The sequence below is a fragment of the Gopherus flavomarginatus genome, chromosome 1 (assembly GCF_025201925.1).
Source record: "Gopherus flavomarginatus isolate rGopFla2 chromosome 1, rGopFla2.mat.asm, whole genome shotgun sequence".
In the NCBI taxonomy this organism is placed as follows: Eukaryota; Metazoa; Chordata; order Testudines; family Testudinidae; genus Gopherus; species Gopherus flavomarginatus.
The window spans coordinates 132,625,542-133,778,974 of record NC_066617.1 but is presented as its reverse complement, the minus strand read 5'-3'; the positions used below and the strand labels follow the sequence as shown (position 1 = coordinate 133,778,974).

Below are 1,153,433 nucleotides of genomic sequence, written 5' to 3'. Positions count from 1 at the left end.
CAGACAGTGCTAAGGTGGTGTGGGGCGGGAGGAAGAGGAGGCATAGATCAATCTCCTCCTTAAGTCGTGCAGATATGTCTGAAGGGCAATTTCTTTGCCTTTGCAGTGAATTACATAGCATGAATGTGTGGATTTCCAAAATAGTTTCCCAAAGAAGAAGAACTCCCCCTGAAATGGTTTTATCCCCGTCCACCCAGCCCCTGGAACAGTATTTAAGTCAAACACTGTAGCTAACACCATTAGAAAAAGTCCTTGTGCTACTCTAGAGAATATTTTAAAAACTGAACCCATATGTAAGCAATCATGAGTAGCTAACTAAATAATGACAAATGCTTTCTATCTTGAACTGCTGGTCACCCGAACACACTTGGGTCCTGATACAACTTACAAAGCTGTAGAAAGGTAACAGTAGAAAATAGAATAGGTTTGATGTATTCACTATTTCACCAAATTTGCAGAACATTTTTACCATTGTGTGCACTGCACTCTTTTATTCAGTTTCTCTCCCTTTCACTCCATGTGTCTCTTCAGAGATTACTTACACCAACCACTTCACAGTGGTTGTCATTTGCAGTCAGCCTTCCTAATGATTTCCAGTTAGACTAGTCAGACCTTATAATCCAAGCAAAAACATCTCCTTAAAAGGCAAACACCGAAAAGCCACTTCCCACTCTTCTCCACAGAAAGAGGGACAGATTGAGACAAAAAAATAGAAAAGTGGGTGGGGGGAGAGAGAGAGAGAGAGGTAATGACATTTGCAACTGAACACGAGACTTGTCCCTTTATCTAAAAGACAGATTCTAAATTAAAGAAAACCCTCAAAACCTCATTGTTAAGAAATTCTTTGACATTCTTCTTCATTTTTCAGATAACTTCACATGTTCCAGTGCTAGAGTCCAAGCCAATAGACAGGGCTGGTAGAGGGGCATAGCCAAACCTACTTCTAAGATTTTCAGAAATACAGCGCTACACATTTGGGGCTGTTCTACCCCAGACAGAATGCACCATTTCACTTGTCCAGTGAATTCTGTCAACTGCGTAGATCAGAATGTTCTAAAGTCTTCTAATGAGAGTCAGTTTGGGAATAAATGATTACTGGTAAGAGGTGGTGAATGAGAATGTGCCACTGGTAGATATTCATTATAATAGTGCCCATTATACAAGGTACTTACTACCACTACTGCTAAAAGTAAACACTCAAAACTGGACTCTGCCATGAAGCCTGAGTCAACAAGCTGTGTGCAAAGAACCTACCACAGGCCAAGGAGGAATGGAATCCTCCCCCGCTACCCGGCACCAGGCTCCATGCCCACTTCTACAATTGTGGGCAAGATTGTGGTCCGAGCACTCTTCCTATGAATGGAATTTGGTTAGAGGAGCCACATAATAGTAGATTCATTCCCCATATCTCCACCCAGCCTACAATATCCCAGACAAACTACTATGGAGAAAGCACTTCTCCACAGTGGCTGAGGGCATGGAATCCCCCCTCTATGACCTTTCCACAACCTGCCTTGCCCACCCGGCAGAACTGCCTCAGTTTCAGTGTATCTGGGGCCTTCTAGAAAGATATTGGTTACGTTGCTCCTGCGAGCAGCAAAAAACGGACATTGTTGTGAGGCTATGGGAAAACCTAACTTCACATATTCACAATGTGCCTTAAGATTGATCCATTACAGGAATGGAATGGTAACTATGCCCACAAACAAAATTGGACAAGTTCCTTAGTCTTTGGAACCCTATTATCTCTGTTATCTGAAGAAATGTCTAATATCAAATTAAGATAAAGCAAAATGTTACTCTATCCAGGTTCTTCCCTCTTCGTCATTGTATGGGTTTTCACTTTACAGTATTCATTTAGCCTGATTTTCTTTCATTCATTCTGCTCTAGCTCTTTCCTTTCACCCCTTTCCTCATTAATTTTCTCCTGTCCCCTTCCATCCTCTGAGCTCTGTGTAGCTCAAAAGCTTGTCTCTTTCATCAACAGAAGTTGGTCCAATAAAAGATATTGCCTCCCCCTCCCCCCCCAAATATCCTGCTGCCAACATGGCTACAGCAACTCTAAACAAAAGGTCATTTAAGTGTGTCACAGTTCCTGAGGTAACTGCATCTCTGACTCCTTTGTGGCCTCCTTGAGGGCACCCCCAGTCAGATTTCAAGGCTCAATCAATTACCTTACTTGGTGCAGGAACTCATGGTCCTCTCCCACTAGACTGAGAAATTAAACTGCCATTCCTCCTGCCCTTTGCTGTGGTCATGTTAGCAAGTTTGAAATTACTTCAGCACTTGCGGTCTTGTTATCTCCCAGGACCTATGAAAAGGGTTTATCAGTAACCAGCCAGCTTTTACACAACAAAGCAATGATGTAGAACAAAAGCACTACAGAGAGAATGGCTTGAACACAAATATATGCCTGTTTTACAAGGTGTCAATCATCTTCTATAGAGACCCTGATAGGTGTCAAAGTCCTTCAAACCAAGGGTTTGTCCCATTTGGTTACAATTTCAGGACAGTTCTTGGATCCAGTGAGTGGGACCCCGCCTCCATATTACACAGGCCACTTTATATACCCTCAGTTCCTTGTCTGCAGCCCCTGCCCATGAACCTGGTCAAGACCAGAATGCAATTCCCCTCAAGGTGGTACTTCCTTCTGCAAATTTGTTCATCTGTCTAGAGATTTGCAGTAATTACCTCCTTATGATATTAGTTCCTGGTAGTTCATCCTTGCTTAGTGACTTCCCCTTAGTCACTGCATTTCTAGTCTTATTTCAAGAATGGAATTAACGCCTTTCACAACTGGTGAGTAACAATACAAAGTGGAAGGGGAAACTGAGTCACACATTCTTTCATAAAAATAAATCAGACATTTCCCAGTTCTCCACAAATTGTTTCCTCATTTAGCCTGAATAGAAAGTGGCTTTTATGCTCACCAGCTTCAACAAGTTGTCTCCCATCCCCAGCATAACAATAACTTTCACAACGGCATTAAAACCAGTTACCTAGAGCCTCATCTGCTGAGGCACCTTATGTTTGTCATTCTCTAGCAGAGGAGGCAGCCAAAATGTGTGTGTGTCATGCAGTTAATTTTTGAAGCATCTTATTCTCTTGATTTCAATTGTGAATTAGCAAATGTGGAGAAAAAGGCTCAGTCCACTCCAAATGTGTGTTAGATTACACCTTTTGCCCATTCCAAGTGGGTCCTGGCTATGTTACAGGCCATTTCTTTCTCTGTGCATTGTCTTCACAACTGAAATCATACTTGCACCTAGTTTAGTCATTTATACTTGTGCAATGTAGGAGTAAAATACTTCTAAATCACAATAGTAGCATTTTACATTCAGTTTGCACAAGTATAAATGACTACACAGTGAACAAGAAAGTGGAAAACAAGGGGTGCTGGGGGTGGGAGGTGTTAACTCTAGAATTCACTTGTCCCATTGGTCTGATGTAGCATGAATGTGCTAAGCTTAAGGACCTCATCTCCTCATTCAGACTTTTGCTTGAGGGAGATAAAGGAGTAGGATGGGGAAAGGGCATGACTGTAGGTGAGTAATATGTAGATGTTTGACATACATCAACTAGTTTCTTAGAACATTTTTGCTTGTATATTGGACGACCTCTGAGAAGTCTGGCAATAGAAACTTTTTATATATAAAAAAATACATAGTATGTTATTAATAGGTGAAATGGACTGAGGCATTCCATTAATTGTTAAAGTGTTATTTAGAAAAAATAAACTTCAAACATTATGTTTAACTTTTCCTCGCTGGACAGTTACAATGTTATTGATTCAGCCATGTTTAATATCTTCATAAAGATATCTTTTGTATAGTACTGTTCAAAGGTCTTGAGGTTTACACACTGTACAAAGGGAGTAACCATCTTAAGACAGGAAATCTTTGTAGGAATATATAATATGAAAGGAAATTTTTCTTAGTTATGTCCTGCAAAGTCCCATGTAATCTACTGCACTATATAAATATTTTATAATCAAATTGTATTAATGTGTTTATGTTAAAAAAAAAAAGCTGTAACGGTGTGTCCATTTGTGCAAGCAGTAGAAGGTCATGTAAGGTATCCTGATAACGTGTTGCTCATTAATGAAGAAAAGCCTCAGAATTTCAGCTAAGGAATTTCCTCCATCCTTTGGAATCTGCTCTTTCCTTAGTTGTAGAATGAATGTGAGGGATCATTAAAATCTTGTGCGTGTGTATACACACAGCGAGAGAGCAAATACTGACTACTCACTAAGAGAAATATATATCTTGATCCAATTCCAATGGATTCAATGAAGATACGCTCATTGAATACAATAGGGGTTGGATTGGGCATTTAATCATTTAAATCCAATACTATAAATATTATCTGTGTTCAGATCTCAACTATTTAAGGATTCCAGAAGAGAAAGACAGGTTTAATTTGATAATTAGATATCTATGTTGTACACAAATATGCAATTAATATACATTTCTTTCTCAGCAGGTTATTGGAGAGTATAGCTTTAATTTAGAAACACAGCCATGCTTAGAGATTGATAGGGATAAAAAAAAACCTGCCAATGGTATCTAATTTGAGCACAACATACTCAATGCCTTGGACTTCAGTGTTCAAATTTCTCTCCTCCACACACAATATTAATTCAGCGTACAGCTTGACATTCCCATCAAGCGAGACAATCAGAATTTGGATTTGATTCAGTGCCCTAAAACCTGACATCCTAACATATTAATACTATTATCATGGCTCCATTTTAATGATAAATAACAGTTTCTAGACACAACATTAGCATTTTGTTTGCATGAACTCCCTTTCTCCTGAATCTGAGCAACATTATAAGACCATACATTCTCTGTTTAATGTGACTTGCCAAGAATGTGAACATCATTTGGGCTACAAGCTTAGTTACATCAGCACTGAGGCATAAAGTGATTTTCCCATTTACTTTAAAAATTTGGAAGTTATATAAGGCTTTTTAGATTAATTTTAATTGATTGTTTCTAGTTAGTAGGTTTGAGTCTCAATAACTTATATTTCATAATGGATAAATTGAGAAGTCTTCTGCCCCTGGAGATATCAAACTAATTCATATGGAAGATAGTCGCTGATCATACAACAATTTTCCTGTGTGTCCTGGAGAAAGACACTGAAATGTAATGAGGCTAGTGTTACTGGCCATTAGAAATGATAGAAACATAGGATCTGCATACTGGATCAGACTAATAGTCCATCTACTCTAGTATCCTGTCTCTGCCAGTGACATGTGCCAGATGTTTCAGAGGAAGGTACAAGAAACTGCATAGTAGACACTTATGGAATAACTTGCACATAGTGGAAATTTATTTAATCCCTCAGCCTGTTAGGCCCTGATCCAGCAATGTAGTTAAGCACATGCTGAACTTCACACTGGAGTGGTTCCATTGTCTTTATATGAATGACACATTCTGACTTGCTTAAGGCACTTATTGATTGACTTGTGCCCTTAAACATGGCTGGTTATATACTTTCTAGTTTTTTAATCCTATCAAATATAACTTTCTCATTAATCATATAAACAGATAACAGGGTAAAAACAAGCTTAAGCTCCTGACCTCATTGCTACAAGGTAGCAATGAGTTCCACAGCTAATTAAATATTGTGTAAAAAAAAAAAAGCATTTTTTAAAAATGTTTTCCTTAATCATAGTATTAAATCTTGACCCCAACAGATCTCATTAGCCAGCCCATTACATGAAACCAGAAGAGATTTTTACTCCAGTCAGATCTTTACCTAGAAAGTTTCAGTTACAGTTGCTAAAATATTTTGTTGTGACAATTACGTCTAGTGGAGGTAAAATCAGCAATCCAAACATCAAATCCTCCAGAGCAGCTGAAATCTAAACAATCAAACATATTGAATCATATGAATTAACAGTACTCTTGCTGCAATTAAATAAATAGCCAGAGAGGTCTGCTGCACTTTTATATGTTCACTTGAAATTCAGGAACAGACAGTGACCAGTACACAAACAACAATATCAAATGTGATTAATAACCAGCTGCATCAAATGGTAAAATAATAAAAAACAGAAGAACTGGAAATAAGTTATTTGTTATTAGAGAGACAACGTGGGTGTAGTAATAGCTTTTACTAGACCAACTGCTGTTGGTGAAAGAGACAAGCTTTTGAGCTACACAGAGCTCTTCAGGTCATGTTACTCACGCCTGGTAAATTGCAGGGCCACCCAGAGGATTCCGGGGGGACTGAGGAAAAGCAATTTCGGGGGCTCTTTCCATAAGAAAAGTTGCAATACTATAGAATACTATATTCTCATGGGGGCCCTTGCAGGACCTGGAGCAAATTGCGCTCCCTGGGCAGCCCTGGTAAATTGTCACCCATCTCTAATTTAATTCTAACAAATAAAATAAAAGTTTTCACCAAAGTCCATCTTTTATATGATATAGGGAAAAGAAACGGTCTCACTGTGCTTAAAGGATAGATTAAAAGGCCCCATGCTATCTTTTTCTAAAGCCCTGCTGTATTGAGCTTTAGATTAGTAACTACAGGGTATATCTCCACTGTATGTTTTATTTGACAGAAATAGAAAGAATATTGCTTTTGCATAAGTCTTGTTCCCAGAAGGCTTAAATCTGTACTATTTATGAACATTTTTAATTCCTTCTTTATTTCCAACTGAGGTTTTTCCTCATTCACTCGGATTTATTTCCTCGTAACCTGCTTTATATCATAGCACCGAAGCACAGGCATAGAGAAATCAAATTAAAAACCAACTTTCTCTTCCAGATTTAATGTAACACATTGCTTTTTTTAATCCCCTACGAGGATGCAGAACCCATTCTTCCTCATGATGCACAAAAATTGCATTTTTAAAATCAAATCAACAACTGTAGGTGGGGGGAAAGCAAAACTGTGCATAATGCAAAAAGCTGCTCTGTTCATATGCGTGAAAGGGCCTGATGAGAGTGAGATGAATTATTTGTAACGCATAATTTATTCAAGGCTGAAAGTAAGTTGGACTATATGCCCATGCACAGGTGCATAAACCTCCCCTTACATCCCTAACCAGATTAGCTGGGCTGGATGTTGTGGGTGGTGTTGATAGCAGCCTTGGGGAAGACGAATGCCTCAGCATGAGTCTTGACTTGTTCGTGGTCTCCCATGTTTGCAGGGGGAGCTACTCTTGACTAGCCTGGGCAAGGGGCAATCGGTGCCGGGAGGGTCCATTGCCAGCAGAGCACTGTGCACCAAGGCTGATGTGCTGGGTGCCAAGTCGGAATGTGGCTCTGATGCAGGACACAGGGCAGCCTCTGTCAACAGGGCTTTCAATCATATATCCTGGTCTTTGGGAGTGTGTGGTCTGAAACTCTTACAAATCCGGTACCTGTCTTTAACATGCGCCTCTTCCAGACACTTAAGACAGCTCGTGTGTTGGTCACTACCCAGCATGGGTTTTTGGCAGGCAGCTCACAGCTTAAACCCCGGGGACTGGGACATGCCCCGTCCCTGGGATTAAGTTCCCAATGAGACCTCAACTAACAGTAGAACTAAACACTAGACTAATTGACTATAACTATTTACAGGTAGAACTGTGAGAGTCCAGAACAGAGAACCAAGGGGAGATTGCAAGAGCAAGGAGTGTTCAGCAGCCATCACGGGTGATAAGGAGGAACTGAGAGGGTGCAGGGCCAGCAGTGCCTCATATACCAGCTCATGAGCATGGGATTCCAGAGGGTGCCAGAGCCAGCCTTACAGATATCACTAAGGGAAAAATCTCTAGCAGCCATGCATATGACACGGAATCAACATGAGTAAGCACTCGCAAAAGAATCTCCATTCTATAAAAACATGAATTGTCACATTTTTGCTGACATGTTGCAGTTTGTTGGTTATTTGGATCTGTCTTTATATTTTATCTGACAAAAACATGCTAGTCATTTGTATAAAAGAAAATTTAGAAAGGGATAAAGATTTCATACTATTTCTATAATAAACACCTATTTTATCTATCAGTTATTATTTTATAGGACTTAGAGTATGCTACGGCTTTCACAGGAAACAAAGAAAGGCATTGTGTCCGCAATCCTGCAATGGTATTTTTGCCGAAGGATACCGACATTCATAAATATTATCATTCCCCCATTGATGCTGTAATTCTAATTTTATGTCCTAGGTCACAGAACTTCTAGTTTTGAGATCTGGAAAGAATAGGAGTTTAGATCCTATTCTCTGTTTTGTTTTGAAATGTTTTTGCCTAGAATATTTTGTCTCAACCACCTGATTTGGACAATTTTTTCTTCTCTCCCTTTACTTTATATAAAGTATACACACTGAAGCCCATATATAAAATATAGGGAGAAACAAAACAATAGACTGCGTAAAATTCTGGCTCCACTGAAGGCAATGGCAAAACTCCCATTAACATCAATGGGGTCCCACTAGTAGCTGAAATCCCGTGCTGTTGCATGGATTTGGCAGTTGGGCAAAGTAATACACCACCTGTGCAGATTCCCTCATACAAAAAGTGAAACTATTGCATGCAAATTCACTACAAAGTGAAGGTGGGGATTCGTTGTGTTACCTCTGATATCACAATGGTCTTGGACTCTTGGCATGACATAGATAAATGCCGTACTGTAGCTGTACACTGCATGGGTATAATTCTTAAAAACTTGAACAGTAACAGACCATGAAACCCAGTGATGGTTGAACCTGCTGATATTCTAAACAAAAGTTCTCTACAATGCTTGTAGCTGTTTCTATTGCATCACACTAACTCAGACATTCTAGGCTTCAGAGTGACAAATTTGGAACCTTATTACTTAGATTATACACACACACAGAGCTGGACCTCATTTATTATTAACTATTATTATTTGTATTATCATAGCACTATGGAGCCTCAGTCACAGATGAGGACCCATTTGTGCTAGGTGCTGTACAAACAGAACAAAAAGACAATCCATGCACCAAAGAGCTTACAACCTAAGACAAGAGACAGCAGATGTGTACAGACAGCCCAACAGGGAGTGCAAGGAAATGATGAGTCAGTATTGGTTAGCAGGATAGGCAGTGGTCTCACCACACCAGCAGCATAGCTACTGGCATAGTTTTTGTGGGAGTCATGGCAAAGGAGAGTTTTAAATCTAAGGACTGGTATGTTCCTAACTAAGATTTGGTTGTTAAGGAGATCTGTAGAACCCTGCATACAAGAAGGGGTTTCATAGCAGAAAGAAGCACTTCTACAACTATACACTAGAGTCTTCCAAGAGCTATTTCTACTTCAGACCTCAAATCTGCCACTGTTTCAGGACTGAATACTAATCACTCTGCAGCAGTGTAGATTTGGGAGGTGGCAGTGGGTGTAGTTCCTTTTACATATAGGAGAAAGAACAGAACACTTCGCTGGAAGATTGATTTTAAAAGAAAATGGTGTCTGTCTGAAGATGATCAGAAGCTTGGAATGGTGGAACTAGTTCCACTGGAGATTACTTTGCTCAATGGACAAAAAGCAGGTAATCAAAAGTAAATGGCAATTTTCATATGGCTGTGCAGTTTTTCAAGTGCATAGCATCACCGTCATACAGTAACCTGTGATGTCAAATTGTCCACAAAATTGAGGATATTTTCACCCTTCTTTCTTGTTAGGATGGTCATAATCCTGATGCTACAGCAGTGTTGTTGGTTTTTCAGGCATTCTAAACTATCTTTCAGTTGCTGCACAACGTTAAAGTTCTTGAATTCCTTATTATTTTAGTTCAAACTTTGCCATTTAACCAAATGATATGAAGTAACCTCTAAATCATGTTGATGGAAAATGGTCATAGGAAATTTAATAAAGCACAAACTTTATTAGATTATATCTTTTAAGGCTGGAATATTAATGGATCACACATAACTAGCAATAAATGTCTTCCTTTTCTAACACAGATTTCAGGCACTGCCATAGTTCTTAATATCTTGTCAGGCAAAACCAGAGCACATATTAGAATAAGTGCTGTTTTGTTGCAAGTATTAACAGAGCAGAACTATCTGGAACCTTGCTAATCTTTTCATCCTTTTATATCATTGCAAAATGGCATAATCACACTAGATCATATATTATTACAACAGAATTATTTAAAAGCAAACCTTATCCATCATTTGTAAGGATAAAAGGCAGATAAAATTTTATGTTGTGTTAAGTAAATTGTGTAATTTTTACTAAGACATCTACCGACTTTTGTTTATTTTTTGTGGTTTCTTCTGCAGACAGGATTTTTGTGGTTTTGTCTATGAAGAATTAGGATTGCTAATAAGAAGCCACAGGAATTAGATTTCTCAAAGTAAGAGTTCATTATAATTTCTATCAAGCAGCATCTTGTTTTGTGATCTACAGCAGATATGGCAAAGACAGTTATAACTGTGGCCCCCCTGGTTCCACATGTGAGTTAAGTAACATATGCATAAATGACTGTAGGATCAGGGCCAATACTTTTTAGTATGTGTCACAGGGTGCTCTACTTACCGCAGGATAGCACCTCCCCCTGGTGGTTCTGGGAATTAGCTCTGCAAGGCAGGCACCCCTTCCTGCAGTTGCACTCCATCTCTCTGTAGCCCCTTTCTTGCTTCAGGAGCTGCTGTGGCCTCTTCATGACACAGCCCTCTTTCCAGGTCACTCAGCCGTGTCCCCTTCCAGGGTAGTCTTTTAAAGTCTCTTGCCACAAAAAGCATCAGGCAGAGGTTGGTAGGGGAACCCACAATCACCTCTATTCCGATTTCCAGTTCAGGCCCTGTTGTGAACAGTTAAGGTCTGCATCAACACCACTTTACTACTCTCACACCAGACTTCTTCTGACCGTGTTCTTTTTCCCCTTCCTTTCTCCCGTATCTCAGGAAGGGGGGACTGCTAGCTTCCTCCTTGCTGTCTTCCTATAGTATGTCCAGACTTCTAGCTTTATAGAGGCTCTGCCTGTTCCCTCACAGGTGAGTTTCCTTTTAATTAGCTTCCTCCAGTCTAGATCTCCTCTCTTTACAGCATAACTGGTTGATTGGGACCACTTGGCCTAATTGAGCTTTTGCAGTGTAGAGAGTATGCCAGTTAATTTTCAGGACTGAACTATTTCTTCCTATGTATAAATCTTTGTGGTTGTATTCAGATTGATTGGCTTTAGGTGGTTATGGCTGAGCACAACTTATTACGGCTGTTCTTTGAGAAAAGGAAAAAGAAAACGAGAAAAAGTTGTAGTTACCCTATTTTTTGTGTGCAGGATGAGAAATTCTATTATTTTGTCCAATCAACTCTAGTTCAATCAATGATCTATATAGACAATTCTGGAGTTAACTGCATACACTGCATACAACTATTGTGTTTTGGGTAACCAACGGGATACATCTGGTAAATGCTTGGAAACAGATTCTGCACACTTTTCCTTTTTTAAATTAGGGCAAAAAGATAGTAGTCACTAAAGCTAGACTTTTTTCTATTAGAAAAATAAGACTATTAATCTGCATCAAAAAAGCATGAAAGAACATAAGTAAAGATCAAAGACATCTGCCAATACAGTGCAGTTCCATCTGATATGTCTAGTGATAACCTTAGAAGAGGTGATTGCATCTGTAGGTAAATTTTTGAATTAACAAAAATTCTCTATGTAAATTCTTTAAAAATTATTAAAGGACTGACATGTCAAAAATATACAGAAGAGTTGGTGCCAGCTACAAAAACTTGAGAACAACAAACTGTAAGTGATGATAATGCAGCTAACAAACTTATCTGAATGCATAAACAATAATGGCAACTTAAAAGCTGAATAAAATTAAGCCTACATTAAGGCTTGAACATCCAATAGGCAACCTCCTATTGTAAGTGACCACATAAAGCATTCTTAGGGCTTCCATTATATTTTTCAGTCTTTAATTGAAAAACAACACTACCAGATAGTCAATTTTTGCTAGTACTTTGTGTTGACACAGAAAACCTATTTCACTCTATTAATATTTGTATTGTGCCACTGTTGCCGGAAGATTTTAATCCAATTATGCTATACCAATGATGTCATTTTTAATTAAAAACCTTAATTGTTAATTTAGCTAAATCAGTAACTGAGGTTGTAGTCCGCCCTAAAGGAATTGCCAGGGAAGCAAGCTAGCCTTGCTGACCCTTGAAAGGACATAGATACAGCCCGCTGACCAAAAAATAGATGAACAAGCAATAAATCTTCAAAAACAAAAACTATTTTATTTAGAAGTGAGTAGTTACAATAAAATAATAGAAATAGATAGCAGAATGGTTACAGTTAAGAAGGGAATGAAGTGGTGCAACAAATGAAAAACACACTAATACAATAACAATATTTGCTAATTCTATAGCATATATCAATATAACAATATCTCAATTAAACATTCAATACTAAATATTTAATACTAAACAGTAAGCGCTGGCCGGACGGTTACTAGCTGGGTAAGGGAATAGCTCATTCAGACCACAGACACCCAGCTTTATTTACAAACAAAACCCATACACTCCTGGATAGTAAATACAAAGCCTTTCTTAAAATCCCTCTGAAACCGTCTTTGGTCCTTCTGATCTGTCAAAATTAGAGAGCTTTGTCCGCTGTTGCTGATGAAGAGCCGCTGATTGCTGTAGTAGTTACTGCTGGTCACTCCTGAGGTGAGGCAGTCCTTAGGTAGGAGAGACAGAAGCCCATTTAGATACTGTGGTGGCCCCCTTCTGGCTGAGTAGCAGAAACAGCTATTGCTCAGGGAAATCCTAAAATCCTTGGGCTGCAGCTGATCAAGCAGCTGTTTTTCAGGCAGCTTCTTCTTTGCAGGGTTCTGCTGATGCTGCTACTGTTACCTCTTAAGCATCTTCTCATTCTCAGGTGTCTTGCAGATTCTTCCGTCTTCCAGGTCGCCAATCCCACTACAGGGTTTCACCTGTTGGCTGTCACTCTTATACAGGGGTGAAAGTAATTAAAGACTTACCTGTACTGGTGCCTGGCTCCAGGCCCTGGAAAGGGGAGGGGCCTTGGGTGGAAGGTGCGGGGCAGGGGGTCAGCCTTCCCCAACCAGCCCTTCCAAGCTGCCTGGCCTTTGCCGCCTGGGGCAGCAATTTAAAGGGCCTGGGGCTCCAGCCACTGCCACGATAGATCTTTCAGAGATTAGCATATGCTAAATTGGCCCCACCCTCTCACGTGTACCTACATGTGACAAGCAGTTCCATATATTCCTATGGGCTACAGTGTAGCTCTATGGGATTTTGCTGAGTCATTCCCCACAGGAAATGGTGCAATACTATGTCTCTATTGCATCACCCAGAAATGATGCAATACTGTCTCCAGATTGCATCATTCCTATGGGTTCCTATGTATTGCTATGGGGTTTCTCAGCTGACCTGTGTGTGATCCTTAGAGCTATCAATCAAAATTCCCTATTGGAAGTGGAATTTTACCACTGCATCAAGGCATCATGGGAAGTCCCTTCCAACCCTGATATTCTATGAAGTGTAATTATTACATCATAGGTAATGAACCCCTTTTTTCCTTAAAATGGAATCTTCCCCTGGAAATGGAACTTTCCATTATATTACCATTAATGGAGTCTTTCATTACATTCCCCTATAGCTGTCATAACTGGATTTTCTAATTTAATTTCTATCTAATTAAAGCCTTATTTTTAAAACTAATTACTAGTCTAAGCATCCTAATGGGTCCTGACACTACTACCACACTTCTTATACCCAATTACACAAATTATAATTTTTCTGATTTTTAAACCCCTCTCCCAAGTTTTTTCTGCAAACCTTCATTTAAGGTAGATTTGAAACACTGAGGCAAAATCTCTCACTATACCACAAAGGACATAGAAAATAACAGAAATTAGTTAAATACCATTATGTCGTATGTTGTATATTAATTAAATTGTTACCTAGGGAATAAATGTTGATGCATACATGGCGAGCTAGAGAAGTGAAGAATGAGCATGGAATGAGAAACAAGATGGCTACTATTGTTTCTATCACGTTTTCAACTGTTTACCAGAATCTCAGTGAACATTATTATCTTAGCATTAGATACACCGATTAGCTATCTTCATGTTTAAAACATTTTAATAAAAGCTGTGGAAAAATGAAATTTTGATCTAACATATCAAAACTAAGAAAATAGATAGATACGTAGGTTGTCCATTCCCGAACTGATTTTTTTTTCTGATTATACAGAAATCTATATGCATCTCTACCTATAAACAATTTCTTTGTCTTGTTGAATATCATCAACCATATTTCTGGATATTCAGCCTGGCTGTAGAGTGTATCATAAAAAGTTTTGAGGTTAAATATGGTCTATGAATTTAAATACATATTATATACTAATTAGATCAATCTTTTACTTTACATGACAAATAACATTTAGGGGCTAAAACATCCATAACTGTATTGTACTCATGGTTTGCTTTATCTTTTCTGATTTTAAAATAAGTAGTAGAGAACTGGGGCCAAATTGAAGAAGTATTCTAAAAGGATAAATATAAAAAGAGAGTCACTGCTGAGAACGTGACAAGATCTTCATAGGAAAAATGATACATAAAATAGAAATAACTATACATAAAGAGTAGCATTTTTCCTCCACCCTATAATTAATTTCCACCATATGAACTCACTTATTTCCCTTGTTGTTTATAATAGCAGACATCAGATATCCCTTCAATATTAATAACAACAGATGGGTCTTTAGTGCTTGCTTATGCTTAACAAAGCCAAATAATTATAGCAGTGGTCCCTAAACTGAGAGGTGCAGTCCCCGAGGGGACACAGAGGAGCATTTGGGGGTGCGGCGGGGCATGGACCAGTTCCCCTAGGGGGAGAAGGAATGCCACCTACCCACAAGCCCAGCTCCACCCCCCAGGTCAGTTCTGTCTTTAGCCTCAGCTCCACCCCAACCCCCAGTTCATCCCCCAACTCCGCCTTCAGTCCAAGCTCCTCTGCTGAGCCAACTGTGCAGTAATGGAGGAGAGGTGCAGACAGATTCCGTTACTGTTAAGGGGGGGGGTGTCAAGGTTCCTCCCCCACTCTGAACTTTAGGGTACAGATATGGGGACCTGCATGGACATTTCTAACCTTAATTAGTAGCTTAGATCTGGTAACACTGCCACCATCCAGAAATTTCAGTGTCTGGAACACTTCCTGTCCCCCCAAAACCTTCCCCTCCCTGGACAGCCTTGAGAGGCTTTTTCACCAAGTTCCTGGTGAACACCGACCCAACCCCTTGGATCTTAACACAAGGAGAATTTAACCATCCCCCCCCCTCTCTTCCCCCACCAATTCCTGGTGAGTTCAGATCCAATCCCCTTGGATCTTAAAACAAAGAAAAATCAATCAGGTTCTTAAAAAGAAAGCCTTTAATTAAAGAAAGAAAGGTAAAAATCATTTCTGTAAAATCAGGATGGAAAATACTTTACAAGGTAATCAGATTCATATAGCCCAGAGGAACCCCCTCTAGCCTTAGGTTCAAAGTTACAGCAAACAGAGGTAAAATCCTCTCAGCAAAAAGGAACATTTACAAGTTGAGAAAACAAAAATAAGACTAACACGCCTTGCCTGGCTGTTACTTACAAGTTTGAAACATGAGAGACTGATTCAGAAAGATTTGGAGAGCCTGGATTGACGTCTGGTCCCTCTTAGTCCCAAGAGCGAACAACCCCCAAAACAAAGAACACAAACAAAAGACTTCCCTCCACCAAGATCTGAAAGTATCTTGTCCCCCTATTGGTCCTCTGGTCAGGTGTCAACCAGGTTTACTGAGCTTCTTAACCCTTTAAAGGTATAAGAGACATTAACCCTTAACTATCTGTTTATGACAGGGGGCATAACAGGAAAAGTGTGGGCACCACTGAAATACAGTAATATTTAAGCACTAATTTGGAGAGCTAATCATGAATAACCACAATTGAATTTTTGTTACTTATCTAGAAGTATCTCCTGTACCACACATCAATTTATTAATTTAGTACATTGAAATCTGCTGAATTTACCAGAGAATGGGTTTTGGTATTATCAATCAGACTTTTGTGTTTTACCAGGCAGTTCTCTATTTGCACAGCATCTAACTACTGATGACATAATAAAATGATCTGGTGGTCCCTTCTGGCCTTAAACTCTATGACCCAATGGAATATTGGATTTATTGATGCACAGACATAATGGACCATATTCTGATCAGTTCAAATCAAGGGTCATTCCACTTAAGTCAGTGGAGTTGCACCACCGTAAAATTGGTGAGATCAAAATCAGGCCCCATAATTCTATGACAATGTTATGTTAGGCCCATTTGTTCCCATTGGACTCACATGGTATTTTCAGTGATAATTTGCCATGCTTCTCAGTACATATTTTCATTTGGTTGGAGCTACACTTTAAACCTCCTTCTGGTATTCACATGAGTACTACTGATGTTAATGGTACTACTGATGTTAACGTGAGCAAAATCTTTTATAACATATTTTCAAGTTATATTTGGTTGCAGTTACATTTCAAAGTATTATGGTGAATGAGACTATATGGTGAACATTGCCTACTATGGTTTGGATCAGGTTCTATATGTTTAAAATTTAGCATTACACATTCAGAACTTAATGACTCAGTTACATGTCCCTTTAAAGGAACAAACCAACAGCTGGCTTTTATTTCCTTGAAGTTACAATTAGTTCTGATGAAACTGAGACACTAAACAACTCCTTTAAATTTTGTAACTTTCAAGGATAAAATGATATCATTACAGGTATCTCTTCTCACTTCACATTTTGACCCTTTCATCTAACTAGTGAAATGGCAATTGCAGAAATATGCTTAATCATGATCTTTTTGGATTCCCATGCCTAATGCTAATCACTGAAGTGCCAAACATCTTCTAAAAAGTATCTCAGGCTAAAATGCTTGTTATGAAAACAAGAAAATATGACCCCTACTGTTCTGAGAGTGGACAAGCAGGGAAGGAGCTCAAATATATGTGATTTTCAAGACATCATTAGATGCTCAGAGGTCCATGGAATGGAAATACAGAGATGAGGCACATAAGTACTTAGACATATAGAGCAACAGATCACACCTTTGTATATATTTCCATATATGTTGTTAGCCAACTCATATTCACATGAAAGGGAACGTAATTTATACCTCGCCAATTTGCAAAAGGTATTATAGAGGACAAGCTGGTAATTGAAAAGGGTGGTCTATATACAATTTTTGTACCACTTTAACTATATTGGCTTGAAACTGGCATAGTTAAAACAGTACAACCGCCTAATGTGGATACCAATTCAGCTTAAATCTTGTACATTAAAGGAAATAAACTATGCTGGTATGAGGCATCTTTATACTGGTATTACTACATTCAGAGTAAAGATTGTACCGATTTAACTATTTTGGTAAAAAAAAAAAACCCAAAAAACAGAAACAACTAGTCAGTACAAAAATTGTATGTAGAGATTAAAGGTCTAAGGTCTGATCCAAAACCCATTGAATTTAGTGAGAATTTTTGTATTGACTAATTAACAATTGCATTGTTTTTTTCTTTTTGTGTTAGAGTGAAGGTATTTCTCTCATTTCCACATTACCTCCATAATAAGCACTAACACCATCATGAGACAGTATTGTCTTAATTTGCATGTACACTTCTACCCTGCTCTAATGCGGTCGTGGGGAACCAAAAATCCCTACCGTGTTATAGCTGAAACCCCATTATATCGGGGTAGGGGCGGCAGGGCTCCGGCGGTGATTTAAAGAGTTCCGGGCTCCAGCTGCTGAGGGCTCCAGCGGGATTTAACGGGTCTGGGGCTCCCCGCAGCAGCCGGAGCCCCGGACCCTTTAAAGCACCACCAGAGCCACGCTGCTACCGCGTTATATGTGAACCCATGTTATATCAGGTCACGTTATAGCGGAGTAGAGGTGTATATTCTATTGGGCACATTCATGCTCTTCTTCACCATCTTTACTCGCCTATCTGTATTCATCTATGGATCTAAACTCCTCTTTGGCTACAAGAATCTTGGCTGAAGGGACATTAAAGACACTAATGTGAGTGAAATTATAATAAAGTACAACTTTTTGAAGGTGATTTGTAGTGTTTGTTATGAACATTAAAAATGTTTGCAAGGTTGAAAATAATAGACAGCTCTCCTCACTATTGGCCTGTCACCTCAATGGCTGAGCAGTGTTGGCTCCTGGGACCTGGGTCCCTTCCCCTCTCACTCCCCCACATACAGAGGAAGCAAATGGAACTGTGCTGAAGGACTGGAGTCAAGACGGCAGCAGAAGGCTGCACCCTGTGAGTACTGACCACCCCACCCCCTGCCAGACAAAGCTTTCAGCTGACCACACCAGCCCTTCAGTGCGGCCCAGTTCGCTTCCTGTGAGAAAAATTCCTAGGTCTTGAAAAAGCCCAAATTTGGGTGAAAAAAATTGGTAAAACCCAAATACTGGCGTTTTTCATTAAGCCGGGATTTTGGGGGAGGCGGGAGGGAAATTGGTAAATAACCATAACCAAGAGCGTTAAGTTTGAGAAATAATCAAAGCCCTCAGTTCCACAGCAATCTGTGCTGAGTTACCGATAACGGGTTCAGCTCAATAAATGATCCAAAGCAGTGCGGACTGACGCATGTTCGTTTTCATCACCTGAGTCAGATGCCACCAGCAGAAAGTTGATTTTCTTTTTTGGTGGTTCGGGTTCTGTACTTTGTGCATTGTAGTGTTGCTCTTTTAAGATTACAGAAAGCATGATCCATACCTTGTCTGTCTCAGATTTTGGAAGGCCTTTAGATTCTTAAACCTTGGGTCTAGTGCTGTAGCTATCTTTAGAAATCTCACATTGGTACCTTCTTTGTTTTGTCAAATCTGCAGTGAAAAGTGTTCTTAAAAAGAAGAACATGTGCTGGGTCATCATCCGAGACCACTATAATATGAAATATATGGCAGAATGCAGGTAAAACAGAGCAGGAGACATACAGTTCTCCTCCAACGAGTGTATTCACAAATTTAACTAACACATTATTTTTTAACGATTGTCATCAGCATGGAAGCATCTCCTCTAGACTGGTGGCTGAAGCGTGAAGGGGCATACAAATGTTTAGCTTCTCTGGGACGTAAATATCTTACAATGCTGGCAACAAAATTGCCATGCGAATGTCTGTTCTCACTTTCAGGTGACATTGTAAACAAGAAGAGGGCAGCATTATCTCCTGCAAATGTAAACAAACTTGTTTGCCTTAGTGATTGGCTGAACAAGAAGTAGGACTGAATGGATTTGTAGGCTCTAAAGTTTGACACAGTTTTATTTTTGAATGCAGTTATTTTTTGTACATAATTCTACATTTGTAAATTCAACTTTCATGACAAAGAGATTGCACTACAGTACTTGTATTAGTTGAATTGAAAAATACTATTTCTTTTGTTTTTTACAGTGCAAATATTTGTCATCAAAAATAAATATAAAGTGAGGACTGTACACTTTGTATTTTGTGTTGTAATTGAAATCAATACATGTGAAAATGTAGAAAACATCCAAAATATTTAAATAAATGGTATTCTATTATTGTTTAATAGAGCAATTAATCACGTGATTAATCACGACTAATTTTTTTATTCGCTTGACAGCCCCAAAAAGCGTAAATTAAACATGCTATGTGACATTCTCATTGACGCATGTGAAATATAGGTGTGAAAATCATGTTAGTGAGAAGAACTGCACCACTTTATCACCACATAGGGACTGTCTGAAGGATCTGCTTGCTGAGCAGCTGCACAGGACTCCCTGCACTTTGGGAGGAAAGTTTTCTGTGTTAGCCCTGCATATGTCCAGTATGGAAGAGGAGCTGCAGATCTGCATTTATAGAAACCAATGGTCCCAATATCCTGGCCCTGTGTTGGGTGAAATAATATTAGTCAGAAGTAATTTTAAATAAAATGTTTTCCAGAAAATTGTGTTCTAAAATAGTTTATAACATGGTTAACTGATTTATGCTAGCCAAAGAAGCCAGTGTAGAACCTATTAGTGCTTTCTGGGAAGAGAAAGGTTTGAAAATAGTTCCAGCTAGCATATTTCCCTTCTATTCTAGATAAGGGTGGCCTCCAGGGTAGTTATCTAGGCCCAGTGCATTTTGGGGGTGGGGGGTGGGGCATGGAGAACAAGCTTGCAGTGCTACTCCCTTTGTAACATCTGTTCAGCAACTGATCAGGATATTTCAGTTTCCATTTCTATCAAATCTTTCACCTTTCAACAAGCACTGAAAACACTTAAAAAACCCAACCCAGTGTTTTATTGTTGAAAAACTAACAATGGATATAGTGACTGCACATAACTTTAACTGGGAGTACTAATAAAATTAATTCAATTCTATTTATATATATATATATATATATATATATATATATATATATATATATATATATATATATATATATATATATATATATATATATATATAAAAATTATGGATAAATATTCAGAAATATTTCATTTTCTTTGCTCTCACCAATAGCAGTTACTCTTCTCATACTTTTTCCTGCATTTTAAAATAGAGGATGGTCTCTGAAAAGCATATGAAGATCATGTTTTGTTATACTTTAAGTTATCTGATAACCATGCTGTAATCTCAATATTTCTGTAACCTGTAAAAGGAAGGTTTCAGTCAAAATATGAACTTCAATGCAGTAAAAATGAGTAGTGAAAGAATCTGAAATACAAATTAAAAAAAATATATCCCACAATGGGCCTAATTCTTCATTGGGATGGAATCATACCAGGAACTGATTTGGTCCAATAACTTCTCTAAATTAGCACTGAAATAATCATTTCAGTGTTATTTGCGGTTATTTTCCTTTTCCTTCTGAGAAATGTTAATTATAAAATATCCCCCAAACCAAAAACGTAAATCAGCAGCAATCTCTATATTTATCATTAATTACAAGGAATACCAATCATCAGGCTTATGACTTACAAGTATATGCCATAAGGAAAATATGGATTTGTTTTAATGCACAACTATCTTAACTGGAAATTTGGGGAAAAACATAGAAAAGCAGTGAAACTTCATCAAACTTTAATATTTCTATAAACCTTACATACATTTATATTTCAGAGAGTGGATATGCCTCATATGTCACCGGCTAGTTGTATTAAACTGTGTGAAATATTGGCCTGTTGGAAAATTTGAATACACTTCCTCCTGAAGATAAATTTTTCTAGAAATAAATCATATAGACTCAATTAGTAAATGTTTTAAATTTCTGAACATTTTTAAAATAAAAAAAAAGTGAAATACACAATCCTGTACAAATGTTTTGCACTATATACATTACTATATATTTTAGTTGTATACTAAATCAAAATAAAGAAAGCTCAATTTTCTGAAGTTGACATAAAAATTCTTTCCCCTCCCCCCCCAAAATCATGTTCCCAAAATGTCACTATGCCAGTGTTGAGAAAACAGTATTAATGTAGCCTCAGAATTCTTTCATATTGTTTTAAGACCAGGAAATTGTCAGATACAGGAATTTCTTGCACAAAATCTAGGCATGCACTGAAAAATCAAATAGTTAAATACTGGGGTTTTGACACTGGTTTGCAGTGATTTTTTTTAAACATGCTATTTTTAGTTTTTCTTTATCCTCACAGCAAGCATCAGGGGCGACTCTAGGGTTTTTGCTGCCTCAAGCAGGCTGACTTCGGCAGTTTGCCTGTGGAGGGAAGCCTGCCTGCCGCCCTTGCTGCGCCAGCAGAGCGCCCCCCCGCGGCTTGCCACCCCAAGCACGCACTTGGCGTGCTGGGGCCTGGAGCCGCCCCTGGCAAGCATACATATCTGTCCACTGTTAAGCTAGTTTATGACAATACTTGATGGTTTATGACAATACTTAAGCTGAACTCTGCCATTGGGCCTTAGCCTAAGCTGTTGTTGGCATAGCTCTACTGAACTCAATGGAGTCCCATCCTTTTTGATTCCAAGAGAGTGAGCTGAATCATGTAGACATATATAGTATTAAGAATACTTGCATTGTATTTATTACCCTTTTCTGACTATTACAAAAGAGAAGGTTAAGGGGTGACTTGATTACTATGTGAAATTATTTACATGGGGAAGAAATGTCTAATAATGGGCTCTTCAATCTAGCAGAGAAAGGTTTAACACAGTGGTCTCCAACCTTTTTCGTCTTGCGGGCGCCAGACGATGAGCCACGGGGGACCATGGCAGTGGATGAGCATCTGCCAAAATGACGCCGACAAACAGCGTCACTCAGAGGCATCTCCGCTGAAATATCGCAGAAAATCACGGTATTTTGGCAATGGCACCTCTGGATGTCAGTGGATGCTTGTCTGCTGGCCACTGCGCGGGCGCACACAGACTACCCGGCGGGCGCCACGGTGCCTGTGGCCACCACGTTCGGGACCCCTGGTTTAACATGATCCAGTGCATAGGTGCTGACTTCTAGTTTTCCCTGGGAGTGTTCCACCCCGAGAGCCCAACCTCCACTTAGTCTCTTCTTCCAATGCCCCACCTTCACTTTGTCTTTTCCTGCCCCTGCTCCACCCCCTCCCCGAGGTCCCTACAGCTCGCTGCTCTCCACCTTTCTCCAAGCCTCTTCCTGAGCTGCCAAACAGCTATTTGGCTGCAGCCGCTGATCAACTGTTTGGGAGTGCCCCAGATTAGTTCATTGGAGCATCCACGGGGTTGGCACCTATGATCCAATGGCTGTAACTGAAGCTACACAAATTCAGACTGGAAATAAGGTGTAAATTTTTAATGGTGAGAGAAAATAACCATTGGAACAATTTACCAAGGTTTATGGAGGATTCTCCATCACTGACAATTTTAAAATCAAGATTGTATGCTTTTCTAAAACATATGCTCTAAGACAGGGGTTGGCAACCTTTCAGAAGTGGTGTGCCGAGTCTTCATTTATTCACTCTAATTTGAGGTTTCGCGTGCCAGTAATACATTTTAACGTTTTTAGAATGTCTCTTTCTATAAGTCTATAATATATAACTAAACTGTTGTTATATGTAAAGTAAATAAGTTTTTTTTAAATTTTAAGAAGCTTCATTCAAAATTAAATTAAAATGCAGAGCCCCCCAGACCGGTGGCTAGGACCCGGGCAGTGTGAATGCCAGTGAAAATCAGCTCGCGTGCCACCTTCAGCATGCGTGCCATAGGTTGCCTACGCCTGCTCTAGGAATTATTTTTGGGAAATTCTATGGCTTGTGTTATACAGGAGATCAGACCAGATGATCATAATGGTCCCTTCTGGCCTTGGAATCTGAATCTTTTCCCCACTTTTCTATCTTTATTCTGCCATCTATGTACAATGAACATAACGTGACACTTACACAATGACCTCAGCAGAAATTGTCAGTATTTGAGCCATTATTCCAAACGTATAACTTAGGAACAGTAACAGGATATTCTCTTGAGAACAGTTTTAGTTTTTCCTCATACTACAAAATTCAGAAACTCGCTCTAAACTTGCAATTTTTTAAAATGCAATCCATGTCAAAACATCTTATGACAAGTACAGCAGGCTTGCTAAGCAATTTTATAAAGCCAAGCTGTTGTGTCAATGGGAAAGAGTTTATCTGATATAGATTAACCCCTCTGTGCACTTACTTTGATTTCTGCTCCTGGGAGAGTTGTGCATTAGTATTATCCAGAGTTCTGCGAAGTTCTCGATTTAGTCGCTGTTGATGCCGCTCAAAAAGAAGTTGTGCTCTGGCAGCCTGTATACGTTGCCTGTCCCACTCTGCATTTCTTTGCCGTTCTTCCTCCTGCAGCCTCTGGAGGAATAAAAGAAATGTTTGCTCTCTCTTCACAGTCACAGATAAAACAATATTTAAATAGCCTTATTAGCAAATTCACTCACGTGATGAACCCATTTGTCTTTATCAGGCTTGATTCATCCCTGCTATGGCAGAAGGATGAACATTGCACCCTCCTCCACCAGCAGTAGCTGATGTGTCCTGGAGGAAATTCAACCCCAGGGGAAGGCAGGCAGTGGTTTCATTATGCCTTCCCCTAGGGGGTTATACTATAATGCAGTCAGAGCTCTCTATGGGAGACCCACTAAAGGATGGTATCTGAGAAGATTCACTAAACTGGTGCAAATCTGGTCAGACTGGCCATGTTCTCTTCATGGCCAGTGCTATCTACATTTGAGGTCGTGCTGGAAGCTCAGTGTCTCTTTGTAGAAAGGGGGTTGCAGTGTAGTTGTAGTACTGTGAACTTCCTCCTCCAGAAGGATTTCAGAGTAAATCAAGCCCATTATCTGTTGTCTTGGCGTAATTTTTGACTCAGAAACTTCCTTCTCCTCCAATACATCCTATATTTACAAATTTGTCTATCACTACCTCCAATCATATTCCCTTGTGCATCACAGCCTTGATACCACCTTTTAGACCAGTGGTCCCCAACCTTTTTGTGGCCAGTAGCACATTCATGTTTTCAGAAGAGTGTGGCGGGTGCCAAAAATTTTTCAAGGCTTATTTTGTATTTGTACATTAAATAATATGAAAATCATCATATTCAATATTACATAATATATTAATCCAGAGAGAAGAGAGAAGCCGGACAGAGAACACTGGCGCCCATAGCCTGCAGCCCCGGAGTTCTCTGTCCCCAGCAGGCGTGGGGCTGCAGCTTGTCTCCCCTGCTGGGCACTAGGCAGTCCCCACGCCTGCTGGGAACAGAGAACACCGTGCCTGCAGTCTGAGTTCTCTGTCCCCGTCAGGCACGGGGCCACGGCCTCTCTCCCCTGCTGGGCACTAGGCAAGCGCACATAAATGCCCCGGCGGGCATTATGGCGCCCACAGGCACCACATTGGGGACCACTGTTTTAGACAGATTCAGAAGAGGCAGCTCTACACTGTGTATATCTATCAATCAAAATTAAACTGCTTTTGGTGTCTGTGAAAAGACATAACACAGTTGTTCAGGACCAGTGAAACTTAAAAAATTAAGTTAAATTAAAGATGGACAACTTCTTGTCATATTAACTAGCTCCTTTATTATGAACATTAACACGCTGGTATGAAACACAGCTCTTGGAATTTAAAATAATTTATCTATTGACAGATCAGTCTCTAAAAAATTACATGCAGAACACTATATTAAAAGAACATTATTCAGGTTGCAATGTCAAGCACTCAAAAGTTATGATATGCCAGAACTAAGATTGCTTTTGAACCTTAACTTGCCCCCTTATGTATATGAATTAGGATAGTATGTGATTATGTAATTAAAGATGATTTTTTTTCTGAAGGACTCCTTTTTCATTCAGTGCACAAAATGGATAGTGATCACTTAGTTAGCAGCAATTTCAATATTTTCTCCTCTTTTGTTCACTGTATGGCCACATGCCCCATTTACTGCAAGCTATTTAAACCCTTCTCTGAAAAGAGAATTATTCATTTTCTCATGGGCTTTCCGCTGGCATTCTGGCTTTCCTCCCTACCCTGCCCACATTCCCCCATCAGTTTACAGTCCCAGTCTCCTTGTCCAAAATTCCTAGTTTCTCTATATCCCTCCAGCTTCTTATCAGATCCAGTGTTTCCATCCCCTCACCTGGCTATCAGTCCTCTCCACCATTTCCTTCACCAATAACCAATTCCAGCCTCCTCTCCTGCCCCCACTTGTAGTGTCCTTCCTGAGTCTCCCCTGGTTCTCAGTCCCAGCCTCAATTGTCTTGCCCAGATTGTCCCAGTCTTTCACCCTCAGCTCCCGGTCCCTTTTCCAGCCCCCAGTCACAGGTTTACTCTCTCTCACTCTCCAGTCCCAATCTCACCAGGTTTCTTGTTCCAATGTACTAATTTCTCTCCCCTCCAGTCTGGCTCTTGTCCTTTTGCATTCTAATTAGACAGCTTACTACTCCATGCTTCCTTGATGCCAGCAGGACAGTTATTAAAAGCACAGGAGAGTCAGACTCCTTGAATTCAATCTAGTACAAGGCCCTACTCTAGCCCAGAACATCTGGGAACAGCAATTCCAAGGAGAGGCCAGCCCCTAGAGCCCTCGGCTGAAACTTGCTCAGTCACAATGTGGTGCTGGTGCATATGCAGTCTGATCAGCACTAGGAGTTGTGAGGGGACAAAGCATGTTCAGAAAGAATGGAATCTTCACAGATTTTAACTGTTAAAGATTTTTCAAAGACTTATAACTCAGCCAAATGTGGGTGGATTTTTCACAGGAACAGCAAAAGGAACATCCCTGACACAAAAAATATCCCTGCCAAATTTCAAGTCCCCGCTATACAGCATGGGGGTACTAGAGCTTCTCAAAGAAAATGTTGTCAGAATTTAACATGGCAAAACGTACTTTTCTCTAGCCTTGTTCTCGAAAATGTCTCAACCATTTTGGCTGAACTTTTCCAGACAAATTCATCCTTAAGAAGACGTGTTGCATGGAAAAATTCAGCCCAATCAGTTGAAGTCTGGCTGTTATAAAGCTGTAAGCTACTGAAAACAGGATCTTATAATGGGAAGCATCAAGCCACTTTAATAATTGGCAGTGCTATCAGCCCTGCCTATAATACTACTCCAGCTAATAATACAGATAAGCAAATGTGTTTGAATACCAGTTTCTCCAGAACTTGTTGCTGTTGAGTGTAACGTATTGCCATCAGCTGATCCTGGTTCATTCCTTTCCATCGATCAGTAATCACACGATGTCGCCCAAAAGAACTGGCTGCTTGTTCTGGGTTTTCAGAAAGCAAGTCTCCTCGAAGGATGTTAGAAATTTCAGCCACATTATCTTCTTCTTCCTGACGCTTTTCTAGCATTTTTCTTTCTGTAAATTCTGCAGCCTTAAAAAAAAAGTGGATATGGGAGGAGAAAGCTGAGACTATTTTCTTTAAAAAGAAAATTTTGATTTAATACTGTGAGAAAGTTAGTGAATCAATCATCCTATCATTGAATTTTCTTTCCAAACTGCATATGATTGTCAATAACATCGTATAAGTGCATTATGTTCATGTGGATTAAGAATGCTGAAAATCTGAAGGGATGTCCCCTTATTGCTTTCATAGCTTGGACTAAAAGCAGTTTGGAGAACTAGCTGTATGTTGTAAAACAAATACCAGAATTACGTCAAAATTTATTCTACATTTAGTCACAGATAGAACAAACAGTCAAGCATACCAACATGGACTTGTTAGTCAGATGTCAGACATCACATGGAAGAAAACAGACTAAAATTCACAATTCTCAGTTACTAGTTCAAACATCCTAAATACATATTCCAAACAAAAATTATACAGATTTCATGATTAAGCACTCAAAAAAATCAGGAAATGCCAACATTAAGTTTGCTGTGCTCCCTGGTGTAAATGCATTACAATACAGTCTTCAAGTACATGAACACATGCTAATACTACAAATATATTCAAATTATATGTCCTATGCAAATCACTCAACTCTGGCATGGCTACTATCACACTCCTATCACTATTGCTCCCCAAAACTCCTTAGCCACATGCTGACTACAAACATGCTACTCTCAAAATTTGTTTCCTCACTACCGTATCAGCCCACATAACTTCAGACATTAAATATGACTTAATTTTGAAGGAGCCGCTCTTAATTGGGGAAGAAAGTAGGATAAGATTTTTTTATGGGAAGGAGATAGCAGGAAGACTAAAGTTAAATGGAGTGACACAGTGGACAGCGTTCGAAGCTCAGTTGGACTTCTTTGTTCTAGACAGTTCTCTCAGAGGACAAAGGCAAAAAGAAGAAAGGGCAATATAGTAACTTGAGAGAGCTTCCTGTTAATTCAATAATTACCACATCCTAGGCTAATAAAGTCTGAGACTGAACAGAAACAGTTTAGTGATAGGCCTTGAAGTATATATAGGATTGTTATTACCTCAAACAGCAAACAACCTCAAATGATCACTGACATTAAAGCCCGTATAGCTCAATGCAGAAGAAATATTTGAAAAGGAAAGCACTGAAACTGAAATAACAGGAGAATGTGCTCATTCTGTTTTCATAAAATATATAGCTTGTACTTACTTAATTTTTCTTTCCCAGAATATTAATAACGAATAGTTTACATGTACTGTGCAAAGTATACAATAAGAAATATCACACAGAATATTTGTAAATGAAGTAATAAAAAAGTATCTGACTCACTCTTATTTTAGAATTAGAATTATAAAACTATTTAACAAATTATAGTTTTAACTTAGGTCTGTAAAAACATATTTTTAATCTAAAAATGTAAACTCCTTTGTGATGGGGTGTTTATCCCACACAGGTTGTAAAAGGATTAATATAGGCCTCATAGACCAATTAACCAGCCTGTGTGCACCTGGAGGGTGAGCCAGGACTAATTGGAAATAAAGCCCAACTGGGGTAGAGAAGAGTTTTGGACCTATAAAGAACTGGGTGGGCCCTGCTGGGGGAGAACCAGAAGAGAAAAGATAGGAGATGCCCTTGCTCTGGGAAGCAGCCTGCAAAGAAGGCTGAGATGGAGAAAGAGCAGATACTCTTCTCCAGGGATGAACTGGAAGCCTGAGTAAGATGGAGACCCTGATGAACTGGAGCCTGTGGGAAACCCTGAGTAAGGAGAGGAGTGTGCCTTGGATCAGGAGACTGACTGAACCATGGAGAAGCAGCAGCAGAGGGACTTCTTCACCAAGGTGATTGCCTGCTGAGTTGGTTATATTATTTTATTTATATATATATATATATATAGAGAGAGAGAGAGAGAGAGAGAGTTGGATTTTGATAAAGGACATTGTGGCTCTGAAAGATGAGGGAAATTGAAGCAAAAGTTGTTGTAGTGCCACAGCCAGCCAGGAGGGGACATCATGGTGCAGCAATTTCGCCACATCCGGATAAGACACTATACCTTATTTTAGCTCAAGAAAAGAATTTCCACTTTTAGAGATTAAAATAAATCAAGCAAATCAAATTCAAAATGGCAGCAGAGCTGAACTTTAGACACATCAGCCACTAGCTCTGCCATCTCTATGTGCAGGGATTAAGGGCCAACTCCTAGTCCCGCTGAAGTCAATAGCAATGGAAGTTTTGCCACAGGCTTTATTGTGACCAGGATTTTGCCCAAAATCTACTCCCTTGAAGAGTTTTCCCAGAAGTCAGTAGCTTTTTATTTCAGGAATAAAGGATTATACATTTCCAAGAAAACAGAAAAACAAAAAACTTTTCAACCTAATGACCTTTATGAACAATTATCTAAAATATGATTTGTGTACCTGATGGGCATCTGTTCTTTTTAATTAAATAAATAATAGCCTCACTTTAGTGAGCACTTAAAATAAATAATATTTTATAGAAGGGATACTTTGGATGGAGTCTACTTATCACCTGTGATGTCCTGACCCTTTAAATATTTGAGCACTCTCCCCTCCCCACTGCAAAAGCATGTTATTATTAGTTTCCATTTTGCAGCTAGAACAGTAAAGGGAGCACAGCTTGACAGTTGTGTGTTCATCAGCTTCCTCTATGTCTGTATCTAACTCCTTTGCTGGGTCCAAAAATACAACATTGGCAGCAAGGACCTTCTATCCCAACAAGTGTCCAGTGCTTCCATTGCCTGAATAAAACAACAACAAGAAAAAGTAAGCAAAGAATAAGAGTTTGAAAAAGGGGACAACATTCACCTAGAGGCACAGGGTGACAGCTTGCTGTTTTTGCTTCTGGGACAGTGTGAATCAGCCAGCTAGAGAGGAGGAATTAGGCAAATAAAGATACAACCCTAGATAAGAGTACTGCAATTACTGCTGGAACTGTTTAGAGCAGTGATAGGGAAGCAGCTATCTTTGTTGATCAGGTGCAAGCAGGCAGAGAGAAATTGCTGAGCCTGCACTGAGAGTCTACAGCCAGCAGCAGAGGGAGCCCAGTCCAGCCAAAGGAAGAATTCTGCATTTTGCAGTATAAGCATACAGCCAACAGAGGGTGATCCAGTGAGGATAGTGCACAGTTAAAAAAAGAGAGAATTTCCCTGTGGAAGAGACTTCCAGGCAGGGCCGGCTCTAGCAATTTCGCTGCCCCAAGCACGGCGGCACGCTACGGGGGGCACTCTGCCGCTCGCCGGTCCCGTGGCTCCGGTGGACCTCCCGCAGGCATTCCTGCGGAGGGTCCAATGGTCCCGCGGCTCCGGTGGAGCTGCCGCAAGCGTGTCTGCGGGAGGTCCACTGGAGCTGCGGGACCAGCAGACCGTCCGCAGGCACGCCTGCAGCAGGTCCACCGGAACCGCCTGCCGCCCTCCCAGCAACCGGCAGAGTGCCCCCTGCAGCGTGCCGCCCCAAGCATGTGCTTGGCGCGCTGGGGCCTGGAGCCGGCCCTGCTTCCAGGAGCCATAAAATTCAAAATGAGAGCAGTGAAATGGCACCTTTTGTGGGCAATGTTGATGAATTTGACAACATCCGTGACTCATGGGTCGTGTACCTCGATGTTTTGAGTAATTTGTAACCTGCAGCACCATTCCTGACGGACAGAGAGTTTCAACCTTGCTGACAATAATGGGAAAAAAGGCATATGAACTGCTGCATAACCTATTATCTCCAACTGTTCTCAGAACTTCCACATACACTGCAATTACAGCAGCAATGCACAAATATTTTTCTCCTATCCCACTGATTGCAGAACAATATCGATTTCATCAGTGAAATGGAGAGTTGTAGCACACAGTTTACTGTTGCTCTAAGGAAGTTGTCAGAGTACTGTCAGTTTGGACAAACATTAAGTGATGCCCTGCGTGACCTTTCGATTATGCAATGACCAGGTCCAGGAGAAGTACCGACTGTGTTGTGCTTATATTCAAGAAGGCTGTTGAAGTAGCAGTTGCCACGGAGACCTTAAGGAAGAATTCTTTGGAATTTAGTGTGAACTGGAAAATTACCTCCTACATCAGCAAGACAGAGGATCATGGGAATGTAAGGATTTTCCACGTGCCCATGGTGCATGAACTACTCATGCTGAACAGGATTGCTGGGCACGCCAGGTTATTTGCAGAAAATGCCAGAAGAAAGGACACATTACTGTGACCTACTGCACAGTTCAGCAACAAAGGATAACTGTACATCCAAGGAGATACCTCTGAAGGATGAACCTAAAAAAGGATGGAAGCTGGGAATTCATAATATGGAAAAAGGTACGAGCGCTAATGGCACCGATCAAGAACCAACACTACATGTGTTATTGCAAGCTGGAGTCAGACATGACCTCTGGATCACACTCTCGATTGAAGAAATTCCTACAAGAATGGAGTTTGATACTGGAGCTGCCATCTTACTGATCTCTGCCTCTGTCTTTCACTGGACATTGCTACAAGTTCCTCTGGAAGAAATCTCCAAGGTTCTGAAGACTTATATCAGCAAAAAGTTAGTCCCAAAAGGGGTACTTCAGGTGAAAGTTCGACTGATTGTCTATCTAGTTGTTTTATCCTTGTATGTGATTGAAAGAAAGTATCCACCAATTATTTGGCAGACCTTGGCTTGAGAAGCTCAAGGTGAATTGGACAGAAATTAAGGCAATCACAAAATCACCCCAAAATCGTCAAGAAATACAAGTTTTTATTCAAACAAAATAATAAGTGCTTAGTACCAGATATTATTGCGCTGAGGGTGCTGCCTTATGAATTTGTTGAGAACTTTGACTGCTCCCAACAAAGGGCTAAAAGGAATGCATCAGAGATGTTACTGAAGGCCTTGTGACAGTCTTGCAAAGGACCTAGAGTGACTTGGATAGATTGCTGAGGATATACCAGAATCCAGAATTACTGTTTCCATCACTGTCACAAATGCAGGTGGGGAAAATCACAAGCCTTGCTTGGAGTCAGTGGCTTTGATAACAGCTATCTGGAGAGCTACTGGTTCCCTCTCAACAACACCTGGCTTGGCTTCTGCAGAGGATATGCGTCATCCAATAAGTCAAAGCTCAGTACTCCTGACTTCAAGCATCAAGCTCATTTTAAGTCCTCTGGGCCAGCCTTAGGCAAATGTTACAGGAGGCCTGGTCTACACTACGATTTTAGGTCGAATTTAGCAGAGTTACCTTGATTTAAGCCTGGACCCGTCCACACGACAAAGCCCTTTTTTTCAAATTAAAGGGCTCTTTAAATCGATTTCTTTACTCCACCTCTGACGAGGGGATTAGTGCTGAAATCGGCCTTGCCGGGTTGAGTTTGGGGTAGTGTGGATGCAATTTGACGGTAATGGCCTCTGGGAGCTATCCCAGAGTGCTCCATTGTGACCGCTATGGACAGCGCTCTCAACTCAGATGCATTGGCCAGGTAGACAGGAAAATGCTCGCAAACTTTTGAATTTCATTTCCTGTTTGGAAGCGTGGTGAGCTGATCAGCACAGGTGGCCATGCAGAGCTCATGCAGATCTCATCATCATGATGGGCACATTGCTGGTACATTTCTTGTTTTGATCCATCCATCCATCTTTTACATCTTTGGCTGGCAGCAGACAGTGCAGTATGACTGCTAGCCACCGTCAGCTCCTGGGTGCTTGGCAGAAGATGGGAATGACCTGGCTGAGTCACTCCCACGTCTGCCCAGGTGCCCCTGACCATTCTCACTGAGGTCGGTTAAAAGAGTACCCAGGAATATGACAATGACGGTTACCAATCGTAATGCAACGTCTGCAGCCAAAAGGCAATGAGCTGCTGCTGTGTAGAAATGCGGTCCAACGTCTGCCAGAACCCAGGAGACGTACAGTGACAATGAGCTGAGCGGGCTCTATGTTTGCCATGGTATGGCATCTGCTCAGATAACCCAGGAAAAAATGCGCAAAATGATTGTCTGCCATTGCTTTCACAGAGGGAGCGGGGGTGGGGGGGCTGACAACATGTACCCAGAACTACCCACGACACTTTTTTTGCCCCATCAGGCATTGGGATCTCAATCCAGAATCCCAATGGGCGGCAGAGACTGCAGGAACTGTGGGATAGCTACTCACAGCTACCCAGAGTACAACGCTCCGGAAGTTGACGCTAGCCTCAGTACTGTGGAGGCAGTCCGCCGGCTTAATGCACTTAGAGCATTTTCTGTGGGGACACACATAATTGACTGTATAAAAACGATTTCTAAAAAAACACCTTCTATAAATTTGACCTAATTTTGTAATGTAGACATACCCGGAGTCTCCTTGGAGTGCCTTGAGCAGGACTTAGGCCTTGTCTACATACCAACTTGCACCAGTTTAGTTAAACCAATGCAATCCCCTATGTGGACATTTTATTTTGGTCTATGAGTGATTTATTTTGGTTTAGCTAAAACGTGTTTGTACTAAATACACTAAACCAAAATAAATCTGGCTTAACCAAAATTAGCATGTCCACATAGCATTTTTAACTAAATCAGTTTAAAATAACACCATTAGATAAACTGGTGTAACTCTGTATCTTGACAAGCCAATAGAAGCATTTTCCACTCTTTCTTAGATCCCAGGGTGACATATCGTCCTTAACTTCCCAGTTAACTCCAAAGCAGACAATGCAATGGATTGGTTGTCCATCACAGACCTAGTCTTGCTGGGAGGACATGGTTAGAAGCCACTGAGTGGTTTCCTTCTTCCTTAGGACCACAAAAGATTGATGTTCTGCAAAGAACATAGCGCAAAACAAGAAAGAAAAGCAGTGAGGTTGAGTTGAAAAGATGGTATATCAGGGTACCAAAGTGAATTGCTGGAGCACCACATAGAGGCACTGAAGCAGGCATTGAAGAATGTATAAAAACTAACACCAAAAGTGCCAAGGTATGTTCCAGAAACATGCAAAACACAAGTACTGAAGTGCCACAAACAGAGGTTCTGGAACACTAAAACAGGCACCAAGTGCCAACAAACATTGGCACCAAAGTGCAAGGCAAGCATCAAGCACCCACAAACTGGCACTGAGCAGACATGAAAGTGTTGCAGACAGAGGCAACAAAGTGCCAAGGCAGGTGGTGAAGTACCACAAAGGAGCGTAAGAGCCAAAGTGCTGCAGCTGAGCACTGACCAAAGAGCCTCAGGCAAATGATCTCACAAAACTAAGGTAAAAGACATTTGGACCTGCCTGAAAGACCTGGATGCGGAAAGGATATCTGATGCATTATGAGCATGTCACTGAGACTGGTAGGAGCTGAAACTGAAGAGATGCAGCTCCTACATGGAGTTTCTTTGCTGACTGAAATCAAGAAGGAACCGACTGGAAAGTACCAAAGATAATGGTTAAGTTCAGCAGTGGCCTATCCTACTACTGCTGCCTGAGGAACCAAAACTCTTCAAGAGTTTGGGAAGTTCCAAGTGCCTCATGATAACAAGATAAGATCTAGGAGTGAGAATCTTGACAGAGGAGAAATCTATATCTGTACAGGCTATTATTTTAAGAAAAGTTTCTCTTATCTTTATTAGCTACCTAACCTGGAGTAGAGAGCCATTATCTGATTATACAGCAATGTAGGTGAGACCAACTTCTTAATAAGGGCAAAGAATAATGAAACAAAGATCATTATTAATTGGGTAAAGAGATTTGCTTGTACAATTATTTAATAACGGTCATTTTTTTTAATTCAGCCCCAGTTTGGGGCTCTTTTAAAGTAAGATCATAAACTAATGATCATAATTATTCCCTTTTAGGGGAAAAAAAGATGGCAGCAGAGAAATAAAGAGAAAGAAGTGTGTTGACAGTGAAAAGAGGACCAAAGGAAAGCCAGACAGCTGCATAAGAGGCTAAGAAAGGAATAAAAGGCTAGAGAAGGAAGAGAGATGAGTTGAGAAAATGGGAGAGGTCTAGGGTTTTGGAAGGGCACCACAAAAAAGATTACCCCAGAGGGAATTTTGTTTATTATTCTGATTCTTCCAAAAATGATGACCATATAACCATATCTTGGTTGTTTTGAGTGCAAATTGTTATTTGTTCCATTGCTACCAGGCTCACCAAATCAGAGTACAGTTCTTGGAAGCTGGATGTATTTGGAATGTCCCCTGTTGTAGAATTTAGATGTCTGACCACGAGCAGAGCTCTACGCAACCAAAAATTCAGAGGATTTCCGTTTCCATGACAGATTGATTAGACCTAGCATGGCCTGGCCAGCCTGAAATTCACCTTGATGAGGAAAAAGAAATTGGCTCAAATATTTATCTCTGTCCAGAAGAAAATAGATGAAAAGGCAGTCCCACAGCATGTGGTACAAGTTAGTGCCTGCAGCATTGCAGTACCAGCATTTGTCAGATGTGGCTGCTCCAGACCTGAAAAGTCTGGATGGAATCCAGTGCATCCTCCAAAGGATTTTCTGCTAGATCAATCTTAACCTCAATTCTAGTCAGAAATGCTGCATATTGGAACAAATCTGATTCCATGGAATGTTGGTAATGGAAATGCACAGCATGTTCCCAGTCACTGCTGATTGCCAATTTGCCTGATAGGCAGAAGATATAACTTTTTCAGAAAGCTCCAGAAGCCAGGGAGGTCTGATGCTGCAGAGGCATCTGGCTCAAACTGGTGTTGCAGAGCACAGTTAAATTAAAGGTATTGACATTCCTTCTTTGGGTCCAGTTGAAATTTCCCCGTAAGGCGAGGAAAAAGCAGGAAGTAATTGCTTTCAGATAAGTAGTTTATGCTCATCCCTTTTTTAATCCAATCAGGCTATAGGACGGATTTATAGTCAATTAAAATTTTGGAGTTACCTGAATCTAAATGTGATGATGGATGACATTTAAACTTAGAAGCAACCAGATACCAGGCTTTCCTAATGGTCAAAACTGTGACCATCTTCTCCCTAAGGACACAGCAGAAGTCCAAGTTTAGGGATCACTGTAGTGGTGGGTTTCCTCCTCTGTATACAGCCAGGCTGGAGAAGCCTGGTGTTGTATAGAGAGCTCGGGGAGGGCGCAGGTCAGCCATTGTGTCACTTGGCTCAAGATTAAGGATACACAGTAACACATAAGGTTGGGAAGACCAAAGTCTCCTGATGGACAGGCAGCTGCATTTTTCAAAGAATAATTTGGCTTTTGTTCCCTATACCCCACAATAGAGTCTTAAAAATTTTATTAACTCCGGGGAAAAAAACACAGCAGAGGGAATATAAAGTGGCAAGGAGCTTAGATCAAATAGAAGTCTTGAGAGGACATTCATCTTTAATATTTTTAACTCTATCCCAAAGTGATAGAGGAAGGCTTGCCATCTATATAAATCCAAAGCTATGTGTGTGATTAGACTGAAATTAATTTTGACTACTTATTTCATGTTCCTAGGAAAGAAGACTCCCAAGAACCCAATTTCTGGCTGCGGCCAGAGAAAAGTATTATCTAAAAGGGTAACATTATGCACCCCTCAAGAGGTAATGAAAGCCTGTGACTTGTGCTTGTTAACTTTGCACCCTGAGATTTTCCCAGACAATTCAAGAGTTTATAAATCATCATCATACAAGCATATTTTCATCCCCTTTGACCCTATTTTTATATTCCGGATACCTGGATGTGCTCTAATTTGTATTGCCATTTATAAGGCCACACAGTCCTTTACAATAAGGCTCCTTTACACCACTCTGGCAATGCAAAGGAGACTTAAAATTGTTTACACCTGTTTTATACTCCTGGGGGGTTCACTAAGAACAATGGGAACAATTCACTAAGCAGGCAGGCTGCTACATTCTGCTTTGTCTAAGTGGACAGAACCTGTCCCATGCCTATCTTCCCAGAAATACCCCAAAGCCCTGCCCCTCTACTCTGAGTGTGCCGCAATAGTGAGCGATAGGGACAGAGTGTCTCACTCACATGCACGACTGCCCAGTCCTCCTGTTCCAGTGGTGATGTGTATTTTTACTGGCTGCACCCAAACCAACCTGGCTGCACTGCTAGGGAGGGGTGTGTGACCGCTCTTGTGGTTTCCCTTTGCTTCCCTTTCAGAAGTCATTTTTTTGCAGGGAAGCCATGAATTCTGTGCATGCGCTGTGATGCAAAAATTCCTCCAGGAGTAATATATATATTGTTAAAGGTTAATGTAATTGAGCATTTCCTGTCTTTGCGGTATTCTGTTAATTCAGAGATCAAAAGGAAATCTTAACATTTGAATGAACTGCAAATATAGTGATTTCACTATCTCGATTTCTCTTTGAAGTATATAATAAATCACCGTCAAATGGTGGAAAACAGGCAATTGCTTTATGTTAATCCTTGTAGCTAATTACTGGTGATGCTTCAGAAATAGGTCTCCTTCAGAGTCTCGATGATTGCCTATTGTTTGCCTAAGAACTCCAAGGTGTCAAGAGAAGACCTGGAATTGTATAAAAAACCCTTGGGTCATGATCCTTTTTCTCTCAGATCTGCTTGATACTTTATGCATAAAACTGAGATCTCCAGTCCTACCTGGATCACCCTGGAAATGAACATTCGACTGAATCTATGGACTAATTCTAAGAACTCTTTGCAACTCCAAAGCTCACCATCTCAACTATGAAACTAATCTCAGAACAGTACTTATGTCTGTATGTATACTGATCTTTTAATCAATATACTCTTTTCTTTTTAATACATTTTAGTTCCGTTAATAAGAATCGGCTGTAAGCATCTATTTGGGTAAGATCTGAAATATTCATTAACTTGGGAGGTAATGTGTCCAAGCCTTTGGGATTGGTAGAACTTTTATATAATGAATAAGATTTTCCGTAATCCTCATCATATTTGATTTAAGTGTCTGGGTGGAAGTCCAAGGCTGGGTTACTATAAGGGGACTGTTTGGCTTCTGTGCAACCAGTAAGGTATTGTAGAAGCTGTTTTTTGCTGGCTTGATAGAATATTGAAATATCTACCAGCTTTGGGGATTGTCTGCCCCATTCTTTACAGTTTACCCTAATTGAATAACCTCAGTGTGCCCCCCCCCACCCCAGGACACTGGTCACAAAGACATTTAGATGGAGAAGAGAAGCTAGAGTGGCTAGAGGTTAAGTAGGTAAGAGAGTTAAGAGGAGGTAGGATGGGGAGTTGTAAAATAAGGCAAAGGTGTGAAAGACCAATGCTCTCAAGTCAGAGTGGGATAAAAGCTCAGGAAGTTAGAGGGGTAATCTGAATGGACACATCCTCTCTGTTCCACATCAAATGCAATATATATGAATATGCCCTGTCCTCCCCCTTGGTGCTTCTCCACACAAAAGGCAGGAGATAAGGGGGGGAAAGAATGTACATTGCTGAATACATTTTAAATAAGGTTTCTGGGCTAAATGCACGTAACTATGCATCAGAGGCTAGAGTCCTACCAGACATATATCTGCTTGTGGATCCACTGGAAAAATGAGGGATGAGAAACAAACTACTTTACCACCTCCTATATACAGGTAGGTCCAAAATCCCAGTGCCTGGCTCTCCAATGGCCAGCTCTTTAAAAACACATAGGAAGTGAAATAATGCCCTCATCCCTGTGCATGTTACCCAATATCAACATCTGCAATTTAAATTGAATACTTTACCAATATGCTGTTCTTAAAATCATTAAGTAAGGCAACCCTTCCCACACCCCATTCTTCTGCCTTCTGGAAGCACAAAACCAATGGAGAAAAAAGTCCATAACCATTATTACAAATAGAGTCAGGAGATCTGGACTGACAGATGAGCAACTGCAATTCGTATAGTTTGTTAAGCAAAGCAATCAACCTGATATTTCAAAGAGTGAATATGATATAGTTACTGTCTCCACTGGAGCCAGGTTGGTCTGGATTCTTGCTCAGTGGGATGTGTTGTGCTGATTTGAGTCTATGAATGTCTGATTGTTCCGCCTGGCTTTAAATATGAGTATGATGGAGAATATGAGAGGTACAGAGCTGAGGTGGGCACTCCTCTGGATCCCTTCACTTCTGACAACAACAACCACCCAGCATCACAAGTGTTGAATAGCAAATCCCATGGCAATGTAATTTTGGTCTATAGAAAAACCATATAATGTAGTTCTCTGCTTCTCCCAGTTTAGAGAAACTAAGTCCCTGGCTATCCACCTTGATCTTAAAAAGAGCTTGGAAGGTTATAAAATAGGTCAGTCCTTTCTCCTTGGCCTGCTTCCTTGACGTATTTAATAGGGCTCTTTTTTCAATTACCTCCTAGCCGAAGTAGGGAAATATCACTATTCTATGCCTTTTCCAGCTCAGGTTTCCTTTTTCACAGTTTTTTTTTTTTTTTTTTAAGAATGGATTCTTTCACATTGTGTTTTTAGAAAATTTAATATAAAATGCTTGGGCTTGGAATTAGTCAAGGGTTTGGGGTTTAGGAGCGGTGGGCCCTTTCTATATTCAGCTGTGTCTGAGTATAAGGAAAGAATTTCAAGTAGTGTCTTACACAAAAGTTCTACAGATCTTTTTCCATATCCTCAGCGTATCGAACCACCTTCAAATTATTTCTTCTGGACTGGCCTTACAGGTCAATTCTATCTTTCAGCTTTTGGATCAGACACAGTTGGTCTGCACTGATCATAACAGAGTTCATATTGTCTTCTAAGGTAGACATTCTAATTTCTGCCTCCCTGATCCTCGAGATTATCCCCTGCAAACTGACCTGGTGTGCTGCAGTTATGATTTTAATTTCAGAGATATTCTCTGATACAGTGGTTCTCAAACTTTTGTATTGGTGACCCCTTTCACAGAGCACACGTCTGAGTGTGATCTCCCTTAGAAATTAAAAACACTTTTAAAATATATTTAACACCATTATAAATGCTGGAGGAAAAGCGGGTTTTGGGGTGGAGGCTGACAGTTCATGACCCACCATGTAATAACCTCCCTACCCCCTGAGGGGTCCCAACCTTCAGTTTGAGAACCCCTGCCCTGATATTTTCATAAGCAGGATCTGTTCTTCAGCTATCTGCTTTATCATATTGCAGACTTGCTCCAGGCCGACTGTAGACTTGCTCCTTCTTGAATGGTGCTATGCTGCCCTGCACAGGGCTATCAGAAACGCTCTGATTCTTCACAATTTCTGGTGGGTCTGGGGAGTTCAAAACCAGATCCATCTGCTACTATGATGTTAAAAAGCAGGATGAGCCATGCAGACAGACAAAAAACTGTGGTGTTAATACAGTGAATGTTGACAGATTTTAGTGAGACTGAGCAAAAGCTCCAGATCTAGGCAGACATTTTCCCCTGGTGGCTCCTGGAAGCTGGCAGAGGATATCTTTAGAGAAGTGCATAAAACATATTTTCTGATTACTAAAATAACATTGGAACTCAATTGCTGACAAATCTTTGCAGCAACATCATATACTTTGTTATATGTCTTTAAAAAAATGTTGCTCAATTCCTTCCTCTTTATAACCAATAGTAATTTACCTGGGTTCTATTAAAATCCTTGGTAGCTGCACAAACAGCTTGTCTGGTTTCTACTTCTTTTCTTTGTAGTTCCATAGCCTTTTGATCTAGGTCTATCCTGTTCTTGTCATGGAGATCCTCTAAATTAGATTAAAACAGAATATAGTTGATCATCCATGCATATGTAATTGTCATTTTAAAATAGTTGTTAGCTGATGAACTATTCACATAATATTAAACAGAAAGCTACCTCATGTATCCCTTTCCAAATTCCATGGCTAAGGTTTGTCATCATAGAATGTTTGATGAGTCAGATTAACATATCAAGCAATCTAGGTTAGAAATGTAAAAAAGGAAGCAAACTTTATTTAATACTTGTTTGTTCAAAACTTGTTTGGACATTGTTTTTTTAAAAATATTGTAACTATCCCCAGAAAACACTTTTTTTCAGGACAGAAACTAAAAAATAAATCAGAGCTTCATTTTATCTACTGTAACATTAGTATAAAAGCATAACAAGTACCTTGACTTCATTGAATCAAACATTCAAAATACACAAGCTTTTTTTAAACCACTCAGTCTCTCCATTTCAGGTGTATAGGGGAAAAGAAGATTAGAAATTCATGGGATCATCATAAGTTCTCAATACAGATACTTTGGGTAAGTCTACACTACGGGATAATTCCAATTTTACATAAACCGGTTTTATAAAACAGATTGTATAAAGTCGAGTGCACGCGGCCACACTAAGCACATTAATTCGGCGGTGTGCGTCCATGGTCCGAGGCTAGCGTCGATTTCCAGAGCGTTGCACTGTGGGTAATTATTCTGTAGATATCCCATAGTTCCCGCAGTCTCCCCCGCCCCTTAGAATTCTCGGTTGAGAGCCCAGTGGCTGATGGGGCAAAAATCATTGTCGTGGGTGGTTCTGGGTAAATGTCATCAGTCATTCCTTCCTCCGGGAAAGCAACGGCAGACAATCATTTCGCGCCCTTTTTCCCTGGATTGTCCTGGCAGACGCCATAGCATGGCAACTATGGAGCCCGTTCAGCTTTGTATATTAAAAAAAAAAAAAAAAAGTCACCGTATGTGTACTGGATGCCGCGGACAGAGGCGATACTCCAGCACTACACAGCAGCATTCATTTGCTTTTGCATGATAGCAGAGATGGTTACCCGTCATTCTGTACTGGCTGCTGCCAGGGTAATTTGGCAATGAGATGATGGTTATCTGTCCTTTTGTGCTGTCTGCTGCTATCATGGGTGCCCCGGCTGAGGTCAGCCGGGGGCGCAAAAGAAAAACTGGGAATGACTCCCTGAGTCAATCCCTCCTTTATGGTTTCTAAAAATAGAGCCAGTCCTGCCTAGAATTTGGGGCAAGTGTACTAGAGAAGCAGTGTATCAGAGAGTACAGCTGCTCCGTGTCAGATCCTGCAGAAATGATGAGCTGCATGCTATTCATGGAGGGTGCCCCTGCAACAACCCCACCCGTTGCGTCCCTCCTCCCCCAAACTTCCTGGGCTATCATGGCAGTGTCCCCCCCATTTGTGTCATGAAGTTATAAAGAATGCAGGAATAAGAAACAGTGACTTGTTAGTGAGATAAAATGAGGGGGAGGCAGCCTCCCAGTGCTATGACAGTCCAGGCAGGACATTAAGCAGTGCGAAGGAGAGGAGCCCAGCATCCTGCTGCTATGATAGTCCAGGCAGTACAGAATCATTTCTTTACACAGGAAAGGGAAGGGGCTGATGGAGCTCAGCCCCCAGTTGCTATGATGAGGATGGTTACCAGCCATTCTGTCCCATCTACTGGGAATGACCAGGAATCATTCCTATTTTTACACAGGCGCCCCCAGCCGACCTCACCTGAGGCAAGCCAGGAGCACTCACGGGCTGATACTGACAACAGATATCAGTCATATTGTACCGTCTGCCACCAGGGAGGGGAGAGGAGCGGATACTGCTCTTCACTGCTGCAGCATCGCGTCTACCAGCAGCATTCAGTAGATGTAGGGTGACGTTGAAAGAAGTCAAGAAACGATTTCTTTCCCTTTTCTTTCACGTGGGGGGGGAGGGAGTAAATTGACGAGCTATTCCCTGAACCACGCCGGATAATGTGTTTGAACATATAGGCATTGGGAGCTCAGCCAAGAATGCAAATACTTTTCGGGGACTGCTGTGGACTGTGGGATAGCTGGAGTCCTCAGTACCCCTTCCCTCCCTCCACGAGCGTCCATTTGAGTCTCTGGCTTCCCGTTACGCTTGTCACGCAGCACTGTGTAGCCTGTAGATTTTTTTTCAAACGCTTTGGCATTTCGTTTTCTGTAACGGAGCTCTGATGGAACAGATTTGTCTCCCCATACAGCGGTCAGATCCAGTATCTCCCGTACGGTCCATGCTGGAGCTCTTTTTGGATTTGGGACTGCATTACCACCCGTGCTGATCAGAGCTCCACGCTGGGCAAACAGGAAATGAAAATCAAAATTTCGAGGGGCTTTTCCTGTTTACTTGGCCACCTGCATCTGAGCTGAGACTGCTGTCCAGAGTGGTCACAGTGGTGCACTGTGGGATAGCGCCCGGAGGCCAATACCGTCGATTTGCGGCCACACTAACCCTAATCCGATATGGTAATACCGATTTTAGCGATACTCCTCTCGTTGGGGAAGAGTACAGAAAACGATATAAAGAGCTCTTTATATCGATATAACGGGCCTCGTAGTGTGGACGGGTACAGCGTTAAATCGGTTTAACACTGCTAAAATCGGTTTAAACGTGTAGTGTAGACTAGGCCTTTAACTGAAACATTAAAACAAGTTCATTTTTGTCATTCTTTCAGAGGATGTCTATATGAAATTGAAATTCCAACAGCATTTTATGAAATGAGTATTGAATACAAAGAAATTTTCCTATATCACAGACCATCATAATGCGCTATTCTACAGTTTTGCAAATTATTCAGTTTTGCAAATTGTAAAAAAACAAAACAAAACAAAACAAAAAGCATGAAAATCAAACTTCTACCTTTGTTTGTTACCTGCAAATTTCTGGTCTGCTAATGCATTCTTCCAGTCTCTCTGTTGCTGTAGAGACCATTCTCTTGACTGCTCCTTTTGAAATTTCACCCTCTGATCATGGTTTAAATCTTCTCCTAGAAACTTCTGCAAGCCAGATACAGTACATCGAGGGTCACTGTCAGAGAGGCGAGCAGGAGTATCCTTCTTCAGGGACTGTGGGTCAGACAAATCAAACTCACGCCGAGTTTCTGGCTTCTGAAAATTCTGTTGAAACTCAGTGAGAGCTTTGTTTAGATTTTTGATGTCCTGTTTCTGCCGTTCTTCTAACATACAGATGATCTTGTCATTTTGCTTCATTTCACCAGCTACAAAAAGATTATAAAGAAGGTGAAACTGCGAGATTCAAAATGTACAGGGAGTTGTAAAAAATGGAGAATGTGATCTTGAAAAAAGACTAGAAAATAAATTTTTAAACTACTAGACTTAAGTCATTTAGAAGGTCAAAGCTGGCAAATGATTTTTCTAAGCTGATAGTGCTATTCAATTATAAAACTTCTCAATTTTTAAGAATCACCTTTGGCACCAGAAACTTGCTGGAAAATATAATAAAAAAAATACATAAAATAAAGACAGAAGGTAAGACTACTAATAAAATTAGATAGGTTTATTTTTTCACATTTTGTGTAGCATATCAATACTAGGTACTGTAGAGCAATTCCTCAGCATCTACTACTAATTTGCAGTAGTGACTGAAATACAGTTACATGTTAGGAACACAAGAAACTATAAAAAAATAACAAACCAAGAGCTCTAAAATGATGTACCACCAATGATATAGCTTGGAAAAAATACTAGCAAACATCATAGAGGGGCATTCCAACCATGGTGAGCCATGGTGCGGCCTAGAGGTCAGAGGATGTGATCAGCATAATTATGTGTGTATGCCCTGACTCAGCAATGGCTCCTACTCACAACCTTGGCTTAGATTATTCATGTTTCTATCAAAAAATAATCTATATACAGATGGCTGTCCATAATGAGCACCTCTAGGAGTAAAGAGTTATTGCACTAATGCGCTTAAGTGGCACAGGTTCTATTAATATTAGCAAAACTGTACAGCCTTCCCCAAGTAAATTGATAAGTACTTTACACCACACCCCCAAATCAGATTAATTAAAATACACTTTCCTAATGGCATGTAGCATATACGTGATGTAATATAAAAAAAAAATCCAAACATAAAGAGTGGGCTAAACCCTGAAGACTTTATTGATAGAAAAACTCCCATGGACTTTAGCGGAAGTTTCACCTAAGTAAGTTCGGCAATATTTACCCAGTGTAGAAAAAAAAAAAATCTTTTCCCCCTCAAGTGAAGACAGATGTTGTTTCAAGGGTGATATACAAAAATAAATAGGATAAACTTTCTATGTCTGAATTAAGAGGGAAAAACATAATCAGTAATGTGCTCACATATGGACAAGATTTATGAAATTAATTTATATTTAGAAACTAAATGTGGGATGAAGGAAATACAAATTTGCTCAGATAACTATCATCATTTTAGTGCATATGTCTCTTTATTTGCTAATACAGCGGTAGGTGATTCCTACAGCATAGGTTTTCAAAATGAGTGCCTATTATGAGGATCCTAAGTCTGATCCTTTAAAGAATTATGCATAATTAAGGCTAAGATTTTGTTACACATATTTTTAGTAGAAATCATGGACAGGTCACGGGCAATAAAGAATAATTCATGGGAGTCCGTGACCTATCTGTGACTTTTACGAAAAATATGCATGACAAAATGGGAAGCTGCGAGGTCCCCACACTACCCCAGGGGTCTGGCTGGGAGCTGCAGGGCCCCCCTCTACCCGTGACTCTGAGCTGCTGGGCACCCATTGCCCACAGCAACCAGGAACTATGGGGCACACCTGCCGCCCACAGCGGCTGGGAGCTGCCGGACACTCCCTTCCATGCCCCCAGTGGCTGGGAGCTCGGGGCCTCGCAGTTCCCAGCCACCAAGGGAAATGGGGGGACCCTGCAGCTCCCAGGCGCTGTGGGCTCAAGTCACGGAGATCTTTGGAAGTCACAGATTCTGTGACTTCCATGACAAAATTGTAGCCCTATGCATAAGCTTAGCTTTACGCACAGGGTTCATTGGGACTACTGATATGTTTTAAGTTAAACTGATTTTCAAAAGGGCTGAAAATACAACAGTTCCCATTGCCTTCTACTCCTGGGGAAATTCTGCACCAAAAAATTAAAAATTCTAAACATAACATTTTAAAATCCTGCAAAATTCTACATATTTTATTTGTCAAAATAACAAAATACAATCACACCAGTTTCAATTATTCTGGTAACTTTTTTCAAAATACCTGTCAGCAAGTATGTCTGTAATAATACAGACAATGAAAAAGATTCACAAAATGTTTTTTGTCAAATAGATTCCTTACTAGGCATATAAATACAAAATTTTGTGTAATTCATTTAAACTACAATACAGAATTGTGCCGCCTTCCCCTTCCCCCCTCCCCCCAAAAAAACAAACACTGCAAAGGCTTGGGGATGTCAGGGGTAATGGAGGGGCTGAGGGAAAGGGAAGGAGCCTGTGAGTGAACCTGGAGGGTTGCTGGGTGTGGGTGGGATATGGAACAGGTTTTTGGAGGGGGCAGGGAAGAATTGTTAGGGAGCCTCCCCAATTCAGACTCTGGCTGACCCCTGGCCTCTCCCATTCAGTCAGGCACATTTTCCCCTGTCCCCATGTGTCCCTGCACCCTCTCCTCCAACCCCCATGTGCCCCTGCACCCCCTTGTCCCGTGTCTCTGTGTCCCCACTTAGGCACACCCCTTCCCCCATGTGGCCCTGCACTTCTTCCCCCTGTGGCCCCACTCAGCCACCCTCTTCCCCATGTATTCCTGCATTCCCTCCCCCTGTCCCCATGTGGCCCCGCACCCCCTCCCCCATCCCCATGTGGCCCCGTACCCCCACTAAGCCATCCCCATCCCATCTCTATGTGGCACTTCACCCCTTCCCCCTTTCCCTATGTGGCCCTATGCTCTCACTCAGCCACTCCCCTTCCCCCATGTGTTCCTGAATTCCCTTCCCCTGTCCCCATGTGGCCCTGCATCACTTCTGCCCTGTTCCCATGTCTCTGTGCCCCCACTCAGCCACTCTCCTTCTCCCATGTATCCCTGCACCCCTCCCCCATCCCTATGTAGCTCTGCATCTCCATTCCCATTCAGCCCCTGCCCCAGTGTGTCCTCCCCAAATAGCCCTTATGAACCCCAGTTTGTGTCCCTCACAGCAGCCCCATGTGCCCTACGCTGTCTGCCCCCTCAAATCCCCTGTCTCCTGACCTGGCCACACTGGCACTGTGAAGAAGGCATCTTCTTCCCTTCCCTATCACAGCTAGGGGTTGCTTGGGAGTGGCTGCTCTGTTCTAGCGCCACAGTGGCCCCTGGTAGGCAAAAGGCATAACTGCAGCAACTTTCTGGCAGAAGAAATTGACTGTGGGGAAAAACGTTATTCGCAGCACATGAACGATGGGCATGCAGAGCTGCACAGAATTCCCCCAGGAGTAGTCTTCAGGCCACTTACAGAGGTGCCTAACTTTTGGTACCAATTTTTAACATCTTGGCCTACATTTCCATGGCAGCAAATACTCAGGAAAAGACTGGTGGAAACATTTAAAAGGGAGAAAATGGTGAGAAAAGATTGCAAAACAGAGTACAAATGTTTACATATACTAATATAAAATTGTATTATTTATATAGGAATAAATATACCAATTGTATCATGTTGTGCTTTCTCATTTGCCTCTTGAATCTTCTTATCATTGATTTGAGTATCCAAAGCATCCTTATCAACCTATTATAATGAAAAAAATTAAGCTCTGTAAAAATTTATTTATTCTATTGAAAATATTTACCAGCGTTAGTCCAACCTTGTATATTAAAATGTCCACTCGAGCCAGAAATGAATGTATTTGCCTTGCAAAATTATAATTCTAGACAGCTGTGAATTACGTTATTGCCAGTTAAATGGCTTTAATGGTAAATTGCAGGCACTTTACTATTTAAAGTATGTGGCTGGAAAAAGAAAATCCAACAATAATATTCCTGTTTGTTCATTTCATTCTAATAGCAACAAGTATATTCTTATTCCAAAACGAAATAACATTACAAGGTTAGGTTGAGCTCCAATACATTAGATGAAATGTTCCTTCCACTGTAGAAGGCATTCCTACTTAATTTACTTATCTTTCATCCATTTACATGTATTAAATAGTCGTAAAGGTTTTTGACACTCATATAAGAGTTATAATAGTTTTCAGTTGTAAAACGTTTGTGCACTTCTGTAAAATGTACCATTTAGCCCAAACATCTGTTGGAGGCGGAGATGTCAATAAAAGGGAATTTTCAACCTTCACAGTGTGAAGCATGGTGTCTGGTGTTTTCATCATGCAACTGGGGTTCTGTCCCTGACTCTTCCACAGATTTTCTGTGTGACCTTGGCCAAGTGACTTAATCTCTTTTTGTATCTATAAAGGTGGGATAATAATCCTTAATTGTCTTGGTAAAGCACTTTTAGATCCTTGAATGAAAAATGCAAAGTATTAATTACTCTGTATTTGGATTAAGCAAGTGCCCTCAAAACAGATCACAGTAGAAAAGACATATGGTGCCATGCTGCCTAGGATTGATGACTATGCTGATTAGGCGAAGAAACAAAGTCTGATCTTATGATGTATGAAAGCAGCAGCACATAAATAAAGTTCAAAACCATGCAGTACTGGATTCTAAACATAAACTAAGTTATGAGGAAATATTTGGTTAATAAAGTTCTTCACAATGTCAGTAACAAGTTAAAGAAAAATTAAACATGCTTCCTTTGGTAGATTCTACGCATAAAATGGACAGATAAAGACTAGACAGATTACACAAATTTTGAACTACTGTATAGCTCATCCTGACTCTGCTTACATCTGGAGGTGAATTATGGCAAGTGTGCAAAAGAATTTCAGAGGCGGATTGTGTTTGCACAGGCACACCCACTCCCCCTAGCATAGCCCATGGCAGCCTAAAATGGCTGCTTTCACAGCTGTGGGATCCCCAATTTCTTAGTTATTGGAGCAGGCGGAATAAAGTGGTGTCACCCTGATTAAGTAAATGAGGAACTACAAAACTGTTTTATGATCGAGGGTTTCACTATCAACTAAATAACACTTGCTAGACAAGGGACATGGATTCCAAAACCCAGTGAATTGAGAGAGGCTGGGGACAAGTATCTATACCTGGTGGTGCAGGTGCCTTGTGTGAGCCAGAAACACCAGTTCCACCTACTCCTCTCTCCACTGTGGAATATCAGATTTGATTTTTGATTCCCTTAAGAATCTAGATTCAGGTTACTGAGCTGAACTCACTTTGGGCTAATGGTACACTAGCACTGGGGCTCCCCTACTGTGAGCTGAAATCACTAAAGAGCTGGAATTGCTGAGCTGAGATCACTGAGTACTGTGCTAACTGGTGGGGGAGCCTGAAGTTATACTGCGGAGCAGAGCAGCTGGCAGAGTGCAGTGGAGCAGTTTGTGGAGCCATGGAGTGAGTGGAGCCGAGTAGTTTGTGGGGGCAGCTGGAATGGATCATGGGACAGCTGGTGGAGCGGAGCAGCTGGCAGAGCGGAGCAGCTGTGGGACGGGTGGAGCGGACCACGGAGCGGACGGAGCCGAGCAGTTTGCGGGGACAGCTGGAGCGGATCATGGTACAGCTGGTGGAGCAGAGCAGCTGGTGAAGCAGAGCTGAGCGGAGCATTTTGTAAGGATGGCTGGAGGAGCAGAGTGGAGTGTCTGGTAGAACGGAGCAGTTCGTGGAGAAGACGGAAGCAGAACCCCACGGAAAGGGAGGGCAGTTGGCCCTGGACCACAAGGTGCCCCTTTCTAGCCAGGCTGTGGGGGGGGGGCGACCTCTGCAGATAGACTCTTGAACTCTGGGGCTGCACTGACCCAGGACAGAGACTTTTTGATTGTGGGACTGTGGGTGATCTTTGGGTTGCTGGACTCTAGGGACATTTGGGGTATTGGACTTTGGAGTCTTGGGGTGATTTGGGGGTTGCTGGACTCAAGAGCCCAGGGAAAAGGACACGGCCCAATTTCCTGGGGTGGGTCTTTGCTCACGGTTTGGTCTATGAACTCTAGTTGAGGTATTTTCCCAATTTAATGCTTGTTGTTTATCTCATGTAATTAAACCTTTTCTGCTACACTGAGACTCTGTGCTTGCGAGAGGGGAAGTATTGCCTCTTCGAGGTGCCCAGGGGTGTGTGTAAAATTTTCCCAGGTCACTGGGTGGGGGCTTGAGCTGGTTTTGCATTACATTGTAGAGAAGGGACCCCTATGTATTGAACCCAGCCCTTGCTGCTATCAATTCAGTCTGGCAGAAGGGTTACATATAGAGAGAGACAAATACTTACCTCACAGAGCTGGAAGGTCATCTAGTCCAGTCCCCTGCCTTCACTAGCAGGACTAAGGGCTGATTTTTGCCCCAGATCCCTAAGGGACCCCCTCAAGGATTGAAATCACAACACTAGGTTTAGCAGGCCAATGCTCAAACCACTGAGCTATCCCTCCCAGCTGGGGAGGTACAGGACCATCCCCTGCACAGCTGCTCTGGGGAGGAGGGAGACCAGACCCACCTCCAGGTGCCTCTCCCTGCTGCAGGACACTCTGGGATTGGGTAGCAGCCCCAGAGGTTCCTGCAGCTGGAGGAGACTTGTGGAGTTGGGCCCAATCTTCCCTGTGCTGCTGGGAGTGCCCCAGCAAATGGGGCTCCTGGCTCCAGCTGGGCTGGGGAGAGACAGGACTTGTCTATTGCCTGCACAGCTGTTCAGGGTGAGGTGGGGTGAGGAGGGAGATCAGACCCATCTACCCCTGTGGGAGCCTACTGCAGCTGCAGGAAGCTCTGTGGGTATTGCCTTCAGAGCTAGACTCTGAAGGCAGCACAGAAGTGAGGGCATCCCATAGCCCCCTACTACAGCTTTGTAACACCCCCTCGCCTTTTGGGTTAGGATCCTCAGGGTTACAACACTGTGAATTACCAATTTTCAAATCCTGCAGCTGTGAAATTGATCATAATGAACCGTGAATTTGGTAGGAACCTACCTATAGTATATCTGAGGCTCTCAAGGGACTACAAACATAATTTAGCCTCATTGCACCTCTGTAAGTTAGTGAAGTCCCCTCAACAAAAAACAAACTGGAAGATCCACATAACTGATTTTCAGTTGTTGATACCTTGTGCAGTTATTTACAGCAGTGCTGCTACTATTCTGATTTTGTAGTGTCTTACATCCACCTTCCAGTTGCTCTGCACTAGTGTAAATGACTACTTAAGGCAGGGGTGGTCAGCCTATGGCTCTTCAGAAGTTAATATGTGGCTCCTTGTATAGACATTGACTCTGGGGCTGGAGTTACAGGCACCAACTTTCCAATGCACCGGAAGGTGAGGGGAGCGCTCGCTGCTCAAGCCCTGGCTCTGCCACAGGCCCTGCCCCCACTCCACCCCTTCCCTTGGGCCTGCCATGCCCTTGCTCTTCTCCCCCCTCCCAAACCTCCTGCATGCCACAAAACAGCTGATTGGGAGGTGCTGAGAGGGAGTGGGAGGTGCTGATTGGCAAGGCTGCCAGTGGGTGAGAAGTGCTGGGGGGGGAGCTGATGGGGGGCTGCTGATGTATTACTATGGCTCCTTGGTAATGTACATTGGTAAATTTTGGTTCCTTCTCAGGCTCAGGTTGGCCACCCCTGATTTATGGTGCAGGGCAGTGGGCAATCAAGCCCTATAGACACAAAGGTATGTTTGCAATAGGGAAAGGCTTCAGCAGCTCCTGACTACCTCACTCTTAATGTACAGCCTTTCGCTGATCTGAATAGCTATGCAGCTACTCACCGCAGTGCAGACACCACCTGCTTGTCGCTGTGGCCTGGAGCTACCTACCCCCTACAAGCCTCCACAAGTGGTGTGAGTAGTGTAAATGCAACCTAAATATATACCCACACAGGGCCTGATCCGGTTTCCACCAAAGAAAGCTGAAGTTTTGTCCTTGGTTTCAAGGGAAGCAGGATGGGCTACACATGTAAGAACTGCAGAGGTAATCTTCCAACACTGGAAATACTGAGAGGCTGTCTAAATCGGAGTGCCTTCTAAATATGAGGCCACCCAGCATGCCTCGGTGCTTCCCCGCCTATTAACGGGGGCAAAGGCACTCACCTTTGTAAAGCGCTTTCAGCCCCTAGGACAAGAACCGCACCACTGTCACTCCTGCACTTGTGGCCCCGCCTTTGAGCCCCGATGCACGATCATTAATTTAATCGATCCCCATAGAAGTCGGCACCCAACAGTCCCGTGAGCGGGCTGGGGGGGGGGGATTGAGCCAGTCCGCCTGCCCCCCTAGACTGCGCCACGAGGCGGCAGCTCCCCTGGAAGGCGCATCCCGCTGGCCGTCCCCGCCGCCCGCTTACCCCGATGGTCCTGACTCGGGCGTTGAAGATGCGGCTCTGCCTGTGCAGCTCGTGCTGCCGCCTCTGCTCCAGCGCGGCCGCCTCGGCCAGGTCCCGCTGCAGGCCCAGCTTGCGCATGGTGCCCGCGGGGGGCGAGGTCTCACCAAGGCAGAACCACGAACGATGCTCTCCCGGGGCCCTTATTCCCCGGCCCGGGCTGGCGCCGGGCGATGTCAACAGAGCGGGTTGCTAAGGGAACGAGCCCCCTGATTTCCGCGTCGGGTCTCTCCCCGCTTGGCTCCGCCTCCCTGGTCCAGCTCCCCTCAGAAATCTCGCGAGACAAGCCGTCCTTTCCCGCGGGAACTAGCATGAGGCAGCTTCGCCTTGGTGTCTCGCGCTGTGTGAAGCCGCCGGTTGCGTGAGGGAGGCGCGCGGCGCGGAAACTGCGCGTGACACCCGCTCGTCCCCTGCGCGCGCACACCCACAAGCGCACTCACATAACCCAACTACTAAGGGGAGGGGAGTTTCACACGTTAGAGGCCGCTGCCCGCTCTGGGGTCCCGGCTCGCCCCTCCCCGCGAGGATGGGTTACCTGAAGCTGCTGCTGCTGGAGAACTTCAAGTCATGGCGGGGGCGGCAGAGCATCGGCCCCTTCATGAGATTCAACTGCATTATTGGGCCCAACGGATCAGGTAGGTCAGGGCAGGCCACACCTGAGGGGGTGGTGGCTGCAGCTGCCCTGATCCCACTGGCAAAATGCCAACTGTCCTGCTGGCCCTGGTGTAACCGCAGTGTCGCAAACCCCAGTGTGGACACAGCACTTGGGGTCTGAAGTCAGGGAGGCGCTAAAGAGGCCCAGCCCCACTGTCTACCCAGCTGGTTTTAGCGACTGTAGCCTGAGCGCCGCAAGCTGGAGTTCGTCACACTGGGTTCACGCTTCCTGCTGCATGCTATGTAGACATACGTAAAGCAGGTCTGGTCTGGCTGTGTGGTGGTATCAGGCAGCACAGAGTGTCTCCCCTCTAGCAGAAAGGGCCAAATCAGGGCCTCATCTTCACTGCTGACAGGAGCGTGTTTATCTTGGGGTGACTAATGTGCAAGCTCTCCTGCTGTCAAATCCTAGTGCAGGCAAGGCTTTACCAGCCCCTAGACTAAGTGATGAGGTCAATCTGGTTTTGGGGTGCTGCTCTTGCCCTGATACCTCAGGGCAAACAACAAGGGTCTTGTCTTCCCTGGGTCTTTTACCACAAGATAATGATTGTGTTTGGTCATCTCTCTGGGGGGAAACAAAACAAAACCTTTCAAAGCAGTGAAGACAAAGCCTAAGGTAGTTGTTACTGAACCCAGCTTGAACTCGCCTACTTTTTCTACTCAAAACAAAAAAACGTGCTTACAGTGGTGTAAATTTCCCTATGAATAATAGTAATAACTAATAATAGTGTAGACAGTGCAGTGTACACACAGCCTTATAAACCCTCTCCAGTTGGCACTGTTGGGAATCACAGCATGGACCAAGCCCTGATGGCTGCATCTGTTCTTGTTTTGATCACATTTGGAGCAAGTTTATCTAAAATGACAGTAAAAACGTGTCCAGGCATTATTTTGCATCCCCTACCAAAACTCAACAATGGGAGATTTTTTTTCATAAACTTGTCTAGAAAAAGCAGTAGATGCTGTAACAAAGCTTATCCAAGAAGGGAGAGACTTGTCCAGTGGTTACTGCAGGGGCCTAGGATTTTATATTTTTCATTGCTTTAATTTAACTTAATTTTTGACTGTTAGTGGATCACTCCTACCCTGTCTCCCACTGGTTCTAATGTTCAAAATATTGAATGAAGTTTTTCAGATACTCATCCAGTTAAATCAGCATAAGTTACATGAATCAGTAGCCAGAAGAAACTCTGATGCTGTGTAATCCCCAACATTCAGTTTAAGAATGTTCTTATTTTTTCCCTCTTCTGATATTTTGGGAGTGGGGAGGAGGGCAAGAGAGAGGAAGATACAGTGTAATGTTGAAGTAGTGATTCTGGGAGACCAGGAAAATGAGGATGCTATCAGGAATGACAGATAAGAGAGGATGAGTGGAGAAAAGTTTTGGTGGAAAGATAATGTACTAATTATTAGAAATATTAGCAGAAAAATTATTCATAATAGTGTAAGGAAATATGAAAAAGATATTCTTTGGAATTCAAGAATCTGTAAGAAAGAGTTCTAAATGCATTATGGAATATTTCAGTACCACTGTCAATGACTGTAGTATGTAGGAAGCAACTGATATTGTCAAGCAAACTGAAGTAAAGGGGAAGATTAGACATGTTTAGATAAAGGGTGTATAGACCTGGATATATCATAAACTAATTATGGAATTCAGTGGTGAAACACTTTATTATAATTAAACTGTTGCAGGCATTGATACCATCTGTTGGTTGTAAATTACTTTCAAACATATAAACCTCTTCTACAATTTTATTTTAAATAAATGTTTCTTAAATGCATACATAGGTTCTGGAAGACAACAAAACTGAGATTGAAATAAAAGATTAGAAATAAGTAGTCAGCTAAGTATGTTCATACCTATACAACTCTAAAAAATTAATGTTTTTGCTCATTTTAAAGGAAAATCAAACATAATGGATGCCCTTAGTTTTGTAATGGGTGAAAGAACAGCAAATTTAAGAGTGAAAAGTGTTCAAGAACTTATTCATGGAGCACACGTTGGAAAGCCATTTTCCTCTACTGCAAGTGTGAAAATAGTGTATTGTGAAGAGAATGGAGAAGAGAAAACATTTTCAAGAATTATTCGAGGTAAGTAGTAGGTTCCCCCGCCACCCAGATATTTTCTGTGCTTGATATAGAAAACTTCCAGTGGACTATATTTATTTTTAAATCTTAAATATATAATAATCTGATGGTACAACATGGACTAGTGAATCCTTTGGAATTAAGCCAATTTTTATAGTACCGGTCATCATAGCCAGGTGCTGTAATTATAAGGATGAAAACAGTAATACAGTAGAAGAGTTAATCAGATGCTAAACGAAATACATGTTATGCTCCCTGCTGTAATGATTGCCCAACTGTGGCTCTTGAGAGTTTATCAAAGGAAGTGAGTTCCATGGGGCAGTTCACTGTGAAAGCCATCTGATGGACACAATCCTAGATTCTCTATGCTGTTTAGGCTCCTGACTTCCATTGACATCGGTGGGAGTTAGATGCCTAGATACCTTTGCGGATTTGAGCCAGGGTTTACAACATTGGAAGCACTCCCAAGGCTAATCCTAATTACTTTTAGGTGAGGTATAGGATTGGTAGCTGTATCTAATGGTCACTGATCATTCCAGTCTTTGAAAGTTAACACCTTGAATTCCACATGGAAAAGAAAAGGAATCCAATGCAGAGACCTGAGCAAAGGAGATGCAACTGCCCCACACCACTCAGGAGGAGAGCAGCTGCATTCTGCTCTAGCTCCAGTGCCCGGGTGGACTTCAGGGGTAGTCCTGAGTATGTTATGGTAGTCAAGATCGGTATTAATAGGTGTGGCTAATGCTGTAATGTCCACATCAGAGAATAATGGCTGCATTCTGGATATCATAGAATCACAGAAATATAGGGGTAGAAGGGACCTTGAGAGGTCATCTAGTCCACCCTCCATTTTGAAGCAGGGTTACCTAGACCATGTCTAAGCTGTTCTTAAAAGCCTCCAAAGATGGGGATTCCACAACTTCTCTTGATAACCTGTTCCAATACTTTGTTAGCCAGATAAGTCTTTCATAATATCTAATGTAAACTTCTTTGCTATAGCTTAAGATAACTACTAGTTGTCCTCCCTTCAATGGGGAGGGATAGCTCAGTGGCTTGAGCATTGGCCTGCTAAACCCAGGGTTGTAAGTTCAATCCTTGAGGGGGCCATTTAGGGATTTGGAGCAAAAATCTGTCTGGGGACTTGTCCTGCTTTGAGCAGGGCGTTGGACTAGATGACCTCTTGAGGTCCCTTTCAACCCTGATATTCCATGACATGGGCAGTTGATTATTGTTCTCTTTAGAACAGCTCTTAAAACATTTAGAGACTGTTATCCTGTCCCCTGTTGGTTGTCTTTTCTTAAGACTAAACATGCCAAGTATTCTTAACCCTTTCCTCATAATTCAGGTTTTCTAGAGTGTTGATGATTTTTTTTTATTCTTCTCTAAACTCTCTCCAGTCTGTCCATATTTTTCCTTAAGTGAAATAGAACACGGTACTCCAGCTGAGGGCCTCACCAATTCTGAGTAGACTGGAACAGTTACCTCCCGTGTACAACACTCCTGTTAATACACCAAAGAATTATATTAGCCTTTTTTTTGCAACTGTATCACATTGGCTCATATTTACTGTGGCCAACTATAACCCCCTTTCAGTAGTAGTACTACCTAGCCAGTTATTCCCCATTTTGTAAGGTCCATTTAATTTTTTCCTTCCTAAATTAAGTACTTTGCATTTGTCTTTATTGAATTTTATCTTGTTGGTTTCAGACTAATACTCTGATTTGTCATAGTCACTTTGAATTCTTATCCTGTCCTCCAAAGTACTTTCAACCCTTCCCAACTTGGTGTCATCAGCAAATTTTATAAGCATACTCTTCACGCCGTTAATCCAAGTAATGAATAAAAATATTGAATATTACCAGAACAGACCCCTGCAGGACTCCATTAGATCCAACCTCCCAGTTTGACAGTGAACCATTGATACTCTTTGAGTATAGTTTTTCAACCAGTTGTGCATCCATTTTATAGCAATTTCATATAGACCACTTTCTCCTAGTTTGCTTATGAGACTGTCAAGGGGGGGCAGTGTCAAAAATCAAGATGTATCATGTTTACTGCTTCCTCCCCTCCTATGCATTTGGCTAGTAACTCAAAGATAATCTCTAATGGTTCTGTGATTGCTTCAGCTGGTTCTTCAGGTACCCTAGGGTGAACTTTGTCAGGTCCTAACAACTTGAATACATCTAATTTAGCTAAATCTATTTTTTTTCCTGTTCTGGCTGGCATTCCTTCCATTTTGTTATTTAATCATGTTAAGCATCCAATGACAATTAACCTTCTTAGTGTAGACTGAATTAAAACAGGCATTAACTACCTGTGTCATGGGGTAGTCAGTTAGTAGCTCTCCTTCCCCGCTGTATCTATTTACAACTTCTTACTGCCTTTTTATGTGCTTTGCTAGGTGTAAGTCACTTTGTGTTGTAGCCTTTCTAATTTTGTACCTGCATGCTGGTACTAGTCTTCTGTACTCATCCATAGCAATTTGTTCATGTTTCCTCCTTTTTGTAGGATTCCTTTTTGATTTTCCAGGTCATTTAAGAGCTCCTGATGCAGCCCATTTGGCCTTTTGTTGTTCTTCCTGTCTTTGTTTCCCATTGGGTTAGTTTGCTGTTGTGCCTTTAATATTATCTCAAGAAGCTGCCAACTCTCCTGAACTCCTTTTCCCCTTATCATTTTTTCCCATGGAACCTTACCTACCCGTTCTCCAAGTTTAATATCTGTTGTTTTTTTTTTTTCAGTCTCTTTTTTCCTTATTTTGCTGCCCTCACTTTTTCCTTTCTTTCAGATCTTGAAATGTATCATTTTACGATTACTGTCAGTTCTCTTCCACTTGTTAGTCAATACCAAGCCTAAAATGGCTGCTGTTCTCCTCTACCCCAGGAAACAAAAGATTCTCCCCCAACACATTCCAAGAACATATTGGACGTTTTGTGTTTTTGTCATATTACTTTTCCACCAGATATCTGGGTAGTTAAAATCCACCACTACTAACAGGTCTTATGTTTTGGATATTTCTGTTCTAGAAATATTTATCATAGAAATGCCTCATCCGCCACTCCTCCTGTTTTGGTTGTCGATCGCAGACCCTTACCCTGATATCAACTTTGTTTTTTCCCCTGCCCCTGTCTTTTATCTTCACCTAGAGACTTTCACATGGTTTGTCACTCACCTCCTTCTGGATCTCAGAAGAAGTGTAGACATTCTTGATGCACAAAAGGGGGAACAGGTGAACTGATTAGATAAAGTGTCACATGCACAACATAAATTAATAGTTCAAATATTTGGTTACATGACACTTTAATTTTATTGTTTCTTCCTTTATTAGGTAGTTCTTCTGAGTTTCTTTTCAATGATAAAGCTGTTAGCCGATCGGTTTACACAGGAGAGCTTGAAAAAATAGGCATAATTGTCAAAGCAAGGAACTGCATGGTTTTTCAGGTAAGCATTTAAGGTACTTCATAGCCTCCCAAAGCTTGAGTGCAGATTGGGAGTGCTGTAAAGGTAACATTGGGAGTGCTGTAAAGGTAACATGCTTGATCCATGGGACTAGACGGTTAATGCTGCTCCCTGGTCAGCCAAACAGGTAAGTGGTCCTGCATGAATAATAGCAGTCTTGTCCTAGCCTAAGAAGTTTAGGCCATAAAATGGGAATTGCAAGGTTTCTGTGTGTGTTGGGCAATAGAGGGTGTGGAAGGGAGGTAGGAGGAAGCATTATTCATCATGGGAAACCCAGTAATTTCTGTGCTTCAGTTTATAAGTTGAAAAAGGTCTTCACGTTTTGGATTTAAAAACAAATGAACCTAAAATTGGCTAACTACCTTATTTCTGGAGCCAAAATAATTTTTGTCTCAAGTTATAATAAATATGTGGATGGAAAATCTTGTTAGGACATCTAGTTTCTCTTTGACAAGCATGGTTTTTCCTTAAATATATTTTCCAAAGTTCTTTGTTTTGTCTAATGTGTATTAATCTTCTTAAAGTGTGAACTTTACTGCTTTTGAAAGGTGCCATTGTGATGCCTTCTGGTTTATTGTCAGACATCTGGCTACCACCTGTCCTTAAGCAGGAGGAAGCCTTGTCTGTGCCTGCTAGAGGTCAGCGCCCCAACTCTACCAGCCATGAACAATGCAAGCATTCCCCTCTAGGACTTGCAAGCCCTATTGTTCTCTGCAGGCTGGCAATAGGCATGATCCAACTCTCAAGCCCTCTGAGCATCTCCCTAGAGTGTCCAGGCCCAGTCCACTGGGCGCTCACACTGTTCACAGGTTTGCTGCTTCCGAAGAAACAGGGCACTCTCGCTTACCAGTTCTACCTCAGATTTCCACTCCTCTTAACAGACAGCACTTATACTTGACTTCACTATAAATAAATTTAACAAAGCATAGAGATTCCAATAATAACCAGTAGAAGTATTGGAAACAAATCATTACATTTATCAACAAAATCAAAACACACTTTCTAGAGCAGTGGTCTTGATCGCGCACCCCATTAGTAATAATTCTTGAGCACGCACCCCCTGCCGCGCCATTTTTGTCAAAGCACTCAGAAAAAAAATAATAATAAAAAAAAGTCGCTCAAACTCCTGCCCGAACTGCTGAAGCACCAAAAAACAAGTGTTCCTCCTGCTGTGCACCCCCAAGGATCCTCTAGCACACCCCACTTTGGAGACCACTGTTCTAGAGTATAGGCTTAATTATAAGACATGAGAGTTGAGAGTATCTTCTTAGAGTATTGCTCATGCAAAATCCTTGCAGGGTTTTACAACTAGGGTTAGCTGTGACCCTCCTTTCAAGAGACAGCTGTGCTGTCGGCTTGCCTCCTGGGTAAAGGATCCTGTGTGTTTCCTTATATCCCCAGCTATACCCTAACGGTCCTTTGTCTTTAGTAGTAAGCAGGCCATCATTATCCTGTGAATTTCCTTTCTGTAGATTTCACAATCACGTCTTTTGCCTGTGGTTCAGTATGCAAAAAAGGCATACGTTATGAGGCATGCAATATAAAAATGGCCAGACTAGAAGACAGGTGTCTGCTGTCTTCTGTCCAAAAGGAACACTTCTGAGGTACGTCACCTTCTGATGACTTGCCTTAACTCCAAGACCGTAAGAACATACCGTATATACTTGTTCATAAGCCAGTTCATTTATAAGCCTACTCTCCCTCCCCCCCAAGATGGATAAGTAAAAATGGAAAAAAATTTGACCCATTCATAAGCCGGCCCCATAATTCAGGGGTCAGCAAACTTTGGCTCCTGGGCCATCAGAATAAGCCGCTAGTGGGCCGGGATGGTTTGTTTACCTTGAGCGTCCGCAGGCATGGAGGTAAACCTAAGTAAACAAAGTGTCCCGGTGCGCCAGCTGCTTATCCTGATGGGCCGGGACAGCAATTGGTGGCGAAATGTGTTTTTTTTTGGGGGGGGGGGTTGAGGGGGGGAGAGGGAAGCTGGGGGGTCAGGGGAGTAACCCCTGTGACCACCCCCAGCATGACCCTGGATCCTCTCCCCCTCCCATCCCTTCCTACCTTATCTGGGGAGGGCCAGGGGAGGATGTCTCTGGCCTGGCTGGAGCTGCTTCGACCCACTGGGCAGCGTGACTGCAGCCTGCTCTGGCAGGCCATACCGGGTGGCATGGCCGCAGCATGTTCTAGCAGGCTGGACTAGGTGGTGTGGCCACAGCGTGCTCTAGTGGGCCGGGCAGCATGGCCATAGCTTGCTCTGGGGGGCGGGGCCGAGTGGCACGTCAGCAGCCTGCCAGCCCCAGAGCTGCAGCTTCTTTGGAGGGTGGGGGGAGAGCAGCGTGGCCAGAAATGGAGAGACTCTGGCCCCACCTCTTCCCTTCTGGCTCTGCTGGCTGTGCTGCCTCTCCTGGCTCCCTCTGTTGGGGGAGGAGGTATGTCCCACTTCTCCCTCTCTATACCCATTCATAAGCTGACCACCTTCTCTGGTGCTTCCCTTTTTTACTAAAAAAAAAAAATTTGGCTTGTGAATGAGTGTATATGATTTTTAGTATAAAATCCTTAAATATTATCTGTACATACATTTTGCAGTGAGTGTGATAACCAGTGGGCTTCTGCCTCTTGGTAGAGACTCACATGCCATGCTTCAGTGAACTATTATGCATATATCCAACCCAGGGGATCCCTGTGCACTCTGCAAGTTGTCACCAAGAGGTCCCTGGGTTACAGCCACTTATTTGACATCACTAGAGACCAAAATCTTTTATTTATGAAGAAGGTGCCTCACAATATGACCTTCGCCACACAGTATTTGGGCTCACATTAATGAGCCCAAATACTCCTCTGAAGAACCACTTCCGAGGTCAACATTCATTTTTCTTATCTGTTCAGTTATTGGGCTATCTATTGAGACTACCAGTAAGGATGCTAATGGTGATAGTGTGTTTTTGTGAGTTGGAGGTGTATATCTACTGGGAAATAGAGTAAAATCATATAGACTATCACCATCTGTGAGTAACCACTCTTGGTAAATAGGGAACTATGGTGGATTTGAATTAGTGACATGCAGACGAAAGACTATATCCCATTTGTTAATAGTCTGTTATTGAGTCCTGCAATCCATTTAATTTAACCAGATGTTAAATTAACCCCTAAACAATTTTAGAAAAGCATATTATCTTAAAACAACTGAAACTTACTTTGGGATTTGAATTCTTAGTCCTTATCTGCCTCACAAATCTGTTTAAAATACTAGCCTCCTGTTTAATTTTTTTGCAAACTGTATTTGGCAGTTAAGTATTATTAGTTTTATTACTTCTAATTAGATGTCGGGATTAAAAATCTCTTCTAATTTAGCATTCCTTTAAATATCGATAATACATATCAAAAACAGTAATATCACAGTTACAGAATAAATATATACAGTACTTAATTTTCAAGCTTCACTAACTTGTCTGCTTTAAAAAAATTATCAAAATAGGGAAGGAACTGAATCTACATTTCATAAACTCTCATAGAAAAATTTCATTTGAAAAGCTTCCTCCAGTCCCATAACATAATGGGTGTTGGGATAAATATAACGCTGTACTTTGTATCAGTGATAACACTTCCTGACTGGAGTCTTGGTTTCCCACATTTTAATCTTTAGTATGGAAAAAATTTTGGATGAATTATGTAAGTTGTATGTTCTTAATTCATGAGGTTTGTTTTGTAATTTCTGATTGACTTTTTGCTGCCAGTACTACATGATTCCACAACTTTCGCTTTTTCATACATGGTGTCTCAGTGTCCAATTTAGGTTCAGTGGACTTTCAAGTCTCTGTGATTGGGAGGCTGTTGAATCTAGTGAAATATCATTTAAGTGATATCTTGATTTTAAGAAACTGAATAGCACAATATTGCTGGCAATTTCAGATTCCCTTTTTGTACAGTACAGTGATCTGCAGTGCTATGATTCTCAGTACTACATCTTTGAAACTCTATTCTAGGGAGCAGTAGAGTCAATTGCAATGAAGAAGCCCAAGGAAAGAACCCAGCTTTTTGAACAGATTAGTAATTCATGGGAGTTTGCTGAGGAATATGAGAAAAAGAAGAAGAAAATGCAACAGGCAGAGGGGGATGCGCAGTTTAATTATAACAAGAAAAAACATGTGGCAGTAGAACGCAAGCATGCAAAGTTAGAGAAAGAGGAGGTAATTCCAAAAATAACATAAAGGAGGTTTTCATATTTAAGAAAGCATACAGCATAGTGGTTGATCCTGCAAACTCTATTAGTGTAGTGTGAGTTTATAGGATCAGAACCTTAGTAAAAGTACATAGAGCTTGGGTCAAACACTTCTAATACATTTAAAATAAATACATTTTCCTTGTTTTCTGTGGAAAGTGATGGTTCTTCAAAAGTGTTTTTTGGTAAATGCTTTTCCACATAATCTGATTAATTTGTATAATCTGAAATATATAACCAAAAACAAAAATCAGCAAGGAAGATACTATGTTTTCCTGTGGAACAGGATTAATAGTTAAGTGTCTTTTGCCAATATACATCAGTAGTATGTCATTTCTGTATTTCTGCCCTTTTTGTACAGTCACTATGTGATGCAGTAATGGTACTTACTGGGCAGAATGTTTAAAAATGGAAGCATAAACTTTGCATCCAAAAATACTTTCTCAGAAGTTCAGTCCTGCAATTTACCAAACAATCATAGTGAGCTTTGTTCCGGAGATGTGAAACTTATTGAAACGAAGCTAAATGTCTACATTCTTCTATTCCCTGGAGAGTGCAGTGACCCTCTCTTGTGAAGTTTGTTGCCTGAGTGCATGCCAGAGAGGAATAAAAGCAGTTATGATTTACTATTTGGTGGCATTCGTAATAATCAACAGGAAATGGAGTTGAATATAATAGTTTCTAAGTATACTAGGTTCAGTAGTCATAAATATGTTTTAATGAAATAAATGACAATGTATTCTGCATGAGTGGCAATTCTTACAGTAACTACTGCATTATATGGCTGAGGTTTTTTTGTGATTGGCGCACTTTGCTGGAATCCTAGTCACCAGTACGTTAGCTCATTTTACTCTGGACCTGAGATTAGACTGCTAGTGATGAAAAATTATTTTTAAAGCCGCAAATAAAAAATTGCTGTTTTTAGGCAGAGCGTTACCAGATGCTGCTTAAAGAGTTGAAAGAAAACAGGATACAGCTGCAACTTTTCCGACTTTATCACAATGAGAAAAAAATTGACTTTTTGAACAACAAATTGGATGAAAAGAACATGGATGTGAATACCAAGAAAGACTCTCTTTCTTCTGCTGAAGACACATTTAAAGCTAAGAAAAAAGTGCTTGGAATATTAAATAGAGACCAACAACAAATGGAAAAAGAAATGAAGTAAGTTTTCCTGTGATGAGACTGAACTAAGATTTTGAGAGTTAGTCTGCATTCTAAGTTACTCTTCAAAGTGTATTTCCTGATCAAGAGAGTGGGTGAAATTCTGACCCCACTGAAGTCAGTGGGAGATTTCTAAAATAATAATCACTGTGTTACAGAATAAATATATAATGCTTAATTTTTCAGCCACTTTATTTGTCACTATTTTCAGTAAAACATTTTACCTGTTCACTATAACATTGTAGGTATGGTATAGCATTGTACTTGATGTTTAAACCACTATTTTCAGTTATCAAAATATGACTTTTGGACTGAAACATCTCATACTTGGTCCCCACCTAAAATGTGATAGTTTTTTTTTTTAATCAATCTTGTTCCAGGCTGCATTTCTTGTTTCCCTGAAACATAAAGTTGACAAAAATGCATCTTTTTTTTCCCCCTAAAGAACCCTAGAAGCATCATTGAATCAGAAAAGGCCCCAATATATTAAAGCAAAGGAGAACACTTCTCACCAAATCAAGAAAGTAGATATGGCTAAGAAATCCTTAAAAGATAATGAGAAACGCCTTGCTAAACAAGAGCAAAACATAAAAGAATTGGACACTGAGCTGACTGATGTTGAGAGAAGTTGGAGCGCATTTGAAAAGAAGGTTGAAGAGGAGATGTTACAGAGAAGAGCAGATGTTGAGTTGGAAGCAAGTCAAGTAAGTTGTGGAGGGGAAGTACTAGACTGAGTGAAATCCTGGCTCTGTTAAAGCTAATGGGAGTTTGCCATTGACTTCAGTGGGGCCATGATTTCACCCATTGTTTTCAAAGAGTGGTTACAAATCCAATTTGACTTAGACTAAATTGCAAGGAAAAAGAGCTATTTGTCCAGTAGGATGAGGCGAAATGGTGATCTTGCCTTTATTTTACATCTCTTACAAGTTTATCCTGGAAGCCAACAGACATAAAATCTATGTCAATTTGCGCATAAAAATATGTGATACCTGTATTTCTTCTATATGGAGAAATAAATTGTAACGTCTCCCTCAGTTTATTTTTAGCTTACAGTGTGAGCTGTTGGAGTTTGCTAAGTGGTCACAGTTAGCCCAGAATATGATTAGCAACACCATGATTGGGCCTCTTTCCTAGAAGGACAAAATGAGGCTCTACTGACAAGATTTTTCTTTAATGTTCTTGAGACTCCTTGGGCTGCAAGTAAAATAGCTCTGCCAACATGTGCCTGAGCTTTAATATAGTTTTTTAACCAGCAAACAGCTGGAATGAATTAAACATTTTTTTATTGCACTGATTAAATGATTTAAGGAGGACAGTTCAAGCCTCCCAGAAGTTCTAGAGAGAGAACAGTTTTGAGGAGTAAACTTAAGACAGAGGGGTTTCAAATTTAACCTTTTAAGATGGTTGGAGGTGGTGTATTACTTCTCTCTAATGTGTGAATCATATCCTTTCCAAAGCAATAATCAAAGCCTCTCTTCTAGGCAAATGAGTGAAGTTCCAGTGCACAACAGTGAGAGTAGGATTTAGGGGAGCCTAGTCAAGGCATGTGCAGCACCTGTCTGTTTTAAACCCAATCTCCATGGGGTTCCTTGTGACCTAGGGCTGTGGTTTTTACTGGGAGCACAAACAGTACATGTGAGGATAGGTTAGTAAAAATGGAGCAGCTCTTTTGCTGTCAAGGGGCTATGAGGTGGTGTGAGGAAGGAGATCTTTACCAAAACAACTTCCCAACTGCTACAGATAAGACCAGTTCACAGTTCTGATATAAAGCTCTTTCAGGAAGACATCCCTGCATAATTTTCCAGTTAGTTCACATCGAGACAACTATTTCTGCAACCATTAGACCTAGAAACTTTTTTCATTATTTTTTTTATTATACATTAAATTCTGCATAACCTGATGGGTAAATTTCCTTCCTATTATCCCTGTAGTTTGAGGTAACCCTGTAAAGTATACCCCAGAGAAGTGAGTGGAGGAGTTGCAACTCCTCATTACTGTAGACATTTGTCAACCTTAGGCATAATTTAAAGGGTTGCCCCAAACCTAAACCCTTCTGTATACCTCTACAAATTTTCTCCTTGGAGGCTTCCCACATATCAAAATAACTGTTGTTTTTAAGAATAATTCCTTTACTTTTGGGCCACTCGGCATCTGGATGATGTCTTGGTCCTCTCCTTTTTTCAGAAATGTTTATGGAAGCTTTAGTTTGCCTAATTACTTATTTAAAACAAAAGTCTAAACTAGACTGTAGGCAAAAAAACAGGAGAATAAAGTTTGAAGTTGTATCTTTCATGGCATCTGATTGCCAATACTTGACTCCATAACTGGATAGTAATTTACAATCTGTAGTTTGGTAGGGTGGTTAATTTGCTAGTCAAGCACATAATGCAGTGAAAATTTCCCTTTATGTTTAAGGGCGGGAGTAATATTTGAATCTGTTTGTACAGCTGGATCGGTATAAAGAGCTGAAAGAACTAGCGAGAAAGAAAGTAGCTACATTGACCCAGCAACTAGAAAAACTGCAGTGGGAGCAAAAAGCAGATCTAGAAAGGATGACATTTGATGAGAGGAAGCAAAAAGAAATTGAGGTACTGAGATGGAATTTAATTTTATTGAGGAATAGAAACCCTGTCTCTTGTTGTCTGTCTAATACATGTTCTTCTCTGTCATTATAAATTTTAGTATAATTGTACTGAATACATTCTTTACCAAAAAACACTTCAACAACCTTGATGCAATGCATGTGTTTGAGCTTCTCTTCTGACAGACCTACTGCCACATGTCTGGCTCTTTGTCCTTCAAAAATTACTTTACATATCTCTTCTAGGATGTGGATTAGTGAAAGCCTGCTTACAGTATAAACATCCAGATCTGCAATTATAAGGGTATGTCTGCACTACAAAATTTAGGTCGATTTTATAGAAGTTGATTTTTAGAAATCCATTTTATACAGTCAGTTGCATATGTCCCCACTAAGTGCCTTCAGTCGGCGGAGTGTGTCCTCACCACTGTGGCTAGCATTGACTTGTGGAGCGGTGCGCTGTGGATAGCTATCCCACAGTTCCCTGCAGTCTCCGCTGCCCATTGGAATTCTGGATTAAGCTCCCAGTGCCTGATGGGGCAAAAACATTGTCATGGGTGGTTTTGGGTACATGTCATCAGTCGCCCCTCATTCCGTGAAAGCAATGGCAGACAATCATTTCATACCTTTTTTCAGTGCAGACGCCATACTGCAGCAAGCATGGAGCCCACTCAGCTCACTGTCACTGCTGCTGATGTGTCCTGGGTGCTGCGGTCAGCAGACGGTGCACAAGGACTGTTAAGTCATCACCCACTGCAACTCTGCTCTCCTGGTGCTATGAATCCACCTCGCAGGTCCTCTCGTCGTTCTGTATAAATATCTATTCTCATGGTATCCATCATCATCCACCACTTCCGCTGCAACTCTGCTGTCCTGCAGATGCCATACCACGGCAAGCATGGAGCCCACTCAGCTCGCCGCTGCTGTTGTGAGCATTGTAAACACCTTGCGCGTTATCCTGCAGAAGCAGGCGAGGAGGTGACGACAGCGTGATCACAATAGCGATGAGGACATGGACACAGACTTCTCTCAAAGCATGGGCCCTGGCAATTCGGACATCATGGTGGTAATGGGACAGGTTCCTGCCATGGAACGCTGATTCTGGGCCCGGGAAACAAGCACAGGCTGGTGGGATTGCATAGTGTTGTAGGTCTGGGATGATTCCCAGTGTCCAACTTTCGTATGCGTGAGGGCACTTTCATGGAACTTTGTGACTTGCTTTCCCCTGCCCTGGAGCGCAAGAATACCAAGATAAGAGTAGCTCTCACAGTTGAGAAGCAAGTGGCGATAGCCCTGTGGAAGCTTGCAATGCCAGACAGCTGCTGGTCATTCGGGAATCAATTTGGAGTGGGTAAATCTACTGTGTGGGGGTGTCTGCTGTGATCCAAGTAGCCAGCGCTATCACTGAGCTACTGCTATCAAGGGTAGTGACTCTGGGAAATGTGCAGGTCATAGTGGATGGCTTTGCTGTAATGAGATTCCCTAACTGGTGGGGCGATAGATGGAACGCATATCCCTATCTTGGGACTGGACCACCTTGGCAGCCAGTAAGTAAACCGCAAGGGGTACTTTTCAGTGGTGCTGCAAGCAATGGTGAATCACAAGGGACCAACATCAATGTAGGATGGCCAGGAAAGGTGCATGATGCTCGCATCTTCAGGAACTCTGGTCTGTTTGAAAAGGTGCAGGAAGGAACTTACTTCCCAGACCAGAAAATTACTGTTGGGGATGTTGAAATGCCTAGAGTTATCCTTGGGGACCCAGCCTACCCCTTGCTTCTATGGCTCATTCAGCCATACACAGGCACCCTGGACAATAGTAAGGAGCAGTTCAACTATAGTCTGAGCAAGTGCAGAATGGTGGTAGAATGTGCATTTGGATGTTTAAAAGCTTGCTAGCGCAGTTTACTGACTAGGTTAGACCTCAGTGAAACCAATATTCCCACTGTTATTGCTGCTTGCTGTGTGCCCCACAAAATCTGTGAGAGTAAAGGGGAGACATTTATGGGGTGGGAGGTTAAGGCAAATCATCTGGTGGCTTATTACGTGCAGCCAGACATCAGGGGAATTAGAAGAGCATAGCTAGCCATCCTGTGCATCAGAGAAGCTTTGAAAACCAGTTTCACAACTGGCTAGGCTACGGTGTGACAGTTCTGTTTTTCTCCTTGATGAAAACCCGCCCCCTTGGTTGACTCTGCTTCCCTGTAAACCAACAGACCTCCCCCCTTTAACCACTGCTTTCAGAGGCAATAAAGTCATTGTTTCCAAATCATGCATTCTTTATTAATTCAACACAAAAATAGAAGGAAAACTCACAAGGTAGCCTGGGAGGGGTGGGTCAGGAGGGAAGCATCAGGTGGGGTGGTGGATGAGGGGAGGAGGGGAGGATAAAGCCACACTACAGTTCAAAACTTATTGAATGCATGGCTAGTATCCAGGAAGATCCCTGTCAGCCAAGTACAAACAGCTCAGCGTGAACAGGCCTCCCCTAATCGCGTGGCTGACAGTGGGGATGATTTCTTTTCAGCCAAAGGCAAACAGCCCGGCAGGAATGGGCACCTCTGAATGTCCCCTTAAACAAATTTCCCGTATTTCAACCAGGTGACCATGAATGATATCACTCTCCTGAGGCTAACACAGAGATAAAGAACAGATGTTGCTTGAATGCCACCAAAGCCCGGGCCCATTCGCTGCAGTGTTTTGTTCTGCAATGATTCCAGACTACTTGCTACTGGCTTGGCATGGTAAACCGTCCTACCATGGAGGATGGAATAAGGCTCCCCTCCCCAGAAACATTCTGCAAAGGCTTTTAGAGTATCTCCAGGAGAGCTCTATGGAGATGTCCCTGGAGGTTTCCTGCTCCATCCTCAGACGTGTTAACAGACTTTTCCAGTAGCTATACTGGCCATGAATGCATCCCAAGTCTTCGGGGCAAATTTAATCATTAAACATGATTGCTTTTAAACTTTGTATTTTATTTACAAAGGTACACTCACCAGAGGTGCCTTCTCCAGCTGCATGGTCCGGGAGCCCACCTTGGGAGGGTATTGACTCCAGGGTGATGAACAGTTCCTGGCTGCCGGGGAAAAGGGATTCCCTGCTTGCCTGCTGTGCGCTATCCTCAACCTCCTCCTCCTCATCTTCCTTATCCACAAAATCCTCATCTTTGTTGTGTGAGACTCCCTCCTTGCAGGTGTCCACAGATAGTGGTGGGGTAGTAGTAGCCCCCCTGCCCCCCCCGAATTGCATGCAGCTCATCATAGAAGCAGCATGTATGGGGCTCTGACCTGGAGCGACCGTTTGCTTGCTTTGTTTTTTGATAGGCTTGCCTGAGCTCCTTAATTTTCACGTGGCACTGCTGTGTGTCCCTGTTGTAGCCTCTGTCCATCATGCCCTTGGAGATTTTGGCATATATATTGGCATTTCGTCTTTTGGAACGGAGTTCTGCCTGCAGTCAGATCCAAAACCTCCCATTTGGTCCATGCTGAAGCTCTTGCAATTCTGGGACTGCATGGTCACCTGTGCTGATCAGCTCGCCAAGCTGGCCAAACAGTTTGGACAGTGAAATAAGACTAGTAATTTCATTTGCTGGTTCATATTCACTAGTGTAATGCTGTGATATTGGTTTTCAGATTCTGCAGAGGGACACTTGATTTTAAAATTTGAAGTATTTATAAAACAAGTCTATTATCAGATTTTATAAAGCCTTTACATTTGTTTTAAATCGTAAACTTTGGTATTTAACTAAATGTTAAAAAGGTATTACCAAGTAGTATTTATGGACGTCTCAAGATCCATTCACATAAAAGAATCTCTGTACTAATTGGCTTGAAAACAATAGTGTAGTTTTGGTGTATATATAGTATATTATTCACAGGGAAATATCTATCCACTAAATATGCAAAGTCATATGCTGTGACTTGATTTCAATGGATATTCCATGGTGAAGGTTAATTACATAGCTAAATATCAGTGCCTCACTCTGAAAATTTAGTGGTATTAGCAAATTGGCTTTAGAATTTATTTAATTTTGTAAATTGCATCCTATTTATGGTTGTTTAGGAAAATATAAAGCAAGTTGTGGAACAGATAGAAGACCACAAAAAACGAATTGAGAAGTTGGAGGAGTATGCCAAGTCATGCATGTATGTTTGTTTTTTAAATAAAATAAATTGCAGTTCAGACACTGTGCATATTGTAAAAAAATTTGTTGAAAACCTGCCTTTCTTAAGGTGTATTTTTAAATGTAAGGGTAGTATTTGTCTTGCACTAAATCCTTTTATTTGTCCTTAATTGTAATTTTTCAATAATTTTGGGTGTTGAAATTGGAATTGGAGGGGAGAGTCATCCAAGACAGATTCTACTGTCCTCCCAGACGTTACTTCACGTTTGTTTGTTTGTTTGTTTTTCGTGATTATGAGGGAGAGGAAACAAGTATATGAGGATTGTATCTTTCATTATGGACTTGATTGTGGATTTACCACAAGGCTTGAATGAGAGGGCAGAAAGCAGCTTAGTAGTTTTGTTGCCCTGGAAGCAGAATAGAGGCCAGATTGTGAATTAGTCACCGTTTGTTTCCTGGTCCATATCTTCCTCCTGCTCCTGTTTTGAGTATGCAGAGTAACTGCACCACCCTTTGTCCTGTCACACGTTACTTCCCCCTTCACACTGGTTCAGCAGTGCTGGCTTGTACATGGATGGATCAGAGGTCTGCCATGGAGGGGGAGCTACAGCCCAGTGGAGGGATGTTGTGACCCACAATGCGCAGGTGAGCAAGGGAGTACCTTATGTCCTGTGCATGTGTGTAAAGTGGGATATGATTTTGTCATAGACTTTTCAGATTATTTTTGCAAAACTGTACATTGTATTGATTCACGGTCACGTTATGCCCTCTGTGTGTATTTGTATCTGAGAGCAGATTTTGGACTCAATTTAGAAGCATTTAAAATATATTACTGCTTCCAACCATGAGAGTTGTGTGGCTAAATCCCTATGTAACTTGCTGAAAAAATCCTGTGAGTAACCAAGAAAATAGAAGTTTTTTTTTAATTTGAAAAACATGCTTATAAAGAAACTAAATACTTTTTGGCTTTCAACTTCTATAACATAGTGGTCACTTATGCCAAGTGTCTGGTCTTGTTAGAACAGCTGAACAAATATTCTGTTAACCACTTAATTTTAGCAAAAGATGACATTGTGTAGCTATCAAATCTTCTAAATGGCAGCAGTTCAACTTGTTTGTTAGTAGTTTGTTTATCTCATAATTTTGACTTTCACGGATCAAAATCTTATTTCCATATAAAGATTTTGAGTTCAGCCCAGAGGCTCACACGCGTGGAATAAAATCACTCTACTCATAAAATTAATGTAAAGTTAAGACAATATAATTGGGATACATTTTCCTCACATCTTCCCTTATTTTGGTTTAAAGTGAATTGTTAGCAGAGAAAAAACAACAGGAGAAAGTCCTAACTGATGAAATGGAGAATTCAAGGGTACAGATAGCCCAAGTAAATGAAGAACTAAACAAAATAGTTGGTGAGCTGCAGAATGCTAGAATTGACTACCATGAAGGAAGACGCCAGCAAATGAGAGCAGAGATGCTGGAGAGTCTCAAAAGACTTTATCCTGATTCTGTGGTAATTGGATTGATTTATTTGCATTTTTGTGGTTATAATTAGATTTGAGATTTGCCTTTGCAGTTGTTGTATATATGGCAGCATGGGATTTTCTGTGACCATCTTAAATATATTTTAACTTTCAATCTATTTATGTATTCTAGGGACACTTGTAAATGGAAATGACAATGCAAATTTTGTACTACAAAAGAACAGTATGTTTGTTAAATTCAATCTTTGTGAATTTAGAGAATTAAGTGATTGAACTAACACCAACCTTGAGATTATGAAAGTGGTTTTTTTTCGTGCAATTGATAAGCATGCTATTCATTCATGAATTTATTTTTACAAATTTCAAATGGGAGTATCAATGTAAAAATTAGAATGATTAAAATTAAGAGCAGCACTGGAATTTCTTGGCTGAACTAGAGTTTTATAGTGTGGTAGGATGGCAGAACTGCAGAGCATTTTACTCTAAGGTTGTGCTACTGTATATGTATGTATATTTTAATAGAAGTGGGAATGCAATTTTTTTTAACTGTGAAGAACTTCAGTTTCAGATTATCCATTATGGTAAATGGTTAAACAGTACGTGTACTTCACTGATTAGTAAAAATAATTGATAACATTTAGGCTTGTGTATAACATTTGGTGTACATGGGTTGTATTCTTATTTTAGAGGATATAGTAACATTCAGAGCTGTTATTCAAGATCCAGATTGCTTAAGCTTCTCTCATTTTTGCTACCAGAAAGCTATACTTTGGCCTGAAATGTATATGGATTTATTAATTGCTTCCTCATCTATGAAAGGTTTATCATTTCTCAATTTTGTTATCTTAAGTTTGGAAGACTGCTTGACTTGTGTCATCCTATCCATAAAAAATATCAGCTGGCTGTTACCAAAGTCTTTGGCAAGTACATGAGTGCCATTGTTGTGGCTACTGAAAAAATAGCAAGGGATTGCATTCGAATTCTAAAAGAGGAAAGAGCTGAGCCTGAAACATTTCTTGCTTTGGATTACCTTGATGTAAGTTTTTTCTTTTCATCAGCAAATTAGTTCAGTTTTAAGATTGCTTAAGGTAGAATTTAAGTTCTAAAAGGATATATAAATTATAAGTATTTAAGCATAAATAAAGCTATTGTAGAGACATTATATGTCTCAAAAGGTTCTTGACTGCTATAAAAGCTCAAACCCTTCCCCTTTCTGCACTGTGTAGTTAAGACCTTTTATTGCAACTCTATCCCTTGGTTGCTCCTCCTCATGTAACTGGTTTTACTGTCTTCAGTGTATATATTACATTGTGCTTTTATAAATTAGTTCCTTAAGCCATATAGTGAAACGGATCTGTCCCTAAACTTGTAGCATTTCAGAGAAAACTACTGTAGAGGCCTGCAATTCAGACTTGTGCCCCAGGCCGTCCATAGTTTAGTGTTCTGTCCCAATATGAAATTTTGTTTGTGTTGTAGTTTGGCTCCTGAAAGAGCTGAGATTCAAAGGTCTGCTATATCTTGAGAGAACTTTTCTTTTTGTATTTATTATTAATATTTTAACATAAATTCAGCCTATTGGAAACCGATTTATTCTATAGATAGAATACTTCTGAAAATACTGTTTTCATAGATAAAATTTTGATATGTTTCAGACTAACAAAAAAAACCTTGTTTTGTAATCAAATTGGAATCAGCTATTCATTAATGATGCATTGTAAAATGCACAGGACTCAGGGTGTGTTTTTAATGGGTAACTAAATTCCAGCTTGAGCTGTTGTGGAACAACAGCTGCATGACTTTATGCTACTTAGCCTTAGCTGCCTCCTATCCTTTTGTAAAGTTAATTCACATACCTCAGTGAGGTCATCAGTACTGTTTTTTTGAGCCAAATTTTAAAAATTACTTCAACCCAACATCTAATTTTGAGAGCCCTACTGCTTTGCCTCTCCTCTTACTCAAAAAATTAGGCCACTCTTCTAATCAGGATTTTGTGCCCCCTGCAGTAACTAGTGCCATAGATGCCAGTATTTCTTTAATATCATAAAAGAATTCGGCCACAGCCAGATAATAGGCAAGTGCTCTCCAAAACTATCTGAAAACCTTTTAGGCTGTCAAAGGAATCTTCTAAGTCTTTGGCTGAAGTACCCCAGATAGACTTTGCTGTGACCTCTTTTAAAATGTAACCCTCACAAATTCAAAGGCAGGGGGTCTTTGCCTGGACTAGCAGGAAAAAAGGATAGTGGCTCTTTTAAGGACTTTCCCCTCAGGGATTGAGGTGGAGGCATCATCTGAGCAGGTGGGTGGGCTGGTAGGGATCAGGTAAGCTATTGGCCCCTGTGCACTTGAGTGAGTCCCTTGTCACATCAGGATTATCAGCTCCTACCCTGGGGATTAGTGTAGGACTGGGTTTTTGGTCTGCCGTGGGCATTGCATTAGTTACCCCTTTTGTGTTAGGGAAAGAATTTTTCTCTTGCTGCCACGGCCGGGGCAGTGTGGTTTCTTCCACCTTTGCCACAGCACCTCAGGCACCTGATGGGGTTGGGGAGGAGATAAGGTTCAAGTTGTTGGCCTTTTAAGAGATGGAAGTCCATTTCCTGATATTCCAAAATTGGAAGTGGACTTAAAGGAAAGTATCCCCTAAGGAGGGGAATGGGCTTCCTACATGAGTGGAGGGCAGTGGGTTTCCAGCAATGTTCTGGGGACCAGCTATGTAGGGGTCGGGGACTGAAACAGCTCTCCACCGTGTGAAAATGATAAAGGGAAGGGAATCATAACCAGGAGTCATTGCTTGATAGTTCCCAGGTGAGATAAGTTCATAAAACTTGAGCCTAATTAAACCACATCCCCTGTGGTTGGTCTTCCCATGTGTCCAGGACAATAATGTCTCTTCTATGGAGACTTTAAAGGATCTTTGTGTCAGGAAACTGCAGTCTGGCTTCACCTATTTTTCTTGAAGTGGTCATTGAAGCAATCCTGCCTCTGCAGGCTTGGGAGAATCACTCAGCAGTGGAACCAGTACGATTCCTTTGCATAGGAAAGAGAGAGAGATGGGAGGCTGCACAAGTGGATGCATGCCAGGGGAGTGTTTTGTGGCAAACAGTGGAGCTCTGTTAAGCATATCCTTCCACTCCAAGGAGACATGGTATTGCAGGAAGGGCTGTTGCAGCCTTCAGGTCTCTCAGTGGCATGACAAACTGGACCGGGGATGATTAATGTCACAGTGGTAGCTGTGGGTGCTCAGCATATCTGAAAATCATACCATACTTATTTAGATGTCTCTGTGTGATTTTTTTTTTTTTTTGATGCCCAAGTTTTGGCACCCAAGTTTGTGTGTTGATTCTTACATGAGAGGATGCTAGTGATTGATTGCAGTATGTTAAATTGTTTCCATCAGTAATTGAGGTTTTAATTGAAATAAAATCACTGTAATAGAACTATGACAGAATCATTGTTCCCATGTTAAAATTGAAAACTTGTTATTTTGCCTTTTTAAATTTGATATAGGCAATCACTATTCTAGGCACTGATTCAGGAAAGCAATTGCACCTCTACCCTGATATAGCACTGTCCTTGGGAGCCAAAAAAATCTTACTGTGTTATAAGTGAAACTGTGTTATATCGAACTTGCTTTGATCTGCTCTCCCCCCCGCGCCCCGGAGCGCTGCTTTACCACGTTATATCCGAATTCGTGTTATATCAGGTGGCATTATATCGGGGTAGAGGTGTTCGTGTTTTGCTCAATAGAGATGGATTTAAGCACATGCTTAAGTGCTGTCCTGATTATGAATGTTTTCTTGAATCGAAGTCCTAATGTTTTTACATAAATCCTAGCAACTTTGATTGTGGGCAAATTTTTAATGTTACTTTAATGCATGATTTGTCCATTTTTTATTTACTTCAATAAATGTAAATTTTGTTTTGTCAGAAGGCACAAGTATGACTGAAAATATGGATGTTTATTGTTAATTTTATTCATGCAGTATACTATCCCACCGAAGTACTTGTATCACATTATTTCAGCTACTTCTCCAGAAGATTGTTTTTTGCTTTTTAGATTAAGCCCATCAATGAAAAATTAAGGGAGATAAAAGGATCTAAAATGATGATTGATGTTGTACAGACTCCATTTACGCCCCTGAAAAAAGTGATACAGTTTGTATGTGGGAATGGTCTGGTCTGTGAAACTGTTAAAGAAGCAAGACAGATAGCATTTGATGGACCAGTGAGGTTGAAAGTAAGAAACTGAATTTTGTTTCATATGTTTTTTTTCATCAGATGGATTCCAATGATATGTTTAATACCATTTGAAATAACTTGTTCTATAAATATCCTACAAAATATGACTTAACTAAAAACTGTCGTTATATTGCTCTCGCCAGTTTACACAGAAAGAAACTTAATCCCCTAAAGTTTCACATAACCCATCTCTTTCCAGTGTGGAATTTTTCTGGAAAGCTCAGAGGGAAAAAGTTAGAAAAGGAGTTTTAAATTATGGTGCTGAAATATTTCCCTGCAGCTGACTCTTTTTTGCAAATGATCCTTTTTTTCCTTTTGCTTGTTATATTTAAAATGTTTGGCTGAGAAACATAAAATCTGTTTTATTGGCTTTCCTGCAGAGAAGTGCTTTCATATGTTCTTGTGGGTTTCCTGTGTGGGAGGTGCAGGCAAAAGTTTGCACTATGGTTGAAAGTCTCCCTACTTCATTCTGCAGTGCTTCTCCGCTAATGATTAAACACAACGATGGTACATGGTGGTAGCTCCCTGTCATGTACCTTCTGAAGACCCGTTAAAGTCTACAGAATGGGAGCCCTGCTTTGATATTCCATGTTAAATCTTTTGAAACAACACTTTCTTCCAGTGGACCTTCTATACCAGTCTGATTTAAATTTTTGTTGCTCGTTCAAAAACAAGAATAATCCTAAACAAACAAATCTTTAAGTAGTTTTGAGTTGAAAAATGAAGATTGAAAGTATGTTTCACTTGTTATCAAGCTGACACCCAAAAATAAGTATACTTTTTTTTAAACAAAATTTTTACACTTTTTAAAGACCCAACCTTTAGAATATCTGGAAATGAATAGTTAAGGGTTCCAACTGTGTAAATATAAAATATATAAAAATCCCATTTCCAGTTCATAGACTCATAGGTCAGAAGGGACCAATATGATCATCTAGTCTGACCTCCTGCACAAGGCAGGCCACAGAACCCTACCCATCCACTTTTATAACAACCCCTAACCCAGGACCGAGTTATTGAAATCCTCAAAATTGGTTTGAAGACCTCAAGCTGCAGAGAATCCACCAGCAAGCGACTCATGCCCCACGCTGCAGGGGAAGGCGAAAAACCTCCAGGGCCCCTGCCAATCCGCCCTGGAGGAAAATTCCTTCCCGACCCCAAATATGGCGATCAGCTAAACCCTGAGCATGTGGGCAAGACTCATCAGCCAGCACCCAAGAAGGAATTCTCTGCAGTAACTCAGTTCCCATCCCATCCAACATCTCCCCACAGACCATTGAGCAGACTTATCTGGTGATAATCCAAGATCAATTGCCCAAATTAAACTATCCTATCATAACATCCCCTCCATATACTTATCAAGCTTAGTCTTAAAGCCAGAAAAGTCTTTTGCCCCCACTACTTCCCACGGAAGGCTGTTCGAGAACTTCACTCCCCTAATGGTTAGAAACCTTCATCTAATTTCAAGTCTAAACTTCCTTATATCCAGTTTGTACCCATGCGTCCTCGTGCCTACATTAGTACTAAACTTAAATAATTCCTCTCCCTCCCTAACGTTAACCTCCCTGATATATTTATATAGAGCAAGCATATCTCCCCGCAGCCTTCTTTTGGCCAGGCTAAACAAGCCAAGCTCTTTGAGTCTCCTTTCATAAAGCAGGTTTTCCATTCCTCGGATCATCCTAGTAGCCCGTCTCTGGACCTGTTCCAGTTTGAATTCATCCTTCTTGAACATGGGACACCAGAACTGCACACAATATTCCAGATGGGGTCTCACCAGCGCCTTATATAACAGTACTAACACCTCTTTATCCTTGCTGGAAATACTTCGCCTGATGCATCCTAAAATCGCATTTGCTTTTTTAACAGCCGTATCGCATTGGCGGCTCATAGTCATCCTGCTATCAACCAATACCCCAAGGTCCTTCTCCTCCTCTGTCGCTTCCAACTGATGCGTCCCCAACGTATATCTAAAATTCTTATTATTAATTCCTAAGTGCATGACCTTGCACTTTTCACTATTGTATTTCATCCTATTACTATTACTCCAGTTTACAAGGTGGTCTGGATCTTCCTGAATAGTATCCCTGTCCTTCTCCGTGTTAGCAATACCCCCCCAGCTTTGTGTCATCCGCAAACTTTATTAGCACATTCCTGCTCTTTGTGCCAAGGTCAGTAATAAAAAGGTTAAATAAGATCGGTCCCAAAACCGATCCTTGAGGGACTCCACTAGTGACCTCCTTCCAGCTTGACAGTTCACCCTTCAATACGACCCGCTGGAGTCTCCCCTTTAAACAGTTCCTTATCCTCCTTACAACTTTCATATTCATCCCCATCTTTTCCAATTTAACTAACAGTTCCCCATGTGGAACCGTGTCAAACGCCTTACTGAAATCGAGGTAAATTATATCTACCGCATTTCCTTTATCTAAGTAATCCGTCACCTTCTCAAAGAAGGAGATCAGATTGGTTTGGCACGATCTACCTTTAGTAAATCCATGTTGCAATTCGTCCCAATTACCATTGACCTCTATGTCCTTAACTACTTTCTCCCTTAAAATTTTTTCTAAGACCTTACATACTACAGACGTCAAGCTAACAGGCCTATAATTACTCAGATCACTTTTATTCCCTTTCTTAAAAATAGGAACTACGTTAGCAATCCTCCAGTCATACGGCACAACCCCCTATTTCCAATAGGCTATAATACTAATTTATATTAAAAGATTACTCACTGCAAAATAACACTACTTGTGTCAGTTACATACTTCTGTAGCTTGCTCAGTATACCTCTGTGTAAGCAAGGGTTTTGGGACATGATCCAGCTAAGTATGGAGGTTACTTATATATAGTTACATGCACTTGTTTGCTCAGATCTTGGTCCATTAGCTGCTAGAGTATTGCAGATGCACAGTTCCTAACCCAACTTAGTAGTATTGCTCATTAAAGAAAATAAAATATCTTTAATTTTCAGACAGTCTCTCTTGATGGAACTTTATTTTTGAAATCTGGAGTTATCTCTGGAGGGTCAAGTGACTTGAAAGTTAAAGCTAGATATTGGGATGAAAAAGAGATGAAAGAAATGAAAGAAAGAAGGGATAGGTTGGTTAATAAACTAAAGGTAAGTCCATTAAATAGACAATTCTATCTTAACACTAAAGGCAAAATGGAATAGAAATCATGAATGGGAAGACAGTCCGAGGAACTGTTCAGTTTTTGTCAACTTTTAATTTCAAGTTAATTTATTTTATTCCTGATTTATTTTATCAATGCAGGATGGGGTGGCAGAACTAGTAGTGGCTTGTTGGTCGGAAGTACTGCCTGTCCGATACCTTTGTTCCAAGAGATAATGCAGTGTGACTGCATGCATCTGGGCCATTCATTTATCTGTAATCCACACTAGCAGTGTAGTTTTGTGTCATGTGAGCGCGAAAGTTGCAGCGCTGTAAAGCGCCAGTGTAGCCGTGGCCGAAGAAGCTACTCTCTGTGTGGATTACATAGATGGAGAACTGCCTAACTGTTAAGAGCTAGTTTTGCTATAGGAAGTGTTGTGGTATCATTGGAGCACTTCATGTCTTTCATCAGAGAAGCTGTTTGAGGCATTGCTATAGTCAAGTGACTAGTGAGAATAAAATTATTAACATGCAACAGAGAACAATCTTTCATGAATTGTGACGGTAAAACTTGGTTTCATAGCTTCCCTATAGATTTGTTGAGAGGACCAGAACAGTAATTTATCAATTTATGCCCTTTTACACTAGAAAGTGAACCAGTGTTTGAAAGGCATTTTCGAATATGCACCACACCATCAAAACTTACCTTGATTGTGGTCAGCTGGCCCACATAAATGGGGCTTAGCTGTGCTAAATTTGTCTAATTAGACACCCTGTTAAATGGAAGTCAGATTATGATCATAAAGATTTTTTTCTCTCGCCTGTGAATAGAGCAATTTACTTTTGAGTATGAAGTTGATTTCTGTTTTTAAAATTTACTTTTTATTTATATTGTCTCATACAATTTTTGAAATCTGTTTTAGGAATTAATGAAGATCAAACGTAAGGAGACTGACTTGAAACAGTTACAGGCACAGTGCCAGGGAACTCAGACTCGGCTCAAATATTCGCAGAGCGAATTAGAGAATATTAAAAAGAAACACCTGGCTAATTTCTACAAGGTAGTACAGAGTAACGAAGCTCCTATTTTTTTCCTCTGGTTTTGGTGATCTTAGGTTATAATTTTTATGCTTAATAAACGTTGTAGCTAATACTCAATACGACATCCAGAAGCTTAGTAGATCTTCTATTAATCATCTTTGTGTAGTTGTTGGAATTACATTTAGCAAATAGTGGTTATGATTAGAAAACTAATAAAATTAGAGAACAAGATTAAGTACTATATTAAAGCAATGAGGCTTTCCTTTAGGAGGTGTTGCTGGTTTAAAAAAAAATTTACTTGACACTCAGATAAGCTTGATCTATAGTAGCCCCCTCACACCAAGAAAAAGATGCATGAATCAGTAAGTCTTAGCTGGTACATTTATTTGTAATATGTAATTTGCTTTCTGTTCTATAGAATTATAGCCATTACACTTAAATCAACAATAGTGATTTCAGAAAAAAAGTTTCAGCATAAGCTTTTGTAGGCTACAGGTCACTTCTGTAGCCCATGAAAGCTTATGCTGAAATAAATTTGTTAGTCTCTAAAGTGCCACAAGTACTCCTGTTCTTTTTGCAGATACAGACTAAGATGGCTGCTACTCTGAGACCAGAAAAAAAGTCGTACTTCTTAACTCAACACAAGATATATAGCCATAGTATCAGAAGCATCTATTAATATTTGGACTATCATTCATTTTGTTTAAAGAAACCAATAAAAAAACTTATTTCCTTCTTCCTCTTTGTAATTAGGAAAAATCTAAGCTTGAAAGTGAGTTAGTAAATATTAAATCACAGTATGCTATGCTGAACGAAGGACTTCTACAAAGAGCAGAGAAAATTGAAGAGTTTCAAAAGAAAATGAATGAGGTAACACATTCTATAATGTTCATGACAAATTATGGAGTTATAAATGGCTTACAGCAACTTCTCTGTAGAGTTGAGAGTGAACTCATGCAATTATTAAACCATTAGTGTCTGAACAGTAGATATGGTCTATAGATGTGCTAAAGCACTCCAGGGAACATGCAGCATGCTATACTATTCTACCAGTGACGATATCCTAAACATTAAAATATTTTAATATGCATGGTCCAATATCCTAATTTTATCAGTTTGTAATCTTAAAATACTGAATCATTTTTATTCAAACCAGAATTTTGTGCTTCCTAAGTGAGTAATGTAGAACAAAACTAATTTGAAGTTTCAGATGGCCTTTTTTCATTTAGATATACGTTACACTTGTATTTGGAATAAGGAGGGAAACATTTCCTCTGCTCAAGTACCTCTAAAAATATTCTGAAGCAATTTTGCTGGGACTCAAGAAAATATTCACTTTGGAACTGAGACAAAATGTAGAAGGTTTCAATCCAAAGGGAATTATTTTATTAAAGGAATATTAAAACAGAAACTGGAATTCAACCTTAACTGTAGTGTTTTCCACCAGGAAGAAAATACTCTCTCTATATCAACATTCATGGTGGTGTAACATAAAGGTTTTATTTGCATCAATTTGAGATTATTGCAATGCTCACACATGTATCTGTGGATCATCTCAACCCTTTGTCACACCATAAAATTAAGCATTTTTATATGCTACATAGAAATTATTTTAGAATTTTTTTCAATTTTAAAATTTTAATTGACTTTTTTTGTATCTCACTACCTATAAAAACAGGTTTCTTAGTTACTATGAGTCAACTATACAGGGCTTGATAGTTGAAATACAGTTCTCACCAAAAGCACATTTTCCAAGCATGTTGTCATTTCCTGTGTAAATAATGTAGAGCTGGATTTTATAGCAAAAGAATATGTAGATTAAGAATTTCTTAAGAATAGTGTATCTATTGATGATGCTTAAATAAGACTGGATATTGATGTGTTTATAAATGATGTAGTTTTTGGCATTACATTTAACTCTCAGCTGTTTGTAAGAGCTTTTATTTTTCTTAAAGATCCATATTAGCTTGTGCTGCATGTTTTTTAAATTTTGTTCCTCTGATAGGTACAAAATGGAGTACTCACTATATTTGTTTGTGTCCCATTGTCCCTTGAACTTCTGTAAGCATAATTTTCCAAATCTAAAACTCTTTATCTGTTCGTTAAGTTTAGGTCATATGTGTGGGTTTGTAGATGTCCATTTTCTAGTCTGGGGAAAGTTTTGCTCTTTTCTTTGTCAGTAAGAGTAACCTGTTGTACTGGTGTGATTCCACTGTATAAATGTGGAGAAGGGAGTAGGATTTCTAACAAGGAATAAGCACTCTCGTCTGTAGCACAGAGCTTAGCTTTGCAGAAGAATTTAGTGGCAGGAATGGGCCTGGAGGATCAGCAGCTCTGCATACCTTGTAGCCTTCTCCTTCCCCATAGAGAGTGGGAGCCATGGGTAGGAGTGTGAGGCTAACATTCCAGTATGATACCTTGAATTGTCTCTGGAGTAACACTGCTCCTGCTCTGGCACAAATGGCTAACGTAGGGATTCCTCTCCTCATCCTGTGAAGGTCACCTGCACTATCTGGTTATTTGGACTTCACACCCACTTTGAAAATTCCTAATGCAACTAAATTCCCAGCAGCTTTAAAATGCATTGTGTTTCTAAAATATCTTTTAAAATTTTGCCCAATATATAAAAAATAAATCTTTTTTATAAAATGATGCTTCTCTGATGTGAATTAAAGTTTTAAGTGGTTTGTTTGGATCATTTGTTCAAAGGTTGAAGATGCTGTATTCCAGGACTTCTGTGAAGAAATTGGGGTAGAGAATATTCGTGTATTTGAGCAAGAACGTGTGAAACAGCAGGAAGAAACTGACAGAAAAAGGTGTTTTTCAAACAAATGAAAATTGCTGTATGCATTATCAAAACAAGTACACTGGTAATTTAATAATTGCATAGTTACTTAGGAAGGATTGCCAAAGCCCAAGAAGTTTACTGCAAGATGTCAGGTTTTCTCCATCATTACATATCTAGCAATCCTAACAATATGGTAATGTACTTATTACTTGGAGTTAGTTTAGGTATACTGTCTGTCTGTGGCTACTACACCAACTGCAATATTAGTCCACAGTGGCATTTCACAACAAACTGGTTAGATAAGAATATATTAATAATACTGTACATTTGACATTATTACAATACTACATATATAATATAGCAATAAGCAAGAATAATAGCCTAAAAATGCCCAGAGAAATGGCTTTATCATTGCATTTGTGAAAACATTAACACTATTAATCAAGGTGTAGTGGAGGCCACTCTGCTTCACTACACAAGGTCACACATTTCAAAGGAGAACTAACTGTAAGGATGTAACGTTTCTATATGGGAAGCACCCAGTGACGAAATTAGAACTTCATACAAGATATTTTCAAATTGGTAACCTCAACAGTAGGGATTTCATTCACATACTTAGGTGACAAAGGACAAATTTCTTTCTCAAAGAGGAGAGTCAGAAGCACTGGAGACTGGTGTCCTGTTCCAGGATTGGATATGAAGTCTTCCCTTTATAATCATATAGACTAAAAGCTTGAAATGAAGATTACTGTTCGTTTTTGTATCATCTCATCAGTCAAGCAAACTGATTCATGGACCTTAGAGTTGTTAACAGCAAATCATCTTTGCCTGTATTCCAATACAGATTCCCAGTAACAGAGTCCAATTCTTTTTCTCCACCCAGGTTATCTGTTGAGTTGGACATTCTGATGTGTTGTCATCTAGAAACTTAGAGGACAAAACACTTTCCTTGCATGTGGTTGAGATTCAAATACTTGTACAGATTGATAGTTGTACAGGATTTTAAACTTCAGAATAGCGGACATGCTCCATTATAAATCCATGTTTTAGATCTTGGAGAATTGGGGGTTCAGAGGAGGGCGGTTTTAAAAAGCTAATAACAGAACAATAAAAGGAGAAGTTTTCTGTATTGGTCATGAGTACATACCTTGTACTGAGAAGCGAGAAGGACTAAACTTTGTGTCACTTCTGTTTCTGAAGAAACAAAATGTTTGCGGAAGTAGTTATCAGTATACTCTGGACTAGTGTGGGTTTTTTGTTACTATTTTCAGTATATCTGCTAGATACTTCATTTGTGGATTGCATACTTATCTTGCAATGGTCATGAGTATCATAGATTATTAGTGTTTGGAAGGGACCTCAGGAGATCATCTAGTCCAACCCCCTGCTCAAAGCAGGGCCAATCCCCAAATGGCCCCCTCAGGGATTGAACTCACAACCCTGGGTTTAGCAGACCAATGCTCAAACCACTGAGCTATCTCTCCCCCATCCTATGTCTAAATTATACTGTTAAATTTAGTGTGCTTTTTGCATTTATATTCAGTTATTCTGAAGTAAAAATGAATGGGATACATTTGCTTTACAGTCTTTTTTTATGGATGCTTTTAAATCAGTGCTGAACTGATTTCTAACTGTTGGCCAAAAATAATGTTATTACATTATGTTTGGCCAGACTGGAGTTTGAAAACCAGAAGACACGACTGAGCATTCAGCTTGAATACAGTCGTGGCGAGCTACAAAAATTGGTGAACAAGATCCACATGTTGAAGGAGACGGTTCGTAAGGATGAGTCTGAGATTGTCAGGCTAAAGAAGGTAACTGTTACAATACAATGTCCGATTGCAGGAGAGAAGGAAAATATAGAGAATCATAATTTTAAGTGAACCTGGTACTTACACCTCTACCTTGATATAACGCTGTCCTTGGGAGCCAAAAAATCTTACTGCATTATAGGTGAAACCACGTTATATTGAACTTGCTTTGATCTGCCAGATCGCGCAGCTCCCTCCCTCCCTCCCCCGGAGCACTGCTTTACCGCATTATATCCAAATTCGTGTTCTATTGGGTCGCATTATATCGAGGTAGAGGTGTATTTATAAATGTCAGAATATTCAGTTGTATACATTTTAACTTGAAACAAATACATTAAAATAACATGATATGCCAACTGGAAAAAGTCAGAAAATATTAGAGCAACCTTAACTCTGTCTACTTGTACATGTTCATGTCATTAAAGACATTCCTGTAAAGCACATGTGTGCATCAATGGCTATAGATAAACATGCAGTTAAAATATTAATAACACAGGGTTGAGGTTCTTTAGCAAGTTTTACTAGTGACAGCTAAACTAACAAGCATTTATATCACGCTTTTCATCTTCAAAATACTTTACACACAGTAAATATAGTCAGCTTAAAATAATGTCAGCATAACTGAGCATACAGAATGGCCTCATATTTTTGTATGAAGTAGTTTTTAAAGTTGACTGTACATATGGATACTTTCTTTGTAGTTGGCTTTTCTTAAAATTCACTTTTAAAAAATCGTGAGCATATGCAGTAATATAAAGTTGCACATTCATATGCCATTAGCATTATTTTATCCCTTTATACTGATTGATTTTCTGTCCATGTGAAACAGTGAAAAGGAGAGTGATAGATGTTTATACCACATAAACCTGATCCATTCTGAGAATGCCAGGTACAGCTCTATTTTCCACATCTCTCCATTAACATAAATCAAATCATAATTAAAATACAGAGGAAAGGATGTATTTCTGGAGATGGGGAGGGGGGATAAAATTTCTTTGAAGAATTGAAAGCATATATTCAGTGATGAGCTGCCAAAATATTAACAACCGATTCCCTCTTCCTCACCCCACGAGGGGGTCATGCCTAACCCCACGAGGGGTCATGCCCCATCCACCCGCCTTCCCTGTCCCCTGACTGCCCCCTGCTACCCCACAACCCCTTCTCTCATTCCTGATGGCACCCAGGGACCCTTGCCCCCATCCAACCACCCCTTCTCTCTGTCCCTGGAATCTCTATCCCGACTGCCTCCCACCACCCCATCCAACCCCTGCTCCTTCCTGACTTCCCCCCCAGGACCCTTGCCCCCATTCAACCCCCCTGTTCCCTGCCCTCTGACCGCCACGACACTAATCCACCCCCCCAACCTCCTCCCTACTCCCTGTCCCCTTTAACGCGCTGCCTGGAGGTGGGGGCCGGGCCAGGGCTGGGACCGGAGCCATTCGACTGGAGCCAGGGCGCTCAGCCAGGACCGGGAGCTGGGCAGGAGCCGCGCTGCCCGGCCGAGGTTGGGGCTGGACCCCGGGAGCTGGGCAGGAGCCGCGCCACCTGGTTGGGGTTGGGGGCCAGGCTGGAGCCCTGTGTCACCTGGAGCCCTCCTCCCGCTCGCTCCCCCGCCCCAGCTCACCTGAGGGAAGCCCCTGCTTCCTTCTCAGCCCTTCCAGGCTTCTCGCGCGAACGGCTGATTTGCGGGAAGCTGGGGAGGCGGAGGAGAAGCTGGAGGAGCATTCAGAAGAGGAGGCCGAGGCGGAGTGAGGTGAGCTGGGACTAGGGGAAGGGCAGGGAGCTGCTAGAGCTTTTATTAAATTTAAAGCTCTTTTCGAACCAGTTGTCCCTGGCAGGACAACCAGTTCTAAATGGGCTTCTAAATTTAACAACCGGTTCCTGCGAACCGGTGGGAACTGGCTCCAGCTCACCACTGCATATATTCCTCTTTTGTGATAAACATCTTTCCTCTAAAACCTGATTGCATGGGCTGTGAGTAAATAGGAGTTTGTGTGAGGTGTGAGAAGGATGGAATCCTCTCTCCAATGCTGAGGGAACTTTGGAAGAGGATTACAATAGCCCATGGACTATAATAGAGTCCACAGCATCTGTGCCCCCGCACTTTGTTTTGGTGGTTTTGAATAGTGGACCCATCTAGTCATGAAACTGCTGGCCATGCCTCCACCTGCACAACACCCCAGTGTCTCGTGTGGATAGGGTTGTCTGTGCAGGCTTTCCATGAATGCCTTCTTCCCAGTGCCTTTTAGGTTTCATCCGCTCTTATTGACATCAAAGGCAACATTCCTATTTACTTCCTTATTGTAGGATCAGGGCCTTTGTAATCAGAGAGAATGGGATGCTGTTTTACTTTTTCTTTGCTTTGATACAATTATCTGAAAGGTGTGTGTGTGCGCGCGCGCTGCTGTGGATCCTGCTATATATTCTTTTTGCTAGCAATGGGGCCACTCATGCATCCTTAGCCTCTTCATGCTCCCATACAAGGACATAAAGGTGTGGCAGGTTTGACCGTCTCTCAATTCTCTCCTACTGCCTGTGGCAGTAATATGGAACCTAATGTGTGTCTGGCTTGCTGGTGCTTTAATATTGGCTATTCTCATCCAAACTTCATAAATCTTGTGAAGATTCTTTAGAACAGCCTTCATTCTCCTTATTTTAATGTATTAGAACAGAATAAAACCCAAGCTGATTGATTTTTCTCTTACGCAAGCTCCCCCTCTACAGACTGTTTTGTACAAGGACTTGAAGGTGGTAGGCTTAAAACCCGCAGTCCTCATGCCTCACTTATCTTATGACACAGATTCCATTTGCATATGGGCATATCAGGCACCTGATCTGATTAAGCAAATCCTTCATCCCAAGCAGGTGGTCTGCACCTCATTCTCCACTTGGAATCAAGTGACACAAAAGACTGAACTTCCATCTCCTGGAGCAGTCAATGAAGGCAGCACCAGAATCCCTGTGGGTTCGAGGACCCCAATGCCAGTGAAGTCTGCACTGTCCAGTGCACCACTGACCAGGTGGGTGATGCCTAAGAACTCAACAGAGAATTCTGGGTTGAGCAAAGAGCCAGCACAGCATCCATGGCACTTGATTCACCTAGACCTTCAGATCATGCGTCGGACATTGAAACAGGGCACCATTTGGGGCCACATAGAGTAATGGGGCAGAAGCGCATGGAAATGCTCAGTGTCATCTTATGTAGAGAGACACAGTAAAACATTGAGAGATAACCCCCCTCCTCCTTCCCAAGCCTCACCCATCACTTAACATGAGTGGAAAAAAATAACAGAATGACACCATTGGTACTAGGCTGGATACCAAAAGCATCTCTACATATGCACTGGCACTGGAGGAACAACTGTGACCTATGCCAGATCCATACCTGGCACTGGAGACATTCCTTGGTACCAGCACAAGCCTGATACTGCTGACGCCTTACCTATTGGTGGCATCTATAGAGGAGATACAGCCATCTGTCTTCTATGATTGAGCAGAGAACTGTCCCACATAAGATCCATCAGCAGATCTAAGGACTTAGCCTCCACCACATCAGAATTGGCACTGGTATAGCCCCAATAACCTGCCAGCCGCCCATATGTTTACAGGATGCTGTCCTGACCGTTCTGGAAATACTGAAGCCTATCGTTCCAGGTGTTGAGAAACCACTTGCCTCTAGTGAAAAAAGGAAAAGGTCCTCCTCCCCAGTGATATCCTGACTCCAGTAATACCCAAGTACCAGGAAGAGTGGGACCTGGAGGTATGAATGCAGGAGCAGCAGTCTTCCTCCACACCCTTGCCCTGCAGAAAACCTGTCTTTGTCAACTCCAGATGAAACAGTCATTTCAGCACCGATGCTGATCCCAGATGATTTTAGGCATTTCAGAAGCTCCTGATACAGGTTACAGACACCTTGGAGATCAAGAAATCTAAAAAATTATTTGCTATCCATCCCTGGGACCGGCCAGAATATCTCTTCCTATAAATGAGAGATCTTTAGATTCAGAAAGTGCACTGTGGTAAATACTAGTCACCTACTGACGATGAAATGCATAGAAAAATGGTATCTAATACAGAAGGAATTTCTGCTAGCATCCCAACCCCAGTTCCTTAGTAGTCCTGGCTGTCCACACTCACCAGGAACCCAACAAAAGAAAAGGATTCCAAAAGACTTAACCTGTTTGGGTGAAAGTCCTCCTGTGCTTCATTCAAGCTGAAAGTGTCAAATTTGCCAGGTTGTCCTAACAGAGTACAATTTCTTAATATGGGATGCCATTCAGCAGACCCTGCTCCCCTCCCCTACCTCCCACCCCCTGGAGAAGAGAGAATAGCTTAATGACCTTATTACAGAGGGCCAGCTGGTAAGATTCAGCTCTTCAGGCTGCATTGGATGTGGCAGATACCACAGTCTGGTCCATGGCCACCTCTGTTACCATGTAAGTAGCATTCTGACTTTAGGCATTCTTCATGAAGTGCAAGCCATAAATGAGGATTTACCATGTGAAGAATCAGAATTATTTAGTGAGAAAACAGCACACTGTACTCGCTAAAGGACTCCAAAAGAGATGTGGAGGTCCCCAGGAATCTGTATGCTTCCAGTGTATCATCCATCAATCACACCACCAGGATAGGCAACAAACAGTTCTGTATCTCAATCAGTCTACAAATCTATAAAAGTACAGGAGTACAGTACACTAACCACACAGAGCGTTGCATTCATGCATTGCTAAACTTGATAGTTTGGTTGAAAGCTGCACCGACACCAATTAACTGAGCAATCTCTTGAGCACAGGCCTCATCTCGTCTCACCAGGCATGGTTGGACATCACCACTAACAAATGGGTTCTAGATGTTGTCACGTGCCTATACCATCCAATTCTTCTCCTTACCCTCTTCTTGTCTTCTTCCTCATCCCTCTTCAGGAACCCTTCTCATGAGAGCGTTTCACAGACAGAATTGGCCTTGTTACTCTGGCTAGTAGCAATAGAAGAGTTGCCTCAGGAATACAGGGGAAGAAAGTCTATTCTCTGTATTTTCCTAGTCCAAAAAAGAAAGTTTTTTTGGTCCTATCCTACACCCGAGGAGGCTCAGTCGATACATATGCTGTCTCAGATTCAGGATGATAATGCTTGCACGCATCACTTTGAGGTTAAGACTGGCTAGTGACTTTCAACTTGCAATATCCATACTTCCCTATTGCCAACTACCTGGCTCGTAGAAAGTCCCTCAGATTTATAGAGGGACCAAGCATTATCTATACAGAATCCCACCCTTTGGACTGTCCATGGCAATGAGTGTATTCACAGGTTATCTGGCAGTGGTGGTGAGAGATCTAAGGAAATAGGGACTTCATGTCTACGCATATCTAGATGATAGGCTGATCAGGGTCAAGTCTCAGGATTGAGACCAAGACAGCCCACAGAATCATCTCCTTGCTCTCCTGATTAGAGCTCCTAGTGAATTATGAAAAATAGTCTCTCACACTGTCGAAGTGAATAGAATTCATACTCAACTCATGTCAGAGTGAGCATACCTGCCAGAAGATAGATGCAGAGCCCTTCAGTAATTTTGTGCATAATTCACACATGCCTGGGACCAATAGGACACACATAGGTGTGTCCCTACATGACGCTGCTTGCCAGATTCCTTCTGTGGCCATTATAGTGGTGTACTGCCCAGCAAAGCATCATTTGAGCACATTGGTCATGGTACCACCCCAAATCTTGGGAGCACTTACCTGGTGGCTGGATGTCTCGAATGGGAGAATAGAGGTGTCCTTCTTGACTTCTTCCTCCCTGACTTAGACAAATATATAGATATGTTTAACCTTTATCTATTTATTATTATTTTATACAATTATTATAGATGTTGTAACTTTTTTATACATTTTAATTTCTTTAAATTTTAATTTGCTATACACAATAAGTAGAAATGCTTTTAAGACATGGTTTCAATCTGTACAAAACTATTGGCTGATAGTTTATTGGTCTTTACTATGTATTAAAATAATCCTTGGAGATTAAGACTACATATGCTCTCAATAAAATTATTTTGGGTCTATGTTTAAGAAGGTACCATGAATAGCTCACTGGATATATAGGAATCTATGCACTTGAGTATTTTCAAGTGCAATAGTTTCACAGCATGAATAGCTTTATAAAGAAACTGACAGCTAGTTTGTTTTATCAATGTAATATGGTATAAAGGTTTTAAACCTCGATTCCCTCTTGCTATATAATGGTATGTTGGGCTTTTAAAATAAGATAACATTAAAAATATGGAATTATTTTCTATGCAGACTGAGGAAGAATTTCTACTAATGGTGAATGAAATAATGGAGGAACAACAGCATCTTAAGGATAGATTAATAACTCTCAAAACTGAGGTTACAAAAGCCCAAAATGAAGTTGAGGAATCAAGGAAGAAATTATTAACCCTTAATAGGTAACTACTAACTATACTTGGGTATAATAATTAGTTTAGTAATTTCAAAAGGGGTCAGCACTTTAGATGCTTGAACCTTTCATGGGAAGTCAGTTGTCATATTGGATCAGACCTGAGGTCAGTGTTGTCATAAACAGATAGTTAAGGGTTAATGTCTCTTTTACCTGTAAAGGGTTAACAAACAGGGAACCAACCACCTGACCAGGGGACCAATCAGGAGACAGGATACTTTCAAATCTCGGTGGAGGGAAGCCTTTGTTTGTGTTTTTTGGGTTTTGCTTTGTTCTCTCTGGGCTCTGAGAGTGACCACACATACCTACAGGCTCTCTAATCTTCTATTCCAATTTAGTAAGTACAAAAGGTAGAAAGGCTCTTTAGTCTTTTTGATTGTTTTGCTTTATTTGCAAATGTGTATTTGGCTGGTAGGGGTCTAATATGTATTTGGCTGGAAGTATTTTAAATTGTATTTCTGCTGGAGGAGGCTTTTTTCTCCAGTTTCTATAAGCTGACAGACCCTGTAATATTCCATCTTGAATTTACAGTGACTTTCTTTATTCTTTTTTTCTTTTATTAAAAGTTTTGCTTTTAAGACCTGTCTGATTTTTCCCCTTGTTGAGGCTCAAGGGAATTGAGTCTGTACTTAACAGGGAAGGAGAAGGGAGGGGGAGAGAGGGGGGCAGGAACCCACCTGATTTCTCTGTGTTGTGATTCAAGGAGTTTGAATCATGGTGATCTCCTAGTGTACCCAGGGCGGGAAAGGTCTGGGAGGAAGAAAGGAGAAGGGGGAATCCCTTTGTTTAGATTCACAGAGTTTGAATCTGTATAGCTCTCCAGGAGCCCAGGGAGGGAGCACCTGGAGGGGAGGAGGGGGAAGGGAAATGGTTTATTCCCCTTTGTTGTGAGACTCAAGGAATTTGGGTCTTGGGGGTCCCCAGGGAAGGTTTTGGGGAAGACCAGAGTTTATCAGGCACTCTACCCTAAGTTCTGATTGGTGGCAGCACTACAGGATCTAAGCTGGTAATTAAGCTTAGGGGAATTCATACTATTACACATATTTTGGACGCTAAGGTTCACAATTGGGAATTATACTATGACAAGTGTAGTCCAGTGATCCAGTCTCCAGAAGTGGCCAGCATGCTACAAAGGAAGGTGTAAGAACCTGTAGTGGGTAGATGTGGGATAATATGCCCACACACCCCCATCCCCAATTAGGTCTCATCCTGGTCTCTCATAGTTAGAAATAGTTAAACCTTGAATTTTTGATTAACTTTTTAGGGTGATTTTTCTAGTTTTTTCTGTGTGCACAGTGCTACACTCAGTGCCTGTCAGGTATTGCATATCTTGAGGGAAATACTAATTTGAGACTGCTTTCTTGTCCTGCTTCCGCTGCTAAATCCTCTTCTGTGGGAATGGTTCCTTCTTTAGTTTAGTCTAGTCTATCTTGTCTTCCCCAGTCCTGCTTAATCTGTGCATATATTCTCTTTTAGTACCTCCAACTAAATCAATATATGGTCATTATTAGCCATATATTGATTATCAGCCATTGTTCAATCCAGTGAGTCATTGCCCTTTTGGGGGATAAACATGTATGTGTTAGCTAAGAAAATTTGTGAAATATTTCTCATAGTATGCTTTATTCATAAAAAAGTTATAAGAATTCATAAGTTTGATACTCATCTAACAGAATGTATTATATAACAATAATTATGATAAATAGTTTTTAACTGCTAACTACACCTCTACCTCGATATAATGCTGTCCTCAGGGGCCAAAAAATCTTACCGTGTTATAGGTGAAACCATGTTTGTAGTGGGGTGGCTACCTGCTCCTACCCTTCGGGAGAGGGCTGTAGCTGGGACAAGAAGCCTGGGCTGATCGGGAGAAAGCAGGCTCAGCTGTGGCCAGGTCCCAGTCAGGCCCAGCTGGCCCCTATAAGAGGCAGTGAGCCAGGAGCCCAGACAGTCTCCCTCTGCTTGTAGAGGGAGAAAGGCCTAGCTGCAGAGAGGGAGACAAGGTATCTAGGGTGGAGCAGGGCTGGGGAAAGGCAGAGGAACTGGGGAGCCCCTGCCTGGAAAGCCCCAGGCTGCGGCCTAGCATTAGGCCAAGAGGTACTGGGGGTTGCAGGGGGCAGCTCAAAGGGTAGGCAAAGGCAGCAGGTCCAAACCCCTTTGCCTATGATGAGTGTCTGATACTGCAGTCTGTCCCAGTGAACTGGAGCTAGATGGAGACTGGGCAGTAGCCAATACTGAGGCAAAGTGGGGATAGTGGGGTGGGGGTTCCCCTGGGAGAGGGGAGACCCAGTTAAAAGGGCACCAGGGTCCTGGGAGGGACATAGGGGCCAGCAGAGGACAGGTGGATCACTGGCCTGCAGAGGGCGCTCCTGGCTGGAAGTGAGCTAATTCCCAGGATAACCAGCAGGAGGCGCCGCAGAGGTGAGTCTGCACATCTACAGCGTTATACTGAACTTGCTTTGATCCACCATAGTGCACAGCCCCCCCCCCCACCAAGTCCTGCCTTACCGCATTATATTCAAATTTGTGTTTTATCGGGTCGCGTTATATTAAGGTAGAGGTGTATTAGGATTAATATTCTATCTGTCTTACTATTTAGCCACTTACATTTTTACAGTAAATTGATTAGGTGACCTTGAATTGTGTTTCAAGTAGAATAAATGTTAGGAGAAGATACTCTGTCTGTTCGTGGTTTGAAGGGAAGAAATCTTCATGAGCAGAAGTATGGGTTGGTAGGATAGAGTTTGTAGTTGATGTAGTAAGTGTGCTAAATTCTGAAAGCTTGAAACTGTTGAACTGTGATGATATATCAAGACTGTTGTTTTCCACCCCTCTGGCATTGGTAAAAAAATCCATGTTTGAAAAATGACTTTACTGGTCTGCTTAACTTTAATTCCTTCTTGGTGCTAATGCATTATATAGTACTTCAAGTCATTACTGGGACCAAGTACTTACCTTTTAATATATAATGTAGACTACAGTAGAAAAATCCTTCTTGTTTCTATTAATGCTTGCCTGATAGTTACATAATTTTTAATAATGCCAGTGTTTAACAGATTCATACCTTTTTATGGTTTCAGGGAAATGGGTAAGTTACAAAAGGAAGCTATATCTATTGAAACCTCTCTGGAACAAAAAAGATTAGAGAGACATAATATGCTTCTTGAATGCAAGGTCCAAGATTTGAGAATTTCTCTCTTATTGGGATCTCTGGATGAAATCAGTGAAGTAGAGGTACTGTAGAAAATACTTATGAAAGATGTACTATAGCAGAAAACATATATTCCTGAAGTAAATTTTTTTTCCTAATGGCTGACTGCCCTGGTTATATAATAATGTAAAATAATAATATAGGCACTTGCCAAATCCATCATTATGCAGCCAGTAGAAGGAGCTATCACCCATTTTTACACCCACCCACATTGGCAAGATCTTACTGAAAATATATAAAAACTTCATAATACAAAGGCATTGCCACTATCAACATTGCAAATAAACTTTTAAGAGGATCCATAAAGACAAAACTATTAATGCAAAAATGTAAAACCTAGTAGATTAGATAGGATGAAATTCAGATTTGCATGATTTTCTATTGAGGACCCCTCCTTATATGATATTCATATGGGGCGGGGGAGAAATGTCAGAATATTATCTAAATCTGAGCCTCCTTCCTCCAACAGCTATAGAAATAAAGAAGTCAAATAAATTAGAGATGGAATATACTCTTAGGAATAATATACTCTTGGGAATACTTATGACAGTTTCAAGTCCTCCCTCCTGACTTTCACAGTGGACAGGGCCACTCAGAGGTTTTTGGGAGTCTAGAGCACAATCTGAAACTCAGGGTCCTTCTCCCTTCCAAAAAAAAAATTACCACTGAGGGGAGGCTGGGTCAGGGTGTTGGAGGGCAAGCTTACCCTGCAGTGGCAGCTCCTGCTCTGTTTGAGAGGGCTTTGAAACCAAATGATGGTGAGACTCCATGCCAGTTTACAAAGCTACTTGGTTTGCCACCTCCCTCCCCCTGAAATGGGTGCCCCAGGGCAAACTGTCCCTCTCCCTCGCCAGGTGGGCATGTCAGCAGGATTGCCTCTGCTCCCACCCCACCCCCCGACTGCTGTGAAGAGTAAAAACTCTTTGCCTTTATCCTTTGTCTCAGTGGAGAGAGTGTGAGAGGGAGAAAGGAAGTTAGTAAGGATACTCCCTGAATCCAGTCTTGGGAAAGCTGCTCCAGGTGAGGATAGGCAGAAATGGATGGGGGAGGACAGGAGGAAGGAAGAACAAGGGGATAGGGGCATTCAGTGGAGAGAAAGGGGATTGGAGAGTACTCATAGAGTGTCTAGATCGGCAGAAAGGAGATGACATATGGTAAAAGGGGGCTGTAGCTGTTGTGGAGTAAGAACAAGGTGGAGAACTTGGAGGGGAAGTAGGAATGTGTCACTGATGTGTGGAATATGGGAGGGAAAGTGGTTCTGGGGTACTGACACTGAGGAGGATGGAAGCACCATGTGAGGGACTAGGACAGAACTGGAGTAGGTAATTGTTGATCCAGGCTTGCAGTGATTAGGAGGCAGTCTGCTTGTCATTGCCAGCAGCCTAAAAGAAAAGGGAGATTTGTTTATTTTTTCTAAGAACAATTGGCTGGAAGGGGTGTTTTCTATTGACTAATATCCCTAGGAGCCTTTTTTGAAAGGGGGATTTGAAAACACCCTGGAAAGCCCATTCTGACAGACCAGAAATGGAGTTAGAATGGGCTAAGTGCCCTCTGGACAAATGCTCTTCTGCTTTCATGTTAACACCACAACTGCAATTGTTGGATTCTTCAAAGTTCATAGACAGCATTTTCAACTATGAATGCTTCCTGCTATTCAACTAGTAAATCATAACGTTTGATTACAGAAGTGTATTAAATACATTAGAAAAGGAAAAGTTGCTCCATTTTTCTCCCTCATTCCATGTGATGTAGACTTTGTTCTTTTTAACAGCTAAAAAGATCACTATATTTCTGAACTGAAAAGCCCTTCATCTCTGTTACAGCTGGGAACCGAAGCAGAAAGCACTGAGGCTGCTGCAGATATTTATGAAAGAGAGCGAGCAATTCAGATAGACTATAGCAGTCTAACAGATGATCTAACAGTGAGACCCTTTATTTTATTTATTTTATAGTACTATAGAATGAAGCTTTCATGCATTCTTCAGCATAATCTTAACCAAATGTTTTGACTGAAAACTAGTAGGCTTGAGATTTGACAGCAGCCATTTCCTGTCAGACATCCTGACTTTTTAGCATTAGTATATATGCATTTTATCGATCAGAATATTCCACTTTACAAAACCTTTAAATTATAGAATGTAGTTAAGTGCAAATCTAATGGAGGAAGAACAGAAATTCCAATTTTCCTTCATACTACTGCATTCATGGGGCCCTGCAATAGAAGTCGCATACCTGGCCACAGAACTTTCAAGAGTAGTGTTTGGCAGATAAGGGCCTTGTGTCAGTTCCCCGAAGCCTTGCATTTCATAGACCAGTGGCTCTCAACTGGAGTACACGTACCCCTGACAGTGTGCAGAGGTCTTTCAGGGGGTACCTTAACTCATCTAGATATTTGCCTAGATTTACAACAGGCTACAGTGAAGTCCGTACAAACTATAATTTCATACAGACAATGATTTGTTCATACTGCTCTATATATTATACACTGTAATGTAAGTACAATATTCAAATTGATTTATTTTATAATTATGATAAAATGAGAAAGTAAGCAATTTTTCAGTAATAGCATACTGTCACACTTTTATATCTGATTTTGTAAGCCAAGTAGGTTGAACTTGGGGGGTATGCAAGACAAAGCAGACTCCTGAAAGGGGTATAGTAGTCTGGAATGGTTGAGAGCCAAAACTGTAGCCCAAGGGTATAAATACCCTGTCTTCTGTAACAATCCTTTGGATCATATGTTCACCTGCTGGAGAGGTTGCAGAACCAACCTTTACCTTTCATGAAAACTAACACGATGGAGAAAGAGTTGTCAATAGTTAAGTGGAGTGGCTTAAATTATTGAGTGTAATATGTACTTAGTCTTTTTTAAGTTCTTGTTCAAGATGACCAATCTGTTAAGAGTTAAGATACTTTCGTGTCCCACTATATTCCCTACTGTATATTAGCACAAAAAGGGTGTTTTATGTCTCAGGGAAATGTGCCCAGGTAAAGCTGCAATATTTGCAAGGCCTTGCCCCAAAAGACTGAAAACATTTTCCCACAACTTGCTTGTGCAAGAATCTGTAGTAGTGAGTCAAGAAGAGCTTCTCCTAAAAAATTCTCCCCAGGCACAAGCAATGTGGCTGCTAATCCTTACCCCAGTCTACTTCAAAATATCAGGCTCAAAGGAGTTGGTCATCGTTTTGTAAAGGTCTTTTATAAAGATGCTCAGGAACAGTCAAAATTGGTTCTGAGGGCTAAAGATCCTATCTAGCTTTTCAAATAGAGCAAAGGAAAGGACTTCTATGGTGTCAGAAATTCTTTTCCGGCAGAATGGCAGGGTAGATCACCCGAACTGAAGCTGCTTCACATAACAGAACAGTTTGGCTTAAGCGCTATATGATAGGACGTCTTGGCTTGTCTAAGGAAGTCAAGGCAGAATATTAAGAAAACAGACCTCTCTGCTAGGAGGTGTCCTGCTGCCAGATGGAATTGATTTAAAAGGTTTTCTGAAGGCAGAGGCCTTTGACCATGCTTCTTGTCCATTTTATTTTATTTAAATTATCTTGGGCTTTTTTTTTTTATGTTAAGTTTATTCCTGACTATTGCCAAGGTCTGTTCAGCTGCTGTTTCAGCTTACCATGTCCTGATGTAAGGGACCGTGGTATATTTCCATCTGTGGTGAACCAGTTTGTATAGATGACATGCATCTGAGGAAGTGGGTATTCACCCACGAAAGCTCATGCTCCAAAACGTCTGTTAGTCTATAAGGTGCCACAGGATTCTTTGCTGCTTTTACAGTTTGTATAGGGTTCTCTTGTTCTGGGAGCCTGATGATTCTATTGGCAAATAATCCCCTTTCATGACTTTTTGTCTTCTGCTTAGGACCTACAGTCTGATAAAGAGATTGAGGCTCAGCTGACACGACTGCAGCAGCAAATAGTATCCAAAGAAAATGTTTTATTCAAAACAGCTGCACCAAACCTAAGAGCACTGGAGAAATTGCAGACTGCTAAGGACAAGTTCCAAGAATCAGTAGATGGTACTGAATCTTCCTTCTTGTTAACCATTTCTGTGAAAGTTTTCCATCCGGCATAATCCTTATGCTGAAACTGGTCCTATTTTTTTTTCCCTCCTTTCCTGTATGAGTATTTCAGAGACTTACTACTAGAGGCCCTGTGTTTTTCCTTAGTTACATTTTTATACTGCCATTTCATATTAATAATCTTATTTATAAAATGTTGCCTCTTATTCCAAATTATTTCTTTAAAACTTTGTGTTCCATCATTAATTCTGTTTGTATCTTCACCAAAAATATCTTTGTAAGCAAGATATAGTATGTTCCTTGATAAAAGGTTTATTACATTTCAGAGATGGCTGATTTGCTAAGAATTTTCTGCTAATTTCCTTAGAAGAAGCAATCCATGTGTCAGTTACCATATCTTTTCTGGAGCTCAAACACCAACATTACTGCAAAATTAGTGGCGTGCTGTAAGTAGCACACTACTGAGAGTGCAAGGAATTCCACTGCCACACCTAAATCTAACCTTAAAAACTGCTATAGAATTTACCCAATCTAAATATACAACTGTGAATGACCTGTGTTCAGGCAGAGCTCCTTCTCTTCACACATCAATCTGGTCTTGTGTAGGGAAAACTGGAAACATCCCAACAATTTTCTAGGTTTTCAGTCTCAGTACCTGAGCTCTGGGAACAAACTTAGGACATTGCCATGTTGCTCATATATGCACTGAAGCTGTTTTCCATTTATGTTGCAAAACAGATTTCTCTAGTAAAATGCTTACTAGCTAAGATATGGATTACTATGAGAATTAAACTAAGTTGAAGCTTATTATTGAGCACTTTCTGCAAAGCTAAGTTAGTTCAATTATTCTTTTGCAGCTTTTGAGGCCAGCAGAAGGGAAGCCAGAATATGTAGGCAAGAATATGAACAGATAAAAAAAAGAAGATACGAGCGTTTCAGCCAGTGTTTTGAGCATGTCTCGGTAGCTATCGATCAGATCTACAAGAAACTCTGCAGAAACAGTTGTGCTCAGGTGTGTAAAGTTTTTTTTTAAAGTACTTGGTTTAAAAAAAGTTTACTAGCTTGCTTTAGCTCAATTAGTAATTAGAATCATAATGGTGAAAGTTTCATTAACTGGGACAGTAGAATTCACTTTTTTTTACTCTCCAAAGATATGTTATGGTTTCAGTCTTGGACATGAAGTTTATGCAAACTGACTAGAAGACAAAGATCATTAGGAGAATCACAATTACATGAAGAAAAGATAGCATCTAGTCTACTCTTACCTGCAGCTTTCTTTTGTGCAAGAGAGGGATGGACTAATATGTTTGCTCTTTTGGGAGTTTGTTTGATTTTAGACTTCTGGAATATCCGTGAAGGATGCATAAAGTATATTCACTATTTTTGGTTTTGAAAGGAAATATTTGGTTAACAGATCCTAGTGGTGGGTATAGCAAGCATCCAGAACATTCAAGTATCCATATAACCAGTTAACAAGACTATTTTAGGTATCTCGACCCTAGCATTTTTGTTTTAGCACTCTGTACACTTCTCTAAATAAATGGGGAAAAAAACACTCTTACACATACCCAGTTCATATCAGTATATTTATTTATAAAGAGCTATAAACAATTACTTCTCTGTTTTTACTCCTCATCGGTCATTCAGCATGTACTTCTGAAACTTAAAAAGAAAAATATTACCAGTCTTTCAAAGTAGTTTATAGGAAATCTCCCACACAATTTATGCACATCAAATTAAGCAAATTTTTAAGTGTTTCTGCAAATGAGTTCAAGTTTTACTCTGTACCACAGACACATTTTCCACACTTTTTCTCCCTCAGAGAGAACATGAGAGTTGAATTATATACAGAAGATTTAACAACATAGATCTTCACAGCAATAACTGATATCTTCCTGTGCCCAACATATAAGTTATATTTTCTGGCCTCATAAAGCCCAAGTTCATACCCCTTCTTATTGAAGGAGGCCAGGGAGTTAAAGTTGAGATCACTCAACAGTATTAAGAGTGAGAGATCTGGAATAACTACACTTCAATAGTTAGTTATAAAATAACGTGTGGAGAAAGCCTCTATGCAAACTGATACCAGCAGCATAGCAGTTAGCAATCCCTTACTTGTATTTTAAACATAGTGGTCTAGACCCAGCAACAAATGTACTACAGATTGTGAGTTGGAATGATATAGAATATCAGGGTCGGAAGGGACCTCAGGAGGTCATCTAGTCCAACCCCCTGCTATGTAGCCTCTGACTTAATTTATACAGTCTTTTGTATGGCTGTTTTTTTTGTTTGTTTTGGTTTTGGTTTTTAAGAAATGTCACAGCCATTTAACAAAATTTTACTCTGTTTAAAAAAAATTTAGTGCAAGACAGATTAGAGATATGGCAGAGGTTGGTGGATGAACTAAAACATAAGGAATGTATTTAATTCCTGCATATCTTCATAATTTAGCTGGGCCAGCCAAGTTTAGGGGAAGCATAATTATTATAAACAAGTAACACTGGTGAGAGAGCTACTTTACCTGGAAAGTTACTTAAGGTTCTCCAATCCATATAGGGGTTCTGAATAAAGGGTTTAAGTTCAAAAAAGGGAATTAAACAATTGGGTCTGGAAAAATAAACCTCTCTTTACTACATAGAAAAGTATAAATTTCCTTCTCTCCGAGCCAGTTTTATAAAACAGTGCTGACACATGTATAATCAGACAGAGAAATACAAGGCATCTCTCCATTTTAGACTGTTTTGAAGTCTGTTAAAACACACATGGATATATGTCATGGCGGATGACAGCTATGTTCTCTGTCTTCAAGTCAAAGATCTCCTTCCAGTTAGAAAAAATGCACTATTTATTGTAAACTCTCTATATCTAGGGAATATTGTAATTTTCACTCAGAGGGAAGAGGGAACTATCTTAATAGGTCATTTTTTAATTTTATTAAACACTAAACAAAGGTGCAAGAGCACAGAATGGAAAACCTACTTGAAGTGGAGACATCTAGATAGAGGGAGCCATTTTACTTACACTAAAAAAGGAGAAAATGCTTGCCAGGATAGAGGATCAGGTTTATATAGATAATGCTTCTAATTTAAGAAAATGAATTTTGAAAGCTGAAAATTGACCGAATTGGTTAGTTGTTTGTCTTAAATTTGAAGTGGATATTTCAAGAGATGACATCTGTCATGTCATCAGCAGCCGCATACAAGGCTGACTTCTGAGTGAGTCTGCCTGAAAACTCGCAAAGGACTGAAGAGTAAGCGACTCAAGTAAATTGCTTAGCAATGTCAGAGTAAGGGAGAAAGCAGGCATCTCTGTCTTGTCTCCCTTTCAAATAAAATAATCAAAGGAAAACTTACTGGTCATCACAGCAGCTCTAGGAGAAGCATACAAAATCTGAATTCCTCTCTTGGGGTCTGATCCACAGATCCTCATTGTGAGTCATCACCTATCTGTAGCTGTAGGGGGAAAATCAAAGCTGATTTGGACAGCTGAGAGTCTAGCTCCCACCTTCTAGAGTTCCCCTCGGGTTTTTTTGCCTCCTGTAGTTATGGGCAGGTCTGTGGTATCAGTATCGCTTGTAAGAGACAGAATTAAGAAAAATCGGAAGACACAAGTTGTCTCCTGTCTGGAATTGTCACAGTTGTTACCTCTTATCCCTCGACTATTCAGGTTGCAGGCTAGGAGGATGGACAAGGTAGGTCCAAACAAGAAACTGAGCAAGGCTGTGTTCCTCCTGTTCTGTATTCCTGTCAGATGATGCCAAAGGAGAAGTTTGTGCCTAGTGCACTCCAGCTGCCTCATTCACTGGGTTGGAAAGGTTTTGCTTTGTCTGCCTTATCCTGATCCAGGAGCTGGTTCCCCAGGAGTTCGCCACCAGCAGGCAGTCTGATCGCCAGGCTGCAAATGTCTTCAAGGATGGCACAAAAATTGAGAGCCCTTCAGCAACCAGAGGCAGTTACATCAGGGCAGCAGCCTGGCACAGGGAAACCATAAGCGGGACCAGCTGAATCTGCCATGGGCAGAGCATGGAGTGGCCGAAATGGCCATTTGTGTGTATGCCCTTCCACAGGTCTCATCAGTCCCACCCACTCCCGTCAGGCAATTCGGTTTCCTTTCCTTAGCCCTAGGGGAAGTCCAGAATTCTGCATGGAGAGGAAAAGAGAGGAATCTCCCTCAGGAAGAAATTCCCTCTTAGGCTAGGGAGCTCTTGGATTTGGCATGAAAAATACTTTTACTGGAGAGGCTGCTATGTTGTGAGCCCCAGGAAACCGCTGCAGTGTCCCTTACGGGGATTCGGTCCACACTCAAAAGGGCAAAGATACAGAGATGCCTGTTAACGGAAGAGTTTTTCAGGGCTCTTCATCTGACTCAAGTTCCTAGTCGTCCCTCCCCTAAGGAGTGAAAATTAAAGAGGTTCAAGAAATTACCTCAAACGTAAGAGAAAACTGGCCTGTTTCTTCTATGGACAGCAGTTCCTCTGACTCATCACCAGAGAGTGCCAAAGCTAATGGCTCTCTTCACAAGATGTTATGCATGGAAAGAAAAAGCATAGTAAAAGAAATATAAATTGTTTACATCTGGTTCTTTTTTGTCTTCCTCCTCCAATTCGTTTTCATTCTGAGCATTGTCCAAAAAAAAAAAAGCTAGAAAATCTGTTCAACCTAAGTCCAAGAGAGAGGAAAGTCAGGATCATCTTCGCAGGAGGAAGATTAATTCAGTCTCGGAGTCTGAGCTGCAGGATGAAGTGAAGCAAGAGGCTCTCTTGCCAACTGAATTATTTGAGATGAAGTTACAAAAGCTGATTAGATACTTGGGCATTCAGTCGGATGAGCTAGTGAGGAAAAAAAATTGTGGTGGAAGAAGAGAGGACTAGTATAGAAAGTGGTATTTTTTTTTTATTTTGTGTTGTTTTTTTTTTTTTGCCCCCAACTTATTAAAAATCTGAACTACATGTTCCCCCTGTTGTATTTTGGAGGAAAGTAATTAAGATTGAGTGGAAAGCACCAACAAAGTCTGTGAGATTGTCCAGGCATGCCAAAAAAAATTCTACAGCATGCACCATAGCAAAAAGCAGATTGTCTCTCTTCCCACAGTGGACAGAGCAGTTTATTGGAACTAGTCAAAGTCATTGCTGTCCCAAAGGAGAGGGACTCTTTCCCCAAAAGAACCCAATGATTGCAGACTTGGACATGTCACTGTCCCATAATGAGGCTGCATCTTCCTCTCTGAAGGCTTCTGCTGCAGCACCATGTTTTGCCAGAGTACTCCTCACTTAGACAGACAGTTTGGGAGTCAGACTGCCAAAAACTGCTAAGAAATCACTTCAGTTAGGTTCAGAGTTAATGAACATCTTAGTGCCTTTAGCATTCATAGCTGATGCAACCAGGGGTGCTTCCATGTTTTCAGCACATGCTATGGCCTCCAATGTGGTGACTTGATGGCACCTCCTGGAAAGGCGACAGACAAGTCAGAATCATGTTAGCAGCTTCAAAATATTCAGAAGAGTGGTTATTTGAGGAATGATTAAACAAAGTGATACTGTAGTCTTCAGATAAATCAAGAAATGTTACAAACTCTCAACTCCAAATCTGGGAAAAGGGATAGCTGGCTTTATTTCAGGTCTAAATATCCTCTCTCTGGCTGTTTCTCTAAGTATGGAAAGCAAGACTACAACAAAGGCAAATAGAATAAGTCTAAGCCTGGAAAGGAGAGAGACCAGTCTTCCTGCAGTGTAAATTCCAACACTAGGAACAATCCATGACTACAGTCAGGAGAGTTCCAACAAGCAACACCTAAGGGGAGAACTGTTTAAAATTCAAGGACCAATGGCCTATCTCCACATTGGACAGATGGGTGCTGAATGTGATTTGACAGGAGTACATCATAGAATTTTTAAATCATTTTTCTCTCTTCTCCGGTATCTTCAAATCTGCAAAATAGGTGTGATCTGTAATTTTTAGTAAATTATCTTTCGGGAATTGGTGTAATAGAGAGAGTTCCTGAGGCAGAGATGTTCTCTGGCCACTACTCAGTTTTGTTTCTGGTACCCAAGAGGTCTGGGGAGGACAGAGAAGTATTGGAGACCAGATTCAGTCTGGAGATTTTTAAGTCCATAGTGGTGGCCATCTGCCAGAAGGATTACTTCACATCGGTAGATTTGAAGGAGACCTATCTGCATATGCGAGTTCACCAGGTGCATGGCATGCATAATTTTCAATAAAAAGTGCTGCCTTTTGTACTGTTATCTGCACCTCAAGCATTCATGAAAGTCCTCAGTGTTCTGGTTGCTATTCTCAGGCAAATAGGGATACAAATGTACTCTTTCCTAGACAACATTCTAATTAGAATCCTGTACAAAGAGAGAGCCACTCAAGCAACAATCCAAATGTTGCAACAATGGATTATAGTAAATTTTGGAAAGAGTCATCTTCAGCCATCTCATTGCCTCATTCATCTTGGAGTGTTGATAGACTCCCGAGGCCCATAAAATCTTTGTCAGCCAAAATACAGGGCAAGATCAGATCAGCAGTTACCCCTTTGAAGGCATCCTAGGCACCCTAATGAGTGTTTTAGGGATGATCATGTCGTAATGAGTTTTCTAGGAATAGTGCTAGGGGCAAGAATGAATGAGGACATTCCAGAGTTTCTTGCTGTCCCTCCCTGCCGTTTTCTGACGTTTCCATCTCAGAAAGTGAGCATTCTGTCACTCATATTGAAATCCTGGGATTGATGGATGAGCCCAGATTGATTTCAGAAAAGATGGCCATGGCAGAGCCAGAGAGATCTATCATAACAATAGATGCCAGTCTGGAAGGATGGGAAGCATTCTCTGAGAAGTCGATAGCTGTAGGGACATGGTTCTTCTTGAAACTAAAGAAGAGCATACAATAAAATATAACTGGCCCCAGCATTACTGAATGGTGGTCTTCTGGTAATGGCGGACAATGTCAGCAATGGCATACATAAACCATTGAGTGGAAGGGGAGAGGACTCAGGTTAAGGGATCTACTAAAGGAATAGTATCATTGCTGCAGTGAGCAAAGGCTCATCTATAGTCTATCAGGGCCTTGCATATCAAGGGCACCAATCCAGCAGTGGGCACCAGAGCTCACTCAGGACACAGGCAGAGAAGGGGCATTGAAATTTGTAAAGCTGCAACTTGGTCATCTGCGTAAAGATTGACTGACTGAATTTTACAAGATAGATATTCATCTTCGGATGATGCAGCCTTTGACAGATGGGTCCTGCATGCTGTGGTGATTCCTTTCTCTGTGATATTATTTTGTTCTCTCCCTAGGAATTTTGTCATTGCTGAGAATATCCCACACTGAGGATCTGTGGACCTAGCCCTGAGAGAGAATGGGAAATTTTGTGGCAGTTTTACCTGAAAATTTTCCCTTCTTCAAACAGATCTGGCCATCCCTGAAAAAGACAGATCTGTTTAACTCATGCTTGCAGTTCTCTGCAGTAGTTAAAATTTTCTTGTTTGTAATGTTCTCTTGGTGAATATTTTTCGCAAGATGAGAGGTTTGGGTTTTTTTAGTTTCGTAGTCCACAGGAGTTAGCTATGGAAGCATCTTGAAACTGAGGTGGTCTCCTGAAGGTGGGGACTAGTCTCTCATCAGCTGTCCACCTAGCTTTGTTTCTGCCTCCTGCAGGTACAGACAGGCAATGATCACTTGTCAGTCTTTGGATCTTTCCCTTCAAAGAAGGGAAAGGTTTTTTTCTCAGATAAGCAACCATGAATTCTCCCAATTTGAGGAAGTTACTGCTAAAGTAAAATTTGTGAAGAACCTCTGGAAAATATCTGTATTCAGTTCTTTCAAAAGCCTTGTCCATCTCCAAGGAAGTCAGCTAAGCTTGGGGACCTCTAAAATGCCTAAAACAGGGATGTGAGGCAAGTATTTGGTGTTGAGCAGTGAGGAGCGGCTGAAGATAAGACAGTCTGATCCCCTGAGAAGAAGAGTTTCAGGCAAGAGAAAATGTTTAGACAGAATCCTAACATTTATGTTCAATAGGAGAATGGAGCAGTGAGAGCCAGAGATTTCATGGTTTCAATATAAAAACTTCTTTACCCTCTCAGTTCCTTCTTACCATCCGTGGTGGTTGGCTGGAATGCCTTCCCCTTGCCTTGCAAGTGGATAGCATTTTTTCTCTTTGTCTCATCCTTGTTCACCCGAGATGAAATCCTCTGGGAGGAGAAAGGTAGGTCCTTCATTCCATCTGCTACCGCAACGAAGATTTGGGGTGTTTTACGAAAGGGCTTTGTTCACTCGATATAAAATGCGAGAGCCCTACAGACGTCTAGGGAGTACAGTTGCTGATCTCGGCGTGATGAGTGTGGCTTCAGGAAGAAGACTGGAAGGAAGATATCTTGATTGATATGGAAGGCCAATACCACTTTAGGGAGGAAGGCCAGATGTGGTTGCAGCTGTACCTTGTCCTTATGAAACACTGTATATGGGGGGTCAACCATGAGAACCTGAAGTTCGGAGACTCGTCTTGCCGATGTAATGGGTACAAAGAATGCTGTCTTCCAGGACAGGTACAGCAGCGAGCAGGTTGCCAGTTGCTCAAAGGGAGCAGCCATAAGTTTGGCTAGAACTAGGTTGATGTCCCAGGTTGGGGCGGCGGACCTTTGGGTATAAACGTTCCAAGCCCTTGAGGAACCTTGAAACCATGAGGTGAGAGAAGACCGAGCGTCCGTTCTCCCCTGGGTGGAAGGCAGAGATGGCTAGGCTGGGTTGTTTTAGGGACCAGAGGTAGTCCAAGATGGTAGGAACCGGTGCCTCGGTAGGAACAACGTTACGCTGCTCATGCCAGCAGGAGAAACGCCTCCACTTGGCCAGATACGTTAACCTAGTGGAAGGTTTCCTACTACCCAGGAGTACTTGTACCGAGGCAGAGCAGCATAACTCGGACTGGCTTAACCATGCAGCAACCACGCTGTAAGGTGGAGAAACTGCAGATGTGAGTGGTGAAGTCTGCCATGGTCCTGAGTTATGAGATCCGGCCAAAGAGATAGGGGGATTGGGTTGGCCAGCAAGAGGTCGAGCAACATGGTGTACCAGTGTTGCCTCGGCCACGCTGGAGCGATCAAGATCAGACGGGCTCTGTCTCTATGGAGCTTGAGCAAGACCCTGTGGACCAGCGGGAATGGTGGAAAGGCATAAAGGAGATGGCTCATCCACAGTATCAGGAATGCGTCTGATAGGGAGCCCGGGGAGTGACCCTGGAAGGAGCAGAACACATGGCATTTCCTGTTCTCACGGGAGGCAAAGAAGTCTATGCGGGGAGAACCCCACTTCTGGAAAACAGAATGGATAATGTCTGGACGAATTGACCACTCATGAGACAGGAAGGATCTGCTGAGGTGATCCGCCAGAGTGTTCTGAACCCCTGGGAGAAAAGACGCTACCAGGTCGATCGAGTGGGCTATGCAAAAGTCCCAGAGCTGGATGGCTTCCTGACAAAGGGGGGAGGGACGTGCGCCGCCCTGCTTGTTTATGTAAAACATGGCCGTTGTGTTGTCTGTGAACACTGAGACACAATGGCCTTGTATATGCTCTTGAAACGCCCAGCACGCAAGGCGGACTGCCCTCAACTCCCGTACATTGATGTTCAAGGTCAGTTCTTGAGCTGACCAAAGGCCTTGAGTGCGGAGATCCTCGAGGTGGGCTCCCCAACCCAGAGATGATGCGTCCGTGGTCAGGGCCATTGAAGTTTGAGACGGGTGGAAAGGCATCCTTGTGCAGACCAGGGCGGGCAATAGCCACCAGTTCAGGGAATTTGATGCTCGGGGGGGTCGTGAGGATCATGTCTATGTTGTCTCTGCCCGGTTGGTATACCGAGTTGAGCCAAGTTTGACGGGGACGGAGGCATAGTCTGGCGTGGTTGGTCACGAATGTGCAGGCCGCCATGTGACCTAGGAGGCCGAGACAAGTGCGAGCCGAAGTTGTTGGGAAGTTTTGCAGGCCTTGGATAATTGATACCATCGCTTGAAACCGGGGCTGTGGTAAACATGCTCTGGCTAGAGTGGAGTCCAGGATGGCCCCAAGGAAGTCTATTCTCTGAGTGGGAACCAGAATGGATTTTTCTATATTGATCATCAGGCCTAGTGTGTCTTGTGACTTGTGTCTTGGAAATCCCTCGAATGAGTCAATCGTCGAGATACGGGAAGACGTGTACTCGGTGACGACGGAGGGAGGCGGCGACTACAGCCATGCATTTTGTGAATACTCGTGGGGCTGTAGAAAGGCCAAACGGAAGGACTGTAAATTGAAAATGTTGATGATTGACCACAAAACGGAGGTACTGTCTGTGTGGTGGGTAAATAGCGATGTGAAAATACGCATCCTTCGTATTGAGGGCTGCATACCAGTCTCCAGGATCCAAGGACGGGATGATGGTTCCCAGGGATACCATCGAAACTTCAACTTTGTCATGAATTTGTTGAGTCCTCGCAGGTCTAGGATAGGTCTCAGACCTCCCTTTGCTTTGGGGATTAGGAAATAGCGGGAATAAAACCCCTTGCCCCTCAAGTCTTTCGGTACCTGCTCTATAGCTCCCTTGGTTAGGAGCGTCCCTACCTCTTGCAAGAGGAATTGCTCATGAGAAGAGTCCCTGAAGAGGGACGGGGGGGGGGGAATAAATTGGAGATGGTATCCCAATTCTACCATGCGTAGGACCCAACGATCCGATGTGAGTTGGGCCCACGCAGGGAGGTAATGGGAGAGGCAGTTGTAAAAATGCGGAAAAGGATCCTGGGAAAGAACTGGTACGCCATCCTCAGGTGTCCCTTCAAAACTTCGGTTTGGGTCCCGCGGGTGGTTTGAGGGGGGCCCTGATTTTGACCTCGTTGGGGCCCAGACTGCCATCTGCGATTCCCCCGGCCACGTCTTCTGCCGAAGTCCTGTCGTGGCCTAGGCGAGTGGTAAGCGTGCTGAGGCTGAGGACAGAAGGACCTGCGCTGAGTCACCGGGGTGTGCATTCCCAGCGAGCGCATGATCACCCTGTTGTGCTTTAGGCTCTGCAGCCTAGGGTCAGCCTTTTCAGAAAATAGGCCTTGGCCCTCAAAGGGCAAGTCTTGTATAGTATGTTGTAACTCAAGTGGGAGGCCTGACACCTGAAGCCATGATATTCTCCTCCTGGCCACTCCTGAGGCCAGAGTTCTGGCTTCTGAGTCGTCTGCGTCCAGTGAGGCTTGGAGAGAGGTTCTTGCCACCTTCTTTCCTTCCTCCAAGAGGGCTGCAAACTCCTGGCGGGAGTCTTGAGGAGCTAGCTCTGTGAATTTGCCCACCGCCATCCAGGTGTTGTAGTTGTATCGGCTAAGTAGGGCTTGCCGGTTCACTACCCTGAGTTGGAGGCCTCCAGCAGAGTATACCTTGCGGCCCAACAAGTCCATGCACCTAACCTCCTTGGATTTTGGAGCAGGAGCTTGCTGGCCATGGCGCTCCCTCTCGTTAACCGATTGCACAACCAGGGAGCAAGGAGGAGGGTGCACATACAGATACTCGTATCCTTTCGAGGGTACCATGTACTTCTGCTCAACTCCCCTGGCCGTGGGCAGAATAGAGGCTGGAGATTGCCAGATGGTATCGGCGTTTTGCCTGAATCGTATGAATAAAGGGCAAGGCTACCCTTGTGGGGGTGTCAGCTGATAGAAGACCCTGTGGTGGATATTTTATCTCCAGGACCACCTCCACCTGAAGATTCATATTCTGGGCCACTCGCCTCCAGAAGATCCTGATGGGCCCTCAGGTCAATTGGGGGAGGGCTGGAGGAGGATGTCCCCGCCACCGTCTCATCTGGAGAGGAGGAACAGGAGAGGCCAGGTACAAGAGAGTCCTGCGTGGGCTCTTGTTCTTGAGTGGTGTCAGGTTCAAGTGGGTTCCTGAACCTGAGAGTCTGTTGGTGGAACGGATGCTTCATCCATACCCGCAGGAGTGGGGCAGCTTACAGTCACCTCTAGCACCCGGTGTTCGGATGGCATAGAGCATGGCGCTTCTGGGTGCGCACCTTGGGCTTGGTGATACATCCGGTGTCCAGAATGACCACTGATGAGGCCCTTGTTCTTGACCTTGGGTCTCTTGGAAGACTCGGCTGGGCACATCTGAGTCACGGTCCTGTGCATAGGAAGCACTGTCCATGTGAGATGACACTGAGGTGTGTCTAGACGGTCAAGGAGGAGCTGAGAAACCCTGAGAAGGGGCCACGTTTCTAGACGATCTCTCTCGGTGCTGCACCGGGGAGCAGTACGGGGCGTCATAACGGTACCGTGAACGAGACCGGGACCTGCAACCGTAACGGTGCTGGGAGGTCAGCTGGGATCCCGAAGCTTGTCACCTGAAGCAATTGCGAGAGCCGCAGTGCCGGGAATGGTGCCAGGAGCTGGATCGGTACCAGGAGTGCCGGGCCGGCAAACGGGATGCTGAGCGGTGCTGCGAGTGCGATTGGTACCATGATGGAGAGCGGTGCCGGGACTGCAAACGGCACCGGGACCGAGATCTTGATCAGTGCCTCTCTAGCGGTGCCGACGGAGGGTGGCTTCAGCAGGGCAGGCTTGCCAATAGACTGAATGACCCGCACCGGCAGTGCTTGGGGTTGAGGCAGTGCAGACTCCGTCAGTGCAATCAAATCCCTCGCTGTGGAAAAGGTCTGAGACGTGGACAGGATAGTGAGCTCGACCACAGCATGCGCCAGGGAGCTTTCAGGCACTGGACTCGAGGGTCCTTGCGGGACCGGAATCGACGGTGCCGAAGCTGGTGGTGCCGCGGCAGGTGGCGGTGCCAGGCAGTCTGACTTGGGTGCTCCGACTGTGGTGCAGGTGACACTGAAGCAGCAGGAGTCTTATGATGCTTCTTGACTCATGGTGACAGGGACCGGTGCCGAGCCGGCGACGGTCAGTGCTGAGGCGCCTTAGCGGTACCAGGGTGATCCGGAACCGAAAGAGCGCTTCTCCCTGATACAGATTGTTCAGCGCTCAGTGCCGAGGGCGTTGGACTAAGAGCTGCCTCCATCAGGAGCTGTTTGAGGCGGAAGTCCCGCTCTTTCTTCGTCCTTGGCTTAAAGGCCTTACATCTCCACTTATCTGAGAGATGGGATTCCCCAAGGCACTTAAGGCAGGAGTTGTGGGGATCTCCCGTTGGCATTGGCTTATGGCAGGCCGAGCCTGATTTGAAGCCCGGTGACACGGGCATGAGCCTTGGTACCGGGTGGGGGGGAAGGGGCTAATCCCCGATCCCCTTGCAACTATATACACTAAATATAGAAACGACTAAAACTAACTACAACTGTAGAGATTATAACTACATACACAACTATTAATAAGGAACTACAAGTTGCTAGGGAAGTGGAGATCAGCTAAGCCTTGCTCCACTGTTCCAACGACCGACACAGGTGATAAGAAGGAACTGAAGGTCGGCAGGGGTATATATTCACTGCCATAGCAGCACCACTCCAGGGGGCAACCCAGCTGACCCACCGAGTGTTGCTAAGGTAAAAATCTTCCGGCGAACTTGCACGCGGCGCACCCACACCTAATTGGAATTGATATGAGCAAGCACTCGAAGAAGAAGGAAAAGTGTTGAAAATATGACTAAGATGTCAGTCTGCCTTAAATGGTGATTCTTTGATTATGATGCCTGTCATATCCAAAAGGTTTCACAAGATAGATTTTTCTAGAACCACATTTTAGCAATGTCTCTCTTAAATACAAATACACAGTTATTCACTACAGATCAGCCAAAATGTCAAATTTAAACTTTAAAATACAAACAATAGCAACCCTAAGCTAAACATTTCATATGTTTCAGTATTAACTAAATATTGAGGCATGTGTGTTTCAGGCATTTCTCAGCCCCGAGAACCCTGAGGAACCATATCTAGAAGGCATTAGCTATAACTGTGTGGCTCCTGGAAAACGCTTTATGCCGATGGACAACTTGTCAGGAGGTGAAAAATCTGTGGCAGCACTGGCTCTTGTGTTTGCAATACACAGGTAATATGGTGACATAAATTTTACAGTACCATCTTTTTACTAATCTTTGAGCATCAGTGATGTGGAAACAAATGTAGCATAGTATTTTCAGAAGGCATTTTGAACATTTGTCATGTCCAAAAGTGTGTGTTACGTTCCTATTCTGTTCTTGACATTACTATTTCTTGGTCAAAATTTTATGGGACAATCTAAAACCCCAAAATATTAGTATATCTATGTAAAAGTAATTGACTCTCTCTGTTTTATTTTTAAGTTTCCGCCCTGCCCCTTTCTTTGTTTTGGATGAAGTGGATGCTGCATTGGATAACACAAACATTGGCAAAGTAAGTTATTCCTTCTGTTATCTAAAATTAATTTACAGATAATATAATGACATAGTGATATCCTTTTGCAAAAGGATGGTTGTTTAATTTAGGGAGGCTGGGACAAAGAGAAGTTCAGTTAATCTCTACTGGCATAAATCAAAACAGACTGCATGAGGGACAAATTTAAGAATTTGAGTGATGGTTCCTGTGTGTATTCCATACATGGGTACACGTGAACCGTGGGACTGTCTGGAAACTTTTAGTAAGCAGTGCCCATTGATCCATACATGCATACAAGTATGTTAGAGTTAAGGTTGTTGTCATGTAGTGCTCCGCTTACCACTGGTCTGGCGCCTCCTCCTTGTTCTCGGGATTAGATCGAGGCTGACAGCTTCATCCATGGCTTGCATGAAATCGCTCTGTCTCTGGTCTGCAGCTCTTTTTCCTCCAAAACCCTCAGTGTCTCCTTTGTGACTTAGCCATCTGGCTAGGTCACTCAGTGAGTCCCCTTCTGGGGTAAAAGGTCCAACAGGGCCTATTTGCAGCCCTGTCTTTGGGCTCAGTTCCCACAATCCTTAAACAGTCCAACAAGGCCTATCCCAGCAGCCTGGCTGGTCGGTCTCTCTCTCTCTCTCTCTCTCCCTCCAGCCCTCCCTGGGCTTGCTCTGGCATCTGCCCCTTTAGTCCTGACCCCAGCTTTCCAGCTGGGTCAGTCTCAGTTCAACCCCCTTCTTTGGTAATATAATTTCCAGTATAGCCCCATACGTGGGCCTGTTTAAACTCCCTTCTGTTAGGGCACTGCCACTTTCCCAGTGGCTGTTAGGGGGAACCCACACCCACCCACTACTCCAGGTCCTGACCCAGGGGTGCTACAAACAGCAGCCCCATGCTGCTTCCTTTAGCCCTGTTGCTATTCCCTGGGCCACGTCCCACATGTCTGTCTTCCTCCCTCTCTGGGTTTGCCAGCCTGCCAACTCCTTCCACTCAGGGAGTGAATACAGCCTGTCTGTAGTCCTTTTTAGCTGCCCCTCCATTGCCAGCTACCTACTTGTACAAACCCTGCCTCTTCCTGCCCAGCTGAGCCTGCTTTCACTCATTCCTTACTCCCCAGCTCCACCTCCAGGTGCACCCTTCTGGAATTAATTAACCTGTCTAGCTGACTTAACCCCTTTCATTCTTCTGTGGTGTGGACAGCTCATCACCACTGTATTTCATTAAAAAAGAAATTCCAAATACTTCTTTTTTTTTAATCTACCCTTAACTCTACCGGGGTCTGAGATGTGTAGTATGAAATATAATATTATGTTGAATATAAAACCACAACTGTAATTTTTAATGTTATACAAATAATTACTTGAAGATCTTAATGGAAGTGTATGACATGAGATTAATCTGTGAATTGACGACATCATGATCTGTTAAGCAAGCCTCCAGTTTAGGGTCTCTAACCATCAGGCCCTACTTGACAGATAGTTTCAACCTGTGGGACTCCATTGACAAGTTCAAAGAGAGCCTATCACAGAATTGGGCGGAGAAGTTCGCTACTCTAATAGACGAAGGCAAGGCGGTAGCCAGGGGTATCCTCCAGATGGCCTGGGATGCTATGGACTTGGCATCCAGGGCGGTCATCTCTACAATAGCCATGAGGCATAGCTCCTGGTTACAGACCTCCAGGCTGTCCCAGGAGATCCAGTCTACCCTCCGGGACCTCCCTTTCAAGGGAACAGGGCTCATCTCAGAGTTAACTGATGCTAGGCTCGACAGTCTTAAAGAACCCCAGGCCATCCTCTGCTCCTTGAGTCTACATACTCCCCAGCAGGCTAAAAAGCCATTTTGCCCCCTGCTACCTCTGCAGTCATTGAGGTCTTGTGGTTCCCCTGGATCTGGCTCCTACAAAAAGAAGGGCAAAGATGGGTTTTAAGCGATGCCACCAGTTGTTGCCTTGTCAACCTACTCAGCCTGGTTCTTCTAGGGACCAAGGCAGCCAAAAGCAGTCATTTTGAGGATGTTCCTGAGGACGATGCCCCAGTCATTGCACTGGATCCATTCCCCATGCCCCTCCGCCCTTTTCAGTCAGCCTGGTCCCATATCACCTTGGTCTGCTGGGTGCTTGACACTGTCTCATCGGGTTATACCCTGCCGTTTGTAGCCAATCAACCCTTCCATCCCCCCTTCCCCATCCCTCTTCATGGATCCTTCTCATGAGCAACTCTTCATTCAGGAAGTCGAAAACCTCCTGCACCTAGGGGCATGGAAGGAAGAGGATTTTACTCCTGCTTGGGCTTTGGCTTCTGGCCCCAGCAAATCTAAGCCAGCCCTCTTGACCCCATTAAAATGAGGTTGTGACCCACTTTAGGTCCTGACCCACAGTTTGAGAGCCACTGTGACTAGTGCAAACAGCTGTTGCTGCAGCTTCTCTAGGCAGAGCCGTTCTGCAGTCTGTGTCATAGGACTCCAGGCATACACTTCCTTTTAAAGTGACACTGCTTGTGAATCAGCTGAAGTGCTTTATACTTAAGGACAATCGCTCAAAGAAAGGGGTTACTCACCTTGTAGTCACTTGAGTTCTTCAAGATGTGTTGTCCCTATGTGTAGTACGCTACCCATCCTCCTTCCCTGCTGCCTGGTTTCCCCCTACTGGGAACTGGTGGTAGAGAAGGAACAATGATGGCAACAGCCCCCTTTCTCCATTCAGTATGGAACATGAGGAGAGCATGCGCAACCACACAGACACTGCTAGGGAAAAATCTCTGATCCTGAAGCCTGGTCTACACTGGGGCGGGTGTCGATGTAAGATACGCAACTTCAGCTACAGGAATACCGTAGCTGAAGTCGAAGTATCTTATTCCGACTTACCTCCCGTCCTCACTGCGCAGGATCGATGTCCACGGCTTCTCGTGTCGACTCCAGTACCGCCACTTGCTCCAGTGGAGTTCCGGAGTCGACGGGAGCACGTTCGGGGATCGATTATCGGCGGGTAGTCTGGACATACCCTGAGTATTTGGAGCACATGCACAACCTGAAGTGCACTACACACAGTGACAACATGTCTTGAACTCAAGCGACTAAAGATGTAGCCTTATTAATTTCTGGATTCATATATTGATTGATTTTTTATATTAATCAGTGACCTGGGTGAAGAGTTCAGCCTCCTAAGTGACTACTGTATCAGGATTAGCAGGGTAAGATTCATCATTAGGAATATCATTAGCCTTGGAGACTCTAGGAACACATGGGAAACAATGACCACAACTGATGTACTTACAAATTCTCAACTATCCTTCTGTTAAAATCTTAGTAACCCAATATCAAAAACTATAACAGGAAAGAAAGGGATAACATAGCATGTCTAGTCCTAATACTGGTATCACTTACATTTCCTGGTAGGGATGGTGAAGTGTGAACCATTATTCTCTTCATTGTCATAATCACCAGTGATTGTCATCCTGGCATCTCCCTCCCTCAAGGCACTAAGGCTAGGATACAGCCTTTATAATGTGTTATGCTGATGCCCTCTGTTCCATGTATAATGGTTTCAGCCCCTTTTTCCTTATGTGGGTTTCCACACCCCACTAATATCAGGGTGTCTTGTTTTTCATAGGCTAACACCTTAGTTCTCTTTATTCTCATTAACATCTATGTCCATGAGTTACCATAGCAACTTTAGGTTATTAAAGAATCCCCTGAAATGTTACTCTCTGGCATCTTGCGATATAACTGGCACATTGCAGCATATTTTCCAGTCTGTTGCTGCATAGTTTCTAGAACGTCAGCACTTAACACATCATTTTATTGTAATCTTACTTAACTGGTATAGGGGTATCTTTCAATTAACTAGTCATGCCAACCTGCTTCAGGCCTGAGACCTTGTGTGGCTAAGCTGAATACATTACAGGCCTGGGCCTGTAGCCTGTGTTTTTACAACTTTAATTAATATTTATATTTCACCTCTATTTCCTAAATATACCTAAGATCTTTTGTTTTTGGCTACAAAGATGAGTTACTCTTTCATATTTTATGAAGGTTTGCAGTTAGATACAAAATATTTACAAATACAAGTCTCAAAAGAAGCTGACGTTTTAGGCATTTGAGTCAAAAATGTTTTTCGGAGGAGAGGAGTTAGAAGTAATCGATATCTTCTGTAAAATACATCTCAATCATAAATGTTCTCCTCTTGAAGAATAAAGACTTCAGCTTGTTTATAAAAGAAATCTGTGTCAATAAGGATAATTTTAAGAATTGAGAGTTTAAAATGAAAAAGGAGGGGTAAATAGATCTACTTTATTACTTTGTTTATAGCTGTAATACCACATCCTAAGCATCACTCCTCTTTGGAATATCCTGAATAGAAAACATCCTCACATTCTCTTACATAACCACATCTCTTTCTCAAATTTTAAAAAGTTTGTTTTCTTGTGATAAAGATCATGTCTATACCAGAGCAGTGCCCTGTTCTTTGAGAAAATGCTCGTTGGTTGTTTGCCTTTTGATCAAATAGTTCCTAGTTATACAACCTGTCATTTGTAGTACATTTTACAGCTTTCAGTTAAATATTATCAAATATTCTCTGCAGAGCAGCAGTCACAATAACACTTCTATACATGTTTGGAAATGTAGCATAAAAGAAAATATTGTAGAATATTACAGCAAAACAGAAGTTAAACTGCATTCCAGTCAGTGTAAACTTACTGGGAGATAAATATGGAATTATGGCTAATGAAGTGTCATCCTCTTTGACACTTGGTGCCTGTCACTGCTTGGCAAAAAGCAGACTTCCTAAGAATTTCTTTAATAATAGGGCCCTACAAAGTTCACTGCCAAGAAAAACGTGTCACAGACCTTGCAATCTGGTCCCCACCCCCCCGGGAAGTGTGGTCTTTTGTGTGCTTTTACCCTATGCTATACAGATTTCATGGGGGGGAGACTGGCATTTCTCAAATTGGGGGTCCTGACCCAAAAGGAAGTTGCAGGGGGGGGTCACAAAGTTATTTTTATGGGGGGTTGCAGTATTACCACCCGTAAGTCTGCACTGCCTTCAGAGCTGGGCAGCTGGAGAGCAGCGGCTGTTGGCCAAGCACCTAGTTCTGAAGCCAGTGCCCCACCAGCAGCAGTGCAGAAGACAGGGTGGCAATACCACACCATGCCATACCTTCTGCATTGCTGCTGGCAGTGGCTCTGCCTTCAGAGTTGGGTCCAGGCCAGCAGCCAGTGCTTTCCAGTTGTCTAGTTCTGAAGGCAGCGCTGCCACCAGCAGTAGCACAGAAGTAAGGGTAGCAGTACTGCAGCTCCTCCTACAATAACCTTGTGACTGTCCCACAACTCCTTTTTGCATCAGGTCCCCTACAATTACAACACCATGAAATTTCAGATTTAAAAAGTCAAAATCATGAAATTTGCTATTTTAAAAATCCTGTGACCATGAAATTGCCCAAAGTGGACAGTGAATTTGGTAGTGTAATAATTTCATACAATAAGCAACTAATGATAGTGTAATAATTTCATACAATAAGGTAAGCAACCAAAAAAGCCATCAAAACCTAAGCGTGTGAGCTGTCATTCTCTAAACAAGTGTATGAAAATAATTCCCACAAAATTCAGTAAGAGTCAAGTCAAGATTGTAATTATGTAAAATAATTTATTAATAACTATTTTATATCAATATTGAGGTCTACTCCAACTCTTCTCATTGCTTCAGTTTCCTCAGCTGTAAATGGTGATCTTACCTGCCATGGGAAAGACCTGAGACACCTTCAAATGAAGGGACCTTTATATATTTGCCAGTGTTTTGAGTTTGTTACAGAAAATGTTGTTTGGAAATAGAAAAAATATGCTTAATAAATACTGCATATACTTTTTGCATATGAACAGGTTAATATATGTACAGTACTTATTGGGATCCACAGAGTTTTGGAAAGGCCTGGTTAGTGAAAATTTGTTGGAAATCTGCTGCTGTAATATGGCTAGAGGGCTTTAAACTGAAAATTGAAAGAAAAAACTTTCCTAAACTTTTTAATTGTGTATAATACTAACTCTTTATAAAAGTTAGTTTCAGAATGGATTATGGTCAGTCATCTTGAAAACTAGTCAGGTTTTAAAATCTTCAGAATAATTTCAACAACTATGCCTACTTATGACATAGCAGATAAAAATGTACACACAGAAGTGAGATTTAAAAAATGTTGCTTCTAATTTTCATTTAGAATTTTATCTTCTGTTGTGGTATGATGTCGTCTTTATTCACCTCAAATTATAAATGTAACTCTATGCAGTAACACTTTACAGCTAGTGAAAAACATTTTCTGCCACATAAAACAGCACAGTAATACACATTTGTAATCTGCAAAACATTATGTAAGTGGTAACAAGCTGTAAAATTTATGGCTTATGCATGGAAATCTACCTAACTTAACAGCATTGTCAAGTAAAATGCCTTACGTTAACTTTAGAAATGTCACATTTCTAAAGTGGACTGTTTTCATATACGTTTTTAACAGGGCCAAACCTATGGGGTCATACTGTGAACCTACATCATATACAGTGTCTTTCTTGGCCGGTTATATTCCCCCTTTTACCCTGCCCATTTCATAAATGAATTCTGTCTGCTGAGTAATTCATTCCTTTTCCCATTGTTCCCTAATCAATTTGTGATTTAAATCTGACAGAACCCACTTATCCTAAAATTTGTGGCTTTTCTCCAAAGGTATCAAGCTTCATCAAAGAGCAGGCAGAGGAACAGTGTCAGATGATAGTTATTTCTCTAAAGGAGGAGTTTTATTCCAGAGCAGATGCATTAATTGGCGTCTGTCCAGAGGTACAAATAATCTTATTATTTTTCTGTCTTGATTTCAATCAAATTAACTTCATGTGGCAATTAATCTACTATTAAAAAAAAAAATCCAGCTACAGCCAATTATTTCTTAAGAAATGACCCCCCCCCCCCACTTAATGTTCATTTTAAAAAAATTCTCTAACAAGTGTATCAAGAGCTGGGTGGTTCAAATGCATTGTTTGCCATTCAGGAACAATCATTGGTAAGTGTTTAATAGTGTTCCAGAACAAGCTACGTATAGCTAAGTGGTCCTTCTGATAACTGCATCATCTTATAGATGATGCTTATTTTTAATATATATGCTTGTAAACTGATTTGATTCTTCTTCCTTTCAGCAAGATGATTACATGTTTAGTCAGGTACTGACTCTGGATCTCACTGTGTATCCAGACATTGATGACAGTGAACGAAAAGAGAAGCACAGATACAGTTCCCCACGAGAATAAAACATGAAAGTTTCAGGGCCATCTGTGAATAACAAAATTGATTTCTACAGCCACCTTTATGACAAGTTGTGTAAACTTTTGGAATATTGCTTTTAAATATTCTTACACAGAAGTCAAATAATTTAGCTTCATAACCCACAAAGCTATTTCTTGGAATTTGGAGAAGAATAAATGATTGTATTAATTGATCTAGTTTTGTTTGGGGTTTTATGGAGTACATGTTCTTGTTACAAATTCAAAATATGGTTTTGAAAGACATTACTGAAATTGCTAAATTCTAGTGACTAGTGCCTAATCTCGTTAAGTATGTTCTTGTTGGTTAGCATTATTAGGTCCTATTAATATAAAAACTGATGAATGATGAGTATCTTTTTGAATATGGATGCTATGTTAAATTCATATGATGGCTGTCAAAAACCGCAAACTTCATCTGTTAAAGATAACTTTTCAATGTTAAAATATTGAGAATTAAAATGTTGGAAAAGATCTTGAAATGTCTAGCATTTTTTCTTATCAGGAAGATTCTCACTACAAGGTTTCAGATGTGGTTAGGTTAAATATAAAGATACAAGTTCTAGTAGCATTTTTTTTTTAAAACTATATATTAGAAGAGCTACTCTTAGAGAGGGAGACATTATTTTCTGTTTTCAACACTTATAAAAGACCAACCTTATATTTCTCCTGAAATTGAATCCAGAGCTTCCTGGTGCCATGTTCTGTGAGGCCCAGAAACTGATGAAAGCTAGCTCGCTCCATATTACATGGCCATGTTTGCTGTTCATTGCCAAGCCACAAAGAGGTATACAGCTTCCCCCTCTCCCCCAATCAAAACTGTTCCTTAGTGGGTTTTCTCCTCTGCCTTTTAGCAAACAGCCAGTCAGCACAGATGGCAGACAATGTAGATTAATCATAACACTTTATGGCCAGATGTGATACCCTTACTCATGATGTCCAATAAACTACCGTAGCATTAGTAGAGCCAGATGCATCATTTAATGAATGTCTAGGTTTATGGCCTATTTCCTCTGCTTGAGAATCCAGACTCATAGTCTTCTTCAAAACAGGATTTCAAAGCAAGTTACTTTTTGATTAACTGAATGCATCACACTGAACAGTCACGTTCTAGGTATATCCCTTTCAACTATGCAAGATAACTAAAACATGGATATTCTACTCCCAGTAGCTTCCTGCCAGTGGAATGCATGTTGAAGAAATCCCACACACAACCCATGATGGGTCACACAGCAACTCTGCTTTTAATGTGCATACACTGAATTGTAAGAGATCCCATCACTACTGCGATGTGTGTTTTTCACAGTGCAATTGTATGGCACTACAGGCAAGAATGGCTGTTATACAAGTTGCAATTTTCAGTGGTGTTTAGACTTGAAGAGTCTCCAGTGCTACCTGTTTTTTAAAAAAAGCAAAATTAAATTTACTTGTGATTTAAAAACACTTCAAATCAAATCGATCCTAAGTTTAAATGTGCGTGTGCATGTGCAGGCAGAAGGCAGTTATGTAGTGTTGCTCATGGAAAAACTAAAAGACAAGTTAAATATTTGAGGAACCAACTGAATATGAGATGCTCAGATACTATGGTGATAGGGGCCATAAAAGTGCAGTAGAATAGAGTTAAATAAAAGTGTACTGCAGTAATTTTAACCTATGACTGCTGTGTTGAAACAACCTCAAAACTATTGTGTGCTCACAGCAGCCTCAGGAAAATAGATGTAAAAATGACAGCCTAATCCAGCCACTTAATCAGCCGTCAGTATCCGATTGATGCTGATTTCCAAAAATGAATATTTTTTTACACTTTAGAATTTCATTTAAATACATTTGTTTGCTCCAGGGCAACCCACAATTTTGGGGAAACTAACAAGTTTTACAGGACACCTCATAAAAATGTGAAATCCAAGCTCTCAGAACTTACATTTGGTAGTCTAAGGACAGGATTCAGCAAGGGTCTTAAGCATATGGAGTAGTCACATTGACTGCAGCTGAAGTGGTTAAAAGCTTGGTGAGCTGGGGTTCGTAGCAGTTCTCTACTGCACGTAATTAGATAGTGGCCTGCTTTAACTGTGCAGCAATGAAAACATCCCCGTAATCACTACTTGAAATACCAAAAGCATGTCCTGTCCTTCAAACCAACAAATATTTTCATTCCAGTGTACAGTAAGTAGTGAAGTGAATCCCAGTCAATAAATAACAGCCTGCATGCTGTTGTCAATTTTCATGTATATCCTAAATTCCCGCAATGTTAATTGATACTAAAATGTACAGATAAGTGAAAACTGAAATATTCATAGTACAATTGTATAGGTCAGGTATTTGTAATGTATATGAAGATGGTGCATGCTCCAAGGAGCTTACAGTTTTAAGGTTCAGATCCTGTGAGCAGCTTTGTGCTGAGAGCCTTCTGGGCATATGGAGCTTAATTGACTCAGTCAGAGGTGCAGGGGCATGCCCATATATAGCAGCTTGGAAGAGGAACCAAGAATAAGAAAGTAGATGAAAGGGGATGGGTGGGGAAAAAATAAAATGCACAAGCAAGTTGTCCGAATGACGACAGACACACAGTGTGCTACCCTTGTTTGCAGGTCTTAAAAATAAATTAATTTTAACCTTAATTTCTACTTAAAATGTCTCTTTATAGGCTGTGCCAGTTTCCCTTTTATGTGTTTGAACCCCAGCCTTCTCTAACTTTTAGTTTAGGTACACTTAACACTGCCTTTTTGTGGTGGTGTGGAAATGAATCCTTGTCTATTTTTAAAACTTTTACTTTAATCTTAGGGAACAGTCACAATATTAGTTTCTAACAGCTTTTAGCTCACTTTCTACCCCCAGTTACCTCCTGCTCTTGACTGGGACTAATGATAGAATAATTCACTTTGGGAGAGAAAAAATTGCTAAGAGCAGCAGGCTACTATGGTATGCGAAGGTAAACTCTTAATGCCATTCCAAGTTGTTGTTCTTGCCAGGAAGCAGGCTTGTTACAGTCATTGCCAGGTAGAGAAAGTCACAGAATCTCTGGAATAGTGAGAGCCCAGCTCTCTGCTTCCCCCTCTGGCGCTCCTGTGCAGTTGCCTTGCACTTGGGTTTCGAACTTCTTTACAATGCCCAGGTCAACAGCAGAGGTATCAACTGATGAGAACAAAAAAAAAAAAAATTGTAAATCAGTCAGTCATAGATTTGTAATAAATTGACTGTATGAGAAGTAGCAGCCATCTGCCAATTATCTAATTCAGTTAGTATTTCAACTGCCCTGCAACCACTTAAACCCCCTAGAAATGTACTGAGAGATTTTGAACTTTTTAATCCACTTCAGTCCTGGAAATAATTAGCTCTGAAAACCTTTCAGAGATTATTTTTACACATCTTGGAGTTTTAAGATTTTATTTATTAGGGGGTGAGAATACCATTATCTGATTGTTTCACCCTCTTAGAAAGATCCAAGTCATTTTCTCCTAACTTTCTCTTTGCACAGTCCACACATGAAGTCCCTGAAAAAAAGAAAACTTGAATTAAAAAATATTACACATAGCTATATTAAAATTTTTCTTATATTATTGTTAAACACATTATTTCAAGCATCACATATTAAACTACATGTAAGGGCTTGTCTACATCAGAAAGTTGCAGCGCTGGTGAGGGAGTTACAGCGCTGCAACTTTGAAGGTGTACACATCTGCAGGGCACCACCAGCGCTGCAACTCCCTGTTTGCAGCGCTGGCCGTACTCCCGTTTTGTCTCGGGTGTAGAGGATCCAGCGCTGGTGATCCAGCGCTGGTAATCCAATGTAGACACTTACCAGCGCTTTTCTTGACCTCCGTGGAAGGAGGAAGCCTCTGGTAATCAAGCTGGTCTCCTTTCCCGGTTTGCTCTCTCGTTCCCGGAGCCCAGAGCAAGCAGGTCTCCTTCCCTGCGGTTTGCTGGGTGGCTCCGGGAACGTGAGAGCAAACCGCGGCGAAGCGGGTCTCCTTTCCCGGTTTGCTCTCTCGTTCCCGGAGCCCCGAGCAAGCAGGTCTCCTTCCCTGCGGTTTGCTGGGTGGCTCCGGGAACGAGAGAGCAAACCGCGGCGAAGCGGGTCTCCTTTCCCGGTTTGCTCTCTCGTTCCCGGAGCCCCGAGCAAGCAGGTCTCCTTCCCTGCGGTTTGCTGGGTGGCTCCGGGAACGAGAGAGCAAACCGCGGCGAAGCGGGTCTCCTTTCCCGGTTTGCTCTCTCGTTCCCGGAGCCCCGAGCAAGCAGGTCTCCTTCCCTGCGGTTTGCTGGGTGGCTCCGGGAACGAGAGAGCAACCCGCGGCGAAGCGGGTCTCCTTTCCCGGTTTGCTCTCTCGTTCCCGGAGCCCAGAGCAAGCAGGTCTCCTTCCCTGCGGTTTGCTGGGTGGCTCCGGGAACGAGAGAGCAAACTGCGGCGAAGCGGGTCTCCTTTCCCGGTTTGCTCTCTCGTTCCCGGAGCCCAGAGCAAGCAGGTCTCCTTCCCTGCGGTTTGCTGGGTGGCTCCGGGAACGAGAGAGCAAACCGCGGCGAAGCGGGTCTCCTTTCCCGGTTTGCTCTCTCGTTCCCGGAGCCCCGAGCAAGCAGGTCTCCTTCCCTGCGGTTTGCTGGGTGGCTCCGGGAACGAGAGAGCAAACCGCGGCGAAGCGGGTCTCCTTTCCCGGTTTGCTCTCAACGTTCCCGGAGCCCCGAGCAAGCAGGTCTCCTTCCCTGCGGTTTGCTGGGTGGCTCCGGGAACGAGAGAGCAAACCGCGGCGAAGCGGGTCTCCTTTCCCGGTTTGCTCTCTCGTTCCCGGAGCCCCGAGCAAGCAGGTCTCCTTCCCTGCGGTTTGCTGGGTGGCTCCGGGAACGAGAGAGCAAACCGCGGCGAAGCGGGTCTCCTTTCCCGATTTGCTCTCTCGTTCCCGGAGCCCCGAGCAAGCAGGTCTCCTTCCCTGCGGTTTGCTGGGTGGCTCCGGGAACGAGAGAGCAAACCGCGGCGAAGCGGGTCTCCTTTCCCGATTTGCTCTCTCGTTCCCGGAGCCCAGAGCAAGCAGGTCTCCTTCCCTGCGGTTTGCTGGGTGGCTCCGGGAACGCGAGAGCAAACCGCGGCGAAGCGGGTCTCCTTTCCCGGTTTGCTCTCGCGTTCCCGGAACCCCCCTTGAAGCCGCCCAACAGCGCTGCAGTGTGGCCACATCTAACACCACTTGCAGCGCTGGTTGCTGTAAGTGTGGCCACTCTGCAGCGCTGGCCCTATACAGCTGTACTAATACAGCTGTAACAACCAGCGCTGCAAAACTTTAGATGTAGACATGGCCTAAGTAGTATTGGTCCAGCTGGAAGCTCTTATATTTGGGTCTTATAACCAAAGATCCTGACTTCTGTTGTGCAGTGAGTGACACTGTACTCCTTCGGCTTGTGGACAATTGGTGCTCCTTCATCCCCTACAGCTGTGTTATTCCCATCCTCCAAGCAAGGTTTTAAAAATACCTGTTGCATTACAATGTACTGCTAGCAGGTGGAGTTGTTCAGAGACCTGATTACCTCCAACTCCCCCCTATTTCATCTCCACTTTAGCAGGTAGTTCCTCTAGGCAAGTGTTTTTCAAACTGTGGGTCACAGCCCAGTACTGGGTCGCAGAATGTAGGGCACTGGGTCATGGTGACTCTGGTTAGCACAGCTGATTGGGCCATTAAAAGTCCTATCGCGCTGCACCCTGGAAGTGGCCAGCAGCAGGTCCAGCTGGGGGGGGGTGCCCCAGGGCTCTGAGAACTACCACCCACCCCAAGCACTAGCTCTGCACTGCCATTGGCTAGTTCCCAGCCAATGGGAGCTGGGGGCAGTGCCTGCAGGAAAGAGCCATGTGGAGCTGCTTCTGTGCCTCTGCTAGGAGCTGGACCTGCTGCTGGCTGCTTCTGGGGTGCTCTGCAGTTCCAGAACAGGTAGGAAGCCTGCCTTAGCACCCCTGCTGCACTGCTGAGCGGGAGCTGCCCAACGTAAGCATGCACCCCTGCCCTCAGCCCCTTCCTGCAGCCCAGAGCCTGCATCTTGAGCCCCTTCCTGCACCCCAACCCCATGTCCTAGCTCCCCACCCCTCATCTCTAGAGCCTGCACCCCAGAGCCCTGATGCCTCCCACAACCCAACCCTCCACCCCAGTCCTGAGCCACTCCCAAAGCCCAGACCCCTCATTCCCAGCTTTGTTGATGCCCGTGACCCAACAATTTTAACTGTGTTGCCAGAAAAAAAGTTTGAAAACCACTGCTCTAGACCTTCTCTCTGGTGATAAGCAGAATCTTTTCCATTATACTTTTTATTTGTCTCTACTAGGAGGCACCACGTAGAGAGGAAGAGAATTTTTGAGAACAGGAGTTTCCAGGAAACCAGTCTAGGATGAGAAAACAGCAATGTAGCAAGACCAGTTAGGATCGAACAGCTCCTGCTCACAGCCCAGCTGTGCAATAATATGCCACCTCCCCCACCCCACTATACGGCAAGAAAGCCTTAAGCTGTTTAGGGCAGAAATTCATCAGGAGCATCTTGCTTTAGTCTCTAAGAAAATTGTTTTGCTGGCTACTTGGTGTTTTAGCCCAAAATGAAACAGCAATGAGCGTTGACTCCAGCAGGAGCTACTTGGGAGCAGAAATTCAGCAGCAAGATCTGGCCTTTAGGAAGCAACAAGCCAGAAGTCTTTGGCTATTTTTTTCCTTCTGCCTGGGGTGAAATATGGTATCCAAGAATGTCTCCAAGAGGCTGGTTTGTCAAAGGGGCAGGAAGAACACAAAGGACTGAATGCCCTACTCCTTTCAGCCTGCCACAGCAACCAGGTGTTTTGCCCCAGTTGTTCTAGAAAGGGCATTAGCTAATCCTAGTTGTGGTGCTACCTGGTCTACACTCCACTCTCCTCTCTCTGCCAACAACTCAGACACTGATGCCACTGTTAAAAAAACAAAACAAAACAAACCCTAAATACATCAGGGCAACCTGAGGGTTTTGTCCAGAGGGGGGGAAGAGAATCACTGCTCCTTCAGACACCTGACACTTTCCCACTCCTTTCACTGTGTTCCTCAGTTAGTAGCATGTCTGGCCCATAATGTAGGCATATTCATGTCAGTTAACCCTCTTTTCTGTGCTCCCTTAAGTGTGACCTAGTCCACATCAAAGAAGTTTATTGGAACATCTCTGAGGGTAAGATTTGCCTGCATTTAATTTCCTACTGTATTAGGCTTAGACTTGTATGTTTTATTTTGTTTGGTAGTTTACTTTGTTCTGTCTTATTACTTGGAGCCACTTAAATCCTACTTTTTGCATTTAATAAAATCATTTTACTTATTAATTAATCCAAAGTAAGTATTAATACCTGGGAAGGAGGGGGGGGGCAAACAGCTGTGCATATCTATCAGTGTTCTAAAAGGTCAACACTTTGCATTTACTCTGTATAAGCTTAAATTGATTTATTTGGGGTTTGAACCCCATTGAGAGCTGGGTATCTGAGTGCTGGAGACAGGAGCACTTCTTAAGCTGTTTTCAGTTAAGCCTACAGCTTGTGGGGGACATGGTTCAGACTTGGATCTGTGTTTGCAACAGGCAACTATGTCTGGCTCAAACAAGGCAAGATACTGAAGGCCCAAGCTGCCAGGGAGAATGAACTCAGAGGTAGACTAGGCACATCAGGTGGCCAGGGCCGGCTCTGACTTTTTTGCTGCCCCAAGCGCAAACAAAAAAAAGCACAGGGCACAGGGCGGCTGGATCTGGAGGCAAAGCAAAAAAGAAAAGAAAAAATAGGGCAGCCATGCCGCTCTACAATTGGCCGGAATGCTGCCCCTTAGAATCTGCTGCCCCAAGCACAAGCTTGCTCCGCTGGTGCCTGGAGCCGGCCCTGCAGGTGCCAGTCCCAAAAGGGTTTCATATGCCAGATCAGCTGCGCTGGCTATTTTATTGAACCCAGTAGTAATTTTCATCAAAGTGACATTGATGGTAGTTTCTACTTCATACTATTGGCCTGCCCTCTCCAACAACAAGACTATAGCACTAATAGCTATGTGCACTAAAACATTAGCAGTAGGGAGGAGTGCACTCCATGATGTTGCACAGGTGTAAAACCACTTCAGCAAGGCTTTAACGCTTAGAGGATTACTGTATGAGCAAGTATCAGAGGGGTAACCCTGTTAGTCTAGATCTGTAAAAGCAGCAAAGAGTCCTGTGGCACCTTGTAGACTAATAGACGTTTTGGAGCATGAGCTTTCGTGGGTGAATACCCACTTCGTCAGATGCATGTAGTGGAAATTTCCAGAGGCAAGTATATATATGCAAGCAAGAATCAGGCTGGAGATAACGAGGTTAAGTATCAGAGGGGTAGCCATGTTAGTCTGGATCTGTAAAAGCAGCAAAGAGTCCTGTGGCACCTTGTAGACTAATAGACGTTTTGGAGCATGAGCTTTCGTGGGTGAATACCCAGTTCGTCAGATGCATGTAGTGGAAATTTCCAGGGGCAGGTATATATATGCAAGCAAGCTAGAGATGGTTAGTTCAATCAGGGAGGATGAGGCCCCGTTCTAGCAGTTGAGGTGTGAAAACCAAGGGAGGAGAAACTGGTTCTGTAGTTGGCAAGCCATTCAGTCATCATTTAATCCTGAGCTGATGGTGTCAAATTGTAGTGTACCCAGAAGCCTCCTACTGCAAGACAAACCCAAGCAAGAAACCAACAGAACTCCACTGGCCATCACATACAGTCCCCAGCTAAAACCCCTCCAACGCATCATCAGGGATCTACAACCCATCCTGGACAATGATCCCACACTTTCACAGGCCTTGGGTGGCAGGTCAGTCTGTGAATGGCTTGCCAGCTACAGAACCAGTTTCTCCTCTCTTGGTTTTCACACCTCAACTGCTAGGACAGGGCCTCATCCCCCCTGATTGAATTAACCTCATTATCTCTAGCTTGCTTTTACATACACACACACACCCCTACCTATCTCTGCCCCTGGAAATTTCCACTACATGCATCTGATGAGATGGGTATTCACCTACGAAAGCTCATGCTCCAAAACGTCTGTTAGTCTATAAAATGCCATAGGATTCTTTGCTGCTATAACGAGGTTAGTTCAATCAGGGAGGATGAGGCCCTCTTCTAGCAGTTGAAGTGTGAACACGAAGGGAGGAGAAACTGCTTTTGTAGTTGGCAAGCCATTCACAGTCTTTGTTTAATCCTCAGAGCTGATGGTGTCAAATTTGCAGATGAACTGAAGCTCAGCAGTTTCTCTTTGAAGTCTGGTCCTGAAGTTTTTTTTTTGCTGCAGGATGGCCACCTTAACGTCTGCTATTGTGTGTCCAGAGAGATTGAAGTGTTCTCCTACAGGTTTTTGTGTATTGCTATTCCTAATATCTGATCTGTGTCCATTAATCCTTTTCCATAGGGACTGTCCAGTTTGGCCAATGTACATAGCAGAGGGGCATTGCTGGCATATGATGGTGTATATTACACTGGTGGACGTGCAGGTGAATGAACCGGTGATGGTGTGGCCAATATGGTTAGGTCCTGTGATGGTGTCGCTGGTGTAGATATGTGGGTAGAGTTGGAATCGAGGTTTGTTGCATGGATTGGTTCCTGAGTTAAGAGTTACTATGGTGCGGTGTGTAGTTACTGGGGAGAATATGCTTCAGGTTGTCTGTGGGTGGGGACTGGCCTGCCACCTAAGGTCTGTGAAAGTGAGGGATCATTGTATGAGCAAGGGACTTCAAGCATGATTGCTCACATCCAGCTCTGCTCTTCCCCTGCTCCTTAGCCTCTTAATTTTTTTTTAAAATGGCATTCCCACTTTTAAGAGGCAAATCACATACTGGAGCAGCCGCAAAAGCATCAGAATCTGTACAACAGAGAAGGGTAGTTCAGTGGATTGATGGTTTCTCTACTATTTCTGACATGGTTAGTTCAACCCTTCAATAAGATGCCTTTGTGTACCATGACCAAAAAAGGTAAGAAGAAAAAAACCTCTCAAACCAACCTGAGCTTTCTACCCTATTTTCTCCATAAAAATACAACTTTTTCCAGTTTTCAAGCCTTCCAAATCAAATTTTAAAAAGTCTATATTTGATAGGCTCAAAACAGTCTTCCCCCATTGATTTTCAAGTTCTCCTGATGCATCCATCTTATCTCCCACTTTCCCCTGAACTAGAAAGCAGTCAGTAAAGGCCAGCTTTACTTTTTCCTGAGGAATTTTTTTGGGGTGTTCTTCCTGGTAAGAAAGAGACTTGACAAGTTTCACCCAGTGTTGCTTTTGTACAGGCTGCTGTGGTCACAGACATGTATTCCATACACAGTGCATACATTTAACACCCCCATGTCAGCATTACCTATTAGTACCTATAGGAGCAATGCTTACATGCTGTAGCCCACAGCCCTTACCATGGCTGTTTAAGAACAGTAGTGCCATCATTTCCACCACCGCCCCGGTGCTGTCTCGCCTCCTGCAGCCGAGGGTTTTGTGCCGAGGGGGAACAAAGCAAATCAGAGCCATTCCACAGCTCAGAGAAATTCTTACCCTTTTTCTACACACCGTGGGGAATGTCACCATACTTCTCCTAGTGGCAGATAGCAAGTACACAGCCCTGCTCTCTCCGGTCTCAATGAAATAGCAGACTGACACCTAAACTGAAGTTATTTACCTACCTGTATTCTTTCCCAAGCCATATTCCAATCCTAAAGAACGATGGCTTCATCCCCTAGATGTGAAATGGTGTCTGCCTTTTTATCTGGCAAGGACTAAGCTTTTTTCAATCACCATCAGCTTTTCATTTCTTTTGCAAATACGATGAAAGTAAATCAGCCAGCAGCAGTACAGCAGCTTTCCAGGTGGATAACCACCTGCATTAACTAATACAGCTCAGGCCACACCCTGCAAACTCTGCAGGCTCATTCAACAAGGGTTCAAGTGATTTCAGTGGCATTTCTTAATGACATTTCAAATTTGGGTATTTGCAAGGCTGCGACGTGGTCCTACATACACGTTTACCAAACATTATGCTATAACAGCAGCTTCCAGGTCAGATGAAAACTTTGGAAGATGCTATTTAGGTAGACTCTGAGCCCACCTCCTACAAGTATTACTTGCTAGTCACCTGAAAGAAATCCGTGTCTCCAGCCAGTGGTGAGCTGGAACTGGTTCACACGAACGGGTTGTTAAATTCTGAAGCAGTTTTAGAACCGGTTGTTAACCTGCTTCCCTGCGAGGGGAGTGCTGCAGTTTCGATGGGCTCCAGAGGGGATGTGATGTAATTCCTCCTCCGGCCACCAGGGGCGCTGCGCTGCAGGAGCTATGTGGGCTGCCAGCTGGCCCTGAACATGGGCCCTGTTGCTGCTGCTCCCCCAACCCCTGGCCCTGGGGCTCTCACTGCTGTCTGGTAGGTCCCTGGATGCTCTGCTGGGCCTGGGCTGCATGCTGCTGCTCAGGCTGCTCCAAGCCGCTCTCCCAGTGAGTACCCACCACCCTGCAGCCAGCCCTACACCCCCCCCATCTCCAGCCAGCTCCACACCCCCTGCCCGGCCTGCAGCTAGCCCTGCCCCACGCCCCAGTCTGCAGCCGGCATCCATCCACCCACATCCACTGGTGCCCTGCAGTTCCCAGGGCAGTAACCCTGCACACTTGCTTCAATGAGGGGAGCAGGGAGTAGCTGGCACCCACACGTGTGCACGCTCGGGTGACCAGACAGCAAGTGTGAAAAATTGGGATGGGTGGGTGGTAATAGGCGCCTATATAAGAAAAAGACCCAAAAATCAGGACTGTCCCAATAAAATCAGGACATCTGGCCACCCTAGCACACCCTCAGGGAGTGGCAGGGACCCACACATGTGAAACAGAGCTCATTTCTAGTTCAGCCTCCTCTTTTTAAAAAAGAACTTTAGGTAGGGTTAACATACAGCCATATTTTCCCAGACATGTCAGGCTTTTTGGTTCTTGCCGTCTGGGAATAATTTTTAATTTTTTTAAATTTAAAAATTCCTCCCGGGAAAATACGGAGGTATGGTAACCCTATTGGTACAAAAAAAAAATACTGTGGCACATCTCTTAAATCAGAACTTTTTACAGAGAACCGTTGTTAAGATTTTGGCAGCTCATCACTGTCTGCAGCTACTCAAACAAAAAATGGTTACCTTCCTGTACTGCAGCTCTTCTTCCAGATGTGGGTGCAGATGTATAGACCATGACCCAACTTTGTCCCCTCTGCATTGGGGTCTCTCTTCTTCACATTTAGTGCAAAGGAAATGAAGGGATTTGAGACTGTACTACCCTTATATAGCCATGGGGGGGCAGGGAAAAGGCCAGAGGGCACAAGTGCCACCTCTACAGGTACTGCTATGTAAAGTTACCTGGCTTTGTTGAGCTAGGTGCACACACATCTCAGTGGAATACCTGTCTGCACCCACACCACATATTGAACAATTATAGTACAAGTAATCATTTTACAGTATACAAGGTCGACTACTACATGGAGTTCAGGCCTTAGTGAAGATTTTTTTTTTGTATTTTCCTTGTCATACAATGAAACCTGTCTCCGTGTGCCAATTTGCTACCTGCACTTTGCTGACATATTTCCAATTCCTGGCAGTGTGCTTTGGCTTCCCTTCCATTCCTTATTTTCTCTCCAGTTTGATGGTAACTCTGATGGCCAATCTACAACATAGATGAATTGCTGATAACCCACCTCTAGGAGATAACAGCTGTACGCTGACCAGACCTTTCAGCTGCTCCAGTCCCCCTACTTAAGTTTTCAGAGGAATGCCTCAGTTCCCTCTCAGGATCTGGCCTACCTCTAGGCATTTTATCAGGCATTGGTTGTAGTCTAGTTGCCCAAGGAAAGATTTCACAATCTGCATTTCTTCTGGGAACTCCAAGTATTTGCTTTCCAGGAATTCATATTATATAATATAACAGTAGCTGAATGTGGAAACTGGTCCATGGTGGGGATGCACCTCCGTACTATACACATTTTCCTCATTTGTAAATGGAATTTCCAAAATGGGAAACGAGATTACCTGCTATATCATTGAGAGAGCTCAGATAGGCCCCATTCAATTCAAGGCAACTGGCTAACCCAAAAAGCTCATCAGAACTACTTCCTAGAATTCCAAGCAGTTAAGAAGGTGGATCTCTATTCTTAAGACTCCCTCTGAAATTGGTTTCAATTCACATGAAAAGCAAACAATAGGACCTTTGTGGCACACCGGTACTTCCAGTATGTTCAGTTTACTTGATGTTTTAAGTTTCCCTCTAATTTGTGGAGATGTGTTTTACTTCTGGCTATTTCCCAGTTGTAATGGATCACAGAGTACCAGCTGCCCACTCGGGAGAAAGGTAGTTTACTTACCTACCCATAACTTTTCCTCTGTGAAATGGCCACCTTATGCTCTGTGAGACCACCACTCACGGCATCACCTAATTTGCATTCAATTCCAGTTGAAGGAGAAATCTCTCAATCCTTCCTGCAGAGAGAGAGGGAAAAAATCTTGGGATTCCCCTCATATTATGATCCTGCTTTGCTGTAAGTCTTCATTTCCATTTGTATAATAAATGATTAAGTAGACTAGCTGTCTCTAAGCAGGATAGTTTTTCATAGTGTTTGTCTTCTCAGTTTGAGCAGTTGGCTGGGGAATTAGAGAGGCAATCAGTTCTCTAAACAGCTCTAGCTGCTAACAATACATTGTGAAACCAGAGAGGCTTTTAAAAAAAAAAAAAAAAAAGGGACCTCTAGGCTTAGACAAGAGGAAGGAATAACCCTTGTAATGGGTCACAGAGCACCAGGTGGCCACAAGGGAGAAGGAAAAGTTATGAGTAGGTAAATAAATGTTACCTTTATTGGACATAATGCTGACCAATAATATACGTTTGCACCATTGGCCACAGGATGTCAAATATTCCCTCCACAGCCTCCTCAGAATGAGGGATTCCTCTGGAGCTGAGCCACCTGAGGACATTTCCATCATTACACTGGGCATCAGCACCTAAAGTAGGCCCCCACTGTTTGGGCTAAGAAAAGCAGAAGGAATAAAATTTTTGCTTTTGCAGTGATAATTTATGACAAGTCCCATTCCTGCAGTGAGTACACCACCCTTTAAAACCATTCTTACCTCCATGTTTGCTGGTGGGAGAGAGTTGGTGGTTAAGTTATTACAAGGAAATAAGTGAATGTGCAATATGGAGCAGGGGTCAGATTTGTTTTCCTATTTTCAGTTTCTCACTGCCCTTTGTTTGCTCTCTTCTAAAAGACAGATTTAGTGACTAATCTGAAAGGAACACGAGCATGAAATCTAGTTAGTTAAACACAGTTTTAGATCCTACACGTGTCCCTAAGCCTTCCTGCCAATGTCTGGTTTTATAATTCAAAATGTTCTCTCTCGGCTTGCAGCATGAAAGACCTACACAGATAATGGGACATGAGCAATTAGACACTAAGTACTTTAAAATGTCCAAAGTAAACCAACAGGAGAATTTTACTGTAATCTTTCAGTTAATTTTAGATGTTATTTGTAGCAATAGCAATTAAAATTGGACATCTGAGAATTCTTTAAGTCGACAGTGTTTTTTAATATTAACTCCCTTATACCATATGTTTAAATGTATTAGTCCTTTCTCTAATAAGGAGGGAGTACACCCATGAATGAGCAAATTCTGAACAGATATTTACCATCCTTGACTTGCCTGACAAACAGGAGGTCTAGGGAAGATCAAAGTATGCAACAATAGATAGGATTAAAGATTAACGTTTTCTACCTTTTCAGATTCACTATTTAATCCTTGTACTGCTCAGCATTTGTTTGGGGGCAAGAAAACAGCAGCAGTATTCAGTCCCAGCTCTATGATTGAAAGCGTTCAGAAGTTCAGAAGGTGGTTGGCAAGTTAAAGGGACAACTTTTAAAGCAAACTAAGACTGCACAAAGGTAAATCAGTCTGATTAGCATGAACTGTTTGCCTTTTATGGCAAACTGAAAACAACTGTCATCTACCACAAAGGCAATTTAGTGAGATTTTCATAGCCAAATCACAGCTCTGCAGTGATCGTGTCATCTTATCTCTTACTTAATTTACTGTCTAAATTGGATTTCACCTCTTGTTACTTATGAAAATTGTATTATAAAAATATTCTTTACCCAACAGTGTTGTACTATCCACTCGATCAGCATCTAGAAAGAGAGAACAATTCAACTGTGAACAACTAGTCTGGATATCCTTTGCTTTATATAGTAAACTAAAGCAACAAAAAAAACTACTAGCTTTTGAATAAAATTCTGACACTCCAAACCAAATAGTTGCTAGAAAGATGTTTGTATCTTTTATATAATACATGCTGCCTACTAAGCGTCAAGCCCTTTTATTTTAGAAATAAAGCATGCTTAATGCAAGTACCTTCCAACACTTCATTATACAATATCTTACATTGACTTGGCTTTTAAAGGCAGACAGGAAACTGCTCCAGTATTACACCTAGAGAGAGTTCTATAAAATGAGCAGCACAGTAATCAAGAGAACTACCAAATGACAGAATCTGAACACACTGAATTTTCAAACAGATTATCAGAGGACATGACATTTAAAAGTAGTCTCAAAATGCTAATACCAATGAGAGAATTTCATCAGTTTGTAACAAAATTTTGGCACTGGCACAGCTTGTACAAAATATATTTGTAATGCAACCACAGTCGTGATCCATCTGCAACAGACCTACCTCATAATTTTGTAAAGCTAGCACATGATGCTGTTCTCTTTCAGTCTTGATAAAGAAATAGATGACTGAAGAAAGTTTAGTGACAATTAACTATTGATAATTTGTGAGAAAAACAAAACAAAAATGAGGTGGTGACACACACCCACCCAGGAGACGGGCTATCACACAAAATAAGTGAAGTCAATTTCTCACTGCCACCTGTATAACCTGAAAAGCTGCTTTCCAGATCTATAACCAATTTAGTTTGGGTTCCTTCTTAACTTTTTTTTTATTAAAATCAAAATGAAGACCCATTAGCTCAAACTAAATCCTGAAAGACACATATGCATGTGAGAAGTCCCACTGAATTTAACAAGATTACTTGTGTGCGTATTTGCAAGGTTGTAGTCTAAGCCTGCAGTCATTGCCAGTAGTGATTTGATGTGGACACAGCAGCGAAATAAGGAATTAAGTGGCAGAATGCAACTTTTATTAAAAACTTTAACACAGGGGACAGGTACTACTCACCCATGCTCTCCTATAACAGACATTTAATTGGTTCCAGTAGGGGGATTACAGGGCTCGTTACCATATAATCCATAATTGGTGCCAGAGTTACAGGGTTCCTTACCATACAACCTATAACATGGGGTGGCTCTCCTCAGCCTACCCCCCAGGACTCAGCTCTGAGTCCTAGCACCCCATAAGGGGAACAGAGCATGCAGCAGGGTGGGGTCCTCAGCCCACAAGGTCTGACTTCAGCCCACAAAGTCTGAACCTATCATGAGTCCAAAGCCCATTATCAAAATCCAGTCTTTTACCTCTGGGAACCATTCATTTTATTCTCTTAACCACCCTGGAAACCAGACACAAGTTGTGACAAATAAACAACTCCACCCCAGTACCTTAGTTAGGTATTAAGCACGTTCCTACTCAACCCACTGTGGCCTGAAGGTGCCATGAAGGCAGCAAAATACTCCTTGGTCCTCTGGCAATTGGCCCATGGGAAAAAAAGTTCCTTCCTGACCTCTTAAACTCGTAATTGGCTAGACCCACAGAATCCATCAGGTAGCATTCTCATTCCTGTTTGGGTGAGTAGTGTGGCCTGCTGGAATGGAGCTGAAAGAGGCTAAATCCTGGGAGCTGGAGAATGCTGGCCAGTCAGCACCTTTCTCCCCAGCTGGCCAGTGGGTTCCAGAGACTCCCAAGGGGAAGAGCTTCCTATTGTTCCTTGGTGAGTGTCTTCCTCCCTTGCTACTGGGACTGTTCCCCTTTCACCACTACCCTCATCAAGTTCCCCCACCCACTGATGTGGGTGCATGGCATTTTTCCTTTTAATTCAGATTTTAATCAGCATGTTACACTGGCTGTCATCAGATCAATTTTTGGTTTGCATCTGACTGACTAGCTATTAGTTGCTGTTCAGACCTTTTAAAAAAAAGTGTGTGTATAGGACTAACCAGTAGAAGTACGTCTAAAGGACAGACTCAAGTCCACAGCCAGTATCTGCAAAGATCTGCTTTTCAATATGTGTCCCAGTAGGAAGTGATCAAACACATCCAGACTTTTCTTAAATGTCCTACATACCCAACCTCCTGAAGACCTAGAGGTTTCAGTGGCCTTCTTGGAGAAATCCACCACTCACCTAATCTCTATTCTGGAATCTGGATAAGACTATATGTTATAGAAATCAATACCCCAGTAAGGCATCCGCGTGCACTTCAAATTTTTTTGAACTTACTGTTTTATAATCACGTTGACAGAGTTCTAGTCACAACAGTTTAGCAGACATAACTGAGAACAGCTGAGAAATTATTACTATCTGTTACCCAAAGTTAGTTTCCCTTGTTGATATTTCTCCAGTGTCCTGATGAAGGCCACAGTAGAATAAACCTCATCTATGCACTAACACTTGAAGAAAGAAGATTGCTGGGAAAGCATGTCCAAAGTATTTGTCATCCTTTTTCTCTCTTCATCTCCCTTTTTTACTTTTGTATTTAAAAAACAAGACATTTGATAAGTTTATCTTTTATGTGTACACCAATCACATGTCATTTTATATATCAGAGGGGTAGCCGTGTTAATCTGGATCTGTAAAAGCAGCAGAGTCCTGTGGTACCTTATAGACTAACAGATGTATTGGAGCATGAGCTTTCGTGGGTGAATACCCACTTCGTCAGATGCATTGTAATTTTATGTTCCAACTTCATGCTTAGCCAAACTATACGTATCTGTTAGCTTTCCTCTTGAGTCAATCCGTACAGCCTTTTAAGCATTTTTGTTATCTTCTCTGAACTCTCATAATGCCTACAACCAAATATTTTATCTGGGGAACTGCACTTAATGAAAGTGAAGTTTAAGGGATAAATCCTTACAAGAACACTATAGTTGACAAATACACTAAGCAAGCAGGAAATTCAGAGCAAAGGGTAAATTTACAAGAAATCCAAACATTTGAAAGTATAAAAATTCAGTTACAATTTTGTTATTATATGCTCCTACTCAGTATGTCAATCAGAAGCAGAGATTTTCATGCATGCACTTGTAACTACCCACTGGATTAACATCTCAAATCATGTGCCACTTGCACGAAGAATATACTAAGAAGAATTCAGTTGCACACACAGAAGTTCATTATAAAATAACAAAACAAAAATACCTGGACTCCTCTGCTTGCAGATTTGAGCAGTTAGATCTTGGACATACTCCGGGAAATATTCAAAGCAATCACCATAGGATACTACTTTTATTCCATGCAGAAGCATGTCTGCCTGGAGTTTAAAAAAGTGGTCTTCATTTTCTTTAACCACCAACATATAATGTTCTAAATCTACTTTATTCTTTACAGTATACAGAAAAAGAGCCTGGAATATTTGATCATGAAGAGTCTCTCCACAGCCCACAAACAAGAAGGATTTGGTCAGATACAAGTTCTGCAGAACCTCCTGTTAAGAATATTAACATCCAAAAGAAAAATGTTATCTATATGGCCAAAGACACATGAGTCAAAGTTTCACACACATAAAAAGAAATGAAACACTCAGTTTGGCAAAACACAGTATATTCTTGAATTAAAGTCACACGTACCATTACTTCAGGGTCTTGAGTAACATCTTTATATCCTGAAGGATCCAACACCATTCCACAGGGATCTGTATACAAGCCATGAATATGAAGAACTCCATACTTTATATGACCTCTTGCCCACTGAAGAACCTAAAGCAAATCATGAATGTAATATTTACTTTGAATTATATTATACTACTGAAAAAGGGGAACTATATTCTTGTACAAGTGCCCAAACATGTAAAGCAGTTGATCATTTTTGTCCTTTGTGTACTAAGACCACAGTATCAGCCATCACTTGTATAAGTTATAGAAAAAACAGTTAAACTACTAAAATTTTGAAACAGAAGTGCCTGAATTGTAGACTGTAAAGTGTTCAGAATATAATATAAACAATAACATTTTAAAGGCTTTTTGCTCTTTTGACCAAAAGAAACTTATTTTAATTTGATGAAGAGCATTCTAGCTTTTTACAAAAACAGAAGACATCAAGAGTAAAGCAGAAAGAAAAATCTTCACACCCGTCAGACATCTTTGAGTCTTCCTTTCCAGTGTCTGTGTGATGAGTTAATCACTTCACTACTTTAAGATACATTTGTGATTGTTACAGTTACGTCATCCACATGAACTGTTTCTGTAAATAAGAAATCTACCATTGGTATTTTCTGGCAAATTGTATCACATTATTCAAAACGGACAATGAAAACTGTCCATGTCTATTATTTTACTTCACTGTAAAGTTTTACAGAAAACTAAAGTAGTAAAGATTTTCAATGAGTAACTAGTGAAAAAACCTGCAAAAGTACAAGACAACTCCTTTCCCCTATAAGAAGTCCTGACATTTCATTGCCTTACCATACCTTATCCTTATCTTTCAGGTCTAAAGACTCCATGGGTTTACCCTGTTGCTGACCAAAAATCTCAAGTAAATTGTCATAGTTTGTTGTAAGGACCATAGTGCCTCTCTCCATTAGCCTGAGGACTGACTGTAGAACAACAGGATTCTGAATATGTTGTTCCAAGTTATCAAACACCTCCATTAAGCAATCCTGGAAAAAGTTGGGCTTGGTATCACCTGTGCGCTGAAGAAAAAGATAAATATGGTGTATAGTTAAAAATAAGTACTGTAATCGCCTTCAGCAGGACAGCAACAGTCCTTAACCATTTATCCCAATACTTTTCTTTAAAAGGAATTTACTAAAATAATGATATTTAGACAGCTCCTATAGTACATAAAATATTAGGGTTTGAAATGTCAAAGATAAATTTGAATGGCTTCACACATCGCTGTATTATTTACATAGCTCATATAGTAAGGTCATCCACTTTTCTAAAGCTTTTTGACAGGAATCAACTTGTGTGACGTATAGGCCTGGGAGGGAGGCGGGGGGGGGGGAATCTCTTCTGTAGTTTGCCACAGTTAAACCTGTCATTTCCAAACTGAAATATTAAAATATGCTCCACTCATCTTTTAGCTGGATGCCCAATCTCCATGACGGGTAGACCAGAGGGAGTTCACAACACATCAGAGTTCCACAGACTGCACTGGCTTCCTGATCACTTCCAGGTGCAATTCAATGTGCTGATGTTCATGTTTAGAAGCTGTATAGAGTTAGGGTCCTAGCTTCATGGGAAATCACAAGTGCTGTCATTACCTTTGAGATCAAAAGTTACTGTTCTCTAGATTTAAAGTCTGGGGTGCTTTCAGAGAGTCCTTGTCTCAGGAAATCACTTTTGCTCAACCAAGGCAGAGATTCTTAATCTTCAGGATGAGCTGCAAAGCCCATCTGTATATGCAGAATTTTCCTTGAGGGGATGGGAGTATTATGGTGTGTGCGCACGCCTCTCTCGATATAGATGACAAATTTTATCTATATTCTCCTTCTGTATTCTCCACTGGAATCATTTCTGCTGGAAGACTTCAGGCTGTTTTTAATGGATTTCCCGAAGAAAACTTCTCAATCTCAAAATCAGTGGCATAGATGCACATAGGACATGTGTGGACTTTCCTTATTTGAAATAAATGGAGCTGGGACAACTTAAGCCTATCAATAGTGTCAAGGTCTGTCAACATTTCTGTGCAATCTCTGGTTTCAGTCAGCAAGGCTATAAATTCCTATTTGAGTTCAAAATAACACTGACAGACTCTGCCTTATCATAACACAAGCGTCTTGGCAATTAGAATAATCTGTTTCCACAGTTTTCAATGAGGTTTGAAATAAAACATTCAAATTAATGCAAGTAAAATAATTTACACACACACACACACACACACACACACAGCAGTAACCCCTACAAGTCCCTATTAGAAATCAAGACCCAATTGTGCTAAGTACTGTATAGTAAAACCGACTCTTTCTGCCCCCAAAGGGCTCAAAACCTAGGAATACTGCTATAATAATAATGTCTTTAATTAATAAGTACTATTTACGCACTCACTGGGGACATCTTTCTTATGAGATCATGTGCAACTACAAGCAAGTCTCTGTCTTTGATCACTTTTTTGCGGAATTCAGCAACGTCTCCTGGATGAAGCACCTCCAGCTGTTCAGCTGCTTCAATCACAGCTTCAATACAGCTCCTCCATGAGCCAAGAGCTGGTATTTCTGGTGCTACAGCAGCACTCACTCCGGTTCCAATTACCAAAAGAAGATCCCAAGGCTGCTTCCTTATTAGACTTCTTAAAATCTTCCTAAAATAAAAACAGAAGACCTACATTTTCTACACACTGTTTATCTTGTCAACGTTTCTTAGGATTTTGATAGAAGACCAATTTAGTGTGTCCATGTGAACTGTTAGTGCTTGTAAAAAGTAAAAAGTGCCAAATTGACAGCCCTAGAGTAGAAATGCTCTGTTTCTCAACAGATCAGCTTTCTCAAAGTGAGAGGTCAACATACCTCAACCCTAAGGAAGAGAAACCACCTCTAGGATGAGAGAATGGGTATGAGACCTCCTACTACTCTGTCTTTGGCCTGTATGCTGTGACTGCAACTAATATGACAATTATTGCAAACCGGGCTGATGGGATTTGTGATCAAGAATTGTACTCAAACCAAATTAATTTCACATAGTTTACTTTTACTTAACAGCCAAAAAACAACAATAGCTTTCACTCACTAATATACTTAGCTGGATTTAAACTGGCAATCTAGAAATGAAACTAACTATCGCCAATTTTCAATCCTTTGGGCCACCCAGTCATCCTTTCAGCAGTTCTTTTAAGAGAGCTGTACTTCATAGTACCATTGAAAGATTTACTAAATAAATATAGAGACATTAATGGCAAAGTTGAAATATTTTAAAAAGACAAAAGGAATAAGGTTCTAGTTCATCTGCATGTTAATCAAATGCTGCAGCATACAGTACATTCATGTACAGTTGTGGTGTGAAAGATAGTCACATACATGCTCTCTTCACCTAAACAACTCCCTTGGCTGTTTTCTGTTTATGATCATTAATTATCTTCTCTAGGGCTATAGAAAGCTTCAGGCTTAAACACAGATTCACCCAAAAATGTTGCCTGCATGAGCTGCCCCTAGGTATTAGCTGTACAACAGCAAGCACAAGGAATTCTCAGGCAAGTCTCATGGGGAGGCTTTCTGCAAAACTAAAAGTAAAATTGGTCTTTGTAAAGCAACATCTCCATTAGTCCAAAATCATCCTTGAATGCAGAAAGCTTGGTAAAATGGATAGAATTACTGAGAAAGGGAAGCCTCATTTTCAATTATTTCAGGCAATTAAAGAAAGAAATTCAGAAAAGAAGTTTTTTTTTCATTTATTTTTGAAGTTTTGTAGCTTCTCATTAATCTTGGCTTCAGCAGACAATCTTGAAAACCCTTTTTTTCTGCTAAAACTGTGCATAGTTATAGAATATAAAGTTACACAGGCATAATCTACAAAGCTCTGGTTATTTACATCATATGCACATTACAAATTTGTGAAAAAAACTGGTATGATTATCTAATAGAGATGTGAAATATATTTCAATAATGTGGAAGAACTCAAACAATAATCTGACAAATATTCAATATTAAATTTGGTCTACAATATTTAACTCTTAAAACAGCCCTTATATCATTGCTGGAGGTGGGTAAGCAATTGGGATTGCTAGGTCACATTACCTGAATCTATAAGCAACAAGTTAAACATCCCTGTTGAAATTGCCTCAGGCACAGCAACAACTAAAGTGGCTAAGGAGCTGGTTTATACAAATAAAATACTGCTTTTATGCTCACATTTCTTTCTGCTACAGCACACACAAATTGATTGTTTCCTTCAGGCATACATGCTACCTCTTTCTCACTAACAGCTTAACCAAGTATTAAATATACTGGCAATGGAAAAGTTATGTTCTCAGGCAAAAGTTAACAGACTTTTGAGCATATGTGGTGCCATTTGTAAACCTTATTTAAAATATTAAAGTTTGGGCATTTTGGGTAGTTTTATAAAGTAATCTTCTCTCCCAATAATTTTTCTTTTTTTCCTTCACCCAGTTGTCATAGCCCGTACTGAAACTATTTTCATGCTGCTCTTAAGCCAATAAAGGGAGACCATCATGTACAGCAATTAACTCAAGAGGCCTTGTCATTGGTGGCCTTGACTTTTGCACATTTGTTAACTTATTGAGTTTTCATACTGATATTTAAAAACAAAACAACAAAAACAAAAAAACTCCCACACTTTCCATGTTGCTTTGCAGAAAATTTCAGACATTAAGGCCCAATCCTCAAAGGAATCCAAATGGGAGAACCCTTATGCTCTCAGAGTTCCACTGAATCTACAGAACTCAGAGGGAGTCTGCCTGTATGAATCTTTTTGAGGATTAGAGTCTAAACAAGTAGGAAGGGAAGTAAAACAGCATACAAAACATTTTGGAAGGCTAAAGCAGCAACTATGATCGATAACTTTTCATAAAGGTGCATCTGAAATCTTTAAGCTTCATGCTCACTCCCACAGTTACCTTTGACTCAAGAGTCTCAGTGGGTGATCCCCAAGGAACAAAATTCCTACCCTCTCTCTCACACACTAGTTACCATTATATTTACCTTGATTTTTGTTCACTTCTGTTGGTTGCACTTTCTTCTGAGTCCATCTCTGAACCCTATTTTGAAAAAAAAAAAAAAAAAAGTTTAGCAACTCTTAATACCTCAGGGTATGTCTATACTATGAAATTAGGTCAAATTTATAGAAGGTAATTTTTTAGAAATCGATTTTATACAGTCGATTGTGTGTCCCCCCACTTAAGATCATTAACTCGGCAAAGTGCATCCACAGTACCAAGGCTAGCATTGACTTCTGGAGCATTGCACTGTGGGAAGCTACCCCACGGTTCCCGCAGTCTCCGCTGCCTATTGGAATTCTGGGTTGATGGGTCAAAAACATTGTTGCAGGTGGTTCTGGGTACACATCATCAGGCCCCCCTCCCTCCGTGAAAGAAACGGCAGACAATCGTTTTGACCCTTTTTTCCTGGGTTACCTGTGCAGACGCCATACCATGGCAAGCATGGAGCCTGCTCAGCTCACCGTCACCATACATCTCCTGGGTGCTGGCAGACGTGGTACTGCATTGCTACACAGCAGCAGCTCATTGCCTTTTGGCAGCAGATGGTGCATTACGAGTGGTAGCCGTCATCATCTCCTGCGTGCTCTTTTAGCCGACCTTGGTGAGGTCATTTAGAGGCGCCTGGGCAGACATGGGTGCTCCTGGCAGACCTCAGTGAGGTTTGTCAAGGGTGCCTGGACATAAATGAGAGTGACTCCAGGTCATTCTCTTTTTAAGTTTCATCTCATGGAGATTCAGTCCTGCCTGCAGTCATACTGCACCCGTCTGCTACCAGCCTAAGATGTATAAGAGAGATGGACTGGATTGAAACAAGAAATACACCAGATTTGTTTTGTATTATTTTCTCCTCCCTCCCTCCATGAATAGTGGGAGTAGGGATAGCTCAGTGGTTTGAGCATTGGCCTGCTAAACCCAGGGTTTTGAGTTCAGTCCTTGAGGTGGCTGTTGTGTGTGTTTCTCCTTGATGCAAACCCACCCCCTTTGTTGATTTTAGTTCCTGGTATGCCAGCTCTGTAAGCCATGTCATCAATCGTCCCTCCCTCCACCAGAGCAACGGCAGACAATCATTTCATGCCTTTTTTCAGCGCAGACGCCATGGCACGGCAAGCATGGAGCCCACTCAGATCACCCCATGGCAATTATGAGCACTGTAAACACCACACATTATCCTGTAGTATATGCAGAACCAGAACCTGCAAAAGCAAAACCAGGCAAGGAGGCGACAGCAGCACGGTGATAAGAGTGATGAAGATATAGATACAGACTTCTCTTGAAGTATGGAGCCCAGCAATGTGGACATCATGGTGTTAATGGGGCAGATTCATGCCATGAAATGCTGATTCTGGGCCCAGGAAACAAGCACAGACTGGTGGGACCGCATAGTGTTGCGGGTCTGGGATGATTCCCAATGGCTGCAAAACTTTCACATGCATAAGGGCACTTTCATGGAACTTTGTGACTTGCTTTCCCCTGCCCTGAAATGCCAGAATACCAAGATCAGAGCAGCCCTCACAGCTCACAAGCAAGTGGCAATAGCCCTCTGGAAGCTTGCAATGCCAGACAGCTACCGGTCAGTCAGGTATCAATTTGGAGTGAGCAAACTGACTGTGGGGGCTGCTGCAATCCAAATAGCCAACACAATCACTGAGCTGCTGATATCAAGGGTAGTGACTCTGGGAAATGTGCAGGTCATAGTGGATGGCTTTACTGCAATGGGATTCCCTAACTGTGGTGGGGCAACAGACGGAACCCATATCCCTATCTTGGGGCCGGACCCCCTTGGCAGCCAGTACATAAACTGCAAGGAGTACTTTTCAGTGGTGCTGCAAGCACTGGTGGATCACAAGAGATGTTTCACCAACATCAATGTGGGATGGCTAGGAAAGGTACATGATGCTCGCATCTTCAGGAACTCTGGTCTGCTTCAAAAGCTGCAGCTAGGGACTTTCTTCCCAGATCAGAAAATAACAGTTGGGAATGTTGAAATGCCAATAGTTATCCTTGAGGACCCAGCCTACCCCTTAACGCCATGGCTCATGAAGCCAGACACACAAGTACGGCTTTAGGCCGATTCGCCCAATTCCCCGGAATCGGGTCCCACGCCTTAGGCGCCTTCTTTTTTTTTTTAACTCACCCCGACAGCAGTCAGCTCCGCTGGGGTCTTTGGTGGCCCCGCTCCCTGGCCAGAGGGCTGGCCGGAGCACAGCAAGCCCTGTGGCCCCGCTCTCCCAGCCAGCAAGCCGAAGTGCTGCCAAAGACTGGGAGCGCCGCCCAGTGAGTACAAGCCCCGCACTCGACACTTGCTAAAGCCGGCCCTGCATACACAGACAGCCTGGACAGTAGTTAGGGGCTGTTCAGCTATAGGCTCAGCAAGTGCAGAGTGGTGGTAGAACGTGCATTTGGACGTTTAAAAGCTTGTTGGCACAATTTACTGACTCAGATAGACCTCAGCGAAACCAATATTCCCAATTTTTATTACTGCTTGCTGTGCGCTCCACAATATCTGTAAGAGTAAGGGGGAGACGTTTATGGCGGGGTGGGAGGTTGGGGCAAATCACCTGGCCGCTGATTACACGCAGCCACATGCCAGGGCTGTTAGCTGAGTACAGGAGGGCACAGTGCGCATCAGAGAAGCTTTGAAAACCAGTTTCATGACTGGCCAGGCTACAGTGTGAAAGTTCTGTGTTTCTCCTTGATGAACCCCCACCCACCCTTGGTTCACTCTACTTCCCTGTAAGCTAACCACCCTCTCCTCCTCCCTTCAGTCACCACTTGCAGAGGCAATGAAGTCGCTGCTTCACATTCATACATTCTTTATTAATTCATCACACAAATAGGAGAACAACTGCCAAGGTAGCCCGGGAGGGGTGGGGGAGGAGGGAAGCAGCGGGTGGGGTGAGGGAAAGACAAGGCCACACTGCACTTTAAAATTTATTGAATGCCAGCTTTGTTGCTTGGGCAGTCCTCTGGGGTGGAGTAGTTGGGTGCCTGGAGGCCCCCCCACCATGTTCGTGGGCATCTGACTGAGGAGGCTATGGAACTTGGGGAGGAGGGCAGCTGGTTATATAGGGCCTGTAGTGGCAGTCTGTGCTCATGCTGCCTTTCCTAAACCTCAACCATACGCCGGAGCGTATCAGTTTGTTCCTCCAGTAGCCTCACCATTGCCTCTTGCCTTCGGTCAGCAAGCTGATGCCACCTACCACCTTCAGCCTGCCACTTATTATCTTCAGCCCATTACCTGTCCTCGCATTCATATTGTGCTTTCCTGGACTCTGACATGGTCTGCCTCCACGCATTCTGCTGTGCTCTTTCTGTGTGGGAGGACTGCATGAGCTCAGAGAACATTTCATCATGAGTGCATTATTTTTGCCTTCTAACCTCCTTCCCAGAGGCTAGCGAAGAAGATAGTGTGAGCATTGAAACATTTGCAGCTGGTGGAAGGAGGCAGGGGGGGAAAGGAAAGTGGTAGTTAAAAAGACACATTTTAGAGAACAATGGATAGACTCATGGTAAACCTTGCTGTTAACATTACATAGCACATGTGCTTTCGGTACAAGGTCGCATTTTGCCTCCTATTGAGGGTATGCCAGGTTGGTGTGAGAGATCACTCACGCAGGGCCAGGCAACAGAACTTGGCATGCAGGCAGCCATGGTAAGACACAGTCTTTTAGCTTCTTTAACCTTCAGAACATGTGGGAATGGTTTCAAACAGCAACGCTCTCATTTCCCATACTAAGCAGCCATTGGGTTGGCCATTTAAAATGAGGGGCTGTGGTTTTCAGGTTAACACCCCCCCCACCCCATACACACACCCAATTCTCTGGGATGATCGCTTCACTCCTCCCCCCACCGCATGGCTAACAGTGGGGAACATTTCTGTTCAGCCACAGGCAAACAGACCAGCAGGAACGAGCACCTCTGAATGTCCCTTTAATAAAAATCAACCTATTTCACCAAGTGACCATGAATGATATCACTCTCCTGAGGATAACAGAGAGCTAAAGAACAGATGTTGTTTGAATGCCAGCAAACACTGGGACCATACGCTGTGTTATGCAATGATTCCAGACTACGTGCTACTGGCCTAGCATGGTAAAGTGTCCTACCATGGAGGATGGAATAAGGCTGCCCTTCCCAGAAACCTTTTGCAAAGGCTTTGGGAGTACATCCAGGAGAGCTTTATGGAGATGTCCCTGGACGATTTCCACTCCACCCCCAGACACATTCAGACTTTTCCAGTAGCTGTACTGGCCACGAATGCCAGGGCAAATTAATCATTAAACATGCTTGCTTTTAAACCATGTATATTATTTACAAATGTACACTCACCAGAGGTGCCTTCTCCACCTGGCGAGTTCCGGGAGGCAGCCTTGGATGGGTTCGGGGGGTACTGGCTCCAGGTCGAGAAACAGTTCCTGGCTGTTGGGGAAAACAGTTTCTCCGCTTGCCTGCTGTGAGCTATCTTCCTCATCACCAAAACCCACATTCCTGTTGCATGCTACTCCACTGATGGAGTTGGGGTAGTGGTGGCTGCACCTCTTAGAATGGCATGCAGCTCATCATAGAAGTGGCATGTCTGGGGCTCTGACCCGGAGCAGCCATTTGCCTCTCTGGTTTTTTGGTAGGCTTGCCTCAGCTACTTAAGTTTCACATGGTACTGCTGTGGGTCCCTGTTATAGCCTCTGTCCTTCATGACCTTGGAGATTTTTTCAAATGTTTGGGCATTTTGTCTTTTGGAATGGAGTTCTGATAGCACGGATTCATCTCCCCATACAGCGATCAGATCCCGTACCTCCTGTTTGGTCCATGCTGGAGCTCTTTTGCGATTCTGGGACTCCATCATGGTCACCTCTGCTGATGAGATCTGCATTCACCTGCAGATTGCCATGCTGGCCAAACAGGAAATTAGATTCAAAAGTTCACAAGCCTTTTTTGTCTACCTGGCCAGTGCATCTGAGTTGAGAGCACTGTCCAGAGAGGTCACAATGGAACATTCTGGGATAGCTCCTGGAGGCCAATACCGTTGAATTGCAACCACACTACCCCAATTCGACCTGGCAAGGTTAATTTCAGCGCTAATCCCCTCGTGGGAGGAGTACAGAAATTGATTTTAAGAGCCCTTTAAGTCGGAAAAAACAGCTTCGTTGTGTGGATGGGTGCAGGGTTAAAATCGATGCAATGCTGCTAAATTCAACCTAAACTTGTAATGTAGACCAGGGCTCAGTTTATATATGCAATACCTAAAAAACACCCAACGATTACTGCCAAAATTAAATATTGATGTATTTGACAGTTTCTTAATTGAAAATGCAAAATCAACAATTTATGTATGACTTCTCACAGACAGTAAAACTAACAGAAGAAGGACTTTGATTTCAAAGTTGTCAATTGATTTAAGTGGAGATATGACAATTTACACCAACTGAGGATGTGCCCTACATCTAGATTCAAGAAGAGAGAAAGCAATTTTTTTCAAAGTTATGTTTGTGCTTTCCTTAACCCCAAATTTGAGTGGCAAGTGGAGGAAAGGCAGTTCATCTAAGCGTACATTCTTTTTGTTTTCCAAAATATATAAATATCACATACTTACACTCCTCATTTAGGGCAACTGTAAAAGATTCATATGAAAATATTTTAACTGCTTAAAAAGTGTTTCAGCTCTTACAAAACAATCCCATTAGCAAATGCATACTACTGAATTTATAAGTCATAAAACACAAACATGATACAGAAAAAGAAAAGAAAATCTCTTCAAGGTTATTTCCTTAAGTTATATTTAAACATGATGTGTCTGGCTAAATAGGCAAACTTTGTTCTCAATACTATCCCGTCCCACATGGTTACATTTATTATTATACATTCACTGATGTCACCGGTCACCACTAGCAGTCCAGTGAACTTTAGTGTATAATGCATTATTCCTCCAAGAAGTCCAAATGATTTCACTTCAGTTAAATTAATTTGCTTTATGAAACTCCATAAGAAGATGAAAGGGTCAGAAATCAGCCATGCTCCCCAAAAGACTGTTGGTCCAGTAATCCTGTTTACACACTGAAATAGTCATTATGGCTACTCCACATCCTACCACAGAGTGTTGGGACTACTGGATCCATGTAACTGCAAGACTTGCCCAGCACTCATGGAGACTCCATTTCTGCAGTGCACACAGGGTGGAAGAGGCCTCCTACATAGCTGACCTCATAGGTTATTAGGGTTGGAAGGGACCTCAGGAGATCATCTAGTCCAACTCCCTGCTCAAAGCAGGACCAATCCCCATTTCCCTAAATGGCCCCCTCAAGGATTGAACTCACAACCCTGGGTTTAGCACGCCAATGCTCAAACCACTGAGCTATCCCTCCCTCCTTACAGTCTCCTACACAGCTCCTTTGCTAAGGTCAGTGGCTCAGAGGTTCTTATATCAGCCCTCTACTTCATGAGTAAATCAGATGACCACATCACATGAAGAACTGAATGGACCCCATTAACAACTTATTTTAAATGAAGTGGTATCTACAAGGATTTGTAAGTCACTTATTAGCAGAGCATCTAGAAACACCTATCCCAGCTGAGCCCTTTCTGCTCTAGAAATACCATGGGCATTTTTTCTGGATTTGTGTAAAATATGTACATATCATTATTACTTCCATAGCATTATGAACCTCCCAACTTGAATGAACTGTCAATATTTTCTGTTTTATCTTTCTTGCAGTAAGTAGATTCTCAAGTGCAAAGTATAGTACTGTTATGCTTATACAGAGTTAGCTAAAGAAAGTGCACAGATCTAACTTTAGGAAGCAAAACAGAGCAAAATGGAGAACTCAAGTAAAGCTGTTATGTCGTCACATTTTTCAACCATGACCCTGCATGCCTCAGAATTGGATGAGCATTTACCATTTCAAGGTAACCTATGAAAGAATGCTGCTGCCAGAGCTCTCCACACCAGCAGTAATCATAGTTCTCCACCTGCCACTATTAAGGAAGATCAAAAGTATTTATATACCTATTAGAGATTGCGGAGGTTAACCACTTCCCCCAAAATAGGCTTATAGTTAGTGTAGCTCACACTGAAGAATACGTTAGAGAAAATGCAATTTATAAACCTAATTTTGCACACAAGTCCAATAAGATACCTCTGCTCCTTCAAACATCTGACATCATTTTAGAAAGTTACTATATCAGGAAGGTTTATAGAATATTCCAGGTTCTAAAGAATTACAATAACGCCTCACTTAACGTTGTAGTTATGTTCCTGAAAAATGCGACTTTAAGTGAAATGATGTTAAACAAATCCAATTTCCCCATAAGAATTAATGTAAATAGGAGGGTTAGGTTCCAGGGAATTTTTTTTTTTTTTTTTTGCCAGATGAAAGGCATTATATACATTTTAAACAAGCAATTTAATACTACGCAGGGGGGGAAGGGAATTAGTGTGCACATGCTGTGTGTTTACAAACATACTGTACTATAGTTGGGAGGCACCCCTGCCTTACCCTACACAGGCACAGCCCACTGGTACTGGAGATTAGGCAGGCAAGGAGGCTGAAGGTGCTGTAGGCTAGGAGAAGCCTCAACCCTCAGCCTGCCCACTCCCTCCCTTCCCCAAGCCCCATCCTTGACCTGCCTCTTCTCCCACCCCATCTCCTCCCCCTTTACTTCCCATACTGCATCCTCACTCCTCCCCCCTCCCTCTCCTCCCTTCTAAACGCCGCAAGCCAGCTGATTACTGCCAGCAGAAGGCAGGGGAGGTGCTCCAAATCCTCGCTCCTACCCCCTCCCTCCTGCTGGGGCAATCAGCTGGCTTGCTGTGTTTAGGGGGCAGGAGGGAGGAGCAAGGACTTGGCACACAGGCTCCCCTTCCCTCCCCCTGCCTGCTCACGGCAGTCCGTTGGCTTGTGGCGTTTGGGAGGCAGGGGGAGCCTGCGTGCCCAGTCCTCACTCTTCCCCCCTCCCTCCTGCCCCCAAAACACTGCAAGGCAGCTGATAGCTACCGGCAGGAGGTGGGGGGAGGCACTGATCCGTGGGGTCCGCCGGAGGGCGGGAGACCAGCTGTGGAGATAGCAGGCAGCCAAACAAGGTAAGAGCGCAGAATTGCACAGCTTTAAATGAGTATGTTCCCTAATTGATCAGCAACATGACAACGAAACAATGTTAACCGGGACAACATAAAGTGAGGAGTTACTGTACTTAGCCCAGCCCCATCTATGATAAACAATTACTAATATTATGGTTTTGCTACAATAAAAATAAAACAGTCCAAAACATATCAAGATTGCAAACATGACTAACTCATTCCCTGAAGACAAATTTATGATTTTTAAGTTATGCAGGAGGCCAATTAAAGCTGTAAAACAAATTAAGAACTTTACCTTTCTGGTATGCTAATGTTTCCTAGTACAAACACTTAAGTACTTTGCATGTCTCAAATTAATGAAAATTAGAGTAAGAAAACATTAAAAAGAAAAGTGTCCAAGATGTCTGCCCTAGAGCAATTTTCTTTGTTACATCTCTTAAATTAACATTCCTAACATTTCAGGTTGTCATGCAAACTTTGCTCATGAGAGTAGTTGCATTTGGAGACTCATCAGGATTTGCCGGATAGGTCCTTTGTAGATCACAGAAGATGGAAAGATAATGACATTTCCTTTTACACAATTCACTGAAATACAACATGATTGGAGGGCAAAACCAGTTTAAGCTACTTATTCACTTAACCACAAAGGTAAAGTTAAACTACAGTGAACAGGTCAACCTCTTCCCTCAGTTACACCAATGTAAATCCAGAATTAACCCACTGACCTTCATGGAGTTACTCTAGATTTATACTGGTGCAACCAAGATTATGAATTAGTCTGAATTCATTTCTATACTATAAAAAGACTATGGAACCAAGAAAACTTTAAAACTGAGGGCACTATACTCAGAATAAGGAAGAATATAGATATGAAATATCAAGTATATGAAAACACAAAGTATGTAAATAACCAGTTCTGGTCTCATTTGGTTCCACTCAATCAAATAATCTGCTCCTTCCAACCCTTCCCCTCCTGAAAGCTATTCCCTTGTTGATCTTTTATTTGGGAAAATATCCCCTTTCTGTGTCTCTGCTGGAATAGTGAACTGATGGAAGGGAGAGCATTCTAAGAAGTTTTCTTACCAAAAGTAAGGTCCAAAGTACTGCAACAACCTCAAAATGTATGCTGAAAAGTAACCTTTGCAAAGCTATGTCTCCTTCCAACAGCCTTCTCTAGACAATTTAAACTCCAAATAATCCCAGAACTGCATTTTTGACAGGTTAATTTAACTACTTCATAATCCCTTAGAAAGTTCCAAGGCTTCATGAAATTAATTCTATTGGATAGGTTTGCTTTGGTTTTATAAAATGGGGAAGAAGAAATTTTAGTTTGGCTGGAAAAGTTCACGGTTGTGGTGCTGAAGGCCCACACTGTGCAACCAGTTGCATACGCCCAAACACATAGCCCCTAGAGCTCCTGGCAGGCTCTCAGGTCCATCTTCATGGAGCTTATTAAGGGTTCCAAGGCTTAATTTGTTGTTGAGGCATATTATGGGACCGGTGGACAAAAATGAATAAAAAAAGTGTCTGCTAGAAGCACAGGAGGACTTTTTTTGATGGGGCAGCAGTAGGGGATCTGATCTTAGATGTCACTTCTGGCTCCCAAATATTTTTAGAGTGAAAACATTTTTGCTGCTACATTTAATAACTCAATGCTTCCTTTCACAAATCCCATGGCAAACTACTACCCAGTATGTGTATCATCTTATCACTTGGGGAATTACAGCACATTCAAAATCTAAAATAAATAATTTAGAACAAACCAGATAAAAATCTAGAAAGCAAGATTAGTTTAACAGACAGAGGTTAAGAGGTGACTTGATTACGGTTTATAAGTACCTAAATGGCGAATATTTAATAATGGTATCTTCAGTTTAGCAGAGAAAGGTATAACATAATCCAATGGCTGGAAGTTGAAGCTAGACAAATTCAAGCCAAAAATAAGTAAGTAATTTATTTTTTTAAACAGTGAGAATAATTAACCACTGGAACAATTTACCAAGGGCCATGGTCAATTCTCCATAATTGACCATTTTTAAATCATGATTGGATGTTTTCCTAAAAGATAGGCTCTATGAATTATTTTGGGGAAGTTCTATGCCTTGTGTTACACAGGAAATCCGATTAGATCATGATGGTCCCTTCTGGCCTTGCAATCCATGAATCAACAGCTTCTCTAGACACATGGGGTCTGAGGCAGCAACATAAAGGTAATAAGTCTAAAATATCTGAACAAGTATAACTTCTTTACTCTGAAAAAAACCGTACCATAACTCTCTCCATGCAATTTTGGGGGGACCAGTCCCTAAGAATACTGCTAACTGTAACTGTTAATATATCAGTAACTTTCCAAAATGATTAAATGCTAAATGTTACAACACAATCACAGTATGCACTACAATACTAGCTGTCAATGTTACCATCACAGTTCCTGCCATATCTTTCTATTTCTGCCATACCATAGCAACTTTCTGCTTCTCAAAAGCTGTGTGCTTAAGAGCAAGTAATCTCTATCAGAGTTTAATAGCTATAAGGAGGTAATTCATCACTGCTACTAGATGAATCTCTGTGCCTTTGCCTGGTCTAGCTCCTGACTTTGAAGGATCCAACATACTAACAGAGGTGATGCTGTCAAGACTTCTTCAGTGACAATGCCTAGAAAACGGAAGGCTAGAGCTAGAATAGGAGTTAGTATTCAGTGTTGGTTTCCTGAGAATCAGCTGGCCTATCATATGACTTCTTCAGGACAGGCTGTCTTCTCTGTGGGGAATCATCAATTATTTTGATCAGTAGTTGGATCAACTCTCCCCCCCCCCCCCGCCCCACTACTCATCCTGGACTGGGTCTCTACTGGGTGACTCATATCCCTGATGTCCCAGACCCTCAAAGTTTCCAGTGCCTCTACTTATGTAACTGATTCAAACTCAGTGAGGGTTAATTGGTCCTTAGTATTTATTCCAGCTTGGCATCCTCTCTCCTAAAGAAACTGTCCTCTATTTGGTGGATCTCCTTGCAAGCAGGCACTTAGGCTTGGAAGTTGGTTAATGCAATCTGGTTTATCAGACAGCGTGCTAGCTGCCTGCTTGAAAGAGCTCTGCAGAGAATACTCGGTAGAGTGTACAGCAGAGAAGAAAATGCATTTAAGGTGTGCCTCCTTCCCCAAAAGGGACACTAATTTGCTTGGAAACAAGAATAGGTCAGTATCAGACTAGATAGGCCAATCTCCTGCACGCAACAGTTCCTATACAGTATTCCCCTTTAGAGATAAATTTCTCAGTCTTACCAGCAGTGCAGTAGCCAAGTCCGAAACATTCCAAAAAGGCTTGGAACTCTGCTTCCGAATTATTTTCCTGTTTGATGCCTGCATAAAATGTCAGTCACTCATCTCCCTCCCAAAGGTATCTGCAGCCACGAGTGCAATGGATGCAGGTTACAGTTATTTATTGAACCCAAAGGAAACCCTGCCGAGAAGCTCAGCCAGCACGTTACCTGCTCGGGAAGGACGCTTGGAACAGGAATTCAGTAATGACTCTGTCCAGCGACGTGGTCTAAAAGTAGAAGTCGTGGGGATGGGGAACGCTGCTATTTTGACTCATGACAGCTTAACCCCCCACTAGGCTTGTGACAGCCGCGCGCCCGCAGCCTCGCGCCCCACGGCGCGGGGGCGGGGGGGGACGGGCTCGCGCAGCAGGGAGGCCCCCGCAGGGCAGGAGCTGCGCGCGGAGCCCCCACGCGGCGGAGCCGTTCCCAGCAGCGCCAAGGGGCAGTAACGGCCCCTGCTCAGGGTGAGGGGCAGAGAACGAGCCCAGCCCCCTCCCGCAGGGCTCCGCCGCGCGGGCCAAGCAGGCAGCGCCTGACCGGGGGGGAGGGGTATGCCCGGCAGCGTCCCCCCGCCCCGCGCGCACCACCCACAAAGCTGCCGGGCTCTTCTGCCGTTATCCGAGCGCGCGGCCGCCTCCCTCCCGGCTTCACCCCTAAAGGCGCCGGCCGGCAGGAGGGAGCGGGGCCAGCAGTTCAGCCCTCGCAGCAGCGGCGGCGGCTTCTTCCCCCGCCCGCCTGTGTCCTCCCAAACACAGACCCCCGCCCATGGCTCGGCCCCGCCTCCGTGGGGGGATTCGCCCCCTGCTCCGGCTCTAAATACCCCTCAGCCCCCTCCCCTGGTGCAAGTCTCCCCGCCGTGCGCTGTCAGCCAACACCGGGACCCCGCCCAGGGCGCGTGCGCGCTCCACGCTGAGCCTTGACAGCCTGCGCTACAGGGGCTGTGGGAGGCCTGGGACACCCCCTTCTGGGGCAATTCTGCGCCGGTGCGGAATCACTGGCACTTGTATGGGAGAGCGGAAGGGAAGCTGCAATTACACCTGTTCCCCAAGAGGCGGTGCCAGAAGAGAGGGAGGGCGGGAGCTGCCAGCCGCGGTGAGGGAGAGGGAGGCGGAGGCTCCTTACAGCGCCCTGCGCGCGGGGCAGGTGAGGCGGCTCGGGGTGTGGACAGTGGGGCAGACAGGGCTGCTGGGGGGGTCACACGGACGGGTTCAGAAGGGCTAGTGGGGGGAGGAGAATGAGCAGGGGCACAGGAACTGGCGGGGTGATAACACTGAGGCCGAGACAGGTGGGGGTGCCAGGGCAGCTATGCCTGGCTGAATGGAGAGTGGGGATGCAGGGCAGATGGAGAGAGGGGTAGATGTGCCTGACTTAATGGGAGAGGCTTGGGGTCAGCTAAGGTCTCTATGGGGGAGGATCCCTAACAAACCCCCGCTGCCCCAAAAAGCCCACCTGTTCCATACTTCTCCCACCAACTCCAAACAACGCTCCAGGTTCACGCCCAGGCTCCTTCCCAGCAAGTACTTCCCTCTCTCTCAGCTCCTCTGTTACCCCTGACTGCCCCAAGCCTTTGCATTGCTTCTGAGCAGTGCAGGAAATATGTTTCTGTATTGTTGTAATCAGGGCCGGCTTTAGGCCGATTCGCCCCATTCCCAGGAATTGGGCCCCGCGCCTTAGACACTTTTTTTTTTTTACTTACCCTGGGTCCCTGGCTGCGATCTGCTCCGGGGTCTTCCGGGAGGTCCTGCTCCCTTGAGCGAAGCGCAGGCTGGAGCCCGGCAAGCCCCGAGGCCCCGCTCTCCCGACTGGAGTCCCGGCCGGAGCGCGGCAAGCCCTGTGGCCCCGCTCTCCCGGCTGGATCCCTGGCTGGAGCACGGCAAGCCACGTGGCCCCGCTCTCCCAGCTGGAGCTCCGGGCCTTTAAATAGCCTCCAGGGCCCTGGGGTAGTGAGGGGCTCCAGGGGCTATTTAAAGGGCCAGGGCTCCAGCTGCCTCTGCCACCCCGGTCCTTTAAATAGCAGCCAGAGCCTCGCCACCCCCATGCATTCCCCAGGGCTCCCGCAGCTATTTAAAAGGTCCAGGGTGGGGTAGAAGCTGGGGAGCCCCGGGCCCTTTAAATAGCCCCCAAAGCCCTGGGATAGCAGGGAGCTTGGGGGCTATTTAAAGGGCTGGGGCTCCAACTGCCTCTGCTGCACCCCCTGCCCTGCCCACACCAGCCCCGCTCCCCCTGCCTGCAGCCAGCTCTGCACCCTGTGCCCACAGCCAGTCCCTGTCAAACCCCCTGCCATGTCTCCAGTCAACCCCTGCCACACACCCCTGTGGCCCTGCCCAAAGCCAGCCAGCCCCACACACACTGCTGCCCGCACCATCCCTGCACACCCTGCCTTGTCTCCAGCCAACCCCTGCTGCACCCCACTGCCTGAAGCCAGCCAGTCTCACACTCCTCTGTCTCCAGCCCTGCCAACCCCTGCTGCATCCCCCTGCGGCCCTGCCTGAAGCCAGCCTGCCCCACACCCGTTGGCCTACCTCCAGCCAGCCCCTGCCCTGCCTCCAGCCAGCCCCATGTCCACTTGTGCCCTGCAGTTCCCAGGGCAGTAACCCTGCACACCTGCCTCATTGAGGGGGGCAGGGAGCAGCTGGGACCCACACATGTGAAACAGCAGTCATTAATAACCAATCAACAGCATATATGATGCAATGTACATAATATATAATTTTATTATTTATATAGTTATGGAAAGTAAATAACACATGAAAGAAATGAAAGGCTTTTTTTTCCACTTTTTTTTTAAGTCATCCCTGCCAGGGCCTCGCCGAAAATGTTTGAATTGGGCCCCGCACTTCCTAAAGCCGGCCCTGGTTGTAATAATTGATCCCTCTCTACTATTTAAATGTGTGTAAGGGATTGAAAACTATATGGTAGTTTTAGATGTCTGATAGAAGTACACTCACAGCAAAAATATTTCATTTTGCTGAAGGAAGGGAAGTGTAAACACATTTAGAGGGGGTCTGTAAAGCTAGAAAGTACACAGCTGGAGGGGAACTGTGATTTTGTAACCTCTGCTTTTTATTGAAAAAAATCATTCACAAGTCTACTGGCCACTTCACTGAGTATTATTTCTGAAAGTTGTTTGGAAGGCTAAAATAGAAATTGTTGTGCAATTATGGAATTGCTATTACAACTCTGTAACATTTGGAGATACTATTGTCTTATAAACATCTAAGCCCCGTGAACTGTCCCTTTCTTATCACTGAATTGGATCTGAGTTGGGACTTTTCAAAGTCTCCTATATATTAGGAAAGATAGATTTAAAAACTCTCTTCTTCACTGCCTCATTTCACTATCTCCTTCTTTCCCCTTCATCCTTCCCACAAATGAATTTTTGAGTTAAGAAAGCAATATGGTTTCATGGAAGAGTCTCAGATTGGATTCAGCAGATCTAGCTCTATTGCCATCTCTGCTACTGAGTTGCTGTGGGAGCTTTGGCAAGCCATTTAAGCATTCTGTGCCTCAGTTTCTCTATGAAAGACGGATGACAATGTTATCCACATGTGAAAAATAAATTAAGACCTATGGATGAAAAGTGCTAACTATTATTATTAAAGAAGGTAAAAAGGATAAACTGACAGTCTGTGTTAAATAGCAGACATTTAAATAGCAGAGAGGGATCAATTATTATAACAACTAGTCAACAAAGAAAAAACAAGAACTAATTACCTTAAGCTAGGCAAAGAGATATTTGAGGCTAGCATTAGGAAAAACATTAGAACTATAAGAAAGCAGGATAGCAATGGAACTAACTGCAAAGGGAAATTGTGAAATTGTTTTCACTAGAGATATTCAAGGTTAGGCTTGACTGTCTGTAGGTTTAGGGATAATTAAGATTGTGAACTGAGAGTATTAACAGTAGGTGGCATATATTGTCTGTAATGATAAAGAAACCCTAGCAGGTTGTTGTATTTGGAAGGTCACTTTTGAGAGACAATAGTTACAGAACTTCTTATCAGGAGGCTAACTGATAGTGTTGAAACTTTTAGAACTGCTGCATTAAAGTTCAGAATTCTGAGGTGATTTATATCATGGACAGTCCCATTGGTTAGTATAGTATTTGGCTCATACCATTTAGATCATTTCAGCCAGATTTTCTGTAACGCTGGTCTCCAATTTTGTGCTTACAATATTCAGGATTAATTTAGGCCACTTCACATAAGTACAAGATTGTGCCTGAAAATCAGGAAGTTAGAGGTCTAAGTGGCACAAATTATGCCTGCAAATAATTACCAGTGCAAAATTATACCTAGAAATTTCAGGTACAAAGCTAGGTTGAAAATGTGTTACTTTCCTAAATGGCAGTAGTTTTTCAAAAACATTGTCGTTTTAAAAACTGCTTTTGATGCCGCTCTTATTTTTACAGTACTTTTAAAGACAGACTTTTCAAAGCTAATTGTATTTACTGACATAAAACTCCCGTACTACATGATTGCATATTTTTCCTGTCTCTTGTGGTCAGTTATGAATCACTATTCCATCCTAAAATTTTGGGATATGACCATAGAGATTAAGAGAGAGACATGCGGATTCATAGATGATGGGGTTTGAACATCCTCTCTGCCCGCTTCCTACCTGTAAGAAGGGTAAGGAAGTGGAAACGATAGAGAAGGGTAGTTAGTATTGAGCCAGAGTCTCAGTATGGTGTTAGGAGAATTGTACTGATAAAGGAGCTGTCTTAAAGATAAAATAAAAAAAAGTATTCTAACCTCTTGGGGTTCTTGCAAGAGTAATAGTATTAACTCTAATCAAATTCCAGTTTGCATGATTACATTTTGCCTCTCTAAAACTGTCCAAGTAATTTATATTGGACATTTTTCTTTACTTCATCTATAAAATTAGTGTATTGTTGATGGTGCAAAAATCAAGGGCCCTGCAATGAAGTTTGACATCACTATATCTACAAAGATATAGCTGCCTGAAAATAAGGTCATGGAGAAAACCCAAGGTCTATTGGGAAGAGATAGACAAGAATGTAACCAAATCTATCATCACTTGAAAAAATGTATTTGGTTCAATTTGGGGATTTGCAAAAATTCAGGATGGTGATTATTTGCCTGGAGCACTTCTCCACTCTCTAGTGTCAGCTCACTCAGAAAAGTATTTGTAGCATATTAATATGCCTGAGTAAACCTCAAGTTCAACAATCTATGTCACCTCCCATGGAACCTGGTGATAACTCACACTATAACTTATGTTGCTTGGAACCCAGTGTCACTGTGAATGAAACTCCATTTGACATTGCATTGTTAGAAAACTGGAACTTTACCAGCTTTAAATAATATGCTGACTGTCTAATAATATTTTGCTAACAGCAGAGAAGAGTCATAGTTGCTTACTAAATATTTTCCAGTGCTCAAGAAGTCAGGTCACCCTCTCCTAGTTTACAATACTTCCTTTTCTTCTTTGTTTTACATTAATTTAAAAAAGAATAAGCAGAGTACTGTATTATATAGTCACTGTACTTTCTTGGCATAGGACTAGAAAGTTAGCCAAGGAAAAAAGCTATTAGCTTTTGAGATATGCCCCCACCCATATCTATATGGTAGTGATATTAGAAGGAGCTTTAGAGTAGCTTTCAGAATCTTGCAATTTGTTCCTGCATTTATTCAAAAGTTTATGCATGTCAGAGACAGAAACAACAGTAAGAAATGTAGTGTAAAGTTCAGTAGCAGGAGGCACAGTAAGCGAGAGGTATAGTGTGTTGAATGCTGGGGATACTGAACTGAGAAGAGTTCTCTCTTAAGTACCAGGCAATGAAGGCTGAGAACTTTTGTTATAACTGAGGAATTCACTGAGAGATGGAGTCCTTAAGAATCAGGAAAAGCCATACATAACTGTAAAAGGGCAGTAAAATGGAGGTGTTCACCAGTTAGTTACCTCTGACCAGACCCAAGAAGGAAGCAAGGTGAGGAAGAGGAGGAGGGGAGAAGAGAAGTATGGTGGCTCAACTGACCACCCATTGCTCTCTACCACACAGTGTGCTCAAGAGCCACACTCCAACAGGGTATATGTAAGTGGAACTCCATTAAGATCTTAATACACCTCTACCCCAATATAACACGACCCGATATAACAGGAATTCGGATATAATGCGGTAAAGCAGTGCTCTGGGGGGGGGGCTGGGTACTCCGGTGGATCAAAGCAAGTTCGATATAATGCGGTTTCACCTATAACACAGTAAGATTTTTTGGCTCCCAAGGACAGCGTTATGTTGGGGTAGAGGTGTGTGTCTCAAAAACTCTTACAGACAGATTAAGCATAGATTTTTTTTTCCAAAACACACAAATGCAGATGTTCTAACTTTCCAGGCTATTATGCTCCTTTTAGGAGTCTGATTGATCTTGTTCCAAAGTTTACCTCACTTAAAAACTACTTGCTTGCAAAATCAGACATAAAAATATAAAAGTGTCACAGCACACTATTACTGAAAAATTGCTTATGTACTCATTCTTATCATATAATTATAAAAAGTCAATTAGAATATAAATATTGTACTTATATTTCAGTGTATAGGATATAGAGTAAAATAAACAAGTCATTGTCAATATGAAATTTTATTTTGTACTGACTTTGCTAGTGCTTTTTATGTAGCCTGTTGTAAAACTAGGCAAATATCTAGATGAGTTGATGTATCCCCTGGAAGACCTGCACACTCCCAAGAGTACGTGTACCGCTGGTGGAGAACCACTGAATAAAGGCTCAGCTAAGCTTTTTAATACTACAGTAGCAGTGAAGCTGCTGAACCTTATCTTAGTTCGTGAGGGTGGTTTTTCCTATAAATAAGGTATACTAAACAGGCATAGAAGGTAATTACCTCATGCAGATTAAACTAAGATTCGTGCATTTACTGGTATATGTAGGATCCTACCAATTTCACGGTTATAGGATTTTAAAAATCATAAATGTTATTATTTCAGATATTTAAATCTGAAATGTCACACTGTTGTAACTGTAGAGGTCCTGACTCAAAAAGGAGTTGAGAGGGGTTGCAGTACTACTACTGTTATTTCTGCCCTGCCCCAATTTGAGAAACTCTAGTTTCCCCCTGTGAAATCTGTATAATATAGTGTAAATGCATACAAAAGACCAGATTTCATGGGGGGGAGACCAGATTTCATGGTCCATGACACATTTTTCATGGGCGTTAATTTGGTAGGGCCCTAGGTATTTGGTGTAGTTGTTAGTTTCTGTCAGGCTATTCAACAGTACCCTTATCTGATTGCCCATGCTAGGCCTTTTTCAGAGATCTTAGAAATGTTGCTTGTGGTGACAATCCAGGATAAGCATTGTGGCTGGTTACCTTTGGCTAGAACAAGCATTGTGGCTTATTTTTCAGTTGTTTTGTTATTAACTAAGATTTAATGTTGATTTACTTTTGACTTCTGTTTAATCCGCAGTAATAAGATAGATCCTAGTATACCAGATGAATAAAATTGAGTCCTCTAGCAAGGAAAACTGAGTTCTTCTTGGTAATAAAGCAAGCTTGCTGAAAAATACCTTTAAGAAATTAATTAATTTGCATTTCATATTCTTTCATGTTTCATAACAGTAGGCAGTTCCCCCAGTTGCTTTAGCTAGAATTTCTCCTGCACCCACAGCTATTCAGCAAGCTCTGTGCTAGTAGTTTGACTGGAGGTTGACTGGATTTCAGTGGTGTGGCACATTTTTATGCAGTATAGACTGTAAAGTGCTTGGGGAAGAAAGGTGCTATCAAAATATAAAACATTGTTATTATACAGGAGCATTGTTTGTTTCTAGAAACCAAAATCTTTGTATGGAACCAACTCTTAGTTATCACTGAGTATGGGGACAAATTTTCCAAAATGGCCTCTGACTTTGCATTTGTAATGTTGCATGTACACATAACAACTTGATTTGCACAAGTAAAATAATTCACTGCAGGTGAAAATTTGGAGGCTGGATTAGGATTGCTTTAAAAATCACTGAGTTCTAAACACATTTTCAGTCCTCTGTGATCTCCCCAAATCACCTGTCACAGAACACAATGTAACTAGACAGTGAGCTCAGTATCATCTTGTACCTCCTATCCTGGAGTTGCCAGAGCCCAGATTTGTTGCCTTCCAAGGCACACCATAAGTATTACTTGTTTTCCCATTACATTCCTTGGGGTGGGATTGAGTAGATTCACAGGAAGGGGGAGGATGGGATATAGCCTGTTGTGATAATGAGAAGGTTTTAGGAAGTTTTATTTAATTTTTTAAAGTTGCAAATAAACACCACCATATGTTCTAAATAAACAACAACCTAGGTAGTCATAGGATAAGAGAGAAGGTCCTCTTATGGGTCAGTAACTGGTTAAAAGATAGGAAACAAAGGGTAGGAATAAATGGTCAGTTTTCACAATGGAGAGAGGTAAATAGTGGGGTCCCCCAAAGATCTGTAGTTGGAACAGTGCTGTTGAACATATTCATAGATGATCTGGAAAAAGGTATAAAGAGTAATTAGTTTGCAGATGACACAAAATTACTCAAAATAGTTAAATCCGAAGATGACTGTGAAGAGTTACAAAGGGATCTCGAAAAATGGGTGGCTGGGCAATAAAATGGCAGATGAAATTCTATGTGGATAAATGAAAAGTAATGCACATTGGGAAACAATCCATACCTTCAAAACGATAGGGTCTAAATTAGTTGTTATTCAAGAGAAAGATCGTGAAGTCACAATGAATAGTTCTCTCTAAAAATCTGGTCAATGTCCAGTGGCAGTTAAAAAAGCTAACAGAATGTTAAGAACCATTATGAAAGGGACAGTTAAGGTGACATATCATAATGCCATTATATACACTTCTTCCCCGATATAACGCTGTCCTTGGGAGACAAAAAATCTTACCGCATTATAGGTGAAACCGTGTTATATCAAACTTGCTTCGATCCATTGGAGCACGCAGCTCTGCCCCCCAAAGCACTGCTTTACCACATTATATCTGAATTTGAGTTATATCGGGTCACGTTATATCAGGATAGAGGTGTAAATCCATGGTATGCCTACACCTTAAATATCACATGTAGTTCTGGTTGCCCCATCTCAAAAAAGATACATTAGAATTGGAAAAAATACAGAAAAGGGCAACAAAATGATTAGGGATATGAAATAGCTTCCATATGAGGTGAGATTAAGAAGACCAGGATTGTCCAGTTTAGAAAAGCAGTTACTAAGGGGGCATATAATAGAGGTCTATCAAATCATGAATGATTTGGAGAAAAAGTGTTATTTACCCCTTCTCATAACACGAGAACCAGAGGCCACCCAATGAAATTAATATCAGGTTTAAAACAAACATAAGGAAGTACTTCTTCATACCACACATGGTCAACCTGTGGAACTCATTGCTAGGGGATGTTGTGAAGGCCAAAAGTATAACTGAGTTCGAAAGAGAATTAGACAAGTTTATAGAGGATAGGTCCATCAGTGGTTATTAGCCAAGATGGTCAGGGACTGAACCCCATGCTCTGGGTGTCCCTAAACCTCTGACTGCCAAAAGCTGAGACTGGATGACAGGGATGGATCACTCCATAAATTGCCGTGTTCAGTTCATTTCCTCTGAAGCATCTGGTGATGGCCTGTCATAAACAGATAGCTAAGGGTTAATGTTCTTTTACCTGGAAAGGAGTAACCTGAAACACCTGACCAGAGGACCAATCAGGAAACAAGACTTTTTCAAATCTGGGTGGAGGGAAGTTTGTGTGTGAGTCTTTTGTTCCTTGTCTTCTGCCTGTACTCTCTCGGCTATGAGAGGATTTTTCCTCCTGCTTTTCTAATCTTCTGTTTCCCAGTTGTAAGTACAAAAGATAAGATAGTGATTTATATGTTTTTTTTCTTTTGTATTTACATGGCGTAGTTGCTGGAGTGTTTTGAATTGTGTTCTTTTGAATAAGGCTGTTTATTCATATTTCTTTTAAGCAATTGACCTTGTATTTGTCACCTTAATACAGAGAGACCATTTTTATGTATTTTTTCTTTCTTTTTACATAAAGCTTTCTTTTTAAGACCTGTTGGAGTTTTTCTTTAGTCTGACTTTGCATTCCCTCTGGGTGAAGGAGGGGGGTGGGGGGGGAGCTTGGCTCTCTCTCTCAGTACCTATTTCCAGGACTGGAAACGGGGAGGGTGGAGTCCCTCTGTTTAGATTCACGGAGCTTGCTTCTGTGTCTCTCTCCAGGAACCCAGGGAGGGAACACCTGGAAGGAGGAGGGGGAAGGGAAATGGTTTATTCCCCTTTGTTGTGAGACTCAAGGAATTTGGGTCTTGGGGTCCCCAGGGAAGGTTTTTGGGGGGACCAGAGTGCCCCAAAACACTCTAATTTTTTGGGTGGTGGCAGCTTTACCAGGTCCAAGCTGGTAACTAAGCTTGGAGGTTTTCATACTAACACCCATATTTTGGACGCTAAGGTCCAGATCTGGGAATTATATTATGACATGGCCACAGTCAGAAGACAGGATACTGGGCTAGGTGGACCATTGGTTTGACCCGTATAGCCATTCCTGTGGCTGTACATTGAACACCGTGACAATATGCTAGGGTTGTAAGGATTGGTACAGCATATCTGTACTTGTTTTGAGGTACCAGTGTGACCCATTCATCTCCGCTCATGAGTAAGTTTAGCACAGCATCTGAAACACACATGCTCTGAAATCCAGTTGCACTGGCACCAAGAGGGGCTTATTAATGTTGTTGTAGTCTTTTGAATAACACTAGTAAAAAAGGTTAAAAGTGAGGAAATGAGTTAAATATGATTGGAGCTATATAAGCTGAAATTAGTTTGATCCTGAGTTTAGTTTGACCTTTTAGTAAACAAAGAGAGTCTGAGCTTATCCTGCAAAAAAAATGGAGTATAACTGACCTGACCTTATATTATAAAAAGGACATTTGCACCTTTCTCACAAAGAGCTTATTTAAAAGATCCTTATAAATTATTTTGTGAGAAAGTATGAAAGAGAAAAGAGCTCTTTCTACAAGGAGGGAAGCAGAAAACTAATGGAAAGAGACAGAGAAAGACTCTTAGAAGATGACAGAGAAAAAAATGAAGGGAAATAAAATGTGAGTGAGGTTGAAAGTAACAAATGTAAGTCAGTCTAGCTACTGGACTAGTCAGTAGGTAGCTACAAAGAATATTGAGGGAGAAAACTAGACCGGAACTTAACTTCTCAGACCTTGCTCAGTTGACAAGTTAGTACTTAAGTGAGACACAGAATTATCCCTAGATCAGAGAAAGGCATTTCTCAACTTTTAAGTATATTATTTAAGACAGCTGAAGTTGTCCAGCACTTCCTGCAAAGTCTAGGAATGAATCCGTATGGGGAAAGCCATGAACTTAGTACTTGAGACCAGTCAAGGGAAGAGAAACTAAGAAGCAGTGGATCCTGTCCTGTGTTCTCCAGCCAGCTGCCTCACCTTGTACCTGGGATTACACCTGGGCAGAAATGAATGGTACATCTGCATTACAAGCGAAAAATCCAAAAAACAAAACTAACAACCACCACCTAAAACCCCGGAGCAGTGAGTCTCGGACCCTGCATCGCTGACTTTGGCAGCATAGATATGCTCACTGAGGTTAGAGCATAGGCTCTGAAAACCGATGAGGGGGGAGTGGCTCCAGCCAAAGTAGGAACCTCTACTACTTTTAGCTCTATAGCATGAGTCCCAAGAGCCTTAGTCAGTTGAACCAGATTCTGAGACTCACTGCTGCATTGTTTCCCCTCCCCCCACCCAGTGTAGACATACCCTCAGTATTATCCTACACTTCAAGTATTAAAAGCCTTGCTGGAGTAACATTCATGATTGATGAGAACCATGTGTGATTCTCACAAGATAGCTCAGTTCAAAATCTCATACTAGCCCTTCCCAAGACAGGGAATATCACCATACCACATGCTATAGCTCAAACTAAGTTAGGGGCTTGATGCAGAAATTACTGGGTTTTATACAGGAGATCAAACTCGATCATAATGGTGCTTGTGGCTTTTCATTTTAACACTCAGTTAAGAATCCTTGAAAATATACAAATTCCACAATTGTAATCAGAAGGTTCCTGCAGTCTGCAAGGAGAAATAGGCTTTTAAGTATTAACATCTTACCTGAGATTCACTGCGAAACTTTTGCCAAGGTTGAGCCTGTTTCTGTAAATGGCAATGAACACACTAAACTGAATGAAATGTAAAGAGCTCCATAATATATAGTTTTGTAGTGTAGTCTGTGAACTGTGCAGAATTGCATTATGTTGCAATATGACCCACTTTTCTGGATTCTTGTTTTTAACAGGTGGCAAAAATAGAATTTAGTTTACTACATAGACCGAGTCCTGAATTGCTATCTTGGAGTATACTGCATACTAATTAATTTGGGCTCCCTCCCCCCCAGAAAAAGTCAGCCTTCTAATAAATAATACTAATTTCTAATAATAAAACTTTTCCAAAGTTTAAGATTTTGTTAAACTTGTGCTTCAAGGGATTTGTAGCCCTTCCAACCCTTTCCCACACTCTTACCTGCCCCTCCCCATCCAGTGGCTGTTAATGATGCAGATGGAAAAATAAAGAACAATCCTCTCATGTAATCAATGGGGACTGCACATACTCCATGATGAGAAACTACAAATGCCTCAGGCAGTTTCACTTAGGTGTTATTCCTATTTTTGCAGAAAGATAAGAGTAAAAAAGCCAGACTAACAGGAATTTCTCACAATCATTTTCAGGCTCATTGGTCAGTTTCACTCACTACCTCTCCCTCCGCTTGCTAAAGCAAATACTTGTACAGCACATACTGAGATAGCAGGACACAGCAAAACTCCTGTACAATTGCTTTCTATTATCACTGAATTAAAGACTCTAACATTGACCTGGTGTCTCAGAGGGAACTAGTATTGGGATTCAGGGCTTTCCTCACACTTTAGTAGTTCAATCAATTGCTCTTTGCACCTCAGTCCTGAACATTTCAGCAAACCTAGGATTCTGTCTTTTGATTTTTCTATTACAAGAGAATTGTAGAAACAAAGAAAATCACCCCCACCTGAAAAGACTGCACAGTGATGTACATACCACAAGTATTTGGCTGGGTAATATTACAAGAAGGATTTCTGGCAGTGTGACTTCTGGGAAGGAACTCAATGTGCAGTGGTAGTACATGGCTCTCTGTGGTTGTGGGTACTCTTGAATTTGTGTAGTTTACAGCTGTTCTACTTTGTGTTGTGTTTTTCTCTCACTCACAAGCTAAACAGATCAGTACCTGGCAGGAAGATTTCCAAGGAACATTTAAGGTTATACAGGATCTGGTACTGGTGACTTAGTAGGTAGGACTATTCCTTCTAAATCTGTACTGTGCTAAAGCCCTAGCCTAGCAACAGCAGAGGACTGTGTTGCTGGAAGTTTGTGGTTTTGATGAGATATAGAACTGAGCTGACAACTTGCAACAAGTTTCATATGAGTAGCAAAGAGAACTCCAGGCACCCTAGTCAAACACCACCTTGGGTAATTAAATGCAGCCTACCTAGTTTCCTCCTGCATTTTTAATTGGTTGTAGGGTGACTAGACATTCCAATATCAGTAGGACCTTTTGATATTAGGGGCTTTGTTTTATACATATAACTATACTCCTAGCACCCCAAGAAGTGTCCCAACTTTTCATACTTGCTATCTGGTCACCCTAATAGATTGCTTCTTCACTTCCTGTGTTAGACAGTTGCATAGCATTGCTCTCTATGTTAAACGGCCACTATATTCCACCTACAGGTGGCTGCATTTCATAGGTGGGTGTAGTGAAGATGATCTAGAAGAGCATGTTAAATTCATTTAGGATCCTTTGAAATGACAGACACTATATACATGCAAGGACTATTATGACACTGTAAAATCTGTCTTAAGTGACTGAAAGTGACCAGAATAAATGGCCTAAGAGATTAACAAAATTGCACACACACAAAAAAAAACTCAGATGCCTTTAAGTGGTCTCTTAAGATTGGGAGATAGTCTGTATTGCAGGTTTTACTGTAAGAGATACATATATAATTACACAAAAGTACCTTAAAAGAACATTAAAGTTGCAAAGTCAAGAACTCAAAAGTTAGGAAATGCCCTAATTAAGGGAGCCTGTTACCTCCTGCTCCAACTGCTTGCCCCAGGTCTCCTTGCCCAGCCAATCCTACTCTCCACTCCAGTGGGATACTTTGTATTCTAGCCAGGTCCTTTTGGAATCTCACCCCTTCCAGGACATCACTGTCCTTCAACAGTATTAAGACCCAGGTAGTGAAACAAAAAGTCTTTTGCCCTCCCAGGGTCTTCAATTCCAGTCTCTTCACCAAGTGACTGGAAGAAACAACAACAACTCATTCTACCCCTATGGGTTTGAGATTTCAGTCTCTCTTCCAGTTGCCCTTTCTTCTATTGTCAGGGCACCATCCCCCCAGTCATTTCCCTCAAGTTCTGTCCAGGACTGGGTCTAAGGGTGGACAAGCAGGGTGCTCACACCTAATTTTTTTTTCCCCCAGGGGCTTAGCCACTTCAGGAGGACAGCTGAAAATGTGTTTCATCCTAGCTAACAAATAGCTAGGGTTGCTCCTACTCTACCTCTTTATGCACCCACCACCAAAGTTATTGCCAACTCCTGCAGCTTAGTCCTCTCTTCAGCAACTCCACCCAGAAGAATTATTTTACCCAGCCTCTCCCCTAGCTTTCCTCCTCAGAAAAGAACAGATAGTCTTAGCTTCCCAGTGTGCTGAATTCCTTCTTTTATGGCAACCACCCAGCTCGTACCAGCTGGTTTTGATACCAAATTGAGCCTCACTCACCCTTTAGGTGCAACAAGGTGAGCTAATTGGGCTCCCAGGCTCCTGTTAACTCTTTATTGGGTTGTATGGTGTTTCTGTTTTTCAGCCAAGATAGAGTCATAGATCATTAAGGTTGGAAGGGACATCAAGAGATCATCTAATTGTACACCCTATCATACCCTGACACAAAGACCATCCCCTGCCAAATATCAAGTCCCTGCTCCAAAATATGGGGACCCTTGAACTGTTCAAACTAAAGGTTGCCATTTTTTTTTACATGAACAAAACAATGTATTTTTCCTAGACTTGTTCTCAGAAACAGCCAAACAGTTTTGCCTGAAATTAAGAAAAAAAATCAACCTGGGACAGACACCTACCATGGAAAATTTCAGCCCAAATGGTTAAAATTTGACAAAGTTATAAACAACTGAAAACAGGATCTGATAATGGGAAGTATTAAATGGATTCTATAATGGGCAACATAATAATAGGTGGCACTATCCGTCCCATCTATACTCAGTTTTTTTAAAAAGCAGCCCACAAAATGCAGACACAATAGAAATTCCAAGACTTGCTGCATGCTACTAGCTGAAATATTGTGTTGAAGTATGTCACCCAAGGCACAATTTCAGTGGAGCCAGAGTAAAGAATGCACAGTGTAAAATCAAGCTCAGAATGGGCAGTTCATAGTAAACTTGAATTACGTTAAGCTTTGTGCATATCCATTCAGAATGCTGCTGCAGAGATCACTTTCCTAGTCTGGTGGTTTGAGCATATCACCTTTCACGGGTTCCCCCTTCTCCGTTGCATAAAACATAAGCTACTTGTCTTCACTTTCAAGGTCCTTCACATCCTATCTGTACGCTATCTATCAACTCTCTTTCACTACTGGGAGGTTGATTCCTTTCTCAAGTGAGTCTCCATGGCCCACTTGTTGAATTTTCAAATAAGCACGTTCATGCTGCCTCCCATGCTGCTCCTCATGCTTGGGAGGAGCTCCCCAGGCTACTTCATTTTTCTCCTTTGAATGTCTCCATAAAACTCTCCTTTGCCATGATGCCTACAAAAAGCTTTACAATGGTTAGGCTGCTGGTGTGTAAAGACCTATTGTGCTGACCGCTATTGTCTCATTGTTTCCTTATGCTCCTGGATCAGTCTGTCTGTATCTATCTGTTGTCTCTTATCTTATATAAAGATTGTAAACTCTTTGGGGCAGGGACTGTCTTTTTGTTCTGTGTTGTACAGCACCTAGCACAGCAGAGTCCTGGTCCACAATTGAGTCTATTAGATCCTCTGATGATAACAGTAATAATAATAGTAATAATCATCATCATAATGTGGGGGTTCAAGCTCAGTATGGTAGTGCACGGTGAATCTGAACCAGGATAACTTACCAAATTAAGCTGAAATGTTATCAGTCAATTGTAAACTGATTTAAGTGGATCTGGGAGTTTGCTCTGATTTAACTAAACATGTTTAAAAATTATTTTAGTTTAACTGGTGTTGGTTCTCCCACTAGTGTTCTACAGTGCCCTGGCAGCCTTACAAAATCTCCCAGAATGCACTGCTTCTGGAAGCTGAGCCAGGAATTGTAGGCTAGATGCCCAGAAAGCATTGTAACTGAAGTTATGTAGTACAGTTCTACTGTGAATGTGAAGCAAAACTTAAACTGGTTCAGCACAGTAGGTGTAGATGCACTGAAATATTTTTTCTTAAACTGGTTGTTACAAATGGTTCAATTCTGTGGCATAGATAATGTCTTGGAAATAGTGATTTTAATATTCCACTTCCTGGGGCATGATCCACAGCTTACGGAATGAGCTAGGCATGGATAGTGCACCTGTAGCAAAAGGCAGTAGCAATGTTATAAAAAGGGAAATAAATGACTTGAATGAACAACTGTCAGAGACAGGAATCTGGTTGCTTTCAGCAAGTCATATTTTTCAATGTGCTATTCTTCCACAAGTGTAGTTAGTGTGAATAATACAAAAAGAATCTCATTTATATTTGTTCCCTCTGTTCTATAATGCAAGTAACAGATGTTTTCTGAATGAGTTCCCTTCGAGATTTCAGTGCAACTGGCTATTGCTCTTTTCTAGCAGCAATCCTCTATATGAGAGTATGTCAGGTAGTGAGATTGGGATTGAGCAGGACTGAGAATGACTGTCTTCATCTTCACATATGGAGTCCAGTGTTCCTCAGCAGCATGGGAGCAGATTTTCTGACATCAGGAAAGGCAACATCAGGAGACTGTAAGCTCTTTGGGGGTTTGTTCTGTGTTTGTAGAGCACCTAGCACAATGGGTTCCTGGTCCATGGCTAGGGTTCCTAGGAGCTACCACAATATACATAAATAAATAATAATAATAGTACATGCATAAGTTGGCTATGTTGGTTCAGTCATCTATGCCCTCTGTGTTGTGCACTGTAACTAAGTGGAGAATTTCTCTTCGTAGTAGAAGTCTGTGAAAAGTTCTTTATAATTCTGAAAGCATTTTACACATTGTTGGGCACTGTACCAGGCACCTGATGCACCAGTCTGTCCAGGGAGAAGATCCACAGGGAAAAGTATCATATGTAATAATAGTAATCAGACAAAGACCTTTTGCTTGATAATGTGTCATGTATATTACAATATGTTAATGTGTGTGGCAACTCTACTTTATTGTATTTATTGGCATGTCTACTCTGTACTGCATTTAGTTCTGTTCCAGCGATACTGAGACCTCAATGGTTCAAGAGCCAAATTAGAGATCAACATTACCCAAAAGAGCTACAGTAGTGTGAATTTATTGTTTCATTTACTATAGGACTGTTCATATTTAAACAGTATGATGGGAAATATTTAGTTTGTTTTATTTATATATATATTCTAACAGCAAATAAGTTAATAATTTAGTGTGAGTTGATAAGTTAATTGGTTAATAACATAGTAAAAGCATCCTGATTGGTTAATAATTAAACCACACAGTGTTTTAATATTGTGCTGCAAAGAGCTGCAGGAGACACATTAAAGAGTCACTTGTGGCTCATGAGCAACAGTCCGAGTATCACTGTTCTATACTATAGTATTAATGTGGACTGGTGAATGCAAGGTTTATTTTTGTGTTAAAACAAGATGAGTGCTTGGTTTCTGCTATATATAGGATGTATAGCTCATGGCAACAGTATAACACTCAGGACTAGATTCTGTTCCTTTATATACAGCTCAGTAGCATTTACTCTGCTAGCAGCCCCATTGAAATGAATGAGGCTAGTTGTGGAAAGAGATACTACTCATTAAGAGTAAGGGTGGTAGAATGCATCTCTCAGCTTGCATAACATATAACATACAGATGCTTTATTTAATGATTCACTTTGATAAAATCTGCCATGGTTTATGCACAAATTTATTTAAATTTGGAGAAAAAAACAAAACACCAAGGTCTCCACTGAAGTCCGTGGGAGTTTTATCATAGACTTCACTGGAGCTAGGATTTCAGTCACAATACTTTAAACCGTTGAAAAGGAAACTCCAGAAGCTCGCATTAAAAATACTCCTGTTTACAATTCAAGTTCAAATAATTTGATCTTTTTACTTTTCTTTCTGTGCATTGCTCAGATTTCTCTACACCAGGGGTCGGCAAAATCTGGCACTTGGCTTGTCAAGGTAAGCACCCTGGCGGGCTGGGCCAATTTGTTTACTTGCCACATTGGCATGTTCAGTCGACCGTGGCTCCCACTGGCCCCGGTTCGCCATCCCAGGCCAATGGGGGTGGCAGGAAGCCGCGGCCAGCACATCCCTCGCCCGCACCACTTCCTGCAGCCCCCATTGGCCTGGGACAGCGAACTGCAGCCAGTGGAAGCCACGGTTGCCCGAACTTGCCAATGCGGCAGGTAAACAAACTGGCCCAGCCCACCAGTGTGCTTACCCTTGTGAGCTGCATGCCAGAGGTTGCCGACCCTTGCTCTACACCATCCAATCCTGCAGAATGTATCTTGAGAGGTGATAAGCACCAGCACCACCCAATGACTTCATTAACAACTGAAAGTGTTCTACACTTCTCTGGAGGAACTCATCATCACACCGGATCAGTCCCTTAATTAACAATACATGTACAGAATTAATATGTGATTTATTTAAAAATACCCATAGTAAATAGTAAGTAGCTCAAGGCTGGAAATTAACAAGAAAGTAGGTCTCAACTGACAAAGCATTGTTTGGAGAAAGGTGTGCAAATACCACTGTTTATTGACACCTGGGAAGTGCTACCAAGCTTTCTCAATCATCTATCCTGAAGTTAGAATCAGCGGGACTGCTGTTCCCCTGGTTAAAACAAAGGGCATGATTCTTTGTTGCACTGCATCTAGAGCCAACATTTATATCAGTGCAAAATTTGTGTAAAAAAACTCTACCATTTTGCTTTGGTAGCATTTTACTGTCACTTTGAACAGGTGGAAGTGACTACACAACATGCAGCACAAAGGAGAATAAGCTCTGCACTAGACAGCTGTACTGCTTTGACCATACAGGTATTCTTAAAGGGGTACTACCTCCCCTCCGCACCCTCCATTGTGGATGCAATTATACCAGTCTAACGGTGGTTTTTTACAAGTATAATGAATCCCATACAGGAAAGGGAATAATCTACATCTGTATAAGGCTCTTTTATACTCGTATAAGTGCATCCCCACTAGATATTGTATTGGTAAAAAAAAAATCACATCCCTAGCCAATGTAGTTATACAAGTATTTTTCTAAAAGTGTTTGTCTAAATGATCACAGTGATCCCTTCTGCCTTGGAATCTACAAGTGTAGACCAGGCCTAAGGCCCAAATGCATTTCAGTGAAATTTGCTGAATGGTCTAAAGCAGTGTTTCCCAAACTTGGGACGTCACTTGTGTAGGGGAAGCCCCTGGCGGGCCGGGCCAGTGTGTTTACCTGCCCCGTCCACAGGTCCAGCCGATCATGGCTCCCACTGTCTGTGGTTCGCTGCTGCATGCCAATGGGGGCTGCAGGAAGCGGCGGCCAGTACGTCCCTCAGCCCGCCTGGAGCAGCGAACCACAGCCAGTGGGAGCCACGATCGGCTGGACCTGCAGACGCGGCAGGTAAACAAACCGGCCCGGCCCGGCAGGGGCTTTCCCTAAACAAGCAGCATCCCATGTTTGGGAAACACTGGTCGAAAGGGATAACAAATCACTCTTGTCAAAATGTTTAACTATTTGATCTCTGCTTTCGTATCAGGTCACCCTTCTAGGAAAATAATCCAACTCTTAATTTTTTTATTCAGGCTGGCGTTTTTTCGTTTCAACTCAGATTCAGTTGCATTGCAAAGACATCAGAACATATTCATGGAGGTCATTATTTTATAATACAGCATTCATATTTTTATTTGAAAGTCAAAGTAGTTCACATGTTCAAAACTCCTCTGGAAAAAAAAGCAAAGTGTTCGGAAGAGAGGAAGCAACCCCAAACCCTTTTTATTACATGAGATAGGTGGGAGGGGAGCTCAAATGTGTAATGAGTTTGAGCATATAACAATTTAGCAGGACAGTACAATGTAGATTATGTGCATTCCATTAAACCAAGGACTTGAATGCAATTTATGAAAATATGGTAAAGGATTGTAAACTATAACATCAATGCCACTGGACACCATTGTTAACTGATCATTGGTAGGAATTATTCCCCTAACGAATAACTGCATCAGAGCAGTTGTTGAACTCCCTCTGTTGATATATCACACTCTTGCTATTATGGATTTCATGAAATTCAGCAGCATCATGAAACTGCAGCTGAATTTCCACTGTTTTTATTGCTTTTAAATCCTCATCACAGATTGTCATTTATTTCATTTTGACACAGTTATTATTTCATAAAAGTAATCACTGACAGTTACATTTATACTTAGTTGTAAGGCTTGAAGACTTGGTACCCAATGATACCAAACATAAAGGGCCTGATCCAGAACTCACTGAAGTTATATGGAAAGCTTCCTGTTGACTTCAATGGGCTTTGGATTCAGCCCAAAGAGCCAAATTCTGCTCACACTTACTCCTGTGCATCTCCATTGAAGTCAATGGGTTTGCATGGGTTTGACCGAGAGAAGAATTTGGCCCAATGTATTTCTATCGTTTCCCACTCTCTCTCTTAGTTATAGGTTGTACTTTTATATAATTATGTAGGGGTCTGCCATATTCGCATCTCCATTAAACCTCAGACTCCATGTTCTCAATCTATTTTTTTTCAGTATTTTTTTCCTTTTGCCACATGATGATGATTGGGAACCTGTCCTCTGTAGCCTATAAAAGTGATGTTTGTTTATATTACATAAAAATGTAATAGAAATGTACTAAAATGTAAGTGGAGAATACAGTTTGGGGCCAAAGTTTAGATTTGACAATAGCGAGGGCGTGGTAAATTGTGGGTGAAGTGAAGAAAGAGAACTCATAGCTAAGTTAGCGATAACTTAGGACATAACCCAGGCCATGTTGTAAATGTGTTTGGTTCTAGCAAGAGTTTTGGACGTAATCTATACTGACAGTTATTGGAATGGCATTTACACAGTTGTTAAAGATAATGTTAGATGTTTAATATTAAATAGCCATAGCCAATGAGGGAGTAGAAGGTATTTTAATTAAGGTAGCGGAAATATAGATATGGTAAAAGATAGGCTTAATGCTAATTAATCAAGAGTGTTGTTGTAAATTATTTTTTAAAGAATAGCACATTAATTTTAGATTAGCATGCTCATCCACCATCAAGATACCATTAGAAAAAGGATTATTTACCCATTCTCCTCATTCAGGGAATGGTCACCCCTGGCTGCACCATTTCATTTTGGAATGTGAGTATAAAAATGCAGTGTATGGTTATATCATACTTCCTGTTTGCTTTAACCATCTATTTTATTTTAAATTTCTATTTTAAAAGAAATCTTTAATTCCATCACCTTATGATGTCATTCACAGTCTTTGACTAAACTAAATTTATCTTTAACCACTCCAGAGCCTCAATCCTAAAGAATTTGATTTGGTTATTGGTATTATTATTTATACTGAAAATACTAATTGAAAATATTTATACCTCCGAGAGCTCACAGCTGGACCACTTCAGAGGTCTGAGTGCAGTTGCCAAAACATCAAAGCAAATTCTGTCAGCTGAGATGAGGCCTCTCAGCTCAAAGCAATAAAAGCTCTTTCAGCTCAATTTTAGTGGTTACTTGACAAGTCTCATTAGCATAAATGAAAATTTTCAGAGTGGCCCTGGGCACAGACCCTTCGGGAGAATAACTGTCACTATGGATCAATATGCAAACCATGTAAACTCATCAGGACATCTACAATGCCATGGTAGGGCCTGATCCTGAGAGGTACTGGGTGTCACAACCAGGTCAAACCTAGCAGTTGGAGCCAGAGTCCAGTCACAAGACAGGAGTCAAGAGTCAGCTGGGTCAGGATACCAGAAGGTCAGAAGCAGAAGACAGACTGGGGCTCAGAATCACAAGTCAGGAACCAGAGTCAAGATGGGTCAGGATACCAGGAGGTCAGAGGTAGGAAACAAACTCCAGAACCACAAGTCAGATGCCAAGAAATCAAGGACATGGAGCCACGAGGCACACAGTCCCAAGCAGAGTGAAGCCCAGTTGTTCAGACAACTTACTGTTCCTGCTGCCAGCTTAAGTAGGGCCCGTGGGCCAGTCAGCTGCTTCAGGGCTCTGCCAAATGGACCTCAGGGCAGAGCCTAACTCTGGGGCTGGGCTTCATGGGTCCCAGGTAAGCCATTGTCAGCAGACTGCCAGGTGGCAGGTTGGAGTGTGGTTGTTCTCATGGCCTCTGAAGACCTAGGTTTGAACCCTATAGGACATGACACCAGGGACCTGCAGCTCTCATTGATGTCAGTTAGAAGCTTGTGGATTTGGGTTAATGGAAGTTATAGCTACTCAACATCTCTAAGGATCAGGCATCTAAAATCAACTCCTATACCAGTTAGCACAATGCACCATACATCCTCTCTAACCAACGTGAAATGTCAGACTCAAAGATGGTGGCCTCTGATTCACGGGTGTAAATAGAAATTCACTATACACAATGAGCCATAGCCCTCAGTGCACCCATAATCAACCATTGCACACCATACAACCATTAACACAGCAGATGTGTTAAGACACTGAGATATAAAGCCTGCCCAAGCACCCTGAGAAATGTTGCTCTTAGAATTAAAACTCATGCACTGTGGCACATGATATACAACTCCCTAGCTGCATGTCTCAGGTTAATGAGAATGGATTTTTGTTTATGGCACCAAAGTATCTTAGCTAGGCACAAGCCAACTTACAACCAAACATCAGGGTTGTTTAGACCTAGAGTTTCGGTTTGGGCCCAACTCTAATGTTAACTCTTGATATAAAAATTGTCACATTGTAAATCAGGCTACATACAGTTTTCATTTGATACATTAAACATCTTCAATTCTGATTTATACTATTTCTAATTCTTCATGTTTCCTCTTTAATGCAGCACTCATTATTGTAGATATTCTTGATTCCCGGAAGACAGTTCATTCAGGTCGGTAGTCATTTTTGTTCTGGAAGGCAATCTTGGCTTGCCTGATTTATGATTTTTTTCCTCCAAGAGCTGCTGCCACAATTAAGCCAACCACCAGCACGAACATACCAACAGAAAGCAGTACCGTGATCACTATCATTCCTCCGGCCCGCCCTAAGAATGATCCATCATATGCCATGAAGGTTGTCACTAAAATGTAAAGACAAAATATTTAGGGAGTTAAAGCCATCGGGGTAGATTTTCAAACCGATGTTTCCCTTTTGCACCCTGATGTGAGGGTGTACGTAGTATTATTTAGTAGGGCTGTCATCACAGTTAACAAAATAAGGTAAAACTTTAGAGTCTACAAGTCCACTCAGTCCTACTTCTTGTTCAGCCAGTCGCTAAGACAAACATGTTTGTTTACATTTACAGGAGATAATGCTGCCTGCTTCTTAGTTACATCACCTGAAAGTGAGAACAAGTATTCTCATGTCACTCTTGTAGCCAGTGTTGCAAGATATTTACATGCCAGATATACTAAACATTTGTATGACCCTTCATGCTTTGATTTGTAGGCTCTAAAGATTTACATTGTTTTGTTTTTGAGGGCAGTTACATAAAAAAAGAAGTCTACATTTGTAAGTTGAACTTTCACAATAAAGAGATTGCACTACAGTACTAGTATGAGGTGAATTGAAAAATGCTATTTTTTTGTTTATCTTTTTTACAGTGTAAATATTTGTAATAAAAATAATATAAAGAGCACTGTACACATGGTATTGTGTTGTAACTGATATCAGTATATTTGAAGATGTTGGAAAACATCCAAAAATATTTATAATACATTTAAATTGATATTCTATTATCATTTAACAGTGCAATTAATCACAACTTTTTTTAAATCTTGTGATTAATTGCAATTTTTTTAATCGTTTGATATCCCTACTATTTAGACATCTAAGCATGTGGTTTATAGGTGCATTCAGGTACTTAGGCCTTGTTTACACACAAACTAGCAGTTTGTCTAAAGGTATATGTACACTTTAATCATAGTTGTGGTTGCAGGACAGTCTGACATACTGACATTAGCTTTAATCTAGATAATGCAGCTAAAATAGCAGTGAAGACATGAAGGTACAGAGTTCAGCAAAGGCTGGCAATGCAAGTATGTGCCCAGGGTCCCTGGCATGCCCACGCTGCCATGCTGCCACTTATTCCCTGCTATTTTTAGCTGTACTAGCTCCATCAAAGCTAGCATAGATATCCGAGCCCATGCTGCAATTGCACCTCTCATTTCAGTATAGTGGTATCCTAAACATTTGTTTTTTTTAAGATCCATAATTAAACTGGTGCAGTCTCCAGGTGGAATCTCTCAAATAAATTTTAAAATGGCTTATGTCAATTCAGCTTAATTCAGCAATGAATCCATTTATGCTAATTCAACAGAAGTCAGGTATAAATCAATTTAAGAGTGCCCTCACTGAGCTTTTGCACTAGTTTAATTTAATCAGTTTTTAAACCAGATTAGTTAAATCCATGCAGTTTTATGTGAAGACAAGGCATTAGATGTCTAACCTAGTGCAGGAAGTTGTTGGTTACTTATTTTTAAATCTCAAACAGATTAATTATTAGTTGTTATTATTATTTAACCCTTATACTGTAGGGATGAATCAGGCTAAATGAAATCACAGGCCTGCTTCTCACATGCCTTCCACCTTTTTGTAGCCTTTTACACCTGTGTAAATTAACTGATTAACTGCAAAGTGGATACAAAATACGTCTGGTGTAAATGATAATCCAGTCCCAAGTTTCTGCACAGTGCTATGAACTGGACAGAGAAAGGCTAGTGTTAAAATACCTTTAGCAGAGCAACTTATTATCCTGTAACGGTGATTTTATGACACAGAATGACAGGAGCTTCATGAGAATAAACTTAAGTGACTTTTTCACTATGTTAGGGACTCACCATTGTTTGTTTGTATGGCATCTGACCAGCCTGTGTGAGCTCTTATTACCGCATTTTCATCCAAAATAAAGAAATTTACCCTTAAATAAGCAGAGAGGGGCAAAAAAGTTAGACATTCTCTTAAGCAGGATCATAACAAAATACCACTGTATGTCTAGTTCAGTTGTTAGCTCTGGATTGTTTTTAACCTAGGATAATATTGTCCATAATAAACAATAGCAAACTTTTTTTTATGATAGAAAATTGCTGTCACAGCCTGTTCTCTGTCTTCATAAAGAAGGACCTTCTGACTCCCATCCCACCATTACTTGAAATGGTTCCTTACTAAGATGTGCCCATGTCTAAAATGTTGAATTGGCATTCAGCTCTAAAGCTCACCTATATTTGGTGGGAGTGTTTTTGGACCTAGTGTTTTGGTTTGGGTCTGTCACTGTTTCTTACTCACCTAGGAAACTATCCACATGTTTCCAAACTGCATGGATTCGCTCCTCCCTTCCTCTTTGACTTCATATCCACCCGTACTCTTCTTTCTCCACATTTCATTCTTAATTCATCCATGTAAGTGGAATTCTTTCTTTAATCTCTCTTTGAGTCACTTTATGGGCCTGATTCAAAGCCCATTGAAATCACTGGAAAGACGTCCTTTGAACCTGGTAAGCTTTAGACCAGGCCCTCATTCTCCACCTATAACTTTTCTTTTTGTCTGAGTTTACAGTTATGAACGATCACTTATGGTATTTGGTAATAAGGAAGCTTTCTAAAGATAATGCATTGCATTACTTAGAGCATGTTGATTTTCAGAAGAAGGTGCAGTGAGAAAAATAGAAAAACAGTGCATGCATCCATTGCATCTACGCAAGCTGGCATTGTACACTCAGATCCTCATATGTGCTTGCAAAATGGGATTCTGCCTCCTCAATTCTTAAGGCTATGTCTACATGGCACTTTTGTTGGTAAAACTTTTTGTCAGTCAGGAGTGTGGAAAAAACACACCTCTGACCGACAAAAGTTTTAACAAGAAAAGTGCCAGTATGGACTGCGCTTTGTCGGCAGGAGATGCTCTCCCATCGACAGTTAACACCCCTCATTGGAGGTAGTTTTATTTTGTTTTATTTCTCCTGCCAACAAAGAGTGGCATACCTTATAGTAGAGATAGTCTTAGCAGGAGCGGCACTAGGGTTTCTGGCGCCCTAGGCAGAATTCGGGGGTGTGTGGCATTTTGTGCGCTCCCCACGGGGTGCGCGGGAGCTTCCGGTTCTGCTCCCATCGCGCCGCCGAAGAAGGACCCTCCGCTGAAATGCCACAGGCAACAGCGGCAGCCATTGAGCTGCTCAACTGCCTGCCGCTGTTTTCCGCGGCACGTTGGCAGAAGGTCCTTCTTCGGTTGCGCAACAGGAGCAGAACAGGAAGCTCCCATGGGGAGCGCACAAAATGCAGCCCCCTAAATCCTGGCGCCCTAGGCGACCACCTAGGGTTGCCTAATGGAAGCGCCGGCCCTGAGCCTTAGTTGTCCTAGCCTCAGCATAAGTTAGAATAGGTATGGGGCTGCTGTAACTTGTAACAGTTGGCTATGAACTCTAAGGCTTACTATAGAGTGTGGCAATGTGAACTAGAGGGGTGTGATTTCTGAAGTGCACCAATGTGTTGTGCACTAACTGGCCTGTGTAGACCATGCTGTTGTGCAGTAAATGCTCCTCAGTTCACATTATCGTAAATCTGCTTTAAACAGCACTCAATTAATGTGCACAAGGGAACTTAGTTAACACCAGCAAGGTCTACATGAGCCAATTAGAACACAACACCCTGATGCATGTTAGAAATCACACCCCTCTACCATGCATTGCTGCACTGTGTAGACAAGTTGTAAGGAACCATACCCACCTGTGAATTGGAAGAGCCCATTCAATTCCTAGCACACCTTCTAGTCTGTAGTGGGGATTGGTTGGCATGGGAGCCAGGTCTGCCAGCCTTATGCCAGCTCTGAACCCATACCCCACTACCTACCAGTGGAATTCTCAACTAGAGCTGGATAAAAAATGGTTTTCCCATCCTCCAAAAAATGTTGAGATTTTGAAAAATGTGCCCATCTCAAATCAGGGCAAAAAGTCAAAATCTCAAAATTTTAATATTTTTAAATGTACTATGATTAGCTTAAATTTAGAAATAAAATGTGGCTTCAGACCAGAAAACTGAGTTTTTTGCTTAGAAAATCTCAACCAGGACATTTTAACAATTTCAAAACTTTTTTCAACTTTTTTTTGAGTTCAGAAATTTGTCAAAACTGGTTCTTCCCCATGAAAAGTTTCAGTTTTGACAAGTCAACAGTTTTCAATGAAAAAACATTTTGTCAACAAATTCCTAACCAGCTCTAGTTTCAACCCGGCAGCTCTCGCCAGATTCTGAATACTTTGCAAAGGGGCTGGAACCAGAGGGGAGAATTTGTCCTGTGTACATAAGAGCTCATTTTTGAATGCATATGTATGTTTTTTACGAGAGCCCTCATTTTGACTTCCCAGGTCTATCTGAGTCCTAAGGTAGTTGTGGAGCCTGAAAGGTTCATCTCTAAAACCTTTGTGTTTGGTTTCAGTGGGTGTCTAAACAAAATGTATTAAACACTAGGGACCATGAATCAGAAGTAAATAAGTTGCATTTTTTTAGAGTGTACCTCTCCTGAATTATAGTGGAAATGACTGAACCACACAGGGCAGGAAACAATTCCTAAACAACTCTGAGCCTAGCATGTTTTAAAAAACAAAAACAAATATTTAACCCTTTTTATATTTGCTAGAGAAAGGAAACCCTCTCATGCTTTCATGTTGCCAGCATCACCTTGTGTAAGAGCACTGACTTACCAAAGTCTAATATTTTAGCCCTACTGAATGCACTTTCATTTCAGTTGGCTCATATGGTACCTGTAAATCGACGATGGCTGAAGGGCTCGATTGCAGAAGGGGCCTTTAGCTTTTTCACAGACTTCTACCCCAACCTGGTAGCCTACGACTGTGGTCAGCTTGTAGTTCCCATCATCAACGTCCATGCTCACAAGATCCCTGGCTATTCTACATGAGACACTCTTGAATTCTCCCGCAAAGTAAACTTGGGCAGTAGAGGAAGAGTGGAGGGATTTGATCTGATTGGTGTCTGTCACAGCTTGAAAAAGGACAGCATAAAAACTTCACATTAATCATATGAACAATCAGTGCAGCAAGACCATAACCTATTACCGACACTGTGGTTTGAAGATGTTATCTAAGGGCTCAAGCATCCCATACAGGGGAGTAAGGAACCATAAGGTGCCCCTTTCTCCCCCGTATATGGGCAACATGGGTTGTAATGTGTGGGAGAAGTAGCCTCCCTGGGGATGTTAGTCCCTAGCCAGTGCAGATAGGCGAGGAGTGGATAGAGCATTGACACAGGATGAGCTAACACAGAGGAGGGGAAGTAGGTTGCAGGAAAAGGTTGGCACAGCTTACATCCTTCATGGAGCAAGTGGGAAACAGGATCTGAACTGGGACTGAGTCATAATTCAGTCCCTGTTCTTTACTCCTCGTCTAAAACAAATATGTCCTGCCCCTTTCTCAGGGACAGATTGCAAGGTGCCAACGTAGTCCTCATTGTCTGTATTAATGAGGGAAGAAAGGATAGTGTGAAAATAGAATTGAACTTTGAAAATGATTTTCTCTCCCAAATTTATAGTGTGCACATAACTCATAGGCCACAACCATGGTGCCTCAACTAAGCAACATCGTGACTAGCCAGGGGCCACAGTAGTATATGGACTGAGCAGTGTGGGTATCTGTAGGGCATGGATTGGATAACATGTCTACTTGCCGGAAGAACTGGTTGAAAAACAGAAAATACTTTACTGGAAATTCTCTTTGAAAAATGTTTCCACCTTTCTTACAAGTAAAAGCTTTAAACAAAAAATCTCTGACTAGCTGTCCCTGAAGGCCACAGCCATGTTGCAGGGAATGAGACGCCTCCAGGATAATTATAGGGCACAGATGTGATGCCTGTGTCCTGGCCTTACAGAGCCACTAATGATGCCCACAACCCATGCAGCATGAGTGAGAATATGAATAGGGAAGCAAGAAAAGCCCCCAAAAAGGAGCAAGAATTTATTTTTAAAAAATAGAAAAAAGCAGATGAAAAGGAGAAGAAAGAATGGAGACAGAAGAGAGGATATGTCAGAGAGGGAGAACAGCCAGAAAAAAAGATGCTGCACATGTGTCAGAGCATGGCACAAGGATACAGGTGGAGGCGACTATTGGCCAGTGCAACACAAAGGAGGGTGGTGGACTCAGAAATAACTGGGAATCACTACTTTAGGGCCTCAGCACCATTAAGTGACTAGCATTGTCTACTGCATGATGCCACAAACTTACTACACAATGATCACACACTATGGTGACCCTGGCACTGAACATTATATAGCCTGGATTTCACTCATAAATTCAATAGTGAAATCCAATCAGGATTACTACTAGTAGTGACTTGAAGTCATTGCTATCTGAAGGCAGTGGACTGTGTGACATGACCTGCTGGTATCAGTTAAGTTGCTGCTGGACAAGTGGCTATATAAAAAAAGCTTTCTAACCGTAGTTGTCCACCTTTTTGACAGTCCCATTAAAGGGCAAGCATTGATGGGCATGGAGATCAACCTGCCCTATCTCACATAGAAATGGTCCTTCTAAGTCATGGTTGAGTCACATCAGTGAGGGATTGTGAGGAAGCTTGCACTGTTATTTCTCATACTCTGCCTGATCTTCTGTGGCTATCTGGAGGACTTTGGCCTTTGAGGGTGTCAATCTCTCATGGTTTATAACCAATAAAATAATTACAAGTTAAAAGAATCGACACATCAAAAGAGAAAAATCAAGAATACACCATACCTGGCATAGCAACTTTATCACCAACAGCTGCTACTGCTGGTCTAATCGTGGTGGGTGTGAATTGAGAGGAAGAAATACACTTAGGAATATTAACAATGAAAGATGAACTCATTCTTGCTGCTAAAATCACGCTCGCATTTGGAAAGAAATCTAGTGCTGAAAATGGAAAAAAACATAATGTTAGAGCAAATTTGTCTCTATGTAAATATATGATGACCAGGACATTTAGCTAATGGATATTGATATATTTATTAGAGCTGATGGGGAAATAAGTTTTTCCCATCATGAAAAATTTCTGAAGACACAATTTTTTTTTTCATTTTCATTGACATTTTTCATGATTTGGGGTTTTTTTTTTATGAAAACCAAAATTGTTCAACAAAATGGAAACATTTTCACAAGAACTTTCTTTTAGTTGAAAAGCCATTTTCCACTATAAAAATGTTCTGATAGACAATTTTGCTTTTTTTTTTTTTAAATGCTATAGACACTCAAGGAACAGATCAAATGTTTAGGAGATAATCTTAGTTATCTTTATTAGGTGAATGTACCTGTGAAGAGCTTGGGAGACAGGAGATGCGCTGGAGCGTCACAGCTGCATCATTGCAGCTGCACCACTATACATGTAGACATGCCCTGAATCTAAAACATAACTTTTTTTTAAATAGCCTGATATGTAAATTCTTTAAGTAAATCTTTTAATTAAAATGGGTTTTGCCCAGATTGTAGTAATTTCCTACAACGCTAGTGCAAACCGGAAAGTGAAACTGACTAGAAAGGGACTACAAAGAAAAATGAATGATCTAGTCTAATTTCACTCTCCAAGATGTGTGAAATGCAAAGTATAAACAGACAGACTAACTAATGGAAAGTAAATTAGATTTTTTTAGACTTAGATTTTCTGCTGATCACTTCAGTGATGCCACTGGAGCTATCTGATATGAGATGAGTCTCCAGTTCAGCAAGAATGTGTATAAGGATGTGCTAAGCACAGATCTCTAAGAGAAGGGAAGGGCCCCGTTGGGGGGAGGTGTCTGTATGCATATGATGGGGAGCTCTGTATTCTCTTGGCAGACATTAGAGGGGATGGGAATGGTTGCTGGGGTCCTCGGCACTGCACCACCCCACCAGCCTTTTGACTGGGGTGATGGGGAGATTTGAAGGGGAGGGATAGCTCAGTCGTTTGCGCATTGGCCTGCTAAATCCAGGGTTGTGAGTTCAATCCTTGAGGAGGCCATTATAGGGATCTGGGGCAAAAATCTGTCTGGAGATTGGTCCTGCTTTGAGCAGGGAGTTGGACTAGATGACCGCCTGAGGTCCCTTCCAACCCTGATATTCTATGTTTATAACTTTAAGCATGAGAACTCCCATTGACTTCAGTGAGACTATTCATATGCTTAAAGCTAGACACATGCTTAAGTACATTGCTGAACTGAGGCCTAAAACTAATGTAACAGAGTGGTGAATCAGGCCCTTTAACATTCTCTAATGCAAGGGTTCTCAACCCTTTTCTCTCTGAAGCCCCCCACAACTTGCTATAAAAACTCCAAGGCCCACCTGTGCCACAATAACTGCTTTTCTGCATATAAATGTCAGGGCTGGCATTAGGGGGTAGCAAGCAGGGCAATCACCTGAGGTCCCACACCACAGGGGCCCCTGCAAAGCTAACTTGCTTAGGCTTCAGCTCTGGGTGGTGGGGCTCAGGGCCCCACACTTCAGCCCCATGCAATGGGGCTTCAGCTTTCTGCCCTGGGCCCCAGCAAATCTAATGTCGGCCATGCTTGCCGGCCCCCCTGAAATCTTCTTGCAGCCCCCAAGGGGGCCTCAGACCGCTAGCTGAGAATGCTCTAATGTACTGTTAGTAATGACTGGGGTTTTTTTTACATGTGACTTTTAACCTGACAGTATTCCCCTTAGTCACCTCTGAGATAAAGCCCTTGGGCTCTCTTGTGATTGCTGGAAGACCAGGTACAGCATTTTAGTCAGCCTGAATACCAATGTAATGTGAGCCAGTTCATTGTGCACTCTACATGGCCTCTGGCTATTTGTCCTAATGCTAATTCTTTTTCTTTTTGCATTCTCATGTACTGATTTCAGTTGTATGCAGTATAGCTCTAGCCCTGTGGGTCCCAGGATATTAGGGAGACAAGGTGAGTGAGGTAATATATTTTATTGGCCCAGTTTCTGTTGGTAAGAGAGACTTGATTCTGAGCTACACAGAGCTCTTCTTCAGGTCCAGGAAAGGAACTCTCAGAGTCTGTTCCACCTTGCATTTTGTTAGGACCCTGGGAGTCCCCTTCCCCAGACCTGAAGAAGAGCTCTGTGTAGCTGGACAGCCTCTCTCTCTCACCAACAGAAGTTGGTCCAATAAAAGCAATTACCTCACCCATCTGATTTCAATTTTGTTTATTTTGTTATGCTGAAGACCCTGATCTTTCAGTCCTTAGGGGAAACGCCCATGGAATTTTTCTTGTTTGAGGACAGTGGAGCTGGAGCCAAAGGGCCAGACTCAGCTCTGAATAGAAACCCAGAGCAACTTGATTGGCTTGAACAGTCTTACTTTGGGTTTACACTGGTATCACAGAGAGCAGAATCTTTCCCAAAATGTAAAAATAAATAGTGCCATTAATGAATTACTAACAGTAGATTATATTCTAATACCTCCTTTCATTCAGAAAGAATCAACAGAGTTTTAAAGAATGTACCTATCACTCAAAGACCTGATCCAACTCCTGTTAAAATCAATGGAAAGACTCTCATTGTCTTCAGGCAGTATTGGTTTGGGCACTAAATGAACACATTATTATACACATAATGAAATATGCTGTGAGCTTCATTTTCAGAGGCACTGAGCACCTGTACCTCCAATGACTGCTGAAAATCAGCCTCTATATGAATACTGAATTCAGGGTGAAGAAAAGGGTCAAGAATAGGTGTGTTTGACCTTAAAAATGTCACACTCCTATAAAGACTAATAGGATCTCTATCTGCACTACTTGTACTCTAAATTAGGGTGACCAGCTGCCCTGTTCTTAAAGGGACACTCCCATTTTTGGGACTTTTTCTTATATAGGAGCTTATTACCTCCCATCCCCTGTCCTGTTTTTTCACAGTTGCTATCTAGTAATCCTAACTCTAATGATAACTAAAATGCACATATAGATAAATGAAGTGACCTTACACATTTATCCTATGCATGTGCACCATTTATCTTCCTTTGACTAACACAGTGCAGAACATTACCAACAACTTTCCTGCCTTTAGTATTCTATCACCATTTGGAAACTGGTTTGGGAGCATTCTGATCAGTGTGACAGATACTGCTGAATTACAAGATTGTTGCAATGTATATGTTTGTTGCAGTATCTCAGGCACATTTTTCTTTCTTCTACTTAAAAACTATACCACGAGAAAGGAGATCATACATTCTGATACTTTTCTAATAACATTTTTTATTTTGGCTTCAATCTAGATAATTTATTTTTGCCTATTCATGTAGCATGGAGTTTTAATTTTTTTCTTTGTTCTGTACACATATAAATATCAGATTTAAAGGACAAAATTCTTTTCTCAGTTACACCTGTGTAAATCTAGAGTAATTTGATTTATTATTAACTTTATTATTATTACCTATTCGTATTGTTTTATATAGTGCCATGTGCATGCATGGAGCTGTACATATCAGTAATTTTTTTTAAGGAAAATGTATAATTTCTTGCCCACAGTATGTCAGTGGAAGTTGAAGTCCATGGAGATACTTCAGACCTACACTGGTATAAATGATGGCAGATTTTGGCCTGAAATGGTTTAAAATTCTATATCAAATAGAATTAGGTTTTACAATCAAGGATTCATGTGGGAAATACGTATATCTTCTAATAAATAATTTATTTGCCTGTAAGACTCCTTATATGTTTGGCTCTACATAAATAATAATATCTACATAAATAATAATACCAACATCTGAAATAAAACTAAATATTGCTATTTTGTTTCCTGTTCAGCTAAACCTGGGTTGTGCTGTTACAGCATCAATTCAGCTGAGCATTACTAAACATAAATACATTAACTCAAAGCATAAAATCCAATGTAGCTTGCTACTACTGAAACAGAAAAGTGGTACTTACAGATTTTGTCTAAACTGGACAGTTGAACAGCCCATCCTATTCCAAGGCAGCCAGCAAAGCAAATCAGCTGAATTAGCTTCATTGCTGTAAGTCTAGCTTGGTGGACAATTGAGAAGTAAGTTTCTTGGTCTGTAGATTTTCTGCCTTGGAAAAGTGGGAGGGATCTGCATTCATTAAACAGGTGCATAGAAGCGGGATGGGAGAAAAGGAAGAGAAGAGAGAAGGGAGATGCATGTACTAGATAAAGCTGCAATTCTTGTCACATAGTGAGGCAGCAACATGGGTGTAAAGGTAATGGGAACTTTAAGGACTTGATCCAGTAAAGGGCTTAGAAATAGGGGCGTAAGTCCTTTCCTGGATCTGGGCCTAAATGCTCAAGAGAGCAGTGAGAGGACTTCTGCCCATTAGCGATGACCAACCTGCTCAGAGAGCTTTGCATGAGAAATAATTTCTAAATGACATTCAGCTAACAGATCCATTTCATAGAGAAAATCACAACCTAATTTCTTCTTTAAATGAACTAGAGAGAAGATACTTTTGTTAAAGATGATGCACACAATTGATATAAAACACATACTGATGAAATAATAACCTACCCAAAACTCTCAGTGCTACCATATCTTTCCATAAGGCACCCAAGGAGAAAAGGATAGGTAAGTGGAAGGTAAAAGAGAACCTATAATCTCTAGGAGTCAGCATTCTAATAGTGGGGAGCTTTGGTTTAGTTAATTTCAGTCAATTTGAGAGGACGAGCTATATCCTTTACTCTATTATAAATACTTTTTTGGAGGGGGGAGGTGGGGAGGGCACAAGATTAGTCATTTTGATAATGCAGGGCTCCTTTAAGTCTACCCTTAAAAGTTTAACATAACGGGATCTTTATACAGTAGATGTGAATAAGTGATAAATTATCCATTACACAGAAAGGTATTCCTACAACTTTCAAACAAAGGGTGGGACAAAATCCATCTAGTAAGCAAGAAGTTTTTTCTCAATATATTATACTGTTGTCTGTAAGAGTAGCTTCTATATGTACTTTATGCTAAGAGTGTGGTGAACCCTAGGTACATCAACTTTATTTTTGGAGGAAATAATATACCCATTTTCTTGAATCCCTGAATATTGCTATAAACTTGGAGGACTGAGGAAGCCTTGATGACATATACTCCAATCCTCCAGGGAAAACTGAGGCGTTGGAGGCAATTGCTTAGAATTTCCTACTAGATTTTTGATGAAGCTAAACATAGAATAAAAGTCAAATGTTCCTGTCCACATTTGGATCGAGAATACTAATGGAAGTCTGCCCTCTGAGTCTGTAATGAATTGTTGCCCGATATGTCTTTCAGTTAAGAGTAAAAAACAATAAATATATTTCTGGTCAGTTAGGATCACATAACACAAAATGGAAGTGTTAATCCCAGTGCACTAGCCAAATTCAAGTGTGGATAATGTCATTTTGTTCATGTAAATTCTGTCGAGAGTATCAATTAGCGAAATGGTTATTAATAGTTATTTGTATTGTGATAGTGCCTTTGGGGCCTCACTCAGGAATCAGGGGCCTATTGTGCTACGCAAACAGATGGGGGCAGGTGAAAGCACCATGTAACAGGAAGACGATAAGTGTAATAAGCATCAGTCACAGTACACCAGCTACCTCCCCATTGTCACAGTTTTATCTGTCTTTTCCTGCATAGGTCTTTTCCTCTTAAAAAACTGTAGTGTGGTGTAATGTAGTGCTGCTAGCAAAGAATGTCTGCCACATTCCACTCCAGAGCTGGCTGCATTCCAGTAGTGGGTGGGTGGGGTATGAGGTCTATAAAGCATTTTTGAGATGCCTCTGGAAGAAAAGTGTTGTGTAATTTTAATATTGTTTTCCCAAAACCATCAGCTGTGGGTAGCTCTCCCTATATAAACACAATGAGCTGTTCTAACTGGCAGTTCCAGTCATAGTTTGTTCAGATTGGTTGCTCTTGCAGATTAATTACCTTCCCAACTAAATGTGAGACTTTTTTTTTTTTTTTTTTTTTTTTAGGGACATGGTTCATGTTAACTCTTAACAGGAGAGCAGCAATGTGTGGATCAGATCATAGAACTTTGTTAATATTTTAACCTTATGACTTAGAAGTTGGGCTAATGGTGCCTCTGTGGCATCAGAATGTGGATTGCTCAGTCAAATTCCTGATGATGCTACTGCAGTTCCCTTTCCCATCCATAAATCCTAACTGGAAAGAACTGCAGGCAGTTCCAGACATTCCTTTAAAACTGATTTCCTGGAGAATGAAAATAGCTAAAGTTTGGTCTTTCAAATGGAAAACCCTTAATTTACATAGTAAATTGGGAGGGAAACCTCTGCCTTCCCATTCAGCATACAACAGACTACTACTCCCTGGTGTGTACTATAATACCACGTAATCTTTGGTGTATAATTCCTGTAATTTAAAACATGAATCCACGGCATTCAGGGAGTTCCTTTTTTCATAGCCCAGATAAAAGCATGAGACATAATTACTACTCAATGATTTTATTATGCTCACTTAGGCATTCAGCCCTTGCAGGTAAATACATTGAACATCAGAGCATGTCTTCAAGGAGCAACATCAGCACTCAGATTGAATGTGGACAGACATGAATGTTGTTTTCTTTCTAAGGGGTCAAGGAGTACACCTTGCAATAACTCACAAATTGAGAACAGTACGGTTTCTGCAAGGACAGTTGAAGAAGGATAAAAAATAATCTCCAGACCTACTCCATCCTTGGTTTGTTGGCTGAGATTGGTGACAAAATGTGAGATGGTGCTAATTTTGGTGTGAATGGACTGAGACTAACAAGCTCATCTCACAACCACATGACTGACAGGGTCTAGTAACAACTTTCAGTCACAGCCAGCTGGGCTGGATAAGAACTCGTGGTTTGTGGGAGAGATGAGAGACTAATTATCCCATTATCATTTCACATAGCCATATAGTATCCCAGCAGGATACTCTCTGGAGCAGGGCCAAGAGAGTCTAATTCTACCAGGAAATGTTGCAAAGAAGGATAAGATTCAAGAAGGAAGAGTGGGGGTGGGCGGAAAGCTGCCACTATCTGACCAGGATCCCAGATCTGAAATTGTTTACCTAGGTTCTATGCTGGTGCCTATTGTCATATTATCTGAGTGTCTCTGTAGTTTCTGAATGTTTACCACCTGACCCTGCACCCAACTGGGACTCAACACAGAATTTGTAAACACTATACAGTGACAGCTGACTGGAAAACAAATGCCTGTAGCTCAATAGAAGATGATTTATGTTTTGTATTGCAATAGGTCTCATAGATCCCCGATCAGGATCAGGGCCCAGTGCTAGGTGCTGTGCAATCACATAAAGATTCCTCTGCAAAGCAAACAAGTGACAAATTCAGTTATATTAAATTCCAAAATAATCCCTAAAATACGAAAAAGGGAAACAGGATGGAAGAAAATTAAAATCAACAAAACTAGCCAAAAGGCTCTAGTAACAAGGCTATATGCAGTAATGATAGCAGCATCTTCCTTCTAAACCTTTTTCTCTAAAAATCAAATGTAGCCAGTGACTCAAGTAGATCAGAATAAGAGGGGAGCTCACCAGTTTGGATGGTTGATGTTGGCATAGTCCTTGGTGTCATGAAGTAATGATATTGCATCATCTTGTGTGGTGGAAGATGGTATGGGAAAGACAATGGGGCAAGGGAATACATGTATCTGAAAGGAGTCCAAGCAGGCCTACAGACATCTAAACAAAATTGTGTGTGTGATTATGCAAGTGCAGTGTGAAGCTGTGTAAAGGAACAACTGTGCTCCCAGCAGTCTCCCTTCTGTGGAGAGCCAGTAGGTGTCTGAAGTAGCTGTTGTTTCCTCTGGATTCATAGGTAATTGTTATAGAAGGTGGATGTAGCCACTCCTGAGGTGTTGCTATTAATTATTATTAATTATGACATTACTTTGAGTGTCTTGAACTGTGTGTGCCATCATTTCCACCACCAAGGTCAGAAATTCAGTCAAAGCCCCACACTTTCTGTGGCCTTGGCTACACTAAAGGGGAGAAGTTGATTTAAGCTACGCAATTTGAGTTATATGAATAGTGTAACTCAAATCGACATAGCTTAGATCTACTTACCGCAGGGTCCACACTATGCAATGTCGACAGGAAATGCTGTCTCATCGACTCCCCTTGCTCTTCTCGATCTGGTGGAGAACAGGAGTCGACAGGAGAGCGATCAATGGTCAATTTAGCAGGTCTTCACTAGACCCACTAAATCAACCGCGGATGTATCGATCACTGCAACATCAATCCTCCGGTAAGTGTAGATAAGCCCTGTGACAACGCATGACTACTTTCCCCTGATTTATTTAATTTTTTCTCGCTGAGGCTGTTAAAGTTATATTTAGGAGGATTATTTGTGGATGTGTGCAGTTTTCCTAGCCTATTCAGGAAGATTTCTTTGACACCTACTGCTTTTTAAGGGATTCTTTCTGCTTAAAATTCTGAGATGAAGTTTTACACTGCAACAATTTTGCAATAATTCTTTCTTTTTTGGAAATGGTGCTAGTTTTTGTTCAAAACTTCAAGTAGTCTTTGCAGTATTGTCCTTAAGTCTGTGTGACTCCTGCAGTCATAGTGGGCCTTGCTCTACAGAGACACCTGTGAGCTGGCAGCCTGATCACCAGCCTCAGATTTTCTGTCCATGACAACACTGGCTGGTTCCAGTGGCAGTGGACTGTAACATAGAAGAAATTCCCTTACAAAGTATATACATTAGTTGTCTATGTGTTTTTTTAATGTAAAAGATCATGTCTGTATTAACTTCATTTTGATTCTTATGGCAACAAACACCATTCTGCTGCAGTTGCACCAGTTGTGGTTTTTACAACTTAAAAACAGAAGGAACCTAATATGAATTCTTTCCTTTCTTTATTTCTTTGGGAAGCCAGTCCCGTTGCTAGTTTAGAGGTGTTTCTCTGCCAGTAGAGCGTGGACTAGTGTCCCTTATGACCAGATCCATGTGTTTCAGTGGGAACCATCTACATTTTAGCAGGCAGTGAAGAGGCTATTTAATTTCCAAATTTGTTCATCTGCTGAAAAACACATGTGGGCCAAGATTTTAAAACAATAGGTGCTTAAGTCAGGGGGTTAAGTTTGTAAATCAATAAGAGCTTCTGGGTGCTCAACACTATTGAAAATCAGGCCACTCTGTTAGGCACAAGATTCCTAAACCCTCCTTTAGCTCATGTGGTCAAACTGTGTTCTGTTGGTGTCTGATCTATTTTGTCAGTGCCTGACCCAGACTGTAATCTTCTCAAGGGGAAGGAATGATGTCTTCTTGTTCATGTGTAGAGCACCAAGCACTCTGCTGGTGTTCAGTAACCAATGAGCAATAACAAAACTGGTTGTTTTCAGCCTAGTACTGACAGTGATCACCTGATTTTGGGGTAGACTTGCTAAGTTACAATGAAGAGGCCAGCTTCAAATATAGACAAAAGGAAACATGCTTCCTCCTCAGAGTAGATTCCTCAATCAATCTTCTCCTTATTGTAGATCCCCTCCAATGCCTACTCCACCTGTGTCTAGTGAATGGTCTGTATTTTTGCCTATGCTAAACAAAAGTACAACTAATTTACTACACAGGCTGTGATACTTTCTGCATCCTAACCATTGTGGGCTCATCCATCCCCTGATCCAATTAAAAAGTAATATCCATGTTGCATCAGTGATATGGGAACCTAAATTCACTTCTTGTCCTTGATAAATGTATAATACACAGTGCCTCACCATTTACCTCTGAGAAGGTACAATGTATGCACTTGGCCTCAGGGAAATATCCAGCACAATCCAGCAACTAATTTATCCAAGAGTGGCTATAAATAAAAATCTGTTCCCAATATCTCTTATAAATGGTGAGTTAAGTAAGCTGTAAAATGAGTCAACTAAACTGAAGGTATGTAGGCTGACACACACTGACCTTGCTTTCCCATTTGCACACTTCAGATACAATTATGTACTTTCCCAGTGAAATACTGGAGTTAGTTGTCTGTTTGGAGAGGTGGAGTGCATCTGTATTATCTTTACGGATAGAGCATGATCAAAGAATGCAAAAACTTTCTCTGCCTGTCCAGTCACCATTATGTGTACCTCTCTTGTCAAAAAGTAATTTCGATTTGATACTCTTCCAAGATTTCACTTCCTGCAAAGCTAGGTAATAGTTCACAGTGGTCTCACAGTACCAACTTATTATTAGCACAATCCAATAGCCAACTCAGTGCTCATCTGATGAACTGTCTTTGTAGCCCACATTTTAGCAGCTGACAAACCTGATGCAAACCAAGCGACATAATAATCCATTGTCTAACTGTGAAAATGTTTGAAACCACAAGTAAATCCTGTCTAGCCATCCCACCCATTCCTTCTCATTCCCCTGCCTCCACACCCAAACTTTACAACCTTCACAGACAAGTTTGGTCACATATCTGCTGGCTAATAGCTGTGGCTGTAATTTTTAACCATAGCGAGTCATAGGACAGAGAGTCTGTTACACAGGTTTAGGGCAACATTCCACAACATTCCAACTAGAGCCTGAACTGAGGGGACTTTAAGAACATAAGAATGGCTGTATTGGGTTAGACCAAAGGTCCATCCAGCCGAGTATCCTGGCTACTGACAGTGATCAATGCCAAGTGTCCCAGAGGGAGTGAACCTAACAGGTAATGATCAAGTGATCTCTCTCCTGCCATCCATCTCCACCCTCTGACAAACAGAGGCTAGGGACACCATTCCTTACCAACAGCCATTAATGGACTTAACCTCTGTGAATTTATCTAGTTCTCTTTTAAACCCAGTTACAGTCCTAGCCTTCACAACCTCCTCAGGTGAGGAGTTCCACAGATTGACTGTGCACTGTGTGAAGAACTTCCTTTTATTTGTTTCAAACCTGCTGCCCATTAATTTCATTTGAATTAGCTACATGAGGTGAATTTAATGTGCTTGACTTTCACCCTCAGAGATCAGAATATGAATCTTGATTTTGGTTCCAGCCAAAAATATACTTTGTTGTCTCATCATAGCACCCATTTCTTTTATGTCTCAGTTTGCAATGGTTAGCTTGTCTTGCAGTCTCTGCACAGTAGAGCACCAGGATTAGAATAGGAGGTGTTGGTGTCACTAAGCATAACCCTACGTAACTCGGGAGGGTGGAAGGCCACAAGAGTATGGAGCCTTCCTGGTTTTAGGCCTCAGCAGACAAGAGTCCCTCCATGTTTGAACTTTAATCGACCTAAAAGGCCAGGTGTAACAGCCGTTATCAGTTGCAACAGTTCTAACTGGTCTAAAGCAGAAATAATGAGGCCTGTGCACCTTTAGCAGAAGGACAAGATAACTTGCAGAAGGAAAACTTACTAACGAGCTGCCGTGGCCAAGATTACTTAATGCACCTGCGCTTATGTAATTGCTACAGGGGGAGGAAGGAGGGGAAACGGGGGATTGCTAGTCAGTGAGAAAAGTTCTCATGGATATAAAGGAACAGACTGCTTGTTTTAGGTGTGCTTGATCTGAGTCAATCTCCCTGCACCGCTTTGAGATCTCAAATAAACTTGGTTTGCTTCTCCACCCTGGTGTGTTTATTGGCGCGGCACACCAGGCGACGGACCCCCCCGCTGTTGCTTGGCCTCAGGCAGTTATCTGCCGGCAACAGAGGGGAACTGAAAATCAGGACAGAAATGTCCTTATAGAACTGTGTTGGAAAACATAAGCAGCACATATCTGTACTATGCTTAGCACAAAGTTAATACAGTTAGGGTTATATTGACCCCTGTGCAGAGAAGTCCACAGAAGAAGGGATTATTCTCATTCCAGCACAATGGGGTTTCTATTACCATCATATAAATATTTGTTGATAAAATGTGAGCACCACTTAAATCCTCCAAGTAAGACTTAAGCAGTGCAGCATTTTGTAGCCCTTGTGTGGGCTCTTAACACTGATTTAATTTTGACCCTTAGCCCCAAACTTTCATAAACACTAAATTAATTCACAAATATATTATTCAAAAGTTAAACAAATGTGAGGAGAGAACAGAAAAGAAGAATTTAATTGAATCATGTTTACCATTGGAGTCCTTACCCCTACTGTCTTATTGGTGCTTTGGATATATCCTAGAAGATAGACAACTGAATAGCTCCTTTCCCTAAATTGTCTCACAGAGCCCTATCTGCACTGGAGAAAGGGACTGTTGCAATTTTATTGAACCAGTACCAGCTGTGACTCTGCTCAGTGCAGCCATGCTAATTATCCTGTTTTGCAGCACTGTCTATATGCATTGCAGGGCCAGTGAGGTAGATGAGACAAATACAAAATTCCCAAAACAAATCAGGAGCAGATGCATAATGCCTTTGGTCTATATTGTATATTTGCATCTGGTTGCAGTATTAATTTGTTCCAATGGATGCTGTCCAGGGCAAAGATTTGCACATGCACCATGAGGGGCAGGGACTGTACTCTGCTCTATCACCCCACTTGGAATTGCCATGGAGAAGTATCACCTCCTCCCTCATCACAAGCTGCAGCCAACTGACTGACTGTGGGGGCTGGCCAATATTGGGAGCACAAACAGGTTTGGGTCAGAGTCCCTGAAGAGGTAAGGTGTGAAGCCAGGCAAAAACTTTCAGCTGAAAAATGTAGCTTTGGGCTGACGGAAACATTTTGCAAATTTGTGCCAATTTAGAAAAATTGAGATGGGGGGCCGGGGGGAATGGAAGTGTCAAAGTCAATCATTTCAACATTTCCAAAACAAACTTTTTAATTTTTTGGACTAGATTAACAAGGGGATTCAGGGGCCATACACAAAAAACAACATAGGGTTGCTATGCCTCCCTAATAGGCTAGCGCTCAGGTCTCTCACCTGGGATGTAGGACAACTTGGTTCAAACTCTTTCTTCTTCTTCTTGTTTTTGAACTTCCAGGAAATTGAAAAATCAGTGATTCATGCAACTTGAATTAGATGGCACATGCACCATGAGGGGCAGGGACTGTACTCTGCTCTATCACCCCACTTGGAATTGCCATGGAGAAGTATCACCTCCTCCCTCATCACAAGCTGCAGCCAACTGACTGACTGTGGGGGCTGGCCAATATTGGGAGCACAAACAGGTTTGGGTCAGAGTCCCTGAAGAGGTAAGGAGCTTAACTTAATGTCATTTCTATCATTCTGAGTTCAGTTTGCTACCAGAATAAACTCCCCCTAGCTTTGTTTATATAAATTGTATGACACATCTCAAGATTTCAATACTAACTAAGGTTTAAAAAAAAACAAATAGAGCATAAGGTAGCAAACTGAACTCAGAATGATAGAAATGACATTAATTTATTGAACTTAATACTTGCTACTTACAGTGCACATGAAGCACTCAACTGTCCCTCAGTGCTGTAATTTGAGAGTACCTATTATCCTAGTGGACGTTAGGTGTGAAGCCAGGCAAAAACTTTCAGCTGAAAAATGTAGCTTTGGGCTGACGGAAACATTTTGCAAATTTGTGCCAATTTAGAAAAATTGAGATGGGGGGCCAGGGGGAATGGAAGTGTCAAAGTCAATCATTTCAACATTTCCAAAACAAACATTTTAATTTTTTGGACTAGATTAACAAGAGGATTCAGGGGCCATACACAAAAAACAACATAGGGTTGCTATGCCTCCCTAATAGGCTAGCGCTCAGGTCTCTCACCTGGGATGTAGGACAACTTGGTTCAAACTCTTTCTTCTTCTTCTTGTTTTTGAACTTCCAGGAAATTGAAAAATCAGTGATTCATGCAACTTGAATTAGATGGCACCTGCCCTTTGCTGTTAGGGACAATGCAGCACTGCTCTGTGTTTATACACAGTGACCAAGAAGTCTGTATGCACAAATCTTGTTTTCCATCTGGCTAAACACAAAATTAACCAGTAAGAGCAGAAGTAGCCAAAACAGGGACCAATGCACTAGGGGGGAGGGGTAAAATGCAGGCCAGATGGGGCTACCCCTCCCCCCAACAACCCTGTGCATCGAGAACTGTGCAAGGGAGACCCTGCCTCAGGAGGGTCACTAGGATCCCAGCAGTGCCTTCCACCCCCACCGTGTGGCTTGGAGGAGAACTACAGAGAGGAGCAAGCTAGAGGAGACTCCAGCTCCTAGGAACAGAAGCAGTCCAGGCAGGGATCTCTGGACACTGCAGTCAGACCTGTGCCCTGTGCTGACAGACTGTTTGCTCCAACCCTACCCCTCCCTTCTCACAGTCTCTTCACTTCAACTTCACTCCACACCTGCCCATTTCACCCTGGCCTCCTCACTGCACACCTTACCATCTTACCCTGGCCTCCTCTCCTTTGCCTTCCCTTTAGCTGATCCCCCTAAATTCTCCTCCTCCTCCCAAAAATATTGTTCACTCTGCTTGTTTGTTCTCAGTGCCATAACAAGGGTGAGGTGAGTGAGGCACTTACCTCAGGTGTGCAAAGCGGAGGGGCACAGCTCTACCGCAATCGGCGGCGCTTTGGCGGCAGCTCTACTGCTGCCGCTTCTTCGGTGGCAATTCGGCGGCGGGTTCCTGAGTCCCTGTTAGAGGGAAGGACCTGCCACCGAATTGCTGCCACTGCTTCATTCATTCTTCGGCGGTGGGTCCTTCTCTCTGAAAGGGACTCAGGGACCCGCTGCCGAATTTGCCGCCGAAGAGCCTGGAGCCGGCCCTTGCCTCGGGTGCAAAAATTCCTTGTTGCAGCTTGTCAAGGTTCCTCCCCCACTCTGAACTTTAGGGCACAGATGTGGGGACCTGCATGGACACTTCTAAGTTTAATTACTAGCTTAGATCTGGTAACACTGCCACCATCCAGAAATTTCAGTGTCTGGAACACTTTCTGTCCCCGCAAAACCTTCCCCTCTCTGGACAGCCTTGAGAGGCTCTCTCACCAAGTTCCTGGTGAACACCGACCCAACCCCTTGGATCTTAACACAAGGAGAATTTAACCATCCCCCCTCCTCCTTTCCCCCACCAATTCCTGGTGAGTCCCGATCCAATCTGCTTGGATCTTAAAACAAGGAAAAATCAATCAGGTTCTTAAAAAGAAAGCTTTTAATTAAAGAAAGAAAGGTAAAAATCAACTCTGTAAAATCAAGATGGAAAATACTTTACAGGGTAATCAGATTCATATAGCCCAGAGGAACCCCCTCTAGCCTTAGGTTCAAAGTTACAGCAAACAGAGGTAAAATCCTCTCAGCAGAAAGGAACATTTACAAGTTGAGAAAACAAAAATAAGACTAACATGCCTTGCCTGGCTGTTACAAGTTTGAAACATGAGAGACTGATTCAGAAAGACTTGGAGAGCCTGGATTGATGTCTGGTCCCTCTTAATCCCAAGAGTGAACAACCCCCAAAACAAAGAGCACAAACAAAAGACTTCCCCCCACCAAGATTTGAAAGTATCTTGTCCCCTTATTGGTCCTCTGGTCAGGTGTCAGCCAAGTTTACTGAGCTTCTTAACCCTTTACAGGTAAAAGAGGCATTAACTCTTACCTATCTGTTTATGACACAGCTCTTTGTGTTCTACACCTTCCTCCACCCTGTGACTGTCTGGTACATGCAGAACAGGTTGTCTCATTGCTTTCTTGTACGCCCCTGTATGCATCCGTCTGTTGTTGCCTCTTGTCTTGTACTTGAATTGTCCACCCTTTAAGTCCGGGTCCATCTTTTTGTTCTGTGTTTGTACAGTCCTAGCACAATGAGGTCCTGGTCCATGACTGAGGCTCCAAGGTGTTACAATAATACAGAAATAGATTATTTCTAGGGCTGTCAAGCGATTAAAAAATTAATGGCAATTAATCGTGCAATTAAAATAATTGTGATTAATTGTGCTGTTAATAATAGAATACCATTTATTTAAGTTTTTTAGATGTTTTCCATATTTTCAAATGTATTGATTTCAATTACAACACAGAATACAAAGTGTACAGTGCTCACTTTATTTTTATTACAAATATTTGCACTATAAAAAAGGAACAAAAGAAACAGTATTTCAATTCACCTAGTACAAGTACTGTAGTGCAATCTCTTTATCATGCAACTTGAACTTTGACGTAAATAAGAATCAGACAGCATTATCTCCTGTAAATATAAGCAAACTTGTTTGTCTTAGCGATTGGCTAAACAAGAAATAGGACTGAGTTGACTTGTAGGCTTAAAGTTTTACATTGTTTTGGTTTTGAGTGCAGTTATGTAACAAAAACTAATTTACATTTGTGTATTGTACTTTCACAATAAAGAGATTGCACTACAGTACTTTATGAGGTGAATTGAAAAATACTATCTCTTTTATCATTTTTACAGTGCAACTATTTGTAATCAAAAATAATAATATAGAGTGAGCAATGTACACTTTGTATTCTGTGTTGTAATTGAAATGAATATATTTGAAAATGTAGAAAAACTTCCAAAAAAATTTAATGAATTTCAATTGGTAGTCTATTGTTTAACAGTGCGATTAAAACTGTAATTAATCTTGATTAATTGTTTTGAATTAATCATGTAGATTAACTGCGATTAATTGACAGCCCTTAATATTTCTCCTTCTACTCCTGACTGGATTACAGTATTCACCTTTTATCCCATGTTTAGGGCTCTACCTAATTCATGGCCGTGAAAAATGCATCACGGACCATGAAATCTGGTCTCCCCCATGAAACTCGTCTTTTGTATACTTTTACCCTATACTTTACAGATTTTATGGGGGAGACCAGCATTTCCCAAACTGGGGACCCAACCCAAAAGGGAGCCGCAGTGGGAGTCGCAAGGTTATTGGAGGTGGAGTGTCATGGTATGGCCTCCCTTACTGCTGCACAACCTTCAGAGCTGGGTGGCTGGAGAGCAGCAGCTGATGGCCAGGTACCAGCTCTGAAAGCAGCACCCCCAACAACAATGCAGAAGTAAGGGTGGCAAGACCATACCATGCCACCCTTACTTCTGTGCTGCTGCCACCTGCAGAGCAGGGCAGATGGACAGTGTCGACTGCTGGCTGAGAGCCCAGCTCTGCAGGCAGCAGTGCAGAAATAAGGGTGGAAATATCATACCATGCCATCCTTACTTCTGTGCTGCTGCTGGTGGTCGTGCTGCTTTCAGAGCTGGACTCCCAGCCAGCAGCTGCCACTCAACTCTAAAGGCAACGCCGCCACCAGCTGCAGTGCTGAAATAAGGGTGGCAATACTATGACCCCCTACAATAAACTTGCAACCTCCCCACCCCCGCCTCCCGCCCCCACACACGCATCCCTTTTTTGGGTCAGGACCACTACAGCTACAACACTCTGAAATTTTAGATTTAAATATCTGATATGTTGAAATTTACTATATTAAAAATCCTATGATCGTGAATTGACCAAAATGGACTGTGAATTTGGTAGGGCCCCACCCATGTTATGTTGCAAAAGGACATGAATCCTTTAACATAGGTCTAAGTTTCTCTACTAATACAGACAGTGCTTGTTTACGGTATACCTAAAGAAGCTTGGACACAGTGAGATCTCTATGTTAAGTGCTGTTCGTAGTGGTGGTGGTATTACATTGTCAGCCTTTTATTTTAACTGCTGTTATGGAACATTATTATTGCCTAGATTTCTCTACCCTCTCCCTCCCCACAGGCTGACAAAGATCTAAAAATGAGAGTACCCCAAGTGTTGGTCCAGGGTCTAGATAGACAAGGTGGGAGAGGGATTATCTTGTATTGGACCAGCTTCTGTGGTGAAAGAGAGCAGCTTTCGAGCTTACATAGAACTCTTCTTCATGTCTTGGAAATGTACTCAGAGTGTACTCATAGCCTCATACAAGGTGGAATAGATTGTTTAGAATAAGAAAGGTGGGGGAAAAGCTGGAGGGAGGAGTTAGTGGGTTATAGCTTATTGTAATAAGCCATAAATCCAGTGTCTCTACTCAGTCCATGATTTTTTGTATCTAACAGTTATGAATTTAAGCTTCCAGGCTCATCTACTGAAGGGATTATGCAGTTTTTCCTCCTTTTTTCCCTATGATTGGAGAGGCTAAGCCTAACCCTCCAGTTTTTCCTCCTTTCCCCCATGACTGGAGAGGTATTAAGCCACTTGACCTTGAATGGCCCATTGAAATAGGTTGTATGCTGTGTTATCGTAGTCATATTGGTCCCAGGAATTAGAGACACAAGGAATATGGTAACTACTTATGCTAAACAATCTGTTCCATCTTGTACTTAGCTGTGACAATGAGCATGTTTCCCAGACATGAAGAAGGGCTTGTCTTTATTACTGGGGTAAGTCGACCTAAGTTACGCTACTCCAGCTATGTGAACAACATAACTGGAATTGACGTAGCTTAGGTCGACTTACCCCAGTTTCTTCACTGTACTGCATCAACAGGAGACACTCTCCAGTCAACTTACCTCAGGCTATGTCTACACTACAGTGGTAAGTCAACCTATGCTGTGCAACTCCAGCTACGTGAATAATGTAGCTAGAGTGGACATACCTTAGGTCGAGTTACCACAGGGTCTGCACCCCAGGGGGACTTATCTTACTCTTCTCATCAGGGTACAATACAGGGATCGACTGGAGAGCGATCTGCAGTCAATTTGGCAGGTCTTTATTAGACCTGCTAAATTGACTGCTGGTGGATCAATCTGACCATCTATTCCTACTGTAGTGTAGACCTGCCCTTACTCTTCTCGGGGAGCTGGAGTACCAGAGATGACTAGAGAGTGCTCTGCTGTTGATTTAGGAGACCTTCACTAGATCTGCTATATCAACACCCACTGCATTGATTGCAGCAGCATTGATCTCTCCAGTAGTGAAGACAAGCCCAAAGAGCTCTGTGTAAGCTTGTCTCTCTCACCAACAGAAGTTGGTCCAATAGAAGATATTACCTCACCCACCTTTTCTCTCTCACCTTTAAAGTGACAGTTGAGGTGTTTTATTACTTCTTCAGTTCTTTGATTAGGGAGAAAGTCACCTCAGCCCTTTGGGTGCAATAATAGGCAAGCTAATGCTACACTCTCTCCTGAATCTCTTTCAAAGGTCTCTCTAGTTCAGGGGTGGGCAAAGTTTTTGGCCCAAAGGCCACATCTGGGTATGGAAATTGTATGGTGGGCTATGAATGCTCACAAAATTGGGGGTTGAGGTGTGGGAGGAGGTGATAGCTATGACTGGGGTTGGGCCAGAAATGAGGAGTTCAGGGTGTGGGAGTGGGCTCTGGGCTGGGGCGCAGATGGGGGAGTGAGGGCTCCAGCTTGGGGTGCAGGCTGTGCAGTGCAGCAGGGTGGGACTGAGAGGTTTGGAGTTCAGGAAGTGGATCAGGGCTGGAATAGGGGGTTGGGGCACTGGAGGGGTCAGGGGTGCAGGCTCTGGGCAGCCCTTATCTCAAGCAGCTCCTGGAAGCAGCAGCATGTCCTCCCTCCAGCTCCTATGTGGAGGCATGGCTAGGCAGCTCTGTGCACTGCCAGTGGGAGCTGCAGGGGCAGCACTTTGGCAGGGGCAGTGTGCAGAGCCCCCTAGCTGCCTCTATGTATGGGGGCCAGATAGGGTGACCAGATGTCCTGATTTTATAAGGACAGTCCCAATTTTGGGGTCTTTTTCTCATAGGCTCCTATTACCCCCCCATCCCCATTTTTCACATTTGCTGTCTGGTCCCTCCTCCGGCTCCAGGGTGACATGCTGCTGCTTCTGGGAGCTATGTAGAGCCATGGCACATGTGGAGCGGGGCAAGCCCCAGATCCCACTCCCCAGCAGGAGCTTGAGGGTCCAATTAAAATGGCTGGAAGGCCAGATGTGCCCCCCAGCCCATAGTTTGCCCACCCCTGCTCTAATTGCAGTAGACCACACCCATCTTTAACTGGATCATTCTGTCCTACAGACAAGAATTACACACATAATAACCACTAGGATGTCTGGAAAGAAACATTTTAATACGGTGAAGTTTTACATTAAAAGAATGCCCTTTGTACACTTTTCTAAGTGAGTTTAAACAGTTGAAAACCAGGAAAAAAAACTGCTGTTTTCTTTCAGTATATGTTAATAGAAGATTAACAAAGACTTGGGTAATTGTGCCAGTGATGTGTTTATTAGCCACCCATTTTACTGGTGGCTGCATAAAGACTGATATTTGCTAAACTGAGACAGGCTTAAACTGACTTCAGCACTAGTGTATGACAAATGTATTATGTCAGTGACAACTATGTAAGTGTTATGAATACTTAGCGGGTACAGCAGGAGTTGCTCATATACACAGTTTATGAGAAGGCTTCAAGCTGGACCCATTCAGTGCAACTTGGGAAGGCTAGGGGGAGGAGAAACTCAGTGTTAGAATAATTTTTCCACTTATACTGGTCAGTGGGACAGAATGGTAGTGAAGGAAAGAAATACATGACAAGTTCACTTCCAGCAGTACAAGCTGAGGATGCACTGTTTGAACATTTCATGTTACCATAGTAGGATTAGCAGCTGATGGAACCAGCCAACCCTTGCCCCCCTCCACTGTCATGGTGTATGAAGTGTCAAAGATATCCCTGCTCTAAATAGTAGAGACTAGACATTCTATCACCCAGTTTTCATTAAAAGTGACTGTTTCTCAGGCAATGTAACTTCCAGCCAATATTTTAGTTGAAAACACTAGTCTTACATAGAGATAAAAGCTCTCTGAATATTTACAGCCCAGATTTTCTAGGGAGTTGGACACTAACAACTTTCATAAGAAGTAGGGTTGCCTAGTCTAAGAGAGATGCTTCAGTGTTGCATACCAATACTAGTCCACAGGTATTTAGAACTAGAGACCTGAAGTCTGGTCTTTGCAGGGAAGTTACATATTTTTAAACAATGAGGTGTGGGGGCTGTGCAGAACTGTGAAAGTTGCTGATGCCATATGCATCCATACCTCTCATTTGTCGTTTCTAGCAGTTGGTTGGTTTGCCTCTACCCTTCTTTAAATGAAAGTTTGGTACTAAGTTTGTTCTTCATAAGGTGCTAACTGAAGAGCTAGCTGCTATTAAGCCTTGATTAGACTGCATGTGCTATTAAGTAATGTTCTCCATATGAAGCCTTTCCTTACCTACATCACATTCTCATTTAGATAAAAAGAAGCTAAAATAAGAGTCAAAGGTTGAGCTCAGCTTTAGAACCTATTTAGCTTCTAACCTATAAACAAGGATAATTATGTACTAAACCTAGCCCAGGCTAGCAAACTTGAAAGTTTTCAGTATGTTACTCTAGCCCACACTAATACACTTGGTCATTTTCTCTCTCCTCCCACTAAGCCAGGCAGTCACTGAGGACTATGAACTGCTCTCTAGACTCAGAACTCTCTACCAAGCCTCAGTTTTGGAAATATGCAGCCACACGAGTTAACTGAAGGATAGAAGTACCATGAGCCCAATGACAAGATTACTTGTTGCCACAACTTGTAGCAGCAACCTAATGAAGATAGTGTGCTGCTCTGTAGGAGTTGATGGAACATGATATGTATAGAACACCTGTGCCATTCAGCTTCACTTACTGAACTGAGTATCTAATCAATGTGACCTATTCAGAGTTCAGTAGAAAAGGGCAATTCTTTAATATCAGTACATTTGTAGCTGTTCAGTTGAATTTCAGCCAGGGTGTGGACTTCTTTCTCTCAAGGCTCACTGGTTCACTCCCTCAGAGCTATCCTGAGATCTTGGTACAACCTGCTGGGTAGTCTGAGATGCATGTGTGGTCTCTGTGGATGTCTCTCCTGATGCCCTGCTTGAAGAGAAAGAGCTTTTAATTCTGATGGTGGTTTAAGCTATAGGCCAGTCATAGGACTCATTTGGAAAGATTAAAGCGTCACTTATCACTAAGCTTGATAAAAACCTGCCTATCTTTTTTAGATGCTTGTTTGCTCTTCAGTTATTGCATCTAGAACTTAATCCTATACTGTTTACTCCAAAAGTCAGGCAGGATTCATGGCATGCAAGACAAGGCCTTTAAGCTTTAAAGGCAACAGTTCTAAGAAAGATTCCCCTCCCACCCCATTAGACGAACAGTGAGTGTCAAGGTTTTTATGCTACCCCTATGTAAGTTAGGGGAATGAACTCTTTAAGTAACTTTAAGCCTCACAGGGCCTAAGTTTGATCCTTGATTACTGTTTCCCTCCCCCCAGTAAGTCAAGAGGCTAGTCACAGAAGCTGAGTCCGACAGGAATCTACTCAAATTGTTATTCATTGCAGAGTGACAGTTGTCATTATCAGAGTGGTGGCCATGTTAGTCTGGATCTGTAAAAGCAGAGTCCTGTGGCACCTTATAGACTAACAGACGTATTGGAGCATGAGCTTTCGTGGGTGAATACCCACTTCGTTGGATGCATGGGTTGTCATTAGCATCTCTTGGGATCCAAGAAGATCCAATGCCCAAGTAACCATCCTTACAAGGTGCAGCATTTGGTCTATATTCCAGGTCAGTAAGTGAACTCCCCAGCCTCCCTTTAGAACCTTGTACCCAGTTCAGAGACTGGAAGCTATTCCCATTTTCTCATAGCAAGACCACATTCAGACTGTAAGCAAGTGCAACTCCATGACTTACTGTGCTGCACACATTTAAGGCAGGTGAAAACTAAGGCCAAGGTTCTAGTTTAAAAGTGATTTTTAAGTGTAGGTGTTTCTTGGTCTGTTGTCATGACCCTCCCTCTCAGGGGAAGATGCTGCTTTTAGGTGTGGACCAGAAGCTTGAGACACCTGTGTTCTTGATTTTATAGTCTCCAACACCACTTGTTTATTGAGAAGCTAGAATTCCCAGCTTGAGACAGTCACAGTGAGGAGTCAAGACCAATCATTTGATGGGTTAGACACTTGGTGATAGTTAGTTCTGTTCTCACACTGTGAAGCTTAATGGTAACTTACATGACAAAGAAGAATATGGAGGCAAGAAATCCAACAACTAGAAGGAATATAAGCGTGCTTAAGATGGATGTGATGACAATCATTCCTCCACTCCTTCGCCCAGGCCAGGTATCAATTGTTGAAGTCTGTTTTACTAGAAGAGGTGGGATGAAGAAAAAAAGTATTACTGTACATATTTAGAGGTTCCAGAAAGAGAGTTACGATAGACAGCATAAACTAGGGAAGTTAATGGCTCAAGCCTTCCCCACCCCACAGTATCCGGTGTTACTTTTGAAGTCTATATACTGCTTGCCTTGGCATTTCAACATACTTCATTTGAAATCTTGAAGTCCTTTACAGAATTCGTTTAAGCCTCAAAAATCCTCTGTAATTTAGGGAAATATACCCACTTTAAATAGATAAATCACCTGATCTATGTGACATGGCCACAAAAAAAGCTAATGCGGTCTTGGGATGCATCAGTTGAGGTATTTCCAGTAGAGATAAGGAGGTGTTAGTACCGTTATACAAGGCACTAGTGAGACCTTATCTGGAATACTGTGTGCAGTTCTGGTCTCATGTTTAAAAAGGATGAATTCAATCTTGAACAAGTACAGAGAAGGGCTACTAGGATGATCCGAGTAATGGAAAACCTGTCTTATGAAAGGAGATTCAAAGAGCTTGGTTTGTTTAGCCTAACCAAAAGAAGACTGAGAGGAGATATGCTTGCACTCTATAAATATATCAGAGGGATAAATACCAGTGAGGGAGAGGAATTTAAGTTCAGTACCAATGTGGACACAAGAACAAATGGATATAAACTGGCCATCAGGAAGTTTAGACTTGAAATTAGACGAAGGTTTCTAACCATCAGGAGTGAAGTTATGGGGGCAAAAAGACACTTGGCTTCAAGACTGTGCTTGATAAGTTTATTGAGGGGATGGTGTAATGGATACCAATTAATTGCCAAAATTAGGTTGTTTGACTATTAGCAGTAAACATGCCCAATGGCCTGTGATCTGAGTTACTACAGAGTATTCTTTCCTGGATGTCTGGCTGGTGAGTCTTGCCTACATGCTCAGGGTTTAGCTGATTGCCATATTTGGGGTCGGGAAGGAATTTTCCTCCAGGGAAGACTGGCAGAGGCCCTGGGGGTTTTTCACCTTCCTCTGCAGCGTGGGGCACTGGTCACTTGCAGGAAAATTCTCTGCACCTTGAAGTCTTTAAACCATGATTTGAGGACTTCATTGGCTCAGACATTGATTCGATACAGGAGTGGATGGGTGAGATTCTGTGGCCTGCATTATGCAAGAGGTCAGACTCGATGATCATAATGGTCCCTTCTGATCTTCAAGTCTATGATTCTATCTAGTGACTGCAGCAGAGGCAGAAATAGAATCCAGACCTAAGCTCAAACCACTGCATACACAAAAAATCCATGTGTCATGTTTGAGCTTTTTGTCCTGAGGGCATCAGGGGAGGAGTAGTATTCCAGAGTTACCTCCACCGCTTAGCTTTAATGATACATAAAGCTTTTTGGGTCAGAGAGGACTGGAATTTGTTTCTTTAGCTAGCATCTTGGCAGGAAATGACTAAATGTCCTAAAGCATATTTCTCTTTCCCAAGAGGGACCCGTTGACCTTGGTTTTTGGTACTTACCCCTACGAGTTTTCATTGGATCAGACCAGAGAGTTTGGTCTTTCACAACACCTGCAACCACATCTACTAAGAGGTACTTAAACCTGGAAGCAGAGACAGGCAGGTTAATCATTCTAGCGGAGGCTTTGACAATCTGGCATATAAACCAATCCAACAGCTGCCAAAAAATGAAGACTAGGTAACATCTTGTCTTAGAGAGAGATACATATAAAAGGGGTGGCTAGCTATTCCAGAGGGGAACAGAGGAGTTAGTACAAAATCCTCTCCCACCTGTCACATTAAATTTTTCAGTTTGTTCTTGAGTGTGCTTATTAACTGTGCCAGTTGTTGACAACCTTCCAGCAGTAGTGTCCCCTAGTTAAATTCAGTATGACCTACAGTAAATGTCTGGGATGGTGCCCACAGACTGAGTGTTGCAGGGCTCCCTTGCTACAGGAAAGCATGGGAGAGACAGTCAAATGACCAGCTGGTGGATTATACTTGAGCAGATGAATAAGAGCTCAGCAGGCACTGAGTCAGACATTTCAATGGCTTCTACAAGATCCAGTTAAGACAAGTTTTAAGAATCTCACTAACTTTAAGATAGCCATTTAACTGAGTTTCAGCCCAACTGACATACACTACCACTGAAGGACTTAAGATGCATGGGTGGGGCAGTGAAGGTTATCTTGGCGTTTGGCTCTACTCAGAGCCACCCTTAATGGAGCATTGAGGGCTCTGCTCCTGCAATTGAAAGGAACAGTTTCACTATGTTCAATTTGTGCAGCTTGCAAGTAAGTTTTATACCAAGTTAACCTTCATGCCAAGTGCAAGGACACCCCTATCCAAAAGAGAATTGTGAGCTATACCTGTATGTTGTATCCTCAGCAAGAGGTGGGTTACAGGCACCGGGGAAGTTTGGGTCATATAAACAAGTCACATCGTCTCCCACTCTGAAGAGGTATTGTTTCAAGACATCTGAAACTTTTTTCACATTTACAACATCAGCCAGCAGGGGAGGGGATACACAATTGGGCACATTAAACAATGCAGCCCTGTAAGGTCCAAGTTGTCCTCCTTTGGTGTCTTGGAAAGTGATGTTGAGAGGTTTGCTGCTGTTGTCAGTCACAGCTGAGCTTACAGTGCTTGCTGCAAGAGAGATTGGATACTTCAGTATAATGTTTGTTACGAGCCCTTCCCATCCACCCACCAACATTGAACCCCAGCTTTGTCAAAAGGAGTACCCAAACAAACCCACTATGTTCAATTTTAACTTTTAGGGGCCCAACAAACCCTTTCCTTTGCCCCATCCCCAAACTACATCACAACCAATAGCCACAGCAGAGGCCAGAAGAGGTATAGACCCAAGACCAGCACTGGTGGTAGTAGGGGAGCACTTTCTGTAGCACCTGTTCTGTCCTGCCAAGCCATGAATCAGTTTACTCTTAGAGGCCTTGTTTGCCTCCATCACAAGGCATGTAACTAGTACCCGTGCTCTTATCTCCCCTATGCCTGTAGCTGTCTGACAAGACAGCCTGGGGAAAGAAGGAGTGCCTCTATGGGCTGCTCCCATTCAGAGTGGAGCAAGTTGTCAGGCTGTATTGCCCCCAAACAGCCTGAAAAGGACAGAGGAAAGCTGAGGGAGCTTGGAAGCCTGGTTAATTAAACCAGGTCCTCCCTCAAGTGACAAGCCAACAGTGGATCCTGTAGGCTTCCTTCCAGTGGGTGTTTGGCTACCCCACCCCTCTCTACTCCACTTCTGGGTGGGATGGGCGAATCCTTTGCTCCGAGAGGTCTCTAGGTATTCTCACTCACACACAGAGACAGGCTCCGTATGTCCTTCCTAGCATTAGATCAAGGGACTGAGGAGGCCCACAGAGGGACAGCTGTCAACACTACTGTGATCAGGAAGGAGCTTGTGGGGGAGGGGTGGGGACCAGCCCAGCAAGCTCTGCCACCACCCACAAACACTCTTGTACTTGAGCCTCTGCCACTTTTAGTGGGTACAAATGCTCTCATTCCTGCCTCTGTAGGTGTCCCCCACCACAAGAACTGAGGAGCAGCTTCTCAGCCCCTTTGGACAGCTCAGTATGCGAGGATGGAACAGAATCCCTCCCCACCCTAGGGCCTAATCCCCCCACCTCATCCTCTCCCCTCATAGTGCTGAGGCTCTGACACAGAATGGAACCACTCCTCTTCTCATGTCATGCAGCTATGCTTTGTAACTAGCCCCACCCCACCCCCACCAGTGAATGTACCAAGGAGCAGGGGCAGGACTTATCCCTGCAGGAAGGAGAGGGAGCTGAACCAAACCCACCCCCACCCAAATATTGTAAGGCAAAAGTCTGGCCTTTATTCACCCCAGCCCTCTCCTGCCCACCAGGGAGAGTCAGTACTGAGAGTGCAGCCACACTAAGGCCCAGCTTTAAGTATTTGATATGTGGTAATGCATTTAAATTTGCCAACCCAGTCCCCACCCCACAAGTCACTATGAAGTAATAGTATGGTAGTTCATGGGAAAGTTTCATCTACCCCAAAATGTAATCCCAGAAAAAAAAAATCTGTCAGACATTAGTAACAACGTGGCACTGATCAAGTTAGCCTAAAGCCTCACACCTAGTGGTGTTACCGTCTCAAACATTCAGTAGAGGATCTCTGCACATTAGAGAGGCAGAGCTTGTTCCTTTGATAGCAGGTATTAAGCCAAGTACTCCCAGGCTAGATAATATACACAAGGTCCTGAGGAAGTTAAATCCATGTCAGTAATGCCTCCCCTCACCCTGTGGGGTATCTTAGCATGATGAAACATGTTACTTTCTAAGGTAGAGGCAAACTTTAAAGAAATTGTCCCAGTTCAAACAATAGTCAGGGAATGCTTCCTCATTTCAATGGGTGACTGCAATTCCTCCGAGCACAAGTTCTTCCTTTATAGCTGTGCATGTGTTTTATTTATGGAGTGCATGCTATGGAATTTACTGTATGTAGAACGGATAGAGTAGTTTGAGAGGAGTTTCATAACAGATGTCTCAAAATATTCCACCTTGAATGCTAAGCCAGACATCAGGAAAGTCTTTATAAAAACTTCTACAGATAATGGCTCCAGGAAGTGCACTATGTGAAACAGCTGTGTTTTAGTACTACGGGCATGTCTTCACTAGCCATGTCAAAGCACTGCCGCGGCATCCCTTTAATGTGACAGTGTGGTTGCGGCATAGCACTGGGAGAGAGAGCAGCGCTATTAAAAAAAACCCCAAAACACAAACACACAGACACACCCACACAACCCTCCACAAGGGGAATAGCTACCAGCACTGGGAGCACAGCGCTGGTGCACTGTCTACACTGGCACTTTACAGTGCTGAAACTTTCTCACTCAGGGATGTGGAAAAAACAACACACACACACACCCCTGAGCGCTGCAAGTTTCAGCACTGTAAAGTGCCAGTGTAGACAAGCCCCAAGACATCCCGTGATACCAGCACATTCACAGGTACTCAGGACAGTTGAGTCTTTTGCAGGAGTTACCCTAAATAAATATTCAGTCAGAGTTGAGGTTCTTTCGTACTAAGGAAGCATCTCCACATCCATCCTTCCAGAAGTGACATAAGCCATAAGAACTAGAGATGTGCCTGTCAGCTAACTGAATTTCCTATGCTATTAGTTTGTTACCGCCAGACTTACACAAGGTCTCATTTCCTGTCTGACTTGAGGAGAGAAAGAATCTTGTAGCAACTAAGTTGTTACATGGCTTACTTGAGCCTATTATTTGAACCCAAACACACACTTTTTGAAAGCTCATCCTTCTTTGCCTAGACTCGAGCCTCCTGATATTAGTTTGGCTCTGCTGAAGTCCACATAGCACTCAAGTGTTGCTAAATTGACTGCCCATACAGTTTGCATCCTTTAACAGCAAAGCTGAAAGAAGCAGGAATCTAAGCTTCCTTTTTACTACCCTCACCAGGAAGTCGCCTCATCTTTTTCTTCATTAGAAAATGTACTCATGTTTGAGCATTCCAGTTAACTCACCTGATGCTAAGTTGATCAGAATCCTCAAGGATCAGTCATGTGCAACATTAGCACAGTTAGAGCACCCATGACTAGCTGACAATAGTCAACATGCTTGGTTCTTGTCTATGCGGACCAGTCAGCCATAGTCAATATAACATCAGCCAACTTCATTGTGATCATGCTGAAGTGCTAGGTCTAAAAGTTTGTCAAGATCAGTCCTAGCAGAGAACAGGGAACAGACCATCAACTTGTATCGATCAGCAAGGCTCCGTTAAAGCTAGTAGAGATGTACCACTTTACATCCTCTTAGGATCTGGCTTTTATTCTATATGTACTTTAGCCCTTGTTCTCTTTGCCCTGGCTTCCAATTACATGTGGACACTTGTCTCTGACACACACTGTCAGCAGAGGTGGAGGCCATTGAGCTTTACAGAATTACATTACGTAGCTTCAAAGAGAGTGAGGGAGAGAAAGGAAATAAAGCCAGATACTTACCAGAGTCAGCCATTGCATACAAGTAGACCACATAGGAGCTACGTGGAGACAGTGAATCATCAAACACGCAGAAAGGTTTCTCTAGAGCAATTGTAGTAAGGGTAGGATTGTTTGTAGCAAGTTTGGGGTTTGCAATCTGAGGCCTCAAATTCTGAGCTAGAAGAGACAGGGAATAGAAAAGTGTAATATTTAATCAGTTGCCCCCTCAGATATAGCCACAATGTTTAAATAATAAGACAAATTTCAAATGAAAGGTGGGTTTGGACCCTGTACTAGGAATTCTTCTGAGCCATGCTCCATCCATCTCACACCCCACCCTCTTTTCTGGAAAGTGAGCAAAGCCACAAGCAATACGGTCACTTCTTGCAACCTCTGGGTACAGTTAGTGCTAGCAAGGAACTCAGGGGCAGATCTATTATAGCCTCCCAAGTGGACTAGAGATCAATTTCAACAAGTCCTGAGTAGAGGGACAGAGGAGGGTGCATTAATTCTCTCGGTCTCCTGAACTAGAAGGAGGAGGAAAAAAAAAAAAAAAGCAGTTTGTGAATAGAGCAATGCTGAAAATATGGTCTTAAAAAAGGTGGGGTAGGAGAGCATGAGCACATGCAAGTAGGGATTAGTACTAGACTCCCACACCTCACCCGATCTCCAAGTCTGTCAGGGCAGTATAAGCAACAACCCCTGCAAAAAGCTTTATGCCCAAGACTGAGTCTGGTGACACTTCTCAGCCCCACCCCTCAGTTTCCCTACTTCAAACACTGGACAGAGACAAGACTCAGTTTGCTTGGGACCACTTTATCCCCTGAAGCTAAGCCATTTAAATACAGATTTACAATCCCTAGTCATCCCCACTCTGCCCCCAAAACTCAGTGGGTACAGGGAAGATACCTAAAGCCTTTAAATTAAGAAAGGAAAAATAAAAATAGTTCATTGTTTGGGATTGCAGACCAGAAACTGAGAAGGACTTGAATCTCAGTGGGAGAGATCACAGGCAGATAGATACCACTTACCCACACACAGCTGCCCCAGCCAGCAAAGACCTAGCAGAACCCAATGGCCCTGCATGCTCAGGCACTATAGAAAATCCCCCACAAAAACTATACTAGAGAATAGCTGTTGACCAAAATCACTGCAAGAGCTTGCTGCTTTGTATCCTCTGTGCTTGAACTGAACACACCTGAATCTCCTCACCTGCCAATAAGTAATCTGGTGTGTTGTGCCCTAACTAACCGCACAGCCTCTCCCTCCAGCCAATCAGCAGCTGTCTTTGCACTCCCTTTCTCAGCCTATTTGCATGCCTTCTTCCCCACAGCACACACAGGTGTATGCAGGCTTCAGGTGAAGCAGGGGATAGAGTCCCTGTCCCTACCCAACACCATCTCACAAGGCTTGGAGAGAGGCACAGTCCATCTCCCACAGGTGCAGCAGCAATGTGTTTTCATCATCCCTTTAAATGGCTTTGGTCCTGCCCCACTGTTTCCCTTTCACACCTGCTGGGAAAGGGGGCTGAGATCATTTATATGAGGGTGTGGGTTAGCGGTAAGCCTAAACAAAAGCCCAAATAGGAGTGGGCAGGGACTGACTATTTGAATCCTGATTCTGATCTAATTTTTGAAATGGTCCCCTGTCTGAAGCCAAATTCTGAATTTATCCAGCCATGAATTTAGGGAACAAAACTGAGCTCTGAATTTTTCTTCTTGAGGTTATATTGTATAAAAACACAATGGATCTGATTCCTGTTATACCAGTGTGAATCAGAGGTAAATTCACTGAAGTCAATGGAATTGCACCAATGGCAAACCAGTGTGAGAGAATTGGACCTGTTTTATTGAATTATTGAAGTGGGAAGATCCTGTGCCTTCCTCATTATGTACTGCTGTCATTGATGATATAGCGGGTTCCAGCTTTGATCATGGAGCTGATAATCCCATACTTTAAAATACACAAAACAAAACAAAAGAATCATCCCAGTTCCCTAAAAAAATGTACAGCATAAGTGGGCCAAATTATTCTTGAAGCAATTGCAGTTACTACAGATTTATACCACTGTCTTTATGATCCAACTTTATCTCCTTAACAGTACTTTTTTAGGATAAATCAATTGTCCCTGAAAACTCTGTGAAATTGTAATCAAATGGTTATAATGTAGCTTCCTCCTCCTATGTGTCTCATTCTGTATCACATTTTATACATCAGTTTAAATGTATTAGGTTTGAATTTCCTCTCACACCACTGTTACAAGGGTACAGTGTAATTCCACTGACTACAGGGAGTTATTCCTAATTTACATTGGTGTCTGTGTGATCAGACTCAGTCCCACTGTTCCTTTCAATACAGTAATGTATTCTGGGCCAAATTCTGTGCTGGAACAACTCCGTTGAAGTCAATAGCGATAAACCAGAAAAGAATACATCCCTCTTACTTCTATTTTCTGTGATGCTATTTGATAACATTTGCACTGCGACGTTTGTTTGCACAACCTTTTTACTGACCTGCTAAAGAGCATTTTTGTCCATTAATGCATAACATAAGGCAATACATATGATGCATAGGGAAGGTCAAAAATGAAAAAAAATCTGAATATTCAGCAGAAACAGAGTTTATTGAACCTCAGGTTGCCTTCATCCTTTAGTCAAGCCAATGCTTTCTTAAACAATTAGCCCTGTCAGAGCTGATCTCAAATTCCTACTCAGGTAAAACTCCCAGTCTGAGTTTTGATAAGCTCAGGAACGTGGAGTCAGACACATTATTTGCACAATTTCCAAAAAATTAGGTGAGAGAATCAAGGAAAACAGAGATGAAAAATCCTCTATTTCATCTCATGCAATCCATTATCACTGCATGATTATTCCCCACAGTACATTTTCCTGCATTTTAACAAATAATCAGATAAGAATAAAAGTAAAACAAATATCAACAAATTAAGGCCCAGAAAAAGTCTTCATATTAATTTCAGTTTTAAAATAATAATAATTTGCTTTGATTTGTAATGATCAAACAGATGAATCTTGCAGTGAGAGTTCTGCCTGAGTGAGGATTGTGGTATCTGTTCCTCAGGCCCTGATCCTGCAAAGACTTATAGAGGTACTTAATTTTACTACCATGAGCAGTCCCATTGATTTCAATGGGACTGCTCACAGTAGTAAAGTTAAGCACCAATGTAAGTGTTTTCAGGATTGAGGCCTTATTCATTATTTTTCAGAAGGAGAAATACAGAGAGGTTTATTTATTCAGGTTTATTCAGGCTTAGTTTAGTATGAAGTCATCTTATCTTTCAGTGTAGCTGACCAGCCACTCATAATGAGAAGATTCTTGTGTATATTATATTATTTCAAAATTATTTCATGTTTAAATGTATCTGAAACAGAGGTAGAAAAATAGTACAATGAGCACTCTCAGCTACATCATAATTTTGAAACTTATGATCTATCTGTGCCAATAGAGGAGCCCTAAGTTAGGGCTAGATTTCATCCTTATTTACACTAACATAAGTCCATAATAAAATCATAGAAGGCAGTTAGTATGGATTTATATGTAACTGAGAATAGAATTTGACTCATATTTATTTTGACTAGGGCTGTCGATTAATCGCAGTTAACTCACACGATTTACTCAAAAATATTAATCGTGATTAAAAAAATTAATTGCGATTCATTGCAGTTTTAATCACTCTGTTAAACAATAGAATACCAATTGAAATTTATTAAATATCTTGGAAGTTTTTCTACATTTTCATATAGTATTCTGTGTTATAATTGAAATAAAATTGTATATTGTTTATTACAAATATTTGCATTGTAACAATGATAAACAAAAGAAATAGTATTTTTCAGTTCCCCTCCTGCAAGTACTGTAGTGCAATCTCTTTGACTTGAAAGTGTAACTTACAAATGTAGATTTTTTTTGTTACATAACTTCACTCAAAAACAAAACAATGTAAAACATCAGAGCCTACAAATCCGTCCGGGCCTACTTCTTGTTCAGCCAATCGCTAAGACAAACAAGTTTGTTTTCATTTACAGGAGATAATGCTGCCCACTTCTTATTTACAATGTCACCAGAAAGTGAGAACAGGCATTTGCATGGCACTTTTCAAGGTATTTACATGCCAGATATGCTAAACATTCATAGGCCCCTTCATGCTTCAACCACCTTTCCAGAGGACATGCTTCCATGCTGATGATGCATGTTAAAAAATAATGCGTTAATTAAATTTGTGACTGAACTCACTGGGGGAGAATTGTATGTCCCCTGTTCTCCTTTACCTGCATTCTACCACATATTTCATGTTATAGCAGTCTTGAATGATGACCCAGCACATGTTCATTTTAAAAACACTTTCACTGCAGATTTGACAAAACGCAAAGAAGGTACCAATGTGAAATTTCTAAAGATAGATACAGCACTCAATCCAAGGCTTAAGAATCTGAAGTGCCTTCCAAAATCTGAGAGGGACGAGGTGTGGAGCATGCTTTCAGACATCTTAAAAGAGCAACACTCCGACGCAGAAACTACAGAACCACCAAAAAAGAAAATCAAGCTTCTGCTGGTGGCATCAGACTCAGATAATAAAAATGGACATGCATCAGTTCACACTGCTTTGGATTGTTCTCAATCAGAACCCATCATCAGCGTTCACGTATGTAGCCTGGAATGGTGGTTGAAGCATGAAGGGACATATAAATCTTTAATGCATCTGGCATGTAAATATCTTGCACCGCCGGCTACAACAGTGCCATGAGAATGCCTGTTCTCACTTTCAATTGATATTGTAAACAAGAAGCAGGCAACATGATCTACTGCAAATGTAAACAAACTTGTTTGTCTGAGCGATTGGCTGATCAAGAAGTAGGACTGAGTGGGCTTGCAGGCTCTAAGATTTTACAGTGTTTTATTTTTGAATGCAGTTTTTTTCTACATAATTCTATATTTGTAAGTTCAACTTTCATGATAAAGAGATTGTACTACAATACTTGTATTAGGTGAATTGAAAAATACTATTTCTTTTGTTTTATACAGTACAAATACTTGTAATCAAAAATATGTATAAAATTAGCACTTTGTATTCTGTGTTGTAATTGAAATAAGTAAATTTGAAAATATAGAAAACATCAAAAAATATTTAAATAAATGGTATTCATAGAAAAGTAGAACTGGAAGGGACCTCGAGAGGTCAGCTAGTCCAGTCCCCTGCACTCAAGGCAGGACAAAGTATTATGTAGATTCTAGACCATCTCTGACAGGTGTTTGTCCAACCTGCTCTTAAAAACCCAAACGCTATATTTTGGGTTGGTGGCAGCGTGATAAGATCTAAGCTAGGAATTAAGCTTAGAAGGGAACAGGCAGGTCCCCACTTTCTGGATGCTAAAGTTCAAAGTGGGAAAGAAACCCTGACACCCTTAATAATGTCTCTTTGAAAAACTGCCAACTGTTTTTCCTCTTAGACTAGCTTCCCATTGGATTTTACCCACCAATTCCTAGAATTTGCTAAAGTCTGCCTTCTTGAAATCCATTGTCTTTATTGTACTGTTCTCCCTCCTACCATTCCTTAGAATTGTGAACTCTACCATTTCATGATCACTTTCACCCAAGCTGCCTTCCACTTTCAAATTCTGAACCACTTCCTCCCCATTTGTCAAAATCAAATCTAGAACAGCCTCCTGCCAGTAGCTTTCTTCGCCTTCTGAAATAAAAAATTGTCTCCAATACATTCCAAGAACTTGTTGGATAATCTGTGCCCTGCTGTGTTATTTTCCCAACAGATATCTGGGTAATTGAAGTGCTGCATCACCACCAAGTCCTGTGCTTTGGATGATTTTTTTAGTTGTTTAAAAAAAGCCTCATCCACCTCTTCTTCCTGGTTTGGTGGTGTGTAGTAGACCCTTACCATGACATCACCCTTGTTTTTTTACCGCTTTTATCCTTACCCAGATACGTTCAACAAGTCTGTCTCTTATTTCTATCTCAACCTCAGTCCAGGTGTATACATTTTTAATATATAAGGCAACACCGCCTCGCATTTTTTCCCTGCCTGTCCTTCCTGAGCAAGCTGTACCCTTCTGTACCAATATTCCAGTCATGCGTATTATCCCACCAAGTCTCAGTGATGCCAACTATTTCATAGTTGTGTTTATTTACTAGCATTTCAAGTTCTTCCTGCTTATTCCCCATACTTCTCGCATTAGTATACAGACATCTAAGATACCGATTTGATCCCCCCGCCCAGTTCTGTCTTGTCTCTCCCTTATTTCTGCTGTAAGAGCCCCCCAGATTCCAACCTTTCTCCCAGGTCTCCATGTTTTTGACTTACCCATGGGCTTTGGTCACCTGGCCCTGTCGAGCCTAGTTTAAAGCCCTCCTCACTAGGTTAGCCAGTCTGTAGTCTGTATTTTATTGTTGTTTAACAGTGCAATTAATAGTGATTAATTTTTTTAAGTGCATGATTAATCACGATTAATTTTTTAAATCATTTGACAGCCCTAATTTTGATCCATATGTTACCTTCCTGTGCCAAAGCAAGCATGGGGGAAGAAATCAATATAAATCTCTATGGAAATCCAGAATCCCCACTGGAGCAACAGGACCAAATTTCTGCTCTAAATTATACTAGTGCAATTCTGGAATAACTCCATTGCAGCCCATAGAGTTATTTTGGATGTACACTTTTGTCACAGAGAGCAGAATTTTGCCTAAACTCTGAGCATTCCCACTTGCTCAATCTCATGTGTGTGGGGAGTAGATAGGAGGTGGGGCCGAAAAGAGATCCATGAGGATCTGGAGTCTAAACCTCAGAGAGTATATCTAGCTGCATACTGGGGCTAACCGAATTACAGTGTCCAATCTGGAGATAACTGTGGTGACTTCCTATCATCCAAGCTGGTTTGTACCCATGTCAGTCCCAAGATATTAGAGAGACAAGGTGGGTGAGGTAATATCTTTTATGGAACAAACTTCTGTTGGTGAGAGAGACAAGCTTTCAAGCTACAAAAGAGCTCTTCTTCAAGTCTGGGAAAGGTATTAAGAGCATCACAGCTAAATACAAGATCGAACACGTAGTTGAGTATAAGTAGCACATTATTCTAAGAGATCATTCAAGGCACAGGGAAAAAAAGGAGGATGTGTAGGTTACAGATTGATGTAATAAGCCATGAATCCAGTGTCTTTCTTAAGATCATGATTTTTGGTGCCTAGCAAAGTTATGAATTTAAGCTCCCAGGCTCAACTTTTGAAAGTGTTGTGCAGGTTTCTTTTGAGGAAGAGGACTGATAGGTCCAATATTGAGTGATCGCTTTGTGAAAAGTATTCACCCACAAGTGATAGGGTGTTTTTTGTCTTTTATCATTTCCTGTGTGAATTAATTCAAGAGTGTAGTGATTGTCTGGTTTCACCCACATAATTGTTATTGGGGCATTTAGTCCACTGGATGAGGTACACCACATGTTGTGATAGGCATGTATAGGATCCAGGCAGGATGTGATTTCTCTCTGAGTTGGTGTGTCCTCATCTGTGCGGAGCTTTCTTCTGATGATAAGATTGGAGAGTCCTGGGGGTTGTTTGAAGGCCAGAAGAGGGGTTCAGGAAAGATTTCTTTCAGGATGGGATCCCCATTGAGTATGAGCCATAGATATTTGATGATACCCCATATGGGTTCCAGTGTGGGGTTGTAAGTTATAACTAGGGCTGTGCGATTGGAAGGGGTTTTATTTCTGTATTGAAGCAGTTCTCTTGGGGTATTTGGGTGCCCTGTTCCATGAAGTGATCTACTTCTCTTGTGGAGTGTCCTCATTTGGTGAAGGCAGTTTTAAGGGTGTTAAGATGTATATCCCAGACTTTCTTCTCAGAACATATTCTGTGGTATCTGAGTGCCTGGCTGCAGATAACAATTTTCTTGGTATATTTGGGGTGGTTACTGGATCTGTGAAGGTAGGTGTGATCTGTGGATTTCTTGTATATAGTTATCTGTAGGTGTCATAAACAGATAGCTAAGGGTTAATGTCTCTTCCACCTGAAGCACCTGACCAGAGGACCAATCAGGAAACTGGATTTTTTCTATATCCCACCTGCTGCCACTCATGTCATAACCTTAGTCCCAGATTTGGACCTTAGCGTCCAAAATATGGGGGTTAGCATGAAAACCTCCAAGCTTAGTTACCAGCTTGGACCTGGTACCTGCTGCCACCACCCAAAAAATTAGAGTGTTTTGGGGCACTCTGGTCCCCCTGAAAAACCTTCCCTGGGGACCCCAAGACCCAAATCCCTTGAGTCTCAAAACAGAGGGAAATAATCCTTTTTCCCTTCCCCCCTCCAGGTGCTCCTGGAGAGATACACAGACACAAGCTCTGTGAATCCAAACAGAGTGATTCCCCCTCTCTGTTCCCAATCCTGGAAACAAAAAGTACTTTCCTATTCCCCCAGAGGGAATGCAAAATCAGGCTAGCAAATCCAACACACAGATCTCCCCGATTTCTTCCTCCCACCAATTCCCTGGTGAGTACAGACTCAATTTTCCTGAAGTAAAGAAAAACTCCAACAGGTCTTAAAAGAAAGCTTTATATAAAAAGAAAGAAAAATACATACAAATGGTCTCTCTGTATTAAGATGATACAATACAGGGTCAATTGCTTAAAAGAATATTGAATAAACAGCCTTATTCAAAAAGAATACAAATCAAAGCACTCCAGCACTTATATTCATGCAAATACCAAAGAAAAGAAACCATAGAACTTACTATCTGATCTCTTTGTCCTTACACTTAGAAACAGAAGACTAGAAAGTAGAAACTGCTTCTCCAAAGCTCAGAGAAAGCAGGCAGACAGACAAAAGACTCAGACACTAACTTCCCTCCACCCAGAGTTGAAAAAATCCAGTTTCCTGATTGGTCCTCTGGTCAGGTGCTTCAGGTGGAAGAGACATTAACCCTTAGCTATCTGTTTATGACAGTAGGGTTCCATTGTTGAAGCTAATCATGATGTTTAGGAAGCTGATGCTAGTGTGTGAGTAGTCCAGAGAGAATTTAATGGATGAATTGTTGAAGTTGTGGTGGAAATCTTTGAAGGAGTTTAAGTCGTCTGTTCAGAGGATGAAAATATCATAGATATATCTCAGGTATCTCATTGGTTTTGTGGTGCATTTGTCCAGAAATTCTTCTTCAAGGTGGCCCATGACAAGGTTGGCATATTGGGGAGCCATCCTAGTACCCATGGCTGTTCGCATGGCCCTCAGCCTTGATGATTATGTTAATGAGGCCACTTGACAACTCTCCAACACCACCTACTATAAAGAAAACAAAGAAGACCCATACCCCAGTTTGCCCAGAAATATAAGGATATCATCAAATCCTTCCCCAAACAACTCCAAGAGAAACTCTACAAACTCATCTCTCATGAACTCATCCTAGGGATCTTCTACATGCTTCTCAAGATACACGAACAAGGAAACCCAATTAGACCCCTCATATCTGGCCTCAGCACTCTTACTGAAGGAATATCAGGACTCTTAAAAACCATCCTCCAATCACTCACCACAAAAAGGGCCAGCTTTCTCCAGGACACAACCGACTTCCTCCACAAACTCTGCAACATTAACTACCTCCCTCAAAACACCATGGATGTCACTGCCCTATACACCAACATCCCCTCACAACTATGGCATAGCTGCCTGCCTCAAATATTTACAAGACAATGGACAACCCTGAGATCTCCACCCCAAACACATCGCCAACCTCATCCATTTCATCCTCAACCATAACAATTTTATATTCAACAACAAACATTTGTCCAAACCATGGACATCATGGTAGCAGCTTTATTGATCAGTTCAGAAAAGGCATTTCATGACCAATGGGTAGCATAAATGAGAATGCAGAAACAGTTGTTGAGGAAATGGACACTTGAGTGATCAAGGCTGGGCAGGGAGTGACACTGATATAGGGTATGTCTACATTTGAGCTGGTAGGTGTGATTCCCAGCTTATATAGACATACTCAATCTAACACCTAAAAAGAGCAGTGTGTCCACTGGTCGCATTTCAGGCTTGCCACCTGTGTCGATGCGGCCACACTGCTATTTTTAAGTGCTAGCTTGAGCACACATTGCACAGGCACATCTACATGAGTTGGGAATCACACCTGGCAGATCAAATGTAGATGTACCTATAGACAAAAATGGGTAAGCACAGAGGTGTAGAGCTGTGACGGGTCATGAATGTGAAGAGTCGAAGTTGACATTTGATGCACTGGAAAATGAAGAGCTAGTGGAAGGATTTAAAGTGGGACTGATGTAGTTGGAGAAACAGCTAAGGAAGATTATTTTATCAGCTATAGTTTATGGACTAGTGCAGTGATGTGGGTGTAGGGAAGGCAGCAGCTGTCAAGATGTGAGAGAATGGATGGCTGAGATGGAGAAGGGATTTGCCTTTGTATCAGCTGTAGAAGAACTGTATCAACTGCCTTAGCCACTGGGCTACAGGAATTGTGGTATGGATATTTCTCACTCTCTCCTGTTGAAACTATTCCACTATGTATAAATAATTAAACAGTCATTGGAGCAGGGTCTTGGGTCTCCCATATCCTAGGGTACAGAGTCAGTCTCACACTCTCTTTCTCTCTTGTCCAATGATTATTCATTGTCATTCATAATAACATAATGAATAGTCATTGGCCAGGAAAAGACCATAAGACTGATTCTACAGCTTAGTGGTTAGGTTAGTCACTTAGGCTGCAGGAAACACATGTTCAAATCTTTTCTCTACATCAAGCAGAGGGGGGAAATTAAACCTTAGTCTCCCGCAACCCAGACAAATGCCTTAACCACTAAGCTAAAGGTCACAACTGACCTTCTCTTTGCCTGGTAACCCTACTTCTCTTTCCCCTTCCCTTAGTGTTTGGTGAATCCAATCCTTTGCTTTTGTCAAAATCAAAATGAAAATGTTCAGGTCAAATCAAAGTGAAATGTTTCATTTTAATGCAATTCAAAACATTTTCCACTTTTCAATTCCCCCAAAACATTTGAAAAATTTCAATTTTGGTTTGATGCAAAACAAACCTTTTTTTAAATGTATTTATTTTTCAAAATTGCCAGTGAAGCAAAAAATCCATTATTTGCCCAGCTCTAGTCTGCAGTCTCCTGCATATACTTTTGGCTTCCTGGGAGCATGGCTTCTTGTTCACTGCTACCTCTGGGACCTCTCCATAAGGGGGAATTCTACAACACAGAGGAAGTGCCACTGTTACCTGGCTCATTACAGGAATTTCCAGGTAAAATTTTGTGGTCCATGTTAGAAGGAGATCAGACTAGCTGATCATAATGATCTCTTCTGGCCTTAAAATCTAGGAATCTCGAAAAGTTAGTGCAGCCTCAGGATGCATTAATTTTTTCACAAGTTTCCTGCCTCCCCAGTTCTTTATTTTACTATGCATAAGTCCTGAGCCCTAGCCATGGACTCTGGGGAAAAAGAAAATGTTGTTATGAAGACAGCCAACTCCTTCCTTTCAGCACAGAAATAGAGAGTTCCATGCTGAGTGCATCCCATCTGAATGCAGATTTAGGCAGTATAACTCACTGAGCCATTGATCTCCCTAACTCAAAAATCTTTTATGTGTCCATGAGGAAATAGTAGACAGTTCTTAAGAGAGTCTTTTGGTCTTTTTTTTTTTTATCATCTAATGAAAACCATTTTATGCAAATTAAAGATCAGACAACGAAGCATGAGGAAATGAAAAACAGACTGTTACATAAGAGGCCAGACTTGCAGCTGATGTAAGCTAGTATAGCTCCACTGAAATCACTCTACACCAACTGAGGATCTGGCCCCAGGTATTTTTTGTATTCCTAACAGAACTCATGTAAGAGATCTTATTGCTGCAGTAAAATCTAACAATTTTGAAACGTCTGTAACATGAAGCAGCTAGGAGTTAAAAATGAAAGTTCCCTTTGTTGTGCCTGGACTGAGTTGTTGTTATTTCCTGTGATGAGGTAATGGGTTAGAATCTAATTTTGTGTTTTATGCACTTTGTGCTGTTAAAAGCCACTAAGAAAAAATCTCAAAATACTCTTCCTTTTGCTAAATTCCTGGGCCTATGTGACAGTATAGATAACCCCAGTAAACAGTAAGCCCCCTTTACAGGCTTAAGTCTGTTCAGGATTACTCTCTGTAGAAGACACTATACCTTAGGCAAGTTGTTTAAACTCTCTGCCTCAATTTCCTTATCTGGAAAATAGGGATAATGAATGTTACCTACCCTGGGGAGCTCATTATTGGTTAAAGGCCTGTTTCTACCATCAGTTACACTGGTGTGTAGGAGAAGTAAATTCTGATTGAAGCTAATCGAGTTACACAGGTGTAAAACTGTGTAAGAAGAGAACTAGGCCCAGTCAGGACCGACGCCAGGGTTTCTTGCTCCCTAGGCGCACGGCCATTTCGCTGCCCCTCGCGCTGATCCGGCGGCTCTGCTGGAGCTGCTGCAGGCATTCCTGCGGAGGGTCCGTTGGTCCGTGGCTCTGGTGGAGCTGCCACAGTGGTGCCTGCGGGTGGTCCACCGGAGCCGCGCGAGCAGTTGACCATCCACAGGCATGCCTGTGGCAGCTCCACCGGAGCCGTGGACCAACGGACCCTCCGCAGGCACCACTGCGGCAGGTCAACCGGAGCTGCCTGCCCCCCCCCGGCAAAATGCCATCCCCCGAATAATCTTGGCGCCCTAGGCGATTGCCTAGGCTGCCTAAATGCCTAGCACCGGCCATGGGCCCAGTGGTTGCAAAGTTCTCTGATGATGAAATGCACTGTGCATAAAGTCCAAACAATCTGTCTTTTTATGAGGAACTAAGCAGGAGTGGGGTGGGATGGTATGGAATACACCCACTCAACCTGCAAATAGGCTATGATGATGCCCATGTAAGGGTTTTAGGTCTGTGGATTCATGAAGGAGTGGATCTTGGTGGCAATTCCTCTGGCCCACCCCCATGTACCTCCTCTATGATGGAATATTCTGAGTCAGTGCAATAACACGCTCCACAGCCCAGCATGCCTAAAATTGGGTTCTACAATAAGAAATTAACATGCACAAATGTGATGGAGGAAGATAGCTGTCATGAAAGACAAGACCTGGGGTCAGATCCTCAGCTGCTGTAAACTGGCACTGAAGCCAATCAGACTATGCCAATTTATACCAGCTGAGGACCTCTTTGGTTCCCAATACAAAAAAGAAATTTGTCCAACACTTTCCTTTCCCATTAATCTCAACTCTATTAGGCCCCTCCCTTCCCAAAGGCTTGGCTAAAAAGATAAGCTTTACAACATTACCTGAAGGACAACAAATAATGAACTATTTGTACCAAAGTCCTTGTGTGGTGTGATATAGCCATTTTGAAGCATTAAAGTAAATACTGTGGATATATTCTGATAGGATGCTGTTCAAAAGTACCAACCAGAAAAAAAAAGGGGTGAGATGGGGTGGGGAGAATATGGTCAGATATAGTCTATTCAGGTGTTGGCTCCTTTCAATGCCCACAGAGACACCCCCACACACACTTCAAAGGGTCTCCATGATAGGAGATGTAGAGAGGTGTTCTGAAGCAGTTCTAGTAGGTAGGGGCACGATCAGCATATTTATGTGTGTGCACTCCTCAAATAGATAATGCTGGAAGCAGGAGTAATCTACAGGGTTGGGGACTAAAAGTGTATCTGCTACTAGTCAAGATTTAGGTGCAGTGTAATGTCAGTATTGCAGGATATGTGCAGTTATGTTTGGGGGAAATTTGCATGTTGTTTGAGAATTTGGTCCTCTATAAAAATGAGTTTCTGGTTGTTGTATACAAATTGGGAATGAGAATGTTAAAACATCAACGTACTTCAGTTTCATCTCGGTATTTTATTTCTGTTCAATGTTAAAAAGATTACCTGCTGCTAGTTATGCTCCTGTTCAGAGATTTCTTGCATAGCTTTTAACCTGAATAAAAACCAGGGTTACATGCAAGATTGGAATGCTGCCAAACTTGTATTGAGTTATTTGTAACTCTCTATGAGTAACGTCAAAAAACTTTTTTTTTCAGGAATGCATCCCCATGGCTTGGTATTAGTGCACAGCCCTTCTCACAGTACCCTCACATTAAAGACTGTCCTCATGTTATGACAGATGGGCCTTCAGGCCAAATTTCAGTTAGTGGCATTGCAAACCCTGTGAGCCAGGCACACCACCACTCTGTTTGGGGGCCCTCTCAATGGGTGGTTCAAGACAAAATGCCCCTACTCCCACCATAGGAGACCCTGCAGTTGTGCTGGTGTAAATCTGGAGTATTTCCTTTGCAGTTAGTGGAGTTAGTCCAGAGTTACACATGAGTGCAGAGTCCAGTCCATAATACTAATCATATTTATCCCGTTTATAGAGCTTTTCATCAGTAGATCACAAAAGGCTGTCCAAAAGAAGACAAGTATGTCTTTGTCCATTTCAGGGCTTAAATTCAGCTGGAGCCATCCAGAGCGGAGCTCCAGTAAATGTTTTCGAACCCACAGAAGCCCAGGTGTCTCCCATGGGGCTGAAGTCCTGAGCCCCAGCGCACCCCACAGGGCTGAAGCCCTGAGCCCCAACACCTCCCAAGCCCTGGAGCTCTGGGAAATACTCTGTGAGAATTTAAGCCCTGGCCCATTTTATAGATGGGGAAAATGAAGCACAGAGAAGAGAAGTGGCTTGCCCAAGGTTACATCATAGAAAACCAAATGCAGGTCTCATGACTCCCAATCCAGTGCCCTATCCCCTGGACTACACTGCCTCACAGATGATACTTTTTTCGCTGATGTTAGTAAGAGGATAGTATTTCCCTTTTTCTCTACTCTTACTGGGTAAAAACCTGCTCTTCTTACATACTAACAAAACCTGTCTCCTCTCTCACCACTCCAATAATATTATTGTTTATTACTTACAAAGCATCAGAGGTGTGCAGGGTACTTTGTGGACAAATAAAGTTGACAGATGAAGAAATTGCAGATTCACCTCTATTTTGTATCTAAATAGTATGTCCTTGCTTTGAATACTTTCTTTCTCATTGACTACAGCAGGCTTTGGGTCAGACCCTCTGTCACCCTCTCCCACTCTGGCTCCAGGTCTTGTTATTAACATTGTCCATTTGATTCAAACAGCTTCCTTCTACCAGCACCTCCTCCTCCAAGCATCCTCCTCCAAATCTCTCCTGAAAATCTATTCTATTCTATTCAGGGTCTTCTATCACCTTTCACCATTGTAGTATCTGAGTGCCTTCACGTCATGCACTGAGCAGTGTGATTAATATCCCTCATGTGTGATTTCTTCTCTCTCATTCTCTCCCCAGGGGAGAATTGTGTTTTGGTAGGGTTTAGCTGTACACATTGTTAGGTGTTAATATTAGAGAACGTAATGTTGAAGTGCACCCTGTCCTTGGAGCAGAAGGTGATGAAATCTGTGATGGTCATAGTTCCTGTGGAAGTTTGTTCCATACTCCTGAACCAGCCTCCGAGAAAGCTCTGTCTCCTGCACAGATAGACTCATAGACTTTAAGGTGAGAAAGGACCATTATGGTCATCTAGTCTGACCTTCTGCACAATGCAGGTCACAGAATCTCACCCACCCACTCCTGTAACAAACCCCTAACCTATGGCTGAGTTATTGAAGTCCCCAAATTGTGGTTTGAAAACTGCAGGCTGCAGAGAATCCTCCAGATGATTTAACTCCTTTCACTGCGTACAGACTAGGGCTTTACCTTCCCCTTCCTTGTACCTCACCCTTTCATTGCTTGCACTGAATTTGTCCAGTTTAGAGCAGATGCTTCTGGGGACCTGTCTAAAGATTTACGACCTGGTACAAATCCATGTAGCTTCATTGACTTCAGTTTGCTCTTTCTGCTCTGTAAAGTGCTACGCTGTGATGCTACTTAAACAATAATTATATTGTTCTGCAGCAATATATATAGAATGGTTACTATGATATTATATAAAACTAGGCAGATGTATTTTGCCATTGTGATTATTACATTATTGCATATTTAATATGAAAGCTGTGCATATATAATGTTAAACCTATGTTACAAATGCTACTCAAATTCCTACTTGGTGTGCGTGTCACAAGCCACCTTGTAGTAGATACACTGCAGTAATGAAGTGAGTCAACATGGCTATGCAGTTAGTCTAAAAGGCCAATCTTACCAATGCATTAGAAGGACTGCCAGGAGGTTCATATAAAAGAAGATCTATGCCCACTCTCATACATTAACTGCATTAAGGATTGTAAAGAAGAGTCCTTCCATTTGATCTATGCCAACTCTACCTCCACTCATGAAAAAGTCTGATGTGTGAGAGTCTCTACCTGCAGAGGAAAGATCTGTTAGCTGCAACCTTTCATGAAATGTGGGCCCCTTCACAAATGTTGCCATTGTCAATGGAGAGGGGAGGAATAAATAACAGAAGCTATGGCTGAAATGCAGGCATGCAGAATATGAAAAAATACCCAAGATTGTTATTAGAGACTCATGCTTGAAGGCATAAACCAAGCTCTAACTAATGAGACCTAGGAAGAAACTCTCTCTGGAGACAGGTTATTCTGCACCTGAAGCATCTTCTCTGGGGACTTGTTCCTCTGACGAATCTGGTGCTGGCCACTTCTGGCAGACAACATACTGAAATAGATGGACCTCGGGTCTGATCCAGTCTGGCAATTCCTATGTTTGAATTTGCCAGCATCTATTCGTTTGTGCTACAGTTGTAATTTTAGACATATCCCTTCCTGTATATTATTATTTTTTTTCTCTCTCTCTATTTCTCATTTTTTACAAAAAAATAAGGGACTAGAACCTTGGCCCTGCTAAATTCTCTTTGTGCCTCTCTGGCAGCATAAAGAGGACATAAAGCTGCCCTAAGTGGGCAGCTGGGTCCTTAAGTGGTGTAAAGATGTTATAGCAAGTTATGCCACTCCCTCCTGTTTCTCTTCTTCCTCCCCCCCGACCCCCAAGAACTCGGGGGTATGGAATTGGGAGGAAGTGATCCCCATCATTGTAAAGGCACCTTGGGAGCTCCTAGAAGGGAGAGTCACTTAGAAGAATCCTGAGGGTCTAAACTGAGCTCTAGCAACCCTGGGGGGTTGGGCAGTAGTGGAAACCTACCTAAGCCACTCCACCCCAGGTACTCTGAGTGCTATTCTAACCTAAAATACTCTTTACATTGGGAAAAAAGAAATACATGAATGGGGCCAACATCTTCTCTTGAAGTCAGCAGGCTTGTTCCAGTGTGACTGAGAGAAAGAATCTGTTCCTTAATGTTTATATTTACCAAAGGAGGCTAGAGAAGTTCCCAGATCTGTCCTGGAGGTATCACCACTAAAAACTTATTAACCCACAAATTGGGAGTGGCTTTTTGGAATTGTGTTGGTCTGCTGAGTAATTAAGAATTAAGATGGGGGTGAAAATATCTTAAAAATGCACAGTAGGAAACTTAGTAACAAATCATTCTGGTCTGTCTGGAATAACTAGAATCACACTCAAACCAAAAGAGGAAAGAAACATCTTATTGACTTGGCAGAACAGAATGTCTGTTTTGAGGATAAGATATGGTATAGAGGGCAGGGCTGCTTGGGACTCTGGAACAGCAGGAGTTTCCAGCACGGCGCCTTCTAATAACTGTTCCCTACCAGTGTGCTCTTGGCCAGTACCGTTCTTTCATGCGTAAAACACCTACTGGTCAGGCAGTTTCCTGAAGCTTCAGAAAGAGCTGGGGACGCTGTGACTGAAACTCATCATGGTTAAATGAAAGGAGTTGCTTCTGTGGGCCAATAAGTGGCTCAGAGTGAAATGCAGAGGAGAGAGGAGCATCTCCTGATTCATAGACTCTAGGACTGGAAGGGACGTTGAGAAGTCACCGAGTCCAGTCCCCTGCCCTCATGGCAGGACCAAATACTGTCTAGACCATCCCTGATAGACGTTTATCTAACCTACTCTTAAATATCTCCAGAGATGGAGATTCCACAACCTCTCTAGGCAATTTATTCCAGTGTTTAACTACCCTGACAGCTAGGAACTTTTTCCTAATGTCCAATCTAAACCTCCCTTGCTGCAGTTTAAACCCATTGCTTCTTGTTCTATCCTTAGAGGCTAAGGTGAACAAGTTTTCTCCCACCTCTTTATGACACCCTTTTAGATACCTGATTGCACAATACATGCTCTCAACAGACTGCCATAGTAGGATGTTCTGAAAAGTGTCCCATGTGTAGGCTGCTTCTATGCCCCCATCTGCAGGAGTACACAGCACCCCAAAAAAGGGGCATAAGAGGGCAAGAGACTCCATATGGCTGCAGTAATAGTGCTGAGGCCTCAGCCATGCAATGGAAGTGAGGTACGTAGCAAGCACTTGTGTAAAAGCAATATTTCTGCAAGAATCATTAAATCATCATTGAGCTTCCAGCAGTGTGACCAGAATCACCTCAAGTGAGTCACTTTCATCCCCAGCATCCTCGCCTGTGGCTCACCCAATATGGCTCTCTCCGCCCTTTGCAGAATCGAGCTCCATATGAGCAGTAAACAGAAAGGGCTTTTAAAAAAATATTAAAAATTCAGTCAGGTGATGGATTAGGGAGACCTGCCTTTTGCAAATAAAAAGGGCAAGTTGCTAAGATAATTAGAGCCACGAAGATGAATTCTAAAACACTGAATTGCAGAGAATATTTCAAATAGCAACAAAGGTTCAGGGTTCAGATAAATTCATAATAAAAGACAAGTTAGAAAGAGCAGTCTAAGGCATTAAAGAACTAGTCTCAATCTTAACTCGGGGGTGGAGGGATAGCTCAGTGGTTTGAGCACTGGCCTGCTAAACGGAGGGTAGTGAGTTACAATCCTTGAGAGGGCCACCTAGGGATCTGGGGCAAAAATCAGTACTTGGTCCTGCTAGTAAAGGCATGGGGGCTGGACTTGATGACCTTTCAAAGTCCCTTCTAGTTCTAGGAGATAGGTATATCTCCAATTATTATCTTTAACTAGAGTGGTGCTACCACTCCATAATATTCAAAAGGAACTGATGACAGAAGATAAGGAAAAAGATGATTGCATTAAAGATCTGTCTTCTCCAAGTATTACTCCACTGACCTCAATGAAGTTATGACAGCAGAGAATTTAACCCATTATTGTTAGCAGTAAAGGCTGAGTAAGAACTGAAACTCATATTGTTCCATCAGTCTTTAGCAGTGTTCCCTACTGTTCTGCAAAAATGTAGTATCCTGGATAAAGCAATCAGGATTTGTTCTGCTGTTAATAAAACACCTATATTTTTAAGATCACTGTACAAACATTAATACAAATGTACAAATAATTACATGAAATGATTAATTCTGTACTAATTATTAATGACATTAGCATCTCTATTAAATGCCAAGACAAAGATGCTAGCAATATTTTTCTAATGAGATGCTCTACCTTATCTGTAAATTCGATTATAATGGTTTCCTGAGTCCATTTATAAGCTAAAATTCTCTTTTTTCTTTTTATGACTCCCTACTGGAATGCTGGGTTAGTTGCCTGCATTTAAAAAGGAGTATGAGTTCTCTGCAACGGGGCATTAGTTCATAGTTTTAAAAGGAAGCCAGATTAACTTTAGTGAGATTACTTCATTTATAGTACCAAAGCAAAAGCAGAATTAGGCCCCTAAACTGCTGTCTCACTTTGCCTGTTTGTAAATTGGCAATAATACAATACTTGCCAATCTCACAAGAGTGTCGTAATGTTAAATTAAAGTGCTTGGGACTGTAACTTGCTATATGAAGTAATTGCGGAGTATTATCTTAACTACAAAGAAGTACTTTGAAGAAAGTCCCATATTTTTATTAAACGAACATTTTTGTTTGACTAATTTAAGCAATGAGGGCCAGATACAATGCCTTTTGAAGTAAATTGAAAGAATCTCCTTTCCTCAGTGGGCTTTGAATCAGTCTCTCTGACATGCTTTCAGACAAGATACACATGCAGTATAATTATAGAGAGGGGGTTGTGAGTCATGAGGCGAAAGCATGAACACCTTCCACCTGCTGGTGTTCTGAAATATCACCTTACGGCATCTTACTGACATTGTGAAATGGCTCATTTGAAGAGAAAAATGGCTTTGCAGAGAAATAGAGAGCCCTTTTTTTGCTTTTAATATCTTATTGGCAGCACTGGCCCTTCTCCCTGAACAGTTCTTCATCCACTGAAATATTTATAACTCAACTTAGGATCACCATCAAAATTTAATGATCATCTTTCCTCCTTGCACCAAAATACTGTGTGATGGATGAACAGATAGCTTGAAGGGTAGAGTTTGGTAATAACAACAATCCCTCAGGTTTAGATAGCACTCTTTCACCCAGATGAAACAGGATCCCAGCCAAGTTGTTTTATAGGCTATGAGCCAAATCTAAAGCTTGTGTAAGCAGGTGCAACTGTACTGATTTAAGGGGAACTGCACCTGCTTCCAGCAGTTTTAACTTAAGGCTTATATGTGCGTGATCATGTATACACATACATATAGGCCCTAGTCCTGCAATCAGATCTATATGGGCAGACCCCTGCCAAGGGCTCCACAAGTATGCAGGGGTCTGCTCATACAGATGTGACTGCAGGATCAGACCCCCTAATCACTGAAACCCACACTTCTGTATCTATATGTATGGTTTTTCTATTAGATGTAATATATTTGCAATGTTAGTATAATGTGCAAAGAGCAGAAAACCTCGTCACATGTATTATGCCTTGTGAATCCTGGGTACCTGAACCTGGAGTGGTATTTTGATGCTAATTAATTTTGCTGGAAGTTTAATTTTTTAAGAGTGAATTATACTTTAAAAAGATTTTCAAGAAAAATACAGCAATAGTTAAATGGGCCTTGAACTGCAGAATGAAAAGGCTTCACAAAATGACAGACAGCACAGAATGCACAAACTCCAAATAATATTGGAAAGAAGCAAAGTGCAATAAACAAAAAGCAACTTTACTTATTGCTTTACATTAAGTGCAGCCTAAGTTGCTTTGCAATTATTTTATTTGTATTCGTAGTAGCTAGAAGTTCCATCAGCGATCAGGACCCCATTGTTGCAGGCACTGTACAAACAGAGTAGTAGACAAGTGCTGCCCTGAAGGACTTACAGTCTAAACAGACCAGAGCGGCAGGGGGAACAGAGGCGCAGAGAAGGTGGAACACCACCAACCGGAAAATTGTATTTTAAAATACCACTGTCGTTCTAGTTATGTGAAATATCTCAAAGTGAGATTTGTTTTCAAATTGGTTTTTTAATTCTTCCATGTTACAGCTTTTTTCCTCTACTAATTCCTTGGAAGAATGACCCAAACTCAACCCTGTGCTGGTGCACAGTGTGACATGGGGACTAAATGGGAAGATAGTGCTTCTCTCCTCTCTTACTGGATGCCATGCCACTCAGAATCCTCCTAGCACCATATACGGGGCAGTGAACTTCCCCTTCCCACTCTTGAACTGTTGCCTCAACTAAGGCTTACGAGGGTGAGGAAGCATAGAGCTGAGTCCTATGCTGAGAGAAGCCTCTCATGGTTCACTGCAACTTCAGCACAGGCTCTAGCTACCGCTGGAGCAATGCATAAGTGCTGGAGTGGGAAGGGGCAGAAAATCTGTCCCTGGGTTTGTTTGGGACAGTTCTTGCCTTCTCCCTCCATGCTATGGCAAAGGAGGGTTCCCATCAAGGGTTGGACAAATAATCAAATTTTCAGTCCAGGGGTTTAACTGAAAAATAAAATAATAAATAAAAGGGTAGGAGACCCAGATTTCAGCCCCTGCTCTGACTGATTCAGAGCCATCTGGGATGAAAACTGCTCTTAATCAGGCAGAGCAAGGACTGAAACCTGGGTCTCCCGCATCTGAGGCCAATACCATAACCACACACTAATCTTTTTGTGAAAATGTTCAAAAGATTTTACTTCCATTCCAATGTATCTGAAACCTTGAAAGTTGCTGCACAACAGAGTTGTTGTCCTTTGTTCAGCTCTGATTTAAACCAATATGCCCTGAGCATGTGCTCACAGCTAATGAAATGACTGCTTGTTAAGGTTGCACTCCTTGGACCAAAGGACTTGCAAGTTCTGTACACAAAACCAGGAAGCCTGTAACAGTAACAAGCTTAAGAGGTGGGGAGGAAGGAACTTCCAAGCTTCATAGGAAAATTACCTCCAGATAATTAATGCTTTGTTAAGAACTGAGATGAAGCACTCAAAATCAGGAGGTTGTAACAACTTAAGTTGTGAAACAATAGTTTCTCATTCACACTGTGGTATAAGTAGCTCCCATTACTTTTTCCCTTGTTAAATGTAAACACTAATACGTTACACCATATTATTAACATAAACTCTTATCTGGCCTGATCAAAGTCATTGAAGTCATTGTGAGTCTTTCCACTGATTTCAGTAACTCCTGGATTGGGCCCATATAGCACTATTCAGCTGCACATCTCAAAGCATTCTACATAGAAAAGTATCATTTTGCCCATTTTACAAGTGGAGGAAACTGAACGAGAGAGAAATGAAGCCCAGGGTCACACAGCAGGCCCCTGCCAGAGCTGGGAATAGAGCCCATTACAGAACTGAAAAACAAAACATCTATTCCACTGAAATTGCAGCCACCTTATAAATTGAATGCCCATAAAATTTACCAGTCCTGGCAAGTCTAGACAATTTAAGACATTCAGTGGAGAATAATTTATCTCAATGAAACTATAGAAGAAATGTAGGCAAATCAGAATGTAATTACCTGAGTATGAGTCCTGTTCTTCTCTCATTGACCTGGAGGAAAGCATGATCAAACTGTAAACAAGTGGGACTGATTCTATCTGTGTAGTTATATAGCCATCATCACCACTATGTCTAAGTGCCTCCGAGCCCATTAATGGATTTTATCCACATCTGTGAATAGGGAACTCTGTGAGATGGCGAACTGAGGCAGAAGGTAGATTAGATGATTTAACCATAGGTCACAAACGGAGTCTGTGGCTGAGCTAGAAACTAAACCCTGCTCTCCACTAGATTGTCCTTTTGTTTGATTTCACTTAGGGTATGTCTGTACAGCAAATGAAGGTGTGATTGTAGCAGGGATAGGCATGCTAGCATTAATCTAGCTAGCATAGGTAAAAACAGTAGTGAAGATGTAGTAGCATGGACTTCAGGGTGGGCTAGCAACCCGAGTAGGTCCCCAAGGTCACCTGTGGGCTTGTACCAAGGCTTGTATTTAATTTGCTGTATACACATACCCTTGAATGAGTTTTGCACTGTGAACGCTGTAGAATTCAGTGGCTGATTTACAGTGGTGTGAAATGAGAGCACAAACAGATGCAGTAACTTTGAAAACTTAACTTTTTTGTACTAGCAGATAAGGTGCCTCACTGTTTCTTTTAATGTTACTTCATCTAGAAGTTTTCTAATTTCTCAACAGGAGAGAAATGCATATTTTAACTAAAAAATAATTCCACATTTTATCCCTTAATAACGGTGTCACTTATACTCCGAGTCAATTATGTTTTAAAGCTGCCACTACCCCAAGACAGTAAGGAAAGAGGAAGCCCATGTCTTCCTTTGAAACACATGTTCAGTAGTTTGGGAACTTTTTAACACATGTAATAGATTTACACTCCAAGAAAATGAATGATTTTTTCCTCTTTTCATGAGCTGCTTGATTGGAAAGTAATTGCTCTGCTCCCAGGAGGCAAGAAGGGCTACAACTTCAAGGCTTCAAAGATGGTAGCCTCAGTACCACATCAAAGCAGAGCAAAGGTGGCTCTGAGTGAAACCAGACAAACATGATGACAGTCAGTCAATATAAGAGCATTGGCCATCTGAGACAATATTTATACATCTGCAGGGAACATATTTTATTTAGTGTTTTGGAGCATGGTCATTTGATGAACCAGAACTTGACTTTGTTTGGAAGGAAAAGAACCACCAGATGTTCTGGTTGAAAACTGCAAAACTAGTTGCGTGCTCACTGTTGCCACCTAGTGAATTCAAACAAAATGATTTTTCTGTTTTTTTCAGAAGCCTGCACGTGAAATAGAGAAAAGGTCGCGGGGCAGCCTGAAAAAGTGAACATGATGGGAAGTGAGTCAGAAAGAGTGACAGATTTTCAGGGCTGATTTCCTGTTTATCAGCATTAACATGAATAAACCTGAACCTGCAGATTTTGGGGAAACACAATAACCTCCCAAAAGCTGCATTTGTATTAATGTTCCTTCAGGTACAGAGTATCTGCCTGGGCACTTCACTAGAGGCAGCACCGCTCCAACTCTTGAGTACATGGGCCTTGTGCAGGAGGAGACATTACTGCTTCTGCCTCCTCCTCCATGCATGATCCCCCCTTTCTCTTTGCTGCCAGCTCCCCTTCCTTCCTTCCTATTTCCCCCAACCACTGCCAATTTCTGCCTCTTCATTCCTCTTCTCTGCCACCATTCTCTCTGGGCTTGCCAGACCCCAGTCCTCACTGCTGCCTCCCTCCTGTCCTCACCAGGCTTTGGTTCGGGCCCTCATACCTTTATCTTTGCTGCCAATTCCCCCTTTCCTCTCCCTGTTCCAGTCTTCCCCAGTCCTCTCCTTACTGGCTTGCTCCATCTCCAGTTGCAGTTCTCCTCTGATTGTCTCCTGCTCCTACGTCCCTCCCTCCCAGTTTATGACAACATTCTGCTTCCTCTTATTAGAGGCTGCCTCCTTCATCCCTCACCCACCCCATTCTCTCTGCTTTCATCAGCTAACATCTTTAATGAGAACCTTATCCCCTCTCTTCCCTCGCTCCTGCAGCTGCCTTCCCTTCCGTGGTAACGCCCAGGTAGATGTAGTGGGAGATGGTTCTAGATATTGTGGATATGATTCTGCTGTCCAGCATTCAAAGACACTGCCACCCCCTTAGAAAATTATCATCTTTTTGCCTCTTATGCTCTCTCCCTCTCAGATATGTAGGGGTCCTTGTCTAAAGGGAAACCTCTGGACTTAGGGAACATTGATTGGGTTTGTTTAATCTGGAGAAGGGAAGACTGAGAGAGGAGATATGATAACAGTTTCAAGTACATAAAAGGTTGTTGAAAGGAGGAGGAAGGAAAATTGTTCTTAACTCTGAGGATAGGACAAGAAACAATGGGCTTAAATTGCAGCAAGGGAGGTTTAGGTTGGACATTAGGAGAAACTTCCTAACTGTCAGAGTGGTTAAACATGGGAATAAATTGCCTAGGGAGGCTGTGGAATCTCCATCACTGGGGATTTTAAAGAGCAGGTTGGACAAACGCCTGTCAGGGATGGTCTAGATAATACTTAGTTGTGCCTTGAGTGCAGGGGACTGGACTAGCTGACCTCTCGAGGTTCCTTCCAGTTCTATGATTTTATGATTGTGACCAATCTTTTTTGCTCTGGCTCTGTCCTTCTGGTGAAGTAGCTGCTAGCTCACTACAATGAAATGCAATAGCTCCCTCTAGTGAAATGAATTGCAGTTCATGTGTAGCTAGAACCACCATTGTCAATAAGTCTCATATTCTCTTGGCTGGCATAATCAGGGGCGGCTCCAGGCCCCAGCACGCCAAGCACGTGCTTGGGGCGGCATGCCACGGGGGGCGCTCTGCTGGTCCCTGGGAGGGCGGCAGGCAGGGTGCCTTCGGCGGCATGCCTGCGCAGGGTCCGCTGGTCCCACGGCTCTGGTGGACCTCCCGCAGGCGTGCCTGCGGAGGGTCCGCTGGTCCCGCAGCTTTGGTGGAGCCGCAGGACCAGCGGACCCTCCGCAGGTATGCCTGCGGGAGGTCCATTGGAGCCGCGGGACCGGTGATTGGAAGAGCACCTCCCGCGGCATGCCGCCGTGCTTGGGGCGGCGAAATGTCTAGAGCCGCCCTGGGCATAATTACTAGAAATGGGCCTTCCCCTCTGCTGGATGTCAGATCTAGTATTACAGCATGGACACATCTCTGCTAATTACCAAGTAGTAAAGATGGCACTGAAACAAATCCTGAGAATCTAAACACCCATGGACTTTGGGGAAGTTTGGAACCAGATCTGGATCCAGATCATGCCACCTCTAAACCATGTTTTACACTTGTGTCCCCATCCCCATGATTCTGGACCAGTCACTGGAGTATGTTAGAATAGCCACAGGGCTGCTCTAACTTATGCTGACTAAAATGGTGCTCTAGTAATTGGTCTGCCATCTGGGGAGTTAATGAAGAGCATTGTGCTCCAGCTTCTCTGCCTCCAGCACCCATCATACTGCTTCCTTTGCCTGCAGCAGCGCCGACGCCCTTATGTTGGCTGATGCCCTCTAAATATTTCTTCACACTGGGGGAATCCTCAGGTACCTGATATATGGTCACTTTGTGCTGCCTTACCAATGTGTGAGGGTCAGGCCCCAATTCCTACTTGTCTCGTCTAGCCACTAAACCACACTTCCTTCTATACTAGCAAAATGTTGGAAGAGACGTGGAGGAGGAAACTTTAAAGAAAAAAATATAGAAAAGGAACATGGCATTTTAGCCTATCAAACTATGATGTTCCTGACAACCAGTATCAATAAGTACTTCCCTGCATTTTAAATTGTGCACATGACGACTAATTCAGTACAACCACACCAAGCTACTATCTCCTCTAATCCCATTTTCTATTGCTTCTATTTTGTGTTCATTTCCAAGCACAGAGCTTCATTTTTCCATTTTCACTCCCTTCCCCTTGAAAGACAAGGAGATGATGGCGCTCTTCTTTCAAGAATGACAACCACAGGAGCAACTGGGTATTTGGTTGTCTTCAGTGACAAAAGGCCAAGAGAAAGACTGAAAAGGAGGCAGCATGTATTCTAAACCCTGAGATATCAGTTATGAGTTAATGGATGTTACTACTCTTTATGTTGCTATACATACAGTGATGCTTCATTGTCACCTAGTCATTGTATTGTCTGTCCCCTCTGACTTCTTAATTTTACTCTCCCAGACCACTATTATTCATAATTTGTATTGCAGTAGTGCCTAAAGGTCATAATCAGGATTGGGTCCCATTGAGCTACGTACTGTGCAGACACAGAGTAAGAGAAAACAAACCATCAGATCTCACTGGGCACCAGGATCAACAGCCAGCTATATTTTTTTTCCTTGAGGGTTTTACATTCACCATTTACAAAGTCTGGTTTCTGCCACAATGGAAGAAAGCCCTCCAGCGCTAGAGTATAGTGAAAAAACACAATGGATTCCCATTCATCTCTGCTTTGCAGACTGGAATTTGACCTGCTAATTAGATAGACTATTAAGAGTTTGAAATTAAGATAAAAAATAATAAAAAAGCATGCCCTGGTCTGATAGAATATGAATGACTGTGTTTGCAGGCTGCTTAATTGCGTAGCAATGTCCACTAGCTATATAATAAGGCTGCACAATGAACAGTATGTATGCCCCTCTTCTGTGAGGCAGCAAGTATCAGGAGTTTTGCAAGTTGGCTTCCCAGTGGGGGAGAAATCAGTGATACAGTGTCTGGTTATATTCTAAGTGTAACTTATTTTATTTTCACATATACCCCAGTACTGGCACAGCAGTGGTCAGAGTCCCTTTTTTCAGGAATCTCAGCCCACCCCAATGCAAGTTCCCAGAGACCAACTCTGTTTCAAGGATTGACTTTAAACTGAGCTCAAGGCAGTGAACAAGTTCTCCTGCTGCTCACATATGTCCGTCTCCCAGGAGTGCTGTCTTTGAAGAAAGCATTGCATAGCCCCAAAACTAGGGTGACCAGATGTCCCAATTTTATAGGGACAGTCCCGATTTTGGGGTCTTTTTCTTATATAGGCTTCTATTAGCCCCCACCCCTGTCCCAATTTTTCACACTTGCTGTCTGGTCACCCTACCCAAAACTAACACCACTGCACATCTTCCCAACATTAAACATTTAGTTGCAAGTGAAGAACTTGAAAGACTGTGTCTAAGAGTGCCACCTAGTGACGCCAGCCATAACAATAGTAATGTAATTAATAATGCCACAGGAGATCTCCGACCCATGGTCTAAACCACTGCTTCTCAACTGCTGGGTTCTGATCACTAGAGGGTCATGAAGGGCAATGAGGGGGGTTGCGAGGTGTTGAAAATGTTATTACAATGTAAAACAAAGAAAATCTTGCCCACCTACTCCCCCCACTCCCTTATCCTGTGTTCTGTGTTAAGAAAAGGTTGAGAAACACTAGTCTAACTAAAGGCTACAAGCTTGATTTCTCTCAGACATAGGATGCTCTAACAGCACAGACATTTTGGACCAGAATTAAATTCAAGGATTTGTAGACGGGCAGGTGAAAGTTACAGAACATGAAAAGAAGTGTGGATTTGTGATTAAGGCATTGAATTAGGTCTCAGGAGATCTGGGCTTGATTCTCAGGTCTGCCACTGACTTCCTCTGTAACCTTGGAAAAGTCATTTAATGTGTGTGCCTCAGTTCCTCACCTGTAAAATGGGGGAAATAAGGTCTTGTCTTATCAGACTTTAAGCTCTTCAAGGCAGGGACCGTTGCTGACTTGATGTGAACTAGAATTATAAGGCCTGATCTTGGGGGACACTAGGCAGTACTGTAAGAGATGTATTGTTTGTACTTACAGTATACATCTTCTTGTTTTGTTATAGATACTCCATTTTTAATACATAACATTTTATCTATGTACTTCCAAGACACATGAGCTGCCCAGAAGGAAAGCTGAGTGGAAGATGTGCCTGCTTTTGGAAGGCTGGCGGATGGTTTCTGAGACATGGAACATGTAGGTAGCTCCATGGCACCTGAATACAGTACAACACTCAGAATATTGGCTCAAAGGAATCATATAAAACATGGCATAAAATCTTTCTCAGTGGTGGTGATGGGGCCAGCATATTCAAAAGATTCTGTTTCTTTAAAATACCAATTAGCTCAATGAGCGCATGCAGATGCTGTGCAGAGAATGCTATCAAAGATATTGGAATAGCTTAGTGATGTGTGCATTGGCTTGTTAAACCTAGGGTTATGAGTTCAATCCTTGAGGGGGCTATTTAGGGATCTGAGGCAAAAATCCATCTGGGGATTGGTCCTGTTTTGAGCACGGAGTTGGACTAGATGACTTCCTGAGGTCCCTTCCAACCCTCATATTCTATTATATTACTGGGAATGAGATGCACATTCACTTAGTCTACTAGTCATTTGTAATAAGGAGCCACAGGAGAGTAAGACCTAAGGAGGTGGATTTTCTGTTATTTACGTATGAAGAAGGAATCTTTTGTCTGGTTGCAAATGTCTCTTTTTTTTTTTCCCTCTGGAAGATGCAAGCTAAAAATAAGACCATCGACAGTTGCATTAGGCAGGATAAAAACGTATGGGATACAAAAGGCTGGTCTACACTGGGAGGGCGGGGTGTCAATGTAAGATACGCAACTTCAGCTATGAGAATAGCGTAGCTGAAATCAATGTATCTTATTTCGACTTACCTCCCGTGCTCATGGCGTGGGGTCGATGGCCGCGGCTCCCCCGTCAACTCTGCTTGTGCCTCTTGCCCTGGTGGAGTTCCGGAGTCGATGGGGAGCGCAGCAGGGATCGATTTATCGCATCACGACAAGACACGATAAATTGATCCCTGATAGATTGATCACTACCCGCTGGATCAGCGGGTAGTGTGGACGTACCCAAAGCCTCATGCATCAAAGTACATGCCCACCACCAATTGCATGGGTATAGGAAGAAATCTCCCCCTATGGGCAGGTTAATCTATAATTATTTTCAGAGGGATTTCTTGAGCCTTCTTTAGATCCATCTGGTACTGGCCACTGTTGAGACAGGATGCCAGGCTAAGGAGACCATTCGTGTTACCTGCTATGGCAATTCCTATTGTCTGTACTTTCTATCTGAAGACTTCATAGTGCCTTACAAACTAATGTTTGGGATGGGAATTTTTCTACTTCATGCTCTGTGTATAATTGAGGCTATTACCACTGTTTAACAAATAATAAATAATAGTGCATCACCATCAGAGAAGTATTATTTCCATTTTACAAATGGGGAAACTGAGGCACAGTGGGGCTAAGAGATTTGTTGACGGTCATGCAATGAGCTAGTAGGAGAGCTAGGTATAGAACTTAGATGTTTGGACTCTCCATACCCTACTGTGACTACTAAACATTATCCCTCAGAAAATAAAGGGGTGTGGTTACTTGTATTGATGGGTGTGGGACTCATGTACCTAAAGTGTTAATGGGATTTTGTACGTACTCCAGTCTAGGTTCCTTAATACATCACTAAGCTACTCAAAAGAGAAGAGACTGAATAAAAATGAAAATGCATGTTCATCAATTGTTGATAGGCCTCACTGGGCGAACCTTGAGAACTGACTTAGTTACACTGATACACAGGTCGTTGTCATCATGTGCTTGAGGAGAATATGCTTGAAACAATTACTCTTCTGGCTTTTAAATATAGAGTTGGCTTACCAAATCAATTTAAGTATTAACCAATTTCATCCCTGTCTTGTCTAATTGGGATCTCAGTAATAGAACATCTCAGGCCTTTCACATCTCGTTCCTGAGACCATATGTTTCTGACATGGCAGGATGACTGAGCTGTTGCTCAAAGCTTCCTTTAGGAGGCTGTGTCAGCTGCTTCTAAGATATATTTTAAATTGTCTAACATCATCTATTTACAGTAAAGAATTGATCTTCCCTCATTTCATGCCAGGACTGGTTAGCAGGCTGATTAGGTATCTGGGACATGAGTTTAAGGTGTATTGAGTTTCCCTTGTTCTATAGCATTAAATCAGTGATTCTCAAACTTTTGTACTGGCAACCCCTTTCACATAGCAAGCCTCTGAGTGCAACCCCTCTTATAAATTAAAAACACATTTTTATATATTTAACATCATTATAAATGCTGGAGGCAAAGCGGGGTTTGGGCTGGAGGCTGACAGCTTGTGACCACCACCCCCTCATCTCCTGAGGGGTCCTGACCCCTAGGTTAGGTCCTTGCGATCTCCTGAGGGGTCCTGACCCCCGGGTTTAAGAACCCCTGCATTAAATGGAATGAATTAAGCATTCTCAGTACTTGGCTCCCTGAGCTAATCCTTTGGATGGTCATGCTTTTTATCTCTAAACTGGCTGGAAAATCTCTGCTCAGGGGCATATTCATCAGCTGTGCTGCTCCTCTAGTCCAGTATGACACATCACACCTGCATGGAGATGCATGGGTGGAGCTACATTCATTTGTGAGCAGGCTTCTCTGCCTCCCCAGAACATCTCTAATTCTATCATTACTGTTCAACCTCCTCCAGATCTATGTTCCCACTGCTTCTTCACCACCAGGTTCCTTAACAATACAGAAACCCTTGTCACCCTCCCATTCCAGACCCTACCCTTAGTGCCTGGTTATCTTTTGATGAGAGCTTGACTCAGGATGCTGAGAGGCAACAATGGGATGTTCTCCTGGGGGACATTCCCTCTCATCTCAGGCAGCTAAAGAGTCCACTTAAAAATCCTTAATGTTTACTCTGTACATAAAGCTAAATTCAGTGCCTTGCATGAAAAATCATGTAGCACTCCAGTCTCACCAGCTTCCGGACACTGCTCTTTCTAGCAGTTTTGCAGTGCCGCTATGTCTCCAGACGAAATAAACACAGCTAATTGCTCTGCATTCCTACAGGTTGGCAGTGAAATCAGGCTTTCATCTTCAAGTCCCGAGGTTGCATGATAAGGGATTGTAGCTGCTGTCTTTACCACTCAGTGTTGGAACTAGGCCCAACTTTTCTCCTCCCCAATTACTACAGCAACATCATGGTGAGGGGGAAGAGACACTCCCAAAGGGACAAGTTTCCTTTATGCTTTCCCCCTAGATTCCCTGTTCTTGATTTCTTCTCCCTGAATAATGTGCCAGACTCAAATGAGAGCAAGCAGCAGACATGCCAGTGGGTGTGAGGTAGCAGCTCCAGGAGAGTCTCCTACCCATGCCCTCATTGCAGAAGGATAGGCACAGAACTTTTAAAAATTAGGTCTGTCTGTCTGCTATGCTGTGGCCTGGTGGATGAAATTTGATAGGCGTTAGCCCCCACTCTTAACTTCAGTCATGGGAACACAGGAACTGCCATACTGGATCAGACAAGCAGCTCCTCTGGTCCAGTGTCCTGGGCTAGAAGCTGAAGCCCTCTATAGCTTAAAGGTTTTAATTGATGGTGCCTCTGTTAACTTGGCTCCAGAGAGAAAGAAATCTATTATATAAAGACTGAATTAAATTCAACTGTGAAAATCACCATCACAATGGCAAATCTCCAAAGGTCTGGGACTTGGGTTTAACTTAGTTAAGCATCTGAACATTTGGATGTTTGTCTGAATTATCCACATCTCTGGAGCCCCCTCAAACCACACTTTCTACCCTCTGCCCAAAAGGCTCCACAGCCTTTTCTCCATCCTCACACAACGTAACAGCCCAGGGTTTCTTCCATCTTGTCTTATCTTTTGGAAAGGCTTGGTCGCCTGTAGTTTTATTGAGAAAGGTCAGTATTGCCAATGCCAAGTGTTCAAAAATCATGAGCCAAGACCCCCAAAATCATAAGATTAGGAGAAATAGTCAAGTTTGGATTCTTTTAATTTGCCTCCTCTTTTTTGAGTCGTGAAGGTTCAGGTTTCAAGCTTTTCTCTGCAAGCACAAGACCTAGGTGTGATTCTATCATATTCACATGACTCCAGGAGCTAGGTTTAAAATCAAACATCATGAGACACATAATAAAATTATTCAAGTTGGCAGCACTGAAAGGTATTCATTAGGATTGGTCAAAAATTTCTGTGCGAAACTGTTTTTTGATGGAAAATTTGTTTTTTGTCTAAATTAAATTTTTGGTGGAAAGTTTGGTGCTTTTGGCTGAAAACTGTTCAGGTTCAGTTTTCAAGTTTTTGATGAAAAATCAAAATATTTTGCAACAAAACAAAACAACCTCCCCCCAAAAAAAATCATGTTCTGACCAGCTTTAGTATTCATAGTAGATAGGAAGTTGAGTTTTGTTCATTGTTTACTCACTGCGTGTATTAGATGAACCAGTTTTCTAAAAAGGAAACCTGCAATGTGATTTCTATCATTTGCAACTCTTGTGTCCCACCAAATGGAGCCACTCTGCATCTTTGCATTATCAGAATAGAACTTTTCCACTTGATTTGTAGGAGTAATTGCTAGCCTCTATGAGGACCACTCACTAGAGTGGTACTTAACACACACTTTCCCAATATGTTATACAATTATTTGCTAGATAACAGTAGAATGTTGGAGATCAGGAATTCTGAATTATATCCCTGGTTCTGGGAAGGGAAAATGGAATAGTGGTTAGACACAAGGTAAACAATGCAAAAATTATAAAACCTGCCAAGAGCAACCACTCATGGGAGTTCAGAAAAGTGGTCACTTGTAAGAGGTGGTGTCTTTTCAAAGGTTTGCTGCCTTCAGAGCTGGGTCGCTAGAGAGCTGCAGCCTGGCTCTCAAGGCAGAGCAGAGGGTGGCAGCTACTGGCCAGGTGCCTATCTCGGAAGGCAGCGCCAGCACCACTAGCAGTGCAGAAGTAGGGGTGACAATACCATACCATGCCATCCTTACTTGTGCGCTGCTGCTGGTGGCAGCTCTGCCTTCAGAGCTGCATGCCCAGCCGGCAGCCACCCTTCTCTGAAGGCAGAGCAGAAAGCAGTGGCTGTTGGTGGGGCACGCAGCTCTGAAGGGAGTAAGAAAGGGTCACAAATGACAGGTAGTTGCTCTTCACAGTTTCGTCATGGTCAAATTATAGGAGAAAATGTTCCATGGCCTCTGAAAATAGTCGCTCGTGACACCTGGTCTCTCTTCAGAGGTGGTAGCTAAGGCAGATTTTACTGTATATTTATCATATTCAGTGTGAAAGGCAGTGTGGCCGAGGAGCTAAGACTTTTGGGACTGACATATTGGACACCTGGGTTCTACTCCCAACTCCACCTGTACCTCTACAGCTTTGCTGTTAATTTATTTGCAAAGGGAAGTGGCAGGGGAGTAATACATGACTGCCTTATAAGGTGACTTGTTACTCCCCTCTCACTTCCCTTTACAAATATGAGGTCTTAGTAATAAGGAGTGGTAAGTGCACCAAAATATACACAACTCTCAGCAGAGATGAAATTTGAAATCCTGGCTCCCAGCTCAGTGTCCTTTCTTTAGGCTGCAAGGTATTTTGGACCATTGTAGATGAGTGGAACAAACAGCCTGATTCAGGCAAGATGTGGATTTGACCAGCGAAATATGATCCCCTTGAGAGTTCCTGACAGGAGAACAGGTCGGTGGGATGGAAAGAATTAGGCAGGGTGGGTTCCTTAACTGACAAATGTTGAGTTTTCCTAAATTTGTGTTTCTAAGAACTGACAGAGATTTGAATCATTCATTCATGCTGCCCTCCCCCATAATTACAGTTAGGACTAAATGGTTCCATTCTTGGCAGTCTTGGCTGAGAACCTGAGGCGTGAATGGGCCTTGAAGGTGGCAATCCCTTCTCATCCTTAGAAAGTCTCCCTTGAGACTGGGGTTGGGACAGTAGCTCTACTTCAGAGCTCTTCTGTGCAGCAGGGAACTTCAAAGGTTCCTCACCCTCACTCTGACCCCCTTCGTACAGGATGGAGTGATGTAAAGAGGTCCGAAAAGCCCCATATCTGTCTAAGGCTAGATTGTCCCAGCACAGATATTGTGGAAGATAGTCATAAGGGTGCCTTCCAAGAACTCCTTTACAAGCCTTGGCTGGGGATGGGAGGCATAGATGCAGACTCTGTGGATGCTCCAGCCCTGGAGCAACCACAGAAAAGATAATAGTGGGTGCTCAGCACCCATCGGCAGCCCTGACAATCAGCTCCTCCTCCTCCCTCTCAGTGCCTCCCACCTACCAGTAGCTCTGCCGATCATCTCCTCCCCTCCCTTCCCCCCCCAAGCGCCTCCCACCCACCGTGGATCAGCTGTTCAGTGGTGTGCAGGAGGAGCTGGGAGGGAGGGATGAGTGGAGTGAGGGTGGGGTGCACTCAGGAGAGGGAGCAGAACAGGGTGGGAAAAGGCGGGGAGGGGGTGAGGCCGAGGTGGGAAGAGGTGGGGTGGAGGCACAGCAGTGGCAGGAAGAGGCAAGGTAGGGCCAAGGCCTGGGGTGGAGCAGGGATTGAGCACCTCCAGGGAAATTAGAAAGTCAGCACCTGTGATGGGAGGGGCATCTCAAGGCAGAGGAACAGCACACAGCGTGACAGAGATTCTGGGCAGCTGTGCTGCAGACAATAGGGCAGCCCAGGAATGCTTTTGTAATTCAAACAAGCCCCCGGGGCTATCTAAATTACACCAGGGGCATCTCCAGCTCCCAGACCAGTCCAGGATTAGGACAATGCAAAGGTGGCTTAAAATCCATGATAGCTACCCTATTCCTGTGCCCAGAATCTCACTCCGAGTCTACAGTGATGCTAGTTTGGCACAGCTCTCCAGAATTAAAACTATAAAAATATTTACAAAGTGTTTGAGTAGGCAAGAATAGAACAAAATTAGCATTCATAGCTTCTTATGCTCAGTGAGAGCTGTTCATGATTGGTAATGCAACAGACGCCTATATACACAATGGGTAATACATTACTTGAGAAGATTCCAAACACCACTGGCATGTCATTCACATTCATTAATAGAAAATAACAGATTCATAGTCCTGAAGAATAATGTCTTCCTGAACTCACATACTCAATTCCCAAACAGGATTGTTAAGGTGTGAAAGAAGAGCAGTTGGAAAGCAAAATACCCTCACATTCCAGTAGCTGAGGAATCCTCATTGTTTTCTGTAGTGAATAATTTATATCTCTGTTTAATCCTTTATTATATACCTGTCACTATGGCCTCTGGGTGTATTATAGACACTAAACACAAATCATCAACCAATATTCTACATTTGAACAGCAGTAACAGCCATCTCTACTCTAACCCCACAAACCCATGAATACAGCTCTAGACCACATGCTGTCTATTGTTTCATAGTTCCTGTCTACATTCCACTTTTAGGCCTCCATGCTGCAGGATTGGGACCTCAGATGATAATGCAGTACAATAACCCAAATTGAGCTCTGGTGTTTTTCAGACCTGTTTATTGATCCAGATCTGTGCAGTGCACACCAGTGGATCTAAGAGAAGCAAAAACCACTATTTTACAGGTGGTTGGGAACCCTTTGCAATAGGTATCTCTCACATGGATAGTGAAGGAAACTGATTGTGAAAATGAGAATTAAAGATGCAGCAAGTAAATGGTATAGGTACAGGTCTATTTAGGCCCTAATGTAGTTATATCTAGGAAGATGCACAAACATACAGCACCCTGACTAAAAGGCTGCCGTTTCACTCGTTGAAGTCAATGGGTATATTGCCTTTGACCTCAGGGAGAGCAGGATCAAGCTCTAAATGTAGTGTGAAAAGGAAATAATAATTTTCAAGCTAATCAATATCAATATGTAATCAGTGAAGTTTTCCACTGCTGTTGTGATGGCACAAAAAAAGCAACAACTAGATTTTTTTCTTGCAGTGAATAGTTGATCCATAGCATCTCCCTTAGAGAAATATACTCAGAATGGCATCTACTAACTCTCTTGGCTATATGAGGTGGGCTCAGCCAATTAGGGAACAGGGAACCAATACCACAAGACTCATGGAACTAATCACTAGCAACCAGGCCAGGTCAAAATTTGAAAGGGGAACATAAAAGCTTTTCTGCTGATATTAAAACATGCAGCCACACTACATCTATTATTGTCCTAAGTTGCATTTTTTAAAAATAGTCAAATTGATTCTCTTTTATGAACTCAAAACCAAGCATAACAAATCTTTTTATCATGTCTATTTCAGCCAGATCCCTGCATATCAATAGTAGATTCTTGGGGCCAGATTTATAAAAGGTATTTAGGGGCCTCATGGGATTTACAAATGCATCTATCACTCATTGAAATGAATGGGAATCAGGCACCTAGATGCTTCTGAAAATCCACTAGGTGCCTAAATATCTTTTAAAATATGGCCCTTGGGACCTGATTCTCAGCAAGGCTGGTCCGCTGCAACTCCGAAGTCAGCAGGAGCCGCAGGTGCTTAAGACTACTGAAAATCAGGCTCTTGATAGACATATCCAAGTCTATTAAAATTAATGGAAGTTAGAGGCATTCATCAAGGGGACACCCTTTCATTTCAAAACTCAGCTGTAGCTCATTCCTTGTTTTTCTTTCTTTGTTGTGTGTTCCATCAGAAGCTGAAAGGTCTTGCCATAAACCTTAGAGTCAGACTCACAATTATGAAGCAGAAAATCATTGTCAGAGCAATGCAACATACTGTATCCTAAAGAATCTGCAATTAGAGAAAAATGCCAGCACGAAAATGTGATTTCAATAACCCAATATTTGTTTCTCTAGCTTTAATTCATTGATACTTATGCTCTCTACTGCCAGCAGTCCCAGATAGGAATTCCAACTCATGAGATGAGTTTCTGGACTGCAGTGGTAATGTCATTCTTCTTGGTGATAAAGGAGAAAAAGAGCCTGTGAGGAAAAAAGTGAAAAAACCAAACAACCACACACACACTCTACATTTTAAATTTTCCCCACAATGATCATGGTAAGTAAATACTACTCATACTTAGAATGCAAATAGAGCTGGTCCAGCACTGCCTCTCTATCTAACACAAGAACTAAGCAAAGATGGGCTCAAACTGCAAAATCTGAATCTGGATCCAGATTTCTAACACCCCAAAATTGGGGGGTGTTCAAGTCACAGGTTTTGATTAAAAAAAAAGAGGGGCCATAGTTGGGTTTATGATGGGCACATCTTGGATACAAAGAAACAGGAGTCTTTTCAAAAGTGTTATTCCTGGTGTCTTGGCTAAATTCCAGTGTAAGTAATTACATAAAACCTATATTAATCCTCCCTCCCACGCTCGCATCTCCTGTTGTAAACAGCACTTTTTCTTATGTCTTAACCTAAACAACTGTGCAGTGTTACTGTGAGTTGTTAAATAGCTGTTGTGCTTCACCTCTAGAGGTGGCTGCATTTCAGCAGTGGGTGAAGTGATAGCTATATATCTTTCATCTTCCTCACAAAGGTGTTTTGAGACATCATTAATGTTGATAAAGCTCTTTGAAATCCCTAGATGAAAGATGCTATAGAAATGCAAAGTATTCCTAGTGCTCTGTGTATTTCTACAGTATGTTGAATTCAGTCATTAATAGTATCCTTGGCATGCTTGTATGGTGTGTTTGTGAATGAACTGAGGAATTGGCAATGAGAAATCTAAAGAAAAAAGGGCCATCTAAAACAGCATAAGACCGGCGCACCGCCCCCTCCCCATTTCCCTTGCAAATAAAATTTATGGGCATTCTATAATTAGCTCAGCAAACACTCTCTGTTTTGAATAATTTCCTTTGAAATCATCCCCCCTACTACTATGTGATCTTGTCTCTTCTGCCACCTTAACAGATTAGCAACGATACTCCTAGTGAGAAGTGCCTTACAGGGTAATGAGATCTGAGCCTGGGCTTGGAGGCAGCAGCAATGCATTCTGAAAGTGCTCTTGTAGTGCTGAATGTGCTGAGGTGAATTCAAACAACCAAACAGTGCTAGTTAGTTTCAGCATGAAAATTTCATGTCTCTTCTGGAATAAAAAATTCTGGATATTAGAAGCTTTCGCTCCTGTCAATGCAGCTATTGTTATTCATGGCAACTCCTCCCTTTAGCACATTTTACATTTATTGAGTGCACCTATTTGGGGGCATTAAAGTGGAGTTTCTTGCACCACTGCATTGGCTGTTGCTTTTGTAGTACAACACACTTACTCTTAGTGCATATGACTACGCAGCTGATAAGAGATGACAACTGTTACTGACCTGAATTGTGCATACAGCCTGCCTATGCTAAATCATCCTTACTCCATCCTCCCCTGCCCCTGAGCCGCATCCACTGGTCTGGTTCACCCAGCTGCTATACCTTGTTGTTCAAATTGTGAGCTCTTTGGTGCAGGAATTGTCACTTACACTATAGGACCTCAGTGTTACCAGAACATGTTGCAATTCAATTAATAATAATTTTTAAAATACTCCAGTGAAGGTACAAAACTCTACAGCTTGAAAGAATGTGAATAGAGGGTTTAGGGCCGTTACTGTAGAGAATTATGTTTTATTACTCTAAAAATAAAACTCATTTCCACTGTTCCAGTTATCCGTCTTTAACAAAACACAGTAGAAGGCAGCCGATGTGCATCCAAGCTAGATACCAGTTGCTCTTTCCCCCTTTTTCGTAACATGAAAAATAAACCGGCCTAGCTTTCTTATTTTGAAATATTTATCAACAAAGACTTTAAAAACTAAGGCCAAGATTTTCAAAAATAGGTTCCTAAAGTTAAGGTCCTAAGGACAAAGTTAGGCACATAAATAAGGGGCTGATTTTCAAACATGCTGAGCACCCAGCAGTTCCGCCATTGATTTCAATAGGAACTGCTGGGTGCTTGGCCCTTTTAAAAATCTGGTCACTTATTTAGATGCTTTAAATGTGGATTTAGGAGCCTATCTTTAGGTTCTTGTTTTGAAAAATCTTGGGCCATGGGCCTGTCTGCTCTGGGAAGTTACTGAAGATCTCATAGCATTGGCGATATTTGCTTTAATGGCCTTGCCCAAAATTTGCCCACTCTCCATTCTTTTTGGTGTGCTGTGTGCTCCCTGGCTGCCATCTTCCCACCCCAGAGCAGGCTGCAATTCAGGATTGCTGTACATACATGAAGACAGACTATGTCCTGGCTAATACACCAGCACACAGGAGTAAGGAGACTCTGGCACCCTTTATTCCGCTGTGCCAGCTGTACATTCCACAGGGAATAGCACAGAAGGGAAAGTAGCCTACCTGGGCTGTTATGTTCCCTCCCATGCATGTGGGCAGAGAGTAGTCAGAAAGGGGTGGGCAATGAGGGGAGATGTGCTAGCCAACATAGCTGCAGTGGTGCACTTAGGGGAGCATGCTGTGCCAGGTATGGGGATCATGTAGAGTAAAAGGGAACTGGGAATCTGAGCCATAATCAGGTCTCATGCTACCTCATCCATGGGGCTTGTGGCAAAGCCACACTTCACTCCCTCATATGTGAGATCCTTAAGAATGGAAGCTCCCATAGTAAGAGATTGCAACTCAAGTAACTTGGCCAGTTATTATGTGAGCTGAGTCATGGAGGTAGTGCAGACATCCAACTTAGATCCTGGGAATTGCTGAGGGCCCTGACATTTCATCAAAGTCAGTGGGATTCTAGGGAGCTCAGCATCTTGCAGGGCCCTACTCTAGTGTTTGGGGGAAAAATCGGAACTAGGCTGGCCATGATTGCATGAATGCTTTGCAAAGGGATGTCAGGCAATTTCAGCCCTACATATCAAAATCTCTCTTGTGAGATCAGGATTTACCAACTGTTCTACATCCAGAAGTGAAGGCATGGATTTAGATTCAGGGATCTGAATCATAACCGCCACCATCACTTCCAAATTTGAAGAGATGTAGGTTCAAGGTTCCAGTTTTAACTTATCTCTGGTTAGAACACAGAGTTCAGTGCTGAATGATACCATGCAGACGCAGGCTCCTCTGCTCTGTGGCAAACAGAGCCCAGCTGCAATGACTTCTGACAGTCTGCACCTTTAAATGGATGTTCTTCATGACATTGCCACTGGCATACACAGCCCTATAGTAAATAAAGGGTTACGTCTATTAACTTTGTCACTGGGGCTGTGTGACTGATCACTTCTTCACAGTCACACCAGACTTCATCCTTTACAGATTTAAATCCTGGTTGATTTGGAGGACCGGAGAGGCGGAGATGAGGGAGAGGAAAGGTGATATATCTTTAAAAAGGGAGATGAGATCATCTTCCTTTTATAGAATCTGAGATTATTTGAAAGCAACACAGCAGTAGTCTGGGTTTTCTTCTCCTTTGGCATGAAAAGACCATTCTCTGGGAATATCTACCCAGCTGAAAGGGAGCATATATTAATCAGGCTTTATCTTAGTATCTGAACCCTAGACTTTTTTTTTCTTGCAGGGAATTGAGGGTTTGGTGGTGGGTGTATTCTTTTTTCTGCTGACATAATTCGAACCATCAGAGTGACAACCAGGACCTCTTTTTTTCCCCTCTGTGTATGACTGAGAAATCATTATAGCACTTTTAATCTCATCTCAAAAGAGGAAAAGCCTTTTCAGTTATCATGGAGCTATTATTAGTCATCAGGATGAAGCACTGAGGCCTGCCGAGAACAGTACCCCCCTCTACTATTTATTTTCAAATGGGTAGAGTCTGTCAAATGCACAGATATTTCTTTAACTTGTGTGTAATGTGATGGAAAGATTAAATACTGATCCTGAAAAAGACTGTGCACATGCACACACAGATCTATTCTATATTTGTACAGCACCTGGCACAGGAGTCGGCAACCTTTCAGAAGTGGTGTTCTGAGTCTCCATTTATTCACTCTAATTTAAGGTTTCGCATGCCAGTAATACATTTTAATGTTTTTAGAAGGTCTCTTTCTATAAGTCTATAATATATAACTAAACTAGTGTTGTATGCAAAGTAAATAAGGTTTTTAAAATGTTTAAGAAAATTAAATTAAAATGCAGAGCCCCCGGACCAGTGGTCAGGACCCAGGCAGTGAGAGTGCCACTGAAAATCAGCTCACATGCTGCAGGTTGCCTACCCCATCCTAGCACAATGCTCCATGATTAGAGCTCCTTGAAGTTATCGCAGTGCAAAATAATAATAGTGTCAGATCCGTCACAGGTCACCTTAACATTTAGTCTCATATACAAGTGAAGTATGTTCTAAATGAGACTGTGTAGGTTTAATTCTTCTCTTGCTGGTTTTATAGAGTTGTAACTCCATTGCCCTCCATGGAGAACTCCTGATTTACCCTAGTGTAAGAGGAGAATCAGGCCCCTAGACTCTAAAATACTTTACCAAGGTGGGCAAGCATCCTTATCTCTATTTAGCAGATGGGTAAACAAAGAAGGACAAAGAAGAAGTGAAGTGACTTGACCAGCATCATACAATTACTCAGAATCAGGCATAGATCCCAGATCTCCTCTCACTCCGGTGCCCAGTTCGCCAGACTTGCTGCCTCCCATCAACAAATACAAAGTAAAAACAGGATTCGTACATAGAACTGTAAACATTCCTCTAAAACAGTAATCAAAGAAAGTGAGGTAAAAATGTGGCATAGGCAGGGATGAGTACTATTTATGATAAAAGAAGTGGGAGAAGCACTGATCTATCATTTAGTTATCTGGTTCTTGTTAGGGCTGGGTGCAATTTTTACACTGAACCTTTTTTTTTCCCGCAGGAAAAAAAATGCAGAGTTCAATTGACAGAAACATTTGTGTTGAATCCACCAAATTGTTTTGGTCAAACTCCCCTCCCAAAAAACAAGTTCCAAGAAACCTGAAGTGTTTCATTTTGATGTTTTCAAAATGAAACATTTCGGTTTTTGATTCTAAATAACTTTTTGTTTAGAAATTTCCTTCAATATTATTTATAAAAAATAAAGTCTTTAAAAAGCTCAGTCTAAACAAAATGTTTCATTTCAGGTCACACTAAACATTTTGTCTGATGTGATTTTTTTTAAAGAAAAACTTTTTGGTTAAAAAAAGATTTTGCTTCAGGTTGATCTGAAAAAAAATTTTCCCCAATTTTTCAGAAGTGATGGTGAACCAAAATGCCCCAACCAAACAATTATTTGCACTGCTTTCATTCTGGAACTGACTTGTCTTTATCTAGGGATGGAAGATTTTGAAACTAAGTAGTTGGCCACCATGTATAAGGAGTTATTTATATTGATCATAAGTGATCTCAGTCTCTAAAAATGAGAAATTTCATTATGCTTTGATGCCCTCATTTAGCAAAACATTTGAGCATGTTTTTAACTTTCAGCACATGCTTAAGTGCTTTGCCAAACGGGCCTGAGATCTGAAGGAATGTGTACATACAGCAAATGTAGTCATGTGTAGACACCACAATATCAGGACATACTCTACTGTCTGAAGTAATCAGTATTTAGTATGCCAGATTTTGATACTGACTGGAAAACAGAAGTCAGTGGGTCCACCTGAAGTACTATTTTACATGTTTAGAGTACCATCTCTTTTGAAGAATCTCAAAAACACTTTATAAACTATGGACCTAGTTCTGCAATCCGCTAGAGTAGTCAGTAGGAGCACTTGTGCCAGTAAACGTGTCTACCCCTAGATATCTAGCACCACTGAAGTGCAGCCAGCTCTGGGGCAGTGGAGAGGGGCATCCAAGTGGACTACTCCACTGAGTGTAGTGTGCGTGAGAGAGTGGAGTGGAATTACACTGTTATATTAATTAGAAAGCACATCAAACGCTGAGGCTGCTGTGATTTGTGCTGGGAAATAAGAGGCAGAAACAGGCTGAGAGAAATAATGTCACTTAGCTTTCAAAACCTCTCTCTGGGCGTGTGTGTGTGTGTTTGATTTATGAATATATTTGGTAGAGTTTTATGGCAGCACATAATATCACAGTATAGAGTTACTATATAGCCAGTCCTATTAGAAATAACCTGGTGAAGAACATCAAAGGACTGTGAGCTTAGTTTCTGAAATACTGTATTGTCCTATAACTGTCTTTTCAATTCCCACTTTATACAAGCCCCTTGGAAAATCAGCTGCGAAATTTCATTAAGAGTTCATTGACAACCAGAAACAGGCACTTTGGATGCTATAAAGAGCAGTTAATCTATTTAAAAGGATTATATTAATGATTTATAACACATAATAACCCAGGGACAGATCCTCAGCTGCTGTAAATTGGCATGGCTCCATTGACATCAGTGGTGCTATGCCAGTTTGCACCAATTGAAAACCTGGCCCATAGGGTCTTCTTTCCAGGCTAGCTTTATAATGAGGTGGACAATTCTAAAATTTTCAATATGCATTAAAATATTACCTTGTTTCTTAATTGTGCCAGTTTGTCTAATCAAAAAGTAGAAATGTAAATTGTGAACATTTTTACATATATTTACATTGCAATGGCGTCATTTTAAATATGGCATACAAAACTATGCTAAAGGAATTCTAAGGCTGAAAAGCCAAGCACTCACAAGTTACGAAATGCAAAAAATAAGAGCTGATTGGGATTTTTTTCAATGAAAGTTTGTATGGGGAGTGGGGGGGGCGTTGTCAGAAAATGCCAATTTGTCAAAGCCAAAAAACTGTTTGTGAGAATAGGTCAGTTTTGACAAGTTTCCCATTTCAAAAATTTTGAAAATATCAAAACAAAAGTTCATGTTTTGGTGTGAAATGACTTTTTGGTTCAAAATGTAAGTCAACTTATAAGTTCAAAAAAATCTTAAAAGGTGAAAATCAAAACAAAACCTTTCAAAATTATTGAAATATTGTAAAATGTTTTGATTGAAGTGATCCAAATTTTTGGGAGGTATTTGGTTCATGAAAATTTTTGATGATTGACATTTTGTCCTGATCTGGGGGAAATTTTTTCAAAATCTCAAATTCTCGCAGGATGGGAAAACCATTTCCTGACCAGTTCCAGAAATAAGGTTGCCTATGCAACCTTAATTTTGGCACCTTCCTTTATGTGTCTGTATGCACCATGTGACAGTCTTTACTTACATGATCATATACTATTTTTTTCCATAAAACATGTGCCCCATTCCTTGCTCACAGGCAGGATAGCACTTACTGAATGAGCAGTTATTGTTTCGTTTTATCCTCGTGTTCAATGTGTGGCTCTAGGTTTATTTATTACATAGTGTTCAAACTCTGTTCTAAAGACAGAATTATTAATTTCCTCATTCCCTTTCAGGTAACCCCCCACTGTGCCAAGTAGCCCGACTACCACCCTTGGCCCATCATGATCTGCATTCACCCCCTCCAAATTTAAGTGGCATTGCAACCTGGTACACAGGGTCACAGCACCACTCTCCCTGAACACCATGTTGCAGCACTCCTTACTCAAATTTGGCCCAGTTACTTCTCCATCATAACAGAGGGATGGCTGGGACATATTTAAGTGAGTGGCATTGCAATCTGGCACATGGAGTCGCAGCACCACTCTGGTTTGGCCCAGTCAAAAAAGTGGTCAGGCCAGGGTCTGGGTGGCTTTGCAGCCTTTGCCTGGGCCACAGTTTCTTACAGCTCAAGCCAGCTCCCTTCCACAGCTCAGCCATCCCTGTAACCCACAACATAGTCTGGGAGCATAGCTTAGTAAAATCCCATTCTGTGGGCAGGTTAATGATAGAAAGGTCAGGGAGGTGTCATTTGATTAATACATTTCAAGTGGTCTCACCTTCTGTGGCATGGCAGTGAAGTCTTGCTGCCCCAGGCTCCCAGCTCCAAGTCTTCTGATAGGTGGAAATTTTGATAATGCAGCATGGTTGGGAATGGGTTAAGCTTGAAATCATTTGAAACCCCTTTTTCCTGTGAACTCAATGTTATCAAGCACAACAAACCTAGAACAATTATGTAGATACATATTCAAGAAAATGTTTAAAAAATACATTGATTTTTTTAAATTATACTTTACCACAGGTTTGCATGCAAGATTAGTGTCAGCCTCATCATGGGAACTACAAAGAAACTCTACTCAACCGTGTGAGGCAGTAGTTTCATTACACCATGCAACAAAATTCCCTGAGCAATTCTTCATGTGCTGGAGCATTTTTCCTGCAAGGTAAGCAGTTAACTCCTTCATGCGAATATGAGACAGTAGCTTCATCATTGTGACGTTGGAGAGGTCTGTAGAGTCAATGCTTTTCTATTGGACAGGTGCAATATCATGAAGTCTCTTCTTTCTGGTAATATTTTGAATTGATTCCTCTGCATACATGTCAAACACAAAGTGGACTTAATCGTAGGTCTATTATTTTCTCTGTAGCCTCAATTAAACATTCAACCCTAGATCTCGGCAGCTTGTAACAGTTTCTGGATTGGTGAGAGCGTCTACCTCAGCCATACCATCTGTCATTGCTACACTGAAACACGTTTGCTGGCATAAGGTACTGGTCACATTATCAATAAGTGCTGGCTTAGTAAGACCAGCAGGAGATGCATTAGTTTGCTTTTCATTTGCCATGCGTGCATTGTTCCGTCACATTTGAATATTGATCATGGTACCACAGAGAACTTATACTATCCCGAAGTGTCACATAAATCAACATCGCCCTGAGATCTGGGCACAACTAGGAGATGAGCAGACAATGACCTCTGTGATTTTGCTCTGTAATAGACCATGCCACTGTCAGTCTGACTTTCTTCTTTGCATTCTAGCACAGCTGTAATCTGTTCTTGATTGGAGCCCACAAATTGATGCAGCCCTAGATAATTCTTGGGTTTTGAAGGTTTCATGCAAGTCCTGACCCAGTGTCCATTCAGTTGACATCTCTAGCTATCTCATCATTGAAAACTGCTTTCACCAGGATATTAATGAGCTCCAGGCCATCATATGTGAATGGATTGCCAGTGCGAGTAAGCTTATCCTCTAGCTTTAAAATTGCCCCTTCTTAGAATTGAACAGCGCCTAATGAGTCTAAATGGTGCTTGGTTCTGCAGGGCAAGTCTTATTAATTAATGTTTTGTTTGAAATTCATTGGATTTCTGGGGTTGTCAGGAAAAAAATGGGAAAGAGCATTTGGATGCCCACCAACCTCACAATGACTTTCACTGCTCTGTTTTTGTGTTCTAAGGCTTCATCTGAACCAAGTGCACAGAAAGGAATTGGCAACATTCCAACAACCCAATTTCTTTTCAAAATTCCTCCCATATATCAGGGTCAAACTTTTCTACACCTATTATTTCAGCTAGGTACCAGGCAATCATCACAGAATAGTTGGTTAAAACTAGAGCAAAAAACCATTTCACAAAGTCTTCCACTGCTGTGAGGTGCAAATTCCCAGTGGAGCCCAGACAGATCAAACAAAAAGAAGCAAAGGCTCAATATTTGTGTTTGTCTCCACACCATCCTGAAAGTTAGCTTTGTTGCTAGTTCAGCCTCCTTGAATTGGTTGATCCATTCTGTGATGCTGCAGCTTTCTATTGTACACAACAGTTCTTTGAGAGCAGAATGGACACTGGATGTGTGGAACTGGTCTTGCAAGTCCTGTACTTTTGGGGAAATTACTTCAAACACATCAGTATGCAGAAGAAGGAGGTGTTCCTCTAGAAACTCAAGCCAGGGGATGGAGTATAAAGTAAGTCTGGCACACAGCTGGCAGCATCTTCAACTTTTTCCTGATCTCAGTGTACTTCCTTTCCAACCTTGCCCTATTCAGTTTGTAGATGCACTTCATATATATCATGTAAGTTGCCACTGAATGTTTTGTTTAATCAGATCCTCCATGGTGGTATTCGCCAAAGATTCAGAGTACTGACTAGTAACTGAGTCTCCCCTTTGATGCCTAACAATGATCAAGACTATGGTAAAAACAAGGATTTTGTAATAACATAATTAATTACAATTCCAAAGTAATTTATGTAACTATGTGCATACCGTTTATGGATGGATTCCAGTAATTTCTGGCAGGATGCTGACGTCTTAACCACTGCCTCATTATCAGATTTGTTTATTATGCCAACAAATACTGAAGGGAGGCTAAAGAGGTTTTTGGAAATTGGTCTCTCTCACTTCACTTTGGTCAGAGCCAGATTTGTTCTAATCCCTGCAGCTTGTTAGAGAGAAGAGGTTAGATATTTCATAGTGCACAGAATGAGGTGGGGGAGGCTAGGACACTACACACACATACTTTAAACATGTGTGCCTTAGCGTTTACGAAGCATATAGCAAATCTATATTGGATATTTAATAGCGATATACTAAAGAAGAAGATGAAGTGATGCCTTGCCCACTCCTGTATAAGGGTAAAGAAATAGCCATCCACTGTTACTTTGGTTGGCTTCTCTGAATCATTGCCCTCATGCCTTTCAAAACTCTCTATGGACTCACTCTATTCAAACTCTGCCTTCAGACCCATTCACTGCCCGCTCACTCAGCATCTCTGTTCTTGGCCACTAGTCTGTCCCCTCCCTGTGACTCTTCACAGTTTATGGCAGGGGGGCAGGTCACAATTTTACCTGTGCTGCACAGCTGTCTGGGAAACCTTATTTAAAGCACCACAGTGTTTTCAAATTCGTCACCCAAAACACTACAGTACCACTACCGTAAGATCTAGGGCTAGAGCCTCCACTGGTGTCATGTGGTCTTTTAAGCCCATTGATTTCAGTGGAGCTGTGCCCATTTACCCCAGCTGAGTGTTCTGGGCCATTTTTTGTAGAATACAATACATAATAATTAAGGGATTTTCTCATCAATCTCCATCTGAAACACTGAATTGCTTCTTCCATTCTGTACATCTCCCAGGAAAAATAGTCCTATGACAGGCTTGTGTCATAAACAGATAGCTAAGGGTTAATGTCTCTTTCACCTGGAAAGGAGTAACCTGAAACACCTGACCAGAGGACCAATCAGGAAACAAGACTTTTTCAAATCTGGGTGGAGGGAAGTTTGTGTGTGAGTTCTTTGTTCTTTGTCTTGTGTCTGTCCCTCTCGGCTATGGGAAGGATTTTTCTGTCTCCTGCTTTCTAATCTTCTGTTTCCAAGTTGTGAGTACAAAGATCATAAAACAATAGAGGTTATTGTTTTTTTTCTTTTGTATTTACATGTGTGTAGTTGCTGGAGTGTTTTGAATTGTGTTCTTTTGAATAAGGCTGTTTATTCATATTTCTTTTAAGCAATTGACCCTGTATTTGTCACCTTAATACAGAGAGACCATTTGTATGTATTTTTCTTTCTTTTTACATAAAGCTTTCTTTTTAAGACCTGTTGGAGTTTTTCTTTAGTGGGGAACTCCAGGGAATTAAGTCTGTAGCTCACCAGGGAATTGGTGGGAGGAAGAAGTCAGAGGGAGATCTGTGTGTGTTAGATTTACTAGCCTGACTTTGCATTCCCTCTGGGTGAAGGAGGGGGGTGGGGGGGAGCTTGGCTCTCTCTCTCAGTACCTATTTCCAGGACTGGAAACGGGAAGGGTGGAGTCCCTCTGTTTAGATTCACGGAGCTTGCTTCTGTGTCTCTCTCCAGGAACCCAGGGAGGGAACACCTGGAAGGAGGAGGGGGAAGGGAAATGGTTTATTCCCCTTTGTTGTGAGACTCAAGGGATTTGGGTCTTGGGGTCCCCAGGGAAGGTTTTTGGGGGGACCAGAGTGCCCCAAAACACTCTAATTTTTTGGGTGGTGGCAGCTTTACCAGGTCCAAACTGGTAACTAAGCTTGGAGGTTTTCATGCTAACACCCATATTTTGGACGCTAAGGTCCAAATCTGGGAATATGTTATGACAGCTTGCACTGTAAAATGTTATAAACACTGTGGGTTAAGGATGAAGTGGGTTAGGAATGAAATGTATCATATCAGTTTGATTCCAGTCTCCCAGGGTACTGGGGTAAGGCTCATTGAACAAAGACATTCTAAAAATATCCATACACCATCTGCTGTCAAATAGTAATGCCTTGGGTTGCTGGCAAAGATGGGAAATCTGAATAATCCTGCATCATAAAGTGAACTTGGATACCTGTTTATGACAGGTACATTATGGTCAAATTTTCTATTTCTAAACACTTCCTTATTATGGGAGTGGAAGATAATGAGCAGAAAATGCTTTCAAGTGCTGGGTCTTAGAAACTGCTACTATGCCTCAGAATTGCACTTTCCCTCTCAACTGATGTCAACTGGTGTTCCAAAGTCAGTGGAAAATATTATTAATCTGATGTTTTCTTGCCTCTAGAAATTATATGAGACAGCCGGATACAGTTGTTTGACTAATTACACTAATATCACCTGTCATTCAAAACACGTACCATAAACGCCTAATATGACCTATGACTATTTTGGATATGGCTTAGACAGCAAGTCTCCAGATCAGATCTTTGTTGGCAGTAGAGGGAGTAAGACTTATTTTATTGCTGTTCATTGGCAATGGTAGTTCAGTTGACCTGGAAAGAACTTCTCTAGGGGCTAGATATAGCCATGTCAGCAGGAGAGCACAGGGAAGCTTGCACGGCTGGTGCTTCTCTTCAGTAGTTAAATAGAGTACTTTGTTGCTGTTTATTTGCCTTATGGTGGTGAATGTAGTGCAGCTAAGTTCAGGGGCCCGTTGCGCTAGGCCTAGTGAGAGACAATCTTTGTGGCAAGGAGCCTACAGTCTAAATAGACAAGACAAACAAAGAGTGGGATGGGAAATAAAAGCACAAAGAGGTTAGGAGACATGCCTAGGATCAAACAGCAAGTTAGTGGCAGAACCAGGAATATTCCTCAGGTCTGCTGAATGCTAGTCCAATGCTCTGTCCACTAGACAACACTGCTACTCATTTGCTACAGTTGGCAGTACTTTCAGAAGCACTAATTTTTCATTCCCCACCGCAAGTTAATGTTAAATGATACATGACAAATAGTAATTAGATACTCTATGCCTTGTGAGAGACTAAGGAGGTGGTACGGGGGGGTGGGAGGGGTGGTCAGGTGAGCAAGGAGATCTTTCCTCTGAAATCAGAGAGCAAATCTCCTTCTCCTCATGTGCAGTGGGTGAATGTCAGCTGCCTCATCACACTCAAATCATGTGGAGAGCTCTGACAGTCTGGGGATGTGCCCTCAAACAGGCTGTAGGTTAGTGGTGAGTTGGGTATTTTATGCTCATGACTCCAGTAGAGTGGAGAGGCTGTGCCAAAGGAAATACAGTGCAATTAGGGTGGTTTCAGGCAGTTCCCCTTTGCACTATGGAACTACAATTTATGGGAGAGTTGTGGTGCAGCTATCAGTGCGGAGTCGATGGAGTCCCTGAGCTAGTGTGGAGGCACAGGGCCTCCACATGGATGTCCATGGCCTCTAGCGGACTTCCTAGATCTGAGCAGATCTTGGTGAATAAGTTCAGTTCGGAGGCCAAACATCTTGCTATTTCAGGGGTTTTGTGAGAGCAAACCTCACTCCCTCAGGGAAACATTCTGGACCCTCACAGATTTTTCATATAAGCATTTGAGTGACCATATTCTATTCAGGTGTACCCAGGCCATTCTGTGGGGCCTTGTCTCTCTTTTTTATACTCCTCCCCACCACTCCACTTCCTTAGCTCTAGACACCTTTTAGGGCTTATCTACATGGGCAGTTACTGTACAGCAAGTCAGGGTGTGAGTCTACAGCACACTAAGTTGCCATACAGTTAAATCCCATGTGGATACTGCTACAAGACAGGGAATACCCCATACTGCAGTTTGGCTGACTGCTAGTGGAAAGCATAAACTACACTACTGGACTTTCCCTGTGCTGTGGCAGCATCTATATGGGATGTGACTGTGTGGCAAGCTGGTAGATTCACTATAGAGTCACATCCTGGCTTGCTGCATAGTAACTTGCTGTGTACACAAGCCTGCCGTCATTGACTTGAGAGGTGAGTTTGTCACCCATCTCATTATTTTCAGGATTACCTCAGTTTTCTACCACAAGCAGTATTTGCAGAGTGTTCATGAGTTCCCATAGCACTTTCGGGGCTGGTGAAATGTTATCAGATCACATTGTAAGAGTGGCAGAAAATTTTCTATCAAAACCATTTTTCGATGGAAAGTTTGGTGATAGTAAATGAATTTTTTCTGAAAAATGTCTGCTTTCTATGGAAAATTTTGATTTTTTTCATCAAAATAAAATGCCTGGCAAGAAAAAAAATTCAGGTTTTGGTTGAAAACAATTTTTTTTTTGATATGGCACCTCATGTCCCCATTATCTTCTATGGACTGGTGTCCACAGCTGGACTTCATCTCCCATAATGCACTGTGGCCAGGGAACTACCATGATTTGCCACATCTCCTCAACAAGAGATGTATCATGGGAAATGTAATCCAACCAGGCAGCCTGGCCTACAGAGGAGAATGGGAGCATGAAGCACTCAAACTCCGTAGCAGAGCCAGGTTTTGCAACCAGGGGTGAGGGCAATGGGTTATGGGTGGTGGGCTGGAAAGCATGCCTGCCATTCACTCCCCCTGCAGCGACAGCTTGTAACTGGACCATCTTCCCGCTCCAAGCATTGCAACTTGGTGCACAGGGTTGCAGTGCCATTCAAGTTGTGGTCTTAATAAATAATCAGTTATTATTGCCCCTTTGAGTGAGTGGCATTACAGGGATCATAGCACCACATGACTATGGTGCCATGACACAACACCCAGAGTGGGAAACTGGGTGAGCGCTGGGCATGCTTGCTCTCCAGCCCCGTATGAAAATCTGTGTCTTACAACTGTTTGTCAACTCCCTAATATGCTTGAAAAGGCACCATATATATATTTAAAGATCCCTATTAGCTCTGCTGCTGTCCAAACTACAAGTCCCATGAGGTACTGTGGCAGCATTTCCGAACTGAAATATTTTGGGTTTTGGCTGAAATATTCTGGTTTTTTATTTTTAATTTTTCACTGAAAAAAGTCAAAATTTTCCACACACACAAAAAATCTCATTTCTGATCAGCAATATCACACTGTGACATGTTGCTCTTTTGGCATATATTTTTCTATACAATATTCAAGCAATATGTTCTAAAACAATCTGACCATATTGCATCAAAATCTCATCATATTGCAACATCACCATGTAAGTTAACATTATGACAGCCAATTTTATCCCAATAGACAAACCCACAAAGTGGCGATCTCTGGAACAGCTCTCCATCTCTTCACAAATCTAAGCTAAAAACATATCTGCTGGTCCTCCATCTGCTATTAATTTTCATTTACACTTTATCACTTCTACAGATATATTTAGCTCTGTAGATTTTTGGGATACACTCTTGCATGAAAGATGCTGTGTAAAATAAGGGACAAATTCCACTTGCCTTACTCATTCATGGAAATAGTCTGATGAAAGTCAATAAGACTATTCTTGTGAATAAGGTGATTTGGTCCTACATCTATATTGTACTGAAAAGAATTGCAAACATTAAGGAAGGCTGAAGCAGTGGGCAATTTTACTTGCTGTTCCACTTGTCCCAATGAGTTTTGCACTAAATCAAATACTTTAATTTTCTCTTAATTCATTCATTTTAATTCTGAGAAACTCTTTCTCTTATTTTTACTTCAATCAATAAATATAAAAAAGATCAATATGTAACATTACAGTTCACGAAGGCCAAAACCTAATATATTTCTATAAGGATATGCTGCCATTGTGACTCAGGGTTGTGGTAATTTGGTTGTTCATGTTTTCATTTTCCTCTATGTGATGGGCTTCTCAGCTGGATTTCATCTGCTATCATGCAGTATGGTCCTTTTACAGGATACTTTAGCACATGCCTAACTAGAAGCATGGAAGTAGTTGTGATGGGTTGGATCACAGAAACCCCTTTGGGAGCTGCCACTCGATGTGCCAAGACTACTTCTATCCCTGCCTACCCTGCCAGCTCAGGGCTCCGGCACCCTGTCTTGCTGAGCCAGACACTCCCGTCTACTCCAACAAAGACCCAGGGTCTGAATTACTTGTCCCAAAGCTGCAGGTTTACCTGAAAGCAGCTGACAGAAGTGTGCTTGTCTCTAACACTCAGATGCCCAACTCTCAATGGGGTCTAAACCCAAATAAATCCGTTTTACTCTGTATAAAGTGTATACAGAGTAAACTCATAAATTGTTCACCCTCTATAACACTGATAGAGAGATATGCACGGCTGTTTGATTTCCCAAATATTAATGCATACTCTGAGTTAATTAATAAGTGATTTTATTAAATACAGAAAGTAGGATTTAAGTGGTTCCAAGTAGTAACAGACAGAACAAAAGTAAGTCACCAAGCAAAATAAAATAAAATGCACAAATCTATATCTAATTAAACTGAATACAGATAAGATCCTCTCCAGTTCCAGAGTGCTCCCTTTTACAGACTAATCTCCTTTTAGCCTGGGTCCAGCAATCACTCACACTCCTTGCACACTGTCCTTTGTTCCAGTTTCTTTCAAGAGGTGTGTGTGTGTGTGTGTGTGTGTGTGTGTGTGTGTGTGTGTGTGTGTGTGTGTGTGTAGAGGCTCTCTCTTTAGCCAGCTGAAGACCAAATGGAGGGGTTTCCCAAGGGGTTAAATAGACTTTCTCTTGTGGGTGGAGACCCTCTCCTCACTCCTATGCAAAGTCCAGCTCCAAGATGAAGTTCTGGAGTCACCTGGGCAAGTCACATGTCCATGCATGACTCACAGTCTTTACAGGCAGAAGCCATTGTCCACATGGTATCTTGTATGTCTCCAGAAAGACTTCGTATGTGGATTGGAGCATTCCCAGATGCATTGTTCCCCAAGTGCTTCCTGATCAGGTACTTAACCTTGCAAATTCCTTCCTAAAGAAGCTGACCAAATGCCTCACAAAGCTTACGCAGAAATCAAGCCAGTATACAGCCAATATTCTTAACCTCAAATACAAAATGATATATGTGTACAAATAGGATGAATAGATATAGTAGACCATAACCTTTACAGAGATATGTTACATGGGACAGGAAGCACAAAACATATTCCAGTAATGTTGTATTCCCATAAAGCATTATGGGGTGCAGCATCACAGTAGTCCCACTGATTTCAGTGGAAATGCTCGTATGCTTAAAGTCAGGCATGTGCTTAACTACATTGCTGAACTGGGGCCTAAAACTAGCAAAACTACAAAGAGGATACAGAATAATGTGCTTTGTGTGCACCCACAAAAAGATTACTCAGCTCTCTGTTAACGTTTTACTCCCTGAATGATTTTCAGCTGTGGATCTCCACTGTCCTCTGTGGGAGAGGTGTCAGTCATTTTCATATCACCATCCTTCTTTCCCTGGTCAGAAGGGAAGTCCTCTGGGGGATTTGAGATCTGTGGCTGATGAAGAGGAAGGCCAGGGCTGGTCTACACTACGGGGGAAAATTGATCTCAGATACGCAACTTCAGCTACGTGAATAATGTAGCTGAAGTCAAAGTATCTAAGATCGAATTACTCACCGTCCTCACGGCTTGGGATCGATGTCCGCAGCTCCCCATGTCGACTCCGCAACTCCATTCTGGTTGGTGGAGTTCCGGAATCGATATAAGCGTGTTTGGGGATCGATATATCGTATCTAGATGAGACGTGACATATCAATCCCTGAGCAATCGATTGCTACCCGCCGATACAGTGGGTAGTGAAGACGTAGCCCCAGTTACAAAGTAGACATTGATGAGCATGCATAAGTCCCTCCCCTATGGGATAGTTGGACCCCAAAGGGAAAAGACAGCCTCTGAGCTGAGGCAAAGCTGGTGTCCATGCAGCCGTGTCCCTTAGGAACTGAGGGTTCAAGGACTGGATGCTGCTCGAGGGGACAATAAAAGTTTAAGAATGTATTTTTGCTTTAGTTTAATTTTTACAAGACCAAATTGTCTTTGCTAATTTTTTCTATAATGCTCAGCAAACAAAGCAACAGAATTCCTTCATCCTGCTTCCAAATTCCAAGCTGTAATTGTTTTTCCACCTAAAGCAAATTTGTATAGCTGAGTTTTAAACAGCAGGAGATTAAGGCTTTATAATGGAAGTCTTGACACAATCTTATGTGCAATGGCGTAAACAGACCACTGTCATAATAAGACGTGCCATCAAACCAGTTCATTAAAAGAAACTCTAGCAGTTATCAATTACACTGGTGAGAGAAAGCATTTTTCCAAGCTAATATCCACCAACCCATCCAGGAACTTACAATGCAGCACTGGCTAATTACCTGCCAAGTCTTTGTATTCACTTGAAAGAGGCTTGGCAAGTGGACACAGAATCTGAAGACAACATCGTGCAGAGACCTAATGCTAGTATTTAGAAACATTAGCTCTTCCAAACAGGAAACTTTTTCTCCCTTAAATGTCCACAATAAGCTAGCAATAAATATATTTTGCACTGTGAATTTGACACTGATAAAACTTCAGGGACTTCTCTGAATAGCTAGGACTAGACAAAAGATTGGGCATGCGATGTGAAAGCTTCCCTATTATATCAGCTGTAGCAATGCCCTTCATTCCTGACATGTAACCCTCCTATTCTAGTCCAGGGATTCTCTGGAAGAGAAGTCAATAATCATGCCAGTTGCAGGGTGGTTTTGTAACATGGACAGGCATCTGCAAAGAAGCAGGAGAAGATCCCAGAGTTGTCCTCACTTTTAAACTTAGGAGTTGAATTTATGTCTAGAGGCAAAAAAGCTGCCACATTAATGGACTGCATCACCTATCCTTATTAGTAATGCTTTCTGAATTATTCCACCTATTGAATTTAAATTGATACTGCTTGGCTTATCCATATCAAATGTGCCAAAAACATAGGATACATTCATTGTATCAGAAAAAAATCCATTAGTCCTTCAGTCCAGGATCAATGAAAACACAATCCACTTGACTCTAACAGATCTGAGGAGCACTTTTTTTTTCCCCACTCATGTAAAATATTGGGATGAGAAAGGACAACACTGAAGGAAGCACGTTTTTTTTCATGGGGAAAAAGCCCAACACATGCCTGAGCAACTTCACTCATCTAAATCCACTGAGGATTTAGACCTCCCCCTTTTCCAAGAACCTGTGTGTGACAAAGCCCTCGTCCAGACTAACCTGCGGCATCGGCGGGTTAAAATCGATTGCTCGGGGATCGATATATCGCGTCTAGTCTGGACGCGGTGTATCGATCCCCGAGCGCGCTTACATCGATTCCGGAACTCCATCAATCCGAACGGAGTTCCGGAATCGACACGGAGAGCCGCGGACATCGATGCCGCGCCGTCCAGACTGGTGAGTACCTCGATTTTAGAAATTCGACTTCAGCTACGTTATTCCCGTAGCTGAAGTTGCGTATCTAAAATCGATTTTAATTCCTAGTCTGGACGTGGCAGAACACCAAGTTCCTTACTCAGTACCAGTAATATGTGGAGAGAGCTAAGCTACCAAGTTTAGATCCATATCTAAGTTACCCCCAAATTCAGGAGTGTTCAGATCTAGGGGGGTTTATTTGGGCTGATCATTAATAATATGTTAGTTCATGTTTATTTGCTTTAGGTGTGAATCTTATGAAAACAAACACTGCAGCCATAGGAAAAACTACATAAAGGGATGAATAAATTCCCCACAAGCAATTGACAGAACAGGATAACACTTTCTAGCCTAGCATTCTCCAGCCCCTCCTATTTTAGTTTCAACACAGTCCTAAAGATAAGGGGATTACATACCACACGTGGTTAGAGTAGAGCACAGTCTCCTCCATATATAAAGGTCCAGACTTCACCTCTTATAACTGCCAGGGTCCCAATCCCAAATCATCTCTGTGGGCATATGAAGGCTCAAAGAATCGCAAAAGCTGTGTGTGCTGCACTTGAGAAGCAAAGGAGAAAGGTAAAGCATTAGTGATGCCATACATGTGTGTAGACTCTGAACTCCCATATGTTCTGTAAAGGAGATTGCTACAACTACCTGTACAGCTCTCACTGTGGAAGGTGAAGGTGGAGGTGCGGCCAATGGATCCAAGCACAGCACACATCCATGTGATCACAAACCCACACAGGAGGGAAGCATCAGGTTATGTCTATGTTTTCACCCCCCTTCATCTCCATGGCAGCCTAGGTGCATTGGACCTTGCTCCCAATTTGAGAGCTAGAATTCTCTTTCTCTAGATCTGTGAGGAGATGTTCACCCCACAGCTCCTAGGAGGTTAAGGGGGACCAGAAGAAACCAATTAACCTTCACAGTTACACCTGAAGGGAGCCCCAGGGATTTATAGGCCTGGTCTACACTACGCGTTTAAACCTAATTTAGCAGCGTTAAACCGAATTAACCCTGCACCAGTCCACATAACGAAGCCCTTTATATCAATATAAAAGGCTCTTTAAACTGATTTCTATACTCCTTCCCGATGAGGGGAGTAGCGCTGAAATCGGTATTGCCATGTCGGATTAGGGTTAGTGTGGCCGCAATTCAACGGTATTGGCCTCCGGGCGGGTATCCCACAGGGCACCATTGTGACCACTCTGGAAAGCAATCTGAACTCAGATGCACTGGCCAGGGAGACAGGAAAAGCCCCGCGAACTTTTGAATTTCATTTCCTGTTTGCCCAGCATGGAGCTCTGATCAGCACGGGTGACCATGCAGTCCCAAATCCAAAAAGAGCTCCAGCATGGACCGTACGGGAGATACTGGATCTGATCGCTGTATGGGGAGACAAATCTGTTCGATCAGAGCTCCGTTACAGAAGGTGAAATGACAAAGCATTTGAAAAAATCTCCAGGCTATGATAGACAGAGGCCACAGCAGGGACTCAGCACAGTGCTGCGTGACAAGCGTAACGGAAAGCCAAAGAATCAAATGGACGTTCATGGAAAGAGGGAGGGGGTACAGAGGACTCCAGGTATCCCACAGTCCCCGCAGTCTCCGAAAAGCATTTGTATTCTTGGCTGAGCTCCCAATGCCTGAAGGGTCAAAAACATTTTCCCAGGTGTTTCAGAGTGTATGTCATCAATTTACACCCTTCTCCTCCCCCGAAAGAAAAGGGAAAAAAATCGTTTCTCGCCTTTTTTCAGTGTCACCCTATGTCTACTGCATGCTGCTGGTAGACGGGGTGCTGCAGCGCTGAACACCAGCATGCCCTTCCTGGTGGCAGATGGTGCAAAATGACTGGTAACCGTCATCATCATCAGCCCGTGAGTGCTCCTGGCTGGCCTTGGTGAGGTCGGCTGGGGGCGCCTGGGTAAAAATGGAAATGATTCCCGGTCATTCCCGGCAGACGGTACAAAAGGCTTGGTAACTGTCCTCATCATAGCAGCTGGAGGCTGAGCTCCATCAGCCCCCCCTCCCTTTCATGTCTAAAGAAGATTCTGTACTGCCTGGACTATCATAACAGCGGGAGGCTGTGCTCCTCTCCCCCTCATCCTTTAATATCCTGCCTGGACTATCATTGCAGCTGGAGGCTGCCTCCTCCTCATTTTATCTAACTAAAAACTAACTAACTATTCCTGCATTCTTTATTACTTCATCACACAAATGGGGGGACACTGCCACGGTAGCCCAGGAGGGTTGGGGGAGGAGGGAATCAATGGGTGGGGTTATTGCAGGGGCACCCCCTAGAATGGCATGCAGCTCATCATTTCTGCAGGATCTCTGGGGCTCTTACCTGGAGCAGCTGTGCTCTCTGGTTCTCTAGTACACTTGCCCCATATTCTAGGCAGGACTGACTCTATTTTTAGACAAAACATAAAGAAGGGAATGGCCTGGGGAGTCATTCCCATTTTTGTCCATGAGCCCCCAGCCGACCTCAGCGAGGCCAGCCGGGAGCACCCATGACAGCAGCAGATGGTACAAAAGGATTCATAACCGTCATTGCCAATTTCCAATTGCAAACGGTGCAAAATGACTGATAACCATCATCTCATCGCCAATTTACAATGGCAGACAGTGCAATAGGGATGGTAACTGTCTCTGCTACCTTGCAAAGGCAAATGAATGCTGCTGTGTAGCACTGCAGTACCGTGTCTGTCAGCAGCATCCAGTACACATACGGTGACAGTGACAAAAGGCAAAACAGGCTCCATGGTTGCCATGCTATGACGTCTGCCAGGGCAATCCAGGGAAAAAGGGTGCGAAATGATTGTCTGCCGTTGTTTTCACGGAGGAAGGATTGAGTGACGACATTTACCCAGAATCACCCGCGAACTGTTTTTGCCCCATTATGCTTTGGGATCTCAACCCAGAATTCCAATGGGCGGGGGAGACTGCAGGAACTATAGGATAGCTACGGGATAGCTACCTACAGTGCAACGCTCTGGAAATCGATGCTAGCCTCGGTACATGGATGCACACCGCCGAATTAATGTGCTTAGTGTGGCCATGTGCACTCAACTTTATACAATCTGTTTTTAAAAAATGGTTTCTGTAAAATCGGAATAATCCCATAGTGTAGACATGCCCATACATACTAATTGCTGATGAAGCCCAGCTGAGGGAAAAGCCAAGTAAGGAATATAAAGAGAGGACCTCTGTAGAATTAGGGGGAGAGTCTACAGGCACTTGCTAGGAGTGGGAAATGGCAGTGGGGAGAGTTTTGGGATCCTAGCCCTGAAAGATGTGTTGACCAAAGGGGATTTGTGAAGAAAGGAAGGCTTGGTAGGAAGAAGACCAGGGGAAAAACAGCAGCAAGGAGCGGGACTGTTTACTTGAATTCAGTGTAGAGGAAGGGCTTTGGTTCCCCTACCAGCTACTGGGCAGTAGCACCTCCCAGTCCTGTGCCATCTGGACAAGGGGTCTAGTGAGACTTTGATACCCTGGAAGAGGGGACCATATAGTGACCTAGCTGAGTCATGGAGAGGGAGCACTGGGAATTACAGGAAAAGAGACCACTGCTCCAACAGAGTAGCTATTGGCAGGGGCACCATATGAGAAAGAAGCTGCTACTCCAACCCTGGCTAGGAGCAGGTGCTGTGGCAGTGAGTGAATCCCCTTACAAGCTCCGTTGCTGCTTCTACAAGTAAATCCCTTCCATGCAATATGTCTGTAGAATATAAAGCTATATAACTGTTATTATACTGTACTACTCTCTTCTAAGGGTCTGTGATGCCCTTTATCTTGAGTGATCCCAAAGCCCTTTGTGTACAGCACTCACTAAAATGCAGCCGCCTGTAGCTAACCAGCCAGTGCACAGTACCCTGTATAACACTGAAGATGAGGGTTAACCTTGTCTATTGTTAATGTCCACACACAGTAGACGGGACCTTGTATTTTAAGGACTCTTGGTCTGTGGATGGGTATGGCAAGGTGTACTAACCCTTTAAGGAACAGTCTGGGTGAGATCAAGGATCCTCTTTGCCCTGGCCTGAGGTGGGCTGTTTAAATAGGAAGAGACAGCTGAGCAAGAGTGTTAGAAGCCTTGCTGTAGATTACTAGTCTGATGTGGGACCTAGAGATAGTTTATAAAGCCCTTACCTCAGAGCAACCAGACTTGTAACCCAAAAAACAAAGTTAAATAGATGTTCTGCTGACACCTCAGGAAAAGGGAGAAAGCAAGCCTGCCTACCAACCAGAACAATATAAGAACTAGGGAAGGGTGAGTGAGAACAGATTACTGTTGGGGAGAACAAGGCAAGATGGATTTCCAGCAGATGTGGATTTGGTGGAAGAGGGAAATCATGATGGTCAAAAGAGGGCCTCACCAACCCAAACAGAGGGTAGAAGGTCAAAAGCTGAGATTGCAAGGAAGACAGCAATGGGTGCCTTGAGAGAAGCCTAGAGAGTGCGTTGGGGAGCAGGAGAAAAGGAGAGCAGAGATGATGTCACTGAACTTTTAGGCACTTCCCCATTGATTGTATCTCAGAATGGGAGGAGACAGAAAGAGGTGATAAATGCATAAGCTAGCTGTGAATATCACACAGCACCAACTTTTTTATGATTTAAAATAGCATTTTATAGCAAACACTTATAGAAGGTGAAAACACTAGAACGTACATTTTATGTAACTGGTGATCCTGAAAGCAAAACTTTAAAAAGAATACAGAGTCTGATTCCATAGTCCTTACCTGGGCAAATCTTCCATTGACTTCAGTGGGAAAATTGGGTGAGGAAGGAGTACAGGATCACATTCTCACTTAGGGTTAGGGTGTTCCAGAATATAGTAGGTCAGTGGTATCCAAGCCACCCGAATATCATGGTGATGGGGAACACTCATGAATAGATTTTATCTAAGTTTTTATCAGCAAGATGCATAAAGGGGAAAAGCTCTAGGTTGAAATTAATGCTGTGCCATCTGCACCTAAGAATTTGCTCATGGGCCCCTTCAGCTATGCTGTCTCTGAGGAGTGCAGCTAACTTGGTAGGATGCACCACAAAAATAATGAGATGCCTGAGATACATTGATGCTATTTTTCATCCTCTGACCAGATGGCTTTAATTCCCTCAGAGATTTCCACCACAACTTCAACAATTACCATGCATCCATTAAATTCTCTCTGGGCCACTACCACACTAGCAGCAACTTCCTGGACACCACAATGAACATCAACAATGGAACTGTACAGACAACTAGATACAAGAAACTCACAGATCACCACACCTCCTTTCATAGATCCAGTAATCACCCCAAACACACCAAGAAATCTGTTATGTAAGATACCACCGAATATGCTCCAAGGAGATAGTCAGGATATACACCTTAACTCACTCAAAACCACCTTTACCAAACAAGGACACTCCACCAGAGAAGTAGATTGCATCATGGAATGGGCCACCCAAGTACCCACAAGAGATCCTGCTTCAATACAGAAATAAAACCCCCTCCAACCACACACCCCTAGTTCTCTCCTACCAACCAACACTGGAATCCATATGGGGTGTCATCAAACAACTACAACTCATACTAACTGGGGAACCCATCCTGAAAGAAAGCTTTCCTGAACCCCTCTTCAAACAACCCCCCCCCCCACCTCTCCAAAATCATCATCAGAAGCAAGCTCCCCACAGACCAGGACATGCCAACTCAAAGCAGCACCAGACTCTGCCAGAACAACAGATGAAAAATCTGCAGACGTATCTCCACTGCTACAATGATCACCACCTCTTTCAAGACTCCTGGGTCCTACACATGCTTATCACAACATGTGGTGTACCTCATCCAGTGCACTGAATTCCCCAATAACACTGTGGATGAAACCAGATAATCACTATGCTCTTGAATGAACTCATACAGGAAAATGATGAAAGACAAAGACCATATCGCCTTGGTGAACATTTTTCACAAAGCGATCACTCTATATTTGACCACATCCTCAAAGGAAACCTGTACAACACTTTCAAAAAACAAACCTGGGAGCTTAAATTCATAACTTTGCTAGACACTAAAAATCATAGTCTTAGGCCTTGTCTACACTGGCACTTTACAGTGCTGCAACTTTCTCGCTCAGGGATGTGAAAAAACTACTCCCCTCATGGAAGTGGTTTTTTTTATAGCACTGGGAGAGCTCTCTCCCAGTGCTGGTGCCACAACTACATAGCCATGTTAAAGCACTGCTGGTGAAGACATGCCCTTAATAAAGACAGTGGATTAATGGCTTATTACAGCAATCTCCCACTAACCCCCTTTTTGTGCTCTGGCTACAGGGATGTTAATGGGTCAACAGAGTGGGGGCTACCCAGTTTATTGCACCCAGTGCAGTATGGGCAAATGCGTGCATTCAGTGCAAGGACTTCCTGGCCGTCAGAGACCATGTATGGGCTCTGGAGACCAGAGTGGCTGAACTGCAGTAGCTGAGGAAGACAGAGAGGTGCATGGATTAAACTTTCCAGGCCACAGTAGAATGGTTCCACCCCCAATCTGATAGTCTCTGTGCTGTTGAGGAGGATGAAAGTCCCAGGGAAGGAGAGCATCTAACTGGAACAGTGGAAAACAATCCCATCGTTGGGACCCTCCTTCCAGATGATGTTGTGGTATCATCTTGCACTGAGGATACCTCTCCCGGGGAGGGAACTCCAGCTATTAGAAAGAGACAGGTATTAGTAATGGGTGATTCGATCATTAGAAACATACCTGGGTTTGCGATGACTGGGAGAACTGCATGGTGACTTGCCTGCCTGGTGCGAACATTGCGGATCTCTTGAGACATCTAGATAGGCTTATGTGTAGTGCTGGGGAGGAGCCGGTGGTCATGGTACATGTAGGTACCAATGACATAAGGAAGGATAGGAGAGAGATCCTGGAGGACAAATTTAGGCTGCTAGGTAAGAGACTGAAGTCCAAGACCACCATGTTAGCATTCTCTGAGATGTTCCCAGTTCCACGCACAAGGCCAGTTACACAGGCAGAACTGCAGAGTCTTAATGCATGGATGAGATGATGGTATAGGGAGGAGGGGGTTAAATTTATTAGGAAGTGGGGAAACTTTTGGGAAAGGGGGAGCCTATACAGAAAGGATGGGCTCCACCTAAACCAAAATGGAACCAGATTGCTGGCACTTAGTTTAAAAACTGCTTTAACGTTAAGGGCTGGAGGAAAGCTGACAGGTGCGGAAGAGCACATGGTTTGGACATCGCTTAAGGGAGGATCTATTAATAGAGAATCTCTATGTCCTAGTGAGGATGAGAGGATGGAAAATGGTGAAATACAGGCAGGGTCTGATCAGAAACAGTCAAATAAAAAAGAGTCCCATTCCATTACATCAAGTAATGGCAGAGAGCTAAAAGGAGACAAGTTTTTAAAGTGCTTATATACCAGTGCTAGAAGTCTCAATAATAAAATGGATGAATTAGAGTGCCTCATCTTAAATGAGGATATTGATATAATAGGCATTACAGAAACTTGGTGGAATGAGGATAATCAGTGGGATACAGTAATACCAGGATACAAAATAGATCAGAAGGACAGAACAGGTTGTGCTGGTGGGGGAGTGGCATTATATGTGAAAGAAGGGGTAGAATCAAATGAAGTAAAAATCATAAATGAATCACGCTGTACCGTAGAATCTCTGTAGATAGAAATTCTATGCTCTAATAATAAGAATATAGCAGTAGGGATATATTACCGACCACCTGACCAGGATGGTGATAGTGACTGTGAAATGCTCAGGGAGATTACAGAGGCAATTAAAAGAAAAAACTTAATAATAATAATGGGGGATTTCATTTATCCCCATATTGACTGGGTACATGTCACCTCAGGACAGGATGCAGAGATAAAGTTTCTTGATACCTTAAATGACTGCTTTTTGGAGCAGCTGGTCCTGGAACCCACCAGAAGAGAGGCAATTCTTGATTTAGTCCTAAGTGGAGCACAGGATCCGGTCCAAGAGGTGAATATAGCTGGACTGCTTGGTGATAATGACCATAATATAATTAAATGTAATATCCCTATGGCAGGAAAAACACCACAATGGTATTTAATTTCAGAAAGGGGAACTACACAAAAATGAGGAGGTTAGTTAAACAGAAATTAAAGGGTACAGTGCCAAAAGTGAAATCTCTGCAATCTGCGTAGAAACTCTTTAAAGACACCATAATAAAGGCTCAACTTAAATATATACCCCTAATTAAAAAACATAATAAGAGAATCAAAAAAGAGCCATCGTGGCTAAACAGCAAAGTAGAAGAAGCAGTGAGAGGCAAAAAGGCATCCTTTAAAAAGTGGAAGCTAAATCCTAGTGAGGAAAATAGAAAGGAGCATAAACACTGGCAAATGACGTGTAAAAATACAATTAGGAAGGCCAAAAAGGAATTTGAGGAGCAGTTAGCCAAAGATTCAAAAAGTAATAGCAATTTTTTTTTAAGTACATCAGAAGCAGGAAGCCTTCTAAACAACCAGTGGGGCCACTGGACGACTGAGGTGCCAAAGGAGCACTCAAGGACAATAAGGCCATTTCAGAGAAACTAAATGAATTCTTTGCATCGGTCTTCAGTCTTTGCACAGCTGAGGATGTGAGGGAGATTCACAAACCTGAGCCATTCTTTTTAGGTGACAGATCTGAGGAACTGTCCCAGATTGAGGCATCATTAGAGGAGGTTTTGGAACAAATTGATAAATTAAACAGCAGTAAGTCATCAGGACCAGATGGTATTCACTCAAGAACTCTGAAGGAACTCAAATGTGAAATTGCAGAATTACTAACAGTAGTCTGTAACCTATCATTTAAATCAACTTCTGTATCAGATGACTGGAGGATAGCTAATGTGATGCCAATTTTTAAAAAGGGCTCTAGAGGTGATCCCAGCAATTACAGGCCTGTAAGCCTGACTTCAGTACCGGGCAAACTGGTTGAAACTATAATAAAGAACAATATTGTCAGACATATAGAGAAACATAATTTGTTGAGGAAGAGTCAACATGGTTTTAGTAAAGGGAAATCATGCCTCACCAATCTACTAGAATTCTTTGAGGAGGTCAACAAGCATGTGGACCAAGGGGATCCAGTGGATATAGTGTACTTAGATTTTCAGAAAGCCTTTGACAAGGTCCCTCACCAAAGACTCTTATGCAAAGTAACACAGGATAAGAGGGAAGGTGCTCTCATGGATTGGTAACTGGTTAAAAGATAGGGAACAAAGGGTAGGTATAAATGGTCAGTTTTCAGAATGAAGAGAGGTAAATATTGTTCCCCCAGGGTCTGTTCTGGGACCAGTCCTATTCAACATATTCATAAATGAGCTGGAAAAAGGGATAAACAGTGAGGTGGCAAAATTTGCAGATGATACAAAATTACTAAAGATAGTTAAAACCCAGGCAGACTGTGAAGAGCTACAAAAGGATCTCTCAAAACTGGGTGACTGGGCAACAAAATGGCAGATGAAATTTAATGTTGATAAACACAAAGTAATGCACATTGGAAAGTGTAATCCCAACTATACATGTAAAATGATGGGGTCTAAATTAGCTGTTACCACTCAAGAAAGAGATCTTGGAGTCATTGTGGATAGTTCTCTGAAAACATCCTCTCAATGTGCAGCGGCAGTCAAAAAAGCTAACAGAATGCTGGGAGTAATTAAGAAAGGGATAGATAATAGGACAGAAAATATGTTGCCTCTATATAAATCCATGGTATGCCCACATCTTGAATACTGTGTGCAGATGTGGTCGCCCCATCTCAAAAAAGATCTACTGAATTGGAAAAAGTTCAGAAAAGGGCAACAAAAATTATTAGAGGTATGGAACAGCTTCCGTGTGAGGAGAGATTAATAAGACTGGGACTTTTCAGCTTGGAAAAGAGACGGCTAAGAGGAGATATGATTGAGGTCTATTAAATCATGACTGATGTAGAGAAAGTGGATGAGGAAGTGTTATTTACTACTTCTCATAACACAAGAACAAGGGGTCACCAAATAAAATTAATAGGCAGCAGGTTTAAAACAAATAAAAGGAAGTATTTCTTCACACAACACACAGTCAACCTGTGGAACTCCTTGCCAGAGGATGTTGTGAAGGCCAAGAAGCTGGGAATGAGTGACATCAATCACTTCATGATTACCTGTTCTGTTCATTCTCTCTGGGGCACCTGGCACTGGCTACTGTCGGAAGACAGGATACTGGGCTAGATGGACCTTTGGTCTGACCCAGTAGGACCATTCTTATGTTCTTAGAATATGTGCTAACTGCTTATCCTAAACTATCTGTTTGATCTTGTATTTAGCTGTGACACTCTCAATAACTTTCCTAGACCAGAAGAATTCTGTGTAGCTCAGAAGCTTGTCTCTTTCACCAGCAGAAGATTATCCAATAAAAGATTTCACGTCACCCACCTTGGCTCTCTAGTAGAGATAATAGACATTTTGGCTCAGGAGTAAGACTGAGAGTTCTATTACTGACTCAGCTGCAAACTTCCTCTGATCATGAGCACATTGCTTGACCTCTGCCTCATTCTTTCCAGCTGTAAAATGGGTATAATAATAGTCAGCTACCTCCCACGGGTACTGTGAGACTTAATTCATTGATGTTGATAAAGAAATTTGGGACACTTACATGACTAGCAAAACAGAAGTGCCCAATACTGACAATACTTTAACGTGCTAAGAAGGACCATGCCAGAGCTCCACAGAACTACAAAGGAAGCCTTTGATCCTACAAAGATTTATGTACATGCATGTGAGTAGTTCCAGTGCCTTCAATGAGACTACCAACATGCTCACAGTTCAGCAGGTGCATAAGCTTTTACAAGATCAGGATTTTAGTTATTATAAATACAGTATTGGGCTGGTCTGTTACACCACACCAAATACAGGTCTTACAGATATTTATCCATAAAGAGTAACATCTAAGATATCTACAGAAAGCTTGTAAGTTATCAAGGCTTATAATCATTGTAAGATGTATGTGTGGGTAATATTTAAAGAATAATGTCTTTGTACTGAAACTTTGCTTTAGGGACTTGGAGTAGAAATCAGTCACCAGGAGGGTAAGATGTCTCAGTGATGAGCCATTCAAGCAAGAGGGACTTGACACCTCTTCCTAGTCAGCCAGCAAGGTAATGCAGGATTCCACTATCTACCCTTGCCACATCCCAGAACAGCCAATGGTTTTCCATCAAGGATAATTGCAAACAAACAAAACCACTTGGAGGTGAAGAGGAGTATTATAGCAGGCTATAATAAAGACTCTCTGGCTATGAATAAAGACAAAAGAGTGTCTCATTATAACAGAGATAGGAAAAAGCACTCTGCATCTGTTCACTGAGGAAACCACTTAAGGAGCATTTATGAACATCTGGATCCTGGTTTTTGTGAAACCAGACAGCTCTGCAATGCATTGGACTTCGCAGGGAAAGCCTACATTATAGGAAAGGTAACTATTGATAAGTGTAGACCTAGGTTCATTTTTTTTATCATTTTGTGTGTTGTTACCAGTTGTTTCCATCACTTTCTCTCATTTCTAGTTAAATCTTTATTCTTTCTTAAATAAACCTACTTTTGTTTTATTAAAGTGCTCACAAGTGCTGCATGGTTTACAGGAGCACTGGTTTAAGGTAAAACTAGCAAATTGGGGTTCATGGCACATTTGTGGGGCGCAGAATGTGGTATTTCTGTGAGTAGCCAGTGTCAGGGGCTGGATATCTTGAGAATGATTCAAAGGGATTCAGGGATTGGCATGCACCTATTGTTAACCTCTAAGACAAAGTTAAGGCTGGTGCAGCCCAGAGGATGGTGCTTAAGTGGCCAAAAGAGCTGGTGGTGTCAGGAGCTGACAGCTAGCTACCACAAGAAAGACCCCCCCTTGCTGGAGACCAGTGGCAACAAGGTGAATCTCAGTCCTGGGTGCCCTGAGAATGGTCACAACACCTCAAAGTTATTAGCCTTTTCCACAACTGTATCATAATGTTGATTCTTTCAGTTTGTGATCCACTATAACCCTCCCTCAGCTCCTTTTCGGCAGAACTACAGCGTAGAACTACCCTATTCCATATTCTGTAGTTGTGTATTTGATTTTTCCTTCTTAAGTGAAATAGTGTTCATTGGTATTTATTGAATTTCATCTGGTTGTTTTCCAACCAATTCTCCAATTCACTAAGGTCCTTTTGAATTCTAACCTTGTCCAATCAAGTACTTGCAGCCCATGCCCCCTAACCCCTTAGCTTTGTGTCATCCACAAATTTTATTAGCTACTCTCCATTCCATTATGAAAAGTCATTAATGAAAATATTGAACAGCATTGGCCCTGGGCCTGACCCCTGTGGGACTCCACTATATACATTCTCCCAGAGTGACAGTGAACCATTGGTAACTACTTTTTTGTCAGTATGGTCTATCAATCAGTTTTGCACCCACTTTCATCTTGACTACATTTCTCTAGTTTGTTTTGAGAATGTCACGTGAGACTGTCAAAAGCCTTACTAAAATCACTAGGCCAGTAGCCCTGTCAAAGAAGGAAATTAGGTTGGTTTGGCATGATTTGTTCTCAACAAATCCATGTTGGCTGTTCCTTATAACCCTATTATCCTCCAGGTGCTTAAAAACAGATTGTTTAATAATTTGTTCCAGTATCTTTCCAGGTATCAAAGTTAGGCTAATTGGTGTACAATTCCCTAGGCCTTCATTGCTCTTCTTTTTAAATATAGGTACTATATTTGCCATTGTCCAGTCTTCTAGAACCTTGCATGTTCTCCATGAGTTCTCAGTGATAATCTCTAAAGGTTCTGAGAGTGCTTCAGCTGGTTTCTTAACTACCTTAACATGAATTTCATCAGCCTCTGTCAACTTGAATACATCTAATTTATCTAAATATTTTTTAACTTGTTCATCCCTATTCTAGCTTGTGTTCCTTTCGCCTTGTGGTTAATATTATTTGTGTTATGTAGCCAGTCACAATTAACTTTTTGCTCAAGTTGTCTAAGTATTAAAAACCTCAACCTTCTTGGTGTTGTCTGTTATTAGCTTTCCTTCCCTGCTAAATTGTGGACCTATGCTTTTTTTTGTCTTTCTCTTGATCCTAATGTATTTATAGAACCTCTTCTTATTGCCTTTGTGTGAACTGTGTCCCTTGCTAGATGTAACTCATTTTGTGGCTCAGCCTTTCTCATTTTGTCCCTACATGCTTGTGCTACTCTTTAGTACTCATCCTTAGCAATTTGTCCATGTTTCTACTTTTTGTAGGATTCCTTTGTATTTTCAGGTCACTAAAGAGCTCCTGATACAGCCATATTAGCTTCTTATTGTTCATTCAATCTTTCCTTCTAATCAAGATAGTTTGCTATTGTGCCTTCCTCTTTGAGAAACTGCCAGCTCTGCTGAACTCCTTTTCCCCTTAGATTTTCTTCCCATCTGACATACCAGTTGTCTGAGTTTGTCTTCTTTTTTTAAAGTCCCTTTTCCTTATTCTGTTACTCTCATTCCTTCCTTTCCTGAGAATCATGAAGCCTGTCATTTCATGATCACTTTCACCCACGTTGCCTTCCACCTTCAGATTCACAAATAATTTCTCCCTGTTAGTCTGAATGACATCTCAAATGGCTGTCCTCTGGTTACGTCCTTCACTTTCAGAAACGGGAGCTGTCCCTAACATATTCCAATAACTTTTCAGATATTTTGTTATGTCACTGGTTTGTGTAATGATGACACAAACACTAAACATTAGTGAAGAGGAAGTGAAGAAGGCTGACAAATCAAATTGCAACCACAGGGTCACAGACTTACTAAAAACAGAATTTGATCAGGACACCAGATAGATGGCCCTTTTATTTCAAAAATGTCATAGGGTCTTTAATGACAGATGTGAGCAGAGTTAGAAGGAGCTCTCCCCTGACATGTGGTGGTTAGCTGTGGAAAAGGACTTCAGGGACTGATCTCATTTGCATGAGCACACCCACCCTGCCTAGCAAGATAGACTGCTTGCCCAAATGGTCACTTTGGCTGCTGTGGGATCTTGTGGCCAGAGTAATGAAGGGTTGTTATCCTGGTTATGTGAATCAAGGACAGTAGAACTGTACTTGGCATTTTATGATGGAGGGACTCACCCTCAACTAAGTAGCACTAACTAGGCAAAGGACATGGGTTCCAAACCCCAGTGAATTGAGAGAGGTTGGGGATAAGTATTTGTGCCTGGTAGTGTGAGCTTGAAACACCACTTTTTCCCCCCTTTCTCTTGCTAGTGTGTAATAACAGAGCTAATTTTGACTCCGTTAGGAGTCTTGTTACGTGCTACAGAGCTGAAATCACTGATAACTGGGTCTAGGCATTAGACCTACTTTGGGCTAGTGGTGCACTAGCAGTAAGGTTCCCCTACTACCAGCTAAAATCACTGAGAGCTGAAGTCACTAAAGAGCAGAGATTGCTGAGAGCTGTGTTAAGTCGGGGGAGGGCCTGAAGACACATTGGTGAGCAGCTGGCGGAGAGGTGTGGTGAGCGGCCTGTATAGCAGGACAGCTAGTGGAGAGGAGCAGAGAGGCATGGAGAGCAGAGTGGATAGCAGGGTGGCTGGTGGAGAGACGCAGCTGGTGGTGAAGACTGCAGCAGAACCCCATGGAGAGGTGTGGCAATCGGTCATCAACTCGAGCTGCGGAGCATGTGAGATGCCCCCTCCCCTTATCTCTGCCCACTTCCACCCAGGCTGAGAGGTAAACTCTGCAGAGGAACTTCTGATCTCTGGGGGCTGCACTGGCCAAGGTCAGAAACTGTGGGCGGGGTGACTGTTGGGTTGCTGGACTTAAGACCCTGAGGGGAAAAGGACACTGCCAAACTTACTTGGGGGTGGGTCTTTTGCTCATGATTTGGGTTATGAATCCTGTTTGTGGTGTTTCCCCAACATAATGCTGCAATGTTTCCATCCTTTATTAAAAGGATTTTGCTACACTCAGACTCCGTGCTTACGAGAGGGGAAGCATTGCCTCATTGAGGCACCCAGGGGGGTGGTATGTAATTGTCCCAAGTCACTGGGTGGGGGCTCAAGCCAGTTTTGCATTGTGTTATTGAACGGAACTCCTAGATACTGAACCTGGCCCTTGTTGCTGCCAGCTCTGATGGGCAGGAGGGTTACACAACCATTATTTAGTATCTCAGATTTATGACTGATCCTAACAATGGCAAGTCCAGTAGCAAATGGCCCCTAACATGATGCTAGAGTATTGCTTCAATACTAACTCAAAGGGGAAAATGCTTGATGCTTTAAGTAAAACAGACTATTCTACAGACACAGACTAAGTTCTCTCATTACTTATTTCTCCCTTTATAGAGATTCTAGACCAGTGGTTCTCAAAGCCGGTCCACTGCTTGTTCAGGGAAAGCTCCTGGCAGGCCAGGCTGGTTTGTTTACCTGCTGCATCCACAGGTTCAGCCGATTGTGGCTCCCACTGGCCGCGGTTCGCCGCTCCAGGCCAATGAGAGCTGCGGGAAGTGGAGTGGGACGAGGCATGTGCTGGTCGCCCTTCCTGCAGTCCCCATTGGCCTGGAGCGGCGAACCACAGCCCATGGGAGCTGCGATCGGCCGAACCTGCAGACGCGGCAGGTAATCAAACCGGCCTGGCCTGCCAGGGGCTTTCCTTGAACAAGCGGCGGACCTGCTTTGAGAACCACTGCTCTATACCCTTTTTTTTTCACATCTTACTAAAGCCAGAAATAAATGATCTGGAGGCTAAAAGTTTAGAACAGTCTTCCACTCCTTCCATTTGCAAAACATTGGCTAAAAAGAATCTAGAGCATGGACAAAGAAGGGCCAGTATGCAAATACAACCCTTTGTTCTTGCAGAACTAGAAATCATTATTAGAAATAATGACATAAGAAGGGTGCCATTGTACCAGTTTATGTAGGGTGTCTCTTGTTGTAGACCCATAATTACTTCTGCCCTCTGAAAACCTGTTATTTCAACTGGAGGGAAAAAAAGTGTTGATTTCAAAATCATACCCTATTTAACATACAACTGATCAGTAGAGACGGATAATCCCACAAATACCTGAGCAAAAGGAAATACAGTATAGGCGTGTAATTGTTCTGCTATTGTAGAATATAGTAATAGTGTCCAGCAAGTTTATTATGGTTAATTTATTTGCATCACAAATAGTGGCTCATAAAACTGAGCTTGTAAATAAATGTCTTTTATGGTAAAGAATATAATCCTTCACCAGAAGTTCCCTCTGCCTTATTCTGCCTCTCACAGTGGGGATTAAATTCATCTCTGTTCAGAGGGCCAGCCCAAAGTCTGTGCTCCCCTTAAGTCCAAATTATGCTATCTCATGAGGCCTTAAGACCTCCTTAAGACTCATTTAAGTTAAAGTAGGTCTGAAGTGGGACATGAGAGGTGCATAGGCTTTGTGATGACCTTCGGCACTTGGGAGAACCTCACTGAGTGAGAAAATGTGGAGCTGAGCTGAGGGATAATGATCAAATGTTTTCACAAGTAAATTCTTCTATACCAGACACAACAATTTTGTTTAGAAAATTATTCACAAAAGGCTATTTCACCTTCAAGAGTGTTAATCAGCTAGCTATATTGTGAGCTCTGGGAGCCAGGGACTGTCTTCGTTGATTGTTTGCATGGTGCCTATTGCACTGGGGCAGTGATCCCACTCCACACAGTTAACTCTGGATGTCATCGTGAAAACATTCTGCACCTGTAGGTCAGGGGCCTCCAGGACTGTGAAGGCTGTTCACATTGTACACCTGGCTAACTGCTGATCAGGCATCTGACCCCACAGCCAACTCATGGGGCTGGGGGCAGGTGGAGAGGCACTGGGCCCTCCTGGTCCTTCTGCTGTCTGGACACAGAGGATAATGTCTAGGTTCCAGTGATCTGGTCCAGCAGCAGTGAAAGCCCCAGCTGGGCTACTGCCACACGAGGATCAAGGTCTGGGTTCTGGAGTGCCCTAGCTGAGGTGCTCTCCTGCCCGGTGCACCAGTTGCAGCTGCTGACAGATAGTTTCTAGCTTCAAGTGGGCCAGCTTTGCCCCCAGGAGAAATTATTCCTTGGATTCCTGAGTGGGTCCTGTCCTTTCCCACTGGTGTCCCCAGAAGAAAGGGGACTGGCTGAGCTGGGCTGCTGTCCCCTGATCCATCCCAGCTCCATCTGCTGCCAGTTTAATGGCTTCCAGCAGCTTGACCTTGCCCTATTGAGAGGATTTTACTCCCTAACCCACATACCTGAAGCAGAGGGCCCTTGTGCTCTCCTCCTGTTGCTACCTGGGTCTCAGGAGACCTCAATGGTATATTATTTATTTATTTGTATTAATTGTGTTTGGAATAACAAGTTGCTAACCCTGAACACACAGGTGTTTGTTTATCAGGCTTGTGTCCTTAGTACCCTCCTTTAGGGCTGTGAAAGCTGAGTCACGTACTCCAAACAGGAGCAGAGATAGAACAGCTTTCACCTCCACTGTCTTAGAAAAATCCTTGGAGTTTCTTGGTACCAGTGAGTGTCATAAACAGATAGTTAAGGGTTAATGTCTCTCTTACCTGTAAAGGGTTAACAAACAGGGACCCCAAACACCTGACCAGAGGACCAATCAGAAGACAAGATACTTTCAAATCTCATGGGAGGGAAGCCTTTGTTTGTGGGGTTTGGGTTTGGCTTTGTTCTCTCTGGGTCCTGGACGGGACTAGAGGTGCAACCAGGTTTCTGCCAATCTCCCTGCTAGTCTCTTATCTATTCAGAATTGTGAGTAAGAAAAGGCGGTCATAGTCTTTTAATTTGTTTTTTTTCATTTACATATGTGTGCTTGCTGGAAGTAGCTTACATTGTGTTTCTGCTGGAGAAAGTTTCTTTCTATTGTTTATAGTTGAAAGACCCTGTAACTTTTTACCATCTAAAGTGCAGAGATAAACCTTTTACTTTTTTCTTTCTTTTTTATTAAAAGCTTTGCTTTTAAGACCTGTGTGATTTTTTTCTCCTAGTTAAGGTTCAAGGGAATTGGTGAGGAGAAGGGAAGGATAAATTTTCTCTTTGTGTTATATTCACGCAGCTTGTATTGCCTCTGGGTGAGGGGGAAGGGAACAGTCCTCTCCGTGTGGTGATTCAAGAAGTTGAATCAGGCGATCTCCTAGTGTTCCCAGGGCGGGAAGGAGCTGGGAGGAAGAAGAGAGGGGGAAGGGAATGGTTTATTCCCCTTTGTTGTGAGACTCAGGGTATCTGGGTCTTGGGGTCCCCAGGGAAGGTTTTGGGGGGACCAGAGGGTATCAGGCCCTAAAAATTCCTGATTGGTGGCAGCCTATCAGATCTAAGATGGTAATTAAGCTTAGGGGAATTCATGCTAGTACCCATATTTTGGACGCTAAGGTCCAGAATTGGGAATTATACTTGACAGTGGGTCACCAATAACAAGATCATTGAGAGAGACGGCCTACAGTCTATGCACACTGCTGGATGTTTGCAGGCTTTGCTGGTTTGGACACTCGGAGCACATGCCTCAAGATTGTCTGCCAAAGGCTTTGCTCTGTGGCCAGCTTAGAACTGCCTGCAATGCAGAGGAAGGCCAAAGCTCCCAGACAGCGACAAGGACAAGAACAAGCAAGGCCCAAGAAATACTGGGAAAATCCTGCTCACAATTGTTCCATTTGGAGAAGCCAGATCAAAGCTAGTACAGTCACCGCAGAGAGCTGAGGCCTGCAATGAGCCAGAAAGCAGAGCGTGCTTCAACTTCCATCTGGTGCGTGGACCTGTAGCCACTGTGGGAAGGTTTGCTGCTTGTGCATTGAGCTTTTTTATCATATCATTGCTATGCTAAGCACCATTGACAGACTGACTTTGTTGCATCCAGGGCTGGCTCCAGGCACCAGCTTATAGAACAGGTGCTTGGGGCGGCAACTCCGGAGCTGGGTGGCACTTTCAGATATTCAGCAGCAATTCGGCGGAGGGTCCCTCACTCCCGCTCGGAGCGAAGGACCTCCCGCTGAATTGCTGCAGATCGCGATCGGGGCTTTTTTTTTTTTTTTTTCTTTTTTGGCTGCTTGGGGTGGCAAAACCCCTGGAGCTGGTCCTGGTTGCGTCGCCTTTAATCTGTCAAGATGTTGGATGGCCACATACATTGTATTACAGTAGTTCCTAGGGGTCCCAACTGCGATGGAACCCCAGTGTTCTAGGCACTGTACAAACATAGATTAAAATACAGCCCCTGGCCTGAACAGCTTACAAGTGTATGAAATACGCAGCCTAGTTTTGCAAAGATTTACACTGGGATGACTAACAGGTTGAAAGCTAAACATGTGCCTAAATCTTTGCAGAATTGAGGCCTAATTTACAACATTCACAGTTCAGAAAGGTAACTCCTAGTCCCTAGTGATTATGCACAGTAGAAACTCACTAGTTCACACTAATGCCTGGAAATTAATTTACAGAACAGTGAATGTTGCCAATTGGCCAGTAATCCCTGTCCGGACTAGCAAAAGTACTGGCTGAAAATGGGTGTCAATAACAGATGCACCTGAAGTGGGTACTGAACTATCCACAACTCAGTTAGGTATAATCCACATGTACATCGACACCTGGACGTTTAGTTGTGTTTTAATGTGCTAATTAACATGTTAACTGACAAAGACTGTAAATTGTAGAGATAGGACACAGACACTTATTGCATGTTTACTCAGTGTCTGTATTGTTGTGTTATTGTCTCCTTGCACTCCCCCATGGGTGCGCCTGTAGGCTCCTGTCCTCTTGTCTTATACTTAGATTGTAAATTCTTTGAGGCAGGGATTTTTGTTTGGTTGTTTCATGTTTGTACCATGTCTAGTACAATGGGTGTACTAGACATGGTAGTTTGCTTTAAAATAACTGTTTGAAGCTGCCCTGGCTTTGGAAATGTTAGAACAAGTCCTGAAGGGAATGGATTAGTGGCCAAGAGGCAGTCAAAGGGGCGTATCTACTACCTATGGCCAGCACCTTTACTTCTATAGCTATATTCATGCATATGGTTAATTGCAAAAGCAGAGAGACAAAGAGTGAGGGGGAGGTATTTCAGCTTGTCATGATGACTGCAAACAAACCCCGCCCTGCAGCCCTCCCCGCCTCCTTTCTCCTTGTCACACATCCGCTCTTTGCGGTCATTGGTGGAGAATTGCCTGATGCCTCTTTAAATCGCCTCTGCTGCTCCTTGTTTCAGGAAGTGTCATAGGCAAGCAGCCCCAGCTCCTCGGCTATGGGAGGCGGAAGTGCCTCCTAGGTAAATTGGAGCAAATTGCAGTCGATCCGCAGCAAGAAGCGGGGTTAAACCCGATATTTCCAGCGGGTAGATGATAAGGACTCGGAAACATTGCAAGAAGCTTTGGCATTACAAAGGGCATAACCCTCCCCCACCAGCACCACTGCCAACGGCAGGATCGGGATTATTATTATTATTATTATTATTTTCTTAAAACATTCTCGTCTCCTAAACCAAAAAGTATCCGGCCCCCTTCTCCCCGCAAGTCTCTTGCCGCCCCCATTATCTGCCTAGGAGCTCGTGTTTTCTGTGCGGTGGGGCGGGGAGGGGGCAGTCCTGCAGTCTGAGCTCGGAGGCAGACTGAGATGAAATCATTTGCGGTGGCCCTAGCATGGCATCTCTCAAGAGTTTCGGCCGGGCTGGGCAGAGAGAAGAGGAGGAGAACGGAGACCTGGACCGATCGCTCCAGCAGATGCTGCGGGCGATAGTGGAGGAAAGGAACCGCATTAACATCCGCCAGGAGATCAGCGGGCTGGGTGAGTCCCGGGGGTGCGGCTGCTGCTGCCTGCTCGTATCTTGCCCCTGCAGAGCGAGCCGGGAATCGGGGGAAGGGAGTGGGTGGGGAGCGCCCGTCCGCAGAGCGAGCCGCGGGGGAGGGAAGAAAGTTAGCCCTTTGCCGGGCGCCTCCTGCAGCCAGCACACGCGGGAAATGCAGGGGCTGTTCGGCACCTCGCCCCGGGCTCAGTCTCCCCCATCTGATCCCAGTGCTCGTGCGGCATGCGAAGCCCTCCCCTAACCATACTAGCCAGGACTCCTGCTAACGGCTGGGGCAGGTTAGAAAGGGCAGCGCTTGCTTCTGATCTTTGTAGGTCCTGGTTAGTAGTGAGTCTGTTGGTCGGTGTAGCATTTCCTACAGGTACAAAGAGGCTGAGGGGGAGGGGGAAGGGAGTGTTTCTGGTGGCTTATTACTATGGCCCCAATATTGAGTAATTCCTTGTGATGCAATAAGGTAACAGGTTTGAATTACTATATGTTGTGTAGTGTGTGATTTCCCTAGGCTTAGTATACCACACAAACCTGATCCGTCTGTGAACTCCCCTACTTCCAGTCCCCCTTTTTTCTGTCACTGGGTGGTGGTTAATGGAAACCGAAAGTCCCTATTATAAGAAATGGGTATCTGCTTTTGTATATGCATTGGTTAAGTGATGAGATAATCACATCCCGTAGAAACAATCCTTTGCAATCTGTAAGAGTCCGAGAAATAGCATTTATCTTCTTATCTCCTTGGAAGAATGGAAGCTTTAAGATGAACAAAGCTAGCTGTGTGCCATTGCTTTCCAGACTGCAGTGGGAGCAGGAGCCCTTTTTTCATAAAAAGCCTGTAGACTAAATCAAAGTCTGTTGGTTTGTAATATACTGCCAGCCATAATTGCTACTGGGAACCTGTTGTGTGCTCTAGGGATATCGTTTTGTTCCAGAAATGGGCCTAATTTTAGTCTAAGTAGGCTAAGAACTAAAGAGATCAGTTCACTCTATTGTCTGAAATGCCCTTGGAGGAAAATGGTTCAAAGGCACAATGTGGATAAACTATTTTTTTTTAAAATAAAATAAATATTTTTTCCTAGATTTTGGAACACAAACCAGATATGTACTTTTTTTCCCCCTGGTTCTTGAGATCACATGGCTGTCAAATGATTGATCCTTTTTATATAGCTTTTTTCCCCTTATGAATCAGACACCTCCCTTTTCTGAGTAAGTGGTTTCATACTGCTTGCCAGGGTCTAGTAAGAACACAATGACTTTTTTTAATCAAAAGATTTTCTTCCCTATTTTTAGCTACTTAGTATTGACTATGAAGTAAATATTGAAAAGAGCTAATATTACTTGAGAGGACATAAATATTGCTTAATCCAGTTACTGGGGAAATGTGTTGTGAAATAAAAATCCAGGATTGACATCTGAGTAACCTACAAACCTAAATGCAGTGAAATTCTTCCTTAACCCAAGTCTTTCATATTATGAAATCATTTGAATCTGGTTACGTTAATGGACAGCAGCTATAACCATACAGTATTGAGTAATAAGACTGAAAGAAAAAACAGCTGCTATTCAACAGATGTTCCTGATATGCAAAACTATTTCAACCTTATTTTAAACCTAGCTTGAAACGGTATTTGTACCTTGGCCCCGATCCGCTTATGAGCTCCATGTGGTCGGACCCATGTGCCAGTATATAGCTCACTGCAGGATCAATGCTTTAGATTGTAAGTCTCTGAAACACTCAAGCCTTCTTTTATTTCCAGGCGGCCTAAATGTGGTGTTGACCTTCCTCAGCACACATACAAGGCCCTAACCCTCTCCATTTTTAAGTCCTTCTTAAATACTTACTACTGTTGTGCTACTTATAGTGAATCTCCTTGACTTGCATTGAAAATCCCTTTTGCGTTCCTCTTCCCTGACCTCTGTATTACCTGTGTGTGCATTTGCCCTTATACTGTGATCTCTGTGGGGCAGGGATCATCCCCTATTGTATGTGCAGCCACAAATAAATAGGAAAATAATCATTACAACATGTTTCTACAGCATCTAACATAATGGGGCCCCAATCCCTGACTGTAGCCTCCAGGTGCTACTGTAATAGAAATAATGGACAGTTACTGATCAGCATTTGGTGTTTTGCAGTTTTTATTTGGCCTGTGTATTTATTAGTAGTATACAGTTAAAGAGATACTACTAATTAACTTTGGGCCTGATAGTTAAATTTATTGAAAATGGAGACTTATAGTAATAAAAATGTTGACTTTTTTTTTTTTAAAGTTGTAGCCAAAATGCTGTTTTTTAGTTGGTGGGAGGGAGATTGAAACATTTGCAATAGTATGAATCTCAACACCATGAGTCTTTAGCACTGTCTTGAGAGAAGTTCCATTGTGTGAGCTTGGGCTGATCAGATGAATAGCACTTGTTGGGAATTTTTTAGCTAAATGTTTTATAATCAGAAAATGCCAGTTCTTTGAAGTGGAAACGTATCTTGGGAAAGGGTCAGTTTTGACACTTTTTTTTTTTTTTTACTTGAAAAAAGTTTTGCGAGGGAGGGGGAAGGAAAGAGTTTTAGAACTAGTGAAACTCAATGTTTTCCAAACAACAAATTCCAGTTATCTGGCTTGAAATGGCTTTTCATTTCAAAATTTAAGCTAATTATAGTATAAATAAATAATAGTTGAAATCAAAATGAAACATTTCAACTGATCCAAACCAAAAATGTTTTCAAACTACCTTTGTGAAAATTTTGGAGATTGTAACTTTTCATCCCAATTCGAAAACCATTTCCTGCCTAGCTCGTCACATGAGTAAGGGTACAATCGTGCAAGTTAGCATGTGAGGACTAGTTAGTATAATGTTAATGGGAATTGTGCAGCTCAATCACCATGTTGAAAATGTGACCATACCAATAGAGATACTCCTGTTATGTGTAGATTTGTTGAGAGAGATTACAAAGTTATAACCAGAACCTCTCTATCGATGTATATCTTTTTCTAGGATATTGCATTTCTGCACTTTACTCTAGCCTGCAAAATTATAGTCAGACAAACAGTGGGAAGACTCTAATGGCCTACAAGTATAGACCTACCACGTTGCATGTTTGTGTTGAAATAGCCATGACATTGGACCTTCGTCGCCAGGGCAATGCATGAGCTAGCCCAATCTTCCATATATATTGCTGCTCAAAGCTTAGAGAATCTCATCAGGATGTAGCAGGAAGAAGAGAGAATGGATACTCAGTGTACCATAGTGTATACTGAGTTTTCTTATATTGCAAAGCTTGCTTGCACAGGACACTCTTAATTTCAAGCACCGCAACTAGTTGCTTGATGTATGGCATTTGTCACTAACTATAAACTAGTTCCTGTTCTTTTTATTTCTATTTTCCTTTATTGCTTATGAACCCTTCCAAAATCCCAGTAGAAATCTCATAAGTGAAGAATTTAGACTATTTTAAGTGTAATCCCATAATTTAAAAGCTCAAGAAACTAGTTTTAATGATCTTCCATAATAAAAGCCAAATTCTGCTCATTTTACTTGTCTGTGTAGTCATAATGGGCTAGATCTTCAACTGCCATAAATCTGTGTAGTTCCACTGAAGTCTTTTGGAGGTAACCCAGTTTACCCTGTCTGAGAATCTGATTAATTGACTTCAGGGACTAATTCCTGAAGGCTTGATCCTGAAAATTGCTGAGTGCTCTTAACTCCCATTGACTACAATGAGACCATATAATAGCTCACAGAATTGGACTCTTTCTTTCTCTGGCTGTGTTAAATGGTGTTATTCATTGAAATTAAACCTTTTTCAATTTTGAGTTGGATTTTATTGCCAAGTTTTTATAGTGCAAGTTACTTCTTCCTAAAATCTTGCAGTTGGTATCAATTTTCATTAGACATCCCTAAAACAAGTGTCTTCCCCCATATTGAGGGGAATCCATCCCTTTGTTGTGTGAGTGTGTTGCTCTTGAAAGTGTGGCAAAAATAATCACACTGTGTAGTAGAGATGATGATGTCTCTCTAATTACAGTACGTCTCAACTGGCTGTTAAGGCGTTATCCAGTCACCGAGTGTATTCTACTACCACAAGGCTCGCTATGAAATGGAATTCACTACAGTGTTTCTGTGGCAAAAAATCATTTAAAAGACTACAAGACACTTGCCCTGTGTTTTGCTTTGATATTAAGGCATGAATGGTGGCAGGTTTTGCCTCAGCTTCTTTGATTAAAAGTTCAGAGTGAATGGAGGGGTATAAATCTTGTATTCTTTCTTTTTGGATCTAGTCAACAGGAGCACAAAGTTGAAAAGTTCCATGGTTCATGTTATCTGTCTCCTGTCTTTCTCTCCCTCTTGCTATGCTTATTCTCCTTGAAAAATTCATTTGCCTGCAAACAAGCGTCTGAGGACACAAAACAGTTTTGGGTTAGAGCTCTGGGCTGGGAGGGTTCGATTCCTGTTTCACCTGTGGCATCTTGTGTGAAGTTGGGTAACATGATTAACTTCTCTGTGCCTTGCTGTCCCTCTAACAATACTTATCTTACAATATGCTAAAGAAAGTGCTGCATTTGAGATCCCGAGGTAGAAGGTGTTGTTTTAGTATAAGGTAGTATTATAATTAAAATTACTTTTCCTAGGAAACAAGAAATAGACATTTGAATAATGTAATGGTGAAATGCTCCGTTGCTGACCAATAATAGACCAGTGTAATATATAGATGATCAAAGGTGAGAAAGGCCCAAGGAGCCGAAAATACTATTAACTGCCCCTTTGCCTCTGTTGATATGTATGCTTGGATAATCCAGAGAGCCATAAAAAAGCAACAGCAAGCAAATAATCTAAAATAACTTCTCCCAGAGTACTAAATCTTAAATGTAGCAGGGCCAAGAAGAGAAGCTGCTGGATCAAGCAGTGGGCCTGCTCCTGCTATTGTCAGGGACTAGAGAGCCCTTCCCTTTTCTGTGTCTCCTGCTAACTGAGGGAGGAGCAGAAGCTCTCCCATACACTTCTGACTCACAAGAGGGGAAAACAGGATAGGGGGTTACAGTGGCAAAGCGAGAGGGTATGTGCTTGGCTTTGTGGTGCAGGTGATGTTCTTGGAGGCTTCAGAGAAGCATCTGAACGTCCTTAAAATTGCCTGTCAGCAATGTATGAAGTTAGTGGGATGATTCTCTTGCTCAAAAGTCAGGCAGGTGCTTAAACACAGTGCTGAATCAGGGCTTGAATAAGTAGATTTTTGGTCTCGTTGTGGAAGGTGGACGCTTGCATGCATTAAATGGTAGGCTGTTAAGATATATGGGTGTCGGGAAAGAAAGGAGTGAGTGTAGAGTAGGTGAAAGACAAAGGGAACAGTTGGAAGAAAACTTGATGAAACTGAAAGAAGCAAGGGAAGGTAGAGAAGGAGATGAGGGCAGAAATATTGGCAGACGTGCCAACTCTTGTGAATTTATCACAATAATGCGATTTCTAAGTAAAATTTAAGCCTCACTCATGATCTCATGGTAGAACTCTCCAATGTCAGGATTCTAACATTGGAGAGTTCTATCGTGAGATCGTGAGTGAGGCTTAGTTTTACTTAGAAATCGCTGTCAGCCTCCTCTGTCCCCGCCGCCGGGGGCTGGCAGTAGCTAGAGCCTGCGAGGAGGGGCTCCCATCAGCTCTGGATGGCTGCTTCCCTGCCAGCCTGGGCAGTAGGAGAGGGGACCCCACTGACGAACCCTGAGAGAGGCAGAGTTGAGGTTGGAAAGGCTGAACTATGGCCAGGGGGCTGAAGTGAGGAGGTGGGGAGCTCTATTGATGGTGGGTTCCGAGCAGAGGGGGTGAGTGCTGTGAGGATGAGCTAAGGCAGGCAAGGGGGTTCATGAGGTAGGGAACTGAACTGAAGGGTGGTGATGATGGGAGCTGGAGGGACTGAATTGAGGAAGGGTTGTGTGGGGACAGAACTGGTGAGGGAGCTGGGAGACAGGATTAATTGTTGGGCAGGAGATGGGTAGATGTGGGGGTGAGAGCTCCTGTAGCAGGGGCCAAAATAACCTTATCCAGTACATGTTGGACAGTGGGCAACACTGATTGTCACATGCACACATCCTGGGTATGGGCAGGGGTAGTTCAGAAATCAGGAGACTGACCTAAAATACACCATATAATCTTTCCCCCCTCCCCCTTAAATGTCATCATGATTTTTTGGGTCAATCTCCTGATTTTCGAGAAGTCCATCTGATGATTTTTGATCTCTTGAAATTGGCAATCCTATATTGGTAATGGATGGAGTTATACTGTGCTGGGAAAAGTGAGAACTCTGAACTTAGAACTCTTAGACGCTTTGCAGAGCCTAGGACAGATTTACACCTTATGTACCCCAGGCACAGCATCTTCAGCGCCCGCCCCACCCCCATGCCTATAGCTGACCTCCATGTTTTCTATAAAACATGAAACAAAAAGAAATCTAAACAAGGCCTCCCCAGGAAGGCATGAGACCCTCTGCCACGTACAGTGCTCTTATCTTGAGCTGGGGCCACCCGCCCCAGGCAAGGTGCAAAGGGGGACTGCTTTAGACACCAGCGCAGCAAGCAGGTGCTTGGGGCATCCAATGGAGAAGAGCGGCATGTCCAGGTCTTCTGTGGCAATTTGGCAGCAGGGCCCTCAGTCCCTCTCGGAGGAAAGGACCTGCTGCCAAATTGCCACCGAAGAGTGAAACTGGAGTGCCGCCGATCGTGGCTTTCTTTCTTTCTTTCTTTTCTTGCTGCTTGGGGCGGCAAAAATGCTGGAGCTGGCCCTGACTGTACCTCTCCCTAGGGTGAACGGTGCCCAGGTGTCTTCTGTCCCTCCTGCAGCCTGGCACAGGAGCCATGCTCTGGCTCTGCCCATGAAAGTGAATAAGGCGCCGGCCAAGTCCCTACCTCTTCCTCCCCGGCACGGGGCAGAGGCAGCATGGTGGCCAAGATTGGAAAGGGTCTTGGACACTCCCAGCACCTTCAGCAGCCACCCCACCCGGCCATGGCTCACAGCGCCCCCAGGTGGGCTGACTCAGATGCTCACCCTGCCCCAGCCCCACACACTGGGTGGCCACCAAACCATGCTAGGAGCCCGGCCATCTGCAAGGGAGCTTGTATGCATTTTTAACCCTCCCAGTCCAGAGTTCTAACCCAAAACTGTTATGTCTCCTCAGACACCCCTAGAACGCTGGCACCCCAAAGAACATGCCTAATGTGTCTAACTGGAAATCTGGTCCTGTGCAAAGCGAGAGCCTAGTTCTGCTCCCACCATTGCCAATGCAGGATCAAACCTTTAATGCAGGTTCCCGTCCAGCATAACATAGCATGACCCACCCTTTACTGCATCTTATAAAACTTCTTGTAAGAGTGCTATAAAAAACCTCCTAGGCTCTCAGGAAAGTGATTATATCTATTTGTTACGCTGGCTGCTGCGTTATGGAGCACAGTAATCCAGGGTACAACTCCAGGGCTGAGCTACTTGGAGGTAAATAACCTTTTTATGGAAGTTCATTTAAAATTCCATTTCGTTGGTTTATTATAAGAGCCCCATTCATGCTGTTGTAGTTATGGGCCTGTCATGCTTTACAGTGCACACCAATATTTTCAGGGAGTTTATAACTCAGCCATAAAAATTAGCCACAGGTTGGAACTTGACAGACATGGTCTCAGACCAATAATAAGATCATGTCCTTTTTTTTTTTTGTTGTTTTACATGTCTCTTGAGATGTTGGGTTTTGTGGTTTCTTTTCATTTTTTTTTCTTTTTCTTTAAAAAAAAAATTGCCCAAAAATAATAATAGAAATTTCTGGAGTGTTTTTAGGATACTGTCCTGCACGACTACAACTCAATGACAAGGCTGTCAAAAAGAAAATGTAAACTAAATTAAATTTTACAGGTGATGAGCATGTATTGGAGCCTGCCATTTTACTGTCCTCAAACATTTGGCCAATCCTTTGGCCCAGAGGGGGTGAATGAATATATACAAGTCCCCGGTAAAAGCAGCTGAACCAAAGGGATGGTAAAGAACAGGGGCCAAGAAGACTTAAAAAATGGATGTTTAAAATTAGGCTCCTACGTTAATAGTGAGGCACTAAATAAATCAGTGACACCGTTTTCAAAAATGCTGAGCATCCAGTTGTTCATACTCGACTTCAGTGGAAGCCGTTGGGTACTCAGTCATTTTAAAAGTTAGGGTCTTTTTAGGAGCTGAAATATGAATCTAGGAGTTTAACTTTTTAAGGCACCCTTTTTTTTTAATCTTGCCCAGTGTGTCTTTTGCACACGCCTCTGTGGGAGTCTTCCAGCAGTATTTGGCACCTAGATGTTAGTGTAAATCTCAGAGATGTAGTATGGAGGTGCTGGCCACTTCTTTGTAGTTAAGGATGAATTCCATTTTGCTAAAGCAGAGATTCAATCTCTTTATATTGTATTTTTAATCCAATACAGACTCATAGACTTTAAGGCCAGAAGGGACCATCTTGATCATGTAGTCAGACTTCCTTCACATTGCAGACCAAGGCACCTGACCCACCCATTCCTTTTATAAACCCATAACCTCTGGCTAAGTTACTGATGTTCTCTGTAACTTGTATTCTTTTAAATCAAGATTTGAGAATCCATCATTTATTTTGGTTCAGACTTGCAGGTGACCTGTGCCCCATGCTGCAGAGGAAGGCAACCGCCTCTTTGCACCTCCCACCCCTCCGCCATCCCAGGATCTCTGACAGTCTGACCTGTGGGGAAATTCCTTCTTGACTCCAAATAGGACAATCAGTTGAACCCTGAGCATGTGGGCAAAACCCACCATCCAGACATCTGGGGAAGAATTTGCTCAGAGCCCTCCTTATTTATTGTCCCATTGGAGATATTTGTTACTAGCAGTCACAAATTGCTTACAGGGGCATGTGGCCCATCTCATCATAACATCCCCTTCCCTAAATTTGTCTTCGCTGAATTTGGAGGACATAGTGCAGAATGAATTTTCTCAGAATTTACAAGGCAGTCTGTTAACTCATAAAGCAATTAACATCAATTAAAAATGGTGTCCTTTTAAGAAATTCAGCATCTGTATCAACCTTTCCTTTGTCCTTAAGGACTAAACCGTTGTAAGGCCAGAAGGGACCACTGTGATCGTCTAGTCTGACCAACTATATAGCTCGGGCCACAGAACTTCACTGAAGTAATTCCTGTTTGAACTAGAACATCTCTTTTAGCAAAACATCCAATCTGAATTTAAGTGTCTGTAATGGAGAATCTATCACAACCCGTGGTAAATTTTTACTGTGGTTAATTCCCCTCACTTGTCTAGCTTCAGCTGCAATGGAATAAATACAGAGAGATGAAACTTTTCACATAGGCAAATTAATTGAAGTCTTGCACATAGGCTATATTGAAGAAATTGGGTTGTAATAAAGCAAAGTTATTAATGACTGGTGTTCCAGTTATGATTGCGTAAGTCAGTGGTGGCCAGACTTTATGTGGCCCTCCTGTGTAAACCGAAGCACAACCTTGGGTGGGCCAAACAGATTCTACAGATTTAAAGTCACCTGTATTGATTTATAGTTCAGTTTGTTTCGTATGTATTTAGATAGGTTGTTTCTATGTACACATTTATGTAAACTAAAATAATGTAAACATGACAACAAAATGCTAATGAATCGGCCATTAGTATATTGTGTTGAAGCAGGCTGCTGATCTTACGAAATGCTCAGGTGGGCGATAGGTTGGGCACCCTGGTATAAGTGACAGAGAAAGTCAGGTCAGCAGCTCAGAAAACTCTTAAGTAAGGTCATTGTGATATCAAAGGGAAAAAGAAAATGAATCCGTTTAAAATCCTTTGGTGCCCCATTGGGAAATGACCCTGCTTTACTGCAGTGGGTGCCCAGAGGGAGAAAAATGTAGACCTGGGGAAAATTTTTCTGCCAAAAATTTTGTCACTGAAAAACACAAATGAGGGTTGAATGAAACATTATGAGAAGTTGCATGGATTTGGTGAATTTTTTCAGTTTTTTTTTTTTTTTTTTTTGCAGAAATATCACAGTTAACCATTCTGACATTTCCAAAATGAAACACTTTGTTTTTTTTCAGGCTAGATTCACAAGGGGGCAGAGGCACCATTCAGTAAATGATGGAAATGGTGGTGAGGCATGGCTGCACCCCCTGTCTCCCCCCTGGAAATAGCCCAGTGGTTAGGACACTCACCTGATATGTGAGGAGACCCAGGTTTGAATCCCACCTCTGGAGCAGGCCCTTGAACACAGATCTCCTGGGTCTCCCACATTGCAGGTGAGTCACTAACCACTAGGCCATTGTGTATAAGGGAGCACTGCTGCCATCACCTCCTCAGTTTTGTGAATCTAGCCCTTCATTTCCTTTGCTTTTATTTTAAAAAACTTAATGCCCCAAATCAGAATGAAACATTCAACCTGAAACATATTTTTCTAACTTTTCAATTTGCCAAAAATTCAGAAAAACTTTGGTTTCAGGCTGACCCGAAACAAATAGAAAGAAAAAAATATTTTCAGAATTGCTAGCGAACTGAAAAATCAGTTATTCACAACTTCTAGTGAAGTGTAGCAAGCTTCATTCCTGCAGGAAGGTGCAATTTGCAGCTCCTGGAGGCAGCCAGGCTGAGTGCAACCCTTGGTCTTGCTGAACTATAACATGATTCTACAGAGCAGTTTGGTCTGGTCTACCCAGGAAAGACAATGTTATAACACACAGTCAGAGTGCTATCCCATATATGGTAGACTTTCCTCTGTAGAGGTGTCAAGTTGATACTGGGCAGACTAAAACAAAAATGAAATTAACCTACTTTAATTGCCTAAGGTGAGTGAAATACAAATGCATCCATGGTGAAAAATAAGTTTTTTTTTTTTTTTTTCAATTCTTAAAATCAGAGGTCTGAATAACAGAAGTAAGGACATTTTAAGGGAGCCTTGTGTATTCCTTTTTAAAAGAACATGGTTTTAAAATTCTGGTTTTGTAGGTTTAGGTGATTGTCTCCTGGCCTGCTGTTGTAATATTATACAGGAGTTGAATGTCTGAAAAGTATAATACTCTCTCCCTCCCTTTCCAAAACCAATTGAAGATGACGTGAAGGTAATGGAATCTGAATTACTTGAGGAGTTTACATAAACCTGGGGAAACAAACTCAGGGAGGTTTTTAAAAAATATATCTTTAAGGTGAATGTGTCACTTTGCAAAAAGGCAGAAATATATTACTGTTGCTTAACTTCCACTTTAGTAATAAACAGAAAGTGTCTCCTTTAATGTCTCCTCACTATAAATGTAGGAGCCTAATTTTAAGCATCCAGTGCAGGAACAGAATGAGAGCATAGCTGTTGGTGCTTGTAGCTATACTGCACTTGATACATACCCCAGAAATACTGTTTGCACTACTATCTTCCTAGCTATAGCTAATTGTGTCTGTCACAAAACACAGTGTGATGGGTAGTTTTGTTTCTCAGCATTCATACAAAAACATTGCAGAAAGCTTTCTAATATAATAGAGTGGTCCAAAATTCAGAGGTGAGTTGGAGAGGGTGTGACTACATCTTTGTCCAGTGCCCTCAGCAGGTAGGTTAATCAGGTTGTACTTTGTAGTCTTTCACCCTTTTACTTAGTGATATAAGCACTATATATTGGATTGGGACTGGCACTGGTTTTGGTGCTGTGTGGTAGCCTCAACCTCAGGCAGTCTTCCCTCTGGAACTGTTCATTGAAAATGATGGCTTATGTCCTCTTGTGCCTTTAGCTGATTCTCCAATAATCCTTGGACTAGGTATAGATCAGTCCAGACTTTCTTGTACTTTAGTATTTTGGCATCATCTGAGCCTTGTCCTGGAAATCTAGATGGGATTAACATGGAACCTGCTCATGAACAATGGCAGATTGACAGTTCTGGAGACAGATTTTCATTTTGTCCAAAGAACATGGATAACATGGGCCAGAGTAGAATCCTCCGTTGCTTACATGCATCAGCCTTGATTTGGAAGGACTGTCTCCAGTAGTGAGAGGTTGGCTTATTTTCCATGTTCACTCAAAATGGTCCCTCTCTGCTGACGCTACCAGAAACAAGTGCAATCCATGGTGGTAGTTTGTGATGTAAACACATGCTCTAGGAGCTGTACTCAGACCACTGACTTAAGTCATGATAACCAAATAGCTTTCAGATAAGTGTCTTTATTCTCACTTATTACTGACCTGAGTTGGGTTCAAATGCATCACTTTTAAGTAAGACTCTGCATAATATTTATCACCATAGATCAGGGGTCAGCAACCTTTCAGAAGTGGTGTGCTGAGTCTTCAGTTATTCACTCTAATTCAAGGTTTTGTGTGCCAGTAATATATTTTAATGTTTTTAGATGGTCTCTTTCTATAAGTCTATAATATAGAACTAAACTATTGTATGTAAAGTAAATAATGTTTTTAAAATGTTTAAGAAGCTTCATTTAAAATTAAATTAAAATGCAGAGCCCCCCTGGACCGGTGGCCAGGACCCGGGCAGTGTGAGTGCCACTGAAAATCGGCTCGCATGCCACGTTTGGCACCCGTGCCATAGGTTGCCTACCCCGTGCTATAGATTTTCTGTGAGCTTGGCTTCTTAACTTCAATTGATTTTCAAAGTTTGACAAACCCCTACCTATTGCAGCCTCTTTTTCATCTACCTCAAAGAACAGACGTGGTGACAGCTCTTCTAGAGTCATAGATTCCAAGATGAGAAGGGACTATTGTCATCATCTAGTCTGACCTCCCTTCTAACACAGGCCATAGAACTTCCCCAAAACAATTCTTCAAACAGATCCTTTAGAAAAAATCTAATTTTGATTTAAATATTGTCAGTGACATATAATCCACCACAACCATTGCTAAATTGTTTCAATAGTTAATTGTGCTCACTATTAAAATATATACTTCATTTCCAGCCTGAATTTGTCTAGGTTCAACTTCCAGCCACTTGATTGTGTGTGTTACACCTTTCTCTGGTAGACTGACAAGCCTATTATTAAATAATTGTTCCCCAGGTAGATACTTATAGACTGTAATCAAGCCACCTCATAACCTTCTCTTTGCTAAGATAAATAGAGCGAACTCTTTGAGGCTATCACTCTAAGGCATATTTTCTAATCCTTGATTCATTCTTGTGGCTCTTCTCTGAACCCTCTCCAGTTTATCTACATCCCTTATGAATTGTGGATGCCAGAAGTGGACATAGAATTCCATCAGCAATTGCACCAGTGCCAAATACAGATAAAATAAACTCTTTTCTTGTACTTGAGATTCCCTTGTTTCTGCATCCAAGGATCACATTGGCCCTTTTAGTCACAGCATCACACTGGGAACGCATGTTCAGCTGATTATCCACCATGACCTCCAAATCTTTTTCCAGATTCACTGCTTTCCAGGATAGTCTCCCGCTCCCAACCATCCTGTAAGTATTCTTTGTTCTGAAGTGCCCTTAGAATTCTTATGGTCAGTGGTGAGTTGATATTCTTTTCCCTGTTCAAATGGATATGGAGGATAATTGTATGTGGAAGTAACATCATTCTTTTCAGTGAATATATGACTTTATGAATATATGCTAATGAATGTGAATATAATGTAACTGGAATATGCTTCATGCAAAAGGTCTCTTGTATGTTTACAAAGCTTATAATCTACTGAATGTGGTCATTCTGTTTGTATGTATGTATCATTCTTGTGTCTGAAACTAGAAATATGAAATATAACTCTGAGGGCCTATTGTAATTATGCAGAGTGTGGGCCATTAATGGTGATTTGAAATCTTGATGGCTCTCCTCAACCAGGACAATTGACTGTGGATGGCTGTGTTTGCTTGCAGGCCTTCCTGTGAGTCAGGCTGGGAGGAATGAAGGCTTGGAGTCTTACAGTGACATGTGATCATGTCACCTGAACAGGAATCCATCTTTAACCTGGTGCTTTTCCATTTAGAATAAGGGGTGGAAACCCAGAGAGGTACAAAGGATTCCTGCCTTGTGCAAAGCTATACAAGGGAGTGGAACAGAACAAAAGGGGCTACAATCATGAGAAATCCCCAGGCTACCACCTGAGCTGGAACAAGGGCTGTACCGGGGAAAGAATTGTGCCCAGACTAGGAAGGCGTCCAGTCTGTGATAGAAGCTTATTGAAACATCTGAGGGTGAGGGTTTATCTGTATTCAGTTTTCTTACTGTATTAGGCATAGACTTTGTGTTTTATTTCATTTTGCTTGGTAATTCACTTTGTCTGTTATTACTTGGAATCACTTAAATCCTTTTTGTATTTAATAAAATCACTTTTTACTTATTAACTCAGAGTATGCATTAATACCTGGGGACGCAAACAGCTGTGCATATCTCTTTATCAGTGTTATAGAAGGTGAACGAGTTATGAGTTTACCCTGTATAAGCTTTATACGGGGTAAAACTGATTTTATTTGGGGTTTGCACCCCATTGGGAGCTGGGCATCTGAGAGTTGGAGACAGGAACACTTCTTAAGCTGTTTTCAGTTTAGCCTGCAGCTTTTGTGGGACATTGTTCAGACCTGGGTCTGGGTTTGTAGCAGGCAAATGTGTCTGGCTCAAACCAGGCAGGGCACTGAAATCCCAAGTTGGCAGGGGAAATGGCTCAGAGGTAGTCTAAGCACATGAGTTGGCAGTACCCAAGGGGTTTTCTGTAATGTAACTCATCACAGAACAGATCCAGTCAAGTGCATCTTAAAGGGCTTTGGGGAATTGTTTTCATTTTCCATCAAATTCTCAGTTCTCTGTTCCATAAGGAAGAGTGTGCAGGGTAATTAAGTAATCTGTTTAGAGATTATAGGTTTATTGTCTCAGAAGGGTCATTCATGGTTAGCTATTGCCTTAGTGAATCTCTTCTGACCAAGGTGAGTCTTATGAAACAGCAAACTCATCACAATGCAACTTATAGCTCAAGCTCTGTGTAAACGAGGAGATTCATATACAGTATAATCTGAATCCAGCTTTACATTGGCCATAGAACTGTTTCAGGGGTTGTTTTTGTGAGAAAATTCTTTCTAATTAATGAAGAAGGCCTGAACGGAGTGACCCTTTCTCTTAGAACAAGGTTGACCAAACATTGTGCCACCAAAGCACCACATTGGCATACCAAACGGCCACATCTTATTTTGATACAATGGAACTGACTACAGGCATTTCCATCTTTTAATACAGAGAGCTCATGTCCCATTATACAGTGCTCTTTCTTGGTCTCAGTGGCTGGGGTGCATACTGGAATTTGTAGTTTCCACGTGGGCTACACTTCTGTATTAATGATGTGAGCAAATTATTTTAGATCTCCATGCCTCGGATGCCTCTGAAATGTCCCAGGATCTGAATTGTTGCTATTTAGCTTTTTGCTTGTTATTGGAAGACACATGCTGGGTTGATTTCAGATATTGACAGTCAGGGTTCTGAATTTGTTGAATTTTAGAAATCCTGAATAAGAACATAAAGAGCATATATTTGTCCCTTTGACAAAAGGTGTAACTCCTGTTAGTGCTAATGAAAGAGTAATTCCCCATATACTTTGCTTTAATTTAAAGAAAACTTGTCAGAATACTGTAGTATGCCCTGAAATTGTGATGGAATAGTCCATATTTGGTGTTCCTTGTCCGTTGAACTGTTAGTAGGAGATTGTATCATAACTACCCTAACAGACTCGATGAGTGTCACAGGCACTAGGCCAGTGTAGGAGGTGGTGGCTGGGGCACCACATCAGGAATAATAACCTCCCTCCTCACCCCCCTCAAAAAAAAAAAAACCCAAATAGGGTGAAGTTGATTTTTTTGATTCTTGTTGACCCATCTAATTTGTTTTATTTATTGTTCATTTCTTTTTAAAAGCAGCACTTCTAGATTATCCATACAGATGGACCCACTCTGAGAATATGGATTTGTTTGGGGTTGTCCAGATCTTCGGTATTGATTTAGGCTAATCTTGGGCATGATATTTAACAGGGGATGGAACAAAAGTCTTTCTGGTCTGGTTTGTTCCAGATGATGCTGGGGAAATTAGGCACAATGCTAATGCTGAGCAGACCTGTATCTCTCTATTGGGACACTCCGTGCACCCCTGTATGTGAGGCAACTACCTTTACTGTGAAGTTGGACCGGGACACCATTTCAATTCAATAACCTGATTATTGGCAAAACTTGAAAGAGTTTTCATGCCAAAGTGCAGAAGAGGTTCTGTCTGAGGGAGGTATAGTCTATAAATCTGGGGCCCATAGTGGCATTGGTGTGTTTTCCCTCTGTTGGTTTGTCATTATGTCAATTATTTTGTCCAGTGCTTGGTTGCTATGCGCTGGTAGCAGCGCAGAGGGAGTAGAGAGGAATATGTTGGTGAGAGTCCTGTGAAGACAGTTTTAACTACAGAGAAGAAAGATGGTATAGTGGTCAGAGCACTACCCTAGAACTTGAGAGACCTGCATTGAAGTCCTTGTTCTATTACAGATTTCCTTTGTGACCTTGGGCAAGATCCTTAGCCGTTCCCTGACCCCTGCCCTACCTCACAGGGATGCTGTGAGGATAAATACAGTAAGGATTGTGAGGTGCTCAGATATTCTGGTAATAGAGGTCATGCAAGTACCTGAGATAGATAAGATGGACAGAAGGGGAGGAATGGCCACAAGCAACAAACCAGTGGCAACTAGAGGAACGTAAAATACTTCAGCACACCAATCAATATCTGAATTCGCTTCTCAACACAAGGTGCCCCTAAAAGTCCTACTTCCATCTTCCCATCCTTCAGCAAAAATAAAATAGGAGTGGCAAGGAGTGAGTAAGGGCAATTACGAAGTGCCATCCTTCAGGATATATCAGCTTGCTGCTACTGTACTCTCCGTGATAGTGTGATGTGCCCCAGATTGCGTGCTATGCCTGGGGTTCACAGTACTGGTCATGTAATATTCAGTGACTAGTCACAAAGGCTTTGGAAATAAAAGTTCTATATTTCAGTGCTTCGTTAGTCACTGAACTAAATGGGAGCATTCAGTTCTGCATTCTTACTTGAAATTCTAAAGATAAAATCAAAAGGTAGTAACATGAAGGTAATTACAGAGAGGATTTAAAGATGCACTGTTTGTAATTTGTCATGCTACCAAAAAAAAAAACAAACCAACCCCAGAGTATTTCCCCTGTGCTTTTGCTGAAAATTTGTCTGAATAAGAGCATCCTTCTTCAACCTACATGATCCAGTTTGAGCCCACAATCGTTGCAGACAGGCAGCGGCTTCTTCGTAGTTAAAGTTGCACCTAGGTTCCATTTTCTAAATCCCATATTGTTAGCCCCTTATAACTTTACCTGGTGTAGCTGGTGGTAAGGTATATTCAGGTTACGTAGGTAAAATATAAGCATTCATTCATGCTGAAATGCAAGGGGCTGCAGGCCCTCAAGCCTGTAAGACATAGGTTGGCCAAAATAATCAAGGCCTAAGGCCTGAATTTTGGTTGACCCAAATAACTAACTGATGAGTGACCTTAAAGTCACAAGATAAAGTGTTGCAGGTAACAGATTTGCTAAATGGTGAAATAAGAAACTACAGAATCCCAATTATTATTTTGGGAGATTGCTAAGAAATGGGTCAGTGAAACTTGCAGATGTCCAACTGCAATAATGCTATAGCAAGTGATTAACCAATATGCTAATGAGTATGATGCACATAATTATTTAGCCGACAGAAACTAGGCACCCCAACATGAGTGGGGTGTGGAAGTTCAGATAAGAAAAAGGGGTTGAACGCATCATGAATATACATAATATACAGTGGTTGTTAACCAGTTTTATAATGGGTTACGCTGCCTGTCCATGTGCTGGGGGATAGACTAGGACACACGATACTGATGATTTCCTGTTGATCATTTCACCTGTTTCAGGGTTCCCCCACACAGGCTATGTGAGTAACGCTGTTGTTGGACATTCTGTATTATCTTTCTGTCTTTTGTTATCTTGCAGTGTGTGTTGCCTTATTTTGCTGGATAATCAATTTGCTATTAAAAGAACATGTAATAAGAGTAGGCTGGTTCCTTTGTGCTTCACAGGTCTCATTCTGATGACAACCATGAGAATAGCTGATCTGCGGATTGAACCCTCTCCGGCTACTGCATGCTAAATTGTGCTAGTAAGAATTAAGATCTGAACTATTGATCAGGTCACACATGTAACATTTGTTTAGCCTGGAATTATCAAACTTACTTTGAAAGGAAAGGAGAGTGTTTCTGCAAAACTCAATGAAAATTATTCAAAGATCTTGAATGACGGGTACTTCTACATGTACCCTGTTTTGAAATGACTTTTGTCTTCATATAGCACAATGACTTGTTACTTACCCTTTCAAGCTTCCCAAATACTTAGTCTTTTCGAAAAGTCATACAACAGCAGCAGGTGGAAGAAAACAGGTTGTAATTAAGCAAGTTATTTACTTTGTGCTCAAAACTCTTCAACAATCTTGTTTCCATTTATATTAAAGGGAGGTTTTTTCACCATTGACCTGAGTGACAGCAGGATTAGATGCCAGGGTCAAAATTTTCAAAAGTGACCAGTGATTTGGGGTGTCAGTTTTTGGGTATCCAAGTTGGGGCACCTGGGCCTGATTTTTCTGAGGTGCTCAGCTTCCATTGACTTCAGCTGGAATTGTCAGTTGCCTAATTTTTCAGAACACTTACAATTCCAGCTGAAACCAATAGGAACTGAGCTGAGGTATCTCACCCCAAATCAGTGGCCACTCTTGAAAATGTGGTTTTGTGTGTATGTGAATACTGCATTTCAGACAAACTATTGCTGTGTATCAGTTTTGTACTACAACAGTGCCTAGAGGCCTCATCCAAGACCTAGCCCTCATTGTTCAAGGCACTGTACACGCATGAACAAGATGACCTCTGGTCAGGGCTGGCTCCAGCTTTTTTGCTGCCCCAAGTGGCAAAAAAAAAAAGAAAAAAAGAAAAACCCAATTGAGCTGCCACTGAGGATGAAGACAGGGAGTGAAGGACCCACCGCTGAATTGCCGCCAAAGACTGAAGCGGGCCGATCAAGCTGCCGCCCTGGACGTGACGCCCCAACAACGGACAGAGTGCTGCCTCTTTCTATTGGCTGCCCCAGGCACCTGCTTCCTTCCCTGGTGCCTGGAGCCGGCCCTGCCTCTTGTTCAAAGAGCTTATGCTGTAAATGGATAAGGTAGACAAACGGTGGGAAGGGAAACAAAGACACCGAGGGGTGCCGTGATTTGCTCAAGCTCACACAAAAGCTCACTGGCAGAGCAGGGAGGAGAACTCAGGTCTTCTGTATCCCAGTCCAGTGCCCCAGCCCCTGGATCACAGTGCCTCTGTTCACTCGGCCACATCTGGAGGCATGCAGAGTTTTTGCTAAATTTGTCCAAGTCCTTTTCAAATGCGAGTCAGATTGCATTTTAAGAGTAATGAGGCTCATTCTAACTGAAAATGGAGAATGTGTATCTAAGCAGCTAACAAACAGTAATGACTGCTTCATAATAGAGTGTCTTAAAATGCCAATAGAGCATAGTAGTGGTTTTAGACCCAAGAAGTTCTCCCCAGAATTTGCAGACTTAGAATGGGAAAGGGATCAGCACTCGAGGGCAGGCAGTGTTGTCTCTCTGAGTGGTGTTGATGTGGCACAGACATCTGTTAGATTACCTTTTTTAAACCATAGGATCACTTCCACCAACCAGTTACTGGGGATTTCTTTTTCATTTGTTTGTTTAATATGCAGCCCTGCGCGTTGTTTAGGCTTCAGAGATACCATCCCTTCTCTGTTTGCCTAGACCGACAGCAGCACAAAAGAGTTGCACCCGTGCTGTCAAGGGGATTGTTGGATGCTGTAAATATCCATAACTCTGCAAGCTGCAGTGCTTTGTCCACTGGCCAATCTTATAGATTCTTTCTTCTGTGATGGGTTCCCAGAAAGGTTAGGAACTGCTTGAGGAAATATCTTTCTTGAGTGTATAAGGCTTGTTGAAACAGGGAACCTGTTATAAAAGGCACAGTAATTTTGCATTCGAGAGGAAGTCTGCAACGGCATTTCTTGTGTCATACAAACATCTAGACTTGTGTGGGCTAAATCTTTGGGGACAGATTCAAGACTCAATTTGTCAGATATTACATCAAGCACCATTTTATTGTAAGTCAGGATTTTCAAAAAGTGACCCAACCTGAGACACTTGAAAAGGGACCTGATTTTTACAAAGAGCTGAGCATTCTTCCAACAGACCTTCATAAATGTGTGTCATGGGACACCCAAAAATTGAGGGGCCCAAAGTTAAGAACATTTGAAAATCTAGGCCATAATTAATATAAAATGTGTTATGCTGGATCAAAATGACGATCTCTAGCAATCTGTAGGTGCAAGAATTCTGTTTCCCCAAACTCTGCGTACTGGACTTAAGCCCAGGCAGTGAGGGAAGTCTTTTTGAAACTTAAACCTGTATCTGACGAAAAGATGGACTAGCAATTTGAAACTTGTATATAAATTGGTGGATATTTCCTTACCCATCCGTCAGTCTTTCTAAGCGAGATCTGCAATTGTATGCAATGCGATCATTAAGACTCCAATTTGGGAAGGCATCACATTAAGGAAGGGCACATAAACATATGCTTAACTCCCGTTGAAGTCCTAGATGACTAACACGTGCTTAAATGTTTTCCTGAATTATGACCTAATACAGACAGTATTATTAGTTACTTTTTCTGGCACAATATTGAAAAATAATGTGAGGTGAAATCCTGACCCTATTTGAAGGTAATGGGAATTTTTCACTGACTTCAGTGGGGTCAGGGTGTTACTCCCAATGTCTGATCCAAAATCCACTGAAGTTAGTGAAAAAACTGTGGTTGGATTTGGATCCAGCCCTTGATGAAGAATCAAAATAAACTGCCAGTTAAGAAATATTGTCTCAGGAAACTTTTAAGTTACATGAAGGTGCATACAGCGTATGCATACCTGCTCACACTGGCGTAGTAACATTTAGTATCTCTGTAGGGGCAGGGCCTCAGGAGGGGCAGGACAGGGGTGTTCAGTTTTGTGTGAGTAGAAAGTTGGCAACCCTATCCTTGACTTGATAAAATTTAGATCCTGAATCAAACTTTGTATCTGTGTAGGAGCTGGTTTTTATAATGTACTATGAGAATTAATGTATGATTTGATTTCATCGTGTCAGCTACCCTTTTGAATAGTAGAAAGGAATGACAGACCAGAACAATCCTTATGAGTGATTATGGTCATCTTTTTGTTTTAGGATGTGTTATAATGTCTACTATGGTTTCCTATATGTATTACAAATTAGGCACTCTAGTTAAATATACATTTATTTGTTTTAAGGTTTAGTAAGTAAGAGACAGGAATCTCTACTGTGTCTGTTAAGTAGATTAGAGGAACATTGAAGACCTGGGTCTCGATGTAAATTGTCTTGGTTATTGATTGTAAAACTTAGCAAGGTTTAATTTGCAATACCTTTTTTGCTCAATATAAAATACTACTGTTTGTATTCTCAATCTGTTTGTGTGAATGAGGATGTATGCATCAGGAAAAGATAAGGTGTGAAGGCCATTGTTATAGCCAGAGTCAAGGAAGAAGTAGTAAAGAGACTTAAAGGACATCAAAGAATCATCAATGTGCATCCATAGTGAAGGGCAGATTGACGACCCTGAGGTGGAGGCTGGCACCTCTAAGGACAATTGATGAAATCAGAACAAAGGACAGGATAACTCTCTCGGAGGTATATGAGAAGTAACTGGTCACAAACTGACAGAGCAAAATCCATATACTTAAACAAAGAAAAAAACCTATAAGAACAGAGTGCTTGGCCGTGGGACTTTGGTCCGTCTTGCCACACTCCAGGAGCATCGGATCGCAACCAACAAGAGCCAAGCTCCACAACTCGTGCTCAATCTAACTGGCCATTAGATTGACTCGAACTACAACAGACTGGTAACTATAAACTTCACAGCCAGGACTGTGCGTGTATGTGACTAAAAAGCATATGCTAACTGTTGTATTCTCAATAAATGCTGTGTATTTACCTTCCTTTATAAAGATCCCATGTGGTTTGTATGAGCATAACAGTTGGGTGCTTGCTCTCAAATGAACTAAACAAAATCTCAGACACCAAAATATTGATGTTTGGGGAAAGTCCTCATCCAGATCAAAACTTGGCTCTTGGGACTCAGGTGAGAGAAAGTGAGTTACAACACACAAACACTAGTTCTGAATTTACATAAGTACAGACATTGGTCTTGGCTTGAATGTGGGCTTAATATAGAAACTTTCTCTCTCCTCCTACAGGTATCCAGTAGTGTTGCATCTTATGCAAGTTATTAAATGAACAGGGCACTGCATTCCTTTTGTTGACAGGTTTTGTTTTACTCATTTGTGTAGAAAACATGGTTCTAAGACATGGCAAACCTTAGGTCTCAAATCCTTTTTTGTAGCCCTTCCAGTTTCAACATTCCTTTGAAATAGCTCATGAAGGAGCCTTTTTGGGGGGAAGGGATTTGGGTTTTTTTCCATTGCATCTTGAAAGCCAACCTTCAATATTTATGCAGCAGATGTTAGTTTGTAGTGTTACATATTTTGTAATATAAAGTAGACTTTTGTCTTAAAATGACTAAATTATTTTCATTAACTACCCAGTAATCCAAAAATGGGTTAAGAGGGGTAGATACTCTTTATTCACTTTAGGTGCAATATACCTCCTATAGTTAGGGCCAGTGTAGACTTTTTTTCATGTCTTGCATGAGTCTGTCATAAACAGATAGCTAAGGGTTAATGTCTCTTTCACCTGGAAAGAAGTAACCTGAAACACCTGACCAGAGGACCAATCAGGAAACAAGACTTTTTCAAATCTGGTTGGAGGGAAGTTTGTGTGTGAGTCCTTTGTTCTTTGTCTTGAATCTGTCCCTCTCGGCTATGGGAAGGATTTTTCTATTTCCTGCTTTCTAATCTTCTGTTTCCAAGTTGTGAGTACAAAGATAGGTTTGTTTTTTTGTATTTACATGTATGTAGTTGCTGGAATGTGTTAAATTATATTCTTTTGAATAAGGCTGTTTATTCATATTTCTTTTAAGCAATTGACCCTGTATTTGTCACCTTAATACAGAAAGACCATTTTTATTTATTTTTCTTTCTTTTTATATAAAGCTTTCTTTTTAAGACCTGTTGGAGTTTTTCTTTAGTGGGGAACTCCAGGAAATTGAGTCTGTGCTCACCAGGGAATTGGTGGGAGGAAGAAGTCAGGGGGAAATCTGTGTGTGTTAGATTTACTAGCCTGACTTTGCATACCCTCTGGGTGAAGAGGGAAGTAATTCTGTTTTCCAGGACTGGGAACGGGGAGGGTGGAGTCCCTCTGTTTAGATTCACGGAGCTTGCTTCTGTGTCTCTCTCCAGGAACCTAGGAAGGGAACACCTGGAAGGGAGAAGAGAGGGAAATGGTTTATTCCCCTTTGTTATAAGACTCAAGGAATTTGGGTCTTGGGGTCCCCAGGGAAGGTTGTTGGGGGGACCAGAGTGCCCCAAAACACTCTAATTTTTTGTGTGGTGGCAGCTTTACCAGGTCCAAGCTGGTAACTAAGCTTGGAGGTTTTCATGCTAACCCCCATATTTTGGACGCTAAGGTCCAAATCTGGGACTAGGTTATGACAGAGTCCTATTTTGAGAACTTGTCAGATGGGTATAAAACTTACGTTGACTCTCTGCATGAGGGTGAATTTCACCCTTTGTGTTCTCGTGAGAAAGAAAACATGAAAATGTGTGTGATAAAGCAACAGGAAAGAGTGTAGGCCAAGAGGGCTAGAACGTGCCCCAAGTTAAATAACTAGATGCCCCAGGATTACAAACTAACTAATTATGCTAGGAGTAAAGACAAGTCTGAAAGAGGTGAATAAGGAAATTTCAAAAAGTAATCCAGGGTTTAGATGAGAGGCATTAGTGAGACACACAACATCTAGGATAGAGTTGGACTGGAAAACATAGCTGAGCTTGAGTAAAGAAAAGGGAAAAAACAAGATGCAGAGAGAGGACACTTACAAATGACTAATGGCCCAACTCTTAACTTTCTCACACTGAATGGCAGCTCTTCATGGGAGTAGCTCATTTGTCTTTGAGGAAGTCTTACAACTGGAAGGGGTCACTGTTTGCCTGTCAAGTAGTAAATTATTCAGTGTAAGAAATAACTTCTCTACAGTGTGTATTGCTCTCTTCCTGGCGTAGTTTTAGGAACATCTCTCCATATGTATTCATGGGTCCTTCTCCTGGGTATATGCCTTTATGAGAAATTCAGTAAAACTTTCAAGTTTTAGACAAAAATAAAGAGCTTTGTGCCATCTTATTTGAAATGTATACAAGGCTGTAAGAGCTAAGGAAGCTACTGAAAAATACTTAGCATTTACTGCCAAGTGTTTGTCTTGTATGTTAGACAAGCAGATGGGATTGTTTCACTTTCAGTTGTTAAATGTTTTAATCTTTTAAGGTTAAAACCATAAAATCCCAATACATGTCAATTTTAATTTTTCCCATGTTAGGGTTTCCTTTTCTCTCTTGCTGTCTAATATACTAGTTGTCTGCACTCCTTATTTTTTGTGTGTTCTGAAATGTTTTCTTGCTTAAGAGAAAGAGGGCTTGGGGAATCATTCAAGGGGAAAGATCCAGAGTATAAGCAGAATTTCCTAAAGTCAAATCAATTTAGTGTTTTAGATTATGGCTGTATCTCAAAGGTTGTCCTTCCGCTTCCACCCTGTCAAGTACCTTTCCTGTGACACACCTCCCTCCAGTGATCCTGCTGTCAGACCTTAGGTGCAGGTGAGGATGCTTTGGCTCTGACCGTTTCTTTTATGTAGATCTTCTTCAGCGACATCTGCTTCAGTTCACCCCTGTCAGTGAGGGGTGCACATGGGCAGGCTGAAACAACTGGGAAGAGGAGCAGGGTGGTCTGAAACATGTCTAGAGGAAGAAGAGGATCACTTCCAACCAAGTGTGACGTCTGCAATGGGAGGGGAGAATGATGGTTTCGGTAGTTGGAAAGATATACCTGAAATTGAGGAGAAGGCAGACCAGAATTTTCCATGGTTCCATAGAAACACCATTAAGACCAAGTCTCCCGTGTAATATGTTATATTACAAGCTTTTATATCCTTGGAACAAATGTTCATTGCCTGATCTAAACCTGAGGATGTGACACTGATACTAACTGCAAATTAACCCTTTCTGGGTATCTGCTACACCACACACCTCCTCTTCTCCATGAATATATAACTGCAGGTGCATCTCCTCCTATCTAAACTCTCAATTGTCTTTCTGTGTTTTAAATTGGATTAGTCTAAACTCGCTATTTCTCAGCTCCTCAGTGCTCTTAAGTACATTTTTAAGCTGTCTTGAAGCTCTGACATTTCTGCAGTCAAGACACTGCAGAGTTATTGGTGATGTAGCCTGAGATCAGTGTACCCTGAGGAGGAAATTGTGGTACAGGCTTATCTCTAATTCCATTAAGCCTTGACAGCAGTCCTACGAGGTAGGAATAATAAAACGTTGGAACAAATGAGTTTATAAACCAAAGCAGATTAAAGTCAGTGTGGCTACTCAAATTGAGGGGAGGGGAGAAAATTATGGTTTTGTGTAATGTCTTAATTTATCCAGCATGCCCAAAGATGACCATTCTAGATGATAATGGTTCAGTAAGAACTTGTGTTAAACTTGAATAGCTCTATAATACATTCACCATGAATCAGTCTCTACTATCGTGCTCATGTAGTTGTCTTTAACATCATACTGTTACAGAAAATGAGAAGGATTTTAGCCAAGCATAGCCTAGAAAAATGTAATTTTACTTTACTGTGTGCGTTATATATACACAACTTTCCATCTTCAACTCTGCAAGTATTAACTAATCCTCACAACAGCACTGCGAGAATAAAAACTATTATCTGAGCTTTACAGATGGGGTGAATGGAAATGGAAAACTTAAGTTACAGGCACAAGGCCATGGAGAGGGTCAGTGATGGAGTAGGGATTAGAGCACAGCAGTTCCTGGCGCCTGCCTTTGTACTTCTAAGATTTAGCAAAAATCATTCAGCTGTTTCTAAGAATAAGATTGAGGGGGGGAGGGGAATAAGTTTTGCGCAAGTTAAAATAATAATTAAAAAACTCATAACCTTTCAGTTGAGAAATTCTAGTACCTCTATGCTTTGGAGTAAGGACTTGAAAAATGAGTCAGGGATCCTGTGGAAAAATAGTATGTGATCTTTAAAGACTGCGTCATAATATAATACGGAGTCTGAGTTAAGGTTGCACAGTGTCTCCTAACTTTTTAAGGCTTGACTTTGTAATCTAAACTGTAGTTTGTATGTAATCTTTCTGTACAGTGGTGCAGTTTATCTGGAAGGATCACAAAGTATTTTAGTGACTGATTGACAAGCTATGTACAGGAATCACTTCTACCACCACTGAAAGGATGAAACTCAACAACTGTTAAATGACACTTTAGTGGAGGTCCCTCCCCCTTTGGCTCAGTGAGAGGCCATTTTGCCTCACTATGTCTCTGGGGTGCTGCTCCCTATCAGGGATTAAAGCCACGGCACTTAAGCAGGATAGCACAGTCTAATAGTCTTAAAGAGCCTAGGCCCTCAGGCAGGGCGGGGCAGACAAACCAGTCTCAAGGCTCAGGCCCTTTGGCGGGGTGGGGCACCAAACAGTCTGATGTCCCAGCTCTTGCAGACAGACGCAGGCCTCTTGGCCTAAGGTGGAGAGTCTGCCACCCTATGGGTGGGTTTGGCAGCAGGGGCTAGGGGGACCTGAGTCCACCCTGCTCCATCGGATCCCAGCCCAGGGCCCTGACAATGGCGGAGTGTTCCACACTGTCAGCGGGGATCCAATGTTGAGGTTGAAACACAACCCAACTATATTTGGCTGTCCTTGGGCTATTTCCTACTTTCCCACTGTAATGTACGTGTGGTGTGGGGTCATCCCCTGTCTCTTCAGGGAACAGGGTGAATGGCAGTCATGGTAGCTCTTCTGCTGGATCAGTCTCCTTCAGGGGCAGGGCATGGAGCAACGCAGGTTCAGCTCTGGGGATCTGCAGCAGCGTGGAGATGTCTGCTCCCCTCCCTGGTTCAGACTCAACCGAGTAAGATGCTCCACCTTTTATTCTTCCTGTCCTGCCCCTTAGCTTCCAGTGAGAGGTGTGAGCCCAGCCTGGCTCCGGCCATCAGAGATCAGGGAGGCCACGCTATCAGACTACAGACACACATCACTGTGTCAGTTTTATTATGAGAAGGGAAGAATATCTTACCTAGTGGAAACTGCAGAGAAAATATAGGTTGGTGCATGGTAATTTCCTAAGTTATACACATGATTCCAAGACCAAGTCCTCTAACTTCTGTTAAAGTATTCATATGATCTTCTTTCATGATCAGGAGTAGGGTTTCTGTTTCATTTTTCATCTGAAAGGCAAACTGTACCAGTGGCTACTAATTAATGTGATGATAGAGGACAGCGGAGATGTATGCACCTTTATAAGGGTAACCCCAGAAAGGGTCAGTTAAGATGATTTCTAGAAAGGTCCTTGTATGATAAATTGGGGTGGTGATATTGATAGGTATAACTAGGTGCCTTGGCTGTGTAGATAAGTACCTTCAAACAACAGCAAACATGAAGAAAATTGAGGACTAAATAATATTAAACTTCTATTGTTTGAGCTACAGTACTTATATTAGCAATCATGGAAGTAGGGATCAGAGGTTCCTCAGTGTTCCGCACAGCTTTATGTTGTTAGTATACAACCAATAACTGACATATCAACAAACCAACCAGACCAAACAGGTTTCCCTTGGAGACCCTTTCAATCTTAAAATTGATTCAGTATCATGTTAAAACAACCCCACTGAGGAATTATTCCTTAATATTTTTTCCAGACAGTGATGCTGTATCTGTCACTCTTGTTTTTTGCTGCTGGCTTATTAAGAGGTGGAAAAAAGAGACCCAAAACCCATTACAGAAGTGCTATAATTACATGCATTAGGAAATCTGTGTATATGTCATTAGATTAGTAGTCACCATCCTTGTTTTAATTATTAGATTCTAGTAATTCTGTTTGGCAGCTAAGCCTCTTGATAATCAAGTTAAATTTACACGAAGTGCTCATTTGAGAATGGTGTAGATGCTGGAAGGGAATGATAAAGTATTTTGCAAACGCATGGGCAAGCAATAGCATTTTATTTGACACGGCAGCCGCTTGGGAGAGGTGGAGAAATAGAGACGCTGCATTTTCCATAAAAGGCAGTTTTCATTCCATATCTCTCAACTGTACTTCATTTCCACGAACTCCATTTACCTTAATCCCACAGTTCCCTCTGTTCCACACAAATGAAATGTCCCTCTCACTTTTTTGTTTGAAATTTATTTACAGCAGAAATGAAGAATCATGAAATTGAGGTTACAGAAAGTAAACTCTCACTAGAGGAATGAATCCTACAGCATTTTTACTTCCTGGCAGGAATAATTTTTGCATGTTCCTTATTTTGGATCTTCTGTGGTACATCGTGTTCCATGTTTGAGCTTTGGCAGGTTGAACAGTATGTTTTATGCTTTGAAAGTGTTGAACTACTTCATTCCCCATTGTCACTTCTGTTCCTTAGCTTCGTCTCTCCTGTCATTCTCCAAAGGCTGGATCCCTTAGTCGTTACTCATGCAACATCAGGCTGTATCTGATATTAGCAATGAGCACTGAATCCCGAAAAATCAAAGCATTGGTTTTTGTTTGGGGTGTTTTGATTTGGTTGTCAACTTTGTGTCCTTAAAGTAGTGTTCACTGTGTCCTTAAAATAGGACTTTTTTTTTTTGAGAATTAGACTATTTCCATTCAACAACTGGTTCAGATAAAACCCCTTGAATTTATTTTATTTTGCTCATAACCTAAGAATTAGAACTCTTATGTAGTTTGATGTGAAACTGTCAATTTCACTAAAGTGTCATAAAAAGTGGTAATTTGGGGCTGCAAAATAGCCTTGAGCAAAATAATTTTGCAACTCCTCACCTACCATCTCTACTCCCATTTAAGGACTACAGGATTTGGCACTAAGGGCCTGATACAAATGCTGTTGAAGCCTATGGGATTCTTTCTGTAGGACTGGATTGGGCCCTAAATGTTGCTGCTTCACAGAAGCGGCTGCCACCAATCAGTATCTTACGCAGTGCAGTCTTGGTTGGGCTAGAATGGTTGTTAAATACCATTTGGAGTTGGGGGCTAAAACTTGCCTTGCTACTAGAAATGATTATGTACAGTTAATTGCAGTGGCGTTGTAGTTGGGTTGGTCCCAGGATATGAGACACAAAATGTGGATGAGGTAATATATTTTACTGGGGCCAACTTCTGTTGGTGGAAGGGACAAGTTTTCGAGCAACAAAGAGCTCGTCATCAAGTCTGAGTGTCCAATTCCTTTTTCCTTCCCCAGACGTGAAGAGTTGTGTGGTGCTTGAAAGCTTGTGTCTTCCACCAACAGAAGTTGGTCCAGTAAAAAATATTACCTCACTTGTATCACTCCCTATATAGTTACAGGATTTATAATTTGTTCTTGATTTGGTTTTGTTACCTATCAGTCTGAACCACATGGATTTATATAAGCACATATAAATCCAGAGTACAGTAAGTGTTTCCATGTGGTCAGACCACATTTTGGAAGAGATTCCAACCCCCCCGATTCAGGGTTGAAACTAATCTCTAATTATTATGGGTTAAGAGGAGGCTTCTTTGTGGGGCAGATTATGCCACATCTGCCTACTGTACAGTTCTTACACCTTCCTCTGAAGCATCTGGTGCTGGCCACTGTCTCAGACAGGATACTGAACTAGATGGACCATTGGCAGTTCCAGTATGGCGTTTCCTGTGCCCATGTAGAGCCCCATCAAAGTCAATCCATCTGGACAGAGCTCCTTGCAGATAGGTCTAGATTTTGTAAAATAGAACTGTAAATACGTGAGTTCAACACCCTGCATGTAAAAGGTGTCAAGTTTGTAGTGTTTAAAACACATTTTAAACATTGAAAACACAGTTTTCATATGTGAAGATGTTCATATGTTGTCTCTTTCTGGAATTGGTTAAAACTTCCCAAGACCAGCAAACCTTATTGTATGAGAACTAGTTCCCTTTGAGTATATCTGTTCTTGAATTTGTAGTCACGTAACGAACATAACTGTAAATTTTTGCGTGGACACTACACAAATGTTTCTTCTAGTGTCCTGTCTACACTACAATTTACAATCATGTTTATTAAAATGGGACTAAAAATTCAATGTAGGGCTACCCCTCAGCAAGAAGTAAGATGTTTGTGCAGCCGCTAGCACAATGGGGTCCTGGTCTCTGACTGGGACTCCTAAATGCTATAGTAACACAAATAATGATAAAGGGGAAGGGCCCCTCCACTTTTTATTGGCTCTTAGATGTTTAAATCATTAAACAATATAGAACCAGCCATGGTCTGATACAGTCCCTTAGGTTGTTGCTTAGTCTGCAGTATTAAAAAATGAAGCAACTAAGCAAACCTTCAGTTAGGAATAAAAGGGCTGGCTACTGAAAGGCAGTCTGACATAAAGGCATCCCTGTTCCTCTTCGTCATGTTTAATTGCTTCAGGAAAGAGAGAAGGGATAATAAGCAGTTTGCAGTTATGCATTTGTGGGTGAATAATGTGTTGATACATTTCCTTGTGGAGCTTGCAGAATCATTCTAGATCTTACTAAGGTTGCCAGACTAGTTTTAATAGTCATCCAGTAACTTCAAAGGCAGCTTGTCAAAGGATACAGGGCCTATTTAAACAGAGAAGAAACTCTTTCATAAAATGCTTGCTAACAGGATCATAGGGGAGAAAAAGTAGTTTTGCAACTGATGCAACTTAACCTTCTTTTCACCGTCATTGAATGATTTAACTTGCATGGGAACCAGAGGGTATACGATAAGAGTGAAAACATGAAAGTTTCCTAAGCTTTGTCTTTTTCTTGAAAATAGACTTGGGGCCAGATTCTCAGCTGTTGTCATTCAGTGTAGCTCTATTGACTTCAATAGAGTTGCACTGACTTACACTTGTGGAGGAGATCACCCTTAATTTTAGCAGCCTGTATACTGCCGTGGATGCAGCGTTTCTAGTGCAGTGAATGCTGGAGATTTGAATTGAGAAAGCATTGATAATAATGGACCTTGTAAACGAAAATGAGATTGTGGGGAGAATTTTGTCATTTTAGAAATGTGTTCATACACCCTTAACCCATTTATTTGGGGTACTAGGGTATTTAAAGTGCTGCTATGATCAGAGAAATAACCTCATAAAATTGGTATAGTTTTTTTGAACAAATCTAACTGTGTATTTGGAGGCCTGTCTGCTTTACTTTAAGTTTTACTGCTTTTTAGCCTTGTGGAGCTAACCAGCTACTGAGGAAAGAATTAGATTTCCTTATTATCAGAATTGCTAACTACTGTAAGTTCCAGTTGCCCCCCCCTCCCACATTCTGCCCAAATTTAAAGACAGTAGGGTTCCACAGACATAACTGAAGGTGGAATCTGGTCTGCAGAATCTTTATTATGGCTGCTGATGCACAATCTGGAAGGCTTTTGAGATCCTTGATTGCATCTGCAGGACTGGCATTTAGAAAGAAACACATTTGCTTTTAAACCAAGCCAAAGGAGCTGGGAATCGTTGAGAGGTCATGAACTCAGAACCTTAATATGTCATACAGAGTTGCTTCCAAGAACAGAGTTACACTTTAAGGTGTAGGTGTATGTTTATGTATTTCCTCACCTATAGTCCCAGTATTGCATCAGATCCATGTGTCCAATCCCAACACTTCTGGAAAACAGCTGGACCCTGCCCCAAGGAGTTTAGTCTAAGGGCTTGTCTTCACTACCGGGGTAAGTTGACCTAAGTTACGCTATTCCAGCTATGTGACTAACGTACCTGGAATCAACATAGCTTAGGTCGACTTACCCTGGTGTCTTCACTGTGTGGTGTGACACTCTCCGGTCAACTTACCTTACTCTTCTTGGAGAGGTGAAGTACCGGGGTTGACTGGAGAGTTCTCTGCTGTCCATTTAGCAGGTCTTCACTGGACCCGCTAAACTGACACCTGCTCGGTCTCCCTGGTAGTGAAGATAAATCCCTAAGTAATGGATTAATTTCTTCTCTTCCCCAAGGCAGTTGGGCAGTTTTCACTTTACTTAATTTCCTCTAAAAACTGATCGAGCCACCAGAAAAATACTGAAAGAGCATTCTGCTAAGTAATGGCTCAATCCAATCCATACCAGTACTGAATCTGATAAATAGCTCCTATTTTTAATTGTGGTATTGTAATTCAGTGCAAAGTAATGGAACTTGGTATGGCTGCATATAGAACTGACAGCTCTTCTTTTCAGTTACTGCATGTAATAGGATATTGGCCCTTTTAGTTCAGTGGAAATAGTTTGAGAGGCCAGTAATTTTTTCCCTGGTGTCCTGGGAAGGCAAATGAAGACTGAAAGAATAACTGATATGGACACTTGGTGAGAGGAAGATGGTCACCAGAAATAGTTAATGTCTGGCAAGGGGAAGGTGTAAGAAAACCCCTGATTGTTGTTCCTTAACGGCCTTGGACCAGTAGCCTTGCAGAAAAAGTAGGGCAAGAATAGTTGTGAGAAATCTCTTCTCCTGTTAAAGGCAAATATCTTGTTGCAACAATGTCTGAGCTGCTTAGCTGACCAGTTGCCAATGTTACAAGGAAAATAATTGGCTATCAAATTAACAGTAAAACGTATTTTTAAAATAAATCAATACTTGTGGATGTGGCTTATTGTGTGACATGAATAGGGAAACACTACTTTTTTGATCTATTTAAAATATTTATGAAGTGCCTTGCAATAGGCATCTGTCTTAAATGAACAATAATGAACATTTAAAATCAATATGAAGAAATGGCCAGCGATCAAGAAGCAAAATATCTAGCATCAGGTGTCAGGGTGTTAAAGGGGTGGATCTAGAATTGAATTTACAAATGATCTAAATCTACTAGTTTGTCTAAAACAACTGGTAAAGACCAACCGTTCGCAGATATTTAGGTCCAGATGCCTTCAGTGACTTCTGTGGAGCTGTGCAGATTGACATCCACTAAAGATCTGCCCCTTAGTGCTTATTACCTGGGGATTCCATTCTCAGGCTTGCTCATTTCTGCCTGGTCTCAACAAGAAAATATTATCGTGTTTGCACTGGATTGTATAAAATCAATGCTGTCCAGGACTGATGGGTCACTGTAGACTGGGAGATAATGCTGAGCATGACATTGTCCTACTGTACACTGATCAGTGCATCACAATCAACATCGTGTCAGCTAACTCGACTCTTTAGGATCATGTTCAAATACAGTAACTCCTCACTTAACATTGTAGTTATGTTCCTGAAAAATGCAACTTTAAGTGAAACAATGTTAAACGAATCCAATTGCTCCATAAGATTTAATGTAAATGCAGAGAGTTAGGTTCCAAGGAAATTTGTGGGGGCAGACAAGGCATTATACTGTATACTGTACAGTACTGTACTGTGGTTGGGAAGTACCCCTGGCTTAGCCACACAGGCACAGCCTGCTGTGCAGGCAAGGATGCTAGGAAGCACTTTTGCAGCAGCAGCGGCAGCTTCCCCAGAGAACAGGCTCAGATTTTGCCGGGAATGCTCCAGGCCCGCGTCTTCCTGTCCCCGCTCCACTCTAGGCCCACCTCTTCCCACCCCCACTCCACTTCCTCTCCAGAGCACCCCACATCCCTCCCCCTCGCCCCCAAAGTCTGTTTGGCAGCATTTAGGACTTTCTGGGAGGGAAGGAGGAGGAGAAGCAGAAACACAGGGCTTCCCCGCTCCTGCCCCTCCCTTCCAGAAAGTCCTAAGCACAAAGTGCTGGGAGGGAGGGGGAGGAGCAGAGAAGTTCCGTGTCTCCAGTCCTCCCCCTCCCTCCTTCCCAGAAAATGCTAAGTGCTGCTAAACAGCTGTTTGGCAGCATTTAGGATTTTCTGGGAGGGAGGGAGAGGAGCAGAGACACAGTGTTTCCCCACTCTGCACCTCCCTCCCAGAAAGTCCTAAGTGAAGCACTGGGAGGGAGGGGAGGAGGCAGAGAAGCAGAACTTGTGCAATGCTCCCTTATAAAGTCGCTGCTCTTCCACAGAATCTTACAAGCAGGCAGCCAAACGGCATTATAAGGGAGCATTGCACAACTTTAAATGAGCGTGTTCCCTAATTGAGCAGGGACATAACACTGAAACAATGTTAAGTGGGACAACGTTAAATGAGGAGTTACTGTATGATAATGGTGCCTAGTGAACAGAAACCCTCTGCCTCACCCTGACACACACACAGACTGTAATGTTTAATGCTGCGGCTGCACCACTAAACCAGCTGCAATCAATTATTATGTCTTGACTTCTCATTTCCCTGTACACTTTAGTTTTGTTAAGTTACCTATCATGCAAACATAAGTTAATTAAAGTTGTCATTGAGTTTTGGTGAGTCACTTACACTTAGAATTGTTTATTAGCAAGGAGAGGATCTTATCTGTATAAAAACAAAAATGAAGGGTGTGGGGCTTCCTTGAAAAGTAGAGGCTGGGCAGGATTTGGGCTTTGCCGGTCAGCTGGAAAACTAGGATTGTGTTTCAGGCAGCGATGGCCTGAAATGAAATGATGTCTCATTACCACATGCTCCTGGTTTATTGTTTTATTAATATTGGGCTCCTGAAGTACAACCATCCCACCTAGTTAATTGGAGAATCGTTGCTTTTAAGGATATTGTTTCCAGCCCCGGCCCGGCCTGCTCTTCTCTGCCCACTGCTCTCTTCTGTGGGGCAGCCAGCAGAAACTTGTGCTTGCTGGCTCCTGTTGTAGGGCAGGCTCTGCCAGCAGGAAAGCTACCCCTCCCCCAACTCTTTCCCCCAGCATGCTGCGTTCCCACCCCTCCCCCTCCCAGCGCTTCCCCTGCGCAGAACAGCTGTTTGCCTGTGCGAGGGGGGAGGAGTGGAGCTACAGTGTGCTTGCTGGGGGAGGAGGCGGAGAAGAGGCGGTTTGGGGCCTTGGGCAATGGGGTGGAATCAGGGCATACTCCCCTCCTAGCCCCCTGATGTGAGCCGCTCAGGGCAGGGTGCTGGGAACACCCCCACTACAACAGCCCACACCCCCAGCCCTCTGTCCTGACTCCTGCACCTCCCAAACCTCCTCCCAGTCCTGACTCCTGCACTTCCCCACACATATCCAGCCCCCCCCACACCCCATCCCTGACTCTGCATCACCTCACACACTCCAGCTCCCAGTCCTGACTCCTGTACCACCCCATATCTCCACCCCCACCCTGAGCACCAAATGGGAGATCTTGCACCACCCCACCCACATTTCCACCTGCACCTCTCGCACCAAACAGGAACTGCCCCAGGTAAGTGCTCCACACCCCAACCTCCTGCCCCAACCCTGAGCCGCCTTCCTCATTCTAGCTCCTGGCCAGACCCTTCACCCTCAGCCCTGTGCTCAGTGCACTCCCACCCTCAGCTCAGTGCAGAGAGAGATGAAGAGAATGGGTTAGAACCAGGGAGGAGGTAGGTACCCCCTCCCCAGCCCTGCTGCGCTTGCAGTTTACTTCCGGTCCCTCCCTTGCTCCAGGGACCAACCCTAGCTCCTGCCCCGTTATGTTTTTGCCCCTGGCTCCTGCCTTGCTCCAGTCAGCAGGGACTAATCCTCCCCCCATGCCTCACTGTGCTCATCTTGCCCCTGGACTCTGCCTCGCTCCAGCTGGGGACCCATCCTTCCCCCCGCCCAATGCCCCGCTGTTAGGGTGGATAAAAATCAATGACTTAAAAAAAAATCAGATTTTTTTTATTTAAATAGTTTTTTCTTTCAAAAAATCCGCTCTAAAGATACATTATATCTCATCATGGAATAGGGATTAGAAATTCTAATTCTATAGTATGAGACAATATATTCATGTAATGTTTAAGAAAAGTTTTGTAAATGAGTTCCAATAGTTCATGGATTAGGGACCCAATCTTATGGAGTTCCAGGGGCTTCTGTATTGATTATTTAGGTTCATCTTTCTATGTACCCAATGGGACTCAGTGCTCAGTCTAGAACATACTATCAAAGATGCTTAGTTTTGCAGTTCTCAAACTGTGGATTTGTGTCTCCAGAGGTAACATGCTTGTTAACAGCAAAAATGTTTTTAAATAAATAATATATAGAGGTGAGAAATAACAGACCTCAACTCTATTATCCCTCTGCAAATTTGCATACACAGAGTCAATCCCTTACCTCTCTTTAAAAGTGAAAAATTTCAATGAATAGAAGATTGTTGGAGTCGGAATAGATCTGGACAAGGAGAAGAAGTCTGGAGATAAATGTGAGAAGTGAGGGACATATGCTTTTTTTGTAAAATATTATGTTTGCTGTTGAAGGAAAAAAAATCCAGAATACTTAACATTTAGTTAAATAAAACAATTAAAATTTCTGGCAAGCCTGGCAAGAAAATCCTCTGAATATTAATGACTAACCTGTTGAATTGGAGATAGTTCACCTCCCAGTGACTTCATAAATATCTGCTTCAATTTTCTTTGGTAAATGAAATAACCAAACAATCATTTATTTTCTGATATAGCTGTAAAACTCATCTGAAAAGTTTTCAAAATAAATCACTGTTTAAAAATGTATAGTGTGTGCCTTCTAAAAATGAAACCTACATCTCTGAGTTGTGAAGAATATGCATTAAGGTTATAACAACCAAAAAGACTGCACTTTTATGTAGAAAACCATGATTAAATCGAGTCATCTTGACTAGTGATTTAAATCAAATCTACCCTGCTTGCAGTGATCTTGCCCCTGATCCCTTCATTCCCCAGGAGGGCCCATAAATATGTTTGAGGCCGGGACCATAAAAAGTTAATCCAGGCCTGATTGTTTCATGCATCTTTTGAACATCAAAAGAAAAAATATAAGAAAAGAAGACATAAATATGTCTAAGGCCTGGTTTCCACATAAAAGTTATACCAGCGTGTTTTGGTTTTTTAACACTAGCACCATTGCTAGTGTGGATGCAATTACACTGGTATAAAGGTACCTTATGCTAGTATAGTTTGTTCTCCTTTCTGTAAAGCTATCCCAGTTTAAGTATACCAGTATAACATTGTCTGCACTAGAGGATTTGACTACTTAACCATGCTAGTATAGTTAAAGCAGCAGAGCGTGTGCGCATAGACAAGCCTTAAGCTATAGTCCCAAACTGAGCATTAACACTTAAGAGGAAAGCAAGAAATCTTCTGTTTAAAGTAGTTATGCCAAGGTCTTAGCATGCATCCCAGCAACAATGATCTCCATCTGCATAAGCTGAATGAATAAAGTATTTCCTTTTGTCCTTGAGCATCAGAAGTGGCTCACGTTCAAGAGCCCATGAATTCTCCTACTGTGCCTCCTTGTACTACACACAGTTTCAATACACTGCAAAACCATTGAGTGTATGTAAGTGGTCATATGAGTACTACAGTACATTCTGGACAGGGGCTGAATATCTGTAGGCACCAAAAAGAGAAACATCTTGATTTGTAGACAGAAAGAGCAGTGCTTAAGGTAGTCTTACATGTATCAAACTATATTGCTTGGTCTGAATGGAATCTGTTTCAAAAAACCTATTCCTCCTCAGAATCTTGTCACTGTATACTTCACAGACCAAATTAGAGGTGTAAGTTACAGACCCAATGCACTGGTGGAAGTGAGTGAAACTCAGAGGGAGCAGAAGGGTGGGACTTTATCAGGAAAAACAACTGATGGGAGGTTTTAAGGTTGAATTTGGGAGGGCTGCTTTTAAATTTTTCCCAATTTATAGCACATTTCATTGAAGGATCATAAAGAGCTTTACAAATATTAATAAATGAAGACCTTGCCTACACACACAAGTTGTACTCTTTTTAACTATACTGTTATAGTAAAAGGGGTACAACCCTCCCTATTATACACAATTATGTTGATATAAAAGTGCTTTATACTATAATTATACCTATTCTTGTGTGGAGAGGGAATAAACTATACTTATAAATAAAAGTCACCTTCAGGGCCGCCGAAAGCGGGTTCAGGCCCCAGTGAAAAAATTTTTTCTGGCCCCCCAGCATGGGCGGACCAGCTAAACAGGGCCAGGAAAGCCGGGCCCCAGGCCCCCTTCCGGACCACCGAGCCCCAGTAATTTGTACCAGCTTTACCCCCCCCCCATCGGCCCTGGTCACCTTTATACCTGTATAATTATGTCCACACCAGGGCTTTTCCTGATGTACCTATATTGATAAAAATCACACCTCTACCCAAAATAGTTAAACTGGAATAATAACTGTGGGTGGACCAGGCCCAAGCCACACAACTGATAAAATTGAGGCACAAAGGGAAATTGACTTTTAAGTCATGCAGAAAACATATGATAGAACTAGGAATTTCCTAACTCACAGGCTTTTGTGTTCACCACAGGAATCTGTTGCCCTCCGGTGCATGTGTATGTTTTGTGTAACGTGTTATGTGTATGGGTTCATATTTCTTCCTCATCGCCAATTTTGTAAAGAGACCGTTCAATCCAACATAATTCTCTGCAGGCTGGGAACTAGTTGCTTTTATTCACAAGCATCACAACGTAGTGTGCGTGTTTGTAAGGGGGGACTCCTGCTTACAAACCAGGAAATAAGAAATGGGTGGAGCATAGCTCCATCACATAAAACTCTAGGTAACGTAATTAACCCCATCGTGACCACTTTACTACAATGCAAGTCTAACAGGCACTAGCTGATCTTAAAAATGTATGTTTAAATCAATTAGGTACGTTGTGAATTTTATATTTTCTCATTGCCATTTTGGCAGTTTTGAATTTGAGTTAGAGAGTGAAAGGGTGAAATATTTAGTAAATAGGAATTAATAAGGGATTAGAATGACTCATATGAGCCCTCAAATTTAAAATGTGTGAAGTGGTCTTGAGTTATCCTGGTTTGAAATATATAGTGAAGATTACTAGAAACCTGGAATAAGACATGTTGTTGAGGCAGAGAAAAGAGGTGATTAAATCTTTTAGTAGGGAGAAACTGATTCTTAAAGAGATTAGGTGTCATCCTCATGAAAACTTAGTTTCTAAGCTGCTGAGCTGTCACTCAAGGAGCACATGCAACATTGTGTGAAAAGTACGTTCGAATAAATCTATAAGGATGGCTGGACGGAGGTGAAGACATTCTTTATTTCAGAGCCCCAGGAAGGGGAGAGGGAATAGGCCTGAAGATAAATCTTTCAAACACAAGCAAAATCATGTAATCATACACACTGGCTGGCTGAGCTATTTACAGCAAAATTTGAAACCGCTTGACCTTAGCATGGATTTGAAGTTCATTGAGGTTCTGAACATCCAATCCGTTACTGAGAGGTTCACAAACATGAGCCGAGTTGGTCATTTGTGTTTGTAGAGACCTCTTTCCCCGTTAAAAACTGCCACCCTCTGAAAACTAACTTTGATGTCTCTTTGGGGAAAGATGAGGATGATAACCTGCCCTGAGGCTGGGTGGCTACTTTGCCAGCCCTTCGCCAGTAAGGCTGTGTGTTCATGATACATGCTACTGCCCTCCTATCTGCACAGGGCCTCCCTGAAAGACCATTTCATTGTAGAGCATTAGGAGCAGCAGATGGGTTGCAGCAGCTGTCAGGTAGCAAAATCTAACGACTTGAGACTGAGTGATTCTGATGGGTTGGCTCATAGAAACCCCCTTGGGGACTGCCAACTGATGTGCTGGGACTACCTCTGAGCCTGTTTTCCCAGGCAGCTTCGGACTTCAGTGGTCTGCCTGGTTGTGCCAGACATGCTAGCCTGCTACAAACCCAGACCCAGGTCTGAATCACATCCCCCAAAAGCTGCAAGCTTAACTGAAAACAGCTTAAGAAGTATTCCTGTCTCCAACACTCAGATGCCCAGCTCCCAAGGGGGTCCAAACCCCAAATAAATCTCTTTTTATCCTGTATAAAACTTATACAGGGTAAACTTATAAATTGTTCACCCTCTATAACACTGAAAGAGAGATATGTATAGCTGTTTGCCCCCCACCCCCGGTATTAATGCATACTCTGGGTTAATTAATAAGTAAAAAGTGACTTTATTAAATACAAAAAGTAGGATTTAAGTGGTTCCAAGTAATAACAGACAGAACAAAGTGAATTACCAAGCAAAATAAAATAAAACATGCAAGTCTAAGCCTAATACAGTAAGGAAGTGATTATAGATTAAATCTTACCCTCAGCAATGTTCCAGTAAGCTTCTTTTAAAGACTAGCCTCCTTCTAGTCTGGGTCCAGCAATCGCTCACATCCCTGTGGTTACTGTCCTTTGTTCCAGTTTATTTCAGGTATCCTTCTGGGTGAAAAGACTATCTTTTGTGCTAGCTGAAGACAAAATGGAGGGGTCTCCCAGGTCTTTATATAGTTTCTCTCTTGTGGATGGAAACCCCTTCCTCCCCCTGTGTAGAATCTCCTCTACAAAATGGAGTTTTGGAGTCACCTAGGCAAGTCACATGTCCATGCATGACTTAGTTCTCTACAGGAACGTTCCCAGGAAAGCTCAGATGTGGATTGGCATCTATCAAAGTCTGTCTGCTTAAGTGTTTCTTGATTGGGCACTTACTGAGAATAGTCTTTTCTCAAGAAGCTGACCAAATGCTTCGCTGAGGCAACTTAAAATCAAACAAGTCCACAGCCAATATTCATAACTTCAAGTAAAAAAATGACACGTATACAAATAGGATGAATATATTCAGTTGATCATAATCTTTGCAAAGATATGTTACATGGCATAAGTAGCATAAAACATATTCCATGTATGTCATATTTACATTCATAAGCTTATTTCTATAAAGCATTATGGGGTGCAATGTCATAGTAATGCTCAAGCATTCCTTGTGGGGTAGATTATCTCATCCACAACTCAGTAGAGACAATGGCCGGAAGGAGGAACAACAGCTATGTTGCTTCTGCTATATACTCTGTATGTGGAAACAGAGAGGCGTTAGGAGGTTGGGACCATTTTAGACCAGTGTTTCTCAATCTTTTTGATCCCAAGGACCAGCTTTCTGCCTTCCTAAACTGTGTCAGGGAGATCTCAGGGACTGGCACTGATCCACAGACTGGTCGTTGAGAAACACTGCTCTAAACCCATAATGTATTCTGTCCTGGTAATGGAGCACCCACAGTACAATCTGGAACCGTGGCATCAAGACCTTCTCTTGAACAGCATAAGATCATTAATTAGTTCACCACTTCATCAAAGGAAAGTGGACATGCACCAGCCTTTGTAATCTGAGCAGATTCCCCAAGCGTTTTCAACAAACTCCCTGGTAAGGATACAACATTAAAATCAATTTCTGTAGTTTAAAAAAAAAAAGATTTTAAGTGATAGGTAAGCATAAAGGTCAGATGTAGTTACATTAAGAAAATAAAAAAATAAACATGCATTCTAAATCCTAAATTTTTAGACTAAGCAAGATATGAATCAAACAGCTTTTCTCACCTCACTGGATGTTGCAAGTAGGCGGCTACAGTTTTTAATACAGAGGCTGAATTTCCATCTGAGCCTGGGACCAATCTCCTCAGTTCAAAGTCTTTGTCCTCCCCGTGTTCTTGTTGCCTTAGGTGTCGATGGGGGAGGAGACAGGTGGTGTCATGATACTGCTGTGCCTTACTTTATACTCTCAATCCATGTCCTTGGAAAGATACTGGCCCAAACATGTCCTGATGGGCCTTGCCGAGTCACAGAGTTGAACAATCCCCATTGTGTGGTGCTTGCCAACGATCTCTTACAGAATTTTATATCTCTTGTTTACAATTCCCCTGCTGATCAATGGTCATTTAATGTCTGCTTGGGTCACTGCTCTTTTACTCCCTGGAGAGCTAACAGTGGGCGTCTCCCAAACTCACAACATATTTCAATAACAACGATATAGCAAAATCTCATAACTTCATACACAATAATGGTATACATATTTTGACAGAAAAATGAATTTCAGCAGATCATGACTTTTCATATGATACCTTGCAAAGCATTCTTTGTATGAAATACTACCACCATATACCAATGATGAATATCGGGAGTTACAGGGTGATACTTTGAGGTGTTACCCCTCTCCCTTTAGTTTACTGCAAGAGTGTTAGTCACTAACTTGAAGGCAGTATGTGTTAGGGTCCTTTTTGAGGTTTAACAACATTATTCCCAAGTGTTGTTTAATATTGTAGCGTTAACCATATATGCCCCTTCAAAGTTTTGTGCATCTTTTATCACTCTGTGGACTAGTCTAGTGAACTCATAAGTTAACAAGTACTTCTTCTCTGGATTGCTAGAAAGCATCTCCGTGTACCTTTGCATTACTGCTTTCCAAACTGGTGTAACTAAGTGTAGATATTAATGTTTTCCAGTATGTAGGTATCTTGGCATCCAGCCACTGAAGTAATGAGGCGGTGTGCCTCAGTTTCCTCTTCCACACATCAACCGGGTTTATTATGGCTCTCTGCTATGACAAGCTTTAAGTCTGTTTACAAGTAATAGCTGAGAAGCAGTATTACCATAAAGGTTCTTGACATTACATGTGTTCCCAATTACCATTCCTAGCATGTCCGAAATCAGCGAAGCTGGAGCTGTATCGATTTACACCAACTGAGGATCTGGCTCTTCATTAAGATTTCGTAAGTGGCATGGTTATCTTGTAAACTATGTTAATACAAGCCATATGACTAACCATATCGAAAGGCATGTGCATGCTGTCTCCTTGGGAGGCATGTCGTTTAAGGGAAAACTAGTCCATCATGCTGAAATGCAGCTTTGATCTTATTGGAAAAGTAAACAAGAAGATGATAGAACGCTGCCTCAGCACAGAGTAAACCTTCTCATTTTGAGACGAGCAAGAGCGTGTGTAACTGTGGTATACCTTGGCTACCAGGGTTGTCCATTAATTGTTCACGCTGAGTGAGTATAGGGTTGAGGGGTCTGAAGCTTGGTCTACACTGAAAAGTTATATCAGCATAGATACATTGGTAAGGGGTGTGAGCAACATGTCCCAGTGTAGAATCAGCTTTGTTGACAGAAAAGGGCCAATATAGTCTCCATAGGGTAGACATATCCTAAGAAAGAAGCCCGTGCTGTGACAGTGAATGCAACCTACTGTCTATGGATTAGAAAATGTTTCTTTGGCCAAGTCCTCCCTCCTTATTTGGTATGATGCCATAATTCATGCTGAGCAGGACTGTGAGCAAAGAAAAGATTGTGCAAAGAATCCCAGAAAATTTCAGTCAAAGTGTGATCATCAAGAGAGATAAATTCTTAACAGTCTTGCAGGCACAGATTCATCACCTTTGTCCTCACCCCTACTGCCTCATGATATTTAAGGATGTTATTGATGTTTGAGGAACAAGAACTGGAGTGAGGTGCGGGAATTTGTCAGTTCCCCTGCGTGACTCATGCACTGCAGACAGATATAGATCAGGTTTGCATGCTAAGCAGTAAAGAGGTTGTGCAGGTACTTACTAAGGATAAGCTAGGACCTTATCAAGAGTCCTGGATATAAACTCTGGTGTTCAGACTGTCACGGTTCTCTTCACACCTGACACAGCTGCTAGAGCAATCCCTGCTTTCTGTGCCTTGGGGAGGGGAAATCTGGCATGTGATACCTTTCTTCCTGGCATTGTTTAATGAAGAGGTGGTAGGGGTGACCGAGGTGAATTAGATATCAACCTCCCTCTTACAAAAGTTTAGCAGGGCATCTCTGGCCTCAGTTTGAGGCTCTCCTTTGGCCGAACTGTAAACAAGGGGTGATGCAGAATGTAAGAGAGGCCAATGGTATTTTACAGGGACCATGTGCTTCAAAGGGCACAAGCACCCGACAAAGATTCAGTATTAACAGGAGCATTTGTAATAAATCCAAATTTAATATTTGTGTGCTCTTTACATATTTTGTTGTTATTATGTAAGCATTATTAAATCATCTTTATTTTTTCTTCTCCCTACTGTCCCTCCTAGCGTAGGTCTTTGTCCCCCCTTTAGTGGCTGGTTGATATAAGTGACTTTATCTGCTGCTCCAGCTTGGAGACTTTGTCCTTTAGCTCACGTGGCCAACAGTCACATTATCAGCTATGAAAGTACAGGATCAGACTGGACTGACAGGCTGAGTCAAGTCAGTTAGATATTTACCAGCAAGTATTGCAGATATCCATGTATAATATGTAACAAAACATGGTCATGTATTTAATAGATCTTTATTTCTGTAGATTTTCCTTACTGTAGTGTTCATACTTCTCTTTCTGTCTAAAGCACTTATCTGGCCCCCATTACTGTAGTATCGGAGCGCCTTGCTGTATTTAATGTATTTCTGTTCACAACATGCTGTGAGGTAGGGCCGTGCCCTATTTTACAAATGAAAAACTGAGGTGCAGAGAGAAATGTGACTTGTATAAGGTAACACAGGAAATCTGTGGCAGAGCAGGGAATTGAAACCAAGTCTCTCAAGTCTTAGGCTAGTGCCCTTACCTCTGGGCAGAGCTTCCTCTCTAATTATTTTAAATGAAATCTTTAAAGAATGGCTTGACTTTTTCCTGTCCCTTCCCTTTCTCCGGTATTGGGAGCTTCATCTGAAGCTCTTTGGGGCAGAGCTCATCTCTGAAAAGTGTACAGTCCTTAGCGCAATGAGGCCTCCACCCTGGCGTGTTTACAGCTTCAGCTGATAAAGGCAATAGTGCTGATGTAATATACTTAGACTTAAGATGTATGACTTGATACCACACAATATTTTAATCAAAAATACTAGAAAGAACATGGTACACATTAAATGGATTAAAAGCTGACTAGCTGACCTAGCTGGCTAGGTCTCAAAATGTAATTGTAAACAAGGAATCAGTGAGCAGGTGTGTTTCTAGTCGGGTCCAGCAGGGATCACTTCTTGGCCGTATGGTCTCCAACATTTTCATCAATTACCTGAAAGAAAACATTGAATTATCACTGAAGTTTGCAGATGTCACAAAAATTAGGGAATGGTAAATAACGAAGAGGACGAGTCACTGATACAGAGCAATCTGGATTGCTTGGTAAACTGGATGCAGGCAAACAATATGCATTTTAAATACAGCTAAACGTAAATGTCTACATCTAGGAACAATGAATATAGGCCATACTTACATGATGGGTAACTCTATTCTGGGAAGCAGTGATTCTGAAAAAGATTTGGCACTAGCTAAAAGGGCTAATGTGATCCTCATGTGATGCATGAAAAGGGGACTCTTTTAGAAATAGAGTTTATTTTGCCTCTGTATTTGTCACTGGTGTGACCACTGCTGGAATAGTGTGTACAGTTCTGGTGTCCACAATTCAAGAAGGATGTTGATAAACTGGAGAGGGTTCAGAGAAGTCTCCCAAGGAAGATAAAGGATTAGAGTACCTGTCCTATAGTGATAGACTCAAGGAGCTCAATCTGTTAAACTAAACAAAGAGACGGTTAAAGGGTGACTTGATTACAGTCTATAAGTACCTACATGGGGAAACAAATATTTAATTGGCTCTTCAGTCTAGCAGAGAAAGGCATAACATGATCCAGTGGCTGGAAGTTGAAGCCAGATAAACTTAGGCTGGAAGCAGGATGTAAATTTTTGACTGTGAGAATAATTTACCATTGGAAAAATTTACCAAAGGTCTTGGTGGATTCTCCATCACTGACAATTTTTAACTCCAGATTGGATGTTGTTTTCTGAAAGATCTGCTCTAGGAATTATTTTGAGGAAGTTCTATGGCCTGTGTTATACAGGAGGTCAGACTAGATGATCACAATGGTCCCTTCTGGCCTTGGAATCTGTGACTCTGTAGGCTGTACCACAATACACAGTACTTAAAGTGGTATGAAAAAACTGTGTGTGTGTGTGTCAGGTCTGTCAGAATCTGGGAGCAACAGCTTTGGCAAAACAGTAATTAAAATGTGGCCCTCAGCCACCTGGCTCAGTTTAAAATAAATAAAATAAAAAGCCAGATCTGTGACCTTTTGAGTTTTTTCTCCCCCACTCACTTGAAACACTGGCTACACAAATAATAACATTAATCATTCTTATAGATCTCTGACATTAGTTCTCCTCTTGAAACACTCTCCCTTCCATGGCTGTGGACCCCTGCACTCTGCCGATGCCTCAGAGTGTGGTGCTTATACCGGTAGGTTGGGGTCTCTTTCTACTGACATCAGCTGCCTCCTGAAGATGTTGTGTTGTAATTATTTTGTGGGGAGGAGAAAGAGATGGGGAAGGGGAGACAGTGCACTGGAACGATGAGTGAGTGCATAAGGAGCCCTAGTGCTTTCTGCTTTCTCACTGAACCGCACAATGCAACCTGGGGAGCTCCTTCAGGTGTGTCTGATTTGACCGACTGCTGAAGATTAAAATTTTTTGCACTGCTCCCACTTGAATGTGGGCTACTTGTTAGGTTATGGATATGAAAGAGAAGGGTCTCCTCCCTTCCCCCCACCCCCCAAATTCCCAGCCCTGCCAGGCTGCTTATACTGTTGACAGACCATGATACCACTTTAGGCTTCTTGATATGGCCAAGGACCAGTGCAGTATTACTAGGGAGTGACCTTTATTTTATGCTTCAGTGGGATCATAGAAAGCAACTGCAAGCAACGAAGGGAGAGATTTTCAAAGGGACTTACAAATCAGTAGGAATTGTCCATGTAAATCCATTAGGTGCTGTAGAAAATCTCTCCCTAAAAGCACAAGTGGAAACACATACCACAAATAGCTAACAATGGCATGTTACTTCTCTGCTCCTTGGGCGAAATCTTGGTCCCACTGAAGTAGATGGCATAAGAACAGCCGTACCAGGTCAGACCAAAGGTCTGTCTAGCCCAGTATCTTGTCTACCGACAGTGGCCAATGCCTGCTGCCCCAGAGAGAGTGAACCTAACAGGCAATGATCAAGTGATCTCTCTCCTGCCATCCATCTCTATCCTCTGACAAAGAGGGGATACAGACACCATTCCTTACCCATCCTGGCTAATAGCCATTTGTGGACTTACCCTTCATGAATTTATCCAGTTCCCTTTAAACCCTGTTACAGTCCTAGCCTTCACAACCTTCTCAGGTAAGGAATTCCACAAGTTTACTGTGCACTGCGTGAAGAAGAACTTCCTTTTATTTGTTTTAAACCTGCTACCTATTAATTGCATTTGGTGACCCCTAGTTCTTGTATTAGGGGAATAAGTAAAGAACTTTTCCTTATCCACTTTCTCCACATCACTCATGATTTTATAGACCTCTGTCATATCCTCCCCTTAGTCTCCTCTTTTCCAAGCTGAAGAGTCCTAGCCTCTTTAATCTTTCCTCATATGGGACCCGTTCCAAACCCCTGATCATTTTAGTTGCCCTTCTCTGAACCTTTTCTAGTGCCAGTATATCTTTTTTGAGATGAGGAGACCACATCTGTACACAGTATTTGAGATGTGGGCGTACCATGGATTTATATAAGGGCAATAATATAATCTGTCTTATTCTCTGTCCCCTTTTTAATGATTCCTAACATCCTGTTTGCTTTTTTGACCGCCTCTGCACACTGCGTGGACATCTTCAGAGAACTATCCACGATGACTCCAAGATCTTTTTCCTGACTCATTGTAGCTATATTAGCCCCCATCATATTGTATGTATAGTTGTGGTTATTTTTTCCAATGTGCATTACTTTACATTTATCCACATTAAATTTCATTTACCATTTTGTTGCCCAATCACTTAGTTTTGTGAGATCTTTTTGAACTTCTTCACAATCTGCTTTGGTCTTAACTATCTTGAGCAGTTTAGTATCATCTGCAAACTTTGCCATCTCAACTTCCATTGATTTCAATGGGCCCGGGTTTGCATGCCTTGTTTTTCCTCACTTGTTGTCATGTCTAAAACTAGATTACATGATTTCTGGGACAGGGCCCACCTCTTGCTATTTGCATTGCAAATAGCCTCCACGTTTTTGGCAGCTGTAAAAGTAATTGTGGCTCTTGGGTGCTAGAGTAATTAATGTTCCAGAGCAGGAGCTGCATGTGCATGGTACATGTGTGGAGAGTGCTGTTTGTGACTGCTACCATAATTCAATTAAATAATGGTGAGACCATGTGCTTTAAACCTGGGCTGTGAATGGGAGGAAACAAGTGAGAAAAGGCCAGGCACTGTGCACTAGTCTAATGGAAAAGGTATGTCCGTAGCAGCCCCAAAGACTCCTGGGAATACAGAGCAGCTGTCAGTGTTTAGGATGGCACAGGGAAGAAAAGACTGTAGAAGTTCAGTATAGGGAATGGGACTAAAAGGGAAAGTATGGCTGGTGGAGGTAAAGAGATGCATTATATCCGTAGGAGTCAGATTGGAAGGGCCAAGGCTAATTCTGTTATTAACTAATATGCAGAGCTACTAAAAGCATACTAGGTGCCATCTACAAGAATAAAATAGATATGGTCCCTGCCTCGAAGAGCTTACAGTTTTGCAACTGGAGACAGGCCCTTTATCACTGTGTCAGTGAAGATCTGCATGTAGAAACCCACCCTGTGGATCCAGTTGCAGCACTGGGGCCTAGGAAGAGATGTGAGAAGACGAGGGCAGACAAACCAGAGAGAGGAAGTAGAGGGAATGGAGGACAGTGGTTGCAAATACAAGGTCATGGGGCAGCCTTCTGGTACTTCATGCATCCTCGTTGAACGATCTTTAAAACAAACAGTATAGGATAGGGAACAAAAGCCCCAGTTTAGCAAAGCACTTCAGCAGGTGCTTAACTTTTAAAATTCAAAGGGACTTCCACACCTGCTGAAGTGCTTTGCTGAACAGAGATGGATTACTAAATTGGGGCTAAAGTGGACAGGGCAGCAGGAAGAGTGATTGGAAATAAGAAGTTGAAGAACTAAGGGAGTGGATGAGAGAGGTGTATTACTTGGATACAACAGATAGCACAGTAGAGAGGAAGATTTTGTGCATTATAAAAGTGAGAATATGTTCATTATCTCTGAAAAAGTAATTATTAAATAAAAGTGATACTTAACATTTTCTTTTCTTCCCGTCTTTTGAAAAAGTAGGGAAGAGAAGAAAATGTTATCTTTCTAGCCATAAGTTAGCACTGTCCATATTGCAACTAGATCAGTTATTCACACACACGGCAGTTCATTGTTGATTTTGTTTTTTCCTTGTTTTTAAAACTGCTTGTTCCTGTTTTGTCAGCTGGAAAATAGTCAAGCCCAGATAAATCAGACTTCAAAATGTTCTTTATTCTTGTGTTAATGTATTGAAGTCTGATAGAGGTGTATGGGGTAAGGATTTTTTAGTGGAGAGGTTTTGAAGTAAACTAATGAAAGCAAAAAAATGGCCCTCTGCAAATCCTGGTTCACGTCTCTTGCCTTCCCAGTGTTATCTTTAGACTCTTTTAAAAAAAAAAATTCCTGTAGGTTAATAGTCTTTGTGCTAATTTGGCAATGTTCTATAGGGAAAATATCAGTATAATTAGGATTTTGATGTCCTAAGTTAATATATCAGTGATAACGTTGCAGCTGCACAAACAAATTGATTGTTCAGATGTTCTTAGATTTAAACCTCAGTTCAGCAAGATGCTTAAAAATCAGTCGTGCTTAAGTATGTGAGTAGTATTTGACTTTAAATTGAATTACTTACGTGCTTAAGTACCTTCCTAAATTGTGATCTGTATAGAAAGATAAAAGTGAATTTTGTTCACAGATCGAACACAATCCCATTCTGGTTATAAATTATTGCTTCTCTCTTGTTGTCTCAAGGGAAAACATTACAGAAACCTCAACTTTCCAGGTTAGTTAAATGTTCATGTTCAACATCTCTGCACTCTTATTCTTCCATTGAGAAGGGTCACAGATTTCTTTCCCTGCTACCTGCAAGGAATATCCCCTATGATGTCAGTATGTTTGGTTCTCCTCTCTCGCTACTTCCCTTCCCCTCTCCTCCCAATGAATATCTGTTGTGTATTCTCTGTTCAAAGATAAACCCACTTACTATTTTGCAATTTAAAGCAAACCTTAGCTGCTTCCAGTTTCTGAACAAAAGTGTTAGAAAGAGAGGTCAAGACAGATTTATACAGAAACGGGTTTTGGCAGTCTGTAGTCTGAAACCCTGTTTATGAATGTTTGAGCTGACATCTAGAAGGAACTAAACATAAGGACACAAAAGACCAAGGTGTTTGTCTTGACAAAAGAATAGAGGGGATTTGTGTGGCTGGGAAGAAAAGCTGGATTTAATTGTGTCATGGGATAAAAGGGAAGGTCCTTTCATGGATTGAGAACTGGCTAAAAGACAGGGAACAAAGGGTAGGCATTAATGGTAAATTCTCCGAATGGAGAGGGGTAACTAGTGGGATTCCCCAAGGGTCAGTCCTAGGACCAATCCTATTCAATTTATTCATAAATGATCTGGAGAAAGGGGTAAACAATGAGGTGGCAAAGTTTGCAGATGATACTAAACTATTCAAGATAGTTAAGACCAAAGCAGATTGTGAAGAACTTCGAAAAGATCTCACAAAACTAACTGATTGGGCAACAAAATGGTAAATGAAATTTAATGTGGATAAATGTAAAGTAAAGCACATTGGAAAAAATAACCCTAACTATACATGCAATATGATGGGGGCTAATTTAGCTACAATGAGTCAAGAAAAAGATCTTGGCGTCATCATGGATAGTTCTCTGAAGATGTCCACGCTGTGTGCAGAGGTGGTCAAAAAAGCAAACAGGATGTTAGGAATAATTAAAAAGGGGATAGAAAATAAGACAGAGAATATCTTATTGCCCTTATATAAATCCATGGTATGCCCACATCTTGAATACTGTGTACAGATATGGTCTCCTCACCTCAAAAAAGATATTCTAGCACTAGAAAAGGTTCAGAGAAGGGCAACTAAAATGATTAGGGGTTTGGAACAGGTCCCATACGAGGAAAGATTAAAGAGGCTAGGCCTCTTCAGCTTGGAAAAGAGGAAACTAAGGGGGGAATATGATAGAGGTCTATAAAATCATGAGTGATGTGGAGAAAGTGGATAAGGAAAAGTTCTTTACTTATTCCCATAATACAAGAACTAGGGGTCACCAAATGCAATTAACAGGTAGCAGGTTTAAAACAAATAAAAGGAAGTTCTTCTTCACACAGCGCACAGTCGACTTGTGGAACTCCTTACTTGAGGAGGTTGTGAAGGCTGAGACTATAACAATGTTTAAAAAGGAACTGGATAAATTCATGGAGGGTAAGTCCATAAATGGCTATTAGCCAGGAAGGGTAAAGAATGGTGTCCCTAGCCTCTGTTCATCAGAGGATAGAGATGGATGGCAGGAGAGAGATCACTTGATCATTGCCGGTTAGCTTCACTCCCTCTGGGGCACTTGGCATTGGCCACTGTCGGTAGACAGATACTGGGCTAGATGGACCTTTGGTCTGACCCGGTACAGCTGTTCTTATGTTCTTATGTTATGTGTCCATGCTTGTCAAGACAAATTTGACCTTTACATTTATGTTCTGCAGCTTTGATGTGAAACTATCACATCTGCTTTTTCTGCACTTTGGTTTACATGAAGTTATTGTGGAGTAACGACTGTGCCTCTAGGTTGTAATGTCATGGTATTGGGGTGAGGGGTGATACAATCATACTGCAGTTATCAGTATGGATTAAATAACTACAGGTATGTGTCTTTTTTCAGGGGATAGCTCAGTTTAAAAATCATACTTGATGAAACTGCTCTAGTCCTGATAAAGTTAATTCATACAAGGTTCTGAAGTAAAATATATTAATAAACGAGTAATGAGAAACAGACAGACATCTGATTTGGTTTCATTGCTGTTGTTTTCATGCATGAAGTTGCATTTATGTATTTTATACAAAGCAGCCACATGTAGGAACTGAATCTACTTATGAGGAAATAAGTCTAGAGAAGAGTTCTTTATTTTTTTTTTAAATCATCTATTTGTAACTTTAGTTCTCTGTAAATTGTGAAGTTCAGACTGGGTCCGGATCCCAGAGTTTAGGTGTGTTCAGACCAAGGGTTTATATATCTCTGTAAAGAACTTAATACAATTGACTCAACAACTTTCATGTACTTTGGGAATATAAAAGTCAGAGATGATAAAGGATAAATGTTTTTAGATGATTATTTTGATATTGTATTATTTGTACTGTGATATCACCTAGAGCCCTCCAATGCATTATGCTATGCATTTGTATGGAATATACAATGGTCCCTGCCTCAAAGAGTTGATAATCGAAGATGAGATGCAACAGCTGGATACACAAAAAGGCAGTGGAGGGCGCAAGGTAACAATGAGAGTACATGGTCCGTTACTAGCACCTCACCCTTGAAACAAATCCGTTATATAAAAAAATGTAAAGGGCAAGGACTGTAATTTGACCAGCTGAAGGCAGACTCTCTGATTGTTCTATTATGTTTCATTTCAGTGTTTTTATGCAGACAGCACATTTTGGGGGATTGCTCAACAATGAGCAAATGAAGAACTTGACAAATGATACAAAGACGACTTCCTTTTGTTTTAGTAAACTGATTTTCAACAGTGAAACCTCTGCTGAAATTGAGGTCAAGATTTAGCTGCAAATACCAGATTAAGCCCCCCAGAAGGTCAACACTTATTTTTGGGGGTGGTTCTTGCCTACTCTCAGCCTTAGGTTGCTATAGAAGTTCATGTCAGATCAAAAAATTACTCTAAAATTCAAGATTTTTTTTGAATTAGTCATGTTGTTATGCATATTTAACTTAAAAGCTTAGTTACTTTGGATAGTACAATGTTTACAGTTTTGTGGCTACAGATATCCAGAGTTCAGGCAAACCCAGAGTCTGTCTTTAGGAAACATTGCAAAACCTTCCTGTTTGGGAAAAGCCTTTCTACCATAAGAATGAGGGTCACAACTAGGGAAGCCATTTGTCCAGTTTTTAGCTGGACCATCCTGTTTTTTATAAGGTTTGTCCCCTGTCTAATAGCTCCAAAAAAGAAAAGAGACGGCTGTGGTTTTGTTCAGTATCAGCCAGGGGACACCATTTTGAAGAGCACACCCCGCCCTCTGGCAGGACCTTACATGCTTGGTGGGCCCATACTGTTCCTGGAAGTACTGGAATGTCTGGTATTCTGGGGATGCATGAATGCGCCTCACCCCCATCCCCAGTCCCAACAGTGACCACTGACTTCTATTCCCAAGCTTCTACAAACCAGAACACCAACACAACCCTACCCCTTGCAGAGATCTGACTCCAAAAAAAGAAACATGCCAGAAACTCCATGAAGTCCACTAGGGACTTTGCTGTTGCTATTGATTTTACATGGAAGGTGCTCAGACACCGCTATGGTGGGTGGCAGTTTAAACCCTAAGACAGATAAATGCATAACAAAATCAGCAAAGAAACCATGGCCTGGAGCACCTCACACTCAATCCCTCCACATACATATTGCCTTCACTGTCTGGAGGTTCCTGCTCCCTCACTGGAAGTAGGGGGAGGAATAGCTGACTATGAGGCATTATTTGCCCAACCTGCAAGTCTGAGATCCATGCACTGGGGGGGAAGCAGAGAATAAGTGGGCTGGTTTTGGAAGTGGATAGGGGATGGTGTTATGCCTATAAGAAACACGTAGGATCTTTTTCAGGGGAAAAGGCAATACGCCGCATTTATTGATAATACAACAATTAGCATATGCATTCAGTCTCTATCTCTCTCTCTCTCCCCTGCCGTTCAATGTTATAGTTACCAGTCCGAATCAATCTAGTGGCCAGCTAGGTTGATCACAGGTAGAGAGGAGCCAGGTTCTCTTGGTCACGACACAATGCTCTGGGAAAGTCTTGGCAGGACGAACCCAAAGTGTCATGGCAAGGCACCCTGTTTTATGTAGTGATTTTTCCTTCATTGGTACCAGTGAGTTTTGCACCATCAGGCTGTAATCAATTGTTGTTTGACAAGTGCTTGTTTCTTAAATTGTCCTTCTCATCCTTTATCATGTTCATTCATCACATCTCTCAGGGAGTTACCCCATGCTGGTTTTGATCACACCTATCTTGACCCCACTGATAGGTGTCTCTCTCATCTTTAAGTTGTCAATCTGCCCTTTTCTGACATTTCAGTAAGGGTGTGTTCCTATCTCCTGACGCCCTTGCATCTGTCCTCAGTTCCTCCCTAGAACATCCGGTCCAGTGATGGCCTTCACACTTATCTTCTAACACACACATTCCTCATTCACACACACAACAGAATTGATTCACACAGAACATTTGAACAGGAACATCAAATGGCAATGGAAGAGAAAAACAATCATTGCATTCTTTTACTTATTTTAAAATGCTAAACCTACAACAAAGTGGTGACCCTGCCTTGAAATCAGCTTCAGACACAGATTCTGGCTGCTGCATCTCTACCAATGGTCCATTAGGCCATTCCTTTCTGCTGTTCAAAAAGGGTGGTTGGCAGAATATGGTCAAATCATACACCAGTACGTTTAATACATGCTATGTTGTTGTTGTTGTTCTTTATCCTTCATTCTAAATTATACAAAATACAAACATAAAATCCTACTACTACAGTGGGTTTGGTGTGGGGCTTGCATTGGTCCTTCCTTCAGCCTCATATCCAGGACTGACTGCATTGTCTCTTCCACAGATCCTCTCCCAGGGGTTGGAGCAGCCAGGGAGTGTCCCAGGTAGCATGGCTCTCCTGGGCTTTCACTGGCAGGGACTGAGGGATCTGTTTTGGTCTGGAGCTGCTTTACAGGCACAGGATCTTCCTGTCGATAGCCCTGCGGTCATCTTTTAATTCAGGGCTAGATCTGGCACTTTATTCTGGAGGGTGGGAAGGGGAAGTTTGTTTCCACTCTCCTGACAGAATGATAGGGCGAGAATTCTGTTCATACTTGGGGAGAGGTTTCTTCCTCAAACCCCAGGGCTGATCCAGGCTCATGTTTTGTTTTTCAAAGAAGGTGCTGCATTCAGACTTGCCTGCACTGGAAAATATTGACTTTTCTTCCCTGTTCGTTTCCATGTATTCATTACTATATGCTGTATTCCTTAGTCTGATCCACCTTCATCAATTTCAACAGACCTTTCCCCCCACCCCTTCAGAGGTGTCAGTCTCCCTGCCTTTTATTTTTTTCTTCTTCTGGGATGGGAGTCACCTCTACCACAGTAGTAATATAATACATCTGAGTAATTCCCTATCATCCTCTTCCTGTGCAATCCAGAGCTTTTCCCATCTGTATAATGGACTTACCTCCCAGGCACATAGTGAGCATTAATGAGTTAATGTTCTTAAAGCATTACTGAAGTGCTAAGTATTTCAGTGCCTCCAGACACGAAGCCTCAGAGCTCTGAAACAGTTGCATATTATGAAAGCCAAAGTTAGGCAGCACTCTGTAATAAGTGACAAACTGCTGACTTTGTTAGCAACTGAGCTCTCTCGCTGGGGTTTCCAGATGAACCAAAAAGCATAAGTGGAAACTTGGTTAAGCACAGAGATTTGTGTTATGTTGGTGTCAGTATATTGGCAGCATTTGGCCCAGAAATGAATTTAATATTCTAAAGTTGCCTCTTTCCCACTCCACCTCTGATATCTTTTTGGTACTGTACACTCAGATGCAGTATTCGCTATGCATCACTCTGACATTGTGTCAAATATCAGAGGGGTAGCTATGTTAGTCTGGATCTGTAAAACCAGCAGAGTCCTGTGGCACCTTATAGACTAACAGACGTATTGGAGCATGAGCTTTCGTGGGTGAATACCCACTTCGTCGAATGCATGTAGTGGAAATTTCCAGGGGCAGGTATATATATATATGCAAGCAAGAAGCACACCAGAACTCCCATTGCAATCATGGTGTCTGTGATAACTTGGGACCCACTGGGTCCAGTTGTACTGCCATGCTGGGGTTAATCTGGAGTAGCTCTGCTGAAGTCAGTGGAGTTATAGCAGTGTAAGAACATGTCTACACATGGAGTTATTCCAAAATAGTTATTCTGCTTCAAAGCCACACCCAGTTATATGCTGGAATAACTTTCACGTGTAGAAAAGCCCAAAGAGTGGCGAATCGGGCTTTTCATTCTGTCATCTCTTCTGCCTGATTTCAAAGGGTGAGGAGTGAATTGTTAAAAAGTTAATTTAAAAAGAGTCTGTGCAGAATGCCACAGCCCCTCAGTACCCCCCAAACGTTCTGGCTGAGGGTGCAGATTCAACGTGTGGTTTTAGAGGTTAATTATTTTCACATTTGTTTTGTCATACAGCTAATTGCAGGGTGACCAGATTTGAGTACAAAACTGGGACACCTGCCTATATGAGGAGAATGAGGGTAGAAGGGAAGGTGAGGGGCCCAGTGGCTGGCTTCAATAGCTAGGGGTGTATTAGATAGGAGAGAGGTTTTCTTCTTTCTCTTGTTCTCTCTTTCCCAATCACACTCTCACAGAGGTATGCAGGTGCTTTCTGATTCCCTGGTCGCTCTCTTTAGGGTTGCCAAGTTTGGTTGGATGTATTCCTGGAGATTTCATCACGTGACATAATCTTTAATTAAAGATTCAGCTTTAATTCCTGGAGACTCCCAGCCAATCCTAGAGGGTTGGCAACTCTAACTCTCTTGCATTCTCCCCCTACAAGCTGCCTGTTCCTCACTTTGTTAACCTAAAGAACGTCAAGGCCCCAGTGTCTCGTTTGGGTGTTGGGATTTGGCAAAGATGGGAGAGGTTTAAATGTTGAGGTGCCCATGTTTGTTAGGGGCATATGGATGAGTGCAGTAGATAGCCACGGCAGAGGGAGGCAGAGAAAGAATCAATAACCTATTAGGAGGTGAGAAGAGGTTTCAGTGCAAGAAACTAAGGTTTCTTACTGTTAACATCATAACAACATAAGGCAATTACCTCATGAACAGAAAGCACCAGCAGATTGTAATTAAAACGTCTAGCCATCTGATTGCAGACAGTCTTCACCTCAGAGTCTGATACTTTCTCAGGGCAAGTACAGAACACATGAGAGCTTAGCACAGCAAATGCCAGACTAGTCATGTGAAATGTTTGCACCAAAATCTCTGAACACCTAAAACTAGATGAGTTACATGTTTCATCACAAACTGTCATATCCATCTAATGTCGCAGATAGCATCTTTCTGTTCCCTGTGTTCATCCTAAGTGCCAGGTACTAAATTCCCAAAGTTTTTAAGAAAACTTTGGATGGTTTCTAGTTTGCAGCAAAATCCTCTGAAATTTCACGGTTTCCTCTCAAACTAAAGTTCTGCTGTTTAGTCTCAGTGCCTCTGAGATTTTGCTGTTTGTTTTGTTCAATTTCCAGATTGCAAGCAAAAAATGGAAGCAGAAAGCAGTGTGGAGCAAATTTGTGATTTATTTATTTTAAGGGGCATGAATTTTAGCTCTTTGCATCACCCAGCTCTGGTAATCATATTGGTGCTTGTTGCTGCTGCAGTTTATTTAGCCTGGTCTACCCTGGAGCTGATGTGAATGTACAGAATAATTGCTTGCATGGTTCATGGAGCATGGTAGTGGTCCTCTCCAAGGATATGCTGAGAGTTCAGTTAGGCATTAGGCCTCCAGTAAAAATTGTTATTGATTCTGCCTCTATCCAATTACAATGTTGCATACTCACTCCTGCTCAGACCACAGCGAGAATTTGTCCATTTAGATAAATTATGTATGACACTTTTTGGCTCTAGATGTATTAATCACATTCATAAGACTTTTATTAGTTGTTGAGAAATCCGCTTGCGCAGCCTGGAAAAGACTAATTGTTGTTTCTTGGGGCAGGGAGGCTAAACGAGGAATTTTCCTGAAAATGTTTCCTTTCCCTATTCAACTCTCTGGCTTTTTTTGTCCATCAGTAGCATTTCTTACATAATGGTTAAAATTATGATCACTTTATGCTATCAGAACGCTAGAAAACACCATGCACTAAATTCAGACCTGGTGTAAACCATTGGCTTCACTGGATTTATTTGGACCAATGGGTGTGGTATTCTTCTCCAGAAAGTGATTCTCTAACTGTAAAGGCTTTCAGTAAAACATTTTGATGATCTCATAATTTTTATCCTTAGTTTTTGCACTTGGAAAAGGGAGAATTCAACTGCTGTTGCTCTAAAAGAATACGCTGCTTAGCATTTCCACATTGCTGATGTTAATGTTGTTAGCCAGGTCTGGAGCAGTGAGCATGGGGTGAGGTGTGAGGGAGTGTGATATAATGCAATCAGGAAAGGATGTGGAGTCAGGAGGTCTTCCAGTCTAATCTAGGCTCTGCCACCGATTCATTTGTATGATCTTGGGCAAGTCACTTTGACTTTCTGACTTCGTTTTCCCCATTTTATACATGGGGAAATCAGTGCCGACCTGTCTCCTCTCTTGTGAGGATTAATTAGTAAATATTTATATAATTCTTTGGACATCGAAAGCTCTATAGAAATCACACATAAAAACCCTTTGTTAAAAGACCATTATTAAGGTTGCAAAGTCAAGCACTCAAAAGTTAAGTTAAGGTTGTCTGTGCAATCTTAGTTCGGCTCCCTTGTGCATCTGCATTATGATACAGTATTGAATTACATGATCAGACTGTTTTTTTTCCAGAGGACCTTGCCTCCTTCAGTGCAGAGGATGGGTGTTGCCATCTTAGTGAGCAGCTATTCAATTATTTTGTTTTCTCCTCCTTGCTCAATATGTGGCTTGTGGTCTTCATTACTGCACACACGCTATTCAAACCTTGTCCTGAAGACAGAATTATTACAATTTCCTCATGGGCTTTTCTGTGGTGCTTATCACTATCATATCTGTTTGCTCCACCAAAACCCCTGTTAAATGAGCTGGTTGATATTATCCATATTTCTCAGCTGGGGAGCTGAGGCACAGAGAGGTTAAGATCAAAAGTATCCGCTGATTTTGGTGCCCAAATTCAGACACATAGGACTGGAGATTTTTTCAGTCCCATTCTCATCAGACTCCTTTTCCCAATTTGCTCCTTTTACTCCCCCGTGCTGTGGCTTTTGCACCTCTGCATTAGAATCAGGCACCTTTCCTCCCCCACCCAGGCTGCCTGGCTGCCGGTGGGGGTGGGGGTCACTGAGAACACAGACTTCCTGTTCTCAGTTGTGCAGCCGGGAGCAGCCATTACGGGTAACCTCTATAGTTCTGGGTCAGAGCTTGCTTGGCCACTCTGCATGGATGGAGCATGCGCAGTCTAGTCAATGCTAAGAGCTATGGAAACTCAAGCGTGCCCACAGAGGTGATTTTAGCTGTTAAGCTCTAACAGGTCTTCACTGAGTACCTGCAACTGTTGTTCTTTTTTCAAAGGCTTGTAATGTGGCCAAATTTGGGTGGATTTTCAGAAGATGGCAAGAGGCACATCCCTGACATAAAGGCCTTCCCGCTCCAAATTTCAAATCCCTGTTCCGAAGCATGGGGGCACTAAAGCTGTTGAAAGAAAAGGTCTCAAGAATTGTTTGACATGAGCAAAACTGATTATCTTTCCCTAGTCTTGTTCTCAGAAATGGCTGCACCATTTTGGCTGAAATTTTCCAAAACAATTCAACCTGAGGCAGATGCCCAGCATATGAAATTTCAACCCAAATGGTTAAAATCTGGCAAGCTATAAGCAAGTGAAAAGGGTCTTTTAATGAGAAGTATTAGGCAACCGTAACAATAGGCTGGTCTACTAGTCTGCCTGTAATGCTAAATATTGGTAGAAGTCACATACACCAGTCTTGAAGAGAATGGAGGCCAGACCACTTGTTAACAGAACCTTTCACATATCGGATGATTTTATAGTGTGCATCCATGATCTGTTTCTGGAGTTCGGGATGAAGAGAATACATATTGAAATTCACTAGATAATGAGGGGACTGGATGCTTCACGGGATTAGTAATAGGGTTTTAAGGCTAAGTCTACACCAAAACACTCCAGAGGCATAGCATTCTCCCATTGCTATTGTAAATGCATCTCCCCAGGGGGCACTGTTGAACTAGTGCTGTCTACATGGGGACTGAGGTCAGCTTTGTTGCATGATCTTAAATTATGTATTAATTATATTGATTACTAAAGAATCCCCATTTATCACTTTGAGAGTTGCCAGGTTCTTGCCCCGAGATCAGGGCCAGTATAACTGAAATTTATTATATAGTTGGGAGCCCTGATGTGCACAGTTGCACACTATAGGAACTTTATTTTTATTAATACATTTAGCACAGTCACAAACACCCCAACTTAGTAAGATAGAAATACTACAAAATGTATATCTGCACATCCATATACTCTCACTATCTCCTGTAGAACAACCTAAAATGTTAGCCATCATCTTCCTCAGTGCCTTCTCCATCATCACCAGTGGCCATTATTCTGGCACCTCCCAAGGACTACATCTTCTCCTCCTACCGCCCCTAGCCTGGGATGTCACTTTGATAATATGTTATGCTGATGCCACCATGTTTGATGCATATTCAGTAGGGGCTTTTCTCCTTTTTCTTATTTGTATTTCCTTACTTTACTAATGGAGTGTCCTTCTTCTATAGGTTAGTATATCAGTGATCTCAAATTATTATCATATATATCTATTCGTTACCAGGGTCCTTTTGTGGTTCAGTATCACATTTGTTATTTCTGTCCTAACTGGTTATTTTGGTTCTTTCCAAGTTGTGGTGTATCTGTGAAGTTTAAAGGGGTATGAACTTAGGAAAGCCTCTATGCCAGCCTGCTTTAACGTATCCTCTATGTTAAAGGTCACAGCCCTACATGGACGTTATGCTTTAGCTCAGGGGTCGGCAACCTATGGCACGTGTTCCAATTTTTAATGGCATGCTGGGGCCTGCCGGGACCCCAGTGTGCCATTAAAAATCCTGCCGATGCAGCAAGCTGCAGAGTCCGCGCTCCTGGGCTGGAGTGCCTGGCCGAGCGCAGCAAGCTGTCGGCCCCTCCCCCGCCTTCCCCTGGAGCCCTATTGCCGCATACAGCGCTCTGGGGGTCGGGGCTGTGCGCTCCTGCAGGGCAGCATTTGGCTCCGTGGGGAGGAAAAGACACTCCCCGCTCATGCGGAGCACTGCCGCCTTGCGCAGCCCCACCCCGTCCCTCAGAGCGCTGTGCGTGCTGCGGCAGGGCTCCGGATCAGATGGGAACCTCATGGTAAGGGGTCCGGGTCTGGGGGGGGGTTGGATAAGGGGTGGGGGGCAGTCAGAGGACAGGGAGCAGGGTGGGTTGGATGGGAGGATGGTTAGGGGCGGGGGGTCTCTGGAGGGGGCAGTCAGGGAGCAGGGGGGGTTGGATGGGGCATGGGAGTCCCTGGGGTCTGTTAGGGGGTGGGGGTGGATAGGAGTCAGGGGACAGGGAGCGAGGAGGGTCCTGGGGAGGTAGTTAGGGAGGAGGGGTCTCTGGAGGGGATGGTCAAGGGACAAGGAGCTGGGGGGGGTTGGGAGTTCGGGGGGGGCTATCACGAGGTAGGGGGGTGGGGAGGAGATGGGCGAGCAGGGGGCCGTTGTATGAGTCCAGAATTCTGGGGGTCCTGTCAGGGGGTGGGGAGCGGTTAGATAGGCATGGGAGTCCAGGGGGTTCTGTCTGGGTGCAGGGGTATGGATAAGGGTTGGGGCAGTCAGGGGACAGGTAGGGGGTAGGGTCCTAAGGGGGCAGTCAGGGGACAAGGGGCAGGGAGGCTTAGATAGGGGGTGGGGTCCCAAGAGGGGGTAGTTGGGACAAGGAGCGGGGGGTGGGAGTTCTGGGGAGGCAGTCACCCAGCCCTCTGCTCCCACCCCACACCCCTAGTCCTCTGCCTTGAGCCCTGAACACACCCCCAGGCCCCTGCCCTGAGCCCTTTACCACCCAGCCCTCTGTTGACTCCATCCCCCCACATGACCTCAGCCCTGACTCTGGCATCCCCATACATACTCAGCCCCCCTATCCTGACACCTGCATCCCCCTCACATGTGCCTAGCCCTCTGCCCTGACTCTTGCATCCCGCACATCCCCACCCCCAACCTGAGCACCAAACGGGAGCTCCTGCACCCCCACTCACATTCCCACCTGCACCTCTCACACCAAATGGGAGCTGCCCAGGTAAGTGCCCCCACACCCAAACCTCCTGCCCCAGCCCTGAGCCCCCTCCCTCATTCTAGCTCCTGGCCAGACCCTTCACCCCCAGCTCTGTGCTCGGTCCATTCCCACCCTCAGCTCAGTGCAGAAAGAGGAAGAGAATAGGCCAGAACCAAGGAGAAGGTAGGTACCCACTGTATGTGGGCAGGGCCAGGACCCCAGACCAGCAGTGGGCTGAGCGGGCTGGCGGCATAAGATCAACATTTTAATTTAATTTTAAGTGAAGCTTCTTAAACATTTTGAAAACCTTGTTTATTTTACAGTACAACACTAGTTTGTTATATAATATATAGACTTGTAGAGAGAGACCCTCTAAAAAACATTAAAATGTATTACCGGCACACGAAACTTTAAATTAGAGTGAATAAATGAAGACTTGGCACACCACTTCTGAAAGGTTGCTGACCCCTGCTTTAGCTCATCACCATCTATCGAGGTGAAAGGTCCCAAACATATGTATGCTAATTTTGTCTTGGTTCACCATACAGGATGTGGCTGGCAGGTCCCTTGTGTTACAGCCAAAATATGCTCTATAAACCTATTAAAATAAAACAAATAATCAAAACTGTACAAAATTTATAAGAAAAGATATATAGGCAAGCAAGCAGGCTAGCCTTAGATGTATCTCATGTACCTGTTATGTATGGCACTTTGTTGCCAGGACGACATTCAGGGCTGTGGAATTTTCACAAGCCTCAGTGGCATGTCTTTGTCAATCTAATTTTCTAGTGTAGCCCAGCCCTGAGTAATTGGTTCAAATTCCGTTCTGAACAGTATCAAATGAAAGCTCGTTACCCTGTGATGGCTGATGGTGATAACTGTTGAATTTGTTGGCTTCTATCCAGTGTTCTGTGGAAAAATTCCATGTCCCAAGCCCAAGGCTACAGCTGCCATGAACTGGTGTCTGTGGGCAGTGTCTGTAGAGAAGGACTGAATGGGCATGAGGGCTAAACTACCCAGTCATCTGTAGAGGGGGTCCTTCCAGGTAAGAATTGAGACAAATATGAAGAGCAAGAAGCTTGCACTGCGGCTAGCAGTTCTGTCCACCCATTGCCTGCCTTGAGCACTAAATTTTCTGTCATGCACATTCTACGTTAAAACAAAATTACTGGATGGTCTTGTAAGGATCAGATAACTTTTTAACACACCTTTCTACAAAAGATAATTGCAAAGCAAAACACAATTAACATTTGCTAAATTGAATTAAAAACCCCAGTGTAACGAATTAGAACACTTTGGGCAAATTCTAATTATCAGTTATGGTTCTACATTAACAAAAAACATACACTATCACAAGAGTAGGAAAATATTTACTTCGTGATTAACTCATAACAACAGCTGGTGATAGTTTTGTCCTGGCAAACAAAACGAAAATGTCGTAGGGAGAACCAAAGATCAGTATGACCCTAGATTTGCTGGACTATGTCTGCTTCAAGCCTGGCCGTGCAGCTGTTGGAAATGGAGCAGGGTAAATGTGAGATGCAGCTGTAAGTGTTGGTCTGCTGCATGCTAATGATGAGCTCTTTGTGTGTGTGTATATGGTTACGTGAGGAGTGTGTGTATGATATGCATCTATAATAACCGTGTGTGTGTCTCTCTCTCTCTCTCTGTGTGTTATAGTAGCGAGTTATTAAAATTCTCCATGTACAGATGAGGAAACAACTAAAATTAAAACAAAACGTTTGTTTCTCAGGTTGCAAAAATATTTTAAATTGTTTGTAAAGATTATAAACACTAAAAATATAGTGTATCTGTTACATTAACATATGGCCTCTGCTGTCAGTTCCTCACCCTCCTCGCTGCTCTGAAATCCTGGTGCGATAGCAATAGGTGTTGATGATATGGCAGAGTGTTTGGTGTAACAAATTCATTTGAAGGCATGGTTCTACTGGGAAAATAACCGTAGAATAGCATTATAAATGTCCATGTTTGTGTCTCAGTGAAAGGTAAATTAATTCAGCTTACATCTGAGAAGAGATTCTTTTTCCTAATGAAGACAAAAACTCAACTGTGAATTTCAAGTCAGTCTGGGTTCTTTCCTGCTTGTGCATCTTCCTCAGTAACCTTGACCAGTACAGAAATATACTTATAAGCGTCCACCTATATTAACTACAACAATAGCTCACCTTGATTTGGTCACAGTGGCTTGTGATGATGTGTGAAAACAAGAAAAGTCCGGCTTGATTTTCAGAGATCAGACGTAGTTTGCTTTGTTTGCGTTAAAAAGCAAACCAAAACTTGTGAATAGAGCAAACTTGATTTGAAGCTGTTCAGAGGAATACAGTAGAAGAGTTTGTGGTTCCATTTTTCCAGATACCCTTTTGCAGAATCCCTCTTCAGAGTCAAAGCTTTGCAGTGCAGTTTAGGGGATATTATGTTCAGTTGCTCTAGAAGGAAACCAATGAAGAGTAATGTCTGCAGTGCAGAAAGGTCTGAGTGTGTTGTGAAATATGGGTGCATAATCTTGTATTCAAGCTATCTACATTAATATCGTCAACAAAACAAAAAATTAATTGTTTCAATTTAACACTAGTTTCATCACCTTTTCAAGTTTTTTCTCTTAGTGCTGGCCCTGGAGCCAGTCTCGTAAACAGACCTTCCATTGGAATCAAAAGCAACAAAAGACCCGAAGCAGTGGTTTGAACGTACGTCTTCCTAATGCTATAGTGTAGATTCACTTCTCTTAGAGTGAAGATCAGTCTCTTTCTTGATTGTATGTGTTATTCTCTTTGTGTAGGATTGTGTCTATCTTATCCGTGTAGAAGAAATTCTGACCGTATACATGTGGTTCCTGATATATTGCATCATGATAACAGAGTCTCTTTTGTGAAAGTGTCTATTGAAGAACTGTTAAAAAGAACAGGTTAAAAGGTTTAATTTGGGTGTAACGTCATATAGCTGTTCAATGAAGATCAGTTGCTGTTCCTTACATTTTTACTTCCCTTTCAAAATGTGTTTATTTATAGGTAAATGCAGTTTCCAAGAATAGTGCACTTTGCTTGTACCATTTTCAGTTATTCAGTAAAAAAAAAAAAAAAAAAGTAATTTGTGTGAATTGGTAAGCAATTAAAACTTTATTTTTAATAACCTAAAAAGTGTTGGGTCTCTTGTTGCCATGATGTCTGGGTGACACATTCACATAACTCTTCTGTGTATCCAAGAGAGAGATGACCTAATGATGTTGCAATCAAAAAGCAGAAGGATGATTCTATAGGGATAGATAAGGACTTTTTCAGCAGAAGTAGTGCAGAAAGCAATCTCTTGAGTTCCCTGTCACATACGCAGAATCTTTAGGAGGTTATCCCAGCATAGCACATTTGGTATGGTTCATTGTAAATAGCCATGCTGAATATTGATATGAAATAGAGCTAATCTAAAGCAAAGTCTATAGCACATCTAATATTCAGAGAATACTTGCTATTAAAAGTTATCCAATATTCAATTGATGCAGTACCCAATAAACCCAGGCAAAGATCTTTATTAGTTGCTTAGCAGTGACTTTTAAATAAATAGAGTAAATAAAATGTAAAATCAGCTAGTAATTAGTGATATTAGGACCTGTCCTTGGTCCTGATAGACTCTTAGTTTGGGGAGGTTAAAAGACTCTCTCTTTAACATGTGTAAAGATATAACAGTTTTTAACTGTTCAGTGCATTGTAGTTCTGACTTCTCGGCGCCTCAAAGACAAATAGAGCATCAAAAATTGTACTGTAAAGGGGGTACATTGAACTCCATTAACTTGGTTAATTGACTAATTGCTGATGATGATAATGTCATCATTGTTTTGTATAGAATTTTCTTCATCCTTCTGTCTTTTTGCATTCACTGCTACAATAACTATATAGGCCCGAGTCACAACTGAGCACATAACATATCTTGGCATTCTGCATGTATTTGACAGTTACTGCAGAGAGTAATGATGCAAAGGATGAGCATCCCCAGTGGGACTAACTTAAATCAGAATAGGAAGGGGTTGTGTGATGTCGTGTGATGCTGCATCACTTGTGTGGCATGACAGAACAGGGAAGAGAATGGGAACAAGTGATGTATCGGGAAGGAGTCTGTGTCCTCAAGCAAACTTACACCCAGAAAAGCATTGTAGGGGAACATATCCCTTGTGCTCTCACCAACCTCTTCTACTCGTATTCTCCTCTATGGGCTTCTAGGAAGGAAAAGGGAACTGGTATGGTCATTCTGTTTCCCCTGGATTCTGGCTAGAGGAAGGGATATAGAAGAGTCGTGTTTCCTCTGGGGGGCGGGGAAGAGCTGTAGGAACAGGATCTGCCTCAACTACAAGGGAAGGAGGAAACCAGCAGTGGGAGAGAAGAAAGGAGGCAGATAGCATAGTTCCTGGTTGGGCAATTCTTATGCTCTGTTCAGGCACCAGCGCTGTTCCTCCTGCTGGTAGGAATGCTGAGTATTCCATGAATGCTTCATCAGCAGTTCTGCCTATTGCTCCCTCTCCACCCACTATCAGGGTTTTAATCTCACTGGCCAATGAGAAGCAGCAGGAGGGAGAGCTGGTTTCCCTCAAACTCAGGAGAAGAAGCTTTCAGCATTGGAGAGGGAGCAGCACTCTCCCATGTTCCCCTCTTGTATAACAGCTGCTTAGCAACTCTGGGCTGATATCAAGGCACAGACTTTTGGGAGGCTCCTGGTTCATCTTTAGCTTGCTGCTGTGATGTCAAAGGGTAAACTGCAGTGAAGTCACTGATCCAGGAACTCTGTCCTGCAGGGATGATAAGGTACAGGTTTCCTTGCAGTCTCATGCGCTGCATATAGCTTTGCTGGGATGATAAGAAGTCATGCACATTTGCGAAGTTATTAGCTCAACCCCTTTCATTTTCTGGGCTGATGTTAAGCTACAGGCCTCTGATTGTGCAATCTCTAGCTTGCTGGGCTGATGTGAAGTCTTGTGAGGTTAATAGCTTTGCTCCTCTAGTTTTCTGGGTTTATGTGAAGGCCAAGACTTTTGTGAGGTCTCTGTCTCAGAACCCTCACTTGCTGGGCTGATGTGAAAGTGTGTATGTGTTGCAGTCTCAGTCCAGCCAAGAACATATTCTTGGAATAAATACAAAAAGAGAAGTGCCAGCTGTAAGATTTTGCATAAGTTTGGTCTTGTTAAAAATAATTATTGCTTTGTGCCCTTTGACCCCAGCCTCTTGTGCTATTGTGTTATGGATCTGAACATAATTACAACAGCAAAAAAAACTCAGGGTCCAACTAACCCAGTATGTTCTCTCCACCAGTAGCCAATAACTGATCTTTCTAGAGGAAAGGCTAATTTCTCCTCCATCTCCCTCATTACCACTACCAGCCAAAAAAATGCAACTAATTTTCCAGTACTGTTTGGGGAAATTTCTCCCTGATTGCAGCTTATTATCGTAACCCTGAGACATCAGGATTTAGACTAGTTTCTGTGCTGGGTAGAGTTCTACAGACATTATCCTTCTCCATATGAATATTTAAAATGTTTAATCCTTTTTTTATTTCCTGGAAACTTACTAAGCTTTTTGCCCCATCAAGAAGAAAGGCCTGTCTAGCCAGGGCTATTTGTCATAAAGGTATTTTCCTTCATGTATGTCAACTTGCCATAAGGTTTCTGACAAGTGCTTTCATTACTTAGACAGAACAACAAGAGTGATGGGGAAGTGACATGTGACTCTTACTCTTCAAGACAGTTCTACAGCTGATGTAATGCAACGGACGCTCAGCTTGACTATGGGAGGAAATAAATATGCCAAAGGTACTGAGATGTCAGCTAGCCTCTGCCAAACAAGATTGTGGATGCAAGAGTAGATTTGAAATGCTGGCTTTCAACCTATGAAGCACAAGATTTGGAATAGGTGCAGGTCACTGTTGTACCTTTTAGCCTCCTCTGCTCTGTAGCTAACAGGCAGCCAATTTATAAGATGCACCCTTACCATCCACATCTTCTCCTCCTCCTGCTCCAATCACTATGCATGCACATATCCCATTAGACTTATTTAGCACTGTCCACTCAAGTATATTCTGTAATCAAATGATGTGTTAATTCAATTAACTGCCTCACCAAAAACATTAAGGGATGAGTGTCTGTAGTAGGGAAGGGTGAACTTTCTTTTATACTGTCCTCTATTCCATTGAAATCCATGACAGTTCTATCCTAGTTCAAAGGACCACAGGAGAGGGCTTGTGCATTTTGCCTACTTTCTGTAGTATTCAGATCTTTTTTTGCTCTTTTTTCGTACTTGATTTCCCAAATATCCTGAATCTTGGTCCTATTTGGCTACATATTTCTAAATTGTTTTCCTGATACTGTCAGCTCCAAGTGCTGGTGACAAAACAGCATAGAGGTTTGGCATACATTTAAATCTCACAAGAGCATGCCATGACACTCTTGGGGTCAGATCCAGAGGTGACCTATAAATGGTGGAGTAAATTGCACATTGGTGTATGTTGAAGGTAAATGGGTACAATTTACAAGAAAGCCAACAAAAGGAGAGTGTAAGAAGGTGTACAATGAAGCAGCTTCCCCTTTCTTTTTGTCACTTACCTTATAACAGTCCTACCTTACTGCTCTCCATTGAGGGTAAATTATACCCACTTATTACTATGTTACTTACACCACCAGTTAGGACATCACCTGAACTTGGTCATTAGTCATGTGATCTGTGACTGAGCCATTTTGCAACTACACCTGTAATAACTTTTTAAAAATATACTTTCTTCTCCGTCTGCCTTGTGGTATTGATGCTGCCATTGCAATTTACATTTTAGCCCTCAGATTTTCTCTACATTTTTCTGAATTCACATGTTCCCAGATAAAATCCAAACAGTAGACTCCCAATGGTGAATGTCATCTGAGTACTGACATATTCGCCCATTCTGTGCATATAGGTGAAGTTTTGTTGTTGGCCCAGCATTGCAGCTAGAGGAAATCCATGAAGGATCTCCAGTCCTTTGTAGCCTGAGGATAAGAGCTTTTAAATGTTCACATGTATTTCCCAAGTACCCAACATTTCTCAGATTACTGCTTTGCCATGAATGGGAACCTGAACTTCTCAGCATCTCACACCAACTGATGGCAGTGTGTGCGTGTGTGTGCACATGTGCAGTTACAAAGCCCTTGATCTGGCATGCTGCTTTATCACTGACATCAATGCAAGGCCCCCCCGGGCTCGAAAGGGCAGAATGAGACTGTAGAGTATCTTCTTAGTGTGTACTGCCTTGGGTGGTTGGTTTTGTTCAGTAAGCAAATCTTTCCTTGTACTTATTTATTTTTTAATTTTATTCTTTAATGTTTGTCTATATGACAGTGACACAGCTGAGATCAGAGCCCCAATGTGATTGTATTGCACAAACACCTAGTAAGAGAAGAGGATATCCCTGTTCTGATAATTTTACAATCTAAATAGACAAGACAGCCAAAGAGAGGGAGAAAGGAAATATTGTTACCCCCATTTTTACAGATTGGGAACTGAGTCGCAGCCAGATAAAGTGCCTTGCTTGAGATCACTAAAGAACCCTGTGACAGAGCCAGGAACTGAACCCAGATTTCCTGCACATTAGTCCAGTGCCTTCCCCACAAGACCTACCACCTTATGTCCAGTGGGGTTAGTTCTCAAGTATGCTTGTTTCTTTCTTTCTGCTTGGATGGTTCTAACAAGAAGATAAGATGTGAGCGGTGAGCATTCTGAAAGCAGTTTGGCTCAGTCTTTCCTTTGCAGCTGAGAGTAAAATTCTAATTGCTGCCTTTTGCTGTAGATATTTTTTTAAACAGGCTTTTATTGTTCTCAGAAGTATTTGAATAACTGAACACTACCCTGTCCGTGGTTTTGTATCCCTCGTTTCTCACTGCTTGCCATTTACCATTCCTTCTTATTTTTTGACTGAACAGCCCGTTCATACGCTTCCCTTGCAACATAATATAAAATATTAAAGATTTGACCTTGCAGAGTATACGTTTAATGTACCAAGCCATCGCTCCCAGGCTCCACACAGGATCAATCACAGTGCATGAAAGTCGTGCGTGTGTGTCTGTTGCAGCCAGAGGAAAAGTGTATCAAATTTAATCTGTTTGCTTGATTGTTTTTCAACCATTATAACTAATTGTCTATTACAACCTTGTCTGCTTACTGAGTGCCATACTTTATATGCATGTAGGTGCTAGACTAGGGTTTGAATTTTGAGTAGCAGTTATGAGAGCAGATTGCAAAATCTGATCACACTTACTATAAGGTTTGTGTCTTGGCTCAGTGAATTCAGTTAATGTTTCTAGTAACCTTTCCATCTCACAATTCAGTCATTCATTCTCCTTCTGGATTCTTTGTCTAGGAATTAAAAATGAAAAAAAATCCATTTCTTATTTTTTCATCAATTTTTCAATTTAAATAATTGTGTTCAACAGAGAAATTAAGAATGAACTCTGTTTGTTTAAGAAAATACTTCTTGTTTAGAATGAAAAATACCTGCATTAAACTAATGTGTGTATCATCAGTGGGCCAGGGGCTTTTTAGTGACAATATCAGAGAGTGATTTGTAGTAGGATTTTCCCGAGTCTTGAAAACAAAAACAGTCTCTCCCTGTCCCTAGCCTCCTCTCACTCCCATTGGGCTACTGTTACCTTTGTTTAAATTAATGGGTATACTTCATAAATGCCGAAGGGCATTGATCTGACCTTAAACCGACCAGAATGAGGCCCTCACTACGAAACATTGACCAGAGTCAATGGAAGTTGTAATATTAACCATGACACAACTATGAATTCAGGGAATGGCAGGAAAACAAAAAGGTTAAAGAACTTGTGTGCACTGAGTCCTGAAAAAAAAGACAGTTTTTAATTCTAGTATTAACATCAATGGATATTAAGTTTTGTCCTTCAGGTAGTTAGTTATTTTGACATTATGAGGTCAGCCCTATTCCCTAAGGAGAAAAAGGGTGTTTGATCTCTGTTAATCAGGGGTTCTGAAATAAAGTCTATGGCGTGGGGAGGGAGGGGTGAGAGAAGTATCTTGGATAATGTTTTCAAAAAGGTTGGAATCCCATTTTCAAAAGACACTTAAGGCATTCAGGAGCCTAATGCCATTGACTTGCAGTGAGACTTAGGTATTTTGAAAATTTTACTCCTTGTCTGTAAATATAGTGCTTTACTGAGTGTGTTGAGAAGGCTACAAGATGCTGTCGTTATGTGCCTAGACAGGTCTTGTCAGCATGCGGAGAGCTGACCCCAGCATACATGGTTTGAGAGTATTTTTGCTGTTTTCTAAAGTTGGTTGGCTGGTGTTTTTTGTTTTTTGGTCTGCATCAGTCCCATTGGAAATTGTAAACTTGCCAGCTGGTAAAAGTATCCAGATGGCGCACAGTATTTGGTATTGCTAATCCACTCCCGTGACAGTATGGTGGTTTTCAGATTTACCTCAGTAAAATGTTCTTTAGGAATATATTAATGTTCCTGTTGTTTAATAATGTTTTTCAAAGCTGGGGATGTAGGAAATTCTAAATGTGCAACATTTCCCTCTCTTTCACCCTTTTAGCAGCTATATTACTGTATCTCTCTTGAGGCTTGCACATTCATGAGTCGCCTTATCAACTGCTCCATTATCTTGGCCATACATAACACCACTGAAATCAAGAATTATTCATGATTTAGGCTATGTCTACATTAGAGACCTTACAGTGGCAAAGACTGCAAATAAGGTATAATTTTTTAACAGTGAGTGTAATTTAACCATTGTCACAATTTAGCAAGGGTCATGGTAGAGTCTCCATCACTGACAATTTTTAAATCAAGATTGGATGTTTTTCTAAAAGATCTGCTCTAGGAATTATTCTGGGGAAGTTCTATGGCCTGTGTTAGAAGGGAGGTCATACTAGATGATCAAGTGGTCGTTTCTGGCCTTGGAATGTAATTATTTAAAAAACAATATCAATTGAAATCTGAATAAGGCTCCTGAGTCTGCCAACTTTTCTGTCCTAATGTTAGGTACCAAAATAAGATTTAGGTGCATAAACCAAAGTGTCTGGTTTTTTTTAAGAGGGACAGAACACATTTAACTCAAGTGGATTTCATTAGTTTTGATTTTACTGGATTTGCAGATGCACAGGACCTCTGCAATATTCAGGCCAGGAGTCTAACCTTGGGTATACAATTTTTTAAAATTATGGCCCTACTGTGCAACTTGGTTTCAAAGTAACAACATTTGAACCAGTGGTGTTAATGGAGTATCATGCATGAGGCTTAAGTTAAATCTGTTAACTTTCTTGCCAACATTTCTTTAATTACTGTGCAATTTACTTTTCGTTTTCACAGAATATTTAGTGTTACTGAGGCCTTTTTTCAGCTGTCTGATATTTAGGGCCCTACCAAATTCACGGCTGTGAAAAACATGTCACAGACCATGAAATCCGGTCTCCCCTTTCAAATCTGGCTGTTGTGGGGGGGTCGCAGTATTGCCATGGTTACATTCCTCCCCCCACACACACACACACAGAGCCAGCCCAAGGCTGTTTTAACCCCTGAGCACTTGCTCTGGAGCCAAGGAAGGTCAGAGCTGGGGGTTTCTACAATGCACCGGATGCCAACTGCTAATCCTGGTGGGCTGGGGAGACACATGACTGCTGCTTCTCCTGCATGGGCCGCTCCTGGGGTCGAGTCAGACTTACCTCTGGGAACCATTCCTGGCTGCAGGAAGCTCGATGCACCTCGCTACTTCCTGCCCACATCACTCCCCAGATATGAGGGGGGGAAAGGGATGCTATATAGGGAGCTGCCCCCTATCCATGCAACCCCTGTGCATCCGGAAAGGGTGCTAAAAATTCACCCAGGGCACCATTTTTCCTAAGCCTTGTGACCTCCCCACAGCTCCCTTTTGGGTCATGACCTCTATGGTTACAACACAGTGAAATTTCAGATTTAAATGTCCAAAACTGTGAAATTTTAAGATTTTTTAAATCCTATGACCATGAAATTGACCAAAATGGACCATGAATTTGGTATGGCCCTACTGATTTTATAGGTACAAAGATACACCAAGGGAATGACCCTGCAAGATATGCTGAGCTCCCTCATGCTCACACTGATAATCAGCAGCATTACCCAGGGTCCAGTCCCATCTCTGGAGGTTAGCTATTGACTGTAATGGATGTAGGATCAGGCCCCGAAGTTTCATCCATTGACCATTTCTTAGATGCTTTCTAAAAACAGACATGTTGTTGATAGAATTCCTTCAACATCATGGTAAAAAGCTAAATCAATTTAAAAAAAACCAAAGCAAAGCACAACCCATAACTTATTCATTTTTAATGAAAAATTAATTGCTATCAATCATAGCTTATAGTGTCTCACCCTTTTCAGATTTTGTTTGTTTTTCTTTGCTTTGAAATTGTAATCTTGATGCTCTCCTGTTAGTCGAAGGAACACTAACAGGGTTCTGCGTATCCATGAAAAAAGGACACCCCCTCCTCACTTTCCACGTTCGGTACCTCTGGACCACCTTCCTGCCAAATCCCCACAGGGAGAGAGATTTTCAACATTAATATTGATCCTGAAGGAGTTCTGTAATTAAATGGCAGATGGATGGGATGTAAATTTCATTCTAGCTCATTGATTCCAGTGAATCACTGTTTCAATAAGGTACTTTTTACTGTTCATTAAAGGTTGGGCACTCTGAGCATGAACTAATGTGTCACAAAAATCCCCTCTATTGCTTTCTCTAGTCTGTGGGAAATCTTCACTTGCTCTGAACATCACACAGTTTTGCAATGCTTTACAAATGGTTTTTTTGTCCAATTTCATTTACATGGATTATGTTGTCTTTTTCTCTAGAATAGGAAACTTGTTTATGATCTTAATAATACTGCAGCATAGATAAGCCATCTTGTATCGGTGGAGCGGGAGAGTTAGGTAGCGTTGGCATGCAGAAATGAAGATAAACTGTGTGTGCGGAGTCACTGGTTTTTACATACTTTAAAAATGGTGCTTCACTATCTGGATGTCTGATACAAATCTAGTGCAGGTTGGTGACAATAACCAAAAGTTGGCTTCATGTGGTGGCTGTTCAGTAGTCTTGACGTGAGTGGTCTCAGTTGAATCCTGGGTTTTCATGTTTTTTTCTTTTAAGCAATATCAATACCATTATTTTGGGAAATGAGTGAGTAGGGATATGATTGGTGATAGGAGACTTACAAATACAAAAGATGGGTGTGATTGTTATAAAGGTGAACAAACTTCACTTGGAGTTGTGTTACATAGGAGGGAAATTAGCAGTGGGCATACGGAAGGGTGCTTGTTTCCAGGATTTGGTTTCCTTTCCTATACCATTTAGTTCTGCACAACTGAAGCTTTTTTCCCCACTGATTTTGATGTCACTTTTAAATTTTAATAATATTACTCTGAAGTGATCACCTGAAGAAGTTTTCTTAGGGTTTTTCTACATGATGGGGTAATGCACTCTACTGTAGTCTGACTTTTAAAGTGCACTAATGTACTGGCATTAATGGGTTAATGTAGACCCTGCTGGTGTGCACCAAAGGTTCCCTAGTGCACTTTAACATATAAATAGTACCCTGTTAAAGCACACTAAGGAATCTCTGGTGTCTACGTGGACCAATTAATGCACAGTATATTAGTGTGCTCTAGTAATCACTCCCCACATCCCTCATTGTGCATTACCCCCAGGGCCAGCTCCAGGCACCAGCGCAGCAAGCAGGTGCTTGGGGCAGCCAACGGAAAGGGGCGGCACATCCAGCTCTTCGGTGGAAATTCAGTGGTGGATCCCGCAGTCCCTCTCAGAGGAAAGGACCTGCCTGAAGAATGAAGCAGTGATGGTAGAGCTGCCACTGAGCGCGGCGATTTTTTTTTTTTGGGCCGCTTGAGACAGCAAAAATGCTGGAGCTGGCCCTGTTTACCCCATTGTGTAGATGAGACCTTAGAAGCCGTAGTCTTGTTTGGAAATGTTAGATCACAGCAGTATTCACAGTGCTTAGCAGCAGAGGTTATCTATTCTGGAATGAAATGATGCACATATCCTTCCCCTTTCCCTTTCCACGCAAAGGACAGCACTTGTAGTTGATCTAAATGGTCACAGCGATAACGGGCCATGGGCTCACATGCTATTTAAAATCAAAAGGGTCAGTTATCTGGCAATACCAGAGCGATTACTTTTAAGGTGTGTACTGAAAACTGCAAATTGATTCTAGAGAGAATATATTGAATTCAGATAGCTGTAAAAATGGAGTCATGTTTAGAAAGGTGACAAATACAGGAAAATCAGTTACATCTATTGGTAATCTGGTGTACATAGTGCAACTGCTGCAGAGTTAATTGCTTACCCTAACTCAGTGTGTTTTAACCCTTTCATGTTGGCAACCCTTATTTGAAATCAAAAGGTTTTGGGACCCCTTTCCATTTGCTGCAAAAGTAAGAGTTTAAAAAAAAAAGTATCAATGATCAGTTATATAGGCTTATTTTGACAAAGAATACTTGACCTTGAAGGGTAGAGGTGTGAGGAGAATGGGGAAGCCAGATATTCTTTGCTTTAAATTGTAATAAAATTTTCGGTGCCTCATGACCCCTCTAATTGACCAATGTGACCAACTGGTTGAAAAACACTAGGTCTAATTTAAGCAAAGTTATCCACTCATATCTTTTTAATAATGTTCTGTTTTCCCTTCCTGTATGGATCTTCCGTTTACGTCAGTGGAATATCCATGAAAAGTCGAATACTAGGGTCAGGATCTGCAGCACAGGAAAACCCGTCTCATGTTCTGATCATTTATTCAGTATCTCAGTATCTGATCAGTATTGGTGGCCCCTGTAATAAGTTCAGTATTTCTTTCATATCTTTGGTATGATTAGATAGAAGAAAAATCCAGAGCAACAAGGGAAAAAATTAGTGCTCACTCTCTTTAGTGCAATATTTGCTTGTTATTTCAGTCTCTCTCTCCTTTGATGTCTCAGTGCTGAATTCCATCAACATCTACTCTAGTTAGTAAGTGTTGATGGTGCTCGTTATCACCGGGACCACACATATATATAATTTGCAGAGTGGAACTCTTTTCAAATTCCAAATCCACATAATCTTACATTATACTTTTAAAACGTGAAAGGTATATATTTTTACACTTGGTGAGCCCATGGATTTTGTTCATTTTCAAAGAAAATTGGTCTATCTGTCTTAGATACTTATATGGCACTCATTACTGTACCATTTAAACGCCTCGTTATCTTTAATGTGTTTATCCTTGCAACACACATGTGAGGTAAGGCAATGGTGGCATTCCCATTTTACAGATGGGCAATGGAGGCACTAAAGACTAAGTGATATGCCCAAGGTAACACAAGAAATCTTTGACAGAGGAAGGAATTGAACATGGGTCTTGCATATTCCAGGCTAATCACTGGTCTTTCCTTCTTTCTTTTCTGCCAGAATTTCTACCAGAAGAAGGATGAGATATTTCTGGTGAAAGTATAACTTTTTTTTAAGTGGCTTGGACCTTCCTGCCTGAGTGAGCAGTTCTCTTCCCAGGCTGTGTTATCGTGATTAGGATTGGTAGAGGTGTTCATGTCCACGCCCCTTGAAATATCAGAGAAGAAGCTGTTGGCAAGATGTCCTCTATGAGGGCCTCTCATTTTGGTGATTTCCCACATGGTCTGAAATATCCTGATTCTCTTGATCTTCTGGGCTTGTTGCAAAGTCTGTCTTCTTGGTATCACGGAAGTGATTGGGGTGAGCTTTTTGGAGGAAAGCTTGAGTGCTTTTGATTTCTAATATGATGACTAGCTGATGTCTGATATGCGGTCGGGACAAATGTGCCATTCTGGTTTTGTGCCAGTTATACCTTTTTAATACCAAGAATGTCTACGGTAGGCTTTTTATGTTAAATCTGACTATTTTGAGAATATATGGCTAAAGGAGCAGTTTATCACATGCAGAGTATTTTGCTAACTCAAAACCAAAGTGAAGTGTAATAAAAATCACCTACATGTCTTGACTGCTTTTAATCATAAAATCTTGAAGCACTTCACAAACAATTTAATTAACCTTCAAGCACCTCAGTAAGATGATACTACTAAACCCATTTTACAGATGATGAAACTGAGGAACAGATTGGTTAAATGACCTGTCTGATGTCCCATTGTTTATAGTAACTCACGGCAGAACTGGGGATGAAGCCCGGGAGACCTGACTCCCCCTCCCTTGCTCAAACCACCAGATCAGAGTGAGATTATTTTTCTTCACTACAGTATAAGTAATAACTGCCAAAAGAGTAGTTATCCACCAAATATGAAGTGACCTTTTTTTAAAGTTTTTCCTTTGAAGCAAAAAAAAAAAAATACATTCTGACATTTCTTTTTAGCCCATGATTTTTGCTTTTTGAAAGCATTAATTATAAACAATTCCTAACCTGTTATATGGATTTGGAGCAGTTCCCTTAAATGAATACTTGATATAAAATCTAATATAGGTAAAAGGATACATTGACTGCATACCGGCTGACATAAATCTTGACTATGAGAGTAAAATCCATGCAAATGAATCATTGCAATAAATTGTTGTAATTAGGATGTCTTCGTTACAGAGGTCTCATAATCATATAATTGACTTTTGATATATTGAGATTAGTAATCTGAATTCCTAATTCCATTTTGTTCATTTGGAAGCAAAATCTATTAGTGGGCAGAGTGTTCTCACTAAGCTCTCTTATGCTGTGTTCTGTACTGTGCGTGGAATTGGTTCTCTTGAATCCCTGATCTAATTCCATTGTAATAAAGGACCCAATTCTGCTCCTGTTAAAGTGAGAGTTTTGCCATAGATTTTAGTTGGAGAAGCAATAGCTCCTTAATACCTTTTTCAAAGTCTTCAGTGCTTTTAGAATTAGCAAGTCTTTCATTAACTATATTCCAGCTTGGCAATGGTATTTATACAGCCTTTTTATTCTGTAAATCTGATGAAAGTCCAGCCAAAGACATGAATGATAGAAAGCTGTTATCTCATGGTTGTGTGAAATGAGTTAGGTCTCAGTCCTTCTCACTGGATTTGTCTACATCACAAAAGCAATATCAATATCAAGGTGAACTTGTTAGCAGAGGTGCCAAGGATTAAGTGCCTGATCCTCCTAGAAGCAGAGTGCCTTTTACTCCAGTTGTTCAGCACCTTGCATGATTAGTCTATGGCTTGGAGAGAGAACCACTCTCTTGACTCTCTAGAGGTGGCCCCTACAGGGCAGGTTGTGGCAGTTTGGTAGGATGGTGACCAGTCAAGGCCTGCACTGTCTCTATTCCCTGTATTTAAAAGAGGATTTCTGTCTCCCGGGCTTGACACCTTTCAAAAGCATGAACTACCCAAAACAATATTTAAAAAGCAATTTTGTGCAGCTAAATGGAAGGCCCCCAACTTTGCCAAGGTTTTAACGATCAGCTGTGGATTTCTAAAATAATAGTTGCCATATAGGCTGCTTTTGTTTTTGTTGAATAAATTGGAGGGCTAATGAGCTGCAGATGAACTTGAAAGGGTCTGTTACTTTCTGGCATGAAGTTAAAATTTAAAAGGAGAGAAGTCAATGATTAAGAGCAATGAGTTCTCCTCGACAATGAATTCCACTGCATTTGTAGTAGATTTTAATGTCCAATTCTCTGCACCAGTCTTCCTCTTGCCCCTGACATGGGAAGTGACATTGTAATTCTGTTGCATTCTAGCTGTTGTTGGCTGCCACAATCCTTCTAGGGGTCATTGCAGCCAACGAGAAGTTAGAACAGCCCTGAGGCTGCTCTTAATTACACTGGAGCCATAACAGCTTTAAAAAGACACTTCTGCTCCCATTCCTTCATCCCTCTCCCTCCCATTCCCACTTTGAGCACAGCTCAGCCGGGACAGAGATTCTGCCTTAAATCTCAGGTGGAGTTGTAAAGTCACCGCCTCACGTCCTTGTTTCTGGGTCACCAGTTTTTCCTGAGAAGTTCCATTGTGGCTCTGTGGATAACCAGTTTCATTGCAGCAGCATTACTGCATGAAAGGAAGCTGACATTTTCCTCTCTTGTTAGGGATGATCAATTTGATAAGTCAAGTTCATCTCCCTTCCTCTCTTGTCCGGTCTCTGTAAATATTCTACCCTGAGGAATTCCTGGTGCAAATCCCCAGACCTGGTCTGTTCTCTGCACCTCTCCCATTTATACTAGTGCATTGCAATAACTACTTCGACATCATTCTAGTACAATATATTAATAGCTATATATTACTGTAACACATGCATGACACATAGTACTGAATGTTGTCGACTCAGAATTTCACAGCTGCAACAGAGATTGAATTGTGATCCAAAAACATGGTTCCTGAACTGGATAGGATAATAGGATGACTTAAGTACAACATTGTGTAGAGTTATACCATACCAGAACACACTGTGTATTTAGTTATTTAGACCACTTACCTAGATACCTACATCTGCTTGCATGTATTTATTGACCTGTATAAAAGGCACTCTAAGAAAGCATTTGGATCTGCCTACGCCAAAAGCAGAGATTCCTATAGCTTGAGTTGAAGGAAAACTCTCCTCAGCTCACAGCAGCTTTGGGCCTCTGATACAGGTGAATATGAGTTGAACATCTCTTCATCCATCCAGTAAAGGTCAAAGGGAGGCATGTACATTCAGCCAGTTAATTAAAAACCCATTCTATTCCATTTTAGGTTCTTGTACTAAGCCCATCACCATGATATCCGTGTATACCAAGTCTCAATTTCCATTCAAAACCCTCCTGGCCACCAATTTTTAGTTGCGTATAAATTACTCGAATTAATTTGTAAAGTTCAGTTTAAATCAGTTGGCTTTGGGTTTTCTAAGTGACAAGTTCAGACTGACATTTTATAGTTGTATAAATTGCCTTGTTATATAGACTTAATTGAGGAAGGAAAACGAAGTTTGAAGGAAGTTTTTTTCCAAGTGATGAACATTAGAACTTTTTTTAAGCTGCCTATACATGACGCCTCCATTTTTCCTCATCCTCACTTATTTCTGTAAAACATCAGAGAAATTAAATAGAAAGCCCCTTAATATTTAATTCAGTGTTAAGATTCTGAAATCAAGTGCTCAAAAACCAGGAGACTTAACAAGCCCAGATTCCTGTGGGACATTTAGTGGGTCACGATGCGTGTCTGTACTGTTTTCTGTTCTCTGCTAAATATGAAGTTTAATGTATTACTGCTTGTTACTAAATGTCTCACAAACTTTACACAAGGCCAACTGTTGTTGCTGTGCACCCTTGAGTAGTTACGGTGACTTCAATACAATCACTCAATGAGTAAAGCAATTGCAGCAAGGCTGAGAATGTGCCAAATTACTGAAAACTTTTTCACTATCCTGGCTTCTTTGTGTGTCTGTCTCAGCCTTTTTATTAATGATAGTTATCACATTTAATACACAGTAGATACTTCCTACAAATGCTGTGGCTTCATTATTGATGATGTTTAATGTATTCTCTGCATAGTCTTGCAGTGAAATTTCATTTTGTTTGAACTGTTGCTCTTGGACTTAGTTGGAAATGAAATCTAAGGTCTCGCCGATCAGCTATTTCCCCGGTTAAAGATTTTAAAGTCTAATCCTTGCCTGCTACATTAATTAAGAATGAGAAGAAAGGTCTCGCCTCTGAATATTAAATGCACATATAATGAGGTAGGAAAATGTGCTGAAAAACATTTGTGGATTAAAAGACTGACTAGTCCATTATGAGGCCCTGAAGATGGCGACCAGAGTCCAAGAAAAATAATTTTTGTTGTTATGGGAGATGGCACCTTTCTTTGCAATTGACTAAAAACTCTCTCAAAGCTTAATTCAGATATCGCCATAAGTAAGTGTCATGTCTCACTGAATAAGATTATCATAGAATATCAGGGTTGGAAGGGACCTCAGGAGGTCATCTAGTCCAACCCCCTGCCCAAAGCAGGACCAATCCCCAGAGAAGCACTAAACAATTTTATGGGGAGGGATGGCTCAGTGGTTTGAGCATTGGCCTGCTAAGCCCAGGATTGTGAGTTCGATTGAACTCACAATCCTGGGCTTAGCAGGCCAATGCTCAAACCACTGAGCCATCCCTCCCCATAAAATTGTTTAGTGCTTCTCTACAGAAATAGTTGTGTATTCCATATCTGCAGTATACTGCTGTTAGGCAAATGTGCTACATTGAAAGATAGCTGTGGGATACAAATCTACAAAGAGGTGATTGTTACTATTCATTAAAAGTAACTGTAGTATCCACTTCAGGTATTTTTGTTTCTTTGCTATGAACCAGTAACAACACTTGATAGAGTGTCTTTCAGTCCAGAGGACCGCAAAGCAGTTAAGAAGCTGGACTATGGCACATTAACAGGGTGCCACCTTTTGAGGGCCAATGGAAGTGGTAGAGAACCACAATTCATTCACCCACTAGGCCCTCTGGTAGCTCCAAGGAGTGCTGGAGAAGCACAGGTGCCTCACTACCAGCCACCGTATGAGAGGATGTAGCATCTGTTTCCCTCTCTGTGCTCCAAGATCTGGCTAGGCAAGGACTCCAATAGCAGCTGGCTCCTGTGGGGCTGCAAAGGGGCTCCTTGCAGTATCTTTGCCCTTTTATTGCATTTAACTAAGTATATAGTTTCACAAAATTGTAAGTCAACCTCTTCTGTGACTCCTTCTGCCAGTGAGATCTGAGAGACTGAGTCTCGTGCTGCTGCTTTCCTCCAGCTGACTTCTTCTCCGCACTTCTGTGGCATCAGAACTAGCAGGAACAAGAGACTTCAAAGTCTGGTGTCGTTAGCAGTTCTTGTTTCTGCATTCAAGAGGACTTTGCTGCCCTTCATCTCCCACCCTCCTTATCCCCACTCAAGGAAAAGTTGATTCCCCGTGTAACTTAATTAGACTTGATTTGACATGAAAACCTTCTAAGCTCTTTGGTCGTTTGGGTATTTTGGGGGAAGGGTTGGTCAGTTTTATATCTTGCCTTCAAGATATGGGCTCATTAATACGAATTGGCTAAGAAAGACAATTAAATAATTCACTTTCTACAGTGCTTACCACACTCCCCTGCCAACATATGGTAAGGCTATTGCAAGCTGGCAGATTTAAGTAATAAACTGGCAAATGGTGGTGTTAGCCACATTTGAAATTAACTCCCTTCTGTGCTTCTCTAATGTCTTCTAAATTGGTGCATTGGCCCTGTCTTTTCCAATGACACCACCAGAGCAGCTGGTAAAAATAGAGATAAACTTTAAGGGCCAGATCCTCAGCTGGTGTGGAGTGTTGTCTATCTGTATTGTCATCAGAGCTGTGCCAACTTACACCAGCTAAGCGCCTGGCCATAAACTTATTGTCTAGCATGGATGTCACACAAGAGTTAAACATGTTACCTTAAGCCATAGAACTAATCCTTCAGTAGGATCATGCTTGGTCCCACAACACACGAAGTCATGCTGTCTATTGTATTAAGTAAAATCAAATGTGACAGGATGTCTTCTACAACTCTTAATTCTCCTGTTTTATTCCTGTTAGGTTGTTTCAAAGATGATCGCATCGTGTTCTGGACTTGGATGTTTTCTACTTATTTCATGGAGAAATTGGCCCCCCGGCAGGATGATATGCTCTTCTATGTCCGCCGAAAGCTATCCTATGTTAGTGGTGATAGCACGGAGGGAAAGAAGGTGAGTGAACAGAACTCAGAGTTATGAACACCAGAGTTACGAACAGACCTGTCAACCACACAGCTCATTTGGAACTGGAAGTATGCAATCAGGCAGCAGCAGAGACAAAGGAGGAAGCAAAAAAGCAAATACTGTACAGTACCGCATTAAATGTAAACAACTAAAAAAAAATAAAGGGAAAGTAGCATTTTTTCCTGCATAGTACAGTTTCAAAGGCTGTATTAACTTAATGTTCAGTTGTAAACTTTTGAAAGAACAACCATAACATTTTGTTCAAAATTGCAAAGGTTTCAGAGTTACGATCAATGTCCATTCCCAGAGTGTTTGTAACTCTGATGTTCTACTGTATATTGTAGCCTGGAAAATATTTTTCACCCATTTAGCACAGAATTTGGCACTTTGCTGTGCCTTACTTGTCTGAAGTACTGCAGGGATATTGTAAATTAAGGCTTGGAAAAAATCAAGCTCTGCCCACAACAAAAGTTAATGTGAAATTGGCCTGCAGTGCAATATCGTAGTTAACAACATGGATTTCAATAATGGTATCAGTAGGCTTCAGTGTTAACACCTCAATGAGATGAGTGAATGCAGTTCACATTTCTGGTGGAGCTATTGTGTCTGTCAATCTGCAGACTCAGGAAAACAGCACTGTGTTGGTCCACATCCAGAAGGTTCATTTTTTTTGCAACTATAAGGAGCAGAAACATTATAACAATATATATATTTTTTAATGAAAGCTTAACTACTGCAGAAGAAGAGAGAGAGAGAAAGCCAGCCACCAAAGTAGTGCTGGTTTGATGCATCCATACATACCAGGACAATCCAATATTGCACCCATTAGACACTCGGCAATAACTTACGCACAACCTTAGGAACTCATATAAAGGGGTGATGAGGTGATGTAGAAGCAACTAGTAGAGAGAACCTCAGTCATCAAAACTGATTTGTTGAGAGAGAGAATTTTGGCCAGAGGGCATCTTAGGACTTTTTTTTTCTAATTTTTGAAGATGGGAGGAAGAGGGCTAAAGTGTCGTCAATCAATGGAGCTACTAGACAAAAGAGGCCCTAAGTTCAGCATCTCAAGTGAACAACAGTTACTGATTCAAATGATGTCTACTAGTCTTCACTGAAGACTTAGAACAGGGTATTTTGGAGCTTTGGAGGTCCTGGAGGAAAGCTATGCTTTAATAAATGACCCTTGCCTGAACCCTTGAAATACCACAGCTGTATTACTATCCTGCATAACACAAGATTGTGGCTTCATTTAGCCTGGTAAAAATGGGGTCTTTTGACCTCTTATTCTTCCCACTGGGAAAGAAGAATCACTTTTAATGCTTGTCCACTTGAACAGTTTCATTCACATATGTACACTTAGCTAATTTCTGATTCCCAAAGCTTTGAAATTATTCGTCTTTCCTATAGGGATTAGGCGATCAAATAACCCCTTGTTTATATCAGGTAAATGAAGCCCCAAGCATAAATGCAGTCATAAATATTTCAGATCTGTGAGGCTTTTTCATAAGTAGAAGCTTTTGTCTCAAATTCAGCCTTAGTAAACTGCCTACCACAATGGTTGATGTGGGAAATAAGAACTTATGTGTGCGGCAGCCTGGCACAGTGAGCAAAGGGCACATTGTATGCTTCAGTACTGTGCCTGGATCAAGCTTTGAGAATTAGGCAGTTTCCTCTTGGGGATATTGCAGTACTTTAGAAGGTCTTGTGGGCTCACATATTTTATGAGTTCTTTTCAAATTGTCCTGTACACTCCTGTTTGAAATGAGAGTTTATGTTGCTTGACAGTTTCAACTGCTTCTTATATGGGGTTATTGAACCTGTCTTATACTTTCAGGGATCATTTCTGTAGTTTGTGAAGTGAAACATTGATCTGTTACTTTTAAATTGTGATTTATGGTTGGTCTGGTTTTAGTTTGACTTCGCAGTTTTGTCAGCTATCTTGTGCAAGACAACTATCTGCAGTCCCTGATTGCCATCACTGGGACTGTAAAAGTGCCTCTTATTTATTTGGATATGTAAAGGTGAGGGAGAACTAGACAAAAGATTGGGATTTCAAAGTCAATCACATTTTAAACTACCTTTTAAACCTACCCACCTCCAAATTGCATACTCTCCTTAGCTGCTGACTCTTGAAAACAGGCCCATTCCACTCTTTTTTACCGTGTGTGTTAGGGCCTACGTCAGGACAGAATTTATTTCTCTAATCCTGGGGACTTACTCATGGTGTTCAATCTAGGATGTTGATTGCCTAGGGAGTTTGTGGAATCTCTGTCATTGGAGATTTTTAAGAGCAGCTTGGACAAACACCTGTCAGAGATGGTCTAGATAATACTTAGGCCATGTCTACATCTAAAATTTTGCAGCGCTGGTTGTTACAGTTGTATTAGTACAGCTGTATAGGGCCAGCGCTGCAGAGTGGCCACACTTACAGCAACCAGCGCTGCAAGTGGTGTTAGATGTGGCCACACTGCAGCGCTGTTGGGCGGCTTCAAGGGGTTTCGGGGAACGCGAGAGCAAACCGGGAAAGGAGACCAGCTTCGCCGCGGTTTGCTCTCGCGTTCCGCGAACCACCGTGCAAACCGCAGGGAAGGAGACCTGCTTGCTCGGGTTCGGGGAACGCGAGAGCAAACCGGGAAAGGAGACCAGCTTCGCCGCGGTTTGCTCTCGCGTTCCGCGAACCACCGTGCAAACCGCAGGGAAGGAGACCTGCTTGCTCGGGTTCGGGGAACGCGAGAGCAAACCGCGGCGAAGCTGGTCTCCTTCCCCGGTTTGCTCTCGCGTTCCCCGAACCGCCGAGCAAGCAGGTCTCCTTCCCTGCGGTTTGCAGGGTGGTTCGCGGAACGCGAGAGCAAACCGCGGCGAAGCTGGTCTCCTTCCCCGGTTTGCTCTCGCGTTCCCCGAACCCGAGCAAGCAGGTCTCCTTCCCTGCGGTTTGCAGGGTGGTTCGCGGAACGCGAGAGCAAACCGCGGCGAAGCTGGTCTCCTTCCCCGGTTTGCTCTCGCGTTCCCGGAACCACCCTGCAAACCGCAGGGAAGGAGACCTGCTTGCTCGGGGTTTGGGGAACGCGAGAGCAAGCCGGGGAAGGAGACCAGCTTGATTACCAGAGGCTTCCTCAGGTATGCTGGGATACCTGCTTATTCCACGGAGGTCAAGAAAAGCGCTGGTAAGTGTCTATATTTGATTACCAGCGCTGGATCACCAGCGCTGGATCCTCTACACCCGAGACAAAACGGGAGTACGGCCAGCGCTGCAAACAGGGAGTTGCAGCGCTGGTGGTGCCCTGCAGATGTGTACACCTCCTAAGTTGCAGCGCTGTAACTCCCTCACCAGCGCTGCAACTTTCTGATGTAGACAAGCCCTTAGTCCTGCCTTGAGTGCAGGGGACTAGACTAGATGACCTCTTGAGATCCCTTCCAGTCCTACAATTGTATGATTCTATGCCAGGAAAGAGAATTAGACTCTTAAGTAACAGCTTTTCTTTTTTATTTATGGCAAGAGTGCATCATATCAAGTTTCTAAGCCTTTAATCTTCAGAATCTCTGTAACTAAAATCACAGGGCCCATCTATCATGACCAGAGAAATCAGGGTAACTTAGAACAAACCTTTTTTCATATTTAACAGTGTTAGCAGTTTAAGGGGGAACCCTCTGACTCTGTTTTTCATACTCCATTATGTCAAGATCAGAAAGAAGAAAAACAAAACCCTCACTGCGCACTCCGTCCTACACCAGCCAGTATAATATAGTGAAAATTTAAGACGTGATCCACATTTACATTAAAACTTCTTTTTTATTGCAGGAGTGATGTAAAGAGGTCTTAGTATAAATGGAACCAGGCCCTTGGTTTAAGAAGTATAATGGCTTACGTTAACGGTACAATCTCTCTACCACTTCTTCCTGCAATAGACATTTTTAAAGAATTACATTTTGATACATTTACAGACAGCTCTGATTTTTCTATATAAGACAGTAGGAAAATTGTGATCTCAGGGTATTAAGGGAAATCGTAGCATGGCTTTCTTGGCAACTCACCAAGGAAGAGACCAAAGTAAAACCTGAAGTGGCAGTATGTCATCAGTGCCAGATTGTATTAACCCATTTGCCTTTGAATTCTTCTTTGCCATGTGGAATGTACACCACATCTCTGGTAGGACTGAGAAGGACTAATACAGGGGTAGGCAACCTATGGCACAGGTGCCGAAGTCGGCACGCAAGCTGATTTTCAGTGGCACTCACACTGCCCAGGTCCTGACCACCGGTCTAGGGGGGGCTCTGCATTTTAATTTAATTTTAAATAAAGCTGCTTAAACATTTAAAAAACTTTATTTACTTTACATACAACAATAATTTAGTTATATATTATAGTCTTATAGAAAGAGACCTTCTAAAAATGTTAAAATGTATTACTGGCACGCGAAACCTTAATTTAGAGTGACTAACTGAAGACTCGGCACACCGCTTCTGAAAGGTTGCCGACCCCTGGACTAATACTTTTATTGTATGTATTGAGCTTGTCAAGGGTGCCCAGAGCTGGGGGTGGGTGCTCTCTTGGTTGGCATAAATTTAAATAAATAAATGGTGTTGGAGTCACTGCCAATTAGATGTAATTTAGTTGCCCAAACAGCTAATCTTCCTGAAGGCATAAAAATTACCATTTTTGGTGCTCCGTCTTCAGAAATAGAGGGAAACGTAGCCCATGGATTATAAACTAATGGGCCTCCAAAATTTGAGTGCTATCTTTGTACTATCTCCCTTTCAAGTACCAAGTATTGGCTGTTGTGGGAGACAGATTGGTTGAGATTTTTAAAGCCAAAGGGGTTTAGGCACATGAATTTCCAATGAAATTCACAATAGTTGTGTCTCTAAATCCCTTGTTCACTGTGAAAATTTCACCCACCATCTGCCAAACTATATGGTCCGACAGTATGAGCTGTGATGTCATCTAACAGAGATGGCAATTTCTTTGTTTCATGTTGTTGTTAATTTAAACTCCATTTTTAAATATTTCATCTTACTAATCAATGGTGGTTTGTTTTTTTAGTAATCTATGGGGCTGTAGGGAGAAGAATCTAGTGTAAGTTGTAACTTCTGACAGTTCCAAAGAGCTGGCTGAAAATCACAGTCACAGAAACAAGTAGCAAGATTCTGCATTTCCGCCTGCCCGATAACTCACCAACCGTTCTGCATAGTTAGAATGTGGGAAGGGATTACAGTCGCTGTGTGTGTGAATCCATTCACAGACAGCTGTGCTGCCTAAATGCTTAATATTTTGCTGAGTCTTCAAGTTGTGTTGTAGTCAACTGTGAGTAGGAGCTGCCGGCATTCCTTTAAGAAGAGAATATTAAGTTAGACAAAATCACTCTCACTGTAAAACCTGAAAATGAAAAAGAGAGAGATTGTTTGCATTGCCAGAGTTTTGCTATGACTTTCTTAAAGGAATTTCAAAGTCTTAGAAAACGTGGTGATTTTGCTTTCCAGTGTACGTAAGTTACCTGCAAAAACTCTTCCTGCATTTACCTTGATGCTTTATTTTCCGGACATTTTATCGATCCTATAAATTTGTGAAGATAAAAAATTCTGCTACTTGATAGCTTTGAGACAGTCTGTCTCTTATCTGTGACATCAGAATGCATCACAGAAGAGAGCACTAGAATATCTAAAACTCATTTGAAAATCAATATTCTTGTCAGGGCCAGCTCCAGGCACCAGTTTATCAAGCAGGTGCTTGGGGCAGCAATTCTGGAGCAGGGTGGCACTTTCAGGTATTTGGTGGCAATTCGGCAGAGGGTCCCTCACTCCCACTCGAAGCAAAGTACCTCCTGCTGAATTGCCGCAGATCGCAATTGCGGCTTTTCTTCTTTTGGCTGCTTGGGGCGGTAAAACCCCTGGAACCAGCCCTGATTCCTGCACAGTTAGGAAAGTAACTGAAATAGCTTTATTGTGTGGTAATCAATAAAATACCTTCTCTGTTGGAGTGAATTTGGCTATGGCCGTCGGGGTTAAAGCACTGTCACTAAATTTGATCATTTTAAGTGCTGTTTAAGTTTAGTATTAGGTGTATATGTGCAATGTGTGTGGGTAATGGGTATATAATTAGTTTCTGTGGCCATATATGTTTAAAATCTTTGTAGGATTTTTGAATAATTTAAATAAAGTGAATTTAAGAAAACAAGAGCAACAGCTAAGTGGATTCCTAATATAAACTAAATAAAAGTGTAGCAGGATTGAGCTAAGTAATTGAAATTACACCTTACTGGAATCTACTAAATACATATTATTCTTATCTATATTAGATGTTAAAAGAAAACAGGGCCACAAATTTGCTTGCTTATATTTTAAACCTAGCTTCTGTGGCAGAGATGAATTTTGTTATGAAAGAGGTAAATACAAACCCAATTCTCCATCTGATGGGGGAGAAAAATGTCATGACTTATTCATTACCGAAAGTGCGGTATTTGTGAGTCACTGGAGGACTGAAGGACAGGGGAGAGCCGCCTAGGCGGGGCTTTAATAAAAGAAGTGGCTGATAGGAGCTCTCGGACAATCTCATCAGTCCACTTCTCAAGCACCAAAATGCACTGAAGAAAGATCAGTGTACTCAGTCGGTGAGTTACACGAGGGGGTGTCAACTACTTAACAATTGCAGGTATGAAAATGTCTCTTTTTTGAGGCCAGAAACTTGTCTGTCTTGTATATAATTTATGCAACCAAATCAGAGCTTTTGAATATCATAATTAAGGCTCTAATGTCAATGATAGCAAAATGCTCAGGGCAGAAAATCTTAAATCTAGTCCATTTACCAGCCCAGTTTTGTATTCCACACTTTTTATTCAGTCACCCATCATAAATATTTCCCAATTGGGCAATTATAATTTGAGATACAGTAGTTTATTAACTTATTCCAATCTCACTTCCTCCATCTCTCTCTAATGCAGTGATACTCAGACATCAGTGGTTTAGCAGCTGAACTAGCAATCAACATTACCCCAAAATAAATAAATAAATATATATTTAATATGAGAGAGAGAGAAATATGACTGATCAAGTATTCTACAATTGGTTAATATGTTATTAACCAATCAGGATGTTTTTACCAACTTAGATTGGTTAATAATAACATCTCACAGTGTTTTAATATCATGTACCGCAAAGGGCTGCAGGAGACACATTAAAGAACCACTTGCAGCTCCTGAGCCTCAGCCCGAGTCTCACTGCTCTAATGCATCAGTTACTTCTATAGCATAATTTCCTACATTATGTCAATTTTAGGCATTCCATTTGCCATTTCAGATATTCACCCCTGTATGAATGAGTCCAGTAAGGCTAAGGAATTGCACTCATAATGGACAATCCATTGCTATAGTCTCTGTGTGCCCTGCTGCTCTGAGGATAAAATATGCTGATCTTTACACTCACTAGGAATTGTTTATCGAACAGTTCTAACAGAGAAAATCTAGGATGAATGTTTTTGTCAATGACACACCTGTGTGAATACATTGGTCACCACATGGCCTTTGACCACACTTGGCTAATGCTTAAATTAGCAGATATGTACAAGAATAGGAACAACAATTTAGCAAATTTATAGAGGCTGAAACCCAGACCATTGAGGGACTGAATCAATGAATGAAAGATGTTACTGTTTTCAGAATACTGGCATAAGACAGGAGCTAAAAACAGTTAGTCAGCATCTTAAATGCATTAATTCTTCTTTCTCATGCTGGTCACAATCTCTTCAATCCTATGCAGGAAATAATGGTTCCATTTCCCAAAGCAGTTAAAACACACTTCTTATTTTGCAACAAGCACAACAGCTTTCTCAGTGCCAAAGCTATGCGTCAGAAAGACCATTTCTGTGCCATCAGTATCTTCTAATTTCTAAGGTGTTTCTTCCCCCCTCACATGTTGGTCAGGCATTACTGGACATTCAGAGCTCTCAGAATTTTGGGCATGTTCCTCTCTAGCTTCTCACTTATCTATTATTTGCATTGCAGTAGTGTCTAGACAGACAAGACAAAGTGTGTGAGAGGAAAGAGAGGCACAAACCAGTGAAGTTCTCTCTCTCCCCCCTTCTCTCTCTCTCTCCCTCTCCCCCCTTACCCATCAGGCTGGGAGGCAAGATATGGAAATATCCCTCTATGTGAGCAACAGATTGCAATAAGAAAGGGCCTTTCCTGAGCCTAATACTATTTTGATTAATGCAGCTGTCTTAAACAGGGCCTTTTTGAAATCCTGTATGTCCTCCAAGGCTCTGCTTTTGTAAATTATGCCAGCTGAGCTGTTCTATAGAACAATTTCCTCTCCAAATAACTTCCCAGAGTATGTGGAGGAGTAGAAAGAAGAGTGTATGGAGGGGCTCCACTCACTTGGGAATAGGATTAGGGAATAGTCCTAGGTCCAAAATCATTAGTCACTCTTGGAAACCTCAGGGTGTATCTGCACAGCAATTGAACACTCAGGGCTGGCACAGGTCAGGTGACTTGGGCACTCTGGGCTTGATCCACAGGGCTACAAAATTGCTGCGTAGACATTTGGACGCAGGCTAGAGCCTGGGCTCTGAGACCTGTTATGGGAGGGGTCCCAGGCCCTAGGCTCCAGCCCGAGCCCAAACATCTGCACAGCAGTTTTTAGCTCCACAGTACAATCCCTGCAAGCCCAAGTCAGCTGAGCCAGGCCAGCCATGGATGTTCAATTGCTGTGGAGACATACCCTGAGATTTTCAAGAGTGTCTAGTGATTTTGGACCAGGACTTTTCTCTAGCCCCATTCCAAGTGAGCCACGGGTCTTTCACTGCAGAGTAGATGCACCTTCAGTCCCTAGTGTTTCAGTAGTGTGTCCGACTCCTGGCTAATGAGGTATAGATTAAGAAAATAAATCTCTAGCTGGATTTTTTGGCGTATGTTTTTTCTAATATACCTCCCCCACCTCAGGAGCTTAGTTTGTTAGGTTCTACATAATGTAAGAGTCTTTCTGAGAAAATAAACTCGTTGCCAATCCATAGAGTGAAATCATGGCCCCATTGATGGTAATGGCAAAACTCCCACTGAAGTCAGTGGGGCCAGGATTTCACCCATAGACTTGCTTATTAATATTTTGAGAGAAGGGTTCATTCCTGCTCCACACAAAGTGCAGGCGTTTGCTTTGTCAGTCTTTGAATAGAAGTTCAAGGACAAAGTGGGATTTAATCTTATGCGTTGATCACTACCTTTTTTTTTTCCCAGGTGTCATTTTTGCCAAAGGTGTCTTTATGGTCCATTACATATTCTGTAGTAGTACTGTATATCTTCTTTGGACTGCTGTGTGCCCTTGTCATTAGGGTAAATTACTATTAGGTCTTCATTTTCTTGTAGCTAACTCAGTGTCCGCTGAGGCCTTTACCGCCATCAGAAGAGTAAACTGGATACTATTATTTCATGTAGCTAATTTGTGTGTGTGTGTGTGTCTGTGTGTCTGTGTGCATTCAAAAAATTGTGCATCTTTTCTTTAGTGGCCTACAAATTTGGTTGGCTCTCTGTCTATTTAAGAAGACTCCTGCCTTGTTTCTGTGGCACTGGAATGGTAGATTATACCTGTAAAAAGAAAATTTATAAGATAATGATGTTCTACAGGCAGTTAAGAGCAGCACGATGCCCTCTGGTTAGACCAGCCATTGAGAGGTTATTCCTGTAATGCAGTGCTTGTAACTGGGAATCTCCTTCTGAGTTTGTGGAAGTGCAGTTTCTTTTGACTGAGACAGAACTGAAATTCTTTCTTTTTTGCTTCTATATATAATTTCAATTAAACTAAGTAGAAGTAAATATTTAACTTCTAGCTATCCTACTAGCTTTATTCAGTTTTTCATCTCTAGACTCTTATTGTTGCTCCAAACATGACAGTCTGATCCCTATAATTACAGACCTTCAGATCCTGAAAATAAGTGTGTGTATTTTAAATCTTAGTTGTCTGTAACTTGGATCCACCAAAACAAGAAATAATTTCCTGAATTCATTTGTTTTGTGTTTTAGCTTCATATTAAAAATAGGTTTGAAAGCAATTGACTTTGGAAAGAAAGGAAACCAAAGTGGAAGATGCCATATAGTCTTACAATTCTGCATGTTTGCTGGTGAGTGTCAGAGAGAAAGTAGTTTTGAACTGGTGACTCTGGGAAGTAGAAAGCATCTTAGGGTATGTCTACACTATGAAATTTGGTCGATTTTATAGAATTCAGTCTTTAGAAAGCAATTTTATACAGTCGATTGTGTATGTCCCCAATTAGCGCATTAAGTCAGCGGAGTGCGTCCTCAATACCATGGCTAGCATCAACTCATGGAACAGTGCACTGTGGGTAACTATCCCAGAGTCCCTGCAGTCTCCGCTTCCCATTGGAATTCTGGATTCAGCTCCCAATGCCTGATGGGACAAAAACATTGTCACGGGTGGTTTTGGGTACATGTCATCAGTCACCCCTCCCTCCCTCCCTCCATCAAAGCCATGACAGGCAATCATGTTGCACCTTTTTTACTGGATTACCCATACAGACACCATAGCATGGCAAGCATGAAGCCTGCTCAGCTCACCGCTGCTGTTGTGAGCATAGTAAACACCTCGCTCATTATCCTGCACTATGTGCAGAACCTGGCTAGGGGCCGCCAGCATGAGGACGATTGTGAGGAGGACATGGACACACATGTTCCTGAAAGCATGGGATGGGGCAATTGGGACATCATGGTAGCACTGGGGCAGGTTGATACAGTGGAACGCCGATTCTGGGCCTGGCAAACAAGCACAGACTGGTGGGACCGCATAGTGTTGCGGGTGTGGGATGATTTCCAGTGGCTGCAAAACTTTCACGTGCATAAGGCCACTTTCCTGTAACTTTGAGTTGATATCCCTCGCCCAGAAGTGCAGGAATACGAAGATGAGAGCTGCCCTGACAGTTGAGAAGCGAGTAGCGATAGCCCTGCCGAAGCTTGCAACGCCTGACTGCTACCGGTCAGTCGGGAATCAATTTGGAGTGGACAAATCTACTGTGGGGGCTGCTGTGATCCAAGTAGCCAAGGCAATCACTAATCTTCTGTTAGCAAGGGTAATGACTCTGGGAAATGTGCAGGTCACAGTGGATGGCTTTGCTGAATGGGGTTCCCTAACTGTAGTGGGGCAATAGACGGAATGCATATCTCTATCTTGTCACCAGATTACCTTGCCAACCAGTACATAAACCACAAGGGGTACTTCTCAATGGTGCTGCAGGCACTGGTGGATCACAAGGGACGTTTCACTGACATCAACATGGGATGGCCGGGAAAGGTACATGTTGCTCGCATCTTTAGGAGCTGTTTGAACAGCTGCAAAAAGGGACTGACTTCCCAGACCAAAAAATTACTGTTGGGGATGTTTAAATGCCAATAATTATCCTGGGAGAACCAGCTTACCCCTTGCTCCTATGGCTCATGAAGCCATACACAGCGAGCCTGGACAGTAGTAAGGAGCAGTTCAGCTATAGGCTGAGCAAATGCAGGATGGTGGTAGAATGTGCCTTTGGATGTTTAAAAGCTCACTGGCGCTGTTTGCTGACTAGGTTAGACCTCAGTGCAGCCACTATTCCATTGTTATTGCTGCTTGCTGTGTGCTCCATAATATCTGTGAGAGTAAGGGGGAGATGTTTATGGTGGGGTGGGAGGTTGAGGCAAATCGCCTAGTGGCTGATTTTGAGCAGCCAGACACCAGGGCAATTAGAAGAGCACAGCTAAGCACGCTGCACATCAGAGAGGCTTTGAAAACAAGTTTCATGACTGGCCAGGCTATGGTGTGACAATTGTGTGTATTTCTCCTTGATGCGAACCTGCCATCTCTGTTGATTTTTAATTCAAGCCAAAATAAGCCAACCACCCTCCCCTCTTTGATTACAGCTAGCAAAGGAAATAAATCACTATTGTTTTGAAACCATGCATTCCGTCTTTATTAATTTTAAAAAAGTGAGATAACTGACAAAGTAGCCTGGGTGGGGTGGGGGAGGAGAGAAGGACAAGGCCACATTGCTTATTGTAGCCACACTACAAATCAAAACAGCCTTCTGTTGCTTGGGCCATCCTCTGGAGTGGAGTGGCTGGATGCCCAGAGCCTTCTTATGCCCCCCCCCACGTTCTTGAGCATCTGGGTGAGGAGGATATGAAACTTGGGGAGGAGTGTAGGCAATTATACAGTGGATGCAGTGGCGGCCTGTGCTCTTGTTGCCTTTCCTGCAACTCCACCAGATGCCTGAGCATGTCCATTTGCTCCCCCATTAGCCTCAGCATCGCCTCCTGCCTCTTCTCACTGTGGTCACTGAATGCTTTCCTGGCCTCTATCGCTGTATGCCTCCACGCATTCAGCTGTGCCCTATCAGTGCGGGAAGACTGCATGAGCTCAGAAAACATGTCATCATGAGTGCGTTTTTTTTTGCCTTCTAATTTGCGATAACCTCTGGGACGGAGATGTTAGGGGGAGCGTAGAAATGTTTGCACCTGCGGGAGGATGAAAAGGGAGAGTAAAATTTAAGAAGATACATTTCTGAGAACAAAAGGGGGAGACTTTCACAGTGAATCAAGCAATTCACAGCAGACAGCACATGTGCTTTAGGTATAAGGTCGCATTTTGCCTTTTATATTGAGTGCCTGCCAGTATGGTGACACATCATACACGGATGGGCAACAGAATTCGATTTCCAGACAGCCATGGTAAGCCAAAGGGTACGCGAGGTTGGCTTCTTCTACCTTCATAATATGTGAGAATGGTTTGAAACTGCAGCAACCTCCTTTCCCATAGCAAGCAATGCTGGTTAGGTCTGTCATTTAAAAGGAGGGGCAGCAGTTTTCGGGTAGATGTGCAACACACCCCTATCCCTACCCCACCACGTGGCTATTGTCTGGGATGATCCCTTCATCCTTCCCCCGCCCACTGCGTGGCGATTCTCAGGGATGATTCTTTTTAGCCAAGCGCAAACAGCCCAGCATGAATGGGGTCCTTTTACTGTTCCCTTACAAAAATTCCCCTATTTCAACCAGGTGACCATGAACGATATCACTCTTCTGAAGCTGGCACAGAAAAATATAGACCAAATGTTGCTTGAATGCAACCAAAACCCAGGACCATTCACTGCCATTCTTTGTGCTGCAATGATTCCAGACTACTTGCTACTGGCTTGGTGTGGCAAAGTGTCCTACCGTGGAGGACGAAATAAGGCAGAAACCTTCTGCAAAGGCTTTCAGAGTACCTCCAGGAGAGCTTCATGGAGATGTCCCTGGAGGATTCCCGCTTCATCCCCAGACACTTAACAGACTTTTCCAGTAGCTTTACTGACCGCAAATGCATCCCAAGTCTTCAGGGCAAATCAAACATTAAACACAATTGCCTTTAAACCCTGTAGTGTAGTTACAAATGTGCACTCACCAGAGGTGCCTTCTCTGTCTTCGGGGTCGGGGAATCCCCCTTGGGAGGGCATTGGCTCCAGAGTGATGAAAAGGTCCTGGCTGTCAAGGAGAATGGATTCTCTGCTTGCCTGCTGCATTCTCCTCCTCCTCTTCCTCATCCACAAAATCCTCTCCCTGGTTGCATGAGACTCCCCCTGCTTGCAGGTGCCAAGGACAGTGGTGTGATAGTGATAGGGTCCCCCCCCCTAGAATGGCATGTAACTGATGATACAAGCAGCATGTATGGGGCTCTGACCCAGAGCGATTGTTTGCCTCCTTTGTCTATTGGTAGGTTTGCCTGAGCTCCTTAACTTTCTCATAGCTCTGCTGTGTGTCCCTGCTGTAGCCTCTCTCCACCATGCCCTGTGTGATTTTTGGCATATATATTTGCATTTCTTCTTTTTGATCAGAATTCGGCCTGTGCAGATTCTTCTCCCCATACAGCAATCATATCCAGTGTCTCCCATTTGGTCCATGCTGGAGCTCATTTGCGATTCTGAGGGGACAGCATGGTCACCTGTGCTGCTGATCTCACCATGCTGATCAAACAGGAAATGAAATTCAAAAGTTCCCGGGGCTTTTCCTGTGTACCTGGCTACTGCATTGGAGTTGAAAGTGCTGTCCAGAGTAGTCACAATGGAGCACTCTGGGATAGCTCCCGGAGGCCAATAACGCCTGAATTGCGTCTGCACTACCCCAAATTCAACGTAGCAAGGTCGATTTTAGTGCTACTCCCCTGGCTGGGGAGGAGTACAGCAGTCAATTTTAAGAGCCCTTTAGGTTGGTGGAATGGGGTTGTGTAGACGTATTGCTTATAAATTCGACCTAACCCGGCTAAAATTCAACCTAACCACGTAGTATAGACCAGGCCTAAGTGAAAATTCACTGGCTTTGAGAAGGGATGTGTAGAATATTTCCCATCAATGTATTGGTGAGATAGATTGGCCTCCCTTCTTCTTTTGTCTCACTGGAGATAAATTAGGTTTGTCTCTAAAGTTTACATTTCAGTTCAGAAATGGTAATAGTTCAAACTCTGCTTTTAGAGAGCGGGACAAGGTGGGTGAGTTGTTTTTTTTTTAATTTAATTTTTATGGACCAACTTCTGTTAGTGGAAGGGACAAGCTTTTGGGCTTCAGAGCTCTACCTCAGGTCTGGAGAAGAAAACCGTAGTGTCCTAGATAAATACAAAGTGAGACCTGTCTGATTTTATTTTTTAGAGGTTCCAGAGCTCGGGAAACTGGGATCCTTACAGATCTAAGTCAATGTAAGATTTGTAGTGATTGCTCAAACCTTTCTGGAAGGGGGTTGGGATGGCAACCAAAGTAATTAACCTGGAGTTTCAGGGTCTCAGCTCCCCAGACAAGAGAGACTGCTAAAAGGTAGACTGCTCGAATTCTACATTTTAGTCTTGCACCATTGAACTATCACCTGCTACTGGATCAATAAATGACAGGAAAAGGATTGCGTTATAAGAAATTATAGCTGTGCTGCTGTCCCCATGGGTAGTGGGAATAATTGGGCAAGAAACTAAATATCAAAAGGAAATAAGTGAAACGGAAAAGAGATTGAGTGAAGGTGAATTTCTTCTGTTCTTTTGAATTTTGACTGCAACTGAGCAGATTCAGCAGAGAGAAACTGAAATGATTGAGACTGATATATATGGTTATATTAAAGAAACAGTGTTAATTTAGGACTATAACTAAGGGATTACAGTATGTCTACCAGTATTGAGGGGTGTAGACACCGAGGGGAGAGAGCACTACAAGCAGAGTCAGTGCAACCATTTAGGTGACCTAGGCATTCGCCTAGGGCGCTAGGATTTGGGGGGCACCATTTCCTTCTGCAGAGACTGTGGCGGCCGGATCTTCGGCCACCCCAGTCGCCGCCAGCATTTAGGCGGAGGGAGCTGGGGCAGGGAGCGCTAGGAGGGCAGCCTGTAGCAAGTAAGTAGGGTGGACGGCACACAGGGGAACTCTCCGCCCCAGCTCACCCCTGCCCTGCCTCCTCCCCGAGCACGCAGTGGCTGCTTTACTTCTCCTGCCTCCCAGGCTTGTGGCATCTAAGCTGATTGGCACCGCAAGCCTGGGAGGCAGGAGAAGTGAAGGAGTGACGGTGTGCTCGGGGAGGAGGCAGGGCAGGGGTGAGCTGGGGCGGAGAGTTCCCCTGTGTGCCGTTCACCCTACTTACTTTCTGCAGGCTGCCCTCCTAGCGCTCCCTGCCCCAGCTCCCTCCGCCTAAAAGCTGGCAGCGACTGGGGTGGCCGAAGATCCGGCCGCCACCGTCTCTGCCAAAGGAAATGGTGCCCCCCAAATCCTAGCGCCCTAGGCGAATGCCTAGGTTGCCTAAATGGTTGCACTGACTCTGCTTGTAGTGCTCTCTTTACTTCTGCTTGTAGTGGCTGCTTTACTTCTCCTGCCTCCCAGGCTTGTGGCATCTAAGCTGATTGGCACCGCAAGCCTGGGAGGCAGGAGAAGTGAAGGAGTGACGGCGTGCTTGGGGTGCTCGTGTTTGTGCGCAGAGCAGGGGTGAGCTGGGGTGGGGGGGTGCCTCAGGGCAGAGGGTGGGGGGTAGGGAGCTGCTGCAGGGCAGGGGCACCTCAGGGCGGAGTGGGAGAGCTGCCACGGGACAGGGGGTGACTCAGGGTGGGGGCGCGGGGGCGGGGAGGGCGCAAAGTGGAAGTTTCGCCTAGGGCGCAAAACATCCTTGCACCGGCCCTGGCTACAAGGCAATGTAACTAAAAGCAATGAGATAAAATGAAACAATGGAAGATTTAGGCTGAATATCAGACAGTGTTTCTAAATCCTGAGACCTTTGACTATGGAGTAGTTTCCCAAGGGAAATAGTGAAAATCTCATCACTTAGGTCATTTAAAGGTGGAGTGGACAAAGCACTAGCAAATATGCTGTAGAGTAACAGACCTTCTTTTGCAGAAAATGACCAAATGTCTTCTTTTTTTCCTTCCTTTTTCTAATTTCTGGCTTTTAAAGCAGTTCAGCTCTGCAATCTGGACCCCAGTGTTCAACAACTTTACATGGAGAACCCTTTCTATAATCAGTCACAGCCCTGTTATCCTCTAGAAAGCTCTTAGCCAGGTTAGGAGGGGAAGTTCTTATGCAGTACAGTATATACAAATAAAGATTACTTTTAGGGTTAACTCCTATTTATTGGTACTAACTTGTGACATAAAAAAACTAGTAAATTTTGGGGGTTTTAATCTCCTAAATAAACTAGAAAATGTGAACACTTCTCTCAGCTTCTGCAGGTGGCTAAGTGTTTCTCCTAAATACAAAGTAAGCTTAAGTGACTGGGAGCCACATTGTACTTTATTATAGATGGTGGAATGGATGCTGCCTGTTAACCTCCTCAGATAATAAACCATCAAACCACAGAAATAAATCATAATAGTCCTGCTCATTATACAGCTGCACTGTCAAAATGTTCTTCTGACAGAACACTTTTTTCTTTTTCCCCACCATGCTAATTTCATCATTGTACATCTGAGTAAGTGACAACAAAATAGACAATGATTTTTTTTACAATTCAACCTTCCCCCAGCACCAAAGCATAAATGTTTTATACAATCAGATGTTTTCATTCTCTCTTCCTCGTCATTCCCTACCTTATTCGTAATCATTACTGTCACCTTTTTATATATTTCTTTCAGTATGAAGACTACTGAATCCTACAAGGTCAGTGACTTTCAATGATATGACTTCGGATAGCATTATAAATCTGGCAAATTGCTCCAGCTGGCCCCAAAGAAAAGGCTCTATACAGTGAATCTTTCTTTGTATTTTTGTTAAGGTTATGTACAATTATCCTTATTAAGAAATTAGCAAGAGAAACGTCTTTTTTCTCTATATATCATTTTATCTAGGTAAACGTAGAATAACCAATCAGTTCTGCATCCAATGTCGTAGCCCTGTGGATATCACAATCTACTTGCACGTAGTTAGAAATTCTTGGGCTGACGTCCTGGCCCCATTGCAGTCAATGAGTTTTCGTCATTCACATTAATGGAAATAATAGACAAGATTTAGTCCCTAGTTAACACAAATGGTAAAAGTAAAAGATGTAGCAGTGGTTTTAGATTTGTCACTTCCTAGATTTGATCATCCTAGTAGCCCTTCTCTGCACCAGTTCCAGTTTGAATTCCTCTTTTAAAAAAATGCGACGTAGTATTCCAGATGAGGTCTCACCAGTGCCCTGTATAATGGTACTAACACTTCCCTGTCTCTACTGAAAATACCTTACCTGATGCATCCGAGGATTGCATTAGGGTTTTTTATGGCTGCATTACATTGGCAGCTCATAGTCATCCTGTTATTAACCACTACACTCAGGTCTTTTTCCTCCTCTGTTGCTTCCAACTGATATGTCCCCATCTTATAACAAAAATTCTTGTTGTTAGTCCCTAAATGCATGATCTTGTACTTTGCATTATTAAATTAATCCCATTTCTCTTATTCCAGATATCAAGGTCATCCAGATCAGCTTGTGTGATATTCCAGTCCTCCTCTGTATTGGCAATACCTTCCAACTTTGTGTCATCTGCAAATTTTATTAGCACACTACTACTTTTTGTGCCAAGGTTATTAATGAAAATTTTAAATAAGATTGGTCCCAAGACGAATCCCTGAGGAACTCCACTAGTAACCTACCTCCAGCCTAACAATTCACCTTTCATTATGATCCACTGTAGTCTCTCCTTCAACCAGTTCCTTATCTACCTTCCAATTCTCATATTAATCCCCATCATCTCCAATTTCACTAATAATTTCCCATGTAGAACTGTATCAAATGCCTTACTGAAATCTAGGTAGATTAGATCTACTGCATTTCCTTTGTCTAAAAAAAATCAGTTATTTTCTCAAAGAAGGAGATCAGGTTGGTCTGGCATGATCTACCTTTTGTAGAACCATGTTGTATTTTATCCCAATTACCTTTATCCTTAACTACTTTTTCTTTCAAAATGTTCCAAGACCTTGCATACAATTGAGGTCAAACTAACAGGCTGGTAGTTTCCTGGATCACTTTTTCCCGCCTTTCTTAAAAATAGGGACTATATTAGCAATTTTGCCATCATAGAGTATGATTCCTGAGTTTACGGTTTCATTAAAAATCTTTGCTTGATTAGCCCTTAAGTACCTAAATGGGGAACAAATATTTAATAACGGGCTTTTCAATCTATCTACCATGATCCAATGGTTGGAATTTGACTAGACAAAGTCGGACTGGAAATAAGGTGTAATTAACCACCAGAACAATTTATCTAGGGTTGTGATGGGTTCTCCATACTGATGATTTTAAAATAAAAATTGCATATTTTTCTAAAAGATCTGCTCTAGGAATTATTTTGGGAGAAATTCTGTGGCCTGTTAGACAGGAGGTCAGATTAGATGATCAGAGTGGTCCCTTCTGGACTTGGAATCTCTGAATCCATGAATTCTGCTTTATATCTGATAAAGGTCTGGTTCAACCTTATTTTTTCCACCCTCCAAACTTCTGTTGTTTTTGGATGCCCTGACATTGCTGCTTGTATACTGCTGCCATACAGATAATTATAGGTCATGTTGTTTATTTCTACATAAATCTGTGTGGGTTAAGATGGGCAAAAAGATCTGCTACAATTTAAAAAAAAAAAAAAAAAAGAACATGCTACCCTAATCCCGCTGAAACCCACACTCCATAGGGTACTTTTGGAAAAGGAGTTTTAAAAGGGCCATAAAAGAATACATTACCTAGAAAAGGCAACATCAGTTCCACAAGATGCTGGTCTAACCCCTGAGCAACTTGGTTATGTGGTGGTCTCACATGCTTGTGAAATATCTCTTGCCACTGGAAAGTTGGGCTTGACTCTTTCCTATTGTTACAAGCATTTTTCCTGAACATTTCTCAGTTCTGTAACACAATAACTGGCCCATTAAGCATCATATATAGGCCCAGACTGATGCGTATAAATATACTCAGTATCACCTTACTCCATAAGTAGGCCCCACTGAATATTTTATACATGTATACAAGAGAAGGAACAAGGACATCTCCATGCACTGTCTGTTTTTAGAGGTACATCTGTAGTTCCAGTTGGCAGTTTCGATGGTCACAGAAGGGTAAATCACAACACACTAGGTAGTGACTTGGGATATTGGACTGTGGTCTGCGAATCTACTGGACCTTTTGTACTGGGGAAGCCTTTTCTCCTCACAATGCTGGAATCGTTGCGGGGGATTTTTTTTGTGGAGGTGGGTTGTAGAGGATATGTGGAAGGAGAAGGAGGGCAGCAATTGTGAGAATGCTTTACCCTAGTTTTAGCTGTTTGTTTAAAAGTATACATCATTGTCAAAGTAAATCAGAACTGGTCAGGTCCCTAGAGGTAAGAAAGATTTGTGTAGGGCCTGCTCTTGCAAGATGTTGAACACTCTTAACCTCTGTGGATGGCACTGAATAAGATTGATCTCCTAGTGAGGAACAAATGGGTCAAAGGAGAGTGGGTTAATCTTGTCTTTTTTTTTTTTTTTTTTAATGCAACAAGCCTTTTTTCTGGTGGTCATCTCTGGGTACCATTCCCCTTACTAGGCTAGGAAGGGTGTATATGAGATGAATATCTTCTTAAAAGCATCATCAAAGACTCTCTGTAGCTTGTGCGATGAAAGGATACTCCATCATGATCTAAGGTCCTGATCCCACAAACGTTGACACTTGCTTAACTTCAAACACATGTTATATGTAATCCCACTGAAGTAAATGTTAAAGTTAAGCACACATTTAAGAGTTTTGCAGGAGCAGAGATAACTATGTCCTTTCTCTTGGGACTCTCATGCACGGGTTCTTGCAGGAGGGTCATGGACACCCTGTCCTTTTCTTAACGTCAAATGGGGGGCAAGAAGCGGTTCCCAGAGCAGTTCCAGCTGAGAACCACAGCTCTTGTTCATTCATTCCCCTGTTGGGATTCTTGCAGGAGCCACTGCACCATGCTGGAGATACACCACAGGGTTAGCTTTTGCCATTTTGGTTTATCAGAGCATGAAAAATCCTGGGAAAACAAGCTACCCTACAGACAATTTTTAGTTGACTGTAGTTTTATTGTTCTATGTCAGCTTTATTATTACAAAAAGAAAAAAAAGGTAATTAATAGAAATTAAACTAATTTGATTTTGGTTTTGTTGTTGTTAATGGCTGAACTTTGCCAATCGCACAAGCCAGTTCACAATTGCATCATCGCTGGAGGCTTTGTTAGGGCTTTAGAGCCAAGAGTCTAGTTGCCATAGCTACTGAGAACTGTGCCTTCTTGTATGTGGGCTCCAGTCTGCATTCCAGAGGCATCAGGTGCAGATTGTAAATGATTGAGTGTATGTGACAAGGGGGAGTGGGTTTTTACTTTTGTCTGGGTTTTGTGTCTCATAATTCTGCCGCACTAACTCCAGTGAAAATTAAAATATCAGGTACTTTCTAAATAAAAACCCGTATCACATATAAGTTGTTGGTTTTTTGCTGTTTCTATAGAGTGGTGTTCTGATAAACATCCTTTGTAATTTCAGTCTGGATATATATTGTAGGGAGGGCTGGTAGTGCCACCTATTATTGTTAAGGTTGCTGGACATTTCCCATTCTAAGATACTGTTTTAAGTTAATTTTCACTTTACCAAACTTCAACATTTTGGGCTGAAATTTGCCATGTGGAGTGTCTGTCTAGGGCTGAATCTATTCTGAGAGTGAGACTAGAGAAAAATACATTGTTTTGCCCATATTAAAACCTGGTGACCTTTTTTTGAAAAGCCCTGACCAGCCCATACTTTGGAACAGACTTCAACTTTGGCAGTGTAATGGCTTTTGTGTGTGAGATGTGCCTTTTGCTATCCTTGTGTAAGTCCAATCAAATTAAACAAGCCATAAACCTTTTGAAGAATCGCAGTTCACACATTCTCAGTTAAGACTTTCTTAGGTTTTTGCAGCTAAATTCCCCAAAGGCTCTGTCTGCATTAAGGATTCTCCAGCAGGGGACTGAACTTTCCCTGCAACTACAGTTCTGGGGTTCTGTGCTTTGGGGCTGGACACCAGTACTGTCTCTTCTGTGCTCTCAGTGCCCTCCCTGCTGATGCCCAGGTAGTGTGGAGGCAGAATCTGGATGGTTTAAATGCAGAAGGGGCAAGAGTTAGACTTGTGAGGGTTGAGGGAATAGATAGGGACAGGGTGCTGTGGGATAGAGGTAATAGAAGGAAAGTGGAAATTGGGAGGATTGACAAGACTGGGTTGGGCAAGGAGATAGGGATCTAGAAAGAGAGAAAGATGGAGGGGAAGACTTGGAGACAGTGGGTGTGGGGAGATGACTTATGTGGGCAGGGAGGAAACAGTGGGGTGTGGGAAAGGAGGAGTAGGGGTGGTGACAAGGAGCTGGGGGTCAGGGGAGATCTGGGACTGGCTGGGCAAAGAGAATGGAGAAAGGTGCTTGGGGGAGAGACTGGGAGCCAGGGGGGATGGAGAACGTGGGTGAGGTGGGTGGCAACTGGAGCCTGAGTGGGGGAGACAAATGGGAGAAGGACCTGGGGATGGGGGTAAATTGGGAATGATGGGGCAAGGAGACTAGAACTGGTGGGGGGAAATTTGGGCCTGGGCCGGAAAGTCCTAATGGGGGGACTGGGATTGGGATGAGGAGCCTGAGGAGTAGAAACTGGGATTGGCTAGGTGAGGAGAATGGGACTGGGACAAGGAACCAAGATTTGAGACAAGGACAGGCTGGAGAAGAAGGGGCAGAAGGAGTCAAGTGTGGGGAAAATGGACAAAAGAGTTGGTGCCCATTAAACCAGGCACCTTTCCAGAGCCTGGAATGGAACACAAGGTTTGAGTCTCACTATTCCTCTGCTGTCAGCCAACACCTGTGAAACCCCCTGGCAAAGTGTCTCTCTCATCCCCCTCTAGTGCTGTTCTGCATGATAATCTGCTACTGCCATCAGTTTCTCTATTAGCTGAAGTGACAGAGGTCTGTGGGTTGGATCTAAAGTTTCCAACCCTGCTGATATGTGGGTGTCAATATGATGCCACATGATGCAATTTGTTTGTTCTTTTATAAACCTAGAAAATTATACACTTATACAAAACCTATATTAAGAGTGTTATTGCGGTTCCAAAATCAGACTCTCAAAAGTTAGGAAATGCCTGTGTAATCTTAATTCAGCACCCTGGTGCATATTATTTATGATACCATCTTTTAATCATATGATTGCATACTATTTATGATGTGCTATGACAGGGGGAGTTCCGACCGGAGCAGTCTCAATGCAGCCATGCTGCTGTGTGTTGAGGAGGGCACCGGAGCCATTGCAGGGTCTCCACGCACATCCTGTGGTCCCAATAGTTTTGGAAACAGCTCGTCTGTGTCTCACAGCCCCTTTTCACCTCATCAGCCAGAGGATGATAGAGGGGAATCTCCATGAATAAATCCTCTCAAACATTTCCTCACACAAAATGCCCTCCGAAGGCTTCTAACCTGGGCTCAGGCTGGCCCTACCCAACTTGTCGACTCATTTAGTCCTGATACCTGCTGCAAGACATGTGATAAACTGTTCAAATCATGGTGGAATGATCTAAATCAAGGCAACTAAATCACTTTTTAAAAAATGAGCGATATAAATCAGCTTGATGCTTTGTAAAATAATTTTGAAAATGTGTGCTATTGCAACTTTATTTTGAAACATATAATCAGCCAAATTATAAATGCTCCCATTTCCTTTTAATGCCATTATTGGTAGTGATACTGGTATTTGATTTTTACAGAACTGCTATAAGCAAAGAAAGAAAATGGAAGCCCTAATCCTTCAAACACTTAAGCGCATAAATAGCTTTACTAACATGGATAGTCCTATTGTCTCCAGTAGGATTACTGGTGGCTAAAGTTAAGCATGTGCATAAGCATTTGCATTTTTACCCTTTTTGGCCTTAGAAGCTGGTCAAAGTTTGGAGCCCTGTGGGTTGTCTCCACTGGGAGGAGAAAATGATGGAGAAGTCTAGTACCTTTGATGCAAACTTATTTATAAAGAATGTGCGAAGTCTTGTTTCCCTGAACACAGGATGAACCAAAAATAACAGGAGATGATGTCATTGCTTACTTCACAAGTCCCTTTTAGCCAGCTTGTTCAGGCTGTATATCTCTTCTCGTGTGCGCGCACACACAACCCCCAAAACAATACTCAATGAAACCCCCTCTCCTCCAAGTTTATTGGAAATCCTGAGTGGCTTTTGGTGTGCCTTTGTCTTGCAGACCACTATTCTTTCTTAATAGTGAATGAAGGGCATGCATCCTGCACGGCAATTGTTATTTTTAATTAAAACCTTTTCTCATAGTTTTTGTCATTTTAAAATAAAATTGCTTTGGTGTTGGCAATGAAAATGTATGTAGGTGGTCAGTACATTAAAGATATTGTGAATTATTTCATATACAGACCAAAAAGTAGACCCTAATGTAGGCTACTAAATCCATATTTAGGCACCAAAGTTTGGGATTAGCAGCATTTGAAAAGTTATTTAGTAGCTTAAGACCCATTGGCTGAGAACTGCAGATCCTGCTGGAGTATCACCTGGTCAAAGTGTTTCTCCTTCTTTAACCTGTGGAAGCTCAATATATCAGAAGGTGGTGTTGGTTGCAAATAGGGTGTGAGTGATTTACTCTTCAACTTTTGTTTCAGTTTGTGTTGTTCCATCAGTAAGGATGTCAGAGAGGCTCTGAGCTTGTCTTTTTCAGCATAAATGAGCATTTAAGTGTGAAATTTTTAGTAGCAAAAATCGGTATGTAAAATCTGAAATTATTCTAACAATTAGGAAAGTAATTGAAAAAACAGGTGGAAAACATCCTCGTTAGCAATTTATGAGTATAAAATAGGAAGAAAGTAAAGAACTAGAAACATGTAAACAAAAATTCTGATTTAAATGTCAGCCATTATTTAGATTCTTTTTAAAAATCATCTTTTAAATCATGATGATTTTTATTTCTACTGATTAAGATGCAACAATAGAATACAATTAGACATTGAATCCAGAATACCTGCTATTTACTATTACATATATAATATCAACTAATGTACAAACTCTTCATGAAGCCTTCTCTAGGTTTTATAGATGAGATGGGGAGAGTCTGGCTAGGAAAGATAATGTGCTGGCTGAGTGAATGATACGAACAACCCAATATCCTTTGTCTCATCTAGAATTAAAATCTAGATGAGAAATCATACCTAAATCTCTGTTGACCTAATCTATTCTATTTTAATCCATATCTGATTATAAAGAATTACATTACAGACTTATAGAAATCAGTTCCTGTTTCCAGAAAAAACATTACCAGCCTATGAACCCTTAGAAGACATTTCAGGTTTCTCTTCATTTATTTTTTTAACACATTCCAAGTGCTCGTTATGATTTTGCTTGACTATTGCCTCTTGAATTTATTTGTATAGCTGATCAATAGCATTGGTATCTTAGTCGTTAAAGCAGTGTGATTAGGGTGGCGACTCATGCATCCCCAGCATATTGGACATTCAAGTACTTCCAGGAACAGCATAAACCTTCCCTTGCTGGTGTGATCTCACACGCATGGTGTGTGCAAGGTCATGCCAGCAGGGTGGGGTGCTCTTCACAGTGTAATACCCAGCCACCCGTCTTCCCCATCCAATACCAGACAAAACCTTGTCTGGTTTTGTCTCAATACCAGATGGGGGACAAACCTTAGAAAAGTAGGATTTTCTGGATCAAAACAGGACAAATGCCCTGCCTAGGTGTGATGCTCCAAATATTTGGGCTCAATTGGTTTTGAGAACACATTCAAGCAGTGTTTTTTCAGGTTACTTGCAAGAAATATATAGAAAAATGTAAGAAAACAAAGGAATTAGGGACAAAAGCAAAGGGAATGTAATATTCTGCTCCGGTTTGGAGTGCAGGCCAATCTAATGATATCCATTAAGCATATTTGGCCGTGCTTGATGTATCCTGTCTGCATTTTGGAGCACGTTTTTGTCATTCTTAAATATCTCCATAATTTTAAGAGGTCTTTCTTTTGTTCTTGTAAATGAAATATCTGACTTTGTGATACATTAAAGACTAGTAAAATGTAATGTTACTTCATGGTCCTGATTTATAGCTATATGCATCATGGAGTGTAAAAGATAATGAGCATTGATTATTCCTGAATCTGATACAAAAGCTGTAAGTACCACATAGATTGAATCTTACTTGTGCAAAACTGCTAGTGAGATGAAGACATGACGTGTCCTGGAGAACAGTTGCTTCCATTAGGCTGTTTATAGATCTCTGTGTGTTTTAGGGTGACCAGACAACAGATATGAAAAATCGGGATAGGGGATGGGAGTAATAGGCGCCTATATAAGACAAAGCCCCAAATGTTGGGACTATTCCTATAAAATCAGGACATCTGGTCACCCTAGTGTGTTTGCCTACAGACTGTGAAACAGCTCTTTACTTTTTGACTGGTTGCTGATTCATGCAGTGATACTGTGCTACACAGGAAGCTACTTAGTGGAAAAGTAATGCTTTAAGACCACAGTTCAGCTAAGCATATTAACTTCAATGGGTCTGCACTTAGGCCTTGGCTACACTGGCGCTTTACAGCGCTGCAACTTTCTCGCTCAGGGGTGTGAAAAAAACACCCCCCTGAGCGCAGCAAGATACAACGCTGTAAAGTGCCAGTGTAAACAGTGCTCCCAGCGCTGCAAGCTAAACCCCATGAGGATGTGGAGTACATGCAGCGCTGGGAGAGCTCTCTCCAGCGCTGGCGCGGCGACCACACTCAACATATGAGTGTGGTCGCCGCGCCACAAAATTCAACATATTGGTACTGTGCCAAACAGTTATCATTTTATAAATAAGCCGCAGCAGCGCTTTGAAGTTTCAAGTGTAGCCAAGCCCTTAGTGCTTAAAGTGTGTGTAGGAGAGGGACGAAATAATAAAAATTGGTGTGGGTCGCTGAGAGATGCACTTTAAGCACTGTCTTATGAAAATTCCTGCTCCCAGATTGATAGACCCCCAAATACACACTTTTTTCAGACTACTTTAAGCACTGATTGTACATGTGCTTAAAGTTAAGCTGCCACAGAGTTTCTGGGTGATACTCTGGAACTGCTCCCCACAAAGCCAGTTAGGACTTTGGGGAGCCTCCTCTCCCTTGGAGCAGACTGTCTCCAGGGCAAGATGCTCACATGGTTTCTCCTTCCTGGGTCTGACCTTGGAGCATTTAGCATATGTCCCTCTGTGCGCTTCCCACAGCGAGTCCACCCAGGCGGACCCAGTCTACCCAGTCCATTTCCCATAGAGTGAACAAACTTTTCTTTTTGCTTTTGTCTTGAATGTAGCCTTCAACTTTGTGTAACTCCTTTCCAAAAAGCCCACATGGTTTGAAGTTTAATACACACTTCTCCACTTCGCAGTTAGACATGACTTTTAGCCAGCCAGTAAAACAGAGGTTTATTAGATGACAGGAACAGGATCTGAAACAGAGCTTATAGGTACAGAGAATGGGACCCCTCAACTGGGTCCATTCTGGGGCCCAGCGAGCCAGACAACCCCATCTGCACTCACTTCCTATCCCCAGCCAGCTCCAAACTGAAAGCCCCTCCAGCCCCACCCCTTCTCTGCTGAGTTCCTTTCCTGGGCCAGGAGGTCACCTGATCTTTTTGTTTTTCCACACCTTTAGCATCCCCTTGCAGAGGGAAAGGACCCAGGCCATTAGTTACCAGGAGACAGAGCCTCAACCAGAAACTGAGGCACCCACACAGTATTCAGAGGAAACATTAAGAACAGTCCCACTTCATCACATAAGCACATGCTTAATTGCATTGCTGGATCAGGACCTAAGTTTTTTGAAGCATGTTAATGTTGTGAAGTCAGCTAAAAAGACTTCTCACATTGGAGAGTATAATAGCCTCCTTATCTCTCCCCCCACACTCCGCTCAAAAATGTAATTTAACAAAAATTGGTAGTAAAATCCTAAATCTAGGAGTTTTCAGTTTTAAAGTTATAAGTGGACAATGTACGTCAATAGCCTGTTGCATCTAGTGTTGTGGGCTCAGCACAAATTGGGCAGTTTATTTGGGTGCCTGCCTGTGGATGTGGGGTGTGTATTCAGGTCTATTGGTCATGTTCCCCATCAGATGGTTTTTTAATATATGCCATCTGATAGATCCAACTACACTACAAATTCAACATATTGGTACTGTGCCAAACAGTTATCATTTTATAAATAATACACGTGCACTACTTAATCTTCATATCTAGGCCATTGTTTTCATTGTCATCATCTGTAGTTTCATTCATGTGGGTTTTGTTTTATGTTTGAGTTCAGACTACCTTGTGTTCTTGACAGATCCTAATGGTAAGCAGAGTCAGTACTTGGAGGGAAACCTCTAAGGAAAACCCAGGAACTGTGTAGGAAGTAATGTTAGTGATGTAGTAGATAGCCTTTTTTCAGAGTTGGTACTGAAACTGTGCTCTAGATGGTGATAGGTGATGCTGTGCTGGAGATTCTCTCTCTGAGGCCTCGTCCAGACTAGGGGAGGAAAATCGATCTTAGATACGCAACTTCAGCTACGTGAATAACGTAGCTGAAGTCAAATATCTAAGATCGAATTACTCACACGTCCAGATGGCGCGGGATCGATGTCCGCGGCTCTCCGTGTCGATTCCGGAACTCCGTTCGAGTTGATGGAGTTCCGGAATCGATGTAAGCGTGCTCGGGGATCGATATATCGCGTCTAGACTAGACGCGATATATCGATCCCCGAGCAATCGATTTTAACCCGCCGATACGGTGGGGTAGTCTGGACGTGGGCTGGGTGAGATGAAAAACCTAATTGCAAGTAATGTGGTCAGTAAAGATCCCCTAGAACCTTTTGCATGAATAAAGAGATGTGTGCTGGCCAAATTCTAGTTTGTATAATTCTATTCTGCCTAAGTTCCCCTGGTGATTTCAAATGCCTACAATATTCCTCTTTGCTTCCTGTCCATTGTATGCAGAATTGCTACAGAGTTGCTACAGTGCACCCTAAAGGTGTTTCACTTGTGAGTGAAGTGATTCCTTACAAAGCACTTTCAAATCCATTGGAATGAAGGTTTATCTACCTCATCAGATGCGTTTCATTTAAGATTCCTTCTTCTGCCCCCATCATTCCAAACAACCACCATTAGATTACATTATGTGTTAATCTGCTGACATATTTCACTTACGTGGTGCCATTCCCTATCCCTTTTATGTGAGTATCTTATTTATGTGTTTGGTTAAAATATGACTAGCCAAAGCTCTAGGCACACACACAAACTTTACTTGTACAATAAATAGATGAGATCAATGTCCAAAACTAAAATCCCTTCCAAATTCTAAGAACTATAAAAGCATTAGAAAATAACACTTTGGTGTATCTCCTGGATCATCTAGTCTAGTCCCTTGCTATTGCAGGCTACTACTATCTCTCCCACATTCCCTATTCTACATTCATCCCTTACCTGCAACCCCAGAAAAAGCCTGCAAGAAGAGCTGGCATTGCCTGGTGACCTGAGGGTCAACAAATCCAGGTTCTGGCAGACAAATAAGGCAGCAAATTTCAAAGCAGAGGTTAAAAGTACTGTGCAGGTGTGTGCACGCCAATGGGTGTTCGCATATCATCAGGATGTCTTGTTTTCTATCAGCAGGTCGAAGTTGAAGTTTACCGTAGGGATTCTAAGAAGCTTCCTGGCCTGGGTGACCCAGACATGGATTGGGAGGAGAGCGTCTATCTGAACCTCATCCTGCAGAAGGTTACAAGAACCTCTTTCTCTTCTGGTGCTCACTTTAGGCTCTCAAACTACTTATGGTTATAGGGGTTTCAAAACCAGCTCTGGTCTACAATGTAGTTTGAGGCATTTAAGCAATTAGAGGAAAGAGAAAAACAACCCATATGCTTCATTTTGTGTCTCTGGCTCTGAGTGAACTTACTGAACAGATGAAGTCATCATGTTTTGTTTAGATTTCGATGGCTACATAATTCCGACCTAAAAAACACAAATCCACTGATGTTCAGTGAATCTGTGCTGAGGTTTGTAACCAAATGGGAAAATAGGTGAGCTTTACCAAGTGATAAAAGAAGACTGGTTTGTTTGTTTTTTTTTAAAAAAAGCAACATCTTCATTAAGATTTGAAATGTTGATGCAACTAAGAAACTGTTTTGAGCTCTTGCCAGTAGGCATTGAGCTCTTGCCATGGAGTTGCCACTTGCCAGCTACTGGCAGCAAAAGTTTAGTAAGTCATTTCTCATTGGAGACATCTGAAAGTAGTATAGGTTGTTTGGTTTTTTTGGTTTAACACATGGAGTGTTTAGTCAGTACATGGGTTATATTGGAGATTTTGGGAGGCTGATTATTTTTATTACAATCATTCCAGATCCATACCATATTTTGTTGATTATGATCGCAAAATGGGAGACCTTTCATTTATAGCACATGTACTGAGTTGTGTTCATTTTCCTTCTTTCTCTGCCAAAAGACTAATTCCAACGTTGCTCCTCAGAAAGCAATTTTCACCATTAATTTTTGATGTAGAATACAATAGAACTATTTCACTGCAAGTCAGAATTCTGAGATTATCAACACAGCTGGGAAAGGTTTGTTGCAAATTTTCTCAGATTACGTGGCAGGGAACTTTATGGCTGTGGATATTTCCTGGATGTTGCCTTTTTTCATTACATTTCTATTTTTTCCATACCTGGGGAGGTGATTTTCATCCATTTCACCCTTAAACTAAATATTACATGTGGCACACATACTCCTCCGGCTAACCCCTAACCTTACATCTGAATAGAGTGCTAGAGGGATTCCCATACCCACATCCGGAGTCGATTGTACCCTGTAGTAAGGGTCTTTGCAGAGCTGTTAGATATTGAAGTAATTGTCAGAATAAGCGTGTCTTGGCTATGAATAAAACAGCAGTGGTTTCAGTGTGTTCAGAAAGGAAATTGGAACACAAAAACGTTTTTCTTTGAAGCCAGACAGAAAGATGAAAATCATGAATGTAAAGTGTTTTCTGTTTTGTGCACTGATACTTAGCTCTGGACATCTGTTTTCCCCACCACCACCAATTGAAACCTCTGTCGTCTGTTTCAGCTGGACTACGTGGTCACCTGTGCTGTGTGCACTCGCTCAGATGGAGGGGATATTCACATTCACAAAAAGAAATCTCAGGTGAGCGGATCCCACTATTGTTGAGGCTTCAAGGACAAATATTTTGCACCCAAACTTCCCCACCCCTAACCGCTGTATAAAAACCAAGGCAGCGAGTCTCAAGTTGTGATCTATGGAGCTGCTTCACAAAGGTGACGCCTCCATACGTGTTCATGAAGTGACATTTTCTGATAGTTACATCCCAGAGCAGACCTCATTTAATTTCTCAGAATGTTTTTTTGAGGTTGGCTTAAAATCCGCCCCCCTAAAAAAACAAAAACAAAACCCACCCCAGTGTCTCTCAGCATCTTTGTTTCTTGGATGTCTCTCTCTCGTGTAAATCCAACTGTGATCAGATCTGAAGATCGCCCCAAAAGTATCAGGATATCAAACCCAGAAGAGGACAGAACCAAAAGGTAGCTGGGAGAGATTGTAGCACTGGGGGCTGCAGGCAAGAAGAGACTTGATCCTACTAAAAGGTCACATCTCCCTAGAGGCCAAAAATCAACAGCATGGATATAAAATAAGGATAAGAAGCAATGGGCTTAAATTGCAGCAAGGGCGTTTTAGGTTGGACATTAGGAAAAACTTCCTGTCAGAGCAGTTCAGCACTGGAATAAATTGCTTAGGGAGGCTGTGGAATCTCCATCATTAGGGATTTTTAAGAGCAGGTTGGACAAACACCTGTCAGGGGTGATCTAGATAATACTTAGTCCTGCCTTGAGTGCTGGGGACTGGACTAGATGACCTCTCAAGGTCCCTTCTAGTTCTGTGTCAATTTATTTCCAGCTTGTCTCCTTTAATGCCTTTGCTTTCTCATGTAACCAGCCATGATACTTTTGGCAGGGAAGGCATGAGATCATGGCTGGGAGGATCACTGCTTTCAGGAGTGGGAATAGGGAATTGTTTGAGAACTAGTGAATTAGGGAAACAATTGACAAGGACCAGGACTGATTGTCCATGTCTGAAACCTTATTTAAATCTAAATAAAGTCATCCTCCTACTTAAACAAAAACCAACAAAATACCAAACAGTCTCTTGTTGAAATCTGTACAAGATTTATTGCCAAGGATTTTCCTTTTGAAGGCAACCTGGAACAGTCAGCTATAAAAGTGACCTCTGTGATCTGTGCTATTTACATAGCTGTAGACTTTGCTTATTTTGTACAAGGCAAAGACATAGCTTTGGGATGCGGGAAGAAAGAAAGAAAAACTGTTTCTTATAGAAAAGTTCTATATGAGGCTCTCTCTTACTCTCACACAGACACACACACACACAGAGGGAAGATGACCGTGGCTCACTTACTGATGGGGGGAGGAATGAAAATTCCTCAAAGAAAACAGTTTCAAAAGTCTTGCTAACTCATCTTCTGTCCTGGAGACTACATTTAATATCAGATCGTAGTATATCATATCAGTCTATCGGTATGCTATGAAAAAACATCAAGGTATATACGTTGCATGCCTTCTTATGGGTACCTTCACCAGGTAAATGGAGGTGGGATTGTAGTGTGTGTAGACATATCAGCACCATCTTTTAATCTAGCTACCATGGGTAATAATAGTTGAACAGGATTACGGATTATGAAATGGAAGATTTGCTGCTTCTTTACTGTAGATCTGCCATATTGGGGAAATCTTAGCCTTTCCATTAGAAATTCTATAACTCGGTTTATTTTTCATGTCAGTTGTCAACATGAAGCAACTTTTTTAATACGTATATACAAATTTGTATTCAGAATTGCTATGCCAGATCAAGCCTATAATCCTTGTCCAATGTCTTACATCCAGCCATAGTCCATGCTTAATGGTTTGAAGCAGAGGTGTCAGATCCAGATCACGTGGTATATTTGTGGCCCATGTTGTGGATGGGTGTTCTGCAGAACCTCATGGTTGTGAAGATAACATTCCAAATGTGAACAGAGTGTAAACCAAAGCCATGTTGGCATCCTCAACCTGCAAACAGGGCACTGGAAACAATGTTTTTTAGTGTGAACTCTTCCCCCACCCTTGTGTCCGTTATTTTCAGTAGGACATTAGCTCTAAAGCATAAAGAGGACACTTTAAATGTCAGCGTTAACCATTTCATTAGTGGACGTTTTAGACGATGAAATGGGAAAGGAGGTGAGAATTGGGAGTTGCTGCAGAGAGGAAGAAAGGAGGAGAAGCACTGAGAGGAAGAAAGAGGAGGATGAGGATGAAAGTGTAACATGGAGCAGAAAAAGTAATAGCCCTAAAGAGGGGCATATTTTCTCAGCAAGTGATGTTGAAATCAATAACTTACAAAATAAATAACTAAACATTTATACCTGGGCTGTCAATTAATCAGAGTTAACTCACATAATTAACTTTAAAAAATTAATTGTGATTAATCACTGTTTTAATCACACTATTAAACAATGGAACACCAATTGAAATTTATTAAATATTTTGGAAGTTTTTCTACATTTTCAGATATATTGATTTAAATTACAACACAGAATACAAAGTGTACAGTATTCACTTTATATTATTTTTATTACAAATATTTGCATTGTAAAATGATAAACAAAAGAAATAATATTTTTCAGTTCACCTCATACAAGTACCATAGTGCAATCTCTTTATTGTGAAAGCACAACTTACAAATGTAGATTTTTTTGGTCACTTAACTGCACTCAAAAGCAAAACAATGTAAAACTTCAGAGCATACAAGTCCACTCAGTCCTACTTCTTGTTCAGCCAATCACTAAGAGAAAAGGTTTGTTTACATTTATGGGAGATAAGCTGCCCACTTCTTATTTACAGTATCACCTGAAAGTGAGAACAGAGGTTCGCATGGCACTTTTTAGCCGGCATTGTAAGGTATTTACATGCCAGATTGTATGCCCCTTCATGCTTTGGCCACCATTCCAGAGGACATGCTTCCATGCTGTTGACGCTTATTAAAAAAATAATGCGTTATTAAATTTGTGACTGAACTCCTTGGGGGATAATTATATGTCTCCTGCTCTGTGTTTTACCTGCATTTTGCCATATGTTTCATGTTATAGCAGTCTCACATGATGAACCCACATGTTGTTCATTTTAACAATGCTTTCACGGCAGATTTGACAAAATGCAAAGAAGGTACCAATGTGAGATTTCAAAAGATAGCTACACCACTCGACCCAAGGTTTAAGAATCTGAAGTGCATTCCAAAATCTGATTGGGATGGGGTGTGGAGCATGCTTTCAAAAGTCTTAAAAGAGCAACACTCTAATGAGGAAACTACAGAATCCGATCTACCAAAAAGAAAAGCAACCTTCTACTGTTGGCATCTGACTCAGATGATGAAAATGAACACTGCATTGCTTTGGATTGTTATCGAGCAGAACCCATCATCAGCATGGTGTGATACAGCATGGCCAGAGGGCAGCAGGAGAGGGTTAGAAGGGAGCCTTATTCCCTGTAAGGGGAAGAAAGTTTGCTATAGATTAACTAGAGCACCTGAAGCCAATTAGAGCACCTGCAGTCAGTTACATGATAAAAACCTCTGCTTCAATCAGATAGTGTGGGAGTTGGAGCAGAAAGAATTGGTGTTGGAGCAGAGAACAGTTTGAAGGGAAGCGGAGGACAGTTTGGAGAAGTGCTGCGGTGGGCTAAGAAGTCCAAAACTGTAGGTAAGGGGCACCTGGTTTGTGCAGAGGGAGGACAGGAAGCCCTCCCACAAGCTGAAGGGCAGGAGAGGGAAGTAGCCCAGGGGAAGGAACCGCCAGTTCAAGTGGTTCACCACTGTCCTTAGGGCCCCTGGGCTGGGACCTGGAGTAGAGGGCAGGCCCAGGTCCCTCCCTTTCCACACCCCTTCTCAAGGACACTAGTGGGGCAATTAATATTCCAATTCAGGGGCAAGAAATGGCTCCCTGAACCCCCCCCCCCAAAAGAAGAGAGAGCGCGAGACCCATCATAATAGTGCCAGCAATTTGCCACAATAGACGCATGTCCTCTGGAATGGTAGTTGAAACATGAAGGGACACATGAATTTTTAACACACCTGGCACGTAAATATCTTGCAACGCCGGCTACAACAGTGCCATGCAAACACCTGTTCTCACTTTCAGGTGATATAAACAAGAAGTGGGCAGCATTATCTCCTGCAAATGTAAACAAATTTGTCTAAGTGATTCGCTGAACAAGAAGTAGGACTGAGTGGACTTGTAGGCTCTCAAGTTTTACATTGTTTTATTTTTAATGCAATTATTTTTTGTACATAATTCTACATTTGTAAATTCAACTTTCATGATACAGAGATGGCACTATAGTACTTGTATTAAGTGAATTGAAAAATACTATTTCTTTTACTTTTACAGTGCAAATATTTATAATGAAAATAAATATAAAGTGAGCACTGTACACTTTGTATTCTGTGCTGTAACTGAATTCAATACACTTTGAAAATGTGGAAAACATCTGAAAATATTTATATAAATAATATTCTATTATTGTTTAGCAGCTTGATTAATTGCAATTTTTTTTTAATCTTTTGACAGCCCTAGTTTATACTTAGTCCATATTCTACCTTTGATCTCTGTGCAAACCTCCCATTGATACCAGTGGCACTTTGGATTAAAAGTAGTATTTAGTCCTAAATGTATACCCTGCCTATAGACTATAATTAGAAATGCAGCTCAGCCCTCTCAGCAAAATGAGTTTGGCATGCCTAGCTTAGAGCAGAGGTTCTCAAACTGGGGAGTGTGCCCCCCTGTGAGGGTATGGAATGTATTCAGCGGGGGTGGGGGGGCATGAGAAGCTATCGGGGGGGAAAAAAGAGGGTCTTAAGCCTATTGTAGAGGTGTCGCAGTATTACCATCCTTACTTTTGCATTGCCTTCAGAGGAGGATGGCCAGAAAGCAGTGGCTGCTGGCTGGCCACCCTGCTCTGAAGGCAGCGCTGCTGTCGGCAGCAGCACAGACATAAGGTTGGGGTAGGGAGGGGCATAAACTACTACAGACACAAAGAAGTTTGAGAACCACGGGCTTAAAGTAAGGTGAAATTCCCCTAAAATATACCTTTGGCCAGTTCTGCAATGTTTTACTATAGGTTTATTTTTAAGTATTCATAATTGTACATACATTCAAGAGATAAGTTTGATAACATCTTCAAAATTTCTTCCAGCAAGTATTTGCATCTCCAAGCAAACACCCAATGGACAGCAAAGGAGAGGAATCAAAGATCAGCTACCCTAATATATTCTTCATGATTGATAACTTTGAAGAGGTGGGTCTGTTGTTAGAGTGGAAAATTTTCCTCATTTTTGTGCTGTAATCTCCCTTTTCTATTGTGTGTCCAACTTGATATATTCCCACCACTATATCACTGCCCCAGACCACAAGGCAACAGTTTACTTAATTAGTCTTCCTGGAGCCCCCTGACCGTGATCCAGCCAGCTGGGCAAAGCCATGATTTTTTTCCAGAAACATTAATCTTATGTGACACTCCCAGGGGTACCCAGGATTGGTGAGGCACCTTACCACCACCTACCATTAGTGTTGAGGCAGCTTTGTCTGTGCCTGCTGTGAACCAGTTCCCTGAATCCACCTGTCTCTGGCAGCATGAGCACTACTACGTTCCAGGCCTCTGCAGGCTTTGCTCCCTCTGTGTAGTTGAATGAAAGGCACACATCAACACCTGAGCCCTCTCCAGGTGTTCCCTGGAGTGTGCAGCCCCTCATTCACTGAACACTCACAGAATTACCAGCCCTGCTGTTCCCAAAGGAACAGTACACAGCAGCTTGTAGAATTCAGCTCCAGACCAGCATTTTGCTTGGCACCACAGCGCGGAGATATATTTGCAATGAAAACAAGAATATGTTTATTATCAAAGACTAGAGATTCAGGACATAGTGAGTAAGAATATTGGAAACAAATGGATAAATATAAAACAAAATCATAACATGCTTTCTAGTGACTAAACTTAGCTAACAGGTTATCCACCTCTCTAAGGCAGTTTCTCATCCTCTTCAGAGTTTTCAGCCAAGGTTGGCTTAGACCTTGTTTTCATGAATGCAGACATGCTATCTGTTTACTTCCTAGGTGCAGGATGAAAGGGTATCTTCTTTGCCTTCTAGAAATACCCCAGAGATCGTTTTCTTTGCTCATAGACAGGATAATCATCTGGGCCTTGTTTTTTCCTGTGTGTTCCTTTCCTTTAATGTTTGACTTCATATGTAAATGGGCAACCATTGTGTTTAACTGTGCTTAATTTATGTTACAACAGAGTGATGCACGTTTCTTACCTCCTATCTGGAGGAAAACTGGTTTTACATCTTTGCTGATGGGTGATCCCTTGATACAGACTTTACAAACCTATTTTCAGTATATAGACATAACTCCTTATATAATATCTGTACATACCTTTCACAACAGTATTAATGACCAGTGTGACACCTGGCTTTCATTTGAAACCTCACATGACATTCTGTGGTGAACTAGAGCATACTCATGAGATTTCTGTAACTCCTCCATACCCCATTGCCAGTTGGCATTAAGAAGTTCCTGGGTCATAACTTAACACCCCAAACTTTCTGGGTATTGGAAACAGATCTAGATCTGAATTTTCCAAGTGGCTCCTGTCTGTACAATGGGCTGAAGTAAAACCCTGGATCCTGAACACACTGGAGCTATGTCTAAAGGATCTAATCACTACAGCTTTTCCTTTAAGTGTTTGGTTTCCTTGGATGCAATGGCAGGTGTTCAGTGACATGACCGTGGGGGAAGGTGAGATGGTCTGCGTGGAGCTGGTGGCCAGTGACAAAAGCAACACCTTCCAAGGAGTGATCTTCCAGGGATCCATCCGTTATGAAGCACTCAAGAAGGTCTATGACAACAGGGTAAGACACTTCCTCTCTTTTGCAGCTGTGGTGGTAGTGAAATGTCCATGATGTTTTCAGTACTACTGATGCTGCCATCAGCTTTTTGTCTTCTGAAGCTACTTATGCTGAGTGTCTGCTAGTCTTCATGGCTTTGAAAGTTACCAGAAACAGGTGTACGAAAATCCACTAGTTTTAATTCACACAGTCATGATGAACTGAAGTCATCAGAAGAGTCAGGCAGGATTTGTACCTCCTGATGTTTGACTGGGATTTAAAATTGGTAGGAACCCAAGAAATCTAAGTGAACCTGGTGTGATACTTTCCAGATACTTTCCAGTTCTGTAATGAAATGAATGTTTTGCCATACCACATTTTTGTATGATCCTCTTCTTTTCAAAGGTAACTACAGTTATCTTCTAAGAGCCAGGAAGACCCTCTTAGCGTTTTTACACCTGTTGGTTTTAACCTTTCACTGTTGTGTCTTGTTACATAGATACAATAACTCCTCACTTAAAATCAGCCCGGTTAACATTGTTACGTTTCTGATCAATTAGGGAACATGCTCATTTAAAGTTGCACAGTGCTCCCTTATAACATTGTTTGGCAGCTGCCTGCTTTGTCCACTGCTTGCAGAAAGAGCAGCCCATTGCAGCTAGCTGATGGGGGCTTAAAACTGGGGAGGACCGGCAGCCCCTCTATCAGCTTGGCAGCATCCCAGTAGGCTGTCAATTGTCTGGCAGTTCAGCTGTGCCTCCCCCACTGCCCTGTGCTGCTCCTGCCCTCTGCCTTGGAGCTGCTTCTGGGAGCCTCCTGCTTGCTGTGGCAGGGGGGCTAATGTCAGGGTGTCGCTCTTACCCCCCGCTCCTGCCCCCCATCTCCACAGAGCGAGCAGGGACATGACAGGGCTCAGAACGAAGGGAGTTTGCTGGCAGTAGCTGCTGTCTCAACTTGCTGATCTGCTTAGAAAGGCAGTGTACTTAGAGTGGGGTCAGCATACTTAAAGGGGCAATGTACGTCTATATCTCACACACAGAGTGTGTGTCTCTGTCTCTCTGCCTTACTGTGTCTCCTGCCTCCATTCGTGCTGCCTTGTAGAGTGTGAAGCTGCATTAACAACATGTTAACTATTGATGGCTCAGCTGAGTGCTAGTTCATTATTTAGCAGTAAGGCATTCTCTGGGAAATATCCCACTCTCTGGGTTAGATGGGGCAGCAGGGGGCAGTTAGGGGCGGGGTGACCGAGAGTGGTCAGGGAGCAGGGGTGGTTGGATGGGGTAGGAGTTTAGGGGATGGGGCAGTCAGGAAGGAGAGGGGGGTTGGATGGGGCGGTGGAGGGCAGTTAGGGGCAGGAGGCAGTTGGGGCAGGGGGTCTGCGGGCGGTCACAGAGAAGGTTTGGTTGGATGGGGCAGGGTCCTAGGGAAGCAGTCAGGAAGGAGCAGGGGGTTGAATGGGGCGGGGACAGAGAGCAGGGGGGTGGATGGGGCAGGAGTCCCTGGAGGGGGGGCCAGCAGGGAGGTTGGAAGGGGCAGAAGTCCTGGGGGAGGCGAGAAGCAGGGGGGTCGGATGGGGGGTAGGGGCCGGGCACACTTGGCTGTTTGGGGAGGCGCAGCCTCCCCTAACTGGCCCTCCATACAATTTCAGAAACTCCATGCAGCCCTCAGGCCAAAGAGTTTGCCCACCCCTGATCGAATACATAATAGCTAAGAAATGTCCCTGCATACTGCTAATGATGTATGTGTTTGATTTCCCTGCAATTGCACGTTGTTATGTTAGCTGAAATAGACTAGTTAGATTTGTTAAGTACTCGAAGTTGCAGACTGGGGGGGAACTCTAAATTTGAACTTCGCTCCATTGTCATTTTTTGCTACTACTTGAGGGAAAGGAAGAAAGTGTGACTGTATTTCTGAAAGCTGCTTGGTTTCACTTGGCCATATTAATACCTGGTATAACTCTAATGTGACTCATTTTTCACCAGGAATAAATTTGACCTGTTATCTTTAACTGCTGGGAATTTTGAAACACATAAAACTTGAAGAATAAATTTCCATTTATTTCAACAGGCTGATCATTGACCATTTTGTGACCTATCCCTTTTTCAAACCTGTTTTCTCTGTTAACTGGGAATTGATCCATAACGTCTGGTGTGTTTGTTTTAGAAGTATCACGTTAACCTTTGAGACAGACTATTTTGTTGAGGTTGTTTGGTTATTTGGACTAGTCAGCTCTTTATTCTTGCTAGGCAGCGTTGCCTAGTGGATAGGACACTGGACTGGGAGTCAGAAGACCTGGGTTCTATTCCTATCTTTGCCAGTGATCCACTGTGAGGGAATTGCCTGAGCTTGGTTGCCTCAGTTTCCCCATCTGTAAACTGGGGATGCCATCTTCCTTTGTAAACTGCTTTGAGAACTATAGATGAAAAAGGCTATATAAGAGCTAAGTGTTGTTCATTATCTACTACTGTTTGTTTTGATTTTAAACCCGCATTTTGAAAGTGCGTCCAAACCCTGATTTGCACAACTGTGTGTGCATAAAATGCACAGTTCCAAAAATGTAGGCCTTAATGTTTTGCATTGGTGTTATTGTGTGATGCTTAGATGCCTACTGACAGGCACCTGTACAAATGTTCTATAGAATTATAGTGTAGAGCAAATGTATGCTCTAATGTTTAGCAATTCATGTTACGTGCTTCTTTCGTTTTCTGTGCATTGAAGGTGAGCGTTGCAGCTAAGATGGCTCAAAAGATGTCCTTCGGCTTTTATAAGTACAGCAACATGGAGTTTGTACGGATGAAGGGGCCCCAAGGTAAAGGACATGCAGAGATGGCAGTGAGTCGAGTTTCAACTGGAGACACTTCTCCATATGGAACGGAGGAAGATTCGAACCCAGGATCCCCTATGCATGAGAGAGTAAGTAGTATATGGAAATACTGGATGGCTAAATAAACGTTAATGCACCTTGCTTCAGAAACCAACATGTGGGCCAAGGCTGTGATTAGTCACATGTAGACTCTGAAGTTTGCTTCTGCATGTTGTGCACAGCCAGTAGGTTGGTTGCTTTCTGTGCCCATTGCTCTTGGCCAGATAGTGGATATAGAAAGTTATCAGACTACTCCACAGTTTTGGAGGGATATTTTAATGAAGCAATAGTCAGGGTGGTGCAAGTCAAAACTGAGGCCCTGTCTCCTTTGTGCAGAAATCAAAAGATCACACTGCAATTTCCATAAGAGATGGGGGTTCTCTACCAAAAGGTGCTGTAGTAATTTAAAGTATTGTGTGCATTGCTACTAAATCTAATAGGACACAGAACAATGAGGAGGCATTTTCAGGGAATTTTGCCACAAATGTGATTTTTAGTCTGGGACCTGTCTATTATTAAGGCAAAGATGAGGGCCCCAACCCAGCAAAACATTTAAGTACATGCTTAACATTTAAGCATGAGGCTAGTTCAGGTGACTTCAGTGGGCCTTCACCTGGAGTAAGATACTATCCCATGTGAGAAGAGAGATCACAGTCTGCCCATAATTCAGTTGTAATCACAGTTTCAGCTAAGCTGTTTTGCCTGGCTGGTAGAGGTGATGCCATACTGTGTTAGAACTATTTTTAAGAGCCAGGTCCTAGCCTAGGCAGTTACTGACGTATTCTCCTATACACGGCGATGGCTTATGGATGGAATACACTACCAGAAGAGCCCCAGGAAACAATGACTGCAAGCCACTGTATTCTATAGTCTCAGCAGTGGGCTTCCCCCTCCTTCCTCAAAGTCCCTGTTTCATAGATTAAGGTGAGAAGGACACTTCTGCTCATCTGACCTCCTGCATGAAACAAGCAATCTCCTTTGGTCAAGGAGAGCTGAACAGGACTTCTTCAGAGCTCATCCATGCTACCCCTTTGCTTGGCCACTTCAGTGTAAAAAGACCTTCCTGTGTCCGTGGCTTCCCAAAGGGGCAAGAAGAACTGCCATCACGGTGCTCTCCATGCTTTGCTGGTCTGCGGCGTGAAAGATCAGGCTCCTTAACCAAGCCTGGTGTCTCATATCCTCGAGTAGAGTTCGTTTCCCTGCATTGCAACTTTGATGAGCCAGGCTTAGAGGGAGTTCCTGGTCTCTTTGTGTCTCAAGACTTCCAGTGTTGTTACTTGATGGTTGCTTGTGTCTTAACATTACCCTGCTGGTAATGGTTTTAATTATGCATAGTTTACTATTGTTTTTCCATGTATGTGTTATATCTAGTGTACAGAATAAAGAAAATGCTTTTTCTAAGGCAGCCAGAAAATAGAGACTAAATACAAAAACAGGAGGATCAGATGGGTGTAAAAAAGCTTTTTTAATTTTTCATATGAATAGAGAAATGATGTGGAGGGATTCTGCAGTGTACCACCAACCTGGCAGACTTCGTTGTCATCCTCAATCATGTGTCACATAGCTCTTTATATGTAGGGACAGATACGAGCAATGTAAGACTGCATTCTACAAGCCGCAGCAAAATTGTTAAATTAACTGTGTAGAGAAGAAAAGATGAGATGGGGATTTCTGAGGCAGCAAAGTAGCTATCCATTTTTTCACTTGAAAAGAAACCATTAAAGTAACACTAGCAGCAGCACTCAACCAAGGCAGTGAAAGCGTTCCTGAACTGGTCAGTCCTAGTCCTGGTTTGGCCCAAGAGAAACTGTCTTTTCAAGTGCAGGATTTCTTTACTTTTCCATCCTCTGGCTTTTCTCCATTCTAGGCAGCTGTCTCCATGCAGTTGTCATCATTTAGCCTAACTAATCATTACTAGTCCTTTCCGCACATTTTCTCATCTGCCATAATGATGTACTGACTTCATTTTCACATCAGCATCCTGGTCTAAGGAGTTGCTTCCTGCCCCTGCCTCTAAGACAGAATGTCCTTCCTAAAAGATTCTATAAGGCAAGAAAAGTCCACCCCATTTCCAAGGCAAGGTGCATGTGCCATTCATATGCCAATCCACAACTTTAATAGTTGTTCATTCTTGTTTTCTTCTCTCTTTTGCCCAACTTTTTAATGTTAAGTTTGATATATTTTTATTGTTTCCCAAATCAGTTTATAAATCTTTTTTCTCTAGTTTTGTTTCCTATGAATGAGGTGCTCAATAGACAGCCCTGAAGAATGAAGCCCTCTCTTTACTCACAGCACAAATAGCCGCAGTGCCAGACACTCTGCACTACCTCCACCTTGACAAACACTTCTGCACATGAAGGGTTGTCCAGTCACCATGGTTCATTTGCTTCTTGAGCACTGTTCTGAAACAACCAGTGAGAGTGCCAGCTGTGGTGGTGATTTTTGCTAGCCTTCCTGAGACAACCAAATAAAAAGAGAGTTCAAACAGGAATTAATTCAGGGAAGTCTCCAGGCCGGTGTTATACAGGAGGTCAGACTAAATAGATCACAGCGGTCTCTCTTGGCCTTAGAATCTGCGAACTCATTACATAGAAGCGGAAGTCATCAAATAAAACTCTGCCTCCAAAAATTCTTCTGTTCCTATTTCCCTTTCAGGTCACATCTTTCAGCACGCCACCGACCCCAGAGCGCAACAATCGACCATCCTTTTTCTCTCCCTCCCTCAAGAGGAAAGTGCCCCGAAATCGGATCGCTGAGATGAAAAAATCCCACTCGGCAAATGATAGCGAGGAATTCTTTCGAGACGATGATGACGGAGGTGAGGGAGATTACATCAGAGAACCCAAGTGGTCTGGCTTAGGGACAGAGCTTGGGAAAGAGATCAAAGCTGAGATTTTCAAGGGGCCCTAAGCAAGATATGCACCCAACTCCACTGAAAGTGAAATACGCAAGCACTGGCTTTCATTGGGCGCCTAACCCCTTTAGAAAACTTTTGAAAATCTGAGCCTGATTATTTCTACCTGCTTCAAATAACACCCTCCTCTATCTGGGGAAAAATTGTGGGAAGAAAACCCTTCATTTCAGATGCACTTTCCAAGACAATAATGTACAATAAACTCATTGGCAAGTCCTCTAAATACCTTGTGTAATAAAGGCCTGACCCAAAGCTGATTGAAGGCAATGGAAAGGCTCCTATTGACTTACATGGGATTTGGATCAGGTCCTAAGTGCACAGACAAAAAGTCTGATACTACTAATGAATTGCATTTATGCATGTAATGATTTAACACTTTACACAGATCTTAGCATATTTTCTCTCTCCATGTCTAATTAAATTAGACTTGGTTATTTAATAGAAAAAACCAACAAGTTTAATATTGAGCCCCATTCAGAAGATAAGTGAATACAATCACCTTATTTTCCAGATCATAATTTTATCATATAAAAACTCAGTGAGGAGAAAGTCAGAACTGTTTTTCATATTAAAAAATGTATTCAGTAGGAAAACCAACAAAATTAGGCCCCTATTGATATGATAATATGTAAATACAAAGGTGGTATTTTCTAATTCACAAAATGTTAATAGAAATGATCAGTCACTGTTATTTTATATCAGTCAAATTTCAATTAATTTTGACCAGATTATCCAACCAGAAACCATGCAAAATTAATCCCCAATTAATGTGTTGGTAAATACATTCATTTCTAGATCAGAGTGTCAAATAAAAAAGCAAACTTAAGTAGCAACATTCCATTCAAATTCTGTGAAATAAAATCAAGGCACTGATCTTCATCTAAATTCTTGAAATGTTCATCCACGGACACCACTCCCTTTCCCTTAATTTTACTATTCAAAAAATTCACCACTTCATCATAACCAGAGAAGATATACTTAGCATACGTGACTAGACAAAGTTTAGCACAAGAGTCGAGGCCTGAATCCTGTACTGTGTAGTGTGGGGGGGAAAACTGCTGTGACTACACAGAGTCCCACTGACTTTGTTGCGTTCCTGCTGCATGCAACACACTGTGGGATAGGGGCCTATGGGACTAATCCTGCTGAACTTGCAGTTGGTTATAATGCTTACTGTGATATCAGTGGGACTAGACTCATGATCGTCTACTCTGATCTCCTGCACATTGCAGGCCACAGACCTTCACCCACCTGCTCCTGCAGTAGGCCTATAACCATTGGCTGAGTTACTGAGGTCCTCAAATCTTGATTTAAAGACTTCCAGGTACAGAAAATCCACTATTTACTCTAGTTCAAACCAGCCCCAAATGCATGCACCATGCTGCAGAGCAGGGTGAAAACCCCCTAGGGTCTCTGCCATTCTGAGCTGAGGAAAAATTCCTTCCTGACCCTAAATATGGTGATCAGTTTGATCCTGAGTATGTGGGTGAGACACCTGGGAAAGAATTCTTCCTAGGAATTCAGAGTAATTCCCCATCTAGTGCCCATCTCTGGCCATTGGAAATATTTGCTAATAACAGTCATGAATGGGCCGTGCATTATTGTAGGCCACTTCATTGTATCATCCCCTCTATACATTTATGAAACTCAGCCTTGAAACAAGGTAGGGTTTTTGCCCCATTACACCCCTTGGAATGCTGCTCCAGAACTTTGCTCCTGTGATGGCAAGAAACCTTCATCTAATTTCAAGCCTACACTTGCTGATGGCCAGTTTATATCCATGGTAGTAAAATACTTTACCCAGTAATGTTTTGCAGAATCAGACTCTAAAACAGTAAATCCTAGTGACAAAAATTCTCACTACTTGGGGTCTCTCTCTTTCTCTTACTCTCTAGGAAAATACAGATTTGTTTACCATTATAACAAATCTTTCATTTTAATCTCAAAATCACTAAACACAATCTCTCCTGATCTAAAAGGGACACAAATATTACAAGAGTAGTTCAGGTTAGAGCGTTAGAACCAGATAGCATTACTGGAATTTTGTTGGGAATCCAGACATATTTTAACATGTTGTAATAAGGGGTTAAATTTACCCATAGATCTAGAATTTAAAAATAGATAAGTAATGTACATTAATTTGGTTCATGGACTTCAGAAACCCAAGAATCCTAATGTTATTTGCTTAGAAAGTTGTTGAACTTCGAAGGCACAGCACAGAACTTACAAATCAGGGGGAAGGAAGACTAAGCCACCTTGGAGCCCTCCCCAGTCTTGGGCTGCTCTGGGAGAATGAAGAAGCCCCCAATATTACTTAAAGATCATTGGGGGCTTGTCTAAGTTGTGGCAGCATCTCTGCATTGTCCTGTAGGCCTCCACATAGCCTGGAATGTGTTCAGTACTGCATGCTGCCACTGGCAGGATTTGCCACTATGCCAGGATTTGCAAGGGGATCCTTGGAGGACAGCCTTTTGGCTTTCTTCCACCATGCCTGTGCATGGGGAATCCTACTCCAGACAGAGCTTTTAGGGCCCAGTTATGGTGCTGTGACCTTTTTACCAGGCATAAAGGGACCAGAGCAGTGGTGAGGCTCTGATCTCAGGATTCTGAAAGATTGATGAGCAATCCTCTAAGAACCCTTACTTTTTCCTCTGCCTTAGCTTGCAGATGGGGCATATTTCCTTCTGCTCATCTTAGAGGCACTTCTGCTATCTCTACTTTTTTTTTTTCTGGAGATTTTATTCAATCAGAATTTAATCAATTAGATGTGGGGTAAAGTTTTCAGTAGCACCCAAGTCATTTTTGAACATGAGTTAGGCACCTAAGTCACTGACATGCTTTTCAAAACTTTGTCCAAAGTCGAATTGAATTGAATTGGTCACGTACTAACCAAATTGTTGATAATACTCGTTTGACCTTATAATGCTAGATCTATGTATATTTGGGTTTTCTACTGCATCTCTTGGAATGGTATCTGAGTGGGAGGGAAAAATAGATTTATGGGCTGAACACCTCTAGATCTCTGACAGTGAAGAGGAAAGATGAGACTGTCTTCTCACATCCTTTGTTCTAGGTGTTGCTGGAATGGCCACTCCTAGACATTTTTCTACTGTTAAGGCCTTTTGGTTATGATCTACCTTTGGGTTTTGAGCAACTGTCTCCTAGAGTTGGGATTTCAGATTCCAAGTTTTTGTTCAGCCCAGTCTCTACTTTTAATCACTGTTGTTCCTTATTAAGTCCCTGTTGTTCCTTCGAGAGCCTATTTTTGGAACTGTAGATTGACAATATAAAGAAAGCTGTATGGCAGGGGATCCCGGGCTGTGGTCCATGGAATACTTGATGGAAGGGTGAACTGAACTGGTTCAACACATGATTCTGCCTACCCTGGCTTCCAGGTGTTGATCTTAGTTGAGAGCTAAAAATACATTAATTTTCTAATACTATTTTTCCATATAGGGAATTTCTGTACAGGGATATTTTGTGATCAAGAACATCTCTGTATCCAACATTCTAAAAAAGCCCAAGCTCTACACTGTTGGTGGACCACTAGAGGAGTACCCCGCAGCTAATGGGTCATTCTGTTAGTTCAGGTGGTAATGGTATATGCCGTGCAAGACCCTGCATTCAACTGCTACTAATGACCTCTGCCTGATGAAAGTGTATCAATGCCCTGCATGGAATTCAGTGCTAGATGATTATTTACAACCCCGCCACTACCATCCTATTCGTGATGGGTTCTTTTCAAGATGAAACTGATATCTGAATGTGCCAGGGACATGGTGGATATAAAGCACAATTACTTTAAGGTTATTGTCTTCTACCTTGACAGATCTGCAAAATGCTTCGAATCTAAGGTCACGGTCCTTATCTGGAACAGGACGGTCTCTGGTTGGCTCATGGCTGAAGTTAAACAGAACAGATGAAAACTTTCTACTCTATGCACATTTAACCTATGTCACTTTGCCACTGCATCGAATTTTAACAGGTGAAACCTTTCAGATCTTCCCATAAATACCAGAAATGGTCTAGTCCCCAGGTGACGCACACCTGTGAGTTAGCTAGTGTCTTAGTTTTATAGGAAGCGTAACCCTATCAAATTGATATTTTCTTTGGTTTTTCCCCATATTCATGTCAATTGAATACTGCCCAGTTAGTTGACCTATGTCACAGCCACGACATAGGCTTTCAGTAGTGGGGTTGGACACCCTTCATATATTTTGCTCTTGACAATCTATGTAGAACTCCTAAACACTCTCCTCCCATTGCACTATTTTCAAGGGTTTCAAGGACCATGGAAGTTGATATACAAGGTGATATATGTACACCAGTGCACAGATTTATATCCAGCTAACTCCAATTTGTCTACTAAAGACAGAAATTGTTGATGGGCTGAGGGAAACAACTGGAAGGATCTGCACTAGCGCAATCAATCGAGGAAGCATACAAACCTTTCCATGATAAGGCTGTCAGTCTAGAGTTCCTGTAGGATCCTGGGCTGCTTATGGATGTGGAGAAAGCAGCAGTGATCAAGAGTTCTTGTTTATGTCGGTCTGGAGACTGTGGCACTTCTCTTGAGGCAAACCTAACCATGCCCCTCTCAGTTCCAGATTGGAGCATTGTAATACCCTGTCCATGAAGGTACCCTTTAAGACCACTTAGCAAGTTCAGGCAGGGCAATATTTAGTTGCCCATTTACATAACATTTCACGCTGTAATACAACTGTGCTCCATAGTCTACATGGGCTCAAAGGTATTTTTTTGGGTACAATCAAAGGAGCTGGGTTTGATCTGGGAAGGTATTTGTTACTTGAACCTCCTGTATCTTAGAATTCATCTCTCTCTCTTCATGCTCCAGTCCACCAGTTGAGATCACCTGGGACATGTGAGCTGATAGGTACTAGATTGGTTTGTCTGTGTGCAGAACTTTTACCTAATGAAATCACTTCTTGCAGTTCCAGTAAAACTCCAAATTTATTGCAATTCAAGGAACATTATAAACATTATCTATTTGTTAGGGTCTTCCTGTGAGGTGGCTTGAAGAGGGGGTAGACTTGTAATAGGGGAGCTTTTATGACATATCCAACTAACGCTGAAAGAGAGAACTGACGTGCCTATCATGCCTCCAGTTGCACTATCCTATTATAATAATAGCTTGCAACTATATGCTAGTTTTTATCCAGGGATCTCAAAGCACTTTACAAAGATGCATCAGTATTAGCTCCCTTTTACAGACTGTGAAACTGAGGCAATGGCAAATGCTGTACATAGCAAAGATATATATGGATAGCATTTTGCCCTTTCGTTGAATACAGCCATCAGTGTAATTCAGAATAAAACTACACATCTAAGTTCTAGTCTTATAGTAAGAATTGGCCTTGCACAATTAAAAGTAGACTCTGAAGAATATTTGAGGATACAGATTTATCTTAATGAATAACTATTTATATTATAAAATCACCTCTAGGTTGTTGAGAATATCTTTCTGCTGCATAACTGGAACCTTCACCAAGACCCATCTCTCTTACTATAAGATTCTGGAATAAGTAGAAAGTGTATGGTTTCTTCTGGCATTTAATACTTGTTTATTGGTTGGCATAAATGCCTCCATCCTTAAATATTTGCTGATAGCTCACACACCCTTCTGAGGCTCTGCACAGGAAAACATTTGAAAGGCAAGTATCAGAGGGGTAGCCGTGTTAGTCTGGATCTGTAAAAGCAGCAAAGAATCCTGTGGCACCTTATAGACTAACAGTTCAATCCTGAGCTGATGGTGTCAAATTTGACAAAGACTGTGAATGGCTTGCCAATTACAGAACCAGTTTCTCCCCTCTTGGTTTTCACACCTCAACTGCTAGAACAGGGCCTCATCCTCCCTGATTGAACTGACCTCGTTATCTCTAGCTTGCTTGCTAGCATATATATACCTGCCCCTGGAAATTTCCATTACATGCATCTGAGGAAGTGGGTATTCACCCACGAAAGCTCATGCTCCAAAACGTCTGTTAGTCTATAAGGTGCCACAGGATTCTTTGCTGCTTTTATTTGAAAAGCAGGCTTACAAGAATCTGTGTCTACATCAACCCACAGCTGAACAGAATCTATCTCTATATCTATATATCTGCGGGCGGTCAGCATTTCAGCATTGATGAATCTACCATGTGGGATAGCTCTTTGTGGGAGGATGTTTAGCTGTCTTTGCAGATAATTCCCAGAACGAGTGGCTATAATCACAGCTACAGTGATCAGAGGGGAAAACTGGATAGAAAGATGTACCTGGTTTCATTGTTTACAAGTGTGAGTGGAAGCTAGTGAGAATCTCAAATCCGTAGTAATACCTGATTTTTGCAACTTTGTGTGAACTTATTTGATCTGCCTCCTAATTATGAAATATAAATCAACCCTCTTTTATATCAAATATTAATCATTACTCTTTTTCTGTTGCCTAATTAAGGAGAGACTGGCAGCCCAATTTCTAAATCTTATTAAATATCTCAAGTGCCAATTTAGGGGGAGGGATAGCTCAGTCGTTTGGACATTGGCCTGCTAACACCAGGGTTGGGAGTTCAGTCCTGGAGGGGGGCCATTTAGGGATCCAGGGCAAAAGTCTGTCTGGGAATTGGTCCTGCTTTGAGCAGGGGGTTGAACTAGATGACCTCCTGAGGTCCCTTCCAACCCTGATATTCTGTTATTCTAAATACAGATTTAAGTGTCTGCCTTTCAATGCCCATGTTGAAAACGAGGCCTGACTCTCAAAAGTACTCTTCCAAATTAACATTTTGTTGGATTAGAACACAGCAAAAATGTTCCAAAATCCCTTAGGTTTTGTGTTGTCTGTAACCAAGGCCAGCAGTCAATGTTTGTCTCTGTCTCTGAGTAGGGTGACTAGATGTCACATTTTTATAGTGACAGTCCCGTTTTTTGGGACTTTTTCTTATATAGGTGTCTATTAACCCCCCAACCCCATCCCATTTTTTCACAGTTGCTTTTTGGTCACCCTATCTCTCAGGCTTCAGGAAAACCAGATGTTCCGTTGGTCTGTGAGAACAGAATTCGGGTGCATTTCTCAATGGCAGCAAAAGCTTGTTTTGCTACAGTAATTTCTTAGTGATGGGGCTCCCACCAGTTCTCTTGGAAGACTATTCCACTGTCAAACAATGTTATCTGAAAGGAACCCCATGCAACTGCACCTTTCCTGTCAAAGGACCCCATACCACGATAGAAACTATACATTGGATCAGTTGTCATCTCTCTCTGATGACACACAGCTCTTGTTTACCACTACACTGTTATAATGCAGAACAAGAAATTAATAGGAATTTGGCAGTATACAATGTGACAGTTCTGCTTTTTAATCCTCTTCTGAATTAGTGTGAAAACAATTTGACTAACATGCAATCCATGAGTAGATCACTGGTTCCTCTGACTTGCTGTTTAACAATTATAACTTTTTTGCCAGATATTCTCAATATGATTGTAACTTGTCTTCCCTTGTCTGTTTAGATATTCTGGAAGTGCGGCAGAAACCAATTCTGATGACATAGCAGAGCACTGGGCACTGCCTTGGAATTTTGCTGCCAAGTGCCTATCCATGATGGTTTTCTGTGACAACACTACCATCTAGTGTCAGGAATATAAACCTACACAGAAAAAACGGGAAGTTAAGAATACCAGCCAATTAAAGTGCCTCTCTCTTCCTTCCTCTGCTGTCATACACCGTCTGCACACAATAGTAATACATCTCTTTAAAGTGTTCTGACTAGAGGACTTTCAAAAACAAAACCAGAAGGGGCTGTGTTTAAAAACAAAATCAATGCTTTATGAACAATTTGTTACCGTGTTTACTTTATAACTGAGAAACCAACATGTACAGAATGTGTTGAACTTTATTTTCATTGAGAGAAACAACTTTAGAATTTCATAATGATGTACCAATGAACTTTGTTCATAGACTCTTGTCCATGCCCTCCTTGTTATAATGGCTTTGTGTGCATGTGTTTTGGGATGCAAGGGACAATAGAATATTTTGCTAGTCAGAAGGAGTAAGGAAAGAGATGCAACCAAGGTGTGCTGCTGTTGTGGTATGTGCAGTTGGTCAGGATGAAGCTAAAATAATGCTTTCAATGCTCTTTTTCTTTTGGTGTGTCGTTCCTGAATTCCTAAAACAGCTTTATTCCGTGATGACTGTTTCCCCATTTACCAAAGAACAGTGAAGACTTCCTGCTCTAGAATGGTCTAAGGGAAAGAGCCAACATAAGAAGGGAAGAAAATGCTGCTCTAGAAAATCTGTAGTCCAGTTCCAGTACTGCTGCTATGATGTAGGAGTAAACCCAAGTCTTAATGTACAGAGCAATGGGAGAGCATAACTACACTCCAGTACCAAACACGTTCAGATTATTATTATCCTTCTGCACTCGCAGGACTGCAGCGTAATGAGTTCTCCTCCCAGAGGCTTTTGACTGACTCAGCAATTTCCCTGGATTCTGTGTGTGTTAGTTTCTGTGATGATTCACTGTACTGAGGCACAAAGGGTTTTCTTTAAAGACAAGCTTAAGTATAGTTCTTCTCTGAAAAGTAACTGAAATGACCTCGTGACCTCGTGGGAGGCTTGCGGTTGTGTGCTGTGCTTAGCAGTAATGCATGTTTTTCTAAATAGCAGCCCTGTAAACTTCTCTGGGAATCTGAAAGTTCAATTGGTAAATACTCTGCAACCAGCATTCAGTAAACAATTCTGATGGGGAGCCAGAATATAAAATAGTTCCCTTTCTTAGCACTGCAGAGCCAATGCAGTAACTGGCAGACTCTAAAATACACACAGGAAGGAGATCAGTTGAGAGAGCAGATGCCATTCTTAGTTACTTTTCAGGGCTTGTCTACATGTATAAACAAGCCCTCAGAATATAACCACTCTATGCTCCATGCTGGCATTGCAGTTACCAACATGTCATGTGCTTAAAGCCTAAATCTTTGGTTTTCCCCTTGACCTTTTCCCAAACTGCTTTGTTGTTGTTCTCTCACTAGCATCAGGTGACTTTCAAGTAAAGCTTTACAGCTTCATTTCTGCCCAGAAGCCATGGAAACGGTTCCACTACAGCTTAAAGGTAGACTGTATCTTTATTGCACGCCCAGGATGATGGCTCCATCTGGTAAGATATACTTGTCGGTCTGTTTATAGTTACACTTTAAACCTAAATTAGAATATGCATTATTGGAGCCTAAGGCTGGAAGAAGTCAACTTAATGCAAAGTGATGGTATTTCTAACACTGGCAATGTGAACACACTACAAGAGACTGTAGGCCAATTTCCCATTCACTTTAGGCAAACTGTTTCAGCTCTAAGTAACTTATTAACCAGTAGAGTTTATTTTGTTAGTGCTAACCAATATTACTGCAGATTAGAGACGATCTTAAACATTGTTCCTCTAGTCCCTGTGTCGACAATTAAATCACTTTTGGCAACCGAACAACCTCCAGTCTTTGTCTTGAGCCTCTTAAAATGCCCTAATTCTGCACTTTTCATACTGCTGGGCTAAGCAAGTCAATACAGTTTCCCTTTAACTGTTCATTGCAGTGGTGAAGGAGAGGAGAGAGAATATTTGTACTTCTAGAGGCAATTAGAACATTTGAACCAAATACTCTGAGATTAGTAAATATTCTGAATATGAAAATTTACCCATTTGGAAATGTGACTTAGGTGTCTGAGTACTGTTCTGTCTCCAGCCATTTTTCCCCTCTCCTGCCCCCAGGCTGACGTCAATATCGTAGGATTAAATAGCCTAAATTCTCATGGGCTGGAGGCCCAAACAGTTCATGCTGTGTATATTTTCAGGATAAATGGCAAACACGGCATGATACTAAACTAATCAGGAATGTACGGACAATTCTAGGATCAAGCAGTACAAATTCTATAGCCTTATGCAAGACATACTGTCTTGCTGTATTGTGTCTGGACTGGAGTTTTGCTAATGTCTAGCTTTTAAAGAGCTAGTCTGCCAGTTGTTTGGTATATTTTATACTGTGTTAACTGATCTGCCACAGGCACTCTGAATGAAGAGTCACCTTTTTGACTAGCCGAAATGGGCTGTAACTGCATGAGCTTGGACAACCACAAGAAATACAAATCCATGTGTTTTGAATGTCATTAGTGCTCTGAGGAAATTGCTAGATGTACCAAACTGTAAAATAGCCCTTCTAAAAATCTGAAGTAGAACTCTCTGTACAGCTCTAGTCAGTTGTTTTCTGTCAAGTGAAAAGCTTAAATATTTGTAATGAAACCTAATGCTCCAGAGTAGGAGGATTTGGGTTGTTTTTTTATTAAACCCTAAGAATCAAAACCTACAGTCCTCGCAGGCAGGAGTCCCAGTGGCATTAGCAGGAGGTTGGCTTGAGTGAGGCTGGCAGATTATTTGGACCTTGAGTCTCTTAAAATGCCCTTACTCTGCACTTTCATACTGGACCTTTAGCATATTATTGCACTACACCATATAATGTGAGGTGGGAGCCCCTGATCTTTTTATTTGGAATTTTTCCATGCTGTAGCTCCAAAGCATTAAATCAATGGAGCTGAGGCTCCACTGGAATAAAAAAAACTACCAAGGAATGTACTGAAGTGTTGTTGAGCTCCATAAGTATACCATATAGATGACAAATACGAGTAAACAAGGTTTTGTTTGCCCAGTTACTGTTTTGACTATTGAAGCAGCAGCAATTTTAATGATGTATACTGAAGCTTGACAACTAGAATGGAAGTTCTTGTAGTATGAGAAAGCACTGTGGTTAGCATGAGCCTGGAAAGCTTTGCTGCTCAGGTCAATCTGTTAATCCATTGGTTATTTGTGTTTGATCTGATCACTTTTTCCATTGTGCTGCACAACCACCACCTTTGGAGAGCTGAAATTGGCCATATTCATCATCCTTGGGATAAATATAGAGACAGATGTCAAATACAAGCGTGTAAGAAATCTGTTTAGGTTGAAAAACTTAATACGAGCTTATTACACCTTTAATGTTACCATTTCAAGACATTCTCCGTGATCAATTATATTGTATTAGCAGGGCGGTGATGTGCCTTAAAGACCACAGTGTATGTAAAATTCCATTCAAAGTCTTTACAATTCCCTACAACCACCACAGGATGTCTTCCAAGTCTGTCCAACCTCTTGCATATGTAACATCATTGATAGAGGCCATTCTAGAAATGTATAAGCTTGAGCAGGCTTGGTTCACCTAACTTTGAGAATAGGTTCACTTTCCTTCTCGTTAGATTTACTCAACCATGAGGCAAAGCCACATGAACCAACCTGGGTTTGCATAGTCCCTGTTCAGAACCATAAGTCAGGTCACCTTGCTCACCATAGCAAACCTGGCTTTGAAACGAAAGTAGGAGAACCTCAAGTTTTGCATAGGTTGAAGTGTGATGTGACCTGAATCATGCTGTTATCCACAGCCCTCCATTTGCAGAAAGGATGTGATGGGCTTTTCTAAAAACAGGGATACATTTAGTTTGACTTGCAAGGGGAGATAACATATATTTAATTTCCAAAATATCTTCTTATACCAGCATTCAGTTCTGAAACTTCTAAGACCACAACTGGATCCATGTAGCTACAGCCTTATGTCCACACATGCAAGTGCTTGTAAATCCCCCTTGACATTGCTTTCAGCCAGTCACTGTAAGATTTTGCTTTCCAGCTGAGTGTGTTTTGTCACCTACTTTTTCCAAGTCTCAAATCTTCCTGATAAAAATAGATGTAGGGTAAAACTTTCCAAAGTGCTTAAGTCCCAGCAACAGTCAATGGGACTTCAACGTTCTTAAACGCATGGAACAAAGGTACTTGTGAGAATTCTACTAGTGCTACAGGGACAGCCATCAGAAATGGCGAGTTTAACTGTACTTGGCAGGGCTGGCTATTTCTTATGGACCCACCTTATACGCATTAGCAAATGGTCTTCATGGCCTCCACAGAGTTGTCATCAAAAGCATTGGGAATTGGTTTCTCTGTGATCACAGCCCAGAGTTATCTGGTGCTACCCACTTTGTATTATTAAATGTGACTGAACCAGACTGTGTAGAAAGTGTGTGTTGAAAGTAAGTAGAATAGAACCCATGTAGAAAACCGGCTAAATGAACAAGTTGCCTGTACACCAAACCTTAAATGAAAAAACAGTATTTTACATCAGAATGTAACTGTACAGATGCTTGGTCAGGATAATATAAGACTGCAAGCAGGTTACAGTGTTCAACGTTCTCTGTGTACATATATAAATATATTCTCAGACTAATTTTAACCAACTAACACTTGTTGCATGGTTTTTTTGCCTCATTGATCATCAGCATTGAATGACAGATGATCAACTGAAAATCATGCTGGCACTGCAGCTGAGCCCCTTGAACAAAGAGCAGTGAGAACACCTTTGTGCACCAAAAATAAGACTAATGTTACTTATTGCAACATGAAGAAAATGTTGAACCCTGCACCCAATAAACAAAGACCTCTTCAATGACCATATGTTTTGTTAACTGTATTTTCTTTGTATTGTATCCTATATGTTTGAGGATAGTATGAATTTATATTTCCAGAACATTACAAGTCTTTATATTAAGCAGCAAGTTAGAAATTGATTGGGATGATAATGTGAAACATGTGCGAAGGTCCACCAAATAAGCAATTATCTGAAGATGAGTATCCCATTTACTGTTTACTTTCGTTTGACCTTGAGTAAAAGATTCATCTTGTGTGACTAACAGTGGCTCCTTGTGTGATCACTTTAGTATTTAGGGGGAAATGCAACACATTTTTTTAAAGGTTTTTCATATTTTCAATTAAATACAATAGTAAAAAATCTAGTATCTTTTAAAATTGTGTGTTCCTTGTAATTCTCTGAGTTAATGGCTACATAGATACATAAATGAGTTATCTATTGGAAAGGTTTAAATAGAATGGAATATTGAGACATGACTAACTGGAATTTTCTTTTTCCTGACAAGTTCAGGTACTTTGAAAGTCTGCACATGGTGAGGTATTATTAACATGAAATGATCCCTTGGTTTATCTGAATCAATGTAAAAGATGAGTTGTCCCTTTGGAATTAGTCCACAGCAAGAAGCTAGAGACATTGATTCTTAAGTCCTTATTTAGGCAAAATTGGCATGGAGTTCAGTGTCATCTTTGTTGGGATAAGGAATGCAAGCTTGGGTCTTTACCCCTCATTTTAATTTTATCTCTGAGCATCATTTTAAAGCACCGAGTTAGATTTTAAACACACTTTTTTAAGCACTATGCATTTTTAAAAAAAACATGGTAGCTTCCCCATGTCGAAGAATCAAAATTTTGAAGAGACAAGGCACACCACAATGCAGCCCCTCCAGCCAGTGTGTACTGTATCATACACACTGCATACATATTGCACAGCAATACCTAATAACTTGAGAAGAAATGGAGAATGGTGATCCATTATTCAAATTGAAAATTGGAAGTGAGGGATGAAGGAAAAAGAGAAGGGAAATGGGACACGTTAGGTAAGAATCCCAAGTGAAGTTTGGTGAGAACAGTGGCTTTTTTTTTTTGCAAAACATAGAAAAGGATCACAAGTGGTCAGAAACTTAGTTCTCTGCCTCTCCTGGAAGAACTTATTCTTTCTGTGGAATCACTGAGGGAAAGAGGGAGAAGCGTGTAGAACCTACACACTTATTCCCACTTATAAGGCCCCTAACAAATTATTTAAAAACAATCCATCCCAAGGCTAGCTGACCATCAGCATAAGACTAGAAACCACACAATGGAAATAAGTTTTCCAGCCAACAATGCAAAACAGCCAAGAGAAACACAATCCTCCCTAAAAGCCCTAGCAAAGAACTAGTTTTTGCAACATCCCCCAATGATCAATAGCTGGGGGTTGCTAACAGGGCTTTTATGCCTTTGGCATTGAAATAGCCTCAATCTTTTGAAACAAGGGGATTCCACCTCAGGTGCTTGTGCTGACTTCAGTGTAACATGCAGAAAAAGGCAGCCTTCCATGTCAGGAAGTCCAAAACTGTTTAAGGTATAGGGTTTGACCTATAAAGCTTTAAACTGTTCAGAAGTCACTGGTCAGTCACTGCAGAGCACAGAACACAGGTACTAGATATTCCCTGGGATGGATACCATTTAATAAGAAGGGTAGATGTATTCTGTGCAGGCCTCAGCATCCAAATGGATTAAAAAAACAAAACAAAAAAATCTTCCCTACCTCCTCTCATCACATTGGACCATTGGGTCCATACCGAATTCAAATGAAGCATGCCATGTCCTGGAGTTCCCTGGGCTTTCCCACTTGGCTGCTCACCACCTAGAAAGTAGATTCTTACAAGGAATATACATTTACTTGAATGTTTCTTATTTTGGATTTATTACCTTTATCTTGGGGGAGGGAGTATTACAAAATCTGTAGTTTCAAGTTATCAGGCACGACTAGCTGCTTATGAAAGCTATTGAGCAACTGACATATGACTTGTTTGATGCTGTCACCAAGTAGCATCAGTGGACAGAAGTCACCTCTGGCTTATACCAAAAGAAACAGCATTGTTAAAACAATGTAGCAATAAATCTTGTGCAACAAAGATTCCCTGTGTTGGGAAAGAATTAGTTCAACTTAAGCCAATGGTTTTCAAGCTGTGGTCCACGAACTCCTGTGGGGGAGGAGGGTGCAGACTACATCTGAGATTCCCAGTGGGGTCTACCCTGGGGCAGGAGGAGAGGGAGAAGGGTTGAAAAAACACACTGCCCTAAGCAGGCTCTGGAGCCAAGCAAAGTTATTGGCCAGCTTGTGTCATTTGCAGAGATGCTCCATATATGTTTTGATATTGTATGATTCATAAGTTTCTTGCTTCCTCTTCATAGTTTAAGATTCCCTTGAATTATCTTTCTATTCAGTGATGTAAACAAAGTGGTAACTCACTCCACAGATTCAGAGTGTGTTTCAGGAGAAATGTAGACTATTTTGTAGGAACGGTTACTCTGGGCCAATAAAGACCCCTGATTGGCAGCTGTGGTGGATACCTTGTATGCCAACACTCTGAAAGCAAAGCCTGTTGTGAAGTATGCATAGCCCAAGGCTAACACCACTCAGTGCACTTTGGAAGTGTCCCCACCTGGGGTACATTGCTGAGGTAATAGTTTTACTACTGCGTGAGTCATCTAATCATCTGCAAACAGTTGAAAAGGGAGGCTGAAGGACATAAGGGGGAAGGCAAGAAGAGAGGAGGGGGAGTGACCAGAGAGGCTCAAGATTTCAGAGGTGAGAGCTCTCTTCAGTCCTGCTCTGCATCTGGGTAGTAGGGAAAGTCTTGGGGTGAAAACCTTAGACAGTGGGGGAACAACTGTTTATGAAGCACATTGTAAATAAAGCACATGGTGTTGAACTGGCCTTCGGTGTGGATGAGGACTGTTTGCACTAAGAATCCAAGGCAGGGGAACCCCCACATTTTGACACTTGTCACTCGTTCCACTGTTGTTTGTGCTTCCTAGAACATACCAGGTAAAAAGTTGTGGGGAAAGGTTTGAAGAGACACAGGGAAGAGAAAACTAGGAAGATTCTGGGCCTGCTTCTCCTCTGTGACTCTGACATGAATTGAAAATCAGGTGGTAGCTCTGCCCTAGTTAATAAGCATGGATAAGACTTCGGTAAGGAAAACACAAAGATGAGGACAAGTCTTGCCTCCAGGAGTGCTCAGACCATATCTCTGGTCCCATACAGCCATATCTGGCAACAAGGCATCTGCCTCAATGAGGCAGCAAACACCCCTTAGCTAGAAATGGCTAACAGCAGGCTGTTCTAATGACTTACTGTGAAATTTGCATCTGAAGAAGTGGGTTTTTACCCACAAAAGCTTATGCCCAAATAAATCTGTTGGTTAGTCTTTAGGGTGCCACTGGACTCCTTGGTGTTTTTGTGAAGTTTAGGTGTGGGAGGGAGCAGGGAAGTACTGCTATAGAATTTGGGTTCTCTCACTGCTCATTTAGTATCAGCAGCTCCAGCATGTTCAAAACCAGCAACAGTGGGATTTGTCAAAGTGTAGAACTATTTCTTTAAAAACTGTCTGAATATAAAAAGGAAAAGGAAGGAATCAGAAAGTGTCCTCTGGGCTGCTGGAAAGGTGATTTGTAAGGATCCCCCTCATTAAGAATCATACCTTAAAAATCAGTTTGAACTTTGTTTTGGAAAATAGACAAATATACTTTTAGATCCTGTAGATAATTTTCCCTACCTGTTACAAACAGGTAAGGCACAAACACTTATATGCTAAACAATATTAGGGCTCTTAGCCAGAAACTTCAAACAAACAATCAGGCATCCCTCTAATTAGAAATAAAAGGAGAAACTTAGTAACTGGCACCAAAAAGCTCTTTTTTCCATACTTTATACAATTCAAAACTTCCAATTCCTCAATTTATTAATAGATATGAGCCATGCGAAACTACCTCATTGCACAGAGGATGACATGGTTGCTTTTGATAGGCAAAATTTCTGCAGAGAAAGTTGAAAATGTAATTAAGAATTTAAAATCCAGTAAAGCTCCAGGTTCTAAGAGGTTTTCTGGAGAGCATTACAGAACTGTAAAGCGCGTGCTGGGCCCTATTTTAATTGTATAAAGATACATTGCAGAGGAATGAAATTGCAGATTCTTGGAAAGGAACAGAAATGGCAGTTATTCCTAAAGAAGAAAAAGATCCTACCCATTGTGCATCATACACCCCTAGATCTTTAACTGTGGATGATGTAGACGCTAAAATGTATGCCAAGATATTAGAAAAGAGATTGTGTCCTCTTGCCCACATATATTTAGCTGAACGAGTCTGGTTTCATTGCTGGCAGGTATCTAGCCAATAACAGCAGCAGAATTCTGAATTCTCTCTAATGTTAATTCTAGCAATTCTTTCCATGGGCTGCTTTCATCAGAGAGCGAGGCGGCCTTCCATGGGCTGGAAGGGAAGCACTTCAGATTGTGGTAAGCTTTGGTTTTGAGAATCAGTTTTATAGGGGCATACCAGCCCTCTACTCATCTTCAAGCATCTGCTGTGGTAAGTGGTCATCAATCTCCTCATTTTGTCTAGGGGAAGACAGGTGCCTTTTCACACTTCCCTCCCCCTTCCCCCATTTGGCAATGGAGTCAGCTGCAATAAATGGGAGAAACAGCCCCTTTCTAAAAGGTATTAAAACACTGTCTGGACTAAAACACAAACTAATTTTGTATGACACTGTCATGTTCTATAATTTTTAATGAAGCTTCTGCTCCTGCAAATACAGTTGATGTTGGAATTGGTGCAGGTAGCAGGCTTCAAAATAAACTACAATTGTCAAAAGAAACATTTTTTATTCCTTTCCCCATTAAAACTTATGTAGCAAACATATTTATGAATAAATATTGTGGAGAAAAAAATTTTTTAAGGCAAGTTACCCCTAGTGTGAATAAAATTTGCAGGAATGAAACAAATATGCAATGTTTCAATATACATACATAATTTATTTCTGAAAACTTTCTAATTCTGGACATACAACAAAACTCTCAACTCCTAGGCGCTCTCTTTTTCCACTGAGTCCCAATCTTCTAATCTAATATATGCAGGGGCATAATCACACCAAGTTATAACTCCCAAAATTAGTGGTTTTGGGCCAAATTAGCCAAATTCCTAAAAACAAATCACATCAATCCTGGAATAAGATCCATGAGTTGCAGAATAGTGTATAGTCCCTGACATTGATTCATATCTTGTCAAACATCGACTACTAGATGCTCATTTTCTAAGTGATGCAACAAATTTGCACACGCTCTTCCCACACAGCATGTGTACACTCAATTAACCTAAAGTGGAAGTAAGCATCTCATTGCAATTCCTTCCCCACCCCCTCATAATATCCCCTTCCCGAAAAATCTGATCAGAAAAGCTTGCCATTGACAGAGCATATACATTGGCAAAAGGTGAGGAGTTTACCCTGCTAGGCTCCCCTTACTTAAAATATATCTGACTTTCCACTGAACTCTAAGACTCCATTGCTCCTTATTTAATAGCCCAAGGAAGTATAGAGTATTTAAAAAAAAAAAAAAGACATCCTGAACACAACGCCCCTCACTCTAGCTCACCGTTCCTGTTGGAGTTCAAGGTGGCCCATCTGAGTTTAAGTAGCCGGGCTTTCCCCTGGCTTATCAGGGTCCTGCAGTAGCTTCCTTTTACTTGATCTGGCAAAAATGACTGAAGACCCCAAATAAATCAGCTCCTGCCCTTTACAACAGTTCAGTCCTTGTCAGCTGGCTCCTGGATCAGCCTCAACAGGTGATCAGTCCCCCAGCTGGTGCCATCTTTCCCATGCAACTTCTTCCCTGAAAAAGCAGTTCTTCTGGGTGGAAGCTGGTGGACTGTTACAGTGTTTGTATGTGAACAAAAGACCATCCTGATTTAATTACCCTCCTGGCAGCCCTGTATTACTCCCCATTGGAATTTTAGTCCAATGTGGACCATCTGTCTCGTACTGGGAGAAGTTCACAGTTCCAGCATGCTGCTCTGCCTTATCTCCACAGCAATCAGCTTCAAATTTGACCAAGTACAGCCCCTCCCAATACAGCTATGCCCTGCTCAAGGTGATCTACAAAAGGAAACAGTTCGGATGTGTCCTTCCCAGGCTAAGGAAAGTTCACCCTTTTCCCCCCTCAAATGTTTTTCAGAACATTTTACTTTTGAAACTAGACACCCAAGTCACTCTTCCCTTGGTTTGCTGCAAGGCAGGAAACTTCAGCAGAAAGGACTTTTCCCATCTCAAAGTTAAATAGCTGTCAGGAAAATATTTTTAGCAGAATAAAAGCCACTTCCTTCATCTAGTTTTCACCTGCATGGTTTGAGCTATTAAATTTCAAGCTAAATGATTACAGTTGGGCAAGATAATCAACTGAAGACACGATGTATTAGGCAACCTTAATTATAGACCATATTACCAGTTCCATCTACTTTGTGATGACAAGTATTTACTTTACCATTTTTACTTATTACTAGTATGTTAAATCTGGACAACCAAAAGAAGGGAGAGAAGAGGCACACTTGGCAAATATCTTTGCCTGCATTATAATTCTCCCACCCCCGCAGCTATTCAGTATAAGGCTGCTGGAGGTGGAGTTATAGTTTCTGGCTTTGCTAGTAAAAGCTCCTGTTGAGACCTGGATTAGCACAGCTGTAATTCCTGGTTTTTGTGAAAACTTTCCCATTTTCTCTTGGCCTGGCTTTGTTCTAAAGATCAAATTCAACTTTGGTGCAAACAGGTAAAATTCCCTTGTAGTTAGTTGTTATCCCTACTTGCACCAGAGCAGAATCTGCCCTTCAAGCAGCTGTCACTTCCCCACTGGAACTATTTGGCATTGCAGTCATAACTAAAAGCGCACAGAGTCAAACATAAAAAAGGGTTGTTACATCTCCCATTTTATTCACATTTTCCATTGAATTTGTACATTTTCTCAGAATGTATTAGAAATAACATGTAAGAAGTTACATGACAAATCTATTATTCAATAAAAGATCAGTTCCTATGCAAAAACGTGAGCTTTTTTAGGTCTATTTTGACAATATCGAAGAGTGAATTGTTACATTACTCAATTCAGTAGCCTTTAATTGATTACTAATTCATGACATTTGAAGTTGTTTAATTTTGCTTGCACATGTACCAGCCACAAAATTTAACAAATGCAAATAACTTAAGGCATCAGAAAAGTCTTGAGACATTTGAGAAGTCATGGTGCTGCAAAATGAACTAAATCAGGTAGCATTCTTAACATACATTACCTGTTATGCTTAATTACATATTCATTTTAAAGATACATCACTGTAGATTTGTTTAACTAGAATCTTGCTAGATTGCCATCAACAAGAGAGGAGTATGGGGCAAAAGCATGTACTCAATGACCCACTTCTTTGCTCTGAAAGCAAGTAGTTACACATACAGACTAAAAGATTGCAAGAGGAAGTTATAGGATTCACAGCATAAAGGGTTTTGTGAAAACAGTGGTTTTAATCTTGTTCTTTTTTTGGGGGGGTGGGGGTGGGGGGGGAATTATATCCAGAAAGCCAGAGCTCCAAAAGAGCAACAACCCTCAAACCTGTAAAGATTTGAAAAAATAAAGTCTACAGCTGTAACAATGAAACAGATCATTTGTAATTCTGATTGGGAAGAACTCCCTTGCACAAATGTGCAACAAATAGCTGGTACTTAATGTCACAACATTGAATCAAAGAAGGGTGAGACTAGAAGGGACCTGAATAGGTCATCTAGCCCCATTCACTCTGCTCAAGGCAGGAGTATGTAATAACTAGTCCATTCCTAACAAGTGTGCTAACCTGTTCTTCAATGACAAAGATGGCAGAACCTCCCAAAGCAATTTGTTCCAGTGCTTAACTACCCAACAGTTAGGAAGATTTTCCTAATGTCTAACCTAAATCTCCCTTGTTCCCATGTATGTCCATTGCTTCTTATCCCATCCTCAGAGGTTAACAAGAACAATGTTTCCACTCTTCTCCTTGTAATCACCTTTTATGCATTTGAAAACTCATGTCTTTACTCAGTCTTCTCTCTCCACAAACCCATTTTTTCCCCCCATCTTTCCTTGTAGGTCATGTTTTCTAGTCCTTTAATCATTTTTGTTGATCTGCAGTGGACTTTCTATTGTCCACATCTTTCCTGCAATGTGGCACCCAGAACTGGCCACAATAGGCCAGTTGAGGCCTTATCAGCACAGAGTAAAGTGGAATAATTACTACTTGTCTCTCTTACAAAACTGGTGCTGATACATAGCAGAATGTTAATTTTTTTTTTTTTTTTTGGCAACAGCATTACTCTGACTCAGCTTGTGTTCTTCTGTAAACCTCAGATCCCTTCCCGCAATACTCCTTCCTAGTCATTTCTCATTTTGTACATGTGCAACTGACTGTTCCTTCCAAAGTGGAATACTTTGCATTTTTTATCAAATTGTATCCTTTTTACTTCAGACCATTTCTCCAGATCATTTTGAATTTTAATCCTATCCTCCAAAACACTTGCAACCACTCCCATCTTGGTATTGTCCACAAATTTTATAAGCACACTCTCCATACCATTATCTAAAACTTGTATCATATTGAACAGAATCTGACCGAGGACTGATCCCCTGCAGAGCCCCACACATTATGCCCTTCCAGCTTTAAGGTGAAACTCTGATAACTACTCTCCGGAACGGTTTTCCATCCAGTTATGCATCCACCTTATAGTAGCTGCACATAGGCTATACTCCCCTAGTGTGAGGTCAGGCAAGACAGTATCAGAAGCCTTATTAAAGTCAAGATATATACCATATCTACTACTTCCCCCTCTTCCCCACCATATGTTACCCTGTCAAAGCAAGCTGTTAGTGGTTTGACATGATTTGTTCTTGACAAATTCATGCTAACGGTTACTTATGACCTTATCTTCTAGGTGATTGCAAACTGATTTGCTCCCTTATCTTTCTGTGTACTGAAGTGAAGCTGACTGGTCTGTAATCCCCCAGGTTGTCCTTATCCCCCTTTTTATAGATTGGCACTATATTTGCCCTCTTTCAGTCTTCTGGAATCTCTTCCCATCGTCCATGAGTTTTTGAAGATAATCACTAATGGCTGAGATCTTCTCAGTCAGCTCCTTGAGTATTCTAGAATGTATTTCATCAGGCCCTGCTGACTTGAACACATCTGACCTCTTCGTTCCATTGTAGCCTCAGATCCTACCTCATTTCCACCAGCATTTGCTATGTTAGATGTTCAATTGCGACTAACCTTTTCGGTGAAAACAAAGGCATTTAACACTTCTCTTACCACATTTTCTGTTATTGCCTTTCCCCTCTCATTGAGAAACAAGTCTGCTCTGTCCTTGGTCTTCCTCTTGCTTCTAATGTATTGTAGAATGTTTTCTCGTTACCCTTTATATCTTGAGCTAGTTTAATCTCATTTTGTGCCTTGGCTTTTCTAATTTTGTCCCTACATGGCTTTTGGGTTATTTTATGGTTATCCTTCATAACTTGACTCAGTTTCCACTTTTTGTAGGACACTGAGTTTCAGATCATTGAAGATCTCCTGGTTAAGCTAGCAAGCATGGTCTCTTACCATACTTTCTATGCAGTGGAATAATATGCACTTGTGCCCTTAATAGTAGTTTTTCAGAGAACTCTCTTGAACTGTTTTTCCTCTTGGACTTATTTCCTATGGCATCTTACCTACAAATTCCCTGAGTTTCCTGAAGTTTGCCTTCTTGAAATCCATTATCTTTATTTTGCTGTTTTCCCTTCTGTTCATTAGAATCTCAAACTCTATCCATGATCACTTTGACCCAAGCTACCTTCCACTTCCAAGTTCTCAACCAGTTCCTATTTATCAAAAATCAACTCTAGAAGTCTCTCCTAGTTGCTTTCTCAACCTTCTGAAACAAGACTGTGTCCACTGCATTCCAAGAACTTGTTGGATAATCTGTGCCCAGCTGTATTATTTTCCCAACAGACATTTGGGAAGTCCACCATCAAAAAGCCTTATCCACCTTCTTCCTTGTTAGGAAGTCTATAGTAGACCCCTACCACGACATCACTCTTGGTTGGTTTTTTTAACCTCTTTTATCCTTACCCAGACATTTTCAACAAGTCTTTTCTATTTCCATCTCAACCTCAAGGGTATACATCTTTGATATATAAGGCAACAACCTCCTCCCTTTCCCCCCTACTTGTCCTTCCTGAGCAAGCTGTACCCTTTTTATACTAAATATTCCAGTAATGTGTATTATTCCAGCAAGTCTGTGATGCCAACTATATCACAGTTGTGATTATTCACTCGTAATTCTAGTTCTTCCTGTTTATTCCCTATACTTCTGGAAAGAAGACAGCCATGCTCTATCTACAAGGCAAGATACAAACATTTATTGAATTAGAATTCTAAATAAGACAGACAATCTTTTATAATTAAGTAGCATATGACAGACACCCTAATGGTAATTTTCTAACAAACTATTTTTATATTTGCTTTAATAAGTTTTTAGAGCTTAATTTCTATTTAAATTTTCATGCAAACAAACAATAAAATCCCCAGATTTTGACATCTGTAGACTAATCCTAGAATCTACTTTTTAGGTTTCTCGCTCCGAAAGTGCCCTATGAACTACAAAAATCAAACCATAGTGCCAAAACATTTGTTTTTATAACTCTGGGAGCAAAATAAATTTGTGCTGTACAATTGAACACAGGTAAAAAAGTAAATATTTAAGTTCTCCCCATCAGACAATTCAAATAACTGAAGTCAAGATACATAGAACTTTTAATTAGACAGATCAATTTTACACCGGTCAAATCTCTATCACTTTTCCCTGTTTAATTTTGTTTTAAAGTGTTAACAGCAAAGATCTGTTGTAATAAAAACTGTAGGATTACGATCTTAAATGAAAAACACTGTTTTTAATATTAAACCTAAGACATTTCATACATATACTTTTCTTTTTAAGGGAGACTTATAGGGTAACCTAATGTAAAGATGTGAGTGAGTATACACTTACCTGTTCCCATCTCTCTCACGTGATTCTCCATGCCATTTACTAATACCAATACATGCTTAGTTAAAGAATAAACACCTCCTTTACTCATTGTTTCCCAAACTACAATAGAAAATGTGTGCATTTGCCAGCTCGGGCATTGTGGGGTACAAAGTTTCCAGCATATTAGATTTTCATTAAGTAGCATCTGTCCCATTCTCCTTCCTGTCCTCAACACCCACCCTCAAACATACGGTCACAATTTAAACAATGTTTTAAACAACTCTTGTAATCACAGTTACAGCAGGACCATTCATTGGCCTCTTCTACTTAGCCTTCCCGGCTTCAAGAGCAAGCCAAAACATGCACATACAGAAGTCCCAGATTTCACTCATTTCAAAGGCAAATATCACTAAGGATGGCTGTGCAAGGGGCACATGGAAAGTTAGTTACATTTGCCTCTCCTAATGAATTTCTGTGCAGCTTGTTTATTGGTCCATATTGCAATTGATGGAAAGCACATTACTACACATCTTTGCAGATGAGGAAGTAAAAAAGTACAAAGCACAATACCTCTAACTGTCTAATACACAATTGCTCTTAAAGTGTGAGGTGCATAATGAGTGATCTGCTCATCACAAAAGATTATTCCCCTCCATGTGCAGTGACTGGCAGCCTACAAAACAATTTCTTCACTGAAATTTATTTATTAAGATACTGTTTTCTAAAAACAAATGCAAAATTATTTCAGCCCTTGGCCCTTCAACCTGAGCCTGTAAAAACTTGTACACATTATGATTTTCATTCACAGAATTAACATGCAAACATTTAAGTTCTGACTTCTGAGCTATGTACCAGCATGACATTCGAAAAAATTGAGGAAACTAACCACACACACACACTTTAGTGGCTAAATACAAAACCAAATGCAAAAAAGGGACCAATTTACATTTAAAATGGGTATGTCTATACAGCATCCGAGCTTCCTTCCAGGTTAACACTAAATACTTTACTCACACTTTAAGATGTTTCAGTAGTCCAAAAGATAGAACACTGCAGCCAGCCCTACTGCTATATTTGATGCCAGCAAGTAGTATTCTGCTGCTGTATCACATCACAAAGACAAATATTTAATAGTATAGTACCCAAGTTTACACACAGACTCTTGGCCATGTCAGGAGACATTTACAGCACAAAGATATTTTTTAAAACTTAATTTGATGCTCATGAGACACGTTTAGTACATTTTATTAACAGACAGGGCATGTATCTACCTTGCCCAGTTTCCTCCACCAAACTGCTTCTGCTGTTGATGTGTCTCAACCATAACCTGGAAAGAGTAGGGAAGAATACTTCTAGGAGAGAAAGTATTGGAGTCTCCTCCCTTGGCCTCTAGCTCTGTCAACAAGAATACCAATTATAGGGCCAGTCTGGTTGTGGGTTGAGAGCTAATAGTCTTCCAGTTGTCAGTGGATACTATTGCACACCATTAGCTTGCTGCAGCAGTAAGCACAACAAAACTGAATTGTTTGCAGCAGAGCAACATTAAAGTCAACAGGAATAATGCAAGCAAATCATTTGCTTTGAGGAACCACAGATGCAGTCTCTGAATCTCAACAGTACATCAAATTTCTTAAGTTGAAAAGAATCTACAGAAGCATTGTTATTCAGATACATGATTATTCAGGTGACAGTTCGAAAGATTAGATCCCTTACCAGAAGCTAGCAGACACTTTTTTTTAAAAAAAATACAAAATCAATCTATTCAGTCTAGAAATAGTTTCAAGAGTTAAACAATTTAGCCGCCTCCTTTTTCAAAAAAAGGAGCTTGCTGCACTTCACCTTAAAGCCTGTGAAAAACATGTGGTACAACATTTTGTATTTGATTTCAGTCCATCCAGCAATCACTTTAATTTAAATGTACAAATTTTATCCAAATATGGTTCAAACATTAGATATTCAAAAAAAAGGAGGGAGGACAGATGGACTCTTGTGTTCAGTTAAAGCTTTTATTAGCCATTTTTGCTTTTCCTCACAAAAGCTTTTCAGAATTCTTGTAACAGTTCTTAGAATGTCAGAGTAGAGAGTTAAGCAGTTAAAAAAAAAGAGCAGCAGCAGTTTAGCAGTAATTTCTCAGAGCATTTGACTGCAATATTTTTAGGCCTCCTTTTTCTCCAGTAAAATTTTGTGCAACTCATCTGCATCCTCACTTGTTTTCACTCTTATTAACATAGTGACAGGGACAGCGGAATTCTTCTCATCAATTGGTGGATTGGGAACACAGACTATAAGAACGTTGTTTTTTCCTGTTCTTGTGCATGGCATCTTGGGCGGAACCAACACATTCAATAGTATGTTACCTGCATTTGTAAGAAAAGAACATATTAGGTTAAACAAATTATTGGTACTATAAGAAAATGTACATATTAGTAAGCTTACAGAGGAGGAATTTAAGCTTTAGTATGGAATGAGGGATACTCCCTTCCCCCATTTATATTCAAGGGATTCTCCCACCAGTAAGGGTTGTAGGTATGCTTTTATTTTAGGATTCCTTGGGGAAGCAACAGCAAATTGGTATGGTCCATTTCATTCTGATTATCCATTTGTGTGCAGGTGGCAAAGCTTGCAGATGTGATCTACTACAGCTGCTGGAGATGCTCTTGTTGGGAGGAGACAAAGGAATTTTGTTTCCCAAATAATATCTATTCCTCTGCTATTTCTAAAATGATGCTTCACTAGTGACCCAGAAGAGATGAAATTCATGGGTACTTCATCAGATTCACTCTGCCACTGCCAGAAAGGCCTCAAGTGGAAGTACTGGCTAACTGACAGTATTAGACAAGTTTAGGTCCAAGGTTAGGCCTCTGTTCTTCTGCCAGTAGAGACTGGGGTGTGTTGATCTTTGTTTTATAAAATATTTGGCTTACCAACAGAGCATCCACAAAGCACCAGGGGCCTACATCCGACCTCTTATCCAGAGGTAAAATGTCAGTGATTTGTAGTTCACAGGAAGGAAAGAAATGTGAAACCTTCCATACAAAAAAGTGAGAGAACAGCAAAAATAAGAGAAGCTGGAGGAACAGTATTAGGGTGAAGAGCACATGTGGGATTTTGTTTTTAGGAGGAGGATGTCCCCCTATGACCAATTTAAACCTCAGCTAAATGAGGAAACGCAACACGAACCGAAATCTGAGTGTCCACATTACATCTATATAAACTAAATACGTAGCAACTACCATTCCAAGACATCAAGCAGAGTCCTTAAGCAGTAGAAAAAAATGCACTAAACATACAGGAGCTGTTAATATAGGACTGGACATGTTGTAGAATATAATTTTTTATGGTTACCACTGTTCATTCATACAACATATGATGGAAATAGAGTATCACTGTTATTTATAACTCAGGTGTAAGTTAACATATTAAACTACTAAGCGATTTTTAAAAAAATCACATTCAAAGTTAGTGCTGTATTAGAATAGTTTCAAATTTAAACTCAGCAATATGCATAAACAAAAAGTTTTCATAAACCTAGGAAATAATTCACAAAACTACAGTAGTATTGGGGGAGGGGAGGAATTCAGTCTTCCATTGTACCATACCAATTACATCTTAGAGGTTTTCATGCACCAGAGCTCAGCAGCACCCTACATGCATGGAATTTCTAGTGTACAATCTAATTCAGATTTTAATATAGAAGACCACCAAATAACAAGCCTATTCCCCATCCCAGATGCAAAAGTCCAGATTTCTACCTCTTCCTAGTGCCCTAGTAGTCACCATTTATATCAGAATGACTAAGACATTATATGGCAATTTCCTGCCATATCCCTGGAAAACCTTATTGAATTAAGTTTAAACATCTTTGTGAGTGTATTGTATTAAATGAATGATTTATATATTGTGGTGGTCCAAGATTGTAGGTAACCTCTCTGGGAGAGAAATATGATGTGAACCCTAGAAAGCGATATGAACTTCAAAGGAGTGTTATGTTTTTATGTATTGAACAATATACCAGACAGGAATGGATTTTGGGGACAGCATCAAGTGGTCTGCCTGGGGAATCTCTAAGGGGAGTTGAATGCAAATTCCCCACCTTCAGTTATGCAAAAACCCAATCTTTTGAGCTGTGCCCTGAGGATAGGACCATTATCTGCTGATTAGCTGTTCCCAGGGTCTCAAGATCAAAGACCCAAGCCTTATAATGGACAAACTAATCCATTCACTGGTGTGCTAGTTCTGAGCTAAGGGTATGGCTACACTTGAAATTTCAAAGCGCTGCCGCGGCAGCGCTTTGAAGTGTGAGTGTAGTCAGAGCGCCAGCGCTGGGGCTGCACGTAAACCACATCCCTTACGGGTGTAGCTTGCAGTGCTGGGAGCCACGCTCCCAGCGCTGCAGCACTGATTACACTGAGGCTTTACAGCGCAGTATCTTGCAGCGCTCAGGGGGGTGTTTTTTCACACCCCTGGGCGCGAAAGTTGCAGCGCTGTAAAGTGCCAGTGTAGCCATGGCCTAAGGCTGTTACAGACTTATAGCCATACAAAAATTCCGAGTAGGATCTGAAGGACTGACTCCTAATCGAGACCCTGTTGCAGTAGGGACGTAATCTCTGGTAAAAACTTATTAGCACGTATGTATTTGTTATTTTTAATGGTTTTCTCTGTAATGCTTTCACCTTATGAATAAATGTGCTAGTTTATCAAGGGCTGTGTTGTTACTTATAATGGCTGGCAATTACTGCTATTCATAGCCTTCAAAGAGGAAGCAAAATGCAGACACTGGCTTGTTTAAGCAATCTGGCTTGCTGGGAATATCACAGTGTAGGCAGGGAGAACTGAGAAGCCGGTCAAGAAGGTAGAGACTTGCATATGTCTTCTAAGAGGTGACGGCTGAGGAGCTGGAAGCCAAGGGTGAGCGTTTAGTGGACCATGAAGGGGAAAGCAGGTCCAGTTGCTCTGAACTGATCATATCTCTTATTTGAGTACGTATACATATTGAGCACACAAGTGTATGCATTTTTTAAAAATGCATACACTTGTGTGCTCAATATGTATAAGAACTCAAATAAGAGATACAATCAGTTATAATGAAAGCACTGGATCCTTTAGAAAAGAGCACCAATGTAGATTTCACTATAGAGCATTATCAGGACCTGCAAGACAGACTCAGAAGAAAGTTACATACCTAAATTGGTGTCTGCTCGTACCAGCAGTTGAGTTTTTTCATTTCCTGCAGGTTTTAAATGCAGCGTTCCTACACCCTTTTCTTTAAATTCATTATCTTTTTTGTAGAACAGTTTGCACCTATAAAACAAGTCAGACAGTAGGTACTGATATATAAACAAATTTTTCAAAATCTCCCAGATAATACACAATGGAGGATTTGATCTACAGTTAAAGTCTTTTCAATAATTTAAACCTGACAATTAGAGAATATTAAAAAAAAACCCTACACATGCCCAGTCTCCAAGACTATAACAAAATACATTATTTAGGTTCTTACTGCAACTACCCAGATGATAGATCCCATAAGATGGGTAAACTGTCCATATTAATGTTGTTTCAGGAAGAAAATGTGTTATTTGGGCTCTAAATTGTTGACTCAGCTACGTTTGAAATAGTCTCAAAAAACGGTGTGACATTTTGACTCTTATAACAAAGGACTGAAAGCATTTTAAGTTAAACTTTACGGAAAATAAGGCTGGAAAATTTGAATAGTTTCAGAAGTTTTATGAAGATACTGAGTTTGTCTACACTTACCAGGGGGCTGATGAGCGGGGACTGATGCATCAGCAGTTGATTTAGCAGGTCTAGTGAAGACCCGCTAAATCGACTGCAGATCACTCTCCTGTCAACTCCTCTATTCCACTGGATAGACAAGAGTAGGAGGAGTCGATGGGAGAACGTCTCTCATCAACATTGCGTAGTGTGGACCCCGAGGTAAGCAGATCTAAGCTATGTCAATTTAAGTTACGCTATTCATGTTAACTCCAATAGCACAGTTTAGATAGAATTTTCCCTGTAGGGTAGAAAAGGCCACTGAAAACTTGGCAAGAAAGAACTACCTAAGTCCCATTCGGTAAACAGCTGTGATAGCCGATCATCTTCTCAACAAAATAAAATAAAATATGCAAGATACTGTAGTTTCAAACAAGGACACCAAGTTATGGTATGTGAAGTGAAAGCCAAATGACCATATAGTATATAAAAACAGACCTGAGAAAAGCAGTTAAACAATAAAGATTTTAATACATAAAACTCATGACCATTGTTTGAAAAGCTAATTTTACTGCAAAACTGGGGAAAAACAGTCAGCATCACACACGATGCAGTCGCAAGCTAAAGCGTAAGAATAGATTTTGATAGGACCACAAAGCAAAGATTTCAAAAATGGGAGAGCTGAACTTGAAAATATTAACTGTTAAAAGTCAAAATCCCAGTGTTTGCAATATAGTAAATTAAAACATAGAACCTGTTACCCTAAAACAAGATCTAGTGTACTTTGTAAACCTTGCTTCAAAATATTTAAAATTTACAGCCCCAATCCTGCAAAGATTTAATATGGTACATTCTTCACTCACATGAACAGTTCCTTTTATGCCAATGGGACGACACATGCTTACAGTTAAGCATGTACGTACGTGTTTGGAGCATCAGGCACTAAAACTGTATTTTAATTAAAAACACTTCTTTTAATAGGCTTGAAGTCTGAATTCGAAGCAAATTTGGTTCCGTATTAACAATGAAAATTTAGACTTAAAATACCTTAAATATTGTGAGTTCTTTCATATACAGACCCAAATTTTCACAAACAAGTCTAACTTTACACTCCTATGCCCAGTCACCTCTGGGGAGGATTTTCAAAAGCACCTAAGTGACTTAGGAAAACAAGTCTCCAACTTCAAATTGCAAAACCTGATGGAGTATAGCTGGTCAAAGTGTTTCAGCTTTCTTGAGCTGTGGAACTGCAATATCAGAATGTGGTATTGGTTGCAAATAGAGCACAAACTTTTGCTTATCAATTCTGTTTGAACATGTGTTGCTCTCACAGTAAGGATGTTAATGAGGACCTAGACATTCCACACAGATGAGCTCAGATGAAACTTCACAGAAAAAAAAAATATGTAAAACCTGAAGTTTAACAATTGAGAAACAAAACAGTACAATCATCAATTTCAGCAATTGAGGACTGTAGAATAGGAAGAAGGTACACAACTTGCAAAATGTAAATAAAAACAGCGACTTCAATTTTAAAAAAATAATTTAAATCTTTTCTTTTTTTTTAAAAAAGTTATTGTTATCCACTATGGCTTGTAAACATTAAAATGACCACTCACTTCTTCGAGTAGAAGGCATCATCTTCTTTTACTTCGTTAACAACTGTTTTTGGTGGCTCTTCGTCCTCTTCATCTCCTCCTGAAACAAAAGGAATAGCTTAATACAACCCAGAACAACGTTGTGCAGATACCACTTAAAAAATATATTGTTTTCTTCACACTTTATTATTGATAATACACAAACATACATATTTAGAGTGCACATATACAGTCCCAAGATTGCCAAAAAATATTTTAAATTGATTTGTGTCTTGGAGGTAAGGCAACTATAAGAAACCTTCTGTGGTCAGTAAGTCTAGTGTTTTAATAGTTACACTAGCTAAATGAATATGAAGATCAGAATGATCCTAATTACATTTTTGGAAGTTTGAATAGCAGCTAGTTAATTATAAGGTTGATCTGAAAAAACAAAAAACAAAAACAGGATGTTTTTGGTTGGGAGGTTTAGTTATAAAGTAAAGAGAGATGGATGAGTAGTTCCTCTCCCCTCTCCCCCCCCAAAAAACCCCCCAGGTTATATGGAGGGCTTGAAAAATATTCTAGGGGGAGGAAAGCTACACCAATGATATCAAGAGAACAGCTTAAAAATGGGTAAGAGCTCAGGCTCTTTCCAACCCCCTCAACACTTCCTAGGAATTCTACTAGGATGCTGTGCCTGCCTCTGCTGCTACTCACAACTTTTCTAAGCAGTAGCAGAAGGAAACTGACAAGATCTTTGGTAGTTTTACTGCTCCCTAAATACTTAGGAACAGCAGCAGTGAAACTGACCAGAATTTTATTCATTTCATTCTGCAGCTGCTTGACAAAGCTACCGAGTGCTGCAGTGGGGCTGAAACTGCCTGAAGACTTGAAGGCTTTAATGTACCACTGCACAGGTGGTTCACATTCAGAAAGCAGAAACTTAGTTTTGTTCAAAAGTTTATATTCCATAGAAACTGAAGTTTTAGGGCCTTTCCCCACGACACTTGCAAGGAAAGCTACCTCCCACTCACTTTAAACGAAACAAAAAAAACCTGAAGTCCTAGATTATGTAACTTTCATATAAGCACAGACTAAAATGGTGTGTACAATCAAATAGATTTCCAGCTCCTATATTAAACCTCAAAAGACAGCCATGGTGGACAGGGGTTATAACGGAAACATTTATAAATATTTTCACAGTACTAATCATCAGTCATTTTATTCCAGAATAAGTAGGGTATAGGGAACCAAGAGTACTCCAATTACCAACTTCACACATAAAATAACACTTTTGCATAATAATTTAATCAGTATTTGACAGTGCTATTTAAAATTCAGCACTATTATAAAATTGACACAATGGACCACACTATGTTTGTGAGTCATTACTTATAATTTTGTGGAGCAGTATTTAAAACAGATAAAAGGGATCCTTCCTTTAAGAACGAGGTGGGGTGGAGTGGTTTACAGTCCCTTTAATTAGATATGCAGGTTCCAGGTTAAAGTTACATTTGGTTTAATTTGAGCTAGAGATTACAATGTAATTAAATTTCATCGGTGATTATACTTATCACACTGCAGGGAGAAATGTGCAATTTTTAGGCATATACTAGTCTGACGTATTAGAATAAATCAACACAGGGTCTGGATTATGAATTTGGTTGAAATTTTGGATGAACACAAGTCTATCAATTTCAATCATAAAATTTCAATACTTACATAGGCAAATAAATTGCTTATGTAACACTGAAAAGATGCTATTAAAATGTACAAATCCAACTAAAATTTATAGTTTCTTACTGTCATGACAGCAAGACTGAGAAATTCAAGATTAGAGACAAAGTTCTGCAATTGTTCAGTATTGAAAATACAAGAGCAAAACGGGGAATAAACCTATACAACCCCTTGTTAAGCTTAATAGCTCACTACCAAGAAGCCTTGCAATATTAAGTTAAGCCCCAACATTCAAAGCCTATCATTAGTAAAAGTTCAATTTATCAAAAAATCAATATTTACCTTTATCCTCACTACTTCCACTTTCTGTCTGAGGTTCCAATACCCTGGTGGAAAGCGTGGAGACAGACTTTCCCTGCTTTGCATCTTTTCCAAATACACCCGAATTCCCAGGGGAGAATGAAAAACTAGTTAGTGTGCCAGAACCAAGTGAACCCAAAATAGAACTATCAACATTCTTGCCAAAATTAAATGAGATATTTGATGCAACTCCTAATGGTGATTCCCTGTTCTTCTCCGATGTAGATTCAGTTTTCTTGTCTGATTCATCCTCAGTTTTGTTGCTGTTAAACAAAAACGTTGATCCTTGCTGAAGTTTCGAAGTCCCAAACATAGGAACAGACTGAGTTCCAGTTGTTTTGTTGCTTTCATTTTCAGAGCCACTATCACTACTGCTTCCATGATGTTGTTCAATGCTTGCTAAATATTTCTCATAGTCTCTAAATATGGGTGTCAGATCACAGAGTGGATTTGTGTTTACATGCTTTACTATCCAGTCACGCACAGAACAGTTTAGAGCTGCTAACTGTTTGTGATAAACACCAGAGCTGCACATTTTATTTGGAGTGTAACCAGAAGATGAGGATTGTTGACTGTCACCATTAACTTTTGTGCCTGAAGACTTTTTCTCAACCAATGTGGTGGTGGGACCATTTGATGTCACGGATCCTACTGAAAAAAGTAAGTAATTAAAAGGAACAGTAATCTGGAAGATATACAAACTTTGAAGAACTGTATGTATCAAATCGTCTATGTTCTTGCTCAACTATTTCTCTCTGTGAACTCAATTTAATCTGTCTCACCACAATATTTAAGGCCTGAGGGAAAAGGAGAGGTGGAGCACTACAAGTAAATATACAATGCTTTAAAACAGGTCCAGTGTTTGCAGTCTGGAGTTTCAAAATTGTATGGATAGTGATTAAAAGTAAGAGGCAAAAATTCCAAAAAACAAAATAGCATAGAAGAATTAACAAAGCTAAACAAAGTACAATATTAAAAAACAAAAAGCAAACTGTAGAAAAGTACTAAGTAAATACAAGGGAAGATTCTAGATATAGGTTAGTTTTCAGTCACTTATCTGCTGCATCCAACATGATTAGCTAATAAAAACAAAAAGACCCAAGCTATTACAAGTTTAAGGATGCACATTTAAAATCAGGAAATGCAGAAGTTACATACACAGCAATATTTACTTGGCTATCTTGCACAACTGCATATTTCACAATACGTTATACATACAGTAATTATATTCATCTTCACACACAGGCCTGGTCTACACTGGGGGGGCGGGATCGATGTAAGATATGCAATTTCAGCTACGGGAATAGCATAGCTGAAGTCGACATCTCTTATTTCGACTTCTCCCGTCCTCACAGCGCGGGATCGATGGCCGCAGCTCCCCTGTCGACTGCTTCCGCCTCTCGCCTTGGTGGAGTTCCAGAGTCAACGGGAGTGCATTCGGGGATCGATTTATCATGTCTCATCTGGACGCAATAAATCGATCCCCAATAGATCGATCACTACACGCCAATCCAGCGGGTAGTGTGGACATACCCACAGGATCTGAACCTGTTCTCATTGAAGTCAAAAAGATCTGTTATTCACTTCAATGAGAGCCAGACCACTCCCTTAAATCAGAAAGGCAGGGATATAAAATACTGAATACATTCAGTAAAGGCAACTTAACTTTGCTTTTGAACAACTTTAGCTTTTATATTTTCTCTCTTCTAGAGAGAATCTAACTGCTTGTTTTTAGCTTTAATATTGAAATGGTTTTCAACTGAACTTTCCCACCTTACTGCTATTTGCCACATTTTTCTGCAAAGCTTGTAACAGAGCAGCACCTATCTAATAATTACACCTTTACAACAGAAAAAGTTATTAGTAAAGTTAAAAAAAAAATCAAGAATTTACAATCTTTTAGAAGGTGGCAAAAACACTGCAGTGATTAAACAAATTTCACTAGGTAATCTTTGTGCTTCAGTAAGGTAAATTTAAGAAATTGTCCTATGCCACCTGTTTAGAGGAATCTGAATGTAGTAAATCATATCTTGTTTGAGCAGGAATTTAGAGGGACTCCATAGTAATCTCACAATGGGCACTGGGATTAATTTTTGCTTAAAACATGCCAAGTGAACACGTTCAGACGTTTGTTTTTTTTTAAATTGATCATAACTCTAAATAAAGGCATTAATCAGGGCAGACTAAGTCCATGCTAAATTTCAAGCATTAACCTAAGTCACAGACTAGAAATGGTGAAAGTTATTTTAACAAAAAGCATTTCATTCTTCTGTATCTAACACAAGGGACTGGGGAAAATAAAGGTTACTATCCTTCTGTAACTGTTCTTCAAGATGTGTTACATATGTCCATTCCACGCTTAGCATGCGCACACCCTGCACACCGTCATAGGAAATTTTCCCCTTAGTGGCACCTGTTGGGGCAGGTGAAAAGCCCTCTGCTGTTGCACACCACAATCACCCAGCTGCTTCACAGCCCGCTCTGTTCCTTTTTGCCTGACAACTCCAATGCAGATGGGTAGGAGGGCAGGTTGTGGAATAGACATGTGCAACACATGTTGAAGAACAGTTACAGCAGGTTAGTAAGCATATTTTGAGTGATTGCACATGGGAACTCCACTCTGACTCAAGCTGCAAAGTAGGAGGGGGGATTGGAGCTTATGCATACACAGACTGGAATACAACTTGTCCAACTTTAGTATAGTCTCTAGAGTCCTGAGTGATGGCATAATGGGATGGGAAAGTATGCACCAAAGTCCAGACTGCTGCTCTACCACTGTCCTGGATAAGGACTTGCATGAAAAAAGACACTGAGGCCCCTTGCAAACTTGTAGAATATGCCATTATTTTGCTCAGTAGAGAAATGCCGGCCAGATCAGAACACACATGAATACTGGAAGCTATCCACGATAAAATTATTTGTGAAGAGGCAGAGACCTTTCATCCTGACTGCAATAGCCATGAATAGTTGGGTTGACTAATGGAACTTTTTAGTCCTGTCTAGAACACGAGAGCTTTTCAAACATCTAGGGCCGATTTGCTTGGTACTGAAGTTAGGCTTACTCACAGGTAATTGCAAGGATCGCCTCGGAGCAGTGTTCCCGCTAATTTTTCCTACACATGTACGGAAATAATTTAGTTATGTGCACCAATATGGAGGTGATGTGTGATGCAACCTCCATATTGGTGCACATAAAATTCACGTGGCAGGGATGGGACTGACGGGTTTGGAGTGTGGAAGGCAGCTCACGGCTAGGGTGCAGGGGGTGATGACTCTGCTGGGGGTGCGGGCTGCGGTGAGGGGTTTGGGGTGCAGACTGCTCCAGGGCTACAGCAAGGAGAGAGAGAGAGAGAGAGAGAGAGAGAGAGAGACTCCCCCTCCCCAGCTCTCTCTCTCTCCCCCCGCAGCTGCACATAGTATTTGGAGAGAAGCACCTCTCCCCACCATGGCAGCTCCAGGGGTGGGGTCATGGGATAGGTGCCTCTCCCCCGGCCGCGTCAGGTCCAGGGCTGGGCTGGGCTGGGCTGCCTCTTCTCCATCCTCCGCAGGTCTGGAGGCAGGGGCCAGGGGAGGGTCGCTTCTCTCTCATGGTCCATGGCAGGTCTGTCTGCAGTCCAGGCCAGCCAGTGACAGTCTGCCGTTTCAGGCTTTAGACCCCAGGGGAGCACAAAGCAGACCACCCCTCACCAGCAGCCCAGAGGAGCAACAGCAAATCTGGGCTCTTTTCTACCTCCCCCACCCCCACAGGCAGACAGCAGATGCAGAGAGGAGACCTCAGCCAACTGGCTGAGAGGAGTGGAGGGGTGGAACAGAGAGAAGTCCTGGGGCTGGTGGGCCCATAGGAGCACAGAGGAGGGTTCGGAGAGGAACTAGCGCTGTGGCCGCTAAGCCACAGCGCAAGTGAAGTTCCAGGCTGGGCTGGGCCATCACAGCAGGTCTGGGGCTCGGGGAGAGCCATCTCTCCCAGACACAGACCTGAGCGCCTGCATGATGCTTCATAGGCTGCTTCGCAGCCACACAGCTTAGAGGGAACATAGCTCTCGAGTCTTTTTAAAAAATTGGTGTCATATTAGGTATCCTCCAGTTATCTGGCAGAGAAGCAGCTTCAAATCACAGGTTACATGCCACAGTCCTGAGATGCAACCTGGCATGATAGATTATGTATATGCATAAGGCCATATGCCCCAGGAACCTTACACAGATTTGCACTGTTGTGATAGGATGAGCCTTGAGATCTGCAACAAGAGATCAAATTGTTTGGAACCTTGTGTCCAGAAGGAAAGCCCTGGCTTGAGCAGAATCCAGAACTGCTCCTATAAACTCCATCCTCTGAACTGGAGAAAGGACAGATGTCTTTATGTTGATCAGCACACCCAGAGCTTTGAAAAGTTGACCGGATGAGAGCTACACTGGACAGTACCTGAGCACCGGACTCACTTCTGACTAGCCAATTGTCCATGTAAGAATAGACTTTTACTTCTAGCACATAGGTACCACCATCATGCACTTTATGAAAACCCGAGGAGTTGCTGACAGGCTGAAAGACAGCTCAGTGAACTGGTACTAAGAGTGTTTCACTACGAATCTGACATTTTCTGTGACCTTGATAAATTGTCTCATGAAAGTAGGTGTTTTTTACATTGAGGGCAGCATACCACTCTCCAAGGAGGGAATGATGGAAGCCAGAGGACCATGTAAAATTTATTGGTCTGAGACCTCTTTGCTTTCACAATGAGGAAACAACAGGAATAAAACCGCAGAATCTACTTTATGGCTCCTACTCAAAAGAGAAAATGAACCTCCTGGAGAAGGAGCTCCTCATGAGAATAATCTCTGAAGAGGGACTGTGAAGGAGGAACATAAAGAAATTAGAGGTTATGTCCCATTTCCACAGCGCTTAAGACCCAACATCCGAGTAATCTAGGACCAAGCGGGCAAGATGGTTTGTGAATATGGGGGGAGACTGAATATGGCTTCCTGGAAACTGGCATGCTGTCCTTGACCGACCTATCAAAATACCAGTTTAGTACCCCCCGGATGACTAGATGGAGTGTTGATGCAGAAGCAGGAGGAGGAGGTGGTCTGCACCCTAGAGTTCTTCAAATCATGTAGTTTAGGAGTCTGTTTATTCTGAAAAAAGTGAAGACTCTTCAAAGGACAAGTCTTGTGTTGTTTATTGGCCCTCTTCCAGAAGACCTGAGCTTCTGGCATGGAAACTACAGAAGCCATGGTCATAGCAGCAGAGTCCACTGCATCTAGTCCAGGTTTCAGCAAAGCTGAAGCTCTGTGGTGGCTAAAATATCAGTAAGATAGTGGGAGGACTCCTTAACCACTCTCCTTCACCTGGATCCCCAAACTTGAGGTCACCCTCTTCAATAGATCTTGGTGAGCTTTATAACCTTTGGGAGGGGGTGAGATGCCATCTGAGGAAGTGGCCTCATCATGAGAGGATGAAGAAACTAGCACAGGCTGAGGCTGCTGCTCCTCTTCTGCTAGCTGTCCAGCAGGGTCCTCCTGGACTGCCTCTGTTCACTCACCAGCGGGCCTCCTACTGGACTCAGGAACAGGTGGTAACAGGAATAGGAACTCAGGAACAGGTTAGTCAACTCCCCACACCTCCAATTCAGAGGAGGGTGAATCACCCTGTGCTAACTGTCTGTGTGTGTGTGTGTGTGTCTGTGTGTGTGTTGCTCCCAACAGTGATGCATCAGTAAAGCGGCCAACACTGCAGGCTTACCCTTTGATGGTACTGATGAGTGTGAAGACAGGCTCACGGTATGGAGAATTCTGCACCAATAATATACTTGCACCCTTCTGTCTGCTGGTACCAGAAGCATGGTCTCCTGCACTGCAGGGTATACCGGTACCGATAGGCTCACAAGACCTCTCAGTGTCACAAACGTATTCTGTGTAGGGGGTACCGAGATGTTCTCTGAATGCTGTGGTACTGCAGGCGCAGAAGGCGTCTGTTGGGGCCCCACACTCCACGGTATCTGCCTTGATACCAGAATTAATGGCACTGGTTTTGGTTCAACTAGTGAAGAATGCTGGGATTTCAGCTGCCCTCTGCTCTCCTCCCCATGCCTAGATGATTTTAGTGCCAGTAACCTTCTTCTCTTGGTAATCTGTTCAGATCTCTAACGTGTCTTCATACACACTGGGGAGGGTGGGCGGTTCAGGGTCACAGATAGCATAGGAGGTGCATTCCTCCTCAACGCCAAAGCACTTGGTGCAGAGTCCAAATATCTAGGCTCTGACGGAGGTCTCAGGGAATAACTGGTAGGCGCAACACTAACTGAGTAAGGTATGGGAACCATGTGAACTATTTACATAAACCTTTGCTCTATCTTGAGCAGGACCTTTGATATGAGAGGAACTGAAGGAAAGACATAAGGAGACCCGTATTACAGTGAAAGAGAAAAGTGTCTGAGAATGATGTGCAGAACTGGAGAACTGGTTACATTTCTTGTTTTTGACCTTGGAAAATAAGTCTCTTTCTGGGACACCTCAATGCAGAAATATGTTGTGAAGAACAGGGTCCATTTCTCATTTGTGCATCTGCAAAAATTTCCTGCTGAGGGTGTCTGCTCTCGTGTATTCTTGGAAGGTAGGCAGGTGGCATGCTGATGCTGTGCCAAACACATCAATTCCACAGTTTCACTGCCTCGGCACAATGGGATGGTGATCTTGTTCCTCCCTAGAAATTTATGTATAACATACATGCTACGTTGTTTGCCATAATCTTTATGTTTGCCTCTGATCAACGATACCAAATGTGAACAGGCATTCCTAATCACTCTGATAGGTTGATATGCAGTGTTGATTCCAAGGGGGACCATTTACCTTGAACCGTAGGTTGTCTAGACGAGTGCCTCAGCGTAGTAAAGATGCATCTGTTGTCAGTATCAATACTGGAGGTTGTGGAGTGAAGGAAACCCCGAAGCAGACATTCTGTGGAACCTGCCACCATTCGAGAGTTTTTGACTGTCGAGGGCATCGACAGCAGTTTGTTCAGTCTGTCTCTGGTGCGTATACCGCTTTGAGCCATGCACGAAGGCAATGCATGTGGAGTCTTGTGTCACTTACTACAAAGGTGCCTGGCACCATGTACCCCAGTAGTTGTAGGCAATTTCTGGCTGAGGTCTGAGGGCTGGCCTGGATTGTGTTGATTTAGACAGGTAAGGCGTTGAACCTTTATAGTGAGAGGAAGGCTTTGGCCCTTCACGGCATCTAGACAGGAGCCTATGAATCCTAGATATTGTACTGAGTCACAGCTGATTTTTGAACATCCAATTTTTAGTCCCAGCTGCATGAATATATTTATAGTATTTTGTGTGGCCGATAGGGCATCAAAGGATCATGGCATGAGCAGGCACTGGCAATGGATATCACAATTCCTAGTGTGCAAAGATGTGCTGCTACCACTCACAGGATCCTTGAGACCATCCTTGGTACAGATGATAGGCTGAATGGAAGTACCGTGTAGTGAAAATGGTCTTGATCCAAGGTGAATCTCAGAAATCTACTGTGGAATTTTCCTGCCAGATAAGTCGTCTTTCTAGTCCTTGTCATCTGGTGTCGATTTATGTGGTGCTGTGTGCAATGTTCATTTACAGGATCTACCACAAGAGAATTTGGGTGTGGATGGGAAAATAAAGTCCACACCTTTAGAGGGGACATCATTTTTTTTTTTTAATCAGCCCTTTTACATGTGGGCCGTATTGTGGGTGGTGTTTGCCAGATGGTTCTGGCTGGGTCTAGTAGGGCCTTGTTGATAGAAAGGGCAATATCAGCTAACGAGGATGTATGCAGGATGCCAAGCAGCTTGCATTGTGATTCCTTCCCTTCTTCGAGGGGGGATCTGAAGTGAGTCTGCTCTTGGTGAGTTCCTGAAACTGTCTGATATCATCTACCATGGTTGGTGGCGGACATATAATGGCTTCATCTGGAGATGATGAGATGTTTGTTGCTGGAGTAATCTTCTCCAGTCTGCTTCCTGGTGCTCAAACATTCCTCTTCCAAAAACAGATCCAGGGGTCTAGAAAGGGAAACTGAAGGAGATTTCTTCTATTCTGATGTGAGACAAACTCTTGAGATTCTAGAGAACTGGTATCTATAGGTTGCCCATGGGACCCAGTACAGTCACTGGGGTGGTGAGAAGGGCATGGGTGTCCATACCAAGTGGATAGGCCTTGTCTGCCATACTGATACTTTTCAGAGTAGCAGCCATGTTAGTCTGTATCCGCAAAAAGAACAGGAGTACTTGTGGCACCTTAGTCTCTAAGATGCCACAAGTACTCCTGTTTGTATTGATACTGTGGCTCTGTGACCATTTCTAGGTGACTGGTCCCTTGACATTATCCTGTGGAGCTTTGCACTGAGACTGAACATGTATCATAATCATTCTTCTCTTCTTCATTAGATAGAGGTGGAGCAGACAAGGAGGCTGATGGCGAATTGTCTTGGTACCATGGGGAATTCAGGGGATCAAGATGTAGTCGGTACTGAGGTCATGCCAGCACCAACTAACGGGGGATTCAGGTGTTTCTGAAACCAATAGATCTTTGGAGAAATGGAATTCTTGTGATACCATCGTAGCAATCAGTATCGTTAAAATCTGCAGAAAGGAGATCGTCGTTGTCAATGGAGTCAACCGTACCTGTAATCTTCTGTGGTTTGATAAGTGGGCAGAAGAAGTTGCTCTAGTCTTTTGTGTAGCGGAGATGCTTGGTACCAAGGCTCTCCTTGACTCCAGCAGTGCCATTTAAGAGGAGCTGGTGTGCTCTCTATCACTCTTCTCCTCTGATGGTACGGACGTCCCCATGCCTTTCAGGTCTTTAGGCTTACTGGCAGTACCTGAGGAGCCTATAGCTTCATGGGTATCCAGTCAAAGTTCGGTTGATAACGAGGTGGACAATTTTGCCAGGGATCTCTTTTTCCTGGTTAATTCTTTAGTCTGGGGACTTGTAGCTCTCTTTAAAGTTTTTTGAGAATCACGAGATTTCATCTTTGAGGCCACCTGAGTGTGATGTCCTGAGGGAACCAATGAGTGTGCTGGGAACTATCGTTCTGCAGCAGTCCAAGTGAACTTTCCATCATGAGGAATCTGATATTCAGTTCACGTTTTTTTTCCTACTCTTGATTTTAATTTCAGGCAGAAAGTACACTTCTGTGGTACCTGACACTCTCTGAGGCAACGAATGCCATGTGAATGACTGTTACTGACCGGAATAGCTTCTGTGCAGGAGAGAGTGCATTTAAACCCATGGGAACCAGCCATGCTCCCTTTTCGGGTTTCACTTCCCAAATGGGAAGAGATGATAAACATCAGTTATAGACAGGGAGATAATTTTGCAACCCGATCCCCCCCCAAAAAAAAATTAAAGCAAAAAGGATAGTATTAATATAACGTAAACTCTACTAGTTATAGTATCTAATGGAAATATAGTTCAGAAACAAATTCTCACTTGGACTCTGCTAATGCTTCATTTCAGGCCAAAAGTGGTTGAGAAGGAACTCAGGGTGGTTGACCCATGCAGCGCTAGATAGCCTTGAGACAGAACATGAGACAGGCAGAGCACATATGCAGGACAACCGGCATTGCTATCTAAAATCTCCAATCTGAGGAATGTGGATACACCTATAGTGGAGCAGCCATACTGACACTACTCAAAGATGGTCCAAACTTTCAAAATGAACAGTTCCATATTCCAGCAGTGAACATGTAAAGAATTCAATCCTAAATAATCATTCTGGAAAATGGTGGGAAAATGAGGGTTATAAAGAGAAGGTTTTACCACCTTCACTATAGTAAGCATGACCAGTGCTGCCTATTAAGATGATGTATTCAACAGTGCCTCTCAAGGAGTGTTGAAGGTTGGCAGTTGTTTCAAAGTCTGGATCAAGGTTTGTCAAGCTATTTAAAGTTTCTTAAAATTATAAGTGTCATAACACAATGTATGAAAGTCTAGTTGCTAGGATAGTTTTGCAGTATAATATACTGACATATTGTAAATGCCAAGATTTTATTTACAAGGTAAAGTGTATATTACATTGGTGGACATGCAGGTGAATTCACCTGCATCATCAGGGATCTACAACCCATCCTGGACAATGATCCCACACTTTCACAGGCCTTGGGTGGCAGGCCAGTCCTCGCCCACAGGCAACCTGCCAACCTGAAACATATTCTCACCAGTAACTGCACACTGCACCATAGGAACTCTAGCTCAGGAACCAATCCATGCAACAAACCTCGATGCCAACTCTTCCCACATATCTATACCAGCGACACCATCACAGGACCTAACCAGATCAGCCACACCATCACCGGTTCATTCACCTGCACGTCCACCAATGTAATATACGCCATCATATGCCAGCAATGCCCCCTGCTATGTACATCGGCCAAACTGGACAGTCGCTACGGAAAAAGGATAAACGGACACAAATCCGATATTAGGAATAGCAATATACAAAAACCTGTAGGAGAACACTTCAACCTCCCTGGCGACACTATAGCAGACCTTAAGGTGGCCATTCTGCAGCAAAAACACTTCAGGACCAGACTTCAAAGAAAAACTGCTGAGCTTCAGTTCATCTGCAAATTTGACACCATCAGCTCAGGATTAAATAAAGACTGTGAATGGCTTGCCAATTACTAAACCAGTTTCTCCTCCCTTGGTTTTCACACCTCAACTGCTAGAACAGGGCCTCATCCTTCCTGATTGAACTACCTCATTATCTCTAGCTTGCCTGCATATATATACCTGCCCCTGGAAATTTCCACTACATGCATCTGACGAAGTGGGTATTCACCCACGAAAGCTCATGCTCCAAAACGTCTGTTAGTCTATAAGGTACCACAGGATTCTTTGCTGCTTTTACAGATCCAGACTAACATGGCTACCCCTCTGATACAAGGTAAAGTGTGCACGAAAAATGCTGAAGCCACAAGACCTGTGTGCTGGAAAACAATCTCAAAATAAACTGAATGAGTACCATAATGAAGAGCCTAGACTAGGATTAGTACTTTTGTTTATATACTATCTTTATACATTCTAAATTTATTATCTTATTTATAAAACATTCTCTTACTGATCAATTCACTAGAGAGCATAAAGTCATACAACTCTGGGAATCAATTATCCTGAAGTCTGCAGCTAAAATGTCCACAGCTCCACCTACGGTTTCTATGGAGCAAATAGCAAAATGTGTTTTAGCTCTTCATTCAAGCACAAATTTAAAGGATGACCCCACCACCAGAAGGAAATAGGACACAAGCATTATGAAAACCCAAAAGTTGTTAATTTGACTCCAGAAAACTAGAGCCAAAAGTATTTTTATACAATATACAAAAGATAGGCTTCAAATTTGAAGCCTATCATCATTAGTTCAAGTTTGCCTATAGGAAGCTGCAATACAGAAAACCGTTTCAGATTACTGTACCAACAGGTTTTCAGTAGTTATCACAAGTTGTTTCAGAAAGCAACTCATGCTTCTGGCCACCTGATTCTATATTTTAACATTACTTTGAAAACACTATAAAGAACACAATGGCTACATTAAAAAAAATGGAATATTCCCTTTGCTGTGGTGAGCAATCCACAAGTATTTTAAAGTAAAATTTCTCAATGTGCTCAGTTCGATTTTTAACTAGATTAGCAATGTGTTTTATACATAACAAAATAAAAAAAATTGCATAGCTTGAAAGTCTTTTAAATCTCTTCCCTTTAGATCTAAACACTATGTGATCCATCTTTCAATAATGAGAGTTGCAACTGAAGTAATCACATCTGATGGGTTACTTTCACTGAATTTTATTCCTCTAAGTTGTGGAATTTAGGAAGAATGAGACATTCAAAATGAAAATTAAAATACTTTTATCAGCAAGATTTCATAAACTTGGCATGCTATACCATGTTTCAGTCTCCCATTCCCAATCATTTTTTTTTTCAGAAAGCGTTTAACTTCTACTTAATCTACTGCAAAATATGAATTAGTTTCCAAATTTCACATTTGGAGATCAAACTGAGTATATGGACTTGCCCTTCTCACTTGTTCAAAGTCTTTGTAAGAAACCCAACAGAGAACAGAGTTTTTTGAAACTTTCTTTTACCGTTACAACGAAAAACTGTCACTTAAAGTTTGGACCACCACTTTAGCTTAAACAAATAAACAACAACTTTGGACACTTTTTAATTGCATGGCAATTTCATTTAATACAAATAAAAGTATGTCAACTTACCAAATGCAGGCTGTACTTCAGAAACAGTCTTTACACTAGTGAAAGAGGGAGTACTAGAAATACCACTGCTTCCATTGGACAGCCCTCCTAAAGGCTTCATTTCTGTACCATTACCAAATCCAGTGAAGCCACCACCTCCTTTTCCAGAAGGTAAAACAAAACCTTTAAACCCTTTAAAAGCTCCTCCATTGTCAGACTGAAATAAAATAAAATAAAACCAGTTACACACACCTCACCCACAAAAATTCTTTCATCTACTCAGTACTAATCAAACACTACTGCAAAACAGTCACCCTGCCCACACCCAAAAAAAAAAAAGAATAGTACCGAATCCCTACAACAAGAACAAGTACTATGTTTCTGTAGTTTACTACATTTGACAAATAAAAATAATTTTCTAGCCACTCTATTTACAGAAATCAGACATCAATTTCCTTCCAGTTCATACATGCTTTGTTTTCAACAAATGTTTATAATTACTGTACTTTGGCTCAGGCAACTGACAATATGAGTACAAAGATACATAACTAAGCTTAGCAGAATTCTATATTTTTTTATTTCAACAGATACCTGTTTAGTTTTAAGTATTTTAAAAATCTATTTAAATTTTCCAGTTGTCAGAAATTGGGGAACAGGAAGGTCAGACAATTATTTAGTGACAGCAGACGCTGATTCAAATACTTAGAGCTTCTATAACTATTAAAACACAAATTGCCAACATATATATACAAAATAAATATCCTTAAATCAAACTATGTTTTCAAGCAACATTTTCTTTACTTTGCCTATCTGTAAATTGAGTATTACTGACAGAAATACATTTGCGTTGGTGCGTGCATATGGTGAAACAGACGTTTATCGACATTTACCAATAAAAATCTAATCCTTCCAAGACTATATATACACCTCACCTTACAACTAATGAAATGGTCAGAGTAGGAAGACCCATTTGAGAACAAAATCTGCAGGACTAGTAATGAATGAGTAGGAAAATGCCCTATTTTAAGAAGCATATGTTGTATAGTATGTGGAAATCAGGCAGGAAGAAGACATGATGTTAGTAATTAAACATTGTACTAGCATTGTTGATAAACACAATTTGATCTACTCCCACAGCAAGAATGTATCTTGCATTAAAGAACCATTAATAACTTGCTTTGCTGAACACATGGAAACCTATAACTACATGATAATTTCAGATAAAAACATAGAAAATGTATTTCCCACACATATACCTTCTGCCTGTTTCCAGAAAAGTTCTCCAGAATATTTTAATATCGGCAAAATTCAATGTATTTTTTCCCCTAACCTCAGCCTCATGAATGGCTGAATGTTTTGACTGAAATTTCAGGATGGCAAATTTCAACCCAAATAGTTAAAAGTTTAACAAAATTATAGCAATTGAAAATAGGATATTTCAGGAAATGTCTGTTAACTTTAAAAATAGGCAAGTCTATCAGCCCTCCTCTAACACTAAGTTATTGTTAAAATCTCCAAAACGTTCCCACTGTTGGAAAACTGAAGCTATTCAAATGCTTGGTTTCCTTTTGTCTTTAGAAATGCTAGTTAGTTTTCTGCAGTGGAAATTCAAAATGTTTTAAAGAACTTTCACCCTTCTTTGACCATGGCATTTGTACTGTCTATATCCCACTCCACCCTTACCATTGCTATGTGGACAGTTACTGAAAATATCTTCTGCAGCAAACGTGGATTCCTGTATTTGAACAGTGTCCACTATAGTACCCTTAAAAAAAGCCTGCGATACAAGTTAAATTATAGGGGAAAATGCACAATATATAATCATCAATAGAGCACAGGTGGCACATTTTTCAGTATTAAAGATTGAGAGTATAACTATATTTGTCTTAAATGTTAATTACCTCAACCCCAACATTTCTGCGCTTTGCTTTCTTAATAGCTCTGTTCTTCAGGACTTCTTCACTAGCCACTGAGAAAGTTCCCACCTGCAGGAAAAGTACAAACTGTGGAATGCCTGGTGATGGTCTGAACATGCAGGGTCAAAATACCCTGGAAAGAAACCTACTAGTGGTATTAGTTTTCTGCGTACCAGAAGTTGTAAAAACATAGGAATGGCCATACTATGTCAGACCAATGGTCCATCTAGCCCAATATCGTGTCTTCTAACAGTGGCCAATGCCATGCATTTTAGAGGGGAAAAAACAGGAAATCATTGAATGACTTATATCCTGTCATTCACTCCCAGCTTCAGCAAAAACTACTACTACCAACAATAAGATACATTGCCAAACTCCCAGAGGTCAAAACTTCACAAATGAAAAGTGGAGAATAAAATGGGTAAAGAAAAGGGAAGAAAGTGTGTTTTTAATAGTGGAAAATGAACACTGATTTTATGAGCGTTTATCTTATGAATGCCTAGTAATATGAACAATTTTTCTGCTGTCCAAGTCATCTTTCTGCTGCCAAATGTGATATCAATCCTTCAGCTGACATTCAAGCAACCGTACAAATTTGAAGAGCCCGAGTGATTTGGCAGTAAAGAGATGCAGTTCCCTAAATAGAGAAATACATTTCTCTGAAAGAAAAGAATCAGGCATGCTGTATAACACTTGTCATCACTCATTATGTACCATATAGCTGCTCTTTGATTTCATTTTTATTATGGCAAATGAATGACTTCAGAAATTCAGCTGTCTGAGAACAAAGGTTACACAATATTGATGCTGAAGAAGTAAATTCCAAATCATTAGCAGCTGCCTGCACTACTACTCTTGTGACCTTAACTTTGGCATTGGCCTGTTAGATATAGATGATGCAGTCATAAGTCATCATCAATCTTCTGCAAGCTGTTGCATTTATAAGGCAAAACCTGACCACCACCACCGAATAAATGGAAGACTTTAATACAATTTGTTTTAGAAATGTATTGGTAACTTTAGATTTCTCTCATTTTCCACTAGTCTAAGTTTTCACATTTTGAGTACTACATAAGCTAGTATAACCAAGCAAAGTGTTCCAAGCAAAGTAACACAAAACATGTAATTCTGAGGTTGACCCATATAAAAGCTAAGTGTGATTCGAATAGAAGTTCTGTACTTGGCTTTATCTATGAAGTCTCAGTAATGGCACAACAACCCACTCAGTGACTTCTATCTGTATCTCAACCAGTAAAAGCAACGGTCCCTACCAAACTTGGATAAGTATTGTAAAGGCTCTCTTACTCCACATGCATCTTAAGAGCTCAAAACCCTTAAGCATTCCTACAAATTCACAAGTCTGGGTTCCCTCTGTAAATTTAACATCTTCTACTCTGTGGAAAAGGACTTGGGGTTCTGAGGAGGCTAGTTCCCTTTCTGTAATTCTAGTGACACTGCTAGAAGACTGATCAGATTAAGATCCCAGGATTTTTTAAAAGTATTTTTTTCAGCTTACATGACACACAGAAGACCAAAATTCAGTCTTTTTTTAGTTTGATCTATCAGCTCCAGGAGGCCTTGTTCCTTTTATCATGACTGACTACAGTCTTCTCCAAGAAGACAAGGAAAATGAAATAGCTAGTGAACCCCATAACCTACATGTATCAGTCCTATTTGAACGAGTGTAATACAGGAACTGTATGATACTATTAAAAAGTAGCCTCTGAAAAGGACTTAAATCAGACATGTGAACTACTATTTTGTATTCTGCCCTAAAGAAGTTAGAAAAAAGGAGAGTTTGTTACCCCAACATGAATTCATTTTAAGCTGTAAATTAATAAGCCATTTCAACTGTTCATTTTTCTTTTCAACAGTTATAGCAAACAATTAACTTGATTGCTCAATACATCTTGGGGGGGAGGACTATGATAGGATATATATCCCATCCTAACATTGAAAGGGTTAAGTGTGGCTCTGCAAGAACAATTAACTGACTTGGCTGCAGCTGGAGGATGGGCCAGCCCTAATCAAAGATAAATCCCAGATCTAAGAGAGGAAGTCTGGAGTAGGAGGTGGCAGCTGCAGTCACTGTTTAGGACTAGAGGGGGCGGAGTCAACGAAGAAGTCAAGGGGGAGAGTTGGGATCCTCTCAAGTAGAGAAATCCGACAGCAGACCAGGAGAGAGACAGAGAACACTGGGTAGTGGAGCAGGCTCCAATGGTGAGGAATCCTGACAAAAGGGCAGGATCTGGAATTCCAGGGAGTGTACTCTTTGAGGTGTTCAGTGAAGAAACAGAGCAAGGGGAACATAAAAGAAACATGAATGGTCAAGTCCATGGAGCGTGAATTTGGTTTAAGTTTATATATCTGATTGAGGATTTACTGGAGGATTCCCAGGGAGAGCCCTGAGAGACGTGGCCCTGACAGAAGGGTGAACTAAGTGAGAGACCAGCTGACAGGCTCCAGTATAAGCAGGACAGCAGCAGCAAGGAATCAAAAGGAACAGATTTTGCCTGCTAGTTACAGGGTCTGTGAACTGGAACCCAATGTAGTGGGAGGGCTAGGGTTCCCTTAACAACTACTGTGGAAGTTGGTGTGAAGCCCCTGAGAAAGGCATATGAGAGAAGGACATGAGGACCATAGGATCCATAGTTGGGAGCTGAAGATCCTTTTTTAAGGACACTGGACTGTAATTTGTTGTACTCATACCCTAGAAGTAGTGAGACTAAAATATGACATGGCTGGAGGCTGAGCCACAAGAAGAGACCACGGCAGGGCTGCAGCAACTGTTGGCAAGGGGCATTGGATGAGGAAAGAGCTGCTATGCGTGGCTGCAAAAGGGCACACCAGTGGTGAGTTAACCCTTTTATTACTCAGTAATTTTTCCAGCTTGATCTTTTATTTCTTAAGCTTTATCCAATTTTACAGAATTAGTGTACATCTCTCACACATACTTGTTCTATACCTCATGGAAAAGACCTCACTGTTGGCTTTGTCACAGGCATTTTATTATCTTGCTAGGAAATGCAAAAAAATCCTTTACCTCCTCAGTTTCATCCTCCTGATCCCAATTTCTGTCAGTCAACTCCTTCTCTGCAATTCTCTTTGCCATTTTTTCACACCTGTGTAAGAATTTCAGTAATCAGCAATTTGTATTAAAAGTGTCAAACTGATTGTAAAAGGAACCAAAAGTTAGTTAGAAGGATCTTCAATTTGTATTAATAAAAACAACAATGGGAAATGTGAAGTTTTATACCAAAGTCATGTAAAACTGGAAATCTGAATGAAGACTTAAGCACACTGGAGCCTCAACTTACAGCATGTCACATCAGAGAAGATGCATAATAGTTACTATTTGACACTGTTTAATCAATATTGCTATGACCATGCTGCTTTGCAAATCACATGTTCTTACACACGAAAAAGCAGTTTCGTTGCATCTAAAATATATACTGTAGTAAACCTGCAGAATTTTTGGCTAAATGTAAAATCTACTGACGAGTCAAGACTAAATACGTTGCCCTTTTGAAACCAAATTACGGAAACATTATTTAGGAAGTTGGGAAACTTGCACTGTTTCAAACGCCAAACTGTAGCACAGAGCAGCATGACACTGAGTGACTTCTGAAATGTACTGGGAGGGGGAAATTAGCTGTTCATATTTGTCACTCTAATGATCACTTTACTGGTCATCTCCGCAATGTAAGAACCTTGTAACGTTTGCCAGGCATCTAACAACTAAAAGCTTCTGCACTCCAGTTTAGCACAATGTTCTGAAAATGTATGTATAATTCAAGGCTATAAATTTAACTATTTTGCCCATATCATATGTTAGCAAAAATGTTTGTAGTTTTAACCACAAACAAAAATAAATGCTCTAGAAATTTATATAAGCATTTTTTGTACAGAAAGGAGGGTTGTTGTCCCGGTCTCCCCCTCTAACCCCCCACACCAATATCAGAGATAGGAGTCATTCTTACAATATCATACAACCTCAACAATGGAACCACAAGTTCAGAAGAGACTTAATATATTAATACTAGTTATTTCTTTCTGAAAAAAATCCAGTGCTTAAGGTATCAACAAGATTCAAAAAAAGTACAAAAGTTCCAGCATCATTACAATACAGTTCAGTGAACTCTGATTGCAGATTCTCTTCTTTAGTTTGAATCTATTAAATTTTATTTGGAGAGTTAATTTTGAGATTTAAACCAGTGTTTAGAACAGCTTCTAGAAGGAATTAATTTAGTTAGGGCTGAAACTGATGTAAGAGGACTTAAACTCTGAGATTAGTAAAATGATCTAAGATCTCGGTTAGTTAAAACTCATTTTAAATATGTAGAATTGGAAGGCTCAGATTTAACGATCATTAAGTTTGAGATATGTTGCCAGTAAGAACTTATACATTTAACACAGTGTTTGTTTGGAGCAAAGCCTTAGAGTATCCTTTAACTCAACATCTTGGCTGATTCCTGTTGCAAGAGGCATAGCTCAGTGCTTTGAGCACCGACCTACTAAACCCAAGGTTGTGAGTTCAATCCTTGAAGGGGCCACTTAGGGATCTGGGGAAAAAATCAGTACTTGGTCCTGCTAGTGAAGGCTGGGGACTGGACTCAATGACCTTTGGAGGTCCCTTCCAGTTCTAGGAGATAGCTTTTTATATAATAATAATTAGAGCTATACCTTTCTACTAATCTCAAATTTAATTTCAATACCTCAAAATGATTCAACCTCATAGTAAACTAATCACTTTCTACAATTAAATCAAATTGTTTAATTTCTATAAGACAATTAGTGTAAGAAAAGGTTCTTAAGTTTTTCGTATTGAAAAGGAACAGGATGTTATTTTGTAGAGTTTCAGTCAACTTTTCACCTTGCAAAAATAAGTGAGGCTAAGTGATAATGAAATCAATGCACTACTGCAATTCACCAACATCAAAACTACCTTGCTTTTGATAAGGTGATACTGTGGCTTGACCTCTTCAACAGCAGGTATAAATTTTAGTGCTTCCTGAAAGAAACACTAAGTAGATAGTGGGTTTAAAAAAATAATAAAAAATGATGGGTTCAGTATTTCTCACTAATCCCTAAAGCAGAAAATAAAATGAGATGCTTCCTGATGTCTTAAAACAATTATACCATATTCCTATCCTACCATATCACATCCAGAGACTACACTATAGGCCGGTTTACACTACAGAGTTAGGTGAACACAAAGCAGCTTACATCACCCTATGTAAGTGTCTACTCTAAAATTCCACTTCCGCCCACATAATTGCTGCTATTATGACTTAATAACTCCACCTCCATGAAAGCCTCAGTGTTGACATAGTTAAGTCGAGGCAGTGTAAGCGTGGACCCTGTGTTGCTTACATCAACCATTACTGGCTTTCAGAAGCTGCCGCACACTGACAATACAGCCAGTACAAGGGCTCCTGGTGAGGACAAGGAGTGTAGGGTGGACAAGCAAATGCCATTTAATTACTGCAGCAGCTGTATACAGACATAACTTAGGTCGACATAATTTTGTAGCGTAGACATGCCCTATGTAATGACCTACATAGTTTAGTCAGTCAAAACCATGTTTACAGCCTACTGTGAACCATGAAATGGTACTACTGTAAGAATTATCTAGAGATACAAATAATCAAGTTCTGCCAAGTGTCATGTTAATTGTTTCTCCATGAACCGTTTTGCAAAAAAACCCCAAAAACCTAAATTAAGTAATGGGGATGAGTAAATCAAGTAACAGAAATTATTTGGTACAAGAGTAGGGGAGATTCATCTTGAGACATGATAGGTGACTGCAGTCCATATCCTACCCCTAATTATAAGCACAAATATAATAAGAGTAACACAGAGCCTGAGTCCTATGGCTTTTAAGCCCCAAAGCTGGGCCGTATAGTGAGTCACCACACCACTCAGGGACCTTGGTACTTACTAATGATTCTGAAGAACCCAAAGGTGGGGGGGGGGGAGGGGAAATATCACAGATCCAGTGACGCTTCAGAAGCAAGAGACAGGTTGCCGCAGCAGCAAAAAAACAGCTGCTCTCTGAATCAGAGATTAAGAGAGATAAACTTAGGTCTGAAACACCCTGTATGTCACCCACAAAGGCAAATTCTTTGGGTTTTAGGAAACTGCAATGAGTTCACCATTTGCCCACAAAACTGAAATGTCTCCCCTGGATTCCAGGGGAGACACCGCTCTAGTGAGAACACACTGGAGCCCACCCGTAGGCTGGTTAAAGTGAATAAGGGGACAGTTTGTCATGAAAGCCCCTCAGTCTCCAATCTATAAGAAAGAGGGAAAATGCCAACTGGTCTGGGCCTCAAGCTCCTCCAATCACCCACCTGTTTACACAACTCCTCTATTTCAGTAAAGGAGCAGGAAAAAAAAGGATGCCCCATTAAAGCAGAATTTATCTGTATCCCTCTGTTGTCTCCTGTCTTATACTTAGGGCATTGTTGCAATTGTGCCACTGCAGCGCTTTAGTGGGGACACTACCTATATCAACAGAAGAGGTTCTCTTGTCAGCGTAGGTAATCCACCTCCCAAAAATACAGTAACTAGATTGGCAGAGCAGAAGAATTCTTCTATTACCTAGTGCTGTCTACTCAGGTTGGCTTAACCATATTTTTTCCCCCCACACCCAGACCAATGTAGTTAAACCAACTTAATTTTCTAGCGTTGACCAAGCCTTAGATTGTGAACTCTTTAGGTAAGTGACATTACCCCCCTGCCCCATGTTTAGACAGTAAGTAGCCCAGTGGGATTCTAGTCCATAACTAGGGCTACTAGGCACTAGATAATACTAATTAACAATATCAAAATCCTAAACAGGCTGTTTCTCAAGTTAGAAAACAACATGAGACCACTCTACCCTAAAACCTATGTGTATATATACAGTGGCCAACCGTGCAGCTCTTGGCACAAACTCTAGTGAGAGCAAGGCAGAGCAGTATGAGAGGCACAGGAGGAAAAAAAAAATGGTTTTATTTTTAAAATATAGGTGTGTATTAAATTAAGTACACAAACCTATTAATGTAATTCTAAATTTGTCTCCTTAATTTTACATTAGGAAATGCAAAGGTTAAGGTTATCTCAGCAAAGTTAACATTAGCATTTCACATACTACAATATAGCATAAGCAGACTCAAACTAGAAAATTAAATGCAAAAAAATTATAGTCCAGTATTAGTGCTGCAGTTTAGTTTATTAGGAGTCTGTTTCATTATATGAATTTAATGTAATGTGCACAGGAAGTAAAATTCATACAAGTTAATGTTAGTAGAACCAATCTTCTTTTGGGCATTGAACCTTTGTTTAATATGTCCCACTTATCTATGCCAGGGGCCCCTGACCATGTGTAAGCTCAAAATTTAAAGTGGAGGGATTTTTTAAAATTTTTTTTAGTAGTTAAGCCAAATATTTTCAAAATGAAAAGCTAAATGGGTCGGTCTCAGAATTATCCAAACTAAGCTACTAGGATGCAGCACTGCCAACCCCAAATGGTCAAAAACCATGAACTAGGCCTCAAAAAACCGCCAGCCTGACTTAAAAAAATCATGTAAAAAAAAAAAAAAAAGCAATTGGACTTTTTTTGTTTGCCTCCCTGTCTCTCAGCATTTCTAAGGTGCAGTTTTTAAAGATGTTCTCGGCACCCAGGAGGGCTAGAAAGCTAGCAGTAGATTCTCCCCCGGTCACGTCTCTGCAGGAGAACCCTTCCCAGGGCCACTCTTAATACAAATCGCAGTGGGAGTCAGCCACCCTGAGACAGACCGTTTTAGGCCCTGGCTGGAGGGGGAAGGGGTGAAACACGCCGCTTAGATAACACCGTCTCCGCGTGCACAGCAAGTGCGATCCCTGCCGCCCACCCGCACCCTCCGAGGTGGAGGACCTGCCCTAGCCTCAGCCTCTCCCTCAGACACGGTCGGAGAATATGGGGGAGGGGGTCGCGCAACGGGGACGAGGAGCTCCCGCTGCCTCCCACCCCAGCGGGCAGCACCGCCCCGGGGAGACGGGAGAGCTGCGCAGTGCGGCCGCCGGGCCGGTACCTGTCTCGGCGCTTCCCTTTCACTCCAGTCAGGAGGGGCCGAGGCGCTGGCTGCGGGGAGGAAGCGGAGTCTGGTTCGCAGGACGCCTGGGCCACGAGCGCTCTCACGCCACCCCCCGGCGCAGGAAGTCCGCTCTGCGTTCAAATCAGGGCCTTGCCCCCACTCTGCTTCTCGCGGCCGCGGCCATTTTCTTGTGCCCCTCTAAATCATTCACACGGGAAACGGTCGGTAACCGCAGCTACCCCAGTTCCCATGCGCATGCGCACTCACTCAGCCAGAGCCCGACTGCCGGCTGACTGGCGGGCAGCGCACAGGCCGGACAAGTGGCGCAAACGCCGTAAAGAAGAGGGCGGAGATTCCGGAGAGTGACCCGAGCCCGACAGTTGGAATGCTGGTCGCGTGCCTCCGACAGCCAATACCGCGGGCTTCTCCTGACTCATCCCACTAACGGCCTGCGCCGGTTGGGGAAGGGACGGGGTGGAGTTGCTCTCGCGCCTGCCGTTCGAATTCTGGTCACGTGTCCCAAGCAGCGCGCTATATAGAGAGAGCGCCTTAGACTCTCCTGTCCTTTAGTCTTGGCGCCTGAGGGAAGAGGAGGGTGGTGGCAGGAGGGTGTGTTTGGATGCCTTAGTAGATGAGAAGGGATGGGAAAAGAACTCTGTGCAGGCCCAATGCTTGTGTCTCTCTAAAAGAAGTTGGTCCAATAAAAGATTTTGCTTCCCCCCACCTTGTCGCTCATGTCCTGAGACAGGCAAAGCTATGACCGACCTTGCAAGCACCAAGGGAGGGTTGTTCAGAGGATTGCATCTATGGGTGGCCACTGAGTTCAGTCACCAGGGTTTGTTATTGTGGGAACAGGACCACCCAGATGATTCAGGGGGCCTGGGGTAAAGCAATTGCAGGGGCCCCTTCTGTTAAAAAAAGTTGCAATATTATAGAATACTATATTCTCATGGGGGCTCCTGTGGGGCCTGGCGCAAATTGCCCCACTTGCTGTCCTGGGTGGGAATGGAATGTCAGCTACAGGTGTCCAGGTACTCCATGCACACCCTGCTAATGGCAGCCGCATCAGTCCTGCCCACCCATAGCCACAGGTGACTCCCTGCTGCACCACCTCAATCCAGGTTAAATCAAGGCAAGGAGCATTTGTTTACAGAGCTCTTTCTCTGACTGACCTGTCCAATCCTGTCCCATTTACTGGGCTGCCTAGGGCTCTCCATTTTCTTCGTCAAATATTAAACTCAGGGTGTGCCAGATGCAGAGCCAGAGTAATTCCAGAGGGGTTAATCCAGGTCTGACACTGTAGTACAGATTGGGGGAGGGAGGGGGAATTATATTTGTATCAATAAAATGTTAGTAAACATCAATTTCGCTGTATGCACACAAACTGAAAAAACAATTCCATTGAGAATAATCAAAACTTACAGCTGGACAAAATAAGAAAAATGCTGCTTGAATCTGAGAACTTATTAGAGTTTGATTTTAAGGACATGCGTGCTGTGTATTTTGACAAGTGACAGTGCACCTTTTAATGGTGGTAAAGCTTTAGCTTTTTCAATCTCAACAAATGCTGTCATCTGGGCCCTTTAAATCGCCGCCTGGGGAAGCCGGTCTGGTACACCATACGGGACCAGACTGGCTTACTTTCACCTCTGCCTAAGGCTGATTAACGTCTGCTAGAACCATGCAACTTCTGACTCCTCAGCATCCTGAAGGGAAGAGCCTATTGAGGACCTGTCCAGGAGGGCTTTTGTCATAACTAGGGATTTGCGTTTTTCTAGAGACTCTTTAGTTTTTATAGTTTTGAAAAAATAAAAATATATACTAACTATGAAGTACATTATACTGAAAGTACCAGTGTCACTGGTGATATGGAGATTGGTGATGCTATTCAGAGGGTGTTGCTGTACGGAGTCATAAAACTTGGCAATGCACAGGAAGTTACTGATTGTAGATTTGGGATTTTGGGGAGATTCCAAACTATGAAGGAACTATTGATGGCTGTCTTTGCCTATTCTTTGCCCCCACATCAGTCTAAAGACTTTATCAACAGGAAGGGATATTTCTCCATGGTGCTGCAAGGCCTGGCTGATTGCCAACGAAAGTTCACCAATATTAATGTAAGGTGATCTTTAGAAATTTATGCCTTTTTTCTGGAACGAGTCAAGGGAATTTTTGCTCCCCAGACCACAATGGACATTAATAGAGTTATGATTCCTCCTTTCATTCTGGGAGACCTAGCCTACCCTTTGCTTCCCTGGCTTATGAAGCCTTTTAAAGGGCATTTGGACAAGAGAAAGGACATATTCAACTATACTCCAAGTAGCTGCAGAATGACAGTAGAATGTACACTGGAATACTGAAAAAAGTTGGAGGTGCCTCATGAGAAGACTGGAGACTGCTAAGTAATATATGCCTTCTGTGATAAATGCTTGCTCTGTTTTGCATAACATCTGTGAAAGCAAGGGAGGGAACCTCACTGGTGGGTGGAAGGAGGAGGTAGAGAGACTTTCTGAGAGAGCTGGAGAGGGTACCTCTTAAAAGTGCCCCAACTGGTCAGGGAAACAGGATGTAACCAAAGAGATGACTGAACTGTGTTTGTGTATTTATTTAATTTATTTATCTATTTATCTGGAATTGGTACTAAACAGGAAGATGTTCCTCAATGACACTTTTCAGTTGAGTTGCACCAATTTTTGTACGGTTACTAAATAACATATATAACAAATAATACTGTGTGAATGAAAAAGAGTTAAGGAATATAGTTCAAACTTAAGACGAGTTAAATTGTGGCATAGAATCATAGAAATGTAGGGCTGGACAGGACCTTGAGAAGTTATTCCAGCCACCTACACTGTGACAGGACCAAGTAAACCTAGACCATCTCTGGCAGGTGGTTGTCCAACTTGTTCTTAAATCCTCCAGTAATGGAAAGTTATGGAATGCCCTTAAGCCTATTCAGGACTTAACTGCCTTTATAGTTAGAAAGTTTTTCCTACTATCTAACCTAAATCTCCTTTGCTACAGATTAAGCACATTATTTCTTGTACCTTCAGAGGGCATGGAAAACAATTGAATACTGTCCTCTTTAAAATAGCCCTTGACATATTTGAAGACTATTATCAAGTCTCCCCTGTGACCCACAGTGCCTAATCTGAAAATGCCAAAGTTAGGGCAGGCTGCGAAAGGCGAGCAGATTCTCCCAAAACTGGTGGTTAACATTATAGTTAGATTCACCAACCAGCCACAAACTGTGCTCCTGTTCCCCCATGCTGGCTATCAAGAAGCTAAAAAATAAATGTATAACATTTATTGCATTCCAGTTCTCTGGCTCCCAATCAGCAAATAGATCCAGTAAGAGGAGGAGTTATTTAAAACTTTACTCAACTATACAAAATGTTCTTCTGATCCCCAAAGGGCCAGCCACATTACTGGATCTATATTAGTTTGAATTTTACCTCCAAAATACCACAGTGCCAGCCAATCCTTGAGTATCTAAAACTAAAGGTTTTATTATAAAAGAAAGAGAAGAGAGTTGTTAAATGGTCAAAGCAATCAGATACATACATATGACTTCAGAGTCCATATATCAGGTTCTTAGCAGCATTGGTGAGTTTGCTGGCTTGCTGAGTCCCTCTGAGTCCAAAGTTTGGATGGGTCTGTCAGCCCTTTGTTCAAAGCTTCAGTTTGTAGAGAAGTTATTCCAGAGGTAAGAAGCAGGATTGAAGATACAATGGAGAAGATACAGCTGCCTTTTATATCCTTTGCCATGTGGCTTGTATCTTCTTTGTCTGCAATGCAAGCTCACAGCACAGGGGCATGGAAAAGCACTTGGAGTTCTTTGTCCACAAGCATATCCCTGCATGTCCTGCTGACTCATAGGTGTGGCCCCGGCTTCCCTCAATGGGTTCATTGTACAGGTGATTGCCCTTGATAGGCCATTAAGCAGACTGGATAGTATTTATGCCAACCTTTCTGGGGGTGTCACGCAGGAACACAACACAAGTTTGAGATATCAATATATCAAAAATATTTATAACTCACAAGACAAAGATGATACATACATATAAACATGATTATTATATTTGGCAAATCATAACTTTTCCATTGATACTTTACGTGGCATATCTTGTAAGATTCACTGCAATTTTGTAATATTGGTATCAATATAAATGGTCACCCATATTCCATACAGTCTTTTCTCAAGACTAAACATGCCCAATTTTTTTAATCTTTCCTCATAGGTCCGATTTTATAAACCTTTTATAATTTTTGTTGCTCTCCTCTAGACTCTCTCCAATATGTCCATACCTTTTCTAAAGCATGGCATCCAGAATTGAATACACCAATGCCGAGTAGAGTGGGACAATTACCTCCCATGTCTTACACACAATGTTCCTGTTAACACACACCAGAATATTAGCCTTTTCAAAGCAGTATCTGTCAAAGTTAGAATAAGGACTCACAGTTTGTCAGACCACTCTGTTTTATTAGCACAGCGCTCTGCCAATAACACCCAGATAATGTGAGTGGCCATGCAAGACCCAAACAGTCTTATTTATACAGATAAAAGAGCGGGAATTAGACAAAGGGACAAAGAAAGCAAAACAGTAAAATTCACCTGGGGCACAGCATGCATATCCTACTTCCTTACTAACTCTTATCGATCTAAGGCTAATACTTCACCAATTGCCCTTAAACGGTGCAATTGTTCTATGTTAATGTCTGTATTCCTGCATTCCAACAATTTTGCTTAAAGGTACAGACAGCATTTCTTTAATCCTTTCTATTTTCACAATATAATTCATTCTACTTTCACATATCACATTGTTGACTCATGCAATCTGTGATCCACCTATAATCCCCAGATCCTTTTCAATAGTACTACCAGCTAGCCAATTATTCCCCATTTTATAGTTATGCATTTGATTTTGCCTAGGTAAGTGAAATACTTTGCACTATTGAATTTCATCTGGTTGAATTCAGACCAATTCTCCAATTTGTCAAGGTTGTTTTGAATTCTAATCCTGTATTCCAAAGTGCTTGCAACCTCTTCCATCTTGATGTCTTCTGCAAATTTTATAAGCATACTCAGTGACATATCAGGATACAATCCAGGTTACAGGGGGTGGGGATTGTGTCATCCTTGCCCTGTAATCTGGGGTGCCTTGCAATGCTTTGCTGTTATAGCCTCCAATTTATACTGCTCACAACCAGCCACTAGCATGCAGGTCACTCCCAGATGTGTTTGTGTAACTGCAGCCTGCCAGTCACATCCTGGCTGTCACCAGCCTTGTTTATACTGCAGGGTGGCTCCAACCACTCCTGGTCCCAGGGTATGGCTACACTTACATTTGTGCAGCACTGGGAGTTACAGCTGTGTTCGTACAGCTGTATAGGGCCAGCGCTGCAGTGTGGCCACACTGACAGCTACCAGCGCTGCAGTGTGGCCACATTTGCAGCATTTGCAGCGCTGTTGGGAGTGGTGCATTGTGGGCAGCTATCCCACAGAGCACCTCGTCCCATTTTGGCGCTGTGGCTTGTGGGAAGGGGACGGAAGGGTGCTGGTCTTTCCGCTTCCTGTTCCAATGTGGTGCTTTGCTACACATTCCAAGCAGTTTGGCGCCATTGCAAGTCTGCAGCGCGATTTCTGTTACAAATGGAGCCTGAGCTGCTGAGGACCTTGCTGATGAATGTTGCCAGCACATCACGCATGGCAGTGGAGCTATTCCTTCAGCTCCAAAGTGACAGTGAGGAGTCAGACTATGATATTGATTCGCCTGACGCACAAGACAATAAATTGCTTGTGGCAGTAACGGACGTGCTCAGCACAGTGGAACGCCGCCTTTGGGCTCGGGAAACGAGCACTGAGTGGTGGGATCACATCATCCTGGAAGCCTGGGATGACGAGCAGTGGCTGCAGAACTTTCGGATGAGAAAAGCCACTTTCATGTGTGAAAGTAGAATGAATTATATTGTGAAAATAGAAAGGATTAAAGAAATGCTGTCTGTACCTTTAAGAAAAACTGTTGGAATGCTGCAATCCAGGTGTCAGGAATACAGACATTCACATAGAACAATTGCACCATTTAAGGGCAATTGGTAAAGTATTAGCCTCAGATCCATAAAGAGTTAGTAAGAAAGTAGGATATGCATGCTGTGCCCCAGGTGAATTTTACAGTTTTGCTTTCTTTGTTCCTTTGTCTGATTCCCGCTCTTTTATCTGTATAAATAAGACTGTTTTGGCCTTGCATGGCCGCTCACATATTCTGAATGTTATTGGCAGAGCGCTGTGCTAGTAAAACAGAGTGGTCTGACAAATTGTGAGTCCTGATTCTAACTTGACAATTTGGAGGTTCCACCGAGATGGCAAACGTCTTCACTGGGGCTGTGTGATTCCTGACTGTTTTTGTGGGATGACCGTGGCAGCCGGCACCTGGGCATTTGGCCCAAGCGGTCCCCCACTAGAGCGGAAAGGCGCACAGCCACAGGGAGGTCTACGCCATCGAACCTGTTGGTTCCCACTCTGTTCTGATAGGGATCCCGGGATCTGACATCAGGAATCTGGTCAGGTAATTATTTCTGTGTTTTGTCCGGACTGAGGACTGTCCTGTCTCTGTGTCTATCTGTCCTCTTGTGGAGTGTTTGAGTCTGGGTGCCGTCTCTGTCTGGGAATCGGCCGACCAAGGGGTTCCTGTCCCCGCGGTCTGAGTGAGTGAAATCTGCACAATTGCAGCCGCACCACACCTTGGGTAAAACCCTTAGTGTGAAAGCAAGGGCAATTGAGGCAGTAGCCTGTGGGCTCCTTTTATGTGTTGCAGCAGGCATCGCTCTGACGAACCTGAATTTCCTTCTTGTGTGATTGGTGTGTGAAAGTCCTCCTGTACTGGTAACCAGACGTCTAAGTCGGGACAGTTCCCTAAATGAACGCCGGCTCATTTTATGTATTTAGGATGGGTCCAGACTCCTGTAAAAAGGGTCAAGACTCCTGTAAATTTCTGGAAAAATGGTCTAGGCTAACTCAGGGGGATCCCAAAACTCAGTGGCCACTGTTAAAATCTTGGAACAAAGACTGAGTGGATGTCTTAAAGGACAAACTCGGCCAACCTAAAACTAAATTGGCTAAAGGAGAGGTTAATTGTTTCATGCAGTGGTGGGAAGAGGCAAATCATAGGTGGACAAAATGAAAACTGGCCTCTCTCACTTATTCAAATAATAAGTTAAAAGCTTTATTAAAAGCCTCCTCTCCCACCACTAGACCGAGCGCTCCCCTTTACCCCGTTCTCCAAACCCCGGATCAATCCAAACCCCTTCATACTGCCATCTCATTGTAAAAAGGACAAAATGTCCCTTGTTCTGTTCCCCTTTGTTGTCTGCCTCAGAAACTGATTCTTTATAGTGTCCCACTACCAATTCAGCAAGGTTGGGGGCGGGGGGGGCCTCCTCAACTAGCCCCCACCCTTCCTGGTCCCTTTCCTTAAACATTTCTTTCAAAATTGTGAAATAACCACAATATCACTCACAAACGGTTCATTGAAAAAAGCAGAATCGGGCCCAGACAAGCAGGCAAGCAACAGATAAAGAAACAGGTTGAAAGCCCTAAGGGAATAGTGTCAGGAGTAAAAAAAAGTAGTAAGTGCAGGCATAAACCCCTGGAACAATACTTAAAAGGGTGAAATCTAAGGTAATAAAGGTGTCATTTTGGAACATAAACAAGTGATTTAAGAAAAGAGAGTGAAAAGTTAACTATAGAGGCTGGAGAGAATTAAGCAGTTAAACTGTGGAAAATGTTAAAAAGGACCATGTTAAAAAGAGAGAATTCTTGGTTTCTTTGCAGACATTCTGAAGGGAAAATGGGCCCTTTTCCAGAAGAGTGCCTGTAAATAATCCTTATATATATACAGCTATGCAAAAACAAAGCAGTGTAAAAAAAAATGTTAAGGAAAAGAAAATGTGTATGTATCTATTTGTCTGTGTATGTAAAGTTCTAAGAATCTAAACCAACACATCTGGTTTGTAAAACTACTGTTTTGTAGGTGTAAGATAAATTGATTTTGTTTTTGTTTTTAATGCCACTAAAAATTCATTTAACTCTTTGATTCAAAGTTGCAAAACTGACAGACCTTTTTGCAAGACACAGGTAATTAGTGTTGTTTGGCTTTGGGATTTAGCATTTAACCCTTAAGGGGTAACTTAATTCTTTACAAAAATTAAAATGTTTTTAAATAAAGACCAAGTCATGGCTGCAATAGGGCAGTCAGAATCAGGAGAATAGGTAGAGTTTCTGAAGTCTTTTTGTTTGTTTGGTTTGTTTTTTTGGTAACAATAGCAGATAAGAGCTGTAATGACAAAATAAGAAGTTAACAGTGACCCTCTGAAGCAACAGCAGAGGTGAGGTGCACAAAACAAAAAGAAGCAATGTTAAAAACACTGAGCCTTAAAATAACTATGTGTAATCAGACTGTCACTTTAATAAAAGTACATAAAAACTCTGTAAAAACAAAACAAAGTTATACCTTATGTAAAAATTAATATGGCTAATGTTTTTAAAAAGTTATAGTATAAAAAGAATGTGCATTTTCTGTAGAACATGTGCAGCGTATATTGTAGAAAGGGATGTAAAAAAAAAATGCAAATAAAACATGCTGCTGAATTAAAATCCTATTAGGGCTCCAAAAAGAGCCGCAATAGGCTGTGTTTTCTTTTTCAGATCCCTGTGTGTTAAAACAAAGTCTCTGAGCTCTGCTGATGGCTTTAAATCCAAAAGCCTAGCCTGTGTTAATGCAAATTACCTAACTGATAAAAAAAGGTAAAAACTGCCAGCACAAACAAAGCTGCAAATAAAGAACATACCTGGTCAGCAAACAAACTGCCTACATAAAAGGCATGGTATAACAAAATACCTTTAATAAATATAATGCTAATGTTACTGTTAATATTAAACATTAAAATAACTTTAATGTTAGTGAGTACCCCTGTAACAACTTGTAGTATGTATGATTTTTGAAAAAATCCTTTAAAGTAATATGGTAATAATGCTTCTCAGCTATTACCTGTGAATAAACTTAAAGCTTAACACAGCAGGGAAAACATTACAAACTTGGTCTGCTATATAAAAGGCAAAACTTGAGGTACACCACCTCATGAATTTAATAACTAAACAGTGAAATAATTTTTGCATAACCCTTAAAATGTAGAAGCCATTAAAACCTGGCCTGTCTATTAAAAAAAAAAAAAAACACACACACAGGAAAATATGGGGGTAATTCCTCTGTTTTGCCTGCAGTCAGGAAGGGTATTTGTAAAAGAATGAAATCTTTAAGCAATAATCAATGCCACCCCAAAAGGGGTAGAAAACTGTTCTTTTTGTCTTTCAGATAATCCAAAGTACTGTATAATGGACTATGTGTATGTGTTAATTCTTGGGAAAAAGTGTTTAAAAAGTGCTAGCAACCCACCAGAAGACAAATGTAAATGTAATGTAAGTACTGTGTTTACCAATAATCACATTTACTATTTGCCACAACAACAACAACAAAAGAGTCTCCGCTTATTGTAAGCACTAATTTAGCTAAGTTCTCTATCAACCTTGGCATTAAATGGCAAACAGTTACCAATCATCTGTTAAAAGGTAAAAAGGTAACATGGCTCCTAAAAAAATAAAAACAAAAATGTGAAAAACTAAACTGTTCATATTATACACGCAAATGGGAACATGTTAAAAATTGCCACTGCATAAAAGCATAACAGCTTACCATTGGTATAACATTTTCTGAATGGTCTCCCACAACTACTGGCATACTAATATTACTACCCTAATTGTTTTTGGTTTTACATTGTATGTGTTTAATTAAAATGTTTAAAATGTGCTGGTGAATAAAACAAATGTATGTAAAGCTAAAGCCACAGGCCCAAATCACCTCCCAGTATTTTCTATTACATGGACTAAATAAGAAGTGACACTGGCGATTAATAATCTTAGTGTCAAAAGGGGGATATGTAGGAGCAGGATTTTATAATATCCCATAAGAATTAAAGTATAATTTGATTTCATCCTGCTAGTCACTATTTTTAAATAGCAGAAAGAAATGACCCCCTGGGACTATAGGATTCTGTTTTCCCATATGCATTACAAATTGGGCCCTCTCTAACTCTTTGGGCTTGTCTACATCAGAAAGTTGCAGCGCTGGTGAGGGAGTTACAGCGCTGCAACTTAGGAGGTGTACACATCTGCAGGGCACCACCAGCGCTGCAACTCCCTGTTTGCAGCGCTGGCCGTACTCCCGTTTTGTCTCGGGTGTAGAGGATCCAGCGCTGGTGATCCAGCGCTGGTAATCAAATATAGACACTTACCAGCGCTTTTCTTGACCTCCGTGGAATAAGCAGGTATCCCAGCATACCTGAGGAAGCCTCTGGTAATCAAGCTGGTCTCCTTCCCCGGTTTGCTCTCGCGTTCCCCGAACCCCGAGCAAGCAGGTCTCCTTCCCTGAGGTTTGCTGGGTGGTTCCGGGAACGCGAGAGCAAACCGGGAAAGGAGACCAGCTTCGCCGCGGTTTGCTCTCGCGTTCCCTGAACCCCGAGCAAGCAGGTCTCCTTCCCTGAGGTTTGCTGGGTGGTTCCGGGAACGCGAGAGCAAACCGGGAAAGGAGACCAGCTTCGCCGCGGTTTGCTCTCGCGTTCCCCGAACCTCCCTTGAAGCCGCCCAACAGCGCTGCAGTGTGGCCACATCTAACACCACTTGCAGCGCTGGTTGCTGTAAGTGTGGCCACTCTGCAGCGCTGGCCCTATACAGCTGTACTAATACAGCTGTAACAACCAGCGCTGCAAAATTTTAGATGTAGACATGGCCTTTGTTTTAAGATTTAGGTAGTAAGAGACAGGATTTTCTATTGTGTCTGTTTTAAGTAAATTAGAGAAACATTGAAGGCCTGGGTCTCAATGTAAATTGTCTTAGTTATCAATTGTAAAACTTAGCAAGGTTTAATTTGCAATGCTTTTTTTGTTCTATATAAAATACTACTGTTTGTATTCTCAAATCTATTTGTGTGAATGAGGAATGTATGCATCAGGAAAAGATAAGGTGTAAAGGCCATTGTTACAGCCAGAGTCAAGGGACGGCTGTTAAACTGTCTGGCATCTCAGAGTGGATACATGCTTCGCAGTGTAAGAATGCACAGACCCCAGTGAACCAATCACAACCTCAGGACCACGCAGAGTCAATTTTTTTGACTCCAGAAGAAGACGTAGAGGAACAGCCTGCAATACCTTACAATCTACGCTCTCGTAAGGGTTGCCAGAAGCAGATGACTACATAAAGCAAGGCCCAAGAAGAAGCAGTAGTGAGCCAAGCGCCTGCTGCCTGGTGGACATAAAACTGTGAGTGCAGTTCCCTCAGTTGAGGTTGTCAGAACCAGAAGGGCCTTGCCTCTAACATGCAGCTCTGGTAGCGCCTGTTCCTCGGCTGCTGGTATCTTAAGGTCTGGGGTGCACACAATGACAATTCTTTTATCCAGCAGCAAGTGTGGATAGCTCAGACCCTTATTATTTCTAAATGCTGGGTCTGCAGCCACATCCCAGCCCACTCTCAAACTGGTGTTCCTGTCCTGGCTATCCCACTCAATTCCCCAGACCTCACTGAAGGACCTTGTCTGTTTAACACAATATGGAACAGTAATGACACCTGGGAAGAGGCTATTGGCAGTTCCTTTACCCCACTTGGGGGAGCAATACACCAGGCAAAAAGGCTCCTAAGTAGTTAAATAATGGCAAATAAAACCAGAGAAAGTTTAAGAGCCCTGGCCAAGGAAACAGAGGCGATCGGACAGGTGGCCCTCCAGAACCGTCAGGCATTGGACATAGTGCTCGCGGCCAAAGGAGGGACCTGTGCTCTCACTGGAAAACAATGTTGTATGTTTATACAATACCAATAAGGTAATAAATCGCTATAGCCACTTAAAACAAATCGCATATCTTCCTCATGAAGAGCTGAGTTCTTTATGGAAGTGGCTAAGTAACCTGTTCAATTTCTCTGGCATAGGAAACTGGTTGTTTCAGGGAGCCCTAACTATCCTGTTTGAAATCTTAGTGATTTTTGTATGCTTTCAGTTAATCTGTTGTATCCAGAATTGTGTCACCCAGATGGCTGCCCCAAAACAAAGTGCTAATATAATAATTTTAAATATCACTGATAAACAAAAAGATAAGAAACGGTTAATTTGTGGAACCCAGTAATTGTTGGTCATGGCGTGCGCTTGACCAAAAGGAGGGATTGTGAAAGTAGAATGAATTATATTGTGAAAATAGAAAGGATTAAAGAAATGCTGTCTGTACCTTTAAGAAAAACTGTTGGAATGCTGCAATCCAGGTGTCAGGAATACAGACATTCACATAGAACAATTGCACCATTTAAGGGCAATTGGTAAAGTATTAGCCTCAGATCCATAAAGAGTTAGTAAGAAAGTAGGATATGCATGCTGTGCCCCAGGTGAATTTTACAGTTTTGCTTTCTTTGTTCCTTTGTCTGATTCCCGCTCTTTTATCTGTATAAATAAGACTGTTTTGGCCTTGCATGGCCGCTCACATATTCTGAATGTTATTGGCAGAGCGCTGTGCTAATAAAACAGAGTGGTCTGACAAATTGTGAGTCCTGATTCTAACTTTGACACATGGGACTGTGTGCTGAGCTCGCCCCTACCCTGTGGCGCAGGGATACGAGATTGAGAGCTGTCCTGCCAGTGGAGAAGCGGGTGGCTATTGCAATCTGGAAGCTGGCAACTCCAGACAGCTACCGATCGGTGGCGAACCAGTTTGGAGTGGGAAAGTCGACCGTTGGAATAGTGTTGATGCCAGTTTGCATGGCCATTAATCGCACCCTGCTAAGAAGAACCGTGACTCTGGGGAACGTGCAGGACATTGTGGATGGCTTTGCACAAATGGGTTTCCCTAACTGTGGAGGGGCAATAGATGGGACGCATATTCCTATTCTGGCACCACCCCACCTGGCATCTGAGTACATTAATCGCAAGGGGTATTTCTCTGTGGTTCTCCAAGCGCTTGTGGATCACCGTGGGCGTTTCACTGACATTTACTCAGGATGGCCTGGAAAGGTGCATGATGCACGCATCTTTCGGAACAGTGCCCTGTTCAGGAAGCTGATGGCCGGGACTTTTTTCCCAGACCGCAAGATCACAGTAGGGGATGTCAAAATGCCCATTGTGATCCTTGGAGACCCCGCTTACCCCTTAATGCCATGGCTCATGAAACTGTATACAGGGAAGCTTGACAGGAGCAAGGACCGGTTCAACTACAGGCTGAGCCGGTGCAGAATGACTGTGGAATGTGCTTTTGGCCATTAAAAGGCGCACTGGAGGTGTCTCTACGGGAAGCTAGATTTGGGGAAACAGCATCTCCGCTGTTACATCCACATGCTGTACCCTCCATAATATTTGTGAAGGGAAGGGTGAAAGATTCAGTGAGGAATGGACCTCCGAGGTTCGACCCCTAGAGGCTGAATTTGCACAGCCAGAGAGCAGGGCTACTAGAGAAGCCCAGCAAAGGGCTTCAAGGATTAGGGATGCCTTAAGGGAGCAATTTGAGCTGAAAGCCAACAGTAATGTTTGGTGCCTTTGCTGTGCCCGTTTTTCCCTTGGGGTACAGTATTTATCACTTTCTTCAATAATAAAAAATGTTTTATAAGCCAAGAAATCATTTATTCAAAATACAGTACATAAAAGGGCAGGGTGGTGGACTGTACATTCAGAGGTTTGAATATGTCCTGCTTGGATTGCTGTTCAATGCCTGCTGCACTTCAGGATTAATATGCTGCATCGTGATGGGGGTTGAGTGCATAGGGTAAGGGTTGTAGTTATCAGGGCTGGTAGGTGATCGTACAGGTGTTGGGGGCAGCTGGTGGTGGTAAGAACTAGGCTGCTGGAGAAAGGTGTTTTGTGCAAATACTGGGGAACAAGGAAGAGAGCTTTGGGAGGGGTGGGGGTTACCACCGTACCGATCTGCCTGCATGGCTACGAGAGACTGCATACAGTCAGTTTGGCGAGCCAGGAGGCTTATCAGCTGCTTTGTTCTTTTCCTGGTAGCCAATTCCTTTCTCCTGCTCTGTGTTTGTCTCCACTCATGCATTTTCTCTCTCCAGTCCTGCAGCCTCTTACTGTCTCTGGCGTACTGATTCGTAACTGCTTTGATCAAATCTTCTTTTGATTTTCTAGGATTTTTCCTCAAGTTCTGTAACCTTCGCGCAGGCGGTGATAGGGCTGGATTATTCAAGGTCACTAAAAAAACATAAATAGAAACATTTAATACAGAGGCTACATTGTTTATTATCACAGTGAAGGAGTTTGTAGACTTTTTGTAGCATCATTCCCACATACCTAACATAGCACAGAGAGGCCACGGCAGGGAAGGCATAGGCATGTCTAGCAATGGGGTGAGTGTTTCTGCCGCGACTTCACCTGGGAAGGGGAACTGCTAGAGGGCTGGGGTTTCTGTGCATTGGGGAAAGCAGAGGGCAGACAGTTGGGGAGCAGCAGTGGGAAAAGCAGAGGGCAGACAGTTGGGGAGCAGCAGTGGGGAAAGCAGAGGGCAGACAGTTGGGGAGCAGCTGTGGGGAAAGCAGAGGGCAGACAGTTGAGGAGCAGCTGTGGGGAAAGCAGAGGGCAGACAGTTGGGGACCTGCACTGAACAATCATCACTACATTTTCAACAGGATTTTCTACTGCCAGATATATCACTGCTGCGTGTTACCTGGCAAGAGAGGGAGGGTCTTCTCCAGCAATGTGGATTCCGCCCTGGACTCTATGCAGCTTGCCTGTGTGCAGCAATGGTCCCCCCACCCCTCGCGGCACAGTGGCGCGGAAGAGTTAGCCTGACCGGGACAAGGACCACGGTGGCTTTCCCTATAAACTTGCGCAAGCACATTGCCCACACTCTGGCTGCAACTTTTGAAGAGATTACCGAGGCCGATTACAGAGACATGATAGACCAAATCAATGGGCTATTCCACATTTAGGCATGCAGGCAGGCAGCCATAACCCCCACCCTCCTCTCACAAAACTTTGCCATCCTAAAAATAAAATCTGCTTACCGGGAACACGCTCCTCTGCTTCTTCTTCACCAACAAGTTCCAGCTGCTGTGACTGGCTAGCCTCCTCCTGGCTTGAGAAGAGCTCCTGGCTGCATGCCTCCTGGGACTCCGGGGTGTCTCCCTCCACCCCAATAGCCTCACTCTCGGCTTCCTCTACACCCTCCCCCACTTCTCCCTGCTCTGAACTCTCCATCATGCTCCTCGGATTGGCAGTGGGATCACACCCAAGTATGGAATCCAGCTCCATGTAAAAACGGCAGGTCGTGGGGGCAGTTCCTGAGCGGCGGTTTCTCTCACGGGCTTTGCAATAGGCACTGCGCAGCTCCTTTACTTTTACCCTGCACTGCAACGCGTCCCGTTCATGGCCCCTTAGCAGCAAGGACGTTGATATCTGCCCATAGGTATCATAATTTCTACGGCTGGAGCGCAGCTGTGACTGCACAGCTTCCTCACCCTAAACACTGATGAGGTCCTGCAGCTCGGAAGTGTTCCATGCTCGTTTGGGGCGTGGAGGCATGGTCACTGATTGATTGATTGATTGATTGATTGCACTCTACACCTGGCTGAGCAAACAGGAAGGGGATTTTTAAAATTCCCGGGGCATTTAAAGGGCGGGTCACTTGAGCCCAGGGCAGTGGAGTGTGAAACAATGAGCAGAGTGGCTGAAAAGGTATGCTGGGATACCTCCTAATACCCTGGAGGCCAATTAAAGCGCTGTTGGTGTCCACACTTGATAGCCAGCGCTGCATTACCAGCGCTGGAATTGCTACACCCCAGAAAGACCAGGTGTACAGCCAGCGCTGCAACCAGGGAGTTGCAGAGCTGGCCGTGCTTTGCAAGTGTGGACACAGAGTGAGTTGCAGCGCTGTAACCCAATCACCAGCGCTGCAAATCTCCAGTGTAGCCATGGCCCCTGACTTTCCACAAGAAATGTTGTTGTTTTTTTGTACTGCCCAGTCCTTTCCTAGACATTCAAAATATATACACTAGCCCGGTGGTTCTCAAACATTTTTTTTTGTGGACCACTTGAAAATTGCTGAAGGTCTTGGCGGACCACTTAATGATCTTTCCAAATGTTGTTTGTGCTGTTAGCTAACTATTGTAAAGCGCTTTAGATAAAAGTTGCCATATCTTGAATTCTACATAATACAGTGTCATTTGAAAGAGGCACACAATCTAACTGCTTTGCCATCTTCTCTCCACAAATTATAAACACAAGTTCTTTAGCTGCAGGCAGAATAATTTCTTCCCCAATAGTATGAGGCTTCCCTGCTTTGGCAATTCTAAGGCTTGTATGAAATGAAACTTCCGGGGCCTTTAAATTTACTGTTGCATGAGCCAACATTGTTACTTTCCCTTGTTTCAATTCATTCAGTTTGTGCTGAAAAAATTTAGGAGGTTTATCTTTAAAAGCAGCATGATTTGTCTCCAAAGAACGCCAGAGATTTGCAGGCTTCAAGCTTTTGTTAGCCAGCACTGCATAGCATAACACACATTGCGGCCTTGGTTCATCTTGTTCACCAGTTCATGTGAAGCCTACATTAATATAGCTTGAGTGGTATTGTCTTACCAGTTTTCGGCATTTCAGGGTCTTTTCATTACCAGTACTCATACTGGTTCCTGGTAAACACGAGTCTGCACTCAAAATTTCCTTTGCAGAGATATGTTCGCTTGCTGTACTCCCATGTTCGATTTTGAACTTTTCACTGATCTCACCATCACTAGTTTGATTATTTGTTGTTGTTTTCTTTTTCCAAAATCCAGTTTTCAACCACAAATCCATGTGTAGGGGTTGACTATTATCCTACTTACTGGACTGACAGTCAGTACTTTCTGTGGCAAGACGAGGCCCTGAAACGTAAGCCCTTGTATCAGAGGCCCGGTATGAGGTCCTGAAGCCTGAACTAAAGTAATGGTCAAGATTTTGCTGACATAATGCAAAGTTAAGCTATGAGCCAGGCAGACTCGGCTCACAGAAGTTGGCAAGAAGAGGGCTGATAATTGCACATATACACATACCCAATGGGTATCAAGTACTAATAGGATAAATATGTGCCAGGATGCACCAGAACAGTCCGGTTCCACGGAGATAATGAGGAACAGGCTGACTCATCCTAAAAGAGAGGCTCAAAAGGATAATATGATAGATAGACTTGTTTGTTCAAACCAACATGTCCCAGGAGAGAGGCACCACCCCAGCATGCAGAGGGGTTGTACCTCGATACGTCAGGAGTGATGTGTGACTTGTTTGTACCTGTGTATGAGAATGCATCCCTGAGTGGATGTCTTTGTCCAGCCTAGGGGGCAGTGGAGAGTCCCGCCACTGACTGAGCTGCGTCCATTGTCCGAGAGCACATATGTACTAGCAGAACCGTAGACATCTGATCCGGGGAGCTAGAGACTGTTTGGCAATAAACCTGGCCGGATGCCTTCGTACCTTATCAGAGACTGTGGTCATTGGGGGTTCTCTCGGGGTCTGCTGTGTCAGCTATCTGCACAGAGCCGGGGCAGCACACAGAGGGAACACATGCACGCAGCCGACTGTTATCAACATTGAACAGAGCAGAACACCGTACCCGTGACATCTGACAACACTTTCCACGTTACAGTGATGCCCAATCAATACAATAGGTAGGTGAGTTGAATTGCATCCAATGCAGGCCATGCTTACACAGCTGAAAAATTAAACCAATTAAAACTATATATGTAGTGTAATAGGGTACCAATTTAAGGAAACACACATTTCACTTCTGGATTAAATATGAAAATAAAACAAAACACCAAAGGCCCAATTAAATAACTTAATCCTACCATAGATGACTAAATCTTTCCACCGGCCTGTGAAGGAGGTGTGTGTCTCTCCCCTGCCGCGGCAGCCACCAGGCTGGGAAGAGTTGTGTGTCTATTCTGTGCCGTAGCTGGGGCTGGGAAGGCGGGGGAGGGTCTCTTCCTGGCCGTGGCAGCCACTGGGCTGGGAAGGAGAGTGAGGTGTCTCTCCTGCACAGTAGCTGTGGCTGGGAAGGAGGGGGAGTCTCTCCCTCACCATGGCAGCCACCGGGCTGAGAAGGGGGGCGCATCTCTCCCTCACTGAGGCTGGGAAGGAGGGCCATATTTCCCTGGCAGCCGCAGTCCTTGCACCCCTGCAGGTCCTAAATTCCCCTCACCCCATCTTCTCACCCTACTGCCTCCCACCTCCTATTTCCCCCATCTCACCCCATCTACCCCCTATTCATGTGCATGCGCAGCTCCACTTACAGGGAACTATCTGCGGACCACCTGCATGTGGTCTGTGGACCACAGTTTGAGAACCTCTGCACTAGCCTGTTATCTTCAATACAGTTACCCAGACACTTCAACTTAAACATCCTGGATTAGATAAAACAAGTTAATTAACTACAAAGATTTAATTGAGTACAAGTAATGAGACATAAAAGTTAGAAATGGTTACAAGAAAAATAAAGAGAAAATGCTTTCATGTGCCTAACTTAACAAACCGTGTTAATTTCAAGCAAAATGTCTCACCACATACAAGGAGCAAGATTACTGACCAAATTCTTCAGGTCAGGACCACCATCACTCTGAGTCCTACAGCTATTTCCTTTGTTTTCTCAGGTGCAGAGAATGAAATGGGCAGGGAGAGAGTACTCCCAAGGGAATTCTGCACCAAAATATTAAAAATTCTGCATACAATATTTTAAAATTCTACAAATGTCTGCATATTTTATTTGTCAAAATAATGCGATATAATCACTCTGGTTTCAATTATTTTGGTAATTTATTTAAACTACAATACAATGGATGAAGAATGGGAGTGGGGAGCATTGGAGGAAATCCCCAACCCCCCCGTGCCTAATAGTAATGTAGCTAGGTTTGACCCTTTATTTCTAGTTATTAGTCAACAAATATATGCAGCAGCTGAAGAGAAAGTGAGGGCTGGGGAATGACACTTACAATTTATAATGGCTACTGACCATCTCCAGAAGGTCAGTAGCAAACAGTTGATGGAGCACATCTTGACAGGAAATGTTTTCAGTCCAAAAATGTAGACCAGTTCTAATCACTAAAGCACCATAAGCACTTATACAAGGCCATTCTGTCCTTTACACCACTCTGGCAATGTAAAGGATCCTTAAAACTTTTACACTTGTTTTATACTCCAGGAGGAGTTCACAAAGACAATGGGAACAATTCATTAAGAAGGCAGGCTGCTACATTCTGCTCTGCCTGAGGGGACAGAGCCTTCCCCATGCCTGCCCCCTCAGAAATACGCCGAAGCCCTGCTCCTCCATGGTGAGCGTGCTGCAATAGCGAGTGAGAAGGAAAGAGTCTCTCTCTCAGATGCCTGACTGCCCAGCCCCTGCCCTTCACAGTGGTGATTTATATCTCTACCAGATGCTCTGAGTGCTTGAACCAACCTGCCTGCGCTGCTGTGGAGGGGCACGTGGCTGCTCTTGTGGCTTCCCTTTGCTTCCCCTTCAGAAGTAATTTGTCTGCAGGGAAGCAAAGAAATTTGTGGGGGGACATGTATTCTGTGCACATGCAGTGATGCAGAATTCCCCCTAAGTAAGAGAGAGAGGGGTCCTTTGGGGTGTTTGCCCCTCCTTTTTGTAGTTTCAGTCCCTTCTTGAAAAACATTTCTTGCTGAGAACCAGGATACAGTCTATGTGGAAGGATATTGCTTACTGTTTTTTTCACCTGTTTGAATTTCCTTTGTTTTCCCTTCCTGCTTGATGACTCTGTTTACTGCTTAAATGCAAATTAAGGCAAGCACACATTCCTTTGTTTAGGACAGACCTATTTGTAGACTTCTGCCTGGGCAGGGTTTTTGGGTTTGAAACGTTTGTTAACATTATACAGGGGAATCTTATAACTTCACATACAAATCCTGCCACACATATTTTATCAGAACAATACTGACCAACAAATTGAGTTTTTAGATGATACCTTACATGATATGCCTTGTACAAAGACTATTGTAATAGTGTATAGGGTGTGAATACAGAGATGTATTCCAACATGCTTTCTACCCTATAATCCAAGACATTAATGAAAATATTGAATAGTACTGGACCCATAGGTGACCTCTGTGGGTCCCCATTAGATAAACCTGCCACCGAAAACTACTCTTTTAACCAGTTGTGCACCCACCCTATAGTAATTCAATCTAGACCACATTTCCCTTGTTTGCTTATGAGAATGTCATGTGAGACTGGGTCAAAATCATTACTGAACTCAAGATAAATCATATCTACTGCTTCTCCTGTATCCACCAGGATAGTAAGCATGTCAAAGAAGGAAATCAAGTTGGGTTAGAATGATTTATTCTTAACAACTCCATGATGGGTATTCCTCATTATCCTCTAAGTGCATATAGATTGTTTTTATAAGTTGTTCCAATATCTTTCCCAGGTAATTTCAAGGTCTTCTTTGTTCCCCTTTTTAAAGATATGTTTGCCCTTCTCTTCTGGAATTTCACCTGTCCTCCAAAGTTCTTGAAGATAATTGCTAACAGTTCTGAGATTGCTTCAGTTAGTTCCTCAAGTACACTAGGATTAATTTCATGGTGCTGCTGACTTGAATACATCCAACTTACCTAAATATTATTTAACCTGATCTTTCCCTAGTTTGGCTTGCATTCCTTCCCCTCTCCTTGATAATATTAATTGTATTTTGGTCACCCTTACTCTTGTTAGTGAAGAGTGCGACAAAATAGGCTTTAAACATCTTGGTTTTCATAATGTATCAGCTATTATTTCTCCTTCTCTGCTAAGTAGAAGGGAGCTACACTTTGCTTTGTCTTTCTCTTGAACTAACATATTTAAAGAATCTCATCTTACTGCCTTTTATGTCCTTTGCTAGGTATAACTCATTTTGTGCCTTAGCCTTTCAGATTTTGTCCCTATATTCTTGTTGTTCTTTTGTACCCTCCTTAGCAATTTGTCCATGTGTCTACTTTGGTAGATTCCTTTTTAATTATCAGGTCTTTAAAGAACTCCTGATAAAGCCATATTGGCCTCTTACTATTCTTCCGACTTTTCCATTTCATTGGGATAGTTTGCAGTTATGCCTTTAATATTGTCTCCTTAAGAAACTGCCAGCTTTCCTGAACTCCTTTTTCCGTTAGATTTTCTTCCTGTGGGACCTTCCTGTGCCTACCAGTTCTGAACTTGTCAAAGTCTCCTTTTTAAAAAGTCCATTGTCCTTATTCTGCTGCTCTCGTTCCTTGCTTTCCTTAGAATCACAGGTTTCAGTGGCAGCCGTGTTAGTCTGTATCAGAAAAAAAAACAGGAAGTCCTTGTGGCACCTTAGAGACTAACAAATTTATTTGGGCATAAACTTCCATGCTACAAACCCCGGTGCCAGCTCAAAGTGGCAATTCTTCACAAAAAAACCCAGACTCCAACGTGAAGCTGTAGAACTGGAATTAATTTGCAAACTGGATACCATCAAATTAGGTCTGAATAAAGACTGGGAGTGGTTGGTTCATTACAAAACCTAAACTTAATTTCCCCAATACTTATTTCTTCCTACTGTTACTCACACCTTCTTTTCAACTGTCTGTAATGGGCCACTCTCTTACCACTTCAAAAGTTATTTCTCCACCCTTGGTATCCTGCTGTTAATTGATTTATCTCTTTAGACTGACTTAACACTTGGTAAAGCAACCCACATCCTTTCATGTATTTATACCTGCTCCTGTATCTTTTACTTCATGCATCTGATGAAGTGGGTTCTAACCCACAAAAGCTTACGCCCAAATAAATTTGTTAGTCTCTAAGGTGCCACAAGGATGCCTCATTTTTTTCTTAGAATCACAGACTATCATTTCATGATCACTTTCACCCAAACTGCCTTGCACTTTCAGATTCACTACCAATTCCTCCCTGTTGGTCAGAATTGACTCTGAAATGGCTTTCCCTCGATTACTTCTGCCACTTTCTGGAACAAAAAAAGATGTTCCCAATACATTCCAAGAGCTTATTGGAAATTTTGTGGTTTGCCATATTAATTTTCAAACAGATGTCTGGGTAATTAAGTCCCCTATTACTACCAGATCTTGTATTTTGGATATTTCTGTTTTGTTCTAGAAATTCCTCATCCATCTCCTCTTCCTGACTGGTGGTCTATAACAGACTCCGACCAGGACATCACCCCAATTTTTTTTTACAACTTTTATCTTGGGCATACTCAACAAGTTGAGTGCTCATTTTAGTCCTGTAGGTAGGGTATTCAAAACTGTTCTCTTTTTCCATGACCGGGGGGTTGACTGGTGTGAAAGGATGTGAAATGTGGTTGGTCCAGAGTGAGGTGCTAATATGGTATGTTCTCCGTAGTTTGCAAGACACGGCTAGTTTGCGGTGCCATGCTTGACCTTTGTAACAAAATGTGATCCAGCACATTGTGTGCAGCATCTATGTCCCATTCCAGGAACCTGTGCTCCGTTTCGAGCCTATGGAATTTCTCCAGGAAACCATCCTCCACCCTTCTGCCTTCGTGGCCTTCTCTTGGGATGCAGTCACTAGTTTTCTGAAGATCTTCGTTCTCATATTCTTTCATTTCTTGTATATGTGGGCTGTGGTGTTGCAGTTGCTAAAGGAAATCCAAAAAGCACAAATATTTATTGTCCCAATACTTGTCTCCGTGCCAACAATGATCAAATGTTCTTTCCCCACAATTCTGGAATGCCATTCCCATCTCTTTTCCCAGTCTGGGGTTCAAGATAAGACATATTTTCCATCTTTCTTCCACTCAGCATTGGTACCTGGTCCTATATAAGGCCTAAGAGGGATGTGTGAACTGGGAGGACAGGAGGCAGGTTAATAACTTCATGTGCATCCTTGCAGGTTGGCCTTATATTGGAGCATGCTATTGTCAGGGTCTTGTTCAAAAAAAAAAAAGAGCAAACCCCAAAGATATGCACGACTGCTCTTTACCATGATGGTGTTGCCACAGCTGGTACCGTGGTGGATGGGAAGCACTAGCTATATTGGCAATTAACTATGCTGAGGGAATCATTGCAAGACATTTTTTTCTATGCATTTTGAAATGTCTCTGTAGCCTGATTTTTGGCAATTTGCATCATAAAATTCAATTGTCCCTAAAAACTCTACGCACTGTTACAATTGTGACCCTCGGTACACTGTCTACTGCCTTTTCCTTTTCTGCATCTGCTGATACAGTAATTTTTTGCCATACTTTTTTTTTAAATCTCTGTGATGCTGACATCTTGAACAGGAGGGAGGCTTGAGGGTGTCTGTGCAGTCAACTGGGAAGGAGAGTGACCATCAGGTGGCTTGGAAAGGGTGGAACTAGGGTGGCATGTTTGGCTGATGGTTATCAGATTTGCTAATTCAGGGAAATAAAACCTTTATAGCTTTAAGTGTCCGGTGCACATGCTGTTTTGAGCATGGCTTGTTGTTGAGGACAGGGAGAGGGATGAGTGTGACCCAGAACCTCTCAGTGATATGTGGCAAGCAAGGAGGTTACAAGAATATCCTGATTCTGGCATGTACATTCTGGTTCACCAAAGAATGACATGTGAGGTATTAAATGAAAGCCAGGGTCACGGTGGTCATTGTTAAATGCATGTACAAATACTAGGTAAGGAGTTATGTATGTGTATACTGAAAATATGTTCTTGGATTCTGCACCACAGCAGAGGAGGAGAAACAGGTTTCCTGTCAGACAACAGATGTTTATTCACCTGTCTGTCAGCATGTAAATTAAGCATCGTAAGCCAACACAACGGATGCACATTTACATACATCAGAGATATGAGATCAACAGGGAAGAGCACACAGGAAAAACAAGCAACAGGGGATTATACTGTCTCTGAGTATAGATAATGAACTTTGGGGCTATAAGAAGAAGGGAAAGAGGATATCCCCTTATTCTGCATCTAGGCAGTAAATAGGCAGTGCATATATACACTAACAGGGTGTGCCCCAAGAGACACCATTGTCTGCTGTCCACCTGTTATAGAAGGATCAGATCAGAGCCCAAACTGCATAAAGGAGTGACTCAGATTCATGGGCATGTTTGTTCTGAGTTAACAGCTATGAACAACTTATGACCACTGGAAAAACCATTGGTGGTATTTGAAGGACTATTAACCAACCAGAGCCCTTGTTAGATTTTTGGGTGGAGGGGGGAATCTCTGATAAGCTTATTAGCATGTATGTAGGTTGTTTTAAATATGTTTTCTCTGTAATGCTTTCACCTTAAGAATAGATGTACTTGCTTAGAAAGAGCTGTATGGTAACTTAACTAGCTAATCACACTTTATAGCTTCTGAGGAGAAAAGCAAAACATGCCTACTGAGGCGGTTTGACTGTGCTAGGGAATTCACAGTGTAGATAAGAAACTGTGCAGCCTGGAAATTCTTTGGTCAGGTGTGGGAAGAGATGCTTGTGTTTGTCCAAGAAAAGTGACAGCTACAGAGTCCGGAGCTGAGAGTAGTTGCCCTCGCTGACCATGGACAGGAATGCAGGTGCAGTTGCCCTGAATTTTGATGTCTGTACAGTTCCTAGCACAATGGGACTGGAGCCCTTAAGCATTACTACAATACAAATAATCCACACTAATACTACTATTCTCAGGGGTGGGGAAGAGGAGGGTTCTCACTTGTTCTCTGAAACATTAGGCTGGGTTCTGGAAGTTTAATAAGGTAAGATTGTATAGGATAAGATTGTATCTTTATTTAAATAAATATTAAATATGTATTGAGGTCAATCAGGCTTCCCAAGTATGTACAGAATGTCAAGGAGAATTTAGCCCTTGAAATATAAACTGGGGCTGAAGTACAAAAGCTGGGAGAAAGAAGAAATCTGTGACGTCTTTCCCCTTGCCAGAAAGTCATTTTCAGTGTCTGTTTTTGGGACCTGAACATGAGACATCCTGAAGAGGCCTGATTTCCAAAGGGTGGGAACTCAGCACTTTCTAAAAATCAGGCCTTCAAGGTATCTAAGGTTGGGGCCCCGAAAGCTGAGACACGCAAAATCACTAGTCACCTCTGAAAAATCTCGTCGATCAGTAAATATTACTGCAGATTAAGAGCATCCACTTGTAATATGATAAAAGGAGTAGCTAAATATAGATGTATTCTTTTCTAAGTTACTATTGCTGTAAATTGCATCATAATTTTTATGTAGCTTCTGTGTAGTTACAATACATGAGGGCCATAAGGCACTGTTACTGGAACATTCATGAACTGAAGTGTGAAAAATTATAGACTAATGTACAATTATAATTCTCAATGACTTAACACTTAAACATTTCAATAGCAATAGGACTATTCAAGTGGATAAGTGTTCACAGGACTGAGGCCTTTTTTTTATAAAACCCCGCTCCTGCAATGAGCTATAAGCAGGTAGTCCCTGTGCCCACAGTGGGGCCCATTGAAGTGACACGTGATTGGAGTAGCTAGGCCTAAGGTTGTAACTATTAAGAGTGGGGTATTTATTTATTTACTTACTGCATTTACAAGACAATTGCTCTGGCCAAACAGAAACAAAAAGAGTAGGTTAATTGCTGAAACTATCAATCTTGATGGTATTATTTTAGGAATGAAAGAATGTGTTTGTTTATACACAACTTATAGAAGGGAGAATCTAAAAAGTTTATTCAATTTGATTACAGCTTTTATATAGTCCCATAAATCTATACTTTAATCTCAAAATATGGAACAAACAGATTGGGTTCAAGAAATAATGCATTTTTGAGAAAATACATAAATAGTTCAGAGGCTCTGCAAACTCTTACTTCATTGGACCATGCATCCATGTAGCAGTTTGCAGGGCTGGCCTGAGATTCTTAGAGACACAATAAGAATTGACATCAATATTATCCATGTTGAACTTACACCAGAGCTCAACCCTTTAGTTTAGGAAGGAACCTCATTACCTTTCAGTGTGGGAGAGTAAACTGTAACAAACACAAGTGCTTTTCCTTTGGTTTTTGGTAGTTCAATTTTAGCATTAACATTGGAGAACACTGACATTTGCATTCCATGAAACAGAATAAAATTATTGTGAAATCATCAGTGTTCTGCATTAGAAAGGCCTCAGAATTCCTCCCCTTAATTTATTGCAGGAATAAGAGGCCAGATTCCCAAATCCAATCTGGCCCCTTTGGGCTACCTAGGTTGCCCTAAGTAGTGGGACAGTGGTTACATCTAGCCATCTGGTATTACTCTGGCAGATGGGAACTCTCAGCTGGCACAAATCTCTCAGTGTATAATAAGCAGGAGAGGGTATGGCTGGCGTGCTGCTTCATTTCATGAATTCTTAGCTGACAAAAGGTCCTCTGAGAACCATTGCCAGCTGGTGTAAGATAGACCTTGCCTATGACTTGCACAGGGCCGGCTCCAGGCACCAGCGAAGGAAGCAGGTGCTTGGGGCGGCCAATGGAAAGGGGCGGCACGTCTGGGTCTTCAGCGGCGATTCGGCAGTGGGTCCCTCAGTCCCTCTCGGAGCTAAGGATCCGCTGCCAAATTGTTGCCTAAGAAGTAAGTGGCATGGCTGAGCTGCCGCCAAAATGCTGCCAATCAGGGCTTTATCTTTTTTTGTTTGTTTGTTTGTTTTGTTTTGTTTTTTCTGCCACTTGGGGTGGCAAAAAAGCTGGAGCTAGCCCTGGACTTGCATGTACAAGGCCGAGAATCAAGGAGCTGTAACCAGCTCTTAACAAATCTCAGCACAGCAGAGAATCTGGCCTATAAAGTGTTTGAACTGAGTAATCAGAAGGTGTGAGTTGGGATAAACCCTTAAACAGGAGGGCTGGGGAATCTTCCCCAGAAATTTGTTTGGGAAATGCTAGGGATTAGATGCAACTAAAACACTAGATCCAAACATATTCTGGATAAACTTGGATCTTGATCCAAAATTTGCAGCAGGGCTGTGTCTATAATGAGATATATCAACATCTCAGATATTGATATAGTCTTCGTAGTTGAGGCCCACCTCTGGAAAATGCATGCCATTATTTGGTGCAATGTTGTGCATTCTTAAGGCAAAAACTTACTCTTCAGAAATATTTTTGAGCCAGATAAAAGTTATCCTTAGCAGTGCTGGTTTAACAGTAACAAGAGACAGGGAATTACTTCCAACTCCCTCTTGATAGGGGGCTACAGTGACCAGATAGCAAGTGTGAAAAATCAGGATGGGGGTGTGGGTGGGGTAATAGGTGCCTATGTAAGAAAAAGCTCCAAAAATCGGGACTGTCCCTATAAAATCGGAACATCTGGTCACCCTATAGGGGGCAGAGGGGAAATAAAGAGGAATTGAAGGAGTCATGTCATTGCAGGGCACATTCTACTTAAATTGAAAAGGTCACTGCCCACATGTTTTCATCAGCCACCACACCAGGCCAGTTAAAAGTACTAGGCTTCAATAGGTGAGAGCAAGACATTTCAGGTGTAGTTTCCATTGCTGTAAAAAAATAAGAAGTCCAACACACACAAAAACCATGCTGAAAAGGAAAAGATCTTGATTTTGATACATTTTTAGTAAAGCAGACAAACATTCTTTTCTCTAATATTTACTCTCCACATTTTATTCTTCCAGAAGCTTAGTTGTTTAAAATAGCTTTACCTGTGAACTCCCATTCACTAGATGAAGGCTCCTGGAGTGCTTAAGAAGAAGTCCGTTTATAAAGATGCTAATTCACAAAGAAGTCTGCCAGGTCACTCAATAGGATTTTAAACTTTTCCTTATTCTCTTTCCTAAACTTGTATTTTTGGGTATTGTAGCCTGGAAGATTCTTAGAGTAACCAGACAGTGCGAAAAATCAGGACAGAGGGTGGGGGGTAATAGGTGCTTCTATAAGAAAATGACCCAAAAATTGGGACTGTCGCTATAAAATCAGGACATCTGGTCACCCTACTCTCTAAAGAATTCCTTGAAAGTATTTTAATTGGAAAATCATCTTTTATGTTGTATGAGTGAACTACACTGTGCAGAAGACTATAATTATGGCACAGTATGCAGTGCTGCCTAGTGGTCAGAGTAGTCAGGATACCTGAGTGCTGTTACATCAGCAGGGAAACAGACTCCCTGTTGATCCTCTGCTTTGCTATGTGACCTTGGACAATTTATTTAACCTCTTAGTGTGTTAGTATAACCACCTAGAAAACTGCATTTGTTCTGGCTATTTCCTACTAGCCCAAAAATAACTATCAAGTGGATTATCTCCAGAGGGTAAATTGAATTTGCTTTCAGTGTTGCTATCCCCTCATTAGTCCCTGTAGAGCACTTAGAGTTGTCTCCCTGATCCTTGTATTTTTGGGGGGTATGTGGGGGGCAAATAATAGGATACAATGAAATGACTGATGACATATAGGTTCATACTCCTCCCAAATGATAATTCCTTATAACTACAAAACAGTTGCAGGGTTAGGGGAACCGAGAGAGAGAGGTTTATTACTAAATCTAACACTTAAAATATTGGCTTAGTAAGATCAACAAAAAATAAGATTGGAGTCTATTTAAAATTATTACAGAAAGACAAACACTTATTTTTTAAAATAGAAGAAAAAATGCTTATTAGTGTATATCCAAACATGTTCTATAAACAAATATAGTGAACAGACTTTTAATTTCTCTGATAACCCTGGAAATTTCTTCCAAGTGACCAGTAAGATGCTTTGATCCCAGCAAAACAAACAAGTCTCAGAGCCTGATTCTACATGCTTGGGCTTGTAGGGTCCTTGCTACCAAACTAAAAATATCAGTAACTGAGTGGGAATGTCTACATTGCTTTTTTTAACACTGAGGCATAAACCTGGTAAGCCTACATATGTAAAGTTGGTCTCAAAGACTGGGTGCCCTGGGTGTTACGTGTGTGTGTGTTTGCAGTGTAGATATACCCAAAGAGACTATGGGTAGGGCAGTGAGTCCTTAGCAGGCTGGGGAGAAACTCTACCTTGTGACATTGCTTCTCCTGTACAGCAGGGAGCTCTGGAAGGCATTGTGCCTCTGGGAAGCTCAGTGCTTCTTGGAGCTCCCTTCGGTACAATTTTCACCATCTTTAATGTAAGCCACTGCTTGATATGCAGAATCATGTCCCTAGTAGGCAAAACAGTTGGTTTAAGGTCAAGATCCCAAATTAAAGGCACAGGTGCTCAGATTAAGGTGCAGCTCCAAAATCACTAGTTTCCTGCTACCTCAATTAGAAAAGTATTTTTGGATGTCATGTCTGTTCCCCCAAGAGATTTTTATGGTGTCATTTTTTCAAGATTCTCCTGCAGGTGACTGCTGCTCTACTTTATCATAGTTCTGATAGTAATTACTTCAAAGAGCAATTGTTAACCTTAATTAATGTTTGCAAAACTCTCAGATATTAAGGTGAAATGCTATAAAAAGCTAAACTATTTTTTGTCAAAGTAACAAAATCTTCGGCATATAAGAGTTTGCTACAGCATTCTCCTATTCAGTCAGCTCCAAAATGAAGGGGGACCACAATTTTTTCCTCCTTTTCTATGGCTATGTGATGTAAATTCTACCTCTACATTGCTTAAACAAAAATATTTTGAAGCTAGTTTTGCAGATCTGCATTAGTAATTGTCTCAGTTTGTAAAACTAATTACTTGAGCTATGTTTTTACATATAAGGTTTCTCATTGTACCAACAGATGTCTCTTTTTTTTGACTGTATCTGTAAGGTTTTGAGAGCCATCAAGTTTATTAATATTTTCTGTAATTACAGAAAACTTGTGCTTTATAAAGATCAAAATTTGATCTTCTCTATATATGTTTTGTAGAACCATAGAGCCAAAATCTGCCTTGAGTGAGACCACAGTGATGAGCATAAAAGCCTAGCTAGATAGAAATATTATTTCCACAGTTTGTCCAGATGGCTGGAGTGTTTGTGTGGGATTTTTATCTGTTCCTTTCCCTCTCCTCAGATGGAAATGTAAGAGTCGTTATTCTAAGCCCATAGTTATTGTTAGAAAATCAAATTCCATCTGTTTCAAACTGAACAAGGAATGAGGGAATCAAAAGAAAACCCCATTTGCTAAACAACACTCATTGCCACCTGTGAGTGAAGAAACTCAGAGCAAATTAAGTCTGGTTAATCTGTCAGTCGCCCTCCTGATCAATTAGAAAAACTACATCTACTTTTAGAGAGAAAGTGGGTGAGGTAATATCTTTTATTGGATCAACTTCTGTTGGTGAAAGAGACCAGCTTTCAAGCTACACAGAGCTCTTTTTAAGGTCTGGGTAGCTCAAAAGTTTCTCTCGCACTAACAGAAGTTGGTCCAGTAAAAGATATTACCTCACCCACTTTGTCTCTAATACACTGGGACCAACCTGGGGTTTCTCCAGGAGCAAACACAGATGCTGCAGGCTCTTGGGAACCTGCTAGTTCAGCAATCATGGATTTGCCAGCCTTTGCAGTCCATGGAGAACTCCATTATAACACCTCCCTACGTCCCCTACCCTCAACATTCCACATGTGGATCAGGAGTTACATCCCTGCTACTCCACCTCAGGGAACATTAAGGACAACCACAGCTTTACCTACACAGACACGTGAAAGCAACTCTATGTGTAGGTAAAATGAATATGAATGTTCTGTTCCATTAATTTAGTTTTTAATGTATTTGCTTTTAAATTGCATGAATTTTTCTTTTCACTTTTTACTTTTACTGAATAAAATTCTATTCTTTATTAGTTCACAGGATATACTGCAGAGTGCCTAGCAGCTCTGAAACCGACCGCATACTTGTTACTGTATGTAGTGTGACACAACTCATAGGATCAATGACACACAGTGCAATAATCATAAAATGTACAGCAAGCAGTGTAAAATTAATAGGTGCATTGAAAATGTTATAGTCACAGATGTGCACCAAGCACCATACATTTCCTCCCTAAAACAGCAGGGCTAGGTAGTGCACAGTATATCGCAATACATTACTGTGTCTCCCTCTTAAAGTGCTCTTTCAATGCCTCCCTGAGCTGTATAGCTCTGAACTGAGCTCTTCTAATAGCCCTTGTATCTCCCTGTTCAAACTCAGCAGACAGCCTCACCAACTCTGCCCTCCACTCCAGTGGCAACTTTTTCCACTTTGCTTTACAGCTATTATGCAGGACACAGTAGGAAACTATAACCAGTCAGATATCTTTCTCACAGAGTTCCAATCTTGAGTGAACAAAGGCAGAATCCCTTCAATCTACCAAAAGCACATTCAACTGTCATTCTGCACCTGCTGAGCTGGTAGCTGAATCTTTCCTTGGTGCTGTCAAGGTGGCCAGTGTACAGCTTCATGAGCCGTGGCTAGGCTGGGTCCCCCAGGAATGCTATTGATATTTCAACATCATCAATGGTAATAGACCAGTTGGGAAAGAAAGTCCCTGCTTGTAGCTTTCTGAACAGTCCTGTGTTCTTAAATATGCAAATATCATTCACTTTCCCTGACCAGTCCAATTGATGTCAAAGTAGCAGGGGCAGCTCCAGGCACCAGCATGCCAAGCACGTGCTTGGGGCGGCAAGCCACGGGGGGCACTCTGCCGGTCGCTGCAAGGGCGGCAAGCAGGTTGCCTTCGGCGGCATGCCTGCGGAGGGTCCGCCGGTCCCACAGCTTTGGTGGACCTCCCGCAGGCTGCTGCCGAATTCGTGGGACTGGGGACCTCCCACAGGCAAGCTGCCGAAGGCGGCCTGCCTGCCGTGCTTGGGGCAGCAAAATGCCTAGAGCAGCCCCTGCAAAGTAGTATCCATGGTGATCCACCATAACCATAGAAAAAAGCCCTTTCTGTTGATGTACTTTGTGGTAGTCTGGTGCCAAAATAGTAATATGCATGCTGCCTATTGCTCCACTGCAGTTTGGGAACCCCATTGCTGCAAATCCATCTTGCACATTGCTGAGAATCACAGTCCTGTGTAGCAGGAGACAATTAATGGCCCTGCATAGTTGCATGACAACGTCCCCAAGCGGATTTTCCAATTCCAGAATGATTACTTGCTGGCCAGTAGCAATCCAGTGTTGCAAGTTTCCACAGTGTGATTGCCATTCACTTCTCCACTGTCAGTGCAGCTCTCATTCTTGTGTCCCTGCACTGGAGGCAGGGGTGAGCTCAGCACACAGATCCAGGAACGTGGCCTTGTGCTTCCAAAAGTTCTGAAGCTACTGCTCGTCATCCCAAACCTGCATTACAAGAAGCGGTGTTCCACCATCTTCAAATGCTCTGTTAACACCACCACCAACCTTGAATTGATTCTATGTCCCACAGCAATCTGTCCTCCAAGAAATTGTCCTGTCTCCTGCTCATCTGGTTCTTATGGCTCTGCAAACACCAGACTATCATGTGTTCTCTGCTTGTAAAACTTATGACAATAGTGCAGAGCTGTGCAGGGTTCTGTCAGAGATGGTGGACAGTGAGGAGGGCCATGCCGGTTCACAGGATTTTTTAAAAAGTTGTGAAAATTATGGGATATAGACATTATGGGATCGAGACAGTGGCACACTGGGAAGTTGACCCCTTGCTCCCAGTCATTCCTATGCCACTCGTTTCTGCCCCACCATGCATTGCCACAACTTTCCAAAAGTCAGCACACTGGACAATGATGGGTTGCACACTGGGGATATCTACCCATGGTGTACCACACTGTGCATGAACACTAATACTCCTGGGAATACATGAAGCACAGGCAGAAGAAGCCAAGTATGCACACGACCAAGTGATATACTAACTTTATAGCTTTATGCCGATGTAACTTGTCAACCAAAGTTTCTAGTTTAGACATGACCTAAGTTACCCATGACTGTAATATTTCTAGATATCATTTAGACAAGGAGAGTGAACTAAATTAAGGATCCTGACTAGTTAAAACATTAATTTTGTTTTACAACATAATTGATTAATTTGGCTCATAACTTCCATGTTTCTTTACCAAAAAAAAAAAAATAGTACAGTGGTGATGTTGTTTCCCCAAGAGATAATACTTTTGCTTTTAGTGTGCTAGGGAAGGACCTGTTGTGAAGCAATAATACAAGGGGAAATGAATTACCGAGCTTGGAGGTGTGGGGGGAGGGAGGAACGCCTAAGTAGTAAATTCGCAATCCTCATTCACCAGTGAGGAAAACCTCATCCAAAGAGGAGACAAGGAGAATAAATAGAATAGAAGAATCAATAATCTTTAAAAATTGAACTGGCAATTTTGCAAATGAGTATTTTTTTCTTCATTTTGCAGAGTGAAAGCATTTGAGATATGTACAGTGTATACACTTAATAAAATAATGTGTAATGGATGTTCACCACATTTAAGACTAAATTTCTGCATAATAGTCAATATTTTGTCTGTGGATCAAAACTAATATTTGTTTTTCACACAATCAAATACCTTATTCTATCAATAGTTCTACTCTCAGAATTGAAAGCAAGTACAATACTCTGTAGATTCATTTATAGGTGAGTGAATCAAACAAATTAAACACTTTGTCTGGCAAAAATATTTTCCCTCTATCAGTGAAGGGGTTAGTAAATAATTCAAAAGTTACAAAGCAGTGCAGTATAACGTTTGTTAGAGAATACCTGAATCTTCTCAGTAATTATAATTAACGTACATTGCCCTTACATTGATATAATACCTTTCATCCTGAAGGATCCCAAAGTGCTTTACAAACTTTGTGAACTCAACCATAACATATATTAAACAAAAATTAGAAGAAAATTAATTTGGTCAAGTATTCAGAAGTTAGGAAATACCAAAATTAAGGTTTCCTGGGTAACCTTAACAGAATTCTTATGTGATAGTACACAAATCACTTAAACCTTTTAAAGACTTTTTTACAGGTGGTCACTAATTGTGTGTTCCTTATTTATGGGGACTTGAGGTGCTGGGGTCTGATTTGCATAAGTTCTAAGCACTCACAGTAGAAGCTGAAATCAATGGCAGCTGTGATTTGAATGTATTAAGTGCTATATAATGTAAGTGCTTTGAAAAATCAGGTCCTAAGAGTTTCAACTGGGCATCCAAAAGTAGCAAATACTCTTGACCTTAATATATCTGTGCTTCAGTTACCCATCTGTAAAATGGGAATAACAACACTGCTTTAATTTACAGGATTCTGTGAAAATAAATTGATTAATATTTATGAAGCGCTCAGGTACAATATGGATGTGCACTATGGAAAAGCCTGTGAGGTAATGAATGATTCTATCTTCAGAGCAGGGTTTAAATAGCATGACTAAAGAAGGCCTGGGGCCACATATTAAGCAATGAGGAGAAAATGGTCATTGAATGGCTGATCATTAATTGACCACCATCTTTTCTGTGCACTGAACGAGACGAGTCCTATGGGGGAAAACAATATATGAGCATGTCATTAAAGTCTGTATAATACATGCACACAAGGGAAGGGGCCTGAATTAGTTTCATGGGCACTATTTCACCATCACCTGTGGAGGGGCGGTGAGAAAATCTTCCTGGAAAAGACTGGCTGCATATTTCCTGGGGCAGCCTCTAGTCCGCTTATGCTGCATGTTGCACTCTGCCTAGATAGTGCTGTTGTGTTGTAAATAAAGGATCAGCTGTGCATAAGTTTATACTTGTTTGCTGTGAGCAGTGGAATTATGATGCTACCTCAAGGGCAAGAAAAGACTTCATTCATCCACAAAGGTTTTTGTATATCTATAAAAAATTAATGTATTCAGGCATCGCCTACAGTACATCTGCAGTTATGTAATAGTATTCAAAAACAAACAGTGTCAGGCTAACACTTGCTGTTTAACGCTTCTCTGACCTGAAAAGCACTAGCAATGTCAGTGATGGTAACTGTGCTAATTTCAGGCTGTTTGAAATCAGCAGCCTGCCTGCCCTTGGCTGGCGAGCAACTTATTCAGCCAGGCAACTCTCTCACCTTGCTCTCACAAATATTATGCAACATGCAGCAATAACTGTAAGAATAGTTTCCTTGTTTAGGTTTAGCCTTGCCATGAGGCATTTCCACCTGCCCTTCAGTTTTCAAAAGATACACTCCTTTCCTTTTGCAAGTGTACAGGTGCTTAGTTAGACCTTGCCTTGCCTTGGTCCAGCTTATCATTACATTGCTTCATGAGCCAGGGAAACAAAGGGTAGGCAGAGTCACCCAGGATCAGGATTAGCACAGAAACCTTGGGGGGCCCAGGGGAAGAAAGACCCTCCAGTCAGATTATCAACAAGTCCTGAATTTCTAAAGATCCTGGCATTGTGGATTCTTGCAGACCAGCCAAAGGTGATGGCAGTAAAGCAGTGGTGAGCAACCTGCAGTCCGCAGGCCGCATGTGGCCCATCAGGTAATCTGATTGCGGGCTGCGAGACATTTTACTGACGTTAACCATCCACAGGCACGGTCCCCTGCAGCTCCCAGTGGCCGCGGTTCGCCGTTCCTGGCCAATGGGAGCTGCGGGAAGCAGTGGGCCACAGTGTACCCACCCACTGCAGTAAAGCATTCATGGCGATCCACCAAGGCCTGCCCTGCATAACCATTTGGTGGTTAGCTGGTGGCATGGGGAGGGACATAGAAAGGGGACATGTTAGAGAAGCAGTTAGAAAAGCCCAGCTCTGTGAATCTATCTGTTATTTCCTGCACATTGTGTAGTCTGACCTGTTTGTGCAACAGAACATGCTTTCTTGCCTTACAACTGCTCCCACTGTTGATTTTCCAGAACCAAATTGATTTCCCACTAGTCGATAGCAATCTGGGGTTGCAAGCGTCCACATGGTAAGCACCACTCATTTCTCCACCATAAGGGCAGTGTTTATTCTGGTGTTTCTGTGCTGCAGGACAGTGGTGACCTTAGTACAGAACTCCAGGGATGTGGGATTCTGCATCTGAAAGATCTGGAGCCACTGCTGATTGTCCTAGGTTTGCATCATATTCACTCCCACCAGTTGGGTTGGCTCAAAATTGCTGCTCCACTTCATATAATTGCTCCATGAATAGCTATTAACAGTGTAGCCTCTATAGTCATTGTCACATCACCCTCTGTTGTCTGTCTGAGTGCGGAGTCTGCAAATACAAGAGATTCATATGCTGCCCTTATGACAGGGAAGAGAACAGAGTCTTACTCTGTCATATCCATGTTTGCGGCAGTGAGCTCATAAATGGCGTACAAGAGTGGTTGATTATGGAATAGGACAGAAGAAATTGTGGGCATTTGATCCCAAATCGTCATAATTCCCTCAGAGATGTGCAGGTATCCCATAATACATTGCAACAATTTTTATTCTGAGTCAATGCTAAAGAGATTTTGTTTTGATGAAATACATATTTCTTTGTACTTGGAAATAATAATGTGCCTGTTATGAAGGTAGTACGAGGTTTATGGGGTCCTTAGCTGTTCAGTTAGTTGCTTTTAAGTGCTTGGTTTTTATAAATAAGGCCATAGGTAGCTACATTGTTCACAGATCCACAGGGAGTGGTCTGGGCCAATACTATTGTATATATACTGCTTTTTCATCTCTAGATCTCAAAACACTCAACAATGATGGGGGCACATGCTTAGCCCATTTTATAGTTGGCCTACCCAAACTAAGTACAGAGATTTGAACTAATTTGAATGAGGATAAGCTCTGGGTTTATTTCATCAGAGGTCTGTTCCCAGCTATGTCACAAGCTTCTTGTGTAATCTTTGGCAAGTCATCTAGGCCTTCTGTTCCACCGTAATGATTTGGTTCAATTAAAGGTTTCAGAACACATTCTCAAAGAGATTCTGAAGACAGAAGTTTTGTTGTTGTTTGAGTGGGTTGAAGCCTTATAATGATTCTATTATAGCCTAAACAATGGTCAGACTCTTATCTTTGGGACTAGAATCCTGGTTCTCTAACTTTAAATATACAGAGCTCCATCAACTGAGCCAAAGAGCTCACTACAGTTATAATCTATATATTCTTTCTAAGCTTCAGCCACCCAATAGACAGCAACATGTCCCACACACATCAGGGTCCAGATCTTCCCTGATGTTCAGAAAGCTGTGCACACATAGGGTGACCAGACATCCCGATAAAATTGGGACCGTCCCGATATTTAGGTGTTTGTCCCGCATCCCAACCGATCTTTGGTAGGGAGGCAATTTTCCCAATATTTCGTTCTGCCAGCAGCACTTGCCTTTTTTATTTATTGATTGATTGATTTTGGTGCTTCGCCGGCAGCATTCAGCTTTTTTTTTTCCTCCTCGCTGCTCCGTCCCCCATATGTCCCGATATTTTCTCCCTCTCATCTAGTCACCCTATGCACACATACCCCTTCTCGCCTGCTCTGAATGCCCCTTAACTGCAAATGAGGATATGGTCCAGAGTAATGGATACTGTTTCAAATAAATCAGTGGGGCTGTGAATATGTGTGTGTGTATGAATGTGCATATACACCTCTACCTCGATATAACGCTGTCCTCGAGAGCCAAAAAATCTTACCGCGTTATAGGTGAAACCGCGTTATATCAAACTTGCTTTGATCCTCCGGAGTTCGCAGCCCTGCTGTCATAAACAGATAGCTAAGGGTTAATGTCTCTTTCACCTGGAAAGGAGTAACAAACAATACCTGACCAGAGGACCAATCAGGAAACAAGACTTTTTCAAATCTGGGTGGAGGGAAGTTTTGGGTGTGAGTTTTTTGTTTTTGTCTTGGGTCTGACCCTCTCGGCTCTGAGAGTGATTTTTCTATCTCCTGCCTTTCTAATCTTCTGTTTCCAAGTTGTAAGTACAAGGATAGTAAGACAATAGGTTTATATTGTTTTCTTTTGTATTTACATGTGTGTAGTTGCTGGAATGTGTTAAATTGTATTCTTTTTGGATAAGGCTGTTTATTCATTTTTCTTTTAAGCAATTGACCCTGTATATTGTCACCTTAATACAGAGATCCTTTTATGTCCTTTTTTTCATTCTTTTTATATAAAGCTTTCTTTTTAAGACCTGTTGGAGTTTTTCTTTAGTGGGGACTCCAGGGAATTGAGTCTGCAGCTCACCAGGGAATTGGTGGGAGGAAGAAGTCAGGGGAAAAATCTCTTTGTGTTAGATTTACTAAGCCTGACTTTGCATACCCTCTGGGTGAGGGGGGAGAGAGGTTAGCTCTCTCAGTGCTTGTGTTTCAAGGACTTGAAACAGGGAGGGTGGAATCCCTCTGTTTAGATTCACGGAGCTTGCTTCTGTATATCTCTCCAGCAACCCAGGGAGGGAACACCTGGAGGGGAGGAGGGGGAAGGGAAATGGTTTATTCCCCTTTGTTGTGAGACTCAAGGAATCTGAGTCTTGGGGTTCCCCAGGGAAGGTTTTGGGGAGACCACAGTGAGCTAGGCACTGTATAATTCCTGGCTGGTGGCAGCAATTACCAGGTCCAAGCTGGTAACTAAGCTTGGAGGTTTTCATGCTAACACCCATATTTTGGACGCTAAGGTCCAGATCTGGGAAGAAATGTTATGACACCTGCCCCCCCCCCCCCAGAGCACTGCTTTACCACGTTATATCCAAATTCGTGTTATATTGGGCCACGTTATATTGCAGTAGAGGTGTATATACACCTGGATACACACATACCTCTCATTGACATCAGTGTGAATAGGACTGACCCTCAAACTATCCCCAACAGAGCTTATTAATAACTTTGCATAGCTCTAATCTATTTTCTTCAAATGTAGCTAACATACATAAGTGCTGGAACTAGGAATGCGGGGGATGCTGCAGCACTGCTGGGCTTGAAGTGGTTTCCATTATATACAGGAGTTACAGTTTAGTTCAGTGGCTCTCAGCACCCCCACTATGAACATTGTTCCAGAACCCCTGCCAACATAATTTTTTTAAGGAAATTTAAGCTTGATGAGGAAGTAACAAGCTATTTAGGAGCTAGGGGGAGATAAAGAAATGTTAGAAAAAAATCATTTTCGTATCAGGTTAATTGTTAAATGATTCATACAGTTTGACTTTTCTTTGTACTTTGTGGAAATATTCTCCTTTGTCTTCAGAGTAAATTGTTAGTCTATGCCAATCTGGCAAGCCAAAAACATTGTGAAGATAAAACAGAGCTTTATAATGGATATTGGTTGTTAATTCAGAGGCCTGGTCTACACTACGTGTTTAAACCGATTTTAGCAGCGTTAAACCAATCTAACGCTGTACCTGTCCACACAACGAGGCCCTTTATATTGATATAAAGGGCTCTTTAAATCGGTTTCTGTACTCCTCCCCAACGAGAGGAGTAGCGCTAAAATCGGTATTACCATATCGGATTAGGGTTAGTGTGGCCGCAAATCGACGGTATTGGCCTCCGTGCAGTATCCCACAGTGCACCATTGTGACCGCTCTGGACAGCAATCTCAACTCGGATTCACTGGTCAGGTATATAGGAAAAGCCCCACAAACTTTTGAATTTCATTTCCTGTTTGCCCAGCATGGAACTCTGATCAGCACAGGTGACCACGCAGAGCTCATCAGCACAGGTAACAATGCAGTCTCCTGAGAATCAAAAAAGAGCTCCAGCATGGACCGCATGGAAGGTACTGGATCTGATCGCTATATGGGGAGAGGATTCTGTGCTTACAGAACTACGTTCCAAAAGACGAAATGAAAAAATATTTGAAAAAATTTCCAAGGCTATGATGGGGAAAGGCCACACCAGGGACTCAGTACAGTGCCGTGTGAAAGTTAAGGAGCTCCGACAAGCCTACCAGAAAACCAAAGAAGCAAACGGAAGGTCCGAGGCAGGGCCAAAAACATGCCGCTTCTACGCTGAGCTGTATGCAATTCTAGGGGGGTCCACCTCCGCTACCCCACCCCGTCCATGGATTCCGAGGTGGGGGTGGTAATCTCAGCCATGTCTGAGGATTCTGTGGATGGGGAAGATGAGGAGGAGGAAGAGGAGGATGAGCTTGCAGAGAGCACACAGCACTCCGTTAGCCCCAACAGCCAGGAGCTTTTTCTCGCCCAGCCGGAATTACGCTCCCAGCCCTCCCAAGCCACTAGCCCAGACAATGAAGCCAGGGAAGCAACCTCTGGTGAGTGTACCTTTGTAAATATAAAACATGGTTTTAAAGCAAGCTTTTTTTAATGATTGATTTGCCCTGAGGACTTGGGATGCATTCGCAGCCAGTACAGTTATTGGAAAAGTTTGTTAACATGGCTGGGGATGGAGCGGAAAACCTCCAGGGACATCTTCATGAAGCGCTCCTGGAGGTACTCCAAAAGCCTTTGCAGAAGGTTTCTGGGCAAGGCAGCCTTATTCCGTCCACCATGGTAGGACACTTTAACACGCCATGCATGTAGCAAGTAATCGGGTATCATAGCATGACAAAGCATAGCTGCGTATGGTCCCGGTGGTTGCTGGCATTCAAGAAACATCCGTTCTTTATCTCGCTGTGCTATCCTCAGGAGACTGATATCGTTCATGGTAACCTGGTTGAAATTCAGGAATTTAATTAAGGGGACAGAGATGGCCATTCGTACTGGGCTGTTTGCCTGTTGCTTAAAAGAAATCCTTCCTTGCATGTAGCCAAGCTGAGGGAGGGGAATAGCGCTGAGCTTTTTCACATTTGGCTATCAGGGATCTTCCCTGCTACCAGCCACACGGTGGGGTGGGGGGGAGAAAGGGGTTGATTAGCAGTGATCTTCCATGATACCAGCCATGCGGTGGAGGGAGGGGTAAAGCGATCATCCCACAGAACTGGAGGTGGGGGGTGGCTTCTGCTGCTGCATGTTATCAGGAAAGAAGCATCACTGAACGGGACTTGCTTGGTATTTGGGAAAGGAGGGCACTGTGTATATGAAGGCTGCAGAAGCCGAAAGACAATGGCTTACCATGGCCACATGCAAGCTGAATTCTGATGCCCAGGCCTGCGTCTGTGAGATCTGTAACACCAGAGCCGCAGGCACTCAATATTAAGATGCAAAATGCGACCTTGTAGTGAAATCACATGTGCTATGTGAGGTGAATCATATTGATCACTGTGAAAGAGTATAACCATTGTTCTGTAAAATGTATCTTTTTAAATACTTCTCTCCCTTTTTTCCCTCCCTCATGCAGCTGCACATTTTTTAAGTCTCCCTACTCCATCCCGAAGGCTATCTCAGATAAGGCGGAGGAAAAAGAAGACGCGAGACAAAATGTTCTTGGAAATCATGGAAGTAACCCGCAATGAAAGAGCTCATCTGAATGAGTGGAAGGACGTGGTATCAAATTAAAGGAAAGGTGCCAGTGAACGTGAGAACAGGAGGGACTAACGTGAGGATAGGAGAGATGCTCAAGATGAGAGGTGGCGGCAGGAAGATCAGAGGTGTAGGCAGGAAGATCAGCGGTGGCGGGATGCAATGCTGGGGCTGCTGCGTGATCAAACTGATATCCTCCGACGTCTGGTGGAACTGCAGGAAGTGCAGCGGGGTCACAGAGTGCCGCTGCAGCCCCTGTGTAACCACCCTCACCACGTTTCATGTTTTCCTCACCCACATGTGTAAGAACGCATGGGGGAAGGCTTTATGCATCCGCCCACTCCACCTCAGTGGATAGCCCAACCAAAAGGCTGTCATTACATTGAACTGTTTTTTGTAGCCTTTTCCTTCTCTCCTATCCTCCTCCCAAACCACACCCGGGCTACAGTGTCAGTTCTCTCCCTCTTTTTATAATGACTTTTTAATAAAGAATACATGATTTTTAAATGATAGTGACTTTATTTCCTTAAGCAAGCTGTAATCGAAGGGGGAGGGTGGGTTGCTTACAGGGAATGAGTCAATCAAGGGGGGGGTTCATCAAGGGGAAACAAACACAACAGTTACACCATACCCTGGCCCGTGATGAAACTCATTTTCAAAGCTTCTCTGATGCGCACTGCTTCCTGGTGTGCTCTTTTAATCGCCCTGGTGTGTGGCTGCACGTAATCAGCGGTCAGGTGATTTGCCTCAGCCTCCCACCCTGCCATAAAGGTCTCCCCCTTACTCTCACAGAGATTGTGGAGCACACAGCAAGCAGCAATAACAAAGGGGACATTGGTTTGGCTGAGGTCTGAGCGAGTCAGTAATGTGCGCCAGTGCGCCTTTAAACGCCCAAATGCACATTCTACCACCGTCTTGCACTTGCTCAGCCTGTAGTTGAACAGCTCCTGACTACTGTCCAGGCTGCCTGTGTATGGCTTCATGAGCCATGGCATCAGGAGCTAGGCTGGGTCCCCCAGGATAACTACAGGCATTTCAACATCCTCAACTGTTATTTTCTGGTCTGGGAAGTAATTCCCTTGCTGCAGCTGTTTAAACAGAGTAGTGTTCCTGAAGAAGGGAGCGTCATGAACCCTTCCTGGCCATCCCACGTGGATGTTGGTGAAATGTCCCTTGTGATCCACCAGTGCTTGCAGCACCATTGAAAAGTACCCCTTGCGGTTTATGTACTGGGTGCCCTGGTGCTGCGGTGCCAAGATAGGGATATGGGTTCCATCTATTGCCCCCCCACAGTTAGGGAATCCCATTGCAGCAAAGCCATCCACTATGACTTGCACGTTTCCCAGAGTCACAACCTTTCGTAGCAGCAGCTTAATGATTGCTTTGGTTACTTGCATCACAGCAGCCCCCACAGTAGATTTGCCCACTCCAAATTGATTCCCGACTGACCGGTAGCTGTCTGGCGTTGCAAGCTTCCAGAGGGCTATTGCCACTTGCTTCTCCACTGTGAGGGCTGCTCTCAACTTGGTATTCTGGCGTTTCAGGGCAGGGGAAAGCAAGTCACAAAGTTCCATGAAAGTGCCCTTATGCATGCGAAAGTTTCGCAGCCACTGTGAATCGTCCCACACCTGCAAAACTATGCGGTCCCACCAGTCTATGCTTGTTTCCCGGGCCCAAAATCGGTGTTCAATGGCTAGAACCTGCCCCATTACCTGCAGGATCTCCAAAGCGCAGGAGCCCGCAGTTTGAGAGAATTCTGTGTCCATGTCCTCATCACTCTCATCACCGCGCTGCCTTAGCTGCCTCCTCTTCCTCGCCTGGCTTTGCAGGTCCCGGTTCAGCATAGACTGCACGAGAATGCACGAGGTGTTTACAATGTCCGCGATTGCGGTATTGATCTGAGCAGGGTCCATGCTTGCCGTGCTATGGCGTCTGCACAGTTCACCCAGGAAAAAAGGCGCGAAACAGTGGTCTGCTGCTTTCAGGGAGGGAGGGGTGAGGCTGTACCCAGAACCACCCGCGACAATGATTTTTGCCCCATCAGGCACTGGGATCTCAACCCAGAATTCCAAGGGGCGGGGGAGACTGCGGGAACTATGGGATAGCTACGGGATAGCTACCCACAGTGCAACACTCCAGAAATCGACGCTAGCCTCGGACCATGGACGCACACCGCCGAATTAATGTGTCTAGTGTGGCCGCGTGCACTCGACTTTATACAATCTGTTTTACAAAACTGGTTTATGTAAAATCGGAATAATCCCATTGTGTAGACGTACCCAGAGACTGTTTGTTACAAACACCACTCATTATAGTATCTATGTTTTCCCTAGAGCAGTGGTTTTCAACCTTTATTCATTTGTGGATCCCTAAAAAATGTTGAATGGAGGTGCAGACCCCTTTGGAAATCTTAGACATAGTCTGCAGACCCCGGGGGGCCCACAAACCACAGGTTGAAAACCACTGCCCTGGAGTATTCCTGCCCAAGTACAGACCTGCCCAATACTACTTAGCTTGGAAATTCACTATATAACTTGAGGTGTTGAGATTATATATTCTTCTGTTTTAAAAAATAGGTTTAAAAATGTTGAATATAAAATAATGAGGACATAGTTTGGGTTTGTTGTGAGAAATTTGGCAGTTAGCACCAGGGCTGTTAGCTTTGCAAATCTTGGCTGATGGTTCAATCAAGGTTCTCTTCAGGTTGACAATTAGTATGCATCATTCATCTAGAATGTGTCTCAGCCATAGGTCCCCTGCTTAAATGTTTGGCACACATAACCTTTGCATTTTGGCAGGTGTGATGGGGTGACTACCCCACATTCACCCTGCAGGGTTTAATGCAAGCCAGATGAGCCAGTTAGCCCATTAGATATCTGATTAAGGAGGCTCAGCTGCACAGGAATAGGTGGGGTGTGGACGAGGGGGTGCCAGGGCTCAACCCTCCCTGGGGAGGAGGGGAGCCACACCAGCCTCGTCTTGTCGTCCGAGGGCCTCTGCCCTTGGGACTGCAGTCCGCTCCGGTGGTTCGGGCCCTGTGTGCAGGACCGAACAGCAACACTGTTAAATAATAGGGGCCCAGCCCTTGGGTCTGGTGGGGCACCAACAAACACCGCAGTACTTTCTCGGCTCTGGCCCTTTGGGGCAGGGCAGAGCAGTGGCAAAGTCAATAGGGGCCCAGTCCTTCAGTCGGGCAGGACACCGACAAACACAGCAGTTTATCGGCTCTGGCCCTTTGGGGCAGAGCAGAGCAGTGGCAAAGTCAATAGGGGCCCAGTCCTTGGGTCAGGCGGGGCACCAACAAACACAGTAACAGTTTATCGGCTCTGGCCCTTTGGGGCAGGGCAGAGCAGTGGCAAAGTCAATAGGGGCAGGGGGAGTCTGCCACCCAATTACGGGTGGCAGGGGGAACGCAGGCCCACCCACTCCTCTGCATTCCAGCCCGGGGCTCTAGTAGCGGCTGACGCCACTAGTGGCGGTCTGGGGGGGTCCTGACCGAAACACACTGACATAGGCGCAGGGCCTTCTGCAGCCTGACTGTAGTCAGCTGCCCCCGGGCTACTTCCAGCCTCCCCCCTGGTTCCTACCTGGTCCGCTGGGGCGTCCAGCACCATGGGTTCCTCCCAGTCAGGGCAGGGAGGTAGGTCCAGGAATACCTCCGGGACGGCAGGCCAGGTCTGGTCTGGCGGCTCCTCGGGGCTGTAGTAGGGATGGGGTAGTTCTGACAGCTCCTCGTCGTAGCGACTGCTGAGCAGCTCTGGCAGCTCCTCGTCGTAGCGACTGCGGGGTAGCTCTCGCAGCTTCTCGTCGTACCGGCCTCGGGCCTCAGCGGCTTCCCAGTGATGAGGGTCAGCGGGCACGTCTGCTCCTGCCGGCGGCCGAGCCCTGACTGAGGGCTGGGGCCCGGCTTTTATCCTTCCGGGTCGCCGCCTGACCCTTTGAGGGGCGGGACTTCCTCCCAGCGGTTCCGCCCTGGGGGGTGATTGACGGGGCTCAACTCTCCCTGAGGAGGAGGGGAGCCACACCACCTCACTATATGGGGCCTATAAAGCCCAGGAGCTGAAAGGCAACAGGGTGGCTGGGAAAACATAGGCACTTATAAGAGAAAGGGATTAATGAGTCAAAATTACAGAGACTCCCTGGGACAAAGGAGGAGACTTTGGGAAATAGTAGGCCCAGGAAGAAAAGGAGAACTGATGGTAGGAAGAGAGAGAGAGAGAGAGAGAGAGAGCGAGCCCAGATTGCTGAGCTGAGAGTTCCTGGACTGGAACCCAGAGAAGAGGGTGGAGGCCTGGTTTACTCTATTAGCCACTGAGGATATGGCTACACTCGAAACTTCAAAGCGCTGCCACGGGAGCGCTTTGAAGTGTGAGTGTAGTCACAGTGCCAGCGCTGGGAGAGAGCTCTCCCAGCGCTGCACGTACTCCACATCCTCATGGGGTTTAGACTGCAGATTTTGGAGCTGCGCTCCCAGCGCTGCAGCATTGTTTACACTGACGCTTTACAGCGCTGTATCTTGCAGCACTCAGGGGGGTGTTTTTTTCACACCCCTGAGCGAGAAAGTTGCTGCGCTGTAAAGCATCAGTGTAGCCGTGGCCTTAGTGAATGACCCTGAGGCAGTGAGCAAGAAAACTGCCTAGGACTATTGAGGTGTTAAACTCTCCTGGACAGAGACATGGCTTGAGGGCTGAGCCACAATGAGGACACTGTGGTTCCTGAGGCTTCAAGAGGAGCTGTAGGTGGCTGGGGTGATTGGTGTGCAAACTGGATGTAGGGGTGTCAGCTTTGAGCTAATCCCCAGAGTACCAGGAGGAGGTACCTGTCTGGTGGTGAGTGGTATGCCATGTGACAGCAGGCTGTTCATCGTACTTCAATTGGACCTTTTTAATACAGATCAGATGAAATTAAAATTAGACAGCGTGAACACTTAACATTATGGAGATTTGTATACTTAACCCCTGATTTTTCCTAGTGCTGCCCATTATTCATCACAAAGGGTTTTTTTTGCACTCTTTTAGCACCCTTCACACCAGCACTTCAGATCTCTTCACTTCTTCCTGGTGTAAACTTAAAAGTTTTGATAGAAGAGCTTGGTTGGTTGGGAGGGGGAAATCTCACTCTTGGCCAACATAGCTGTACCAGCACCAGCCCCACTGTATATGCACTTACACTATAAAAAAAGTTCTTTTGCTGATATAATTTAGTTTGTTTGGGGAACTGGCCTGAGCTATACCAGGAAAAGAACTCTTTCTGGTATAAACTGGCCTTTACTAGAAGGGTTTGTTAGTATAGCTATACCAGAAAACCCTTTCTAGTTTAGATAAGGCCTTAGAGAAAATAAAACAGGCAGAAGTAATGAAGAAGCTTAATAGCTCCTTGACATCTGTGGCTAAATTTTTAAACTTACTCTTTGGACTAACTGGCACAGTAGTCCAAGTGATGAGAAAGTGGTCACTAGAAAGCAGGAGACAGCGTGTGACAGAGATTCCCGCCCCTCCCCCGCCCCCCCAGCTAATACATGTTTAAGAAACTGAATACAAGTAAATCTCACCCTCAGATGTTCCATTAAGCTTCTTTCAAAGACTAGACTGTTTCTCAATCTGGCCCCAATTCTTTCCCCTGGTACAGTTTTTGTTAGTCCCAGCTCAGGTGGTAACTAGGAGATTTCTCATGATTGGCAGCCCCCTTTATTCTGTTCTACCCTCTTTTATAGCCTTGGCACAAGGCAGGAATCTTTTGTCTCTTTGGGTCCCAACCCCTCCTTCTAAATGGAAAAGCATCAGGTTTAAGATGGATTCCAGAACCAGGTGACAAGATTACATGTCACTGTAATACCTTATTCTCCATTCTTTCAGGGCTGGCCTGCACATACCCAGGAAGGTTTGCGAGTAAACAGAGCCATTCACAACCAATTATCCCAGTTAATGGGAGCCTTCAAGATTCCAAGCCACCATTAATGGCCCACACTTTGCATAGTTACAATAGGACTTCAGAGTAATACTTCATATTTCTAGTTTCAGATACAAGAATGATACATTCATACAAATAGAATGAATACACTCAGTAGATTATAAGCTTTGTAACAATGCCTTGCAAGAGACCTTCTTCATAAAGCATATTTCAGTTACATTATATTTACACTCATAAGCATATTTCCATAAAACATATGGAGTGCAATGTCACACATAGGGTATGGGTTAAGGAGCTATAGACTATAGGACTGTCTCTAGTGTATGCAGTTTTTGGTGTGTACAGTATTTCTGAAGTGTATTTTCTTTTGGTGTTATGAAGAGCAATAAAGGAAGAAAAGGCACTACATATAGGACTTTAAAACTCTCTCAGCATCACTGTGATACTGTAGAAATCCTTTGTCTTATGAGTTTTTTGTTCCCTTGTATAGGGAAAAGGCGGCAAAGTAGTGCTCAATTTAGAAAAATCCACACAGGCTGCAAAAATGACTTGTTTAAGAGGCTAAAAAAAGCAGCGATACAACACAAGTTTCAGCTTGACATGGTTCTAGTTAGTATAAGGGGACCATCTATTTTATACCACTTATACATCACTTTAGATCACAGATTTATCTCCTAAAAATAAAGGTCACTAGAAATAATTATGGCTCCCACAACATTTTGCCACCTGAGGCGGGGAGCTCAAATGACGCCCCCATGTCCTCTCACTTGGGCCAAAACTTTGAAAGGTCTCAATTCTATTTTCTTCCTGTTCTACTCCTCTCATGGTACTGCTCTGCTACCTGCCCCAATAAAGGAGAACTAACTATTTTAAATGCCTTGCTCAAAAATTTTAAGTAACACTTAATTTTCAAGCGCCTGAACAGCAAATGTAACTTTTCTTGTCTGCATAGTAAACACTGGCATTTTTATCTGGTTGAAGAATCAAAGTGGAGTTTTCCTTGCCTTCTTGGTTGCAAATATTTGAACTGCTTCCTGGAGGTCCACAATCTGGGCCAGCTCATGCACTGCTGAGATGGTTGCAAGGCCGACCAGCCTCTCCTGTGTCATTGTGGAGCATAAATGTGTGTTTATTAACTTCAGCTTGGGGAAGCTGCATTCTCCACTGGCAACTGTTACAGGAAGTGTTAGAAGTATGCGCAGAGCAACAAAAGCATTTGGAAAGAGGGTGATCATCTTATTTGTGCACATATATTCCAGAACAGCCTTTGGAGTTGATCCTGCTGAAATGTATCTTGAAAGGGCTTTCAGTTCATCACCTAAATCACTTGCATCAATATCACGCATGTCATCATGTGTCAACACTGTCTCTAGTGCCCTGCATTGCTGGTGTAGGTCTTTTTCAGGTATAGTGATGCGTTTTGGAATATCATACAACATCCCAAATATACTGCTGTGTTCCAGAGCTGCATGAAACATTCTTCAACTGACTGTATTGCACAATCTAGCACCTGGTTAAAGAATTCAACTTTAAATTGTTGTTTAGGGTCTCTTATGGGATTATCCAATGCCTCATAATCAAAATGTCTTCTTCTTCGGTGACTCTTGTATTCTTGAATGGGTGGGAAAATAGCTTCAGTGTGAAGTTCCCTGCCAACTTCTGTGAACTCTTCAGAACATTTTGAAATCCCTCATCTGATCAGTAAGACTGTAGGTATGACTTTGCTTCGTTCAGTTGTTCCATTGCTCCAGATATATCAAGGTCATCACCTTGGAGTCTTTTGCTTACAACATTTATTTCAAACAGTATGTCATGCCACAACACTAAGCCACACAGAAATTTGAAGTTACGTATGTTTCTGGTGATTCCATTTTCCTCTGCCACTGTTCTCCCACGAACAGTTCCTGTCATAGCATTAACCTCCATAATGGCAACTATGGCATCATCTATCTTCCCAATTTGGTGTTTGATAGACTTTATCATCTCCACTCGACTTTCCTACTGTGTGGCTGTGACGAACTGGGAAAGTTCTTAATGTTTTCTCTGAGTACTGTGTTGGTGCCTCAGTGTCCCCATGGCAGTTCTTAAGTATCTGGCAGAGCAAAGGGCCAGTGCACCTAAATGCCTGACACTCTGTCTCCTAGCAACTGATGGCCTGGGCCCCTCCCCTGCAAAGGTGCCAGCTGAAGGTGTTGGAGACAAAGGGATCAGGTGACCTCCTGGCCCGGGAAAGGGGCTGAGGAGAGAGGAGGGGCTGGGAGGGGTAGTTAGTCTGGAGCTGGCTGGGGTCACGGGTGGAGGGCAGACCTGGGGGTCTGGCTCACTGCCCCCCAGAATGGACCCAGCCGAGGGGTCCGGTTCGCTGTATCTACAAGCTCTGTTTTAGACCCTGTTCCTGTCATCGAATAAACCTCTGTGTTACTGGCTGGCTGAGAGTCACGTCTGACTGCAAAGTGGGGGTGCAGAACCCGGTGGCTTCCCCAGGACCCCGCTGGGGTGGACTCACTGTGGGAAGCGCACGGAGGGGCAGAGGATGCTGAATGCTCCAAGGAGAGACCCAGGTGAAGACGTGTGAGCTTCTTGCCCTGAACAAGTCTGCTCCAAGGGAGAGGAGGCTCCCCAAAGTCCTGCCTGGCTTGGTGGGGAGCAGTTCCAGAGCATCACCCGGTGACTCCGTGACAGTGGCACTCAGTGGTTTCAGTGTCAGAAAAAATGTTCCCAGATGTTGCTTCAAAATTTGCCATCAATGAGTTGATACAGAGAAAAATACATAGGTGCTTTGAATTATATTAAAAAATTCAGCAGCCTCACTAGAAGCTGATGCTGCATCACTGACCACCAAGTTCAATGAATGAGAACTGCATGGGACAAAAAAAAGCTCAAGGATTTAACTCTCAGATCCGTGTCTGCACTCTTCTGTTCTTTCCTCTCATGTTGGCACCATTATCGTAGCCCTGATCTCTCATGTCAGCTATCGCAATTCCCATACCTTCCAGCTTTTTGAGAAGCACATTTGTTATACCAGCTCCTTTAGTATCATCAGTGTCAATAAATTCTAGAAAATGCTCTCTGACAGTCACCATTGCAGGGACATTTTCACTAGGTTCTGTTGTTGTGACAAAATGCACCATTAAAGTCATTTGTTTCCGTAGCAGGGTGCTGGTGCAAAAGCACCTAATTAGCCCCTGCCCAGTCAGTTCCAATCAAGGGAAGAAGATTGTGGCTGATGGAAAAGGCTTGATGCCGGTCTGAGGATTGGCAATACCTGCTGGCCTGACAAGCCAAGGGCTCTAAAGGCTGGGAGGGAGCCAGAAGGCAAGGGGCAGCCAGAGAGAAGTCAGTCAGGGAGGGAATTGGAGGCTTCCTATCTGAAGGCTGCCTCTGCCTGTAAAAGAGGTTGAATAATCCTGCAAAGCTTGTAAATAGATAGACATTGGTGGTGGGATAACTGTAGGTAAATAAAGACATGGGTGTTGCACAACCCTGAAGCCTCTCTGAGCCTTATTGGGGCAGCAAGCGGGCCCCAGGAAGAGGGGCGGGTTTCATAGATTCATAGACTCTAGGAATGAAAGGGACCTCGAGAGGTCATCGAGTCCAGTCCCCTGCCCTCATGGCAGGACCAAACACTGTCTAGATCATCCCTGATAGACATTTATCTAACCTACTCTTAAATATCTCCAGAGATGGAGATTCCACAACCTCCCTAGGCAATTTATTCCAGTGTTTAACTACCCTGACACTTAGGAACTTTTTCCTAATGTCCAACCTAAATCTCCCTTGCTGCAGTTTAAGCCTATTGCTTCTTGTTCTATCATTAGAGGCTAAGGTGAACAAGTTTTCTCCCTCCTCCTAATGACACCCTTTTAGATACCTGAAAACTGCTATCATGTCCCCTCTCAGTCTTCTCTTTTCCAAACTAAATAAACCGAATTCTTTCAGCCTTCCTTCATAGGTCATGTTCTCAAGACCTTTAATCATTCTTGTTGCTCTTCTCTGGACCCTCTCCAATTTCTCCACATCTTTCTTGAAATGCAGTGCCCAGAACTGGACACAATACTCCAGTTGAGGCCTAACCAGCGCAGAGTAGAGCGGAAGAATGACTTCTCATGTCTTGTTTACAACACACCTGTTAATGCATCCCAGAATCACATTTGCTTTTTTTGCAACAGTATCACACTGTTGACTCATATTTAGCTTGTGGTCCACTATGACCCCTAGATCTCTTTCTGCCATACTCCTTCCTAGACAGTCTCTTCCCATTCTGTATATGTGAAACTGATTGTTCCTTCCTAAGTGGAGCACTTTGCATTTGTCTTTATTGAACTTCATCCAGTTTACCTCAGACCATTTCTCCAATTTGTCCAGATCATTTTGAATTTTGATCCTGTCCTCCAAAGCAGTTGCAATCCCTCCCAGTTTGATATCGTCTGCAAACTTAATAAGCGTACTTTCTATGCCAACATCTACGTCATTGATGAAGATATTGAACAGAGGCGGTCCCAAAACAGACCCCTGCGGAACCCAACTTGTTATACCTTTCCAGCAGGATTGGGAGCCATTAATAACTACTCTCTGAGTACGGTTATCCAGCCAGTTATGCACTCACCTTATAGTAGCCCCATCTAAATTGTATTTGCCTAGTTTATCAATAAGGATATCATGCGAGACTGTATCAAATGCCTTACTAAAGTCTAGGTATACCACATCCACCGCTTTTCCCTTATCCACAAGACTCGTTATCCTATCAAAGAAAGCTATTAGATTGGTTTGACACGATTTGTTCTTTACAAATCCATGCTGGCTATTCCCTATCACCTTACCACCTTCCAAGTGTTTGCAGATGATTTCTTTAATTACTTGCTCCTTCTTGTGAACCCTGTTACAGTTCCATATGGCTGATGTTAGGTGTCCAGAATAACAGTAATATCTTGCTGACTTCAGATCTGCCACAATCTTCTTTTTGACTTTTGTTGCCAGTAACTGTATGATCTCATTTTGAATTGTTTTTCCAAGGTAGTGGTGTGTGTATGTTTCTTGGGTGGTGACTCTTCTTAGATGCTTCTGGAGTACAGCATCAAACTCAGTTTTAAGGAAGTTTCCATTGTTTGGCACATATAGCTGATCTGAAGTGCCACGCAGTGCTAGGTTTTGGGTAGCAAGCACTCTCACAACGGCAATGAGCCTTTTCAGAACATTTTACCAGTAAAGAGACTCTGATGCAATCTTCTCTTGATGCTGATCATCTACGGTGGCCTTTAACCTTAGTCTCATCTCAAGCTCTTTCCACCTATGGAATGCTCTCTGGTGATTTGCTACCTTCTCATGGCATGCCAGATTTCTAGCCAGATTTTTCCAGTCCTTTGTTCCTATAGAACCCAATGCATCTGGAACATTAGACTGGAAGAGTTTGCAACAAAAACAGTATGCAGCATTCTGGGTTTTTGAGTACATAAGCCATGGCCTCTCCACTTGGTCACCATTGGGGATTTCACGGCAGTAATATGTTGGATGGAAACTTCTATTTTGCTTGTCCTTGGGGAACATGAAGTTTTTCACTTGCTGTGGCCCATGCGGTACAAGGAAGTCCCTCAGGCTACTGCTCAAGTGGGTCAACAGTCCTGGATCATCTAGACTTAAGGAACTAAACTCAGCAGCAGCTGTTTCTTGCACCACCACCACACTCTTCTCTGATCTACACTTTTCTTCAGAAATGTGCACGGTTACATTCATTTGAGATGGAGATATGGATGCTGCAGTAGCTGCCAGGTTACCTACACTCTGACTAACTGGAAGATAAGGCATCTCCTCACCACTCACATCCTCACTGGGGCCGGAAGGCTCACGGTGAACATTTGTGTCTATGTATCTCAGGAGAGCTCCTTCCTGCTTAGACAAAAAAGATTCCTTTGCTTGCTTTCTTTTTCAGAATGCTGCCCCAGAGGGGCATTTTCTCCTTTCACTCATGACTGCTGTGTTGTGCCAGCTATAGTGGCTCTGAACACTCAGCTGAAGGGGAAAAACAAGCAGGCTGGTAGCAGGGCCTGAGTGAGGAAAGATATCAGCGTCCTAAGGGCCTAACTGGCTCCTACTACTTCTGTTGACTGCCTGTTCTCCTCAAGTGGGTTCAGGGAAGCAGCAGGAAACAGGAAGCTCCCTGAGAAACTGGTGTTAATCAGTCCAGGCTCCTGGGAGTGCTAGAGAGGTACATAAGAGGCTCCTCCTCCTTTCTCTCCCTGCAGCTCCTGCTGCTTTCTGTTATTCCTTCTCACCTTTTCTCCTGCCTGCCTGTTATGTCTCTTGTGCCCTCCTTCCTCCAGCACAGCACTCCACCATCTCTGTGCATTTAGAGCAGAGAATACATATGCACCAGCAGCAGACACAATTTTCTACACTCTGGGTCCTAGTGGCGCCATCTCCCTGCCCCCCCCCAAGTCTGGCATCTGAGGCGGCCGCCTCAGTTCGCCTCCTGTTAAGGCCAGCCCTGTTATGGACATATTTAGAACATGATCAAAATTCAAAGCAACCCTAAGACCCAGATCATCCACGTTTGTTTTTTTTCCCTGAGGAATGAGTTGTCTAGACCCATGAATGTGAAAATAAATGAAGCACCATCTTGGTCTGAATCATTTCAAACTCTTCTGAACTTGAGCTGTAGTGACATCACTAAAATCTCCACCAAAAGTAACAGTGACACACATCCTGCATTTGCTCCAGATGCAACAACCACTGGAGACCCGGATAAGGAGTGTTTCAGGTCAGATGGGCAAAGTTCAAACCATGAGTGAGAAGATCTCCTGGTTGACAACTGTTCATTAGGCAGCAGCCACTTTGTCAATTACTTTTCTCTTGCTGAAAGGTTACAGATAAAACAATAGTTGGAAAGATCAACCTTTTTTTTAGTATTGATGTCACTGCTTCTAAAGAAAGGGATTGGTTAACAACCTAAATGCATCATCAGCCTTATGTTTGTGTGGACTCTTTCCAAAAAACCTGCTCAGCTTGTAAAGTGACTCAGGGGAGACTGCCAGGAATGGCAGACCTGGAAAAAAGACCTTCTGGGCTTCTAATGTTTTGGGTTTTTCTTTGTTCTTGAAGATATTACTAAAAATTCACTAAAAAATGTGAACATATTAATACTAACATACATATCAGTGTACTTCTTAGCATACAAAGCAATCATTACCTGCATTTGGCTAGAATATTAGCCAAACTTTAGCCCTTCTCAACACATGGAATGTCCTACCAGTGAATGTTACATGATGGGCTCTGCTTGCCCAGTAGAGGGAGTAGCCAACAAATCAAAATATTCCTCTCCTTTCTTGGGCATAAACGTTCCCCTTTCCAATGCAATAAATCATTTCTCCGTATGCACCAGGGCAACAGGCAGTGTCCAATCTTTTACCCTACACTCCCATGACTACTTTTCTCTTTCTCCTTTTATCAGCCGTGTCATGTGTAGTGTAAAAAATGCAGCTGTTTTGGCTTTCTAGTCACTTATTAACCCTTGCTTCCATATTCCTGCAGATAGGGGAGACATAATGAGGCAGTGGACCATAGTTCCACTCAAGTCAACCCAGCTAAGCTATCTGGGCCACCTTCCTGGACAAAGATGTGAAATACACTGTACACCACCACAGTGACTAGATCAACAAACTAGGTAAGATAGAGGTAAAACTTGGTTTTTAAAAATAGGAAGAGAGAAATCAACACACTTTCTGGCAGGGGTTGAAAAAGATTATATAGACTAGGTGGGTCAGTGAGAAGGCTGACACAGGGCAGAGTGCAGTGATTAAGACTCTGGGGGATGGGGCGCATGGATGGAGATGTAGCCAATTATTTTAGTTCATTTATTGTATTAAAATTAAATGGTATGTCATATATAAGTATGTATGTTGCAGAATTATAGAAGTATAAGATTGATCAGTATGTAGAAGGATAATTGTGTATTAGATATCTAAGTAAGTAGGGCTGAAACACAAGGCCTGCAAGACTTTAGCTTAGCAATTTTGGGTCTTGGAGTTAAGAAATGCTGATATCAGCAAGGGACCAAAGAATAACTAGATTATGGGAAAAGATGAACCAATGGGAGATATTGCAAAAAATTAATAGTGAGTAATTTTTTGCTTATAAGATAAAAATGTGACTACTGCGTATAACACATGCCCTAACCACAAGGTGCACAATGTATGTAAATACTAGTGATGTACAGTCATAATTGCATTATAAAAATGAAAGTGCCTAAATTAGGAAAATTGAGCTATGGGAAACTCCAGCAGGAACCATCCCTCTACTGATGATCAATCCATGAGACTCATCAGACCCTAATGCTGCTGTTAAGAATGTGCGTATAACCATATTTGTGACTTGTGCATAGGTCTTTACAGAATTTCTATATGCTTAGATATTTGTAGCTCTAATAAAACTTCTAAAACAGACGAGATCTTGTACTTGTAAATATATGTGTGGTCACTACCTTTGGTCTTTACGTGTTCCTAGAGACTCTAAATCTAAAGCAAGCAAGAGAGAGGTGACTTTCACTCTGTTAAGCTTGAAACTGTAGCCATGTAGAAGTGAACCCATGGTTCTGTAATATCACATTACAAAATTCACTTTAAATAAATAAAAGGCTACAGAGAGATCCTACTGTTGCCCCAAAGCTGCTGAAGGGAGGGGGATCCAGAGTGTTACAAAAAGTTGAAGGCCACAAATAGACATTGAACTGTATTTTTGGAGAGAATAAGGAGCCTGTGGGAGGATATATGAAGTCAGGAATTTGTGGTCATACTTGTGTATTCATGACTGAATTGATTTTTTCAAAGCAAATAAAAGAAACATTTAATATTTAGCTGTGGTTCTAGAAACTCTCCATCTTGCTCTTTATTTCCATCTGTTGGGAGCCAGAAAAAATTTCAACTCGTTATCAATATTTCCCCACCTTCCTGTGCACAGGACAAGTGTCCTTGAAAGGACTATAGTTTTGAATTTGCTGATTGTCATGTAGACAAAGACATTTTCAAAATAAAAAGCACACAATCCATTTGTAAATCTCCTTGAATATATGAAAGTATAATCAGGCTGACTCAGACAGCTGAGCTATGACATACCTCATTTGAATTCAGTCTTCCCCTCAGGCCTTGTCTATAGGAAATATGCATACATTGTACTGTAAGTAGGAAACATGAATGATAACAATACTCATCTCTGGAATTCTGAATTTATTTTAGTTTCAAATGTGTCTGAGCATTTACCTTTTTTCATATCCTGGATGTAATTCTAAGAACTCTTATAAAGCCTTTTCTTGTAGCCATACTCTCCCTGAAGCACTACAACCTTCCTTTGCCCCTCTTATTCCTCACTCCAGCTCTTTCATTGTACTTGCTGCAGCAAGCCGTATCTTCACTGATTTAGTACGTCAGCCATGCTCCTGCAGCCATTACTCATGTGAGTAATTCTTACATTGAATAACCCTATTGATTTCCAGGGGGCTACTCACATGAGTAAGGTTTGCAGGTCTTATCTTACAAAATGATTCTGTGATGAGGAATCCAGTTGTTTGCTGGATCCTGTGCAGCACTTTTATTGTATACATATTAAACTGCCAGTTCTCTTTTGGATTTTCAACATTCTTTCAGAGCTTGTATGGATCCACGTAAACAGTGACTGTCTAGCATCTCTTCAAGCATTATTCATGGCTGGCAGTATAACATTATTGATCGGTCAGTTTTTTTCTCCTTTCCAACAATATGCATTTGAAAATTCTGTATGAAATTTCTTGTTGCAGGCACTATTTTCTCTTACCAATATTAGCGTCTCCAAAATTCACTTCCATAGAACAGGATGAAATAAGTTATAAAAAGGTAAAATATTAAAGGATCCAGCAATTCACGGGCTAGACCATTAGATTGCAATCTGACCCAGGGTGGGTTGTTTCATTGCCTTAGAACAGCCTGTTTTCTTTCTGATGTCTGGCTCTTGTATGTTAACAGTCTGAATTCAAAGAAATAAAGTTGTATTGAAACCTTCCACAAAGAGTATTTGTTCTTATCTAACTTTTCTGTGTGTATGTTATGAACATAACACAGAGTAAGGGGCAGAGAGTTGTTCCACTGAGTCCGGAAAATGCTGGACAATGTCTCCCTCTTGTTTTCCCCACTCCTCCAAGGGAGAGAGTAAACTACCACAAGTGCAAACCCAAAACAGCAATCTCTGCCTGATGCACTAGGCTTCATCCAGTCCTCATCAACTGCTCTGCACTATTATAGCTTATTGAAAAACAGGAAAAATTTCATTAACATTTTCAGTTTCATGGTTTTCCATTTTATAGGATTCAAAATGGACATATTGTCTGTTTTTACTAAAGTTTCCATGATACATTTTAATAAAAATTTCTGTTAAAGATGAATTGTTTACAGAGGCCCACTTTTAACTGACAGCTGGATTTTCAGTAAGGAGAATTTTCAAACAATCTCAATACAAATTATGGCAAATGTGTGGGTTTTTTTGTTTTGTTGTTTTTAAGTATCATGGATATTTTTCCTAAAAAGTGGAACATTTTAATCTTAATGGAGAGCTTTCTTTTATGAAAAAAGGCCATTTCCTGAGGAGTGGGGGAGGAGTGATATCTTCATGCAACATGCTTGATTGAATTTTGTGGACTGCACAAAATATTACCCAGGCCATTTCTGCCCATCATCTAACCCTGACATGCTTGTGTCACAGATAGGAGCTGGATGAACTTCAGTGAGTTTTTCCTTTGGGTGGATGAGCTCATTGTAGCTGATACTGGGTAGAGAGGTCTGTAATCTGCTTTCTGGCCTCTTCAGCCCATTTCATTTCCAGCTGCCCTCTGATGCTACACTCACCTTTACCGCTGCCACCACAGTTCATTTGTCTGGGATTTTATCCTTCAGGCCATCCCTGCTGCTGCATAACAGTTCAGGGAGGGGAATTTTATCTAGTATGCCAGGGTAAATCTGTACCTTACCACAAGTTCCATGGGATCTTTCACTGCCATACAAAGTTATGAGACTTTGGTTTGTAAGGTTGCCTGTGATACAGTATATATTACCACTTGCAAAACATGTAGTCTTTTCTCTAATTGTCATCGTTTGATGAAATTTTACCAGGCATAATTGACTTGTAAAAATGAAATTTAAAAAAAGGAGGGAAATCAGAGCAGGGAGTGAGAAAGGGAAAAGCAACTTTTCCTAAAAAGAAAGTAATAAAATTTGGGGTTGGGGGAATGGTTTTAGTGCCCTTGAAAGGTGCTGGTAGATGACTTTGAAGACTGATGTTCTGACTCAGGTAGAGCAGGGATTTGAACCTGGGTCTTCCACAGAGTACTTTAGTGCCCTGACCAGCAGACTCTTGGCTATTCTGAGTCAGTATGTGCTTGTTCTCACTTGCAATCTTGTGTTCATACACAAATTTCAAAAGGTCTCAGGTTTGTCCAAATGTGGAACAGGAAAAATTTTGAAATCTCAAATTTTCATTGGATGAGAAAATCATTTCCCATTCAGTTCAGCAAGAAACATGATGTTGATGCTGGTGCCAAAAAGCAAAAGTCACTCCACCATTTTGCGAAGTTCTGGCAGTTTTGCTCTCTAAGAGGAAGGCAATGCTACTTATGTCCAATATAGCATGTACATGACAAAATATTTGACAGTCATTATCTGAGAACACTGACTCACTTATTTCTGGCAATTACTGTATTCCTAAGAATAACCTTTTCTAATTGCTGGTGATGACTAACTCAAAATGCAAAAGAGGAGGGTGTTTACATCATGTTGCCTCATAAAATGTGCTTAGTCATTCTTCTAGAAAATATCACCTATTATAGCTGGATCTTTCCACTGGCATTAACTCTTAATATCAACCAGAAAGAAATTCTGACATTGTGTCTTTGCTTTACCCAGTTTGTAACCACTGCTTCAGTGGTCTATTTATGATAAATGTGAGCCATACTTTGAGCAGACTTAACCTGGGTTATGTACTGTATAAATATGAAGAATTCTTGGTAAAACTGAAGAATGCCGTCCTACAGAGGCCCCTCTTGCAATGGAATCAAAAGGGGTGGCAGGATTTGGGATGCCCATGGGAGTGGTGAACACCCCCTGTACAGCACAGAATGCAACTCTGCAAGAGCTTTTTACTTTACCAGTTGTTGGGAGGTTTGGAGATAGGATAGGGCTGAGCAGAAAAGGTCAGAAAACAGATCCTCTAATCCATCTCTTCCCACACCACAGAGACTGCTACAGCTATGTAGTGGACATGCAAGTGATTCCATTGCCTCTCTGCAAACAGGAGAGGGGAAATTTCTTTCCTTTCCCCCTGCAGAGATACTCCCCTTCCAGCTGAGCTACTTGAAGATTTTGCCCAGTGTGTATAATTAGCAAGTGGAAGCAGCATAGCAAACAGTTCTTTGGCAAAACGTTCTGGAACACATTAAAAAAAATTTCAAAATGAGAAATCTAAGGGGACTAAGTAATTCAGAAATAAAACGTAACCATCTGAAACTGCAATTTGCTTTTGTTGAAATGGGGCATTATAAAAAATGGTGCTAACATTTATTGTATAAGCATTTTTTAAAAACAAAAGTCCTTATGATTCAACTCAGGAAACATTGATGTGCTTCTATGACTTTTCAAAAATAAAAACAAGGCCATGTAGCTTATTTCACAACTAAAAATACTTGAAATGATGTGCTCGGAGGTTGGGGGGGGGGGAAATACCAAATCAACCAAATACAGACTTTAATAAAAAGTCTCCTCTTAGCTGTATTGTCCATTATTAACATGCCTGCATGCGTCCTGTAGAGTTCTTATGTCTAAAAGATTCTGCCTTTCCCCCTTTACGTAGCACTAATTCTTACTGTTGTCTGTATCAAATAGGAAGCTCATATGTTACAGCTACAGGGATAGCTGCATCTTTGACTCTCTGAACTTTCTGAAATGCAACTCTTCAGGTGTTAGGCACTATGCTTTCACCTCTCTTAGAGTGGAATGTGGTGCTTCTCCCCTTTTTAGACCAGGTCCCAGGCGACAGCATCCTGTGGTTCAACCATACTTACCCAACAGGCCTGACTGGGTAGTAGCTGCAATACTTCCCATCAGAAGCTCATGACCAGTAGTTAATACAGGTGCAGACAGCTTTCTCAACCCAAAGTACTGCTTAAAATCCTTTTTCTCTGAAGTTTAACACAATTAAAGGTAGGTAGGTATGTGTGTCTGTGTATGTATAGATAGATAGATAGATAGATATAGAATGGCATATTAAGAACATAAGAACGGCCATACTGGGTCAGACCAAGGGTCCATCCAGCCCAGCATCCTGTCTGCTGACAGTGGCCAATGCCAGGTGCCCCAGAGGGAGTGAACCTAACAGGCAATGATCAAGTGATCTCTCTCCTGCCATCCATTACCATCCTCTGACAAACAGAGGCTAGGGACACCATTCCTTACTCATCCTGGGTAATAGCCATTAATGGACTTAACCTCCATGAATTTATCTAGTTCTCTTTTAAACCCTGTTATAGTCCTAGCCTTCACAACCTCCTCAGGCAAGGAGTTCCACAGGTTGACTGTGCGCTGTGTGAAGAGGTGCAATCCAAACCAGTGAGGGATTGTCACCACTAGCCCTGTAATCATGGGCTGCTGTAGGTACCATCTGGGCTGCTCAAAACTAGCCAGCTACATACAGGTCACATCCTGTGCATCTATGTGCTAGACAGCCTAGTTCAGCAGCTCTGACTCCAGGCAACTGCACCACCCATCTCTGGCTTCCAGTAGCCTTGGTTACCACTTGCAGTGAGATCCCCCAACACACTCCCATTCCTGACTTTTCCCAAACCTTGTGTTCCACAATGTCCAACCTTCTCCTCGACAGCTCAGGGATATAATATGGTTTGTTTGTTCCTCTAAAGACACAAAAACACATCATGGCTTATTAACTGAAGTGGGGGTAAATATACCCTGCTCCTTTAAACACACCACTCAGTTGATTTATGGTAAAAATGAAATAAATTTAACAAAACATACATAGCATTAAGTGAGTTCACGTATAAGAAATGAAGATAGAAAGAGTTACAAGTAAAATAAAACAAAATATGCTTCTAAACAGTCTAAAACATAATCTAGCAGGCTACAGGTATTTTTTTCAAAATGACTTCTCACCTGTCCTCCTCCCCAGCCATGGCTGACTTTCCTTCAGTCAGGACCTTTCACAAAAGTTCAAGATGCTGGCTTCCCTTTTCTTCTTTGGTGAAAGCTCTTTGCCTAAGCATGTTTCTTACCTATACTCAGTTCGGGTCCATTGTCTTCCTAGTGATATAAGCAAGGATGGCTGCCAGAGATGGCTTCTATCTTCCAAAGTTCAGTGAACTTTGTTTCAAGAGGCAGGATAACCTCTTGCTGTTCTTCCCCCCTCCTGTGTGATTTCTGTGTATCCCCCTATATGATTTCTGTGTATAGGACTTCCAAAGTTTGATTCCACCATGCTTAACTGAAATAGGAGACAGGTATACAGCTGTGACATTCCCTCTTGTTCAGCCTAATATGAGTATCTATAATTCCTTATATACCATTAAGTCAATGCATACATTTTACAATGAGTTTAATTCAGTGTGTCACTATTCTTCAGAAAAGATCTCTCTATACACTTTAGTATACTAATATTGTACACACTCAGTTGTTTCAATTGCTTCTCATTTGAGGTTCAGCCCGCCTGTCTTTATAGACCAGTAAGCCTTTGAAAAGGATTCTTCTGAAAAGGAAAACCCAGACCAAGCTTCTCTTTCCTGCTGTGTGTAAATGCCATGCTGTCTTTTCCCCTGCTTGTTAGTGAGGTTTGCCTCTACCTCTTATTAGCTTGATATGTCTTTTTACTGCTTATATGTAAGTTGAGATAAACACACATTCCTTTGTTTAGGATGGAACTGTTTAATCACTCCCTGACATACCTGGTTTATACACACTTTAGTTATAACTCCAGTATATATTTATAACTCTTGATATCCATCACATACATACATCACACAAGCATATTAATAATCAGTGAGTTATTATTTGTCAAATGAGACCTCACAAGGCATATTTTGTACAATTATTAGTACAATAGTGTGAATAGGGGAGGGACTTAGTGTTACAATATCTTACCCTAACTCCTACCACCCTGTGGTGGTGGGCCAGGCAGGTTTCTTTCTTCAGAGTCTCCCACAGAGTGTGTCACTGTGCAGGGCCGGCTCTAGCCATTTCGCTGCACCAAACACTGTGGCACGCTGCTGGGGGCGCTCTGCCGCTTGCCAGTCCCGCAGCTCCTGTGGATCTCCCGCAGGCATCCCTGCGGAGGGTCAGCTGGTCCCGTGGCTCCGGTGGACCTCCTGCAGGCGTGCCTGCGGATGCTCCACCAGAGCCGCAGGACCAGCGGACCCTCCACAGGGACGCCTGCGGGAGGTCCACCAGAGCCGCCTGTCGCCCTCCAGGCAACCGGCAGAGCGCCCCCTGCAGCATGCCGCCCCAAGCATGCGTTTGGCGCTCTGGGGCCTGGAGCCGGCCCTGTCACTGTGTCAGTCCCTTCTCCACAAACAGCAACTTGACAATTGTTTCCTCCCTCTCTCTAGAGTGTGATTGTCATGGTATAATTCCCCACTCTGAACCTTAGCGTCCAAAAGATGGGGTACCAGCATGAATTCCTCTAAGCTCAATTACCAGCTTAGTACTTGTAGCACTGCCACCAACCAAGAATTCCAGTGCCTGGTACACTCTGGTCCCCCCTAAAACTTCCCTCCCTCAAGATTTAAAAGTATCCTGTCCCCTGATTGGTCCTCTGGTCAGGTAACAGCCAGGCTTACTGATCTTGTTAACCCTTTACAGGCAAAAGAGATATGAAGTACTTCTGTTCTATTAACTCTTACTTATCTGTTTATGACAGTGATGTTTTAACTCTTTAGTGTCCTTTTAATCTTTTGGTTTCCAGCATTGACAAAACAAGTCTTGTAACTGACTGGAGCCCGTACGTGATATCTTCCCAGCTAACAGCTCGGGCCTTGTCTTAATGATCCCCCTCACCCCCCAACACAGTTACTGGGAAGTTGTTAATCTAGAGCTATTGTTTTGCCATTCTATTAGCTTCCTCCCCACCCTGTTTCTAGACTAAACCAGTGTATGCGTATGGCAAACATTCCAATAAATCAACGTACAGCAACTATCCCCATAACCAGGCCACATATAGAATTCATAAGTTAGTGCGGAACCAGGGCCGGCTCTGACTTTTTTGCCACCCCAAGCAAAAAAAAGCCAACAAAAAAAACCACCTGCGGGCCGGCCGGAGTGGCGAAGGGAAGAAAAAAAAAAAACCTGCGGGCCAGCCGGAGCAGTGAAGGGGGGAAAAATTAAAAACCTGCGAGGCGATCAGAGTGGCAAAGGGGGAAAAAAAAACAAAAAACTGTGGGGTGTCCGGAGTGCAGGTGCAGGGGGACTCCCGGCCCTGCAGACGTGCCCTGGGCAGTGGAGTGCATGCCCTGGCTAGCAGGGCGGAGAGAGAGAAGGGCGTTGGCCAGGGCTTCCTTCAGCGGGGCACTCGCCACGCTGCCTGCCAGGAGGGCTCCACACCACTCCAGTTGGCAGGTAGGGAAGGACGCGAGCTGCCCTGCCGGGCTTGCTACAGACCTGGCACTGCTCCCAGCAGGGCGCTCCCCTCCTCCACACTGCTGCCCCATACAGGGCGGCTGAAGCAGCGAACCAAAAAGAAAAAAGAAAAAAAGCTGCGGGGGCAACCGAAGCAGTGAAGCAAAAAAAAAAAAAAGGATTGGATGGAATGCCGCCCCTTGGACTCTGCCGCCCAAGCTTTCTTGGCTGGTGCCTGGAGCCGGCCCTGTGTGGAACAGCCCAATGTCCTTCACAGCATATACAAACTTCAAGATTATGGACTGGTCCAGTTACTCTGTAACATGTAGTTGTGTGCAAAAGAAGAAAAGCAAATAAAAAGTTCCACCATATTTTTTCTACACACTATCAAAAGACCAGGTGTTGTTCCTAGTATATTATTAATGTCATTCCCTCCCCTTAAGAAACTGCCCCACCATAAACTGCTGAAAAACTTACATTTTTGTAACAAAATTGGTAAAGACTGAAAATAGCAAATTCACTGAAACAGGTCAGACTTGAGATGCCTTGTCAGATGACAGGAAGGGTTGAAAGTCACTGCAGACTTCCCAAGCCCTTGTCTACACTAGGGTTTTTGGCAGAAATTTCCCCATCGGTGCAAACTTCACCAGTGGGTGCCTAGCAGTAGACAAGGCTCCTGTGTCTGACTGCTTATTTTAACACCATGTCTTAGGGCTCCCACTATTGTTCCCACCAGTAGAGGATCATCATTGGTAGCAACCTTAGTGTAGACACAGCCCTGCTGTCCTGAGGGGTTGGGCTCGAGACTCAGGTTTTTAAGGTACTTGAGTAGGATACACAAATAATCATTAGCACACTTCTTCACCTGTAAGCTCAAAGGCAGAAGCTCCAAATGGATTAACTTGGCCTGGTGTCTCAGTTAATAGCTGGCCACATATTGTAGCTACCCTTGAACATCTTTTGTTAGTTTAAGGAGCCTCGTTCTCATTAACAAGCAAAAAGGACTGCCGAACCACTTCTTTAGCTGAAACCGTAATTACCATTTTTTTACCTTTGAATAATATAAGTACACCTGTGTTTCTGCTGAAAGATTAGGGTCACAGTGACAATGTATTTACAATTAAAATACAGAGAGTGGGCTAATGGCTGCTTTCCACTTGCCACATATGGAGGCATTTAAGGCCAAGATTTTCAAAAATAGCAGTTGAAGTTAGGCTCCTGTGACAGGAGAGATTCCTTTGATACACTTTTAGGACAGCTTTTTCTCTGCCTCATCAATGCAAAGCAGCCAAAGCTGGGGCCCAGAATCAAACTCCTTGCTTCTAAAATAATGTGAGTAGACTTAGATTTATATGAATTGTGTTTCAGTCTCTGCACAGAAGAACAGTATTTTTTTCTTGTCTGGGAAGCTAACACATACATGTGGGAGAGAGAGATTCTCTTATTTCATATTCTTCAATAAAATTATGCTAAAACTTTCCAGGCAGTATAACATGTCCCCTCCAGGCATGACAGGGGTTTCCCAAGTAACCTTGCAATTTCATTAATTAACCATACACAAACAAAGGAATTGGTCAGAGGAGAAGGCAAGCGCAGCTTCTGCTGGGTTGAACAGCCTTTTCTGCAATAACTTATCCCACAGTTGCTTTGGGAACAGATGTAAGGAATGATTTATGTATTCCATTACTATAATCCAATTTGTTTCTATTACTTATCATTATTCAGTGATACTGTGTACTAATAATCATGTTACTTCATTAAAAGAAAGGTTCAATTTATGCTGCCTGAAATTATGACAGATCTAAGAAAGAATGATTACAAAATTTACCATTTATTTTCTTCAGTGAAGTGCATGGATATTTAGAGCAGCTCGAATTTTGTACTCTGAGCCTTCAAGTGGAAGGATTTGCTATAATCTTTTGGAATGAGTAAGTCACATGGCAACTCCTGTACCATAGGGTAAAGCATACAGGCTAATCTCTGGAAGCAACATATCCATGTATAAAGGAGACTGTTGTTGCTGCACTGGAATAAAGGAAATGAATGTTTAACAATAAATATGACATCTCTGTTCGCATATAGCATGCTATCCAGAACATCAAGGCCTTGCCTGCTCCCAGCAGCTGCCTTATCTTAGCGGGGCCCTCTTACATAGGGGATGTTATTTTTTTTTCTCCACCAGCGGTGAATCTTCAGAGATTCGTGCACACACACACACAACATGCAGTGGTATAATCAGCCCCTTGTACTGGAAAGACAAGTCTCAGCTCTAACTTTGCAAACCTCCCACCCTCTGCAAGACAAAGGGATGCCATCAGAATCTTCACCCCCCCCTCTCCTCCTAGAGGCCAACTGGAGAATCGTCAGACACCCACCCACATGGAGAAAGCAGCAGCAGAACTTCCCCCCTGCTCTTTCCTTGTAGCAAGGCATAAGGAAATGCCATTCCCATGTTAAAATCACTTCTTTGACTCAACCATACTTTTTGTTTTTAAAGGGAAAGTCACAGGGCTAAACTAAAGAGATGAGAGGCAGTGAAAAATATCTGACTTCCGTGTAGAGTGACCAGATGTCCCAATTTTATAGGGACAGTCCTGAGTTTTGGGTCTTTCTCTTACATAGGCTCCAATTACCCCCCACCCCGTCCCAATTTTTCATGTTTGCTGTCTGGCCACCCTACTTCCATGAGCACTGGGACAAATCTGCTTCCATACAAATCCTGCAAGATTAGGGCTTGGACTCCTCCACCATATGTAGAATGGAAACAATTGGAGGTGGCAGAGGCCAGCAGCAGCTCAGGTAGCTGGGTTCTGACTTCTAAGGACAGGAGACTTGACCTACTGTTGCTCAGGATACACTTACATTTAAAATATGGTAAAAATGATCTATGTTGTATTGTTTTCAATAAAATCTGCAGATGTTACCGGAGGAAGACGGGACTTATCCCCATGCTACCCTAAGGTAGAGGCATCAAGTTTGCCTACCCATTTTCAGAACCTTCCCTGTTTTGGATACAGAGTAATGGAAGGAGTCAAAAGGGGTCTCTGCAGTGGATCTCCAGAAAGTAATAAGCCCCATGGAGCCTACACCAAAAAAAGCTTGTGAGTGACAAACTTCCTAGTGTATTCTGTTGGAACATGTAATTTGAATGAGACCCAAAATGTGGAGCTCATGATGATAATAAGGGCTCATGATTATGCCAGTGAAACTTCTAACTTCTGTGCAGCCTCAGATATAATTCTGGTCATACCTGATGCAACTTGCAAGACCTGTGAGAATCATATTTGAGCTCTGTGAAAGCTGTAAACTCTATAAGGATAGCCAAAAGAGGCTTGTAACTAAGCGTATGACAAATAAATAATTAACCAAACTGAATAACTGGATGTTGTGTTTTGCCACAGCTGAATTAGAAGCCAAAGAGTAAACAAATCAATAAATGATACCCGTTGTGACCAAGTTCCTCCTCTGCCTTGGTGGGTCCTGCTCTTATTGGCAGATTTGCTCACCTCAGTGATCTCCCCCACAGTCTGGATCAACTCCTCCTGTGTCTGATCAGGAGTTGGGAGGTTTGGGGGGAACCCAGGCCCGTCCTCTACTCCAGGTTCCAGCCCAGGGCCCTGTGGATTGCAGTTGTCTATAGTGCCTCTTGTAACAGCTGCATGACAGCTACAACTCCCTGGGCTACTTCCCCATGGCCTCCTCCAAACACCTTCTTTATCCTCACCACAGGGCCTTCCTCCTGGTATCTGATAACGCTTGTAGTCCTTAGTCCTCCAGCAGCACACCCTCTCACTCTCAGCTCCTTGTGCCTCTTGCTCCCAGCTCCTCATACGCACTTTCTCTCCTCTAGCTCCTCCCCACCTGACTGGAGTGAGCTCCTTTTTAAACCCAGGTGCCCTGATTAGCCTCCCTTGATTCGCTGCAGGAGTTCTAATCAGCCTGTCTGCCTTAATTGGTTCTAGCAAGTTCCTGATTACTCTAGTGCAGCCCCTGGTCTGGTCACTCAGGGAACAGAAAACTACTCATCCAGTGACCAGTATATTTGCCTTCTACCAGACTCCTGTACCCCAATGGCCTGGGTCTGTCACACCACATAAATTATATACGACCATGTTTTCTGAAAGGAAGTTGCTCAAAGGATCTATGCTATTAATGAATCAACCTCATCATCTCACAAAATACAATGAACTAAATTCAACCCTGTGTAATGTTAAATATCTACAAGAGGCAGATTTTAGTAAAACATCCTTTTTGGGAACAGAAAATTGGGTCTGGAATTGAGTCTATTAAACCTTTCTTCCCATCTCTCCTCCAATTCCTACTGAAAGCTTGGCATAGAAAATCAGGAACATCAAATACACTTATTAATCTATTTAAATAACTTTCCCGTTTGATTCCAAACATTTAAGATTTAAGATTTGGTAATGCAGGAATTACATGGAGTTAGTTTCTTTACTTTGTCAGTAGATAGTATTGCTACTAAAAATGTGCTGGAAAACATGAATTGTTTGTTTTATCCAAGCTACCTCACCCGTAATTAAACTCTTGCCAACTAGCGCTGGGTAAACTATTCACAGCAGGTCATTTTATTTAATAAATTTAACTCTTTATTCTGTTTGTTAGTTTTCCATAAATATCCTTTGATTTGTATCCATTTGCCGTTTATTCAAAATTGTTTGAATATTTTATTCAAATATATTTCAACCAAAAACCTGCTTGTGAGTTATTTGCTTAAGCTATGTCTTTGACTGTTTATTATTTGTGTTGTATGTTTGGACACCTAAATCAGTGTTGCATTCTTTCTGCTCTGTGGTTAGATTACTGAAACTCTTTTGGAGATGAGGAGGAAAGTCAAAGAAGTTTCAAGAGAGTGATGTGAATCCTGGTGTCAACACATGTTCCTACAATTTCTCACAACATTTTCACTTCCTATGAACATTCTTGCTCATGAAAAAAGCATTTGTATTAAAGTTTGTGGGAAAGCAAATAGAAATTCACGAGGGTTTCCCAAATACTACTGAAGCAAACTCAGTTTCTATTCAAACAAATGTGAATGTATTGTAGACATTACCTAGCTTCAATTAATTTTTAACTTGTTTGCAGTGTTGTAGCTATGCTGATTCCAGAATATGAGAGAGACAAGGTGGACAAGGTAATATCTTTTATTGGACCAACTTCTGCTGCAAGAGACAAGCTTTTCTGAGCTCACACAGAGCTCTTCTTCAGGTTTTGACATGGCTGTTTTATATAGAACAAAAGATTAAATACACAACAGAGAGACAGTTTGTCATTTTAGGACCCATCCAACACCCACTTCAGTGGGAGTCTTGCCAGTGACTTCAAAGGGCACTGTACTGGGCCTCTTGAGAACAACTTTCTTATGATTATAAGAGTTTTATCCTGCATGCAGCTGTCCCATTGACTTTAAAGTGAGTTAAGGACAGCAGGATTTAGGGTTACATTATATTTGAAGTCTCTCTGATGGATTATTTGTAAGTCTTTCTATCTTTGGGTATATAGTTTTTAACATCTCTTGGCAAACTCTGTTATTTAAAAATGAAGTGATATTTTTTGACAATCTAGCCTTTAAATTATTGCTTTCTGGATAAAAGGCAAGTAGTTCTGATTCAGCCAGGCTGTGTCAAAAGAGGATTTAAAAGTACAGTACTTTAAAAGTCAAGATCAGGAAGGCCATATGTAATTACATCTTGATTTCAGTGAAAAGGGACATGTTTTATATAAGAATAAATAATACGGCTGGCTTAGTCACTTTCATTTCTCTGCAGCATGCTTTCTACTGACTGAAAATAAAAATGGACATAAATAGAAAAACATTTTTAAAGCACCCTTTACGGTTTCTCTTGGCTCAAATACATCATCAAAAGTTGATTGGTGGTGTATTCTCCATGAAGCATTTGAAACACTAATGATTTCAGTAATGTGACTAAGCTTAAGCTACATGGTCTCATTCACACTACAACTGAAATTCTAATTGCTGTTTTGGAGCACTGTTGGAAAAAAACGGTCACTTACATTTCTGTAACTGTTGTTCTTTGAGATGTGTTGCTCATATCTATTCCAGTTAGGTGTGTGTGCGCACCGCGTGCACGGAAGTCGGAAACTTTTTCCTTAGCAGCTACCCGTCGGGCCAGCTGGGGAGCCCCCCTGGAGTGGCGCCGATATGGCGTTCTATATAAGACCCTGCCAGCCTGACCCCTCTTCAGTTCCTTCTTGCCGGCTACTCCGACAGAGGGGATGGGGGGTGGAATGGAATAGATATGAGCAAAACATCTTGAAGAGCAACAGTTACAGAAAGGTAAGTAACCGTTTTTTCTTCTTCAAGTGATTGCTCATATCAGTTCCAGTTAGGTGACTCCCAAGCCTTACCTCGGAGGTGGAGTCAAAGTCAAGGAACCGCAGACTGAAGAATCACTCTGCCAAAGGCCACATCATCTCAAAAGTGCCGAACGATGGCATAATGGGACATGAAGATGTGAACCGAGGCCCATGTGGCAGCCACGAAGATTTCCTGGAGGGGAATGTGTGCTCAAAAGGCAGTTGATGATGCCTGAGCTCTCATGGAATGAGCCGTGGAGGCAGAGGGACGTTTGCCAAGCTGTAGCCAGTACAAACACACTTGGTGATCCACAAAGATATTTGCTGAGAGGAAACAGGAGTGCCTTTCATCTGCTCGACAATGGTGACAAATAACTGGGTTGTTTTATGGAAAGGCTTTGTTCAGTTTATATAGAAGGCCAGTGCCCTTCTAACATCCAGAGAATGGAGACGCTGTTCCCAAAGGTCAGCATGCGGTTTTGGGTAGAAAACCAGCAGGAAGATATCCTGGCTCACATGGAGGCAGGACACCACTTTTGGCAGAAAGGCTGGGTGGGGTCTTAGTTGAACTTTATCTTTATGAAAAACAGTATAGAGCGGTTCACACGTGAGAGCCCGTAGTTCAGACATCTGACCTGTGGAAGTGATGGCCACTAGGAAAGCGACCTTCCAGGAGAGATAGAGAAGTGAGCAGGAGGCCAGTGGCTCGAAAGGAGGGCCCATAAGGCAGGAGAGGACCAAGTTAAGGTCCTATGCAGGCACAGGTGGCTTTGTTGGAGAATGGACTTTCTCCAGACCTTGAGGAAACACCGCACTACCAGGTGTACGAATAGCGAGTGCCCGGCCATGCCTGGGTGAAATGCAGAGGTGGCCATGAGGTGAATTTTAAGGGATCCAAAGGCTAGGTGCTGATCCTTTAAGAACATCAGGTAGCCCAAGATGCACGGGATCGAAGCGTGGAGCGGTGGCATCTTCTGTTGAGCACACCAGCAGGAAAACTTCTTCCACTTAACCTTGTAGGTAAGCCTAGTTGACAGCTTGCGACTTTCGAGGAGCACCCATCTTATCGAGTCCGAACAGGCGCGTTCAGCCTGCTTCAGCCACGGATCCTCCAGTCCGTGAGGTGGAGTGATGGAAGGTCCTAGTGCAGGAGGCAACCGTGGTTCTGAGAGATGAGATCGGGGCTGAGAGGGAGACGTAGGGAAGCCTGAATTTACAGGTCCAGCAGGATCGGGTACCAACACTGGCACGGCCAGGCAGGGGCTATCAGTATGACATCCACCTTGTCCTGGCGGACCTTGAAGAGCACCTTGTGGACCAGCGGGAACAATGTAAAAGCATAAAGCAACTAGCCCGACCACATGATTTGGAGGGCATCCAATAAGAAGCCCAGGCAGTGACCCTGGAAGGAACAGAAGGTTGGACACTTCCTGTTGGTCCGTGAAGCGAACAAGTTGACTCAGGGAAACCCCCAGATGCGGAAGACGGAGTGAATGAAGTCCAGCCATATCGACCATTCGTGTATGAGAAAACGCCTGCTCAAGCTGTCCGCCAGTACGTTCTGGACACCTAGTAGGTGCAAGGCTTGAAGGGTGATGGAGTGGGCTAAGCAGAAGTCTCACAGAAGGAGGACTTCTTGGCAGAGCGGCGATGACCGGGCTCTGCCTTGCTTGTTCATGTAGAACATGGCCGTGATGTTGCCCTTTAGGACTGCTATGCAATGATCCTGCAAGTGGGGAAAGAAGGCTTGGCACGCAAGGTGAATTGCCTTGAGCTCTTTGATATTAATGTGCAATGACAGCTCGCTTTCGTGCCATAAGCTCTGCATTGCCAGGCTCCTGAAGTGGGCCCCCCATCTCACGGCAGATGGGTCTGTAACCAGGGTCAAGGTGGGTTGAAGGGGATGGAACGGGACTCCAGCACCCACCATCCGAGGATCCAGCCACCAGCACAGGGAGTCAAGTGTGTGCTTTAGGACCGTGAGGACCATTTCTAGGCTGTCGCGTCCCAGTCGCGAGGCTGACGCCAACCACGTCTGCAGAGGCCTGAGTCTTAGCCTGGCGTGTTGCACCACATAGGTACAGGACACCATGTGACCCAGCAACCTGAAACACTGCCTTGCTGTGGTGGAGGGAAACTTTCAGAGGCTGGGAATCATGGGTGCTGTAGCCAGGTGTTGGGCCTCCGGGAGGAAGGCCCTCACTTGGTTTTCATCCAGGACTGCCCTAATGAACTCTATTGTTTGAGTAGGGAACAAGACAGACTTGCTGATGTTCAGCATGATGCCCAAGTGACTAAATGTGTCCGTGGCCAGCTGTACTTGAGACCGGCCCTGTATGAGCCAGTCGTCAAGGTATAGGAAGACATGCACATGGTGTCGACGAAGGAAAGCTGCCACAACCACCATGCACTTGGTAAAAACGTGAGGGGCTGTGGACAAGCCGAATGGAAGAGCTGTGAACTGTTAGTGCATCTTGCTCACCATGAAACGGAAGAAATGTCTGTGAGACGGAGTAATTAAAACGTGGAAATATGCATCTTTCATATCGAGGGTGGCATACCAGTCTCCCGGATCCAGAGAGGGAATGATAGTGGCTAAGGAGACCATACGGAACTTCAGGTTGATGTTGTGCTTGTTGAGCTCCCTGAGGTCCAGAATGGGCCTTGCCCCTGAGCTCCAGAGGCACTTCCTCCACTGCCCCTAGGGCAAGGAGGGATTGTACCTCCTAAATGAGGAGTTGCTTGTGAGAAGGGTCCCTGAAGAGAGACAGGGAAGGAGGGTGGGATGGAGCGGAAATGGATAGAGTATCCTGTCTGCACCAGGTGGAGGATCCAGTGGTCCGATGTAATATGGGACCAGGCTTGGTAGAAATGGGATAAATGGTTCAGAAAGAGATAATTGTCCAGGGTGAAAGCTGGTAGTCCGTCCTTGGGCTCACCTTCAAAAAAGGTGCTTAGGGCCTGGGGGCGGCTTGGATTGCCCTTGACCCTGTCCAGAGGGAGGAAGAGATGGTCTACGTTGAGAGTATCTGCTTCTCCGACAAGAAAAATCCTGCCTGGGTCTAGGTGGGAAGGGGCATTGTTGGGTGGTTTGGGGTTTGAACGGCTTTCTTTGATTAGCCAGGGTATGCATACCCAAGGATTTAATGGTGTTTCTTTAAGATATGTAGGCGGGAATCAGTTTGCTTCGCAAACAGGCCCTGACCATCAAAGGGAGATCTTGGATGGTGTGCTGAACCTCTGGCAGGAGTCCCAAAGACTGAAGCCAGGTGTTCCGCCGCATGGCGATGCCTGATGCCCAATTGCGTGCAACCACATCCACAGCATCGAGGAAACACTGAAGGGAGGGCGAGCAACCAATTTACCCTCCTCAGCAATGGCCCCCAGTTCTGTATGAGCTTCTGCTGGGAGCAGATCTTGGAATTTGAGGACCACAGAACAAGAGTTAAAATTGTATCTACTGAGGATCGCCAGCTGGTTAGTGATCCATAGCGAGAGACCCCCTGTAGAATAAACCTTTCTCCCGAGGAGGTCCAGCCGTTTAGCGTCCTTTGACTTGGGAGCAGATCCTTGTTGGCCTTGCCTTTCTCTGGCATTCACTGCGTCCACCACAAGGGAGCATGGATCAGGATGAGTGAAAATATATTCATAGCCCCTGATGGGGACAAAATATTTTCTTTCCACCCCTTTGGCTGTGAGAGGGATGTAGGCCAGGGTTTGCCAGAGATTCTTGGCATTAGTTTGAATGGTCTTATTCATGGGAAGGGCCACCCTGGAAGGCCCTTCCTGGACTAAAATGTTCACCGTAGGATCCTTGTCCTCCACAACCTCCTCAACTTGGAGGTTCATATTAAGGGCCATGCACCTAAGCAATTCTTATATTACCCTAAAGTCCAACGGAGGTGGGTCAGACGTGAACGTGCCAGCTACAGTCTCACCAGGGGAGAACAAAGACAACTCCACCGGAAGAGCTGTGGCGGAGATAGTGTCTTGGTCAGCCGTGAGCAGCTCTTCTTGGGCGCCTGGGGTAGCCCCTGCCACGGGTACTGACTCAGCAGGTTGGTCCAGGTCCAGAGGGGGACGGCTGAGGATCACCTCGGGAGGTGACCGAGCATGACAATGGTTGGGCAACTGGGGTGGTGGGGGGCTCCCTGGGCCTGGTGATATGCCCAGGGAGTCCAAAATTGCCACTGGACCTGCCAGTTGGGCGCTGGGGGGTCTTGACCGAGGCTTCCCAGGCCCAACGGGGAATGTCCGAAACTCCTGAAGCTCTCCCTGACCTACCGGAAGGGGATTGAGATCACGATGGCCAAGGAGCAGTGTGAGAATGGAGAGAAGGGGGCACTGAGTCCCTTGGCAGCCGCAGGTCATGCGGAGATCAGCATCGTGAGGCTGATCGAGACCGTGACTGGTGCTGTGGTGGAGAGGTTCTGTGGTGGAGACTGGTGCTGTGAAGAGGGGCTGTGCTGTGCAGAAGAGCGGTGCCGCAATGGAGAGCGGTGCCGTCCTGGTAAGTGGTGCCGCGAAGAAGTTCGGCATCAGGCTAATGCCGTGGTGACAGTCGACATGGGGATTGGTGTTCCGTATGGCGTCAGTCCAAAAGGTGCCATGAGGTCGCTGAGCGTGACCTGGACCTCGAGTGGGACCATGTTCCAGTAGTCTACAGTGACCTTGAGTGGAAATGTCTCTGAGGGTCGGGACTGCAGGACCAGCGCAGCGAGTCTAACCAGTGCCACGAGTCAGACCGGTACCTGGGATGGTGCCAGGACTCCGAGCGGCGCCGGGACTCTGAGCGGCATGGAGATGCTGGTCTGGGGGCTGACAGTCTGAACGTCAGCCCTTGGATGGTACCGGCGCTGGGGCCGGAGTACTGGGGCTGTCATTTCGATAAGCCCTCTAGCGGCCTCAAAGGTATCTGGGGTGGAAGGCAATATAATTTCTTCCACTTGCAAGGTCCTGTGTGCTGGGCTGGCATGCTGCTCAGTTGGGGCCAGAACAACTGCTTTGGCCCTAACAAGAGGTCCTGCCAAGGCTTGCTTCTTTCCAGCAACCAGGGAATGGGAATGGTGCCGAGGCGGGAGTTTTTGGGGCCCGGGAGATCGTTGGTCCTGAGGTGGGCGCGGGATCTTCTGTGGCTCTGTAATCAGTACCGCCGGGGGAGCAGTGTGCACCGAGGGCTCGGGCCCGCGTCTTGAGAGGTCCGTAATTCAGACTCAATGAGGAGTTGCTTGAGTCGAATTTCCCTCTCTTTTCTTGTCCAGGGCTTGAACGCCTTACAGATTTTACTTGTCAGCCTGATGGCCCTCCCCCAGACACCTAAGGCATGAGTCATAGGGATTGCCCGTAGTCATAGTCTTGTTGCAAGATGTGCAAGACTTGAAGCCTGGGATGGCATGCCCCAGAGCCCCACAGTGCAGTTGTTGAGTGTGAAACTGCCCGCCACTACTAAACTACATTTAACACTACAGAGAAAACACTTAACACTAACTATTAACAATTAACTACAATGGTAACAAATAAGATAGGCTAGGGTTTAGTGGAGAATTTGAGAAAACAAGAGACTACTGTTCCAACAACTGTCCCAACAGGTAAGAAGGAACTGAAGGGGGGTCGGGCCGGCAAGGTCTTATATAGAACGCCATATTGGCGCCACTCCAGGGGGCTCCCTAGCTGGCCCGACAGGTAGCTTCTAGGGAAAAAGTTTCTGACTTCTGTGCATGCAGCACGTGGACACACCTAACTGGAATAGATATGAGCAATCACTCAAAAAAGAACCTGTGCTTCTGATTAATAGTCATTGCATGGGTGAGCAGGTTGAGATGGTGGGATCATTAGCATAGTTTAAATAAATCCCCATCCACTCTGTTCAGGGAAACCATAATGTGAACAGAACATCTGTAACAAGGTGAAAAATGCTTGGCCTTTAAGGGCCTGCTCCTTGGAGGGGTTGATTTCACTAGGTGCTCTGCACCTTCTGGGAGTTGCTTAGCACTATTCAGGATCAAATTCTGAGTGTCCATTACCAAGAAAATTTGATTTTAAGGGACTGGTACGCTATGTTTTAAAATGGACATTCAATTTTGGGGTGACCAGGAGGAATGGTGGGTTGCTTGCTGTATCTTATGATATTATTGCTATGCCCTTATTTCTAGAGAATTAGATTAATCATACGTGGTTTAGGAGAAAAGTGAAAATGAGATTGGTGGTACGATCAGTGTGTAGTTGGTTGGTTGAAATTACAAAACCACATGGCCATAACACAATCTGGCACCCTCTTCACTGGGTACTTGCAGGATTGGAATTAGGGACCTTCTCCTAGAGGTGCATGAATTAAGTACTGATGGCTGAAGGCGCTATATAAAGGTAATGCCTACAGGCATGCTATGTGGAGAGAGAGAGAGATGCATGCTCACTAGAACCCTCTGCTATTCCTTTTTTAATAGTTGCATCTTGTGCTGTACCCAGTGCAAAACTCAGTGCTATCGGTTGTGTGAGAGGTTGGGACACAACGCCACCCAGATATAACCCCTCTGGGTTTTCCTGTGCCCTCACCCTCAGTGTATGCAATATGACACACCCAGCCAACAGGTAGGCCCATTCATGGTATATGATAAAAATGTAAGAAATGGAATTAGCTGCATCTAGATTTAAACACAATTTCTGGCCTAATGTGAACAGCTTCCATGCCTGGCTGTAGCACTAAAACTGAAGGCTTCTGTCACCACTGCTGCTTCTCCTCCTCCTTTTCACAAGATAGAGGGGCGAGGTAGGAGTGATCAGCTTGGGACAGGCTGCCCCTACAGCTTCTATTCATCCTCACCAGGTAGGATCAGGCCAAGAGAAGCCCCCACTTCTCTTCATTAAAGGAAAGAGGGGCCAAACCCATTTATCTCCTTTGAATGGAGGTGTCGCAAAGGTAGCTTGCAGGGAAGAGGACGTTGACAGCATCTCACAGAGGAGACTACGAATGAATGGGTACCTGTAACTGTCAGTGAGGCATGCACGTGTGGTAGTGAGTGGCTTGGAACAGTAGGAATGAGGCAGATGAGAACACATGGGAGAGCATATTGGTAACCTAACACTATTATAACACACAGAAGGGCTCTCACACTAAGGGCTAGTGTACGCACAAAGTTGTACCACTTTAACTATACCCCATATAATTAAACTAGTGGATTGAAATAGATTATTCCCATAGGAAAAGGGGAATAAACTCTTCTGGTAGAAGACACGTTTATACTGGTCTAACTGCATCGACACTAGGAGTTGTATCAGTATAACTAGTTTGGTAAAAAAAATAAAAAAGTCATGATTAACCACAATAGTTATATCAGTACACAAAGTGTAAGTTATAATAAAAAAGGATCTGGTTTAAACTGCCTGACATCACGAATAGAGAGGTAAGATGACAACTCTAGCCATATCAGCACCTCTTGTATCTTGACCTTACAGCAGCTGCCAGACTCTGGATGCTGTTACTGTACAGCATGTGCTGCAATACTGAGGCAGTAGTGGTGGGCTATGAACAGCACTTTAGCATTTGGTAGGTATCATGAATGTAAAACAACCTCTTAATATTATTTTATTATGGTTTTGCAGAAGAATTTCCTTTGATTTTTTTAAACTGTTTAAAAAAACTAAATAGAAGAAAAGACCAATGTTTCTAGCATTCGTACAGACATTGATATGATAGACCTAAATGACTCCTCTAGAACTCAGTCTCTTTTCTATATATTTATTCAATTTTTAATTGCTTATGATTTGCCATACACTGTAATGTCTCTCAAGTAATTGTTATGGTCTATCATCTGAAGACATTTTTAGCCAATTTTAAAACCAAGTTATTTACCTAATAGACCATATTGGGTCCTGTGAAGCCATTACATTCCATTGTGCAAATATATATTTAGATAATTTTAGAACACACAGATTATTTGCTGACTAGAACATATGATGCTTTTGTATCTAGAGTTTTTCCTGAAAAATCCATACTTTCCACTTTATTAAAACCAAAATGTATATCTTGTAGATTATAATGTTTTTTTCTGTGCTGTTAAAATCTAATATTTAAAAAGAAATTTGAAGCATAGTTAATGTGCTCCCTAAGAACAATATGTGTGTGTATACCTATTGTAACCCAGTGCACCCCTATATTCATATTCTACACACTAGTGTAATCATCTTTGTCCAAAATGTGCCTTGTGAGTTATTGTTTCAAAACTAATAGCTCACTGGTCAACAATATCATGGTGAAATATATGTAGCAACATTATACATACAGTTATGAATTCCCCCGTATGAGGTTGGTAGCACATTTTCAAACCCACGCACCTCTGACTAGGAAGGAGAAGTTAAACAGGTCTGTCCTAAACAAAAGTATTAGTTTCCCTCAATTTACATATAAGTAGTAAATTTACATATGAGTAGTAAACAGGGTCCAATGACTGGAAGATAGCTAATGTAACACCAATATTTAAAAAGGGCTCTAGAGGTGATCCCGGCAATTACAGACCAGTAAGTCTAACGTCAGTATCGGGCAAATTAGTTGAAACAATAGTAAAGAATAAAATTGTCAGACACATAGAAGAACATAACTTGTTGGGCAAAAGTCAACACGGTTTCTGTAAAGGGAACTCATGTCTTACTAATCTATTAGAGTTCTCTGAAGAGGTCAACAAACATGTGGACAAGGGGGATCCAGTGGACATAATATACTTAGATTTTCAGAAAGCCTTTGACAAGGTCCCTCACTAAAGGCTCTTATGTAAATTAAGTTGTCGTGGGAAAAGAGGGAAGATCCTTTCATGGATTGAGAGCTGGTTAAAAGAAAGGGAACAAAGAGTAGGAATAAATGGTAGATTTTCAGAATGGAGAGGGGTAACTGGGGTTCCCCAAGGGTCAGTGCTAGGACCAATTCTATTCAACTTATTCATAAATGATCTGGAGAAAGGGGTAAACAGTGAGGTGGCAAAGTTTGCAGATGATCCTAAACTGCTCAAGATAGTTGAAACCAAAGCAGACTGTAAAGAACTTCAAAAAGATCTAACAAAACTAAGTGATTGGGCAACAAAATGGCAAATTAAATTTAATGTGGATAAATGCAAAGTAATGCACATTGGAAAAAATAACCCCAACTATACGTACAGTATGATGAGGGCCAATTTAGCTACAACTAAACAGGAAAAAGATCTTGGAGTCATTGTGGATAGTTCTCTGAAGACGTTCATGCAGTGTGCGGCAGGGTCAAAAAAAGCAAACAGGATGTTAGGAATAATTAAAAAAGGGATAGAGAATATGATGGAGAATATTTTATTGCCCTTATATAAATCCATGGTATTCCCACATCTTGAATACTGTGTACAGATGTGATCTCCTCATCTCAAAAAAGATATACTGGAATTAGAAAAAGTTCAGAAAAGGGCAACTAAAATGATTAGGGGTTTGGAACGGGTCCCATATGAGGAGAGATTAATGAGACTAGGACTTTTCAGCTTGGAAAAGAAGAGACTAAGGGAGGATATGATAGAGGTACATAAAATCATAAGTGGTATGGAGAAAGTGAATAAGGAAAAGTTATTTACTTGTTCCCATAATATAAAAACTAGGGGCCACCAAATGAAATTAATGGGCAGCAGGTTTAAAACAAAAGGAAGTTCTTCTTCCCACAGCTCACAGTCAACTTGTGGAACTCCTTGCCTGAGGAGGTTGTGAAGGCTAGGACTATAACAGGGTTTAAAAGAGAATTAGATAAATTCATGGAGGTTAAGTCCATTAATGGCTATTAAACAGCATGGGTAAGGAATGGTGTCCCTAGCCTCTGTTCGTCAGAGGATGGAGATGGATGGCAGGAGAGAGATCACTTGATCATTGCCTGTTAGCTTCACTTCCTCTGGGGCACCTGGCATTGGCCACTGTTGGTAGATAGGATACTGGGCCGGATGGACCTTTGGTCTGACCCAGTATGGCCTTTCTTATGAGACAGCAAGAACGAGACAAGGCAAATCATACATAGGGGGAAGAAAGAACAGGGGCCACCTTCATCCCCAGATTCCACATCACTTTCTTTACAGTTTGAATAAACTCAGAAGAATCCACTTCAAGGGATGCCTGGACTATAAAAATGAGGGGCAAAAACACCCCAGGGTATTTCTTCCTCGCTCTATCTTATACCTAAGAATACAAAGGAACCAGCCTTTTGACTTTGAGGGGGACATCCTGACCTGAGAGTTTGGTCAGAAATGTTGCTAGGAACATGTGGTAAGGCTTTTATCTTGAACCAAGTGTAGTTTGTGAAGTTTTAGCTATTAGAAAGCTTTTTATCTTTATTTTTCTTGTAACCATTTCTAACTTTAATGCCTTATACTTGTACTCATTTAAAATCTATCTCTTTATAGTTAAATAAACTTGTTTTATTTTTAAAATCAAAACTAATCCAGTGTTGTGTTTAAATTGTACTGTTTGGGTAACTCCAGTTAAAGTAACACACTGTTGCATATTGCCCCTTACAGTGGTAATGGACCTCTAATATCTAAGCTGTCCAGGAGAGCACTGATCAATGCAGAACACACTTTCTGGGGAAAATTTGGACCTGGGAGCGTGTTGGGGTCACCCTGCAGGTAGTAACCAAGGCTTCTGGAAGCCAGAGTGTGGCTGGTGTGTTGCTGACAGGCAGCTGGGTCAGAGTTGCAGGACTGGGGTTGTGGCTATACCCAGACACTCAGGGTGTGACCTGCATGCTGGCAGCTGTTTGTGAGCGGCCCAGGTTTGGAGCTACAACACCAAAACATTGTGAAGCATCCAAGGTTGCAGGGCAGGCAGTGACATAACCCCTCACTGATCTGGACTGCACCCCAGAGTGTGGCACCTATCTAAAGTGGTTATCACATATGCACAATAGCTGCAGGATTCAGATTTCATAATGATTTTTAAAGTGTGTGTAATATATATAAAATATGTGTGCACGTGTGTGTGTGCATGTATATACACTTTATAGATATACACACATTGTGAAATATTGTTGAATACTGTAGGTGCTTTACATATAAGGTAGCTACTTTCCAAACACTGAATATTTCTGTAGTTAGATTAACATATCATTGAGTCACCATGAACCAGATCCTCAAAGGTATTTAGGTGCTGAACTCCCATTGAAATTTAGTGGGAGTTTGGTGCCAAAATATCTTTGAGGATCTGGGCCAGACTCTTTAAATATCTCCTGATAATGTCTTCAACTGGTGGTGGTATGTATATGTTTGTCTCTTATTTAGTGATACTATATAGGGCTTTACATTTAAAAAATGCATGGCTGTAAAAATAATCAAATATAGTTGAGAAACAACCAAGCCATTTTCTTAAAATGAAAAATATCATATAGACCTTTGATTAAATTCTCCTCTTAATTACACTGCTGTAATCCTGTATTATTCACAGTAGTGTCAGAGAGAAATAGGGGTCCCTTTGTGTGTTAAGTTTGAACCCCAAAAGATTATTTCAATGGATGAGAATAAAAACACTGGGCATAGGAGCTAGACAATGGGATCATTGTCAGCCCTTTACCTGCAAAGCTCTACTGGGGCCCATTGTGATAATGGTTTTCTTTTTGCTAGAGTGGATCCTGTTTCTTGCTGAGATGTAGTGAGCATTAGACATCAGTACAACTACCCAAGAGCTAGCGGTGTCTCAGCTTTCTCGTCTGCCTTCCTGTACTCTGTGTGGTGTAGGGCATGACAAAGTGAAAAGCTTTGGAAAAAACAGATTCATTCAGTGTAATTGAACTAAATGGATAATAGGACACTTATTAGAGCATTAAACAGAAGAATATTCTTTGCAGGCTTTTGCAAAGACTACACTTCTTTGTCACTTTATAATAGACACTCACTTAGGAGTCTATTCTCTTCTCCCTGCATTGGGATTTTAGATGTCTAACTCCCATTAATGTTAATGAGAGCTATGCATATAGACTCTTGAGCATAACAAAAAAAATCAGAAAAAATAGACCCTTTAGTTCCTAGCAAAAATGCATTGCCAAAGCAAAAATAGCTCAAGGTCCATACTTATTTGTTTCTGTTGTGGGAATATTTTAGTTGAGCAAACCTGCAGCATAACTCTTAAACTAAACCTAATCATTTAGGGTCAAATTCTGCAACCCTTGTTTATATAGAATAGTAATTAATTCCTCAAATAAACCAACTGAATTCAATGATTCCAACTACTTGTGGAGTAAGATATGATTCAATGAGAATAAGGCTGGCAGAATCTGGCCCTTATGTATTTTCAGGCATACTGGACCAGATTCTTCCACGTTTTTTTCATGTTGGGTAACACTTTACTCCACAAACAGTCCCAGTGACTTTGTTTGGACTGTGGAGTTAGGTACTATACAACACCACTTAATCTGTGCCAGGGATGAGCCCCGGCACCTCTAGGCTTGGCAGTTTATAACCCCGTCACTCTTTGCCATGTCAGTTATGAAAGTAAAAAAATCGCTTGACTCCCGGCACCTCGTTCATTACATATTAAGCACTGCATTTACAACATAAGTAAAGGTATCAGAATTAGGCCTATTGTTTGCTTTTTAATTTCTTTAATACTATTATAGTTGAAAAAATTAGATTGTGCTAGTACTTTAAACATTACAGTTCACTTTTGAACAGGAGATGCAATGATCTTCAGGGCTTGCAGTTATACTGGTCCATATTCACTTGTCAGTTACAGCAGTGCAGTTCCATTGAAGCCTTCAGTGGAGTTCCATTGGGGTAACGCAGAACAGTTTTGCCTATTTATTAAGTAATTAATGCTCAGAACCCCCAAGTGAGTAGGATTAGTATAGATAGAGATAAACACTTGTTAGCAATTTATTCTTGATGACTGATCTCAGTTCACCTGGATATTATATTGAAGAATATATTGAAACCTACCTTGACAAAATTAACATTCCAGTAAAATGATGCTAACTTCTTAGAGTTTACCACTGTTGTTTTCCTCATTTTATAGATGGAGAAACTGAGGCCAAGATGCAATGTGACTTTGTGTAAAGCTCCAGAGAGTGTTGGAGCCAGAATTGGAGTCCAGCTACCCTTGCTCTTCTTACCCACATGTTTCTCACAGATCTATCAAAGAGTGACAGTTTCATTGTGAAGCTTACTGGCAATTAAAATGAAAGTATCTGAGTGAAAACAGAACAGAGGAGAAAGTGCAGATAATACATTTCTGGGTTCTTCCTTCATTTTTTTTATTAGTGAATGGATCACAGAGAGTTTCTCTGAGCACACAGTATAGTCTTACATATTGTATTTTGTCTTCTCTTTCAACAGCCCCATTAGCTGAAGGACAAGTTCTATTTGCAATATTTTCTTATTAAATTGGTCTACATCAGGAGCTTCTCAAATATGTAAAAAGGTTGAGATTTTTTCCCTTTTAGAGTCAGGAAGCATACACTTGTTTATAGTCTTAGTGAAAACTCCAGTTACTTGCAGTCAGCTGTGGGTTAACTTAAAAGTAAGCAGAAAATTGATTTTCTTTCAATAATGAGTTAGTGTTTTTATTCATTGTTTTTATTTGTCCTAAGTAAGAACTGACATAGCCAGAAAAAACAGGTTGATTAGTGGAGATGGCTAAAAATTGTACCCAGTGGGCCTGATTCTCCTCTCACTCATACTGGTGTAAATTAGAAATAAACCTATTTAATTTGTATTGGAGTCACACCAGCTCAAAGTTGTTGTAAAAGAAGAATCAGCCCCATTACATTTGGAGACAGTTTGGGTTAGTTCTTAAGAGAGTAGAATGCCTAATAACGATTTTACTAAATATTATATTTCAGTAAGACTGGTACAGTGTGTATTTTGATTAACCAAGTTTTTGTACAGAGCTAAATAACCCTCTCTCCTATTTATCCAGGAACATTTCAGGTGGCTTCCACTAGATGGCTACACTAAAACCAGTTTTTTTGCATAGCAGAAGCACCCAATATTTACACATAAATGCTTGCTTTCTACATTGAACTGCTTCTGCCACCTGTTCATCTCTTCTGATTAAGACAACCTCAGATAACCTGAAGTACATAATGAGTAGAATGGAATATATCATTCTCTTTTTATTACAAAGAACACTGCTATCTCTCACAAGTGAGACAGATGAGATTTCGGTCATGAGAGCTCACTCCTTTATAATTAGCAATACAGTCAATTTGTTGAGACAAAGGTGAGACCGAAAACATAGTGCCCTTAAAATAATGATACTATAACATTCTCGTTTAACCCTCCCCAATAAACTGGGTATTTGCTGTTAAAGTGCTGGGGTTTATTTAACAATTAAATCCGTGGCAAGTTTGAGATTTTTAAGCTTTCCAAGCCTAAAAATCACACTCAAGTATTTCTGGAAGAAATCATCATATCTGAGGAGGTTTCCTCAACACATGTGATGACTCAGACCGACTGATCCATTTGATCCTATTTTAATTTGCCATTTATGCATGTGACATTCACTCACCAAACAGCACTTTTCCAACTAGAGACCAAAAGAGTACCCTGCCTGGAGTGCAGAACAGTGCTTTATTTAGTCACTTATTATCAAATGTTATAGGTGTAAAACCAAGTCCAACCCTAGGTTTTATAGGGCCTACATGACGGTTTTAACAATTATGACCACAGAGTCAGGACCTTATAATTCCTGTGGATTCTTTCAGCTAGAAAGGGGTCAGACCTGGTGCTATTATATAGCATTTGTCATCAGTAGACCTCAAAGTGCTTTACAAAGGAGGTCTCACTATTCTCATTTTACAGAGGGGGAAATTGAGGCACAGTGAGGTGACTTGCCCAATGTCACTGGAAGCAAAGGGGAGACTGAAACCCAGGCCTCATGAGTCCTAGCCACCAGATGCCACTACCTCACTACTACTGAAGGGTTGAGGTTTTGGCAGACAACTGGGAAGAGTAATAGTAATACCTAGCTCTTAAATCATTGTACAAAGGTCAGTATCATTATCTCCATTTATAGATGGGGAAACAGAGGCATTGGAGTGTCATGACTTGCTAGGGATATCCAGCAGGCCATTGGAAAAGCTGGGAATAGAACTCAGGTCTCCTGAGCCTAAGTGCCCTAGCTACTAGGTCCAGAGTAGATCCTTGATGTGTGTAGGGAGGAGATGCTAACAAAATTTCACTCCTCATTTATGGCTTGATCTGTTTCTGTTGATGTCTATGGCAAAACTCCCATTGATGCCTATGGGGCAGGATCAGGGCGTTAGGCTCTAATTCAGCTGAGTACTTAAGCATGGAAGTAGTCTAACTGAAATCAAAGGGACAACTCACATGCTAAAGTTACACACGTGCTTAAGTACCTTGTTGAATTCAAGCCTCACACTAATAAAAGGAGGAAGGGAATTGTAACGAACTGCATGAGCATAGAGCTACGGTTGCTGATATCTATTCCTAAATAAAACAAACACTAAAAATACAGGAAATCCCAATTTAAAATTTAATCAGACTTTATTTTTCCTTTTCTCTTTCGCAATACATAAATTTCCCATACAAGTACAAATAAATCTAAATTCACATATCTTACCTCTGACTTTGTAAACATTACTAGTTCTCATGTATTTGAAGGTATGGTTCTCAGTCAGGATATCATCTTGCTGTGGATTTTTGCTGCAAATTAATACAGTAATTTGTGTGGGAACATACATAAGTGTGGAGATGGAAATTGTTGGCTTCAGAGTTCACAAAATGAGTGCAAGTCAGACTTTTCCATTCTTTAATTTTAGAATATGTTTATGAAGGAGAATCAACAGTTTCTTTTGTGGCTACAGTTATGGTGTGTGCAGAATATACATACAATGTGACAGTGTTTTCTGATATTTCATTACACTAGTGCAAGTCTATATTTTGATGCATAGGTTTGATTTTATACAAATAGAAGATATGAGGTAAGAATGTAGACATTTTCAGGAGTGGGCTAAGCACGTTTGAAATATATTTAGTTTATGTACACACTGAAAAGTTGTGGTCAGATTGAAGGCTGTTTATGTGGAATTTGATTTCTTCTTTTTACTTTAACAGCTTTAACTCTGTTAATGTATTTTTTTTCTGTTGGAATATGAATCCGTATATGACCCCAGGAGTCCATTATACGGTATGGAGCTAGTTATATCACTCATGTATATAAGTTAAACAAATTTTTGGTTCTATGTGGATAGATCTGAACTCCAGATCTGGATCCAGACTTCATGGGCTGGATCCTCAGATGTTGTGCAGCATCATGTGACAGTAGAACTGCCGTATTTATTATTAGTACAGTAGCATTTTTATTATTTGTATTGTGGTAGGGGCCCCATCGTACACTGGACCCCATTGTGCTGGGCATTGTACAAAGACATACCATATAGACAGGTGCCTACTGACCCCATGAGGGTCACCCTGTACAATGGGAATCCTCCACAGTTTACAACCTCATATGTTACCTTCCCACCCATCCACTTCCATTGCTGCATAGCCAGCATGGCTGGAAGACAAGGAGTGTGACATGGACTTTGCTGTGCCATGCTCATCTCTGAATGCCATGTCAGCTCCTGGGGCCTTTTGCAACCTCGGTGAATTAAAGAAGCCCTCAAGTTACTATAGTTTGTCTGGTTGTCAGCCCTATACTGAGTAACCCAGGACTGAGGGAGAGCAAAAGGAAGTTTTGTGTCACCTTCATACCTTTCCCCTCACTCCCAAACTGCACTTTATACAGTTCTGCTGAACGCCAGAATCTGGGCCCATAGCTCTATAATGGGCACACTATAAAAGCTCTAATCCAGACTTGGGAGGTTGGAAATTTGGATCTGAACTTAAGCAAACTCCATAGTGTTCAGATTCATTTCCTGGTTCACTGCATGATGAGAAAGATTTCATTTTCAGACTTAGGGCTGGGTATAGGAGTTTGATTTAGGCTCATGTCTTGTGTCTATTTACATTGATTGACTACAACAGTAAGTGGTATAAAAAGGACTGCAAAATATAATGACCTTTCTTAGGAGGAAATCTAGACTAGTGGTTAGAGGACTGGGACTCAGGAGACCTGAATTCTATTCCCAGCTTTGTCACTAGCCTATGGGGTGAGCTTGGGCAAGTTATGTCACTGCTCTGTGCCTCAGTTTCCCCATCTGTATAATGGGAATATGATGCCACTTTTGCAAAGCACTTTTGGATTTGATGGTGATATAAAAGTTAAGTATTTATTACTAAGAGTAGAAGGTATTGCTGCTAACCTCCAGTCATTGAGTTCAGCTTCATCTCTGAATTACTGGCATGGTAAATCTGCTTATTCTGTGACTAACCTGCCTTAATTGCAACTAAAATATGTATAAACCACTGGTTTTTCAACTCTGTCTCCAAAAGATGCGAATACACAACGATTACAACTAAATTCTAGATCAATGCTAGACAATAAAGAAAAGGCTGAAAGCGTACATGCTTTTTGTCATTTAGGCTGACCGACAGTAACTAACCTAAAAACCCATGTCTAAATTAACAGTGGTGTGGAAGAATATCTGACTCTATTAGCAAGTTGCAATCACACCGCAAACAGAGCCAAGGAGAATACCAGTCCATTGGAGGAATATTCCTAGGTTAGTGTGGTAAGAAGAAGAAGCACAGCAAGATGCTTTGCTGAAGCACATGGAAGGGTGCCAAGAAAAGCACCTGTTCTAATTCTTCTTAATTGCCTCATAACAGGAATAGTCTCCACACAGGCTGCTCAAGAAGAACCAGCCTGAAAAGTAAGTTGCACTGGAAAAAAATCAGCAGCAATTAAGAGCCAGTCACTCAGACATGAAATTTGTATTAGCTCACAAACCATAGTCATGGTTAGATCACCACAGTCTCTCTACACTTCACATATATTCACGAGCTGTAGATAGGCTAGTCAAAGCTTGTTGCTGTGACAGTGTTTTTCTACTGCCTATAGATTTTTACTCATTGCACGCAGGGGCTGCTGTGAGGAAAACAGGAATGCAATCAGTTGTTGCACAGGGAGATCAGTTTTCTTGTCACTTGGTGCTGTACAGTGAGTAGGATCCTAATTTACATTTAGTAACAAAAATGCAACCGTGATAAAATAATGAAACTCACAAAAGACAGAAAATTCAGAGCTGAAGCTGAAGTTCCACCACCCATTGTGCCTCTATTACAGCAGGTAGGCCAGATCCTCAGCCGGTGTAAAAATTCATAGTTGCATTGCTTTAAGTGCAGCTACACTGATAGGGTATCTATACATTGCCTTTCAATAAATACTTGCTGTTTAGAGAATCCCATCAAAATGCTTGCAAATTGTAGCTAGTTCCAGTTAAAACAGCTGTTTCTTCTGTTGCCTTAGTGTTTTCCATGGGTTTGGTGTATATCCCTAATGCTACACTTTACTGTTTTGTTTTGATGAATTAGATCAGACTAGAGGAAATTATCAACCTCAAAAAATATTTCCCAGAAGTTCCATTCCAATCATCGCCATGGTGCTGGACCATGCTTTCATTTGCAGCAGAGTGTGGCACAACTTGTCAGATGCCATCAGCACATACTCAAAAAATTATTGAACAGACTTTGTCATACCAATCATTTACGTCTTAAGATATACATTCTTTACCCAAGGGATGGGAATACATACAGTATCTGGGTGGCATTTTCAAAAACGCTTAAGTGACTTTAAATGGGTCTTACTCTTCTATGGGACTTGGGAACTTTTGAAAATCCCTTTACTCATTTTTTAATATGCACAGCACAATTTGACAAGAAGCCACAAAACAGTCACAATCAAACCTGCAAAGTAGCAGGTTCATTTTAAAGCCAGAAGGACCATGATCATGGAGTCTGACCTTCAACATAGAGCAGGCACTAGAATTTCACCTAGTAATTCTTATAATTAGCACAACAACTTTTGGTTGAACTAAAACATATCAGCCATGGTCAGTAAGTGTTCACAGACCTGGGCAGCTGGTATCTACACAGCACAAAGCCACATCCACTCCCAGACAGATGCTCTTTCTAATCATATTTTAGGTGCTTTCATGGTAACCTGTCATCTGGCCTGTCCCTGTCTTGGGGCTGGATGGCCTCCCTCTTCTTGGTCTTCAAGAGGTTCAAGATGTTCTGAAAGCCTAGCAAAAATAAATACAATTGTAGTCATGTGCATAAGATGTAAAAATAAGTCATTTATATGGCAACTTTCATCCTAAAGGATCTCCAAACGATTGACAAGTTTTACACACACACACACACGAGAATTGTTTTCCCCAACACTGAAATGCAAGCATTTCTGGGGTGAGACATGACAACTTTTTTTCCCACACTAACAATACAATGTTTTAAGACTGGATAGGAAGTAAAGAAGACTGTCATAGCCAAATGAATCTGTGGGGAGAACTAACTTATAGGCAGAGTGCAACTACCCCAGTTGCTATCTGAGAAAGAGGGCATAAAAAGCGGATAGCAAATGCAGGAATATAAATCAGCAGCCTTACCCATCACTTTAAAGTGACTTCACCTTCACTTGTCTCCTTGTCGCTGACTTCGTATTTTATTGTGGAAGCAACCATAATAAACTGGGCAACTGGGCAACAAAATGGCAGATGAAATTCAGTGCTGATAAATGCAAAGCAATGCACACTGGAAAACATAATCCCAACTATTCATACAAAATGATGGGATCTAAATTAGCTCTCATTCAAGAAAGAGCTCTTGCAGTCATTGTGGATAGTCTCTGAAAACATCCATTCATGGTGCTAGTGGCAGTTAAAAAAGCTAGTGAAATGTGAGGAATCAATAGGAAAGGAATAGATAAGACAGTAAATAGAATAATGCCACTATATAAATCCATGGTGCACCCACACCTTGAATACTGCCTGCAGTTCTGATCACCCCATCTCCAAAAACGTATATTAGAATTGGAAAAGGTACATAGAAGGGGAGCAAAAATGATTAAGGGTATGGCACAGCTTTCTGTGAAGAAAGATTAAAAAGACTAGGACTTCTCAGCTTGGAAAAGAGATGACTCAGGGAGGCTATGATAGAAGTCACATGAATGGTGTGGAGAAAGTGAATAAAGAAGTGTTATTTACTCCTTTACATAACACAAGAACCAAAAGTCAATTCTTCACACAATGCACAGTAAACCTGTGGAACTCTTTGCCATGGGATGTTGTGAGGGCCAAAGCTATATGTAAGAGGGGGAATGGTCCTGCTATTATGAGGAACTTTCCTGGCTTATACACTACCCCGGTGAAGTGGGCTAGTGAAGGGATTTGAGTCCTTGCTCCCACTTCCTTTACCCAGAGGCCTGCCTGACCTCAAGGGCTCCCCTTCCGCTCTTCTGTGTGGCAGAGTTCTCATAACCCAAACAAGTCTGGGCCCAGGATTTCTTGGGGGCGGGGAGGGCTTGACTCCCAATCTTGTCATGGTCATTTAGGGCAAGGGCTAGGGTGTCCCCACTCCGGGATGCTCACTCTGCCCCTGCCACGTCCCTGACCCATTGCTCATTACATACAGTTCAAAGCAAATACAATTTATTAAACAGCAAGCAATTTTTAAAAAATAAGGAAGAAATGGGAAAAGTTAAAGGAAAACACACAACCCTGTGTAGTGGTGCAAGACTCACCACCATGGTGCCTCTTGCTAGCCGTTCTGGAATTAGCTCAAGTCCTTCCGCAGGGTACCCTCCTCCAGTGGTGTCTTGCTCGCCGTTACTCCCACTTTGCTGTCTCCACCACTTTGTGACCCATGTTGCTCCCCGGAATGCGGCATCCTCTTCTTGGCACAGCCCTGTGGCTGTGCCCCACTCTGCTGTCTCCCACCATTTCAGGGGAACCGGCAGTCTATAGTCCAGCCCCTCACCTCGGTGGCCTGCTGCAGTCACCAGTCTAGTCCCTTGCTTCAGGAGCAAACTACAGTCTGTGTTGGCCACTTCCCTCAGGGCAAATGGGGGCAGCCCTTGCACCTTATCTGCCCTTCCTCCAGGGCCTCAGTCTGGCAGCGGTCAGCCAGAAGCTCCTTCTGCTCTGCTACCCTGCTCAGCCATGGTGCTCCTAGGCAGCCAGTCCTTCTCCCTAGCAGGCCAGGGAGAGATTCTCTGCTCTGTTGAGCAACCCTTTATATATGGCCCCCGTTGGCCCTGATTGGCCACTGCAACAAGCCACCTCCACAGTAGTCAACTTTCATGTGATAAATAAGCACCCTGACTTTCACAATAAGCCAAAAATCAAGCTAATTCCATTTCAAAACAAGGCCAAAACAAGCCAGTTCCTAAGAACCCCAACACTCTATGTGACTAGATCCCCTGGGGTGCAATCTGGGACTGGGGTGGGCCCACTGTGCACCCTTGACTCTCTCCTCCACTTTCCTCTGCTTGCCCATCTTGCTCCTGCTTGCCTTCCCTTGCTCCTGCTTGCCCCCCTTGTCTTTGCTTGCCGGGAGCCAAACAAAAAAAAAAAAAGAAAAAAAAAGAAAAAAAGAAGCAACAAGCTACAAGCCAAACAAGCTACAAGCCAAAAACTAGCCAACAAGCAACTCACAAGCCAATTAAGCCAAAAACAAGCCCACTTTCAGTGGGTTTTTTTCACGGTTTTGGCATGTGCCTATCTCCCAATTGGCTCGCTTAGTGAGCCCTCCTCTAATTGGAGGGTTCTGCGAAGGCTCCCTTCTGCCTGCTTTAACCCTTCCTCCCTGTGCGGAGCAGCTGCCCCATCACACCCCACTCTGTGGCACAGGGACATCACAACCAGGATCTTGGGGATGTAAGGGAAGTTCAGTCTGCTCCTCACAAGTCCCAGGACACTTCTCAGCCCCTGGCTGTGTTGGAGGGATGTTGCGGGTTGGACACTTCCCAGCTCCAGACAGCTCCAGCTCCAGCTTCACTCTACCTCAGCTCCACTGTGCCTCAGCACTGCTGCTGCTGCTCTGCCTCCAGCTCTCTGGGCTGCTTCTCTGGCCCCCCTGGCTCTGCTTGCTGCAGTTCTCCTCCCGGGACAGGTCTGCTCTGTGGGCTGCTTCCGTCACCTGCTCCCAGCACTGACCTGCTTTCTGGGCTGCTTCTCTGGCTTTTGTTGATGTGACTCCACTACCAGCACAGATCTGCTCCCCTTGGGCTGCTTCTTTGGTTTTCTCTGGCTGGCATAGCTCTGCTCCCCAGCTCAGCTCAGGTTCCTGCTCATTCCTTAGCACTGCCCCACTCTGTCACAGTCTGACCCCCCCAGGCAGCCAGGGGCTGCTCTAGGTATTTTGCTGCCCCAAGCACGGCAGGCAGGCTGCCTTCAGCGGCTTGCCTGCGGAAGGTCCCTGGTCCCTCGGATTCAGCGGCACACCTGCGGGAGGTCCGCCAAAGCTGTGGGACCAGCGGACCCTCCGCAGGCACGCCGCCAAAGGCGACCTGCCTGCCGCCCTTGCGGCAACCAGCAGAGCGCCCCCCGTGACTTGCCGCCCCAGGCACGAGCTTGGCATGCTGGTGCCTGGAGCCGTCCCTGCAGGCAGCTCCGGTTGACATGGAGGACAAGACCCCTTGTCCTCCTGACTCCCTCATTAGTCTGCCCACCCTGTCAATCAGGCAGACCTGGAGCATTGGCCTCCCCCCATTGCCCCTGGGGACTGTCAGTCTCAGGGTCCTGATTTCACATCGATCCTTCCCCTTTCTTTTGGCACTGGAAGCTACCCAACCATCCTTTCATGGATTGAGAACTGGTTAAAAGACAGGGAACAAAGGGTAGGAACTAATGGTAAATTCTCAGAATGGAAAGGGGTAACTAGTGGTGTTCCCCAAGGGTCAGTCCTAGGACCAATCCTATTCAATTTATTCATAAATGATCTGGAGAAGGGGTTAATAGTGAGGTGGCAAAGTTTGCAGATGATACTAAACTACTCAAGATAGTTAAGACCAAAGCAGATTGTGAAGAACTTCAAAAAGATCTCACAAAACTAAGTAATTGGGCAACAAAATGGCAAATGAAATTTAATGTGGATAAATGTAAAGTAATACACATTGGAAAAAATAACCCCAACTATACATACAATATGATGGGGGCTAATTTAGCTACAACGAGTAAGGAAAAAAATCTTGGCGTCATCATGGATAGTTCTCTGAAGATGTTCATGCAGTGCGCAGAGGCGGTCAAAAAAACCAACAGGATGTTAGGAATCATTAAAAAGGGGATAGAGAATAAGACAGAGAATATCTTATTGCCCTTATATAAATCCATGGTACGCCCACATCTCGAATATGTGTACAGATGTGGTCTCCTCATCTCAAAAAAGATATTCTAGCACTAGAAAAGGTTCAGAAAAGGGCAACTAAAATGATTAGGAGTTTGGAGAGGGTCCCATACGGGGAAAGATTAAAGAGCCTAGGCCTCTTCAGCTTGGAATAGAGGAGACTAAGGGGGGATATAAAATCATGAGTGCTGTAGAGAAAGTGGATAAGGAAAAGGTCTTTACTTATTCCCATAATACAAGAACTAGGGGTCACCAAATGCAATTAATAGGTAGCAGGTTTAAAACAAATAAAAGGAAGTTCTTCTTCACACAGCGCACAGTCAACTTATAGAACTCCTTACCTGAGGAGGTTGTGAAGGCTGGGACTATAACAATATTTTAAAGGGAACTGGATAAATTCATGGTGGCTAAGTCCATAAATGGTTATTAGCCAGGAAGGGTAAAGAATGGTGTCCCTAGCCTCTGTTCATCAGAGGATGGAGATGGATGGCAGGAGAGAGATCACTTGATCATTGCCTGTTAGCTTCACTTCCTCTGGGGCACCTGGCATTGGCCACTGTGGGTAGACAGATACTGGGCTAGATGAACCTTTGGTCTGACCCGGTACGGCCGTTCTTATGTTCTTATGTTAACCAAAAACCCCCCACTGAGTTTTAGTAAAGGGCCGACAATCCCTGTACATATAATTGGGTTCATAAAAGCATTAGATAAGTTCATGGAGGACTGGTCCACCAATGGCTATTAGCCAAGATTGTCAGGAATGCTGCCCCATGCTCTGGGTGTCCCTAACCTCTGACTGCCAGAAACTGGGAGTGGATAACAGGGAATGGATCACACAATACTTATTCTGTTCTGTTCATTCCCTCTGCACCACCTTGCTCTGGCCACTGTTGGAAGACAAGATACTGGGCTGGGTGAACTATTGGTCTGACCCAGTATGGTCGTTCTTATGTTCTTAACCACAGTAGCCAGGCTAATGAAGGTGTGGGATATGCATTAGGCTGCTGGGAGAGGATGTGCCCACCAGCAGCTCTCTACCTCAAGAAGTGGTCCATATGAAGTAGTTTGAGAACCCCTAGCACAAGCTCAGTGGTTTGCAAGCCTTTCCATTCTGTGGACCACGCTGTGAGCTGAGAAGACCTCTTGTGGTATGAGCCATCTCCATAGTGATCCACAGACCATAGTTTAATAATCACTGACATAGGCTCTTTATTTTTTTTAATTTTGTTTCTCTGCTTCCTGTGAGCATCCATTTCCTTTTGTCCCTAGGAGTTCCAAGGAAATATTCCAAACGCATCACTGGCTTGCTCGAGAATGTAGGTGTGTCTGTCTCTAAAGATTTTCATAATGGAAGTAAGGAGGTGCGTGTATTTAAGCAGAATGATTAATGGCCTTGATGTACTATTGTGTGCCCTCTAATAATATCGGTCATTATTCTATTTGGCTTTAATTTTGTATGCAGGTTGATATAGTTAAGATTAATGAAGCAGTTCTTCTTAATGAAGAAACTAGTTCAGAGGATGCATTTTCCACCAATGAGTTTGCTAGATAAATTAATTAATGCCATTAACAATCTCCCCCTATTTCAGGAGAAAGGAGGGAGTAGTTGGAGGCCACAGATGTAAGAAAAAATGAGATGTGATTTTCTGAAAAAGTTTTGAGCATGTTTTTTTCTGATTACTATGGGGAGCAGCAAGCATGCAAGCTTCTCAAAGTGAAAGGCAGCTAGTTGATTAAGTGAGAATAGCATAATAAGCAATGTTGTGAGTGCACATAAAGCTAATCTATGTCAAATCAAACTGACATTAGCAAGTCTGGAGTGCTCAGGACCCTTGAAAATCAGGTCCTCGGTATTTTGGTTGAAAAAAGAAAGAAGAAATGTTGTGAAAATGTTTGCACTTGAAATTGTTTTCATGTTGCAGGGTTTAAAATAGACTCATTTAGTTTTGTGGTGTGTTTTATACAAATCATCATTATTTCATTTACCTGTTTTGATAACTATTTCGATAAAAATTGTTTATCTTTTTAATCAAAAACTCAGAATTTCAGTAAATCAAAAATATTGATAACAGTAGTGCTGGTCAGAAAAATTGTTGTTTTTTTCCCCCATGGAAAAACTCTCATCTGATTTCTGACTTCGGCAGACAGGAATACAATGGTAACTGAGTCAGAGAGCGATCCTTCAGAAAGAAAACTTTAGAATGTCTTTGTTATTGGCTGTAAAGTGAAAAAATCCAAGCAAAAGAAGAATCTTGCATTAAAAGTGATGTTATCTTGCAATGACAATGAGACCTATACCACTAAGACTATATTAAATATATACTTTTTAAAAATTCGCAGTATTACTTACATGATATAACAAAGCAAAAAAGGTTTGCAACTCCATAATAACTACTGGACCATACATGTTTGAGATACCATTCATGTTTGCCCTCTTTTTACATTGGATCTGTAAATATCCCATTCTTAGAACATAAGAGGAACCCATTTTAATCAATGAGAAGCACTGGAATAAACTCAGCCCAAATGTAAGCTGACACAATCATCTACCTTTGACTTCAGTGGGAGTTTCACCTTCTTATTCCAGGCTGGATATGGTCCAAAGATCTCTGAGCAGCAAAGACTTCTGAAACCCATGTGTCCTTTAGTGATTAGACTGATGCTTTTTTGAGGTAAATACCAGTTGGTTTCTTCTTGTCATAGCTAGTAGCAGGATAAAAGCAGAGAAAATCTGCAAGGACTAAATCTAAAATATGAAAGTAGAATAGAAAGGGTTAAGATAAAACAACCAAATAGGCTTAAGATCTATTTTAAAAAAAACAACTCCTCTCCGTTTTCCCTCTTCATGTTTGCCTAGAAATTATCTTCACTACAGTGTCGGTGTGACGGCCATTGTCTGAGATGGCACAAGGGATTAAACCAGGGCCAGTCAGAGCTAAAAGTGTAAGTTTCTACAGTTTGAGCTAATAAGCCAGGCTGTGTACTGTTAAGGTACGTCTACACTACGGGATTATTCCGATTTTACATAAACCGTTTTTTAAAAACAGATTGTATAAAGTCAAGTGCACGCGGCCACACTAAGCATATTAATTCGCCAGTGTGCGTCCATGTACCGAGGCTAGTGTCGATTTCTGGAGCGTTGCACTGTGGGTAGCTATCCCATAGCTATCCCATAGTTCCCGCAGTCTCCTCCGCCCATTGGAATTCTGGGTTGAGATCCCAGTGCCTGATGGGGCAAAAAACATTGTCGCGGGTGGTTCTGGGTACAGCCTCACCCCTCTCTCCGTGCAAGTAGCAGACAGTCGTTTCGCGCCTTTTTCCCTGGGTGAACTGTGCAGACGCCATAGCACGGCAAACATGGACCCTGCTCAGCTCAAGACAGCAATCATGGACATTGTAAACACCTCGCGCATTCTTGTGCAGTCAGTGCTGAACCAGGCCCTGCAAAACCACTCAAGGAGGAGGCGGCTACGGCAGCGCAGTGACGAGAGTGATGAGGACATGGACACAGAATTCTCTCAAACCGTGGGCCCCTGCGCTTTGGAGATCATGCTGGTAATGGGGCAGGTTCTAGCCATTGAACACTGATTTTGGGCCCAGAAAACAAGCACAGACTGGCGGGACCGCACAGTGTTGCAGGTGTGGGACGATTCCCAGTGGCTGGGAAAGTTTTGCATGCGTAAGGGCACTTTCATGGAACTTTGTGACTTGCTTTCCCCTGCCCTGAAACGCCAGAATACCAAGATAAGAGCAGCCCTCACAGTTGAGAAGCGAGTGGCAATAGCCTTCTGGAAGCTTGCAATGCCAGACAGCTACGGGTCAGTCGGGAATCAATTTGGAGTGGGAAAATCTACTGTGGGGGCTGCTGTGATGCAAGTAGCCAAAGCAATCATTAAGCTGCTGCTACGAAAGATTGTGACTCTGGGAAATGTGCAGGTCATAGTGGATGGCTTTGCTGCAATGGGATTCCCTAACTGTGGGGGGGGCGATAGATGGAACCCATATCCCTATCTTGGCACCGGAGCACCAGGGCACCCAGTACATAAACTGAAAGGGGTACTTTTCCACGGTGCTGCAAGCACTGGTGGATCACAAGGGATGTTTCACCAACATCCACATGGGATGGCCGGGAAGGGTTCATGACACTCGCGTCTTCAGGAACACTACTCTGTTTAAACATCTGCAGCAAGGGAATTACTTCCCAGACCAGAAATTAACAGTTGGGGATGTTGAAATGCCCAGTTATCCTAGGGGACCCAGCCTACCCCTTGATGCCATGGCTCATGAAGCCATACACAGGCAGCCTGGACAGTGGTCAGGAGCTGTTCAACTACAGGCTGAGCAAGTGCAGAATGATGGTAAAATGCGCATTTGGCCGTTTAAAGGCGCACTGGCGCACATTAATGACTCACTCAGACCTCAGCCAAACCAATGTCCCCATTGTTATTGCTGCTTGCTGTGTGCTCCACAATCTTTGTGCGAGTAAGGGAGAGACCTTTATGGTGGGGTGGGAGGCTGAGGCAAATCACCTGGCTGCTGATTACGCACAGCCAGACACCAGGGCGATTAGAAGAGCACACCAGGAAGCGGTGCGCATCAGAGAAGCTTTGAAAACCGGTTGCATCACAGGCCAGGGTACAGTGTGACTGTTATGTTTGTTTCTCCTTGATGAAATCCCCCTCCCCCTTGATTGACTCATTCCCTGGAAGCCACCCACCCTCCCCCTTCGATTACCGCTTGCTTCCTAAGGAAATAAAATCACTCTCGTTTAAAAATCATGTATTCTTTATTAATTAATTATAAAAAGAGGGCGAGAACTGACAAGGTAGCCCAGGTGGGGTTTGGGAGGAGGATAAGAGGAAAGGAAAAGGCCACTAAAAAATTTTCAAAATAATGACAGCCTTTTGGTTGGGCTGTCCACTGGGGTGGAATGGGCGGGTGCACGGAGCCTCCCTCCCCCCACGTTCTTAGTCGTCTGGTTGGTGAGGAGGCTAAGGAACATGGTGAAGGGGGAGGGCGGTTATACAGGGGCTGCAGTGGCACTCTGTGATCCTGCTGCTGTTCCTGAAGCTCCACCAGATGCCGGAGCATGTCCTTTTGATCACGCAGCAGCCCCAGAGTTGCATCCAGACACCTCAGATCTTCCTGCCGCCACCTCTCATCTCGAGCGTCTCTCCTCTCCTCACGTTCGTCCCTCCTATCTTCACGTTGGTCCCTCCTGTTCTCACGGTCACTAGCATCTTTCCTGTACTTTGATACCACGTCCTTCCACTCATTCAGATGAGCTCTTTCATTGCGGGTCACTTCCATGATTTCTGAGAACATTTCGTTTCGCATCTTTTTTTCCGCCACCTTATCGGAGATAGCCTTCAGGATGGAGGAGGGAGACTTGAAAAATTTACAGCTGCAGGAGGGAGGGAAAAAAGGGAGAGAAGTATTTAAAAAGATACATTTTACAGAACAATGCCTATACTCTTTCACGGTGAACAACACTATTCACCTTACATAGCACATGTGATCTCACTACAAGGTCGCATTTTGCATCTTAATATTGAGTGCCTGCGGCTTTGGTGTTAGAGATCACAGACGCAGGTCCGGGCATCAGAATTTGGCTTGCATGTGGCCATGGTAAGCCACTGTCTTTCGGCTTCTGCAGCCTTCATATATCCAGAGCCCTCCTTTCTCAAATAGCAAGCAAAGCCCATTGAGTGCTGCTTCTTTCCTCTTAACGTGCAGCACCAGAATTGCCCCCATCCAATTCTCTGGAATGATCGCTTTACCCCTCCCCCCATCGCATGGCTGGTATCATGGAAGATCGCTGCTAGCCACCCTCCCCGCCACTGAGTGGCTGGTAGCAGGGAAGACCCCTGTTAGCCAAACGCCCCCCTCCCCCTGCTTGGCTAAATGCAGGGAAGGATTTCTTTTAAGCCACAGGCAAACAGCCCAACCATCTCTGTCCCCTTAATTAAATTCCTGAATTTCAACCAGGTTACCATGAACGATATCACTCTTCTGAGGATAACACAGCGAGATAAAGAACAAATGTTGCTTGAATGCCAGCAAACACCGGGACCATACGCAGCTAGGCTTTGTCATGCAATGATACCAGATTACTTGCTACGTGCATGGCGTGGTCAAGTGTCCTACCATGGAGGACGGAATAAGGCTGCTCTGCCCAGAAACCTTCTGCAAAGGCTTTTGGAGTACCTCCAGGAGAGCTTCAAGGAGATGTCCCTAGAGGATTTCCGTTCCATCCCCAGACATGTTAACAGACTTTTCCAGTAACTTTACTGGCTGCAAATGCATCCCAAGCCCTCAGGGCAAATTAATCATTAAAAACCGCTTGCTTTTAAACCATGTTTTATATTTACAAAGGTACACTCACCAGACCTCCCTTCCATGGCTTCATTGTCTGGGCTACTGGCTTGGGAGGGCTGGGAGGGTAATTCCATCAGGGTGAGAAAAAGCTCCTGGCTGTTGGGGAGAACGGAGTGCTGTGTGCTTTCTGCAAGCTCGTCCTCCTCTTCCTCCTCCTCATCTTTCCTGTCCACAGAATCCTCAGGCATGGCTGAGATTACCAACCCCACCTCGGAATCCACGGACAGGGGTGGGGTAGTGGTGGCGGACCCCCCTAGAACTGCATGCAGCTCAGCGTAGAAGCGGCATGTTTTCGGACCTTCCATTTGCTTCTTTGGTTTTCTGGTAGGCTTGTCTGAGCTCCTTAACTTTCACATGGCACTGTACTGAGTCCCTGCAGTCCATGGCCTTGGAAATTTTTTCAAATTTTTTTCGTTTCGTCTTTTGGAACGTAGTTCTGTTAGCACAGAATCCTCTCCCCATATAGCGATCAGATCCAGTACCTCCCGTGCAGTCCATGCTGGAGCTCTTTTTCAATTCTCAGGAGATTGCATTGTTACCTGTGCTGGTGAGCTCTCCACGCTGGCCAAACAGGAAATGAAATTCAAAAGTTTGTGAGGCTTTTCCTGTCTACCTGGCCAGTGCATCCGAGATCAGATGGCTTTCCGGAGCAATCACAATGGTACACTGTGGGATACCACCCGGACAGAGGCCAATACCTTCGAATTGCGGCCACACTAACCCTAATCTGACATGGCAATACCGATTTCAGCGCTACTCCCCTCGTCGGGGAGGAGTACAGAAATCGGTTTTAAGAGCCCTTCATATCGATATAAAGGGCCTCGTTGTGTGGACGAGTGCAGGGTTAAATCAGTTTAACGCTGCTAAATTCGGTATAAACGCATAGTGTAGACCAGGCCTTAGCTGTAACAGACTCACGCCCTTGGAGAATCAGAAAGGAAGACCCACACCACATGCACTGACCAGCAGGGAACATGAGCTCTCTGGAGCAGGGCCTACCTTTCTGACATGTTTGTAAGGACCTACTGCGTAGGCCCCAGTCCTGCAAGCAGATCCACATGAGCGGCCCATTCCACCCACTCAGTGGAATTCTATGTGGATCACGTGTCCATCCCAGCGGACCCCTTCTCTTTTTTTGTGACTCTATTTATATTTCATATGTTCAGGCTCATCAGGTTTATTCTGCCTTGGGACTAGTCATGTTAAGTCTTAGTAGGCTGTTGTTTTGGGTTGTTTTTTTGGAATGGGTATGTGTGTGTATCTAAAAATGTCTTTTCATTGGGAAAGGCCACTTAATAGGTACGATAAGCCATCCACCCCTCTTCTTCCCCAGCTATTTCACAGTTGACAGCTTCACCATTTTTAAACAGAAAAGTAACCTTGCATTTGTAGTTTTAAAAAATACATTTTTTCCAATTCAAGAAAACCCTACAAACAAACATGAAAAAGCCCAACTTGTAAACATTTTGTCAAAAAAATTCAAATGAAATTGTCCCCAAAATAGTTTGGAAATTTCCCTGGCTGATAAATCAGCCCACTTAAATTAGTTGTTATGACACTGCTGCAGAACCAATGAAGCATCTGTCTTAGATATTTATAAAAATGACACTTTTGGAAATGTGTGATTAACCATTTCTCTATTTTTAAAAAAAATAGAGATAGACGTGATGTAAATTACAAACTGTGGGTTGTCCCAAGCCTGCATCTGTGCTGGTATAAAAGTGATGCATTTTGATAAACTGCGCTGCTGAATGCAGCAGTATTGAGTGATTGCATTTCTGGAAGAAATACTTTGGTGGGTAAATTATGGAACTCCTTCCTCCCGCCAACTACATCAGAATTAGTGAAGGCCCTCTAGAAGGCTCCTGCAACCCTGTCCATATTTACCATGTTTCTATTAGACTGACTTTTGGTAGATTTAACTGAACCACCGGGGAATTTGTCTTTGGAAGTTTCTCTCATGTAGACCCACCCCCACTCTACGAATTTCAATGGTTTAACAGCTTGAAATTCTCTGAAATATGATGTTTATGGAGATTAGTCAGGCCAGCATCTTTACTGGTAGCTGCTTGAGTCATGGACTTGCCTTTGCAAAGAACAAGTCGATATTGGCAGGGCTAGCGAAAAGTGTGCTTCCCAAATGGAAGCAGGCAAAGAAAAGAAGTGCCTCTGATTAAAAATGCACACTCAGGCAGAAAGCAAGGCTAAACAAACTGCAGTGTCCATATTTGTTTGCTGTAGTATGGAAGCAGTCCTACCATGCTGCAGAGGTGCAAACTCAGAAGTGCAAGTAGAAGACTGTTGTTATTCCCTGGTCCCACTCACCTGCCATGGGCTACAAAAGTGGCTCCTAGAACAGTATCTGTCATGGCAGGTTTAAGTACTTTTACTTAGGGCAAGTTCTCACCTGCCACATATCCTACCTTTTGTGTTTTAGGTTTGGTGGGGAAACATAGAGCTGCTCATCTGCCTAAATCATTAAAGTTCTACTAGTAGATAAATAGTGATGTGGTGATGTCAGTTACAGTGGAAGTTAGCTAGATGGCACTAGCGCATACTTTTGTGTTGCTATACTGCTCTGAGGGGAAGCCTTACCTACAGATAACAGAAGATAAGGGCATGATCAAGCATCCTTGCCCCAAAAATATTCTAGTAAAATTCTGGGGGCAGGACAACCACATGCAATGTACCCCTTCCAAGCTACTCAACAGAAAGAGAAAGAGCACCCATGTGTGTCCTCCCCTGCCTTCCAAAGACAAACAAGAAGGACGACTGGGGACAACTCTCTCTCACTAAAGATCTGCAACTTTGGGGATTGGGGCACTTGGGACAGACCCTTGCAAGATACTGAGGGGGGTCAGGAGTACCAGGAAGAGACATGACCTGTTTCTCTGTGTCATGAATCCAACCAAACTGAGATTGGCACCTGCCTTAGAAGTGAGGCAAAGTGTGACAAATGATAGAAAGAGCTGTTCCTTCATCTAGAGAAGGAATTCTTACTGTAGAACTGTACAACAATCATTAACCATTTAAACACGCTGCAGCCACTTGTAGTTGAGGAAAGGCTGCACGAGTGGCATTTGACTAGCCTGTGTACAATGGCTCACAGTGCAATGCATCATTTGTTCATTAACCAGCATCACAGTCTTCAACTGTTTCTTTTCATTGCACCCTTTCCTTCTTATTTCACACAGCAGGGAACGTTGTTGTTTCACACAAACATAACAGCAGTGGTTTCATTATCACTAGAGCAGCAGAAAAATATTTTCTTTCCTTGCAATATTTTGTAGTGGCAGGGAAGGAGGTAGAAAGGTTCCCACTATATTATGTCATACATATAAGCTCATTTTCCTGACTCAGGGCCTAAGTCCCATTAACTTCAGTGGGACTTGAGTGTGTTCTCAAGTTAAGCACATGCTTAAAAGCTGCGCTGAATGGGGTTGCTGCTTTAAACCAGGGCTTTCCTCCTAGGGCCTGCTCAGTGGTTTTCTTACCCCTCCCCCTCCACCCCTTCCCCCCATGAAGTCTGCACTGGTAAAAATTACCTCTTGGCACAAAAGGCCTAATCCAAGGCCAACTGAAGTGAATCCAAGTGAAAGTACTATAAAGAGAAGTCTTTCTAAAGACCTCACTGGACTTTGAATTAAGCCCTAAATGGCTCATCTGCGTGGTAGGGATTTTACCCATTGTACTTTCCAGACATTCGACTTACCCAGACCCAGTGGTGGAATTGAAGCCTCAATCTGTTTGCTATCTCAGCTGGCAGACTGTGCATTTAAAAAACCAGGATATTTCTGAGTCCACCCACACAAAATCTGCATTGGTGAATATCTTTGGATGTACAGCCATACATACACACACACAAATATATATATTTATGTTATGCACACTAAGAGTGAATTAAAATAACATTACTGAAGTTGCAAAGTCAAGCACTCAGAAGTTAGGGAATGATAGAATGAAGGTTATCTTTGCAACTTTAATTTGGGCCCCTTCTGCGTACGCATGTCTTTAGTTATATGATCACATACTATTTTTTTCCACAGGACCTCTGCCTCATTCAGTGCATAGGATGGATGGTGCTCACTTGGTGAGCAGCTATTCAATATTTGGTTTTCTCTTTATTGTTCAGTGTGTGGCCCCAGGTCTTATTTACTGCCTATTATTCAAACCCTGCCCTGAAGACAGAATTATTAATTTCCTCATAGGCTTTTCTGTGGCACTCATCACTATGGTATCTTAGTCCTTCACAAAGATCCATGAATATATTTTCACAACACCCTTGTGAGATGAGTATTATTAGCCCCATTTTATAGATGAGGAACTAAGGAACAGAGATTCAGGTCAAAGTATACACTAATTTTGAGTGCCCAGTCTGAGACAACTAGGGGCTGATTCTTCAGAGTTCTAGCATTATATAGCACTTTTTATATGCAAGCACAGCTCCAGGTGACTTCAGCTGCAGCTGTGAGCACTCAGCACTTCTGCAAATCAGACCCCAGGGTCTTAAGTCAGGCAGCTAGAAAATGAGGAATGCACAGTTAGTGACCACCTGTGAAAAGTTTGGTTTAAATGACTTGCCCAGCATCACATACCAACTCTGTGACAGAGACAGGGGTAGAATCCAGTTCTCTGGGACAGCATTCAACAGAATCCAGTTCTCTGGGACAGCTTATACTTATATTGTAAATTGCTTGGGGCAAGGACTATCTCTTTGTTCTGTGTTTGTACAGTCCTGGTCTGTGCTGGGGTGGCTCCAGGCCCCAGCACGCCAAGCGCGTGCTTGGGGCGGCATGTCACGGGGTCGCTCTGCCAATCAGGCAGCTCTGGTGGACCTCTCACAGGCATGCCTGTGGAGGGTCCGCTGGTCCCGCGGATCCGGTGGACCTCCCGCAGGTGTCCCTGCGGGAGCTCCACCAAAGCTGCAGGACCAGCGGATGGCGGGACGAGCGGACCTTCCGCAAGCACGCCTGCGAGAGGTCCACCGGAGCCGCCTGCCGCCCTCTCAGCTGCCGGCAGAGCGCCCCCCATGGTATGCTGCCCTGCTTGGGGCGGCGAAATGTCTAGAGCTGCCCCTGGGTCCATGACTGGGACTAGATGTAAAAATAATACAAATAATTAACAATAATATTACTAGGGCCCAACCAAATTCATAGCCCATTTTGGTCAATTTCAGAGTCATAGGATTTTTTAAATAGTCAGTTTCACCGTTTCAGATGTTTACTCCTGAAATTTCACAGTGTTCTAGCCATGGGGGCCCTGACACAAAAAGGGACTGTGAGGGTCACAAAGCTATTGTGGGGGAGGGGGCTTGCAGGATTGCTACCCTTACTTCTGCACTGCTGCTGGCATGGTAAGGGTGTGCCCAGTGCTTAAATTTTGCCAGGGCTGTGCCCCGGCACCTGTAGGCTTGACAGTTCATAGCCCCAGCTCTGCTGGGCTTGCTGCATCATTTATGAATGTAAAAAAATTATTTGAGCTGTCATAAACAGATATTTAAGGGTTAATGTCTCTTTTACCTGTAAAGGGTTACAAGCAGTGAACCTGGACCACCTGACCAGAGGACCAATCAGAAAACAAGATACTTTCAAATCTTGGTGGAGGGAAGTCTTTGTTTTGTGTTGTTTGTTTGTCTGTTGTTCTCTCTGGGTTCTGAGAGTAACCAGACGTACCTACAGGCTCTCTAATTTTCTGTTCAAATAGTAAGTACTAGTAGAAGGCAGTTTAGTCTTTTTGATTGTTTTCTTTATTTGCAAATGTGTATTTTGCTGGAAGGATTTTAATTTGTATTTGTGCTGGGGGGAAGGCTTCTCTCTAGTGTCTATAAGCTGAAAGACCCTGTAACCTTTAGCATCTTAATTACAGAGACAACTTTTATTTTTTCTTTCTTTTATTAAAAGCTTTTCTTTTTTAAGACCTGATTGATTTTTTCCCCTTGTTGAGGCTCAAGGGAATTGAGTCTGTACTCACCAGGGAATTGGTGGGAGACAGGGAGAGAGAAGGGAGGGGGGAAGGTGGAATCCCTCTGTTTTAGATTCACGGAGCTTGAATCTGTATTACCTCTTGGGGAGGGGAAAAGAGGAGGGGGCAAGGTGCACTCCTCTCTGTTTTAAGATTCAAGGAGTTTGAATCACAGTGATCTTCCAGGGTAACCCAGGGAGGGAAAGCCTGGGAGAGGCAACGGTGAGGGAAAGGGTTTACTTTCCTTGTGTAAGATCCAGGGGGTCTGGGTCTTGGGGTCCTCTGGGAAGGTTTTGGGGGGACCAGAGTGTACCAGGCACTGCAAGTCCTGGTTGGTGGCAGCACTACAAGATCTAAGCTGGTAATTAAGCTTAGGGGGATTCATGCTGGTACCCCATCTTCTGGACGCTAAGGTTCAGAGTGGGGGTTATACCATGACAGAGCCCGGCACATCTTTCATTACAAATTAAGCACTGGGTGTGTCACCCTCACTTCTGCGCTGCCATCAGAGCTACAGAGCTTCCTGCAGCCGAAGGAGGCTCCTGGGTCTGATCCCCCTGGCTGGGATGCCCCTACTCCTACCCCTCTCCTACAATAGCCAGATATCACAGGGGAGATCAGATTTCATGATCTGTGATGCATTTTTCACAGCCATGAATTTGGTAGGGCCCTAAATATTACTAATAATAAACCATGGGCCCATTCTTTCTCTTTCTGCAGTCTCCTATCTCATGCTCAATACACTCCTTCCACCTTCTGCAAAAAAATGAGACAAGGGTCTTACAGACAACAGCCTTATTCACTATGCAACCCTGATTCATCCCAGAGCAGGTCCAGCCTTTGCATTAAATGAGGCAGGGGTTCTGTATTAAAATTAGTATGAGATCCAGTAATTAAAGAGGGCATCACAACGAATACACACAAGGTTGCTGAATTAGGGTTGCATAGGCAATGTAGCTTTTGAGTGCTTGGCTTTGCAATGTTCATTATGTTATTTTAATAGATTTTATTTGCGTGTGTGTGTGTGTGTGTGTGTGTAGTTTCCTAGGTTTTATGTTTTTAAAAGTAAGCTGAAAACAAAATTTTATCATGTGGCATCATATTGACACCCTCATGTGGCATCATCAGAGTTGGAAACTTAAATTCCATCACATTCACTTCTGCCACTTTCAGCTAACAGAGAAACTGATGCTGGTAGTAGGTTGTCATCCTCTCTGCGGCCCAGCACTAGAGGGGGATGGGACACTTTGCCAGTGGGATTCACAGATTTTTGCTGACAACTGGGGAATGGTGAGATTCAGGAGTCTTGGGTTCCAGTTCAGGCTCTGGAGGGGAATGTGTCTAGTGAGCATCGACTCTTCTGCTCAGTTCCCTCATCCAAGACCCCTTCTTGCTCCATTGTTTCCAAGCTGTCCCTGTCCCAGGCCTGTCTCTTTGTCCCAGTCCCATTCTCCAAAACTAACCAGTCCCAGTCTCCACTGAGGCGTCTCATGCCACTTTTCTTGCCCAGCAAGCCTTATCTCACCCGTCCAGGCTCCCAGTCGCAGTCTCCTCCCAATCTTCTTTCTCAGACATTCCCAGTTCCTCCTTATCCAGCCAATTCTGGTTCTCCCTCCCTCCTGGCTCCTCATCCGATCTCCCCCACCCTGGCCTTCAGTTGAAGCCCCAGTCCCATTCTCTGTCTCAGCTGGCTCCCAGTCCCAGTTTTCCTCCTCGTCCTTTCTCAGCATGTCTACCCCCGCTCCTTGTCCCATCTCTTTGCCCAGCCAGTCCCGTCTCTCTGCTCCTGGCTATTCATTAGATGTGTCTGTCCTCACTACCTTCCCACTGCCCCTCGGAGTCTCAAACCCGGTCTCCTTTCCAGCCTGTCCCAATCTCCCTGATGGCTCCTCATCCAATCTCAGTCTCCTCCCCTCCCCCACTACAGGCTTCCTATCCCTCCCCGAGTCCCCTTCCTGGCCTAGTCTTTTAATCTAGCCTGTCATAGTCCAGCCAGGCCCAATCTCGTTGCCCAGTCAGGCCCAGTTTCCACCACTACCCCAACATACATGATCCCGAGTTTTCCTTTTCTCTGCCCTTCCAGCCTCCAATCCCAGTTCCTACCCCAGGATCTTTGTGTCGATTTTCTCCTTCTACCCTCCCACTGTCCTATTCTTTTGCCCTTTGCATTAGAATTAGTCAGCTTCCTCCTCCTGCTCATTGCCTGGGCCCTGTGGTGGGAGAGGGAGGTGTCATTGACAGCAAAGGTGAGACAGGCTCCCTCTTCTTAGTTTAGGTGCCAAGGCCCAGCACAGCTTGCAGCAGCCCAGAACTGCAATTGCACTGAAAGTTCTGCTCAGGCCCAGGCAGGAGCAAGCCCAGTGCAGATGGAAACTTCAAGGAATTTAACCGATGAAATATAAGAAGGGTGACCTGTGATTTTTTTTCAAAATGGCCAGATTCAGGCAGATTTTCTCAGGGATGGCCAAAGCACACCCTTGTCACAAAGGCCTCACTTCTGCCAAATTTCACGTCCGTGCGCCAAACCATGGGGAGCTGGTAATGTTCAAAGAAAAGTTCATGCATTTTTTAAAGATTGGCCAAAACAATTTATTTTTCCTTAGCCTCATTTTCAGAAACATCTGAACCATTTTGGCTGAAATCTCCCCCTTCCTCCCCAAATCAGCCTGAGGCAGACACCTGGCATAGAAAATTTCAGCCCAAGCAATTGAAGTTTTGGCAAAGTTATAAGCAACTGAAAACAGGGTCTTATGATGGGAAGTGTCAGGCAACCTTAATAATAGGTAGAGTTGCCCGCCCTGCCAATAATATAAACAGACACAGTCAGTTGATGATAAGAGAGAGGCCCAAAATAAAATCAATACCAAGGGGAGAAAGAGGAAGCTTGGAAAACATGAACAGTGTCAAAGGATCTCTTCTTAAGGGATTTTGGCGTTTGGTGAAGTAGCATGCTGTCCCTTCCCCCGCCCAATCTATAACAAAGCTGAGAGAAAAATATTGAGTTGTTGTTCACTTGTAATTTAATATATTATTTTTATACTCTAGTCATCATTTGTTAGGGCCCTCTCCCTCCTCCATAATATTGCTGGAAAAGATAATATTGAACAGTTTGCCAGCAATTTTTATTTGCTGTATTATAGGCATTCATCTTATCACCATTACCATAAAACACAACTGGGCATATGACTGCGCAAGATATCTGCAGCCCTTGAATGCACTCATTATGCTGGGGGACTCCGGCCATGCAAGAAGTCGGTATACCCAGGGCACAGGTGGGCTATTAAGGGTATTAGTGGCTTTTAAAATTGGAGTTTATGCTGGGTTTTTTTAAGTCACTCATTTGTCTTTCATTTTCATCTCTGCTTCTGACAATGTATTCCTCTCCCCCGTTCTTTTTAGTAGTTTATTCATTCCAGAGACTCGAGGATATAAAATGTACATCTGCTAGGGCTGTGTGAAACCAAATTGCACAGTCATGCATATCTCAGCGCTTGTATCCGTTTTCCACTGGCTTTTTTTTTAACCTCTTAAATTATCATGGGTGGGGGCAAGAAAGCTGGTATTCGCACAGTATTAAAATTACCCAGGAAATCAGATACCTTGAGCAGACCTAGGCTGAGGACTTGCAGACCGAAAGGAGGAGGCTATGGTGGCTGTAAGCCACCTTTGCACTCTCCTGATCCTGGGCTACTCCTCGGGGCTGAAGCAGACAATGGAGTAACTTAGACAGCTCTGAAGGCCTGAGTTACAGCAACATCCTTGGGCTACTCTATGCGTTGTAGTGCTGCTGCTTTGGCCAAGCCTCCAACACACCTGACATGCCCCCAATGCCAGGGTTTGTGAGGGGGCCCTTGGAAGGCAGCACGCAGTTTTCTATTGCTGTTCCAGGGCCAAAAAAATTCTTCCCAACTGGACTTGAGGCTCATAGATCTCCTTTATGAGACTCTGGCCTTTTCACTTGGTGTAAAGGGGCTGGAGCAGTTGATGAGGATTTCACCCAGATGTCTCCAATTTTGGCATGTAACGAGATGGCAGAGTTCTTTTGTTGACCTACCTGCTAGCAGGAGTTGGAACTCTAGAGAGAATGCTGATTGATTTGCTGACATGTTGTGGCAGGCGTTTCTCATTAACCTCACCCATGATAGAGGGCAGGGGGCAGTGGTTGTTTGGCTGATGGGAACTAGGGCTTGGGACAATATTAATTCTCCCCATAAGCTTGGGGAGAATTAATATTGAGGTCTACATTTTTGCTGTTGTTTGAGCAACTAGTAAACCCAAACAGGAAGGGGGTAATTTTTGGTGGAATATAATAAACTGTTCAGCGAGGGATGGGAATTCCATTTGCTTCCTTGACCCCATATATGGTTCCCTGAGACAGTGAACAGATACAAACACAAAAAACCAAAGCAAGTATGGGACTAGATTCCATGCACATCCCTAACATCTAACACCACAATGCCCATGTGGTTCTATAGATATACTCTTTACAGCTTCATATTCTATTGAAATCAGTGGCACCACCTTCAAAACCCTATCGCTTCCTGATGTCCCCCAGACTTCTGCATACAAGGAGCTGCCAGGTTAACACTTTAAATTGGAATTCTAATATTAGATTTTAACAACAAAGCAAACAAGCCCAAACTGTACAAACAATCTGGATTGCTTCATTAGCTGGAATGATTGCTTCATCTTTCCCCCTATCAATTTAAAACATAATATTTTCTTTGCACGCTCTTCTAAAAATACCAAACCAAATTTGTTCTAGTTACAGCTGAGTTCCACCAAGATTAAACTTGCCTCATTGTGTTTCCCAACTTCTTAATTTTTTACTATAAGCCTAGTATGGTGTTAGTTAGTAATGAAGTAGGGTAGCAGACACCCACACTAAATTTCTGCTGTTCATGAGAAAAGGAGGTAGCCCACCCTAATGCAAGTTATTATTAAGCACCCATGGGTAGAAATGAGTAGCAGTTATTTCAATATCCAGCCATCTCTAATCAACAGTTTTGTGTGTCCAAATACCCCTTCATAATTGAACCTTCACTCCTAGAGAACCTCAGACAAAAAGGAACAACCTGTGTCTTTCTTTTACAAATGCTTTTTTCTCTAACCTGAAAAAAGCCTTTGGAGAGCAGCCAGTTCTGTTGGAGCCACTCTATTAACTGCTAATCTTATACTTTGGGAAAAGCTGCAGGTGCATTCAAAAATACAACCACCAATTTAATATGAACTGCCATTCTTCAGTCCGATAGAACAAGAACAGGATTGCATAAGATGGCTTTTCTCTTATTTGTCCAAATTAATTTGTGTACATGTGTGCAAAGGGTGCAATTCCAGTAATAAAGGCAGAAGAACGTAGTGTAGGGCTAGAACTGAGGAAGTGGCTCTGTGTATGGTGAAGGTGAAGGCCTGGGAACACAATTCTCCTTCTTACAGTAAATTATTTAATTCAACATAAGTGAAGCCAGAACAGAGTGTTTTCATGGTTGAATATCTCCATGGGAACTTTGTATCAGTAGATCCAGACTTTTATTGTAATTGGGGTGGTGTGGGACTGGTTTTAGCTCAGAGGTGTTATGTTAGGGCTTAAGTGTATCTTCAGCAACCAGCTCAAAGCCCTGTCAGCTGGTGTAACTGCATGGGAGTTCACAGCCCTCGTAGCATCCCTGGACATTCTGGGTACATGCAAACTCTTGAACCCATTGGACACAGAAGTGCTTCAAATGGTTCCCAAAATATTACTCTGCCTCAGTTTGCTTTAGATACTTCCTGCTTCTCTTGACCATGCAACCCAGTGGCTTGCTTTGTAGCACAACCTAGTAAGTTTTGACTGGTTTGGTACTCATTATGGAAGTCATGCAGAGCTTTATTTATCATTCACCTCTGTCTGCCAGCTCCTAGAAATAGGAATTTTAAGGAAGAAAAACAGTGTTTTTAAGCTAACAGATACTTGTCCTGTCAAATGAAATATAGTTGCTATTTTTACTGATACTACATACAAAAAAGTTAAAAGAACGTTATGAAGGTTGCAAAGTGAAGTACTCAAAAGTTAGGAAATGCCAGTATTAATGTTCCATGTGCAACCTTAATTCAATCCCTTTTTATGTATATGCTATGATCCAGGCTGTGATTACATGCTTTTTGTTTTCCATGGGACCCTAATGCTAAGTACCCACCTCAGCCAAGTCTGACTCTTGTCAGACATTTGAATCCGGTGGCTTCCTCCTCCAAGTTGCCTGGGACTAGAATGAGGATCATTGAAAGCACAAGACAGACAGGCTTACTGCTCTCCATTCAAGTGTCTAGACCCAGCATGGCACAGAGCTGCAATTGCAGGGAAAGCTCAGTTCAAGCCCAGCAGGAGCATGATCAGGGTAGATGGAATCCTTGGGGAATTTAGAGGATAAAAATCTAAGATGTCTCTACTGAGTATGTGCGAACTGTGTTGTTTTTTTCCCAGGAGCTTATAACTGGGCCAAATTAGGGCAGAGATGGGAATAGGTACATCCCTGACATAAGAGCTATCTTCCTGCCAAACTTTGAGTCCCTGCTCCAAAGCAGAGCATTAGAGCTTTTCAAAGATAAGGTTACCAGACTTTTTTTAACTTGAGCAAAACAACTGTATTTCCCTTGTTCTTGGAAATGGCTGAATCATGTGGCTGAAGTTTTCTGAAACAAATTTCAGCCCAAGTCAACACTCAGCCTGGAAAACTTCAGTCCAAGTGGTTAAAGTTTGGCAAAGTTGGGGTCCTGGTCTGTGATTAGGGCTCCTATATGCTACAATAATACTATGACTAATAAAGTTATAGGCAACAGAAGATGGGGTTGTATATTGGGAAGTGCCTGGCAACCTTAATAACAGGCCATGCTACTAGCCCCACTTATACAATAAAGTGAACAATTTATTTCTTCTTCTTTGAGATCAGTCAAAAGAGGGGAGTGAAACCATCTTAAAAGCCATAGAAATACAAGTCAAACAGATCACTCTGTCTAGGTACTTATATGGCCCCGTCATCACATCCTCTGAGCAGCTCGTGGTTATTAATGAATGTATCCTCACAACCTCTCTGTAAGGTAGGAAAGTGTAACCAGTTTACAGGTGGGGGAACTGAGACACAGAGAAATTGACTTGCCCAGTGTCCTACAAGAAGCTAGTGGAAGAGGTAGGTATTGAATATTATTGGTCTTTTAGCATCATTTCCATCAAAAGGGCAAATTCTGCTCTCATTTACACATGAACAACTTTTTTGAGGTTAGCTGGGGCTGTAGAACCCACAGTGGAATTTGGCTCTAATTTGCTTTAATAAAGTTCCATGTAGGCCATATGAACCGGGCACTATGGAGTCTCGTTGCAGATATTTGGCACTGGTCAACTGATGAAAGTTAACTTGGAGGGTTTGGTTTCACAGTAGTAGAATTAGCATTAGCACAGAAAACTGCTATCACTTTCCCCCAGCTCATGCTCAACCTGTGCTCCAACCATTTCTCCTTTCCTAGGCCCTGGGAGACCCCAATACAAACTCAAGACTCCCTGGATGACTTTCACACGAGTTTTGATGTCCTATTCCCAACTCAGTTCTAAGGCTAGGTGTCCTTCTATCTAGCGTCTTCCTGGGAGATTGGGTGACTCCTACCACCACAGTAGTTGAGGGCTGTTCAGCCTCCAAATCTGACTACAGGAAGGAAATGACTAGTAACCCCGGAGGGACAACCCCCTATCTCTGGCAATTCCTACTGCTGCCACTTGCTCCTCTGATCGGGCTGCAGGTAACACCCCATGATCCCTAACCCAATATCTGGGAAATACTGAGGGTTATCTAGCAGCTGCATTCCAGAGAGTATGACGTTATTCTCAGGGGCCCTATATGCCACAGTAGGAATTATGGGGCAATATTTGCTGCCAGTACAGAAGTGTTAGCAGCTGCAGCAGTAGATGATCCCTTTAGGTTAGTAGCTCAATGGCAGGGCAGCGCAGGGAGGAAGTATACACCACTGCTGCCAGCTGCACAATACCCCTGCATGAAATTCACTGTTTCTCTTTCCAAAAGCAAACTCCATGCACAGATATGCACAGTTTTACTCTTGCTTTGGAAGTCAGCTTCTCAGTGTTCATAGCAAGGCACCATTATAATTAAGGTGATCATAATTAGCATACACAGATTTCTCTTGAGACTGAAATCAGAATTTATAGCCTGAGACACAGTGGAGGTCAATACATTTTGATGCTAGCTGAAAAAAATCCAATACATGGATTATTATTATTTATTTTATAATTATTATGGCTATACACATTTACTGGGTGTATCTTCTCCAAGATACCAAAAAACATTCTATTTTGATGGGGGGAAAGTGGGAAGGACAATTGGAGAAAAATATCTGAGAGGCACCTGTGTCGTGGTATAATCCCCCACTCTGAACCTTAGCGTCCAAAAGATGGGGTACCAGCATGAATTCCTCTAAGCTCAATTACCAGCTTAGTGCTTGTAGCGCTGCCACCAACCAGGAATTCCAGTGCCTGGTACACTCTGGTCCCCCCAAAATCTTGCCCGGGGACCCCCAAGACCCAGTCCCTCTGGATCTTAACACAAGGAAAGTAAACCCTTTCCCTCACCGTTGCCTCTCCCAGACTTCCCCTCCCTGGGTTACCCTGGAAGATCACTGTGATTCAAACTCCTTGAATCTTAGAACAGAGAGGAAAATTCACCTTCCCCCCTCCTTCTCAATCCCCCTCCCAGACTCTCCCTGAGAGAGAAAGTAATCCTAACACAGAGAGAAAATTAACCTTTCTCTCCCCCTTCCCTCCTTTCTCCCCACCAATTCCCTGGTGGATCCAGACCCAGTCCCCTGGGGTCTCACCAGAATAAAAGAAACAATCAGGTTCTTAAACAAGAAAATCTTTTAATTAAAGAAAGAGAAAACAGTAAAAATTATCTTTGTAAATTTAAGATGGAATATGTTACAGGGTCTTTTAGCTATAGACACTGGGAATACCCTCCCAGCCTAAGTATACAAGTACAAATAAAAATCCTTTCAGCAAAATACAAATTTAAACTCCTTCCAGCCAAATACACATTTGCAAATAAAGAAAACAAACATAAGCCTAACTCGCTTTATCTGCCTTGTACTTACTAATCTGGACATATAAGAGCCCATATCTGAGAGATTGGAGAGAAACCTGGTTGCACGTCTGGTCCCTCTGAGCCCAGAGAGAACAGCAACCAAACACTAACAGCACACACAAAAACTTCCGTCCCTCAAGATTTGAAAGTATCCTGTCCCCTGATTGGTCCTCTGGTCAGGTGACAGCCAGGCTTACTGAACTTGTTAACCCTTTACAGTCAAAAGAGACATGAAGTACTCCTGTTCTATTAACCCTTAACTATCTGTTTATGACAACCTGATTACCTAATGATTGAATAATTGTAATAGCGTCACTTAAAGATAAGGACTCTGAATGTGATAAGCCAACCAGATTAGCAGCTCATATAACCATGACTGCATATCAAATTGATTGCAAGTGGGGGGAGGGGACAAAGTCATCCTTCAAAGTAGCCATCAATGGAGGATCCCAATAATGAATCTATAATGAAGACAGAAGAACATCTATACCTGACCTATTAGCGCAGGGCTCAGATTGAGGGGGTGACTCAGTGTATGGTAGGGGTGAAGGGCAGGGAACACAATCCTCCTTGTTACAATAAATTATTTAATTCAATATATAGGAGGACAGATGGGACAGAGAGTTCTTCTAGTTAAATATTTCCTATTTGAACCCTACAGCAGTGGGTCCATACTTTGTGTTTACTGTGGGATGGGAAGCAGGGAGGAAGACCAAAAACAAAGCTTTTTTGGGGACATGTATTGCTGCAAAGCAGTGAGGCCTTAATTCGGGGACCCTGAGACCTGAAGTTAATGGGACTGCTATGGTGCTTAAAGTTACCCACGTGCTTAAGTCCCTCTGACCGGGCCTGAAAGGAGCACTTCTGCAACCCAGTAACTTCCACTGGGTCTTCAAACTTACTTCATAATTAATCATCATAATGAATACTAACATTCTGCATATACTTATTAAGATTTTAGATTCTAGGAACATAGACGATTGTTGTTAAACTCACAGTCCATATCAGAAAGCCATCCAGCAGCATAGCCCAATAAGATAAATTAACTTACCTCTCAATAAATTGAAGCAGCAGACTCACTCACTGCCCCCCAAACACCAGCTTGATCCCTAAAACCCCTCTCCTGTATTTGGCCTTTACAGGGTGCCCTGACAGTCTGTAAAATCAGGCCATTTTAGACCAAGAGCAGAGCCAAAGAGTCCCCACAGAGAGCAGTTGGCAGTCTTTGTGAACAGACTCTAGTTTGAGCACCTCTGCTGATGACAGCTGTGGCAACGTGTGAGGGACAAGGAGAGAGATGACCTATCAGGTAGGCAAGCTCAGGCCATCTAGAACTTTATTGGTCAATACTAAAATCATAAACTCCATCTTCTAGGTCAGATGAAATGGAGATATAAAGCTGGCTGCCACCTGCACACTGAAAATATACCACACCCTGCTTCCTCACTGACCTTTCCATCAAGGTTTTCAAAGTTCTTGACGAACAGTAATGAATTAGCCCTCATATTACCCTCCATTAGGTAGGGAAGTAGTATCCTCCTCATTTTACAGGTGGGACACCGAGGCACAGAGATTAAATGACGTGCCCAAGGTCACCCTGTTAATCTGTGTCATAGCCAGAACTAGAGCCCAAGTGTCTCCTGATTCTCAGTTCTCCTGGTCTTTAACCTCAAAACTATCATCCTTCATTACCAACTTGGTGAAATCTTGGCCTCAGTGAAGTCAATGGGAGTTGACTTGCAAATGGAGTAGATTTGTTGTAAATGTCTCAAAGGCTTTATGCCTTGCCATGGAGGGATGCTAGAAATATTCTCCAATGAATGTTGAAGTAAAAGGGAAAACAGTTCCAATCAGAGGCTGCCGACAGAGCAGGCCCAGTAGGTGAGAATGGTGAAGACTGTTTGTCTGTAACACTTAAAAGCTTGGGGAAGTATTTGTTAGCAACAGATCAGGAGGTGCAAACAGTTTAAACAGCAAACATAAAACCATGCAAGGCAAGACATGCTGATGATAAATAGCACTGACCAAATAGGATTCAACAAATATATTATTCAGTAAATTTTGTGGTATTCAACCAGTTCTATATCTGGTTGAGTGCTATTCAGAGGATAAATTATTTTGCAAGTACCAGTGAAAGTCATCAGATAATATATTTGCCAGATTTTTTCTGCGGCTTGACCAGCCCTAATGAAAATCCTCAGCCTATTTCATATGCAATCTTTTCTGGTTTGATTGTTTCCAAGTGCTGGTCCACCCATTCCAGTCAAAGTTCAGCTATTTTGAAGGCATTTAGCTGGAATTAGGACTAAGCCATTGATATATTTATTTTTTCATTTTTTTTACTTTTTAATTTTAAAGTGAACTTAAACCCCCCACTTTCTTACCTAATATTGATTACATCTACTTATTTATTTGAGGGGGAGGTTGCACAACTGCCCATCACCATAGTATCAGAGTTCCATGTAAAATACCTTGGTTATAATTAAATCCCTAGTAGGCTTCATGTGGAATCTGTGGCTCTTCTCCATTATCATCTCTAATTATCTCAATTTAAAACATTCTTTCTCCAAGCAAGTTAATTCTAAGGCATGTTGGAAATGAAAGATGCTGTGCATCACTTTAATCCTTGGTTGGTCATGGCCAGAGACCTTCTTCTCTGCTGATCAGAGAAATCTGTTTTACCCTGTTCCTGGTGGTGTTCTTTAGCCTCTAATAGTTTTACCCCACATGGTGCTTTCCCCCACATGCTGATATTCTTCCCAAAGCTCCAAATGTCTCCCTGTTGTTCCTGTGCTGTGAGCCAAGCTCTCAGTACTTCTTTTCCAGCTCTACTCATTAAAGCTGCTAAATGATGTAGTGCTTTTCTGTTTATTAGCACATCAGCAGTAGTTTGCCAACTAGCCTGTCAGGTGTCTTTGAGTGTTGCAGGAGAGCTTGTACCTCTAAAGTTACCCACCATTTGCATGTAGAGGTTAGCACAGAGGCAGAGTCCTTCTTTCTCTCTCCAGTAGGAGTCCTGATGGTGGAGATTAGCTTCTCATTCTTCATTTTTGATCAGGGATGGAGCTCTTGCTCAGGGCTTTTCCCCTTGCAAGGCTCCCATGACCTCAAAATGGTGAGAAGGCCACCAATAACCAACCTCCATCAGCACCACCGGTGCCTCTATCACCTACAGACTTGATGCTTTGCGATGGCCACTAGAATTTGTCAGCCTGTGCTTCTCCACTGACCTACTTTAGCTGTTGCTGGTACTCCTTCCAGTATGGGGAACTCTAGCCCAGATCCACAGAAGGATTTAGCTGATTTCAATGGGAGTTAGAGTCCTAAATGCCTTTGAGGATCTGAGCCTTTGGATTTTTTGTGATAGCACCGCAAATTGGTGATACAGTTGCCTGAAAATGCCACAATTGCTGTGTTGCAGGGGACAGCTGTATAATGACTTGGTAGAGCTCAACAATAAAAAACCTAACTGTATTATGCAATTATGCAATCGTTTATTTTTATCTGTACAAATAATTCAAAGCAAATTACTAAACTCATAACTCAAAGGAAGTATTTCATGATTTCAGCAAACTTTTTTGGAGAGAGCAAATAGCTGTTAATTCTCCTCTGAACATATTTCTGCTATATGTTAATGATATCACTTACATCTGAATGCTTCAGTACCCTTCTAATTTCCCTGTTTGTATTTTTGAAGAGAGCATGATTAATATTGTCCAAATTATATTATGGCAATTAAAAAGACAAAAGGCCTACACGCGGGTTGATTGAAGAAAAACAAATCTTTTTTAGACAAATCTTTTTTCTGAAACAACTGCATTTCTCTAGATTCCGATCTTTCTCACTGACAACTAAAGTTCTGATCCTGCCGTTGAACCAACTTCAGACCCCATTGATTTCAGATATTAGATTCCGGGACTAAATTTGTAACTCATTTCTAGGAAGCAGGATAGGATTCCATCTACATGCCCACAATATAGTGGCAATGAATTTACAGATATTCACAGTAATAACACTGGGGAGAACGGAATTGTCAACTCTCACAGTTTTATTGTGAGTCTTGCCTAATCTGATATTTTTCTTAAAGTCCCTGCTCCTGGAGTCTCAGTGATTACATGAGAATCTCAACTTTGATTTACAATAAATAAATAAATAAATAAAAAATAAAAAAATATCCAGTGTTCTTGGTTTCAGAGAAAAGCTTGAAAATGTGACCCCTAAAAATTCAGAAACCAGAAGATTCATAAAGAATCCAAAATGTATTATTTTTTTAAATTGTGCTTTGGGGGTCTGCCTTGTGATTTTTGAAAGCTTAGATAAATTACTGGGTAAGTTAGTGTGAATTTCATGCTAGTGCAGATGACTCATGCAAGACCTTATGCCTCATTTACTCCCTTAGGATCAAATGGGAGTTTTACTTGAATAAAGACCACAGAATCTGGCCCTCACAGGCTGCTCCTGTTCCCACTGAATTCAGGGTCAAAACTTCTATTGCCTTCAGTTGTGTAGGAACAGGACTTTCGTCCCAGATTCAGGAAAGCACTCAAGCATGTGCTTAACTTTAAGCACGTTTAATTCTATAGACTTTAAGTGCTGAAATGCTTTCCTAATCTGGGATGCTTTCCCAAAGTATGTCAGGACCTTAGGGCTTGTCTATATTTGAAGGTAGTGTCTGAATAACTCCATATGTAGACTAGCCCTTAAGTGGGATATAAAGACATATATAAAGGTATAAAGACGTGTCCAGGCCCTCTAAATTGGAGTGGATTTAATCTTTTCTGAGGGATAATTTGACTTTCAGAGGATTTTTCCCTACAAAGCATTTTTAGTGCTTTGTCTAATCTAGTTTTTCAGTATCCCTCATTCTGAAACCTATCTCTTCTTCAATATCTTCCCTCTAGGAACCCCACTTCTCAGGTATGCATCTTTTGCAGCCACAACAACAAACAAAGGTCTTCAGATCAAAAGCTGAGGGCAAGAGTTTTGAATCACTTTAGATATCTAGTGGGCTTGCCTGGCTGCAACAGCTTGGGGAATTGTGTGGAATCTGTTGTTTTAAAGTACAAAGGGTGATCCAGTTCCTTTAAATATCTGAATGTTTTCTTTCCTCTTTTTAAATCAGCATTAGCAGGAGTTCTTTATTTAAATGATCTTGCTCATGATATGAGTAGGAAGCCTCCTTCCACAGATAGCTTTGTGAGGGAGAAACCTGATAATTCATTTATTTCATGATAATGGCAAGGGCAGCTTTAAGGTTTTCACCATCTGTGCTCCTATGGGAAGGAGGAGCAAAGCCAATACAAATTTAACCTTCAGATTTATGCCTCTGTGCCTCTCCATTGTGCCGCTCCATTTTTTTAATTAACTGTTTCATTACTGTAGAATAGAATGTACAACTTCCAAATCACACCTTTTTCTTTTCTCAGCAGGATTGAATTTTAGACTTTGGTTACTATCCTAGGCAAGCTACATTTTTAGCAAACTCAATTCCTGAATCCCCTGTCTGCTCAGCTATGTGACCAAAATATCCAACCTTAATGTAAAGGATGAGTCAATCTTTAATGCTTATTTAATTCACAATCTCCATTACTGTAAAGCAGAATGCACAACTTTTTTTTGTTGGCAGACCTGTTCTTATAGGTAAAAAGCAAGATCTGATGTATGCACAGGGTTTGATCTTGAATCCCTCAGACAGGAAGAAATCAGAAGCTGGGTTACATACAGCCGAATGTTTAGCAAAAAAGAAACAAAAATCTATTGATTTGTAAGTACTCTTGTGCTTTTGTATTTTTAGACAGAAGACTCAAGGAGGCTGGTGGCATCTGAAAATCTGCAGGTAAGACTGACCTGCAAAGTTGCGAATAGTCAATTTAGTGAGTAATGATCATAATGTATCAGCTTCCAAAGAGGGTAGGCACCTATCCCTCCTCTCCGAGAAGCCTCCACTAGGAGGACTGGATTTTCTGTGAGTGCTGTAAAACACTTCTGTCCTAGGAATTAAGTGTTATTGCAAAGTTGTGGACAGGGAAATGCATATAGTTCTGTGAGTCACAGGACAGGATTATTTGAAGACATACAAAGTCCTTTGCTCCCATTTTATCTAGCTACCTATTGAAATATTTATCACACTCTTTCATACTTTTATCTGAATATCCCTAATTGTTGTGTACATCATTTAATTGTGGTCATTTTCCTATGTGTCATGGTGGGGGGCTTAGGGAAGCATAAAACTCCCCCTCAGCGTGGGTCAGAAATTTTCTGTCGATTGCTTTTTCATGGAAAATTGGGGTTTCAACTGCATAAAATTTTTCATGAAAAGTGCCCACTTTTTGCAGAAATTTTTGACTTTTCCTGTTGTGGGGCATCATGAGAATCCCTAACCACGGTGCATCATGGGAGATGTATTCTGGCTGGTGAGCCTGACCTGTAGAGGAGAATAGAGCACGATGCACTACAGCTCCCATGGGGCACCCTACAGCTTTTCTGAATAGATTTTTTTTTTTCGGTTTTCAGCTGAAAAATTCCAATTTTGTTGCCAAAAAGTTAAAAAAAAATCACAGGAAATTTTTGATAAAAATGAAATTTTGTTCATTTTCAAAGAAATTTTCTATGAAAAAAACCTGCGATTTTCTTACCAGTTCTACTCCTCCCTTCTTCCCCTGCTTCCGTTACCTGTTTTGCCAGTCTGTGAACAGGGAGACAGACTCAGCAGGGCTGCTACTTCCCCTTCTGCCCTGTACAGGTGGGCACAGATTTGCAGGGAATGGGCCTAGGCGCCGATCTCCTCCAGCCATCCTAGCTGTTGGCTAGTTGCAAGTAAGCTGCTTGTCAAGGCAAGTAATAGAATACAAGGAAGGGACCAAGGAAGGGAGGGTAATATTCTGAGTCACAACTCCTTCCCAGTGTAGATATATGGTGCCCCCTACACTGGCCCTAAACCTGTTCCTAACCCTGGATGAATTAGGGACCCAATATTCCTCTTCGTTGACTTCAGTGACAAAATCCCTGACCCAAAATTACAAAGCCTCTCCCTGATTTTTTTTAGATAAGAAAATTATTCCAGTCACATGCTCCCTGATGTGGCCTAGATGTATATTTCTGCCCCTGCTCCCTCCCCATCCATTATGAATTTCAAATCACTGGATTGTTAGACTTTAGTTCTCGAGCTGAGTTAAGCAGATCAGTGCCATAATCGTGTGTGTTAGTGACATGTTTCTCCATTGTTATCCAAGTTTGACAAGCCATAACAAATTTATTTGAGCTAAACTATATACAAGCAGTTACCATATTATTAACTATGCTTACTTACTCCACCCCTTAAAACCTTGTATTATGTGTTGTGGTGTTCCAGCTCCCAGTTTGTTGTATTTTTGGAGACTGGTATTTTACTTCGTTTCCAAGAATTAAATGTGTTCTGTAATCTTTCTACTTCATTTAAGAGTCTCAAAGTGCTTTACAAATATTCATTAATGAAACTTCAGTTCACACCACACTAGTGAGGGAGCTAAATATTGTGCATAGATAGACAAACTGAGGTACAGTTCCGAGGGAATTCCACAAGGTCACACAGGAGTGGAGCCGGCTGACACGTTTCCCTCCACCCCCATGGAAAATATGTATGAATTTAAAAAAAAAAACAATTTTGGCCAAAAAAAAATCAATTTCGGACAATTTTTGGTTTTCAGGCAAAAAAAAGTAAACAGACACTTTCTGAAAAGTTATTTATTTATTGTTATTATTTATATTACAGTAGCCCCCTAGGAGACAGTCATAGACCAGGAGCATATAGTCTAAAAAGACAAGATGGACACAAGGAGGGGGACAGGGTAGAACACAGAAGCAGAGTGAACTGTATGATGGCAGCAAACATCATGTTAGTTCTACAATTTTTTTCTGTTTGTGTTTTGGTGGGTTTCGTTAGTCAAAAACCCAATTCCCTGCCCTTCTCCCCACCAAAACCATGTTTGATAGAAAATGGAGTCCTTAACCAAACCACACACACACACACACACACACACACACACACACACACACACACACACACACACACACACACACACACACACACACACACACACACACATGCATATAAATGAATCAGGCAACCCAGCTCCTGTTGAAATTCTATGAATTTTGAGCATTAAATTCTCATAGATGCTTTTGAAAATTCCAGCCTAAAGGCATAGGGAATTTAAATTTTGTTTTACAATTTATTTTCCCTTTGTTAGTTGTGGGAAAGGTCAGGTTTATGATAAAGAAAAGATTGTCTCATCTTTTTATAAAAACAAAAACAAACTATTTGTCTGTCTTGTTTTCTGAACAGCCTCTGTTTCCTGTGCTACCCCTTGTGGACCGATGTGCCACTTGGTGTTCAAGCAGATGCTGAGAGCTCAAGGAGAGTGAAACGTACACATGTCATGGCCAACATTTGCAAATCAGATATCAGCACAGAGACCTCTTCTGGGTTTGAATTTGACCCTGGACTGGACCCTCTCTCAGGTTCCAGGTGCCTCCACAGTCACTGTTTTCACCCCCGTTCTCTGGCCAGCATCTGGTGCTGACCCAGATTTCTTGTCAGCCTTCCAGCCAAGCACAGATCGATGCTCAGCTGAGACCACAGCTCCACTAGCTTCCTCAGCAAGGCAAGCTGCCTCAGCATGGACTTCCCTCTCACGCCTTCCCTGTAGCTGTCCCCAAAGGGCCTTCCCAGTCAGCTGAGAGTATCCCAGCTGCTATGATAGCCCCAGCTCAGCAGCTCTACCATCACTAGCTGACATACAGCCCATTCCAGCAGGCTCTTCTGTCCTGCCTCTCTGACTTAGGAGGGATTTGAATGTGCTCATTCTCCCAACAACATTTCAGGAGGTGAACTAGATGGATTTCAGCTTCTAGTGTGAAGCCATCTCTAATCGTAGTGCAGTTTGGTTCCTGATATAAGCTCTAATCCTGCACTGAAGTCCACATGGACATAGGGGACCCTCTGTGCAGAGCTTACTGGAGGCTCGGGGCCTTAAGCAGTATATCATAGAGGGCCCTGAAGCACCAGATGCTGAGCAACTCTTGTAGGTGTTAAGAGCCTTCAATACCCTTTGGGCTTCAGTGTGAGGTGAGGTCACTTTATACTTCCAGGCATTGCTCAACAGCTTGCAGGGTTGAGCCCATACAAATACCAGTTGCCTTTAAAGTCAAACATGCTAATTTATTCACCTACCAGTTTCTCTGTAACACCAGCCTGGGTTTGGCTTTGAAGGTCTGCATTACCAGATATACTGGCTTGATTGCAAGACTGTAGAAGTGAAGATTTTTGTCACCAGCTGGCCTCTTCCTAGGTTTTAAATATAACGGATGTTTTAAATCATGAAACAAATGCCTTCTGCGGTCTGGGAAGAAGCAGAGCTTTATTAATTACATTTTAAGAGCATATGAAAAATTAATAATTGCATGGCTAGAATTGTGAATGTATATGCCATCATAACATCTGGTTTGTAAAATATCAATGAAATATTTACTTGGTGTGGCGCTGCCCACTTAAAAGGAGACATTTCTGCTGTATAGCAGCTCTATAAAAGGAACACATCTCTTGTGTAATGCTGAGCAGAACTCTGGCAATGAGAAGTGTGTTCTGGGAGTCAGGTGCTTAGGATTTGTCCCCATGAGATGAGATCATGGAGTAATCTTCTCGATGCTGTGATATTAGTTTGTAGTCTGTATTTATCCTCTACAGCTAAGAATCTCACTATGAAGATACTTCTCCCAGACTGGGAGTGTAAGTGTCTTAGGGGTACAGCAACACATGCACCCACTCTGCATCCAAATCAGAAGTCCAAACGTACCATCCATCCTTAAGTTGTTGCTTTATTTGCTATCTAACGACCAAGGCACTGTGGATCTTGCTCTGTGAGGCTTTCTTGCCTTTTTATGGAACTAAATTCCCTCTGAGACAAACTGGCTTTTCCAATTGTTTTTCATTTGTGTATGTGTGTGAATGTAAAGTGATCATGGAAGGAGCCTCACTGACAGGCATGAAGAATGATGACCTCCTTTTAACCATAGAGCAGCCCCAACATGCATAGAGATGACAAAATCATCTTCACATAGTTCCTCGAATGTGCCTCTACTCTAACCTGGATGGTCCATCTGTGAGGGGATATAGGGGGAAAAACAGAGGGTCATGTTAGTCTCAGTTTCCATGCTGAGACTTCCAGCAAGTGTGCCGATTGCCAGGGCTGCTAAAAGCGGGTTCGGACCCCGGTGAAAAAAAATTTTCAGGCCCCCCCAGCAAGAGCGGACCAGCTAAAAAGGGCCGACGAAGCCAGCCCCGGGCCCCGTTCCAGACTGCCGGGCCCCAGTAATTTGAACTGGCTTCCCCCACCTCTCGTCAGCCCTGCCGATTGCTACCAGTTGTGCTGGTGGTTTTGGTGGACCTGCCCACTGGAGAACATGACCACCAAACTGCGTCTTGGGAAGTAAGTGTCCTTACAGAAGAAACCAACGTGACATGACTCCTATGTGCTCCAATAAAACAGAGCTAATTATGGAAACTGCTTCAACATATGTTTTTCAAAGAGAAGACTCAGTAAGATGCAGCATGTCTGTGACCCCATTCCTGATCCAGCTAAACACTTCAGTCCATGCTTAACTATAACCATAGAAGTAGTCCCATTGACTTTCATGGGAATATTCCTGTGCTTAACGTTAAGCATGTGGTTGTCTGGCTCAGGGCCCATGCTGCACACTGTCACGTGAGAAAACCTGAGCTGGATTTCCATTTGGTTCCTGGGCTTAGAAGCTCTTCAGGTGATGTATATTCTTCCCTGAGGAGGAAACAATAGTGATGATATGGCTGATTAAGCTATACTCCTGATAAGTTCTAAAGTGAGTCCCATCCAGCTCTTCCTGGGCAAAGTTCAGCTCTGAATCTGTAGCTACATCTCCAAAGTTCAGCTGTGTTTGCTTCTGAGATTTCTATATGTAAATACTCATTTTGCATGCCAAGTTCCAAGAATATTTTGAACCACAGGTACAATGCAGCTGTTGTCCTGGGGACAAGACTTGGAACAGGAGGTAAGGCATTTGGTACAAAGGGTACCAAACTGTGCAACTCCCCACCGCAGAAACTCAGCCTGAACTCAAAGCTAGGATCCATAATACAAGAACATCAGTTTACTGAACCCTTTACTTAACAGAGGCAGAAACACTGGCCAGAGAGTCCTTCTTTCCCACTTAAATACAACCCCATCCTTCTCCCCAAAAGGAAAGGCAATCTTTAGAATGCAAACTAGGGATGGAGAGAAGATACAATCCCAGCAGGACAACACAGAAGCTTAAACTCTTGTTTTAAGGTTATTACAGATCATAGGGATCAGTGCTCTTTAAGTGGTTAGGAATCCTGTGGCACCTTATAGACTAACAGATGTTTTGGAGCATGAGCTTTTGTGGGTGAATACCCACTTCGTCAGATCTGACGAAGTGGGTATTCACCCACGAAAGCTCATGCTCCAGAACGTCTGTTAGTCTATAAGGTGCCACAGGATTCTTTGCTGCTTTTACAGATCCAGACTAACACGGTTACCCCTCTGATACTTAAATGGTTAGGTAGATTAGATCAGATCTGAACATCTAAATGTAGGATCTGGATGTCCCAATGACATGCCCATATGTTAAAATTGTGCCCGGAATATGTAAGATGAATCTCAGAGACAGTAATCTCTTATTTTTAGAAAATAAGTTAATTTTTTTTCATTCTTCTCCATACAACCACCCTGAGCTCATCCATAAGTGTTCTACTACCCCATCCACATTTAATTCCCTCTTAAAGCCTCAGGTCTGACATGTCACTTACAGGGAGTCAAATGAAGTTGTATTGAAAACATATTTTTGTTTTTTTCTACAGCCTGTAATGTATTTGTCTATCCAGCCTGAGACTGTGAGCACATCAGAGCAGGGACCATCCTTCTGTCTCTATGTTTACTCTGCCAAAAAAAAACCCAATCCCACCCACAGCAGTGACTCTCAGAGGCTGGGTCCACTGACCTGGGTTCACGAGGTTTGCCCTCCAAAACTAAAACCAGCACTGTAGATGTTGCCGCCTGAACCCCAAAGTCCATACTGATATTTTTAGCCCCATGGCGTGAGCCCCTGGAGCCCAAGTCAATTAACATGGGCTCTGAGACTTGCTGCTGCCGGTCTTTTTTTTTTTTTTTTTGCAGTGTAGTCGTACCTTGTGCACATTGTTCATGCTATTATAAATAACTAGCAGCAATTACTAAGCATGGGAATGAAGGTGGAAGAGAGTAATACTGGAAGGATTAAAGGATAACTAGAGAAAGGAGGAGACAGTAAACATTGGATTTCCAAATGAAATTAATAGGCAGCAAGTTTAAAACAAATACAAGGAAGTTCTTCTTCACGCAGTGCACAGTCAACTTGCGGAACGCCTTGCCTGAGGAAGTTGTGAAGGCTAGGACTGTAACAGCGTTTAAAAGAGAACTGGATAAATTCATGGTGGTTAAGTCCATAAATGGCTATTAGCCAGGATGGGTAAGGAATGGTGTTCCTATCCTCTGCTCATCAGAGGATGGAGATGGATGGCAGGAGAGTGATCACTTGATCATTGCCTGTTAGGTTCACTCCCTCCGGGGCACCTGGCTTTGGCCACTGTCAGTAGACAGATACTGGGCTAGATGGACCTTTGGTCTGACCCGGTACTACCTTTCTTATGTTCTTATGAAGCAATGAGGTATGGATGAAAACTGCTACCATTTTATTTTTAATAACAAGCTAATACATTAAGTCCCTGATCCTGATCCACTGAAGTCAATGAGAGTTTTGCCATAGTCTTCAATAGCAGCAGGATCAGGCCCTAAGCAGCAAAAGGCTAAAATCACCAGTAAATGGAGGGCAGCACTGGAAAATTCTCTGGAATCATTGTAATAAATGTAAAGAATTTTAAAAAAGATTATATAAGGAAAAGTGTGTTTGAAAGGCTAGCCCTAAGGGTATAAAATAAGGGTCTGATCCTGGAAAGGCTCGTGCACATGAATATCTTTATGCATGTGACTAATCACATTGATTAATCTAGGACTAAGAATAACCTCTCTTTGTTCTGTGAGCATTCAAGACCTAATCCTGCCGCCACTGAAAGTAATGGGAGTTTTGCCACTGATTTCAGCAGAAGTAGGATCAGGTTGTTGAAGAAGGCTGTATTCCTAGGGCCTGGCAGTGATACTCTTGCTCATATAGAACAAGTGTCTTACCCCACGAGTGGTCCCATTGATTTCAGTGGGATTGCTCATAGCATAAGGTATTATTCAATTATTCAGCATGAGTACGACGATGACAATCTGGCCCCTAGAGAATTGTGTCTGAAGCTTTAATATGCCTTAAAACTGGCAAAGACCCACACAGTGATGGACTTCCTATAGAGTTTTATTAGAAATTTTGGGATGTTTTAGGGAAGAAGTTGCTGGAGGCTTATAATGGCACACTCTGGAAAAGCAAGTTGACAGGATCAATGAGCCGAGAAGAGGTATTCACATTGATTTACAAGAGAGGAGAAAAAGAAGACTTATCAGACCGGAGACCAGTCTGTTTACTGAATACTGTGGATAAGATATTGGCAAAAGTATTGGAATGAGATTAAGAACAGCTATTGAGGAAATCAGACTAGAAAGTGTAGAGATCCTGAAGATCATTTGATTTAAATTCATGTGATTTGTTGTGAGGAAAAAAGGGACCTGTTCTCATGTATCTGATGTCTTAATCAGGCAAGAAAAGCCTTTGGCAGAGCAAAGCATAGATTTCAGTGGGCAGTTTTACTGAAAAGCAGGCTGAGGCCAAAGTTTATATCTTTGATCCACATTTTATGTAAAGATATTTTTTCTTTCTTTGAAAAAAATCATTTTTGAAAATCAGTGTATCCATTGTTTTCAATACATTCAAAATCTTGCATGTACACAGGATCAGGGTCCATGCATGCTTAACATATGATCATAAAAAATAAAAGGTATTCATTGCAAAGTGGGAGAGATGTTGCCAGAAGGTACACCTGGAAATCGGTTTAAAAAGTTACATCTCCATATGGTGAATTGATAACCTAAAAATACTAAAAGAAACACAAACTAGTTGTGTTTTTAGACATGAATTTGGTGCTGGATCGACAGCACTGGAGCTAGAAATCCTTTATTTAGCTCAGAACAAATACACTACTGGCAACCCATACATTATCCCTCTAATAGGCCCCAATTCTGACCTGGAGGTATCACACCTAGGAATGATATTTTAATACCTTCAGTTTTCACATCCTTTTTGGCCTGGTTTAGCAAAGTACTTAAAACACAGGTCTAATTTGAAACTTCTGAGTAATCCCCTAGGGGCTTCTCTAAATTAACTCTGCCTGCTATCAATGGTCCCCAAGGGACTATCCACTAGCTGGAGTCAGCTTCAGTATGGCATGCTCTAGCCCCACAGAGCTTGGCTGGAGGGTGTAGGACTTGGCAGTGCTGGCTTTACATCAGTTGATGGTTCAAGACTAAAGAAAACTCAGAAGGAAGATCCAGCCACTTCCTTCTCCTTTGTGCCACTCAAAGAAGACAGAGTGGTGGATGGAATCAGGGCCAGGTTATTTATCTGTTAATTGCACTGAGTAGTCCATATAAGCCTTGACTAATAGTATGTCTACACAGCAGTTGGGAAAGTGCTTCCCTGGGCAGGTAGACAGACACATGCTAACTCTGCTCCAGTTACTGTGCTAAAAATAGCAGTATAGCAGGGTAAGCACAGGCAGTGCCTGGGCTAGCTGGCTAAGTACACACCTAGGATCTGGGTAGGTTTGTACTCAGGTGCCTATCTCAAGTTGGCACCTGTGCTGCCCCCGGCTCGAGCTGGCACATGTCTGTCTACCTGCTCTGGGAAGTACCCTCTCGGCTGCGGTGTAGACATACCCTAAATGATAGACACAAAGTTAGCTAAGAAATCGCAGGCAAGAATGTTAATAGCTATTCAGTTAGTGGAGAAACAAATTTCACACATACATAAATCCCAGGGAAGCACTGGTTCCATTAAAGTAATGGGCATATATAACACAGTTTGAGCAAAAGCTGTCAGTTGACAGAAGTGCAGTGCTTCCTTATAATGGCGCAGATGTCTTCTGCATACAGCAGTGTGCAAGTATATACGCCTCTACCCCGATATAACACGAGCCGCTATAACACTAATTCGGATATAACGCGGTAAAGCAGCGCTCCGGGGGGGTGGGGCTGGACACTCCGGTGGATCAAAACATGTTCGATAAAACGTGGTTTCACCTATAATGCGGTAAGATTTTTTGGCTCCCGAGGACAGCGTTATATCAGGGTAGAGGTGTACATACAAAGCAACATAGAAGCATATGATGCTGGGGGGAAGAGCATTGCTTACAGAATCCTGAGTTTCTGCTTAATTCTGGTGATGGTTGAATTGTCGTGTAAAGCAGAAGAATATAACTCTTGTATCTAATGTTGCAAACCGACTATTCTCATGGGGATATGGGGCCAAATGCAGAGGTGACATAAATGCTGGTGTGCATTGTATCAGTTAGCCAGATCCTCAGCTAGTGCTCTGCTGTCTTCAATACATACACAGGCTGAGTGTCCAGCTCCAGTAAGGCTATGTACTTCTTGTCAGCGTAGGTGAGTTTTAATATAATTCATATGACATACATTACTAAAGTCACAAGTAAAAAACTAATTTGCTGGTCTGAGGATCCCCTAATAAATTTCTACTCACCACAAATGCACCTAATAATATGGGATAGTTGTCAGTCGCTGCTCTGAAAAGGCCCAGCACAGGGACAGCTAGGATAGTCCATGTTAGGACTGAGGCATGGGTACAGAGTGGTTTGGGAAACTTTTATTGCATCTATTTGCACCATACTTTACTCTCTGTAGGATTTCACCCATTTGGAGGTAATGAGAAGATCCTCTTTGATGTATAAATAGATTTCAGGTCTGGTGTTTTTGATGCTTGAATCATGCTGCGAATAGTTAATGGATAGAGTATGCAACTGCCATTTCTTGTATGCTAGGAAGCCACGAAGCCATCCTCATAAGGTTAATGCAATAGCAAAAGAATGTCATTTGGTCTAGAATGTCTGCTTCCTTGACTTTACTGTAAAAGCACTGGACCAAATCTTGAGGTCTTTATGTTTCTATTCAGTCCTTATTCAGACAAAACCCCTGTTAAGAGCCTAATCCAAAACACATTGAAGACAATGCAAGTCTTTCTAGTGTTTTCAGTGGGCTTTGGATCAGGCCCCTAATCACTAGGTTCTTAAAGGTACTTAGGCACCACTGAAATCAATGGAAGTTAGGAGTCTAAATACATCTGAGGATCTGGGCCCAAGCGTTCACCTTTGGAAAGCCTAGTGAAAACTGAGTGTGGACCTCAGGCTTTGGCCCTTTGTGCAGCTGATGTGTATGAGACAAAGAGGAAAGCAAGTACAAAGTATTCCATGGCACAGATCTCACATCATGGCACATTGAGCTTATATTAATTGCTAGCATTGTTATATTTTTTTTAAATTGCTTAAAGCAGTAGCAGGCTGTATTTGCATTCCAGCAAATGTAATTAGATTAGTTTCACTTGGCACATATTTGACTGTTCTAGCTAAGAGCAGGCCATGTTCATCCTCTGGAGAAGAAAAGGAAAAGGGCAGAGGAACAGAACGGAAATTCTGGGTGTGAAGCATCAGTTAATGGTATATGTGTATGTTGCATTTACTCCTGCTTTCCTTAATTATACAGTTATATAATTAGTCTGCTTAGGCTAAAATGAGACTGTCTTCAGATAGCTATATAGGGCCAGATCCTCAGTTCATATAAATCAAAGGTGCTTCAGTCTGATTTACACCAGCTAAGGTTCAGGCCATTAGTTTGTTATTCTCTACACTGCTAGAGTATCATTCAAATGACTGAAATCTGCATACATGATTCACTACTAAAAGAAGTGAGTAATTTAGTAAGCCAACTCTATTTTTGTGCATACATGTGAATTAGGTCTTCCCATGTGAATTTGTTTCCCAGTTACATAACCAATTTGAACAGTGATAATCTACATAAAGGAAAATCTGAACCGAATTTCTTGCAAAGGAACAAAGACTTTCATCAGATTATTTTCTGCAGGTAACGAGGCTGCTATCTAGTTACAGTACTTTCCCTTTATTGTCCTTTTATTCTATTAGATGGCGCTCTAAATTTTTGCCTTTACAGTTTTGCTATATACTAATCAAACATGTTTCCAGTCTGAATAGTGGATTGAAACATCCAATTTCAACACAGATAAACTTAGAGTTCATTTTGGGAGACCTGCACTCATATCTGATCACTATGGTTGATTCCACCTATAATCCTTTGTAACTTTTATCTCAAAATGTTCTCAGTTAATATTAAGTTGTTAAAGAAAAGGGTGCGATATAACCCAGCTGAGTTTTCAGGTTCTATGCTCTAGATCAGTTACAGAAAATGTATTTAATAGAGGACCACTAGAAGACAATTTGAATAATACCACCAAACTTTATTAAAAGAAAAATGATTAGTAAAGCAAACAGGCATGAAGTCACCACTTACAAAATACTACAATTATACTGACATTCAAAGATGAAATAGTGGATCTGTGGGTGATCAGCCCACTGACAACAGAGTGAAGTACAGCCTTATAATCCTGGAACCTGACAATACCTTTTAATTTTAATTGAAGCTGTCTTGCAATTTAGCAAAACTACTTCTTTTATAATTCATTAAAATACTAATTAACAATAAATTGCTCTTTCCCATAATTGTATTTCTACCACCTTCTTATTGGTTCTTTACATTACACATTATTTAAATTAACATCTGCACCAATGTCCTTCCCATGCTACCAATTTAGATAGCATTTTCATAAAACATTTACAATTCTCAAAAATACTCATTAAAAACCTTGCTCAAGCCACTTATAACCAAAACATAATGGTAACATAACCCTGGGTCATGTCCTTGCTAACTGTTACTTTCCCATAACATTATGTGTCCAACTTACCTTTAACTTTTCTCATACTAGCAACTTCAGTTTCCCATACTCCTCAACACATATGCTAATTTAGGCCCCAAACCTAACTTCTACTTATTTCTTAACCCAAACCATCCTATAGTCTATACATACTTTACTTACTGCTGAGAACGAATATAGCCTTTAAATCTATTATGGGACTTCTCAATGTAAAAGAGTGTTTGTGTGTAGTTATCCCTCCACTGAACAGGAATCAGGATATCATGGCCTGGCAGGTTGGTTTCCTATTGGAGAAGAAATCAGTGATAAAAAGTTTGGGTATATTTTTGCACAACTTGTTTTATTTGCTCATAGACACCAGTCCTGGAACAGAGGTGGTCACAAAAATCCTCTTTCAGTGATCTCAGCCCAGATACCACTGGCTGGTTCCCAAGGAGTAATGTCTCAAGAATTTACTCTAGATAGAGAACCTAAAGCAGACAGCAAACTCCCTTGCTGTCTGCCACAGCTCCCCCACAGAAACTACAATGGGTACCCAACAACAACACAGCATTACTTCCAAGACTAGCACGTACCTTGTATACTAAGATAAAGAACATGTAATACTAGATGTATGCAACCCTTCTCCCAGTTGCTTAACAGCAGCAAAAAGGCCTTGTTCAATATATCTAGGGTCCACATTGACAAATAATTAAACTGCCTCAAGCCCCTACCCATAAATCTGGGAAAACTAAATACACCCTCCATGGATTCCCTTAACAGGCTGAGAACACATGTGCTAGAGTATCCACTGAAACAGCTCTCGTCTTTTGCTGCAGCAGGAAAGTATTTTCTGCATTTCTCTTACAGCCCCAGATTTTTGCCTGACCCCAGCCTCAGTGTGGCTGTCACAACACATCTGACACAAGCAGAGCCCTGAGGGTGATTCCCTTTGAAGTCCATCAATTACACACTACTCCTAAATCAGCCAGAAGAAGTGACTTGCACCTGACCTTTGGCTGTATGGTAGTGCAGATCACTAGCCAATAAGCAGCCAACCCAACATACATTATTATTTAGTTTATTGTTAATTATTTATCTTATTTTATTATTTCTGTTACCAAAGTACCTAAGGTCCCAGCTGAGATCAGGGCCCCATTGTACTAGGCACTGAACACACATAATAAGAGACTGTCTCTGCCCTGAAGAGCTTATACACTAAATAGGGAAGACAGAAAACGGATGGGAGAAAGGTGCTGTTATTATATTACAGGTGGGGAACTGAGGCACAGAGAGGTTAAACAAGAAGCCAGTGGTGGAGCTAGGAATTATTCTCCTGGTCCAGTGCCTTAATTACAAGGCCACCCTTCCTCTTCAACAAGCTATTATAGAGCAAGTGCCATATCTATATATATATATGTCAAAATAATGTTAGCTGACAGTAGCAAGAAAAATCAGAATGAAATCTTTCTTACCACCTTTAACTCGCTCCCCTGTGCTACAGTAAATGATATGTAAGGTCACACAGTACAATATGTAGGAATAATAGGATGACTAAGGGGAGTTTCAGCTAGAGGTGTCCTTGCTTTAGTTGGTATAAGTCAATGCTTTAATTTGTTTTTCTATAATTTCTTTCAGTTCTGTTAACGATAGGCCAACTGTTTCAGTAATGTACTCTGCACTTTGTTCCCACTCACCCTAGCTCCCTTCCCTACCACAGTGATTTGAAAGAGCTTTGTGGCACGTCCGTATTTGTCTCAATACATTGTCTTGTGTGATAACTCACCATCAAATAGTACGGCAGTCACATTTGACATGGCACACTGGAACGGCTTCCGAGCTGCTACAAAGTGCTATTTCCATCCAGAAGATTAGGGTGGAATTAAGAAAGTAGATTGTTTGCCACAGTTCAACGTAGTAACTTCAGCATATTGTATTACTTTCTCCCAGAGAGTCGCTACTAAATGGGCTGCTTGATAAGATGCTTTAAAAAGGATGTAAAGGTGCTATCAGTAAGTAGTTTACAGCTTTTATAATGCAAATGTAGAAATATATATTAGAAAACTGTTAGGCAGCACCACCAACCCAAAGGTGTTTCTCTGGCCTGCCATTCTAAATAGCCTAGCTCAATTCCTGATGCTCTATGTTTATGGATGATAATTAGGACACCACAATAGCAAGATAACAGATAAAAGAGCCTTTATTCCAAGAAATTTAAATAACCACCTGTATTGCACTCCAAACACTCACTCAGTAAAGCAATAGCTAATTAATAACAAATATGAACGCCAGGCATTTATGCAGCACTTTTCAATTGCATGTCTCAAAGTTTCAGTGGTGGCTAGCTACTTTGCAAGGTAATTTGCATCATCATACATTTCCATCTCAGTTATGGCTCTCCCCAAAGATACTTGTAATAGCTCAATACTCAGGCATTCAGCCACAGGCCCAGAGAACTCAGAAATCGTGTGATGGGATAGTACACTTTAAAAAGAGGCAGCAAAATATGTCAAAAATGATTTGGGATTTTTATTATACAAAGATCATAACAAAACATGGAGATGAGCTCTTAAGGAGCCAGGGAGCACCAATTTGTTCTGTGTTTCTATAGCACCCAGCGCAATGGGGTCTTGGTCCAAGGCTGGGGCTTCTAGGCACTACTGCAATACACATCAATCAATAATAATAAACATTCTAGTCACCTAAAATACCAGGTTTTGCTTATGACAATCTCGGGTTACTTTGCACCCAGATCTGTAACCCATACACATTTGGGAATATAACATCTTTCATTAACATTAAGTGAAGCTATTGTCTCCTTGATTATCTGGTCACCACAAAATTCTAGAGCATTTTTAAGGCCCTTTCGCAGCATACATCTCTCTGCTAACTGTCCCTTTAAATTAGGAGCAAGAACCAGCTGCAGCCCTTAGATGGAATTTTGTAGCTAACTCCTTGCAGGTCATAGTTTCTTTCTTCTGGCCAGTCAGTATTTTGGCTCCTGTACTGTTCTGTCTGGTTTTCGGTTGCTCTTTTTCAGGTAGCACATATTGGTAGCAACTGGTTAGCAAACTGAAACACAGAGTCCTTGCTTGTGACTTGTAAGACTCTGTGCAATGTTCTAGTCCCTTTTCTTCATCGGACGGGTGAGGTGCTCTGATGAAGGGTACGTCTACACTACAGGATTATTCCGATTTTACATAAACAGGTTTTGTAAAACAGATTGTATAAAGTTGAGTGCACGCAGCCACACAAAGCACAATAATTCAGTGATGTGCATCCATGTACCGAGGCTAGCATCGATTTCTGGAGCGTTGCACTGTGGGTAGCTATCCCGTAGTTATCTCATAGTTCCTGCAGTCTCCCTCGCCCATTGGAATTCTGGGTTGAGATCCCAATGCATGGTGGTGCAAAAACAGTGTCGCAGGTGATTCTGGGTAAATGTCGTCACTCATTCCTTCCTCTATGAAAGCAACAGCAGACAATCATTTTGCGCTCTTTTTCCCTGGATTGCCCTGGCAGACGCCATAGCATGGAAACCATGGAGCCCATTTTGCCTTTTGTCACTGTCACTGTATGTGTACTGGATGCCACTGACAGAGGCGGTACTGCAGCGCTACACAGCAGCATTCATTTGCCTTTGCAAGATAGTAGAGATGGTTATCAGTCATTCTGTATCGTCTGCCATGCCATTGTAAATTGGTGATGAGATGACGGTTATCAGTCGTTCTGTACCATCTGCTGCTGTCATGGGTGCTCCTGGCTGACCTTTGCTGAGGTCGGCCAGGGGCACATAAACAAAAATGGGAATGACTCCCCGGGTCATTCCTTCCTTTATGTTGTATCTAAAAATAGAGTCAGTCTTACCTAGAATATGAGGCAAGTGTACTAGAGAACTAGTGTATCAGAGAGCACAGCCACTCCGTGTCAGATCCCGCAGAAATGATGAGCTGCGTGCCATTCTAGGGGGTGCCCCTGCAACAACGCCACCCATTGCTTCTCTCTTCCTCCAAACCTCCTGGGCTACCGTTGCAGTGTCCCCCCATTTATGTGATGAAGTAATAAAGAATGCAGGAATAAGAAACACTGACTTTTTAGTGAGATAAAATGAGGGGGAGGCAGCCTCCAGCTGATAGTCCAGGGAGGACATTAAACGGTGGGGCGGGGGAGAGGAGACCAGCTTCCTGCTGCTATGATAGTCCAGGCAATACAGAATCTTTTCTTTAGACATGGAAGAGGGGGCTGATGGAGCTCAGCCCCCAGTTGCTATGATGAGGACTGTTACCAGCCGTTCTGTACCATCTGCCGGGAATAACCGAGAGTCATTCCTATTTTTACCCAGGCATCCCCGGCCGACCTTACCTGAGGCCAGCCAGAAGCACTCATGGGATGATGACAAGGATGGCTACCAGTCCTTCTGCCCTGTACTGTCTGCCACCGGGGAAGGGAGGGGATAGGATGCTGCTGTTCAGTGCCGCAGCACCACGTCTACCAGCAGCATGCAGTAGACATACGGTGACATTGAAAAAAGTCAAGAAACGATTTTTTTCCCTTTTCTTTCACGGGGAGGAGGGGGGGTAAATTGACGAGATATATCCTGAACCACCCCGGATAATGTATTTGACCCTACAGGCATTGGGAGCACAGCCAAGAATGCAAATACTTTTCAGAGACTGCGGGGACTGTGGGATAGCTGGAGTCCTCAGTTCCCACTCCCTTCCTCCATGAGCGTCCATTTGATTCTTTGGCTTTCTGTTACGCTTGTCACACAGCACTGTGCTGTGGACTCTGTATCATAGCCTGGAGATTATTTTCAAATGCTTTGGCATTTCGTCTTCTGTAACGGACCTCTGATAGAACAGATTTGTCTCCTCATACAGCGATCAGATCCAGTATCTCCCGTACGGTCCATGCTGGAGCTCTTTTTGGATTTGGGACTGCATCGCCACCCGTGCTGATCAGAGCTCCACGCTGGGCAAACAGGAAATGCAATTCAAAAGTTCGCAGGGCTTTTCCTGTCTATCTGGCCACTGCATCCGAGTTCAGACTGCTTTCCAGAGTGGTCACAATGGTGCACTGTGGGATACCGCCCGGAGGCCAATACCTTCGATTTGCGGCCACACTAACTCTTATCCGACATGGCAATACTCATTTCAGCGCTATGCCTCTCGTCGAGGAGGAGTACAGAAATCGGTTTAAAGAACCCTTTATATTGATATTAAGGGCCTCGTTGTGTGGATGGGTGCAGGGTTAAATTGGTTTAACGCTGCTAAATTCGGTTTAAACGTGTAGTGTAGACCAGGCCGAATACCTCTCTGGCAGCTTGTTGCATATCTGAATTGGTATTTAAAGTCGGCTGTGTAGTGGGAGTGGAGAAAAATATTTCTTTTAGGCGGGTGGAGTAGAATGTCCTTCCCACCGCTCATTCCTTTTTCTCCCCTGGTGTTTTAACTTTTTTTCTCAGCTGTTGTTAGGTCATGTTTAGTCACAGGAAACCAACAGTTGAGGATTGGAACATTCCAGAGCCTGCTGTCCCCACCCCGGACCACCTATATGTACATGATTGTGACAGTTGAGGTTTCTCCATTCTTACAGCATGCCAGTCAGTTGTGATGACTCTAGGCTTAGCAAGGAAGTGTGGTCCAGAGATCAGTGCACTTGCTTCAGGCTCAGAAGACCAATGTTCTATTTCCTGGGCTGCCACAGTCTTCCTGTGTCATCTTTGGCAAGCCTTTCTGGGTCTCTATTTGTAAAATTGGAATGACAGTACTTCTTTACAGGTGTATGGTAAGGATAAATACATTAAAGATTGTAGGATAGGTAGATCCACATGCAAGTTCCAGTCTCAAACCTATTACAATGAAGTATTCAGAGAGCAACACTAATGGGATTTTCTTTTCCCTTAAAAAATCAGAATTCCTTTATAAGTTTCAAAGTTAGATTCATAAGTATGAATTAACCAAAATAACAGCATTTAATATTAAAACCTATAATACAACAACCACAACAAAAATAATATAGTAAAACAGCCAGAGAGTTCATATGCATTTACAACTTTTTGTTGCATAATATAATCTCTGGTCTATTTGAGAGTTCTTGATTCTATGTTAAAACTTATGTAAAACAAAAGTAAGTCCATTGAGTTCAACAGCATTGACTGGTGTAAAAACTGTGTGAGATCAGAAGGCTCAGTATTCCCCAAATGGTCTTATCATAGTAAATGGAAAATTGTCTGTGCCTAATATTTCTCTCCTTTAGAAATTCTTAACATTCTCTTGGATGGGAATTGTAATGCATTGTCAGAAATTAGTTCCCTCAAATTTCCTTCACGACTAAAAGCTGTTAACAAGAACTTACTTACTGTTGTGGAAGGAAAGGCTTCTTCTGGAAATTTGCTGAAATAATCAATTACAGTGACAGCAGAACAGGAACTTGGTACTTCAGTTTTAAAAGATCCTACTGTGTCAATATCAAACTTTTCCCATTCAAAAAGCAAACATGCTGGGTGCGATAGTGCCACGCATGATATCACTGCTTTGTCAAATATCTGTCAAGAACCCAACATTTTGTAACACTCTGTTTGTGAGACATCCACAGCCATCAGGAGAGATCTTTCAGTCTCTCTATGGCTTGGATAATTTATTGATGAGTTCCAGAAGGAAGCTGAACAGACCTAGGTGGGGGAGCTCAGTAAGAACAATTAGACAACACGGTAACTCCTATCGCTACACTTGGATCTTGTCTACCCACACAAGTTGTACAACTTTAATTATACAGTACTGTATAAAATCAAACACATGGTGCCCAGCTTCTAATGAATGTCTTCTAGCCCTCAATCCTATGGACAATCCTACTCTGGACAATTAGATTTTCAAAAAAGCTCAACAGCCAACATCTGGAAATCTGACCACTTAGATGCCCAAATGGAAATTGAGTTCTTCTAAAAATGCGCCCTTTAATGTATGGCCTAGTTTGCAGCAGAGAAATTCACCCAGAAAGGGCAAATTGGGGAATCTTAGGCACTCACCTGAAAAATATGCTATGAAGAAAAGTGGCTATGCATTGAAGAAGGATAATTCAATTGTTCTCTTTGGTTTTGTGTCACATTTTTTATTAAGGTTCCATTTACAAATGGTTTATAGCGGATTAATAAATGATTAAGACATGTTGCAAGCATGTTGCAGACCTGAGCAGTATGTGTTAGAGCTTGATTATAAGTGCATCAGTGAAGGTGTTATAGATAATACATAGTTATATGCAACCTATTCATCTATTGGACCCTCTAATAGTTGATTAATCATGTATTAACAGGCCTATTAATCAGTTATTAACCCTTTATAGCCTATTTATAAATGAAAACATAATATAAATGTTTTGTTTCCTTTGTTTTGTTTTTAGTAGCAATGTATATGCAGAAGAAAGGTTCAGAAATTCAGTATGGGCAAATACGCACAAGTTTGGATGGTTATCTGAGCACTATCCAAACTCTCTGTACATCTAGAGTCAGCCATACTGGTCTGGAAGCCTCGTGATATGTGCTCTTGTGACATTTCTGGGACTTCCCACATCCAGGTTAAGCATCAGCATTCTTGTGGTATTCTGTCATTTCCTTTCTCGACTCCCTGATTCCATTCAGAAGGAAAGAGGTGCAAAACCAAAATGTAATTTTAAAACATTTATCAGCAATTTCTTGGATATCAAAAAGAGCTTCCATTGGGCTTGATTTGAGTTTTGGGTTAAGGTTGAAAATGTGTTTGGCTGGAGTTCACCCAAACAACAATATCACACTTCCTTTGTCAAAAGTCTCTGGTCCAGTTCTCCAGGCACAAGAACAGTGCTCAGTGCTCCTGAGGGGAGGGGGCATATATGTGTCTTTATGCCCCTTTTCCATCCCTCCCCAATGCTGGGGACTGCTGAGAGCTAAACTGATCCGCAGCACAAGTTAGAGCAGACTCAGCTCAGGGCTTCTTTAACTTGCAAAAGTGACTAGTAGCTCCCAAGGAGTTCCTCTACCTGCCTGGAAAGTCAGAAAGCATCATCTACTGACCCTACCCCTGCCCCTTTGTTCCCCAGAACACTTCCTACTTTGAGGAAGGTGGAGATATGGAGCCATCTGTGGTAGAATCCTCAGCTGCTTCTGTCATAAACAGATAGTTAAGGGTTAATAGAACAGGAGTACTTCATGTCTCTTTTGCCTATAAAGGGTTAACAAGTTCAATGAGCCTGGCTGTCACCTGACCAGAGGACCAATCAGGGAACAGGATACTTTCAAATCTTGAGGGAGGGAAGTTTTTGTGTGTGCTGTGAGTGTTTGGTTGCTGTTCTCTCTGGGTTTTGAGAGTGACCAGACGTGCAACCAGGTTTCTCTCCAATCTCTCTGATACAGTCTCTTATATGTCCAGAATAGTAAGTACTAGGTAGATAAGGTGAGTTAGGCTTATGTTTGTTTTCTTTATTTGCAAATGTGTATTTGGCTGGAAGGAGTTTAAATTTGTATTTTGCTGAAAGGATTTTTATTTGTACTTGTATACTTAGGCTGGGAGGGTATTCCCAGTGTCTATAGCTAAAAGACCCTGTAACATATTCCATCTTAAATTTACAAAGATAATTTTTACTGTTTTCTCTTTCTTTAATTAAAAGCTTTTCTTGTTTAAGAACCTGATTGTTTTTTTTATTCTGGTGAGACCCCAGGGGACTGGGTCTGGATCCACCAGGGAATTGGTGGGGAGAAAGGAGGGAAGGGGGAGAGAGAGGTTAATTTTCTCTCTGTGTTAGGATTACTTTCTCTCTCAGGGAGAGTCTGGGAGGGGGATTGAGAAGGAGGGGGGAAGGTGAATTTTCCTCTGTTTTAAGATTCAAGGAGTTTGAATCACAGTGATCTTCCAGGGTGACCCAGGGAGGGGAAGTCTGGGAGAGGCAACAGTGAGGGAAAGGGTTTACTTTCCTTGTGTTAAGATCCAGAGGGACTGGGTCTTGAGGGTCCCCGGGTAAGGTTTTAGGGGGGACCAGAGTGTACCAGGCACTGGCATTCCTGGTGGGTGGCAGCGCTACAAGTACTAAGCTGGTAATTGAGTTTAGAGGAATTCATGCTAGTACCCCATCTTTTGGATGCTAAGGTTCAGAGTTGGGGTTTATACCATGACAGCTCCCTTAAGCTCTCCTAAGTCACTGCAAAGAGGGTTTGCTCTGACCAAGGATCTTGCCCGACACCTTTTTGAAAAAAAAACAACCCACCCCAAACTCACAATATTAAAATGTTTGGAAGTGAACAGTTTAGAGAGTCAGTTAGTTTCCCACTGCCATATAATCCTTCATCGCTCACTATCATCTCACCACCCTCCCAACCTTAACTCTGCCCCCTAATATCCAAGATTAGATCTGGTGAAGACCAGTAGGTGCCTCAGTCCCTTTTGAAAATGGGGCTTAACTGTCTAAGTCACTTAGCCCTTGCAATGTTGAGTGGAGCAACACCTAAATGCCTTTAAAAATCTGAGCTTTAGCCTCTCTGTGCCTCAGTTCCCTGGGGTTAAAGATGAGGATAATGGTCTTGCCCTTCCTCACAGAGGTGTGATGAGGAGAAATACATTAAAGATTGTGAGGTGCTCAGATAATGGAGGTCAGACAAATACCTGAGATAGATAGATGGCTGTTAACAGAATTATTTATCTAACCCTCCTGTACAGACACATCCCAAGCTGTGAGGTAACATCAGACCTTATTCCTACCTACCCCTGACTTAGCTTTTGGAAAATCGATATGTGACTCCTCAAGGTTTCTCAAAACAAAACACACACACACCCTCTCACTCTCTGACTGCTCTTGGGGCTAAGAACTTCCTCAGCATTGCCTAGTATGATCAAATCCAGACAATGATTATCTGAAATGTGATTTTTCACACATACACACAGCACTCTGCATCAGTCAGCTTCCCTGGTTGCTTGAAACCCCGTTGTTCCAAAATGGCCCTGACCTTTCCACAATATTTGGACTAGAAGTAGTTCCAGGTTCATCTTAAAATGAATTTTCAGGATGGATTTAAATACCTTTGGGAAATGGCCTTTCCAGTATGGACACTCTCAGCCCCTGAGATACCAGGAGTAGCAGCACACATTATTTCTATCGAACCAGCTTCCTGTGGCCATTAGGCGGCAGTGGCCTTGAACAGAAAATAAATAAATACATTCCTTAGACTATTAAATCATGATATTGCCAGGGCAGGAACTGCAGGCAGCAGTCAGCTCTTTCTGATTCATTCCAGCAAAACTTCTCCTATATATATCTGGAATGGTGTACATGTGCGCTTTGTCTCTTTTCATGAGCTCATCAAAGCCGATTACGCAGCCCTGCTGTAAGTGAAAGCTGTGAAGCTGAGCTGAGCAAATCAGGCCATCCCTGTGGATGTATAAATGAGTCAAATGACCTCCAAATGCATGAATCTTCAAATAAGGTTGTATAAACTAGCAGATCTCTATGGTGATTAGTTCAGGCAATGCTTAGAACCTCAGAAGGAAAAGGATGGGGAAAGGAGGAGGGAAACAGAAGCCTATTTATTCCAAGTTTCATTTTGCCCTTCCAAAAGGCAGCACTGACACATACAAGGGCAAGTGTGCACAGCGCTGAAATATAGGGGGAAAGAAGGCATGTTAGCATTCACTCCTGAGGCATTGCCACTGGCAGAAATGGTCATTTGTATGGTGAATACAGGATGAAATCCTGGCCCTTTTGAAACTAATGGGAGTTTTGCCATTGGCTTCAATGAGGCTAGGATTTCACCCATAAAGTCTATAGTTACCCAGTGAAAAACAGAGTGGGAAAAGTTACCATCACTGGAATGTGCATTAACTCCCTTTTCTGTGTATGATTTCACATTGACACAGGCTAGGTGTGGGGAAAAGCACAGACATGCTTTAGTGAAAGAAAATGTTATCTTCCTCTTTCTACAATGTGATCTTTTAGAGTGTACGTACCTGGGATAGCCATGGATTCTGGGGGGGTTGTGACAATCCACCCTAGGTTGGTAGTGACTGACCATTATGACAATCTGCGGACCAGCTGCTGACCTGTGTTGAATGAATTTGTTAGTTTCATCTGACTCCTAGTAGAAAAGAATTCTCATAACAAAATTGACACTAATAATAGTAATAGTATTTTATTATTATTGCTACAGTAATACCTAGAGGCTCCATCTCAGTTCAGAGCCTCAGTATGCTGGGCACTGAATCAAACAAATAGTAAGAGATGGTCTCTTCCCCTAAGACCTTGCTTTCCAGTAAACGTGATGTTACAAGTGGGAAAAACAAACATCTGGTTGGAGGGAGGGCAAGGTACATAGTAATTCTAGGTTATGTTTAGCATAGATGAGTTGTATACAGTTGGCACAAAACTGGCACATCCAAAGGGTGACCATACTTCCCATTTTGGCTGGGACAGTCCATTTTTTAAGCCCTGTCCTTGATCAGTTGACAAGAGCAAACAGGACAAATGCCCACTTTTGTCAAAAAAGCGGGGTGCGGGAAGAGGGGCGGTTGAGCAGCAATGCCAAACCCACACTGGGGAGACGCAGGGCTCAGGCAGGGCTCGGGCGAGCAATGACGCCAGCCCCAGCCTCTCATGGAGGGCAGGTGGGGCTCGGATGAGTGACTCAGGCCAGCCCCACGTGAGGGTGGGGCCTCATGCTAGCCCCAGGAGGTGTCCCATTTTCCCTTTGGGAAATATGGTCATCCTACACTTCCATAATTGACATTAGTTAGTCTGGCCAGGGACCACCTGTTGCCCCAACACTATCCCATGGGTGTGGTTTGGGGGCATGCAGGGAAGCATTGCTCCTCCAAACTGCAAGCCTTGGGTGGTCCAATTAGCCTGTGCACTAACCCTAGCCCAGGACTACCTGCTGGCCGCAACCCTAGTCCTAACCCTGGATCACTTGCCAGTCCAACCCTAGCCCCGACCCAAGGCCACCAGTCAACTCAAACGTTATAGTGGTGAAGGACTGGGAATAACCTTTGCACATAGAGAGATGGTCCCTCCAGTTCTTGTATGGAAAGAGCATTGCCAGGGTGGTGAGGTATGGAAGCTTACTTTTCCGATGTGCATGCAAAATATGTTCTATGGGTGCAGCTTAATCATCAGGGCTGTCAAGCCCGTACCTTTCATGGGTATTAAAAATCATCATCATCATAATTGAGGGAACATTTTGTTGTTCTCTTGTAACAGTGGTAAAGAATCAGAGAATTACTTTCTTCTAACGCTGAACAAGGAACTTTATTAGAATAAGGAAAACAGCATTATTCATGCACATTGTTTTTCAATGTAGGTATGTAGTTAGAAAAACTTTCCTCCCTTTTATACCATGCTCTGCTATCTGAAAAGATCCTTTTAGGAGCAACAATCTCTTTAGCAGATTCCGGCTACTTATTATTTTAATTTTGTGTGTATGTGTGCACTTCGAATTTTGTACCTGTCACAGTTTGACTGGCCCTTTCTGGGGAGATGGGGCCACCACCTGTGCCATAATTAATTACTTGAGGGGATGGTCAGATGATAGTTTAGTGGACACCTGGGCCTCATAAAAGGGCTGGGAGAGCTAATCTGAGGTGAGGAAAGGCTGGCTGGCTGTGGAAGATCCTGAGCCAGGATTGGCAGGAAATTGGTACTCTAGAGGAGTCAGAATGTGGGGAGCAGAGGAAAGACTGACAGGCAGCCCAGAAAGGGGCTGGGAACAGGGCCCTGAGGTGGGCTGAAGGAAAACCAACAAAATGACTTATCTGGGGACTTTTAGTTGGACTTTTGTTACCCTGAAAAGGGTTAAGTTTTTTTATGACTTGGCTGAAGAGCTAAACCACATCTCCAGCACTGACCTTTTTCATGGAGACACAAGGAGACCCACCTTGGGAAAGGAACCTGAAGGAAGGAGATCCATCAGTGCCATGCTTTAGCTGAAGACAGCACTATGAGAATGCCTTGCCCCAAATGCCAGTACCTCAGAGTGCATTGTGCACTGTATTCAGCATTGGCTAGGGCCCATCTGAAAGATTGCAAAAACTGCTGGAACCCCAAACCAAGATGTATGAGGCTGTTCATAGGGAGGAAATTAGAAGTATAAGGTGTCCAAGTACCTGTTGAAAAACGGATAGAAGGGAGCAGTGACCATGCTGGAAATGAGGATAAGTGGTGGGGTTCCTTCTTGGAATCGGGAAAATAGATTTGGATTCAGTTTGGAGGGGGAGGGAGAAGATTGGGCTATGAGGTGTTTTCATACCAATTTGCACATCTGTACTTAGGATCAGCCAGTTTGTGTGTCCCATTAGAAGCTTAAAAATTTTCTGATTTTGACATCCACATGTTTTTAGCTGTGAATAAGATGCTTTACTTCTTGCTTTGGGTGACTAGTGTGCACTTCTCCTCAGGATGGCATATGTATCTCTCTGTAGATTGAGACCTATCCAAGTCTCCTGGAGACCATAGAGTCTGTGGGTATCTGCTCAGTTTTGCAATGTGCTGTTGACCTGTTGAAACAATGTTTGAAGCTGCCCTATCTTAAAAACCAGACATTATCTTAGGCGTTTTAGTAACTGCAAGGCCTAGTGAGAATTCCAGCCACAAGTCTCCTCAGAGTAGCACTGAACGTGCTTGGCCCTGTCTGGGAGGAGCTTCTCTTGAAATTATAACAAACCAATAAGGTGACCTCCCTCTGGCTTCTCAAATGAGTAGATGAGGAAGCTGAAAATGTGTGTGTGTAGGGGGGAGAAGAGTGTGATCTGAAAAAGTGTTTGCAATTGAGCCCTTAGCTTCAAAAATGGGACTGCTTGTTCTTTAACTTTCAACTTTCCCATTCCTTTGTGTGCTGACAACTGGAAACCTGTCTGATAACCATGGTTACAACTCCCAGTCAACACACTTGTGCATCAGCTACCCCCACCAGCTCTTGTAACAAAGTTCGAATAAAATATTTTGGAAAACAAACATGAATTCAAAGTTAGACTAGAAGCTTCAACCTCTGTGACCCTGCATCTCAGCCATTGCGGAGCGCTTCTTTAAGCGCTTGAATTAGGTTATGTGCAGTAAGGGCTCAGCAAGCATTTACCTTTTTGCTTTGTTCCCACTCTTGGTATAAATTAGATGACTCTGACTCTGATCACTCATCCAGGTGATCGGATGTGAGGTGGTAGTTGATAAACTGTGAGACATCAGTGGAATTAAGTTAAACTGCTGGAGACAAAGGAGCTCTGAACCCCCTTCGTGGTTGGCAGATCAGAGAAGGATTTAACAGCTAGAGAAATCGCTTCATTGAAAGCGATATAGTACAGTTACATTGATGCTCAGAGTAGAAAGCTAAAAGTGTCTCTTCTTAAACATCCAGTGGGCCTTAATGACTCACCTTTTCACATCCTAGAACATTTCATTTGCAAAGGAAAAGATCAGTTACATAAAGAGTTTTTGCACATGCATACTCCCCCTGTGACATTCCTGCCATTTCAGACTCTGACTCAAAACAGGTTGATTTTGATTACTCCTCACAGCCCAGCGAGGTGACTTATTCAACCACCTTTATTTGCTTTTTGCATTCCTTCCTCAAGCAGCATATGAGACACCTGAAATATATTCAGGAGCTGAATATATTCTGAATTTCACTAGGAGCTGTCTTTAGCCAATCAGGGTAAAGAGCCACTCTTAGGGCTTGTCTACACGGTGAATTAGTCTACACTCATGGAGCGTAAATTAGGAATATTGGTACTTTGCATTTCTATAACACCCTTGCAGCCAAAAATCTAAAGCACTTTATAAACAGCAAAGAATTATGTCTATAACTAGCTGAGTAAACTGAGAGACAGAAAGGCTAACACCAATTCTTTTTAAATTAAATGCAGTATTGCCAACCCCAAACCATTAAAAAATCATGCATCGGGCTTGTAAAAATCAAGAGATTGGCTTAAAAATCGTGAGATTTTTAAAAACAATAAATGTTGGGTTCTTTTTATTTGCATTCTGGCTATTGAGCCATTAGATTCATATTTTCAAGCTTTTTCCTGCGAGCCCAAGGGCTAGAAACTTTATTTTTTGGTAAACTAATCTGAGATTTGTATCATAATCACATGAAAACCACCAAAATGTCATGAATCTCAGAGAAAATCACAAGAGCTGGCAATAATGTGGGTGTACATTTATGCACCTCAAAAAAGTAGCCTGATTTTCACAGGTGCTAAGCAACCACAGCATTGTTTGGCTTAAATGACTTATCCTAGATTGCACTTGAAGAATGTGACAGACTCAGGAACAGAATCCTGACTCCCAGTCCCATTCCTGTTTTAACCACAAGCCTATGATTCTCCTTATAACTACTCCAAAGCCATTTAACAGGCCAACGGTGTTGCCTGAAATACACCATCCTGTTAGCCAGGGCCGGTGCAAGGATATTTTGTGCCCTAGGTGAAACTTCCATCTTGCGCGCTCCCCCACCCCCCGCCAAAAAAAATCACATACATTATACACAATACATGGCCACAGTGTAACATGTTATAATTTAGAATTTATGTTTCCGTGCTTTAAGTTTAGCAAATTTAGAAACAAGTTCCTCCAAGTCAATGCTGTGAGCAATGTCATGTTCTAGAGACAAGGTAGATAGCCCAGCAAGTCTTTGTTGCAACATTGATGTTCGCATGTATGTTTTTATCAACTTGAGCTTCAAGAAGCTTCGCTCACCACTGGCCACAGAAACTGGGAGAGTCAAGAGGATGTGACGAGCAATAACTGTGTGAGCACTATCTGTCAGCTGGGGGTCAGGGCTGTGGGGAGGATGGGGTCAGGGGGTTTCCAGATCAGAAGGACTGGGCTCGGAGCTGGGGGTCAGGACTGTGGGGGGGATGGAGTGAGGGGGTTTCCAGCTCAGAGGGACTAGGCTCGGAGTTGGGGGTCACGGCTGTGGGGGGGATGGGGTCGAGAGGGTTTCCAGCTCAGAGGGACTGGGCTCGGAGCTGGGGGTCAGGGCTGTGGGGGGGATGGGGTCAAGGGGGTGCCTGGGGGCACTGGGGCAGCTCAGCTCTGCAGGCTGCTGTTCTCTCCAGCCATCCAGGCACTAGGGGAGCAGCAGCAGGGACCAGCCAAGGACCAAGGGGGCAGGAGCACAGGCACCTGAGGCCAAGCTGTGGGGAAGCACTTGCTTACCTTGCCCAACGCATGAGCGTCGGGGTCCTCTTTCTTTCTCCACTCCACCAGACCACCGCTGAGGCTCTTTTCGTCTCCATGCTCCTCGCTGGGGCTGACATGGAGGCTGAGCCAGGGGGCAGCCCCCGCTTTCCTCCAGAAGCCCTGGTGTCGCGCTGCCCTGCAGGGCTCCTGCCACGTGCCCTAAGCAGAGCTGCGCAGCTCTGCCCAGCCGCCGGCGCCCCCGCCGGCAATGAGAAAAATGGCATAGGCTGGAGCCCCTGCTGTGGGAGGGAGAGGGATTCTGAGCCTCTGCCTGCAGCCCAGAGATTCCCCTGGATCAGCGTGCCCCGGGCAGCCCGAACCTCTGGGCTGCTGCGGCAGCGCCCTGACCCGGGGGGGCCCTGGGCTGCCAGCTGCCGCGGCAGCGCCCTGACCCAGGGGGGCCCTGGGCTGCCGGCTGCCGGCTGCCGCGGCAGCGTCCTGACCCAGGGGGGGCCCTGGGCTGCCGGCTGCCATGGCGGCGTCCTGACCCAGGGGACACCCTCGGCTGCCCGCTGACCCCCGGGGCCCCTGGGCTGCCGGCTGCTGCGGCGGCGCCCTGAACCGGGGGGTCCCTGGGTTACCGGCTGCAGCGGCGGCGCCCTGACCCAGGGGACACCCTGGGCTGCCGGCGGCCACTGCCGCCAGCAGCTCAGATTCCCTCTCTGTCCCAGCAGCAGCGGCTGCTCAACCATTTAAAAAAAATAGGAGGGTGCTGCTTTTTGGTGCCCCAGGCAACCACCTAAATGGTTGCACCGGCCCTGCTGTTAGCAGGTCATGATGCTGCCTGAGTATCATAGGATTTCAGGGTTGGTAGGGACCTCAGGAAAGCAGGACCAATCCCCAGACATATTTTTGCCCTAAATCACCCCCTCAAGGATTGAGCTCACGAGCCTCAGTTTAGCAGGCCTATGCTCAAACCACTAAGCTATCCCCCTTGCTAAGGGTTTGTCTCACTTTGGTACACATGAAGGTGAGAGTGGCTTTCTAGACAGAGAAAATCTAGGATGTGGGCTGATAAATCTTCAGGGAGGAACCCTAGAAGCAGGCAAGCCACCGGAGGAAAACTGAGCTGAATGTTGCTATTCCCTCGTTAATTACCATGTTAATAAAACCAAATCCTTGGAAAGAAACTGAGATTACAGCCTCTGCATAGGTTGTGTCTCTGCTATACTAGAGCAGATTTGGAAAGACAACAGCTCATATCATGCCACTGATTTTTTTAAGCCAAACTCCCCTTTGATTTGTACTTTAAAATCAATGCCACAATCACCTAAAGACAGGACAGAAGCCTGCACTTCATGAACATAGTTCTTGAGATACCTGAATAGATCAGCTTCATGATGTTCCACAGCAATGTCAGTATCACTTAAATAAAACAGCAGTACAAAGCTGTCTATTACAAGGAAAGGTTTGTTCATTTTGGCATCTACCTTATCATAAATACACACTAAGTTGAAATAACAACTTCAGTGGGAAAAATGAAAACAGCTTTGTTTCCAAAAACAGATCTGAAGCATTTGCATTTAATCACAGTTACAAAATATTCCTGTTGCTTTTAATAGTAATTCAGTGACAGGAGGATACTCTCCACCAATGGGAATCCTTCCTACCAGTTTGACAGTGCCCAATTATTGGTGTCTCTGTTCTTTGAATTATTAGACGGCTCTGTAGATAATCATATGCCAAACCCCACTCTCTCACTCCTAAATTTAAAACATCTATTGCTTATCCTGAAGCTCTGCCACTTCCTTTATAAGACAGAGAAGTTGCTTACTTTTATTTCATTTGATACATTTCACATGTATAGTAACATTCTTGTAGGGACCATCATAGTGGGCTATGCAATACATTTCCCCTTTGGTTGTGTGTTATATAGGAGCTTTATATTTTGGGCTTTCCTTTGGCTCACCCCCATTATTTTGTATTGCTGGACATAATATCTTACTATGTAGGAATTTTTTAAAACCCTGAATTTAAGGCTCATGACCAAAGCCACTGCATTTCCTGGCTTAGCATTTAAATCTTATAATAGCCTTGTGCTAGTGATGCTACAGGTTGTGATCTAGCAAAGTATTTAAGCACATTATTAAGTTCAATTAAACTAAAATTAAACACATGTAGGAATGTTTTTCTGGCTCTGGATATACTTGTGGTTGAAGGCATCTTTAATAAGGTCTTTGGGGCAGAGACTTTTTGTTCTGTGTTTGTTCAGCACTTGACACAATGGGTTCCTGGTCCTTGACTGGGGCTCCTGTGTGTTACTGCAATAAAAATAATATATATTAATAATAACTTATTAGCCCCTATTTTGGGACATTTATTACTATAAAAGTATCTCTTCTATATTTAATATAACACCCCCATCGCCACCCCCGCTGCAATTAATAGGCCCAGCGACTGAGCTATGGGACAGTTCCAAAGCCCATTGAAGTCAAAGGGAGTCTTCTCATTGACTTCAGTGGTCTTTGTATGAGGCCTTATATCCTTTGAGGTCTGGAGTTGGTCCTTCCAAGTCAGGGTTGAGGAACATTGGCGGGACAATATGAGGAGTAAGATTACACAGACACTGGCTATGCTATAACTTTTCTTTAGAGGCCCAGTCCTGCCTCAGCCTAGTTAATAGAAATTTTTAAAGTAATGAAATCCTAGCACTGGTATAGGCCCGTTATATAGACAGATGGTAACTGTGTTAATAATGATGCAGAAAATGCAGAAGTGTTCACTAAATATTTCTTTTCTATGTTTGGCAAGAAGCAGGATGATCTACTTACATCATATGAGGATGATGAAATACTGTCTAGGCTGTTAGTCACAGAAGTAGATGTTAGATAATGTCTAATAAGGATAAACATTTTAAAATCAGCAGACCTGGATAACTTTTTACCCAAGAATCCTAAAACAGTTTGCTCAGGACATCTCTGGCCTACTAATGTTCATTTTTAATAAGTCTTGGTGTACTAGGGGAATGCCAGAAGACTGAAAGAGTGCTAATGTTATGCCAGTATTCAAAAAGGTCAAGTGAAATGACTCAGTTAACTACCGGTTAGCCTCACATTAGTGCTGGGCAAAATAATGGAAAAGCTGATCAGAGAGTCAATTAATAAAGAATTAAAGGATAGGGATATAATTAATGCCGGTCAACATGGCTTTATGGAAAATAGGCCATTTCAAACAAACCTCATTTCGTTCTTTGTTGAGATTACAAGTTTAGTTGATAAAAGTAACTACATAGATGTAATATACTTAGACTTTTGCAAGGCATTAGACTTAGTCCTGGACAACATTCAGATTAAAATATTAACACTACGCAATATCAATAGAGCACGCATCAAATGAACGAAGAACTGGCAGACTGACAGATCTCAAAAAGTAGTTGTCAAGGGAGTGTCATTATCAAATGAGGGTGTTTCTAGTGCGTTTCTTTGGGGATTGGAAGCAGGCCCAATGCTATTCAACATTTTCATTAATGATCTGGGAATAAATATAAAATCATGGCTGATAAAATGTGCTGATGACACAAAGATTGGTGGAGTGAGTGGTAAATAATGATGAGGACAGGAAATGTGGGCTCACTCAAACGTAATGCTTGTTAATACGCCCAAATGCAATGATATACATCTCAGAACAAGGAAAGCAGGCCATACCTACAGAATAGGGCACTGTATCCTGGACAGTATTGATTTTGAAAAGGATTTAGGGGTCATAGTGGACAAGCAACTCAACATGCACAACCAGAGTGACGTTGTGGCAAAAAGGGATTCTTCAACATACAAACAAAGGAGTAGAGCTGGCTGACACTTGTGATTTTCAGTTCACAAGAAATTCTGGGGTTTTAGAATTAAAACATCAGCTGCTGTGGAGTAGGAAGCCTATCAACTTCTAGGCCTGGCAGAGTCCCTGCCACCAAACTGTCGATCCTGGAACACTGGCAGTGGAAACATGCCAGTGTTTTGACAAAAGTTTTGTCGACTCTGTAATAGATTCAGTAAAACATTTTGTTTCAGTGAATCAGAAGTTTCTGATGAACCTTCGTTGTTTTGGAGGAATTCCAACCAGCTCTAGTACTGAATTGAAGTAAAGAGGTAATTCTTACCTTGGGGTATGGCCTTGGTGAGATCAATACTGGAATACTGTGTCCTATTCTGGAGTCCACATTTTAAAAGGACTGTTGAAAAATTGTAGCAGGTTCAGAAAAGAGCCACAGAAATGATTAGAGATGCGGAAAAAATCCCTTACAGTGAGAGACTTCAAGAGCACAATCTGTTTGGTTTATCAGAAAGAAAACTGAGGGATGAGTTGATTAAAGTACATAGGTACCTTTTGTGCCAGGTACTAAAGAGCTCTTTACTGCCTTGGAGTTCAGGACCCAAGGGAACAGCCTGCCAGCTAGACTACCCCAGAACTGGGGCGCAATTCCCTTTCACAGAAATTTTAAAAAATTGGGTTTTCATTCTGAAGCAGAATGAAACCAAATTTTGAAATATCAAAATCCTCCATGAAATGGAATTACCTTTCTCCACATATCTGTAATTAAACACATATTGTTTGAATGGGCCCAGCTTACATTATAAAAGGCAAGTGTCTTTGATATGTTTGCAAAAAATACATAAGTTAAAAAAATCAAAGTTCTGAGGGTAGAGTGTTTCACTATTACCCAGGCAGTTAAGTTCAAACATACAGCAATTTATATCTCTCTAGAGCTTCCCAACACGAAATAAACACAATTATGCTTCTTTAGGTCATTAGACAATGAAACGGTGGCATATAGTTTAGCTGAAAGCCAGGCCCCATATTGCTTCACTTTGACAGATTTAGAGATCCTGGTACCTGATATGAGGTTACCACTGTAACATCCAGCTATTAGAGTTTTAGCAGAAAGTCTTGCTCAAATAATGCAAAAACCTTCTGTTCTTCATAAGAAGGATCATCTATTTGTAAATCTCTAGCTAATTGCTCATTATCTTATTGAAAAACAGCAGGCTACAGAGAAGTTGCCAGCACTCCTAATAGTTGGATGAAACTTGTGTGCCTGTTTCAACTTCCTGAAATCATCAGTGATAAGACAGTAGGTGCAAGAAGACCAGAGTCAAGTAGAATGGGAGGAACAAGCCAAAAGCAGTGCTCAAAACCACAATAAGTACTAGTAAGGACCATAAGTACTAGAGCACAGCTATGCTGCAGGGGCTAAATGCTGAAGTCCTTTGACAACACAGGAGCAGTATTGTACACCATTGACACACACAAAGTCGTATCAGATGTCCAAAATCTGTTGGTCATCTATTAGAGGTTCTGTGACATTGTGAATGGATAAATTAGCTGACCATTGTCATTTTTTCTGCTCTTCGCTGCCTATATTTTCCCTCCATTTTAATCTGTCAAAAGCTTTTATCTCTCACTCTATGGATATACCAAGAATCCATAACTGATGTTTTTGAGGGTACTTATTAAAAGTTGTTTCCAACTGTCAGTAAATGTAGTGCACCAGGTCTCCTTTGAACAAATTAACAGATGAATTGGTAAAGAGATCGAGCAGGTTAAAGGGTGATTCACCCTTACAAATATTTGTTGTTTTTTCCCTATACCATTATATTCATCTGGGTGCTTTTTGACTACATCTGCAATGACTTTCTCTACTATTTTCCTTCATACCATAGCAAGGCAGTCCTGCAAGTTGTGCCACAGAGGTTCCCATGCATTAGGACTGCTTTCATAGAACACATGCAGGACTGAGGCTTAAAAGTCACTGATCTTTCCTAGGACCAGACTTAGCACTATGTACTTGTTCTCTATCATTGTCTTTAAAAGATGGGCTTGAATGTCGGCCATCCTCCAGCACAGTAGCTTTTTTCAGTGACAGAGTGCATGTCTTTTTCAGTATCTCAGCTACTTTGTTCTTTAGCTCCTTGAGAACTCTTGGATAAATGCCATCCAGTGGTGCTGATTTATTGCTGTTTAATTTCTCGAGATGTTCCATCAACACTTTGTTTAGTACCTCTGTCTCAACAGGGCCAAATCCTCCAGTCCTTACTCTGTCTACTCAGGGTATGTATACATCTACAATTTTGCAGCGCTGGTTGTTACAGCTGTATTAGTACAGCTGTATAGGGCCAGCGCTGCAGAGTGGCCACACTTACAGCAACCAGCGCTGCAAGTGGTGTTAGATGTGGCCACACTGCAGCGCTGTTGGGCGGCTTCAAGGGGGGTTCGGGGAACGCGAGAGCAAACCGCAGGGAAGGAGACCTGCTTGCACGGGGGTTCGGGGAACGCGAGAGCAAACCGGGGAAGGAGACCTGCTTCCCCGCGGTTTGCTCTCGCGTTCCCCGAACCCCCCTGCAAACCGCAGGGAAGGAGACCTGCTTGCTCGGGGGTTCGGGGAACGCGAGAGCAAACCGGGGAAGGAGACCTGCTTGATTACCAGAGAGGCTTCCTCAGGTATGCTGGGATACCTGCTTATTCCACAGAGGTCAAGAAAAGCGCTGGTAAGTGTCTACAGTTGATTACCAGCGCTGGATCACCAGCGCTGGATCCTCTACACCCGAGACAAAACGGGAGTACGGCCAGCACTGCAAACAGGGAGTTGCAGCGCTGGTGATGCCCTGCAGGTGTGTACACCTCCTAAGCTGCAGCGCTATAACTCCCTCACCAGCGCTGCAACTTTGTGATGTAGAGAAGCCCTCAGACAATAATCCGATTGTGCCAGATCCTCAGCTGCTGTAAACTGACATAACCCCACTGAAACAAATGAAACTAGCTGAGGATGTGGTGCGTTGACATCCCAGTGGGAGTGGAAACAGTAGGATTAGCCCTGTAAAGGTTAATTCTCAAGTAAATACAGTCCCACTGTCCTCTGTGATGAAAACCGAATCAAAGCTTCCAAACAATTTTCTTATCCTCTCAGTTTTCTCTCTTCATGGCCTGTTGGCCTAGCAGACCAAGTGACTCTCCAACAGGTTTCCCCAGGCATTATGTTGGAGGTACTTTGGGTTGTTTTTCCCCACAGTTATTGTCTTTATTATTTGTTTAAAAGGATGCCCTTGGGTGGGGCCAAGATGAAAATAAAAGACACTTTCTGTCCTATAGGGCTTAAAAGACAGATATTGATAAAACTAGAGGATGGTGTCTGCAGCTCAACAATGATCATTGAAGCAAGTTAAGGGATAACGTCTTTAATTAACAACAAGAAATAGCTCATAGAGTAAGCACAGTACTGATGCTGTTGTAATCTATCCTGTCTGTATTCTCTGTCTCAGTCTCCCAAGCCGGTTCCTGTCTTTGTGGCCTTCTCCTGCTCTAGGTTTTTCTGAAAAAATTCCCATCATTGCTAACACCAGTGGGAGCACTAGTGTAGAGAAGATGCCAGCAGACTCTTTCTCTACTGTGTGATGTAGTCCTTTGAGGAATGTAATTCTAACAACTTTAGTTTGATGGCACAATAGCACAGCAATATGGGAATCAGAGTAGAGAAAACGGCAGTAATCAAGGGAGGAGGGGAACATGATGTGGACATATATTTTGGCTGTTGGAACAGATAGGAAGGGTTGGGGATTCAAATATTGCAGTGAAAGCAGGAAGTGGATGCCCACCCCTCTGTGCAAAGCCCACTGGAGGCTGTAGTAACAAGTTTTTGAGGATGAATCTGTAGATGTGCTAATTGGGAAACATATAGTTGTGGTGTGCCTCTCTGATAACATCTGTCTTAACTACGTGACATGCTGCAGTGTTTAATCAATCCAAACCATATTTTGGAAAGGCAGAGCTAACTAAAACTAGTCTCAAACTCTGTTCCTCTTGTTTACTCCATAGGAAGCTGAAAATAATTGCAGCAACATTTCCTAAATTCACTCTGCACTGCAAGGCTACGTTTACTACATAAAGCCATCTAGTGGACAATGCACACTTTGTTCCTTAATGTCCCTGCACTCCTTGACTTGTGTGGGTCTTGCCAAATTTCTAACAGTTATATTAGTCATCTAGGAGATTTAATGCATGCCATATCACGACCCAAACATAAGATATATGTTTATGGCCATTTGGCTGTTTCCCCACAGATATGTATTCTCTGTACAGACATAGCTGAAGATGGGTTGTACTGATCCCTATTATGTTTTAACAGAACAAATAAATGTGTTATCAAATGTCCTTCCATGCAAGTGGAATGATCTCAGTGCTATGAGAGAGTAAAATCAGTCTAACAATAGCAGAATTTTAAGAAATGATTTTGGTAACCATGAAGAACAGAGGACATCACAGCAGTGGGTGACCATATTTACCACCAGAAAAATTCCCTGCAATGAAATGGACTAATTATGTTCCTAATTCAACAAAGCATTTAAGCATGTGCTTAACTTTAAGAATGTGAGTAATCCTATTGATAGCAATTCAGACAGACTACTTATATGTTTAAGTGTCTTAAGTACACAGATGAATGCATCCACTTTACCTTTTAAAATGTCTCTTAGAAACATCTTCTTCCACAGAGACCTTAGAACTTCCCAGAATCCAGTATGGGGGCACAGGATGATCAGGAAGGCAGCCAGCAAGCAACTTATTGGGACAAAAATGCAGGCTGTAAAGACACGATGGTGTAGCTGCATGTTATGCAGGCCTAAGATAGGCTGTGCCCACTCCTTTCACACATGCACAATGATTTCTCTTCCTTGTAGAGAGTAACTAAACTATTTTCCTTGTCATTCTGTTTCTACATATAGAGCTCTGGGCGACTGTACATGTTCCACTGAACAAACTGCTCTCATCTTTCCCTTCCAAAACTACCATGTAACCCTCTGGTGAGTTTGTTACAAGTCCCCCACTGCCAACCCACAGAGGGTGTGAGTTTATATAGAGGAGAGAGACGTAAAAGCTCTGGAAATTTCCTGTTCAGTTCCCACCATGTTAATCAAGATGGTAGCCCTCCCATGCACACAGTAGGCTTTTGATGTGTCTTTCAATTAGAAAATGATAGATTTATGACAAGTTGTTTCTCAAGGTATTGATGAACAAGCCTTATTTCATAGCCTTTGCACAGGCAAAACTCCGGTTATGTTCATGGGAGTTTTTCCTACTCGAGGACTGTAGGATCAACCTCTCCTCCTCCCACCCACAGACACGCTAACTTATTTGGTGATCTCATTTAGTAAATCATAGTTTGAGGAACACTGCCCTGTAAAACTGCAAAGGGACCAATAGGAGAGCTAGTGAAATAGGTGTGTATATTGTGTATTTGCCTGTGTGTAGAAGTAAGACCCAAATGTCAGTGGGGAAGTCTAGCCCATTGTAATTTTTTTTGTTGCACTTTTAGGGGCGAAGCCACAAGATTAGGCAATGGTATTAATTTAATGGCAGTAGGTGAGACTAGATTACAATGTGACATAATGCATAGCATGGGCTTCTTTTTTACTCGTAAGCTGCAAAAACACCCTCACCATTACTCTTCAGCACAAATTTGTATGTTATAAAATCTCATTTTCTAAACCTATTCCTTATTTTACCTTTTTGGATAACATTTTCAAAAATGCTACTCAGTATGTCTACACAGAGCTAGCTTTAATCTAGCTAGCAAGCATGCCAATAGCAGTGAAGTCGCAGCACAGATTTCGGTGCAGGCTAGCCACCCAAATAAGTACCTAGGGACCTGGTTGGGCGTGTACAGCCCGTGCTGAAGTTTGTGCTGCTGTAGCTTCACTGTATGGGTACCCAAGCTACCTATAGTAAATCTAGCTTGGGTACGACTACACCTGGTGCAATCACACCTCTGATTTAAGTGTAGATAGAACCTAAGTGACTTCAGAGCCTAAGCCTCATTTTCAAAAATGACTTAAGCACCTAGGAGCCTAAGTTTCACTGAGGGCATGTCTACTTTGCACCTTCCTTATGGTGGTGTGTAGAATACATACAGTGCAAGCTCCCTAGCATGGATATAAATAGTAGTGTAGCTGGTGAGGTACTGCTGAGGCAAGCAGAGTAAAGTCACTCCTGGACCCTGTGGGTATGTACCCGGTTGTGTACCCTACACAGCTCCCCCGTCTACAGTGCTACTTTGAGCAGTGTAGCATCCCCCTGCCTTCCCGCTGCTGGAATCTCTTCCCGGCACAGGGAAAGGCCCTGGCGGTGGTGACGGTTCTCTGGCAGGGGGTTGCAGTGGGGAGAAGCTCCAGCAGTTCCCCGCTGCCAGTTCCCTTCACTGCTGCATATAGTTACTCACTGCAGCGTGACCACAACTTGCTTCTCACTGCGACATGTAGCTACACGTCCCCAACACGCCACCACTAGTGTGTGCAACACAGGCATAGCCTAAATGTCAATGTGACTTAGACGCTCAGGAGCAAATCACTTTTGAAAATGGGACTTGGGCAGCTTACGATGGTACTAATGGCACCATGGCACCCAGCCAGACTCAGAAGGAGCCCTGGTGCCCATACCATGGCCACACCCACCCGTTCCACCTGTGCTCCACCTTTGCTGCTCAATTCTCTCTGCCCTCTCCCCACCCACCCGCCGGCTGCTTGCTTGTTCCTCTCTGTCCTCTCTCCCCCATGCAGGGGGAGGGAGGGATCTGGAGGGATGGGGCCTCCAGATGGAGAGAAGGGGCAGGGCCTAGGAGTGGAGCAGGAGGGTAGTGCCTCAGGGTGGAACAGGGGACGGGGCCAGGACCCACAAAAGGTTAATCTGGTCCTGGACTTAGGTGCCTATGTCACTTAGGCACTTTTGAAAATGTTGCCCCTTTTATGACAGAGTGCAGGGAGTGAACAGGTGAGCCTGCTCTCAGATCACTTAGATACCAATTAAGTATCAGAGGGGTAGCCGTGTTAGTCTGGATCTGTAAAAGCAGCAAAGAATCCTGTGGCACCTTATAGACTAACAGACGTTTTGGAGCATGAGCTTTCGTGGGTGAATACCCACTTCTTCAGATGCATGATACCAATTAGTTCCCCAGAGAAAGTTGATGGAGATAATTAGATAATCAGGCTGACAAGCTGGGCAGGATAAAAATTTAATTAGCCCATCAGCCCAAAGCTGATAAAGAGGCACAGGAAGGAAGTGTCAAGGAGGGGAGAGAGAGGTGAATAGACCTAGCTGAGCCCAGTCACACAGAGGCCTCAGGGAAGGGAGATCTCTGCTCCCTTCAGGTACCGATGAGAGGGCCAAAAACACAGAGGATATTGTAAATGGCTTTGGTGGAGAGAACTCAGAATAAATGGCACTGTGGATGCACAACCAGTGGCGTCTGTGCAGAGTCTGCAGGGCAAGAAGACAGGAGCAGAGGTGCGTACTGCTACATGTCAGCCACAAAGCTTTCAAACATAATGGAAAAAAGGAGGGAGTGTTATTTAGTGCTTAGTACAGGGGACAGGTTATCACCCTCAGTGCAGACCAGGACTGTCATGTTGAAAATGATGTTACCCAGGAATAAATTTTAAATGCCCAAGTCCTTGTCTACATTGAGTACTAAGTCGTGTTTTCTTCTGTATTAGTTAACACATACATGACACTTTTTCCAGAGTAGACAAAGCCCAGAGAGCTCAAGAAGTGTGTGAGACCAGTCAGAGCCCACATCTGGACTAGCCTCCACAAATAGAGCAAAGGGAACTACAATGCTGCACCAACCAGCTGAGTTGGCACCACTCAGGAAAATGCACTTTACATCCTTCCCAGAAGTGCAGCAGCAGCTGCTGTGGCGTGTGCTTTCCCAGCCTTTCTGCCTTCAAGAGCACCTATTAAAGCAGGGTGTCCCCAAACTGTCCCCCCCAGTCAGTGGCATTGGGCCTTAAAAGGTAAGTCTATACTATAATGTAAGCCTAGGATTCAAACTCAGGCTCAAGCCTAATCCCCTTCCTTCTACATACAAATCGCGCTAACCCAGGGCTCCGATCCAGGCTCCCAAGACCTCACAGGGGTAAAAGGTCAGAGCCTGAGTCAAGCCAGGACCCAGGGCTCAAGCTCTATTGCTTTGCAGTGTAAACCCAGCCCTACTGGACTTGTGCTCTGGGAGTCCACCAAAAGTATCCCACAGGCCAATTTTCTTTGTCCTCTATGGACACTCAAGTTTGGTGGACACTCAAGTTTTCCCACGCTGCACCATAAACAAATTGCTAGAACAGGAGGTCTGGGGTAGGGTGGTTGGACTCCAGCCCACAGAATGCAGTGCAGACATTGAAGCCCCAGGGTTTAACAATTTCTAACCTGTTGTTACAAGGGAATGTAGATGCTCAAGACCTAGGTTAACAAACCTAGGCTCTGCTAACTCAAGCTCTATTAACCTTGGACTTACATTGCAGTGTAGACACTGTGATGCTGATCAAGCTCTTCCAAGACAGGAGCTGAGGATTTTCTTAGATATGAGGAAATTGTTGGTGCTCAGCACTATTGAAAATCAGGCCACTTATTTAGCTGTCTAATATGGATTTAGGCACCTAATTTGAGGAAGGGATTAGGGATTTCATATTGGCCTAATTATCCTACTGAAGCCAAGGAGAGTTTTTGATTGACTTCAGTGAGAATGGAGTTACACTCAATGTGCTGCCAACTCTGGTGATTTTCTCACAATACTTGATGTTTTACTGAAAGCCCCAATTCCTGGAGTCATTTTATTATATGGTAATCTCAGTTTTCATTTAAAAAAACCAATATGTTTCTAGTTCTCATTGTTACAAGTAGTTTTCAAGGGAAAACTTGAAAAATGTAACTCAAGTATACCTCAAAATCTCAAAGGGCCAAGAAAAAGGAACCCAATGGAAGCTAAGTTAAATTATTATGATTACACTGCTCTACAGCCAAAATGCTTCTGAAATAAATGTAGTCCAACTTTACTAATTCTGGGTCACTGAGAACGAAAATGCTTAAAATTGTTGATTGGCTCTAGTTTTCAAGATATGCTATTGGGTCAGTATATACAACCCTTGACTTGGGAATGGCGGAGGATAAGTGAGTTATAAAGGGAAGGGATCTCAATTTAAACCAGAAATGACTAAAATACATCTTTGACTGGATCTATGAATAAATCTATGACTGGGTTTGGACAGTACTTGCTTTTTAGGCAAAACAATGAATGATGCAATCTGAAGCTGGTATTGCATCATACATGATATGAATTGCATCATGTTATTCCTAGAAGTCATGGATGATGCAATCATAACGAAGCTTACATCACTCTGCTGAACAAATTGCCCTATATCAGCTCTAGAAATCATACAGTGTCGTGCTCTCTTATTTGTCAGTGTTTGATTTTGCAAAGGACACATTTCTGTTTAGCCAAAGTGAGCAGAGATGCCTTGTACTTGTGTGAACAGTGCAGATAACTTCTGCTATGTTTGTAGTGAAGTGAGTTTTGCATCACAAAAGCGCAGTATAACCACTATGGTTAAGAAAGCCTATCACCTTTATTTTGGCTGCAAAATTGGAGATCAGGAGAAGAGGTGGGCCCCACACATATGCTGCAACACTTGTGCAAGAAATCTTCGCCAGTGGCTGAACAGGAAAAGGAAATCTATGCCTTTTGCAGTGCCAATGATTTGGAGAGAGCCAACAGATCATACCAGCAATTGTTACTTCTGCATGGTGCCTACAGTTGGGAAAGGTATGTCAAAGAAGAAAAAGTGGACTGTGCATTATCCAAACATTCCATCAGCTATATGCCCAGTACCTCACGGAGAAGGACTGCCGGTTCCTGATGCACCAGAATCATTCTCACTTGAGTCAGATGAGGAAGAGGAAGAGGATGAAACTTCTGGTCCTGAACCATCAATGTCACAGGACCCACATTTTCTCCCTCCTCCTCCTCTGAACCACACCTCATAACACAAGGTGAACTGAATGACCTTGTCAGGGATTTGGAACTACCCAAGAGTAAGGCAGAGCTGTTGGGCTCCAGACTACAGCAGTGGAATCTCCTGGCAGGCTATCAGGGCAAATGGAGCCCATCATGCTTGCAGACTATTGCTGGACAGTGACAAGAGATGCTCCATTTAATGAATACAAGAGACAAGCCAAGAAGCGCTGAGTAGACACTGAATAGGACTAAACTATGTACATAATAGTTTTTTGCCTTTTGTTTCATAATAAATTTTATTTATATAACCCTTTTGCTGATTTTTAAAGTGTTACATAAACAGGACAGGTGAAATATTATCATGTAAAGCAACCATAAACACATGAAAAGACCTAGGTTTACAATTTATGATTAAAACTCTACTATCTACACAATATATATAGACATAAAATGTAAAAACTTAAATATCTTAGAAACAGTAGCCAATCAGTTGTTTTAATTGTCATATTTGAATTCAGCACATCAAAATACATAATAAATATCACATTTTATCTCTAAAGCAGACGACTTCTCAAAAATTGTAGACCAGTGTTATTAGGCTAGTTTCAAGAAGCTGGGGGCCCTAACTGATGACTTTTGAATGCTGTACTCAGAAATATCACACCCACAAAGTTTATAGAGCGATTTGGGATCTTTAGATGCTAGGCTCTAGAGAGGTACAAAGCATTATTACTTTTAGTGGCTTGCTACAGAGTCATCTAGCATTTAGAAAACGAAAAGACAGAGGAGATTCTTCTTGTTCCTTTTGTAGCTTCACTATTTGAAGAACACAATGGAAGAGGGGTCACTGAAGGAAAAAGGATCAGAAGACTGAGGATCACTTTTTCATTCAACTGGAATATAAAATACTCTTGTTGGAGTGATATTTCTTCTCACAAATATCACATAGAACAAACTGCTAAATGGAATCAGCAATCCAAATTTCCTCCTATTTTCAGCTTAACTGCTCATTTTAAATTGTTGCTTTAATAAGCAGATGGATTTTTCATAATACTTAAAAGGAGTTAAAGCATGAAGACACTTAAAGAAATGAGAAGTCAGGTCTTTAACTAATGGGATTATACAGTAGGGACTGTTTAAAAACAGCTTGGTCCAGTGATCCAGCCCCCATAAAGACCATATTATAGGTCAGCAATTTATTTTGTGAGCAATAGCCCCCTTTGAATAACACACACAATAAAAAATTTAGATTTGTGCAAAAAGCATAGTTTTATTGAAGGGTTCTAATATATATGCATAAGCTTCTCTGAGCCAGCTGTGTACAGTTTCCATGTGTCTTTTTGCAGTTTCTTTTCTAAAACACTAGCTCTTAATTCTGTTTTAATTTTAATTTTGCCCATTTTCTGAAAGAACATTTTCATCTGCTCAGCAATCCCATGAATATTATGCTACAAGCGGTGTTCCCGGGGAGAATGGTGTTAGGAGTGTGGCCTCGATTTTTTACAATAAGAAAAGTTTTTTTTTTCACACTCTACTTATTTTAAAACAGGATGGATTTCCCTCAGACTTTCCAAAACAACATTCAGCTTTGGGATGAAATCAAGCCTAGAAAGTTTCACCCCAAAGGGGGGATTTTTCAGAAAGATAGGAGGATTTGTTTGTTATTTATAATTTATTGTAGCCTTTAGGAGCTTCAGCCCCAGGCCAGTGTACAAATAGAACAAAAAGTTGCTCCCTGCCCCAATGGCTTCCAGTGCCCTGTCTACACTCACAAGCTCACAGTGGCAGACCTGTACCATCGCTGTGCCACTGTAAGAGCGCTTGTGTAGCCACATTATGCTAACAGAAGAGAACTCTCCCGTCAACATAATAAAACCAGCTCAACGAGCGGTGGTAGCTATGTCGGTGGTAGAGTGTTGAGTGCTGTGCACACAAGCACTTTTGCTGGTAAAACATATGTCATTCAGGGGTGTGTTTTTTTCACATTCCTGAGTGACAAAAGTTTTGCTGACAAAAGTCTAGTATAGACATGACCTAAGACAAGAGACAACAGATGGATACTGACAGACTGACAGGACAATGCAAGGAAACAATGAGACAATATTGGTCAGCATGACAGGCAGTGGGCTCAGCGGACCCGCTGCCTAACCATTGTCAAGTTTTCCATAGGTATTTGAAAACATGGGTTTTTACAGAAAGCTTGTTACATCCTTAACTATAGCTTTCATTGCTAGTGAAAATCAGAATGCCTTATGGGAAATACAAAGAATCACTTAAGAGATGTGCATACACCCCTCAATAGTCTAAGGTCAGATCTTGCCTACAAATACGCAAATATTGCTAAGGTGCCTATCTCTATGGTAAATCTAGGGCAGTGTTCCCCAACCTTTTTTGTCAGGTGGACGCCGGACGATGAGCCGCCGAGGACCATGGCCGGTGGACAAGAATCCACCAAAATGCCGCCGAGAAGCGGCAACGTCAAGAAGCGTCTCCGCCAAAATGCCGCTGAAAATCAGCAGTATTTCGGTGGCGACACCTCTTGGTGACGCTGCTTTTCGGCGGCAACACCTTTTGACGTTGCCACTTTTCGGTGGGATTTTGGTGGATGCTTGTCTGTCAGCCAGTATGCTGGCGCAGATAGGTACCCCAGCGGATGCAATGGTGCCCGCGAGCACCACGTTGGGATGGCTGATCTAGGGCCTGTCCATTACCATTAAATAAATGGGAGTCTTTGCAATGAGTTCAAAAGACCTTAAGTCAGGCGCTAAGTGCCTTAGGCTATGTCTGCACTTAAAATGCTACAGTGGCACAGCTGTAGCACTTCAATGTAGACATGTGTTTCAGTGACTGGAGGGGTTCTCCCATCACAGTAGTAAATCCACCTCCCTGAAAGGTGGTAGGTGGGTTGGTGGAAGAATTTTTTCATTGACCGAGCACTGTCTATACCAAAAGTTAGGTTGGCTTAAATACAGCTCTCTCTTTTCATGCTCCTCAGAGACAGAACTATGCCAGTGTAACTTTTGGTGTTGACCAGCCCGTAGTATCTATGGTGAATTGCTCATTGGAATCAATGGGCGTTTTGCAGGAGTAACGGAGGACTTCAGGACTGCGCTTCGAGGGCACGTCGCGATGACTTTAAAGAATCAGGCACATATACCTTTAAAAAAATCCATTTTGGGGTTTCCCTGTTCTTGAATGAATCAGCTCTGGTAGCTTGTTGATGCTGTTTGCTGCCTATTTCTGACAGTGTGTGTGTGGGGAATAATTCTCTATTTTGTGTATTAACATTTTATAATAGAACATGCGGAATGATAGACTAGAAGGAGCTGAGTTTCCTGCTGCCACTGGCAGTGTGTTGCCAGTGACTTAAATGGAAGCAGGATCAAGCCTTAAAAAACTATGCTGACCAACAGCTGGACTTCATGCTCTACAGAACTAATTCCCATTTTGCTGGACTTCGTATTTTTATTAGTTCACACAGCATCTTTATAGATTTGAATGTAATACAATAATTATAAACACAAGGCCTTGTCCTGCAATCCCTTCCTCATGCGAGTAACCTTTACTCATGTAAGCAGCACTACTGAAGCTGCTCAGCTGCGTAAAGGTTTGTAGGATCGAGCTTACATAGTCCAACAAATAAGATAATTCCTATATATGTATCACAATGTAGCTAGTGACATCTTCTGATTGACATTATAAATCTATGTACTGTGCACCTCACAGTTGTTGGATTTTATGCCTTCAGCACCAGTGTGAGGTATGGGATAGTATTGTCACCATTTTACAGATGGGGAAATGAGGCACAGAGAGATTACATCCAAGGTCACACAAGATGTCTGTGCCTGAGAGCAGAATTGAACCCAAGTCTGCCAAGTCCCAGTCCAGTGCTCTGTCTACTGATACTTCCTACCATAAGGGCTGCTAAACTGTAAATAGAGAAAGGAAATGGGGCCTGATGCACAGCTCATTCAAGTCTTCAGTGAAATTTAGATCAAGCCGATAGGACCGGATCCAGCAAAGACTTATGCATGTGCATAACTCTACATATGTAACTAGTCTCACTGAAGTCAAATGAATTAAAATTACACACCAGCTTAAGTCTTTGCAGGCTTGGGCCATGCTGACCAGAGAAAGGAAAGCAAGAAGTTGCCATGACATTATAGCCATTAAATTGTTATTTCAGAAACTAATATCATGACAAACTTATTTACATGTACAACACAAAATATAAATGAATGGGAATGTTTATCCATCTGCTTCATGAATTAAAGTCAATACTGGATCCTATATGCCCTCAAAGATATGACTTTTCTGTTTCAAAATAACTGAAGCCTGCAGAAGGTGAAAATTGTCCCTGCACCAAAGGCCAGAACAAAGCCTGAGCACCAATGAAATCCTCAAAGTCAGACTTAAGCAATATGAAAAAGTATTCCAGAGGCCTTGTGCTGATTCTGCACAGAGGTGAATTTTATCCCTAGTGCATAATAATAATGCTTATGTTTAAAGACTCCTCCATACTTAATCAAATACTACTAACATGCTCATTTTAAGAAGGCAACAAAATTCCAGAAAATGCAGAAATATAGACTTTCCAGTAACCATTTCCCAACATGAAATTAACCAAATATCCGCTCCAATGCAGAATCTGCCGAGTCAAACACAATGCACCAAAGCATTTAAAAGAGAGATTGTTCATTATGGATCCAGACGAGTGAGGTATGGATAGCTAGAGCCTGCCCTAGGGTGCTGACAAATGAGAGCCAAGAATACAGGACTGGGCCCTAATAATTTAATTTGGAACGAGACGACAGAATTAGCTAAACAGAGGCAAAATCTCTGTGCTGAGCTAAGAAATGATGCTTAAATAACTTGACCAGTTTGATCCAAAAGGCAAGAAGGGTTAGGCTGATGTTCCAGCCATAACTGATGGTGTCAAGTACAGTACAGCAGGACTGCCCAGAGGGGGGGTAAGTGGAGCAATTTGCCCCAGGCCCCAGGCCCCGCAGTGGCCCTGCGAGCTGCTCCGGGTTTTCAGTGGCGGGTGCCTCCCTGTGAGTACAAGCACCACAAGTGGTGGGGGGGAGGATGGAAAGCTGCGATCGGTGGCAATTAGGCTGCTCTGCTGCCGCTGCTTCATTCTTCGGTGGCGGGTCCTTCCCTTCGAGAGGGACCCGCTGTCAAAGACCCGGCCCTACCCCAAGCCCCCTGAATCCTCTGGGCAGCCCTGCAGTACAGTGATGGGAATTAGGGACAATGGAAATCAAGCATGCAGACTAGGGCCAACATGCACTGCAGGAACACTGTAGCCAAACTGTCTTGACCACGCTAGAAGAATCAGTCAGAGAGTACTGACCACGCTAGAAGAATCAGTCAGAGGCCCTGGGGGCTTTTCACCTTCCTCTGCAGCCTTGGGCATGGGTCACTTGTTGGAAGGTTCTCTGCACCCTGAAGTCTTTAAACCATGATTTGAGGACTACAATGGCTCAGACACAGGTTTGATACAGGAGTGGGTGGGTGAGATTCTGTGGCCTGCATTGTGCAGGAGGTCAGACTAGATGATCATAATGGTCCCTTCTGACCTTAAAACCTATGATTCTATGAATCAGTGTAGTTCTCTGCACAGTTCTCAGGGCAAGATGCAGCTGTTCAGCTGCCCAGGACCTCAGTCCAGCCACTGTGCAAATTATAATTCAGGGAAGGTTTGATCCTGCACCCTGAAAGTCAAGGAAGTTATGCCATTGTCTTGCATGAAAGCAAGATCAGGCTCACTGTGGGCTTCTACTGATAACAGCCTTGTATAACTGCATGTCTGGAACAAGAGCGTTTTTTTTTTTCTTTTGGATGAGCAAGTAGAAGAGGCTCTTTGAGATGCTCAGCTCTAATAGTAATACCTAGCTCTTATATAGTGCTTATAATCCGTAGATCTCAAATCAGTTTACAAAGGAGGTCAATACCCCATTTTACAGATGTGGAAACTGAGGCACAGAGAGCTGAGGTGACTATCCCAAGGTCACCCAGGAGGCCAGTGGCAAAGTCAATAGTAGAACCCATGGCTTCTATGTGTCTACCAATGTGCTATCCCCTACACCACATTCTCTTCCCAAGCAGATATAGGCTATGTATATCTACTTAATATTGAGAACAGTAATAATAAACTATTATAATAAATGTTATCAATTATAATCATCTTGGTAAAAGTGGGTGAGTAGATTTTAAATGAAATCCTGGCTCCACTGAAGTCAATGGCAAAACTCCCATTGATTTCAATGGAGACAGGATTTCCACCTAGAACGAGGCATTTTATATTTTATATTTTAATGAGAATTTTGCAAACTGGTTTATAGCAACACTGTTCTGGAAAGGTGAAAACAACCAATTTCACTAAAAGAAGGTTCCACCTTATCTGATTATTTGTATCTCTTTCCCCCCAAAATGCATATTGCATGCCTAATAAACAGTAATGATCTGAGAGCCAAAAAGTCTGTCCTGTAAATAGCGACTTAGACACAAAAATAGAAAGAATAAAAAAATACACTTTACAAACTTCTTTGCAAAATCCTTGCTGTGCATATGTGCATTTGCCCTTTCTGAAGTTCAGTACCTCATCTGCTATATAGGTACAATTTTAAACTACCAAAAGCAATTAAACTGTGCCGAGGACTAGTTTTCTGCCAAATATATTTATTTATTTTAAATAGAAATGATTGGGAGGGATAGAAGCATGAGCAGCTGGTAACATTCTAGTGATTAGTTTTTTTCCCTGCATTTCTAATAGTGAATTCAAAAAAGATTTTTAGCACTTTTTAATTACTTTTTAACAGATTATGTGCAGGTAAAACTTAGTATCTTACAAGTAGCAGAGGGGTAGCCATGTTAGTCTGGATCTATAAAAAGTGACAAAGAATCCTGTGACACCTTATAGACTAAGAGACGAATTGGAGCATAAGCTTTCGTGGGTGAATACCCACTTCGCAAGACTCATGTGACATGGGTCTGACGAAGTGGGTATTCACCCACTAAAGCTTATGCTCCAATACGTCTGTTAATCTATAAGGCGCCACAGGACTCTTTGTTGCTTAGTATCTTACAAAAATCCTAGAGCCAAGAGGTAATAAAGGAAAAAGCAGAGAGGGAGAAATGAGAGGGAGAGGAGAAATAAACGCAGGGAAAAGAAAAAGAGTCACGAGGCATGAGAAAGTGAGATAAAAGAAAAATAAACATAGCAAATGCAGCTGCCATCTTACAGAAATATAGTGAATGGTAGCTGCTTCGTAACAATAATTTAGTTCTATACACTGAAGTCTAAAATTAAAGACCCAGGATCAGATTCTCATCTAGTGTAAATTGGTTTAGCCTCATTGACTTAAGTGGTACTATGCCAATTTAAATCAGACAAGGATCTGACCACAAGAGTCAAATGCTGGCATGCACTCCACATAGGAACTCACTAGAAACCTCACATCTACTAGTGGGAGTACAGAATGAAAGTTTACTTAACCCTATTTGACTTCCCTCACCCTAAACCTCCAAGAGGGTGCTACAGAGTATCTCCACAGCACAAGTCCTGGTGGTGCATTCTGAGAAGAGTCCTTGGGATCAGGGAGCATGGTTTGCAATGTTTACCTTGCAGATGCCTTAACCCAGCAAGAACCCAGCCACAGGGGCTTTGTGTGGGAAGGCTTAGAGCCAGAAGATTGGTGCACATTAAAGCTGGTTTTGAAACAAGTATGTGACAAACATCTTCAGTTTGCTGGAGTTCATTGATTGCTTCGGAGACTACTCCATCTAAGACTGTTAGCTTGCTCTAGTCATTCCATCAATCTTCTATTCAAGGGAACCTCAGGATGTCCAGATTCCACTACAATTTTTAAAAATCTAACTAAGCTCTTTGGGGAAGGGATTGTCTTTTGGTTCTGTGTTTATACAGTACCTAGTACAGTGGGGTCCTCGTTCATGACCAAGGCTGCTAGGCACTACCACAATGCAAATAGTAATAATTCATTAATATATATTCTAAAGAGCTCTGTAAAAGAACTCTCACTGCAAATGAAACCAGGGGTATACTTTGGAGTTCTTTATTTAACTGCATGATATGCTTTCATTATATTATTTCCCCTTTTGGCCCAAGCAGTTAGCCAATATTTGGGGACTTGCAGGTGGTTTCCATTAAGAGGAGAAATTAATGATGGAGTCAGATATTCCTTGGATACAATCCAGTTTATTTTTTAAAAATGTATACAAAGACCTATTTCCTGAATACAGCAGGAACAAACAGCAGGCAGTTTCCTTGCTCATAATTCCAAGCCTGTTTCCAGCCAGCATGCTGCCCAAAAAGAATCTCTCTCTCTTTCTCTCTCTCTCTCTCAACTTTCTTCCAGGGCCACACTTCCAGTGCTTCTCTGGCTGTCTCCTGGCTTTTCTGATCCTGTCTGCTTGTGACACACAAAGCCTCTGCATTTTCAGTCAGCTCGCATGGGAAACCCCTTGGCCTCCATAGCATGGCTTCTGTTTGGCTTTGCAAGTGGCTTAGTTCCTTGGGTGCTGGCTTCCATTGGGTGTTCCCAGCTATCTTACTCCATAAAGGAGCTTAATTACACCTTATATTTATCTGGAATGAAGGATGACTATCACGTCCATCAGCCTCAACAAAGTCTAAGCTTGCCTATAGATCAAAGACACATCTGCTGGTAGCCTCCAACAACCTCCATCATAGCAATGTGATATTAGTGAAGAAGGATCAAACAATGCTAATTGTTACTATGTTCTTAATCTAACCAAACAACTTAGATTAGGGCCAAAAATAAAGGTTCTAGCTCCTCAGATTGTTTCCTAAATATGTATTTTGATACAGTATTTTCCTTAGCTCTGTTTTCCTTTACAGTTTTGTAGTGAGATTACTGGGTGGCAACTGCTGCTACTTTGTAAACTTCTTGGAAGTAATAGTCATCATGCTTTTGCTTCAGCTAAATTATAACTTCCTAAACTAAACAAAGGAGGGGAATAACTAGGATTGTACTCTGGTGGCATTTTAAAGACTAACAGATTTATTTGGGCATACGCTTTCATGGGTAAAAAACCCACTTCTTCAGATGCATGGAGTGAAAATTACAGATACAGGCATAAATATATATTGGCACATGAAGAGAAGGGAGTCACCTCACAAGTGGAGAACCAATGACACCTCCTCATCAATCAGTGGGAGTAGATCACATACATCCTGACTAAATTGGCCTTCAACATTGGTTCTCCACTTGTAAGGTAATTCCCTTCTCTTCATGTGCCAGTATATATTTATGCCTGTATGCGTAATTTTCACTCCATGCATCTGAAGAAGTGCCACCAGGCTCCTCATTGTTTCTGTGGATACAGACTAACACAGCTACCCCTCTGATACTCGGATTGTACTGAAATGGAATTGTCTCAGCCAGTCAGGGTGCAGTGATGGTTTTCAGGTACTGAGGCATAACCAGAGATCTTTCTTCAGGTAATCCAGTTTCCTGGGTTCTGATTTGCATAATTACTACACAGTTATTTTGCAGCTGTGCAATAGGTGAATCCCAGTGCGGTGACATCTTTAACAGCCACCCAGAGCACAGAGATTTGTTATTTCTCTAGTGGGACTGGAAAGCTGCAAATCCAGTCTCTAGTCTGATTGGCGGCTATACACCCTCTGCTCTGATTGGCTGTGGAGTGCAATATCTTTAAGTGTTTTGCCAAAGACAAAAATGCAGCTTCAGCGTCTCATATATTCAGCTGAAGTAGGAAACTCCAAAAATTACATGAAAAAGAAGATGGAAAAATTAAAAAACACCCCAAAAGGCAAAGCAAGTGGGCTGTGAAACTGCTGGGAGAGAAAATGTTTTTATAAGTGTCTAACCTTCTGAATCATTACTCTACTCCAGGCCTAATCCTGCTCTGAGTGAAGTCATTAGGAATTTTGCCAATACCCCTTCATTCTCTGGATGCCTGAAGGGCTCTTTTCTCCACAATCACTGTCATTTATTTGTTTTTCGGTTGGGAAAGTTCCCGCATCTCCTTCCCAATACAATTTCAAAACAAGTGGGTTCCAAGACAGGTAGTGTATCCGCATGCAGCTGCACCAGACTAACCGTGTGTTGGTCCCTTGAGTGGTGTCGCTCAGGGGTTGTATACTCTAAGAGGAACTTTATGGGCATCCCCACTTTATTCCTGCAAACAGCTGGGCAGGGAGTTGTCATTTCATAGCTATGGAAAATTTCCCTTCTCACTCTGAATTCTGATGTTGGTGACTGTAGCCTGCCTGCTTCTGTGTTTATAAGAGCTCCTGGGTGTAATTTAAAGTAGCCTAGAAGCAGCATTAAGTGACAGGCTAGATATGGGTTCTTTGCATCATTTGTCCAGGTCAGGATATCCATAACTGCTGTTTCTCCCTAGACCACATCTCTTTCCCCTTCCTCAACATCTCCTGTTCTGACTACCCTGAGTAAGAGCAGGTATATGGTTTATGGAGCAAGCTCAGAATACCTCCCTCCATAGCTTTTCAATATAAATCCACTTAGCTACCTTCTATGCTGGCAAGTTGCATCAAGTTCTTAAACCCCTGTGTAAGCAATTCAAGAATAATGTCTAGTGTATTTGAGTTACATTCTTTCAAACCCAATTCTTTAGATTCTTTCTGAGCTTTTCTACGGCAAAATCACCCAAATCAAGATTTTTTAAAAAGTAAACAAGCAAAAATAAAAGTTTTGGGAGACTTATTATTAATGGCCATTTCTGCTCATTTGCAGAAATCAAGACTAAGATTGTTTGATCTGAAAAATCAATGTGTCCAATAAATGCATCCGAGAGAGAGCACAGATCCTTAATTCAAATCCATCATAGACACAACCACTCTTAAGTCAAAGTAATGCTTCAAGGCCTTTGTTACCAGAATGACAAGATCTTCCCATGTGGCCTCCCTAATATTATCATAAATGGCCCTTTTAAGTTTCACTGACAGCTCAGGCCACTTCTCCTTTGATTATAAATGAGGTAAAGTGTTTGCATATAGAACGGATATTCTATTGCAGGTCTCTCAGCAGGCACTTCCGGGTATTGCCCCCAGAACAAGTGACAAATCAGGTGTGAAAGGAACAAAGAATTAACAGCCTCAGAGAGCAAGGACTGAAGGCAGAATTAATCTACCTCTTAATTAATCCAAAAGCACTCTTAGGATGTGTAAGATACCACAGGTTTTTAAGGAGGCTTTTACTCCATATGCAATGGAGTTTCTGATTTAATAATATCAGCACAACTCCAGTGATATTTGACCTTTCCATAAAATCAGTTCTCTTGGCAGTCCTATTAACAGAAGTAAGAAAAAACATCAGGAAAATGTTCAGCATTCTGATATATATATATCAACCCAACAAACTATTTTAAAGATTTTTGCACCAGGTAATATTTATATTAATGCCCCAATCCTGCAATTGCTAATACAATACAGATGCTAAACTTTATTTATGTGGATAGTCCATTGACTTCAGTAGATCTACACTTATGAGTAAAGTTAAGCACAGACTGAAAAAACTGGGATTGTTTACCTTAGAAAGGAGGTGAATAAACGTATATGAAATAGTGAATGGCACAGGGAACATTATAATACCTAGCTCTTATATATCACTTGTCATGAGTATATTGCAAAGTGCTTTGCAAAAGAGGTCAGTATCATTATTCCCATTTTACAGACAGGGAAGCTGAGGGACTGAAAGGGAAAGTGACTTGTCTAAGGTCAGTGAGCAGGTAAATGGCAAAGCAAGGAACAGAACCCAGATCTCCTGAGTCCTAGTTCTTGGCTTTAGCCACACAATTCACCCTCTCATAATACCCAAACAAGGAGTCATTCAATGAAACAGAAAGGTGGCAAATTCAAAATCAATTAAAGGAAATACTTTTTCACTCATGTAATTAGACAGTGGAACTCATTGCCACAGGAGATCATTGAAGCCAAGGATGTAGTAAAATTCAAAGAGTGATTGTGTTGTATACGGATAATAAGAATATCCTCCAGTTGTATTAGTTAATGCTAAAAAAAAGTGTTAGAAGGGATAATCCCTCCTACTTCAGGGTTAAAACCAATTTCTTACCCTGTGAGACTATGCGTAGGATAAGGACGTTCATGGGGCAGTTTATCCCACATCTGTGGGGTTTCTTGAATCTTCTTCTAAAGCACTTTGTGGTGACTACTGTCAGAGACAGGATATTGGATTAGCGGGACCATGACCTACGTGTTTGCAGGCTCCTGGCCTACATTTTCATTCAGGGTAAGTATGATATCCATTTTGTAAAAGCATATCTCTCAGTTAATGAGTGATATGTCCCATCCATAGGGGAGATTTATAGCTCTAACCTTTTCTGGCTAGCCCTGTGAACTCATGTGAACACCACACACTGCTTTCAGCATAGTGCTCCACTTTTGGGTAAACTTATAAAAATCACCTTTTTCTACATCAATCATAAGAAAAATGCAAGTTGTGATTGAAAAATAAATCAAGAAAAGAACATGGCTCCAATGCAGGATAGCTCATATGCAAAACACCTAATTTGCTCAGGCAAAAAACTTTCAGCAATTTGGAGCAAAACCCTGTCACTGAGCACAAGAAAAACAAACAATTATTTATATTACAGTAGCACCTATAGGCCTCAGCTGTGATTAAAGCCCAGTTATGTTAGGCACTGTCCACACACACATGCAGTAAGATGGTCTGAGGAGTTTACAGTCTGAAAAACAAAACATGAGAGAAAGGAAATACAATTATTCCCATATTACAGATGGGGAACTGAGATGAAGAAACTTGCCCAAGGCCGCACAGGAAGCCTGTGGCACAGCTGGGCAATGAACCCCGGTCTCCTGAGGTCCAGCCCAGTGCTTTATTCACAGCCTTGCTTTCTTTAAATGTTCCTTTGTTACCAAAGGTGAAATCTCCAGAGAGCAGTTCAGTGCAAGGCCCCATCTGTAAAGCAGTAAGAAGTAATGAAAATTAGAATTGTAACACCTTTAACCTGAGCATCTCAAAGCACTGTACAAACGTTAATGAATTACAATCAGAATAACTTTATTTGTAAAGTGCTTTAAAATCCATGCCTGCCAGGCACTTAGTAGTGTACCATATTCACTACTATTATTCCACAGAATCAAGCTAGAAATGATATTTGCCGGATTCTACATACAAGAAAGTGAAGAGTATATCAGAACAGAGAGAAAACAGCATCTTGTTAAGGCATCTGGTCACTTCGTAGTGTTGCTATAGACTTCAACTAACAATCGTGGCAGAAGAGCTTCAGAACCTGCATCTTTTTGCAGTGAATTAACTTTAATTTGCACCATCATAGCTATTAGTACATCATGTAATTTGATTAATAGAAATGTAGGTCTGGAAGAGGCCTTGAGAGGTCATCTAGTTCAGCCCCCCATGGGAAGGCAGGACCAAGTCAAACTAGACCATCCCTGACGGTTTTTGTCCTCCTGGTACTTAAAAAGCTCCAATAATGAAGATTCCACAACCTCCCTTGGAAACCTTTTCCAGAATTTAAGTACCCTTATAGTTCGAAAGATTTTGCAAATATCTAACCTAAATCTCCCTGGTTGTAGATTAAGACCATTACTTCTTATCCTACCTTCAGATGACATGGAGAACAACTGATCATCATGCTCTTTATAGCAGCCCTTAACATATTTGAAAACTATTAACAAGTTCCCCCTCAATCTTCTTTTCTCAAGGCTAAACATGCCCAGTGTTTTTAATCTTTCTTCAGAGGTCAGCTTTTCTAAACCTTTCGTCATTTTTATTGCTCTCCTCTGGACTCTCTAAAGTTTATCCACATCTTTCCTAAATTGTGGCACCCAGAATTGGAAACAGTACTCTAGATGTGGCATCATCAATGCAAAGCGGAGGACAATTATCTCCCGTGTCTTACATATGACCCTCCTGTTAATACAATAAACATGATATTAGGCATTTTCACAACTGCATCATATTGCTGACTCCTATTCAATTTGTGACTCGCTGTACCCCCTACATCCTTTTCAGCAGTACTATCACTTACCCAATAATTACCCATTTTGTAGCTGTGCATTTGCTTTTTCCTTCCTAAGTGAAGTGCTGACTTTACTGAATTTCATCTGGCTGATTTCAGACCAATTCTCCAATTTGTCAATTGTTTTGAATTCTAATCTTAGCCTTCTGAAGTGTTGCAACCCCTTCCAGCTTCGTCTCATCCACAGAAGTTATAAGCATACTCTCCACTCCATTATCCAAGTATTTAATGAAAATATTGAAGAACACCAGACCCAGGACTGACCCCTTCAGGACCGTACTAGATATGTCCTCTTATTTTGACAGTTAACCATTGATATCTACTGTTTGAGTAAGGTCTTTCAACCAGTTGTGCACCCACCCTAAAGTAATTTTACCTAGACCACATTTCCCTAGATTGCTTATGAGAATGTCATGTGGGACTGTGTCAAAAGCCTCACTAAAATCAAGATATATCCCATCTACTGCTTCCCCCCATCCACTACGCCAGTAACCCTGTCAGAGAAGAAAATTAGTTTGACTTTGCATGATTTGTTCTTGACAAATCCATGCTGGCCATTCCTTAAAAGTCCTATTATCCTCTAGGTGCTTAGGTGATTGTTTAATAATTTGTTCCAGTATCTTTCCAGGTCTCAGAGGTAGGCTAACTGGGCTCTAATTCTCTGGGTCCTCTTTGTTCCCCCTTTTAAAGATAGGTTCTATTTTCACTTTTCTCCAGTCCTCTGGGACCTCCATGAGTTGTTGAAGATAATTGCTAATGGTTCTGAGATTGCTTCAGTGCCTTAGGATGAATTTCATCAGGCCCTGCTGACTTGAATATATCTAACTTATCTAAATATTCTTTAATCTTTTCTTTTCCAATTTTGGTTTCTGTTCCTTCTCCCTTGTTAATATTAATTGTGTTGAGTATCTGGTCACCATTAAACTTTTCAATGTAGGCTGAAGCAAAATAGACGTTAAACATTGCAGCCTTCTTGATATCATCAGTCATCAGCTCTCCTTCCAACTGAGTAGAGGACCTACACTTTCCTTTGTCTTTCTCTTGCTCCTAATTTATTTAAAGAACCTCTTATTGCCTTTTATGTCCCATGCTGAGTGAAACTCATTTTGTATCTTTGTCTTTCTGATTTTATCCCTACATGCTTGTAGGGACAAAAGCATAAGCTTATTATTGTTGCCCTTCTGGCTGAAATTTGTGGACTTGAGGTTGGTTTTCATTTGGATGAGAAGTTGGTGATGTGGAATCTGAGTATTTTCTTAGCGCAATCTGTTTATTGATAAAATGTACACAAGGGGTGAAATCCTGACCCCACTGAAGTCAGTGTCAAAACTCCCTTTGACTTCAGTGGGGCCGGAGCATCACCCAAGAATTTGTTTCACTGAACAGTGGAAGATACAAACAGCCCATAGGGAAGTCACAATGGGTTGCAGACCTGCTTCCCTCAAAAAAGAATTAAACCAAGCCAGGTGGCTGAGGGGCACACATTGATTAAGCACTGTCTTATCAAAGCTGCTGCTTCCAGATTATGATAAATCTCCCACACTTTTCCAGACCCATTCTAGTACTGAAAAACCTCCTTTGTCTTTCTCTTGCTCCTTTTCTCAGATGGCACTTGATTCAGGGAAGTGGTAACTAGCAGCAAAAAATCCAGATGATTGGTAACAAACTTTATTTGCTTTAGTACCTGTTTTACTGATTGTCTCAAGACGTGTGTAAATTGAAAATCACTGACATGTTCTTCTACATCCTGTCAGATTTTGGATTCTGTTTTTTCAGTATTTTACCTGCTGGCCATTTATTATTAGACTTATCTTTAATTTAAGCCAATATCGTGGCCAGGTATATGTGAGGGATCAATATCATTGACTAATGCCAGGTATAAAATGGACATGTGCTATTTAAGTTTCTATACACACTGTAGCACCAGGCTTGCCACTCAATGCTGCACAGTACCTGTAGTCATTGATTCACTATAGACACTCAATCACGGTAGCTGAGTCAAAGCACATCCATTTTAAGTGGGAAGAAAGCAAACTATCCCAGTCCTTGGTCTCCTCTCATGGCAGTTTTGACCAACTTTGCTGCATTATTTCTTGGTTTGATGGATAAATCTCCATTCAAGATGAAGATGAGACCATCAAATTCAGTTTCTTTGGTGACTTGACTCATATTTTTGCACCAAGGTCTTCAGATATTAAGAGCAAGTGTGTTTGTTTACTCACCATACCAATCATCTACATCCCTAAAACTGATTGTATTATTAGTATTGCCCTTGAGATTATAATTGCACTGTAGCAACTTTTGCAAGCAGAAAGGCATCTGTATATGGTTAGCCTATGTCACAATAGCATCCCTCTTCCTGATAACTTGTTTCTTTTATAGCAGTTGCAGAGAGAAGGGTTTAAATGGCAAATTGATACCTCTCAAGTCAAACAGAGCATGTCTAAATTTAGATTAATGTCTGCAGTGCCTAGTCTCATTGGGAGAAACCTCATCAAGGGACTATAGTTATGGCATTCACAAAAGTGAGAATCTCTCATTTATGCCAGTATAAATCTGCAGTAACATCTCTGATTTCAGTAGTTATGATGGATTCATACTCATCTAACCAAGAGCAGCAAAGGACTTCCATAGTTCAAACTTGGCTTGTTTTGTAGCCTTCATTAAAGCCAAAAGTTCAAGCCAGGTTTGAAGATCAGCTTTAACTTTATAAGCATTAAATAAAGTTACCTATTTTGTGAATAAGCAGAATATTTCTATCAATTTTATCTGTACAATATTTCAGTTTGGAATGTATATGCCAAGTTTAAACACTCAAGACTTTAAAACTTTGGAACTTTTATTTTTTAACTTGGCTGTATCTCTAGGTCATATTGAAAATATGCCAAACATGGATAAAAACAGTTCAGTAGGTTTAGAGTTGCATTTCAATGAAAATAGTTTTAATAACTAAATATTCACAATTTCAAGATGGTCTGTAAATTGAGATGGCCAAAGCCTTGAAATAATGTAGACTTTGACAACTGAAATGTCAAGATGGCCCACAATATGGGTTCTGGAGGCCTCAGTTAAGGATAGTTTCATTCTGGAACCATCAAATTGAAAACCTCCAGATAAGTGTGTATAAACTTAATGTACAATGTAATTAATGGCCTAAGCCCCTTGAAGTTTGTGACAATTGACTTCAGTCATCTTTGGATCAGAGCCTGAAATTTCCCTCTCATCTCTCTCCAATAAAACATTCTTATTCCACCCTGCACACATGAGAGAGTGTTTTGTCAGCAATGGTGAAACAGACTGGGGATCCCGGACAATGGGAAGTGGAGTTAAGGGGCAGTGTGTTTTAAAATAAATGTAACTTAACAAGACCTGCCCCTTCGCTTTACCTGATTTACGGTAGCTGGTCTGTCCAAAGATATAGGTATATCTTTCTCACTCTTGTAAATTTGATTCAATTTTTTTAACCCGGTTCCATCTCTAGACCTTGTTTTCATTTTCTGTCTTCATGAGTCAGGGCTTTCACTTTACCAAAGCATCGTGAACCTAATCCATCTCCCCCTGAAACTAAGGGGAGGCTTTCCATCACTACAATAGGCATTGAATCAGGCATCATCCCTGATGTCTGTAGTGATATCCTGACCACACTGAAATCAAGGGGAGTTGTGCCATACAGTTCAATTTCACCTATAACTGTAAAGTGTGTTTTTACAGTGCATTGTCAGACTTATGATACTTTTAGTATTTTTGTACCGTCACATAATAAATAAATAATATCTTAGCCATATTGACTGAAATTCACCCTGCAATGACCCACAACTCAAGAAACCCAGTGGCTTTATGCAGTGGGAGCAGCTGAGGACAGCAATGTAGGTGTTCCAGAGAGGAGCCATGGGATCTTTAATTATGTGGCCGTACTGCCCCACTCGGGCTCTTTGAAGTTGAAGTTTCTGGGGCTACTATTCCAGCCCTAGACTGCAGAAGTAGCTGCTGGAGGTTGTGCTGCGGACCTGCCCACCTGACTTTGGATTTGGTGGTGGATGTTGATTTCCAGCCCCTGTGCTCTTCTGCTGAAACTTCTGACATTATTTGGAGTGGGCAAGGGGAGAAATGAATTTCACTCATAAGAATAAAGCATTTCAATGACCATCTCCCTTGGCATGGTGGGCAGAGCTGAGATGGAGGGGAGTCTTTAGTGCAGTCTGTTCAGGAGTGAAAAGGCAGAGAAACTACAGTATCTTCTGCAGCTGGGGAACATCCTCCAGGAGATGGATGTCAAATGCATAACAGAACTCTGTTAACCCCTCCTCTAGTGGCAGCCATGGTAGAATTATCTACATGCAGCTCTGCCCTATCCTAGCACCTTGGATCCAAGGGCCATAACATGCTTTTGACGTGAGAAAGTAGCTTCATGCACTTCCTGGGAGGTTCCCATCAGCAATTCTTCTCTTCTGTGCAGCCTCCCCTCTTCCCAGCAATGGCATTCATTGGTCACTCATTCCTTGTAGCACCTGCCTTCGTTCTCCTCTTGTCACTGCTCCACTTTCATTCTTCAAGCTGTTAGTTAGCCCTTGTGGCACCTAGCGGGGTGTTCTTGGCACAGAGTGATCACTGGAGCCTGACAGAGGGCTGCTTCTTTCAGAGTCTGAGTTCTAACTGATCAGTGTTCAAGGCTGGCCTTACCATGAGGCAAACTGAGGCGGCAGTCTCAGGTGCCAGACTGTGGGGTGGAGGAGGCTGCCACTAGGACCCAGAGTGTAGAAAATTGTGTCTGCTGCTGGTGCATATGTATTTTCTCTGCTCTAGATGCACAGAGATGGTGGAGTGCTGTGCTGGAGGAAGGAGGGCACAAGAGACATAACAGGAAGGCAGGAGAAAAGCTGAGAAGGAATAACAGAAAGCAGCAGGAGCTGCAGGAAGAGAGAGGAAGAGGAGCCTCTTATGCACCTCTCTAGCACCTCCAGGAGCCTGGACTGATTAACACCAGTTTCTCAGGGAGCTTCCTGTTTCCTGCTGCTTCCCTGAACCCACTTGAGGAGGACAGGCAGTCAACTGAAGCAGTAGGAGCCAGTTAGGCCCTTAGGACGCTGATATCTTCCCTCACTCAGGCCCTGCTACCAGCTTGCTTATTTGTCCCTTTCAGTTGAGTGTTGAGAGCCACTATAGCTGGCACAACACAGCAGTCATGAGTGAAAGAAGAAAATACCTCTCTGGGGCAGCATTCAGAAAAAGAAGGAAATCAAAGGAAGCTTTTCTATCTGAAAAGGAAGAAGCTCTCCTGAGATACATAGACACAAATGTTCACAGTGAGCCTTCCGGCCCCAGTGAGTTTGAGAGTGATGAGGAGATGCCTGATCTTCCAGTTAGTCAAAGTGCAGGTGACCTGGCAGCTACTGCAGCATCCATATCTCCATCTCAAATGAATGTAACCATGCGCATTCCTGAAGAAAAGTGTAGATCAGAGAAGAGTGTGGCGAAGGCACAAGAAATAGCTGCTGCTGAGTTTAGTTCCTTAAGTCTAGATGATCCAGGACTGTGGACCCACTTTAGCAGTAGCCTGAGGGACTTCCTTGTACCGCATGGGCCACAGCAAGTGAAAAACTTCATGTTCCCCACAGACAATGAAAATAGAAGTTTCCATCCAACATATTACTGCCGTGAAATCCCCAATGGTGACCAAGTGGAGAGGCCATGGCTTATGTACTCAAAAACCCAGAATGCTGCATACTGTTTTTGATGCAAACTCTTCCAGTCTAATGTTCCAGATGCATTGGGTTCTACAGGAACAAAGGACTGGAAAAATCTGGCTAGAAATCTGGCATGCCATGAGAAGGCAGCAAATCACCAGAGAGCATTCCATAGGTGGAAAGAGCTTGAGATGAGACTAAGGTTAAAGGCCACCATAGATGATCAGCATCAAGAGACGATTGCATCAGAGGCCTGGTCTGCACTACGTGTTTAAACCGATTTTAGCAGCGTTAAACCGATTTAACGCTGTACCCGTCCACACTACAAGGCCCTTTATGTCTATATAAAGGGCTCTTTAAATCGGTTTCTGTACTTCTCCCCAACGAGAGGAGTAGCGCTAAAATCGGTATTACCATATCGGATTAGGGTTAATGTGGTCACAAATCGACGGTATTGGCCTCCGGGCGGTATCCCATAGTGCACCACTGTGACCGCTCTGGACAGCAATCTGAACTCGGCTGCAGTGGCCAGGTAGACAGGAAAAGCCCTGCAAAGTTTTGAATTGCATTTCCTGTTTGCCCAGCGTGGAGCTCTGATCAGCACGGGTGGCGATGCAGTCCCAAATCCAAAAAGAGCTCCAGCATGGACCATACGGAAGATACTGGATCTGATCGCTGTATGGGGAGACAAATCTGTTCTATCAGAGCCCCGTTACACATGATTAAATGCCAAAACATTTGAAAAAAATCTCCAGGCTACACAGTGCTGCGTGACATGCGTAACGGAAAGCCAAATAATCAAATGGACGCTCATGGAGGGAGGGAGGGGGTACTGAGGACTCCAGCTATCCCACAGTACACAGCAGTCTCCAAAAAATATTTACATTCTTGGCTGAGCTCCCAATGCCTGTAGGTTCAAATACATTGTCCGGTGTGGTTCAGGGTATAGCTCAACAATTTACTCCCTCCCCCCTCCCACTTGAAAGAAAAGGGAAAGAAATCGTTTCTTGACTTCTTTCAATGTCACCCTATGTCTACTGAATGCTGCTGGTAGACGCAATGCTGCGGCAGTGAAGAGCAGTATCTGCTCCTCTCCTCTCCTCGGTGACAGATGGTGCAGTAGGACTGCTAGCCGTCCTTGTCATCAGCCTGTGAGTGCTCCTGGCTGGCCTCAGGTGAGGCTGGCCAGGGGTGCCTGAGTTAAAATAGGAATGATTCGTGGTCATTCCCAGTAGATGGTACAGAATGGCTGGTAACCATCCTCATCATACCAACTGGGGGCTGAGCTCCATCAGCCCCCTCCCTTTCCTGTGTAAAGAAAAGATTCTATACTGCCTGGATTATCATAGCAGCGGGAGGTTGGGCTCCTCTCCCCCGCACCACTTAATGTCCTGCCTGGACTGTCACAGCAGTAAGAGTCTGCCTCCCCCTCATTTTATCTCACTAACAAGTCACTATTTCTTATTCCTGCATTCTTTATAACTTCATGACACAAATGGGGGGACACTGCCACAGTAGCCCAGGAAGGTTGAGGAGGAGGGAAGCAACGGGTGGGGTTGTTGCAGGGGCAACCCCTGTGAATGGCATGCAGCTCATCATTTCTGCAGGATCTGACATGGAGCAGCTGTGCTCTCTGATACACTGGTTCTCTAGTACACTTGCCCCATATTCTAGGCAGGACTGACTCTATTTTTAGATACCATAAAGAAGGGATTGACTCGGGGAGTCATTCTCATTTTTGCCTTTGCGCCCCTGGCCAACCTCAGCCAGGGGCACCCATGACAGCAGCAGACAGTACAGAAAGACAGATAACCATCATCTCATTGCCAATTTACAATGGCAGCAGACGGTACAGAACGACTGATAACAGTCTCTGCTATCATGCAAAAGCAAGTGAAGGCTGCTGTGTAGCGCTGCAGTATCGCCTCTGTCCACGGCATCCAGTACACATACGGTGACAGTAAAAAAAAAGCTGAAAGGGCTCCATGGTTTCCCTGCTATGGCGTCTGCCAAGGCAATCCAGGGAAAAGGGGCGCGAAATGATTGTCTGCCGTTGCTTTCCCAGAGGAAGGAATGAGTGATGACATTTACCCAGAACCACCCGAGACAATGATTTTTGCCCCATCAGGCACTGGGATCTCAACCCAGAATTCCAATGGGCGGGGGAGACTGCGGGAACTATGGGATAGCTACGGAATAGCTACCCACAGTGCAACACTCCGGAAATCGACACTAGCCTCGGACCACAGACGCACACCACCAAATTAATGTGCTTAGTGTGGCCGCATGCACTCGACTTTATACAATCTGTTTTACAAAACCGGTTTATGTAAAATCAGAATAATCCCGTAGTGTAGACGTACCCAGAGTCTCTTTACTGGCAAAATGTTCTGAAAAGGTTCATTGCCATTGTGAGAATGCTTGCTACCCAAAACCTAGCACTGAGTGTGTCATAAACAGATAGTTAAGGATTAATGTTTCTTTAACCTGTAAAGAGTTAACAAGCTCAATGAACCTGGCTGACTCCTGACCAAAGGACCAATCGGGAGACAAGATACCTTCAAATCTGGGTGGAGGGAAGTCTTTGTTTTGTGCTGTTTTGCTCTGTTCTTTGTTCTCTCTTGCGATTAAGAGAAGCCAGACATGTAACCAGATTTCTCCAATCTTACTGAACAGTCTCTCAGGTTCCAGATAGTAAGTAATAGATAGAAAGCGGATTAGATTTGTGTTTGTTTTCTTTATTTGCCAATGTGTATTTTGCTGGAAGGATATTTCACTTCTGTTTGCTGTAACTTATACTTAGGCTGGGAGGGGGAGTCCCTCTGGTCTAGGTGAAGCTGAGACCCTGTAAACATTTTTCCATCTTGATTTTACAGAGATAATTTTTATTTTTTCTTTCTTTCATTAAAAGCTTTTATTTTAAGAACCTGATTGATTTTTTAATTCCTATGTAAGACCCAAGGGGACTGGGTCTGAACCCACCAGGGATTGGTGGGGGGAAAGGAGAGAAGGGGGAGGGAAAGGTTAATTTCTCTCTGTGTTAGGATCCAAGGAATTGGGATCAATGTCTCTTTCTCAGGGAGAGTCTGGGAGGGGGAGAGAAGGGGCGGGGAAGGTGAATTTCCTCTCTGTTTTAAGATTCAAGGAATTTGAATCACAGTATCTCTCAGGGTAACCCAGGGAGGGGAAAGTCTGGGAGGGGAAAGGTACAGGGGATGGTTTATTTCCCCTTGTTTTAAGACCCAGGGGGTTTGGGGCTTGGGTCTCCCCAGGGAAGGTTTTGGTGGGGACATAAAGTGCACTGGACACTGAAATCTCTAGTTGGTGGCAGCATTATCAGATCTAAGCTAGGAATTAAGCTTAGGAGGGACATGCAGGTCCCCACTTTCTGGATGCTAAAGTTCAAAGTGGGAAAGAGACCCTGACAGAGTGGCACTTCAGATCAGCTGTATGTGCCAAACAATGGAAACTTCCTTAAAATTGTGGAGCTGATGGCTGAGTTTGATGCTGTAATCCAGGAGCATCTAAGAAGAGTCACCACCCAAGAAATGTACACACACCACTACTGTAGCAAGGCGGTGTGGTTCCCCACTGCCCCGGAGAGGGACGAGCCTCTCCAGACATCAGAGTGAATGTAGCCAGTGAATCCTGAGCCTGCCCCCCAGAGGTCAAGGCACAGGACAGGAAGCATAAAAGCCCAATCCTAGAGCTCATTAGAAGAACAACCGTCGGAGAGGCCAGATGCCTGTGGCCTAGCTCCTGGTTGGGAGCCCCTAGCAATTGGCAGCCAATCCAAGGACTGGCCATACTACGGTAACCAGACAGCAAGTGTAAAAAATTGGGATGGGGATGGGGGGTAATAGGAGCCTATATAAGAAAAAGCCCCAATATTAGGACTGTTCCTATAAAATCGGGACATCTGGTCACCCTAGACCAGACCAGCCGATGCCTGATGCCAACCAGAGCCCGAAGAAGCTGTCAAGCCTGCCCCTTGCAAGTTACCCAGAGGAGCCCATGGTGCTTGACCCTTTGGAGGACACCGTCCAGACCCAGGTACCTGTAGAGGTGAAGTTAGGAAGTAGCCTGGAGGCACCTGACCCTAGTCTGGCTGCAGCACTGCCAGAGCCCATATCAGTGTGTTGCAGTCAGGATCCCCACTGACACAGCAGTAGGTCTTCTGCCGCTGCTAGGGCCCCGGGCTGGGATGCAGTGAAGTGAGTGGGCCTGCATCCCCCCTGCCACCCAACTTGTGGGTGGCAGTCTCCCCCTCTCACAGGCCCTTCGGAGCCAGAAGCCTGGGCTTGCTGTTTACCTGGGCCTGCCTGAGGGCCTGAGCCATTGACTCTTTGCTGCCCCGACCCAGGGCTGGGGTTTGCTCATTATATAACATGTCCTATCTGAGGACCTGAGCCCGTGACTCACTCCTGCCCACCAACTGGGTTTGAATAACTGTTATGTTTTGCCTCTACTGCTGCCGCAGCACAAGACCGCCATGGCCAGGCTAATTCCCTGTCACAACTGAAAGGAAGTGGCAAGGTGGTGTGGGTTCCCTGCCACCCCAGAGAGGGACGAGCCCTGGCCAAACCCCTCTACAACTACCTTGGAAAAACACTTCAGAATGAGATCATACAGTTACTGGCAACAAAAGTCAAACAGAAGATTGTGGCAGATCTGAAGTCAGCAAGATATTACTGTTATTCTGGACTGCATACCCGACATCAGCCATACGGAACAAATGACTTTAATGGTGCGTTTTGTTACAACAACAGAACCTAGTGAAAATGTCCCTGCAATGGTGACTGTCAGAGAGCATTTTCTAGAATTTATTGACATTGATGATACTACAGGAGCTGGTATGAAAAATGTGCTTCTTAAAAAGCTGGAAGATACGGGAATTATGATAGCTGACATGAGAGGTCAGGGCTACAATAATGGTGCCAACATGAGAGGAAAGAACAGAGGAGTGCAGACATGGATCCAAGAGTTAAACCCTCGAGCTTTTTTTGTCCCATGCAGTTCTCATTCATTGAACTTAGTGGTCAGTGATGCAGCATCAGATTCTAGTGAGGCTGCTGAATTTTTTAATGTAACTCAAAGCATCTATGTATTTTTCTCTGCATCAACTCATCGATGGCAAATTTTGAAACATCTGGGAACGTCTTCTCTGGCACTGAAACCACTGAGTGCCACACGATAGGTAAGTCAAATGGAGACAATAAAGCCTATCAAACACCAAATTGGGAAGATAGAAGATGCCATAGTTGCCATTATGGAGGATAATTCTATGACAGGAACTGTTCATGGGAGAACAGTGGCAGAGGGAAATGGAATCATGAGAAACATACATAACTTCAAATTTCTGTGTGTGGCTTAGTTTTGTGGCATGACATGCTGTTTGAAATAAATGTTGTAAGCAAGAGCCTCCAAGGTGTTGACCTTGATATATCTGGAGCAATGGAACAACTGAACAAAGCAAAGTCTTACCTACAGTCTTACCGGTCAGATGAGGGATTTCAAAACATTCTGAAGAGTGCACAGAAGTTGGCAGAGAAACTTCACACTGAAGCTATTTTCTCACCCATTCAAGAATACAAGAGTCACCGAAGAAGAAGATATTTTGATTACAAGGCATGGGATAATCCCATAAGAGACCCTAAACAACAATTCAAAGTTGAATTCTTTAACCAGGAGCTAGATTGTGCAATACAGCCAGTTGAAGAACGTTTCATACAGCAGTATATTTGGGATGTTGTATGATATTCCAAAACTCATCACTATACCTGAAGACCACCTACACCAGCAATGCAGGGCACTAGAGACAGTGTTAACACAAGATGACATGCGTGATATTGATGCGAGTGATTTAGATGATGAACTGAAAGCCCTTTCAAGATACATTTCAGCAGGATCAACTCCAAAGGCTGTTCTGGAATATATGTGCACAGATAAGATGACCACCTTCTTTCCAAATGCTTTTGTTGCTCTGTACATACTTCTAACACTTCCTATAACAGTTGCCAGTGGAGAATGTAGGTTCTCCAAGCTGAAGTAAATAAAAACACATTTATGCTCCACAGTGACACAGGAGAGGAAGGTCGGCCTTGCAACCATCTCAATAGAGCATGAGTTCCTCATCTTGGGCGTCCTGGCAGGAAAGGAAACCACAGAGGCAGCAGTTGTCTCCTTGCTTCACATCTGCCCCTGCCATGTTGGGCAGGATGCTGGTGCCCACCCAGAGCGCTTGGGAGTGGCTCCTGGCCAGGGGTTGCCTGAGCCACAGCACTAAGGGGAGCGTAACGGAGATTCTGGAGAGTGTCAGGAAAGGTGAGGCTGGGGAGCATTAGGGAACAAAGCCTGGGATTCACAACCCATGCTACACACTGAACCGAACAGGAATCATGCTTCTCCTGGCACTGGAGAAGGAGTGACATGGGACCTAATTCAGGAGGGATCTGACTGTAGCCCAAGGGAGCAATGGAAATTTCCCACATTACTGCCCCTTGGGGACCAGGAGATATTTGGTGTCTACCCAGTGTGGCACTAGTGCATGTGTGGGAGGGTGTCATGGTATAATTCCCCACTCTGAACCTTAGCGTCCAAAAGATGGGGTACCATCATGAATTCCTCTAAGCTCAATTACCAGCTTAGAACCTGTAGCGCTGCCACCGACCAGGAATTCCAGTGCCTGGTACACTCTGGTCCCCACAAAACCTTGCCCAGGGACCCCCAAGACCCAGATCCTCTGGATCTTAACACAAGGAAAGTAAACCCTTTCCCTCACCGTTGCCTCTCCCAGACTTCCCCTCCCTGGGTCACCCTGGAAGATCACTGTGATTCAAACTCCTTGAATCTTAAAACAGAGAGGAAAATGCATCTTCCTCCCTCCTTCTCTCTTCCTCTCCCAGATTCTCCCTGAGAGAGACAGTAATCCTAACACAGAGAGAAATTAGCCTCTCTCTCCCCCTTCCCTCCTTTCTCCCCATCAATTCCCTGGTGAATCCAGACCCAGTCCCGTGGGGTCTCACCAGAATAAAAAAACAATCAGGTTCTTAAACAAGAAAAGCTTTTAATTAAAGAAAGAAAAAACAGTAAAAATTATCATTGTAAATTTAAAATGGAATAGGTACAGGGTCTTTCAGCTATGGACACTGGGAATACCCTCCCAGCCTAAGTATACAAGTACAAATAAAAATCCTTTCAGCAAAATACAAATTTGAACTCCTTCCAGCCAAATACACATTTGCAAATAAAGAAAACAACCATAAGCCTAACTCGCTTTATCTACCTAGTACTCACTATCCTGAACTTATAAGAGCCTGTATTGGAGAGACTGGAGAAAAACCTGGTTGCATGTCTGATCCCTTTGAGCCCCCAGAGTGAACAACAACCAAAAACTAACAGCACACACACAAACTTCCCTCTCTCAAGATTTGAAAGTATCCTGTCCCCTGATTGGTCCTCTGGTCAGGTAACAGCCAGGCTCACTGTTCTTGTTAACCCTTTCCAGGCAAAAGAGATATGAAGCACTTTTGTTCTATTAACTCTTACTTATCTGTTTATGACAGAGGGCGAAGCCTGCTCCCTCTGCAGTTTCCCTTCCTTCCCAGACAGTTTTGCTAGGAAACAAATACCCCTCTCCACTGGCTCCTTCCTTCCTCCTCTCTCTTGATAGACCCCTGATAATTTGAGCAGCCCCAAAACCTGGTTCAGCTGCTAGGATGGATACCACTAAAGCAAATGTCTCCTTGGTGGAGTCAGTGGGCACCTTGCAGAGTCTACAGACCCAGGTCACTGCCCTGCATGTGCAGAATGCCAAGCTGTAAGCACAAGCTGCATCACCCAGACAGGTTGAGAGCTGAAGATACCATTACCTGATCCCTGGCCCTGGTTCCTGGCTCCTGACTCTAGCTCTGACTTTGGCTCTGTCCCCAAGTCCCTTACTCAGCCCAAACACACAGGATTCCTCGTTCTGCTTCCTCTTCCTCATGATTCCTTGCGGTCCTTCCTATTTCTCCTCTTTGGGGTCCCTCCTCCTCCTCACAGTCCCTCTGCCCTTCCTCCTCCTCTGCATGGTTCCTCATGGTCCTTCCTCTTCCTTTGTTTGTTCCTTTTTGGTCCTCCCTCCTCCACCACCACCACCTTCTCTGCCTCTACAATCCTTCCTTCTCCTCCTCTTTGTAAGTCCTCATGGTCCTTCCTTCTCTTTGTCCCCCACAGTCTGTCCCTTGCAGGTCATCCTTGTCCTTCTCTTCTGCGTGATCCCTTGCAGTCCTTCCTCCTTTGTGGATCTTCCTCATGATCCTTTGCCTGATTCCTTGTAGTCCTGAAAAAAGTAATGACAACACTTGGAAGAAATGAACATCCTTCCATTCTGAAATCTGCAGGATGAAAATACTGTGGGATATAAAGCTGCATTTTCTCTTGCCCACCCACTATAAGTATCACACATTGGAGCCTGGTGTGTACTTTTGTAGTTAAGGAAACTAGAGCCAGATCCTGCTCCCACTGACTTCATTGGAAATGCATTGAGGCCCTATTGTACTGGGCATATAATAAAATCCTATCTTTTAAAATCCCATCTGTTTCTTTTTTTAAACCCAATGCAATTACTTTCAAGTACAGGAGCAGCCTAGTCCTCATTCAGGACTTCAGGTGGATTATAACAGATGTCTTCAAAAAGTTATTTTATTACCCAGGTAATATGCCAATAATTTAAAAAAATCCAATTTTTTAAATGAAATGTACCCAAATAAGATTGGTTCTGGGCTAATATCAAACCTAAAAGATTTCAGCCTGGGAAGATTAAGGGCTGGATTCCCTTGCTTTCTTTGTGGTACTGAGGTAGTGCAAAGAGAAGTGAGACTGCCCATGACTCCCTAGCATGGAAGCATCCCTGCTAGCATATTTGACTTCTCCACTTCCCGCCCTGCAGCCTCCGGTGCAAAGGGAAGGAGAGGTGTGTCATAAACAGATAGCTAAGGGTTAATGTCTCTTTCACCTGAAGCACCTGACCAGAGGACCAATCAGGAAACCGGATTTTTTCAACTTTGGGTGGAGGGAAGTTTGTGTCTGAGTCTTTTGTCTTTTGTCTGCCTGCCTGCTTTCTCTGAGCTTTGGAGAAGTAGTTCTACTTTCTAATCTTCTGTTTCTAAGTGTAAGGACAAAGAGATCAGATAGTAAGTTATATGGTTTCTTTTCTTTGGTATTTGCATGAATATAAGTGCTGAAGTGTTTTAATTTGTATTCTTTTTGAATAAGGCTGTTTATTCAATATTCTTTTAAGCAATTGACCTGTATTGTATCATCTTAATACAGAGAGAACATTTGTATGTATTTTTCTTTCTTTTTATATAAAGCTTTCTTTTAAGACCTGTTGAAGTTTTCTTTACTTCAGGGAAATTGAGTCTGTACTCACCAGGGAATTGGTGGGAGGAAGAAATCGGGGAGATCTGTGTGTTGGATTGCTAGCCTGATTTTGCATTCCCTCTGGGGGAATAGGAAAGTACTTTTTGTTTCCAGGATTGGGAACAGAGAGGGGGAGTCTCTCTGTGTAGTTTCACAGAGCTTGTGTCTGTGTATCTCTCCAGGAGCACCTGGAGGGGGGAAGGGAAAAAGGATTATTTCCCTTTGTTGTGAGACTCAAGGGATTTGGGTCTTGGGGTCCCAGGGAAGGTTTTTCAGGGGGACCAGAGTGCCCCAAAACACTCTAATTTTTTGGGTGGTGGCAGCAGGTACCAGGTCCAAGCTGGTAACTAGGCTTGGAGGTTTTCATGCTAACCCCCATATTTTGGGTGCTAAGGTCCAAATCTGGGACTAAGGTTATAACATGGTGGCAGTGGGTGGGATATAGACAGAATCCAGAAGCCAGTAGGAATATTATATTTTTCTTTTCTCTGCTAAGGGCTTTTTAGCAGAGAGAAACAGTTTGGTTTTAAAAGGGAACCAGAGAGAATTTTTTTTTTCTGCTCTCTCTGGCAGTTTGTGGCTTGCATGTTAAGCGAGAAGCCATTAAGAGACTGTTGAGGGTCTTTTGTCATGCAATAGCCCTCCCATTAGGAGGCAAGTACCAGCACTTATATGCATGCAAATAAAGTGGTTTTTCTGGTTTCCCTTCATTGAACATTAGCTAGAGAGAGAAAGGGAAAAAGGCACTGTTGCTAGGCAGACTCCAGGAGGCAACAGAGAACCTGCAGTTCAGAAAATAAACACCGGAGGGCACCCCAACACAAGAAAACAGGAACCATGACTTCTAAGGCAAAAATTGAGGCCGAAGAACAAATCAAAGAAGCTGAACACAGGCGAGAGATGGAGATGAAAGAAAAGGAAGAAAGCATCAAACTGGCAGCCTTCCAAAGAGAACAGGCAGCCCAAGAGGCAGCACACAAAAGAAAACTAGAAGAAGAAGAGGTAGCCTACCGAAGGAAACAAGCAGAAGAAGAGTTGGCCCACAGAAGGAAGCAAGAAGAAGAGGAGGCGGCCCACCACCGAGAAATGGAAAAACACCAAAAAGAAATGGAAAAACAACAAAAAGAGAATGAAGAGAAGGAAAAACAGAGAAAACATGAACTGGAGTTGGCAAAAGCTGGGCTGCATGTGCCAGCCAACCCTAACAACCCGGCGCCAAATATTGCTCCACAGCACAGGAAATTTCCCACCTACAAGGCAGGTAATGACACCGAGGCCTTCTTGGAAAATTTTGAAAGAGCCTGTCTTGGGTACAACATCCCCAAAAACCAGTACATGGTAGAATTGAGGTCACAGCTCAGTGGACCTTTAGCAGAGGTGGCAGCTGAAATGCCTAAGCTGCAAATGAATGACTATAAACTTTTTCAAACCAAGGCCAGATACCGAATGGGGATAACCCCAGATCATGCCCGTCGGCGCTTCAGAACCCAAAAGTGAAAACCCAAGGTGTCATTTCCCAAACACGCCTACTACATTGCAAAAAACTATGAGGCCTGGATAACAGGAAACAACATTCAAACCTTGGAAGAACTGAACCTCCTCATACAAATGGAGCAGTTCTTGAATGGTGTTCCTGAAGACATCACACGGTACATACAAGATGAAAATCCCAAAGATATCGCTGAGGCGGGGGAGATTGGAGCCAAATGGATAAAACTGGCAGAAAGCAAAAAAGCTACTGTCAAGGGGAACGATTACCCCAGGGGGCACACAGACCATAAACCCTACAACCGAGGACAGCCAAAGACCCCACATACCACCCAAGTAAAGCCACAGATACCCTACCCTTCAACCTCACCAGTCTCCAGTAACTCACCTCGGCCCAGTGACCCATCAGATGGAAGATGCTTTAAGTGTAATGAACTGGAACATATCAAGGCCAAGTGTCCCAAGAACACCATGCAAGTGCAATTCATTACACCACCATCACACCAAAGATCCCCAGGCCCGGATGCCTCTCAAATACCCTTGGAGCAAAGGAAAAATTTGAGAGTGGGCGGAAAAAAGGTTACTGCGTGAAAAGACACGGGGGCACAAGTGTCAGCTATCCACCAATCCTTCGTTGACCCCAAATTCATCAACCCAAAGGCCAAAGTTACAATTTACCCCTTCATGTCACAAGCTGTAGACTTGCCTACAGCTCAACTGCCTGTCCAGTACAAAGGCTGGTAACAAGGTGAGGAAGAATGGCTGGAGCATGCTGTGCTCTAGCCTCTGGGACTGTTGCCAGCTGGTACAAGTTGGAGCAGCCCACAGGCTGCTCCAGCCTAGCTGGGGCAGAGAATCGGGAGACATAACAGACTCTCTGACACCCTCACAGCACATAAACTGCGCAGTAGAGATCCTGATCAGAGCAGAGAACCCTTTTCGGAGAAAGTTATAAAGCCCCAAGCCAGCAAAGCTCTTCAGCACATGTGTAGCTTTAAGTGCATAAGTAGTCCAGGGTAGGCAACCTATGGCACGGGTGCCGAAGGCGGCACACGAGCTGATTTTCAGTGGCACTCACACTGCCCGGCTCCTGGCCACCAGTCGGGGAGGCTCTGCATTTTAATTTAATTTCAAATGAAGCTTCTTAAACATTTTAAAAACCTTATTTACTTTACATACAACAATAGTTTAGTTATATATTATAGACATAGAAAGAGACCTTCTAAAAATGTTAAAATGTATTACTGGCATGTGAAACCTTAAATTAGAGTGATTAAATGAAGACTCGGCACAGCACTTCTGAAAGGTTGCCGACCCCTGAAGTAGTCCCTTCAAGTCAATGGGCTTCTTATGCGTTTGAATTTATACTTGCGTTTAAGCACTTTCCTGGATCAAGGCCTAATGGCCTGAAAATATTATTTATTTTGTACTCTGGTAGCACCTAGGAGCCCCAGTCATGGATCAGGACCCCACTGCATTAGGTGCTGTATAAACATAGAACAAAAAAACCAGCCCCTGTCCCCAAAGAGCTTACAAACTAAGGAAATGTAAGGCTATGTCTATACCGTGCACTGGCGCGGCTGTACCACAACAGCCACACTACTGTAAGGTACACAGTGTAGCCAGGAGAGAGTTCTCCCGATGACAATCTCAAACCACCCCCAATGAGAGGCGATAGCTTTGTCGGCAGGAGAGCATCTCCCACTGACGAAACAGTGTCTACACTGGTGCTTTTTGTTGTTTTGGTGGGGTGGGCGTTCACACCTCTAAGTGACAAAAGTTTTAACAACGAATGTGCTGTGTAGATGTAGCCTAAATCAAATGGAAGTGCCATCTCCAACTTCCCTATGTTGTTGCCTCCACAGTGTAACTGTTTTTTTCCAGTGGTGCTGGAAAAGAGATAACTTGCCAGCAGGTGCATTTTTAAAAAGAGGGAGCCCTTGTGCCGGAGAAAAACTGAACTCCTTTCCTGTTCCTGAGCTTGGAAAGGGACATAAATATCATCCACAATGTAGCATTGTTAATTAATATGTCATTTCCATCAACATCTTTTTGGAGGGTGCATTACACTGAGTCAAATAACAAATGTGACAAAGTTCCTCTTCTACCTTGATGGGTCCTGCACTTCTTGGCAGATTTTCTCACCTCAGTGATCTTCCCCACAGTCTGGATCAACTTCTCCTGTGTCTGATCAGGAGTTGGGAGGTTTGGGGGGAACCCGGGCCTGCCCTCTACTCCGAGTTCCAGCCCAAGTCCCTGTGGATTGCAGCTGTCTATAGTGCCTCTTGCAACAGCTGCATGACAGCTACAACTCCCTGGGCTACTTCCCCATGGCCTTCTCCAAACACCTTCTTTATCCTCATCACAGGACCTTCCTCCTGGTGTCTGATAACACGTGTACTCCTTAGTCCTCCAGCAGCACACCTTCTCACTCTCAGCTCCTTGTGCCTCTTGCTCCCAGCTCCCCACACACACTTCCTCTCCTCTGGCTCCTCCTCACCTGACTGGAGTGAGCTCCTTTTTAAACCCAGGTGCCCTGATTAGCCTGCCTTGATTGGCTGCAGGTGTTCTAATCAGCCTGGCTGCCTTAATTGGTTCTAGCAGGTTCCTGATTACTCTAGAGCAGTCCCTGGTCTGGTCACTCAGGGAACAGAAAACTACTCATCCAGTGACCAGTATATTTGCCCTCTACCAGACTCCTGCACCCCACTGATCTGGGTCTGTCACACAAACCATTCAAACATTTCATTTTGTAAGAGGCAGAGGAAAAAACCCAAGGACAAAGAACTTTTTAACTGGATTGTGTAACAATGACTATGACAATAATTGGCTGTAAGAATTAGACAGAGGTAGCAGAAGGCCTCGTGAAATGAGCACATTACAAAGACTTTCAATACTGAAAAATACTGCTGTCCTAAAGTGCAAGAAGGAAAACAGGGAGATGGAGTGGTTTTGTATGAATATCCAGAATGCTCCAACATTCGTTTCCTTGGCCAGGGGACAGATCTACTTACAATGTATTTTCCAGCAGGAGTTTTGTGCTTTTTCTCTCCGGTGGTGCTATCCTGCCTTCCAAACTACCTTTTTCTCTAATGCTAGTATTGGCGAAAGGAGCTGATCTGACTGTCCTGGAGACTCGAGTCCCTTATGTATCCACACAACAGGGAAGCAGCCTGGGTAGCAGCATTGTGAACTTCTCCTAGTGACCTGCCAGTGTGACTCACCTTTGACATGGGGAGTCGATTTCAGTCTTTGTCCCAGTCGTGGCCTTTCTGCTGTGCCTGTTAACAGGTTGCCAGTTAGGCCCGGATCTTGTAAACTGTTCCAAGCACATGGACTCCTGCTTCTGCAGAGTCCCACTGACTTCAAAGAGGCTCTGCATGGATGCAGGGATCTGTCCAGATGGCACAGATTGCAGGATCAGGACCTTGCAGCCTGATCCAAAGCCCTCAGTGGGAGAATAAGGGAGAGGTGGTACAGATCACTGCCGACAGCCCCACTAGTTATTCTGAGCACTAGTCATCCTTGCATCTATCTGTTTTGTATCTTGTTCTATCATATACACACACTTCTGACTGCAGCACGTAGAAAGTCAGTCTGCTAGTTGCATGATGGTTTTCTGTCCCATCTGAAAAAGGTCCAAATAAAACCTCTTTGCCAGTTGAGAAGTGGACTCAAGTTTATTAGTTTTCAACTAACCCTAAGTTACGATCATATAAGTCTGTTGCACTCACGTATCACTTATTTCTGCTGTAACTCGGCTCTAACTGTCACAGTTTAGAACACCACAGCCATGTGTACAGAACACTGTTTGGAAAGACTTAAAAAGTCTTATTTTTGTCAATATGTCTTGCAGGTGGTATGGATTTAGTATAAAATGTAATAAAAAACTGTAGCTTGTTCATACACTTGGTGGTAACTGGCTTATAGATATGTGCTATTTTACTTGTGTGGGTTAAAAAGTAAAATTAAAATGCCTTGAACCCCAACAGTGTGATGCCTGATTCAGTGTAACAAGTAGCTTATTTAAATGGTTCGTGACTCCAAAAATGCCTACTTTCCACTGTCGGTATCAACTCTAGGCACTTTAAAATTAATAGAGAGGTTGAGGAAAAGGGCATCTTTCAGTCTGCTTTGAAGGGCAGTGAACATAAAAATGCTGGTGCTAAACCATGCACACCGTTATAAAACGTGGCAAACCCGTGTTGCTGATTTTGACCAATATCGTCACTTAACTTCAGCAGAACTGCTGCACTGCTATAATACAAGGTTGAGTTTAACAGATGACTTTTGTACATGCTCTAAAATCCCCAAATAGCAAGAAAAGAAGTTGTTACATGCCACCCCCACAACATAGCCTTAACCCTGCTATCATTTGATTGATGCCCCCAATAATGCACATAGTAACACTCTCCCGTTACAGATGCTACAGGTATATTGGGAACAGAGTGCATGAGCCCTGTAGGACCCAGTCTAATACTTTCTAAGACAAAACTCAGGTTTAGGTCAGATGTAGCAAACAGGAGCTGCCTACACTCAGCCCACACCTCACAAACCACCCCAGACTTGATCAATGTTACCATCCCCTCACCCTTGTCTAAAGGATTCCTGCTAAGACACTGCCTTTACTTACCCACCACTGAACCCTGGAGACCACTGTCCTGTGTGCCATTAGACTGCCACCAATCACTGTGGCAAGAAGACTCCATACCCCGCTACTGACACACCCCAAAGAACTTTGACATAACCTTAGTCCCAGATTTGGACCTTAGCGTCCAAAATCTGGGGGTTAGCATGAAAACCTCCAAGCTTAGTTACCAGCTTGGACCTGGTACCTGCTGCCACCACCCAAAAAATTAGAGTGTTTTGGGGCACTCTGGTCCCTCTGAAAAACCTTCCCTGGGGACCCCAAGACCCAAATCCCTTGAGTCTCACAACAAAGGGAAATAATCCTTTTTCCCTTCCCCCCTCCAGATGCTCCTGGAGAGATACACAGACATAAGCTCTGTGAAACTACACAGAGTGACTCCCCCTCTCTGTTTCCAGTCCTGGAAGCAAAAAGTACTTTCCTATTCCCCCAGAGGGAATGCAAAGTCAGGCTAGCAATCCAACACACAGATCTCCCCTTGACTTCTTCCTCCCACCAATTCCCTGGTGAGTACAGACTCAATTTCCCTGAAGTAAAAAAAAAACTCCAACAGGTCTTAAAAGAAAGCTTTATATAAAAAGAAAGAAAAATACATACAAATGTTCTCTCTGTATTAGATGATACAACACAGGGTCAATTGCTTAAAAGAATATTGAATAAACAGCCTTATTCAAAAAGAATACAAATTAAAGCACTCCAGCACTTATATTTATGCAAATACCAAAGAAAAGAAACCATATAACTTACTATCTGATCTTTTTGTCCTTACACTTAGAAACAGAAGATTAGAAAGTAGAACTACTTCTCCAAAGCTCAGAGAAAGCAGGCAGCCAGAAAAACAAAGACAAAAGACTCAGACACTCAATTCCCTCCACCCAAAGTTGAAAAAATCCGGTTTCCTGATTGGTCCTCTGGTCAGGTGCTTCAGGTGAAAGAGACATTAACCCTTAGCTATCTGTTTATGACACGCCCCCCAAATTGCAGACAGTGGGGAAGCTCACTGGCGGCGATTTCCTTCTAGAACTTTAAAATAAACAGATTACTACAACACATGCACCTTTACATATACTCCTAAGTATATAACTAACAGACTTCTACATTTTAAGAACACTTTTTAACTACTGAATTCTGGGAAACTCTCACGGGAGAGTGCATCAGCTACTTTGTTAGAAGCTCCTGTGATGTGTTGAATTTCAAAATCAAAATCTTGGAGAGCTAAACTCCAACGAAGAAGTTTCTTGTTGTTCCCCTTGGCAGTATGAAGCCACTTTAGTGCAGCATGGTCAGTTTGTAGTTGGAACCGCCGTCCCCAAACATATGGGCGTAGCTTTTCCAGGGCGTACACAATGGCATAGCATTCCTTTTTACTGACTGACCAGTGACTTTCCCTCTCAGACAGTTTCTTGCTGAGAAACACGACAGGATGGAAGTTGTGATCTGTTGCTTCCTGCATGAGCACTGCTCCTATACCACGCTCAGATGCATCTGTGGTTACTAGGAATGGCTTGTCAAAGTCCGGGGCCCTGAGCACAGGGTCAGACATGAGCATCGCCTTAAGCTGGGTAAAGGCCTTTTGACACTCATTAGTCCACTTAACGGCATTTGGCTGGGTCTTTTTGGTCAGGTCGGTCAGTGGGGCAGCGATTTGGCTGTAGTGTGGTACAAATCGCCTGTAGTATCCGGCCAAGCCTAAGAAGGATTGGACCTGCTTCTTTGACTTTGGGACAGGCCACTTTTGGATAGCATCCACCTTGGCCTGTAGGGGGTTTATGGTTCCTCGACCCACCTGGTGCCCCAGGTAAGTCACTCTGTTTTGGCCTATTTGACACTTTTTGGCCTTAACAGTTAGTCCTGCCTGCCTGATGCGCTCAAAGACCTTTTCCAGGTGTAGTAGGTGTTTGGGCCAGGAGTCTGAAAAAATGGCCACATCATTGAGGTAGGCAACTGCAAATTCTTCCAGTCCAGCTAGTAGACCATCTACCAGCCTTTGGAAGGTGGCGGGTGCATTTTGAAGGCCGAAAGGAAGGACATTGAATTCATACACCCCCGCATGGGTGACGAATGCTGACCTCTCCTTGGCAGGTTCATCTAGCGGTACTTGCCAGTACCCCTTGGTTAAGTCTATTGTAGAGATGAACTGGGCACGTCCCAACTTTTCCAATAGCTTATCGGTACGTGGCATTGGATAGTTGTCCGGACGAGTTACAGCATTTAGCTTACGGTAGTCCACGCAAAAGCGTATTTCCCCATCTGGTTTGGGTACCAGAACCACTGGAGATGCCCATGCACTGGTAGATGAGCGGATTATACCCATTTGTAGCATGTTCTGGATTTCCCGTTCTATAGCAGCTTGGGCATGAGGAGACACTCGGTAGGGTGGGGTTCTGATTGGGTGAGCATTACCTGTATCAATGGAGTGGTATGCCCGTTCAGTCCGTCCTGGGGTGGCTGAGAACAATGGGGCGAAGCTAGTGCACAGCTCCTTGATTTGTTGCAGCTGCAGAGGTTCCAGGGTGGTTGAGAGGTTCACCTCTTCCACGCCACCGTCTTTTTTCCCGTCGTAGTAGACACCGTCAGGCCACTCAGCATCATCTCCCTGGACTGTAAACTGACAAACCTGTAAGTCTCTGGAATAGAAAGGCTTGAGAGAATTAACATGGTACACTTTAGGCTTTAGTGAGGAATTGGGAAATGCTATGAGGTAGTTTACAGCTCCCAGGCGCTCTTGGACCGTGAATGGCCCTTCCCATGGTGCTTCCATCTTATGGGCCTGTTGCGCCTTTAAGACCATAACCTGGTTTCCTACCTTGAAGGACCGATCTCTGGCATGTCTGTCATACCAGGCCTTTTGCTCTTCTTGAGCATCCTTTAGGTTCTCTCTAGCAAGGGCTAAAGAGTGTCGGAGGGTGCTTTGTAGGTTGCTTACAAAGTCCAGAATGTTAGTTCCTGGAGAAGGCGTAAACCCCTCCCATTGCTGCTTCACCAACTGTAATGGCCCCTTAACCTCGTGACCATACACAAGTTCAAATGGTGAAAACCCTAAACTGGGATGTGGTACAGCCCTGTAGGCAAACAGCAACTGCTGCAACACTAGGTCCCAATTATTGGAGAATTCGTTGATGAATTTTCGTATCATGGCCCCCAAAGTTCCATTGAACCTTTCAACCAGGCCATTGGTTTGATGGTGGTACGGGGTGGCAACCAAGTGATTCACCCCATGAGTTTTCCACAGTTTTTCCATGGTCCCTGCCAGGAAATTAGACCCTGAATCTGTAAGGATGTCAGAGGGCCAACCTACCCTGGCAAAGATGTCTGTTAGGGCCAGGCACACAGTGTTAGCCCTGGTGTTGCCTAGAGCTACTGCTTCCGGCCATCGGGTAGCAAAGTCCACTAAAGTCAGTACGTACTGCTTTTCTCTGGGCGTCTTTTTTGGGAAAGGGCCCAGAATATCCACAGCTACTCGCTGAAATGGGACCTCAATTATGGGGAGTGGCTGGAGAGGGGCCTTGACCTGGTCTTGAGGCTTACCCACTCTTTGGCATACCTCACAAGACCGGACATACTTGGCAACGTCCTTGCCCATCCCCTCCCAGTGGAAGGACTTCCCCAACCGGTCCTTGGTTCTGTTCACCCCAGCATGGCCACTGGGATGATCATGGGCTAAGCTTAAGAGCTTCCCCCGGTACTTAGTTGGAACCACCAACTGTTTTTGCGGCTGCCATTCTTCCCGGTGTCCACCAGAAAGAATTTCCTTGTATAAAAGTCCTTGGTCTATAACAAACCGGGATCGATTAGAAGAGCTGAGAGGCGGTGGGGTGCTCCGTGCCGCCGCCCACGCTTTCTGAAGGCTGTCATCTGCTTCCTGCTCAGTCTGGAACTGTTCCCTTGAGGCTGGGGTCACCAGTTCTTCCTCAGACTGTGGACTTGGGCTTGGTCCCTCTGGAAGCGATGTAGGTGATGGGGTTGTTTCCGTTGCTGGTGAACCGCTCTCCGCTGGTGCACCTGAGGGTATTTCAGGCTCTGGCTGAGCCTTTTGGGTATGGCTGTCTTTTGCTTCTGCCAGTTCTGGCTCGCTGGCGCCCTCTGGCGTTGAGTTTGAAGATGTGGTTGCACTTGCTGGTGCTGGTTGCTGTTCCAGTTCCGGGCCTGGGACTGGAGGTGCTGTGGCTGTTTCAGTGGTTGGCATGGAATCCGGGTCCACTACCTCTGTCTGGGTCTCTGGTAACACAGACGGGGCCTCTGTGGACGGTTCAGGAACAGGAATGGGTCTGGAAGCTTGCCTGGTTTGGCTACGTGTAACCATTCCCACTCTCTTGGCCCGCCTCACCTGGTTGGCCAAGTCTTCCCCCAGTAGCATGGGGATAGGATAATTGTCATAGACTGCAAAAGTCCACATTCCTGACCAGCCTTTGTACTGGACAGGCAGTTGAGCTGTAGGCAAATCTACAGCTTGTGACATGAAGGGGTAAATTGTAACTTTGGCCTTTGGGTTGATGAATTTGGGGTCAACGAAGGATTGGTGGATAGCTGACACTTGTGCCCCCGTGTCTCTTCACGCAGTAACCTTCTTTCCGCCCACTCTCAAATTTTCCCTTCGCTCCAAGGGTATTTGAGAGGCATCCGGGCCTGGGGATCTTTGGTGTGATGGTGGTGTAATGAATTGCACTTGCATGGTGTTCTTAGGACACTTGGCCTTGATATGTCCCAGTTCATTACACTTAAAGCATCTTCCATCTGATGGGTCACTGGGCCGAGGTGAGTTACTGGAGACTGGTGAGGTTGAAGGGTAGGGTATCTGTGGCTTTACTTGGGTGGTATGTGGGGTCTTTGGCTGTCCTCGGTTGTAGGGTTTATGGTCTGTGTGCCCCCTGGGGTAATCGTTCCCCTTGACAGTAGCTTTCTTGCTTTTTGCCAGTTCCATCCATTTGGCTCCAATCTCCCCCGCCTTAACAATATCTTTGGGATTTCCATCTTGTATGTACCGTGTGATGTCTTCAGGAACACCATCCAAGAACTGCTTCATTTGTATGAGGAGGTTCAGTTCTTTCAAGGTTTGAATGTTGTTTCCTGTTATCCAGGCCTCATAGTTTTTTGCAATGTAGTAGGCGTGTTTGGGAAATGACACCTTGGGTTTCCACTTTTGGGTTCTGAAGCGCCGACGGGCATGATCTGGGGTTATCCCCATTCGGTATCTGGCCTTGGTTTGAAAAAGTTTATAGTTATTTATTTGCAGCTTAGGCATTTTAGCTGCCACCTCTGCTAAAGGGCCACTGAGCTGTGACCTTAATTCTACCATGTACTGGTTTTCGGGGATGTTGTACCCAAGACAGGCTCTTTCAAAATTTTCCAAGAAGGCCTCGGTGTTATTACCTGCCTTGTAGGTGGGAAATTTCCTGTGCTGTGGAGCAATAATGGGCGCCGGGTTGTTAGGGTTGGCTGGCACATGCAGCCCAGCTTTTGCCAACTCCAGTTCATGTTTTCTCTGTTTTTCCTTCTCTTCATTCTCTTTTTGTTGTTTTTCCATTTCTCGGCGGTGGGCCAACTCTTCTTCTTCTTGTTTCCTTCGGTGGGCGAACTCTTCTTCTTCTAGTTTTCTTTTGTGTGCTGCCTGTTTGATTTGTTCTTCTCTTTCTTTCATCTCCATCTGTCGCCTGTGTTCAGTTTCTTTGATTTGTTCTTCGGCCTCAATTTTTGCCTTAGAAGTCATGGTTCCTGTTTTCTTGTGTTGGGGTGCCCTCCGGTGTTTATCTTTTGAACTGCAGGTTCTCTGTTGCCTCCTGAAGTCTGCCTAGCAACAGTGCCTTTAGCTAATCTTCAATGTTAAGTAAACCTGAAAAACCACTTTATTTGCATGCCTATAAGTGCTGGTACTTGCCTCCTAATGGGAGGGCTATTGCATGACAAAAGACCCTCAACAGTTTGGTAATGGCTTCTCGCTTAACATGCAAGCCACAAACTGCCAGAGAGAGCAGAAAAAAAAATTCTCTCTGGTTCCCTTTTAAAACCAACTGTTTCTCTCTGCTAAAAAGCCCTTAGCAGAGAAAAGAAAAATATAATATTCCTACTGGCTTCTGGATTCTGTCTATATCCCACCTGCTGCCACTCATGACATAACCTTAGTCCCAGATTTGGACCTTAGCGTCCAAAATCTGGGGGTTAGCATGAAAACCTCCAAGCTTAGTTACCAGCTTGGACCTGGTACCTGCTGCCACCACCCAAAAAATTAGAGTGTTTTGGGGCACTCTGGTCCCTCTGAAAAACCTTCCCTGGGGACCCCAAGACCCAAATCCCTTGAGTCTCACAACAAAGGGAAATAATCCTTTTTCCCTTCCCCCCTCCAGATGCTCCTGGAGAGATACACAGACATAAGCTCTGTGAAACTACACAGAGTGACTCCCCCTCTCTGTTTCCAGTCCTGGAAGCAAAAAGTACTTTCCTATTCCCCCAGAGGGAATGCAAAGTCAGGCTAGCAATCCAACACACAGATCTCCCCTTGACTTCTTCCTCCCACCAATTCCCTGGTGAGTACAGACTCAATTTCCCTGAAGTAAAAAAAAAAACTCCAACAGGTCTTAAAAGAAAGCTTTATATAAAAAGAAAGAAAAATACATACAAATGTTCTCTCTGTATTAGATGATACAACACAGGGTCAATTGCTTAAAAGAATATTGAATAAACAGCCTTATTCAAAAAGAATACAAATTAAAGCACTCCAGCACTTATATTTATGCAAATACCAAAGAAAAGAAACCATATAACTTACTATCTGATCTTTTTGTCCTTACACTTAGAAACAGAAGATTAGAAAGTAGAACTACTTCTCCAAAGCTCAGAGAAAGCAGGCAGCCAGAAAAACAAAGACAAAAGACTCAGACACTCAATTCCCTCCACCCAAAGTTGAAAAAATCCGGTTTCCTGATTGGTCCTCTGGTCAGGTGCTTCAGGTGAAAGAGACATTAACCCTTAGCTATCTGTTTATGACACGCCCCCCAAATTGCAGACAGTGGGGAAGCTCACTGGCGGCGATTTCCTTCTAGAACTTTAAAATAAACAGATTACTACAACACATGCACCTTTACATATACTCCTAAGTATATAACTAACAGACTTCTACATTTTAAGAACACTTTTTAACTACTGAATTCTGGGAAACTCTCACGGGAGAGTGCATCAGCTACTTTGTTAGAAGCTCCTGTGATGTGTTGAATTTCAAAATCAAAATCTTGGAGAGCTAAACTCCAACGAAGAAGTTTCTTGTTGTTCCCCTTGGCAGTATGAAGCCACTTTAGTGCAGCATGGTCAGTTTGTAGTTGGAACCGCCGTCCCCAAACATATGGGCGTAGCTTTTCCAGGGCGTACACAATGGCATAGCATTCCTTTTTACTGACTGACCAGTGACTTTCCCTCTCAGACAGTTTCTTGCTGAGAAACACGACAGGATGGAAGTTGTGATCTGTTGCTTCCTGCATGAGCACTGCTCCTATACCACGCTCAGATGCATCTGTGGTTACTAGGAATGGCTTGTCAAAGTCCGGGGCCCTGAGCACAGGGTCAGACATGAGCATCGCCTTAAGCTGGGTAAAGGCCTTTTGACACTCATTAGTCCACTTAACGGCATTTGGCTGGGTCTTTTTGGTCAGGTCGGTCAGTGGGGCAGCGATTTGGCTGTAGTGTGGTACAAATCGCCTGTAGTATCCGGCCAAGCCTAAGAAGGATTGGACCTGCTTCTTTGACTTTGGGACAGGCCACTTTTGGATAGCATCCACCTTGGCCTGTAGGGGGTTTATGGTTCCTCGACCCACCTGGTGCCCCAGGTAAGTCACTCTGTTTTGGCCTATTTGACACTTTTTGGCCTTAACAGTTAGTCCTGCCTGCCTGATGCGCTCAAAGACCTTTTCCAGGTGTAGTAGGTGTTTGGGCCAGGAGTCTGAAAAAATGGCCACATCATTGAGGTAGGCAACTGCAAATTCTTCCAGTCCAGCTAGTAGACCATCTACCAGCCTTTGGAAGGTGGCGGGTGCATTTTGAAGGCCGAAAGGAAGGACATTGAATTCATACACCCCCGCATGGGTGACGAATGCTGACCTCTCCTTGGCAGGTTCATCTAGCGGTACTTGCCAGTACCCCTTGGTTAAGTCTATTGTAGAGATGAACTGGGCACGTCCCAACTTTTCCAATAGCTTATCGGTACGTGGCATTGGATAGTTGTCCGGACGAGTTACAGCATTTAGCTTACGGTAGTCCACGCAAAAGCGTATTTCCCCATCTGGTTTGGGTACCAGAACCACTGGAGATGCCCATGCACTGGTAGATGAGCGGATTATACCCATTTGTAGCATGTTCTGGATTTCCCGTTCTATAGCAGCTTGGGCATGAGGAGACACTCGGTAGGGTGGGGTTCTGATTGGGTGAGCATTACCTGTATCAATGGAGTGGTATGCCCGTTCAGTCCGTCCTGGGGTGGCTGAGAACAATGGGGCGAAGCTAGTGCACAGCTCCTTGATTTGTTGCAGCTGCAGAGGTTCCAGGGTGGTTGAGAGGTTCACCTCTTCCACGCCACCGTCTTTTTTCCCGTCGTAGTAGACACCGTCAGGCCACTCAGCATCATCTCCCTGGACTGTAAACTGACAAACCTGTAAGTCTCTGGAATAGAAAGGCTTGAGAGAATTAACATGGTACACTTTAGGCTTTAGTGAGGAATTGGGAAATGCTATGAGGTAGTTTACAGCTCCCAGGCGCTCTTGGACCGTGAATGGCCCTTCCCATGGTGCTTCCATCTTATGGGCCTGTTGCGCCTTTAAGACCATAACCTGGTTTCCTACCTTGAAGGACCGATCTCTGGCATGTCTGTCATACCAGGCCTTTTGCTCTTCTTGAGCATCCTTTAGGTTCTCTCTAGCAAGGGCTAAAGAGTGTCGGAGGGTGCTTTGTAGGTTGCTTACAAAGTCCAGAATGTTAGTTCCTGGAGAAGGCGTAAACCCCTCCCATTGCTGCTTCACCAACTGTAATGGCCCCTTAACCTCGTGACCATACACAAGTTCAAATGGTGAAAACCCTAAACTGGGATGTGGTACAGCCCTGTAGGCAAACAGCAACTGCTGCAACACTAGGTCCCAATTATTGGAGAATTCGTTGATGAATTTTCGTATCATGGCCCCCAAAGTTCCATTGAACCTTTCAACCAGGCCATTGGTTTGATGGTGGTACGGGGTGGCAACCAAGTGATTCACCCCATGAGTTTTCCACAGTTTTTTCCATGGTCCCTGCCAGGAAATTAGACCCTGAATCTGTAAGGATGTCAGAGGGCCAACCTACCCTGGCAAAGATGTCTGTTAGGGCCAGGCACACAGTGTTAGCCCTGGTGTTGCCTAGAGCTACTGCTTCCGGCCATCGGGTAGCAAAGTCCACTAAAGTCAGTACGTACTGCTTTTCTCTGGGCGTCTTTTTTGGGAAAGGGCCCAGAATATCCACAGCTACTCGCTGAAATGGGACCTCAATTATGGGGAGTGGCTGGAGAGGGGCCTTGACCTGGTCTTGAGGCTTACCCACTCTTTGGCATACCTCACAAGACCGGACATACTTGGCAACGTCCTTGCCCATCCCCTCCCAGTGGAAGGACTTCCCCAACCGGTCCTTGGTTCTGTTCACCCCAGCATGGCCACTGGGATGATCATGGGCTAAGCTTAAGAGCTTCCCCCGGTACTTAGTTGGAACCACCAACTGTTTTTGCGGCTGCCATTCTTCCCGGTGTCCACCAGAAAGAATTTCCTTGTATAAAAGTCCTTGGTCTATAACAAACCGGGATCGATTAGAAGAGCTGAGAGGCGGTGGGGTGCTCCGTGCCGCCGCCCACGCTTTCTGAAGGCTGTCATCTGCTTCCTGCTCAGTCTGGAACTGTTCCCTTGAGGCTGGGGTCACCAGTTCTTCCTCAGACTGTGGACTTGGGCTTGGTCCCTCTGGAAGCGATGTAGGTGATGGGGTTGTTTCCGTTGCTGGTGAACCGCTCTCCGCTGGTGCACCTGAGGGTATTTCAGGCTCTGGCTGAGCCTTTTGGGTATGGCTGTCTTTTGCTTCTGCCAGTTCTGGCTCGCTGGCGCCCTCTGGCGTTGAGTTTGAAGATGTGGTTGCACTTGCTGGTGCTGGTTGCTGTTCCAGTTCCGGGCCTGGGACTGGAGGTGCTGTGGCTGTTTCAGTGGTTGGCATGGAATCCGGGTCCACTACCTCTGTCTGGGTCTCTGGTAACACAGACGGGGCCTCTGTGGACGGTTCAGGAACAGGAATGGGTCTGGAAGCTTGCCTGGTTTGGCTACGTGTAACCATTCCCACTCTCTTGGCCCGCCTCACCTGGTTGGCCAAGTCTTCCCCCAGTAGCATGGGGATAGGATAATTGTCATAGACTGCAAAAGTCCACATTCCTGACCAGCCTTTGTACTGGACAGGCAGTTGAGCTGTAGGCAAATCTACAGCTTGTGACATGAAGGGGTAAATTGTAACTTTGGCCTTTGGGTTGATGAATTTGGGGTCAACGAAGGATTGGTGGATAGCTGACACTTGTGCCCCCGTGTCTCTTCACGCAGTAACCTTCTTTCCGCCCACTCTCAAATTTTCCCTTCGCTCCAAGGGTATTTGAGAGGCATCCGGGCCTGGGGATCTTTGGTGTGATGGTGGTGTAATGAATTGCACTTGCATGGTGTTCTTAGGACACTTGGCCTTGATATGTCCCAGTTCATTACACTTAAAGCATCTTCCATCTGATGGGTCACTGGGCCGAGGTGAGTTACTGGAGACTGGTGAGGTTGAAGGGTAGGGTATCTGTGGCTTTACTTGGGTGGTATGTGGGGTCTTTGGCTGTCCTCGGTTGTAGGGTTTATGGTCTGTGTGCCCCCTGGGGTAATCGTTCCCCTTGACAGTAGCTTTCTTGCTTTTTGCCAGTTCCATCCATTTGGCTCCAATCTCCCCCGCCTTAACAATATCTTTGGGATTTCCATCTTGTATGTACCGTGTGATGTCTTCAGGAACACCATCCAAGAACTGCTTCATTTGTATGAGGAGGTTCAGTTCTTTCAAGGTTTGAATGTTGTTTCCTGTTATCCAGGCCTCATAGTTTTTTGCAATGTAGTAGGCGTGTTTGGGAAATGACACCTTGGGTTTCCACTTTTGGGTTCTGAAGCGCCGACGGGCATGATCTGGGGTTATCCCCATTCGGTATCTGGCCTTGGTTTGAAAAAGTTTATAGTTATTTATTTGCAGCTTAGGCATTTTAGCTGCCACCTCTGCTAAAGGGCCACTGAGCTGTGACCTTAATTCTACCATGTACTGGTTTTCGGGGATGTTGTACCCAAGACAGGCTCTTTCAAAATTTTCCAAGAAGGCCTCGGTGTTATTACCTGCCTTGTAGGTGGGAAATTTCCTGTGCTGTGGAGCAATAATGGGCGCCGGGTTGTTAGGGTTGGCTGGCACATGCAGCCCAGCTTTTGCCAACTCCAGTTCATGTTTTCTCTGTTTTTCCTTCTCTTCATTCTCTTTTTGTTGTTTTTCCATTTCTCGGCGGTGGGCCAACTCTTCTTCTTCTTGTTTCCTTCGGTGGGGCGAACTCTTCTTCTTCTAGTTTTCTTTTGTGTGCTGCCTGTTTGATTTGTTCTTCTCTTTCTTTCATCTCCATCTGTCGCCTGTGTTCAGTTTCTTTGATTTGTTCTTCGGCCTCAATTTTTGCCTTAGAAGTCATGGTTCCTGTTTTCTTGTGTTGGGGCGCCCTCCGGTGTTTATCTTTTGAACTGCAGGTTCTCTGTTGCCTCCTGAAGTCTGCCTAGCAACAGTGCCTTTAGCTAATCTTCAATGTTAAGTAAACCTGAAAAACCACTTTATTTGCATGCCTATAAGTGCTGGTACTTGCCTCCTAATGGGAGGGCTATTGCATGACAAAAGACCCTCAACAGTTTGGTAATGGCTTCTCGCTTAACATGCAAGCCACAAACTGCCAGAGAGAGCAGAAAAAAAAATTCTCTCTGGTTCCCTTTTAAAACCAACTGTTTCTCTCTGCTAAAAAGCCCTTAGCAGAGAAAAGAAAATATAATATTCCTACTGGCTTCTGGATTCTGTCTATATCCCACCTGCTGCCACTCATGACATAACCTTAGTCCCAGATTTGGACCTTAGCGTCCAAAATCTGGGGGTTAGCATGAAAACCTCCAAGCTTAGTTACCAGCTTGGACCTGGTACCTGCTGCCACCACCCAAAAAAATTAGAGTGTTTTGGGGCACTCTGGTCCCTCTGAAAAACCTTCCCTGGGGACCCCAAGACCCAAATCCCTTGAGTCTCACAACAAAGGGAAATAATCCTTTTTCCCTTCCCCCTCCAGATGCTCCTGGAGAGATACACAGACATAAGCTCTGTGAAACTACACAGAGTGACTCCCCCTCTCTGTTTCCAGTCCTGGAAGCAAAAAGTACTCTCCTATTCCCCCAGAGGGAATGCAAAGTCAGGCTAGCAATCCAACACACAGATCTCCCCTTGACTTCTTCCTCCCACCAATTCCCTGGTGAGTACAGACTCAATTTCCCTGAAGTAAAAAAAAACTCCAACAGGTCTTAAAAGAAAGCTTTATATAAAAAGAAAGAAAAATACATACAAATGTTCTCTCTGTATTAGATAATACAACACAGGGTCAATTGCTTAAAAGAATATTGAATAAACAGCCTTATTCAAAAAGAATACAAATTAAAGCACTCCAGCACTTATATTTATGCAAATACCAAAGAAAAGAAACCATATAACTTACTATCTGATCTTTTTGTCCTTACACTTAGAAACAGAAAATTAGAAAGTAGAACTACTTCTCCAAAGCTCAAAGAAAGCAGGCAGCCAGAAAAACAAAGACAAAAGACTCAGACACTCAATTCCCTCCACCCAAAGTTAAAAAAATCCGGTTTCCTAATTGGTCCTCTGGTCAGGTGCTTCAGGTGAAAGAGACATTAACCCTTAGCTATCTGTTTATGACAGTTACCATCCCCTCACCCTTGTCTAAAGGATTCCTGCTAAGACACTGCCTTTACTTACCCACCACTGAACCCTGGAGACCACTGTCCTGTGTGCCATTAGACTGCCACCAATCACTGTGGCAAGAAGACTCCATACCCCGCTACTGACACACCCCAAAGAACTTAGCATGGATAAGAGGAATACTGGATCACTCATGGTACACAATGCACTTCTCCTATCATAGTAACAACTCTGTCAAGCTGCTCCTACTAATCCCTCCACCATTCCATACACCTACACCCAATGCAGTAAGTGAAGGCAGTTGGAATGCATGGGGATAAATGCTGCCATTCAAATCTGTGGAACACAACACAAATAACACATTCTTAGTTATGACCTTCTCATAAACAAACTAGGGAAATACAATCTAGATGGAGCTACTATAAGGCGGGTGCATAACTGGTTGGAAAATCGTTCCCAGAGAGTAGCTATCAGTGGTTCACAGTCATGCTGGAAGGGCATAACGAGTGGGGTCCAGCAGGGACTGGTTCTGGGTCCAGTTCTGTTCAATATCTTCATCAATGATTTAGATAATGGCATAGAGAGTACACTTATAAAATTTACTGATGATACCAAGCTGGGAGGGGTTGCAAGTGCTCTGGAGGGTAAGATTAAAATTCAAAATGATCTGGACAAACTGGAGAAATGGTCTGAAGTAAATATGATGAAATTCAATAAGGACAAATGCAAAGTACTCCATTTAGGAAGGAACACATACAAAATGGGAAATGGCTGCCTAGGAATGAGTACTGCGGAAAGAGATCGGGGGGTCATAGTGGATCACAAGCTAAATATGAATCAGTTTAAACTAAATGGAAGGATAAACAAAAATAGATCTGTGACTAGGGTTTTTTATTTCAGAAGGGCTAACTTTAAAGAATTAAGGAAATTAGTTAGAGAAGTGGATTGGACTGAAGAACTTGGGGATCTAAAGGTGTAGGAAGCCTGGAATTACTTCAAGTCAAAGTTGTAGAAACTATCAGAAGCCTGCATCCCAAGAAAGGGGAAAAAAATTCATAGGAAGGACTTGTAGACCAAGCTGGATGAGCGAGCATCTCATAGACTCATAGACTTTAAGGTCAGAAGGAACCATTATGATCATCTAGTCTGACCTCCTGCACAATCTCAGAGAGGTGATTAAGAAAACGGAGAAAGCCTACAAGGAATGGAAGATGAGAGTGATCAGCAAGGAAAGCTACCTTATTGAGATCAGAACAGGTAGGGATAAAGTTAGAAAGGCCAAAAGCCATGTAGAGTTTTCCCTTGTAAAGGGAATTAAAACCAATAGTAAAAGGTTCTATAGCCATATAAATAAGAAGAAAACAAAGAAAGAAGAAGTGGGACTGCTAAACATTGAGGATGGAGTGAAGGTTAAGGATAATCTAGGCATGGCCCAATATCTAAACAAATACTTTGCCTCAGTCTTCAATGAGGCTAATGAGGAGCTTAAGAATAATGGTAGGATGACAAATAGGAATGAGGATATAGAGGTAGATATTACCACATCCGAGGTAGAAGCCAAACTTGAACAGCTTAATGGGACGAAATCAGGGGGCCCAGATAATCTTCATCCAAGAACATTAAAGGAACTGGCACATGAAACTGCAAGCCCATTAGCAAGAATTTTTAATGAATCTGTAAACTCAGGGGTTGTACCATACGACTGGAGAATTGCTAACATAGTTCCTATCTTTAAGAAAGGGGAAAAACATGATCCAGGCAACTACAGGCCTGTTAGTTTGACATCTGTAGTATGCAAAGTCTTGGAAAAAATTTTGAAGGAAAAAGTAGTCATGGACATTGAGGTCAATGGTAATTGGGACAAAATACAACATGGTTTTACCAAAGGTAGATCGTGCCAAATCAACCTGATCTCCTTCTTTGAGAAGGTAACAGATTTTTTAGATAAAAGGAAATGCAGTGGATCTAATTTACCTCTATTTCAGTAAGGCATTTGATACAGTTCCACATGGGGAATTATTAGCTAAATTGGAAAAGATGGGGATCAATATGAAGATTGAAAGGTGGATAAGGAACTGGTTAAAGGGGAGACTACAACGGGTCGTACTGAAAGGTGAATTGTTAGGCTGGAGGGAGGTTTCTAGTGGAGTTCCTCAGGGATCAGTTTTGGGACCAATCTTATTTAATCTTTTTATTACTGACCTTGGCACAAAAAGTGGGAATGTGCTAATAAAGTTTGCGGATGACACTGTGGAGAGAAAGAACTGACAGGGATTTGTAGGGGATCTTAATGCATGACAGTCTCTGTTAGCAAGAGTTAGGCTAGCTGTAACCCTCATAACGTGAGATTTGTAGAAGTGAGGATTGTGTGAGGCGAGTGGAAAAGAACTGTGCGAGAAGTTGTTTTGACCTTGTGTAGATAATGTGTAGATAATACGAAATGTAGACTGGAGTCTCTTACGTGAGAAAAACAAGGTATCAGGATGATCTATCTATAAACAAAATGCAACTGTTGCTTATTATTGTCTGTAACAAACGTATAAATGCTTGCTGGAATTGTTTACCTGTTGAGAGACCTGTCTAGGAAGGGGAGACCCTATGTCCTAGTGCACTCTTTCTCTGCTGTAGCTGCTAAACAGAATAAAGTATCTGACTCCGCTGCACCCAACCAAAAAGTGAGAACTAAGTTTTTCTCCGACAAAGCGAGAGGTATTGCCAATACAGAGAAGGACCGGGATATCATACAGGAAGATCTGGATGACTTTGTAAACTGGACTAATAGTAATTGGATGAAAATTAATAGTGAAAATGCAAGGTCATTCATTTAGGGATTAATAAGAAGAATTTTGGTTATAAATTGGGGGCACATCAGTTGGAAGTAACAGAGGAGGAGAAATACCTCAGAGTATTGGTTGATCACAGGATGACTAAGAGCCGTCAATGTGATATGTCTGTGAAAAAAGCTAATGCAGTCTTGGGATGCATCAGGCAAGATATTTCCAGTAGAGATAAGGAGGTGTCAGTACCATTATACAAGGCACTGGCGAGACCTCACCTGGAATACTGTGTGCAGTTCTGGTCTCCCATGTTTAAGAAGGATGAATTCAAACTGGAACAGGTTCAGAGAAGGGCTACTAGGATGATCCGAGGAATGGAAAACCTGTCATATGAAAGGAGACTCAAAGAGCTTGACTTGTTTAGCCTAACCAAAAGAAGGCTAAAGGGAGATATGATTGCTTTCTATAAATATATCAGAGGAATAAATACCAGGGAGGGAAAGGAATTATTTAAGCTCGGTACCAATGTGGACACAAGAACAAATGGATATAAACTGGCTGTCAGGAAGTTTAGACTTGAAATTAAACGAATGTTTCTAACCATCAGAGGAGTGAAGTTCTGGAACAGCCTTCCAAGGGGAGTAGTGGGGGCAAAAGACATATCTGGCTTCAAGACTGAGCTTGATAAGTTTATGGAGGGGATGGTATAATGGGATAGCCTAATTTTGGCAATTAATTCGTCTTTGACTACTAGTGGTGAATACGCCCAATGGCTTGTGATGGGATGTTAGATGGGATGGGATCTGAGTTACTACAGAGAATTCTGTCCTGGGTGTCTGGCTGGTGAGTCTTGCCCACATGCTCAGAGTTTAGCTGATCACTATATTTAGTGTCAGGAAGGAATTTTCCTCCAGGGCAGATTGTCTGAAGCCCTGGGGGGTTTTCACCTTCCTCTGCAGCGTGGGACACGGGTCACTTGCTGGAGGGTTCTCTGCACTTTGACGTCTTTAAACCATGATTTGAAGACTTCAATGGCTCAGACACAGGTTTGATACAGGAGTGCGTGGGTGAGATTCTGTGGCCTGCGTTGTGCAGGAGGTCAGACTAGATGATCATAATGGTCCCTTCTGACCTTAAAGTCTTTGATTCTGAGTCAACAGTGTTATGCTGTTGCAAAAAAAGCAAACATCATTCTGGGATGTATTAGCAGGATGATTGTAAGCAAGACACGAGAAGTAATTCTTCCACTCTACTCTACACTGATTAGGCCTCAACTGGAGTAATGTGTCTAGTTTTGGGCACCACATTTTAGGAAAGATGTGACAAATTGGAGAAAGTCCAGAGAAGAGCAACAAAAATGATTAAAGGTCTAGAAAACATGACCTATGAGGGAAGATTTAAAAAATTGTGTTTGTTTAGACTGGAGAAGAGAAGACTGAGAGTGGACATGATAACAGTTTTCAAGTACATAAAAAGTTATTACAAGGAGGAGGGAGAAAAATTGTTCTTCTCAGGACAAGAAGTGGTGGGCTTAAATTGCAGCAAGGGCGGTTTAGGTTGGACATTAGGAAAAACTTCCTAACTGTCAGAGTGGTTAAGCACTGGAATAAATTGCCTAGGGATGAGGTGGAATCTCCATCATTGGGGATTTTTAAGAGCAGGTTGGAGAAACACCAGTCAGGGATGGTCTGGATAATACTTAGTCCTGCCTTGAGTGCAGGGGACTGGACTAGATGACCTCCCGGGTTCCTTCCAGTTCTATGATTCTATGATTCTATTCTTCATGTCAATTTATTATGGCAGCTCCAGCGGGCAGGCCTACGGTTGCATTGGAGAGGTGGCGTGTACCTTAACTCCTCATTTCCTGGTTTTCAGAAGTTTAAGTTTGCATTCCTAACACTTCATTTCCTGGCTTTCAGAGGTTTGAATGTGGCTGAACATTCTGGGAATGGGCCACTGCCTGGCATACCTTAACTCCACTTGAGTTTTTGGCAGTTAATATTATGACCTGGGCCAGTAGCCCCACCTATTAAAGTTGCAAGAAACTTCCAATTAGGACCTGTTGTCTATTGCTTATAATTTAATCAAAGTTTAACCATTTGGGCTGAAATTTTCCATTCCTGGTTACTGCCTCAGGGTGAATATTTTTGGAAAACATCAGCCAAAATGGTTCTGCCTTTTCTGAGAACAAGGCTAGATATTTATGATCTTTTGCCATGTTAAAATTTTCTGGTGACCTTTTCTTTGAAAAGATCAAGCACTCCTATGCTTTTGAGCGGGGATTTGACATTTGGCAGGGGATGGTCTTTGCGTCAGGGATCTGATGTTTGCAATCCCCATGAAAATCTGCCTGTCAAGGTTCCTTCCCCACTCTGAACTCTGGGGTACAGATGTGGGGACCTGCATGAAAGACCCCCTAAGCTTATTTTTACCAGCTTAGGTTGAAAACTTTCCCAAGGCACAAATTTCGCCTTGCCTTGAACAGTATGCTGCCACCACCAAGTGATTTAGACAAAGTATCAGGGAAAGGATCACTTGGAGTCCTATTCCCCCAAAATATTCCCCTAAGTCCTATATCCCCTTTCCTTAGAAGGCTTGAGAATAATATTCTCACCAAATGGTACAGGTGAACACAGACCCAAACCCTTGGATCTTAAGAACAATGAAAAATCAATCAGGTTCTTAAAAGAAGAATTTTAATTAAAGAAAAGGTTAAAGAATCACATCTGTAAAATCAGGATGGTAAGTACTTTACAGAATAACAAAAGATTCAAAAACACAGAGGATTTCCCCTCTAGGCAAAACTTTAAAGTTACAAAAACAGGGATAAACCTCCCTCTTAGCACAGGGAAAATTCACAAGCTAAAGCAAACGATAACCTGATGCATTTCTTTGCTATTATGTACTATTTCTGCAATATTATATGCTTAGGGAGATGTATTTTCCCTGCCCTGGTTCCTTGTTGACTCTGGGAGATACAGACAAAAAAAACCTTCCACCACAGATTTGAAAGTATCTTCTCCCCTTATTGGTCCTTTTGGTCAGCTGCCACCCATGTTATCTAAGCTTCTTAACCCCTTTACAGGTAAAAGAGGAATTAACCCTTTACAGGTTAAAGGGTTACCCTTAGCTGTATGTTTATGACCCTTAGCTACCCTTAGCTGTATGTTTATTACACTGTCCAAATTCGGCTAAGTTATAAACCTTTGAAAAATTGCAGTTTGCGCACACTCAATAGAGATATCTTTGATTATAGCAGCTAAATTCTTTGAGGATTCCATCCACACTGAGCATGCTTCAGCCTGGAACTGAGCTGGGCTCTCCCTGCAGTTGTACTTGTGGGGTGCTGCAGGCTGGGCCAGGTCCAGGCACCTGAACTGAGAGCAGGGAGGTTGTATTCTTAGTGACCACTCCGCTAAGTCCAGGCAGCAAAGAGGAAGAAGCTTCCTATTCCAAATTCAGAGACGAGAGCCAGATCTGGGTTTGGGGTTCAGGGAGAGTAGATTCGGACAAGGAACCTGGAGGGGAGGCAGGGCAGAAACTAGGACTGGAGGCTTGCAGTAGAGAGGGAGGAAGAGGGTAACTGAAAGCTGAGGTGGGGGACTGGCAGTGAGGCAAGGAGAATGGGACTGAGAACCAGTGGTGCAAGGAGAAGGAGATAGAGGAAGAAGAGAGATTGATAAGAAGCCAGAGTGCTGGGGGAGAACTGGGACTGATTGGGCAAAGAGACTGGAACAAAACTGGCACCAGGGATGCAGGAGAGGGGATAGGGATTGTGAGTCAACAAGGAGTCCAGGGAGGGAGATTTGGACTGGGAGCCAGAGGGGACAAGAAGTGGAGATGGGTGGTACTGTAATTTGTTTTTCTAGTTTGCTTTTTAAAAAATGTAGGAATTAAGTTTGGCTGTGAAACCTTAATTTGCCCCCTTGTGCATATGCATTGTGATACAGTCTTTAATTTCATGATCACATACTATTTTTTCCCCACAGACCCCCTGCCTCCTTCAGTCCATAAGACGGATCCTCTGGGGATGAATGAGGATTGTGCAGTGAAGGAGGCTGGTGTTGTCAGTAGGATAGTGAGTGTGTTTATATCTCACATTGGCTCTGAAAGAGTTAACTGGAACTGGAGAGCTCAGTTAAGTCACTTGGCTGCACCTAGGGTTAGGTCAGGCCCAATCAAAGATGAGTCCCAGTTGCGGGAAGAGCTGAGTGGCTAGTATAAAAAGAAGAAGTGCAGTATTGGAGTTGGGGAAAGAGTGAGAGTTAGTTAGTAGACTGGTAGGATTGAAGAGGAAGCTCAGGCCCTGATATCCTCTCCTGAGCAGAGAACTCTGGTAAGAGGCTAGGGAAAGGCCAGAGAAACCATGGGGATGGTGGTAACTGTGGTGGTGAGTCCTATTACAAGAACAGGACCTGGACCTCCAGGGAACCATTCAAGTGTAGGGATAGAGTGAATGGGAAATTTTAAGTGGGATGAAAGGTTCTGCCTGAAGAAAGCAGATGTGGTTTAAATTTGTATCTTCATTTGGGACTTGTTGGGGGGCCCTAAAAGAAGCATGAATCTGAAGAGGCTGTGGAGCTTGAGAAAAATGCAGGTATGCAGTAGGCCCAGGAAGGGGCTGAGGGGAAGGCCCACTGGCAGGCTGAGATAAAGTGAAGCCCTGGGAGGTAGCTAGGGGGACCACATGTCCTGATTTTATGGGCACAGTCCTTATTTTTGGAGATTTACTTTACATAGGCATCTGTTACCTCCCACCTCCTGTCCTAATTTTTCACACTTGCTATGTGGTCACCCTAGAGGTAGCAGGGGCAGGGGCAGGGTCTGTGTAAACAGACCTTACCTTGTTGGTTCACTACAGGAACCATGGGCTGGAACCCAGAGGAGAGGAAGGGCCTGGAGTCTTCTACCAGGTAACAGGGAGGTGGCATGAACCCCCCCTGATGTAAGGAGCTGGGCTTTTGAAGCCCTGAGACAAGAGGGAGTAAGGACTACAGGGTCTAGAGTTGGGCTGCAGATCTCAAGGACACTGGACTATAGTCTGCTTGGGACATTGTTTCCTGCCCCCTAGAAGGGATGGGGACTATAAATGACTTGACTGGAGGGCTCAGTCACAAGAAGAGGCAGACCACAGCAGGACTGGCCTGGCTGTAGGCAAAGGAGTGCCCCATGGGTGAGTCAACTCTCTTGCAAGGACCCCTGCCTGCTTCATTTGTTCCAGATGTTGGAAGATGATTTGAATGAGGCAGGGGGCTGCAGGAAGAGAAATGGGCTCATGGTTAAGGAATTGAATGCAGCCCTGGGGAACTGGCTTCTATCCATACCTCTGCCACAGAGATCCGGTGATGCTGGGTAAGTCATTTAAACAAAAATGTTCCCACATGGTCACTAATTGTGGGTTCCTCACTTCCTGGGTGCCTGATTTGCAGAAGTGCTGAGTACTCACAACTCTGATAGAAGTCAATGGGAGCTGTACTTGGAATGTATTAAGTTGTCTGAAAAATCAGGTCCTGCCAGGTATATCAAATTGTGAACCAAAAATTAGTGGAGACTCTTAACCTTAAGTATCAGAGGGTAGCTGTGTTAGTCTGTATCCACAAAAACAATGAGGAGTCTGGTGTCACCTTAAAGACTAACAGATTTATTTGGGCATAAGCTTTCATTTTAACCTTAAGCTCTCTGCTTTAGCTACTCTCTATTTATAAAATGGTAATAACACCATCTCCTCATCTGAAATGTTTGTGAAACACTCAATACTTACTCCAATGGATTATCCCATAAGCAAAGAGATTCACATAGTATACACATTTGGTGGGGCATGTGTAAGGTTGCCACGTCTCCCAAGTTCCAGGATTGTCCCAACGGGTATGTTTTAGAAAACTACTTTGCCATATTATTGCAATGCAGTGATGTTTAGAGCTAGTTGGAGGTTGAGGTTTTTTGTTTTGTTTGTTAGTAGTTGAAATTTCAAATATGGGTGGACAAACAGAAATAACTTTTTAAACACACTTGCTCTTTTTCTTTAAAGTCAGCTCTAATATTATGATGCCACCTTGCAATATGGCTGGGTAAAGTGGGGGAACTGCCCTGCTTGTGCTCTCCCCATTCAGTGGATAAACTGAGGAGCTGATTCTCTGAAGGTGTGTGGCTATCTCACCAGCTGTTCATGCATTACAAAACCAACAACCATAAACCTTGTATGCAGTGTTGGTGCCAGGATATTAGAGACAAGATGGCTGAGGTAACATTTTACTGGACCAATTTCAGTTGGTGAGCGAAGCACCTTATGCCTGAAGAAGAGCTCTGTGTAATCTGGTCTCTTTCACCAACAGAAGTTGGTCCAGTACAAGATCTTACCTCACACACACCCCTAACAACAAACCTTAACAGTTGTATTCCCCCCACCCTTGAATCAGACAATCCAGCAGATTTTTCTCTCTTCTCACCCCCCTTTAATGTGCTGGTGATGACCAGACACTGATCACCAAACATTGTCATTTGCCGCTTTGGTTATTAAAAAAACAAAACAGTTTAGGTATCATTTTTTTATCGCTGTGGTGTTAGTATCACAGTTACTGCTACCACAGGACTGATAACGCTGCGAAGGACAGTCAACCAATCACCACCCCTCCATATGACTGATAGAATGAGGGGAGGGAAAAATAATTCCTCAAGACCTGGAGGGTGGGAGGCGGAGCTTTCTTTTATATGCCTCATTTTGGTGGTTAGAGTCCTGCCAGCCCCCTGTAACACCATAGTGGTAATGGGGTGAAGGCAATCTTTGCTTATACACTTTTGCTCTCCCTGTTTTTAGAACAAAGCCTTTGCGAATACAGCACGATCTTTTTGTAAATTACCAACGTGGTCCTGCGGAGATGCCTGAGCTGGTAATTCAAAGGTCTCTCTTGATCAGTTTCACCATTGACTAATGGACCTCGCATCCCTGACCGGTTTGACACACAAGCAGGTTTCTTCCCTTCCCCTGTACTTAACACCCACATCCCCGAACACTTATTAGCAAGCAAGGCTTGAACGTGATAAAAGATGAGACCTTGAGAAAAGTCAAAAGCATCTAGGAAGAAAACAGGTTGGACCTGTAAAGAGAAAAGAGTTCAGGAATTTCACCAGTGAGCCATGAAATGAAAAGTAACAGCTGATGTACTAGAGAAGAGGAGGAAAGAGGCAGCATTAGAAACTATGGATCTAAGGTTAACGTGGGGGGAGGGGAAGCTGAAACTTAAAGTAATTACCCAGGCGAAAGAGAGAGAAGTATCTATGATAGTACCATTTATACGTTAGATTCTCTGTACAAGGATTAGCAGAGAACTCCTTATTGGCAACATGGTTTGCATTGTAAGGCACAAATGACCCCACTGCTTTTAAAAGCATGAGGCTAAGCAACGGATTTTTTTTTTACAGTCCCCAGAGGGGTTACAAGTATTTGCATATTTATACCCCAGTTGATCGCCCTGAGGTCTGAAAGCAAGAAATTACTCCAGAATTTTACTGAGCGCTAGCAAATAAATAAATACATTAAACGACGATGTGCTTGTTTTATTATATAATCAAGGTTAGGCTCATAAATACGAGCTGAAGTGAAGAGAAAAGGCACAGAACAATTCGTTTAAAACTATTTATTCTTTTGAAAGCCATGACCATTGTTTTGTTCTCCTGTCAAGACAAGAAGCTGAATTTCTGGCATAAAATAAAATTCCAATGTGATTATGCTATAGAGAATTCTTTCTGCTCCTATTAATACAATTAAATGCATTTTATACACAGTAGGAAAGACTTCCTATGTGACAGTCTTTTTATGCAAAACAAAAAAAGAAAAGACATAGGAACAGGAAATCGCATTGTTTGAGATCTAAAATATTGAATCAAAGTGGCATGTTTCATTCGCTGCCCTACTTCTGTGATGATCCCAAAGTAGTTAGTATGTGTGGATGGATCTTTCCAATAAATCTTGGCTCAAAAACAATTGAACGCCAGCATGATTTGTAGAAAGGAACTTTTATTTCCTTTTTGTGTGTGTCTTTTGCAAGTTTTACTTGTGACGGAAGCGGCTTAAACCCTTGTATTCTGGAAGGCTTTTTAGGTGAGTGGCTTTAACAGCAGCCGCCGTCGCTTTCTTTTGTTCATAGGCAGCTGTAGCTTGGACTACATTTCCCAGCAGGCTGTGCGGAGAGAGCATTTCTGTAAGAAGCTGCGCTGCCCTCTTTTCCACCACACTCGCCCTCCTCCCTCAGATAAATAAATATACATACTTTGCTGACACATCATGTGCATTGAACATTCAACAAGGGCAACCATGCAAAAGGCAGATCACTGAAAACAACCAGCAACTTTCCTCCTCCAAAATGAAACTCCAGAGAGAGACATGCAAAAACTACAAGACAGTTAGATCCTGGAGTGGGAGGAAGGTAGGCAGAGCAAACAATGCCTAAGGTTTTACATCTTAAATGCACAAGGATCAGTAATGAGAAGATACCTTTGTGGAAGGGGATAAATCAAGATTTTTGGTAGTCACCCCCCCATTCCTGTAGTAAGCAACTATTTTCTGATCACACAACTAAAGAATACTCATGTCTTGCATAATTTAGTTTACCACTATATAAATACACCTCTTCCCCGATATAATGCCACGATATAACACGAATTGGGATATAACGTGGTAAAGCAGCGCTCTGGCGGGGTGGGGCTGCGCACTCCAGCGGATCAAAGAAAGTTCGATGTAACGCAGTTTCACCTGTAACACAGTAAGATTTTTTGGCTCCCGAGGACAGCGTTATATCAGGGTAGAGGTGTACTCCTTTTCCTGCTCCTACAGAGCCCACAGATTGTGCTGTACTATATTACACTGCTTTTTACTGCATTGACAATTGTATTTGGCATGTGTAGTTAAACAAAAGATGAATTTTTGTAATGGGGGTTCTTTCTATGAAATCTGTATAATCTTGGTGAAAGGAGGTTTGCTTAATTAATTTGGAACCCGTTGGGTTGATAGGGATTAATACAAATACAGATGTAGGGGGAAGATGAAATGTTATTTTAGAAAAGGCTTAAAAAAATTGCTTGTTTGAAGTGGCCTTCCTTTAACACTCTCCTCTCAATAATACCACTGACTTCAATGAAGTGATGCCAGTGTAAATGAAGGGAGAATTTGCCCCAGGTTTCTAAAGGATCCTGGTGATGGACCTTTCTCTACAACAAGAGAGTGAAGGTGGGTACTACAAAGAATTGAATAATCTGCTAGCCAGGCCTTTCCTCCTAAGGGAGTTGATTCAATTTACACCATTGTGTGTTGAGGGGTGTGTGTGTGTGTTCAGAAGCTAGATTTGAATTTCTACAGCAAAAATTCAGTGGTTGAACTTATGTGTGTATTGGAATTGTCTTCATAACAAAAGGTAAAAATAGTATCAAAAGCAAGTCTAGTCCATTGTCTGATTATGTTTTCTTTAAAAGGAAGGTTAGGAAGATTGTCATTCTCTAGAGTTGGATTAGTGGTGAAAATGATCTTGTCTTACTGTATTTGTCATTGCTATATTTTAACTTTGAATCTAGGGTTTCTAGTCATGATTATTTTATTTTAAAGAAACATTAAGATAAAACATATGTCAAAAATAACTACTTGGGTATACTAATAACCCTCTCAGTTGTTCCAGCTGGAATAATTTTAAATGTAGAATTTTCTTTTCAACATTTACACTGTTTGCTTTTTGCTTTACATTTAGTCTCTTTTCCCTATGCCAGCTAATCTGTTTCACTTCCCTTTCTACAGTTATCGTCATCTTTTACATCTAAGTTTAAGGACTGCTGATGAATATTTAACTATTTTTGTAAACTGTTTTTGTTGACATTAAAAATAATTTGGGAACATTTTTATACATATTGGTCAGAAATGATGTCGCCTTATATGTCTGTACAGTGCCCAGCACATTTTGGGGTAGATTTGTGACTTCAGGCACAGTCCCATGAAAAGAGTCAGTAGCCTCAGTAGGAACTGTGCCTCAGACATGCCCTTCTGAATCACATTTTCCTCCTTGCTCCTGAAAGAATCATTGACTATTGGCTTACACCAGCAGTGTATTACTACTTCCTTCTTCATATAGCTCTCACGTTATGACGGCTTGGCTACTCCATCCACTGAGTAGTTGAGGGGTGGATGTAAGGCTCCTTGCCCACTTTCTCCCTCCCTGGAGCAGGTGGTCAAGTAAACTTGCTTATGACTGCTTCATAGAATCATAGAATATCAGGGTTGGAAGGGACCTCAGGAGGTCATCTAGTCCAACCCCCTGCCCAAAGCAGGACCAATCCCCAGCTAAATCATCCCAGCCAGGGCTTTGTCAAGCCTGTCCTTAAAAACCTCTAAGGATGGAGATTCCACCACCTCCCTAGGTAACCCATTCCAGTGCTTCACCACCCTCCTAGTGAAAAAGTTTTTCCTAATATCCAAAAAATATTCCTAATATCCTTTGTGACCCAAGGACCAGGTGTGTGGGGCTTTTTCGGTGGGGGAGTGGGGGAGGGGAGAGATTCTTTTTTCCTTGGATGTGTATAGTTTAAATCACAATCAAAACTAGGGTGACCAGATGTCCCAATTGTTATAGGGACGGTCTTGATATTGGGGCTTTGCCTTATATAGGTGCCTGTTACTACCCCCCTCCCCCCCTAAAAAAATGTACATGGTGTTCAAACATAAATATATGACCTTCATGTCCATACTCTGCCAGCAGGTTTCATGGAAAAATCCCATTGAGTTGAATGGGAGTTTGGAATGTTGATTCAGGGCAGACTTGTGGCTCTATGTCTGCAAGACCATGCCCCGTTTTTCTGGAACCTCCACATGTCTTCATAGTCTGTATAATGTGTGCGGACAGAGGCATGCATTCTTAAGGTGGCTCATTAGACTAGAGTGGTACCGTTTATTCCACATGATGGGACTGATCCCTGGTAATTCCCTATATGGTCAGGGCTATGTCTGGAATTAAAGTTGTCATTGTTTTCATTATACACTTCTATTTCCATCAGCTTGTCTTATGCAATTTCTCTTTCTACCACCTACCTTGCTACCTCCCTTTGTTTTGCCTTGGCTTCCTGTCTATCCTGTCACACATTTTTGTGCAAAAGCCTTCTCCTTTACAACTGCTTCCCTCTACATCCTGTAAAGCCTTGACTTATTGACGTCTCATTCTGCATTCCTTGCCCTCGCAAAACTCAATGGGTTTGGGTACTGCTTGGGGGATCCAGGACGGGGCCCACTTCAAAATGTAGCTGAAGAAAACAAAACTTTTCTTGCCTTTACCTCCAAAGTTCTCTTTTGTTCCACTATTATTTTTTTATATATCCCTGTAATTGTATTACTTACAGCAGTCTGTAAAACAGTCTGGAATACTAGGCCCAATCCTACTCCCATAGAATGGCAAAGTCCCACTGATTTCAGGAGGATCAGGCCCACAGTTTCAATAAAAAGCGAATTGAGAGCTCAGTTCTTCAGCCCTTAGTCAAGCAAGTTACCACCATTGGGAATAATCCTGCATGTCCCTACTCAATTTTTATATAGACAAAACCCAATGAAGTAAATACAGATTATACCTAAATAAAGGAATTCATTGATTTCAGTGGCTCTAATCTCATATGTAAAGATTAATTCATGCAAGATGCAGGACTGGGACTCAAAACTCTGTTGTATTTTATGTTGCAAAAAGCTGAAGCTCAACATGCCAGCTCTCCACCGACCAGCATTATTATTGTCGTCTGTATTAATATTAGTATTTTCCATAGATTTGAATTATAAAAATCACGTAAGATGTTTTTAAGTTATCCAAGTGCAAAAATATTGTCATTGTGCATTCCTGTAACTTCAAAGTGGATGAATGCTGATTAAAAGGAAGTGTGTGTAATGGGGTAGGTAAAGTGTTTCAGATCCGTTTGTAAAGATAATTGTTCTAAACAGCTTTTCTAAAAGAAATCACCAAAAAGCACATTATTAAAGAAACACGATAACTCAATACAGCCAAGAAAATAGGAATTCATGGTTAAGCCCAACAAGCTTATGTTTCTTCTTACAATGACTCTGTTCTTAGCTCACCTCAGTCTTAACTAAGGCCCTGATTCTGTAAACATGCGTGTGCTTAGCTTTACTGCCTGAGTAGTTCCATTGAAATCAATGGGAGTAATGATACTAAAGTTAAGCATGTGCAAATGTGTTTACAGGATTGGGATTTTAAAATATTCCTGTTTGCTTGCTGTCTTTGTTATTTAGAAGTAGTATTTTGTACTAAGAATAAATAAGCCCAACTTGTCCTGAAGCCAGGAGACATAATTATAAGATCACACCATGGCTTTTTACTAGTTTATTTTGTATAGCTGGCTTTGTGTTTGTGGTGCTCACTTTGGGCCCTATCCAACTCCCACTGAAATGAATGGAAACACTCAGTGGAGGCTTCAATAGGAGCTGGTTCAGAGCCATTGGGCCCAGTCTTATTCCCATTACAATTGGTGCTGATAACTCCAATTGATATAGTGGGAATAGAATCAGGCCCTTTGACAGAATGTCACACTGCCAGCTCATTTGGTAATATGTTCAATTTACCCTTTATTTTCATAATGTGCATTTATAATAACAGTGTGTAACTGGATTAAATCTACTTGTACATACTGTTTGTACAGCACACACTACTTTTGTGTGCCAAGAAGCATATACACATGATGAATTTAACCCTAGAGATTTATCTATACCTGAAATATTTAGCTCTTGCCTTGTAAGTTCACTGAAAAGTCTTTAATTTGAAAGGAAATCTCTGCAGGCACAAAAAGTCCCATAGAGGAAATCTTAGTCACTTTCTATAGGTCTGAATTACTTTTCATTTTGATACTTGATTTTTAACCATTTCTTAATGCTTTATTTTCACAATACATATCAGCTTAGAGTGAGATGAAGGAGAACAGAGAATATAGGATATGAATAGATATTTCTACAACAAAAGCAACAGTTGCTTGTTGCTCAGTATAGCTGAGCTCAAGCATTCAAAAATCATGAGTCAAGCCCCTCCCCACAGTCATGAGATTAAAAAAGCCCTTATGATTTTAAATCAAATAAATTTGGGTGGAGGTTGCATTTTTTGTTTTGTTCTTTTTCTAGTTTTGAGGCTTTAGGATGCAGTTTGCTGCCACTTTCAAGCTTTTCTCTGCAAGCATGAGAGCTAGAAATTAACATTTTTCCAGATGAAAGCTGAAATTCTTAAGTAATCACATGACTCCAGCTGCTGGGGCTTTATGAAAAACACCAGCTATCATGAGACTCATGATAAAACTGCAAGAGTTGGCAACACTGCAAAAAGAAGGCCATGCAGAGACATTAGTAGAATAAAATAGGTATTACAGAACCTGGTAACTGAAGCTGCTTTTACAGTTCTACATCTTATCTAGTGTCTAACTGAGATGAAGGCTAACAGCCTGAGTCTCAATCCAGACAAAATGTAGGGACTGCGTCTGTGCTGGGGGATGAGAGCAGAAAAGGTTAGATCCACTCCCTTGATACAGAGAATATGTTTGCTGTTTGTTATGAAATTCTGAAGAGCAGCTGGGGATCCAACAAGTTAAAGATTGGTACTGGGTTCTGTCTTTTTTCTGTGTGCAGTTCAATGTGTTTGTCATGATGTATACAGCCTTAAGTAGCATGTGCCCGGCCTGAGAGATCACTTCTGTCCGTGTGTGATACCACCGAAGTTGAGATCAGCTGAGGCACTCAAACTAGCTTTCTCTTGGTTCAGCTGGGGAGGGCTAATGGCAGGGTGTTCTTCCTGGGGCAGTATGCTCTGGGATATGCTTTCTCCTCCCTCCATACTTTGGTCTGACAGAGTCTAGTAACTTTGGCAGTGCACTTAAGGTCCATTTGTTTTACTAGACTTTTGAGAAGGGCATGTGGATATGGTGGGATGGTTTTAATACTCTAGCTGGCTACTGATAATCTCAATAAATGAACTGATTAACTGAAGGGCAGTGTCTCTTTTTTGTAATCTTTGTATTTTATTATGCTAAAAAATAAAATGAGAACTTAATATATACATTGTAAATGCTCCTTGGAGAAGTTCCAAACAACAGTCTGTAGGTAACAAAATTGCACATGGGAACTGTGTGTTCTAGTTAAAAAGATTAATTATACATATTGATATGTGTTCAACTTTTTGTTCTGTGTTGGTACCACACCTATTACGACAAGATCCTAGTCTGTTACCGGGGTCACCAGATGCTACTGTAATACAAATAATGAAGAAAAATGTGTGTATTTATGTACATATATATGTATACACCTGTGATGGGTTGGATCACAGAACCCCCCCCTTGGAAGCTGCCACCCAATGTGCCAAGACTACTTCTATCCCTGCCAGCTCAGGACTCCAGCACCTTGTTTTGCTCAGCCAGCCACTCCCGTCTGCTCCAACACAGACCCAGGGTCTGAATTACTTGTCCCAAAGCTGCAGGCTTACCTGAAAGCAGCTAACAGAAGAGATGCCCAACTCCCAATGGGGTCTAAATCCACATAAGTCTGTTTTACCCTGTATAACAGGGGGGGCTGTGCACTCCGACGGATCAAAGCAAGTTCGATATAACACGCTTTCCCCTATAATGCGGTAAGATTTTTTGGCTCCTGAGGACAGTGTTATATCGGGGTAGAGGTGTAGTAACAGACAGAACAAAGTAAGTCACCAAGCAAAACAAAATAAAATGTGCAAATCTACATCTAATCAGACAGAATACAGATAATCTCATCCTCAGAAATGCTTCAGTAAGTTTTTTCCTCAGACTGGACACCTTCCAGACCTGGGCACAATTCTTTCCCCTGGTATAGCTCTTGTTCCAGCTCAGGTGGTAGCTAGGGGATTCTTCATTGTCGCTCCTCTCTCCCTTTGTTCTGTTCCACCCCTTCATATATCTTTTGCCTAAGGTGGGAATCCTTTTGTCCCTCTCTGGGTTCCCACACCCTGCTTCTCAATGGAAAGACACCAGGTTAAAGATGGATTCCAGTTCTGGTGACATGATCACATGTCACTTCAAGCCTTCATTCCTCCCAGTCTGACTCACAGGAAGGCCCTGCCTGCAAACAGAGCCATCCAGTCAATTGCCCTGGTTAATGGGAGTAATCAAGATTCCAAACCACCATTAATGGCCCACAATTTGCATAATTACAATAAGCCCTCAGAGTTATATTTCATATTTCTAGTTTCAGATACAAGAGTAGTACATTTATACAAATAGGATGATCACACTCAATAGATTATAAGATTTGTAATGATACCTTACAAGAGACCTTTTGCATGAAGCATATTTCAGTTACATTATATTCACTCATTAGCATATTTTTATAAAATCATATAGGCTGTAACATCACAACACCCACACTATAAAAAATTCTATTGACCAACGCTTCTCATTTAACTTAATCATAATGTCGTAAGTTTGAAGCTCATATTTCTGTAGACTAGTCATTGGTGCATGTAGTGCTACTATCAGTTGGTTATAATAGGCCTGATATTGATCTTAAAATATTTCTGTAGTGATTCATGGAGCAAGACTTGTTGAATGAATGTTATTTACAAATTCATGCCATTGTACAAAAGAAACATAGGCGGAGGAATGATGAAAGGATTCTGATGACTGGATCAGTGTTACAAATAGAGAGACTGGAAATGCAATGCCACAAAAAAAAATGAAAAAAAAGAATGTAAAACTACATGTAGAAAAAAATTACAGAAGCAAATGTCGAAGAGTTGTGTAATTAAAAACAGTTTAAATTTTTTGAGCGTTGCAAATGATACACATTGATTTAGGTTTCAAGAGCCATTACTAGTACTCTGCTATGGCAGATCAATATATTCTCTACCCTAGGGCTCTATTCAGCAGAAATGTTATGCAGCCCTTCTGTGTGCAGGAGCCTGCTGAATACAGTGAAATGGACTTCATCTTTTCATCCTATTCAGAAGAAATTTGTTTGTCCCGTGGAACTATTTCTTATGACTGCTGGGACTTTTTGCAGAGAGCCAAAAGGAGGCAAAGACTTCACTATAATACTCCCTCAATCTTCTGTGAAACACTGTCTATTCACGGCATACAAAAACTTCTCATTCTGCCATAGAAGCTAATTTTATATTTTGTCTGAAGTTAAAGTGGCTTTGAGTTAAAGGAGTAGTAAGTAGCACAAGGGGAAACAAAATATATAGAATATGCTCACAGTCACTTTGTGCGGGAGCAAAAGATGACATTAGGTGACTAAATCATTTGGGATGGAGCCAAGGTGACACTCAGCAAAACACGTGTTGTGGACTTACATTGAAAAGCAGATAAATATCAGAAGCTTCCTGTCCTTGGCAGACCTGTGTTTGGTGCATTATAACAAAGGATATGAATAACTCCCCATCCCCTGTCCTACTAGATTTTTTTGTTTGGCGGGGCAGATGCATTGATTGCATGGCATTCTCCCCAATGAATATGGTAAAACTCTGGCCTCTGGGTAGGGTGTAGCCTCTCTCCCCCATATAAAAGAGCAGTGAAGCTTTGAGACTGAGATTTTCTAAGCCACCTAAAGAATTTAGATGTGGAACTCCCATTGGAATTAATTAGAATTAGGTGTTTGAATCTCCTAAGCGGCTTGGAAAATCTCAGAGTTAATGTACAATGTATCTTTTGTATTTCTGTGATTTCTCTCCTCTCCCTCACCAAGGTTGGTGTAACAAGCTGGCGGAGTTTGCCTGAACCACCCTACCCTGGATACTGATCCTGCTAGGAAAGGGTTATGGGGATTCTGCTGACTCATTGAGGCAGGTAACTCATTACCCCACTGTGTATAAAGGAAGCGAGAGGAGAGGGGCTCTCTGGAGACAGAAGCTCTAGGGTTTGGGCTGAGCAGCACTGAGGAAGGAAATTTAGGAGTAGCCAAGTTTGGGGAGAAGGTCTGAGCTGAACTTTATCCTCTAGTTGATTTATTTTTTAAGGCCAAACCCCTGGAAGTAGGTGATTCTGGACTGTATGTACTGTGTTTGTTGAGCAGGTTTGGAAAGGCACTTGAATAGTCTAGGTATTTCTCCCATCCAAACACTGCCAAACACACACTTACCTAGATTTGTGATACTGCCACTTCTGATTAACAAAATGCTGTTCCTTCTATATCCTTTCTTGCTGTTGGTGTTCCCTACAATCATGCCATTTCACAAGAGGCTAACTTTGGATAATCAGTCTCAAGTGGAACTGTTGTTAAAGAAAAGCCAAAACTACCATAGTTGATCCAATAGCTAAGTCTTGAAGGAGGTGTTCTCTGAACAATAAAAAACATGACAATTGAACCAGACTCTATGTTGCATGCTGGGCTACATCTTTCCATTGATCAATGTGCAAAACTCCATTTCGGAACTGAGGAGGAATTCTGCAGAAAAATCCAATGACAAGATATTGCAAGTTTTAGGGGGTGTCTTCTCTTTTTCTTCACCCTTGAGAGGAACATACAGGAGTTCAAAGAATAATGGAAATTGAGATGTACATAGCACATAGGCATATTTCCACTTACTACATTAGAGAAGCTGTTCAAGAATAATTTATCCTTTATCCCTGTAAAAATATGAGCCCTTCAAAGCTAGCTAGGTTAGAGAGACCTAGGGTGATTTGCTGAGTAAAGTGCCTTTACTGCATATACTAAATCTTTAGTTTCCACAGATTGTCATTTGCTCATTGTGACAAAGTTCCTCCTCTACCTTGGTGGGTCCTGTGCTTATCTGGCAGATTTGTTCACCTCAGTGATCTTCCCCTCAGTCTGGGTCAACTTCTCCTGTGTCTGATCAGGAGTTGGGAGGTTTGGGGGGAACCCAGGCCCACCCTCTACTCCGGGTTCCAGCCCAAGTCCCTGTGGATTGCAGCTGTCTATAGTGCCTCCTGTAACAGATACGTGACAGCTACAACTCCCTGGACTTCTTCCCCATGGCCTCCTCCAAACACCTTCTTTATCGTCACCACAGGACCTTCCTCCTGGTGACTGATAACACTTGTACTCCTTAGTCCTCCAGCAGCACACCCTCTCACTCTCAGCTCTTTGCACCTCTTGCTCCCAGCTCCTCACACGCACTTCCTCTCCTCTGGCTCCCCCCTCCCTGACTGGAGTGAGCTCCTTTTTAAACCCAGGTGCCCTGATTAGCCTGCCTTGATTGGCTGCAGATGTTCTAATCAGCCTGGCTGCCTTAAGTGGTTCTAGCAGGTTCCTGATTACTCGAGTGCAGCCCCTGCTCTGGTCACTCAGGGAACAGAAAACTATTATCCAGTGACCAGTATATTTGCCCTCTACGAGACTCCTGTACCCCACTGGCCTGGGTCTGTCACATCATATAGAAGGGTTTGTTGCTTTAAACAAATTCTCCACTACCTTTTGGATGCATATCTTCAAACTCTGCTTAACCAAGATTACTGAAACATGCTCTTTTAGAAGGAAGCATCTTGAGGAGGAAGAATATTTTCTTTATGTAACTTAAGGGAAAATGCCTGACCTACCTGTCTGTCTCTCTTTCTTGTCTTCTATGAAAAGTTTAAAATAGAGGGCCAGAGATTTTGAGTGTATAGAGTAAAATTTTCAAAAAAGCCCAAGTCCCATTTTCAAAATTGACTTAAGTACCCAAGTGTCATGGGACTTAGATGCTTTTGAAAATTTTACACAAATGATTTATAAGCTTTAGCTCCATTTTAAGAAGTGACTTAGAAGGCTACCTCCGATTGACTTTCAGTGAAGCTTGGGCTCCTAAGTGCCTAAGGGTATGTCTACACTAGGAAATTAGGTCAAACTTATAGAAGTCGATCTTTAGAAAGCGATTTTATACAGTCGATGGTGGTATGTCCCCAGTAAGCACAGTAGGTCGATGGAGTGCGTCCTCAATACCGTGGCTAGCATCGACTCACGGAGTGGTGCACTGTGGGTACCTATCCCACAGTACCCACAGTTTCCGCTGCCCATTGGAATTCTGGGTTAAGCTCCCAATGCCTGATGGGGCAAAAACATTGTCACAGGTGGTTTTGGGTACATGTTGTCTGTCGCCCCTCCCTCTCTGAAAGCAATGGCAGAAAATAGTTTCGTGCCTTTTTTCCATGCAGACGCCATACCATGGCAATCATGGAGCCTGCTCAGCTTACCAACACTGCTGCTCTTGTGTCCTGGGTGCAGCTGGCAGCAGACGGTGCAGTAGGTCTGCAAACCATTGTCATCCACCGCTTCCACTACAACTCTGCTCTCCTGCTGTTGTAAATAAGCTCAGTCTCAATTGAGTAAATGATGACTGAGCTCAATAGAGTAAATGAGCTCAGTCATCCACCGCTTCTGCTGCAACTCTGCTCTCCTGGAGCCATGAATCCACCTTGCAGATCCTCTTGTCGTTCGGTATAAATATCTATTCTCGTGGCATCCGTCGTCATCCACTGCTTCCACTGCAACTCTGCTTTCCTGCTCTCTTTCAGACACCTTACCAAAGCAAGCATGGAGTCTGCTCAGCTCACTGATGCTGTTGTGAGCATTGTAAATACTTCACACATTATCCTGCAGGATGTGCAGAACCTGCAAAGGCAGGCAAGGAGGCGATGACAGCACGATCATGATAGTGATGAGGACATGGACACAGACTTCTCCCAAAGCACGGACCCTGGCAATCTGGACATCATGGTGGTAAAGGGGCAGGTTCATGCCATGGAACGCCAATTCTGGGCGCAGAAAACAAGCACTGACTGGTGGGATCACATAATGTTGCAGGTCTGGGATGATTCCCAGTGTCTGCGAAACTTTCGCATGTGTAAGGGCACTTTCATGGAACTTTGTGACTTGCTTTCCCCTGCCCTGAAAAGCGCAAGAATACCAAGATGAGAGCAGCTCTCACAGTTCACAAGCGAGTGGCGATAGCCTTCTGGAAGCTTGCAATGCCAGACAGCTACTGGTTAGTCTGGAATCAATTTGGAGTGAGTGAATCTACTGTGTGGCTGCTGTGATCCAAGTAGCCAATGCAATCACTGAGCTGCTGCTATCAAGGGTAGTGACTCTGGGAAATATGCAGGTCATAGCAGATGGCTTTGCTGCAATGGGATTCCCTAACTGTGGTGAGGCGATAGACGGAATGCATATCCCTATCTTGCGACCAGACCACCTTGGCAGCCAGTACATAAACCGCAAGGGATACTTTTTCATGGTGCTGCAAGCACTGGTGGATCACAAGGGACATTTCACCGACATCAATGTGGGATGGCCGGGAAAGGTACATGACGCTCACATCTTCAGGAACTCTGGTCTGTTTGAACAGCTGCAGGAAGGGACTTACTTCCCAGACCAGACCAGAAAATCATTGCTGGGATGTTGAAATGCCTATAGTTATCCTTGGGGACCCAGCCTACTCCTTAATGCCATGGCTCATGAAGCCATACGCAGGCACCCTGGACAGTAGTAAGGAGGTTGAGGCAAATCGCCTGGCCACTGATTACGGTCAGCCAGACACCAGGGCGATTAGAAGAGCACAGCAGGGTGCGCTGTGCATCAGAGAAGCTTTGAAAACCAGTTTCATGACTGGCCAGGCTACGGTGTGACAGTTCTGTTTGTTTCTCCTTGATGAAAACCTGTCCCCTTGGTTCACTCTACTTCCCTGTAAACCAGCTGCCCTCTCCCCTTCAATCACTGCTTGCAGAGGCAATAAAGTCATTATTGTTTAAAAATCATGCATTCTTTATTAATTCATCACACAAGTAGGGGGATAACTGCCAAGGGACGGGTGGGGAAGGAGGGAAGCACCAGGTGGGATGGTGGATGAGAGGAGGAGGGAAGGACAAGGCCACACTGCACTTCAAAACTTATTGAATGCCAGCCTTCTGTTGCTTGGGCAGTCCTCTGGGTGAAGTGGTTGGGTGCCTGGAGACCCCTCACCCCCACGTTCTTGGGCGTCTGGGTGAAGAGGATATGGAACTTGGGGAGGAGGGCAGGCGGTTACACAGGGGCTGCAGCGGCGGTCTGTGCTCCTGCTGCCTTTCCTGCAGCTCCACCAGATACCGGAGCATGTCAGTTTGATCCCCCAGTAGCCTCACCATTTCATCCTGCCTCCTCTCATCTTGCTGCCTCCACTTCTCATCTTGCTCCCGCCACCTCTCATCTCGCTTGTCCCTCATCTTCTGCTTTCCTGGACTGTGCCATTGTTTGCCTCCATGCATTCTGCTGAGCTCTTTCAGTGCGGGAGGACTGCATGAGCTCAGAGAACATTTCATAGCGAGGGCGTTTTTTTCGCCTTCTTATCTGTGCTAGCCTCTGGGACGGAGATGATAGGGGGAGCGTTGAAACATTTGCAGCTGCGGGAGGAAAAAAAGGGAGAGTAGTATTTAAAAAGACACATTTTAGAGAACAATGAGTAGACTCTTTTATGGTGAACCAAGCTGTTAACATGACATAGCACATGTGCTTTCGGTACAAGGTCTCATTTTACCTCTTATATTCAGGACTGCAAGTTTGGTGTGAGAGATCATACATGCAGGGCTGGGCCACAGAATTTAGCTTGCAGGCAGCCATGGTAAGCTGCAGTCTTTTGGCTTCTTCAACTTTCATAACATGTGGGAATGGTTTCAAACATCAGCACCCTCCTTTCCCATACCAAGCACCCGTTGGGTTGGCCATTTAAAAGGAGTGGCTGTACTGGCCGCAAATGCATCCCAAGTCTTCAGGGCAAATTAATCATTAAACATGCTTGCTTTTAAACCATGCATTGTATTTACAAAGGTACACTCACCAGAGGTGCCTTCTCCGGCTTCATGGTCTGTGAGTCGGCCTTGGGAGGGTTGGGAGGGTATAGGCTCCAGAGTGATAAACAGTTCCTGGCTGTTGGGGAGAACTGTTTCTCCGCTTGTGTGCTGTGCGCTATTCTCATCCTCCTCCACCTCCTCATCCTCCTCGTCCCCAAAATCCTCATCCTGTTGCATGAGTCTCCCCCATTGCAGGTGTCCACAGACAGGGGTGGGGTAGTGGTAGGGCTCCCCCCTAGAATTGCATGCAGCTCATCATAGAAGTGGCATGTCTGGGGCTCTGACCTGGAGAGGCCATTTGCCTCTTTGGTTTTTTGGTAGGCTTGCCTGAGCTCCTTAATTTTCAAGCAGCACTGCTGCGGGTCCCTGTTGTAGCCTCTGTCCATCATGCCCTTGGAGATTTTTTTCAAATATTTTGGCATTTTGTCTTTTGGAACAGAGTTCTGATAGCACAGATTCATCTCCCCAAACAGCAATCAGATCCAGTACCTCCCATTAGGTCCATGCTGGAGCTCTTTTGCGATTCTGGGACTGTATGGTCATCTATGCTGATGAGCTCGCCACACTGGCCAAACAGGAAATGAAATTCAGAAGTTTCTGGGGCTTTTGCTGTGTACCTGGCTAGTGTATCTGAGTTGAAAGTGCTGTCCAGAGCGGTCACAATGGAGCACTTTCGGATAGCTCCTGGAGGCCAATACCATTGAATTGCATCCACACTACCCCAAATTTGACCAAGCAATGTTGATTTCAGCGCTAATCCCCTCGCCAGGGAGGAGTACAGAAATCGATTTTAAGAGCCCTTTAAGTCAACAAAATGGCTTCGTCGTGTGGACTGGTGCAGGGTTAAATCGATCTAACGCTGATAAATTCGACCTAAACTCGTAGTGTAGGCCAGGGCTAAGTCGTGTCTGAATGGGGCTTAAGCATCTAAATCGTTTAGATGCATTTAAAAATGTTACCCATCATCTTGTATTAGTGACTATATGGCTCAATTTGTAATGTTGTGGCCTAAAGTTTCTAAAGGGACTAGTGAATTTTGCTACCTCAAGTTTTGGGTGCCTGCTGCAAGACACCTTAGTGGCCTAATTTTCAGAAAGTGTTGTACATCTACCATCTAAAAATCTAGCCTAATTCTGCATCTACTGAAATCAACAGGAATTTTACCATTAAATCTAATAGGCACAACATTAGGTCAATGCTGAGTGCTTTTGAAAATCACACTGCACTGCTTTAAATCTAACAGAAACAAAAACAATAGGTGATGGGATTATACTTTATGCTGATGTAACAGTGGTAAATCAGGGGTTGATACACTCTTAGGACCTGACTGAGAAGCTCTGCACAGGTGCTCTCCTTTGAACGGACATTCCTTCTGCGCATCTATGTTCCTTGGGAAGGTGGAAGTCATAGATCTCAAAGTACTTCTCCATAAGTAAGGGTTAACTCCATTGGCTTGACCAGCCTTTCCCAAACATCCAGGACCATCCGTGAGATCTTGAGTGCAGCATCCTTGCAGTGTTTGCTATATACATTACATTATATATACATTACATTAATAGGGCCTAAATCTTCACTGCCTTGCACCTTGTGTGGTCATTTACACCTGTATAAAAGTGAGTCCAAAATGGGTGTAAAATACTACCAGAACAGAAATATTACAAGTTTATGCCCCCAGTGTAAATAAATGCACATGTTGCAGTGGAGAATCAAACTTCCAATATCCAACTGATTGCTTTGTAAGGAGCTGTGGGGTACCTGATACGTGAAAGGTGCTATGTAAAGACACATTCTATATTTAGAGCGAGAATGCATGGGGGGAAGAATGGAGCAGACTTTTCTTCCCACTCCACAAGTTAGGAATGACTGCATTGTGTGTGTGTGATGTTTTTTTTCAGGGATGAGTGAAATAACTCGTTACCTGTCCACAGTCATGCCTAGGAAGAGAAAAATATATTGTTTATTCTGTTTGCTGCAAATTCTGTATTATACTTGTATCACTTTAGCTCTTTTTCATACAAGCAGCATGGCAGCACTGCTGCTGAGATTTGCAAATGGGCCAAGAGTTTGTTTTTAATATACTTTTCTTTTATGGAGTTCCTGTGTTTTTTCCAAAGCCTTTTTACCTGTGGGCACAGTGGCTTAGTGGAGACTTTGAATGACTTTCCATGGACTAAAATAAAACCAAAAATCCAGGTGCTGATTTATAGTGCATTATAGCCCACTGACAGTTGTTTTCTCAACTCACTGGACAGTATTTTGCAGTCAACGGGCCAAATTCTACCTTTGGACGTGCACATATTGTTCCTACTGATGTGAATGGAAATTATGCACACACCCAAGGGAGCTGGTTAGCTTCATCTTGAAGCTCAACTTCTACTGAGTAGGCCTGATCCTGCCCCCCATGCACAGGCAAAATACCCTGGTGCATGTAATAAGAATATGAGGTAGTTAGGGGACAATCAGGAAAAAGTGAAAGAGATGCAAGACGAGAGAGAGAACAGGAAATCTTACTAGCACAAAAATGGGGGAACAAGGAAGAGTGGTGCAGCATAATGGGAGTTTGATGGGGTATACAAACTCCACTCTGGGACAGAAGGGGTTAAAGGACTATACTGAGCTCAGCTGGCTCCATCCCTCCAGAGCATGCGCCAAATGGAGGCAGGGTTAAAAAGGGAACAACCCAACTCAGAATGAGGAGGTGTGCAGACCTCCTGCAGGGCTCCTAGGGGGGATGAGACAGTATGCAGAGCCCAGCTGGGGTCAGCAGGTTTTCCTTCTTTTTTCTTTTCTTATCTGAGACGGGTAGCATTGGGAGGAAGTGACCCAGGGAAGGTAATTTAGAGGCTCCTTCCCGGAGGCCAAATGCTGCTGACCTTCCTAGGGCCCTGTGTTGGAGCCCAGTTGAGTAGCAGTTCCAGGCTCTCCTACCATTGGCCCTGCAATGAGCAGATGCTAACAGCTAGGCTCCTCTGCCTCTAGTGGCCTCCATTATAGGGAGGAATGCTTTGATTTGACAATGGAAGGAAAACAAATTGATTGCAACCAGTGGGCTTGAGGCTACAAGTTGAAGAGCACCTGATGCAAGGCACTGAGACCCACATCTTCAAAAGGAATTTAGGCAGATAGGTCCCATTGAAATCAGTGGGAATTAGGCACCTACATATCTGGGCCTGAGTGCCCTCAAATCCCACTGAAGTTATGAACCTTTGACACTATGGAGCTGAGGATCTGGCCCTTTGAGTTTCTGGAGCTCTGTGTACAATAGCTGGGTTGTAGAGAATATGCTGAGAATGCTTGATCGAAAATCTCATGGACCAAATCCTGAGCTCACTACTCAGGCAGGTTTCTGATGGAGACAATGGAAATTTGTCTGCATAAGGACAGAGTGAAGACAGAGTCTCAAGCTTCGGGCCTATCTGTTCAACTGGGATAGCCAATTTTGTGGAATTATTTTTAGGGGAAAGTGAAAGTGAGTATTATTATCAATATGTGATGTTTTGGTCTGACAATATTATGTAAGAGCTTTTTACTCCAAAATTGCTGTGTATCAGCTTTTGGATGATGATTAGACCATTTAACATCCTGTTATTACCCAGACATTTTAGCTTCTTCGTTTTTTGATTTGTTCTCCTTGCACAGCTTCTTTATCTGTTCAAGTTTGAAGAGGTTTTATTTTTGTCTTGAATGATGTTACAAATTTCACCTAGGAGTCAGGATGTGTATATCTTCTTTTACTGCTGCAGAAATCCAAGCAAGAAAATAAAACATAACTAATTCTGAATCAAAATGTTCTAGACTAGTTATGAGCTGTGTGGGTATTTATTTATTGTACAAGAGATCTTTGTTCCCTTCATTCACTCCTCAAGCTGAAGAACAAAAATGCAACTAAATGGAAGAGGGTAACATGGAATGATGGTCTTTTCATCCCTTCTGCTATTCAAGCGGTGAATGAGAAGTTTTGGATTATGTCCCTTTAACAGTAGAAGGGATGAGGGAGGATGCATTCTGGGCACATGGAAATGGCTGTTGGATTTGGGCAACTGTGAATGAGAGCTGGATTAGGCCAGTTGGAGAAAGGAGAAAAAGAGTGAGAAAATCTTATTGTCAGCACCTGTGAGGAGGAAGGAAAACTGCCGGTGAGTGAAAGTTAACAGGAAGCTGTGTGATGAATTTGCTGAGTAGGTCAGTACAGGTCAGGGTGGGGAATCGGACAATAAACTTAATTTGCTGCTGCTATTCTTTGGCTGCTCTGGAGGGATGTAGGTTGCCAAGAATGGGAGGTTCTGAGGCAGTTGATGAGGAGTGTGTCTGGGGATCTTGGGAGGAACATGGTGGTTGGAGGCAGGTGGCAGTGAAGACTGGAACCCATCAGGGACTAGCGTCTTTGGGCTGACTAGCTGAAGAGCCTTAAGTGCTTGCTGGAGCCATACTGCACCTGGTGTGCTACCAAAGGTTGGTGCTCCATGGCACTTCAACAACCTCGCAAGGGAGTATGAAGGTGCTGAATAAAACGTGAGGAAAGCATCATCAGGGAAGCAAAGGTGTGATGAAGAAAGGAAGAGCAGGAGGAGAAAGGAAGGAACCAACAGAACTGCATAGAAAATGGCAGAGAGAGAGAAACATAGCCAGAGAAATCTGGCTGGAAAGATAAGTGAGCTCCTGTCCTAACCCAAGATGTAGCTTGGGTTAGGACAGGAGCTCACAGGTGAGTCAAGAGGACAGCAATAACTATGGGCCAACCCTTCCCCCAGATAAATGGTGCAGAGGGGATGAAACGAACAAAAATTGTTCTCTCCTGGCACAGATTCTATGGAAAGGAGTGGAAGGGAAGGAAAGCATCACTCTCCCAGCATCACATGGAAGGGGCTCTGTGCACAGTGAAAGCTCTGCAGGTTTAGGAAGGGAATGATTGAGAGTAAAGGGCCAGGACAAGAGACTGGGAAACAATAAGAGCACAGCTCATGAGGCAGCTATGATGCCAGAGGAGGCGACTTGGGGAGCAACTCAAAGGACCAGACATCTATATAGATATCCCAGCTTCCTGCTGGATTGCCACAAATCTTGGGACTTCCCTAGGTCCACAGTACCTTAAACCTCTGACCTATTTAAGATGGTGAGTTGTGAACTTCATGAATTGCAACACATGGAGTTTTCTACTGAACTTTGCCTTTCCTGCAGGTTTTTCCATGGAAGGCACGATTTATCTGTATTTCTTATTTTCCAATAAGTACATTATCTTCTCTAAAGCCCAATCTTTGAGGAAGATGACCTCACAGAAAGGGAAGGAGGAAAACTGTGTAGGCTGGAGATAAATAGGAAAGTTGGGGTCAAATGCTGAAGATTTTTGACTAGATTAGCTGACCTGAAGGCCCTCTGTGTGGCCAGTGGGTCCACTGTCCTTCCTGCTAGAACAACTGGTCCTCGTACACCTTCACTGTCATTGTGCCATGCTACTACATGCACAAAGTGTTATTGCTCATGTAGGGGAGTGTTGGCTAAACAAGCCTGAATCTCCATGGTGCCTTGCCATAGGCTTTAGGCACCTTTTCTAGGACAGCAGGAGTTGAGCAACTGTTCCCCCTTTTTAAGGTGGCCATGTTCCAATTATCTCTAGAACCCAATGTCAATTTGTGAAGAATGCTTTTTGCAGGCTCAAAGCAGAGGGAACCTATAGTTAAGCCAGTGCAGTGGTTCTCAACATATTTATCATTGTGGGCTGCATCCAATACTACCTGTATGCCCCGAGGATGTCACATGGGCTGCTGCTATGTGCTGATTGGGCTGCAGATTGAGAACCACTGAGCCAGTGAGTGCCTTCACAGGGATCACCAATTTGTGGCTCACTTCTGTACATGTTTAACATATGGGTACTAGAAGGAACAATATTGCAAAAAGAGGGATGGGGCATTTTCAAAGGCACATATGGGAATTAGGCATTATCAACGGCAGTGGGGTGCCTAGCTCCTCTTTATAAATCAGTAATAATTTCTGATAAGGATAAACATTATAATATGCAGAGATTCAGGATTAAAACAGGGTTAAAATGGCAACGCCCAGAATAGTAGACTCTAGGCATCCATTACTAGTTATACTGCATGACTGTCATATCTGACAATGTCAGGGCATCTTGTGTGTTCTCTTGTGGCTGTAGAGTCTAATCTGCAAGTAGCAAGGTCATAAACAGATATCACATAGGAATGTGTAGTCTCGCACTGAAGACTTGGCATGACATTTAGCTCTTTCTTTGATCACTTTTTTGCATCCGTCTTTCTCAAAGTGTTTATAACCTTTACTGATAGTTGCTCTCCATTCAGGTCTGTCATTGGCTGCATCTTTGAAATTATCAATATTTACGCCACATAAGTTGAGATTCTACTTTTAAAGGTGTTGCTGAAGTGTTTACATTGACTATTCTTCCTGTGCTTTCTGAGTTCCAGCTCACCATAGAGGACTTTTTTCAGTGAGTTCATCATCATCCAATCTAATAACATGACCTGTTCACCTAAGCAGAGCTTTGATAATCATTACCTACATGCTGGTTGTTTTTGCTTTTTCAAGGATGTTGATGTTTGACACTTTGTCTTGCCAGTGGACCTTCAGACTAGAGCAAAGACAATACATTAAAATGGTCAAGTTGTTTGATGTCTGTGGTAACTGTCCATGTTTCACGCCTGTACAAAAGGGATGCTGTCACTGCTGCATTGTATATCCATTGGTTTTGTTGACAGTTTGATGGTATGCTGGTTGAGTATCCCATGGCAACCTTCTGAAGACCTCACTTGCCTTTCATATTCTGTTTGATATTACTTGAAATGGTACTGCCAAGGTAGTTAAAGGGACTGATGTTCTTTAGGTTTGTATCATCGATGGTGATGTTTGGCTCAGTGGTGGTAGTGGATGGGTCTGGCTGGAAGATGGCTTCAGTTTTTTCCAGGCTGTTGGTGAGTCCAACCTATTTAGTTGTTGCTGAGAACCTATTAAGGGTAAGCTGCAGGTCACTTTTACTATAACTGTCTACACTGTGCTGCACCATAGACTACAGAAGTATGAACTGCATACCAAAACGTACTCTAACTGCCTTCTGGGGATGCTACTGTTTAAAGAGGACTCTGTTAATATGAACTAGGTACCCTTTTAGTTCACACTAGCAGCATCCACATAGGGCAGTTAGTCCATTTTGATGCACTATGCAATTCACACACCCATAGTCTGCACTGCAGCACAGTGTAGACATACTCTTACTAGAGGACAGTCCTCTGCAGAAAGGGCTTCACATGTGAGTTCCTCAAGGACTGTTGTCTGTGTAGAAAGCTTTTGGAGTTTTGCATCAGTTCTGTACTTTCTATAGATGCTCTTCTGAAAGTTGACAATTGTGTAATTCAGAATGGCTGTTGAGAAGAGACCAAAGAGGACCGGTGCCAGCATGCAGCTTTGTTTTGAGAAGCCACTATCTGAGAGTACTTGACCAGCCATGTCTTCATGGAATTGATGTATGATATTAATGAAATGCGTGAGACAGCCAAACTTTTATAGAATTTTCCAGAGGAAATTTCTGCTCACAGTGTCAAACATTAGTTATACAAAAGACAAGAGAATACAGCTGGAGACAGGTAGCCACTATATACTTAATTTTGCATATATGGATGCAAAACTTTCAGTGACAGACACATTGCATTTACTGCACATAGTGGTATGCCATGACTCTTTTAGCAAGACTTGCACCAACACACTTACATGTCTGAGGTGGTCAAAAATGGTGTCCTCCATGCAACATGACCTTGCATGTACAGTAAGTGCAAGGTCATGTTGTGTGGAGAATGCCACTTTGTTCTACAAAATGGTGTTCCTCATGGTGGCCAGACAGAATCATCCTGCAGGCTGCGTGTTGAACAATGCACAGCTGATTGGGCATGCACAGATGGCATGCCGCCGATTGCACATTATTGTTATTGTATACTTAAAATATATCCAAAAGTACATATCAAGGCTCTATGAACCTGAACTTCACTGTGAGAAAGGGAAGAGCTCATGTGGGGGACTTCTGGGAGCACTGCTCCTACAGAAGCCAGGAGCAGTGATAATACCTCCTAGGGTGGGAGAGAGTGTGCTTACATATGGGATATGCAACACTTGATGGGACAGCATGTGCTTCTCTCAGTGCTACATCAATTAGCTGGTGCTCAAGAGGAGCAGAGTTATAACCATTCCCCACCAAGCTTAGGCTACCTCTGTGGAGCGCTGCCAGTAGTGTTGGCTAGTCTCCCTTCCCCCTTGCACTCCCTAGCCAAATTATGGCTACCCTCTATACAAGAACACAGATGGAACTGGGCTCACTGTGACTTTTCCCTCTAGTACCAGCCATTATACATCCATAATTTGGTCACCAAGATTTCACCATGCTGGAGTACATTCCATAAAGCTGTTAAAGTTTTTACAGATAGCAGTAGAAAATTATTGCTGAAATATGTTTGACAGATTAATATATTTTACACAATTGCCTATACAACAAATAGAACGGTATCAATAGATGAATAGCAATCAACTTCATTATGTTTAGTGCTTTATATTGATGTTGCCTGGATATTGTAATCTGTGACCAATCATTGCACTGTGAACATATAAGCCAATTCTTGAATGGCAAAGATGTTGAAGCAAACTTTCAAACTATTCTCCTATAGTCATCTCATTGGTGTGGTAGGGATAAAATAAGAACTCCTTGCAGGTCATTTTTATAAAGGTTTAAGTTTACTGTTTGGGGGGACCCTCCAACATTCTCAAACAACAAAAGTTAGGCAAAATGCAACTACCAATTGTATTTTGATGAAAGAATAATTATTTTACAATACTCAAAAAGATGATTTGCTGTTGTAGGTCTATGCATGCTTTTTATAACAATACAAAACTATGATCGGAAACAGTCAGCAGACTAGCAATAGAGTCATGAGTAATACATAAATCATGCTTCAATTAATATAACTCAGTCAATTGTTAGATTTTTATTATATTATTTATTTGTATTACCATAGTACATAGGAGCCCTAGTCATGGACCAGGAACCCGTTGTGGTAGATGCTGTACAAATGTAGAAAAAGACAGTCCAGCTTAGGGCCTGATACTGATCTCTCATGAGTTTTACACTCATATAACAATTGATTTCAGTGGAGTTACTTCTGATTCACAAAGACTTTAGGCCCTTATCTTGTAAATGCTTATTCATAAGAGTAACTTTAAATCTGTGAATAGACTGATTCAGGTCAATAGGATTCCCTGCATGCATAACCCAATGTTACTTGTGTGGTTTCAGGGTCTGAGCTTTACTGGGTATAACCAGCAAACCTTTACTTTTGTTGGGCCATGATCTTGCAAATACTTGTGCACATACGTAATTGTGCTTCTAGGAGTAGGTCCATTAACTCACATTCATAAAGTGTTCCATGTGCATAAGTATTTGCATAGGATTGGTCGCTTAGTCCTTATTCTTCTGAGTAAGGGCTGTAAAACCAAGTCCATATGTGATAAAGTAGTTGGACTTTACCGTTTATCTTGACCTTTTAGGTCACCAACTAGTTATTTATCATGAAATCTAATAAATTCTGTTATAAGTTGAGTTTAAGAAAAAGTAGTTAGAGAAATCAGCAGATAGATGAAGCCTAACTATTTAGATTGTTTAAATAAGATTTTATGATTATGATTTATTAATATAATATTTTCATTAAAAAACCCATGATATAACAAAAAGCTGCCATCATATACAAACTACTAAAACACTGTATTTATTTGGTTTTAAACTTTTCCATGCAATGTTTGCAATCCAAACACAGAAAAAGTGCTCTAGAGAAAGAGCATCAGAAAGTGAAACTGACCAGTCTATTTTCATTGTTCAAGCCAAATGTTCAAAAAAGTGAACAAATGGTGAAAAGTAAATTAGATTTTTTTAATTTGGTCAATTTCAATAAGGAATATGTTGATAGTAACACAAATAAAGATTTTAAAAATAAATATATATCACGATTCTAGTGTTTCCAATAGCTAAGGTTGAAACAGGCTTTTAATTTTATGTCTGGTTAAGACGCCTCATTCATAATTGTGCCAAACCAAGAACAAGCCACCTTGAATTTCACAGACATGACCTTATGTCAGGGTAGGATAGAATATTTCTGAAAAGTCTAATGGAAATTGGCAAGATTTTTCTTTTCTTAACATCTTAGATACTTTAGGTTTGATTTAGTAGATTTGTCTTGGTAGATATTGGTGTCTTTATTTGGGGAGAAAGATTTCTATAGTTAAAAATTTTATGTCCAAGCACAGCTGTAGCACTGTGGTGTTCTGCCAGTTTCCGTATGGTAGGTTAGTATCAGTAAGAGTGCAGCTTGAAATCACTATGAGAGTATTATCAGGGTACTAGTAATGAACTCATGAATGTAGAGGCTGAACACTTAACTGTGTATGTTCTTAATTTTGAGAGTCAGAGATAAAATTAACCTGAGCTGTGTTTGTGGTTTTTAACGTCACTAAGGCTTGTCCACACACACAAGTTGCACTGGTTTGACTCAAGAGGTGATGTTGCATTGATTTAGTTAAACTGGTGCTACTCTGGTTATGATCTCTCTTACATTAATTTAGGCTTAGTCTACACTAGCACTTTTGTCAGCAAAACTTTTGTCTGTCAGGGGTGTGGAAAAAAACATCCGTGACTGACATAAGTTTCACTGACAAAAGCACTGGTGTGGACAGAAAGTCTCCTGCCAACGTAGCTACTACCGCTCATTGGGGGTGTTTGAATTATGCCGGTGGGAGAGGTCTACACAGGAAATTTTACAGTAGCGGTACAGTAGTGTAGACATAACCTTAGACTTGTCACTGTTATTTAACAAACTGAGGGCTTGGCTACACTTCAAATGCTAGAGAGGTGCAGCTGTACCTCTATAGCACTTCAGACAGAGTAGACACTAACGGGAGAAGTTCTCCCATCATCCTGGGTAATCCATCTTCCCAAGAAATAGGAGCTAGCTTAATCAAATAATTCTTCCATCGACCTACTACTTTCTCTATACGGAGATTTAGGTTGGCTTAACTATGTCACTCAGGGGTGTGGATTTTCTTGTGGAGACCATGCCTAAGTTTCTATACACACAATCACACAAATAACTGCATCATTTCACCTTTAGTTAAACCAGAGCAACTCTGTGCATAGGATAAGTTTCTGGCTGTTATCAAGGTGATGATACACAGGCAGAGCAGAAGGCTGGTTGGGTCATGGTTACTGTGCATTTTCACACACTCGTTTTTTTTTTTTAATATATTGGAACTTTAGCCTCAACCTTCAAAGTTAGGTTGTGTGTGTTTGGAGAAGACCACCTTATTTTCAAATCCTTCCTTAAACCCTAACTCCCAATTATCAATAACGTGTGTGTTGACAAGATATGTAAGAAACCAGTTTCCAGCCTGTTTAAATTGAACAAGATAAAAAATGACCTCGTTGCCTTCATTAGCTGGCAGGTAGTTAAATATCTTGGAGCACGAAAGCTGGAAGAGGAAAGGGAAGAAAGCGAGTGGAGCAAAGGCAGAAGAATCCAAGTGAGTGTAGGGGAAAGGTGAGGAGAGAGGGAAGGGGAAAGAGGACAGGATGAAAGCCCGTGTGTGTGTGTGAGAAAAACTTGCCTCCTTCCCAGCCTGTGTTGCTTTGGGGCGATCTAATACTGCCCGCCCCTTGCCTCCAGTTCCAGGCCGGGCAAGAGCAGCCCCGCGGCCGCGGTGAGGGGCAGAGGGAGGCAGCACCAGCACTCGCCTTGCCCCGCAGCGGGGGAGCCCGCGGCCCTGGCACCCAGAGGCAGCGGGACGCGGGGCAGAGCCCAGCCCGGCCCGGCCGCCCCACGCCCGGGAACTCGCGCTCCCCTTGCTCTCCATCACTTACTTTGTTGTCCTCTCGCCCGCCGCGGCACCGCGCGGCGCATGCGCCAGGCGAGGAGCTTTCAGTCCCTTTCCCTCCCCTCCCCTCGCTCCATCCGGGCACCTCCGAATTAGCATTGACAGCCGTGGCACAACTTTTCCCGAGGCAAAGTGAAATCAAGGCGCGCACTCTGAGAAAATATAGTCCCTGCCGTTTTAAGTCCCCCTCGTCCCCACCGGAGGGCGGGCGGGCTGCGGGAGGCGGTTACTCGGCTCCTGGGCGGAGCGGGGGCCGCCTGGGGCCCCGGGCGCAGCGCTGGCAGGGGGGCTGGGGCGGAGTCCCCCCCCTAGTTTGGCGGAAAGTGAGTGATGAGTCTGTGTCCCTAGCAAAGAGGCAAAGAACTTGCTGTGCAGCCTGAGTAGTTGTTTCTTTCGATTGTTGTTGTGGCTTTTTTTTTTTTTTAAATTGCGCTGCTCGGGGTGGGCTTGTCTGAGGGGGGGCTGGTTTGTGGCCGCGGAGAAAAAACCAACAACGCCCCCCTCCCCGAGAGCCAACGGAACAAAAACAAAAGAAACTTCGCCGGGTTCCGAAAGTGGCAGCAAAGTGCCGGGCAAGTTGCAGGGATGGAGCTACAGAGCTTGCAAGAGGCGTTAAAAGTGGAAATCCAGTGTCACCAGGTAACGCCGCGAGCCCGCGCGGCTGGCCCCGGGGTGCGCGAGCGGGCGGCTGGGGGGGGCGGGGGACCCGCAGGGAGCCAGCCTCGCATGCTGAGCGAGGAGCGTTCGCTGCTTGTCGCAGGGTCTATCGATCAGGGGAGGGGGGCTGGGAGTGAGAGTGAAGAGGGGGGAGGCTGGAGCTGAGCCTGGGGGAGCCGGCGAGAGCCCCCCCCCGCTCCCGGATCCCCCTTGGAATATCGAACACTTTGCAAAAGTAGTTTGGGAGACTGTTCGGCCGAGTTGTGTGTGTGTGTGTGTGTGTGTTGTGGAGAATCGGAGTTAACATTGCGGTTGGTGCCTGTGTGTGTTGGAGAGATTAGGACGAGACTTGAATATTTATGAGCTTTGCTTGAAACTGACTCGCAGTGTTTACTTGCCTCTTTGTTCCTTACCCCCCTCCCTCCCCCTTCCCGACACACACACACACATTTTTAAAAAAATCCATTAAACTTGAAACAGTTTCTAATTCCTCCTTTTTTGGGGTGATTTTTTTTTATAGAAACTAGTTGCACAGATGAAGCAAGATCCACAGGTAAATGCAGATCCTTTTTTCCTCTTCTTCAGTATTTTATTCCTGCTGTAATAAGCGCAGTTGTGCCGGGACAGCAGGATGAGAAACTTTATCAGTAAGAGATCTCATTTTGTAGTCTTCACTGAGCTTTTTGACTAAAGAGGGTGTTTATGTGTGTGTGCATGCTTTTGTACGGCGTTGATGAAACGGTTTTGCCTTTGAACAATGTCTAATCTCAAGTTTATTCATGACGGGTTAGTTTTACACTTTGCCTTTAATATGCATTTTATTGCCATTTTTGCAGAACGGTGATCTTAAGAAACAAATCCATGAAAGGCAATCAAGAATAGCAGCTCTTAATGAAAAACAAGTAAGGAATAGATCGATTCAGTTCTGTTTTTTTCCCCCAATGCACTTTCTAAACATCCTAAAAGTGGCTGCGTTAGCTGAAAAATACGTGAGCAGAGAATAAAACATCCATTTTCCTAAGTGTAAAGTGAGAAAATGTATGTTTTCAAAACAAGATCCGTTTCTTAGATCCCTTTCCTGGGGTGGGGGTTATAATAATAGTAAAAAGATAAGCAGTAGTTAAAACGTAAAAAAAATAATAAAAAAAATGAGGCGTCCATTTTGAGTTGGTCGACATGTTTTAGGAATATGGAAAAATCTCCTGTCTTGGGCTACTTTGTGCACTTCCATGCAATGTGCTGTGCAAGAGTTGGGAACAAGGAGACTGGAGCCCAGGTCGAAGCCATTTCTAGTGTCAATTGCAAAACTGATTTTTATTGATCACTTTTTTTGCACTTGTCTTTCTCTTCCCTTGGTCTGATCTGACGTATTAGCTTTGGATTTGAGTTCACTTAGGCACTTTCACTTTTTTAAGAATAACCTGTTCCAGTTATAGGAAAATCTGAGGAGAGGAAACAAAACAAAATAGAAACCTTCCTCTCCCCCCCAATAAACTTTTATTTTTTATTTTTGTTTCAAGTGACCCGTGTATAGTGCAATGTTTGACACCTCCTCAGCCCTTAATCCTCTTTCAGGATGAAAGAAAGTTCTCTATTGTGAGTTTGTTGGGTTAGATCAGCTGATGGCGAGGAGCTGTGATTGTTAGGTTTCAGCACCACGATCAGATGCCATTGAACGCTCCGCAGCCCCATGTTTTCCCCCGGCGCCCCCCGGCTCCCCCCACCTACCTCTCTCTCTCTCTCTCTTCCTTGCCCCCCGTTCCTTCCACTTTCAGTACTTCTAATGCTTAAACCAAGCAGCAGCAGCCTGGAAAGCGAGTCCATGATCTGCCGGATTGAGTCCCCATAGCAAAGAACTTTCACCGTTCCACCCCCCCCATCACAACCCCCCCCGCCTCCCCACTCTGCAGGATCATGCAGGTTTCCAAAAGCCCCTTTGGCAGCTAGATCCTACTCCATCACCCCTCTCCTTTCCCCAGCTGAATCGATCGCGATTCCTTCGGAATGCAGCAGCTCTTTCAGCACCAAAACTTGGAACAGCGCCTTTTTTTTCTTTCTTACCCCATCACAAAACAAAAAATCTTCCACCCTAGGAAAGAAACCTCGGCATTTGTAATATTCCTGGGGGGAAGAGGGGGAATTATTTGTGTGTGTGTGTGCATGGAGTTGTGGTTAAAGTTGAAAAGTAATCCGTGCATATTTAATACGTGCTCATAGAATGCATGCATAGATGATGGTGATTATATGCAACCCTTTTCCGCCCAGTTTATTGTAATCAGAATTTGTCAGCACTCTCAATTTGGTAGTGGAAGCTTCCATTTTGTGAAGAAGGGGTGTTGGTTTCTTCCTAACATGGAGAAAAGTCTGCAGAGTTTGAAGGTGGGGGATGGGACCCCATTCATGCTGAACATTACCATTTTGATTGCTTTGATGCCATTTTTGGAGGGGGGAGGGGATAGAATACTCTACTCAGCAGAGCACAAAGATGTTTAATCACTGTATAGAATCAAATCTCATACTTTATTTTTTAAAGCAAATCTGACACTACATGATAGCTAAGGGCTGTTAGTCCTTTTATGCTGTGTAAAACAGCAAGTTGTTGACTCTAATACTACCACACTGAGTAGAGGATTTTTTTAAAACAAGGTAACAGCCTTTACTGCAACAATGCATCTTTATGTGTTCTTTCTTCAATATGGAAATAGTTTTACTGGTTTTAAGTGGTATTTAGAACATACATTTGATCGTTTTTTCTCTATTGTAGCAACTATTTCAAGGCTGTTTAAATTTTTATGATGATAGTAAATGAGAAGCTATTTATTATGTGACATGCTGGAATTTAGATAAGGCAGAGAGACATCTGAAAATACAGTTTGAACATTCTGATGCAGCTGGGTGTCGAGTATTGTTATCAGTCTTACACAACATTTTCTTTGAATCTCAAACTAACTAGTAAACAAGGGTTACATGATATCTTTTTAACTCCCACTACTCACCCTATTTTCTAAAAATCCCCGTAAAGTGCAAAGTAATTAAAAATAAAAATCAGAAAAATGTAAATATTGGCCTAGTGATTGAAACTAGTATTTTTCTACAAAAGTGGACAGTATTATATTTCTTCTGCTTATTTTGACATCATATGCAATAGGGGCTAGGTGGTGATTTAGCGTGCTGTTGCTCCAGACTGCCACCTCTGGGGGCCTGGTTTAAATCTTTCTTAGGTCACAAATGAAATGAGTTTGGAGGGCTCAGCCTTTGAACACGTCACAAAAATATAATGTAAATTTGCAGGTTTTGGTATGATTAGCAATTTCTCCTTAGAAAAAGTCCATCACTGAATTATCAGGTGCTACAGGGTATGATAGAGGTGCCTTTAAAATGAGTATAGTAGGTGTTTGACCAATCATGGATCTATTACTGATTTCAGCCTCTTGCTTGCATGAGTACAGTGCCCCCTCCATCCTGTTATACATTTAAAGAAACCTTATGTAGTTTGGAGGGACAGAAGTGATTGTTTTAATATATACTTTTGAAAACAGTGGGTTTTTAATTTATTTTTAAATCAGTTGTAGATTTGTTTAAGCTATAAAATGGGGGGAGGGATAGCTCAGTGGTTTGAGTATTGGCCTGCTAAATCTAGAGTTGTGAGCTCAATCCTTGAGGGAGCCATTTAGGGAACTGGGGTAAAAAACTGTCTGGGGATTGGTCCCGCTTTGAGCAGGGGTTTGGAATAGATAACATCCTGAAGTCCTTTCCAACCCTGATATTCTATTCTATGATTTAGAACATGATAATTTTGGCCTTTATTGTGCATGCACTAAATACAGAAGATATTAAGATTACATTTCAGTTAAAATGCACATGTGGATGATGAAATAGATAGTAAAATGAATAGATCATCACACTAACTACAACTGTTTAAAAATATAACCATGGGGAGAAGTATTTTTCACTGTCCCAGTCATCAGTTTCCCTTCTGAGCCATTGGAATTTATTGCAACTTTTACTTTTTTTAAAAATTAAAAATAAGAACACAGACAGAAGTATCCAGACAGATACAAGCATTTGGGCATGGGCTCAAATGTGCTAAACATAGACTTATGCAAGAGATTAGATTTCAATTTACAACCAAATTAAATTTCTGTACAGTTATCCAGTGTTTCTCCTACATTGTCAATGTACAGGATTATGGAATTAAATGTAATTTATAATAAATTATTTGAAAATGTTGGGAAAATACGAAAGATGTTCTTTGTTTTTTTAATGTCACTTACATCAATACTTAAGTTTACCTCTTGCTCAGAAAGGCAAAGTTAGACTTGTCTTATGTGAGTCTCCCTACACATTGTGTGCACTATAGTTTTGATGAATTGTAATACCGTTTGAGAGTGGGTTACCTCTTCTTTAACAAGATATGATGTGTGAAGACTCCATTAGTTGGTCCAGTGGTTTTACACCTTGAATCCACATCACATGCAGAGCAGCAGTAACGTTTTTATCTAAATTGTCAAGCAATAAGCATTTATATGTAAATAAAAGAGTAATCATAAGAACCAGGTTTGTTCTTTAAAAGCACATTTGAGGTACTTTGCTGCACATATTTTTGTGTGTTCTGTTTGGCCACAAAGTCAGTATGCTGGTTTGTTGTTTTTTTTTAAGTTACTTCTTAATAATAACACTTAACTGATTAAAAAACAAAACAAAAACCCAAATCACAAGTTAAACTGTTTCTGTCATCAGCATTGGGTGGTAAACCAGGTCTTGGAAAATTAACAGTAAGGATGTGTAGACAGCTATATTTTCAACTGTGATGAACTCTGAATTCAAACGGCCTGTCCTGGAGCACAGCAATAAAAATATGTCTTCCTGAAAGACATTATGTATATGCCATTCACTTGTGCATTGCCTCATTTCTTTACCATAATTTACTATCTACATAGAAAATCAACATTAGTCTCAAAGAGGCTGTCCCAAGGTGGGGTTATTGCTGGTTTGTCTTTTTGTAGTGCATATCTGAAATTAAACCATTGACTGTATTTTGCCATTGGTGACCCCTGTCAAAATATCTTCATGGGATATGTTAGACTTTGTAAAATTAGTGTGCACTTCTTAAGCATGGGGAGTTTGTTGGAGACTCTTTCGTTCAAGATGTCTGCTTTACATATGTTGTGTCTATCTTTCAGAGCGGTGTTTTTTGGTTTAGTGAAATCCAAGCTGTGCTATGCCTGAAAATGGCAGCATTGTTTACACATGTTAAAGGGGAAATTATTGACATTTGCTAAAGCTCAGTATTTCATATGTTGGGTACTTTCAAAATTGTTGAAATAAAATAGAGGTTGCAAGTGTCAATGAAAACAGAGATAAGACCAGAATGGGGTTTCCAAATTAAGTAGAACCAAGGTCAAATTCTGCCCACAGAAAGACAAACTCAGAGAGAGAGAGAGAACTCTAAATTTATTTTGGTGGCAGTAGTATCCATTTGGATTTAAGGGCCATATCCAATGCTCATTGAAGTCAATAGAGATTATTATTTATTTATTTGTATTGAAGTAGCACCTAGGAGCCTTAGTCGTGGACCAAGAGCCCACTGTGCTAGGTGCTAAAAACAGAACAAAAAGACAGTCTCTGCCCCAGTATTCCCATTGGATCATGGCTTTGGATCAGGCTCTAAATTGGTGATGAACCTTGAAGTGGAATTTTGAACTATCCAATTATGCTTTGAGTCTTTAAATGCAGACACAAGAAGTAATTTAAATGTGGGCTTGACTTTGCAGTCCTGTACTCAGAGCTTCTATTGACTTCACTGGGACTTCTGAACAAATGGAAAATCAAGTAAAGTTATTGGATCTAAGTGAAGATTAGCTCTGGGCTGGTAATTTAGAAAGCTATAGTTCCTTATGTTTTACTACAATCAGCTAGTAATTTATTGGTTGCTTTGCTATCTGAGTAAAAAATGACAAATTTACCATCAGCTCCTTGGAGAGGAAATTTGGGAATATAGTTTATATAAAGGCAATCCTAGCATTCTTCTTTATGCTTTCAATAAAGTTACATGAGATTAGATGCCCATATTGGGGGAGGGGAGGAAAGGCTGTATAAAGCATTTTCACATAGTTTGAAGCACAGCACAAACATACTTGTGGCTTTCTGCTTTGCGTTTGATTTGCCCTTATAAAAACCACTGAAATTGCCAACCCTGAATGTAAACATAGCGCTGAAGGGAATTTTGATCAACATTTGCTTGGTGGCAGTCTGACTGGCAGGTGAAATGTGGTATTATTCTAGCATTTTTCTTTTACTGTACACTATTCTGTACATGTACAGTATGTCACTTGGCAGTGCTAAGAGTTGGAAAGTGAATGTAACATTCATTCTAACCATTTTAAAGAGTACACTTTGATATTTTAGCCACTTAAAACACCTGCTGTCAGAACAGTACAATTGATTTCAATTAACTCTGAATTTCTTCAATAAGATGACTCTTATAATAACGCCAGTAATCCCATGATGCCTCATTAGAGGAGCTGGCTATGATGATTATCCCTGTGATTTAGCAATTTTTTCCCCTTCTAATGCCTTTGTCTATTCAGAAAAAGGAATTATAGTAACAATATCTTTTTATTTCACATGTAGTCTTACACTAAAGGTACTTGCTACCTGTTACATGTTGTAAAATGTTTAATTGTACTGCAGCAAGCAGATATTTGTTCTTAAATATTTGATGCTTTGATAGCAAACATATTACCGAAACTTTTGTTGTATGTGTGGAATGTATTTTGTAGGTATCCTGTGTCACAGAGTTAGAAAGTGTTATGTATGTATGCAGAGCTTACAGGCCACAATCCCCTCTCACTCTTTTCACAGAAGTTTCATTAGTGGTCCAGATCCTCAGCTCATCCAGATCAGTGTGGCCTCAATGGAGCTATGCCAGTTTACTCCAGCTGAGGATCTGGTCTGTTGACTTCAATGGGAATTTTCCTTGCGGTGAGAAAGTAGACTATCGCCCTAAGTGTCTCTCTCAAGTATGAGACTAGGGAAATGGGTTTTGTAGTGTAATATGAAATCACATTTCCAGTGGGACAGTGCATCATTCTAAACACTTTTTTTGTTCAAGTTAAGGAAGCCATATCTCATCTCATTCCAGATTTGATTTTTTAGGTGAAAGCTATAAAGGCGTATAAAGGCACATTAATACAGAGTTAATTTAACTTTTTCCTCTGTGCTTTCCTCTTTATGGTAAAGATAAAATATACACTGATTATAAAATGATACAGTTACCCCCCTCCTCCCCACATAAATCTAAGGCATCAATGCAGTTTCTAATCAATAGAGTTAAAGGATAGAAGTTTGCAAATCAGGCAGACAAGGCCATGGTAAATGGTGTATGTGTGACCATGATGTCAAAAAGGGGGCAATTTCTACATGCATAGTCAACTGAAGCTGGCAACGTATAAAAAAAATGCTGCAAGTTAAGATAAGAATAAAGAAGAACAAAAAAAGAATTGGATTAATTGAAATGCAAATGCGTTTTTCTGCCATTAAAATAAAGTCAGTTAGTTTAGCCTGACAGAATCATGTTTGGTCTGTCTTTTCACCTCCCCTTGTTAAATCATCCTATGTACATTTCCCTTACATATATCATATTTGAGGATTTCTTTTTTACTTAAGGTGGTACTACCTTATTGTTTGAAAATGCTCTTCTGAAGATAAAATGTACTTCCTTAAGCGTGCGCTTTCATTTTTTTTGAATCAGCTACTTATTGTTATGTAGTAGCAATTTCTAGAGTGTCATATGAAATTGCTGATGCGGCTTAGTTCTAGCTACAACCTCTGACTCCTAATAGTAAGCATCTATTGAAATCAAATACGTACTACTTTTTTTTTTTTTTTTGCACAGCACATGCAGACTGTTTCATATTTTTTTCCTTTTTCTTTGTATATTAATCAGCATTTTTTTTTAACTCACAGAATAGTAAATGTGTGGCCCAAGTGTAGGATAGAAATGGATGCACTTGGCTGCTGGAAAGTAAAACACAGAACTAGGCCTGAATGTGGCTGCAGTAAAATCAACACAAGTAACTCTAGTGTAGCATTTTGTCCAAGAATTCTGTAGAAATGATCTGCAGTGCTGATCTGTGTGTTTTGAGAAATGGTGCTCATTTTCAAAGTTTGGATTTAGCCCTAAGAGACTAGGTGTACAGGCTGTGGCAAGAAGAGAGTGTTTGCCTAAAAATTTGTCTGATTACTTACATCTTATCAACAGAAATATGTCACTGGGCGTGAAACAGAAATCAAATTTGTATAGTATATAGGAGGTTTTTCTTTCCAGACCTATTTCACTTGATAATGTTGTCCTTTCTTTATGAGGTAGCTTATCTTGCATCCAGGGAGAAGGGGAGGAAGGGAAGAGACTTTTTGAGCTAACTCAGCTATTGATAACAGATTTTAAAGATTACCGAAAGTAAAAAAAAAAAATAAAAAAAAAATTGCATTTTGATTAACATAAGTCAAGTGAGAACATTGAAACCCTTGACATGCAACACAGATTAACCTGCATTTTCTGTAATTTTCCATTTTCTGAAGCTCCTTGAATCAGCTAGAATTGCCTAAAGATTTATTGACGAATTGAAGCTTTTCTTAAGTATGAAAAAGATGAGACAAGATTCCTGTCTCTCAGATGTACAGATTCAAGTGTGTGTGTGTGTGTGTGTGCGCGCGTGTACAAAGGTCTTTCTTTTTTATATCATTCAGGCAGAAAGCCAATATGCGCATGTAAATGAGCCTGAAAATGTAATTAAAAATATATACATACTGGTGACTGTGATACAGAATTTAATATGAGATGCAGGTTACAAAGTGACAAGTAGCATTTCCTATAATCAGTAATACTAACTCTGCTCTATGATTTATGCATTTCATATGCTGTTAAATGCACCACAGATAAATGCTAGAATTATTTCTTAAATTATAATTTTTCAGCACAGTAAGCAAATACAAAAAATATCTTGCTCCCTCTTCACCCTCTCCCCTCCCCCTACCACAACAAAAATCCCCATTATCAAGACGTCACTACAGAGAGGAGAAGAATTCTGTAGAAGGTCAGAAAAAGGCCTCCCTGATAACGTATCTTTGCCTGAAAGAAAATGTCACAAAATAGACTTATTGGTGTTGTTAATGCATTAAGATCAAGGAAGTTTTGTAAATTGTTAATATGTCTAGGAACCAAAATACAGATGAAAAACTGGACAAATTGCCAGCAGAAAGGCATAAATAATCTGGGTCTCTTTTTCAGTGTCTGTAGCATAATATTGTTTTGCACATGAAAGGTAAGTTAAGAGACAGATGCCTCCCAGATTCCAAACTTAACAACAAAGACCCAGGCTCTTTTTCCTACAGTATTCTCATCCATTCTAAAAGTTAGGTCAGAGTGACGAGAAAGTAAAATGCCATTATAGAAATTGACAATTCCACTTTCCAGCTAATGGAGAAGCTACTTTTTAAAGGTTTATTTCTCATTAAACAGTAAAAGTGGAACCTAAATATGTTTCTGTAAACATCCCTGCAGCCCATAAATATATATAACCAAAGTCAGTCTGATTTACGTTATTTTGTTAACATTCCTTGCTGAGTAGGCTTGGATGGAGTACAATCTCTTCATATAGAGGATCTAATTATAAATACAAGGGACAGAACCAAATAAGCAGTCTTTAAAGGGAAAAGAGTCTGGCAGCTTTGTTTAAAGTGTCCTTTAATGAACTTCTTTAGCAGCTTGTATCTTAGCAACACATTTTATTACATACCAGTGCGGGAGAAGCAGTTTGCAGATGGAGTTGCACACAGTAATTTATTTCCCCCCTTTCTCCCCCTCCCCCCCCACTTCTCTGTGGTGACTCAACTGGAATGTTCAGGCTAGCTTTCTAACACTGATAGCTCACTCTAAATCCCTGATTGGTTCATTTGTATCTGTTCTGTTGTCTTAATTGATGAAAAAGGCATTATACTATGTTAAATACATAGTGACTTTGCTTCCTCTTAGAAATAGATGCAGATATGACTATTTTGATTGGACACAGTGTTTAAAATAAACACAAGTTTGCTTCTTGCAATCCACCTCCCTCCCACACTGTGCTTTCTTCGGTGTGCTAACTCATGTACACGGCACTGACCGGTTTCTAGATTTGTTGATTATTTACTCTCAGCTCCTAAATGGAGTTATTTTAATCTGTTCTTCGCTGTACTAAAATTGAATGGAATCTTACAGCAACAGGAACATTTATAATTTTTTCTTCTTCTTATCAGAAACCTACCATTTTAAAATCCAAATACATCAAGAAATAACTGGAATTGTAAAACCAATATAAAGCAGTCTGTTACTGTCCCCTTTTATGGGTAATCTGTTATCTTTACTACTTTTTAGATAACAGTCCATTTTGCTAATTATGGGCCAGATTCTACCAATTTGTCTTGAATATTCAACTCTGTGAGTAGTAGCTACATTGATTTCAGTGGGACTAATCAAGTAGTGAGTTACTACTCAACGTGAGTAAGGGTGGCAGAATCTGGCTGTATAAGATTTGTTTCTGTTTTAAAGTGGATGGAGGGAAAATGCATTTGATAAAAGTAACACTGTTCAATTAACTCAGAGTCTGAACTCTAGAGTCAGACAGGTGTAAATCCAGAGTAGCTTGGTTGACTTCAAAGGAGAGACTTTGGATTTGCAGTGGTGTAACAGAGATCTGATTCTGGCCTGGTTATTTGGAGCGGGAACGAAAAGGGACTAACAGATTAAGACAGAACCCAGGGAACCTAGAGAGGCATTTTGGCAAGTAGTACTAAAGATATTGGTCTTGGAGAAGCTTTTGTAAAATCTCAGTTATAACAAACAAGTCAGAGCTAATATTCAAAAGATCCTTTTAAACAAGTCCATTTCACAAAGTCCATTGCTAGTCGCAAGGGGATAATAAATCATTTATGAAAGCCATGGAATTGTTTTTTTTTCTCCTTTCCTTCACATTTGTTTAACTGTAAATTCATTCCCAATCACTTGCAAATCCTTACGTTCCGTGAATCTCAAATTAAATACCGAACTTTCTTTTCAGACTAATTGATGTATGCATTTGACTCTATTTTTTTCTCTGATAGGTCAGGGGATAGTTTATCACTTGTCACCTTAGCATTTGAGATATCCCAGCCAAGTCAGTAGCATAAAAGTAATCCATTCTACCTGAAAAAAAGATGTACAATACAATGGATGAGCAAGACAGAGATCCATCCCTTTTTTAAAATGCTATATTAGATCCTAGAGAGTGGGATGTCCTCTGAATCCCAAAGTGATTTAAGTTGCTATGTGATTAACTTATTTTCTCTTTTTGTGATTCAGTCCACTGTTTATTAACTTAAATTGGATTGAAAAACTCTTACGATGTGAAATACATCAGGATCATGCACAATTGCCAGGATTAATGATGACAGCCTGAACTGTTGAACAAGCGAAATCATGAAATTCACAATATTGTTAGACAAAAGGGGTTATGTGCCTTGTGGTAGTTGTATTGGCCTTAATAGAAAAGACCACCATTTTCTAGTACATGAAGGATAACATTTATAGAAAGTATAGCATTTGAAGCCCTTGTCTCACTGTCATGTTTTTTCTGTTTCAGTGTCTGGAATATTTAGGGGATGTATAAAAGCAGGAGACTTAATATATGTGAAGAAACTCCCTCTGCAGATATTGTAGTAGTGAAGAAGACAATGAAGCATTTAATTGTTTCTCCAAGATTCAGTACGTTAAAGAAACAATTAGAAACATGTATATCTGATTTACCAAAACAAAACAACCATCTTCAATTTTTCTTCTCAATTCAATAAGACAAGAACATTTTCTTGTTTCTAGAAGTACAAGCACATCCAGAAACTTCTTTAAGTCTCTGAGCAATAGCATGGTAACTCATTACAGAAGTACTTTGACGGGGGGAAACTTAAAGGAACTTCCATCCCCAGATGAAGCAAAAGACTCATTTATAAACAATGAGTGCAGGAACAATAGAAAGCTGAGTGCATTCTGCATGAATAATATAACTGAGGGTTGTGAAGAGCCTGTGATTTTAGTATGCCAAACCCAGTGTAGGAGTGCAGTGTTCAGCTGATTTCCCCACCCCCCCACGTTCCCCCTGCACTCAGGATTCATCCTGTCTCTCCCCCATGCGTATGCGCAAACACACATATTCAGAGAATTAGCTATGATGAATAAAAGAGTGAAGTCATCAAACTACTGTGCAGGGATGTTGAGGGTTGAAATAATATTAGCAAAAATGAGGGAATTCAGGGCCGAGGCTGGAAATCTAGGCCAACACTCCAGCCTTAATGCTCATCTTATGTGTGGAGGAAAAGCTTAAGACATGACTTAAGACTAGAGTTTGAATGTCATCCTTTATTTTCAGCTTAGATAGTCTGACTTTCCTTGGCTTTGAGAGTTTAAATCAGAGTACTTACATGGGCTTTAATAGGAACTCTTGAGTCCTTGGCATCTCTAAAACTCCAGTCATAGAATCATAGAATATCAGGGTTGGAAGAGACCTCAGGAGGTCATCTAGTCCAACCCCTTGCTCAAAGCAGGACAATCCCCAATTAAATCATCCCAGCCAGGGCTTTTGTCAAGACTGACCTTAAAAACCTCTAAGGAAGGAGATTTCACCACCTCCTTAGGGAACCCATTCCAGTGCTTCACCACCCTCCTAATGAAAAAGTTTTCCCCAATATCCAACATAAACCTCCCCCACTGCAACTTGAGTCCATTAGTCACTTTTATGTATGCATTCAAACATGCAGTTAGACAGCTGACTTTAGGTGTCCAGGTTTGAAAATTTTGGCCATAGTTTTTTATCATTACATTTTCTTAATTATTATTTTTTAATGTAGTCCTCGGGAAAGGTATTGGATTGAAGCTCTTTGGGGCAGGAACCATCTTTTTGTTCTGTGTTTGTACAGCACCTAGCACAATGGGGTCCTGGTCCATGACTGGGGCTTCTAGGTGCTACCACAACATATATAATAATTTAATATAATGATATTAAATTGAAAGTGCCAGTGGCTAAAGTTTACCCATGAGCACTGGTTGAGCAAGGTTACAGCATGAGCACTGGTTGAGCAAGGTTTGCCTATGTCATGGTATAATTCCCCACTCTGAACCTCAGCGTCCAAAAGATGGGGTACTAGCATGAATTCCTCTAAGCTCAATTACCAGCTTAGTACTTGTAGTGCTGCCGCCAACCAGGAATTCCAGTGCCTGGTACACTCTGGTCCCCACAAAACCTTGCCCGGCGACCCCCAAGACCCAGACCCTCTGGATCTTAACACAAGGAAAGTAAACCCTTTCCCTCATGGTTGCCTCTCCCAGACTTCCCCTCCCTGGGTTACCCTGGAAGATCACTGTGATTCAAACTCCTTGAATCTTAAAACAGGAAAATTCACCTTCCCCCTTCCTTCTCTCTCCCCCTCCCAGGCTCTCCCTGAGAGAGAAAGTAATCCTAACACAGAGAGAAATTAGCTTCTCTCTCCCCCTTCCCTCCTTTCTCCCCACCAATTCCCTGGTGGATCCAGACCCAGTCCCTGGGATCTCACCAGAATAAAAAAACAATCAGGTTCTTAAACAAGAAAAGCTTTTAATTAAAGAAGGAAAAAACTGTGAAAATTATCCTTGTAAATTTAAGATGGAACATGTTACAGGGTCTTTCAGCTATAGACACTGGGAATACTCTCCCAGCCTAAGTATACAAGTACAAAGTAAAATCCTTTCAGCAAAATACAAATTTGAACTCCTTCCAGCCAAATACACATTTGCAAATAAAGAAAACAAACATAAGCCTAACTCGCTTTATCTACCTAGTACTTACTAGTCTGGACATATAAGAGACTGTATTGGAGAGATTGAAGAGAAACCTGGTTGCACGTCTGGTCGCTCTCAGAACCCAGAGAGAACAATGACCAAAAACGAACAGCACGCACACAAACTTCCCTCCCTCAAGATTTGAAAGTATCCTGTCCCCTGATTGGTCCTCTGGTCAGGTGACAGCCAGGCTCACTGAACTTGTTAACCCTTTACAGGCAAAAGAGATATGAAGTACTTCTGTTCTATTAACTCTTACTTATCTGTTTATGACAGCCTAAAACTTCTTTTGGAGTCTGTCTATATTAGTAGAAAAAAGTAGGTGTTTACAATGTGATAACTAACCTGTTATGGCGAACATGTTGTCAAATGCTAGTGTAGAGAGGTCAAGTTTGAGTTTTACCTTAATTATGCTAGTTGAGATAAATCCTACAGGTTCCACTATCATATGTTTGCTATTGTGATAAAAAGAGACCTCTTTCCCTTTAAAGATGAGAATGTAGCTCTCCCTTTTTTTTTTTTTTAAACCAGTTCAGTCCTTGGTGCCTCTTCGCTGCCAATTGTGATAATTTTTGTATGATGTGGACAGCTGTGTACTAGGAAGTAGTCAGAATCCACTAACTAATTTCACATAATCACCAAACATTTATCAGATAGTAACAACTGTAGGTTTGCTGACATTGATCTGATTCAAAGCAGTTACCAAGAGGTGGAGAGCTTCATATGTCATTACCAATTTCCTGAGTCTTCTGTTCCTCCATTATATTATTTAAAGTGGTATTTTCAAAAGGAAGAAGTAGTACCTAGGCCTGGATCATCAACTTGTGTAAATCAGCATAGTTCCATTGTCTTCAATGGAGCTATGCCAGTTAATACCACCTGAGGATATGGACCAGGAGTATAAAAATTCCACCTAATTACACTTAAAGTCCCATTGACAAATTAATCGCATAGCAGCAGTAAGTATGGGCCAGCTCCTGAGACCATTTTTCAGTGTTTAAACTAGATTTACTTCGTCATCACAAAAGCCTCTTTCCACTGATTCAGTGTGAATTTGCTTGAGTAAGGATCTCAGGATTTGGTCTATACGTTGGGGTCATTTTGTAAATAAGAGGTTTTAAGAAGTGATCAGTAGTTGTTTTAAAAAAAAAAAGGTTCTAATAATAGGTGATTTAAATATTGCCTTTCCACTTATTTACTTAACAGTTCACCATGGCTCTGAAAGAGCTGTTGCAGGTTATGTATTCATTGCAAAGCTTCTCAGCTATTACAAATGATCATGTAAATACATAATTATAAAGTTTAAAAAATGCATAGTACTCATCAGATTGGGTAAATATGTAACCTGAGATTTATTCAAATGCAGATTCTTGACACAATAGACCTCTGAGTCATTATGGTGCATTGGGTCATGGCCCACAGAGAGAATTTTTCCTTCCTAGGTCAATGATCCATTAGACAGTAACAGCTCCTTCTGAGTCATTACAGTGTTATCAGTCTGGATGGCCTTGAAAGCAGCACTAAGTTTGAATCCATGAACTGAACATCTTCATGAGATTTTTTGTTGGATGTGCAATAAGAGGGTCAAGTAACTTGTTTGTTTTTACATGCCTCCACCTCCTTCAAAGGGAACAGTCAACATTCTAGATTAATGGCTCACAATTCTTTTTAACATGGTGGCTTTGAGCTAGAGGAATGTAAAAAGTTTTTAAATTCTATGGGCCAAATTCTGTCAAACATGAGAGATTTGGCATAGCCACTCCCCCATGTATGTTTCAGGAAAAACATAATTGTTCATCAATACTCTAGCTGGTGGTAGCTCCTTGCACAGTCCTCTGTCCCCACCCCCGCTCTACCCCAGTTACTCCTGCTAGATTAGATGATAAATGTTCTGTATCAGTGGCTGTGTACCGGGCTGTTGCTGGCTCAAGACAGTACTTAGGTATCATGCAAAGTACGCCCAAAACCAGACATCTAATGTACTGTGACCTGTTCTCCCAACTCCCTGAGCAAATTCCATCTCACCACTGTCAGGTAATTGGCATGCAGTACTTGGAGAAGCATCCTCTGAGTCACACACACATTGGATTGGATCTCAAACACATCTCTACAGGTTGGTTTAAAGTCACTGTTGGGACAGCAAAGATGTCTCAGCATCCAGGCTGTCCACTCTGGGTAAATCCTGGCCCCACTGAAGACAAAGAAAGTTTTGCTATTGACTTAAATGGGGCCAGGATTTCACCCGCTGTTTGGGGTATGTTCTAAAATCCACTGAACTCAATGGAAAAATTCCCGTTGACTTCATATAGGCCACAATAACCCGTTCAGCATTGGAGGAGTAACCATGGCTGGAATCAGGAATCGTGTACCTGTCCTCCAGGACTTTGAATACATTTTTGGAGCAGACTGCCCCAATACTGCTGTGAACTTATGCTTGTATTTGTATGGAGAGTTCAGCAGTTAATTCAGCAGCAGATGCTTCTGGTGCATGTAAACCAAAATTTGTCTTTGTGTAGAGAAAAGGTCATATTCTACTTTGTTACACGGGTGTAAATCTAGAGTGTGGAAAAACTTGTCTTAAGCGACCACTGAAGGATCAGACAAACTGACTGGTTAACAGAGGTGAGGCACTAGTAAAGGTGGAGCTGAATTCCATTTAGCTCAATAGAGTTTTTCCAGATTTACATGGAGCAAAATCTTGCTAAAAGAATACCAGGCAGTGTTGGAGGATTGTAGTTTAAAGTGATTCGAACTAGTAGTGTGATTACTGTCAAAATTACAGGCTTTTTTATTTCTTAAAGGGTAACATTCTTCATCTTATTTTAATTACGAGCTATGAGGGTAGGTATGATTGATTTTTTTTCTTCACTGGAGTGTCTACTGGCTTTTCTGAATTCAAGGTCCATATTAAAACACTTTGTTAACCCCCTCGTTGGTAGTTAACAATGTCTCTGCTCAGAAGAGTAATTTTAAACCAAGTCATTTAATACAAAGTCACTTTTTAACTCCGAGTATGCATGAGTCAGTTTTCTTATGTCATCTGTACACCAAAATGAGATACAGAGCCTTTCTAGAGCAATGCATTAAAGAGACCCTCTCTTTCTTGTAGTCTTAGACAAGCATAAAGCAAAGATAAAGGGTCCTGGAGCTTTTATTGGATTTATAAGTAAATAAATCATGATTGTTACCTCTGCTGTCAGATCCAAGGGATGTTCACTGGTGATCCTATCCCTTGCCATGACTAAAGCTACATAGCAATATCTACTATGGATTTTAAGAGCTCGCTGTCTTGTTATTGCAGGTTTGCAGGTTGTTGTTCACAGTACAAACAGGTATCTTTGGAAACGGCACCTCCTGTTAGTCACTGATGATAGGACTGGCCCCTACCAGGCCCCCACGATCGAACTCTGGTGATGGTTACTGTTGATATGCCTCTGGAAGGGAGATTCCCACAGTAGAAAATAGAACACCAGCCCCAAGCTAAAATATCTTTTCTTAGTAGTGTCTAGAGCAGGGGTAGGCAAGCTATGGTACATGTGTCAAAGGCGGCACACAAGCTGATTTTCAGTGGCACTCACACTGCCCGGGTCCTGGCCACCGGTCCAGGGGGGCTCTGCATTTTAATTTAATTTTAAATGAAGCTTCTTAAAACATTTTAAAAACCTTATTTACTTTACATACAACAATAGTTTAGTTATATATTATAGACTTATAGAAAGAGACCTTCTAAAATGTTAAAATGTATTACTGGCACGTGAAACCTTAAATTAGAGTGAATAAATGAAGATTCGGTACATCACTTCTGAAAGGTTGCTGACCCCTGGTCTAGAGGGCCAGTGGATGGTATGTTTTCCATGGTTCTTCTATCTCTCAGTGCAGGGCTGCACAGCCCATCTTCTCCAGCCATACAGATCCTGGCACCGTGGAGTGCCTCCTGTGGGGTTTGGGTGGGATAGGTGCCATGGAGGCATCTTAGGCCTATTCCATGTGGGAAGGGGGAGATCCAGTCACAGAGGGTCCCCTCTATGAAGAAATCCAAAGGTGAGGGGAGAATGGGGAAGGGCAGTTACTGCTATATTTTCAAACAGTATGTTAAGGACAAGGGGTGTCATTCAATCCTGTGCAGAAGGCCAGTGCAAGACCTATGAACTACTTGTTCTTGAATCCTAACAATAAGAGGTGAGTATGATTTAAGTGATGCACAGTCCTTGTGCTGGGTGACTTTCATCCTTGGAGAACTTAACTTTCTTGTTGTTTTAAAGGAAGTCCTCTGGCTCCAGTTAATGGGTACTTTATAATTGCTTGCTAGTCTTTAAGTCTCCTCTTCCATTGCATCCCAGAATCCTGGGTTCCATCCTGCAGCTATTACTTATGTGAGCAATGACTGCAGTATTAGTTTTCATGAATTTCACTAGCTTGCTTCCAATAGGATGCGAAGTTAAAGGGACACTTATCTGAGGCTTATGCTTAGGTTTACTGTAAAAATGCAACAACAATTTATTTTTATAATGGAAAAAATCCCCTTCTTTTTGGATATCCAAAGCTTGCAAGATTCTCCTATTGCTGCATGAGAACGAGAAGATGAACCTGGCTTTGTGAACAAAAGCAAAACTCACAGGTCCAGATTCATTTTCTGTGCTGAGTGCAATGCTGAGATCAAACAAACAGCATTCACGGCGAAAAATAAACTATCTCATAGTCGTAGAGGTTAATGCCAGAAGAAACTACCAGGTCATCTAGTCTGAATTCTTGCATATCACATAACTTTATGTGTGTGTAATTCTACAGTACTGGTCCAGAAATACAGTTGTTGCTCTGTTGTAGGCTGCAGTGTCTTGAACCATTTCTGTAGAATATGGCAATATTTCATTCTTTTAAAAAAATTTTTAAAGGAAGGCATGTGCAGGCCAGCTTTTTAGTCCACCAGTACTCAGTACATTTCAAGAGTAGATTGTAACTACCCATAATTGTCTCTGTATACAGGACATTTTGCTAGATTGAAAGAGCAGTTGCTAGATTCTGTTCAGGTTCTTACACCAAGCTCATCACTGTGATGAGTGCCTAGATTAAACACATTCTGCAAAGGCGCAAGACATTCTGCAAAGGTTTCCAAAGCACTGGATGCTCCTTAGTTTACAGGAAAGTTGGAGTTTGTTTTTTCGCTTTTGGTTAATGTTTCTGACATTTTAATTTACCAGTGTCGTTTCAGTCCTTGGGATAGCCCTGATACATTAAGGCTAGTATTTCCCTCAATCATGTGAGGGATAAAGAGAGAGTTACCTGTGTATATAGGGACAGTGGCAACCCATTAAACTCTGACACTGGTATTTCTTTTCTGCTGCCAGGAAGCACCAGAAGATGGCATGGTTTGTACAGATGCATGTCTGAGAGAGAGAGCTTGTGGAGATGCTATTAATAATCCAGGGTAGGGTGTTTAAGCACATTGCCATAAAGAAAAGAAAGGACAAGCAATACTTTAAATCTTATCTCTTCTTTCTACCAGTGAGGGACAGTATTGGAGTCCTTCCTATCCTTTCCCTCAGTTTGGATAGCACAGAAAGAGAAAATCTGGTGTAATCAGGGCCCAACCCGAATATAAAGGTCTGGCTGACAAAAAGGGTACTGATGGTAATACAAAGAGATTGCACCTTCTCTCAAGGATTTTGACATGAAACTTCTGCCTCTCTTTAGAAATCTTGGCAGTTCAATGCTTACAGGCACAGAATTATCCCCACCTCCTCTCTTACCCCATCCTCTGCTTAATGTTGAGCAAAATTAAATGTTATGCAAAGTGCTTGCCAATAAAATATTATTTGATCCTCCTTGTGTAGGGGGCCTGAGTCTGTTAACTCATTGGGGCTGGGGATTGATGTGTTTAGTTTTTAGCGATCCTAGTGTTAAAAAAAAAAAAAAAAGACATGTTCATTAGACTAGTGCCCAGACTTTGAGGGCTGTACAGGTCTCTAAGGATGGGAAGTAATATTCCCCACCCAACATGTCTGCTAGTCAGTGCAGCTCAGCCAGTGTACGTGTGGTGTGGAGGGGCAGTAAACTATTACTTACTGTTATGTGTCAGTAGAATATTGCTTTCCCTTCATGAGAGAAGGTGAGGGAGGAGGGAAGGAATTTTGCCTCACTGTGGTGTAAAGGGACAATCGGGTCTTAAAAGTATGTTGCAATTTTCTGTGACTGTTTTAACTCCTCTTCAATGAGCTGAGATAGCAAATGACTTCTGGGACAATATCAATATATTTTAAATTCTTAGTTAAAGAGGAGACAACTTCAAAAACCAAACAAACCCAAAAGAAAATAATTGTTTGCTACATTTTAAAGAGTAATTTTCTGCTAGAAAAAACTTAGGTGAAATGTGTGAGTTTAACTTTATACAGTTGAACCTGTTTATTGTGAAGTTTCATGCAATTGGAGGTCAGTAATTTAGTCCATGCAGATCATACATTCAGCTTTTTCAACTTACAAAGAACTACATAAGTTACATTAATTATTGTAGTGTTTAATTCATATATAGTGAGATTCTGTTTCGAACAAAAGCCATGAATTCTTTCAGTACACGGCAATGTGAAATTGCACTTTTTGGCACTCACTGTGTCGTAAGAGTCTGGGAGCAGCTTTATAGCTATGCTTGAGAAAGACATTGATTTTAAGCCTTGTTTAGTTGAACGTGGGCCTAAATCAAAACACTGGAATTAAAACTTCCTCTTGAATTTGGACCCAATTCTGGATTCCAACTCTGTTACTTGGGCCATCTTTAATTTTTTACTTCATACAGAGCCTGAGTCTGTTCTCATATAGTTCAGTGTAAGCCAGGGGTAACTCCACAGAATTAAAATTGGTGTTAGTGAGATCAGAATCAGGCTTTATTTTGAATTTCTTGTTCACCCCAAATATTCTTTTTATATATGGTATATTTGGATGAGGAAGAACTTTAGGATTGGACTCATAGTGGATCAGATTCTCTGCTGGTGATCTCTGTTGAAGCCAATGCAATTGCACCAGCAGAACATTTAGTTCAGTTTATATGAATGTGTAATTCTCTTTACCTGTGAGAACATTCAGATAAGCATACTCAGTGCACTTACTTCATGTCACATGGTATCCTGAATTTCACTTGGTGTATTAATTGGAATGTGTGATGTTGCAGTCATTCTCATAAAAATACTTGAGTTTTACAAGTAAGGCAGTTTCAATTTTTCGTGCTATATCTATGTTTTTTTTATTTGACAGATGAAGAATGTGAGTGCATGTGGGATTCTAGGGGCAAGTAATTTTGTTTGAATTCTTGACCGCAGAGCTGGTTACTTAAGAAGTTGGATAATCATTCCAAACTTAATTGGACTAAGTAATCTTACTGAAATCTTAGACTCATGAGGCTTCTGGTAGTTCCTGGTTTTTGGCAGGTGAGAAGTGCCACAAAAATAGCCTTTCTCCTGCCATTTTTCCTTCTAGGCTAGTCCAAAACAGGGAACTGCAGAGATATGAGAAAACAAAAGCGCTCTTTCGAACCATTTAGTTCAAGGTGGTTTTTATGGCTTGCTTGGACTAGCTAATAGTTATGAACAAACAATGTGATGGGTCATGTTTGCAGTTTGATATCTTTGCAGCCATTAGTGAACTACTTGGCAGCTTTGATACTGTCAAGTGTAAAAAGGGTGCATTGCTGAACAAATTATATTTGTGTAAATTGAAGCTAAAATAATAAATGGGGAAAAAACCCTGCTTAAACATAAAACTAAAGTTACAACATTACAGTCACAAACTGATAAGAAATACAGCAGTGAAGGTTTGAAAAGCAGTGGTAACTCAGCTACATTGCCCCTCCATTATGCTTTATGGTATATATTTTACGACATAAATACAGTAGTATATTGAAGTGCAGTTCTGCTCTGACAAGTGACAGTGTGTAAAACTAGCACCTTTTTTTAGTTGACAGAGCTGTTCTTTTGCTGTGTGAGCTTTAATGATGTAGAGTTGGATTTTCAAAAGCACTCAGCACTGGCCTGTCCCTGCTCTCATTGAAGTCAATGGGATTTTTACTGTTCACTTCAATTGAAGTAGTCTTAGGCCAACGCTGAGCGCTCTTGGGAAAACCTACCCATAGCCATAATCTTCCTTATGTAAGTTGTCCCACAAGAAGGCTGACGGCAGAAACAGCTCCTGTCCCTATCCTGAGGTGCCTGGTCAATGAAGTTCTTATCTCCAATGGCAGCCATAGACCTGTAGTCCAAGGGACTAGCAGGCTTGGCAGGGAGAATGTGCCTGGGACAGATGTTCATTAAGTTCTAATAACATTGTAGCAAATATTAGATGAAGCATGTGCAGAGGTGATTTTTTTCAATTACTTGTAACTTTTTAATTTTCATTTTTCTCTGCCAGACTTAGCCAATGCACTAGTCGCCAGTGAAGACTATGAGCCTGCTCCAAACCTGTCTCATGAAAATGGAAAGGCCTCCAGGTCCCATTGACTTCACTAGGATTTAGCTTAGCCTTTTTGTCCATGGCAGCCAATAATTTTCTTTAATAATGGGAAAAGTGTGTGTATTTTCACTCTCCCAGAATTCCAAAACCATCTGAAGAGGTTTGGTTCATCCTTTTTTAAAAAAGAAAAGAAAAAAAAAAGAAAAGAAAAAAGTACTTTCAGCCAAAGAGCTGAAGATTCCAGACAATGGGTGAAATCCTGGCATCCTTGAAGTCCATTGGAGTTTGGCCACTGGTTTCATTGGAGTCAGGATTTCATTCCAAGAGGTGAATGTTTCAGATGCAAAGTTGTACACAGGTGCGAATGGGATTGTAACAGATTTTTCATGGCATTTTTAAATCAAAAATCACAGAGCAGTCACAGTAAATTTAGTAAAAGTCATGGTTTCAGGATTTTGATTAAAAAAAAAACCACTGTGACAAGTGAGATTTGACTGTATCTCATTAAAATCATAGGCCAGCATCCTTTTCCTCTGCTGTGGGTGCCGCCTCACCCCACTCGGGACACCAACCACCCACGGCATCTTCCTGTGCCTCGGCACTACAATCCTATTCCTAGCCCAGTAAGGAGGAAGGTCTCAAGTGAGGGGGTCTGGAGAGTGAACCTGTCCCAAACTCACCCTGGGCAGAGGCAGCAATGGCTGTGTCTTGCAGGGTTTGGTCTAGTTCCTCACTTTGAGCATTGTGACCTGGCATATGGAGTTGTAGCACTGCTCAGGTTTGACCTGGCCACTCCTCTGCTGGGGCCAAAGGGCAGCTGGCCCACATTTGAGGGAGTGACACTTGTGACCTGTGCACCAAGTTGCAATGGTATTCAATCAAATTTGGTCTTACAACCCCCCATCATGACAGCGGGGATGCTAAGCCAAACCTTAGTGGCATTGCGGCCCTGTGTGCCAAGTTGCAATCCCCAGAGTGGGGAGTCAGGCCCAGCCCTGCAATACAGGAGCTGCTGCTGTAGGGTGAGTTGGGGCAGGCTTGCTCTCTGACACTGCCCCCTGGATTGTCCCCTCTGCAGCACACTAGTGGGGGCGATCAACCTAGCGCCGTCCTGCATGCAAGTCAGGGACAAACAGAGAAGTCATGGTATCTGTGACATTTTCACCACTGTGACAAACCTGTAGCCCTAATTATAATGCAAGTTGTTTGGTAGCTTTAACTTCAGAAGGTGCTACAAGATGCTTCCTGCAATACTTGGCATTTTTCATTTTCAACACGCTTGAGAAACATTACCTAATTAAATCATATGTACCACAGACGCACTAGACTTTAGCAAGTTGTACTTTCATAGTAATTTAAGTAAACAGATACTGGTAAGAGCCAATAGTCCTGCAGTATTTTTGCTATATAAAAAATCCTCTTATTTACAGTGTTAAAAGGTCTTTGTTCAGTATTTAATAACTGTTTCATCTACCTTCAAATGGGAGTTGCAAGGATTTTGAAAAATGGGTTGAAAGGCTGTCTAGATTTACTGCAATTTCTTTAAGTACTTGTCTGTCCTTTGCTGCTATTTTGCTTAATAAATCCCAACAGAAATATCTGCATCCCTTAGTGCAGTGTTTCTCAAACTGGGGTCACCGCTTGTGTAGGAAAAGCCCCTGGCGGGCCAGGCTGGTTTGTTTACCTGCCCCATCCGCAGGTCCGGCCGATCGCAGCTCCCTCTGGCCACGGTTTGCTGCTGCAGGCCAATGGGGGCTGCTGGAAGCAGCGTCCAGTAAGTCCCTTGGCCCGCACTGCTTCCAGCAGCTCCCATTGGCCTGGAGCAGCGAACCGCAGCCAGTGGGAGCCGCGATCGGCCGGACCTGCGGACGGGGCAGGTAAACAAACCGGCTTGGCCCACCAGGGGTTTTCCCTACACAAGTGGCAACCCCAGTTTGAGAAACACTGCCTTAGTGCAACAATGCCTAGATTGTTCTTCTTTCTCTGGTACTGAAGGAAAACCACCATCACTAAGTGCCCAATACTGAAAAGGGGTGAGTGCTCTCAATTCCCATTGATTTCAATGAGAGTTAATGGCATTCAGCACTTCATAGGAGTTGCTTGTGGGAGCAGGCCCATGTATCAAACGTAGAATCATAGATATGTAGGACTGGAAGGGACCTCAGAGCCATCAAGTCTAGGCCCCTACACTATGGCAGGACCATGTAAACTTAGATCATCCCTGCAGGTGTTGGTCCAATCTGTTCTTAAAATGATGGGGATTCCAAAGCCTCCCTTGGAAGCCTTTTCCGGAGCATAACTACCTTAGAGTTGGAAAGTTTTTCCTCATATCTAACCTAAATCTCCCTTGATGTAGATTAAGTCCATTATTTCTTGTCCTACCTTTAGTGGACCTGGAGAAGAGTTGATCACTATCTTCTTTGTAACAGTTCTTAATATAGTCCAAAACTCCATCTTTTCTCAGGCCACGTCCAGACTAGGGGAGGAAAATCGATCTTAGATACGCAACTTCAGCTACGGGAATAACATAGCTGAAGTCGAATTTCTAAGATTGAGTTACTCACCCGTCCAGACGGCGCGGGATCGATATCCGCGGCTCTCCGTGTCGATTCCGGAACTCCGTTCGGGTTGATGGAGTTCCGGAATCGATGTAAGCGCGCTCGGGGATCGATACATCGTGTCCAGACTAGACACGATATATCGATCCCCGAGCAATCGATTTTAACCCGCCGATACAGCGGGTTAGTCTGGACGTGGGCTCAGAAGTAAACATTCCCAGTTTTTTAAAGCTTTCCTCATAGGTCTGGGTTTTCTGAACATTTTATCATTTGTATTGCTCTCTTCTGGATCCTCTCCAATTTGTCCACATCATTCCCAAAGTATGGTGTTCAGAAATGGACACAGTACTCCAGCTGAGGTCTCACCAGTGCTGAATGGAATGGAACAATTATATCCCATGTCTTACTTACAGCACTCCTATTAATACACCCCAGAAAGTGCTGGGTATTCCTTGTTTAATAATTTATTCCAGAATCTTTCCAGGTATCAAATGTAGGCTGCCTGGTCTATAATTCCTTGGGTCCTCTTTGTTCCTTTTTTTAAAGATAGGTACTATGCCGTTCTCCAGTCCTCTGGGATCTCACCTGTCCTCCATGAATTCTCAAAGATAATTGCTGATGGTTCCAGGATTGCTTCAACTAGTTCCTTGAGTACCCTAGGATGAATTTCAGCATGTTGAGGCTGGGTTGTCCGGCAAGTTTTTGGTTACTGTCCCCAAGAGTTCAGGTTCCATACAAATGCAGAGTGGAACATTCACATCAGTGATGTGACAGGCAGTCCATGTCTAATGGTATGACATGCCTTTCACTTCACTGATATGCTTGCAACATGCCACACCGTGCATCAACCCCCAATGACATTTGATATAAATTCTTTCCATTTGGTTGCATTCTTTCACACATGATGTTCGGTAACAATTCATTAAAGAACATTTATCATTTATAGTAGTAACTAACATTAAGTTTATTCATGGATTGTTACATGAAAAATAATAGAAAAATTCAATGTAAGAATTTAAGTCTTTTATTTCTGGCACAAATTAAAATCTTCATGTATGTATCAGAGTAATTTACAGTTCCACAGACCTTCAGTGAGTCTCCAAATCCACGGGATGTCCCTAGATGCTAGATTTTTACTTGGATAGCTGATGTGACTGACAGATGTGTACTGTGCAAACTCATGTACCTACCCACACAGCTTCTTTTTAGCATACCCGTCTACACCAACTCACACACAGCAACTGTTCCATCTCAAAGCCAGAATAACTTAAATTCCCCCAAACATCTTGGGCCAAATTCTTGCCTGATGTAATACCACTGAAATTAATGGAGTTGTACTACAGAAAGCTCTGCCCTCCTTGAGATTAGCCTTTTAGGGATGGTCACATGCTAAACTCATTGAGCTTTTACTCTACAAGCACAGCTAGATTCAGACCAAGACGTTTAAATTAGAGACCACATGGATCAAGTGATATGCACTTTATAAAAGATGGTTGATTTCTGTTGACTCTCAGACTATTGAAGTCCATGGAAAAACTCCCATTGATTTCAGTGGACTTTGGATCAGGCTGTAGCATCAAATCCAGAGTCTATTGATGTCAATTAGAGTTTTGTCATTGATCTCAATAGTCTGTGAATCAAGCTCTTCAGTAGGCTCAGGGATTGTCCCACACTAGCTGAAGCACATGATGTAGTCTGCTTTAGAGATCATGAATGTGTGGTTATGAGGGCAGAATGTCACCTTTGAAAAGCAACCCTTTAATTCTTGATAGAATCTTTTTCTGTTTTATGAGACTTCAGCATACAAGCAGTAGAAGCCTCTCGCTTGTACAGCCTGCCAATGAATTCTATTTTCTGTGAACTGAGATAAAGCAGTTAAGAGTTTTTGCTTTTTAGTTTCATATTCTCTTGGGCTTTAGTGGCAAAACTCCAGTTTGTTTCAAAATGTACTAAATTTTGTGTGAATGTTGCAAATTGACCTATTTACTTACTACTGATCCCACCAAACTAGTGCAGTCAATAGCTAGAAATATACTATATTAATCCTGGTCTACACTAGAAAGCTTTGCTGGCATAGCTATGCCAGTTAGAGGATGGAAAAAAATCACACACCCCTATTCACTAGGCTGGCAAAACTGCCAGTGTAGTCACAACTGTACTGACAGAAGAGTGCTTCTGTCAGTGTTGCTAATGTCATTCAGGGAGATTCTGTTAATATACTGACGGAAAAACTGTTATCAGCATATGCTTATTCTACACTTAAGGGGTTATGCTGGCATAGCTATGATGACCTATGCTCTCTAGTGTAGACATAACCTCAGTCACTGGCTCTTCTGTAATGATAGGCCTTTTAGATCAATCCTTTTCCTCCCCTGATTTATGCTTGGTAGAGGGAGTGGAACTTGAACACTCTACAGCCCAATGACAATCACACCTGTCTATACCATTTGGGCCTTGGTTGCGTGAGGGGCTGATTGCCCCCTGAGGGTGTGTCTCCTACCCTTGTTTACTTGAGTAGGAATTAGGGGAAGTCAGCATTTCTCAGGAAAGGTATTTACACCTCAGTGAGTTGGGCCCTGAATGTCTTTGAGTCGAGCATAAACAATTTTTGGATTTATTAGAACACCAGTGCCCATGGAAGCAAAAGCAGTAAGGCCTGGTTTTCAAAGATCCTCAGAGCTTCTGAGAATAAGGCCCTCAGATTCCAAAGAACTATTTAAAAATGATGTGAGAACAGAAATATTTTCTGATTTTAAGAGTACTAGTTTCTCTAACCAAATCAGATTTATAAATTTTTTTTTACTCTTCTATTGTATTTCACTCATTTGATCATCTTGTCACAATTTACAATTCTCGTTATTATTGGTCTGTTCAGTAGCCTCCAGGTGCTGCTACTTGTGTGCAGAAAACTTGGCACTTGTATATATTTAGTCCTAATGAGGAGCCTTTTGAGAAATGCATTGATTGCTGGATCAACATCACAATTTTAAATGGCCTTTGTAAACTCAGTTACAAATAACTGTTTAGAAAGTTCAAAGTCTAAAATTAATTAAAATCGAAGGCACTCTTCAATATAAAATATTTAGTTGTTTCCTTTTTTCTTTGTTAGGAATGTCAGGCACTCTTGCTAAATCAGTAACTAATGTTAGCGACACATTAATTTGGATATTGCCTTTTTAAAGGGCTACTAAATATTCAAGTTCAGTTCCATTGTTCTAATAGCTGTGGTGGTCTTGTCATTTGCATTTATACAAATGCTGGCTAACATTCTGCTGGGGAATGCTGTGATTGCAAATGTATTGTTGACAACATTTTGAGATTGTGACATAGGAGCTCAAAAACATAAAGGTGTGCTTTTCTCCAAGAGTCAGGCTTAGTCTGTGCTTAAAACTTTTATTGGCATAGCTCTGTCCGTTCGGGGTATGAAAAAACCCACACCTTTGACTGACATAGCTATGCTGACAAAACCCCCAGTGCAGATGCAGCTGTACCAATACATGGGTGCTTCTGTCAGCCTGGGTAACGTGGTTCAGGGAAGTGGTGTTCTTCTACCTGTAGGAAAAACTCCTTTTGTCTGTGTAGGCTGCATCTACTTAGCGGGGCTATGCCAACATAGCTATGCCAATTGTGGCTATGTGTTATATACATGGCCACAGAGTTCCATGCATGGGATATGGTTAGATTTGTGATAGGGAGAAAATCCCTGGAAAATAAAGTTCCTCTTTTGAAAGTCTGATGTTTTCCCCATTAAAGTCCATACAAAGGTCCCATGGAGCAGGATCAGGCCTCTAGCTTACTCCAGTATCACCTGTGTTAATTTGTGCTATATATTCACACTTAATTGTAAGTGCAAAAGTAAACAGTTTGATTTAATTCTTTAATAACATCGTTATCCTGAAGTTCATATGAGCTCCTGGAATTTCCCTTTGAGAATACACAGATCTCTACTACACAATGTCCCTAGGAGGATGACAACCTGAACTTCAAGGCAAATAAAGGGAAGAAACTGCCCAAAAGATACAAGATGATGCAAATTTGTAGGGGGACAATACCCTGTAATATTTTATTCAGGGTACAAAAATCTCATATTTGTATGCGTGTCTGTTTGTTCCTTGGAAGTGTAATTATTATTATTATTTATTATTATTTTATTTTATTTGTATGACAGTAGCATCTGGAGGTCTCAGCTCAGATCTGGGCCTCATTATGTTAAGCACTGTACCTTTTACTGTGTGTTTGTAACAGAGGCTTAGGCCAGGGTTTCTGAAACTTCATTGCATCGTGACCCCCTTCCGACCACAAAAATTATGACATGACCTTAGGAGAGGGGACCAAAGCCTGAGCCCTGCTGCCCTGAGCGGGGGTGGAATGGCAAATCTGAACCCCAAGGGATTCAGCCCCAGGCGGGAGGCCTGTAATCTGAGTCTTGCCATCCAGGGTCGAAGCCCTCAGGCTTCAGCTTCAGCCCTAGGCAGTGGGTCTTGGGCTTTTGGCTTTGGCCCCAGGGCCCAGCAAGTCTAACGTCAGCATTTGGGGTCCTGACCCACAGTTTGAGAACCGCTGGTTTAGCCTAATTAGATAAGGAAGAGGCAGTGTGGTGTACTGGATTGGGATCTGGACTGGGACTCAGGTGATCTGATTTCATTCCTAGTTCCCCCACTGGGATTTCTGGGTGACCTTGGGCAAGTCCCTCTTTGCGCCTCAGTTTCCACATCTGTAACATGGGGATAATGATACTGACCTTCTTTGTAAAGTGCTTTAACAGCTAATGATAAAAAGTTCTGTATAAGAGCTGGGTATTACTACTTTAATCCATGTTTACAGGTGGGAAGCTGAGGCACGGAAACTTTAAGTGACTCACCTAGGAAGACTGGCAGAGCTTGGAATAGAATCCAGATCTCCTGAATGTTAGTCTAGTGCTTTAACCTTAAAGCCATCTTTACTCTGTACTATTCTGATCGCATGATTCACAGTAGCTCTTTCATGGATTTAAGCTGTAGGAAATAAGGTATCAAATAAAGGAATTCCCTTAAAAACAGTGGATGGTGCTGGTCACCCAGGTCTCTGAGCAGTGAGCACTCCAAACCATTCCACTTTTTCATTGGTGAAATGTGGTAATCAGTGGTGGCTTTGACATAATGAAAAGCTGCACAGTACACCTGTCTGCTTGCCTGCTCGGTCTCTGAAATTAAAACATTTGAGAACCAAATAGCCTTTCTGATGGTATTTTTTACTACTTTTGTTGCAGTGTGGAATAAATGGAAAAAGCCACTGGCCTCTCCAGACAGCAATAATGAAAAATGAGAACAAAGCTTCATTTTTTATCCTTGCTGAAATGTTTATTTGAAAGCAGCATGGCAAGGTGGTATAGTTTGATTTGATTAGCAAGTCTAAATGTATTAGCAGCAAGACAGAAACTATATTACAATTAGTGATAATTAGTTGCACTGATTACTTCAGACTGCAAAACTGTTTGACAGATGTTTTTCTGTGGTACAGTATTAAAATAAGAGGGTACTTTACCCTTGCCAAAGGTTCTTAGCTTCCTATGTGGCAATACCTTATTCTAATTGCTATTCACTTATAAAGTCTCCATTAGAGCTCTGTAATTAGTGACTTCACAAATTCACATAGCTGTAAAAAAAATTACAAATTTAATTTTTTTTTAAGTGAATTTAGTGTCTTCACATGTTGATGACTGACAGCCCTAGAGACTGAAGTCCTCTCCTTCTCCATGGAACACTTACTGCCTCTGCAGTGCCTGGGCCATCTTCTCCACCAACATATCTGAACTCTGATCTTCAGGCCTGATTCAAAGCTCACTGAACTTGGAGGGAGTCTTTTCATTGACTTCAATGGGGTTGGTTCTCAGACCCCTGGAGTGAGACAGTTCAGTCTCCATGTCCACTCAGTCTTTGACCTCTGTAATATGCAACTTGAATGCCTTGAATCATCTGGATTAGTAGCAAAATGACTCGGGGGTAGGATTATTTGAAGTAAAGCCCTTTAAGGGGCAATATCCTATAGTGATAAAAGGGCCTATCTGAATACATTAGCTAGTCTGGGCCTAGCAATGCAGAGAAACATATACAATCAAATTGCCGTTTTAGAAATGAACAAGCAGACGTGAGAAGGGCAAGACAGGAGCCACATTTTACAAGTCTATAACAAGTTATATTCCTAAGCTGCAAGCTTACTAAATACTCTAGGTAATTTATAGATACCATTCCAAAGAGAATCCCTTTTCATATTTGGTGTCCTTTGGATAAACGGTTGTTGTATCAAGCCCTGAATACATTTCCTGTAACACAACCATATTCTCTTAATTTCTAGGAGCTTTAGAATGAAGTGTGCTGGCTCCGCCTCACAATGATAAACATATTAGGTTCTGACTATCATTCTGTTCCTTAGAAATAAAATGATACACCCAAAGCAAGACATCCAAAATTGTATGAGCAATAATCCTATTATCAGTCACCCAGAATAAATTGAATTTTGATCTCTGTTTATATAGACCTATGTGCTGTCTGCGAGCTGTTTGAGGGCAGATAAACTAAAAACATTTATTTATACATGCCAAGCTTGTTTGGGGTTTCTCCTACACTTATGTTATCATACATATATTTTGCTTGTCATTTGACATCAGGGTTTATGTACTTTACAGAATACCTCCCTATATTGTAAGACACAGTAAGTCATAGCAAAAAGGGATCATTCTATAGCTATGCAAATAGCTTGTATTTAAGGAATGTGCAACCGAAAGCTGAGAGGTTGCACATCTGAAACTGCCCATGAGATATCTTTAGCTATGCATAGAACAACTAGCTGCATAAGAAATGTCTAGTTGCTAATATCACATCAGTTTGCATGACCAGTAACTTCATGCCTATCAGTTCTTTTAGAAATGTGTGCACATTTCCAACCATGGAAAGTTATGCATATCAAATACTAATTAGGAAAAAATAACTTGTGCACCATATTGGAGTGAAGTAGTTTGCTTCAAGCATTTGAGCAAGACAGTGAGGAACTATGTTTTTGATTATAGAATCTTCTGTGTGATGGATCACTTATCTAGGGAGACCAGATGTCCTGTTTTTATAGGGACAGTCCCGATATTTGGGGCTTTGTCCTATATAGATGCCTATTACCTCCCATCTGCATCCCAATTTTTCACACTTGCTATCTGTTTACCCTACACTTATCCCTTTTAGCAGCTAAGGTAACAGGATATTGAAGAAGCGTCTGTTGTGTGACAAGCCTAGGATCATCTAAATGAATTGTGCCTTGTAGAATTCTACAGGTCAGTTGTCAGGCTGACGTGTAGAAACAGGGTAGTGTTATAGAGAATAGAAAAGGATCAGGTAACGTGTGCCATTAAGAAATGTTAGGACAAAATTGTTTACCGAGTTAATTCTCTAAAGGCTTGCTCCTGCCCTCAACTCTCCCTGATTTCAGTGGAAGCAGAGGGCTTTCAGCACTTAGCAGGAGTACTCCGTATATTGCAGGACTGAGCCCAAAGCTCCCAGCTACTGAGCTCCAGCAGCAGTGTCAGCTCTGTTCTTGTACAAGGGCGAGGGTGGGAATCACTGGTTGAGAAAATTACCTAGAAAATGAAATAAAATTCAGAATAAAGAGAAAGCTAGGAAGCAGGAAAAAAACTGGTTAACTGAAGGGCTGATCAGAACTCTTCTGAGGTGCTCACTCCTATAATATCTGCCTCCCACCATGCTCAACTGGGAGCTACTTTCTCAATGGATCTCAAAGCAGTTAATAGGCACATTTTAATAAAGCCTTACATTCCCCGTATGGAGCTACAGTGGGAGATTATATTAATCACCATTTCATAGATGGGCAAACTAAGGCAGAGACCGTTTAAGTTACTTGTCCAAGACCAGACAGGACTGGGAATAGAACGTAGTCCTGAGTTAGTTCTAACCGCTAGACAACTCTGTACGGTCTGTACAATATCTATTTATAAAATCAACAGAAGAGACTCCATTAGGGTGACCAGATAGCAAATGTGAAAAATTGGGACAAGGGGTGGGGAGTAATAGGTGCCTCTATCTGAAAAATCCGCAAATATCAGGACTCTCCCTATACAATTGGGACATCTGGTCACCCTAGACTCCACTGAAGTAATTATGCTCATGCAGATCTAGTGCTGCAAATGTTGTGACTAGAAATTGGATAATATCCTTTCAAATAGTTTAGGAGCAGCCTTAGTGGGCCTCTCTGCATTCCATCGTAGAAGCTAACAGATTCTAACAGAGCAACAGTGTATGTGTAGCTAGGCCTTGTATGTGTTTTTATATATAGTTAATAAACATGGTTATTTGGAATCCATCTGTGTCTATGTGGTTTCCTCACATGATGAACGTTGTATACGGAGCAAAGACACAAAAGCGACAAATAGAATGTTTGCTTTATTGCCGGGGCAAGCAAACTTTTTGGCCTGAAGGCCGCATTGGGTTTCGTAAATTGTATGGAGGGCTGGTTAGGGGAGGGGGTTGTGGCCCAGCCTCCACCTCCTATCTGCCCCCCTCCAGGACTCCTGCCTCATCCAACCCCCCCGTTCCCTAACAGCCCCTCTGGGACCTCTGCCCATCCACAGCCCCCGCTCCCTGACTGCCCCCAGCCCCTCCTCTCATTCCTGACAGCCCCCCCCCCCAGGACCCCTGCCCCATCCAACCACCCCTTCTCCCTGTCCCCTGACTGCCCCCTGCCACCCCATCCAACCCCGCCCCTTCCTGACTGCCCCTCCGGGACCCCTGCCCCCATTCAACCCCGTTTCTCCTCCCACCATAATCCACATCCCCGCCCCCTGACCGCCACCCTGAACTCCCCTGCCCTCTATCCAACCCTCTTGCTCCCTGTCCCCTTACCGCACTGCCTGGCGCACCTGTGGCTGGCGGCGCTACAGCCATGCCACCCGGCTGGAGCCAGGCCACGACACCGCCACTGCCACCACCATGCAGCACAGAGATCGGCTCAGGCCGGGCTATGCAGCTGCGCTGCCCCAGCTCACAGTCCCCTCGCCCAGAGCATTGTGCCAGTTGCAGAGCGAGCAAGCTGAGGCTGTGGGGGAGGGGGGACAGTAGAGGAGGAACCAGGGGCTAGCCTCATGAGCCAGGAGTTTGGGGGCTGGGCAGGATGCTCCCATGGGCTGGATGTGGCCCACGAGCCGTCGTTAGCCAATCCCTGCTTTATTGGGATTGCTAAAGGCATGTTTATTGATTAATAGACTTGCAAAGTTTAAGTGAGGAAGAAAGGAGGGGAGACATGAGTCTTGTAACCATGTGTTATAAGGGGCTTAAAATAAGGAAGTACAGAATTGTATTAGTGGAGTTGAAGATGGCCTACAAGTGAGCCACCAACTAGATCTTTTAACTCCTGTTATATAAATGTCTGTCTGTTTTGGCAGCGTACAGGTATAAGTTATGAAACTGGTTGTCCCAAGATATATGCTCCAGATGGGGTGAACTATTTGATAATGATTTAAGAAGTGGTTAGAATGGCACACTTACTGGCAGCATAAATTTGTAGCTATCAGTTCTGGCAGATGTTTCATTGAATGCTCCCAGATACATAGGCTTGGCAGAATTTGATTTTTACTTTTGTGAAATTTAGACACATGATATCAATGTTTATTTTTAATCATTTCAATCATTTTATCTGTTTTAATTTTGTGAAAAGTTACTATTTTAAGAACTGTTTTGGTTTTTATTATCAGTTTAAATTTTTCACAGTTGCAGGATATTATGGCAGTGGATTCGGACAATTATTTAATTGGAATAGATGTTGAGATTCAGAAAAAGCTTTATAAACAATAAAATACAAATTGTCAATATCATGAAGTAAATATCCTTAAATCAAACTCTAATAAGTTCTCAAGCAGAACTTTTTTTACTATGCCTATCTCTAAATTTCAATTATTATTGATGGAAATATTTTTTTATTGGTCTGTGTGTGTATGGTGAAATCTGTTTACATTTACTGATTTTAAAAAAGTAATACATCCAAGTCTATACATAACGTATGTATTTTATTCGGATTTAAGAAAATGGTTTTATGTTAATAACGAAGAATTACAAAGTTAGAGATGGGCCTTAACAGCAACCCTGTGTCCTAACTACTGAAAATTATGTGTGGATTTTTCATAATTTGGATTCACACGTTGATCCGAATTTTATATTAGGCCTGTTATAATGGGATGGATCAAACCTAATCTAAGCATATGAAAATGCTAGTGATAATGATGGAGTTTTAAAATCAAAATCAAACTGCATAATTAGGTCCTTTTCTCCCTTATTAGGCCAACTAAGAGCACCTAGTTTCCATTGTAGGCAGTGTTTTCAAAAATCAGAACCTGAATCTGAATTTTGTACTTTGCATCTATCTTTATATAAATCCGAAGTTTAATGGGTCACTGTTAACTTGAATTCTCTGAAACTGACTGACTTAAAAAAATAAAAATTTCTAAAAGAGCTCTCTTTAAAAATATATCCTGATTTATTACAAAATTAAGGTTTTACAAATAATTTTTTTTTCCTGCTTCTTTGCTGATGTTTGTGTCTTTTCATCAGGGGAGAGTAGTGAGCACAGCAACACCAGACTGCTAGTGCATGAGATAGAAAGTGCAACTGACCATCAACAAAACACTGAAACTAACTAGACACAAATTGCATTCAAATGCACAAAAGAAGCAAACCTAAAAAAATAGGAAATGGTTTTCTTTTACTAATTTGCTTTAGTTTTAGTAAGATGATGTATTTCTGGTAGCTTGAGTGGTTAAAATAATTTGACAGAAATATTATTTTTGAAGTTGACAATGTAACACTGTAGTTAGGGACACTGAATGAACAAGTCTTAACAATACTTTATACAGCTGATCAACCACAATAAATCTATTTTTAAAAATTACTCGGTAATTATTGAATATATAGCAACTGTCAAATAAATAAATAATGGCGATATCCTATCTCCTAGAACTGGAAGGGACCTTGAAAGGTCATTGAGTCCAGCCCCCTGCCTTCACTAGCAGGACCAAGTACTGATTTTTGCCTCAGATCCCTAAGTGGCCCCCTCAAAAGGATTGAATTCACAACCCTGAGTTTAGCAGACCGATGCTCAAACCACTGAGCTATCCCTCCCCCTTCTCTATGGATATATTTTTCTGTAATCCTACTATGAACGAATTCACAGAGCAGTCTGCTTTCTTATTAGCTCTAATCCTGACTAATATGTATATTAAAACATATTTATTGATGTTCAATGTACAATACCTGGCTTGTTAAATTTCAGTTACTGTCACATTCAGGGAATTCTGATTTAAAGGGTTATGCCAGTAGGAGTGGAATGATGCCTGTTATTTAAAAGAGCTATCTTTCTTTCCCTTCCAATTTCTGATGTGACTTGACACCCATCATGCTTTGTCAGGCCACACTGGGCGATAGCGAGTGAGGTGAAGACACACAGCCTGATGGAACTAGATGCAATATGATGTCTGTGTCCAGCTGTGTCAAAAAACCGAGAGATGCCTACACACAGTCTATATCTAGCTGTCTATATGCAAAAAGAGGATTTAAAAATGGTGAAGCTACCTGTTGGCTGCATAATTTGTTGCAGTGCATGGATGAGGAACAGAGCCCAGGTAGCTTTCTTCCAACGCCAGTATCACTGTAGATGAAGCAATTACATCTTACCACTGAACACTCACAGATGCATGCACAAAAGACTTGACTATATTAAACATGAGTGTAATATGCAACTGTATTTTTATGTTACATCTGAGAACTTTCTTGCTGAGAGCTTGTTACTTTGAGGCTGGGAACTTTTAAAAGCACCTCTCCATCTCTAGCACAGCAAATCTGCTGGCTCAGTTTTGACAAAGCACAGCGTGGTAACACAAGGCATTGTTGGCTTCAATTTCCTCCTATACTTCTTAAACTTTCATCTCAAAGCTTCCTGTCCTCACTTATGCTGCTTCCCAGTTATCAAGGAAATGTACAGGGTCATTTGGCCTTTAAGAATTTGATTCATGCCATTGTTATGAATCATTCAGTTTGTCTGGTCGGAGTGAAAATGATCTGAATAGCAATATGCAAAATCTGATTTACGATTTAACTTCATGTAAAAAAATAATAAAATAATTAGCACCAATGCTGAGGGCTCTCAACTTTGTATAGATTTTTTTCCAAGTGATGAACCTAGTCCCAGTGAAAAGCAAGAGATGAACAGCGCAGCAAAACCACAATGTAAAATTCTGCCATATGAGGCTAATTTTGCTTTTTAGCTGGCTTTTAGTACAGTATGTAATCACCCTACTCTTTTATGTAAGTGTCCTGCTTTTACTGTGCATGCATTTTCTTCTGGTGAGTGAGACCCTCAAAATGTGTAGTAGCACCCTGCTATTCATGCAGCAGGTGTTGCGCAGGCAATTGTAGTCTGTGATTTCTCTATGGATATATTTTTCTGTAATCCTACTACGAACTAATTCGCAGAGCAGTCTGCTTTCTTAGTTCCGAAAGAAATTGAAACCACAAAACCCATCTCACTTGTGCCCATAGCCTAGTTAATGACAAGGGCCAAATTCACTCCTGGTGTAAGCAATCAGCTTTTCCTCAGATAAATTTGTCCCAAAGTCTCTATAGCGCATTAGTGCTAGGACAGTGATAAAAAATCACTAGTCCAGTGCATGTTTAAGATAGCTTTGTGCTACTTTTATGAAATATAGCAGTTAGCCAGTAGTTACAGAAGCACTCTGGCCCAGATCCTCAGAGATATTGAAATCAATGGACCTAAATATTTATTTGCCTAAGTATTTATGTAGTCTCCTTTGCTTTAATATCTAAGCACTTTGCAAGCATCAGTGAGTTTATTTTCACCATGAGGTATGGAAGTATTACCTCCATTCTACAGATGAGGAGCTGAGGTACAAAAAGATTAATGGCCAGATTTTCAAAAATGCTCAGCACTCAACGTTGCTGTGTTGTAAGCATTATTGCAAAAATTGGTCATAAGTGACATGACCATAGCATCACAGAAAGTCTGTGGCAGAGATGGGAATAGAAACTAGAAGTCTTGAGTCCCAGTCTAGTGCCTTAACCAGAGGACAATCCATCCTTGTGACTCATATCACTTGGGCACTCCGTTGTGTTGCAATTCAGGAAATCTCACTCTGTAGCCAAGGACCCATTTTTTAAATCCTTTTTTCAAAACCTATCTCCTGGCCTACTGTACCTGTGTCTGCAAAAATCTAGGCAATGTCTGGAACCTCAGCCCCTCCAGGAAGTCTTTCATGGACCTATTCTGGATTGAGGCCCATAGTTTGAGAACTGTAACGCTACCCATTTTCAAGTATCCGCCTGGGAGGTGGAGCACCAGCAATTTGTCAGGCCTTTGACCTGGTTTCTACCTAGATTGTTGACATTTAGGCTACAGCAAGCCCTTTTTGTATCTCTGTGCACAAACCCTTCTCAGCTTTGAACAACACTTGTTTGTTACGCCCCACTTTCCATTTGGTCTGCTTACAAGTTGGCATCTGCAGAAAAACCCTCTGATCTTGGCCTTCGTTTGGTCAGACATTTGTTATGCACTGCAACAAGAAGCTGCCTGCCTAGTGCACATCAAGCAATGTGCCAGTCTTTATCCTTGTCAGCGTTATGCAAATCCACAGTACTGATGTTAATGCTAGTTTGGTTTTTATAGCTTGGTGACAGCAACAGCCCTCAATATTAAACACAAATATAGGTACACAGTTACAGCAATGATTACTGTAGATGTTCAGCTAGTCATAATATTTGCACTTGGGGTGATAAGGAGCTTTGAATGATAATAGCACTATAGTAGGAGCTTGTTAAAGTGACAGGAGCCCTTGTGTCATTATTGAGTTGTGCATTCCTGCTTGCACTCCTACTGTTTTCTCATAAACTATCCCTCTCCGTTTGTGTATGTAACATTCTGAAAGAGAAGCCAGTCTTGCTCAGCCATAGCAGCTTGAGGCTAATAAATGTGGTGGTCTAAATTTCCTATAGCGCTTGACACACTTTAAGGCAGCAGTGATACTTTGGTGTAGAAAAGAGGAAAATATTTTAATTTCATGAATCTTTTTTATGTAGGTCCTGTTTTATTAAAATAAATCAGTCCCTATACAGGATGATCAGGTCCTAATAGATTAGGGTGACCAGACAAGTGTGAAAAATTGGGACAGGGGTGAGGGGTAATAGGAGCCTACATAAGAAAAAGACCCAAAAATCGTGACTGTCCCTATAAAATCAGGACATCTGATCACCCTATAACAGATAGTTTTTATATAGCTTGTTTTTGCTAGTAGAAGTGAAGCTGCTATGCTGCAGCCAGCTTCTTTGAGCAGTGCCAGCTGTAAAGGGAGCAGTAAGAGCCGGCTCAGTGATACTAGGGCACAGCATGCTTTGTCCTTCTGTTCTTATTTGAATTCTAAGAGGAGAGTCACGCCAGCGGAATAGCAAAAGCAACAGTCCCAACCCGTCTTTTCCTCCAAGTGCACCCAACTCTGAAAATACAATTTGTGTGATCATACTAGATTCTGTATAAGGAGTCCCTAGAGAGCAACACCACAGTAAAAGTAAAATTGGTCAGTGAAAGACTGGGCACTTTTTGTACCGTCAAATGAGTGGAGAAGAGTCACCTCAATTTGTAATTAAGATCTGCTGGATGAACAGATGCCATTGGATGTCCTTCAAAAACAGAAAATCCTTCCCCCAGCACTTGCATTCACTGAAGCTCTTTTTGTAGTCTGGACTTCCAGGACATTTTAATTCTTTCTATGGAAGTTTTATAGACACCCATTTGCACCCACATTTGCATAAGCATTTCCCTTATCAATCCCCTTTTTTGCAGGGTTTGATATCTTGATTGTAAAAACTTGGGCCCGGATGCACTCAGCAAGTGGTTCATAATATGGTCTTGTTGCTTTTGTATTTTGAACATGCTGGAGCGCTTTGAAGCATTTCCCCATTGGAGTATTGGGCCCTTCAATGAGGAACAACTGCAAGGAGATGTTGGTCAAAAGTGTCTAGTGATTTGGGGTCCCTCCATTATTTGGTGCCCAACTTGAGATGCCTCTAAGGGGCCTGATTTTCAGCGGGTGGGTGCTTAGCACTTTCTGAAAATCAGGCTTCTTTAAGGTGTCTCAAGTCGGGACCCAAAAACAAAAGCACCCGAAAATCACTCTAAGTAACTGAGCTCTGTGAGATTTGCCGTTCTAGCTGCTACTATAGGCAGCACTCAGGTGCTTACACTTGCAAGCGTGTTTACTGGGCGCATGCAGGAAGAAATAGCAGGAGAAGTTTTTAAACGTTCCTGGAGATGTATTTACATGACAACGCCAAAGATAAATCTGTAAAAACTGTTAAGGTCTGCTGGATATATGCCATTTGTTTAAGCAGAAATGCAAATACATCTTCTCTTGTCATATTGGAGACCTAATGGATAAATAGTACACATTTGGAATAATCTTAAATTAGAACTCCCTCTAGGAAAGCTAACCAGCCAGCTTTCATTTCCTGTGAGCTTTCCCTACATGTTACAAGAACCCACAACATTCAGGCTGTTTGCCAGGTATCGGTATTGGTACCCTATGGTGCCAGTAGTCTCTCTCTTAGTATTAAATACTACTGGGATGGGTGCATTAAAACTAACTGAGTTATGATGGATAGGCAGATAAACAGAACAAAGACTGCTGGAAAAAGTCTTGTAATTTAAAACAGAGTTTTTGTTAAAGGTAATTTCTCATGCCAATAATCACCTATATTGCAGGCTTTGTTGGTTGATAATGTATCTTAAATTCCATTTTATGACTTTCCCTTCTGCTCATGGTAAATACCTTGCATTACAGTCCATTATTTGCACATAGAGCCAACAACAGTAGGGACTATTACTTAAGTATACTCATTCAGGAGATGGAAATAGCTGCTTTTGAAGCCATTTGGCTGACCATTTAACATGTATTTAATTTTCAATTCCAATGTGTTTAATATGTAGATTTGCAGCTGCCTAAATAAATATATACTTTTCCTAAAATATTTGAAAGACCCTTTCTTTAATTGGCTTTTGCTTTTTTTGCCTTTTTTTTTTACTTTTACAAAATTAATAAGAACTAAACTATTCATTTGATTTTAAAAAATAATATTCACTTCATTTGGCAAATTGACAAAAAAGCAGAATATTCAGATTTGGTCTGGCATTTTGTCATTAACCTGCTTTGTTGAGAAGTTTGAAAAACCCTGAGCAGTAGACTCTGACCTGAGAATCCCTTGGGGTTTTTTGTTTGTTTTTTTTGTTTTTATCAAACTTAAGAGGAACACTGCCAAGATCAAGCTCTAGGATGGTACCCTCACTATCCTTGGATGTACATGTGCAGTTACCATTGACTTAAATACCACTAAAGATAAAGATGTCTGTTAAAATATTGCAAAGTTCAATACATTCATACCTGTTAGTCATGTTAGCATTACACAATACAAGAAAATGTGTGTAGTAATACTGGATCTATTTAAAAGAAATAAAATATTATAGGGCTTTCTTAATTATCCCAGAAACAAACAAATTCAGAGTTAAGATGAAGCTTCCAAATATACCAAACAGGTTAAGGTATGTAAATACAACTTTTAAGATATCCAGGCAACATTAACTCTGCCTTGTAGTGACGTCATGCAATAACCATACAGTTATGAGTACTACATTTTATTGGTTGTGGTATCAGATTTGGTTAAATTGATTTTTTTAAAGATATAATAATTTGGTTTATTTTTTTCCCCTCATGGTGTCACTGTAGAGCACAGTTAAGGTGGTTTGGGCCAGGATGTTTTTACATGAGTCATAATCTATTTTTATATGTGCGGCAAACTGATTTTATGTGAGAGAATTGAACTATGTGCTTTTGTATGTAAAAAAAAATCACCAATATTTAATCCACAGATAAAGTCTGGATTGATAGCTGTTCTTAACTACTCAGTAATCTTTTTAAAAATGAGCCGTAGCTGACCAGTGAAAATCTTGGATATTAATACCAAGTAATCATGGTTTGACTTCTTCTTTTTTTTTTTTTTTTAACATGTAGTGCCCCCCAATCTTATGCGCTACCTCTGTGGGCATTTGTGATTGGTCAGGGCTCTAGCAAGCTGTAACTAGGTTCCTTACTTGAAGTAGTGTCTGTCTTCAATTAAGTAGGGATTGATCTTTCTTGAGCAAAATTTTCACAAAGGCGTTCTTTGAATAAATGCAGTAGATTAGCACCTGCAGTAGTGTGCATTATGGGCCTGATCCAAAGCCCAGTGAAGATAATTCCATTGACTTAAAGGGTGTTTGAATCAAACTCCATGTTGATACCCTCCCTACCCCATTGACATTAAAATTTGGGTCATGTTAAGAAATGTTAATCAAGATGTAAACTTAAAATCCATTTTGTTTAACCCTATTGTGCAGGCCTCTGTATTGAAGGGAAATAATTTTAAGTGGTTGCTTTAAACTGCTCTGGAACCTAGTTTCCTACTTAGGAAACCAACTGTTTAACCTGTACTGGTTTTCAAGATTTGGTTCTTCAAGACACTTTTTGGATCCGGCTCAATTTGCAATGTGGATGGAGCCTTTGGGAGTAACATACCGTTGAGGTGCTTAGATAGTGTGATAGTGAACAGGATACAATAGAGCAATTATAATGTTTCAAGGGATATTGAGAGCTGTAGTTTTCTCTTGGGAGGTCACACAGAAAGTAAGGAATTGCTGGGACACTCTCTGGAAGCAACAGCACATTTCGGAGAGACTACACCTCCCAGCATCCTTTGATGATCTGTAGTTCTTGGTTCTAAAGCAAACAGAAAAGTTAATCTCTGAGTCTGGCAGATAATTTCACATCTTCGAAGTGAATAGTAGCATAGATCTTATTAAATGTCATAAATTCTTTCCTGTTTCAAGGATGCGTGTATGGTAAAATAGTTTAGATTATATAGCATAGTATTGCACAAATTTATAGGGAGGCGTAGCATATTTTGAAGCATTCACCTTTGTTTTATGCCAACAAGTGGGAGGAAGGAGGTGATTAAATCAGTGCTGACAGGGTCAGCTTTAACTAACCCAGGGCAATTCTGTCCCTGCAGCTACCCCACAGTTAGGATGAAATCCTGGCTCCACTGAAGTCAATGGCAAAGCTTCCATTGGCTTAAATGGAACCAGTATTTAAACCCAGGGTTTTAAACCTGGCTTGGCCACTGACCCGCACTTAGACCTCAGGCAAGTCACTTCACATCTTTGTTCTCCCTCTTTGTTCCTGCATCTGTCTTGTCTGTTTAGATTGCAAGCTTTTCAGGGCAGGGACTGTCTCTTGTGTGTTTATACCATGTCTAGCACAGTGGGCCCCTGATCTCAGCTGGGGCCTCTAGATACTAATTCATAATAATTAATAATATTTCTAGGTTAGTAACTGTGCACTTGACCCAGCAACAACCTCCTCCCTGCATGGATCCTGAACCCCACTGGTCCTATATATAGTCAGGAAGGACTGATGATGTGGGGGTGGCACCACTTCTGTTCCTTGCTTTGGGCTGGTATATCTGGATAACTCCACTCATGGGAGAGAAGGGGGTGATAGGGCCCAGAGTTACTTAGCATTTCTAAATGTAAGTATACACATAACAAATGGATAGTTTCTTATAGCATCTTGTTTGCTGTTTGTTATTACTAAATAGTTTTAGAAGCCTAGGAATTGCCATATTGTATCAGCCCTTAGGTCCCTCTAGTCCAGTATCCTGTCTCTGACAGTGGCCAGCACCAGCTATTCCCGTGGAAGGTGCCAGGAACCCTGCAGTAGGACAGCTATGGAATCACTTTCTCTCAGAGGGAGTTTCTTCCTAATCCCCATCAGTTAGAGATTGGCTTGTGCCCTGAAGTATGGGAGTTTATATCCTTTACTCATTTTTTTTAAATCCTTACTATTATAGCTCTGGAAATTAACATTATCTGTATAAATAGCCAGTCTTGTTTTGAATCTTTCTAAGCTTTTGGCTTTATGGATACCTTTTGGCGGTGAGTTTCACGGGCTGACTTGTAAGCCATGTAAAAAAAAGTATTTCCTTATGTCATTTTTAAATTAACCTCCTTTCAGTTTCTTTGAGGAACTCCTTGTTCTTCTCTTTATGAGACAAGGTGAATAGAAGTGGCTGATCTACCTTTACTCATCCAAGTAGCAATGGGTCAAACCGTGTAGGCCTTGCTTAGGCAAAACTCCCATTATGTTTTGCCTGAGTTATAGAGGCTGTGGAAGGACTGTATGGTTGAGCCCACATCTGAGAGGAAGAATGGTCTTGCTGACTGATCTACAGCCTATTTGTGGTTCTGCTACAGTCTTCAGGCCTAATCTTGCAGGTTAGGCCGCCCTTATGAACCTCCCATTGATGTGAATGGGTTTGCTGGACCAAGCTCTCCTCTGTGACCTTGGGGAAGTCACATAGTTTCTCTGGACCTCGGTTTCCAATTCTGTAAAATGAGGATAATGTTACTTATCTACTTGATTGAAAGAATTAATGTACGTGCGAGTGCTCTGTGATCCAGGGATGGAAGGTGCTATAGAAATGCAATAATTGTGATTCTGAATTTTTATTTCTGAATATTGGAGATCTATATACTACCAGTATTTCATTTTGTCCAACCTCTTCTGCCATATCTGGTTCTATAGCGGCTTTGTGAATAGCAGAAGCAAAGCGCTGCAGTTAATGCCATCTTTGACTAGGAGTTTGTGTAAAAGAAAAAGAGTGGAAGAATAATAATCTCATGTTGCTATGACCTGCAGCCCGATCTGCTTGGCAGTTTAGTTACTGATTTCAATGGGAGAAGGATCTGACCTGTTATGCTTTTTATTAATGATATTGGCAGTGATATGAGTGGAGAATGGCTGGCAATTAGGCTTGGAACAATTATTGATTATTGTGATTTTCTGAATTGATATTTATTTTCAAGTAGCTAATACTGATAATCCTTCACAGTGCAGAATGCGGCCTCTTTGACCTGCCTTTCTTGTATAGCAGTCCAGATGAAGCCACTTCTCATGATCTAACACTGTCCTGTCAGTGGTGTGGGATAGACTTTTAGTTTAAAAATGCCTGCTGGCTCCTGTGTCTTTCAGATCTTTGTTCATTGGCTAATACATGAGAATTGCTCCTCCACCTCCTCTTCTGAAGTGACTTCTGATTTAAATTTCTGAAGGAGAGAGGAGAGAAATCCTCAAGTCTCAGATGGAGAGCCAAGATTAATAGTGGTTATTAGTCAGCAGATAACCAATGAAAAGAAAACATATTTTTCACCTAGCCTTACAATCAATGTAGTATAAAGCCATAGATATAATGACTTTGAACAAATGAGAATATCCATGGTATGTACCAACAGAACTTGGTTCCAAATCTATAAACATTTGGTATACAGAAATCAGCCTAACTCCTTCAAAAACTGCACAGTCTATTGCAGGGGTGGGCAAACGTTTTGGCTCGAGGGCCACATCTGGGTATGGAAATTGTATGGCGGGCCATGAATGCTCACAAAATTGGGGTTGGGGTGCAGGACGGGGTGAGGGCTCTGGCTGGTGGTGTGGGCTCTGGGGTGGGGCCAGAAATGAGGAGTTCATGGTGCGGGAGGGGTGGTGGTGAGGGCGCCGGCTGGAGGTGCATGCTCTGGGTTGGGGCTGGGGATGAGAGGTTTGGGGTGTAGGAGGGTGCTCTGGGTTGGAATCGAGGGATTTGGAGGGCAGGAGGGGGATCAGGGCTGTGGAAAGGGGTTGGGATGTGGGAGGGGCTGGATGTGGCCCGCGGGCCATAGTTTGCCCAGCCCTGATCTATGGATGATTCAAATAATCACCATCAGTCCTCCTCTGTGGACAGTAAACTAACATTAAACAGCTGTAAAACCACTATATTTCAAAGGCCAGTAGAGCTGACCACTTGCTTATCTGTTCATGAGATTATATAAAAATAGATTCTGGAGTAAAGGAAAGGTATGTTTCAAAAATAGAAGCAACACCTCAGTCAACTTTCAGTTGTAGTGATGTGGCTCATAAAGGAGAGTTGCAGATAGCTGCTTAAGACCCAAAGAACACTCTCTGTGTTTTGGGTCTGTTGAGGTCACTATACCTTTGTCTGTACTTGGGAACATCAAAATAGTCTGTAGCAGAGGCATTGAGATCAGGTGAAATCTCGAGTGCATTCCAGAGGCTGAGAAGCTTCATTCGCCCTTGTGTTTGTTGCGTTCAGAAATAAATATTTCGTGGCAGGGAACAAAAATAACTCAAGTGCCTAGGACCCCTTCCTTTCCTTTTTCAGTAAGGGCATTTTGCTGAAGTATTGCAGAGCCTTGCATTTCTGCCTAATGGGACTTTCTTTGAACCCAAAAAGATAAAGTGCTTCCAGTGAATAACAAGAGACAAAAAGATGCTTTCTTTTCCCCTTGGTCAGCTTCGCTAGATCGTAAGGTTTTGTTTTTCCATCATTTCTGTTTTGATTAGCATGAAGCATCTCATTCCACAGTGAATTTTTTTTTTTTTTTTTTTTTTGGGAAGAACAAAGACCCCCTTTGACCTGGATTTGGATGCATCTGTGACAGTCTACTTCACTGGATGCCAGCTGAGCATAGTGCATTTAATTAATGAAATAATAATGATGAACCGTGCCTGAACTTGCTCTGACGACCACTTGAAGCAGAAGCTGTAGTAAATCAGGGCGGCCTTGCACCCTGGCAGTAGTTGTCCTTCCCCGTTCTTGGTGCACTGAGGCATTGCATAAGTGTTAAGCTTTGCATCCCAAACATGTCCCCACAGGGCTCACTTCATTCCCATTTCAAAACTCATCTCCCTTCCTTTAATTAAAAGTTGGCCAAAAAAGAATCCTTAACTTACTTTTTGTTTTTATGTGACCCTCTTAACCGCCAGTTGCATTAGGCTGATTAAAACCTAGAGCTTTCCCTTTATAACTATCTTAATGTAAAGAAAAGCCTGCGTAGAACTGCAAAACAGACTCAATGACAAGGTAATATATCTGTCTGTGTAATAGTTCTTTAGTATGATTACTGCAGCTGCAACTTGCAGATTCTCTCTAGCAGCCTAATAGTTCTGCATAACATAATAGCCTCCAAAATGGGACTTTCACTGATGGCCAAGGACCTAATCCTGCAAATCTAACTCCAGTTATGTGAGTGAGTAAGCGTTGCAAATAGGGCTACAGCTTTTTGGTGTCAGTTCTTAAAAGACCATTAGAACATACTATTGGTTGTTTGGTTTGGGTGGTTTTTTTTTTTTTGCTTTGTTTTGTTTGGTTTTGCCATGCCTAATTGCTAAGCCCTCTTGCGCTAACATTTTGAAAGAAGAGGTTTGGAAGACAAATACTCCCTCTATAAAATCTCCCTATGTGTCCTTTGCCACGGAAATTGGTCCATTGTTTTCAGGATCCCGGGTGAGTGCAGACAGAATAAGTACAGGATGTACAAGAAGAAAAGACTCCCCCCAGCCAGCCTTTCTAAGGTCTTTGTTAGGATTCAGGCTGTTTGTTCACTTTTTCTCTCTCTCTCTCTTTTTTTTTTTTGCTGGTGCTGTGGGGTGCCAAAATGTATCAATTAATTACAGTGAAATGTTCAAAGAGTTATTTGATTTGCAAAGGGGAATATTGATGCTCAGATGTTGTCTTCTCATGCACAGTATAGTAGAAGGGTATTTTAAATACCATTGTGACTTTTTTATGTGAGTGTGTATGTGGAGACTTAAAACCTTTTTTATTCAGTTAATTAGCGTTTGGGATTAAAAAAGGAAAATAATTTTTTTTTCTTTTCTACAAGAAAATCAGTAAAGTAATAGCATTAGGTGAGGCCAGTTTTTTTCAATATCTACTCAGAAATGTTCACTCTTCTAGGAAATTACGTTTCGCCCCAAACTGGTTTGCACTGGACTACCTGGAGCTTGCAGTTCTGAATTCCTTGCCACTCAGACCTCCCAATGAGCGCGTAAATTGCAGGAGTTCTGGGAACAGCGCCTTAGTGTGTATTCACACAAAACTTGCTGAGGGGAGAGGCTTCAGAATCATTCAGGCACCTATTTGCAACATTGACCTACTTTAGAAAGATTCTCTTTGGAAGAATCTGTACGTGTGGGATTGTCAGTGCCAGTTTCCCCAATCTCAAGATCTGTTTCATTTGACAGTATGAGAAGTACATTCCCTCATACTTCCCTCACATGAGAAAATGTTCTCTTTTTTAAATAAAAGGTGAATACTGTGCACATGCTTTCAGAGGAAGTGTTGTAAGCAAGACATGACAAGTAATTCTTTATCTTTACTCCACGCTGATATAGCTTGAACTGGAGTATTGTGCCCAGTTCTGGGTGCCACGTTTCAGGAAAGATGTGAACACGTTGGAGAAAGCCCAGAGAAGAGGAACAAAAATAATTAAAGGTTTAGAAAACATGACCTATGAGGGAAGACTGAAAGAATTGGGTTTGTTTAGTCTTGGGAAGAGAAGACTGAGAGGGCACATGATAAAAGTTTTGAAGTACATAAAAGGTTATTACAAGAAGGAAGGAGAGAAATGGTCCTCTTTAACCTCTGAGGATAGGATGAGAGGCAGTGGGCTTAAAATACAGCAAGAGTGGTTTAGGTTGGACATTAGTAAAAATAGAGTGGTTAAGCACTGGAATAAATTGCGTAGAGAGGTTGTGGAATCTCCGTCACTGGAGATTTTTAAGAGCAGGTTAGACAAACACCTGTCAGGGATTGTCTAGATCAGTGGCTCTTAACCTTTCCAGACTACTGTACCCCTTTCAGGAGTCTGATTTGTCTTGCGTAACCCCAAGTTTCACCTCACTTAAAAACTACTTGCTTACAAAATCAGACATAAAAATTCAGAAGTGTCACAGCATGCTGTTACAGAAAAATTGCTTACTTTCTCATTTTAATCATATAATTATAAAATCAATTGGAATATAAATATTATACTTACATTACTGTGTATTATAGAGCAGTATAAACAAGTCATTGTCTACATAAAATTTTAGTTTGTACAGACTTCATTAGTGCTTTTTATGTAACCTGCTGTAAAACTAGGCAAATATCTGAATGAATTGATGTACCCCCTGGAAGACTTCTGTATACCTCCAGGGGTACACGTACCCCCAGTTGAGAACCGAGGGGAGATAATAGATAATAATTACCGTAGTCCTGCCATGAGTGCAGGGGACTGGACTCGATGACCTCTCAAGGCCCCTTCCAGTTCTGTGATTCTGTGAAGACAACCTGGTATGAATGGCAGTTCTGTAGTGAGTATGTATGACCTTCATTTCTTACCAAGGCATACACCTTACTAACTTGAGGTCCAATGGCTTTAGCACCTCCATTCACAAATGTTACAAAAGCCTTTGGGAAGTGCTGTCTAATGCTTAGAGTACAGGAATGGGACTCGGGGCTCCAGGGTACAATTGCCAGCCTTGTGGCTCGCTCACTCTGGGCCCACGCTAGCTCCCATTGAAGACTGTGGGAATCTTTCTTCCCATTGGCTTCAAGTGACAGTTAAACCGCGCCTGTATAACCATGGGTAGGCCACTCAGTTTATTGATCTCTGAAACAAGCATAATTATACCTCCCTCACAGGAAGTTGAGAGTGCTAATTAATTAATATTTGTGAAGAGATTTGAGATCCAGACTTGAAGGTGCTCTAGAAGTGCATAATATTATGAGTCCTTTTCTGCTTTTGATGGCACTCAAAGCTTGGATGCTTTTCTCTTAAATATTTTCGTCAAACTGCACAGGCAGTTACACTGGCAACTTTGGAGTTGCCTTCTTGGCTGTGTCATGGTAAGGCTGTTGGTATATTGGCTATGTTGCTGTGGCACCCCATAATCTGCACTGAATATTTTTCCTGTTTCTCTTGAATTTTGAATATTTTTTTCCAGTTGATTTGTCAGGGTCCAGAACAAATACTTCGTGAAAACTATGCTTAATAAACACATGGAGACCTATGCTTAATAAACACATACCAACAAAATCTGAGGAAACTTAACAAGTAGAACAAGACTCTATTCATTACTGCACTTGTTTTACACATGGATTGCTGCACACAGTGACACACTTGGCTGCAAGACATCTTCAGGCTCTAACCCATTGTGCTTAAGATCAGGATGGAGAGAGTGATTCTGCTCTCGCTTATGTTGATGGTAGGAGTAACTCTATTGACATGAATGGAGTTACGCCAATATAAAACAGGTGTATGTGAAAAGATAATCAGCTCAGCACTCAGAATTCCTTTTCTAGTTTTGGTTCGTGTAAGTCTTCATCTGAAATGGGCTTTAGCTACACATTTTGGATACAGATCTGGACCCATATTTTTTCAAAAGGCATGAACTGTCAGAATCAGAGTCACTCCAGTCTAGTCTCAATGTTATTTAAATGTGAACTGAAATGATTTTAACTGTCAGATTTGGAACATTTGGACCTGTGTGTTCCCTAACACAGTTGAGGACACCACTAGCAACTAAAGCAAAATGGGGAGCTTCATTTCTTAACATTTCTTAACACTATACAGGCCCATTCCAAAGCTCAGTAAAGTCAATGGGGAATTTTTCCATTGACTTCAATGGGTTTTGGATCAGGCCCTTGAACTCTGGTGGGTTTTCACTCAGGTCATGGTACGTGAATGAGGAAGTGCATTATTTTCAAAGAGTTTGGTTTAGATTATATTATTTGTTTGTAATTTGTGTGGGCCTGATCCTGATCCTGCATGCCCAAAGATTTCTGGAGGAGCTACTGCTGTGTATAGACTAAGGCTACGTCTGTATCGCCCCACAGTTCAGACTGCAGGGGTATGAAATAGCAGTGTGCACCAAAGAGCTACACTGTAACTATCCTGTATGGACACTATCAGCATGGACTAAAATTTTCCTTGCTCACATTAATGTAGTCAAAATAAGAACCTTTTCGTTCATGCCTGTAAAGTCCACATGTAGCAGTTACAGAGCAGCACACTGCGGGCAGTGTACACGAACCCTCAGACCTTGATCCTACAAACCCTTACACATCTGCTTAACTTTAAGAACCTGAGAAATCCCATCAAAGTAACTGGGCTACTCACTTGAGTGAAGTTAAACACTTCCGTAAGGCTTTGCAGGACTTGGGCCTTAACTAGTATGCAGTATACTTAGTCATAGCATGTAGTCTATTACTCAGTATTACTTTTAACATTTTTAAAAAATTATGTTTGTAGGATAAGGATTTTTATTCACTGTAGTATGATATGTTTATTAATTTATTTTGATTTCTTTTAAAATTCCTTAGGAAAGTGTATGTGACATCAAAAATCACACAAGATTCTAACAGTTCTTTACCTAAATTAATAATTGCATATTTCAGATTTTTAAAAATTAAAATTGTATAAAAACAAGAGGCACAATAAAATGTGTATGATTGACTTCACGTACATAGAGCATGGAAGTGCAACAGATAGATGATTTGGGAATCAGGTAATGTTGGATATAATAACAGTTCTTAAAATAAGGTTGATGCACTATATGCCCTTTAAAGAATAAAATAACTTTTCATGTTTATATTTGTTTTTAAAGAGACTCGATCAAGTAGTTTTGATCTTTCTCCCCCACCCCCCAATATTTTTAAAAGTTTTCTAAAATTTAATACAAATCAAACAGTTTTGATGAATGTATTGTTTTATTTTTAATTAAAGATTTTTTTAAAGATCTGGAGTCTAAATATTCCCCCATAGGGCTGAAGAGTGGTGCACAACAGTACTGAAACACAACAGCATTGTGCTAGTGCTTGACAAACAGTCTATAAATAGAAAAGTGAAACTGACCTGTCCAGGTGTTCACTGACTGAGCTGAGTGAAATATAAATAGTAAGCAAACAACATCAGTGGTCAATACTATTGATGTTACGGAATCATCTATCAAACTCAGTCAAAATCAGGGCCCCATTGTGCTAGGCACTGTATAAACCTATATGAGACAGACCCTGTGTCCAAAGACCTTAAAATTTAATTGCATTTTATTTTAAAAATTCTTCCATTCTTAATATTCTAAGGATGGGCATTGTGGTCTGGTATATAGAGTGCTGGCCTGGGGCTCACGAGACATGGGTTCTTTTCTGCATTCTGCCACTGGCTTGTTGATCACCATGGGCAAGTCATTGCACCTCCCTGGGCCTCAGTTTCTTCATATGTAAAATGAGGATAATGATATTTACTTCCCTGGGTAAAATGCTTTGAGGTTTACTGATGAAAAGCTCTAGATAAGAAGAAATTATTATTTATTAATGCAAATAATAATACTTATTTTAACCTATTATTTTTAGGTGAATACAAGCCGTTTTAAAACGCTAAGGCCATTTTGTTCAGTCACATCACCCCATGTATCATTTTTTTCTCATTATATTTTTATTCCATTAAAGGCTAGATCCTGCTTCTTGTGCCAAGCCCAAGTAGTCAGGAGATCAGTGGGAGCAGAAAGGAGGTTAGGAATCTTTTCATCCCAGGAAACCAGAGGCGGCTCCAGGCACTAGCACGCCAAGGTGAGGGCGGCAGGCAAGTTGCCTTCGGCGGCATGCCTGCGGAGGGTCCGCTGGTCCCGCGGCTTCGGCGGACCTCCCGCAGGCTTGCTGCTGAATCCGCGGGACCGGGGACCTCCTACAGGCAAGCCGTCGAAGGCAGCCTGCCTGCCGTGTTTGGAGCAGCAAAATACCTAGATCCGCCCCTGCAGGAAACCAAAAGCTGCTGTAGCCACCATAACTCCTGTGCTCCCATTCTGTGATGAGCAATGGCTGATTGATCCACATAATGCTGATTCTGCCTGCTGCACTCCTGCCCTTTCCCCATCCTGATGTGACCAACCTGAACTCAGGTGTGCCAGGACTATGTGACTCTGTGACTGAGCTGAGTAAAATATAAATAGTAAGAAAACATACCATCCCCATGAAAATACCTCATATAAATCTTTTCTGCACAACAGAACTGAACCATCACAGATCTGTGGCCATAGAAAAGTGATAAGGATTTTAAACGTCACAGCCCAAGTCTTGGGTCTGGCTGATTGCTCAATTTAAGGTGTGGTGGGGAGGCAAATCATCACCTTGGTGGAACTGACTCGGGTTCTGAGGCAAGATAGCAGCCTGTGGGCCACTATACCAGTGGGAACTTGACAGAGTGAAGCGTAAAGACTGAATGGGGGCCAGGTTGTACCTCACAGAGTACCCTTTCAACTGGTACTGTACTGCAGTACGTGAATATATTAAAATAAACATCTATTCTTCAGTTACACTTCCTCTCCTGCAAAATGATAAAGTTAATATTTGGCAGGACTGATGCTGCTTCCCACGTTTTAATGCATAGTGATTTGTTTTTAAATAGCTGAACTATAAACCCCTGATAAAAGTGAGTTTTGAATGGAAATGCTGGCAGAACTTTAACAATAGTGCAGTACCTTGCATTGGTGAATATTCTGGCTCTTATTTCAGAAGACTAGAGAGACAGTCAAGTGGTTCAGGGGAACACTCATGTTCTGTGATGATACGGAGATGAATATGATATAAAAACCTGGTTAGCAGAGGAATAATCCTCCCATCTCACATTTAGGTGGGTTGAAATCATCTGTTGTTGAGCTGAAAGTACCTCTGCAGGCTTGAAAACCAGCTCTATATTTAGCATCTATTATCTGTGGAGAGCCTTGGAAAGCAATGATGTGGCTTTAAGCTGCCATTGTACACTGGGAGACCCCCTTTGCAGCAGGCAAAGACCTGCATGTCCTGTGAACAAGCAGTCTTCTGACAACATGTCTCTGGGCCTCAAGAAGCCAGAGGGATGGAGAAAGTACAGTGAAGCAGATAAAAAGTTTAGTCAGAGATAATACCAGGGGAAAAAGTTCCCACGAAAACTGTAACTTAAATATGAAGAAATGGTTCTTCAGAGAAGTGACAAGGAGCTAGTTAATGGGATCCATATCCACAAGTTACAATAATGCCATTTTTAAATTGAGTTTTTGTGGCAGAGCATCTGAATAAAATTGCTAAGCTTTGCTTCTGTTATGTAGTAAGTGGTGCATGTGGTGTGAAAGACAAGCTGCAGTGCGATAACAGACTATCTCTTCTATGCACAAAGAAGGATTCTGTATTCTGATCAGCTTGACTGCATGCGCTGGTAAATATTGGTCCACGCTACTTGGTCATTAGAATGTATTGTAATGGTTAATCAGACTGAATTTAGTAACTCTTTCTGTCTGAATTTGCTGATTTGCCATCAGACACTCCTGTGAATTTATTACTCTGTTTCATATTGGCACAGGATGCAGGATTAGCTGGGAGAGAATGTCATGTGTGAGAAAGGGGAAAACCCAGCTTTTTTCTTTGCACTAGGTACTCAGGGTCAATTCAGAGAGTGAGTGCCTCTAATCTGAGTTTTTGGCAGGACTAGAAATAGAAGAAATGCCAACACAGCTCACTGATCACCTAAATTCATTTGGAAAAGTTTGCGGCTGATCTTTGTCAGCACCGACTTAGTGTTGTGGGGTTTTCTTCTTCATTTTGTGTCAGAACTACTCACCCTATTATAAAGAGGCATGGAATGCACTGCACAATCAAATGCTTTGGTGACCTGGCAGTAGAAGGATTGTGAGGAGCACAGAGCAAATCAAAGAAGGTGGCTGCAGTACAGGAATTTCCAGAGACCTTTTCCCACTTCTCTAGTTTGCAGAAGTGCACACCTTTGTAGTTTTTAATTTGGAAGCGGACCTGGTACTTATCAAAGTGAAACACTGGCAAGAGCCAAACTTAATTTAGGCAGGCACTCTGCAGATTTTCTCCTTTATGGCTGTGCTAGTAGTGCATCACTGTCATAATGGCAGGACCCTATTATTACTGTTGTGGGGCTCTTCTGAACAGAGACTGATATTTGTTCCAAACTGTGCGGATAGTTTTGCTCTGTGGACTTATGGAGACTAGGATGAGACAAAACACTTGTTTCTGCTTGTGACCTAAACCAGGATTTGAACTCAGGTCTAATTAATTAATTTATTTACAGCACTACAATATTCTTTGATGCATACTTTTGTCTGTGTAGCCACACTCATGATTTTCTCATGACTCCAGTGATATTGGATGTTTTGCTTTAAGCCTCAGCTCCAGGAGACAAGTGATTAGGTGAGAATCTCAGCTTTCATTTAAAAAAAGAAAGTTTCTAGCTCACAGGGTTAAGGAAAGAAGCTAAAATATGCAACCCAAGTGCATCCAGAAGGCTCAGAAAACAAGAAGGCAAATAAAAAGAACCCCAAATGTATTAAGTATCAGAGGAGTAGCCATGTTAGTTTGTATCCACAAAAATAACAAGGAGTCCAGTGACTCCTTAAAGGCTAACAGATTTATTTGGGCATAAGCTTTCGTGCATCTGAATAAGTGGGTTTTTTACCCACAAAAGCTTATGCCCAAATAAATCTGTTAGTCTTTAAGGTGCCACTGGACTCCTTGTTGTTTTTCCCAAATGTATTAATGGCTTTAAAAATCTTGAGATTTTTAAACAAACTCAGGAATTGGGAGTGGAGAGGCTGACTCTTGGAACTGATAATACTGCTTTTATATAGTGTAGTTAGAGTCTAAATCCCTTGTTGTCTTGTGCCATCATATACTGAGCCAAACTTGTGTAAAAGACTGACTGAGTGGGGATACCTAGTCTATCAGTACAGTCCAGATCTTCATCTCTTTGAAAGCTGGGCAAGGACCACATTCCTTTGGAGGGAGAAGTTTCAAAAGTAGCTGAAGGCCCTTTGAGTTTCACATTTTGGTTAGTTTTTAAGACAACACAGAGTTGAAAGTAAGTGACCTAGAAAATACACAAAATGAAGCCTTTTATTTTTCAGTTGCTCTAACAACTACAGCAGTTTGTTATGTGTGCTATTTTTGCCTGTGATCCTCTGAGAAACATTCTTTCGAAGATGTAATTTACGAAGCCTCCTTTGTAGGAGAGGAAATATGCAGGTGTTCTTGCTTTTGGAAGGACTGAGGAGCGGGCCCAACTTTTGCTGACTCAATCACATGCACCCTTTGCGGTTTTTAGTAAGATGAAACCTAAACATTAAAGGAGCAGATTTTATTACCCCAAGCAACACGTTTTTCTGAGTGGCCTCAGCAGCTTAAAAAAATGAGCAGCAGAATCTGGCTGTCAGATCATTCAGTGTTCACTTATGACTAAATGATGCCTTCCAAGCAAAGAACAGGTTACCTAGCAATGCCTTTACTTAATATTCTCATAATCATTTTCCTACCTGGGATTAATAGTACCTGGTGACATGTTTGTGTTGAAAGACTAGGGGCCCATTGGATAGTCTGAAATATATCCACAATGAATCATCACAGACAATATAGCCAAATATGCCCATAAATATGAACCAATATTAAATAGCTTCATTATAATGTTACATTTGAGGGGGAGAGTGAGTTCAGGAAATCACACCTCATAGCCAACCAAAGGGCTAGATCAGGGGTTGGCAACCTCCGTGTGCCATTAAATGTCCTGCTGACGCGGCAAGCTGCAAGGTCCGTGCTCCCCGGCTGGAGCGTCCGGCCGAGCGCAGCAAGCCACCGGCCCCTTCTCCGCCTTCCCCTGGAGCCCTGTCGCCACGCGCACAGTGCTCTGGGGGCCAGGGCTGCTCCCGCGGGGCAGCGTTTGGCTCTGTGGGGAGGGAAAGACGCTCCCCGCTTATCCGGAGCCCTGCTGCCAGGCGCGCAGCGTTCTGAGGGGTGGGGCAGGGCTGCACGCACATGGCGCCAGGGCTCTGGATGAGCGGGGAGCTTCATGGTAAGAGGTCTGGGGCTGGGAGGGACAAGGGACAAGCAGCGGGGTGGATGGGATCCCGGGGGGGTGGTTAGGGGCAGGAGTCTCTGGAGGGGGCAGTCAGGGAGCAGGGGGGATTGGATGGAGCATGGGAGTCCCAGGGTCTATTAGAGGGTGGGGGATGGATAGGGGTCAGGGCAGTCAGGGGACAGGGAGCAAGGAGGGTCGGGGGGGCAGTTAGGGTGGAGGGGTCTCTGGAGAGGGTGGTCCGGAGACAAGGAGCTGGGGGGGGTTGGATGAGTTGGGAGTTCTGGGGAGGCTGTCAGGAGGTAGGGGTGTTGAGAGGGGTTGGGCAAGCAGGGAGCGGGGGGGGGGTTGTATGGGTCCAGAATTCTGGGGGCATCCTGTCAGGGGGCAGGGAGTGGTTGGATGGTACATGGGAGTCCAGTGGGTTCTGTCTGGGTGCGGGGGTGTGGATAAGGGTTGGGGCAGTCAGGGGACAGGTAGGGGGTAGGGTTCTAGGGGAGCAGTCAGGGGACAAGGGGCAGGGAGGCTTAGATAGGGGGTGGGGTCCCAGGAGGGGGTAGTCGAGACAAGGAGCCGGGGGGGTTGTGGATTCTAGGGGGCAGTCACCCAGTCCTCTGCCCTGAGCCCTGCACCCCCACACACACATCCAGTCCTCTGCCCTGAGCCCTGCACCCCTCCAAACACCCCAGGCTCCTGCCCTGAGCCCTGTACCACCCAGCCCTCTGTTGATTCCTTCACCTTCCGCCATGACCCCAGCCCTGACTCTGGCACCTCCACACATCCCCAGCCCCCCTACCCTGACAACTGCACATCCCCAGCCCCCCCCACCCTGACATCTGCACCTCCCACATCCCCTGCCCACCCACATCCCATGCACCCGGCATATCCCCACCCCCACCCTGAGCACCAAACAGGAGCTCCTGCACCCCCACTCACATTCCCACCTGCACCTCTCACACCAATGGGAGCTGCCCAGGTAAGTGCCCCCACACCCAAACCTCCTGCCCCAACTCTGAGCCCCCTCCCTCATTTTAGCTCCTGGCCAGACCTTCACCCCCTGCCCTGTGCTCGGTCCACTCCCACCCTCAGCTCAGTGCAGAGAGAGGAAGAGAATGGGCCAGAACCAGGGAGAAGGTAGGTACCCACTGTATGTGGGCAGGGCTGGGACCCCAGACCGGCAGCGGGCTGAGCGGGTTCAGCAGCCCAGGATCCCGGCTGGTAGGAGCCAGCAGATGGAACCCCTGAGCGGCAGTGGTCTAAGCTGCTCAGCCCACTGCCAGTCTGGGGTCCCGGCTGCTGGCCCCGCACAGCCCGCTGCTGATCTGGGGTTCTGGCTGCCAGACCCTTCCCAGCTGGGGTCTCGGCCGCAGGCCCCACTGAGCCCACTGCCAGCCTAGGTGAACAGAACCCCAGACCAGCAGCAGACTGCGCGAGCCGGTGGCGTAAGATCAACATTTTAATTTAATTTTAAATGAAGCTTCTTAAACGTTTTGAAAACCTTGTTTATTTTACAATACAACAATAGTTTAGTTATATAATATATAGACTTGTAGAGAGAGACCTTCTGAAAAACATTAAAATGTATTACCGGCATGTGAAACCTTAAATTAGAGTGAATAAATGAAGACTCGGCACACCACTTCTGAAAGGTTGCCAACCCCTGGGCTAGATCATCCAGTTAGGGCTAGATTTTCAAAAGTGCTCAATACCCAGTGGCTCCCTCTGTAATACTTATGGCTAGGTTTTCAATAAACCTCAGCACCCAATGTACTGAGCTTTTTCGCAACTCTGGCCCTGATTGTGGGAACTTTTGAAAATCTAGCACTTAGGTTTACTGCTCCAGAGAAGTAGATTCTCTTGCTCATGTTGAATAGTACTCTTCTCTACAACTAGTCCAACTCCAATCAATGGAACTACTCACAAAGCAGGGGACCACTCAAAGCATATAGGGATGGCAGAATTGGGCTCAGTATAAAGAGAACGTGAAATTTCAAACCACTTGTGGCAAATGTGAGGTCAGGTTTTAAATACATTCATATTGACTGTAAAGGAGAGCTTCATTCTGGGCTAGATTGCCTCTTGGCCTGCATGCCGTGGGATACCCCGTATGCCCACACCTTGGGGATAGCACATACAGGTATAAAATGGTGGTGCGCGCCTGTTATACCCTTGGTGCTCCCTTCCCAAACATTTGATTTAATTTAAATTATTTCAGGTTTATAAAGAAAGAAAAATTGGATCTAGCCCCAAAATTTAATTTTTGAAATTTTTGGATTAAAAACATGGACAAAATGTGTCTTGTTTTTTTGGCCAACTATAGAACAGATTAAATTTTTTTGATTTTTTTTTCCAATGAAAAACAGAGACAAATATCTTTCATGGACATTTTCATGAAAAATGTTTCCATTTTTCAACCAGCTCTAAAATAATAGATAGCAAATTATCATAACTGTGCATTCCATAATGATATACACAACACATGGAATACCCAACAACATATGATTGACAAACATATGATTAACAAAGCAGATTGTTACCCAAATTAATCAAAGGCAGTTTGTTAACCAATTTACTTACAAGAAACAAGAACATATTTTCTGAAACATTCCCTATCTACCTTTTAATTGCTATTGTGGTAATTAGGGCTATCAATTAATTGCAGTTAACTCATGCGATTAACTCAAAAAGTAATCGTGATTAAAAAAATAATCGCGATTAATTACATTGTTAAACAATAGAATACCAATTGAAATTTATAAAATATTTTGGATGTTTTTCTACATTTTAATATATATTGTATTCTGTGTTGTAATTGAAATCAAAGTGTGTATTATTTTTTATTATAAATATTTGCACTGTAAAAATGACAAAGGAAGTAGTATTTTTCAATTTACCTCATATAAGTGCTGTAGTGCAATCTCTTTGTTGTGAAAATGCAATTTACAAATATAGGTTTTTTTGTTACATAAGTGCACTCAAAAAGAAAACAGTGTAAAACTTCAGAGCTTACAAGTCCACTCAGTCCTACTTCTTGTTCAGCCAACCGCTAAGACAGACAGGTTTGTTTATATTTTCAGGAGATAATGTTACCCTCTACTTATTTGCAATGTCACTAGAAAGTGAGAACAAGCATTCGCATGGCACTTCTGTAGCCAGTATTGCAAGGTATTTATGTGCCAGATATGCTAAACATTCATATGGCCCTTCATGCTTCGGCCACCATTCCAGAGGACATGCTTCCATGCTGATGTTGTTCATTAAAAAAATAATGCGTTAATTCAATTTGTGACTGAACTCCTAGGGGGAAAATTGTTTGTTCCCTGCTCTGCTTTACCCACATTCTGCCATATATTCCATGTTATAGTAGTCTCGGATGATGACCCAGCACATGTTGTTCATTTTAAGAACACTTTCACTGCAGATTTGACAAAACGTAAAGAAGGTACCAATGTGAGATTTCTGAAGATAGCTACAGCACTTGACCCAAGATTTAAGAATCTGAAGTACCTTCCAAAATCTGAGAGGGATGAGGTGTAGAGTATGCTTTCAGATGTCTTAAAAGAGCAACACTCCGATGCAGAAACTACAGAACCTGAACCACCAAAAAAGAAAATTAACCTTTTGCTGGTGGCATCTGACTCAGATAATGAAAATGCGCTGGTCCGCACTGCTTTGGATTGTTATCAAGCAGAACCCACCTTCAGTATGGACACATGTTCCCTGGAATGGTGATTGAAGCATGAAGGGACATCTGAATCTTTAGCGCATCTGGCACGTAAATATCTTGTGATGCCTACTACAACAGTGCCATGAAAACACCTGTTCTCACTTTCAGGTGTCATTGTAAACAAGAAGAGGCCAGCATTATCTCCTGCACTTGTTAATCTGCATGATTGGCTGAACAAGAAGTAGGACTGAGTGGACTTTCAGCCTGTAAAATTTTACATTGTTTTATTTCTGAATGCAGTTTTTTTTGTACATAATTCTACATTTGTAAGTTCAACTTTCATGATAAAGAGATTGCACTACAGTACTTGTATCAGGTGAATTGAAAAATACTATTTCTTTTGTTTTTTTTACAGTGTAAATACTTGTAATAAAAATAAATAATAAAGTGAGCACTGTACACTTTGTATTCTGTGTTGTAACTGAAATCAATATATTTGAAAATGTAGAAAACATCCAAAATATATTTAAAGAAATGGTATTCTATTATTGTTTAACAGTGTGATTAATCACGTGATTAATCACAATTAATTTTTTTAATCACTTGACAGCCCTAGTTGAAATCTTTTCTTAGGGCTGGATTGTTCCTTGGTTTGCTTGACTGTGAAGGCACATAAGAGGGACTAAGATTTCCCTTTATAGTCCTGGGCCTTGGGCACAAGAATAAGTGAGTATTGTGTGTCTGTTACTGCTTGCACCAAACTGGTGGGTGGGAAGGAGTGGGAGATAGGTGGAACCCCCTTACATGCTAGCTGGTTAAGCTATACCTGTATAGTGAGGGAAGCTACCTGTTGCTGGCTTTCACATTACAGAAGGGAATTCTGTACAAGATGACGCTGACAGGCTCAACTTGAGCAAATCTCCCCAGGGACTGAGGATATAGGGAATGGCTCTCCTCAGGCCTCATCCCACAAAACGGTTTAGTTATTAAAGCACAGAGGGGCTTATGTGCATTCCATCCCATTGTGCACATCTGTTGACCTTTTGCACTAAAAGGGCCACATTGGGTTGGTACTTGCAGCACTTCCTGCCCTTTCTGAAAGCCCATCCCAGTGTGATGACTTGGCCTTCACTCTTTACACAAGAAAATCTCCCAGTGAGTGCAATGGGAGTAAGGGCTATAGGATTTGGTCCTATGTCCTTTATTGGCCAAGGCAGGGATGTAGTTGAATACCGAGTAGCTCCATTTCATCTCTGACTCTAAGAAGGCTTTAAATTTTGCATGCCAGAGGAAATGAGATTTCCTTGATAGTAGTAACTGTGTAGATTCCATGGAAAAACTCCATTCTTCACCTTCCATTGACCAGCCTTTGCAACAATACGGGTTAAATAGCAGAAAAACATTTATATGTAAAGTCTGTAGTGCACACTAGGCGGCTCTCAGTAGTAACTTTCCAAGATTCACCCAACTGCTACTAACTAACATACTGAGAAGATGCAGCAGAGCCATTAAGGGAAAGAATCCGTGTTGCTTTTTTTCCTATGGAAACGGTGCTAAAAATTCTCTCAATCCTCTAAGTTGTCAAAAGGTCAGTAATGAATGTCACAGAAGCAGTTTCTGCTAGAACTCTCCCAACTGTGTAATGGCTTTTATTTAACTAAGCCAGGGAGGTCAAAAAGAGTAGAAATTAACCCTGAACGCTTTGGGCTGTCATTGATACATTAGGTCTTTCTGAATTCAACTGTTCTGCTAGGTATGTAGCAAACAAATGAAAACATGGTCCTGGAAAACCTAAGTGTAGATACTGTCATGAGTCTCTCATCTGTCAGGTCGTGCAGGGACTCACAGGCACTGTTTCTCCTTTTCACTGATGCCTAGTGCCCAGAAAACAGTTAAAAGGAAAATGACTTTAGCTGTGACAAAATCTGCTCTCTGAAGAGCAACATATGACTTAAAGCTGCAAGAACATTTTGCCTAATAGAGGAACAGCATATCTTTGCAGACCATAAAAAGTGATAAATATTAATATTTCTGTCATTAAACAATATCGTAACTGAGGCTAAATCGCCACTTGCAATGAGTAAATTAAATATTGACTATTTCATTGACTGTTAGATTTAATTTGAAGCAATCATGCAGGAACAATAATGGTGCAGAAGATGACTGACTATTTAATCTTGGCTGTCATCCCTGTTAAGTGTTGAATAATGAGAAAAATATGCACTTGACAGAGTAAGGGAGTTGACTTCATCTCGGGTTTCTGTGTCAGGACTTCCACTTCATAAATTTGTAACAAAGCTGTTGGGAACAGCTGTTGAAGCAGCACTCTCCTTCCTTTTAACACAGACGAGATTTGGTAACCTTAGTGCTCCCTCTGACATCCTCAACTTGATTCCATTTCCAAAGTAATTGTCTTGGTCCAGCAGGAGAATAAGACCTTTCTGGTTCTGCCACGATCTACCTTAGCAACATGGGGCCAAATTCACCCCTCATTTAACTACACTGGCTTCAGCAAGCTTGCTGAAATGAGAATGGCCCATTGCGTTTAATGTGGTGTGATATTTTACAGTTCAGACACATGATGTTTCTTATATTTTTCTTAGAGCTGCTCTATGAATGTTATTTCATCATTTCTATTAAAAGCTGTCCTGCTCAGGAGAATGCTCTATTAGCCTTTAATAAGAATATCACTTTAAAAAAAGAGAGCTCCTCTGAGGTGCTGAGCACTCTCACCTCCCACTGAAATCAGTGGCATTTGAGGGGACACAGCATGTCACAGGATCAGGCCCAAAATAATGTGCATGCTCAATTACAAGACACCATGGCTAGTAGCATTTTCTAGCTTTTCCTCTCCTAGAGCTGCTATGTTACTGAAAGGACAGCACATCACACAAAGAACACAGTCTTTACGAAGAATGGAGAATTGATCTTTTCATTCAGCATGGTGTTTAAAACCCACAGATATGCTAGAACTGAAGTTCTTTTTTACTTGGGCTTATTATTTTTAATCTCCCCTCCCACCCCCTTATATCCGATAATCCAGGAAACTGCAGCAAACAAAGGCCTTTACTCACATGATGATCAAATTGTTCTCCTTAGCATTCATGTTTCTCAGTAAAATAAAACTTCTTTCAGTGTTGGCATTCAAGCCAGTAGCTCTCAGTGGGAGAATGCCACCGTTACTATGTATGATGGAAAAAAATGGGTACTGCAATGATTAAATTTAAAAAGCAGCTGTCATGTACAAGCAAACACTGAAAAACCATTAAAATGGTTCTGTTTGCTTTCAATATCTTCAGGGTTTTCAACTGTGTAGCATTATTGCCTAGTTAATTGTTTTTCATCTAAATAAGGTCTTCATCTCTGGATGGTCAGCTGCTGACCTCTCACTTTAGACATCTGTAGCATCACAGTCTTTGGCCAGGAAAAAAAAAGAATTGGGATGACTTAATTCAATAAAGGTCTCTTTGCTAACAGCCTGTAATCTGACTGAGCAAATAGCATGCACTACTTATTGCTGTGGACCATGGAGGAGGTCTTTATTGCTACAAATTGCTAGTGCAGTTACTGTTTGAGACTTAAAAATCGTGTTTGGTCTCCTGTATTTTATTTCAAGTGCAAAGAAGGCCATTCAAAATGTGCTAGAGACATGGTGGAACAAAGGACACCATTCTGTTGAAGGGGCAGTAGCACCTGATTTTCCTAAAATTGTGTTGGTATGCAATTTAGGAAGAGGGTTCAAGGAACAGCCTACAGTTCACATCCTTGAACTCTTTGTAATAGGTAAAGAAGTGGTAAGGGTATGTAGAGCTTCTGCTGAGCCAGCATGGGGGGCATCTCACTGCATCCTGTTAAAGGGTGTAGCAGTGACTGCTACTGTGTGTGACCCACGGGCACTCCAGGGGACATTGTGTTTCTTTTAGCTCCTTCCAGAGGCACAATGAATCTAATTCTGGTCCCATTTACACAGGTTTTACCTGGGTGTAATTCCAGTGGGCCAGATTGTGACCCCCTTATTCACAATGATGAGCAGTTACTCATATGAGTAACCCCTCTGGAGTCAGTGTGAGATTCCTGCTGACTATTGGATTCAACCGACTTATACTTGGGAGTAACTGCTTATTGTTGTGCAAGTATGTTGACAAGGTGCTAACTGGAGCTTGCCCTTTTGAGTAACTACTTCGCTTTACTGGGGCAAGATTAAGAATAGGTATCTGAGATCATCATATCCCAAGCATTGCTGGGATATGCATTCTGTTAGGATGCTCCTGACAAATGTTTAATAAGCCTTGAAAAAAATAACTTAAAAGGCCATAGACAATTTACTAATTAAATGAATTATGTTTGCTAAGGTAAGTATTAGAGAAGACAGCTAATATTGAAGTGAAACTCAAGTTAATATTGCCGGAATAAAAATATTAAGCCAGAAGGATTGCAAGTGCAAAAGTTCAGAATAATTGTTTTGTGTGTCCAGAACTATTGGATTTCGAAAAGTTTTCAGCATGCAGCGATTCTGATTGTTTTGAGTAGGAGATACTGGATGCAGAACACATTTGGATATCTGGCCATGATGCCAGTAGGATCAAATGGTAAATTTTTGATTTTTGTTTTGTTTAAATACTAAGCAATATGATCGGGTTAATATACAAGAAACTGCCACTTTGAAAGATCCTGAGGCAGAGATACAAGATGAACTCTACCTGTGACGATTTTGAGTGTGTCTTCTTCCCCTGACACATATAACATCAATTAAATAGACTCGTAAATTAAAAGGCAGCCATTCTCCAGCTTAACCAGGCATGGGAATTAAAAGACCTATTACTATAGGAATTCAACTGCTCATCAACAAGAAAAAAAGCACATCCTTGCTAAGTATTTGTTTCATACATGAATAAAGAGTGCATGGTCATGGATTTGAGGTTTCTTAGAACAGCAATAACAATTCTACAGCTATGCTGCAAACACTCCTTTTATGGATCCAGTCTTGCTCCCATTCAAGTCAATGGCAAAATTCTCATTGACTTCAGTGAGAGCAGGATCAGGTTCTGTGTTTGTTATTGTTTATAGATCTACTGATGGCTCCCGGAAATCTATATGACACACTCTCTTTAGAGACAATTCTGTTCAGATATTTAGATTATATGCTGACTAGTGTTACAGAAATAGCTAAGACAGGCATATAAAATGTATATAATTTATGGTCTGTATTTCTCTTCTCCTATGTTCTATTACTAAGGAAATTTGCATGAGAATACTTTTTTTTTTTTTTTTTTTTTTTTTTTTTTTTTTGCTTTAGGAGGTCATCAGGTATCGCTCCTTCTTCCCTAGCTGAAATCATTATAAATCTTCAGGGGATCCCACAGTATACAGCTGGGTCTGAACTTTCCATTGTTTTTCATGCGAAAATCACAGTGAAGTTGATAGAAGTTTTGCATGTGTGTCAACAACTTGTTGACATTTAAAGAGTTGTTGACTCCACGTTGAAATCCTTGAAGTACATTTGATGTAGACATAATTATGTTGATATATCTGATATTATATGGTCAGGTTTTAGCATCTTCTTGTATTCCCGCTGCCCCCATTGGCCTGGGACGGTGAACCGCAGCCAGTAGGAGCTGCGGTCTGCCAAACCTGCCAACGCGGCAGGTAAACAAACTGGCCCAGCCTGCCAGGGTACTTACCCTGGCGAGCCGCGTGCCAGAGGTTGCTGACTCCTGAACTAGGCAAAAGAGGAGGATCAGTGCTTATGGATCAAGATTCTAACACCATGCTTTTCAAACTTTTTTTCTGGCAACCTTGTTGAAGAAAATCGTTGCCCGCGACCCAACAGAGCTGGGAATGAGGGCTTTAGGGTGTGGGAGGGACTCAGTGCTGGGGCAGAGGGTTAGGGTGAAGGCTGCAGGGTGGGGCTGGGAATGAGGCGTTCAGGGTGTGTGGCGGGGCTCTGGGCTGGGGCGGAGGGTTGGGGTGTGGGAATGGGTCATGATTCTGGGCTGGGGGTGCAGGCTCTGGGCTGGGGCCGGGGATGAAGGTTTTGAAGTACAGGACAGGTTCAGGGCTCTGGGCTGGGGATGCAGGCTCTATGGTGAGGGTGGGGATGAGAGGTTTGGAATGCAGGAAGGGATTCCGGGCTGGGACAGGGGATTAGGGTGTGGGGTTGGGACACAGATTTACCTCGGGCAACTCCCGGTCAATGGCACAGCGGGGGTGCTAAGGCAGCCTTCCTGCCTGTCCTGGCACCATGGACCGCACTTCACCCCAGAAGCAGCCAGCAGCAGGTCCGGCTCCTACGTGGAGGTGCACAAACATCTTCGCGTGGCTCTCGCCCGCAAGCATCACCATCCCAGCCTTTCCTGGCCAATGAGAGTGCAGAGCTGGTACTTGGGGCAGGGGCAGCGCGCAGACTCCTATGGCACCCCTGCCTAGGAGCCAGAACCGCTGCTGGCCACTTCCGAGGCGCAGCGTGGTGTCAGAACAGGTAGGGACTAGCCTACCTTAGCCGGACAGCACCACCAACGGGACTTTTAATGCCTTACATTCCATTCTGACCAGAGCAGCCGTGACCCAGTGCCTTACATTCCACGGCTCAGTAATGGGTCACAACCTGCAGTTTGAAAACCACTGTTCTAACAGATAAAACACAAGATGGGGTACTAGTTGGTGTCTGCTACAGACCAGCAAATCACACTAGGGAATAGAATGGTGAACACTGGTACAAACCTAACTACAATGTGTAGAGGGAAAAAAGGGTGTGTGATCATGAGGAGCTGCTATTTGAGAGACATATGCTGAAGCTTTCATGCTATCAGTACTAAAATATGGTTGGGATTTCTAAATGTAGATAACCATTTCCTAACTCAAAAAGTGTATCCAACATGAGGTAATTTTATATTAGGCCTTGTCTTGACAGATAAATAGAAACTGATCACAGAGCTAAAAATTAATGGTAACTTAGGTACAAGTGATTATGAATTGGTCACATTTATAATTCATAAACAGAAAAGAAATCAAGAACAATGATATATATGTATACACACACACACTTGGTGCTTTAAAACAACCAATTTAACAAAGATGAAAACAATTATGAGCCAAATAAGCTGGGAGGAAGATTTAGTCAGAAAAATGTGAATGATAATAGCCACAATCGAGGAAGAAACCCATCCTGGTTAGAAAACCGACCTGGTATAGAGGAGAAATGAAGGCACCTATAAATATATATAACAAATGGAAGAAAGGGGAAGTTAGTAGTAATTTAATAAATCAGATGGTAAGGACTATGGAAAATTGATAAGGGAAGCAAAAGTACACAAGGAGAAATCTATGGCCAGCAGAGTTAAGGACAATAAGAAAGTGTTTTTTAAGTATGTTAGGAACAAAAAGAATCCTAGCAATGATATTCATTCATTACTCAATGAAAATGGTAGAATTATCAATAATAATGCAGAAAACAGAGTTCAATAAATGTGTTCCCCTCTCTCCGTAAATACAGAATATAAATGATATATTCATATAATAATATAACTCTTTCCATTCCAGTAGGATTTCAGGAATGTTCAACATCAGCTACTAGAGTTAGACATTTTTAAATCAGCAGGTATGGATAACTTGCATCCAAGAGTTTTAAAAGAGTTGGCTAAAGATCTCACTGTACCTCTAGTGTTGCTTTTCGGTAAGTCTTGGAACACTGGAGAAGTTCCAGAAGACTGGAAAAAAGCTAATGTTGTGCCAATGTTTAAAAACAGTAAACAGGATGATCTAGGTAATAATAGGACTGTCAGTCTGACATCGATTCCAGGAAAGATAATGGAGCAGCTGATATGGGGTTTGATTAATTAAGAATTAAATGAGAGTAATATAGTTAATGCCAATCAACATGGATTTATGGTAAATACATCCTCTCAAACTAACTTGATATCTTTATTGAATGAGATTACAAGTTTGGGTGACACCTTACATGATATGCATTGTACAGGATTTGTTGCAGTGGTCTAACAGTGGCAATATTAATTGTATAAATGGCCATGTTTCAATCGGACAGCATCTCATCAGGTTAAGCCCCTTTGAATTCACCGGGAATTTGCCTGAGTGTGGATTGAGTAAGAAGTAATAATGTCAGGATTTGGGCCTATTTATATGGGAGATTGGCTTGAGTGAGGACTGAGGGCAAGTCTACACTACAGAATTCAGGCTTTGTCTACACTGCCACTTACAGCGCTGAAACTTGCATCGCTCAGGGATGTATTTTTTCACACCCCTGAGTGAAGAAAGTTTCAGCACTGTAAAGTGGCAGTGTAGATAGTGCTACAGCACTGGGAGCCGCGAATACACAGCCACGGGAGCGCTTTAATGTCGGCTGTGTAGACATACCCTAAGTTGACTTAAGTTACTTCAGTCATAGCCACTGCAGTAATTGAACTGGTTTTGCATATTCACACTAGCTCCTGTTGGCAGTGTGCATCTTCACCAGGGACGCTTGCACAGATTTAACTGTCAGTGTGGGACATTGTGGGGCACTGACAGCTGGAGCCCCATCACGCAGGGCTGACAGCTGGAGCCCCGCTGCTGGATGACAGCCAGAACAGTCGGATGTAAGCAATGCAGTGTCTATACCAGTGGTTCTCAACCTCTTTACCATTGTGCACCACATATGCAGCTCTCTATGTGGTATGTGGGCTGCATCCACACAGTATATATACTACCTGTGTGGCCCTGAGAACGTCACATGGGCCGCAGGTGTGTGCTGATTGGGCCACAAGTGGCACGTGGGCCACGGGTTGAGAACCACTGGTCTATACTGACACTGCATCAACTTGACTGCATCAACCTAAGCACTACACCTCTCATGGAGATGAAGTTATTAAGTTGATATAGTGGAAGACTTACATCAGTGGGAGCAACACTGCAGGGTAGACGCTTCCAGAGTTAGGTCGACATAAGCTGCTTTATGTTGACCTCACTCTGTAGTATAGACCAGGCCTGAGTAAAGATTTCAGGACTTGGCCTTCTGCCTTTACTGGAGAATTTGCACATGGAGAGAAAGTATCGATGAACAAAATTACTCATCAGTGAGGAATGTCTGCTCTTATGTATTACATTGCTTTAAATTATTGGGCAATTCCCCAGGGCAAGACCTGCTGTATTTGAGAAGCATTCCCTGCAGAAAACATTCAGGGTTTTTAATTTCATTAAAAGAAATACATCATGCCTGGATTATGTTTCAAGACAGCTGATTAATTAATAAATTAGATGAGTTAAAAGGAAATGAAAGTGAAAATGAAAAAAGCATTAAAATATCTGAAATTATCATATGATTAAAACACAGTGAAATACATTTGCTGTGTTTATTAGCATAAAGCAAGGATGGTCAGGTTCATTATTTGCTTGAAAAATGTGAATTGCTGAAAGTTATAATGACCAGTTCTCTTACTTACTGCTGGTTTTAAACTACCAGAGTTGTCACACAGAGGAATGTATAGAAGTATTGTTAAAACATCTATACAAAATGGTCCAATGGTCTGTTCAGGCAAAATTACCATTAATACTCCTTACTTGGGCAAAATTCCCCTTCAGTTTGAGTCGGGACTGCAGGATCAAGCATCAGAATCTCTTTGATTATTTTGTGTGGTTAATATGAATTAGTTTATGGAAGGCCAGTGATCGTGAACAGTGAAAGTAGGGACATGTGTTTCTGCCTAGGTATGTGGTAGAAAACGTGTTCTGAGGAGTCAGTGCCTCTAAATCAAGGCTGGATGTCTTTCTAAAAGAGATGCTGTAGCTCAAAACAAAAGTTATGGGCTTAATGTGGAAATTACTGGGTGATGTTTTCTGGCCTGTGTTATGCAGGAAGTATGACTAGATGATCACAAGTGGTCCCTCCGGACCTTGAAATCTGTGAATTACAGGCATCTCCCTAATCTGTGTGTCTTTCAGATCAGGATTTTGTAATGGAGTATGTGGAGTTTTGTGTTCCTGGCAATGAGAGAGATTATCACTTTTCTTTGTGAAAGATGCTGAGATACTATAGTGATGGGGGTCAATAGGAGAACCGATGAAATAAAACAAGCAAGCAAAAATAGGAATTTCAAAAGTAGGATCTGAAAACTGATGTACTGATTTTCAAAAATGCTGCGCATCCAGCTGGCAAACTCTGGAAAACATTAGGAACCTAACTTCAGATTCCTGTTTTTGAAAATTATGCCCTTATTTCAGTTAAAAACGTAAGAGAAAACATTATATTTCCAGGTATGGGTAGAACCAGCTTTCAGTCCTTTCTGAATGTGCTGAAACCAAAACACAATATGACAGAATTTAAGAATGATGTTTTGTGAAATGCTGAAAAATGGTAGGGATTTCAGATTCCACAAAATGCATCCTATAGAGGACAATACGTAGGAGACCTGTTTAAAGAGATTCCAGCCCCTTTCATACATTCCTGCCAGAAAGTAATAACTTGAGACCTAAGCAGGTTTTAGGATTTTAACTGCAACATGCACTGCTTATCTGTAAACAGTTAAACAGATAAAAGCAAGGACGAATATAATCCTTAACTAATTCTGGAGTCTCTGTTTTCGTGAGTACATGTTTAATATCCAGAGGTCCTAATTTAAAACCTTGGGCCAAATACTGAGCTGTCCCATGTTTCTATGAGTTGAGGGTTGTTGGTTTTTTATTTCTTTTTATTTTTAACATTTTTGGATGTCTTGAGGAAAAATTGAGATTTGAATCTCAAACAGTACACACTTCTGTTCAAAATCAGTGGTAAAACTTCATGAGATGTATGTGCTGGGGGTGTTGAGAAGGAATATCAGAGAGAGAGAGAGAAAAAAAGACAGTTAAAATATTGAAAGATTTCATTGTCATGTTCTTGTCTTGATCCTAGGTGCTGCTATATAGAGCCTGATGCATCAGAAATGTCCTAATTCTATTTTCTTTTTAAAGTTCTCAATTATGCTATAGACATTTGAATATAGTTGGTCAATCAAGGCAGACAATATTTTGTGAAAACAGATACTGTAATTTTCTGTGCAGATGTTCATCAGAATATTGAATCCTGGTTGAAAAACTGCAAGCATTTTTATGAAAAATGGAAAACACATTTATAAAAAACCCCAAAAGCTGTCATAATTTTTTTTAAAGTTTTTGACCAGCTGGAAACATGAAGCTGGGTTCATTCTAATGAGGTCTTAGGCTGGGAATAATGATCATTTATATTACAGTAGCACCAAGAGGCCCCAGTTGAGATGATGCACACATAGTAAGAATCCAGTCCATGTCCTGAAGACCTTACACAAGGCAGACAAAAGGTGCGAGAAAGAAAGTATAATATCCTCATTTTATACACAGGGAACTGAGGAATTGACCTTTAATCCAGATTGCACAGAAAATCTGTGGCAAAACTAGGAATTGAACCTAGATCTCCTGAGTTCCAGCCTTAACCACAAGACCAACTGTTCTAGCAGGGTCTTGGATGGATCATTATACTTATAGTTCTCCCTGTGTACAGTGTGAAATGGACGATGATAAAGATGCCTTTCTGTTCTTATTTTCTACTGGGGAAGTTAAGTGGTCTCTGAATTAATAATTGTTAAAATAAACAAAATCTTTCCGTTTGTGTGACATAGAAACTGACATTCTAAACACCTGTGGATCTTGACACTCAGATCAAAATTCCAAAGACTCTCCCTATCCTGGAGAAAGCGACAAAGAATCCTGTGGCACCTTATAGACTAACAGACATATTGGAGTATGAGCTTTCGTGGGTGAATACCCACCTCGTCAGACACACTGCCTTTTCCCTTTGTTTTTGGAGAGGTGGTTACTGGAATGGTGACTGTTTTGCTGATTTCTTGCTGCTTGGAAGATCCTCTGTGTTGAACAGTTTTCATGATACATGAAGATGCCTCAGGGCAAAAATATAAATAAATAGATTCTTGAAGTACAGCAGCTTGTTGATTAGATATTCCAGGTCAGCTTCTTACCTCTGTTACACTGGTGTAAAACAGGGGTAACACACTATTAAAATCAACGGAGTTGCACTGGCACAGTACTGGTGCAATGGAGTGGAGAATCAGTACCTCACACTGGTAAGAGGGTTGCAAGTTGCTAAATTAAAAATCTTGATCCTGTGAGGTGCTGAGCATCTCCTCTATAGCATCATGTCCCTTCAATTTCCATTGGCTTTAATGGGAGTCATGAGTGCTCAGATTATCGCAGGATGCAGCTTTAAATGGGAAGTAAGTTCAGAGTTCTGATCCTTGAGTGTAGTGCCATAGACATCAATGGAACTATTCTTGTGAAAGGGGTGCAGGATTGGGCCCCAATATTTTTTAAGCTGTAGGAAAAATGTGACTGATTAGTTATGCTTTTTTCTTGCAGCTCTTTAATTCTAAGGTCGGATTTCTGAGGAGGTGAATCTCCATTGAGAATTATTCATGAAAATAAAATAACCCCCACCCCCATTTTCCCTCCCGTAAGAAATTCCTTGTTGAAGAAACACATTGGGAGAAATTAAAATGTTTAGAAAGTGCATAAAAAGTGAACTATCACTAGTTAAAGGGGGAGAAGAAAAGCCACCATCTTCCACTGAGGAGGCAGAAGAAAAATTGCCCTTATACAATCTTCTGCTTTTAGAGGCCTTTTAATGTTAATGTAATTATGGGCATTACTTTACATAAATTTATTATGTAAAGCTTGTTTGCTGAGGTTTGCTCCTACTGCAGCCCCCTGCCCTTATCCCTCCTCCTCCTCCAGCAGGAAAGATTCTGTGACACTGTGACAGGTTCTAGAATGAATGAATGAATGAATGAGAGAAAATAGAAGATATTAAGTGTAGCAGTCCAGAGCACACATTAGCAAGAAGCTTGTCCTAGTGCATTATTGCCCTAATCACTGCTGCACCAGACACTCCCATGGAAGGCATGATTTGTTGACAATCCATTTCTCCACCAGAACAAAGATGGCTGCCAGAATGCATTGTCTGGGGAATGCTTTCTTATTCCCCCTCCCCCCTTCCCCTTTCAACTCTCTCCTAAAGGATAATTGGGAGAAGAGTCAGAGAAAGGAACAGCTGGCAGGTTATACAAATGGTTTTAGGGAGGGGTGGCCGAGGGGGCTGTATACTCCTTACTCACAAAATGGCAGCCTGCAAAGAGATTTACCAAACATATTCTGGCAGATGGACTTCTTCTCCCAATTACCAAAGACAGATGCATCTCTAAACAACAAATCCACAAGCGCTTGTTGTTAAGGAATTGCAGTTCAGTTGTAATCAAACAAAATAGTCCTTTAAATGTCTGCCTCCTCTGTAGCCCCATGCAGATAGAACTCTGGATTTCATATATGTTGCATGGAGCTGCTTAAGACATTTTAATTTAATGGTGCAGAATGTTCCCCCCACCAAGGACTGAGTTTTAACAGATTCCTTTAAAAAATTCATTTGGAACACTGATTTCCATCTGACTTGAAAGAGGTAGCTCTGGAGTACCAGAGACTACAACTCTGCTTAACTTTAATTGTGAATCAACTTAGAGGCAGGCGAGAACTGCCTACAGTGTATTTCCACACTCTTGGGTCAACGTGTGGCATCAGGGAAATGATTTATAGCTCAAATAGTAAGACTTTTGCCTTGAGGCAAGCTGGACGTGCATCGTGTGTGCAGTCATAAGGAGGCTGAATACCAAACTTTATGTGTTCATCAGCTCTTTTTTATAAATTATCTCAGCAAGAGCAATCCTACCTGTTTGCAGCTAATCACATCTTTTGCTTACATGGCAGCAGTCAGCACGTTATAATATTAGTATAATATTTCTCACTTCTTATTGTTAACGCTGGCTTCTGTGTTTCAGACCTCTAGTTTGGGTCTTTTTTTTTTTTTTTTGGATTGTCTTTTTTCACCCATTCAATATCAATGAGATTGTTTAGAGCCATAACAGAGTGGCTTGCTTCTTTCGGGCTAAGTCCTCGGGCCAGCCAACCCTGATTACTCAGGGGGCAAACCACAACAGGGATGTCTCTGTTCACCCATAAAAAGCAGCAGAAAGCAAGGAGGGAAATGCTCAGGGAGATCAGAGGCTGCTCAGAGAGAGTAGGCCCCAGCAGAGAGCCGTGGTACTGAGACTGCAAGCAGGAAAGGCCTAAGGAGACTTTATAAGAGGGTAGATGCCTGGACTTAGTCTACTCATTTTGAACTGTTTTTGGATGGAAATAGAGCAGAATCTGCAGAAGTAAGAAGAGAGTCCAGCCAGGTAGTTCTGACAGTGGCCTGCAGAGGCAGGGAAATGATGCAGAGAGCAGACTTAGGGGGAAGAGAAGCTTTGGGACTGAGGGTTGGTGGGTTTTTTGTTTTTTTTTCCTGTTTTCTGTCAATAAATTAGTCCCTGGGAGAAGGAGCATTATTGGAAAAGAAAAAAAAGCTCCTTTGTGGAGTTTTTTTGAGGAACCAAAAGGGAAAACTGAGGTGAGGGGCTGTCTGCAGGATGACCTCAGGCCATGAGGGGTGCCCAGAAGGAAGCCACATATTGAAAGTCTCCAACAGCTATGCCTAAGGTGACCAGATTAGAGGGAGAAAATATCGGGACACATGGTGGGAGGGGGGGGCGGCGTGTCCGCTGGCGGAGAAAAAAAAAAAAGCCGAGTGCTGCCAGTGGAGCAGCGAGGGGAGGGGGAGAAAAAAAAGCTGAGTGCTGCTGGCGGAGCAGCGAGAAGGGGAAAACAAAAAGAAAAAGGGTGAGTGCTGCTGACGGAGCAGAATTGCATCCCAATCAATGATCAGTCAGGATGCGGGACAAACAGCTAAATATTGGGACGCTCCCGAGTTTATTGGGACGTCTGGTCACCCTAGCTATGCCAGACTAGCTGTTGGAGCTCAAATCTAGGTTGTTAGCACAGCGCATAGGAATCTTGCTCTCATACTTTTGGATAAGCTATTCACTTTGCAAGGAGGAAAGGCTACCCTGAATTTCTTTCTTTCAAGATACTTCAAATTAAGGCCAGAAGTCATGAAAGAGATTTCTCAACTTGAAGAAAATTCTGTGTTTCAAGTAATCAGTGCATGAAATTCTATCACAGGAAGCTCTGGAACTTCAGTGTAATTCTCATGCACATAAAGCTCTGCGTGTTGGGCACCCTGGGTTTGTGCTGGCTTCTGCTGGCCTAAACATTGGCACAGGTATCAAGTGGATGGAGATCAGGGAATAGGGATGATGCAACATAGGTCAGCTGCAGTCTCCTTTCTGTTGGGGAGGGTGCATTGTTGGCTATGAGCACGTTGTAGCTAGATTGGCTGCAGATGCACTGATGCACCAGCATAGTTCCGATAGCACCCTCCATCAGTGGAAACTCTGAATTAAGGTGGGAGGATCTGCCTGCCTTTGTTTGGGGTGAATGCTCTCTGGGATGAAAGGGGCTGGCTGGTACCTCTGCCTATGCCAGTGCTAATGGGTCAAGCTTAGATTTTGAGGTCAAAGGAGGTGTGGATTTGGTGTCCTAACGTGATGTTCACCTTCTCTTCTCTGGAATGCCTTCGTCAGGGACTCCTTCACGGAACAAGAGGAGGACCTGGCAACATTTTGCCTGTGATTTGGAGGCTGCTTCTCCCATTTCTCTTTCTTCCCCATGAGTTCCTCTGTACTCCTCCTGAAGTTCCCTCATTTCTCTTTCTCCCCCCTAATTTCTGTGCCTCTCCCTCCTTTTCTGTGTCACAGTATCTGTTTTTGCTTTCTCTAGCTAATCCCCAGTTTCCCCAGCCCAGTTTGTTACAAGGATGACTGCTTTCCTTTTGGAGGCTCTATGGACAGTAAAAGAGAAGCAATAGTATTTTGACAGGTACCTATGCTTGGAGACTTCATATGTTCCCTTCCTGGATAGCTACTGAAGAGATTTGGCTATATCTTTATTCTCAGTCTAGCAAGCAAACAGTAAACATAATAATACTTAGCTTTTTGATATGTCATTGAAATATTCTGCCTGTTTTGTAATAGTCTCACACATCTCAAGACAGTGTGATGACAGAAATTAAATATGAGCCACCTTAGTTTGAACATCCACAAATCTTGTGTCCCACTCATATTGCTGAAAACGATAGGCCAAATATAATTTGAGTGTGTAGATCTAGATCTAGGTGCGTGCTGAAATTTGTCTTATAGGACAAAGGGAAGGAAGCAATAATAATGCATAACAATAACACATAACTTTTATGTTCTAGTTCTTTTAATCTTCAAAGTGCTTTGCTAACTAATTAATCAGGTTCTAAACAGAGCCGTGAAAGAAATGGAGACTGCCAAGTATCGCAAGCATTTGATACACATGACAGCAGTAAGGTTTGTTGCTACTGAGATTAGTGCTGGGAAGAATGCATAACTAAGGAAATAGCTCCATGACCTTCTTTGCCCTGGAAGGAATCTTGTTACAGATAAGGTGGGGGATAGCACAGTTCATGTGAATAGTTGTTCACGTTTAAGACTCTCTGCTAGCTCACTAAGAGTTCTCTGCTCCTTCACATAAGGCTGCAGGGATCAAATAGATGGCTTCAAGAGATGTGGGCATCCTGAACAAGGAGAAGAGCTTCCTATCCCTGTGCCCCCAAAAGTCATGAGATATTGCCTAACATGTATGAAAAATCTTATTTTCCCCCAAAGAACATATAGCCAATATCTTAATCTTTGCCTGAAAAAAAACTCCATCTGTCTAGGCTATTTAAGTGACATTTACACTTCAATGGCCTATGATCACCAGTGCCAGTTGCTTCCTACAGACTGTGGAAAAAGAGGTACAAACTTAGCTTTTCCACTCTCACCCCCAATTGCCCAGCATGAAATGATTTTTCAGGCCTCTAGAAGGTAAGCTAGCACTTCAACCAAAACATTAGAAGACTTCATGATTACATTTCTGCTACCAAAGGAAAAGAAAGGGGTTTTACTCTGGCTATTTCCCAATCTTCCCCACATAAAAAGGCATTTGACCCTTCTTCATACTCAGGTCACCGTCACAAGGGGGACTATCTCTCATGTCAGGACACAGAGTCCTTCCTGCCTTTTGATCTGGAGTTAGTACTGTATCTGTTCAATAATTGCTTAAAATATATTTATCTTTTAAGATATACATAGGTTTCATATGTAATTAGCTGATCAAGAACACTGGAATGGATGTGGCATATAAATCATCTGTTTATTGCCAAGGCATTGAAATGGGCTCTAGGTTGTACATTTAAAGTCCTTAGCCAATCAAGAATAAATATTCAGTTCTTCACAAACGTTATTTGATGCAAAACATAAAATGTACAGAAAGAAAAAGGAAGGCCGCATGCAGAAAGTGACATTCCATACTCCTCATCTCACGTTGCAATATTATGTAGCTGTAATGAATTTTCACACCTGTCCCATACAGATAATAGTGTGTATTCATTCTAAACTTCATTTATACTGCCATTATTACAACAACGTCTGAATTTTAGAAACTAGTGGCATATTAGTCTCCTTGACAAAAGCCGCATGCATCCAAACATCGGTATTTTTTTTCTTGCAAATTTACCATATGCAAGTGAAGCTAAAACTTTTTGTTTTACTTACAGTTTTTCTTTTCATGCTTATATTCACCACAGTAATGTTGATAGCTAGTGTCATGTTTTGGGGTTTATGCTGGGCTGCACACACTAATAGTACTAGTTTAACTAAATTGGTTTCTAAATCAATTTTATAAAATCATTGCAACCTCCTTAGGTGGGCACTCTTAAAACTGAATTAAGCTAACATGGATTAGCTGCTCTTAAACCAGCTGAAGAGTATCCTTGCCAGGGAGCTGCACCAATTCAACTAACATGATTTAGTAACTGATTTACTTAGGCTGGTGCAATTTTTATGTGTAGACAAGCCTTTGAGTTCATCATAAATTACTCTGTCTCACTATTTGTCGTCAGAATCCAACAGAAGATGATCTTAGTCCGGAAAATAAAACAGAACCAGCAGAGTACTGGGAAGAGCACTTAAAAGATGTGTAAGTCTGAAGATATTGAACTAGATCCTTAGATAGTGTAGATTCTTATAGCTCCTCAGCAGGTATAACTGGGTGTACTTCAGTGGAACTGTGCTGATTTATGTCAGCTAAGGATCTAGTCCATTAACTGTTTTATGCCAGTGACTCCACCCTGAACCAAAAAGCCTTAAAGGGTTATGAAGTGTCTACAGTCTCAGGGTCACCCTATGAGTCTGACTGATTGTTATGAATCTGAATTCTTTTTGATCAGAGCAGATTTCCAAACTTCTCATCCTCAGCCTGTCCTAACAAGAGTTGTGTCTAATCTTGTTTTAAGATTTAAGGGGCAGGTGCAAGAAATCTACACTCACTGTGTTTTAGTCTTGTAGGCGCCTATGCCAAAATACCCTGGAGAGGGTGGGGTTTTTAGACCTTGAGAAATTCAGTATTCAACCAAGATCACATTATACAAGCAATCTGGCAGCAGTGTTTTACATCAGCAACCAGGGAATAAGAGCATCATCAGACATCTAGTGTCAGCTAGCCATCACTCAAAGTTTGAAATTATGCAATGTCCAATGAGACCTTCCTTTTTAAACCTTAATAAAGAAGGAAGAAGGGTACCTTTCCAGACACTCTCAAATGCATCATCTCAGTGATTCCTAGACTTGATAAACTATTGTACCAGATTTTCTTTGATAAGAGAGAACCCAAATCAACTGTCCATCAGCCAAACTAGAAGCATCAGTATTTTATTTAAGAAAAGGGTTAAGTAGTGCAATGACAGTAGTCACATGCTTCCATCACTTATAGAAATGATTTACAAATTACAGAGATTCCATGATCTTAGTAGACTTCTCCAAGGTGATTAGAGAGACAAGGTGGGTGAGATAATATCTTTCATTGGACCAACTTTTTTGATGAGAGAGACAAGCTTTTCAGCTTACACAGAGCTCTTCTTCAGGTCTGGAAAATGTACTTGGGAGTGTCGCAGCTAAATACAAGGTGAAACAGATTGTTTAGCATATTTAGTTGTGACACTCCAAGTATATTTCCCAGACCTGAAGAAGAGCTCTGTGTAAGCTGAAAAGCTTGTCTCTCTCACCAACAAAAGTTGATCTAATAAAAGATATTACCTCACCCACTTTCTCTCTCTCTCTCATATCCCAAGACCAACATGGCTACAACAACAGGGTGAGACAGATCTAGTTTCCTCCTCAGGTGGATGTGGTTGGAGAACTCTCAGTTTACAACATTTTACCTGATACAATCCTTCTGAATGAAAGAACTTTTATCAATTTCAGCTTGCAATTTCTCACTTAAAAGGAATTACTTATCTTTAAATAGAATGTACTGAAAATAGACTTATTTTCCCAGTCTCATCTCCTTTGAGAGTTTGAGCCAGATCACAAATGTCACGGTTGTCAGCAGGAGTTCTGCTATAGAGTTCAATGGGAGTTGCATTGGGCCCTTGGTTTATTGTAATACTTAGAACCAGGTTTACATGGGAAAAGATGCAGTTTTTATACTGTGCTCCTGAGGCCTGTGCACCTAATAGTTTTGTCTTGAGGCAAGAATCTTTACTAATCAAGCTATGAATTACTCTTCTATTGTTGCTCATTGGAGACCACAAGAGCCAAGAATGTGGATCGTTACTTCATGTGACCTTCCTAAGAGTACAGCTGATGTGTAAATAGCTCTTCTTTTCACATAAAGAAGGGGTACTGAGATTCTGATGTAACATTAGACTCTTCGATGGGAGAACTTTTAGATACATAGACATTACACAGGTTGTCATCAAATGCAATTTGTCTTCAGATGAGATTTATGAATTGGTTCTTGCATAACGGGACTGGAAATGTAACATCTTTCTTGTTCAGATCCTGCAGATATTCACTTCTGTAGCCTAAATGTAGAACAGGTTTGTTTTATTTTTTCCCCTCTTGGGAGGAAAATCTTTGTGTTTAGACCTAATTTTACATAAAACATCTTTAGTGTCAGGACTTAATAGAACTAGTAAATCACCACCTAAGATAATAATATCCTAGGCTAGTTAGTAAAATTATCAGAAAATGAAGTAAGCTCTGGTCTTGCAAAGTCTCTGCAGAGCACATATAACACAAAAGGCCGACTAATAAAAATCCTTGTTTGGCTAGTAATTTTTCAAAGCATTAATACTGTAGCTAGTGTGTTGTGACTACCACTTTTAGCACCCTGAGTTATTGTAACTATGAGAACACATTGTAAATAAGTTATAAATGTGAGCATGTTCATGAGGATCTTTGTTTCCCTTCGTTAAAATGAAAAATTCCACGTAATTAACAGCCTGACTTCTATTGCTAAGGAGGAATAATGGTTAAAGGTGGATATGAGAAATGACAGAGTATATAAACAAGGACAGGTACTTGGAGATAAATCTTATGTTCAAATATATCCTTTTCAGCTCCTACCTAAAGTCATATCACACTTCTATAGAAGGCTGCATCATTCTCTCTGAAAAGCAGGCAATATGATGCACAAACCAAACCAAATCTCATTAACCATTATAATTTCCTTTGGAGGTATGTAGTTTGCATTTCGTTGGTAAAGAGCATTAGCTGTCAGGCCTTTTAAATGCCTTATGATAAAAGTGCCAGTTGCAGACAAGCCAGTCCACCCTCCTTTTTTCTCAATATGCATCACTCTTATGGGTGCTAACACATTTTTAATTAGATGTTCAGATTTAACTACAGGAAATTAAAGTGTGTAGCTTTTGGAGATTTTTAGGGAGGAAAAAAAAGGAGGTTAAATTGGAGTGCTATTGCATTTCTGCCTTTTTTTATCATCTACACAAAATACTAAAGGCCAATGTTGAGATTTTTAAAGCATTGCAGGCAACTGAGCCACACATTTTAAGGCAGCGGGGCGGAACTAGGAATAGCATTTAAAAATTATTTCAGAAATTTTTTTACAAGAGGTTTAAAGTACCACAATGCTAATTTTGAGCATCAGAGGTAAATAATCCTGGGCAGGGTACTCAGATAGTATAAATCAGCATAGCTCCTTTGAAATCAGTGGAGCTACGCCGTTTACTCCAGCTCAGGATCTGGCCCGACCTGTTTGTGCTCCCACTGCTGTTAATAGGAGTTTTGCTTTTGAGTTGAGTGGGAATGGAATCGGGCTGTAATTCACATGCTGATCTCTCTAAGTACACAGAGTCTGAAATTAGTTTTATTTTAACTGCCATTACATATACAGTAGGAAAGCTACTGCAAAATTCAGTTCAGCTGGTGCTCTTTTTAGTGTGAGGGTGGAAGTTACCTGAAAAATTGTTTCTGGTCAGTGAGCAAGAGATGAGATGAGATCTGAATAGGGCTTTGTGCAATTAATTATCTTTTCTGACCATTTGCGTTAATCAGGAGAAAAATATACTGGCATAATTTATCTCTAACTGAGCTTTAAAGTTATATGTACTCCAAGTGAGAGTGGTTGAGCCAAACAATCCAGTGCTGTGTCTTGAGTGCAGTTATGCTTTTAATTGAATGAAGAATTTGTACGTTGCTGTTTCACATTACTGTATGTATCATATTTTTTTTAGTAAACTTTGTACATAGCCTCTTACTAGCTCTGCCACTGACTTCGTGTTTGACCTTAGGCAAGTCACTTTGGGCCTCATCATGTGGGAAGTTTATGTAAGCTGCTGAGTTCCCTCAACTCTCATCCACTGCAGTGGGAGTTACATTGCTTAGTGGTTTGCAAACGGCACTCATTACCTTACAGAATCAGGCCCTCGATTGTTCCTTGCCCAGTTTCTTTATCTGCAATATGGAAATATTAATAATAATAAATTAATATTTGTATACCTCTAATGGAGTGTTGTGAGACGTAATTCATTAATATTTGTGAACCATGTTGAAATACTAGGAAGAAAATTGCCATAATAGCATAAAGTGTATTGTTGTTTTATTATCATTTTGTTATCATTGGTACTTCCTATGAACCACACATAACCAGACCATCAAGGTTTTAAGATAATATAGTGGTGCTTCTAGCTTTATTTGTTAAATTGGGTATTGACAAAGGGCATGAAGCTAATTTATATTATGGCCCATATACCACTATGGCAGTAAAGAAGCCTTACAGTAGGCATAAATATACTTTAAGGCCCCTTTATACAGTTAGAGTGGTGCAAATGGCCTTAGTATAAATGAGAATTCAGGCCAAAGAAGCCTTGTGCAAGTTCCAAGAAATGCATTTGAGACAGGTGGCTCACTCTTCAGGGAGGAAAGGGCAGGAGATAGGAATTCTCAAAGCCCATTTAAGTGACACCTGGATAAGCAGTATATGCTGCAAGACTTTACTGTGTAGAAGCCCTGCTGCTTTACTGCCATACTTATTACCTCTAGTCATGTCCCACTGGGTTTCAGTATGCAGGGGCCTTTATCAGGGGCAGAACAAAGGATGACAGGAAAAGGGAAAGGAAAGGCAAGGAAGAAGAGGCATATATCAGGAAGAGACAAAGGAGTTTAAATGTTGAACAGTGGCATTCATGAGGCACAGAGGTTACAATTGGTGAGCAGCAAGCAGAACTCCACACAGCATAATGTGCAATCAAGGTGCCTGGTGAAAAATCAAGCTTACTTGCGGAGAGATTTGTCATAATTATTTCTAAAGAATGGCTTTAAACAACTGTGTATTTGTTTTGGGGTTGTTTTTTTTCTGCAATCTCTGTGCTCCCTTTGTTTGAGTGAGATGGAATATGTTATTCTGTATTTTTATGAGTGTCATAATCACAGAGAAGCAATAGGATATGTTGAAAAGGTAATTCTCTCTTTGATGGGATTTTAGGGACAAAACTAGATTATAATTATGAGTATAATGATTATTATTATTAGAGTATGTGGGAAAATGGGGAGGGAGATGCTGAACATTTTCCACTAAAATTTTTAAAAGTTTTTGAACATTTTCAACTAACTCTCTCTCACTATTCCCAGACAAAAAGTATGTTAAAATGGATTTAAATTAGAGTGTATGTATGAGTAATTTGAGGTCAAAATCATCACAAGGATGTAATTATCCCCAAACAAGCATTATAAATCCAGGAAAAACAGAGTTCAGGTTAACCTTTAAAAAGTTCCAATCAAGTTAAGGTTATTTGGGTGCATTAACTGTGTATCTCCATATTCTAACTCCTTCCTACAGTGGCATCATGCTGTAATGCTACAGTTATGCATAATAATATTTGCAGTGTTAGATTAGATTAAACTGAATTTTAAAGACACATTAGATTTTTTTTCCAGGCCCCCTCCCGCTCATTGGTGTCACTACAGGGCAGAGTTACAGTTGTCTGAGTGCTGCTGTGTGGTTCATGCTGTTGACTGCAAGTTCAATGGTTCACAAAACCATCACCATCCATGACTGGATTAAGGATGAGGCCCCTGACTTTGCATATGTAATGGAGACTCAGTGGGTCAGGCTGCAACTCCAGTATGAACTCACACACTGGTTACTACATTCAACATGAACTGAGATGGGATTGGGAAAGTGCTGTTGCTGTGTTTTGATTTGATATTAAATGTAAGAAGTTTTGGCCCCACAACTTGATCTGATTGAGTGAGTACCCCCTGTATGTGAGTCCTCGCATGGATTTAAGATGGAAGTAGTATTGTTGTGCATGTTGCCCTGTTACACTGATGAGGCACTAAGTGAGCAGATTGTTCCCTCTATGTTGGCCCCATGGCCTTTATCAGAGGACACAGGCATTTCTGCTTTTTGGCTATGATAGAGAATTTGGCCAGTTTTTCTCCATCCCTACAAAATCTCCTCTTATCCACTCAGAGGACTGATTTCATTGGTATATCTCCTTTCACAGAGGGTTTTGACCAGTGCTGTGTATAGTCAGGTTCATGGGTCTAATCTGAGAGGTTGTTATGCCTGTCCGTGTACACACAATAATTTTTGCTCTCCAAATTCACCATCCAGCACAGACAAATTAAACCTTTCTCTTGATTCTGTACTTCTCTCATGTGAGCTATAATTTTCTGCTGCTTTCTTCACCACTGCTGAGGTTTTAAGCTTTATAGATTTAAAGATGGCCAGTGGCCCTGTGTAGCTTATTTTAGAGCAGACAGTGAGAAATAATGAAAGCAGATTGCCGAGTGAAAAGGAGCAAAGTGGCTTGACCTGTTTGTTCTAAGGACAACACTGACAATTCACTAGCTGACGTCTAACCAGTACCTAATAGTATAATAATATTAATATCACCTCCATGAATGTACTTAACACCAGTACAAGTGTGTACTGTTTCCTTTCCTCACTGCATTTCAACATTTGAGTTGATAGCCTTAGGGATTGTTTATTTTGTGTCACAACTCCCAAATCTATTTTCTGCTTTCTGTTCTACATCACCTTTCCATTTACCTGATATTCACTCTTTGAATTCTTTGCTCTTGGTCTTATTTTGTATGTATTTGTGATGAACTCCTGTAGCTGTATTTAGCCCATATCCTTAAACAATCTCAATCTTTCTGCAACTGATAGCATTGGTTTTTATTTCTTGCATCTCTCACTTAAGTGCAAGTTCTTTGTAACTTGATTAGGAAATCTCAGTCTTCTCTGTTAAGTCTGCTTGTGTTAAGCTTGTATTAGCTTGCAGTTGTCCCCCATTACTAGAGAGCCTAAAACTAAAATGTGCTTTCATCCTGATTAGACCTGCTGTTACCCTAGTTTTTCATTATTCTGGTTTATTAACATTGGAAGGCCTGAGAAAAATGCAGTAAGACAATAGAGGACCTTGTAATGTGATGACTCGGATGCAGACACAGCAGGCAGAGCTGCAGAAGATTAAAAATGGTAATACTTGTAATTAGAAATTCTGCAGTCAAGTAATATTGGTTAAGAACTCACCAGCGGAATCTAAGTACACAGATTAGTTTATATGGTGTGGAAATAATTAAGGCAAGCTAAGTGTTTCACCATAAAGCTATCTCCGGAATCTGACGATGGGATTGATCCATGTTTCAAATTCTAGAGTACAACCATAGAAGCCCTCAGCACCCATTGGTACGTGTGGATATGCCCCAAAATATTGTACATGACTGCTTAGTTCCTTCTATAGCATTCCTGATTGGAGTACAGAGCTTCCAAAAGGTAGTTCTCCTGGGACTGAAATCACATGGTCAGTCAGTCCCCCTTTATATAATCCAAAAGGCACAGCATAAAAAGAACTAGGGGAGGGACATAAAGTTGGGGCATGTGACCTTCCCACGTGACTACCCATATGACTCCTCACTGCCCCGCGCTCTTCCTGTTCCCTACCCATGAGCCACATCCATCCCACATTACCAAGGATGGGGGGCTCTGTTCTCCTCCCACTGTGCCGGACTTCTGCTGTACAGATCTCAGGCAGGAGGACTCAGGAGACGCAGCTGCATGGAAGGGCCGCGCTGGAGACAGTAGAGCTGCACCGGAGGAGCTGCTGGTGTGTGGCCACCCAGCAGCCCCGCGTTCTCCTTTTGCAGCTGCGGTTCCCGGGAGATTCCTATGAAGTCAATGGGAGTTTGGCCATTGACATTAATAAGAGCAGATTTGGGCTTTTAGATTTTAAAAGAGCAATGCTACAGTGTGTTCTTCAAAACAGAATTGTCTTTCTATGCATTGGAAACTAACCTGTACATTTGATATGCCAAGTACTTTTGTAGATGGATGGAAATATTTAAAGACCCTGTACACCTTAAATTACATCAATAAGTTTAAAGATAATAAAGCAATTTAATTTAGCAAGTTTATATTAAAAAGCTCTACCTTTCTTAAAACATTGGAAATTCAGGCTATTAGTTAGAAGTTTTGAAGAAAAGGGGGCAGAGTTGTTTTTTATTAGTCAAGCTACAAAAACATACCAATCATTTAAATTCAACTTCATAATCAATCTCGGAGCAATTTGTATTTGCATAAATGATGTATATTGATCTAAAAACTATGCTAAAGCATATCCAGAATCCATTACCAAGTTATATCCTGGTTTCACCTCCACTGTAGATCAGTTTATTTTTAAGACTGTAATTGACATAATTAGAAGTATTGATTCAATTTCAAATGCAGCAAGTTAACTGTAAAAGTGCCAACGGGCTTTAAAAATAGTCAATCTACTGTTGCTTTGCTTGCATGGATGAATCTTAGTTTAGAGTGAACATTTTTTCTTCTTTCTGTGAAGTTTTAAATTGTATCTCTTATTTTGGATGTGCACTTTACATTGAAATAGTGATGTTCTTCACTTGCTTGTTGTTTGTTTGGTGTCACAGAATCCTGAAGGGGTCTGTGTATGGAAATGAATATCTTAAAATAATTTCTGGTAGCATCTTGGAAGAGGTACCACAACTGAAAAAACATTTTTGGGTGAGCAAATGTCTTTAAGGTAGAAGATTCTGTGGGTATAAAATAAATCTTGAAAAATGGGGCAGCATGACCTTTTAGCTAGGACAAGTAGTTACATTTTGTACTGTTGTATGGCTAAAGTCAGGCAGAAAATTCAAGTAGTTATTTCCAGTATTAACCAATAAGCAAGCGTGTGTGTGTGCACTCACATGCACAAGCATATACAGGGGTAGGGGGCGAGTGATACGTAGTGGCGCTTGCGTAAGTGTAAAAACCTACCAATAGCACACAAAGGTCTCCATAGCAGAATCAAGGGCCTTGAATTTACAGTTTTAAAAAAGCTTCTCTGTAAGAAGTCTTTTAATTAACACATTGATCACTCAATTCTTCTTTTGAAACTGTAGCACAGCAACACTCTTCTTTCACCTAAAGCTTTTGAAAAGTTCACTTGATGGCAGTTCTATGTAGTACTTAAAAAGAATGGAAGAAACAGGCAATGTTACTATAGATCTCCCTGGAGAAATTGCCCAGTCAGTTCATTCTGGCAGTGGAAAACAGTGTAGGTTCTTTCAGTGATGCTAAAACTACAAGAGCCGTTTTCAACTATATTTAGCACTCCAGGATCTCTTTTTCCCCTAGTACACTTAAGTAAAAATCTGAAGCTTACTTTCAACACATTATATGTTTCCAGTAAAATGTGCTGTTCCTTCTAAAAATACACTGGTGGAAGGGAACAGAACATTTAGTACCACTTAACATTAACTAAAAGTTGGCTGTATACATAACACTACAAATATCTTTCTGAGGCTGTTGTTTGGAGCTGTTTATGTAGCAAGACGCAAGTCTTAATAACAGTTCAATGTGAGCTATATTAAACAAGTTTGTACCTGCTCGTGGGACTAGGTTTAAAATTAGTGAATAGTGCTGAGGGAGAGAGAGAGAGAACTTGACTTATGTATAGTTATCACTGGTGTATAGACCCTTGTTTTGTAATGTTATTGTATGTGACATTTTGCTAGGTGTGACATTTTGAGGCTTCTCCGCCTTTTTTTTTCTTGCTAGATTTAGACCGTGTGTACTGCCCTGACACCCTTTAAAATCAGATAATATTTTTTTATAATTGTCGGTGGTCTCCAAAGAAAGATTAAGAAGGACATTAGATACTGCTCTGTGTGTGGTTTGGCTCTGTTTTCTTGGAATTGAGTATATATTAAAACAATGTAGCATGAAAACTACTCTTGGTAGCTTTGCCTTTCATTATTTCTAGTATTGTATTTTGGTGCTTTGGATGTTGTATTAAAAACACATGGTCCTCTTCGTGGAATTTACAGATCCCACGTACATTTTGCAACAGAAGGTTGTTTGGTCCTTGACCATATTTCTTCTCCTCACACTGTTGTGAAGCTATATCTGGATACCTGGCTTTTGCCATCTGCTCCAGAAAGGGCTCCAGTTCAGTGAGGTGAATATAAATTGGGCTAACTCCTGAAGTCCTTGCTTGATAGTACTTAGTTCTTTCTCAGCCAAAGCTGAGGCACTCTGATACCATGGTGATTAGCACAGTATCAAATCCTAGTCAGACAGGTATGTTTGATATGATGACATTAATGGAAGTTCTTCTTCGAGGGCTCATTTATGTCCATTCCAATCAGGTGTGTGTACGTGCACGTGCACGGTGGCCGGAAGATGTTTCCCCTAGCAGCATCCATCGGGCCGGCCTGGGAGCCCCCTGGAGTCGCGCCTTCATGGCGCTCACTATAGCGCCCTGCCGACCCACCATCCCTTCAGTTTCTTCTTACCGCCCGTGACGGTTGGCTGGAACTTCCCTTAGCCCTTGCTTAGCAAGCGTGTTCTATAGTTACCTATATATAGTTACCTTAGTATCTGTTATTAGTATTAGAGTTCTTAGTATAGAGTTGTTGGGGATTCCCCCACCATTCCACCTCCCTGGAGCTGTGGTATGCCATGGTCCCTGGGGTTGAAAAACTGTCTGGCCTGCATGTAGCCTGATTTAAGTGTACTGATAATATTAATTTGGATAATATGGCAATTTAATTTATTTATTTAATTTTAATTTATTAGTAATATTAATAATTATTATCAATATTAATTAGTATGGATTTTAGGCTCACCAGTCTGTTTGATCAGAAGATAAAATTTCTTGTCCTGAATCAGATTCCACAGAATTTACAAAGGACCCTCGGGGGTATGAAAGGAAGCTCACCTCAGACAGATATAGTCTTAAAAGACTTTTTATTAAAATCAGTAATAGTAAGTAAGTGGTAAAATACCCAGAGTTACAAAGTTACGATTGCATTACTGCTATTCAAAAGATACATATGATGATATAGTATTATATGCAACAAAGCTTTGGTTAATATACTCACACCCTTCTTTCATAACCTGGTGGTAAGAGACACAGGAACAGCCTTGCAGTTCTGGTTTCTCAATTCTTGAATGAGGGATGCAGTGCTTAGAAAATGCTAAGAGCTATCAAAGCTGAATAGGGATTTACTTGACTAACTTAAACTTAAAATCAAAACCTAATAAACAAAGAATGAAACTTAGAGAAACCAAGCTTAGCCTAGTTCCTTTGAAACTTAAAGTTTAATAAGAAGAAGTATAGCCTACTGATAGTAGCAGTTATTGTAGATGGATAGAATAGATAGAGTGGAGGAAGTAAGTGAGAATAGAGTAAAGTGAGAATGGAGATGGAGTAAAGTGAGAAATGGGGTACTCTATTGAGGTGGGTCACTTCTTTTATAGGGCAAATGCTGGAAATCCTTCCTCTTATGCCCAAATTTCATTCCACACCCACAGAAATGTTAGGGCACACTTACTCCATAGGGTAATATGTATGTGCATATTGATGTCAGGTATGTATGCACATCAGTCTCTTGTGGTGTACTTGTTAAGTCTGTGGGTACAACATTGAAAAACCCTGTTCTCCATTGTCTATTGGTCTAAATAAAATGTCATAGGTGTAGGTACTTTTCTGTTTAGATAACAAGGTATAGGTTAACTTTGCTTTCTGGGTAAAAGGGCACAGGATATAGATATGCTAACTTTGCTTTAGCTTAACATGCAGGTTTTTGGCCTGCAGGTTTCTTGCAGTACAACCAAACTTATTTTTAATATAAATCTATAAACCTATTACAATACTTCAACTATAAGAAAAGATATATATATATATATATATATATATATATATATATATATATATATATATATATATATATATATATATATATATATATATAAAATAAGCAAGCAGGTTAGTCCTATAGGCTACATGAACGAAGCGCGATACACACTTTTCATGTTTATGGTGCCTACGGGAGGGCCACCAAAAGGATCACTGTAAGATGAGCTGCGAGTTCCACCCTAGAACTCTTAAAGAAAGGGAACAGTGGCTTAAGATAATCCTCATGGAGGCAGCCCTATGTCCCCACGCCGACCTGGGCTCAGGGGACCCGGCTCCTAACACTTCATCCTCAATGCGGAGTGCCCTGGCACTGTAATCAAGCTCGGCGCCAAGAAAGGACTCATCCCAAGACACTTGGCACTGACACGGCACCTCACGAGGCCTGGCGGACAGCAGGCACTGATCCCACTCGCCAGTGCATCAGAAGAAAAAGAAAAGCCGCTCCCCTCCATCTAAATCCGGAAAAGTGATTCCCCATGCGGGCTACAGCTCTGGATCCCCTACTAGGGCTGCCTCGACTCCTGCCCAGGCAAGGCAGTTGAGTCCGAGTCCCCCACAATTCGCTGGTCCCTACACAGCAGCTACAGCTCCCTTTGACACCGGAAGTTTACCAAGCCGCTTGGGTCCTCCTGCACCTTATGGCGCCGTTCTCGCCTCCTAGGAGGGAAGAACCTCCAGCGCTGGCAGACCTACCCTGCTCCCCCCCGGTGCAGTCAAGAGGGAAGCCAGCTATGATGCCCAGGCACTCCCCTTCTCCATGAGAGCCTATCTGTTCCCTGAGCTCTCAATGCTTGAGGCACTGAGGCTCGGCTCCTCCATGGTCTTCAATCTCTGAGACCTCGGAGTCAGAGTCCGACTCCTATCACTCCAGGAGAAGCAGGAGCCGCAGATCGAGGTCTGGGAGAGAAAGGAGAGAACCCCAGGCATGGCCTCCACAATGGCAGAACCCACCACAGTGGCCCTTCTGGACCCCCTGGGCCTTTCACCAAGGACAGAGAGGGACCCAGGGTCACTGCTCTGCAGCGTCTTCTGTGGCCTCAACCACTTTTATCGCACTATCAGCTATGCATCTTTCCTCGGAGCCTGTCTACACACCAATGCCTCTGACGGTGGCACCATCATCGACTCTGGCACTGGATTCGGCACTGACACCGGCACTGCCCTAGGCAACATCCTTGGCACTCCTGATACGCCCGACTTCCATGCCGGCACCGTTATCGATGTGGACTATGGCGTAGGCACTGACATCCCTGGCGCCGATGTCGGCAATGGGCTCTCCGCCTTTGTCAGCACCAACTCCATCGATGGTTCCTCCCGTCGTACTGATGACGGCACCAACACTTGGTCCAGCATCTGCAGCCCCAGCACCGTCAAATCCACCACTGGCATTGAGGCTGCCTCAAGAGTCTAGGGACCCCCTGGGGGCAGATGGCAGGGTGCATCTGCTCCTTATAAGTGCTTCCTCTTCTTCATCACCTGATGAAGCATTGGCGGGTACAGTGGTAGCCCCGGTGCTCGAGGACAACAGGGTGCTGCAACAGTTGCTGTGCAGGGCTGCTGAGGGTCTGGGCATCAAGGCCGAGGAATTAGTCGAGGAGGCTGATCCCCTGGTGGACATCCTTGCCCCCTCAGGACCTTCCTGGATTGCTCTTCCACTCATTAAAATCATCGCGGACACCACCAAGACTCTGTGACAGATGCCACCTTCCTTTTTGCCCACTGCCAAGTGCAATGAGAGGTGTTATTTCATGCCTGCCAGAGTGTTCGGACAGTTATACTCCCACCCACCCCCTGACTCTCTTGTTGTGAATACTGCTAACCAGCGTGAGAGACAAAGTTTCCAAGGGCCCTCCCCAAAAAAACCAGAGAGGCTAAGCATCTAGACCTTGTTGGGAGAAAGGTCTATTCCACAGAGGGTCTGTAGTTCCATATCTTGAACCAACAGGCCATCGTCAACAGTTACTCGTATAACACCTGTGCAGCGATGGCCAGATTTACGGAGCTCCTCCCATCAGACTCCCGACCTGAGTTCTCCGCCTTGGCGGAGGAGGGGAAGCTAGTCTCCCAGGCTTCCCTCCGGGCCACATTGGACACTGCAGATGCCATAACTAGGGTCCTGGTGACTGGGGTAGCCATGAGGAGGGGCTCCTGGCTCCAAGTCTCAGGGCTCCCTTACAAGATCCAGCAGACTATTCAGGACCTCCCATTTGAGGGTGTGACTCTGTTTTCTGAAAAGACAGATAAGAGGCTGCACAGCCTGAAAGACTCATGAACCACCCTTAAGTCGTCGGGCCTGCGTGCTCCCGCCGTACAGCGGAGACACTTCCAACTGCAACCTCTTCCAAGATTCCATCAGCAGAATCAACAGGACGGTTCTCGGAGGAGGAACAGGAGTGGCAGGAGGAGGCAACACCCATCATCAGGCCAGGGATCTGGCCAGCCCAAACCGCCCTCTGGCCCTAAACTGGCCTTTTGAAAGTGTGGTCAAGGACAGCGCACCAGATCAGAGACTTTCTGCCGTGCATGGTCCCATATCACTTTGGACCGCTGGGTGCTCCACATGGTAGAGAGGGGATACTCCATTCAATTCTTCCCTGTCCCTTTTCAGGGACCCTTCTCACAAGCAACTCCTCATCCAGGAGGTGCAGTTGCTCCTATTGCTAGGGCCAGTGGAGGAGGAGGTTCCTCAGGAGCACAGGGGCAAGGGCTTCCATTCCCTGTATTTCCTAATACTGAAAGCCAAGGGCAGCCTCAGGCCTATCCTGGACCTGCGAGAACTCAACAAGTTTGTAAAGAAACTCAAGTTCCACATGGTCTCCTTGGCCTCCATCATCCCCTCACTAGATCCAGCAGATTGGTATGCCCCCTCTACTTGAAGGACATGTACTTTCACATCGCAACCACTCATCCTTACAGGAAGTACCTCAGGTTTGTGGTTAGCAGTATCCACTACCAATTTACTGTCTTCCTGTTCGGCCTGTCAGCAGTACCTTGAGTATTCAACAAGTGCATGGCAGTCATCGCCATGTTTTTGTGGAGGCACCAGGTACAGGTGTTCCCGTACCTCGATGACTGGCTGATGAAAGGCCGCTCCAGGACCCAGTGGAAACTCAGGTCCAGGGCCAGCTTTAGGAAGTGCGGGGCCCAATTCGAACATTTTCGGTGGGGCCCTGGCAGGGATGACTTAAAAAAAAAAAGTGGAAAAAAAAGCCTTTCATTTCTTTCATGTATTATTTACTTTCCATAACTATATGAATAATAAAATTATATATTATATACATTGCATCATATATGCTGTTGATTGGCTATTAATGACCACCATTTCACATGTGTGGGTCCCCGCCACTCCCTGGGGGTGTGCACATGTGTTGGTCCCAGCTGCTCCCTGCCCCCCTCATTGAAGCAGGTGTTCAGGGTTACTGCCCTGGAAACTGCAGGGCAGCAGTGGACATGGGGCTGGCTGGAGGCAGGGCAGGGGCTGACTGGAGGTAAGGTCTGGCTGCAGGCAGGGCAAGGGGTGTGGGGCTGGTTGGAGACAGGGGGTGTGGGGCGGGCTGGCTTCAGGCAGGGCCGCAAGGGGGTGCAGCAGGGGTTTGCAGGTCTGGAGACAGCGGAGTGTGGAACTGGCTGGCTTCAGGCAGTGGGGTGCAGCAGGGGTTGACTGGAGACAGGGCAGAGGGTACGGGCTGGGCAGGGTGTGCAGGGCTGGTGCGGGCAGCAGTGTGTGTGGGGCTGGCTGGCTCTGGGCAGGGCTGCAGAGGTGTGTGGCAGGGGTTGGCTGGAGACAGGACAGGGAGTTTGGCAGGGCTGGCTGTGGGCACGGGGCGCAGAGCTGGCTGCAGGCAGAGGGGGCCAGACTGGTGTGGGCAGGTCAGGGGGTGCAGCAGAGGCAGCTGGAACCCCAGCCCTTTAAGTAGCCCCCAAACCCCCATCTACCCTGCCCTGGAACTTTTAAATAGCCGCAGGAGCGCTGGGGAATGCATGGGGGAGGCGGGGCTCCGGCGGCTATTTAAAGGACCGGGGTGGCAAAGGCAGCTTGAGCCCCGGGCCCTTTAAATAGCCCCCGGAGCCCCTCACTGCCTCAGGGCTCTGGGGGCTATTTAAAGGGCCCAGAGCTCCAGCCGGGGTCACGGGGCTTGCCACGCTCTGACCGGAGCTCCAGCCGGGGTCATGGGGCTTGCTGCGCTCCAGCCGGAGCCGCCAGGCTTGTTGCACTCCGGCTGGAGCGCGGCAAGCCCCGCCGCCCCACTCTCCTGGCTGGAGCCCCGGCCGGAGCGCGGCAAGCCCCGCCGCCCCGCTCTCCTGGCTGGAGCCCTGACTGGAGCGCAGCAAGCCCCGCCGCCCCGACTGGAGCTCTAGCTGGGAGAGCGGGGCTGCGCCGTGCTCCCGCCGGCGCTTCGCTCAAAGGAGCGGGACCATGGAAGACCCCGGAGCAGACCGCAGCCGGGGACCGCGGTAAGTTTAAAAAAACAAAAAAATTAAAAAGGTGCCTAAGGCGCTGGGCCCGATTCCCCGAAATCAGTCGAATCGGCCTAAAGCCGGCCCTGCTCAGGTCACAGTTATCAGAGCCACCTTCAAGAGCCTGGGTCTACTCTTAAACAAAGCGAAATCAACTCTGTCTCCCCTCCAGAGGATAGAGTTCATAGGGGAAGTACTGGACCCAACACAAGCCAGGGGCATACCTGCCACAAGTGAGGTTTCAAGCTCTCAACGACATAATCTGAGGCATCATTGAGTTCCCCACCACTACAGTGAGGAACTGCCTGAAACTCCTCGGGCAAATGACTGCCTGTACCTACGTGGTGCAGCACCTCAGACTCAGGCTTCGACCACTGCAGTTGTGGATCGCGTCACTGCATCACCCAGCCTGGGATAGTTTGGACAGGCTCATGATCCTGCTTTACCCAGTCCTTGACACTCTCCAAATGGTAGATTGACACTTAGCAGGTGTGCTCAGGGGTCCCTTTTGCTGCCCCACAGCCGTCTCTGTCATTGGTGCTGCACATTAGACTTGGTCTGGGGAGCTCATCTGGGAGACTACAGAACTCAAGGCCTCTGGTCGCAAGCAGATCTGGATCTCCACATCAGTGTCAGAGAGCTAAGAGCGGTGTGCTCTATGGCAGCAGCTAGGAACAGCAGTGCTGGCCACCTCACCCACAACTGTGTCCTCCCAGGTTTGGCTTCATGTCCCCTAAGTTATGATGGCGGACCAGCAGGGCCAGAATTGATGAGTGATGTGACCTGGTGCATGGAGATCACAACATCACTCATTTCATTTTGGCCCTCAGGCCCCTCCTTTATGACAGAGGGCCATCAGGGCCATACCTGAGTGGGACATTGGAGCAGACAGTGCTGCTCCTCCTCACAACTGCCAATAGTACACACTGTGCATATGGCAGTCTGTGCCATTGAATAGAGATTTGGAAGATAGCAACCAGGTCCCAGACAAGGGTCAACAAAAAAACAGAGGGATTTCTCCTAAGCTTTTGCCAAGCTGGTCTCTCTATCTGAGTCTCAACTCAGACTGCACATTCTCAGAGAATGATTCACAGTGTGGCCGATTCCACTTCCTTTTGGGTACAGAAAGCAAAGCATCAGTTTCATTAAAGGTGGCCCCTTTTCTTTCTTCATGTCGCCTGATTCCTTTGCTTGTTTTTTTCCCCCTGTTCACTCAATCTAAAATCAACAAAATATAGATAATTCTGGCATTTGAGTGTAGGAAGGGATATGGTATGAGATGCCAAAAAGAATAAGACAGTTTTCTGTAAAATTCTTACTCCTTCACTGATTTATTTTGGTTGGTCTTGATCCTCCTTCCTAGTACAATCCTTTTCAGAACAGTGCAGCTGTTTTCTTGTTGACTCTTGATATTTGCTTTTTTCCCTCCTCCTTCATCAACCAGTATTGTCCCCATCCTCCTTCTCTTCCTGTCCAAGAGCACAAGGGAACCAAGAGCGGAATGGAGCATTTGCATTCTGAAAAGTGATCCTGTAAAAATTATCTCTTGAAGTTCCGTGCTTATTGTCAAAGCCTGATTGGCTACACTGGCACTTTATAGCGCTACAACTTTCACGCTCAGGGGTGTGAAAAAACACCCTCCTGAGCACTGCAAGATACAGCGCTGTAAAGCCTCAGTGTAATCAGTGCCGCAGCGCTGGGAGCGCGGCTCCCAGCACTGCAAGCTACACCCGTAAGGGATGTGGTTTACATGCAGTGCTGGGAGAGCTCTCTCCCAGCGCTGGCGCTCCGACCACACTCACACTTCAAAGCGCTGCTGCGGCAGCGCTTTGAAATTTCAAGTGTAGCCATACATATGTCTACACTGCAATTCAACAGCCCCACAGCCTGAGCCCCGCAAGCCTAAATCTGCTGGCAGGGGCCTGCCACAGGAGTTTAATTGCAGTTTAAACATAACCTCAGGGACTCAAGATCAAATCTGCTCACTTTGCAGTTGAAAAGAGGTTTTTCCTAACTGCCAGCACCCTCAAATACATCCTTCTTTCTGAAAATGAAGCTGGTTGGTTTTGTTTTTTTGGCTCACATATCAGCCACAATAAGGGTTCTGCATTTGGAACCTGGATAAGAGCTTCAGCACAAACTTAAAAACAAACAAACAAACAAAAAAAATCCAGTTCACTCTCCCCAGCTGTATTGGTTTTGCAGTGCTAAAAAGAATAAAGAGCAGGAAATGCTTATATTTGAAGTAAACTAATCGTGTTGTACTCTAAATTCACTTAGAGGGTAGATTTTTTTTGTTAAGAAGGCACTGTTTTTATCTAGTCACTTTTTCTGACCATGACAACACTATGAGTCTTTGAGTCATAAACACAGTTTGGTTTAGTTCAGTAGTTCCCAAACATTAACAACCTGTGAACCCCTTTCACTAAAATGTCGAGTCTCACAATCCCCCTCCTAAAAATGAATGTTTCCAGGGATTTTCTCATTTATCTGAGTATAAATTATAAAAGCAGTGATCTTGGAAATATAACATTTGTTTTTATGGCATGCTTATTGCACACTACTTATTAGTAAGTATCTCTGGCCTCTGTTTACCAGAAGCTGGGAATTAATAGGCAGCAGGTTTAAAACAAATAAAAGAAAGTATTTCTTCACATAATGCACAGTCAACCTGTGGAACTCCTTGCCAGAGGATGTTGTGAAGGCCAAGACCGTAACAGAGTTAAAAAAAGAACTAGATAAATTCATGGAGGATAGGTCCATCAATGGCTGTTAGCCAGGATGGGCAGGAATGGTGTCCGTAGCCTCTGTTTGCCAGAAGCTGGGAATGCACGACAGGGGATGGATCACTTGATGACTACCTGTTCTGTTCATTCCCTCTAGGGCACCTGAAAGAGAGGATACTGGGCTAGATGGACCCTTGGTCTGACCCAGTAGGGCCATTCTTATGTTCTTATTTATCATTACAGTATTTTTATTACATTATGAAAATGGCAACACTCTTCCAAGATCTCACTTTCCTAGCTTGTATCACTTTAAATAAGCCTATTATAAGACAAGGCTCCTATGTTTCATCAAGGAATATCAGATGTGAAACAGCATGAAGGTATTGAAGAAGCCAACTCAGAAGCCTCCTGCACAAGCATTCAGATCTTGAGCAGTCCAGACAAACAACGCACGTTACAATAAAGTTTAAACTTGTTCGTCATAATAATTTTAAAAAGAACACTAGCTGCCTATTTAATTTTAAAAACAGCAAAATATTTCCATTTCTTATAAGGAATGTTGAAGTTTAAATCTCCTCAATGTGATAGATATGCTTGCTTTGATCCTCTTAGCTCGTGGAAGTCCAGGGGCACCGGGCTGCAGTCCCCTTGCTGCCCGGGGTCCCTAGGAACAGCTCTGTCCACCATTAGGGAATTTTTTCTGAGAACCCCCTGTAACATTTCTCGAACCCCAGTTTGGGAACCACTGGTTTAGTTGTAGGGCATGTCTGCCCTTTAGCGCACCCTGTAGATATTTGGGCTTCGGCTGGGACCCCACAAGGGGGGAGGGGTCCTCCTCAAATATCTACATCACAGTTTTACAGTCCTGCAGCCAGAACCCTGTGAGCTCAAGTTAGGTGACCCAGGCCAGCCCTGGGTGTTTAATTGAATTGTATACAATACCTTAAGTCACAATCAATCCGTCAATACTAACTCTGGGACACCAGCACAGAGCTCCCATTAATGTCCATGGCAGGTTCTACGCGTGGAACAAAAGGAGAATATACCACTGAGTTATGAATTGTGTATCACAATTGCTTCATTATAACCATGAAGACCTATTAACAGTCTTTTCAGAATGTGTGGTGTTTTATAAAGATGACTATTTCTGTTAAATCATACTTCTTTTTGATAGGCCCTACTTAGTGGTATTTTCACCAGCATAATGAATTTAATATTTTTTATTTCTGGGTATCTTGTGGCTAACTAATGTTGCCAGTTCTCATGATTTTATCACAAATCTTGTAATTTTGGTAGCTTGTTTTTTTTGTTTTGTTTTTTGTTTTTAAGTCCAGCTGCTGGAATCAAGAGATTGCATGAGAATCTTCTGCTTTCATTTTCACAAAAATAAGTAAGTTTCTAGGCATCATGGTTTGGGGAAAGACTTGAAATGTGAAGCAAATGCATCCTGGAGCCTGAGAAACCAGAAAGAAAACAATAAGCACCCCAAATTTATTGGATTATTTTTTTAATCCTATGATTTTAAAGCCAATCTTCTGATCTCTTCTGATGGTCGGCACTATAGAAGGAGAATTTATTATTGCTGGGAAGCAGAGATAACCATATAGCCAAATCTCCTATTAAATGGTTAAGTCCTCAGAGATAAAGGAAAGCCTCTTGATTGGTCCTGCTGAGTTTTCCATTTTCCAATTCTGTTCTACAGCCTAGTTTGATATATTTAGTCATGTGTACAGTGCTTCTGCTTTTCCTCTCAAGCTTTTAGGATAGGATCATTGGGAGAAAACCATCAAATGATCTTATTGTGTGCTCCCAAAGCAAAGATTTGGACAGGCAAAAAACTGTGAAGCTTTGGTTTAAAAATAATATATTTATTTTTATATCTAGTTTTAAGCACCCATTACCCAAAACAAAAGAATTAGACACTGTACATAAGGCAATTCAACAATTTTAATAAAAGCTGGGCCCAGTGAACCAGCAGCTAACCCCCAGCAAAGAAATCATTCCATTTTAGGCTTCATGGAGGGTAAAAAGTAGAAGTAGATGATGAAAGCATGGTGGAGCTGCCACCTTTTAGAGCTCAGGAGTAAACCCTCTTATTATGTCATTGTGCACCTCAGCCAGGTATCCAAAGGCAGGGGAAGTATATAGGACCCAAAATATTATCAACCCAAAAACCTTGTGGCTCCACCTATCACACACCAGCCTGTAGATACATTATTAAACACCAGGCTGTGGGGTGACTTGAAGATCTTTTGGCGGAGTGATGTGGTGTCATGTAACCAATCAGAGTTTAGGTTCCTAGAACATAGCTGGCAAGATGGGACTCTCTGGTGGGCATCCCTGGCAAATGGATGGAGTGGCATCCACTGATTCCAGAAAGAGATGCATCTAGCTCTGTTCCGCTGGCAGGTCAAGATACACCAATATGCCCCTACAGCTTTATGGAGCATATTGATGAATCTGCCCCACAACCTTTAAAAAGGATCAGGTGGGCAGAAAGAGGAAAAAAGGAAAATGAAGGGACGGAAAAAACAGAAGAAGAAACAAGACACTATAGTGGGACTTGCTGCTATTTAAAAGATATCATAAGAGATCAATCATTAAAGGGCAGAGAGAGTGCAGTCAAGATGCTCTTTTAATAAAACTGTGTATGCGTGTGTATTAGCTATGGGCTATATGGACTAGCTCTTTATGGAGAAACCCATTTTATTTCTCAGTTGTTCCTGAATCTTTACACTGACATTTGGCTGTTTCTTGAAAAGAGAGAGGTTTTTTTTTTCTTTTTTAAAATAAAATGTTTTATGTTGAGCTGATATACTTTTAAAATAGTCTGTGACTAGCAAAATCAAACCCTTAGCAGCAAATCGTGAAGGATTAAATCTGGGAATATAATGTTGAGAAACAAAAGGTCATTATTGCTCACATTTCTTCTATTGTTGCAGACTTTGTTAATGTTTATCAATTTACTCCTCTGCTTTAGTTTTCAGATGTTTTAAACAGACAACTAGTTTGGGGATTTAAAAGAACTAAGTGTAACAGAAATTAGCAAAACTTAACATGAATAGATATGTTTTTCTTGATGTTTACTTTTAAAACATATCAATGAAAATTAAAAAAAAAAACAAAAAAAGCAAAATCCAACATGCCTGTACATTCCCAGAGGTGCTGGAAGCCCAAACACAACAGCACTGCATGGAAGTGTGACAACAAGGAAGTAAATTGGACTCTTGTTTATTGGTAATAAAGTATTATTTATTTACTATTTTCTTTATATTGTTGTAATCCTCAGAGATCCCAGTCCCAATTGAGGCTTCTCTGTGCTAGGCATTGTACAAACAGATGTGAAGATGCAGTCTCTGACATGAAGTGTTAGAGTCCAATCCTGCAACCATTGCTGGGGTGCAGGCTTGAAACCATTAATAGTTCCAGTGGCATATGTGGGCCAGATCTTTGACTGGTGTAAATTGTCACAGCTCCATTTAAGTCAAACGCCCACTTGCGTGCATAACTTTATTCAGTCCTTAGCCTTCATGCTCAGTTCTTTAAACACCCGCGAGTAGCCACACTGAGCCAGGGTGACTTCAGTGGAGCTATGACGATTGACACTATCTGAGGGTCTGTTCAGTGTTTCCATTCACATGGGCACTGAAGGACTGAGCCCCAAAGCTTTCAAGAATCAGGACCTGAGACGACAGGTGGCACACAAAAGGTGGGGATAGATGGAATCAAATATCTATAATTTTGTATGCTATATAAAGAGAAACTCACCAGTATAGTTTCGTTGCCAAGTCTGAAATGCAGAAAGTTAATGCAATGTTTCCAAATTTCCAAATTTAATGATATTTAGTGTTTTTCTTAAAGCACCAGCTGCTGGAGTTGTGTGATTGTGTAAGATGCTCAGCTTTCTCATATGTGTGTGCGTGTATATATAAATATGAAGTAACTTTCCAGCTTTCATGGATGCAGAAATAAAATTGAAAATGTGACCTCTAAAGGCTCAAAACCCAAAAAACAGATAAAAATAACCCAATGTTTATTTTTCAGATTTATGATTTCTAGATCAATCTCATTATTGTGGGATTCATGATTTTTTAAAACTTTGATCTGGCAATACTCTATAAATTGTGAGAAGTAAATTTGATTACAAAAATACTTCTATCTTGAATAATTGATGATACTATTAGTTGAACAGCTGAGGAATTTTTTCTCTGAGTATTGTATTGACGGTGTCCTTTTAAGGATTGTTTATAGTCCTCTTGCATTGTAAGACAGTTGAATATCTCAAAATCTGGAACAAGGGAGGATTTGTAGAAAAATCTTGTGGCTTTGGCCAATTAAATGGTATCTGGTGCCACTGGAGTGAGAGCTGTCAGCTTCATTCTCATCTCTCTTCTTAATGAATGAATAAAAGAAAAAAAAGATTTCACTAAAGAGTTGTAGACTTTGCACTGTGCTTCTTTACTCTAGTTGCAGAGCTCTATAGGTAACCAACTTTAGAAAGCACATAGGTAGCTATGGAAATAATAGCAATTGATCTTTCAACCGTTCTATGCGTAAAAGAAATAATTGCACATATTCATTAAAATAGTCACATAGTATAATCTAATTATGTAATTTAATCTCCACATTTTTTTTAGATTTGCAAAATTAATGCTCGTTTTACTTACACACACACACACACACACACACACGGTATGAGGGAGGATTTCAATCTAGTAGTTCTTTCACTCACTGGATCAGTTTGAAAGTAATCCCGGATGCTGATTTCCAGGATCAGAGAGACTGGTGGTCTATTTTGAGATTTGGACACTTGGTACGTTTTGTAAGTCTCTTATTTTGAAAAGTAACTTGACTGCTGCAGCCCCTCATAGATAGGGCCCTACCAAATTCACAGCCATGAAAAACGCGTCACAAACCGTGAAATCTGATCTTCTGTGTGCTTTTACCTTATGCTTTACAGATTTCACAGAGGAGACCAGCGTTCATACTGAGGGTCCTGACCCAAAAGGATTTGCAGGGGGGTCACAAGGTTATCTTCTTCGAGTGCTGTCCCTGTGGGTGCTCCACTCTAGGTGACAGTGCGTCCCGGCGCTGTTGATCGGAGATTTTCGGTAGCAGTGCCTGGTTGGGGCGCACACACCCAGATGGTATCTCCCGTCTAGTTGGAATCTTTCTGAGTGTGTGTGCCCCACACCCTCCTCAGTTCCTTCTCAACCGTCCTCGGCTGAAGACGGGACTCGGAGCAGTGCTACTTTCTCTTCCCTGATCTCCATAGGAAACAGTAACAAAGAACATAGAAATAATTATTAATTACTTCCCAGTTGTTTCCCTTCCTTTAGTATAGTTACATAGTTAGTTACTTTGTAAAAACAAAAACAAAAAAAAAAAACAAAAACCCCTCAGGCTTGTCTCCCATTGAGACTCTCTTCTCTAACTCATAATGCCAGGACCTTCAGGTTTCAAAAGATGCATCTCCTGTCAGGACTCCATGCCACGCTCAGATGGCCACTCTCATTGTGTGAAGTGCCTCGGGGACACCCACATCCCCACAAAGTGCCTCCATTGTGCGAGCCTCAAGTCAAGAGCTCGTCGTGACAGGGATCTGCGCCTCAAGATCATCATGATGGAAAAATCCCTGCAGCCGCTGTCGGAGACGGGAAAGGTAGAACCCGCTCCCACACACTCCCCAGCCAGATCGGAACCGGTGGGGAGTGTTGCTTCACCCTCCCTGGAACGGAGGCAAGAAGCTCAGCAGTCTCACAAGCGAGACGCTAACAAGGGTAGGGGGTCTCCGGCGAGATCCCTACCCCCTGTGCTGACAGCCCGAAAGACAGCTGTTTCAGCCTCTCCTAATGCCTCAGGAACCGCTCTGACAGAGCTTAGAAGCAGGGACCAGACCTCCCGCGCGGGGAAGGCACCTACTGACTCGGTCCCCTCAGCGCCGCAAACGACTGTGGCACCGACACCTCACTCCTCTTCGGCACCGAGGAAGGCTACAGCACTGGCACCACGTTCCTCCTTGGCACCGGCACCGGCCGCGGTGCCGGCAGCGCATTTGGCTCCGACACCCAGAACGGCCGCGGCACTTACAGCCTGGTCAATTTCAGCACTAAAAGCGGCCGTGGTGCCGCCAGCGCGCTCTGCCTCAGCGACGAAAATAGCTGTGGTGCCGACAGCGCGATCAGCCTCGGCACCGCGAAGAGGGTCGGCACCCAGCCACTCTTCTGCCCGCGCACCAGCAGCAGACCCCCTGCAGGGCACCTCTAGGCTCAACACAGCAGGACACTCTCTGCCACTCTCTCCTACTAAAGAACCAGAGCGGAGAGCAGGCTTAGATCAGCCTAGAGAGCAGGAGCAACAGCTTCTCACTCAAAGTGACCTTCTAGTGCCACCTGAGCCTCATTCTCCGCTCCTAGACACAGAGGACTCCTTTCTTGACCTGCCACTTTCTCCACCTGAACTGGCTTTCACCGACGGTGACCTTGAGCTACAGCAGCAAGCGGAGTTCTCCCCTCCTGCTTCTCCTCCACAGGCACCTTTACCACCTGAGGTCACGGCTCAAGCCCAGCAGCCTCAGTTTTCCTACATTGCCCCCCCGTGGGCAATGCCTGGGTTCTCCTACCTCATGCCTTGGGCTCAGTGGTACCCGTGGCAGAATCCTCCTACCAATCATCTTCCTTTGGTGCCTCAATCTCCTGCTCCATCCACTTCCAGGGTGCCTGACCCCCTCCAGAGTCTGAGAACTATGCACCATATCCTGACTCACCTAACCCTAACTCTCCATTAGCCTCAGATGAAGCCATCCTCCCTCCACCTCCACAGTCCGTGGACGACTGCAAACAATTTCAAGAACTTTTCAGGAGAGTTGCAATCAGTCAGGATATCCCCTTAGAAGAGGTTCAGGAGAATCAGCACAAACTCCTCAAAATTCTTCAGCCGTCTGCGCCCTCAAAAATCGCGCTCCCTATAAATGAAGCACTCATGGAGCCAGCTGACACCCTCTGGCAAACCCCAGCTTCTCTAGTACCAACTTGCAAGAAGATCGAACGTAAATACTACGTTCCTGCAAAGGACGCAGACTTCCTATTTTCTCATCCACGACCGAACTCTCTTGTCATTGATGCAGTTACACAGCGAACTAAACAGTCACAATATCGACCAACCCCACAAGACAAGGACCTTAGACGCCTTGATGTCCTGGGCCGCAAGGTTTATACATCCTCTACACTACAGTTCAGGATTGCAAACTATTCTGCTCTCCTCGCCAGCTATGATTTTGATAATTATAATAAGCTTCTCGAATTTACCTCATACATACCACAGGACAGAAGAGCAGACTTCGAATCAATCCTGTCTGAGGGACAACTGATCTCCAGAACGGCCCTACAAGCGTCCTTAGACACAGCGGATACAGCAGCCCGTACCACTGCAACTGCTGTGGTTATGCGCAGATTCTCATGGCTCTCTGCGTCAGGCATTCCTAAAGAGCTCCAGACCAAAGTGGAGGACCTCCCCTTTGATAAGGACAAACTCTTTTCGAAAAAAACTGATGAACTCCTCCACACCATGAAAGATTCGAGAGCGACACTGCGCACCCTGGGCATTCACCCATCACTTCCCAGGAGACAACGATACCAACCATACCAAAGACCACGCACACATCAGTACTATCGCTCCCAATCCAGACCATGTGACGCAACTAGGAATCGTACTAGACCTCCCAAACGCAGACAAAATCAAAATCAAGCCACCACCTTCCGTCCACCAGGCAATAAACAACAGTTTTGAAGCTTTGGTCAAGGGTCTGCACAACCACCCCTTGATTCCACCACTTACCTGTCCATTTGGCCACCGCCTCCGTATTTCCAACATGCTTGGCAGCAGATTACACAGGACCGTTGGGTCCTCGAAATAGTTCAGACCGGTTACTCATCCCATTCATATCCTACCCTCCTACCCTTTCCCCTTCCCCGTCCCTCTTCAGGGACCCCTCTCACGAACAGTTACTTCGCACCGAAGTGGCACACCTTCTGCAACTAGGTGCAGTGGAACCTGTGCCGCCGCAACATCAAGGGACAGGGTTCTACTCCCATTACTTTCTAACGCAGAAGAAAACCGGGGGATGGAGGCCTATACTAGACCTACGCCGACTGAACAAATTTGTGAGGACATAAAGATTCAAGATGGTCACATTGGGCATAATAATATCTGCATTGGATCAAGGGGACTGGTTCACAGCCCTCGACCTACAAGATGCTTACTTCCATATATCAATACATCCAGCTCACAGACGCTTCCTACGATTCACAGTCGGTTAGGATCGCTTCCAATACAGAGTTCTCCCTTTCGGACTCTCCACAGCTCCAAGAGTTTTTTCCAAGACCCTAGCCGTGGTTGTGGCTCACCTCCGCAAACACGGGGTCACACTTTTCCCCTACCTGGACGATTGCCTCATCAGGGGCGACTCCTATGGCGAGACACTTCAAGCCACGTGCTTCGCCATCTCCATTTTTCACAACCTAGGCCTCCAAATAAACATTCAAAAATCTACCTAGATACCTACGCAACAGATCGAATTCATTGGAGCTCATCTCGACTCAACCCAGAGCAGGGCCTCGCTCCCATACAACAGATTCCTCAATATCACACGGCTCATACGTACACTCTCTATTCGTCCCAGGACGCAAGCAAGAATCTGCCTACAGCTCCTTGGTCACATGGCAACTACCACCTTCGTGGTTCAACACGCCAGGCTACATATGCGATGCCTCCAGGGCTGGCTCAACTCCAGTTTCAAACCCAGCAGACATCCCTTAGGGATGCTGCTAACTCCTCCACCTCATGTTATAGCTTCCCTACAATGGTGGACAAGTCCAGAAAACCTTTGCACAGGGGTTTCCTTCCAGCAACGATCCCCAACGCTCATGCAACGGATGCTTCTCTGATTGGTTGGGGAGCGCATCTAGTGGAACACAGGGCACAAGGCCGGTGGTCTGCATGAGAGACACATCTACACATAAATCTCTTAGAGCTCAGAGCAGTGAGGAGAGCATGCCTTCACTTTCTTCCCCTCATAAAGAACAAATACCTGCGAGTCTTAACAGACAACATAGCATGTATGTATTACATAAACAGACAAGGGGGAGCACGATCACATTCCCTCTGCATGGAAGCCATTCGACTATGGAATCGGTGCATACGACATCAAATACAGATCATCGCTTCCTATCTACCAGGCTGTCACAACACGACTGCCGACGCACTCAGCAGACACTTCTCGATGGAACACGAATGGGAACTGCACCCCGCAGTACTCCAACAGCTCTTCTCCCACTGGGGCACGCCGTCCATAGATCTCTTTGCCACAACTCGAAACCGGAAATGCCCTCTGTTTTGCTCCAGGGCGGGACTCGGGATTGCATCCTTAGGGGATGCATTCCTCATCCCATGGAACAACTGCCTCCTGTACGCCTTCCCACCTATCCCTCTACTACACAGGGTTCTTCGGAAGATCACGGACGACAAGGCCCAGGTCATCTTTATTGCCCCGGCTTGGCCAAGACAGACGTGGTACCCCTACTTTCTCCGCATGTCCTCCCGTCACCCATGGGCTCTCCCCAACAGACCAGACCTCCTTTACCAGGACAACGGACAAGTCCTTCACCCCCAGCTCCAAAAGCTCCACCTCACAGGCTGGTTCCTTCATGGTTCCAAACCCATGAACTAGCCTGTTCCGAGCAGGTCCAACATGTCCTCTTGCACAGTAGGAGAGATTCAACTCATAAAACCTACCTTCAGAAGTGGAGACGTTTCGCTCTTTGGTGCTCGCATAACCATTTAGCACCCAATAATGTGACCCTCCCTAACATTCTAGACTACCTCCTGAAACTAAAACAAGACGGACTCTCGATCAGCTCCATCAAAGTGCACCTGGCGGCGCTTACCACCTTCCATGACCTATTGGATGGGTACTCACTCTTTACACACCTCGCCATTAAACGCTTTCTCACTGGCCTGCAAAATCTTTACCCTGAGATTCACCCAACAGTGGCTACATGGAATCTTCACCTCGTTCTTCATGCCCTCATGAAACCTCCATTTGAGCCGTTGGCTACCTCCTCTCACCTCCATATGTCCATGAAGGTGACTTTCCTAGTCGCCATAAGATCAGCGAGGAAAGTTGGTGAAGTGAGTGCCCTCATGGCCCACCCTCCCTACACAATCTTCTCCAAAGATAAAGTCACTTTGAGACCACATCCTAAATTTCTTCCTAAGGTGGTGTCAACCTTCCACCTCAACCAACCTATATACTTACCTACTTTCTATCCCAAACCTTACAAAACTCCGCAGGAAGCAACCCTCCATACTCTCGACGTGAGGAGAGCAATTGCCTTATATTTAGAATGGACTAAACCATTTTGCAAGTCTCTACGACTCTTCGTTTCCATTGCCGAAAGATCAAGGGGCATGGCTATCTCTAAACAACGTCTATCCAAGTGGATCTCTGACTGCATCAGGTCCTGTTATCGTGCGAAGAATCTTCAACCGCCCGATAACATTAGAACTCATTCCACTAGAGCCATGTCGGCATCCATTGCCTTTTTACACAACGTTCCCATTCCTGACATCTGCAAGGCAGCTACATGGTCATCTGAACACACGTTTGCAAAACACTATGCTCTCACGCAAGGCACCACGGCAGACGCAATAGTAGGCCATACAGTACTATCTTCAGTACTCCCTGCCGCATCTCCAAAGTCCCACCAACCTTAGTGGGTACTGCTACACATTCGCCTAGAGTGGAGCACCCACAGGGACAGCACTTGAAGAAGAGAAAGTTACTCACCTTGCAGTAACTGAAGTTCTTCGAGATGTGTGTCCCTGTGGGTGCTCCACTCCCCGCCCTCCTCCCCTCTACTTTGGAGTACTAGTATGATGCTCCACGGTAGAGAAGGAACTGAGGAGGGTGTGGGGCACACGCACTCAGGAAGATTCCAGCTAGATGGGAGATACCATCTGGGTGTGTGCGCCCCAACCAGGCACTGCTACCGAAAATCTCCGATCAACAGCGCCAGGACGCACTGTCACCTAGAGTGGAGCACCCACAGGGACACACATCTCGAAGAACTTCAGTTACTGCAAAGTGAGTAACTTTCTCTTTTTGGGGGGGGAGTGTCACAGTACTGCCACCCTTCTGTACTGCCTTCAGAGCTGGGCAGCTGGAGTGCAGCCAATATTGGCCGGATGCCCTGCTCTTAAGGCAGCGTTCTGCAAGCAGCAGCATAGAAATAAGGGTGGCAATATCAGACCATGCCAACCTTACTTCTTCACTGTTGCCTTCAGAGCTGGGTGACTGGAGAGCAGCAGCTGCTGACTGAGGGTCCAACTCTGCAGGGAGCAGCACAGAAGTAAAGGTGGCAATACCATGCCATGCCATCCTTACCTCTGTGCTGCTGCCACTAGTGGCTCTGCCTTCAGAGCTGGCTCCCAGCCAGCAGCCACCGCTCCCCAGTTCTGAAGGCAGCACCGCCACTAGCAGCAGTGCAGAAGTAAGACTAGCAGTACCGCAAACCCCCCTACAATAACCATTTGACCCCCCACAACTCTTTATGGGTCAGGACCCCTTCAATTACAACACTGTGAAATTTCAGATTTAAATAGCTGAAATCATGAAATTAACAATTTAAAAAAATCCCATGACTTTGAAATTGACCAGAGTGGACCGTGAATTTGGTAGCACTCTACTCATAGATGATACAAGAGCTGATTTGCAGGCTGGATGATAGATTCTGGACCTTGAAAGGACAACCTAGTGCTCAGTTTGCACCTTTCTGGAGAGCATTGGTTTATTTAAAGGCTAAAGTTAGTTGCTGGATTGCTTAGCCTGTTTTTGACTTCTTAGATCTGTAAGACTCATTGAAGAAGAATAAGGTTTGTGTGCCACAATGAAGCATATGGAGACTTTGTGCAATATCTCCTTGTGAGGAAAGCAGTTAAATAAGCTGGTGATTCACTGCTCTCTCTTTAGAAGGTTGCTCTTTGCAAGGCTTCTCCTTATGTAAAGGAACCACCTCCTGATGCACACAATCAACTCCCCTCTTAATAACAGATACTCCATTATAACACCCCCAATGTTTGGCTCCTTGCCATCTTGTAACTTGTTTTTGACATCTATCTATTGCCTAATGTGATAGCCCACACAAGGAGTTAATTCCAGGAGTACATAATGAGAAACTGCAGCTCTCCAAACTTCTGAAGAGCAGATTAATGAGAAGGAGAAAAAACCCAAACCCGCAACCCTTTCTCCCCAAATGACAGGGTTGGAAAGCCCCTGCCTCAGATTAAACAACTTTAAAGTTTCCCTTTGTTTTCTTTTACCTACCATTTCCCCCTCTGTTTTACCAGCACTGAAGTTGGTATTTATTCTTTGTTGGGTTTGAGGTATATTTGGACACCATGTTAGGCTACCAGTGTCTGAATAGCTGAGAGTTACCTGAAAGGCTGGAGAGTGTGCTGAAATTACACATGTACCATCCACTCCTGCATATTGCCCTGCAATCCTGCTTCAGTGTTTGGCTCAAACAGTACGGAGGGAAATTAAAATGCAAAAGTTTGAGAACAATAAAAAACTTATTACAAATCTTGTAAATATTAAAGGCTTGATAGTCCCAGCAAACCTAAGGTCCAACTTGCTTCCATTTGGCATTGCTAATACTCATGACAAATTCAAATTAGAAATAAGACCAATTCAAATGAAAAAATAAAGCACAAATGTTTAACAGTGACTAACTATTGGAACAAACTACCCAAGGAAGTGGTAGAGTCTCCATTTTTTTTTGATGTCTTCAGATCAAGACTGGATGCCTTGTAGAAGATATACTGTAGTCAAACACAAGTCAGAGGGCTCAATACAAGGGTAATTGTATTGTAGCAGCAGTGCAGAAGTAAATTTAATGAAATTTAATGGCCTGTGATATAGGGAAAGTCAAACTAGATGGTTTAGTTCAGTGGTCTCCAACCTTTTTATTCACAAGATCATTTTCTGAATTTAAGTGCAACCCAGGATGTACCCTGCCCCTTCCCCGAGGCCCCGCCCCGCTCATTCCATTCCCCGCTTCCTCTGTCACTTGCTCTCCTCCACTCTTACTCACTTTCATCAGGCTAGGCCAGGGGGTTGGGGTGCAGGCTGTAGGCTGGGGTCGAGTGGTTAGGAGTGTGGGAAGGGGCTCTGGGCTGAGCCTGGGGTTGGGGTGCAGGAGGGGTTGAGAGGTATGGGCTCTGGGAGGGGGCACTGGGTGGGGCAAGGGGTTGGGGTATGGGTGGAAATAAGGGGTGCAGGAGGGGGTATGGGGTGCTGGCTCTGGGAGGGGGCTCAGGGCTGGGGCAGGAGGTTGGGGTGTAGGCTCCTGCTGGGTGGCACTTTTCTCAGACAGCTCTCTGTTGGCAGCGCAATGGGGCTAAGGTAGGCTCCTTGCCTGCCCTGGACCCCCGTCGCTTCCGGAAGTGGCCAGCATATCCCTGCGGCCTGGCGGAGAGGGGCCCATTGCTCCATGCGCTGTCCCTCCCTGCGGGCACTGCCTCCACAGCTCCCATTGGCTGGGAATGGGTAACTGTGGCCAATGGGAGCTGCGGGGACTGTGCTTGCAGGCAGGAGCAGTGTGCAGAGACCCCTGGCCTCCCCTGCTCCAGGGCATCAGGGGTGTGCTGGCTGCTTCTGGGAGTGGCCTAGGGCCAGGGCAGGCAGGGATCCTGCCTTAGCCCCTCTGCGCTGCAGGACTTTTAGTGACCAGAGAACGTGATTGACTATCAGAGGCTCAAGGATTGACCAGTCAATCGCGATCTACCAATTGGTGACCACTGGTCTAGTGATTCCTTCTGGCCTTAAAATGTATGAATGGGAGCAGGAGCAGGCCCCTGGTTTTTTGTTTGTTTTTCCTCATCTTTATTACCCTACATGTTGTCTTGATACCTTTTACGTGGATGAAAATCCTTTTAGTTCTATCATGGATCTATGGATACTCCTAGCATCAATAACTCTTCAAAGTCTCCTCACTGTGTCTGTCACTGGTACCTCCAGTTAGCAGCTTGTGCACCTGCATTCCCCTGGTTTGTTCCCAGATTTTATTCTTACCTCAAAAGCTGTAAAGACACATTCTGTGATAAGAGGAAAAGAGTCTCCAAAGACAGTTCACCAATGAGCAATGCATCTTATCAAATGCTTAATATAATGACACAGGCATGCTTTCCTCTGACTCTGCTCATGATAAACTGTTCATTGGATATAGATTTAGTGTAACCGTGAAAGGTTGTTTATTTACACACCATTAGTTAATAGAATGGGTTAACTTTACCTTAGGCAACAACAGCCCACAAGTGCAGGTCTGATTGTGCACTCCCTATGCTGGCAGAATTCCCACTGAAGTAATTGTTAGATGGCTTAACCAAGAGAATTTGACTCTCGCGCATAGCGAGAAAGGTGCAGAGTAAAACTGCACAACGCTGTTGCTACTAGACTCCTAAGCTCCTTGAGCAGCACTCATCCCTACACCTGTGATGCCCCTGGTTCAGGTACTGAGAGGGCAGGCAGTGTGCTTCTCTGATTGGCTGTGGTGGGATCATTTGGTTCCTGACACAGGTTGAAGCAGCAACAAGTTGCAGCGGCCTCTATGAGCCCAGGATCAAGATTTATTATAGTTGCCCTTAGCTGACACACACACAGATGGTGTCACCATCCTTATCTATGGGGGGAAAAGATTTCTGGTAGCAGAGGGCTCTTTAACCTAGCAGGAAAAGGCATACCAAGATCCAGAGGTTGGAAGCTGACCTGAGACAAATTCAGACAAGGAATAAGATGCAGCATTTTAACAGTGATAGTAATTAACCATTGGAACAACTTACCTTAGGAGGTGGTGGACTCCATCACTTGATGTCTTTAAATAAACACTTGATTTCTGTTTGAAAAAAATGCTTTAGCTCAAACAGATGTTATGGGTTTGATGCAGCTTCATTCTCATTTCTCTGCTTAATGAATGAAAGGTACTGGGTAAGGTTCTAAAGCCTGCGTTATTCTGGAAGTCAGAGGTGATGATCTTAATAGTCCCTTTTGGCCTTAAAATGTATGTGTCTATCATATACTCTCCTACAGTCATTCCAGAGTCATACAGATGCCATATCACTGGACCTTTCCCTACATACAGAGGCAGAATTCTAGAGCCAAATTCTAGGAGGAGTTTTAGTACTGTTGTGACAATTAGTTTATAATTTTTTCCTGCTTACGAATTTACCATGGAATTTACCAGGTAAACTTATTTTCAATAAAGAATGTTATAAATAGGTGCAAGAGAACCAAAGAAACTGGATTAGTCTAAATCAAGAAGACCTTGCTGATATAATCCAAAGACTATTGAAATTATGCTTGTTAAAAACAGATATTGTGAAGCTGGAAGTTAATGAACCCAAATTGGTGTGTCAGATATTAGACCTAACTGGTGCACAAAATAATGAGGGGATGGGCTACTCCACCCACCATTCCCTTTGTAGATCCTTAAAGAAAGAGACTTTTGACGGGAGTGGGAAACAGAGAAGAACAGACGAAAGAAAACGAGATGGAGGCTACTGGAGCAAACTTCACCCTCAGGGCTGCCATCCCCACCATTTCCTGGGACCTCAGGCTTTCTTTGTCCTTATCCTCAGAGTTGTCCTGACCAGATCAGGCCTGAAAGAGACATCCAAATGACATTACTACTCTTCCCATTTAAATCCCAAACTCCACCTGGTATGAAATAAAATCAGATTTTAACAGCAGCATCAGCAACAGCTTTAGCCCATCTCAACCAAGGGATCTGCCAAATAGAAATATTCTGTGCCTCACCTTGTTCCTGTTGAAGTCAGTGGGAATCTTGCCATTGGCATCAGTATGAATAGGATTGTCCCTTTTATGGGAAATGCCCTTTTCAAGGGCTGTTTGGCTTCCCAGTGAATCGGTGCATCTAAATGTTTAAAATGAACCCCTGTTAGACTGAAGAAAGGCAACATAACTGACTTCTTGTGTTCCCAAAGGTACCAGGCACATTTCCCACAGTGTCAGTCACTTTAGTTGGCATTCAGTTGAAAGAAACCTATCAGTGTGAGACTTTCCTACTTCAGCAGGGAAAGGGTTAAAGCTGCTGCCTTTTAAATATTTCTGCATGAATAAAATCTGGTAGGAAAAGTTTCTTTCACATTGCCAAGACCTTTAGACATCACATGCGTGGGGAAAAAAAAGAAAAGGTTGTGGCATCTAATTGTTTATTCATGATGGTGTGAAGGCAAATCTTTGTTGCCATGAACCCGCTCTTGCCTGATTATGTCTTGTTTACATGCTTTTTGCCAGGATACAGTTTGTCTGGATCACTTTGATCCATCTCCTTCCTAACTGTAAAAATCTTTGTTTATAAGGTTATGCCCAAGCTTCTTAACTCAATGTAAGAAAGCATGAGAACGTCAACCTTTCTCATAACTGAAATACTTCAGGCCATGTGTCATTCTTGCATTACATTGTACTGCTTTCCTAGATAGGTGAGCCAGTATTCTAGGTTGCACCAAAAAGTACATATGTATCTCACATGCACTTCTTAGATATTTAAAGGATCGTAGTCTTTATGTACCCTGATTAGATCATTCTTTATCACTTGTTATGCATTTTGCCTTTAAATTAAATGTCACTTATAAATGGAGTCTCCAATCTCATTCATTTAGACCAGGGGTCGGCAACCTTTCAGAAGTGGCGTGCAGAGTCTTCATTTATTCACTCTAATTTAAGGTTTCACTTGCCAGTAATACCTTCTAAAAACGTTAAAATGTCTTTCTACAAGTCTATAATATATAACTAAACTATTGTTGTATGTAAAGTAAATACGTTTTTTAAAATGTTTAAGAAGTTTCATTTAACATTAAATTAGAATGCAGAGCCCCCTGGACCAGTGGCCGGGACCAGGGTAGTGTGAGTACCACTGAAAATCAGCTTGCTTGCCGCCTTCGGCATACGTGCCATAGGTTGCCTACCCGTGATTTAGGCCAATAATAAAATTACTATATTAAGTTCAAACTAAAAATCTGACAAATTGTCAGCATGAGGAGGAAAGAACATAAGAAGGAAGGATGATCTTCTAGTTAAGGCACTGGACTGGGAATGAGGAAATGTGAGTTCAATTATTGGCTCTGCCACAAATTTCCTAGGACTGATTTCCCAGTATAATGCCTAGCTGAGAATCTGTGCGTATACATGACTTACATGTCCCACTTAATCTCTCTGTGCCTCAGTTCTTCATAAAGTAATGGTGTTGTAAGAATAAGTAATTAATGTTTGAGATGCTCGGTTGAAGTAATAGTGACCATCTAAATACCTAGATAGGTAGAACATGATGGAATTTCTGAGATACCATTTTATTTAATCCTGTTTGTGGAGTTCAGAACTCTCAGAATAGTATATCTCAGATATTCGCACATCATACATGCTTGCAGTATTTAGGAACATAGAACTGGGAGGAATCTCCTGGGCCATCAAGTCAAGTTCCTTGCTATCGCATGCAACCCCATCATAGAAATGTAGGGCTGGAAGGGACCTCAAGAGGCCATCAAGTCCAGCCCTCTGCTCTGAGGCAGAACCATGTAAACCTAGGCCGCCTAGATCACTGGTGTTTGTCCATTCTCTTAAGAACCTCTACCTATGGGAATTCCACAACCTCCCTTAAAAGCTTATTCCTGGGCTTAATTACCCTTATACTTCCTAATATCTAAACAAAATCTTACTTCTTATCTGAGCTTCAGTGGACATTGAGAACAATTGACCAACATCATCTTTATAACAGCACTTAATGTATTTGAAGACTGTCAGGTCCCCCCTCAGTCACCTTTTCTCAAGATTAAATATCCAGGTTTTTTTTAACTTTTCCTCATACGTCAGATTTTCTAAACCTAGTATCATTTTTGTTGCTCTCCTCTGGATTCTCTCCAGTTTTTGTCCATGTATTTCCCAAAGTGTGGTGCTCAGAATTGGACACAGTACTGCAGCAGAGACCTCCCGAGTGTCGAGTAGAGTGGGACAATTACCTCCTGTCTCTGACATACAACACTACTTTTAATACACCTCCAGAATATTAGCCTTTTTGCAGCTGCATCATATTGCTGACTTCTGTTCCATTTCTGATGGAACTATAACCCCCAGATCCTTTTCAGTAGTACTACCAGCTAGCCAGTTATTGCACCCTTGTGCATTTGATTTTTCCTCCTAAGTGAATATAGTCATCATGTACTCCTCTTCATCATGTAATCGCATTCATAAATTTATCAAGCTACATCTGAAATTCAGTTAGGTTGGGTGTCCCTGCTATAAATGTGGCATAACATAGTGAGTTAAACATACTATGGCAGTCTTACTTTTGAATCTTATTTTTCTGTTTTGACTCAGATTCTTGAAGTTGTTTAAATGCAACTTTTTTGTACTGAATTTGTTATTAATTGCACAGTCATTAAAAAAAAATCTAAAACAATTGTTAAGGGAAAGAAGCTTCCTCTCTGTCCCACACATACACACAGCGTCCCATTGATACTTATATCTTAGCCTAATTTTGGTTTAGTTCTGAAAACTCATGCTAATGCTGAGTTAGAAAGTTATAGAAAGTTTTATAGAGCTTATTAGTGCTTTGGGTAGAGTTATTTTTATAAAAATGTTACTACGTTCAGCCCCTTTCTCCACTTGCTCATCGCAGTGTAAACTAAGGGTAACGCCATTAAAGTTCATGGAGTTACTTCCATTTGAATGAATGGAGAATGAGGTACAATGACTGTACAAACTGAAGCAGCAGGAGTTTCTTCCAACATTTTGGCCTAGAAATGCTCCAGGCTGGAGGTGTGCCAGATAGATCTGCTGTTCAGAGGCATGGGGGAGCTGCAGAAGCATAAATCGCAGCAGATGACTAAGCATAAGATCTAAGGTGATGGTCTTTCCTCTGCTGTCTGCCTCCCACAGGAGTAGGTACCTTGTCTCCTATTTATACCGGCAGAGTGAGTGGGCTGGAAACTTACGTGTCCCAATGCAAAGCTCCCTGCTAGTTTAGTCTATCTTGTCATGGAGTTAGTTATTCATGGAAACATCATAATTGCTATTCTGATTTTGGGATCAGTATGCACATCATTCTACATTGGGCAGAACAAGCTCACTTTTGTTAAGAACATACACCTTTTTTCAGCCTGAATTTCATAAGCCCATATGAAACGTGCAGTAATGGCTCTCCATGGTTGTAGATCAGCTATGTACGTATGTGTTGACAGAGCACAGGTTAAACAGCCTTTTTAGATACTGTATGTGCTTAGATTTTTCTTACTTGTGCATGGGTGCCGGTGTGAACTTGATTATATTCAGATCTTTCATAACATAGCCACTCTCTCTCCCCTTATCCTCTGATTAAGAATCTTTTAAAGCAAATTTTATTTTAAAAGAAAGTGCATCTGAACTGAGAATGTATGTGCCACGTTTCATCCCCACAGTGTGAACTAAGATGACCAAGTGATAAAAGTTTCTTCTGTTAGGTTTCATTATAGAAATGCTGATAAAGCCTTAACTCCAGCTATGCTGACAGATACTCCTGTAGTAATAAATAATGGGTCATTGTACTGTGCTCACCATAAAACACGTAGGAGCTTCGCTTGCTTTCTAGCAACTTGTAAATGGAAACTTTCTCCCTTATTGATTTAACCTCCGCTGAACTCAGCACTCCAGGTCTTCTAGAATTTTGTCCATCTACACATTAGATAAACACTTCTGCTTCACATTGCACCCAATTCTTTCTGAAAGTTCTGGTTCAGAAAATAGAATGCATTTCCCTTTATCCCATCATGGCACTGTTTTCCTGCAAGAATTGTAACCAGTTGAAAAGATATTGTCAACAAACCTGTTTATAGATTATAATTCCCTTTCCCCCCTAAAGTCTCCATTCCTTGAAAACAACTTTTCTTTCAATGTCTTTTTTCTCCCTTTGCATTTGGCCATCACTTCTTGTTTTTATTGAGTTGACTTTTTGATGCCTCTGGCAGTTTTTATTTATTTCCTTGTTTGGGCAACAGTATTTCTGATGATGTCAGCACAGCTCTCAGAATAGTGTTTGTTATTTAACTATTGTTACAAAGCCGCTGGCATTGAGAGCTTGATCCAAAACCCATTGACATGAATGGAAAAACTCCCATTGATATCAATGGGCTTTGGATCAGGGCCTGATGTAGAAACTACTGTTTTGTGTAGATTCGAAAAGAAGACAGGTCCTTTGTCTTGGAATAAGGGCAATCAAGAAATGTAGGTTATATTTCCAGCTCCACCATTGACCTTACGTATAATCTCATTATTGACACACCTTAGCAAAATGCTGCTGTAAATCATTCTGAAGAGAATTTTGTCCAAGATACAAAGCTTCCTGGCTGAAGAGCAAGTGGGTTTAGACCCAAAAGAGGTATGGTGGAGAAATTATTCTATCTGCATGAGCTGTGCAAGAAAATAGTGGAGAATAATGGGATGGTGAGCCATGTTTTTGTGGATGCCAAACATCACATAGAGATCCAACAGAAAATTGGACTTACAACTACTGCTCTAATGACACACGGCCACATTTGGAGATGCAAAGGTGTTACCTGGAAGTATAAAAATTGTTGAATCTCTTGTCTTCGTCATCTTCCTATATGCTTGTGAGTTATTAACATTAAGGAAACAGGACATTAGTAGAATTTCTGCCTTCAAACTGAAATGCTACAGTCGATGGTTGTGTGCTAACTGTACCTCACACAGAACCAAACGTGGAAATAATTGCCTGAATTTACAGCGTAAACATAGTGATGCCTGATATCATCAAGACAATAAGATGAAGAAAACTTGAGTTGCAGGATGCGTGAGTGAGATGAGCTGAAGAAGATTGCCAAAGTGTTGCAGAGACTGGTGCCAGGGGCAGGGGGTGCTCTCAGAGAGTGTGGCTGACTGGGAGGGTTGTGGTATGCTGTACTACTCAGCGCTGTGTGTAGACTGCCAAACAAAGAGGAAGATTGCTGGCCAATATGCTCATGAGTTGTGTTTACTGTTCATTGTGATGTGACCACATGGTGCTTTGTATTATGAAAGAATGTATCACTGAGTTGCTGTGTGACTTTGAGCAAATCACTTCACAGTGTCTCAGTTCCACATATGTAAATTGGGAGACTGATATTTACACTGCTTTTGTGATGTGTTTGGCGGAAGGGGATCTTCTGATGAAAATTGCTGTACAGACGCTCCCTGGGTTACGCAAACCCAACTTATGCAAATCCGGACTTATGGAAAAAATTCCTTAAATTCTGTAAGCTTTTTTTTTTTCCTTGCGTAATTGTAGGGTATATGTTCCTGACTTATGCAAAATTCAACTTACACAAGGCGTTCCGGAATGGAATGCTTGTGTAAGTCGGGGAGCATCTGTATAAGTGAAAAATATTATTAGTAATAAAAAACATTTTAATAATCAAGGGATGGATTTTTCTTTTAAATGGATGTTGAGAATTCAGAAGACATTCTGTAATAGGCTATAAACATTTTAAGACTATTAAAATTTTAAATCTGAATTACTTGACGGAGACCCTATAATCCTCTAAGGGTAGAAAGGGTAATTTACTCTGTGTCCAGACAATTCTCAGCCTTTCTACAATGGCGGCAAGTTATTATGGGTTGCGCTGTGGACAACTGTCTGCCAGAAAGTGAAAAGTTTTTACACAGGCCGCTGAAGACTCAGCAGATGACAGTGAGTACTGATTTCTGAAAACTTTGACTGGATTCGAATTGGTGGCCTAGAGATGAAAGGTGCCCATCACCTTTTACTAGAACCCTTGGGCCAAGATCCAAAGATCTGTAGAATTATTTTTTGATCCCTTACTTTATCTTTTCACAGTAGCTCCATCACAGTAGATTATGAAACTAGTCTGTGTATATTTTCTCCCAAGAAGGCCATTGCCATTAGACTTTCCTTTTTGAGTTATTTTTAAGAACTGTGAGTTACTGTAGCTCTTAAAGTGAGGGACTAACAATAGTGACTAGCGACAAGAATAAAATAAGTCAGTTTTGTGCAAGCAGTCCTACTTTTTGTTTCTAATGCACTCCCTTTCCTTTCCTATAACCCCTGTCAAAGATGTCATTTGATCATATTCTCTTAGTTGTACCAAATGATGTGGTAGCTTTGTGATTTAGATAGTTTGGGCTAAACTCATTCCTAGTGTTATTGTTGTGCCCAGGATGATTTTGGATCACAGAAACTAGACTGAGACTAATTTTGTTCATTTATGGCCTGTCCTGGTGTTTGAACTCCGGTCTCTAGAGGTGAAAGGTTAGTGTGCTGACCCACAGCATTCCCTTCTTCCCAGCAATATGTTTCTTCATGGCAGAAGGCAATGTGTCCCCTTTTCCAGAAAAAGCTATGGCAGGGATGGAAATGTGCAAAAAGCAGGCATAGCGAGTCACCAGTCTATTGTTCATAACCATCATTTTATTTTATTTTTTTGCAGCTGTTCTGCAGAATACCTTTTTTCATTAGTAAACCAGTGTGGCACGATAGTGTACCAGGCAGTGTGTTTGAGTGACGGTATGAGGTAGAGTTTGTAATAAGTGGCTATGATTTCATGCCCTCCACAGCACACAGTGGAAACATATGGCCCAGAAATATATTATTCTCATCTTCAGAGATTCCTATAAACATACCACAGTTATGAAAAAGTTTGCTAAAGCTTCCCTTATTTTCTCCTCTCTTTTCTTTTGTGCCCTTGAATCTTCTCTCTGTATATCCACCAATCTAGGTCTCTTTATCTAAGGTTCATAGGTTTATATGGCCCTTGCCAGTATAATATCTAAGTGCCTCACAAGAACAATCAACAAACAACTCTTTTTCTCTTCTCTGCTTGCAGTAGAAGCTTAAAAGCTAGTTTAGATACACACAAACCTTAACTAGCTTCTAGGCTTTTCCAGATCATTTCCATTTTATCTGTGAATTGTATAATTTTTCTCCCTATTGCTATCTTTATTTGTAAAGATAAATGCAAAGTTACTGCCTAGTGTCCTTGCTTTCTCCTTATCCTTTGTGTTTATTTCCCTATTGTTGTTTTGAAGTGTGCCAGTATTTTCTTTCTCAGTCTCTCTTCTACATTCCACTTTTTTTTTACATTATTCACTGCCGTTGACATGCTATGCATTAGTTACTGCTCATTACTCTTTTTGGCCCCATAACAACGCTTTTCAAGTGCTTTAATTTCGTGTTAGAATCTACACTATCTCCCAATAGCCAGTTCCTTTGTTGCTTTGTAATGTACTTTTCCAACATCAATACTGTTCCTTACCTTTATTTTGCTTTAAATACATCCACTTTCATTAGCATTTCACATAAATTGGAATGAAAATACATTATCCCCTTTGTTTCTTAAATATATCTTACTTTTCCAACATTTGTTAATTTATTTTTAGAATTGACTAATTCCGATCAGTTGATTGTACTCTCTCCTTCCTCTTAACTCTCATTTAATAAAATATTCTGTGCACATCCTGCTGTATCTGTTATCAATTAATCTTCTATGTCTAATCAAGTGGTATTATTATTATTTGTGATTCGTAGACTAAAAAAATGTTCAGCTTCTAGAATTTCAAGTTTGGCTTGCTCATTGTCACTCTCTCTTCTCAACCCCCCCCCCCATCAGTTTTTCTGAGTCTCCTTTCTCAACTGTCCGTGTCCACGGTATTAAATTAAAACAAAACAAACCCCCTAACTTTATTTTATATGCTTGGGGCATAAAAAGAGGAGTGTCATCTAGTGGTCTGAACAAAGGACTGAGAACCAGGAGCTCCTGAGTTTTGTAGACCTGACATTCTATCAAATTTTCAAAAGTAGCCTGTAGTGCGGCTCGGCCGCGGTTTGTCCCTCAGCGGGGCTGTGGGGTATCCCACCACCTCGCTACCAATAATCTTAAGCCTGGCCCTAGGTCAAGGCGGGGCAATAAATACTGAGTCAGTACGCTCAGGCCTTCAGGCAGGGCTGAGCAGCCAAAGCCTTAAGCCCAGCCCTAGGTCAGGGTGGGGCAACAAACGTTGCCTCAGTAATAGTAGGTTTCGGCCCCCTCAGGCCAGGGAAAGGGGGAGTCTGCCACCCCTGGAGCGGTGGCAGGGGGGACGCAGGCCCTCCCACTCCACTGCGTCCCAGCCCGGGGCCCTAGCAGCAGCAGAAATTCGCTGCTGTCAGTGGGGATCCTGGCCGCAACACACTGACATTGGCTCTGGCAGTGCTGCAGCCAGACCGGGGTCGGCTGCCCTCGGGCTACTTCCTCTTCCCCCCATGTCAGGTACCTGAGTCCTCGTAGCGTCACCAGCGGTCTCAACCACCATCGGCTCCTCTGGATAAGTGTTCAAGGGTGTGCTCAGCGGCTCCTCGGGGTAGCTGGCCAGAGGCAGGCTAGGCTCTTCCTCGGGGTAGCGGGCAAGAGACAGGCTCGGCCCTTCCTCGGGGTAGCAGGTGCGGGGCAGCCTCAGCCAGTCCTCCTCGGGGTAGCAGGCGCGGGGCAGGCTCGGCCAGTCCTCCTCGTGGTAGCAGGCACAAGGTAGGCTCGGCTGGCCGGGTGTGAGCTCCAGCTGGCAGCGGCCGCAGACGTCTGGTCCCAGCGGTGGCTGGGCTCCTACTGAGCTCTGCAGGTCTGCTTTTATACTTCCGGGTCTACGCTGTGACCTCTGAGGGGCGGTTGCAGGACCCGGCAGCTCTGCCCATAGCAGGGTTGGGGGAGGTTTGTCCCTCAGTGGGGCTGTGGGGTATCCCATCGCCTCACTACATAGCCCCTGATTTTGATTGTCCTTGATTTTTTGATCATCCAACTTTGAAACACCTTGGGCCTGATTTTTAGATGTGCTGGGCATCACACATCTCCTGTTGGCTTCTCTGAGAGTAGGCTTGGGCTCACTGTTATCGCACAGCCTGCAGTTCTGTTGTATCCTTTCTTCAAACTTAGTCACTAGGTCAAATAAGCAGCGCAGTTGTCTTTTGCACTATCCAAAATTTCCCAGTGTTCATCATGTATAGCCCCAGATCAAACACATTGCAGCAATCCAGTGAGAAGGTAACTAATGTAAGGAAGAAAGATGAGGGGTGATCTGATGATTAAGGCCCTGGTCTGGGATTAAGGAGATGTGGATTCAATTCCCAGCTCTGTATCTGACTCTGTTCAGACTTGGGAAAGTCTCTGTGCACCAGTTTCTCATCTGGTAACTGGAGATAACAGCACTTTCCTACCTAACAGGTGTTATTAGGATAGATACATTAAAGTCTGTGAGATGTTCAGAACCTACAATGATAGGTGCAACAGAGATATCTAAACAAATGTCTGTGTCAACCTCTGTATCCCAGAGGAAAGCTCATAATTATGGCCCTTCCAAATTCATGGTCCATTTTGGTCAATTTCACACTCAGAAATTTTAAAATAATAAATTTCATGGTTTTGGCTATTTAAATCTGAAATTTCACAGTGTTGTAATTGTAGGGGCCCTGACGCAAAAAGAAGAAGTGGGGGGCTTCGAAGGTTATTGTAGGGACTTCAGAGCTGGGCATCTGGAGAATGGTGGCTGCTGACCAGGAACCCAGCTCTGAAGACAGAGCCACTGTCAGCAGCAGCGCAGAAGTAAGGGTAGCAGTACTGCAACACCCGATACTACCCTTACTTCTACACCACTGCTGATGGCGGCACTGCCTTCAGAGCTGAGTAGCTGGAGAGCGGTGGCTGCTGGCTGGGAGCCCAGCTCTGAAGGCAGAGCCGCCGCCAGCAGCAGCGCAGAAGTAAAGATGGCATGGTATGGTATTGCCACCCTTACTTCTGCATTACTGCTGGTGGGACGCTGCCTTCAGAGCTGGGTGCCCAGCCAACAGCTGCTGTTCTCTGGCCACCCAGCTCTGAAGGCAGTGCAGAAGTAAGGGTAGTAATACTGCAACCACTCTAAAAAAAACCTTGCAAGCCTCCTGCAACTCCCTTTTGGGTCAAGACCCCCAATTTGAGAAATGCTGGTCTTCCCCAAGAAATTTATATAGTACAGTGTAAAACATACAAAAGATCAGATTTCAGGGAGGGAGTGGAGGGAGACCAGATTTTACGGTCCATGATGCATTTTTCATGGCCGTGAATTTGGTAGGGCCCTACTCATAATCTCCTTGCTAGGTCTAGATGGAGGAAATGCTCAGGAGCAGTCCTGTATTCTGCTACAGTCTCTGCTGATGACTAAGAGGTTCTCTGTGGTGGTTGTCTCTCTGCTGCTGGGTAGCCCTTCTAATTTACTCCTGCCAAGGGCTTCCATAACTATCCAGGGCTAGGGTTGCCAACTTTCTGATGCAGAAAACCAAACACCCTTGCCCTGCACCTCCTCTGAGGTCCCAGCTCACACCATTTTCCCCAACCCCGTCGCTCCCTCTCCCCCACCACCGCTTACTTGCGAATTTTCACCGGACTGGGGCAGAGGGTTGGGGTGCAGGAGCGGGTGAGGGCTCTGGGGTGGGGCCAAGGATGAGGGGTTTAGGGTGCAGGAAGGGGATCCGGGCTGGGACTGAGGGCTTTGGAGTGTGGGAGAGGACTCAGGGCTGGGGCGGAAGGTTGGGGTGCAGGGGGTGCGGGGTGCAGACTCTAGGAGGGAGTTTGGGTGTGGGAGGGGGCTTGGGGTGCGAACTCTGGGCAGCACTTATGTCAGGTGGCTCCTGGGAAGAGGCGACATGTTCCTCTGGCTCCTAGGTGCAGGGGCAGCTGGGGGCTCTGTGCACTGGCCCCATCTGCAGGCGCCATCCCTGCAGCCCAGGGTGGGGGCAGCGTGCAGAGTCCCCATGTCCACCCCTGTACCTAGGAGCCGGAGGGCATGCCGACTGCTTCCGGGACCCGCACGGAGGCTGCCTGCCCTGCTGGCTGTGCTGACTGGAGCCACCAAGTTTCCTTTTCGAATAGATGTTCTGGTCAAAAACTGGACGCATGGCAAGACTTTCCAGGACTTTCCTTGCATGGTAGAAGACGCATCATAAATTATTGTAATATTGTGTAACCTTGGTTTGGGGGAAAATCTGTCAAATTTACTACTCTACCTCCTTTCTTCCCATGATGGTGGGTCCCTGGGGAGCCAGCACAGATGAGCTTTCATGTGGAAGGAAGGAGGAGCACCCTTCCCCCCATTATCTGTGTTCTCTGGCCAGATCTGCACTCTCAGAATCAAAGGAAAACATGGGGCTGTAATCTCTGATCCTTATCTCCACAAAAGTATCTCAGATTTCCTCTACTTTATGATATTAAATAAGATTAGCAAGAGAGATTAGAGAAACAGCAAGATAATACCATACCTTTGGATTGCCAGTAGTAATCCAGATGGCCGAGACAGAGTCATGTGACGTAAACTAGGTTTTAATAATAAAGAAATAACACTTGACAAACAATAGCTAATTAAGCCTCACAATACCTTTGTGAGGGCGTAACCTATTATTCTTCTTCGAGTGATTGCTCACATCCATTCCAGTTAGGTGTGCGCGCCGCGCGTGCACGTTCGTCGGAAACTTTTTTACCCTAGCAACTCCAGTGGGCCGGCAGGTCGCCCCCTGGAGTGGCGCCGCCATGGCGCCCAATATATATCCCTGCCGGCCCACCCGCTCCTCAGTTCCTTCTTACCGCCGTGTCGGTCGTTGGAACTGTGGAGCGCGGCATAGCTGTCCTCCACGTCCCTAGCTCTCCTTGTTTTTCTATCGTTATCTCTATTGTAGTTGTTAATTAGACTGTTAAGTTAGATAGTAGTAGTTAAGTGTTAAGTAGTTGTAAATAGTTTTTCGCCGGGGGCTTAGCCCTTCCCGGCACCCGGCACCGGGCTCATGCCTGGTTCGCCGGGCTTCAAGCAGTGTGCGGCCTGCAAGAAGCCTATGCCCACCAGCGACCCCCACGACGCGTGCCTGAAGTGCCTGGGGGAATCGCATAGATCCGACAAGTGCCGCATCTGCAAGGCTTTTAAGCCAAGGACTAAGAAGGAGAGGGATCAAAGGCTCCGGACTCTCCTCATGGAGGCGGCACTTGACCCGGCGGCTTCGCAGGCCGTGATCTCGGCGCCGGCACCGGATCGCACCGGCACCGAGAAGACTCCCCGGCACCGACCTTCTCCGGCACCGGGGACAGAGCCTAGGCCGTCGAAGTCCATTACTCCGGCCAGGCACACCCGAGTGGAGCGCCCGGCCTCAGCATCGGCCGCGGCGCCGCCGGCACCGTCGACTCCGGGCCCGGCGGGTCCGTCGAGTCCGGTGCCGCCAAGCTCCCCCATGACATCTGGGGTCGAGATAGTGGTGCCATCTACACCAGAGACCTTCGCCTCGGCACGGGACCTCATAGCCATGACCGAGCCCACTCAGCTACCACCCCCGGTACCTCCGGTGCGGGTCGTGTCCAGAGGCAAGCCTATGATGTCGGCACCGTCCCGGGACTCTCGTTCTCGCTCCAGGTCCCGACGTCACGGTCGCTCCAGATCCCGCCGCCGCTCGCAGTCCCGGCACCGCTCCCCTCAGCGGTACCGGTCGCACTCGCGGCGCCGGTCGACACCGAGACGATCGCGGTCAGACTCCAGCCGTCGTTACCGGCACCGCGAGTCCAGGAGCCGATCCAGACGTTTGCCGCACCGGTCGACCTCCCGGCGCCGAGCTGGTGGCAGGTCCCGGTCCCGGTCGACCTCCCGGTACCGAACCGGTGGCAGGTCCCGATCCCGGCACCGAAGCGGCGCCCGGTACCGATCCAGATCCCGGCACCGTGGCAGAACTCGGTCCCGCTCCCGGCACCGTTACGACTCCCGGCACCGGTCCCCGGCACCGAGACGATCGCCCGTGCCGGCCCGCGCGGACCCTTACCATCCAGGGTCCGCCCCGCCATGGCCCTCTAGGCAGCCGTCCGTGTCTTCGCTGGCGGACAGTGGGTACGCGCTGGGCACCGACCGGCAGGCGGCGCTGTTCAGCGAGCCTCCACAGCAGGACCCAGCCCCGCAGCAATGGGGTTTCTGGACACCCTGGGCATATCATCAGGCCCAGGGCCCCCAACAGCTCCCTGCTAGGCCGGCGACTGCGGAGCGCAGGGCACCTGAGGCCTCGTTGTCTCGCCCCCCTCCCTCCCCGGATGGGGAGGAAGGATCCAAGCACCAGGACTCCACTTTGGCTCCTGAGGCAGAGGCGAGGGCCGAGGGAGACCCCCCTTTAGACATCCTCTTGCCGGGGGTCTCCTCATCTTCTTCCCCTGATGAAGCGGTGGCTGGGACCTCCTCCAACAGCCCCCCCCCACTGGACCTCAGGGCGCACCAGGACCTCCTCCGGCGAGTAGCCCAAAACCTGAGTCTACAAGCCGAGGAGGTCTCGGAGGTAGAGGACCCTATTGTCACCATCCTCTCGGCAGACGCTCCCACCAGGGTCGCCCTGCCGTTCATACGGACCATCCAGGCCAACGCCAACACCATCTGGCAGTCTCCGGCCTCCATTCCTCCCACTGCGAAGGGCGTCGAGAGGAAGTACATGGCTCCTTCTAAGGGCTACGAGTACCTCCACGTACACCCGACTCCGTGTTCCCTGGTGGTCCAATCCGTCAATGATAAAGAGCGTCATGGTCAGGAAGCTCCAGCCCCCAAATCCAGGGAGGCCAGGCGGATGGATCTCCTCGGCCGTAAGGTGTACTCGGCAGGGGCGCTGCAACTCAGGGTCTCCAACCAACAGGCCCTGTTAAGCAGATACGCCTTTAACTCCTGGGTGGCAGCAGACAAATTCAAGGAGCTGTTGCCACAAGATGCTCGTCAGGAGTTTGCGGCCATCTTAGAGGAAGGCAAGAAGGTCGCATGCACGTCCTTGCAAGCCTCTCTGGACGCTGCGGATTCGGCTGCCCGTACCCTCGCGTCGGGTGTAACAATGCGTCGCCTCTCCTGGCTGCAGGTTTCCGGCCTTCCGCCGGAGCTCCAGCACACAATACAGGACCTTCCTTTTGAAGGCCAAGGGCTGTTCTCGGATAAGACAGACCCTAGACTCAAGAGTCTAAAAGACAACCGAGTCATCATGAGGTCACTGGGGATGCACACTCCAGTGACGCAACGCAGACCCTTCCGGCCGCAGCAACAGCAACAACAGCGCAGGCCGTATCTCCAGTTCCGCCAGCGGCAGGACCTTAACAGGCGCCGCGGCAGGAACGGAAGGCGCAGGCACTCGGGGAACCAAGGGGGCCAAAACCAAGGCTCCTCTAAGCCCCCGCCTGGTCCCAAGCCTTCATTTTGAAGGTGCGCCCGAGGGCGCAGTAACAGTTTCCCCATTGGATCCTTTCCCCCCGTTTTCCAACCGCCTTTCTTTTTTCCTCCCGGCGTGGTCCCTAATAACATCAGACCGCTGGGTCTTACGCACGGTGCAGTCGGGATACCGCCTGCAGTTTGTTTCATTTCCTCCTCCCCGCCCCCCTTCCTCGTCCCTCTTCAGGGACCCCTCTCACGAGCAATTCCTTCGGCAGGAGGTGCAGACGCTCCTCGGCAAAGGAGCTATAGAGGCGGTGCCGGAGAACGAGAAAGGCAAGGGGTTTTATTCCCGCTACTTTCTGATCCCCAAGGCCAAGGGAGGCCTCAGGCCCATCCTCGACCTGCGAGAGCTCAACAAGTACCTGGTGAAGTTGAAGTTCCGCATGGTTTCCTTGGGGACCATTATCCCATCCCTGGATCCGGGAGACTGGTACGCCGCCCTCGACATGCAGGACGCGTATTTTCACATTGCTATCTGGCCACCCCACAGACGTTTCCTTCGCTTCCTTGTGGGGTCTCTGCATTACCAATTTGCAGTCCTCCCATTTGGCTTGTCCACGGCCCCGAGAGTGTTTACGAAATGCATGGCAGTTGTTGTGGCGCAGCTTCGGCGCAGTCGTATCCACGTGTTCCCGTATCTGGACGATTGGTTGATTCGAGGCACGTCGCACCAACAAGTCTGCAGCCATGTCCGTGTGATCACCGACATGTTCGCCGCTCTGGGCCTCTTGGTGAACACAGACAAGTCCACCCTGGCCCCCACACAAAGGGTGGAATTCATTGGGGCCGTCCTGGACGCCACTGTGGGCAGGGCCTTGCTGCCATTGCAGCGGTTCCAGGCCTTGTCGGCCATCGTGCAACGGCTACAGACAGCCCCCTTGACGTCAGTGAGGACGTGTCTAACCCTGTTAGGCCACATGGCGGCCTGTACTTTCGTGACCAATTACGCTCGGCTCCGTATGAGGCCACTCCAGCTGTGGCTCATCGGTCATTACAGGCCGACAAGACAGCCACTAGATATGTTAATCACGATCCCCCAGGGGGTCTTAGATTCTCTCGACTGGTGGCTGGACCAGTCAGTGTTGTGTGCGGGTCTCCCCTTCCACCCATCTCAGCCCTCGGTGTCCCTAACAACAGATGCCTCAGATCTCGGCTGGGGGGCCCACGCAGGGACCCTGAGGACGCAGGGCCTGTGGTCCCAGGAGGAGGTGCGGCTACACATCAACATGCGGGAGTTGAGAGCGGTCCGTCTTGCTTGTCAAACGTTCTGTCATCAGCTCCAGGGTCGTTGTGTCGCGGTGTTCACCGACAACACGACGACCATGTATTATATCAACAAGCAGGGCGGCACCAGATCCTCCTCCCTGTGCCACGAGGCGATACGACTCTGGGACTTTTGTGTAGCCCACTCCATTCACCTCATGGCTTCCTTCCTCCCCGGAGTACGGAACACGCTGGCGGATCGATTGAGCAGATCCTTCCTGTCACACGAGTGGTCCCTCCGCCCAGACGTCGCCCTCTCCATCTTCCGGAGGTGGGGTTATCCCCGGGTGGACCTCTTCGCGTCCAAAGGGAACAGGAAGTGCCAAGCGTTCTGCTCCTTTCAGGGCAGGGAGCCCGGGTCGATAGCGGATGCCTTTCTCATCCAGTGGTCGACCCACCTGTACTATGCGTTTCCCCCATTCCCGTTGGTCCACAGGGTCCTTCTGAAGGTGCGCAGGGACAGGGCTCACGTGATCATGGTAGCCCCGGCATGGCCCAGACAGCACTGGTACCCCATGCTGCTGGACCTGACCATAGCCGACCCAGTTCCCCTGCCCCTTCATCCGGACCTGATTACCCAGGAGCACGGGACCCTCTGTCACCCGGACCTGCAGTCGCTGCACCTAGCGGCGTGGCTCCTGCGTGGCTGACTGGCTCTGAGCTGCGCTGTTCCACGCCGGTGAGGGAGGTGCTCTTGGGCAGCAGGAAGCCGTCCACAAGAGCGACATATTTGGCCAAATGGAAGCGCTTCTCCTTTTGGTGCGTGGAGAAAAATCTCCGCCCTATGGAAGTTTCAGTAGCCGACATCTTAGACTACATTTGGTCCCTCAAAGGGCAAGGTCTGGCCATATCGTCGTTACGAGTCCACCTAGCAGCTATCTCCACCTTTCACCCGGGTGCGGATGGTCGCTCTGTTTTTTCCCACCCGACGGTGTCTAGATTCCTTAAGGGGCTGGAACGTTTATACCCTAACGTCCGTCCCCCTGCTCCAACCTGGGATCTTAACCTGGTGTTGTCCCGGCTCATGGGGCCCCCCTTTGAGCCGTTAGCTACTTGCTCCCTGCTTTACCTCTCTTGGAAGACGGCCTTTCTAGTAGCTATCACCTCAGCTAGACGGGTGTCGGAACTCCGGGCTCTTGTGGTAGACCCCCCATATACGGTCTTCCACAAGGACAAGGTGCAGCTGAGACCACACCCTGCTTTTCTCCCCAAGGTGGTCTCAGCCTTCCACGTCAACCAAGAGATATTCCTCCCGGTTTTTTTCCCGAAACCTCACTCCTCAGGCAGGGAGCAGCAGCTCCACTCGCTTGATGTCCGTAGGGCTCTCGCGTTCTACGTGGAGAGGACTAAGCCCTTCCGCAAATCCCCCCAGCTTTTCGTGGCAGTAGCGGACCGCATGAAAGGGCTTCCTATCTCCTCCCAGAGGTTATCCTCTTGGGTAACGTCCTGCATCAGGACCTGCTATGACTTGGCCCACGTCCCTACGGGCCGTGTGACTGCGCATTCTACCAGGGCGCAGGCGTCGTCGCTGGCTTTCCTTGCCCGTGTGCCCATCCAGGAAATCTGTCGGGCAGCGACCTGGTCATCGGTCCACACCTTTGCTTCCCACTACGCCCTGGTCCAGCAGTCTAGAGAGGATGCGGCCTTCGGATCTGCTGTGCTCCATGCCGCGACTTCTCGCTCCGACCCCACCGCCTAGGTATGGCTTGGGATTCACCTAACTGGAATGGATGTGAGCAATCACTCGAAGAAGAAAAGACGGTTACTCACCTTTGTAACTGTTGTTCTTCGAGATGTGTTGCTCACATCCATTCCACACCCGCCCTCCTTCCCCACTGTCGGAGTCGCCGGCAAGAAGGAACTGAGGAGCGGGTGGGCCGGCAGGGATATATATTGGGCGCCATGGCGGCGCCACTCCAGGGGGCGACCTGCCGGCCCACTGGAGTTGCTAGGGTAAAAAAGTTTCCGACGAACGTGCACGCGCGGCGCGCACACCTAACTGGAATGGATGTGAGCAACACATCTCGAAGAACAACAGTTACAAAGGTGAGTAACCGTCTTTTATCCCCATTTTACAGATTGGGAAATTGAGGTAGAGGAGTAAAGTGACTTTCCCAAGATTGCAGAAGAATCTACTGTCAGATATGGTGTAGGAGGACCTGATTCCAGTCCTGATCTCTGAAGAGAGCGCTCTCTAAGTTTTGCAGCAGAATCTATGGCTCAGGTGCTTTTCTGCACTGAGGTCCTCTCAGCGCAAGCTGGGTGGAACTCCTGGATTATCATGGTGCATCTGCCCTATTTCCAGTTAACTTTACAGTGGGTTCTGCTTCTCTGAATTGTGACAGCGGACAGTGATCCCTGAAGTCACTGATTTAGGTGCCTGGTTGTGGATTTAGGAACCTAACTTTAGGCACCCAGTTTAGGCTAACGTGTTTTTGTTTGGGTCTCCCAACCCCACCCCCTCTTGTTTTCATCAAAGCCATACTTTAGAGAGTTGGAAAGTGGCTTGTAATGCTGATTGGAGCAGCATCATGACTAAAATGCAAATATGCCTGAAGTTAGAAAACGGTCATTCTTTCACCCTAACATATTGTAACCGTAAATGCTGGAGTTCTTGGAATACAATGTGCTTGCAGGAGTCCTGGGGAACTGTCTATATGTGTTTTGAGGGTTTGGGAATGAGGCAGGTTTCTGTTTTCTTTGTAACTTATCCAGTATTTCTGATGGGAATAGTTCACAACTGAAGCTGTGCCTTCCTTTGGGGGAAACACAACCATTTTTAACTTCTCTCTTCTTTATATATATACCAAGGAACTGATGTTTTGATCCCTTGGGAGGCCAATATCTGTTCACTACATTTGTTCATTTCAAGAAGATTCTGTAGTAACTGAAAAGAGAGTTTGCTTGGTTTATTGTGTTGTCAAATCTTTATGCTATAGCAATGAAGATATGCATTCACAAATTCAATTTTGTGGCGGGGAGGAAAGGATCAGAGAAGGATGATCAGGTCTTAGGGGGAAAAGAGATTCAATAGATAGCATATCTGAAATTAGATTTTAGAAATTATTGTTTATTTTTAAAAAGGTCTGAAGGTCTTGGGGGAAGTGGATCAGTTGGGAGCATATTTAAAATTAGATTTCATAAATTACTGCAATTTATTATTATTTTAAAATCACATGCAGCAACATCCCTGTTTACCCTGCTTGATAATAAGAGGATAGGGCGTTTGTAAGTAAAACGCACAAGCCTGTGAGCTCATATCTTGGGTTGGAAACATGAGGATGCAAACTTTAATGAAATTCAGACATTAAAATACTCAGCGAGACAAAGGCTGCATGTCTACAGAAACAAAGGGAGTTAGGATATCAAGAAATGTGGGCTTTGATGCCATTTAGAAAGGCTCTGGATTCCATGAGATGCACCTCTTAAAAAATGCAAATATCTGCATTGCATCTTGTAGCTGTAATGAACAAGTCTTTCAGACAATAGAAACATTCAGCTAGTTCTGGGGCACTTATTGTGGCTCCATATGCTGTGCTGCATGCTTGTGCCCTTGAATCATGATGCCTTTTGTTTTTTCAAAACTTAAATGAGAAGCACATGAATGTTTAAATGGTGTACACTCCAGTTTTGTTTTGTTTAAAAAAAACATGATTAAATAAGACAAATAAACGCAATCCTCATGAACGCTGGGGCATGGTAAATCATGGAAAGCTATGAAGCTGGCAACAGCAAAAGTATGTAAATTTCCTGAGCTGCTAATTGTATGTAGGACTACAGCTTTAGGTTACCAGAGGACCCATGTTATCCAGTGGGGAGCAATTTAAAACACCACAGAGTCTGTTGAGGGAGAATGCCTGTATGTACTGCAGATGTATATTAATGAGATCAAGCTAAAGTTTGCTTTTCTGTAAATTAGGGCTTAAAAGAAGGAAATATTTTAAAGCATTTCATAGATTTGCACACTAGATATAGCATGTCTCACTGGTCTTCACTGTGGGCCTGATCCAACCTCTGAAGTCAACTGAAAGGTGGTTATTAGCATCAATGGGCTTTAGATCAGGCCTTATCTTAATATTTTCACTGTACTAAAGAGTTTTTGCTGGGATTAAGGGAAAGAATAGTGATCTGTTCATCAAATAAAATTCAAATCAGTACATCACCCTCAATGAAGTTTTTTAGTATAGGCTTTAAATACATATGTTTGTGAGTATAGATATATAATATTTTGGTTAGCCTGGATTGCAAGTTACAAAAGGTCTGTTTCTGAGAGCAAAAGATAGGTAATTAATAGGACTAAGAGACAAAATGCCAGCTTGTAGATTTGTTTCCCCTGCAGAAATAGGTACCCCTGTTAGATTGCTCTTTCTTGATCTGATGTAACAAGAACAGAGAGTCAGCTGTGAATCAAGTGCCTTGTTCTCATTTCCTTGATCATTGACGTGGTTTGAGAGCGAGAAAGGAGGAGGGATTATTTGTGAGGTTATTAAAAAAAAAAAATCCAGCTGCCCCTCCTTCTCCCCTCTAAAATGCAGAGATTCTTTTAGAACGTTCCATAATATGAGTTTGACGTTTCTCTTTAAATATCATCCTCATCCCCCCTACTCCTCATTTGTTAAAAAGTGCTTTTTACAAGTCACTAAGCAGATAATTCGAAGCTTTGATGAGTGGTTTGCCAGTTAGCAATACAGTGGGAAGTATATTTTTATTTTATTTTTTACCCAGCAGGCTGTGTAATGGTTATAGAAATTAAAGGATAATTGCATTTAAGTGAATTTATGCTTTTACAATCCCACTGTTACTGTTATTAGAATATTTACCACTATTGAAAATTCTCTCTTCGTGTAGATCTGCTAATTCTTCATTACCAATCTGTGCTGGAAGCTAGCCATTTTGAGAGTTTTAGTCGTATCAGGCTGACATAAGGACTAGTTTTTCTGGTGATTTTAATTATTACCCATTACAGTGCCTTTGCACTTAGGTTTCATTTGTGACAGCATTAAGTTCATTCATTTAAAGTTTACATTAGAAATTATCATTAGTGACTCCTTTTTCTTTATTGATGTTTTCATTGGGTTTCACATAGATTAGGTGCTACATTTAAAAAATCTGAGAAATGTCTTTCTCATTGAGAGATTAAAAGTAAATTTGGTAGTGTATGACATTTAGTTTCTGTACATGGCAGTATACTTCTGCAATATATAAAAACTGCTGATGTGTAAAAGTGCTTGGTAATACTTATAAAACAGACTTTTATTCCTAATGAAGAGCTTTACTGGAGAGTATCTTAACACAGATCAGACCTAGTCAGAGTATAGAGAGCCATTATACCTAAATACAAAGGCTCATTCATTATTTGTTGGGTGTTTGTAGTCTCTCTTAATTAAAGACATGCTGGAAAAAAAGGTTTTACAACCTCTTTAGTTTAAGAAGAGGAAACTCAGAAATAGTGAGCCATTTTAATTAATGGATTATTTTTGTGGGGGGAGTCCCTTCTCTACTCCAGGCAGCATTTGTCATCCTTTGGTAGGAATGGCTAATTTCTTTCTAAATCTCCAATCTGGAATCACATAGAGCGGCTTCCATTCCCTTCCCCACCCCCAAATTCTTCTGGTGTTCTGTGTTTAGGGAAGGAAGGTTATATGTTTTTGACTTGCTTTACTGCTTTTCATCTGAAAGTAAATTAATGCACACACTAGATTCCCCTCTACTGTGCTGATTGGATCCTTGTGCCAATTAAATATTTCACACTGATAGAGGGATGCTGAAAGCACTCAGCTGGTAATATGGTATGTACATCAGTGGTACAATAACTGACTTTCAGGTTAACGTCAGACAAAACCCCAGTTTGCTACAGTTTTGATTAGAATGGGTTTTTGCTTTGAATGTAAATCCTTGTGCCGTGCTACAGCTATGACTAATTAGCAGAGATCTGATAGAAAAAAATGAATGGATACTTATTTCTAATGACAGGCAGGCAGTAAGTTGTCAAAAAAAAGGGGAGGGGGAGAAAACAACACACAAAAGAAGCCTTTTTTTTAGTAGCTACCATACTTTGTCCTTCAACACACAAACCTTCCTTCCTTTGTACCTTCCTGATCTGTTTTCTCCAAAGGACAGTTCTTGTTTGACCAAGGATCTATCATCGCTCTAAAAGTCTAATCATGCTTTCCATACCCTATGACAGTTCTGTCCGGATGTTTGTTTAATCTGTATTCAAGTTCTCATCAGATTTTTTTTTTTCCTGCTGATGAATACTAGAAGCCAGGAGACAATTCCAAGCAGCAGTGAAGTCACTACTGCTTTCTTAAGTATCTATCTCTTTCTATCCATAGTTCTTTCTGCCTCATATTTGTCTCCCTTATGCTCTTCAGTCTCTATCATGGCACACTTGAGAGGGCTGTGATTGGCTCTTGCTTTGTGGATAAGCAAGCAGAAAGAGTGTTAACTCCTCAGTGGCAATGTTCTGGAGTGGGCTCCCTGGTGCCACTTGGTAAAATTGCAACACCAAATTAAAGGATGATCTCCTGCCTCTGATGGAGTTCACCCCCACTCTCTGGATGCTGTTAAATCATCTCTCCTAGTGATGACCTATCCTTGAGGTTCATTAAAAATATTTCTGTAGTGCAGTTCCCCCCCCCTTTGGAATGAACCAGATTGCACCAAAATGGCAGGTTGTTTAAAAAATAAAATGAGAAGGAGAGGCTGTCCCAGACTCACCTACAAATGCCATTGCCCCAGTTCAAATTGCAGAGATTGGACATAGTGATCTATTATCAGTAAACTGTTGTTCAGGAACAGAGTATAAAATGTTCCCATCAAAGTTATGGATATGAGAGAGCACTTTTAATAATGGCAAACCAAACAGATTCTTCAGTTCCTCACCGTTCCACTCTGTGAGGACAGCAACTGTGGTATTTGCGATTGTCCACAGGCAAAGAGGGTGTTTTCATGGGAACCCTTTGTTGAAATATTGATAGCACATCACTGATCCCACCTAAGGCCCTAGTCCTGCAAATACTTGCATAGGTGTATACATCTCTTCATGAGAGTAGCCCTATTCACTTCTCTAGGGCTACTTCTTTGCATAAAGTTATGTAGGATCATAAGTGTTTGCAGGATCAAGGCCCAAATGAATAAAGGTCATTGCTCACAGCTGGGTATCAAAAATGGCAACTGGAAACACATTGAAAAGCATATGAAAATTCATACTGTTACCAAAACCACAAATCTTGAAACATCCCATATACTGTGGTTATTGCCAGAATAAGAATTGTGGTCTGTCACTGTTAGAATATTAAAGAGTCAATCGTTCAACTGAGTTTTATTGTAAGAACTGAGTAAATTAACAGAGGTCAAGACCCTCCTCTCTGAGGGAATCTCTATTCAGCTATCTCACATGCAGCGCCTTAGGTTTGTGACAAATGTTAAATTATTAATTGGTAGGTCTTTGCTTTGGTTTTATAATAGGTTACCATTCTTCTGAGAGCTTGACAAACTCTCATACAGAACATATTTCCTTCTAGGCCAGCTCAGGAAAATAATAGATGTTGCTCTGGAAACAACTGCAATTTTTCAAAGCAAAAGTGCATTGTCAGACAGTATCATTCTGGAAGGATTACTGGAATAAAGTCTATGTCTAAGGCAGAAGTGGTTACGATATAGACAGCAATGGGCAGTGAATTCTAAGTCCCTTTTAAACAGGTCACATATCTTAGTTGGCAGGCTTGTATCAGTTTAAAGTCACTGCCAAAGGGGAAGATAATCAGTAGCAGAGTATAAAATTGTTTTAGAATGTGATCATTCTCATTTAACAATCTACGTAAGTACGTGTGGATTACTATTGCTATACAAGGCATATCAGACCTTGTAAGGTTACCAAAAAATGATGTAAACTGCAGAAGAGTAAAAGTGGAGAAATGGAAACCTGAACTTACAGTGAATGGTAATATCAACTCCCCAATGTGGGTGTCAGTGCATGTATGTTCCAGCATCTGTACTGAGACACAATAGGTATTTGCTTTGCCTGTGGCTTCTGAAAGCAGCATTCTTCAAATCCTTCTCTCTCCCCTATACCCTTTTCTTTAATATAAAACAGCAGTCTGTTTAATAATTATACAAGGTAGCATCTGAGTAGCTGGTAGGAGCCTCACTTATTCCAAATATCCTGGAATTAGAGTAAACCTGTTGCATCCCTGTTTCCCCCACATCCTACAAACCTTTATGAGCACAGACCTCTGTGGAACACACTGTTTTTTGCATTTAAAAATAAACATAAAGGGTAAAGCTATTTTGATACATTTGAGAAAAAAATAAAAGCACTGCTTTGTACAGTTGAATTCTAAGACGAGTAATCTGCCATGTAGAATAGAGAAAATCATAAACAAGCAGCAGCTTTCCAGCACACTGAAGTGTGTTTGCTTGTGACTGGCATACATATCTCAAACTTCAGTTTGCCTGTGGCATCCTGCAGTGAAAATGAAAGTTGTGCTGCTATTGAAAAGGCGCTGCTTCAAAATTGGTGTATTGTGAGGACTGATATGCTGTAGATGAGAAGCAGTGTGCTGCTTTCCAGCATTTAGAGCCAGTATTTTTTTTTGACTCCCCTATTATGACAGCACATGTTTTTGACTATTATGCCCAAAGCATGCTTGGATTCTTATTCATCATTCCAAAAGTGTCAGAGAATATGTTATGCAGACTAATTCCCAAAATGCAGATTTTGTCTCTTTTAGAAACAAGAATATTCTTTTAATTAATTTGGCAGAAATGTAATACAGCAGATGTAGGTTTTGCTGGGGATTTTTTTAACCTCTCATACTACACTCTATTGTTTCTGCCAAGATGCCTTTATCAGAACTTCCTGGGGTATAACATTAAAAAAAGGTCTTTAAAAAAGAAAAACCACATAGTTTCTATTCTCTTACCAAAAGAATCTAAGTGAGATGTTTTGGTGTGGTTAGTAGATGCATTTTCATGGAACAATTAATTCAATTAGACACAAATGAAAAATGTCACCTCTTCCAAACAGTTGAGTTTAGTTTTCTGAAACTAATCTTCAATATCTACCACTCAGATACGTTTCCACATCTAGCTTCTAAAATTCATGCCCTTTTAAACAAATAATTTCAATGTATACATCATAAGAAGTATTGTTCTGTCCACTCAGTAGAAGTTTTTGGAATAAGTTGGTTGGTTATTTCAGGTTTATGATAGTGGCAACATTATTCCTTGCATTTACGTTTTTTAAGGATGAAAGTAAAAACTTATCCTTAAAGGGGAATACAAATATCCCTTTAACAAGGAAAAATACAGAGGGGTCAGCCATAAAAACCACTTAATGTTTGCTTTGAGTTAGAATTTAAAACAAACAACAAAACTAATCATGTTTCAGCTATTTCTGGTGCATATATACAAATAGGCATTTTCAAAAAACTATTATTAATATGTCTCTCTAATATGGCTCACCCTGGAGAATAAGGCAGATATTAATGTGAGTGAAGAAACAACTAAAAAAAACTTAATTGTACATAATTTCTGCTTTGTATTGTCTCTATTTTTCCCCTTTGCGGCAAGTTGAAAAGCAATTATTGGGTATTAAACTGTGTAAGGAAAGTATCCTTCCTGCTTCTTAACTTGCTTTTGTTTCCACTGTTGTTCCAAGTACTGCATATCTTCAGTTTTGCTTGTTCTGTTGACTTGAATTAGAGAAAATTTAAAGTATTTTGGTACCTTTTTAAATGTTATATGAGGAAAACAATGAAGGTCTTTACGCTTATAGTGAAAGTGTCTAGCAGTACAGCATATTTGTACATTTCTGTGATGTGAAGTTTCTCATCCTGGCAATCTAAATATTGGGAACTTCTTAGGGTAGACATTAAAATCCAGTTATAAATTATGACAAAAGAAAAATATAGATGCACGGGACATATTCTGCTCTCACTTACACCACTGGAAATCCTGGCCCCATTAAAGTAAATGGCACACAGATACAGAGGCACGTGTGGCCTGAATTCAGTTCAACCTCTATTTATTTCTAAGTAACAGATTTATACTGTTGTCATTGAGAACAGAATTTTGCCCCGGGTCTCCATTATGAGCTTTTAATGATATGTCACAGATGATATAAAATGAAACAATATTACTGCAAAGCTGAAATCTTACTCAGAAAGCTGTATCTTACTCTGAATATGAGTGATACATAATACAAGGAGATGTTTAATACAGCTAAAATGAGATAAAGATAAAAACAGATTTGACACAAGTCTCTTGTATCCAGTACTTTGGCAACTACAAAAGCATGAGTATGTCAGCATAACATGGAATAGTAGAAGAAAACCTGATCCAAAATAAAATAGCTACTGTATTTATAAATTCAACAGTATCAATACCTTTTCACAAATGTGACATATTTATATGCCTTAAATAGTAACAGGTTTTCTAGCTTTCACTAGAATGCTTGACCCCAATAGCTTGAAAAATAATGCTGGTTATTTAAAAAAACGCAAGTTTAAAAAAAGGAGGTGCCAACACATGGAAAAGTAAAATCTGAAGAACTGGGAAACTAAAAAGTATAGGGTGAGACTGGAAGCTGTAATGTGGTTTGCAGTCTAATGAAAGATGACAGTTTGAAAATACTGGCTAGCCTGCTCTGAAATCCCTTTATCAATTATTATTTATCACTTGTAGTGATGTAACCCCTAATCACGGACCCTGTGCTCGGTGCTATAGAACCACACAACCAAAGCCCGTTCAGAAAGTGATTCAGGAGGAATTAAGCAACTCCCTCCCCTCCTCCCCCAAACAAACCAACCCACCCCTAAAAATCCACTTCAACCGCTAAAGAAATTGACCAGACAACTAAAAAGCTACACCAAGCCAGTGCGCTGTTAACAGCAACCTGGTGAGGGTGGAGAAGATGACATTAAAGATCTGGCCGGCTCTCGTTCATCCTTTTAAGAAGTGCTAGCGACGGTACTCGCTGGCTCTGGGTCTCTGTTCTCTCCTGGTGCATAGCCCGGCTCCGGGAGCATGAGGTAGCCCAGGGGCGCGAGGCTCTCGGTGGGGCGCCCCCGGCTGGAGCAGGCGGCAGTGGCAGGCAGGGCTGCTCGGGTCAGGTCTCCGTAAGGAGGGGGCAGAGCCGGGCTGGCTGCAGATGCTGCAGGCGCCCCCCGGCTCCTCTGTGCCCGTGCCGGGCGGGGGCCGCGGGGCAGGGGATTGTGCCGCTGCGGGGGCAAGGCCGGTGGTGACGCTCGCGCTTCTCTCTCTCCTTCTCCCTGTGGCAGAAGCTGGCGGTGCGGAGCTGCCCCGCGGCGGTGCTGGTGGGAAGCGGGGGCAGCGGAAACACCAAGCCCGGCGGCGGGGTCCCCGCGCTTCTCAAAGCGTCCGGCGGCGGCGGCGGCAGCCAGAGCCAGAGCCTGGCCATCTCCGTCCTGCCGGCCAAGGCTCCCATCGCGATGGTGACCGCGCACCTCAACGGGGGGCTGGGCTGCAGCGCGGCCGGCGTGGAGCCCCCGCAGAGCGCCCCCATCAACCTGCAGACCACGGCCAAGCTGGTGACCGCCCGGAGAGCGCCCGAGCGTGGCTCCCGCTCCCAGGTAGGAGTCGCAGGCGGCCCCCGCTGCGCCGCGCTCTGCCAGCGGCGGGCTCAGCCGGCTGCCTCCGCCGAGTCCGCGGGGCGGGGCGCGGGGCCAGGGGAGGGGCTGCAGCCACACTGGGGGCTCTGACTGGGGGACGAGGGGAGGGGGCGGTCGCGTAATGCTGCTGGCTGGGGCGGGCAGGGGTGATGCTGCAGGAGCCGGGTGACGTTGGAAGGGAGCCCTGAAATGGGGAGTGCGGGGCTGGTCTGACACAGTGTGGGGAGTGGGAGGAGTGAGGGAGCATAGCAGGGCGCTGCAGCAGCTGGTCTGGTTCCTTGGTCTGAAGTGCAGGGAGAGGGGCTGTCTGGTTGGTCTGAGATGAGGAGCAGGGAGGATAACTCCTGACTTGGGGAACAGAACCCTCGTGGAGGAGGGTAGTGCTGCCTGGGCTGAGCTGGACGGCAGGGAGTAAGGTGCAGGGCAAACCCTAAATGGCTGTTGTTTCTGTTTTAATTTTATTTCCTCCAGTTTGTTTGTCCTCCATGGCACTTCTTCCCTGTGTGAGGAAACAGGTTTTTTAAAATAATTACTCTTCAGAGATGTTGTGATGCTAGGCTACTCTGTGTGCCTGTTCAGCCTGAATAGAGACAGGGAGATGTAGCCTTCTGAGGAACGGATGTAATTGTGCCTCATGGCGCAAGTGTTTCACCTTTCTGGTGTGACAATGTGGTTCTTCTACCTAGCAAGGTTCAGGTGAGGAACAAGCAGAAACAAAATGTATATGAGTTGACATGCTGCCAAACTCTCTCTTGTACTCTCAGGGCAGTTGGTAGGAGTCTGTCTTAGGTTTTACCATAGCACTCATTTAATTGAAACACTGCACAGATGTTAAGGAAGAGTTTGCAGAACAAGAGAGAAGCTTGTCCTATTCACTAGAAACATCCTCACATCCAAAAACCAAATAAGCCACATTGTGGGAATTCTTATGCCAATAAATGCATATCAAAACAGGGTGAAATGACATGAACAAAGCCTCAGATAAGAGGAAAACAGTAAATGCAAAGTCTGTGCCTTAAACCTGGTGAGATAAGGATGTAAACTATTGCCCTTAGCCCTTATAAGTCTAAAACAACAAACTCCAGGTTTGGGTGAGGACCCAGTCAGTCAGGGCCGATGCAACCATTTAGGCGACCTAGGTGGTCGCCTAGGACACTAGGATTTGGGGGGCGCCATTTTCTTCAGCAGCGACCGCAGCGGCCGGATCTTCGGCCGCCCCGGTCACCACCGGCATGTAGGCGGAAGGAGCTGGAGCAGGGGAGCGCGGGGAGGGCAGCTGCAGCAAGTAAGGGGTGGGGTGTGGCACACAGGGGAACTCCCCGCCCCAGCTCACCTCTGCCCCGGCTCCTCCCCGAGCACGCCGTGGCTCGTTCACTTCTCCCGCCTCCCAGGCTTGCCGCGCCAGTCAGCTTAGGCGCCGCAAGCCTGGGAGGTGGGAGAAGTGAAGCGGCCACAGCGTGCTCGGGGTGCTTGTGCGTGGAGCAGGGGTGAGCTGGGCCGGGGGTGGGGGGTACCTCAGGGCAGAGGGTGGGGGGTGGGAAGCTGCCACAAGGGGGGTGCCTCAGGACAGAGAGGGGGAGCTGCTGCAGGGGGGGACCTCAGGGCGGAGTGGGGGAGCTGCCGTGGGGGGGGGGGGAAGGGCACAAGGTGGAAGTTTCCCCTAGAGTGCGAAATATCCTTGCACCGGCCCTGCAGTCAGTGCATGTGAAGAGTGGGAGAGCAGTGGGGTCTGCAGCTACAAATTTCCTTTCTGCACAGAAGAGGTTATAAGGAATGTTTATTCCCATACCCTGACCTCTCCTTACCCATTATAGTCCCAGCAAAGGCTACTCTTAGAGTCTCTTGCCAGGGTGAGAGAAGAATAAAATGTGAACTAGAGGATATATCCTTCAAGCCCACGTCCAGACTACCCCGCCGTATCGGCGGGTTAAAATCGATTGCTCGGGGATCGATATATCGCGTCTAATCTAGATGCGATATATCGATCCCCGAGCACGCTTATATCGATTCCGGAACTCCATCAACCCCAACGGAGTTCCGGAATCGACATGGAGAGCCGCGGACATCGATCCCGCGCCGTCTGGACGGGTGAGTAATTCGATCTTAGATATTCGACTTCAGCTACGTTATTCACGTAGCTGAAGTTGCGTATCTAAGATCGATTTTCCTCCCCTAGTCTGGACCAGCCCCCAGAGTCAAATTATAATTGAAGACGTGTAAAACAAAAGCGATGTTGGAAAGGCTTAAACTCTCTGAAGTCTATGGGCTGTGGAGCGTCACCCCAAATGCTGTGGAGAGAATGCCCATCACTTAGCATATTGAAACACAGCAAACCCTGTTTAGTAGACTCACTGATTAACAAATGGAAGAGCATGTCAGTCCACCTTGGGAACTAAATCCTTTCTTTGTTTATTCTGGTACAACATCATTGACTTCAATAGCATTAACAGGCTCTAGCAGCAGGGAAAGCGTCCGGCTGCTCCCTGCTGTCTCCCCACTGCCAGAGCCCTTTCCTGCTGCTGGAGCCTTTCCCTTCACCAGAGAAAGGTTCCAGCAGCAAAGAGTCAGCAGATCCCTTCACTGCTATAAATAGCAGTGTAGATGTACAAGGCACTGTTTGGTTGTGTAGTGAGCCTGTAGGGTCAGGTGTATAGGGCACTCTACTTGCCTAAACTGTGTCTCACTGTCTACAGCTGCTATTTATACCTATGCTAGCAGGGTATAAACACTCTACACACTGCCATTAATGTAGACATAGCCTTTTAGTAGTGGGCTTGTGAATTGATTACCTCTGGCAGGAGCTAGGGTTCTTAGAAGGGAAGAATCTTTCCTGATAGGACTTGTAGCAGCTGCAGTAACCCCAGGGCTGCCTGCATCCCCCTTCAAAGAAAAGAATGGCCCTGCCCATTTTCTATACCAAATCCCATTGTGTTTCCATGTTCAGAGCAGCCCCATGGATCTCAGTTCTGTGTTGACAGGGAGTGTTCGCCTGCTCTCTGATCTTCCAAACCAGTATTTGTCCCATAGTTATATATTTTTCTCCCTAGAACAATTTCATTTTAAGCTGAGGTTTGCTGTAACCAGAATAGCAATGGGAACATTGCCTTACGTTTGGGACTTGCATTTGCTTCAGTCTGTTTGAGCTCTTGCTAAATGGCTTTCACTGTAGAAAGTGTCTTACAACTTTAGTTTTATGATTCTGCATTTCTGATTGTGTCAGAAATGTACAGTGCATTAGCAAGGCCGTGTAGCACTCAGGAGATACACTGAATACTGTAGTGTTTACATCCCTTTCAATAAAATATAGTTGACAGGCATCAATAAGAACTGTTATAAATATTAAAAATGAATATATAAAAATGTAAATTACCTTTGGACCTTGGTTAGTGTGAATGATTGCCACTTCTCTAACAGAATTAAATTGTTCTACAATTCTTTATTTCTCCAGTCAAAAAAAAACTGTAGAAAGTCTGTTCTTGTTTTACATGTGGAAATTTTGATTCTGTTCCAGAATAGGAATTTCAGCTCAATAGCAATAATACACACCTTAGTTACCAATGTTAGAACCTCACTTGAGGGTGTCACTATTGGCAGAGTAACCAATGGCTACTTCCTTTTTTTTAATGACTCTTGAAAAGCAGCTTTTCTTTTGAAATGTGTAAAGATTGTGAGATGGCGTATAATGACAGTCTTCTGCTGCTTGAGTTAGGGAGGCAAGCTGATAGGAGTAAATGAGATTACTGGCACAGTGCAGTTTTTCCTTCTGTCTGCAAAGTGCAGGAAAGGGCAAGGGCATGAAATGTAATGTTATGAGTTTCTGAACATTGGTTTCTGCTGGAAAGCATTTAAGGGAATCAGCGTGCTTGCATGGTCATCTCGAATGATATCTAAAAGGGATGAAATGCTAAATGAAACTCAGCAGAAAAAATAGGGCATAAAACGATAAGGGGACCCCTTTCAACCTAGACATACAACTTTTAAATAGGATTAAGTATAAGTACGTTCATTATAGCATGTCCATTTGCACTGCCATGTGTCAGCATTTCCATCATAAGCCATGGTTTTCCCAATATATTTTAAAGTGATTTAGAGACATTATTGATTGTCAGGGAAACGAAATATACTTAAAAACGGTCTAGATAAATATGTGCACAATAAACTTTAAAGGATTCTTTACATTAGAAATTTAGCATACAATTTATTCCAAAGTAATGGGGGGGAGGGCAGCGTATAAGTATCATAGATTTTGGAGTAAGCCCCCCAATTTGTTCATTTTTATTTCTGTTTTCTAGTCTTGCTGCTACTTTTGGATTGAAAGCAGGGGCTGGGCTTTGCTGATCAGGCAAGAGGCACAGTAGATAGAAAGCTGATAGTGTCCCATCTGTTGTGGTGGAACACTGCATCAAATAATAGAAAATTCCTCCTCTGCCACCTCCTCTGAACAGCCAAGTTTTAGGCCAGAGGGGATCACAACAGCTAACGTGGGAGAAGCATAAAAACTCTGGCTGGTGGGAGAACAGGAAGAGTAGACATCTCTTGGGGACGCAAGCACTGCAGGTGGAAGGAAGGAAAAATACAATTGGACAAATCACCCAGCCACTTCTTAAGAGCCACTGAGAGAGGTGGGGGAAAAGATCTTCTGAGTAGCCCCGTCATTAAATTTGCTGCCAGAATTAGCTCTTGCCCTAGCAATATATGCTGTATGCTCCCCATGCACCTATTGTAACTCCCAAGGGTAGTGAGAATTAGGCTACGTCCAGACTACCCGCCGTATCGGCGGGTTAAAATCGATTGCTCGGGGATCGATATATCGCGTCTCATCTAGACGCAATATATCGATCCCCGAGTGCACTTATATCGATTCCGGAACTCCATCAACCCCAACGGAGTTGCGGAATTGACAGGGAGAGCCGCGAACATCGATCCCGCGCGGTGAGGACGGGTGAGTAATCCGATCTTAGATATTCGACTTCAGCTACGTTATTCACGTAGCTGAAGTTGCGTATCTAAAATCGATTTCCCCCTGTAGTGTGGACCAGCCCTTAGAGAAGTTGGCTGCAGGAACATGCAGCCACTGCCCTAAGGAGCTGGCTCTTCACAGCAGTCCCAGCCTAAGGTTGCTCACAGGGTGAGATTCAGCCCCAATCACTCTGCACAATGCTTGGGGAACATCCCAGCAAGACAATAGATCTCATCCCTCCATACAGTATTAGTGTCTACAAACACAGTTGCTGACACACTGTCATGGCTGATTCCCCACTCTGGCGCTTCGAGTGCAGAAGGTGGGGGCCCGCAAAGATTCTAAAAATTACCGGTAATACTGGCCACTCCAGGCTTGTATTAAACTCCCAAAGTTACAGCTTCTCTCTGACCTTGGCTGGGTAGATGCTGCCACCACCCAAGTGCAAAATCCCCTTTTAAGAACCCAGGAAGGCGCATTTGGGAATTCCTTCCTGTGGGGTACCCTCAAGACCTTTTGCACACACCCCTCCACACCCCCTGAAGAGTTGGGAAAGATAACAAAGGAAACCAGCTGTTGCCACCAGCTCCTTAAACAATATGTGCACAAACCTCTTAAGACACAAAAATCCAGTCCTGTTCTTAAAAAAGGTAAATTTTATTTAAAAAAAAAAGAAAAAAATACTTCTGAAAACTCAGGCTATTACTAGATTGAAAAAGAGCAAATACAAAAATTAAGAATCAAGAATAGCTTTCATGAGGTCCCGCTTAAAGGTTACAAGCAAAACAAAAGAACCTGGGGTTAGCACAGAGGAGTCCACAAGCCATAAAGAAATAAAAGAAATAAACCTAATCGCGTCTTCCTAGACATTTCCTGATCTACTTATGTATCTGAGGTTTCAAATGAGTAGTTTCTAGGTATGATCTGATGATTTTTTATACCTGGCCCAAGCTCCTACAGCATAGTTCCAGCCATGTCTCTGCTCTCCGGGAGAACAACGCAGACAGACAAAGGGGAAGTTTTTTCCCAGTTTTAAAAAGTTCTAGGTTTTCTATTGGCTCTTTTGGTCAGGTGCCCACTCACTTCATTTTACCTATGGACTTTTTAACCCTTTACAGTTAAAGCAAGTAGAGAACAACTACTAACACGTATTTTATAGCTAGCTGGCTGGCTGGGTGTCCATAAAAGGGAACTACCCCTCACCCCCTTCATTTCAATCTCCCTCTCTCTCTCTCTCTCACACACACATACATGTCACCAAGTAAGTTCATGGCAATCTTCGCAATGTAGATCTACCAGGCATCTTAGTCCCGACCCTGCAAGATCTCCTTCTATTCCACTCTGAGTTTTTTTAATTCAGCAGAATCTGTCAATCATGTTAAAGTCATATAGCATGGATTATTGTTCATAGCTTAATTAAATGAGACCATCAAACTTTCAGATATTTCCAAAGGCTAAATTTGGGCTCCATTTTCCAGAGGTGAAAATCTGATATGCTAACACACTGCATCACTTGAGTTTGTCTTAACTTTGAATTTTCAGGATTTTCTCACTAGTTTGTGGTACGACCTTAGGTCATATTGTATTCTTGTTTTGGGTTTAGATAGGCATACCACTGTCTAGTTTGTTCAGAAAAATGGTGCTTGTGTTTGTGTAGGTGGATGTTCATACACACTTTATAAGTGTGAGTTTATGGCATCTATTTGAAAATTTGGCACCCAAACTTGAAGAACTTAGTTCTGCATGTGCAAGCCATTTGATATGTGTGGGTTAACTTTTAGAATAATTTATTCAGCAATAGGAAGTAATTTTTAAAATGATTATTATTTCTTAAGTCAGCTTTAATACTGGTCAAATGCTGTTAGGTATATTGTTTAATGCATACTAGTGAAATTGATGGTATTGTAAGGAACATCCTTTGGTTCTAAATGTCAGCTAAGAAGCATTTGATCAGATTAAGGAAGTATGTTTATGTGCTAATAATGTAAAAGCTCGCACACTGTAATACAAATGACTTTGTTGTGATTATAACAACACTGTGGGATGCTGTACCCTTGATACTCTTCATATAGTTGTCATTTGTTTCTTCGAAATGTAGGTGGACACCTTAGGTAGAGGAATTTGGGGAGGAGAGAAGGAAGACATGCACTTCCTGGTAGGGCCCCAAGCCTTGCATGCGATTCCATGTGGGCAGGCCCCAATGACTAGACAGGGCTCCACATGGGCTCAGGAGTTGTTTTTTGTGCACAGTTACTCTCAGGGTTGGGGCCTACATTTTTAATTGTCCTAAGGTGAATTTTGAGTTGGGTGAAAAGTGGCAGCTGCTATATATTTTACTCTCTAGGGTCATGTAGACCCAGATCCAAAAAAGGACTGCCTTAGGCTTTGAGTTGCTGAAGGCTTGTCTACACTTACCAGGGGATCGAAGTGCGGTGATCAATGCATCAACAGTCGATTTAGCGGGTCTAGTGAAGACAGATTGCTCTCCCGTCAACTCCTGTACTCCACCAGATAGAGAAGAGTAAGGGGAGTTGACAGGAGAATGTCTCCCGTCGACATCACATAGTGTGAACCCCGCGGTAAGTAGATCTAAGATACGTCAACTTGAGTTATGCTATTCACATAACTCAAATTGCATAGCTTAGATCGACATTTCCCTTTAGTGTAGACAAGGCCCGAGTGTCACACCTAGAGAACCACAGGAACAACACTGTGATCCAAAAAGCCTAAGCTCCCTATACAATGACTGTGGAGAGATAGGCACCTCAGAATGTGATCCACAAAGCCAGCATGGTAGGAGGCAGCTGCCTAAGATAGCCCATGGGAGATACTGAGAAGAGGGGTGTGAGCTATGTCCTGCCCCTCTCTTGGAGTTTGGCCAACAGGAAGATTTCTATGTCTGATTCTGATCCTTGAACCAGGAAAGGTGGAGGACAGGGGCTTGAATTGACGGGTCTCCCATGTCTTGGATGAGTACTCTAGCCACTTGGCTAAAGTTTAGAAGGGAGATCCTCCTCCTCCTCCTCCTGTGAATTCGCCTAAGGGGGACAATCCAGTAGTTGGCCTCTGAGCACCTCTGCCAGATTGTGCTCCTGCACGTGATTTAGGCAGTTGTAGACCTGTCTCCCTTCGTTTGTGAATCACTCTGTGACTTAGATGGGAGATAGGGATTTGGGTGCCCACACAAGCTTCTCCACTCTGTTCTCTCTCAATTTACCTCCACTCTGATTGGAAACCCAGCTATTGGCATAAGCCAGTAGTTCAGTCTTCTTGCCCTTTACACTCTTATGATTATTTATTATTTCTATTACAGAAGTACCTAGAGGCTTCAGTTGAGATTTATCTAAGTTATATGGCTGATGTATACCTTACTTATATAGCACCCGTCACTACAGTATCTGATCACCTCACAGTCTTTAAGGGATTAATCATTACCAAATTCTATTACTATTATATTGCTGTTTCAAAGCAGCACAGAGAGACTAGTTGTCTTGCATGAGGTCACACAGGAAGTTTGGGGCAACACAGGAATTGAACCCAGATCTCCTGAGTCCCCAGCTATTACCCTAACCACAGGAACCATCCTTCCTCTCTGGATCCTTTTGTGTTGGAGATACAAAACACATAGTTAGAGACAGTTACTGCACCAATGAGCTTACAATCTAAATAGAGAAGGCAAGGTGGGACGGGAAACTGAGGCACTGACAGATGACATGACTTGCCCAAGGTCACACAACAGAGCCAGATCTCATGAATCCCAGTCCTATGCCCTGTCTATTGGACTGTGCTGATTCTATCTGTTGAGGCTGCCCACAAAGTGCTTGTTGTGTTATGTACACCATTGTCCATTAGGAACAAGACTTTGGCACTGAAATAATTTCATAGTAGTAACCCAACAGGTATCCAGTGGAAAGATGACTGGTCAATACTGATCAGGACTGGATTCCAATCATAGAAGATTAGGGTTGGAAGAGACCTTAGGAGATCATCTAGTCCAACCCTCTGCTCAAGCAGGACCAACCCCAGTTAAATCATCCCAGCCAGGGTTTTGTCAAGCCGGGCTTTAAAAAGGTCTAAGGATGGAGTTTCCACCACATAAGAAAGGCCCTACTGGGTCAGACCAAAAGTCCATGTAGCACAGTATCCTGTCTTCCGACAGTTGCCAGTGCCAGGTGCCCCAGAGGGAATGAACAGAACAGGTAATCATCAAATGATCCATCCCCTGTCGTGTATTCCCAGCTGGCAAACAGAGGCTCGGGACATCATTCCTGCCCATCCTGGCTAATAGACATTGATGGACCTATCCTCCATGAATTTATCTAGTTTTTTTATGAACTCTGTTATGGTCTTGGTCTTCACAACATCCTCTGGCAAGGAGTTCCACAGGTTGACTGTGTGTTATGTGAAGAAATACCTCCTTTTATTTGTTTTAAACCTGCTGCCTATTAATTTCATTTGGTGACCGCTAGTTCTTGTGATATGAGAAGTAGTAAACAACACTTCCTTATCTACTTTCTCTATACCAGTCATGATTTTATAGACCTCAATCATATCTCCCCTTAGCCATCTCTTTTCCAAGCTGAAAAGTCTCAGTTTTATTACTCTCTCCTCATACGGAAGCCTTTCTATACCCCTAATCATTTTTGTTGCCCTTTTCTGAACCTTTTCTAATTCCAATATATCTTTTTTGAGATGAGGCAACCACATCTGCACACACTAATCAAGATGTGGGTGTACCATGGATTTATATAGAGGCAACGTGATATTTTCTGTCCTATTATTTATCCCTTTCTTAATTATTCCCAGCATTCTGTTAGCTTTTTTGACTGCCGCTGCACATTTTGTCTGTTTTCAAAGAACTATCCACAATGACTCCAAGATCTCTTTCTTGAGTGGTAACAGCTAATTTAGACCCCATCATTTTAGGTGTATAGTTAGGATTATGCTTTCCAGTGTGTATTACTTTGCATTTATCAACATTAAATTTCATTTGTCATTTTGTTGCCCAGTCACCCAGTTTTGAGAGATCCTTTTGTAGCTCTTCACAGTCTGCCTGGTTCTTAACTATCTTTAGTAATTTTGTATCATCTGCAAATTTTGCCACCTCACTGTTTACCCATTTTTCCAGATCATTTATGAATATGTTGAATAGGACTGGTCCCAGAACAGACCCCTAGGGGACACCACTATTTACCTCTCTCCATTCTGAAAACTGAGCATTTATACCTACCCTTTGTTTCCTATCTTTTAACCAGTTACCAGTCCATGAGAGCACCTTGCCTCTTATCCCATGGCAGCTTACTTTCTGTAAGAGCCTTTGGTGAGGGACCTTGTCAAAGAGTTTCTGAAAATCTAAGTACACTCTACCCACCAGATCCCCTTGGTCCACATGCTTGTTGACCTCCTCAAAGAATTCTAGTAGATTGGTGAGGCATGATTTTCCTTTACTAAAACCATGTTGATTCTTGCTCAACAAATTATGTTCATCTATATATTTGGCAATATTGTTCTTTATTATAGTTTCAACCAGTTTGCCCGGTACTGAAGTCAAGCTTACAGGCCTGTAATTGCTGGGATCGGATCACCTCTAGAGCCCTTTTTTAAAAATTGGCGTCACATTAGCTATCCTCCAGTCATCTGGTACGGAAGCTGATTTAAATGATAGGTTATAGACTACGTTAATAGTTCTGCAATTTCCTTTTTGAGTTCCTTCAGAACTGTTGGGTGAATACCATCTGATCCTGGTGACTTATTGCTGTTTAATTTATCAATTTGTTCCAAAACCTCCTCTAATGATACCTCAATCTGGGACAATTCCTCAGATCTGTCACCTAAAAAGAATGGCTCAGGTTTGTGAATCTCCCTCACATGCTCAGCCATGAAGACTGATGCAAAGAATTCTTTTAGTTTCTCTGCAATGTCTTTATTGTTCTTCAGTGCTCCTTTAGCACCTCAATCGTCCTGTGGCCCCACTGGTTGTTTAGCAGGCTTCTTGCTTCTGATGTACTTAAAAAAAAATTGCTATTACTTTTTGAGCCTTGGGCTAGCTGTTCCTCAAATTCTTTTTTGGCCTTCCTAACTGTATTTTTACACTTCATTTGCCAGTGTTTATGCTCCTTTCTATTTTCCTCACTAAGATTTAACTTCCACTTTTTAAATGATGCCTTTTTGCCTCTCACTGCTTCTTTTACTTTGTTGTTTAGCCACAGTGGCTCTTTTTTGGTTCTCTTACTATATTTTTTAATTTGGGGTCTGCATTTAAGTTGAGTCTCTATTATGGTGTCTTTAAAAAGTTTCCACACAGCCTACAGAAATTTCACTTTTGGCACTGTACCCTTTCATTTCTGTCTAACTAACCACCTCATTTTTGTGTAGTTCCCCTTTCTGAGATTAAATGCCGCCGTGTTGGGTCATTGTGGTGTTTTTCCTGCCACAGGGATATTAAATTTAATTATATTATGGTCACTATTACCAAGCGGTCCAGCTATATTCACCTCTTGGACCAGATCCTTTGCTCCACTTAGGACTAAGTCAAGAATTGGCTCTACTCTGGGGGTTCCAGGACCAGCTGCTCCAGGAAGCACATTTAAGGTGTCAAGAAACGTTATCTCTGCACCCTGTCCTGAGGTGATATGTACCCAGTCAATATAAGGATAATTGAAATCCCTCATTATTATTATTGAGTTTTTTTTTTTTGATAGCCTCTCTAATCTCCTTGAGCATTTCACAATCACTATCACCATCCTGGTCAGGTGGTCAGTAAACAAATCATGCCAATCTCCAACCAACACGACCTGTTCTGTCCTTCCGATATATTTTGTACCCTGGTATTACTGTGTCCCATTGATTATCCTCATTCCACCAAGTTTCTGTGGTGCCTATTATATCAATATCCTCATTTAATACGAGGCACTCTTGTTCACCCATTTTATTATTTAGACTTCTAGCATTGGTATATAAGCACTTTAAAAACTTGTTTCCTTTTAGCTGTCTGCCATTACACAACGTAATTGAATGAGACTCTTTTATTTGACTGTTTCTGATCAGATCCTGCCTGTATTTTATCATTTTCCATCCTCTCATCCTCACTAGGACATAGAGATTCTCTATTTATAGATCCTCCCCTAAGGGATGTCCAAACCACCTCCCTAGGTAACCCATTCCAGTGCTTCATCACCTTCTTAGTGAAATAGTTTTTCCTAATATCCAATCTAGACTTCCCCCACTGCAACTTGAGACCATTGCTCCTTGTTCTGTCATCTGCCACCACTGAGAACAGCCTAGCTCCATCCTCTTTGGAACCCCTCTTCAGGTACTTGTCCTAGAATGGAAAGATTCAATATCACATCTTTAGTCTCTTGTGTCAGCAGTCACCTTGATAACTTTAATGCAAATGTGTTCCCATGTCATGGGAGCATTATAGTAAATATGAGGGCGATGGGGGGAAATTACCCAATGAAACAAATGAAAAAGAATGTTTGTTGTGATTTTGATCTTAAACCCTATTCGAGGAAGGACTGCTAGGCAGAGGTGGCGTTCACCTTTCAAGGAGGGGAAATACCCTATTTGCACACAGACTGGCTAACCTAGTGAGGAGGGCTTTAAACTAGGTTCGATGGGGACAGGTGAGCAAAGCCCACAGATAAGTGGGGAACATGAAGACCTGGGAGATGGGTCGGAAACAAGAGGGAGCGTGGGCTATAATGGCAGAGAGAAAGGAAGGTCAGGGCAAAACTGGGAGGCAAGATCAAACCAGTATCTTAGATGCCTATATACAAATGCGAGAAGTATGGGTAATAAGCAGGAAGAACTGGAAGTGCTAATAAATAAATATAACTATGACATTGTTGTCATCACTGAAACTTGGTGGGATAATACACATGATTGGAATGTTGGTGCGGATGGGTATAGTTTGCTCCAGAAGGATAGACGGGGAAAAGGGGAGGAGGTGTTGCCTTATATATTAAAAATGTACACACTTGGACTGTGGTGGAGATGGACATAGGAGACGGAAGTGTTGAGAGTCTCTGGGTTAGGATAAAAGGGGTAAAAAACAAGGGTGATGTCGTGCTAGGAGTCTACTACAGGCCACCCAACCAGGTGGAAGAGGTGGATGAGCCTTTTTTTAAACAACTAACAAAATCATCCAAAGCCTAAGATTTGGTGGTGATGGGGGACTTCAACTATCCAGATATATGTTGGGAAAATAACATTGCGGGGCACAGACTATCCAATAAGTTACTGGACTTCATTACAGACAACTTTTTATTTCAGAAGGTTGAAAAAGCTACTAGGGGGAAGCTGTTCTAGATTTGATTTTAACAAATAGAGAGGAACTCGTTGAGAATTTGAAAGTAGAAGGAAACTTGGGTGAAAGTGATCATGGAATCATAGAGTTTGCAATTCTAAGGAAGAGTAGAAGGGAGTACAGCAAAATAGAGACAATGGATTTCAGGAAGGCGGATTTTGGTAAGCTCAGAGAGCTGATAGGTAAGGTCCCATGGGAATCAAGACTGAGGGGAAAAACAACTGAGTAGAGTTGGCAGTTTTTCAAAGGGGCACTATTAAGGGCCCAAAAGCAAGCTATTCCGATGGGTAGGAAAAATAGAAAATGTGGCAAAAGACCACCTTGGCTTAACCACGAGATCTTGCATGACCTACAAAATAAAATGGAGTCATATAAAAAATGGAAACTAGGTCAGATTACAAAGGATGAATATAGGCAAACAACACAGGAATGCAGGGGCAAGATTAGAAAGGCAAAGGCACAAAATGAGCTCAAACTAGCTATGGGAATAAAGGGAAACAAGAAGACTTTTTATCAATACATTAGAAGCAAGAGGAAGACCAAGGACAGGGTAGGCCTGCTGCTCAGTGAGGAGGGAGAAACAGTAACAGGAAACTTGGAAATGGCAGAGATGCTTAATGATTTCTTTGTTTCGGTCTTCATTGAGAAGTCTGAAGGAATGTCTAACATAGTGAATGCTTATGGGAAGGGGGTAGGTTTAGAAGATAAAATAAAAAAAGAGCAAGTTAAAAATCACTTAGAAAAGTTAGATGCCTGCAAGTCACCAGGGCCTGATGAAATGCATCCTAGAATACTCAAAGAGTTAATAGAGGAGGTATCTGAGCCTCTAGCTATTATCTTTGCAAAGTCATGGGAGACGAGAGAGATTCCAGAAGACTGGAAAAGGGCAAATATAGTGCCCATCTATAAAAAGGGAAATAAAAACAACCCAGGAAACTACAGACCAGTTAGTTTAACTTCTGTGCCAGGGACGATAATGGAGCAAGTAATTAAAGAAATCATCTGCAAACACTTGGAAGGTGGTAAGGTGATAGAGAATAGCCAGCATGAATTTGTAAAGAACAAATCATGTCAAACCAATCTGATAGCTTTCTTTGATAGGATAACGAGTCTTGTGGATAAGGGAGAAGCGGTGGATGTGGTATACCTAGACTTTAGTAAGGCATTTGATACGGTCTCGCATGATATCCTTATCGATAAACTAGGCAAATACAATTTAGATGGGGCTATTATAAGGTGGGTGCATAACTGGCTGGATAACCGTACTCAGAGAGTAGTTATTAATGGCTCCCAATCCTGCTGGAAAGGTCTAACAAGTGGGGTTCCGCAGGGGTCTGTTTTGGGACCGGCTCTGTTCAATATCTTCGTCAACGACGTAGATGTTGGCATAGAAAGTACGCTTATTAAGTTTGCAGACGATACCAAACTGGGAGGGATTGCAACTGCTTTGGAGGACAGGATCAAAATTCAAAATGATCTGGACAAATTGGAGAAATGGTCTGAGGTAAACCGGATGAAGTTCAATAAAGACAAATGCAAAGTGCTCCACTTAGGAAGGAACAATCAGTTTCACACATACAGACTGGGAAGAGACTGTCTAGGAAGGAGTATGGCAGAAAGAGATCTAGGGATCATAGTGGACCACAGGCTAAATGAGTCAACAGTGTGATACTGTTGCAAAAAAAGCAAACGTGATTCTGGGATGCATTAACAGGTGTGTTGTAAACAAGACACAAGAAGTCATTCTTCCGCTCTACTCTGCGCTGGTTAGGTCTCAACTGGAGTATTGTGTCCAGTTCTGAGCACTGCATTTCAAGAATTTTGTGGAGAAATTGGAGAGGTTCCAGAGAAGAGCAACAAGAATGATTAAAGATCTTGAGAACATGACCTATGAAGGAAGGCTGAAAGAATTGGGTTTATTTAGTTTGGAAAAGAGAAGACTGAGAGGGGACATGATAGCAGTTTTCAGGTATCTAAAAGGGTGTCATCAGGAGGAGGGAGAAAACTTGTTCACCTTAGCCTCTAATCATAGAACAAGAAGCAATGGGCTTAAACTGCAGCAAAGGAGATTTAGGTTGGACATTAGGAAAAAGTTCCTAAGTGTCAGGGTAGTTGAAGACTGGAATAAATTGCCTAGGGAGGTTGTGGAATCTCCATCTCTGGAGATATTTAAGAGTAGGTTAGATAAATGTCCATCAGGGATGGTCTAGACAGTATTTGGTCCTGCCATGAGGGCAGGGAACTGGACTCGATGACCTCTCAAGGTCCCTTCCAGTCCTAGAGTCTATGAATCTATGAACCAGGACAAAATTCCATAACTCCAGAATTCCAATTCCTTCCCCAGTGTCTTAACAGAAAGCTGAAAAGAGCATAGTGATGTAAGAAAATGGATAATAGAGTACTTATTTCAGATTCTGCCTACATTCACACCAGCGTAATTGCAGATTAATCTGGTGAGGTCAGTGAATTTACTTCAGATTTACATATATGGACCCGAGGACAGGATTTGGCCCCACATCTCTGATTTATACTGTATAATGAAATGACACTTTAAAATATGTGTTTTTACTATATAGCATAAGATCATATCCTTCAAGTTATTTAAACCAGTCAGCACGGCTAGTTGCTGTTGATAGGATATTTAAATGTCAGATTCAGAATAATCACTTTTGCTTCCTGACTATAAATGGTTTCCTTTTAAATACCCCAGACAGGCCTATGTGGTGAATATATACAAGGTGTATAGCCTTTCCCAGTCTGCATTTCGGGAGGAAGAGTGGGGGCAGTGATGCATTTACATAGCCCTTGGAGGACCACATCCTACAATCTTTACTCCGGTAAAACTCCTATTGACATCAAGGACTGAATAAAGACAGATTAGGTGCAATGGTGCATTCCATACACAGTCGCAATGCCAAGTGAAGTCAGTGGGACTTCCAGTGCACAGGGCATGCAGGATTGGACTCAGATTGTAACCAGAGAGAGCTGTTTTAAACTACAAATATCTTGAGTAAGAAAACGTAGGTGAGAAATGCGCAAATTTTCTTAGGTGTGTTCTTCCTAGGAAGTATGGTATTTTATGTTTATAAAATAAATAAAAAAAATCATCCACATAAACAGAGTTCTTTTGCTCAAATGCTTTGAGTTTTATAGCTCATTATTGTTTGGAAAACCCCCACGGAGAGCTTGGCTTTACTTTAGAAAACCAAAAAATGCTCTAAAAATAGTAATATACTGTAGCTGTTTCATTGTAATTGGAGGCTGTCTGTGCCTCGTGTAAATTATGAGGCAAGCATTCTTGAAAATGTCAGAATTTTCAAGTTAGTTCTATTTAATATTGTGGTGCAAGAATGGAAGGGGACGGATAGAATTTTTGAGCACTGTGTGGTTCTTGATTGAAGTGCAGTTTGTAATAACGTAAGATGATCAGGAAAAAATAATCTCTTAGGTTTTCTAAATTACAGGATACATAAAAACATCCACTTATCCTACATGCGCTATTACTTTAATAAAGGCACCACTTTAGGAAATGAAAGGCTTTGGAATACAGCCAACTGTCTTAGTTCTATTTATTGTCAAAAGGTGGTTTTTTTTATTATCTGTGGAGGTTGTGGGGCAGTTGAATGATTCATGTGAACTTGAATGCATGACTCCAGGCATATATTATTGAACTGCAGACTACTTATTCATCATCTTTCAGGATGCCAATGTTCATATTGAAAACACAAACATGATAAAATTTCCTGTAGCTCTTAGAACTGCTTTGCTATGTAAAGCACTGGCAGTAGGTATGGTTATAAAGTACTATGCTTTAACTGTATACTTGAGTGTATATTTAAATTAATTGGAAAACTATACCAAAAACTGCTCTTAAATTATTTTATATAAAAATAGCAGAGAGAGAGAGAGAGATTGTATGTTGTAAATACACAGTGCTGATGAATACTCAAGTAGTTTATGGAAATATCTTAGAAGTCATTCCTGACAGTAATAAAGGCAGCAATTTGATTTCATCTGTGTATAATAAACTGGTTTCACATTGCAGTAAAAGTGGTGGTGATGTTATATTAATATTTATTAGCACTTATTGATGTTAGTTTAGTTATTTTTTCTTTATATCACAACCATTTTATAAACTCAATTTAAATTGCTGCACAATAACCAATTAAAAATGTGTGTGTGAGGAAATATCTGTTTATACAGATACAGAGTATGTGAACACACACACACACGTACATGCATACACACACACACACACGCACATACTGGAGCCAGATCCTCACCTGGTGAGAATCAGCAAAATTCCATCGATTGTAGCAGAGCTGCACACCAGTTTACACCACGTGAGGATCTAGCCCACTGCATATATTCACCCACGAGCATTCTGTTTGTGTCTATGTAAGGATTATTTTCATGAGTTGCCTGCTGTTTAATAATATATTTTTCTATTTGTTGTTTCTATTTACCCTACATTCAGTATCTCTTGAGGAAAAGGGATTACATATTACAGTACTTACTTTCAGTGTCTTTTGTGATGTGGGCAGAGTTTCTGCTTTGCTGGCCAATGTGAGTTGCAGAGACTGAACTGATATCAAATGTAACCATCCTAATTCATCCAACTTTTTAAAAGAATTAGTGACTAGTCAAATGTATTTCATTTTGGGTCTGTGAAAAGGAAAGTGTTAGTAAGCAGCTGTGTGCTTTCTTATATACCTCTACCCCGATATAATGCGACCCGATATAACACGAATTTGGATATAACACAGTAAAGCAGTGCTCTGGGGGCAGGGCTGCGCGCTCCAGTGGATCAAGGCAAATTCAATATAACGCGGTTTCACCTATAATGCGGTAAGATTTTTTGGCTCCCAAGGACAACATTATAGCAGCATAGAGGTGTACTTACATACCTGTTGTCTATAAAATTCCAGCAATGGGGGAAGGGAAGGAATATCTACTAATTAATTACTTTTTATCCTGGGTCTGTTCCTCTTACCTAACCGTGTGGCATTGTGTTTACCTGCTTTACTTTTGTGCAGAGAGCAAACTTTAGGCCTATGCACCATTTAAATGGCACTTAAACCCTGAAGATGCAAAGGTTTGTGCTGGCCCTTTTGGACTGAGGTGAATTTCACCCTAATTGAATTAGTATTTATGAACATTGAAATTCTCCCTTTAAATATGTGTCAGGTACCATGTAATATAAGGCAAATAAAAATTCTTCTTGAACTCCTTACATACAGACTTCAGTATCAGGCTTTTCAGTAATTGAGGCCAAATTCTGCAGTCCTAAATTGAGCATAACTCCCAGCTCCCTTTGATGTCAATGGAATTGATACTTGATGACGGACTGCAGAATTTCCCATTGAAATAAGTGAGAGTTTTACCACTGACTTCAGTGGGACCAGGATCAGGAAGATAGGCTGCAATCCAGCAAAGCACTTAATCATGTGTTTAAGTTTAAGTGTGTGAGTGGGTCTGCTGATTTCAATGTGATTAATCATGTGCTTAAAATTAAAGGTATGCTTAAAGGCTTTGCTGTACTGAGATTTAGTTTCTCAGGTTATCCTAGTTAAGAGCCAGTTACGGAAAATCTTGCCTAAAGTACTGATTTCAGTGATTTGGGACCTAATTCTTTCCTCCACTGGAAAGGAGTAAATGCCATTGACACCAATTGGAGCTATCTATTTTTGGTGAGGGGAGAATCAAAAGCTTGGTTATTATTTTGGGGGTTGCTTATCTGTTTGATTGTTGTTAAGACCATACCTAATTAAACATAGTTGAATGACTAGATCAACCTAAAATAAATGAGCACTGAAGCAAATGATTTATTTTCTTTTATAAAAAGAGAAGTAATGGCTCTTACCCCTTATGTTATCTCAACTTTAAACATGTAAGAGGTCTTATTGAGGTCAATGTGTCTACTCATGTGCTTAAAGTTAAACACATGCTTAATTGCTTTGCGGGTCTGGGGCCTGTGTCCTTGAAGTGCATAGATAATAAAATGGTCCTTTTCATTCTTTGGCCAAATGTTGCCTTTGGAGCTTTGCCCATTGTAGACAAGAATCTAGCTCTGTATTCAAATTTTGAATCCTTCTTTATCTTAGGATTCGTGGACCATAAGACATTAAAACATACCAACTTATTTTATAAAAGACATGAAGTTAATCGAAACAATTTGTTTTTCTTGGCAAGATCCTTATTAAACAACTTTTTCTGTAACTTCTTTTTGCTCAGCCTATTTCTTGTGTTTGCTTTTGTTAAACAAAACCACAACTCAGTGTCTGTATCATGAAAATTTACATCCATGATGATGGATTGTGATATTGCAAACACTTTGATTGTTGTATTGCTCATTGAATCAATCAAGAGGAGATTGGTTATATTGGAGACTGCTTTAATTTTAAATGCAAGATCACTGAATTAGCCGTGATTGGCATCATCTTTTCAAAGACTACGTGATAGTTGATAAGGTTCAAGTTACATGTATTTTCTAAAGTTTGCTGTGTTTTATTTTCTAAAGTTTGCTGAAGTGTGACAGTGGTGATTTAAATTCTCCTTATCTGCATTCTTACTATCCCTTAGTTATGTAAAAAACCACTTAATCTAATGTGATCTGCATTTTTCTTTCAATAATCAATACATTCATTAGACAAAAAGGAAAGAAACATTAAAAAGACAGCTATTCTAGCATAATAGTGATGAGAAGGCTGTAGAAGTTTGGCAGGGATGCTGGAAGGCAAAGTTTTAGAAGACCGTAGGCTATAATCAATTAGATATTGCCCAGTTAGAATCCCGCTACTCTGTCCAATGATCTAATAGATTCTAATTCATAATGTAACATTTCTGCATTTACCTTCTCTTGGACCCCTCTTTTCAAAATACATAAGTGTCAAAAGTTGAAATAATTTGTATTCCATCGAACTGCATAACTTTTAATATTTTGTTAGCCATTGGCAGGAAGTCAGAAACTACATTTGTTGGTATGATTTAAAAAAAACAAACCCACAACAACAACCATGAACAGATGGGACCTCTAGTGTTTTGCTTTATCTGCATTGTAAATGTGGGCTTTAAAGATAAAGTAGATAATGTAATGGCTCAAAATGTTTATGCTTTGTTCTCAAGGCTTGAGAGATAAAAGATCAAATCCTGACTCATCTGGCCAGAGTCCAAGAATTCTTTCTGACTTGACAAATTATTACATAGACCTGAATCATCCTGCTTCTTGATTTGCTGTCTTCTCTTATGCTGTATGTTAATAAATTCCATGTCACAATGTTTTTCACTAGTTACATATAGCACAAATTACACTATACGTTGTGTGTACATCTTGTGTAACTCTATTGAAGTCAAGTAGAGTTATTCTATATTTACACCAGTGTAGCTGATAGCAGAATTTGGCCATGGACTATGTAATCACATCACTAATACTTTTACCGCCAATTACCAGCTGACTATAAACAGGTTCACTTGGCTGCAGCTGTAATTAGAAAATGTTATATTACAAAAAATCCAGTTCTGAAGCATTTTCTCAATCTTATTTTCTCGTTTTTCAATTTTTAACTAAAATTGAAAAAAATAGAATATGCAGAATTTTCACTTTTGCAGGTGAAATATGACTGAAAATCCTGGAGCATGTCTTGTCATCAGTTTCTCTGAGTAAAAGTCAATGTGATGATATGAACCATGATCTTAAAGTGGTACCATCAGCTTGAAATGTAGTCAGTTTTATAAACAAAAGTTAACAATAGTTTCAGGTACTAAACCTGCTCTTAAGTCCCCCTGACAGTTACTGTGGATTTATCATCCTATTGTCAAATTAAAAATAAAAAACACCTCTTATCTCCCCTTTTTGCAGTAAGAAACACCCATAGAATTTAGGCCCAGATCCTGCAATGAGCTCTGCAGAAGGACCGCAGCATGAATCTATGAGGAGCCACACTGGGTATGTCTACACTGCATCTGGGAGCAAGCCTTCCACCTCAGGTCCACAGACTCATGCTAGCAGAGCTCTTGCTAGCATGAGCCGTGCTAGAATGTCGGTGCATCTGAGCTGAGAGGCTCGCTCCCACATGCAGTGTAGACATACCCATTGAATTCAATGAGGCTTTGAGGACGTGATGGGTTCTGTGTTTGTGGAGCTCATTGCAGTATTGGAGCCTAAATAGGAAAGTGAATGACTTACCATACAGGAAGATTACTATCTGTCTAGTTCAATCTAATTCCCAAAATAAATACACTGAAAACAGTGTATTTTCTCTGTTGGAGAAAAACTCAGTTCTCGCTTTTAGTTTGGGTGCAGCAAAATCAAATATTTTATTATTTCTCAAGCAATTGTAATTGAGGGAGGGAGTGCCCTAGGACACAGGGTTGCCCCAGTCCCGGACAGGTCTCTCAACAGGTAAACAATTACAGCAAGCATTTATACCTTTGTTACAGACAATAGCAAGCAATATTACAAACAATGATGAGCAACAGATGCATTTTGTTTATGCATAGGCCATCCTGCTATCTTATTTTTCTCAGCTTCTGGGCGCCAGCCAACCTATTTGATTATCAGTGCAAGGTCATGATAACTTCTCACACAGTTCTTTTCTGCTTTCCTCACACAATTCTCTCTTCTACAAGTTTCATGTCATTAGGGTTACAGCTGGCCTAACTCTTGTTAACAAACTGACATGCATTAAGATCCCCTACAAATCCTTGTTTAATTCTTTCCCTTCTTCCACACTCCTAATCTCCTTCAGGTATAGTAAATTTAGGTCCTTGATTCTACAAACACTTAAGACTTGCTTAACTTTACATCTATAAATAGTCCCACTGAAGTCAATGGGACTACTTTTGTGTAAAGTTACTTGTGCACAAGAGTTTGTAGGACTGGGACCTAACTGAATATGCTATAAAACATGGGCTAGGCAGAGACATATGGAATAACACTAGCTTTTTATGTAAAACCCAGAGCAACTTCAAGGTCTAGCCCAGGCCTCATTATTCAGGGAAAACTTTCCATTGAAATTAGTGAAAGTTTGTCTTGAGTGAGGGAAGTGTGATGAGACCTTGGTGTTGATTTTGAAATTAAACCCCCCAGAAAGCAGAAATTATAGTCACATTTTATACTAAGGATACATTTATAAATAGTTTAGAAATTATTATATAGCAGTGAATGTAATTAAATAATTTATAAATTCTTATCATGTTATAAGCATGTTACAGACAGTAGTATGGGGTAGAGGTGGTTACAAGTGTGTCAGTAGAAGGTGTGGTTCTACGCCACTTATTAACTTATTAGACTCTACCAGTTGATAAACCATTTATTGAAACCTCTATTAATAATTTATTAAACATTTATTAACTATTTATAAATAAAAACCCTTAATATAAAGTGTGACCAAAATTATTTGCTAAAGTGGTGACGCAGTAGCAGTTGCTATAGTTAAGGTTGCAAAATGGTTTCCATTATAGCCCCTCTTGACAGGATTCATTGGCGTTTCAACATTCAAGGAAGGAATCCTTTTGTGTTGAGAATGTCCCAGTGCTAGTTCCTGGGAGGATATCATAATACAGCTGCCTCTTCTGTAGGGGTTTATCTAGGACCAGCAGGAGTCAAACAAATGAGTTTGTTTGGGCGGGTGGGCCTTGTTAACCAGTCAGCTAGGAATCATTAAAGCTGACCTTGCCCAGGTAGTAGACAAAGGGGATGATGCTGTATTTTGGATTTTTTACATTTTTCTTATAACTGCTGCAGTTAAATGGTGGATCTGGGAGCTGACATAGAGGAGCTTGTGGTGGGTTTTACGTTTTGTTTGGGTTGTTCTGCTAATGGCCTAAAATAAACGCAGTAGCTTAGGAAGTACAGTAGGAGAGATTACTTTTTCTTCCTTATAAGCCAAAGGGTTTCTTGCATTTGTCCCTGGGACAACAGGGAAACTGAGGCTCCAGTCTGCCCATGCTTATAACGCTGAAATAAATTTTTTTTTATTTTGGGCTGAAGCATGTTTGCTCCCTGCACAAAGCTCCAAAATCTTGCAACCCCATTTTTGCTGAGCTCTCATTCACTTAACTTAACTAGATGTGAAGTTAAATTCTGCAGAGCTTGTAAGCTTTTAAAACTAGCTACGTCTGCAGTAATGAAATTCACTATTTTAAAGAAAAGGTAAGTACAGTAAGTAACTGTTACTTCAGTGTTGTTGGACAGTTGCAATCAGAGATTGGAAATACAGGAGTTAAGGATTCAACAGTGATGTAATTCAGCCAAATTGAACCCAAGCAGACTTTCCTGCTACTGTATTTTGTTGTTGTTGTTGGATGGGTAGCTTAGTATATTACTAAATATTTTGTAAAAATGATTTTTCTATGAAGCATAGAGGATATGTTGCACTACCAAATTAACTTTGCTTTGGGAAACTTAATTTCTGTGTTTCCTGAACGTTGGTAATTTTAATGTTTTTCACATCTATATGTATAGGATATACACCTCTACCTCAATATAACATGACCCGATATAACACAAATTTTGATATAACGCGGTAAAGCAGTGCTCTGGGGGGCGGGGCTGCGCACTCCGGTAGATCAAAGTAAGTTCGATATAACGCGGTTTCACCTATAATGCAGTAAGATTTTTTGGCTCCCGAGGACAGCATTATATCGGGGTAGAGGTGTAGTTTAGGCTAGTTCCCATTGCTCCCATCCCAAGTCTCTTACGTGTATGTTTCCAATCTCCAGCATGGATGGGGAGTGGCTAATGAAAATCCAAAGCAGGGGGCTGCACATGTAACTTTAAGCCACTTTTGTGCCTGTCCCACGGCTTTCTGGCCACTGAATGGTATACATTAGAGCAGTGGTTTTCAGACTGGGATACGCGAGCTCTCGTCAGTAGTGGAGGACAACACACTTTATTTAGTAAGATTTGGCAATCTAATCATAGCTATATTATGACCCTATCTCAAATGGGATATTTATCTGGAAAGGAATATGCAGCCTAAAAAGTTTGAAAACCACTGAAGTAGTGCAACCTGAAGGCTATTTTTATTTACGGTGCCTGGCAACAGCCCTTTTGGGCTATACCTGTGGATGAGGATATATAGGACATAAAGGAGCTTTGACTACGGCTCCTTCCCCTAGTGACCCCCTCCTTGTCCCTCCCCCCCGGCCAGTGGTGACGAAGGGGAAATGGTGGCATAGGTTCAACTATGCAGGGCTAAGCTGGCTCTAGAGATGGATTGTAGGGCAAAATCAGGTCCACTATACATACTGCATATGTGATTCCTTATTTCAAAACAGTTGCCACAAAATCTGTCAACAAAGAGGAAATAATCTGAAGCCATTATTCATTAAAAAAACTGGTACAATTTAGTGGTTAAAGAGCAAATCTCTTAGGAATCAGCTGAGCAAGAGACTATAGGTGTGATCACAGCTGCTTCATGTTGTACTTACAGCTCAGTAAAACTGCATTCATTTTCTCAGGAAGTGGAGACTTAGTTAATTAAGTCTGATTTCTGTGCAGAGCTTCAAATTGCAGACCAAATATGTGTGGGCTAATGTGGTTCAGTATAGCCAAACATGAGTTTAGTAGTTGAGTCCTGCGTACTGCCTTTGAGCAAAGGGTTAGCTCATTCCCTTTAATAACATTAGTCCCACCCCTTAAAGGAAAAGGACTAAACAGTAAAGGACTTCATGGAGAGTTTAAGTTTAATAGGCTAGAGGGAAGCAGCAGTTCAGTACAGATGTGGTATAATCATCTACTCCTGGAGTAAAAGGCATCCTTGTGAATGTGAAACCGAAGAAGCTTATGGACCTTTCTTAGCATCTCTCCTTTGACAGAATGCTGTCTACAATTCTGGGCCCACATGCTGCATTCCTAGGGGAAAGTTTAGGGAGGGCTAAAACTGATAACTGAGTTTCTGCCTGATTCTTTCCTTAGAAAGGGAAATGTGAGGAGGCAGAAAGGGAAATTAAAGGGTGTGGCCTGTCAACCCTGAGGATCCAGGAGGAAGGCAGAAGACAACTTTACATCCCAAGTAACTCCTCATGATGGTCTAGTAGATCCCCATGCTACTCTCCTGATTCCCACCCTTCTGAGTTTTGCTGCCGTTGGCTAACACCCACCACAATCACCCACACACACACTGCATTTAGCCTGTGCCCTAAACTTCCCATTCCATTCCTGAGAAGGTAGGTGAAGGTAGGGAATTATTGCTGATCTCACAACCCGCAGCAACTCTCCCACCGATGGCTCCATATATCCTCCCAAAGCTTCAGGAGCCCTGACTCCACAGAACTGGCATAATGGGTGGATGTCTATCATGTCTAGAGAATTGTAAGCATTCAAGAGAACCAATTTTGTCTTCCCTGCCCCTTTGCAGATTAGAGAATTTTTCTGACACACTTTGCTCTCCTCTGCAGCTCATATTTTTGTGACTCATGAAATCCCAGGACCTTTTCCTGTCTTTTTTTTTTTAATTCTTCAAACTACAGAATAATGCAATAGGGCAGTGGTGCTATTACAGTGGGGGTGCTGAAGGCGGAAACCACGTATTTGGGTTGTTATTAGTACTTCAAGCCAGGCGGTGCTGCAGCACCCCTAGTTCCAGCAATAGGGCTTATTGAGTGTATCACAACAAATACAAACATATGTACAAGATTGTGAATTCAGTCTGTGAGAGAGGAAGACCTACAAGAATACTGGTATGAGATAAAACAAAAAGGGGAAAACAGCAATTACTTTTAGGCTTCTAAAAAAATTTGGACCAGAGTTTCTTAAATTTCTGTGAAGTCCCAGTCAAACTACAGTTCATATACCAAATATACACTAAATATCTTTATGATTGCTGAAAAGAAAGAAAAGATATTTGTGTGTATGCCACACAGAGAACTTAAATATGTTGTTTTTACTGATGGAGGGTATGAAAAAATAATTGCTATTCAAATGTTTATGGTAACAGAATATAGTAGCAAGCTTAGAAACAATGGGTGATCATTGAAGTCAGGTATAGCAAATTTTAAGTCAAATGAACTCAGAGGTTGCATTTAGTACTTGGCATTTATATAAAGCAAGCTCAAGGTTGAATGCTGCATTCAAGTTGTAAAATGAATGCAGAATGGGTAAAAAACCTGCAATTACTTCAGTGAATATCCATTCAGGTTAAGAATTTTCATCTTTGCTGTTGCCATAGCAATCTGTTCCCCTGTCACTACCACATTAAAAATCCATTCTGTAAAACTGTTGTCGCCAATATTGAACATATAACAGACAAAAACATTTTTAAAAAATAGCTTTAGGTGTCTTGTTTGCGACAGGAAGCAGGAGTAGATCTTAGAGATGAATATGTACTTTTAAAAAAAGATTAGTGGTACTATAATATATTGTAGGAACACAGCATTTTTGCTGTAGTATTAAACTCAGTATGAAATAGTTTGAAAATAATATAAAAAGGTAGTGTCTGTAGAGCTCAAATATTAAATTATTTTTCTAAAATATAACAAACCCAAATGCTCTAGAATTAAATATGTTTTTATTGATGCACTCTAGCAAAGGGTTTTGAAAGTAAATGGTCATTAATTTTGTCAGTAAATGGGCCTAATTTTTTTCTTGCACCAATTTAACTGTTGATTTCAGTGGTGTTATTTACCCTAGTATAATTCTGGATTTAGAAGAGAATCATGCCCACTAATAATTATACACTTGGGACCCGATTCTATGTTTTTCTTGCTTCCAAAACTCCCATTAAAATCAACAACATTTCTGCTTCTACAATGAATGCAGGGTCAGCCCCATAGTTTTAATAATGGATCCAAATATCACAGTTAATAGCAAGCATAGTTAGAGATGGTTCCATGAATAAGTGTTACCCAAACTGAGTAAAACCTGAAACCTCTTTCAATAATATATGTATTTAAAACTTTACAGTATAATGGTTATACCATTCAACATAGAAATAAAGAAGTTTGTGCTGATCATAGCAGTGTTGAAGTCAGACCTAAGGGCTTGTCTACACTGGCAATTTACAACGCTGCAACTTTCTCACTCAGGGGTGTGAAAAAACACCTCCCTGAGCGCAACAAGTTTCAGTGCTGTGAAGTGCCAGTGTAAACAGTGCACCAGTGCTGGGAGCTACCCTCATCGTGAAGGTGGTGTTTCTTCTTCGAGTGCTTGCTCATATCCATTCCAGTTAGGTGCGCACGCGCTGCGTGCACATTCGTCGGAGATTTTTACCCTAGCAACACTCGGTGGGCCAGCAGGGCGCCCCCTGGAGTGGCGCCGCCATGGCGCCCGATATATACCCCTGCCGGCCCATCCGCTACTCAGTTCCTTCTTACCACCCGTGTCGGTCGTTGGAACAGTGGAGCATGGCTTAGCTGATCTTCACCTTCCTAGCTCTTCGCTCGTTTATATAGTTATTGTGTACATAGTTAGTTTTTCTGTAGTTCTAGTTAACTTTTATATTATTAGTAGTTTTATAGTAGTTGTGAATATAGTTAGAGGGTCGGGGGCTAGCCCCTTCTCCTCCCCCGGTACTGGGGCCCATGCCCGGTTCACCAGGCTTCAAACCTTGCGCGGCCTGTCATCGGCCGATGCCCACAGGAGATCCGCACGACTCCTGTTTAAAGTGCCTGGGAGAATCCCACCTTGCGGACAAGTGCCGAATCTGCAAGGCGTTCAAGCCCCAGACGAAGAAAGAGCGGGACATTCGCCTCAAGCAACTCTTGATGGAGGCAGCTCGAACTCCTCCATCCTCGGCACCGACTCCGGCACCGGGGACGAGTGCTTCCTCCGCACCGGAACGCTCGGTTCCAGTGAAGGCTCCTCAGCACCAGTCTTCACCGGCTCAACCCTCTGGCAGGCACCGAACCCTCTCCCCTAGGAGGAAGAGGCACAAGGCTCCTGCGGCACCTGTATCTACGCCGCAGTCAGAGCGTACATCTAAGGCGGACCGCCCGGCACCGTCAACTGCTGTGGCACTGCTTGCCTCCACACCGTTGATTCTGGTCTCTCAGGAGCTGTCAAGTCCGGTGCCTACCAGCTCCCCAGCGCACACTGTGGTCGAGCTCGTCGTGCCCTTGACACCGGAGACTTTCTCCACGGCTCGGGAACTAATTGCTCTGACGGAGCCTGAGCTGCCCCAACCCCCGGCACCAGGGCCGGCTTTAGGAAGTGCAGGGCCCTATTCGAACATTTTTGAGGGGCCCTGGCAGGGATGACTAAAAAAAAAAAAAAAAAAGCCTTTTGTTTCTTCCATGTATTATTTACTTTCCATAGCTATATATATAGTATGTACATTGCATCATATATGCTGTTGATTGCTTATTAATGACCGCCATTTCACATGTGTGGGTCCCTGCCACTCTCTGCAGGTGTGCACATGTGTGGGTCCCAGCTGCTTCCTGCCCCCCTCATTGAAGCAGGTGTGCAGGGTTACTGCCCTGGGAACTGCAGGGCAGCAGTGGACATGAGGCTGGTTGGAGGCAGGGCAGGGGCTGACTGGAGGTAGGGTCTGGCTGCAGGCAGGGCAAGGGGTGCAGGGCTGGCTGGAGACGGGGGTGTGGGGTGGGTTGGCTTTAGGCAAGGCTGCAGGGGGATGCAGCAGGGGTTGAGAGGGCTGGAGACAGAGGAGTGCAGAACTGGCTGGCTTCAGGCAGCGGGGTGCCGCAGGGACTGGCTGGAGACAGGGCAGGAGGTGCAGAGCTGAGTGTGGGCAGGGCAGGCGGGGTGTGCAGGGCTGGTGCGGGCAGGGCTGTGTGGGGGGCTGGCTGGCTTTGGGCAGGGCCACAGAGGTGTGTGACAGGGGTTGGCTGGAGACAGGGCAGGGAGGTTGGCAGGGGCTGGCTATGGGCATGGGGTGCAGAGCTGGCTGCAGGCAGGGGGGGCAGGGATGATGTGAGCAGGGCAGGGTAGTGCAGCAGAGGCAGCTGGAGCCCTCACCCTTTAAATAGCTCCCAAGGCTCCCACTATCCTAGGGCTCTGGGGGTTATTTAAAGGGCCTGGGGCTCCCCTGCTTCTACCCCCCCAGACCTTTTAAATAGCCGTGGGAGCCCTGGAGAACACATGGGGGCGGGGGAGCTCCGGTGGCTATTTAAAGGACAGAGTGGCAGAGGCAGCTGGAGCCCTGGCCCTTTAAATAGCCCCCGGAGCCCCCTGCTATCCCAGGGCTTTGGGGGCTATTGAAAGGGCCCAGAGCTCCAGCCGGGAGAGCAGGGCTGCAGGTAGGGCTTGCGCTCTGACCGGGGCTCCGGCCGGGAGAGCGGGGCCGTGGGGAGGCTTGCCATGCTCTGGCCGGGAGAGCTGAGTTGCCAGGTGGCTTGCCACACTCTGGCCGGGGCTCTAGCAGGGGCCACGGCAGGGCTTGCCCTGCTCCGACCGAGGCTCCGGCCGGGAGAGCGGGACCGCGGGGCGGCTTGCCCTACTCCGGCCGGGGCTCTGGCCGGGAGAGCGGGGCAGCGGGGCTCGCCCCGCTCCAGCCGGGAGAGCGGGGTTGCAGGGCGGCTTACCCGGCTCCGGCCGGGAGAGCGGGGTTGCAGGGTGGTTTGCCCCACTCCGGCCGGGGCTCCATCCGGGAGAGCGGGGCTGCGGGGCTTGCCATGCTCCGGCCGGGGCTCCAGCTGGGAGAGCCGGGCTGTGGGGCAGCCGCACTCCCACTGGCGCTTTGGTCAGGGGAGCGGGGCCCTGGAAGACCCCGGAGCAGACCGCAGCCGGGGTAAGCAAAAAATATTTGAAAGGCACTTAACGCACGGGGCCCTCTTAGGCGCGGGGCCCGATTCCGGGAAATCGGCTGAATCGGCCTAAAGCCGGCCCTGGCCGGCACCGCCGGTGCGGGTTGTTCAGTCACTGGGCAAGCCCGCCATGATGAGGCCATCTTCGCCAGACACTGCGGAACACCGCCGGTCCCGATCCAGGTCCTGCGGACGCTTTCGGTCCCGCCATCACTCCCACTCTCGGCGCCGCTCGCAGTCCCGGTACCGCTCTCCATCCCGGTACCGGTCATACTCGCGGCACCACTCGAGATCCCAGTCTCCATCACGGTACTCTCGGCACCGGTCCAGATCCCAGCACTGACGTACCTCTCACAGCCGATCTCGGCATGGTGATGAGAGGCACTGGTCGACCTCCCGGCACCGCGCTGGTCGCAGGTCCCGCTCCCGGCACTGCTATGACTCTCGGTTCCGTTCGCCAGTACCGCACAGACAGGAGTCCAGTGGACGCAGAGACCTAGTCCAAGCGACTTCAGCTCCTCCATGGCCCTCGCGTCATCCATCCGTTTCCTCCCATGCGGACAGTGCCTCCTATGGGGACTCGGATACGCATGCCCATGGCCCGGACCACGGACCTCATCAGTGGTCCTTTTGGACACCTTGGGCCTATCATCAAGCCCAAGGTGAACCGACTGGCCCATCACACTCCGGTCACTCAGAGCACCATGTGCCCGAGGCCACCGTCAGCCTACCTCTCCCAGCTGACACAGAGGAAACCAGTGCACACGCACCGGAACCACATGACCTTCCGGAGACGGAGGTCTCCCCAGACCAGGCATCAGTGCAGGACCCACTCGTCCCGGGGCTGTCATCCTCCTCTTTCCCGGATGAGGCAGTAGTGGGGACGTCATCATCGGGACCACCTCCGATTGATCTCCGGTCACACCAGGACCTTCTGCGGCGTGTCGCCCAGAATATCAACCTGCTGGTAGAGGAGGTTCCAGAGGTGGAGGACCCGGTGATTAGCATCTTGTCCACAGAGACACCCACCAGAGTGGCTCTCCCATTCATCCGTTCGATCCAGGCTAGAGCAGACACTCTCTGGCAATCCCCGGCTTCCATCCTGCCCACAGCCAAGGGGGTCGAACGGAAGTACATGGTGCCTTCCAAGGGGTATGAGTACTCTACGTGCATCCCGCTCCCTGTTCCTTGGTGGTACAGTCCATCAACGAACGGGAGCGCCACGGCCAACAAGCCCCCACGCCTAAATCTAGAGAGGCCCGGCGCATGGATTTGTTGGGACGAAAAATCTATTCTGCGGGAGATCTCCAACTCCACATAACGAACCAACAAGCCCTCCTTGGCAGATACAGTTACAATACCTGGGAGGCTGTCGGGAAGTTTGCCGAGTTGGTGCCGCAGGATTCCCGCCAGGAATTTGCAGCACTCCTGGAGGAGACGAAGAGGGTTGCGAGGACCTCCTTACGAGCCTCATTAGATGCCGCCGATTCGGCTGCCAGAATGGTCGCTTCTGGCATAGCCGTGCGCCGTATATCATGGTTTCAAGTGTCCGGCCTGCCACCTGAGTTGCAACATACAGTACAAGACTTGCCGTTTGATGGTCAAGGCTTGTTTTCGCAAAAGACGGACCCCGGACTGCAGAGTCTAAAGGACAACAGAGTAATTATGCATTAGTTGGGAATGCATACGCCTCAGACTCAAAGACGGTCCTTCCGCTCCCAACCACAGCGCCCTTACCCCCCGCCTCGGCCAAGGCAAGACTTTGCCGGAAGACAAGGTCGTTCTAATCGCAGACTTCAGTCTGGACCTCAAGGGGGCAACAATTCCGGTCCCACCAAACCAACGCTGGGACCCAAACAAAACTTTTGAGGGTGCGCCCGAGAACAGTGTACCAGTTGCCTCCCCGGATCCCTTTCAGTTCTACAACCGCCTTTCCCCGTTCCTTCCGGCGTGGTCCCAGTTGACGTCAGATCGTTGGGTCCTACGCACGGTGGAGCTTGGATACCGTCTTCAGTTTGTTTCACCCCCTCCCTTCCACCACCCCTCCTCGTCCCTCTTCAGGGACCCCTCTCACGAGCAACTCCTCATCCAGGAGGTCCGCAAGTTCCTCTCAATCGGAGCTATAGAGGAGGTACCGGAGGAGTTAAGGGGCAAGGGGTTTTATTCCCGATATTTCCTCATTCCCAAGGCGAAAGGGGGCCTCCAGCCTATCCTAGACCTGCGAGGACTGAACAAATTCATCAAAAAGTTCAAGTTCTGCATGGTATCCCTGGGAACCATTATTCCTTCCCTGGATCCCTGAGATTGGTACGCCGCTCTCGACATGCAGGATGCATATTTCCACATAGCAATTTATCCCCCTCACAGGAGGTATCTGCGCTTTGTGGTAAACCATTGACACTACCAGTTTACTGTCCTCCCCTTTGGCCTCTCCTCGGCCCCTCGTGTGTTCACGAAGTGTATGGCGGTTGTCGCTGCTTCCCTGCGCCGTCGTCGAATACACGTCTTCCCTTACCTCGACGACTGGCTTATCCGAGGGGCCTCCGAGGCACAAGTCATCAGCCATGTGTCCATTATCAAGGACCTCTTTCTGCGTCTAGGCCTGATCATCAACTTAGACAAGTCCACTCTGGTGCCTACGCAGAGGATAGAGTTTATTGGGGCAATGCTGGACTCCAACCTTGCGACGGCCAGTTTACCCCCCCACCGGTTTCAGGCCATAGTCTCACTTGTCCAAGGTCCTCAGCGTTTTCCAACAACCTCTGCCAGCACTTGCCTTGGTCCCCTCGGTCACATGGCTGCATGCACATTCGTCACAAAGCACGCCAGGCTGCGAATGCGTTCTCTCCAAATCTGGCTCACCTCCGTCTATCGGCTGCGCAGAGACGCCATAGACATCATTCTGACATTCCATCCTCCCTAGCCCTCCATGTCCCTAACAACGGACGCATCTTCCCTGGGCTGGGGTGCTCACCTAGGGCACCTGCGCACCCAAGGCCTTTGGTCGTCCCAGGAGTTGACGCTACACATCAATATCTGGGAGCTGAGAGCGGTCCGGCTGGCGTGCCAAGCGTTTCAGCACCATCTGCAGGGCCGTTGTGTTGCAGTCTTCACGGACAACACAACGGCCATGTATTATATAAACAAACAGGGAGGGACGCGGTCCTACCCCTTGTGTCAGGAAGCGATCCACCTGTGGGACTTCTGCATAGCCCACTCCATAGACCTAGTAGCCTCCTTCCTCCCAGGAGTCCGGAACACGCTCGCAGATCATCTGAGCAGGTCCTTCCTAGCGCACGAGTGGTCCATCTGTCCGGACATTCTCCTTTCAGTTTTCCGGAGGTGGGGCTTTCCCCAAATAAACCTCTTTGCCTCCAGGGAGAACAGGAAATGTCAGGTGTTCTGCTTCCTGCAAGGTCACTCCCTGGGCTCCCTGTCGGACACGTTCCTCATTCCGTGGACGGGCCACTTCTGTTATGCCTTCCCACCGTTTCCTCTCATGCACCGAGTTCTGCTCAAGATGCGCAGGGACAAAGCCCGCCTTATCCTGATCGCTCTAGCTTGGCTGAGGCAGCATTGGTACACCATGCTGCTTGACCTGTCTCTGTCAGAGACGATTCCCCTGCCACTCTGCCCGGACCTGATCACGCAGGACTTCGGCAGGCTACACCACCTGGACCTGCAGTCCCTTCATTTGACTGCATGGCTGCTGGCTGGTTGAGCCAATCGGAGTTGTGTTGTTCAGCCACAGTGCAACAAGTGCTGCTGGGAAGCAGAAAGCCCTCCACGCGATCAACATACCTTGCTAAATGGAAGCGCTTCTGTCACTGGTGCACCCAGCAGGACCTTTCTCCGCAATCTGTATTAGTCCCCACTATCTTGGACTATTTATGGTCTCTCAAAGAGCAAGGTCTAGCGATCTCTTCACTAAGAGTGCACCTGGCAGCTATTTCCACCTTCCATCCTGGGGAGGCTGGCAGTTCCGTTTTTTCCCATCCTATAGTTTCCAGATTCCTCAAGGGCTTGGAGCAACCCTATCCCCAGGTCAGACGACCAGCCCCTACCTGGGACCTGAACCTCGTCTTAACCAGGCTCATGGGGTCCCCCTTTGAGCCTTCAGCCACATGCTCGCTGCTGTACCTGTCCTGGAAGACAGCATTCCTAGTTGCTGTCACCTCGGCTAGACGAGTCTCAGAACTTAGAGCTTTGACTGTGGATCCTCCATATACGGTGTTCCATAAGGACAAGGTACAGCTGCGACCACACCCGGCGTTCCTCCCTAAGGTCGTCTCCTCCTTTCACGTTAATCAGGACATCTTCCTGCCAGTCTTTTTTCCAAAACCGCACTCATCGCAACGGGAACAGCAGCTGCATACTCTGGATGTCCGCAGGGCTCTCACGTTTTACATCGAGAGGCCAAACCCTTCCGGCTTTCACCTCAGCTATTTGTAGCAGTGGCAGAACGTATGAAGGGTATGGCAATCTCTTCCCAACGGATTGCTTCTTGGGTGACATCCTGTATTCGGACATGCTACGACTTGGCTCATGTTCCGACTGGCCATCTTACCGCCCACTCTACTCGGGCTGAAGACTCATCTGCCACATTCTTGGCCCATGTTCCTATGCAGGAAATCTGCCACGCAGCCACCTGGTCTTCCGTCCACACCTTTGCATCGCACTACGCATTGGTCCAACAGTCTAGAGACAATGCCGCCTTCGGCTCAGCGGTCTTACATTCCGCAGCGTCTCGCTCCCACCCCACCACCTAGGTAAGGCTTGGGAATCACCTAACTGGAATGGATATGAGCAAGCACTCGAAGAAGAAAAGACGGTTACTCACCTTTGTAACTGTTGTTCTTCGAGATGTGTTGCTCATATCCATTCCACACCCGCCCTCCTTCCCCAGTGTCGGAGTAGACGGCAAGAAGGAACTGAGGAGTGGATGGGCCGGCAGGGGTATATATCGGGCGCCATGGCGGCGCCACTCCAGGCGGCGCCACTCCAGGGGGCGCCCACCGAGTGTTGCTAGGGTAAAAATCTCTGATGAAGGTGCACGCGGCGCACACACACCGAACTGGAATGGATATGAGGAACACATCTCGAAGAACAACAGTTACAAAGGTGAGTAACCGTCTTTTTTAGAGTGCTGGGAGAGCTCTCTCCCAGCACTGTGTTGTGACTACACAAGTCATGTTAAAGTGCTGCCACAGCAGCACTTTAGCATTGCCAGTGTAGATTAGCTCTAAAAGCCTGCACAGTATCTTAAGCAGAGTTCTAATAGACCACACAGTAGAGATCTAGGGTGAAAACATTCTCCTGGGGCTTAATCTGATCATCCACATTGGAGGTCTGTGTACTGCTTGGCTGCTACCAGGCTGCTCATCCTCTTTTTTTCATCTTTCCTTGTTCAGCCTTTGTTCATCTGATTCCTTTCTCTCCTCCTTCGTGTAGCTTCACTTTTCACATTTTTTGACTTTCACTTGTCCTTTCCTCTCTGCTTACATCTCCTAAGCTTTTGAGAATGGATTGCTTTGAGAAAGTCATTGGTTTAGAACAAGAGCAGCAGTGGAGATGAAAGCGTTGCAACTATTTGCTAAATTATCTCCATTGTATTAGATTAAAAACAAGACTTGTTTTCAAACTTTCCTTGGAAACTTCTAGTCCTTTTCCATGCACATTCTTTGGTTACACAGGAACAATTGGATTTTTGTTGTTTTTTAAGCCAGTTGTATCATACTGTGGCTTTTTCAAATTATGATTTTATTACTGAGTGAGCTCTACTTAATTTAGGGACCCATGCAAAAGCTCTTTTTTTTTCTTCATTACTCTCTTTGGCTGCTTACAGTCCTTAAACCTCTTTAAAGCCTGCTGTTAGGTGTCATTTACCCAGGATATAGAAGCTGCAGAAGGTCACCAACTCAGTGAACTAGCTGTGGTTCCTCTCTTTGGGCAGCTGTGGACTGGTCATGAAAGGAGACCCTCTCTGAAAGCCAGAGAGCTGGACTCTGTTCTGTGTAGATCACCACAGGGGGGAGTTTGGAAGCAGGCTGGAGATGTGACCATAGAATCTGTGATCATGTGTATCCATTAACCATTAACATCAGTATATGGGAGACATAAGGTTTGAGGTTCCGTTTCAGCCCAGGGTCTAGGATAGTGATTGTGGGTCTACCCTGTGTGTAGGCTAGGCCTAGGATAAGTGCTCCTCCGTATAAGGGTTGCCATATCAGGAAATATTTGTGAAAGGTAAATTAGTTTGTCTGTATTTAAAAGTTTCTCTCAATAAAAAAGACCCTAAATCTGGCTTAAACATGTAATATCAAATCAAAAGAATTTGGGTAAACTGAATGAGGATTCTTAACCTTCCCTCCATTACCAGCTTCCTTCCCATACTAGAAGTATATAGCAGTGTAGGTATTTCAGGGGGTCACCAGAAACCCTCACAGACAGCAGATAAAGGAGAGATTTGAAGTTATCTTTGACTTTTATAGTCCTTTTTTATTAAAATGCTTAGAGCTGTAAATGTAGTAATAAGAAACTCATTTATCTTGACAAAAGTGCTGCTATAAACTATTCTGCACTCATAAAATAACCTTTTAAATTATTGTTTCTGCTGGTATCGATAAATTCATACAAAGTGCTTAAAGGTCAGGCATTGCCAGAAAAATGTCTTTTCAGCTTGTTAATTAAAGGTTTATAAGAATGTGCACCAGCTTGCTCCTTTGACAAATGGAGGGGGGAAGACACCCAAAATGGAAGAAAGAGATAGAATGGCAGCAATGAGAGACAAAAGGCTAAGCCCAGCCTACGCTCACCATGAAATGTATGGGTCGCTTATGAGATAGCTGGTATCTCTGAAGGGGAAAAACAGGTTATCCACATTTGTGGAGAGGGGGATCTTGATTACAGTCCTCATGGAGACAATGTGGTTGAATATTTGAAGCTGAGAGCAAGGGACCTGATTCACCACTGGTACTCCAGGTCTGCACCAAATTACGTTACTGAGAAACAGGAATGATATAAAGATGAACCACATCACCTCATATTTCAGCTCTTACTCCTAAACCTCAGTACTTCCATAAGAATGTGACGAAGATCTCCCCCCCCTTTTTTTATTGTATCCCCGAATCAGCATGGAGGCATTGTTTCAGGTAGCTAGAGCTTGATTCACCACTCTGCGATTCAAGTTTAAAAGGAGTGAACTGGAGTAACACTTGAGGCATTGGGATTAGAAGGGGAGTGGGCAAACTTTTTGGCCCGAGGGCCACATCTGGGTATAGAAATTGTGTGGCAGGCCATGAATGTTCACGAAATGGAGTTTGGGGTGAGGGAGGGGGTGAGGGCGCCGGCTGGGGGTGCAGGCTCTGGGGTGGGGCTGGGGATGAGGGGTTTGGGGTGCAGTAGGGTGCTCTAGGCTGGGACTGAGGGGTTTGAAGGATGGGAGGGGGATCAGGGCTTGGGGCAGGGGTTTGGGCATGCGGGGTGTGTCATAAACAGATAGCTAAGGGTTAATGTCTCTTTCACCTAAAAAAAAAAAAAAAAAGTAACCCGAAGCACCTGACCAGAGGACCAAACCGGATTTTTTCAACTCTGGGTGGAGGGAATTTTGTGTCTGAGTTCTTTGTCTTCTGCCTGTATGCTCTCTCGGATGAGAAGTTTTTCTATTTCCTGCTCTCTAATCTTCTGTTTCCAAGTTGTGAGTACAGAGATCATAAAAACAATAAGGGTTATTGTTCTTTCCTTTTGTATTTACATGTCTATAGTTGCTGGAGTGCTTTGAATTGTATTCTTTTTGAATAAGGCTGTTTATTCAATATTCTTTTAAGAAATTGACCCTGTATTTGTCACCTTAATACAGAGAGACCATTTGTATGTATTTTTCTTTCTTTCTTATATAAAGCTTTCTTTTAAGACCTGTTGGAGTTTTTCTTTAGTGGGGAACTTCAGGGAAATTGAGTCTGTACTCACCCTGGAATTGGTGGGAGGAAGAAGTCAGAGGGAGATCTGTGTGTGTTAGATTTATTCGCCTGACTTTGCATACCCTCTGGGTGAGGGGGGAAAGAGAGATTAACTCTCGGTACTTCTGTTTTCCAAGGCTGGGAACGGGGAGGGTGGAGTCCCTCTGTTTAGATTCACAGAGCATGTGTCTGTGTATCTCTCCAGGAGCACCTGGGGAGAAGGGAAAAGGTTTATTTCCCTTTGTTGTAAGACTCAAGGGATTTGGGTCTTGGGGTCCCCAGGGAAGGTTTTTTGGGGGGACTAGAGTGCCCCAAAACACTCTAATTTTTTGGGTGGTGGCAGCAGTACCAGGTCCAAGCTGGTAACTAAGCTTGGAGGTTTTCATGCTAACCCCCATATTTTGGACGCTAAGGTCCAAATCTGGGACTAAGGTTTGACAGGGTGTTGCTCAGGGGTGCAGACTGCAGGCAGCACTTACCTCAAGCAGCTCCCGAAATCAGCAGCAGCAGCATGCCCCTCTCTGGCTCCTATGTGAAGGATCAGCCAGGTGGTTCTGCTGTGCACTGCCCCGTCCGCAGGCGCCACCCATGCAGCTCCCATTGGCTGTGGTTCCTGGCCAATGGGAGCTGCTGGGGCAGTGCTTGGGGCAGGGGCAACGTGCGGAGCGGAGCCCCCTGGCTTCCCCATGCGTAGAAGCCAGAGCAGGGACATGCTGCTGCTTTCGAGAGCCATGTAGAGTGACCCCTGACCCTGCTCCCCAGCTGGAGCGCCAGAGCGGGGCAAGCCCCAGGCCTCGCTCCACAGCAGGAGCTGGAGGGCCGGATTAAAACGGCTGGCAAGCCAGATGCGGCCCATGGGCCGTAGTTTGCCCACCCCTGGATTAAAAGATCTGTCTTCTGTTCCCAGCTCTGCCACTTCTTCACCCTGGATACTTAACTTTGCTTCTGACCCTCAGTTCTGACATCATAGAATGGAGATGATAATACTAAGGCCTTGGCTACACTGGTGCTTTACAGCGCTGCAACTTTCTCGCTCAGGGGCATGAAAAAAACACCTCCCTGAGCGCAGCAAGTTACAGCGCTGTAAAGCGTCAGTATAAACAGTGCCCCAGCACTGGAAGCGCGGCTCCCAGCACTGCAAGCTAATCCCCACAGGGAGGTGGAGTACCTGCAGTGCTGTGAGAGCTCTCTCCCAGCGCTGGCGCTGCGACCACACTTGCACTTCAAAGCGCTGCCGTGGGAGCGCTCCCGCAGCACCGCTTTGGAGTTTTCAGTGTAGCCAAGCCCTAACCCACCTTAGCAAAGGAGTTGAGATTCGTATCTGAAAGGCACTATAGATAAGTGCAAAGTATTTATTCTTTATTATTCATCTTCTTCTGCTAATGTGCTGACTTGAACTATTTTAATTGTCCAAACAAAGAGAGATAAACAGTAAGCAAACAGCACAAATAGTGAAAAGTAAATTGTATTTTTTAAAATTATCTCAATTTTTTGTATTCCTTGATGCTGTAAGAAATATACGTAAGAACATTTTGGATTTTTCTTCCACCTTCAACATGTGAGATTTACCCTGGCAATGTCCCTTTAAATATTTAAACAGCAGTTCTTTAATATCAAAAAGTTGGTAAACCCTAAGCTGCATCTCTTGTACTGAAAATTTCATAACTGAAGAATGCCATAATTTGTTTTCATTCTCTTGAGAGATAGCAGCAGTACTCAGAGCTTCTTCAGGGAAATAAATCTAGAGCATTTTTTGAGAGTGTAGGTGACAGGACTAATGATAGCTTCATTTGAAAACACAGCCAGAATGTGTTGTCCATGGATGTCAGAGCAATGAACTAAGAATATAGTACAAAGTAGCTTTTGGAGTTCCCTTTTCTCCTCCCATCCCCGTACCACTTTTGGCTCAATCTTTCTGTATTGTAAAGGTATCAGAACTGCTTCTATAATGCATACATAGGTTAAGATGAGGTCTTTTTTCAGAGGAATATGATGGAAAAACTCTTAATTTTTCTTAGAGGTTTATGTTTGTTTTTTTTAAGATCACATATTTGAAGAAGTCCAAGAAAGGTATTTTCAGTATGGAATTTTGTTTACAGTATCTTACTTGTTGACAGCTGTTTCTTAAATAACTTTTGGTTAATTGGACTCCTTGTTTCATGTTCAATTCCCAATCCTTTCATTAGCAACACTTTTTATTCTAATCTGGGATGCACTGTTGTGCAATCTGAAAACCATTTTGTTGTGTGTTTACAGTGTGTTTTCAGTGTATGTAACTGCATGTCTAAAATTTGTTGACAATGAAAGATGCAACCATTTTGACTCCAGCTCAGAGAAGTGGGGGACTTTTTATATTAACTTGCTAGTAGAGGGCATGCATACATATGAGAGCTCTTCCTCTTTACTCTAAATGTTAGAACAGTCATGAGCAAGATTTTAGGTGGAGAGGTTGGAGGTTGACTGCCCTGTACCTTCTGTCATCATTCACACAAGGGTAAAGTGGGTGTAAAATCCAAAGGGCAGTGTTTAAAACTTGCTTTGCATTGGTGTAAATGACTCAGGGTTCAGACCACTGAAGAATCAGGCCCAGTTGTTGAAGAAGAGGATGCCTTTTTAACTAGCCTAATTAATGCTCACAGAAGGTGGTACGTTAACACTATTGGGAAAGGTAATCCTATGGCCACAGAGTGCGCAGCATGGTCAGCAGCAGTGTGATCTTTCCTTTGCCATCCTGTCAATGTACTACACTGTAGCCAATGTAATACCTGCAAGATAGCGCTCTTTCTGCCCTTAAGCCATCTGGTGAGACTACCAGCAAGAGTGCCTTTTGTGATGGGAATGCTTCACCAGGAGAAACTGAGCAGACCACGAACTCATTTTACCCAGGCTGCTGAATAGCCAATAGGGTTCAATGATTTTCAACCAATGACTTTAAGAGAAAACATTCTATGGTCTAAGATAAATTGTGAATGTCCAGCTGTTTCTAGGTTACTATTTGGGCACTGTAACAGGTTGGTTCATAGTTGGAGTCCAGCCAACCCTGATTACAGAATGTGTCACATCTGGGAGAGAGCAGGGTGATTGCCCTATAAATAGCAGCAGGAGGCTGTAATAAAGGGGGGAAGCACAGGAAAGTGTAGAGAGACACAGGGAGTGTGAAGGACTCCTGCGGGGAAGACCCTGAGACCAAGGGTATTTCTACACTGCAATAAAAAACCCATGGCTCTAAATCTTAGAGCCCAAGTCAGCTGACTCAGGCTCATGGGAGGAAGACCTGGGAGGACAGCTATAAGAAGAGACTGAGACAGAAGAAGAGCTCTGGCTGTGAGAGAAGACACCAGAGCTGAGTGTGGACTGTGGTGTGGGGATAGATTTTATTTTGGGACCCTGAGGATTATTAAGAACTGTGGTGGTTATTAAACCAGCCACAGGCTGAGGATGTTGTTATCTCCATGAAAGCCCATGTGAGGCTTGCAAGAGGGGCTTAAAGGGCCAAGGTGCTTGCAGAGTGACCTCTGACCACAACGGGGCCATCAGTAAGTGACCACCCTGGTACAGGCACATTAGTAACCTCATTATTGTAACAGAAGTAACCTCATTATTCTAACTACAAAGAAGATTGGAATGGAGGGAGAACCTGAATCGTATGCGAGTAGCAAATTTAAACGGTCATCTCCTCCACTGTTGTTTGAAATGTTGTATGTTCTTTTTCATTTTCACCTTAGAGGGCAGAAGGGCTGGGCTCACTTGTTTCCAGTTTGTACTGACATAAAGGAAGGAGCTGAGTCCCCAGCAATGGGGTGTCTGCTGGGGTGGAAGCTGAGTAGTAGAAAGTGGCTACAATTTTCCTTTTTTGGCAGGGCCTGCAGGATACCAACACCACACACCAAAAGTGCCTGGCACTGATTGGGTAGGGAGGCAGGAGGAGGTAGTGATTCAGATAATCCACAATACAGCCTCTACTTGTGAGCTTCCAATGGTGCTGCTGTGTGTAATCTATGTGAGATTACTACGGTGAAAACACTGCCTGATCTTCCCTCTTCTGATGCAAAGGTCTTCACTTGCACATGGGGGTACAATTTACACCCACTGCTACAAGGAGATGTAAAAACAGCTCCCTCTGTTTTTCTCTCAAGGCACCATTGTAGCCTGCCATGCTCTTTTTCAGAGGGACATTTCTGGTTAGTACTCAAAAATAACTTGTTCTTGCAGGAGTGGTGAGAGAAAGAGAGAGAGAAAGAGCTACAGAAGCACTGACACTGCAAAGACAAACTCGTGAACTCCACTGGTCTATAGGACTCGACTACTCCCAGTTCAAGTTCTAATCTTTGCTGAATACAAAATAAAACAGTTTTATAGATTTGGATGATGGAATAGTTGGGTTAGGAGAGCAGAGGAATGGATCAAAACAAATTTCAGAGGGAGAGGTGTTTCTAATCTCTCATCACAGAAACATATGTTACTCTCCAGCCTACTGATAACCAACTGCAATCTCAAAGCATAAAGAAAATAACTGGATATCAAGTATCACTTCAGTTACCCAATATGTCTGAAGTAAATCTCATATAGGTTAAAATGAAGAACCAGGTCTTTTTTAAATGTTGAAAACAATTGTAACATAAAGAAGAGAAGAATGTATAGGTAGAGTATGTTTGAGTCGTGGTAACTGACATATTGGCTCAAAATGAGTGTATCCTGTAGCTGTTTTAGATTCCTGATACACTGTTGCACCTCCATAGGTTGCATTCTGCTTTTGGATTTGATGGGACTGTAACAGATCAGCATACACCAAATCTTGTTTTTACGATAAAAATAGAATATACTCTTTAAACTCACTGAACTTTTAAAGGTAGCTTGGCAATGTGTAATATAAATCTTTAAATCCCACTTTTTGAAAAATGAAGGCAGCATGTATCTCTTTTCCTTGGATGACTTTTGAAAACATGCTACTGCACAAACCAACCTTGAACTTGACAGGGCTAAAATTCCTTTAAAATAACTAGGATGGTATGCATTACAAGACAAATCCTTCGTACTCGGTATTGCAAAATGTTCCACAGAGACAATAGATCATAATTAAGGACGCTTTTAAGAGAAGATTAAAGAGGGGAAACAATTCTCTGTCTCAGAAGAAGGGAGGGAGACAGAGTTCCAAATGGACTGAAATGCTACAATGTGTTACTTCCAACTGCGAAGAGCCAAATACAGGCAGAGAATAGTTGGGTAGGTTTCAGTCTGTCTGTGGAGAATTTTGAAAGTGCCATTGTTTCAAACCCTGTTCAACTATTTTCTTCCGGCAGGCTTTGGGAACTATCACTGCAGTGCCCATTAAAGTTCCTCAGGTCAGCTCCTTGCAGAGGTTGGCAGGACAAGGACCAGCAGTGCTACCTCAGGTAACAATACTATTTCAATTTTTTGTGTGGAATTATTTGAACTGAATTCCAAATCTGATATTTAATTAGTCTTTTATATGCCTCTTTGGTGTCCAGCCCTGTCACAGCTAGCGCACGCAGTTGACTGAATAAAAACTAACGGCTTGAACCTGTAAATTACTGAACATCTTGGCTTCAGTGCTAGTTAAGCAACATGGTTGTGATTTTCCCAATCTGGAAAAAAACAAACCACTAGGTTTTCTTCTAGGAGTGTGTGATTATTGTTGGGGAAGGAGGAACACTGGGGTGAAAACAGTGAAAGACCCCATGTCATGGTCTAATTCCCCACTCTGAACCTTAGCGTCCAAAAGATGGGGTACCAGCATGAATTCCTCTAAGCTCAATTACCAGCTTAGAACCTGTAGCGCTGCCACCAACCAGGAATTCCAGTGCCTGGTACACTCTGGTCCCCACAAAACCTTGCCCGGGGACCCCCAAGACCCAGACCCTCTGGATCTTAACACAAGGAAAGTAAACCCTTTCCCTCACCGTTGCCTCTCCGAGGCTTCCCCTCCCTGGGTTACCCTGGAAGATCACTGTGATTCAAACTCCTTGAATCTTGAAATAGAGAGGAAAATGCACCTTCCCCCCTCCTCTCTCCCCCTCCCAGACTCTCCCTGAGAGAGACAGTAATCCTAACACAGAGAGAAATTAGCCTCTTTCTCCCCCTTCCCTCCTTTCTCCCCATCAGTTCCCTGGTGGATCCAGACCCCGTCCCCTGGGGTCTCACAGCAGAATAAAAAAAAACAATCAGGTTCTTAAACAAGAAACTTTTTATTAAAGAAAGAAAAAACAGTAAAAATTATCTTTGCAAATTTAAAAAAATGGAATAGGTACAGGGTCTTTTAGCTATAGACACTGGGAATACCCTCCCAGCCTAAGTATTCAAGTACAAATTAAAATCCTTTCAGCAAAATATAAATTTGAACTCCTTCCAACCAAATACACGTTTGCAAATAAAGAAAACAAACATAAGCCTAACTCGCTTTATCTACCTAGTACTCACTATTCTGAACTTATAAGAGCCTGTATCGGAGAGATTGGAGAGAAACCTGGTTGTACGTCTGGTCCCTCTGAGCCCCCAGAGTAAACAACAACCAAATTCTAACAGCACACACACAAACTTCCCTCTCTCAAGATTTGAAAGTATCCTGTCCTCTGATTGGTCCTCTGGTCAGATGACACCCAGGCTCCCTGTTCTTGTTAACCCTTTCCAGGCAAAAGAGATATGAAGCACTTTTGTTCTATTAACTCTTACTTATCTGTTTATGACACTCCAAGAAAACTACTAAGTATTTTATGAAATGGAATAGCAAAATGAGCAATAAATGTACTATACAAAATGAATCTCAAACCTGAAAAGGTCCTTAGATTGTCCTAAATGAAAAGCTTACAACTCTGTAAATAAAACAAAGGATCAGGGCCTGATTTCCTAGGGGCACTGGCATTCTAGAGGTATCTTACCTCTCTAAAACTGTGTGCAATATGAAGGTCAGCTGTAGGCAGGGGAAAAGGGGGAGCGCTGAAGATGCTGTCCCTAGGGGCGCATAAGGTGTAAATCTGGCTCTGCAAAGGATGCAACTAGAGAGATTCCCAGTCTATGAACTAGTTAGGCCTGTTGTTTCTGGCCTTAGAGACCCATACACTTAAAGCAAGTAAATTAGTTAATCGAACCTTGATTCCCCTTCCCTGCCCTCTCTTCCCCCCCACCCCCGCAACTTTCTGTCATTTTAACTGGTTGACTTGTGACACAGTTCATCTCCTTCACAAAAAAGGTTTGAAGTAGAGATCCAGATCTTCTGTTTAATATTCTAGAATAGAAGGATGAAACAGGATTAAATTTACATCAGTCACATTTCAGCCTCTTCTTCTGGTGCTGGGTTCAATCATGATCCAACCTATTTGGGAATCGGTCATGCTTGCTAAGTAGTAGGCAGGTTCCATAGTAGTTCGTGAATTGTTTTTTGATTTTTTTCCTTGTGTGGTTTGAGTTCATTCTTACGTCTGATAGTATTCTTCAGCCTGTTGATCAGTCATGTCCTTCTGAAACCTTCAGTTGCTTTTAGTAAGTTTTTTTTTACTAAGTTTAGTGCCTCTCTTTAAAATCTGTCATTGTGTAAGATGCTTGTTTTATTTGTGTAAAATGCTTGCTTTATTTTGATGAAATTCCTCTTCATGCTCATTGGAAATTTCAGCATACCTTACGGTAGTTGGATGCAAATTCAGATATTCGTTCTCAGGTGTCATTATGAAGCTGCTGCAGTAAGTCACATTTTCAGACAATCAACTAAGAGGCTATGGGTGGCAGCAAGATTTTTGAATTTTCACAGTGTGCTTTCCTTTCTCTTAAATAGTGTACAGAACACACAGGTTTAGAATGATTGCACCTGAAATTCTTTCCTATTCTTAATTGTATTTGTGTTGTCTGAGCAAATGGCAAAGACCTCCATTGTATGTCATCTTCAGCAAGTTTCTCACAATACTCAGTGGCTTTCTTTTCAGATACAGAGTTAACGGCAGTAAGTGGAAATGCATTTTTCCGTCTGTAGCCATTAGCAAGTCATTTCTCATGTCTGAGCAATCACCTAATATTAATGTCAGTGTTGGTTCTTTTAATTCTTTTATATTGTTTCTTCACATGCATTTAGTAGTAGACCTGTGAATTAAAATGTCTCTGGAGGAGTACATTGAGGAAAAAGCACTTCAATTATTTCTTTTCACTGTTCAGTTTGTGGAAGGCATAAAAGAAGGTTATAGTTTCCTTATCAAGTTCAAGTTTGCTTTTCAGTTTTATGGCGTAATCACATATTCATTTTTGGGGTATCAAAGATGAACAGAGCTGCTGTTCATGAAAGAAGATGTTGAAGAGCTGCTGGAAAACCTGTAACAGGGTCTTAAAGTAATATTAAGATGACAGTGATGGCATCATAGATGTCGCACTCCTACGGTCATCAGTGTTCTGTTCTTCTTATGTAGACAAACTGTCATTCAGTTCTACATTTGATCTTGAAGAATTAGAGAAAGCTGATTTTCTGCACTTTTCTAAGAGGAGCACGAATCCTTTATATCTTGTTACTTAACAATTCTTGACAATATTAACAGTTTACTTTTGAAGAATTATCAGTTTTCATTACTTCAGTCCATTCAGTTATATGTTTTCTACCACTGCTTTTGACTTCAGGCATGTTGAGTCAGACATTCATACATTGTAGTTCAATGATTATAAAATACCAATCACTTATTCTTCAGTATTAATCATCAGTTTTCACACTTACTATAGTTAGAATGAGAAACAGCCACATAGTGAATTCATCATTGTGAAAACTAAAGAATGAAAGTGAAGATGAGCTAGCCAGTCTGTATAGAAACACATTATCAGATTCCCTACTCACCTTTCAACAGTTTCTAATTCTCCTTCTTCAAGCCGTGCCCTTCTATCCAGCCAGCAACAATTTTGCCCATTGCCCACCCTCCCTGGGCTTATAGACAGTTCCATAACTTTGATTGTTTCCTAACCATCATAAAAATAACCTTGACATTCTCAAAACTTCCCTTTTCATTCACAAGTAGAAAGATTAGACTGGGGTAGTCAATACTATAAGTTCATTGTACAATACAAACAATTTTTTTTCTTTAGGCCTTCACTAACACTAAAAGCAAGCCTCTTTAACAGAGCTCTTATATTTTGCTTTTGTTACAGACAAGTGTGGAAGTTCCTCATAATTTAGGATGTCAGCGAATTTCATACCCCCTTCACCACCTTATTCTTCATTTCATATCTTGTTTGGGGTTTCCAGTTGAATGAAATGCACTCCTTCATTAAACTGCACTCTTTGTTCTCTTCTAGAAACACAGGTTGGGTTTATTTAAAACAAAATACAAAAAAAAAATCTTTTTCTTGTGTATCTTTACAAGCACCTAGCACAGTGGAGTCCCTGAGTGCATGGGCAGCGCATATTAGAGGCTTGGGAAGGCTAAGACTCCCTAAAATAAAAAAAGCTGCCCAGGCAGGGGGCAAAGGCTGGATGCGGGTCACCTCCCTTTGGAGGTCTGCTGCCCCACCACCTTTGCACCTGGGAAGTAGGAGACCTGGGCACTCCCTAGAAGTTGGAGGGTCATCGACTCCTGGACTGTGGCCCCGAACCCTGATTCACACCGTCCCTTGAGGTCCAGCCTCCACTCCACCTCTTCCCATCCCCACTCTGCCTCTTCCCCTGAGGGCCTTCCCACTGCTCACTTCTCTCTGCTCACAGTCCCCACACCCATCTCTTGCCCTTAAGGCAGGAAAAAAGTGATTGGGCAAGCAATCGGGGAGGAGGAAGAAGTGGGCAGAGAGGAGGAAGCAGTGGGCAGGGCCTCGGCGGAAGAGACAGAGTGGGAGCAGGAAGAGGCAGAGAGAAGGTGGGGCCTCAGGAAGAGTCTGGGAGGGACCTGGGATGGAGTGTGGGTGGGGCCATAGGGAGATGGGAGTGTTGGGGCCATGGGAGGAAGGGCCACAGTCCAAGTGCTGGTGGCTCCCCACTCTGTGGAGCTTCTGACACTCATGGGAGTAGCCTCCCCAACTGAAAAACTCATGCTCTGCCTATGGTTCCTGTGTGTCCCTACAATACAAATAATAATCTGGTAATTTTACAGTCATTTAAGTGACAATTAAAGAAGTACTGTATCCAACTAAAATGAAGTGTGAGCAGTCTTACAAGGTGATATACTCCCTCAAATAAACATTTAAATAATGGTAGGGACACTAAAATCAAACCTCCAGTTTTGTTTTATTTTTCAGTTAAAATAAATTTGGGCCCAATCCACTCCTATTCAAATAAATTGAAAAACTCTCATTAATCTGAGTGGGAGCTGAATCAGACTCTGAGATTAATGTCCTGTTTCATTGACCTCTTTTTCCACCTCCTAGTTGAAGGCAGGGATTGGGAGTGCTTTGCTCATAACATCTGTGGTAGAACAGTGCAGACAGTATCCCAGCAAAGGCCTACAGTGCTCTATGATTAAGATTAGTGGAGGTGGAGAAACAAGTACACACATACTTCAGATAAATTCTGTGTGTATTTTTCTTATTGCTATGAATGACTGTTGCTGCCTTGCATTTTATATGAATTGTGTCTGATATGTGAGTTTAATATGTATATTTTAGTATGGGCTTGCCTATCGTTCAATTGAAAGTTCCTTGTGGCAGGAACTGTCTTGTTATGTGTTTATATGGTGTCCAGCACAATGTAATCTTGGTCTGTGATTGGGTTCCCTAGCCTGCTGCAGTACAGATAATATCACATTGCTAACACTGGTGCAGCTCCAGTAGTAGTTAATATAGACAAGGTTGCAGTGACCTCTAGCTCGTTTGTCACCGTGTCATCTAGACCTTCTTTGAGCAGAGGCAGACAACACAGTGGTAAAAATGCTCATAGCTGAAGAAGCCCTACATATTCTAGCCCTCCCAGTGGTAGCAGCTGTTGGAAATCTTAGTGAAAACATGTCTAGTGTAGTCATAGCCCAAGGTAGGAGATGGGGCTGTAGAGAAGAGAAAATGTTACAGATTAGTGTGTGTAAGGGCTCTCTTTGTTTGCATAATAATGAACTCTTTCAAGAGGTCTGAGAAAAAACTCACTGCAGTAATTAATTTTAAGCATAATGTTTGAGCGATGAACATAAACAGTAGAAAGAGTGGAAAAATATTTAAATACCAATTCAAATCAGAATTCAAGAAAACTTTGAAACAGGAAAGGAAACCAAAAGAAATACTTGTTACATAAAATGTTAAATTTACTTGTGCCACTGTTTGAATCAAAGTGTGATATAATTGAATTGGGTAAAATCATCATTAGAAATTCAAAGGAGAAAAGGACTAGAATCCTATGAGGGGATTGCATACAGCTTTCTGGGACATAACTCTCTCTGTAGTTCCAGAGAGACTTGCTGGAATTCTAGTGGAGAGTGAGATGCCTTATCTAACTTCAAGTAACTTAATCAGTATGGCGTAGAACAGTGGCTTGCTCAATCTTTCCAGACTGCTGTACCACTTTCAGGAGTCTGATTTGTCTTGTGTACCCCACCTCACTTAACTTTCACCTCACTTAAAAACTACTTGCTTATAAAAAAAAAAATACAAAAGTGTCACAGCACAATATTACAGAAAAATTGCTTTCTTATTTTTACTGTATAATTACAAATATCAACTGGAATATAAATATTGTATTTACATTTCAGTGTATAGTATATAGAGCAGTATAAACAAGTCATTGTCCGTATGAAATTCTAGTTTGTACCGACTTTGCTAGTGCTTTTTATGTAGACTGTTGTAAAACTAGACAAATATCTAGATGAGTTGTACCCCCAGGGAGACCTCTGCATAACCCCTGGGGTACGTTTACCCCTAGTTGAGAACCACCAGTGTAGAACTAAACTTAGAACCATGCTGTAGTATTTAATATTCACTAATTTTGTGCGTGCAGAAAACATGGAAGCATATTGTTCTTGCAGCCACAAGCTTGGCTGAAGTCCAATTGAAAATGTAGCCCTTAATAAATATGAATGTTAATGCACCTAGAAGACTGGATACACAGTTTTTTAAAGAATTGAAGGAAACCACAGAAAAGTGCCTCAGCAAGAAGGGAGCTGACTTATAACACTGAGGCCTGGTCTACACTACGCGTTTAAACCAATTTTAGCAGCGTTAAACCGATTTAACGCCGCACTCGTCCACACTACGAGGCCCTTTATATCGATATAAAGGGCTCTTTACATCGGTTTCTGTACTCCTCCCCGACGAGAGGAGTATCGCTAAAATCGATATTACCATATCGGATTAGGGTTAGTGTGGCCGCAAATCGACATATTGGCCTCCGGGCAGTATCCCTCAATGCACCACTGTGACCGCTCTGGACAGCAGTCTGAACTCGGATGCACTGGCCAGGTATACAGGAAAAGCCCCGCAAACTTTTAAATTTCATTTCCTGTTTGACCAGTGTGGAGCTGTGATCAGCACAGGTGACCACACAGAGCTCATCAGCACAGGTAGCAATGCAGTCTCCTGAGAATCAAAAAGAGCTCCAGCATGGACCGCACGGGAGGTACTGGATCTGATCGCTATATGGGGAGAGGATTCAGTGCTAACAGAACTCGGTTCCAAAAGATGAAATGAAAAAATATTTGAAAAAATTTCCAAGGCTATGATGGCCAAAGGCCACACCAGGGACTCAGTGCAGTGCAGAGTGAAAGTTAAGGAGCTCAGACAAGCCTACCAGAAAACCAAAGCAGCAAACGGAAGGTCTGGGTCAGGGCCGAAAACATGCCGCTTCTATGCTGAACTGCATGCAATTTTAGGGGGCTGCGCCACCACTACCCCACCCCTGTCCGTGGATTCCGAGATGGGGGTTGTAATCTCAACCATGGCTGAGGATTCTGCGGAGGGGGAAGATGAGGAGAAGGAAGAGGAGGGAGGATGAGCTTGCAGAGAGCACACAGCACTCCATTCTCCCCAACAGCCAGGAGCTTTTTGTGACTCAGACAGAATTACCCTCCCAGCCCTCCCAAGCCACTAGCCCAGACAGAAGCCATGGAAGCGACCTCTGGTGAGTGTACCTTTGTAAATATAAAACATGGTTTAAAAGCAAGCGTTTTTAATGATTGATTTGCCACGAGGGCTTGGGATGCATTCGCGGCCAGTAAAGTTACTGGAAAAGTTTGTTAACATGTCTGGGGATGGAGCGGAAATCCTCCAGGGACATCTCCATGAAGCGCTCCTGGAGGTACTCCAAAAGCCTTTGCAGAAGGTTTCTGGGCAAGGCAGCCTTGTTCCGTCCACCATGGTAGGACACTTTACCACGCCATGCATGTAGCAAGTAATCGGGTATCATTGCATGACAAAGCATAGCTGCGTATGGTCCCGGTGATTGCTGGCATTCAAGAAACATCTGTTCTTTATCTCGCTCTGTTATCCTCAGCAGAGTGATATCGTTCATGGTAACCTGGTTGAAATTCAGGAATTTAATTAAGGGGACAGAGATGGCCATTTTCCTACTGGGCTGTTGCTTAAAAGAAATCCTTCCTTGCACGTAGCCAAGCGGGGGGAGGGGAGGAAGGATAGCGCTAAGCTTTTTTGCGTTTGGCTAGCAGGAATCGTCCCAGCTCCCAGCCACACGGTAGGGGGCAGAAAGGGGGGTGATTAGCAGTGATCTTCCATGATACCAGCCATGCGGTGGGGGGAGGGGTAAAGCAATCATCCTAGAGAATTGGATGGGGGGGGGTTGGCTTCTGCTGCTGCATGTTAACAGGAAAGAAGCATCAGAGGGCACTGTGTATATGAAGGCTGGAGAAGCCGAAAGACAATGGCTTACCATGGCCGCATGCAAGCTGAATTCTGATGCCCAGACTTGCATCTGTGAGATCTGTAACACCAGAGCCGCAGGCACTCAACATTAAGATGCAAAATGCGACCTTGTAGTGAAATCACATGTGCTATGTAAGGTGAATAGTGTTGTTCACTGTGAAAGAGTTTAACCATTGTTCTGTAAAATGTATCTTTTTAAATACTTTTCTCCCTTTTTTCCCTCCCTCATGCAGCTGCACATTTTTCAAGCCTCCCTACTCCATCCCGAAGGCTCTCTCAGATAAGGCGGAGGAAAAAGAAGACGCGAGACGAAATGTTCTCGGAAATCATGGAAGTAACCCGCAATGAAAGAGCTTATCTGAATGAGTGGGAGGACGTGGTAGCAAAGTACAGGAAAGATGCCAGTGAACATGAGGACAGGAGAGACCAACGTGAGGATAGGAGGGACGAACGTGAGGATAGGAGAGTCGCTCGAGATGAGAGGTGGCGACAGGAAGATCAGAGGTATAGGCAGGAAGATCAGCAGTGGCGGGATGCAACGCTGGAGCTGCTGCGTGATCAAACTGATATCCTCCGACATCTGGTGGATCTTCAGGAAGAGCAGTAGGGTCACAGGGTGCCGCTGCAGCCCCTGTATAACCACCCTCACCACTCACCATGTTCCATATCTTCCTCACCCAGACATGTAAGAATGCATGGGGGAAGGCTTCGTGCACCTGCCCACTCCACCCCAGTGGACAGTCCAACCAAAAGGCTGTCATTACATTGAAATGTATTTAATGGCCTTTTCCTTCCCTCCTATGCTCCTTCCAAACCACACCCGGGATACCTTGTCAGTTCTCTGCCTCTTTTTATAATTACTTTTTAATAACGAATACATGATTTTTAAACGATAGAGATTTTATTTCCTTAAGCAAGCTGTAATCGAAGGGGGAGGGTGGGTTGCTTACAGGGAATGACTTTTAATAAAGAATACATGATTTTTAAACTATAGTGACCTTATTTCCTTAAGCAAGCTGTAATCGAAGGGGGAGGGTGGGTTGCTTACAAGGAAGGAGTCAATAAAGGGGGGGCATTCATGAAGGGGAAACAAACACAGCAGTCACACCGTACCCTGGCCCGTGATTAAACTCGTTTTCAAAGCTGCTCTGATGCGCACCACTTCCTAGTGTGCTCTTCTAATCGCCCTGGTGTCTGGCTGCGCGTAATCAGCGGCCAGGTGATTTGCCTCAGCCTCCCACCCCGCCATAAAGGTCTCTCCCTTACTCTCACAGAGATTGTGGAGCACACAGCAAGCAGCAATAACAAAGGGGACATTGGTTTGGCTGAGGTCTTAGCGAGTCAGTAATGTGCGCCAGCGCGCCCTTAAACAGCCAAATGCACATTCTACCACCATCCTGCACTTGCTCAGCCTGTAGTTGAACAGCTCCTGACCACTGTCCAGGCTGCCTGTGTATGGCTTCATGAGCCATGGCATCAAGGGGTAGGCTGGGTCCCCCAGGATAACTACAGGCATTTCAACATCCCCAACTGTTGTTTTCTGGTCTGGGAAGTAATTCCCTTGCTGCAGCAGTTTAAACAGAGCAATGCTTCTGAAGACACGAGTGTCATGAACCCTTCCTGGCCATCCCACGTGGATGTTGGTGAAATGTCCCTTGTGATCCACCAGTGCTTGCAGCACCATTGAAAAGTACCCCTTGCGGTTTATGCACTGGGTGCCCTGGTGCTCCGGTGCCAAGATAGGGATATGGGTTCCATCTATCGCCCTGCCACAGTTAGGGAATCCCATTGCAGCAAAGCCATCCACTATGACCTGCACGTTTCCCAGAGTCACAGCCTTTCGTTGCAGCAGCTTAATGATTGCTTTGGCTACTTGCATCACAGCAGCCCCCACAGTAGATTTTCCCACTCCAAATTGATTCCCGACTGACTGGTAGCTGTCTGGTGTTGCAAGCTTCCAGAGGGCTATTGCCACTCGCTTCTCCACTGTGAGGGCTGCTCTCATCTTAGTATTATGGCGTTTCAGGGCAGGGGAAAGCAAGTCACAAAGTTCCATGAAAGTGCCCTTACGCATGCGGAATTTCGCAGCCACTGGGAATCGTCCCACACCCGCAAAACTATGCGATCCCACCAGTCTGTGCTTGTTTCCCAGGCCCAAAATTGGCGTTCAATGGCTAGAACCTGCCCCTTTACCAGCAGGATCTCCAAAGCGCAGGGGCCTGCGGTTTGAGATAATTCTGTATCCATGTCCTCATCACTCTCATCGCCGCGCTGCCGTAGCCGCCGCCGCCGCCTCCTCACCTGGCTTTGCAGGTCTTGGTTCAGCATAGGCTGCACGAGAATGCGCGAGGTGTTTACAACGTCCACGATTGCAGTATTGATCTGAGCAGGGTCCATGCTTGCTGTGCTATGGAGTTTGCACAGTTCACCCAGGAAAATAGGCGCGAAATGGTTGTCTGCTGCTTTCACAAAGGGAGGGGTGAGGCTGTACCCAGAACCACCCGCGACAATGATTTTTGCCCCATCAGGCACTGGGCTCTCAACCCAGAATTCCAAAGGGCGGGGGAGACTGCAGGAACTGTGGGATAGCTATGGGATAGCTACCCACAGTGCAATGCTCCAGAAATCGACGCTAGCCTCGGACCATGGACGCACACCGTTGAATTAATGTGCTTAGTGTGGCCGCGTGCACTCGACTTTATACAATGTTTTATAAAACTGGTTTATGTAAAATTGGAATAATCCCGTAGTGTAGACGTACCCTGTAGGATGTAGAATTAGGGGTATTGATGTGGGCATACAGTAAATGACCTGTTTTGATCAAATTCTGCCCTCACATGACATATGCGTGGCTCAATGAGGGCCTTCCTATGCATTCAAAGACAGAATCTGTCCCTCAGGAAGAAAATAGCAGAAATCCCTGTTAACCTCAGTCCCTAGTCAATCACCCTTGGAATGACATTGATTTTAGTTTGCAGCTGTAATAGCAGTTGTCTACTTTACAAAAGACAAACAGCAATCTAAAACATCAACAAAATTCAGCACAAACAGGAAAAAATGACAATACCAAGCCAAATAATGTAGGCAGTACAATTGGATAGAAAATGTACACTTCATTAACAAAAATCTTGGAATGTTCATATGAAAATATAGTTTTGTGTGCAAAAGACATATAAAAGCGTTTTTAAAGACAGGACTCCCACCTGCCTTCATTGTACCAGCCGACTGCCTAGTCACAAAAAAAGTAGTGGCAGCAAGTTTTAGCATGAAAGTTATCAGCAGTGCTGATTCAGCACCAGCTCAATTTCATTAGCAGTGACTAAGGTTGAGGGTGCTCCTAGAGAAGGAAAACTAAATCAAATAGCTCTGCCTTAGAAATTAAACAGAGGTATTGTATCAGTACCCCTTTTCACTACAGGAAAGTTATTAGTTAGTAGCAAAATGGGAAATCAAACCCATATGGTAATACAATCCACAGTGTTGAACCACTCCCCAAATTGGATTGGAGTGGGAGCATGGGAGAGAAAGATTGCTTGCCCCTTCATGAGATAGAGTGGGGCACTTGATATTGTTCTGCAGTGACCTCTGCAGCCAATGTATCATCAGTGGCATTGATGGACTCTAAGGAGAGTCCCACCAGCCTTCTAGCAAGAAAATCGGTCACTCCCATATTGGGAGTGAACAGTCATTAAACTGAGGGGTTTTTCATTGTCCCTTGAAGCATGCAGAATAACTGCTCTTCCCTGCCACCACCACCAGAAAAGAAAAAAATATGTTTGGTTCTGTGGTCACATGCACTTACATGTGTGACTGAAAAATAAACTTTAAGTTAGGGAATTCTGATCAGATTGTTTATGTTGCTGTCATCTTAGACCAAGCTAAAGATCTCGAGGAGGATTTCTGGGAAGGAAATGCTTGTGTATAAAAACTAGTATGATGAGGACACTAAGATTTCAAGCTTTTGGGGAAACCCTGATTTTAGTGCATGCCAGGCTCTTGTAAATTCATGCAGAACCTTCCTTGTGTGAAACTTCTGAATGTAAGGCTGTTGACTTAAAAAAAAAATAATGGAGCCAGATCATCAGCTGGTGTCAATGAATTGCAGCACCACTGAAGTTGCTAAAATTGTATCCCTTTTCTACAGCTAAGCATATGATTAGACCGTATTACATTAACTTTTATCAGACATTGCTAATGTTTTCTGGGGGAGTGTTATCCTCTAAAGCTCTTTAAGAATTGAAGAGCTCTGTCCTCTGCTAGAAGCACTTTTCCTCTGTGACATGAGAATTTTGCTAAGTCCATTTTGAGTCTGTTTTTAAGCTGAGTGCAAAGGTGAAGTGAAAATAAAGTGTGAATAACCTCCAAAAGCAGCCTGATATTGTGCAAGAGCCTGATATGAAGCTGAGTACCATCAATTCCATTTGAGATCAGTGGGAATTGAGTTGGCAATTCACAGGAGGTGCAGAGGATCTCACAGGATCAGACCTCTTGTTATTGCATGAAAAACAGCCAGCCACATACTGAATTCTCATGTCTGGGAACATCTGTTTGAAAAGTGCACTCTTCTGCCAGGTAGCGTGACAGGTACCTTGGATACGTGAATACTACCACCTAACATCAAGCATTTCTATTATTGTGGCACTACATAAATTCACTAACAACGTAGTATTTGAAATCATTATATACAAGAAAAGGGGTATCTCTTCTCCTATATGGTCCGAGTACTGGTAGTCACACACAATGTTTTGACAGCTTTCACGTATTAAATGAACAATGTTTTTCTTGGAAAAACACTAATTGCATTGTGTTCACCAGTTGCAACTGTTCCCTTCACAACATACATTCTATTTGTTGTTCTTTTTTTCTCTCCTTTTCTAAACTTCTTGGCTCCTTTCCTGTGATGCTTCCTGCAGTATGTATAAGGTGCCATCAAGTCTGTGTTAATGTTCAGCAGTAAATATATTTTTGAAACAGTTCATGTATTTAGCAACATATTCCCTACCCCTCACCTCTGTCTTCCTCCAATTCCCACTTTGTTGACTGTCAGTTGCCATAAAAACGTTGTACCCTTCAGAATATTGCTGCTCTGATTACTTAATTGTTCTGGCTTCCGTCGCCAGAATTTAAACTGCAAATTTTCAGGGTTGCCAAGGAATTTACACTAATCTTGTTCTCCATGTTTTTTCTTCCTGGTTGACAGTGGTAGTTTTACAATAATACAGTAGCAGTTTGTTTTTATGTGAAAGTTTAATAGAAATCTTTTAATCCTTTAGCGTAGCTGTTGAGTAGTGGTTTTACTTAGGAGATTAGCTTCAAAGGGTGGCATTTGATGGAGAGTCAGAGCAGTGTAGGGCGAAAAGAGTTTTGTGTGTGGAGTTCTGTAGAGAGTTGTGTCATATTACCTGTTGGATTGAGTAGCTGTTTAATTTTATGTTGGTTTTGCACTGGTGCCAGGGATGCCCAGAGCTTTTGCATAGGCTGCCTTTTTATTGTAGAAATTAAAATAAATAAATACACTTTCACAGCATTAAATAATCTCGTCTAGGAATATGCAGGAGTCGGTGATTATGAAGACATGCAGTACCCCTATTTTATCACAAGGTGGCAGAAAATGTCCAATGTATACTTAACCGTAGTCTTGCAGAATAACAGATATTTCAACATGGTGAACCATATAGGAAATATTTTTCTTTGGACAATTCATTCCTTTTAATTATTTGTGCAGAGAGGTTTTGTTATGTAGCAAAGTGATATAGATTTGTACATTTTGCACACAAAGTGTTTAATAGATATGTTGTACTGTAGATAATATATGATATTAAGTATTACCCTTAATAGAATAACCAATGTATATATTATGGCCATTTTTATATTTACTTTTTATTAGGTTTTTGGTTAATATACAGTAACAGATCTATAAAATGAAATTTAGAATGGCAGAAACAACAGACATTTCAGATATTAGTAAATGAAATGACATTTTGAGTAAATAAAACTACGGAGCTGGTTTTCTTCCAAACTTGATTTGTTTTATAAATCTCAATAAGATTTACACAAGCCAAATCTGAAGTCCTGTACTATATCTTGCTGTAGATATTTCCATTTTCTAATATGTATTGTATTAATTGACAAAACAATTTTCTATGATTCAAAGTGAGGTCATAATCCTCAGATATTAGACCTATGGGTCAGAGTTAAAGTTGAATTTTTTCAGCTATAACTGAAGTTCTTTTGAGTGCTCAGTTTCTCAACGGCAAAGTGTTTCATGAGTGCTAGTTTCTTACATAATTGTATTTCTGTAACTGTGACTCTGCCATGACACATGAGTAACCAGTCATTGAGCTACTCAGGACATAACACAGGAAATAAAAGGCATAATCTTGTAGTGAAAACATAAGAGGATAACCAGAAGATCTGGGTTATATAACAGCTTCTGTCAGCGTTTGTGCCTCAGTTTTCCCCATTGATAGAATGGGGATAATAGCTACTTTATAGCTTGCTGTCAGTGTTGTGGGGCCCAATTTGCAAAACACGTAGGCCAAGATGTTTTAAAATAGGAGTTTACCAGTAGGTTCCTAAGTCCATATATATAGGCAACTGCCTGACTTTCAAAAGTGTTGGTCAGCCAACAGCTCAGCACCTCTGCCTCTACATGGAGTTAGGACCTTGACTGTAAAGCTTGTATTTTTGAAAATCTTGGCCTTTGGACTTGTCTAAATTCTTTCATCTGAAGATGTCAAATTATATAAACCACAGAAAACAGAGGCAAGGCTCAGGGAAGATTTATGCCCTATTACATAACTAAATAAAAGTGTTCAGTAATGGGGAATCATAAAAATTAATTTGATGTCATATTTGGCACATAAGAAATAATATGAGTACCTAATGGATGGGGCACTGGAAAGGGAGTCTGTTCCTGGCTCTGCCACTGACCTGCTGAGTGACCTTGGGCAAGTCACTTCATCTCTCTGTGACTCTGTTTCCCTTCTTACCTTATGTTTGTCTTGCCTATTTAGATTGTAAGGTGTTCACAGCGCTATCATACCCTACTATATGTACAGTGCATAGGTCCTGATCACATTTGAAGCATCTAAGCGCTACCATAATACAAATAATTAATGAGCATAAGCAAAATATATGACTGCATGGGGCCTTGTGGGCACTCTTCATATCTTCTGCAAAGAGCATTGGGTATGCTCTCCTGCTTGAAACCTACAGAAGGATGTCCTGAAAGATCATGCAGGGTGTTCCAGTAAATCAAGACATTTTCATTTAACTGTTCTTTTAAACTCAAGACTGAAGATAATATCTTTGGAATGCCTCTTGTAAGCTAAGGTATAGTGACACAAACAGCTGTGTCCAATATATGTCTGTTATGAAATATCATTTTTATTTCATGGGATGGAAGGTGCAAGCAGTGACTGACAAAAAAACAGTGAGAGCCCCGTGTGTTTTATATGGCCATGTAATGAATGAGCTAAGGCTAAAGTTAACTTCCTGCATAGCAATTTAAATTTTTATATTTTGAACTCATACTTAACACATTGTTAAGTATGAGTCATGTTGACAGGATTGCATTAATTTTTCCAATGGAAGCAGCATATCACATTAGCTGAACACAGTCTTCTGAGACCTTCATTCCTAGTCTCCTTTGTAGAGTATGGGCTGCACCTTCTTCACAAACTTTGTCAGATTTTTTTCCCCTTCCTTTAGACGAGCCTCTGTTGCAATCCTCCTCAATTCCAGCCTCAAATTAGCCCTTTACTCATAATTGTAAAATATTAAGTTCAGTTTTTGTTTTGTGAACCTAAAAGAACAATCTTCGTGCTGTTAGAAACTGTGCACCTTTGAAACCTAAGTAAAGATCTTCATTTACTATTCTACCACAATATGACATGCTCAGATTTCACTGACTTGACTGTTCCTGTAGATGCATTCCCAGAACTCCCTTAATGATTCAGTTCCCCTCTTTAATTCATAGCAAGAATATAGTTTCTTTCAGCACAAGAAATTATGTCATTCTGGAATGTCCATGCCTTTGAAAAGCCTTTGGCCTATGTAAACAGAGTGTGACTTGAGTAGCATTTGTATGAATATCTGCTAATAAAAGTAAGGAATTTACTTTTGTCCTTTTATTCAGTGTTGCAGTGAGTTAAGGACTGGGAAATGACTCAGCTAGGCAGAATTTGGAATACATCTACAAATAAATGAATCACTTTCTACTTGGAATTGCTATGCAGTATTTTTAGACACCCTGCTACATTGCTAATGCAATGTGAAGTGCTGTTGGTAGAGTGTGTTTATATGATTTATTTGTTACTATGTTAGGTTTTGTCTAATAATTTCTAATTCTCTATTTATAGGTTAGGCCAAAGACCCTGATTCCAGACAGCCTTCCTATTTCCCCATGCAGAGACCAACCTTCCAAACAGCCTCCTACTTTCCAAAAGGCAACAGTAGTGAGCATCAAAAACCCTAGCCCTGCCCTCCCCACTGCCAATAATACTGTCAGCCATGTACAGACACCTAACAGCCAGTCACAAAGTGTAGCCGAGTCTACATCTATCTCATCACCTCTGAGCAGTGCAGGTGTGGCCTATGCTATTATATCAACCTCCCCCAACAATGCAACTCCTATCAGCACGAGCGCTACCGTCTCTGTGGTCAACGATAGCATTAAAGTGCAACCACTCCTCATTAGTGCCGACAGCAAGGTAGGTTTTGCAATTGCAGTGCATCTTTACATCAAGATCAACAATTATATTGCAGGTATAGGCAATATATTCCCAGTAGTTTGGAAAGCCCTTTATAGAGTGATGTCAACTGTTCCTTTTGAAGTGAATAATCAGAAAGCAGTGAGAAAAGTCTTAAGGGGACACATGAAAGATACTAGATGCTTATTAGTGTACCTACATTTTTTTCTGGTTGTCTGGGAAAGTAAGTGGATCATTGTGTAGCCTGGCATTTTTGGACCATTTGATCATCCTTCCTCTCAGTCCAATCATAATTAATGAAACTCTCAAACTCTCAGCTGACACAAATTTCCTATTGACTTTCCCTTCAATTAAAGAAGAATAATGTTAATTATAGAACCTGATTCTGTAGTCTTTTCAAATGTAGCACGCTGCAGGGCTATATAAAGTAGCCAGGTGTTCTCTTCTGCAATTCTGGAAGAAGTCCATAAGAGATGAGAGTTCAGGATTTCATAACTGATCAGCAGCTGAACTCCTAGAAAAAAAATCCAGTTATGAAATACCTGTTTACTTTTTGCACAGCTGCTAAGCTTTGAAATACAAGAATTGTGCATCTGTGACACCAGATTCTATTTGAATGAAGACTGGCATGTCCAAAAGACATTCAGTGTATTTCAGATAACACAGGTCCTGTTACTTTAGAACTTGTTGGCGAGACAAGGTCTAATACACTGACAGGAAAGAGCACAGAAGATAAGAAGACTTTTAAGTAAATACACAAAGTAGGCATCTTTGGTGTGATTCTCTAGCTAACATAGTTTATTTTTCTATTCCTAGAATCTGGTTACCAATAATAAAAAATTCTTCCCTGCGTAAGCACTTGAATTTTTTAAAATGAGTACCTGGAGATCGGATGTGTGATGACTAAGTAATATTAATTAAAAGTTAGGAATAAAATAGATTTTAAAAGCCTAATGTTCAAATCCAATAAACATTATCAGAAAGATGATCTTGGGAAGGTCTGTCATAATCCTTAGGAAATTTTTGGTAATAATATGAAGTCACATGGATAGTTTTGTGGTCAGTCATTTGTTCCTCAGTGTTTTTTAATGGCATCTGAGATACTGAATCTACAAAGTATAAGTCTGTTTTTTTGATTCTCAGAATGTCAGTGGTTCAGTGTGTTAACTAACACACCCACGTAAGTACCGTGAAGGGCTGTGTAACGCTTTCTTTATGGATGGTGCTGCACAAGAATGAATTGTAGTTCAGAAGGGATGTACATTTTACTGTATTTTTAGACAAATTGGAAACCTACCATAAAACATACTTTTTAGGATTCTGATCTCAGTTAGTCCAGTGCAAATCTGGAGTGACTTTGTTGATGTCAACAGAGTTACTCAAGATTTACCTCTGTGTAACAGGCCTGAGTGTACAGCATTTATATCTTTCTTGCTTGTATCTGGAATAAAATTAAATAAATAAATGAACGTAAAGCCTTTCAACACTTTCATACGTGGATGCCTACAGTTAGGTCCCTGAATCAGTGTCAGATACCTAAATAGAAGTGGCCTGATTTTCAGAGATGGAGGCACTTGCAGCTCCCTTTGGCTTCCATAAGGAGGTGGAGTGCCTCAGCTGTTGTGAAAACCAGGCTACTTCTCTTTAGGAAACCAAATATAGATTTAGGATGCTAATGTTAATCATCCAGGTTTGAAAATTTTGGCCTGTGACTTTTATTTATTGTCTGTTTAGCAGGTGCTTGACACCATCCTTCAATGAAGGATCGAGGTCAGGCACTCAACCGGGAAATCTGTTTTGTATAGTGAACTCTGCTCTCTTTATTTTGCAGGTTATCATCATTCAGCCTCAAGTCCAGACCCAGACAGAAAATAAAGTGGAAACAAAGAAACCTCCTGAAGAGTCACCTCAGGGACCCCCTGCTGCCAAAAAGAAAAAGGAGGAAAATCCAGAGGTGATAAAACCAATATAATTTGTCTGGTTCTTCATAAATGAGATATAATACTGTTCATTTATATGGGACCATTTCTAAAGGGCTTTCAGGGTACATGCAAAATTACTGCATTTGTGCCCACAAATCAGCTACTTGCTTGCCTAGCTACCCGGTTTGCATGGTGTAAATAAGATAACACAAGGTAATGCAGTTAGGTGCACATGCACTCTTGGTTGTGTCCTAGAAGTTAGGAAAGCAAGAGTTTCAGGCCTGACAGCTGTGTTCATTTAGCCACATTGCACTCTATTTCTTGTGAAATGTGTACGCTAGCTTAATACATTACTGTTTGTTATCATATATATATCTGGCTTAGGCTCTGTAGTGAAGCTGAAATAACACATTCATTCTGGAAGTGTATCTTTTGCATTTTATGAATCTCATTGACTAATGACTTTTACATTGTATATAACACAGGTTTTTGCTTTTGATAAATACATGCATATCCACATATACAGAAATCCCCATATACAGAATAACTAAAGAGGGAAACTTGATAAAAGAATAAATATGTTAGATGAACTGCATTTTCTGTGTAAATTAAAATATAAACCAGAAGATCTGAAAAAATACAGCATAACACGGCTATCTCTTTTAACAGGATTTTTGTGCTTTTAGACTAGAGGTACTCAAGTTGGATTATGAATATTTTTGCTGGATTTCCTTAAATTATATAAATTGAATCTGTTTCTAGTTAGCAAAAGTTCAGTTCAGGTGGAATCCAGTTCATACTTCTAATAAATTATTGAACACAAAGTAACTTTGGAACTATAACTTTGAAGGACTATTACAGAATAAATCTATAGTCCTACTAGAAGAGAATTTTTTAAAGTATTCTTCTTACAATTTTAAGAGGCTCATATAATAAAAAGAGTATTAAAAGGACTGATATTGTGTGATTCCCTCTCAGTGCCTACCACAGATAAGACGTTTCATGGTGTCAGGAGGCACTGGGCGGGGAGAGGAGAGGAGCGAGGGCACAGCATGCTCGGGGGAGGGGGTGGAATTTGGCAGGGAAGGAGTGGAGGCAGAACGGGGGTAGGAAGAAGCAGGGAGGGGGTGGGGCCTTGGGGGAAGGGGTGGAGTGGAGGTGGAGCCTGGGCAGAGCCAGGGGGAGCACCTCTCGGCAAATTAGAAACTTTGCACCTCAGTCCCGGGCCCCGCACCCTCCTAGGGGCAGCCCTGCTGTAGCAAACACAGATTATGTTAGTCAGATTCTGGTTTTAATGTCTCCTGTAGGGTTAGCTCTCCCTCCCAAAAGAGGCAATATAAACCAGTGCAGCCAGGTTGGCTATTGCAGCCTCAGATCCTGGAAAGGCAGGAGAAGGAAAGTGATTAGGTAACTACAGCAATAGCACTACAAGAACAACTGCTCCTCACTGTGATCTCCTCATCCTCTCCCAATGAGGCAGTAAATTGTGGGATGCCTTCTTAAGTTAATTAGAGAGACAGGATGTATGAGATACATCTTTTATTGGACCAACTTCTGTTGGTGAGAGAGACAAGCTTTCAAGCCATACAGGGATCTTCTTCAGGTCTGGAAAAGGCACTCTGAATGTCACATCAAAAAGGCACTCTGAATGTCACATCTGAATGCATGGTGGAACTGATAGTTTAGCCTAAGTAGTTAGCATATTTTGTAAGGGTCCATTCAAGGTAGAGTGTCCCATTAACATCTCTGCAGTCATAAGATAAAAAGATGGGGTTATTGGGTTACAGACTGTTGTAATAAGCCAGGGGTGACCAGACTTACTGGCCCTCCGAGACACTTATGACAATCTTCAGAAATTTGAGAGCCAGGGCATGCCTGCTGGGGTTCGGAGGGGGGTCACATGCCCCCTGCCACCAGATTTTTGCCAGGGTTTGCTGGCTGTGCTTGGTCACATGATGTGGCCAGGCTCCCTCCCTGGAGAGCCGGCGAACTGGGAGCTGCGACTGTAGGGAGAGGCAGCAGCAAACAGCTGGGAACTGCAGGGAGAGGCCACTGAGGGCAAGAGCAGGGGAGTCCCTGTGTGTGTGTGACTCAAGTTGTTGAGGGGGCTGAATGTTAAATTGTGCCTTCTCCCCCTCCACCCCTCCCAGCTCTCAGGCACCAGTTGTCTCTGGCAGGAGCCTCTAGCCCCACCACCCTGCTGCAGGGCTCCCCACATCCAGTCTGGTAGGTAGAAAATGGCAGGGGAGGAAGGTGTGAGGGGGCTCCTTGAGCTGCACTTAAACTGTAAAAGAGCCACATGTGGCTCGCTAGCCACCATTTGGCCACCATTGTAATAAAGCATGAATCTAGTATCATAAAGCTTAAATTCATAACTCTACTGGACATTAAAAATCATAGATTGACTAGAGATACTGGATGTATGGCTTATCACAACAAACTTGTCTCTCTCACCATCAGACTTTGGTTCAATAAAAGCTATTACCTCATGCACCTTGTTTCTCTAATATTCTGGGATCAACACGGCTACTACACTGCATTCTTCAGTTGATGACATCAGTCATTCTAGACCTCGTAAAGTGTATGGCTTACACTCTGGATATACATCTGGAAGTGGTGCAGAAGAAACCTCACAGACTGCTGGACATCTTGCATACATCCATGCTTGGAAGGCTTGTCATGCCTATAAAGGAGGGGCTTTTTGGAACCTGTGAAAGACCTGTGACACATGCCAGCATCCATTCCAGCCACATCCAAGCAAGCTGGCAGGAGGTACCAAGTCTCTTATGAGGGATTTGGGTACTTTTATTCCCACCAAATAGCAGGGTCGTTTGTGATAGCTGCAATCCAAGAGAAGTTGAAGCAGCAGGGACCTCACAAATTTACATTTAGGGAGAGAAATCTAAAGAGACTGGATCCATTTGGATTCAAAGTGTATTCATCGATCAGCCTCCAGATGTGCATGGCTAATTACACAACACTTCTGTCCAAATACAAATATCTGAACTGGGACAGTATCTCAGTTTCTGACAGACAATCTTGAGAACAGAGAGGGACGCTAACATCATCATGTCTGAAGAACGGCTGATAAACCGCACATCGGCACAGGCCACGCTGGACACCTCTGACAAACCAGTGAATATTATTGCAACCTAGCTGGCCATGAGAAGATCTTCCTGGCTTCAGTTTCAGGGCGTCCCAAGGAAGTCCAAACAACAACTGAGGACCCTCTTTTTAAGGGCAACAAACTTCTTAATTCAAAGACTGATAAGGTCCTCTGTATCCTTAAGGACTCGAGGGTGACTCTGTGCTCCCTGGGACTCTATGTTCCAGCCCCAAGAAGAAGCAAGCCAGACCGGACTTCCTTCATGCAGTGTTTCTCTTCCCAGGACTCTTAGCAGCCTCAAAGAATATCAGAGCCACCAAGAAGAAAGCAGTTTCCAGCAACAACAACCATCTGCCGCTGCACAATCTGTGTCTTCCACCAACCGGCAGATTTGACACTAGTGTTGAGAGCTTGGCAGAACGGTCAGAAGATCTCTTGCTTTCTCTCTCTCTCTCCTCCTCCTTTGGCAACTGCTTCTTTTTTATTTTTGGGAAGCTTGGACTCAGATTACCTTGGACCAAGAGGTCCTGGAAATTGAAACAGGGGGTATTCTATCCACTTCCAGGTGCTTCCTACATCTTGTCGTCCTTCTCCATTCCTTTTCAGAGATCCTTTCTATGAGATGTGGTTAAAGTAAGAAGCAGACTCTCTTCTACAACTGAGAGTGATGGAGGAGATGCCCTTAGAATTCAGGGGAATGGAGTTTTATTCCCATTATTTTCTCATCCCAAAAAATAAAGAGGATTGGCATCCCATTCTGAATCTTTGATGTTTCAACAAATTGTTTCAAGTTCAAAATGGCGACCCTGGCCTCCATAACTCCATCTTTAGATCCTCCATCCTGGTTTGCAGCTCTCAACCTGCAAGATGCCTACTTTCACAGATCTGTTCATCCAGCCCACAGATTCCTGATAGGAACATCTCACTATCAGTAGAGAGTGTTGCCACAACTTTGTGTTGTGGCACATCATCTTAGGATACATGGAATTTAAATGTATCCATACCTTGCGAACTGGTTGATTCAAGGAAGATAACCCCATCAGATGATCAATACAATTCAAATGACCTTTATTTCTTTGCCTGAAAGTCAGAAAAAAATGCGTGCTTACTCCCACTCAGACCCTAGAATTCATAGGAGCTGTGTTAGAGTACATGTCAACAAGAGCTTATCTTCCACAAAAGGGATTCCAGACAATAGTAAGCCTCATCAACCAACTTCAGATACACCCAAAAACATCCGTAAGAGCATGACTTAGATGTACGGGACACCCACATGATGCAGTTTGCCAGACTTCACCACATGAACATGATGGTCATAGTATCTCAAGAAGTTCTCTCCTTGTTAAACTGTTGGAGAGAGACAATACCGGTGTTCAAAGAAATACCTGTCTCTTCACCTCTTTCTACTAAAACTGCTGTGACAGGTGCCTCCATTCAGACATGGGAGGCTCATCTAGATCCCCTTCAAATTCAGGGCCTGTGGTCCCCTCAGAAAGATCAGCTGGAGTATATGTCCCAGAGCTCAGAGCCATTTGCCTAGCATGCAGAGTTCTTACCACTAGTCTAGGGATTCACAGTCCAAGTGTTGACAGGTAACACCACAGCTATGTGTTCTGGCAAGAGGGAGCAAGATCATCTGTGCACCATTGGCTCTGCACCTCCTTGACCTTCAGAACACTTTAGCAGATCAACCTAACAGGTAGTTCTCAGACAACCACGAATGGCCTATCATAGGCTCAGTCCTGCAGAACACCTTTCACAAATGGGGATTTCCAGAAATAGACCCATCTGACATTTCTTATTTACTGTGGCAGACATTTTGTTCCAAAGGAGGATTGAGCCTAGGCTCCCTGACCGACACTTCTGTCATCTGTTGGTCACCGAGATGAATGTATGCCTTTCCACCAATCCCATGATAACGAGGGTTCTGAAGCAAGATGCAAGACTGATGATTTTGATAGCCCAAGAATGGACCCAGCAGTTCTGGTATTTGGATCTAATGAACCTCTCAACAGAGCTCTCCTGCCTTATCACCTTACCTGCTCTGCCCAGCAGAACAATAGTCAGATCCTTCACCTGGACCCAGCTTTGTTATATCTGACATCCTGGATGCTGCCTTGTTGATGTCTCCTGAAAGAATTTGTTCAGCTGAAGTTCACAATATTCTGCTCCTAAGTGAGAAACAGTCAACAAGACTGACTTGGAAGAGCTAAATGGAAGAAGATTTCTATTTGGGCATCTCAGCATTCATTTTCTCCCTTGACATCACTTATATCACAATACTGGATCATCTACTAGCCCTAAAACAATCTGGACTTTCGGTCAGCTCTAGCAGCAATATCAGCACATCACACTCCTATCAGTGTCATAGTATATTTTCCTTAAGGGCCTTTATTCATTTTTTACCTCCCTCTTAGGACCTCAAGCAAAGTGATAGGTCCCTCCTTTAAGCCCTTAGCAACCTTGCCACTTATCTATGAAGAGTGCCTTTTAGTGGCCATTAAATCAGCTTTATGGGTAATTCTGACCAAAGACGTTTCAGATGTTCCATATGAACCATTTATTCATCTTTCTGTTTTCTTCTTCAGGCCTCATTCTACTTCAGCAGAAGCTAAACTTCAGCCACTTGATATACTTCACACAGCAGACTCCTCGTTACACTTGATATAGTAAGGACTATAAACTGACAGGACAAAGTAATTCAGAAACTCTTAGATTGTTTGTGGCCTTTGCAGAGAGGATTAAGGGTCAGACTGTAGCCTCTCAGATTATCTAAGTGGGACTCCAACTGTATAAAGACATATTTTGTGTTAACCAAGTTAGATCCAGCCACATTAGAGCACATGCCAGCCTGTTTAAAGATTGCCCATATTTCTGAAGTTTGTGGGGCAGCTAAATAGATCTTGGTCCACACTTAATTTAAAAGACACTGCTCTTTGGAAGAGGCTTCCAGATCCAATACCTGCTTTGGTAGGGCTGCACTGTAATCTTAAGTAGCACTCCTAGTACCTAACTCTGTGCAAATATACAACTGTTTTAACCACCAAGAGTGGAATCCATGTGGACAATCATAAATCTGGCATTCTTTGACTTTCAGTTGGTTTGATTTGCAACCTCTATAAAAGTAATTTTTGTAGATAACACCTAGGTTTTCTTTAAAGGAAAAAGGTCAAAATCAAATTCCGTTATATGCATCATACATCATCATCATCAGAGTTTGAACCTTCAGCATTGCAATACAGATCACTACTATTTAAACTACAGAACTAACTACATCAGCTAGCAACAGGAGTAGGCTGTTCTTCTAGAGGAGGGATGATGGCACCATATATTACGTCAATGGCATGTTTGGGGGAAGCCCAGCCCAGCACTCCTTTGGCTCCTGCTCCATGTGATGCCCCTGGAGAATGGGATTAGCTGCTGAATCGAGGCACTTTACCAGGGAATCTGCCCCAGCTTTCCCTGACTCTCCCCCTTGGAAATGGGGGAGTCTCTCACCTCATGTGGTACTCCCAGAGAGAAATAAGATAGAAGGTGTGGGCCATGTGCCAGGATTAGTGTGGTAGGAGAGAGAACAGTGCCTTGTTCATTCCTCCTACCCCACTGCTCTGGCAGCTCTCAGGCATTCTAGCAGCAATTAAGTGGTGCTTCTGCATGGGCACAAGTCTGACTTTTCAAAATGTTCATAGTCAATTATTATTTTGGCAAGCTGCCCAAATTTCTCTGAGGAAAGCAAGTAAAAGAAAGGAAATAGTAATTTTTTCAATAGTTTATAATTCCGCCAAACCTGAAAAGACAAAGACAAAGAAAAGTCTCTCTAGCTACAAGGCTTTCTCCCTCTAAATTTCAAGGGCCTGCTGGAAACAATGGAGGTTTAGAGCTTCTAAAAACGTTGCAAGAATCTGAAGAAACTGTGAAGCAGACAAAATATAGTGGTCACTAGCAGCTGTAGGGTTACCATATTTCAAGTTCCCAAAAAGAGGACACTGCCATAGGGAAGGAGCGAGGGGAGGAGGAGCTGTGCACTCGAGCGCTTATGTCAGTAAAACTTATGTCGCTCACCCCCAAGCAACAAAAGTTTTGCTCACATAATAAACACTAGTGTAGACATGGCCTTAGTGAGTGTCCTGTTAAATTAGTATCCTGGTCTGTGAGCACGTTGGCCTTTGAATCCTTTGTTTATTTAGACAAGATTATCATCACTGGCAAAGTAGGAAGCATCTTCAACCACACTTTTCAGTGTAGGACAGTAGAGGCTTAACTGTGAATTTCCTTTATTTTATTGATATGTCTCACAGTATAAGGCTCAGAGTGTAGGTTTAGAGTTAATTTCTTTTGTTCTTTGAAAGTAAACTTTAGTTGATTATCATGCATTTATGTAATTAGTGTAATTAGTACTAACTGCATAATGAGTGTAAACACGTGTAATGACATAAATGGAACATGTAATTACAACATGAAATAGTTTAATAAGGATTTTTACAAAGCCATGTGGAAAGATGTACTGCACATTTCCAAAAGCACGTGTCAATATATGGTGGTACAGAATACAGAAGGTAGGATTATTTAACATATGTATTATATATGTACAGTGTAAGCACTTGCTCCTTTATTTATCTTAAAAGCACAAAACATAAATAGAAACTTCAATACAAATTCTGTAAATAAATGTCAGTGATGAAAGATTGGAATTCACAATTAAAAATACAGCAAATACAATAGGACCTTGCTAATTCTTGCTAATGGCCAAGAACCCCGTTGTGGATTGCTCAGTGTTACAAATAAGTGAACAAACTCCATTAAAAAAAAAAACGATATTGTACTTTAATGGATTTTTATAAATGTAGTTTTAATTATGATAAGATTTCATAGCATACTGTAAAATGTACAGTAGTACGCTTGGTAAAAGTAACGAAACCTTCTATCTCAGGTTACTTAGCTAGCTCTCATTTACTGCAATATCTGAGCACCTCACATTCTTTAATGTATTTAGCCTCACAACACCCCTGTGAATTGGAGAAATAGTATTGTTCTTCGAATGCTTGCTCATATCGATTCCAATTAGGTGTGCGTGCGCCGCATGCACGTTTGTTGGAAGATTTTTACACTAGCAACACTTGGTGGGTCGGCTGAGGCGCCTCCTGGAGTGGCACCGCCATGGCATCGGATATATGCCCCTGCCGACCCCGCGCCCCCTCAGTTCCTTCTTACCGCCCGTGACGGTCATTGGAACTGTGGAGCACGGCTTAGCTGATCTCCACCTCCCTAGCTTTACTCATTGTTCTGTATTTAGTATAGTTATAGTATTTAGTGTAGTTGTTAATAGTTTTAATAGTTTTAGTAGTTACAGTTTAGTTAATAGTAAGTTGTATATATACTGTAGATAGTACTTGGAGGGAGCAGGGTTCATCCTCTTTCCTCCTCCCCGGTACCAGGGCCCATGCCCAGGTCCCCAGGCTTAAAATCTTGCTCGGCCTGTCTCAAGCCGATGCCAACAGGAGACCCCCACGACTCCTGCTTGAAGTGCCTGGGAGAATCTCATCAACCAGACAAGTGTCGCATCTGTAAGGATTTCAAGCCTCTAACAAAAAAGAGTGGGACTTTCATTTGAACAGCTCCTAATGGAAGCGGCATTTAGCCTGGCGCCTTCGGTACCGCACACAGAACAGACACCGTCAGTCCGAAGCACTCCTCCGGCACCGAAATGACCCAGCACCGGCAAAGAATCTCGGCACCAGACATCTCCAGCACTGGTACAGTCGCGGCATCGTTCGCTGTCTCCGCGGCTTAAGAAGCAGCATAAACCACCTGCTGCTCCGGGACCACCTGTGCCGCCATTGGAGCAGCAGCCCAGACCGGACCGTCCTACTAAGACTCCAGCTCCAGCATCGCCGACTTCGGCACTGTCAATTCCGGCTCCACAAGGGCTGTTGAGTCCGGTGCACACAAGCTTCCTGGTGCAGACCGTGATTGAGCTCGGCCTGCCATCCACTCTGGAGACCTTCTCCACCGCTCACGACCTGATTGCACTGATGGAGCCTGGACCTCCTGAGCCCCCGGCACCACCGCCACAGGCTATCCAGTCTATAGGCAAACCTGCCTTGACGCGACCTTCCTCGCTGAGTGTGACAGCTAGGCACCGATCTCGGTCCCAGTCCAGGTCGCGGTCCTGATCCCGCCGACGGTCCCAGACCTGGCACCACTCGCAGTCCCAGCACCGATCTCCATCTCGGCGCCAGTCATACTCACGGCGCTGCTCGGCTTCATGCAGGTCTCCCTCTCGGTACGATCGGTACCAATCCAGGTCCCGGCACTGGTTGCCTCGCAGCCAGTCCTGACACCACAGATCCTCATCAAGATCTAGATTGGCCTCCTGGTACCGTTATGACCATCGGTCCCAATCCCAGTCGCTATACCGCTGAAGATCCTGGCACTAATCTCCAGCTCCAAGGCATGAACTGACAGAGCGGGATGGTGCAATGTCGCATGGGCGTTCGGCCCCTCGTTGGCCTTCACAGCCGAATTAGTCGTCGTCCCAGGCAGGGAGTGACTACCACACCCAGTGCCATGACGCCTAGGGTACTAGTCAAGGTCAATATGAAGGTCAAGACTCTGATCAGGGACCACCACAACGGTCCTTCTGGATGCCTTGGGCATACCATCAAGCCCAAGGTGCCCCCTCAGACACCTCTTGGTCAGCTCATTTGGACCATCGGATGCCTGAGGCCACTGTAAGCTGCCCTCCCCCAGTAGACTCGGATGCGGCTGTTATTCTGCCAGACCAAGCACAGGCCATCACCTTAGTGGACCTTGAACACCAGGACCCTCCACAACCAAACTTCCCCAGGATCCACTGGTCCCCGGGTTTTCCTCTTCCTCCTCGCCTGATGAGGCAGTGGCAGACATGTCCTCTTCTGGGCCACCGCCTATAGATCTTCGGGCTCACCAGGATCTCCTGCACAGAGTGTCACAAAACATGAACCTGCAGGTGGAGGAGGTGGCGGAAGTAGAAGATCCAGTGGTTGACATTTTATTGGCAGATGCACCCACACGTTGTCCTGCCTTTCATTAAGACCATCCAGGCTAATGCCGATACGATCTGGCAGTCCCCAGCATCTATTCTTCCCACGGCCAGAGGAGTGGAGAGGAAATATATGGTGCCCTCCAAGGGCTACGAATATCTCTATGTTCACACACACCTTTGCTCCCTTGTGGTGCAGTCGGTGAACGAGAGGGAGTGACATGGCCAGCAAGCGCCCAGTCCTAAGTCCAAGGACGCTAGTCACCTGGATTTATTCGGATGCAAGATTTATTCAGCTGGTGGTCTACAGCTCAGAGTAGCTAACCAGCAAGCTCTCTTGAGCTGTTATAACTATAACACCTGGACCTCGATGGGGAAATTCAAAGAGTTGGTACCCCAGGAGTCCAAGCAAGAGTTTGTGGCCTTGCTTGAGGAAGGCAAGAAAGTGGTGATGACATCCCTGCAGGCATCTTTAGATGCAGCGGACTCGGCGACTAGAACTCTAGCCTCGGGCGTGGCCACGCGCCGCATCTCATGACTGCAAGTGTCTGGCCTTCCACCAGAGCTGCAACAGACTATCCAAGACCTGCCCTTTGATGGCCAAGGGCTGTTCTCTGTCAAAATGGATCCTAGGCTTCAGAGCCCAAAGGACAACCGGGCCGTCAGGCGCTCACTGGGCATGCATACCCCACTCAGCGCAAACCCTTCCTGCCCCAGCCTCAACGCACCTACCCTAACACTCGGCCACGGCAAGACTTCACCAGAAGGTGTGGCCATGGTAACTGCAGGAGACAATCTGGTCCTCGAGCAGGCCAGAATCAGGGCATCCCAAAGCCATCAGTGGGATCCAAACAAAATTTTTGAAGGTGTGCTCGAGGACGGAGCACCAGTCTTCTTGCCAGATCCTTTCCCGCCTTTCTGCAACCATCTCTCCTATTTCCTCCTTGTGTGGTCCCGCATAACCTCAGATCGTTGGATCCTACGCGCGGTGGCAACTGGATACCATCTTCAATTTGTTTCACCCCGCCCGCTCCACCCTCCCTCCTCGTCCCTCTTCAGGGACCCCTCTCACGAGCAAATCCTCTTACAGGAGGTACAGGCGCTCCTGGCCATTGGACTGATAGAATAGGTCCCAAAGGACTTGAGGGGCAAGGGGTTTTACTCCCGTTACTTCTTAATCCCCAAGGCAAAGGTGTGTCTACGGCTCATCCTGGACCTGTGCAGGCTCAACAAATTCATGGTAAAGTTGAAGTTCCGCATGGTATCCCTGGGAACCATTATCCCTTCCCTGGATCTGGGAGACTGGTATGCCGCCCTCGACATGAAGGACGCATACTTCCATATAGTGATTTACCCACTGCACAGGTGTCATAACCTTAGTCCCAGATTTGGACCTTAGCGTCCAAAATATGGGGGTTAGCATGAAAACCTCCAAGCTTAGTTACCAGCTTGGACCTGGTACTTGCTGCCACCACCCAAAAAATTAGAGTGTTTTGGGGCACTCTGGTCCCTCTGAAAAACCTTCCCTGGGGACCCCAAGACCCAAATCCCTTGAGTCTCACAACAAAGGGAAATAATCCTTTTTCCCTTCCCCCCTCCAGGTGCTCCTGGAGAGATACACAGACACAAGCTCTGTGAAACTACACAGAGTGACTCCCCCTCTCCGTTCCCAATCCTGGAAACCAAAAGCACTTTCCTATTCCCCCAGAGGGAATGCAAAATCAGGCTAGTAAATCCAACACACAGATCTCCCCTGATTTTTTCCTCCCACCAATTCCCTGGTGAGTACAGACTCAATTTCCCTGAAGTAAAGAAAAAACTCCAGCAGGTCTAAAAAGAAAGCTTTATATAAAAAAAAAAGAAAAATACATACAAACGGTCTCTCTGTATTAAGATGATACAATACAGGGTCAATTGCTTAAAAGAAATATTGAATAAACAGCCTTATTCAAAAGAATACAAATCAAAGCACTCCAGCACTTATATTCATGCAAATACCAAAGAAAAGAAACCATATAACTTACTATCTGATCTCTTTGTCCTTACACTTAGAAACAGAAGACTAGAAAGTAGAAACTACTTCTCCAAAGCTCAGAGAAAGCAGGCAGACAGAAAACAAAGACTCAGACACTAACTTCCCTCCACCCAGAGTTGAAAAAATCTGGTTTCCTGATTGGTCCTCTGGTCAGGTGCTTCAGGTGAAAGAGACATTAACCCTTAGCTATCTGTTTATGACAACAGGTGATTCCTTCACTTTGTGGCCAGCCAGCAACATTTCCAATTTACTGTTCTTCCCTTTGGCCTGTCCGCAGCGCCAAGGGTCTTCACAAAATGTATGGCTGTCATAGCGGCCTCGCTCCACCTACTTCGGATACAAATCTTTCCATATCTAGATGACTGGCTCATCCGAGATTCCTCTGAGGTGCAGGTGCAGTCTCATGTTCGTTTCGTCATGGGATTGTTCGAGCAACTCGGCCTGCTTCTCAACACTGAAAAGTCCACTCTAGAACCTCCACAGAGAATAGACTTCATTGGGGCGAACCTAGACTCGAATCTTGCCAGGGCGTGCTTACTGCAGGCCCATTTTCAGGCCATGATGACCATTATTCAGGGTCTCCGAAGCTTCCTGACCTTGGCAGCACGCATGTGCCTCACTCTGCGAGGCCACATGGCCTTTTGCACTTTCATGACCAGACATGCCAGACTTCGCCTCCGTCCACTTCAGACCTGGCTCTCGTCAGTGTATCGTCCAGGCTGAGACAGCTTGGACACAATTCTCGCTGTGCTGATGGAGGTCTTAGCCTCTCTGGGTTGGTGGCTGAACCCCACCCTGGTGTGTGGGGGGAGGCCATTCCATGCCCCACAGCCTTCGCTAGCCCTGACCACGGACGCGTCATCTCTGGGCTGGGGCGCTCACCCTGCAGGACTTTGCAAGGTCTTTGGTCCGCACAGGAAATAACCCTACACATCAACATAAGGGAACTGAGAGCATTGTGCCTGGCATGTCAGGTATTCTGCGAACACCTGCAGGGCCGTTGTGTCAGTCTCTACAGACAACACAACGGCCATGTTTTACATCAACAAGCAAAGTGGAGCGTGGTCCTCCCTCCTTTGTCAGGAAGCCATACATCTCTGGGAATTTTGCATAGCCCACTAAATCGACGTGGTGGCATCATTTCTGCCAGGAGTCCAGAACACCTTGGCAGATCACCTCAGCAGGTCCTTCCTAGCTCACGAGTGGTCGATTCACCCAGATGTTTTCCGGAAGTGGGGGTTTCCCCACATAGACCTCATCGCAACACTCAGAAGTGCCAGGTGTTCTGCTCTCTCCAGGGACGCTACCCGGGCTCCCTGTTGGACGCATTCCTGATAACTTGGAAAGACCACCTGCGCTATGCCTTTCCTCCATTCCCCCTGGTCCACAAGGTCCTTCTCAAGCTATGCAGGAACAAGGGCCGCTTAATCCTGATTGCTCCAGCGTGGCCCAGACAGCATTGGTACACCACACTCCTCGACCTGTCAATGACCAAACCAATTCCTCTACCACTGTGGCCAGACCTGATAACTCAGGAACACAGCAGACTACACCATCCAGACCTACAATCCTTCCATCTCACAGCATGGACGCTGCATGGTTAACTCAGACTGAGCTGCGTTGCTCCAATTCAGTGCAGCAAATACTCTTGGGTAGCAGGAAGCCCTCCAGTAGATCCACATACCTGGCCAAATGGAAGCGATTTTCCTGCTGGTGTGCCCAGAACGATGCTGTCCCCCTGCAGATGCCAGTTCATAGATTCATAGACTCTAGGACTGGAAGGGACCTTGAGAGGTCATTGAGTCCAGTCCCCTGCCCTCATGGCAGGACCAAATACTGTCTAGACCATCCCTGATAGACATTTATCTAACCTACTCTTAAATATCTCCAGAGATGGAGATTCCACAACCTCCCTAGGCAATTTATTCCAGTGTTTAACTACCCTGACACTTAGGAATTTTTTCCTAATGTCCAACCGAAATCTCCCTTGCTGCAGTTTAAGCCCATTGCTTCTTGTTCTATCATTAGAGGCTAAGGTGAACAAGTTTTCTCCCTCCTCCTGATGGCACCCTTTTAGATACCTGAAAACTGCTATCATGTCCCCTCTCAGTCTTCTCTTTTCCAAACTAAATAAATCCAATTCTTTCAGCCTTCCTTCATAGGTCATGTTCTCAAGACCTTTAATCATTCTTGTTGCTCTTCTCTGGACCTCCTCCAGTTTCTCCACATCTTTCTTGAAATGCGGTGCCCAGGACTGAACACAATACTCCAGCTGAGGCCTAACCAGCGCAGAGTAGAGCGGAAGAATGAATTCTCGTGTCTTGTTTACAACACACCTGTTAATGCATCCTAGAATCACGTTTGCTTTTTTTGCAACAGTATCACACTGTTGACTCATATTTAGCTTGTGGTCCACTATGACCCCTAGATCTCTTTCTGCCATACTCCTTCCTAGACAGTCTCTTCCCAGTCTGTATGTGTGAAACTGATTGTTCCTTCCTAAGTGGAGCACTTTGCATTTGTCTTTATTGAACTTCATCCGGTTTACCTCAGACCATTTCTCCAATTTGTCCAGATCATTTTAAATTTTGACCCTGTCCTCCAAAGCAGTTGCAATCCCTCCCAGTTTGGTATCATCTGCAAACTTAATAAGCGTACTTTCTATGCCAACATCTAAGTCGTTGATGAAAATATCGAACAGAGCCAGTCCCAAAACAGACCCCTGCGGAACCCCACTTGTTAGACCTTTCCAGCAGGATTGGGAGCCATTAGTAACTACTCTCTGAGTACGGTTATCCAGCCAGTTATGCACCCACCTTATAGTAGCCCCATCTAAATTGTATTTGCCTAGTTTATTGATAAGGATATCATGTGAGACCGTATCAAATGCCTTACTAAAGTCTAGGCATACCACATCCACCGCTTCTCCCTTATCCACAAGGCTCGTTATCCTATCAAAGAAAGCTATCAGATTGGTTTGTCACGATTTGTTCTTTACAAATCCATGCTGGCTATTCCCTATCACCTTACCACCTTCCAAGTGTTTGCAGATGATTTCTTTAATTACTTGCTCCATTATCTTCCCTGGCACAAAAGTTAAACTAACTGGTCTGTAGTTTCCTGGGTTGTTTTTATTTCCCTTTTTATAGATGGGCACTATATTTGCCCTTTTCCAGTCTTCTGGAATCTCTCCCATCTCCCATGACTTTCCAAAGATAATAGCTAGAGGCTCAGATACCTCCTCTATTAACTCCTTGAGTATTCTAGGGGTATGGCTACATTTGGAATTTCAAAGCGCTGCCCCGGCAGCGCTGCGGGAGCGCTGCCACGGCAGCGCTTTGAAGTGTGAGTGTAGTCAGAGTGGCAGCGCTGGGAGAGAGCTCTCCCAGCGCTGCATGTAAACCACATCCCTTACGGGTGTAGCGTGCAGCGCTGGGAGCCGCGCTCCCAGCGCTGCTGCCCTGATTACACTGACGCTTTACAGCGCTGTATCTTGCAGCGCTCAGGGGGGTGTTTTTTCACACCCCAGGTGCAGCGCTGTAAAGTGTGAGTGTAGCCAAGGCCTAGGATGCATTTCATCAGGCCCTGGTGACTTGCAGGCATCTAACTTTTCTAAGTGATTTTTAACTTGCTCTTCTTTTATTTTATCTTCTAAACCTACCCCCTTCCCATAAGCATTCACTATGTTAGACATTCCTTCAGACTTCTCAATGAAGACCGAAACAAAGAAATCATTAAGCATCTCTGCCATTTCCAAGTTTCCTGTTACTGTTTCCCCCTCCTCACTGAGCAGCGGGCCTACCCTGTCCTTGGTCTTCCTCTTGCTTCTAATGTATTGATAAAAAGTCTTCTTGTTTCCCTTTATTCCCATAGCTAGTTTGAGCTCATTTTGTGCCTTTGCCTTTCTAATCTTGCCCCTGCATTCCTGTGTTGTTTGCCTATATTCATCCTTTGTAATCTGACCTAGTTTCCATTTTTTATATGACTCCTTTTTATTTTGTAGGTCATACAAGATCTCGTGGTTAAGCCAAGGTGGTCTTTTGCCACATTTTCTATCTTTCCTACCCATCGGAATAGCTTGCTTTTGGGCCCTTAATAGTGTCCCTTTGAAAAACTGCCAACTCTACTCAGTTGTTTTTCCCCTTAGTCTTGATTCCCATGAGACCTTACCTGTCAGCTCTCTGAGCTTACCAAAATCCGCCTTCCTGAAATCCATTGTCTCTATTTTGCTGTACTCCCTTCTACCCTTCTTTAGAATTGCAAACTCTATGATTTCATGATCACTTTCACCCAAGCTTCCTTCTACTTTCAAATTCTCAACGAGTTCCTCCCTATTTGTTAAAATCAAGTCTAGGACAGCTTCCCCCCTAGTAGCTCTTTCAACCTTCTGAAATAAAAAGTTGTCTGCAATGCAGTCCAGGAACTTATTGGATAGTCTGTGCCCCACGGTGTTATTTTCCCAACATATATCTGGATAGTTGAAGTCCCCCATCACTACCAAATCTACCATCCAAGAGTATCTCTGGTCCCTGAAGAAGCACGGCCTAGCGGTCTCATCCATCAAGGTAGACCTTGCAGCGATTTCAGCCTTCCACCCTGGCGAGAATAGGCACTCAGTCTTCTCTAATCCTATGGTCAGCAGGTTCCTCAAGGTTTTGGAGCATTTGTACCCACAAGTTCATCATCCAGTCCCTATGTGGGACCTCAGTCTGGTCCTATCCAGGCCCATGGGTGCCCCCTTTGAGCCGATGGCCACCTGCTCGCTTCTGTACCTTTCATGGAAGATAGCTTTCCTCATCGCTATTACATCAGTGAGGTGCATGTCAGAACTTCAGGCCCTCACAGCGGACCCTCCATATATGGCGTTCCATAAGGATAAGGTACAGCTGCGATCACACCCCGCCTTCCTCCATAAGGTAGTGTCTGCCTTCCATATCAACCAAGACATCTTCCTCCCGGTTTTCTTTCCGAAGCCACACGCTTCGTGACAAGAGCAACAACTGCATTCTCTAGATGTTCCTAGGGCTCTCACCTTTTACATCGAGTGAACAAAGCCTTTTAGAAAGATGTATCAGCTGTTCGTAGAGGTGGCAGACCGGATGAAGAGCCTACCAGTCTCCTTGCAGCACATTTCATCTTGGGTCACATCATGCATCTGTGCATGCTATGACTTGGCTCACGTTTCAACTAACCACCTCACCACCCATTCCACTCGGGCTCAAGCTTTGTCCGCTGCCTTTCTGGCCCATGTACCCATCCAGGAGATCTTTAGGGCAGCGACTTGGTCATCCGTGCACACCTTCGCTTCCCACTATGTATTAGTGCAGCAGTCCAGAGAAGATGTGGCATTTGGTTCAGTGGTCCTTCACTCTGCGACATCTCACTCCGACCCCACCGCCTAGGTAAGGCTTGGGAGTAACCTAATTGGAATCAATATGAACAAGCACTCTACGAAGAAAAGACGGTTACTCACCTTTGTAACTGTTGTCCTTCGAGATGTGTTGCTTATATTCATTCCAAACCCGCCCTCCTTCCCCTCTGTCAGAGTAGCCGGCAAGAAGGAACTGAGGGGGCGCTGGGTTGGCAGGGGCATATATCCAGCGCCATGGTGGCGCCACTCCAGGGGGCGCCTCAGCCAACCCAGCGAGTGTTGCTAGGGTAAAAATCTTCCGACAAACGTGCACACAGCGCACCTGATTGGAATAGATATGAGCAACACATCTCAAAGAACAACAGTTACAAAGGTGAGTAAATGTCTTTTTCTGTTCTACAGATGGGGATCAGAGACTTTTAAAAGTATCGAGGTGGTTGAAGATGCAGATAGGCATATAGTGGGATTTTCAAAAGCAGGTGGGGCCTAACTTGCATTGATTTTCAATCTATTTTTGAACATCTGCATTTTTAAGCATCTATGTGCTTATTAAAATCTGGCCCTATGTGCTTTGTCCAAAGGAATTGCACCTGGATCTCCCAAAACTAAGGCTTGTGTCCTAACTACTGAGCGATGATTCCTCTTTCAGGAAATACCCACTCAATTTTTGCTGATAAGTCGAGGAGAAAATTGGTTTGTTTTAAAGAGATGTGAGTTGCAAAAACAGATCACAATATTACCAGATCTAGGTCCCTGATTCAGCAAAGTACTTAAGCATGTGTGTGTTTTGACATTACTGACTGCTTGAGTTGTCATTGAAATGCTGAATGTAATGCACGCTGTTAAATACCTTTTTGAATTGGGGCCTAAATGTAAAACTGATGTATAGAGCTTGTCAAAAAACAATTTGCCCTAAAAGTTTTTTCATTAAAAAATGTCCTTTTTAAGAAAACAAAACTTTTTGCAAAAACTTGCTGACAGTGAAATTTTCCATTTTTGGCAATGTTTTCCATGACATTTTTAGCAACATCTTAATAAAAAAAGTATGATTTTATTAAAACTATATGGAATAATTATGGCTGCTGAATACACAGTTTTTGATAAATGAAAAAAGTTGATAATTTCAATTAAAATTTTAATTAGAAGTCACAGAAAATGTTGCCAAAAATGTTCACAATGAATCCCAGAAAATGGAAAAATCTTCATAATTTAAAATTTTTAACATAATCAATTTTCTGTTGGTTTTTTTTTCCAATAAGCTCATTTCTTATTCATTTCCTCAATGTCGTTTTCTTGCACTATTTTTTACTGCACAGTTAAAAGAAAATACTACAGTCAAAACAGTTTACTCCTCCTACCTACAGAGGAAAGGAACAGAGAGATTGATGCTTTAGTTTTAAACACATTTAAGGGTCTGATATACCATGGAGATGAGTGTGAAATGAGAACCTGGATAGACGGAATTATCACTTTTATGGATTAGTGTAGTGAGAATTAGCAATTTTCCATTGTAGCTCCTCAGATTTTTGGAAAAATGCATAGCAGTGGAGGTAGTGTTTTGAGTGAAATTCAGTGGAGCACATCATTCTGAAGAAGTGAAGCCCATAAAAATATATATACCATTAAAATAATACTCGTTAAAGAAATACAGCTCATACTAAGGTTTTTAAAAAAGAAATTGTCTTGCAGACATCTATAAAGGTCTAACTCCTCTATCCTTAATAGTGAAATAACTATCAGGTCCATTTAATGAATTCTATGCATATGTTAAATAACTATACTATCATTAATATTGTTAGAAAATTTTATTAAAATACTTTTTGTAATAAAAATTTGAAATTATTTAGCAGGGTTTCCAATCTCAATTTAATTTTAGGTTCAAGAGATTGACACTTTGCCCCTACTCACAATTTATTTTTCAGGTAATATCATATGCATTTATGGCTCTGCTATGAGAATTTAATCAAATATTGACTGTTCAAAATTTCTAAGCCTGAAATTAAAAAGTCAATTAAATCACTAAAGGTAGGTTTATCATGCTGTAAAGTTAAATCCCAGCTTCTCTCATCAGGTGCTGCTTGTAATTCAAATCTATTGACAAAATTCCCCTCTCAGATCTACACAGTGGATCTCAGATCAGATATTCTGCTTTCCCTTCATGTGCAGGACCCCCCACTGATACCAGTTGGTGTTTTATATGTGTAGAGAGTGCAGATTATTGGAGTTAAGATTTGTCATGCAAATCTGTCAGTTGATTGTATGCCCATCATCACCACAGTAGCCGAAGAGGCAATTTAATACTAACTATCATCCATCTTGCTAGTGCTGAGATGCCACTTACCTATTTTTTATCTATGGCAAGCACTGAACCTTGAGCAGACTATGTGGTCTGGCAGAATGAGTATGGGTTTGGAGTATGGGTTTGGAGCTTCCCCAGTTCCAATCCTAGCTCTGCCATTGTGTCACCATGTGGTCTTGGGCATATCATTTCACCTTTCTGATAAAGATTTTAAAAGGAACAAAAAGGATATAGGCACCCAACTCTGCCCTTTGTGCCTCCTCAGTTGCAGTTTCTTCGTATGTAAAATGAAGATGATAATGTTTATTAGATCTGAAAATCGGAATTCTCATCACACTGGAAATTCTGGTATTTCAGTTTGGTTTCATCCCTAATAGGGACAAAAAGTCAAAATATCAATGCTTCACAGAATGAAAACTTGAATTTTCACTTAGGAAATGTCTAAATGTTTCATTTTGATGCTTTTGATCAAAACAAAATGAATCTAAATTTTTAATTTGGAGTCAGACACCTGCACCTGTAAATTCTTATGTTTATATCATTGGATTTTGATAAATCTATGCATATTACCAAGACTCATGTAATCATGCATGTAGGATATGTCTGTTCATGTATAACTGAACAGATCTTCAGTTTAAGTTCACATTGTTACATATTTATTCAAAAAGTAGAATTTTCTAAAATCCCTAAATAGAGTTTATTCTGGCAAAGCTGGCATTTTTTTTACAGTCGTTATCATAGGATGCAAAACTAAACTTTCTTAATTTTTCCCTAGAAAATTGCCTTTATGGTAGCATTAGGCCTGGTTACAACAGAACACTTGGAAGGTAAGTATTCATATATTGTTTTACAGTTACACTTTAGTCTGTAATCTGGTCTGTTCTCCATACTATGCTGCAGACAGTAAGAATCAATGAGGAATCTGTCTACAGAAAGCTGAAGGATTTGGTAAAATCTTACCAATGTTCAGCTGTCCCTCTCATCCTAAAAATTGTGGGTCAAAGCCCCTGGCTCTTGCTTAGCTCTCTTTGCAGGGAGAAGACATTGACTCCTCAGCTGAGATGCCTGGCATAATGGGTCAGGAGAGGTCTGGCTAGAATGCACTGCTCTCAAGCAGTCCCAGCTGGTAGATGACCCCTTGAGAACTGTTACAAGGGTCATAGGTTGCAAAACCTAAACTCCACCAAAGCTGTGACCAACGCAGATCTGGGTAGTGAATCAGAGAGCCAATTTACCCACCCGTTCTGTAGGCAGATTTCTTCCCCTCCCCCAGTCCACTTGCTGGGCCAATGTCCATCTTTCTGTGTGTGTTTGATCCCTAAGTGTTCTGTAGTCTCATGATCAATGTACAGGGCATTTGGATGAAATTTAAGATTTTGCTTTATTGTGGTTGGAAAAAAATCTTTACTCCGATTGATTTCCCTTATGCTAACTTTTTAAATGTTTATTCAAAAAGTGAGCTAATTTGCCATGTTGGATTCCACAGAGAAGAGCTGCATATTTTCCGAGGTTCTTGCATACAATATAGAACAAACGCATGAATTCAGTGCAGCAGCCAGATACCGTTGACCTTTCTCTTGCAATCTTCAAAAATAAACTGCAAGAATTAACAGATTTGTGCATCTTTTTCTGTTGTGAAAGTGTAGATGGGGAAAAGTGGCCTGATTTGCATATTTGCTGCAGGTGTGAAACAGATTTCTTTGGCAGCAAGGGGAAGAGATCCAAACATTAACTACAAATTTCAGACAGTAGGTTTTTTTCTATAAAAACTTGGGCCCAAATCCACAACAAGTATAAATTGGTATAGTTCATCATAGTCCAGGGATAGGCAACCTATGGCACGGGTGCCGAAGTCGGCACGCAAGCTGATTTTCAGTGGCACTCACACTGCCCAGGTCCTGGCCACCGGTCCGGGGGGCTCTGCATTTTAATTTAATTTTAAATGAAGCTTCTTAAACCTTTTAAAAGCCTTATTTACTTTCCATGCAACAATAGCTTAGTTATATATTATAGACTTATAGAAAGAGACCTTCTAAAAACGTTAAAATGTATTACTGACATATGAAACCTTAAATTAGAGTGAATAAATGAAGACTCGGCACAGCACTTCTGAAAGGTTGCTGACCCCTGTAAAAGTCAGTGGCACTTATGCCAGCTGAGAATCTGGCCTTTGATTTTGCATGATTGAATCATAAATTACTAACTAATTTATTAAGATCCTATCTTATGGCTCCCATTCAGGAAGATACTTAAGCATATGTCTAACTTTCAATGTGCGAGTAGTCTTAGGGCTTGCCTACACATTGGAGTTATGTGCTCTATGAGGGGTGTACTTTCTAAAGCACACTAATGTGTTATGCATTAATTGGTCCATGTAGCCCTGCTGGTGCGCATTAGAGGTTCTCCAGAGGGCTTTAATGTAGTACTGTTTAAAACAGAGCACCCTAGGGAACTTTTAATGCACACCAGCAAGGTTTGCATAGACCAATTAATGCACACATTAGTGCGCTTTAGAAATCACACCCTATAAAGAGCATTACCCCACTGCGTAGACAAGCTCTTAGTAAAATCAGTTAGACTACTCAGGCTAAAAATCAGGCATGTACTTCAGTATCTGAGTTAGAGCCCGTTTTACCACTGGAAATTTTGATTTTTATGTATTTTTAATAAAACCACTCATCTTCCTGTTTCTCTAGTACATTGATTTTTTTTATTTAGTACCTCAGGGAGACTATAGCATTTTAATAACACTATCATGCCAAAATATGCAGTAGGTTTGCGTTAATTTTGTTGCTCATTTTTCCAGAGTGGCTTTTCTCTTTATATTTGCATTATAGAAAATTACCTAGTGTCCTGAAGACTGAAAATTTGAAAGCAGTTTAAAGAAAGTTTAAGACATCAGCTTTCCTATTCTTTAATGGAAATAGATTGAAATGGAAATTAAGCGAGAGCATTTTTTGCGCATCTCTTATAATTCAAAAAGTACAGATGATGATTGCAAGTCTTAGAAATTATTCATGTTCTCTTTTATATTTGAGAAAAATGGGGCAGAATCTGAAATTATGATAAAGTGCAAACTAAACATATTCAAAATGATGCTCTTCATATCATAATTCTTTTGCCCTTTGGTTTAATAAAACATGCTAATTCGATGCCACTATATTGAAAATACCAAGTAGCCCCCAAATTTTTTTCTTATACTGTAAGCGCAAAGACTTACATTTTTGAATCTACATACTATTCTAATCCTGCAAAATCAGTCCCTTTAGACAAATTCACTTTTTTTCATATTCCTGCTACTTCTAAATAAATAGCTCTGTATAAAGGCACTTACTATGGAAAGGGTATTTCTTCACAATTAGTGGTGATTACAACTGTGAAAGAAAGGTACCTCAATAGATTTCACTCTCCTGAGATTTTATTATTTCAGTCCTCTGTCATATTTACTGTTACCAGTCATTGCTGTTTGTCAGGCAGTATTGGTCATTAAATTCATCTTATTTTTAGTGTTTCTAATGTGGTTAGCAATTTTATGCTTTTGGAAATAAAAATGTAAAGCATATTCAGACTGGGTCATTAAAACTTATTTGATATCATTACTCTATTATGTAATAGCTTTTTCCTTCCTTTGTATTGATTTACTTTGTGGTTGAGGGCCCTAGACAACTTATGGGCTGTGACCCACTTCTGCAGGAATGTATGCGTCAGCCTAGCAACCCTTCCTGCTAACTTGCAGAAGAGTATCAGAGGGGTAGCCATGTTAGTCTGGATCTGTAAAAGCAGCAAAGAATCCTGTGGCACCTTATAGACTAACAGACGTTTTGGAGCATGAGCTTTCGTGAGTGAATACCCACTTCGTCAGATGCATGCACCCACGAAAGCTCATGCTCCAAAACGTCTGTTAGTCTATAAGGTGCCACAGGATTCTTTGCTGCTTTTACTTGCAGAAGAGTTTCTTTCGTTTCATTGGGAAACAGCACACTGGTCTGCAGAGAGTCAACCTGAGTCACATGCACCCTCGTTTGAGGGTTTAAGTAGTAAATGGAACACACGAACCTTGTGTTGGATTTTTGTAAGAGGAACATGTCATTCAGGATACATTGTCAATATAGGCTGCATAGACCAGTTTACAAGAGATGTTAATTAGTGATGGTGGTAGTGGGCTGATGCTTCCCTGGGGACAAAGCTGATTTCCAATTAATGCGTTGCTGATGTATGAAACCCACCTAAAGTATTTCTTTTTAGCTTTTTCTTAAAAAAAAAAATGCATACATACATACATACTTGTGGCACTGAGAATGGGTAACCAGAGTGCATCCTGTATCCAGCATCAATGACAAAAAGTTGTTACAATCTGGTGACTGGGCATGCCTTGTGGGGGACTTGAGCTTAGTTTTCTCAATCCAATTCCTACTGAATGAGTGTCCACACCACCAAAACCCTCCAGCACACTTGTTGGCAACCTCAGCTAAAGCCAAAGGCTGGATGGGCATTTGGGGTGAACTAGTTTCTTGCCACTAGAGGTAGCCCCTTATGGGCATGATATCATGACATTGAGGAAAACTTTGCACAGCTGCTGCCTGCAAATACATAGACTTCAGTCTCTAGCGTTTTTCACCAGGACTGACAATGAGAAAAGATAGTGTATGTAAGCCTCAGTTTTTCCAGAAGTGACAAGTGATTTTCAGTATCCAACTTGACATGTTTCAAGAGCCTGATTTTCAGAAAGTGCGGAGTCCCCAGAAATGGTGCATCCAAGATTACTAGTCGATTTGAAAAATGAAGGCTATAAAATACACTGACATAATAAACATCTTCTTCCATTTTCACAAGCAGTTTGCAAAGAATAAAGTGAAATACATCAGGTGAAAAATCCTGGCCTGATTAATTCAGTGGGTTCAGGATTTTACCCTATCTACATACAGAGGTATGCCGCATTACTTTTTACAGCCAATGTTAGTCCTAAATCCCTTTTGGTGTAGAAAACAAGAGTTTTCCTGTGTTTCCGTTCTGCTAAACAGGACTGTGATTAGGTGCATCTGGAGTTCCAATTATGATGACCTTAGAAGGCCTTAAATAACAAAGATACTGTATTCTATGCACAAGATCATAATATTGTTGTATACTATGGACAGACAAATTATCAGTCCGTAGTTAAGATTAAATTTAGCTTCTCATTATGACCCTGATTTTCATCACCCTCCTAACCTGAGGAAAACAAAACCAATATAAAGTAAAATTTCAAAATATCCCTGTGATTTTTACTTGATACAACTTGCAAGGGATATATGTTTGATATGCTCTTTTTTTAAAATAACAGATATTGGTAGTGCTTTGAAAGCATCTGATGGTGCTTTCTAAATAAGTTTCTGAAGGGATCATAATAAAATCTTTTAGTGCAGAGCAAGCCTATTTTGGAGGAAGATGAAATAAAAATGCCTGTGTTTGAATTTTATAAGAAAGGCTTAGTAATATCGGACCTTGAACTGCAGCAACTATCAGTGCTGAGGCAACGCAATTATACTGTAGAAACTGAAACTGAACACAATGCCCAAGGCATCGGGGGCAAGAGCATCTTGCTTAACAAGTTAGAGCTACATTTTTTCCCGATGAATGAGAAACACACAATGAACGTTTCTTTCCATGGTTACAGAAATCCAGAGCAAGCGTCAGGAAAGAAAGAGAAGAAGCACAGCAAATCCAGCCTATAGCGGACTCTTGGAAACTGAGGTATTTTATCATTCACTTTTTAAACACAGTTCTGTTCTATGCCAATAAAAGGCTTATGTCAGGGTTTCTCACACGGAGTCGCCGCTTGTGTAGAGAAAGCCCCTGGCGGGCCGAGCCGGGGTGTTTACCCGCCCTGTCCAGCAGCTCCTGTTGGCCCAGAGCAGGGATCCGCGGCCAGTGGGAGCCGTGATCGGCCAGACCTGCAGATGGGGCAGGTAAACACACCAGCCCAGACCACCAGGGGCTTTCCCTACACAACTGGCGACCCGTTTGAGAAACCCTGGCCTAAGTACTTCTTATTGCAAAAGTACATATGAATGAGGAACCTCATCTACTTAAAAGAGAGATTGATGAGATAGGAGGTATGAAACAAACATGTTTTATCTCAGTTTCTAGGCAACAGCTTTTCACATCAGAACATCATTTGGCTCTAACTGGAACCCTTGTTGATGGTCTGAGCAGAGGCCAAAAAAGGGTAAATAAACATGAGACCTAATTATTTGCTTTCCCATAGAGAAGGATCTTTCCAGGTCAAGACTGAAGAACAGTGATGGGCCAGTAAGTTGAAACTTGCACTGCTGCTACACATGTAATACTTGTCAGTGAAAAAGCAGAGAAAACAATCTAGCCCTTTCATGAGCAGTTATTAACTAATGTGCCTATGGGTCCTGTTGATAGTAAAGGAACTCAGACATGAAACCCTGACATCTAACTTCTGCTCTTTTATTCCAGTACTACCGTGTTCACGCCAATGAGATTTTGCAGGTGTAACAAAATTTGACCCTAGTCTAGCATTGGATTCAAAGCTTGGGTTATTAAAAAAAAAAAAGTACATTTTGACCTTCTGGTTTTGTTCTGATAATGGCAAAATATTTTGAAAAAGTTAAAAGCATTTCACCTATCGTGTAGATTTACTTTTATATCATTAAAATTAATATTTTAATGTAATAAAAGTTAACAAAATTAATTATATTTTTTATCATATTAAAATGAAATACTTTGACAAGGAAGCTGTGTGACATTATCTAAAGAAAACGTTATGATAGTTTTCAATTAAACATTTTCAGAATCTTTGTTCCACAGGGAATTTGGAAATTTTACCATTCAGTTGTAATTCAGAATAAAAAAAAATTGAAATTGCGCATAGAATGGAAATGTTGGTTTCTGGCAAGCTCTACATATGAGCAACATTTATTAGTTTTTCCTGTGTGCTATAAACCAAAGGACATAGATTTTGCTTAACAAGTTATCAGCAATGCAGACTCATAGCTAAACCAGCTTTTTGAGATATCCGGTTATTTTGGCCAATGTGGTAGAGGGGAGGTAGTTGGTTGATGGGAGAAAGGAACTGGTAGGCAGAATGTAAATGGGTTGTTGAATGACTTATCTGTGAAGAAGGTTGGTCTTGTGGTTTACGGCCATGGAGTGGGTTTCAGGAGACCTGAATTCTATTCCTGTCTTGCCCACAGACTTGCTTTGTAACTTTGGGAAAATTGCTTAATCTCTTTCTGCCTCAGTTATCCCTATTTTACAGATGGGGAATGTTGATGCTTCCTTTTCCCCACCCCTTCTATCTTATTAATTCAAACTGTGAGCTCTTCAGGGTAAGGACTGTCTCTTGCTATATGTACATATAATGCCCAGCACCATAGGGACCTCAAGTAAACTTGGCTTGAAGTTTACTGCAACTGGATTGTTTAAAATGTATGTTGCATGGGTTTTTTTGGTCCTAATCTGAGGGGTATTTTTGAGAAACTAAATTAACTTGTATAGGGTTGATGAGGAGGTAAATACATTTATCATATCCTAGTTCTTGGTTCTTATTAGACTTATTCTCATAAGTATATCCTGAAGTGAAGAATAGCATGCAGAAAGAATCTTAAAATGAGAGAGTCATGTGGCTGACCAGCTCTGTCGTAATTAAGAGCTGTCATTAAGGACTGACCATAGGGAATGTCATTCAAATAAAATGGAAGCAAACAGTTTTCCTCCAATCAATTAGCTTCGCAGATTGATTTACTAATCAGTGAGCTGAGGTATTTTGTGGCATTTTCCCAGGCATTTTGGTGCAGTTTAATTTACAGTTGATCTAGTGGATGATCTTTAATTCATGATTGTTTAAATTGAAATTGCATATAGATTATACTTATTACTTGCCTCTTCCCCCAAACTGCAGGAGCCAAGAAAGTGTGCTTCATTGTGCTGTTAACCTCCTTGATTGTGAATATGCAGTTGCTGTTTCAAACTGGATTTCTGTTTCTGCAGCTAAATCTCTGCCCAGAAGCATGTTTGGGGGTTTTATGCTGTTAAGAAATTATTCCATTCTTCCACCCTGGGTAGTATATTTTTTAAAACAGAAGGAAGGCTATGTTTCAGGCTGAATGTTTTCTGAAGGAACAGATGTCAGCTGAAAATTCATTAGCCATCCAGTCATCCATGTATTCTGAAGAGCATGACAGAGAGCAGTTTACTAACCACTGAATAAATCATTTGTTAGAAAGAAAACTCTGATTTTCCTGAAAGTAGGTTCAACAACATCTGTCGGAGGAGTACAGCACTCTTTGCAATCTCACAGAACAGGAACTGGATGGGTCAGGAAAGCAACTACTGTGGATGGAGACCTTTATTCTCTAGGTTACAAACCCAGGTTTCTAGTGACCAATAGCTGTTAACATTCCAGCCAGTTACCAGATGGTATTTGGTTGTCTCAGTCAAGTTCCTAGTGAACAGGTGTCCATAGGTTTGAAATTCTCTCAGACTGAAATGACCTCTGACACCTAAGGCAGTACACATTAATGTTTGAGGGAAAATATTTTCCCAAGGCCTTTGTGTACAGCTTGCAATCAAAATTTATTTGTATCAAATGCAGATAATTGTCACACAAAGTGGTGACTTCTTTCCCCCTCCTGTGAGAAGTTCATCACCAATTCTATTGACACTAATAAAAGTGTTGTCTTGCAGCAACAATTTAGTACATATTGGTTTATGATAAATGTTGTTTGGATGCCACGTTCTTTAGAACTGTTTACAGACCCCAGGAACCACTCCTGAAGCCCAATCAATAATTTGCATTTACCGTTTGTTAATAAAATCTAATAAAGGTGTCTAGAAAAACCTTGCTAGAAGATGAATAATGCAGCTGTATGTGGCTTAGTTCACCATCTGAGGAGCCTTAAGAAGCCTATATTCTGAGTCACAGAATTAGCTTTTTGAGTACTGATTATGCATGAAGAAAATTCCTTAGAGACTGAGGGTAGAAAAGCATAAGAGAGCCAGAGCTCTTGAGATGACAGTATGGTTTCTTTTCTCTCCCTTTGCAGCGGAAACGCCTGGCATCAAATTATTTGAATAACCCCTTGTTCCTTTCAGCAAGAGGTAAGTATTTTTTAAATGAATACATTGCTATTATGATGTGGTATTAAATATTTATTAGTTGTATTTGTTATTAATTACTTCTAGAGTACCATAGGGTGCATAGCTATACAAGGCCCCTGCCCCTTGGACTGTGCAATGAAAATGGATGATTACACTGCAAAACAAAAGTTAAAGTTAAGGGATCGTGAGGATATATAACCCTGATCCCCCAAAGCCCTGGGAAATCAATGGAAGATCGGGTTTCTAGTGTTGTAAAGGAAAAAGAAGATGTTAAGGAGGCAGTATTGCCAATCCCAAATGTTCAAAAACCATGGGATTAGATTAAAAAAATAAATTAGGGGATCTTTTAATTTATCTTCTGGTTTTCAGCTTCTAGGAGTCACATTTTCCAGCTGTACTCTGTAACTATGAGAGCTAGAAACTTAGTTTTCAAAGAAAAAGTGAAATTCTCACATACTTAATGAGTCCAGGAGCTGGGGCTTTAAGGAAAACACCACACTCATGTAAGATTTGGTGATAAAAAACAAGTTGGCAGCACTGAGAGAAATTTGGAGAGGAAAAGTAATGGCTCTTGGGAAGAAGGAATAAGTGACAGGCCTAAGGAGCAGCGTGAGAAAAGGCACAGAACCGAGACTGGAATAAGGGAAGAAGGAGGGAAAGTTGAGGAGAGAGGATTAAACAGAGCATAGAAGGGAACAAAAATTGCATTGTAGGGGGGACAGCGCTGTGTAGAACTGAGGATGAGAGGCTTGAATACATTGCGGAAGAGGAGAGGAAGACTGTAAAGAGATGTGACAACAGCTACAACTTAGATTCTATTGTAAATGCACACCATAGTACTTTAGAGGTATTTTTATCCTTTTTCAACAATAAAAAAATATTTTTTAAGTATTAAGGCGCAATTAAAAGTGCCATTTTAATACAGATGCAAAGTTGTGACCTGCTTTGGTCTTTTCTTTTTATGTTGCTGATATCAAATTTTCCTTACTCTTCTTATCCAACTTAAAATTGATGCCTGTGTTTCCCTGTAAACAAATGCCTAGAGAGAACAACATTAGATAGGTTACTCTCAGACCCTCAGTAAATGTCCTTGTTTCCTCTGTGTGTCCATGTTTTTAGACAGGTGACAAAGCTTCAGTGGCATGACTGTCATAAAGCTGCTTGGGATATGACACAGTTTTACCTTAATTATTAGCTATTTTAGTAAGCCCTATAACTATTCTTCCTAATACCTAAAATCCCTGTTGCTGTGCTGAACAATCTCTCCATTGTCTGTCTTTATTACATAGCTCACAGCTTCAGTTATTATATATTTGTATTGTGATATCACCTAGGAGCCCCAGTGATGGATCCCATTGTGCTAGGCACTGTGCAAACACAGAAAAACAAGACAGCCCTTGTCCCAAAGAACTTACACTTTAATCTCATTGTCTTCATTGCGTAGCTCACCACCTTGCTTATTATACCATCCTCCCTTTAAAAATAATTCTCCATTTAGATCATTTTAGCAGGTAGAAGAGGGAAAAGTGGACACTCAGGGCTTGGCTACACTTGAAACTTCAAAGTGCTGCTGCGGGAGCACTGCTGCGGCAGCGCTTTGAAGTGTGTGTGTGGTTGCAGCGCCAGCGCTGGAGAGAGTTCTCCCGGCGCTGCACGTACTCCACATCCTCATGGGGTTTAGCTTGCAGCGCTGGGAGCCGCACTCCCAGCGCTGCAGCACTGTTTACACTGGCGCTTTACAGCGCTGTATCTTGCAGCGCTCAGGGGTGGTTTTTTTCACACCTCTGAGCGAGAAAGTTGCAGTGCTGTAAAGCGTCAGTGTAGCCAAGGCCTCAGAGTAGGCCAACTTCATTGACAAATGCAAACCAAAAAGGATTTATTTATTTTTGAAAAACATTGTATATTTGTTAAAGAAAACAGTGTGCAGGAAACAGCTCTTCCTTTCAAAAAATGTAGGAGAGAGTGGTGCTTGTGATATTCTCGGTGAAATGTCAATTATTCAGAGTTTGTTTATGGGGAAAAATCTCTTAGCTGAAATGAGATCATGTCCCTGATGTGCATCGCCTATATAGAAAACTCTCCAATTATCCACTCCTCTGCTTATCTGAATAACATCCATGTCCCCCGTTCATCTGAATAATCATAGTTTCACTGTGCTCCGTGTGTGCGCGCATGCATACAGGCGGTGCTTTGGGCATGTGGATCAAATTCTGTCTGCCAGATATATGTAAACACACACCAGATAACGTGTGATCAGAAAAGGAGAACAGGAAAGAAGTTTCCTCAGTTCTGTCTCCCTAAACCAAAGAAAGACTACTCCATCAGCTGACTTACAGGAGGGAGGAGAGACATTCTAGGGCTTTTCAGTGAAGCATTCTGCCCAAGTGTTTTGTGACTCAGCAATGGAAATTACAGACTTGGAAAAAAGAAAATTAAAGAATGATTTTTTTCCAAACAGTTTCTTGAAAAATTCAGTGTATTTTTCAACCACCTCTAACTACTCCTTCCATCAGGCTTGGGCTATAACCATTAAAGAGTCATTTACGCAATAGACCAAAACATGACACACATTTTTGACATGAGCAATTCTGATGTTGAAGGGTTGATGATAATATAATGCCCGATCCTGCAAGGTGTTGTGCATTTTATCCATGAGTCAGAAAAGCACTTAAACACTTGCTTAACTGTAAGTCAATGGGACTACTCCTGTACTGAAAAGGTAAGCACCTGCTTAAGTGCTCTGCTGGTTGGGGGCCTGAGTGTTCGGCCTTGGAAGAGTCAAACCTTTAAAGAAGATTTTTTCCTATCTAGTTAAGTCTGGATAGGTCCTATCCATTGCAAGTTTAGGACAGACATCAACCTTTTGGTACTATGAAATTTTTTAACATCTTCAGCATTTAGAGTTTCAGGTGCCCAATTCCTAAAACCTAAATAACATGCAGCTCTGAATACTAAAATGTTAATTGGTGCTATTTCAAGTGTCACTCTCTCATGTCCACATTAAAATAACCTGCTATAACCCCCTTCCCCCTTCTTCCATCACTTGTGTCATGGCTTGACTAAAATTCATTGCACTGATGTGTTGCCCACTAACTTGTTCTCTGCCCTTCTTTCATGTGCTAGCAAATGAGGATCCATGTTGGAAGGTATGTTTAGCAAGATTTGTATATTACCACTGTCTCTCTCATCATCATGTAATACAGTGCTTGCTGTTAATTATCATAGTCTCTGCCACGGTACAAAATTGCAATATTTTCTTTCCCTTTTTTTCCTACCATTTCTGGAATCTGTCTAGTTTACCTAAATCTTTGAACCATTAAAACAGAATTTCAGAACAAGATGAACTTACGTGCTTTCATGTTCACGGGTTTGAATTTAATACTTTGTAGAATCCATTGATTGAGAAAATGCTGGTTTAGCTTTGTGGTATTAATAAACATCTAGGAAAAATATTTACTGTTCTACTTGAGTAGATCTCTCTCTGCTAAGGTTAAAATCTAGACATTTTTAATAGTGCTTTCTAATATTGACATTTTTGGAGAGGAATTTTGAGTTTAGGATCTGATACTGGATAAAGCTGACATGAAATTTTGTAAAAATGATTTTCTGAGAGATGAAAATATGATTATAGAATATGTTTATTTCAATAAATCACTTTTTTTTTCATGGAAATCTAGTAGGAGAATTGAGGTTTTTATGTAATGATTCACAAACCATGAGAGCTCCAAAATCAGTCTCCCTTATCTTAAAATGTACCTAATTATATGAAGAGTAATTAACATTGCCACCATATTAGCATAGCAATTTACTACATGACATTATAACTTTGTTAATGAGACTTAGCAATATATAAAATGAACTACTGATAAAGTACTAATCAGTCGTGTGTGAGAAAGGTTGTCATAGTAGATCTGTGTGGTTTAAATCAGAAAACAACAATTAACAAACTAGAGAAGAGAGTGATGGGGGCCCTCTACAGGAAATTTGTGAGGGGGCATGTGGGAGAAAGTTGTATTCATGCTTGTTTCCCTAGCAGCTCTTCAAGGTAATGTGTGTAAGACTTGGAACTGTGCTTTTTTTCCCCCCAGAAACTTTTGCTTACTTGCTTTTACTGGGGACTTGAAGAACAAGTGAGCCATATAATGACATTGGCCCACTCATCGAAATAGAACTGCACCTGGTGATGTGTGTGTGTTGGAAGTGACAGTGACACATTCCCAGAAACAGAGTGGAATAATTATCACATTGCTGGCTGGAAACATTAGTTGATTCATAGCTGTGTTTGATTGCTGTCTGCGTGATTGTTTGATTATTTCACATTTTTTCTATTTGTTTCAACTCATTGAATTTTGCTCATTTGTTGTTGATGAGTACAAAATTGTTTGTCTTCCTTCTACAGCAGCCAGGAAGCTTTCGAAAATGAGATATTGTGTTTGAATGGTCTGTCTGGTGAAGTAGTGGCTCCAAGTGCTGCTTGTGGAAAGTTACATTAAGAGTTGACTTGACCCAACCTACCCTCTTCTTCTCTTTCAGAATGAAATTCACCACGATGACCACTGTACAGCATGTAAGCGTGGCATTAACTTGCAACCATGTGGCACATGTCCAAGAGCATATCATCTCAATTGCTTGGATCCTCCTCTGAAAACTGTCCCCAAAGGGGTTTGGGCCTGCCCAAAGTGCCAACAAAAGGTAAGTGAGTTGAGGCATGTGTTTTGCAGTCATTCCAAGAAAAGAAAAAAGGAGAGAGCCTACAACAGTAGCTAAGGAGACAAGATTATCAAAAGTAATACAGTAGAACCTCAAAGATACAAACACTAGAGTTACAGACTGGCCAGTCAACCAGACACCATGTGAAACCAGAAGTAACCAATCAGGCAGCAGCAAAGACTAAAAAAAAAAAAAAGTCAAGTAAAGTACTGTGCCTATATTGCATCTTAAAAGTAGGCACATCTGGGCTGCCTGTCCCCACCTCACCCCCATGTGCTGGGCAGCCACTTACAGCTAGGAGGTGATGAAGCTGGGGCTGCCAGCCTAAGGCAGCCAAAGCCAACAAAGCAGGAGCAGTGCTGGGGTCTGCGCCACTTCACCCCTTCCCCCTCTTCCCCCACCAGGAGGGGGATGCATTGTTTTTATCACCACCCCCTTTCCCAAGCCAGGAGGGAGACACGCTGTTTTCTCACTCACACACACAGCCGGGAGGGGCACAAGCTGGCAAACTCAGTCCAACCCAGGGAAGGAAGCTGCCAGCGCTGAGTGGGGAGCTCACCTGCTGCTGGAGCCTGGCCTGAAGTGTCAGCTGCTGGATCTGGAGCCTGAACTGCGCTTTGGTCATAGTTGCAAACATGTGAGAGTTACAGACACAACCTCCATTCCCAGGGTGTCCGTAACGCTGAGATTCAACTGCATTGAAGTTTCTTTGGTAATTTGCTTCTTTTGTTGCCAGGTAGTTTCACAGCATTGGCCTCATACCTTTCATTTTTTCCCCTCTTGATTTCATGGTATTGCATCCCTCAAGATTTACGCTGAAAGATTAAAAATAGCTGTTCGTTTCCTTTACATTTTTCTTCTATAAAAACCACCTGTACGTACAATTGCAAAGCAAGTAATTTAGTTCTTGCAGACGGAGGCGACAGTGTCGTGCACAGAAAATGCACCAGAGGAGCTGAAGGTTGTAAGGAGAGTACACCATCTTCTTTATAAGATTTATTATATGCAGCTATTGATAAACATTTTAGAAATGCAATTCTAACAGTGTTCACACAAGCCAAATGATTAGCAGCAGGTCTGTAAGAACTGTAAAACAATGTTGCTAAATTGCAGAATGAGCAGGCTTAATTTTTGTTCCTTATAATTCTCTGCTTTAGCCCCTAGGAATAATTACTCTTTAGTTTCTTTGGAAATGTAAAAGAGAATTGCTGGTCTATATTTACATTTAGTGGAACCAGCCTATCTTCTCTTCTCTATCAAGTCCAGTATTCTATCTCCAGTGGTGGCCTGTACCTAATAGGTAGGCAAAATACCTCTAACTCTCCTGGAAATTGTGTAAGCCTGTATGAAAGGGGCTGGAGAATAATTCCTTTTGGCCCCCTGTGGTGGTCATCAAGTGTGAGATTTGAAAACCCCATCCTAGCAATTATGTAGTGACACTGTTTACAGTGAAGTAAAATAAAAGTTACCGAATTTTTCCACTGCATTTCAGTTTACAACTTAAAATTCCAGTTATACCATTTTTTTGTAATAGTAAAGTAAATAGTAAAGTTTTTTTGTGGGGTGAGTGGGAAGGCGTGAATTGTGTATGTGTGTCTCTTCGTGGATTACTAATTTGTGTTGTTCTTTGGATTTATAGGTATTAAAGAAAGATGAAAATGTGCCATGGACTGGAACTCTGGCTATTGTTCATTCCTATGTTACTCATAAAACAGGTACAGAATGGCGTGATTCCTGATAAGAGGCTCTCTAGTCCCCAGTTAATGGGAGTGACTGTCTAACTCAGAGGGCATAAATTCATGTTAGCAAGATGCGTGGAAGAGCTAAAGCTCCATAAGATCAGTGGTAGTGCCTGCCAGTCAGTATTACTAAATGCTTTTCATCCTACCCCCTGTTCTCACACACATTTTTTGTAACATTCACCTTTCAGCTGAAGTTTTCCATGTTTTCTCATGGATTGAAGATTAATTTGTTCTTTTTTAGAAAGTTTGAAAGAAAAGAAAAACTTTGAAAGACAAAAACATACATTTTTTTTCAAATTGGAGAAAAATTCTAAAGTTGAATGAACAATTAATAATAAAATCTTTTGAATGCCTATTCAAAAACATCAAATTGTTTTGATTTGGCATTTCATTTAGAAACTGGTCATTTGCATTCAGTACTTTGTCTTGAAACTGTTCTTATTTTTTCCAAAACAACCTTTTAGCCATTTTCTAAATTTTTGTTTTCCTTTTTTTTGGCCAAAACTGTTCACTGTATTTGACCCCCCCCCCAAAAAATGCACTTTTTAGCAAATGTACTGGTTGCAAACATTTTAAGAGAAGTTCTAATTCTAATTACACTTTAAAGTACAAGGCCAGTGTAAAAATTGCTTATGACTGAAAACATGAAACTTGGTATGAACATAGTCTTTGATAAGAACTAGTGCCTTTGCTTTAAAAAGTATTGGTTTTGATTTAATAAAGACATGACTGTCTGAAACTGTGTACCTAGCATTTGTGAGAGGAAATGTCCTTAAATGAATTTCTGTAGCCCTGAGCAGGTAATTTAATCTCTGCCTTAGTTTCCCTATCTATAAAATAGGGATTCTATATCCACCTCAAAGGTGTGTTGTGGACTAATGTCTGTCCTGTACTTGAACCATTTCAAAAGTGATAGAGAGTTATCTTATGTGCAACTGGAAACTCAGTTCCTCTGGCTATGCATTTTGAGATGGGACTGGGTAGACGTATGGAATGCTCTATCTAGAACACTTAATCCTATTCTCATGAGTCAGTGCAGACCATTTTTTCAGTCTGTATCTTAATATTTACATTCTAAACCTTATTGTTCCACAGTCAAAGAAGAAGAGAAGAGAAAATTATTAAAGAAAGGCAGCGAGCTGAAGAGTGAACATAGACAGTTGGAAGAGAAAGAGAGACTTCTCAACAATGCAATTAAAGTAAGACTCCAGACTGTGGGGCATAATGTCTCCCACAGAATTGGTTATAAAGCGTTTATATTTGAAAAACTGAGATTAGATGGCTGGGAAATGAGTTATGCTCACAAACTATTCATACTCAAGTGTGAATAGTTTCTTTACAAAGAAACATATATGCGGTCTCTTTGTGGGGGGTGAGCAAGATACACTGACAGGTTGAGGAGCAGGAGGCAGTGGCAGATCTGTTATTGGAGCGCTTCCCCACTCAAATGAGAAAACAAAATTAAACATATCTTCTGTCCCATTCTATACACATCAGAGCTATAGAACTGCAGTATAGCACTTCCCATCTTTCACAAGAAAGATCTGTGCATGACCTGCTCCAGTGCCAAGAGCCTGCGCATCAGTCCAAAAGCATGAGGTTAGGCAGGTATGACCATCGTCACCACTCTCAAAAGGTCTAGTATCACAGCAGTGTTCTCAGCATCTCCTACAAGAACTAGAACCAAGGGTTGCTGGAGGGGGTCACCCAAGCATAACCTGATTCCAGGTATGCGTGTACACTACTTCTACCAGTCCCTGCCACTCTAGAGAGTGTAAGCCCGAGTTTAGAACCCAAATTCCTAGCTATCATGGACATCAGGACTTACTTAAGGCATGGCTATTTGACCACAAACCTGTCCCCAAACTATAGAACTACTACTACTAAGAATTTGCTTGTTTGTTTGTAATATGGTGTAACTACATATTTTAATCTTCTCGATCCTGGAAAATTAAAGTGGCAGCTGCAACAGTAACTGGTCAGTACTTGCTCTACCATTGCAGTTATCCAGGAGAGGCATGTTAAATATTTGATCACATTTAAAACAGAGTGGAAAGAAAAGTAATAACTTATTAAAAGACATCACAGTGGGAAGTACTCCCTTTAACTGTACATAACCACCGTCAGCTCTAATGGAAACTAACACATGCACGGAGAAAGGTCTCTGTGGGGTAGAGTATTCTTTAGTGGTTAGAACAATGTAATTGGATTAGTGATTTCAGAATGAAAGAGAGTTTGGGCCAAATTCAACGTGTGTGTGTGTGTGTGTGTGTGTGTGTGTGTGTGTGTGTGTGTGTGTGTGTGTGTGTGTGTGTGTGTGTGTGTGTGTGTGTGTAAAAATAATTGCTATTGAAGTCAATGGGACTGGTGCAGAAGCAGAATTAGGCCCTTTGATTGTGAAGCATTCTCTCTTAAATGGCAATGTTGGCCTATGATAATATTTATCCAAATCAAAGAGGTTTCTGAGGTTTAGATTAACTAAAAAAGTAAATTACCAATTGAATTAAGTGAAAACCCCATACACACCACGTGTGACAGTGATATTGTTATAAATTGCAGACCCATGCATTTATTATTCACCTGGGACTACTTCACCTGCCCTCTAATCCATCTCCCCCAGGGTTTATTCCAAAATCCCAAACCTTTGAACAGCTACTTTTTTTAAAAAAAGAAAAAAAGTCAAGTAAGTGTTTCCTGCTTCCCAAGAACTGCAGAATGTTCTCCTCTAAAACTATTCTGGACCAAGGCCCATGAGAGACAATATGCAGACCTGGACCAGTAACTGTTTTGGGTTTCATGACCTATTGGAAAGAGAAACAGGAGCTTTCATCCATTAAAAGCCAGAAATTCCCTTCCCAGTAGGATAAGGCTTCTGTTTCTAGCCATGGTAGAACATTAAATAGTGGCCCTTAAACTAACATTTTATACCTGAAAAATATTTGAGGTTTTCTTTAGCAGTTTACTGGCATCCTTGTTACTAAGTTGCCTGGCTTTAGGTAAATGGATTTAAAACAAACACCATTTTATTTAGTCTCCCTAAAATTGACTGTAAATATGTGCCACATACAAAATACATCCGAGTGTAGTTTGACCTGAAGGTTTTACTGAAGTCATTTGGGAAGACTTACAGTGCTTATTGATGGCTTTGCCACTTTCAAGTCATGTGGCCATTGTAAACCCATGCCAACAAAATCTGTAGACTGCCATCACATGATCATGTATTCTTCCTGTCTTTCAACAGGATATGGTCAAAAGTGCCCTCAATATATACTTGATCTTAGATGAATATTGTTGCTAAGACAAGTGAGGCACTATATGCACCAGTGGGTATTACTCCATTAGTTTCTTGCTTGTGTTTCTGCTATCCCCAAAGGAGAACGTAATTGGTTTGAGATGGACATGTTCTCCAGACATGTAAAGCATGTTTGGGGGGATGTTTGATGCCAATTTGAATGTATTGTAAGTCTCTCCTTCCCTCTCCCCATCTCTCTCTCTAACAGAAATGCTTAGAGCTAAAAAACAGCCTGTTAGCCCAGCAGAAAGGGACTCAGTCATCGCTGGAACGTCTCAAAACTCTCATTAGACTGATACAAAATGAGCAGATGATTCAGGTTACCATGACGACAACCACCACCTCCTCCTTGCTAACTGTCCCCTGGATCAAACCCTCATCTGCCTCTGCTGCCATGCACAAAGCCTTGCAGCAATCACAGGGTAACAACTGACAGCGCTGTCTGGGGGAAATGGAAAAAAACAAAAAAAAAACTTTATACATGCGCAAAGGAGAGATTAAACCGAAACAACGGGAAATGAAGGAAACGAAAAACAATCTCATTTTTTACACATGTAGAATTTAAGCCAATCAGTCCAGTTTGTAGGTCACTGTGGCAGCAACTTCCCACAGAGCAGATTTTGCTGCAGTTTTGTATTTGCCAAGACCTTCAGTGCTTATGAGATTTGTTTTGTTATGTTGGCCTTAATGTATTTATGAATAAGAAGGAAAAGAAATAGTATGGCTGATAGAAAGTGAAGTATCCTTTTTGGAGGGCAGACAATTTTACAAGTTTGCTTTAAAGGGAAACATTTTAAATACAAAGAGTTAGTAAACGAGTAGGGAGGTAGCTGGGCTTAAAGCTGTTTGAAGGAGGAAACTGGTAATATAAAAAGAGCCGGAACTACTTAGGACTTGACATGGATTCTTAGGAAAGTGAACAAGGTCTGCCTCACTGATTCAGGTGAACTGAAGATGGGCTGTTAGACAAGAATGACGTCATGGACGCTCACAGAGCCTTTAAAACAAAAAGATCATTTTTTTCAGTATTATAGCTGAATTGCAGATATTTAAATTAAAAAAACTGTATGAAGTTAGCGTTTCTAGTAAAATATTGAAGTATTTTCATGTTGATGCTTCTGTATATGCATTCTGAAGTATTTAAAGAGGTATGACTGTAAAACTCCTTACTTTTTTGCAGGTCCTTTTTACTTATTTTGCTATTGATGTATTTTTCTCATGGAGTTTTTGTGCAAGATTTAGCATAAACCATATAGTGGATAGCTTTGGAGGTAGGGTTTGGTTTTTTTGGTTATGTTTTGAACCTTTTTTTTTTTAAATAAAAGCAAATAAAGATTGTTTTTCTTTTCTTGCCAGTACAGATAATATGCCAAAAAATAATTTTACATTTTTGTACTGCATTTTTATTGTAAAAATAGGTAACATGGAAAAAAGCTGGTGGGGTTTTTGTTTGTTTGTTTGCAGGAATATCTGCAAAAATGGTACAGGAAAAAAAAAACTGCCTCAAGGGGTTGTTTGTCATATTGGATAATAGCAAGAATTTAGGGGGAGGGTTGGACTGTGGAAAATTAAGGGTTTGCTGGGTTTTTGGAAACTTAATTCCTTTTTAAATTTTATTGATTTGTAACACATTTGAAAATGTTTAGCATTAGTCTGAGAAAATCCTAGAGCTCCTGCTTGTTTCACTAGCGAGTCTTCCTGATACTACAAGGGTCAGTCTGGCGCCTTAGTAGGCCACAGGCCTATCCTGTAATCCTGAGGCCTACCTCGGAAGTTAGTGATGGGCAACCCCTTTTCCTCTAACAATGCAGAGTTTCACACAACCACTGATTCCATTCTCGATCCTTTAGTTACTTAGTACAACAGGTATGAAACAAAACAGAAGCAAGGAACCACTAGAGCATGACACACAGCTAGTCTCTCACATCAGCATATGACATGGTGCCGAATGTCATTTTTTTAAAAATGAGGGACTGGCCTCTTCAGTTGCCCATCACTGGGCAGCACATGGTCCCTTCAACCATTTTCACAACTCCGGGAGAAACTGTGCAGTACTATACAAATCTATTTTATTACACTTAACACTCAGTTGAACAAGATTTTTATATTCTTTTATTGATGAACAAAGTGAACTAAGTAAAACACAATTGTTATACATTGATTATTGTATGCCAATTATGCATTCTAATGTGGCTTGCAATGTAAGTGTTTTCAGGTTTAATGTTTTTTTTTCTTCTCAGACAAATTAAAAAAAGGAAAATATGGAAGGTTGAACATGTGAAGAATTTCTGAAGACATGTCTTGGACTGTTAAAAGTAGTTATTTTGAAAAGGGGACTGTCCAGTGGATAGTGTGCATAGAAAAAAAGTGTTTGTCTTAAATATGCCAATGTAGTTTTACTTCTTTATGATGCATTAAACTTGACTGACAATTTAATAGTGGTGTGGATGGTGTGATATTCATTCTTTCAGAAATACAACCCGGCCTCAATCCTTCAGTCCTTTCTCGACCAAACATCCCCAGAGATCAAAGGAAACTCACAAACTTTAATGTAATCTCCTCCATCCCCTTACAAATTATATATATTGCAGTAATGCATAGATACCCCACTTACAGATTAGGACCCCGTTGCGCTATTCATTGGTATAGTGCCTAATGAAAAAAGACAGTCCTTCTCCCTCCAGAGAGTTTACAATCTATGTAATCATTTTCCCCTTCTGCTACCTACACTCCTGTTTCTGGTTTTCTTCACCATCCGTTGTAGTACTAAGCCTCATTCACACCTTGGTTTGCCTTCACTGGTCTGTAACCTTCTTCTCTCTGCTTCTTACTTTTGCCCCCTTTTGAGAATATCTACATCATTTCAAAGTCATCTTGCAGTGGTGCCTGCATCAATCCCTTACTTGGCTTCCCATTTCCCTGTCATCCTCTGCCACAGCACCTGCTTGTTTTCAAATTCCTTCTATGAAGCCACATCTAAATCTTTTTCACTTCCTTCTTATTGTTAGTCCCCATGCTCTGCCTTACTTGACATGTTGTCCTATGTGTTGCCTCAAACATGTGGCCATATTTTAATGTCCTTACCTTTTGTGATTGAGGTGAATGGGGGCAAGGTTCTATACAAGTGGGTAAAGTGACAGACATGGGCTGTCAATGTCACAGTTAAGGACTGGGATGGGGCCTTGTACTGAGATTATCCATTTTCTAAATGACTGAGGAAAAGATTATTGAAGGAGGAGAGAAAAAGGAAATGCTGTGCTAAAGCCCCACAAAGACATATTATTACAATAGTGCTGGCCTGCTAACAGAGTGGGACATATTATTGGCACTTCTAGGTGTGGCAGGTTGGACAGGCTTGATGTTTTTCCTAGCTCTTCAGCCTCGTACTGTGTCAGTGTTTAATTTCAGGCTGTTGGGACCATGGGAATGTAGAACTATTGCACTGTTTCCAGGGATGTGTATTTTTTCCTAGGTCCATCTAGCACAGTATCCTATCTTCCGACAGAGTGGCCAATGCCAGGTGCCCCAGAGGGAATGAACAGACAAGTTATCATCAAGTGATTCATCCCCTGTTGCCTATTCCTGGCTTGTGGCAAACAGAGGCTAGAGACACCATCCCTGCCCATCCTGGCTAATAGCCATTGATGGACCTATTCTCCATGAACTTATCTAGTTCTTTTTTTAACCCTGTTATAGTCTTGGCCTTCATGATATCCTCTGGCAAGGCATTCCACAGGTTGTGTGTTGTGTGCATGTGACCATTGCACCTCTCTAAGCCTCATTTTCGCTTCTTTGTCTGAAGGGGATACAAAGTAACTTGTGTCCATTCAAAATGAATGGAAAGTAAGTGTGGCAGTCATGTACCAACATGGTACATATAGCAACAGCTACTATTCTAACTGCACTAGGGTTGAGAAGTCACCTAGACATTTGTTTCCTTCTGTTTGTGGCCATCTCTGTAGTATTATGACAGTGGAGCCATGCAGTGTATCCTGTCCCAAAGCAGACAGTATAGTTACATTTTTGTAACCAGATAGCATAGTTTACAAAAATACTATGGGTACGATATTACATCCGGAACCCAAGCTAAGAGAGTGTCACCTTTTATTGGCTAGTCTACATGAGACTGCTACTCTATTTAGTTCACTATGTCAAGTATTAGGGGCACATGGTTTTTAACTCTTATAGGTCCCAGGTTCAAACCCTGCTGTTGGCCCAAGCAGGGTCAGTTCTGAAAAAAAGAGTCCTGTGACACCATGGATAAAGGCACAGACTTGAAAGCAAAAACATTCCTTACATTAGCAGGCATGGCTGGTGGTTAAGGACTAATGGGGCTCAGCCACACCAATATGAGAAGTGTGCTGTGGGACTGATACACTTCAGGGTACAGTCACACCTGAAGCTACTGGGGCACTTCTGCTGGAAAAGAGTCATACTAGCAGGGTGTGGTTCTCAGCTGCCACGCTTAACTAGGAAGGGTGGTGGGAGGAGACTAAACATAGTGGTTGGGGTGGAAAGACCTTTCATGGTTTGGCAGAGGGGAAAGATTGGACGCAGTAGGCAGGAGTGTAGTGGCGAATAGAATCAATTGGTGAATGAATGAGGTTATGGATGTACTCATGTTGTGGGGGGCATATGGTGATGGACTGATATTGATAGTAGGAGAGAACACTAAAGTGTCAGAGGGAGAACCACTGTATTCTCCCACCCTCCCCTGAAGTGGTGCAACTTTTCCAGCCTGAATGCGCAAAGGGGATAGGAAATGAAGAAGGCACCATTTTTTCTTCTTAACTTCCCTAACCCGCAACCACCACTCTGAGTATCTTCTCTGAGCCCCGGTGACACATCAGGGTATGGTCTAGACCAATGTGTCACCCCTGCCCTCCAACCCTGAGTGCCTGGAATGCCTAATACTAGCTCCCACTTGGACCACTCACAGTCTTCCAGCACGCAAGCCACACCCTGAGTGTCTGTGTGTGACTGCAGCCTGCCCAGCCCCACTTGGGTTAAACACTTGTTCGCACCAGCCTTGGTTATACAGGAGGGTGATCTCAACACCACCCCACCACCCCTCAGTCTGGACTCTACTTTCATCCCCCCCCTTCCCCAGTAAAAGAAGATATTGGTACTGGGATATTGTGAGGACAACTCCATTAATATTAGTGGGGTGCTCAGGTAGTACAGAAGTACCTACACAGATGGGGCCAGTCTTATCGTGTGTAAGATACAACCAAGAGTGAGGTTCCCAACCTGTTTATAGAAGGTTGTAAGATATCTGCATAGAATCCCAACTCTTACAATTTTACAGGGTATTGCAAGACTCATGCTCTTAGGTGTTTTTTTCTTAAAGCCCTAGCTCCTGGATCATGTGACTAATGTTTTTTTTAAATAAATTTCTGGCTTGAAAAGGTAGGTTAGAGTGGATCCTAAAAAGACCTCAAGTATTTAAAAGGAAAAAAAAAATCACACACAAGCTCAAGTTTTAGGCCAATCTCAGGGAACGCCTAACTCATAATTTATGACACTTGAGGCTGGTAATACTGCAACCCCATCCCATTGCTACCATCAGTTTTCTTTAAAGTCCTGCATGAGGGCTCCAAGACAAAAACAAAACAACTCCAGTGACATGAGTTTCATTACTCTACGTCACACACAGAAATACTTAGAGTACTTTGGTTTTCTATCAGTTTGATGGCCCATTAATAACAATGAAAAAAATTTTAAAACAATGCATCTGTTACTCAGCACACTGTTCTGTATTCTGCAGGCTCTGGGTAGTTACAAAGGGGGACTTTATCTGATGTGGCTATTGCCACTCATTTCAGACTAGTCCTATTCACTTTCATCAGATTTTACCAACTGCAGCTCATTTCACCTGAAAAATGAAACCCAGGTGGCATCTGGCATCAAGCACAAGAGACTGATTGGTATAAGCAGAAAATGCCAGACTCTGCCTCTGCAAGCCACTTTTAAGTAAACAAGAGTGAATACTATTAAAGGGTAGAGCTTTTTAGTAACATTAAATTATCATGATGGAAGCTACTACACAGACTAGGCAGGCACATAAAAATTCCAGGAGAAAGAGATGGTGTTGGGCTTTGAATTTGTTGTTTGCATTTTTATTGAAGGATAGTAGGTGACTTTGTTGTTGTTCAAAAGCCGCAGAAATACTGTACTGGCACTTTGATCATCAATGTTACTCATTAAGCAGTTACAGCTCAAATTTTCAATCATTTTTGCCACTTCATCTGTGGGATTTGGAAAGGACTTTCATCTCCCCCAGCCCCATTCATTCACATAGGAGACAACTCGTTAATAACAATTGCAATTCCAACACTGTTATCAGAAGCCGCCTTGGTATTATAATGTATGGTAAGCGTTGATAAACTGAGGGGAAACTTGGGGTGGTTCATTCCTTTATGGTTGGTATTTTCCGTAAGAAAAACTAGAAATGATGTTAATTAAGCACATAATCAAAATATTGCAAAGTGTTACCCAGTTACCACAGTGGCACTAGTGTCTATAGGATTCATCGTAAACTTTCAGTTACAAAGGCTGCTGGCTAGAAATCAATTCTAATAATTAAATGTCACCCTATTTCCAAAGGGTGATGGGAATTTTCAGAGGCACAAAGGTCAGTCACCCAACTCTAATTGAAAGGGCCTCACTCCCCTTGGGGGTGGGGACAAAAACAAACCAACTAACCCTATAGAGTTGGCAGAGGTTGGAGGAACCCGGCTGGAAACCCAATGCACTTAAGAGCCAAGTCTAGGGCAAACATCAGGCAACCATAGGAGTTAGTGAGATTAAAAAGCCCTTGTGACCCACCCTCCTGATACTGCATCATATCATTCTAGAAGAACCGACCGCTATTAAATGGGAACAGGCGCACAGAGACAGAGGGCGAGCTCCACAAAGAGAATGAGGCATCTAGCTGCCCACTGAGGCTCCTAATACCAACATTTAGATCTTCAAAACCTGTGATCCACTGTGACTTACTCCTGTATGTTCCTAAAGTCTCTCAGCACATACATTTCTGCTACAAAGCCCCATGGCACCTAAATGTTTGCCACAGGACATGCACACAGCCGCATAAGTCTTGAGAGCAGCTACATGTTTATGGGATTCTCAAACGGTCTGCCCTGTTCCCCCATCCATTGGGTGTTCTCTGAGCACACCTAACAGCACACAAAACACAGCTGAGGAGGAAATGGTGGTGGTGCCCCACCCTTATACGCAATACCCAGGGGAGAACACTAACCACTGGGCACGTTGAAGATCTGTGGTCGGATCCCAGCTAGGATTGCCAAGTTTCTAATTGCACAAAACCAAACACTCTTGTCCTGCCCCTTCCACAGCCTTTTCCTGAAGAACCCCGCCCCTTTTCCAAGCTCCCACCACTTGCACCATTCTCCCCTCCCTCTGTCGCTCACTCGCCTCCCTCACTTGCTCATTTTCAGGAGGCTGTGGCAAGGAGGTGGGGTGCAGGAGGGGTGAGAGTCTGGCTGGGGGATGAGGGCTTTGGGGTGGGGCCAGGGATGAGGGGTTTGGGGTGCAGGAGGGGTCACCAGGCTGGGGCAGGGGATTCAGGTTCAGGACAAGGTTCAGGTTACAGGGTCTGGGAGACACTGACCTCAGGCAGCTCCCAGGAAGTGGCAACATGTCCCTTGGCTCCTAGGGTGCAGGAGCGGCCGGGGCTTAACGCGCTGACTGCAGGCACCCCCGACACACACACACACACACACACGCACGCACGCACACACACACGTCCCATTGCCCCTGGTTCCCAGCCAATGGGAGCTCCGGAGAGAGCACTCGGGTGGGGAGGCAGCATGCAGGGCATGCTGTGGTTGCCCCTACAGGGGCGGCTCCAGGCACCAGTGCAGCAAGCGCATGCCTGGGGCGGCAAGCTACGGGGGGCAGGCTGCCAGTCGCCGTGAGGGCGGCAGTCAGGCAGCCTTCGGCGGTGTTTCTGAGGGTGGTCTGATGGTCCTGTGGCTTCGGCAGCAGGTACGCTGAAGGCACGGGATCAGCAAATCACCCACAGAACTGCCACTGACTCCGCGGGACTGGGGATCTACACAGAAATGCCACTGAAGGGTGCCTGACTGCCGTGCTTGGGGCGGCAAAAATCATAGAGCCATCCTTATGCCTAGGAGCTGAGGACCATGTTGCCGTTTCCAGGGAGCTGCACAGAGCCAGCCAGAGAGCCTGCCAGCCCTGCACCAACTGGACTTTTAACAGCCAGCGGGACTGACCAGAGCCATCAGGGTCCCTTTTGAACTGGGTATTCTGAGCGAAAACCAGATGCCTGGCAAGTTAATCCCTGCTCCAAATCAGGCACAGTCAGGGGCTTGAATGCTGGTCGCCCACCAGGGGCAGCTCTATGTAATTTGCCACCCCAAGCATGGCAGTCAGGCGGCTTTTGGCAGCATCCCTGTGGGAGGTCTGCTGGTAACGCAGATTCGGCGGCATGCCTGTGGGAGGTCCACCAGTCCCATGCCTTCTGCGTACCCGCCGCTGAATTGCTGCCCAATCCGTGTGACTGGCGGCCCTCCCACACGCATGCCGCTGAAGGCAGACTGACTGCTGCCCTCACGGCGAACGGCAGGCTGGCCCCCCGGCTTGCTGCCCCGGGCACGTGCTTGGTGCCTGGAGCTGCCCCTGTCACCCACCTCTGGCATGAGTGCGCTAACCTCTTGGCTATGAAGATATTTTGCAAGAAATAGCTGACCTGGCTGAAGCACCAGCCACGGGTTTATGGATGTGAATTCTGAGCAGAAACAGGCACCTCTAGCCAACCCAGAATTAGGTACCTAACTCCCTTTGCGAGACAGGGCTTGTTTCCCCCCCTCCCCACCTTCAAGGATTTCCTATTGGCAAGTCCAGACAGCTCCCCACTTAGCTGTTAATCTCCCCCACCCCCATTTTGATGCCTAACGCTCCTCATGCATTATAGAGGGAGCTGTGCACCTAACTCAGGGTTCTTCTTTGAGTGATTGCTCATATCCATTCCAGTTAGGAGTGCGCGCTGCGCGTGCACGTTCGTCGGAAACTTTTTACCCTAGCAACTCCAGTGGGCCGGCAGGTCGCCCCGTAGAGTGGCGCCGCCATGGCGCTCGATATATACCCCTGCCGGCCCACCCGCTCCTCAGTTCCTTCTTACCACCGTGTCGGTCATTGGAACTGTGGAGCGCGGCATAGCTGTCCTCCACGTCCCTAGTTCTCCTTCATCTTTACAGTTCATACTTGTAGATAGTTGTAAATAATTGTAAAAGTATAGTTAGTTATTGTTGTTTGTATATAGTTGTATAGTTATTAGCGGGTTTGGGCTGTAGCCCTTCCCGGCACCTGGCACCGGGCCCATGCCTGGTTCGCCGGGGTTCAAGCAATGCTCGGCCTGTAAAAAGCCGATGCCGACCAGCGACCCCCAAGACGCTTGCCTAAAGTGCCTGGGGGAATCGCACATTTCGGACAAGTGCCGCATTTGCAAGGCTTTTAAGTCTAGGACAAAAAAGGAGAGGGACCAAAGATTAAGGACTCTCCTAATAGAAGCGGCACTTAATCCGGTAACCTCAACACAGAGCGCCGCCTCTGAGCCGGCACCGGATCGCGCCAGCACCGGAACGACACCCCGGCACCGACCTTCCCTGGCACCGGGACCCGAGACAAGGCCCTCGAAGTCTGCGACTCCATCCATGCAGACTCGAGCGGAGCGCCCGGTGCCTACCTCGGCCGCGGCACCACCAGCAGGGATTCCGTCGACTCCGGGCCCTGGAGGTCCGTCGAGTCTGGTCCCTCCTAGCTCCCCTGTAAGATCTGGGGTTGAGCTATTGGTCCCGTCGATGCCAGAGACTTTCACTTCGGCGCGGGACCTGATTGCTCTTACAGAGCCTACCCAGCCTCAACCCCTGGTACCCCCGGTGCGGGTCGTATCCAGAGGCAAGCCGGTGACGATGCGAGCGCCGTCTCCGGACTCACCCAGCCGGCACCGATCGCCATTGAGGTCCCGATACCGCGGACGCTCTCGCTCCAGGCGCCGCTCGCAGTCCCGGCACCCCTCCCCTCGGCGGTACCGGTCGCACTTGCGGCGCCGGTCATCCTCCAGACAGTCCCGCTATTCGCGGCACCGGTCTGGATCACATCGCCGCTACCGGCACTGAGATTCTAGGAGCCGTTCCCGGCGACGATCAGCACCCCGGTCGACCTCCCGGCACCACATCGGTGGCAGGTCCCGGTCCCGGTCGACCTCCCGGCACCGCATCGGTGGCAGGTCCCGGTCGACCTCCCGGCACCGCATCGGTGGCAGGTCCTGGTCCCGGCACCGGTATGATTCCCGATAATGGGCCCCGGCACCGAGAAGATCTTCGGCGTTGAGACCAAGAGAACCCTACCAGCCGCGTTCAGCCCCTCCATGGCCTTCCAGGCAGCTGTCTGTCTCGTCACAGACAGACAGTGTGTATGCAATAGACGCAGACAGACCCGCGGCCCTTCTTCAGGACCCTCCTCCGCAGGATCAGGGACCACAGCAGTGGGGTTTCTGGACACCCTGGGTGTACCATAAAGCCCAAGGCCCTCAACAAATTCCTCCTCAGCCTGCGACGGCTGAGAGCAGGGTGCCAGAGGCTTCGCTATCTCGTCCTCCTCCTTCTCTGGCGGGCAAAGACAGGTTCAACCAGCAAGACCCTGAGCTCCCTCCGGAGTCAGAGGCGCGGGTTCAGACAGAGCCTCCCGTGGACACTCTTTTAGCAGGGGTCTCCTCATCGTCCTCTCCCGATGAGGCAGTGGCGGGCACAGCATCGTCCAGCCCTCCCCCACACGACCTCAGGGCGCACCAGGACCTCCTCAGGCACGTAGCGCAGAACTTAAACTTGCAAGCTGAGGAGGTCTCCGAAATCGAAGATCCCGTGGTGAGCATCCTCTCAGCAGATGCTCCCACCAGGGTCGCCCTGCCTTTTATCAGGACTATCCAGGCCAATGCCAATACCAATACCATCTGGCAGTCACCGGCCTCCATCCCTCCTGCTGCATGCGGGTGGAGCGTAAATATATGGCTCCCTCCAGAGGTTATGAGTACCTCCATGTGCACCCGACACCGTGCTCCCTCGTCGTGCAGTCGGTGAACGAGAGGGAGTGTCATGGACAAGAAGCCCCGGCACCCAAGTCCAAGGAGGCGAGGCGTATGGACCTGTTAGGCCAGAAGGTCTACTCAGCGGGCGCCCTCCAACTGAGGGTCTCCAACCAGCAAGCCCTCATTAGCCGCTACACCTATAACTCCTGGTTGGCAGTGGATAAGTTTAAGGAGCTGTTGCCTCAGGATGCGCGTCAAGAATTTGCGGCAATTCTTGACGAGGGCAAGAAGGTCGCAAGAACTTCGTTGCAGGCATCCTTGGACGCAGCAGACTCGGCCGCTCGAACTCTGGCTTCAGGGGTTACAATGCGCTGCATCTCCTGGCTTCAGGTTTCTGGCCTTCTGCCAGAGCTCCAATATACCATCCAGGACCTCCCGTTCGAAGGTCAGGGCCTGTTTTCGGAGAAGACGGACCCCGGGCTGAAAAGCCTAAAGGACAATCGGGTCATCATGCGCTCCCTAGGGATGCACACGCCCGGGACACAGTGCAGACCCTTCCGGCCGCAACAACAGCAGCAGCGCCGGCCGTACCCCCAGTACCGCCAGTGACAGGACCTCAATAGGCGCCGTGGCAGAAATGGCAGGCGCAGACAGTCGGGCAACCAGGGGGGGCAGAAACAGGGCTCCTCCAAAGCCCCACCTGGGCCCAAACCTTCGTTTTGAAGGTGCGCCCGAGGACGCTGTACTAGTTTTCCCCGCGGATCCTTCCCCCCTGTTTTCCAACCGCCTTTCGTTTTTCCTCCAGGCGTGGACCCAAATAACATCCGACTGTTGGGTCTTACGCACTGTGCAAACGGGATACCGTCTGCAATTTACTTCTCATCTTCCCTCCCGCCCCCCAGCCTCGTCCCTCTTCAGGGACCCCTCTCACGAGCAATTCCTCCGTCAGGAGGTGCAGACGCTCCTCGACAAAGGAGCCATAGAGGCGGTTCCGGAGAATGAGAAGGGCAAGGGGTTTTATTCCCACTACTTTCTGATCCCCAAGGCCAAAGGAGGCCTCAGACCTATCCTCGACCTGCGGGAACTCAACAAACATATGGTGAAGTTGAAATTCTGCATGGTATCCCTGGGGACCATTATCCCATCTCTGGATCCTGGAGACTGGTACGCCACCCTCGACATGCAGGACGCTTATTTTCATGTAGCCATTTTGCCGCAACACAGACGTTTCCTTCGGTTCATGGTTGACCGCCACCATTACCAATTTGCGGTCCTCCCGTTTGGCCTCTCCATGGCCCCGAGGGTATTCACAAAATGCATGGCAGTCGTCGTCGCACATCTTCGTTGCAGCCGCATTCACGTGTTCCCTTACCTCGACGACTGGCTGATTCGAGGCACATCAGAGCTACAGGTCCGCAACCACGTCCACACGATCAGCGGACTCTTTGCTACCTTGGGCCTCATTATCAACGTGGACAAGTCCACTATGCTCCCCATGCAGAGGATAGAGTTCATCGGGGCCATTCTGGACTCCACCTTGGCCAGGGCCCTGCTGCCGTTGCCCAGGTTCCAGTCGCTGTTGGCCATCATTCGGCGCCTACAGGCGGCCCCCATGACCTCTATAAGGACATGCCTAACCCTCTTAGGCCACATGGCAGCCTGCACATTTGTGACAGGTTATGCGCGGCTCCGCATGAGGCCTCTCCAGTCTTGGCTCATCGCGCAGTACCAGCCGGCCAGACATTCGCTGGATGTGATTATCACCATCCCCCAGGAGGTATTGGATTCCCTCCGGTGGTGGCTAGACCAGTCAGTCGTGTGTGCGGGCCTCCCGTTTCATCCGCCTCAACCCTTGGTATCCCTAACAACAGATGCCTCAGACCTGGGCTGGGGGGCCCACCTTGGAGCCCTGAGGACACAGGGCCTGTGGTCCCCTCAGGAAGTGGCCCTCCACATCAACATACGGGAGTTGAGAGCAGTCCGCCTTGCTTGCCAAGCATTCTCCCATCAGCTTCGAGGTTGCTGTGTCGCGGTATTCACCGACAACACGACGACCATGTACTATGTGAACAAGCAGGGTGGCACAAGATCCTCTCCCCTATGTCAGGAGGCGTTGCGGCTCTGGGACTTTTGTATAGCCCACTCCATTCACCTCATGTCTTCCTTCCTCCCCGGAGTGCGGAACACGCTGGCAGACCGTCTGAGCAGATTCTTCCTTTCACACGAATGGTCCCTTCGCCCGGATGTCACCCTCTCACTCTTCCAGAGGTGAGGTTGTCCCCGGGTGGACCTCTTTGAGTCCAGGGGGAACAAGAAATGCCAGACGTTCTGCTCCTTTCAGGGCCGGGAGCCAGGGTCGGTAGCGGACGCCTTTCTTATCCCGTGGACGGCCCACCTGTTCTATGCATTCCCTCCGTTCCCGCTGGTCCACAAGGTCCTTCTGAAGGTGCGCAGGGACAGGGCCCGTGTGATTATGATAGCTCCAGCGTGGCCCAGGCAGCATTGGTATCCCATGTTACTGGACCTGTCCATAGCCGACCCAGTCCCCCTGCCCCTTCACCTGGACCTGATCACCCAGGACCACGGCAGGCTCTGTCACCCGGACCTCCAGTCCCTGCACCTCACGGCGTGGCTCCTGCGTGGCTGACCAGGTTGGAACTATGGTGCTCTACCCCAGTACGTCAAGTACTCCTGAGCAGCAGGAAGCCTTCCACTAGAGCGACGTACTCGGCCAAGTGGAAGCGTTTCTCCTGTTGGTGCACGGAGAGGGGTTTCCTCCCTGTACAGGTTTCTATCTCCAATATTCTAGACTACATCTGGTCCCTCAAGCAGCAGGGCCTGGCAATATCGTCCCTTCGGGTTCACCTGGCGGCTATCTTCACCTTTCATCCGGGGGGAGATGGCTGTTCGGTTTTCTCTCACCCTACGGTGACTAGATTCCTGAAGGGACTAGAACGTCTCTACCCCCAGGTTCGACCCCCTGCACCTACCTGGGATCTCAACCTGTTTCTGACTCGGCTCATGGGCCCTCCTTTTGAGCTGTTAGCGACTTGCTCCCTGCTCTCTCTCTCCTGGAAGACTGCTTTCCTGGTGGCCATCACCTCAGCCAGACGGGTGTCAGAACTCCGGGTCCTCACGGTAGATCCCCCGTATACGGTCTTCCATAAAGACAAGGTGCAGCTGAGACCGCACCCTGCCTTTCTCCCCAAGGTGGTCTCAGCTTTTCACGTCAACCAGGAGATCTTCCTCCCCGTCTTTTTCCCAAAGCCCCATTCATCCCGCAGGGAGCAACAACTCCACTCGCTTGATGTCCGTCGGGCACTCGCGTTTTATGTGGAGAGGACCAAACCGTTCCGCAAATCCCCCCAGCTCTTCGTGGCAGTAGCAGACTGAGTCAAGGGGCTTCCCATTTCCTCACAGAGGATATCCTCGTGGGTAACATCCTGTATCAGGACCTGTTATGACTTGGCTCACACCCCTATGGGCCGTTTGACTGCGCACTCTACCAGGGTGCATGCGTCATCGCTGGCTTTCCTCGCCCACGTGCCCATCCAGGAGATCTGTAGAGCGGCGACCTGGTCCTCTGTCCACACCTTCGCTTCCCATTACGCCCTGGTCCAGCAGTCCAGAGATGACGCGGCCTTCAGCTCTGCAGTGCTCCATGCCACGACTTCTCACTCCGACCCCACCGCCTAGGTAAGGCTTGGGATTCACCTAACTGGAATGGATATGAGCAATCACTCGAACAAGAAAAGACAGTTACTCACCTTTGTAACTGTTGTTCTTCGAGATGTATTGCTCATATCCATTCCACACCCGCCTTCCTTCCCCACTGTCGGAGTAGCCGGCAAGAAGGAACTGAGGAGCGGGTGGGCTGGCAGGGGTATATATCGAGCGCCATGGCGGCGCCACTCTAGGGGGCGACCTGCCAGCCCACTGGAGTTGCTAGGGTAAAAAGTTTCCGACGAACGTGCACGTGTGGCGCGCACACCTAACTGGAATGGATATGAGCAACACATCTCGAAGAACAACAGTTACAAAGGTGAGTAACCATCTTTTATGGAGTCCACTGCGTGGTAAGTTAGGCATTGCAATGCCACGCCTGTCCCATTTGTGGGGCTAGGTCAGAAGGCTTGTTTCTGTGACATGATAGCCTGAACCCTTATGTTTTACAAGACTATGATAAACTTTATACAGAGTATGCCTTGTGAAGTAGCATTTGAAAGCTCATAATCTGTCCTGGCACTATATGTGTGACAACATTGTATGTAAAGTTATAGAATTCTACCATATAAGACATGATCCAAGTCTGGAGAAATAGATTAAACCAATTCCCCCGAGACAAAAGGCTAGTAAGCACCTTAGCCAGGTGACAGTGTAATCAACTGGACTATCACCTGGTTAAACAACCATTCTTTGGCAGGATGAAGGGTGTTTGAGTGAGAAATTTACATCTTGGCAAAGGAACAGCTGGGGTTTGCCTGTGTAAACAGATTGGCTGTCACCTGAACCAGAGCTGGAGAGGATTTTCAAAGAAAAGGGGAGCAATACAAAACGAGAAGAGCGGTCCCCAAAATATTCTTCCTTTCTTTCTCTCCTCAGCCATCATAGCACCTGAAGAACAAAGAGACAGCTTTGAATTGGGTCGGGGGAGAGGAGGCGAAGAGACACCCGCTGAAAGAGGTTCAGGCAGTAAGGCTGCTAGAACATGTGGTGATAGAGTCTTTGCTTTGAATTCACTCCGGTTTGTTCAGTTAGGTATTGGTTGCATTTTTACCTTTTACTTCTTTGTAATCAATTATGACTTTTAACCCTCATTACTTGTAATCACTTAAAATCTTTCTGTAGTTAAATAAACTTGTTTTATCTACGTCAGCGTATTTGGATTGAAGTGTTTGGGGAACACCATTTGAGATAACAAAGTTTGTGCCTATTGTTTTGTATTAATAAAATAATGGCCTTTATATGAGCTTGTGTTGTCCAGGAGGGTACTGGGCAGTACAGGACACACGTTGCTGGTGTTGCTCTGCACTATAATTCAAGGGTAACAGGCGGGTTGACTGAAGCACTCTTGCAGTGCAGCTGGACGTAATTTACATGCTGAAGGCTGTGTGTGAGCAGGCCAGGTGGTTGCTCTCACAGTGAAGGAGTGTAAAGGCACCCCAGGTTGGAGAACTGAGGGACACAGCTGTCGAATAGTCAGAGTGTACCCTGGGGAATGTCACACTCCCATGGCCTGAGCATAGGACGGGGAGCTAGGAACTGAGTTAGACTACCAGTACTAACACTGACTTCAGGGTGTTGCGCAAGTCACTTAGCACTGCCTCAGTTTCTCCGTCTGTTAAACAAGTTTTGGATAATATTTACTTATCGCAGCATTGATAAAGGATGTTGGTACATTGTATTTGTCACAGTCAAAACAAAGTATTACTACATTTTAGATTTTTGCTTGGACTTTTGTCTAAAATAAAGTGGGCCAAACTAGAAAAGGAAGAAAGACTAGAAATAGCCTCTCAAGAAATTGGTCTAGTTTTGGAGGACATTTTTGTGGTTGTTTTTAAAGTGTTCTTTCAGACCTCACTTACAGTCATTTCATATTTTGAAATTGCACCATAGACTGTGTTAAGCCCCATCCTTGCCCCCCACACGCACAATGCTCAGCTGAGAGTACCACTCTTCAGGCAGTGACACTTTCTGAATGCTACTACATCATTTCCCAGCCAGGCCCATTGTTCAGAAGCCATAGTGGAGAAGAATCTCTCTCTCTCTCTCTCTCTCTCTCTCTCTCTCTCTCTAATTGCAAGCCTGTCGGGTGAATCTAGGCACCCAGTCTAGATTTACTAGGGAGGCTGCTTGGCTGGGGTTGAATCACTGCTGAGTGACACTTACGACAGCTCTTGCCCTATCTCCACCAGAAAGTTGGAATTCATTTCCGGCTTGCGTGAAAGCACTGAAAGTAAGTGATGCATTATCAATGTGAATCTCGTGCTCCTGCACATAAGCTAATCGCTCTATGGTATTCCAGCATGATGGTGCTAAGCCATTTTAAGGCCTTGCAGCAGGAGAGACTGTGTAGATCAGTTGATTTGTACTTTAAAAAAATGGAACAGTCAGCGTTTCAAGTAATCTTTTCTTAAACTTGTGGCTAGACAAGAGCACATTTAATGGCTTCTTAGCTGATGTTCAGAGCATGTTTCAAAAGGGGTGCTAACCAAGGGGAGCTAAGACACTTTGGTTTGCACTTAAGTAAGAAGGGCAGTAGGGCTGTTATTTATCCTGCAATGCTTTGATCCAGTTTCCGCTAGGCAAACCCAAGGTTGCTTAAAGGTATCCAGGCTTTGCACTGCTCAGAACAGCAGCATCACCTACTGCCCAGTGGAATTTTCAGTCTCAGTTTGGTTTCTGAAAATCCCTTCCTTAAGCAACTGACAGCTGAGCAGAAAGTTGCCTAAGTTAGCCAGGAGTGAGATGCCAAGAGGACAGGAGCTTAAGTGCCTGGTACTCCAGGCTGATGGGCCAGTGCCAGGCACCGCCTTCTGCTCAGGAACCTCACCCACAAACCCTCTCCTGCAGTTTGACTTCTGGATTCAGGAACAAATTAAGTCTTCCCTCCCCTGAAACACCTAATGTTTCCAGTCTTCTATCTATCAGAGTCAAGGCTCCTGCAGCACTATGGTTTGCATTGAAGCCTAACAACGCACAAGTAAAGTATGCAGCATTGTAGTTGTGTCGGTCCCAGTCTAGAATGCTTGCCTCTCACCAGCAGAAAGTGGTCCAGTAAAATATATGATCTCTCCCATCTTGTTTCACAAGTGTCAGGCCTTTTGGAGTTCTTCCTAATAAAAAGTAACGGCTGGGATTTAACCACCGTATGAAATACTGGCCAAGATTTTTCAAGCTGGCTTCCAAAGCCTGCATTAGTCTGAATACTTCATTTCTGTGTTCAGATGAAGGTTACCCGTGCAAGTTTATGGGTCATCAGCAGATTTTCCAAGACTTTCAGCAGCACAGCACAGATCTTTTTCACAGGTGCTAAAGACATAACCTGCTACCCTGCCATCTAGGAGTTATTTTCCATATGCACTAGCTGGTGGCGGTGGGGGACAAGACACATTTTACACGTGTTACTCACGTTTAAAATCTGTCCCATTGTACACTCCATGATAATCTCATCTGGTGATAGAATTATCAGACTTACTATTCCTGTGAAGATAGCTTTGTGTGCTGAAATACATAGAGGGAATCCTTAAAGCATATTCATTTGTCCCACTTCGGGTTTTACTTTTCTCACTCTACTGTTTTTGTTCACATTGCTGGTCACAGAATGCAATGATCCATTGAATGTTAAATAGGATTCCCCCCTTGCCGCACACCAACAACCATCACTTGTATTGCAGTCTAACTACACAAGACAAAAGTATGTTATCCCTTTTCTACAGATAGGAAACTGAGGAGCGGAAAGAGTAAGTGACTTGGCCAAGGTGACACAGGAAATCTGTAGCAGAGCAAATTTTTAACAGCAACAGCAAAAAAAAAAAAAAAAAAAAAAAGGAGAGAAATTGGTCTATCATCCTGCATTTCAAACTAGTATAATTACAGAACAAAGTGATGACAAATTTGGCCCCATTCTTCTTTCATGCCAGTCTGAAACTGCTGCAGCGCTAGTGCCAGCGGGACACTCCTGATTTATACTGCTCTGAGGAAATCTGGGCCATTGCATCCAATAACAGGGCTTATTAAGATGACTTTCACTTGCTCATTACTGCTATTACTTTTTTGGGGTTCCCAATCAGTGATTTGATGGAGCTAACTGACTTTGTGAAAGTCCTCAGGAAGAGCTTTTGTATTCCCCCTCACCCCGCAAAAATTTCAATTGCTGTCACCAAGAGGCTTGTGAAAAAATCAGAGCCTTTTGATGCATAGAGCTGCCAGGAGGATGTACTCTACCTCCACCCCACCCCCACTGCACTAACAGGCAGGAAAGCCAATTGCCATCAACTCACAGGGGTGGAGGTCAAGAGGCCTAATTTGGTTTTAGGGGTGGTGAAATGCAACAGGCCAAGGGCAGATTATATTAATTAGACTGGTTTGAAATTTGATTTGCTGTCAGATGGTCTAACTGTGTACAGCCTAGAAACAGGGCTATGGAAAACCAGAAAGGGATTGATTTTATATATTTTTTCACAAAGCAAAAATCAGGTCGTTATTGTCAAATTTGACACATTTAAGGCCAAATCCTCCTCATGTGCAGCTTCTGTGAAATCAATAGGGTTGCCAGGGTGTAACTAAGAACAGAATTTGGCCCTTCTGCAGCCTAGAATTATCTCTCAAAGGTGTTCAGACCTGGCACATGAGGTCTCAATCTGTGAAGCCAGTTGGTTTCATAATCCAAGCATCAAGGGCCCTTTTTAAGTTATGACAATGTGAAGAGAGAAGCAGTTAGTGTGAATGGGGGTTAGGGGAGAAGGAAGGAAGCATTAAGGCTTTCTTTATTTTTTTTTAAAAAGAGAAATTCATTAGGATTTAGATGATAAACTCCCAGCTCTGAACTGTCCCTGATTTTGGAGTGTTCAGACTCTAGGCAGCCCCTGCGCTATAAAAGGTCTCACCAAACCCAGAATCGAAACACACCCAATTGTTCGTAGCTTTGAAATCTGTATTTGGGTCCACATTTGGTGTCTTGATCCCGTCTCAAGGACACTCTTAAAAACTGAACTATTGCAGGCTGTTAAGCCATGTGACTTTTGTTTCTGGTTTGGGGCAAATGTCAGAATGTGTGAAACAAATTCACAGTGACAAAGTTGGCATAGTCATATATTCTGCTCCTGTGCACTAAGTATCTTCTTCAAAAGATTGCATCCTCCAGGAAGAAGGCAGGTTTCATGACTCAGGGACTGGCTAATGGGTAGAAGTGGAAGGATTCTATTCTTCTTCGAGTGATTGCTCATATCCATTCCAGTTAGGTGTGCGCGCCGCGCGTGCACATTCGTCGGAAAACTTTTACCCTAGCAACTCGGTGGGCCGGCAGGTCGCCCCCTAGAGTGGCGCCATCATGGCGCTTGATATATATCCCTGCCGGCCCACCCGCTCCTCAGTTCCTTCTTACCGCCCGTGTCGGTCGTTGGAACAGTGGAGCGCGGCTTAGCTGACCTCCACTTCCCTAGCTACTCGTAGTTCTCGTATATAGTTATATAGTTATAATTCTTTTATATATATATTTGTATAGTTATACGTTTTTTCTCTGCTAACATAGTTAGTTTGATATTGTTAGCGGGGTTCAGGAAGTAGCCCCTTCCATGAACCCGGTGCCGGAGCCCATGCACGGCTCACCGGGTTTTAAAATGGGCTCGGCCTGCCAGAAGCCGATGCCGAAGGGAGATCCACACGACTCCTGTTTGAAGTGCCTCAGGGAATCACTTTACAGCTAAGTACCCCATTTGCAAGGCTTTTAAGCCGAGAACAAAAAGGAGCGGGACTTTCACTTACCCCTCCACCTTGGGCGCCGAGCGATGATCAAGCGGCTGGCAGAAGCGCCTCCTCGGCACCGGACCCCGCCGGTACTGCCAAGGCCTTTCGGCACCGGCCGTCGCCGGCACCGAAGTCGACTCGGCACCGCTCCCTTCCTCCGAGGTTGAGAGAGCCTACAATTCCTGCTGGTGCCTGACGGCTCCCCGGCTCGCGCCGTGGTAGAGCCCCCTGCTCCTGCTGCTTCCGTGCCACCTGCATCGCAGCCAGAGAGCTCGCCTAAGTCGGATGACCCGACACCGACACCTGCAGAGGCACCGATGACATCGGCACCGTCGATTCCAGTCCCCCAGGGCCATTGAATCCGGTGCCTGACAGCTCCCCGGCACGCACCGTGGTAGAGCTTACTGCTCCTGCTGCTTCCGTGCCAACTGCACCGCAGCCAGAGAGCTCGTCTAAGTCGGATCGCCCGGCACCGACACCTGCTGAGGCACCAACGACGTCGGCACCGTCGATCCCGGTCGCACAAGGGCCGTAGAATCCGGTGCCTGACGGCTCCCCGGCACGCGCTGTGGTTGAGCTTCTGCTCCTGCTGCTTCCGTGCCAACGGCACCGCAGCCAGAGAGCTCGTCTAAGTCGGATCGCCTGGCACCAACACCTGCTGCGGCACCGACGACGTCGGCACCGTCGATCCCGGTCCCACAAGGGCCGTAGAATCCGGTGCCTGACGGCTCCCCGGCACGCGCCGTGGTTGAGCTACTGCTCCTGCTGCTTCCGTGCCAACGGCACCGCAGCCAGAGAGCTCGTCTAAGTCGGATCGCCCCGCACCGACACCTCTGAGGCACCGACAACGTCGGCACCGTCGATTCCAGTCCCACAAGGGCCGTGGAATCCGGTGCCTGACGGCTCCCCGGCGCGCGCCGTGGTTGAGCTTATTGCTCCTGCTGCTTCCGTGCCGACGGCACCGCAGCCAGACAGCTCATCTAACTCGGATCGCCCGGCACCGACGCCCACCGAAGCTCTGACGACCTCGGTACCGTCGACCCCGGTCCCACGAGGGCCGTCGAATCCGGTGCCTGACAGCTCCCCAGTATGCACTGTGGTTGAGCCTGCTGTTCCCTCCATGCTGGAGGCATTACCAACGGCGAGGGATCTCATTGCCATGACAGAGTCGATGCTGCCTGACCCCGACACCGCCGGTGCGGGTGATACAGTCTCTTCATGTGACCGTCCTCTGTCAGCACAGCAGAGCGGCACCGTTCATGATCACGGTCCCGCAGACACTCCAGATCCTGTCGGCGCGCCCGACACCACTTGCAGTCCCGGTGCTGTTTTCCTCATCGGTACTAGTCGCACTCGCTGCACCGGTCGGTATCCCATTCGCCGACCCGCTATCGGCACCGTTCCGACTCCCGGCACCGCGACAGGTACCTTGACTCCTGTAGCCTCTCCCCGAGCCTCGAGATCTCGGTCGACCTCCAGGCACCATTCTGGTTGCGGGTCTGGATCTCGTTCCAGGTACCGGTACGCATCCCGGTGCCGGTTCCCGGTGCCGAGTTGGGCAAGGTCCGATAGAGTCAGAGACTCTGCCTGTGCCTTCTTTTAGTACCTCCATGGCCATCCGGACACGCATGCGTGTCATCCCACATGCGCAGATCTTATGCTCAGGACCACGATTCTGATATGATGGCCAGCGGGCGCCAGCCCCGAAACTGGCCAAGAGTTCGCTGCCGTCTTGGAGGACGGGGGAAAAAAAAAAGGTACCCAGAGCATCCCTCCAGGCCTCGTTGGATGCAGCAGACTCTGCAGCCAGGACTCTGGCCTTTGGTGTCGCCATGAGGTGCATCTCATGGCTCCAGGTTAAACCTCCGGCCGGAGCTGCAGTATGCCATTCAGGATTTACCCTTTGTGGTAAAGGCCTTTCGCGGCAAAGACAGCCCCAGGCTGCCAAGCCTAATGGACAATAGGGTCCTAATGCGCTCTCTCAGCATGCATATGCCAGCGACCAAACGCAGGCCTTTCTGCCCCCACCCGCCATACTCTGTGCCTAGCCAGAGACAGGACTTTGGCAAACGGCGAGGCCAAGGCGGTCGCAGACGAACGTCAGGACCCCTAAAGAGCCCAGGTCAAGGTCCCTTGCAATTACCACTGGGACCAAAGACGAACCTTCCAAGGTGCGCCTGAGGGCGGTGTACCAGTCACAGACCGGGATCCCAATCCCGCTTTCTCCTGGCGTGGCCCTAGTTAATTTCAGATCGCTGAATCCTGCGCACGGTGGAGCATAGATACCACCTCTAATTTGTTCCAGCCCTGTCCCCGTTCAGGGACCCCTCTCACGAGCAATTCCTCGTACAAGAGGTGCAGACGCCGATGGACGAAAGGGGCAAGGGGTTTTACTCCCGTTATGCCCTAGTCCCCCACTCGAACGCAGGTCTCAGACCTTCCTAGTCCTGCACGGACTCAACCGGTTTAGGATAAGGTTGAAGTTCTGCACAGTATCCCTGGGAACCATTATTCCATCCTTGCCTCCTGGGGGCTACTATGCCGCCCTGGATATGAAGGACGCGTACTTTCGCAACGCCATCTTCCCTCCGCACAGGAGATACCTCCGCTTTCTAGCTGACTGTCAGTACTTCTGGTTTACGGCCATAGTCGCCGCCGACCTTCGCTGATGTCGGATATGCGTTTTTCCGTATCTGGACGATTCGCTTATCCGAGGAGACTGAGACACAAACCACTCAGCGCGTGGGCATCGTCATGGTCTTATTCACAGGTCAAGGCCTGATGATTACTATAGAGCAATCCACTCTGGTTCCCACGCAGAGGTTGGACTTCCTAGGAGCTATCTTGGTCTCCTACCTAGCCGGAGCCTGCTTATCACAACTGCGGTTTTAGGCGATGGCAACAATCATCGGAGGTCTGCAGGCTTTCCCAACGACCTCGGCTCGTACTTGTCTCAGTCTCCTGGGTCCATGGTTGCCCGCAAGTTGGTAACCAAACATGCCAAGCTCCGCCTCCGTCCTCTCCAAGTCCGACTCACCTCGGCGTACCACCCGGACAGGGAGCCAATGGTCATGGTAGTCACCGTTCCCTCGAGCACCTTAGGCTCCCTAGAGTGGTGGCTAACTCCCTCCCTGGTGTGGGCAGGGAGGCGGTTTCCTCCGCCCCAGCCCTCACTGCCCCTGACGACGGACGCGTCATCTCTCTGCTCAAGTGCTCACGGTCACCTCCGAGCTTAAGGCCTTTGGTCTTCTCGGGAGCTGGCATTCCACATCAATGCCCCAAAAATGAGAGTAGTCCGCCTGGCGTACCAGGGGTTCCAGCGGCAGCTGCGAGGCAGTTGTATCTCGGTGTTTACAGCCAACACAGCGGCCATGTGCTTCATAAGTAACCAGGGAGGGACATGGTCCTCCCCCCCCCCCTTTTTGTCAGGAGGCCATCCATTTCCGGGACTTTTGCATGGCCTACTCGATGGAGCTGGTGACGTCCTTTCTCCCAGGCGTTCGGAACGTCTTGGCGCTTTGACTCAGCAGGTCTTTCCTGTCTTACGAGTGATCACTCTGCCCCATGTGAGGCGTTCTGCTGTCCAGAAGCGGAGATGTTTCCTCACATAGACCTGTTCGCTCACCGAGAGAGCAGAAAATGCCAGATGTTCTGCTCCTTCCAAGGTCTCTCCTCAGGATCGGTCTTGGACGCATTCCTGATGCCGTGGAAAGGCCAACTCCATTATGCCTTCCCACTGTTCCCACTGGTTCATTAGGTCCTGCTCAAACTCCGCAGGGGCAGAGCGCGCATCATCATGATCACTCCAGAGTGGTCCAGGCAGCACTGATATACCACGTTGCTCGGCCTGTCAATAACAGACCCAATTACCCTGCCACTCCACACAGACCTCATCACTCAGGGCAACGGCAGGCTTCGTCACTCGGACCTGCAGCCTCTTCGCCTCACGGTGTGGCTGCTGCGTAACTGAGCCGGGGTGACAGGAAGCCTTCCACCTGGTCAACGTACCGGGCCAGGTGGAAGCGTTTCTTCTACAGCTGCAATACACTCGATCTTGCTCCTGCTGAGGTCTCGACCCCCTCTATTTGGCCTACCTCTGGCCTTCAGCGGCAGGTCCTGGCGGTATCATCGCTGAGGATACACTCAGCAGCCATCTCTACCTTCCAGCCAGGCTAAGGTGGACGTTCCGTGTTCTCACGCTCTATGGGTTCGAGATCCCTCAAGGGCTTGGAGAGCTTGCACCCTCGGGTGCGCCGCCAGCCCCAACCTGGGACCTCAACCTAGTTTTAATCAGACTTATGTCTCCCCCAGTCGAGCTGTTCACGACTGGCCCTCTGATATACCCGTCTTGGACGACAAACTTTCCTCGTAGCTGTTACATCGGCCAGACGGGTCTCCGAGCTCAGAGCTCTTACGAGGGTTCCGCCGTACACTAGGTTTCACAAAGACAAGGTGCAGTTATGACCGCACCCGGCTTTCCTCCCTAAGGTGGTTTCGGCCTTTCATGTTACCCACAGCTCAACGCAATGGGCACAACCATTGCACTCCTTGGACATCTGTGGAGTGCTCGCATTTATATTGCGCTGCCAGAACCATTTCGTAAGGTGCCCCAGCTCTGTCACGGTAGCAGGCCAAAGGGAGGGCTTGCTTGTTTTCCTCTCAGAGGATCACATCTCGGGTGATGGCAGACTTCCGCACTTGTTATGATTTGGCTCATATTTCCCCAAGCCACATCATCGTGCAGTTTACCAGGGCTCAGGCTTCATCTGCCGCCTTGCTGGCTCGTGTTCCTACCCACGAGATCTGTCGCGCAGCTCCATTGGTCCTCGGTCCATACCTTTGCTTCGCAGTATGCCCTGGTTCAACAGTCAAGAGATGCTGTAGCCTCTGGCTCAGCAGTTTTCATTCTGCCACATTTCACTCCGACCCCACCGCCTACGTAAGGCTTGGGATTCACCTAACTGGAATGGATATGAGCAATCACTCGAAGAAGAAAAGACGGTTACTTACCTTTGTAACTGTTGTTCTTCGAGATGTGTTGCTCATATCCATTCCACACCCGCCCTCCTTCCCCACTGTCGGAGTAGCCGGCAAGAAGGAACTGAGGAGCGGGTGGGCCGGCAGGGATATATATCAAGCGCCATGATGGCGCCACTCTAGGGGGCGACCTGCCGGCCCACCGAGTTGCTAGGGTAAAAGTTTTCCGACGAATGTGCACGCGCGGCGCGCACACCTAACTGGAATGGATATGAGCAACACATCTCGAAGAACAACAGTTACAAAGGTAAGTAACCGTCTTTTTTTATTGGTAAGTGTTAGCAAGCATCGATTTCAGTGTACACACCCAAATCAACAACAACAAAATAATCAAAACTTACAGCTAGGCAAAGTAAGGAAAATGCTGCTTGAGACCTTTGATTTAAGGATATTGACCTTGTATATTTTGACATGTGATACTGACACCCAAGTTGTATTTTTGTGGGTATAATGATTTAATTTTCTAAATCACAAAGTGTACAGTCATTAAAGAATTAGTGTCTGACTGCCCTAATGGCTAACTCCACCACAACTGTAAAAACATCAAAATAAAAACATGCTTTAAAAAAATATTTGTCAGTTTATGAAAAAAAAAAAAGTCAAAGTCTGCCAAGAAGTTACAAGGCACCTTTCAGCTTTATACTGCAGTGTCACAGCTATCCCAGGTCAGGAGATAACCAAAGTTGTCCAGTAGAACAAGCTGGGGATCTCAGTCCACTTCTCCACAAGACAAGAGGTACATCACCAGAATCTGATGATCCTGCTGAGACTCCAAAGCACTGAGACTTTAACCGAGTGCTGGGAACCAACAGCAGAGCCAGCGCTGTGGTCACTTAAACACCAATTAATCCCCCACCCCCACCCCACGGTGGATCTGATGGGACCAAATTAGTGGATTAGAGTGAGATGGGGGAGGACTAATGAGCAAATTGGCCCATAAAAGCAGGAAGTATAAGGTGGCATGTGAAGGATGTGCAGGGAAGAGAAGCAGGCTAGCAGAGCCAGAGCCTGGAAGTTGCTCTAGGTAGAGAGATTGTCTCCTGAGTTATTTGCTGAGGAGAGACTGAAACTGTAAATAATTATGTGCATGGATCAGTGGGACGAGCAAGTGGAAACAAAGTGCACTGGGGTGTTTAACAACTGAAGGTCTCAGAGTCTGTGACCAGAGCAAAAGACAGGATCGGGACATCGTCTTGCCACAGAGACCATTGCCCGAGGGCACATTGCTATGCAATCATTCTCTCACCAGAGTTGGCCTGTCCGGCCATAGTGCTGGAACAGCACGTTGAAGCTTGTCCTGCCCCAACCATGCTGCCTGCTACGTGCTCTTCAAAGAATGAAGAGAGTTTAGGTGTTAGGGATCTCAGCGCAACACTAAGCTCACACAGACATTAAAATTCCACACAATGCATCTGCATTCACCTCTCAGTGCCTCTGTGTAGCCGCTGCACTGACTGGCACAACCAGTGCAAGGGGTTAATAAGCCACAGGAGTAGCATGACTCAGGGCAGCTTGGTGCGTCAGTGATCGTTCTCCATTTCACAACAGAATCATAGAAATGTAGGGCTGGAAGGGACCTGGAGAGGTATTCTAATGCACGTGCGTGTACACGCGCACACACACACACACACAATGTTGAGTGCGTTGCACTTGTCTTTATTCAATTTCATCTTGTTGATTTCAGACCAGTTCAGTGAGGTCATTTGGATTTCTAATCTTGTTCTCCAGAGTGCTTGCAACCCCTCCCATCTTAGGGTCAGCTGCACAATTTATAAGCACACTCTCCACTCCATTGCCCAAGTCACTGATAAAAAGTATTGATTAGCACCAGCCCCAGGCCAGACTCTTGTGGGGCCTCACTAGGTACAGCCTCCCAGGTGGACAGCAAGCTCCAGAGAACTACTCTTTGAGTAGGGACCATAACCGGTTCAGAGACTCACCCTGTAGTCATTTCATCCAGACCACAATGTCCTAGTTCGCTTATGAGAATGTCATGGGGGGCTCAAGTTGAGATAAGTCCAAGTCCACATCTGAACATTGAGCTTAGCTTGGAAGTCTGGGGCTGGGAGGGACTTCACACTTCTAGGGAAGGGGAAAAGCTATTGCAGTTGTTTGGGTCCCCAAAAAATAGTTATTCTGTTCTGTATTGGCCAGCACAAAGAGGGTTGATCCATGGGGAAGCCAACCAGATTGTAGTTGGTGGGGTGACAGGAGGCCATGGGGAAGACATTGAAGGGACTGTGAAAAAAAAAAAAAAAAAAAAGAGACAGTAAGTGTCTGTCTGCAAAGAAATTCTGCCAGCAGAACACTCATTATATTCTGCAACACCAGCGACGGCCATACAGTAGTAGGGACACAGTTGTTTCTAGCCAGGGAAAGGATCTTCTGTTGGCATGTTGCACTTATCACCATGTTAGCCAAGCACTAGTCAAGTCTTGGGTGAAACATTCCTAGAGAGATAACTAACTCTAGCTCTAAGGCAGAAGCTTGTCTTCAGGTGACAAAGGGCCCAGCCCTGTATATATCAAGGATAGACCTATCTGTGTCACTGAGAGCAGGATCAGGCCTAAAGTTTGCTCCTAGTGACTACAGATCACTCAGTTGTTCCAAGCAGTGTGCTCAAAGTCTCCATCTTACACCAGAGACCACTTCACAACCGTCACAGCAGTTGCAGAGGAATCTGAGTCACAAGAACAAGCAGTACCACATGATATGGGATTAAATGTCATTCTGCTCGCATAGTCTGTGCAACACTTCTGCACTGTCACTAATCCTTAGGAGCAGATTGCTGTTCAAGTGAAATCCTGGCCCTGCTGACATCAATGGTAAGTCTCCCATTAACTTAATATGGGGCCAGGCTTTCAGTGTGTGTGTGTAAAACGGTTAGGAGCTCTAACTTATGCCTGCTTGGCCTACCACTTCCATGACTCCAATTCCTTGTCAGCCAGGTTGATTGCTCTGTTTGGCAAAGCTATTTTGGGGAATCAGTGGGACAAGCTGTGGCATTAGCAACTCCAGTGTAAAGGAGGCAGAATCTGGCCCATTATGAGATGGCGTTCGTTCATACAAGTGGGTTGACCTACTTTTTCCTGGCATATGATCCAGATTCTGATTTCAGTTACATCTGTGTAGCTGTTTTGATGGTGTTACCAGTGTAAGAGTGAAATCTAGCCTGCAGCTGAACTGCCATCCTCAAGGATTCCAAAATGTTTTCCTTCTTCACAAGACAAAGTGAAATGCAAATTATGGGCCAAATTCTGCAGTAAGGTTGGTATACATCCAGATTAATGCCACGAACTTGCCAGGATTTCTCTCTTTAACTGAACAGAGCTTTACTGTGTGTCTGTAAAATAATAATGCTAGATTTTTAAATACACAGAACCAAGTAATCACAAAGTGTATTCAGGTGGATAAACAATACATTTTAAAACTGCCTATTTATTAGTTAAGTTCAGTGCCTTGATGAAAGTTCAAATGTATTCAGTAATCTTCCATGAAATGTGTGTTTAAAAAAAAAATCTTGAACAAAAAAAGGAGAAAAAAATTAAATTTATGGCACAAACTCATCAAGTCGGGAAAGTCAAGGTAAGATCAACACTCCCTTAGTCACTTATGCCAACTGTGTCTCTTCTCCCCTTCTTGCTCTGAGTGGTAACATGAGCTAAGGAGAGTTCCAGGCTACAGTTTTGATTTGCCAGGCTATTGCTGATTTGTCTCCAACTGCAGTGTTATTTAAATGTCGCTTTTTGTCTGTGAATGTATTATGTGAGACTGAGATAACTTAAAAAATAATACTACAGCCTAATTAGAATTGAAAGGAACATTTAAAGGTCTCAAACAACATGAAATAATAATGGGGGAAAAAAACAGATCAAAGTGTTTAGTTTCATTCTAAATACTTCACTTTCACACTCAAATTCTTATCAAAGATAAGCAGATGTTACTTTGCCTCTAGGGGGTCTCTAACTCAGTTGCTGATTTGCATCTAGTCCACAAATTTCCCTTCAAAACAGCAGACGTACATTGTAAAAGTAGGTGCAGCAGAACTAGTGCTACAACAGACTAAGGGATGGTAGCCATGTCTAATATTTAATACCATTGTTGAGCTGTATAAATATTTCCATCTCTGCTATGTTTACAAAGAGGAGTCGGAACGCGATCAAGAACATGCATCTATACAATTCAGATGTGATCAAGAAAAATCCTGGTCTCTTTAGAATAGAAAGAAATCGGCAAAAACACTGGACTTGTCTTTTAGGTTATTAAAATACTGGGCAGGTGACAGATGTGATTTATAAATAGAAAGGAGCTCAAGTTGCAAAATTCAAACCTAGATTATGAACACAGATAAATTTGGGGAATGTCTAGACTGGAATTGGCCATCAGATGAAACTCGGATCTGGATTTTAATCCCATTGTCTCCTTTCCTGCCTCTCCCCCTCCTCCCTTCTGCCACAAAATAAGGCTTTGGTTGATTCTGGTCTGGGTTTTAGTCTGGGCCCTGTTTCGTTAGCAATAAGTGATCTGTCAGGCAGGCAGAGCAGGTGATATTGTTATTAGTGAGGCTGAGTGGCCAGTGATCCAGGTGGCGTTCTAGAGGTTTCTATGGCAGCAGCGTGGGCTCATGTTGCATTCCCTGGCTCCTGGTGAACACTGAACTAAAGTCTCTTCTAAAACTGGACCCTCTTTCTCCAATTCCACTCCTCAGCCAATAGGATCGGCTGTTATTTCTCAGCAATCTCAAATGGGTTTTGACCATTTTGTGAGGTGAATGGGGGTAGATGTGAAAGCAGCCTTCACTGGCTATTAGAGCAGAGTGAAAGATGAAAAAAAAACAATGCAAGAAGTGACCATTTTCCATTTTTCTGTATTTCAAATGGACCTACATTTTTTTTAAATTGTGAATGTTTAAGAACCCCACTATTAAAATTGTTACCGAAATTTTTCATTTATCAAAAATCCATGTAATTGAAACTCAACCATTTCAATGCTGCTTTTGATAAAAACTTTAGTGAAAGATTAAAAAAAAATTAGAAAAAAAGTCAAGTTTAGTGAAATTTCTCATTCTCCAGAGAAAAGTTATTTGTCTGTGAAATATGGTTTCTTTCAAAGAAAAGAACAATTCTGCCAGCTCCACTGGTAATACCCAATCCAACAGTGAACCTCCTAAATGTTACAAATAAGGCTAAAAGTTTATCACGGAGGTTGTGGAAGTCACGGAATCTGACTTCCAATGACCTCTGTGACTTCAGCCTGCGGTGGCTGGGAGCTGCAGGATCCCACTGCCTTTCGCGGCAGTTGGAAGCTGTGGCTATGGGAGTCTCCCAGCCGCTCCCGACCACCACAGGACTCCCTGCAGCCTCTGGCCGCTGCTGGTGGGGGAACCCAGCAGCTCCCTGCCACCATGGGAGGCAGCGGGACCCCCACAGCCCCCACCTGCCCTCGACATTGATCCCCACAGCTCCACACTGCTGTGGTGTTGATCCCCACAGCCCTCCACCACTGCGAATGGCAAGGGAACCCCACAGCCCCACCCGAAGGGGACCCCCGCAGCTCCCAGCCTGGGTGGAGGGGGACCCTGGAGCTCCAAGCATCCATAGGTGGTGAAGGTCTTGGAGCTCCTAGCTGGCCATGTAGCTGCCTAGAGGCTTTCCATTTTATCATAGATATTTTAGTAAGTCAGGGACAGGTCATGGGCTTCCGTGAATTTTTATTTATTGCCGGTGACCTGTCCTTGACTTTTACTAAAGATATCTATAACAAAATCTTAGCCTTAGTTATAAATACACTGCCTTATATGTATGTACCCAACCTCCTCCTATTGGAAGGATCATGCCAGGCTCTCTCATATATATGTAGCAGTTCCCTCTACCTGCTAAGCTAGTGGGACTGCTTTTTAGCTCCCCAGTTCCAAGCTTCTCAAAAGACAATGGTTATTTGTTGTATTCCAAATACCTCATTTAGACAATTACCGGGGAACTGAGGAATCCCTGAAGATCACTTCAAGATAGTCCCCAAATAACCCACTTACCAACTAGTGCACAAATAGGACTTAGGAAGCTGCACGTACAGGAATTCCACCACAGTGTTTACCAATGACTGCAGTGCAACAAAATGATTTAATTCCTAGCAGGACTATTTCCTGGTGTTTGTGGGCAGGAATGACAATATCTGCAGAATGAGAATGCCCATATTAGCAACGCCCTCAGTTCGGAAGTAACTTTCCAGCTCAGTCTGGCTGCCAGTCACCCTATGGCGATACGTCACAAAGAGACAAACTCACAACCAAGGCACTCGCCCTCATGAATGAGGGTTCAAGCTATAAGTGAACAATTACTTGACACCAACTATATCTTCAAGAAGCATAAGTGGATTATATGATTAACTGGAGATTCTTGCTCCCGTGGACAGGATTAAACTGAAGCCCAAATTCAGGGTCAGTAAGGAGGCTTTACCCAGGACATAAAGCTTTTTAACCTAAGGGTGTGCATGGAGTGAGGGTCACTCTTCTTCTGCGCAGGGGCCATTCATTAGCAGAATGTGATCTTAATGTGACGATGTCATCGCAGAACTATAAAAAAAGGTGTATGCCCAGAGGAGCTGACACTCCTGCCTCTTGCGCTAGACCATATGTTCATCTCCAGCCCCGAGAGAAGACAAGCCCTTGCTGAGCTGTATATAATGTTGAATCTGTGTAGGGGGAAGGGGGTGATGGGGGTGGGGGAGGGGAGGGTGAGCACAAATGTTCACCCACTGCAGCAGTTTGCTATGGAGACTCATTTGTATTACAAAGTACAAGGGTTAGGTGGGACTAATTTCTCAAAAGAACTGAAAATATAAGACAGGTTGGTACTGTAGAGGAGGCCAAACTAGAAGCACTGAGCGAGGCAACTCACATTTTGAGGCTGCTCAGATCCAGATCTAGCTTTTGTAACTCAGGCCCATCTGTAATGAATACCAGTTATTTCCAGCAGCAGAAAGACTTAACATATGGGACGTGCATCTGTTTTCCCGAGCGAGGGACAAGAGGGGCTCCGTGCACTCACCTTATCTATAGGGCAGCCATACTTTGGACCAAGATGGAGCATCCAGCCCCTTTTAAAAGCAAACACAGTTCTTCTGCTGTAGTGCTGAGGGAGCAGGCTGTGTTGAGACTATGTCAGGCCACTTGGCTGAACAGACTCCTGTGTGAGGCTTTTGTGGAAAAGCTAATAAAGATAAACCTGCAAAGCAAGGGCCATGTTCTCACGCAGTTACATGTGCTGAGCAGTCCCACTGAACACGGTGGGGCTATTTCTGGGGAAGGGCACAGTCTGGCCAGGAGAAGGAAGAGGAAGGAGATCTCACCACCTTACTCTGGGCTCCCTCTCGAAGCCGAGAGTTAGGGTTTCGCTGGCCCCTTAGGGCTATGGCAGGGAACTGGGACTGGCCAGTGGGCTTGTGAAGGCTGATTCCCCATTCTGGCACTTTGAGTGCAGAAGGTTGGAACCCGTAAGGACTTAAATTAATACTGGCCACTCCAGGCTTGTATTCAGCTCCCAAGGTCACAACTTCTCTCTGACCTTGGATGGGTAGATTCTGCCACCACCCAAATGCAGAACCCTTTTGAGAACTCAGGAAAGCACACTTGGGAATTCCTTCCTGTGGGATACCCTCAAGCCAGCAGTGAAAGTAAGTTAGGCCACTTACCGGTACAGGCCAGGGAGAGGGGAGAGCTCGGGTGGAAGGGGCGGGACGGGGCAGGGCTGGGGGGTCAGCATCCTCCAACCAGCCCTTTCAGGCCACCCAGCCCGTGCCGCCCGGCGCTCTCGTGTTGATTTAAAGGGCCCAGGGCTTCGGGCGCCACTGCTGCATTAGCGGCAGCAGCGTCCGGAGTCCCCAGCCCTTTTTAATCACCGGCCTCAGGGCAAATGCTCCCATTTGGGCCCCATCCCCCCTGCAGCCAGCCCCGCACCCCCTGCCCTGCCTCCAGCCAGTCCCTGTCTCCAGCCAGCCCTGCACCCCCTGCTCTGCCTTCAGGCCCACACCAGCCCATCTCCAGCCAGCCCAGCACCCGCTGCCCGCAGCTAGCCCATCTCCAGCCAGCCCATCTCCAGCCAGTCCCTGCTGCACCCCCTGTCCTGTCTCCAGCCACCCCCTGCCACACCCCCTCCCTGAAGCCAGACGGTCCCGCACTCCTTTGACTCCAGCCCTGCCAACCCCTGCTGCAACCCCTGCGGCCCCGCCTGAAGCCAGCCCACCCCACACACCCCCTGTCTCCAGCCAGCCCTGCACCCCTTGCCCTGCCGCAGCCAGACCCTACCTCCAGTCAGCCCCTGCCCTGCCTCCAGCCAGTCCCATGTCCACTAATGCCCTGCAGTTCCCAGGGCAGTAACCCTGCACACCTGCTTCAATGAGGGGGGCAGGGAGCAGCTGGGACCCACACATGTGCACACCCTAGGGTGACCAGACAGCAAGTGTGAAAAATCAGGATGGGGGTGGGGGGTAATAGTAGCCTATATAAGAGAAAGACCCAAAAATCAGGACTGTCCCTATAAAATCAGGACATCTGGTCACCCTAGCACACCCCCAGGGAGTGGCAGGGACCCACACATGTGAAACGGAGCTCATTTCTAGTTCAGGCCCATCTTTTAAAAAAAGAACTTTAGGTAGGGTTAACACACATCTGTATTTTCCCAGACATTTCAGGCTTTTTGGTTCTTAAATCGCCATCTGGGAGGAAAATACAGACATATGGTAACCTTATTGGTACAAAAAAATACATACTGTGGCACATCTTTTAAATCAGAACTTTTTATAAGGAACCAGTTGCTAAGAAATGAAAGGCTTTTTTTTACATGGTTTTTTTTTTAGTCATCCCTGCCGGGGCCCTGCCAAAAATATTCGAATTGGGCCCTGCACTTCCTAAAGCCGGCCTATTGAAGCCAACCTAATGGTTTGGAGAAATAAGCCAACAGAATGAAAAATGTATCCTGAGACTATTTCATTGAATCCCTACATTCTAAACTATAATCAAAGTCCCACATGCCCATGGGTCTGAGTAACAGCACTGGTTTGCGCCACAGAAGTGCATTCCACCACCTCGGAAGCTGTTCTTTAGGTCTGTTAGAATATCTGGCTATTTGTTGGAAAGAGGAAAAAGTATCAGAAACGATTCTCGGTGGCTGCCACTGCTACTTCTTCCAAATTCCTTTATATGGATTTCCTCATTATTTTGAGAACCATCCATATTCAGAAGTACTCAGGTATCTCACATCTCTCTCCCTCCCTCAGACTGACATACACATGGCTGGATCCTCCGACCGTTTTATCGTGGGCAGCCACATACACTCTGCATAATGAAATCTGAGCATGATGGGGCAGCTATGGGGAAAAACCCCCTCCATCAGTGACAGTAAAGCAGACACAAAAATGATTTTACAAAGTACATGTAATTCACCTCCTACAGCTTTAGTAGAAAGGACTGTACCACCCTTTACTTAACTGGGGAAGGCCCAGCCTAAAAGCAAAACAAAACACAAACTATTCATTTAATTTAACTATAGTTGAATTAAGACCTTAAATAGTACAAGTTACATAAGCACATGCATTGCTTTAAGCACTGACTTCATTAGGACTGCTCACTTGTTTAAAGTTAGGTGCATGCCTAAGAACCTTCCTGAACTTGGGTGCTAAGATACCCAAACATTTCCTCTCAGTCTTTATTCAGGCCTAATCTGATGGTATCCAGTTTGCAAATTAATTCCATGCAGTGTTTCACAAGTTGCTGCATGGACTGAGAACTCAAACGTTTTGCTCAAAGCCCCTTTCTGCATCTTACATATTTCACAGAACATCTTTGTGAAGCAGAGATAGTAGTCTTTTAGGTAGAATGTTAATTGTGATAAGTGTTGACTGTGAAAGTGTACTAGCACGAGATTAATCTCTCTCTCTCCAGCTCACTCCAGTGGCTGCTATTACATGAATTATCAAAGAAGTTCTTTGAAGGAGCAGTGTTAACAATTCTTACAATTTGATAATAAGTCTCATGATATTTCAGGATTGTCTAAAAGCCTCAGGTCCTGGAGTCTTGTGATTTAAGAGAAAGAGTTTTCAAGAGGGTCTAGCCTCACGATTGCAGAGAAAAAATTGAAAGCATGAACTCTTAACAGCTAAAAGGCAAGCATAAAAAATCCAAAATTAATTATTTTTTTAAAAAGTAATATGCTTTGTAATCTAGTTGGTGGCCTGACTCGTGGTTTTTGAATGCTTGGGGTTAGCAGTAGTGAAGGAGCTCTCCCTGGGAGTGGCAAACATTTAAGAAATTCATCCCCCATTATACAGGATACAGCAAATTATATTTCATAGATTGTAGGCCTGGAAGGGACCTCAAGTCAAGTCCCCTGCCCTCATGGCAGGACCAAATACTGTCTAGACCATCCCTTACAGACATTTATCCAACCTACTCCCAAATATCTCCAGAGATGGAGATTCTGCAACCTCCCTAGGCAGTTTATTCCAGTGTTTAATCATCCTGACAGTTAGGAACTTTTTCCTAATGTCCAACCTAAACCTCCCTTGCTGCAGTTTAAGCCCATTGCTTCTTGTTCTATCCTTAGAGGCTAAGATGAACAAGTTTTCTCCCTCCTCCTGATGACACCCTTTTAGATACCTGAAAACTGCTATCATGTCCCCCCTCAGTATTCTCTTTTCCCAACTAAACAAACCCAATTCTTTCAGCCTTCCTTCACAGGTCATGTTCTCAAGACCTTTAATCCTTCTTGCTGCTCTTCTCTGAACCCTCTTCAATTTCTCCACATCTTTCTTGAAATGCGGTGCCCAGAACTGGACACAATACTCCAGTTGAGGCCTAACCAGCGCAGAATAGAGTGGAAGAATGACTTCTCGTGTCTTGCTCACAAGACACCTGTTAATGCATCCCAGAATCATGTTTGCTTTTTTTGCAACAGCATCACGCTGTTGACTCATATTTAGCTTGTGGTCCACTATAACCCCTAGATCCCTTTCTGCCATACTGTTAAAACTTACCAATTGTCCAAAAAAACACCTTATAGCATTGATGAAGTTGATATTGTATTCAGCCAAAGGATAGGCCAGTATTAGACCCTCCTAATAGCAGGAGCTTTCTGTAATGGAGGTATACACAGAGGTTGGAGCTTTTATACTATGGAAGAAATGTGTGACCCTTGACCCTTGGCCTGTGTTGTTCTGGGAAATGTAGTTTAGGAATCAGGCATCCATTTTGTTCCTGGTGTTTGCATTGGTTAATTTTTTTGTGTGTATTCAAATAGGGTGATGGGTTACCTGGTCAGTTTGCATAACATGGGAGTAAACAGCTTTGGGATTTTTCCACTAAGCTACTACTGTGCAATAGGCTGGGTTAGGCTGAACTGCCTGCGGGAAAATTCACCGAGTAAAATGCAGACACTGATGGAGACAATACGGAGATGGAGGTAGAAGCCTGCCTTTAATTTTAAGCTTTTTGTGATGCAATTGAGAGGGTGCAACTTACACTGGAAGAGCGTTAAAGTTAGATGTTTTGCTTAGTTTCTCCTTTTGAATCATTTTAATGTTTTCTGTATGGGTTCTGCAGTTTGTCTATGGGAACTTGTTACTTAACAGAGCAACATCAAAACATTGTGCTCCTACCCTATATCCTGCTGTTCCCTAGAGCACACTAGGCATGCCAATGTATTGAGGCTAAAGGGCTAGGGGCATCTTTTCCCTTCTCTCATCTGTTTTTCCCCATGGGTTCAGAGTCAGACCTTAGAAACCTTGTGCTGTGTGTGTTGGCAGAGTCAATTTTCAATCACTTATGATTTCCTTAGAGTTTCCTCCTGCAAACATATGAAACCCATGGAGCTTACACAACTGTTCCTCTTTCACACCTCAGATATGGAGAGTCTCCAAACAGAAGTTCAGGCTAGAGCATCATGTGCTGCAAATATCTGTAGCTCCACTGAAGTCCATGGAGCTATGCTGACTTACACCAGCTGATGATTCACAGATTCCAAGGCTAGAAGGGACCAGTGCAAACATCTAGTCTATCCTCCTGTATAAACAAGTCACAGAACTTCCCCAGTGTGCCCCTATATATGTATTCATGCCTGACTGGCTCAATAATATTTAAATTAGGCCCCATCCTGCAACTGGATCCATGCTGGAGAACTCTGATGCCTACAGACTCTCACTAAAGGCAAAAGTAGAAGGGTCTACCTGAGTAGCGGATCTAACTATGCTCTGACCCTGACCTGAGTGGGGGCTCTGCAGAGGTGCAGTAGACAGCCCACAAGCTACAGGATCAGGCCTTTAGATTGTAAGCTGCTTTGAGGAGGGAACATGTCTCTTCAGCACCTCACCCAATGGGTCCAGATTCTGACTGATACCAAAATCTACACAAATAATAAACCAAACATTTCTTAAAGACTGAGAAACACTATATCAGGATATGGAATTTTGGCCTAAAAGGAAAAACATCATGAAGGGTATTATAAGCCACCAACTAAAAGTGGGGCTTTACAAGATGCTGTTAGCCTCACCTGCTCAGATCACCACTCAGCTTTATCCCCTTCCTGAACCATTGGGGAGTGAGAGTGTTGTGTTCAATGTGACTCTGCGCAGAGCTGCCAGCAATTAAAAAATGAATAGCAATTTTTTGGATGAGGCAGCACATATCCCAGCTTTTCTTTTTGTAATTCTTTTTAGTTCTGTTTTTCCAAACTACCACAGTGGTGACTTCTCAATGAAGGGTCAAACGTCACCTGTTTTTGAGAGACTTCTGTGCTAAAATCCAGTCACAAAATGCCCATTACAAAACCTTTATTTCCAGAGTAAAAACAACACTTTCTGCCCCACTGTTCCAGTTCGAAAACAGCTGTCTAAATCCTACTCCAGCTTTCAAAAAGGAAAAATAAAAACTAGTACTGGGCTGAAAGCAAGCATGGAAAGGGGAAAATAGACTTAAAATGGAGGTTAAAAATGGAAGTTACACTACAACCGTAAACACACACACACACACTCTCTCTCTCTCTCATATGGCCCCTCTGTACCACTCTGGCAGCCCCAAGAGGCCATAAAACTGCTCTAAATGTGTGTGTGTGTGTGTGTGAGAGAGAGAGAGAGAGAGAGAGAGATCATCAGCTTGGGTAGAACCAGTGTAACCAGTCTTGAGCCACTTTTTCTCAACACAGGGGGCATGCTTGAGGAGGGAACAAACATGGCTGCATCACAATACACTCCAGAGACCCCCAGTCAGTATAGAGGCCACTGGAAGAGGGGGTGGGGAGGTTAGAGCAAAGGTAGCATACAATAGACATGGTCATTTTTTTTGGAAGGTTTTTTATTCGGGGAAAATGGAATATTTATAATGGAAATTTTTGCAGGAAATGTCCCTTTGCAACTAACCGTACTGTGCTTTTGTAGAAAACTGAAACATTACAGCCAATCTCCCCTGCACATTTTTTTTTCAGTTTTCAACAAACTTTTGTAGAAAATTTTTGAGGAAAACATTTTTTTTTCCATTTTCCTCAAATTTTTTTTTATTTTGCAGTAGCAAACATTTCCAAACCAGCTGTAACATACCGGATCTCTGGCCCTAAATCCCACTATGCACCACTTGGCCAGACCTATGGACCATATTTATACACAGGCAACTATACACAGACACACATGCAAAGTACAGGTTATCTTCAGTGTATTTGTTTATATACTCAAACCACTAATGTGGGATGAAGAGAGGAACAGAGTGGCATGTGAGAAGCCATCATGCCAGCCCATGGTAAGGTCTAGATAGCTAGCATAGACATGCTCCAGAAAGATTAGTTGCTTTTAAGCAGAACATTTCTTTGATCTAAAAATGTAAGAGCCAAGAATGACGACAGACCAAGTTCCTTCAGCTCTTGTCAACAACCTGTGGAGATTAAAAGGCTGTCAGAAAGCTATCAACTGTGGCATCAGAATTGCTTTCTGAAGTCATTCTGAATTAAAAACTAATGATAGTTTTCTTTGATAGCTCTTTTCAGTGGAGTGCAGCTGGAGGAAAATCAGCCAAAAGGGGAATTCAATTTTTTTTAATAATTAATTTTGACTTTCTTTACCATATGATTTCTGGGTAGCTGAGTCGTCTTTTTAATTTCTCTCTATACAACATGAAGGAGGAAATTTTTGGTGAATAAAATGACTGGAACATTTTTCATTCCCTCTCCCAGTACTTTGACAATGTGTTTACATTTCCCTATCAATCATTCCTTGTTCCTCCCTCCACAGACACAATAAATAGCCCATAAATGAGGTTGGGATTGTTGCTGGGGTAAAATGACCAGTTTGAATGAAGAGGCTCGCTTTCTAACAATAATGTTGATAGTGCTGCTGGTGGAGGTAATAAACAGAACAGCTCAACATGTTGCAGATAGTACGGTGTAGAAAAAGATGCTTGAGTGTTTGCTTTTTTGACTATCACAGTTCCAACCATTTTTCCCCCACTCTTAGTACCTCTAAAGGTGTTCCCCACCGCCCCCCGTGGTTAAACCTCCATTAGGATTTTTATTTTCAGAATAAATTTTCATTGCAATGCTTTGTTTTATGCTCTATAGTGAGTGAGTAAGAGTGAGTGTGTGTGTTCCAGTCTTCTCCTGATTAGAAGGAAGGGGCAGATTTGTTCTTTTGATTATGAAGGCAGCAGGGCCAGCTGGCACAGAATCAGAGGGTCCACACATAGAGTTAGCGGCAGTTATTCCCGATTAACTCCGTTTGTATGCAGATAAGCCCTTAAGAGAGCAATTCTCACCCTTGTTTTCAATCACCAAGGACAGGCAGAGAAAAGGAAACTTACAATCACTATATATTTCCAATACGGTACTAGTCTTAAAATATATTTTAAAATTGGGTTTTATTATGGAAACATCCCCTAATATGTTTAAAAAAATAGTTGGGAGACAGAACTACCCTTTGGAGATCCTGCTTTATACCTAGTTTGACTGCTGTCCACCAGCAGGGGGTGGCTTGCGAGTGTGAGAGAACAGAACTTTCATAAGAGTTGGACCTAGACTGTGGCAGTCCCATATGAAATAAGAATGAATACCCGAGCATTATCAGAACTAAATACAAGACTTGCTTCCTCCTAACTTTCCCTCAGTAAATTCTTCTCTCTCTTGTGCTCACCCACTTGAGTTATTTCTTTTACAGGCTGGGAAGGAAGAGAGGGAATGAGAAGAAAGAGAGTTATTGTTTTAGTTTTTAAATGATTGGGTGGTGAGCAGATGCTAGAATGCCACAAGCCACGTAAGTATCTTGATAGTCACATGAAAACTAATGGCCCAGTTTTCAAATGTGGGCACTGATTAACGGACACTGAGCTAGAGTGTACCAGCTTTCAGGTACCAGCTTTAGGAGTCTCAAGTTGGGCATCTCAAAACTGAGGCACACAAAATTAGGCCCACTTTTGAGCATTTGGGTCTAAAAGTGTCTTGCCTCATGGTTCGTTCATAGTAAGTGTCTCAGCCCACAGTAGGTGCCATGATCCTTTCAGTTTGCAGGCTTTTTTTGTAAATACTAGAAAACATGACCTCCTCTTATTGTTCCAGCTGCTTGCACATCCTCTAGTAGACACCCCAAAAGTAACAGATTGCAAAAATAATTATTTACACTCTTCAATTGAGGTTCTCCATGCACTTTATTAACAGGTATGAATTAAGTTTCACAGCATCCCTGCAAGGTATTTCCTTAATGCTGCAGGGAAGGAAACAGACACAGACAGTAAGAGATGTTACCCATGTGGCAGAATGAGCCATTGACAGAGTTGAGGAATGGAATGAATGTGGTTCCAATTCTCAGGCCCCTGTTCTAGCCATCAGAATACGCTTCTTTTCACTATTAATGAGAATCTATAAAACAAGTCTGGTAAGAGCACTAGCAATTGGTTCCCTCATATTAAGGTTTTGTTAAAACTTCTCTGTCTCCAAGGCAGACTGAAATGAAGAGACAATTCAAAAGGGCAGTGGAAGGGTCTTCAAGCTAATCTGTTCATCCCATTAGGTAATTCATATTGGTACTGAAAATAGTTAACAGTATTTAAGTGTAAACATATCTACAGGGAAATAAGTTCATAAATGTCTGTCTAAAATAGTACTAGGTGCAGAGAGCCTTCAGATTTGCCATACGCACATCAGCTTCAGATCATTAGTTTAATAAACTCTAATGGCTCATTAGTGTTGTCATAAACAGATAGTTAAAGGTTAATAGAACAGGAGTACTTCATGTCTCTTTTGACTGTAAAGGATTAACAAGTTCAGTGAGCCTGGCTGTCACCTGACTAGAGGACCAATCAGGGGACAGGATACTTTCAAATCTTGAGGGAGGGAAGTTTTTGTGTGTGCTGTTGGTGTTTGGTTGTTGTTCTCTCTGGATTCTGAGTGACCAGATGTGCAACCAGGTTTCTCTCCAATCTCTCTGATACAGTCTCTTATATGTCCAGAATAGTAAGTACTAGGCAGATAAGGCGAGTTAGGCTTATGTTTGTTTTCTTTATTTGCAAATGTGTATTTGGCTGGAAGAAGTTCAAATGTGTATTTGGCTGGAAGGAGTTCAAATTTGTATTTTGGTGAAAGGATTTTATTTGTACTTGTATACTTAGGCTGGGAGGGTATTCCCAGTGTCTATAGCTGAAAGACCCTGTAACATATTCCATCTTAAATTTACAAAGATAATTTTTACTGTTTTTTCTTTCTTCAATTAAAAACTTTTCTTGTTTAAGAACCTGATTGTTTTTTTATTCTGGTGAGACCCCAGGGGACTGGGTCTAGATCCACCAGGGAATTGGTGGGGAGAAAGGAGGGAAGGGGGAGAGAAAGGTTAATTTTCTCTCTGCGTTAGGATTACTTTCTCTCTCAGGGAGAGTCTGGGAGGGGGAGAGAAAAGGAGGGGGGAAGGTGAATTTTCCTCTCTCTTTTAAGATTCAAGGAGTTTGAATCACAGTGATCTTCCAGGGTAACCCAGGGAGGGGAAGTCTAGGAGAGGCAATGGTGAGGGAAAGGGTTTACTTTCCTTGTGTTACGATCCAGAAGGACTGGGTCTTGGGGGTCCCCGGGCAAGGTTTTGGGGGCTACTGGAGTGTACCAGGCACTGGAATTCCTGGTTAGTGGCAGAGCTACAAGTACTAAGCTGGTAATTGAGCTTAGAGGAATTCATGCTGGTACCCCATCTTTTGGACGCTAAGGTTCAGAGTGGGGGTTTATACCATGACAAGTGTCCTGAGATGGACTTTGGGACATGTTCATGTGCAGATCATCAACTCAAGGGGTATGTTGAAGTTCCCCATATCAGGACCTGGTGTGCCGCAGGTAACTTCAACCCACCCATTATTGACATAATAGACTCTAATGACTCCAGAGGATCCATTTCAACTGTCTGTTGTGGCAACATGGCAGATGTATATTTGCATTAATACGGCATATTATCTTTACCTTATTTTTAAATATGCACTATGCACTATTTCATACAATGTTGTTGTAATGCACAGTGTATCACAGCAAAAAATCATCAACACAATCAGATCTTGTATTCTGTTTCACAATTATAACCCCCCTTTCTGACTTCTTAGCATATGTGCAATGTGCCTCAGGTGGCACAGGACCGGGATTCATCACCAAATTTGGTCTGCTGGTTGGATCATTAGCTTTCCCAGCCCAGGCAAATTACTGTCAGGGAGCTCAACACAAATGCTGATCTATGCCCTTTCCTTTCTTACTAAGAAATATTGACTGGAATGCACAGGCTTTGTGGTATTTGCAGGAAACGGTGTGCTAAGATGGATGGTCCTTTATACTTTTCCCACCCAGATGACAAAGAGATGAATTAGTAGGGCTGGTGAGGAGTTTTTCAGTGATTTTTTTTATTGGAAAATGCTGATTCATTGAAACTGAAAATTTTTGCAGGAAAGGATCAAGTTTGATGCCTTTTAAATTGAAAAATGTTGACATTTTTTAAAATGAAAAATTCTAGTTTTCTGATTTGAAATTACTTTTTGTTTAGCCCTGTAATCTAATTATAGTAAATTATATATATAGCCACCTCTAAATCAATTGGAAATATTTCAATTGACCTGAACCAATAATATTCTGAGATTTTCATTTCACAGAGAGTTTTCAAGATTGACTTTTCATCCAAATTAGTACAGGAAAAATTTTCAAAATCTTGAAATTTTTCACGGGATCCAAAAACCTTTCCCTGGGCAGCTCTATTCATTAGTAGTATTCTTTCAATGTATAAAAGTATGAAAGAGAAGCATAGCATCCTATGTGATGTAAATTACAAGGGGAAAATTTTCCTCAAACTCTTTTTCTAATAAATCTCACTCCCTCATCGTGCCCCTTCTTCCCCCCAAAGCCAAAGTAAATAAATTTTGCTGCATTCCCTGAAAGTCAGAAGACACAGGCCATTCTGGACCAAGTGAGGAACAGGTTTCAAAGCTGGGAGCTCCTCATGGAGATTGCTCCACTGCCAGCACCTTTTTTTTAAATTGAAGGGACGCTGGTCTGTGCATCTCCATGGGGAGATGGTCTCCCATGTAGCTAGGTCCCAAGCGAGTTAGAGCTTTATAGGTCAAAGCTAACAACTTAAACTCCACCAAGAAGCCAACAGGCAGCCAGTACAGATCCTGATGCATAGAGGTCAGGTGCTCAAACTGAGACACATCACTTGAAAAGCAGATTGCTGTGATCCGCAACACTGTAAGTATCTTGATGCATAGCCCCATGTGGAACACACGGCACTAATCCATGCTTATGTTGCATCATTTCACTATCACAGCTACTTCCATATTTTCAATGTGATGCTTGTCATGATTAAATCACTCTGGATTAAATGTTGGTGAAATTGCACATATTAAAGAAACACAGCATTCCTTTAGTTTAATAAGACTAAGACACACAACCACACATAGAACATCTGAAACAACTACTAGGTCAAATGTACTCTTCCAGCAGCAGTGAGGAGATTAAATTAAAGGCTTCCATCAGGAAATAGTGTCTGGCATGTAATTTCTGGTAGATTGGAAACTCTTCCAGGCAAGGACTGTTCCACTCTGTAGGTTTTTACTACACCTTGCTCACAGAGGTTCGGACCATCCTGATAGTTCCCAGCCACACTGAAAGTTAAGAGTAGTTCAGCGAATATTGGACTAGGACTCACAGACTTTAAGGCCAGAAAGGACCATCATGATCATCTAGTCTGACCTCCTGCACATTGCAGGCCACAGAACCTCACCCACCCACTCCTGCAATAGACTCACAGTGGCGCAAATAAAATTCATTTCTTACCAGTACAGTGTGTGCGTGCGGGGGAATGGGCATGTGACCCCCCCACCACGTGACGACTCCCTGTCCCACCCCGAGCCTGGGGCACCACACTCTCCCTCTTCTCTCCCCATAATTCATGCCACGTTACCAAGGGTGGGTGTATGGGGGGGACACTCTGTCCTCCTCCCGCTGCACCAGAGACTTCTGAACCACAGGGCTCTCCCAGGGACCACAGTGGTGAAAGGAGCAGAACGTGGGAACTGCCCCCAGCCCAGCCCTGCCCTCCTGCAGGGCTGCTGTACAGACCCCAGACAGGACTCAGGAGACGCAGCTGCATGGAAGGGCTGGGTGCAGTACAGCCATGCCAGAGAAGCTGCTGGTGTGGGGTCACTCAGCAGCCCCATGTTCTGTGCCTCCTGTGTCTTTCTGGTAAGGTGTACCAGCTATAAATCTTTTACTGGCTCAGCGTACTGGACTGTACCGCTCTACTTGCATCACTGTAGACCCATATCCTCTGGCTGAGTTACTGGAGTCCTCAAATCTTGATTCAAAGAGTTCAAATTACAGAGAATGCACCATTTACACTAGTTCAAACCAGCAAGAGACCCAGGGTCCATGCTGCAAAGGAAGGTAAAAGAACCCAGGGTCTCTGCTAATCTGACTCGGGGGAAAATTCCTTCCTGACCCCAAATATGGTGAACAGTTAGACCCCGAGCATGTGGGCAAGACCCACTAGCCAGGCACGTCAAGAAGAATTCTCTGTAGTAACACAGAGTATTTCCCCATCTAGTGTCCTGCCTCAGGCCGTTGGAGATATTTGCTAATAGCAATTGTGGCTGGGCCATATGCCATTGTAGGCAAAGTCAGTATACCATCCCCTCCATAAACTTATCATGCTCAGTCTTGATCTGGGTTCTGTCACTCTGCCACTGACCTGCTGTGTGACCTTGGAGAAGTCACTACACTTAGCTGTACCTCTGTTCCTCCTCACTCTGTGTCCATCATGTCTATTTAGACCAGTGGTTCTCAAACTGTTGTACTGGTGACTCCTTTCACACAGCAAGCCTCCGAGTGTGACCCCCCCCTTATACATTTAAAACTCTTTTTTATATATTTAACACCATTATAAATGCTGGATTCAAAGCGGAGTTTGGGGTGGAGGCTGATCAGCTCATGACCCCCATGTAATAACCTCGCAACCCCCTGAGGGGTCCCAACCCCCAGTTTGAGAACCCCTGATTTAGACTGTAACAGGCATGACTTCTCTCTTACTTTGTGTTTATACAGTTTCTAGCACAATAGAACCCCAATCTTTATTGGAACCTGGCCACTACTGTAATGCAATTAGTAAATAATAACAATAATTAAATCCTAGAAGAATCACCTAATTTATAACAATCCAAACAGCTTGTTCTCCACTACAGTGTTTTCAAAGTATAGGCCCTAATGGATGTTATACAGCTGCTGCACCAGGAGTGTAGTTCTATTAACTTTCAAATGGTGGTTATAAAAAAGTTATGATACTGTATCATCTCCATAATGTGGTATTATTATTGCCTTCCTTGTAGGAGCACACCTGGTTTCAGCTCTTGTAAGTGATGGATACAAATCCCCTGCTTATTTGCACCCTTCTGTAAAGATCTTTTGTTGCAAAACCATAATGGTATTATCTTACTTTAATGTTATTTTTTAATGTAATAGATTTGCTTTTTCCATTGCATGGGCCATTTACCCATTAGGGCTGTGAGTTTGCATCTTGGAAGGATTTGTTGCAGTACTATTTGAGAATGCAGCCTCAGCCACGAGGCAATGATTGGAATAAAGATTTATTCAAGCTTCAGAACAGCAGAGGTCTTCTAATCCATCTACAAAGGTATATGTGGTTTCTGGCTTATTTGTTTTACTCTGGTGTTAAATCCTCCATGAAGAACATACAGTATATAAACAATTGGACAATCAGCTGCTAACATTTGGTAGCCCAGTTAGTGTGACAGGCTACTGTACAGAGAGTGGGTGGGAAATAAATCCTCTTTTCAGATCTGTTATGTGGAAGAAGGGGAATACGGACAGCAAAAGAATGCATTGGAAACCCCTTCTTCAGCTACATGCCAGGGTTTAGAATGGAAAACGACACTGCCAAATGTGATATTGTTTCCACTCTGGGCACGGTCATTAAATATAATATTAGCTTTACTGGACTCATCAGCTGTGGTTGCATTTCAACTACCTACCAATGTAGTACATTTTCGGGAGGTGATGGAGGTTAGGAAATAGGAAAACAGCTTTTTCATTTTTTTACACTCAGCCCAACAGCGCTGGGATATTATTAAATACAAAAGTGTAGCCTATTTCTCAGAACCATAACCATCTGTCTGTTCCAGAGATGGCAAAACATGTTTTGGGTAATTTCATACTCATTCAAGCATTGTGATTTCAAATTTCCACATGGAATTAAACCCCTTGTAGTTTCAGTTCCATTTATCCAGTCTTACAGAAGTGGTGAAAGGCCAAGTGGCCTCTTCCCTTATATGGCCAAAATGGAGAAGGTGAACTGAATGGAGGTGTGAGGAAATGGGGGCTAAGCAGCAGATGCATGAGGAACATTATTAATAGCGAAGTCAAATTAAGCATGTGTGTAAGGGGAGTGTGGGTGGGGCACCGGAAGCAGCCTGGTTAATCACATAGGTCTGGAAATAGCAAAGAAAAAGTTTGGAAGTGACAGAAGAGGGATTTAGCGGTGGTGGGGGGGAAGGACAGGCAACAGCCCTGAGGAGGGATGGGGCAGAGTGAGCGAGCTTCGGCAGCAGAGACAGCATGTTTCTTTGGAAGCTAACAACAGAGAAAGATGCAGGGTGGATAATATCTGTGTCTGGCACTTTTAGGGTTAGTATCTAGAGTGCTGGGTGCAGTGACAAAGAATCTGCCCAGAAGAACCCCATACGATTGCTATAGAAATTAAGTTCAGACACTAAGGACGATGCAATCTGGTGTATTTTACAGATGCTTTTTATTGCCCCATTAATTAAGGGGATAATGTTTGTGGTGAAGGAGTAAGAGGCAATAAACTGCTTTTATGAGTGATTAAAGAGAAGCCAGAACATTTGAAAGCGCAGAAACAGTTTGAGAGCACACGCCAGCATTAAAAACCCTCACGAAAGATGGCCAGGTGGGGATGCCTGATTTCATGTAGATTTAAAAGTTCGGTCACTTTGTTGGATTTCCCATTGATGTCACTATGGTGACAAGGGAGCTTAAGGTTAATAACCACTTGAGGACAGAAGAGAAAGCGAACTACTATTTGAGAAAGTGGTCTAGACAGAAATAAAGTAGTACCACGTCACACAGAAGAGGTGATTTTGAGAAGTGGAATCACCTTCTGCAACCAAAAATATTTGTGTAAGCCAACATTTGCATCTGTGATGAATTGTAGGCACAATTCCTAGCACATTGATGTGTAGGGGTTATACTTAGCCACTCAATCTTCTAATAGCTCCAGCAAAATTATTGCACCTTTAAAATAAAGAGGCCAGCGAGAAATCACAGCTGTAGCATCACTGAAGTTTTCACTGTCTTGTGAAAAGTGATTGCTAATTTTTTTCTGGGGTGCAGTTAGCTGAATTCCTTCTCTTGAATTCAAATTATTACTAGAGCTGGGTGGAGAAAGGTAATTCTGTTTCATGGAGGATTTAAAATGAAAACCTACGAAATTCTCCAAAAGGAGCCCATTGACTGCAGGGCAGGCCACGTGGTGGGGTGCTGGAGGAATTAGGCCCATCAGCTGGCAGGAAACCAGGCACAGCTCCATCAGTTTCTTGAGGAACTTACTCGAAATAAAACCATTTCTGCAAAACTTTTCAGTTTCAATGAACTGCCAAATCCCAACAAAAAATATTTTGTAGGCATGTCACCAACCAGCTCTAATTATTTCTAATAGATTTATATATTGCAAATAAGTGTGGTGTCTTCTAGGACTGGTGAATTAGCTCAACTGGTATCTATTATATCCACCAAGGCTGCAGGACTCTTCCTCATGGTGTCACGTCTCATTCTGTCAAAGCCACCATGATAGAGGCATGTCACACAATGACCACAGCATATTGGAGTTTAACAATGGAAGTGAATTCCAGGAAAGAGATCACACCTGAATTCTTTTTCACTGCAGATGCAAACACACTGAAAGCAGAGATATCCAGAACTGGGCAAAGAAATTGACTTCAATGAGACTTGTGCTCCTTAGTCATTAGGCACTTCTAAAAATGCCACTCTGAGGTGCCAAGATATAGACTTGTTTGAAAATGCTGGTCTTGGTCCACTGGCTAATATATTGTCCAAGCCATGTCCTTATCCATCAACCTATTACAAAGATAGCTACATGGGTTAAAGTGGAAAAATGGTGATATTTATAAGCAGGCTTGGAAGGATTAGATTTTTATTGGTGAATGTCAGTAGAATGTAATTTCACCATACACACACAGAGCAAGGAAAAATATTTCCATTGAGAAGAATCAAAATTTACAGATAGTGCTGCTAGAGAACTTGCTAATGTTTGATTTAAGGATATTTACTTTGTCATTTGTGTTTTAATTGTTATAAAGCTTTAACTTTTTAAACCTCAATGCTTACAGTCATTAAATAATTGTTTGACCCCCCCATTGTCTGATTCCCCCTATAATTTCCAACAACTGTGAAAATTTAAATTGATACAAAAATTAAAAATGCTTAAAACCCATAATTTTGTGCAATTGTAAAAATGTATATTGACAAATAAATGCTTAAAAGTAATATTTATCAAAATTATAAAAATAAAATACAATTCTGCCAACTCTATTTGTAACAGGAAAAACCTAATGAAAAGTGTTTGTAGGACACTGCACCTTTTAAAGAACCTCCAATATCGCTTCTTAGATTAGTTGGCTCTAAAATATTGGAGGATTTTCTGGAGACTGTTTTGATAGGTTATATACACTACATATTCATATTAAAGCTGGTTTACTGTATGCACAAGAACAAAGATAAACATGAGCAAGATCCTCAGCTGATGAAAATCATCATAGTTCCAATGAAGACAATGGTGTTACGCCAAACTACACCAGCTACAGATCTGGCCTCAGTACACAAATACTGAGCCTAATTCTCTGCCAGTGTAAAACCATAGACTTTAGTGGAGCTGCCTTTACTCACTTACTTAATTTGGCCCATTAGCTTATTTAGATAGTATGTTTTAAAACTGAATCGAATAAGAGGGGGAAATTGATTGGCCAAGAGAATGCCAAAAAACCGTACAACCTTATAGTTTGGCCAGTGCTTGCAATAATCTTGCTTCCTGAAAGGGGTAAAAGAAAAACCCACATTTTTTGGAGTTTTGAAGACACTTCACTTTGTGCTGCAAAATGCTTCCAACGCAGGTAGGTATTCAGGAAATAAAGTGGAATGGTGGAGCCTTGTATTATTGTATAAATCAGGGGTTGGCCACCTTTCAGAAGTGCTGTGCCAAGTCTTCATTTATTCACTCTAATTTAAGGTTTCGTGTGCCAGTAATACATTTTAATGTTTTTAGAAGGTCTCTTTCTAGAAGTCTATAATATATAACTAACCTATTGTTGTATGTAAAGTAAATAAAGTTTTAAAATGTTTAAGAAGCTTCATTTAAAATTAAATTACAGACCAGTGGCCAGGACCTGGGCAGTGTGAGTGCCGCTGAAAATCGGCTTGCGTGCTGCCTTCGGCACGCATGCCATAGGTTGCCTACTACTGGTATAAATTCTACTTGCTCCCCTACCCAGGTGACTGAGTGCATATTTCACATTTGAATAAAATATCTTTTGATTTTTTCTATTAGAATCATCATGGTATGGGTGGGTGAATATATCAATATTTGTAAAGCTCTGAGAAATTCTCCAGTGAAAGATGCTCTACAAGTGCAATGTATTATTAAATACTATACACAGAGAGATGTAACAGATACAGTAATGCGATCACTCATACTTATGATCATTAAGAATAACAACAACTCCTTTGGTTAACAGCACTGTTCTGTCTTTTCACGTTTCTTTATAGATTCTGAACAGCCCATAAGTCACTTTATTTCTAGGAGCATTTGATAATCAGACTAATCCTGGGAACAATTTTAAATTCCTAATAGCTCAGTAAACTAGAATGTGTAGGCAATTTATTCTCTGCATATTGTCAGTACAGGTAACACTCCATTTCTCATTTCATGAATGCATTTTATTGTTTTAAACTGAAACCCAGCACGTGTTTCCAACAGTTTAACTCCATAATCATTTCCTTTTTGCTATGGAAATGATCTGAAAATTGTTCTTTGATACAGGGAAGAGTTCGCAAGGGCACGCTGTACCAAAGCTGGAATTGTGCAATTACCATTTGTAAAGAGAAACTGTTATCAAAGTAACTGCAGGGGACATCTCCAGGAATCCTCTTGGAGTCAGGAAATCTGAAACATACATATCTCTAACATGAATTTCACTTTAAACCCTTCTGAATAATGCATAAGATTTGATTTAACATCATAGTTAATTCTGGCATTCAGTCCCAGATAACAGGGGTTCTTAGGGCAGATTACCACACCCACACACCCTTTTTTGCAACTGAACTGTGTAGTAGTTGCAAGTCTTTTGATATCAAGGTGCCTTCTGTCTTTGAAGGATCCTCCCTAATGACAATGCTGAAGCACAACAGTCAGGCCAGGGCTACACTATAAACTTACACTGGTATAACTACGTTGCTCAGAGATGTGAAAAATTGCAGAGGTACATTACCTACTCCTGACGGCATAGTCGCGTCTTCACTAAGGGCTTGGCTACACTTGTGAGTTAGAGAGCATTAAAGCAGCCCTGTGCGCTCGAATTCACGATGCGTCCACACTGGCAAGGCATGTAGAGCGCTCTGACTCCACGGCTAGAGCGCTCCTGGTAATCCACCTCAGCGAGTGGAACGTTTGATGTGCCCCCGCTAGAGCACCGCAGCACCAGTGTGGATGCCCTGGTCTGTTAATCCACTCTGATCAGCCTCCAGAAGCGTCCCACAATACCAGTTCTAGCCATTCTGGTCATCACTTTGAACTCTACTGCCCTGCCTTCAGGTGACCAACCGTCAGACCCACCCTTTAAATTATCTGGGAATTTTGAAAATCCCCTTCCTGTTTGCTCAGCCAGGTGTGGAGTGCTCTAAGCAAATCTTTCCAGGCCCCAGGCGATCCCCAGTATGGAGCAATGGCAAGATGCTGGACCTCATCAGTGTTTGAGGGAGGAAGCTGTCCAGTCCCAGCTGCGCTCCAGCCGTAGGAATTACAACGCCTTCATGCTGATATCAAGGGACAGGCTGGAAAGGGGCCATGACTGGGACACACTGCAGTGCAGGGTTAAAGTGAAGGAGCTGCGGAGTGCCTACTGTAAAGCCTGTGAGGCAAACCGCCACTCCAGTGCTCCCCCGTAACCTGCCATTTCTACAAAGAGTTGGATGCGATTCTTGGGGGTGACCCCACCTGCACTCTGAGGACCACCATGGACACTTCAGAGCCCAGTGCAACAAGGCAGGAGGAGGAGGAAGAGGAGGAAAGTGGGAGTGAGGGTGCTGAGGAGGAAGACACCCCACAATCCCTAGATGCACGCAGCCAAGAGCTGTTCTCAAGCCAGGAGGAAGGTAGCCAGTCGCGGTGGCTGGTGCTTGGGGAAGGACAAACACCAGAGGAGATTCTCAGTAAGTGGCTTTTATTTTGGGAAGGAAGTTATTCGGTGCAGGCTCTTGGGGTGAGGAGGGTTAGGGCTGCATGCATGCCTAGATGCAGAATAGGGTGTTGATATGCTCTCTCACATCATGGTAATCAGTCTCAGTGATCACTTCAAAGGTCTCATCCAGAACTTGGGCAATGCGTTTGCACAGGTTTCTTGGGAGAGAGCCTCTGTGGTCCTTGTCCCAGTCAGGCTAACATGTCCACGCCACTGTGCCATAAAGGGTGGGGGGACCATTGCTGCACAAAGGCAAGCTGCATATGGGCCAGGGCAGAATCCACATTGCAGTAGAAGATCCTCCCTTGCTTCCCAGGTCACTCTCAGCAGCGAGATATCTTCCAGGACAAACTCCTGTGGAAAATGTGGGGACAGGGTCCCCTGCAGCTGTTAGCTCTCCTCAAGGCACAGAAACCCAGAGGACAGTATGGCCGTGAAACAATCAGTTTGGCCCTGTGCTTAATCACCATTTTGGGGCTCCTGTGGGTTATGTGTGCTCACTTTGGAACAGGCAAATTATGCTATTGTGTAGACTGTGCCCTTAAGTACGGGGGAATCATTGCTCTCTCTGGTACGAACAATGCTGTCTCTTAAGTGTTGCATTTTTCCTTTACAGATGCAACCTTAGGATCTCAGCCATCCGTGTTATCACTGGCCGAAAGACTCCAAAGAATTACGAAGAGGTCACATAGAAGCAAAGAAGACATGCTGCATGAAGTAATGCAGCAGTCCCTTAACGAGAATCTAAAAGCCCAGGAGTGGAGGGAGAGTGAAAGGAGGATCCGCCAGCAGAATGAGGAGCGCCAGCACAAAAACGCGGAGCTCCAGCAAAGCACAGAGCAGCAGATAAGCATCATGGAGCACCAAGCAGACTTGATCCAGGTGATTGTAGCCATGAAGGCGGAGCACTACCGTGCCCGTCCCCATCTGCAGCTCTTATCCCAAAACTCTTTCCCTTGTGTCCTCATGTCACCTCCAGCCACTCTTCCCCAACATCCGGGTTCTTATTGCCACCAGCTGTCTCCAACACCTGTAGCTTCACCACCCAGCCCTGAAAACTACGACCCTTATCCACTGCACTTAACTCCCATCACCATGCATTATAGCCATCCTGAAGTGCAGCACTCACTGCACAGCACTCCAGACAGGACATACGCAAATCTGTGATTGTACCGTTCCCCACCCCACACCCTTGCCCTTTCTGTTTCCCAAGCAGTTGTGTTTCTTTTCAATAGATAAATTTTCTTTTCAATAAATGGATTTTCTGGCTTTGAAAACAGTCTTTCTTATTGCATAAAGTAAAAGATACCTTAGCCCAGGAAAACAACATGGACTGCAAGTCAGCGTAACAAACACGGATTCCTAGTAACATTGGAACCACTGCACTTCACTCCTGTGCAGGGCACCAAACATTACTAGCCTCAGATTGCTCTCTCAAGGCATCCCTAATCCTTTCAGTCCCGCACTGGGCCCCTCTAATAGCCCTGCTCTCTGGCTGTTCAAATTCAGCCTCCAGGTGGTGAATCCCCGAGTTCCATGCCTGAGTGAATCATTCACTCTTCCCTTCACAAATATTATGGAGGGTACAGCACGAGGATATAACTGTGGGATGTTGTCATCAGCCAGGTCCAGCTTCCCATACAGAGAGCGCCAGCGGCCCTTTAAATGGTCAAAAGCACACACCACAGTCATTCTGCACTGGCTCAGCCTGTTGCTGAACCGTTCGTTGCTGCTGTCAAGGCTCCCTGTGTAAGGTTTCATGAGCCACGGCATTAAAGGGTAAGCGGGGTCTCCAAGGATCACAATCGGCATTTTGACTTTCCCTACGGTGATCTTCTTGTTTGGGAAGAAAGTCCTGGCTTGCAACTTCCTGAACAGGCCAGTGTTCCGAAAGATGCATGCGTCACGCACCTTTCCAGGCCAGCCTGCGTTAATGTCAATGAAATGCCCACAGTGACTCACAAATGCTTGGAGAACCATAGAGAAATACCCCTTCCGATTAATGTACTTGGAGGCTACGTGGGCTGATGCCAGAACTAGAATATGCATCCCATCTATTGCCCCTCCGCAGTTAGCGAAACCCATTCGTGCAAAGCCAGCCACAATGTTATGCACATTAGGGAAGATAGAGCGTGCAACACAAAAAAAGTTGAAAGATGGTGCCAAATGTGGACGGAAGCACAGGGATTGCTGGGATGTGCACCGATGCATCACAGGGCGTTGGGACAGGACCCAGAACGCCCCACACTCCATGCCCCCTTCCCACAAGCAACAGCGCCAGAATGGGAAGAGGTGCTCTGTGGGACAGCTGCCCATAATGCACTGCTCCCAATGCCACTGCAAGTGCCACACATGTGGCCACGCCAGTGCGCTTGCAGCTGTCAATTTGGACAGACTGCAGCACTTTCCCTACTTTGCTCTCCAAAGGCGGGTTTAACTCACAGCGCTCTAAATCTGCAAGTGCAGCCATGCCCTAAAGCTCTACAGCTGCACCGGTGCAGCATTTTAAGTATAGACCTGTCCAAAGTCAGTGAATGGCTGGGAGGGGGTAGAGCCAGCTATCACATATTACACCTTTCACTGCTGCCAGCTGAGAAAAAGTGACTAGAAGCAGGAATGTACCATCACCAATGTGAACACTGCTCATAATCAGAAACAGTATTAAATTTTCTAAACAATATCCAGTTGGTCAAACTGCAGGATATTGTATGTTCTGTTCTTAAAAATGAAACAATCTTGGAATCAGAAACTCCATTCTGTACTTCAATTGGTATATGACAGAAGCCAGCGATCTCTGAAAAATGGTCATTCACAAAGACTAGAAGGAAAAACTGCAGTTTGGTATGTGACAAATAAATAAAACATATCCAATCTTTAAATATCTCTCGGTGCCTACAAGCAGATAAAGTAGCTAAAGCCATGCACACTGCTGGTACTTTTACTTGTTGCTAGGCACCAGCCACTGATTCACACAGTAAGAGATCAGTTTCTGAGCCACACAGTCAAATATCAGCCAAATGATGTAGCATATACCAAATCCACCTTTGTAAGAGACAGTGGACCTCTGGGGAACAGAAAACTAATGTCAGGAAGAAAAAACTTTCCTCTACGATGAATTACTGCTGAGTTAGCAATCTATTCTGGCTAGGGCTCTGATTTCACTATGGCGTAACTGATACTGGGATACTTCTGCCACTGTTTTCTAGTGCTGTACAAAAAGATAGCCAGAGAATGTGGTGAAATTCTAGCCCCACTGAAGTCAATGGCAGAACTCCTATTGTTTTCAGCAGAGTCAGGATTTCACCCCAAGGTGTTTCGGTACAGTATTTTGCATAAACTCCCTCTATACTCAAATCACTGATCAGTGCAACATTCCCCAACATCTGAAAACCATTAGTACTGTACTGAAAGAGCCATTTGGCTCAGCTGGATTTTGGAAATATCTGATTTTTGTATTTCTATAGTAATTCTCAGCCAGTAATCTCAAAGCACTTTAAAAAGGTAGGTATTATTATTTTCTTTTACTCAAGGAGAAATGGAGACATAGAAAGGTGAAATAACTGCCACTGGATAGCTCTCTCACTCTGGGCACGTGATGCTATTAGAAAGTAGGCTTTCTAATTCCTAGTTTCACGCACTGGCCTGTAGGCCAAGTTCCTCTGATATAAATGTTTGGTGCCAATTCACAGAATAGTATCTTCAAATCGTTGTACTGTACTGCACAGGAATTTGTTTGTCTTAACAATTTATGATATAAAACAGAGACTGAACACATTTCCTCCTTTGCAACCTCATTTTCCTGAAAGTGCAACAACATAAAATTCATAAACTCATCTTAATTATTCTCTTTATACTGGGCAACATTTTATACTTAAGTAGCAAAGACATGCCAAACTGGCCACTTGATACTAACAAAGAACAGACACTTAACAATAGATATTTAAAAGCCAACATTTTATTTTTAATTGAAACACTTGATGAATTAAGAGAAAATTACACCACGATTTAAATTTTAAAAGGATGTCACATACAGTACAGCTTGTTTTATAGCTTTTTGATTATTTACATTGCAATAATTTCCTTTTATAGCCTTATGCTGTAGATGACATCTACTGGGCAAACATAGGACTGACATGGTGTGATGGGTACTCTCTCCTATGTGCTCTAAATTGCCAAAAGGAATAAATCATTACTTGCTCTCTCCAACAAGGATTTGGAAGCCTGCATCTGTTAGACAGGCAGATACTTAGTCGCTGTCAAGATGAGAGAGGAGAAGCACAATCCCTCAATTAGCTAGAGCTGCTGGAAGGGAAAGGGTTCCTTTGTATTTGAAGGTGAAGGGATAACCAAACTGGTCTCCATGGATCACTGTCTCTACTATATCCTGAATGGGATGTCTGCTTCAGCAGCTTTGTATGGGAGCAGCAGAAGCAGACGTTGGGGAAAATACTGCTTATTTTGGTCACCACTAGTTCAGTCCCTTTTGCTGTTTCAATGATAACCTCCCTATCCTGTTCCACTAATGATCAGTAGCAGATATCGAGGGAGCAGAACTTTAAAGTGGTATTCAAACACAAGTATCTAGAGAGAAAACACAGAAACTCCCTCTTACATTACTATGGCTAATTATTCCCACTGGGATTAATGTCATCCCACCGATAACATACATTAGATTAGATAAAAGTGCCATCAGGAGTATTTTCCAGGGTTCAAGGTGGGTTAAGATTTTCTTTCTTTCTCTTTTTTTTTTTGGGGTGTGTGTGTGTCTTTTTTTTTTGGTGTGTGTGTGTGTGTGTGTGTGTGTGTGTGTGTGTGTGTGTGTGTGTGTGTGTGTGTGTGTGTGTGTGAGAGAGAGAGAGAGAGAGAGAGAGACTGACTGATTTTAGGAGCAGATTTCTAACAACTCAAAAAACTTCAAGACCATACAACAAATAAAAATATTCAATGCATTTTTCAAACAATGATTTCTCACATTTTGCATTAACTATATACTGATACAGAGATTCTTTAAAGATAAAAGCACAAATGACTCGATTTTTAAAAGCTCAAGAGTGCTGTGTAATTTTCCACTTAGTTTGCATGTGCAACTACAATGGTTGGACAGGCATACCAGATATTTAAAAGCACAGAGACAGATGTATGCATAATCTAACTGACACAGGCAAATACTTTGGTTTTCATGGTAATTACACATAAACGCAGACACAAATGCACACACTTCTGTGTTTGTGGGAATGAGTGTCTGAAATTCTGAAAAACTAATCCATAATTTGTACATATTTGAAGATTTCAAAAGAAACTTTTTCCAGATGGTCCAGAAGTTAGCATCACCCTAGAAAAAATGCCACATAGTAGGGAACTTCCAGATGCTTAAATGAATGACAGTCTTATCTACCGTTATGAATTTTTAAACTAACAAATATTTAACAATTGCTAAAGATTATGAAAAGAGGAAAGTTTATGCCACTTTGACCTGAAGGTTTGTGAATGTTTATATATACACACCCACATACAAAGAGTATTGGTAAGCATATTTCCCCTAACATCTTTGATATCTGGAAAATCATGATGATGCAAAAGAGAGAAAAGGATTTTGCTCTGTATATGAAATATATCTGTTTCTGTAAAATCCTGTGTATAGTAAATTCTCATAGGTTTATTTGTGGAGGTTTTTGCTAAGGTAGGCATATTCCTTTTCCCTTTCTGTGAACATTAAGGTAAGATCTCACCAGGTACTGTTCGTGAACTGAAGATCTTAGAGTAGAAATCTATCAGTAATTCAGTGAAGAGATTTAGAGGATTCAAAGCACTCAGGGAAGAAGCTCCTTTAGGCGGCCAGATTAAATTCAACCCAAAGACACACGCCAGGTTGGATCCAGTCATTTTGTTATAAATACTCTCCTGGGATACCTGGAAAAGAACATACATACCACTGAAAGTGACAAACACAAGCAATATGAAGGGCCAAATCCCACATAGAGCTGCCTGGAGTGAATACTCTATAACCACAGGGGCCTAAATGGATCCTGAATGGTCAGCCCACTTGAGCACATAGTAGCTATGCTACTGCCCTGCCCAGGCCCTGCCCCAAGGCTGAGTCCACAGCTCTGGGCCATCCAGGTCCTAGGGAATGGCATTTGGGAGTCACTCAAAAAGCAGAGGGCTTCCCCAATCCCATGATAGGAAGCTGATTGACAGCTAGTGGCATAGGTAGGCCATGCAGCCATAAATCAGGTTTTACTGGTTGATGACTTGGAGAATATGGGTTCTATTGGACCAAAGATCACAACAGTCCTCCTATTGCAACTTGAGGGGAAACAAGGCAGTGACACCACTCCCAATCTCCCTCCAAAATCTAATCTTTCTTGGTTAGAAGGTAAGGACACCCTCATGAACAGGTAGCAGTAAGCCTGGGGGTTACTGCAGCTCTGAGACCCAGCTGCCAGGAGTGAGAAAGACCAGGATTCACGGAGGGCAGCTTGGCACGTGCATAAGTTCTAAGGATCCTCCACCTGAGAAACCAGATATTGATCCCATACACAACCCAGTTTTCCTCCCTTGAGTTGACATGGCTATAGCGCTCTGGGGTGTGAAAAATGAATATCCCTGAGCGTCATAGCTCCACTGACCTGACTCTTGGTGTAGATGCAGCCAGGTTGACAGAAGAATGCTTCCATCAACCTAGCTACTGTCACTCAGGGAGTTGGAGTTGTTAAAGTGATGGAAAAAACTCTTCTGTCACTGTAGTCTGCATCTATATTACTGGGTACAGTGGCATAGCCATGGCATTGTAGCTATGCTGCTGTAGTGCCCATATTGCAGACATGGACTCAGTAATGATCTGTCCCGTGAAGAGCCTCCTTACTCAGCCATCTGGGGCTTATGTGCCCTGTACCACCACATAAACAGAACTCAAGATTTAGCCTCAAACTGAGTAACTGCAAATGATCCTGCATGCCATGCTGTAAAGAGGAAAAGAACCCATTTCCTGACAAACAAATTGAACTATGTATTAATTAACAAGGTGCTGGTGTACATTTTTTGCCCTATTTTTATAACTAGAGCCCAAAAAAGTGCTTCTGCAAGATAATTTGCATACACATAAGCATAGTTTTTGGAGCCTACTAAACTCATCTATTCATGCATAAATCAACTAACTGCACATGCCAATGGAAACTTGTACGTACAAAGACTTGTTTGTGCACGCACACACATTTGATGATCTCAGCTGAGCATCCATGCATGTAAATCTTTTGTGAGCACCATTTAGGGCCTGAGTCTTGAAGACATGGCTTGTTTTCCCCTTGTTATTTGTATTGTGGTAATGCCTGGATACCTCAACTGGGGGACATTGCATAGCTGCTGTATAAACATCCAACGCTTTCCACTGCTCAGATCTGCTCTGAGTGGCCAGGTACTGCTACTACCCAAAATGATCACTTTCTAGCAGCCTGAGATATTCTTGAGTGGGGAATAGACAGTTTGCTCCTTTTTCGGTATGCTGGGCTCATTATTGAAGGAATCATTCACTGCTAGTCTAAGGTCAAAGGACTTGGAGCCATTCCCATAACTCAGGTATTTTACTGCTGTTGGAATCACATTGTCTTGTTGTAGTGTCCCTTGGTCACAAGAAGATGTGTCGTTAAGTAAGGGAGTAGAGACTGCAGAGCAAAGTGTGGGTCTTTTGCTGAGAAGCTTGAATCAAATGTACCATCTTTAAAAACTGTATCTTGTGATTACATTTCATCCCACTTCATAAAATTACCACAAGTACCTCTTGCACTACTCAAGGCTGAGCTTGTGAGGGAATTAAATTGCCTCTTATACGTAAGAAGGGTGATGGTCACAGGTAAAAATTGGGATTACTGGAAGAGCCGTGTATTCAAGTTTGAATTATGGCTGCTTGCATAGCACACCTGACCTATGATGAATAGAAATCTCTAGCTTCCAGGTTGTTTCACATTACCTTGACCTTTATGAATGCAAACACTCCCTCAAACGTGAAAGATTAAAAGCTACAGATCAGCAAAAATTGCAGATCTGAGTGCTAATATCAACTTGACTCTGTGTTTTACATAACAAGGCACACTCAAAAATAAATGCTATGTTCTGTTGCCCAATTACAGAAAACACTATGTAGTACTTTTGCACACCTCATTAACACCTCAAGTGTTCAGCTCTTAAGAAGTGTGTTGAGATGGTGTATCTATTATTGGAACAAAGGCACTTACACGATTCAAAACACTGAGGAGAGATATCAGTTGCTGAAATAATAGCAAATGACGTGAGGATTTTTATAATAGCTTTTGGAGTTCAGTTAAGTAATGATAAATGAACATGTAGGTATGAAAGGCACCCACTAGTCCTGTGTGCATCGGGGTTATATCAGTATGTTTCCTTTAATACTGTTTTTTGGTGGGGTTTTGCTTTAAAGAGGCATTAAAATAACTTGTTTCTGAAATGTGGCTCACAAGTACATGGCACACAAGGTCTTCCCCTGAGGACCAATTCCTCAGATGGTATAAATCAGCAAAGTGTCTCAGAATTTAACAGGATTTGTGAGTGCCCAGCACTCTGAAAATCAGGCTGCTTTACATAGATGCCTCATAAATATATATTAAGGGGCTTAAATTTAAGCATCGAGGCTTGAAAAAGTTAGCCTAGAGAGATGGCAAATTGGGCAGTAGGAAGGGAGATTGCATTGCTGCTACTACTGCTATATTGCTCTTCTGTGGATAAATAGATGACTTTGGACTCCAGGGGCTACTGATCCAACACCTTTCTCTGGCACTAAAGGCTTTACAGGCTTGTTTATTTAATCGCTAGGGGGGAAACATTATTTCCAAGCTTTTTCTAAAAAGTTATTTCACACAAAAAGGGGAAGTAAAATAAATCAAATAATTAAAAGCAATAGAAATGTGGAAGTGTCCCTTTCAAACACATTAGCAAATGTGAGGTTTTAGTTCTATTTACACCGTGGTTTCAATTATTTATACAGAGTTTTATATTGAAGTTATCACTGAGGTCATTATTCAACTCTGACTTTTATTAGAAGAGGAGATGTGCTGCAGCTTGAAGCTGCTGCATTGACAATTAATGCACAACAGCCTTTTTGCATTTCTCCGATTCTTCAATATCTTTCTTCTCTTTCTTTTATTTTAAATGTTGAATTTTGCAAAATCAGACTTTAAAAAAACAGTCTGCCAGAATTATGGGAATTTTGCCTATACTCACCATATGAAGGAAGCATATCAAGTATTTCAGAACAACATAATTGTGCTCAGGAAGTCCTTGGATTACTTGTTTACAGCTCGTCACTCGTAAACTGCTTTCCACACCTGTAATATCAAGGTAATATGTAATGTAATCCAATAGGCATAAAAATATAGACAAGGTTGCAATTTTCTTTTCTGGACAATTTATATGCTCAGTGACACCTGCAAAAATCTGGTGAAGTTACTTTGGATTTACATCTCTGTAAGTGAGAACTGAATTTAGCTTGATCTGTGTACACTGTTTCCCTTTGTTGGGATATGTGATGAGGCAGCTGCCCCTCACAGGCAGAAAAGGGATTAAAAGCAGCCCTAGGGAGGCTGCACTGGAGGCAGCCAATTAGAAAGGGTCTGAAGGGAGCAGACAATCAGGGCCAGGCAGGCCAATATAAAAAGGGAGCTGCAGGGCAGAGGAGTGCAGTTGTCTGCTGGGAGCCCCAGGAGAAAGGACTGTGTTTCTGGAGGGCTGAGAGAACTGTCAGCACCCTAGATAGAGCAGTGCTGCTAGCAGGGACTGGGGGAGCAAGAGACAGCTCCTGGCTGGCTGCTGGGTATTGCAGGCTGAAGCCCTGAGGCAAGGGCAACAAGGATGCTGGGGCTATGAGGAAGTGGTCAATTTGGTGCAGTAGCCATTAAGGAAAGTGGCTGAACAGTGGACTGCAGGTCTCCCTGAAGGGAGGGGCAGTGTATGGCATGGATGGAGGGCTGTGCTGCTGAAGAGGATGCCAGAGTTCTTGGAGAGACATGGGTCCTGGAACAGGAGTGATGGTGGTGAGGAACCACCCAAAGAGGGTGCACTAACGTACAGAGCTAATTCCCAAGACCACCAGCAGGAGGTGCTGGAATGGTGAGTTACAGGATAATACAGGATAATCTCTGTTACAGGATAATAATTAGTGGCATGACTTTGGACTGTGAAAACACTTTCAACTGAGATTTTCAAAGCACCTTCCAAGTATTAATTAAGCCTTGCACTATCCCTGTGAAGCAGGCAAGGATTATTATGCCCACTTTTACAAACAAGAGAACTGAGAGACAGAAGTGAAGTTAATAAAAAATCATGATGTTAGTCATTGATAGTTATGAATAGAATCTAAAACACATGATTCCCAGCCTCTCATATAATCACTGGATAGCACAGCTCAGAGCCTGAGAATAACCCTCAGACTATTCTCTCTACCAGATGAGTGAGCTGAAGCTGTTTCTTTGCTAGAGGGAAATTTCATGGTCCTAAATTTGAATCCCATTACCTCTCTTTATGTATTGGGTACAGCTGCCCTATATTTATTCCCTGAATCAACTGTCAATGAGACCCCTGCCACTCAAAATGCTCTCTCCTTACTCATATACCTGCAAACATACCTCTGTTGTGACCCTGCAACAATCCTCCATGTTCAAGTCCTAGGCAGAGACTGACAAGATGGTGATTTCTGTGGATATGCGTTCTCTAGAAACTAGCTTGACATCATTAAATTCATTTTCACTGATAAGCTACATAGGGTTTAAACCCAAGACTCCAAGGGGAAAGTAAACGACACCCTGAACCACTTAGCTAGTCTATTTGACTTCCAATTACATGAACATTAGAATATATTTTAAGGTGTTCTCCAAAAGACCCCCACACAGTAAATTGCATAGAACTCCATGAAAGCTTTAAACAAAATTTAGTTATTAATTTACACTGTACCCTGGATTATCACTCACATGAGCAAAGCTAAATATGTGCATAGGTGGCTGCAGGATCAGGGACATGTTCAACTTTTCTTCTTCTTCTTCTTTGTTTTGCAATAATGCCTAGGAGCCACATTTATGGATCAGGACCCCATTGTACTATGCAAACATATAACCAAACGACAGTCCCTGCCTGAAAATCATAGTCACCAGCCGCAACAGAGTCACCCCCACTGATAACAATATCAGCTTTCCAACAGCAGAGTCTCTCAGTTATTAGCAGAGTATGAACAAACTGTTCTGGAAGCAACCAACCCTTAGTTACCCCCACCTCAAGGAGCACCTGGTTAGAACAAACACTCAGTCACAAATTGTGAACGAAAGTTCTGTTGACTCAATGCTTACCAGAATTTAGAACCCACCCAGAATGAAACCAGTGGATAGAAGAATAGGTCTCTCCAAGCAGCGTGTACTAAATGCCAGACATACTAGAATATATTGAGTTACTCTGTCAGCATAAAATATTCTCAATGCCTGGAAAAAGGCCACATGATTGAAGTTTTATCACCAGTAGATTCATGTGATGTCAGCCCTTTAGATAATTAATATATTCCCCTCTCTAAGCTTTAAGTCAATCTGGTTTGTTCCCTAATATTTTATTCCAGAGTAGTAGTTCTACTAAAATTTCAATGAAATATACGTAGGCTGGGCCAAATTCTACTACCACAATTTCACCAGTGCAGATGAAGACACTGGGGTTGAACTGGTGTACCTGAGTGTGGTCCAATGTTTTGAAGTAATTGAGTAAAGCACGCTGGAAATCTTGCTCAATTCTTGATAAGGCAGGATTGCAGTACAAATAAATGAATAAACCTTGGTTAAAGCGAGAAGCCCATGTGTGGGCCTTTGGGGCTAAATCTTCAAGCTCCTACCTGCTCTGTGCAGACATTACATATCACATAGGATGCTTCCATAAGAGTGGAGTTTGCCCTGGTGGCATTGTTCCAAATTCCTCCCTTGCTTAACTTCCTCACTGCACACTGATCCCCATCTGGCTGCCAACTTCCATCCCCAAGGGCAGTTGCACTTTAGCAGTGAAGTGATTTTTATATGGAGCAGTAAATAGCTTCTAAAAGCATTTTGAAAAACTCCAGGATGCAAAGCATCATATAAAAAACATACAAAAAGAACAGAAACACCTTTGAACAAGGGAGTTTAGTATGGGAAAAGGGAATAGAGCAAAGTGGGGGTGGAAGAAAAGGTGCATATTAATATATTGTACTATAAATATATAATAATATGCTGTTCTGTACTTCAACATGGGTCAAGATTTTCAAATATAGAAATCCAAAATGAGGCTACTAAGTCTGTATTTAGGCCCATGGTCTATTTTCAGAAATCCCGAGTTTCAGAAACTCTTATGCACCTGTCAGGCTGGAAGTTGTTAGCTGCTCAGGACTTTTGAAAATCAGGCAGATGCCTAAATATGGACTTGCAGTCTAATTTCAGGGTCCTATTTCTGAAAGTCTTGGCCATGGATTTTTACCTCTGTCCTCTATTGGATCGAAAGTTATGCTTGCTATCGGATCAGTCTAGTGCAGGGGTCTCAAACTCAATTTACCTTAGGGCCAGTGCCAGTTCTCAAATCCTCCCAGCGGGACAATGTCACTGAAGACGGTGTTCAAAAAAGAAAATGTTTATATTATATTTTTTTAATTTTGAATTTCTTAGAAATAATAAAACTGTCATACAACTTTATAAAATTCTTTGCCTGCCAGAGAGTTTTCAGTGTTTGCCAGACACCTGGCAACACTTCAGTTCTGTCAGTTTGTTGATGTTTGGCCTCAGTGACTGAGCAGTTGAAACCTTCAGGACTGCAGCAAGATGTGCCTCAGATAGTTGTGTTCGGTATTTTGACTTCTTTATATTCATTGTGGGAAAAAGTGACAGCCTCCATGGCTGACTCTGCCTAGCAACTAATGATGCTGCCTCCATGGCTGACTCTGCCTGGCAACTAGTGATGGTATCTCTGTCCGTCTCCCCCAGCCAATGGGAGCTGCATGGGGCAGCACCTGCAGCAGACAGAGCCGGCAGTGTGGCTGCATGCGTCTCTCCTCCGCAGGCCACAGTGGGGAGGTTCTTGGGCTGTAGATGGCCTGCAGGCTGGGACCTTGAGATCCCAGTCTAATGCCTGCAGCTTATTGGAGATGACCGTTCCTATACAAATCCTACTGTGTCATGGGTTAATGACTGAGTCATTATAAATTAGCCAAACCCAGATCAATTACAAATATAAAACTCATGACATAAGTGATTTATACTCACTAGTGATTCCAAGGATTTGATCGTAGGATTCAAAGGTTAGCAAAGGCTGTGGGAGTTCCCTGAGGAAAGTCTTCAGAATAACAGCAGGAATATGGATATCTCCATAGTCATCAAAATTCACTGGCTTCCCTAGAAGACCAAAAGGATGATTCCTCAGTTAAATATTTCAACATATCTTTTATTATGTTTAAAAACTGTGTTCCAAACCACAGTTAGAAAAAGAAAACCTCCTTGTTTTCAGCTGCTGCAAAATCTTAACATTGTCACGTTGTACTTTTTTAAATGGAGTTTTAATAATCTAGCTTCAAGAGATTCACCTCAAAAAGACATTTCAGCAAATGAATTCAACACATTTCACAAACTGTTGTGTAAAATTATATTTCATTGTCATTATCATGGAAAAACACTAGAGACAAAATGACAAGAAGATCCTGCTCTGGATAATTTGTAACTAACTGCAGTAACCTACTGAGCATTGAGGCAATGCAATTGTTTATGAAAAAGTAGACCATTTTTGACTTAAGCCTCATAATTCATTAGCTGCTTCAGATCTTGTAAACTCCAGCTCTGACATCAATTGATGACTCATTATTCAGAAAACTTTAAATGCCTGTCGTTATCTTTCAGGTTTCTGTATTACTGCTTACACTAATATGACATTTTAGGTTACAAATGGGTTTATGATTAACTAATTACATGAAAGATAGCGATACTGTGTCACCAACAGATACAACATCCATGTGGCCTTTAGAGTGTTATTAATTTAAAGCAATGAGAGGATGGTGACTTACCCTGATTATACAGTTTATGAACCTCTTTGATAGTTTGTATGCTGGCTGACCTTCTGAACAGGCCTTCTACTCGGAGCCCTGAAAAAATAAAATGGAGGTGCTCTGTGTGAAAGCTCATAGACTCATAGACTCTAGGACTGGAAGGGACCTCGAGAGGTCATCGAGTCCAGTCCCCTGCCCTCATGGCAGGACCAAATATTGTCTAGACCATCCCTAATAGACATTTATCTAACCTACTCTTAAATATCTCCAGAGATGAAGATTCCACAACTTCCCTAGGCAATCTATTCCAGTGTTTAACTACCCTGACAGTTAGGAACTTTTTCCTAATGTCCAACCTAAATCTCCCTTGCTGCAGTTTAAGCCCATTGCTTCTTGTTCTATCATTGGAGGCTAAGGTGAACAAGTTTTCTCCCTCCTCCTGATGACACCCTTTTAGATACCTGAAAACTGCTATCATGTCCCCTCTCAGTCTTCTCTTTTCCAAACTAAACAAACCCAATTCCTTCAGCCTTCCTTCATAGGTCATGTTCTCAAGACCTTTAATCATTCTTGTTGCTCTTCTCTGGACCCTCTCCAATTTCTCCACATCTTTCTTGAAATGCGGTGCCCAGAACTGGACACAATACTCCAGCTGAGGCCTAACTAGCGCAGAGTAAAGCAGAAGAACGACTTCTCGTATCTTGTTTACAACACACCTGTTAATGCATCCCAGAATCACGTTTGCTTTTTTTGCAACAGTATCACACTGTTGACTCATATTAGGCTTGTGGTCTACTATGACCCCTAGATCTCTTTCTGCCATACTCCTTCCTAGACAGTCTCTTCCCATTCTGTATGTGTGAAACTGATTGTTCCTTCGTAAGTGGAGCACTTTGCATTTGTCTTTATTGAACTTCATCCTGTTTACCTCAGACCATTTCTCCAATTTGTCCAGATCATTTTGAATTTTGACCCTGTCCTCCAAAGCAGTTGCAATCCTCCCAGTTTGGTATCGTGCACAAACTTAATAAACGTACTTTCTATGCCAACATCTAAATCGTTGACGAAGATATTGAACAGAACCGGTCCCAAAACAGACCCCTGCAGAACCCCACTTGTTATACCTTTCCAGCAAGATTGGAAGCCATTAACAACTACTCTCTGAGAACGGTTATCCAGCCAGTTATGCACCCACCTTATAGTAGCTCCATCTAAATTGTACTTTCCTAGTTTATCTATAAGAATATCATGCGAGACCGTATCAAATGCCTTACTAAAGTCTAGCTATATCACATCCACCGCTTCTCCCTTATCCACAAGGCTCGTTATCCTATCAAAGAACGCTATCAGATTAGTTTGACACGATTTGTTCTTTACAAATCCATGCTGGCTATTCCCTATCACCTTACCACCTTCCAAGTGTTTGCAGATGATTTCTTTAATTATCTGCTCCATTATCTTCCCTGGCATAGAAGTTAAACTAACTGGTCTGTAGTTTCCTGGGTTGTTTTTATTTCCCTTTTTATAGATGGGCACTATATTTGCCCCCTTCCAGTCTTCTGGAATCTCCCCCGTCTCCCATGATTTCCCAAAGATAATAGCTAGAGGCTCAGATACCTCTTCTATTAACTCCTTGAGTATTCTAGGATGCATTTCATCAGGCCCTGGTGACTTGCAGGCATCTAACTTTTCTATGTGATTTTTTACTTGCTCTTTTTTTATTTTATCTTCTAAATCTACCCTCTTCCCGTAAGCATTCACTATATTAGACATTCCTTCAGACTGCTCAGTGAAGACGAAACAAAGAAGTCATTAAGCATCTCTGCCATTTCCAAGTCTCCCATTACTGTTTCCCCCTCCTTACTGAGCAGTGGGCCTACCCTGTCCTTGGTCTTCCTCTTGCTTCTAATGTATTGATAAAAAGTCTTCTTGTTTCCCTTTATTCCCATAGCTAGTTTGAGTTCGTTTTGTGCCTTTGCCTTTCTAATCTTGCCTCTGCATTCCTGTGTTATTTGCCTATATTCATCCTTTGTAATCTGACTTAGTTTCCATTTTTTATATGACGCCTTTTTATTTTGTAGGTCACGCAAGATCTCATGGTTAAGCCAAGGTGGTCTTTTGCCACATTTTCTATCTTTCCTACCCATCGGAATAGCTTGCTTTTGGGCCCTTAATAGCGTCCCTTTGAAAAACTGCCAACTCTCCTCAGTTGTTTTTCCCCTCAGTCTTGATTCCCATGGGACCTTACCTATCAGCTCTCTGAGCTTACCAAAATCCGCCTTCCTGAAATCCATTGTCTCTATTCTGCTGTACTCCCTTCTACCCTTCCTTAGAATTGCAAACTCTATGATTTCATGATCACTTTCACCCAAGCTTCCTTCTACTTTCAAATTCTCAACAAGTTCCTCCCTATTTGTTAAAATCAAGTCTAGAACAGCTTCCCCCCTAGTAGCTTTTTCAACTTTTTGAAATAAAAAGTTGTCTGCAATGCAGTCCAGGAACTTATTGGATAGTCTGTGCCCCGCGGTGTTATTTTCCCAACATATATCTGGATAGTTGAAGTCCCCCATCACCACCAAATCTTGGGCTTTGGATGATTTTGTTAGTTGTTTGAAAAAAGCCTCATCCACCTCTTCTACCTGATTAGGTGGCCTGTAGTAGACTCCCAGCTGTTGCTCACTGGCTTGTTTTGATGGGTTTAAATCCTATTAGAACAGAGCGAGTGGATTTGGTGACAAGTACACATGAGATTCAGAGGCAAGTGTTTTTCAAACACTGCCATTTTGTTGAGTTTAGAGTCCAGCGAGGTTCTTCTGAAGAGGTGCCTGCATTTTGTGATCCATCAAGCCAGGATGTAGAAGCAAACATGCTTTTACCCTGTAATAGCAATCTGAGCTCATCCTTCAGCACAGTTTGTGGAAATAACATTTGCTTTTCTCAAGGTTTTATTAAACACTTTGCAATTAACTTTACCCTGAAAGAAAAAAAATTAACAGAAGTGCCCACATGACAAAGGAGATTAAGTCCCATTTCAAAGATAGTAGGGCCTAATGGCTTATCTGTACAAACACTTAGTTCGTGGCAAGCTGGGGTGTGAATCTACCCCACACTAGCCTGCCACAGTCTAGCTGTCTGTGTGGACCCTGCTGCCATACATTAAAAGTTCTCTATTGCACTTCAATCTATTCCTGCTTCACAGCAGGGTAGATAAAAATGCACCACAGAACGTTTAGCGCACAGCACCAGGGTACACATGTAAGTTAATGTGCAGCAGGCCAGCATGGAGTAGATTAACATCCCAGTTTGCCATCAATTAATGTTCAAGTAGACAAGCCCTTAGACTATTAAAATCATTGGGATTTAGGTTCCTAAGTCCCTTTTGAAAATGGGACTTTGGTCATACAGGGATTTTGCAAATTTTAACCTAGATTTCCCACAAAGGCATTTACTATCTGAAGACAGAGAAAACAACACAGTGAACTTCCCACATTCAAAGCTTTAGATAAACATTTACGTGAACGATTATGAACCTCTTCAGTTTGCAAAATCTGGGACAAGAACAAGTTATGAGCATTCTGGTATTTTTTGTTTCCAATTTGGCACGAAGTCACTTTTCCCTCTCCCCAACCTGTGCTGCTCCACCCAATCTGCATCTCCTGCAAGGCACAGTATAGAGTGACAGAGGGTGCTTCATGCTCTGGAATCATTTTCCCTGCTGGTCCAACAAACTCAAAGTCTCTTGATCTTTCAAGGAAGGAGGAAAGCTGTTTGCTTGAAGGGATGGCTGCCTGTGTGGGAGGTACACAGATTTTTAGGCAGTGTCCTGCCAACCCTTTTGCTTGTGCTTAACTTAAAGCATGCAAGTAGCCTCATTGAAATTAGTGGTCATGTGCTCTAAGTTAAGTACATGCAAAAGTGTTTGCGTGAATAGGGCCTTATTTTGGTTTGAGAGTGTTTTAAGTAGAACTAGTTACAACATTTTTGCTGAAATATGCTGTTTCATCAACGTTTCAATGTTTTCCAGAGATGTATTGGTTTCCACAAAACTTTTGATAGGCAGGTCTTTAGATCAGGGAGGGAGGGACTCTCTATCGTGGTAGGTAGGACACTGGCCTGGCACGTGGGAGACTCACGTTAAAGTCCCTACTTTCTCTCCTGTTTCTTTGGTGTGTGAGCTGTGAAAAGACAGAGCCACTAGTGGGTATAAGGCAGGCAGTTATAAGCCTGTGTATGCAGAAAATAAAGTCCGTCTTGTATTCACTTCCACCATGGTGTTCTGGGTCTCTGTAAACTCTACCCTCATTCCATTTGTGTGAAAATATTCTAAAGGTTTTATTTTTGCTCTAACGTGAAACTAAATTGTTGTCCTTAGGTCAGCTCTAGTTTTTAGTCAATATGTTGATTACCATAAATTCACTCAAGTTGGTGTGTAAGGATGCACTTCATAAAACATAGGTTCATATGCTATTTGTAGCCATCTACTGAATGATGTTCATGAGAGTGTGAGTCAATATAATAACAGGATCAAGAATGTCAACTAGTGGTAAAACCTAAACAGAAATAAGTCAACAGAATTTGAATGGACACTCAACTAATATTTACAGTATGTACAAGAACATCTGTTAGTAATTTAATTCCCAATTTTGCAAATTTAAATATCTAAATGTAAAGCTAAGCATGGGCATGACTATTTGCAGGATATGGGGCTAATACTAAACTTCAGAACATGTAGTCAAGTCTGGAAGAGTTATGAATGACAGTATACCAGAAAAACTACTTACACAGAGCCTAGGAGGACAATATAGAGAGTGTGTGTATTAGAGGACCAAATAGCTATCTGAATGCTTGTTTTACTCCCATCCAACCATATTTAAATTGAATAAAGTTATTGCAAGCCACATCAACTGCGCTGTTCAATTTATAGCTCAACCTGTGTGAAACTACAGTTCTGAAAATGGTAGGCAAAACAATACAATAATTTCCTGAAAATTTGAGAGTTTCACCTGAGCTGACATTGCTGCAGAGAGTATTTTCTAGACAACAGGTTTTCCTTGGGGTGGATCTCATAATTGTTCACTATTTCATTTTAATGAGTTTATTTAACAGTTAATGCCTTTATCTGATGTGGCTCTCCCTCTATAAACTGCTATGTAATATACATCCACTTTTAACGTGTTTATTCTTTTATCGGGTATGCTTTACAGTGAGCTTTCCTGGGTCTAATTGAATATATTAATCTGAAGTGCAGATAGCAACTGTGCATGCCGAGCACTAACTCTCATCATTGTTACAATAATTATACTTAATACCAAACTTTTCCCTGGTAAGTTTCTTAGCGGTCTTATGGGCAAAAGTGACTTTAAGCTTCACCTACAGAAACATGGACTATTGATATCACTTATGCTGTTTTCAGAGGTAATTTTTCAGGACAAATAAAATGTAAAGCAATAAATGGTAATTGGTTTTACCAAAAGCACCAAGCAAGCAGTTACCAAAAGTAGGTTTCTTCCAGACCCTTTAACACCCCCCGCACTAGTCCACACATACAACTATTTAAATTAAGCAATTTTGATTACCTTTAAGTCAGCACAGCCATCCTTAAAGCAAAACTCCTGCAACTAATTTCTCTTTTCACCTGGGAAGTGAATTGCATGATTTTCTTTTCTCCCTAAACCAGCAATGTTTTTCTTCAGGTGGAAAATGTGACCCTTTTATAAAGCATGGGTCATAACTTTAGCAAAAAGGTGGTAGAGGAAGGGTCATTTTTTTGTAGGAATAAAAACAGCCTTTTTTCTGACTGATTCCTTTTGATCTTTGTAGTATACAGGAATTGGAAAGTATCCATTTAAAAAAGTTCGTATTCCTCGTGTGGATCTCACTCTCAGAAGCCACCAGGAATCTTGCCAGAACAGAAATGTATGTGTATATATGTAGCCTTGCATGATGTATACAGTTAGTAAACTTAGCATTCGAATTCCACTCTACCTGTGTGGGTCCTTCATATTATGTTGTTGTGTTAAGAGCGAGAGACACAACTGCCTTTTTGAGTAACTTAGTACTAGTTAGCACCAGGTCTGCAAAGCACGTTAAAAGAATACTCTTGATTTTGCAGCAGACACATCAGAACCAGTACGAGCACTGGAAGGGCAAAAAAGTAGCTTCAGCAAACACTGTCCCCATTCTGAGGCATTATTGCTTAGAACGTTGCATTTTTTATTTATTTATTTTTTTTTACTTTTTTTCCTCCAGTTAGACCAATTCAACTATTTTTAGGTCTGCATAAATCAAGGTATAAATCATAAATTTATAAATCTGCATAAATCAGATCCGGTTTAACCCAACTTTAGGACAATAGTTTAATTCCACTTCTGTACAGAGAAAGATACTCCCCTTGGCAGACAAGTTAAACTACTTTGCCATTAATAGCATATTCCAGCTCTACAGTATAAACAGTTTATATAGACCTTGGACACATTACACACAAGGTTTACTTTGCTTGCTTATGATTTTGAACTTAGAAACATTCCATTGCAATTCCATGTCATGCACCCATGTACCCCACTCCAACTGGCAGACCCTCAGCTGGTGTAAATCAGCTTGGCTTCACTGAGATCAACAGAGCTGTGCTAATTAACAGCACCTGAAAATCTGGCTCAGAAAGTCCAGAATTAAAAATAAAAAAAGTTGGACATTACATAGAATGGCACAGTGTTCTGAATGGGGAAGCAGTTGTATTGTCCTATTGTGTATTCACTGACAAATAATTGCTTAGCTTGGGAACTTCACTGGTTAAGTATTCAAACTATTTCATAATCATCATTAGAAATAGCTTGATACTCTACACTGCCTCTTAAATAAAAAGACAGAATTTTACAGTGCAATATCATGACCTGTAACAGCACCATATATAGTTATAGTACATTGCGTTACACTCAGAACTAAAATCATTGTAGTGCAGATAAAAATATCTTCTAAAACACTTCGAGACTCCTTGTGCCATAGGAAGAACACACAGGAATATTTAAGAAGGGTCAAAACTGACTTCCGTGTTACAACTTTGCTGAAAAATTGTTTGCGAGAGAGAAATTAGAAACTCATTAGATTCCTCTTTCAAAATGAGAGCTAATTACTTAAATTCTTACTTCTAAAAGGAGTGATGGGCCTGCAATTATATTAGAAAGCATCACACTGGCTGAAGCACTATACATAAAATGCCCAAACTTTGTTTTAAAACTCTCCCAACCACTTAGGGGTAGATTCTGCCCTGCCCTCACAATGAACACAGTAGGGGTTTGAGGAAATGGCATAAGTAACCTTCCTTCCTCTGTGTGCTGCTTGTGTAAGGCAGATACCTTATACCATGTGTAATAGCAATACCATGTTGATAGCAGGGGCAGCTCTTTCTACTCCACAGGGGTGTACAGCGACAAGGATACATGGGGAGGAGGTGAGGCCATGAGTCCAGACCACGCAGACAAGCAGAGAGAGAGCAATTAGTTATACTCCACCCAACACAGGGTGTAACAGTGGTTGCCTCCATGTGCGGCAGTGCGATTGCTCTGTGCTTAAGTGGCACAATCTACAAGTTACAGCTGATATCTTTGAGCACAGATTATTTATTATACGTGGGCACCAACAAAACATAAGTGGTTCTTATTACAAGGTTTATTTTTATCTTGAGGTTTCTGCAGACATCTCAACCACACTTGAGATTTATAGTGTCTCAGTGAACCCTGGTAAAAATATAACTTTTGGGAAAAACACAAAAGCCAAGAACTCTGAAATGTATATTCAGCCATTGTCATGCTTGCCCAGTGTTGCATTTTTACTGTTATTTGATATCATACAAACTCGATAGGCAGATTCACTAAGCTGGGGCAGGCCAACAGCTTGATTCAGGACAAGTTTTATTAGACAACGGAAGAGACAATAGGCTCAGAGGAATACAAAATGCTAAAATACTTTCCTGCTTTCTGCCAGCTGGGAAGGGGAGAAACCCTCACTGGTTACTATACAGAGCATGTCCCAGTTCAATCCCTAGCTTCATGAGCCACAGGAATAAGGAATACACTGGATCTCCCTAGATCACTATGGGCATTTAAACATCCTCCACTGGAATCTTCTGAAGAAAGTCTCTGCTTGCAGCTTTCTGTACAGGTCTGCATTCCCGAAGATGCATGCATCATGCACCTTACCAGATCACCCCATGCTGATGTCAGTGAAACACCCACAGTGATCCACAAGCGCCCGCAATACCATAGAGCAGTACTCCTTTCTACTGATGTACTCAGTTGCAAGATGGTCTGGCGCCAAAATTGGGATATGTGTGCCAGCTATTGCCCCACTACAGTTATGGTATCCCACTGCTGCAAAGCCGTCCACTATTTCACACACATTGCCAAGAGTCACAGTCCTTTGTAGCAGGATGCGATTTAATGGCTCTGCACACTTGCGTTAATGCAGACCCAACTGTACACTTCCCGACTCCAAAGTGATTTGCCACCGACTGGTAGCATTTTGCAGTTGCCAGCTTCCACACAGTGATCACCATATGCTTCTCTGCAGAGAAGGCAGCTCTCATTTTGGTGTCCTTGTGCTGCAGTGCTGGGGAGAGCGCACAGTTCCAGGAAGGTGGCTTTCTGCATCCAAAAGTTCTACAGCCACTACTCAACATCTCAGACGTGCATAATGACGTGATCCTACTATTCAGTGCTTGTTTCCTGAGCCCAAAAGTGACAGCGCACAGTGTGCACTGCTCTATGAATGCCAAAAATAATCTGGTGTTTCTTTTCATGGTACACAGCAGGTCAGGCACTTCTGATTCCTGTTCAGATTGGGAGCTCATGATATACTGCATGACCATCTGCGATGTGTTCATAACAGTGACCACAACAGTAGAGAACAGTGCAGAATCCACCCTTTCAGACAGAGATGGCAGGTGCATAGTAAACAGAGGCCGTTAAAAAATGCTGTGAAATGCAGTCTGAAGCCCACAGAATGATGGGACAGAAAAAACTGCATCATTAAGCCTGCATAGAGTGACTAGATGAAGTGTGAAAAATCAGGACAGGGGGTGGGGGGGGTAATAGGAGCCTATACAAGAAAAAGACCCAAAAATGGGGACTGTCCCTATAAAATTGGGACATCTGGTCACCCTAAGCCTGCACCCATGATGCACTGCGATCCACTCTGCCGTCCCACAACTCCTAGCTGTAGAAGGTGGTGAGTAGCACAGTGGGATAGCTACCCAGAGGGAAGTGCTTTCTCTGTCAATGCTAGAGCACCAACCTGGACGCACTCTGCCAACAGAAGAAGTGTTGTGTGAACATGTGCACGCAATGTAAATATACTGTTTTCTCTATCATTGGCGTAACTTATGTTGACAAAACTCTGTAGTGTAGACAAGGCCTTATGTTACGGACTAACACAACCACTTAATATTTGGAGAAAAAATAATTATGGGATGATTCAAGTAGATCTCAGCCTTGGCTGAGAACAAACCCTCCCCCCATGAATCTGGGATTGTCTCCTTTATACGGTTTGGATCTTTGATCCTCAGAGACTGTGAACAGGTGATCAGTCAGATAATGGGTTTCTCCTCCAGATGTAGCTTCGAAAAGCTAGGTCTGGAAATAGGGAATTTGCATCCCCGCCTCCAGGTATTTCCACCACTTAGCTGTATAAGTTCACATTGTTTTGTATAGTCCTTTGACGCTCATAGCACCTCCCAGAGTCCACATTGCTCAGGTTTCCTGCCTAGAGGTGTTGTATACAATTCTGCAGTAATGCATAAACATTTGCATTTTTAACACAATGTACTCCTAAAATGCTTAAACCTAATTCAATAGTTTGTCCAGTATATTGCAGGAAATTGCCCTCTCTCTCACATCTACCTTATAGCAATTTCATCTAGACCGCACTTCCCTAATTTGCTTATGACAATGTCATGTGGGAAGGTCAGAAGCATTACTAAAACCAAGATATAGCATGTCTACTGCCCCCACCCCCAACTCTCTGCACCAACCACTAGGCTAGTAGTCGTCAAAGAAGGAAATTAGGTTAGTTTGGCACGATTTGCCCTTGACAAATCCATGCTGACTATTCCTTGTAACCCTATTATCCTCTAAGTACTTACAAACTGATTGTTTAATAATTTGTTCCAGTATCTTTATATGTATTGAAGTTAGGCTGACTGGTCTGTAATTCCCTGCGTCCTGTTTATTCCCCCTTTTAAAGATATGTTCTATGTTTGCGCTTCTATATGTGAAAGAAAGAATAATCAAATACAGTAAAAATATTAAATAAATCAAGCTATACAGTACCACAGAATCTCTATTGCTAGAAACCCCATGCTTGAATAATAAGAATATAGCAATAGGAATATAACACCGACCACCTGACCAGGATGGTGATAGTGAAATGCTCAGGGAGATTAGAGAGGCTATAAAAATAGAAAACCCAATTACAATGGGGGATTTCATCTATCCTCTGGGTACATGTCACTTCAGGACAGCTGCAGAGATAAAGCGTCTAGACCCCATTAATGTCTGCTTATTGGAACAGATAGCGTTGGAACTCACAAGGGGAAAGGCAATTCTTGATTTAATCCTAAGTGGTGCACAGGAGGTGAATATAGCTGAACCATTCAGTAATAGTGACCACAGTGTAATTAAATTTAATATCTCTGTTGGCAGAGGGGTAATACCAAAGAAGCCCATCACCGTAGCATTTAACTTCAGAAAAGGGAACTACACAAAAATGATGAAAATAGTTAAACTGAAATTAAAAGGAACAGTCACAAGAGTGAAATGCCTGCAAGCTGCATGGAAACTTTTAAAAACACCATAATAGAAGCTCAAACTAAATGTACAACCCAAATTAAAAAAAAAAAAAAGGACCAAAAGAGTGCTTAGTGGCTCAGCAACAGAGTAAAAGAGGCAGTTAGAAGCATAAAAATTGGAAGTTGAATCCTACTGAGGTAAATAGAAAGGAATATTAACTCTGGCAAGTCAAGTATAAAAGTATAATTAGGCAGGGTAAAAAGAATTTGAAGAACAAAAGAAAAAAATGTTTGCTGTTAGTTTTTGTAAGTATGAAGTATAGGAAGCCTGCCAAACAGTGTGGCCATTAGATGATCGAGGTGCTAAAGGAGCACTCAAGGAAGGAAAGGCCATTGCAGAGAAGCTAAATGAACTCTTTGCATCTGTCTTCACTGCAGAGGAGAGTCCCACATCTGTGCCATTCTTTTTAGGTGATAAATCTGAGGAATCGTCTCAGATTGATGTGTCAATAGAGGAGGTTTTGGAACAAATTGATAAACTAGTCACTAAAGATCAGATGGTGGTATTCACCCAAGAGTTCCGAAGTAACTCAAATTGAAATTATAGAACTATTACCTGTGATACGTAACCTGTTCTGTACCAGATGACTGGAGGATAGCTAATGTGAGGCCAATTTATTTTTTAAAGCTCCAGAGGAGATCCTGACAATTATAGGCCAGTAAGCCTAACTTCAGTTGGGTTGAAACTATAGTAAAAAACACAATGATCAGAAACAGATGAACATGATAGGTTGAGGAAAATCAACACAGCTTTTATAATTATTAGAATTCTTGTAGGGTGTCAACAAACATATGGATAAGGATGATCTAGTGATAGGGAATATTTGGACTTTCATCAAGTCTTTGACAAGGTCCCTCACCAAAGGCTCTTAAACAATCTAAGTAATTGAGGGATAAGAAGAAAGGTCCTCTCATGGATAAGCAACCGATTAAAAGATAGGAAACAAAGGATAGGAATAAATGGTCATTTTTCAGAACAGAGAGAGGTAAATTGTGGTGTCCCCCAGGATTCTGTACTGGGACCAGTGCTGTTCAACATGTTCATAAATGATCTGGAAAAATGGATAAACAGTGATGTGGCAAAGTTTGCAGATGACACAAAATTACTCAAGATAGTTAAAGCCACAGCAGACTGTGAACAGTGACAAAGAGATCTCACAAAATTGGGTGACTGAGTAACAGAATTGCAGATGAAATTCAATGCTGATAAATGCAAAGCAATGCATATTGGAGCATGCAATCCCAACTGTATATACAAAATGATGGGGGTCTAAATTAGCTGTAACCACTCAGGAAAGAGATCTTGGAGTCACTGTGGATAGTTCTCTGAAAACATCCACTGAATGTGCAGCAGCAGTCAAAAAAGCTAATAGAATACTAGGAACATTAGGAAAGGGATAGATAATAAAACAAAAAATATCATCATGCTACTATATAAATCCATGGTATGCCCACACTTTGAATACTATATGCAGGTCTGCTCACCCTATCTCAAAAATGATATATTAGAAATTGAAAAAAGTACAGAGAAGGGCAATAAAATGATTAAGGGTATAGAGCTCTTGATGGAGCTATGTTGGCTTCTTACTATTCTTCCTATAATTCCTTTGCATTGTGATAGTTTGCAGTTGCGCCTTTACTATTGTCTCTTTGAGAAACTGCTAGCTCTGCTGAACAACTTTTTCCCTTAAATATTATCCCTTAGATGTTGACTTCACTTGGTGAATTTCAGTGGTCTTTGTCCTGCATGACATCAGACTAGATGATCATAATGGTCCCTTTGGGCCTTGAAATCCATGGATTATGAAAAACTCATGACTTCTGTTAGGCCCTAAAGTGAGAAGTTGTCCCAATCTCTGCATTTCCCACTTCATTCCCATTTTGTGTGTGTCTGTCTTTCAAACTGCAAATCTCTGGGGATATTGGTGGCAATGAGTAAACATATACATTTAAATGATAATAATACTAACAACATTATTAGCATAATGACGACACCTCAGGCAGGAATTCCTTAAAAAGTTCCTGTATGATTAAAAGCTAAGAACTTGTCAATCCCTATTAAGTGATTATCAACATACAATCCCTTGTTAGCCCAATAATTGGTGTGGAAGAACAAGATTTGAGTTTGGAGGCCATTTTGGAATTCTCTCTCTTCAGGCTAATGAAGGTTACTTTGTCCCTGTGTGAAAAGGGAGTTTGGACTCCCTTCTACACAGTTCTTGGCTGCTGCAGCTTAAGAGGTGGAGACTTGTTCTGGTTTGGTGGAGCACCCTAAAAGGTCATCAGGGCTACCTCTTGCTCTGCTTAGCATGTGCTTTGCCACAGGAATTTTGTCAGCCAGGACAGGATTCCAACCAGATGGACTTGGACACAATTGGTTTTATGCCTGAGACTGAACTGCAGCCTTCACTGTGCATGCAGGGAAGAACTGCTAGCCAGACTCCCTGAGGTTGCCAGAAGTTGATGGCAACCTGCTTCTCTGAGGTCCCCAAATTCTAAGTACCTGATCTAAAGCTCACTGAAGTCAAAGGAAGTCTTTGAGAGACTCTAGCTTTAGTCAAGGCACTAAAATTGTAGTGAACAGCAGGTACAATGAGATCTACGCTCTTTTAAGCAGGTGCAAAAGTGCATGCTCACCATCTACTGGTTAACACTTTGACTGCATTGCATGTGCTAGGAGGCTGCGGATGTCAGAAAACTTCCCAACTCACAAACCATTCTCTCTTAGAAACATGGTTCATAATGAACTCCCTACGGTTGGAAACATGGCAGCCCTAAACAGATCTGTGCTTAAGTGGGGGAGAGCAGATCACTGGGAAAGCCCATCCTCACAGCAGGTGCCTGGAGCCTACACCAGAATAAAGAGAAAGGAAAAAGGAGAAGTACTTAGGCTTGCCAGTGCTTGGCTAGAATATGTAGCTTTGAAAAAAGTTACAGAGGAACTGAATGTATCCAGACTGAGAACTTTTATTAAGAAGCATCATCACACTCCCTTAACCCCTAAACTTCACAGGCTCTGCAAAACGTGCTGAACGAGCTGGTGGATTATAGTTGCTTTTTAGCCAAAAGAATTTAAAAAAATTAAAGGATGTGGTCTGGAGAAAGCTCAAGGATTATTACTGCCCACCGGGTAACAAAATCACTTCATCTGGAAAAGACTTTGTAATGACAAGGCTGACCCGGTGCTTTTCCTCATCACAACAATGAAAACTGAAAGCCTGCTCTTTTTCTTTTGTGCTTTTCATGTTGCTGCTATAGCAGACAGAGGGTATCTAGGCCAGACTCAGCAGCTGGTGAGGCGGGAGAGCATGGGATCAGCGTAGCAGTGAACTAGAGAGAGCATCAAGAAAGTAACAAAATAAGAAGTACAGGAGGTATGGTACCAAATCTGCCCAGCTACGGAAAGACACATTGCTATGGAAAGACACATTGTTAGAGCATAATCATGGTTACAGTACCTTCATTTCCTGCTGAACCTCTAAGATAGTCAAGATGAAGACCATGTGTGCACTGCTCCAAAAACACAGCCAAAAACTCTCAGAAAATGTTAACTGATTGAACTGTATTTTTATAATTAGTTTCAAGACAATAAATTTGTCATAATTCAAGACAACTTCATCCTCGATTTAACTCGGCACATTTCAGTGGGGTAATATGAGGGAGGGATTTAGTCTATTAAGATTAGTATGAAATGAGCATCCTAAATGTATCACACTAAAGTAACAGTCAAAATCTTGATGGTGGGATGTGTCCGGAGTAGAGCTAACTGCTTTCATCATATGGTGGTTGGTGTACTGTATTGGAACATGCACTATAGCTTCTGGAGATTATAAACTACCCATTTACAATCACAGAGACAGTCTGCAGTTGCTGCTTATTCCCTTGCCTGAACACATTCCTAGCCATGAACAACTACACCTAGCCATAGGACATTTGTCACATGTTACGCTTGTAATGGTTCCATCTTCTAATTTGGCCTGGAAGCATTACTCCCGCTTACAGTTAAGTGAGGATCCAAAAAGTGGACCTCAAGTGGATCCAAAGGGTCTCACTAAAAACCCCAGTAGAGGTGCTCACATACTGAAGATCTGAGGTTAGTATTAACAGCAGAATTGGCCCACTCGCCATTATTTGACCTCTGGATACTGCAGGTGATTGAAGGCAATCCATATGTCCTTGAGAGGAAAGGAGCCAACTGTTCTATACACCTTTATGGATGCTGTATTCAACTTCTTGCCAATCAGCAGTAGATATTCATTCGTTATCACCCTTATTTGGACAAATAGATAATATGCCAATGAATTATTTTACTGTAGGTATGATTACAACATGGATTGTTATTTAATGTGTAATAAACTAAATTTTAGCCTACTTGGCCTCCTGATTAGACCAAGAAACGATGGGTCAATCCCCAGGCGCCAGAAGTCAACGGGAGTTCTGTTATTGACTTCAGTGGAGCCAGTATTTCAGTCAAGGAGTCACCAATAGTGCAAGAGGCGGCTTTTTTTTTTCCTTTGCAGTGATTAGTACGGATCCTTTCCAGAGGCAGTTTAAACAGGTTTGAATCATTTGAGTTCTGGGTTAAAATGAGCTAATAAACTCAAACCAAATCTCACTGACCATGAACATGAACACTCAGGGTAAAATTCACTCCATTCAGAAGGCCAGCACAAAATCTAGAGTGGAATTTACATCAGGGCCGGCACCAAGCACCAGCTAAGGAAGCAGGTGCTTGGGGTGGCCAATACAAAGGGGCGGCACTCCATTCAGGTCTTCAGCGGGAATTCGGCGGCAGGTTCCTCAGTCCCTCTCTTCCTCTTTGAGCTGCTGCTGAAGTGCTGCTGAAGGGGAGAGTGAAGGACTCACTGCCGAACTGCCGCCGAAGAATGGAGCGGTGAGATTGAGCTGCCGCTGAAGTGCTGCCGATCAGCTCCCCCACTGCTGCTTGGGGTAGCAGAATACCTGGAGCCGGCCCTTTTGTATATGCTGCATAAGCCTTGTGTGGGTCCACTTCTGAAGAGGGGTGACTTATACCCTGAATGCTTACTGTTATCCTTGTTATTGGTGTACTATCAAAACAAATAACTAAAAAAAAAAAAGGAAATCTCAGATAAAACTGCCTTATTTTGGGTGCTAAAACAGAGCTGAACATGGTTTCCACCAGAAGCAAAACAAAACATAAAAAGCAAACCAACAAAAATCAGCCAAGATTTTTTCTTAGTGAAACTTTTGGCACGCTAAGTCCTAAGAGAATCCAAGCTAGTGTTTTTTCACTTGGATTTATCCATGTTTTGTTGTTTCACACAGCTCTTATCTTGACTTTTACGTTCCCTTCCTTTTCTTCCACTGACTGACTATGTGACCTTGGGCAAGTAACTGAACCATGCCATGTCTGAGTTTAACCATCCATAAAACAGGGATGATTCCAGCATCTACCCCACAGGGCTGCTGAGAGGCTTCATTCATGTTTGTGAAACTCTGAGATCATTGGACAAAAGGTGCTATGGAAGTATTGTTAAAAGTAAAGGCTGAAAGTGCACAGTTGCAATGCACCAGAAGCAGACCAGGAACCAAAATGTAACGCTCTGAGAGTAAGAAACTGCTCCCTGTCTGCCCCACTGCCTCTTCTCTAGTGGAAAGTAAACTACATGAACTCTGTATCTGTTACAAAATGCTGCTTCTTTGTGCTGATCAACTGCACTGGCTGACACTCCTCCCACAAACTCCTTGGCCAGCTGTGTGGGAAGGGATGTACCACCCTTTTGGGTAGCTGGCATCTCATGCTCCCATATTTCCCTGCATGGGCGTATAGGGCAACTGACAACACTGCCCTTACTTGGTAACAGATATACATTTTATCTACTATAAATGCAGGGTCTGACCTGCAGTCAAAGGAACTTTGATGCCAATGGGAATATTTTGCTGAGTGAGGACTGCAGGGTCACTCCTGTAAAGTAGATTTTTTTTTTCAAGTCTGAGTTTCTTATTACATTGATTTTTTTTTTTTAAAGCTGAACTCCTCATTGATTTTTACTGGGAGTTTTACTTAAAAAGAAATCAATGGCACAACATGGGAGAGAACGTGTATTTCAAGCATTCTTTTTTCACTTGCCATTTCCTGCACCTGAAAGCAAAAAACAAAACCAAAAACCCACAAACTTTTTTTTCTTATGGGACAACAGTGTAACAATACAATAGCCCTATCAGAGTTTTTGTCAACTGAGGTCTCTATTCAGCAAAGCACTTGAGCATATGTTTGGTTCTCACTGAAGCTACTGGTTTCTTTAGGATCTAAGCATATGCTTCAAATTAGGTCTGTGCCTATGAACTCTGATGAATTGGGCCCTGAGAGCTGTATAATTTCATGACACCCTTGTGCAGATGTTTTCCCCCACCCAGCCTCAAACAAAATCAGATCTCACCTTTACTTTTCAGGTAGGACACAGTTTGCTTCATTACTGGTGGGATTAGTTGGCCTTTATTTTTGTCCTTGAGACTGTTGGAAGAAAATAAAAGTGCCACCACATTTAAATGACATTTATAGATTAAGAGAAAGGAGTAGCCTCCAAATAAATCTAAAGAGATGCATTTTATACATACATTAAGCAGGTGCCTGCACCACACTCAAGAGTTTTTCTACAATTATAAAAAATAACCTCCCCACACAAGGCTCTAACGCTAACCTCAGCCCAAACCAATGCCCTATTGAAACTAGAAAGTTCAAGTTTTAGATAAAGAGACATGCCTAAATACCCTGTTTCCTGGTAGAAATATCTATCTGTCTACACACACACACTTACTTTTCATGCTGAGTAATAAGTAAGTGCTGTTTACTGTTCTGAAACAGAGTCAAGGACAAGAAGACAGAATGATATTCCAGACTAACTTTACCCCACTTTTGATTGTTTTCACTCTGGTTATTGTTCTCTTAGATTAGCAAGCCACAGCAGGGTGGCTTATAACAATGCGGCAATGACGACAACTATGATGTTTTTGATTGGATTTTGCTGTACATCTTTAGTGGAAGGGTTTTAGGAAGGCTTAAAGACAGACAGAGAAGGAGTTTGCTGTGAACGTTTTATAATAAGTCTTGATCAAGGGATGCTGCAAGTTTAGGGGGCTTTTATCATGTAGATTTTTCTTTGTCATTGGTCTCCTTTTAAGCTACTGTGTATGTATAATTAATAATTGTACTATTTATTTTTGAAGGCAACATGATGCAGTGAGGCTGAGTTTATTAATGCTCTGAATGATTCCCATGAAATGAGATTTCTCTCTCTCTCTCTTTCATGAGTGAGCAGCTGAGGCTAAAATCGAACACAGCGTTTTTTTGATCTAGACACATCAGAAAATTCTGCAACTATCTCCTTTACTTAAAAAAACACAACAGAAAAATATGTTTGGCTTTGACAGGTTTTGAAAGGATACCAAAAAGATGGTCAGTATTTGCTGAGCATTCCACTAGTGTTTTAAAGCACTCAACAATCAAAAAGAGCAGATCGCAGGTTTAAACATGGTATATATTTACATACATAGTTGTGTTTCCCCTATTTGAAATCAAAATCATGTTTACTATCAAAATCTCAGCACTAAGAAAAAGAAATGTAGAGGTCTGTGAATGTGTTAATGATCTCTGAGAGACTGCAATCATTGTGGCTAATACACAGAAAATTTAAGATGTTCATCTAGGATCACACATGCATCAAGCCATACCCTCCCAGCACGATGATTATTTGGAATAGCTCATGTGGAGAGGTATGCTTTTTTCATTTCAGATATATTATGATTTCTTCTCTCCTGCTATCTGTGGTTTGCTTGTTACTTTGTAAAACTAAATGAATTAAATTAGTTAAGGTATATTTAACAAACTCTCAGAGCTGGTAGGTAAAGTCCCATGGGAACAAAAGCTAAGGGAAAAAGGAGTTCAGGAGAGCTGGCTGTTTCTCAAAGAGACAATATTAAAAGGCACAACAGCAAACTATCCCAATGAGAAGGAAAGATAGGAAGAACAGTAACAGACCAATATGTCTGCATCAGGAGCTCTTTAATAATCTGAAAATAAAAAGAGAAATCCTACTGAAAGTGGAAACAGACAAATTGCTAAGGAGGAATACAAAAGAAGTAAACACAAAATCAGAAAGGCTGTGGCAAAAAATGAAATATGTCCAGCAAGGGACATAAAAGGCAATGAGAAGAGGTTCCATAAATAACTTAGGAGCAAAACAGAAAAACAAAGAAAAGAGTGGGTCAGCTTCTTAAAGGGGAAGTAGAGCTAATAATGGAAAGAAGGCTGAAGAGTTTAATGCCCATTTTGCTTTAGGGCATGTCTACACTTACCGGTAGATGGACACAGCTGCAATTGATGCAGCGAGTGTTGATTTATTGGGTCTGGTGAAGACATGCTAAATCGATTTGTACTGCGCCTCCCTGAGAAGCATAAGGGAAGTCAACGGGACACACTACTCCATCGACACAGCATAGTGTAGCCACCGCGGTAAGTGGATCTAACTATGTCGACTTCAGTTAAGTTATTCACATAACTGAAGTTGCGTAAGTTAGATCAATTTACCGCGGCAGTGTAGATCAGCTCTTGGTCTTCACTAAGAAGGTTAATTGTGATCAGATGCTTAACACAATGTTAACCACAAGGTGGAAGGAACATAAGCCAGAATGAGGAAAGAACAGGTTAAAGAATATATATACAAGTTAGATGTATTCAAGGTGTCAGGGCCCAATGAAATTGATTCTAGGTACTTATGGGAGTAGCTGAAGCAATCTTGGAACCATTAGAGAGGATCTTTCAGAACTCATGGAAGACTGGTGACGTCCTACAGAACTGGAGAAGGCAAACATAGTACCTATCTTTAAAAGTGGAGACAAAGAGGATCCTGGGAATTACAGACCAGTCAGCCTAACTTCAATACCTGGAAAGACACTGGAACAAATTATTAAATTATCAGTTTGTAAGCATCTAGAGGATAATAGGGTAATAAGTGATAGCCAACATGGATTTGTCAAGAACAAACCATGCCAGACCCACCTAATTTCCTTCTTTGACAGGGTTACTGGCATAGTGGTTGGATGAGGAGAGTTGCGGAGTGTGGGGGGAGTAGTCATGCTATATCTTGGTTTTAGTGAGGCTTCTGACCTTTCCACATGACACTGTCATAAGTAGACCCCTATCAAATTCACGGTTCATTATGGTCAATTTCACGGTCATATGATTTGTGCTGTATGGCTGACAGTGCATATGTGAAGAGCAGCAATTACTACTGGCATTTTGGAATAAAAGATATCTTACACTTCCTGTTTAAATACTAGCAATACAGCAGAATATTTTCATATTATAACTGCATCATATTGTAACAATGTGCCAGTTTTAAACGGATCAGTTCTAACACACACTCACTAGTCTGGGAAAGTATTTTCTGGAGCAGAATCTCTTATTAGTTAGTGCAGCATGTTACATGTTGAATGATTCAGTTCTAGTTTTTCGACTAGTGATAACTCACTTAAGGTGCTGAACATTGTTCTCAACCACCATTAAGTATTCTTGGTTGATAATCTCTCTCTCTCTCTCCTTTTCATTTTTCCCCCTCTATGACATGCTGAGATTCAGTTTAGAATTTTTCTTTCCTCCTGGTTGCACATGCACTGCATACACAAACAAGAAAGATTACAGCAAAAATGAAAGCACCCTGAAATGTTTGATAATGGTTCAGTGTTTAAAAACAAGCTGAAGCTCTGCGATTGTTGCAATTCCTGCATTTCCCCTCTTCTCCTGCCCCAGCCATGGCAATCATTAGATGAACTAAACATTTTCCTCCCTTTCCACAACAAGATTTTTAAACCCAAATGGAGACAATTGAGAATGATGCCAATAACTAGCCAAGGTCAACACTGTGCTCTGCACTGGAGCTCAGCTGTGGTGTTCCTTGATTACAAAGGCAATAAAGTGGAGCAACAGGAGTTTACAGGAGCTTGCAGGGTGTACGCCAAAGGACAATGCCACAGTCTGGCACATGTTGTGATTTTTTTAATTAAGTGTTGAAAATTGGAACCTCATTCATGCATTACAATTGTATTCATCAGATCAATATAAGATGAAGATGCCTTGATTTTTATTTTCTTGCATTGTATTTTAATAAAATCTTCAATGATGGTTTCTTTTGGAATAGCAACAGTGATGCTGCCTCTTTCCATTTAAACCAAGGGAGTGCTAACAGTTCTGCATAACCAATATCCGAGTCTATCTATATTATATTGTGGAGGTTGGCTAGGTGAATGAACAGAAAATATGTCCTGTTTTGTATAGGTATTCTTGTGTACTGTATATGGATATTATTTGAAATTCCTGGATTTATAAATATGATAACTTAATCATGAGTAACAGTAGGTCTTTATGTCCCACAATACTCAGTGCCCACTTTATCTGAGCATAAAGAACCCAGTTCAGCAAGTTACTTAAGCTCTTGCTTAACTTTGAACATGTGAGTGGTATCATTGACTTTGAGTTGGGACCTCACCTCTCAATAAATTAGTGTTCAAAACAAAGCATGGACAAAAAACATTCTGTAAGGGGACAACTCTTCTATATGATGAAATGCATGAAGTTAATTATCAACTTCAATGCTTAATTCAGTCTATGTTTTCAAAAGGACAACTTTTTTTTAAACAGAATTTGAAACCTTTAGTGTTGTTTTAGATTAAAGAAATAGGTAGAATTTGGCTCCAGAACAATCTGGCCTATATACTAGAAATTCAATTGATATGACATTCTTTATCACACAGTGACAGAGTATTTTGTGCTGTATAGGCATAAATGAGTATAAAGTAGGTCTCTGCTCCAAGGATCTTACAATCTGCCTAAACATGGTAGCCATTTTTAAAGGGAAATGGTCAATCTTTTTAGTCCCCCAATGCCCCAGATTCTAAGGAAATCTCATGCAGCACTTCTGGATGATTTTTAAATGTATTTATTAATACTATATATTATTTGTGCTACAGTAGTGTCTCTGGGTCCAAAGCAAGTTCAGGGCCCCCTTGTGTGAGACACTTGATGAGAGCTCTTGCCCCAAAGAGTTCACAGTTTCAATATTATCATCTCCATTTCACAGATGGGAAACTGAAGTGAAGAGAGATTAAGGCCCTGATTACGCAGAACTCTAAAACATGTGTTTAAATTTCAGCACCTGCTTCTGTCCCACGAAGTAAATTAAAGTTGAACATGTGCTTAAAGGCTCTGCCTGAATCAGGGCCTGAATGAGAAGTCTATGTCAGAGCCAAGAAGGGTGACCAGATGTCCCGATTTTATAGGGACAGTCCTGATATTTGAGGTTTTGTCTTATATAGCTGCATATTACCCCCCCCCCACCTCTGTCCCGATTTTTCCCACTTGCTGTCTGGTCACCCTAGAGCCAGGAATTGAGCAATATCTCCTGAGTCCCAGTCTAGTACACTGACCATCCCTCCTCTCATACATAAATCCTCAGAGATGCTATATGGGGTTATTTTAAATTGTGGGTGGCGGAGGGCAGAAGGGATAAATAGATTGACCATGTCCCTTTAAAAATGGTTACCACCTGTAGGCCCTGATCCCATTTATGACTCATGCAGACAGATCTCTGCACTTTCATGGAGCCTTGCTGAATGTCATTTGCAGGATCGGGACATTAGGCAGATTGTAAATTCCTTGGGCCAAAGACCTACTTCATATTCTTTCCACTTACAGAGCACGAAGCACAAGTTTGACTTAAAGTTTCTAGGCAGCACCAACCCAAACTGTAAGAAGCGAGGAAATAAGTGAAGTCATCCAATATCCCAGTCCAGTCATCAGTTCCCCTCTCAGTTGTGCCTCAACTCCTTCCTTTCCACTGTCCACATCTTGATTTCTAGGAAAGTTATTTAGATGAAATAATAGTATAACTTGTAAGGTCATCGTCGTCATCTTTTTTTTTTTTTTTTTTTTTTTTTTTTTTGAGGGGAAAAGTCTTTCCATCTATGCAGATAGACACACAAAATGAAGGCAGCCTGCAGTTAAGGACAGAATGCCAGAAAAAGTGGCACCAATAAAATTTTTAAAACTCCTTAAAAATGTCTAAAATAGCAGTTCTGTAAAATATGTGGCATAAACAAAATACCTAAGAGTGTGGAATGGTATAAAAGTTTTATTGGAACTCATTTGGAATATCCTGTATAACTTTTTTTCCTGTGGTCCTCATGAATAATATGGTGATCCTTAACTCATGCCAATAAAATCTTTATATAAACCACACATCACTGAATCTCAATAGAGTCAAAATCTGTCTTTTCTCCTTCTCTCCTGCAATCCTCCCAGGGAATCTTCATGAAGATTACAATTCTCCTTAAAGGAGAGAGAGATTTTGGTGCTTAAACAGGTTGAATGTACCCATTTAATATTCAGAAACAGGACTGTGAGCCACTGAGGACAGCATAAGGATGAAGAGCTATAAAATAAGTTGATAATAAGGTCTTCACCTCACTTGTAAATTAAGCCCAATTCACTATGTCTGGGATTTCAAAGAAGCCTAAGAGTTAGGCCCTAAACTCCCAGGAACTTTCAATGGGATTTAGATGCCTAATTCCTGTCGGCTCTTTTGAAAATCCTGGCCTATGATGTTAAAAACCTCTGCATGGCCTAATGAACTCTTCTAAGAAAAGGTACTGCCCCAGACCTGCATCAGTAACCCATGTGAACATCTCCTCCAACTCTCTCCCCGCCACCTGAAACAAAATACTTCTTCACCTGCCATTTGAGATAACAGTGAGGGGCCCTGAATCAATGCTTGTCATTTTTAGATATCCTAGTTTTCATTACAACTCTGGGCACCCTGATTGCTAGGAGACAGAACCAATATGAAATGTCAGCCTGAGATAAATGTTAACATTATAAAGCAGGGTCCTTGCATTTATGATTTTTAAGGTGAGATTCTCAGCCAGGGCTGGCTCTAGCAATTTCGCCGCCCCAAGCATGGCGGCACACCGCGGGGGACGCTCTGCCGATCGCTGGTCCCGCAGCTCCGGTGGACCTCCCGCAGGCTTCCCTGCGGGGGGTCCGGTGGTCCCGTGGCTCCGGTGGACCTCCCGCAGGCGTGCCTGCGGATGCTCCACCGGAGCCACGGGACTAGCAGACCCTCTGCAGGCACGCCTGCGGGAGGCCCACCGGAGCCGCCTGCCGCCCTCCTGGCAACCGGCAGAACGCCCCCCGCAGCATGCCACCCCAAGCTCAGCATTGACCTCAGTTTCCAGTGAAGTCAGTGAGAATGTTACCATTATCTCCAATGAGAGCAGAATTAACCAACAGTGAACTAAGGAAAATCCCTTCACTATGAAACAGTATACAGGATTCCTATTGACTGGTTAAGTCAGCATCTTGGAACTATCAAACCTCAAGCTTATAAACTCCATCCTCCGGCCTATAAACTTTTTTAATATAAACTTTAACATGAGCGGCTTCCCTTCAGTACCCTCTAGCCTCATGTATACTTCTGACAATACGAGTGCTGTTGGACTGGAACAAAATATACTTCTACTACAATCATACTTATATAACCAATGCCTGTGAATACAGAGTGAGTGCTCTCAGTTACACTTCACTGAAGAGTTATATATGATTTATATTGTTGTAACTGAGGGAAGGATGTTCCCCCTTACTGTACGATGACAAACCAACCTCTAGTTTCCAGGGCCATCCAGAGGATTCAGGGAGCCTGGGGCAAAGCAATTTCGGGGGCCCTTTCCATAAAAATAATTGCAATACTGTATTCTCATGGGGGCCCCTGCAGAGCCCAGGCAAATTGGCCCACTTGCTCCCCCCCATGAGCAGCCCGGGGAAAAATAAACCTTCCTCATCTCGGCACAAACCCAGTTTTGAGAAAACTTCTTTACAAGGTATCACTGGTTCTCAGAATCAGCTAGTGCTAAAAGGCACTAAAGCTCATTAAAAGGGTTGGACAAATATTTTCCGTCAAAACTGTTTTTGGATCGAAAACTAGGGGGTTTTAAAAAGCAGATAATGTCTGCTTTCCTTCAAAATTTGTTGTTTTTTTTAATTGAAAAGCGGAAATTACTCTGCCAAAACCTGAATATGGTTTGGGGTTTCAGAAGTGTGTGGCCAAATATTGGCTGCTTGCTGTTTTTGATTGTTTAAAGAAACAATAAAAAATTCTGCTTAAAAAAAATCCAAAACTTTTGTATCACCTCAGCTTGTGACCAAATGCCTGAGCCCATCCAGACAGAGATTTTTTCCAGGTTTCTGATACTCTGCTGGCTTCCTTGACTCATATCTGTCTCCATAACTTCGGGTTCATTTAGGTTAGAACATAAGAACAGCCATACTGGGTCAAACCAAAGGTCCATCCAGCCCAGTATCCTGTCTACCGACAATGCCCAACGCCAAGTGCCCCAGAGGGAGTGAACCTAACAGGTAATGATCAAGTGATCTCTCCCCTGCCATCCATCTCCACCCTCTGACAAACTGAGGCTAGGGACACCATTCCTTACCCATCCTGCCTAATAGCCATTAATGGACTTAACCTTCATGCATTTATCTGTTTCCTACAGACTGGCTCCATGGGGTCCCTCACAAACTGGAGATGGTTACTGTGGGTTTGTCTTTAGTATAGATTATGTACATACTCCACGAACTGAGCATTTGAGCTTGTTCCAGAATCTGGGATGAGCCTACGTTGTGAAAACTGACATGCTCAAAATAGCACACGCATGTGAATGGACACAGGGTGCTAAAATTAAATTAACCCGGCGTTCTCAAACTGGGGGTCAGGACCCCTCAGGGGGTCAGGACGTCAGGACCCCTCAGGGGGTCACAAGGTTATTACTGGGGGTCACGAGCTGTCAGCCTCCACCTCAAACCCCACTTTGCCTCTAGCATTTATAATAGTGTTAAATATATAAAAAAGTGTTTTCAATTCATAAGGGGGGGGGCTCGCAGTCACAGGTTTGCTATGTGAAAGAGGTCACCAGGACAAAAGTTTGAGAACCATTGAACTCCTCTGAAGCCTCAGGGAATGCGGGGAGGGGGGTGTCTCCCTTAGTAGAGTTGGGAAGTAGGTAGGTGGTGTGGGATATTGCTTTTCTCATGTGATCCCTCTCCCAGTGGCTAATTTTAAATGAAGCTATCCTCCCCTGACCTGAATCTCCCTATGGCACTGAAATTAAACATAAACTATAATTTGGCATTTTAGAAGTGAAAGGGATGGTAGCCCTAATGGAAAAGCTAACAGCTTGGCTCTTCTGCAACCCTCAAACTGCTGAATGAGCTTTAGGGTAGGGAAGGCTGTGCCTCCCAAACAGCCTGGCCCTGCTCCCTTATCTGACCCCCACCCACTTCCTGCCCCCCTCAGAATCCCTGACCCATCCTGCTCTTTGCCCCCTCACCATCCCCCAGAGACCCTCCAACACCACCCCGGGACCCCACCCCTGCTCCCTGTCCCTGATTGCCCCAACCCCCATCCACCCCCTCGCTGAGTCCTGACAGACCCTGGAATGCCCACGATCCACCCCCGCCCCCAGTTCCCTGTCCCCTGACCACCCCCCCAACATTTCCCCCCTCCCTGTCCCTTATCCAATCCCGACCCTCGGCCCCGGCCTCTTACCCCTAGCTCCCCCCTCACACGGAGCCTCAGCATGCCACATCCAGGACCATCCCTGAACAGCGGTGCACCGACAAGGCTCCTGAGCTCCGCCCCGCTCAGAGCCGCATGGTAAGGGGGTGGGGCTGCGAGCTCTAGCGGGGCCTAAGCTCCCATCCTTGGCCCTTACCACGCAGCTCTGAGCAGGGCGGAGCTCAGGCCCCGCCGAAGCCACACTGCACCGCTGTTCAGGGATGCTTCTGGATGTGCTGAGGCTCCGGAGGAGGGGCAAGGGTGGAGGCAGGGCCAGGAGCCTCACCCATTCTCTTGGGGACCCATGCAGATTGCCCCACTTGCCGCCCCCCGAGCGGCCCTGCTAGTTTCAATGAGAGTTTTGCCTGAGTAAAGACTTCGGGATTTGCTGCTAAAAATCCAGCTCAGTTTGTGACTCTGATCTTGCAAATGATAGTGCACAGGCAGACTGCCCATGCACTATGTACTTCACTGTGGCTGCCTATGAGTGCAGCAGTCCACACACTATCAAGTGCAGAACAGTGGCCCAAGTGCACTGTCCCTCTAAGTTCCAATACAAGGTGCAACTCTGCAGTTGCCTGCTGAAAACCCGTGATGGAATAATTCACAAGCACAGTAGCCACGAAATCACTCTGCTGTCAGTAGATGTGCATTCCTATTTGCTACACGATTGTAAAACTACCTTCTCTCTGTTTATCTCCTAAGAAAATGAACAATCTTGTCTCGTGAGACAAAGACTTGCAACCTGCCCCTTTGCAAGAGAAAAGTGAGATCATTAACAGATTGTGGATGCAGGTTACAGTAATCATAAGAGGAGACAGAATGAATAAGAGCAGCTCACTCATGAAGACACTGAGGCAAATTTGATAATTTTCAGTTTTACGTTTGCTAAGGCTCCCATTAAGTGTCATTATTCCTCCTCATTAGTTTACCTTTCTCCATAAATCCAATTTAAATTGATACATTTATTTCTCATTTAGAATGTGTAGAGGCGTCGTTGTTTTGTTTTTAATTTTTATATGGCACCATTTCACTTGCAAGAATCACTTCTTTGATGGGGGTTTGGCTAACAGTTGGGATAAATATCCTTGTGTACTTGAACGTGACTAGGTTGAGTGATCTGAATTGAATTCAGACATCAATGCGTTCATTAAATTGCCTAGGAAGGTTGCGGAATCTCCATCATTGGATATTTTTAAGAGAAGTTTGGACAAACACCTGTCAGGGATGGTCTAGATAATACTCAGTCCTGCCATGAGTGCAGGGGACTGGACTAGATGACCTCCTGAGGTCCCTTCCAGTCCTACAATTCTATGATTGAGGGAAAGGTTGTAATCACACCTTTCAGAAACCAAGTTGTCAACGGATGAGTGAAGTTGGATTAGCCTTCAATTGGTGGGTGACATGTATTGATTGCTGCTAGATGGACTTGAAGTGAGCTCAGAGAGAGAGACTATCATCTTGAAAGCCAGGAGATAATTCAAAATAGCTGGAATACCTGCTGTCTCTGGAAACATGGGTTTTGCTGGGCCAGATCAAGAAACATTTCAACTTGGCTAGATTCCACCAGGAAGTGTTATCTTTTCTGCTATTACTAAGAACAGCTTCGGTTGCTTCCGAGCTCAGGGGCTCTACATCTGATATCCAGCCAAATACCAAATTGAGATGAAGAGAGTCCAGGTTGAGATGTTTGAGCTTGTCATTCTTCTGGGTCAATAGATTTGGGAAGGATGGAATGCTAGTGGGTAGATGGGTTGACATCTGTAGAAGGCTTGAAAACCAGTGCTGTTTGGGCCACTTGGGAGCAATTAGGATGATGAGGGCTCTGTCTCACCAGATCTTTTCCAGAACTCAAGGTATTAACAGGATGGGAGAAAAGGCATCTCTCACATGGCCATTCCAGGACAGCAGAAGAACACTGGGTTTGGAAACCTGTTCCTGGACTCCCATGGAACAGAAAGTATCACATTTCCTGTTTGTCTTGGATGCGAACAATTCCCAAGTATGGGTTCCACATTGAGCAAAGATAGCATCCACCCCTGTGTAGTGTAGCTTCCATTTGTGATCGATGGCAAAATATGTGCTGAGGCTGTCTGCTGGTGAATTATGGGCACCCGGTAAGCAGACTGCTCACAGGTGATGTGGTTCTAGATATACCTTCACTGCTCCCTGCTTGTTTACATAAAAGACAGTTGTTAGGTCATCTGATATTATCAGGACATGTCGGGATCATATGAGTGGTAAAAACACTTTGCAGGCTTCTCTGACTTTTCTGAGCACCAGAAGATTTATATGCATTCTGTTTCCACACAGTATGCAAATGCCTTTGTGTGTGTGTGAACATCCATGCTGTTCCCCCCGACCCTATCAGGGAGGCATCTGAAACTGTTTTCTCCGGTGTGTGGGAAGAACTCCAACCCTGACACTCTTCCACCACATTAGCGAGGCTTTCACTTTGGGTGGGAAGCCACTCAAGTCACAGTCACCACTGTGTTCATGCTGTGTCTGCTTGGAATATATACCGTTCAGAGCCAAGCTTTCAGGCAATGGAGGTGGAGCCTGGCAAAAGGTGTCATAGAAGGATACGATGCTATGTGCCCCAGCAGCATGAGGCACATACTGTCCATAATCTATTTTATCAGATTACTCATGGGGTGAAATCTGATCACAGAGAAGTAAGCTCTTGCCCTGATCAAGTCCAGAGTTGCACCTACCTATGAATTCTATAGTTTAAGTTAGTCAGCTTGGATTCCCAAGGATGCTGGGAGATGAAGTGGTGATGAAATCAAAGCCAGGACTTCCAGACACAACATACCATCAGAAGCCAGTCCTTTACAGACAGCAACATAGTGTTGATGTTGCATCAGACCTATGCTGCTACTATTGAAAACACTTTTGTAAAGACCCTGAATGCTGTTGCTATATTGAACGGAAGCACCTGTATTGGTAATGCCCATATGCTACCATAAATCTGAGGAATCATCTGTGGGAATGGTGAATGTCCACAAGAAAGTATGCATCTTTCATGCTGAGAGATGTGACCCATGTGTCTTTGTCCAGAGATGGAATTCTAGAAGCCAGTATGACTATGTGGAATTTCTGCTTGTGAAGAAACACGCTAAGTTGTCACAGGTTGAGAATGGGTTTCCACCTCTCTTTTTCTTGGGCATCAGGACCTATTTCAAATAGAACTTGTTTCCTTGATATTGAGGTGGTATCTGCTCTACTGCACCATGGTGAAGGAGAGATTCTACCTCCTCAAGGCAGATCACTTCATGACAGTGGTCCCTGAAGGAAGACAGGAAAGGGTTTTTATGAAGGGGTGAGGAACTTGCTGGTATAGCCTGAATGGATGATAGCACTCATTTGTTCGTTATCTCCCTCCAGTTGTGGGGAAAGTATGCTAGACAGCTGCCAAAGTGGACACTGGAATTGGGTGGAGAGGACATCAACATGGATGTGCAGTTCCCAAGCATCTCATTAGAAGTACCTTTTGGTTGGTGGTGGGGTGGGGGAGAAGTTGGGTGGATGCAGCCATGTACCTAGGTTTTTGTACTCCCTGTTCTTTATGAGGCAAGTCAGAAGTTCATTGGTGGTAGAAGGGCTGTGGCAAGGGCATGGGCTTATACAGCTACTCGTGGTGTTTCCTCTTCTGGGCTGGTGTTTATATGTACCCACAGAATGGAGGGTTGCCTGAGAGTCTTAACAAATGCACAGACTTATCTTTTTGCTTAAGAGTTTACTCTCATCATACAGCAAATCTGCTACCATATTTTCAGTCTTTCTTGGGAATCTCTTAACACATCACTGTGTCAGCAACATCAGGTATGGCCTGTAGTGAACTTCTGGCCACCAACTTGCCCTCATCAATAAGGACTTGACATTGATCCATGTGCTTTTGAGGAAGTTTCTCTTCAAGGTCTAGGAACTTTGAATAGTTCATAAAAATCATAGTTGGCCAGCATGGTAATGCCAGAGACAATGAGCAGTTCATTTGCATCTGAGATAAACCTCAGTTATCAGGAAGCAAAGGAAACAGCATGGCAACTCAGGACCAAGATAATTAACTTTGGGGAACAGGAGGAAAAGCAAAAAGGCATCTTCTTATCCATCACTGAGGGCACAAAGAGGTCAGGATCTTTGCATCTGTGAATGTTGGATCCCCAACCATGTGGGTTGGTGATGCTGAGAAGTAGTCATAGGTGAGAAAACTGCTTTAGACACAGCTTTGAGACTGCGAAGGTTATATGTAATCTCTTAGAAGTGTGTTATACTTTTCATTATTTGTAGCCATTTTGTTTCTATTATCTCTGATTAGTTATCACTTAAATTTCTGTTCTTTATTAATAAACCTATTCTTGTTTTATTACAAATTAATTTCAGTGCTGTTACAGTAAAATGTGGTGTGCATCCTCAGCTGCATCAACAAGCTGGGGCGTATTCTCTCTCTGGAGATGGCAGACTTGTATTTCTGTGGGTATTCAGTGACAGGGACTGACAGCTGCAAGGAGATGCTTCTGGACAGTTCTGGAGCTGAAGAACACCAAGGGTTTACCTGCAAGGCAAAGTTAGGACTGGCAGAGTGCTAAGGAGCTTGTTTGGCAGGCTAGCAGACTGGGATTGCAGAGAGCTGTCGCAAAGTGTAGCGCCAACAAATTCTTATTTTGCTAAGGCAGAAGGGTGATAGGGTAACTTACATTTCTGGACTCCCCAAGAAAGATCACAGGTGTTAGGAAGGAACTGGAGAGACAGTTGCTCCACACAGCCCCCTATATCACCAGTACGGAGCTTAAGGAGAGCAAGGGTGCAAGCACAGACCAACAGACACTACATACAAGATACTTCCAGTTTCAGACACATGGAGCACATGCATACCCTACAGTAGAATACACATAGGGACCAGCACTTGAAGAGTTACATAACATCTAGGCTTGCACAAGTTACTGTAGGCATATCATGGAGCTCCCGAGGGCTCTAGGGGTATGTCTAATTGCAAAAAGCCCACCCCTGGCAGTAAGTCTCAGAGCTGGGGCCTAAAGACCCGGGCTTATGTTACAGTGCTAAAAAGAGCAGAGCAGACATTCCGACTTGGGCTGCAGCTCAGGCTCTGAAACTTGGTGAAGTGGGTAAGTCTTAGCACTGGAGCTTCAGCCCAAGTGGGAATATCTACACTGCTATTTTTAGCACCATAGCGCAAGCCCCATCAGCCTAAATCTGTAGACTTGCTGCTGCAGGTTTGTTTTTTTTCCCAGTGTAGACTTACCCAATGCCATGAATTCACCAGATGTTACTGTTTGGCCTTACAAGGTACCAGCTTTCACTGTTATTAAAGAGAGACATAGAATATAGAGAGAGGAAAAAAACCATGGTGGTAAATTAATTTCCAGATTTTGTGTGATGTGAATCCACGGTGATACAGTACATTCCAGACTTTATTTCAGAGGTATAAGCAAAGAAATCTTACTATTGTAGGCTGACCCCAAATTGCTGGGTAGGAAGAGGAGGTCTTGGTGGAGGAAGCTTAGCTAAAGGTGGTGGTCTCCCCTTCTGTTTATCCCGAAGATTTTGATCATGTCTGAAAACAACAAAAATCATTGACTTTGTACGTATCAAGAGTGAAACTACAGTACACACTGATTGCATGATCACTCCTGTTTCTCACAATGCTGATCTTCTGTAAGACCACAAATACCTCCAGTGATTTTTAATTTTAGTATTTGTGAGATCTGTGAAAGCATTGGTGGGAGAATCATTAAGTAACACATGAAAGAGCTGTTTTGCTTCAATCAATAAAATATAGTAATAAACAAGTCCAAGAGATAGGAACAGTCTTATAATTTAAAAGCAAAATTCAACCACAGTTGCTGCTCAGAAGCACAACCCCCTCACGCAACTCTTTTTATAAACGCAGAGCTATACTATGCTTTTTGTTATTACATATTTATACAAAGGTGTCCAAAAACCCCACACAGCAGTAACACTCGTAACAAAAAGCTTCCAGCTATTTTCATTCAGTAGTAACATAAAATCACCTTCTGTCAACACACTAAAGAGTAATAGGTGAAATTTTTTTTCTTCTCAATAAACAGGATTATGCACATATACAATAAGTAAATTGTATGCACTACTCATAAGCAGTAATGACATATGGCAAGGTTTTGTTAATGAAGACACAGTGACTACAATTACATTAAGAAAATACTTTTGGATCTGAGGCTAAAAGGATATTCCAAACCTGTAGAGAACTATACAATGTTCTCTTTTGTAAACATTCAACATCTTTACAGGATGTCTCTGCTGACAATGCAGTTTTCAAAGCCAAATCTAGGCAAGGACAAATAGCAAATTTGGCTTTTAATTGTTATAGAAATTAGATTAGATCTTATTTCAAAAACAAAGAATATTACACAACTCTCCATTTCAGAACATGTATCACAGGATATGTTATTAACTTGCTACATACCGAATAACATCTTCAGGGATATTAAGCTGGTCATATTTGAGATGCTCTCTCAGGTCACTTAAATAGTTCAAATAGGTGATCTTTTTCCCAAACTTATGACTAAACAAAATAGTGGGAAAAAAGGACACAATCAGCATGGGAGGAACATCAATGAAAGGTTTGTTTTCTATTACAGAATGTAAGTTCAAATGAAACTCAAAATTAAACTATAACTGAAGCAGCTGGAGACACAAGATGTATTTCATTTTCACATGATCAAACATACACAGTGCATTTCTGAGAGTCTGATTTGAATAAAAAAAATAACTCACTTCCATCTGAATGTTTTGCGATTTGCATAGATATGGAAAACATTAGTTTGAGAACTGCTGAATAACAGCTTTCATATGGGGCTAGAAAACTTTCTGAAAAGGAATGTTATAGAACACTTTTTATGTAAACTTCTGGAAAGAATGCCACATTGCTGATAGAAAAACATGTATGTGTCACTTTAAACTTGCTCTCTATTGAAAGAGAAAATAGCAGGATAGTAGATATTATAATCTAATAAATGGAAGGCTTACATTTTCCAAGAATGACTATTGATTTTGGGCATCTCAACTTTTGGATGCTTAGCTGTAGACACTTTAAAAAGGCTTGATTTTCAAAGACGTGTTGTGAAAAATCAGGCCCCTTTAAGGAGTCATAAAATGGGACTCCCAAAATTGTGCCACGAAATATTGCTAGTCAAAGTTGAAAATTTAGTCTGTAAAGGCCCATTTACTGACTCGGGCGTTCCAAGTATGATTTGAAATACATCAACATCCTCTGAAATAAGCCTCTTTTTCTGTAAAACAAAATCTGTGTTGTAATAAAAATTAAAGCATCAACAGCAATGTGATATAAAACACACACTTCTCTTTTCTTTCTATAAGTTACTCAGAGAACTGGGAGACCAATACTCTTGCGGTAATTGGCTCATTGCCGAGTCATCCAACATATGTACACAAGCTCCCTCTACTGGAAGAAAGTGTGAATTAAAAAAAGTTAATACCGTAATTTAGAAGGTATTAATTAAAAGAAAGTGCTAGATTTTGCTAGCAGGGAATTAGTTTTGCAACATGAACAGATTTCAGCCTGAATGTGTACCATCTCATTTGGGCTTTTCAGCAAGTTTTTCCAATATGGTCTATGATTCTAACATTTTGTGCAAGGCAATTAGCTAACTGTAATATAGACTTCATTAAATGAAAAAGGAATGTCTTTGAGAACTCACTCTAGTAATACAATTTTATAAAATGGGTAATTTGCAGTTCACTCACAGGCAGTCAGGAATTTTTGTTCTGTAAAACTGCTGCATCATCACTGCTGAACTAGATCATATTGTGCTATTTTTAAAGTTTTATGGCTTTTACTAGTTCATCCATGCAGAACAGCACCCTTTCCCCTTGATAGGTTTTTGGTTTTTTGGGGGGAGGGGGAGGGGGGATGATTAGAATTATTAAATGCCCTCTTTTCCAGTCTCATTTGGATGTCAGAAGAGATAAATGAGATTTTACTGTGGCTCAAAAAATTTCAAATAAATAGTTACTTTTTCCTTAAATATATTCAAACAATTATTCTACATATTTTCTTATTACTTTTGTTCTTTGATCTAATAAGTCACTCACTTGCTTATAGCAAATGCTGTGTTCATCTATGCTATACTCCAAAAACAAGTCTCAAGTGCAAACAGATACATTTGAGTTACGACATTTAAATTCCATTCAGTATATTTGTGAGAAACAGTAGTAGTGACCTTTTCTTGAGTTATGGCTATAACTGAGCAGAAATTATGAAATACAAACTCTGGTATTTCCCCCTCTTTCCTTTAGTGAACTTTGGCTTGATGTTGGTTTTTAAATCAAAGTATAAACTGTCAACGTAAGATCACTCTGAAATAACCTGAAAGCAGAAGTACATTGAAGGGTACAGAAAATTCCTAACTCATACTATTCTGGTAAATTAATGTTATGTATACGTAGGTTTTAATTTTTAATACAACCTACTGGCAATACAGAATTAATAAAGAGAGAGCTCTATAGCCTGGGACTCAGACACAGACTTGCAGATGCACTTGATTTTAAATATCTTTCCCTGCATTTTATGTTACTTTAAGAACAGTGGAATTTTCCTTAAACAGAAGTGTGGGACAGTATCTGACACTTAAATAACCTGCAGCAGATAATATTCTTTCTAGCTTTTGCATTTTATGTGGACCAAATCTTCATCTACAGAATGTATAGATACTTTCAACTTTTTGTAACCTCATTCTTAGTTTCAGGGTTGTTTTTTTAAACGTTGTTCACAAATTTTATTGTAAAAGAATATTACAAAATTATAATGGCAAAAATTCAAATAAATGATTTAGATCAAAACAAATATTGAGATGCACAATGATAAAAATAAAATCAATGAAAGGATAATGCATTATGCTGAAAATTTAACCATAACAGAGGCAGAAGAAGAAACTATATTAAACAAACCCTGATATGAATGACTCAGAGACTTTAGGATCAGAAGGGACCAATGTGATCATCTAGTCTGACCTCCTGCACAAAGCAGGCCACAGAACCCTACCCATCCACTTCTATAACAAATCCCTAACCTATGTCCGAGTTATTGAAGTCTTCAAATTGTGGTTTGAAGACCTCAAGCTGCAGAGAATCCACCAGCAAGTGACCCATGCTTATGCTATATTAATATTACACACATTTCAGTAGGCAGATGGATTTAAAACCATTGATCCAAGAACAATATTCATCTTATTATAGACATACTATCAAACTCAGAAGGGAGTGGGTACTTGGAACAAATACCAGTCCCAAAAACTAGGAAGCCATTACCTTAAATGGATACTCACTGATGTTAGCCCACTGTAGCTCCATTAACCACACTTCCAACTCCCGTGCATTTGAAAGATTCCAGCTTCTGGCAGGAATAATTTGCAAAGGCTTGGAAGTTCAGGGAAAGTTTTGTATGGCTATATATGTGCAGGAAGTACCAAATCCTGAAGTACCTGCTGGTCCCAGTAGTTGAGTCAGTCATTGTACAATTGCATGTAGGGTTCGAGAGACGGAACCACAGAAATGCAGGGCTGGAAAGGAGCTTGAGAAGTCATCAAGGCTAGTCCCCTGTGCTAAGGCAGAACCGAGTAAACCTAGAGCATCCCTGACAGGTATTTGTCTAACCTGTTCTTAAAAACCTTCAATGATGGGGATTCCACAGCCTCTCTTGGAAGCCTATTATAGTTAGAAAGTTTTTTTTCTAATATCTAATCTAAATCTCCCTTACTAGAGATAAGCCCATTACATTTTGTCCTACCTTCAGTGGACATGAAGTACAAACAATCACTGTCCTCTTTTTATAGCAGCCCTTAACATAAAATTAAAGACTTATCTTCTTTTCTCAAGACTAAATATGCAAAGGTTTTTTAACCTTTCCTCGTAGGTCAGGTTTTCTAAAAGTTTTAGCATTTTTGTTGCTTTCTCTGGACTCTCTCCAATTTAGCCACATCTCTCCTAAAGTTTGGTGCCTGGAATTGGACCCAGTATTCAAGTGGAGGCCTCATCAATGCCGAATAGAGGAGGACAGTTACCTCCTGTGTCTTACACATGACACTCCTGTTAAAACACTCCGGAAAGTTACTACTCTTTTTTGCAGCTGCATCACGTTGTCCACACCTATTCAATTTGTGATAGCTCCCAGATCCTTTTCAGCAGTACTGCCACCCTAGTTATTTCGTAGTTGTCCATTTGACTTTTCCTTCTTAAGTGAAGTACTTGGCACTTGTCTTTATTGAATTTCATCTTGTTAATTTCAGACCAATTCTCCAATTTGTGAGGGTGATTTTGTCCTTCCAAGGTGCTTGTATTACTCCCTGTGTCCTAGATTCATCAAAGCATTTAGGTACGTTTAATTTTAAGCACACAAGTAATCCAGTCTCCATTCATCAAAGCACGTGAGCACATACTTAAAGGTATAGGTAATTTATTAGTTATTATTTGTGTTGTGGTAGTGCCTGGGAGCCTCAGTGAGGGATCACAGGACCCCATCTTGTGAGCAGCTGTACAAACACAAAGACAGCTCCTACCCTAAAGAGCTTACAATCTAGCCATGTGCTTCAGTCACAATTACTTCAATGCACGTTTAATTGTTCTGATGAATAAGCATGGACGTAAGCACATCCTTAAACTGAAACACATGCTGAAGTGCTTTGCTGAATCAAGACCTCTGCATCTTCATGGAAAAGGGAAACAAAATCCCAAACTATTTTTACATTCCACTCTGATTCCCTCTTAAAATATATTACATTAAGCCACACTTTAAATATTGTCTGGTATCTTACTTAAGCAGTGTATTTTTAAAAATACTTACTAAAAGACAAACTGCCCCCTAACTTATATCGGAAACTCTCTTTAATGAAATCACCTATACCTTATGAGAGGTTTAAAAATGTTCCACAGAATTTTTATGAAGTTGGTTGGATGTACAACATAGAGTGCTTTAAGATTTTTCTTATACCTGTGAAAAGAAAATTAAATTGTTAGAAGCCTTTTAATATCATACGCTGAAGCATAAAGTAGCTGCAATTGAATGGAAGGATTTTAATACTGGAACAATAAATATATACCTTTCAAGTACACTAAAAAAAAAAAGTCTAATTCAGAGGAAATTGAGTGTAAAATGAAAAAAGGAGCTGGTCAGTCCTGATGGCAAAAAAGTAGGCCAACGTTACCCCACTACACTGCTAAGCAATGTCTGGGTTGTTTTGCGGATTTAATAATGGTGGTGGTGGGGAGCATCATTTAAATGACAAAAAGAGCTTCTTGAAAGTTCCAGTGAAAGAAATAAAAGTATTTTACTTCATTTTCCATCACTGAGTTTCATACTGGGGAAAGTTTTATTCTTTCAGAATTAAAACCTACATCCTTTCATTTATTTCTTTTGCTATGTTTGCTTTGGTTTATTAGTAATTACTGAAGATATTTGGGGCAGATCGCCTGCTAGTGTAAACTGATATTGTTTATCTGAAGCCAATGGCACTATGCAGATTTACATCAACTGAGTCCCGGCTCCAATGTGTTTAAAACAAAATCTCTCTTCCCCCCATAATCCTGATTGATCCTGCAGTGACGTATCTCATGTCATAAATAAAGGATCATAGTAGGGCCAAGCAGGAAGAGAAACTAGGCTGCATGAAGAAATAAGATCTTTTATCAAAGGAGATATAGAAAATGAGAGGCCAAGTTAATTGGTTTTTATATAAATTGCTGCTTTTCTCTTTTAAGTTTTCCCCAATAGGAAAGGTCCCTCTTGAATGCTGACCATTAAAGGATCATCATCAGTAACATATTCCACTGATCAAGAATTGCTAAAGCCACCTTTTCATAACAGCTTATATATTTAGAGGTGGCTGAAGGAACCAAGCACTTAAAGCAGTTACTTCTTTTTTATTTTAATTGCACTCAAGTGGTTTTGAGTGAAAAAAAACCAAACAAAAACCATATTGTTATCATAAGGTCAGCATCAAAGTTTGGAACTGTGCACCTAGGAACACTCTGAATAACAAAAAGCAGTTGTTTTATTGAGTAGAAATTCACATGTTGAGTCTATTTTATACCTGGGGGTAACAGGTGGACCCATTTCTTTTGTGCAAAGCTACATATTTATAATCTTCTTCTTCACCTATGTAGCACAATTATATCCCCCTGTGTTGTAAATAACTTATCTGAAATTTATCCTTTGAAATCCCATTTATGTTGACTATTTTTATTTGTAACACTTGCCAATTGGGGGGAGAGAGGAGTACAGGGGACAAAATTTAGTGCAAGAAGTACACAGGGTATTTGTTTAGTTTTTCCTTTAGCTAGCACAACTGAACATGAATATTGGGCTGTGAATATTGCTGTGAGCTTCCCAATATCAATGTGCTAAGAATTCCAACTGTGATTCAAATAATGGGTGTAAGGTTGCCTGCCCTTGCCCAGTTACGCACTCTCATCTGGTTCCCTTTCGTTCTCTAGGTTTCTGGCTAGGGAGGAGAATGGAGAGAATGGGTTTGGGCAGAAATGAAGGCCACATTGTGTCAATAAGATGCGCACACTTCAGAAGCCAATGCAACTGAAGATATTTCCCCTCTGTTGCTTCTCCTCCATATGGTGACTGTAAATTGGGCATGGCTTTGTGTAAAGAGTGTGTGTGACAGGACAGGCTTACAATTTCATATGGTCATTCCTTTACAGGGAGAGACCCCAGCACAGCAAAGATCACTATTATATATAGTGAACATAATATAAGTCCCTCTCCAGTCTCAAAACCAGTGACTATCTTGCACTCTCCATTCCGAGAAATCTCCCAGCAAAAGCAAACTCTCTCAGTCTGCCACTGAGCTGAGAGGGATAAGTCATGACAGCAGTTGGACGTTTCAGATGACAACATAGCTCTCCATATTTGATGGTTGCTAGGCAAAATTTTACTTTTTGTGTGGTGGGTATTTAATGTTTCAGTTTTTTGTGTATGAAATTCAAAAGGGTGGTAAGTTGGGTGTTGATCTCAGCCTCTTGAATATACAAAATTGGGCTGCGATTCTCATGAGAACAGGATCTGTCATGAGATGTCTGGTAATTTTTCTCTCTCTGGTCAGGTTACAAAGACCACTAGAATAGTCTTTCTTGGTAGATATGTTTCTAATCCCTTCCAGAATCAGAGAGCTCAGAGGCATGTGAAAAATGTAAAGCAACAGTGCTATTTCTGATAGTGGGAGTAAGGGGAAAAGGGTGGCGTTTGTGTGTATTTGTTTTCTTTCCCTTTGCCCTCTAGTTGTTTGCCCAGAGCAGAGAGATTGTAAAAGATGAACTGCTGCCAGTTGGGTCACTTTTAGCTCCACTGCTAGAAGCCTGTGTTTTTGGAACAGACACATCAGGGGTTCTGTCCTGGCTTCCAGGTCTGCAATGCAATTTATCTAGCAATTGTGAACTACATAGTAAAACATAAAGCGAAGGAACTATGGCCTTTGTTATGAAGGAGATCAGAACAGATCATCATCATGGTCCCTTCTGACCTTAAAATCTATGTGGTGAAATGGATTCTGGTCCAGAATTTCAGAAGCTGGCCTCTACTTTTCCTATCTCTAGTTTAGTCCTGGAACTATTTAAAATATCAGCTGCTAGATCACAACTGTGAGACAATCACAAATAACCAATGTTGAACTGTTGCAAACATCCTTTTAAATATGCCACAGAATGGCTGGGCCTCCTTATTATGAGTCTGCAGGATTTTTAAACCCTGGATAATGTTTCCAGTACCTAGAATGTTCACCCTTAATCATTTCTGCATGGTTAGGATGACCATATTTCCCTGTGCTGAATACGGGACACCTGGTAAAATTACTCGTATTCAAGCAAGTTCAATGGCAATCAGAACTATGCAGTACAAACGTTCAAATTAACATCACGTTGAGTGAGCCCCTGTTAAAAAGAAATACTGCGTAGTTGGATTCTATTTACTTTATATCTTTAAGGCTTTAGGGTTCACATGGAGAGGGGTGACACACACACACTGTTACCCCTCACAGACTCACATGGGGAGAGGTGACACACACACAGTCCTGTATACCTCTCTCACAGGGGGGTGACCGACCAACCTGACCCTCCCTGCCTGGCACTCTCTGCCCTCCATGCCTGGCTGGGCCCCCGGGACAGACCCGCCTCTCCCGGTACCTGGTGCCGCATCTTCCCAAGGCAACATATGGGGGGTGAGAGTAATGCAGGGTCACATGCTCCCCAGATTTCTGCTAGGGTTCACACCAGAATGTGGCTAGCAGCAGCCTGTTGGCAGTGTGTGGCAGGGAAGGGACAGGAGCTGCTTCAAGCTGCAGAGGAGGACGGGGGGAAGGGATGATCTGGCCCGTTTCTTTGCAGAACTCATCTCTTCTTCTTCTTCTTCCCCTACCCCCCACCCCGGGGCTGGAAGCAGCTTTTCCCTCCCTGCCCATACAGTGTCAAAAGGCAGCTAACATCTCCAGGCTGCTGCTGGCCACTGACATAACCCAGCTGCCTCTGTCCCGACTACAGTGCAGGCAGAAAGGGATTAAGCCCTAAGGATGCATTGTGCACCAGGGCCCAGGGAACCTTACTGCAGGGGCTTCAGCAAACCTGGCCAGAAAGGTGGCTTTGCAGAGGAGGGTGCCTAGAGGACACAGCAGCCCCATGCTCCCTGCGGGCAGGACCAAGAGGGTGGTGAAGATGGTGCTAAGTCCCTGCCCAGGAGCTGCTGTGGAGACTGCAGGTTCAGGGCGTGAACAGGCTGGAAATCCCTTCTGCCTGACACCAGAGCTTAGCTGAGGGGCAGAGAAGCTTCCCTATGCCAGCGCTGTGTGGAGGTTTGGTACAAGCAGAGCTTGGCTCTTCCTGACCAGCACCCCGGGCCGGAAGGTCTTGGGCTTTCCCAGGGCATTGGCCCAGCCAGAGGAAGTGGGGAGGGAAGGAACCTGCCGGCCAGGCTGATGTGAGCTGAGCACTCTGACCAGGGGCTGGGTCTCTGCTCAGTACTGGGAGTGGGACATGACCAATGGGGCCAGGGGGGTGGGGGTGGCTGAAGGGGAAAAGCAGGGAGAGGATAGCGAGGGGGCGCACACCAGCCAGAAACAGGATGGGGGTGGTGCCCTGCTGGCTGAGAGCTGGCATGCACCGGGGGCTGTGCTGACGGACCAGCATGGGGACTGGCCAGCCCCGCACTCATCTTCATCATCGGCCACTGGACACCCCTCCACTCACCACCTATGGGCAGATGGCTGGCGAAAAGGGATCTGGATAGCAGCAGGACTGCCATTACTGATGGCTGGGGGGAGACAGAAAATATGGGACAATTTGCCCATTTTTAAGGAAAAGTCAGGACACTTCCAGGAGGACTTAAATATGGGACTGTCCCTTTAAAAATGGAACATCTGCTCACCCTACGCATGGTAGAAATTTCTAATGTAATCTAATTTTAATAATGGAGATATACTCATCTCCTAGAACTGGAAGGGACCCCGAAGGGTTATTGAGTCCAGCCCCCTGCCTTCACTAGCAGGACCAAGTACTGATTTTGCCCCAGATCCCTAAGTGTCCCCCTCAAGGACTGAGCTCACAACCCTGGGTTTAGCAGGCCGATGCTCAAACCACTGAGCTATCCCTCCCCCTGTATGCTAATGGAAATTAATTCTTTGATCTCAATAGCAAAGAAAGACCAAAAGGTAGACCTCTAGCGTGCGATAGTTGGATCCTACTCACAGAAAGGGCAGAGACAGAATATTTGGAGAACATACTTCCTGTCAAATTCTTTGTAGGCACTTTGCAGCCAGTTCAGAGAGGGTTTATTCCGACTGTTCAGGCCATAGTGAAAGTAGACAAGGGTGTAATCATTCTCCACATACTGGTCAAGTGTATACCTCAAATATCTGAGAAGAGAGGCAATATTTTAGTATTAAAAAGTGATATCTAATGTATTTTTATGGATTTATACACTGAGAAGTGTCCAAAGGACCAAAATCACTATTTTTGCCCAGCATGCCAAAGTTCGTAAATTCATGTTCATGATCAATATTAATACCCTCATTCATTATGTACCATGATGCCAGTGATTTCATGTTCAGGGGGAAAATGTTCCACATTAAAAGAACATATCGAGTCAAGAGTTAGAAAAATTGCAGTGCTGATGGGCAATCAAACGATGAAAAAATCTGGGCATGCTTTCTGGAAATAATGAAGAAACCATACAGTAATTGAGTGGGTCTCTCCGGCTTTGTGTTCTCATCTTTCTGAATTCTTATTTTCTGAATAAATATTGGCATTAACACTTGTCAAGAAATGGTGAAAAGTGAAATTTTGTGAATTTTTTTTGTCAATTTCAAATGTTTTGAAAAATTTTAATCAGCTCTAATTACTGTGGCGGGCATCAGATACTTCTTTCTTCCTTAAATTAGTCTGGCTTTCTTTTGTAGAGATTTAATTATCAGATCCCTATGTGTTAAGAGAATTTAAGGAAATGCACTTAAGTAATTCCATCTTGAAATGATATTGCATGTTTCTATAGGCAGGTTTCTTTGTATTGATTCCTGTATGGTATAGTTTAAGGTACTTTTCTTTTTCCTTTGTTGTACAATTGAGAATAGGACAAGGCATTTTTTCCCCCACAGCTGAATTATTCAAACAAGGCAACAAAGCCACCATTATAGTATCATCTCGACTCACCTCTCTCTGAACCAGATTTTAATTTACCTGTGTTATTACATTATCAATTCTTGCCTATTATTCTGTGGCATAGTCTTAACAACTTTTCTTAATTGCATGTAGGCACTTTTCATTTAATAAAATGTGTAGTTCCACGTGGCACTTGTTAGGCTAGTGGGAATCTGCAAGTTCTGAGCTTACTGTGACTATTACCTATGCCAGCAATCGGCAACCTTTGGCACACAACCTGCCAGGGTAAGCCCCCTGGTGGACCGGGCCGGTTTGTTTATTTGCCTGCGCCGCTTCCTGCAGCCCCCATTGGCCTGGAGCAGCGAACCGCGACCAGTGGGAACCGCCATCGGCCGAACCTGTGGACGCGGCAAGTAAACAAACCGGCCTGGCCCACCAGGGTGCTTACTCTGGCAGGCCATGTGCCAAAGGTTGCTGATCACTGACCTATGCAAATACATTTAACTTTACTGTTCTCTTCTCCTGCCATCTTCTACTCCCTTGTTTATTGCTTATTTTCCATTGCTTATTGTAAAAGTCTTAGACTGTGAAGTATCTGGGACAAGGACTGTCTTTGCGTTACTTGTTTGTACAGGGGTCTTGATCGCTGGCTAGGGTTTTTAGGAGTTGCTTGAATGGCAATCATGACAATAATCTTTCAGAAGGCGGTACAAAAAATGGAAGTCTCTGGAAATAAAGGTACAGTATCCCAAAACATACCCTTGTTCCCAGGCAATCTATTGAACCTCCTTGCCTTATATAATTCCCTGATATACTATAGCTAAAATACAGTACTTCTGAGAATAATGGAGCAGAATTTCAGCTGGTGCAAATTACTACAGCTCATGGATCTATGACAATTTATGTCAGCTGAGCATCTGCTCCCTGTTTCTACACAGCCAATTGCCATTTCCAAGCCGGCAATACTATCCATAGAAGCATTACGTACTGGGACAGTATTTCCAAGAATGACAATGAAAACGCTGCCACACCAAATCCATTCCAACATGGTTTCATGTGCAAAATTTCTGCCATGCTGGCCCCAGTCTGAACAGTTTTTCCTCAAACCTTGCTTGGTCTGATCCTAGAAAGGAAAGATGGTCCAGTGCTGGCTTGTGACTCAGAAGATCTGGATTCAATTCCCTGTTCTACCATAAACTTCCTATTTGACCTTAGGCAAAACATGTAACTGCTCCGTGTCTCAGCTTCCCATCTGTAATACTGGAATAATAGTATGGGATAATAGATAGGTCCTGTTCTAATCCCAAACTAGGTCCTCCACATTGCAGCATTTTATCTCTGTTACCTTGCTACAACCAATCTTTAAAAAGGATGTTGTGAAAAGGAATAATCATTTACAACAGCTTGAACCAAGAAAAACCAACACCATTTATAAGATGAGATAATGAAATACCAAGCTTAATGAAATACTTAGCTCATTAAATGTTAGTAATTAATGTGAATCATCTAAAGATCAAAAGCAAAAAGCATGGTAGTATAAACAATGAAACAGCATTCTTACTAAATGTTTTTTTGAGAAGAGAAAACAAAATAAAAACAGCTTCTGCTGCTCCTGCAGCTGGTTAAATGTCATGAAAAGTATTTGAGAAATATAATATTCAGTAAATACTTATTTATCAAATAATAAGTTTGAAAAGTACTAAAATATTTTAATTTTCTATTTGTCTCTCAAAATAAGTTACATTTGAAAAATCCATTAAGAGTTGATTAATAACGTAACTACAATACACAAAAAAACCTCCTGTTTCTGGTTAAGTTGCTGGGGCTTGGTTTCCAAGATACTTTCTCCTCTGATTCAGAGGCTTAGTATTCAGGCTAGCACGTCTTAGACATTTTTTTCATACTCGACCAAAAAAAGCCTATTTACCTACAAATGAACTCATGAGACACCCCATTTATAATTTTAAGCAGTGTAAACTGGAGAGAGAGAGAAGGTGAAATGAGAGAAACTTACTCTAGTAGTCTGCTGTGATTGAGCTGATGGGAAGGGGGCATACGACAGCAACTGAAAGTAATCACCCTCCTCCCAGAATTGTCATCACCTGGTAAACAAAAACAGTCAATAAAGACCTTTATATAGCTCATTTCATATGCAGAAGGATATTGAAACAAGATATGGATATGAAGCAAAACCGTGGATCTGCACACCTACAAACTCTGAAAAAGACCTGAACTTTGTAAGTCCCATCTCCACTCCAGACATATTGAGAACTTTGCCATCAACTGACAAATTATACACAGGAATTCCTTTACTCACCACTAGAGCGAGCTGAATAAGTTGTTCAGCAGTGTACATAGGACACTGGGAACAGAAGTAAAGAATGCCATATTCAAATGAAGGTGAGAGCATTGAGTTCCTTTCCGGAGGGATTCAACCCCCTGCAGAATTAAGTCCAGGAAGATTAAAGGCCTGCTTTTCAGACTGGTCTTAACTTGGCTTTCCTTTCCCCATCCACATTGGGGCAAGACTGTTTAAACATTTTATGCCTATCTTTTGTCACTTATAATGTCTGTAACTTTTATATTTGTACTACTAAGGGGAAGGATAACTAATAGGTCATTTAGTTGCTACCCAGGGACTTGAGAGTCTTCAGTTCAATTTCCTCCTTTACCATAGATTTCCTGTGTGACCATGAGTAAGTCACTTATGGTATGTCCACTCTAAATAGTAAACCCGAATCTGTGGAACCCACACTTGTAGATTGGTGTTTCCAAGTTCGTACTTGAGTATCCACACTGCAGGATAAACCTAGGCCTCTAAACTGTACTGATGTGTCCAAACTCCACTGTGCAGACTCGAATCAGACCTTCTGCTGCTGGAAGTGTATCTCAGGGTTTCTTGCCAGCTGCACCTGCTCTAGGGCTTGGTTTGTAGTGGATTGTGGGATAACTTGTCTATGCATCCCTCGTGACTTGACCAGAAATGGTTTGAGCCCACTGAAACATCCAGCCAAGCCATTTTGTGTCCACATACTCCCATCATCCTGATCCAGTGGAGGAACGTCTCCAGGTCACACTGTGAGTCCTATTTTGGGACTCAGGCAGAGCATCTGTGATATGCTGTTGGATATTTTGTCAATTGTTTTTGACCTGCCAAACACACTGTGACGGCTTTGGTCACAGAGACCCCCTTGGGACTATCACCTGACATGCTAAAACCTCTGAGCCCGTTTTCCCTGTGAGCTTGGGACTCCAGAATCCTGTCTTGTTGAGCCAGACACGCAAGGCTGCTACAACACAGACCCAGGGTCTGAACCACGTCCCCAAAGCTGCAGGCTTTAACTGAAAACCACTCAGCAGGGACTCCTGTCTCCAGCATCCAGACACTCAGCTCCCAATGGGATCCAAACTCCAAATAAATCCGTTTTACTCTGTATAAAGCTTATAGAGGGTAAACTCAAATTGTCCACTCTCTATAACACTGACAGAGAGATATGCACAGCTGTTTGCTCCCCCAGGTATTATTCACTTACTTTGGGTTCAATAATAAACAAAAGCGATTTTATTAAGAATAAAAAGTAGGATTTAAGTGGTTCCAAGTAATAACAGACAGAACAAAGTAAGTTACAACCAAAATAAAACAAAACACCCAAGTATAAGCCTACTACATTAAGAAACTGAATACAGGTAAATCTCACCCTCAGAGATTTTCCAATAAGTTTCTTTCACAGACTAGACTCCTTCTTAGTCTGGGCTCAATCCTTTCCCTTGGTACAGTTCTTGTTAGTTCCAGCTCAAGTGGTAACTAGGGGATTTGTCATAACTTCAGCCTCCTTTGTTCTGTTCCACTCCCTTTTATAGCTTTGGCACAAGGCAGGAATCCTTTGTCTCTCACTGGGCTCCCACCCTTCCTTCTAAATGGAAAAGCACCAGGTTTAAGATGGATTCCAGTACCAGGTGACATGATTACATCACTGTAAGACATCATTCTCCATTCTTTCAGGGTTGGCCTGCACGTACCAGAGTAAACAGAGCCATTTACAACCAATTGTCCTGGTTAATGGAAGACATCAAGATTTTAAGCCATTATTAATTGCCCACACTTTGCATAGTTACAGTAAGACTTTAGAGTAATACTTCATATTTCTAGCTTCAGACACAAGAATGATACATACATGCAAACACACTCAGTAGATTATAAGCTTTGTAATACCTTACAAGAGACCTTTTTCATGAAACATATTCCAGTTACATTATATTCACACTCATTAGCATATTTCCATAAAACATATGAAGTGCAACGTCACACACACCTCTTGGAAGGGGATACTAACATGCCAACTGTGACCCAGCTGATGCTGCTCAGACCTGTTGCCACAACTGCAGATTCCCCCCAAACCAGCGCTCCTGCAGCAGGGCCACAAGTGCAGACCACGAGACTGGATCATTATGTTGACTTGAGATGAACAGCAGTGGCTCCAGAACTTTCAAATGGAAAAAGCAGGTATTCCTGGGGTGTGTGAACAGCATGCCCTAACCCTCTCCAGTGCCACAACACACACAAGGGTCCACGTGGTGGTCCGGAGGCAGGTCACCATATCCATCTGGAAGCGGGCTACCCCAGACTGCTACAGGTCTGTTGCTAACCTGTTTGGAGCTGGCAAGTTAACTGTGAGGGTTGTTGCAGTGAAGGTTTGTGAGGTGATCAGCACTGGGATGTGCCCAAAGGTGGTGGGCATTAAAAGTGTGCCTGAAATAACTGCTGAGTGTGACAGAATGTGCTTTCCAAACTGCGCTGGAGCTATCAATGGGACTCACGTGCCCGTAGTTTTCCCTCTGTAAGGAACACGAGTATGTAAACTGCAAAAGACCCTACTCCATCATTATGCAGGTCCTGGTCGACCACAGAGATAGATCACCAGCCACAATGGATGAAAAATTGTGGAAAAATTAACAAGCACCCTGTTAACAAGCATGGAGATGCAATACACCCTGAGCCCATGCACAGACGTGACTGACTGCCAGCCATTGGACACCTAATACAGACAGACAGCCACCCTCCGCTGTAATTTGGACTCAGATTTCAGCCACCCTTGACCAAATACAGACCCTGATTTTGTCTGGACTCATCACAGACAGCTTTATTATTATTTTTATACTCAATGTACAGGCCGTCTGGGACGGGGCAAGTGTGGCTGATTTATAAGGTGCATTGTATTACCAGGGAGGGGGTATTGTGACATATTATACTTTGGGAGAGCATCTTGTAACCCCCCGTATTCCTCATCTGTATATAATTGTGAAATTGCATGTAAAGCATGCCATGTGAGGTTTCAGGGCAAACGTTATGATCAGCTGAAAGTCACTGTTCTATCTAAATATGTAAATCTTTAGTGCATATGAAGTTATGAGATTGTGTTGTATGGTTGTCACTAAAACATGCTGTAAGTTGGGGATTCAGTCACATATTTGCTCCCCAGAGATAACAGCAAGGAAAGTAACCAACACCTGGGTGGGGTGTCAACCAACCATCGTGCAGCAAGGGAGCTACAATTCAATGGCTCACCTGCATAAGGCCACAACAGGGGAATTGCTCAGCCTGGCCTGGGAACCCAGCAATGCCTCCCAGACGTGCCTGGACTCATGTTCTCCAAGCCCATGGACTAAGGGTACAAAACAGAACACAAGGGCCCCAGGCTTGGCCTTTCTCCTTCCCCCACTATGCTGCAAACAACAAAGACACTCAAAAGACTGAAGAGTGAAACAGAGGGGACTGGTCCAGGTTTAAGAGACAAACCTGTATATTAAGGACTGCAATATCCAGTTGGGTGAGAAAAACTGCTTAGATGTTGCCCAGTCTAATAGGGTTGAGAGTTTAGACTGCATGCTTATATTTTATTTTGGTAACTAACTCTGACTTTTTGCCTATCACTTATAATCACGTAAAATATAACTTTTGTAGTCAATAAATTTGTTTTACTGTTTATCTTTACCAGTGAGTTTGCCTGAAGTGTTTGGTAAATCTGCTCAGATTTGCAAAGGCTGGTGTATATCCACTTTCCATTAATGAAGTGATGAACCAAATAATAAATGTGCATTGCTCATCCCGAGCAGTGCAAGACAGTATATTCCTGAGGTACAAGGCTAGGTGCTGGGGAGATTTGGCTGGTGCCTTTCTTGGTGTGATTCATGAGTGGCTCTGGGAGCATTCATGCAATCTAGCTGGGTGTGGGGCTCCACATGCTGTTGTGCCGAGTGATAACAGTGCTTGGAGGGGTTTGCGGCTTGTCTCTAGCAAAGCTAGGCTGCAGAGTTAAGAGGTCACAGTGATCCCACAGTCCCAGACTGCACCCCAAGATCCCGTCAGATCCCATATATAAAGCCTTGTCTACACTACACAGTTTTGTTGACAAAAGCTTTGTCAACAAAACAGCAGTGTACACACTGAAATTTGCCTACACTGAAATGCTCTTCCCACCAATGTAGCTCCCTTGCTATGCTGACATAATAAAACCACCTCAACAAGAGGCATAGGGCTTAAGGTGGTATAGTTAGGGTGACATTCAGGTGCTTCTTCTGCTACTGGTTCTGCTGCGGGATGCTCCACAGGTCTGTCCCCAAACAGGAACTGGATGTGAATTTTTGGGATGGAATGGCTGAGAAACACAGGCCGGGGGATTGCAGGAGAGTGCTGGCAGACTATCCAGACCCAAATCTGGCAACCCAAATTGATCTGCATCTACAGTGCAAAATCCCTGGACTTGGACTCACATCACAGTGGAGCTAGAGCTTGGACCCAGACCTCTGGCTGAGTGTGTAGGCTCAAATCCTGAGATCTTTCCGGCCTGACTGATGTGTGTGTAGATGGTAGGTGTCAGACCTGAGTCAGAGTCCAGATTTACCATTAGAATCAGACTCTTAAGATGCAGATAGGCACCTAGTGGGACTTGCAAAAGGGAGTTAGGTGACTAGGTGCTACCTGCATCTTTAGGTACCCAATATGCCTTTAAAAATGTAGCCCTTAGTCTCTCTGTGCCTCAGTTCCCCATCTGTAAAATGGAGGTAATAGCACTGCCCTATCTCACAAGGGGGTTGCGAGAATAAATATATTACAGACGGTGAGGTGCTCAGATACTATGGTAATGGGGGGCTATATAGCTACAATGGGAAGATATTTCTCTTAAATTGACTGGGATGCTCTGCATTATTTTAATGGGCCTAATTCACATATGATCCTGCCTAAGCTCAAGTTTCAAAGTAAACTAAACTTAGGTCCTGGTCCTATTCCCACTGAAGTCTCAAGGAAGTTTGGCTTTGTTGTCCTGGGAGCAGAATTAATAAATGGTATTCTTCATTACCGGTGTCTTGTAAACAATCATCTGATAAATGGTTGGTAATGAGGAAGCTGAAGAAAAAGAAGAAAGAGTGAAGGGAAGGAAATGGGTGAAACTGGTAAACAAAATGAATTAATGAATAAATACTTAAGTCTTCTGTAAAGCTAGGAGTACATAGCTTGAGACTATTCTCAGGCTGTTCTAACTTGTGCAAGTGATGCTAGTCCAGGAAGCACTAAGCTAATGATCTTAGCAACACAGCCACACACATTTTACATGGATGAATAATGTCATCAATTGATTAGGTACTAACACACTTTCAATCAACATAAGACAAGCAATTCCTTTTGTACCGAATGGTTTTGTATTGTTAAAAAAAAAACACCATGTATTTCTTTTGTCCAATACATGGGCAATTTCATAATCTACGTCTGTTTGGATTTCCCCGTATATATTCTACCGTATCTCAGAGATCAGCTGCAGAAGAGTACCTTGTTTCAAATCCATCCTATTATGTTGGGGGAGAGGAAATTAATGTTTAATGGACTTTTCAGGTAAATAAAAAATCCTGTTTAAAATACTAAATAGAATATTCACATACTACTTCAGAAAGCAGAAGGCAATGAACAATTGGTGCATGCACTGAGGTAATCAGTAGTCTGTTTATAAAACAGGTCACTATTTTATTTCCTGGGGGGACTTGTTAAGTGCCTTTCATCTGAAATTCTCAGAGCACTTACAAAAGCATTCAAATCTGACAAATAAGCACTTAAATTAATGATAAACAAACATGAAATTACAAACATTACCAAAAGACTTTTCTTCCCTAAATCTTGACGCTATCTGGCCTATTTGTTCATGTCTGACAGATATGTTACTATATAGCATTCATATAATACAGGCATATAAGACAGACATGATATTCTATTAGCAGAAGTAGGTGCACTAGGAGGGGTTTCTATACCTTCCTTTGGGCATCCAGTATTAGCTAGCGTTGGACACATAGAACAGTTTCTTTGTCAGATAAGATCACCTCCATGAACAATAGAACTGTATGCCTGGTTTCCAGTTAAGGTAATAAGGTCTCTTATTGTTACTTTTGAACTCCTGTCTGTATTTGATCACCTTCACTAAAGGCTAGAATACCGACCACCTACCTCTTATACAGAGTTTATAATCCATAGCTTTACAAAGGAAGTAGATACTATTATCCCAATTTTACTGATGGGACAACTGAGGTGAAATGACTTGCCCAAAGTTACTGAGCAGGCCTGTAGTAAAGCAGAGAATCCTTCTCGCGTGAGCCCCAAACCATGAGCCCTGGTCCACCAGCCACTGATCATTGGCAGAAGGCACAGTTACCTTACAATCAGAAAAAATGACTGAGGGTACGTCCTGACTACCCGCCAGATCGGAGGGTAGCGATCGATCTATTGTGTCTCGTCTAGACGCGATATATTGATCCCCGAACATGCTCCTGTCGACTCCAGAACTCCACCAGGGCAAGCAGCGGAAGCAGAGTTGACGGGGGAGCCGCATCTGTCGATCCCACGCGGTGAGGACAGGAGGTAAGTCGAAATAAGATACGTCGACTTCAGCTATGCTATTCACGTGGCTGAAGTTGCGTATCTTACATCAACACCCGCCCACCCCACCCAGTGTAGACCAGGCCTAAGACTCATGACTTTTGGATTCTATTCCCAGCTCTGCCCTGATTTAACTGTGTGATCTTGAGTATATTACTCACTCTGTGCGTCAATTTCTCCATTTGCATTAAGAGTATTGTAGTGGGGTGATCATCCCACTCCGGCCCTGGAAGGGTACAAGGAGCTCTGAGGAGGGCTGCAATGGTAAAAGCAGTCCTGGAGAGGGCTGCAACTCTGAAAGCTGGGCTGACTGGGAAGCAGCCACAGCTGTAGCTGGCCTAATAAGGGCCCAACTGGCCATTATAAGATGGCAGTGGGCCAGGAGCAAGAATCTCCCTCTAGCTGAGGAGGGAGATGGATCTAGCTGCCAGCCGTCACAGGTATAATAATAATAATACCAACTTCACAGGACTGTTGAGACACAGAAAAACTCCTGTTTTTTTTTTCCATACAAGTCTAATTTGTTAATAAAATTTTGAAGAAACCAACCATTGTTCAAAAATTAATGGGTGACCAAAACAAAACTGGAGCTCCACTGGTATGACTGAGAGGAGACTGCTGGCCAGATGTTCTGTGACAGAACCTTGCAGCTTGGAATTTACCCCATTCAGTCTGAAATAGCCTGACTCGGGTGACCTCACGTTTCCCCCCCGCACATTTGAACACTGGGGTTTGGAGCGGCGGGGAATTGTAATTGTAAGGGTGGAGAAAAGTTCAAGAAGGAGTAGGGTTTTTGATAAGTTCTTAAATTTCTGTATTTAGGATGTACTTTTATATTGTGTCAAGAGCACCTACGGCATACAGATAGGCCTTTATTTTAACATTTAATAACAGTATTTTCAGTGGTTTGTTTTAACTTATTTTTCCGTATTTCATGGACTGATGGTGTCCAGGAATTTCAGATGAAAATGGATAACTTGCTCAACCTTCCTTGAAAAATGATGCTTCTTGCATCTGTTGCCATTCCCCCTCTCCAGATGAGTATATTCAAGTAAAACTACTCCTTCTGCCCATCTTTCCTCCCATTTCAGAGTTACAGCTTCTAAACACCCCAAAAAGAAATCAGAAGAACTGGGACAAAACAAACTGGGAATGAGCCCCACTGCAATGCCAGCAGTGTGGCCTCAGCACTATTTCTACCTACCATTAGGGAAGTGGTCTGTAATGACAACACTCATCTCAAGAAGAGGAAGAGGGACAGAGAGCAAAGGAGTACCATTTCTTAAAGAGGAGGCCCACGTTTTCTAGTTCTGGAGACCATTTGTATTCACTGAAGAAATATGAGTCATGCAGGTGGGCCTGTGCCATAAAGTTTGAATCCCAACCTTCTCAAAGTACAGTGCAATTCAGATCTGGAGCCATAATTTAGACCTGTATTCTGTTAAAATTAAGCTCATCACACTGAATATATATATTATATATATATAAAATATACACACATGCACACAAACAGCAATTTATGTTTAGTTTAATTTCTAATGCTTTTTCCCATTGGTTTGAACACCATATGAGTTTCTCACTGTCTTGATTTCTCTTGCTTCCTGCCTGTTAGTATGAAACTGCCAGATGATAGCCAGATGTAAAAAGGCTAAAAACTCAAGTTCTTTCTTAAATGCTTGTTTTGTTTCTATGTTCATTTTCAGTATGTTTACCTGTTTATAAAAGTTTGAAAGGAAAATCACTATATAAATTACTTGGAGATTTTCAAATGAAAAGGTGCTATGTAAGTGCAAAGATTATTATTACTATTATTATTATTATTATTATTGGGTCCAATACTGAAGTCCTTAAGGAGCCCAAACACTGCAATTAACTTTACATGGGCAGAGTCCTTCTCCCCTGCAGAATTTCATTAACTTCAGTGGTGCTCCGTGCAGAGAGAGGGATCTGACCACATGGAGTCAGTTGCAGAATAAGGAGCAGATTTTCAAAGGTATTTACAAGCTTAAAGATGCAGATATATAACAAATGCGATTTTCAAAAGTGTCTAAGCGGGTCAGGCACTAAACGCCCATTGAAACTAAACACCTAACCTGCTTACACACTTTTGAAAATCCCACTTGGGGATATGTGCATCTTTAGGTGCCTAAATACCGTTGTGAATCTGGCCCATAGTTCTCACCACTAAGGCATAAATCTCTGAAGTTATTGAGCTAAATTGCGCTCTCAGACATTTCAGGGACTGAAATGGATTTCCCCTCTTGTGGCATGTGAGGATATTAAGTGCTGCCTTTGGATCAATCACCCAAGCTCATGCAGATGCACCTAAAGCAAAGAGTGTAAAGGAAGAGACCTCAGCAAATCATTGGCTGTGACAGCATCAGAACTATCAGCTGGAGCAGATTGTGTTGAGCCAGTTCTCTTAATATTATGAAACCAAACTGTTCCTGTGCATTATGTGCTGACAGAAGATGCTTCCACATTGAGAAGGAGAGTATAATCTGTACAGTTCAGATTAAGATTTGTGCAAATTAAAATATAAGATCACAGGAAACCCTTTGGGATTTTCTGTCCATATTTCAAGTCTATGCTGAGCATTGCAATAGATGTACATTGCACAGCACTTTTTAATGAACAATACAAGTTTTAATTAAAAAAAAAATCACCAACCAGCAGATGCAGGGAAGGACAGGTAGGAAAATTGTTTTATTTTTTAATTAAGACCATGGATGGCATTGCAATTGCTAACTGCATGTTGCAGATCAAAAGGTATTTTATAATGGATGTAGCTCATCCCAATTTGCAAATAAACTCTTGGGATTCTTGTAAAGCCAATCACTATTTTTGAGGATTTTTTATATTAAAATATAAAATACTATGATCATTTTATTTTTTCCTAAAATATCAGTTATAGCTACAGGGCCTGCTTCTGCTCCTACTAGAATCAATGGGAGTTGTCCGACTGACTTCAATGGGAGCAGAAATGGGGCCAAATTCTAGGAAGGTAGCCACAGCAGCAATAGAAGTTTCCCATATTTTTATTATTTCCAAATAATTTAAGCCTAGTGATAATGGTACCAGTTTGTAACAAATGGTACCACAATGGCACCAAACTGTACCATAGAATTTCTATCTATAGAAATTCCATTCTTGAATAATAAAAGTACAGCAACAGGAATATACTACTGACCACGTGGCCAGGATGGTGACAGTGATTGTGAAAGGCTTAGGGAGCTACAGAATCAGGAAACCTAAAAATAATGGGGGATGTCAATTATCCCCATATTGACTGGGTACAAGTTACCTCAGGACGGGATGCAGAGATACACTTTTTGGATGTTATTCATGACAGTTTCTTGGAGAATCTAGTCCTGGAACCCATAAGGGGAAAGGCAATTCTTGATTTAGTCCTAAGTGGAGCACAGGATCTAGTCCAATAGGTGAACATATCTGAACCACTCAGTAATAGTGCCCATAATGTACTTAAATTTAACATCCTTGTTGTGGGGTGGGGGAGAATACCAAAGAAATCTACCACAGTAGCATTTAACTTCAAATAGGGGAACGACACAAAAATGAGGAAGCTAGTTAAATGGAAATTAAAAAGTACAGTTACAAGAGTTCCTGCAAGTTTCCAAAACTATTTAAAAATACCATAATAGAGGCTCAGACTTAATGTATTCCCACCTAGAACAACAACAACAAAAACAAACAGTAAGAAGACCAAAAAATGCTATCATGGCTAAACAGTAAAAAGCAGTTAGAATCAAAAATACATCCTTTACAAACTGTAAGTCAAATCCTACTGAGGAAAATAGAAAGGAAGAATAAACTCTGGCAGGTCAAATGTTAAAGTGTAATTAGGTAGGCCAAACATTTTTTTAAAGAGCAACTAGTAAGACACTAAAACTAACAGCATTTTTTTTAAGTACATCTAAAGCAGAAAGGGTGCCAAACAATCAGTGGGACCACTGGATGATCAAGATGCTACAGGAGCACTCAAGGAACACAAGGTTGTTGCCGAGAAGCTAAGCTCTGCATCAGTCTTCACTGCAGAGGATGGGAGGGAGATTCCCACATCTGTGCCATTCTTTTTAGGTGACAAATTTGAGGAACTGTCCCAGATGAGGTGTCAATAGAGGAGAGTTTGGAACAAATTGATAAACAGAAGTAAGATACTAGGCCCAAATGGTATTCACCCAAGAGTTCTGAAGGAACTCAAATATGAAATTACAGAACTACCTACTGTGGTATGTAACCTATCACTTAAATCACCCTCTGTACCAAATGACTGGAGGATAGCTAAGGTGACGCCAATCTTTAAAAAAACACTTCAGAGGCTATCCTGGCAATTACAGGCTGGTAAACCTAACTTCAGTACCGGGCAAATTGGTTGAAACTACAGTAAAGAACAGAATTATCAGACCCATAGATAAACATAATGTTGGGAAAGAGTGAACACAGCTTTTGGAAAGGGAAATCACACCTCACCAATCTATTAGAATTATCTGAACACGTCAACAAGCATGTGGACAAGGAGAGTTCAGCTGATATAGTGTATCTGAACTTTCAGATAGCATTTGACAAGGTCCCACACCAAAGGCTCTTAAGCAAAGTAAGCAGTCCTGGCATAAGTGGGGAGGTCATCTCTTGGATCAGTAACTGGTTAAAAGATAGGAAACAAAGGATAGGAATAATGGTCAGTTTTCACAATGGAGAGAAGTAAATAGCAAGGTGCCCTGAGGATCTGTAGTGGGACCAGGATAAACAATGATCTGGAGAAAAGGATAAACAATGAAGTGACAAAGTTTGCGGATGATACAAAATTACTCAAGATAATTAAGTCCAAAGCAGCCTGCGAAAAGTTACAAAGAGATCTCACAAAACAGGGTGACTGGGCAACAAAATGGCAGATGAAGTTCAATGTTGGAAAATGCAAAGTAATGTATATTGGAAAACATAATTCCAACTGTTCACACAAAATGACGGAGTCTAAATTAGCTATTACCACTCAGGAAAGAGATTTTGGAGTCATTGTGGATAGTTCTCTGAAAACATCTACTCAATTTGCAGTGGCAGTCAAAAAAGGTCACAGAATGTTAGGAATCATTAGGAAAGGGATGGATTAAATAGACAATATCATAATGCCAATATATAAATCTATGGTATGCCACACCTTGAATACTGTGTGCAGTTTTGGTTGCCCCACCTCAAAAAAGTTAGGTTAGAAATTCAAAAGGTACAGAGAAGGGCAACAAAAATGATTAATGGTATGGAACAGTTTCTGAATTAGGAGAGATTAAAAGGGGACTGTCCTGCTTGGAAAAGAGAAACCTATGGGGGAATATATGATAGAAGTCTATAAAATCATGAATGGTATGGAGAAAGAGAATAAGGAAGTTTTATTCCTTCACATAACACAAGAACCAGAAGTAATCCACTGAAATTAATAGGCAGCAGATTTAAAACAATTATAAGGAAACACTTCATCACACCACACACAGCCTATGGAGCTCATAGCCAGGGGATGTGTGAAGGCCAAAACTATAACTGGGTTAAAAAAAGAATTAGATAAGTTTATGGAAAATAGGTCCATCAATGACTATTAGCCAAGAGGATGCAACCCCATACTCTGGGTGTTCCTAAACCTCTGCCGACTGCTGGGACTGGATACCGGGGATGGGTCATTCCATACTTGCCCTTTTCTGTTCATCCCCTCTGAAGCATCTAGCACTGATCACTGTCAGAACACAGGATGCTCGGTTAGACGGACCATTGGTCTGATCCAGTATGGACATGCTTATGTTTTTATGTAATGTGACTAAGCCTCATTTGTGTCAGTGATGGTATGGATGGTTGTCCTTTCTGCTTATCTGAAACTTGGGTAGCTGAGGTCAAAAAGGTTCCCAGGATAACCTAAAGCAGCCTAAACTTTAACTTTTGTCCACCAAGCTTAGCAAATTGCAAAACAAGTAACATGTGAATCAAAAGCCAAAATATGACATTCCCCCCTCCAACTACAGCACTATGAGCTGAGATCTTCAAAGCTTCTTAGAAGATTCAAACGCTCAATTTCCATTTATTTGAATGGAGTTAGAAGTGAGTCTGAATCCCTTAGGCAACTTTGACAATCCCAGCCAAGAGCACTAGAAATGAAATTCTCTCTCTTCTGGAGAGCCAGCACAAGGTCTTTGCTCCACGGAAGTCCCAGGTGAGCCCTGTGGAATCTTTAGATGAAGAAAGAATGTAAAAGAAAATTACAGAGATGCCTGGCCAACAATTTTAAGGATGTTGTTTGAACTTAAATTGTTCACTCCCTAGGAAACCGCAATGCTTTTTAACATGCACCAAAATTCCCATGCATGTTCTAAACCTTTTTTTTTTTAAAGCATAATTAATTTAGACAGCAGGAGCAAACTGTTTATTATTTAGGACACAAATTTGATCCACTCAGTGAGCACTGAGTCAGACGTGGATTTGAAGATTCCATAGTTATTTCACAGTTCTAAAAAAAAATGGTACTGCTTTCATTTCACAAGTCCTTTCTATGACTGCGTTCACTATTCTGAATTCCAGTCATGTTCTTAATTTATTTGGAAACCAGTTCTTTGTGAAAAGACTATCTGGAATCATGGCTTTAGCTCAATTCAGGAAAGCACCTAAGCATGTGCTCAAGTGATTTCCTATATAAGGACAGATTAAAGTGCATGCAGAGGTGGTTTCCCGGATCTGTGCCTTTGTTTGTTCTCTTCACCAATCACATTTAATATATTTTCCATACAGTTTTCTTAAACTCTTGGCAAACATCTTGTTCTTTCAGTCAGACAAAAGCAGATGGCACCACTAACTTTCTGATGTAATTAAGTGTTTGTTTAGTATCATCTGGTTCCATTCTTGAACTTGAAATAGCAGAGTGAGCCAAACCCATCCCAGATTTAATTCTGAAGTCAGTGGAGTTATACCTGGAATGAATTTGGACCTCTGTATTACAGAGATGCTCTGGTGTTGTATTGAGGGTTAGCACCAGTTTTAGAGATACAAAGTCAATATTTTGCTATTTCACAAGTAGCTTCCAAGAAAATGCAGATTAAAGAGAGCAAAGAAATACAAGGCTGGTTCAATGGAACATGTATACCTTGTGGCCTATATTGTTCAAGTGTGAGATTTTACACCTTCCTCTGAAACAATTAATGAACTACTGGTGGAAAAACAGTGTCAGACTTACTGGAGTGGCTCACGACCAAGTGTGCCAACCTCATGGCAGACTGTCAAAAAGGCGGCAGACAACTCAAACTGATGGTATGTTCTATAATTAGATTTCACCAACCCTATAACAAATGTGAACTCCTAGACTGCTGTAGCAATATTACCACGGAGTCACAGAGAGTTCCCTTGAGCTCTCCAGTCTATCCTGTCACCCAGGCAAGCTAGACTTAGTGATAAATGGTAACCAATGCCAAAAATCACAAAATATTCAGGTTGCTTCCGGTTCTAAGAGACCAGGCGCTTACCCTGTTCTCACACCAAAAGATATCACCTGTAGCCAATGCTGTAATAAACTAATTAAAGGTTTATTAACTAGGAAAAAGAAATGACAGCTATTTACAGGTGAAATCAAGCAAGCATATATACACAAATGAGTTCCAGTCTGTGATGACTGGTGAGAGAGACACAGTAATTTGTCAACATTGAATGTTTTTTTAGGGCTTAATCCAGGTTGACCCTGGAGCCCTCCGCTTTTTATTTCTTAACTCCAGCCCTTGTGAGAGTGCAAGAAAGCTATTTTTATTTCCCTCTTCCAGCATTCAGACAGATAGGATGAAGCCTTCTGCACTTATTTCTCCATGGGTAGATGGGGAAATAAACAAAGCTTTTGTCCTACAATGGACCACTTAATTTTTGATATGCCTTCTGGATGGGTGGGGGAAGTCTCTCTTCCCATCTGAGTTCACAAGTTCAAAGCAGGCATTTTTACAATTCTAAAACAAACATATTTTACCTTGTAGCATGGAATACAGACATTACAAATAAGATTAATACATGCATCAATTTACAAACATTTTATAGAGTCCAAACACATCCTTAAAAGTCTAACACCCACTGTTCAACTGTATTAACATATAATTGAACAGGTCTAGTTTCCGGCTGTGAATCTGTCAGTGCTCAGTGGATGCCTACAGATTTGTCAAGAGCTGGCACCTGATTTACCGGTGTCACACACGGTACCAGATTAGAAAGACCACTGGTCTGGTCTGGAGATGTGCCCAGACCAGATCCTCAGATTCAAACACTCCCAAATTCTGAAAGAGTTCACATTCAGATCTGAACTTTGATGCTCAAGCTCAGCTTCATTTTCTTTTACATAGAGATTCCTGTGTTCTTAGGGTATCATAAAGTAAGAGAGACCCTAAACAGACCCTTGTTCTCCTGTTGAATTTGAGCAAATACACAGTCCACACATACCCTAAGACTTTAGACCTTCCTATTGTGCAATACTTTCCGTTTTGATTTCTAAAAGACAAATATAGTATGTATAGTCTGATACCAAAAGACCGATACGAAACATTTATTTCTTGTATGGGCTATGTGAATGTTGTATTTTGTGGTTTTCGATTAAAATGACTGGAAAAGAGAAATGTATAGAGGAGACCTTATTAACAATCATTTTAAATGGAAAAGGGGTAGGAGCTAGTGAACATGCATATTTAAAACCAAGACCATGTCAACTCAAATGACTAGCTATAGCCTAACAGCTAACACAGGGGTCGGCAGCTTTTCAGAAGTGGTATGCCGAGTCTTCATTTATTCACTCTAATTTAAAGGTTTTGTGTGCCGGTAATAAATTTTAATGTTTTTAGAAGATCTCTTTCTATAACATATAACTAACTTATTGTTGTATGTAAAGTAAATAAAGTTTTTAAACTGTTTAAGAAACTTCATTTAAAATTAAATTAAAATGCAGAGCGCCCCCGGACTGGTGGCCAGGACCCGGGCATTGTGAGTACCACTGAAAATCAGCTAGCCTTTGGCACACGTGCCATCGGTTTGTCTACCCCTGAGCTAACAGGACAAAAGCACATATCTAATTTGCATGTGTGCTGATTTTGTGTGTTTCTAGAAAACAGCAGAAATCAGAAATTCTTCTAGAAACACACAAAATCAGCACACATGCAAAAGCACTGCACATGATCATGCAAGAAATAACTAGAGGCCATACTGTGGGAGGATAATGGAACATAAAAAAGCCATACTGGGTCAGGCCAACGGTTCATCTAGCCCAGTATCCTGTCTTCCGATAGTGCCCAGTGCCGGATGCTTCAGAGAGAATGAACAGAACAGGGCAATTATCAAGTGATCCATCTCCTGTCATCCAATCTCAGCTTCTGGCAATCAGAGGAAGATAAGGGAAAGAGCTTGATGTATTATGTAGCTTTTACATGTTCCTCCACTTGCACCACAAGAAAAAAAATCTCAATTTTATTTTTAATCAAAATTAAAGTAAAAACAATCAGTCCTGCAACAGTCTTTACTGCTCTGGGATTCCAAAAATGTTCATATGCTTACAAATGGGTACATCGCCAGACCAGCAGAATAATTTGCATGCTTCAAGCTGACATATATGTAAAATAGCCAACTGCATATCAGCATTAATGAGACAAGTCAATCTGAGTAAACACCCAATTTCAGTCTGAACAATTACTACAGCTAGAACTCTTTAAAAAATCCACCACACTTTTGTTTGACAGTGGAAATTGGATTAACTTTGTTCTTATTTATACAGTGTGAAATAGACTTCAAAGAATCTTTTGGATCTTGTCAAAGCTATTGTTATAGTAAGCAGGTATAAATTATTTTAATTTATGGGAGGAATATTAGATTGTTATTAAAACATAATGAAAGGCCATTTTTTGCATTTACAAAATTGTGGAAAATAAAATCAAAGTAAAAGCCAGAACAATTATTGCACACAATCTTCACTTAAATTCTGTCCTCTCATTCCTTATCCATTTGTAATATATTCCATTGTCTTTCAACCGCAAAATGAGAATAGAATGAACAGCTTGCAGAGTTACTTTAACTAAGCCACTCCAAACACTGAAATTATAATTTGTTTTATTTGAGAGATGATTAAAATGTATAATAAACTAGGTACAAATAATTTTTTAAAAATGATTTTTGTTTTCAAAAGGAACTGACCTTTTCCCAGAAGGGAAGGAGATTTGAAAAGACTATTCCTTTCTGAGATGCTTTAAATCCAGCAAGCATATGAATTTGATTGACTACTAGTTAAAAGAGGGAGTAGAGAAGTCTCTCTGCTGAATTGAAGCATTCTCCCTCCCTGCCGTCTCCTTTATCTTTTCTTCTTATTTGATTCTCCCCTAGAATTTTATGATTTTTAAATATTAAACAAAAGATTCTGATGTGCAGCTGCTGGCTATTGGAATGCACTTGGGTTTTGCATTTAAATCATTCAATGTGGTTACTAAGCTCCAGCATGTTATTCCTGACTGACATGCCAGCTAAAACCACTGCTTTCTGATCTTAAAGCAGTTATTTTTGACTACCAAGGCTGCCACATTAAGAAGATAATTTGTACAGAAGTAAACATTTTAACCAGATGCATCCCCAGAGTACTTCTATTTGCTTCAATGGAGTTAAGGTAGGGATAGATATATGGCCTTTTGATTTCAGTTTGAGCAAACATGCTTAAGAAGGGAGCTCTACAATGAAACAAGAAAGCTGCAAATGAGTATTGTTTAAAACCATGCTGATTCTCACTCCAGAGAAATCTTGAAGCAAATGCCCCTCCCCTGATATGTCACAAGACTGAGCTGAACATCCACAAATAAATATGTCAGGCGAGACTGTTATTGAATAGAAAGGCTACTTAGCATTCTTTATCCACTTTGTATTCTCTTTTCCTGTAGCTCACCATCAGTGAAAGCATAATTTATTTTTTTTTAAAGGAGTTGGCTCAAGAAGAAGAGTATATATATTATTTACTTCAAATATTTTGGCCCCTTTTGAATTTCCCCACCATTTAAACTCCTCCTACTCAAGGGGCAGAACCTCGCTCAGAATATGGAGGACATATTTTCTGTTTGCTTACAGGGTACTTAGTTTGTTCAACAACCAGTTTCCACTCATGCCAATTTCCTCATTCAGAAGAAATCACTAAGATTGCCATGCAAATAAAAAATATTAAGCAAATCTCAGAAGAAATTTTCAAACTGCATCTTTCAGAGGGTTAAGCTGCGCATCAGGCACTGTGCTTATAAGCCATGATTAACATATAATGATGGTCTAGAAAATACTTAGTCCTGCTTCAGTGCAGAGGATGGACTAGAAGACTTATCGAGGTCCTTTCCAATCCTACATTTCTATGATATCCTCCAGGAAGTATAAACACAGAGGTATCTGTTAGAATTAATAGCAGCTACAGTAGACAAATGACAAGTGTCAATGAATTCCATTGGGGCTTCGAGTGCAGGGAAGATGAGGTACACAAACATAAAAGAAAACCTCTCTTACAACAAGAGACTGGAAATATAATGTATTGCCAGAAGGAAAAGTTCAAACTCTCAAATCCAGGCCCACAACATTCGGGTGCTAGGTATAACAGCGGGGAAAAAAGCATTGCCTTTATGGACAATTTTCTGGCAGCTCTGCTAAAGTTGAATATAAAAGATGATCCCTTTTATTTACTGAAGTATTATCCTATAACGATGTGTAACGAGGCAGGTGGTAGAGGTTGCTGGAGGGACATTATAATGACCTTGATATCTTCAAAGTCTCTGTTAACGTCTCTATTTGTGTTTCTAAATTTCTTTTCTATTTCAAAGTTTTGCCAGCTCATTCACACTTCTTTGTTAATTTAGTTTCAGAGACTTCATGGCGAGCTTTGATGTCTTGGTATTTTTCCCTGTCACACACCGGGGTGTGGATGGTGTGATCCAATGATGTGAACAGGAGTCTTGCCTAGTGGCCTAAGCAGAATCAGAGGGCAGAACTAGAGGAGTGGTCAGGGGACAAGCTCCTGACACAAACATCCTAAAGTACTTTTGTTCTGTCAGATTAGTATCTTGCTCAGTCAATAGAGTTTAGGGTTGCCAACCATCCTGGGTTGGCTGGGAGTCTACTGGAATCAGCCTCGATCTCCCAGTGGCTATTGAAAGCAATCCAGAAGATTTTAATAGACCACTAAAAGTCCAGTCGGTGGTGCAGCGGGGCTAAGGCAAGCTCCCTACCTGCCCTGGCTCTGCGCAGCTCCCGGAAGTGGCTGTGCATGTCCAGCTCCTAGGCACAGGGGAGGCCAGGGGTCTCCATGTGCTGCACCCGCCCCGAGCGCTGACTCTGCAGCTCCCATTGGCTGGGAACATGGCTAATAGGAGTTGCAGTGGCAGTGCCTGCAGGCACAGGCAGCGTGCGGAACCACCTGGCCCCTCTGTCTAGGAGCTGGACATGCTGGCTGCTTCTGGAAGCTGCCTAAGGTAAGCAATGCCCAGCTAGAGCCTGCACTCTTGCCCCCTCCAACACCGCAACCCCCTGCCCCAGGTCAGAACTCCCTCCTGCACCCAAACCCCCCCCCCCGAGCCCACATCCCAACCCCCTGCCCCAACTCTGAGCCCCTTCCTGCACTCTAAACGCCTCGGCCCCAGCCTGGAGCCCCCTCCTGCACCCCAATCCCCTCATCCCCAACCCCACCCCAGAGCTCCCTCCTGCATCCCAAACCCCTCATCCTTGGCCCCACTCCAGAGCCTGCCCCCCCTCCAGCCAGAGCCCTCACTCCCCCCTGCTCCACAACCCCCTGACCCAGCCCAGTGAAAGTGACTGAGGGTGGGGGAAAGGCGAGTGATGGATGGATGGGGATGGAGTGATCAGGGGTGGGGCCTTGGAGAAGGGGCGGGGCAGGAGCATGGCCTCAGGAAAGGGAGGGCAGGAGGTGTGGCAAGGGTGTTCAGGTTTGTGTGATTAGAAAGTTGGCAACCCTAATAGAGTTTGAATCTTGTACTCTCTTAGCCATGGGTTTAACTCTTACTTTTTGTATCAAGTTTGTTGTGAAGCTGAGGTAAATTAGTTTTACCTGAAAATATACATATATCTTCAACAGATATTATGGGTAAAATCATGGCCCCATAGAAGTCAATGGTGAAATTCCAATCAACTTCAACAGAGCTAGGATTTCACTCTATTTGTGTGTCAACCCAGACATGTCTGGGTTTGGCCATATCAGAATGAATTGGCTCATCTAATACTTCAAGATCTCCAGAGTAAATCAATTGATCAAGTACTAATGACTCTTATACTGCCATCTATGGCCTAGACTCAGGAAAGCATTTAAGGATATGCTTAAATTCATCCTTATTCAGGAAATTAATGACCCAGCCCTATGCAAGTAAAAGGTGCAAAAACTGTGCTCTAAGTTTGTAAAGAATTTTGGGATTCATCAGGGTGACTAGTGGGAAAAACTATTAGTTATTATTTCATTCTGAAAAAAATGCCGGGCTTTGTAGTTGAGGTGCAAAAATGTCAAGGTTACCCATAAGCTCAGGATTATGCATTACTGTTGTGTTGCAAGTTAAAATAGTGCCAAAAACAAATCAAAGGGAAAAAACCCACAGGGGACACTATCAAGATAAACATGTTAAAGATGTGCTTACCTGTCACAAATAAAATGTGATACATTATTAAAAACAGAATTTTTTAAAATCTAATGACCTGATTTTCAAAGGAGTGAAGCACCTGCCGCTCCTATTCACTTCCTCTTTGAAAGTCAGGTGATACATTTACATTTTCATCATTTACACCGATAGTTTACATTTTGCATTTCATTCATTTTAGACAGTAACATTTTAGACTGCTCAGTTGTTTTTTTCTGTTTCTTGTGGGCTAGCAGAATGATCATGTGTCTGGCTTCATAACATACAGGAAATGAAAAACAAAATAACTTTTCACTGATTATAAGCAAATACATCTATTCATATTTAGGTCTTGTACCTTTGTTTTTAAACAAAACCAAACCTGACTTTGTGGCCGATGGTCCTGAACTGGCAAAGCACTGAAGCGTGTACTTAAACTCTAGTCACACGTTTGAAGTTAAGCATATGCTTAGGTTCTTTTTGGGATCGGGGTCCAAAGTGTCTACACTATTCCCATGTATCACTTTAAATAGTGTAATATGAAACAATATAATAAGGTGCAGAGTAACATCTGCTAAATCTAGGAAATGTCATGCATTTTAATTTTTATAAATATACCTGCTAGCTGCACAATGCCATGCCTTGCAACATCGTAGTATGGATGATTAATGCTTAGTTCAGTGTCTTCACATGCTGCTGGTGTGAAGGAGGTCTTTCGCTTTTCCATTATTGCATGTTCTGCCTCATCTTTCTGTAATTCTAAAGCAGTAAGCAAGAATTTATAAAATCAACTACTAAAAAACCTTTTATCTCGCATACAATATTGCGAAATTGAGATCCACCCTCCATCTCCCAATGATGCTAGCTTTCTTCACTCACTCGTTTATTACTTTTTCAAAGAAGCACCTTCATACTTTCTCCAATGCTAGACTGCATACATGGGAGGAGCTCCCCATAAACATCTGCAGCAAAGTTCTCTCATTGCCCTCCTTTAAGTTCTTCTTGGCTACACTGCTCACAAAAACTTGACAATGGTTAGGCAGTTCTTATGTTGTGATCACTGCTTGTCATAACAACCAATGTTGTCTCACTATTTCCTTACGCTTCCCCTGTCTGTCATATCTTGTTTTATACTTCGATCGTAAGCTCTTTGAGACAGAAAAATCACTGTCTGAAACCTTAAATGCAATGGGGGACACAGTGGGTTACAGAGCTTAAGAAAAGCACTAAGGGCCTGATGCAAAATGCAATGAAATCAATAGGAGTCTTTTCATTTATTTGAGTGGACACTGGATTGGACTCTCAAGGTCCAAACTCCCTTCCATTGAAATTTTCAGTGAAAGGTAGATATGGCCCTTTACTGTACATGGACATGGCATTTCACCAAAAACAAGTGTGATACTTAAAAAGAGATGATCCCAAGCATGCACAGGCCTTGGCGTGGGAAAACAAATACCTAGATCAAATGCATTGTGAGCTGAATGCAAAGTCACAGCCATTAATATTTCAATACTGTTCAAAAGAATGATTCTGAAAAATATACTAGAGTAAAATTATAACTGAAATACTAACATGCAAGTGACCTGATGGCTTAAATTAAGAAAGGCTGATATTTCAAGAGACACATTATTGTTCTCCCGAAGCATATCACCCACTGTATGACAGCTGTTTTTTATCATACAAGTTATATTAAGATGAAGTTAGTAATATTATCAAGAAGAGGAGTGTACTTGCCTATAACTGGAGGTTCTTTGAGATGTGTGGTCCCTATTTGTATCCCACTGAGGGTCACATATGTACACCATACGTCTGGAGTTAGAGAATTTGAAATTAGTGTCCATTGGTTTGTGCATGCGCTCTGGTTTGCCTTGGGCTTCTGTCCGAGGCAATAAAGGGCGGGGTGGACAGAGCATATCTTCAGTTCCTTTTCTATTCTAAATTGACCAATCTGCAGCAGAAGGGAAGGTGGGCAGGAAGTGGAACACAGATAGGGACCACACCTCTTGAAGAACCTCCAGTTACAGGTAAGTTGCCTCCTTTTCTTCTCTGAGTGATGGTCAAGTGATTATTCCACTGACAGTGATTGACAACCTGTACCTAAATTGAAAAAGGGTGCGAGGATAAGGATGGAATGGTTGTGAGGAGAACTGTCATGTCAAAGGAGGTGTCCGCTGCTGAGTCCTGCATTTAGGTGTAGTGTGCTTCAAAAGGTGTTCACCGAACTCCACATGACTGCTCTATATATGTCTACAAGTGGAATGTCCTGAAGGGAGGCTGTAGTTGAAGCCTGAGCTCTTGAGGAGTGAGCCTGCACCCCTGTAGGAGGCAGGTCTGATAGTTGGTAGCAGAGTTTAAAGCAACCAGAAATTCATTTGGAATTCTTTGGGTGGAGATGGCTTGCCCCTTGAGTCTCTCTACTACTGCCATAAGTAGTCAAGGGGACTTCCTGATTGGTTTTTCTCTCTGTAGGTAGAAAGCAAGAGCTCACCATACATCAAGGGAATGGAGTTGACATTCCTCTGCAGAAGAACGTGGTTTCGGAAAGAAAACAGGTAAGTAGATGGTTTGATTGATGTGAAACTGGGAGACTATCTTTGGTACAAATTTGAAGTGTAGACACAGGGAGACTTAATCCTTGTGTAACACCATGAAAGGCAGGTCTGCCATCAGAGCCTTGAGCTCGCCAACCCATCTCTCAGAAGTAATTGCAACCAGGAAGGCAACATTCATAGAAAGGAAGGACACGGAGCATGAATCTAACAGCTCAAAGGATGGCACTGTTGGCATAGAAACTAGATTCAGGTCTCACTGCAATGTGATCATTTGGACAGGTGGGAAGGTTCTGATGAGGCCTTTCCAAAACCTAGTGGTAAGCAGATGCATAACGACAGAGTAACTTTCCACTGGAGGGCTGAACACGCTAACTGCCACCAGGTGGACTCTCAAAGAACTGAGGGCGAGACTTGATGACTTTAAGGAGAGACTGTAGTCTAGGATGAGCGGGATCCCTGCTGATTCTGGTAAGACTCATTTGTGTTGAGCCAAAGATGAGAAGTGTTTCCACTTGGCTTGGTAACATCACCTAGAGTCTTTCCTGCTGCTGGAAAGAATGTTTTGTACTGCTGAAAATCATGTCCATGAGCGGCGGGTGGAGACCCCCTTTGGGGAGGTTAACTCTGGTTCCATCCCTTCTGCCCGTGCCACACCCCTGCAGCCCCGAGATGCCTACCCCCCGCATGGCTGGAGCCCCGAGTGTTGTGCCAAAGGGGAGCTCAGATACACTCAATGAAGCCACACCAGCTGTATAAGTTTAACCAGTTTTATTGCCAAAGTACAGGAAGCTTCCCAGCCTTCACGCGTTACTAAATATGTGCTTTCCAGCAACCAAGCAGGCAAGCAAGAATGAATGCTTACACCCCTTCTGCTACGGACAGTACCGGACCTTCCAGCCTTGTCCTTGAGGGCTCGGAGCAGGCGCTGCTCCAGCATGGGGAGTTCCTGGGCGCCCACAAGGCCAAGGTCCGCAGGTGAGACTGTTCGTCTAAAGCAATTCTCATAGCCGTTTTTAGGCTCTGGCAGGAAACACTATTGCTTTCTATTCCCACACTTAACATTCTTGGGCCCTGCTTATCTCTTCACTTGTTTATCCAGTCGGAGTGGCTGCAAGCCAGCCCGTTTGATCAAAGTCAGTTCACTCCTAGTTCCACCCAGACCATCCTGAAATAAAAGGCCAAGGTAACTTGTGGTCAGCCCCAACACTCCACCCCTTATTTCCTGGCAGAGCTATGCTGATGGGGGGACCATACACAGCTTCATGGTATGCCATGAGCACTCACACCTGCTGTGCCATCCATCGAATATAACAACACAGGGTAACCCACAATACAAAGCAGCTTCCCATCACTACAAAAACAACAACAGTGGGATGCAACATTAAATTTAGGGCAGCTGTGGCCTAAGGGGACCACCCCTTAAATACATCCCACCAATGATGAACAGTTAGCTCTGACTCAGCCTTCGCCATCCGGACAAGGGAGCCATGATCATACAACATTATTACCTGGGTTCGTGTGAGTGCTGTGCCACACTCCACCAGCACCTGAGAAACCATAGGTTATTGCTGCAAAAAATATTCCAACTCAGCAAAGGTAACCCCAACCTCCAGAGAAACATTCCAGGGTCTGAACTCAAGCCACTGCTCGTAAGCATTTCTCGTGGTGCTCCAGTACACCACATCTTGTAGCCCATAGGATTAATCTGCTTGTTTGTATAAATATATCTTTTCTCATAAAATTTGAGTATGTGATGTAATAGGCTTATAGATTTATATTAAAAATAAGTTTGGCTGTAATGCAAGAGACCTACAGGTCAAAACCCCTGTATGTTAAGCTAAGGCAAAGTTAGCACATTTTGGGACCCTTACCCAGAAAAGTAAAAATAGATAAAACACCTACACAGATGTCTAGAGACCTTTTGCCTAAACCAATGAAGAATGAAAGGATGGCAAAAGGAGATTTTTCCACAGACCTAACAAGTACATCACAAGTGCGTACATACCTGTCATCCATATGCACATACATACTAGCCTATGAGGTAAGGGTACCCTAACATTTCTGAGGAAGAAGATGGAATTTGGGCATAAGAGGAACGATTTTCGATCAATGCCCTATAAAAAGGTGATGCATCTCGCCATCAGAGATGCAATTTACCCACCTATATACTCCTGTCTACCTCTTCATTTGCATCCACCTTCAACAAGGTATCAATGCTAGTCATCTACGACGGCTATTAACTATTAATAGGCCGTACTTTATTTCTTTTCAAACTTTAAGTTTTAAGGGACTATGCTAAGCTTGGTTTCCCTACACCTGATTGAGTTAAGTTAAAGAGTAAACAGCTTTAACAGCTCTGCATTTATCTTTCTCTGCTAGAGGTGTGAAAACGGAACTGCTACAGGCATGGTGCGGTCAATTATATGGGTGACGTTGCAATGGCAATGCTACACCGGGGGCTCATTGCACTCCTCATCCTCCCAGACTACTATGTGAAACAACAATACCACCACCACACACACACACACAACACCCCAGCCATTGTTGTAAACCCATGTGTCGTTGGCAGCACTCTGTCACAAATGCCCACAGGTGATTGTATTCCACTGGTCAGCATGGGATGCCAGCCAGACCTCCCTACAGCTGGTGGCCATATCGACCATGGTGAGAATATACGCCTTGCAGTGGTTGTGAGGGAGTGGGCCAACATAATCGACCTGCCAAATTTGAGCAGGCTGGTCTGCCCGCAGCACCTGTCCAGGGGAGCCGGCTTCCACTAGAAAGGGCTTAACAATCTGGCAAATCTTACAAATGGCTTTAGCTGTTTTTAGGGCTACATGTGAAGTGGGGATACCTCGGGCCTGTGCCAATGGTACACACCCTCCGGGCTCAAGTGCCCTGAGTGTGTGTGTATCTAGGAAGCCAAGAGGGAAAGAGCCTCCCCCTCATCGGGGGGGCCGCCATACACTTGACTATGTGGGCCAGTTGGTCCGTGGCAGCATTCCAGTGATGCTCCTGGATATGATTCTGGTGGGCATCTACACGAAACACATAAATCAAAAGGTCCTGCGCATCCGAATACAACTCCTGCCAAGCAGGGGTGCCTCGCACAGGTGTGCCATGGATGGCCCAATCCTAGGCTCTCCAGCAGCCCATCCAGATGGCCAGTCCCTGAGCCACTGTCCAAGAGTCAGTGTACAGGCGTACCTCAGGGTCCCCAAGGGCAAGCGCCCAGCTCACCGCCAGCAGCACAGCATAAAGCTCAGCATATTGGCTGGAGGCTCCCTGTCCCTTGGCAGTCTCGTGCAACTGGCAAACAGGATTTAAGGCGACAGCTCTCCAGCACCACATGTTACAAACATACCTGGCTGAGCCATCAGTAAACCAGGCGTAGGGCCACTCGGCAGCACTCAAACTATCAAATGAGGCACCCCATTACACAGTGGAGGCTTCAGGTGGAGGCTGGGCTGCAGTGGAGGGGGGGGCAGCCGCCCTGGCCTCCTCCTGGGGCTGCGCCAACTGTTCATGAAGCTTATTAGTGCCCTGGGGTCCTGTGGGGGCACAATCATTAGTATACCACTTTCACTTCACAATAGAGCTCTGTTGTGGCCTCTCTAGTGTTGGGGTCCAAAATCCAATTCATAATGGGGATTTCGGGCTGGAAATCTGCCCCTCAGTCAGGCGCTCGTTTCAGTCAGGGCCCAATAGCAAACCAAAAGCTGCTTTTCGAACAGAGTATACTGGCTGGCCGCCTCAGGGAGTTTACAAGACCAAAATCCAAGGGGCTGCTTATCGCGGGCACCCAACCATTTTTGCCACAGACTCCAAGAGGCATAATCCTCCAGCACTAACACCTTCAGGTGAAAGGGGCTATGAGGATCATAGGGGCCCAAGGGCATTGCAATCTGGATGGCAGCTTTAGCCTCCTCAAATGTATGCTGCTGGGATTCGCCCCAATTGAATGCCGTCTTTTTCCTGGTGACATTATAAACAGGCTTTAAAAGCAAAGCGAGGTGTGGGATGTGGTTACGCCAGCAACCAAACAACCCGATCACTTGCTGCCCCTCAACCTTGGCTGCAAGCTGGGCAATTTGATCTACAACAAAAGGAGGACTGTGCCACTGAGCCCCATGCCACACGATCCCAAGGAATTTCACGCATCGGCTGGTGGGCTGTACTTTGTTGGGATTAACCCACCCCCTGGCCTGCATGTGAGTGGTAAGCGCCTGCAAGGTTTGCTCCACTACATTATGGTCCCTCCCCTGAATCATCACATCATCAATATAGCGGTGAATAGTCACTGATTCTTTGGGGGTGAACATCACCACCAACCCATGGCACAACGTGGGACTGTGGACATATCCCTGTGGCAATTGAGTGACAGTGCACTGGCACCCGCCCCAGGTGAAGGCAAATTGCGCTTGTGCTTCTTCAGCAATGGGAATTGAGAAACAGGCCTTGGCCAGATCAATAACGGCATACCATTCCCCCTCAGTCTGCTCGATGGCCTCAATTAAAATCACATCATCAGGAATGGTGGCCACAGGCAGGGCCGTCCTTAGGCATAGGCAGAATAGGCAGCCGCGTAGGGCCTCACACTGCCTGGGGGCACCACTCTCCAGGCAGCCCAGACAGTGTAGAAGCAGGGCTGCTGGGTCCTAGAGAGAGCCGAATGCAGCACAGTCTGAGGAATTGGATTGGCTACTGGGGTCTCTGGGAAGGGGAGGGGGTGGGGGGTGGGAAAGGAGCTCACCTGTGAGTGTGACTCTTTCCCCCTGGCTGAGGTCAGGTGAGGCTGTGGCTCTGGAACCAGTATCCTTTGTTGTCTCCCATAACATCCATTCTTCTCCCCCCTGCCCCACGGAGCACCTCCTCCTTTCTCCCTCCTCCCCAGGAGCACCCCTCTCTCTCCTCCCTCCCCTCCGTCAGGGCTGGGTTGGGTGAGGTGCTGCGAGGGAGGGGAGGCTGGCTGGCTGCCTGCTGAGGAATGAAAGTGAAAGTAACTCACTTCCTGGGCAGGCAGCCAGAATTGCAATGTCACGCAGGGCTTGGCTGGGGTTAGCCAGATGTGTGAAAAATTAGTATACGGGATTGGGGTAGGGTGAGCAGATATCCCTATTTTATAGGGACAGTCCAAATTTTGGGGTCTTTTTCTTATATAGGCTCCTTTTACCCCCCCCCCCCCCACCCATCCCTGTCCTGATTTTACACACTTTCTGTCTGGTCACTCTAGGTGGGGGTAATTGGTGCCTATATAAGACAAAGCCCCAAATATCGGGACTGGCCCTATAAAATCAGGACATCTGGATCTGGCCACCCTAGCTGGGGAGCGCCTCTCCCCCAGGCTGGCAGCTGCCAGCAAGCCATCTCATCCGGGGGGAGCTGCACAGGGCAGGATGAGCTGCTGTGGCTCCATGGGTGCCCTGTCCCTGAGATCAGATGCTGTGCTAACTTCACCATGGTCCATAAGGCTGGTGGTGGTGCCCATTGGCGTGTGATTGCACCTGAGGGTTTGCTGCTGCTGTTGCCACTCTGCACCCCAAGAGGTGGATATTGGGTTCCTGCAGTTTTCCACCTATCTCCTCCTCTACTGCAGCTGTTGGACCAGCGGGCTGGGGGGTGAGCAAAGCATGAAAGCAGTACTGTGTTGCCATTTAGATTGTCTTTTAACAACTTTGTTTGCCAAAAATTCTTGCTAACAATCCTGAATCCAATTTCAATATTTTTTTTTTTAAAAATCAATATCTTAGCCAAAAACAGAAAATTAAGTTGTTGACAATTATTAGTGACAGGTTTGGTTTGAGGCAGGGAGTGGGCCAGTTTTCATCAGAGAAACAAAAAATGTTGACTGACTTTCCTATAGCCTGTTACTCCTGATAAGAGCCCTCCAACAACTGTAATATGCTCATCTCCTTACTAGTGTATAAAGCAGGGGTCGGGCAACCTACGGCACACGTGTCAAAGGTGGCAGGTGAGCTGATTTTTGATGGTATGCAGCAGCAGGCTGAGTGGCTCAGCCCATCACTGCTCTGGGGTTCCGGCTGCTGCCCTATTGCCAGCTGGGATACCAGCCATCGGCCCCACTCAGCACCTGCTGCTGGCCTGGGGACCCCCAAGGAACCCCAGGCTGGCAGTGGGCTGAGCAGGCCAGCTGAACCACTCAACCTGCTGTCAGCCTGGGGTTCCATTCACTCAGCCGGCAGCGGGCTGAGTGGGCTGGTGGCGGGCTGAGCAGGGCCAATGGGGGGTTGAATGGCTCAGTCTGCTGCCAGTCTGGGTTGCCAGCAGCACTCAGCCTACTGCTACTCCAGGGTTCCGGCTGCCGGCCCCTTGCCAGTCAGGAGCTCAGCCGCCAGCCCCACTCTGCCTCCTGCCAGCCTGGGTGAGCAGAATCCCAGGCTGGTAGCAGGCTGAGGGGGGGTTGGCGGCTGGGATCCTGGCTGGCAGGAGTTGGTGGTCAGAACCCCAGACCAGCAGCGGGCTGAGCAGGGCCTGGGATCCTTGTCTAGGGTTCCAGCCACCAGCCCACTGCCGGTTTGGGGTTTCATTTACTCAGCTGGCAGTGGCCTGAGCAGGACCGGTGGCCAAGACCTCAGATAATAACAATAGTTTATTTATATAATATAGACATAGAGAGAAACCTTCTACAAACATTAAAATGTATTACTGGCACGAGAAACCTTAAATTACAGTGAACTTGGCACACCACTCCTGAAAGGTTGCCGACCCGACCCCTGGTATAGAGTGACCATATGTTGTACTAAGATTCTCCTGCTTTTTTTTTTCCCCTGTGAGTCAGTATAACTTTTGCCAGCCCAGAAGTTGGGCAGCCAATGTTTTACGTTTTCACAATGTTTTCTCCAACTTTCATAAAGTAAATACATAGTTAATATGAGTTAAAAAGGCCAGGGACACTTCTTTGTGAAGAATCTGTACAGCAGATCATGCCCATAGACGATCCAGAAAAGAAATTTGAGGTTGAATTTTTTAATGTTGTGATGGATAAAGCAGTATCTGCTGTTGATGAAAGGTTTAATACCTTGCAAGTACACCATGAACAGTTTGGATTTTTGTATGACATAACTAAATTCAACAAAATAGGAAAACAAGAGCAACTAATGACAAAGTGCAAGAACCTAGAGAGCCTCCTGAAGCACGGTGATAGTTTTGATTTAAATGGACAAGAACTGTACGAAGAACTGAGTACACTGTCATCAATGTTGCCACATGCAAAATCGGTGATGGACATTGTACAGTTTATTCATACCCGCAAACTTCTTGACATATATCCTAATGTGTACATTGCCACTCGTATTCTACTGACAATTCCTTTAACAGTAGCATCAGCAGAACGGAATTTCTCAAAACTAAAGCTCATTAAAAACTATCTCCGCTCTACAATGAGTCAGGAACACTTAACTGGTCTTGCTATTCTTGCAATCAAACAAGACACGACTTTGTCTTTGTCATACGATGACATTATTACTGATTTTGCAGCCAAAAAAGCCAGAAAGATTGCTTTTAATTAAAAACAAATCTTTGTTTCAATATCTCTTCATATAAATTTCCAATAAAATTTTGATAAATTAAAAAAAAATTTGCATCATTCTGTCATCAGAATTTTTTCTATAGTGCTGCTTCTTTAGTGCTAGTCCATCAGCATTACAGTGTGCTTAATTAAGTTAAACTGGTTTTAATAACGTGAATGTGGCAAGTTTTCCAATACTGTAAGCTTATGTTTGTGTTGCTAAGAGCAGATCAGGCACAGGGGCAGCAGTTTAATAATCTCGCCTAGGGCACCATAAATCCTAAGGCCGGCCCTGGCCACAGGAGTGGGGGGTACACCTCACTGTTCAGGGCCCGGTTGTCTACTGTCATCCACCCAGACCCATCAGGTTTTTTCATAGGCCATACTGGGCTGTTAAAAAGAGATACCACTGGCTCAATGCAGGGCCACCCAGAGGGAGGAGCAAGTGGGGGAATTTGCCCCAGGCCCCGGGCCTCACAGAGGTCCCGCAAGCCCTGGCCCAGTGGCGGTCCGGCTCTTTGGTGGCATTTCAACAGCAGAGGGGCCCTTCAGTGCTGCCAAAGACATGGAGCGACTGAAGGGCCCCTTATCGCCAAAATGCCGACAAAGACCTGGACCGCTGCTGGCTGAGTACAAGCGTCGCAGCTCTGCTGCTTTGCCCCAGGCCCCCTGAATCCTCTGGGTGGCCCTGTCTTAATGACCCCTGCCCACTGCAACTCAGCGATAGTCTCTCCTATCTCCTTCTGTCCCCCTTCCTTGAATTTGCTGTAATTCAGGAAATCATATCTAGCAGATAGTTTGCGATTCTCAATTGCAGGCTGGAAGATGAGACTATTTTACAACCCAGAAGATCTAAGCACTTCCCTTCTTTAGCTGTAGATTGAAGGTGTTTGTTGTTCAGATCCTTCTGTAGTAGCCTGGACTACATGGGAATTTGGGGGTGGGAGTGAGAAAAGGAATTTGGAGTCTTTCGCTAAAACATAGTAGCATTTTTTCACTCCTTTGGGAGTAGCTGTGCATGTGGCTGGGGTGTGCCATACCGTTCTGGCAGCTTCCAGTATGGCTTTGCTAATCAGCAATGCTATTCTCACTGGCGAAGGATATCCAGATGCTTGTTCTGGGAATCTTGGATCTCTTCTACAGGCATCTGGAGTTTCCCCTAGACTCTCCTCAACTCTCCTGGAACTGTCTGAATTGATCTGGCGGAGAATTGATCCGGCTGATGCAGCCACCGTGTTGTCAGGAGAGGAAGAGAGAAGCCCTGCTAGTCCTGGCAGAACTGCTGTGATCAGGCTAAAAAGTTTTTATTCTACCATTGGGTCTGTATGCCTTGTGGACGGATCCGCCCTGCCCTTTATCACCTCGGACGGAAGCACAAGGTGAGGCAGGGCACATGCGTGGACCAACAGACATTACTTCAAATTCTCCAACTCTGGATGCACAGTTGCATGCGTAACCCTAGTGGCATAAAATAGGGACCATCACTCGAAGAGGAAAATTATTAACTCCACTTTTTGGGTGTTTCAACAACATTTTGCATTCTGAACATCTATGTATTTCATATAACTTGACCTCTACCCGAGATACATATGCGAAAACAGAGTATATAGGGTATCGTTCCAATCAGATTTAGGTGCAAATAACTAATAACTGTGCAGAAAATACTCTAAATAATTTCTTTGTTTTATTTTGCATTGCATAATTTTCCAATATCTATCAGATTACCCTTTAAACAGGAACATATTAGGATTGGGGGGGGGGGTGTTTGGTCTCATTTTGCCTTTTAACATGACTTTGTAACAAAAATGCATTTAAAAAACATGAAAAATGATCACACTCATGGCTGGGCCTGGGGTTTGTACAGGTATGCATGTATGTATGGTTTTATTTAAATATCATTACCTTCTCCCTGAACTTTCACAATAAAAAAAAAATCCATAGAAAATAAAATAGTGGCACTTTTAGTCTTATAAAAAAGATGTAGCTATCAAAATAACCTATTTGTTACCTCCGCACACATGTAAAGATAAAATTCATAACATTGCCTACAAATTTATACTTCCCTACCCTTTAAAAATGATGAACTACAAAGGCAAAAATATACCACTCTGAACAGCTGGATGCTGTGGCTGTAAGGACAGCACACTTACGCCCTGAGAGCTAGTTGGGAAGTAATGGATAATAAAAACACAACCCAGACATGATTTAAAAAACAAACAAACAAACAAACAAACAACAAAAAAAACCCACCAACCAACCACCAACAAAAAAACCCCAACTTTGAATCACATTAAAAATCAGAACAAGGACAACAGTGTTCAGTTTTGCTTATGAATTTTAAGTTTCTGCACAGTATAATCAACCTTAGTAAACAAACAAAAGACAAAGCGGGGCAGGGATAGAAAGAGCTAGATATTAACATCATGGGGTAGAACAGGGGAAGTTGTTTAGTAAACAAATGTGCTTACAAACACTGAGTTCATCAGAATCAATTGATATGCAAAAGGCTATACTGACTTAAATATACAATATACTTTTTAACATAAAAGACCCAGAAATTTAAACCAAAGTTTTATAAACACACTGCCACTCTTAAGCTTATTTTGTAGTATACATAGGTAATCTCGACTGTAAAAATTTATAATTAACTCTGACTGGTTTAGACTCACATGGTAAAGAACTGCAGATGAAAAGCAAACGTGTATTCATTTGCACTGTAGTTACCTGCAGTGATTAAAGACACCCTATTATAAAAATCAGGAACTTTTTTGAGACTAGCTACCTTGAACTGATTGAAATTATTCCTTATTAACCATTTTTTAATTTTTGGCAAAGGTAGGAGGGAGGATGTCTCATCGTAAAAAATGTTCATTATTCCAAACTGAGAACAACCCAGTTACTGTGTTTTGCCTATATATGAAAGGAGTTCATCACCCTGCTTCAGTTCCTACTGGCGGTTACTGCTGTTAACCCTGGCTATGAGAGAAAAGGAAAGGCCTGATCCAAAACCTACTGAGATCAACGGGATTCTAATTTCCATTGACTTAACTGGATTTTGGCTCGGTCCCCAGGACTAAAATGGGAGCGGGAGCCAGCTGTTGTGGAAGTACATGATGACTGGGAAATCAAAGTGATAACATGGGACAGGGCAGGAAAGACAGAGTAAAATATAGATTGTGAAAGGTTCCTCCTCCAAGGTTCAGTCTGGCATCCTCAAAAGTGAGGTTTGGGGGGGGTTTTAAACACTGATTTTTCAAATTGATGAGCCCCATAAAACCAGGGTCATATTGCTCTGTTCTTCCAACATATTCGGAGATAACATGCAATATCGCAATCTCTATGCACATTCAATACATGTCTCTTTGGAGTAATGACTCCCATTTGTGTCACAATATGTGATGATGGTGATATTCCAATAGCCTAGAATTGCATTGGGAACATATACCAATAATTCATAAAAGCTGTATTAAACTAACCTTCAACCCTAATGGCTTTAAAAGGGTACATATCAGTATAGTGGCTATAACTCATATTGGATTGCTCAAAATAGTATTACAAAATGCCTGTGAAGTTTCTCAGTGAAGATGCTCTATTAAATCATCTGTAATTCTACAAAGTTATTATTTGAAGTACGATAAAAAATATTTACCTATTTCGGCTAATTCCTCAAAATCAATTTCAGACATGTTTTCTGTTAGGAACAAGCCTAATTCTTGCTGACTGATATTTGCTGGATTTGATGCCTCTTGGTTCTCAATTAACCCTAGAAAAACATAAACAGTTACCATCACTGTGAAAAAGCCTTCAGCTTTTGTTTACATTGTGTATGACTAAATAAAAAAAAATCCTATTACCCAATCATAATCATGTAATTGGAACCAAATCATTTTTATTTGGTAGAAATGTTGTTACAATAAAGAGGATTATAATAGGTTTGGACTTAGCAGTCAAGGTAATGCAAGGCGTAGTAAACAGGATTTTCAGCAAACACGATCTATATAATTATTTATTTTGGATTTTTTCCTTCTTCAAAATACATATTTAATACATATTGTGACTACAGCCATCAGAATTAAGGAATTGTCAGTAATCTCGTTTTGGGCTACATAATTCCTTTTATTCATCTCACAGCTATCTGTCAGTTCCAGGAGAAGTAAAGTCTATACTCATTCACAGTTGCCATCTTTATTGTGTTCTGCTACAGCAATAATTCTAATTTGACAAAACTGATTCCATATCAAACAAAATCATGAAAACTTCAGGTAGACATAACAACACTAAGTACTTAAGCTACACAGCACCTCAGATAGTTTACTGAGGCACAGAGATATTAAGTGACTCACCCAAGGTCAACACAACTACTGTGTCAGGAATTGGGAATGGGTTTTGGAAGTCCTGTCTCCCAAATTCCTGCTCCATTAACTAAAATACTCTCTTAAATTGAAAATCTGGACTCAAATTGGCAGGGAGGCCAGAAGAAGATCAAGCTTTTCAAACTCTTCCTTTGTTTTCATTTTTAAAAATAGCATCATGATTCTGTAGTTGTTTTCTTTATAGAATTAAAAAGAACACCGGTAAATTTATGGCTGGGCTGAAGAAAAAGTGCACATTAGTACACTCAAACCTTCCCCCAAGCTTAAACATCAGCAATGCTATAATATGAAAGATCATCTTCAGCATTGGTGTGCAAACAAGCACACAAACCGTTTAGATTTCCTTGACAATTCCCATGCTCCTTACTGCCACATCACATACTCCCACAGCCCAAAAAGGTTCTGGATTTTTTTTCTTCCCATTTTAAGAATACACTGGAAATAGGTTTTTAAAAAATCCATAGAGAACTAAGATATTACTAGTATTCCCAGTATGAAGTAGAGGCTCATTTCAGCAAAGCACTTAAGCATGTGCTCATCTTTAAGCACAAGTAATTCCTATTTTGAACACATACTTACATGCTTTGCTGAACTGGGACCCACATCATTAGAATGGTCATACATAAAATATTAATGGTACATTTGAACTACATATTCAAAAGCCCTTCTTATGACTAGTCTTTGGACAGATGTGTGGAACGTTAGAGCTCTCACCTTCTTCCTTTGGATGCCTTAGCTATTTTGTTACATATATTTGATATTTATGAAAACATAACCACTGCTGGCCAAAGTCAGCTGTGGTGTAACCCCACAGCAATTAATACAGTTGTACTGCTTAAAGCAGGGCTGAATCTGTGCCCACCTCTTTAGTTATGTTCATTAAAGAGCAAGGTAGAACAAGACACACACATTCACTGCATATCCAACACAGATGATTATAGAAGGGCTCCCAAAGAGGGTTAAACTAGGGCTGCTGAAATGCTGAATTTCCATTCCATGAAAAATTCTGACATTTCGGAGGAAAAAATTGTTCTAAATTATAATAAGTCAAAATTTTGAGATTTTCTGTTAAACTATTTTTTTAAAATTATTTTGGGTGAATCAAGAGATTTTGTTTCAGTTTTGAGATATCTTATTTTTTAATTTTATTTTTGCATTATTTTAAATTAGGGTTTAATATTTTTTTAAAAAATATAAAATAAAATAATGTAAAATAATTGGTGTTTGGTATTCTAAACAGCAACTGGAAACTGGTAATTGACATTCACATTGATAATTCAGTATGGTAATTGGCTCGGTAATTGGTTTTTGGTTGGTAATGTGTATTCTACTTGATTTGGTAATTGGTACTTAGTTTGCTCATTGGTAATTGGTATTCCAGCTGGTGTTGTATGACTGGTATTCTAATTGGTAATTGGTTTAGTAAAAATTAAAATATATAAACATATAAATTTAAAAACAAAAAGTCATTATGAAATGAGAAATCATTCTGTTCCAATAAAATTGAATGGTTTGACCTTTTTAAAACTTGTCAATTTTGATAAAACAGACTTTTTACAATAGAAAAAATTTCCATCATAAATTTTTTGACCATCCCTAAATTAAACATGCATCATTTATAGCCTCATGCACAACCGTGTGTTACGCCCAAATTCAGCCAAGTACTTAAGCATGTAAGCGATTTGCTGAATCAGGACGTTAATCATATTGAGCTGTTTGTAACTATACAGCCAATTATTATTTTGTTAAATTCCACCAATTTATCTTCCACTATCACTTAAACTATGGGCCAGAGGCAGGCAAACTACAGCCAACGGGAGCTGCAGGGGAGGCACCTGCGGACAGGGCAGCATGCAGCAGAGCCGCCTGGCTGACCCTCCACATAGGAGCCAGAAATGGACGTGCTGCTGCTTCTGGGAGCTGCTTGAGGTAAGCGCCACCTGGAGCCTGCACCCCTGAGCCACTCCCCCGTGCCCCAACCCCCTGCTCCAGCCTTGATCCGCCTCCCGCCCTTTGAATCCCTTGGTTCCAGCCTGGGGCACCCTCCTATATCCCAACCCCCTATCCCCAGCCCCACCCCAGAGCCCACACCCTCTCCTGCATCCCAACCCCAATTTCGTTAGCATTCATGGACTGCCATACAATTTCTATACCCAGATGTGGCTGTTGGGCCAAAAAGTTTGCCCACCCTTGCCCTGAGCTGTCAGAATGTCCAACTCAACAGCTAATCTTAAGGACAAGTAAAGCAACTGAGTGGCCTCTAGCAGCTCTGCTCATTTTCTGAGGCCATCATCTAAAATAAGTTCTGCAAATCACAGCCCAATCACCCTCTCAGATAGCCGGTCTGAAGAGGGTGAAGCAGTATCTCACTGCCAGGCATATTCCTGGACCCTTCCATCCCAGCTCAACCTTAAAATCAAAGTCCATATTACAGAACATAATAAACTAAAGGCCCTCACCTTGAAATTCTCTGCATGGATATAGAGAACTACCAGTGCAGAGAAGCTGCAGGATCAGGGCCAAAAAGAATTTAAGTTACAAGACTGTAAGAATATTTTAAACTTTTGTTCTTAATTTTAAACATCACTACTAGAACCAGAAATAAGAATACTCTTAAAAAAACAAACAAACAAAAAATCCAGTTCCAAACTGGGGATTTTTTTTTCTCCAACTAAACTACTCACGAACAACAGGGTTAAAGGTGAATCTACTTACAGAATCTCTTGAACATTGCTACAGTGCATGCTATAGTATTCTTAGGGGGAGAAATGAAAACCTGAATAGAAGGAAAGAAAACGTAATATTCCATACTATAGTTACCTCCTTAAGACTCAAGTTGGAAAAACCTTCTCTTTTATATAGATTCTTTCAGATCCTGCAGGATGGAAACAACTCCTCCTCTTTAGTACTGATTGGGCCACTCCCAGCTTTGATAAAGTAATCTGAGCAAAAAGATTTACACATCCCCACAAAACTGCTCAGTAAGGTCTGATTTTTACCAAGTAACCTTACTGTACATGTGATATCAACAACTCTAGTATTCAGTGTTTTCCACATATTTAATGTGCAAAGTCATTAGGATGCCAAAAACAATTTAGATGAAGAAAAAGGGGGACGGGGAAGCAACTATCTGCCTGGTTTTTGGCTTATTGTTCCCTCGGGGGCTGCAATTAGAAAGTTTCTAGTTACAAGACAAATTTATTGTAGCACCCTAGGAAATTGATTTCCTCTTGACCACAGCATTCTCACTTCCTAAGAGATAACATAATCTGCTTAATAGCATTCTATGCCAAATATTCCCATTTCTGATAAACTGCCAGACTTAACTTGCTCCACCTCAAATTTGTTATGATAGAAGTTTGGAATCATTTTACACTATACCACAATCTGTATCCCTTCACATGCAATCTTATTACTCACTGACAGCCCTAAAAGATTATTACTTGATAAAAAAAATGAAAGCCGCCACACATATAGTAAGCAGTCTGATAATGAACTAGCCTCTATGGATATTTCAAACAAAGGCAAGGGATCCCTCACAATGTTTGTCAATATACATGCCTCTTTGATGCCTCCTCTTTTTTGTTCCTTCAGCTGTCAGATATGTTTCTTATTTAAATTTAAATAAAATGCTTTTGCTCAATTTTTTTCCTAACATTCCTGACCTCTACCGATAATTCAGATGGGAATAATATATAGGCTCAATATTTGTTTATATGACATAAGGTGAAATAGTGAACCAGAGAGGTTACAGAGGATTATTTTATTATTGGTAATCAAAAATTACAACAACTTTGCATTTATATTGAGGAATCTCAAACAAATTTCTCTCTCTCTCTCATACACATACTAAGTGAATGAACTGTTGTGAATAATTTATTTAACAACAAATTTCTCTTCCTTTTCATGGACTATCTTCACAGAGCTTATGATTTTCTCAATTTATTTACCATTCAGTGTGTACTCAGAATACTTAGTCCAAAGATTTCTAATGAGCAGTTTGCTGAAAAGTATTTGAAAATCAATATTCAAATTGCATTGGTTTATTTCATATTCTCTAATACTGGCTTACATCAGCTCTCTTCACAGACGTCCGTATCTCCTTCACTATCCACTTTCTTTTTTTTTTCCCATCTCCCTATTTTTTCATGATCCTCCCTTTTTTCTTATGCGGGGCTGTTGTTTAACATTTGGGCATTCACATAAGTAACCTACCAAACAGCAATACATAGGACCATATTCTCCAGTCCTCTAAAGCTACTTTGTGGCAAGAGATATGTGATAGAGAATTTCCCTTGCACAGGGGAACTTTCCTCCCATAGGAAGTTGGTGATGATGCTCTGGTGCTTCCTGCTCCAGCCATATCCCCGACCTCTGGGTTTAAGAAAGGCAGCATGTGAGGGGCATAGTGGGGCTGGTGCCTGGTGGAATGGAGTGCCACCATGCCTGATCCTCCTCCAGTAGGTATAATGTTCTATGCCAGTGACAGAAATTAAAGTAGCCTCACTGCTGCTCTAAATTCTTCCAGTGCTGGGCAACTAAAGATCAGTGAGCTGCAAGCCACTCTTTGTGCCCACCAATCTCCACACAGCTCAGAGATAGTGGCAAATCAAGGACCCATAACATGAGGTCTCAACTGTGGCACATAAAACATATGTCTATTTTACTAGTGACATAAAAATTCACCCTCACCATACTGGAAGGATACTAGTATTTTTAGCATGTGCACAAATATAATTTAGTTCTCTTTCTGGTTTTTTTTGTGTGTTCCCATGTTGCTTTTCAAAGTGACTATTCCCTGAATATCTCCCATCTGACACAGAACCAGGACTGGTACAACTTAGTTCTTGAGGTCATCTCTCAGGATCACAGCATGGTTGTATTCTAAATGTGAAAATATTTTAATCTCAGCATGCTATTTGCCACCATCCACATACAAATTTGCCAACAGACATAGCAGTGACCAACAAAGACATTAGTGAGCCTGCAAAGGCTCATTTAACTTCACTACTGTGAATAGTTGTCTGATTTCAATGAGATAATTCACAATAGCAAAGGTACACAAGTGTATAGGTCTCTATGAGATCAGGGCCTAAATGGAAAGGCCAAATAAAATGACCAGAGCTGGTCAAATTTTCCTGAATTTCAAGTTTTTGACAGAATTTCTCATCAAAAATGAATTTTTGATCAAAAAATTAATGTAAATTTTTCAACAAAAATAATCAAAAATGTGGTTTTTGGCCAGTTGTAGTGCTGGTCAAAACTTTTCAACAATTGAAAAAATTGACAGAACTACAGAACTTTGATATTTTGCAAAACAGCATTAAAATTTAGAAAAAAAGAAACCAAAATGCTTTTTCATTAGCCAGAAAATTCCCCAGGTGGAGGCTCCAGCCACTGGGGAATGAGCACATTCACACTTAGCGTTCTTTAAAAATGAAAAATATTGAACAAAAGCTAAATGGTTTCTCAATAACATTTTCACTTATGAAGAAAATTTTTTCCACTGAAAAATAGCCTGCCACCCAAAAATATTTCGCCAGCTTCTAATTACAACTAGGCTCTGCACCCTTCACCCCTACCGTGTTACTGGCCAGTTTCCTTGGAAACATACCAGCATCTAGGAAAATTAATTTCAGCAGGATAAGCAGAGAGCACTACTTTCTTTCATATCGGTTGAAAGAAAAAGCTGGAGTTATATGGGGTCAAAACAAATGAGAGAAGAGAGACACTCGACCACAGCTCTTTGACAGCAAGAAAATGTGCTATCTGATAAACAGTTTCTCTTGAAATGTCTCTTTTCAGTTCACAAACTGGTTTTCTTTCTACAGAAAGTGAAACACTTCCTGAACAAAGAACAGCTATGCTTCAAAATGAACCGACTATCTGAGATCACAATTCTTTTAATACAAAAATGGTTTTACACTCAGGTCACAGCAACTTTTCTTAGTTCAATGCCATAGACTTTTTGGCTTCTTCATTTAGGGGTGAAGTCCTCTCAATAGTCAGTAGTAGTAGATGAGAGCTCCCCTGAAATGCACTAGAAATAATTTGCACTTGTTCTACTTAATCAGCCAGATTTTGTTTTGTTTCCTGTTTGTTTTTTCAAACCACGTAGTGTTTGATGATACTGGACATCTCACCAGACCTTTCAACTCTAGTTTACTGCTCAGAATCCAGCCTGAGTCAGCATAGATCAGAAATCTAACCTGTTTATCAGACAGCTGTTTTAGTGGCCTTGGTGACATAGGTTGGTAGCTTCAGTTAAGACCCTAGTGGAAAGAAGTCAGCATCACCAAATCACCATCACAAATGTGGAATAAAAAGTAATTTCAGGTGAGAGGATAAATATAAGTTTAAATGCTTCTTAATGTTGGTATGGTATTTATCAGAAGTGTTTTTTACCAGGAAAATCCATGTTTCTAATCACCTAGGAAAAAAACTACCGGTAGTTAGTACCAGTTTAAGGCATTTTCTACAATGGAACTCCATTGATCTGATCTAACTGGGACTGGGGCCAGATCAGATCATCAAAACTTTGGATAATCAGGAGGGTGGGTGAGGCTCCGCCTGTCAGCCCCGCCACCCTATTCAGTTAATAATGAGAGCTGGATAATGGAGGCTTGGATCAAACAGTGTTCTAATGTATTTTAAAACTGTTTGATTAATGCGCACCACAAACCACATTACATTTAGCTTTAGTTACATATTCAGTTTGTGGTAACCTATGAATCTACTGCCTTATATTAATTTAGGCTTGTACAAATAGAAAGTAAAACTACAGTGGGCATAATACTAATGCATGTAACAATACTGAACATCAGAATGTCTGTATACATTTTAGTTCAGTATTTTCTCAGAAGTTATACATGTTATAGCTCATATTTCCATTTTCAATATCATATTAACAAAAGTCAAAAACATTCAATTACATGAAAACAACAATAATGCAGAATGATAGGCTTCAAACATTAAGCAATCAGAAGTTAGACTACCAGTCTTGGTCCATTTGGCCACACAGCATTGGGCAGCAGCAGAACAACTTTGATGTAATGGACAGACCAAGCTGATTCCTCAGCTTTGAACGGATGTTTCCAAAGTTTGAAAGATTTGTTCTATGCTTGCTGAACTTACTGGACACTATGCAATTGCACCATCAGTTCCATGAAGTCAGAGGGAACATCTGCATTCGTCAGATTTTTCCAGCATGTTGCATGTGAAGCTTTTTCCTTGATAGCAGTTGAAAACATTGATTATGGATATGGAGCTGCTTCTATTTTAAATGCAAGTACATATGGCAGAAAGTCAGGATTTTTGCTGAGAGACCATGGCCATGCAATTTCTTCTTGTTCAGCAGACAAGATGCTTTTCCATGTAATGCTTTGCATGCTTCTACCCTAAAGCAATCAGTAAACGTGTCTAACAGTTCACCTGCTACCTGCTTTTGAACAGGTGCTTTGTAGAGTGGCCTTAGGCTGCTGATCATTGCTTGAAAAGTTGGATGTTCAATAACAGAATATTACAGGCATACAAAAATTCACAATTTTCAAGTCTATCTTTAGTTTCAATTCTGGCATTGCTTTTGTTACAAACAAATCTATTTTTGCTTGAAAAAATCATGATATTTCCTCCTCATTGTCTTTGGCCGACTTGCATCTGGCTAGTTTGATGTACTTGGCAATGGCACTGCAGTGTTATCAATATATTCAGCCTCAGAGTCTGATTCTAATACAATGCAAATAGGTTTAGCCAAAGTCAGTGGTTCTGGTGTCTCTTTGTTCTTTTCACTGCATTTTGCAAAACATTTCCTCATATAGTCTTCCTTCCCACTCACTTTTTCTTCAAAGACTCTGCCATCTTCATGGCTATTTTGAGACAAATTCATGAATTGGGCAAAGTGGTCTTCCATCTTTGCTCATGTTGGAATATTTGACTTGAGTCACTGTACTCGCTGAGTAAGTTGCACTCCAGCCACCCAGATTAAGAGACAGAGTACTGGACTGGACAGGAAATTTGGCAATTTACTTCAAACAGAAATTGAAACTTCTGAATCTGGGAATTCCCCTTCTTTGTTTGCTAAACAAACAGGTAATTTTCATTGCTAAACAAGGAAGGGGAATTTCTAAATACAGACATTTCAGTCTCTGAGATAACCTAAAGCTGTATGTTATTGCCTTGGCTGAGACTCTCTTTTATTTAGTTTATTTCCTTTAATTAAAATTAAACAGATCATATTACTGCAAAACTATTATGAAATTTATATATATTTCAGTAATTTTCATAGTAATTTGCATAGAATTATTCTTATAATAATTCCTCCACCACCCCTTTCTGGTTTAAACTGGTATTTACCGGTACCCTATCCTAAACCAGTTTTTCCCAGGGGAAATTGCCAACCTTTATACCAATCCATCTACAATTGAGACATATTTGTGTGGTGGTATGGGTAAACTTCAGTGCTTAATTTGTAATGAAAGGAGTGCTGGGTCTTAAGTAATTTTTTTGCATTCATAAATGATGTAGCAAGCTCAGAGTTGCAGGGGCTATGAACTGCCAAGCCAAGAGGTCAGAGGGTTCATCCTGGCACAAATTAAGCACTGGTAATCTTATATTACTACTGTTCGTGCAGCAGATAAATACAGGATTTCAGTTTCTGATGCTATCAATTAGATATTTTTTAAAAAAATGAAGTGCTGATAATAGTTATATCGTTACTGCATTATTTTATTTAAAAAAAGTCAAACATGATCATTCTGTTTTAGCTACAATTATGAATTTTAGAAATTAAATACAAAAAAGATTTTTTATATGTATGTACATATATATGTATATTATTATTGGAGTCCCAGTTCTCAGCAAACAGTATCAACAAAGTCACGTGCAGTTATTTGGAATGCAGATCCACTTTATATACATAAACTCCCCCTGAAATTTCTGAACTTGACCTGTCTGTTCAAGGTCTTGGTGGTTTTGGCTAATGGACTGAAGGTCAACTATCTGCAACACACACACAAATCAAAAAGCTTAGGAAGGTTGTGTGAAAAATCATAATTACTTTTCTCATCTCAAAAAGAACTTATAGGAGAACAGACAAAATTTAGTCTGGTTGCTTTTTAGAGTCATTCAACACACTCACTTGAGGTAAGTATTGCTGCTTTGGGTTGGAGGTTGGAAGGTAGAGGTATCATTGTCTAATGTCTAACATCTGTATTAAGTTACTCTAAAGGCTGAATGTTTCCTGAAGGTAAAGTGTACAGTATTTCAAAACAGAGTTTTCCCAGATTTGGAGTAATATAATAATATATTAAATAGTTATTCTTACATAAGGAGAACTTGATGGTAACAGAACTCACTCTGAAGTCCACTATACTCAGAAGGAGTATATCAATTACAATTACACAGAGCATCGGGAATAAAAGGTATCCCTTTCTTTTTGCATTTTAGGTTTATCCCATTGTTTCATTAATAAAACTTTTTACAAAATTCCTGTTGGGACACTGTGCACGTAAAAAGTAATATTGATTTGAGCCAGATTTTTGTCCACAGCATTAGCCCAAAATAAATCCTTCTCAATGGCTATTTTCCCTTCAAGTAACAAGAGTTCAAATGTAGTTGTCTTGAGCTATGTACTTACAGATGTTCTAGGTGATTAATATTGTTGATATGGGTATAGAGCAGGGGTGGGCAAACTTTTTGGCCTGAGGGTCACATTGGGGTTCCAAAACTATGGAGGGCCTGGCAGGGAAGGCTGTGCCTCCCCGAACAGCCTGGTCCCTGCCCCCTCCCACTTCCTGCTCCCTGACTTCCCCCCTCAGAACCCCTCCATCCAACCTCCCCGGCACCTTGCCCCCGACTGCCCCCTCTCGGGACCCCCCCGCCTCTAACCACCACCCTGGGACCCCACCCCCTATCCACACACCCCCACTGCCTGTCTCCTGACTACCTGCCCCCATCCATATCCCCCGCCCTCTGACAGGCCCCCTGGGACTCCCATGACTATCTAACGCTCCCCTTCCCCCAGCCGCCCGCCCCGAACCTCAACCCCATCCAACTGCCCCCTGCTCCCTGTCCCCTGACTGCCCCCCTGGACCTGCTGCCCCTTATTCACCCCCCTACTCCCCATTCCCTTACCATGCCGCTCAAAGCAGCAGGACTGGCAGCCGTGCTGCCCAGCCAGAGCCAGCCATGCTGCCGCGCTGCCCAGCAGGAACTCGCAGCCCTGCTGCCCAGAGTGATGGCGGCACGGCGGGCTGAGGCTGCAGGGGAAGGCATGAGGGCTAGCGTCCCCGGCCGGGAGCTCAAGGGCTAGGCAGGATGGTCCCGCAGGCTGGATGTGGCCCACGGGCCATAGTTTGCCCACCTCTGGTATAGAGTATGTTTCATAGTAGGTATGGGAGATTAATTTGCTACTGAGGTTTATCTACTAAAACCTGGCAATTTTTGTTTTGTTTTGTTTTAAAGAGGGTGTTCTGGAGCCTATTAATCCCCCCACATGGGAGTGTTACTCAGACTGTGTGATAGGAGAACTGGGCTTCTGCGTCTAAGTATTTAGAAAACAGTTATGTTCTAAGTACGGTAAAATTGCAGAGTCACGAAAGACACAGGAAATGGGCAAATTTAGGGTGAGTTTTAGAACAATAGGTGGGAGGGAGGGAAGGTGATCCAAGCAACTTTTAGGTCCAAATTCAACTGTGTGTGGGGGAGCCACGGGAAGAGAGGGGGCTGTTATTTATAGTCTTCCCATATCTTTTGCTTAGTAAATGTTATGTTTAGGGAAGACATGCTGTGTTGCTTCGATATTTATTCAAAGCTCTGTAAAGAGCTATGCTAGCAGCAGGAGAGTTTGCTCTCTGCCTTGGTATCTGATTAGAGTCAAATCTTGAGGCAGGGTTGCTCTCTGGTAATATTGCCAGCTGAGATTCCTTAAAAAAAAGCCTGACTGCTGCTAGTAACCACCTCTGTTCCCAGACAGGTGAATGAGTGTGAAGAAAATAAGTCACCAATTGAATATACCCAGACTCCACATTACTGATTTCTCCACACACAGTTGAATGCAAAGGACCAGTGATATACATGTGTATTTATTTTATTTTTTCAGAGGTAAGAACAACAAGACTGTCTGAGAAAAGATATTAAGTAAGTCCGAGTGAAAGGAAAATAGTTTCCCTATTGTGTTTAAATGTCTCCATGTATCAGCTGTTCCTAGTTCTATAAGTATTTAAGCAAAAGGATTATTTCTGCCCATTACTAGAGCAGGGAGTTTTAGAAATGCTCTTTTGTTGTCTGAAACAGTACAGCTATTTTCTTATCATATGCATTCACTCACCTGGCACAGCAAAAATGAATAAAATGAATAAATTTGTCTAATATGTAACCAGTTAGAAAACTGTGCAACCTTGCTATATTGTTAGGAGAAAACAATCAAAACAGAAAAAGTGGCTGCAATACCATCCACTGCAAAACCACTTTCTGAACCATTGTCGATTTTTATTGACTAAAGATGTTATAATTATAATAAACATTAATGATCAATCATAAGGAATCTGCTTTCTATTAAATTAATAAACTGTAACAGGCAATAATGAGGAAGAATTATATTGGGCTGAATTCATGCTTAATCAGAGCTTCGGTCTCGAGGGATTAAACGCTTTGGATCTTTTACTTAAGTATATTTTTAAAGACAGGACTTTAATTAAATTAACCTGACAAGCTACTGGATAAAGAGTGGGTACATCACAACCACAGTTTTTTAAATTGCAGAACTATTCAGTGGAGATTTCTCTGGCTAGATTAAATTATGGCTTTATTTAATAACTGAATATATATGTAACATAGCCCTGCATTTCAATTAATCATCAACACATGGTTACAGTTCAGCTAGCATGTCTTAAGACCCCCCAGCTAAACCAAACTGAAACTGCAATTTCAAACAAAGGAGCACAGTTCCCAAATGTATTCTACATACAGTGATCACATAGCCCACGGTTTGGTTATCAATCAGTGTTCAACACCAAGCCATACTACAGCTTACTGCGTTATCCATTGCATCACAGTTCCCCTATTTCCGTTTGTCTATTCTTGTGATAAATTCACTAAAACTACAGCCCTTTTTTTTTTGGTCTGAAATACTTTGATTTCCCTATTTAAAGCAAAAATATCAAAACTAAACTTTTTCCTCCCCCGAAATTTCCAGAACCACCACAATTTATTATGAAAGATGGGAGAATTTATACTATAGGGCACCCTTGAATTTTACAACTACAGCTAAATATGCAAGGCGGCCAAAATGCAGCCTGGGGACCTGATAAGTTCCTCTAGCTCTCCTAACTCAGTACTGAAGATGTACTTTTATCTTGTGCAGCTCTCTGCACAGAAGCTAAGCTCCAGTGTTGTTTTAAAGTTATTGTGTGTGAAATTTCTTCCTGTTATTGACATTTTGAAAATTATCCTAATATTCTTTAGCTTAGATTATCTCCAAAATTGCTTGGCCAGAAATTCCAGGTTTGTTTTACGAAGAGAGATGGCTTTTAATTATTTGTTTGTGGTTAGGATTTTTTGGAAGAGGAAGAATGCAGGGAAAGGCAGTGGAGAAATTACAGAATAATATAATACAGATATTTTGGAGAGGTTTCTGGAGCTGGGGAGCATGGGAGAACAATAGAAAAAGCCAGACTTTTAGCTATGCTAAACTTCAAATGCTTAACATTTTTAGATATAAAACTAATGCTTAATGGTTTTCCATGTGGACAAAAAAAAAGCTTCCTGTCCACCCCCTGCATTACCCTATGCTATCCATTATTCCACATATCCCACCAGGGTATAACTTTCCCATCTCCACATGTACACATATCTCCTGCAGGGTGCAGGATGGGGATCCAGGCTGGAGCAGGGGGTTCGGATGAGGGGGGTGAGGGCTCCAGCTGGGGGGTGGGGGAGTGAGGGATTTGGAATATAGGAGGGCGCTCCAGGCTAGGCCGAGGGGTTTGGAGTGGAGGGGGTTCTGAGCTGGGGTAGGGGCACGGGCTCCAGGAGGGAGTTTGGGAGTGGGAGGGGGCTCAGGGCTGGGACAGTGGTGCGGTCTTTGGGCGGTGCTCACCTCTGACGGTTCCCTGGATGCAGCAACATGTCCCTCGGCTCCTAGGCGGAGGTGTGGCCAGGTGGCTCTGTGTACTGCCTTCGCCCGTAGGTGCCACCCCATAGTTTCTGGCCAATGGGAGCTACGGAGCTGGCACTTGGAGTGGGAGCAGCACGTGGAGCCCCCTGGCCGCACCTGTACCTAGGAGCCAAGGGACGCAGCACTACTTCTGGGGAGTCACGTTGAGCCAGGTAGGGAGCAACCTAGCCCAGTGCCAACCAGACATTTAATGGCCCAGTCAGTGGTGCTGACCAGAGCCACCAGAGTCCCTTTTCGACCAGGTGTTCTGGTCGAAAACTGGACATCTGGCAAGTGACAACCCTAGTTGCAACACGCACTACGGATAAAGATACAAACTTGCAAGCTCTACACAGACTTATATAAACCTACATCATCAACACATTTAATAACATTGTTTAGCCCCTTCTCTGTCACCATGACACAAAATAAGAAAAACTTATAACTTAATGCCTTCTATAATTACATTCCTTCTGATATTGTACAAGGTATTTAATAAACATTATGTAAAAGCAACAATGCACATCCAAGGATATACTTTCATTATAGAAGAAAACAAGGGGGGGGGGAATAAATGTTGGGATGGATGGAGACAGTAGTGATACATGATCACACAGCAGCAGGGAACAGGCTAGAACCTTTGGAGCTGTTCCTTAGCTCATGTAAATTCTCATAGCTCCATAGACTTCAGTGAAGCCATGACTATTTATGCCTGCTGAGGGTCAGTGCCTTTTATTGGTCTTTCTAATCTTTCCTATATTTGGATCCTTTTAAAGTACAATATATTCACTGACTATGTAAGTAAAGTTGTTTAGGGGTTGTAGCAACTTCAAACTTACATATTTTGTTTTAGAGGCATTTTCTGAATATTCAGCAGATGCTGGCATATTACTAGACCTCCAGAGACACAATCATTCATATTTACTTCATCACCATTTGTTCACAGAGTGTTCAGTACATATTCAGTTTATCATCTTAGCCTTTGGCCCATAACCAGTTTGTTCCCATTAAGAGCTGAAATAACTATTTTCAGACCAATTTTAGTTTTCAAAAATAGTCTCACTAGTCCTTAGGAAGATTTGAGGGGCACATTTTAAAGGTATTTAGGTTCCTAAAGAAGCAGATAGACCTTTTGATGCTGAAAAGCTCCCTCAGCTTGATCAGTTGGGCTATCGGCACAGAAAGTCATGCTGCTTAACTTAATATTTGCTTAGCAGTTAACTTTTAAATAAAATAGACAGAAACGGTAATAGAACATACTGAGCACCAATAAACACAAGGGTCTGTGGAGTCATGCTGTCTAGGTCTCCTATCTGGACCTTGATATTTATGTTTTCTCTTCACTTCAGGTCCCCATGCAAATACCAGTAAAATTTCTATAAATCACCCACTTTTCTGTGCCTCATCAGTAAAATGGGTATACTACTACATGAAGCCCAGATTAAAAAAAGCATCCCTATTTGGAAAGCATTTTGAGATTTACTGATAAAACTGCTTATATAAAAGAGCTAAGGATTCTTATTCATGACAGCGAGTGCTTAATCTGAAGCACGTGCTTAAATTCCACTGAAGTCAGATTAAAGATAAGCAAGTGCCTAATTGTTTTCCAAGATCAGGGACTCAACGAAGTGTTATTTAGCTTGATTAATGAGGGGCCAGTTCTGTGGCTTCACAAGTAATCCCAGTGAATCAGATTCTGTCACTCAAACTCATGCTGATCGTACTTCATAAATGCTGCTATTGATTTTCAGTGGGACTACTGTGGAGTTAGGTATTATTCAATATTAGTAAGGGTGATAGAATCTAGCCCAGTGAGAATAAGGCTAGAAGAACCAGGCCCTTACTGCTTGTAAAGCATTTTGGGCCAGACTGTGATGTACACAGTAAGTCAGAGTCTTACTTCTTGAGTAGTCCTATTCAAATTAACAGGACTACTCAAAGAGTGAGCCAATAATTCAGTGCCAATAATGGTATCTGACCTAGTTCTTGGTGAGCCTCATTTGAAAAGTAGAATGCATGAGGCATATACTAGTGCTTTTCTACCTCTTCTTTGATCTGTGAATTCAAATTTTTTTTGTTTGGTTTAAAAAAGAAGAAAGAAAGAAATTTAATCCAGTTTCTGTTCATTTTTATTAAACATTATTGTAGACTTTTCTCTTCATTTGATTTTACAATCGTCAGAAGAAAAATGTTTTAAGTAACATATCCCAATGGCAGATAAAGATCATACGGTTCTAGAGTCAACTCATTCACATTTCCTGCACGATGATAAAAAAAAATGAAACTGTAGGTGACTATTTAGAATGTTTTAGGCATTGAAAATTATTTCCTCTTAAAAAAGCCATTTACAATAATTTAATACTTACTACTTTTGAGGCTGGAGCAAGAGGTTATTGTAACTTTACAAGGGACACTTTCAATTTAAAAATCACATTTCCGTCAAAAACTGCTTTACCTACTATTACTACAACTAACACCAAAGATTGGGATAGCTGACAGAAATTAGAGAAAGGTTTTCCCTCTATTTTACAGTTTGTTTATTTTATGCATCTGATGGCATTTTGTGTATAGTCTGTTTCACTGTCTTTTTTGCAATCAGGTGGTTTTCCTTTTGTAGATCTTTCACACAGACAAAAGAGAAAATTTTTTTTTTAAATAGGAAAACATGATTGGAAAAAAAATCAAATTTGTCAGAGGGACCCAGGACAGATGCAATATGTAGAAAGTACTTCAGATTCATTTGTTTGAAACTGATTAGCTTTCCAGTTCCTGGTGCCCATTTAAGCTTCCTGCAGCAGATTATTAAGTGTTTACAAATGGGATGTCACCTGATACCAGTCACCATAATCAATGAGGTCACAACTGGTAGAACAAGGACCACAGATTAAGGTAATAATATAAAAATTAGCCTATATATTTTGAATTATTTTTAACATGATGTGTGGAAATAATGGACTCAATCTTCTTTCTGTCTGCAGTGATAACCATTGAATATGAAAGGGAACCTTCAATTTTTGTTGCATTTTTTCTTCATTTTTTTTTCCTTCTTGGGATTAGATAATTTAGCTTTTGAGTCTGACTCACAGGATCCTGACTGCAAAGTTAAGCCTACAACTGTGAGTCTGTCAAGCCTATTTAATCTTTCCATCAATTAAGGCAGCATGTATACTACACCCAGCTATTGAGAAAAGCAAAGCTGTAAACATACAGCAACTATCCATGCTAGGTATAGTTTCCAAAGAATTTTTCCACCACTTGGTACATTTAAAAGGCGTTGGGACAAGACCCTGACAAGTAGATTTTCATAAATGGTCTATCCCACTTTCCTCCTGACTCATTTAACTCATATCAATAAAAGTGGAAGGACAGGCATGGATGATGCAAGGGCAATTTATTCAAGATTTAAGGTAAGGAACATTGTCTTCCTAGTTGAAGATGCTCTTGTATATCCTGGCTGAAATCCTGACTCCACTGAAGTCATCACAAGTTTTGCCATTAACTTCACTGGAGCCAGAATTCTATCCTCTACCTACTCCTTACACTTTTTTCAGCCTGCAATAGCTTGTACCAATCTCTTCTAATGAACTCAAAAATCAGTCATCTGCACTCATCATGAATGCAAAGTCACATTTTTTAAATGAATTCAGTTTTAGTAGACCTTGTACTATTCTGTGGCAAATATATATCTCAGTCATTGACTGACCATCTATAATGTACATGCAACATGGGAAATGGACCTGTCACTTTTCAGCTCCTAAAATGTAGGGTGCAAATCCAGTGCACTAATGGAATATTTTTCACAACAAAGTAAACTGTTAGATAGATATATTCTACCCAACAGATGGCAGTGGGGTATGTACACACAAGCAAGTGCATTGTAAACTTTTGCAGAGTTAAAACTGCTAAGGTGACTGGGTTACAAATCTACTGAAACTCAGTATGAATAAGCAGGAGCTACTGAGAGTTTGAGAAAGTCTTTGATGTTATAGAGTTAAAATTTTGTTCTGAAGGCTTTGCTGAAAGCCAATTTCCTGTGTAGTGTGCCAAACCTTAGAGTATTAGCCTGAGCCTCAGACTTCTAAGAGGTTTTTCATACCCTAAGAACTGCTTCAACAATGAGAAAATTTTGATTGTGCACAGGTATTTGCAACTTTGACTGACATTTAACAGAATAGAGGAGGAACAGAATTCAGACAAACCACAAAGAAGATAGTTCATGAGATTCACATTTCTCACTGTCTCTGTCCATTTAAAATAGGATGCATTATTTTTCTCTTTCGAAAACGTTCAGGTTTGTTTTGAATAGCAGAGAAAAGCCCAGGTGGTAAGGGAATGGGACAGGGAGGGGGAAAAGGCCTGTGGAGAACTGTAAACAGGTCTGTACCCTTCCCAAAGAAGTCAGTGGCTCTTTACAAATGGAGAAAAAAACAAAACCAAACCAAATCATGCCATCAGCTTTCTCGTTCCAAGAACCTTCTCTGAAACTTCTCTCCCCTCTGGAGCATTCCAGTATTCCAAGGCATGTTTCAAAACACAATGGAAAACACAAGTTTCCCAATACGCATGTTATCTGACATTTAGAGACCTCCTATTCAGAAGATTTTCAAGAAGATGGAAGAAGTTCTCTTTATTCCCAAGCATTCATTTAGAAGTGACCTGCAAAACATCAGAGATTCTAGCCATGCCCCTAAATACAGAAATTCTCTCTCATATTTCTCTAAGACATTTGTCCCAGATGATTGGTTTTATCTCAGAAATTCTAAATTAATCATCTATATGAAATTCAACTGGTTGGATTATGGGCCAGATCCTGCAAACTCTCCACACACAGAATATTTCCTGATTTCAAAGGGAGTTCCACATCAGAAGCCCAGTGGAGGAGGCGTGAAGCCGTGGCCAGCACATCCCTTGCCCGCCCCGCTTCCAGCCTCCCCCATTGGCCTGAGATGGAAAACCGTGGCCAGTGGGAGTCATGATCGGCCGAACCTGCCGACGCGGCAGATAAACAAACTGGCCTGGCCCGCCAGGGTTCTTACCCTGGCGAGCCGCGTGTCAGAGGCTGCCGACCCCTGTTGTAGAGGGTTTCAGTATTGCCACTCTTACTTCTGTGCTGCCTTTAGAGTAGGGTGGCCGGAGAGCAGCAGCTGCTGGCGAGGTGCCCAGCTCCGAAGGCAGCACCCCACCAGCAGCAGTGCAGAAGGGTGGCAATACCATACCATGCATTCCTTACTTCTGTGCTGGCAGCACAGGAATAAGGGTGGCAATATCAAAACCCCTTGCGACCCCCCCCCCCCCGCCCCATCCACCTTTTGGGTCATGGCCCCTACAGTTACAACATAGTGAAATTTCAGATTTAAACATCTGAAATAATGAAATTTACTATTTTAAAAACCTTATGACTGTGAAATTGACCAAAATGAACTGTGAATTTGGTAGGGCCCTAGTTCTAAGCCAGCGATTATATTTACATGTCTTCAAAAACATGTTACATTTTATTTTAAAACAGTTTATTTTCGCCTGGGTCAGAGAGAATTCAATAGTACAAAGAAGCTGTTATTTAGCATTAACAATAATACTAACTGCCGGTCTCTCATTTGAAGCAGACTACAGTTGATAAAAAATTAATTGAAAGCTTTTTCGCTGATTGTTTTTGTAAAAAGGTACCAATTGAGCTATTAGTTTTGAAGTTGGCAGGCTTGATTAGGGAATGTATATGTGTCTTATGCACGGCATGCCCAGCAGCACTGCTAAAATTAAGGGTTTGTCGGTAATTCCATTACAACCACTCCTCGCTCTCCTGTCCAGAGAGGTTTATAAATTGGTCATTTTAATTTTGCTTTAGTCAGTAATCTCTCACACGAGTTCTATGGCCCAGGATTTTTTTTAAGAGCTGGTAGAAATTTTTCAAACAAAAAAAAATGTTCGCTGTTTTCAAATGTAATTTTTTTTTTAATCAAAGCTTGTCTACATTGTCAACATTTTTCACAAAAAAAATTGTGCCTTTTTTCAGAAAACATTTTTTAATTGACAAAAGAGTTATCAGGATTTTTCATGTAATGAAAACCATGAATATTTACTGAAAATTCCTGCTGCTCAGCTGCAGGTGAGAGAATCCCGCTGAGATGCAGGGACGCATGGCAGTGCTGCCAAATGTGTAAGTGCCATGTGAGACAGCAGACCCGTGCCAGCCCTCTACAGAACAAAATAACAGTATTATGAAATATAGCAACCTAGGCCCACGTGATCAGCTGCTGCAGTTGCAAATTGTGGATTAACCTTTTTGCATATGGATGCAAACCATGTTTAAGTCAACCATGTCAGTAACTGGTTACAAAATCACTTGAAAGTCACAGTATAAACGGAGCTTCTAGGTAAGCAGGCAAGCGTCTTAGCAGGGTAAAAGCCAGGGTGGGGTGGGGAGAAGAAGGAAATAAGTCATTTTATTACTGACTGACTTATCTGCTATCCTATAAATGTGACTCAACTGAAAAACTGTATTATAAATATTACGTCTTTTTTATTATGTTATACCATAGAATCAAGTAATGCTGTTCAGGTTGCTTGGGTCAGGGTTTGCATATGTTACTCTTCAGTCTCAGTCCCCAGCCTCTGTTTTCTTTCTTATAGGGTCACTTTCCATGGAGAACTTGTAGACATGAACCAATCAGGAGGTTAAAAAAATGGAAACAAACATTTGTGAAAAATGTTTGTCTTTTATAACAAAAATCAAAATTGTTGAAAAATTTCATACAAATTTCAAATATCAGCTGACCATATAGCTGGTCAAAAAACAAGGAAAAAAGGTTCTGAAATTTTAATGACTTCTCCCATCCGGCCCCCCAATCAGAATTTCAATGTTTTTTGACTTATTCTATCAGCTATGGGGTAAATGGGTACAACTGGACAGAAAATAACTGCTTACACCAGTGGCGAAATTGACTCTGCACCATTTTCTAAAACTGAGAACAAAAGGAACTAATTAATCATATTAGCATCAATCCTGCAAACACTAAGAACATGGATAGCTTTAAGAATTTGAGGCATTCCATTAATTTCAAGGAGTCTACCCACATTCTTAAACATATGCTTAAGTGTTTGCAAGATCAGTGTCATTGTGAACAAGTATGTTTCTTTACCTCTATTAAAGCTCTTCTATTATTAAAACTGAAAACACTTTAAAAATCCATTTTACTTTTCAATTTTGTATTCCTCATCTAATAATGGGGCGGGGAGTCCAGGAATCAATGAAGTCAGTTCTGTTTTTAATTCATTAAAGTCAGTTTCACTTCCAGGTGGCTCAGTGTTACAACATTTGTTTGAAATCACTCAATTTATTTATTTATTTTAAAAGACAACTTTCTATTGAAGTGTTTAAAGGTTCTGGAAACATTCCATTCTTAAGTTTACTGAAGACCTACTTTTATGAAATCTAACTTTGGGGCCAAAATCATGCATTCCTTTAAACAGCTTGCCCTAGGTCACATAGCAAGTCAGCGAAACTGAACTTACATTCCAACATTCCTAATCAATAGATACTGGACTGCAGTGTCCACTCATTCTCGAGGTGGGATGTCCAGAGGTAGAGAGAAGCCTGTTCCTGCCTCTGGCTAAAAAGACTTTAGTCTTCATTTTTGCCAGCCAAGCACTTTTGAACAACATTAAATTTGTAAGTTATATACATTATTACACACAAGAAGCTACATTAAAGTAATGTTACGGTTGCAAAGTCAAGCACTCAAAAATTAGGATGTGCTAGAATTAGGTTTGCCTTTGCAACCTTAATTTAGCCCACTCATATATATGCATTGGTCACATGCATTATGATAGTCTTTGTTTATATGACGATATACTGTGCTCTGAATTAAGCAGGGATCCTGGGGGGGAGATTTTAGCAAGCTATTAAATCTTTTAAAAATTTGAGCACATATTTATGTGCCATGTCACACAATATAGAAAGAAAAATAGACGAAAAAATTAAAAACTCTGAAAACTGAATAAAATATATTTAAAATGGAGTAAAGTTTTATAAAGCAATGGGGTGGCCTTTTAGCTTTGCTATAATGAAAATCAAAGTCAAATGTCCGCCAGTGAAGGTAAAATTTTTTACAATAAATGCAGAACTATTTCTCCCATTCCACAGCACACACTTCTGCTAAGACATTCCCATTCTCTACCCATTTACGTTTCTTTGTTAAAGACATCTAAGGCACTGAACCTGTAATTATTAGTTCCCTGGCAGATTGCTGAACCTGTGTGACATGGCTGCCCACCCACATAGTATCAACTGCAGAAAAAGGGCTTTAATCATAGCTCAACATTATGATTTCTGTACATTAACTACTCATCAGAGAAAATAATAAAAACCTAGCAATAGCTATTATTAAAAATATATACTGCTTTGTATTTATAAAGGAGTGCCTGGGATTCAACAGGCAGTATTAAAAAGTATTTGCTGTAAGAAATCATCGAACTGTGCTTGGCTTAAAATATATATTAATAAAAAGTGTTTTTAAAATGATGCCTCTTACTCTTGGCTTCCTGTCTTGCAAGGGATGTGTTTGTTATATTGCCTGATAACAAGCACACCTGTTGGGAACTATTTGTTTGTTTGGCTGGCAAAGAGTTTTGACCTACAGCAGAATCTCAGAATTACAAACACCAGCATTTCAAAAAGTGACCAGTCAACCATACTGGAACTAGAAGTCCGGAATCGGGCTGCAGCAGTCAGGAAAAAAAAAAGTTCAGCACAGTACTATGTTAAATGTAAACTACTAAAAAATAAACGGAAAGCAGCATTTTTCTTCTGCACAGCAAAGTTTCAAAGCTGTATTAATTCAGTGTTCGGGTGTAAACTTTTGAAAGAACAACCCCAACTTTTTGTTCAGCGTTAACAAACATTTTCAGAGTTAGGAACAACTTCCGTTCCCAAGGTATTGGTAACTCTGCTCTACGGTATAGCTAAAACACCAGCAGCAGGAAATTGGCGGAATAACAGCGGTTAATCTAAAAGCCGGGGACGTCTCTAAAAACTCCAGCCAAGGCTGAGAGTTTTTTTTCCTTCTTCCAACATCCCAGAAAGTGCAAGACCCCCGCAGCCTAGAACAACAGCTCCTCCGCCCTGCCACAGACCAAGCCCAGCAGGAGCAACTCCCAGGCACAGGTCTGTGCGACGCACGCGCTCCTGGGACGCTGCGAGCAGCAGGGAGGTGGGGGGAGCCGTGCCCTTGCCTTAGCATGGGGAGCCCGCAGGAAACAAACCCCACGCGAGTGTGGGGAGGTCGGGCCGGCTGGGGCTGGGGAGGAGGGAAACTCACTGATGGGCTGGGGGGGGGGGCCCGCGCAGTGTACGCAGGGCAGCCCCGGGCTGCTTGTCCCCCTGGGCGGGCCGCAGGGAGGAGCGCTGGGCAGCGCAGCCTGTTGCGCGCTCGCGCCCTGCGAGGAAATTCCAAGCAGCCGGGTCCTTCCTCGCGCAGCGCAGCCCGGCTGCCCCCCGAGCGCCCCTGAACTCACCCGCGGCGGCCGCGGCTCCTGCTCCCGCGCAGCCAGGGAGGGACCAGCACGGTGGGTTCCGCAGGCGGCTCCCGAGGGAGCGGTGCCTACCTGCGGCGGGAGGAGGGGCAGGGCGGGAGTGGCAGGCGGCGGGCAGCGCGCAATGCTGCGTGCACACCCCGCCCGTCTGCCCCGGAGCTGCCTTCCCGCGGCCAGCGCAGCCCAGGGAGAGCTGGAGGCAAAGCCGGGGAGCCCGGCCCGGGCCCCTTCTCCCGCCAATGGCTCTGTCCCGTGCACCGCTTGGGGAGCGCGCTCCCCCGCAGTACGTGAGTAAGCGCTGCGGCCGCCCTTGGTTTGGGGACAAGGAAGGTCCCCAGCCGGTTGTGACAATCGCTGGGCGTTTACTGAGGAGTGCGGGCTGGGCTCCTTCGCTCAGGGCCCACAGCCTGGGAGGCAGCGCCAGAGCCACATTTAGGAGGGGAGGCAGTGTGGGCAAAGGACTGGACTGGGAGTCGGGAAATGTGGGTCGTTTTCCTGGCCCTGCCATTGGCCTGCTCTGCTGGGTGGCCTTGAGCAAGTCACTCCACCTCTGTGTGCCTCAGTTTCTCCAGCTGTAAAATAAGAACCATGGGGCGCTCGGTAAGTGCTTTGAGATCTACTGCTGGAAAGAGCTATGGAAAGGCTCAGTATTATTATAATTTCACATGGGATGGCCCCAGATTTTTTACAATGTAGCCATGGATCTATCGAATTGTTTTTTTCTTCCTAGGTGGAAGGAGCTGAAATTTTCTTACTAAAACTTTTATCTCCTCTATAATAATGGACTCAGGAGCACCCAGTTATAACACTGGGTGTAATACAGGTAAAAGTATTGTAGATGAGAGCTAAGCATCTCCGTGACTTTGGGATTAAGTACTGATGGTCTCCAGGGAGGGGCTGCTTCAGGAGGAAAAGGATGTTCAGCCTGAGGTCATGTCAATCCCAGAAAGTTTTACTAGTAGCAGTTCCCACAACATTCAGCTGCAAACATTGCTATTTTGCTAAGGTGCTTTTACATATGGCTACCTTGGCTACTGCAGCAGATCCTCACAGCACCACATTGTATTGACTTCCCCGTGTCCCTGGTACCACCACCTGGTGCAGTGCCTTGTGGGAAGATAGGGGGTGATGCATTGTGGGAAATCAGTTCTCAGGGAATCTTGGAGTTTGGAGTGTAGGTCCCAGAAATCCCTCTGCTCCACCTCCACCCATAATCGTCTTTCTATTATTTTTTTTTGGCCATTTTCTAAAATTCTGAGTTTTCTCTGTCCTGTTCCATAATTTGCCCTTCTTTGTACCAGCTTTCAGTATCTGCTATCTTGCAGTCAGAAGCATGGATGCTAAACACATCTGGGGGCAGCTACCATGTCTGTTTAGAAACAGGGTGATAGATTATTTTGTATTTGTGGAGCCACAATTATCACCACAGCAGCTGCCCATACAAGAATGAAAAAGAGTACTGAGGAGAGTCGATGGTTGCGGACACTGACAAAGTCGCCAGCTGCTGCAGACATATAGTGACCAGCTCCACCTTGTGGAAAGGTGGTTCTGGGACCGTGAAACAAGTATTGAGTGGTGGGGTCAGAGTATGATGCAAACCTGGCATGGCCAGTCATGGCTGCACAGAACTTTCAGATGTGGAAGGCTATGTTGCTGCAGTTGTGTGGTGAGCTCACCCCAGGCTGCTTAGCAGTAAAGAGATGGGGGCAATCACCCAGCGTACACTTGCAACCCTGGATTGTTAGTGGTCAGTGGGCAATCACTTTGATATTGGTAAATTTAGAGTAGGGGTGGTTGTCAGCCATGTGTGCATGGCCATTAGGCATGTTGTGATGCACATAATTGTAACTCCGGGCAATGTGCAGGAATTAATAGATGGATTCACTGAAATGAATGGGCTTCTCTCACTGCTTTGGGGCAATAGATGCAGTGTATATCCCCATTCATTCCACCCTCTTTCCCTCCCTCCCACACTTCTGATTACATAATCATGGAAAAGTATGCCTTTCTGCTTATGCAAGCATTGGTAGATTATTGTCGACATTTCACTAACCTTACCATTGGGTAGTCAGGAAAGGTGCAGGATGCTTTAGGTATACAGAAGTTTTGTAAAGACACCAGCCCGGACATTTTCCCCCATACTAGCATATTTGCATTGGTGAGGTTGTTGTGCCAGTCGTTACTCTCAGGGACCCAACTCTTATCCTTTTGCTTCCCTCTCCCATGAATCTATATATAGATTAGCTGGACAGCACCAAGGAAACATTTAACTATTACTTGAGCAGGTGCAGATGGACTGTGGCGTGTACATTTGGCAGATTAAAGGAATGACGGAGATATTTCATGACTAGGCTAAATCTCTGTGAGCCAAATATTCCTCTATGTTGTGTATTACATAATATTTGGAAGACTAAGGAGAAAACATTAACGTGGTGAATTAAAGAAGTGGAAAGATTATCTACAGAGTTTGAACAATCTGACAAAAAAATAGAGTGCAAGGTGCTGGATGCTCTGGGCTGCATCACAAATTAGTGTATGTGTAGTCATGGCAGTTCTCCTTGTCCAGTGGCACTGAGAAGAAGGGTTATTGTTGCAGGGAATGCTGGCACCTTGAGGGGAGTCAGGGCGTTGGTGAGATATGGCTCCAGCCCTGGGAAGAAGGTATTGTCCACACAGTATAGTGGCTGTTGGGAGTGCAGGTCTTTTTGGATGCTGTTCTCCATAATACTCTGAGACAGCTGAGTGTGTTGTCTGAAGAGCTGCATGTCTTTGTTTACCTCTGAGGCTGAGTGTACTTTTTGGTCCTTGTGCCTTTCCTCCAGCATCCATTCCCTTTCTTCCCTGGTCTCATGGACTCAGAAGTCGTGAGTAGCTCTGCAAACACATCCTCCCACATCCATTGCTTTTTCCTCCTTATTTTGATGAGTCTTTCAGCAGTTGTGGAAGGGATGGCCTCTCAAGGTCACTGATAAACAACCAGACAGACATTGTTAGATTTAAGGGGTTAGGAGACATCAAAAGATAAGTATCACAACTACCTAATTTTTTCCCCCAAAGAATAAACAGGATCACAATCAGTACTGCTTGTTTCCAGACCATGCAGTGGCGCACACCATAGTATATGCAGGTGCTTTTCAAAACTTCTGACCATGAGGGGTCTGGGCTCGGGTATAGGAGAACTGTAGGGATAGTGTAATAAACAGTGCTAAAATTATTACAGGCCATAGTGATCCTGGCAGATATCACTCTGGAGGGTACCAAAGGGCCAGAGAAGGCAACTGCTCAAGACAATCTGTGGTTCCTTGGTTCTGCATGCAAACCCACCCCCTTCACAGCAATGGTTCCCCAGAACTCATTGCAATGGCATAGGAAGGTGTATTGGGGCGGGAGAAACGAGGCTGCTTTTCCTAGTAACGTTCAGACAAAGATCAAAACACTGTTTCAAAGTTTCAGTGAAATTGTGCCAGGAGACAAAAAGACGTTCAAGCCAAATTGAACTAGAAGCCCCTAAAATGGGAAGCATTGTGTTTTCTAGCTGATTCTGCAAGTCTGGCCAAGCAAAGCTGCCTGAGCCAGCAACATGCTGTTTCTACCTCTTTTCTGAATCTAAGGACAAAATGCAAGTAATTTGTTTTGATCTTGGACTCAAACTAAAATAGTGTTTTTTCACTAGAATAACTGTATCAAATAAACTTTTACAATGCTATTTCTGCAATACCATGTATTCTGAATGCCTAGTGCCTGGATTACTTCCAATAATTTTTTATGTATTCAATTTGATTGCCCAGGTATTGATTTGCATGTATTTTTTGTGTGTTTTGAATGCATTGAATTATAGTTGCGATGTTGTTTTTATTTTACTGAAATTTTTTTTCCTGCCTGTAAAATTTATACATTTAAATCCTCAAAGGCTTTTGCTAAAATATCAATTTGGGAATTTTTTTTAGTTGCTTCCAGTTTTCTATTTGTTGAATTTTGCCTGGTGCTCTTAAAATAAACTGAGACAAGGCGAGTGAGGAAATCTCTTTAATTGGACCAACTTCTGTTGATGAGAGAGACAAGCTTTCAAGCAACACAGAGCTCTTCCTCACGTCTAGGAAAGGTACTCAGTGTCACAGCTAAATATAAGGTTGAACGGATAGTTTAGCTTAAAATAATTTAGTTTAGTTTAAAATAAACTGGCTACAATTCAGGGGTGGCCAACCTGTGCCTCTGGAGCCACATGCGGCTCTTTAGAAGTTAATATGTGGCTTCTTGTATAGGCACTGACTCCAGGGTTGGAACTACAGGTGCAAACTTTCCAGTGTACTGGGGGTGTTCACTGTTCAACCCCTGGCTCTACCACAGGCCCTGCCCCCCACTCCACCCCTTCCCGCACCCTCCCCTGAGCCTACCGTGCCCACACTCCTGCCCCCAGAGCCTCCTGCATGCCACAAAACAGCTGATCGGGAGGTGCTGAGAGGAAGAGACGGGGAGGCGCTGATTAGCGGGGCTGCTGGTGGGTGGGAGGCACCGGGAGCAGAGGGAGCTTCCAGGGGACTGCTGACATATTACTGTGGCTCTTTGGCAATGGATATCGATAAATCCTGGCTCCTTCTCAGGCTCAGGATGGCCATCCCAGGGCTACAAAATTCGTTTGTTCCCTGCCTGCTTGCAGTTGACCACCATTTTGAGAGGAAGATGGGAAAGGGGTGAAGTTTTAGGGGCTGTGGAAAAAGTGGAGAAAAAAAAGTATGCATCAATGGGAGAATAAATTACACCTACCTGAGTACCTGTCCCCTTCCTCAGTGAGTTCTCTCTGTGTTCAGCTGCAGCTTGAAGAGCTCTGCATCCTCCAGGTACCCCTTCCTCTTCATTGCTGTACAATTCTGGGGTGCTTTCCTCTGGATGTCAGGAGGTGTCCACTATCCCTTGTGTTGATGGTGGGGTCCCCATTCAATATGGCATCTACCTGTGCATAGTAGTAGCAGGTCTGGAAGGCAGCACCAGATTTTTTGTTGTCCTTGTCTGCCTTTTGTATAGCACTGCCACAGTTCCTACTTCCTTCCCCTTTGCCTGACATCGAAACTCTTCTTTGTCATACTCAACTTCTTCATCTCCTCTGCAATGTCCCAACAAACATCTTTGTTCCTGTAAGAATTCCATAGCTACTCTTCAACTGCTCCATCCGCTCTTCCCCACAGGCCAAGGAAATCTGGGACTTAGTTCCTGGATCAGGCAGCAGCATGAGGTTTACCAGTAGCTTTACCTGGAGCCACACCTATGTGCTCACGAAAATGGGCTAGTAGGAAGAGAAGGATTTTAAAGTGGGTTTCAGGTTTGCTGTCATGGTGGCCCCTAAAGGGGCAGAGTTCAGAAATTCAACAACAGTGATCAGTGCCCTGGGGACAGTGGCACTGTAGGATTGTTGCTGAGGGACCGTTTGTTCCTGGATTGGTAATTCAGTTCCCCCAGAAACTTGTTTTCTTTGTGCAAATAGTAAATTTTCCAAAAATATTCAGTTTTCAGGGCAACAAAATTATTCGTAAATTTGATTTTTTCCAGACTTTTTCCCCCAGAAACGTTGAAACATTTTCAGCATTGTCGAACTATTTTGACATTTTGTTTTGAAACGAGTCAGTATTTCATATAGAAAGTATTAATTTGAGTCGACCTGAATGAAATTTCAGTTTTTCATTTTGGCAGGAAAAACAAAACAAACAAACAAAATAACCCAAACAAACTATATTTGGTTTGAAACAAGCCAATTCTCCCCCAATTCAGGCACTGAACCAAAACAACAGCAGCAGCAGCATAGGCATTGTACCAATGGAAGAGTGCTGGTAGAGGGCTTTTGCTCCCCAGGGGGCTGATTTAACTTCAACAGGATTTCATGGTTTTCTTGATAGGACCCAAAGTTGAGTGTGGACACATGAATGACTATGCTGAAAGGAGGCAAATTATACCATTGAAACTTTGTAGCGTACACCAGCTTTCAGACTTCTGCAAGATGGAAAATTGCCTCAGTTCACTCACCTTCACAGCAGCCTCCCGTGCAGGGTGTTTGAGACAAGTTTCAACCTTGGGGCCCCTTAAGCTCGTACTGTGTAATTTATTAGGGTGGGAAGGTAAATAGAGCTGGCATGATGTCTCCCTATAAAAATATATTTCCTGTAGCTGGACTGAGAGATTAAATCAATAAAGCTGTACTAAAGCCTTACTCTATTTTAAAATGTTTGCTTTTTCATAAAGAGAAAAAGAGCCCACTATTTATGCTTGTGTGTATGTAGGTATATACACGTTGTTTATGCAAAGAGAGAGACTTTCTGTTTTTGTCAATTCAGGTCTATCAGAACAAAAAAAATTGTTAGCCATCTAGACAATGTAATATCCCCCTAGTTTCATTTAAGCAACATCACTGTCAATTTTTAAAAATTTGCTTCAGAGAAAGACAAAAATAGAAGTCCTCTAAGGTGAAAGCAAGCATCAAAGATTTATTATTGGCACTGTTACTCTTAATAATGTCAGATTCAATGATGATGTGACAGGTATCACAGTGATGCATAGATAGATTGGATAGACATTCAAATAATGCACACATCTGTAGTCCTATGTAATTTCAAATTTCTATTCTATGTAGTCTTGTACTATGAATTAAGCAATAAATTTAACTAGAGAAATTCATGCTGTGCCGTTAATAGTAAAAAAAAAAAGTAGATAGGTCTGCTACAAAATTGGTTATTTTGGGGTTTTGGTTGTTTTCCTCCCCCTCAAACACTTCCTCCAATAGTCATCTAGCTACTCATACTACGTTGCTACAGAAACAGAGTACTTGAAATACAAAGGAGTTGTTATAGAAAAGTAGGAGTGAAAGTCACTGAAGAGCTGTGTGAATTGCATTTTTTTCTTACATGTGCTTTCACAAAAGTTTCTGAAGTCACCATTGTATTTCTGCAACCAGGAAATTCTGTTTAGTGAGAAAAGGCACAGCAGCGCAGTGAACCTACAGAGTCATCCACTATCTTGGTAAATAAACTTTAACATGGGCCAGATCTTCAGCTGGTGTACACTGGTGTATTTCTATTGACTTTAGTGAAGCTATTTCAATGTATATCAGCTGAGGATCTGTCCTCAAGTGTTCAGAGAGTTTTGGAAACTTTACTATGATACGTAGAAGAATTGTGCAAGAGAACTGGAAGGTAATATGATATGGGCAGTACTGTTACATTAACACATGAATGATGTCAGTGTGATTTGTAAAAGATAATAGTGTAAACATATAGGGCCAAGACCAATCATCATACTGGACAATTCTTGCAGGTAGCGATAAGATTTGATAGGAAAAGGGCAAATTGTACTGGTATAAACCTGATTACAAAGGAAAAATGATTTGTTACATGCCTAATACTGAAAAAATAAAGTGAGACAAAGCACCATCTAGGAGGATGGAGAATGATGCATCTAATCCAGTATTGGCTCCAACAGTGGCCAGCATCAGATGCTTCAGAAGGATGTATAAGCTGCCCCACAGTGAGAAGATATGGAATAATCTGCCCCTCCACAAAGATCTCAGCCTACTTCTTAATAAATCTGGTCTTAAACCCTGAAGAATTTGGCTTTATATTCTTTTCAAAATTTGTTAGCATTAACTAGTGTTACCAAGTGGCAACCTTCAACCAGATCTTCAACCTGTCTTCCTTATTAACACCTTCCTAAAGTACACATCATCTTTTAACCATAAATGGTTCACAAATAGTGGGCCATGAAGAACTGTGTGGTCATATGCTGTGGGCAGTTCATGAATTATATGGGAAGCAGTCTATATGAAAATCTGTCTACTAAAATATAGTCCTCACAGTGAACAGTTGCAAGCATAATCAGTTGTCAAGGGAGCACCACTATGGTCAGAATTTAAAATAGAACTGTTCCCATATCAGCTTCCAGTTTTAATAAAACCTTCAGCTGTCACATCAGCCATATATAGCAGAACATTTTTCATTAGTTTGGTTAACATCTCCAATTATATGGATGGACAGACATCAGGCAGAGCTAAAGTACAGTATGGGATTAGACACTAAGAGCATTAATGGGAAACAAGGGAACAAACAATTCTACTTATGCTTTGTGTCCTTCCCAATCGGCTCCCTTCTCTTCTACTTAGGACACTTAAACCTCAAAAATATACTGTTGCATCGTTTTTTTTGTTTTTTTTTTAAATTACCTCTTTATTTAGTGACATAAGTGTCCCCTAGAGGCTAAAAGTGACATATTTTTAAGGCAAATTTCTCGATTGCTTGGGGACTGCCTCATGATTTTGAATGCTTAGAGCAGGGGTGCTGGAACAGTTTGTGTAGGGGGAATACTGAGGGCCGTTGAACCAAACTGTAAACCCTGTATATGATGGAAACCACTTCAAGCCAGGGGGTGCAATTCCAGCACCTGTGGTTTAGAGTTAGGCACACTGCAAATCTTACCACACTATCATGATGGTCCTTTCCAAAGCAAAGAAATAGACCCTTTTTGCAGCTTATCTATGATGATATGTGGGAGAGAAATATAAAGAATGTCAAGAAAAATAACTTTTTCAAGCAGCAAATAAAAACAGCTAAATTATCTACTAGCACATTCCTTTCTTTTCAGCAGTACAACTATATGCACACAGATCATTTTATTGCAGAGTATTATCCAGCTCAACTAAACACCACACATTCCCTTTCCATAGAGCTGGGCACTGAAAGACACAGAACGCTTCCTGGTGTTAATCTTGGAGAAAAAGCAAACCCTTCTGAAAACTCCAATTCTTTGCCTGCTAAGAGGGCATCCATACATTCAGCTTCAGTACATACACCACCTGGACTTCGGAATTTACAGTTATCAGATCTGATTTTAAAAGCAGATGTGTGTAGGACACCTTTTGAAAATACACACAGGAAGGCAGCTCACATGTACCATGGTGTTTAACTACAAATTGAGATGCTCAGATAGGCAACTTTGAAAATTCCAGCCTTGGGACTCAATCTCATATTCCTTGTACAACTAAAACTCTTAAGTCAGTTTGCAGGATTCAGAATGTTTTATGTTTATAATTTTAAAGGGGAAGCATTTGGAGGGAATGTGATCTGAAAAGCAGGAAGTGTTGAGCTGTTCTTCAAGAAATCTGGGAAGGTCTTGGTGGTTGCCTCTCATGTTGTCTTATTTCTGCTTATTGTTGGAAGCAAGCCTCGTGGCTGGTGTGAGTGATCACTTTAGCACAAACTACAGCTAGTCTCTGCTTGACTGTGACATTACTGACTATCCCGAATGTGGGGAAAGAATAGCTTGTATTTGGGATCCACTGATTACAAAGGAAAAATGATTCGTTACATGCCTAATACTGAAAAAATAAAATGAGACAAAGCACCATCTGGAGGATGGAGAATGATGCAGAATGAAGAAAAATGTATGGTGCTGCTACATCTATTACTATTTCCCTGTGAACAACTACCCAGTTGAACAATTCAGGATCAGTACACAACACTTAATTTTGACTCAGATCCAATGCTTCGCCTACAGTCAAGTCAAAAAGAAGAAAGTGCTGTTTATTCTCTTGTGTTCTTGTAAATCTTAACCATATAGATGTGAAGGAGAAGTGGATCAGCTCCAACTGGCAATGAATATGGCAAGGATCCAAAAGGGCTTACAAGATGTGATAAAGAAAATGGGTCCCAATCATGAAATACATGTCACTGGCTTTCTTTCCCCCCTACCCCTCTCGTATCCAATGATAGCCTTCTAAACAAAGATGAAACATGAGAGTTCCATTTTATTTCCCTAAACAGGCTTATAAACCCCCCAGCACCCTAGCGGATGTTTGAAGACTCCCACTTGATTTTTTATTTATTATTTCCCCCATGAGCAGCTGGTGAACTATAGGGAAAATGGAAACTTTTAAAGAAAGGGCTTAATCCACCATCTTAAATTCAAAGAAGCATTAAGTTATTATTCAAATGAAAATCTGCTTTTACCCATTAACATATTTTCATCAACAAAAAGCAAGATGCTGATATGAGAGGAGATCTGTGCATTCCTATTTATATGGTAATTGAATGGTCAGGGAGTTTGCCTGTTATTTTCCTAGGACATGGTATGTGTCAATTAAAACTATGTTTCAGCTACTGCTCTAATGGAACTTGGCATCATTAAGAAATCATTTATTCTATGTAAGCTGTTATGGGCTTGGGGGCGGCATCTAAAGTCAACCAATTTATGCAACCTACGTTGTTACAGGATTGTCAGCTTTTGCCTTTCTACAGACAAAGCAAAATTAATAATTCTTCTCAGTAACAAGCAACAAGAGAATTATTTCTGTCTATCAAAAGCATTGTAAATAAGAATAAGAATGTTGCTTCCCCTCCTGTATATTTGCATATTTTGAGTGTTCTTAGTAAAATCTGGGATGTTCTAATTCAGTGGCTCATATTCTTTACCGTTGTCAATCAGGCTTCCTTTCAAGAGTGAAAATATTTTTAAAGGCCAATGTACAAGTGAAATTCTCTTTACTCAAAGCTTTGTCATAAGTCAATGTGCAAAAAACTCAGCCATAGTGTAAAAAGGCAGAATTCCACTGAAGTTAATTGTGCTAGGTTAGGACTTGAATTTAGGCCAAGAAGTCCAGCAGGCTGCACAGCAAATGCATCATTAGGAGAGATAATTATCAAAATTGAAGAAGCACATTGAGTACATATACCTCACCGATGTGTATGGCACTTGTTTTAACATTCTAAATCCAGTCACTCAGTTGAAATTATTGCTTAATATTCTAACCAAGGGATCCATTCATCACAATTTTATGCACACACATCTTCCTATTTATGCAAATTCTCCTGAGGCTCTTCTCCCTCAATGCCCACTGATAATTCTCCTCTATGTGGTCACTGCCAGATGGGTGCACAGGTTGCATAGCTGAGGGGGCAGAGAAAACATATACTAATGTGGGTGAAAGAAAGGTGCAGTGCTTAATTATAATATTGAGCCCCACCTTGGTTTACAAATATTTACTAGGGGAGAATATAGGACTTGTGCTCCTGAGAGTTTTTTCTGAGCAAAATCCAGGCTTAGGCTGCTACAAACAACCCTCACTACATAATGGCACTTGGTGTTATACGTTTTTCATTGGCATGAGTTTGGGAAACCACATTACTCAAAGTGAAGTTGAGTAAGCTGTACAGGTCATCTCAAACAATTACCCAGAAAACTTTTATACCACACCATACCATCACATATTTTGTCTATGCCTCACATCTCACAGAAAAGATAGGTTAGAAAAGTTTTAAAGTGAATTGGTACTGCAATATTTTACATATCTATTTATCTGTAAAGGCAGGTTACACTTTGTTACCAGTTACTTATCTTGGGCCATTACTTGCTATGACCTGATGCAAGCTCATGCTACATTTGGGGGAGGGGGGGAGGAAAACAGTTCAGTGGCAGCTTTTCATTTAAAATAGCTCAGATTTAGAATACAAGAAGTGGTTATAGGTCCAGATGACGTAGTAGGCAGAGTCTAAGTGAGATAGTCACAAGTGTAAAGGCTATGGAATGTGTTTCATGAACAAAGGAATTTATTCTGTGTTTATGACTATACAGAATCATAGAAATGTAGGCCTGGAAGGGACTTTGAGAAGTCAAGTCCAGCCCCCTGATCTGAGGAAGGACCAAGTAACTCTAGAGTATCTCTAACAGGTGTTTATCCAACCTGTTCTTAAAAGCCTACACTGATGGAGATTCCACCACCTCCCTCAGTAATCTACTCCAGTACTTAACTAGCCTTATAATTAGAAAGTTTTTCCTAATATGTAACCTAAACCTCCCTGGGTGCAGAATAAACCCATTGCTTCTGTCTCATCTTGAGTGGGACTGGAGAACGATTGATCACAGCCCTTAACATACTTGAAGACTCTTATCAGGTCTCCCCTACATCTCTCAAGACTAAACATGCCCAGTTGTTTTTTTTTAAACCTTTACCCACTTATTGTCACCACAACCTTCCAAGAAATTCTGATGATACCAAATGACAACAAGTACTCTTTAATGTTGATTAATCAAGTGTTCTAGGAAATCTTGGCACATCGGAGATGGGATTTACAAAAGCGCTTATTGAAGTCAATGGGAGTTTTACCATTCACCAGGTAGAAACCATATTCCAGATCATACAAGTGTCCCAGCATGTGTGACCATGAAGACAATGTGTGTTGCACAGTCTATTTCGCTTTGCCACTAAAGCACCCCAGAGCTATATATACACACCATAGCAGTAGTTCTGAACCTTTCTAGACTAATGTACCTGTTTCAGGAGTTGGTCGCCCAAGACCTGCCACCTGGGGCTGAAGCACGTAACATAGCTTTGCAGGGTTGCCTGGGGCATCGTACCCCAGGCAATTGCCTGGCTTGCCACCCCCTAATGCCAGCCCTGCATATGTGACCCCCTAAACCCATCCTGTGACTCCCACTGGGTTGAGAAACACTGATCTAGATGAGTAGAGGTACCTTCTGGAAGACCTTTGCATACCTTCAGGGGTACATGTACCCCAGTTTAGAACCACTGCACTACACAGTTCTCTATATCTTTTAACTTCTTTCAGGGAATATGCACTCATATGTCTATTCAAAATTACTCAGATTCATAGACTTTAAGGCCAGAAGGGACCAAATGTGATCATCTAGTCTGACGTCCACTTCTCCCCCTTCACTCCTGTAATAGACCCATAACTTCTGGCTGAGTTACTGAAATCCTCAAATCATGATTTTAAGACTGCAAGTTACAGAGAAGTCACCATTTTTACTAGTTTAACCTGCAAGTGACCTGTGCCCCATGCTACATAGGAAGGTAAAAACCCTGCGAAGTCTCTGCCAGACTGACCAGGGAGGAAAATTCCTTCCTGACTCCAAATATAGCAGTCAGTTAGACACTGAGCATGTCAGTGAGACTCATCAGCCAGATGCCTCACAAAGAATTTGCTGTAGTAACTCAGAGCCCTCCCCATCTAGGGTATATCTACACTGCAATTAAACATCTAAGGCTGGTCTGTGCCAGCTGACTTGGGCTCACAGGGCTCAGGCTAAGGGGCTCTTTAATTGCAGTGTAGATGCTTGAGCTCCACCAGCTTTGCAGGGTCCTAGAGCCTGGGCTTCAGCCCAAGCCCAAATTTCGAAAGCACAATTAAACAGCCCCTTAGCCACAGCCCCACGAGCCTGAATCAGCTGGCACGGGCCAGCTGCGGGTGTCTAAATGCAGCGTAGACACTTCCCTAGTGTCCCATCTCCAGCAATCGAAGATATTAGATACTAGCAGTCACAGATGGAACACATGCCATGGTAGGCAATCACATCATACCATCTCCATAAATGTATCAAGCTTAGTCTTGAGACCCTCACAATATGATCCAATACTTAATCATGCATTACTTTCAGTTTGATTCATTATTGGATCCATTGCGTGATTGCCAAACGTTGTTTCTTAAGTCATACTGTGTCTTTAGTAAGTTACTCTAAGTCCATCAGTGTCTAAACAGTCTGTTTCAAAATTGGGCTCCTAGCACTCAGCAATACAGAATCATAGACATCATAGAAATGTAGGGCTGGAAAGGACTCTGAAAAGTCATCCAGTTCAGCCCCCCTGCATTAGGTAAACCTAGACCATTCTTAACAGGTATTTGTCCAACTTGTTCTTAATTGCCTGTGATAGGCTTCCAAGGGAAGTTGTGGAATTCCCATTCCAGAGCTTAACTCCTGTTATAGTTAGAATGTTTTTCCTAATGCATAACCTAAATCCCCCTAGCTGCAGATTAAGTCCCTTACTTTATGTCCTACCCTCAGTGGACATGGAGAATAATTGATCATCCTCCTCATCTCTATAACAGCACTTAACATATCTGAAAATTGTTATCAGGTCCTTCCCTCTTAGGGTGACCAGACAGGAAGTGTGAAAAATCGGGACAGGGATGTGGGGGTAATAGGAGCCTATATAAGAAAGAGACCCCAAAATCAGGACTGTCCCTATAAAATCGGGACATCTGGTCACCCTATCCCCTCTCCTCTCCACCCCCACCCCCACCCCTTAGTCATCTTTTTTCAAGACTAAATGTACCTTTTTAAAAAAAAAAACTTTCCTCAAAGGTCAGGTTTTCTGAACTTTTTATCATTTTTGTTGCTCTTCTCTGGGCTCTTTCCAATTTGTCCACGTTTGCTAAAGTGTGGCACTCAGAATTGGACCCAGTGCTCCAGCTGTGGCCCCATCAATGCCAAGCAGAGCAGGACAGTTACCTCCCATGTCTGACACGCAAAACTCCTATTAACACACCAGAGTATTTGCCTTTTTCACAGCTGCATCACATTGGTGACTCATATTCAATTTGTGATCCATTATAACCCCCAGATCCTTTTCAGCAATGCTACCAGCTACCCAGTAATTCCCCATTTTATAATTGTCCATTTGATTTTTCCTTCCTACGTGTAGTATTTTGCCTTTGTCTGTATTGAATTTCATCTTGTTGAATTCAGACCAATTCTCCAGTTTGTCAAGGTCATTTTGAATTCTAATCCTGTTCTCCAAAGTGCTTGCAATCCCTCCCAATTTGGGGTCATCTGCAAATTTTATAAGCCTACCATTCACTTCATTATCCAAGTCATTAATGAAATAATTGAATAGTATTGGACCCAGGACTGACCCCCGGAAGGACTCCAGAAGATACGTTCTCCGAGTTTGACAGTGGACCATTGATAACTACTCTCTGATTATGGTGCACCCACTTTATAGTAATTTGATCTAGACATTTGTCTAGTTTGCTTATGAGACTAATTTAATATGGTTAAAAGACCCTGAAACCATCCTTACAGTAGCTCACTTAACACAATTACATAAATTCCTTATATCTTATTTTTGTGGCCAAACTGCCATTATACTACACTTACAAACAGGCCATCTAAGACAAAGATAGCAGTAACTGGTAATTTGCCAGGTCAAAGAGTCTCGTCAAAATCAATGAAGGTACTTCCTTTGTAGTGATTGCTGCTATCCATAGATGTAAATTATGATTGAGAAAAGCAGTGAGAGAACAAGACCAAAAGCATATTTAAGTAGCTCATCATCATTTATGTTTAGCCAAAAAGCACACTCAGAATTCATCCATCTTTCAAGCAATTTGGGCAACTGAGTTGCAGAAAGGGGTCTGTAATTATTTAAAGCAGAAGTGCACCGTTCTTCGTACTGTACTTCAACTCTAGTGAAATATTGGTTTTGTCCTATTCACTTATGTTAAAACTTTATCAGTCACTAAGGCTTTGAAAGGATGAGACTCCATGTCTCTCTCAGTTTGTGTCCGTGTTTAGGATGAAATGTGATTTGTTGATGCTACAGTTTGTAAGGAAGGATAGGGAACTCAAACGAAAACAAGCATTTGGCAATAGCAGAGTGCGCTACCATGGTCATTTAGCTTTATTATTTTCTGGCAATACACAGGATTAGTTGAAATGACCTGTCTGAGTGTGCAAAACATTAATCTCTATTTACAGATTGGCATTCCAGGGATATTTGTGATACAGAATCTCTAAAGATACTAGAATGAGCAGAATGAACAGCAACATTACTCTGGAACCAATTTATAAATGGAGATTTCTTTGATTAGCTGAAAAAGTGAAAGTCATACTGAATTACTAGCATGACTGAAAGATAAAAGGTTTTCAGTGAGGTATCAAACGTGTCTGGCAAATATGTGAGAGGCTGTGCATATATTTTGTATAAAATATAACAAGTGTTTTAAAGATTATGGGCCAGATTCTACGCTGGTGTAAATCTGCATAGCTTCACTGAAGTTAGTAGCTATGCTGATTTATGCCACCTGAGTACACCTCTACCCAGATATAATGTGACCCGATATAACACGGGTTCGCATACAACACGGTAAAGCTCTGACATGGTGTTCTGAGCAGCGTGTTAAGGGTACCAGGCCGGGCCGAGGGGTTGAATATGGGGCAGAGGGTCTTGGGGAAGGTCGGGGCTCCCCCCCACAAGGGTCTAGGAGGCAGGAGCTGTGGGGGGAAAATTTTGGGGGCCCCGCAGTCCCAGAGAGGCCCGGGGGATTAGTGGAGGCCTGGGAGCAGCCCGCTCTACTTTCCTCGCCCCGGCCCCACGTGTCGCTCGGGGGAAGGGATCCCCCCGCACTCACCGGCAGTGGAAAGTAGAGCAGCATGGCCCCAGCCCACTCTACTCCGCCAGCTCCCAGCTGCAGCGCTCTGCTTCCCACTGCAGATGAGTGTGGGACCTTTCCCCCAACACCCCCCCACCCCAGCGACACGGCTGGGGCTGGGGCTGGGGAAAGAGGAGTGGGCTGGGGCCGCATCACTCTGCTTCCCACCACCAGTGAGTTCATCCTTTCCCCAACCTCCCCTCACTCACCGGCGGTGGGAAGCGGAGCACCGTGGCTGGGAGGTGGCAGAGTGGAGCAGGCTTGGGGCCACTTTGCTCCACTTCCCGCCACTTCCCGCCACTATGAGTGCATGTCAGGCGGCAGGGTGGGTGGGTGGATAGGGGTCGGCTCAGTCCGGGGACAGGGAGCAGGAGGGGTGGGGTCCTGGGGAGTGATTAGTGACAGGGGTCTCTGGAGGGGGCGGTCAGGGAAGAAGGAACGGGGGGGCCAAAGCAAGTTCTATACAATGCGGTCTCACCTATAAAGCGGTGAGATTTTTTGTCTCCTGAGGGCCACATAATATCAGGGTGGAGGTGTATATGGCCCTCTAATTACTGTTGGATAGCCTGAAAATGTTGCATCATTCAGTATATTTGCATTTTATCTGGTTTGCAGGTTATTAGTTCAATCCTGCAATATGCTAAGTACTTCTCAACTCCCATTGACTTTACCGGCAGTTGATGGTGCTCAGTGCTTAACAGAATCAAGTCCTACGTTGTTTGCCGTAAGCATAGATGGATTAAGGCAGAATACTCGGGACCTGAGGTCTTGGGCTGGTGGATGTCTGAATACAGAGGATGAGCAGCAGATAATGGTGCAACTGTCAGCCCTTTGCTAGTGGCCAATCAGCTGTTGGGACAGGCTCAACTTGTTTCAGAGGAGCCAAGATCAAGGATTTAGCAGTAGGACAAAGACAAGTGGCAATCCAGGGAAGTTCAGAGGAAGACGTTTTTCCTAGGGAACTTTTGGAAAGGCCCTGAAATTTGAATAGATCTGGGCTTCTTACAATACAAATAAGATTATTTATTAATAATAAATTCTAAAAATCTATGACCATAGTAGTTGCGTAACACTTTCCATAGATATCACAAATTGCTTTCCAAACAATTATTATGCCACATATTATGCCCTCATGAGATTACTACTCCCATTTTAGATTCAAAATTCATATGCCACTACAGATTTTCCTATCCATTGTTTGGTACAAGTTATGAAATTGTGATAATTTTGAGTTTAGTCTTAGTACACAATTCTTTAATTTAGCCTTTTAAAGCAGGTTTCCAATCTTAATAAACCTGGCTTACTGTGAAGGCCTTGTTGCAAGAACACTGTACGACTGTAATGTTAATTGCAAGAAAAACTACAGAATATAGCATCACTGAGTTTAGACTCCACTCAACAGCATGTGTTCTAAGAGCTTTGCTGTTACAAATATTGTTCAATATCTGCCTTAGAAATAAAAAGCCCAACACAGCCCATGTGAGGTGTCAAAGGAACCAAATTGGAAATTCATAGCCTGACATACATTAAAAGAGTGCAGACTGCTAATATGAACTGTAATCACAGCTATTTGCTTTGAGAACAGGAAAAATAATCTGCTGTTCTCAGCAATACAGCTCATTGAGTTTCCCCACACGTATACTCCCCCCACAAGCAGCAGAGTTAGCACTATGCATTTAGTAAAGCAAATGATTCCCATATTTGAATTGATAGCATACCATTTAAATGTATTTTAACCACGTAAAATGACAAAAACTGTACACAAGAAGCTATACACAATTCAAAACGCAGGAATGGCTCCCAGCTAAGCTACTTCACTAAAAAATTAATGAAAAATAAAAGGTAACAAGGTCACAGTCACTGTGATTTAGGTGGAGGAGGAACTGAAGGGCATCTCTGGAATTGTGGTATAGAAGAGTCTTTGCTTAGTTATTGGGGAAGAATATGTGGGGAAAATATTTGAAATTATGGTGTGTTTATTATAATAAAAATAATAATATTACAAAGCCACTCAAATAGTGAAAAAACAGGCTATGAAGCTAACATGGTTAATGACTAATTCCAGCTTCTTTTTTTACTGGGGAAAATAATGGTATGGCTGGGTGAGGAAGGAGGGTACAACATGAAAAGAAAGCAAGTGTTTTCATTACTCAACAATGTAGAAAAAGTGTGTACCTATACATACATATGCACACAATCAGATCAAAAAATCATGTATGTATAACAAACTTAAATAAGGCCATGTCTACACTTACAAGCTTACAGTGACACAGCTGTATCACTGTAAAAGCGCTCGTGTAACCGCATTATGCTGTTGGGAGAGAGCATCTCCCACTAACATAGCACTGTGCACATAAGCGTTTATGCTGGCAAAATGTTATGTTGCTTGAGGGTGGTTTTTTTATACCCCTGTGTGACAAAAGTTTTGCCGACATAAGCGCTAGTGTAGAGATGGCCTAACTATGTGGCTTTATTGTAATCCTCATCCTCCTGTCCCTACTTTCTCAGTTATTTGTTGTTACTTTCACATGTGTGCTCCATATTGTCCGTTACAGCTATTCCCCTATTCCATTTTGTTTCCCCAGACTCCATTTTGTTTTCTGTTCTCCTGTGGCCGCCCTTCCCTGGCTGTTAAGTTGTTTACCAGGGCCACTGCCCTTCTCAAAGGGAGGGCCCCTTAAGTTGTTTAACAAGAGCCATTGCCCTTCTCAAAGGGATGGCCACTTGTGCTGCATGCTAAGTGGGACCACTGCCCTTTTCAAAGGGTTAGTCCTGTTATCACCTCGTTGAACCTGGGCTTGGTGTAGGGTAGGCAATGTCCAGAGCTGCAAGGCCTATTGTGGTTTTAAGATCCTGGGCATGAGTCATAGTCTCATGTGCGCTTGAGTCACCTATTGCACAGGACTATGTCCAGGCATGTCTCTGGGCTTACCTTCAGTTTTTCCCCTGTGCCCCCTCCCCTGTGACAGAGGGAGCCTATCAGGATTACTGGTGGGAAACTGCCCAAGTTTGCCTTTAAAACCAGACATTTTTGAAACACACCTCAGAAAGGTTCCTGCATTGCTGCCTGGTCTGATCAGCCAGGGGTTCTGGGGGGTCCTTTCTCCGCTCTCGTTTTATTTTTGAGCGTACCCCCGTTTTTGAAACCCCCCCCACGAAGAACAAATTGCTACCTGAGAGATCTCCTGATTATTGAGACTGTACCGAACCCTCCTTGCCTCTTCTGATGTTGCTGCTGCTTCTGCCTTTGCTGCTGCCTTGGGGACTGGTAAGAATCCCTCTGTAAAACTTTCTGTACTTTTATTTTATTATTTTAGCTGCTGGCTCTGTTTCCCCAGCACACAGACTCAAGCTAAACCTTGGTCTGTGTCTTAAAACCTCTCTTAAACTACAGGGCTCTTTGCCACTGCTAAGCTCTGCTCCTGTGGGCTTTGCCTTGGGGCTCTCTGCTTTCAGCTGTATCCACCGCTGTAGCCACCATCCCTTGGCTTCCTTGGGAGCTGGGTCCTGGATACATACCACTCTGCCCTCTGTAACCTCCCCATAGCATAAGGTGCACCATAGGTCTTGTTTTTTTTTTTAATTTAATAAGTCATAGTTTGTTAAGATTGTAGAGCTTGTAAGTTTCTGTGATATTTGTTGTGTTGCCTAATTGTTGGTTAAGATAAGTTTAGAAAATCATTGCCTGGTTGTATTCTGTAGCTGCTTGTCATTTTATATAAGTTTGATTAAGTTAGGGGATAGATAAGGTTTTTACTATTTGAATTTGTCTTCCCACTGCCCCAATCCCCCCCCCCGAGCTCCCCAGTCACTCATTGCAGTCTCTCTGCTGTTTAAACTTGCAGCCTGTCTGCTCTCTGTGTCTTCCTGAGTTTAAATCTCCCTCTGTAGCGCCTCTATCTTTGGTTTCTGCTCCACCACGTGCTCCTCTTCCCCCATCCCCTAACCTCATTCCTCTACCACTGCCTTTCTCTCTCTCTCTCTCTCTCTTTTAATCCCTTCCCCCACGTGTTCACCCCGCTCCTACTGCTGCCAAACCTCAATTGTATTACTGAAGTCTAGCATAAAACCCCATTGGTTACCCTTTTTCTCTCTCACACACCTCACATTTTATATTTACACCACTGTGACACATTTTTACCTAGATTTGTTGGTTATTTAACACATTTTACCCATAACTGTTAGTTGGTTATATGCTGCTGTGACACACCCTTTACCTAGAAATTGTTAGCTACCTGTTACATTTATACTTCAGTGTTAGTTGGTTACCAACTGTATTGTACCCCACTGTATTGTACCCCACTATTGAAACCCCCTATACTATACTAAAAGAACTCCCTCCCCAATTGCCTACCTTAACAAACCCCATACCCCTCACTATTAAATTTTCCCTGTTTTTGCATTTTCTTAATAAAGTTTATTTTGCACCTCACCTGTGTGGTAATTGCTCCCCAAGATCCCATATACCTGCAGGCAGGGACATGGCATCACGAACAGGATCTTGGGGTAACAATTACTGCCCTCCCTGTCCCTGGAAAGAGGCCAAGACCTCTGGGACAGAGGAAGATCAGACCTACCACCTACAATACCACTTGCTGCAAAGTAAACAGCAGCCTAAGGCCCTAGAATGGGTCTGTACTATTGGCAAAGGCCAGAGCTCCAGGGTGTATACCACCCACCTGGGGCTCACTGATGTGGGGTGCCTCTTAACCTGCCACCCCACATTCAGGGCCAGCCCTGCTGATTCCAGCCTCCGGCCAGTCTGCACTAAGGCAGGAGAGCCAGCCGCAGATTCAGATCCCACCCGCCTCTGGAGAGAGGTGGGAAGGGTTGTGAAAGCCTGCGGGGGGGCTCCATCTAAGCTCGCCCCTGAACCTCGAATTTTGCAGGGGTCCCCCACCCACCAGATATTAACAGAACTGGTGCAGAAGCTGGATGAAATTCGAAAGCCCAAGAAACTGTGGCATGACATATATAAGCCCCAAAAGGTAGCCACAGTTACCTATGAGATCCTGGCTCAGGCCCTTGATAAACTAACTGTTTTCCATGGGGCCCTAATGACCTCAGCCAAGGAGGCCACTAGCCAGGCTAGCCAGGAGGGACCACCGCTGACCTCTAGCCTGCCCAGTCCCAATAAATCCCCTGAAAAACCACCCCCATAT

The 1,153,433-nt window shown here is 42.6% G+C and overlaps 9 protein-coding genes and 1 long non-coding RNA gene across 42 annotated transcripts; 4 read left to right on the top strand and 6 right to left on the bottom strand.

Moving 5' to 3' along the window:
- Positions 1-14,910: 14,910 nt before the first annotated feature.
- RIBC2 (RIB43A domain with coiled-coils 2) lies at positions 14,911-52,001 on the bottom strand. 3 transcript variants are annotated; one of them, XM_050966252.1, is made up of 8 exons: positions 51,776-52,001; positions 47,052-47,133; positions 43,284-43,628; positions 40,273-40,391; positions 26,585-26,812; positions 23,626-23,792; positions 21,093-21,208; positions 14,912-19,885 (listed from the first exon to the last, which is right to left on the bottom strand). In XM_050966252.1, the coding sequence occupies exons 1-7, from the start codon at positions 51,890-51,892 to the stop codon at positions 21,127-21,129; spliced, it is 1,140 nt and encodes a 379-aa protein (XP_050822209.1). In that variant the 5' UTR covers positions 51,893-52,001; the 3' UTR covers positions 14,912-19,885; positions 21,093-21,126. The 3 variants fall into 3 exon arrangements, with proteins under 3 accessions (XP_050822200.1, XP_050822212.1, XP_050822209.1); XM_050966243.1 differs by having other exon boundaries at positions 14,911-21,208; XM_050966255.1 differs by lacking the exon at positions 51,776-52,001 and adding an exon at positions 51,525-51,602 and having other exon boundaries at positions 14,911-21,208.
- A 119-nt stretch (positions 52,002-52,120) lies between these two features.
- Positions 52,121-120,327, top strand: SMC1B (structural maintenance of chromosomes 1B). Of its 5 annotated transcripts, XM_050965199.1 has the most exons (25): positions 52,121-52,446; positions 54,371-54,559; positions 57,882-57,994; positions 61,996-62,199; positions 63,157-63,395; positions 63,841-64,099; positions 65,843-65,983; positions 70,038-70,120; positions 71,407-71,614; positions 72,436-72,621; positions 75,640-75,819; positions 78,796-78,942; positions 79,858-79,995; positions 80,729-80,845; positions 82,685-82,791; positions 84,436-84,577; positions 90,873-91,018; positions 94,110-94,263; positions 96,064-96,162; positions 98,108-98,264; positions 99,125-99,279; positions 112,112-112,263; positions 112,517-112,586; positions 119,269-119,379; positions 119,733-120,327. In XM_050965199.1, the coding sequence occupies exons 1-25, from the start codon at positions 52,338-52,340 to the stop codon at positions 119,841-119,843; spliced, it is 3,717 nt and encodes a 1,238-aa protein (XP_050821156.1). In that variant the 5' UTR covers positions 52,121-52,337; the 3' UTR covers positions 119,844-120,327. The 5 variants fall into 5 exon arrangements, with proteins under 5 accessions (XP_050821156.1, XP_050821125.1, XP_050821130.1 ...); XM_050965168.1 differs by lacking the exon at positions 61,996-62,199; XM_050965173.1 differs by lacking the exons at positions 61,996-62,199; positions 119,733-120,327 and having other exon boundaries at positions 118,264-119,349.
- Positions 120,328-121,661: 1,334 nt separating this feature from the next.
- On the bottom strand, positions 121,662-155,299 carry FAM118A (family with sequence similarity 118 member A). Of its 10 annotated transcripts, none has more exons than XR_007772981.1 (12): positions 154,999-155,146; positions 143,628-143,683; positions 141,022-141,274; positions 139,443-139,664; positions 138,604-138,732; positions 138,176-138,461; positions 137,346-137,504; positions 134,963-134,995; positions 133,943-134,098; positions 133,666-133,841; positions 133,183-133,297; positions 123,264-123,346 (listed from the first exon to the last, which is right to left on the bottom strand). XR_007772981.1 is itself a non-coding variant. In XM_050942952.1 (10 exons), exons 3-10 carry the CDS (start codon positions 143,672-143,674, stop codon positions 122,863-122,865), a joined length of 1,179 nt encoding a protein of 392 aa, XP_050798909.1. In that variant the 5' UTR covers positions 143,675-143,683; positions 147,974-148,884; positions 154,999-155,066; the 3' UTR covers positions 121,662-122,862. The 10 variants fall into 10 exon arrangements, 4 of the variants coding, with proteins under 4 accessions (XP_050798909.1, XP_050798899.1, XP_050798881.1 ...); XR_007772982.1 differs by having other exon boundaries at positions 123,321-123,346; positions 133,187-133,297; XR_007772986.1 differs by lacking the exon at positions 137,346-137,504.
- Positions 155,300-178,351: 23,052 nt separating this feature from the next.
- UPK2 (uroplakin 2) lies at positions 178,352-189,453 on the bottom strand. Its single transcript, XM_050925143.1, has 5 exons — positions 189,372-189,453; positions 185,245-185,400; positions 183,265-183,502; positions 180,353-180,432; positions 178,352-178,593 (listed from the first exon to the last, which is right to left on the bottom strand). Exons 1-5 carry the CDS (start codon positions 189,451-189,453, stop codon positions 178,451-178,453), a joined length of 699 nt encoding a protein of 232 aa, XP_050781100.1. The 3' UTR covers positions 178,352-178,450.
- Positions 189,454-205,307: 15,854 nt separating this feature from the next.
- UPK3A (uroplakin 3A) lies at positions 205,308-1,102,430 on the bottom strand. 2 transcript variants are annotated; one of them, XM_050925127.1, is made up of 6 exons: positions 215,396-215,450; positions 214,386-214,541; positions 210,752-211,031; positions 209,904-209,986; positions 208,266-208,398; positions 205,308-207,132 (listed from the first exon to the last, which is right to left on the bottom strand). In XM_050925127.1, exons 1-6 carry the CDS (start codon positions 215,448-215,450, stop codon positions 207,030-207,032), a joined length of 810 nt encoding a protein of 269 aa, XP_050781084.1. In that variant the 3' UTR covers positions 205,308-207,029. The 2 variants fall into 2 exon arrangements, with proteins under 2 accessions (XP_050781084.1, XP_050781086.1); XM_050925129.1 differs by lacking the exons at positions 214,386-214,541; positions 215,396-215,450 and adding an exon at positions 1,102,241-1,102,430 and having other exon boundaries at positions 205,308-207,129.
- On the top strand, positions 291,398-430,757 carry KIAA0930 (KIAA0930 ortholog). 5 transcript variants are annotated; one of them, XM_050924947.1, is made up of 12 exons: positions 291,909-291,993; positions 334,645-334,718; positions 374,639-374,787; positions 391,894-391,918; positions 403,911-404,018; positions 405,360-405,437; positions 410,549-410,650; positions 412,122-412,262; positions 414,957-415,151; positions 417,757-417,919; positions 421,845-422,000; positions 425,516-429,294. In XM_050924947.1, the coding sequence occupies exons 3-12, from the start codon at positions 374,651-374,653 to the stop codon at positions 425,554-425,556; spliced, it is 1,146 nt and encodes a 381-aa protein (XP_050780904.1). In that variant the 5' UTR covers positions 291,909-291,993; positions 334,645-334,718; positions 374,639-374,650; the 3' UTR covers positions 425,557-429,294. The 5 variants fall into 5 exon arrangements, 4 of the variants coding, with proteins under 4 accessions (XP_050780895.1, XP_050780882.1, XP_050780904.1 ...); XR_007769627.1 differs by lacking the exons at positions 334,645-334,718; positions 391,894-391,918 and adding an exon at positions 430,347-430,757 and having other exon boundaries at positions 291,398-291,993; positions 425,516-427,158; XM_050924938.1 differs by lacking the exons at positions 334,645-334,718; positions 391,894-391,918 and having other exon boundaries at positions 291,398-291,993; positions 403,914-404,018.
- Positions 292,160-314,041, top strand: LOC127035391 (uncharacterized). Of its 2 annotated transcripts, XR_007769784.1 has the most exons (3): positions 292,160-292,373; positions 308,006-308,210; positions 310,048-314,041. It is a non-coding gene; the product is annotated as an uncharacterized LOC127035391 (long non-coding RNA). The 2 variants fall into 2 exon arrangements; XR_007769783.1 differs by lacking the exon at positions 308,006-308,210.
- On the bottom strand, positions 443,295-473,517 carry NUP50 (nucleoporin 50). Of its 3 annotated transcripts, none has more exons than XM_050924864.1 (8): positions 473,079-473,517; positions 468,065-468,143; positions 465,007-465,090; positions 463,127-463,322; positions 450,862-451,527; positions 448,885-448,963; positions 446,733-446,851; positions 443,295-443,907 (listed from the first exon to the last, which is right to left on the bottom strand). In XM_050924864.1, the coding sequence occupies exons 2-8, from the start codon at positions 468,131-468,133 to the stop codon at positions 443,705-443,707; spliced, it is 1,416 nt and encodes a 471-aa protein (XP_050780821.1). In that variant the 5' UTR covers positions 468,134-468,143; positions 473,079-473,517; the 3' UTR covers positions 443,295-443,704. The 3 variants fall into 3 exon arrangements, with proteins under 3 accessions (XP_050780821.1, XP_050780812.1, XP_050780823.1); XM_050924855.1 differs by having other exon boundaries at positions 450,862-451,530; positions 473,079-473,516; XM_050924866.1 differs by having other exon boundaries at positions 450,862-450,945; positions 473,079-473,511.
- PHF21B (PHD finger protein 21B) lies at positions 720,840-965,005 on the top strand. Of its 8 annotated transcripts, XR_007769592.1 has the most exons (17): positions 720,841-721,211; positions 721,750-721,782; positions 722,066-722,131; positions 861,199-861,510; positions 904,783-904,875; positions 921,616-921,966; positions 923,798-923,920; positions 944,496-944,547; positions 949,374-949,450; positions 952,771-952,825; positions 955,949-955,971; positions 957,359-957,517; positions 959,175-959,250; positions 960,373-960,476; positions 962,778-962,991; positions 963,750-963,840; positions 964,810-965,005. XR_007769592.1 is itself a non-coding variant. In XM_050924777.1 (16 exons), exons 1-16 carry the CDS (start codon positions 721,158-721,160, stop codon positions 964,848-964,850), a joined length of 1,833 nt encoding a protein of 610 aa, XP_050780734.1. In that variant the 5' UTR covers positions 720,842-721,157; the 3' UTR covers positions 964,851-965,005. The 8 variants fall into 8 exon arrangements, 7 of the variants coding, with proteins under 7 accessions (XP_050780766.1, XP_050780788.1, XP_050780734.1 ...); XM_050924777.1 differs by lacking the exon at positions 963,750-963,840 and having other exon boundaries at positions 720,842-721,211; XM_050924809.1 differs by lacking the exons at positions 962,778-962,991; positions 963,750-963,840 and having other exon boundaries at positions 720,840-721,211.
- ARHGAP8 (Rho GTPase activating protein 8) lies at positions 1,020,014-1,131,247 on the bottom strand. Of its 3 annotated transcripts, XM_050924891.1 has the most exons (13): positions 1,131,176-1,131,247; positions 1,108,665-1,108,778; positions 1,095,554-1,095,694; positions 1,074,390-1,074,477; positions 1,071,502-1,071,633; positions 1,066,629-1,066,715; positions 1,062,174-1,062,272; positions 1,061,175-1,061,285; positions 1,046,489-1,046,562; positions 1,029,245-1,029,322; positions 1,028,454-1,028,582; positions 1,024,420-1,024,523; positions 1,020,014-1,021,095 (listed from the first exon to the last, which is right to left on the bottom strand). In XM_050924891.1, the coding sequence occupies exons 1-13, from the start codon at positions 1,131,228-1,131,230 to the stop codon at positions 1,020,898-1,020,900; spliced, it is 1,410 nt and encodes a 469-aa protein (XP_050780848.1). In that variant the 5' UTR covers positions 1,131,231-1,131,247; the 3' UTR covers positions 1,020,014-1,020,897. The 3 variants fall into 3 exon arrangements, with proteins under 3 accessions (XP_050780848.1, XP_050780858.1, XP_050780869.1); XM_050924901.1 differs by lacking the exon at positions 1,066,629-1,066,715; XM_050924912.1 differs by lacking the exon at positions 1,071,502-1,071,633.
- Between the last annotated feature and the right edge of the window lie 22,186 nt (positions 1,131,248-1,153,433).

Excerpts from the sequence above, each read along its gene's own strand:
- ARHGAP8 (XM_050924891.1), bottom strand. The coding sequence starts at position 1,131,230 with ATGGTTGACTGGTCACTTTTTGAAATGCTGGTGTTTGTAATTCTGAGA. Across the intron at positions 1,046,563-1,061,174 it reads TTTGGGGTCAGCCTACAATA|TCTCAAGGACAAAAATAAAG; the intron begins GTAAGATTTCTT and ends TTCTTCCAACAG. Across the intron at positions 1,029,323-1,046,488 it reads GTCCTACCTGAAAAGTAAAG|GGCTCCGAGTAGAAGGCCTG; the intron begins GTGAGATCTGAT and ends TTATTTTTTCAG.
- UPK3A (XM_050925127.1), bottom strand. The coding sequence starts at position 215,450 with ATGCAGGGCCATTGGGTTCTGCTAGGTCTTTGCTGGCTGGGGCAGCTG. Across the intron at positions 211,032-214,385 it reads GTATGCAATGGCTGACTCTG|CAAGCACTGTAAGCTCAGCT; the intron begins GTAAGTATCTGG and ends TCTCTCTTGCAG. Across the intron at positions 208,399-209,903 it reads TCCAATGAAAACTCGTAGGG|TAAAACAGACTTCAACAATT; the intron begins GTAAGTACCAAA and ends CACCTCTTCTAG.
- UPK2 (XM_050925143.1), bottom strand. The coding sequence starts at position 189,453 with ATGAAGCTAATTCAGCTGATTTGCTTTGCTGGCTGCCTTGGAATAGGA. Across the intron at positions 185,401-189,371 it reads GTCCAGTTTAGACAAAATCT|CACTAGATTTCTTTCCAAAT; the intron begins GTAAGTACCACT and ends TTCCATTTTCAG. Across the intron at positions 183,503-185,244 it reads TGATAAAGTTGCTATGCCAG|CTGTGACAGACACCAATCAG; the intron begins GTATGGTGTATT and ends TCCTTTTTCAAG.
- SMC1B (XM_050965199.1), top strand. The coding sequence starts at position 52,338 with ATGGGTTACCTGAAGCTGCTGCTGCTGGAGAACTTCAAGTCATGGCGG. Across the intron at positions 79,996-80,728 it reads ACCTGGCTAATTTCTACAAG|GAAAAATCTAAGCTTGAAAG; the intron begins GTAGTACAGAGT and ends CTTTGTAATTAG. Across the intron at positions 98,265-99,124 it reads GTTCCAAGAATCAGTAGATG|CTTTTGAGGCCAGCAGAAGG; the intron begins GTACTGAATCTT and ends ATTCTTTTGCAG.
- KIAA0930 (XM_050924925.1), top strand. The coding sequence starts at position 291,849 with ATGGCATCTCTCAAGAGTTTCGGCCGGGCTGGGCAGAGAGAAGAGGAG. Across the intron at positions 405,438-410,548 it reads TTCACAAAAAGAAATCTCAG|CAAGTATTTGCATCTCCAAG; the intron begins GTGAGCGGATCC and ends AATTTCTTCCAG. Across the intron at positions 412,263-414,956 it reads AGAAGGTCTATGACAACAGG|GTGAGCGTTGCAGCTAAGAT; the intron begins GTAAGACACTTC and ends TGTGCATTGAAG.
- PHF21B (XM_050924777.1), top strand. The coding sequence starts at position 721,158 with ATGGAGCTACAGAGCTTGCAAGAGGCGTTAAAAGTGGAAATCCAGTGT. Across the intron at positions 721,783-722,065 it reads AGATGAAGCAAGATCCACAG|AACGGTGATCTTAAGAAACA; the intron begins GTAAATGCAGAT and ends CCATTTTTGCAG. Across the intron at positions 952,826-955,948 it reads CTTGTTCCTTTCAGCAAGAG|CAAATGAGGATCCATGTTGG; the intron begins GTAAGTATTTTT and ends TTCATGTGCTAG.
- FAM118A (XM_050942924.1), bottom strand. The coding sequence starts at position 155,082 with ATGCAGGCATCAAACAGGAAAATAATTCGGAAGCAGAGTTCCAAGCCT. Across the intron at positions 139,665-141,021 it reads TCATAAGAAAGATGTCCCCA|CGCACAGGTGATACCAAGCC; the intron begins GTGAGTGCGTAA and ends CTTTTTCTTCAG. Across the intron at positions 138,462-138,603 it reads CTCAAGACCCTGAAGTAATG|GAGGTTCTGCAGAACTTGTA; the intron begins GTACGTGTGACT and ends TATTCTTAACAG.
- RIBC2 (XM_050966243.1), bottom strand. The coding sequence starts at position 51,892 with ATGCGCAAGCTGGGCCTGCAGCGGGACCTGGCCGAGGCGGCCGCGCTG. Across the intron at positions 26,813-40,272 it reads AGGATTTTAATAGAACCCAG|GCTGCAGAATTTACAGAAAG; the intron begins GTAAATTACTAT and ends TTTTTTTTTAAG. Across the intron at positions 23,793-26,584 it reads AACAAGTTCTGGAGAAACTG|AGGCTGCAGGAGGAAGAACG; the intron begins GTATTCAAACAC and ends TTATTCCTCCAG.
- NUP50 (XM_050924855.1), bottom strand. The coding sequence starts at position 468,133 with ATGGCAAAGAGAATTGCAGAGAAGGAGTTGACTGACAGAAATTGGGAT. Across the intron at positions 451,531-463,126 it reads TGAAGTACAGCCTGCATTTG|TAGGATCCGTGACATCAAAT; the intron begins GTAAGTTGACAT and ends TACTTTTTTCAG. Across the intron at positions 448,964-450,861 it reads TGGAAGTAGTGAGGATAAAG|GAGGAGATGAAGAGGACGAA; the intron begins GTAAATATTGAT and ends CTTTTGTTTCAG.